The sequence below is a fragment of the Pelodiscus sinensis genome, chromosome 1 (genome assembly GCF_049634645.1).
Source record: "Pelodiscus sinensis isolate JC-2024 chromosome 1, ASM4963464v1, whole genome shotgun sequence".
NCBI lineage: Eukaryota > Metazoa > Chordata > Testudines > Trionychidae > Pelodiscus > Pelodiscus sinensis.
The window spans coordinates 22,588,205-23,462,153 of NC_134711.1; the positions used below are offsets into that span (position 1 = coordinate 22,588,205).

General features: G+C 44.6%; 8 protein-coding genes and 4 long non-coding RNA genes across 26 annotated transcripts; 7 read left to right on the plus strand and 5 right to left on the minus strand.

The window, feature by feature from the left end:
* Positions 1-19,065: 19,065 nt before the first annotated feature.
* Positions 19,066-98,580, minus strand: RSBN1L (round spermatid basic protein 1 like). 3 transcript variants are annotated; one of them, XM_006137518.2, is made up of 8 exons: positions 97,947-98,572; positions 76,002-76,118; positions 50,121-50,764; positions 38,986-39,123; positions 35,354-35,496; positions 34,000-34,167; positions 20,268-20,376; positions 19,066-20,180 (listed from the first exon to the last, which is right to left on the minus strand). In XM_006137518.2, the coding sequence occupies exons 1-8, from the start codon at positions 98,494-98,496 to the stop codon at positions 19,527-19,529; spliced, it is 2,523 nt and encodes an 840-aa protein (XP_006137580.2). In that variant the 5' UTR covers positions 98,497-98,572; the 3' UTR covers positions 19,066-19,526. The 3 variants fall into 3 exon arrangements, with proteins under 3 accessions (XP_006137580.2, XP_075782796.1, XP_075782793.1); XM_075926681.1 differs by lacking the exon at positions 38,986-39,123 and having other exon boundaries at positions 97,947-98,580; XM_075926678.1 differs by lacking the exon at positions 76,002-76,118 and having other exon boundaries at positions 97,947-98,575.
* On the plus strand, positions 47,562-79,458 carry LOC142829089 (uncharacterized). Its single transcript, XR_012903324.1, has 3 exons — positions 47,562-47,700; positions 76,552-76,637; positions 78,654-79,458. It is a non-coding gene; the product is annotated as an uncharacterized LOC142829089 (long non-coding RNA).
* A 24,358-nt stretch (positions 98,581-122,938) lies between the features above and the next one.
* On the minus strand, positions 122,939-276,627 carry PTPN12 (protein tyrosine phosphatase non-receptor type 12). Of its 3 annotated transcripts, XM_075926692.1 has the most exons (18): positions 276,286-276,626; positions 233,346-233,454; positions 220,499-220,575; positions 217,656-217,751; positions 216,541-216,579; positions 215,544-215,615; positions 213,125-213,184; positions 203,763-203,905; positions 199,774-199,840; positions 198,916-198,993; positions 198,722-198,820; positions 184,521-184,606; positions 162,424-163,400; positions 145,957-146,034; positions 132,539-132,630; positions 130,913-130,943; positions 129,701-129,778; positions 122,939-124,263 (listed from the first exon to the last, which is right to left on the minus strand). In XM_075926692.1, exons 1-18 carry the CDS (start codon positions 276,382-276,384, stop codon positions 124,202-124,204), a joined length of 2,343 nt encoding a protein of 780 aa, XP_075782807.1. In that variant the 5' UTR covers positions 276,385-276,626; the 3' UTR covers positions 122,939-124,201. The 3 variants fall into 3 exon arrangements, 2 of the variants coding, with proteins under 2 accessions (XP_075782807.1, XP_075782817.1); XM_075926702.1 differs by lacking the exon at positions 145,957-146,034 and having other exon boundaries at positions 276,286-276,627; XR_012903327.1 differs by lacking the exons at positions 122,939-124,263; positions 129,701-129,778; positions 130,913-130,943; positions 132,539-132,630 and adding an exon at positions 156,715-161,823 and having other exon boundaries at positions 276,286-276,627.
* A 20,637-nt stretch (positions 276,628-297,264) lies between these two features.
* On the minus strand, positions 297,265-319,605 carry LOC112543782 (uncharacterized). 3 transcript variants are annotated; one of them, XR_003087017.2, is made up of 4 exons: positions 319,297-319,605; positions 315,098-315,367; positions 307,295-307,371; positions 297,265-297,913 (listed from the first exon to the last, which is right to left on the minus strand). It is a non-coding gene; the product is annotated as an uncharacterized LOC112543782 (long non-coding RNA). The 3 variants fall into 3 exon arrangements; XR_012903345.1 differs by having other exon boundaries at positions 315,186-315,367; positions 319,297-319,591; XR_012903344.1 differs by lacking the exon at positions 297,265-297,913 and having other exon boundaries at positions 305,354-307,371; positions 315,186-315,367; positions 319,297-319,584.
* Positions 319,606-319,630: 25 nt separating this feature from the next.
* Positions 319,631-471,169, plus strand: GSAP (gamma-secretase activating protein). 5 transcript variants are annotated; one of them, XM_006137524.4, is made up of 31 exons: positions 319,631-319,928; positions 324,515-324,591; positions 336,145-336,201; positions 336,915-336,984; positions 337,389-337,448; positions 337,828-337,916; positions 340,889-340,958; positions 341,660-341,709; positions 343,928-344,032; positions 344,345-344,404; positions 346,010-346,053; positions 347,424-347,509; positions 352,251-352,328; positions 353,052-353,129; positions 353,606-353,698; positions 356,832-357,049; positions 357,386-357,455; positions 358,234-358,316; positions 359,447-359,500; positions 366,902-367,030; positions 367,410-367,468; positions 367,888-367,919; positions 369,653-369,714; positions 371,411-371,506; positions 375,493-375,563; positions 376,122-376,216; positions 378,132-378,251; positions 380,420-380,481; positions 383,322-383,426; positions 383,811-383,904; positions 387,618-388,330. In XM_006137524.4, the coding sequence occupies exons 1-31, from the start codon at positions 319,844-319,846 to the stop codon at positions 387,707-387,709; spliced, it is 2,544 nt and encodes an 847-aa protein (XP_006137586.2). In that variant the 5' UTR covers positions 319,631-319,843; the 3' UTR covers positions 387,710-388,330. The 5 variants fall into 5 exon arrangements, 3 of the variants coding, with proteins under 3 accessions (XP_006137586.2, XP_006137588.2, XP_075782848.1); XM_006137526.4 differs by having other exon boundaries at positions 337,392-337,448; XR_012903342.1 differs by lacking the exons at positions 380,420-380,481; positions 383,322-383,426; positions 383,811-383,904; positions 387,618-388,330 and adding exons at positions 449,829-449,938; positions 451,359-452,227; positions 470,421-471,169.
* Positions 388,630-553,471, minus strand: CCDC146 (coiled-coil domain containing 146). Its single transcript, XM_075926722.1, has 19 exons — positions 553,341-553,471; positions 530,838-530,999; positions 474,954-475,036; positions 468,757-468,966; positions 446,720-446,777; positions 444,894-445,070; positions 443,311-443,384; positions 440,256-440,483; positions 437,780-437,966; positions 420,890-420,985; positions 419,537-419,707; positions 413,695-413,783; positions 413,410-413,574; positions 411,165-411,389; positions 407,297-407,525; positions 397,400-397,528; positions 394,996-395,133; positions 390,771-391,019; positions 388,630-389,775 (listed from the first exon to the last, which is right to left on the minus strand). The coding sequence occupies exons 2-19, from the start codon at positions 530,985-530,987 to the stop codon at positions 389,572-389,574; spliced, it is 2,862 nt and encodes a 953-aa protein (XP_075782837.1). The 5' UTR covers positions 530,988-530,999; positions 553,341-553,471; the 3' UTR covers positions 388,630-389,571.
* Positions 487,684-502,932, plus strand: FGL2 (fibrinogen like 2). Its single transcript, XM_006137522.4, has 2 exons — positions 487,684-488,389; positions 498,463-502,932. Exons 1-2 carry the CDS (start codon positions 487,795-487,797, stop codon positions 499,167-499,169), a joined length of 1,302 nt encoding a protein of 433 aa, XP_006137584.1. The 5' UTR covers positions 487,684-487,794; the 3' UTR covers positions 499,170-502,932.
* Positions 553,472-553,596: 125 nt separating the features above from the next.
* FAM185A (family with sequence similarity 185 member A) lies at positions 553,597-639,533 on the plus strand. 4 transcript variants are annotated; one of them, XM_075926836.1, is made up of 8 exons: positions 553,601-554,427; positions 555,961-556,070; positions 570,350-570,442; positions 578,543-578,681; positions 584,671-584,712; positions 608,542-608,637; positions 611,544-611,678; positions 636,839-639,533. In XM_075926836.1, exons 1-8 carry the CDS (start codon positions 553,971-553,973, stop codon positions 636,844-636,846), a joined length of 1,080 nt encoding a protein of 359 aa, XP_075782951.1. In that variant the 5' UTR covers positions 553,601-553,970; the 3' UTR covers positions 636,847-639,533. The 4 variants fall into 4 exon arrangements, with proteins under 4 accessions (XP_075782959.1, XP_075782947.1, XP_075782951.1 ...); XM_006137562.4 differs by having other exon boundaries at positions 553,603-554,427; positions 628,557-639,533; XM_075926832.1 differs by lacking the exon at positions 608,542-608,637 and having other exon boundaries at positions 553,600-554,427; positions 628,557-639,533.
* FBXL13 (F-box and leucine rich repeat protein 13) lies at positions 634,579-863,914 on the minus strand. The gene is made up of 21 exons (XM_006137531.4): positions 863,544-863,914; positions 852,303-852,406; positions 845,970-846,063; positions 841,065-841,132; positions 832,558-832,712; positions 825,067-825,176; positions 815,575-815,691; positions 801,375-801,470; positions 797,711-797,846; positions 758,107-758,159; positions 756,919-757,019; positions 741,513-741,642; positions 714,639-714,737; positions 713,787-713,904; positions 713,184-713,346; positions 694,198-694,317; positions 692,488-692,614; positions 661,388-661,471; positions 646,546-646,680; positions 640,855-641,018; positions 634,579-634,859 (listed from the first exon to the last, which is right to left on the minus strand). Exons 1-21 carry the CDS (start codon positions 863,616-863,618, stop codon positions 634,682-634,684), a joined length of 2,427 nt encoding a protein of 808 aa, XP_006137593.1. The 5' UTR covers positions 863,619-863,914; the 3' UTR covers positions 634,579-634,681.
* Positions 717,969-731,998, plus strand: LOC142829095 (uncharacterized). Its single transcript, XR_012903346.1, has 3 exons — positions 717,969-718,218; positions 728,366-728,492; positions 731,409-731,998. It is a non-coding gene; the product is annotated as an uncharacterized LOC142829095 (long non-coding RNA).
* On the plus strand, positions 741,434-781,295 carry LRRC17 (leucine rich repeat containing 17). Of its 2 annotated transcripts, none has more exons than XM_006137529.4 (4): positions 741,434-741,572; positions 769,104-769,996; positions 772,390-772,545; positions 780,696-781,295. In XM_006137529.4, exons 2-4 carry the CDS (start codon positions 769,231-769,233, stop codon positions 781,097-781,099), a joined length of 1,326 nt encoding a protein of 441 aa, XP_006137591.2. In that variant the 5' UTR covers positions 741,434-741,572; positions 769,104-769,230; the 3' UTR covers positions 781,100-781,295. The 2 variants fall into 2 exon arrangements, with proteins under 2 accessions (XP_006137591.2, XP_006137592.2); XM_006137530.4 differs by having other exon boundaries at positions 780,813-781,295.
* On the plus strand, positions 820,255-823,191 carry LOC142829103 (uncharacterized). The gene is made up of 3 exons (XR_012903381.1): positions 820,255-821,771; positions 822,173-822,299; positions 823,134-823,191. It is a non-coding gene; the product is annotated as an uncharacterized LOC142829103 (long non-coding RNA).
* Positions 863,915-873,949: the final 10,035 nt, after the last annotated feature.

The following is an 873,949-nucleotide window of genomic DNA, read 5'->3' on the forward strand; positions in this document are numbered from 1 at the left end:
TTAAAGCGGAGATTCTTCAGTGTCTCCTCCTCACCCCACAGCTTGAGGAGGGACAGGATCTCCACTCTGGACCAGGAGGGTGCCCACCTCTTGGTCCTCCTGGATGGGTCCTGGGACCCCTGGGGCTGCTCCCTGCGAGGGCCAGGAGGGTTGCAGGAGGCTTGAGGCTCTGCCATGGGTGGCAAGGCCTGTGGCAGGGAGAGCCGTGTGGTGAGGTGCTGCTCTCAGGCTGGCTTCCTGCCACAAGGCTCGTCCAGGGTGCCTGTAGCTTTAAGAGGGGTCAAGAGACAGGAATTAGAGTCCTGATTACTTTGGACGGCGTGTCCACCAGGGCACCTGTGTTATTTCCTGGAGGCCTCTTCTTCCCGGGGAAGAAAACCCTCTTCCCCGTTCACACATGCCTTTTTCCGAAAGAGCTGTTTCGGAAAAAGGCTTCTTCCTTGTAGAAAAAGAATGACCAACACTGGAAAAACCCTCTGTTCTTTCTATTTACTTTCGGAAAAACGTGATTGCGGTGTGGATGTGGCACAGGTCCTTTTAGTATGTCAAGTAATCCAATTTATGGTAGGTTTCTGGTTACTTACCTAGGAACCATATTGCTTATGAATACGTATGTAACCTGTGGAATGTGTGTGAGGTGTGAATGAGAAATACCCAACCAAAAAGGCAGTTTAGGATCCATGACCTTTTAAGGCAGACAAAGGCCCTGCAAGCAGATCAATTAACTGAAGCAGCAGCTAGAAAATCACTCTCTCTCTTGGACAAAACGTAACATCACAGCAGAAACCTGGGACCTGCCCAAAGGATGTAAAGCCTCCTGCAGATCCAAAGGGATCTCCCAAGGAACATCATGGTCGAGTCTCCAGGAAGTTGACGCCTGGCCAGTGATTTCAGTAAATGCGGGAGTATCTAGCTAGCAATGGAGACTGAGATGGTTGCATGTGGGATTCATCAAGATCACAGTGCTGTAGTCGGTACCGGTCCATCAGTACTATTTGAGACACAAATAGTGCTGGAAATCAGAAGTCTCCCACAGTGCGAATGATCAAGATGCTGATGGAGGAGTGTGACAGGGCGCCTGCCCTGCACTGGGCCTTTAAGCCCAGGGCTCATGCCCTGAACCTTAGGGTGGCTTGAAGAACCCAGCTGAGGCTGTTAGGATAATGAGAGCCCAGCTGTCAGATATTCAGAGAAGCCCGGGTGGCTAGGAGAGCCCAGCTGTCAGCTAGAAAGGGAGGAGCACAGTTTGCTTGAGGGTGAGTCAGTGCAGGGCTGGATGCTGAAGAAGCCGGAGCTGCTAGGAGGGAGAGACGGGGGGATAGCCAACAAGGGCTGGAGAGGGCCAGCCAAGGCTTCCCCTGGAGAGGGGCCAAAGACAAGACCCCGGATTTGTAGCCAGATCATGATGCTGGCTCAGTAAACAAGGTAGTTGAAACAAATAATGCCAATGATGAGCAACCCATACAGACTGTAACTTGCCCTGAGAGGGGCTAGATGAGGACAGTCAGGGGGCACTGAGGCATGGGGGGGGGCTTGCTCCCTGACAGATGGTGGAGAACGTGGGCACTGTAACCCCACCCTGAGGTGAAAAGGGGGTTATTGTGAGCAAGTGGTGGTCAGTAGGCCACAGGACTAGAACGGGGAGTTGGGAGGAAAAAAATAATAATAATGAATAAGTATTGGAGGGCCTGGGAGGCCCTATAGGCTCGGCCCTGGAAAAGGAGGAGCCGACCACTACAAAGGTGGGACCCGGGACTCCCTAGTAAACCAGGCTCCAAGAGTTGGGGGCAAGGGCTGAAACTGAAAACTTGTTTTGCCTGTGGGCACAGGGCACACCTGAGAAGGGAGTGCCCCTATGGGGCGGGAGCCAGGAGGCCCCACCCAGCGAATAGGGACAGAGGGATAGCAACCCCTGTGAAGGCAACAGGGGAGGCATGGACATGTTGGGCCTGCGGGGAGCCAGGCCACATCTGGAGGCTGTGCCCTAAGCGGACCCAAGGAGCCCCGGCTAGCACGGGGAGAAGGTGGAGGCAACAAACCGCCAGGGAAAAGACTCAGGACCACCAGCCCAAGATGGTAAGGGAAACCAGAGGGCAGACGGAAGGTGGTTTGGACCCGGGCAAAACCAATGTGCAAGGGAGCCCAGACTGGAGTCCTGCCCCGAAACGTTATGGGCCAGGACAAGCAGGAGGCCGGCGAGCGGGCGACACCCATACAGAGGGTGCGTATGGCCAGGTGATGGCTGCTGACCTACAGGCGAGACCGCAGGACAGGACAAAGATTACCCTGCAGGTATGGCTAGAGGGAAGGCCAGTGACCGCCCTGGTGGATTCTGGGTGCAGCCAGACAATGGTACGAACAGAGCTGATCCCTGAGTGGGAGGCGGCCGGGGGAACCATCTCGATGCAATGCATCCATGGAGATGTTAGTGCCTACCCCACGGGATGGGTCCGTCTGTCGGATGGGGTAGACGAGGTGATCTGCAGGGTAGCGTTAGCCCCAAAGCTTGTGTATCCAGTACTACTGGGCCGGGACTGGCCGGGTTTCAGACGCATCCTGCGTGACTGGGAGGAGCAGGAGCAACCGCCACCAGCAGGGATGGAGGACTGGAAAAGGGGAACATCCCAAGGCAGGAAGAACCGGACCCTGAGAAAACCCTCACTTTGGAGGAAATAGGAGGGGATGAGGACTTCACAAGAGACCAACGGGAAGATCCCTCCTTAACCCATGCCTGGGAACAAGGGGCAGGAGAGACTGGGGACCCCGGCGCAGGGACAGCTGTTCGACCGACACCGCGATTCGAGGTAAGAGCCGATCAATTATATCGGATTGTGCGGTCGGCCGACAGGCAGACAGAGGTTAGCCAGTTGTTGGTCCCCGCAAGGTACCGTAGGCAGGTATTAGACCTGGCACATGCGAATCCCTGGGCCGGACATTTGGGGTGAGAGAAGACCCTACAACGCATAACGCAGAGGTTCTTCTTCGAGTGGTTGCTCATGTCCATTCGAAGTAGGTGTGCGCACCGCGTGCACCAAGTCTTCCGGAGCGTTTTCCCTACCGGTACCCGTAGCGCCGGCAGGGCGCCCCCTGGAGTGGCGCCGCCATGGCGGGGCATAAGTACCCCTGCCGGCACTGACCCACCTCAGTTCCTTCTTACCTCCATGTTGGTCGTTGGAGCGTCTCTCTCTCGCTCTATATATAGCTGTTAGGTTAATGGTTCCCGTTTCTCACTTTGTAAATAGTTGTGTAGTTAGATAGTTAGGTTTTTTGTTTTGTTCCTTGCCCCCTTGGGGGTGAGGAATGCCAGGGCCGCAAGGCTTTAAAACGTGTGCTGACTGTGGGAAGTTTATGCCCAGGGGCGACCCACACGACAGCTGCCTTAAGTGTCTGGGTGAGGCCCATTTGGCAGTAGCCTGCAAGATCTGCAAGTCTTTCAAGCCTCGTACCAGAAAGGACAGAGTTTCCCGCTTGAAGCTTCTCCTTATGGAGACGGCGCTTCAACCGGCACTGCCGGACCAGCCTGCGGTGCGCAGCACACCGGCCTCCACGCGCGAGGCCATGCACCGGCACCGGGCGTCATCGGCGGGCTCGCGGCACCGGTCTCACTCTCCCCCTTCTAAGAGGTTGAAGAAGTCCCGGGGCAGGTCCCCGTCCAAGAAGCCGGCGTCAGCTGGACACCGCACCGCTAGCTCACCGGTGCGCGCCTCCCCTCTAGTGCACCGTCGGCACCGAGGGGAGCCAGCGAGCCCGGGCCGCTTGCCCTCTCATCGTCCATCTACGCCGGACACCTTTGAAGTGGCACAGGACTTAATCAGCCTTACCACCTCCCCGCCGTCGTCGGTTGACTCGGACGGGTCGAGGTCGCCCACGGGGCAAGCCCCAAAGGCGCCACTTTCGCCCTTGCATAACCAGGGTTGGCATGCTACAGTGGCATATGTGTCGGGACCAACCACGCTGGGTTTGGCTCCCACTGCTTCTACGGGCTCCTTCATGACGCCGGGTCGTCATGCCCAGGGAGCCTCGAGTCATGGCAGGCCTTTGCTCTCAGAGTTGCCAGAGCCCCGCTTGGCCGTACCGGTGCCATACTCCCAAGGCTATCTGGCTTCTCAAGAGTCGGCGTCCATCTCTGTGTGGTCATTGGCACCGGCTTTGACTCAGTGGTCCACTCCGGTATCGGGCATGGGCACCCCGGTACCGCGACAGTCGGACACGGCTCGGTCGGCATCGAGCCTGAGCACCTCGCTGCCATACCTTTTGGCCACGCAACCGGCACCAGGCCTGGACACCCCGCAATCGACACCGGGCCTGGGCACTCCGGTGTTGCAGGTGTCACAGCTGCAGTCGGCGCAATCGGCACCGGGCCTGGGCACCCCGGTACCGCAGCCCCAGGCGGCACCACTTCCACTGTTTCAGCCATCGCAACCAGCATCAAGCTTGAGCACCTCGGTACTGCAGTTACTGGCAACGCAGCCGGCACCGGGCCTAGCTACCCCGGTACCGCAATTGACGCACACGGCACTGAGCCTGAGCACCTCGGTGCCGCAAATAGCGTACATGGCACCGAGCCTGAGCACTTCGGTGCTGCAAATGGCGTACACGGCACCGAGCCTGGGTACCTTGGTGCCACAAATGCCGCCTCAAACGGCACCAGGCTTGGGTGCCCCAGTACCGCAGTTACTTACTGGACAACCGGCACCGAGCCTAGGCACCCCGGTGCCGCAGCTGTCGGTGCCTTCGGAGTTCGCTGCACCGGGTCTGGGTCCCCCGGCACCGCAGACAGCCCATCCGCGCCGTGTGCATGCAGGCAATCCGGAGTCGATGGCCAAGTTTGCGCCGCACTCCTCGTTGGCTCCCCCGTGGCCGGAATCCGATTACTCTTCGGACTCGGATGCGGTGTCGGTACGCTCAGGGTCTTCGGGAGCTTCTTCGACGCACAGATCTAGATCCAGGCACCGAAGGGACCACAACCAACAGGTGTGGCCCCCGCACCCACAGAGGCCCTTCTGGACTCCCTGGGCCTATCATCAGTGGCAGGGCCAGCCGCCACCATCTATGGCGTCGGAGGCTTCAGGGCACCGCTCTCGTCCCTCTGCATCCCTGTCTAGGGCGCCCACCTCCCCTCTCCAGGCGCCACAAGACCCAGTGGCACCGCAGCCATCGGTGCCGGCAACAGACCCTACAGAAGCTCGGGCCGCCCAATCGGCACCGCAGTTGACCGCGACGGCTCCCCTGTTGGTCCAGGAGTCATCGTCGTCGTCTTCCCCCAATGAGGCACTGGCAGAACCGGCGCCCGAGCTGCCATCAATGGATGCCAGAGCGCATCAAGACCTCCTGCGGCGCATGGCTTCCAACCTGGCTGTTCCGGTCGAGCCCATAATTGTGGATACCGACCCGATGGTAGACATCCTCACTGAGGACACCCCTGCATGATTCGCTCTATCACTTAAGACAGTTTCAAAAATTACTAATGCCCTGTGGCAAACGCCAGCAACTCTGACTCCTACCCAAAAAGGGGTAGAGAGGCATTATTTCGTCCTGCAGTCGGGTCATGATTTTCCCAACCTGTTCCGGGTTCATTGGTCGTGCAAGCTGCGGCCCAAAAGGAGAAGCTTCCCCAACCCGGTCCTTCACCGAAGGCAAGGGAACCTAGGAAGCTGGACTTGCTGGGCCGCAAAGTATACGCTACGGGTGCTCCGCAGCTCCGTATCGCTAATCAGCAGGCGATGCTGAGCAGGTACGCCTTCAACACCTGGCGGGCAGTCGAGAAATTTAAGGACCAACTCTCAGTGGAGGACCGCCAGGAGTTTGGGGCTATGGCCTCCGAGGGTAAAATCATCACAAGAACTGCCCTCCAAGCGGCTTTGGACACCGTGGACTCGGCAGCCTGCACCATGGCGACAGATGGAGCCACGCCCTGCGGGGCATAACGACACGTTTCGGGGATCCCCGCGGATGTCCAGCACACTATCCAGGACTTGCCCTTTGAAGGGAAGACATTGTTCTCGGAGCATACAGACTCCAGGCTCCATACCCTAACGGACACTAGGTCAACCCTGAAGTCCTTGGGCATACATATGCCAGCTATTCAGCGGCATCAACTGCCGTTTAGGCAACAGGGTAGAGCGCAGCCCCAGATCCCCCGTGGGGACTTCTGGAGGCACTGCTACCGGCCCTCCGGTGGAGGTTCCGGGGCGGCTGCACACCCTCAAGGGTCTAGGGGTCGATGTCGTCGCCCCAGGTCAGAACCCCAACGGGCAGGCCCTCACGGCCCTTCCAATCAGGGCAAGCCGCAATTTTGACTTAGAGCTAGAGAGTCCCGTACCAGTCTGCCACCCGGGCCCCCCGTTTGGGGCCCGGCTTTCCCATTTTGCCCAGGCATGGGCGCAAATAAGGTCAGATGCCTGGGTCCTCAACATTGTACATACGGGCTATTCTATCCCGTTCCTGGGCCCACTGCCTTCAAAGCCCCCTACCCTGTCCCTAATAAGGGACACCCCTCATGAACACATCCTGCTTCAGGAAGTGGGGGCACTCCTCGAAAGGGGCAATAGAAAGGGTTTCCCCGCACTTGCGGGTCAAGGGGTTTTACTCCCGTTATTTTGTTGTCCCAAAACCAAAGGGGGGTAATCCGCCCTATCTTGGACCTCCGGTTTTTAAACAAGGCGGTGGTAAAACAAAAGTTCAGAATGGTAACTTTAGCCTCGGTCATCCCAGTACTACAACTGGGCGACTGGTACACGACTCTCGATTTAAAGGACGCCTACTTCCATGTGGCTATCAGGCCCAGTCACAGGAGGTTCCTTCGGTTTATGGTGGGCCGTCACCATTTTCAGTTTATGTTACTCCCCTTTGGGTTGTGTACTGCGCCAAGGGTGTTCACGAAATGTATGGCTGTGGTTGCCGCCTTTCTGCACAATCGAGGAGTACATGTGTTCCCCTACCTCGACGATTGGTTAATCAGAGGTCGCTCGTACGAGCAAGTAGAAGCTCACGTGTCACTCACAAGAGCTCTCTTATTAAGGCTGGGACTCTTGGTGAATGTTGAAGTCATCCCTGACCCCCTCCCAAAGCATAGAGTTCGTGGGAGCTCTACTCGATGCGAAGGTGGCCAGAGCGTTCCTGCCCCACAGCAGGTTCCTTGCAATAGGGGGGCTGATTGCACAGTTAACCCGGTCCCCCATCACGACTCCCCGGGTCTGCTCCAGGCTCCTGGGACATATGGCGGCATGCACTTACACGGTGCGACATGCCAGGATGAGGATGAGACCCCTGCAGGCTTGGCTGGCGAAGGCCTTCTGCCAGTCCAAGAGCCTATGGGACTCCATAATCACAGTGCCCCCAGACATTCTGGACTCCCTACACTGGTGGACCCAGGAATCTGTAGCGCGCAGCGGAGTTCCCTTCAATGCCCCTCCCCCCTCGCTGACCCTGGTCACCGATGCATCCAACCTAGGGTGGGGTACACACCTCGGAGGCCACAGAACTCAGGGCCTCTGGTCCCCGTCCGAACGGTCCCTGCACATCAACATCCGGGAACTACGACTGGTGAGGAAAGCCTGGGAAGCATTTCTGCCAAGGCTCTCCCACCGCTCCATCCTGGTACGTATGGACAACACTGCAGCGGTTTTCTACCTCAACAAGCAGGGTGGGGCACGTTCCCCACCTCTGTGCAAGGAAGCCCTGCTGTTATGGCATCTATGCGTCACGCACAACATCTCGCCCCAGGCGGAATACCTCCCCGGGTGCAAGAACCTGCTTGCAGACACACTGAGCAGATCCTTTGGAGCCCACGAATGGTCGCTCAAGGATTCTGTACTCCGCCAGGTTTTCCACAGGTGGGGCTATCCCCACCTGGACCTGTTTGCCTCGGCACACAATACAAAATGCAGGAACTACTGTTCCCTGCTGGGGCTGGGGAAATTTTCCAAGGGAGACGCCCTAACGACCACGTGGCCAAAGGGCGTTCTCTACGCTTTTCCCCCATTCCCACTAATCTCCAGGGTGTTGACCAGAGCGAGAACTTTCAGGTCCTCGATCATCCTCATAGCCCCCAGGTGGCCCAGACAGTTCTGGTTCCCCATTCTGGTGGACATGTTGGCCCGGGCCACCATAGTACTTCCTCCAGTTCGGGACCTACTAACCCAATCTTGGGACGGAAGAATAATGGTTCACCCGGATCTCCGGTCTCTCCACCTGACAGCCTGGTTTATCCGTGGTTGAACCAACCGGAAAGGGAATGTTCCCGACAGGTACAGATGGTGCTCCTTAGCAGCAGGAAACCCTCTACGAGATGGTCGTACACTGCCAAGTGGCGGCGCTTCTCGTCTTGAGCGTCCCGGAGAGGAGTAGAGCCATCTTCGGCTCCTATCCCAGCTATTCTCGACTATCTCTTTCAACTTCGTTCCTCTGGCTTGTCCTTTTCGTCTATTAAAGTCCATGTGGCATCTCTCTCCGCCTTCCATGTGGGTACGGCAGGAGCCTCTCTTTTTTTCTAACCAGGTGGTTAAAAGGTTTCTTACGGGGTTGGAGAAATTGTATCCCTTGGTGAGGGCTCCATACCCCGAATGGAACCTCAACCTGGTTCTCCACAGGCTTATGTCCCATCCCTTCGAACCCTTGGCTACCTGTTCACTGAAGCACCTTTCATTGAAGGTTGTTTTCATAGTAGCCATTACGTCTGCTAGAAGGGTATCAGAGTTAAGGGCGCTGACCATAGAGCCGCCCTACCTTGTTTTTTCTCCCGATAATGTGAGGCTACGACCTTATCCAACCTTCCTCCCGAAGGTGGGTTCTCCTTTTCACCTATCCCAGGAGATTTATCTACCAGTGTTCTTTCCTGAACCTCACGCATCCCCTAAGGAGCGTGTTCTACACTCCCTGGATGCCAAGCGAGCGCCGGCTTTTTATATCGACCGAACCAAGCCCTTCCGTAAATCCCAACAGTTGTTTGTCACATTTGGGGGAAAGGGAAAAGGTTCACCTGTTTCTACCCAAAGGTTATCAAGATGGGTGGTGCAATGTATAGCAGAGTGTTACCAACTGGCGGGTAAAACCCCGCCCAGGGTAAAGGCACACTCCACCAGGGCGCAGGCGTCCTCAGTAGCCTTCGGTGCCCAAGTACCTATCACAGAAATCTGCAGGGCAGCCACCTGGTCTTCCCTCCACACGTTTACAACGCATTATGCGCTACCTCAACAGGCCAGGGAGGATGCAAGGGTGGGCTCTGCAGTCCTCGAATCTGTGATGTAAATATGTAAATATACAGATCTCGTTGTCTTTGTTCTGGGTTGGTGACTTGCCACTGTTTATTTGTTCAAATAAATCTGTTTATTGTTCACCTTCCTTTATGACTCTGGTGCTATGACTGTTCCGACCCCTCCTCTTTGGGGTTAGCTTGGTAGTCACCTGCTTCGAATGGACATGAGCAGCCACTCGAAGAAGAAAAGAACGGTTACTTACCTGTAACTGTTGTTCTTCGAGATGTGTTGCTCATGTCCATTCGACTCCCACCCTACCTCCCCTTCGTCGGAGTATCCGGCAAGAAGGAACTGAGGTGGGGCAGCGCCGGCAGGGGTACTTATGCCCCGCCATAGCGGCGCCACTCCAGGGGGCGCCCTGCCGGCATTACGGGTACCGCTAGGGAAAACGCTCCGGAAGACGTGGTGCACGCGGCGCACACCCCCACTTCGAATGGACATGAGCAACACATCTCGAAGAACAACAGTTACAGGTAAGTAACCGTTCTTTTCTTTTGGCCAGGGATTTATAAGGAGGTCAGAGACTTCTGTGAGTCCTGCCCTGAGTGCCAGAGGATGGCTCAGGGAGGGATGCCGAAAGGCCCCCTAGTCCCTCTCCCTGTGGTAGAGGTGCCATTTGACCAGGTGGCTTTAGATATGGTAGGACCCCTGGAGTGGTCCCGAAGAAGACACCAGTATATAATGGTCATAATTGACTATGCCACCCGATACCCCGAGGCCGTCCCACTTAAGAACACGACAGCGGCAACGCTGGCACGTGAATTGGTGCAAATATTCTCCCGGGTGGGAATCCTGAGGGAGATACTAACTGACCAAGGGACCAATGTGATGGAACTTTGCCGCCTCTTAAACATTAAGACCATGCGTACCTCAGTTTACCACCCGCAAACCGATGGACTTGTTGAACGCTTCAATAAGACATTAAAAGGCATGTTGCGGCGGTTTGTTGAGCTTGACTCAAAGGACTGGGACCTATTACTACCGGCACTGTTGTTTGCGGTGCGAGAGGTGCCCCGAGCCTCAACGGGATTTTCCCCATTTGAATTACTTTACGGCCGACAACCCTGGGGGATACTGGACTTATTGCAGGAGACATGGGAGGAGCAGGACTCCAGGGTGAAGGTACAGTACTGTATATCTTGGACTTGCAACAGCGACTCCGAACAGTAGGGGAGCTGGCTAGAGAGAACCTCCTCCAGGCCCAAAATAAGCAAGCCCAATATTATAACAGAGGGGCCAAGTCCAGGATATTCCAACCTGGAGACAGGGTACTCTTGCTATTACCGGCGCCAGACTCAAAATTACTGGCCAAATGGCAAGGGCCCTTCGAGGTCATACGACAGGTAGGACTAGTTGATTACGAAATCAAATTATCAGGAAAACGGAAAGATAAGCAGATCTATCATGTCAATTTACTAAAGAAGTGGAACGCACGGGAGGGTATGCTTATCACCTTACAGCCACCCGAACCAGAGCTTGGACCCTGGGGAGGCGACTTGAAGGCAGAAGGGGCAACACATATCGGGGCAGAGTTGATGGAGGAACAACACCGAGAGATGAACTCCCTTCTTCGGGAATAAGAACAGGTCCTAACTACACAACTGGGTAAGACCCCTTTGATGAGCCACCATATCGCGACAACCCCAGGTTAAAAGATCCGGGACCACATACGACCCCTCCCAAGGAAAATGTGGGAGCCCGTTCAGGAAGAGCTGCAACGGATATTGCAAATGGGGGTGATCAGGGAATCGAGAAGCGAGTGGCGCAGTCCCATCGTTTTGGTGCCTAAGCCCGATGGCCCAATACGGTTCTGCATAGACTTCTGGAAAGTCAATGCAATTTTGCGATTTGATGCGTATCCTATGCCCAGAGTAAATGAACTGTTGGAACGGTCGGGTAAAGCACACTACAGATCTACGCTCGACCTCACTAAAGGGTATTGGCAGATCCCACTGACGCCAGCCTCTGAGGACAAGACCGCATTTGCCACACCATTTGGCCTGTTCCAGTTCATCACAATGCCATTTGGATTGAACGGGGCGGCTGCGACGTTCCAGAGGCTGATGGACAAGGTATTATGCAAACATCGGGAGTATGCTGCTGCATATATTGATGACATTGTCATTTATAGTGAAACCTGGCCGGAACATCTGCAACATCTAAAGGCGGTCCTCGGAGCCCTAGCCGACGCCAAGCTCATGGCTAACCCTGGTAAGTGCCACTTTGGACAAAGGGAAGTATCCTATTTAGGTTATGTGGTGGGACGGGGAAGGATAAAACCTCAGGTGGACAAGGTAGAGGCCCTAACAAGCTATAAAGCCCCCACCACAAAAAGGCAAGTCCGCCAGTTCCTGGGATTACTATCGGTGATTCATCCCTGATTTTGCCACGATCGCGGCGCCCTTGACGGACTTGACCCAAAATACACGACCCCAAAGGGTCCAGTGGACCGCGCAGTGTGAGAAAGCGTTCCAAGCGTTAAAGCACCGATTGACGCAGACACCGGTTCTCCATCAACCTGACTTTACTAAACCATTTATAGTACAGACAGACGTGTCAGACAGAGGGCTAGGAGCCGTCCTCTCGCAGGAGCAGGAAAGGGAGGAACACCCAATCCTGTATTTAAGCAGGAAATTACTACCGCGGGAGCAACAATATGCCACGATCGAGAAGGGGGCCCTAGCAGCTAAGTGGGCAATAGAGGCATTCCGCTATTATCTGCTAGGAGGGACCTTCACCTTGATAAGACCACGCACCATTACGATGGATCCAGACGATGAAGGAAACCAATCCTCGGATCCTGAGATGGTACTTGGCCTTACAGCCTTATAAAATTGAGGTCTGACACAGGCCGGGGAGAACCCATAACAACGCAGACTTTTTTTCTAGGTCCCTAGCCAATAGCAAGGCAGCGGAAGGGGATGGAGCCCTGGGAAGAGGGGTGAGCGATGGGGCAGTGGCGTCCCACACCGACATTGGCGGGGTGACCCTCTTTGAAGCACGCCTGCCGACCCGCCGACGTTGCGGCGCATGCTCAGAGGCAGCGAGGGCAAGCCCGGAGGCAGTTAAGGCCTCCAGGGGAAACCAGACCCCGAGGGAAGGGATAGGAGAGGCCCAGCTGGGGCTGGTGGAAGAAGGGAAGCACGAGCCAAAGGGGAAGGTGTGTGACAGGGTGCATGCCCTGCACTGGGCCTTTAAGCCCAGGGCTCATGCCCTGAACCTTAGGGTGGCTTGAAGAACCCAGCTGAGGCTGTTAGGATAATGAGAGCCCAGCTGTCAGATATTCAGAGAAGCCCGGGTGGCTAGGAGAGCCCAGCTGTCAGCTAGAAAGGGAGGAGCACAGTTTGCTTGAGGGAGAGTCAGTGGAGGGCTGGATGCTGAAGAAGCCGGAGCTCCTAGGAGGGAGAGACGGGGGGATAACCAACAAGGGCTGGAGAGGGCCAGCCAAGGCTTCCCCTGGAGAGGGGCCGGAGACAAGACCCCGGATTTGTAGCCAGATCATGATGCCGGCTCGGTAAACAAGGTAGTTGAGACAGACAATGCCGATGATGAGCAACCCATACAGACTGTAACTTGCCCTGAGAGGGGCTAGATGAGGACAGTCAGGGGGCACTGAGGCACGGGGGGAGGGGGGGGCTTGCTCCCTGACAAGGAGGCATTGGTGCCAGCAGACAGCGCACCAGTTCCAGACTTGGCGAGGGAGGCAGTGGTCTAGTGGATTTTGTCTTAGCTTTCATCGGTGTCAGGGCCTGGCTCGGCACTTGCGGTGCCAGAGTTTTATCTGGTTCTGGGACCCCCTGCAATTTCGGTGCCATTGGGGTTGGTGCGGTTGTCTGTGTTGGTCTCTGTTTTACTTCCACAATCAATGCAGCACAGGGGTGGCCAGTGCTGGATGTGCCCGGTTTGTTTCCCGTGATGACTCTAGGAGGCTGGGAACAGGCTGGAGACACCTTCTTCTTTGTGTGGGACTTAGACAAAGAGGAACTTGCCTGTTCCTTCGGTTTACTAGGGGTTTCTTGCTGAGTATTCCCCTTTTCGGATGCTTGGACTTAAGGGCCTTATTAAAAAGGAACAGTCTCAATCTGAGCTTCCTGTCTTTTCATGCCCTGGCTGTGAGGCTATGAGGCAACAGTGCATGCAGGGCTGGCTCTAGGCACCAGCAAAGCAAGCGTGTGTTTGGGGCGGGAAATTTCCAGGGGCAGCATTCCTGGCTGGGGGGCCCCTGCAGAGGCGGCGGTGGGTCCACTCCTGGCGGCGCACCTGGTAGGAGCCGCCTGGCCTGCTCCGCTTCACCAGGAACCCGCAGGGCATCTTGCTGCGCGCAGGGTGGAGATATGGGGCAGGCACTGGGCAGCAGCCCCCCAGCAGCGCCAAGTGTCGCAGCACCACCTGCTTGAGGTGCCTTTATACCTAAAGCGCCTATTATTTGCCCTGGTGTCATCCTGCCTGCAGCAGGGGTGGCCAATGAGGAGTTGGAGCCACCACTGGCTGGGGGAGGGGGATGATGGGCTGTGAAGAGAAGGAGCCTTGATGTGTGGGTGGGGGCATGAAGCCCTGGCTGGAACCCCCACGGGCTGCTCCAAACCTCCGACCACTAGGGACAGAGGCTCTGAGCTGACACCAGGTGCCCAACTCAGGCTGTGCCCGTGCTGCCTCTGCCCTATTGTGGCTCTTGGTGCTCCTTGCCAGGTGACTGGAATGACACCGGCCAATACCAGGTAACCCCTTCTCTGTGGCTAAACCAGCTTAGCTCCCTGCCCTGCCCAGGTCTCTGCTCTGACGGCTTACAAATGTTACCTTGACCAGAAACCCTGGGAAATCCAGTCAGGCTCTTGGTGATGCTTAGGCTTCTGTGTCCAAGACCCCCTTAGCAGTTACCTCAGAGATGCTTCTCGAGGGGTGACCGTTCCTTAGAGGTAGGTGGGTCGGTTAAGTGGGGGGAAGCAACATCTCTTCCCTCTCTACAAGCCCTGAAATGAATGAACCACAGGTGCTCATGTCCTGACTGTAGCAGGTTCTTCATTGTATCTATCTCGCTATTTCCTCCCCGCCCAGAATTGCACCATCGCTTGCTACCTCTTCTTCAAGAAGTTTTCCTCATGAACTAAGACAAATTAGATCTTCTCTCAGCAGTGGGTCAAATTCACATCCCCCGTGTAAAGTCATCAAGTGAGATGAATTTATTCCAATCCAATACATCAGGAAAAGGGGTGCACTCAACAGGAAATCCTCTGCTCCCAGCCTTGCAAAGTATCCTCTGCCTGAGAAGGTAGGTGAAATATATCCGTGTAGGCAACTGGGGTAGTTTTCTCTTTAATCACCAGGTTACCTCATCCCATTGTCATGTCTCTACTCTAGATATAGTTTGCTAAGATTCAGTGGTAACTGTGTCAGAGTGGATGTGGATAAGAAAGTGAGAGTATTCTTTGTATCCACCTTCACCCTGGTTGAACTAGCTCTTATAGAACACTCCATCTCTGTATCCCTACTATCTGTTTCCTTTTCTTTCACTTCCTGCATCTGACAAGTGAGTCGCAACTCAGGAGAGCTTATGCCACAATAAAATTGTTAGTCTTTAACTTAAAGACCAAATATTTCTCAATTATACTTGATTGTACTTAAGATCTGAGCAAAACCAAGCAACTGTCAATAGTTTTACGATTTGTGAAAATTGATGAAAATGCAAAATTTGTGAACACTTTATAGAATTTATACCAGTGAATGAAACTACTGGGAAAGCCCTCACAGATGTAATTCTACAGAGATTGGAACACTATGGAATACCTTTAGAAAACGTGCGGCAAGGGTCTGATTAAGGCCATCAAAAAAAGGGGGGAGGTGGCTAAACATCTTTTTGCTTGGGGCGGTAAAAAACCTAGAGCCGGCCCTGAGTGCATGCATTTTTGAGGGATATGCACCTCACCCAAGCATCAAATGCAAGACCCATGGCCATCCAGGTCAACCAGACATTGTCTGGGTTTTTTTTTTTTGCTTCTCCATGCGATGTGTTGCGTGGAGTGTTTTTTTTTCCATCTTAAATCAAACCTGGAGTTTTTCTTTTTCTTACTGTGAAGTGCCATTGCAGGTAGTTTTAGCGCAGTGTTTCTCAACCGGTTGAGGGAAAACTATTTACACGAGGAAAATTTTTTTTTTTTTTTTTTTACAACTAAACCTAAGAACATTAGATAAAAACAGGAATTATAACTGAATAACTCTGTTCTCATTTGCATGAAAGAAAAGCGGAGAAGGATTGAGATCTGAGATAGAGGGAAGTACAAAGGAACTGAGAGGAGCTGAGCTATGTGCACAAACTCCAAAGGCACCAACAGCACATGCTCCCAGCCCCCACATACACACACACACACTCTGCAGGAAAAATCTCTGATCTACCCCATGGAGACATCACTCCAAGAACTATGTCTACGATAGTTGCAAAATCATGTTTAAAATCATATTCACTAAATCATTTTCAAAGATCACATTCTCCTAGTTTAGACAGGGCCTAGCATGTTATTTTATTGTGAAAGGGAATGTGTTAATCTTATGGGACTCATTTTAGTAAAACTTAAACCGAAAATACTTGACTGATCACATATGGTTCATAGGCATAGAAAGGAGATAAAAATATAGTTAAATAGCATTAACAAAAAGGGCAGTGAAAGTCAAGTTTGGTTTAAGTAAATCTAGAGCCTTCTTGTTAAGCTTATTGGTAGCTTGGCCTAAAATTCCATGTGTAACTTTCTTCAGCCTGCTCCAAATTCAGATTCCTTTTCAATAGGTGTATACTAGGGGACCATAATGGGATGTGTTGCTAAAGTGAAAATAGATGGTGGTTAACTGGTAAATGCCAAAACAGGGACAAAACCTTGGAGTGTATTTCAGTCAAGAATTCCTGACTCAAATTAACACAAACCATTTGGAAAATTAATAACACACTATAGCTTGAATCCTCTTCTGGTAAGGTGTATAGCCTGAGGCTGCTTGTTTGGCAGCACCATCTGAACCAGGTTTAATAGAAATAGCAATGGGTCCTACAGAAATCACTAATGACTACATGAGAAATTCATGTCAGGCTGTTGCTTTTTTTAAGGTCATATTTAATGACCCAATACAGAATTATGAGACAACACTGAGATTTGAATTATTAACTTTGACAAACCTATTTCATAACTATTTAAACTACTGGTCTATGAAATGGCTAATGACTTAGTGTATACAAGTGTCAGATATTTCAGATAAGTATAAAAGCAAACTGAAGTTGAGTAAAGAAATGGAAATTTAATGACAATAAAAAGGCCATAAGTAGAATTAGTAGTAATCTGGGAATGGGGGAGCAGGTGGGAGACATTGTTCTATTGCAACGAAGGTGGCCAATGTGATCCTACAAATATTTCAAAGAAGCCTACAAGTCAGATGTGAAATCATGCTGTTCTCCAAGGCCTTGGAGTGAGGCTACCTGGTGTAACTTCCTGATGTACTGCACAGTTTTGGGGGTGTCTGTAGGGATGTACAAATTTTGAAAAGGCCAGGGGAGAAAGACACTTAAATTGATCAAAAGATATTCAAGAGTCTTAGAAATCATGACAGAATTGAGACCTTAAATTGTATGCACGTGGTAGAATAGGAAGCTGAGAAATTATGTAAGTAGCTGAAAGGAGAGTGTAGGTTTTGGATATGTTAGAACTAAACAGCAACAGATACCCACAATGTTTTTAAAATGTATTTAAGTTACAGAATTTACCATTTTCCCATCAGATAGTAATTAGTGTTTGGAATTCTCTTCAGAAGTATTGACCCAATGCACCTTACAACTACCAAGCAATTCAATATTTGAAGGAAAAAAGTGGATACTTAACTTGGACATTATTAACTTGTAAACAATTCTTGTTCATATCCAAATTGGTGTTGGTAAGGAATTATCCTCAGGACTGATTGGCATGTACTTTTTTCCTACTTTACCCTAGTGCAGGGGTGGCCAACCTGTTAGAGACAAAGACAAAATAGTGGTGGACAAATTGCAAAGAATCACATAGCGGGGAAGGTGGAGAGGGGAGAGAGAAAAGTTGAGGGAAAAAAATTGTCAAACAACATGTTTCAGCATTGTCTATATTTTATGAGAGGGGTGGGGAACCTGCTTTGAGTCAGGAGTCATGGACCCACAGAAAAAAAAAATCAGTCAGGGCCACACAAATGAGATGCAAAAAACAACCCCTCCAAAAAACTGCAAGCCTCACTAATGTGCTCGGGGTGGGGATGGTCGATCTGGCCAGCTCGAGATCCCAGGTAGCATGCGGGTTGCTCTTCCCCTACCCTCCTGCCTTCCTCTCCCAAAAACAGCTGGCACTCTTTCTGAAACACCGGGTCTGTCACTCCACCGAGGACTTCCTTCCTCCTGCTGCCTGCCTGTGCAGGGTGTGCGTGTGTAGGAATCCCGGGACTGGATGCCAGCTGCAACTTGTCAAGAAGCATGTGCTCTTCCTCTGCTTCCCATGACATCCGCGTACTTCCTGAGAAGTTGAAGCTGGCGTGCAGTACCAGGATTCCTACTCCTCCCCCCCCCCCCCCCCCGTTCTAACCCAATCTCCATCCCCTCCCTCAGAGCCAGCCCCCCCTTGCACTGTAACCCAATCCCCACCCCCCCCCTTCCCCAGAGCCAGGCACCCCCCAGCTCTAATTCAACCCCGCTGCGTCCCCCCCCCACACCCTTTATGCCGAGATCCCAGAGCTAGAGCCACTGCACATCCTTCTACAGGCGCTGGGCACATGAGCTGAGCGACCGGCTTTAAGCATATGCCTGCCAGGATGCCATGCACACACACCCCCTCTCGATCCCCCTCCCCTCCCTTCGAGAGCCAGGTATCTCCCCCCACCCCTCTAACCTTATGCGCAGGTCCCAGAGATGGAGTTGGAGCTGCCGCTGCCTGCTAGCATGTGCAGGCTGGGACGCTGAGTACGACCTGGCCTGCATGTGCAGGATATGACCTAATGCGCTGGGGACCACGAGTGGAACGGCACAGGCCTTGAGCACATATGAGGCTCAGAGCGGCCCAGCCATGAGAGCAGCTGAGGCGAGCAGTTCCATGTTCCGTTAGGAGCCGCAATTTTTTCCTCTTTGGAAGCCGCATGCGGCTCGCAAGCCGCAGGTTGGCCACCACTGCCCTAGTGCATGGAGTATCTGCTTGTATCAATTAAAAAAACACTTCAAATCCAAAACTTGTATATCTGTGCCACAGATTCCCAGGTCTTAACCCAATTAGAAATGGTCTTAAATGATGTAAAAATAACAAATATTTTTAAAATATTTCTGCTCTAATTTAGTCAAACTAGATTTAGAAAAATGTTCAGTTATAAGGCTAAGTTCCAGCTAATCATGTGACGTGTGCATGAGAGAAAACAAGAGCAGAAAGGAGCCTGCAAACTCCCTATTCCCAACACACCAGTAGTGATATAGAATACTGCTGACCGTGCTCCTGAAGCACACAGGATACCCAGCTGTACTCCAGAAACTAAGGGAGAGTGTATAAGACTATACCTCATTAGTTCATCTGACAGCAGGCACTAAAGAATGCATGGTACACTTTTTTTTTTTTTTTAAACACAAGCAGCTGAAAGCAGTCTTGTACAGGGCATTCAGACTGATCTTTCTTTACAAACACATAATACCCCACGCTGTTTGACTGCTGCAGCTCCTCACTCCAGAAACAAGGTCACAGCTGGGTCTTTCAGGAAGTACAGCACAAATAGAAACAAAACAGTTTAAAGAGGTAGCTTAACCTAGTTGTTTTTTGCAGACCAAAAAATAAAACCATTTGTTTGTTCTGAACCTTTATTAAGCGGCTCATATTTCAGTATAAATCACACTAAAAAGATTTTTTAAAAAAAGCTATTTACACTACAGTGCTGACACATTTAAAATGAAAAAAATTGGTATAAATAAGCTCTATGGAAAAGCCTGGAATTGTCAAAAAGAATTCTGGCTCATCTTACAAAAAATATATATGTTAAATGTCAGCTCTACTCTAAAACCTACAACTCAAATTATTTAAAGACTTCTTTATGTTAAACCTGCAGTGTTTACAGTGCATCTGGCCCTAAGTGCTTTGATACTTCACAGTTATGGACAGGCACTGAGGAATGTTACAAAGCTACATAAACTATTTTCTGTAACAGTTGTGAGAGCAAATCACAAGCTTGCCTCACAGAATTTATGAATCTTTACATTATTACGTCATTCAGTTTAAAAAGGAATTTAAAACGATATGTACAAAATTAGCACAAAAAGTCATCTTCTCTTTGTCCATGCTGATTTGGATATGTTGAACCCTGTTGTCTTGTATCATATAGACTTATGTGACTTCCAGAGCACAACTTATTCTGTAAGTCATTGCCAGGTTCAAATTTAGAGTCCACTTCATATTTAAAAGCTGTCAATTCAACATTATCCAATTTTCCTTTAACATTCTGACGCTCCGTATCATTAGGTGCCATTGTTTTCTCAGGAAGATCAACATTCATGGATTCCTCTTTAATTCTGCGAGAGGCAGTAAGTTCATGTTTTATCTGTGTGAATTCCTGTTTTACATACTTAGTTTGCAGAGTATCTGAAAATGTGGTGTCTTCGGAGGTATTTTTGCTTATTGTACAAATTATTTTGTCAGTCTGAAGTCCAATAACCGAAGACATGGGGTCTGCAGATATGCCTGCTTCATAGGTGCTTGCATTTTGTGAAACTTCTCCCTCTGAGTGATATAGCTTGAGCCGGACGTGCCAAGCCAAACTGCATACAGCTGAAACCGTCTTGAACTGGTGCACAACATTCCTTGGAATAAAATAAATGTCATTATCATATAATTGAATCCTAGCATATCGAATGCCTTCCCTTCGCAGTTGGTTAAGTTTTGCATCATCAACCCACTGGACACACTGGAGGAGGAAAAATGAGAATAAAGATGAAAAATCTATTCTAAAAAGTGAGAAATATTTCTGATTAATAATTCACAATATGCTTACCTGTGAGAGTGGAGGCTCATGCAAATCTAACTGCATCCGCTGAACTACCTCTAAGAAATCTTCAGCATGAAAACAAATTACATCTTTGGTTATACGAGGTTGCTCAGGCCTACAAAAACAATCAGGGACAGAATTTAAATGCTAGAGACTTTGCTTTGTTCTTGCTACAAGGACTAAATCTAAAGCTACATTTTACAACTCAAGTTTGAAAAGAAGTTTGAAAAAGCCTATTAAAGTGACTTTAGCTACAACACAATAATCACACTCAGGAACGTTATTGAGTTAACCAGTTTCTACAGGGGGGGCAGAAGGCTAATGACAACCAGTGTCAGCAACAGTGACTGTCTCATCATGAAGAAAGGCAGATGTTCGATCAGGGGTGGGGAACCTTTTGTGTGTGGGGGGCCATTGACACAGAAAAAAATCAGTCGGAGGCCGCACACAAGAGAGAAGTGGGAACAAACTAGGGATGTTAAGGACTAGTCGACTATCTGATAAGCAAATGCTTATCAGATAGAAGCAGCAAACGGGGGCAAAAACAGGGTACTTCAAAGCAGCAGCCCCGCACAGCTGATCCTGCAGGGGCTCAGCTTTGTGGCGCTGCTCCTTTGAAACGCTGAGGCAGCGTTCAAAGGGGCAGCGCTGCCTCAGCATTTCAGAGCAGCAGCACTGCACAGCTGATCCCAGACTCCACCGTGGCATTTCCGCAGAACACGAAATCAGCTGGGAGCATCCCCAGCTGACCCTGGGTTCTGAGGAAATGCCACAGGGAGCCCAGGATCAGCTGGCGAGTCCTCAGCTGATCCCAGGCTCCACACTGCACTGCCGCTTTGAATGCACAAGAGCCTCCGCTGGGAACTCTTGTACATTCTAAAGCTGGCACACTGTGTGCAGCCCGCAATCAGTGGGACTTCCTGCAGGCCCTGGGCTGCATGCAGCATTCTGCATTCCTCCTTTGAAATTTCAAAGGAATGCGGAAGTGCTTACTGACTAGTTGAGTAGTCAATGGAAATTCCATTGACTCCTTGACTAGTCAATTAACCATTACTTAACATCCTTAGAACAAACCCCTCACACTGTGGCCCCCAACTGAGAATGAGAAAGACTCCCCACATTTCCCTTGCACACCAGAGCCTATGGTGGATTTTGTGCCTAGTAGAGTTTGTGCACTCTAGCCCCTGGGAGGCAGCAGGGTGGTTGGAACTCTACTGTGGGCTCCCCAATGCTGGGGGGCCTTAAGCCTCAAGGCCAGATCCAGGCAAGCTGAGGGCTGCATCTGGCCCCCAGGCCTCAGGTTCCCTACCTCTGCATTCGCTGTTCCAATATGTTCTACTAACAGACTTAACTCCTTTGAGGTGAAACTATCACACTTAAATGTACAATAATCTAATTAGTATTAAAGAAATCTTTGCTCAAAGGATTCATATAGTCCATCTTAGTATCTAATCACCCTTTTCTATGCAAATTTGTGAAGAGTTTTAACAAAAAGTAATCTTCAATGATACATCAGGTACCAGTATCCTGGATTCATGAGTCAGACTTCAGGCCAGAGTATGGTAAAGACAGAGCACTTTATGCTCTGATAAATTACTTTCTTTGGTACAATGATAAGGGAAGATCATCAAATACTTGTGTCCCAACTTTAAAGCTGCCCCAGGGATGGAGAGAAATATTCTGACATGTCCCTAGCCAACCCCGGATGCTTATTTATAGGCAACTATTCCGCATCTCAAAATCCATCCCCAATGGAATTTTACAAAATTCAATAATCTTCTCTATATTGTTCAGCATCTGGGAAAACTGGAGAGAACATGGGCTGATGTACTAGAACAGTGATAAGCAAACTAGGTTAGCTGAATTTCCAAAGGGGGCCTACACCTCTATTTGAAATGTTTTGGGGTTTGCAAATGATAAAAGTGGAAACCACTGTTCGAGAGTCAGACAGGTGGTTTTTTGGTATATGTCCCTCTACACTGTAACGTAAGCCAGTGCTTCAGCTCAGTCTCAAGCCTAACCCACTTTCCTCTAACAGACTCTGCAGTACAGATGCAGTGCCACTTGACTGGTGTCCCAGGAATCAGTTGGAAGTATCCCACAATTTCTTGGAACAATTTCCTTAGTCCTCTCCATATAAAATGACTCCACTGAAAATCATAGAATCATAGAATACTAGGACTGTAAGGGACCTTGAGAGGTCATCGAGTCCAGTACCCTGCCCTCATGGCAGGACCAAATGCTGTCTAGGCCAGGGGTTCCCAAACTTTTTGACACGGGGACCAGTAAAATCCATTCACGAACTTTTGGAGGACAGTAATGTTCATTTGCATATTCATTAATCAAATGATGAATATTCAAATAAGTTGTTTCTGGTCCTCCCAAAACCCCCAGTGCCAGCTTTAGCAAAGCTTTTGATATGGTCACCCACAATATTCTTGCCAGCAAGTTAAGGAATATGGATTGGGTAAATGGACTGTAAGACAGACAGAAAGCTGGTTAGACCAGGGTTTCCCAAACTTTTTACTTTAGTTGGAACCCTTTTTTTCCCCCCAATACTGCTTTTTGCAGCCCAAAAATATAAACACATAAAAAACAAACTGACAAAATACCAGACATATAACAGGTCTGGTATTTTCTCATTAAGTTGCATTATTACTAGATGCATCAGTTTGTAGTTTCAAACTGCCTGGCTGGTAAATGTGCACAGGCTGCGTGAGTGTGTCTACCAGACAGACAGTTCACAGCTACTCGAGGGGATGTGTGTGTGAGGGGACAATAGAATTCCCGGGCCGGACTAACTCATGCTTTGTGCTTTGCGGGGGGGGGGGGGGGGGGGGGGGCGGGAGAAGAGGGCGGAACAGGGGCAGCATCCCAAGATCTACATATGGCCGGGTTAGTCCCACTCCCTGCAGGCCGATTCATTCCTCCCCGCCTGCTCCCCCCGCTGCGCCTCTGTCCAGCCCCACTTCCCCCAACACCCTCCCAGGCAGCCAGGTCCCTCCCGCTTCTCCTCCCAATCTCCCTTGGCCAGCCCTGCTGCCCGCATCCAGCCCTCCTTCTGGCAGCTGCTTCTTCTCCCCTCCCCCCGCCATCTTCTCCCTGGCAACCCTGCTTCCACCAGCCCCCCAATCTCCCCAGCCTGCCCCGATTCCCCCGTCCAGTGCTGCTTCCAGTGGCCAACTCTCCCCTCCTCCTCACCCCAGAATCCCCTGGCACCTGCACCTTCCCTTAGCCCTGCACCCTCCTGGTGCCTCCCCCTTCCCTCACTGCTCCGGTCCCCTTTGCCCTCTCTTTCCCTAATACCAACCCCCTCAGCACTCTGTTCCCCATCCCCTCCTGCCCCTCTGTGCCCTCACACATGACTTGCTCCATCCCCACCTCTCTCATGCCCACCCCTTCTTTCAAGCCTTCTCCCAGCACCTCCTCCTCCAGCCCCCAATGCCCTTCCCCTCTCCTCTCCCAGCATCACCCTGTCCCCCCTCCCACTGACACCTCCCTTCCTGCCCTTTCCCTCATTGTCTGCACTTGGCCCCTGGCATTTGTCTCTCTCCTGCACCCTGTCCCTTGGTGCCTTCCCCTCCCCCCTCCGCCCGAGCCCATTCCCTACCTTCTGCATTCCACATTGTGGGGCTGAAGGCCACCAGAGCCAGCGTGGCCCCACCACATGCCTCCGAAGACTTTTAAAATCCTGGGACGTGACGTGACATCACACCCGGGCGACCTCCCCACCCACACGCAACGCCGCACATGGGCAGCAGCAGGCGGTGAGGAGCAGGGGGGAGGTGGGGAGGAGAGGTTACCCGCACCCGGCAGAGCCAGGGGAGAGACCCAGCTCCACATATCGGTGGAGCAGGGCCCCAGGCTCTGTAATACGCCAGCACTTCCGGGTTCAGTGGCGTGGGCCCTGCCGGCAGCCACCAGGCATGCTGAGGCTTGGTATTTTTTTCCCACGGCCCGCTACCGTGCTGCAGTCCATAGTTTGGGAAACGCTGGTCTAGACCATCCCTGATAGACATTTATCTAACCTACTCTTAAATATCTCCAGAAATGGGGATTCCACAACCTCCCTGGGCAACTTATTCCAGTGTTTGATTACCCTGACAGTTAGGAACTTTTTCCTAATGTCCAACCTAAACCTCCCTTGCTGCAGTTTAAGCCCATTGCTTCTTTTCTATCCTCAGAGTCCAAGATGAACAAGTTTTCTCCCTCCTCCTTATGACACCCTTTTAGGTATCTGAAAACTGCTATCGTTTTCCCCCTCAATCTTCTCTTTTCTAAACTAAACAGGCCCAATTCTTTCAGCCTTCCTTCATAGGTCGTGTTCTCTAGACCTTTAATCATTCTTGTTGCTCTTCTCTGGACCCTCTCCAATTTCTCCACTTCCTTCTTGAAATGCGGTGCCCAGAACTGGACACAATACTGCAACTGAGGCCTAACCAGCGCAGAGTGGAGCAGAAGAATGACTTCTCGTGTCTTGCTCACAACACACCTGTTAATGCATCCCAGAATCATGTTTGCTTTTTTGGCAACAGCATCACACTGCTGACTCATATTCAGCTTGTGGTCCACTATAATCCCTACATCCCTTTCTGTACTCCTTCCTAGACAGTTGCTTCCCATTCTGTATGTGTGAAACTGATTGTTCCTTTCTACGTGGAGCACTTTGCATTTGTCTTTATTAAACTTCATCCTGTTTACCTCAGACCATTTCTCCAATTTGCCTAGATCATTTTGACCCTATCCTCCAAAGCACTTGCAACTCCTCACAGCTTGGTATCATCTGCAAACTTAATAAGCGTACTTTCTATGCCAATATCTAAATGGTTGATGAAGATATTGAACAGAGCCAGTCCCAAAACAGACCCCTGCGGAACCCCACTTGTTATACCTTTCCAGCAGGATTGTGAACCATTAATAACGACTCTCTGAGTACAGTTATCCAGCCAGTTATGCACCCACCTTATAGTAGCCCCGTCTAAGTTGTATTTACCTAGTTTATTGATAAGAATATCATGCAAGACCGTATCAAACGCCTTACTAAAGTCTACGTATACCACATCTACCGCTTCTCCCCTATCCACAAGACTCATTATCCTATCAAAGAAAGCTATCAGATTGGTTTGACATGATTTGTTCTTTACAAATCCATGCTGGCTGTTCCCTATCACCTTGCCACCTTCCAAGTGTTTACAGATGATTTCCTTAATTACTTGCTCTATTATCTTCCCTGGCACAGAAGTTAAACTAACTGGTCTGTAGTTTCCTGGGTTGTTCTTATTTCCCTTTTTAAAAATGGGCACTATATGGAAGTTAACCTCTCCCCTCCCCCTTTCCAAATGGCAGCATCTCATGTTAGCATTAATCTGTTCTCTTCTTACTGATCTGCAAGCACATCACAAAGCATCCTGGATTTCCATCTGTGAGCAAACTGATGAAGTCTTTTGCAAAGTGAGCTATTTCCTGGTAACCAGCAGGGTGGGCAGTAAAGTCTTCCCACAAAGCACCATAGTCCTAGGGCTAGAGAAGCGACATTTCAGGGGAAGAATACATTAGGGATTCAGATATAGTTACTTTGAACATTATACATTTCTACATTGTATTTTAAACTCTTACGAGTTTTCTAACCCTTGCTTGAATCTAGGGATCTAGAGTCCACTCTGCAGTGCACAGACCTGATTCAGAGTTCCTTAACACAGATCAGTTAACCTGAGTCCCATTAATCCTGAGTTTTTATAGCAGCGTAGAGATATCTTTACCATTCTTGTGAAAATTCCACCTAAGGCCACCAAGTTACAAGCTTTCAATATCCCACAGGCAACCTCAATTCCTGTATTTCCCAATCCTTGAGTGCTTGACTTTGCAATATTAATATTCTTTAATGCAGATTTCTGAGTATGTGATTATTTGTTCTTGCTGGGTTAATGCATTTGGGAGATGTGACAAGTCTGTTTGTTTATGAGTTTTGAAAAGATTGGCAAGGTTGTCCACAGAATTGGTTTGGTGCTTTTTTAAATATAATTTGTATATATCTAAGTAAACAAACCAAACAAGGGAATAAATCTAAACATGCTATAATTACTTCCAAAAGAAAAAAATAAAGGACTTTTTACTTTTTTGTTCTTGATATATAATGAAGGCATAGAAGTTTAATGTATTGGGTGGCTTTAATTTATATATTAATGTTTATAATTCCAATATCTAATGAACACCTGGGAGAAAGGATATCTTTGTTAAAGATTCAAATACTCTCACCATTTTAGTTAAATATGAGAGCTTACAAATTCTAAGAAAGCTTTCACAAAACTAGGAAAGACACGGCATAAGATAATTTTCCTGATTTTTTTTAAAGTAAGACAAACTGATTTTTTTAAATAAAAAAGGCTTATAAACAGAAACACTCAATTCTCAAACTCCTCTGAAAGTCAATTTTGAATTATATGCATATTGTATCATGTAAAACAAGAAGGCAGGTTAGAATCATAATACCCATCTCTGGCCTTAAGAATCCATGAATTAATATTATTTTATTATTTTACTCAGTGAGCTAACTCCATTGCAACCTTAAAACTACCAACTGTTGAATGATGATAATTTAAAAATAAGTCAATACAGCTAATGCCTAAGCCCCACTGCATAGCTTGAGGTGTATTGTGCAGAAAGCAGAATGGCATCAAAGACAACTATCGAAGGATTATTCTTTTTAACATTCTATTTCAGAAAAGAATTGCTGTGCAGACATTGGAATCCCAACATAGCAGGATTACCTAGGATATCTAGTCTCAGAGGAGTAGCTGTGTTAGTCTGTAACTTTAAAAACAATGAGTAGACCTGTGGCACCTTAGAGACTAACAAATATATCATGAGCTTCTGTGGGGCAAAACACTCTGATCAAAGGTAAGTTTTATCCCCTCTGACAAAGCTGCATATATACTTGCTTTCTTTCCTAGAAGAAAGCTTAAAGAGAGCCTGTAAAAAGATTAACACATTGGAATTTAAGTTTCTTCTTTTCATAGAATCATGGGGTTGGAAAAGACCTCAGGAGATCATTGAGTCAACTCCCTGCTAGAAGCAGAACCAATCCCTACTAAATCATCCCAACCAGAGTTTTGTTAAGTTGGGACTTACAAAACTTACAGGAATGGATAGTGGGGGTAGACTCCACTACTTCCCTAGGAACTCCGGCATAGCCCTGGGAGCTCAACATTCCAATGCTTCACTGCCCTCCTACTAAAAAATAGTTCCCCCCCCCCCCCAATATTCAACCTAGGCTTCCTGCACTGCAATTTGAAACCACTGCTTCTTGTTCTGTCACGTGTCACCACTGAGAACAGCCTCTCTCCATCCTCTTTGGAACCCCCATTCAGGTAACTCACAGCTACTATCAAATCCCCCCTCACTTCTCGTCTATCGACAAGATAAGCCCAAATCCCTAGCCTCTCCTCATAAGTCATGTGCTCCAGCCCCCTAGTCATTTTTTTTTAACCTCTGCTGGACACTGTGTGTCCACATCCTTTCTGTAACAGGGGGCCCAGAACTGGATTCAATACTCCATATGTGGTCTCACCAGCACCAAATAAAGGGGAACGATCACTTCCCTAGCTCTGCTAGCAATGCTTCTACTAATGCACCCCAATATGATGTTAGCCTTCCTGGCTACAAGGACACACTGTTGACTCATATCCAGAGTCTCATCTACTTTAATCCCCAAGTCCTTTTCTACAGAACTGCTGTTAGCCAGTCGGTCTCCAACCTGTAGTATAGGCTTGGGATTCTTCTGTCCTACATGCAGGACTCTGCACTTGACCTTGCTGAACCTCAGATTTCTTTTGGCCCAATCCTCCAAATTTGTCTAGGTCACTCTGAACCACATCACTACCTTCCAGCATATCTACCTCTCCTCCTACCTTAGCGATATCTGTGAATTTGCTGAGGGTGTAAACCATCCCCCCATCCAGGTCATTAATAAAGATGCTGAACAAAACTGGCCCCCAAACCGATCCTTGGGGCACTCCTCTTGATACTGACTGCCAACCAGACATCGAGCCATTGATCACTACCTATGCAGCCCAAAAATCTAGCCAGCTTTTTATCTACCTTATAATCCATTTATCTACTTTAACTTGCTGGCAAGATTACAGTGGGAGACCATATCAAAAACTTTGCTAAAGTCCAGGTATATCGTGTCCATCAACTTCCCCATTTCCACAGAGCCAATTATCTCACTATAGAAGGCAATCAGGTTGGTTAAGCATGACTTGCCCTTGGTGAATCCAAGTTGACTATTCCTGATCTGTTGACTGTTTTGTTTCATTACAGGTGGCCTAAAGGGTATGTTTCTGCATTTTTTGTTGTTTAAACATTAGAAATAATAGGAAGATAAAATACAGGCAGTCCCCGGGTTACATACAAGATAGGGACCGTAGGTTTGTTCTTAAGTTGAATTTGTATGTAAGTCGGAACTGGTACATATTGTAGGGGAAACTCTAGCCAAACATTTCTCCAGAGCTCAGTTTTATTCTCCCACACCTCACTTCCCTCAGTCCTTTATTCTCAAGCTGAGGTGTCTGCTGAGAAAAGCCGCTCCACATCTCCCTGGTCTGCTGGGGGGGGGGAGGGCGCTAGCTTCGCGTCTCCATGGTCTGCTGGGGGGAAGCAGCTAGTGCGGGGTTGTCTCACCCCGTTTGTAAGTAGGGATCTGATGTAAGTCGGATCCATGTAACCCGGGGACTGCCTGTATGGACTTCTGCTGAATAATCACTGGGCAACATACAAGTCAACATGGAATTGAAGCAACTGATTTACAACAGAAGTAATCAAAATGTGAAATAACTGTTGCTCCATAATTACAGAATGCTTTTTTGCTTAAAAAAAACAAAAACTAAACACCTAGGCTAGGGAACCACTGGGGCAGCTGAAAGGAATTTTCAGTTTCCTCCGGCAACCCTGGTAGCAGCTGAGCTGGTGGCAGGGGTGGGGAATCCTCAGCTGGGAACCCCTGTGGAAGCAGGGCGAGACATCAGTTGACCTTTTACATCCCTACTAGGAACATAGTTGGTAATGTTGCTACTATTGTTGCCCTCCCCAAGTGACACTTCTGGTGTATATACTCCCAATGATCCTGAAGTCATTTGAGTGCCACTTTAAAAAAAAAAAAAAAAAAAAAGTGTAAAATCTCTCCAGTTTTCCCTGAAAGCAAAAATGAAAGCATTATATGGAAAATCCTCTCCGCTTTGTTGAGCTTCCAGGCCTATGCCAGAGTTCCATAACCGCAGAGCTCTTTTCATTATTATAGTTGAGGCTGTAATACTAGATGGATCCATCACATCTATTGCTGACTGTAAAGATGTCTCAATAATTTGGTGGCCTTCTTTGATGAAAACCTTAAGCTCTTCCCTTGAGGTTCCTGGTAATTTATCTGTAAATTTGTACATAGTCTCAAACCAAACTTTGAAAGTGCTGGCCAATTACTGACACACATTTATAAAGATTGGTTTGAGGAAAAAAAAAAAAAAAAAAAAAAAACCACCTTGCCATTAAATCTAATCTTTTAGACTCGGACCAACTTCAATGTCTTTTCACTGTAATTTACAGATGTTACAACCAGAGAGTTAAGGTCTGGTATTGAGCAAAAGCACTCAAAAGCCTGCATAGGGACATAATAGCATTTATCAGTGCACTTTGTTGGAGGCTGGAAGAAAACTGGGGTATGTCAAAGTGCTTTATTTCTAGGAAGAGCTACCCTCTGGAGCTAAGGGTACTGTCTGCACCCACTGCAGGAGAAAGCCTACTGCCCAGGTAGATTTGGGATAGCAGGAATCACACTATCTAAAAATAGCTGTACAGATAATGCTTAAAGTTCCAACTTGGGCTCTGAAGTAGAGAGGGGAAGAGGGCTTCAGAGCCCAAGTTAGAGAGAACTGCAACCTCAAAGTACAGTAGACTTGCGATAATCTGGAACCTATGGGACCTAGGTGGTGCCGGATTATTAGATATGCCAGACTATCAGAAGGTACTATAAGATGGTTATATATATATATATACACTGTATACATTATATACTGTATATAAAGTGTTCTTAACCCTTTTTATTGTATATACTGTATACAGTATACTGTAATGTTTTAGTTTTTTTAAGTTTTTATCCTTTTTGCTCAGTTCAGCTGCTGCCGCTGTTACCTTGTGACTCATTTTTTGCCAAAGCTCACTCACTAGGCTCTTGCCATTTTGATGCCGGACTATCAGGAGTGCCGAACTATTGGATGCCAGACTATTGGAGTTTTACTGTACTGTCTACCCAGCAAATGCTGCCAGCCCAAGTCTATTGACCTGATCTGGGAGACTCACTCCAAAAATATACCAACCCAAAGGGCTACAACTCAGGTATCTCCAATAATCTTCCCGCCGAGTCACTATCTTACAGGGAAAGGAGGCAATGTCTTACATAAATAGATCCAAAGCCTTTTAGGACTAATAGGTTTAAAAAAAAAAAAAATCAATATTTTAAAATCAGTCCAGAAACCAAATGCACAGTTCAGAACACAGGTTTAATATACAGGCAGTCCCCGGGTTACGTACAAGATAGGGACTGTAGGTTTGTTCTTAAGTTGAATTTGTACGTAAGTCGGAACTGGCGTCCAGATTCAGCCGCTGCTGAAACTGACCAGCGGCTGACTACAGGAAGCCCGAGGCAGGGTTTCTCTGCCCCGGGGTTCCTGGAATCAGCCGCTGATCAGTTTCATCAGTGGCTGAATCTGGACGCCTGGGACAGAGCAGCTGGGGCGCTGCCGGGTAGGTCCCCGCAGTGCCGCACCTCGGCGTTGCGAGGACCAACCCGACAGCACCCCAGGTGTCCCCAAGTCAGCTGCTGCTGAAACTGATCAGCGTCTGATTCCAGGAAGCCTGGGGCAGAGCAACTCTGCCTCGGGCTTCCTGTAGTCAGCCACTGGTCAGTTTCAGCAGCGGCTGACTTGGGGACGCCTGACGCAGAGCAGCTGGGGTGCTGCTGGGTTGGTCCAGTAGCGCCGCTCCTTGGCACTACTGGACCAACCCGGCAGCGCCCCAGCTGCTCTACCACAGGCGTCGGCGAGAAAAGCCTGGTCTGCTTGGGGGCGCACTAGCTGCGCTCCCCCCCCGCCCAGAAGACCAGGGAGACGCGGGCGGCGGGACCGCCGAGACGCGCCGCGGTCCCGCCGCCTGCATCCTCCACACCTTTGCTCCACGTCTCCCTGGTCTGCTGGGGTGCCCTCCCCAGCAGATCAGGGAGACGCGGAGCAGCTTTTCTCGCCCCCGGAGGACACGGGCGGCGGGACCGCAGCGTGTCTGGGCGGTCCCGCTGCCCGCGTCCTCCGCGGCTTTGCTCCACATCTCCCTGGTCTGCTGGGGTCCCCCCCCCCCAGCAGATCAGGGAGACACGGAGCAGCTTTTCTCGCCCCGGAGGACACGGGCGGCAGGACCGCGGCGCGTCTTGGCGGTCCCGCCGTCCGCGTCCTCCGGGGCGAGAAAAGCCCCTTTCGTAAGTATGGCTCTGACTTAAGTCGGATCCGCATAACCCGGGGACTGCCTGTACTCAAGGAAAGAAACAATGCTTAATATAAAGGGAACTGCTGAATTCTGCATCAATTGCAGTTTTTGAATGATTGAAGCTGGCCAACAACTCTTATTAAAAATTACTGTCATTCTAAAGTGTTCCTAAGACTTCACAGCCTACAAGATGCCATACTATAAAAATCACTTATTTCTAGGCGTTTCACTTCAGCTGTGACACCTGATCATCAACAACCACCTCAAAGTTGGCTACTGCATATATCAGGAAACTAACATTGATATTAAAAATGTTCGAACAGTATAAAAATTGGTTTCCAGCTCTGGCAGATAACTATCTACCATTAAAATGGTTAGACATTTCATGGTCTAATCTCATGCCTTCCTAAGATTATAAATCTAAGATTTATACTAACAAAGTAGAGAGTCCAATCTCTTCAACAGTGTATGATCAGTCCTCATTGTGCAGAAACTATTTCATCTAACAATCATCACAGGTCCCTGATCCAAACAGTGCTCTTTTGGAACTGGTCCAGGACTGACCATAGAATAAATAATGGATCAATGTAATTCTTGATCTGTTTGTCTTTGGCAATATGTACAGAACAATATTCAGAGTTTATGAAGTGATCAATAACTGTTTGTGCAACTAAGAATGAAAAATTTTTGCATTTAACTTTGAATATGAAAATATCCATATTCTACCTGATGTAAAAGAGTTTACTATAAGTGAAAACAGAAATCCAAGTTCATTAAATGCCAGTTTCTACCACCACAACCATGACTGATTTAATAGAACTGTGCCAACATTTCCAAGTCAAATGTTAAAACTGTCCTGAATTTGCATGCAGTCTTAACTACATGCCTTGACGCTTAAAAAAAAAATTCACATTTGAATGGCCCAGTTCTCGCCCATGGGGAATTTCTTTATTACAATCCTACAGCCAAGTTCTGTTTCATGTACAGTTACACAAATTTTCACTATTTCACCCGAAGAGGAAATAAACCTCTAACGCAGTATCAGAATTCTGGTCTTAGTAACTATGCCAGTCAAACTATAAAAAGTGTGGGTGTTCTCAATAACTAAGCAGGAGTGCTGGAACAATTTTTAGAGTTGGGATGCTAAGAGCCTTTGGAAACCACTTGACGTCCCCCTGAATCCTTAGTTCCAACACTTATGGAAGGCAACGTCCTACAGCACCACATGCCAGTCTTAGGGTATGCCTACACTGTGGGCTAAAGTTGAGTTAAGACACACAACTTCAGCTACATTAATTGTGTAGCTGAAGTCTAAGTACTTTTATTCTACTTTATGCACTGTCTACCAATAAGCCCGAAGCAGGAAGTTGAAGGAAGAACACTTTTCCTTTGACTTCCCTTACTCTTCAAAATGTGGGTTACAGAAGTCAGAGTAAGAAGCCCGTTATCTCAAAATTATACTTGCTTATTTTGAAGTTATACTTGCTTGCTGCATAGATGCGCACTCTGTTATTTCCAAGTAACATGAGTTATTTCGAAATAAGCGTGCAGTGTAGACATAGCTTTAGGGACAGAAGTTAAGAGGACAAAAAATTCCCCAAATTATCAATTTTCCAGCTCAATGAGAGTACCCAACTAAAATGCACTCTGGTTTTCCCAGTAAACAAGCAAAAAATGGCTTCTGCTGACCACGGCTGATCCCCCTGTATATCACATGAGAGTTTCAGACTGATTAGGACACTAAAGAAATGCCATGCAAATTCCACCATGCTTAAAACAAAACACCATTTCTTGGACCAGAATTATGGTATTTGTTTATATAAAAAGAAAGAGCCAAAGGTTCCCAGAAAGACTCTATATGCAGCTCAGATAAAAGCCATAGGCAAGCCATATCAGTACTGGTTCACACACAAAGAAAAAAAGTACAGACAAGTTTGAGTGTAATAATTTACACAACTGTTTTTAGGAAGCTGCTACTGAGACAAGGAAGGGCTCTTTCTAGTTTCTACCAGCCTGCAAAGTTGTATTTAGAATTTACCCAGCATACCTACTTCATCAAGAAAATATATAGTTTATACATTAGTTATGGCTTATTTCCAAAACATACTAGTAATTGGATTTATTTATTAGCTGATGATCCTTCTAGCAGCTATAAATGGAAATTCAAACAAGTATTTTTCAAAGGTCTAACAAAACTAAAACAGCTGACACATACCAATCTCCACAGTGCACAGCCTTTAACACTCCTACAGCAGCTGTGGTCTGTCGTTCAAAACCTTGTCCTATGTGATCTGCATGGGCTCGTGTCCTGTCTTCAAATAGCATTTCACGGGGCTCACTAGTTCGAGGTAGGTATTGTAGGTTTTTTATTTCATTGGTAGTTCTGTTTAAAAACAAAACAAAACAAACAAAACTAAAAATCTAGAACTCCCCTTCTCAAGTTTATAGTTTTCTACATTCAACACGATCCATTTCTTCCAACAGCATGCACTGCACATACATCAGAATACTATCTCGTCCAGATTACAGGATAATTAGCAGCACAAAAAAATGTAGGCAACATTTATGAAATGCTGAAAGTAATCATGTATGCATTCAAACTAATTTGCTTACATTTCTACTGAACAATCTGAGTGTTGTGTATTACCGTTCTGTTCCACATTTCAACACTGGGTAGGAAAAGATTTTCAAGACTACTTGTCAGAGATGTTAGAAGTAAAAAGGAGAAAATACCACTTAGATGGAAAGATCCTCTGTGATCATTCTTATTGGTTAAATGGCTAATTTAATGCTGATAGTGAGAGACCATATCACATCAGTTGGATATCTGAAATATACCAAACAAGGGATCTTTCCTGGAAAGTATTTGGATAGGAAATCCACAAGGAAAATCTATATGCTAAAATAAGTTAATGTTTGATTCTGAGAATGGCGTCGTTCTGAGTCATTACCTAAGCCAGTACCCCAGTATGATGTTATGGAGATTTTGTACGGTTAGAAGTCCCACCTTTCAGGCGGGACAGAAATCTTTGTCACTTGTAATTTTTATAAGTTCAGTGGCACTTCAAGGTCCAAAGGCACTTAAGATAGGGAGTTAAAATTTGAATTAAGCCAGGATACTTGTATTGAGTAACCATGTGTGCACACTTAAAATTTCCCTTATAGTATTCATATGGATATAGCAGTCTTCACTTTTTTTCCCCAAACACATTTCTATTTGTTTTATGCTGCTCTCTCATCTCCAAGTAGAAATATTTTAGGGAGAGTGAAGAAAAGATGGTCTGGTTTATAAAATTACTATTTTAGTATTTCATTACAGAAGCCCAGAGGCTCCAATCAAGATTGGTACATCATTATGCTATGTGACATACCAATATTTCCAAAAAATACATTATCTTCCTTGAAGAACTTAAAAACTAAGTAGTGATTTTATTTCTTCTTTTGAGGTAAAAAGTTACATAAACATCTATATATAGCATAAATTTTATGCAGCCATTGGGATGAGTGGAATAAGGGAAATGTTAAAACAAATAATCAGATAACTCACCAAGCTAAGAATTTCAACATACCTTTTCCTTTTGAAAGGTGACTTTGGCATGTCAGCCACAGGGATCATCTGTTCTCCTGGACGTACCCACATGATGGGACCATCATCACTATCTTTACGACTTTCTAATTTTAGACTAGAAAGCGTCCCCCATGGCAATGTACACTAATGGGAAATATAACAATCCACATATTTATTTTAGTTATTTTCAAATACATTAAAAATAGTTATTTGGAAAAATGAAAAAAGCTTAAATTAACAGATCTGGTAAATAAGTGAATATAGGCAAGTGTGATGATTTGAGGAAACAATCTACAATTTATGAATTCTGAACAATTCAGGGGATTACAAACTCCCCGTATCTATTTTGTCAAGAGGAAAACTCCACTCTGAATACAGGGGCTAACCTTCTTCTCTGTTGCCACTCTACCTCAGCGTTAGACTGAAATTCCAGTGGGTAGCGGCACAGGAGTCACAATAGAGGGTCATTAACTCAAAATGGCCCTTTATTAGAAAATAAAAATGCTAGCTAAAGAACTGGCTTCCACTTAAATGAACTGGTTTCTCAGCAAACAGAATGCATGGCAATGAAATCACTTGGCAGAGAGGTCCGTGATCCCCTATTGAGGCTGATCCAGAAGTCATCTGATTAAGGGACTGAAAGATTAAAAAAGAATTCACAAGGGGAAGACTAAGTGAGACCCACAGTACCCAGGCTATGCACTGCAAAGAGAAGGACTCTGAATGGCCCCAGACAACCCTGACCCTTGCCCTATGAATGCTCTGGATGGGGCAGGCAACTGATGCAAGGAACACGTTTGATATTTTTCTACAGATGTATATATTTCTTGGTGTTAAAGAAAGAATTCAGACTCTTGTTCAAACTTTTGTGTGTATTAAGCATGTGCCTCCTTGAAGAGATGAGCTTTTAGGTAGAGTTCACAGAAAGGGTATGTTTAAGCTTTGAGGAAGCCTAGGAGCCAGCGCTGCTTCCAGGGACTGGTTTGTGGACCACATGGTCAAATTTCTCAGGAGTGGCTTCTAGAGAGATCTGCACTCCGAGTATTTGCCAAGGTGAGCAAGCAACTAGACCAGTGGTCTCAAACCTTTTTATACCCAAGATCACTTTTTAAATATCAGGATAAGCCAAGATCTGCTCCCTCCCTTCCCCAAGACCTCACCCCTTCCTTGAGGTCCCATCCTCTCCATCACTTGCTGGCCACAGCCCTTACTCACTCTCACTGGGTTGAGACAGGAGGTGCAAGCTCTGGAGTAGGAATGAGGGATTTAGGTATGGGAAGGAGTGAGAGGTGCAAACTCTGGGAGGAAATTTGGGTGCAGGAGGAGCTGGAGAAGGGGATGCTGGCTCATGGAGGGGGCTCCAGGCTGGAGAATGTTGGGGTCAGGTGGAGAGTGGGGGTGCTGAGCAAGCCACAGGCTTGTGGATGTGGGGGTGCGGGAGTCTGGGTTGCGGTATATGAGGGACTCAAGGCAGGGAGTTTGTGCAGAATGGGCACAGGTTTGCAGTGTATGGGTGGTGCAGGAGTTTTGTGGAACAAGACTGGAAATGTGTGTGGGGGGTGTTACAGGAGTTTGGGGGATGTGGGGAGCTCAGGGCAGGGGGCTTAGGTGTATGACAGGCTAAGGGTTGGGGTGTGCAGGGGTGTTATGATGCTGCAGTCAGATGGAGGCTTGGCCCTAACTGGGGGTCTGCTGGCCAGGCTTCATTTTTTAAATAAAATATTAATGTCCAACACAAAACATTTCAGCGTTGTCTTTATTTATAGGAGGGGCAGGGAACCTGTTTTGGGTCAGGGGCCAGTGACCCACTGGAAAAAAAAAAAAATCAGTCGGGGACCACACACGTGAGATGCAGAAAATAACCCCTCCAAGCCCCTCCCACCAAGACTCACTGATGTGGCCCTCAACTGAGACACTACACTCTCTGGGCACTCCAGCCCCATGGGGGGGAGGGGGGCAGGATAGGTAGGACTGAGATTCAAGGCCTCAGGCCAGATTAACTCTTCTTGGGTTCCAGGGTTAGTGGATTTTGTGGGCACCCTTAGGTCCTAGGGTGGGGCCAAAAATGAGGGATCCAGCAGGACAAAGCTACCAGTGACTGGGATAGGGACTGGGGCTGGGGGGGTGCAGAATCTGGGTAAAGAGTGGATACAGGAGCGAGCAGGGTGCTGGTGGGGGTCTGGCCAGGGGACAGGAGCAGAGTGCTGGTAGGAGAGGGGCCAGGATGCTGGTGGGAGGTCTGGCCAGGGGGAGGAGGCAGGGGCAGCTCAGCTGGTTCCTGGGGGTCTCCAGGGATGAGAATCTCTGGGGCAGGATCTGCAGGCAGCACTGGAAGAAGTGCATGTACTGCTCCTTTAAGAAATCCAGCTGCTCTGGATCCTCTGCTGCCATCTTAAACCCCCCACCTCTGGCCTGCGCCAAACACGGGGAAGGAAGGGAAAACAAGAAAGTGTGCGTGCTGTTGTGGGGAGAGCAGTGCGCACGTTTTCTTGCCTTCCCTTTCTTCCCCGTGCTGCCTTCCTTCCTGCCTGTGGCACAGGGGGTGGGAGGGGAGGAGGAAGTCCTGAGGCTCAGTGCCAGATGCGGCTTCTAAGGAAGTGTGCATGCTGCTGTGGGAAAGGGAGGAACTGTGTGAGGTTCCTGAAAAGCCATATCTGGGGCGTAGCAGCGGGACTTCCCACCCTTTCTGCAGGAAGCTGGATCTAGCTCCATTTTTGCAGGAGGGCTGTAGCGCCATCACGGGCTCCTCTTTGGGGTTAAGGGATACGAAGGGGGCTGGGAACACTACCTCACGACTGACTGGTTGGTGACAACTGAACTACATTCTATTCACATCTGAGGCTTAAAAACCCTGAGGAGTCAATGGTTGTATGCCTTCACAGGAGCCTGTTGATTAGCCAGCATAGGTGCTCAGCCAGACCTGCGACAATAAGTATTTCCATTCTTTCACAGAGCAGTGGCTTTCACCTTTTTTAAATTTGTGGACCCCTAAAAAATGTCCAATGGAGATGCAGACTCCTTTGAAAATGTTAGACAAAGTCTGTAGATTCCAAGGGGCAGACCCACCAACAGATGAGGGGGAAGAAAGGGGCAACTGCCTGAGGACCAGCAGTTCTAAAGGGGCTACAGCAGTAGCTGGAGCCTCAGGCCCTTTAAATCACTGCTGAAGCAATGTACAACGTCCTCTGGGCAGCTCTAAGTGCTTGGGGGCGGGGCAGGTGTGGGGGTAGGTACACACAGCATGCTCTGGGCAGCACCGAGGGCTGGCTGCTCCAGTCTGCCCCTTCCCCCAAAGGCCTCTAGAAGTGCAGAGTTGTCACCACCACCAGTGCTAGAGTTGCCAGATGGTTTCAACAAAAATACCAGACACACTTGACATTACATCACAATCTACATTACATCTAATTTAGTAAATACCAGACATTTATATTCTCAATTTGTTTCCTGAATAGACAGCTAAAATACTGAACTGTCCAGTTCAAAACCGGACACCTGGCAACCCTAACCACCACCACCTTTCCCAGAGGCCCAGTGTGGCAGTCAGCTCCCCGCCCAGGGCTCTACGGACCATAGCTTGAAAACCACTGATAAGAGCATTTGGAAGTATCTCTCCCCTTCCCTTCCTCCCCTTACTTTTAAGAAAGGTGAATCTTCCAACATATCAAGGAACTCTGGAAAGTAATCCCCCACTTCCTCATCCACTGCTCCAACCAAGCTGATCTGTCTCATTGGGCCAGCTCTATATGTACCATGGGAGTATGTTCTTTTTACCTAAAAGAATATGAAAGTCAATTATAAATTACACTGAGGACTCAATACCAGTTTATAAATCAATGCCAAGTGCACATACTGTCTTTGTCTTCTCTGAAACGTGTTAAAAACATTAATATTGTATACAATGCTTATTAAATAGTATTAACTGTACTACATACTATCAATTATAAAAAGACAAACCATTCTTTTGAAATAACCAACTGGCTGAAATAGCACGCAGCTTGAAAATTGAACTCTTACTGTATATGACAACATGGTTTTTAAAATACAAAGGATTATAGACAGAAGATACTTCCGGCAAGTTGCAAGATTCGGTTAAATTCTGTCTTAACTTGAAATAACAGGATTCATTACTATGTGTATCCAAACAAGTACCAAAAGTAATTTTGATTTTACAAAAAGTGGATGGAATGTTAAAGTTATGGTTTTGTGAAGCAGGAGAAAGCTAGAGAGTGTAACAGCATAAAGGAGGTGAACCTCTCAAAAGTATAAAGATGAAACAAATCTTAAAAACCTGAAGAAGGGCAAAGAAGCGACACCAAGGCCATGTCTAAATGGAGACGGTCAAGAAAGTTAAGGCAAATAAGCTAAATATATAGACGTTAAAGCACATTAAACCCTTGGTGGATTTTCTCATTCAGGAGTAAAGTGACCTATGGCACATCTACACTTAATGCAGATACCATAGATTTTGTGTACGTGTCATGTGATCTGCAATAAACACTGCATAAGCAATGCATAAACATTACATTGTTATTCTGTGATTTTACGGAGCAATAGCACCTTAATTGCAGCCCCACAGTACAATAATATTTTGAAATTGCAGCCAGCATTCTGAGTGGGCAGACATCCCAGGGTATGCTGCTCTGCTACAGCGTTCTTACACACTCTGGGATTTTTTTTCTTGTTGAAAACTTACACTTATTGGAAGGCAAAGGAATTCTGGAGTTTACTGTCAAATTAAATTGCTATGATGCCTCATTTCGCCCTATCACACAATGTTTTCAAAGACATTAAGTGCCATTTTCAAAGCATTATCATGCAATATGCAGGACAGGTTATGATTATGTTAATCACAGTGTGGATTGTAACAAACAAGCAGCTGCTAACATCTACAGTTGGGAAGAGACTTCAAAACTGGGATAAAGCAACCAAAGAAGGCAACTGAAATCAAGCAGTCACATCCACACCTTTTCCTGAAGGAGCTTTAAAATGTGGTCAACAAGTACTGTCTGAAAGGAGAGCACAGTGTCCCAAATCAGGGAGGAGCAGGAGTGGCAACAGAATTTCAGGATGTCACAAGCCACTCTCTCAGAAATCTGTGCAGAACTCACACACAGGCTGCAGCAGAATATCTATGTAAGTGCTGCCCTCAGTGTAGAAAGGAGTGTGGTCATTACCAGCTGAGAATTTGCCAAAAGTCAGTAATCAGACAGTTTGGTGATGGTAGATCAACTATCTGGGTTGTTTAAAGAGAAAAATGGAATGTTATCAATAAAGTTCTAACCCACTGAATCTTAAAGTGGGAAATGCACAGGCAATTAATTAGTTTGCATCATGGGTTCCTGACTAAAGCCACAACGAGTCCTACATATCTACTCTTAACCCTTCACATTAGGACTTAGAGTCCATGAACAGAAAATCCCCTCCTATGATGTTGCAAGGCCTGTTTCATCACCGTGGAAAGTTCACCAGGATTTATGTAAGGTGGTCTAGAAAGCTCCAGGACACCAGAATCTTCGGAAAGTTTAGAATGTCTCTAAAAATGTTTAGGAATCCCAGTTTAGGAATCCCAAACTGGGTCACAATCCCATTTCAATGGAGTTACCAAGGCTGGTGTTGGAATAGCTGGGACCCGAGGCCAAAATATATCAGGACTCAGATAACAAGCCCTCTACTTGGGACTTCAGCTTTGGATCCCTCTCCTCACTTCAGAGAAGTCAGGAATGGCAGAAGGGGGTCATGGTACAGTGAAGTTTGAGAACTCCTGATCTAGAATGCTTTCTTCTATGACCAGTGGAAATTCTGCATCAATTGTATCAATGGACTTTGGAGGCAATACCATTCTACCGCTCATTCTGGTAGACGGAGCTTACCCTTTGCTTGCCTGGCTTAAGAAGCCATTTACTGGTACTTGCATAAGAGAAAGGAACAGTTTAATTATACCCTGAGAAACAGCTGAATGACAAGTGTAATGTGCATTTGGAAAACTGAAAGATGGATACAGGAACTTGATGTCAAGCCTGGACGCTAAGAAACATCATCTTGTTACAATAGCTGCTTGCTGTGTTTTGGACAATGTTTGTGATAAAAAGGGAGATAGCTTGTAAATGGATGTAAGCAAGAGGTGGCCAAACTTGGCAAATGTTTAGAACAACCACACTGAATGCCTCTACAAAAAGATGCAACTACTCTGACACAGAGCAAGAGATACAGTGTATTCATACTGCAAGTTTATGTGCCCTTTATAAAGAATACATGTCCTTTTGCATAATGCTTTGATGAACAATACTGAATGTGTCTTGTGTATGTGCACTGGTGCAAGGATTTAATCATACTTCGTGTGTACATAATCACATTTCTTCTTGTTTTCAAGATATAATGCTTGAAATGTAGATAGGATTTTAGACACTTATTGTGCATGCACAGATATTGTGACTGTGTGCTGCATATTTGAATGAATGATGCAAAATTCGGATTCATTAATGTAAACACATTTTCAGTATTGCAACACAAAGGAACTACAACAAATTGAATGCTGCGAGCAGTAAAAGTAATTTATTCTGTGTCTAATGTGCTCTCATTTCTCTGACCTAGTCCCCACTCTCTCTCTTTCCTGTGAGTGCTCTGGGGAAAAAGGACAACGAATAAATTGTTGTCCAAAGTGTAGTCTCCAGGATAAAATGGTGCTTTTTTCACCAATTTTGAAATTCCATTCCTTTAGGCATTTCCCGGTCTTCAGTGAGCTTGGAGCTGGTAAGACATTTGCCATCTTCCCACTTTGTTTAGGTTCTCTGGGCCTGTGGCATGAGGGCATAGCCAGGGATGGTGTCTATTCTGCCAATTTGGGATTCAGGGGGCTACCGCTTGCACCCCATTATAGCAGACAGCCCCCACTCCCACCCCATACACTGAGTGGCCAGCTCCCAACCCCAGTGGGGCTGGAGCAGCCCTCCGCTTGCCGCAGGTGGGAAGCTACGCCTGCTGGCACCTAGTAAGCATAGCTCAGTAAGGGTGATGTTTACCAGGTAACCAGTTATACAGTCAAATCCTTATTCCTCATAGTACCAGTAGACTGTGCTAGCTCTCAGAGGTCTTATAGATAGTAGTCCTATACTTTAGCTGTCGTGCCTTTGCCTTGATGATGGAGCCTCACATCAGTGATGACAAATGAAGAGTCAAGCCTTATAGATGAACGTGTGCCTTACTGCAACCCTGGAGACTGTCACAGTTGTGCCCCCATCCTGCACTTGGTTAGGATATCACTTTACACCTGTGCTGAACAACTGCTGTTCTGATGTGCCTGATCATACTCCTGTCCCTAGAAAGCAATGAAGTCCACAGGACCACATTAAAGAATGAGGGTGACTGATGAATAATCAGGAGCACAACAGGTTTGTGAACTCCACAGCCGCTGGAATTATGCAAGACAGAACCTGATTGTGTGCCCTCATTTAAAAACAGGAAAGTAACATCTGGTCAGGATGTTTCTTGAGCAGTGGAGAGTATATAAGTAAACAGACAGGAAAAACAAATAGCCAGCAAAGCATGGAATACTAGTTTGCAGATATGCATCCATTGTTTTCGGATGAAGATGCACCAACACCTATTTTACTTTAAGCAAATTTCTCTTGCATCTCAGTGAAACCACCTGCAAAGGGGATTTAGCAGTATGCATTAAAATTCCAGATGGTTTGCAACAACAGTTACCATTTATGGATGCAAGGCATTTAACAAAAAATAAACGAATCCAAATGTATTTAAAGGAAGAGGTTTCCTATGTAACTTTGGATGTGTTATATGCCTGTGTCACCCCCTACATTTGAGTCTGGTCAAATTGGTGTTGCTTTACTGTGTGCCAAATACTAGAACCTGAGGGATGAGACTACACCTGAACTAAGTTTTGATGGAAATGGGTGCAGCCCCCAAGACTTCTTCCATCAACACTGATCAATACTGAAAATGAGTGAATAAGGATTACCGAATATCAGCATAAATTACTTTCCAATTTAACATCCCCAAAAGTTGAAAAAAAAAAAAAGCACAAAAACACAAGTGACTGGACGTAGGAAATGAAAACCAATAGCTATTCAAAGAAATACACACAAACAAACAATGTCAGTTATTAAGCAGCAAAATACAGGATTCATCTTCATTGTGAGATGAAAGAAATCAGTTTATTTGGATTTTAAGATCATGTTTGCCACTGGAGTAAAGCACTGCCTAGTGAAATGGAAGAGAACATAGGTGAGACATTTTATATCACAGTATGGCATCAAAATGAAACTGATAACTGGACACAATGTTCCACATCTTTCAAAAAAATTTTCAACCAACCTCGTTCACAAATTTGTTAGCTTACAATGACCAAAGTGCACTAATCAGTCAGCAATTATGCCATAAAAGCCAAATGAAAAAAAAAAAAAAACCTAAGAAAATAATGAATTTGTACACTTTCACTGTAGTAAAAGAAACCACTTAAATATGAAAATACTCTTCCAGACAGATTAAAAATGTGTAGTTCTTTATAAATTATTATAAGTAAGGTAGTCCAGAAAAACTTAAAACTAAAAAGAATTAACAACATTAATACAGGATAGTTTGTCAAACAAGTTTAAATGACTGGATAATTAATAGCTACCAGCGCTGATCTAAGGGAAGAATTAATTCTTGCCTAATTTCAATTTATTATAGTCTGAAAACAGCAAAATATTTTGCCCTGATCAAAGTAGCTGAAGATGCCATTCAAGAAATACAGATAAAAGTATGACAAGATCTTTGTCATTTGTTCAGATAACAAAATTAAGTGAATGAAATAGTCTCAAAACAGCACAACTTTGAAAAATTATTTCCACCATCTCCATTCAAATTTGGTTTATTGAAAAAAGAATTAAACCCTAACTTTCTGAGAGTTCACAATTTCATTATATACCACAAAGATGAATGCAATGAAGAACCTAAACAGAATTCTCTCTCTCCAATTGCTTTAAAATTACCGTACCCTAGATTTCAAATATGCACTGAGTACAAATACAGTAACTGAACAGCAGGCTAGATTTTGATCAAGATACTATACCCAAAGGTAATAAGATTACAAAAACAACGGTAGGTTTCTGAGAGACTGGACAGATCACAGGCTAATAGCACCACTGTCACCGTGGCAGTGAAGATCTTGAAGTGAAGATCACAATTAAACAGAAAATTGGGACCATATTAAGCATGCATGCACCAAAAAAAAGAAAAAAAATATTCAAAGCAGCTAGATAATATTCCTATTATATAGGCTGCATGACTGAATCCAAATTCAAAGACATAGGCTGATTCCAGCAGAGGAAGTAGTAACAGATGTATCTACTAACTGAAAATACAACTGTCTATGCCAAACCTGTCTGTAAAGGGGTTACATCAGCATTTATTACATGGAAGTGGCATAAAATTGTCAAAGAAAGTCAGATGGGATCGATGAAATCAAAATTGTAATATTTTCATTAACATACATTTCTATGGTCAGCATAGCATCAATCAGATGTGTTTTTAGCACAATCCAATTAGTTTAATTAAGACTTCAGAACAGCCGAAGGCTTTAAAAAGCAAATTATTGGTAAAAGTATATTAGTATATAAAAGGCAGACACTAAAATGGGTGGGAAATCTTTTTTGGGTTGGAGCCACTGAACCACAGGAAAAAAAAAAATCAGCAAAGGGCTACTCACAAGTGAGAAGCAAAAAAGAAAAAAAAAATACCCTCATTAAGGCGGCCCCCAACTGAGGAAACAGATACTCCCCACATTCTCCTCCCACACCAGAGCCTAGATGCTCATAGATTTTGTGTGCTCCAACTCCATGGTGGGTGGCTGGGGGAGCTGGATAGCCAAAGCAGGCTGCCCAGTGCTACGGGGGAGAACTCAAGCCTCAGGAGCCAGAACCAGGCAAAGCGGGAGGCTGAATGCAGCCTCCCGGGTCTTAGGATCCTCACCCTTGCACTAAAACATTATCCTGAGTACTCAATACAGACTTACAAGGTACATTCTGGACAATGTGCATACTGCCTATTTGTAAGCATTTTTAAAGTGAGACACATAATATGCATTTTAATAAACTAAATAGTTGTGTTTTCCAATTCTAAACTGGGATGGGTGGATGATAAAAGCTTATTTTGGATTATGATTGTGATTTGTCCTAACAATGAGTTTAAGTCAGAACAGCAGTGCTAGTGTGTATTTGCAGAAATGAGGAGTCCTGTGACACATTAAAGAATAACAGATTTATATGGGCATAAAGTTCTATGGATAAAAAACATGATTTTTTTTTGAGATACATGGAGTGGAAATCAGAAGTAGGAATGTAATAGCATATCAAAAAAAGGGAGTTACTTATGAAAGTGCAGGTCCAGTGTTAACGAGGTCAATTCAGTCAGGGGGATGTGAGTCACTGCCAGCACTTGATGGGGAAGTATGAATACCAAGAGAAAAAATTGACTTTGTAACCATTTTAAGTCCCCATTCAGTCCTAATTTGTATTAAATTTGCAAATGAATTATGGTGCCTGGTCCTTCAATGAGGGCAGGGAATTATACTCAATGACCTCTGGAGGTCCCTTCCAGTTCTAGTGTTCTATGATTCTCTGCTGTTTCTCTTTGTAGTCTGATTTTGAAGTTTTTCTGCAAAAAGGATGGCTACTTTAAAATGTGCGCCACCCATGCTGACTGAACTGACCTAGTTAAATTCATTACTGAGTGTCCAGGGAGGTTAAAAGTGTTCTACTTTTGTGTATGTTACAATTCTTGATATCTGATTTGGCCAATAAACATGGCAGAGAAGCATTGCTGGCATTTGATTGCATATTGCATCTGATTTGGCATTTGATCATGTTAGTAGATTTGCAGGTGGATGAGCCCCGATGGTGTGGTTAATGTGGTTAAGTCCTGTGATAGTGTTTCTTGTTTAGATATTGAACAGAAATGGCAGCAAGGGTTTGTTGCACAAATAGGTTCCTGGGTTAGTGTTTCTGTGGTGTGATGTGTGGCTGATGGTACTTGTTTCAGGGTGGGGGGGCTGTCTGTAGGCAAGGACTGGCCCTGCTTCCCAATGTCTTTGGGAGTGAGGGATCATTTCCCAGGATAGGGTTAGATTATCAAAGATGCCCAAAAGGGGTTTTAGCTGAGACTGTAGGTGACAGACAGTGGTGTTCTGTTATTTTCCTTGTTGGACCCGTCCTGTAGTAGATGAATTATGGGTCCTCTTCTGGTACTGTCCATCTGTTTCTTCACTTCCCCAAGTGCGTATTTCAGTTTTAATAATGCTTGAGAAAGATCTTAGAGGCATGCATCTCTTTCTGAGGGATTGGAGCAGATGTGGTTGCATCTTAAGGCTTGGCTGTAGACAATGGATAATGTGATGTTTGCTGGATGAAAGCTAAAGGCATCTAAGAAAGAATACTCATCAGTAGGTTTCTGGTATAGGGTGGTGTTTGTGTGACCATCATTTATTTGTACTGTAGTGTCCAAGAAGTGGATCTCTTGTGTGGACTTGTCCAGGCTGAGATTGATGGTGGGGTGGAAATTGTTGAAATCCCTGCGGAATTCTTCAAGGGCCCCTTAGCAGGTTCAGTCTTCTAGCAATCATTTGATACATTTTTCAAGCCCTAAATTACAGTGAACTTATCTACAGGATGACAGCAAAGAGCACTAGAAGGGTGTGATTTGTAAGGTACCCAGACTATCACCCTGCTGGTGGTTTTAAAAGTAAGTGAGAAACAACTTTACACTAACAGCATGTGTGAAACAAGACTATGTTAATACAAACTAGGTACCTTTTAGGACATGCCAGCTGAGTCTACACAAGACAATCAGAACAGCACATGTTGCTGCACTTTACAAATCATACCCAACCCCAGTATGTTGCAGTGAGAATTTATACTTTGAGCTCCTTGATTTTCTATTTCAAGATTTAACTTTAAAACCAGGAAGTCAAAATACAAAAAACCAGGAAGTCAAAATACAAAAGGAGAAGGAAAGTGGTACAGACTGCTTTAAGTTGCATGCACAATTTAATGCAAAGGTTGAACTGGAATTAAGTACTTCTAGAAAATCCCAGGCCACTGTTTGAACTCCAGTTTCACTTGCGTAAAATGTCTTAGGAGACCAAATATGCAGGAATAGTAGCTTTTAACTTCAGTGCATAACTGCATAAGCCACAAACGTACATGTGTCACTAACTATCCTCTGGACTTCCTGCCTCCTCACCTAAAGCTTACAACTAGCTGCTGTAATGGCCCTGTTCTGGCAGTAGTAAGGGGAAGGGAAAGAAAGAAAAAGAAGGGGAAAGAAAGCCAATGGATGAACAAGATGATTCAGGTAATTATAGGCCCCATCTTACCTGGGATGGACTTTTTTTTAAAATAGTTAATTACTAGTAAGGGACTAAGCAATAAAAATATATTTCCTTACTTTAATGCCAGTCCACATGCTTTTATGGAAAATATATATAGTCAAATCAACATGACAAGTTTATGGAGTCTGATGGAGAAAAGCAGACAGCTGTGTTGACATATTTAGATTTCTGGAATGCATTTGAATTGATATTACTAAAAATTAGCATTATATAAAAATCAACATAGTATACATTAAACAGATTAAAAATAGTTCCAAAGATCTCAAGGAAATGAACAGGAGTCTGCACATTGTTACTTCTCATATAGTTTCATGGATACCAATTCTCTGTCTATTGCTATTCAATATTTGTATGAATCTGGGAAACAATCATTATTTTGAGTTAAACTTTGCAAAAAACAGATTGGTGTGAGAGTAAATAATGAGACATGCCACATACAGTATCATCTGGATTGCTTGATAAGAGAGGATGCAAATAAGTGAAGTTCATTTTAGTACAGTATGGAATAAGAGATCACAATTACATGCAAAGTTGGATCCATCTTAAGTTGTCTTAAGTGAAACAGTTTTGGTCAGTGGTCCCCAACCTTTTGAGGTTGTCGGGCGCCAGGGGGCATGGCCGTTCGCCCGCCGGGCACCAGGGGGCGGGGACACTTGCGGGTCCGGGGGCGGCCCCCCCCATAGCCGCTTGCCCAGGGCCGGGGCCCCCCATAGCCACGCGCCCGGGGGGCCCCGCCCCCCCCCCGCAAGCGCCGCGCGCCCGGGGTCGGCACTCCCGCCTCGCAAGCGCCACGCGCCTGGCACTCAAGCGCCGCGTGCCCGGGGCCAGGCCAGCCCCGAGCACCTGGCGGGCGCATGCAAGTGCCCCCGCGGGCGCCATGGCGCCCGCGGGCACCGTGTTGGGGACCACGGGTTTTGGTGGTTATTCTATAATTCTAGAAGCCTTTACTTTTAATCTTTGTATTTCTGTTGACATTTAAGAAGGGAAGTAAGACTAACAGATGTTTGTAGCAGTGTTGAATATAGGTGTTCTGTAGCATAACAGGATGCTTTGAGTTTTCATAGCAACATGTCTTAATTGTGGGTGTTATGAATAGTCTTTTTGGTACACTCCGCACATTTTAGAAAAGTTATTTTGCAAAGCTTTACATACAAATAAGATGTGTGGTACACTATTCACATTTGAACACACATTTTTATCATTACATTTATATAGATGAAAGTTATATGTGATGTTTGTAAAACAGTGTATGAAAATTCTTTAAAACTATGTAGTAACTTGTTTTTTTCTGGTAAACAGTTACATGACTTATCCAAATCTGATGTAAAAAACAGTATTATTCAACTTCTTTAATTCTTTCATGAACATCTACACAGGTGATTATATTGCACTGGTGGTAATCTCATTAAACTAAAAATAGTCTCCTGAAGTTACACAAGCTGAAATGATTTTTGTTCCACTGAGAAGTACTGTTTTTATAGCTCTTAAAGTTAAGACATATCTAGCAAACAGCAGCTATTGTTAGAAATTCAGGAAGTTGACCCCCCTCCCCCTTTTTTTTGCCACATGATTTAATAACTTTCAAGGGAACACAGTTAATTGAAAAGATTCATTTAGAAGCCTCAATATATACCCTAATATACAATAAATGGGCTTTACATATAAAATGTTACTATTATGTAACATACAAATTGTAGCCTTGTGGTTCATGTTCAAATATGTAAATGCAGCCAAGACCAGGTAGAAAACTCATTTTCATGCTCTAAACATGATGGGTATTTTTCAATCAAGAACAACAAATCTCCAGAAGCAGAAACATATGCACACTTCAACTAATCAAACAATACAATGTAATGTTTGAATGCAAACAAAGCTTTCCTATCTTCTATATTTTAACAGTTGATTATTCAAATATTTTCCTATTCCTAATCTTCAGTTTTATCTATACAGTCAGTCCCCGGGTTACGTACAAGATAGGGACTGTAGGTTTGTTCTTAAGTTGAATTTGTATGTAAGTCGGAACTGGTACATATTGTAGGGGAAACTCTAGCCAAACATTTCTCCAGAGCTAAGTTTTATTCTCCCACACCTCACTTCCCTCAGTCCTTTATTCTCAAGCTGAGGTGTCTGCTGAGAAAAGCCGCTCCGCGTCTCCCTGGTCTGCTCGGGGGGGCGCTAGCTTCGCGTCTCCCTGGTCTGCTTGGGGGAAGCAGCTAGTGCGGGGTTGCTTCATCCCGTTTGTAAGTAGGGATCCGATGTAAGTTGGATCCATGTAACCCGGGGACTGCCTGTACATCCTAGCTGATAGCAAATGTATTAAAAACTTTTACAGTTTATTTGAAACCATTAGATATTTTTAAAAAATAAATATGCAACCTCTTACCTGAGCATGGAAATTTGACATAGTCGTTGTCTCTATATCTTTCTTTCCCAAAATCTCCATTTTCACTGGTGAATTGGGAAAATTAAATGAAAAGTAGTCTAAAAAGTCAGGTAAATAAGTAGCTGCCCCATGAACAATACCCATTACATAATAAGCTGCAGAGTTTTCATTTTCACTAAAAACCAGACCCACAAACTCTTCCGCAAATCTCTCCATCTCCACAGGAGACAAGTGAGAGAGTTCATTACTGTAGGCATGGATAACTGATGCACCTCCATTCGGCTGGTGCTCAATGTGAATGAGCTGTTTGAACTCCAACGTGTCCAACCTTTTGAGTTTATTCTGAACCCGTGGTTCCTTTAACGAGAGAAATGGAAACTCGCTGTTCTCTGATATCTTGGACCCACAGTCCTTCTTAGAATCCATATTCTTCCCACTGAAATCCTTAAAATGATCATCAATTATGCCTTTGGCTTCTTGATCCTCAACATCAGAAACCAATCCTGAGCAGATGGTCTGAATAGATTTGCTGTACATTTTTGGACGCTTCCTTTTCTCACATTCTTTATGTTTCTTTTTCTTTTTCTTCTTTACCTTTTTAATTTGTAATTCTTCTGCATTAGTTTTTGGCTTTTCCTTCCCACCTGTAGAGAGGAAAGAGATTTCTAAAACACCTATATTTCCTGCTATATGAAAGCCCCAATTTAAGTAACAGAATTAAAAGTTACCCATACAGAGCATGCTGAATGGGACTTAACACTATAAATTAAGTATCAAACAACTTTAGAGATATTTATTGAAGCCAAATACCAATTAAAGCAATGTTATACAGTCATATTAGGTCTGATCATTTATTCTAACAGGTTACTGACCATACCACCCATCATCACCAGAACCTCAAAATTTAACATTAGCTATAATTCTGTAAGACATATTTTACTTTCATATTATGCATTATGAAACAAGAACTTTACACAGAAGTGTATTTATAATTAGAAACATGGCCCAATTGTTAAAACACAGGATTTTTCACTTTTAAAATATTTTTAATTAGATATGTGCATAAGGCTGACAGGCAGAATTGAACCTGGGATCTCTAGAGCTTATTGCTTGAGCCTCTACTGCATGAGCTAAAAGCCAGGTGGATATTAACTAAGGTTGTACAGCAGGCTCACACTCTCTATAAGTGGTCTCAATACCACTAAAAGGGACAGTGTACCACACCCAGGGGTGCGGGTTACACATGCACTCTGAAAAAGGTAAAAACCCTACTTTAAATGTTGTTTTTCCTCCACTCATACTATTGAATAAGATGTACATGGGTGTGGGAGACAGCAAAGAAAGGCGCACACACAAAAACAGGTTGACCTTGAAAAGTATTGTAATAATCACAATCTTACCTCTTCTGTTTAATCAGTGGTGCAACCTCATCAGCAATTATGCCAGTAGGTTAAATGATTTAAATGTAGACTGCAATGTTGCTGTAGCCATGTTGGTCTCAGGGTCTGAGAGATAAGGTGAGTGAAGTAGTATCTTTTATTTGACCATGGGGGAATTCTGCACAGAATTTCCTTCTTCCCCACAGAATTGGTACTGTACAGCTGCTGCCTGGCCCGAGGGACCATTGGCCCCCAAAGAACTCAGCTCTCCATCTCAAAGACAGAAGACAGCCAGGGGAAGGAGAATGACAAGTTGGACAGTTACTGGCACACCCCAAAGAAAAGGAATAATGTGTAGGAAAACTTCATACAAGCCAGGCCCCCAGCATCAGGCTGTTTCTCTCTAGATCCCTGGACTCTGGCGAGAACCCTGAAGTGGGGGCTCTATATGAAAGTGGGTCTCTGGACTAGGGACCGGGACCATGCATGGGCAGACACCTCTAGGCTGGGCTCTGGAGGGGAAGGGCTTGTAGGTGTCTAGCTGAGGACACCCTGCAAGTAGGCTCTGATGGCAAACTGGTGCAGGTATTTGGGCTGGAGGACACCCTGCTGCTAGGTTCTAGAGCAGGGGTGGGGAACCTCAGGCTAAGGAGCCAAATGCAGCCCCCAACTTGCCTGGATCTGGCCCCCTGAGGTTCATGCCCCCCCTCCAGCATTGGGGAGCCCATGCTGCTGCACCCTCCACAGGGCTGGAACACAATCTACTAGGCTGGACCCCCTACACTCTGGTATGGGGGATTTAAATATTCAGGGCTTTCTTTGCATCTTCCCGTCCGGGCGCCATTTTTAAATCCCCTTAGTCCGAACTAACTGCCCTCGGCTACAAGCGGCAGTCAAATGTTACCTCGAACTAAGTCCTTAGTTCGAGTTAACTGTTACACCACTAGGAAGGTATGTAGGAATTTTAAACTGGGACAAAGAAATTTGGGTTTTTCCCTCCTTGGTCTCTGTGAGTTTCTCTGCAGCTACAGAGAGACACAAACATGTCTCTCTCCAAGAAACAATTCTTTACTTTCTGTAGGTAGGGTAAAGTTTAGATAAATCCGTTAGGTTTTCTTGTTTTATGGTTTGGGTATGGGATCTGATGTCCATGCACTTTTAAAAAGATGTTTTGGCTTTTCTTTGTAACTAAGTTCTAAGCCCATGGAGTTCCTCCATGAGTATATTTGGTTACCTTTCCATCTAGTCATTATGCTTGCAACAGGAATATTGCTGTAATAATAAAAGTTCTCTTTTCTTTTTATTAACCTGGGATTGGTTAATAGTGTGCCCTGATTTTTACTTTAGGGGTATAATTTCCCAAATGATCTTTCCCCTGATTTCTTTAACAACATTTGGGTTGTGGCAGCAGAAGTTTTATTCCCAAAATCTAGGTTTTTAAGATTTTTATGCCAAAGCCGGGGAGATCAGATTTTAGGGTAATTGCTGACGCCCACTTCTGCATTTATCATGCCAGAGTGGGGAAGGAGCCATGACAGAGTCCATTCAAGAAAGTTGTGATTGTCTAGTTTCATCCAGAGTTTTTGGGGGCATGTAGTGCTCTGAATGACATCCAGCAAATGGTGCAATAGACATGTATAGTTAAGATTACAATATGTCCAGGTTTTCCCCAGTATTGCCTTTCTTTTGAGGCTCCCTCCCTGGCCAAGTAAATTTTTCAAACAGGAGAAGTCCATGATTTTTGCAGAGCGGACACTATACCTCAGGGTGCTGACTGGGCCACTCCCTCAGTGGTCCCTCCCCTGCATTAACAGCTGATTGGTCCATTCCACAGCTGGCAGATCCCATCCACCTCCCAAGTCTCACAAGGCGGTGTTGACTGACAGCTGTTGCTGTGTCTTGGGCTTGCATCAGCCTTCCTCCCATTCTGACAGGGAGTGATGCTACCCATCATCTCCATTGAGTACCCCTGACAGGGGAACCCCTTTCCCCTTCTGAGTCTGCCAATGCCTCACTTCCAGCAGTGTCCTCTTTATGAATTTGCATAACAACAATACTAGGTGTAGGAGCCACGAATCTTGAAAGATTTGGGGGGGGGAGGGAGAGGAGAAGAGGGAGAGGAGAGAGAATTACTGAGATAAAAGTCTTCAGGTTTTGCACCTGTGATTATGGCAGATTCTGCGCGTTGATGTGTCTTGGTCTGTGGGGAGCTTGCTTCTGGATATGAGCTTGGCAACACTATTGTTTGTAGGCCAGGAAAGGGGGTCCATGAAAGGCTTCTTTCAATGTGTGGGCCCTACTAAGTATGGATTGTAATTGTTTAATGATACTCCATATGGGTGGCAGTTATGTGTATTTACTACTTATGTTAATCCATCTATTCCACTTTTAAGTACCTTTCCTAGATCTAAAGAAGAGTTCACTTAGTGCTATGTCTACACTTAAAATGCTACAACAACATAGCTGCAGCACTGCTACTGTAGCGCACCAGCATAGACACCCCAGTACACTGATGGGAAGCGCTCTCCTGTCACTGAAGTTAATCCACCTGCTTGAGAAGCAGTAGCCAAGTAATACTCTCTGCTGCAGGCAGTTAGACCAATATAGCTACATCCAGGTCTACACTACTCTTAAGCTGCTTTATGTTGACGTATGTCTACCTAAGTGTCAACACTACAATGCTGTTCCTGTTCATATAAGTGCCTAATCACACTGACCTAATAACTCCACCTCCACAAGAGGCATGGCACTTAGGTCAATGTAGCTAGAGTGACAGTGTCTGTGTAGGAACTATTACTTACACTGCTCTCAGCTGGGAGCCCCATTGCACCACACCTACAACTAGGAGCCCTGTACCCAGCTGTGATGTTTTGGCAAAGAGCCAATAGCCCGAGCTGTCAGCCTGCCACACTGACCTATTTGAGTTGGTTCAAGTGCTCATTGTGAGAATGCACATCACCAGCAGAATGAAGATAGGTGGAGATGAAAAACAGGAGCAATTGCTGCAATGCCTATGACTCAACTGTGTTCTGTAAACAAGGCCTCCCCCCCAAATAGTACAGGTATGCCATTATAAACTTTTGGTGCAGGCCAGCCATCTCTCAACAGCTCATGCAAAATGCAGGACAATGTAGCACTTTAAAGACTAACAAGATGGTTTATTAGATGATGAGCTTTCGTGGGCCAGACCCACTTCCTCAGATCAAATAGTGGAAGACTACTTTCTTCCACTATTTGATCTGAGGAAGTGGGTCTGGCCCACGAAAGCTCATCATCTAATAAACCATCTTGTTAGTCTTTAAAGTGCTACATTGTCCTGCATTTTGCTTCAACTACCCCAGACTAACACGGCTACATTTCTATCACTATTCAACAGCTTATCTCTTTCACAAACAAAAATGCTTCCATTTAAAAAAATATTACCTCACCCACCTTCCCTCTTTAAATGCTGACTGTCAGTGAGGCCACTGCACAAAAGATCCACAAATGCTACTGCGCATCCAAACAACTAACTGTCTGTGCTCATGGAGCTGCTAGAGTCCTCTCCTTTCTTGTCCTGTAAATTATGAAGTGGTCCTTCCATCACCACAAAGTTGGTAAGTGCTTTTCATAGAGAGCTAGTTTTTTCAAGTGCCTTAAAATACACATGCAGACTGAAGTTGGCCTGAAAAATGCTAAATCAATAAAGAGTCCAAAGTAGAGTTAGTGGTGCAGATATGGAATCATCTGGTGAAGGTGCTCCCAATAATAATTCTCCTCAGATAATCTTATTTTAAAATCTGCTGTTACTCACAGCACTGCTCCAGTTTTTCCCCCCTTTGAATGGTAGTCAGAGGGCACCATCTATAAATGGTACAAACAAACAATCCAGCTTCAGAATTTAATAACTCAAGTTATTAGGCTTTCCTATTGAGTTTATACAATGGTGCATATAACTGATTTGAGCTAAAAATAGTTGCATGCTACAGTCTCCCTTTGACACAGTCAGAGACTTGGAGCAAGACAGACACAGTAAGAGACGTGCAGTATATAACCGTTAAGTGCCCTAAAAATACTCATTCTGAAAACTGGCATACCACAGCAAGGGTTGGGTGTAGACAGTGTAGTACAAATTTGTGGCCCTTGAGCCAAAAAGTTAAGACATTTCTCCAAAAGTGACATTTTTTAAAACGATGGCTTCACATGAACAGTGCTATTCATCAAGCTGAGAACGATCCAGTTTTGGGTATAACAGGCATATGATGCAGGGAGGTGTAAACACAAGTTTGTTAACGAGGTAGGTCACACCTCTGCTAGTCTACTGAGGTATGTAGCAGCCACTGCAATGTTCTTAATATTTCTAAAGTGGGCGGGGGGAGGACTATTTCCCCTGCTTTTGTGTGGGAAAAGGGAACGCTGAACTCCTTTCCCACTCATTTCCCCTCAAAAAAAAAGCAGCACCCCCATCATGCACCCCTAAGGACAAGCCCTCCTCCTTATAAGTCCCTCCTGATTACAAGCCGTCCCCGTCACCGGTTTCTTAAAAAACTAGGGAAATTTATTTTAAAAAAAGCTGCTAAAAGGGGTATTAAGGTGGTGTTGGAAGTAGGGGAATGTAAGCAACTACTTAAACATTTCACTACCTGATAAGCCTAGGCTTATTGGGCAGTCAAGTCACTTAAACAACTACACACTTTTCTGACCCCTCTCCCCCCTGCCTCTGTCTGAGAAGCAGAAAGGAGGGTGGGAGGAAGCAGTAGCTGGTGCTAGGGGGAGCCAGCTTAAAAACTGGTTCGGGATCCAGCATGAGCTGGGACTGCTCAGTCTCTGCTTGCACCAAGTCTTGTACCTATCCCTGTTGCGGCAGCCGGGGCGGGAGGGGAGAGGAGGTAGAGAGAACCTCTCAGAGACATAAGGCAATAGGTACAGGTTTTTTACACCCAAATGTGAAATGTAGCAACATGAAGGGTACTGGTTTTATATTTAGTTACCATTTTGAGTACAGTACCTTATTTGTGTCCATTAACTTCTTTCTCTGCTATTTATTTGTACCCTGGACTCCTTAACTCCAATTTATCTGAAGAAGTGGGTTCTACCCACAAAAACTCATTATACCATCTACATTTTTGTTAGTCTAAGGTGCTGGAGGACTATTAGTTAAGTTTTTTCAGTTAGGATGTGTCTACACTACAGTATTATTTCAAAATAGCTTTTTTCGAAATAGCATGTCTACACACAAAATGCATTTCAAAATAGTACTTTGCTATTTTGAAATAGCATGTCCACACTGAGTGGACGCTGAATTGCATTTAAGGCCGGCCGGAACCAGGTCGGGCAGGGCATCAGGTCAGGAATGTCTGTGTGTGGCTGCTGCCTGAGGCTGAGGCCTGTGCTTAAAGGGACCTCCCCGGACAGCCGGTTCTCAGCTTTCCCTGCTTGCTTGCCTACCTCGATGAGGGACAGCAAAGCATTTTGTCTCTGCATGCTCTGGTTGCCCTCACTTGGGACACAACAGGACTCTGCAACATGGAGCCAGAGCTGCCCCTGGGCACTCTGGTGCTTCTCATGGACACGTTGCTGCGAGCCTGGCTGCACTTTTTGCAGGCTGCCATCCAGGAGGTCCATCGGGGGGCTGTCAGTATCCAAGAGGCCCTGTGGGAGAGCTTCTACCCTGAGGAGCACTAAGAGCCACCCTGGTCTGCCCCACTGGGGGCTTGTGCCTCATTCTTCCCTCACGTCCTTCCACTTACCCCTCCCTAACCCCTCTTCCTGGTGTCAAATAAAAAAAACATGTATTTTCATTCACACACACTCTCTTTATTTAACAAAATGGGAGGGGGGGAGGGCGAGAATGAAACTCTGGTGAGACTGGAGAAAGAAGGCGGGAAAAGGGAGAAGAGAGAGAGAGAGGGAAGGGAAGGGGAGGGGGAAACCTGGGAGAAGGGAGCTGGAAGGGGGAGGGGAAGCTCAGGGCTCAGGGTTGGGGGTCTCACCAGACCAACTTGATTTTCATGCAAATCTGCTCCTGGGTTCGCATGTGGCCTTTGGTGGCCAGGCTGGTAGCTATCCTGCCATAGACAGCCGCATTCCTCCATCTAGTGCGGAAATCATGGACATTGGGGCACCCCTCCCCCTCAAACCTGAATACGGTCCATGATCTCCACCCTGGATCAGGAAGGTGCCCGCCTTCTCTGTGCCCTGGCAGGCTCCTGGGAGCTGGCAGACGGCTCCTGGGGAGCGGTGGAGGGATAGCTGCCAGTGGCTTGCTAGCTCATGTTTTGGGGCCACTGGGTCAGGGGCAGTGACTGTTGGCTCTGGGCTGGCAGGCTTGGAGCTGGCACAGGCACTATGGCCAGAGTTAACCCCTTTAAGGGCCCTGGGGAGGGAGAAGAGTATTCTTTGTTGAGGCTGGAGTGGCCACCAAGGCATCCTGGGAAGGCTGGAGGCCCCCTACTTTGATACAAGTGTCTACACAGCACTTATTTTGAAATAGCTATTTCGAATTTGGCGTTATTCCTTGTGGAATAAGGTTTACCAAATTCGAAATAAGCACTCCACTATTTCGAATTAATTTTGAAATAGCGGTTTGGCTATGTAGACTCTAGTGAAGTTATTTTGAAACAACGACTTATTTCGAAATAACTTTGCTGTGTAGACATACTACACAGACTAACAGACTAACACAGCTACCCCTCTGAAATGTGTAGTAATAATCAGATTATTAACCACAGTTGGGTGTTCTTAATTGTATACTAACATTGCACAACGCTAACAGTATACTTCCCCATGAACTTACAATCTATGGCTATTTATATACTTTCATCTACATGGAAAAAATTTATGACACTCAGGGGGTGTAAATATTCCATGCACTGAGCAATAAGTTATGCCGACACAGCACTAGTGTGCACAGTGCTATGTCAGCAGGAAAGCTTCTCCCATCAACATAGCTTATGCTGCTCACAGAGGTGTTTTTATGCTGCTAGGAGAGCTCTCACCTGTCAGCATAGAGCATCTATACCACACATGCTGTAAGCATAAATAGGTCTTCAGGCAAGGATATTCAATAAGCAGACAGCAGATCAAATCCAGTTTGTCAGATGATTTAACAGACATTGAAATGTTTTCATTCACTTATTACTGTTATTGAGGTGTGAAAAGTATGCACCGTGACTATATCTTGACTGAGAAAACTGCACATTGACAAAAAAATGACGACCCCCCCCGGTCTAAGGTCTTCCCAAATCAGTTAAGTTAAACCAGTGCATACGCATGTGTGAACCTGCTTAAATCAGTTTATTCACACTAGTCTTAATCACCAAATTGAGCTAATCAATGTAACTGGCCTCATTTGTTAACATTTAGTTAAAGAGATTTTAATTAAACTGGTGAAATAAAAGTGTATGTAGGCCAACTCTATGCAAGAGCATTATTATATTCAAGCCTCCTGAAAAGTCAAGGACATGTTGCATAACTTTTCGCCAGTCCTGTTAAAATTTACGATCTTCACTAGGGGAAAAAATGGTATATTTAACACATTGGCTAATAAGTATTAAAATAAGGGACATTGGTTATATTCTAACTAACTGTTAACCAATAAACTGATACCATTAACCGATAAGTATCAGTTATACCAGCCAGCTCCCCGGGAGGCAGCTTCACTGCGGCAGAACAGTGAAGCCACCTCCCAGGAGCCGAGCCAGCAGCCAGTTCCATAGTCACAACAAAGTTTCCTCTGGGGAGCAGAGTGGGCAAAAGCTGTCCCACCACTCTCAGGGAGGCTTTGCTGCAGGTTTTTACTTCAGAGCCCACAGGGCATGTAACCACTAAGATTTTTAGCAGCTACATGGTTACCGTATTAAACACTTTTAAACATCCCTAATTAAGATACACTGTTCTCCACCCCAGACCCAGATTAGTCAATCCTTTACCAATCACAAGAAAGAACAGTCCTGTTCCGTTTCAGAGGTGCACACACACACCCCCACCCCCTACATGCAGGCCCTGCAAGAAGGCATAAAGCTATTATTGCTATGTGAGGTTTGGGGTCAAGGAAAGTATCTGTTGGCAACACATCCAGCAAGAGGACTAGAGAAAGAGGTTCTCCCATCTTAAAAGAGATTCAAATAAAATATCAAAAAAGTCAATTTTCTACAACCTCCACACCCCAGGGCAGGAGGAGTGAAGACAGAGCTGCCAGCCGTGGACCAGTGCTGGGTTATGAACTGCATGCTACCAGGCCATGCCCACAGCTTGATGGAATCTAAAATCCCGGTAAGCAGTGCAGCAGCATGCCTGCACAGCTGCTAACTGAGCCCTGTTCAGAGGGTTAGGGCTGCTATGCAGAGAGCTTCCTGGCCGGGAAGGGGGACTCCCTTAGCAGCAGAAGGTCCCTGCTCAGAGTCCAAACAACCAGAGTGCTGGCAGGGAACATACACATCCTCCCCGCAACAGTCCCCCATGCATCTCCATGCCATCAGCAGCTGGGCTGAAATTTTCCCCCGACCATCTCCTCCCTGTGAATTTGACTTGCTACTGTCAGGTTTCCCAGGGTGGGGGATCTGGAGGCGGATGGGTGGGCTCTATGGAATCTTCAATGTGTGAGGAAACCACTATTCACTTTGAGTAAACACAAATTTTGTGATTTAAAAGAAAATTGTGAAGTATGTATAAAAATGCCCCACCGCCCCTTGTATTTGGAATATTCTCTTGTGTGCATGGCTTCTTAATGCTTATTGGGTTGTTGCCACTACAGTTCTGAACTCATTGAATTTGAAGCTCTCTTGTAATTCTGTAGTACCTTAATCATGCCAGCTGACTGACACTGTACCCCAGGAATCCAGTGCATCTGTGCGATGTTAACAAACAAACAAAATCTCTCAATCCCCTATCTCTACTAGGCAGAGGATTCTAGTCAATCAATGCACAAAGGGCATCAGCCCAAAGCTAGGCAAGAGCAGCAGCCTCACCATCCGCCTTGCTGGGCACAGCCCAGACAGGAGGCAACCAGATAACTCTCTCAAGCCCGCAGCATGCGTGCTCCTTCCCTGGACAAGGGGAGAAGGTGTACAGAGATACTGCCTCTGCATTGCTTCTACTGCCCTGCTGGAGCACTCTGTCTCCTGCAGCTGCAAAAGACAAACCTCCATCCTGCCTCCATGGCTGCTGCGGGAGCTGCTCAGGATGCCCCAGGTTCCCAAGATATGAAATTGTAACTCTTGCATCACCTTAATTGTGTAGGGGCTGCATTTTGGCCACTACTCGGGATCAGCTTCCCATGGGTCCTCGAGGGAGTCCATGCCAGTGCCTCGTGGAGGACGCTCACTAGTGCCCAGCCTATGAGTCAAGCTCTGTGGGAGGCAAGAGCTGTGGCCGGGGGATTTCACCCTCCCTCCCTGCTTGTGTGTGCTACAATGAGAAGCTCTATGGCAGAAGGACCTCCAGCACAGACAACTACTAAGAGGTTGCTGCCTGCTGGGGAAAGTGTCTGGCCATTTGGGTGCACAAAAGGCTCTTTCTGTGGGACGGGACACAAGCTGCATATTCCAGAGCTGGGAATTTGAGAGCCATCCAGACACAGGACCCTAGCTGCAAAAAAAGCCATCAGATCTGGACTCAGTTCTGCACAGAAGCAGAGCCAGTGCAAATTTTCCCAGAAATACTTTCCATATTGAAAAAAAATGGCCTGGCTTCAAAGAAGGTATTCTTTGCTTCCACCAACCCAAGAAAAAAAAGCAGATGTAGATAATATCAACCCAGCATTTTTCATTTTTTCACATGGAAACTCAGGTATTTTTTATTTAAAATTCAAGGAACAATTCAGGCCAGCCACTGTTTAAGATAAAAATGTTGATGTGTATTGTGTGTGTACAGATGCAATGTAAAACAACACGTGATTAATTACCATAATGAATATGCAAATGTTTCTATGCCAGTCCAACAAAAGTTTTTGAATGAGTTTGCCAGTCCACGGTGTAAAAAAGGTTGGGAATCACTGACTGAGAATGTGAGCTGAGCAAACAGGAAGGAACATAGACAGGAAAGGAGGAGAACAAAAAGAGGGCAATGAACAGCCCATATTCCCCTGATGACAGACCCTCAAAGTATACCAACTAGAGTGCAGTAGTAGTTTTGTTACTGTATTTAAAAGGAATTAAAATTTCTGGGCATGCTACTGAGAGGCTGCACTGTTAGAAAACTGGTATTTTAAAAATTAGTCTTTAATCTTTCAAACCAATAGCATCCCTTTAAAAAGTTAAGCTCCCTACATTCTACATTGACCTTATTCTTCACTGAAGTTACTATTAGAAACAGCTGAACAATGCAGAGTTTAAAAAAAACTATATACACAGGACTAGGTATGTAAGCAGCTAGTCAAGCAGTTGACTACTCGATAAGCCTAGGCTCATTGGTTAGTCGAGTCACTACTTGACTGGTCACTTCTCCCCCACCCCTGCTGCCTCTATCAGAGAACTTAACCAGAGGCAGCAAGGGGTTGGAGTTGGAGCCAGTACTGGGGAGAGCTGGCTTAAAAGCCAGCTCTTCCCCAGCACCATCTCTGGGGGGGGGGGGGGGGGGGGCACAGGAGGAGACCAGGTGTGAGCCAGGTTAGCCAAGTCCCAGCTCATGCCTGGCCCCAGATGCTGTGCCTCTGCTTTTTAAGTGTAATAAGAGCTTGGAGGCTCTTACTACATTTAATAAGCAGAGCCCCAGCAGGGTTAGCTCCCAGGGCCAGGAACTAGCCCTACTGTGGCTCTTTTGTTTCCCCCTTATCAACTAATCGAGTAGTCGATGGAATTTCCACTGACTACTTGATTAGCTGATTAAACACAACTGAACATCTTTACACAAGATTGATGTTAGTTTTAACCAAGCATTGTTCTTCACTTTTACTCTGAAAGCAAATCTTGCACTTTACTTAACAGACCAAGTTCCGTATGGAAGATCCTTTCACCCTACCACACTCAGAGGTCACTATCTTCTATATATGAGAAAGCATGGGTGTACATCTGTCTGTTCATTCAAGAACTCCTCCTAAACAGTAAGAGTTAAAACCACCAAATTCAGTATGCAACTTCCTCTTATCAGACCCTAAGGCACAGTCAGCGTTTGTTATACCCGGTGCTTTTTTGTGACCGTACTGCCCAGTATGCAGTACCGGCACCTCCAGCTCAACAACTTTTCCCCTGGAGTACTGGCACTTTTTTCTTTCTTTTCAAAAAAAGCACTGGTTATACCTAGAAAACAGGAAGTGCCAAGAATGGGATTGTTTTCCATAACATGGAACAGGTGGAGGCAGAGAAGGGAGGGATGTGATATTGAGAGTGGCCACTAGGGGCAGCTGCAGCACAAGGAGAGAGGGACTAGCAGGGCTGGGGCGCCACCATGTTGCCTGCCACCAGACCATGTGAGTAGCCCCCTGTCCCAATCCCAGAGCCTACATCCCAGAGAGCCGGTGGCGGGGGCCTTTGTTGGAAGAGGGGGCACCCCCATGAGCCTCATCCCTCCCACCAGCCTGAAAAATGTCGGGGGGGGGGGGGGGAACTCATTGAGGGGCAGGCCAGCCCCCAGAGCTTGACCAGCCCAAGCAGGCTGCAGGAAGCTGCTGTAGGCCAGGAGTAACCCCTGACACACTGCCTCCACCCCCCAAGACCAATTACAGGGTAGGGGACAGCTGGAGGCCAAGGCCAGCCCACAGAGTGTTGTGGATAGGGGGCAATGACCAAAACAAGGCCCTCCTTGAGCAGTTGCAGGTGGGGGGATAGGCATGCAGATCCCCAACCAGACAAGCATGTAGACCCAAATCTCACCCCTCTGGGTAAAGCCACCCTCTGGGGAACACTGCCATGGCCCCCTGCAAGGAGCTGCTGCTGGAACAATGCCACTCTTGCTGCCACGGACCCAGTAAGACATCCCCACACACAAACACACACTCTACCAGGGCAGGAGAGAAACCATTTAATCAGTACATTTACTGATGTTTTGAACAAAATCACTCTCCTGAACTGGTGGGAATTATCAGCCAGGCACCTTGAAACAGAATTCCTTCAGTTGCTAAGCCAATTTTTTACAGTGGTAGCTGAATACCAAACTATGAAAATATTCTCTCAAAGCTAAAAAAAATAAAAAAATCTACTGGGATTTGAAAAGGCAAAACAACTCATTTTTGTTTCAATGTAGGAATGTAATAGTGTAGTCAATTAACCAATTAACTGATAAGCAAAAGCTTATCGGTTAATGCTTAGCAGGCTGGCCAGCAGCCCAGCTCAGTACTGGTTCACACCAGGTCCAGGACCTACCCCCGCTGCAGCTCTGCCTTTAAGCTGTATTGGAGCCAGGCGGGTAGACAGCGCAGTTCATTTCTGGCTCGTGCCAGGTCCGGGAGCTCAGACCCTCCCTAGACAGGGGCTGCTGCGACCTCATGCTGCTGCCTCTTTATCAGAGGCAGCAGAGCAGGGCGACAGGCAGCCGGTCTGTAAGGGGAGCTGGGTTTTAAATGGCTCCCCTCACGGACCAGCTCCTGCAGAGTGTCAGGGGACTCCCTGGGAGTAGGACCAGAGCACACTGGCTGCTGGCCCTGCCCCTGGGGACTTCAGAATAGTCGACTAGCCAATATGAATTTATGAGGTTACTCGACAATTCAATTAATCAATATTTAACATCCCTACTTCCATCTATGAATAAAAATGACAGTGGGGTGGGGGAAGATGAGAGTTGGTCGTAGAAGTTAAGGACACCATACAGTTAGTGTTCTGAGGACTTGTACGTTAGAGTTAAATTTAAAAAAAAAAAATCGAAGTTTAAGGACAGCCATCAGCCAGCAACTCAAGAGATTGCTGCAACGGCAAAATGTGAAAGTTATGTAACATTTAAGATTTAGTTTAATAAAACATAGTGCTATTGTGTGTGTGTGATTTAGTGCTTACCATTCCTAATGTACTGCTGCTTCAGCTCAGTACATAATTATCATGTTATTTCCTAAATTAATAATAAAGTTATCTAAAAAAATTACACAAAGTATGCCCTCTTAGATGTTGTAAAATGCTGTAGTAGTAGTAAGTTAACATGTTTTAGTGATCAGAGTTGCACCATTGTTTAAGACATATAGTATCAGTGAGAAACTTATTTAAATTAATGATTTTTCTCTTGGTGATTTAAATCAATCCACCCAGTCAGAGGATGATGAGCAGAACCATGCTGGAGGGGAACTGCTCTCCCCTCCCTCAACAACTAGGATCTTTTGGGACTCAGATATCAGGAAAGAGAGTCCTAGTCCTGCACTGCAACAATCCCTGATACTTAGTTGCAGCCAGAAACCCCAGCTAGGGAATGTCACATCCTCTGAAGCAGTGGTCTCCAACCTTTTTAACTATCACTTTTTCAATTTAAGTTCAATGTAAAATCAACCACAACCCCAAATACTCTTGGCCCACTTCCTTCCTGACCCTTCTTTGAGCCCCCCCCCCCCCCCGCTCACTCCATCCTTCCCACCCTCACTCACTTTCACCAAGCTGGAGTAGAGGGTTGGGGTGCAGGCTCTGGTCTCGGTCCAAGAGGTTTGGCATGTGGGAGGGGCTCTGGGCTTAGCCTAGGGTGGGGGTTTGGGGTCCAGGAGGGGTTTCTGGGAAGGAGTTTGGGTGCAGGGGGACTCATGCCTGGGGCAGGAGATTAGGTGTAGGAAGAGGTTCAGGACTGGGACAAGGGTTCAGGATACAGGCTTCAGGTTGGGCACCATTTAACTGAGATGGCTTCTGGGTGGTCAACCAGTGGGGTTAAGGTAGGCTTATTCCTGCCCTACTCTGCACCACTCCTGAAAACAGATGGCATGTACAGCAATGGCTCCATGGCACCATGTGCTGCCCTTCATTTAAAGGCACTAAGCCCAAAGTTTCTACTGGCCACAGTTCCCCGTTACTGACCAATGGGAGCTGCAGGAGTGGCATCTATAGGCATGGATAGCATGTGGAGACCCCCTGCTCTGCATTTCAAGGGGCTGCAGGGCACATGCCAGCTACATCCAGGAGTAGCAATTACCATAGGAATAACTCCAGCCACAACAAGTTAGGCATTTTAGAACTCACTACTCAAATAATTAAATTTAAGCATAAGATAAATGAAAATTATGAAATGGACAGACCAGTCAAACACTAAACATAACACAATGTGCAAGCAGTAACAACAACCTCCCACATTATGTGTTGGGTAGGGAGATGAGAGGGAAGGACAACATGTGTTTGTGAGAATGACAGACACACAGTGTGTGAGTGACAGATTTGCACGCCAGGCTCCCTCCATCCCCTTCTCTGTGTGGTGAGATAGGATACAGGAGTGGGGGCAGGAGGGACACCCTGACATCAGCACCATGCCTTTTCTCCCTCCCACATCCTGCACAGCAAGCAGGAGGCTTCCAGGGGGGCAGCTCTAAGGCAGAGGGCAGGAGTAGCATAACGGTGGATAGAAGGGCAACTGAAGTTCCAGTGCTTGATAGCTTCCTGACCAAACCAGTCAGGATCTCCTGTCAGAGGCTCCAAGATCTACCAGTAGATCCTGATCTACTGGTTGGTAACCACTGCTCTGGAGGGAACTCCAGTATTTGCTTATCGGGTAGTTGACTAGTCACTTACATCCCTGTACCTATCTTTAGGACTCATTATTATTATTGGCGGATGTGAGCTAAGTGCCTCTTCCTTCCCCTACCTCCCACTCAGGAGGTTTCAAAATGGCACCTGCTAGTGTGGCAGTCACAGCCCCTCTCTCCTTCCCCTCGCCACCTCCAACAGATTTAAATAATGAAAGAATCTGTACAAAATTAAACAATTTATTGACAGTATTTAAAGGGAAAACTCTGTTTCACTTTCTTAGTTCACCTGAGGTATAAGCACATGTTGCATGGCTGGTAAAGGCACAAACAATAATGCTCTCCACTGAAGTTTAATGCCCTGTATCATACACTGTGGGATCTGTGGGAGAAAAATCAAATAACTCCAATTGTGTCTAAAGGGGGGACTGTGCAGGAAATAAAAACTCTAAAAGAAAACTGCTGTAAGGGTTAAAAAGTTTTCCAGGCCTTTCCCCCTGTAACAGAGAAATCAAATTAGCTCTAATCAAGGCATTGTAAGGGTCTATCTCAAGTTCATGGATACTCCTAGTCTGTCACAATTTGTCATGTAAACCCTTATCTTTGTCACAGTTTGCCTTGTAGACTTCTCCACTCAAGTTCTGATGTGGCTTTGTACTGTAAAACTTACTTCTAGCACTCCTGGGGTGAACAGAAGTCTCAGAGTACTTCTGCTGAGACTTTGATATGTTAAAGAATAACAATCAACAACTGAACTGTCTAAGCATTCTGTATATAGGATACCTAAACCTGTATCTCAGGGCTGCTTTCACTCTTGGTGTGACAGCCTGCATGCATGCATCATAAAGTTTTTCCTTCTAGATTTCTCTCCTGCCTCACTGATTTGACCTCCGGCCTCGGACCCTTCTGGGGGGCTCTGTACCCCAGGGAGCGAGATTTCCCCCTCAGACCCTATCTCTTCTTCTCTGCACTCTAACTCTTAAGTTCCACTATATCTCCTCTTCCAGACAGATAGATAACTATTTTTTTGTTTTACACATTAAGACTACCTACATGCTCATGCCACCCAGTACATCTTGCAAGCCCCTTACACTCCTACAGCATTTGTGAGGTTCGAGGTGGGGAAGGAATCATCCTGATAAATAACTTCACAGCATATCTTGCTGATTTGACTTTTACTTTTTTTGAAATAAGCCATTTTCTACCTTCTCATCACTAATTCAGCATGTCATCAAGAATGACGACAGCCAAGAAAGGATAGAGAGCATTACTACCCAGTCCACATCCCAAAATAATTATAATTAAATTCCTATTAAGCCCCACCTTGTGGCTCAAGACTGCAGCAGGAAGCGATGCCTCTTCCAAAAGTGCGAGAAGCGCCCCTTCCCACCAGCCCCAGCATGGAGCTGCTAGGGAAGCGGTAAGCATGTTTGGCTTCTAGGTGGGGGAGGAGGGGGGGGCCAGAGGGCTTCGTGCACTGCTCCTGCCCTGAGCACTGGGAGCTGGCAAGCAATGCTTGCAGGTGAGGACAGCACATGCAATACAGTGCAGAGCCTCATGCCCTCCCTCCCTAAGCCAGACCTGCTGGCCACTTCCAAGGCATAGCACAGTGCCCAAGATAGGCAGGCACCAAGTATCTTGCCTTAGCACTTCTGCCCAGGTAAGACCAAGACCTAAACCATCAATCCCACCCTAAGCTTCCCCTGCCATCCTGAACTACCTCCTGCATCCCAAGCTCCTCATCTGTATCTCCACCCCAGAGCCTACACCCTCAATCCAAAGCCTGTACTCCAATCCCCACTCCATATCCTTTCCCCCTTCTTTACCCCAACCCTCAGCCCTCTTTTTATTTCAAATCCCTCAACTCCAACTCCCAGCTGCAGCCCTCCTGTCCCAGCATGGAGCTCCCTCCCATACCTAGAGAACCCATTTAAAGCTCCCACCCCCAACCTCTGCCCCACATTGTCCATGTGTGGAATGACTTGTTATAAGATACATCGTCTCCATATTACTACACATAATGAAAGTCATTCTAAAGGTGATAGAAATGTAGCCGTGTTAGTCTGGGGTAGCTGAAGCAAAATGCAGGACAATGTAGCACTTTAAAGACTAACAAGATGGTTTATTAGATGATGAGCTTTCGTGGGCCAGACCCACTTCCTCAGATCCAATAGTGGAAGACTATTTTCTTCCACTATTGGATCTGAGGAAGTGGGTCTGGCCCACGAAAGCTCATCATCTAATAAACCATCTTGTTAGTCTTTAAAGTGCTACATTGTCCTGCATTTTGATTCTAAAGGTGGACATATAATATTGGAGAGAACACTGCCTCCATGGCCCCTCATCTTTAAACCTATGACATAAAAGCTCCTGTACACACAACTGAAAAAACCTGGAATCACCTCACAACTAACAGAATGGAAGCAGATGCAGTAAACTGAAATCAAGGTCCATCCAGCATACATGCTGACCACTCAGATCTCTGAATTTCTCAGAGAGATAAGAACAGACATGCTTAAATCATGACAGCTTTTGTTTGTTTGGGATATGAACAAGCAAGTTTCCTGCCTTCCAGCCATGGCACCTGAAACAGTCAGACCATCCAAGACAAGGTCTGAATATACTACTTACAGGCTGGCCAACCTGAGGGGGAGAAAAAGGAAGACTGGGCACACATTTGCAGAATCCGTTCCAGAGTCACAGAAAAAAGTCAGGCTGGCTGAGAGACTGAGGCTTTACACCAGGGGTGGGGAACCTAAGGTCCAGAGGCCGGATGTGGCCCCAGCTTGCCTGGATCCAGTCCCAAAAACTTGGGGCTCCCTCTCTCCAGAATTGGGGAACCTGCACTGGTGCTCCAGCCCCCTTCCCCTTCCTACCCTCTTGCGGGGCTGGAGCACAAAGTGTCTACTAGCCTGCTCTCCCCCCACCCCTCAGGCTCTGGTGTGTGAGGGCAATGTGGGGAGTGCTTTCTTCTTTTCAGTCAGGGATCATGTCAGTGAATGGTTGGTTTTTTTTGGCTTCTCACTTGTGTGCAGCCCCCAACTGATGTTTCTGAGAGTCAGCGGTCCAAAAAAAGTTTTCCTTGTCCTTCAGCCTTCTGACACTAGGAATGTGAACGTTAAATGATTAAGAGCTAAGCCTTACCCTTAACAGAGAGGTTTACCAATTACGGTTAATTGGTGGGGGCTGCAGTAGCCCCTTGACCACCACAGATAGGGGGCTGCTCCAGCCCCATGGGGTCCACCCATAGGTAGGGGGCACTCCAAAGTTTAACTGGTTAAACAGGATTTTATATCCCTACTAGGGAGCGGTGCCCCCTGGTTGCTATGGTCACCAACCCTGCATCTGTAGGGACAGGCAGGCCCAGCGCTCTCCTCTGGCCACCAGGGAACTGCCAGCAGCAGTGCCTGCCTCTTCCTGGCCTCCAAGGAGGGCTAGTGGCCACGCCAACACTAGGCTCTCCTCTATCCCCAGGGCAGCTAGCCCCAGCTTCCCCCCCTCCCAAAGCTGCCTGGGAGACACCACCCTTGTTTTCTTTTCCCTGGTCTCCGGGGAAGGGGGGAGGGGGATCGGTCAGGCAGGCAGGAGAGGGTCATTCGGAGGCCTCACCCAGACCTATTCTCTCTCACCACCACCACCAGGAAGGGCTGGACTGCAGCCACACCAGCCCAGGCCCCTTCTCCCCTCCCACCCCTGCCACTGCACCAGCCTGGGCTCCCCCTTCTTCCCCCCACCCACGCCAATCCAGGCCCCTTCTCTGCCCCACACCCTGCCACGGAAAGGGTACAGAGAAGAGCGACAAGAATGATTAAAGGTTTAGAGAACATGACCTATGAAGCCAGGCTTCATGAACTGGGCTTGTTTAGTTTGGAAAAAAGAAGATTAAGGGGGGACATGATAGCGGTTTTCAAATATCTAAAAGAATGTCACAAGGAGGAAGGAGAAAATTTGTTCCTCTTGGTTTCTGAGGACAGGACAAGGAGTAATGGGCTTAAAGTGCAGCAGGGGAGGTTTAGATTGGACATTAGGAAAAAATTCCTAACTGTCAGGGTGGTCAAATACTGGAATAAATTGCCAAGGGAGGTGGTGGAATCTCCCTCTCTGGAGATATTTAAGAACAGGTTAGATAGACATCTGTCAGGGATGGTGTAGGTGGAGCTTGGTCCTGCCTTGAGGGCGGGGGGCTGGACTCGATGACCTCTCGAGGTCCCTTCCAGTCCTATGATTCTATGATTCTATGGCCTAACCTTAACCCCTCTGGCTGAGGCCATATCAAGCCCTTGTCTCCTCTCAGCCACAGAAGGAGTGCTCCGAGGCTTCACACACCCATGTGCTCTTCCTGGCTGATAAGCACAAGGGAGGAGGGAGGCATGGCATGGTAGCCAGCACTGGGGAAAGCAGAGGAAGGGGCTGCAGGATGCCAGAGTGATGCAAGGACATCACTGTCATCCCACAGGAAACAATTTATAGATACGTAAGATTCGACATTGCTGTCCATTAGGATTAGCAACTCCTACCCTCTTCATCCCCACAACAGTGTTCCCAGCTACTGAGACCATCACCACAGATCCGACTCTGGGCACAAGGAACATTTGCATGGGGCAGTCCAGATCTTTTGAGCCCTGCAGCACACTTGAGAATTTTGCGCCAAGGTACTCAACCCCAGAATCCAAATCGACAAGAGACATAAGGCTATCACATGCAGTTGGTTACTTAACACTGTATATGGAAACATTTAACTAACCAAAGATTATTTTTTCATTGTTTCATTAATATTTGATACTTTCATAATAAAACTTTATACAATACTGCCCAAGTCATCACTGCATTTACAACTAAGAATCTTTGAAATACAGGTGAAATATTTCACAAGCATTTATAATAGCATGAGGAACGTTGAACTCCAAACACACAATATTCCCCAATGTTCCCATCTGCATTTCACCACTCCACCCCATCAACCCAAGGCTAACATTTTCAGGCATGTGAGTCAATACAGAGTAGACATTTCTGACAGAATTCCTATGGGTATTTATGTTCTCTGTGGAACCCCTACTGTCTGCTACTCAAAAGTCAGATCTCCATGCCTCTGTCTCCCATCCATAAGTATGGCTTTCCCCGAGCTCTCAAATACTGTCCAAAACCAAAATATGCAGTTATAGTGGGTTGGAATATTTTTCTGCTGCTTTCAACCTTTTCCGTAAACAGCACCACCTTCCTTTCAAATGTACAAATGCACATTTGACTACTAAGTAGTAACTACTAAGGAGATAAAATTGTTCCTTCCTGCAGTTCAAGCAGCTTGTGAATGACTTCTTTGCCAAGTGCCACCATGGCTTAACAACCAAGTAAAAGAAGCAGTGAGATAAAAAGGCATTGTTTAAAAAGTGGAAGTTAAATCCTAGTGAAGAAAATAGAAAGGAGCATAAACTCTGTCAAATTAAGTGTAAAAATATAACAAGGAAAGTAAAAAAGGAGTCTGAAGAACAGCTAGTCAAGAACTTAAAAAAAGTAATAGCAAAATGTTTTTAAGTATATCGGGGCAGGAAGCCTGCTAAACAACCAGTGGGGCTGAGCCATTCTTTTTGGGTAACAAATCCGAGGAATTGTCCTAGATGGAGCGAGGTGTGATTAGAGATGGTTTTGGAACAAATTGATAAACTTAATATTAACAGGTCACTAGGACCAGATGGCATTCATCCAAGAGTTCTGAAAGAACTCAAATGTGAAATTGCAAAACTGTTGTTTGTAACCTAGTCTAAAATCAGTTTTTGCACTTAATGACTGGAAGATAGCTAATGTGCCACCAATATTTAAAAAGGCCTCTAAAGCTGGTCCTTGCTATTACAGACTGGTAAGTCTAACGTCAGTACCAGGGAAATTAGTTGAAACTATAGTTAAGAATAGAAATGTCAGACACAGATTGCTGGGGAAAGTCAACATGGTTTCTGTAAAGGGAAATCGTGTCTTATTAATCTACCAGAGTTCCCTGAGGGGCGTCATCAAGCATGTGGACAAGGGGGATTCAGTGAATATAGTGTACTTAGATTTCCAGAAAGCCTTTCACTGGGTCCCTCGTCAAATGCTCTTAAGAAAAGTAAGTTGTCATGGGATAAGAGAGAAGGTCTTCTCATGGATTGATAACTGATTAAAAGACAGGAAACAAAGGGGTAAGAATAAATGGACAATTTTCAGAATGGAGAAAGGTAACTAGTGGCTTTCCCCAAGGGTCTGTACTGAGACCAACCCTATTCAACATATTTATAAATGACCTGGAGAAAGAGATAAACAGCGAGGTGGTAAAATTTGCAGATGATACTAAACTGCTCTAGATACTTAAGACCAAAGCCGACTGCGAAGAGCTTTAAAAAGATCTCACAAAACTAGATGACTGGACAACAAAATGGCAAATGAATTTTAATAAGGATAAATGCAAAGTAATGCACACTGGAAAAAATAATCCCAGCTATAAATAATAAAAAAGAAATGATGGGTACTAATTTAGTTATAACCACCGAGAGATCTTGGCATCAATGTGGATAGTTTTCTGAAAACAGCTACTAAATGTGCAGCAGCAGTCAAAAAAACCCAAACAGAATGTTAAGAATCATTAAAAAAAAAGGGATAGAGAACAAGACAGAAAATATCTTATTGCCTCTATATAAACCCATGGTACACCCACATTTTGAATACTGTGTACAGATGGAGTTGCCTCATCTCAAAAAAAGATGTATTGTCATTGGAAAAGGTTCAGAAAAGGGCAACAAAAATGTATAGGGGTTTGGAACGGGTCCCATATGAAGAGAGATTAAAAAGACTGGAACTTTTCAGATTAGAAAAGAGGAGACTAAGGAGGGGATATGATAAAGGTCACGATTTTTAGACAGGCATGAAGAAAGTGAATAAGGAAAAAATATTTACTTATTCCTACAATCTAAGAACTAAGGGTCACCAAATGAAATTAATAGGAAGCTGGCTTAAAACAAACAAAAAGGAAGCTTTTCTTCATGCAGTGCAGTTAGCCTGTGAAACTCCTTGCTAGAGGATGTTGACGACCAGGACATTAAAAAGAGTTTAAAAAACTAGATAAATTCATGGAGATTAAGTCCATCAGTGGCTATTAGCTAGGATTGGTAGGAATGGCATCCCTAGCCTTGGTTTGTCAAGAGGCTGGAAATGGAGGACAGGAGAGGGATCACTTGATTACCTGTTCTGTTCACTCCCTCTGGGACACTTGGCATTGGCCACTATTGGTCTGACCCAGTATGCCATTTTTATATTCTTCAGCAATAAAAATCAGGTTTTCCAGAGTAATGGTGTGGAGGTTTTTCCAGTTAATGTCCATATTACTTCTGGGGGCGCAAACAGTTCCTTCTCCATTAATTTAAATGGGACTGAGTTCTGAAGGTCCAGGCATCATTGGCCCTTATAAATGCAGTGTCGTCTAAGTCTATAAACCGAACATGGTGGTCCGACAGTCCCTACGGAATCTTGAAGAACCCCTCTGTTCATAAATGCTACCTCATGACAGGGGAAGGAAAGGGATTGGAGGAAAATGATGGGACAATTGATGGAACTCATGTGCCCAATACTATTTGGGAACTTCATGCCTGCAAAGCATCAATTATCTCTGAGCATTACTCAGCTTCCTGAACTAGTTAAATAGCACCTTAAAGCAGGGGTGGGGAACCCAAGGCCCAAATGCGGTCTTCAGCTTGCCTAGATCCAGCCCCTGAGGCTTGCCCCCCCCCAGTATTGTGGAGCCTGCATTGGCATTCCAGACTATCCCACCATGGGGCAGGAGCAAAACATGAATAATGCTCCTCATCTCACATGGATTCTGTGAAGATAAGTTAATGTGTGTGAGGAATAGATACTATCATGATGATTGCCATAGAAAAGCTCATGAAGAAATTAATTCTGCTTTCAAAGCAGGTTTCAATAGTCCACAGTAAATAAGGCATAGGACCACTATAAAGGGCTCTGTTCTTCTTGTGAGTGCCCTCGGTATCAGACGAGTTTTGTAGTCTCTCTACCCGGCTGTCTGCGGGAGAGGAAGTGTCCAATGTGTGGCCTGGGACCAAGCTTCTTCTTACCCAGTTGTAGGTGCTGGGGGGGTAGGGGTGAGAGGACGGGGGGGGGATGGGGGAGGACCCAGGCCAGCCCACTCTTCTGGGTCCCGGACCCTGTAAGTAGCAGTTACTTGCTGTCACGTCCCTGGCCACTTCCCAGGGAAGCTTTTCTGTCCAGCCCTTTCTTTTGGGCCTTGTGGTCAAGTCCTCCCTGACCAGGGTTCTGCAAGGGTTGCTGCTGGCTTACCGGCTACAGGACCTGGTTCTGACCAGGTATGAAGTCCAGCTTCCACTTGGAGCTGCCCGGAATGCTGCTGTTCTCCCAGTCAGCCCTTAGGTCTGCCTGGGTCAAGCTCAAGGAAGGAACTGCCAAGCCCAGGCCTACCACCTTCTTTTATATCAGCCTGCTGCACCCTGCTTGGCTGCAGCGGAGTCTACCACACTATTCTGCTTGGAGGACCTCTTTTCTGTGCCTGTTGCTGGGCAGGATGCGGAAAGGCCTCCACAGGGATATTGGGGCCTTGTCCACCCCATCACAGCCATGCACACTGAACAATGAAGACAAAACAAAATATTGAATAGTTGCTCATTAACTGAGCACTGTCCATCAATTTGAGACAGGGGTCTTAGAAAAAAGTGGGATCACATTATAAAAGACTACTAGCAGATTTACTTGGCATTGTGCAGGTCCTTAATTTTTTTAAGGAAAGATATGCTTTATTTAAATGATTGTATTTCTCAAAAATAGCATTACTTTTATTAAGTTAATTTTAATAATTTTAAAATGGGAATTCCATCAAGTATTTTTTTCCTTCATCCCTATAAATTCTTATAATTTGCTATGTCTTACAAAAAGGACAAGGGCCAATTTGGTTTCTAATAGCATTGTCTTCTAGTTTTCAAACCTTAAGCATTCATTTATCATTGCCAAAACAGTGCACTACTCCAAATATTTCTGTTATATCTCTTTTCTATAAGGTTTGAGAAGCAATCCAAGTTAATCCTATTTTTTCTGGTTCAGTCTCATTCTGTTTCAATATTCACTCAGTTGTGTAAATTTTGGGGACTGTACTTGATTTGGTGATTGTCTCTTGTTTTTGGTTCATGAGAAGCAATCCTTTTCCAGGCACATCCAAACTTTTACATTGCTTTAAGTTAGGAGGAAGCTATATTCCGAATTTGGTGGTCCTAGCTCTTACCTTTTAGAAGGAGTTCTTAAACAAAAAGGACAAACTCTAAAAATATATAGTAAATTATAATGTGTGCGCACATAGCACTATGTCCTAAAGGTCAAATAATCTTAGATTATTTCAGAGTGACATGAGAAAGGACGTGTCCTCCCCTCAATACGGGCTAATGAATAATCATACAGCAATGACTGAGAAAACTACATCATAATGCATATGAAAAAGGTGGCCAAATTAAGGTTGCAGAGACAACCTCAATTCTGGCATTTCCTAACTTGAGTTCTTGATTTTGCCACCTTAATAGTGTTAGTTTCTGTAATATTTATACACAGAAACCAGAAGATCATAAGGAATTAAAAATACCACATCAAAAAGCATTTCAGGCGGATACATAAAACTAAAACCCATCCCTTCAAAATGTGTACAAAAGATGCAGCCACCTTACATTTTGTAACACTAGTATGATATACGGGGCATTCAAACTATGAGAACAAGGAGAAAATGCTTTTATCTGTTAAATAGAGCATATGACAAAAGTGCATTTTATTTTTTAATCTGCAACATTTACATTGCCTCACTGCAATCCTCTGGAAAATGGGCTTTTAATTAAGACAAGAGAGGTGTTACTAAAATTCAGCAGTCAGTAGAAATATGAAGTTTTAGACATTAACATTGTTTGAACCTACCTTTCTGCAATAATTTGACCTCTCCATTCTCTTTCTTGATCTCATTCATTATTTTATATTTCTTCTTTTCTTTCTGCTTCTCTCTATCTCTTTCTTTAATTTTGTCTTTCATTTGATCTGAAAGGGAAACATTTTAAGATTGAGCAGGAACAGAAGCATGGGACAGTGTCACATGAAACACATGTTTCATATTTCTCAAAGACTAATAAGTTTGGGGAGGGAGTGGGAAAGGAAGAGTTCTTTCAATCAGGATTTGGACAATGACATTTACAAGTGCTCTCATATCTGTTATACAATAGTGACAGTGTCTAACTATACTGAACCTCTATTTTATGGTTCTGTTACACTAACTGTATACAACTTTTTATACTATCTGGTACTGGATCAGTAATTAAAATAGTTATGCATATTCATTACAAGTCAGTACTTTTGGTTATGTTTACATTCCATTTGCAAATAAATTTTATTTCTTGAAGTTCAGAGTTTCATTAAATATTTTGTGTTTTTCTTATCTTCTAAAGAAAAAAGTGGAATTTGCATTTTCTTACAGGCATATCCACAACAGCAAACATCCTCTTAACATCTAAAATCTGAGTATTACACATTGCAAATGGAGCTTCAAAGGATATCTGAAAGGTATGTGATTTTATATTTGTCACTACTGCTGTCCAGTTTGAAACCAATCCTCCAGACAAATTTGGAGTTGAAAGATCATTTATGTGACATGTCCTAGTTGCAAGATAGCATAAACAGCATTTAGATGTTAAGACTCTCGGATGGAAATGGAAGAGAAATATTCAATCTGGGCCTCTTCTTCTGAAATATTATATTAGCACAACAAGAAACCTTCTTCATTAGAAGAAGCATTAAGACTGCCCACCACTATCCCACAACCTAATAGAGCTTACCTGGAAGATTCTCAATACCCAGTTTTTATTTCCCCTCTTAAATTCAGCCTGGGGTTTTATCACCATTTGCCATGGCTCTGACTTCTGAAAGACTGAGCCAGACGTTTTTGCACTTCATTACATGAAATAGCACGTAGTAGAGTCTGAGGGAAATGCTCTTGAGGACTAAACTGACTCTTAGCAGAGGCCAACTTTTGGGACCAAACATTTATGTTCAGTCAAATGCAATCTTTTACTCCTGGGAGAACTCTGCACCACTACATATGTGCAGAATTCATCCCTTCTCCTGGAAATATATTCTGCTCAAATAGCGCTACAGTTATTATTTTTACCCACCAGAGTCTGCTGTAGCACCAGAACAGCCAGCAGCATGAATGCAGGAGTTCAGAATAGCTTTGAGGGTGCGGAGAGTGCACAAGTTGGGGCACAGGCTCAGGAGCTAGTGGGATGGCAGCACTGAGCCAAAGGGCTGAAAGGGTTAGTGGTGCAAAACCACATTGGGATGGCGGCTACACAGATCCCTAGAGACAAAGGGGGAGAAAAGGGTGCAGGGACAGGGGCAGATAATGCCTGACAGAATGGGAGAGGTTTGGGTTCAGAGTCTGCAAGGGGGAGGCTTCCCAACTCCCTAAATCCCCCTCTCCCCCAAAAAAATCGTGATCCATATTTCTCCCACCCACATCCAGCAATGTTTATACATATTTGTACTGTGTTAAAAAAATGTTGTAAGCCACCTCAAATATTTTAGAGAGGCAGGGTAAAAATATTTAAATAAACTCTCCACATTCACACCAGGCTCCTTCCCGCCCTCTCAGTTTCTCTGTTAACCCTATCTCCCAAGCCTTTGCACTGCTTCTGACAAGTGCAAGAAATACAGTCTGTATTGTAATTTAGAAGATGTACACAAAGTTCTATTTGAATATGCCTAATAAGGAATCCATTTGTCAAAAAACCACCAGCACTTGTCTCTATTGTTACAAACATAAATGGTAACAGGAATTTTGAATTAAGTTACCAAAATAATTGAAACTGGCATGCTTATATTGGGTTATTTTTTACAAATACAAAATGCGAACTTAAAACATTCTGCAACAGAACAGTTCTGTGCACAATTCCCCCAGGAATACATCTTTTTGGATTCATTGAGACAAACATGAGATCAGGCTTTTTCATCTCCTCAGAGACCAGTGCTGAAGCTGGTGACCATGCACTTACAAAACCATACATTTCAAAGCCAGAGGTTTAGCCATTATGTATGTAAATATTTGTATTAGTCATTTTATAATGTCTCTTAAGTCTGTTTCATATTGTAGAAACTTTGTATTAAGCATTTTCATATAACTTTATATTAAGTCATTTTATAATGTTATAGTCCTTCAGGAATAATCAAGGTAAAGAAAATTGATAGAAATGTAGCTGTGTTAGTCTGGTGTAGCTGAAACAAAAAACAGGACTATGTAGCACTTTAAAGACTAACAAGATGGTTTATTAGGTGATGAGCTTTCATGGGCCAGAACCACTTCCTCAGATCAAATAGTGGAAGAAAAAATTGTCACAACCATATATACCAAAGGATACAATTTAAAAAAATGAACACGTATGAAAAGGACAAATCAAATTTCAAAACAGAAGGGGGATGGAGGGGGAGGAAGGTAAATGTCTGAGCTAACGATATTAGGAGGTGATAATTGGGGAAGCTATCTTTGTAATGGGTAAGATAATTAATGTCTTTGTTTAAACTTAGGCGTAAAGTGTCGACTTTAAGCATGAATGTCAGTTCAGAGGATTCTCCTTCAAGTGTGGTCTTAAAAGGTCTTTGAAGCAGGATGCAGGTAATCAAGTTGTTGAGACAATGCCCTTTCTGGTTGAAATGGCAAGAAAAGAACGGTTACTTACCTGTAACTGTTGTTCTTCGAGATGTGTTGCTCACGTCCATTCGAAGTACGTGTGCGCACTTCAGACAACTGTCATGTGGGTCGCCTCTGGGCATAAACTTCCTGCAGGCAGCACACGCCTTAAAGCCCTACAGCCCAGGCATTCCTCACCCCCGAGGGGGGAAGAGACAAACAAAGAACCTAACTAACTAAGAGAACTATTTACAATCAAGGTAGAAGAACGGGAACCATTAACTAACTGACTGACTAAGAGATAGAGACGCTCCAACGACCGTCATGGGCGGTAAGAAGGAACTGAGGTGGGGCAGTATTGGCAGGGGTACTTATGCCCTGCCATGGCGGCGCCACTCCAGGGGGCGCCCTGCCGGCGCTATGGGTACCGCTAAGGAAAACGCTCCGGAAGACACGGTGCACGCGGTGCGCACACCTACTTCGAATGGACATGAGCAACCACTCGAAGAAGAAACTGTTTTTTCTTTGTGATCCTGTCTAATATCTGTTTTGTGGGCATTGATTCTTTGGTGAAGTGTCTGAGACGTTTGTCCAATGTACATAGCAGACAGACACTTTCGGCACATGACATATTCCTGCTCATCCAGAAATATAGTTTATGCTATCATGTGCCAAAAGTGTCTGTCTGCTATGTACATTGGACAAATGTCTCAGACACCCGGCAGCACCCCAGCTGTCCCCGATTCTGCCACCGCTGAAATTGACCAGCGGCTTACTCTGGGAAGCCTGGGGCAGAGCAGCTCTGCCTTGGGCTTCCCGGAGTCAGCCGCTGGTCAATTTCAGCAGCGGCTGAATTGAGGACAGCTGGAGCAGAGCAGCTGGGGTGCTGCTGGGTTGGTCCGGTAGCGCCGCCCCTCGGCGCTGCGGGACCAACCCGGCAGCACCCCAGCTGCTCTGCTCCAGGTGTCCCCAAGTCAGCTGCTGCTGAAACTGACCAGCGGCTGATTCCGGGAAGCCCAAGGCAGAGCTGCTCTGCCCCAGGCTTCCCAGAGTAAGCCGCTGGTCAATTTCAGCGGTGGCTGAATCGGGGTCAGCTGGGGTGCTGCCGGGTTGGTCCCGCAGCCCCCAGGGGCAGCGCTACGGGACCTACCAGGCAGCACCCCAGCTTCCCCGATTCAGCCGCTGGTCAGTTTCAGCAGCGACTGAATCGGGGAAGCTGGGGGCAGAGTAGCTCCAGTGGTCTGGCTGCCCGGAGCACTTTAGGGTTCCTGATGGTGCCAGACCAATGGAGTTTTACTGTATTTAAGTTGATTTAAAACTTTTGGAGAACAACTTTAACTGTTCTGCATAAGCAGTGTTTTTTATGAATCAAAACATGAATAACTCTTACCAAGTGAGAAGAGCCAATAAATATCAAATGATGTTTTAAAAGATAGTAGTGGCATTCAATCTAAGATCATATTTAGTAGGTTCCCTCCTTTAACTATGTATTTTTACCCTTTTGAAAAGCAGAGCACTACAGTACTGCTGAAATTACTAGGTTCCATTCCGAAAAAGAAAAATATTAAAGGTTCTTTCTTATTCTTCCAAATTATAAAGAAATATAAACTAATCATAAGAATCTTCTAGGACAGAGGTTCTCAAGCTATTTGGTCCATGTATCCCTTTTCAAATACAATGTTAATCATGGACCGCGAGCTGACAAACTGATGGATAAAGGTGTATTTCAAATCAACATATACTGTTAGTAACGCTTCAGAAAAAGTGCATCAGAGTATTTAGAAATGACAGTAAGATGAGCATTACTGCTTCTTATTGTGCAGAGTCTTTCCTTGATGTTACTGTTGGCATTTTGAGCATCCCCCCCATACAATCTCTAAAGACCCCCTTGGAGTACCAGGACACCTATTTGAGAACTGATGTTCTTGGTGTTAAAGGGCCACCACAGTGAATTACAATTATTATTTTTTTTAAATCAACAAAATACTAGTTTCTCATTTAAAATAGTCGCAATGAAATCTTATCACAAACATGTTACAACTACATTTACAGCCTCATAAAAATGTTGTAACATGTTTGTGATAAGATTTCATGTGTGTCCAGCCTAACAGACAGCTCCAGCTTCTTGAAAGTTCTGGGCTTTCAATGCATCAAGATTCTCTGTGCATTTTAGTAGAAGTGTGATTTAGGGAACAGATTGGGAATTTACTTGTTATATTGGATGTTGCTAGGAAAAAAGTTTAGCTTATGGCTTGTTTAATTAGTTAAGATTCTAAAACTGCTTATCAAATATATAGTACAGAAAGCTACAGTAAGAGAAATAGTTGCCAGTTGCCACTGAGTGTCATTTTCTTATTTTCTATTACATTATACATGCCCCTTATTTTGGAACATCATGGTCACAGACTAACATTATTGCAGGACCCGACCACATAGGCCACCACCACATCAGAGGCTCACACAAATGCACATCCACTAATATGGTATATGCCATGAAGTGCCAGCAATGCCCCTCTGCCATGTATATTGGCCAAACTGTACCGTCTCTAAGACAAAGGATCAATGGACACATCAGATATTAAAAATCGTAACAGAGAAATATTGTAACTTGCCTGGACACTCATTCATGGATTTAAAAGTGGCCTACATATTACAGAGTAATTTCAAGAACCAACTAGGAGAGGGGTCAATCTTTTCCAACCAAAGAGCCAAACTATATCAAAATTCAGAAGTAGTCAACAAAGCCATATAAAAATGCCCATTTGTATGACTGACAATATAAGTGAAACATTGTACTCACAGACTTAAGAACATAAGAATGGCCGTACTGGGTCAGACCAAAGGTCCACCTAGCCCAGTAGCCTGTCTGCCAACAGTGGCCAGCTCCAGTGCCCTGGAGGGAGTGGACCGAAGACAATGATCAAGCGATTTGTCTCGTGCCATCCATCTCCAGCCTCTGACAAACAGGCCAGGGACACCATTCCTACCCCCTGGCTAATAGCCTTTTATGGACCTAACCTCCATGAATTTATCTAGATTCTCTTTCAACTCTGTAATAGTTCTAGCCTTCACAGTCGCCTCTGGCAAGGAGTTCCACAGGTTGACTATGTGCTGTGTGAAGAACTTTTGCTTATTAGTTTTAAACCTGCTACCCATTAATTTCATTTGGTGTCCTCTAGTCCTTATATTATGGGAACTAAAGAATAACTTTTCTTTATTCACCCTCTCCATACCACTCATGATTTTATATACCTCTGTCATATCCCCCCTCAGTCTCCTATTTTCCAATCTGAAAAGTCACATACGCTTTAGCCTCTCTTCATATGGGACCTGTTCCAAACCCCTAATCATTTCAGTTGCCCTTTTCTGAACCCTTTCCAAGGCCAAAATATCTTTTTTGACGTGAAGAGACCACATTTGTACACAGTACTCAAGATGTGGGTGTACCATATTTTTACACAGGGATAGTAAGATATTCTGTGTCTTATTTTCTATCCCTTTCTTAATAATTCCTAACGTTCTATTTTCCTTTTTGACCACCCCTGCACACTGTGTGGACGTTTTCAGAGAACTATCCACGATAACTCCAAGATCTCTTTCCTGATTTGTCGAGCCAATTAGCCCCCATCATACTATATGTATAGTTGGGGTTATTTTTTCCAACGTGCATTACTTTTCACTTATCCACAATAAACTTCATTTGCCATTTTGTTGCCCAATCATTCAGTTTTGTGAGAACTTTTTGAAGTTCTTCACAGTCTGCTTCTGTCTTTACTATCTTGACCAGTTTAGTATCACCTGCAAACTTTACTACCTCACTGCTTGCCCCTTTCTCTAGATCATTTATGAATAAGTTGCATAGGATTGGTCCTAGGGCTGACCCTTGGGAGAAACCACTGGTTACGCCTCTCCATTCTGAAAATTTACCATTTATTCCTTCCCTGTGTTTCCTGTCTTAACTAATTCTCAATCCATGCAAAGACCTTCCCTCTTATCCCATGACAATGTAATTTACACAAGAGCCTTTGGTGAGGGACTTTGTCAAAGGCTTTCTAAAAATCTAAGTATACTAGATCCCCCTTCATTTAATGGGACTTCTGCTGCTGTTGGGGGTGCAATTTATGGATGTGGGGGTGCAAGAGTCAGGACTGGGGTGCATGAGGGGCTCTGGGCAGGGGTTGGAGTGTGTGGGAGGTACAGTGCTGGGAAAGAGTGGGGGGGAGAGCATGCTCTGGTGCCAGATAACTTACTTGGCTGGGGCTGGATTGCCACACCCAGGCAGCAGTGGCTGGACAAGGGGCCTAGCCAGGATCACCGCAGCTGGATTGTGGCCTCCCCTCCTACCCATGCCACAGCAGAATGGGGGCTGCCACCAGCCCTTCCACGGGGGCTGGACCATGGGGCTAGGGACAGGTCACTGCGGCCCGATGGAGGCTGAGCCCCCACTGGGGCCTTGTTAGCCAGGATTCATTTTAAATAAAGTAAATTACAACATCCAACACAAAAGATTTCAACATTGCCTTTATTTATGGCAGGGGTGAGGAACCTTATTTGGGTCGGGGCCACTGATCAATAGAAAAACCCATCCAAAAACTCCCAACCCTCACTGATGTGGCCCCCAACTGAAACAACTGACTCCTCTGGTGGTACAGTTCCATGGTGGAAGGAGGACTGAGGTTCAAGACCTCAGGCCAGATCTACTCTTCTGAGGTTCCAGGGTTAGTGGATTTTATGCCCATCCCCCAGGCTCTTGGGTGGGAAAAAAATCAGGGGTTAAGTGTGCACAACAGGACTGCCAGTGAGTGGAATAGGAATGGGAGTGCAGGATCTGGGCAGGAGGGGATGAGGGTGCAAGGTCTGGGTGGGATGTAGGGCGCAGGAGCAGACTGGATGTCTGACTGGGGGGGAGGAGTGCAGTAGCAAGGGAGGGTGGAGAAGGCTTGATCCGGGGCTGCACCATGGCCCAGCTCCACCACACAGCCAGGGCAGGACACATGGTGGCTGCCTGGCTGCTCTCACTCTGGGGAAGCTGGCAGCAACTCACCAGATGATCCTAGTGTCTGGCCAGAGAGGAAGGCCAAAAGCTCGCTGGAGATAGGATGTCTGGCCGGGGGGCCAAAAGTTGCCAACCCCTGAATTAAGGATGTTAAGATGCGGTTAACTGACTAGTTGATGGAATTTCTATCGACTAGTCAACAGGCACTTGTGAATTTAAAAGGAGGACTGCGGAACCCCAGTTGGTGGGAAGTCCCGCTGACTCATGGCTGCACATGGGTGCCAACTCTGAAAGGCACAAGAATCCCCAGCAGGAACTCTTGTGCATTTCAAAGCCAAGCTCTTGTGCATTTCAAAGCAGGAGACTCCCAGTCCACCACTGACCCCTGGCTCCACGCTACACTGCATGCTGCCAGGAATCCTGGGGTAAGCTGGGGAGTCCCCAGCTGCCTCAGGTTCTACATAGCACTTCCCCAGACTCCCCAGATGACCCCAGGTTCTGGGGAAATGCCGTTGGGAGCCTGGGGTCAGCTGAGGAGTCCCAGCTGAACCCAGGCTCCAGGGCAGCTTCCCCTTTGAAATGCACGAAGGCAGTGTTTTAAAGGGGCAGATGCCACACACCTGATTCGTGGATCAGCTGTGCAGTGAGCTGCCCCCTTAAAATGCCACCTCTGCGCAATTCAAAGGGGCAGCCCTGGAGCTTAGGGTCAGCTGGGGACTCCCCAGCTGATCCTGGGCTCCTTGCAGCATTTCCCCAGAACCCGGAATCAGCTGGGGAGTCTCCAGCTGTCTCTGGGTTCTGGGGAAGTGCCCCATGCAACCTGGGGTCAGCTGGGGATTCCCCAGCTGATCCTGGGCTCCAGGACTGCCTCTTTGAATGGTGCAGAGGCTGTGCAGCAGCCATCTTGGCATTTCAAAGTGTCAGCAAAGTGGGAGGGAAGGGGTACTGCAATCTCATACAGGCAGCAAGGGGTGGAGGGGATATTAACTAATCCACTAGTCAAAAGACTATCTGATAAGCAAATGCTTATTGGACAGTTAACTAGTCTTTAACATTCCTACCTTGAACACGAGAGAGAGAGAGAGAGAGAGAGAGAGACTGCAGAACTGGTCTTCATATGCAAATTTGACACATTTACCCAGGGACTGAAGACATTTCCTCAATGGGCTGTTCTATTCAACACTCAAATGACATCAAAAGCACTGGAAGCTGATTTATGGTGCTGTAACTTGCCAGCATAGACTTGGCCTAAGGATCGTGTGACAGACCCAGGACAGCTAGCTACAATAGTAAGGTGGAGGGCAAACATGCCTAGTGAATGTTTTCTGTTTCCCGAGTGAACTGCCAGAGACTGCTGCCACATAATCAAGGCAGGCAGGGCTAATTAAGAGCTTGCCTGAAGCAGCAGGCTGATCAGTTACCTGCAGCCAATTAAGGCCCACTGCATTACTTTAAAAGGTTTTCCCCCTCAGGTAAGCAAGCGGGAAGGAGAAGAGTGAAGGACTGAGAAAAGGAAGTACATTGCTGAAGAGCTAAGAACAGAAAAAATATGTGCTGAAGCAGGAAAGATTTGCTCATGTACTAGGCAGAAGGTACATGGGGAGTGTTTGGGGAAGTGGCCCAGGGAAAAGGCTGTACTGGGGCTGGAGGAAAAACGCCATCAGTTGACACTGCCTAGGATCCCTGGGCCAAAACCTGGAATAATGGGTGGGCCCAGGTTCCCCCAACCCTCCACACACCATTAAGAAGTCTGCTCCTAGAAAGAGATACCAGGCTTATGGAGGAGTTTAACCCCAATCCTTTATTTTTGCCAACCATGAGAATGGCTCAGAGAACTGTGACAGAAATGTAGCCATGTTAGTCTGGGGTAGCTGAAGCAAAATGCAGGACAATGTAGCACTTTAAAGACTAACAAGATAGTTTATTAGATGATGAGCTTTCGTGGGCCAGACCCACTTCCTCAGATCAAATAATGGAAGAAAATAGTCACAACCATATATACCAAAGGATACAATTAAAAAAAACTGAACACATATGAAAAGGACAAATCACATTTCAGAATAGGAGGGGGATGCGGGGGGGGGGGGAGAGGAAGGAAGGCAAGTGTCTGTGAATTGATTATATTAGAGGTGGGGAGAGTGGGACATCTGTGAGCTAATGGTATTAGAGGTGATAACTGGGGAAGCTATCTTGGTAATGGGTAAGATAGTTTGCGTATTTGTTCATTCCTTCCCGGATAGTGTCGAACTTTAACATGAATGACAGTTCCACAGAGATTTCAACAACCCCCCCCCCCCCCCCACCATCAACCTCAACCTGGACCATTCTACACGAGAGATCCACTTCCTGGACACCACAGTACAAATCAACAATGGAAAATTAGACACCACTCTCTACAGAAAACCCACCGACTCATACAGTTACCTACATGCTTCCAGCTCCCATCCAGAACACACCACACGATCCATCGTCTATAGCCAAGCCCTTCGATACAACCGCATCTGCTCTAATCTCACTGACAGAGACCAGAAGCTTCAGGATCTCTACCAAGCATTTATAAACCTCAACTACCCACCCGGAGAAATAAAAAAGCAAATTGAAAGAGCCAGATGAATACCTAGAAACCATCTACTTCAAGACAGACCCAAGAAAACCAACAATAGAACAGCGTCTCATTAACTCTTTAGTGCAACTGAGGGGGTGGGAAACGTCTGAGTGTAGAACAACCAACAGCTTGCATTGTGACTAACTTACCCTTCAGATACTTCTTGAATATCAGCCATCTTCTTTGCCAAATCCTGGAATTTGTGAAAAATGAGCCATAGATGGTGGCAGAGGCACAAATGTCTCATCCACAGAAGAGGATTAAATAGGGGCCTGAGGAGTGGTTTCTTTACCTAGTTTCCGGATCTTCAAAGATCTTTGTGGTAGGAATTTGGTAGAGGGGACTGCATAATCCTAGCCTCTTGGTGAGGCAGAACTTGAGGTCTAGAAAATTGCTTAGGGCCGTGGTCAACCAACCAGTAGATAGCGAGCTACCGGTAGATCTCAGGGGCTCTAAGAGTAGCTCTTGAGCCCTCTCTGAACTGCGCATCTGCGCAGTACGTTTACATTAGATTTCCTCATGTAATGTAGGCAGGGCTTCAAGGAAGGGGCGGGGCAGTAGATCTTTGCCTGTTCTGAGATTTAAAAAGTGATCTTGGGTGTAAAAAGGTTGGAGACCACTGGCTTCGGGAGTCTCACGGAGACAGAGTGGCACTCTCAGCTGATCCCATCATCTCTGTCGGACAGTATGTCAAAATACCAGTTCTTGTAAAGATGGGTATGGGGACTCTGGTATCAATATAGAAGAGACTGATTGAATGCCTTCATCCTTCTCCAACTCAAATCAGGAAAGCAGGGGGGGAGGGGGAAATTGCAAAGAGAAGTAATTGATGAAAAAGTTATCCAGTTTGCTTATGCAACAAATTCTCCTTTCCATATGATTGAGAACTCACACTTCAACAACATGGTTCAATCATTAAAACCAGGACACAGTCCACTCAAAGAAGATGTCACAGGAAAACTACTGGATAAAATGTATGAAAGAGAAACTGAACAATGCGCAAAAAAAATCTAGAAGGTCAAATTAACCTGAGTCTTGATGGGTGGAGCAATGTCAACAATGATTTTGTTGTATGTGCTTTTGTGACAACAGAAGGAAATATCTTCCTCACAAAAAATGATGCATCAGTAAACGCACACACAGAATTCTTACAAGTAGCAGCAGTAAAAGCTATAAAATTGAAAAAAATTCAAATGTCTAATACGCAGCTTGGTCACAGACAATGCTACGAATGTATTCAAGATCAGAAGAAATGTCGAAGAGAGAGCAAAGAGAGTCCCAAGCTAATAACATACGGTTGAAGTTCTCATGAGATACACCTCCTAGCCAAGACTTCAGTGTTCCAGAAATAAAAGCTAATGTTGAAGTTGCAAAATAGTTCCGTAACAACCACTCTGCAGCAGCTGCTTCTGAAAAAAAGTGGGAGGAACCATGCTAACTCTCCTACAAGACATGCAATGGAACTCAGTAGTGGACTGTTTTGAGCACTGTATCAAGAACTGACTTAATCTGATGACTGTTTGTGAATAAAATTGTAAAAAAAATAAATGGTAGTCACAGCCAAAGTTCTCAACACTGGACTTAAGAGAAATGTTGAAAACATGCTATGTACCCTGAAGCCTATTTCTGTAGCCTTGAACAAAATGCAGGGAAATAGCTGTTTTATTGCTGATGCTGTAGAAATTTGGAAGGAAATGAGAACTTAAAGAGAAATATGCAATGACAGAGTTAAATTGCAAGCACTAAAAAGACAAATGGGACAAGCACTATTTCTTGCTCATTTTCTTGCAAACATTCTCAATACTCCATATCAGGGTCAAACCTCAACTGCTGAAGAGGAGTTGACTATGACATGGGCATCCAGCAATCGTGCTTCCATAATGATTTTTTAAATAAAGTCACACCATTGAACTGGTGGAAGTCACTTAAGCACATGGATTCCGAGACTGTTGACGGGATAATCTCATTTTTAGCAGCAGTAGCTACTTCTACTGGTGTAGAAAGAATATTTTTTCTAGACTAATTCATTCCAAACTGAGAAATTGTTTGGGACCTGGAAAAAACAAAACAAAAAAACCCCAAACACTTCTTTTGTTTTCCAGGTTAAGACGACAAAGATGACAGTTACTGCAAAAGCCAATATTTTAAGTTTCTCATATTAACCAGCCTCACTATTTAATTATGTTCTTAATTCACTTAACTATTTTAGTTAATTTTAACAAAAACAAACCTGACTTTAAAAACTTGATTGTTTAAATTCAAATGCTTGTTTTGTTAAAATATTATGTTTGATATTGAAGATTATATCCAGAATATATAATGCTGTTATTTTAGTTAATTTAAATATCTGGTGATATTCTCCTCCTAATACATCATGACAAGAAAATCCTCCAAATATTAATGGATTAACCCGTTGAACTGGAGATAGTTCATCTCCCAAATGAGTTCATAAATATCTGCCTCAATTACCTTTGGTAAATGAAATAACTAATTGTTCATTTTCTGATATAGTTGTAAAACTAATCTGAAAAGTTCTCAAAAAAAGTCTGTTTAAAAATGTATAGTGTGTACCTTCTAAAAATGACATCTACATTTATCTGAGTTGTCAAGAATAGGTATTAAGGTTATAACAACCAACAAGAATGCACTTATGTAGAAAACCATGATTAAATCTAGTGTTCCTGACTAGCGATTTAAATCATGATTTAAATAATTTACACCCTAGTTACATTAAATATCAAAAAACAGAAGAGAGGCATGCTCTCAATTCCACAATGTGAAAAGGATAAAAATATAATTTTTCCCAAGTCTGTGTGGAAATCCGAATGACAAGTACAACGAAATAATGCAACTCAGGCAATTTCCATATTTCTGTTGGGGGAAGCCCACTAAAAATGTTAAGCCTATCAGAAATTCTGAGAGCTGGAACAGCAGAAGAAAAATTATTTTGTCCCATGACTAAAGAAATGCTGAGGAAAGACTCTGTCTAGCCTATCAATACAATAAAGAATACAGTCTTTCCACTACCAAAAAACCACATACACACACACACACACAGCACAAAAGAGTGGGTTTTTGATTTAGGTTTCATTAGAATACAGCAGGTAAATACTTTCCTTATAACATATTCCTTTTTGCTACAAATTGGCAAAAACTGCTTAACTGGGCACACTGAGTGATCTGGTACCTTTGCTATAATTCTCAACAGTAATCTTGCCCATCAAAAGTTATTATACTTCTCTTTTTAGAATTGTCAGGTAACATCAGTCCTATCTTTTTTAACTAAGTCAGAAGACTGCTAGTACCCTAAACTTTAATTTAAAAATTAATCTCTAGCCCTTTTCCTCAGACTGCTCAAAATATAACTCAGTCTAATAGAGATGCTCACCCCTTGAATTCTCTCTCTCTCTAACAGGCTGTATCTAGACTACATGCCTCTGTTGTCAGAGGCATGTAGATTAGACACATAGGCAAAGGCAAATGAAGCCACGATTTAAATGATCACGGCTTCATTTAAATTTACATGGCTGCCGCGCTGAGCCGACAAACAGCTGATCAGCTGTTTGTCCGCTCAGCGCGCTAGTCTGGACGCTCCCCTGCCGACATCAAAGCCCTTTGTCAGCAGCCCCGTTATTCCTCGTGGGATGAGGTTTACTGGGGCTGCCGACAAAGGGCTTTGATGTCGGCAGGGGAGCGTCCAGACTAGCGCGCTGAGCAGACAAACAGCTGATCAGCTGTTTGTCGGCTCAGCGCGGCAGCCATGTAAATTTAAATGAAGCCGCGATCATTTAAATCGCGGCTTCATTTGCCTTTGCCAAAACAACAAATCTACATGGCTCCGTCGACGGAGCGATGTAGTTTAGACGTACCCACAGAGACTTCAAAGCTTTGCAATGTTGTGAATCAAGAGGCCACCTAAAAATTAGCACTTCTTCCCTCCTGTAAAAGTAAAACAATCCTTAAAAATCCAAACCCTCACACGTAGTGCAAGAGGCCTTATCATCCCATGTATTTTATAGTTGTGCTCCTGCTGCTCCTTGGCTTTACTGTGACACAGGACATTTGTCCTAAAAGTAACCCATTTCCTTCACCTGGTAAACCTCAGCACTCCAGAGGTCACTGGAATGATGAGACTGGATGTGCTCTTTCCCCTATGGTAAAATTAAGTCCAAGAATCTCTTCACAAGATTATGTGGAAGCATATGAGACTGCAACTGCCTCGCGCGCCTTGCAATAAGTCTGAGTCACCAAAACACAACATGAGTATACACCAGCAGAACAGACCTGAGGGGTCGGGAGAGGAGGGATAGACACAGAATAGCGGACCCAGGGCACCCCCATTCTGCAGCTGTGGGGTGCACATAATTAATCATAAAGATCAGTTCAGAAGTCGGCCATTACAGGATGGGCCAGCAGCAGAAAAAGTAACGGAATTGAAGTAGTTCTATCAGACTGGCCAGGTATCCACTTGGATCTTGCACTGAATTAAGTCAATTCTGGAGTGGCATAATTATTTTAATTTAGTTAGCAAGGTGAGCAGATGGAAGTTCATCTGTGTGTAGACACAAGGTAGTTTGTGATGGAAAAAGAAAAGTGCAACTACCTTATGTGCACCAGTCTCAAAGGAGGTAACAGTGCCCATCCACTTCCTTCCCTCACCATCTTGTTTTCACTTTACCTACCACTGAAAGACTCACAAGCAGGGATCTCCTCTCAATAACATTACGAGATCTCTAGAAGGAAAGGAAAACAAGAGGCCCGTGGGAGGGTAAAGAAATAATTTTTCTTATGTGGATTTAAGAACCAATCCCCACACACACACTAGGTTCATCAGTCAACACAAATCTCCAGCCAGAAGCTGCTCCCTCAGAGTATGCCTACACTGCAGTGAAACACTCATAGCTGACCTAAGTTGCAGGGCTATTTCATTCCAAGGTAGACTTCAGGCTCAGGCTAGAGCACAGACTCTAAGACCCTGCAAAGTTTATTATTGACCAAAACTTGTTAATATTGACCTGTGTGTCTAAATTAATATACTTTAGATATACTTGCATATACTTACCCTGCATTATCTTAAATAGGTAAAGCATTTTAAAATGTTTAACAGCTATAATTAGTATCATTGTAAGGATATGCCAAAGCCCTCAGCTGCCTTAAATGAAGAAATATCCAAGTTGCAAAACATTACATATCCCATGCATCTGACAAAGTGGACATACATTTTTGTGAGTAGAAACCAAATACATTTATTAGTCTGTAAGGTGCTACAGAACCCCTCATTTTTGCAGAAACAGATTAACACAACTATCACTATGAGACATTTAACACAACTCACTATCACTTTGTGACTACTCTACCTACCTCATAAGGATGGAATTGAAAGAGTGTAAAGGGATATAAATTGAGAATTAATTATGTTATTAGAAGAGTAGACAAAATTAATATACTAGGTTACAAAATAAAGAAATCCACCGATAGCAGTCAGGGTCACTGGGAAATAGAAAGCAGAAGAAAGTTGTCTTCTCTAATACACAACATTCAAATGAAAAGGTAGGCTGCTTTTCTTAACTGTAGAAGGAAATCTACTGTAAATCTTACAAACTGCAGGAAAAAACCACATGCGCTTTTTAAGGTAACCTTTTCTGCTACACACTTTTTTTTTTTAAATGAAAGGCAGTTGCATCATTTTGACATGTTTATTTCTTCCAGTATATTACTATTATTTCTCTTGAGGTGGGTGAGAGGGGAGGGATCATGTGAGGATTACCTGATGTGTTCCCTCCCTCTGGGGCAGCTGGTATTGGCCACTGTAGGCAGAAAGGATACTGGGCTGGACGGACAGTTGGTCTGACCCGGTATGGCCGTTCCTATGTTCTTATAAAATTTTGAAGTAGAACCCTGTGCCTCTTTAGCTACTACAAAATTTTCCAAACCAAGATCATAGAACCATAGAGCTGGAAGAGACGTCAGAAGGTCACCAAGTCCAGCCCCCTGCTCTAGGCAGGACCAATCTCAACTAAATCAACCAGGCCAGGGCTTTGTCAAGCTGAGACTTAAACACCACCAGGGTTTAAACACCACCTACTTCCCTAGGAAACCCATTCCAGTGCTTCACTACCCTCCTAGTGAAATAGTTTTTCCTAATATCCAACCTGGACCTCTCCCACCACAACTTGAGACCATTGCTCCTTGTTCTGCCATCTGTCACTACTGAGAACAGCCTTTCTCCATCCTCTTTGGAACCTCCCTTCAGGAAGTTGAAGGCTGCTATCAAATCCCCCCCTCAGTCTTCGCTTCTGCAGACTAAACAGACCCAACTCCCTCAGCCTCTCCTCATAGGTCATATGCTCCAGCCCCCTAATCATTTTGGTTGCCCTCCGCTGGACCCTCTCCAATGCATCCACATCCTTTTTGTAGTGGGGGGGCCCAGAACCGGACACAATACTCCAGATGTGGCCTCACCAGAGCCAAATAAAGGGGAATAATGACATCTCTGGATCTGCTGGCAATGCTCCTCTTCATGAAGCCTAATATGCCATTAGCCTTCTTGGCTACAAGGGCACACTGTTGACTCATATCCAGCTTCTCATCCACTGTAACCCCCAGGTCCTTTTCTGCAGAACTACTATTTAACCGGTTGGTCCCCAGCTTGTAACTATACTTGGGATTCTTCCGTCCCAAGTGCAGGACTCTGCACTTGTCCTTGTTGAACCTCCTCAGATTTCTTGTGGCCCAATCCTCCAATTTCTCTAAGTTACGCTGGACCCTATCTTTGCCCTCAAGCGTATCGACCTCTCCCGCAGCTTAGTGTCATCTGCAAACTTGCTGAGGGTGCAATCCATCCCCTCATCCAGGTCATTAATAAAGATATTGAACAAAACCGGTCCTAGAACCCAACAGTGGCGCACTCCGCTAGAAACCGACCGCCATCCTGACATCGAGCCGTTGATCACTAGCCACTGGGCCCGGCCTTCTAGCCATCTTTCTATCCATCTTACCGTCCATTTATCCAATCCACATTCCCTTAACTTGCTGGCAAGAATATTGTGGGAGACCATATCAAAAGCCTTGCTAAAGTCATACTAAAGATGGGGTCATGCTCAGTCAGAGTTGGGTCATGTACATTTTACCTTTATATCAGTGCTATACTGCTTCACAAGGATAGAAAGCTTTCAGTTTTGTTCAGAAGAAACTGGGAATGGTCATTCTTATGCTTTCACATAGGAAGGGATTACTCAGCACAAGGGGCATGACGTAACTGTAAACCTGGGGGAATTCTGTGCCAAAAACATTTTGCACAGTATTTTAAAAGTCTGCATATTTTATTTATCAAAACATCATCATCATATCAATGTCAATTATTTTGATAACAGCAAATACGTAACAAAAATTCTCCCAGAGCGCTAAATAAACCCCCATCACTGTTTCTCTGCCCTCTCCCCCCACCAAACCCAGATGTAGGGTGCCCCTCCCAGGCCAAACACCTATGCTTCCTCCCCGCTAGAGCCCAGTTACAGGCAGTCTCTTCTATTTGTGACCTAGTAGCAGCCAGCAGGTCTGCAGCACTAATTCATTGTAGAAAATGGAAGTTCTGCACAAATACTGTATCATGCAGTGATACAGAATTCCCCCAGGAGTACATGCGTGGATTGTTTTGAACCCAAGGATTTTTTGGAGGTAAGGAAGAAGGGGTGGCCTGCAGAGAACCTACAGAGTTTAAATCAAAGTTCTAAAATTCAAGTGTCAGTACTAAAAACCACCATAGTGATGGCATTGCCAAATCAACATTAACCAATCATTCTATTAGATGGAATTGGTTAGGAGAAGGGAGAAAATCCCTCAAGGAGCAGGAACTGGGAATTGCTGCAGAAGAGACAATACAGACGAGTTTAGATACTACATAAATACTCTATTGTCCCTTGATCTCTGTGGGAACTGCTTACTATCATTAGTGTCACTGGGGAAGAAGAGAGGTATGCTATTTTTAATTTATACCTGGGCTCTCAGATCACAATTAAACATGGTTATCTGTCCCTCTCCTGCAAATGAGCATCACATCCTTGGTCTACAAGATTTAATTTCTTTGCACTCCTCAGTAATGAGCTCACTCACCAAAAGGAGGACCTGGAGTAAGTGACCAAAAATCATCAGCCCTGACTAATCAAAGACCCAAATACAATAATTTTAAATGAAAGGAGAAAATGCCACATGTTTTCTCTCCCAAGTCATTAAACAGTAGCCATTACAAAACAAATAAAGACTATGGGAAGGCCACTGCCAACAGACTAGGAGAATGATTTGCAAAAAGAACTTTTCTTGACAACGGAGACAAGATGAAGAGTTTCTTCACATGCTCCTAAATGCACGTCAATTATAAAGATTGGAAGACTTGCTTCTAAAGTGTATTTAGACCTATAGACCTTTAATATTACACTAAATTACCTTATTTTTTGTTATATATATTTTAGAAATAAGAATCTGCCTGTGAATCCATTTGTTCACGAACATCTCCTAAACAGAGCTAAAATGATCAAATTTTATATGCAGCTTCCTTTTGTCATAAGGAAGCAAGATCAAGTTTGGTTGTGCCAGGCTAATGGGCTGTGGGTAGAATTTGATAGTTTCTCGTAAAACGAAGAGGGGGAGGTCTAGCAGGAGGGACCATTACATTGCAGAATGACCACAGGGTGCATCAAAGGGCCTAGAGATAGGGACCAGGACAGCTATAACCCCACTGGGACAACAGGGGGTAGAGCTAGAGAAAGGGACATCTACTATATATTTCAGAGTTTGTCTGTGTGCGCCTGTTCCTCAGCCGTGGGACATGCATCCCTCCTACTGGCGCTGCAGCAGATGGACAGGTGCTTTTCATCTGGCCTCAAACTGCTGTGAGGGGAGGGCTGGGGTTGTCCTCTTTCCCTGGGCAGTCTCTATAATGAACCCCACATCCTCAACCCCACTCTAGCGCAACAAAGAAAAACAAAAACTTACAAGTTAAGGACTCAAGCAACAATGGGTAAACCTTCTAGTACTTTTTTATAAAAACAAAGCCCCAGAACTCTATTTATCTGTTTCTCAGCCAACTGAAACTTTTCATTTCAACACAATAGATGAAAGCGGAATTCAGTACCATTACCAAAAAGAAAGAAAAGCTAGATCCACAGACCTATTTTCAAAATCCTGGAAATGGGAAGAGACTTCTATCTCCTATTTCCCTGACAATTCAGGATTATTCCCTAGGGTACATTTACTAGTCACTGCCTTTTCTAACTTCATTTTTAGCCTCTAAAAACAGGATCACAATGTGTTTGTATTTCCACAGCCTATTATGCACATCAAACATTTATTATATACACAGTAGCAGTTCTCCACCAAAGATACACAGAGGTCTTCCAACTCATCTAGATAGCTACCTGGTTTCATAACAGGCTATATAAAAAGTATTATTGTTTACACTGCTCTTATATCCTATACACTAAAATGTAAGTACAATATTTATATTCCAACTGATTTTATTATATGCTAAAATGAAAAGGCAACCAATTTTTCAGTACTAGTGCACAATGATGCTTCTGTATTTGTGTGTTTCATTTTATAGGCAAGTACTTTAAATTAGATGAAACCTGGGATACACAAGACTAATCAGACTTCTGTCAAGAAAAGTTATTTTTGCAAATCATTCTCATCTTTTGTTGTTAATGCCACTACCAACACACATAATGCTCTGGCAAAACTGATCCATTGTGGCCCACATTTGCTTTGAAAATTGCTATCCAACAGGGTGCATAGCTTTTTCAAGCAACAACTGGAATGTCAGGAAAAACGTTCACAAGGCTTTAGAGCTCATGTGTCAAGTACTTTTGTCTGTTTATATATTAGTTATTTCCCAGGGAAAAGCCTGTTGTTGTGGCACCTCCTCTAACAAAAAGGGCCAACCACTATCTTCAAGAGGACCCAGCTTCATGACACACAATCATATTTATCACACAGTATCTCTTAGAGACATTTTATTTTGCTCTGGTGACATTGGTTTTATATTGTCCCAAACACGTACATGCATCCATGGGAACACTCCAAAAGAACAGATTTTCCCCCCAAAGCTCTGCAGCAAACATACTGTTGGGTATCATTTAGTACTCATTTTTCTAGCAGGCAGGTAGACCGTCATCCCTATTAGACAGGTATATGGAGAATTACCTTTAAAAATATCTTCATAATTAGTCTCAAGTATTTTACTTAACACTTGTGTTTCTGGTTCATCAATTTAAACACCAGAGATTTCTAGCAATTAAGACCCCAATCCTCCAACAACCTATGTACATGCTTATCTTTAAGCTTGTGAATAATATACAGAACTACTCCTTAAATTCTTTACATTATCAAGGCTTAATATTAATGGCTAAAGATAACACAAAGAACCTAATTATTATAACAAAAGCTGTTAAAAGTTAACTAAAATGACCATTGGCCAAAGCCAGAATAATTCCTGATGCTTAGGACTAAGTTCTTTTCATTCTATGTAGCGTGCAGGGACTTGTAGACCCTAAAGTTTGTGCAATTCTTTTGATAAAATATCAAAAGCAAACATTATCTACCATTCCTCTAATGGAAACGTTAGGGGAGAGGAAAATTCAAGCTTACTATAGTTATGTTCCTCCACTTAAGTCAGCCCAAAACACCTGAGACCTCTGAAGTACTTAAAAATTTTATTCCCATGATTCTCTGGAAAGGATTTGGGAGAGGCATTCAGATAGGGTGTTCAAAGCTCACCTTTCAAGAGTTTAGATGAATGTTGTTCTGTGCCATTGCATGGCACAGCCCATACAAAAAACAAAAACAAAAAAGACAAAAAAAACCAGGGTCTCAGTTATGGGAAAGTGCTTACAACTTATACCTTCTTGGAAGTCATTATTTCCACAGCAATGGCAAGAAGATGTTTATTTGATGAACGATATCAAACCACTAACCACCCATATTTCCCTAATAGGTATGAAAACCTAAGGACTCTGGCAGCTCCCAGCTGACGCCATCGCTAATTCCACACCCCCTTTTTTGACAGGATCCGCCAGACTAAGCTGTTACTGCCGCCTTCTCTACGAAACCGACACACCAGCAACTGCCCGTCCCCGCGGCCAATGTGCACTCCGCGCCTCGTATCCCCAACCCCAGGCGTTGTCGGGGCTGGACGTGGCACACTTCCTTACAGACACGGTTAACAAGCCACCGTGTTCACCGGGGGGAGGGGAGGTTTGAAGAGGACGGAAGGCAGCCATTCCGATCAAAGCCCAACTCCACATTACAACCATTTCCTGCTCCCAGCTCATCAGCTTTAGGGAGACCCAAAGCCCTATGCCCGGGAGACACACCCCCACCTGCCAACCCCGCCCCACATGGCAACCCCCTTCCTGCCCTCCCCCAGCCCTTTTTGTCGCGCCCCCCAACCCCTCCCATCACCTGCTGCTTACCCCCCTCCAAGGCCTCCATTGAAACCGGCGGCTGCTCAGGTGCCCCGGCGGCTTGGGGGGGAGGGGAGAGGGAGGAGAGGTTCAGGGTTCAGTCTCCCTGCGCCGCGGAGCGCCGAGCACCCACCTTTCTGCAACAGCAGCGTCACCTCGCCGTTCTCCTCCCGCCCGGCCGCGCTTAAGCCGCCTCCGGCCGCCAGGGCCCCGTGCTTCCTCTTCTCCTTGTCCCGCTTCTCCTTGGGCCTCTTGGGTTTGCTACTGCCACCCCCATCGGCGGCCGGGTCGAGGCGGTGCCTGTGGTGGCGGTGCTGGTGCTGCGGGTGGGAAGGCGCCGGCAGCAGCACGGTAGGCGGCAGCAGCTTGCGGGGCAGTTGAGAGGATACAACGAAACCTCCTCCGCCCCCGGGCGGGCCAGCGGGAAGCGCCGCGAAGCTCCAGGCGGCGGGGCTGCTGTAGCCCGACTCTGGTGGCGGCGGCTGCCTAGTACTCCCGCCACCACCGCCCCCTTCGCCGTTGACGCGCTTGGGGCCCTTCGGACCCTTCTCGTCAGCTCCCTTCAGCCTCTTGGCGGCCGGCTGGGGCCCCCGGGCTGCCTTGGCGTCCGGGGGTGGCCTAGCGCCGAACGACTCCTGTTCCAGCGGCGCCGCGCCGCGAACGGGACTAGGAGACTCCGCCATTTTGGGTTCCTGCTTCTATTTACTCTCCGCTCGGATCAAACGCTAGCACCGGCAGGGGCGGGCACCAGAGTCGCGGCGCCATGGCCTCGCCCAATGGGAAGCGGAGGCGCTGGACAGACAACGCGCCCAACCAATCGCAGGGGAGAGGGGTGAGCTCTACGGGAGATAGGGGAGGCGGGCTGAGCGGAGTGCGCAGTTGGTGGGTGAGGGGTGGCCGGGCTGCTGTCATGGGCAGCTCAGCTGCTCGGGGGCGGGGACACTTGAAGCGGGAGACAGTAGGCAGGAAGGTGCTGGCTGAGGGGAGCGCGCGGCACCCTGAGGGGAGGGCGGAGCGCGGGAGGTGGTAGGGCCATGCTTGTCGTTTTACCGCGCCGCGCCTCTTCCCCGAGTCGGCAGGGCTGGAGCCCCTACAGCGCCCCACAGGCCTGCCTCGGTCCAGCCACTATTTGAATTACGGGAGGCTGGTAGCAGCGTCCCTCTGCCGATACAGTCAGAGCGCAGCGTGGGCGGTTTGTATCTCGTGGGGGCCGGCGGGGGGGCGAGGAAGAGGCTCTTTGCGGCGCAGATTATGCCACTTAACTAAGCGTGCACATGGTAACCTAGATCCCCGTGCACTCCTCTGCACCGCTAGTGCTATTCAGAGAGCGGAGGAAACCTCGTGGAAACAGGCCCCAGCGAGCGTCTCTCCCAACTGAGGTGGAACAAACTGCCAAGTACACATGGGCTACGTATAGACTGGCATGACTTTCCAGAATGCTTTTAATGGAAAAGTTTTCCGTTAAAAGCATTTTCGGAAAAGAGTGTCTAGATTGGCACGGACGCTTTTCCGCAAAAGCAGTTTTTGTAGAAAAGCGTCTGTGGCCCATATTTATATTTTCTCAATTTGTTTCCTGAACAAAGCTCAAATACTGGACTATCCAGTTCAATACCAGACACCTGGCAACCCTACAGGCCCTTCATTGCAGCATCAAAAGATGGGGTTGTTAATTAGACTGTAAAATGCATTACTTCCAAACAGTTACGTTTGAAGTAGAGTACCTGTAACCTTTCAGCAAGGGGAAAACCCTTGGTGCAGGTAAGCTCACCCTTCAAGGAAGTATTTTACCACATTCTAGTGAAAGGGACATGACTGCAGCTGGTCTCAGAAGCCAAAGTTTGTTTTTAAAAAATAAGTTGACAATGAGCATTCTTTTAAGCTTGGAAAAGAAATGACTAAAGTTGGAGGAATATGGTTGAGGTCTAGAAAATAATGAGTAGTGTGGAAAAATAGTTATTTATTCCTTTACTAACAAAACACAAGAAGTTTCAGGGGGTAGCCAAGTTAGTCTGTTACAGGAAAAAAAACAACAAATGGCCTGGTAGCACTTTATAGACTAACAAAACATGTAGATGGTATCATGAGCTTTCATAGGTACAGACCACTTCTTCAGATGACCGGAGTTATGAGTTTAGTATGTGTACATGCAAAATAAATAAGAGAGGGGAAGGTGAGTGGGGAGGGAAGAAAAAGGGAGGAGAGTGGGAGACAGAGAGCATCAGTAAGTATCTGACGATTGGGTAGTTAAACTGAAGCAGATAAGAATCAAAGTCAATAGATAGACTCCCATGTAAGGAAGGATACAACTTAGAGAGCTGTTTGCACCTTCAATGGCTGTTAAACTGATAATGTCCCAACCAACTTTCATCAGGATTGAGTCCTTTAGCATGTGAATTGAATTTGTGGATGAACTGTAATTCAAATGTTTCCCTGTGGGTCTGGCTTGTAGAACTGGTTTGTGACAAGACAGCTTCTTGGAGATCTTTCAAAGTGTGATGTGAAGATTGAAATGCTCACCAATAGGTTTCTGTATGTTTCCTTTACATATATCTGATGTGTCCATTGATTCTTTCCCGCAGAGGCTGTCCAGTTTGTCCAATACATATAGCCAGGGCTCCACAATTAATACAATCTACTCGCCCGTGGTGAGTAGATTGCCTGAACCTGACTCTTCTGGGTTGCAATCTGTGCATGCGCAGAACGATTTGTGCATGCGCAGATCAACGGACAGCGTGGCTGGCGAACTGGGCTCGCCACGGTTCGGCGAGCCCTGTATAGAGCAGTGAGGCACTGCTGGCATTTGATAGCATAGATCAAATTACTGGAGGTGCAGTCAAATGACCTTTTGATTTGGTGGCTTATGTTGTTGGCTCCAGTGATGAATTTGCCAGTATAGATATGTGGGCAGGTGATTCTCTTCTCAAACTTGCATAGTACAAGGCAATATTGCACCCTCAATTATAGATCAAGACTATTTATTCCTTTCAGAGATAGGTATAAGTAAGGTAGAACAATTCACAGGATAATAATCTATTTTATAAATGGCAAGACAAAGCAATGACTTGCAATGGGCCTTTTCTTTACTGTCAGTGCCTGTAGAATTTCCCTCTATTTTTATCTTACTTTAACATCCCTATAACAACACTGAGGCTACATCTACACTGCAGGCTTCTTGTGCAAGAAGCTTTTTGCAGAAGAGATCTTCCACAAAAACTTTTTGTGCAAGAGTGCATCCACGCTACAAAAGTGCATCTCAAAAGCGATGCGCTTTTGTGCAAGAAAGCATCCAGACTGTATGGACGCTCTCTCAAAAAAAGTTCTGATTGCTATTCACAGAATAGCCTCCAGAGCACCTGTGTTTTTTGTCCATTGGCTCTTTTTGCACAAAAAACCCATGTTGCCCGTCCACTCACACCTTTTTGCAGAACTCTCATGCTAAAAGGAGTTATTCCTTGTAGGAAGAGGAATACCTACACTGCAAAAACCACTCTGTTCTTTTGATTTACTGAACATTTACTTGCACAAAAATGTGCTTGTAGTGTAGACGTAGCCTGAGTTGTGGCTAACTGCCGGAGAGAATTAATCAACAATACCAATTACTTTGCAGCAGAAGAAATTCATGCTAGCTGCTGACCTGTAACAATCTGGATTTACTAGTCCAGACTGCTACCTGAAACAAATCTGTTCCCAAGATTTTGTGGGTGCTAAAATACTGGAAAGGAGCTTTAATTTCCCAGTCATCCTCACAACTACAGTTTAAAACAGGAGTGGATAAAATGTGGTTTGTGGGCTGGATACAACCCACCAAACCACCTGATCCAACCCATAGCCAAGTGGGAGCCTCAGCCAGGTTTCCTGTCTGTACCACCCCCACATGGCACTCAGAAAAGCCAGCTGTGATGGCCATGTTCATCCGAACTCTGAGGCTTTGCACACTGCCCACAGCACAATCTCACAGCTCCCATTGGCCAGTTCTTGGCCAATGGGAGCTGCCTGTTTGAAGAACGGGCAGCACATGAAGTATCCCACCTCCTCCCCCCGGAATTTTAGCATTCAGAGGTGAACACATGGCCCCTACCCCTGCAGATAGCTTTTGTTAGTGGACCGTAGGGGCATGGAAGGCAGGTATCCTGGCTGAGGAACCTGCTGGGTTGCTAGCCAGGAGCCACCCAGGTCAGCATCTCCTGGTCAGAGTGTGCCTCTTGTACTCCAGCCCCTTCTTCCCCCCAACTCTCTTCCCCCTAGCCCCTATACTCTGCACTCCTACTCCTGTACCCATACCCCTTTCCAGATGTTACAATCCAATCCGCAGCCCACATCACAACCTCCTCCTGCCTTAGGTCAAAACCCAAACCCCTGTGCCCCAGTCCATAACCCCTCCTTCACCCAAACTCCTTCCCAGATTCCACACCCCCTCCTGTACCCCAGTCCCTTACTCCAAGCTCCCTTCTGCACCAAACCTTCATCCCAGACCCCACACCTCCTACATTTATATAATGGAAGAGAGTGCAGCTCTTGACCACCTACAAAATTCTTGGAGTGGTCCCCCATCAAAAATTATTGCCCACCCCCTTGTTTAAAACAATTTTTTATGCTACAACCAAACAGCTTTAGCAAGAAACTTCTGCTAGTGGTGTTCTAGCCATTTTCCCTCTCCTTTCATTGGTTGCAGATTATCTATGAACCGGGGAGACGTTGAGAATGAAGTTAGTATAAAGGGCACCTAGGGGCCACATCATCAATGGCAAATGACAAAATAGTGGTATAATGTCTAATGTACCCCATAGAGTGGTTGAATCAATGTAAAAAGATTTTAACTCATTTCTCTGGAACCCTTATGGTCTATTAGTCTTTAAGGATGGATCATCAAAAACGTCCCTTTACTTGAGATGATCCCCAGACTCAAAGCATAGAAGACAATGATTGGTTTATGACAGTCTATCACTAGATCCCAAGTATTACGAGCTGTATGAGCTAAGTAATAATTACCTGAGATATGCCCATAGTCATCCTGATGGCCAGGAAATCCTGAGCTTCCTCAGAAGATGCAACTTCTAAATCAATCTGAATGTATCTGACAACAAAATGTCTGCGTTTTCAATTCCACAGTAGTGAGAAGTTTAGTCAATTCATGAAACAAACTGGGAGTTCAGCAATACAAGCATCACACTAAAGCAGTACCACCTTAAATCCATTCTGGGACTCACATTCTTAATGGACATACTATCAGGTCCAATTTGGAACAGGAAGACCTAGCACTGTAGACTAGACACAATCAGTAGGTCACACCTCTCTGCTGATCCTCCCTTGGTTCATGAGGGATAAAATATGAAGCTGGTGACAACTACTCCAACACTGGCACTGCACAGCATCATCATCCACCATTCATTATTGTAATTCGTGGAAAGTCAGAGTTTAATCTTTTAATAAATCATAGATGGCTAATTTCCCACTAACTCAATATGGATCTGCATGACCCATGGTTCAGGATTTTTGTCTTCTCACGGTTTCATCTCCTAAAGGAACAGAAATCAATCATTTTGTTCCTTGTTTATTTAGTCTTCTTACAAATTTCTCATAATCGTTTCACTCACTGCCAACTACCACCAGGATCCCAAATCCTGAAACATGCTTCCCTGTACATCAGCCTACATATTCCCAGCATATTGCAGCACTGTTCCCTGCTCTTAGCCACTTGACAGTGGCCTCTGAAGGTTCACAACTGGGTTCCCAAGTGACTGCTAGGGCTGTTTAAAAAAATCTCAGAAACCAAAATATCTCTCTCGCTCTCACTCATACACCCTCCTCGTAACTCATCACCCACTTGCTATCTGATGTCAAAGGGCCTCATATTCTGCAGTGCTTAGATGCACTATAGGCTGCATATCACTAAGCCCAATTTTTTCAGTCTTCCCTCATAGGTTATGTTTTCTAGACCTTTAATCATTTTTGTTGCTCTTCTCTGAAACTTCTCTAGTTTCTCCACATCTTTCTTGAAATTTGGTGCCCAGACCGGGACACAAGACTTCAGTTGAGGCTTAATCAGAGTAGAGTGGAAGAATGACTTTTTCATGTCTTGCTCACAACAGTCCTGTCAGTGCATCCTACAATCATGTTTGCTTTTTTTTTGCAACAGTGTCACACTGTTGACTCATGTTTAACTTGTCCTCTATAACCTCTAAATCCCTTTCAGCAGTACTCCTTTCCAGACAATCACTTCCCATTCTATATGTGTGCAATTGATTGTTCAATCCTAAGTGGAGTACTTTGCATTTGTCCTTCTTAAATTTCATCCTGTTTACCTCAGACTATTTCTCCAGTTTGTCCAGATCATTTTGAATTATGACCCTATCCTCCAAAGCACTTGCAGCCTCTCCCAGCTTGGTATCATCTGCAAACTTAATAAGCATACCCTCTATGTCAATATCTAAATGGTTGAAGATATTGAACAGAATCAGTCCCAAAACAGATCCCTGCAGAGCCCCAGAGACTTGGTCACAGAGACTTGGGAACAGCAGCCAAAGCCTGCCTGCAAGGGTAAGGAATAGCATGAGCTTGGCATGCAGTAAGAGGTTTGCAGCCCAGCTAGAACTTACCTCATTTTATGTCAGGAAGTAGCCAAATCCTGCTTCCAGACCAGGGCAGGCACCAGCTAGTAGCAGAAATTAGAAACCTGACTGGAGTCCTCTATCTAATCTAGGAAAGCATTGAGGGGCAGAGCCATAAGGAAAATCCATTTATTTGGACACCAGCCCAGGTAAGATACCAGAACCAGATAAGAGCATAACATTACATATTTTCCTAAAGTTCAATCCAAACTGTTGCTTTCTCAGATTTGACCTTTGGTAATTAGGATTCATATAAACAAGCGAATAGATAAGCAAATATGTACATTAGGAAAGTTGATCGTTTGCTTGAGGTCTCCAGATTTCTGAATCTAACTTTAACAACTATAATATTGACATCTAAGTTTAAAAAAAATTATTGTACTAACTGAAAATAAGCCCCGGGGAGCCAATGCCACCTCATGCTGCCGGTACGAGGGACCGTGTAATTCAGGGGTGTCCAAACTTTTTTCAAAGAGGGCCAGATTTGATGAAGTGAACATGCGTGAGGGCCGACCATTTTGCCTGACATTCTTTGAACCATTAAAATTAAATGCAAATTAACTATTTTATGCAAAGTTTATTGCAAATGGCATACTTTTCATTTCGTCACATGGATGACAAATCTAAACAGGTGTTAAATTACTCTGCCTTTCATATCTGAAGGCCAGATGAAAAAAAAAAATCCAAGAAGCTGAAATATGTCAGGAACATTGTAAAGTACATTACATATTATTGGTAATAAAGGTTGTCTGTCAACTTTTAAGTTCAAAAAATATGAACAGGAACATAACACCAAGTATACATGTTGTGTCCAAATATATTTATAACTGATTTAGACCAACTGACATTAACTGAGATTTTACAATGTATTCATCTCAATACATATGGATTTGTTGGGGGCCATAAAAGATAGATATTGCCAAATTACCTGGGGGGCCGTATTAAACCGGAACACGGGCCGCAATTGGCCCGCGGGCCGGACTTTAGATATGCCTGGTGTAATTGCTGAGCTTTTCAGTGGTTACATGGTTACCTAATTACCTGCTGGTCCCGTCCCGCCAGGGATTCCCCCCAGCCACCACTGGCTCAGCTTCCACCTGGGTTCCTGGCTGAGGATTCGCCGCATCTGCCACCAGATCAGCTGCCGCCTGGGTTCCCAGCCTGGGCCGGGGACTGCTGGCCCCACCTCTTCTGGGGTTCTCAGCCACGGCTGGAGATTCCTCTCAGTCCCTGCAGGGGCTCTCAGCTGGCTTGTGCTCCTTGCCTCCGGAGTGCCTTCCTTCCAGACCATACATGTTGCCAGACCAGAGTCTCCCAGATTTGGGAGGTTCAGCCTGTATTGTGTATTATTATTTGTGGTTATATTGAGAGATTTAACTCATTCTATGTATTTTAACCAAAAGGTGATCAGAGTCTACAAGCATTGACTTGGAGAAGAAATTTCTGGTAATAAATGGCTCTTTCATGAAGCAGAATGAGGAATATCAATAGTTGGAAGTTGATGCTAGATACATTCAGACTAAAAATAAGGCATCAATTATTAAACAATAAGGAAAATTAATGATTGGATCACTTATGTAGGGACATAGTGGATTCTCCATCAACTGAAGTCTTGACATCTATTCTGAATATCTTTGTGTGAACTATAGCACATCATTTAGAAGTGGAGCTTGATGCCGAAGTTACCGGGTGAGGTTCTTTGGGCTGTGTTATGCATAGTCAGACAATAATGGTTCCTTCTGTCTTTTATATCTATGATTCTAAAGAGAAAAAAGTTACATGAATTTGAGAAATCTGGACAGTGGGGAGGAAAGGAGAAAAGTGCTTATGGCCCCAGATCCTGGTCTGCACTCTGGCATACCTAAACCCAGCACAGGTAGCCCACAGAGAATCTCCCCTATATAGGAAAAACCCAGACAGCATAGCACAGGGGTGGGCAAGAGAGCCTTCATGGGCTGGATCTGGCCCACCAAGGCAGTTGATCTGGCCCATGGCTGCCCTGCTGCTCCCCCCCTCCCAGGACAATTGAGACCTGGGAACGGGAATGGGTGAAGTCTCCTCCCCCTGCCAGAGGAGACCACCAGCTATTTTTAACAGCTAACGGTTCACTCTAAGCACCATGTGCCCTTTGCAGGGGCGGAAACAGGGATTGAGAGACTTTGCGTACTCCCATGCCCCCAGGCCAATTCGCCTGGGGACAGAGGGAGCACATGGAATTGCCACGTGCGCCTGGCAGGGTGGGGAAATGGAGGAAAAGACTTCACGTGCTCCTCTGACCCCAGACCCTGATTGGCCTGGGGTGGGGGCAGCATACAAAGTCTCCTCCTGCCATCACAGTCCGCAGCGCCTAGAGTTAACTGCCAGCTGTTCAAAACAGCTGGCAGTTCTCTTTAGGGGATGGGCAAAGACTTCATGTGCTCCACCAGCCACAGGCCAGTCAGGGTCTGTGGGTAGGGGAGCACGGGAAGTGTCCAGCCTCCACCCCTTCTGCTCAAGGCCCTGCCCCCTCCAGGGCAGCTCGGGGCCTCTTCAGAAATATGTGAAGTGGCCCCCTTCAAAAATTATTACCCACCCGTCATAGCATCACTATAGCATAAAAGCCTCCAGCTACTGGCATACAGGGATTAGGCAAAGTTCATATATATCCTAGCAGTTTCTGGGTATAACAGACCCTTACCAGCTTATGTATGTTAAAACAGCCTTTGGGCACAGTGGCTTCAGGATCAAGGGAGACGGGGTAAAAGGCATTTTTTGCATTCCCTCTTTTAAAGTGCACTAATTGTGTCTCAGTCACATCTGGGAACTGGTCCAAAGATTAAATTGAACTTTGACTCTTGGGAGACAGGAATAATAATGGAGTGAGAGGTGAACACCAGTAGAGGAGTGAAGTATGGAAATTGAGGAGGCATTAAGGGATATTAGTAAGGAAGAAAGAAATCACAGTTGAAGAGTCAAGGAAATATATGAAGCAGAGTAGAAGTGTGATCAACAATATTATGGAAGAGAGATTTAGCTAGCAGGAAAGCAATTGGCAGTCTAAAGCCATGTCTACACTATGAGATTATGTCGAATTTAATAAGGTGAAGTTTTTTTCCCCTCTATGCACAAGAGTTTGATGTAGTAATTGGAGCCCAGTAGGGTGGTTAGCATCAACTTCGACAGTGATGCATTTTGGGTAGTTATCCCACAGTTCTTGCCACCCCTTTGCATTTTATTCCTAAGACCTGATGGGGAAAATGCAGCGATCGGTTCTGGGTACATGTCAGTGTCCCATAATACACTCATCTCCTCCCTCCCACACTGTTTGAAAGCAATGGCAAACAATGTTTTTGTGCCCTTTTCCCCCTGGTTATCCATGCAGATGCCATAACAGGGCAAGCATGGACCCCATTCAGCTGCAAAGTGCTATGGTAATCATTGCGAACACCTTGCACCTTATGCTGTAGTATATCCAGACACTAGCCAGGAGCCACTGGTGCAAGGAAGAATGTTAAGAGGCCACAGGCACAGACATGTATGAAACACTTCAAGGGAGCAATTGGCAGATGCTGGCAGCAGTCGATCCTGTTGACACAGTGGAATGTTGATTCTGTTGCCATGAACAAGCAGAGACAAGTAGAACCACATAGTTATGCAGCTATAAGATGATCAGCAGTGGCTGCAAAGCTTTTGCATGCATAAGGCCACTTTCATAAAACTATGCAAATGGCTTTCCCCTGCCCTAAAGCTCAGCAGTAACAAAATGATTCCCTCTCTGACAACTGACTGGCAATAGCCCTGTGGAAAAGCTTGCAATGCTGGACAGCTACCAGTCAGTTGAGAGTCAATTCAGAGTGGGTAAATCTACAGTGGAGGCTGCTGTGATCCAAGTAGCCAAGGCAATCATACTCCTCTGCTACAAAGGACAGTGATTCTGGAAAACGAGCAGGATCAAGTGGAGGTTTTTGCCTCATTAGGGTTCCCTAACTATGGTGGCGTGATAGATGGAACACATATTCCTATCTTGCCACCTGAGTACCTAGCTAAAGAATACATAAACCATTCTTGATGGTGTTGCAAGTGCTGGTGGATGACAAGGGCCGTTTTACCAACATCAATGTGGGATGGTTGGGGAAGGTGCATGACACATGTATCTTTAGGAACTCCCATCTCTTCAGAAAGCTCAAAGATGGAACTTTCTTCCCAGACCAGAAAGTTACCATTAGAGGCATTGAAATGCCAATAGTTATCCTTGGAGACCCAACCTACCCCTTACACCCGTGACTCATGAAGCCCTACATAAGGCAGTCTGGACTGTAGCTGGGAACAGTTCAGCTATAGGCTGAGCAAGTGCAGAATAGTGGTAGAATGTGGTTTTGGACATTTAAAGGGAATGTATTGCAGTTTATTGACTCATTATACCTCAGCAAAAGCAACACTCTGATTGTTGTGGCAAGCTGCCGGGGGCTCCATAATATCTGTGAAAGTAAGAGGGAAAACTTTATGCCAGCGTGGTGGGATCAAGGCAGATCACCTTGCTACTAATTATGAACAGCCAGATGCCAGGGCAATAGGGAAAGCACATTGAGGGGCACTGCAAATCAGAGGGACTTTGAAAAACAGTTTTGTGAATGACCAGACAGCAATATGAAAATCATGTATGTTGCTCTTAATATGATGCCCACCGCATTAAGTGTGCTGTTCTATAAACCCTGTAAAGCCTCTCCCATATGCCATTGCAACACAAGCAATAAAGATGTCATTGTTCAGAAATCATGCATTTTTATTTAGGGAACACAAGGAAGCAGAGACAGAAAAGGAGTTCAGAGCAGGAGCTTTGGGGCCAGGGCGGGGAGCAAGAGCAAGTAGATTATTACAATCCCTCTGTTCAGCAATCACAGATGTGGGACAGCCTTATGTTCCGGGAGACATCCCTGTGAGTTGAGTGGAAGGCTGCAACTCCACAACTCTGTTTGGTGCTCCATGAGCCTCAAGATCTCCTCCTGGGTCTTGGCTTTGTGTTTCCCACATGATCTCCTTTCATCATGCTTCATTAGCATCTCCTGCAGCATCTTTCTCCTCTATAGATTTAATTGTCCCCTGTCCATGTGAGAAGACTGCATTTGCTCATTGAACATGTCATACTGAGTGGCTACGTCTACACTGGCCCCTCTTCCGGAAGGGGCATGTAAATTTCACTAGTCGTCGTAGGGAAATCCGCGGGGGATTTAAATATCCCCCGCGGCATTTAAATAAAAATGTCCGCCGCTTTTTTCCGGCTTTTAAAAAAGCCGGAAAAGAGCGTCTAGACTGGCCCCGATCCTCCGGAAAAAGTGCCCTTTTCCGGAGGCTCTTATTCTTACTTTGAATAAGAATAAGAGCCTCCGGAAAAGGGCACTTTTTCCGGAGGATCGGGGCCAGTCTAGACGCTCTTTTCCGGCTTTTTTAAAAGCCGGAAAAAAGCGGCGGACATTTTTATTTAAATGCCGCGGGGGATATTTAAATCCCCCGCGGATTTCCCTACGACGACTAGTGAAATTTACATGCCCCTTCCGGAAGAGGGGCCAGTGTAGACGTAGCCATTATGTTTTCGCCTTTGGATCTGTGCTAGCCAAACAGTTGGAGGAGCCAGGGGAAGTGGGCAACAGAGTCACTGTTGCACCCGCTGTAACAAAACAAGTGAAGGGCAGAATTTAGAGGCGATACATGGTAGAATGCAGAAGCTAATCTCTTAGCATAAAAGAATGTTTGTCCAACACAACAGGCACGTGTTATGTATAAAGCCAAAGTTATGCTTTTAAGTGTCCAGTAGGTAAAAGGTACAAGTTATGCTTTTAAGTGCCCATTAGGCAGAAGGTTGAATCCAGAGTAGAGGAATGAGTTGAGGAGGAAGTCATTAATTTGATTTAACTGCTGTGAGAGCTCCATAATTTCATAGCCAAAATGGAAGAGGGAGCTAAATGGGAGAATTGATTGAAGTCCTTCCCTCCCCAAATTAAAAAAATGTATATGCTTGAGGCATGGAGGAGGGGAAAATGTTCCAGCAAAAAGAGAGAGGTCAAAGATAGATAGTTTTAAATAACTTGAGTTTTACTTCTTTCTTTTAATTCTTCCTTCAGAATATTGGAATGAAGCCTGTTTGGTTCTGGTGCATTACACCCAGCTTCTGTAATTTGTTTTACTTGTTTTATTTTAACCACGTTCTTACAGTATTTAATTTTTCTTTTAGGGAAAATGTTTTTCTCAACTTATGTTCTTTTGTGAACTCTTAAAATGAGGAATTCTTCAATTCTGCAATATTGTCTTATCTTGTAATTAAGTTACCTAAATTCCTCTTACATGTTGTACTCTTTTATTTGGTTTATTCTTGTTCCTTGTGAATTTGAAATAAGTGACTTCTGCAATTTTCATTTTGTTAATTTTCCCATTTTTGTATAGTATACTGAGTTTTGCATTTGTTACATATATTTTCTTATCTGTGATTACTACTTGTATAGCCACAGTTACCTTCTGCTTATGTACTACAGTGAGCCCCGTTCTCCTGCTACACCAGTCAGCTATGGAGCAAATCCATTAAAATATTTACGTTTTACACTGCTGCAATAGAACAAAGTATGAAAAGTAGAGAATTCTAAAAGTTCAGTTACTCTCTCAAGACTGCCTGACATTATATAAACAGCAGCAGCAACAGACGGATGCTGAGATGGCATCTTCTGGGGAATTGAACTGAATCTTGTGTATTAACTCAATGCCCAGAATTATATCAAGGTTTTCATAAGATCATTCAGTTCCTTTTTCTACTATCCAAAGAATTTTTTTTTAAAAAGATCACAAGTTGTTGGATGTCTTGCAACCACAGGAAAATGTTAGAATGGCCTTTTCTAGAAACTGTCTTCTAGACTCAGCCAGGAATATACAATGTAAGAGCAGTATTTTTCAACATGTGGTCACTGCCTTCGAGGTGGTCTGCAGCTCGAGTCAGTCCCCCTTCCCCGGGAGCCTGTGCTGCGGCTAGAGCCTAATGATCACTCCGCAGCTGCAGGCTGGAGCACTAGCTCTGGCTTCCTACTGGGAGGGTGTGCGACGGGGGTGGCCCAGCAAGTGGAGCGGGTGGCATGACTCTGCACTGGGCTCTGTGTCCCTGGGGCTGCCTCTGCCTGGCCATGCAGCTCCCCGGAGTTAAGGGATTAACACTTCCACCAGGCTCTGCCACCTGCTCTGGGATGGGGCAGGGCTGGGGTTATTCTGCAGATCCAGAGCTAGGCGGATGGTCACACACTTGCTGCCTCCATGGGACACTGGGTTGGGAAGCCCATTCCTCAGTGCCCTCACTCAGCTTGCAGGTGAGGGGCGAGCCCCAGGCAAAGGGCTGGGCTGGGCAGGGAAATGACTCTTTCCCCTTCCCATGCACTGTTCCCAGGGGGTTGCGAGTTCCAGCGCTGCTGCCCTGCTGGGATGTGGGGGCAGGAGGATGCAGGGGAAGGATTGGAAGGGGCAAGGGTTGTACTGAGAGGATGGGGATCTTGGGGCTGAGGAGAGCAAGGTTGGAGCAGAGGGAAGATGGGGGGGGGGGATACCATTTTCCTTTGCAGAAGCTGCACTTTTCTTGGCTCCCACTTCTTTGCCTCCATCTCTCCCATCACAGCATAATCCTCTTTGCACTTTATCATTCTATGTGAATGAGAATTTCAGCCTCTTTGCACACTGCAGGAAAGGTGGCAGATCTGCACATTTTTCAATAATCTGCAGCTCACGTGGCATTAGACGGGAGACATTTGCTCCCCTCAGGATCTCCATCGGAGTAGCTGCTTTTAATGCCAGTGCATATTCCTGCTGGCAGCTCAGACCCTCATTCATTATTTCCCCCAGAGCTCTGAGCTGTGCCTGTTTAGGGCTCATTGCTTTTCCATGAATCGTCTTCTGCAGCCTGTTCTGAGTCCTCAGTTACTGACAGCACCTTATTGGAATTGCCAGGAAACAGGCCAGACCAAGGAAAACCTCTCTCCTCCATGATATTGAATACTTATTGGCTTAGGTTTTTAAGATAAATAGCTGCTTCAACATCTACATATAAAAATGAAGCAATGTTCTTCTGGTACTCTTCATTTCAGAGCCGTAGAGTTGCCATAGGAACCATAAATCTCCATCATAACCCAGAAAGACACCAATATTCATCCCCCTTCTACACATGGGAGCACAATAATCAACCAGCCACAAGGATTTGATGTGCAGATATTTGGCTGCATTCTCACCTCTCACCTTTTTTGCGTTACTCCCCCAATCCCTTCCCACTCCCCAAACTCCTGCTTGTATTCCAACCCCACCAACTCTCCTGCTGCCATGCTCCCTTCTAGACCCTGCCCTCCTCACCCCCCTTCTTCACCCCACCTCCCTCCCAGATCTTACATCCCTATCGCACTTGCTGGCAGCTTTGTCTTGCACACTTAACTCCACATTTTTATCCGCATCCCAGAGCCTAAAGGGGGTGTGCAAAATCAACTAACTCTGGAACCCAGAAAAGTAAATCTAGCTTATGGGATGCCATGAACCTCAGTCCTCCCAGTCCCTTCCCTTCATGCCGTGGGACTGGAGTGCCAGAAGTATGAAGTGACTCAGTTGGGGGCCACATCAGAGAGGATTTTGGGGAGTTTTTTTTGCTTCTTGTGTGGTCCCCAACTGATTTTTCTGTGGGTCAGTGTCCTCTGACCCAAAAAAAGTCTACCCACTCCTGCCATAAAGAAAATATGGGAACCTTTTGTGTTGGACATAAATTAAATGAAGCTTGATAAAATAACATAAGAAAGTTAAAACATAATGGCTGTGTCTACACTGGCATGAATTTCCGGAAATGCTTAAAACAGAATACTATTCCATTTTCAGTTTTTCCGGAAAAGGAGCGTCTACATTGGCAGGCTGCTTTTCCGGAAAAGCCCTTTTTCCGGAAAAGCGTCCGTGGCCAATGTAGACACGCTTTTCCGGAAAAGAGCCCCGATGGTCATTTTCACGATCAGGGCTTTTTTCCGGAAAAGACTACTGAGCTGTCTACACTGGCCCTTTTCCGGAACACTGTTCCTGAATAAGGACTTATGCCCGAGCGGGAGCAGAATAGTTTTTCCGGAATAGCGGCTGATTTTGTACAGTAGAGCATCGTTGCTTTTCCGGAAATTCAAGGCCAGTGTAGACAGCTCGCAGTTTATTCCGGAAAAGCGGCTGATTTTCCGGAATAAGTGGCCCAGTGTAGACACAGCCAATCAGTTTAATAATTTAAATTTAACCTTTCTCTCTTAGCAGCACTTGTAAAACATCTCGGGTGTAATTATGTAACAGAGTTGCCTTTAGTAGAAAGGTTTACATTGAGCCAGGTGGTCCACAGGCCAAAAACTTTGAGAACCACTGATCTAGGGGAGCCAACAGCCATACTCCCGGAAGAGGTGGGACACGAGGCAGATGGAGAAGGGCCAGTTGGCCCTCGGTACTACCCAGACTGTGGTGACCCCCAGCACTGCCTGAAGTGCACTACATGCACTCCCGCCTTTTTGTATATCTATTTAAAAGGCAAAAACTTTTTATGATATGCTCGTTATGAAGAGGCTAAGTAACACTTATAATAGAGTACTAGAACTTAGGACCTTGAGAGGTCATTGAGTCCAGTAGCCTGCCCTCATAGCAGGACGAAGCACCAGCTAGATCATCCCTGATAGATGTCTATCTAACCGCTCTTAAATAGCTCCAGTGATAGAGATTCCACAATCTCCCTAGGCAATTTATTCCAGTGCTTAACTACCCTGACAGTTTGGAAGTTTTTCCTAATGTCTAACCTAAGTCTCCTTTGCAGCAATTTAAGCTTATTGCTTCTTGTTCTATCCTCAGAGGCCAAGGAGAACATTTTTTTCTCCCTCCTCCTTGTAAAACTCTTTTAGATACTTGAAAACCATTATGTCCCCTCTCCTCCTATTTTCTAAACTAAACTAAACAAACACTGTTATTTCAGTCTTTCCTCATAGGTCATTTTTTCTAGATCTTTAATCATTTTTATTTCTCATCTCTGGACCTGCTCCAATTTCTCCACATCTTTCTTGAAATTTGGTGCCCAGAACTGGACACAATACTCCAACTGAGGCCTAATCAGTTCAGAATAGAGTGGAAAAATGACTTCTCATGTCTTGCTCACAACATTCCTGTTAAAACATCTCAGAATTATGTTTGCTTTTTTTGCAACAGTGTCACAGTGGTGACTCATTTAGCTTGTGTTCCATTATGACCCCTAGATCCCTTTCTGCAGTACTCCTTCCTAGACAGTCACTTCCCATTCTGTATGCATGAAACTGATTGTTCCTTCCCCGAAGAGGAGTACTTTACATTTGTCCTTATTAAACTTTCCTACTTACCTCAGACTATTTCTCCAGTTTGTTTAGATCATTTTGAATTATGACCCTATCCTCCAAAGCACTTGCAACTCCTCCCAGCTTGGTATCATCTGCAAACTTAATAAGCATACTCACTATGCCAATATCTAAATAGTTGAAGATATTGAACAGAACCAGTCTGAACTGCTTTCAAAATTCCTTCTGTCTATTGCACAAAGCAAAAATAATGCTTCATTCATTACCCTCCTGTTCGATATATATTTTCTCTACATATATGGGATCGTGGATACTGTCCTGTTTCAGCAGTATATGTATATGTTTCTCTATGATCTGGGACTTAGAATCAGTACTGCTGATATTGCAAGGAAACACAAACCAACTTGTTCCTCTAGTAAGTTTACAGTTTTCTCCCTACAAGAATTTATTTGAAAAATCACCTACTAAAATAAATTCTTGAAATAGAGACATCTCTTTTTCAGTTCCCTTTTTCTTTAAGATTCCACATGGCTTATTCACTCGATGTCTAACTCTTGAATCTGAAAATAATGCCAGAAACTAACAATTATATCTACTACAAAATTCTGTCTTCAGTAAGTCCACAAGGGTCCAAGGAATTTACTTTAATAATCTATCAGAGTCCCTTTCCTCTAAAAGGGGGAAGATAGTGCCAGTGCCGCTGTCACTCCATGCCGTGCAGAGCCCGGTGGCTTGGAAAAATCTGAGCTGCTCATTTCCCTAACCTAGATCCCATATTAATTTGGGAAAAACAAAACATTTGGGTTTTTAGTGTATTTGATTAGCTATCAGTTCTTAGCTGCGACTGCCTTCCTCATTTTGGCACCTGAGTTTAACCCCTCCCTTTGCCCCCAAAATCCACTTATTTCTCCTGTGACTGCTAGTGTAGTCCTTTCCATCTGTAGAGCTGCCGTTGCTTCTAGTACTAATTCATATTAGCCATAGGTGAAAACCTCTATTGGGAACAACCTGCATGAAATGCAGTCAATATCTTGGTCCTTTATTATATGGCACCAGTAATGTATAGAATTGGTGATTTTAAGATTATAACATTTCTGCCTCAGGTTGTAGGAAGTAATTTATTTCTTTCAGCAGTTACCTAATGTCTCCTTACCAGCTCCTGTCAGAAGCTTTTTCTGCTATGAAATAAGTTATCCTCTCCTTATGTTCTATTGGCTAAAATTAAAGATTCCAATTCAGGACAGTATACTTTATATTATCTATATTCCTTAGACTTAAAACCTCTGTGGCATGGTGTTGCCCTGCCTGGCCCTTTAAGGGGCTAAGGCGCTGGAGGGAGGAGAGCCCAGCTGAGGGCTACAAGATCAGCTCCTGGGGGGAGAGTGTGTGACCTGCCTGCTGCTCTGGAGGAGAAAGCAGTTAAGACCTGACAGCCAGGGAAGAAGGAGGCTCCCTGAAGGAGGAACCCAGACTACATGGCCTGAGGCCCAGTGCTGCATAGGAGGCAGTCATGAAGGGCTGGGGCAAGCATAGGAGGCAACCCTAAAGGGTCGGGCTGCATAGGAGGCAGCCACAGCTGCATAGGAGGCAGCTGCGGTAGGCTGGGGGAGGCTGAGCCAGGGAAGCCTCAGGCAATAAATACAGGAGGCAACCAGGCAGGCAGAGGCATGCCTGTTGCCAGGGAGTAGGGGCCTAGAGATCCTGCAGTCTGCCCAGAGTGGCTGTTAAGGGGCTGGCACAAGGGGAGCTAGGAGTCCCCGAGAGGAAGAACTGGGGGTCCCCAGGAGTAAGAAGGACCCTGAATTATAACATGGACTCTCCCCCAGAAGGGGGGTGCGGACAAACTATGGAGTGGTCACTGCCAGAGGGCAGTGACCTGAAGAATACCACCACACTCAAAGTGGGCGTGTCGGAGCAGCCTGCTACTTCCCCCCCAGGAGGCCACCTGGGAAGGAAGAGCCGGGCAAAAAGGAAAAGTGAGTGAACACCTCACAATGAGTGCAATGTGTGTTACACTGCTTAACCACGTAATAAAGGACATTCCAGGGCACTACCAACCAGTTAGCTTAGCTGCCATACTAGGACAGAAAATGTAGCAAATTAAAGAATTCAATAGCAAACATCTAGAAGATAAGTAGCAGTCAGCATGGATTTATAAAGAATGTGTGTCAAACCAACCTGATAGCTTTCTTTCACAGGATAACAAGCCTTGTGGATAAGTGGGAATTGGTAGATGTTGTATATCTAGATTTTACTGAGTTATATGATAGTTTCATCACATGACCTTCTCATGAACAACACTGGGAATTACAACCTAGATGGAGATACTATAATGTGGGTGCATAATTAGTAGGATAACCTCTCTGAGGATCATCAGTGCTTCACTCCTGCTGGAAGGGTGGGGTTCTGCAAGTATTTCTAGATCCAGTTCTGTTCAATATCTTCATCAATGATTTAGACAATGGCATAGAGAATACACTTACTGTACAAAGTTTGTACAGATCAAGTGTTTTGGAGGATAGGATTAGAATTTAAAATGAACTGGACAAACTGGAGAAATGGTCCGAGGTAAACAGGATGAAATTCAGTAAGGACAAATGCTACTCAAAGCAGTTACATGCATTAAAATGGGAAATGACTATCTAGAAAGGATAATAGTAGAAAGGGATTCAGGGGTCACTATGAACCGCAAGCTAAATAAAAGTCAATGTGCCACTGTTGCAAAAAAGCAAACATTCTGGGATGTATTAACAAGAGTGTTGTAAACAAGACATAAGAAATAATAATTCTGCTGTATTCTGCTCTGATTAAACCTCAGATGGAGTATTGTGTCCAGTTCTGGGCTCCTCATTTCAGAAAAGATGTGGACAAATCACAAAGTCCAGAGAAGTGCAAGAAAAAATATTAAAACATGACAGATTGAAATACAGTAAAACTCCGATAGTCCGGCATCCAACTGTTCAGCACTCCCAATACTCCGGCATCAAAATGCTAAGCACTTCTGACCAGCTGATTAAAAAGCCTGCCGCTCAAGCACAGGTGCTGGCTGTAACCAGAGGGAGCATAAGGTTAGGGGAGGGAGAAAGGGAGTGGGATCATGTTACAGTACAGAGAAGAGCATTTTGCTTCAGTGAAGGGGAAAGGAGAGGGGCTGGGGAGGAGGATCAGGTTACAGCATGGAGTTGATGGGAAGAGGAAAGGGGAGGAGAGAGGGAAGGAGATTGTGTCCTGGCCAGCTGTTAAGCTGTACCGGACCTCCTGATTCTCTGGCAAATCTGATAATACAGCACCACTTAGGTCCAAAAGGTGCCAGATTATCAGAAGTCTACTGTATTTGGGTTTGTTTAATCTGGAAAAGAGAAAAATGAGAGGGGACATGGAACAGCTTTCAAGAACCTAAAACAGTGGTCCCCAACCTTTTTGTGGCCAATAGCACATTCATGTTTTCAGAAGAGTGTGGCGGGCGCCAACAATTTTTCAAGGCTTATTTTGTATTTGTACATTAAAGAATACGAAAATCATATTTAATATATGAAACCTAAGATAAAGGTAATTTTACATGTTAAAGGTATTAAATTATTCAGCAATTACTCTTTCACCTTACCATGTGAATTTGCTATTTTCATATTAAATGTGAATTGGGTACATTTGATAGAAACTTAATTTAGTTGGATAATTTTTATGTTAATTATGTAATTTTTAAACAAAATTCTGCATTAAAAGGGGGGATGTCCAAATGTTGTTGAGCAAAAAAAGCACCCTCCCCTCCCCAAAAAATCATGGCACCTTTAAATCTCACACTCCCCATCCCCACCATGTCTCCTCCCCTTGCTCCATCAGCTCCCCTGGTGCCTGCTGCCCCCTAACCTCTCACCCTCCTCTGCTGTCCTGACTTCTGCCTTTCTCACTGCCTTCAGCCTTCCTGAGACCTGCCCCCCTCCACCAGCCCTTTTCTTCCCCCCTGTGCCCACTCCTCCAGTAGCCTCACTCTGATCATGTGAGCTACCCCTCCTCATCCCCTCTCCTAACACCTCCCTCTACACACCTGCTCTGCTTCTCTCCTCTGGTGCTGGTCTCTCCCCTGCCCTTGTTTCACCCCCAGAATCCCCTGGCACCTGCACATTTCCTTACCCCTGCACCCTCCTGGTGCCTCCCCCCTTCCCTTACTGCCTCTGCCCCCTTTTTCCCTGATGTCCACCCCCTCACCACCCTCTGCCCCCGTTCTCATTCCTGTGCCCTCACACGACTTGCTCCATCCCTGCCTTCCTCATGCCCATCCCTTCTTTCAAGCCTTCTCCCAGCACCTCTCCACTCTAGCCCCAATGCCCTTATCCTCTCCTCTCCCAGTATCACCCTGTCCCCCCTCCCACTGATACCTCCCCTCCTGCCCTTTTTCTCATTGTCTCCACTTGCCTCCCTCCCCTGGCATTTGTATCTCCTCCACCCTGTCCCTTGGTGCCTTCCCCTTTCTTCTCCTGACCTGCCCTGCCTCCCATCAGCACAAGCCCTTTCCTCTCCCACCCTTTCTCCCTATTCTTCCCCTCCCCTTCCTTCTGCCTTCCAGTTTGCAGGGCTGGAGTCTGCTGTGATCGGGCCCCAGAAGTCCCTGCAGCCTGGGCTCCAGACCAGGTGCTGGAGCTGAGCCGCTCAGCATTCACAGCCCCGGCCCATCACAGCACTACCGCCCCGCCAGTTGCACTCACTGCTGTCCTGCCTCTAGCCAGGCTCTGCTCCCCCATGCCCCACTCGACACACCAACCCCTCCGGTGCGCTGCAAGTCACTTCATCTCCGGTGCAGCCCTGGCTCCACCCGGGTTAACAGCACATGCTCGCGCCTCTCTCAGCCATGCCCGTTTTCCCTTCCCCCGGCCCAGTACTTTCCCTGGCTGGGGTCAGCTTGCCAGCCTCCTTGTCGGAGTCCCTCGGCCTGGTGGTGTCTTCTGGCAGGGCTGTAAGTGCCAGCAGCGCCCCTACCGGCTCCGGTGCAGGAGTGCAGAGCCCAGTGGCTCTGTTAAGTTGGGCCAGTCTGCCACTGCATTAGGGTGTGCCTAATGCAGACTTGGCGGGTGTACATAAATGGCATCGCGTGGGGGACGATGGACCTAAAAGGTCATTACAAGGAGGAAGAAAAGTTCCTCTCTAACTCCGATGATAGGACAAGAAGCAATGGGCTTAAACTGAAGCAAGGGAGGTTTAGGTTGGACATTAGAAATATCTTAACTGTCAGAAATTGGGATGTAAATACCCCTTTAAGAAGTTAATCAGTTATATCATTTAACTAACTGGTTAACTGGGGTCTGGACAGCCCGCAGCCAGTGGGGGACACCTCCAGCCCAGCCCTCCATGGCCAGCTGGGCTCCCACCAGCCAGACCACAGTGGGAAGAGGGCTGTGCCCACAACCAGCACTTCAGTTAACTGGTTATCATAAGCATACTGCTAAGGCTAATGCTTACTAGATAACTGATTAACCTATTATGTTCCCTAGTCAGGGTGGTCCAGGGGACTGGACTTGACCTCTCGAAGTCTCTTCCAGTCCTATGATTCTATGAAATAAGCATCCTGAAGGCCAGGACAACAAGTTGTGGAGATCGATGATCGATCTTCTCCCTTCTTTCATTCTGGGGTCTAGGAAATACTGGCAATAGAACCCCTTCCCCTGACAGCCATGGGGAACCTTCTCTCTAGCTCCCTGCACAAGTAGTCTCGACTTGCTGAAAGAACAATGTGTCATAAAAGTCCTTGAAGAGGCCAGACAAAGGATATGCAGGAATTGTATGGCAGAGCCAAATCTCAGTGCTTGTGACATTTGTCCGTGATAGCTATATCCTAGTCATCTGTAAAAGCAAGATAGCATTCCAGTTATAACCTGGAAAAAGGCTGTCTGGTACTGCAACGTAAGCCTTAAACTTGTCCCTAGAGACATCTGGCAACTTCTCTGATTTTGGGCACACAGTCCCAATTATTTTTATTGGAATAACATTTGCTGATTTGCAATGCACATCTGCCATGATGAAGTCAGAAATTTACCTTCCCATCAACTCTAGTCTCTGACTTTGTTCATAGGGATGATTTTCATCCAGTCATTTGCTGCTGCCACGGTGAGAGCTTATTTGTGAATAAAAACACCAAGAGCTCTGCACGAGGAAGAATCACTTTTCAGATCACTTAAAGGCGGTAATTAAACTGGGGTATTCCAAAGTGACTTGGCAGGTGCCCACAAGGGTTTCATTTATTGAGAGAGCAACCATTCCTAAAGCTAAGGACTGGAGATGACATACAAACTTGTGTGATCTCCTGCAGATACTCAGACTGGATTCCCAAGATGGAAGCCATATACAGTACTCAAAGATTTCAGATATTGGCAAGGAAGAATATTGCAGAATCATCTGAAAAGGAAGAAGGAGGGAACAACACAGGCTAGTAGGTACTAGACAAGGGAGCCTGTCCCTGAGGGGTTTGTGCTGGTCCTCATTCCAGTGCTGATCCACAGATTGAGAACAGTGCTTTGAAGTCAAGGGGAAAGTAGTAGTAGTCCTCAAACCAGATCTTGAGGAGCCTGGAAGTCATCTGGTGGAAACTAAGGAACCACCCAGGGAAGGAAATAAGTGTAAGCCTCATCCAGAACCCAATATGAAAAACTCATAGGTGCAGAGGACGAATGAGTATTCAATGCCATCAATACTGGAGCAAATGACAGAACCAAGATTAAAGTCCACTGAACCTGATGAAAGTGTCTGTAGTAAGGACTTCATCACTACCAAAGACAGCATCCATATTGGTTAACCTCTCAATACCACAAAAGACTTTGGCTTTGATTCTGAAGTCTAAGCCCCAGATGGTGTGAAATGCAATGCTCACAAGTGAGAGAGCTACATGACCCAACCTGACGCTGACAGATGTAGAAGCCATGTCATCTGACAACCCCTGGACATAGGGGAATCAGGAATATAAAGACAAAGATGATCTGACACTGTCCCAATAGCATGGAGATGACTGGTACCAGTGCTGTTGTCACTGGACTCAAGAGGTGCCCAGTGGCCAATACTAGAACTGATAATACAGAGTCCAGCTGATCTCATTGTGAGCAGTTAGATGGGCTAGCTTTATCATGTGTACTGAAGGACTCTCACTCCTGGTCAGCACTCCTCTTAGAAGACAGAGGAGTCTCTTCAAGTCCTGGTATGGTCCTGATTGAGGAAGTGGTCCCAGAAGGCCAGAGAACCTAAGGAAGGAGAATGACCTCTTTTTTTTGTTAAGGAGAAGCACTCCATCTCAAGCCAGTAACTACACAGTGTTGACTCCCAAAGAGCCCGCAGGGCTATATGAGTAAGAGATCCCTACTTATTAAGCAGGCTTCACAGCCTGCTCTAAGAGGTGCTGTTTCAGACACAAGGTCTCTCTCACCACCTTCATCCTCTTCTTAAATGACTTGAGATAGAGCACCTTTTCTAAATGTGCCCCTCTTGCAACAAAAACCATGTGAAGAGCTTGCTCCTGGGGATGGCTACCCAGTACAACAGACAATATTTAAACACTGGTAGGAGCATCAACCAGAGCAACTAATCCTAATTATAACAGTGCAAAGTGAAATACCACACAATACTCTAACTCTGCTCTTGGTTGGTTGGTGATAAAAAACTGAAAGGGTAGGGTGATGCTGCCCTTTCATAGCCAGGGGAAGGGCTAGAGCACCATGCAAACGAGCAATATTATCTGGCTTTGGTGTGCAGGGTGCTCACACACCCCTAACTACAACTATGTGAACAAGAGCCAATTCTATCCAAGTTCCTAGCAATCTGCTAGGTTAACTTCTCATTTTCTAAAGCTCTCTATTATGAATAGCAGTGAGCCTGAAATCACAGAAAGGGAGAAAAATGACTAAATTGCTCCCCATTGTGGTAGAGAAGACTCAATGTATGAAGGTTTCATTCACTACTTTCATTAATAAAAACAGTTTTTAATAAAATGTTTTCCTTCATATGCTTTACTACTAAGCTCATTTCCACTTTTCTGGATGTTATTAAACAGAATTTCTAAGAAGGTTAACAGAAAATATGTTTAGCATCCATTAGGTTCAGTTTCATTTTTACAGTAAGGAGCACTGAAGAACTATAAACAGCTCAATATGACCTTGCCACCCACCCCAATGTACTCTGGTTCACTTCTGAAACCAGTTAAGTAAAAACACTGATAATGACATTTTGAGGTACTTTCTTTAATTTAAAGAGTCTATCATTATTACAGAAAAAAAAGTTTATAAGTAGAGAATCCTTATAAGGATTGATCCTTGGCACACTATACTGCCAAGATACAGTGTAGCTGCAAGGCTCTATGTGAATTTTCAGATAAGTTTCTTTCATACACACACACTTGCTGAATGATCAAAATACTATTTTTACCAGCACAATGGAAAATAATGGCTCTCAAATAGTCCCTTTACCAGTGTGTCCTGAAATGTTTGTACAAAAGTAGAAACACACACCATATTATATTGTAGTATTAAAACCAGCTATTATGTAGCTAGTTTCTAGGAAATTCAGCTCTATGAATTGAAATGTATGAAATATTAAAATGAAAACTAAGGAGTGTTGGTTACTTAGACTGGGTTCTATTTTACTGGTAGGTCAAATATACTACAAACATACAAGGTTTTTTATACATTTCTAAACCCAGAGGAACTCAAACATTGAAGCAACATACATAGGCTAAGAGAATTCAATATTGTTCCAAGGCACTTACTGAATCTCCATGACTAGATGAAAATCGCAACAAATTAGGTCTGAAACCGTATATAATATAAAAATAACCTTTTCTTACAATTTACAAAATGTATTACAATCTTTATCTCTGCTAACCTGTAATTCTGGCTGTGTCCAGAAATTTCTTGTTTTTAAATCAGAAACTATTTTCTAAAATTTTAGGGCAAATAATTTACAAATAAGATACACAAGAATTTAGAACATGCAGAGATTTCTTACATCTTCTGTTAATATTTTATGATTGCAACTTTATCAAATTATATTCCTACTTGCCCTGTACATATACAAAATAATGAATACATGGTAGTCAAAAGTTAGCAAAAAGTAGTCCATAAACTCAATGTGTCAAAAGTATCACTATATTAACAAATGTCTATAAGCAGTGTGTAACAGGGTTAAAAGACATTAAGGCAATAATACTTTGAAGTTATAAAATAAACCATATGTAATACTTTCTCCTAAGTGTAATAAGGCAGGTAGATGGCCCCAGCAAAAAGTTAGGTTGTAATACTGGAATCCACTGTTGTGAATAATATTTAATGTGGGATGTAAAGTAAAAAGTGTACCATTCTGTAGTTATAAATACACTGTTCTGTGTTAGTCCCCAAAAAGTAAAAGAGTGGAATACTATTTATTTAGTTTTCAGTGGCACTTGACTTTTCCAGTATAATTTAAAGAGTGACCATTTTCTTTTTTCATTATGTCCATTCTGATGGTGGCTCTCTTGGTCCTCTGGGCTTTCCACAACGGTTACCGAAACCTAAAAACAGAAAATATTTAAGTTGTCATCTTTGAAAAAGCAAAATCAGAAATACTAGCATTGAGAAGAATCACTATTGTTAAATCTGTATCAGTATCTCCCACCTAAGATTAGGGATTTCATTGCGTATATGACTACATGATTAACTGATAAGCCTGGGTTTACAGTTAATCTTGTTGACTACACATATTCTCTCCCTCCTCCCCCACCCCTCCTCCATATCAGAGACAGCTGGGGTGGAGTGAGGGAGCAAGAGCTGAGGAGGAGCTAGCTTAAAAGCCAACTCCCCATAAGCACAGGATCAATCCACTGGCCCCCTCCCGTGCTTGCTGCCTCAGAGAAAGGCAGCAGTGCGGAAGGTGAGGGGGGTAGGCTGGAGTCAATATGCACAGGGAACTGGCTTTGCATGTACAGGCTCCAGTAGACCTATCTGCCCCCTCTTGCTGCCTCTTACAGAAGCAGTGGTGGGAGATTGAGATGGAGGGGCAAGCAGGAGCACACTGGCTGCCAGCGCTGCAGCCGGGGCTATTAAATAGTTGTGTAACTGGAAAGATATAGTGCAGTTACATGACTATTCAATTACACAATCCCCTCTTAAGATCATTCTTTTTTTTTAGGGGCTTTCAAAACTTCATGTACTTGAACCATTCAGATGCTCTTATAATTTACTCTTTAAACCCACATTTGGAAGGTACTTACTCCATAACACCAAATTACAGTTTTTATGATTTCCTTCGTTTATTCCCAAAATACTATGATTTTGGAAAATTGTTTTAATTACTCAGCTTTTCCTAACTATACAGTGAAAGTATATTGTAATAATTAAAGCACAATTTTGCAGACTTTTTATAAATCTCTATAGGGGAGGACTAATTAAATAATCAGAGAACCAAAAAAAGGATTGTGTCATTTTACTCAAAATATTTGAATTTTCTTTTTCAAAATGTCAAAGTACATTAAAGTGTGCTCAGTTTCTGAAATTATCTAAAATTCATACAGGCAGTCCCCGGGTTACGTACAAGATAGGGACTGTAGGTTTGTTCTTAAGTTGAATCTGCATGTAAGTCGGAACTGGCGTCAGCCGCTGCTGAAACTGATCAGTTTCAACTGCGGCTGAATCTGGACGCCAGTTCTGACTTACATACAGATTCAACTTAAGAAACCCAGGCGTCCCCAAGTCAGCTGCTGCTGAAACTGATCAGCGGCTGATTCCAGGAAGCCTGGGGCAGAGCAACGGCTGACTTGGGGACGCCTGGGGCAGAGCAGCTGGGGTGCTGCTGGGTTGCTCCAGTAGCGCGGCTCCTCGGCGCTACTGGAGCAACCCAGCAGCACCCCAGCTGCTCTGCCCCAGGCGTCCTGATTCAGCCGCTGCTGAAACTGACCAGCAGCGGCTGAATCAGGACACCTGGGGCAGAGCAGCTGGGGTGCTGCCGGGTTGGTCCGGAGCGGTCTGCAGGGAGACAGGGAGCAAAGCCTTGGAGCACGCCCGCAGCGGGACAGCCCAGGCGCGCCGCGGCTGTCCCACTGCGGGCGTGCTCCGAGGCTTTGCTCCCCATCTCCCTGGTCTGCTGGTTGGGAGACGGGGAGCAAAGCCTTGGAGCACGCCCGCAGGGGGACAGCTCAAGCGCTCCTGGGCTGTCCCGCTGTGGGCGTGCTCCAAGGCTTTGCTCCCCGTCTCCCTGCAGACCAGGGAGACGGTGAGCAGCTTTTCTCGCCCCGGAGGACGGGGGCGGCGGACCGCGGCGCATCTGGGTCCGACGTAAGTCGGATCCACGTAACTCGGGGACTGCCTGTATTTACAATTGGCTAACAACTATTCTTCATTGCAACTAAAGGATTAAAATTTACAGCACTAATTGTCAAAAAAATCTTTAAGCAAGGTCTAACATTAGAAAAAGTCTAATGGTTTAGATTGATTGGCAAACTCTCCTATGGGAGCTGTTGCTTATACTGTCAAAGTGCTTTGCATTTTACTGTAGCCCCCTTACTAAAGGTGCCTCTGCTTATTCCCTGGGAAGATCCTGTGTGCTGCAGTCTAGCCTCAGAGACTATAATTCCCATGAGCCTTGGAGGAAACAACTTTTGTTTTGGAGATCTGAGACTCTCCACGTGGATGGAAGAGAGGCTCAGCAGTCTGGGGACTCTCTCCTTTGTATTTTGGAAAAAAGGAGCCAGGCTGCTGTGGAGGAGTTTGATCCAGGCCAGGAGCTAATGTTAGGCTGCAGCTACAGGCTTGGACTAAGAGCCTTTGGACTGGAATCTAGCAGGCTGCTTCTGATTGCCCTTTGGCTGTACCTGTGGCTAGAAGCTACTCTACATCCAGCACACCGAAGGAGACTAGAATCATCCATTCCAGCTGCAAGATCCTCAAGCGCGCCCACGCAAGCAAGTGTATATTACTGTGAGTGGTAGGAGTGCACACATGCCAGATAGATAAGTTTCCTATTATTTCTGTGTACCGTGTTAATGTTATTCACTGGTAATCTGTTAAACCCTGTTTCTTTAAGTTGTTAAATAAAGTTTGTTCATTTGAATGTAATCTATTAGATGTATATGATTTGTAGTAGTTGTTCTGAAGTTAGATCCAGATGATTTCTGGAATAATTTTATTCCTGGAGGCTCTCAAGACACACCATTAAGTGTGGACAGGGCCAGCCAGGTGGAGGCACCGCCATTATATGTTCTTTATGAACAAGGGACTGGATAGGGTTTTTCCCCAACTAAACAACATCACCACTGGGGTACTCAGGATCTCCTTTTATGTTAAAACCATCAGGCGCCCAGGCACACCTGTGACTGTGGCCTGCTCCCAAGTAATCCAGGGAGGAAAAAGGGGATTACATTAGTAACATTTGGAAAGTAATGCATAATAGCTTCATACCACATCTATTTGTGTTTGTGCTTTGAGTTTCATGCTCCTAAAGAACATGAGAACAGCCAAGGGTCCATCTAGACCAGTATCCCATCTTTCAACAGTGGCCAAAGCCAACTGCCCCAGAAGGAATGAATAGAACAGGTAATCATCAAGTGATCCATCCTATTGCCCATTCCCAGCATCTGGTAAACAGAGGCTAGGGACACCATCTCTGCGTATCCTGGCTAAACCTCTGACAGACTTATTCTACATGTATTTATATAGCTCTTTTTTTACTCGTTATAGAATTGGTCTTCACAACATCCTCTGGCAAGGAATTCTACAGGTGGATTGTGGGTTGTGTGAAAAAATACTTCCCTCCATTTGTATTAAACCTGCTGCCTGTTAATTTGCTTACCCCCACGTTCTTGTTTATGAGAAGTAATAACACTTCCGTATTTACCTTCTGCACACCAGACAAGAGGTTATGTCTTCTAACATATTACCCTCTTAGTCATCTCTTTTCCATGCTGAAAACCCCTAGTCTTATTAACCTCTCCTCAGATAGAAGCTGGTTCATAACTAATCATTTTGGTTGTCCTTTTCAGTACCTATACACTATATACATATACATTCACATACACACCTATATATTTTTTTTAGATCAGGTGACCACATCTGCATGCAGCACTCAAAATATGGATTTATAGAGGCAATATAACATTTTCTGTCTTACTGATCCATCCTTTTCTTAATGATTCCCAATATTCTATTAGCTGTTTTGAGTGGTGCTACATCTTAAGTGGATGTTTTCAGAGAACTATCCACAATGACTCAAATTTCTTGAGTGGTAACAACTAAATTAGACCCCATAATTTTATCTGTTCAGTTGGGATTATGTTTTCCAATGTGCATTAGTTTGCATTTGTCAACTTTGAATTTCATCTGCCATTTTGTTACCCATTCCCCAGTTTCACGAGATCGCTTTTGTAGCTCTTTGCAGTCTACTTTGAACTTAACCTTGAGTAATTGTGTCATTTGCAAATTTTACCACCTCACTGTTTACCACTTTTTCCATCTCATTTATGAATATTTTGAACAGTGCTGGTCCCAATAGATATCTTTGGTAGGACTCTTCTATTTACATCTCTCCATTGTGAAATCTGACTGTTTATTCCTATCCTATGTTTCCTATATTTTAATCCAGGGGTGGAGAACCTAAGGCCCAGGGGCCACACAAGGCCCCCACCTTGCCTGGATTCAGCCCCTGAAGCTCAGGGCTTCCCCTCCAGCATTGAGGGTCCTGCACTTGTGCTCCAGATTTCCCCCCACACACACACTCCCGCTGCCTCCCCACAGGGCTGGAGTATACAAGATCTACTAGCGTGAGCACCACTAGGCTTTGGTGTGCAAGGGGAATGTGGGGAGTGTCTTTCTCCTTCTCAGTCTGGGGCCATCTCAGTGAAGATTTGTTTTGGTTTTTTCTCACTTGTGTAGGGCCGCCAATGGACTTTTCTGTGGGTCAGTGCCCCCCTCCCCACCCCACCTCAATCAGTTACTGATCCATGAAAGGACCTTCTCTCATCTTATGACAGCTTAATTTGCTTAAGAGCCTTTGGTGAGGACCTTGTCAAAGGCTTTCTGAAAATTTAAACAGACTATATATCCAGTAGATCACCGTTGTCCATGTGCTTAATCCACTCAGAGTTCTAGTTGATTGGTAAGTCTTACAAAACCCATGTTGAACATGATTTGTTGAGAAAAAATGATCAGATACATAGATGATTCTGTCATTTACTTTAGTTTAAACCAGGTTGCTTGGCACTGAATAGGCTTATCTGCCTATAATTGCCAGGTTTGCCACTGGTGCCCTTTTAAAAAATGCTCTCACATCAACTATCCTCCAGTCGTCTGGTACAGAAGCTGACTTAAATGACAATTTTTGTAACTTGCTAGTAATTCTGCAATTTGACATTTGAGTTCCTTTGAACTCTGGGTGAATATCATCAAATCATGGTGACTTATTACTGTTTAATTTATCAGTTTGTTCTAAAGCCTCTCAAATGACATCTCATTCTGGGATAATTGCTGAGATAAGTCACTTAAGAATGAAATTCTCAAATCTAAGCCAATCACATTCTCAGCTTTGAAGCCTGACACAAAGAACTCAGGTCTCCCACAATCTGTCATCCTTCAGTGCTTCTTTTGCATCTCAATTGTCCTGTGGCCCCCTACTCATTTTTAGCAGGCTTCCTGCTTTTGATGAATTTAAAATATTTGCCAAAAAAAAAAAAATTAAGTCTTTGGATAGTTTTTCTTCAAATTCTCTTTTGGCCTTCGTAATTCTACTTTTACATGTCATTTGACAGACTTTGCATTTCTGATTTCCTCAATAGGATTTAACTTCCACTTTTTAAAAGGATGCTACTTTTTAAAAAGAGCTACTAAATGGAAAGTACACACTGAATAGTTCAACAATTATAAATTTGTGTTCTAAATTTAAACAAATACAAAAAGGGTCCATTTTGAATTAACTTCAGTTATCAATGTCTGTTATTACTACTGGAGTTCCTGAAATTTGACCTTTTATATCAGTGGAACTCGAAAGAGGAATCTGAGGTATAGTATCAATTGGTGGTCTGTTGTCCATTTCAAGTTTATCTGGAAAACAAGAGATTTTACTATAAATATGTTAGACAAACAATTCTTAACTTTAAAATGATGCTTTCAAATCAAACCTGGCTCAAGTTTTACCCTCTGTAGATACTAAAGTTTTATAAAATCCAAGACTAAGTAGAAAAAGTTATTTTTCTGTTATCACCTCATAAAAGTATAATGAAGCACTGCAACACTGAGAATTGAAAGTGCTTATAGTAAAGTTCCAGCAGTCGAACTAATGCAGTTGGTTTTCACTGACAAATCTTAGAGAAATCCAGACATTACATTCTCACTTATATTCATCCAAAGTAAACAATATTTTAAAATTCCATTCAGTTTTTACATTCTAACATTATCTAACTAACAACAATGGTAATTATGTAAAATATAATTTAAATTCATGATTTCCTTTAATATAGTCATAAGTACTTGAATTCATGCTTTCCTGTCAGCTTCCATTTGGTGCCACTGAGCAACAGAACAGAATGAAAATATTTCAGCCTTAAAACAATTTTATCTCATTAATGAAGCACCAAGATAGAGTGTTTGTGATATTAGCTCATACTGTAAAATAAAATGAAAATTAACACTTTCTATATATGTATAGTTTGGGGATGAATGGGAAAAAATAGGACTGTGTGTGTGTGTACATTGGCATAACACCTAAAGTTGAGTAGAAATAATTTGTGTCAAGTTGCTGAAAACTTATTATTGTAACAAAGTACAACAGACTACAGACTAGAAAAACTATAGTAGTTTTAAAAAGGAATAAAAAATTTAAGATATTTGGTGAATATGCAATGCTCACCTTCAGAATCTGAATCAATTCAGAAGCTACTTCCAACAAGGCAACTATTTCCTTCTGATTAGGAATGTAAAATCCCATTTAATTAGTTCACCGGTTAAATATTAAGTTTAGCCAGTTAACCAGTTAAATGGTGTGGGGGAGGGCTGAAACAGGCCCCCCCATCGCAGCATTACTCCAGCCCCCACCAGTTAACTGTTTAACCATTAACATCCCTACTTTTGATCTCCCACCATTACTTCAAGGTAAAGTAACTCACAGTTGACTAGTAACAAAGCATGTTATTAGTTTGCAAGTTACCTATATATTTAAGAACTAAATCAATCACTTACCAAGTTTTACACGTCCATCTGTTTTCAAGCCCTGTTAATATGAAATATTCATTTTAAATTTCTGTAGGATGCCTCAAAATACTTCATTAAAGAATATCTAAGATATTCAAGATAAAAAGCAAACTTTTCTGGAAGGAGATACTATAACCAGAATTGGAAAACATTACACTTCCTACTGCCAAAGAAGACTACGTTAATAAAATATGATAGCCTCGTGGTAACAAGTGATGATAGCGAATACATGAAGTGCTGTTAAAATGATTGTTTCCATTCTGGAATGCCAGCAAAATAATGCAAGTTGTGATGCATAAAAGATTACCAGGAAAGCTTTTAAAGTTTGTTCTTTTTTTTTTTTCCCATTATGAGACTCATGGTCCATAGAGACTCATTTCTACCTTATTTTTGTCAAAATTAACATTTTCTTGCTTTTTAAAAATTTAAAATGGTGATTCTGATCTTTCTGCTCTCCCCCACAAGTTTAAGGAAAATCAAGAGTCTCCAGCTGACACTTCTATTTGTATAACTAACAGAAGCCAACTTTCCACTTTCAGTATCCCCTGTATTTATACACTGCTAAATTGATTTAGTTAACATTGTTACAATATTTTTATTGAAGATACTATATTGTTGCATCCTGGCACAAAGTATGGGAAGGGAGAAAATACTCGCAGGAGCTTAGATTACAGCTCAGTGATTGTCATATTAAAACCATAAGTCTTGGGCTTCCAAGACACTTAAACGCTTTGAAAGCATTTGCTCATGTCCCACTTTCAAAAGGCATCTACATCTCTAAATTACTAGCTTGCTTTTGAAAATGGGAGTTAGAGTAAGGGTAAAAGTTACAAGAACACCTACCCTATAGGACAATGGACAACTGGAAAATAAATACGTTTTCATTTAGTGTACCTGAGATATTAAAAAGTTACTCTTATTTCAACTATTTTTGTTAATCTATTTAACTAAAAACATGCTCATGAAAAGCTCCAGATCTACATTTCTCAATCATCCAAGACTTCATCTAACAGTAAAACCTTCATACTCCTTGTATTTTAAGAAAAACTCATCTTGGAAAAATATCTTCAAGTTCCTTAAACATCAAAAGCATAATAATATTCCTAATATACACAGTAAAATTATTGTTTTATTGCAGGTCACCTTTAATATGGCTACAATTTTGTATAGAGCATGAGATTGGTGAAACGTAATTTTTTGCAACTGAAAGGAGAGAGGAATTGTTCCTAGCATTAAAATTTCAAAAGGCAAAGGAGAACAGTTTGAATACAGGTAGCATTTAAACTCATATTAATAGAACGTTTAACTTCTGATTTTAATTATCACTTCTGGTGGTAAATCTAGAAAAGTTCTGTTCTACCACTTCATCTGAAGGGCTGGTGACAAAAAATGTACAATGTTAGCACTCAAAATTCAGAATAACATATGTAGAAAAGCAGTTCATGTTCAAATGTAAAATTTAAATTGGTATAGGTCACCAATTTAAGCAAAGGGCATTTAAATTGGTTAGCTGAAGTTTATCAATAGTTAAAACATATTTTTAAAAAATATCTTATGGTTGTAAGTTTAGTTCTAAAAGCCAAAAGTTAGCATGGACTTGTCATTCTTACTTACTGTAGATACTGTTTGTTCAGGAAGATTCTGATCATTAGGTAGACTCCTTTCAGCAGATTGTGAAAATGTAACAGGGTTGGTTAAAGGTGCATCTGAGAAAAATGAAATTTTAAAATCAAAATATATTTCAGAAATTTAGAAATGGTGGAGGTTTTTGGAGTTCCACATTAAAAACCTTCCTAACACACAGATGGGAGAAAGTGGATCGCCGGTATGAGTGGATAATCTAAGGGAGGCTCAACTGGCACTTTTTCCATCAGTGCCAGAGCTGTGTTTCTTTGCCCTCTTCCCTGGTACCAGGAATGAAGAGTGGTAAAAGGTGGACACTGGTTATACACTTCACACTGATGCCATGCTGCTAGAAAATTCATGCTGGCCTGGCTCGGATGCTAGGCAGAAGGCGAATTCCATTACGAGAGCCCTGAGCATGATACATCTCTCCTTTTGCATGTGAGGCAGAGAGTTCATATAAATCCAGCACTTCTCTTTGATATGTGCTTCTCCAAGGCACAAGAGGCAACTGCCATGGGGTTTGTTATCAGGTAAACGCCTGCCCCCCAGGGACAAAGTCCAAGCTGGGACTTAACACTAAATACTATGCTTAACTTACTTAATTTAACACTTAGATATTTAACACAGACAACAACTAATGAACAAGCCTAATGCCAAAGTTCAAGATAAGAGGGGGGGAGAAATAGTCATTCACTTTTGTAACTGTTGTTCTTCAAGATGTATTGCTCATATCTATTCCAATTAGGTGTGTGCACGTGCTGCAACTGCCAGAAAATTTTTCCCCTAGCTGCTACCCGTTGAGTCAGCTGTGGAGTCCTCTGGATCAGCACTGGTGCAATGCCCTATATATGACCCAACAGCCCCTCCGTTCCTTCTTGCTGGCTACTCCGACAGCGGGGAAAGAGAGTGGGTATTGAATAGATAGGAGCAACACAACTAAAAGAATAGTTACAAAGGTGAGTAACTGTTTTTTCGAATACTAGCTCTCATGTATTCCAACTGAGGAAAAATCACAAGCCTTACCCAGGAGGAGGTGGTCAGTCAGAGCATGGCTGACTCAAAGACTGCATCCACCTGCTGATGGGAGCATCCCTAAAAGGTAGAATCCTGCCTTAACTGTTGCACGATGGCATAGTGCAATGGTAAAGTATACACCAAGGACCAAGTCATGGCTCTGCAGATTTCCTGGAGGGCACAAGGAGCCAGGAAAGGTGGTAAAGACACCGTAGCCAAATCATAACACGTGGATATATGCCATGATCCAAAATGAGATGCGTTGCAAAATAAGACAGGTATATTCATTCACATGATTTGTCACCACTACAAACAGCTACGAGGACTTGTGAAAAAGGCTTGGCCCAGTCGATGTAGAAAGTGAGTGTTGGCCTCACATCCAGGGAGAGCAATCTTTATTCCTGTGAGTGATGATGAGGCTTCAGGTAGAACACGGGGAGAAAAATATCCTGCCCGCTATGGAAACTGGAGACCACTTTCGGAAAAAGGGCCAGGTGAGGGCAAAGCTGAACCTTGTTTTTGTGGAAGACAGTATACGGGGGTTCCAACATCAGAGTGCCAAGCTCTAATACCTGCTAAGCAGAGGTAATTACAACCAGAAAGGCCACCTTCTGAGACAAATAAAGCAGGGAGAACATGGCCATAGGCTCAAAAGGGAAAACCCATGAGTGCTGAGAGGACCAAGATAAGGTCCTAGGCAGGGAAAGGACGCTAAGCCAGAGGGTGAAATCCAACCATACCCTTAAGGAAGCACCCAACAAAGGGACTCGAGGATAAACAATGGCCAGGCTCTCTAGGATGGAAAGCAAAGAAGGTGCACCTAGCAGCCATAAGCAATGAAGTCGCTATGCCTTGCTGCTTCAGACACCAGATACTCCAGCACCTGAAGCACAGAGGCAGATAGAGGGTCTAGAATGCGCTGCAGGTACCAGCACAAAAAATGCTTCCACTCAGCGGCAGGAAGACCTCTATTAGGCTCACTTGGCCAGGGAAGATCTGCTGAACTTGTTCTGAGCAGGGCAGCTCAGCTGTAAGGTGGAGGGAGCAAAGGACTGGATGGTGGAGACAACCTGTGGTCCCGCATGATGAGGTCCGGGAGCAGGGGAAGCAGAATTGGCAGTTGTACTGATAGCTCCAAAAGAGTGGGGTACCAATGCAGACAAGTCCACACTGGGGCTATCAGGATAACGTTCACCCTATCTCTGCAGAACTTGAGGGGCACCTTGTGGACCAACAGAAACACAGGAAATGTTCACAGGAAAGTCAGTATGCCATGAAATTAGGAAGGCATCTACTACAGACCTCTGGTTGCGGTTGTGAAATGAGCAGAGGCAAGGACACTTCCAACTGGCCCCTATTGAGAAGAGGTTGGGCTGGGGAAACCCCACTTCTGGAAAACAGTACAAAGAATATCCCACCTGATTTATTATTTGTAGGCAAAGACATGATGGCTGAGGTGATCCACCAGCAAATTCTGGGCTCCCAGAAGGTACAAAGCCTCCAGGTGACTAGAATGGGCTATGTACGATTCCTACAAATGAAGGGCTTCTTGGCAAAGGAGGGACAATATGTTGCTGCTCTGTCTGTTGATGAATACATGGCAGTCATATTGTCTTGTCAAGACCACCGTGCATTGATCCCAAAGATGTGTCAGGAAAGTGAGGCACATGAGGTGAACTGCCCTGAGTTCATAAAAAAAGGGATTGAGAATAAGATAGAAGATATCTTATTGCCTCTACATAAATCCATGGTATGCCCACATCTTGAATACTGTGTACAGATGTGGTCGCCTGATCTCAAAAAAAGATATATTGGCATTGGAAAAGGTTCAGAAAAAGGCAACAAAAATTATTAGGGGTTTGGAATGGGTCCCATATGGAGAGAGATTAAAGAGACTGGGACTTTTCAACTTAAAAAAGAGGAGACTAAGGGGGGGATAGGATAGAGGTCTATATAATCACGACTCACGTGGGAAAAGTGAATAAGGAAAAGTTATTTACTTATTCCCACAATATAAGGACTAGGGATCACCAAATGAAATTAATAGGCAGCAGGTTTAAAACAAAAGGAAGTTTTCCTTCACTCAGTGCACAGTCAACCTGTGGAACTCCTTGCCAGAGGATGTGGTGAAGGCTAGGACTTTAACAGGGTTAAAAAAAGAGCTAGATAGATTCATGGAGGTTAGGTCCATCAATGGCTATTAGCCAGGGTGGGTAGGAATGGTGTCCCTAGTTTCTGTTTGTCTGGAAAAGGGTGACAGGAGAAGGATTACGTGAGGATTACCTAGTTGTGTTCCCTCCCTCTGCAGCATCGGGTATTGGCCACTGTCGGCAGACAGGATACTGGGCTAGATGGACCATTGGTGTGACCCAGTATGGCCATTCTTATGTTCACAAACGTTGATGTGGACTCGCAGTATGTCTGCTGTCCACCTCACCTGCATGGTGAGCCCCCTGAGGTCAGTCCTCCTCCAACCCAAAGAGGATGCATCTGTGGTAAGGGAGAGAAAGGGTTGAGGGCAAGAAATGGTATGATGACCATAATTGAAAAGGGACCCAACCACTAATGGAAGACAAGGATTATGTGACGAGGCACCATGACCATCATGTCCGAGCAGCTTCACACCAGCCAATACGTCAACACTAGCCAAGATTGGAGGGGACAGAGGCAAGCCTAGCAAATGGGATTATGTGTGTACATGCCACCACACAGCTCATGAATCTGAGGCATGTCCAGGCTGTGGTCACGGGGAAGTCAGTAAGTGACCACAAGAGGCGGGTGCCTCAAACCGCTGCTCTGGTAGGAACACCCGAGCCTTGGTGGCATCAAGCACTGCTTCTACGAACTTGATCCCTTGCATGAGCACGAGAGTTGACTTGTCAGGATTAAGGAGCAGGTCCAATCCAAGCAGAACATCCAGCATGGTGACATGAGCTTCCACCTGCCAACAGGAACAGCACCATAAGAGGAAATCATCCAGGTAAGGATATAACTTGACAATTAAGCTGCCTAAAGAAGGCTGCTATTACCGCCATAAATTTGCTAAATATCTGAAGTACTGTAGAAAGTCCAAAGGGAGGGCAGTAAACAAAGTGGTGGTTACCCACTAGAAAATGCAGGTAGTGCCTGTGAGTTGGTTTGATCACTACATGGAAGTAAGGGAAGGTTACTCACCTGGTGCAGTAACTGGAGTTTGAGATGGTTGTCCCTGTGGGTGTTGCACCTTGAGGTGCGCCAGCGCTGCTACGCCTGTAGTTGGAGATTTTTGATAGCGGTGCCTCCCCCCCGGTTGGCCGTGCACGTGGAATGCCGGTATGCGACATTTGAAACAGCTATCCCACACACACAGCTAACCACTTCCTCAGTTCCTTCTCTGACCTGGGTGTAGTTGGATCTGAAGCAAAGGGGAGGAAGGTGGGTGGTGGAGCACCCTTAGGGACAATAATTTCAAAGAACTCCAGTTACTGCACCAGGTAAGTAACCTTCCCATCTTCGAGGAGTGTCCCCGTGGGTGCTCCACTTTGAGGTGACTATGAAGCAGTATTCAAGGTTGATGGTGGGCACTTCAGTGAATCTGACTCAGTAACTGCAAGTATCATTTGGCCAAAACACACATTAGCATCCTCAAATGACTGGATGGCATAGTGCTGCATGAAGGTCTGCGCTGAACCCCATGTGGCAGCTTTGCAGATTTCTACTGGTGGTACTCTTTTCAGGAAAGCTGTTGCCATTGCTCTCATGGAGTGAGCCCATATGTTTGATAGGCTCCTCTGGAACATGTTATAAGCTAGATGTATGCAGCCCAAGATCCATTTAGACAGTCTTTGTTTGAATACAGGTAACCCTTTTGATCTCTCTGTAGATGACAGTCGCAGAGATTTGCGAAAGGGTTCTGTACATTGTAAGAAGGCGACTACCCTCTAAATGTCAAGAGTATGTAGCACCCTTTCTCTGTGATCCTCATGGGGCTGAGGGAAGAAGACAGGAGTATCCGCATGTGTTTATGGGTCCATTTAAGTGGAATGAGATAAGACTTTGGGGAGGAATTTGGGGTAAGTACAGAGGACCACTCTGTCCTTATCAAATATAGTGTATGGAGGGTCTATCATTAGTGCTCCTAGCTTGCTAGCTAGTCCACTCTTCTTGCAGAGGTAATTGCAACTAGAAAAGCAACCTTCATTGATGCATGTAGAAGGGAACAGGTGGCTAATGGCTCATCTATGAGTGCCCTGAGGACAAGGTTGAGGTCCCAGGCTGGAACTGGGTCTTTTCATAGTGGAAACATATTGTGTAGACCCCAGAAGAACCTCTTGATAGACGGGAGAGTGAAGACAGAATAGCCCTGTATTGGCAGCGACATGTACTTTAATTGAACTTAGCGATAATCCTGATTTGTGTAGTTTGAGAGGTAAGTACTTTTGAAACCCCAGACTCTGTAGGAGCACAGTTCTGTTTCGAGCACCAGGATCATGAAAAGACACCATTTTTGTTTATATGGTTTTCTGGTTGCAGGCCTGCAACAGTTCATGAAGATTTGCTGCATTTTTTTGGGGGTACTCCCCTTCTGCTGGTGTTAAACCAATTACCATCCATGTGTGAAGAGGGAGTATGAGGACGTCTGGGCGGTGCATCTGCCTGTTCTGTTGTGACAGCAGATATTGGACTGAAGGAAGGCAGTATGGTGGACGTATCTGCTGCAAATAAGTGTAAGGACACCAGGTTTGTCTGGGCCAACTCAGGGCTATGAGTACGACTTTGGCTTTGTCTTGCTTGATTTTCAGAATAGTGCATTGGATCAGTAGAAAGGTGGGAACGCGTACAGGAAGGGTGCTTCCCATTTTAGGCTGATTGGGGACCCATGCCCACTCTGGAGCAATAATATGAACACCTCTTGTTTTTGTGGGTGGAAAAGATGTTTTCCAGCGGAAATCCCCAATTCTGAAATGGATGGTTCAATATGGTGCGGTTGATCTCCCACTCGTGATTGTGTAGGAAGTTTCTGCTGAGACGGTCTGCCAGGACGTTGTCCTTGCCTGGGCCATCGGTTGCAATCAGTATTATGTTTCTCAGGATGCACCATTCCCAGTTTCACTGCTTCCCAACATAGCAGGTAAGATCAAGCTCCCCCTTGTCGACTGATATAATACATGGTTGTGTCATTGTCCGTTAGTATCTGAACAGTTTTGTTATGGATCAGTAGTAGAAAATGAACACATGCATTGTACACTGCCCAGAGTTTGAGTAAATTTATGTGTTTGTTTACTTCCTCGTCCCATTGGACTTGGACTACATTTGCCCAAATAGGCTCCCCAGGCCATTAGCGAGACGTCTGTCATGACTGTTATTGTTGCAGGTGGTTGCTGGAAAGAGACCCCTCTGTACATGTTGTGATGCACTGTCCACCATTTGTGTACGGACTTTGTTATATTTGGCATGGAGAGGTGTCTGTTATATGTGTGGCCTGTACACTGTCCTTATCCAGGCCTACAATGGTCTCACGTGCAGCCGGGCATATTGTACCACAAACGTGGCTGCTGCATGTGTCCCAGTAGTTGTAGGCAGTGACATGCTGTTACAGAGGGGCTGGCTTGTGCCAGGGAGATCAGGTCCTTGATAGTTGTGAACCTGTGTTCTGGTGGTGACGCTATTGCCTTCCTGCAGTCCAAGAGTGCTCCTATGGATTCTATGGTCTGAGTGGAAGGGAGGACACACTTTGCCAGATTTATTTGTAGGCCCAGAGTGTCAAACAGTGTTCTGGCGGTTGCTACTGCCTGCTGTGTCACACGCCATGCCACCTTTTAGCAGGCAATCATCTAGGTATGTGAATATGGTGATGCCCCCTTTCTTTAGGTAAGAAGCCACCACCACTAGTACCTTTGAGAAGACCCTTGGGGCTGTTGAGAGCCCAAAAGACAACACTTTGTATTGGAAACGTAGGCCCCTTATCACAAACTGTAGAAACCGTCTGTGGGACAGACAGTATTGAGATACGAAAATATGCATCCTGAAGGTCGAGGGTGGACAGCCAAACTCCCTTTTCCAAGGTAGAAATTGTGGTGGCTAGGGTTACCATCTTGAAACACTGTTAAACAAATCAGTTGAGTTTTTGGAGATCTAAGATCGGTCTCTAACCCCCTGACTTCTTCGTGGTGAGGAAGTAGTGGGAGTAGAATCCCTTTGCCTTTGTTCTGATGGTACCTCTTCTATAGCCCTTAATTGTTTTGTGCCACTTCCACGAGCACATGCTCATGAGAGGGATTCCTGGAAAGGGATGAGGAGAGGAGGGTTGGTAATGGGGGATGATAGTGAATGGGACGCAGTAACCCATCTTGATGGTCTCCAGCACTAACTTGTCCTTGGTGATGGTCCACCATGCTGGATAAAACACAGCTAGTCTGCTGCCAAGATGTTGTATAATGTTTGGATTGCTGCTTTGGAAATCTCGATGCTGTCTGATTCCCAACCAAACCCTCAAAATGTCTGATAGGCTGTTGAGAGTTGTTGTGTGGTCACCTGGTCAGAGACCTGTTGTCATGGCTGTTAAACCGGGTTGGTTTATATCTCTGTGTGAAAGATCTTCCCAGTTCTCTTATTCACAGGTACATGGATGCCTAGGTTTTTTAGTATTGCTCATGAGTACTTCAATATATGGAGGGAGGCATTGGTGGATTTGGCAAGAAGCTTCATGTCCTCAAATGACAGATGGTCAACTATGGACTGGACCTCCCTTGGGAAGCAGGAAAGTTGGAGCCACGAAGCGTGTCTCATGATGACTGTTGATGCTAGGGATCTTGAAGCTGTGTCCACTGACTCTAAGTGGCCAGTAGGGCTGTTCTGGAGATCAATGCTCCCTCGATGTTTGCTTTGAATTGCTCTTTTTTTATTGTCAGGAAGATTTTCAATAAAATTTGCAAGTTGATTGAATATGTAGTTGTATATTTTGCGAGGAGGGCCACTTAATTTTCAATTCAGAGCTACAGACTGGCTTAGAAGTAAGCCTTCCTGTCCATTAGGTCCAGGCATTTCCAGTCCTTGTTATGGGGTACTGTGCGCGTGGCCTGTAGTTTGCCCCTCTGGTTGACTGCCTTGACCAACAGGGAGTTTGGCATGGGGTGCGAGAATAGGAAGTCCGCACCCTTCAGGGCCACATAATACTTGTGGTCATATCTTTTGAAAATTAGCGGAATTGTTACTGGCGTATGCCATATGGTTTTGATAGGATCTATGAGTGCCTCATTCATGGGAATCACCAACTTGGCATGTGGCGAGGCATGAAGGATATTTGTCAGCTTATTTTGGGTCTGATGCATAGCTGACAGATATTTCAAGTGTGTTTAAAAAGTTCCTGAAAAGATTTAAAATCATCCCCTGCATAGAGTGGTGGGGGTACGATTGTGTCATCAGGCAATGAGGATGAAAGGTGTGTAGGCTGTGAGTCTGTTGTTCCCTCTGCCCCCGTGATGTCGACTTCCTCTTCATCGACTGAGTAAGGGGGACCTGAGGCTTGGGTGCCTGTGGTAGCTGTGGCTGTTGGAGGTTGTTGAACTCTGTATACCGTCCAAGGGTCCCAATACAGAGAGTTAGGTGGTAAAGAGTGGCAGAAGCCATTGTGGTTGTTGCCACTGTTGTACTTGCTGTGTTGGTTTAGGCAACGAAATTCTGGGAGTATATGTCCGTATAGGTTCGTCATCTTCATCACTCATTATAGGTAGTGCTGAAGCCAGTGTTGAAGAAAAACTGAATTTGGGAAGAGTGGCGTCCCTAGTATTGATGTCACCCTCAACTCTGCTGTGGTAAACTGAGGCAGCAGAGCATGGGCAGGCACCGGAAGCATTTCTATTGTCAGCACCGGCATTGGAGCTTGGGCTAGTGCCAGCTGTTTGTTAAACATGTTTGCATGTTTCACTGGTGCTGGTGCTATAAGCGCTTATATTGAAGTGCCAGCACTGATCGCGGTCTTGCAGTGCCACTTTTTGCGTTGCCACGCCAGTGCTGGTGAGGAGCTTCTCTGTTTCGGCTCCGCGCTTGGCTTCAGGGAGGAAGGTCAGACCTTCTCCTTGGGGTCTCAGCTTTTGTGGATGCAGGCCCCATTCCCAGCCTGTTTCTCCTGTGCCTTAATTACAGTGGGCACAGAGACAAATTTCTTGCTTGAAAAGCAGGACTATGTAGCACTTTAACAAGATGGTTTATTAGGTGATGAGCTTTCGTGGGCCAGACCCACTTCCTCACATCAAATAGTGGAAGAAAATTGTCACAACCATATATACCAAAGGATACAGTTAAAAAAAACGAATGTGTTCATTTTATTTTCATTCATTTTTTTAATTGTATCCTTTGGTATATATGGTTGTGACAATTTTCTTCCACTATTTGATGTGAGGAAGTGGGTCTGGCCTACGAAAGCTCATCACCTAATAAACCATCTTGTTAGTCTTTAAAGTGCTACATAGTCCTGTTTTTTGTTTCAGCTACACCAGACTAACAAGGCTACATTTCTATTGCTTGAAAAGAGTTTCCTTGGTAGGGATTCAGACCAAGACAAGGAGTGGGATGACTTCTTGGGCATTTGAGGCCTGTCCTGGTCCCTGGGGCTTGAGGAAGTAGGAACTCCCTTGTCAGAAGCCTCCCAAAGGGACATAAGCCTGGGAGGGCGAAGTCTTGGCTGGCTCAGAAGCAGCTCTTGAAAGTTTATCCAGCTGGAGCATTTTAAGTTGGAGCTCCCTGGCTTTCCTGGTCTGGCTAGTCAATTTCAGGCAGTGCAGGAACTGTTCAGTGTCATGGTCCTAACCTAGGCAGTGGACACACTCCCCCTGTCTGTGAGACACTGAAATTGACAACTTGCAGAATTTACAGTTTTTAAAACCTGGGGAACCAGGCATGTCCTGGGAGACAGTTTTGAATGGTCTCAGAGGTTTGAGACTGTCTACATGTGGTGTAGTAAATGCGGCTTCTGAATAAGTGGAGAGAAGGATCTCTCCTTGTTGTTTTCTCTTGCTTTTTTCAAGCTATATAACAAGTAGAACAGCTAAGCTAAGTTCAACTAACACTAAAACTGAACTACTAACACTAAATTTAATACTACGAAGCTGCTCAATTGAGGGTAACTGCTCTGCTGCAACCGAAGCTGGCAGTGGTCAGAAAGGAACTGAGGAGGCAGTTGGTGGCGCGCGTAGATAGCCATTTCAAATGTCACGTGCCGGCGTTCCACATGCACAGCTGACCGGTAGGTCACTGCTGTTAAAAGTCTCTGATTAGAGGTGCAGCAGCGCTGGAGCACGTCAAGGTGAAGCACCCATGGGGACACTCCTCAAAAAAAGTGTCCTTTAAGTCAAGGGCAGCATACCACTCTCCCAGTTCCAGGGATGGGATAATGGAGCTCAGTGAGACCATACGAAACTTGTTGAGCTCTCTGAGGTCCAGGACAGGCTAAAAACTCCATTTTGTCTTGGGAACAAGGAAGTAACAGGAGTGAAAACCGCAACCCAGGAAGTCTGCTTGCACCTCCACCACCACTCCAAGATCCAGGAGCTTGCTCTCCTCCAGGAGATGGAAATGCTTGCAAGAGGGATCACTTAAGAGGAACAGGTTGGGGGGAGGAGAGAGGAGGAGAATGTTGAATGGGATGGAGTAACCCCTTTCCACTGTCTAGATGACCCAGAGGTCTGAGGTGATGGTGGCCCAGGCCTGGTGAAAGTTGGAAAATCTGTCCCAGAAGGGAAGAGGATCCAATGCAGTTGGTACTCTGTCCTTGAGCATTCCTTCAAAAGCCCTGCTTAGATCCTGAAGGAGGCTTGGTCTGACCCTGATTGTTACAGGACAGGGCTGTTGGGAAGACTGTGGCCTGAAAGTCTTCCACTGCATCCAGAGCTTGTACATGCCCGAGGACTTCACGGTACTGTGAGATTCCTTGAGACTATGAAGACGGGAGTTAGTCTGCTCAGCAAAGAGTCCCACACCATCAAAGGGGAAGTCCTGCAGGGTTTGCTGGATCTCAAGAGGAAGGCCTGCTGGTTGAAGCCAGGCGACCCAGTGCAGGACTATGCCAGAGGAGATTACGCATGCCGCCGAGTCTTTGGTACGCAGACAGGTATGGGAGACCGCTTGCCATCCTGGACCACGGTGGTGAACTTGTCCTGAGAATCCTTGGGCAGTAAGTCCCTGAATTTAATCAAAGAGTCCCAGGAGTTATAACAATGATGGCTCAGGATAGTAGCAGACCCCCTGTCAAACAGACCTTCTGGCTGAATAACTCAAGATACTTGGCATGCTTCAACTTCAGCACTGGGGCCTAGTGACCTGGGTGCTCTCTTGTTTACTAAGGAACAAAGCGCAGGGGATGGGTGAACAAGTATTTGAACCTCCTGACTTGTACAAAGTAAATTCTCTCAACCCCCTTCACTGTTGGTGGAATAAAGGCAGCGGTTTGCCATACAGTCTTGGCCATGGACAAGATGGTTCTATTGAGGAAGCAGCATCCTGGATGTCCTTCCAGGGCCAGGCTGTCAACCACTGGGTCATCTCGTTCCAGGATTTCCTCTACTTGAAGGTTAAGCCTAAGGACTACTCTGAGGAGCAAGTCTTGTAGGACCCTGCAGTCCATGGGTGGTGGTGGTGATGGAGATGCCCACCACCGCTTTGTCTGGCAATGAGGACGAAGACGAAGGCACCACAGAAGGCCAACATCCTGGCCATCTTCAGGTTGGTCCTGGGCTTGCACTGCTGGGCTAGGCTGGAGCTTGGGAAACAGCATGGGTGGTCCTTTTGGACCCAGAATCTTGACATAGCTGATAGAGGCCAGGTGAGCAATGTGCCTGCGGCATGATGGAATGCCCACAGAGTCCAAAATTGCCATTTTGGTGGCCACTGGAGCCTGGCTTGGACCATTAGGGAGGGGGACCTGCTGGCATAGACCTGTCTGCCAGCCTCTATTCCGAGGGAACCCTCAGTGGCTTCAAACCTGAGTGAGAAGGCCAAAGTGGTGCCAAACCCATTGCCACTTGAAGGGGCAGTTAGTGTCAAGCTTTGTTGCCCTCAAGGCAAAGAGTGACAATGAGAAGACCACTAGTGGGACCAAGACCTTTTACAACACTTAAGAGCACAGTGCCAAGGCGTCAACTGACATTGGGAATGGGACTAGTGAGAAGACTTGTGTCCAGATGGAGGCCAGTGCTGAGGTGGGCTCCCCGCACAGTGTACAGTGGTACTGGGTGCAAGGCCATGCATTTTGGGGAACATCCATACTCTGAAGATCGGTGCCAAGAAGGTCAAGACAGTGAATTGCGGTGCCAAGAGCCTCTTCCCATTTTATCCAGCACCGGACAGCGGGAGCAATGAGAACACACTGAGCCTAAACAGAATCTGCTTGCCACAGAAGCTCTCAAGCTGGAACAGCTCTGAAAGGGTCAGCTGTGAACTCAGTACCGTGAGTCACACTGATTCCACAAGTCAGATCGACTGTGCTGGGACTCAGAACACCAACAGAACTTGGAGCAGTGGGACACTGAGGTCTAAGCAAGAGGGGCCAGCATGGCCAGCTTCTCCCGTAAAGTGAGGGGCTGTTGGATCAGCAGGATCTTACATAGGGCACCACACTGGCACCATTCCAGGGGGTGCCATAGCCAACCCAACAGGATCCAAGTAGCTAGAATAAAAATTTTCTGGCAGCCACGCATGCAGCACGCACATACCTCAGTTGGAATACGTATAAGCAAGCACTAGAAGAGGAATCACAAATTCTTGACGAACAAGTAAAAGTACTCCAAGGGCATATCTAGACTTGCTTTCACTTTTGAAAGAAGATATGCAAATTCGCCGCATATCTTCTGCCAACTGCTGTTTTGAAAGAGGTTTTCGAAAAAGAATGTAGTCTAGACATGGTTCTTTCAAGAAAAAAATCTTTTTTTGAAAGAAGTATATAAGCCTCTTTTTTTTTTTTTTTTTTTTTAAGGAAAAATGGTTCTTTTGAAAAAAGGTTTTTTTCTTGAAAGAACCGCATCTAGACTACTTTCTTTTTCAAAAGAACCTCTTTCAAAAAAAAGTGATCAGAAGAAGAGATGCAAATTCGCGCCAAATTTGAATACCTTCTTTCGAAAGTGAAAGCAAGTCTAGACGTTCTCTAAGTGATCACAACAGGAAGTAAGGAGTTGAGAGGGCATAGGACTGGCAGTATCCAATATACCCAGTACATGAGTGTGGCACTCAAGGAAGCAATATGGCTGGCCCTACAGATACTGCCAAGACAAAAATCTGATGACTCCACATGTGAGTGCACACACATCTACAATAGAATCTACATGAGCAAGCCCTTGAATATTACTGTGCTGGACTGGTTCTATTTAGGATTATTTTATCCCCAAACCTATGAAATATAACAGAAGACAAAAGAGACTCACTCTGTTCACTTGCTAATACAAATGATTCTGGTGTTCTTTCTGGTAGGGGAGGAGAGGAGTCTTCACTCACATCAGCATCTAAATTGAATTTTTTATGATCATTAGACAAACAATGAAGTAGATTTGTCTAAACAAGCAATAGATTAATGTTTACAAGTCCACAGTATAAAGCATTGTATCAAGAAAAGTTTAAAGCAAAATATAAACGTAACAATAGGATTATACATCAAATGACACCATTTCCTCTATCAGTCTCGTATTGTAGTGCACAAATTCCTTGGGGGAAGGGCCGTGTCTTTGGTGGGTCTACACTAGGGGGTTAAGTCGACCAAAATTACATTAACTCCAGCTACGTGACTAATGTAACTGGAGTCAAAGTAGTGTAGGGCCACTTACTGTGTATACACCATGCTGGGTTGATGGGAGAAACTTTCCCAACCACTTACCTTATGTATCCGAAGTCACAGGAGAGCTGAGGTCGATTTAATGGATCTTCACTAGACCAAACTAGTCATTCCCCAGTGGACTGAAAGTGACAGCATCTATCTCCCGGTAGTAGAGACAAGCCCGCAGTGTTGTTCAATGATTAGCTCACTGATGGTGTTCAACAAACCAAATGTAAAATGAAAAGCCTAGTATCCTTCAGTTTGTGCTTGGAGGGAGAATATAACTTAAGTGATGTTTTTGGGGAGAATTTTTTAGTAATAAGCTCAAAAACAATAAAACCTGTATGATTAGAAGCAATGAAGCAAAGAGTGTTCTGCACTACACTGAATTTAAAGAGAATTAGGGTGCCTGTGTACTTGAGAGAGTGGAGATTTAAATCAAGGCGATTTGAATCACTGATTTAAATTAAGTTTCCCACTGTTACACCTTCATATATTTCTTCAAACAATGGAGCAAATCTGATCACTGTAATACGTTAATTCACAACTAAGTACAGCATTTTACAACATATAGGAGGGTATACTTTATGTAATGTTTTTAGATAATTTGATTTTTACTAATTTATGAAATAATACATAATACTCATTATCTCGTTCTAAGTTCCCGCTAAGCTGCATAGCCGTGTGACAACGCAGCTATTTTATGAGACCCGCTCAGAAGTTCAAAGCTCTCATGCAGGCAGGGAGCTCACCTGACTGGGGGCTGGGTAGGGCATCTGTAAGCAGTAACTTAGTGGAGCTGAGCTGTTTGAACTGAACAGCTCTCAGAGCAGATAAGCAGCCGAGATAAGCAGGGAGTAAGTTGCTGGGGGGTGAGTGAGTGAGTAATTAATTAACTGGCTTGGGGGGTGGAAGCCAGAGGGGAGGGGAGTCTGGGGTGTCCCTGTCTGCCAGAGGACAGACAGAGAGAGGCAGAAACCCAGAAGTCTCTTCAACCCTCCTGTGCTGGGAAGTGGGAGATAAGGGGATGACTGCATTAGGTAGAGGGGAGGGGGGAAGAGGGTTGGTGCTGGCATCTGTGCAGAGAGGTAGAGACAGGTGGCAGTTTGTTTGGGGTGTCTTGACTCACTTGCTGCAGTCCTCTCCATCTGGCTGGGTTGGGGGGAGGGGAGAAGCAGACTACAGGGGGGAGAGGGAAGGGTTGTGCACCACGAGGACATTTGCATGATTACATTTCAAACAAAGTTAACATAGGTGTTAATGACTTAAGAAAAAGATTCTTCAAAAATGTTTTGAGTGTTGCAGATAGCTAAGACTCTGATCTTAATGATTTTTTAAAAATCCTGTGTTGCTAACACATGGTAAATTTTATTGCATTAAGGCCAGATCTTTGCTATGTGGTAGAGTTCTGGCTCTTGTGCATCAGAAGTAGCAAGTACTAGGTGAAATGCTAGTTTTGTAGAATGAAACCTTATTTGCATCTGTTTGAAACATGCGTCTGTCTACAAACCCTGAAACCATGTTGTAATTCTCGGGCTTCTACTCTTCCTCGAGTTTGGAAAAAGGCTAATTCCCCACCTTTGTAGTCACTAAGGGTACTTCACAGCAACTAAAGCAAAATACAGGACTATGTAGCACTTTAAAGACTAACAAGATGGTTTATTAGATGATGAGCTTTCGTGGGCCAGACCCACTTCCTCAGATCAAATAGCGGAAGAAAATAAGTGGGTCTGGCCCACAAAAGCTCATTATCTAATAAACCATCTTGTTAGTCTTTAAAGTGCTACATAGTCCTGTATTTTGCTTCAGCTACACCAGACTAACACGGCTACATTTCTATCACAACAACTAGACACTGGTGTCTTGTTTTAATATATTTTCTTCCACACATATGTAGTGCTTAAAATATGTGTTTGTATTGGTGGTGCACAGCCACACACCACCTCAATATTGGTGTTGCACATAAGACATTTCAACCCACACAAGAAAATTCAGCCCACCCAAGGGTAGAAAGTGTTAGAAGGAACACTGCCTCTGTCAAGCTGCAGATGCAGCAGCAGTAATTTAGGAATGGTAAGAACTAAACCATACACACAACCACAATAACAGCACTTATAGTTTATTTAACGATATCTTAAATGACACAAATGTTTCACATTTGCAGCTGCAGTGGTCCCCCCTGTTGCCAGCTGATGGCTGTCCTTAAAACATTTTAAAAAAATTTAAAAAATAAAAGAGTCTACTTAACAGACAAGTCCTTAGAACAATAAATGTACAGTGTCCTTAAAACTTTTACAACTCTCTCTCATATACCCCACTTCCACTGTCATTCTGATGCAGATCTGATTCCAAGTTACCAAAAAAAAGCTAAGACTAAGTATGCTTAGAATGCTTATTTAATTTTGGAACGAGCCCCAATGAAAAGTAGTATAGGATGGGGTTCCTTTTCGAAAGCTGAGTTTTGCTGAAGTAAAATAAGAAACAGATTCAGTGGCAACTGGCACCTCTAGATTTCTCCTATTGCAGCTTTCAGTACTGTATACTTGGCTAACAGACTCTAAACCTAGTTAACTAATTAGCTTAGTTAATCCTTACAGCTTGTTTAAACTTTTATTTAGCAACATCCAACACAGCAAACAGCTTGGGAATTTACTTGTTACATCACACTTATACTAAAAGGCATAGATAATATTGAAAAATGATCCATAGGAACATAAGAATGGCCATACTGGGTCAGACCAATGGTCCATCCAGCCTAGTATCCTGTCTGTCAACAGCAGCCAATACCAGATGCCCCACAGGGAGGAAACAACATATAATTGTCATGTGATCCCTCCCATTACCCACCTCCAGAAAAACAGAGGTTAGGGACACCATTCCTACCCACCCTGGCTAATAGCCATTGATGGATCTAACCTCCATGAATCTATCTAGTTCTTTTTTGAACCCTGTTAAAGCTCCAGTCTTCACTGCAACCTCTGGTAAGGAGTTACCCAGGCTGACTGTGCACTGAGGCTATGTCTATACTGCAGCCTTTTGCCAGCACAGAGTACACTAATGAAGTGCTCATTTGCATCTGTCATGCTGTCATTTGCATATTCTCTGCTGATGCTTTTTGCACAAGAGGTTTTTCTGCAAGAACAAGCACTGTAGAAGGGTCCATTTTGCACAAAAAACCTTTTGCACAAGATCCTGTATACCTTCTTTTTTGAGGCATAAGGCTCTTGCGCAAAAGGGTTTTTTTTTTCCCTCTCACAAAACGGACCCATCTATACTGCTTGTTTTTACGCATAAAGCATTGGCAGAGAATATGTGAATGAGAGTGTGGCAAATACTAATGAGTTTCATTAGCATATTCTCAGCCGGCAAAAGGCTGCAGTGTAGACGTCGCCTGAGTGAAGAAAAACTTCCTTTTGTTTTAAACCTGCTGCCTATTAATTTCATTTGGTGATCCTTAGTTCTTATATTGTGGGAATAAGTAAATAACTTTTCCTTATTCACTTTTTCCACACCAGTTATGATTTTATAGATCTCTATCATCTCCCCGCTTAGTCTCCTCTTTTCTAAACTGAAAAGTCCAAGTCTTTTTAATCTCTCTTCATATAGGACCCATTTCCAAACTCCTAATCATTTTTGTTGCCCTTTTCTGAACTTTTCCTAATGCCAAGATATCTTTTTTGAGATGAGATGACCACATCTGTACAGAGTATTCAAGATGTGGGCATACCATGGTTTTATATAGAGGCATTAAGATATTTTCTGTCTTATTGTTTATCCCTTTTTTAATAATTCCTAACATTCTATTTGCTTTGACTGCCACAGCATAGCGAGTGGATGTTTTCAGAGATGTCCACAGTGACTCGAAGATCTCTCTAGTAGTTGTACCTAATTACTCCCCATCATACTGTACATATAGTTGGGATTATTTCTTCCAATGTGCATTACTTTACATTTAGCAACATTAAATTTAATTGCCCAATCACTTAGTTTGGTGAGATCTTTTTGACATTGCGAAGTTGATCCACATTGTTCTTCAAACCTAGCCAATCTTCATTCACATCAATTTTCTCCAAATAAGCAGTTTTCCTTGTGATGTTTCATTCTTGCAGCTAGGCCCTGTATCATCTTCTTGCACTGTTTGCACTTGACACATTTTCCTTCTTTATCCAGGGAATGAATTTCTTCAAAATATTTCCAGATAGGGTCTCTCTTACACCCAGAAGCTATGACAGTTTTTCTATGGCAAAAGTGTAGGGAATATAGGAAGCTGTATGGGTGCTGAATAATGCCTTCTCTTTTTCCTTCCAGTCTACTCCACTGTTCCCTTCTATGCTGCCTCTGTCCTTTCTTATACATTGTCTTTATGTCTAGACAATGTCTAACTTGGCTGCGATTGGCCTAAGTCTACCATCACATAAGCACAGAACAAAAACAAATCTTATCCACCCTGTGTCTTTCTTTGCACGTAAGAATAGAAAATGCACCAGAGAGTGCTCCTATCCAATGGGATTGTATTGAAGAGCTGGAACAGAATACACATGTGCAGGGACTCAGAGAGGAACAAACTACAATTTGCCTCTTGCTCTGCACATATTTCCATTTGGTACTCTTTTCCCATTAGGCTCATTTCTCTATCACAATAGATGTATTCCATCATAGCTCCTTTGTCCTCTTCCCTGAATTTGCTCAAAAAATGTTGACTGTCCTCAAGCTTTTGTTTCTCATCCTCCATCTCAAATTCTATTGCTGGACATTTTCACACCCTTATTATAGTCACTAGGTCATCTCTTGCTCTGTGGTTTGACAGAGACAGGTCAAGTATCTGGTCCTTGTGGTGCTCCCCATTCACTGTCTTGGTGTAACTAATCTTTTTAAATTGTAGCCTTGATGCAGTAGTAATTTCTAAACTCAGAAATGAAAGTTAATAGGCATGTTAATGTTCTCACTGCCTTGAAGTATCAAGTAATGTCATAAAAGTAGAATTCATTTCTCTTCTAAATTTGAAGTCTGAAGATAATCTGTAAAAGTATGTTTGTTTTTTAAGAAAACTGAATTTGGGACTTCTGTTTCATTATGATTTAGAAAACGTTCAGGTTCTTACTTTTCTTCACTTGTTGCCTTTGAAGCAATGCCAAATAGGAACTCCTATCTTTCCCAGTTTTTCTAGAATACCTACTAGACATTTCCAGAGAACAGTGTCAGCTCTCATCTTAACAGAAAACAGGACTTTGAATTTTTAACAATGGCTTCCTTTCTCCAAAGTGTTAGTCATAGAACAAAAAGTGACTATAATTACCTTCATCTTTCCATTATTAGGCTTTCACTGTAAGCTTTTGTGATGTTAAATTGCAGAGGACTAAGCTCTCAGCAATATTTCTTGTTTAGAGGACCTTTCATTTCCAAAGTGCTTGTTCAAAACTTGCTCATCCACTTGTCTCCAGAGACAGATACTCTGCAGAGATCTTCAGTAACTATAACAGTTTTGGATAAGCTTTCAGTTCTAGATTTGGACTATATGTCCTAGCCACCTTTCCTCATCCATTAACAGCATATTGCCACGTTTTCTGGTGTTGTCCAAAATTAACTGACTACAGATGATGATATGCTGAGATAATCAATCTAATATAAAAATAGGTTTCTTCCACTCTGTTGTGAAGCAAATGTCTACATACCAGGCCTTTGTTGCACTGGACTTTCAGACTGTCAATCTTTTCCCAGATTTAATACTTTACAAAACTTTTAGCCCTAAAGCATGGTCCTATGATTCAGTTCACCTGAGAGTAATTTGCTGGTTGTTCCAGGTCTCCACAAATACCCAGACACCTCCAATCCACCTGGCAGCATATCTGCATAATTGTTTCTTCTGGAATACTACGTAAGTGGCCTGATCAATCCAGAGATTATGAAAACACATGTACTGACATCCCAAGCATTTGCAATCCAGTTTGCACACATGAAAGGCTTCTCACAAGTTTGACCCTTATAAAAGTACAGAAGCACCAAAACAACTATTAGTGTACTGTAATGCACATTCACTGCACTGCTGCAGCTGTTCTTGAAGACTAGCAATACAATGGTGGAGAAACAGATGTCATACTCAACCAGAACAGCAGCCACAAAGTGTATGAGTAGGGCCCTACCAAATTCGCAGCCATGCAAAATGAGTCACAGACTGAAATTTTCACCGTGTCCTCCTTTGAAATCTGGCTGTGTGCTTTTACCGTTTACTCTACAGATTCACTGGGCAGAACAGCATTTCTTAAATTAGGTATCTTGACCCAAAAGGGAGTTGCAGATGGATCACACTGTTATCTTAGGGGGCTCATGATATTGCCACCTTTACTTCTGTGTTGTCTTCAGAGCTGGGCAACTGGAAAGAGCTAGCTGTAATGATGCAGAGCTCTGAAAGCAGCACCGTACCAGCAGCAGTGCAGATGTAAGAGTGGCAATGCCATACCCATGTCACCCTTACTTCTGTAGTGCTGTGTGGCAGCTGCTGACTAAGGTCCCAGCTCTGTAGATAACAGTGCAGAAATAAGGTTGGCAATACTATACCATCATTACTTCTGTGGTGCTGCTGGCAGTAGCCCTACCCCTTAGAGCTGGACTTCCAGCCAGCAGCCACCACTCTCTTGCTGCCCAGCTCTAAAGGCAGGGCCTCCACTAGTACCAGTGCAGAAATAAGGGTAACAGTGCCACAACCCTCCCAACAATAACCTTGCAACCTTCACAGAACCCCTGTAATTACAATACTGAGAAATTTCAGATTTAAGTATCTGAAATAATGAAATTTACCATTAAAAAAACCCTAGAACCATGAAATTGACCAAAATGGACCGTGAATTTGTTAGGGCCCTATGTATGAGCACTGATGCATTGTTGGAAGCCCAGCACGTGGATTTGCTGGTATGCCTGTAACAATGGTTAGCATAGATGTATTGGAGCATAAGCTTTCATGGGCAAAGACCCACTTTGTCAGATGCATGCAGAGAGCTGTTTGAAGCATACATATCTGCATGGTAATCAAAGACACAATGGGTATCATGCATCTGAAGAAGTGGGTCTTTGCCCACGAAAGCTTATGCTCCAATACCTCTGTTAATCTATAACGTACTACAGGACTCCTTGTCACTTTTGCAGATCCAGACTACACGGCTACCCCTCTGATACTTGACAACCAAGTAAGCGCCACAAACAGCCTTTGCACGTTTATGTCACAGGATGGCTGGTCTTTTAAATTAAGTGGGTCTGGCTTCTCTGGAGACCAAGAGGTAAACCCTTTGGAGCCTAAGGTAGCAGAGGGTGCCTGATTGTAAGTATAATTAGAGAGAAGACAAGGCAGGAGAGCTTGGAAAGGATTGGTAAAGAGGGAAGACAAGGAAAGAGCTTGGACAGGTTCTACCAAAGGAAAAAACACGATCGCTCCTTAGAATCTAGGCTAAGAAAGGGCAGGAATAAACTATATCTAGCTGTGAAAAGCAGCAAATCCCACCAGAAAGAAGGAAAACCAAGAGCTGAAAGTTTGTACCTGGATGTGAGGAGCGCCAGAAAGAGAAGGGAAACACCTTGCAAGGGAAGAAACTAGGACGAGCTGTAAGCAGCATCATAAAATCTTAACAAAAGATAGGCCCAAGGAGGGCAGTGCATTTAAATTAATTGTGATGCTGAAGAGGAAGCAGGTAAGAGACTATTCCAGAAGATGCAAAGCTGGAAGAACCTGGTATAATAGGTTGAGACTGAGAAAAACAAAAGCTCAGAGAGCTGTCTGAAGCATACATATCTGCATGGTAATCTTTAAGACACAACGGGTGCATAGTTTTAGTGTGACACTGTGGATCCTTACATTGGCCACCATAGAGCATGCCACTATAACTCCTGATCACTTCCACCAAATACAAATAAATCCTTCAGTTTTGGAGTGGTGATCCACTGCGGCATGCTCCATTCAAATGCATTTGTCAGAAAGGCCAATCTGCCACTTTAGCACTGAAAATCTTAGTCATACAACCAAAGCATAAACCCTAAACACCTTTTCAAGCACATTAAACATTATTTACAGTCCTCATTTTAAGACCATCTCTTGAATATTTTTGCACTAGCATATCCTCCAATGCAAAACTGCTTACCAGGAAGAACCTAATTTGACCATCTAACATGCTTCAATCAGCATTATATAAGGGAGACAGGTGAACCCACAATGACCAGGCAGCATATACATGACAAACTAGAATCTGCAACAATATGAAAAATGTTTTATCAAGTCTTCTAGAAATCAGAGTTCAGCCTTCATTTTTAAGTACACACATACTTTTGGTACAGCAATTCCATTGAACAAGCTTCTGGGTGCCATGTTCTTCTCAGTCCATCATCTTTTTCCCCTCACCTTTCATTTCCATGTTACTTACATCTCATTTATAGGTCTACAGAGTATCCACTCCAGCAGAACATGGCTAACATGTTCAGACATGAGGGGATGGACTTAAAAATATTATAACTTGGGAGCATCAGTAGCAAAATAGACATAGCAACAGACCGGGGTGAGAGCACCAAAAGACTGAGTGGAAACACACTGAAAACAAACAGTTTAATGTGAATTGACCTGCTTTTTTACTAGTCTCAAGAACCCCTCCACCTTTCTGGTGAAGTGATTTGCAAAAGTCAGAGCCCAAATCCAATATTAGAAATGCATCATATGTTCACAGTATAATGGGTTTTTCAAAGAATAATAAAGCAAAGATTGCTTTACACAAATATACTTTAACCAATGATGACAGCAGCCAACAAAATTACTCAGAAGTGTTTACTACAGCTATTTTTTCTACCTTGAATGTAGCTGTCTAAACTAGGGTTGCCAGATGGTTTCACAAAAAATACTGAACCTTCCCTCACCCCCCAACCCCACTCCCCCCCCCCCCCAAAAAAAACCAGGAAAAAATTGAGGGAAAAAAGGGGGAGACCACAGTTGAGGAAAAAGGTACTGCGCCTTTAAATGGCCCCACGCTCAGCACCCCCCAGTGTACTCACCCCTCCCCCAGAGCCAGGAGCCTCAGTGCCCCCCATCCCAATGCATTCACTCCTGCCTCAGAGCCAGGCCCCTCACAGCATCCCCCATCCCAGTGCACTCATCCCTCCCCCAAGCCAGGCATCCCCAGCACCAGGAGCCCCCTGCCCCAATCAAATTCCTTCCCGCAGAGCCAGGCACTGGAGGAACGGGACAGCTGGGTAAGGAAATCTTACTTTTAAAGTCACCGCTCCTGCCACCCAACCCAGTTGCCTCAGCTCACAGTGTGTACAGGGAGGCATTATGTGGCCAGCTCCCGGGTCTCTACTCAAATCGTCACGTGGACCAGAGCAGCGTGCATTCCACTCCCATCCCAGCCTGGCGCCCCACCTAACGTGGTGCTTGGGGGCAAGTGGCCCCCCCGACCCCCCTTCACTACTCTCACTTCCCTGCTCCCACCAGATGCGGCAGGGGAAAACTGTTCCCACCAGGCTTTCGTCTGAGGGAAACAGGAAATATTGGACATTACACATGTCCGGTATTTTCTGTTTTTTTTATACCTGACAGAGGCTGCAAATACCAGACTGTCCAGGCCAATACTGGACACCTGGCAATCCTAGTCCAAACTAGTTGTCTCAGAGGGGTAGCCGTGTTAATCTGTAACTTTAAAAACAATTTTTTTTTAAAAACGAGTAGTCCTGTGGCACTTAGAGACTAACAAAGATATATGTATAGTATGAGCGTTCGTGGGCAAAGCTTACTTCTTCAGAGGAGATTATATATACACGCACACACACACTATACGTACATAGTAGCTTCTGTTTATCTAAGGTGCCATGGGACTACTCTCTTAAAATTATTTTTCAACTCTTAATTTGATGAGACCATTGAAAAGATAGAAACATGCTATTAAAGGAGTTAATTAAAGCTTCTTCGAGTGATTGCTCATGTCCATTCCATTTAGGTGTGCATGTGCTATATGCACACATCGTCGGAAGTTTTCCCCTCAGTGGTATCTGTTGGGCCAGCAGTGGAAACCCCTGGAGTGGTGCCACTATACTGACTAATATGTATACCCCTGCTGACCCTCCACCCCCTCAGTTCCTTCTTACCACCCATGACAGTTGTTAGAATGTGTTTGGCTCTTGCTTTGCAAGTGCTCCTTAGAAGTTCTCATCTTAGTTTAGCTTAGAGTTTCTGTTGATTGTTCTGTTATCTTCTGCAAATCGTCCCTAATATTAAGCAGTTCATTCCCAGGCCCCAAGGCTTCAAGCCCTGCATCCCTGGGGATCCCCACAAAGCCACCTTTCAGAGTTCTGCAAGATTTGCAGGGGATTCAAGAAACGAACCAAGCAGGAGCGGGAGTCTCACCTTAAAATCTTGCTAATGGAAGTGGCTCTCCATCCGGTACTGGCTGCGGACCCTGCACCGGCCACGTAGCGCACACCAGACTCAGTGAGAGACATACCCGGCCGCTCCAAGGTCTACCCAGCACTGTAACGTTGGCACCGCTCTCAGTCTCCAGTGCTGCACAAGAAACAGAGGCTGAGCAGGGACCGGTCTCCGTCATGGCACATGCCAACAGCGCGCCCTCAGGAGGGTCATGGGGCGCTGGCAGGCCCAGCATCTGGACCTTCGATGTCAGGTAGATTCCATCCCAGCTCATGTGAGGATTCCACCCGGTGGAAGATCTTTCAGAGCCATTGACACCAGACACCTTTGAGGCCATGAGAGACCTGATTTGAACTCATTTCACCTCCGACCACAGTGCCAACCTTGCAGAGGGATAAGAACTCTCGGTGACACAAGGCCTTGAGTGCTCCAGGACCGAGAGAGAATCACAGATCTGCCCCGGTACCTGTGACCTCCACTACGCCGGCAGCACTGACATCGGTACTGGCACCTGTACCAGTACCAACCCCAGTATATACCTCGGCAATGACGACACCAGCATTAGGACTCCCCCGACACTGGAATGGACTCTGGCAGGGCACGTGGCACCGGCTTTGCCACTTGGCCAGCCATCGGGGCTTCCTATGCTGCCACCCCCTCTCAGTACCATGGGAAGCCTGAATCTATGGCTAGGCATGACCCTGACCGAAGGTCACTAGCTGTCACTGCCACACCACCACCTTGGTCAGCCTTAGAATACTCCATTGACTTGGAGGCTAAGTCTGTCTTCTCATCATGGGCCTCCAGATCCAGGTCCTGCCATTGCTCCTACTCCAAGCACCACAGCCTGTCTGCACAGCCTCAGCAGCAGACCTGGCTACCCCAGCCCATGCTTGACCAGACTGCTCAACATCCAGGCACCAGTCCTCTGGTCCTTCTGGACCTACCATCAGTCACAGGGTGCCGGTCCCTCTAGACCAGAATCAGTCTACTCAGGCCCTATGAGCCCATCCTCAGCCACCTCCGTGGTCCGTTCTTCCATGTCAGGACAGTCCCTGCCCCCAGGCCAGGGCTCTCCCAGGGCCTCTGGGATCAGTGCCCCACCTACAACCCAGACCTCCACAGCACTTTCCGTGACAATCTCCTAGATGACCTCTCAGGCCCATGATCAAGAGGGTACCCCTCTGAAAGGCTCCTCATCCTCAAACGAGGCTCTCCCATTAATGCCATCCATGGACTCGAGGGTGCATCAGGAACTCCTCCACAGGCTAGCCTAGAGTCTGAGGGTGCAGCTGGAGAGGGTGTTGGATGACGCTGATCTCACAAGCTGACATCCTTCAAGCTGACACCCCTACCAGAGTGGCTCTGCACCTCAAAAAAACTGTGGCTAAGATCACAAAAACACTTTGGCAGACCCTGGTCTCCATTCTGCCAACAGATAAAGTGCAGAGGCAGTATTTCATGCCCTAGGTGAGTAATGAGTAATTCATTCTCCCACCCCCTTCCCCACGGTCCTTGGTGGTCCAAGCAGATAAACAGCACTAGAGGCAGGGGCAGCCAAAACCTACCCCTAAGAATAGGGATGCTAAGAAGATGGAACTTCTGGGTAGGAAAGCCTATGCCTCGGGGGGCTACAACTATGCATAGCAAACCAGCAGGTTCTGCTGGGGTGTTACACCTATAGCACTTGGTCTATGGACAAGTTCACTGAACTTCTTCCTCAGGACTCTCAGATCGAGTTCAAGTCCCTCTCTGCATGGTCTTGCAGGCTGCCCTAGATGCGGCAGATGCAGCTAAACGTGCTGTAGCTACTGACTTAGTGCTCTGCTGCAGCTCATGGCTTCAAAGGTCCAGAGTGCTCCCAGAGCTCCAGGCCACTATTCAAGACCTACCATTTGAAGAGCCCAGTTGGTTCTCAGAGCAGACTGACCATTGTCTGCATGGCCTGAAGGACACACAGGCCACACTTAAATCCCTAGGGATTTTAATATCCCCACGCCTCAGAAGCATTCCCTTTCAGGGAGGAGTCACCCAGCCTTCAAAACTGCATAACAACCTGGACTTTTCTCGACGCAGGGGCAGGAACAAGAATGAAAGGAACAACAGATGCTGCTCCTGCCCCTTGTCCAACCAAGGGTTGGTCTCGGCCAACAAGACCCAGGACCCTCATCAAGGGTTTTGAGGGTGCAACTGGGGACAGATTACCATTCTTGCCGCTCCCTTTTCTGGACCTCCAACTCCCTTTTTTTTTTTTTTACCAGGCACAGCCTTCTATCACCTCGGACCAGAGGCTCCTTGAGATGGTAGGGAGGGACTATGCTATCCCATTCCTACTCCCCCCCCCACCCCTCTTCCCTGTCTATCTTCAGGAACTACTCTCTCAAACATCTTCTGCAGAAGAAGGTGCTTCAACTTCTAAGCCTAAGGGCAGCTGAGCTGGTCCCCTCAAAGATCATGGGCAGGGGTTTCTACTCCCAGTACTTCCTGGTCTCCAAGGCCAAGGGGAAGCTCCAACCCATTCTGTAGCTCAGAGACCTAAATGCGTTCATCGCCTAAGCCAGAGTCAAGATGGTGACACTGGTGTCAATCACTCCCTCCCTCAATCTCAGAGACTGGTATGCTGCCCTCAATTTAAAGAATGTTTATTTTCATATATTTCCATTGCCTCCCACCACAGGAGATTCCTGCATTCACCATAGGTCAGGACCATTTCCAGCTTATGGCCCTCCCCGTTGGCCTCTCTACAGCCCCCCAGGTCTTCACAAAGTGCCCATCTGTAGTCGGTGCTTTTTTGAGGAAGTGCAGGGTCCGAGTGTTTCTGTACCTAAATGACTGGCTGGTGCAGGGCCCATCCTTGGATCAAGTATTGGCCCACATGACTATGGTTTGGGCCCTTTCCATGGAACTCTGCCTCCTCCTGAAGGTGGACAAGTCTACCTTGGCCCTACTCAGGTCAGAGTTTGTGGGAGCTCACCTGGATTATACATCAGCCACAACCTCCCTTCCCAGGTCCCTCTTTCTGATCATCAAGGAGGTTGTCATGGCCATTTCCTATGCCCAAAGCCAGGAAGTTGCATGCGCCTCCTGAAGCTGATGGAAGTCTACACATACATGACGCAGCACGCCAGGCTTTGCAAGCATCCACTGCAGTTGTGGCTGGCACAAATCTATAATCCATGCCTCCACCCCAGGACAAGGTAGTGACATTCCCCCCAGATGTCCTCAGATCCCTGGACCCAGGAGGAGGTGTTCTGCGCTTGAGTTCTATTCTCCAGGCCACTCCTGACCCTGTTGCTAGTGAGAGATGCCTCTGACACCGGATGGGGGGGCCACATTGGTAACATGCAGATGCAAGGTATGTGGACAGAAGAGAATCTCTTCTAGCATATAAAGGTCAGGGAGCTGTGTACTGGCTACCTAGTGTGCTAGGCCTTCCTTCCCTGACTCAGAGGCAGGGCGATTCTCATCCTATCCGACAACATGTCGACGGTGTCCTATATAAACAGACAGGGTGGGGCACCATTACCCTGTGCTGGGAAGCCCTCCATCTCTGGGAGTTGTGTATCGGGGCGGAGATTCATCCGATGGCTTCTTACCTCCCTGGGATGCAGAATATTCTAGAGGACCAACTAAGCAGGTCCTTTGCCAGTCACGAGTGGTCCCTCAGAGAGAATGTAGCCCTACAGGTCTTTCACAAGTGGGGGCTTCCCCTCCTGGGCCTGTTCGCAACCTGTCAGAACAGGAAGTACTCCTGGTTCTGCTTCCTCATAAGTCTGGGATCCGGGTCCAGGAGAAATGCTCTTAACATTCCCTGACCCAAGGGACTGCTCTATGTGTTTCCCCCGTTCCTGTTTGTGCACAAGGTGCTCCTCACAGTGAGGGAATTCAGGGCATCCCTCATTCTCATTGCACCAGCTTGTCCCAGGCAGCATTGGTTCATGTCCCTACTGAGCCTTTCTTTTGAGAGGCTGATCACCTTTCCCTGTATCCAGGCCTCACCCGAACCTGCAGTCCCTACACCTAATGGCCTGGAAGCTCCATGGCTGAGAGCAGCGGTGGCACGGTGCTCAGAATGGGCACAAGAGTTCCTGCTGGGGAGTCAGCTACTTGGCTAAATGGAAGCATTTTTCTAGCGGGGTTGCTCAGAAGAAGATTTCCCCTATGGATGGCCAGGTTCCCCTGGTTCTGGACTATCTCCTCAAGCTCAGGGTTCAGAGGTTGTCTTCCTCACTGATCAGGGCTCACTTGGCAGCTATTTCCACCTTGCATCCGGGCTGCTGGGGCATGATGCGTTTGTGCACCCCATGGTCCATGAGTTTCTGAAGGGTTTGGACAGGCTCTACCTGCATGTCTGCCAACCAACTCAGTGGGACTTTAATCTGGTCCTGACCAGATTTATGCCCCCTCTCCCCTTTGAACTTTTAGCCACCTGTTCATTACTGCACCTCTCCTGGAAGGTGTCATTTCTTGTAGCTATCATGTCGGCCAGATGTGCATCTGAGTTAAGGACCCTTACTTCAGACCCCCTTTACACAGTTTTCTTCAAGGATAAGGTCAGGCTATGCCCCCATCCTGCCATCCTGCCCAAGGTGGTGTTGCAGTTTCATGTCTCCCAGGACATTTTTATCCCTTTTTTTAATCCCAAGCCTCATGTCTTTGGCAAAGAACAGGCTTTACACACTCTAGACATTAGGAGAGCATTGGCCTTTTACTTAACAGAGAACAAAACCCTTTTGTAAGTCCCTTCAATTGTTTGTAGCAATAGTGGAAAGGCTCAAAGGGCAGCCTGTCTCCTCACAGAGAATCTCTGCATGGATAGCCTCCTACATTAAAGGAGTGCTATAGGTTGGCTGGCACACCAGATCCTCCTCTCTTGGCCCACTCCACTAGGGCAGAGGCCTCCTTCGCAGTGTTTGTAGCCCATGTCCCTATCTTGGACATCTGTAGGGCTGCCTCATGGTCTTCAGTCCACACTTTTGCACTGGCCTATCAGGCTAGGGAGGATGCAGCTCTTGGTAGGGCTGTCCTCTGCTCAGTTGAAGGTTAGAACTCCAACTTCACCTCATAGGGTTTCTGCCTTGGAGTCACCTAGATGGAATGGACACGAGCAATCACTCAAACAAAAAACAGTTTCTTACCTCCCTAACTGTTGTTCGAGATGTGTTGCTCATGTCCATTCCAAATCCTGCCTGCCTCCCCTTCTTCGTAGTAGAAGAAGGAACCGAGGGGGTTCCTTGGTAAGAAGGAACCGAGGGGATGGAAGGCCAGCGGGGTAGAGATTAGCCGATATAGTGGCACCACTCCAGGGGGCTCCCCTGCTGGCCCAATGGATACTGCTGAGGGAAAAACTTCTGATGTGAACATGCAGCGCATGCACACCTACATGGAATGGATATGAGCAAGACATCTCGAAGAACAACAGTTTTAGAGAAGTAACTTTTTCCCTCAATACAACACTTGAGGCAAATTAACAAGGTTTGTAGTAATAATACAACAGGGTTATATTTATCTCAGAAGAAAAGGAGATTGGAAAACTAGATTAGACTGTTGCAGAAGCAGTCATACGATCAATTTAAAATTTTATAATTAAATATTTCTTTGCAATATTGCCTTAAATTATGAAATATATTCTCACTCTACAGAGTTATTAAAAGTGACAAATACAGCTGAAATACAAAAAAAGCCTACCTTTTTCCCCTTCAGAATGTATTACGCTTGGAACATCTTGCCTAGCAATGGACAACGGTAATACTTTTCTAGCAGAAATATTTTCAGTACTAGTGGAAGCAGAAACTGTGGCACTTGCGGTTGAAATATTAGACATGCTTTTGGTCATGGGTCCATCAACGTTCCTTTCATCTATGTCAGAATCATCAGAATGAAGAGGATTAGTAAAACAGAGGGGTGCTCTAATTGAAAGCGTACTGCTCTGATGATCAACTGTGTCACTGGAAGAGCATTCCACTTGAGATGTGGGGTTTGGTACCAGAGAGGCAGTTTTAATACTATGACTTAAGACATCTGAAGCCATAGCGTCAGACACAGATGTAGGCAGTGCATTTTTAGGCCCATGTAGTGACCATATGGCATGTCCCTTCTCTTGGAGAGGCAGACGGTCTGGTCTTGGTGGAGCATCAGAACACTTCAGGCTCTGCAGCCCTTCCAGTGAAGCTACTAAGGCTTTGTTAGTTTGTGGCACACTGTATTCCATACAAGAGTTTTGAAAAGAGTCCACAAGTGAATCCCCAGAACTATGCTCCAATGGCTTAGAGTTCTTATCCATGACACAAGATGAAGCAGACTTAATTTTAATTGCATGTCCACGGTTCAAAAGAGTATTCCCATCAAAGCTTCGTGGTCCCTCCTGAAGAGGTACCTTCTTAATTTCAAAACTTAAGTTGCGTTCCAGCTTTTTCTCCACATGTTCATTGGGGTCATTTTTCCCTGAATGTTCTGTTGATTTATTATAGTTTTCATTGAGGTCTGTTGAATGGTCTGATGAAACCATGTGCAAAACTGGCTTTGGATGGTATCTATCATTGTCCTGCCATACAGTAGTGACTGTCGGATAGGCTGAAGGAGGAGATGGTGTTAAGATGGGTGGTACTGGGTGAGGCTCTGGAGGCTGCAAAATTTCTTCCTTCACATCTCCTTCTACAAGACAACTGCAAAAAAAAAAAAAAATGTAAATTCTCTGTATTTCAGCAACATCAAATCTGAAATAGCTCAAAAACTGTGGAAACATCCAACATGCACTAATCTAAATTTTAAGCTACATGTCTAATGCTTGCCAAACAGTGGTTGTATAATATAGTTGACAGAGCAGGTATGAACCATGTCACAACAGTATAAATGGTAAGTAAGTAATTGAGAAGTCTTCCACAATATAACTTGGGAAAGACTCTTGATAATGCCATAAATACTAACTTAAAGGCCAGATCTTACAAATCTTAACCCATAAAAATAGCTTCAAAGCAAATTTCTCTTAACTTTCCTGCCCACAGCTGACTACAGAGAATTTGTAGAATGGTCAGACCTTCTTGTGGCAATATTCATTGAAAGTCTTTCTGAGAACAAAAACAATTGGAGTCATAGGAGCGTAAAGCACCCACTAAAACAGACTTTTTGGTACTCAATCCCTCTCAACCACTAGCTCAGTTTACTGCCCTCCTTTCCTTTCCAAATAATCTGACATTTAGACACATTTTAAACGCAGAGCTCTCAATGTGCAGCAGCAGTGGGAAAAAAAGCAAACAATGTTAGGAATAAAGGGACAGAGAATATCTTATTGCCTCTATATAAATCCATAGTACACCCACATCTTGAATACTGTGTGCAGATGTGGTTGCTTCATCTAAAAATGGTATCTTGGCACTGGAAAACGTTCACAAAAGGTCAACAAAAATGACTGGGGTTTGGAACAGCTGCCATATGAGGAAAGATTAATAAAACAGACTTTTCATCTTAGAAAAGAGGAGACTAAGGCAGGATATAATAGAGGTCGATACATTCATGATTGGTGTAGAGAAAATAAATAACTTCCTTATTAACTTGTTCCCATAATACAAGAATTAAGGGTCACCAAACAAACAAAGTTAATAGGTAGTAGATTTAAAATGAACAAAAGGAAATATTTCTTCACACAACTCAGAGTCAACCTGTAGAACTCTTTGCCAGAGTTGTGAAGTCCAAGACTATAACAGGGTTCAAAGAAGAACCAGATACATTCATGAAAGATAAGCCCATCAATAGTTATTAGCCATGATGGATAGGAATGGTGTCTCTAGCTTCTGTTTGTCAGAAGTTGGGAATGGAGGTCAGGGGAGAAATCACTTGATGATTACCTGTTCTGTTAATTCCCTATGAGGCATCTGTTGGAAGACAGGATATTGGGCTAGATGGACCTTTGGTCTGACTCAGTATGGCCATTCTTATGTTCACATTTTCTCCACAAATGATGAGTATTGTAAATATTGATTCAGTTTTTGTTATTAGGAACATTAGTTTCTAAGAACAGAGTCATTTGCTGTAGTATCTGATTTGTTGAAAAGGAATTTCAATATTGCTTGTGTGAGGCCTCTGTAAATTCGTTTACAATGGAATTAGTGGTGTGGATTTTGACAAGTGAGTTTATAATTTATGCTAAGTTGGTAGAAAGTTTTTGAGAGAGGAAGAAATATTTTAGGCAAGAGTGTGTAAGCTGTACAAAAAGCTATCTAATAAAATGTACTATAAAATGAAACTGACATAACAGGCTGTTTTGACATTAAAATATTTTAAAAGACTGAAGATTTAAGAAGTTGACAAAGAGTAATCACATATATAGATACGCCAACCATATATCCCAGATTTTCCAGGACAGTCCCAAATTTAAATACTGTCCCAGTGTCCCTTTCAAATACTGAAATATCCCAAAAAGCCCCATCACATACAGCTTGCAGAGAAGCAGCGAGCTAGAAATGGCTCAGTGCATTTCCATTTCCCTTCCCTCGGCTGGCAAAGCTCGCAGACACTCATCCCCTAGCACAGAACATCAGCAACAGTCTGCACCTCCACCCCCCACCATGTAGGCAACTCCCGCCTTAGGGCTTAGCCACTAGGCAGCTGGAGTGGCTTCTGGTGGCCTATGGTTTCTGGAATTCCTTGCATTCCTGTGAACCGCCCAGCGAGCTGCTGCCACCTCCTGACCCACCACTGCGCACCACTTGACCCCCTCCCTTGACTTCCTCTGCTGTGCAGGGCCCCAGTCTGGCCACACCACCTCCTCCCATGTGCAGGCAACCACTTGTTCTTTGTGACAGCGGCTGCCAATGCCGGTGGGGGCAGGGGAGGGGGAGACAGGAGAGGGGAATGGGTCCGATGCAAAATGGCACACCTTGGAGCTGCTGCTTGAGCCCCAGGAGGGGCTGCATGGAGCCCATCTGGGGGCATGCTTACTCAGACTGGGCAGGTGTGCCACGTGCAGCTGCTCTGTCTCCCCTGCCCTTCCCCACCCTGCTGGGGGAGTGGCAGCACACAGCTGCTCACTCTACCACTGTCTGCCAGCCAGGGTAGGTGAGGTCAGGGCTTTCTTCCACCTGCCCCTGCGTACCCTCTGAGCAAGAAGCCGGAGCTGGTGCTGTAGCCTTGCAGTTGCATGGGTTCCCGCACTGCATAGTGGGGGACAAGCTCCCTCCCTGCCCACCCCACTGGGGGAACAGTGGGACACTGTCCAGAAGCTTTCTATGCTAAAATGGGGTGAAAAGCCAGGTAAGCGTCCCCCCTCATGCCCAGACCACTGCAGCCCAATCCTCCTCACTTCCCTCTGCCCCACCAAGACCCTGCACCCCCTGCTTGCTCTGACATACTTCCTTGCTCCTGCACCCTCCCTCCTGGCCATTTCCAAGACACTATAAAACCACTTTGTGAACTAAGGATAAATTTATGAACTGAGAATAACTTAGTTTTCACAGAAAAAAAATTAGAGATGTGAAAATGGTTAACCTTTAAGCATACCAGTAAAGCAGAAAGCAGCCCCTGCCACGGACAGGCTGGTGGGTTCAGAGGTGGGATCCCACATCTATGGCAGGGTCAGGAAGCAGGCCAGACAGCAAGCCTGGAGTTAAAATGGGTAAGCGAATAACCATTTTAACCTAGCAAAAAACCCATTTGCTATACTAAGCTCTGGGGAGAAAAGCTTTTCAATCTTAATCATCTTATTACATCAAATTCAATGTAAAGATGTACAGTCTCAATCATTACACAGCTTTTATTACAAAATGTGAATATGGTCTGATTCAGAAGTTAAGTTTCCTACTTTAAAAAAATTAAAGTTAATTTATTGTATAGTGCCCTAAAGTATGCAGGGTGCTCCAGAGAAGCAAGATAACCTGTGGCCAACAAAATTTTCAGTGTAAAATGTATACACAAAGTAAATGAGGTGAGAACAAGGAGAGAATGAGTAATGCAAACAGGCAAAAGCATTTCTACAGTACACCCCATTCTCTAACTATACTCCAAAAAAGGATTAGTAAAATAGTCTATTTAAATTTTAAACCACTCTACTGAGTGGAAAAGTGGTACTGTATTAAAAATGGGAAAAATGCAGTTCAGCTTTAATTGAGGACTGGCTAGTATCCAAATGAAAAACCCTCAATCCATGATTATTTTGATCAACATACTGAGGAGTTTTATCATCAAATAAAAGCGAGTGATGTCAAGGTCATGGAATGCAGCTGCTATGATCAACTAAAGATAGATACTGAGCTCTGCATTCTCCTGGATAATTAAAATAGGAACATTAAACCCTATGTAAGTGGACTGAGGCTAGAAACCATATTATTCTACTTTATTTAAGCATTAGATCTTGTTTAGCCAGAAGGGAGAAAAGCTACAATTTGCTCAACTTGTCAAACTGAATTATAGGTTACTAGCTGATTTACCCAGCATTTCTCAGGTCCTTAACGTAATCTGGTTTAAGAAAAGGAAAATGTACATGCTTTATTTAAATTATTTTTTTTGCAAAAAAAATAGAGTCTTATTTGTATGAAGTGACCTTTGATTTCTTTAAAAGAGGGACTGTTAAATTTTGACAGTTTAATTTTCTATGACTTTTTAAAATGGGATTTCCATCAAGTGTATTTTTCTTTACCACTACAAACTCTTATTCACGATGTTTTAACAAGAAAAAGAGCGATAGTCAATTTGGTTTCCAATAACACTGTCTTCTAGTTTTCATCCCTTAGGAACTGATTTAGCTGTGCCATAACAGAACATCCCAAATTTCTTGCTTTTATCTCTTCTGTAAGGTTTATTGAGAAGCAATCCTATTCCAGGCTCATCCTATGTATTTCACTTATCTTGGTTCAGTCTTAAAATTCGCTCAGTTTTGTCAATTTTGAGGACTATACTTGACTTGGCAATTGTCTCTTATGTTTGGTTTTATGAGAAGCAATACCATTTCAGGCACATCCCGTTTTCCCAGCATAGCCAAACCCTTACTTTGCTTTAGGTTATGTTAAGAGGAAGCTTAACAACACAGATAATTTCTGATTTTAACAATCAGATAATTTCTGATTTTTAGATATATGTTATCAAAACCAGTCCATTGGTGATTTTTTTTAGTGAAAAAATAGTTAAATGAAAAATATTAAAACCATCACTGACAAATTCAAACCAATGGCTACCAACAGGGCTATTAATAGCCAACAGATTCTTTTACTGCATTTTATTTTAGCTAAACTGAAGATGCATTAAAAAGTTCTTTAGAATTTGAAATGTGGCAGTGAAATTACTTGCCAATACAGCATGCAGCTTTATTCACAGAAAGGGGCAATTTGACTTATATTATCATCAACAACATTCTAATTTATTCTCTCCTAAATAAAAAAACCATTGTGTTTTGTACAGAAATAGAAAGGAAATCAGGATGACACAGCAAATTATACTGTCTCGTGTTTCTTCTGTCACCAATTTCTCTCTCTTACACCTTTTACTTCCCCATTTCTCTTTCATGTTGCCTTATCCTTGTACATTTGTGAAATATTTTGGCTACAATCAAAGTTTCATCATTTCAATGTTAGGTCTAAAGGATACTTTTAGTATGAAAAAGTTACTAAACACCAATTCCCATACCCTTTTCCTTCAAAAATGTCTTGCTTATTCTTTAAGGAAAAAAGCTATCACATAATTAGGTAATAGACCTTCAAGGACTTGGCTCATTGAAAGGTACCTGTCTAATTAAAACATTCCCTCTGGATCTCCAGCAGTGATTTATTGGTGCTCCAGTTCAAGTAATTGAGTTCCACTGTATGTAAATAAGTCTAAACTACAAATTAATCAAAGCTCTGGCTCTTGCATCTACAAGTAGGAATAAAATTAATTGTTTCTCAGTCTAAAGTACTGATACAAAAGCCACACCTGATAAAGGCCTATTTTGGGGGGTGCTTTTAAATCAACTAACACTAATATTGTAATACTAGGAATCTGAGATTTTCTGAGGCCATTGGCATGAGAATTAGTCATGAAACTTCCAGATTCAATAGCTCCAAGAATTAACTACACTGTGTTGTTGCCAGATGAAATCAGAACAGCATGAAATGCTCTTAGTCACAAGTAGCAGTACTCACATAATGTTTCATAATTTTTAACACTCTGCCGATACAGAGTTCAAACACAATCTAGCCAAAGATGATTATATTCAATAAGGAGTTACTATTTACTAATATTATGCAAAAATGTTAAATGTTTTGTACTGTGTTAATGGTTTATTATAGCACCTTACAATAAGGAATGTTACTGGAAGAGTCTTTTGGGAAATAAGGACACATGTTGGCGTGTTTTAAGAGATCATTTTATTGTGACTAAACATTAAAAACCTCAAACAAGCATATGAAACTTGTGAAAAGTTTTCTAGACTTTCACAGCAAATTGAAGTGGAACTGGAAAGCTACACATTTCTAAAGACCTTTCTCTAAGTCAGTGGTTCTCAAAGTGTGGTCTGTGGATCACATCTGCGACGGTCTTCCATGTGGGCTGTGGGTTTGGGGCTCAACCCCTGTCCTCCCCCCAGCAGGGAGCCTGTGCTGGTGCTCCAGCCCTGCGCCCCTCATGGGCAGAATCTGCCTTCCAGGGAAAGGAAGCGGCTCCACACGTTGCCGCTGCCCCTCCACCTGGCTGAGGAATAGCAGTGTAGGAAACAGCTTCCCTGTAGGCTTTCCCAGCTGCTCATGCTGGCTGGAATTACAGACAATGGCAACTGCAGAAAGCACAGAGCCAGGTAAGCCCCCCCATCCCTCTCATGCCTAGACCTTGTACCCCCCATCTTCTGACACCCCCCACACCCCTACATGCTCCCTCCCTTCCAGAGTCACCCATCCTCAGACTGCAGCTGCAAACTCCCTCTTGGCCAGCCCCCACCCTCCCAGCCAACTCCCTCCCCCCACACATACACACACACCCTCAGTCTGCTCCTGCACCCTAGTCCCTGGCCAGATCCCCATCCCCTCCTGCACCCATTTTGTCATCACAGATAGTTGGATGGTTGTCAGATGGTGGTCCACAGAAAGGTTTGTGTTGAGCAGGGTGGATCATGGGCCAAAAAGTTTGAGAACCACTGCTCCTATACTGCTAAGTAAGCTCAGGTTAGCAAGACTCAAGTCAAAGGAATTTATGTTTGAGAATCCAGAACTGCCAACTCAAGGTTAAGAACTTTTAACCCAGGCCAGAACCTGGGGCTCTCGTATGCACATTGTAGTACTCAGAGCCAAGTTTACCCAACCATATCCCAGAACTCCTAGTACCCTCTCAAAATCTGGCTCCTTAAGCTCTTCGTTCATGGTGTGGCATAAGAAAACTTGATTGTCCATGCTACACATTACAGGAAGTTTCAATAGCCTTCCGACAAATTCTGATGAGTCATCATTTGGTCTGCACACTTCCAGCAACAGGAGTCAGCAAAAACGAGGAACTTCTATTTGGACTTTTGATCCTATTTCAAGATGCAGGCACAGCTGCTGAGATGAGATGCTGGTGGTTCTTTTCTGACCCACTGAAGGCAACTGACAGAGCTAATGACAGACATGCAGGATCAAATCATCTGACATTGCTCATGATACTGTGTATAGACACTTTTGTCTGCTACGTATACCAGTGCTTCTGGAGCTGGGCCACAAGCACAGACTTGTGGGATTACAACAACCAGTACGTAGGACAACCAGCACTGAGTCCAGACCTTCTGCATGAATAAAGCTATATTTCTGAAGCTTTGGAAGCAGCCTCATCCAGTCCCTCCTGTGTAAGATCATATGCCTGAGGGTGGCAATGCAAGTCCAGAAGCAGATTGCTGTACCTGTTTAGAAGCTAGCTATTCCAGGCTTACTGATCTATTGTCATCCATTTAGCGCTGGAAAGTTGATGGTGGGAAAAGTATTGACAAATTCCTGAGGCAATCAAATTTGTGGTTTAACCAAACATGGGAGGCATTAAAGAACATTCTTTAAGTAATCACTGGCTTTGAGAGAATGGCGTGATACCAGTAAACCAAGTGCCAGCTCTGACCAAGGCAACAGATGTTAACTGACAAATTCATAGCTGGAAATCAAATCACTTTACCTTAGTTTGTTCACAATAACTATTTGTTTTATAAGAATAGATGGAGTGTTTCAACTATGAGATGCTTGTAGAATTAATGCATACAGCAAATTACATGTAATAGCTGTATTCCAGGTTACAATGTAAGATAGTTTTATAACTGTAAAAATGCCTGCTCTGAACTTGTTACCTGAAACAGGAAGAGTGGATCTCCCCACCCCATCAAGACTTGATGGGCCATCTACTACCAAGAGCTTTGTTGACTACCCCATCCACCCAGTACAATTTACATGCAAGAGCACTCATTCCACTGGTTTGTACTCCAGAGAAAGGCCATATAAAGGTGCTCACAAGAAATGGTTCTCTTTATACTCTGAACTCTCTCAGAGAGACATTAAACCTAAGCTGAAATTCCCTTATCAACCTGGGTCCATCCTGAAAGACATTTTGAACAGAAATTACTACATCTGTCACCTTTAGAAATCATAGACATAACTCACTTGTTTCTATGTTTGGTTGCTTTAATCTGTACATAACACACAGGCCATGATGCAGGAGCAGCAGGAGCCTGTATTCCTGCAGTCATTAGAAACAGTACTCAAACAATTCTCTACTGTGCTATTATCTTCCTCCTTTTATCACTGTTCCTCTTCCAGAAACTGTGAAGAGTGCCTGCTTCCAAGCTACTACCTTGTCTTCAAACTGCACTGCCAATCTGAGCCTTTCTGCTTGCCTCTCAAGCAGATCTTTTTTTCTTGCCACAAGCCTCTTTTTGCCTTTGGTACTTGACCTGTTCGTTGGTCCAGTCAGAACTTCAAATGGATCATGCATCCACTTGGGCTTATCTGCAAAGGCACAGTGTGCCAAGCTTTTAACAATGTGGCCATGCTAAGGAGGTACTGGAACATGTAGAGGTCAAGGGGCCTAGAATTCAATAAGAGGGTTACTGTCTTAAATATCACAATGCAGGAGCACATACCAAAGTCTTTGTGGAATTTCAAGGACAGAAATGCTACTTTTTTGAAACTCAATGTGAATATATTGGCAGAGAGCTTCTCCAGACCACACAAGTTTCTTGGACACAGCCAGGTTAAAAAATTGCAGTGAGAGAAGTGTATGGCACCAAAGAATTCAAATATATGGTAACTGACCAACATGTCCGTGAGTGGAGCAGATTGGTGAACTACCAAGGTGGACCTGAAAAATACTCCTTTTCTTAAAACATGACTACTCAGCTGGAGCTCTTGCTATGGGTTTGGGACAGAATTAATGGGGGGAAGTCAACAGGATGCTTCATTAGCCTCCACATGGCTTCAGACAGCCCCATGGCTTCCAATTCAATCTATATGAAAAGACACTGCTATTTCTGCTCTTTCATGCCAAATGTATGAACTGAATTTTATCTCCCCAGTCATATTTGGAATGAAAGGTTTAATCATTCATTGAATATGAGTAATACCCACAGTTGGAACCGAACCAGGGACCTCAAGAGCTTAGTGCATGAACCTGTACAGCTTGAGCTAAAAGCCAACTGTCTCAGCTAAAGCTGTAAAGCACACTAATTTTCTCTCTGTAAGTGGCCTAAGTGCTATTACATGGGACAGTACACAACACCGAGTAGGTTTGTGGGTTACATCTGGACTACATTTAAACCAAATAAACTGTATAGTGGGGAAGAGGTTCAAATGTAGTATATTTCCAGGCAGCTTGTTACCAATTCAACAGCACACATACAGGGAAAGTAATATTATTTTAGTAAGCTGGAATTTATTAGAAAAAAATGTGCTCCTTTCCACCAAAAATTCTCTTTTATATTCACTGTTTGTTTCCTGGTCTCTACTCTGAGTTCCCCATAGTGAGGAGCATGGCACTGTGATGCCAAGGGCACTGGAATGCCATTAATGAATATAAAATGCAGGACAATATAGCACTTTAAAGACTAACAAGATGGTTTATTAGATGATGAGCTTTCGTGGGCCAGACCCACTTCCTCAGATCAAATAGTGGAAGAAAGTAGTCACAACCATATATACCAAAGGATAGAATTTAAAAAAATGAACAAATATGAAAAGGACAAATCACATTGCAGAACAGAAGGGGGATGCGGGGGGGTGGGAAGGGGGAGGAAGGAAGGTAAGTGTCTGTGAATTGCTGATATTAAAGGTAGGGAGAGTGGGATGTTTGTGAGTTAATGGTATTACAGGTGATAATTGGGGAAACTGTCTTGGTAATGGGTGAGAAAGTTCAAAGACTTGTTAAGTCCCTGTTGGTAAGTGTCGAATTTTAACATGAATGACAGTTCAGAGGATTCCCTTTCAAGTGCAGATGTAAAAGGTCTTTGTAGCAGAATGCAGGTGGCTAAGTCATTTAGAGAGTGTCCTTTCTGGTTAAAGTGGCAAGAAACTGTTTTCTCTTTGTGATCTTGTCTGATATCTGTTTTGTGGGCATTAATCCTTTGGCGAAGTGTCTGAGATGTTTGTCCAATGTACATAGCAGACGGACACTTTCGGCACATGATAGCATAGATTATATTTCTGGATGCGCAGGAATATGTGTTCTTGATCTTATAGCTCACTTGGTTAGGTCCAATAATGGTATCAGCAGAATGAATATGTGGACAAAGCTGGCAACGGGGTTTGTTGCAAGGGAAGGTACCAGGGTTGGTATTAGTGTGGTATGTCCTGTGGTGGTTGGTAAGAATCATCTTGAGGTTAGGTGGTTGTCTATAGGAGACTATGGGTCTGTCTCCCAGAGCCTCTTTGAGTATGGTATCCTGTTCCAATATAGGCTGTAGTTTATTGATAATGTGTTGGACAGGTTTAAGTTGGGGGTTGTAGGTGATGACAAGTGGTGTTCTATTGTTGGTTTTCTTGGGTCTGTCTTGAAGTAGATGGTTTCTAGGTATTCGTCTGGCTCTTTCAATTTGCTTTTTTGTTTCTCTGGGTGGGTAGTTGAGATTTATAAATGCTTGGTAGAGATCCTGAAGCTTCTGGTCTCTGTCAGTGGGGTTAGAGCAGATGCGGTTGTATCGAAGGGCTTGGCTATAGACGATGGATCGTGTGGTGTGTTCTGGATGGGAGCTGGATGCATGTAGGTAACTGTATGAGTCAGTGGGTTTTCTGTAGAGAGTGGTGTCTAATTTTCCATTGTTGATTTGTACGGTGGTGTCCAGGAAGTGGATCTCTCGTGTAGAATGGTCCAGGCTGAGGTTGATGGTGGGGTGTAGGTTGTTGAAATCTCTGTGGAATATCTCCAGTGTTTCTTGGCCATGTGTCCAGATCATAAAGATGTCATCGATGTACCGTAGGTAGAGGAGGGGTGAAAGGGGACGGGAGTTGAGGAAACGTTGTTCTAGGTCAGCCATAAAGATGTTAGCATACTGTGGGGCCATGCGTGTACCCATGGCTGTGCCGCTGATCTGGAGGTATAAGTTGTTCTCAAACCGGAAATAATTGTGGGTGAGAACAAAGTTACATAGGTCTGCTATCAGGTTGGCAGTAGTGTCCTCTGGGATAGTGTTTCTAATTGCTTGTAATCCGTCTTCATGTGGGATGTTGGTATATAGAGCTTCTACATCCATGGTGGCAAGGATGGTATTATTGGGGAGGTTATCGATGTTTTGTAGTTTCCTTAGGAAGTCAGTAGTGTCTCGGTGAATAATGAATATACACTGCTATCCAGGGTTTCAACTTCTCCATTGGTTCTTACAATAGAAACTGTCCCCATTCTTATGTACACACACACACACACACACACACACACACACACACACACACACACACACACACACACACACACACACACACACACACACACACACACACACACACACACACACACACACACACACACACACACACACACACACACACACACACACCCCCCGAAACTTATCTGGCTCTAGGACAGCTTCTCCCTTTCTGTTTCAGCTACCAATTCTTCAGGGGTTTGTTCCAAGGAGGTAGCATTGAAAATATCTCCAATATGTGCTGCAGCTGCTTCTGCAACAAAGCTGCCTCCTCCTAGGACCAGTTTCATCAGTAGATTTACTTCACTTGCCTAATTCAACACAGCTGGTTCCTACTGAGTTACATGACAGCTTCAGGGGCCAGCAGGATGCTATCCCAAGTTACCAGGAGATCATATACAGCTGATGACTCATTGCAATTATCAGCACCTTGTCAGACTCAGCATAAAATGGACATGTTGGTGAGCAGCCAAAGGTGCAGTTGTGGTCCCTGGTTTTCTGGTACTCAGTCTTGAGCTGCTTAATCCATTCTCTGCATTTATCACTAGTCTACTAAATTTCCAGTGCCACCAACTTCTTGTCAGCATTCATAGCCATTGCTAGTGCTCTTACTAAAATCCAAATTTTCTGGCCTTGCAACAGAAATTAACTAAACGTTGGCTATGCTTGCATGCCCATAAAGCTGCACACTTTGTAAAAGACTTCTCGTTGGTAACCGCTGCAAACACTGAAGGTTTTTCTAGAGTACGTTTGCAGGTAAGCAATCAAAATAAATTGGGGAGATTAAACAGCAAGTTGCTGCAGTGCAACAAGTAGTATGGTTTCCATAGCCTGACTCATGATTATTGATATAGAGGGGACAAAGGAAGCTGGCCCAGGGAGGAAGGGGTGTTGCAAATAATTTACAAAACAATGGGAATTGAACTTTGGGCCTCACCTTGACTTGGGTTCAGACTAGGGATGTTAATGACTAGTTGATTCCCACCCTTTGCTGCCTCTATCAGATGGGGGGGAGGAAAAAGGGGGTACTTCCAAGCAGCACCTCAGTGTTTGAAAGGGACAACACTGCACGGCTGAGCCAGGAATCAGCTGTGTGGCACTGCTGCGGGTGGAGCCCAGATCAGCTGGGGACTCCCCAGCTGATCCTGGGCTCCAGTGCACCATTTCTGCAGAACCTGGGATCAGCTAGGGAGTCCCCAGCTGATGCCGGGTTCTGCTGAAATGCCGCAGGGAGCCCAGGAACAGCTAGGAAGTCCCCTGCTGACCCCGGCTCTGCGTGGCATTTCAAATGGGCAGTGCATCATGGAGCCTGGGGTCAGCGGGGGACCCCGTGCTCCATACTGCGCTGCTGTTTTGAAATGCACAAGATCCCCTGCTGGAGACTCTTGTACATTTCAAAGCTGGCACCTAGTGTGCAGCCCTGAGTCAGCTGGACTTCCTGCTGGCCCTAGGTTGCACACAGAGTTCTGCATTCCTCCTTTGAAATGTACAAGAGCCCCAGTGGGAGCTCTTGTACATTTCAAAGGAGGAATGTGGAAGTGCCTATCAACTAATCTACTAGTCCATGGTTCCGCGTGGCATTTTACCAGTCAACTAGTAAATTAACTGTTACTTAACGTCCTTAGTTTAGAACTAAGACAGAACTATGTCCATGCTCATGAGATCCCAGGGACAGAGCTCAGGAGATTTGTATGTAGACTGAAGGGGAAGGGCTAGGGCTTTAGCCTGAGTCTAAGCCCAGGCTTACACTACAGTGTGGACATATCCCACAATCACTCAACTCAAGGAAGCATTAAAGGATTTTCTTTTTTCTTTCTGTTTAAGCCTGTTATCTTTTACAAAAAATCCTCTTGGCAGCCTCTCACCCTTACTAATAGATACATGAAAGTTAATCATAAATTTTATCAATAGATATACACCAATGGTTGCTGTGCCAAAATACATAATAGACAATTATACTTCCACGCTCATAGGCAGAACACAGGCTGACAGTTATATGAAATTAAATAATGTGTCCTCTGTCAATTTTTCTTCTAAGAAGCCATATTCATAAATCCCTCCCAAGTGACTTAACCTCATTGCCTTTAACACAAGAAGCAAAAACAATCAGTCAGGAGGAGGTAGGTAAAAAAGGACCTAATTCAGGAATTTTAATCAAACTTTTTCCATAGCTACTGCAACTCTCAACATTAATAAAACCTATATATGATAAGGGGAAGTCCAAGAACTGGAACAGGATACAGTGAAACAAAAGAAAAGAGATATGTAAGCTAAATGAAAATTAAAGAATAAAAAATGGTTTAAACATATCCCTTCAATAATGGGAAGAAAAGGTTAGAATTAGAAATTGATAAGTAATATTACCACTGACCACATGAAGCAGAGATTGAAGTGCAGAGAAAAAGAATGATTGGAGTCATTTGGGAATGGAAGACGAGTAAGGAAAGAGAATGCAAGTGGGATGCCAACGAAAGAAAATAACCTCTTGCCAAAATGCAACTGCATATTTTTGGGACATGAAATCCAGGTAATTTTGTGATACAAGTTCTACACCTCTAGAGCAGTGGTTCTCAACTGTTCCAGACAACTGCATCCCTTGCAGGAGTCTGATTTCTCTTGGGTACCCCCAAGTTTCACCTCACTTAAAAACTATTTACTTATAGATTGAACGTCTCTAGCTTGACACCCTCAGGACCTGACCAGTGCTGAACTACAGAAAGGTAATGTTGCTAGACAATATTGACACCACTTTCGCTGCTTACTGGGCTCTTAGAAAAAAGTTTGGGGTAAATTATAGCTAAATAGCAGCACAGAACACCAAGAGCCAGGACTAGTGGCTGTAAAACTTTATGGGACTGCAGGAAACTTGGGCACACCATGATATCTAGTCAACTAAAATCATGCTGGACCACAGATGTTGCTGGACTAGAGTGTGCCGGAGTAGAAAGGTTCAACCTGTCCAAAATTCAAGCAAAAAAAAAAAAAAAAAAATCTAAAAAGTACCTCAGCATACTATTCCTGAAAAATTGCTTACTTTCTCATTTTTACCATATAACTATAAAATAAATCATATTAAATATAAATATTGTACTTACATTTCAGTGTATTGTAATAGAGCAGTGTAAACAATTCATTGTATGAAATTTCAGTTTGCACTGCTGCACTAGCACTTTTAAACTAGCCTGTTGTAAAACTCGACAAATACCTAAATGAGTTGATGTACCCCTGGTTGAGAGCCAATCCTCTAGAACAGAAGAAGATACGGACAGGGATTCAGCCTGCTGGTCCAGTTCCTTACTCCACTCTGACACAAGTGGGAGAAACCCTACTCAATTCTGATGTTTCAGTGGCAAGAAAAGCAGTTTTGAAACAGTAATTGTATTCCTTTGCTTATATAAAGCTAATGTACAGTTTACTGTTTACCATAGTATTTGTAAAAAGAGATTTATAGACTAAAAGATTGTCCAGAACCTGAACTGATGAACTATTCATAAATTAGTAAGCCATGTGCTTCATAACATATGAAATACATCCCATCATCTAGTCATTCACGCTATAACAAATTTTGTTGCTCAATTGAGCATATCATACATGTAGAAAATAGTTACTTATTAGATGCATGATACAGTTAGGAAAGTTTTCCACTGAGTTTGTTTAAAAAAAAAAAAGTAAAAGTATTTATAAAACCTATAAGTTTGCTGATTACTGTTACAGATATGAAAGATTTTTGATGTTAGTTTTCTAAAGTAATCTCAAAGGGAACGTCTAAACTACATCCCTCTTTCGAAAGAGGGATGTAAATTAGACCTATCAAAATTGCAAATGAAGCCGGGATTTTAATTTCTGTGCTTCATTTGCATAATTGCACCATGGCGTTTTTGAAAAACACTACTTCGAAAGTGAAACCGCCGTCTAGATGTGGTTCTTTCGAAAAGAAAAGCCTTTTTCGAAAGATCCTGTACACCTCAAAAACTGAGGTGTACAGGATCTTTCGAAAAAGGCTTTTCTTTTCGAAAGAACAGTGCCTAGACCGCAGTTTCACTTTCGAAATAACGTTTTTCAAAATAACGCCATGACGCGATTATGCAAATGAAACAGGAGAAATTCAAATCCCAGCTTCATTTGCAATTTCGATAGGTCTAATTTACATCCCTCTTTAGAAAGAGGGATGTAGTCTAGACATAGCCAAAGAGTATTATGTAAAGCAAATAAAGGGGAGAAAAAAATAACATCTTTTAAGTTAGTACTTAAGGATAAAAATGATTGAAATTGGACATCTAAATTCTTTTAAATACACATTTGGCTGGAAGTCTTAAAAATGTTAATGTAAGGAGGATTTAATATTTTCCAGCAATACTTCTGATGGAAGCTAAATGCTTTAACAAGTAATATATTCTGAATAGAATAAGAAAGTGAAATACCCTACCTGAAGAACTGGTTAGTAAGTACTCCTTATTTAAATACCACCTAAAACCATTTCTATAAGGAGATCTCCAAGAAAAAGATATCTGTCACCTATTTAGCTTATTAATAGTTTAGTCAAGACAACAGAGAAATTAAGTAAAATATTGAAAAATGGCACCACTGGAACTGAAGTTGGGAAATGCTGTGGGAGAAAAATCAGACTAAAATCATGCATGGAGGTCAGCAGTATGCAGGACAATAGCATGTTTAACAAGACAAGACAACAGCATAACAAGACAGACATGAGGCTATTGCCCTGACATAACTGTTACATACAAGTAAAGTTTTCTCCATTTATGTTTTTAAATTGTATGTTCTCTAGGGCAGTGACTATATCTTCATCTGTGTTTGAAATACATATTGCACACCACGAGCATTACTAATAATTATCTGCACCATAAGAAACCATTAAGTGGCAGAAATTAATCCCACCTCCAAAAGTGCTGCAAAGGCACAGTAGTAAGACTAGAAAAGACCACAGATTCATAAAATCATAGGACTGGAAGAGACCTCAGAAGGTCATCAAGTCCAGGCCCCTGCCCAAAGCAGGACCAACCCAAACTAAATCATCCCAGCCAGGGCTTTGTCAAACCGGGCCTTAAAAACCAAGGGTGGTGGATTCTACCACCACCCTAGGTAACTCTTCACCACCTTGCTAGTGAAATAGATTTTCATAATATCCAACCTAGACCTCACCCACTGCAACTTGAGACCATTGCTCCTTGTTCTGTCATCATTGACAACAGCCTCTTTCCATCCTCTTTGGATCCTCCCGTCAGGAATTTGAAGGCTACTATCAAATCCCCCCTCATTCTTCTCTTCTGAAGACTAAACAAGAGCAATCCCTCATCCTCTCCTTGTAGGTCACATGCTCCACCCCCCTATCATTTTTTGCCCTCTGTTGGATCCTCTAAAGCATTCACATCCTTTCTGTAGTGGGGGCCCCAGAACTGGATGCAATACTACAGATGTGGCCTCACCGGTGCTGAATAATGGGGAATAATCACTTATCTAGATCTGCTGGAAATGCTTCATCTGATATGCCATTAGTCTTCTTGGCTACAGGGGCACACTGTTGACTCATATCCAGCAACTCATGCATTGTAACCCTAAGGTCCTTTTCTGCCAAACTGCACCTTAGCCAGTCCCCAGCCTGTAACAATGCTTGGGATTCTTCCATCCCAAGTGCAGGACTCTGCACTTGTCCTTGTTGAACCTCAGATTTCTTTTGTCCCGATCCTCCAATTTTTCTAGGTCACTATGGATCCTTATTCCTACCCTCCAATGTATTTACCTCTCCCACTAGCTAAGTGTCATTCGCAAACTTGCTGAGGGTGCAATCCATCCCCTCATCCAGATCATTAAGAAAGATGTTGAATAAAACCAGCCCCAGAACCGATTCTCGGGGGATTCCACTTGAAACCTACCGCCAAACTGATATTGAGCCACAGATACTACCATTGAGTCAGACAATATAGCCAGCTTTCTATCTACCTTACCTCATTTATCCAATCCATGCTTCCTTAACTTGCTGGACATTATTATTGAATTACTGAATTAAATGCAACACCTTTTTCAAGACTGTATTTCTCACTAAATCTCTTAAATCTCATAATCTGCTCCAAAGAGGCCCGCTGACCAGGAAAGGAGAGGGAGCAACTGCCCAGGGCCCCACACATCTGTCCCAGAAACTTGGCAATTCTATCGGCTCCCCCTGCTCCCAAATATAATTACCACTTCTCAGAAGAGCTCCTATGCTGAGACCACTGAAGGGTGGGTGGTGAGGAAAAGGGGACAGGAGAGAAGTAGAGCAGTCTGAGGGGGGAAAAAAAAGTCTTAAAATTATTGTCCATTTCCACCTCATCTTGCAATAACGTGAGCAATATTTTCCACTTCAATTTCCATGAAGATATTTGTTTCAACTATCACATTCCTCAAAGATATCCTTTCCAGATTAAAATGAGATCCTGAATAGGTTAAATTTACATTTTCCATTCCTGATGAAATTTCCTTGCTACTTATGTGGTTTCCTCTGCTTTTTAGTACCCTCAAATAGACACAAGAATTGCCAGAAATATTCTAGTTCTGAAGCAGTTATTTATCAACATTCAGTCCAAGTAGATCACCACATCTCTAGTTAAATTAAATCAATATTTGAGATCAGATCTTAAATCTAACAGTACTGCTATGCGTTCTCATATGTATTTTAAATGTTCTCTCCATTCATTCTGACTCACTAGATTTTAGATAGCTTTTATCTCCAATTTGTATTTAGGATTTTTTCCTTCAACGCAGGACTTGTTTTAAATCCCATTTTAATGCATACAACTCACAGTTTAATCTCTTCCTGCCACTTAGGGTGTGTCTACACAGCATCTTTAGCTCGAAATAGCTTATTTCATAATTTGGTGCTGTCTATACAGTGCCAAATTTCAAAATAACTTGCTATTCCAAAATGCCCAGGACATCAGAATAAGCCACCCATTATTCTGAAATTTATTTCGAAATAACGGGCTGCTTCAATAGACACTGAATGGTATCCCAAAATAGCTCCGCACTGTAGACATATCCTTAGTGAGGATCCATCATCCTGTATGTTTTATGTTCCTCAAACTCAGGCTGGCAAGTATGATTAATGGTGATCGTCGGCCTTCTACTATATCACTAATGCACTGAACAGTAGGGATGTAAGCAAGTAGTCGAGTACCCGACTACTTGCTTTCCTCTGTCCCCTTGCTACCTCTGTATCAGAGACAGCAAGTGGGTGTGGAACAGGAGCCGGGTGCCCGGGGGAGCTGGCTTAAAAGCCAGTTCCCCCCAGCACCAGCTCTGCAGTCCCGCCCCACTCCCCCCTCCCCCACTGCTGCCTCTATCACAGGCAGTGGAGGGAGCGGCCACAAAGAACCCCCTGTCCATGAGGGTGTGTACGCGTATGCGCGTGTGTGTGCGCGCGTGTGTTCGTTCGGGCCGTGGTTGCTGCCGGAGCAGCCTCTGCCTGTGGCCAGCTCAGGCCACCACAAAGAGGGGCTGGGTGGACTCAGCATAAGCTGGGACCAAGGAGTCTCGGATTGAGCCAGACTGGGACTGCTACGGCTCTGCCTTTTAAATGTAGTATGCTATCCCCACCGCGGGCAGCTCTTACTACATTTAAAAGGCAGAGCTGCAGCAGTCTGGGGCTACGTCTAGACTACATGCCTCTGTCGCCAGAGGCATGTAGATTAGGCTACCAGGCATAGGAAAATGAAGCGGCGATTTAAATAATCGCCGCTTAATTTAAATTTACATGGCTGTCGCGCTGAGCCAATCAGCTGTTTGTCGGCTCAGCGCGATAGTCTGGACGTGCGGGTGCCGACATCAAAGGTATTTGTCGACCACCCAGGTATGATTCCTGGGATGAGGTATACCTGGGTGGTCGACAAATGCCTTTGATGTCGACACCCGCGCGTCCAGACTACCGCGCTGAGCCGACAAACAGCTGATTGGCTCAGCGCGGCAGCCATGTAAATTTAAATGAAGCGGAGATTATTTAAATCGCCACTTCATTTTCCTATGCCTGGTAGCCTAATCTACATGCCTCTGGCGACAGAGGCATGTAGTCTAGACGTAGCCTAAGACTCAGCGCCAGCTGGGATTGCTCGGTCCCAGCTCATGCTGGATCCCAGACCTACGTTGCTATGGCTCTACCTTTTAAACATATTAAGCTATCCCTACTGGACATGTGCAGAGCACCTCCCATTCTTGATTAAGTGTGCAGTCGATACAAATTGAATTGACTACACCATGAGCCAAACACACATTCCTTAAACCTTATTAAACAGCATAGGCCCAAATATTGACTTGACCCTGTGATACTCCATTTGGAAAAGATTAATTTTTAATGGAAAAACTTTAACATCTGTCATATAATTTTTAATGTGTGATATGGTATTTAACACAAAACATTATCCTGTACTGTATAAAATATTTTATAATGGTGAAATATGTATTTTATCCACTAAAACAATGGTTTCAAAAATTCTACCAGTATTACTTTATAAACCAGTTAGTTGATTGAATAGCTTAATTTCCCCACAAGCACAATCACTAACTCCATTATATGTCTAAATATTTTGCAAAGAAAATATTCATTGAGTGTTTATTTCCTTCATCTTCCTTTATGCCATTATAATAAAAGTACACATTTGCTTTGTTAGTAATCTGGTACCTCTTTTTTTCCCTCTTTTTCCAAACAAGAAACTGCATATGTCACCAAAATGTCTATGACCTTAAGAAAAAAAAACCTCAGAACCCTTCAAACTTAAACTAGTTTGATAAGAGAAACAAGTATAAGACAGATAAAAAGCAAAACAAGGGGTTTAAAGCAACTGAATTTGTGAAAAATTTTGAGATGGAGAGTAATTATATGGTTTTATTATTGTATTATTGAAAATAAGGGAAGAGAAAATGCTAGAGAAAGATACTCAATATCTTACGTAAGGGACATGGCGAATAGGTGTAACACAAATTGACTGTTTCAGCTGCTCCCACACTCTCCCATCTCATCAAAAAAAAGACAGCAGTATTTCTCATGTATGTGTGATTCTTACCTCCCCCCAAAATCCGATTTTATCTTTTTTAAAAAGTTGCAAAAATATTCAGAGTAATTCCATGTCTTATATTTTCCTCTCGCTTTCTTTTTTCCAAAGACTGAGGTGGACAAAATCTGACCCACAGTCCAGATGTGGCCTGCGCCAAGCATTTCTCACGCCCACCTGGCTAATTAGCAGTGTGTGCATACTTACAGCAGGCAGCTTGAGTTCAGTTACCCCTCCCCTCACCTTGCTCCATCCTGCAGCGGAGCTGCTCCTAGAATTCTCCTGCTAGCTGTGCAGGTGGGGGGGGGAGTACTGAAGTCAGAGTGTCCCCCTCTGTAGAGCAGGGGTTGGGGAGAGGGAGACGCACGCCAAGCTGCTCCAGTCTGAAGCATGTATGGTAAGCAGTGTCTCACGTAAGACGAGCACTTGAGTGGCCACTCAGGAGAGATTCCAGGGCCACTTGGCTGATGAGCAGAGCGCCCACAGCTGGCGGCAGCAGCTCTTTCTCCTGGTGGTGCACATCCACACCTAACCTCAGTGCACAGAACAAAATGTATTCTGCACAGGAATGGAAAAAAATTAGAGGAAACATTAATGGTAAGTGATTCAGAGTGCTTGTCTTAAGAGGCAGTGCATAGTTTCAAAAATGTCAGTGCTCACTCCCACACACATACACTACCCCCCCTTACTCCATCTCTGCAGACCTGGAGGGGGGTAAGGAGACAACAAAGCAGGACAGTTTTCCTTTTATTAAAGAGACAGAGCTTGATTTGGGAATTATGTCAAGTCATACTTGTTAACACTTTTACTACATCAATTTGCTCACACAAAATAAGCTATTAGCAATATCAAATGAGACAGGATTGGACAATAAATTAAAAAAAATGTCTAACTCTCATTAAGTTCAAAACTGAGAAGGTGAATAGTACCTGCGAGTCCGTGGAGGCTTTGGTGGAGGAGAGTCCAGTTTCTCAAGATTTATAGAACTGACAGTTTTTTCTGCACTAGTTTCATTCTGCCAAAAAAATAAATTCAACTACATTTTATTCAAAGTTGAAAGAATCAAAACCAGAACTTAATACATATATGTCTATCTGTTCCTGAAACAAACTGAGGCTTTAAAAAAAACAAACTTTAAAAAAATCATGGGATGACAACAGCAAATTACTGCCAGTTTACACTTCAGCTTCCAATTTAAGCATAGATTACATACTAGGGATATTGAGTGTAAACGATTAACAGTTAAACCAATAAGTAGATGCTTATTGGTTAACTGTGTTGGTTACACCCAGTGAAGCCACCTCCTCGGGAGCTGGACAGGCAAGGGCTATCCAGCTCTGCTCCCGGGGAGGTGCTGCTGCAGGCTCTGCAGTATAAAGCTTAGCTGAGCTTTATATTGCTGAGCCTACAGCATGTGTAACCATGTAACCACTGAGATTTTCAGCAGCTACATGATTACCCTACTACATGAATTTTAACATCCATAATACATATATTTTATTTATGAAGCACACCTCTCCCCCAAAAAAGCACTCCAAGGGAATTAAGACAAGTATCTTAAAAGGACACTAATTTACAATCCACTTCAGAACATTTTTTACTATTATTCAGGATTGCATATACCCAATCTCAAAAAAATATCTTTTACTTTATTTATAAAGTGAGCCATATGAAAAAATACTTCATGTATTTGACAGCAATGAGTGTGTAGTGAGTCTGTTTCGCTTATATAATCAATTTTCCATTTGGGAGAAGGGATCTTTTTCAAACCACAAAACGAAAACACAAATTGTAAGAGGGATTCAATAGGAGGGAGTAGTATACAAGATAATGCAGTTGCCCCTGAAATGACTAATTTTCAAGTTGACAGTATCCCTTTGTATTTAAACAAAGTTTAAGAAATATTTCCTTCCTTACATAGCAAGCTATTGCTGAAGGAAAACATTTTACTTTTTTGTAAATAAATTTATTATTCAAGTTAACTAACTAGAATTGCACCAGGTACACACACAAAACTAGTACTAGTTTTCATGTACAGAGTTGCATTTAACTATGTGTATCACAATTATGAATACAAGTTTAGAAATTAGCATTACTAAAAATAGGATACACAATATTTTTGAAAAGTGGTCTTCTGGGAGCGAACTTGTGAAAGTTTTCTTTTAAAAGAGACATTATCAGCATCTCAGAAACATCATTTATACCCAGAAATATGACATTAATTTCAAATGATAAGCCTATCACTCCTAACTCAGTCAGATGTGGTCCAGAGCATATATGACCTACTATGGGTCTTCTGATGGCATTTGGCCTATTTAAACAAGTAGCTAACAGTCTCTTACAATGTGGTTGGCTGCCAGCTAGAATACCACATTTTCTAAACGGTACCTTTGGTACCAATTCCAGAAGACAGCAGAAGGATTGACATCTGACTGAGCCCCTACCTCCACCCATGGCAAGAGACTGAGCCATCCTGGTGAGTCTGTTGGGAAGCTTACATTTCCATATTAAAGAAAATCTAAATTACAGCTAGTTCTACTACTTCATCCACCAAAGAGAAGGACAGATGGAGGTATTAAGAGAAAACTCATAGCCTTCTTAATCAGATTATTCGCTTCAACAAACCATTTGCCTTCTTTCCTACACAGACATTATTGCACTTCACAGCAGTAAACAAGTTTAAAGGAGCAAGGAATCTGTTTCAAAATAAGAACAAAATATTAGCCCACCATTCTCTAATTTAGCTATTGACTTACATAAACTGTTTATGAAATAATATGCTGGTTATTGACTAAAACAGTGATCTGGCCAATGGTAATGCATGGCTATCCTGAAGGTACTCCTCATTTTCCTTACTGTGGTAGGGCTCTTCCCTTTTAGAAGATAATTATCTGCATAGCAGTTGTAAAACACCAGAAGGCTTTCACATGAGATGTGTGCATGCCCTATTTTGGCTCAAGGAACAGTCTAAATCAGAATTCTGAAGGGAATGCAAAATCAACTTTCCTGACCAAAGAGATTTGCTACAGCAACAACTACTCATATTAAATCTAAATGGGAAGTAGGCTGTACCCTCGAAAGCTCATGATACCATCTAAATGTTTTGTTAGTCTCTAAAGCGCTGCTAGACTATTCGTTGTTTTTTTAAGTTTTTCCATTATGTAATAGGTACCTTCTTTAGCTATATACCTAAGAGAAGTCAGCAAGGATGAAGATTTGAGATGGACAGTGAAGATGTGTTATATGATCTTCTTTGCTCTCACCTAAGTAGATTGTATCCAAGTACTCATGATATATTCTAATTACCTACAAAACACTTCTTTAAAATAAATGTTAAGGTTGCAAAAATCAAGCACAAAAAAGATTAGGAAATGAAAGAATGAAGGTGGTCAGTACAAATTTAATACAGACCTTTTCTATAGATGCAGGATATGTCTAGTTACATGATGACATACTATTTCTACAGGACCTCTCCCTTATTTTGTAAGATCTCTTTGTAGTTCAGCTGTAACATGCACTTGCAGCGTGGTTCCCTGCCCCTTCCCAGTGTTTGTAACTAGGCTTATGAATGTGGTTGTGTCTTTGAGCTAACAAACTTAAGTCTTTTAGCTCAAACAGCAGAATTTAAAGACTTTAGAGAAAGGATTCCCAGAAGCATCGCATTTAAAGATTCCTGACCAGGAATGCAAAACACAAGCTTCTTTTAAAACTCGTAGTTCAAATCTATAGTTTGATTCAGAAGTTGCATGTGTTTATTAAAGATTAGTGAGTCTAATAAGTCTTTCCCAGGAGTCATTCTTTCATGCAATCTCTTGTAAGTAATAGACAGTCCTATTGTCATCATAAAGGCAGAACATCCTCCAAGTTTGAATTCTTTTAAGCAGCAGTTTAGCTTTTAAACCAGAAGGTGAAAAACAAAAATATACCAACATAACCAATAAGGTAAAGCCTATGAAGAGCAATATGCTTTACACAATGCCTCAAATGTCAAGAAATTATAACTGCCCCAACGATGGAAGAAAATTCCAGGAGGCAAGACCTCCCACTGAAGAATTCCCAAACTCTAAAAAAGGTTCCGTATGCAGGAGTCTAAACCACACAGTTTAAGTTTCTGTATTACTTTGAAAATATAATTGTATTATGGTATCCATAATTGAATTATTCTGTCATTTTTACAGGAAGACATGCAGGAGAAACCCAAAAAGGAAATGGTAGGGTCATTGTATGACAGAGAAAGTAATGTACTTAGTAGAACAAGACCTTGCATTAGTGACTAACATTGGTAAAACATGTATTAAGCCCCATGAACTTATTTTTCCAAGACTAGCATCAAAATTCAGCCACCAATTTTCTCAGAAATATACTTTATTGCATACAGCTGTATGCAATAATTTTCTCTCTCTCTTAAACACAAACAGGAAGATATATACCACCTCAAACTGCTTCCCCATTGGTAGCCCATCCCTGACAGCAATGACTCACTCTCAGATCATGGAGATATTTTTATAAATCACAGGCTCTTTGGGATGCATCAGGCTGCATCAAATAGCAATCTGTTTAAATTCCCTATGGGTGGATCTCCTTAGTCTTCCCTAAAAAAGTAAGTCATTCACCCTGCAGCACAATTAGATGACATCTCACTGGTTGGTGACTATTTGCCTGCTGTGCCACTTGCAGATGCTGAAGGGAAAAGGGATAAAGAGCTTTGGGCTCAAGTAATTTAAGACTCTGAACATTATTTAATCAGCTGTAGTTCAATTTTCTAGGGAGAGATTTGCTCATATCTCTTGCCTGGAGTCCCTGTATAGAGGCGAAGAGTAGAATATACAAGCTTGCCTTTTCTCAACTTGGAGTTAGTCCCTTCACAACAGGGTTGGATTCACTTTAATGGAGCAATATGTAGGGATTTGTAATAGTACAGTAGTACAACCTTACCTTATCTGTTCAACAGATTAACAGAGATTTTGTTACTCTGCTATTAAATCAGCACTACATTTCTTTAACATAATACAATCTTTTAAAAGTACTATTAAAATTAAGTTTTAATTGTGAGGGCCTCAGATATTTCAAAATGAGTTTTTGCTTACTTTGCCTATCCTGAATTAGACAGTTTCTATTGCAGCAACACCCTAACTCCACAATCCCATTGTAATAAGTTCTGTTCAAACACATAGTCCCTTGACTCCAAAACTGGATATTACTCCTGGTTTTAGGGTCCTCTCTACTCCTAGTAGCATTTCTTTATACATTATATATGATATATATGGAGATACACCTGTCTCACAGAACTGGAAGGGACCTTGAGAGGTCATCAAGTCCAGTCCCCTGCCCTCATAGCAAGACCAAGTACCATCCCTAACACAACACCCAATACCCATGCCTTTAAAAAGTTTTAAATCTTCGCATCTGAATTACAGGCAGTCCCCGACTTACGCGGATCCGACTTATGAAGCGGCAGCCGCGGCGGGTCCCGCGCCTCTGAGGCTTTGCCAGAGCAAAGCCTCAGACGCGCGGGGAACCGCTGCCGCTACGGCTCTGCTCCCCGTGTCCCTGGTCTGCTGGGGGGGGGGCGTAGCTAGTGTGCCCCCCCCCAGCAGACCAGGCTTTTGTTTTGGACCCTGGGGCAGAGCAGCTGGGGCGCTGCCGATTGGTCCTGCAGCGCCGCTCTGGGCACTACTGGACCAACCCGGCAGCACCCCAGCTGCTCTGCCCCAGGTCCTGATTCAGCCGCTGCTGGTCAGTTTCAGCAGCGGCTGAATCAGGACGCCTGGGGCAGAGCAGATGGGGTGCTGCTGGGTTGGTCCAGTAGCACCGAGGAACGGCGCTACTGGAGCAACCCAGCAGCACCCCAGCTGCTCTGCCCCAGGCGTCCCCAAGTCAGCTTCTGCTGAAACTGACCAGCGCTGACTACAGGAAGCCCGAGGCAGAGTTGCTCTGCCCCGGGCTTCCTGGAATCAGCTGCTGATCAGTTTCAGCAGCAGCTGACTTGGGGACGCCTGGGGTTCTTAAGTTGATTCTGTATGTAAGTCAGAACTGGCGGTCAGTTTCAGCAGCCGCTGAATCTGGACGCCAGTTCCAACTTACATACAGATTCAACTTAAGAACAAACCTACAGTCCCTATCTTGTACGTAACCCGGGGACTGCCTGTACTTTTAGAACTCCGTATCTACCTGATTTCAGTCTCTCCTTCAGAGTTTTCTTACCAATGTTCAGTTAGGGATGCTAAAAAGCTGCTTTTTTGGGGGGAGGGTAAACATAACCACAGAAAATTTGAGCAGTTACATGTTTACATGCAGGGATGGGAGGCAGCGCTATGGGAGCCGGTGTGTGTGGGGGGAGCCGGATTTCAGTAGGTTTTCCCCTGAAGAGCACTGGCTCCCAGGGAGCTGCCAACCCCTCCACACTGCTGCCCCCACCTGTATCGGAGGCAGCAGCGCTCCCGGGGTGGGGGGTTGGGGAGGGAGCCAGTGCTCAGGGGGTGACAGCTTTTAAGTAGGTTCCCCAAGAGCACTGGCTCTCAGGGAGTCCCTGCCCCTCCACTCTGCTGTCCCCCCACCATGAGCACTGGCTCCCGCTCCTCCCTCTCCCCTCCCACCCCAGCTGCTGCCTCTGCTACAAGCAGGGGGATCTAGCAATGAAGAGGGGCAGGCAGCTTTCAGAGCTACAGAGGCAGCAACGCAGGTGGATAGGTGGTCTTGCATGTAATCATGACAGTTAACCATGTACACTGTCATATCCCTATTTTCAGTGTTCAAAGATATTTCTGTTATCATTTCTGACCTATATATTCACACACACATATTGTGATGCTATATGGAATATATGAAAAACTTCATAATATTGTTGATACCGCTATTGTAAAATCGCAAGAAATCTGTCCAGATATTCCATGTGAGGTATCTGCAAAAAGGTTATAATTTGTCTCGTTCTTGTTGATATGTTTGTATCACCTTTATATGACAAGTTATAGGTACGTATGGTGTATCTATTTCAATACTTGTTCTGTTTGTCTGGGTGACACCCCCAGACAGATTGGCATCAGCACTACCTAGCTCACGGGTGGCCAAATTCTAGCCTGGAAGGCCTCCACCTCCATGTTTATCTATGCCTCTGCAGGTATCGCAGGTTTGCAGCTCATTGGCTGTGAATTGCCATTCAGGGCCAATGCAAATATTGGGAAGCAGCATCCTGGTCCACAACACTTCCCGCTGCTCACATTGGCCAGAAAAAGCAATTCATAGCCAACTGGAGCTGCAATCCTCCAATACTTGTGGAGGTGAAGATAGTAGTGGTGGCCGGCCAGGGACTAATCCTGTGGGCTGCCGGTTTTTTATTGCCCACCCCTGACCTAGTCTGTCTGATGACCCATCAAGGATCATCAGCTGTATAAATAAGCCCTTACCAAACTCACAACTGTAAAAAATGCATCATGAAACTTAGTCTTGTATGCTTTTGTATAAAGACCAGTGTTTTTCAAACTGGGCTTCCTGACCCAAGTCATATTGCCACCCTTCCTTCTGTGCTGCCTTCAGAGCTTCACTGCCAGAAAACAATGCCTAGCTCTTAAGGCAGCAGTGCATATGGATGGCAATACCATACTACCCTTCCTTCTGTGTTGCTACCCTGAAAGCTGGCTGCTGGAATGTGATGGCTGCTGACTGAGAGGGCCCAGCTCTACAGGCTGCAACTCAAATAAATAAGGGTAGCAGTACTATGCCTTGGCATCCTTACTTCTCACTGTTGCTTTTCAAGATGCTGCCATCAGAGCTAGGAAGTTGGAAAGAAGGTGATGTTGCCTTATACATTGAAAAAGTATATACTTGGATTGAGGTTGACATAGAAATAGGAGACAGACTTGCTAAGAACCCCTGGGTACGGATAAAAGGGGCAAAAAACAAAGATCATGTCATGGTAGGAGTCTATTACAGACTACCTACCCAGGAAGAAAATGCGGATGAGGCCTTTTTTAAAACTACAGGTTGAACCTAGCTGGGACAATCCTGAACAAGGGGATTTGCCAGACCAGGGGTGGTCCCTCCCCCCCTGGCCTGTGCTGCCATCAGGTTAGGGCTCCAGCCTGCCCCTGCAGCTGCCCCAGCCCACCAGGGCTCTCTAGATGCTGTCAGCCCTGCTGCTCCCAGGCCTGGAGCACCACAGCCAGAGCTCCACAGACAGGGCTGGAGGTCTGCAGCTGCCAGGCTTGGCAACTGGGACACAGCTCTGCAGCCGCCTCAATCCGCAGCTGTGCAGCCAGGGCTGGGGCAAAGGGCCAGGGAAGAGCTCCCTGGCTGCTGCTGGGACCAAAACTCCCCGCTGTGCCAGACTACAGTTGTTGCGGAACCAGGGAGTGCCAGTTAAGGGAGGTACAACCTGTAATAAATATATCCAAAGCACGTGACTTGGTGATGAGGGGGGACTTCAACTACCTACACATCTGTTGGGAAAATAACACAGCGGGGCAGAGATTATCCCACAAAATTCTTGAAATATATGGGTGAATTTTTTATTTCAGAAGGTGAAGAAAGTTACTGGGAGAGGAAGCTGTCCTAGATTAGATTTGGCAAATAGAGAGGAACTAGTGGAGAATTTTAAAGTGGAAGGCAGCTTGGATGAAAGTGATCATGAAATGGAGGAGTCCATGCCTCTAAGGAATGACAGGAGAGAGAACAGGAAAAAAAAATAAGTATAGACAACGCCAAAGAGGCATTATAAAGGGCATAAGAGCAAACTATTCCACTGCGTATGAAAGAAGGAAGCAAGGCAAGAGACCAAACTGACTTAACCAGGAGATCTTCAATGATCTAAAGAAAAAAAAATGTTAATTAAAATTTAAGAGTGCTACAAAAAAAAATGGAAACAAGGTCAAATTACAAAGGACGAATATAAATGAACACCACAAATAAGTAGGGAAACTTAGAATGGCCAAAGCACAAAATGTCTCTAGCTAGTTAGTTCTCAAAGGGTAACAAGAAAACATTCTACAAATACATCAGAAGCAAAAGAAAGACCAAGGAAGGGCTCATTATGCATCAAAGACGGAATAACATAAAAAGTGGAAACAGCAGAGGTGCTTACTGAATTCTTTGTTTCGGTTATCACCAAAAACATTGGTAGCAACTGGATGCTTAACAGTGAATCCCCTTGAAAATAGGTAGGCACAGAAGCTAAAATAGGGAAAGAACAAGTTCAAAATTACTTAGACAACTTAGAGGTCTTCAAGTCACCAGGTCCCAATGAAATGCATCCTAGAATATTCAAGGAGCTGACTGAGGAGATGAGAGCCATTATATTTGAAAAGTCATCAAAGACTGAAGAAATTCCAGAAAACTGGAAAAGGGCATATATAATGACCATCTGTAAAAAGGGAAATAAGGACAACCCAGGAAATTACAAACCAGTGGAACCAGGAAGAATAAGAGAGCAAATAATTAAGGAATACATTTGTAAACATCTAGAAAATAATGAGGTGACTAGTAACCGTCAGCATGGATCCATAAAAAACAAATGATGTCAAACCAACCTGATAGCTTTCTTTGATAGGATAACAAGCCTTGTGTATAAGCAGGAAGCAACAGATGCATTATATCTAGATTTAGTAAGGCATTTGATACAGTATCACATGACCTTCTCAGTAACAAAATGAGGAAATATAACCTAGATGGAGCTACTCTAAAGGTTAGATAACCATTCCCAGAGAACACTTATCAATGGTACACAATCATGCTGAACGAGCATAACAAGTGGATTTCCATAGGAATCCACTTTGGGTCCAGTTCTATTCAATATCTTCATCAATGATTTAGATAATAACATAGATAGTACACTGATAAAATGTGCAGGTATCAGGTTTGGAGGAGCTGCAAATTCTTTGGAAGGTAGGATTATAATTCAAAATTATCTGGACAAGCTGGAGAAATGGTTTGAGGTAAACAGGATAAAATTAAATAAGGACATATGCAAAATACTCCAATCAACTGCACACATACAAAATGGAAATTGACTATCTAGGAAAGAATATCATGGAAAGACATTTAAAGGTTATAGGGGACCACAAGCTAAATGTGAGTCAGTGTGACACTGTTGCAAAAAAAGCAAAAAAGCAAAAAAAGCAAATTTTGGATGTATTAACCGGAGTTCAGTAAGCAAGACACGAGAAGTAATTATTCTGATGTACTCCGTGTTGATTAGGCCTCTGCTGGAGTATTATATCCGGTTCTGGGCACTACATTTCAGGAAAGACATGGACAAATAGGAGAAGGTCCAGAGAAGAGCAACAAAAATTACTGAAGGCCTAGAAAAAGAGGAAGACTGAAAGATCTGTGTTTGTTTAGTCTGGAAAAGAGAAGACTGAGGGGGACATGGCAACAGCTTTCTAAGTACCTAAAAGGTTTTTACAAGGAGGAAGGAGAAAAAAAAATATTCTTGTCTCTCGATAGAACAAGCATCAATGGGCTTAAATTGCAGCCAAGCAATGTATAGGTTGGACATCAGGTAAAACTTCCTGTAAGGGTGGTTAAATGCTGTATTAAATTGCCTAGCAAGGTTGTAGAATCTCCATCATTGCAGATTTTTGAGAGCAGGTTAGACGAACACCAGTCAATGGTGTAGGTACTGCTTGGTCCTGCCATGACTGCAGGGGATTGTACCTGATGACCTCTCGAGGTTCCGTCCAGTTCTATGAGTTTATGATTCTAAGCTTTCATATAACTGCTAGGCATCTTTTTAGTTTAACCTGAAGTACATCAAATCTGCATAGAAATATACTGTGACAGCAGAAGTACCTATCCTAGGATGTATGCATTTTATATTAAGAGACAATTTAGGTCTAATTCAGAACAATGAACTTGAACTCAAACCAAAACAGCTCAAAGCCTATACTTCCAGTGAAACTAGTGAAAGCATTAAAAAATGTACCCAGTCTACCATTTTTATTATCTGCCAGGTTTCCCTAGACATGACCAAAGCAGACCGAGTTTGTTTCTTCTTAAACTGCTTAAACACATTAACACCCATCCCTATCCTTATTGGGGCTGTTGGATCACCAAGTAATGTGTTCTACAAGTGAAAGATTGATCATCATCTTATGCTACCCTTCTTCCTATACTAATACCAGGTGTTACCTGAGTGAATAGATGCACCCTTATTGACAGTATGAACTGTAAGACATGCTATTTAAAGTTTCAGAAATGAAAAAAGCAGCCACTACTACTTTATGGTCTTGGCATAACTTGGCCTGCTCAGAAATGACATACATAACCAGATGGGGAAGATTCACCGATTCAGGAAGAAAAGAAAATGTTTCCAGTTTCTGAACCCTTCCCTGAGATGGGGAATCACACCATTCCAAATGTGCGCGCGCACAATTCACTGAGATGGGAATCTAAGAACTATTAACGACAAGTGAGACATTTTCAGGCCTGTTTCCATCTGCATCCTATAGAGACTTTGCTTTATCTCCATGTCTGTTCATTCAGGCAATGAGTTTAATATTAGTAGATATGCTGCTATCACCACCACTTTGGATGAGGCCCTATACTGTAAACAAAGGGTCACAAATCTGAGTGATCGCTGGTAATGTCAGACACTTGGAACAGTAGACATATTTTCTTCCCTCAGACTTCAATATATCAACCTAAATGCCACACCTCAACCCAAAGACCCAGCCCTGAGCCCTCTCCACCAACATAGCTCCCTATTAGACTCCACACTCCAACCCTAAGCCACCTTCTGCACCCCAACTCCCACCCACATCCCACCCCTATTTCCTGCCCTGGGCCCACTCCCACAATCCAAAGCCCCTGGATTCAGTTTGGGGCCCCATCCTGAACTCCAAACACTGTGTCCCCAGCCCCAGCCCAGAGCCCATACCCCCAGCTGGAACCTTTACCCCCCCCCCAAATCTGGCCCCCTGCCCATGCTGAACCCCTCAGCCTCACCCACACCACAGATCATCTATGTGCAGAATTAATTTTATGTGCACCAATATGGAGGTGATGTGTCGCACATCCTCTCCATATGGGTGCACAAACAAAATTAGTTCCACACATGGACAAAAAAATTAGAGGGAACACTATCTCTGTTAGGGTCCAGCATCCCAACACAGAACGTACCCAACAATATTCCCTCTATTCTTGTCCAGCCATATGTGGAATGCATTTTTATGTATAGCAAGATATGTGAAAATGTGCACAAGTAGAAACAAAACACCTAGTTATGGGCACTTTGCTAATCAGCTTGAAAGCATATGAATTTCTCCTGAGCAGCCACACAAATTCACAGCTTACAGTAACATTGGTACCAATATTTTCCTCCAAGGAGCAGAATAAGGTTCCCGCACATCACCAAAGGAAGAGCTCGTGGAGGTTGGAATTCTCTGGGACTTGAGAGGGGAGAAAAATAATGCTTTAAGTATGGAGTCTGCACAAACCTTGTGTACACAGTGGTCATTCCCTACTGTAAGGTTTCCCCTCTGCAAAAAGCAGTAGTCTGGGAAAGCAAATGGACACGCCTATGCCATCACAAAGTTCCTGTGTAGAAACAATACTTGCAAGAGATGGATTGAATTCAAAGCAGAGGTATTCAAATTGTGAGGCACAATGAGATTATCAAGGAGAAAAGAGGATGTGACTAGTGCTGGGGAGAACCTGGTGCTAAGCAAAGTTTTAAAAGAAGCTGATGTATAAGGTTGCAGCACCATTCAGGTTGGTCCACTTGCCCCTTTCACTGTAGCCAAGCAATGAGGGATATAGGAGCTTCTGATGCCTGATATGAGCTTGATCTCCAGTCCCACCCATCCTGACTTTCCCTCCTCATTGAGTAAGGGCTTGCTCTTCAGGCCCATGCCTGGCAGATACAAATATATCTAAACAAAAACATGATGCTTGTGATAATTGCTAACATTCATAGAAAATGCTATCACCTAACCCAGTACTCCGATCTCCACATTTAACTAGTTTAAATTGTAAGCCCTTAACACACTGCTGTATTTTAAAACACAGCGGCTGTGTCTACACTGGGCCACTTATTCCAGAAAAGCAGCCGCTTTTCCCGGAATAAGCTGCGAGCTGTCTACACTGGTCCCTTGAATTTCCGGAAAAGCAGTGACGATTTACTGTAAGAAATCAGCTGCTTTTCCGGAAAAACTATGCTGCTCCCGCTCGGGCAAAAGTCCTTTGTCTGGAAAACTGTTCTGGAAAAGGGCCAGTGTAGACAGCACAGTAGTCTTTTCCGCAAAAAAGCCCCAATCGCAAAAATGACGATCGGGGCTTTTTTCCAGAAAAGCGCGTCTACATTGGCCACGGACGCTTTTCCAGAAAAAGGGCTTTTCCGGAAAAGCATCCTGCCAATGTAGACGCTCTTTTTCTGGAAATACTTATAATGGAAAACTGTTCCGTTTTAACCATTTCCGGAAAAAGGTGCCAGTGTAGACACAGTCAGTGAGGGGGGAAAAAAAAGGGAAAATGGAAAGTTAATTTGTCCATTCAAGAGTTTTGAAAATTAATGAAAATTAATGAACTGTTATGCCTTTCCCACCTTTACTTGTAACCAGAAGACGTACCTGGCATTGCTTGGGTCCTTAACTCAATTTGTGTTTTTTTTGGGGGGGGTGAGGGGGGAGAAAATCAAATAAAAACGTACATACTTCATTTAAATCATTGTTCTGGGGTGGGGGTAGGAATGATGGGTTCAGTATGCAAGCTGCTGTGTGGCAAGAAGACTGTCCCATCCCTCGCTCACAGCAATAGCTTAGGGCCAGGGGAGAAGTGACTGTCCATGGCTACTGCAGCTCCCACAGGCTCAGGAGGGGGAGAGGTGCATGACCCCTGGCTTGGGCAGGTCCAGGTTCATCTGCCCTCTGTGCTTCCCAACCAAATTGAGGAATGCAGCAAACTGTGCACTTTCCCCTGACCAAGGGAAAACAGACAGCAATGTTCCTATATGAATTGGAGGGGATTTCAGCACCCCTATAAAAAGACACCTGGTATTGGGAGGCTCCCACAGCTAGCCCTTTTCACCTGTCTGGTGATTCTGTCTTTTTTCCTGTATAGTTTTATGAGAAAATCCCATTCCAGGAACATCCCATTTTCTTGGCACAACCAAACCCTTACTTGCTTTAAATTATGGTGAGAGGAAGCTGCACACTAAATTTAGTGGTCCTAGCTCTTACATTTAGAAGGAGATCTTGAATAGACAGAGACAATCAAAAATATATAGTAGATTATTAAACTGGTCAGAGGATAAATTATCACACTAAAGTTTTTCTTGGATAAACTTTGATTTACATTTTATTTGCTCCCTTTAACTGGCTTTATTCACCACATCATTTTTATAGTTAATATCTAGTAGTCCAGGTGTTGTTTCTCAACAATATTACCACCAGTAGCAGCCAAAGAAAGAACTACCATTGAACCTATTTAGTCCAGCACTTTCTGGTCTGGCAACATCCGTTGTCTGGCATGATTTCAGTTACTAGATGTCTATTTATCATGAGCATGAACAAGTTACCCACAGTCCCATAAAGTTTGTGCAGAGCCACCAGTCCTGGCTCTCAGTGTTCTGTACTGTTATTTAGCTCTAATTTATCCTAAATGTCTTCTGAGAACCCCGTAAGCAGTGGCCGTGTTGGTAATGTTGCTAGACAATATTGACCTCCCGTGGTTCGGCAAATTCTCTGCTTTGGCACACGCCAGATCCAGAGGGTGCCGGACTAGAGAGGTTCAACCTGCTGCTGGAGTTTTACCCTCTTACCTAACCAAGCTAAGAGCAAGATTCTCACATGGGGTGTTTCAAATGCTAAGAGTTGCCTGTCTAAGCTAGAGTTCTACTATTACTAGTAGTACTGGAGTTGCATTCATGATAAGCAGTTAAAAAAATCCCCTTTAAATGTTTAACACAGATAAGTGGCTTTTTGCTTCCAAAATCAATTTGCCAGAGCAAGCAGAGTACAAGCCTGCTAAGAGACATTTACACAGTCCACGTGGCCACAAACAAGAAAGACATTAAATGCTGAACTTATCACCACAAAAATATGTAAGACAAGGTCAAGGACAGAAAGCACAGTAAAACTAAAAACTGTGGGTAAAAAGCTATAACTTTAACTGAAAACCTATATGTCATAGAAAAACATACCACTCCATCAGCAATCTTCCAGTCTGTGACACTCTCATATTTCTGTAGTTGCTTTTCAAACAGTTGTGCTATGGCTCGATGGACAAGTTCATACTGCTCCTATTGTATGCATGTTAAAAATTATGATTAATGTACAAGACTCTTTTAAAAAAAGGGCACAACAAAGTCCAAGTCTACCCTACAGAAAAATATACCTTGGTCTGCACCGCAGAATGTCTTTGTGTCCTCATTTCTTGTATTAAATTGAATACATTGAACTCTTCCGGTATTTTCTGAAATACAGGGTGAAGTTATGTTATTTTCTATAAAACAATAGATCATGAACATAGTGATTTAAAATATGTCAGACCAATTTTTCAAGTAACTACCACAGCATGCCTTACTTCCTTTTTAGAAAGCTGACCCATTCCCTCCATGAAAATAAATCTTACTCGAGTCATTTAGAGCAACAATTCCTTCATAACTGGTATTTAGAACTATTTCACTGAAGGATCACACAAATATTTTGGAGATTGATTCTGAAAATGAGACACTCTTGGTAGAAGCATCTGACACACTGCCATTATGGCAACCTATCATCATAGCTCTTTGCTTAATGATGAACCTAAAAATCTCAATGGGAAATATAAAAACAGGTAACTGCAGAGTGACTAAGATGCTATAAGAAATCCTTTCAGAAAAAATGAGTAAACACACTCTGCAGTGTATTTGTAGACACTGAAAAATATAATCTATGTAATTAATTCAAGAATCAGCACTTCAGATCAGCATTTTGGTCAATGTACTCAAAACTAAGTACTATTTGCATTTTATTGTTTGTCATTTTACCTTAATATACTTAGATTCTGAGACTGGATAGGTTTGGGGTTTTGTTTTGTTGATGTAAGAAAAAGTGCTTTCATAAGTCGTCTAAAGCCAATTTTTAATATACTTCAAACATTTGAAATTTCTGATTCAGTTACTTCTCAGCAAGTTAGAAATTTAATTTTAATCACTGGTATAAAATATGACCTAATTCTACAGTAAGTTATATTACTATAAATCTTCCTTACCCCAGCTTTTAGCAAATTCCATGTATAATCTATGGCACAGATGGCTCCAGTTCTTCCACACCCTGCACTATGGACATAAACAGTTACTCAGTTTTTTGACAACGATTAAGTTACTTTATGTCAGTTTTATAGACTTAATATTTTCATTTTTACAAAATCAAGGTAAAATATCACTACCTACTTAATATGTAAGTCCTCAAATATCTTTGTTAAGCCAGCTCTTAATGTATTTAAACCATGACTATTTTATTGCAAGTATTATGTTTACCTAGCCAACAAAAGAAATGATTTAGTAGAACGTGAAGTATTTTTTCCTGTTCTATATAGTAAAATAATACTACGTAACTGATCTAACAGTTCAAGCACTATAGGATGGCTATGTAGAGGAAAAGACAATATAAAAACTTTACACTTTACATTTATTTTCTTGATAACCTGGTAACACATGCTTTGTGTTGCTTCCTAATCAATGGAACTGACCATCTTTGAAACGATGTTCTCCTTTGAAAAGTGATGAAAAATGGAATAATAGATTTCCATGTGTAAAATGGAATAATAGATTTCCATGTGTATTCTGTCCTAAAATGATTTCTATACCAAGTGTGCTCAGTTTACAAGAGACTTATTTTATACTGAACTCAAAACACAAACTTAGTTTTCTTCCCTACCATGCTTCATAAGCAATAATTAATTTATTATTAAAAGCCTATGCATCTTCATTACATTGATGCAACTGGTTGAAACTTAGTTAGCACTTCTGTTGATGCTCAAGTAGAAGATGCAATTTCACTCTCTCAGCACTAAATAGGACTAAAAAATAGTAAAAACTCTGTCACTAATGTTGGTTGACAACTGAATACACAAAGATAGCACATCTGCTAAATAAAGAGCACGGTTATCATTTCCAAGTAGAAACACACTTGTATACCAGAAAGCATCCCCAAAAGGTTTACAGAATTAACCCCTCCTATATAATTTACATAAACACTGATCACAATCAAAGGCGTGTTCAAAGAATTATATTTAAAGCTGCAAAGTCAATGGTCATATCTATACTTAGGGTTAATTCTCTCCCAATGTACAAAAGAGATTGGAATTCATATATCTATATCTATATCGATATCGATATCGATATCGATATAGATATAAATAAAAGAGAGAAAGAGAGAAAGAAAGAAAGAGAGAAAGAGAGAAAGAGAGAATATTTTTATTATAGCAGTATATTATTTTATTATTATACCACTATCATAAGTTTTAAAGAAAAAAATGTACTAGAGCTTGATAATAAGGCTCCTAAGTAGCATTTTCATTAAAATGAAGAGTATTAAAGGGAATCCAAATCATACAGATTTATTAATCATAACCTAGTAGATAATATAATTAAATACATACCCTTTAGATATTGCAAGAAGAGTTTAAATTTTGTGGGTCAATAAAGTAAATGTTTGAGTCCTCCAAGAGGTACTGCAACAGCAGCTACAGAGCTGCTGTGGTCTAGGATGTAGGGCTTCAAATATCCAGTTTTTTTGTCAGTGGGGGAGGGAAATTTTCACACTTTTGGGAAGTTCAAATGTTTAGATAGGTGATTTTATCTTTGCTTTTTCTGGTATATTCATTGCTTCTTTAGCATTTATTCTTTTAAGAAATACAATGACAATTGCATAAGCCTCAATTTTATATTATGCTTAATCCTGCACAGATTTAGAAGTCATTCATCAGAGCAACCCAGAACTATTACAATTAATGGATTTGCTAAATGAACACTACTGTAGTCTCATCAACAAGGCAAGAAACTTTACTTGTATATTAAATAAGACTTACTGTTCTGAATTTCAAGCAGATTTGACATTTACATTTAGTGTTTATTTTATGCATCAATGCACTGGCTAAGCAAATAATTTTAGATTTCACAGCATAGCAGAGTTTGTTGATCCTAATCTATCTATTGCATGCTATGAAAATGTATAGGAACATTCTTACTAGGGATGTCACCAAGTAGTTAATGACTAGATTAACTGATAAGCCTATGCTTATTAATTAATCATTTGGACTATTCGCATTCCCCCCAGCTTGCTGCCTCTGTATCAGAGGCAGCAAGTGGGGAAAAGGAGGAAACAGGAACTGGTGGGAGAGGAGCCGGCTTAAAAGCCGGTTCCCCCCCAGCACTGGCTCCACAGTGTTGCCTGCCTCCCCTCCCTCATGCTGCTGACTATCAGAGGCAGCATCGTGGGGGTGAGGAGACGGGGGAGGGGAGGCTGCCGCAAAGCAGTCTCTGCCCATGGTGGGCCACAGCTTGCTAGAGGCTGGTCCCCAACAGAAGCCCCTGTCCATGGGGGATCCGAGCTCCCCACAAAGGCTAGAGCTGCCTCTGTCCACAGGGAACTCGGACCACCCACTTCTCCCCAGCAGCTCTATCTCTGCAGATCTCGTGTCCCCCCCCCCCCCCCCCGACCATGCAATGGTGTTGCTGTATCACGGTCCACGAGGGAAGCTGGTTTTTAAACTAGCTTCACTCATGGACTGGCTCTCAGGAGTAGGACTGAAGAACATTTGGCTGCCAGTCCCATCCCTGGGGACTACACAAGTGTCGGCTAACCACTAAGAATTCATGCAGTTAGTCAACTATTCTATTCTTCGATATCCAACATCCCTTGATTGATATTACTTGATAATAAATATTATTTTTGTAACCATTTTGCTATACATTTCTTTGGCTGTGTTTTGCTTTGCAATAGCACTGCAAAATCAAAAAGTCAGCCTATAACAAGTTGCATGTTTTAATCTGTAATGGTGCTGTAGCCCATGCCAAAAGGGAGGGTTAAAAGCAGGCCAGAGAAAGCCTGTGCAAACCTGGCCAATCATGGCAAGGAGCAGTCAGCAAATCAAGGCCAGGCAGGGTCCTATAAAAGGCTGCATAGCTGAGGGGAGCTCAAAGTCATCATGACCAGCAAGGGAGAAGGAACTGTGCACCAGTAGCAGGGAACCAGCAGCACCTTGTACAGAGAAGTGCTGGGAAAACTCAGGGGAGCTGAAGAAAAGCTCCAGCCTGATACCCTGCCACAAGAGTGTGACATTTACAGATTGCAGTTTGCCCGAAGCAAAAGGGCTAGACTTTGGGGCCACAGTTGGCCACTCAGGTGTTTATGCGGACTCAGGACTGTCAGTATCACCGAAAAGGTGAAGAACCAAGTAGTGGGCACTGCTAGACGACAGTGTCCTGAAGCAGAAACTGCAGACCAAGGGATGCATACAAGTTAACAAATGCATAAAGACCTATTACTTCTTAGCACTTTGTCCGTAAGACATTCTAATACTTCACCTTAGAAACAGCTTTGGCCTTAGTCCTTCACTTGAAGATAGAGATGGCAACCATGGGCTGCATTTTAAGACTATGTAAGGGTATGTCTACACTACCCCGCTAGTTCGAACTAGCGGGGGTAATGTAGTCATCCGCAGTTGCAAATGAAGCCCGGGATTTGAATTTCCCGGGCTTCATTTGCATGAAGCCGGCCGGCGCCATTTTTAAATGCCGGCTAGTTCGGACCCCGTGCCGCGCGGCTACACACGGCACAGACTAGCTAGTTCGGATTAGGCTTCTAATCCGAACTAGCTGTACACCTCAAGAAGCCTAATCCGAACCAGCTAGTCCGTGCCGCGCGGCTACACGCAGCACGGGGTCCGAACTAGCTGGCATTTAAAAATGGCGCCGGCCAGCTTCATGCAAATGAAGCCCGAGAAATTCAAATCCCGGGCTTCATTTGCAACTGCAGATGACTACATTACCCCCGCTAGTTTGAACTAGCGCGGTAGTGTAGACATACCCCAAGTGTTCACTTAGCCATATATTAATGTATACATAATCCTGAATACTGTCTAGAATGATACGGTCTAACAGCGAGCTAAAAGAGTACCATTTCAAAATTAAATACACACATGTAATTCTTGTACCAAACATACAACTTCAAAGAAATATTAAATATTTTTGGTACCTGCAGTGTATACAAATAGGCACATCTTCATGCTCCTGGTATTCTCTCATTAGGCTGATCATGTCCAGAATAGAATCAAAAGATGAAGGAACATCATGATCAGGCCAGTTCACATAATGAAACTGATACACCCTACGAGTTTCCTAAGGGAAAAAAATTGATTACAATTGAATTTGTATAAATATATCATCTGCATGATTTATTTTCTGACCAAAAGACTTTCACTGAAAAGACAGCAGATGCTGCATTTAGACAGAGTGAATGGGAAATATTAGACAACATGAAGTAAGATTAAGGGATGAGCAAGACAAGCACAACAGTAGATAAAACAGACGTGGTACTCGGGCTAATATGGAAAATCATGATCTCCAATTTTGTTTTAAAAAAGTCATAGATTTCATGTTTTTTTTCCCTGTATAAAGTAAAACTTGTAATCTTAAATTAGGTAAAAATAAGTATTAATTAACAAATTTGTTTAACCCAGTGATTTTCAAAACTTTTTTATGTTTGCAGACCCCTAAAAATTTCAAATAGAGGTGCACATAGTCTGCAGGACCCCAGTGGTCTGTGGACCACAAGCTGAAAACCACTGGTGTAAGCGGTGGGTTTCTAGCGGAGTGCCCCAGGGTTCGGTTCTAGGACCGGTTTTGTTCAATATCTTTATTAATGACCTGGATTAGGGGATAGATTGCACCCTCAGCAGCTGCGTCTAGACTGCCAAGTTTTTCCGCAAAAGCAGCTGCTAATGTAAGATTGTCAGTGTTCTTGCACAAATACTATGATGTTCCCGCTCAGTGATAAGCCCTCTTGCGCAAATGCTTTTGCACAAGAGGGCCAGTGTAGACAGGTAAAAGCTGTTTTGTGCAAAAAAGCCCCGATGGCGAAAATGGCAATTGGAGCTTTCTTGTGCAAAACCACGTCAAGATTGGCACGGACGCTTTTCAGCAAAAAGTGCTTTTGCGCAAAAGCGTCTGTGCCAATCTAGACGCTCTTTTCCGCAAATGCTTTTAATGAAAAAACTTTTCCATTAAAAGCATTTGTGGAAAATCATGGCAGTCTAGACACAGCCAGCAAGTTTACGGGATGACACTAAGCTAGGGGGAGAGGTAGATATGCTTGAGGGCAGAGATAGGGTCCAGAGTGACTTAGACAAATTGGAGGATTGGGCCACAAGAAATCTGATGAGGTTCAATAAGGACAAGTGCAGAGTCCCGCACTTGAGATGGAAGAATCTCAAGCATAGTTACAAGCTGGGGATCAACCGGTTAAATAGTAGTTCTGCAGAAAAGGACCTGGGGGTTACAGTGGATGAGAAGCTGGATATGAGTCAACAGTGTGCCCTTGTAGCCAAGAAGGCTAATGCATATTAGGTTGCATTAAGAGGAGCACTGCCAGCAGATCCAGAGAGGTCATTATTCCCCTTTATTCGGCTCTGGTGAGGCCACATCTAGAGATAGTGTGTCCAGTTTCTGGGCCCCCCACTACAAAAAGGATGTGGACGCATTGGAGAGGATCCAGTGGAGGGCAACCGAACTTATTAGGGGGATGGAGCATATGACTTATGAGAAGAGGATAAGGGAGTTGGGTCAGTTTAGTCTGCAGAAGCGAAGAGTGAGGGGGGATTTGATAGCAGCCTTAAACTTCCTGAAGAGAGGTTCCAAAGAGGATGGAGAAAGGCTGTTCTCAGTAGTGGGAGATGGCAGAACAAGGAGCAAGGGTCTCAAGTTGTGGTGGGAGAGGTCCAGGTTGGATATTAGGAAAAACTATTTCACTAGGAGGGTAGTGAAGCACTGGAATGGGTTACCTAGGGAAGTAGTGGAGTCTCCATCACTAGAGGTGTTTAAGTCTCGGCTTGACAAAGCCCTGGCCATGTTCATTTAGTTGGGATTGGTCCTGCCTAGAGCAGGGGGTTGGACTTGATGACCTTCTGAGGTCTCTTCCAGCTCTATGGTTCTATGATTCTAAGCCCATTGTTGCAAAAAGGAGCTACAGGAAACGACAGGCCACAGAGTAACTCAGATGTACAGACCTCAGTTTTTGTTGGACCTACAAAAACAATATAGCTAAGAAAGATTCTATTCTGTCTTGTACATCTTGCCTACAAAGCATTTATGAACTGTGGAGATGTTCAAAGAAGGGAAGACCCAGAATGACATTCAAATCCCAAGTCTCAGAGGGCTAGCCATATTAGACTGTACCTGCAAAAACAATGAGGAGTCCAGTGGCATCATAAAGATGCATCTGACCAAGTGGTTCTTACCCAAAGCCAAATAAATCTGTTAGTGTATAGGTGCCACAGGACTCCTCATTCAATTCCCAGGAAGAGCATGCAGGATTGGCAGAAAAACAGTTTGTAAACTCATGCTTTTGATGAGTGTATCATCATGAACTAAAACAAAGATAGTAATCTAACAAGCAAGAGTGCTCAGTGTAACTTTTTAAAAAAAAATTATTAGAGAATTAGATGCTCATGTTCAGGAAAAAAAATCCCTTTATTGACCAAACAGGTTATGTACAAGTAGGAAGCTTCCCCAAAATAAGCTGTCAATGTGTCCCAATGATTTTGTCCTAGAGAGACCAATTATCTCGGGGAAAAGTTGATTCAATCTATAAACTGATGGGAACTGGATAATTCCCATAAGCTTCCTGGTGCAGGGAGAGGGTTAGCAAGCACCAACTGTGACTGTTTTGGTACTACTGTTATTGTGACATAGTGGACAGGAGTCTCAAGGGAACTAAACTGGGACTGCAGACTTGATAGGTCAAACAGTTTGATGCAAACTGAGGAACAAGCTAAAATTCATCAAGAATAAACCTGAATTATCCAGTTCCCATATGGTTCAATTGTTAAAGAGAATAACCTGCTCTTCATTTCTTTAAAAATTCTTCAAATGTAACAATGCACAGAGGGCACCGCAGAAAAATGTAAGGAACAATTCATACATATACCACAATATACACAAAGTCCTTCTGAGCCTATTTAGTGGGGGTAGCCAAAAAACATTGCTAAGAAACAGAAAATTTAGGATGCTTTATAGATTACCAAGCCATAGGAAGGCATGACAAACAAAATAAACTGATACATGAACAGTGTGTACTGTTGTAAGCTTTTTTTCTGAACAACTATCTGAAATGGTTGAGATCTCAGCTATTTTTAGGGACAGGAAATGCCTTTAAGTGAGAATATCTGACCAAGCACAAGACCATAGCTTGTAACATTCATTTAGTAACACTGCTTATCACTACAAACCCCAGCCTGGATAGTTACGTACCTTACCAACACTGTTTCAAGCTAGTTATGTTTATTATTGCTGGCCACCTGACTAGAAGCGTAAGTGGCCCTCCCCAGCTCTGAGCTATAAATTTGCCCTTAAGAAATATAATTCTGAAGAAAAGGGTCAATTCCTGCATTGTTAAATAGTTATTTTGTAAGTGAGCTTGATTTCTTTTAGCAAAAAGACAAAAGAACTTCCAATACTTATTACCATGACCAGGTCTGAATGCTAAGCTATTCTAATTTCTAAATGCAACAAGGAGTTATATAATAAAATTATACAAGAGCTCTTATTCCATTAAAACAAATGAAAATATTTAAACCCTTTGTTTTTCATAGAATTACTGTGAGTGTGTACAAGAATTCTCAAACTACAGGCAGTCCCTGAGTTACGCGGATCCGACTTATGTCAGATCCACAGTTACGAATGGGGCTTTTCTCGCCCCGGAGGACGGGAGCGGCAGGACACCCAGATGGACCGCGGTCCCGCCGCCCGCGTCCTCCGGGACGAGAAAAGCTGCTCCGTGTCTCCCTGGTCTGCTGGGGGTGTAGCCCCCCCAGCAGACCAGGGAGACGGGGAGCAAAGCCGCCGAGGACGCCGGCAGCGGGACAGCCGTAGCGCGTCTGGGCTGTCCCGCTGCCCGCGGCTTTGCTCCGCGTCTCCCTGGTCTTCTGGGGGGGGCGGGGGGGCGGAGCGCAGCTAGTGCACCCCCCCCCCGCCCCCAAGCAGACCAGGCTTTTTTCCGGACGCCTGTGGTAGACCAGCTGGGGCACTGCCGGTTGGTCCCGCAGCGCCGCTCTGGGCGCTACTGGACCAACCCGGCAGCACCCCAGCTGCTCTGCCCCAGGCGTCCTGATTCAGCCACTGCTGGTCAGTTTCAGCAGCGGCTGACTTGGGGACGCCTGGGGCAGAGCAGCTGGGGTGCTGCTGGGTTGCTCCAGTAGCGCCGAGGAGCGGCGCTACTGGAGCAACCCAGCTGCTCTGCCCCAGGTGTCCCTAAGTCAGCCGCTGCTGAAACTGACCAGCGGCTGACTACAGGAAGCCCGAGGCAGAGTTGCTCTGCCCAGGGCTTCCTGGAATCAGCCGCTGATCAGTATCAGCAGCGGCTGACTTGGGGACGCCTGGGGTTCTTAAGTTGAATCTGTATGTAAGTCGGAACTGGCGTCCAGATTCAGCCTGTTGAAACTGATTAGCGGCTGATTCCAGGAAGCCCCTAGGCAGAGCAACTCTGCCTCAGGCTTCCTGTAGTCAGCTGCTGGTCAGTTTCAGCAGCGGCTGAATCTGGATGCCAGTTCCGACTTACATACAGATTCAACTTAAGAACAAACCTACAGTCCCTATCTTGTACGTAACCCGGGGACTGCCTGTATTAATGGAACTTAAATATTTTACAATAATTTAAGTTCTCCTCTTGCCAGCATTTTATTCAAGAAAAGGTTACTCACCCTGTGGAGTAACTGACATTGAGATGTGTGTTCCTATGAGTGCTCCACATTAGATGTGGCATCTCCCCGTGCTCAGGATTAGAGATCTTCATCAGCAGTGCCTATCAGACTCCACATTCACATCACTGGAGCAGTCCGACCCACCTCCATTTCATTTCCTCCCACTCAGGGAATGTATTTCACTCTTCCCCTTCTCTCCCAGTCCCTGCATGCCTCCCTTAAACAGCTCCAGCCCCTTCACAGCTGTCTGGTGCGAGGAGGCGGGGGTAGCAAGCACAGAAATGCTGGAGCTCCTGTTTACTCAGGAGCTCCAGCAGGAGGCGCTTTCCCCCTCTGGCCAGGTCTCCTGCACCCCTCTCCCACATTCAGGAGAGGAATCAGGCTGCAGAGGAGGCTGGGGGAAGCTTTTAAAGCAGCCCCTGGGACCTCCTGCAGCGTTTCACAGCCACTAGATCCCCCTCCAAGAGCTGGATTAAATTGTTTGGTGGGCCAGAAGCAGCCTGCAGGCCAGGGGTTCCCTACTTCTGACATAAGGGTTGCAATTTTGCTTACTCATTGCTTTGAAGTGATGGCAACAAGGAAAGCTGTTTTCTTTCATAGATGCACATAAAAACAGGTTGCCATTGGTTCAAAATAGAGGTTTAATCAGAGGATGTAAGAGGAGGACAAAGTCCTCCATGACTCCAAGGAGTCATCAAGTTTCAAAGATTTTGGAGATCCTTCAGAAAGAATGTTATGAATAGATATGAGACACAGATTGACTATGAGGCAGTAAAAAAAATAGTGATTGCTACAAAGTGTACGGATATGCAAGTGCTGGATAACTCTTGTTTATCGACTAGCATGTAGTCCAAGGTAAGTGCTAGTGGAACGTGTGCTGCTTTGGCTGAGTGGAAAGAGTAACAGTACTGAAATCTAGTTCATTTGTGAATGTAAGCTTATCTAGTCATGTGAAGGCCTGCTATTTGAAAAGTTTGGTCTGTGCCCAAAACATGCTGGAAGCCAGGCTTTCAGATTGAGCATCTAGGCATTGGAATAGAGGAGGTGTCCAGCAAAAGGAGCTGTGACATTGGGTAGAGAGAGATCAGTTGGCATACCATCATGTGGAGAAGGTACATATAGCAGACATGCCATGGCCATGACAGAGCTATGACATGAACTCAGTCCTCCTGTATTTTGCACATTTCTCAGAATAGGAGGGACAGGCACAAAAGACAGATGTGTCTCATATTACGAGGAATGCATCTCCTATATACTCATGTCCCAGAGGGCAGTGGATGTTGTGCTGTGTGGCAAAGGGAGTCTATAATAGGGGTAATCCCATCAGTTAAAGATGGACTGATCCAGTTACCACTTGTAATCATGGAAGACGTTGCTGCTTAGTGTATCCATGAAGGTGTCTTGGTGTTCAGAGAAGTACACTGCTGAATTGATGCCATTGTGTTGGAAACACCAGTTCTCCAGTTTAACTGCATCTGCTCACAAAGAGTGGGACTTTGCTCCACCTTGCCTATACCAGGATTTGAAAAACTTGGTAAGTGGATATGTGCCTCATGACCACATCATTTGTGATGGATCAGAAAGTGGTGTCTGCAAAGTCTCATGAAGCTTCATGATTGTGAGAGCTAGAAGGTATCACCTTCCAATATTATATACTGGAATTACTCTTTCTTGACCTCTGGAAGGTCATGGCACAGTTCCTCCAACTTAAAATATTTTATGTAACTGTACTTAGTCATATCAGCTTTGTAGTTGAAGATTTTAAATTGGAGGAGGGCTGATAAATATGCTTTGTGTCCAAATAAGTCCAATACATTTCCAATCCCTATCTGGATAATTAACATTGTCTTGGTAGCGAACACCGCCTCCTTGCACTGCATTGGCCACGAAAGAATCCAGGTTAGGACATGAAAATACAAATTCTGCACCCTTTATCAGAACATTTTTTGCTTTTGGCATGTTTGCAGGTCAGAGAGATGGATTCAGGGGTCTGCGAGATCAGCTCTACACAGTTGATAGCATTGATTCTTAGTGAGATTCTGGAAGAAGAGGACATAAGCAATTTATACAGCTGGTCCTTGACCTCCTCCAAAGGAATTTACAGGGACTCTGCAATCCTGCAAAATGAATCCTGAAAATGCCTGAAGTCACTGACAGATGGCGATATGGATCTTAATGATAACCTGCTAAGGGTGAGACTGCTGGTTACAGTTAACCAGTGGAGACTGGAGCAGCCCCTCTGGCCTGTGCAGGCAGGGGCTGCTCCAGCCCTAAGGGGCCCACCACAAGCAGGGTGTGCTCCAGCCTGGCTAGAGCAGGTGCTAACTATGGTGGGCCCAGCCCTAGCACACAGCAAGTGCTCCAACCGAGCTGGAGACACCTATGACCATGGCAGAGCTGGGAGGAGGGATCCTGCTCCAGCCTGGCTGCCCCATTTAATCAGTTACACAGTTAAACTTAACATTCAACCAATTAACTAATGAAATGGGAATTTACATCCCTAGTAGGAGATGGAGGCATGACACCCTCATCAGGGGAGGAGGAGAAGGGAAAAAATGGTGACGCCTCCTCCTATTATTCCTCCTCTTCAAATTAGTACCAAAAGTTTCTTATGCCAGAGGTCAAGAAACTGATGGAGGAGAAAGAGCTATGGGTCTCAGTCTTTGCTCCCTCGGAGGGTTTCCCAAACTATTCCCAGTACTTGGCACGAGGCCAGTGTACAGCAAATGAAACACATGTCTCTATCCAACGTAGTCCATGCCAAGATAGTGGACCATACCGGGATAGCAAGATAATTAAGGTGAACAGATATGATTTGCCTGGTATATGAGGGAGTGATATGGGGATACGGGGGTACTATCCTCCGTGGAGAAAGAGAGAAGCACTGAGTTTGGGGAGAAGGGATTGGAGGGCAGGGAGGAGAAGGTGACATTGAAAGTAGAGACTTAGGAGTATCCGATACCAGGCAAGTCTTCAGGGTATCTAAAGTTTTGTGGAAGAGAAAAAAAGCATGTTCAGACAAATATATGGTTTGATATCAAACGAAGGATGTATTCCTGTGAAGTGTCTATAGATGATGCAAGAGATTTGTCTGGTGCCAATGATTTTCATGGTACTGACAATTTTAATGATGCCATGGGCTTGCTTGGGACTAACAGTTTAATTGCTGCTGCTAAGTGTGCTGGTACACACATTTTTTGGGACCAAAGTTCATGAAAACTCATGCCCCAAAACTGGAAAATGGTGCAGAGGATTGGAGATCTACTTGTCTAGGATCCTCAAGACCATTTCTTTGTGTTTTATCCCAGACCAAAGCAAGTAGAAAAGGAACTGTGGGCTGTCAGACAATGCTATTATTTATACACATTTCCAGTGCAAGGGGAAGAGGCGGTGAGGTATACATGTGTATCCCCTTTTAGATGATGCTGAGGCAACAGACATCAGTCACAGCGAGTGCTGTCTCACCTTCATATGGAGCACCCATCGGGACATCCCTTGAAGAACAACATAGCTTTATTTCACAAAAAAGTGATGGCAATTCTTAAGGATTAACATTCATAACTTCCAAATAAACTAACATGAAAATATATCAGTATTAATAACTGGTGTTCACACTAAACATTAATTGTAAGAACTTAAGTATCAGGAATAATACTCGTAAGATTCTTATTCTAACCAATGAAATAGATCTTGAAAGTGCAATTTTAGTAATGCTACCGTTGATAAGTTTTTCCATGGCAGAAAGAGTGCTTTGAGCACTGATTTTATTTCTATTTTGAGCTTTGACTGCATCCTCTAAATCCCACAGACTTCAACTGACAAAAACAAAGTGACACGCAAAAGCAGGAAGGTCAGCACCTACTAAACAAAAGCTAAAAGCATCTATTAGATGAACCAAAAATATTTTCAGAGGCCATGTCAGTAAGATTTTGAAGTGCAGATGGAAATTTTATTCGTTCTATGTTGTTAAGTCTTAAGCTAGACTGAAGAACTGCATCATTTTTACATTAAACAGAGATAACAAGGCAAGTGGATATAACTGGGCATTAAAATATTTCAAACAAAACATCACGAAGAACTCTCAGGCTAATAAATAATCTATAGAGTGGGCAGTCAGATAAGTTTGTCAGAAGCACAATTATAATCAATGAAAAAGATCACACTTTAAAAGGCAGTAAAAAGGTTGGCGGGACCAAAAAGCTTCTTTTACTCCTACAGATTAGCTGAATATCTGATCCACAAGTTTAGTGTAAACAGCATATCTTCAGGGACCTTTAACAATACAGGGTCAGAACTTCATCTGGTATAATTTTGTTGATGAACACTACTAAATAAATGTCCCAAAGATTTGATTAACCACAAAAGCACTACCATAAGAACAGGTAATATGCTAAAATATAGCATGAACCTTTTGTTTGTTGTAATTAAATTATTCATAATCCTTACAAACTTGGTAATGTACATAAACACAGAATCAAGATAATTATTAGTGACTTGATTTTTCTGTATATTTCCATGATTATTTACCACCAGATCTTTGATCTTAAATCATACAAGATTAAGACTAACAACATGGAACAAAAATTGTCTATTTGAGCAACTGTCCAGAGTGGGAAAACCTGAAAAGTTTTTAACTACTTACGTTTTGAAATTCAAGTGATAGTGTTCTAATATAGTAATCTGTCCTTGCTTGTTCAGCTTCCTAAAGAGGAGGAAACATTTGTGAGTGGATAGGAATTTAATATACCACAAATTAGATATAAATCTCAAAATTGATTCTCTACAGTAGCACATGAACAAAATCATTCACTTTTTGGCAATTTAAGACTCACCTGAAGTGTCAGTGTAAAAGCCATCTATCTGCCGTGTAGGATGTTTAACCATTTTTAAATGAAAGAAGATTTGGGGTTAAACAAATCAGTTAAGATCTTACCCAAAGGCTACCCTATTTAGAAATGAAATTTCCCCATAAAATTAAGCTGTCACCAAATTCTGTCACATCTCTCTACCATATTTCCAAGTTATGTCCCTGTAGCTTGAGTCTAAGGTTTCTCAAGCCTCCCTGTCTTCTAACTTACCTCCTTCAATTCATCCCTCCTTGTTGTGCACTCAGATCATGTTTCTCCCCTACCTGAATTGCTCCATCACGTATTCAAATTTAAGGGTTTTTTCCCTTCCACCATTGGACACAGTTCAGTCCCTGCTTGTATTGTTGCATCTCTCCTTACCCTCTTCACTCCCTATGCGATGGCATCCTCACCTCACATTTTATTTTCTGACTCTTCTTGATGCCTTATAGTGCAACCAACCTCATGCCACAACTGACACCTCCATCCCAATATGCACTTCCATTACATATTAAAATGTACTTCAAGTGAATTTGCATGTGAAGGGCACTTAAAATGCTACTATATCAACACTATTTTTAAGTATACAAAAGAAGTGTTACCATTTTCTGGTCTCCCAGCGCAGTCGTGTCTATCACTGAATTTTAAATGACAAGTTCAGGCCAGGAACTATTTGCAACTTGTGCAGTATCAAACACTGCTGGCGCTCAACCAAATATTTCATAAGTACACATTTTACATATAGAATATCAAAGTGAGACATTCAAGTCCTATGCATAGTCAGGCAAGACAGTCCCTTTTGTTACTAGAGATACGTAGTTAAAAACTGAAAATTAGTAGCCACAGTGAAACCACCTAGGGCCTGTTCTGTCCACGAGAAAGATGCATTTTAAAACATGTTCCATGGTTTTAAAATCCTAGGAAGACAGTTCAAGCCGTAAGTTTCACCTTAATTAATGAACATGTTAAATACAACTTGCCCTATCTGTATTAGGGGCCAACACATTTTTAAAAAATACACCTTTTTTCCTAGTGGGGGAAATCTCCTTGTCCTCACTGCTTGAGGAAATGGCTGTATGCAATACTGTATTCTAGAGTTTAAAATAGATATTGCATTGCAACTATCACCTGTGCAGTATCTCACCTCCAATGAGCAGAGCGAGAACACAACTAGGGCAGAGAAAGGAAAATTTCCATGTATATTTAGACCCTAGCCTCTTTACTGACACTGTCAAAGTTATCAGTTGTATTCACATTACAGTTGGCAGTAGGTCCCCTAGGATCTGATCTGAAATCAGTTCAGTTCGCATAGGCAAGACAACTATGAGGACACTAAAATCTGGACACTAACTTGGAAATGGTGATCAAGTCATACTTAAGCTGCTGAGTAGGACTGGAGCAACTTGACAACGAGGTACACTGCATCTACCTAATCACCCAAAAGCAGGTCAGACAGGTTATTAGAACCCTGGAGCGACTGCGCAAATCCAAATTTTTCCAAACACCATGGAACACAGAGCCTGTTTGACAGCTTCGCTGGCTTCTATTCCCACTTCTATGGCTATTCATTGTTTGCATCATGCGACCGGTTAAAAAATTGGGCTTTTAAAAAAAAGTAACATGTATTGAAACTTGGAGTTGAGGCACACACATGTAAAGACATAATTATTTCATATTATGGTAGCATGCAAAGGCCCTTAAAGCATAATTGGAGCCACATAGGCTAAGCAAACAGTCAAAAATAGGTGTGGATTTCTGCCACCAGAATTTAGAGAAGGGATAAATAATATACATCTTCCCTAGTGTACTAGCATGATCTTCAGGCATGCTCTTCAGGCACACCCTATGTAGAATTTAGTTCCTTTCTCAAGGAAAGTCTCACATTAATACTTTATCTAGAAGTACTGTACTTCATTTCCAGTAAAAATGAAAACATTAAAGTAATACAAAATAAAATATTTCAGTTTTAGAGAGCCAAAAAAGTTTAAGAAGTAATTTGAGAAATAACGATGAGACCATAATATTTACTTGCTGCTTCCCATACAACGCTTTTGGGTATTATCGATGGGAAGTTTTAGAATTAAACATTTAAAATTTACATGTGATTACAAAATAGCATTCAGAGCCTATGCTACTGAGTACATTTGATATAGGAAGAGCTCTCCAAGATGTAAAGTCCATTAAACAAATTAGTTCACAAAACTTTATACTTACACAAGAAATATGAAATGGTCCAAAAGTTACAGTTTCTTCTCCATATAGAGGCCAGTACCGCTCACATTTTTTCTATAAGAAAAAGTATAGCCCTAATTTAATCCAAAGTTGGAACTTTAAGAAAAATCACTGTCCGTAAAAGTAGCAACTTTTGCAATTTTTTATGTTTCATATTTGGTGTTTTTCTTAAAACTTTTGCTCTAGAGTCCTGTGATGGAGAAAGAATTTCAGCTTTCATTTAACACAAAACAAAAAGATTTCAATCTTCATAGTTGCAGAGGAAAAATCTTGAAAATAAACTTTAATGGTTTGAAAAACAGAAGACCACAAATATTAGCAAGAAATTATTTATAAAAGCGAGATTTTTTAAAAAAAATGTCAAGGCTCTTCTTTTGGAGCATGATTCAATTTTTTTTGTGAATGCACAGGCTTAGCAATAGTGGAAATAACATTGGCACTGCAAATACTAAATCTAGAGAATACGACAGAAATATCAGCCCCTTCCCATCTGACAAGGATTTCTAAAGGACTTAAAATCAAGATCACTTATTTATGGTGAATCAGCCTTTTTAGGTCTAAATTTGCAATAGAAGCTCTATAATTTCTATTGTGAGACGATTAGCAGTACTGCTACCAATATTTATTTAAATTCCTAGGGATTATTTTGTAATTAGAAATTTATCTTTATTTTCATTTTATTAAAACTGAGTAAAGTGTGACTAACACGGTGCTACAGTTATCAAAAAAACCCAGCACCTTTGTAGAATGAAAAGTCACCAGATTCACTGATTTTCTATGCATATTGATGCAACTTGGCTGTTGGAAGTAGATTTGTGATCTCTCTCCAAAAAGAATGACAATAGTAAAGGCTTTTTTACTCAGTGCAATTGAGCTGTATTTGTATTTACTGATTTTACACAAAAAGCTTCAGTAATTAAACTTCTGTCCTAACAAGTGAGGCTGCAGTATTTATTCATGCTTCTGTTTTAGCACTTACCCGTCCCATCTCAAACTCTCGACAAGCCATTACAATTATCTGAAAAAGGAAGAAATATATAACTTTGCTATGTGATCAAGTGCTCAGACTGCCTATTACTGAAATGTTTAAACCTCTATTATTTAAATAGAGGTTATGCATATTAAAAATTACATATTCAGAAGTATGTACTTTTAATGCTAAAATGTCCTGTGTCCATCAATTATTTGTATTCATTGCCATCCTAACATTATTAAATTATTATTATTAAATTAACAGTGAGAGAAAAGTCAGTCTATAAGTTATACACTTAAGTTCTTATATTGTGTATAAATGGCCAGGTCAATAACAACTTTTCCATCTATGTATGCAGCTTACATGCTTTGCATGCAGACACAACTATAGTTGGCTTAATTAAATTGCCTGGAAGGAGCCAAGACAAATTTTGCACTCCTCATGCATAATTAAAGAAATAACATTCAATGTTTTAAAATGTGACTTACTGCCATTTTTCAGAGTTGTGAATATTACCTTAAACTTCTAGATAGGAAATGTTTAAAAGTTAAACTAATTCAACTATTTCATTAGTAAATATTAAAATATAATAATATTTTAAATTTATGAATGATAAACTTATATAATTATGAAAGGCTCATGAATTAGTAGAAAACAGATAAGTTCCATAGTACTTAAGCTTCCACTAATAATTCATCAAAATAATGCATAACTATATGACTACATGAACTCGACGAGACGGACTACTCCTAAACTCACTTGTGCACTCTCTCTTTAAAAAAAATGTTTTAACCCTTATTTCTGCAACTGATTTTGCTAGTTCATACAGGCTTTATTAAACTGATAAAGCCTATTCAAAAAAAAAAAAAAGATAGTTGATGCATCTAAGTTGTTTGTATACAATTAAAATAATATAGTTGGCAATATTGACCCAGAATATGTTTGCTCATAATATAAAAAATAGTTTTAGTCAGTTGGTAGAACTTTTGGCGGAAATCTAAGCTGCTCAATTTTTATAAACATTCCTTTGTGCCAACTGTTTCAATAGACCCTGAAAATGCTTTCTTAGTTGCTTAATATTCATCACGTGTGTACATAAATTTGAAAAGTAGCGTACTTACAGCAACATTGTATTCCCATATCATTCTCCAGAAATCTATTACTGTATTTGCTAATGGTCCCTGGGTAGCAACATATGCTTTTGGCCCATGTACTCCCTAAAATTGCAAAAGAAAAGATACATGGCTGAACGTTCACAATAGAAGTCTGGCTGTACTGGATAAAAAAAATCCTTATTTAATAATTTAAATGTAAATCTAGAATCTTCTCAGTGTCCTCTTTTCACCAACAGGTATTTTGTTCCTGGCAAAAATAGCCTCCATCACACTTAAACAGCTGACTTGAAGACACGGTCTTGGCCACACTGAAGACAACTGGAATTTTAAAAGGGTATCTATACATTGCCGCTGTGAGCATGCCTTCTAGCCTAAATAAATGGAGATGTGCTCACACCACACAAACTAACACACACAAATTAGGACAGTAGAAACTCTAGTATGGGCTAGGCACCCAGTAATAAGTCCACTAAAACTCCTTGTGTTTGAGCTCATGGAGAGCCAGAGCATATCCATCTAGCCAGGCTGGGTGAAATGCTACCAACAACAGTGCAGACTGAGGTGGGCAAACTTTTTGACCAGAGGGCCACATCTTGGTATGGAAATTGTTAGGAGGGCCAAGAATGCTCACAAAAATTGGGGTAGGAATGCAGGAGAGGTTAAGTGCTCCAGCTCTGGACGTGGGCTCCAGAATGAGGCCAGGGACGAGGAGTTCATATTGTACGAGGGTACTCCATGTTCAGACTGAAAGGTTTGGAGGGTGGAAGGGAGTTTTTGGCTAGGACAGGGGATTGGGGCACATGGAGAAGGTGATGAGGATTTTGGCTGGGGGTGTATGCTCTGGATGAGGGGATCTGCTGTGCAGAAAGATACTCTGGACTGGGATGGAGGGGTTCAGAGGTCAGGAATGGGCTCAGGGCTCAGACAGAGGCTTGGAACAAGGCTCTGGGTAGGGGTGCAGACCCAGGGAGGCTGAGAATGAGGAGTCTGAAATACAGCAGAGTGCTCTGGGCTAGGATCAAAGGGTTCAAAGAGCAGGAACAGGATTGGGAGTTGGAACACTGGAGGTTTTGGGGGTGGCAGGCAGTAGGCAGCACTTACCTGAAGTGGCTCCTGGAAGCAATGGCTCAACTCCCTCCAGTTACCACAAAGAGATGGGGCTATAAGCTCTGCATACTGCTGATCCACCCACTAGCACTGCCACCAGTTTCTGGCCAATGAAGCTGCAGACCTGGCGCTTGGGGTGGGGACAGGCTTCTGGGAGCCATCCAGGCAGCTGCACATATGGAGCAGGGCAAAGCAAGCCCCTGACCCTACAGAGGGGCAAGCTCCCAACCACCAGGTGAGAGCTCAAGGACTGGATTACAAAGGTTCAACAGGATGTGACCTACGGGCCATAGTTTGTCCACCCTGGTGTAGATGGGTATCCACTGGCTTTAAAATGGACCAAGATTTCACTGTTGTATGTTTTTACAGTTTTATACCAGCACAAAAAAGTTAAGACAAAGGTGTTTTGTAATTTTTTTTTTAAAAAAGAAAAGTTTATATGAAGTTCTAAATCTGCAATATTTTCCTTGTTTGAGTTTCTTTTTCTCATTTTTAACAAATTACTTCAGAGATCTAAATCTGAAACAATATTTCATATTAAACTTGGCCATCAAGACAAATTAGAAGAAAAACTGCAAACACTTACAAAAGAATGGTCACACTGGGCCAAATCAATAGCCCATTTAGCCCAATATTCTAACTTAGCAGATACTTCAGAGGCAATGGAAAAGAAAAGGGTAATTTTCAAGTGATCTATCATCCTCTGTGACCCAGTCCCAAAACCTGGCAGCAAGTTTTAGGGATGCCAATATCACAGAGTTACACATCTAAGCATCTTGGCCAGTAGCCATTGATGGGTCTATCTTCATGTACTTGTCTAATTCATTTTGTACTTGAGTTAAAATTTCATGAATATTACAAGTGTTTAAATTTCTTCTTTTAACTAGCGTATTTCAAAGGTCAATTTTTACAATGATTTAACAATTTTATTCAGAATATTTTTATTTAAACCAAATATTCTTAATGAACATAAAAATCTGGCTGAACTCTGAAATATTTATTAAAAATTTCTCAAATTAAATGTATGTCCAAGTAGTGAGACTTATATGACCTTTTTTTAAAACAAGTGTTACAGATCAAAAGCCTGTCCCCAGAAGAACAAGTGGATGAGAGGTTTAGGAAAGTTTGAGAATTGTATCACTTCAAATCATAAAGGCAAAAGGCAAAGAGTAAAAGCATCCTACCATGACACTACTACTCAGAAAGTATGTTTATAGAAAGAATGATACAATGAAGGTAGTAAAATAATTCTCCCTGCCCCCAAACCGCAATCAAATATTTGCTAGACATTGGAAGCTCTGTATATTTACATAATAGTCTATATCTTACATCTCCAAGCAGCGAAGTCTCACCACTGCATGGAGATGCAGACACATGAATGTATTTGCTTAAATATTCTAATATACAAATTATGTATATACATCTTATTTTTTACCTTAAAATAGCTTATCATTTTCCTGTGAGTAGTCTGTCTTGTGTTACTTAGAACTATACATCTCAGTAGAATGACAGACTTGTGATTCTCCTGCACTGAAGCTGTGATTTGGTAGTTCAAATGGAAGTATTTTTTAATGAAAAGTATTTTACTCATGTAATACATTAACTCTTTTAAAGCGCAGGAAATGCTCTATAGTAAGGTTTGAATTCTTATTTCATAATGTTTGCAATATATTAATTAAAACTGCATTTCTATGAAATCAAAATTCTGAGAGTATTTAATGTAGTCAGATGTTAATACATACCTTAATAAAATTTGCATTGATATAGTCTGAATCTTGCGGGAGTGTTTTTAAAGTCAATTTAACCCGGCTGTGGTCAACTAAAAAAAGATAGTTTTTTTAAGTGAAGAATTACAGCATGTGTTAAGATATATCAATTACAGAAATAATAATATTGCTTGATGGGGCAATTAAAATGTTTCTGAAGATGCATAATAGTTTCTAACAGGTATCAGTTAGTCAATGACATTAACAATTTCGGAATAAGCTAATTTAAGTGGGAAAGAAAAGTAAGACCTAGAACTGTGCATTAATTTCCCAGTGGTGCTCCAAACAATTTACAAACATGGCTAATTATCAGGGACCTAAAACATATATATTGAAAACAATATAGTGTTAAAAGTAACATCTCCAATTTGTCAACATTTAAGCAAAAATGTAATGCAATATTAAACATAACAATATTATATCTATACAAGTTTTATATAGAGCTTTTCCTCAGTGGGTCTCAAAGTATCATTATCAAGTTTTACAGATGAGAAACTGAGAAAGATAGCAAAGTGACTTGCCCAAGATCATTCAAGAGATCAGTTAATAAAACCCAGGTCTCCCCAATCCTGTCCAGTACTCTATTCTGAAAGTCACACTGACTCACGGGGAACTATTGTAGTCTGGGTTAATTTAAGGATATTTGCTATCAGAGTTAAGGGCAACTGCACTTGAGTTCCCCTCAATAGTCCACCGAAGGTACCACCTTCCCAGCTAATAAACCATCACTTCTTTTGGGAAGACACTCATGCCTCTCACCTGACTGGGATTTTTTTCTGCCTAATGATGTGATTCCCAGCAAGCCAGACTCTCTAAATAGGCCATCAGTTTTGCTTTGCTTTTTCTTCAAAGGAAGAAGGACCGGGGAGAGGGAAGGGAGGAGGCTGCACGGCTTCCACCTCCCCGGAGCATCATGTGCTGCTGCAGCAGCAGCTTCCCCCAGGAAACGTGGGGTGGCCAAGGAGTCAGGCTCAGATGGTGGAGGGGACCCAGCAGCAGCAGCTCCTCCTCGGCGACGGAGACCCCCACTGCGTGAAGTGGGAGCTGTTGCCAGAGCAGCCTATGCCCAGAGGGGACGGCACCACAGCAGGTCATAGAAAGCGGCTGAGGACAGAGGCGGAGGCGGGTGGTGGTATGAGGACAAAGATGACATGTCACTCTGTCATCCCACAGGAAACAACAACAAATACATTTAAAAGGGAGAGCCACAGCCGGGTTAGCTCCTAGGCCAGGAGCTAACCCCGCTGCAGCTTGTCAATTGACTGATTAAACTAAATTTAACATCCCTACTTCATTCCACACTTTTTACTGCCATTCAATAGTCCCATTTTCATCCATCCATCCACCCATTCCTTTTCGTGTGCACATATGATAGCACCAGCAGGAAATACCAAGTTTTTAGGCAAGCTTTTTCTTTTAAAAAGCAGAAAGAGCTTTGATCCCTTTGCCAAAAACAATAAAATTACCACAAAATGGATTTTTCTTGGCCAATGCTTTTAATTAGGACTTATATAAGAATGTCACCTGCTTTACCACTGTCAAGTTATTATTCTTTATTTTTTCCAACAGTGGTTATCGTTCTGTGGCTCCGAAGATGGAATGTTATTTCTGTTTTGTCCATATCTCCTATCTATGGCAGCTCAAAGGCATACTCCTTGAAATTTGTCTATCTATATAAAAAATAATTTTCCTGCGGGACAACAGATACACACCAAATCACTCTGAATCCACAGGCTCTGCCCTCACACAGGATACCTGCCCAGACACTATTAAGGGACGGCCAAGCCACCCTGCCACCTCCCAAGGGTCCTGCCCACTCAGCTCTGCCTGTGGCCTTTCGGGCAGCCTGTGCCCCAGCCCAGGGGCTGCTTCAGCTGGTGAGAGGCCTGGGGCATGGCCCACTCTCAACGGAAACAGAGACAGGTCCCCATTCCCAAGGTGCCACGACTTGCTCCAGGGCCACACTGATGTAGTTCTTGGCGCTCTCAGGATGCTGGGCCAGCAGGCTCAGAAGCGCTAGGCACAGGGCAAGGATCCCCACATCCCCATCCTCTGCTGCACCCCGAACCCAGCACCGAACCACCCGTGAGACCCAAGCCCAGCCTGCCTCTGAAGGCCAGGCTGGCTCCCTCCCACCCCATTGCAGCAGCAAGTAGGACTTCTGCAAGGCAGGTGAGGAGACAGCCGGTAGCACTGACCTGAACTGCCTGGTCTCCTTTGCCTTGCACTGCATCCCTGCCCTCCCTCCTCCCCAATGCGGTTGCTGTGCGGGGGCGGGGGGAAGGGCAGGGGGTGAGAAAGCTCTGAGCCTCACTGTGCAGGGAAGATGCGCTTCCCTTCCGAGGCTGGAGTGCTTTCTCTGTGCTCCCATTGGCCAGAATCCAGCTAATGGGAACAGTGGGAGGCTGAACCTGGGATCAGCATGGGCCCAAAGACCCGTAAGTGCTCCCCACTCCCTCATGCCCAGAGCCACGCACCCCCAACACACTCACATACCTCCATGCTGAGACCCTCGACTCCCCCAGCCCACTCCTGCCCCCTCACCGCTTGCGAGACACCCTACCCCGCCTCTTCCTGCACCCTACCTCACATCCAGACCTCACACCCTCAGCCCTTTACCACTCACTGGCAGCCCTGTCCCACACACTGAATCCCTCCTTTTTGGCCCCACCCCAGAGCCTGGGGGGGGGGGGGCCACAAAATCCACTAACTCTGGAACCCAAAGAGAGTTGATCTGGCCTGAGGCCTTGAACCTCATTCCTTCCCCCCCTCTCCTTCGGCATGGGGCTGGAGCACCAGGGGAGTGAGGTGTTTAAGTGGGGGGCCACATCAGTGAGGGTTGGGGGGTTTGGGAGGATTTTTTTTTTTTTTGCTTCTCACTTATGTGGTCCCCAACTGATTTTTCTGTGGGCCAGCAGTCCCTGACTCAAAATGTTTGCCACCCCTGCCATAAACAAAGACAATGCTGAAACCTTTTTGTGTTGGACATAATATTTTACTTTATTTAAAATGAAGCCTGGCTAACAAGGCCCCAATTGGGGTTAAGCCTCCATCCATCCCTCACAGAGCTTTGGTGACCAGATGGGGGTGCCCCATAAGCACCCTCCTGCTGCAGCATGGGTAGGAGAGGCCATAATCCAGCTGCAGTGGACAGAGGGGGTTGGCGAGCATAGCAAGCAGGGGCACAGCACCCTAGTGTTTTATAAGTCTTTGGAAAGATGAAATTTTATCCTTCCAGATCTCTTGGCAGCTTTTGTGCTATCTCTGTTTGCTGATGAAGTCAGAGACCACAGTGGTTTGTGAAGCGAGTACACCAACCCACTGATGCGACAAACATTGATGGCTTCACTGACCTGTATGTGTCATTCTTTTACATTTGTGGAGCATGCAGACAAGTTCTAGTGACAAGGCAGCTATTCTGTCAACATTCAACAACCCAATCACAGATCTTTCTCCAGCCCAGGAAATGAAGCACACCTTGTTTGACATTTTTTTCTTGCTTCTTGGCATGCATTTTAGTGATTTTTTGTTGCCATTCTCTTACGTGCTTCTCACTGATAAAGAATTCATGAGAAAAAGCAAAATTGTTTGCTTCTGCATAGTCAACAACTTTAAGTTTGAATGCAGCATCACAAACAGTTTTCTTCTGATTTCACAGTTATTAATTTAAAACCTTAGAAAAGAATTTAGTTACAGATTTTGTAGGACTTTATATGGGACTGCTTTACCACTGTCAAATTATCATCATTCTTTGTTTATTTCAAAGCAACCCCATTGATTGGCACCCTGTGGCCATAACAGGTTACAGGCAGTCCCCGGGTTACGTACAAGATAGGGACTGTAGGTTTGTTCTTAAGTTGAATTTGTATGTAAGTCGGAACTAGTACATATTGTAGGGGAAACTCTAGCCAAACATTTCTCCAGAGCTCAGTTTTATTCTCCCACACCTCACTTCCCTCAGTCCTTTATTCTCAAGCTGAGGTGTCTGCTAAGAAAAGCCGCTCTGCGTCTCCCTGGTCTGCTGTGGGGGGAGGGGCGCTAGCTTCGCGTCTCCCTGGTCTACTGGGGGGAAGCAGCTAGTGCGGGGTTGCCTCACCCCGTTTGTAAGTAGGGATCCGATGTAAATCGGATCCATGTAACCCGGGGACTGCCTGTATTTAAATTGTATTACAGATTCCATTGATTCTATGTGTTATATTTTCAGATTGGTATGAGACTTATGATGTCCAGTGGTCAAAATGTGTGGAAGAGATTAAACAACACAGTAGCACAGTGACACCAGTGCCATAGTACTATCATTCCTTGTATTTTTCTGATTGGCTTGCAGGATCTAGCATTTCCTGAAATGCACTGGTCAAATATAATGCAGCTCTGCAGCACCATTCTTTTAGTATTCATTTCAAGTCAATCTAGTGCACTAAAAAAAGCCTTTGCAACTTTAATGAGTTGCAGTATTGATGTCAATGAATCATTTTAAGAACAATACAAATACAACACACTATAAAAACCATCAGGAATGCTACAATCCATTTAGAAATTGCTAAACATGAGCCTTTCAACCAGAAGCACCACTAGTAAACTAGATGCTAAGTGAAATACCAAGGCAGCACAAAATATATCAGCAACAGAATTTTCACGTTTTAAAGCAAAATTCAGCCAAGATAAAAAAATGGCAATAAGAAATAAAGGGCAACAATGGAAACCTTTTCATTAATACTATAAATCCCTGGTTTACACCTAAAACAATTTTTCAGCTTGTCTTGCCTTTTAGATTTAGTAGGCACCTACTCAGATGCCTTTATTTAGACAGTTCTTTTTTTTTCTGTATTAACCATAAGGAACTGAACCTCTGGTATAAAAGTATGCAACTCCCTCTCAGATCTTTGGTGACCAGACAGTGTTGGGACTGAATAATTGTGCTAAATTAATATAATAGCTAGGTACTTTATTTAAAAAATCTGGTTACAGAATTCTTTAAAGCACTCATTCAGCTCTGTTTAGGGACTGAACACATGCAGATATTGCTCTCTAAGAACTATCATAATCAAGTGGTTTATTTACAATTACATAATTAGAAAATACCTCAGTCAAAATTCTTAACTTAAAATGTAAGCTTCTTTCTCTAAAGACAGATATATTAATAAAAGTACACTCAGTGATGTAGCAGCTCTCTATCCACTGAGGCAATTTAGTAATCGTTCTAGTTTGTTGCTTGGATATTTTAAGACTCAGGAAACCTATAGGCTTAATTGACACTTTCAATACAACACACAAATAAAAAGACATTAACATATTACAGTTCTTCAAATGAAGAGTGAAAACACATATGTAGGCAATTCACATTATTTATTAATTGTTCATTCCTTTTGATTGTGATTCTTCATAATTCTTATTCTGGCACATTCATGTTAATAAATTACTGAATAATAAATCTTGTTTTGTTTCAAAATTACTCTGTTTTTGATTTAGTGTTCTAGAGTGGAGATTGCCCTTGGAGACTAAGCTCAGGCAACAGTTACTGACTTTCAGTTTGGCCTTGTTAACTAGTATTGAAGGTCATTTACAAATCAAAAAAATTGGCTTGTGCCAGCCACCCCTCTAGGCCCTTCAAAATAATACAAAGAAGGCTTGAAATTTTTAAAATATGCCTTTTTAAAAAATACACATTAGCAATTCATAGCCTGTCGACTCTCTTTTCCCCAAAAGACACTATGAGTGGCTGGAGATTTAGCAGGCATTTTTTATATCTGGTAGGATTTTTTTTTTAATTAGAGGATTTGCATAAAAAGTGGCTCACTCCAGAGGAGAGAAAAAAAAAAAAAAAAACGGTGAGATCATGCTCTCCACAGCAATCAACAGTGAGATCAAAAGACAGTATTAAGCTTTCTGGTGAAATGAATGAGCATCAGTAGCAAGCCTATCCCTAACGAAGACCAACCCTGTTTGTTAGATCATTAACGGGAATGGAAATATAGGAAGTAGGTCATAAGAATTGTTTCTAAACAGAATGTTTAGAATCCTACAGCTTTTCATTAGCTAATATCAAATACAAAGTAGCACTGTTAGGTGTTGTCACAATAATTTACTTCAAGCAAACATTTTTGGCAGGTTAATTAATACCTACTGCTTTACAAGGAGCAAGTTATAAATATAAGAAGCCTCACTAGCTTTAAGAGACATTCAATCATATACCTATATAGAACATGTGGGTTTCTCCTCCCTAGTTTGGGGCCCTAAGGAAGTTTCAGGAAAATATCATTTAATTCGCTTTGGTTTTATTCTCTCTCAATCTTTGATGGAACTCTGCTGATGAGCAGAACTGGTGGGAAAATGTACATCAGATCTGCCCATGATAGGAGGAAGGCATCAGAGAGGAACTCCTTGCCCCAACTCTGTTGGAACAGAAGCCATGTCATTTCCTGTTCTGTCTGGAGGCGAACAGGTCTACTTGGGAAGCACTTAATCTCTGGAAAAGCATCTGGGTGACATCCAGATGGAACAACCGCTCATGGTGACAAGAGCTGTCAGTATGTTCCTGATGCCTGGGAGACAATAGGCTTCCAGGTGAATTAAGTGCTTGATGCAGAAAAGTCAGAACTGGAGGGCCTCCTGACAGAGTCCTTGCCTGACAGATATGGCAGCAAGACCACACAGGACAAACGGACCATTCTGAGTTGACATATGTGCAACATGATCTCCAGACCCAGGGCATGTGGTTCTGGGAGGAGATGACCAAGGTGCACTCCCTAGCTGAGGTTCAAGGAGTCTGATAATCAACTCAATCGAGTGGCAGAGGCTATTGAATGAAACCTTTTCCATACACTGGGCTGTAATGCTAGTTTATTGCAGGTAGTTCATTACTTAGATGACTTTGTTCAAGGATAGGGCAAATTTGCATGACCCTCAGCCCTGCCCCATCCCATCTACACAATTGTCTGCATCTTCTGTCCAGGGGCTTGCCAGAGCGCCTGGTGGCTGCCCCAGTGGGCAGGGCTGAGGGTAGTACAGCTGCACTGCAGTCCCATGTTCTGTTCCCTTTCCTGCTGCAGTTCCTGAGAGAGTGCTGTGATTCCATTGAATGGTTTATATCTGCTGCTATCCACATCCACAGGTATAGGTGTCTCATGATTCTTTCCCCTTCTCCAAAGTGAACCGCAATGATTTAGAAATATGTAATAATCATAGCAAATAGGGACTTAGGGTAGATCCTGGAGGAAAAATTATTTGAGCAGACATGTTGCAATATAGAGTGTGGCAGGAAAATGTGAAACTTCCCTTGGGTTGACAAACCTAGTAGCTATGCAAATAAGGAGGGCACCAGAATCATAGATGGCATTGAGAAGTAATTTTTCATCCAGACATAGTATAAGGGGCTTATTATTATTCTTCAAGAAGAATAGGGCCCACTTGTCAACCTTACGAGTTTACAGAGTTTTTGACTGATATTGAAGAGGACATTAGTGGATGTCTAGGAACCCGACCACATATGGTGGGAACGCAGCCAAGCTCATTGGTAGAGCCTGCTTGTGGTGGATGTTTAGTACAGATATTCTGTACAATAGAGATATTGTGATGGATTAATAAAGGATTTAAAGGACATTCTTTACAGGAGCAGAAACTTCTTTATAGCCCTTCCTTTACCCTCAATTGAGGAGTAGGAAAGGTGCAAGGTCCCAGGACCAGATAGGCTAGGAACAGGACAGGTAAAGCAGGAAGGCTGACAGCAGCTCTCCTTCCCAATAGTATGTAATAGAATTACCTGAACTGAATACTTATCTGCTAGGTACTACCTGACATTTAGGAATAAACCCATCCAGTTTCAGCATAGCCAGTCAATGGCAAAGTCCTTGAGAGAAATGCCTGAAGTATGGCATTTGAGGAAACACCAGTGTTGCACAATTGAGGCGTTCTATGGCATCATTCATTCATATGTCTTTCAGCTGTTGTCTCAAGCTATCTGGAATTCCAGGAGGAACACGCTGTAACAGTTTAGCCATTTTTATGTTCCAGAGTTTCTGTAGCCCTTACTTGGAAGTTTTTTTTAAATACATTTTTAAATAAATTGAGAGCCTGGAGTATAATTCTGTAGAGAGGGTGAATTCTGGGGTAAATTCTATTATTACAGAATACACAGAGCTCTGGATATATTCAGACACATTTATGGTTCCAGTTTAGAGTTTAATTATCCAGAATGACCAATTTTTAATGTTCAACATTTTCAATTGAAACAGAATTTAAGATAGTTCTTAAATGCTGTGAGAGCAGATTAAAATAAAGCATGGACTGATTTGTTTATGCTGGAACTAGAATGGAATATGGTTATGAGTATGTCATACATACACTTCTCTCTGGTGGCAACAGCAGTTTCTGCAAAATTTCAAGATGACTGGCAAATGTTTTATAAAAATCTATTGTGCTTTTTCTCCCTCATTTATGACAAAAGGATTCATAAGAGTTTCCCAAAAAAGTTTTCTGGTTTTCACTTCGATACCAACATCAAATTTTTTTCCCCTAATTAACTGAAGGGCCCCCTGAATATCTGAAGATATTCTCACATCTCGACTAAGCAGGAATTGTATTTCTAGACTTCCAATTTACCTGAATGCCACCAAGTTCGCCGGAAGTCTGCTCCAATTTTCACACAACTGATTAACACTTCATTCAATTCCCAAATGCCCTGCATATAGCTATGTTCTGGGGAGCTAGTATGGAGTTTGTTTCAATTATGATTTAAAAAACTAAAAGAGAAAAACTAAGGCTCTAAGGGTGTGTCTAGACTACAGAGTTTTGTCGACAAAAGTGGACTTTTGTCGACAAAACTATACCTGCGTCTACACTACTGCTGAGTTCTGTCGACATAAAGTCGACAGAACTCAGCAGTTTTGTCGACGCCAGTAAACCTCATTTTACGAGGCATAACGCCTTCTGTCGACAGAGTTCTGTCGACAGAAGGTGTTATTGCATGTAGGGTTGTGTCTAGACTACAGGGCTTTGTCGACAGAACTGAATGTAGTCTAGACGCTCTTTGTCGACAGAAGCTTTGTCGACAGTATCTGTCAACCAAACTTCTGTCGACAAAACCCTGTAGTCTAGATGTACCCTCAGTGCCCAAGCACATCAGTAACACCACAATGAAATCTCAGCAACATTAAAATGACCATTCAGCAGTGCACCAGTCAACCAGAAATCTAGCAAGACTTCTTTCTACTAGGGATGTGGAAGACTAGCAAATGCTTATCAGATAGTTACTACACTAGTTGCTTCCTCTCCACCCTTGCTGCCTATCAGAAAGAGGCAGCAAGAGGGGGGACAGGAAGGGAGGCCTCAGAGTGGCAGAACTGCATGGAGCCGGGGTCAGCTGGGATTCCTCTGCTGATCCCAGCTCCACGTAGCATTGCCATTTTGAAATGCTGCATGAAGCCAGGAGCCAACTGGGGACTCCAGCTGACTCCAGTTCCACACGGCACTGCCGCTTTGAAACACCATGGGGAGCCCCACATGGAATTTCAAAGCAGCAATGCTGTATGGAGCCCAAGGTTAGCTGGGGACTCCCCAGCTGGTCCCCAGCTCCACACCACATTTCAAAGCAGCAACACCATCTAGAGTCAGGATCAGCTGGGGAGTCCCCAGCTGGCCCCGAATTCCATGTGGTGCTGCCGCTTTGAAATGCCACAGGGTGCAAAGGGCCAGTGGGGGACTCAATCAGTCCTCCCGCTGGCCCAGTGCTCCCCGCATCACTTTTGCCTTTGAAGTGTAGCAATACCTCTGGGGCTGTTACACTTGTAAGGCAAGGCTCCCTTGTAGAATAATTGAACAGTCGATGCAAATTGCATCAACTATTTGATTAGCCTATGAATCTAAATTTAACATCCCTACTTTCTACCCCTTCATTGTTATGAGAAGAATAAATGTAGCCTTCTCCACAAATCTCTATCAAACAGATGCCTTTTCAGCCTGTCTAGGTTACCAAATTTGGACTTCTTCAGATGTAGTTAGAGCTGCAGACTTTTGAAGTCCTCACTATCTGCCAGCTATTGACAGATTGGAAAGATTCCTTTCTGCCCATGACATATAAAGGTCTAAGGCAGGGGTGTGGAACAAAGCCCGAGGGCCAGACTTGCCTGGATGCAACCCCTGAGGCTCAGGGCTCCCCTTTAGCTTTGGGGAGCCCATGTTGGCAGCCCCCTGCTGCCTCCCTGTGGGGCTGGAGTATACAAAACTACTAGTGTGTGGACCTCCCCGCCCCCAGGCTCTGTTGTTCAAGGGAAATATGGGGAGTGCCTTTCTCCTCAGATAGGGGCCATGTCAGTGAGGATTTGTTTGGATTTTTTTTTTTTTTTTTGGCTCCTCACTTGTGTGGCCCCAGACCGATTTTTTTGTGGGTCAGTGGCCCCGGCCCAAAAAAGGTTCCCCACCCCTCATCTAGGGTCGTAGAAACCATTAACCTCCTTGTGTCTCCCTGATGCTTAATCTGTTCCACAAACATGGCACTGTCCAACTGAAACTCTTCTAAAACAAGTGTTACTTGTTCTGAAAATGCAATACAAAGAACCACACTTCTTTACATCTCTAGCCTGTTTATGGATCACGTTCATTCATTCTTTGCTCATTAGCTGTGCAGCATTGCTTTCCCTAAGGGAGCACACATCCTAACCCTTCAGGTTATCATCTATGCTCAACATCTCCACTCCAATAAACAGCCATTTCTTTGTGGATAATAATGGTTTCAGATAATGCCACATCATCTTAGGTATCCTTCAAGTATCAAATCATCTGTGATATCCTAACTTCCCTCTATTGTACCATAAATATTTCATATGGACCAATGGGGAAATAAGCTAAGGGCAATTACACATTTTACCACAAATCCTACTGCCTGCAGCAAAACCACACTGTTTATCTGATGAATAATCAAAGCTTTGCCATTGGTCATTCTATTTTGTAGAAGCTGCTTATTAGGCCTTTTAATTTTGTTCTATGTCCTATCAGGACCTGCTAGATGTGGACAGAACTTTTCTGATTTATTACCTACTCATTGCTTACTGGGAAACTGCAATGACCCTGCTGGCCTGGTTTTTGTCTACAAATTGGAGCCAAGTCAATCATCCAGGTAAGAATGGACTCCTGCCTTTTGTTTCAGTGCGGCAGCAGGCATGATCATGATCTTGGTAAGTATATTTACAATTGTATCAGTCCAAAAGGCAGGGCTTGTTGCTCAGAGTGCTGCCCACGAAGGTAAACTGTAGCGATGAAGCATTGAGATATCTATGATCCAGAGAACATGGAACGTACTCAAGTTCACTGATTGAATAATGGATTTCAGGTATTCTATGCTGAAAGCAAGGATGTTAAAATGCGTTTGTGTAAACATGTAACTGCTGGAAGTTCTCAACAGTTACACTTTACACATGGGATGGGGAGGTGGGGGCTGGGGCTCGCAGGGAGCCAGCTTCCCATGATCACCAGTTCCCATTTCCCCTTCCCCCACACTGCTGCCTCTGATATAGGCATGGAGGGGGCAGGCGCTCAGAGGTAGCATGCAACAAGGGGGGCTGTGTGTAACTGTGAGAGTTAACCAATGAGCCCAGACTCTTTGGTTAACCATGTACTTGGGCATACTTTCACATCCCTGGCTGAAAGCTCAGACTGAAGATGACCACCTTTTTAAAAATTCAAAATTGGTTGCAGACCTAGCACTGGAAAAAACCTCTGCACTTCTCTAGCCTCCTGCAACTGAGTTAATGGCCCCTGTGTTCTCAAGGTATAGTTTGTGTTTGAGCCCTATGCCACTTGGTTATGCAGAGCAACAAATGAATGAATTGTTGCAAGAATTACTATGACCCTATGTAACAGTAGGTTTTCATGATACCTTTGTCATTTAGGGCGTATTTAGACTATGCTAGACTTTCAAATCCCACGGAATTTGCCTATCTTCTTTCAAGCTCACTTTCGAAAGCAGCGCTTAAAGATTTTAATTAATCTTTAATTAAGATACGGTTTTGTTGGCGAACCCTCCCGTTTGTCGACAAGCCGTGTAAACCTCATTTTTTAAGGAAAAGCGACTTGTTTGAGAAACGGGAGGGTTCGCCTCTTCCTCTTTCGAAAGTCTAGCGTAGTCTAGATACGCCCTTAATCTGTGTGTTGTAATCTTTTTAATAATTTTTTTTTAAAAAAATCAATTGTGCCAGGAACCTTGTCTTTCTATAAGTTTATCCAGTGTCTACAACAATGGGACACCAATCCTAATAGGGCTTTACCAAAATACAAAAACAAAAAGACATTCTCCAGGAACTGAAATCCCCTCCGCCCCAATTTTTCACAGAGGTTTAAGTTTAACCTGTGTATAATAATTATCAGTCATATCACAAAGCCACAGCTATATTTACATTGATATGTCTTCACATCCCACTCCAAATAAGTGGAGTTCTGATCCCTTTGAGAAAGGAGGGGAAAACCAATGCTAGACACCCAAACCTGAATTAAAGTTTAAGACTGAATTAATTTTAATAACTAAAAAATTCTGGTGCCACACGTCTAGAGTATAAAGTCCATTGTTCTCCACAATTTAGTTTTGCTTTGAGAAATAATATGGCTCTAAGTAATGTTAAAATAGAAACTAGCAGGCTAAAATAACCACATATACCAGGGCAACATTTAACTTTAACGGCCAATTAAGAGAGTCTTAACAACAAACCTTTAAACGGAGAACAATTTTCATCTAATTTAACTGTTCAACAGAATGTGATTAGTAGAACTGGGAAGATATGTTAACAAGGATAATTAACATTTTTCTTTGTTCTGTAGTAGAAGAATCAACACTTACATGGCAATATGTCTTTATATCTGTTCTTTTTAACATTTTCTTCTTTCTCTCCAGTGACTGTTGGATAGATTTTCTCTGTTCTATATTTGGTTGATAATCTTCTGAGCCTCTGAAATTAAGATGTTTAAGTTTAAACATTAAAGTCTCAACATAATAGAAGCTTTAAACAAATGAAGCATCCCTATTGTATGTGCATCTATTCATAACTCACTCTCACAACCTCTTTTGAAACTGTACTCAAGCAATCAAAATATCTGGAACACTGCTACTGATGTATAGCTCTACTTTACACGACTTCAAAAAGTAACGTCACTAGTATTTAATTTTTAAGTTGAATTAATTATGGCCAAGAAGAAATATCAATAATAGACTACAGTTTCTTAGAAGAGAAAAAACTATCACCAATACTGCTTCACAAGGGATTGTTCAGAGAACAAGGTTTTAAAAGTACTTTTAAGAGAAGAAGAAAGCTAACGAAGTCAGTCAAAAAGCATGGTAGCAAATACAACTAAGTCAGTATTAACCCAGGGAAGGAAAGATTGCATAAATATATCCAAAGGAAAAACCTAGGTAAGAGATTACAGGCAGTCCCCGGGTTACGTACAAGATAGGGACTGTAGGTTTGTTCTTAAGTTGAATTTGTATGTAAGTCGGAACTGGTACATATTGTAGGGGAAACTCTAGCCAAACATTTCTCCAGAGCTCAGTTTTATTCTCCCACACCTCACTTCCCTCAGTCCTTTATTCTCAAGCTGAGGTGTCTGCTGAGAAAAGCCGCTCGGCATCTCTCTGGTCTGCTGGGGGGAAGCAGCTAATGCGGGGTTGCCTCACCCCATTTGTAAGTAGGGATCCGATGTAAGTCGGATCCATGTAACCCGGGGACTGCCTGTAATTGGTCCCAAATGAGATATTTAACCTTTTTCCTCTGCTGGTGACCTGCAAAGGATAAAAACTGAACATGTGCTGGGATGTTTTGCTTCTCTACAATGAATAAAGATGACCTGAGGTAGTAGAGGGTTTTCTGTGTGTCTTTTTTATAAAGTTTCAGGGAAGTAAAAAAAAAATTAAACATTAGAAATTCAAATCTCGCCCACTACAAAAGATTAACAACTGGAAAACTGGTAGAATGACTTCACAAATACCAAGCAAGTATAATCTGAGTAACAGGGGAAAGAATTTTTATTTGGACTGTTTAAAACACAAGTTTTTGTTAGTATCTGATTAAGAAATTAGTAAGAAACAAAGTTGGTTTAGATTCAATACTTTGCTCTTTAATTATAAGCCTGAAAGAGACTACAAATAGTATTTGAGAACTACAAGAAGTCTACCTGCAGAGCCACAGAAAACCTGACTTGATATTCCTGTTATTTCAAAGACAAAAAAGGGAGAAAATGTTTTGACAAACTTATTAGGTCTTCTTTATAGACCATGAAGTAGTAAAATGAGGCAACAATGTGTCAGCTGGTTTGGATCAAACACTGTAAGGCAGTTATACTCAGGCTCATAAACCACCATGTGTCTCCTGTGATTCCTTGCAACACATGATGGTACAGGCTGCACCTCCCAAAACCAGAATTTTCTCATCCGACAACATGACCATGGATGTTCCTGAATCAGAGAACCCTGGTAGCTTAGTGGCAGGATGGCAATCCAGGAGTGACCAGGCTGAAGCAGCGGGAGAGGGCAGGGGCTGGTGGCAGCCCACTGCAGCAGGGCGTGAACCAGCAGCAGCCCCCAACAGACTGACAGCCTATGGCACTGGGACCGGTTTGTGGCAGACCATGGGAATGTAGGATCAGGCCAGCAACAGCCCATGGCAGTGCAGGGCCAGGGCCAGAGCCTTGGGCAGCCAGTGGAATCAGGGTGTGATGGGGAGTGCATACTCCACACTGAAGCAGGTGGGGCTAAGACCCCATGGGGAGAAGAACTCCTGCCCCTTGATCCAGACTCCAAATGGCTGGGGCAATATAAAAGGCAGCAGAGCAGCTCAGACTGGGCAGGCCAGTTAGAGCTCCTGCCACCAGTAACCCTGACAGTAGGAACCGGAGACTCGGGACATGGCCGCAACGCAACCCCCGTGGAATTCTAGAGAAAAGCTGCTGCTGGAGAATCGGAAGACCCAGCTACCACGTGGGATGTTGGTCTGATCAAAGCGGTAGGAAGTAACCCGGCAGGATATTGCAGCAGCCTCTCCTGCCCAGGTATATTCAGCATGTTTTGGACAGATTCCCTACCGAGGGAGTGGCAGACCATTGTGTCAATCACAGGGCCCTGCGTTGGGACCTGGTGAAGCAGGGTGTTAGCCCCAACCATACTGACTATGGCTAATAGGCCACACTGCCCTGAACTGAGGGCTATTTCCTGACTCTGGCTAGTAGGCCACACTGCTTTGAACCAAGGGGGGGTGTGTGTGTAAATTGACTCTGGCCATTGGGCCACACTGCCCGGCAAGCAAGGTTGCTTAGGGATTCGGGGTTACCTGGAGACAAGGGAAGTTTCGTGGACTGTAGAGATGGCCAGCTGTGGTCAAGGAGGCAAGAGTCTGCACCCCAGAATATAGTCACCCCAGTGACATGGAATGCATACGCCACCACACAGGGCCATAGTTTGCAGGCTGCTGTAGGGCAGGAGCCTGCGCTCTTGGCAGCCTGCTACAGTGGAACCAAGGTCAGGGGTGCTGGCAGCCCCAGCAGCCCATGGCAACATGGGGCTGGAGCCTGGATAGCTTGTAAAAGTGGGGTCAGAACTCACAGGCTGCTATGGAGCATGGACCGGAGCCCAAACCCTCAGCAGTCCTGGCAAGCCAACGAGGGCCAGAGCTCCTGGCAGCCTGGGCTGCTGGAGCCAAGCAGACAGTCTAGCTGGATCAGCAGCAGAGAGGCCAGCAACCCAGGAGGGGCTGGAGGTAGTTCCCTCATTCCTCCCAACCCCAAACTGGCAGAGTCAGCAACTAGGGGCTGTGGCAGGGAACCTTTTCAGGTCTGGCAAATGCCCTGGTTCAGGAATGATCAGGTCCCAAGGGTGCTGGATAAGAGATCCCCAGCCTGTATTAAAAACAATGTTATTTAATTATTAATCAATAATGATGTGTTTACTATGTTGTTAACCAACTGTAGATTACTTGAGCAGTTATTACTATGAGAAAATTAAAAAGTTAATGAAAAGAGAGCAAAAGACAACATAATGGACTTATAATAGATAAGGTTTGCCCTCAACTCCAAGCAGGGTGAAAGGGAGGGAGATTTAACTGAAAAAATTAAGTTTGTGTCCTATCTACACACAGTTTGCGCCACCTGTACTTATCCGTGGGATGCCGAAGCAGCCTTTCCCCAAAGCTGCTGCTCCACACTGCTGCCTCTCATACAGAGGCAGCAGCATAGGCTGGCAGATGGGTCCCCTGCATGCTCTTCATTTAAAACTTGGACCGGCAGGCTGGAACTGAGTCAGCATGCCAGTCTAAGTTTTAAGCACAGAACACGCAGGTGAATAGGAGGGTTGTTGCAGCTAACCAGTACCATAAACCAATAACCATTTAACCGATAAGCTACTGCTTATCTAGCTAGCCACTAACATCCCTAATTAACATAGACCTATTAGACAATGGAACAGTTCTCCAAGGTACCACAGAAAAATCAGTCAGGTACCATTCAAATGAAAAGCAAAAACACAACCCCTCCATAAATCTCCAACCCTCACTGATGTGACTCCCAACTGAAACATTTCACTCCCCTAGTGCTCCCACCCCATTGTGGGAGAGGGGGAGGGCAGGGAGGACCGAGGCCTTAGGCCAGATTAACTCTTCTGAGGGTTCCAGGATTAGTGGATTTTTTGAGCCCCGCTAGGCTCTGGAATGGGGCCAAAAATGAGGGGTCCAGTATGTAGGACAGAGCTGCCAAAGAGTGGGATAGGGATGGGGGTGCAAAATCTGGGTGGGAGGCATGGTGCAGGAACAGGGTGTGGGTGGGGAAGAGGCGGGAGCAACTCAGCCAGTATTTGCTGGTCTCCAAGGAAGAGCGTCTCTTGGGTAGGATCTGCAGGCAGTGCTGGAAGAAGTGCACATGCTGCTTCTTCAGAAAATCCAGCCACTCCTCATCCTCAAAACCCAGATCCTCCACTGCCATTTTAGCTGCCCACGCACCCAGCCCGGCATGCTCAATGAGCATCACTGGCACAGTTAGATGCACTCTCTCTGGTAATCACTAGGCAAGGCGAGGCCATGCAGCTTCCATGTCCTGCCTCCCCGGAGCACGGGGAAGGTAGGGTGGATAAGGAAGCACGTGCATTATGTGGGGAGGTGGAGAAGTAGCACATGTGTGCTTCCCCACAAGCCAGATCTGTTGCACAGTCTCAGGGCTTCCCTCCCTTGGCCCCGCAGGAAGCCTGTGCTGGCTCCAATCTTGTGAGAGGTGCAAGGCTGGATTGCCAGCATGGGCTCTCCGTTGCTGGTGGTGAGGAGGAGGGGGGCTGAGCTCGAGACTTATTTGGCTCCTATGTGAGCCATATATGGCTCGCAAGGCATAGGTTGTGTATATGTATGAAAGTTGCCAAGGAACTTAGTCTAAGGGCTTGTCTACATTGCTACTTTACTGCGCTGTGACTTTCTGGCTCAGGGGTGTGATAAGAGACACCATGAATGCAGCAAGTTACAGCACTGTAAAGCACTAGAATGAACAGGCTCCCAGCTCTGGGAAGTACCGTAAATTAGCGAATATAACACGCATCCAAGTATAACACGCACTCATGTATTACCTGCAGTTTTTCTATCATGTGTAAAAATATATTAGAGTATCCGCAGACATACATAACCTGCAGAGACTTCTGCTGCCTTCATAAAAGTATTTGGTGATCTTTGATGTGGTTGCCACTTGCCAGCTATAAAGATTGAAGATTATGATGTCATGGAGCCCGATAATACTGGGTTTTATTATACTGGCCTCTGAGCTATAAAAAATAATAAGCACTATCGTGTTGCCGGTATATAAAACCTACACCAACTACAACGTTTTAAAACTTTCAGTTTATAACAAATATAGTCCAAGAAAATATTTTTAAAGATTTTAAACTATCTGTTGTTACATCTGCAAATAGAAAATTACAGCAGGCAGAAAATTTTCCGTTAATGAAAAGTTTGTTTGCAAGTGGAGAAAAGAAGAAGCGGAGATTGAGAAATTAAATCCTCTCCTCTCAAAAGAACGCGCCGAGGAAAGAAAGCCAAGTGGCCAAATCTAGAAGAAAACCTGGCTGAATAGGTTCTTGCACAGAGAGATAGCCAATGTGCAGTGTCAATGATAGCCATAAAGCTCAAGGCTCAACTTATGGCTATAGAGATGAAAATCGATGATTTTCACAGAAGCTCAAGTAACTGGGTTTACAAATTTATGAGACGAAACAACCTTTCAGTTTGAGCATGGACAAGTGTTGGGCAATGGCTTCCTGACGAACAGAAGAAGATGGATAATTTCAAATATTTTGTCCATAAAGAAATTAACCAGCTGACATCATTAACATAGACGAGGTGCTCAGGTCCTTCAATATACCCGCAACTCTGTCTGTTGCTGCAACTGGAGTGAAGCCAGTCAGTGTAGCAACCACAGGTCATGAATGCACCTGTTTACAGTCGTATTGACATGCACGGCTGGTGGTGAGAAATTAAAACCAATGGTAATTTTTAAGAGGGAGACGGTGCCTCGAGAAAAAACTACTAGCCAGTGTGTCTGTGGTCTGTAACAAGAAGGGCTAGATGAACACAGAGGAGATGAAGACGTGGACAGACAGCTGCTTTCGTGCACAAAAAGGTGGGTTTTTAAAACCCAAATCTCTGCTACTTTTTATGCTTTGGCTGCCCATAAAGAAACTTCGGTTAAAAAACATATCAACATCGTGGGAGCACATATCGCTGTAATTCCAGGTAGACTGACCTGCAAGTTGCAACCGCCTGATGTAGCTGTCCACCACACATTCAAGTGCTTCATCCATGAGGAATGGGACAATTGGGTGATAAATGGGGAGCACACCTTCACTCTGGCAGGTCGACAGCACCGTGCAACTTACGTTGAAGTTTACAAATGGGTATTAGAAGCTTGGGAAAGAACACCACCAGCTACTATTCACAATAGATTCTGTAAATGTGAAATTCTTCTGGAAGTCAACGCGTCTAGCTCTGAATCCGACTACGATAGCAAATCAGACGCAGCATCACAGGCCTCAACCGTCAACAAAGCATGCTTAACCAAGGTTAAGGAAGTTTTTCACGACAGCGAGTATGATGAAAGTTTTTATGGTTTTGAGAATTCAGACGCTGAGGAGGATGCTGCTAGTTATGACTCAAGTGATGCAGAATAAACTTATTCAGCATGCACTATTTATTATATGACAATGCATAGGATGGATTTTTTTAAAGCTGCAGTATCGTATGTATTAACATTTATTTATTTAGTAGCTTCACAGTAAGTAACATTTTAACTTATTTTATTTTAGTAAACACAACAACATTGCCACTCTTATTAAATTAGTATTAAATCAAAGGTGTTGATTTTATTATGTTGATTTTGTCTTCTTGTAATATGAGTAAAAATCAAATTGCATAAGAAGCAGACATATATACCCCCGGGGGGAAGGAGAAGAGGGGTAGATAAAAACATGGGCTATATTCACTAATTCACGGTATGTTTCCCATTTAGATGATTTACATGGAGCACTGGGAGAACTTTCTCTCAGCCCTTGTACTGTAGTCATGCTTTAATATTTTAAGTGTAAACATAGCCTAAGACAAAGAAAGGTAAGATTGGTACAGATAAAAATAGAGTCAAACTACTTACTTGTTACAAGTTTAGGAGAGCCCCAAATGCCCTAATACTTCTGAAGCGATTAAGTTTGCTCATGATGAAGTGAGTCTAAAAGCATTTGAGGGTGGAAAAGATGGGCAGCCTTACTGATCTGTTAAAGAAAGGCATTCAGTGTAGGACAGAGTCCAAAAACATAAAAAGTGATCTAACAGAGTAATCCTAAGATAGACTTCTTTTATGTAAATGAACACACACAAGAACCAACGACAGATAAACAGGGTGGGGCAGAGTTACGAAAGCCATTGAAAGCAAGAAAAGAAACAGTATTTCATGCTTTGGAAAAGGAGGCTCCACTGGAAGTATTCAAATATGAAGGAAACAGTCAGAAAAGCAGCGTTAGAAAAGGATCTTAACTGATGAGTTTTGAATGGACTGAGGGAAAAATGATGGCATCCGAGACCAAAAAAGATGTTGCAGTAGGCAAGATGGGAGCTAAAAATTATGCTATGAACACAAAGAAAATGTGGGGTCTTGGAAAAGCTTTGGCAGAAGATAACATGTTAGGAGATAGCCTGAATGTGTGATACAAGGCAGGTGGGAGTTGGAGGATTTCCAGGTCACAGGGCAGAGGAAAACACAAGAGGACGTGGACAGTGAGAAAAAACAGAATTTTGATTGCACCAAGTTTAAGTTGATAGCAAGACACACAGGAAGAGCTACTGAAAAAAAAGGTGATATGCTAATATAATACAACCGTTTACAGTACACCACAGCATGTATTTTGAAAGAAAAAAAAATCAGCAAGACTGCCAAATTACATCCCTAAGGATTTCAGAGATGAAACAGCAGAGAGGTTAGAGATCAAGTCTGCTTCCACAGACACCATAGACCTTGCACCACACTCACATGCATTCCATTGGCAGCTCTGGTGTTACAAACCCTTTTTATATGCATTATACAATTTATGTAACTTTTTAAAAGTGTATTTTTAAAAAGCAATTAGAGATTTCCATGCAGTTATTGAAAATTAAGAAATAATACTAAAGACTTTGAGAAACTAAGTTCCATTTTAGTTACAAATGCTGCATAGACTAATTTTGCTTATTCACTGTATCACAGAAGTGGTTTGCGGGATAGTAACAAACCCTTACCACATATGGCAGTAGGGGGATGTTCTTTTGACTGGAATAATTATGAGTGTTTGAAATACACTTCCTGCTTTCATAGTTGTTGAAAGTCAGCATTGTGAATTGCTGAAATTCTACTCAACTGCATCCTTCAAAGTTGCTTCAGAAAAGTGGGGGGACGGGGGGAGATGTATTGGGGGGGGGTTGTTTGTTTGTTTGTTTTTAATCTTTAAAGTCTTAGGCACATATATATATAGACTGCCACCATAGTAAGTCAATAGTTTAGTGAATTTGAGAGAGCAGGATCTATCACTTTTGCAGCCATATTATTTATTTACTGGTTATCTAATTCACACTAAAGACCTGCATGTGGCTCATGGGTTGAGAACTGCTGACACATACAGAGAACTTAAAGTATCTTTTCCAGCATAAGCTTCACAAGACTGGTTTTCCCCACACTATAAGCTTTACTTTGTACTGCTATTTCAAATACTCACAGCATATTGTATAACTATCTTTTGCCTCCTGTATTTAAAAAACAAATGTTTACCATTTTTTCAAAGACAGAGGAAATAACATTTAAAGCAAATATCAACTAAAATATACCATTAAATAAAAAAAAAAGAGGACTTCAAAGTAGTTTCATGCATCCTAGCTAAGTAAGATCTGCTATCAATTTTTATAGTTTCCATGGTTGTATTTTCTTAAAAAGCATTTCTCATTTTTTTGCTGGGAGAAAATACTAGAAGGCAAAATTGTTCAAGTGGCTAGGCACACAGTGCTGTCCAAACACAAACGGTAAACTGGAAAATAAAATTCCAGAAGGATAGCCATGTTAGTTTGTAACTTTAAAAACAATATAAATAAAATGACTTTTTGATACTTATAACTACCTTGATCATACTCATGGCATAGACACACACAAAAAATGTAATTCTGAAATTGGCCATATCACATCAACACTAGCTTCCAACAGCGTTTGAAAAATTCCCTTACTCTGCGCAAACAGGAATATTTTTCCCCAGCTAGGGCCATTAGCCTTTGAATTTTTCATGCTTTCATTTCAAAATGTTTCTAGCCTTCATGACTCAAGGAAGAACTCTCCAAATGCAAGCCAATTACATCCAATGCAGTAACGTCTGCCTCAGTCCGCAAAAGAAATAGCTCTTGTGTTACTGCTGCTGCAGCTGGGTGGCAGTGTGGTGACTTTTGCTGTTCAGAGTTGACTGGCGGGGGCAGAATGTGTATGCATGGTGTCTCATTTCCCTACTGGACTGAGAGGATACCACCATGCAAATAGAGAACTTTGAGTATATTGGGGCCATCTGCCACAGAGCAAAAGATTCAGGAGGGTGGGTCTGCCAACTCCAGCAGTGATTGCTAGGATGGGAGTATCCATAATTTGTACACCGGAGTCCCCTGCTAGAGTGACAGATGGGTATAGCCACCACTCAGTCCTCAAATTAGTCAAGACCTCTCTGCTCCTCAGCCTGTTGCTCTTTGTGAGGATGCTGGAAACCAGGACAGCAAAGCTGTCGCCTCCACCACATCAGTCGACAGCATTGCGTGAGGACCAGCATAAATGATATTAGAGGTTGTCCATCATTAATATATTGAAGGCAGCTTCATTTTATTGGGGTAGTAGCTACTCAAACTTATTTGGTGTCCTGGGAAAAGCAGGATTAGTCAGGGACTCTGAAGTCAACCAGCAGTAGACCAGCAGTTCTCAAACTTTTTTGGGCTCCAGAGCCCTTTACATGAGTAAAAATTTATGTGGAGCCCCAGTGGTCCACTGATAGGTACAACACATACAATCGATGTCTCCAGTTTGTCAACCTCGCAGAGCCCCTGGAGATGTCTCGCAGAGCCCTGGGGTTCCGTGGAGCACAGTTTTCGCCAACTCAGCTGTTTGTCATAAAAAAGTGGCTGTCAAGATGGGATCGGGCGACAAAGAAAGCCTTTGTCAGCAATCCCTTATGCCTCATAAAATGAGGTTTACAGGATTGGCCGACAAAGGCTATCTTTGTCGCCCAATCCCCACCTTGATAGCAGCTTTCTGCCAACAAACTGCTGACTCTGCAAAATGCGGCAGCCATTTTTATTCAAATGAAGCACGGGAGATTTAAATCCCTGCTTCATTTGCAATGTCGGTATGTCTAATTTACATCCCTCTGGCGACAGAGGGATGTAATCTAGACATATCCTAAGAGGCACACCCTTCCTTTGTTGGGTCCCAAGTTCATACTTCTAGGAGGAACAGGTAAAATACAAGTGCTTGCCAGGACAGCAGAGAAACTTAAATGAAAAATACACACTACAGACAATTTCCCACTGCTCATAGCCTTACCCTTCCGTCCAAAAGAAACAATGTGCCAGCTAATAAGAATTTAAAAGATCTGCATAGCTCTAATAAAACAGGATTCAGTCATATCAAAGAACAGTTTTACATACTGTGGTGCTATCAAGAACTGGATGACTTAAATCACACTTCTTTACGTATTCCACAGCCCTTTCCTGTGACCGTTTCTCTAGGTGAATAGTAACCAATTAAATGGCACAATCTATTCTAAGGAAAAAGTAGAGGTTACGCAGTGATTAGATACAACACATATGTAAGTCTTAAACACTTTGTCTAGTTCAGTCTAGGCAAACCTGGAGTTGAGTGGTGTTCACAGAAGGGAAGCAAGAATGCACATTCAATGCTATTGTTTGGCTGAGGAAAAATTTGTGTCAAGTTGTTAATTAGTCAATACATTGAGAAATGTGTATTTCTAAAAGCTTAAGGTTCAAAGCGCTCATACGAAAGGAGTTTATTACTATATACTTTTATCCCATATTCACTGTCTACCTAGCTGTTCAAAAAGTAGTTATCTGTGGTACTGCTAAGAGCACTGGACATCAGAACTGCAACCCAGCCATGATAAGCCAGATGGGAAGCTGAGGGGAGCTGCAATAGACTTCACCTGCCCTAGGTGGGGCACCTGAGCAGGCCCCAGCCCATGTCCCTGTTCCCCAGGTGCCCCATACAGGATAGGTGTTTGCTGAGCCCTTGAGAATTAACATGTCATAAATGTGGCCTCACACTCTACAAGGCAACATGGACTGAGGCAGGAGGGAGGAAATACAATAGAATTGCTTTGTGTAGATGGGATATAGAGTGGGGGGCTTGACTAGGGGAGGAGCACATCTGGATGTCACCCCACTCACATATGGCAAGAAGGGGAGAGACAGCAGAACTGCTGCTGGCAGCTGCTCAGCTGCGTACAGTACTTTACAGGGAACTTAAGGGAGTTGATGTGGAGCTGGGGGAAGGACTACCAGCCCATCCTTGCTCCATGCCCCAACAAGAACAAGCTGCTTTCCCAGAAAATCCTACAAGTAGTGGACAAAACAAGAGGCCAAACAACGTTATAAGGGAGCACTGCACAACTTTAAACTAGCATGTGCTCTAATAGATAAGCAATGTAACGATGAAACAATGTTAACCTGGACATTAAGTGAGGCGTTCCTGTACTTGATATTCCAAAGGTGGGCTTGAATGCTGTATAAAATGCTTTACCAGTTCTATATGCTTCTATTTTAGAGCTCACAGCATTTACTAACCACTCCTGAAATAATGTCAACCACCAATACTAGCACTGTCCACCTGCCAGCTGATTTTATGAACATCCTGTGGTATCTGCATATTATTCCGTTATCCCTTACAGAATTCCAACAGTTTCACTATTTGACTTCTCCTAATTTCAGTGCAAGAATACTTTTGATACTCTGTCAAATGTATTTCAGTACAAGTACTGCATACACACAAGGGTGGTATAGAAATCAGACTTATACAGTAGGCAATGTAATCTGAACAGCAATTAAAGGGTAAGAGAAGGTTGCACATAGAAAATACAGCTTTTTATTTTAACTGGACAAGACATACTTAAATTATTTTTACCCCTTCCTTGAGACTCTGCCTAGAAGCCAAGGAATGTGCTTGTTATAAATGGCCCTTTATAACTGAGCTCAATAGCATTTTAGATCCAGAGAGAAGTAGCCTCATTAAAAAGAGAATCTTGTACCACAACTTCAACTTTAATAACCCCAATTAATAATCAGCACAATATTTAAGGACTGCCAGAGGAAATTTTCATGTTGTAATTCTTCACATTTAGAATATCTATCAGTTCTTAGCCAACAACTGTATTTTTGTCAGTCTAACTGTGCATGCATTTCAACTAGATGCCAGTTCTCTTTTCAGTAGAGACAGATAAAGAACGAACAGAACAGGGAACAAAGCTTTCTGAACTATTTCAGGAAGAGAGGAGTTACACAGTAAACATTCAAATATAATTAGAGCAGCTGTTGCAAATATAGAAACAGCCAAACCTAGAACTGTCTCTCTCAGTTGGTCACCTACACAAAAGTGTGAAGGTAATTTTATACATTTGTCTATATTAAGAGCCCATTATGTTTGCATAGTTGAGCACTCAAAGTCACATAAGGTCAAAGCTGAATGCACAAGAAACTAGTACTGCCCTTCTGTGCACATTCTGGCTGCGTCTAGACAGGCATGATTTTGCGGAAATACTTAACAGAAAAAATTTTCCGTTAAAAGTATTTCTGCAAAAGAGCATCTAGATTGGCACGGATGCTTTTGCACAAAAAGTGTTTTTGTGCAAAAGCATCCGTGCCCAGTATAGACGCGCTTTTGCGCAAGAAAGCTCCGATGACCATTTTAGCCATCGGGCTTTCTTGTGCAAAAAATTAAAGTGCCTGTCTACACTGGCCCTCTTTCACAAGTATTCTTGAGCAAAAGGGCTTATCCCTGAGCGGGATATTTGTGCAAGAAGCACTGAATTCTTACATTAGAACATCAGTGCTCTTGCGCAAATTCAAGCAGCCGGTATAGACAGCTGGCAAGTTTTTACTTGCCAGTCTAGACGTACCCACTGTGTTAAATACAGGGCAATACACTTTTTTCAATACACAACTTTTTCCCTACAACTTAGACATATGAAGCATCTTTTACTACTCTGTACACCACAAAAGTCCATGAAAGATCTCTTGCCACATTCACTATGCTCCTTTCAAAATTACAAATTATATACATTTTATCTGAGAAACAGGATGTAATCACATAGTGAAGTACTGGACAAATACTTCAGGTTGCAACTATATCCTTAACTATGGACACTGTCATACCTGAATGCTTAACAAAATTGATTAAAAAGAATGGAACACATGACCTATGTTGGTTCTTTATGATGCATTAAGAAGGCCTGTATGATTTCCCTTAAATCCTCCTCTCACCCTACCCTCTGCTCTTTTTGCATTAGGAACTCAAATTCTGTCTAGACTGAAATACTATCAGATGCAGCAGGAGTGGGGAAGGAGAATAGGGGAGGCTGCTCCGGCAGCAGCCCCCTTCCACAGGGTCCCAGTGGGGAGCTGGGCCCACCACTGACAGGGGCTGCTGTTTGTGGAGGCCCGGGGCTGTCTGCACACAGCTGGCCCCAGCCAACCCTGGTGCGGATGGCAGGGGCTGGTGCCAGAGCAGCCTCTATTTGTATCGACTACATGATTAGCCAGATAACTACAATTTAACATCCTTAGATAGTACACCACCACTTCAGGGCCCATGAAATGGGCATTGACTATTAGCATACATCTGGGATGATGAGTAGAGGTCACAGAACTTCCCGATGCAAAAAGCCACATTCTCTGATTTGCATGCTGAGCTTATCCTAGTCCTACAGGGCAGGATGACTCCTGAGCCTTTCCCAGCTTTTTCCTCTCCATACTATCTGCAGTATTCACCCTTCTGGCCCTCTGCTCATTACCCAGAGCAGCACTGGCAGGATCTCACTGAACATATGGTCCGGTAACCTCTTTCTTCAGATCATAGTCAGATGTTTCATGGATGTGAGAGGGCAAGGAGACTACTCAAGGCTGCAACAGCAGCAGCTATAGATGAAATATACAGAGGTATCACTGTGTATATATATAGTCACAACAGAAAGTGAAAATTCAGTTTCACAAATCCTTTCCCTTGCTCTCCTGACATTTTAAACAAGATACGTTTATAACAGTTCAGCCTTGGAGCATCTGTGCATAGGACTGTTCTCCAGGCCCAGCAGTGACAGGTGTAACTTGGAGGTGGGGGCAGCACTGTTTAGTTGCATAAAACAACATTTCAGCCACTGTTTCCATGGGTATGAGCACAAGGCAAATGGCATTTAGCACTGGAATGATTTTCTAAAAGCAGTGGTATCTCTCACTCTTGAAGGTAACAAGATTAAGCACAGCTGTTGCAGTTGTCAAAAGCCAACCAGACCCATATGCCATTAGCCTATTTACTACAACCATCACATACTGGTGTGGAAAAGTATTATTGCAAAGAAAGAAATAAGACTACCACCCCTACAATGCTTCAGGAGAGAACTACAGAAAACCTCCATGAAAACTGAGATTCTCAGAAGGATTCAAGGGTCATCTCTGTACACACGAGTGTTCAGCATTCCCTCACTACACCTCTGGATGACTCTACAGAGGAATGAAAAGCATCCATCTAACTTTGTAGCACAGACCAGGCATAGGACAGGAAAGGATTTAGTCTGATGAAAAAGAGGCAGAAACAAACACCATTGTCCTTTCAATTATAATATGGATAGATAAAATAACTTCCATTTACCAGAGGTGCTCTTGCCAAGAATGTCAAGTCTGAGTTTGTATTTCCAAAGGTAAAAATAAAATTCAAAGCTTTTTAAGTCTGACTTTTTTACATCATAAAGCAGTAAAATGGGCTCAAGTCTGATTTTTTTTTCTTCAAAAATCCTTTGCAAGACATCTTTAATGTTCTCTTAATGTAGGCTTTTTAAAGTGGAGTGTCTTAAAAAAGATAGGGCTCAAGATTTTTCTATTTGGGTGGATACCACAGGAATGCCGCCCTGTCCCATATAAGGAACACAAGCAGATAAAGATCTTGTATTGGCCTTGCCCAATCACCAATCAACCTGCAGAATCCGCACACATTATGCAGATAAATTAGCATACCATCCTCTTTTTACATTAAGAATTAAGCATTTAATCACTATGTGAAGTATGACAGATCAAAGTCGATTTTTCACTAACATTCAAAGCACTTATCAGAAATTAGCCTGCTGATCTGTAGGAGCTTTTAAGATGATTTTGTAACATTCTTTTATTAAAGTTGGGGAAAGCTTTTTTAACCCTCTTACGTTTACATAGATTTGTTTGAACTTTTCAAAAACGTTCATTTCTATATGTCCTTAAGTAAGTCAGTTGGTCATTCATGCTGCAGCTATCACCACCACACAGTTTAAATGCTATCATTGCTGACCCAGAAGCAAAGAGCCCCACAAACCAAGGGATACAAACCAAGCAGAAAACAAGCTCAAGCCGCCTTATAGAACATTAGGCTTAAGAAAAGGTAAATGCTAACTATTAAAGCCATTTTGTTTGACCTGTCAGTGTTTATTCAATTACAGTTCTTCAAAGTACAGGCAGTCCCCGACTTATGCGGATCCGACTTATGTCGGATCCGCACTTACGAACGGGGCTCTCTCACCCCGGAGGTCGGGCAAACCAGGGCAAACCAGCAGACCAGGGACACGGGGAGCAGAGCCGCAGTGGCAGCGGGGTGCCGCGCCTCTGAGGCTTTGCTCTGGCAAAGCCTCAGAGGCGCGGGACCCCCCCGCGGCTGCGGCTTCAGTCCGGGAGCCTGTGGTCTGCTGGGGACAGTCCCCAGCAGACCACAGGCACCCAGACTGAAGCGGCAGCAGCGGCGGTTCCCCGCGCCTCTGAGGCTTTGCTCTGGCAAAGCCTCAGAGGCGCGGGACCCCCCCGTGGCTGCGGCTTCAGTCCGGGAGCCTGTGGTCTGCTGGGGACCGGGAGCCTGTGGTCTGCTGGGGCTTTGCCAGAGCAAAGCCTCAGAGGCGCGGCACCCCGCTGCAGCTCTGCTCCCCGTGTCCCTGGTCTGCTGGAGGGGCGGGGGGCGCAGCTAGTGTGTTCCCCCCCCCCCCCCCAGCAGACCAGGCTTTTGTTTTGGACTCTGGGGCAGAGCAGCTGGGGCGCTGCCGATTGGTCCTGCAGCGCCCGCTCTGGGCACTACTGAACCAACCCGGCAGCACCCCAGCTGCTCTGCCCCAGGCTCCCCAAGTCAGCTTCTGCTGAAACTGACCAGCGCTGACTACAGGAAGCCCCAGGCAGAGTTGCTCTGCCCCGGGCTTCCTGGAATCAGCTGCTGATCACTTTCAGCAGCAGCTGACTTGGGGACGCCTGGGGTTCTTAAGTTGATTCTGTATGTAAGTCAGAACTGGCAGTCAGTTTCAGCAGTGTCTGAATCTGGACGCCAGTTCCGACTTACATACAGATTCAACTTAAGAACAAACCTACAGTCCCTATCTTGTACGTAACCCGGGGACTGCCTGTAAAAGGACACTAGTCCTCATACAGAAGTAACATAATAAAACTACAGCAAGGTATCTGAATTATCAAATATTTCTGAAAACAGGTACCATTTTCTCTTCCAAATTTTATATAAAACTTCCACTTATTTCTGTAAACACACTTCTGAAGGAGGCCATGCATAACAAATCCCAGGCCCCAAAAGGTAACTTAAAAATAGGAGTTTAGAACAAAGGTTGAAATTATATTGATTTAGTGCCACAAAAAGCAATGCCATGAACTATTCTCCTAAATTGATGCAATTTTCTTTTTTGGTACTCCTTTTCTGAAGACAAAAGTCTTGGTCACTGCTAGTCTGTGTGTGGCAAGTGACAAGGACCACCTCACTCTAGTCCAGAGTTTCTCAAACTGGGGATTTTGAACCCTCAGGGGTTGCCAGCATATTACATGCCCTACGTGCAAGCATATTACAAAATAGAGAGCAACTGCTGTAGATTTAAATGTATATATTTGAGTTTTAGAAAGTTACATGCATTTCCATCACAATGTAGTTTATTTACTTCAAAAAGTATTTTACAATATAATACAGCAATTGTTCCAAACAAAATATTATAGCTACTTCAAAAAAAACTGGACTCTGAGATTTGTAATCGTGTGCATAGGTTTGTCGCCTTGAGACTAAAATGATGGGACTGAGGCAACATTAGAAGGCTTGACTGTTCAGCAGTTGACGAGCTGCATCAAACTGCAGACCAATCAGAACACAGATTGTTAAATTATAAATTACCTTCTCCCGCCCCCCCCAATGCTGGAAGATGCTTGCAGGGACTATGGCTATCACAAAGTTCGCATTAGCCCCCATACAGCCTTCCCTCCCAGCACAAAAGTCAAATATTATGGAGAAGTAAAGGTGGCATGGTATGACTAGGGTTGCCAAGTGTCCGGTATTACCTGGATAGTCTGGTATTTTCACCTGCTGTCCGATAAAAAAAAAAAAAATTCAGAAAATACTGGACACCTAATATCTGGTATCTTCTGATTTTTTCCCCCAGCCATGAGGTGAAAATGCCAGGCACCTGGCAACACTACAAACACTCAGCGCCTGGCCTCTCCCCCCCTCTCCGAGTCCCTCCCCCACCCCAATTCCATGCTTACCTGGTTCCGCAAGGCTGCTGGCACAAAATGGCTGCCGGCAAAAAGACCAAGGGGAATCAATGACTCCCTGGGCCTTAGTGCTCAACAACTCCCCTGTTCCTATCCCTGCACTCACTCTTAAAGGGGACATGCTGTTTTATTTTAAATTTTTTTTTGTTTAATAAGTCTTGGAGTCTTTTTTTTGCTCAACAACTTTGGTCTTCCCCCCCCCCTTTTTCTTCTTCAATGTAATTTTTCCCAGTTTTTTTTTGGGGGGGGGGAGAGGGGGCGCACGCATGCGGGTGTTCGGTATTTTTGTTTCAACCATCTGACAACCCTAGGTATGACATGGCCACTTTTTCTTCTGAAGCTCTGAGCTGTTACTGGCAGCAGCTGTCTCCAGAGCCAGAATTCTGTATAAGGTAATATTAACATACAAATATTACCTTTTATAGCAGACTTAATGCCTCATTGCCTTCAGAGTTGGGAGGCTTGAAAACAGTGCTTCTATCAGCAGCTGAGCATAAGGAACAGTGGCAGTGTCACCATCAACACCAGAACAGAAATTAGAGTGGGGAAGAGACTGCAGTAAAAAGAGTATTAAAAAAAACTCCACATTTCTGCTTATAACAATAATTTGATAAATATGTTTAAGTCTTAATTTAAAAAGAGTGAGAAAAGGTAAATTCATTTCAGTAGAGTTATAAATTCAGTATTTAAAATAGTATTAAACATAAAAAAATGTGGTTTTAATTTGGGGGGGGTCACACTCAGAGGCTTGCTATCATAAAATGTTAGATAACCATTGCTCTTTCCCCTCCGTTAGGCAGCAGAGTCATATTCCACAATCAAAGAGTCAGATCTTGGATTGTTTTACACCCGTGGTGTTCAACCAGTTCTGAAGTAGCCACTATACTGGCTACTGCTTTAGCTAACTAGCCACAACAATTGTTCAATCCAAATAGCCACACTCAACTGGACAAACAGCTACACATGGCTAGAGGCTACCATGTTGGACATCGCAGTTTTACACAAATACATGCAAGGCTTGTCTACTTTGGGGGGGCCACATTGTGTAAGAATAGTGACTTTGTAGTGTCTTTCCTCTGTTTCAGACAGAAATAAGTTGCCTCAGTGTAGCTAGTCTGTCCCTTGTGTAAACATCAGTTCTTAGCTATACTGGTGCAAATTAAGGATGTTAAATATCGACTAATTGACCAATCAAATAGTTGATACATTTTGCATCAACTAGTTGATAGGGCGATTCCACCTTTGAAGTGTAGCAACCGCCTTAGAGCAAAAAGGCAAAAGCACTGTGTGGAGCCTGGGTTCAGCTGGGGACTCTAGCTGATCCTGGGCTCCACATGGCACTTCCGCTCTGAAACACTGCGTGCAGCCTGGGGATACCCTAGCTGGCCCAGGGCTGCACGTGGTGTTTCAAAGCAGCAGCAGTGTGTGGAGCCCAGGCTCTGGCCCCAGGCTTCAAGCGGCACTGCCACTTTGAAGTAGCCCCTCCTCATCCCCCCCACTACCTGCCTCTTTCTGATAGATCAGCAAAAGGGGGGGGGGGGGGGGAAGCGACTAGTCCTTCACATCTCTAGTGCATATCAAACTGTACAAACTTCCAGCAAATAACTGCCTCCAGTTCCCCTGAATTCAAGAGTGGGGACCAACAAAACTACTACAGCTGGTATCAATTATCCAAATAGCATATAAAGGACATCAGAACCCTAAGTCAGACTTTAAACATGTTAGCTAGTTCAGTCTGTGGAACATGCCAAATAAAACATCCTGCTTCAGCTGACAGCTGAGTTTTCAACAAGAATACTACAATATGGAGCATATTATATGTAGAAAGCCATTGTAAATGTAAATAAAAAGCAAATACAGACTTTAGTTGGCTACTGCTGCTACCTGGGAATTAAGCAGCATTAAGGATCCACAACAAAACCCAATGAGAGAATAAATAAAAGACTCATTCAATAGAGCAGGAATAGGGAACCTTAGGGCCTACGGGTTGTATCCGCCCCACAGGCTCTACTTGGCAAGAGGAAGTGGCTCTGTGTATTGCTGTCTCTTCTTCCAAGGGGGGGGGGGGGGGGCGGGAGGGGGAAGAGAGGGGGGAGAGAGGAAAGAATGGACACCAGCACAGGGAAGCTAAGTCCCTGGGCTTGCTTGCAGGCTTCACCCCCCCCCCCTCCATTGCTCCCACTGGCCAGAAATAGCAGCCAATGAGAATGGCTGGGAGGGTATAGGGCAGCACCACCTGTGCCCCCCCCCCCCAAGCAGCTGCACCAAGTAGACACCCCAATCCCCTGCTTTCTCACTTGTATGGCTCCCGAGTGATCTCTCTGTGGGTCACTGATCCCCAACCCAAAAAAGGTTCACCACTCCTGCAATCGAGGGAGCAGTTGTGTGTCAGTTTTCATTAAAACAAGCCTTGTCAGATTTTTTTAAATTGACAGGTAGCCTGAAAAGCCATAGCTTAAGTGTATCAACATACCAGTCTCTTTGCTGCAAAACTAACTGCACCAGTGAAAAGAGTAACTGGGCTGTGCTTTCATAGCAGCTACCCTGTTTCAACCACAGCACTCTAGTCAACTATTCCAAACACTGTCCTCTAAGGATGTAAAGAGACAGGTAAATGGCTAATCATGTAGTCGATACAATTTGTATCAGCTTCACGATTAGACCATAAGGGAAGGTGCCAGGTACAGGAGCTAGCCCCACTGCAGCTCTGCAGTTTAAATGTAGTAAGAGCCAGGCTGCCACAGCAACCCAGATCCTGGTGCATTTGAATCACAGAGCTGCAGCAGAGGCAGGTCCCAGATCAGGCGCAAGCTGAGACTGAGCAAGTTTGGCTCAGTCCTGGCCTGCACCAGGTCCAACAGCCCCTGTCTGCTGAAAGTCACAGCAGAGAGCCTCAGGACAGGGACTCCTATAGGAGTAGCTTCTGTTCCCAGACAGCCCCAATCGGCGCACACAGAGGCTACTTCAGAGCAGCAGCCTCTGTCCACACAGCCGGGATTGGCTGTGAACAGAGACTGCTCCAGCAGCACCTCCTGTCCGCAGGAGGTTCCAACTTCCCACTGGGACCCTCCCACAGACAGGGTCTGCTCTGTTGCACGTGGAGCAGCCTCTGCTCATGGCAAGCCTGGGCATAGGCTGCTTTGTAGCAACCCCGCCCCTCCCTCCCTGCTGATAGAGGCAGCGGAGGGGGGAGCACCGCAGAGATGGTGCTGGGGGGAAAACCAACTTTTAAAACGGCTCCCCCTAGCTACCACCATCTCAAAATAGGTGCCTCCACCCTCCTGCTACCGCTGATACAGATGCAGTGGGGAAACGGGGGGATGCAAGTAGTTGACTACTTGCTTACATCCCTACTGACTTCTACATATTTATAACAGTTCCAGAAACAGCGACCTGAACCAGCTCATGGGATATTTGGAAATTCTTTCTGGGAAAGGGAGTTATGGAAATATAACTCATCCTCAATTATGGTGCTTGGAGCCCAGTGTACTCCAAGACCTGGCCCAAGAATCCAGGTTTCTATCTGAGTCAAATACATTAAGCTTGATCATTTTATCTGAACAGCATGAGGAAGCTGCCACACCAAACTTGGCTTTGTGTATGTTTTGTGCTGCTGGTGAAAAAGTTGTGCTATAGAGAAGGTGGTAAAAGTGTAGATAGGACACAAACTGGTCTTTGCAAGATGAGATTTAAGATCTTCCTCATGTGATACCATGGAATTTGAGAAATCGAAGATGTTGAGAACAACAACAATGTTAATCCTTCTCATAACAGAAGAACTAGGGGTCACCAAATGACCTTAATAGGCAGAAGTTTAAAACAAACAAAAGGATTAGGATGAGGAAAGCCGCCACACAACAACGCTATTTTCCCAACAGCAACGTGGGAGAACAGGGGAAAGACCACAGATGTGAAGAGGGGCCCCATCTGCTTAGACCCAGGGTCCCAAAAAAATCTTTACCTGCTCTTGTTTTTGTGCTTAACATGCCCAGTCTAATTAACTTCCACCTTTTTATGTTGTGGATACATAGTAGTCTCACTAACATGGCTATACTGAATCAATAACTGGCAACTTTTTCAGGAAGTAGTGCTGATAATTCACTAATACTTCAGTCAATAGTGTTTAATGAACTCACTGTGCCTGGATAACTCAAACTACTTTTTTAAAGCCATCTTGGCACGTGGTATCTCTCACTGAGGACTAGAAAATGTACTGTTTCCATTAATTCTAGGGATATCAACATGCAGATGACTATGCAATTAACTGATAAGCCCAGGCTTATCGCTTAATCTCGTCAACTACACGCATCCCCCCTTTCGCCACCTCTGTATCAGAGGCGGCAAGAGGTGGAGGATGGGAGTCAGTCCCCATGAGGTGCCCATGAGCACTGGATCTGCCTGCCTTTTCCCCACCCCCAACCTGCTGCCTCTGATAGAGAGTGAAGAGGGCAGGCGGGAGCCAATGCGTGTGGGGGAGGGAAGGGCAGGGAAGACTGCTGTGAAGCAGCCTCTGTCCATGGCAGCCCGGGATCGTTGTGGACAGAGGCTGCTTCACAGCAGTAGTCCCTGTCCATAAAGGGTCCGAGCTCCCCACAGACGAAGTCTGTTGCCTCAGAGCAGCCTCTGTCCACGGGGAGCTTAGATCCCCCACAGATGGGCTGCTGCCACCCTGTGCTCTGCCTCTGATTCAGAGACAGCAGCATGTGGCAGCAGGTGGGAGCCAGTCTGCACAGGAAGCCAGTTTTTAAACTGGGTCCCCTCACGGACTGGCACTAGCCTGGTACCCCACTGACAGAGAGATAGCAGAACTGGGTGAGACAGAGGGTTCCCTGGGAGCACACTGGCTGCCAGCTCCGCCCCTAGGGACTATCGAATACTCATGTAACTGCTAAAATGTCATGCAGTCATTCGACTATTCAATTACACATTAACATCCCTAATTAATTCAGACACAAATTTCTACATATTTCCAAGTACAGAAATGATCAAAACAATAAAAGAGTGATAAAGCAATGGCCTAACTACAGGAGACCTTGACATCAGAACTCTTTGAGATTCTCCCTTCTACGTTATTAGTGGATAACAGACCACTGACTTATAGAAAAGAATATCTCATGCTGTTGGCCTTTAATAAGAACACAATTTAAAGCAGCAATTTAAAGCTGAAATTCAACTTAAGAACTTAGTTTCCTCTTAGAAGCATATAATTAGTTGGAAATATAAAGAACTTCAAAGATATCTGATCAGGGTTCTAATCAGATTTCTATCACCCCTTTCCATATTACCTTGCAAAAGTCTATTTGGAATTAATAAGTGGCAGGGGGCAATCTAGCAATTTTTACCTCTAACTTTCTAATCAAATCTACTTGATTAGATGGCTATCTTATTTCAGTAGCTTTTAGAAACTCCCCATGAACTCTCTCCTGGTTCAGCTACTATCTATCAGCCACAACATCAGAGGAGGATTTTGTACCCTACAACTATGACAAGGTAACCAGGCTCTTAATTCTGAAGAATTTTAGAATAATTTAATCTGAAGCCGATTTTAGAAGAATTTTCATAGAGTTCTGCAGCAAATTTAAGTTTTTTCACTCTACATGTGTGCATTTTTTGAGCCGGCTCCCCCCAGGCCTAGACCCTATTCTGCCACTCGTGCTGCCACTGATACAGTCAGCGGGGGGAGGACGCGAGTAGTCAACTACTAGTTTACATCCCTAATCTTAATCGTAATTTATTTTCAATCTCATGACAAACATGCTAAACCTAAACTTAGTCTCACAAAAGTGAATTACCGATAATGGCTCTAGTCAACCTATCAGCTCTTGCTTCTTGAAACTTCTGGGCTTCCAATTTCTGTTTCTCAGCAAACTAAAAAGTAAATGCGTTCAAAGACAAGCTGGATAGGATTGTTTTATTCTGTGCTTAAGTCATGGCGAATCTGGACCTACCATGGTAGAGGAGTTAGTTAAGACACTCTCAAGACAGAGACACAATGTATAGGAAAGGAGGGAAGCAGCACAGAACTAGGGAAGTTAAATATTGGTTAACTGAATAGTCGATTAACTTTGTAAATATTTATCAGCTAGTTGACTATTCTATAGTCCCCAGGGATAAGGCTGGCAGCCAGTGCGCTCCAACCCGTCTCCCAAGGAGCCCACTGCCACTCTGCACAGGGGGGCAGGCAGGAGCTGGTCCGCAAGAGGAGAGAGTTTAAAAACCAGCTCCCTTCATGGACCAGCTGCCTGGCATCCTGCGCTGCTACCTCTGATACAGGGGCAGTAGCCCCTGTCCGGGGAGAGGGTTATTGAGAGTCACTGTTTCACCTTCCTATATTTCCCAGCAGCCTATTATTTAACCATTACAGTCATATAATAAATATCCCAATAACCAGGCCAACACAGTGTAATAATAAATTACTGTACAACAGTCCTATGTCCATCACAGAAAATTTAACTAGAATACAGCCTAAAGGCAACTATACAGTAGAGAATGACATTCCAGCTTTACTACCAAGATCTACATTTCCATCATAAAAATATTACAAGTGCTGTTTTGCAAGTGTCCAGTTGAAATAAGCATCACAAAAAATTTATTTTCGAGTCTGAAGATGTATGTATGCCATATGAAGTTATGAAAGTATTAGACACCAAAATTAAAAACACATTTGGTTTCAGTTAAAGCTTAATTTTCTTAGTCTCAGAGGGTAGCTGTGTTAATCTGTAACTTTAAAAACGAGTAATCTTGTGACACCTAAAAGGCTAACAAATATATATATACTCCATCACAACTCCAAGTTGTGTAATTCTGGGTCTGAAACTTTCATGCCAGATTAATAGAATTAAGAACGAGTAATCCTATGATACCTTGGTATCATGAGCTTCTAGGGAAAAAGTGCACTTCTTTAGATGAGCATGCATACACCTTATCTCCCAGTCACAGGGTCTCCAGGACCAGATGGCAAATATGCTCCACCACATAGATGGCCCATGGGCCAGGAGTTCAAGAGTTACTGTTGTAACTACTCCTTACTTCCCTCCACACACATTTATTCACTGTCATTTTATTCTTTCAAAGCATTTTATTGTGCAGTTCATAATTTTTATTTCTCTTAAACTTACATTTAATTTTTTGAGTAGTGAGTTCTAAAATGCCTAACCTGCCTATATAAAATTTCTAAAGTAGTATTTGCCGGCTTCTTCCCACCCCCAGGAGCGGTTGCCAGTAACCAATATACATTCAGAACTTTATATAACTCTTTGGCTACGTCTACACTGGCCCCTTCTTCGGAAGGGGCATGCTAATTTTGAACTTGGGAATAGGGAAATCCACGCGGGATTTAAATATCCCCCGCAGGATTTAAATATCCCCCGCGGGATTTAAATAAACATGGCCGCCGCTTTTTTTCCGGCTTGGGGAAAAGCCGGAAAAAAGCGTCTAGACTGGCGCGATCCTCCGGAATAAAGTCCTTTTCCGGAGGATCTCTTATTCCTACCTGAGACATAAAATACGTCAAAATGGCATATAAAAGCTATACATTATGAGACAGGTGTACAACAACATTACAGCATTATACATAGATTACCAATGTTTTTCTGTCATCAATTTCACTAAAAACATTAATACACCAGGACACGTTAAGTAAAATGTGTCCAAAGTATTAGTCAACTTCTACAAAGTAATCAATATGCAACCCTCACCACAGTCAACGCAAACTTTGGCAACCTGACATCCTTCCCCACCATGAGATTTCAGAACTGCCAAATTTGCCCTGGACCAGTTAAAAAAAAGCTGACCGATCAGGTAACAGACCATGTCTATGCAGTATAACTTGCTGCCCTGTTGGAGGTGGCTGGAAGATGATAGAGAGGAGAAAGGGGAGAAATACACCCTAAAACATTGAAGAGATGGGGTGGGGGGGGAGAGATTCAAATGAAAAATTAAAATTAACACACACACACACACACACACACACACACACACACAGAAGAACAGGACAGACACACTATGAGCAATGTGGTTCATAAAGTGATTAGTTACAACAATGTAATGCAGTATCTACCACAGAAGTCAATGCCTAGGGAGAAGACTGCATAGTGTCTCCCAAGCCAGGAGCGCACAGCCTTCAACGGATCAATGTATCCTCCAGTAAGTATCAGTGAGATCTGTGATAGTAATATAATGTAACATGTTGACAAACACCAATGGATGCTCAGAAAGTTATATTTACTGAACACCTCCAGGACAGCCAACTGCCTGGTTACACATAAATTGCATCCACAAATTTGAAAAATAAGACTCACCTTTGGGACAAAAGACCCCATGAAAGTACTGCACAGATACTAGGGGGGCATGCTGAGAAAGTGACTCCCAGAAATATGGAGGAAGGCCTAACCAACTACTGAATAGACATGATCTCAATTTCATCAGCAAAAGCAGCTGCAGACTTCCTCCTCAACTGAGCAAAATCACTCAAGTGAAATAGCTTGATCAATCTGATCTGAGTAAATACACAGCACAGAAATTCCCAGAGACTGCATCAGATGAGCAAAAAAAAAAAAAAAAAAAAAAAAAAAAAAAAAAAAAAAAAAAACACAATGGCTCCTTTAGAAGTCAGGGACTGGAGAATGCCTTCTCTGGACAAGCACACCACAGAATTAAAGAAAATTTGGATGGGAAAAAGACATCAGGTCATCATAGAGTCCAACCAGCTGCTCAACCAGAATCAATCCCAACTAAATTCCAGCCAGGGCTTTGTCAAGCCTCACCTTAAAAACCTTTGAGAATGGAGATTCCACCATCTTCCCAGGTAACCCATTTCAGAGCTTTACCACCTTCCTAGTAACAGAGAGGTAGCCATATTAGTCTGATCTTGGTAAAACAAAAAAAGCAGTCATGTAGCACTTTAAAGATTAACAAGATCATTTATTAGGTGATGAGCTTTCATGGGGCAGACCCACTGAAGAAGTAGGTCTGCCCCACAAAAACTCATCACCTAATAATCTATATTGTTAATCTTTAAAGTGCTATATGACTGCTTTTTTTGTTTCACTTTCCTAGTGTAGCCAACCTAGATCTCCTCCTCTTCCCCCAACTGCAACTTGAGACCATTGCTTCTTGCTCTGTCATCTGCAACTACAGAAAAAAGTCTGGCTCCATTCTATTTGTAACCTCCTCCCCATTTCAAGTAGTTAGTAAAATAAATGGTATCCCTGCTGGATACTTTTGAGAATAAAGAATGAAGTGTGAGGGAGAGATAAAGGAAATACACACTAAGGTGATGGGAAAGGTTTTTTCTCCGCTCATCTGAGGAAGTGGGTTTTGCCTATGAAAGCTCATGATTTTTATATATATACATATACGTACACACACACACACACACACACACACACACATATATATATTTGTTAGTCTCTAATGTGCAACAGGACTACTCTTTTTTTTTCAAAGTTACAGACTAACACAGCTAGCCCTGAGACTTTTGAACTAAGGCGATGGTTTATTGTAGAAAGGAAGGCAGAAAAAGAATGAAGTTAAAAAAGGGCAACGATGACCCATATAATTTTTTTAAATAAGATTATTTATGTTTAATTGTAACAGTATTTTAAAAGGTTCTGTCTTGTTTTATTGTTTCAAACTGGGTGCGGACGCAGAGATTTTCCCCTGATACTAGTCCTAAAATCTAATCTCATGCAAGAGCTCAGTATATTTTAGGCAGCTGAACTTCAGAACTTATCAAGTTCTTTTCTGATAATTGTATCATAAGCATGTTAATTGTTTATATTCCTCGTAAGAATCACTATGCTAAAAAAACTGCACAAAAATAAGTAAAATAAAACAACTGCTGCCTCACAGGGCTTATAATTTTGGTGGCCTAATTCTATTTCTAGAGACTGGTGTTATTCTTCAGCACATCCAGATCAAGCACTTTTCAGGATGATCCACTGCTTAAACGATCAGAAAGAGGAAGTGAATGATGAAGGCATTCAACTCAATTCTCTATATTAAATAAGAACTTTTCTGAAGTATGATTTTAACCAACGACCTATCCAGGTATGCAGCAAGAGGTAGTATTATCAGCAACTTTTTTTTTAAATACCAAATACCAGTCCCAAACAAGTAAAAGCTACACATCAACAGCAAATACTTTTATCAGTTACAAGTGTACCCCAGGTTTCATAAAAATTAAAAAATTGTGTGTTAAACTCCTTGTTTCAATATTTGCTAGAGTCTTAAGTGTTCACATAAGGGTTGCCAATATAGCATTTTGAGACCAAAGTCCTGGTAATTCACAAATAAGTAATGTAAGCTTCCTACACTGTCTTCTTCCATGCCCTCCATCTCTAATATGGAAGAAACCCATCTTGCTACTCTTGTATTTGTACCGACGTTCTTGCTACTCTTGTATTTGTTCTAGCAAAGAACATTCTCTAATCCATTCAGCCCAAACAATCAGAGGAAATAGAGCAAATACATTTTGGAAGAACTATAATTTAATCTTTCCTTCCCTAGAGGCAATTCTTAATACCAGTAAAATCCCTACAAAAACATTGTCTCCTGATTTTGGGGATAATCTTCAGAAAAAGCAGAATTTTGCTTACAACTAAAGAATCTAGCCAACCAGTCTTTGAAAAAGAACATAAGAACATAAGAATGGCCGTACTGGGTCAGGCCAAAGGTCCATCTAGCCCAGTATCCTGTCTACCGACAGTGGACAGCACCAGGTGCCCCAGAGAGGGTGGACAGAAGACAATGATCAAGCAATTTGTCTCCTGCCATCCCTCTCCAGCCTCTGACAAACAGAGGCCAAGGACACCATTTTATCCCCTGGCTAATAGCCTTTTATGGACCTAACCTCCATGAATTTATCCAGCTTCTCTTTAAACTCTATTATAGTCCTAGCCTTCACAGCCTCCTCTGGCAAGGAGTTCCACAGGTTGACAACATGCTGTGTGAAGAAGAACTTCCTTTTATTAGTTTTAAACCTGCTACCCATTAATTTCATTTGGTGTCCTCTAGTTCTTCTATTATGGGAACTAATAAATAACTTTTCTTTATCGGCCCTCTCCACACCACTCATGATTTTATAGACCTCTATCATAACCCTCCCTCAGTCTCCTCTTTTCTAAACTGAAAAGTCCCACTCTCTTTAGCCTATCCTCATATGGGACCCGTTCCAAACCCCTAATCATTTTAGTTGCCCTTTTCTGAACCCTTTCCAAGGCCAAAATATCTTTTTTGAGATGAGGAGACCACATCTGTACACAGTATTCAAGATGTGGGCGTACCATAGTTTTATACAGGGGCAGTAAGATATTCTGGTTCTTATTTTCTATCCCTTTCCTAATAATTCCTAGCATCCTATTTGCCTTTTTGACCGCCGCTGCACTCTGTGTGGAAGTTTTCAGAGAACTGTCCACGATAACTCCAAGATCTCTTTCCTGATTTGTCGTAGCCAAATTAGCCCCCATCATACTGTACGTATAGTTGGGGTTATTTTTCCCGATGTGCATTACTTTACACTTATCCACATTAAATTTCATTTGCCATTTTGTTGCCCAATCACTCAGTTTGGTGAGATCTTCTTGGAGTCCCTCACAGTCTGCTTCTGTCTTGACTATCCTAAACAGTTTGGTATCATCTGCAAACTTTACTACCTCACTGCTTACCCCTTTCTCCAGATCATTTATGAATAAGTTGAAAAGGATTGGTCCCAGGACTGACCCTTGGGATACACCACTAGTTACCCCTCTCCAATCTGAAAATTTACCATTTATTCCTACCCTTTGTTTCCTGTCTTTTAACCAGTTCTCAATCCAAGAAAGGACCTTCCCTCTTATCCCATGGCCATGTAATTTACACAAGAGCCTTTGGTGAGGGACCTTGTCAAAGGCTTTCTGAAAATCCAAGTATACTATATCTACTGGATCCCCCTTGTCCGCATGTTTGTTAACCCCTTCAAAGAACTCTAATAGATTAGTAAGACAGGATTTCCCTTTACAGAAACCATGTTGATTTTTGTCCAACAAATTATGTTCTTCTAAGTGCCTGACAATTTTATTCTTTACTATTGTTTCGACTAATTTTCCCGGTACTGAAGTTAGACTTACCGGTCTGTAATTGCCAGGATCGCCTCTAGAGCCCTTTTTAAATATTGGTGTCACGTTGGCTACCTTCCAGTCATTAGGTACGGAAGCCGATTTAAAGGATAGGTTACAAACCACAGATAATAGCTCAGCCATTTCCCATTTAAGTTCTTTTAGAACCCTTAGATGAATGCCATCCAGTCCCGGAGATTTAACAACATTAAGTTTTTCTATTTGTTCCAAAACCTCCTCTAATGACACTTCAATCTGGGACAGTTCCTCAGATTCATCACCCACAAAGGACGGTGCAGATTCAGGAATCTCCCCAACGTCCTCAGCCGTGAAGACTGAAGCAAAGAAACATTTAGTTTCTCCTCAATGGCTTTATCGTCCTTGATTGCTCCTTTTATAGCTCGATCATCTAGGGGACCCACAGGCTTTTTAGCAGGCTTCCTGCTTCTAATGTACTTAAAAAACATTGTGTTATTTCTTTTTGAGTTTTTGGCTAGCTGTTCCTCAAAATCTTTTTTTGCTTTTCTTATTACATGTTCCTACTAGCCCAAGAAATATTCCTACTAGCCCAAAATATCTAAAAGTTTCCTCTTGGATGAAATTATCATTCGACTCCAGATTCTCCATCCACAGAACAGATAAAGTGCAAACTGAAGCAGTACAACGTTCACCACATTGCCCAGCAACAACTATCAATCCTAAATGAAAAGGTACCAAGGAGAGAAAATAAATTAAACAAGGGTTCCATTAATGACATATTAATAGACCCATTATATTTCTTTATTACCACATGCTTTTTCTTCTTGCCTTACATAGTTATCATACAGTTATGACCATCATATTTCACCTGGTTATATTGTGTTAAGCAAGATTAAATTTAATGATTTTACACAGCCTATGATACCAAAAAGTAACTGGAATTCACCACAGCAGCTTTCTGGATACTTGCCACCCAGCTCCCATCAAAATTCACATCTGTGCATCGTTTAAACCAGGGCTACACAACACGTGACCCGCCACCCATTTGTACGCGGCCCACGGTGTCTTGAGATGCTTCCCAGGCCACCTGCCTGCCTCATCACAGTGGGCTCCAGCAGCAGCGCCTCCCTGCAAGCCAAGTCACACAGCGCTGCATTGAGCCAAGCCACGTGCACAGGAGCTGTCAGCCAGTAGGGGGGCAGCAAGAGGTGGTGGCAGAGCACGCCTGCCGCATCAGCCACAGCAGCAGCGTCTCCCCACAAGTGGAGCTGCACAGTCAGGGGCAGATGACTGTTTTGCGGGGCCCCGGGCAGCGTAACTCCGTGGGGCCCTGCCTTTGCCACAGCGCATGCGCGGGGCTTTTTTAAGCACGGGGCCTGGGGCGGCCGCCCAGTTCGCCCTGCCCTATATCCGCCCCTGCGCACAGTGTCGCACTGCACTGAGCCAGGCCGTGTCAGCACATGCCCAGGAGCTGCTGGGGGTGTAAAGAGGCAGCAGGGGAGATGGGCAGCAAGGCACATGGCAAGACAGTGGTAGAGCTGGGTAGCAAGAGATGTGGTGAGATGGCGGACCCAGACAGCGAGGCTGGAGTGAGAAAGGTCTGCACTGGTGCTTGGGTAGGATTACGATACATCCAGTTTTTCCCGGTCATGTCCTTGTTTTCACATGTTAAATCGCCATCCGGACAGGTTTTTTAAAAGGCAAAAATGTCTCAGTGCCTTTAACTTCACACTGATTGTACTTATATTTCAGTAAATATTGTATTGGCAGTTTTTGTTTGATTTGCTAAAATTGTGAAACCAAAACAAAAAGTAGTCAATATAATGGTCTTCTGTTGATATGTGTTTTAGTAGTTAAATTCCTAGACTGTCATTGCTTATTAAAAGTGCTGTAATATAGATGGAAATTGGGTAAATATTACATTTTATTAATATCAGCAGGACTGACTTAAATGGGCCCTGCGTGTTGTGTAGTCTTGCCTTAATCTGTATTCATGCCCATCAGTATGAAAAGCTATTTACATATATTTGAATAAATATTTGCATGTGTATTTGCATATTTATGCAACCACACTTAAGCTGCTGCCCTTGGCATGCTGTGGATATCACTGTGGCTCCCGAGACTTCCAAAGTTGAGTATCCCTGTTTTAAACAATGGTCACAGCAATGATTTCCTTCTAATGTCACTGAAGCTGAATATATGAATGAAAAGGACCACCACAGGAAATTATATTTTATAGCCAACATTTAAAAAATACCATACCACATAGCTTCAGATGCCCCTGCCATATGAGTTTTTGAAACAGTTATTCAATCATATTGTTCCAGATAGCAGTAAAATTGTATTAACATTTCTAGCAGAGAGACCCTTACAACTGCTCATGTTATGACTGCCCCATCCTATTAAAATTGTTCATAATGAAGCTTTAGCTAAATTACAGCAAAGGGTGTGTCAGACTGGAAGCACTTTTGACAGACATGTTTTTAAAACAAATTAGTAAAAGCAGTCAATTATCAGTCAATAACTATCGAAACTATTCCAAAAGCACACTTTTTTTGAAACCTTGCTAATTAGATATGTAAAATCCCATTTAATTAGCAGGTAAAACATCAAGTTTATCTGGTTAACTGATTAAACAGGGGCAGACCAGGAGTCAGCCACTTCACACCGGCCAGAAGCAGCAACTGAGGGGAGTGGGCTGGAGCAGCCCTCCTCACCTAATAAGGTAAGATTCACATCCCTAATGCTAATCAGAGATAACATGTGATGGCATATCTAAATAGATACCTTACCTAAGACTGTTTTGGGCCTTTCCGGGCTCCCAAAACAGCAGGATGTCTACTTGATGAAATATTCAAGGCAAGTTCTTCAATATGGGTCAAAGTAAGTCCATTTTTGGCCCTCAAAATTTAAACACATTTAATGTACACTTACACATAATAAAACTGCACATGGTTTATTGGAGCAACTGTAGGAGTCAACTTTGTTAATATTATCAGTTATGTGATAAATTATGGGTCAGATCCTAGAAGTTGAATCTCTTAAATCTGGGACTCTTTGGTACAGCAACATCCATGCTTCAGCAGGATCACAGATGTTGCTGAATCAGAGAGCCCTGGTGCCAGGAATGCGAGCCAGACAGTGAGTCCAGTGCAGGGGAGCCCCACCATCAGACCAGCAAGTCCTGTCCCTGCAGAGTCTGTCGTGGTGCAGCAGAAGCAGTCCTTGGGGAGCCTTGGCTGGGCAGGACAACAGTGGGCCTGATGAGCCCTGTCTCCATGGAGCTCCATCCTAGAGCAGTCGCAGAGCCCTGTCCCAGGAAAGCCCTGGCAGGGACCAGCAGCAATGGGATCCCCAGAAGCCATTGAGCCCTGTCCCCGAGAAGCCTCAGCCAGGCGGGGCAAAATCATGGCCCCCCAAGGGCTGGGGCACTCCGTCCCCAAAAAGCCCCAGCTGGCTGGCAGCAGCAAGGCTGGAGCCCAGCCACCCAGAGGGAGGAGCAGTATCCTGGAAGGCCAGTGGCAGGGGGCCTCCCCTGATCCAGCAAATTCCCTCATTCGGGACCAGTCAGGTCCCAAGGGTGCTGGACCAGGGAGGTCCAACCTGTACAAAGAAACAAATGCCTTCAGCTTCCATTGAACTCTGAGAAAGATTTAAGTGCTCAGTCCCTTACAAGTTTGAACCCTCTGTTAGTATCAAGACAGATACAATGTTTGGTCATACCCGATTTTGTTAACTATTCTTAGATAAAAGCACAAAGAATAAGTCATGAATCTATGTTTTAAGCATCTTCCCTCTGCTAATGCTTCCTTACTTATGTGTCTTAATAGGTTCAAGCTAATTCTGTGTTAGCAGTGAGGGTAACTTAAATTTCTTATAGTACAGTCAACCTCCCATTGGGGGAGGGGATTCAGAGAAAGGGGTGGGGGGTGGGGGGTGGGGGAAATTGCAATTAGCATTCCCTGCAAGCTGTGTAGTTGGGAAGCTGCACAGGAGAAATTCAAATGCCACCCATCTGATTAGCTGAGCTCCCACAACCAGGCTGTGTGTTTCTATTCGTGGTGCACACAAAAAAAAATGCATTCTGACAATGGATGGAAAAAAATCCGCACAGAGGGAAAGGATTAGAGGGAGCATTTATTGTGCTATAACAGTACGTATAAGGAATTTAAGCGTGGGGTGGGGGGCTCAGGGCAGGGGCCTAGGGGTGGGGGATCTGGGTTATGTTACCTGGCTGGAGGATGAGTCAGTGTTCCTGTTTGCTACCAAGGAAACTGTGTGCCAGCTGTGTGGGGGCACTGCTACAGTCAAATGGGCCGCAGCGGTGTGAAAGACCCCTTGGCCTGCTGCTCCCTTCCCATGGCAGCAGGCCAGGCATGGATGCATCAGGAGCCTAGCTGAGAGTGCATATACCTTCCACAGCGCATCCTGCCAACCAGCTCTTTTAACCTGCCAGCCTGCTGCTCACTGTGGCATGCAAGGTTATCAGCACCAACCTGGAGCAGGAGCCCCAGAGACAGCAGGATGCCAGTTAGGAGAGTATGTCTCAAGTGGCACTGCACGTGGAAGCATGCAGCGAAGCACCCTTAGCCGACTCCTACCAGAGCCGTGCACTACCTTACTTTCTCCTCTGATTCTGTTGAATTACTCATTTTATATATCCTCAAGGGAATAATTTTTTTAAAGAGTCAACTATTTCTTTCTCGAAACAGAACAGATAGAAGCACAAGCTACTCAATGTTTTTCTGAAAAGCTTCCAAACTACGTAACTGAATGCTTAATTTGAAAAATACAGTTGAGAGGTATATCAATTAGGGATGTCAAAGAGTAGTCAACTAGACAATTAACAGACAAGCCTAGGCTTATTGGTTAATCTTGTCAACTACTTGCATTCCCCCCCCTTTCTGGCTCTGTGTCAGACACAGCAAGGGGAGAGGGGGAGCAAGAGCCGATACTGTGGGGGAGCCAGCTTAAAAGCCAGTTCCCTCCAGCACCGACTCCGCGGTGCCACCTGCCTCCCTTCCCCCCATGCTGTTACCTCTATCAGAGGCAGCAGTGAGGGGTGGGGGAAGAATGGGAGGCTGCCGCAGGCACCTTCTATCTGCGGCGGGGCAGAGGCTGTTTCACAGTAGCAGCCCCTGTCCACAGTGGGTTCGAGCTCCCTGCGGACAGCGACTGCTCTGCATCAACAAGAGCAGCCTCTGTCTGTGGTGAGCCTGGGCCCACTATTGGCAGAGGCTACTTCATGGTAGCAGTCCCTGGCCATGGGGCTCCGAGCCTTCCCACAGGCAAAGGCTGCGCCGCATTCCACGGTGCAACCTCTGTCCTAGGGGTGCTCGGATCCCCTATAGACAGGGGCTGCTGCCCACCCCGCACTGCTGCCTCTGTTTCAGAGGCAGCAGCATGGGGTGGCTGGCAGCCAGTACACAAGGGGAGCTGGTTTTAGTCTGACTTCCCTTGCAGACCAGCTCCCCCTGCCACCCTACGCTCCACCCCAGGAACCTAACATCAATTTTACCTGGCACCAAAAAGTTCAAAACAAACAAATTAATATTGAAACAGTCTTTTCAGGAAAGTGTTTCCAAACTGTTGCTTATAGCAAATCATGTGCATTATTTTCTTCTATTATGGAATGTATACAGTACAATAGAACGTTAATTTCATGAACACAACTTACAGACAAACATGACACAAATCATTTCTTCCCCCCAGGGCATGGGAGAGGAAGAAGGGGATGGAGATGAGATAAACCAATGTTGATGAATGACAAATTAGCATCTCTTCACCATCCAGTGTCTTCAGTGCACTGAAAATCAGTGGCAATGGTTTCAAGACCAAGAAGAAAGTGATGCAATGCAACATGCAGCCCCTTATAAAGTTACAGACCATATCTTCTACAATTTTCATTTTTATGATCTGCATTTTATAACCTCATTAATCCCCAGTTTGTAAAAAGGAATTCTACTGTACGTAAAATGAACACATCAATTCACATAATCTTTATTCATGTATTTGAATATTCTTGCATAGTGACTCATTAGAAACACAACAAAAATATTACTTACATAAGAACATAAGAATGGCTGTACTGGGTCAGACCAAAGGTCCATCTAGACCAGTAGCCTGTCTGCCGACAGTGGCCAGCACCAGGTGCCCCGGGGTATGGGGGTGGACCGAAGACAATGATCAAGCGATTTGTCTTGTGCCATCCGTCTCCAGCCTCTGACAAACAGAGGCCAGGGGCACCATTCCTACCCCCTGGCTAATAGCCTTTTATGGACCTAACCTCCATGAAGTCTAACAACGTTTCTTAAAAGCAATATCTAAGTTTAGAAGAAAGTCTTTAAATTCTAAATGGAGATTTGAATACAGTCTATTTCGTTATTACCCCTATTTTATCAGTCACTTTGTCCTTTTGTTTATGTGGGTGTTTCATTAAGCAATAGGGAAGAAAAGAGATTTAAGAACAGGAAACAACAGGAATAGACTGCAAACACAAAAAATGGCAAGGAGACTAAGAAGTAGGTGTAGCACTAGAAACTAAATTTATTTTTTATGGGCTTGATTTCAAATCAGTCAATTTAGTACTTCTTTAAGATAATATGCCAATTTTTCATCGACTAACATCCTGAGCATCTCTTAATCAACTGGGTTGCAGAAGCTGCAAGGCAGTCCTGAATTTGACACTACAATGAAGATAAGCTACTTCAATTAATTATAGTAATGATCTGATTTCATAGAACAAAAATATAAAACTGCAAGGGATGTAAAATTTATCTTGTAACTATATACAGATCCCTATATCAAGGGAAAATGTTTTACACATTTAATTGTTTAATTCAAAGACTAACAGCCAGTTACATTATACTAATAAAGCTGAGCATTTAGGAGGAGTTCTTGAACAAACACCCAAATATATATATTGGGGGGGGGGGTAGGGATGTAAGCAACTACTCCACTAATCCCTTTCCCCGCCCCTTGCTGCCTCTATCAGAGAGGTGCAGCAAGAGAGCATGAGCCGCTGCTGGGGAGAACCAGGTTAAAAGCCAGTTCCTCCCTGAGCTCCAGCACCATCTCTGTAGGGAGAGGGGAGCAATGGGAAAATGGCAAGAGTGGGAACTGAAACAGTCCAGCTCGCACCGGTCCCTCTGCTCCTCTTCTCCCTTTGGGATGTACAACAGATGCCTGAGGCTCTTGTGCATTTCAAAGGAAAAGGCACAGAGGGGAACCCGCCAGCGGGGACTGCTTTTTTCCCTGCTGGCATGGTTCCCCTGTCTCTCTCCCTTTGAAATATACAAGAGCCCTGGGTGGCTCCTGTACATTACAAAGGCGGCTGCGTAGTGGGATAGAGTGTGCCCCCCTTATCGACTAATCAAGTTGTTGATGGAAATTCTATCAACTACTTGTTTAGCTGATTAATCAAAATTTAACATCCCTAGTGTGGGTGTGGGACTATATAAATACCCCCACAAATTGTATTAGATTGTAGAAACCAAGAATGAAGCCACATTTTCTAGGTTTGTACAGTAGCAATCATGCTCCTCTTTTCAATACACAATGCTGAGTAACATTGTTCATTCACAACTAGATACTACGTAAATAACATTACACAAATGATCTGTTCATAAAGTACTGGTATTTTCTCATCTTGCAAGCATGATTATCAAAACCCAATTCACTTTCCTCTTTCCAAGTGGACTTGGTTCTTTGTGAAAGACTAGCCAACGATACCTGGTTTAACACCATTTCTTGTAAGTATTCCTTGCTTTCCTACCCTGGAAAGGTCAGCTGTCTTATATTGCAAACCTAGGTGTTCCATTATTCATGCTTGATTGTAGTTTCTCCTTCCAAAATGGGATATGGTTTCACTTATATCAGCAGCATTATTAGGCTGTCAAATTTACTAACATTTTTGCCTTTTAAAGTCTATATACACGCAGGATGATTTGTGGGTTATTAATTAAATCTGCCATACAGCCAGTCCCCGACTTACGAACGAGTTACGTACCAAACACTTGGTCATAACTTGATGTGTTCGTAAGTTGGACCCCATTCATTTAAATGCGGCGGCGCTGTTCGTAAGTGCAGACTGCACATTCGTAAGTCGGGGACCAGCTAAAATGCGCTTAATGGGAGGTCGGTCATAAATACGAACAGTCGTAAGTCGACGTGTTCATAAGTCGGGGACTGGCTGTATATCCACATCTTCTTCCTTAACTTCTCTTCTAAACAAGTTCTTCAAACCTATTTATGAAGTACAAAGTCTTTACCTTGACTGAATAATCTAAAGTTGACCACTGTATCATAAACTCTGAGAAGAAATAAGACACGAAAAGAAAGAACTGTTCTCAATTGCATTTATCCACCACTCCACTTCTATTTTTAGATTCCTCTTTGGCTTGGAAGTGGAGTGATGAGTAACAGCAATTCCTTTTCCATCAACTTGCCACTGCTTAACAGCAACAGTACTTTCTGTCCATAACTGCAAAACACTCCCTCCCAAAAAACCCCAAGACATTCCTTTAGTTTTAAACTTGAGAGAAGATGTAGAGGAAGAGACAATTTCTCCCTTTATTTTCTCTCATCCCCTTGTCTTTACCCTTCTCCATCCCCTCAATGTGACTATGTAAAATATATGTAGCAAAAAAATGCAGTTGCCATCCAATGACAAACTATATATAAAAAAAGAGATGGAATTCTTGTGGTAACACCCTTCTATTGTACAGGCAGTCCCTGGGTTACGTACAAGATAGGGACTGTAGGTTTGTTCTTAAGTTGAATTTGTATGTAAGTCGGAACTGGCATCCAGATTCAGCCACTGTTGAAACTGACCAGCAGCGGCTGAATCGGACACGCCTGGGGCAGAGCAGCTGGGCAGAGCTGCTCCTCGGCGCTACTAGACCAACCCGGCAGCACCCCAGCTGCTCTGCCCCAGGTGTTCCCAAGTCAGCCGCTGCTGAAACTGACCAGCGGCTGACTACAGGAAGCCCAAGGAAGAGCTGCTCTGCCCGGGGCTTCCTGGAATCAGCCGCTGATCAGTTTCAACAGCGGCTGAATCTGGACCCCTGGGACAGAGCAGCTGGGGCGCTGCCGGGTTGGTCCAGTAGCACCGCACCTCGGCGCTGTGGGACCAACCAGGCAGCCCCCCAGCTGCTCTACCCCAGGCGTCGGCAAGAAAAGCCTGGTCTGCTGGGGGAGGGGAGGTGCACTAACTGTGTCCCCCCCTCCCCCCCCAGCAGACCAGGGAGACGTGGATCGGCTTTTCTCGCTGCGGAGGACACGGGTGGCGGGACAGCGGCGTGTCTCGGTGGTCCCACAGCCCGCGTCCTCTGCGGCGAGAAAAGCCGCTCCGCGTCTCCCTGGTCTGCTGGGGGGGGGGGGTGCGTTAGCTCCACATCTCCCTGGTCTGCTGGAGGGAAGCGCTCCCCATGCCGCCGGAGGTGGCGACAGTGGGGGAGGCACCCTGCACTAGCCCCCCCCCCCTCCCAGTTCATAACTAAAGGTCCGACTTAAGTCGGACTGACGTAACCCGGGGATTGTCTGTATTAGGGATGTTAGCATATAGCCATTTAAATGATTAACTGATAAACCTAGGCTTATTGGTTAATCCAAACGATTGCATGCAAACCTCCCCCCTCCCCTCACTGCCTCTGTGTCAGAGGCAGCAAGGGGGGGAGCGGGAACCAGCACCCCTGGGGACCCAGCTATTACTCCAGCATCCTCGCAAATGCTGGTTCCTGTGGAGCCACCTTCCCCTTCCCCACAATAGAGACAGCAACACAGGGAAGGGGACCGGTGGAATGCCAGCGCAACCTCTGCTCACAGAGAACTCAGCACTCCCGTGGACAGGGTCTGCTGCTGTGGAGCAGCCTCTGTCTGTGGTGGGCCCAGACTCAAAATGGACAGAGGCTGCTCCAGGGAATGCCAGAACAGCCTCTGTCCATGAGGAGCTTGGGTCCCCCAGACAGGAGCTGCTGCTGCCCCATGCTACTACCTCAATATCAAAGGAGCAGCATGGGGCAGCAGGTGGGAGCCAATTTTTAAATTGGCTCTTCTCATGGAACTGCTCCTCTTCCTACCCCAGGTTGCTGCCTCTGACACAGAGGCAGCAGTGCAGAATGGCAGGAGGCTCACCAGGAATGCACTGGCTGTTGGATCCACTCCTGGGGAGGATTATAGTAACCATGTAACCACTAAAAATTCTTGTGGCTATACGATTACTGAAATAGCCAACAACTAATATCCCTAGCTTGTATAACTTATAGATACACGCTAAAGAAAAGTCTCCCCATATAGTACTAGAATACAATAACTACAATGTTCTGGCTCCCCAACTTCCCTTTAACACATTAATCAAAGCTCTATTTCTGAGGAAAAAGAATGTGCAGTTGAATTAAACAGAAAATGTTAAAAAGGACATCAAGAACTTTATATCTAGTCCTTCCCACCCTTTTCTGAAGGCCTGAGCGCTCTTTCAGGTAGTAAATCTTCCCTTCAGTTCTCAGAGAATTTGGATTTTACAATATTTTCTTGGGGTTTTTTTAATAAATGTTTTCCATGCTTGCTACTATGTGCAAGATCCATAAAACAGGGGCAGATGACCAACTACACAGATGAAAATAGCAACACAGAGTGCAGTCAAATGCACAACAGAAAAGTTTTCAAATTTTTCATATTAACCTTAAATGTTACTTATAGGGATGTAAGGAAGTAGTCGTATCAGCTCACACCGGGTCTGGGACCAAACCCCTCCGTGGCTCTGCAATTTAAAAGGCAGTAGGAGCTTGGGGCAGGCTGCTCCTCGGCTCCTCCTGTGTTTCAAATTGCAGAGCTTCAGCAGGGTTTGATCCCAGACTTGGAGTGAGCGGGAACTGAGCTGGGTTGCCTGCCTAGCTGGCAGCAACCCCCTGTCCGCAGGGGGGTCCCAGTGGGGAGTTGGGACCCCCAATGGACAGGGGCAGCGGAGGGGGGGGGAGAGAGAAGGGGCTGTTTCTGCAAAGCAGCCCCTGTCCATTGGGGGTCCCAACTCCCCACTGGGACCCCCCTGCGGACAGGGGGCTGCTGCCAGCTGGGCAGGCAACCCAGCTCAGTTCCCGCTCACTCCAAGTCTGGGATCAAACCCTGCTGAAGCTCTGCAATTTGAAACACAGGAGGAGCCGAGGAGCAGCCTGCCCCAAGCTCCTACTGCCTTTTAAATTGCAGAGCCACGGAGGGGTTTGGTCCCAGACCCGGTGTGAGCTGGAACTGAGCCAGGCTGCCTATTGACTAATCAAGTAGCCAATAAAAATGTTAACGACTACTCAATTAAAGACCCACTTCTTAACATCCTAGTTACTTTAAGAGTAAGTAAAAAATTATGTCACTTTAAGTTGGCATCCATTAGTACACTGCAACTTGAATTTGGAGCTGCCAGATCAAATATGAAATAGCAAAACTGTACTATAAAATACAAGTATCAGAGGGGTAGCCGTGTTAGTCTGAATCTGCAAAAGCGACGAGGAGTCCTGTGGCACCTTATAGACTAACTGAAGTGTAGGAGCATAAGCTTTCGTGGGCACATGCATCTGACTAAGTGGGTCTTTGCCCACGAAAGCTTATGCTCCTACACTTCAGTTAGTCTATAAGGTGCCACAGGACTCCTCGTCGCTATAAAATACAGTAGTTCTTATTATAGTCACATATTTGCTCTGTAAAAAGACTAACTCCAATCCAGTTTACAACATTCAATGTGCACATTTTTCCATTTCTGTTCTTACATACATATATATATACACACACATACACACAGATATACACTTCCTTTACTTAGTTTAGGAAAACAATGCTAAACTTTACTACTATAATGTAACTGGATGTCAGTCTTTGCATTAAACAGGGGTTCCTTTAGATTATTCACAATCTCAAGATTAATTTTAAAAGATTAAACGCATTGGAGTCCAGTAGATTTAAGACTACATCTTAATGTACTGCTTCCAGGAAAGTGAAGCAAATTAACAATTTACGCCTCTTAAGTCAATCTTGATTTTACATGTAGTTTCTTCCTCCCTTCCCTATTTGTATGGTTATTTCAGTGGTGCTTTCCCAGGATCAATAAAAAAATTTTCCAAATTGTATTCCTGTTTCCCACCCCCACCCTGTATGAAATAGTTACTTCCCAAAGTCCACTTCCTCTTCCATTTCTCAGACCTGAAAGTGCTCCCAACGCCCTTGAGTCTTGCACAATATCCGCAGCCTCCTCCCCACATTTCAGTCAATCCCAGATGTAACGTCTACATCAAGATTTTTTTATTCATAGACCATTATCAGATTATGAGATCTGAAAAGGCTAAAAAATACATTGTTATTCTAAATCCCACAGGGTAATACAACAGGCTACAGCCACATATTGTACATGCAATTTGCTAACTCACTACCTTCATTCCATCACCCCAGAGACAGGCTAAATTATGTTTCCATATTAAATGTTTATACAACATTTAAAGTCATACTGACATATCCACCCAACTAAACCCATTGTTCCCCGCTCAGATCACCTACTCAGCCAATCAAATCATTTCAAGTTTTTTAATAATCAGCATAAAGAAAAAAAGATAAACAGTGAATAAACCTGGTTCTAATCTAGATTTATATCCCTTCTCCTCCCACATGCATGCACACAGGAAGGCTGTTGGTGAAGTGATCTCAAAGGAGAGGACGAGGGATACAGCCTGGAGTTGTAGTTGGGGGGGGGGGGGTGTTTGAGGGAAGGATGCTAGCCTCCAAGAACACACCCTACCATGTTTTGTCTGAAAAGATCAAAAGGGGGGTTCAATGACAAACAATTGAGGGCAGAAAACGCCAAACTATTCAAAATTGCCATCATGACCCCCCCACTAACGCCACAGACGAGGCCGCAGACAGATCCTGAAAAGGAACAAGATCGTCTCCCCCCCCCCCCCCTCCCAATTAGCCAGGACGCTCCTTATCTTCCCAGGAAAGGGGTTGGGTTCAGTCGAGCAGGCTCTAAGCAGCAGACTGACGTGGTTAGCGAGAGGGCACTCAAGGGGAGTCGCTCTCCTATCTTCTCCTCCCCAAGAAGGGTTCAGGCTGGGTATCGGAAGGGCATGCTCCGGCAGGCCAGTGCCCGCTCCCCCCGAACAGGAGCTGGGGCAACGTCCAGGCTCAGGCTCACACCACAGGAGAGCTTGGGAAACGGGCTGGGGGGGGGGGTGCAATGGCAGCTCGCGCAGGGGGATGCTACACCTCCCCCCCCCCCATACACACTGGCGCGCGCGCCGCGAACACACCCCACCCGTCTCTCCTGCCCAGCCCACACGGGACCCTCTCCGCGGCCCCCAGGCAGAGACCGGCGCTGAGCGCCCCCACCCCACCCTCTCACCATGAAGTCGCTGGCGAAGTTGTCGTCCCCATTGTGGTCCGTGTCCTTCATGGCCTGGACTCGCTGGATGAATTTCCGCAGGATCTCCTCTTGCTCCATCCTGCCTCCCTCCCCGCGGAGCCGGAGCCCCAGCCCCGGCCGCCCCTCACGATCCCCGCCGCCTCGGCTCGCTCAGGCCGCCTGCCTCCCGACGCCGCCCCTCACACAACTTCCCTCCGGCTCAGCGCCGCCCGGCCGCCTTCTCCATCCTCCCTCCGGTCGCTCGCCCCTCCCCACTGCAGCCGCCGCCACCACCGACACGCTTAGGGAAGGGACGCGACGAGACCGAGACCACCCCCACCCCCCTCGCGCAGGCGCGGCCCCAGCCCCTCAGCCTTTTCTAACCCCGCCCCCGCCTCCTGCCATTGGCGAGTCGTTCAGCAGCTTCTCTGTGATGGGTTGCGTCGAACGTCAGTCTCCGGCCTGCCCAACCTTTATTCTCCTCCCCTCCAGTTTCCCGTGGATAGGGCCTTCCTGAAGCTCTGCATGGAACTTTGGGAGGGACCATTAAAGCTAGCGGGGGGGAAGTGAGTGGAACGAGACAAGCACAGCGCAAAGAGGGGTGCGGCTCGCTGCGGCGACTACAGGTCCCAGGGTGTAATGCCTGATGGAGCAGAGCATGCTGGGAGCTGTAGTCAGCCCAGGGCTATATCCCAGGCTGATGAGAGGCACTGAGCGAGGGAGATTCTTTAAGCGTCTCATTGAAACACGCACAGCACAATCCGCTTCCCCATGCGTGAGACTCGGCTTCTCAGACACCCCTCGTCCCCGCTGCTGCGTGACGCTGAGGGACCACGCCTGATGGGATCTCTGCCGCCCACAAGTGAGGCTTGCCCCAGGTCTGAGCGGAGTTTTGCCAGTCCTCAGGCACATCGCTGTATAATAATCGGAGACAGGAAATACATTAAACTGGCTAGACTACAACAACGGGGACTGTTGTAATTATTTCCAAAGCAAATGTTATACACCCAAGAATTTAAGAATCGAGATTATATTTAAAGAAACTCAAACGCGTTCAAATGTGGAAGTAAAGATTTGTAGGACGAAAACATCCTTAATTCTGCTCTGTATGACCTTATTTTAAATTCCTAGCCCCAAATTAACATAGATTGTTGTCTGGGATTTTTTTAAATTTCAAAATATGATGCAAAGAGATAAAACTAGAAAGCCAATAAAAATGCTACCCATCTGATTTTACTAGTGAGTGGCAGACATGAAATATCAATCTATGTTGATTAGAGCCACAGTTACTGGCAGGTTCTAGATACTTTGCAGAATTCTATCTAGAGCTATACAAAACAGTTAGCATACTGACCAGTTAAATAAAGCTTGCAGGTGCAGCTGCTTTGCATCACCAAAGGAGTACAGAGCAGTATGAGCATACTGGCAATTCTCCTGTTCAACTGATAACTATTCTTTTCTGTGTGAAAGGGAATGTAGATTGTAATATCACAGAGAGTATTAGGTAGAACTGGCTGAAAAAAATCAGAATTTTCTGTTGGAAAATGAAGTTTTATTAGAATGTAAAAAAGAGTAGTCCTGTTGCACGGTAAAGACTATACTGCTGTGTCTAGGCTGGCAAGTTTTCTGCAAAAGCAGTTGCTTTTGCGGAAAAACTTGCCAGCTGTCTACACTGGCCACTTGAATTTCCGCAAGAACACTGACTTCCTACTGTCTGAAATCAGTGCTTCTTGCGGAAATACTATGCTGCTCCTGTTTGGGCAAAAGTCCCTTTTGCACAAAGCTTTTGCGCAAAAGGGCCAGTGTAGACAGCTCAGATTTGTTTTGCACAAAAAAGCCCCAATCGCAAAAATGGCGATTGGGGCTTTTTTGCGGAAAAGTGTCCGTGCCAATCTAGACGCTCTTTTCCACAAATGCTGTTAACGGAAATCTTTTCCATTAAAAGCATTTGCGGAAAATCATGCCAGTCTAGACGTAGCCCTCATGTATTAGGTCATAGGCCTTCATGGATGAAACCCACTCTAATTCATCCAATGAAGTGGATTTTATCCACAAAAGCTCATGACCTAATACATTTGTTATTCTCTAAGGTTATGTCTACACAGCAGAGTTATTTTGAAATAATGGCAAACTGGAGGACTTCTTACTCCAACTTCCTGTAGCTCTCATTTTACGAGGAGTAAGGGAAGTTGAAGGAAGAGTGTTGTTTCTCATACGTCCTGCTGCATAGATAGCACCAAAAGCTGAATTAAGCTATTTCGACTTAAGCTACGTAATCGGCGTAGCTCAAGTTGGGTAGCTTAATTCGACTTTTGCCCTACTGTGTAGACGTGCCATAAGATGCCACAGGGCTGCTTATTGTTTTTACAGTTACAGACTAATAAGGCTACCCTTCTAAGACTTTTATTGGAACATGTCCATTTTCATTACATTTTTATTGGAAAAAGTAAAAAAGAATTGTTTTTTAACATCTTATTTTTGACACTATCAAAATGTTTAATTTCACTAAGATAAATATTTAATGTTGACTTTATCATTTCATTTAAATTTGTATCTATATATATTAAAGTGTGTCTGTGTGCAAGTCTGTTCAAGAATTTCTCCTAAATGGTAAGAACTAGGGCCACCAAATTTGGTATGCAGTTTCCTTTTCTAACTTAAAGCAAGGTCAGAGTTTGGTTTTGCCAAGACAACCGGAAGCCCTGAGAAAAGCACTGTTTTCCATAACATGCAAAGGGAGGGGCTTCTGTTCAGAGGGACGCAATATGAGAATAGCACTGGCCTCCTGCACTCCCCACACATCTTCAAAACCCTGCAATGACTCCTGCACGCCCTATACCACTAGCCCCCTTCCCTGGAGGACCCACGCAATACATGGCAAGTCTGCTTGTATTATATATTATAAATTGTATTTCAACATTATAAAAATGATTCAGCATTATCAAATAGGAGTGCTTTTACATTTTATTCAGCAGTATCAAAATAAAATGTTTCAATGGTCTTGATTTTTTTTCAACTTTTTGTGCTATAGAGCAGTTAATAAGTTTTGCTACTGGTTTTAATTTGGAATGAATGGTTATATGCGCTAATTTACGGTAACTGCCCATTAAAATGTGAACCTAGTTTCCAGTTTGAATTTGTATAGCTTTAATTTCCAGCCATTAGATTTAATTTAAGTCTTTGTCTGTATTCACATTGTAAACGGGGTGGAATACAGCCTGAGTTAAAGGGGAATGTGGGCTCTATCTCCAGCTGAGTCAACTAGCATGGATTTAAAGGACCACCAAATCTAAGTCGGAGGTTTGTGTATGTGAATAAAAGAAAGATTTGGGGCAAAAATTGGTTAAAAACCCCAGTCAGCTCAGTAGTGACAACAAACCCTGTGGATACATCTGCATTGGGAGCAAGCCTCCCAATGTGGGTAGGCAAATTTGTGCTAGCAAGGCTCAAACTGATATGCTAGGAATAGCAGCATGAAAGTTGCTGCACTGGCAAAGACTCTGAGCTCAGCTCCAGAAGGGTTGATAGGTTCCAGTGCAGGTAGCTAGCGTAGCCTCTGTTGGTGCAGCAATTTCCATTGTGCTATTTTTAGCATGCTAACTGAAACTGTTACTCAGTCTGTGAGGCTTGCTCATAGTTGCGGTGTAATCATACATATCATCTATTAGCATGAAGAGACTTCTATCAGATATCTTCTCCTATTGTAAGTTCTATTGTACTGTGACCAAGTCATGTTTTAATCTCTTTCTCTTTAATAATTTAAAAATAAATTAAGTTTGCTTCTTTAATTACACCCATAGTTTATTCTAGTTCTCCAAAGTGAAATACACTGTACCAGTGTAAAGTGCCTTAGAATAGTATAACTGCCTCTACACTATTTTGGTTAAAAATCACACCTTTCACATATAGATATGCTAAGAAATATTTTTAAGTGCACTCCAACCTTAAAGTCTCTCATTGTGAGGCATGTTTCTCAACAGTGGATGTTCATGGGACCTAGTGAGGAAGAAAGTTATGTATAGGGGATACATACTAGAAACAGGACTGAATGCCCAGTACTGATGCTTTTGAAAGAATCCCTGTGACACAGGTGTCTTGTCTCTACTGTGCAGAGGAAGCACTGCTGGAGATACTTAACACAGGAGCTGTTAAAAGTACAAATATATCAGCTCTCAGATGCTGGTCTCCACTCCAGATCCTTGCTTTGCATAACACTAGTCTCCCTAACACAACCAGCCATTCTTCTGGGTCTACACACAAGTTGCTTTCCTTCTCCTTCCCTACCTTCAGTTTTTTTATCTCAACAACTGATAACATCTTATTTCCCCCTAACACCAGAAAACAATACTAAGAGTAGCTAAAGGGCTGGGGAAGTGGCTGAGGTATTGTTGAGATAACGGGACTAATGACATTACCCTTAATTGTGAGCTGAATTGTAAAAAGTATGCAGAAGTTTATAAGATGATACAATAGCCTATAGTAACAATGGTTGATAGAAAATAAGCCAAATTGTTTTCAATAATTAATGTCATGATTAAGTACAAGGAAACCAGATGGGGACAAAATTAGTCCAAACAAAAAACCTAAGATGGTATGAATGAAATCATGTTTGTTAAAACAGAAGATGCAGAATCAAAAATTAATGAACCAAAATTGGTGTATCAGATTAGGTATAATTGGGGCACAAAATAATAATGAGATGGGCTATTCCACCCATTGCTTCCTTTTTGGCACCTTTAAAAGAAGAGAATTTGAAGGGAAAATAAAGAACAAACAAGAGGCTGTTAAAGCAGGCTTCACCATCATGGCTGCCAACACCACCACCTCCTGAGACCCTGAGTAGGGCAATCAGATGACCCTATATTGGAGTCTCTATCTTCTGTAGGCAACTATAATCCTCTCCCCCATCCCCCCCCCCCCCCCCCCCGAAAAAAAAAAAGTATCCCAGTTTTTCACACATGCTAGCTGGTCATCCTACCTGACATCCTAATCTAAACTCGAACAGTGAGAGGTATTAGGGTTGCCAATCACACAAAGCCAAACACCTTTGCCCTCATGCCCTGGCCCTTCTCTGAGGCTCAGCCCTCGTTCACTCTTTCACTTGTTCTCCCAAACCCTCACTTAATTTCACCGGCATGAGGCAGGGGGTTGGGGTGTGGGCTCTGGGCTGGGTCTGAGGGGTTTGGAGTGTGGAAGGGGTTCTGAGCTGAGCCTGTGGCAAGGAGGTAGGGTGCGGGAGTGGGGGTATGCTCTGGGAGGGAGTTTAGGTGGGGAGGGCTCAGAAATAGGGAAGGGAACTGGGGTGCAGGCAAGGGTGTAGGCTCTAGGAGGGAGTACAGGTGCACGGGAGTTTAAGGCCTGAGGCAGAGGGTTGGGGGTGAGGGGCGTTGGCTTTGGGAGGGAGTTTGGGTTAGGGATGTAAAAACCGCCTACAATAATTAACCATCAGGCAGCTGCAGGTGGTGAGGGCTGCCCTGGCCTGGTCCTGGTTCCAGCACAGCTACAGTCAGCAGGGGCAGTCCTGGCCCTGTCATGCCTGCTGGTTGCGGGGGCTGCCCTAGCACTGGCACCAGCGTGGCCATGAGCAGTGGGGGATTTCCCTACCCTGGCCATAGCATAGCTGAAGACAGTAGGGGCTGATTTGGCCCCGGGCGCAGCCAGAGAGGCCCAGCCAGCAGGGCTGGTTAACTGGTTACCTTGTAAGTAGGTTGATAAGCAGCTTGCTTACTGGGTAACCAGTTAACTTCTGACATCCCTAGTTTGGAGGGGTGGTCAAGGCTGAGGTAGGAGGTCAGAGTACAGGAGGCGGTGTAAGGTCTGGGAAGGGGCTTAGAGCTGGGCAGAGGTGCAGAAGAGGGTGTGGACTTAGGGAGGGAGTTTTGGTGTAGGAGGGTGCTCAGGGATGGTGCCCAGAGTTGGGGTAAGGGAGGGGATCAGGGTATTGGCTCTAGTCAACTGGTGCTTACCTTGAGTGGCTCCAAGTCCCTGTTGGCAGTGCAGCAAGGCTAAGGCAGGTTCCCTGCCTGCCCTAGCTCTGTGTGCTCCCGGAAGCAGTGAGCACATCCCTCTGTATGGCCCCTAAGCATGGAACGCAAGGTAGCTCTGTGTGCTGCTCCCCCCTTCCATCCCCTTTCCCCCTTCCCCTCCCCCCCGCACGCCTGCAGACACCACCCTCACAGCTCCCTTTGGCCACTGTTTCTAGGTTGCAGGGAGGGGTATGGGTCCAAGCCAGGTGGGGAATTTGTCTTAGTCCTGTTGCACCACATCAGACTTTTAGGGGCAAGTTTCCAGTTTGGATTCAGGAGCCTTTGGAAGATCAAGCCCAATTCTGGGAGACTCCTGAAGAAACAGAGAGTTGGCAATCCTAAAGGAAACACAGATAACATTGGGATGTAGCTGGAGCTGGAAATGCATGGAATATGTGGAACACTCTATGATAGTGTTGATACCAGTATTATAAAACTGCAACGAATCTGACCAAATGTGTCATGTATATGATTATTTTGTTTGTATCATGATTGTTTTATGAGTTATAGATACGTATGGTATAATATGTATTTCAAACTTATGCTGTGCATCTGGATGACACCCTCAGACAGACTGGCATCAGCCTTGTCTATCCTGTTGGATGGCCCATCGAATGTCATCAGCAGTACAATGAACCCATTGAAAAGAGTGAAAGGATACACCTTCTGACTCAGCAAAACATGTAGGGGTGTGCCTACAGACAGAGAACTTTAAGGCTTTTCCATGCTCGTGTGCCATGAAGCTTGTTGAGACACAGGAAATACAAGCCAAAGGAGTCTACAAGGCAGATGCATTGTCTCCATTTTGTCTTAATTCCTGTTTTTACCTCTGGAGTAGCTTTGTTACAAACAAATCTCTGAGGATACGTCTACACTGCAGAATTTTTCCGGAAAAATAACTGTTTTCCCGGAAAAACTACACTTACATCCACACTACTATTGCGTTCTTTCGACCAAAAGTCGAAACAATGGAGGGGTTTTTCCGTCAGCGGTAAACCCCTTTCTACAAGGAAGAAGCCTTTTTCCAAAAGAGCTCTTTCGGAAAAAAGAATGTGTGGACGCAGAAGAGTCTTTTTTTTTTTTTCCTAAAGAAGAGGCCCCCAGGAAATAACACAGGTGCCCTGGTGGACACTCCATCCAAAGTAATCAGAACTCTATAGTTCCTGTCTCCTGCCAGCTTTTAAAGCTGCAGGCACCCTGGACAAGACTTTTGGCAGGAAGCCGGCCCTGGGAGCAGCACCAACCCGTGCGGCTCTCCCTGCCACAGGCATTGCCATTCATGGCCCAGCCACAAGCTCCCCAAGGTCCCTCTGGCCCTCACAGGGAGCACCCCCAGGGCTCCCAGAACCCTGCCAGGGGTAGCAAGCGGCATGTGCCCTCCTGGTTCGGAGCAGAGATCCTATCCCTCCTAAAGCTGTGGGGAGAGGAAGAGACCCTGCAGGATCATCGCTCTTCTGGAGGGTGCGGTTGCAAGGGTCTTTCTCCTGCACACAGGGAGAGGGTCTCAAGGATGAGCTTAGTGTTGAGCTCATGCAGGGCCACGAAGGCAGACTACACAAACTGCTGCAGAAATTGCAGCATAGCTGTGTGGGGCCATCACCAGGGCCGGCCCACAACATTTTGGCTCCTGAGGCGGGGAGCTCAAATGACGCCCCGATGCCCGCTTTTCTTGCACCCTCCTTCCTCCAGCACAGCACTCTACCATCTCTGTGCATCTAGAGCAGAGAGAATACATATGCACCAGCAGCAGACACAATTTTTTACACTCTGGGTCCTAGTGGTGCCCTCCCACAGTCTGGCACCTGAGGCGGCCGCCTCAGTTCACCTCATGGTAAGGCAAGCTTTGGCCATCACATGCCATGGGGCAGCCCTGGCTTCATGTCACGAAGAATAATGCTGTGGCATCCAAAAACTGGGTGACCACAGCGCACACTGCTAAAGCTTTGCTGTCCCTTAGAGAGATAGGCAAGCACACAGCAGAAGCAGAGAAGTGGCTGTCCAGGGGGGTCCCTTTAAGTGCATGTCTCAGCTAGGCTTAGGCAACAGCACACGGAAGCAACTACTGACCTAATGCCCTGCCTTAACTGGTTCCGGGTGGCCTTATATGCAAGATAACGTCCAATCAATGGATGCTCTCTTTCAAAAAAGCAGATCTCTTTTTCGTTGCACTTTTGCTGTGTAGGTGCGCTCTCTTGGAAAAATTTTTTTTTCCAGACAATCTCTTCTGGAAAAGCTTCTTTTGAAAGAAGCTTGCATTCTAGACATACCCTGAACAAAGGACTGAATGGCCCATCCAAGCTGTCCATGTGTACCAGAGGTATTTTCAAGCCAGCAAACTCACCAGTACTGCTAAGAACCTGATACAGTAAAACTCCATTGGTCCGGCATCTGACGGTCCGGCACTCCTGATGGTCCGGCACCATCAGGAACCCGGAAGTGCTCCGCAGCCGGACCATTGGAGCTGCTCTGCCTCCAGCTTCCCCTATTCAGCCGCTGCTAAAACTGACCAGCGGCTGAATCTGGGAAGCCGGAGGGAGAGCAGCTGGGGCGCTGCAGGGTAGGTCCCCTAGCGCTGCCCCTGGGGGCTGCGGGACCAACCCGGCAGCACCCCAGGCGTCCCGATTCAGCCGCTGCTGAAATTGACCAGCGGCTGATTCCGGGAAGCCCGGGGCAGAGCTGCTCTGCCTCAGGCTTCCTGGAATCAGCTCTTGGTCAATTTCAGCAGCGGCTGAATCGGGGACGCTTGGGGCAGAGCAGCTGGGGTGCTGCTGGGTTGGTCCCTCACCGCCGCTCCTTGGCGCTACTGGATCAACCCGGCAGCACCCCAGCTGCTCTGCCCCAGGCGTCCCCAAGTCAGCCGCTGCTGAAATTGACCAGCGGCTGACTCAGGGAAGCCCGTGGCAGAGCAGCTCTGCCTCAGGCTTCCTGGAGTCAGCTCTTGGTCAATTTCAGCAGCGGCTGACTTGGGGACCCCTGAGGCAGAGCAGCTGAGGTGCTGCTGATCCAGTAGCGCCGAGGAGCGGCGCTGTGGGACCAACCCAGCAACACCCCAGCTGCTCTGCCCCAGGCGTCCCCAAGAGCAGCTGGGGTGCTGCCTGGTTGGTCTTGCCGCACCAAGGGTCGGCGTTACCCCGACCAACCCGGCAGCCCTCCAGCTGCTCTGCCCCAGGCGTCTCCGATTCAGCCGCTGCTGGTCAGTTTCAGCAGCGGCTGAATCAGGGACGCTTGGGGTAGAGCTGGACTATCGGAAGGGGGGACTATGAGGGGGTCTGTGATGGCACCCCCCCCCCACCCAGACCCCTCATCGCTCCCCCTTCCGATAGTCCGGCATATCTGATAATCCGGCACCCCCTGGGTCCCAAAGGTGCCAGATTATCGGAAGTTTACTGTATATGGACATTGAAGTCTCTGTATATATTTGTTTTATCATTTAACCACTGTCTTCATGTTCTTTCTTTTCCTTCTTTATAACAAACATTTAGTTTTAGATACTAAATAATTGGCTGGCAGCATGATATTTTGGGAAGATCTAACCTAATTGACCAGGCAATGTGGCTAGCCCTTTGGGGTTCAAAAGAACATTTTGTATTGAACAGAGATTTTTAAACCACTTCTCACTATACTGTACTGGACTTTGGTGCTGACTGGGAGCCAGAGCAACAGTAACACAATAAGGGGGCTATGTGATTTCTTTTAAAAAAATTCTTGATAACCAGTGTTGGAAATCAGAAGTACAATGCTGTTTGGTGAGGGTAACTTCAGGGTTAACCACCAGTTTTGAGAGTTTCTGCTCTATCTTTTGCAGCTTGCCCTGCTCTTGGCATTTTTAGTGAGGGCTATTCCAGGTCACAGTTGCAAACATCTCCTCAGATGAAATGAGACTGGACTTCATCAGCAGCCAAAATAACAGCTCCAGCTCATCTCAACTAACCCTTTCCCCCCCAAAAAAATAGCTATTGTCATATTTAATATCTATCAGACTGTCAAACTAGTAGACTAAATAAAAATATTGCCATTAGTCAAACTGATCAAATGTTTGGTCAAGGATCAATTCAACATTTTGAGTTGTGTCTGGGTGACCTTCTACAGTGCCTCATGCTATTTTTTTCCCTCATATGGGCTGAGTTCTCTGAGCAGACTACATTTCCCATTATGTATCACAGTCTCTTCCATCTGGTTGAAATACTATAGTGCATCATGGGGTAGGACATCAGGCCATGGAGGTCAAGCCATACATACATAGATAGAAAAGGAGCATGAGGCATCAACATTACAACAGCCTTCAAGGACTATGGCAGGTCAGAGAGATGCACCTTAAAGCCAAACCAAGCCAAAACAAAACATTTAATTTGGTTCAAGAAACAGAAACATTTCAATCCAGGAATCTCATGATGTTTCATTTTGATCAAAACTAGCCAGAGAAATGTTTTGACATTTCCACATCAATATTTTTTGGAACTTTGTGACTCCTCAAAATTGGTATTTTATATTTTGTCATACTCAGGACAAAAAAATAAATTTTGAAATAAAAGAATTTGACAAGAAAGAAATTCAAGTTTTTTACCAGCTACACTAGTAGATGTATTTCTACATTCTCAGAAAACTCTTTCTGCAGTTATTACATTGCTCGTGTGTGTATGTAATTTTCTCTCTTTGACTTGATCTGCACTTAATTAGTTTAATTGTGAAAGATTTTACTATTTATAACTAGTATCTATTTATATTCAAGTCCCATTTGCAGCAGATCAGAAGGGAAAAATAACAGTTATGATGACCACTTCCATAAGCACTCCTCAAAACCACAATGACCACATTTCATATTTACTGAATCAGAAAAATATTTTCATTTATTTAAGGATAACTGCAGCATAACAAGCAGCAGTTGACCATAATCCCTTACAGAGACTTTGAAAGGCTGCATTTTAAAGCAATATTTTAGAACATGATCAGAGTTTGAGATGTCACAATGGTGTGTACTTTGACCCGATGACTTCAGATCTCCTACAGATAAATATGACTGTAGGGCTAAACTGTCCATTATTTTCCTCAAAATATGTATGCAGGAGAAAGGGCTCAGGGATTAAATATTATTTCTGCATTCTGTCACACCCAGGAAACGGGGCACAAGGAGATAAAGGACACTTCTGAAAATGTTCATCACTAATTTTAAATGTGTAGTTTTAAAGTTGGGCAGTCAGAAATTGAGACATACATTCAGTAGGTAATTTGAAAATGTACCCTTATGTGATTTTCTTAAGGTCAAAACAGTTTCACATTCAGAGTTGGGATTAGAATTCTCGACTAGGAATTCCTAGCTCCCCATTCTGTAGTCAGACTTGACTCTTGTAAAATTTCAGTTTAAAAAGATTCCAGTTTCATTTTTTTCAATATTTTTATTTCTAGAAAAAGGTATTTTAGTATCTTTCTCTAGATTGAAACTGGGCATATGTTTAAAAACTAGGGGACTCTGTCCTATTTCCTTGTTGATTTTTCTGGTAAGGCTGATGTCACAACATTCTATAATAATAGAGAGGTAGCCGTGTTAGTCTGATCTTGCTAAAACAAAAGGAAAAACTATGTAGCACCATAGAGACTAACAAGATGGTTTAATAGGTTACCACCTATTAAACCATCTTGTTAGTCTCTATGGTGCTACATAGTTTTTCCTTTTTGTTGTAACATTCTATAACATCACTCAAGAGCAGACCTGTCTTGTGGAATTTCAGAAGACCTAAAAAAAGAGGCTAGATTTGAGTTGTTTATATGCTGACTATATTCTTAGCTTGAGTACTGGGGACTTATGCATATATAGATGCTTATGCACTTTTATTTATTTATGAAGTTCACCTTCATTGAATTTAATGAATTTTATGTTGCTAAAATCTCAGTCTTAATGTGGCATAAAAGGGATATTATAACATTAATTTTAAAGCCCTGTTTATTGTATCTTTTTATGTCAGCTTTGTTATTAATGAGATCTTGCAAGTTTAAATCTGAAAAATAGTTTGCAAACAGAATTGGCCTTCCTACTTTTATTCACAAGCTTATTTTTAGTTAATATTACTGAACATGGAACCAGTCCAATTTCCATCCTGATTCTATTTCCTGTTTACATGAACCAGTCTGGTGTCACCATCATATTCTTGTTCTACTCTGGAAGCCAGTGTATATAGCCTTCCTTCCACTTCCGAAATGAACAGCATTATACAAAAGAACTATTGATGTGTTTTCAAATAAACAAATAGGAATGGTAATGAACTTATTGTTATATAATATTAAATGAAGTGGGAGTTAATACAGATATAAAGTGAAACTTAGTCCACTGAACTTAATAGCAAAACTTTCAGGGGCTTCAGTGGAGCCAGGGTTTTACTCATGGAATAAAAAAGGCCTATTCAGATGTAGAATTGTTCTCTGCACTACATTTTCCAGAGTTTTGTGCTGTGTAGTTTTGTTCACCAAGTGAAAGGGCTTCTACCACCTCCCTTAAGAAACCATTAAAATCAAAGGAGTTACACTCACTGGTACAGAGAATAAATTTGGCCTATCTAGTGGCTAACACGAATAACTGCAATAATAACAGGCTTTTCAGATGAGGAGGTTATGGGGAATTCAGAGGATATGGCTTAAATTTTTTGAGTCTCATCAATATGTCTTGTGCATTATATTACTAGTTCCAGTTCCACTTACTATGATTTTATTATAAATATAAAGCCGATACACTGCATAATCTTCAAAATGCAATTCAATTATATGCTGTCAAATAAGAATGTCAGTGTAAGTTAAAGAGAAACTGTCAGATCATTTAGCTTTCAAGTTTTAGAAACAAGTGGCTTTACAGAAGCAGATATGAACTGAAATATTTCAATGAATTTTAAAATAGAGGGATATGCAACTCTGAGATTTATTTAAACATAATAGGAAACTGCACTGTGGTTATGGATAGAAACCATAAAATTCAACTGAGAACAAACAGTTTAATTACCTTGCCCTTGAGAGACTTGAGAAATAAACTTTATTAATGATGGAAAGTTCTGCTGGGTGAAGGAACTCTCTGCTGGCATGCAGCTCTTTGAGAAGGCAGATTTGAAGCTCAGCATTGGACCTATTGCTATCCTCTCTGGTCATCTGGTATACCTACCACAGCTCCCTGGCTTTCACACATCACTGCTGCTGGTCCTTGGTATAGTCTTTCACAGTTATTATGCAAGACACAGCAGGCAGCTACATCTATTGGGAAATTTTTCTCACTGATATCCAATCTTAGAATCATAGAATACTAGAACAGAAAGGGACCTCAAGAGGTCATAAAGTTCAGTGCTTTGCCCTCACAGAAGGACCAAGCACCAGCTAAATCATCCCTGACAGATGCCTATGTAACCTGTTCTTAAATATCTCCAGTAATGGAGATTCCACAACCTCCCTAAGCAATTTATTCCAGTGTTTAACCACCTTGATAGTTAGGTGTTTTTCCTAATGTCCAAACTAAACCTCTCTTGCTGCAATTTAAGCCCATTGCTTCTTGCCCTATCATCCGATGTCAAGGACAATAATTTTCTCCCTCCTTCTTGTAACACCCTTTTAGATACTTGAAAAGAGCCATCATATCCCCTCCTAGCCTTCTCTTTTCTAAACTAAACAAACCCAGTTCTTTCAGTCTTCCCTCATAGGTCATGTTTTCTAGACCTTTAATCATATTTGTTGCTCTTCTCTGGACCTTCTCCAGTTTCTCCACATCTTTCTTGAAATGTGGTGCCCGGAACTGGACACAAGACTCCAGTTGAGGCCTAATCAGTGCAGAGTGGAGCTGAAGAATTACTTCTCGTGTCTGGCTCATAACTCTCCTGTTAATACACCCCAGAATCATATTTGCCTTTTTTTTTTTGCAACTGTGTCACACTGTTGACTCATATTTAACTTGTAGTCCACTCTGACCCCTAGATTCTTTTCCACAGTCGCTTCCCATTCTGTATATGTGAAACTGATTGTTCCTTCCTAAGTGGAATACTTTGCATTTGTCCTTATTCAACTTCATCCTATTTATCTCAGACCATTTTGCCAATTTGCCCAGATAATTTTGAATTATGCCCTATTCTCCAAAGCACTTGCAACCCCTCTGAGCTTGGTATCCTATGCAAACTTAATAATCATACTCTCTATGCCAACTATCTAAATAGTTGACGACAATATTAAACAGAACAGGTCCCAAAACTGACCCTGCAGAACCCCATTTGTTATGCCCTTCCATAACCATGAGAATGATTATCCAGATTTATGCAAAGAGGTGTTCACAGTTTAAGGATCTGACCCTGCAAACTCTTCTTACTGGGCACACTGCTTATGATGTGTCTGATCTCACCATTGACTTTAACGCTCATATTTCTGGCTGATCACTGATGGATTTGTTCTGTTTTATAATTAAGTTGCACAACCTAGTGATGTGTTAGGGCAACTTAAGGATGGTTTTAGTTCAGATAGTTATAACAGCATCTTATTTATAACTGTATGTTCATTCTGATAACTGTTTTGTAACACAATGGTAGCCGGATTGCTCTGATGCTCTAGCCATTCACACCTTTAATTAGACTTACACTCCAAACAGAATGAGCATCACAAATCACACACTGTGGAAAACTTGAAGGGTTAATGACCCCTGTGTTAGGATTAGTCCTATATAGATCCTAAGATGAATAAAACAAAGTGAAAACCCTCTATTATGATTAAAGTAATTTTGAAACAGAGAATGTGAGGAAAAGAGAAACGGCTAGCAATGAGGTCTAGAAATTAAGAAAGTTCAATACTCTCTTTTATAGGCCAAATCATTAAGTCTTTACTCGGGTGAAACAGACTTTGAAATCACTGGGTATTTTGCATAAGTTTGGAATGAGACTGACCTTAAATAAAAAGTTTCAGAATTAGATTTTAGGAAGAAAAAAGTTGGCATTTTTCTGCTATGGAGTAATTTTTAAAGTAAGCCCATTTAAACTGCAGGTTCAAAAGAAGGAAATGCAATGAATAAGCTAATCAGAAAAAAATCTAATTTTTCAGGCATTTTACAGAAATCATATCGGACTCCACTAGAAGAAATAATTTCAAGGGATGTTAACAAAACTGATAGGATCACAATTTAATCTCCATTTCTTCCTGATCTTATATATGTTTGCAAATGCCACATAATTCATTATGAGTTAAATTTTCCTAAGAATTCATTTTCAATGCCTAATTTTCAGATTCAATCCAATCTTGTATCCACCAACTTTAATGCATGCTCTATAATTTGCATATATAAAATATATTTTCATGCAAAATTCCATCCTACCTTTGCCTACAATATTTGGCCCACAGATTGCAAGAAAGATTGTGTATATATTTTAAAAAATTGAGGGCTCACTTGACACTGTGACCCTGAGCATGCAATAACTTGCTATTGCATATTCGAAGTCACAGCAAAGGTCACACCAGCATGCTATACAACAATTTATATGAAAGTTAGCAAGAATAGCACTGAAAAGTGGTACGTGCAGGGAAACAGAATAATGGAGATTTTTCTATTGTAGCATTAACTGCAAGACATGTTTTTTGTTCTTACCTATTCAGAATGATTAATTTTACTTCAAAATTACCTGTGGAAAAATCCCATGGAATTTAAGATGGAACAATAGCACTGATACAGAATGTTAGAACAAGCCTAAAAATACTATAGTAGGAATGTTATTCTATCTTATGCACACACACATAACCTTTGCATTTACGAAAATCTGATCATACTATTGCTGAGAAAATTTAAAAATTAGCTCTAAATCTTATTCTGACTCTTCAAATATATTATAGTTTGTCACTCCTATACATCTCAATTACCTATTTCCTTTTTCTTCTGAAAGAGTTAAAAAGAGAATCTACTGGCTACATATTCTATTATTACCATCAAAATAGCATCTGACTACTTTCTCATTTTAATCAATGCATTATGATTTACATGGGCAGTGTTTGGAAATATTGCCATATTTACTTTGAATACAAGTTTGGCATATTTTAATTTAGATCTCAGAGCAAAAAAAAAAGCTATTTTGTTCACATAAATACATGACAATATATCAGAATTGGATACTGTGTTTATTTTAGTTGGAGCGGCAGCAATTTCTATGATTAAGGTTATCTAGCAGTTTCCATTGCAACCTTAATTTTAAATTATTCATAACTTTCTGAAACATTTACCTTTAGGGCTGAAACATTGCCTGCTTGGTCTCTCCATGAAAGTGAATTTTCCATTCGTAAGTGGCACATGAGCACAAGGACAAAACTATATGCATGTACTTTTCCAAACAGAAAAAATGATTTTTTTTTCTAAAACAGGTCTGGCTTCTAAATTCACTACATCTTTACAGTTGAAATTTGGATTGGAAACAACTGTTATTGAACAGCAATGTCTCTTGCTTTTTGCAAAGAAACTTGGTTTTGATTTCAGGGTTATCAATCTTTGGAAGTTCTATGCTGATTAGAATCTTTCTACTAAGCTTGTATGCTTCGCTGAGAAGACAAGATCTGCTGGGCGTTCATGGATAGCACTTGTCTATAGAATGAAAAGTGAGCAGTACTTTGCTATGTATCACTCGGGAAACTTGGAGCTGTGGAAGAACTGTAGGAATGCAGAAGTTTCAAACTATTTTCAGTATACAAGGATTAATTCAATATTTAATAATCAATGGTCAAGATTATACATTTATGACTACATGCTATCCTCCATCAGAACTCCTACAAATATCAATGGGTATGTGATCATTTTCTCACATTGTACTACCTAGTGGTCGGGGGGTTAGACCCTTCAACCTCAATGAGGTGTGAGGGGGACCAAAGGTCTGACTTCCAGAAGCACCTTTAGTCTGTCCTCCCTGGGACTCGTCCTACCACTCCTATAGTTCCCAAAGTTCACAGTTGTAACAAGAAGGTGCAAAGGGGAATCAGCTCATCATTTGGCACCTCTTTGTGGCCAGGTTGGCATGGCAGCTCTCTCCTTCTTGGAGCATGTCATGGTGTATGTACACCCCGTCCCTTTGGGTGCAGGCACTAAGGGGTATGGACATCACCTAGTCGGCTGTTGGCGTATTGGCAATCTCTTTTAGTCGGTGAAAACCAAACCTCGGTCTAGGGTAGTACAGCCTCACGGCTATCATTAATAGGGTAAACCTTAGGTCAGGGTAGCACAAATGGTCAAAGTCAATAAGGTAGCCCTTAACTCAGGGCAACACAGTCTAATGACCAGAGTCAGTAAAAGAGGAGCCCTTAACCCAGGGCAGCATCAATAAGTTGGGGGCAACAGCCTCAGTAGGGGGATCTGAGCCCACCCTACTCCACCAGGTCCTGACCCACGGCCCTGTGAGCGGCTGAGTGTTCTACCACTCGCTCAGCCGGGAATCCAGCTGAAACATGCCAAGCTCACCAGGGTGGGAGATATCACTCCAGCACCCTCCCTGGGTCACTTCCTACTGGTGTTGGTGGGGAAACGACCCTCATGGTTTCTGGGTGCTCTGGTTCCCCTGCAGCTGCTTCTCCCTGGGGCTCCTCCAGCACTAGTAGCTCACTGTGGTCTCTGGGGCTCCTGTCGTCTGGGTCTCTGTCTGGAGTGGCTCTGGAGCTCCTGCAGGAGATCCTTCTCCTCCTTTGGCCAGCCCAGAATTAACTGAGCAGCTTTCTTTGATACTGCACCAGCATTTGGAGCATGCCCAGTTTGGGTGAAGGGGTAGGACTTCCTCCGCCCACAGGGTTCGGTGCAGGGTATGTATATCCCGCTACAGGTCAGCAGTTGTTCTTGTGACTGGCCCCTCCGCTAGGTCAGTTCCAAGCATCTCCCCATCCAGGGTAGTCCATAAACAAAACATGAGGAATTGACAAAAACTGTTTTAGTATGTGAGAATGGGAAATGCTTTCTTCTCAGTGTCTATCAGAAGCAGCCCCTTCCTTCTCTCAGGAAGGGATCTTCAAGACACTGTTGATATGAGAGAGAAAGAGAGAGAGGCTATGTCTACACTACAATGAACTTTCGGGAAAAGGTACACAAATTGTGCTCTGCAATTTGCATACCTTTTTCCGATAGTTTTTTCGGAAGAGGCTTTTCCAAAATTTGGCCTGTCTACACTGGCCAATATTCTCAGTTGTAGACTATAGCTACTTCTACCTGTTCTTCCTTTACCATCTTCCTCTTCTTGCTTTCCTCCCTCTTTCCTTTCTTTGTAAGGGCTTGTCTTTACTACACAATGGATCAACACTGTTGGTCAATTTATTGGGTCTGAGTAGACATTATAAATTGACCTCTGAGCGCTCTCCTTTCAACTCCAGTACTTGACAGTATGAGAGGAGTAGGCAGAGTTGACAGGAGAGCAGTCCCTGCTGACTTTCCTGTGTGGAACACACCATGGTAAGTACATTGCCTTCAGCTATGTTATTTGTATAGCTGAAGTCACATAGCTTAGATTGATGGGAAGGGGCGACACATAGTGTAGTCCATTAGTAAGTCTTCTTTGTCCCTCCCTCTGCAAGCCCTTCATTCAGCAATTTCCAGGGCTCACTTTCTGTTTGACTTTACCACTCTATTCACTTTCTCATTTCAGCCATTAAATGTTCAGTAATAAAACAGGAAAAACTTACAAAAACAACAAATAGTCTAGTAGCACTTTAAAGACTAGCAAAACATGTAGATGGTATCACGAGCTTTCGTGGGTACAACCCATTAGTCCCCAGCTGATCCCCGGCTCTGCTTGTGCTGACCCTGTGAAGTGCCATTTTGGTGCTTTAAAGGGGGCAGCGAATTAAGAGCCGGGGATCGTCTGGGGACTCTAGCTGATTCCCGGCTCCGCTGTTGCAAAGCCCCTTCGAAGCGCTGGAGCGGCACTTCCAAAGGGCAGCGCTGCGTGGATCCCAGGATCAGCTGATCCCAGGCTCCATGTAGTGCTGCTCCGTTGAAACACTGCTGCGGCATTTTAAAGGGGAGGCACACGTGATTAATTGCATGATTAATAGCGATTAAATTTTTTAATTGCGCAATTAATCGTGATTAAATTTGTTAATTGCTTGACAGTCCTAATTGCAACACGTTTGTTTAATTGTCCTAATTGCAACTTAAGAGTTAGCCCTCTTATTATATACATACTAGAGATGTTAAATATCTGTTAATTGAACAGTCGGTTAACCTAATGAATTCTTATCGGTTAGTCGACAATTTATTCTATTTTCCATGGGCAGCCACTGTCCGGGGGGGGGGGGGGGGGGGGAGATCTGAGCTCCTAGACCTGTCACTGAGCTGGACTGCCTTGCCGCCTGGCTCCTAAGACACTTTAAATGCAGAGCTGCAGCAGGGCTAGTTCCAGGGCCTAGTGCAAGCCGGGACTGAGCTGGGCTGCTGGCCAGCCTGCTAAAAAGTTGACTGGCAGCAGGTGGAAATGTGTGTAGTCTATTGCATTAACCTATAAGCTTTTGCTTATTGGTTAATCGATTACACTATTACATCCCTAATACATACATCATTTTAAAAATGCTTAGGGATGAATTCTCCACTACCTTTTAACCCTGTGGATCCCCAGAAAGCAGAATTTACATGTTGCAGAATTTAGCCAAATACAGAATGAAATCTTGGCCCCACTGAACTCAATGTAAATTTTGCTACTGACTTTGATGGTCAAGATTTCACCATAGGACTCAGAGTAAGTGGATACCTACTTATATATTTTTAATATTGTACAAGAAACAGGCATGTTACCCCGTCTTGTTTATTTAACCCAGAAGTGCAGAAAGGGGCAGCGGAAAGGAAAAAATATTCAGCTGTAAAGTAGCATGCTATTTAGCTATGGGTACTAACAGGAAAGTTTTCTCTTTGCTCTGGAACACTGAATGTTGGCCATTATTGAAGGCAGGATTCTAGAATACATGGACTGGCTCTCTGGTCCAGTAGAGCAAATGTTCTCTGATCTAAGGAAAAGTCATTATAGTGTCTCATATAAGTATATATTTAAACAATTGTAAATATTTATCTTGCATATTTTTAGTTCCACCAAGTTGCTTGACTCTGTTATATTAAATACTTTGAAATTTAACTAGGGGGCTGATCCTCCTACTTGCTATGACTGCCAACCACCCTCTCTTCCCCTAGAGATGAGGCTAGGCCAGCCTTGGCTCTCTTCCCTTCCCCGCCATCAGGTCAAGGCTGCACTAGTCCCAGCTTCCCCCCTCCCCGACCAAGGCATGCCAGTCCTGCCCCCGCCCCTCACTCTGAGGCCGCGCCAACCCCGGCTCTCCCCCTTCCCCTTCTCAGCCACTGGGCTGAGGCTGCACCTGCCCCAGCCCCCCGGGGCCATTGAGGCAGCGCCAGCCCTGGCTCTCTGCCTTTGTCATGGCTGTTGAGGCGGCACCCCCGGGCCGAGGTAGCCCCAGAGCACTGGGGAGGGAGGCAGGGAGGAGGCTGCACTGCTGAGGGTGGAGGAAGGCATCAAGATGCAGAATGACGTGATGACATCACTCTGTCAACCCACAGGACATAATATACACACACACATATATATACACACACACACATATATATATATATATATATATACAGAGAGAGAGAAAAGCACATTTTCTACTTAGGTGATAATGAGCAAGACCTATGTGTCTATTGCAAGAAACAGCTGTAGTGGCTTAGATTAAATCAGCAAGCTATAGCAGCAGTGTCCAAATGCTGGTCCGCGAACTGATGGCAGGCCGCGTACCCCTGTGTAATGGGCCACCGCATGTTGCCAGGCCACACTCCCAGCATTTACGTAGTCGCGTCCCCTCGGGTTCCCAGGGAATTCCCTTCCGTTCTGCATGGAGCAACAGGGTGAGTGGGGCAGCTGGTAGCTGGGTGCATTGTGGCTGGAGCCAGGCCCATGGTGAGGCTGTTCCTACTGGGGCAGCCTCACCGTGGCCCCAGTTCCAGCTCCAGCAATTGTTGTGTGGCCCGGCTGGTGGGGCCAAGCGCCACATATAAAGTGGCCGTCCCGGCCAGCAGGGCCAAATGCTAAGTGTAAAGTGGCTGCCCCGGCCCCAGAAGGAGCTGCACAGGACAGAGGGTGAGGGAAGCCCCGAGAAGCCCTGAACCCCTGCAGAAGCCACATGGGGGGTGAGGGGCAGAAGGCAGCCTCGGGTAACTGAATAGGCCCCATAAATTGAAAGCATGGCCCTTTGAACCTCTCATCTGAAAATACACCAGAGCAGTTCTCTCTTCCTCTCTGATTTCACTTATTAAACTATATTAATTGGAGATAGTCTTGAGTTACAAAGATCTGGGTGGCTAATCATGCCCATAATTTCTGCTTCAGACACAGAAACTTCACACGGCTGTTTTATCTGCATTTCTGCCACCTATGGCAGCGACTTACAGCTACAATCTTTTTTACAATGATATGTATTGTGTGCGTACAAACACAATTTAAAATAATGTGATCTCTTAAAATTACCATAATGAATATGCAAATAAATTAATTACCAAAATGAATATGCAAATATTTCAGTGCCAGTCCACCCACCGATTTTTAATGAGTTTGCTGGTCCTCGGTATGAAAAAGGTTCGGAACCACTGAGCTTTAGGATTCCTGTGGTAGTGAAAATAGTACATGTATTAATACATTTATTTACTTTTTTCAAATAATTTTTAAAGCAGTAAGGGAAGGATCTAAAGCCTTTAATTTTGTTATGTTTTTCACCTTCAAGGGAAAATTGATCTGCAATGTGTTAATATGATAAAGCAATTCTATGCACTGCAGGATTTTTGTCCAACTGCAGCTGTTGCACAATATAAGTGTATATTTTTAAAAGTCTTTCATATATAGGTTTTTATGGTGCAGAGTCTCCTTAGATAAAGAACTGACCACTTTAAAAAAATATTTTTGCTGTCAGTTTGGAAATGAATGCAGGGCAAGCTTTACTTGGCAGTCTTATGCTGGCACAGTAAAGCATTCCTAAAAGTTAATGTCTAACTTGATACAATTGAGTTCAATAAACTTATATGAAAAAGAATGTCTTTACTGTCTCTTTACTACTTTTTGTCCATATGTGACATATTATATTAGATCAATGGAAAAAGCAAATTCCATTCTAATGCAATCCAATTCTATCTGTGAACCACATCACTGTCCCGCCCCCATTCCTATCTCAGATCTGAGAAGTACATGCTTAAATTTGAAATTTCAGAAAGAAATATTTTGAATCATTATGATTATCACAAAGACTGCATGTCTTCAGATTAATTTCCAGGTACATTTCCATGTATCTTTGCTCTACCGGGCACTACATTCAGATGAATCAAGTCTCTCACTTCAGATCCATGCTCATTTTATTTTACCTTATATCTGCCTGAGGACAGTTGAGCATGTAGTACAAAAGTGCTTTTAGCTTTTTTAATGTCCTGTATACATGAAGGAAATAAGATTAGTGTGGTAAAACCAGCACAGTTGTTTGCTACCCACTTTTCTGGGTATCTGATTTTAATAGCTAATATCAGGAATGTGGAGGAACAAGTTCAAATATACTGCTAAATAAAATAAATACTCCAGATGCACTGCAATCATTTGTCTATGTTACACTAATTTATTTAGGGTCAAATCTTCAAAGGAGCCACAATCCAGTTTCTGGACCAGACTTTTTGCTAAGAGTAACTGCCTCTAACATTATGGGTCTAAAACTGTATATAGAGGTTTTGTGCTCTTATGCTTGGATCGGCAGCTGACTCTTCAGTTTATACTCCTCAGGAGTGAAAATTACATTTGCTTTTAAAAATCCAAAATCGGGACTGCACAAAATCTTGGATACCTAAAGCTACAAACACAAAACTAAGAATATGCAAAATTTGGGGCCACTTTTATAAAATGTTATGGTTTATTCAGTTTAGGAAACATTTAAAATATTGTATAGAGGGAGGAATATAGAGTTTAGCTACTCTTCTCTTCCTCAATGCTTTTGACCTTATTTGCACCAGTAAAATCAATATTCTGGCTAGTCTCTGTACTTTCAAGAGCAAATATTAAAAAATACATGTATACCCTTGCACAAGCCAGTTGGCAAAAATATAAACCCCATGCAAAAATTACAAAACACGTGATAAGATCCTCTGTTAAACTCAATAGAACTATACTAGTTTACAATAGCTGAGGATTTGGCCCTTTATCCTTAAAGTAATAATCAAATTATGCCTTCATTTACATCAACATAACTCTACAATAGTCTATGTGGAGAAAATCTGGGCATCAGGGCGTTAGCTAAGATCAAACCACAGGCTCTATTACACTAACCACAATACAGCCAACAATAAAAATACTAGCACAGACTAATAGTAGAAAGCAGGATGCATTCATTCTCTAAATAGCAGACAAAATAACTGAACAGTGTATATATAGTTTTCAAATACTTCAGAGGATAGCAGAATATTAAAGCTTTGAAAATTACCAACTACATTGATGGATATCTTGTTTATACTTGCTAGTACTGAAATTGGATGTTATAATATTTAAATGAGCCTTTGCTGCAGTTTTTTGCCGTTTCCAGTTTGAGTCAAAACTGAACAGACTTTATTGAATTGTGTAACATTTTTCAGACAGCCTCATCTGCAGTCAAGCCTTTAGTTATTGTTATTTTGGAATGATTTCAAATGAAACAGCAAATACAGAAATGCTTCACTGATTGTGTTCATTGATTTTATGTTGAGTGGAGTCAATTTTTAAAACTTTTTTTCCACTAGTTTTGTTTTGTTTTTCTAAGTCCAATACAGATCTGCCTTACACTTGCCTGTGGACTTTCTCTCGTTTGTTCTAGCCTGAATAGCAAAGTATAAGTCTCTACCCACAGATCTGATTACAGTGTTTAAAATGAGCACTATAGAATTTCATACTAGTTCTGACCATATTCTCTTGCTATAAAAGCAGTTTAACTATGTATCTAACATCTGCAACAATACAACAATGCTAAGCCAGTTCTGGTACTAGGACATACGTGATTTAATGCCAGTGCAGTCACTGTCATTGGACATGTATAAATAGATAATATATCATCATGTGGCAAATTACAGATCTAGCATAATTTTGTGTCTACATTTGTCCTCTTCAAAGAAAACCTTCGTATTTTCACATGCTCACTAATATGCAGTTTTATCTTTTATTCCTTGTTGCAATCTCGACGCTGTTGTGCTTTAACAAGACTTCTCTCCCCATCAAGCCCAATCATGTCAATTATTTCTCTTTCAAGAATAAGATGTCCATTTCCCTCTGCTTCAGACTGGCCCAAGATAATTCCAGCTTGGCAGGCTACTACAGTCAAATAATTACAGATAAATGTGTCCATCTATTTGTTGCAGCCACAGGGCAAATTCAGTTAATTCTTAAGATTACACACAAAATATTCTAATCCTGTTCTTAAGACAAAATCTCTTAGGCTACGTCTACACTACAATGCTATTTTGGGATACTGGAATATCCCAAAATAGCTCTCCTGTGTCATCACAGCAAGCCCATTATTTCAGGCTCGCTAGTCTGACATTCCTGCAAAACCTCATTCTACAAGGAGAAAGGGACATTTCTGAATAGTGATTTATTTCAAAATTTGGTGCTGTGTAGACAGCGCCAAATGACTAAATAAGCTATTTTGAAATAGCATTGAAATAAGATACACAATTTGTACAGCTCGAATTGCTTATCTTATTTCGGGTTACAGTACAGTGTAGATGCACCCTAGTTGACATATTCTAGACAAAAAGAAGAATAAAGGTGAAGGGAGACAGAGGATGTACACACAACCTAGCATGGAGAACCCTAATATGAGGAAAGGGGTGAATGTGGTGAGGAGGATGGGGAGATTGGGGGACCCTGGCATGCGGAAGAGGAGGGAATGGAGTGGCACAGAGCCCCTAGACATGGTCCCATACACTTGGAAGGGGCAGGGGTTGCAGGGAGTCTCTGAAATAGGGTGGCATCCCGAGAGTTTGTGGGTTAGAATGGAAGGATGAGCTGAGACTTGGGTGCACATTATACATTTGACCTACATAAATTATGAAGCTTCAGGGGATAGCTGAGTTAGTCTGTACAGAAAAAAAACAACAAATGGTCTGGTAGCACTTTACAGAATAACAAAACATGTAGATGGTATCATGCCTGAAGTGGGCTATGCCCACGAAACTCCCTGTCCACTCTTGTTTTAATAAATACAGCTGGACTCCGTAAGTATATTACCTCCTAAGGTGGACACTGGTGGTGAAATCATATGTACACACATCTGCCACAGTTCGTAACTGAGATTTTACACCTCTGGAATGGAGACTGGAATGATTATTTGTAACACAGAACATTTTGGTTGTTCTTTTAAAAGTTTACAAGTGAACATTGCTTCAATACAACTTTAAATCTTGATTGTGCACAAAAAAAATGCTCCTTTAACCATTTTCATTTAAATGAAACAAGCACCGAAACAGTTTCCTTATTTTGCACTGGCCTGCCCGTATCCCCGCGGCGCCGGCCAGCAGCGCCCTTTCCCCCACAGCCACGGGGCTCTACATGGCCCGGTGTGCGGGATGGCCAGGCCAGACTGGGCCGCACTTGCGCCATGCGCCCTAAGGGCGGCCCCAGGCTGCACACCAGCGGCCGTAGCCAGGTCGCACATGCGCCGTACGCCCTGGGGCACGCCCGGGCTGTGTGCCAGCAGATGTAGCCGGGCTGAACATGCGCCCTGGGGCGGGCCCGCTCCCCACGGGCAGGCCCACGCATGCGCCCGTGCCCGGGGCGCCAGAATACCTCAGGCCGGCCCTGGCTGCAGGGATCTGCATTTGGACACTGTTGTTAAACTTCTCATAAATGTTCTTGAAAAAGGGGTAAACAGTGACTAATCCAAAGCTGACTGCAACGAGATACAAAGGGATCTCACAAAACTGGATTACTAGGGAACAGAAGGGCAGATGGAATTCAGTGTTGATAAGTGTAAAGTAATGCACATGGAAAATATAATCCTAACTATAGATACAAAAATGATGGGGTCTAAAATAGCTGTTACCACTCAAGAAAGAGATCCTGGAATCCTTGTGGATAGTTCCCAGAAAACATCTGTTCAATGTGCAGTGGCAGTCTAAAACTAAAAAGCCAACAGAATATTAGAAGTTATTAGAAAAGGAATAGATAAGACAAAATTCTATAATGCCTCTATATAAAGTCATTGTATGCCCACATCTTGAATACCATATGCAAATCTGGTCACCTTGCCCTTAAAAAGGATATATTGTATTTGGAAAGGTAAAGTACAACAGAAATTATTAGAGGTAAGGGACAGCTTCCATATGAGGAGAGATTAACAAAACTGGGACTTTTCAGCTTGGAAAATAAGGGTATGTCTACACTAGCCCCCTAGTTCAAACTAGGGAGGCTAATGTATGCATTCGAAGTTGCAAACTAAGCCCAGGATTTAAATATCCCGGGCTTTATTTGCATCTTCCCGTCTGGTCGCCATTTTGAAATTCCACTAGCCCGAAGTAACTGCACGCAGCAGTGAAACAGCAATTTGAACTAAGTCCTTGGTTCAAATTAACTGTTACACCTCATTCCAGGAGGAGTAACAGTTAACTCGAATTGCCGTTTCACTGATGCATGTAGCCGTGGGCAGTTACTTTGGGCTAGTGGAATTTCAAAATGGCGACCGGATGGGAACATGCAAATAAAGCCCGGGATATTTAAATCCTGGGCTTCGTTTGCAACTTTGAATGCCTACATTAGCCTCCCTAGTTTGAACTGGGGGGCTAGTGTAGACATACCCTCTATGACTAAAGGATGGGAGGATATGTTAGCAATCTAGCAAATCATGAATGGTGTGGGAAAATAGAATAAGGAAATGTTATTCATTCCTTCACTAACACGACACAACATGATGACCCAATTAAATTTATAGGCAACAAATGTAAAACAAACAAAATAGGTGACAGGATGGATCATAATGATTGCCTCTTCTGTTTTTTCCTTCTGAAGCACTTGGCATTGGCTACTGTTGGAAGACAGGATACAGGGCTAGAAGGACCATTAGTCTGACTCAGTATGGCCATTCTGATGTTCTTCTAGACAGCTGAAATGTATCTGCCCTCTGCTGTAACCCACTAAATCCCACTCCTTTTCCAGAGCTGAGAGAGCTCCCAGGAGTCCTGATGGAGTGTGTCTCGGTGTGTGTCTCTGTCTCTCTCTCCTCATAGAGTTAGTAACAAAGTAAGAATATATATTAAAATTTTAAGACTAACCAGTGTCCCTTACGTGACTTGCCACAAAATGTCAGAATTTGCTAGTTGTAGAGCTGAGTGGGTATAATATTTATTTAATTGTATTTATTTTATATAGGAATTAGATACAGTGCTCCTGTTGGCTAACTGCTAAGTTCTCTGCCAAAAAAGTAGAGTTTTCCAGTACCTTAGTAGCCCCTGGAAAGAGATGAGGTGGGGGGAGGCAGATGGGGTTGGTTCCCACCATTTGGCATTTGGCTTGTACTGAGCATGATCAGTAACACTGCTGAAGCCTCTGTCATTAGTCCGCCCCCCTCATATGCACTCTTTTCTCCCCTCATCATGGCATGCACAGGTCACCACCCTACCAAAATCTGAAATGGTGTCCCTGGAAGTTCTATTGTACAAATGAAAGCTGGAGAAAGCACACTTAAATGGCCTTTTGTGTATGCAACAACAATTGCATATGTAAACATTAGCACAGAACTACAGATTTATCTTTCTGTAAATCAGGAATTTAAAAAGGATCTTCATAGCTAACCACTTTGTTTTCCTTGGCAGATCCTGACCGTTGATAAAAGGATCCAGTTGACAAGGGGCAAGAATGTACTCTTCATGTTAAGAAACATAGCTGCTAAATTATCAGCGTTAAAAAGGCTACAGTGTAAAATTATTGTGAGAGATGTACATTCCTACAGTACTCCTCAGATAATTTCTCAACAGTATGAAAAATGCATGATTAGTGGGTTGGAACAGTGACTTTGCAAGCTGCAGCTAGCCTCTCACTGGAATATGGTGACTCCGCTGATTACATCAGCAAGCTGTTTTGTGGAGACCAGGAACACATTCTCTACATTCAGATGGATTATGAGAAATGTTACTTGACTGCACAATTCCCCTTTGGTTAAGCAGTGCTAAAACCTTTCAAAAAATGTGCAATAGCACATCAGCTGTGAGTCCTATAAATTTCTACCTTTTCCACTGACTTCATTTCACCATATCAGACAACTTGAAATATGTCTACATTTAAATTAGGGATGTAAAATGTTGATTAATTAGCTAATCGGATAGTTGATGCAATTTGCATAGACTATTTGATTAGTCAATAAGGACACTTCTGCCTTGGAAGTGTAGCAACAACCCCACGGCTGTTACTATACTTCAAAGGTGAAAGTGCTGCAGGGAGCACAGGGCCAACGGGGGACTCAAGCAGTCCCCCGTTGGCCCAGTGCTCCCTGTGGTGTTTCAAAGCAGCAGTGCCGCATGGAGCCTGGGGTCAGTTGACCCCAGGCTCCATGCAGCGCTGCCACTTTGAAACACTGTTGGGAGCCTGGCATCAGGCTCCATGTGGTGTTTCAAAGCGGCAGCGCCACATGGAACCCAGGGTCAGCGGGGGAGTTTCTAGCTGACCCCGGGCTCCACGCAGCTCTGCCACTTTAAAACACTGTATGGAGCCTGACAGCGGGCTGATAGACGCAGCAAAGGGTGAACTGACTAGTCGACTAGTCGTTCACATCCCTAAATTAAATGATTATCATGCTGACCTCTGTGCACCTTTGGATTAAGAACTAATTGTGCTATCTGAGGGTTTTAAGGAATGACAAATCTAAAACTAGCAAAAAAATTATATCTCAGTACCCGCTTTATACCGCCTACCAAGTATAAGCCCTATAAATAGTTCATAGTTAAAAATAGAGTGTATTCTGCACGTATTTTGGAAAACAAAACAGCTGTGTGATACATCACGCACACCTACACAATCCTCCCCATTTATCCATATGTCATTTGTTTAGAGGCAATGTGTATGACAAAGAAGAGATACATTTAAGACATACCAGGGAAATATTTTCAAAGTTTTAGAAGGAGAATTTGAATTTATTTAAAGCACTGTAGTTTATCAAAAGGGAAAATGATGTAACATACAGATGAGGTATTGTTAAAAGTGGTAAAAAAATGGTAACTGATAGCCAATAATAAATACAACAGGAAGCTGCAGAGGGGAATGATAAAATGATCTGGACAAACTGGAGAAATGGTCTGAGGCAAATAGGATGAAATTCAATAAGGACAAATGCAAAGTGCTCCACTTAGGAAGGAACAATCAGTTTTACAAACCTAAAATGGGAAATGTCTGCCTACGAAGGAGTACAGTACTGCGGAAAGCGATCTAGGGGTCATAGTGGACAGCAACTTAAATAGGAGTCAACAGTGTGACACTGCTGCAAAAAAGGCAAACATTATTATGGGATGTATTAATACAGGTTGAATCTCTAAAACCTGGGACTTTCTGATCTGGCAACATCCATTGTTTAGTAGGACCACAGATATTGCTGGACCAGAGAGCCCCAGCTAGCCAGGTTCAGATGCACAGCCCCAATGGGGCTGGCATGGTGGGGAGTGCCCCAATGGGGCAATGTGGTAGGGAGTACAGCCCTGGTTGAGACTGGAGGCAGTGAGGCCAGCAGCCAAGATCACAGTCCTGGCGAGAACTGGAGGCAGTGGGGCTGGAGGCAGCAGGGCCAGCTCTTGACAGGGTTAACACAGTGGGGATTGCAGGGAGTGGCGGCAGGGAGAGCAGCTCCATTTGTGGCAGGAGGGTTGCGAGGCTGGCACTAGTGCAGTGGGGGGGCGGCGCTGATCCAGTTGGGTGCTGGAGGCAGCGGGGCTGGTAGCAGGGAGTTCAGCCCCGGCTGGAAGCAGTACAGAACTCTGTGGTCCTGGTGCCAGACTAGGGAGGTCTGACCTGTAGGAGTGTTGTGAGACACCGGAAATAATTCTTCTACTCAACTCTGTGCTGATTAGGCCTGATCTGGAATTTGTGTCCACCACATTTCAAGATACAAGTGGACAAATCGGAGAAGGTCCAGAGAAAGAGCAATCCAATGACTAAAGGTTTAGAAAACATGACCTATGAGCAGAAGTGAAAGTAAGTAGGTGCACCCTGGTGCGCAGCTCTGGCAAGAGCTGGCTGAGCTGCGGCAAAAGCTAGCAGGGAGCTATTTAAAGCACTGGCAGGGACCTGGGTTACAATAGACAGTACCTGTAAGAAATTTTAAGTTACTTTCACCGCTGCCTATGAGGGAAGATAAAAAGAACTGTGGTTGTTTAGTCTGGAAAAGAGATACGGAGAGGGGACATGATAACAGCTTTCAAGTACCTAAAAGAGTGTTACATGGTGGAGGGAAAAAAGTATTCTCCTTAACCACTGATGACAGAACAGAAAGCAATAGGTTTAAATTGCAACATGGTAGGTTTAGGTTGGACATTAGAAAAAAATTGCTGTCAGGGTAGTTAAGCAATAAATTGCCTGGGGAACTGTGGAATCTCCACCCTTGCAGATTTTTAAGAGCAGGTTAGACAAGTATCAGCCAGGAATGACCTAGATGGTGCTTGGTCCAGCCGTGAGTGCATAGCACTGGACTTGATGACCTCTCAAGGTCCCTTCCAGTTCTAGTATTCTATGATGAAATAATAATCTGAAGATGTGGGTGTATTAAGGGCCTGATCCAACGCCCATTTAAGTTAAGTGGAGTTTTTCTACTGCTCTGAATGATCAAAGTGGGCTACAGTTGCTGTAATTCATGCTAAAGTCTTAGATTCCTAGCAAAAACATTTGAACAATTTTTTTTGTCCCTTAAATTGTATTTCATTTTCCACAAAATACAAAATTATAATCAATTCAGCATTACTGTAAACACAAATAAAAAACATGGCGCAAACTAAAATTAATGTACAGTACCAAGTAAATGCAGTGTTGTTTCAGTCTGTAAGTTATCAGTACTTCTCAGGCCTGCCAGGAGTATCAACAGCGTCCTTCTGAAACAAAGTGAAGAAAAAAAATAACAGACCTGAAAAGACAAAAGCAAGTACCTAAATTCTAAACGATAACGATGGTCTTAATGAGGCTGCCTCTGAGAGAACAAACCCAGAGCAAGTTGTAATGAATGTTTATGCAGAGCTTTGATCAATGCTCCCAGGGATTTTTTAAGAGAACAAAGGAGCTGAAGAGATGAGAACAGAACTGAAGGAGAAAGAACTGAAGGAAGAGAACAGGCTCCAGTAATAGAGTCACACTCTACTCTGTCTCCCCACTCACACTGTTGTATCTTATTTCATTAGGGGTACGTCTACACAGCAGGGCAAAAGCAGGGCCGGCCCACAACATTTTGGCACCTGAGGCAGGGAGCTCAAATGATGCGCCCATGCTCCCTCGCTGCACTAGCAGCCTACCCAATTTTCTACACTCTGGATTCTAGTGGCGACCCCACAGTCTGGTACCTGAGGCGGCCGCCTCAGTTCGCCTCATGATAAGTGCCAGCCCTGGGCAAAAGTTGAATTAAGCTACGCAACTTGAGCTACATCAATTGCGTAATTTAAGGCCAAGTAGGTTAACTCAGTTTTTGGCACTATGTACACAGCAGGAAGTTGAAGGAAGAACACTCTTCCTTCGACTTCTCTTACTCCTCGTAAAATGAGGGTTACCAGGAGATGGAGAGTTGGAGTTTTAAGTCCTTCAGCTCACCATTATTTCTGAATAAAGTCTTGTAGCATAGTCACACTCTTTGTTATTTCAGAATAATGTCAGTTATTCCATAATAATGCTTCTGTGTAGACACGGCCTAGCAGTCCCTCTGATGTTAGTGAGCTTTGCATCAGGCTCGTGGCGATGATATCAGTTGGGCAATTTGCAGAGTAAGGTATTATTCAATATATGAGTAGCAAATTAGAGTGCTTCATTAGTAATTACACTGAGAAATTAAATATTTCCTGGAATTAATTATAACAAAAGCATGGGAACACATCCACAGAGCAGTGAAATCAGTAAGAGAATGCTGACTTCTTGCAAGTTTAGTACTCAGAGGATAGATTTTGAAGAAACTATTCTGATTTATACCAGCTTCAGATCTCACCCACTGTTTTTATAGTGTTTGAAAATGTGATATAGCAGTCTGTAAAAGAAAAGGATGTTTAAAGAGATTTTGTTATTCTCAAAGCTTGAAATAAAACTATTGTGTTAAACTGTCCTTGAATTTTGGCCTTTCGGATTACCACTGAAATGTATATTTGTGTTTCCTGGGGCATTGACAAGAACACATTGACCCATCTTTTTGTATACAGTAATTTATTTACATTTTTTGCTTATTCAAGAACCTACACTGGTTGACAAAGTTCTTCAAGGAATTCCTTCTTCAAGAACGATCACAATTAATCCTCTGTTGTTAAACCATCTGGAAAAGAGCTTGGCCTCAATAAGTGAGCTGTTTGCCAGGCTGCTAAGATTCTACTGAATTGCTTCAGATATCCTTTTTTTGTGGCTTCCACTATGTGCAAAAGTCTTAAGTGGAGCTTCATTGTATCTTCATGACCTAATGTTTCATTCTCATCTTTATTTATAGGTCTATTTAACTAAGTAAAATCTATTTTACACAAGTGATTCTGTAATTCTAGATGCACAAGTTACCCTTAAAGAAACAATGGTAAGAATAAATAAGTGTGTAGTAAGTATAAGAACTTCCAAACTGTTGTGCAGAATCTTATTTCTGGTCATCACATGATCAAAAGCACTTTCGATGATGTATCCACCAACTTTTTGACTGGGTCAAAGTCCAATCCTGTGATATGCTGAAAACCTACCATGTGTTATTGTCCTTAATAGAGGATTTTTTTTGAAAAAGCAAAAGCAAGCAAGAAATAACTAAATCTGCCCCTTTTTCATAACTGACTGTGATGTGGGCTTCCATTTTGCTAGTTGCTCCATGGAGACAGACAGACTCCTGTGACTGCATGACACTCCACTGAATTCAAAGGAGTTCTAGAGAGCAGGTACAGAGGTTCTCCTGCATAGAATAATTTGCAGGATCGTAGTAATAGATTGCATGTTTCAGTACAAAGGAACTAACAAAAACATTTATGAATAGAATTATCAGGCTATTAAAACATACTGGTATATTTTTAATTTTTACACTTAAAACCCTAGCAACACCTGACAATCTTAGACTGTATTATACAGTATAGAGAGTTTTATTTTTACTTGAAAATGATTTAAGAAATGTAAGGAGGGCCAGCTTTGTGGTTTGTGAGGAATTTACTGTGTTGCTAAGAGTTAATGTGGCTTCTTGGGCCCATATAGTCTGGTTATATACTGTTAACTGGCAATCTCCCAAAAAGGAGAATCATTTAGTTTATGTAGAAATTTCCAGCCTTTGCTTCAGTCTTGGAGGAAATGGGTCGCGGTATTGGACATTAAAAGGGGAAGTGAGAAATTAAAAACAGGACAAAACAATGACAGAGCAGGAAAGAAGCAGCAGCAACCAATGTTCCCTCTAATTTTTTCCATTCACATGTTGAATAAATTTTGTTATGTGCACTGAGTCATGTGCAGATGTGCATCACCAGTACAAACACATGCTGCCAGCTGAGGGTGCTTTGCTAATCAGCTGGGCGGCACTTGATTCTTACCTAGGTGGCTGCCCAACAGCACATCTTACAGGTAACACCCGCAGCAATCGCATCTCAGCTAAAGATTAGTCATTAATTCAGATGAAGCTTCTGTAGCAGACACCCAATCATTACGGTCTTGAGAAGACAGTAGGGTTGAATAATGTTTCCATGACAACACAAAGCAGTAATGCTACTGATTTACGGGGTTTCAAGCAAAACACAGTACACTCTCTTGGGGATCCTACTTCTAAAGGAAGATCTCAGGCAGAAAAGTGATTCCCCTTTTGCTCCCAGTGATTAAAAGGTGTGAAAAAGACTGGGTTGGCCTAAACTGCAAGACTCCGTATGCTAGTTCTCAAAGAATGAGATCCCAAACAGTTGCTGAGGTTGTTTAAAGCATTAAATGGGCTGTTCTGTGCTTAATTTTAACATTTTAAAAAAATCTGACAGTATATTCTGTTTATTTAGCCTACCCTTGTTCAAAATAATTCTGCCTCCATATGGTAAATTAAGAGTAATTAATAAACTTCAATGGCTTTCATATTTGTTTTCACTGACTTATTTCCTATTTGATCAGTTTTCCCTGTACTTTATATAGCTGTTTGCCTTCTCTGAAATGAATGTTGGGAAATAAGTGTCAGTACAGGCAGTCCCCGGGTTACGTACAAGATAGGGACTGTAGGTTTGTTCTTAAGTTGAATTTGTATGTAAGTCAGAACTGGTACATATTCTACCCCAGGTGTCCCCGATTCAGCCGCTGCTGAAACTGACCAGCAGCTGACTCCAGGAAGCCCGAGCCAGAGCTGCTTTGCCCCGGGCTTCCTGGAATCAGCCGCTGATCAGTTTCAGCAGCAGCTGACTTGGGGACACCTGGGGTAGAGCAGCTGGGGTGCTGCCAGGTTGGTCCCCACCGTGCCGAGGTGCGGCTCTGCGGGGACCAACCCTGCAGTGCCCCAGCTGCTCTGTCCCAGGCGTCCAGATTCAGCCGCTGTTAAAACTGACCAGCAGCGGCTAAATCGGACACGCCTGGGGCAGAGCAGCTGGAGTGCTGCTGGGTTGGTCTGGTAGCACCGACCCTTGGTGTGGTGGGACCAACCCAGCAGCACCCCAGCTGCTCTTGGGGACGGCTGGGACAGAGCAGCTGGGGTGCTGCTGGGTTGGTCCCGCAGCGCCGCTCCTCGGAGCGCCGCTCCTCACCCCAGCTACTCCAGGGAGACGCAGAGCGGCTTTTCTCGCCGCCGAGGATGCAGGCGGCGGGACCACCGAGACGCGCCGCAGTCCTGCCGCCCACGTCCTCCGCGGCTTTGCTCCGCGTCTCCCTGGTCTGCTGGGGGTGCCGCCCCAGCAGACCAGGGAGATGCGGAGCGGCTTTTCTCGCTGCGGAGGATGCGGGCGGCGGGACCACAGCATGTCTTGACGGTCCTGTCGCCCGCGTCCTCCGCGGCGAGAAAAGCCTGGTCTGCTGGGGGGGGGGGGGGGGCGCGCACTAGCTGCTCGGGTTCCCTCAGCGTCTCGGCGGTCTGCTGGGGGGTGGGGCGCAGCTAGTGCGGGGTTTCCTCAGCCCATTCGTAAGTAAGGATCCGACGTAAGTAACACCTCTGTAACTCCAACTCCTTTAGAATTGAGGTTCTGATTACCTAGCACCAGCTGAGGTACAGTGAGCACTGTGTGCTCACGTCTGATATATTTTTACCAAAACTGCTACCTGCCCAACTTGTCAAAGGAGAAAGGAAACAGGGAGGCCAAAAGGAATGGTTTAGAGCAGTGTTTCTCAACCTTTTTTTTTAAAAAAATACAGTACCCCTTTTTTAAAAAAATTATAAGCACTCCTAGTACCTACATTTTTCAGACACAGAAATTTTTTTCTACTATTGCAACATATTTGTTGAAACAACTTCATCGTATCCCCATCACTCCTTACAAGGTACGCTGCCCATGGAGGTCAATGGGGCTGGGCTATTTTATATGTAAAGGTACTGAGAAATGTATATGTCAATACCATGATGGCAATGTGTATATTATGTAAATAATACTGAATAATAATTGCCAAACGAGACCACTTCCCAACCTGCTTACAAAGGGCCTGATATAATTTAAATTGTAAGCTAGGATTGAACCCAAAACGATCTGTTGATATAATCCAAAAAGATCCAGATAACATTTAGTCACCCTTCAAACATATAAGAGACCAATCAGTAAAAGCCCCACTGCCTGGTAGAGGTGATCTTTGAAGAAAATTGGAGAGACATTGAATTTACTTTTTCTGACAGTAGCACTTTCCCTAACTTAATGTGGGGTCTTCTGCACAGGTTTCACTTTATGTGTCAGAATAACACAGAAATGTGTTGTCACAGCTAACTCCATTCAGGTCAAAGCAACGTGCACCCCAAAGACAGAAGAACAAATCTCTTGAAGCTGGAAATCAAAACATTTCACCTCTTCACAGAGCTCACAAGAGATCTTGTTCACCCAGAGACATGAGTCATTACAACTCTCTCTGGAGAGAGAAACAAAACATCCTGCCTTTCTGTGGATGCACCAAGTGTTTTCATGTGGCATTTTACCATGTTGTTTAAATCGACTGCTTGGATGAGGAAGACTCACAAGAGTCTGTCCATCATCCACACTAGAGCAACATGGGGATTTCACCATAGTGATAACAGACCTGATCTCTCTGTGGGCTCTTGTGGAGCAGCAGGGGGTCTGCAGCAGTCTCCTGGATGGAGAAGCCAGGGGTGCCTCTATTGCAGTGGTTCTCAAGCTTTTTGGCTCATGGACCATGTGTCTCAACGTAAACCTTTCCACAGACTGCCAGTTGCTCATGGAAACTCATCTTTATTTACACAATTATGCCCAGCCATTTTGCTAGTGCTGCAGCTGGGGAGAATGGTTTAATTTCAATTATTAAACAGATTAAATGTTTAACTGTCATGTTAGTTTATCAAACTTCATTTTAAATAAAGTAAAATATTAATTTATGTCCAATACAAAAGGTTTCAATGTTTTCTTTACTTATGGCACAGGTAGGCAACCTTTTTTGGATCGGGGCCACTGACCTACAGAAAAATCAGATGGGGAACACACAAGTGAGAAAAAAAACTCCTCCCAAAACCCCAATCCTCACTTAGGTGGCCCCCAACTGAGACACCTCACTCCTCTGGCATTCCAGCCCCAAGGAGTGAAGGGAAGGGATGGGGAGGTCTGAGGTTCAGGGCTTTCCATAGGCTAGGGGGTTCAGTGTGTGTGAGAGGGCTGCCAATGAATGGCATAGGGATCGGGTGCAGGATCTGGGAGGGAGGTGGGGGGGCGGAAGGAGGCAAGGTTTCGAGGTCTGGGTGGGAGGTAGGGTGCAGAAGCAGGCTGGGGTGTCTGGCCAAGGGGAGGGAGCAAGGAGGGGACTTGGGTAGGAGTTGGACTTCCCTGGTCTGGCACCCTCTGGACCTGACTGGTCCCAGATAAGGGATTTTTTGGACCACGGGTGGTCATTTCAGGGCTCCTGGTGCCCCTTCTCCCCCCACTTCTTTGCACCTCCATCCCCTGCAACCTAGCTGAGCTGCCCATCCCCTCTGGTTCCCTATGCCTCCCCCAAAACCATCCCTCACAATCCAAGGGAGCACAGCACCAGTTCCCTGCACCTCCTCGCAGCCCAGCTGAGCTGCCCGTCTGTTCTCCATGCCTCCCCCCATCCGCCTCAGCCCAGTTGATCCCTGCACTGGTTCCCTGCATGCCTCCCCCACAGTACAGCTGAGCCCCATTTCCCTGCACCTCCCCCCAGCCCCGCAGACCTGCTGAGCCCAGCACTGATTTCTTCCCCCTCCCTCCCTCTCCTTGAGTCCAGCCCCGGGAGTTCCCGGCACCTTCCTCCTCCTGCAGCCCAGCTGAGCCCAGCACCCTGCACCTCCCTCCCCGCCCACAGCAGCTCAGCCCAGCACCCCCTAGTGTGGCACCTGGGGGCAACTGCTCTCCCCTGCGACCCCACTGCTATGCCTCTGCCTACCATCTCAGCTTCTGGGGAAGCAGCTTCTCTCCCACAGAGATGTTGCCTCTGTGGGAGCCAGGCAGCCAGTCCCTGCGGGCTCTCATCTCGGAGAGGAGGCTTCCCCAGGAGCCTGGGTGTAACCAAAAAAAACCATCAACCAATAAGCATTATCTTATCGGTTAAACAGTTACTTGGTTTCACTCAAACATCCCTAGGCACAGTGCCATGTGACCCCCATGCACCAGATCACAATGCCCAGAGTTGGAAGCTAGTCCCAGATGTGCAGGACAGTAGTCACCGCTGCCGAATGAATGTGAGGTCTAGGGATGTAAGCAACTACTCGACTACCGGATAAGTCATGTATGAGTAGCAACTCAACTAGTCGCCCCCCCTCCCTGGCTGCCTTGATCAGAGAGAGGCAGCGGGGGGGAGGGGGGGAGGGCAGGAGCCAGTGCTGCGGGGGAGCTGGCTTTAAAAGCTGATTCCCCCGAGCACCGTCTCCATGGGGGGGGGGGGAGGGGGAGCGGCAAGGAAACAGTGTGAGTGGGGACTGAAGCCCTGGGGGGCTTTTGCTATATTTTAAAGGTAGAGGTAGAACTCCAGGCGAGTGGGAACTGCTTGAATCCCCGCAGGCGGCTCTTACTACATTTAAAAGGCAGAATTGCAGAGGGGCTAGGAAGCGCTCCACTCCACCCCTTATCAACTAATCGAGTAGTCGACAGAAATTCCATCGACTACTTGATTAGCTGATTAATCGAAATGTAACATCTCTAGTGGGGTCAGCTTATTCTCCAGCTTCTTGTGAAAAATACTGTGTGCAGTTTTGTCAAGTGCACCATCTTCTTGAAAAGGCACTACCCAAACACCTAAAGGCTGCTGGGGGCTGTGCAGCCACTCAAGAGAGATTCAGCTAGATTTCTTATTTCTACTTGATGGGCACATTTGCACATGCCTCAATGCACATAAAAAATTATTTCACTCATGGATGGAAAAAATCCACACACGGTTGAAAAGATTAGAGGGAACATTGATCCTCCTCCCCTCCCCAGTTCTAATTAGTTGTCACTGATAAAAAGACTAATTGTTCGGGCTAGCTCTATGTTAGCTCTATATAGTTCTTACTTTGTGAAAGCTGTTTTCTTCTCCCACATTGTATAAGATGGCATCATATGATTCTCATATTATACATAGTAGAGAATAATTCATTCACCATTCATGTATTGTCTTTTTGTTTCTTTGGCGTTTCCGATCCTGGCTCAGACCGTGTTCCCTGGATCCAGATGCTTGGAATGTGCTCCTCCACATTTGGATATCCCTTGTTAACCCCAAAATGGGGCACTTTTTACTTCTTCTCCTGCAAGTCCTGCTGATGGAGGTCTCTTCAGAGTTCTGCTATATTTTTGACCCCAGCATTAAAAACAAAAACAAAAAACAAAAGTTAAGGACTACAAAAATAATGAGATTAAAAATAATAATGCCTTTTAGGTGCCTTTTATTTGCCTTCTGAGCTTTTCGTGTATGCTTTGGTCAGTTTCTCAAGCTTTTCTCCCTAACAATGACTGTTAGAAACTTATCTTTTAAAAATACGAAAGCTAGAATTCTCCAAGAATCACATTTCCAGGAGCTTTACTAAGAACAGCAAATGACTATCATGAGACCTGTGACAAAATTTTAAGAGTTGGCAATATTGGATGGATCTATTTGGGAGAAAGAGTAGAGTCAGAGCAACCAGGACATGAAAAAACAAAACAAATTATGCACAAACATAGTGAGCTGTCAAAAAGGTAGGAATAAAGACATTGACTAGCACACTATCTTCCACATCCTGATGACTTAACCAACTAACAATGGGTATTTAAGAACAATTTGCACCTTCTTTATCTTATCGGCTTCTTATAACTTGAACACTCTAATGCACTGTTTTTTCCCCTTATTCTCTCCCCCCCCGCTGCCCATTTCCTATTTATTCTCGGATCTGGACTTTTTATACTCAAATCACCTGAAGAAGTGGGTTGTACCCACAAAAGCTCATGATACCTTCTACATGTTTTGTTAGTCTTTAAGGTGCTGCTAGACGATTCATTGTTTTTTTAAGTTTTTCCAATTACAGACTAACTTGGCTTCTCATCTGAAGCTTATGCACAAACACACATTCTTTCTCTTTGTGCTACAGTCCGTGGAGCTAAACTTCAAGCTGTGCTAACCCATGGCTTGCAAGGGTTGTCAGAGCTAGGAGAGCCATTGGAGCAACTTACAGTCAATGTGGAAGAGGAAGGTAGTAAGACACAATGCATCTGGCCATTTGGCTCTTCCTGTGCTTGGACCAAGCACAGGAACAATCAAGTTGGGGTTGGGGGCAGGCCTTCAAAGCTGCTTGTACAAGGGGGATATGCCTGATGGACTAGTTGGGGAGGAAGCTTTGAGGCAGGGAGAGACTTTCTGGTTTTCGACAATGTTTAGTACTTTATGGGCAGTAAATTACTCCAATCTAGTATATAGTTGAGAGAGTTTGTTTGTCTGTCTGTTCAAGAACTCCTCCTACACAGCAAGCGCTAGGACCACCACATTTGGTATACAGTTTCCTTTAATCATAACTTTAAAGCAAGACAAGGGTTTGGCTGTACCAGGAAAATGAGATGTGCCTGGAATGGGATTGCTTCTCAGAAAACCATACAGGAAAGAGAATAGGATTGTCAGGTTTTCGCCCGGACAGTCCAGTATTTGTGGCCCCTGTCTGGTAAAACCCCCCCCCCCAAAAACCCCAAAATACTTTTGCTCAACAAGTTTGGTCACCCCCACCCCCTTTTTTTCCCCCCCTCAAACAATTGTTTTGCTCCCCACCATGTGTGGGATATTTTGTGAAAGTATCTTGGTACCCTAAAAGAGAATCCCCAGGTACATGAAAGAAGCTAGCTAGGAGCATGCCCCACCCCCCAGGACTGCTCCAATTACCCTTTAGAGAGGGCACGGGAGGCCAAAGCTCCCCCTCATTTGTAGGGAAACATTGTTGGCTGTTCCCCTTCCTCAGAAAGTATGGGGAAGTGCAGTTCACTGCATTCCTCACTTTGGCTGGGGAGCGTAGGAACCTGGACTTGCCTCTGTGGGGGGACATGTACTCCTTGCCTGGCTGTGACTACTGGAGCTGCAGCAGCCATTGAGAGGCACCACTCACCTAGGCCCAAGCTGCTGTGGTGAGAGACGACTGGGATAGTTCTCTCTCTCTGAGGCAGCCTGCATAGTATCACAGAATCACAGGAGTTGGAGACTCAGCAGGTCATTGAGTCCAACCCCCTGCCCAAAGCAGGACCAACCCAAACTAAATCATCCCAGCTAGGGCTCTGTCAAGCTGGGACTTAAAAAACCTCTGAGGATGGAGATTCTACCACCTCCCGAAGTAACCCATTGTAGTGCTTCTCCACCTTCCTAGTGAAATAGTTTTTCCTAATATCCAACCTACACCTCCCCCACTGCAACTTGAGACCATTGCTCCTCATTCTGCTATCTGTCACTATGGAGAACAGCCTCTTTCCATCCTCTTTGGAACCTCCCTTCAGGTAGTTAAAGTCCAGGAGTGGCCCTAGACTAGCTGATAGCAACTGGCACCCTAGGCAAACCATGCAATCGGCTCCCCCACCTGCAAACCCCTCAATGATATTGCACCACCATTTGGTGCCCTGTGGCACCTCATTTAACTTGGCGCTCTAGGCGACCGCCTAGTTTGCCTATATGGATGGGCCGCCCCTGCTGCTATCAAATTCCCTCTCACTCTGCAGACTAAACAAGCCCAAACCCCTCAGCCTCTCCTCGTCAGTCATGTGCTCCAGCCCCCTAATATTATTTGTTGCACTCTGCTGGACTTTCTCCAATACGTCCACATCCTTTCTGTAGTGGGGGGCTCAGAACTGGATGCAATACTCCAGATGTGGCCTCATCAGTGACAAATAAAGGAGAATAATCAGTTCTCTAGATCTCCTGGCAATGCTCTACTAATGCACCCTAATATGTCATTAGCCTTCTTGGCTACAAGGGTACACTGTTGACTCACATCCAGCTTCTTATCCATTGTAATCTCCGGGTCCTTTTCTGCCGAACTGCTACTTAGCCGGTCGGTCCCCAGCTTCTAACGGTGCTTGAGATTCTTCTGTCCCAAGTGCAGGACTCTACACTTGTCCTCGCTGAACCTCATCAGATCTCTTTTGGCCCAATCCTCCAATCTGTTTAGGTCCCTCTGGACCCCATCCCTACCCGCCAACATATCTACATCTCCCCTTAGCTTAGTGTCATCTGCTAACTTGCTGAGAGTGCAATCCATCTCCGCATCATCCAGGTTAATAAAGATGTTGAACAAAGCCAACCCTAGAACTGACTCTTGGGGCACTCCACTTGAAACTGACTGCCAACCAGACATCAAGCTATTGATCACTACCTATTGAGCCCAACAATCTAGCCAACTTTCTATCCACCTTACAGTCCATTTAACCAATCCATATTTCCTTAACTTGCTGGCAAGCACACTGTGTGAAGACTTCATCCTCAGCCCCGTTCCAGAGCAGTAACCTAAATGAAGCATGTACATTTTCATTTTATTTTCCAAAAAACAAAAGTTAACTGAGATAAAGACCTGAGCAATGCTGTGTAAATCTTCCAGTGATAAATAACAACATAAAACCTGCACTTTCCCTGCCCTAGTGACAGAGGAGGTACAACCAAACCAGATTCCACCACTACAAAACCAGGGGCCCTATTTTAACCTCACAAATGACTTCCTAAGAGGTATTAAATAGCCTGCAAAAAAATATAAGCACCATTGTTTGTATTGTGCAGTTCACTGTCCTGCCCCATCCCTAGTTACAAGGTTGAAAAACCTATGGCCCTGGGCCTGGATCAAGCCCCCCCTTGAGGCTCAAGCCCCCCTCCCAGGATTGGGGAGCCTATGCTGGCGCTCCAGCCCCTCTGCCACTGCACCGCTGGGCTGGAGCACACAAAATCTACTAGACTGGGCCCCCATAGGCTCTGGCGTGCAAGGGGAATGTGGGGAGGGTCTATCTGCTTCTCAGTTGGGGGCATCAGTGAGGATTTTTTTGTTTTGTTTCGCTTCTCACTTGTGAGCAGCCCCCCACTGATTTTTCTGTGGGTCAGTTGTCCTGAGCCAAAAAAAGTCCCCTCCCCCCCCCTTGTCATGGATTGAAATTTCTCTGGAGACAGTGGTGCAGTGTCTGTAAATTACCCAGCACAAAGGGCCATGATTCTGACGGGGGCCTCTAGTTGTTCCTGTCATACTATAAAAACTGAATAATAATGCAGCCCACGCACAGACCTACCACTGGGTGCCATTAGCTTGTGTGTGATGCCCTCATGGCAGGCTCCTGACGCGCTTTAAATAGGGACCAGAATCTGACAGTCACCCAAGTTTGCAGATGCTAGGTCTGGGCTTTGGTTTTGTGCCCCTCTCTAGCGTCTACATGATCACAGCAGGCCCGGCCCAGGTCCAGCTCTCTGAGTCTCACCTCAGCGCCCAGCCGGGGCTGCCGGCTGCAGAGCGTGCGAGGCGCCTCCCCTCCGCTGGGCTTCCCGCAGGGAGCTGCCGCGCGCCCAGCCACTCGGAGCCGCCCGGAGCTGACTGACAACCACGGCACCCAGTAGGCTGCAGCCTGGAGCAGCTCCCGGCCTGGCGGGGCTATTCCCAGAGCAGCCGCTCTCAAGCAGAAGCGAAAGCGGCCGCCCCAGGGAGAAGGCGGAGGGGAGCGCCGCGCCCCCGCCCCTCGCGGCCAAAGGGCCGGCCCCTTCAGGAGCCGAGCGCTGCTGCGATTCCGTCCCGCGCCTCCCCCCGCAGACAGGAGCCGGGGGGTGGCACCAGCGGAGGGGGCGATGCTGCTCCAGCTGAGCGCCGAGTTTGATCTCCAGAGTGACGTGGTCCCGTGGCTCTTGGCGCAAGGTCCGGCAGCGGCTCTAGGTAACGCTGATGCTCTGGGAGGCGCTTTCCGTCCTGCCCGCTCAGGCTCGGTTTTTGTAGGGTCGCCCCTCTCCCCCGGGAGCCAGATCTGTCTTGCACTCCGCTCAGCTGCGAGGCGGCGTTCCTCGCACGGGGCTCTGGCTCCTCAAGTGCCCATGTGTGTAGCTATCTGCCCCCTTAAACCTCCCCTCCGCTCGTTCTAAAACGGGGCACAACGCAAACCCGGGAGAGAGAGGTTTGGCACTGTGTGATGTTAATGTCCACGCGCGGTTAAAAGCGGGCTACAGTCTAATTTTTCATGAGTCAGCACCTTAGATGAGCGTATGGCAGTAATAACAACATACTGCTGCGTGGTGACAGTGTCAAAACATCCCAGGTGTTCGGTGTGTTTAAGCATGGGCCTAACTGAGTGAAGTAATAGAAATGTAGCCCTGTTAGTCTGGTGTAGCTGAAGCAAAATGCAGGACTATGTAGCGCTTTAAAGACTAACAAGATTGAAGTAGTGTCTTATTTGGGCATGCTGTGAACCACTGCCAAAACACATCTGGAAATACCTGTCTGCCTTGATGTGTGCTTTGGTTTTTCCCATTTGTATGCTGGTTGTGGCCAGCTGTGGGGAAGGCTGGGATTGATTTTCCTGCTTACTTGGGGAACCATGTGGGGTGCATTCACACCCTTGTGATCCACATTTACAAAAAAAGCACCCCACCCCCCAGAAATTCCTGCATATGGGCCTGAATGTCCACTTTAAAAGGGATGCAAAGTTATTTCATATGGTGTGAGTTTACATTTTAGATATTTATTTTTTAAATGGAGAAGCAGTGTGTTACATCTGTTATGGTAGGGAAGTGAAAATAGTTATGTTACAAACATGAGATGCAGACTGCACTTAAGGTGACATGAGAAGTGCTGTGAACTGCAGGAAGTAACCTATGTAGATTTAACTTCCTACAGAAAACTACTGTCATATATGCTAGACATTGTCCCTTTCTTTCACAAAACTTTTCTCTCAGTCCTCGAAACCAAACATCTGTTTAGAATACTTTCTCTGAGTTACCTCCTCTTTTAAAAACAAACATTTTTTTATCCATGTTGTAAGTGAATGCTAATTAAAATTTGATTAATTGTGAAATACCACAACAATGTGATTGCTAAATTATTCTGTTTGGTGGTGTGATAGTTAAGAAGTCATGAATAAACCCATTGGATTTTTAGCACTATGGTTCCTCCACTCCCATCCAGCCTCACCTGTGAAATACAGTAACTGGTTCATTTTGGGTTTTTTTTAAACTGCAAAAGACTGAGTTCAGAAAAGTAGAAAAATAGCATAAAAATAATTTTCTTGATAGAGACAGACACTAGTGTAGATACTAAGTTCTGAATGTCTATTTGGACACTTTTTGATAAGGTGCATAGTTGATTTTTTTTTAAAGTTATCTGTGTTTTGTTGCTCTTTAAAAGGGTATATATCAGTTTGATTTCACCCCAATCAAGCTTATCATAAACAAAGCTAAGTAGATGAGTTTCCATTATTTTAAAAATAAATTCCTTATCTTTCCTCTTACCCCAATATCTGTAGTTCAAAAGTATTCTATGCATGTTATATATTGTTATCTATCATTACATACTGAAATAATTGACTGTGATATGGATCTGACCCCTAGTGTGGACTTTGCACAGATATAGGCAGTGCACAGCTTTTTTAAAAAAAGCAAAAAACAAATATTTTAAAAAATAAGCCTTTCTGATGTCACTAGAGTTACTGTCTAGCATTTCAGTTTATGGTCAGCCTAGTGATTTTTCTGCCTTTCAGAAATATAGAAATTATATTTATGCATAGCCACCCACTGTATTGTAGCCAGCTAGTTAAACTATTAAACTACTTTGGGTTCAGTTCCTATTACTACAGTTTCAAGCTGAGTAGTTAACTTGTAAAATCTCACACACGTGTTTAACTTTATTCTCGTGACACAATTCGTATGAACCATGTTAAGCATCCATATAAGTTTTGTCAGTAGTGAAACTGAAATCACTGGATTTTGAACAAAAATATCTTTTATAATGCTGAACTTATTATACAAAAATATCTTGTATCATGCTGATCTCATGCTTTGTGCCCACAAACAGACTTTCTCTAGTTATAGGTCTTACTTTGTAGAAGCATTGTGTTTGTAAAACACTGGTCAGAGCTGAAGAAATTAAACTTTTTAAAATAAACACATGTTAATATTTAAATTTTCAACTGTTTTGAAGGAAATCTGTGCTTATTTTTGCTTAGTATAACCATGTGAGTGTTCAGGAGACAAGCAGCACTTCTTGCTATGAATTAAAACGGCTATATTTGAACAAAGTTTTCCTGGCTATTTGGAATCTGTTGGGGGTGGCTACCGGCTGCAAGGTCACAAACAGCCATCGGTATACAGGAAACTTAAAGCAAGTTTCAGAATTGCTTGAAAACTGATTTAATGGTCTTAAAAATCATTTTAATTTTGAGACGTTAAATCATTTTTTCATTTAGCACTAATTATAACACTGAAAATTAAAATATTTCAGAGGGTAGCTGTGTTAGTCTGTAACTTTAAAAACAGCAAATAGACTTGTGGCATCTGATAAAGTGGGCTTTGCCCACAAATGCTCATGATACTATAGCCAAATGCAGGACTATGTAGCACTTTAAAGAGTAACAAGATGGTTTATTAGATGATGAGCTTTCGTGGGCCAGACCCACTTCCTCAGATCAAATAGTGGAAGAAAATAGTCACAACCATATATACCAAAGGATACAATTAAAAAAATGAACACATATGAAAAGGACAAATCACATTTCAGAACAGAAGGCGGATGCGGGGGGGAGGGGGGAAGGAAGATAAGTGTCTGTGAGTTAATTATATTAGAGGTGGGGAAAGGTAGATGTCTGTGATATTCTTGTTAGTTTCTAAGGTGCCACTGGAATACTAGTTGTGATTAGAAATTCACGTTTTCTTCCTTGAAGATGTGAGAGTGTTATGCAGTCACTCTTGGAATGTCCAGTGATGTAGACATGGGGCATAGCTAGGATCAAGGAAAGAACTATATACTGAAAGCAGGTTGGTCTCAGGCAGGCTCTGATCATTAAGGGTATGTCTGCACTACATGGAAGATCGACTCTGCTATGGTCAATATTCTGGGGTTTGATTTAGTGGGTGTAGTATAGTCTCGCTAGATTGAACTCAAAGGGCACCCCCATTGGCACAGGTACTCCTATTCCTTGTGAGGTATAAGGGAAGACAACAGGAGAATTTGATCCCGTTGACCTTCCGTTGTGTGAACGGGGATTTAAGATACATCGACTCCAGCTACATCAGTTAGGTAGCTGGAGTTGCATATCTTACTTTGACTTTCCCATGTAGTTTAGACCAGGCCTAATTGTGTTAGCGCAAAACAGTATAAAAATACCTGACCATATGGAAGAGGTATACTCTTTACCTGCCTTATGTGATAACTATAAAGTAAATAGAGTCAAACCCAGCTAATAGCCTAACAAAAATCTTGAAAAAATTTTTCCATTCACACTTGCTGAGCCATATTGCTCTGACAGACTACGATACAGTGGTTAAAATGTAGCTATCAAATGTTTTTGTTGTGGACTACATTTCCTCTCTCAAATAACACCCAATGTGCAATGTAATAACCTCTTGACAACCACAGCCTCCAGAAAAGTGGCATAAGGAAAGCATGTCTTTTTATTGTCTTTAATATGATATGAGCTTTGTCTTTCTTGACGTACACTAATAACGATTTTTCCTGTTTGTTTGTTTGTTTTTTGTTTCGGGCTTCCCTGTTACCTGGTCCTTCTCTTTTCCCTTCATGTCCATCTTGGCTTTCTCATAATCTTCCCCTCCTCCACCCTCAGTCTCTTATCTATGCTTCCTTGACATATGGGATCATTACAAATGCTCTTGTGCTGCTTTGTTTCCAGGTACCCCAATGCAGTGGTTCTCAAACTAGGGTATCTGGAATGTATTTGGGTGGGAGGGCACAAAAAGATTTAGGGAGAAAAAACAGTTTACTGTGCACACTCAGAGTTGGGTGGCCCATGAGCAGTAGCTGCTGACTGGACACCAGCTGTGAAGGCAGTGCCGCTGCCAGCAGCAACACAGAGATGAGGGTGGCAATACTTATAAAGTATAAATACTTCCATGCCACCCTCACTTCTTCACTGCTGCTGCTGACAGTGCTGCCTTCAGAAGTTTTGCAAAGAGATGGTTGAATTCCATTACCATGACAATTAGAGCTGTTACATCAGGTATGGTTTTCATATGATTCAGTAAGTGAGTGGGGAATGTTCAGAAATTAAGCTCCATTTCCATAAGCTTTAAAACTCATTGCATCTCATTTGAAGTTTAATTTAGGATTAAATAGAACTCTGTGTACTACACTATTATCCTCAAGAAGAGAGGAATTTTTTGATGCACACAATGCTGAAGAAAGGCCTCCATTTAAGTGTTTTTACAGATGTAACACTAATACTAATTTGTATTAATCAGATAGTTCTACAATGATCAATCCAAACGAGTGTCTTATGCCTTTAAAATTTCTCATTTCAGACACTTTTGAGAAGAGTGCAGCAACACTGTACACAGTAAATGTTGAAAGAAATGGAAAAATTATTTATACATGGAAGGTAAGTGTGATGGGGCAGCGTAGCCGCACTGCAGCCCCCGCCGTGAATGCCCAGTTTTACTGCGCCGGGAGCAAGGTACCGGCATTGTGCCAGGTGCTCGCGGGCCACAGAATGTCTTGCAGCACAGCGGCTGAAACGCGGCTCGGACGCAACAGGGCAGGCGGAGCCATGCACATGATGTCAGAACCGTGTCACATCAGATGCCAGGGACGGTGGGAGATTTAAATGCTGCCTGGTGCTAAGAGAGGGAGGGGTTGTGGTGTGTGTCAGTGTGGGCGCACGCCAGCCAGGCCTCCGTGGAGCAACGGGAACCCGAGCCCAGTGGCAGAGCGGGGCAGCCGAGCCGCTAGAGGTCCAGGTAGGCCCCGGGCAGGGGCAGCAGGACCAGTGCAGGAGAGGAAGCAGCCCAGGGCAGGGCAGCAAGCACCCGCGGGCTGACGGGTTTCGGCAGGGACATTCCCCTCCCTTCTCTCCCCCGTCAGCTTGACCGGACCACAGAAGGTCCACATCATTAGGGCCCTGGGCTGGGGCCCGTGAGTGAGGGCGGGCCCGGGCCCCCCTCTCTCCCCTCACCCCCGGAGGAGGGAACACCTGGTGATAAATGAGGGAGATCGCTCGTAGATGGAGGGTGAGGGGGGGGTGCACTGAGGCACGGTGCAGTTAAAGGTATAGGCAGACTCGCTAACATAGCAACTCCAAGGCAAGACTATGGGGAAATGCAGGACCTTTTGATGGGGTCAGGGTAAAAACAATACAGCAAACCGACCAACCGGACTGGTCACAGTAAGTCTGTAGCATAGAAGTCTGTTCAAATATACCAGAAAGTAATAGTTCATCTAATTTAATCTAATACTTGCATTTTACATTTCTTTTAATTAGGCATTAAAACCAGTATTTTGATTGAATACAGGTTTTGGGTAACTTCAGGTTACTTACAAAATTGTTTTCTTTCCTTGGGGTAAGGCTGGAGAGACTGGGAGTGAAATCCTGGCTTCATTCAAGTCCATTGGAGTTTTGCCATTGATTTTACTGTGACCAGAATTTCATCCTGAACAAACATCCATTACTTAGACAAATTCCTCATAAACAGCAAATTCTTCCATCTTGAGAGCTGAGTTCCTCAAGGGAGGCAGAATCTACTGAATTCAAGCAGAGCTATTTCTCTTAAACATGGTTCTGTATAAGTGACATCTTTAAACTTTGTAATGGTAAAAATAGCCTCTTGATGCTATGCTTTGTGTAGTTTTAAACCCTACCTATAGTGGTCATGAATTATGAAGTATCTTTAACTTTTTGAGTATCCTTCTAGAGTTACCCTCACTTCGACTTCAATAGACTCCCTTTAGGGACCTGTTCTCCCTAGTGCATGTAAGGAAGAGAAAACACTCTATATGAAATCTTGTGGAGATTCAAGGAATTCAGAAGTTGGTTGGGGGCAATTCCTGCTCTGGAAGAATTTGGGTTCAGTTAGAAAAATCTAGTATCCACCTATATTCATGTGGAATTTAGGGAATCTGCTGGGAACACAGATTGCAGGGCAATGGACTTCCAGTGGAACTGCATTGCCAGGGATGCCCCTGCTTTTTCTTTGACTTGCTATATCCCGATAGCTGAGCTGAAAGCATGCAGAGCATCCAGCGGGGCTTCTAAAAAGAAGAGGGAAGGAGGAGGCTGAAGGAAAGCAGAATTCCTTTTTCTTCTGCATGCAGGACCTCATAGGGTATGTCTACACTACAGCACTAATTCGAACTAACTTAGTTCGAATTAGTTAATTCGAACTAAGCTAATTCGAACTAGTGCATCTAGACTTAAAAATTAGTTCGAATTAGCGTTTTGCTAATTCGAACTAGCATGTCCATACTGAGTGGACCCTGAACCGAGGTTAAGGCTGGCCGGAAGCAGTGCCGGCAGGGCATCAGATTAGGACTTAGAGCGTGGAGCTGCTGCCTCAGGCTAGCCGAGGGCTGTGCTTACAGGGACCTGACCCCCACCCCGGACAGACAGTTCTCAGGGGTTCCCCAATGCAAAGCAGTCCTGGCTTGGAGTGCCCTGAGTGCCCACACTTGGCACATCACAGCACTCGGCCATCAGCCCGGCTGCACTTGCTGCAGGCTGCCATCCGGAGGGGGGGGTCAATCAAGGGGCTTCAGGAGAGCTTCCACCCCAAGAAGCCCACAGAGCCACCCCAGTCCTCCCCGTCGGGGGCTCGTACCCCATTCCTCCCTCACCTCCTTCCACTTACCCCTCCCTAGCCCCCCTTCCTGATGTACAAAATAAAGGACACGTGTTCAAAAATAGAAACTCTCTTTATTGAACGAAACTCGGGGAAACTGGGAAAAGGAGGTGGGAGAGGGGAGGAGAGAGGGTGGGAGAGGGGAGGGCAACTAAAATGATCAGGGGTTTGGAACAGGTCCCATATGAAGAGAGGCTAAAGAGACTGGGACTTCTCAGTTTAGAAAAGAGGAGACTGAGGGGGGATATGATAGAGGTCTATAAAAGCATGAGTGGTGTGGAGAGGGTGCATAAAGAAAAGTTCTTCATTAGTTCCCATAATAGAAGGACTAAAGGACACCAAATGAAATGAATGGGTAGCAGGCTTCAAATTAATAACAGAAAGTTCTTCTTCACAAAGCAAATTATCAACCTGTGGAACTCCTTGCTGCAGGAGGCTGTGAAGGCTAGAACTAGAACAGAGTTTAAAGAGAAGTTAGATAAAGTCATGGAGGCTGGGTCCATGGAGCGGTACTAGCCAGGGGGTAGAAATGGTGATCCTGGCCTCTGTTTGTGGAAGGCTGGAGATGGATGGCACGAGACAAATGGCTTGGTCATTGTTTCGGTCCATCCCCTCCAGGGTACCTAGTGTTGGCCTCTGTCAGCAGACAGGCTACTGGGCTAACTGGACCTTTGGTCTGACCCAGTACGGACAATCCAAGCGCAGGGCTCAGGGTTGGGGGTCTCAGTGGACCACCTTGATTTTCATGCAAACCTGCTCCCCGGTGGCCAGGCTGGCAGCTATCCTGCCTTAGACAGCCACTTTCTTGTGCCTAGTGCGGAGGTTGTGGATGAGGTCCACGATCTCCGCACTAGACCAGGCGGACGCCCGCCTCTTTCGGACCCAGGCAGGCTCCCGGGAGCCGCCAGCCTGGTCCCGGAAAGAGGCTGAGGGCTGGATGGCAGCGGGTGGCTGGCTCGAGCCGTGCAGGTTCTGCTGGCTGGGTGCTGGCAGGCTTGCACCTGGCATGGCCACCGTAGCCAGCCTGTGCCCCTTTAAGGGCTCCGGGGCCGGAAGGGGGGCAGAAGAGTTTCCCTGGTAGTGCCCAGAGTGGCCACCAGGGAAAGCTGGGGAGGGCTAGCCTCCCACTAGTTCGAATTAAGTTGCTACACAGCCCTTAATTCGAACTAACTAATTCAAACTAGGCTTAGTCCTCGTAAAATGAGTTTTACCTAGTTCGAAGTAAGCGCTCCGCTAGTTCGAATTAAGTTCGAGCTAGCGGAGCGCTAGTGTAGCGCCTATCAAAGTTAATTCGAACTAACGTCTGTTAGTTCGAATTAACTTTGTAGTGTAGACATACCCATGGAGAGTTATGGTGCTTTTATGCATCACCTGGCAGTATTAGCAAGGCTCCTTTTTGTCTTGTCTTGTCTTCTTTGTTTTTAGTATTTTAGTTTCATGAGATCAGATTCTTGCATTTCACAAAAATCCATAAATATTTTATTCTGAACTATGCAAAGTTCATTTGCGCAGCTGTTGACAGCAAATCTGGTCTCCACAGACTTGAGGAGGCCACTTTTTGTTCATAAGGGGGAAAGTGCCTTTTTTCTAGCATGTATGGAATCTTTCACTAAGCATTCCAGGACTGCAGATTGGGCAGTCTCATCACTTCATATGGCAGTCAGGCTCTTGAGTAACAGTAGCAGGATTCACTGAGCTTGCTCAGCATGTTTGCCTTCCCATCTCCAGCTACAGGTTGAGTCTTTTTAGTTCAGCACCTTTGGGACCTTGCCAGTGATGAACTACACGGGAGGTCAAAATTGTCTAGCAGCGTTACCAAAACTTTCACTACTTACTGGGCTTTTAGAAGACATTTAGGGGTAATTTAGAGCTAAATAACAACACAGAACATTGAGAGTGAGGACTGTAAACAAACTGTATGGGACCATGGGAAACTTATGGATGTTGCTGGACCAGGGATTCTGAGACTAGAGAAGTTCAACTTGTAGTTATATTTCCTAGGGCTGAAGTACGGTAAACTCTGCAGGTTGTGTAATTCCAGGTGATGATAGCGGGGTGGAAGGGATATCCTGAAAATTGAGTGTAGCAGAGTGAAGAATACTTTTACATGAGGTTTCCACTTCCTAAACTGCTCTATCCTGATGAACATGTTTTTTGTTAATACCCTTGTCTCGCCAAAGTAGGCTGATCTTTCTCCTGGATAGGTCAGTCTCTCAGGGCTCATCTAGACTACACTAAAGTGTCAAAAGGAGATATGTAAATTCCCGCAGAATTTGCATATCTTTTTCTGATCTCACTTTCGAAAGTAGAGCTTTCGAAAGTGAAAATAATCAAGATGCATTTTTTCGGCACCTCCCTTTTTTGAAAAGCCGCATAAACCTCATTTTTTGAGGAAAAGCGGCTTTTTGGAAAAGGGGGGTGTAGAGATTTCAACTCCCCCTACAGTGTCGCCCGTCATTGATTTTGGGGAATTGGCTCCAACGGCGGTGGCGCTATTCTATTCGGGTCTCTGTCCTCCGACAGTGCCCACACAGCCTGGGCTTTACCCCTTCCGGGGTAAGTTCGGGGCGTCCAAGCGCGGACGGAATAGTCTGGTGCCCGCTTGTTTCATGCCCTTATCGTCGCCCCCTGTGATGCACTTTTCTCGCCGATCCCCGGCGACACATGTCCGAAACGCCCCTTAGTCACTCTCTCGGACGTTTCCTTCTTAGCTACTCCAGGAGAGGGAGAGGAAAGAGGGGGGCCCGGGCCCACCCTCACTCCTGGGCCCCAGCGCAGGGCCCTAAAGGACGTGGACCGGTTTTGGTCCGGGTCTGGCTGACAGGGGCATCTGGCTGAAACCTGCCAATATGCAGGGTTCTTATATGACCCTGCTCTGGGCTACTTCCTCTCCGTTCCGGCTCCCCTCCCCTGCTGCTGGCTTGCCCAGTGATCGTCGCTCCAGAAGGCCTTCTGGACCCCGTTGCTCCTTGGGTGTCTGCAATGTCCTGCCTTCCACGGCTGCGTGTTCGTGCCCTCGCCTGTCTTCCGGGGTCGAAGGCTCCGATCTCCGGCATTTGTCTTTCCGCCGCATCCCCCTCCCCTACACAGCTCGGGGGCAGCGTTTAAAACTCCCGCTGCGCCCGGTGCCGAAGGGGGACATCATGCTGACGTCACTGGATAGCTCCGCCCCTCCCGCAGCGTCCGTGCCGTTGGCCACTGCACCTGAGGCTGCCAGCTGGTCTGTGGCACACGTACACCCGGCACAATGCCGGTGCGCGCCTCCCCGCCGCCCGAATAAGGTGCTTGACGCGGGGCTTTAGTGCGGGGTTGTGGGGCCCCGTCACAGGGGGGTTGCAGGAAAAAATGCATCTTTATTACTTTCACTTTCGAAGCTCTGCTTTTGAAAGTGAGATCGGAAGAAGATATGCAAATTCCACAGGAATTTGCATATCCTCTTTTGAATCTTCCACATAGTCTAGATGAGCCCCTACAGAACCAGCAACTGGAGCCTTGCACAGTTGGGAAGGCCACAGGTATGTTTTGTTTGAGTTTTACAATTTAAAACATATTACTGGAGTGAATAGTATTCCTTGGAATATTGTCACCACTGGACAAATTTGAGGGCTGGTCGTATGTTGTATTTTTTTTTTTTTAAAGTATGCATCCTTTGAGTTGTCTGTATGAGACAAACAAATATAGTGTCTAGCATTCTGTGGGATCCATGCAAGCCTTAATGCCCAGATAGATTCCTATTGAAGTCAGTGAGACTACATGCAGGATTGTGTCCTTCCATGCTGGTGTGTTTGCATGATGGGGGGGGGGGGGGGGGGGTCTGAATGATCTCAGATCCTTGTGTAATCTAATTTTTTTCCTCCAGGAGTTGAAATTATATGCAAAAAGTATAAATTCCATCCTGCACATAAAACACTGTTTGCATCAAATTGCCAAAGCTTATGCTATGTCTAAACTATGGAGCTTTTCCAGGGAACGCGTCTGCTCTTCCGACATTCTTTGTGGAAGAGCAGACACGCTCTTTCAGAAGCTCTGTCTTCCTCATGCCACGAGGAAGAAGGGCTCTTCTGAAAGAGGAGGTTTTTCCGAAATTTGACCCAGTGTAGATGGGCCAAATTTCAGAGAAGCCTCTTCCGACAAAACTATCGGAAAAAGTACACAAATTGCTGAGTGCAATTTGCGTACCTTTTTCCGATAAAAAGCGGCAGTGTAGACATCGCCTTAGGAAATTTGTAAGCCTTAAATTGAAAGTCTGGCTTCACTGAAGGCAACTGGAGTTCTTGCCATTGACCTTAATGGAGGCAGGATTTGACCTGAGGTGATTGTTTTTGTTTTGAAGTAACTTATTTGATTGACTAATAAAGTAGGTTCAGCAATACTTTTGTTGTTCTCTTATGTATGACAAAACATTTCCACCTTGCTGATGTTTGCAGGACTCTTTTCTTTTTGTACAGGAAAGGGCAAGATCTTGAATTTGTAAGTTAGCCACACATACAGTATAGTTTAGATAAAGTCCCATTTTTTACCTACTTTAAAACTATTGCAAACTGGTGATGAATATCTTCTGAATTATGAGTGGGTTTTTTCATGTTTCTACTCTGTAACTAATGCACAAAAATTATATTGAAAAACTTTCTTAATTTTATTCAAGATCAGTAGATACGTATTACCCAGAATCTGCAGGTTTCCTCGTTCCTCCCTATATTTACTAGACGACTTACCTGGCATTTCTCGGGTTCTTAACTCTAAGTTTTGTTTGTTTTGTTTTTTATTCATATACATCATTGTTTTGGGATGGCACTGGGGATGAGGGGTTCGTAGGCTGCCCCAGGAAGAGAGGACTATTCCTGCCTTCTCTCATCATAGCAGCTTGGGACTAGGTGAGAAGCACCTCTTCTTAGCTCCCACAGCTGCAATGGGCACAGTCAGGGGAAGAGTGCATGTCCCCTGGCTGGGAGACAGACAGACACACAGGCGCTACGTCTACACTGGCCCCATAAAATGGAAGAGGCATGCAAAGCAGGTAAGTCAGAACAGGGAAATCCGCGGGGGATTTAAATATCCCCCGCGGATTTAAATAAACATGGCCGCCGCTTTTTTTCTGGCTTGGGGAAAAGCCGGAAAAGAGCGTCTAGACTTTCAGGTAGGAATAAGAGATCCTCCGGGAAAGGGCTTTATTCCGGAGGATCGCGCCAGTCTAGACGCTCTTTTCCGGCTTTTCCCCAAGCCGGAAAAAAAGCGGCGGCCATGTTTATTTAAATCCGCGGGGGATATTTAAATCCCCCGCGGATTTCCCTGTTCTGACTTACCTGCTTTGCATGCCTCTTCCGTTTTATGGGGCCAGTGTAGACGTAGCCAGGCAGACAGACACACAAACAGATAAACTCTTTGAAATATAGTAGATAGTTGTCCCTTTCTCCACCCCTGCCCAAGGAAATTTAGACTGATTTTTTTTTTAATATAATCACTGTAAACTATATACAATCAGTGAGCCATCATTTTTGTGAGACACACTTAAACATGTGAGTCTTTCTTGCTGGCTCTCTACCAGCAGTTAACTTCAACACTTGACAAAGCATTTCATGTTCATACTGACATTGTCAGTAGCCTGATGCTCAAATAAGTATGTAAACTAAACTGAGCTATTCTGGCGTCTGTCCCATTAAACACAAATAGAAAAAAAATCTGTATCTGCCAAGTGGGGAAAGACCAAACATATTGGCTGTATCTACACTGGCACCCTTTTCCGTAAAAGGGATGCTAATTAGACACTTCGGAATTGCAAATTCCGCTGGGGATTTAAATATCCCCCGCGGCATTTGCATGAACATGGCTGCCGCTTTTTTCCGGCTCGGGGTTTTGCCAGAGAAAAGCGCCAGTCTAGATGGGATCTTGCGGAAAATAAGCCCTTTTCCAGAAGATCCCTTATTCCTACTTTCAAGTTATTTTTTATAAATTTGAAAGATAAAAGTAAAAAAAAAAAAAAAAAAAAAGCAGGAAAAATGATTTTTTGTAAAATGCTGGAATTTTTTTAAACTGACAAAAGAAAGGGTTTAAGTACATATAAGGGCCTGATCATGCATTTTCTTAGCTTTTTATCCATGCTACCACAAACTAAGTTTTCAACAACAAAACTCTTCTGTGCTTCTATGTCATTGGGGGAAGGGAGGAAGCACGTGCTTAAGTTCCACTGAATTACAGTGATTCAAGTGCTCTCCTGAGCAGGACCAACTGAAAGACCTTAATGACTTCAGTCGGAGCAGGAGCAATATTCTCGTCTTTTCTGTGCTTTTTTTTTTTTTTATTTTATTTTTTTTTTTAAGCAAAGAGTATTTCATAAACACTGGAATCATAGCTGTAATAATCAATTAAGTTCCACATCAAGCCTCTCTTATGCTGGCGTTGTTACCAGGTGCATTTACAGGATTCCTACTTGGCTTTTCAGGGCAGAAGTGTTTACCTTGTGACCAATAAGGGTTTTTTTCTTCTAACCCTTGTGACAACTGTATATGTCATAAAAAACAGAAGTCACATTTTTTTCTAATCTTGATATTATTTTAGTAAAAGCTTGAATACAAGGTCCACCTTCCTGCTTCCACTGATTTTTCCCCCCCTCCACACACACACACAATGGCTGTGTCTACATTGGCACCCCTTTCCGTACAATGTATGAGATATATGTATTACAATAATACATTAGTTTAAGTTTATACACAAAACTGCCTGATGAAATAAGTCTGTTTCTTAATCTGGAAGAGACTACAGTGAACAAACAGGCACACACAAACCCTGAAATGCATGTGAATCTGTACTTACTGATGAATCTCATGCCATCACATGTACATTTCGAGCTGTTAGTTGATGATAGCTTAAAGATTTAACACAGTAAAATGGGAAGAAAATGAAAATCTGTATCAGACTATGTTTCAGAATGCTAGGAAGTATTCAAAAGTATTTTAAAAAAGGAGAAAAGGATGATGTTGAACATATGAGCTGCAAATGATGTCGTTCAATTATTAAATGTAAAAATTTATAGGCTAATAATAGTAGGTTTGCAAAAGTAAAATATTTATTCAAATGAAAAGATTTATTTGGAGATTAGAGATATATTGTTTCTTAAACTCACAGGTGGCATTTTGCTTTTAGTTGTGTTATTTCTACATCAAATCACATTGATGAAACGAATTCAAAGCATTAATCTACTGAATACTTTCCATCTTTCTATTCAATAATATAAACCTCGATATTTACACAGATAAATTAATATTTTTGCATTAATTTTCTTCTTTTTTTTGGTTATGGTAATAAACACTGATAAATTCTTGATTAGAATAAAATAAACTGAAAACGAAGGACCTTGCATATATTTCATAAAACAAGATGTGGGAATTTTGCAAACTATGACACCTCCCTTTTCTCATGCGCTATTATTTAAAAATAATGGTGTTGTATTGATCAGATTCAATGATTATAGTTTGATGTGTGCAAGTCTGCATAACTGGATGTGGCATTATTAGTCTTGTAACTTTATGCACACTTTGAGAGAGCTAGTACAGGTTAAACCTTTCTAGTCCGACCTGACCAATGCTGAACCAGAGAATTTGCTGAACCATGGGAAGTCAATATTGTCTAGCAGTATTACCAACACTTCCACTGCTTACTGGGATCTTTGAAGATGTTTAGGGGTAAATTAGAGCCAAATAACAGTGCAGATCACTGAGAGCTAAGACTGGTGGCTGTAAACAAATGTTATGGGACTACGAGAAAATTGGCCATGCCCATGAAAAATTGACATCCAGCTAAGTAAAATTATGCTGGACCACAAATGTTCGCAGACTAGAGAAATTCAACCTGTAGCTTCTAACTGAAAATGGATATGCAACAATATTGCTAGTCAAATATATTGAAATAGATCTGGAAAACCTGAAGCATGAAAAACCGTAAAGAGAATTGCTTAGAAAAGAGGAGACTAAGGGGGGGGGGGGGGATATGATAGAGGTCTATAAAATCATGGGCGGTGTGGAGAAAGTGAATAAGGAAAAGTTATTTACTTGTTCCCATAATATAAGAAATAGGGGCCACCAAATGAAATTAATGGGCAGCAGGGTTAAAACAAATAAAAGGAAGTTCTTCTTCACACAGCGCACAGTCAACCTGTAGAACTCCTTGCCTGAGGAGGTTGTGAAGGCTAGGACTATAACAGAGTTTAAAAAAGAGCTAGATAAATTCATGGAGGTTAAGTCCATTAATGGCTGTTAGCCAAGATGGGTAAGGAATGGTGTCCCCAGCCTCGGTTTGTCAGAGGGTGGAGATGGATGGCAGGAGCGAGATCTCTTGATCATTACCTGTTTGGTTCACTCCCTCTGGGGTGGCTGGCATTGGCCACTGTCGGTAGACAGGATACTGGGCTGGATGGACCTTTGGTCTGACCCAGTATGGCCATTCTTATGTTCTATTAGAAAAGAAAGTTTAATTTATTTGAGTTCAAAAGTAGTTTAAAACACCCAGTACATCATTATATAAATCAGCTGATAGATGATGGGTTTTGGTTTTTTTTTACAAGATAGTAGACTTTGAATAATTGTGCTGACAATCTGGAGCTTTTGAATAGCTTGTAAAATCTATTTAGTGTTTGTCTAAATTGTAATCTCTATGGTACTCCAACTGCGGGTAGGCTACTGGGCTTTGTTGAGCCTCTCTGCAGAGCCCTATGGCATTACAAAATTTGTATCTATATCCACGTCTATAACAGCAAAAATGAGCCATGGATATCCACAGATGCAGATACCTGCGGAACTGCTTGATCCTGCCTTGATCCTGCCTTGATCCTGCTTGATCCTGCCTTGAGGGCGGGGGGCTGGACTCGATGACCTCTCGAGGTCCCTTCCAGTCCTATTATTCTATGATTCTATGAACTGCAGGGCTTTACCTCGCCGCACCCGATATGAAGTTTTTAGCCACTGAATCTATATAATTGCAGGTTTCCCAGATCTGGTGCATCCTATCCCAAAATATCCTATAGAGGACCAGCAGAGAATCCCTTTCCATTATGGACAAAGGGTTCTATGATATTACTTCATTGCCACTCTGTGCTTGTAGAGCTTGAGCAGAGAGCCTATCACATATAACTGTTCTAAAAACCAAACCAACCACAAAGAACAAGACCCATCCAAACCCCTCCCTCGTATTTTCTTATTCCCATTTTTTGGAATTGAAGTAACATGTATGAAAACGGACAGGAGTGAATAGGAATGGAAAGAGAAAGCAATGTTTAACATGTTTATGTAAACCTCAATAAATTGATAGTTATTTAATTTAATTTACAGGGAAGTGGGAGAAATACTTGCATTGGATTATATGATCCTCTTAATAAACACAATGAGGTAAGGCTAATGCAACATTTAAATCTGGATAGGAGACTGTCTCTGCTTTCTGGGTTCTCATACCCTACAAAATGACATTCTTATGTCTGTCCGAAGTGTTTGTTTTTAAATAGAAGTTGCTGTTATGACCTTTCCACACCCAGTGTAAAGCATTCACCCCAGTGTAAAGCATTTGTTGCACCCTGTCTGCATAGCAGTCTAATTTATTTGACACTGCATTGGCCATTTATGAACCTGAGTCCTCTCCTGTGTCTAAAAAATAGCCTAACTGAATATCTTTTCTATAAAGTAATTATTTATTTTGTTACTTGTAGTACATGTGCACCCACAAGGTTCTGTCTGCTGCCACATGTATATGCCACATGGTCCTACAAGAGGAGATTATACAGTACAACAGTTGGATCCATGTGGACAGCCTGAGCAGAACTGTGTGGAGACTAGTGGGGTTTTATGCTGACTTCAAGGTTTGCCTGTATAGATCTAGTGGCAGATTGGATGCGGAAGAAAAAAAGCAATGCATAAAGGGTGGAGAAGAGTGCTAAAACATAGCATCAGAATATAGTTCTTCTGGCCTTTGGAATGTTTGTTTAAAGAAATACTCATCGGTGTTTTCCTAAGAAGTAGAGACTTTAGAAATAGTTTGTACAGGTATTAAGTAGGTGAATCTGAACAAGCTACATTATGTATTTAGCTCAAAATGTATTTCTCAATAGCATCTGTATACCTTTGAAAAAGATCTACACATAATCAGTTGTTCGATCAACAATGAAAAGACATTATTAGGTAAGTGTTGTCTTTATCTCATTAAAATATACTATGTCATGATAAAGAAAAGTTTTTATTTTACTAATTTGGTAAATTTTTAAATCTAGAAATAACAAATATTTTATTCATATAGCTCTTTACAGTATACTTTTTTGCATTTTTAAGGAATATGTCACTAGAGTATCTAGGTGGAAATGTGATTACTGTGACTGCTTTTTTTTTTTTTTTTTTTTTTTGGTCTATTTGGAAACAGACTGCTTCTTAAGTTTCTACATATCTAGTACATCTGCAGCAGCTGTTGTGGTGTTTCTTTAAAGTTTGGCTCACAAATGAATTTTCTTCTGTTAGATTTGATGTGATTTGATATTTGGAAATTCCAATAAGATGAAATTGTGAATATGCATATTTTGTTTTTTGTTAAGTAGCAGTCAGTTTTCTTCAGTCAACAAAGGAAGAAAGAGTAAATCATCTACTGCAGCCAGGTACCAAAAGTGACTTAGTTTTACCTTCAAGTTAAAAGTAACTTTGTTGTTGCGCTTCAGAGGGGTAGCTGAGTTAGTCTGTAACAGGAAAAACTTAAACAACAACAAATAGTCTGGTAGCACTTTACAGATTAACAAAACATGTAGGTGGTATCATGAGCTTTCATGGGCACAACCCACTTCTTCAGACGACCGCTGTGTTGGATGTCCAGATCCAAGAATAAATGGGGGAAGAAGGGGTGGGAGGAAGGAAAAAAATATGCGGGGGAGGGGGAAAACAGTTTTGCAACACTAATTCTGTGTGTATCTTTTTATTTTATGGAACAAAACTTTATACAACAGATTCATATATAGTTTGAAACTTGTGTTCTTTTTGCAGTTTCTAAGTGTTTGGCCTTGCTCATTGAAATTCACCCAATTAATAACGTAAGAGTCCTAAAGGCTGTGGATAGCTGTATCCGAGTACAGGTAAATGATTCAGCTAATCTGAATGTAACTTTTATTTATATCTTTAAAGTGAAAAGCGCAGGAGTGTATAAGAACAGGCCCTTCCCCAAGTTACAAACATCCAGCTTTCAAACATTCATGCATCCAAACAAAAGCTTACCTGCAGCCTCAGGGGATCTGTGCTGCCCCCTACTCCTCTGGTAGGGGGCAGCACAGATTCCCTGCCTGCGCTTGTGCTGCTTGCCACCTCCTGGTGAGCCAGGGCTCGTTGCAATCTGCAGGGGCTGGGGGACACGTCTGGGGACTGGTTGTGGAGGGTGCCTGAGGTGGAGCGGTGCCTGAGCGGTGGGGGGTGAGGTGGGAGAGGCAGCCGGGGGCTGGGGCTGGCTACAGGAGTCCACACAGAACCTGCAGAGGCAGGGCAACAGGGAATTCTCAGGAGTCCTTTTCAGACTTTCCACCAACCTTCTCATCCTCCTCTGATCAAACCTGCCTTTCCTCAAGCCCCAGCATTCAGGGTTAAAAAAAGCTATTTCTACTATTTTCTCATTGCAAATATATAGTATTTTGGCTATGTTCTGGGTTATATATGTTTTATGGGCTAGCCTGAGAAGCTAAACCACCATTTATAACATGGTTCCTATGGGAAAATGTGTTGTGAGTTCCAAACAACTGACTTACATACGACCTTTCGGAACACAACCCGTTTGTAAATTGGGGACTTCCTATACCTGTTTCATGTTCCCCATGCAAATATACAGCATTATGTAACTCAGATGCAGTATGATTTTGTAATATTTGTGTTTCAGTATAAATTGACTATACTGTTGATTTGAACTGTCTGTTTTATCTATCTTGAATATTTCCAAGATTATATTTGTGATGGAATTGTCCCAGGGTGCAGCCTGAACTTTCTTCAGCCTGGGCATCTGTCACAGTGCCTTGCTAGTGACCAACAGCCACCCCTCCAGGTGCTGTTATCACTCAGCACATCTGCATGTGGAGTCCCCCACACCCAGCCTAGATTGCATGAATGCTGCCAGAGCCACACATGAAGGCATCAACCAAATCACCCCAGCTTCTGGCACCATACCTCAGGAATATACATTCTAATGTATTAATTGATTCACCCCAGCTTTTGTATGGCAAATCTGCTCAAGTTTTAAACTTCATACAGTAAACTTCCGATAATCCGGCACCTTTAGGACCCAGGGGTGCCGGATTATCAGATATGCCGGACTATTGGAGGGGGGGGGCTATGAAGGTCTGGGGTGGGGTGGAAGGGATGCCATGCCAGACCCCTCATAGCCCCCCTCTTCTGATAGTCCTGCTCTGCCCCAGGCGTCCCCAATTCAGCCACTGCTGGTCAGTTTCAGCTACTGACCAGCAGCTGAATCGGGGACGCCTGGGACAGAACAGCTGGGGTGCTGCCGGGTTGGTCCTGCAGCGCCGAGGGGCAGTGCTATGGGACCAACCCGGCAGCACCCCAGCTGCTCTGCCCTAGGCGTCCCCGATTCAGCCACTGCTGAAACTGATCAGCGGCTGACTCCAGGAAGCCCGGGGCAGAGGTGCTCCAGCTGCACCCCAGCTGCGCCTGCTCTTCCCCAGGCATCCCCAAGAGCATCTGGGATGCTGCCGGGTTGGTCCTGCAGCCCCGAGGGGCAGTGCTATGGGACCAACCCAGCAGCACCTCAGCTGTTCTGCCCCCGGCTTCCCCGATTCAGCTGCTGGTCAGTTTCAGCAGCGGCTGAATCGGGGAAGCCGGGCACAGAGCAGCTCCAATTGTCCGGCAGCCGGAGCACTTCCGGGTTCCTGATTGCTCCGGCACTCCTGATGGTCCGGCACCTTGGATGCTGGACCAACGGAGTTTACTGTATAAACTTACTGGTAAACGTACACAATAAAATAAGTTTGACTACCAAGAGAGAATTTAAGTGATTGTAACTGTTGGGCAAGAAGTCAGAGTAGTTGCCAAAATAAAATAAAATACAAACACACAGTCTAAACTCTCAACCTCGTTAGACTGGGCAACATCTAGAGCAAGCCATTTTTTCTCACCCCATTGGATATTGCAGTCAAAAGTACACAGATTTCACTCTTGAAATCTGGGCCAGTCCCATCAGTTGGAATCTTAATTTTTGTCATTGTCCTTATTGCTTGGAGTTTTGGTGAAGGGGAAAGGCCAAGCCTGGGCCCCTATGTTTACCCTTAGGGCATATGTTTGGAGAAAACAAGTCCGCGAATGTCTGATGGGCATAACTGAGTCCTTAAGCACAGTTGAGCAATTCCCTTGGTGTTGCCGGTGATGCATTGTAGCTCCCTTGCTGGGCAATGACTGTTGACGCTACTATCTCATAGGACTGGAAGGGACCTTGGGAGGTTATCAAGTCCAGTCCCTTGCCATCACAGAAGGGGGCCAAGTGCCATCCCTGACAGATTTGCCCCAGATCACTAAATGGCCCTCTCAAGGATTGAACTCAGGAGGCTGGGTTTAGTAGGCCACTGCTCAAACCCCTGACTTATCCCTCCACCTGAGTATTGCTTGCTCTCCTTGCTGTTGTCGCTATAGAGCTAGTATCTGGCTGAATCCCCAATTTTCATCATGTTTTAGAGGCAGCAATACAACATAATTCTCATAACTTCATAGGCATTAATGATATAAATATATGAATAGAGAAAAGACTTTCTGCAGATCCCCTGATATCTCACATGGCATGCTTTATATGCAGTATCACAGCTATATTCAGAAAAGGAATAAGGGGGATAATGGATGGTCTGCCAATGTGTAGAGCATACCAATATTCATGATAACTAACAATGATTTTCATCTGTAATAATGCTGATGCTGTTATTTATGGAGGATTATCAATGTGGCAGGCTGTCTACAAAAGTTATTCTGCTGTCAAATAAACTTCTTAAAATTATAAAGAACTTATATTAGCTTTAGCAACAAAGCCTCTTGACCATTATTTTCACATAATTTCCTTTTACAGTTTCTCTATCCAGTTGCAGACAAAAGTTCTTTTCTGGAAAACCAGCTTTTACTAATTTCAGAAGATAAATGTAAGTATTTGATTTAATATTTTAATAATATATTGTATTTCTTGTCAAACATGGGCATTCTACTATTTTGAAACCATGTAGATTATAACAACATTGTTTGTTTGTTTATATAATTATTCATGGAAAGGGCATAGAAAAAAGAGCAGGCTCAGCTAATAATATTATGGATGCAATTCCAACAAATGTATGCTTTAATAAGATTTTCCAATATTGAAGGAATGGCCAATCTTGACTATTCTTATTTTATTTTTGATTAACGAATGCATTGCTCATCAACAACTTTTTTTAAAGAACTGAAGGGGAAATTATGCTCTCTCATATACTGGTATAAATTCAGAGCAGTTCTATTGATTTCAGTAGAGCCACCCTTATTTTATACCACTATAAATAGGATAAGTCTTTGGATATAAATTCCAGAAATTAAAATGGGTATTTTAATGCTACTGCTGTAGTTTATAGTATCCACTGGCTATATCTTGTAGTCCTTATGGAAGACCTCAATGACTTTGATGGGAGTTTTGCCTGAGTAAGGATTGTGAGATTTGTTTTATCATTCAGATTAACTCTTATATCAGAAGTTGATGTTTCTTGATACTAATATAGTAGCTCACAACTTTCCAGTGGTAGGATGTTAAACTGTTTTGCTAACCATACTGAATATTTAAAAAAAAAATTGAATTTCAATATTTTTAATTTTAAAGATATCGAACAATTTCACATTCATATTCTCACAGAAGACCACCAAAAAGTGGTAAGAAAGCAACTTTCCTTTGATGCACTTATTGAAAAACTAGAAGAAGACTATTTTTGTAAACAGTTTTTTATTGTGATTTTTTTTCCTGACATTTCTAAATAATTGTTTTGGTAATATAGCTGCAGCTGTGAAAATTATACTAATTCATGGCTACATTAATAACATGCAGATTGTACAGTAGGTTATTCAACAAGAGACTGTGATACTTACCTGAAAAGTTAGTCATCTCATAGCCTTTTCCTAAAGTCTATGAACTTAACCTGATCAAAAAGAATGTTTAAAGGTTCGCATATTCCCCAAAGCCTAAATATGTTGGGAATCAGAATAGAATTAAGAGGCTTTCACCCACCCTTATGTTCTAGGATTCTGACATGGAGGAGAGTTTAGAAAGATGATCTGTATGGAAGATGCATGAAGTAGCAGCAAAACTGAATGATGCATCTAAAAATGGATGATGTGAATGCTCTGAGTTACTCATTTCCCTATATTTATCATATTTGGTATAAACCCTTGTTATAGTCTCTAGGGGTACGTCTAGACTACATGGCTCTGTCACCGGAGCCATGTAAAATAGTTTACTCGGCATAGTCAATGAAGCGGGGATTTAAATAATTTAATATTTAAATAATTTAAATAATCCCCGCTTCATTAAAATAAAAATGGCCACCGCACTGTGCCGACGATCAGCTGATCCGGCACTGCGTGGCAGTCTAGACACGGTGTGGTCGACAAGGGAAGCCTTTGTTGACCGCTCCAGTAAACCTTGTTTCATGAGGCATACCGGAGTGTTCGACAAAGGCTTCCCTTGTCGACTGCGCCACGTCTAGACTGCTGCGCTGTGCCAGATCAGCTGATCGTCAGCACAGCATGGTGGCCATTTTTATTTTAACGAAGCGGGGATTATTTAAATCCCCGCTTCATTGACTATGCCGAGTAAACTATTTTACATGGCTCCTTCGACGGAGCCATGTAGTCTAGACGTACCCTAACTGTGACATTAATTAGAGGTGCCATTATTAGAAGACTATACAAATCCACTATTGTGTGACCTACTTAAAATGAAATAATCAGGGTCCATCTGCTGTATCATAAAAACCACAATTCATTTTCTTGTGGCAAAAATATAAGTTTGGAGGGAAAAAGTGTAAGTCCTTATTACTTATTCGAAGGCCTTTCATACTGACTTTGGTGGTAAAAAGATGTCTTAAGGTGGATGTAATTTAAAACAAAACAAAACACTGTAACGGTGTGTTTACACAGCAAAGTTATTTTGAAATAATGGGTGGCTTATTCTGACCCCTGTAAATCTCAATCTATGAAGAATAATACCTATTCCGAATCAGCTATTTCAAAATAAGGTGTGTATAGATGCTCCACTTCTGCTATTTCAAAATAGCCCCTCAACAGGGCCATTCTAAGTTATTCCTCCTGGGGCGCTAAATCAAGATAGCACGTCTACTTTAGGGAAGCCTGTCTCGGACTAATTTTGAAGCTACCCTGCAGCCTATTCTGAAATAACTGTGCAGTGTAGGTGTAGCCTAAGAATGCGGTAAAGGGCTTTAGAATAACTGAAAATCAGGTGCTAAGTTAGTTTCTGCCAAATGAACTGTTTAACTGTTACTTGAAATGGCTTCTTTCTGCATCTTGCAAGGGTAACTTAGTCCTAATCATTTCCCACTGTTTTAGCCTCTTCCCTCTTTATCCATCACGTGTCTGAAAAGACGGGACAAAACTCCCTTTGGAACTAGCAGTTTTCCTCCCTTGTTGGCTAATAAAGATTCTTGCAGGAAGCTCAAAAACATCTGGCATCCCATTTCTCTTACCTTCCCTGGGACGGAGCTTGCTATCTCTTCTCCCTCCCCCCCCACGTTGAGGGGCTTGGGTGGATAAGTTCTTTATGATTTCCCTTCCCCTCCCAACTCTGTAGCAAACTATCCTGCAAGTGTAGAAAATCCTAGATATATCTTCTTTGGGAGCTAGTAAATATTTCTCCTGAACTGAATATATTGCCTCTGCAACATCCCAGACTCCCTGGTTTACAGAGATTCCTCTGAAATGGAACAAGTAGAATATTTAAGCTAGTTGGAAACAAAAAACTATCAGGCTGTTCTGTGTGCTGCTCTTTCTCCTAAAGTCCTGAGTTGTTCATCATCTTAATTAGAGAATCTTATTTGACTTACAGTGTTCAGCTCATTTTTAAAATCCTTCCTTTCAGGTGATTCAAAAAACAGGCCAGCTCCCAAGAGACAGAGTTGTAGATGATCTCATTTGGGCACAATGGGATATGACAGAGCAAAGACTCTTCTACATTGTTCCAAAGGTGGGAAACAATTGAATCTCTTTGTGATCCCATCTGTCACTTTTCTGATATGAAAGTTTGATTTTTAAATCCAGTGACAATAGACAGAAGGTAGACAACTGATATGATACAGGAAGGAAGCATGTGAACTGAGGAGCTGTATGCTGGGGCGTGTTATTTGAGGGTTTAGTGTGTGGTTTTTGCCTTCCTTCTCATCTACCTGATGCTTTGTTCATGTTAGCAAACAAGGCTGAATGATGGACTTTCCAACCACTTTCAGTCTGTGTCATGTATCTCTATTATTTATAATAAAATTCTCTTTCTTAATTTTAGGAATCCAGGAGTATCTTAAAATGTGTCCAGTTTTATCCTGATGAAAATTTTAATTTAATAGTAAGTCATAGATATAAGATTGCCATCATATAGCAAAGGGGAGGGTTTAGTTATATCTTTAATGGGAGATGATTCAGTTTATTTCCAAGTCTATGTGTTTAATATTTTTATTCACATGAATTATAATATAAAACCACAAACCTTGGAAATGCGCTTTAAAATATAATGACCAAATTTTAATCTGAATACGTTAGAGCAACTCCACTGATTTTGAAAATGAGTAGTCCTGTGGTCCCTTAGGATATGTCTACACTGCCAATGTAGGCATTCGAACTTGCAAATGAAGCCCGGGATTTAAATATCCCGGGCTTCATTTGCATGTTCCCGGGCGCCACCACTTTTAAATGCCCCATAGTTTGAACTACCTGCCCGCGGCTACACGCGGCACTGGCTAGGTAGTTCAAATTAAAGCTCCTAATTCAAACTACCATTACCCCTCCTGCAATGAAGAGTAACGGTAGCTCGAATTAGAAGCTTTGATTTGAACTACCTAGCCCATTCTGCGTGTAGCCGCTGGCAGGTAATTCGAACTACGGGGCATTTAAAAATGGCGGCACCTGGGAACATGCAAATGAAGGCCAGGATATTTAAATCCTGGCCTTCATTTGCAAGTTCGAATGCCTACATTAGCCACCCTAGTTCGAACTAGGGTGGCAGTGTAGACATACCTTTAGAGACTAACGAAATCTACTCCATTGTTTTTAAAGTTACAGACTAGCACAGCTATCCCTCTGAGACTTTTCCCACTAATTTGGGGTTAACATAGAATCGTGGGACTGGAAAGGACCTCAAGAGGTCATCTAATTCAGCCCTCTGCACTCATGGCAGGACTAAATATTAAATACACTATCTAGTACATTTGTGCAATCCCACTGGAATTCATGGAATTAATGAATTGTAGAGCAATGGAATTAAGCAGAATTAGATGGAGAAATAAAGTACTGCTCGTGCTTCCAGGATCGAGTCTATATGTCACTAAATGTTGTGGGCATTCTGTATTTATCTGGATTGGATTGTTTTTTACAAAGTCTGAATTTCATGCTCCCGCTGGGAGCCTGCATGGATACCCAGAGGTATATAAGTGGACGCATCCCAGCTAAAGGTTTGGTTAAGTGGTCTCTAGGGGATGTAGTTTAAGGATTTTGTATGGGAATTAATTTTGCCTCCTGTGCACTGTAAGATAAAAGACAGATTGGGGGTCATGAATCCTGCTTTTCCCGCCACTTTATTTAAAATCCCCATAGTATTGTTGCCTTGAAGCTCAGCTGCTTTGATGTACTTCTTATACAAAGACAGTATGGCATTCCCAGTGATACAAATTTTAAATTGTTTAAAATATGAAACTTGCCTTAATTAGGCTTGTGAAGGCATTACATTTTTACATTGGATTACCATAAAAGTATCCCATTCCAGAACTGTATATACCCCTCTTGGGAGGGAGAGCTGTTTTCTTAAATGACTGAAAGGGATTGAGTGGCTGTTGATGAAGTCGTGTTTTCCTTTGTGAAACTGGTGAATGAAGAGTGAGTGAGCAGAATGGATGCTTCACTAGACTGCCTTTAAATACTGAATCACGTAGGTGTGTTCTGATTTTTGGTTTAACAGCTTGAAGCACCCCTGGACATCCCTTTAAGAGAGACAGGGTTAAAGTAAGTGGATGTGTCCAAAATTTGTTTTATCGACACATTAACTTCATTTGACATTACACGCGTCTTTGCATTGTATGACTTGAATCCATGTACCTGTTGCTGTAAGCTATTTTATGTGCAGGTTAAGGAGAGGAAGCAGCATCACATATGATCTTCAGAGCCACCTCATGGGTTTCCACTCCTTCTATGGTACGGTGAAACCAGATGAGAAGTTTATTATGGTCACTGATCCCTTCCCCATGGGAGTGGTTTGACCGGAGAACCAGATATAAATTAAACCACCCTTCCTGGGACAGGGTATAGTGTCCCTATCCAAATAAAACCAACTTTCCTTAGTTTCCCTCTGAGGTCACAGCCTCTGCATTGCAAGCCTGTGGCAGTGTCCCCAAAATTTCCATTTCATTTCTGGGATTCCTTTTTCAAGTACTGGGTTGAGCCCCAGGCTGTTTATTGAGCAGACTAACATCTTATTTTTCTTCTCCATCTGTTCCTATTGGAGTATATCAACAGCTATCATCCCTCCTGCTTCCCAGAGTGCCTTGCAATGGTAGCTTACAGTTCCAAATCTCCCGCCCCCACCACTAGCACTCCCAAGACGTTTCAATATTAAGCAGACAGTTGGAGCTTAGTAGTGCTGGACATAGTCTACCTTAAAGGATCAATGCAGCCTGTTGCAGTTGTAATACTTGTCCAGATCTTTGTTGAAAGGTCAAGAAATATGTCTGGAGTAGGAACATTTTTAAAAGATAATTTAATGCATACTTTACTGTTGATAGATTGTAGCTAATAATTGACACTTATGCCCATGTTAGATTTTCTAAGATCTCTGAAAACGATAGCTAACGTCAGAATCTGAAAAAGAACCAAAATGCAAAACTGATAATAACATAGAATTTAGTCTTTCCCTTATTTTGTGACTATTCTCATTGAAATCAGTTTGATTATTCGCAGAATAATGCTCTAGTTGGCATAAGCAGAGGTGATAGATTGGGCTCCAAAACTTCTGATCTCTCAGATATGGTGAGTGCATAAATTGAGACCCACCAGCAGAATTTGCCTTCACCGTGATTCAGATGGTATGGGATGTAGCAGTATGGTACAGTAAAGAAATAACTTGCACGCGTATGGGATATCCCCTTGTTAAATATGGTTATGAAGAAATCGATTCATTTCAACTGCCGTCCCAACTCTAAGAGAGGAAACTAACAGAAACAAACTGATCCATTGTAGTTTTAATTACATTTTCTTATGGAATGTTTAATGATAATCTAATTCTTATATTTCCCTTGTGACCTTTCATGGATTCAGTACACTGTCTAAAAATCATTGTGGATGAAGAAATACATTTAATGGTCTTCATTTGCTTCTAGATTTGTGAATTTTGGCTATGATAACTCTCAAGACCGAGAGATGGATCCTAGATCTCTGAATCTGAAAGTTTTTACCAATAAAACAGGTAACTAATAATGATAAACTGTCTTGCAGTGATCATATGTTACGGAGTACTACACTGAAGTGTAGTTGTGTAACTAATTACAAAACTAAGAAGTCTTAGGAGGTCATTGGCATATTTGTGTTTGGCTATTTTTCCCCCCGGATGTATGGTACTCATATCAGGTCTTGGGAGAGATTTAACTGAGGAAAGTAGTGGGTCTCCTGTTTTGTAGCTTTAGTGGTTTTTAATCGAATGACCATAGAAGTTCTGGAGAAGCTAAGCTATCTTGAGCCAGGCACATAATGCCTGATCCAAAGCTTATTATCTAAATCAGTGGGAATCTTTCTGTTTACTTCACTGGTGTTTTGATCAGACTTCTAATGCAGGCGTCTTCATATCTGTCCAGGATTGTTATTCAGTCCTTAGGGTCTCTTGAACAGAGCCTGCTAATCATGATGATCTGCAGAGTGCACAGATGAGGATTAGGGTCAAGTCCTCATTTTTATGATCACTCATTACGTGAAACCTCTCTTCAAGGGTAAACAAACAAGTGCAGTTACCTTGTAAGAGACACAAACTTTTCCTTAGATTGATAAAATCCTCTAGAGCCCATCCTATTCTCTGGGCACTCATCCCGTACATGTCAAAGAATTGGTCATAAGTACCCGTTACACTCCTCCAAGTCTCAGCCTTCTCCATGGACCCTCAAAGCCCAGAAAAAGTGGTGGATTTGTCACTGTGCCTAGCCAGCTCTCAAGCTCCTTTAAATGCAGAGCTGCAGTGGGCGTAACTCCTGGGATCCAGTAAAAGCTGGGATTGAGCCAGTGTGTTTGCACGCCAGCTCCCAAAATACTCTAAATGCAGGGCTGTGGGGGGTGGATGTTGCATGTAGCCGATAGCATTAACCGATAAGCATCCACTTATTGGTTAATTATTAAACTGGCTATGCTATTACATCCCTACTTCAGAGGCTACACACCATTAATACAAGGGCTCTTATTCATTCTGTTTTAAACTATTTCCAGTAAAGAATTGGCCCCATTTCAAATGGAATATGCTATGCAATTTCCAATTGAATAAAAAAACTGTCCGTGACCATAGCCTGAACTCTGAATGAAACCGCATTTTCGGTCTCAAACTTCCATAGCAGAAGAAAAGTTGCCTTGTTACTCATAGCCAGCATGAACAAGATAGATTCAAAAAACCTTTAGCTGAGATCAAACAAGTTGGAGAATTAACTTTCTGTTTTCAGTCTGAACAGCATTAATAGTTATTTAAGCAGTAGTATGGTCTCGAACTGTGTGTGGTTATTTCTCTCTCTCTCTTTAACTTAGAGATTTTTATTTTCCATTTAGCAACTGATCTGTCATATACAATAAGGTAGAATAAGTATCCATAGTCTTCCTCCTCTGTTTCACCATTTGTTAGCTAGTATATCTTTGACTCTCCTTTAGCTGTGTGGTGCATTGAGTCTGTACACAGGATATATGTATGCCATTTATGTACAGTGACACATTGTATTTGAATTAGGAGGCGTGCTACAGAATGTATCTTAATGCAACATTCTGGTTGAGATTCTACATGAGCAAAAGTCAAGAAGTAGTTTCCTAGAAAATTTAACTTACTCCCTTGATGCATATATTGAATTGCATGGCTCCTATGGCAATTTCAATAGCTTAATTTTTAGTTGCCAAGCAGCAGAATATTATAGTTGCTTTTTCCTGATTCTTGTATCTCTAAAATCTTATCATGGTGTTACTATATTATAGAGCTATATTTGTAATCCCATTCTTGTTCTTTTTCTGGTTTTCCATCTTCTCTGCTCCCCTCTATTTATTCTCTCCTTCTTCCTTTTTGTTTATGAAGAAGAAAGAGGGGAGTTTATCAGATACCTGAGTATACAACCTACTGATCATACTTCAAAAGCAATTGGTCCAAACTCTCCAACATAGTGACTACACTTCCACTGATTTCAGTGGAGCTGTGCTCATTCACCTTTACTTCTGCAGAAAATCTGGCCCAGTGATCTGTGTGAGACTTAATTGCTTGTGGACGGTGTTAGTGTGTAAGCTCTGTGTTCTGTGCACAAGCAGAAAAACTATAGCATGGTTGACAACTTGACCACAAACAACACAATCTTTTCCACACCGTTCACCAATGTGTATCATTCTTGGTGTGTAGGCACTGGCCCCTTGGGGCAAGAAAATTATTCACTTTGAATCACTATATGTTCTGTCTTTAGCCTCTCTACTGAGACTGCGCATGTAGTGTCTGATGTGGTGACTCCTGTTAAATGTGTATCTGACCACTAGCAATTGGACTTAGACCACAAATCTCCCTTTATCAATGAAAAGCCCTCCCCCCTTTTTTTGCAGTCAATTGAGCCATCCAGTTCTCTGATCACATTTGCATACAAATACACCAATGCATTACTCTGAATACAAGATCATTAGTTTGCACTTTCAATGCAAACTATGTTGTCTGTAGGGCAGTATACTCCACAGCACACTTTGTCCTTCACAGCATGTGAAAATGAAATTGGCAGTGTGGGAGGGGAGACCGTGGCAAGGAAACCGCATTGGAAGAGGTCCAGCAAAGCCACAGCCTTCCTGCTGAGACCTTATGCTGCTGTTTTAAAAATTCTCTTTGTTTTATAAGGCCCCAAATGATCAAGGACACCCCATCTACTAACTCAAATGTCCAAACAAAATTCTATCGTATTTACCAAAACCATTCAGTGTGCTAGAAACAAACATGAATTTCAGCCAAAGGAAATTCTCTTTCTTCCCACTCCTGAAAGTTAAATGCTTGGCCAAATATGTAGCATTATTAGCACAATGCTATAGTACAGCTTTGTGCTCAAGTAAGAGGCACTTTTAATAAAATGAAGTCTCTTGAGTTTAGGCACTTCTGCTTTCAGTCAGTTGTATAGTGCATTGATTTGCATTATAAGAGTATCTGTGTGCATGTTTATCTGTATCTTTTGACAGCAATATCATGGTTAGCAATACCTTTTTAGGCACTAAATTACTGATAAAGGTAAGAGGCTCTAATAGCAGTATGACCGTAGTTCTGTCTTTCACCTCTCCCACTTGAATTGGAACAACATGGATTTGGGGCTGCTTGTAGCTGGCTAAAGAGGCCCATGTTGTTTAATTGGATTCTCATTTTATCAGAGCTCAACAGAGGGCTACCAGTAAATGGGGGATCAAAATGGTCAGTCATTCTCAACAGGGGTTAAGTGAGGGAATAAGGCTGGAACAAAGAGTTATTTACCACAGTTCAGCTATTTATCACAAATTTCTCTTTTTACAAGAAAATAACACTCTTCTTAAGAAAGAAAATTCAGGATTTCGCTGAAGAATGATAAAGTACCAGCAAATATGCTTTAGGCCAGAGGTATATTCTGCACTGGCAGCAGGATGGTGAGATAGCTAGGCTTTTACTTGCTGTTGTTCTGTTTTGCACATTGAATTACAGGCAATCCCCAGGTTACGTACAAGATAGGGACTGTAGGTTTGTTCTTAAGTTGAATCTGTATGTAAGTCGGAACTGGCGTCCAGATTCAGCCGCTGCTGAAACTGACCGCCAGTTCTGACTTACATACAGAATCAACTTAAGAACCCCAAACGTCCCAAAGTCAGCTGCTGCTGAAACTGATCAGCAGCTGATTCCAGGAAGCCTGGGGCAGAGCAACTCTGCCTCGGGCTTCCTGTAGTCAGCGCTGGTCAGTTTCAGCAGCGGCTAAATCAGGACGCCTGAGGCAGAGCAGCTGGGGTGCTGCTGGGTTGCTCCAGTAGCGCCGCTCCTCGGCACTACTGGACCAACCCAGCAGCACCCCATCTGCTCTGCCCCAGGCATCCTGATTCAGCCGCTGCTGAAACTGACCAGCAGCAGCTGAATCAGGACCAGAGCAGCTGGGGTGCTCCTGGGTTGGACCAGTAGCGCCCAGAGCGGCGCTGCAGGACCAACCGGCAGCACCCCAGCTGCTCTGCCACAGGCGTCCGGAGAAAAGCCTAGTCTGCTGGGGGAGGGGGGGGCGTACTAGCTGCGCACCCCCCACCCCAGCAGACCAGGAAGACACGGGCGGCGGACCGAGACGCACCGCGGTCCTGCCGCCTGGGTCCTCCGCGGCTTTGCTCCCAGTCTCCCTGGTCTGCTGGAGACCAGCAGACCAGGGAGACGGGGAGCAAATCCTCTGAGGACGCCGGCAGCGGGACAGCCGCGGGGCGTCTGGGCTGTCCCGCTGCCGGCTTCCCCCGCGGCTTTGCAAAGCCTCGGGGAAGCCGGCAGCAGAGCAGCCCAGGTGCGCCTGGGGTGCCCCGCTGCCCGAGCCCCCCCCTCGGCTTTGCAAAGCCGCGGGGAAGCTGGCAGTGGAGCAGCCCAGGCACGCCTGGGCTGCCTCGCTGCCCGAGCCCCCCCGCAGCTTTGCAAAGCCGTGGGGAAGCCGGCAGCGGAGCAGTCCAGGCGCACCTGGGCTGCCTCGCTGCCCGAGCCCCCCCCGCAGCTTTGCCATCTTCCTATTTAGCTGAATGTTGTATATGTTGTTATCTTGATATATGTTTGTTTCTGTAGTCCTGAAAGCTGTTTAAGAAAAAGCATCTTTGTTTTCTTTAGTCTAAAACATTCTTAGGTTTTAGGATGGGATTGTAAAGTCTGTATCCACCTTTTGAGATATATGAAGTGGATCAGCTAAGACAGACATTTTATTCAGTTAACAAGTATGATAACACAACCAACCTCCATTTCATTTATTTTTTAGGAAGCTTTTGTCTGTGTTATAGTCAGGCTTCTAACATTCCTAAGGAGGTCACATACTCAGTTTCTTTTTTACATAAAGGTATGGTTAATCTGTTTTATTCTATTGCTCTTATTAACTTATTTCATAGTGTCACTTTGTATAAGGTGTCTCAGAATATCTTACAAAATTAAACAACTATATAAGCCTGTAGACTGTAAAATACTCTGGCCAAAACTAAAAGTGTGGATGCCTGAAATAAGGCTGCTAGGTATCAGTCCTTCTTGTAGACTTCCTATGGGATAGACACTCAAATCACAATTTCCTGTAAGTGACCATTAACTGTACGTGACTCATTTTTGGGTGCCCACTTTGAAACATATCCAGCCAATCGTTTAGCAGCACTGAGCACTTACAGCTGCAGCTGCCGTCAGTGGGAACTGGGAGTGCTCTCTACCCATGACCGTAATACACCATGTGTGGGAGCTGGACTTACTAGCTCCTAGCTTGAGAGTCTGGGGTGCAGGTTAGCCCTTATTTTCACAGGCAAAGGTCAACGCTCACTGACTTCACTGAAAACTATATAAATGAAGCCAGTAAGGGTAAGAGGTGACTTGGTTTAAGTCCTTCTTGTTATGAACAGAGACTAGCATTTCAATCCAGGCAGAGGTAGATTTGTGTATCCAATATGAGATACAACACAGTTCAGACAAAGAATCAGACTTTCTGTGGGTTCAGATAGACTTGCACTGCCCCAGATTCTCTCTCTCTCTCTCTCGTTATACTTTGCATATAAGCAATAACATTTAATGTGTGTCTTCTTAGGTTACAGCAAAACCTTTACAGTTGCTCTACAAAGAACAGATTACCCACAAATGAAGGAAGTAGCGTTTTTGGATCTGGGTAGGTTGCTAATGTAGCTTCTCTTGTTTCCTCTCCCCACTTTGAGAAGATAGAGCACTCATTAACCTCAAGGCTTCTTGTGGTCTCTCTCCTCTTTATAAGAGAGAGATAAAGGTTTTTCCCTCATCCCTTCATAATGTAGCAAATAAAGTAACTTATGCAACATGACTTCTATTTTTGGCACTTGATATTGTAATACCTCATAGTGTTAGTGTGCAACTTCCTCTGAAGTTGACTGTGTTTCTCTGGAGATAAACTAGCATAGTGCTTTTGAGTGGCATGAGTGTCTCACATCCTTCCCTGAAAACCTGAGGGTATCGCTTATATTTCCTGTGTTAACACTGCAACCTCTATTAACTAAACTATTTTATATCCCCTAGACATAACCTGTTCCAATAAAGAGAATTGGGCTGAGAATTCCCAAAGGAAATACTTCAACAGTTGCTCCAATTGATGGCTCTTGTTTCTTTCAACAGATTATTATGTGGCTGTTTATTTGCCTGGCCACTTCCTACATCTCCTCAATATTCAGCATCCTGACCTGATGTGCTATAATTTGTTTCTAAAAGGTACAGTAAAACTTTAGTACTTAGAAGTCTTGAGCATTTCTTAAGACCATGGTAGAGACTCTTGAAATTATTCTGTTCCCTTTAGAGGATAATTTGGTTCATTTTATTGGCCTCACATCTTCATTACTGTACAGTGTTCTCTGAAAAGCCCAGAAGATAGGGACCAGGTAGAATTAGAAATGTATTTTTGGCACACTCCATTTTAAAGAGATATAATGAGCTTTCTTATTTCATCCATTACTCATTGTCCGCTTATTATGAAATGAAAGGAGACCATTCAGTGAATTGCATTCTCTGGCTTCATTTAATAATTTCCCATTCCCCTTTGCATGTTTATCGATGCTCCAGCATTCTCAAATTTCATATGGAGATGCAAATTTGATATTACATTTCCTTCCTCCCATTGAGTTTCTGTGTGTGTGTTTGAGGAGAGTGGGAGAGGAAATCTGCATTTCCTTCACCTGATCAGAGTCACATAATTTGTTTTGAAGTCTCATCTGAAAGGCACAGTATTTAATTTGCACGTAACAGTGTGCTATAGGAAATGGGTTATTTTTGGAAACAGAAGGCCTTTGTTTGGAAACAGAAGGCCATTTTTTTTTGATTGGGTGAAAGAAAGGTAGGCTGCTGGGCCTGGTGCAGCTCTGACACATACAGCACTGTCAAACCGCCCCTCTCCCCAAACCCAGTTAAGAGCTGGTTGGATTTGAGAGTAGAAGCATTTTCCTGCAGAAATACATACGGTAGGTGGGAAGTTTTATTTTATGGTGGGCATGTTTTCTAATGCAATGGGAATGAATGGGATTGAAATTACTCAATGGTAATCAATTCTAGCATATGATGATCTTGGTTTTGATCTTGGTTGTGTTTAATAGGTAGCAGGTTTAAAACAAACAAAAGGAAGTACATCTTCACACAATGCATAGTTAACGTGTGGAACTCCTTGCCAAAGGATGTTGTGAAAGCTAGGACTTTAAGAAGGTTCAAAAAAGAGCTAGATAAATTAATGGAGGATGATTATTAGCTAGAATGGGTAGAAATGGTGTTCCTAGCCTCTGTTTATCAAAAGCTAGGAATGGGTGACAGGGTTGGGATCACTTGATTATAAACTGTTCTGTTCATCCCCTCTAGGGGCACCTAGCATTGGCCTTTGTCAGAAGACAGGATATTGGTCTAGATGGGCCTTTGACCTGACCCAGTGTGGCAATTCTCATGTTCTTAAATTTAGTCTTCTTTTTCTCAAAGTTTGGTACTTGTTGCTATTTAGATGGCCCAATACAGTGTGAGCATGTTACTTTGGATGGTGCAAGCCTTCTGCATCATAGTTGGTACAGACTAACTCACTGTACTCTACTAAAATGGTACCCATCTACAATAAACTTCAGGCAAGAGTTGGATATTTAGTTTTTTCCCTCCCCCAAACAGAAGGGATTCAGTGCACTACTGAGGCCCTGGGCAGTAGGTAGCAGCTTGCACTATTGAATGGATATTTTTAGTGTAGACCTGCACTGTATGCATTGGAGAGGGTCCAGCGGAGGGCAACCAAAATGATTAGGGGCTGGAGCATATGACCTATGAGGAGCGGCTGAGGGAGTTGGGTCTGTTTAGTCTGCAGAAGCAAAGAGTGAGGGGGGATTTGATAGCAGCCTTCAACTTCCTGAAGGGAGGTTCCAAAGAGGCTGGAGAAAGGCTGTTCTCAGTAGTGACGGATGGCAGAACAAGGAGCAATGGTCTCAAGTTGTGGTGGGAGAGGTCCAGGTTGGATATTAGGAAAAATTATTTCACTAGGAGAGTGGTGAAGCACTGGAATGGGTTACCTAGGGAAGTAGTGGAGTCTCCATCCCTAGAGGTGTTTAAGTCTCGGCTTGACAAAGCCCTGGATGGGTTGATTTAGTTGGGATTAGTCCTGCCTAGGGCAGGGGACTGGAATTGATGACCTTCTGAGGTCTCTTCCAGTTGCATGATTCCATGAAAGGCAGTTAGGAATGTCATTAAATGGATCTCATCCACTCATCTTCAGCTTCAAGAACATGGCCAAGAAGTAGGTATGATTGAGTGCAGGTCTATACTAGAAGTGCTAAATCGGTGCAGCTGCACCAATGCAGCCATGCCATGCTGCACTGTTGGCATAATTGCTCCACCTTGAGAGTATCTCCAGCCAACATAGTACTGGTGTGGGTCGGGCTGAGGTTGTTGTAATTTGTATTGCTCATGGGAGGTGTCTTTTTCATACCTTTGAGTGACGTAAGCCGCATTGATTTAAGTGTTAGTGTATACCCGCCCTCAGTGCAGGAGTGGGCAATCATTTTTGCCTGTGGGCCACCCCGGAAGGGGCGGGGCCTAAACAGGAAGGGGCAGGGCTACTCCATCCCCAGACCATGATTGATTTGGGGGTGGGGGAGCCTCTTTGCATCCCCTTCCCACTAGGCACCCATGTCCTGGAAGAGGCTGGGCATGCTCCCCCAAAACCAGGCCAATCAGGGCCTGGGGGGCGGGGGGAGAGTGAGAAGCCTCCTCCTGGTCTACAAGGAGCACATGGCACTTTGAAGTGCTGTGGGCTCCTTGCAGGGCTGGAGCAGGGTGAAGGAAGCTTCACGCAGCTCCCCCGCCCCCAGGATCTGATTGGGCAGGGGAGCATGCAAAGCCTCCTCTACTTTCCTTCCGCTGGCTCTGCAAGTAGCACATGGTGCATTGCGGTAGCACCTGGCAGGGCTGGAGGAGGCTTTGGGTGCTCCCCTGCCCACAGGCCCTAATTGGCCTGGGAGCAGGGGAGCAGCAGAGCCTCCGCAGGCTGGATGCACCTGTTTGGCAGGCCTTTTTGCCCACCCCTGTCGGTGCTTTCACACAGTGGTTATCCATGCTAGAGAAAAATCTAAGACAGGTAGGACCTTATTTTCAGAGGTTCAAGGCACTTGAATCTCTAATGGTTTTCAAAGAAATCTTTCCGTACTTAGCCCTTCTGAGAACAGCTGGCCAATAGGATGGGGTGGGAAGTTAAAGTGTGTGAGAAGGGAAAATGGAGGAGGAGTTGGAGACCATGAAATCATGGGATGTGGCAGAGGGGAGAAATTTGTGATAAACAGAATTTATGTTCACACAAAGACCTTTCTACCTTCAAATCTCCTCCCTCCAGGCGAGGATGCAAGAATCAACATGCTGCCCAACAGTCCCATCCAGTCCCTATTCAAGTCAACCATCTGGGATTGCTGCTCAGGAAGACTGTTTACCATAAGAATGAATGAGTGTTCCTTGTTGCAATTCCTCCGGAACAGTAAATTGGACAGCGATAGACTGGCAGCCCTGCACTGTGCTCTCTTACATGTCAGGAATACAACAGATTTGGAAATGCAGGTAGGACTATAAGTCACTTCCTTAAGTTTCTTAGCGTTATTTATTCAGCTAAAAAGAGTGGGCGGAGTTCTCATGACCAATATGAAGAGATAGTCACTATTATTATCAAACATTTGCATTGCGGTAGCACCTAGAAGCTGACCAGGTTGGCTCCAACATGCTTCCAGTGTAATAAGTATAAGGATTATGTTTCTGAAAACACTGTTTGACTTCATTCTGTGTCACTGCTTTAGGCAGTGAACTGCAAGTGAAAGGGGTTCATTGATCTGGACAGTGCCAGAGTCTTTTGTTTGAAAACAAGCTTTAATGAACTCTCCATTTTTTTGACTTTCACAGATTATTCAGTGGATTTCTGAGAATCTGTCAGCATGTTATACATTTAACCCCATACAGGAATTTATCATTGGTAGGTGGTTTTTTTTTCCCTTGAATGTTAAGCAAGAAAAGTTTAAAGGGAGACATCCGAAGATAAAACCACCCAACTGCAAACTGACTCTCCTCCCGCTGCCTTATTTTTTTGATTATACTGGTGGTTGTTTGACTCAGCTGTTGTAATGCTGTACACTGTTGCTAATTGAGAAGACCAGTACATTGCAATTCTGGTTTGAGAGCAACTTCTACAACTTTACACACATGATTAGCTACCACTTTGTGCAGGCAGAGAGCCATTACCATTTTGCCCTTTCATGAGCCAAATTCTCTGTCTAGCAGGTGGCTCAAATAGCTGGGATGTCTGCCGGGCAGATGAATAGAAGAGGAAGGAGTAATTTTCCTTTAGACTCTGCCAGGTCACAGAGCCATTCCTGATGGTTGCTTCAGCATAATGGCTGGTGTATCCTGTGACATTTTCACATATCAGCAGATCATTTGGCCCAGCCAATCTGAACCCTGCTTCCTTTTCAAGGAAGCTGTGCTGAACTGAGCTGGAGCTAAGTAGCTGACACACCCTTGCAGGGCCATCTGGGATTCTTTTCCTCCCTTTGTGCAGTGGAGTCATATCAGGTTCCACTGCTAAGGAAGCTGCTGCAGTAGCAACATCATGAATTGTCCCTAAACAACTAATTGGCAGATTAGTAAGGGAAATGGCAAGTAAAAGGGAACAGACTATAAAGCTTTTTCTTGGTAACTTGTAACTTTATACAGCCTTGTCTTGTAAATCTTTAATTTTTTTTTAATTCATTCAGCTTCCCTATACTGGTCAATGTGTCCAGAGACTAGCAAACTGGATAAACTTTTGCCATATACATCACTGCTGTACTGGAATGGGGTAAGAGATCCACTGAGATGAGCATTAATAATTTAGGGAAAGGGTTTGTTTCCTTTCTAAAACCTGTCCACTTTTGGAAGCAAAATTTTTCTTTTTAGAAGATGATCTAGTTGCTTGTCTGTCTATTTTATACCCATTTTATCTTACCAAGCCTTGATGTCCTGTTTTTCAATCTTTAAACCAGCACTTTAACAAGGTTCAAAAAAGAACTAGATAAATTCATGGAGGTTAGGTCCATCAATACTTATTAGACAGCATGGGCAGGAATGGTGTCCCTAGCCTCTATTAGAGGCTGGAAATGGATGACAGGCAAGAGATCACTTGATGATTACCTGTTGTGTTCACTCCCCTTTCGGGGCATCTGGCATTGGCCACTGTCAGAAGACAGGATACTGTGCTAGATGGACCTTTTGTCTGACCCAGTATGGCCATTCTTATCTTCTTAATCTTTATTTTTGGTAAATGCCTTTATGAATCCTCAGTGACAACAGTGGTATTTAATTGTTAAATTGGTCATGGTTTTTATGTAATATACCGATGACTGTGTGCCCATGTGGTGTTTATAATGGATGGAGAATGATTTTAGTCACCGGGATCCAGGACTTGAGCCACTGCATCCAGGTTTCCAGTAAGTATACAACCTGGCGAGTATTATTATAATGAAAATTGTATAAAATAAACAATATTTGGTATATGAAAGACAATCACCAGCCAATCAAAAGTTTTCCAGTCTTCAGCCTTCTCCAGTAAGACCTACTGTCCAATTTTCCTCATTAACTCTAGTCATTACAAAAGTTCTAGGGTGCTAACCGCTTATTTAAATAATAGTTATTTAAAACTTCAAGCCTCAAACACAACATACTGTGTTGTATGGAGACTGTTTATCTTATTTATTGGGTTTACCAACCTACTTTAATCCTGAAAGAGGAGGCCACTTTTTATCCCAGCACAGAGAGAAAATAGTTTCCATTCTTCTCTCATGCAAAGGTCAGTGTGCTTTCTTGGTTAACTAGATTACTGTCTATAGAGGGAAGTTACCTGAAACCTTCACATTTTCATATTGTAATCTGTGATTTGTTTGTATCTTTTAAATTAAATTAATGTTTTAAATTCCTACTCTTTGTCTATAGATTATCCCTGGAATAACATGCATAACGGACATTATTTCTTTACCTGAACTAAAGGTAAGTTTCTACATATGAAGATATTGCTGTTAGTAGGAAGGATGTGGGTTGTCGCTTTCCTTCTAAACATAACGATAATGCAGGGCTACTCAAATGCAAATAACTTCTTTCACACTGACAGGCATGAATACAAAGATTAAGGCAAGACTATGCAACACACAGGTCCCATTTAAGTCAGTTCTGCTGATATTAATACAATGCAGTATTTACCCAATTTCCACCTACATGACAGCACTTTTAATGAACAATGACAGTCCAGGAATTTAACTACTAAAACACATATCAACCGAAGACCATTATGTTGACTACTTTTTTGTTTTGGCTCTCACCTGAGGGCCATATGTTGAGCCCTGGGTAAAGCCAAACGGCACCGTGGGCCGCAAACAAATGGGGCGCAGTCCTCATGCGGCCTACAGGCCATGTGTTGAGTAGCCCTGCTATAATGCATGTATTACATGAAAATAAGGATGAAGAAAGAATTGCTCTAATTTTAAGTAGCTTTTGTGACTGCTGGAAACTTGAATTTTTCCGACAGATTTTGTGGTGTCAGAATTGAACAGTCTTTTCTCAAGGCTATGCGCTATTCTTTCTGAAGGACATTGGCTGCTGCCCCAGGTGCTTTCCAGTTTAATTACCTCCTCGTTCTGTGACTGAAGTTAAAGTGGGGAAAGTTTCTTTGCACTAGAAACATGGGGGATTTCTAATGTACATCCAGGCTGCTGGTAAGCCCCTGGACCAGGGATCTGCAACTAACTGTCCCCCTGTAGAAGGACCACCTAGGAGCATCTGCTAGTTACCCATTTTATTGTGTCTCCCCACCACCATTATCGCCTTTTTATATACACGGCACCATCTGTACCGTAACAGTCAAACTTTGTTCGTGTTAGAGCTGCCTTGTAACCGACACTTGGCCACTCTCCCAGGGCCCAAAGGCAGGGACGCTTTCTCCCTGGTCTGGCAGACGGGGGAATTTCTCCTAAATGTGTCCACCCACAGGCAGCGGCGGATATAGGGCAGGGCGGCTGCCCCGGGCCACCCGCTTCAATAGGTCCCGCGCCAGCCCCGCTCGCCCTGACGCATATCTGCTGCTGCTGCCCTCGCCTGCTGGAGCCACCTCCACCGCTGCCCTTTGCTGCATGTCCATGAGTGGCTCTGTTAGCCCGTGGCATGCGTGCGGTGGCAGCTCATTGCCATGGAGGCGAAGGGCGACGCCTGGCCATGGCGCCCGGGTATCCCGCTGCTCCACCCTCCTGCACCACCCAGAGAGAGGCTGGGGAGCCCAGACCCCTTTCCCGCCAAGCCCGGGGGCAGAGCGACCCGCCCACCAGGGAGACCCCCCCATCTCCTCTTGCCAGTCCCCACCTTCCCCCCACTCGTGGGCGCAGCGCAACCCAGCTCCACAGACAGCACCCTCCCTCCCCTCTCCCCCACGTCCTTGGGAGCAGAGGGAGTTGTCAGCTCTCCCCGCCCATCCAGGAGCTGTTCGAGAGGCTGAAATAGTAATTTTCGCCTGTCTGATAAGTCAGACACCCCTGCCTGCTGGTCCTCCCTAAGGCCCATCTGTGCGCCATCCTCCACGTAGCCACACCCTGCCTGCCCCCAACCCGAGTAACCACATGCTGCCTGCCGCCCCAAATCCCAGCACCCACACGCCCCCTGCCTCCCCTCCCAAGTCTCAACACCCATACTCCACCTGGCTCCCGCAAGTCCCAATGCTGCCTGGCTGCCGAACACCCAACGCTGCCTGGTAAATACTAGGCATGGGCAGCCAAAGAGAATCTACTGTGAGCCAGGAGCTTTTTGTAGGTCTTTCGATTTTATCGATTGAAAACGACCTGTGTAAAGAAATGGACTTTACTGACATAATTGAAGAATGTGCTGCCAAAAGAGCTAGACAGCTATAGTAGACTTAAATACAAATTAAAATGTTTAATTATTAATGCAGAATTGTGTTTAAGAATGAATTACAATATAATTAAAATAAAAATTACCCAACTAAATTAAGTTTCTATCAAATTTACCCAATTCACATTTAATATGAAAAATAGCCTTCAATTTGTGCATTTAACGCCTTTTTTCTATTTTCTGTCCAAAGGGGGGCTCTGCAAAATTGTGCTGCCCTGGGCCCCGCAAAACTCTCATCCGACCCTGCCCACGAGCTCCACAACACCACCCTGGGCCACTTCCTACCTGTGCTTCCAGGCCTATCTTGCCTCTTTCCTAGGGTGCAAGCCGCCCTTTGGAGCACCAAGAGACACCGCGCCCCTGCTCGGCGCTCCCCACTCCTTCCACCTCCCCAGCAGAGGATTCATGCTAAAATTCGACACTCTCCGTGGGGGGCTGAACAAAGACCCCAGCTACCTTACCCATTACAAAGATAGCTTCCCCAATTATCACCTCTAATACTATTAACTCACAGACATCTACCCTTCCCCACCTCTAATATCATTAACTCACAGGCATTCACCTTCCTTCCCTCCCCTCCTCCCCCCGCATCCCCCTTCTGTTCTGAAATGTGATTTGTCCTTTTCATATGTGTTCATTTTTTTTTTAATTGTATCCTTTGGTATATATGGTTGTGACTATTTTCTTCCACTATTTGATCTGAGGAAGTGGGTCTGGCCCACAAAAGCTCATCATCTAATAAACCATCTTGGTAGTCTTTAAAGTGCTGCATAGTTTTTCCTTTTTATTTTTGCAAGATCAGATTAACAAGGCTACCTCTCTATTACTGACCAATTAATGGCATTCCAGGAGGTTCCTGTTGTCCAAGAGTGAAAAAGCAACTGGAATGTAGAATGGAATTTAACCCTTTCATTTATTATGTGTTCAGTCTCTCAGGTATGTGGGGCATTTCACAGGCAAGCTAACACCTCCCTACCCTGATGAGCTTTCTATTTAAGGGCCATTTGAAAACTTCTGAGTACTGTCAGGGAATTCCTTTGCAATGAGGTTGCACCACATTTAGTAGGAAGTGGATCCTAAACTCAACAGCTTAACAAGGGATAACAAACACAAAGCTTGCAGTTAAAGAGGAATTTGAGAGGCCAGTATCACAACTGTAAGAGTATGGAATATGTTTGCTGGTTTAACCAGGGCCAGACTAAGGGATGGGCAAGCTGGGCAGCTGCCCGGGTCACCAACCATCAGGCACCACGTGCCTAGCTCCTGCAGCGCCGGCCTCCCCCATCCCCGCAGCTCCCCCATGGCCGCGAAGCCCTGCACAGTCCAGCGTGGCCGGCCCCGGGCTGCGCACCAGCATTGGTGGCCGGGCTGGGCAGCGCATGCGCCGTGTGCCCAGGAAAGGCGCTGCGCGCCAGGGCCCGGGGCGCCAAAATGGCTTGGCCCAGCCCTGGGTGTAACCTAGAAATTTGATCAGTTTCTTTGAATAAGTTAATATATTTATGCTCATGTTTTAATCTGTCAGGAAGTGTGACAAAAGTCTGGGTTGGAAGGAAGAGTCTTGAAGTATTTGAAAGACAAGAGAGAAATGTACAAAATTGGCATGGGGGCAGGCATGGAAGAAGACATCTCATGGCCTGCAGGAGTAACAGTGACATGGCCTGCAGAGAAGGCAGGGAGTAAACTTAGCTAGTGCCTCCCATTGCAGTTAGCTAAACATCCTCCACCATCAGTTAGGCAAATGCAGCCACTCATCAGCAGCACACAGATATACTACATGGACGTACAATCCCCGGTAAAGTGAACTACTGTAGCCATTCAAAACTTCAAGAGGAGATTAGACAAGTAGTCCTCACTGTGCTGGATGCATAGAGTCTGACACCCCTGCTCTTGTGGAACGGGCCATGGGGTTTTGACATCTCTGAAAAATGGTGCCTTTGATGATACAGTGCAGGCTGGGCCCCTAATCCTGTGCTGGAAGGGCAGCCTGCAGGATCAACACCACGTTCACGTGCACTATCGGCTACGTCTACACTGCACGATTATTTTGGAATAAGCTATTCCAGAGTAGTATTCCAAAATAGTTTATTTAGAAGCAGGGAAGCCTCAAAATGAGTCTTAGGCAGGCTTCCCTAATGTAGACATGCAATCTCAATTTAGAGCCCCAGGAGGAATAACTTAGAATGGCCTGGTGAGGGGCAATTTCGAAATAGCTGAAGTGGAGCGTCTGCACACGCCTTATTTCGAAATAGCTATTCTTCGTAGAATGAGGTTTACAGAAGTCGGAATAAGCCGTCCATTATTTCAAAAATAACGGAATTGCTGTGTACATGTTCACATAATTATTTTGGAATAACGGCCGTTATTCCGAAATGACTTTGCTGTGTAGACACACCCGTAGAAATCTCCAAAAACATACCCAGCCTGACTGTGTTTCTTTGGACAGGCCGTAGAAAATCAAGAAACAATCAACTCTTTATTTTAACCTGGTGACTTCTTAAATGAAATCAAAAGATGCTGCCAGTTTTAGTTTCTAGTGTCATCAACTTTTAATCTTAGAACCTGCCACTTTGTTAGGGGTTCACTGGACAGCTTTAATTACGTCAGACGGATGGTATGGTTTGAAAACAATGCAAGCGTGGACTGGCAGGAGATCCCTAGGGTTGTGCAAATGCACCTATCTAAACTGACCACTAGATGTCACCGTTGTATATTCTGACTGTTAACAGTAAAACTCAAGAAAATACTGTAGTGATATGTTGTAGAGTTAATTATTTTGTTTATCTGGTACCAAAAATCTCAGTTGATTGTGTTTAAGCTAAGACATTTATCTCAAATGCAAAATTTATAGTTCTCTTAATTTATTTCATGTTGCCAAGTTAAATTGTGTCAATATCCAGACTGATGTTTATCAGCTAAGGCCACTGGAAAGTTGGACAGCATAGTTTAAAATATATAGAATGGTTTAAGGTCAGTGTGTGTCTCCTCGTACTTACATGGGAGTATGCCATTATTGGCTGTAACAGAATGTAGGTTGTGTTTCAAAGTCATGCTTGCTCTCAAGTGCAACTGGAGAAATAGGAAATTAAGTGAAGAGGCCCATGTGCCTGTACTTTTCTAAATGATTTGGGGTAATCCATTTTCGGTACTTTTAAAAGAGTCTGTGCGATGTTTTGGTTACATGGTTGCTCAGCACTTTCTGAAAATCAGTTTCCTAAAGTATTTCAAGTTTGTCACCAAATTCCTTAGTCCCTGTTTTGAAAACTTTAGACGGTTCTATTTAATGCTGTGATAGAAAGAGAATAGGTTTGTGATGGAGGCTTCAGGAGGAGAAATCGCCAATAGCTTTTAGAGAGAGAGTACAAGTGCCAATGACGTTTGGATTATGGATGTTAAATTGCGGTTATTTGTCTAATCGTGTGGTCGATACAATTTGTATCCACTATACGATTAGTCGATAAGGACTGCTCTGCAGAGCCACAGCGGGGGTAGCTACAGGAGCTGGCTGAAGCCGGGACCGATCAGTTCTGGCTCGTGCTGGCTCAAGGAGCCACCCACACTGTAGCTCTGCATTTTAGACGCAGAGGCACAGTGTTCTGGACCGGTGTGAACTGGGACTGCTCGGTCCTGGCTGGCGCTGAGTTCAGCAGCTCCAGTTTGTGGTGGCCAGCCCTGTCCATCGTGAACGGAGTCTGCTTCAGGAGCAGCCCCTGTTCGTGGCAGACAGGGCTGGCCACAGCCAGGGGCTGCTGCTGGAACAGCCCCTGCTCACAGCCAGCCCAAGCTGCTCTGAGTAGGGGCTGCTTGGCGGTAGCAGCCCCTGTCCGCCTCCGCATTCCCCTATGCTACCTCTGACAAAGGCAGCAGAGAGGCAGGCTGCACCGTGGAGATGCTGTTGGGGGGGGGAAGCTTTTAAGCCAGCTCTTCCCCAGCACTGGCTCCTGTTTTCCTCCCACCTTGCAGCTTCTCATAGAGGCAGGAAGTGGGGGGAGGAAAGCGAATAGTGATACTCCAGTCGACTCCCCGATAAGCAGACTCGACTACTTGCTAAGATCCCTACTTTGGATGCTTTGTAAAGAAAGGATATGTATGATGAATTTTCTAATAGCTCGCTAGTGTAGGTTCAGAAGTAGTGAGAAATAATGTTAAGGGCAAAGGGATAGAAAGCAACCTGCTTGCCCAGGACAGCAATTCTATACGATATTGAATGAAGATATTACGTGCAAGGAAAAATGGGTCTTGAGGGAAGGAGGTCCCTGACTTTGAAGGCACACTGACTCAGGTGAGCCTTGAGGATGTTGCAGGGCTGAAAGGTGGAAAGCATGTTATGGTCTAACACAAATCCTGCAGTGCTAGGATAGATGAATTATTGTTTGACCCACTAAAAGTGCAGGATTTTGCTTTCAGTGACTATGTGGCTAACCCAACCTAGACTAGATAAGACATTTAGAACATTTACTCTTAATTTTTCTCTCGATGGCCTATTGAGTGCTGTTTTATTAAAAAAAAAAATTAGTCTTAGAGCAGAGGTTTGATACACTGTGGGTAACGGATGTACTCTAGGTTGGGACAGGCAAGATGCTGGTTCCTATCATTCATTGGTTTCCACTTCTAAACTGCATTAAACTACAGCTAAAATACATTCTTTCCCTAAAGTATTTTTCTGCTGTTCCTTTTCCATGTAAGCTATTGCTGTAGTTGCCACAGGATTTTTATGTCACTTGACAGTGGAAGGGAAGTGGTCCTGTGAATTAAAGCACAGGGAAGGAGGCCAGATTTCCATGTGTCACTTTCTCCAGTAAGATGTGATCCTTGCTATGAAACAATGTCAAAACTGCCATTTTAGAGTTTTCTTGGTAATTTGACTATGGTCACTGAAGGAAAGAAAACTGGCAAGAGGTAGAGGTTCAAAAAAAAAAAAAAAAAGCTCAGGAAACATAATTATATGTGTGTTTTCCAGTTACCCTCCTAGGCTTTAAGTCAATTTCAGTGTTTAAACTCAAAGGTTTAAAAAAAGCTGTGGAAATGCTTTTTTTCTGGACTGACTTTGTTATACCAACTTCCCAAATAGCATTTCTGCTATAGAATCCTAATGCAATTCAGTAGTGATACAAACCTTAGAGGACCAGTATATTGCAGTGATATACCTGAGGAGGAGAGAGTCACTGCCAGATAAAGAAAATAAATCAAAAGATAAAAATGGGAGAAGTTTGAAAGATTGACATGTCTGCATTGTTCAGCTAACATTCCGTGGGTGCAAAATGGGAGGTTGTTCACCTGCTATGCTGAAAGAGAACCTTTGTGTAAGAAGTTTTAGTTTGCTTATGTAATAATACTAAAGTAATTATTTCTCAATACAAGAATGGCTTTAAAAAACCTGAATAATCCATGACTGATTTCCAACCCTGCATTTATCATGTCGTCATTTGTGTGATAAGCTGAATAGGCATTTTAACCACAGTGCAATTTGTATTCATGCGTTCCTTTATATATTTGTAGGTTCAAAATTGTAAAGGCTTCTGGGAAAAGCTAAACTTAAACTTGGAGTGTGTGAAATACACTGAGCCCCAGTTGCATTACAACAACAATGTGCTAAGGAGAGAATGGTATAAGCTTCTTTCTGAAGAGGTAAATGAACGCACTATATAAGCATCCATAGTTATGTTTCCATGATGTGGGCATTGTTTTAAAGCTGAATACCGAAGTAAACAATTGAGTTGTCTAATGAGAAGAGATTCAACATTTGGTGGGGAAATGGGGTAGTACTTACGGGAGGTCATCAGTGGTTGTGATTCTTACCTGCAGGATCAGATAGAAGCTGCCACTTGGGGGAGGGAGGAGGCTTGGATTTCTGCTACTTTAGCTTTCTTGTGAGGGTTTCTGAGTTCTGCTCTCTGCTGGTTGTGCTTTGTACAGATTGAGAAGAAGGGAAAGTTAGCACTGTTTCTCATCAGTTTTTTTCATCTGACAGAATTTTAATCGTTCTGCCACTGTTTTTTCAATGTAGAAAGTAGAGGAAAGAAGAACTACAACATATTCAAGGAATATTTTTGACAATGCAAAAAAGTAGGTAAAATTTAGGTGTTTTTTACCTTTCCTTATTCTGATTAAGTGAATGCTGCATTGTAAGTGGGCCAATCTAGACTTAAAAGCGCTACCAAACTGGATGCATCTCACTAGTATTACATACCTGGCCAATTCACTTCAGGTGTCAGTCAACCCAGGTGATCAGGAATTCCTGGTGATGACCACAAAACTGACTAGGAAATCCAGCATTCTGGGCTTTAAGACTGAACATTAGAAATGAAGATTTCTTCCTTTAAAAAACATGTTTAAATTAATGTTACGCTGCTTTCCTTAATACACGGAGCTAGTTTAACATGGCCAATGCATGTAATTTTAAATCTTGTATGTAGAAGATAAGTAACTTTCACTGTGTGTCTGTCCTTGTGAAGCGGTACTTAAATTCAGTTTTCCATCCCTAGGGTGCTTTCTAATCTTGCTGCATGGAACTTGGGTAAGGAAAATATGCCCTGACACAGTAGTCTGGTGGGATGGTGAAATGGTTACGGGCTAGATACCATGGGCTGAAAAATTCATTTTTGGATATGTTTTGAAGTTTTTGCCACTGAAGGATCTTGGGAATAAAGCCGGTAAAGTTGGGTAGCTAAAATGCAGGAAAAGTGTCTCTCTCTGATGTATAGTTACTGCCTCTGAGGACCTGGGTGAGACTGAAAAGCACCTTTGGAAATGGCAAACACAGTCATCTAGGCTTTGTCTATACAAGTAGCTTTCTTTAAAGCAGGGATAGATGACCATGTTAAACACCTGAGCTTTGGAGTCTTGCTGTTTTCTACAGCGCTGCCCTGTAGAGCTGCACCCATTGGGCGAATATAGTAGAAAAATTAAAGGAGACAAGACACTAGACTCAAATCAGTTGCATCTATCATGTGATTTAGGTTTCTATTCACAGTCTGGTCAAGATTTCCAGATGCAGTCCCACCTCAACTACATCTCTGTGCTAATCTAAATGTTGGTCGCTCATTTGAAAGCTTTAAACAAATCCAAATGTGTCTAGAATATAAGGCAACATTCACTTCCAATATCCACAATTATTATCACCGCTCCTATCCTTCAGCCATTGCTTTGGAGTCTGACTGTTAAGACCCTGTGTGGCCTTAGCTAAATGGTAGCCTTACACTGTGCAGCTACTGCCCTGTTTTCTAAAGATGCTGCTTTAAGAGCCATACACGTGTCTGTGTAGTTCATCAGTGTCAGAACTAAAGACTATCCAGCTCCTAATAGCAAGAGTCCGCATTTACCTAGTTCATTTTATCCATAGATCTCCAGGCATTTTGAAATGGGGATGGCCAGACCCATTCCTGGAGAAAGTGAGGTACAAGGGCTAAGCGTCTTGCCCAAGGAGTAGCTAAATAATGTACTTCAAGACAGGCAAAAGGTGATTGGAGGGAAATGCATCTAAATTTAGGGCCGGGTTTTTGTAAAATGTCAAGTGAAGCCCACTGATCCGAGTGTGTGAGAGTGGAGATGCATGGCATCTTGCAGGGTCTGGCTGTCAGTTTGATCTCATGGGCTAGGAAGAAATGATAAGGATTGAGAAGATTGCATGCTCAGGCTGTTGTGTTGTGTACCTGTTCTTTTGTTTTGTAGTCTCTTTCTTCCATACAGTTAAAGGGAGTGCTGTTGGCCTTTTAGATTCACAGATTGCTGAGTAAGGTAACTGAAATAGCCAGGCCAAAGAGTTCTGCTGTGAGTGTAGGAGGTGCATTCTACGAAAAGGCTACTTTGCTGTTACCAGTTGCATAGTTAACCCACCCAGATGTTTGAACTTGGTGAGAGTTGTAAATGTCAAGATCTGAACAGTGTGCATTTTGTATTCTTATTACCATGAGGGGTTTTGGACCTGCTGGCTCTAAAGGACTAATGGTGATGGCAACATTTGTCTTAGAGTTTGGGGAAAAGTTGTCTGAATGATGATATGTGATGCTATTGTTTGAGAGAACTGAGGAAAAGAGAATACAATTTTTTCACAAATGCCTCCATAGTAGAGCAGCTGGGGGAGACCCCCTTGTGACAATTTTCTGTTCCCTGAATTTTTCTAAGCAAGAGATTGCTCTGCTTCCTGTTTGTTTGATCTAATTTATAAGAGTTTGAGGAGCCCCTTGAAGTCTCACTGATTCTACTGAATCCTGCATTTGACCCATACTAACTCTTATCTGTTTATTTCAGAGGAAAGGTTAGTTCCTCTCTTTCAAGAGGAAGATTATCAGCAGCGGTTATTAATGGGACTTGTAAGTGTTTTTGTTACATTCTGCATAGTAGGAGACACGCAACCTCAATCAGTGTAAAGAATAATTTTATTAGTATTTATTTGTATTTTTTCTTTCTGAGTCTTTTATTCAGTTGATCTCTTAGGCTAATCACTGTTGGGACTAGAAATAGGACAGAACAGGCTGCCCTGTGAATATCAGTTTGCATGGGCGGTTGGTGCACTGGTGCTCGGGGAGGCAGGCCCCCAACCTCACCTACAGCCCTGCCCCTTCTACTGAGAGAGGAGGCAGGGTAGTGCACCGAGCGCTCCCCAGCCTCCCCGGAGCACTGAGGAGGGGCGGAGAAGTGGGGCAGCGCACCAAGCACTTCCTAGCCAACAGGAAGAGAAAGAGAGGGAAGGGGGTGCAGCGCAGCTCCCAGAGCACTGGGGGAGGAGATTGTGTGGTTCCAGCCTCCCCGGCCAGGACCACAGGAAGGGCAGGCACTGGGACACAACACTACAGTGAGCACTCTGGGGGTGGAGTGTGGGTGTGGCCAGGTGGGTGGTTTGGGAAGAGCCTTCCCCTGCCTAAACCACCTGATGCCCTTGTCAGTTTGGTTCCCTTCTTCCAGATCAGGCCACTAAGCCCTAAAAATAAAAGTTAGGAGGCAGATCATAACTAAAAGCTAATTTGTCAACACCTGACTTCTTCCATCCAGTACAAGTTTGCTCTTTTTCTTCTGTGCGGCTGTACTCCTTGCCTGGATGCTGACTTTCCATTGTCACCGGGCCTCATCCCAAGCTCCTGTCGCTTTCAAATTTTAGCTCCTTTCTGCGTATATCTCTCCAGTGTCCAACTCCCTCTTTGCAAGATCTGGCAGGCTTTCAAAGAGAAGATCAACAAAATCCCCCCATGATCATTTTCCTCATTTTCCTGCTCCTCACTTAACACCTTTACACTTTGTTTCTCATCTGCCCTCTACCTCACTTGTATCCCCACTGCATCTAGTCTTGGGCCACCTCCTCCTTCACATCATTTTCACTGGGTGATTGCACATGGCTTCATCTGATGGCTCACAAATTTGGATCTCCATTCCTGATGTGTCCCCTGCCGCCCAGTACCACATTTTAGCCATTTGGATAGCTACGCCTGCAGATTTTGTGACTAGTTTAAATTCGGCATGGCTAGAACTGAATTCCTCACATTGCCTCTGAAACCCTCAGCCCCTCTCCTGTTCTCTGCCGCTCAGTCTAGGGCTCATTTTGGACTCTATTCTTAGTCTTCCCCTTTTATCCAAATCCTACTACTTCCATTTTCCTAACCTAAAGCTGAATGCTGAGAACTGAAATAATAAGAATCCTCTTTTCTTCCAGGCAAAGGACCCTGTAGAAGTTGTAGCCATGTGTTGTGATATATGTAGCCACTGTAACATGGTAGAAGTCAGAGATTTAGATTTACAGGTTTTCTCCTGTTAGGCAGAATGTATGGTTCCAGGAATGACTGAAAGCCTTGTGTTATGCTCAATGAGCCATTGAGCTGGAGTTACGCTAAGTTATAATTTTGCCTGTTTAAAATCACTTTTTTCTTTGGTGAGAATGTGTGAAGGTCACTGATCTTGGTGTAAATCGTGCATGTTTCACAGAGACAGAAAATTATTCTGCTAGTTCATATGAATTGGGACTTGCACCAGCCTGAACTCCGAGAAGGCACCTAAATGGCTGTTTTCCTTTTCCAGATGGTTGCTCAGCTGAAAGATCATCTTATGAGGCATCTGCAATATGTAGGAAAAAAGAAGATTGACCAGATAGTTCTGGACTATGTTTCAAAACTGGTTAGTTTGATTTTTTCCCCTCTTTGCCAAATTTAACTTTCTATTGAAACTAGGATTTTTAGATAGCTTTCTCTGGGCAAGAACTGTCTTTCTGTACCTTGTGTACGGCTCATTGTTCAGTAACCAGTATCTCTTTTTTAGATCTCTGTGTCTATAATAAGAAATATCGGGGAAGAAACTCATGCCTGATAAAATAAGAACTACAGGCTTAAACTCTGAAATCTGGCACTCTCTGGTCCAGCAATGGACCACAGATATTGCTAGATCAAAGACACCGGCTGGGAGCGAGGGCAGCCAGTGGCCCCTGCAAGGCCAATGACCGGGAGCGCTGCCCAATCCAGGACTGCTGGCAGCGGGGCCGGCGGGGTTGGGAATGCAGCTCTGGCCAGGGCTGCTAGCAGTGCGGCTGACGTGGTGAGGAGCACAGACCTGGCCAGGGCCAGAAACAGATCCCAGTGGCCAAGGCTGGGAGTTGAGCCCAGTGGCCAGGACAGATACCCCAGAGAGGCCAGTGGGGAGCCTTGACCTCCCCTGATCTGGCAAACTCCCTGGTTCGGGACTGCTTGGGTCCCGAGGGTGCTGGAGGAGGGAGGTCAAACCTGTATAAAATTCTTTGCAGCCTGCATGCTTGATGCTTAAAGTAGAGTTGAAATGCAATTTCTCTTTTGCCACAGTTTTCTGATTCTCATGTGTTCTCTCTCAATGTAAACAAACACAGGAACATCTTGATATCTGAATTCTTATATAGTCCTGCCCTGCCAAACAAACCAGTTTAGACTGAGCATTTAAAATAAACTCGAATAATAAAACCTGCATTGAATCTTGCTCATAATGTCACCAAAAGCAAGAATTCTCTTCAGCAATTTATAGGCTTCTATTCCTGTAGGCGCCTTAACAGAAACTAAACAAAGTTGTATAAGCAAAGCAAAGCAATATGCCCACAAAATTATGCCTGCCACTTGGCTGGCATGTTTTTGCAAGATTCTTTTAGAAGTCTGTCATTAGACTTGGATCCCCTTACCCCTGGCTGAGAGATCTCACTAAATTCAGAACATCTTTTTTTTTTTTTTCCAGGCCCCATGTTTTGGTCAGGTGGTCTGAATGTTGTTGTCTTTGGTTCTCTTACCAACTTTCTTTAATGTAATCTCAGCAGTGTGCGACAGAGCAGGAACCAGCAGAGCAGGAAGTAATGAAAAATGGGCTTAGTTGTGTTCTTGGCCTTCATGGATCATTATAGAAGTACGTTAGAAGAGCCATAAGGGCTGAGCACCTTGTAGAGTTAGACATAAAAATTCAAAAGTAACATAGGGTTCTCCAGAAAATATTAATTCCATCACTACAGTCTTGGCTGGTCTAGTTCATTTTGCTATTGATGGTTTTTTTTTTATCAAAATTTTCTCCAGTTCAGTTTTAAGTGTACCAAGAGATGAGGCTTCAACTGCTATACCAGTTTCTACTGCATGTTTCAATTAATTCTTACTGACCTGGAGAATGTTTTTGAGGTAACGCACTAGATTAATGTTCGAGTCCTGTTCTACTGCAGACTCACTATGTGACCGTGGGCAAGTCACTTTCTGTCTCCCATCTGGAAAATAATTATAAGGCTTCCTTTTTCCCACCCTTTGTCTTGTTTATTTGATTGCAGGAACTATGGGGTAGGGCTTGTCTTTCTACAGCCAACAAACCTTGGTTACGTCATTGTAATGGAACCAAATTATATCTAGCTGTAAGCTGCAGTTTTTCTGAACTGAGTAGACACTGGATAAGTATGCGTTTATTCAAACTCTATCAGGTCACTGTGGGTATGTCTAGACTACAGGCTTTTGTCAACAGAGGCTTTGTCGACAGTATCTGTTGACAAAGCCTCTGTTGACAAAGAGTGTCTAGACTACATCCAGTTCTGTTGACAAAGCAAGCCACTTTGTCGGCATGAGAGTGTAGACGCAAAGCACAGTGTGTAGATGCAATAATGACTTCTGTCAATAGAACTCTGTCGACAAAAGGCATTATTCCTCGTAGAATGAGGTTTACTGCCGTCGACAAAACTGCTGAGTTCTGTCGACTTTCTGTCAACAGAGCGCAGTGGCAATGTAGACGCAGGTATAGTTTTGTCGACAAAAGTAACCCTGTAGTCGAGACATACCCTGGGTATGTTTACACTGCCACCCTAGTTCGAACTAGGGTGGCTAATGTAGGCATTCGAACTTGCAAATGAAGCCCGGGATTTAAAATAAATTTGCATGTTCCTGGACACCGCCATTTTTAAATGCCCTGTAGTTCGAACTACCTGCAAGGAGGTGTAACGGTAGTTCAAATTAGGAGCTTTAATTCGAACTACCTAGTCTGGGCCGCGTGTAGCCGCAGGCAGGTAGTTCGAACTACGGGGCATTTAAAAATGGCGGTGTCCGGGAACATGCAAATGAAGCCCGAGATATTTAAATCCTGGGCTTCATTTGCTAGTTCGAATGCCTACATTAGCCATCCTAGTTCGAACTAGGGTGGCAGTGTAGACATACCCCCTGAAAGTCATCCAGTTTTGCCATGCAAGTAATGGCATAGCAAATGACTAGCATAACTGTTGGGAACTCCTTTTGAAATGTCTCTTCCCTACTACCTGCTGATCTTCAGATTTAGCTAAAACTCCAAATGCAGCTAGATTATAGTTAGACTGGGCACTCTGTTGCTTGCTAGACCAGAAATGGAAGCATTTCCAGACAAGAGGCGTGGATTTTCTGGCTCATGCCTGACATTTGGAAGTCGTTCTCATTTCCTGGAACTCGAGATATTTTAACTAGAATTTTCCATCAAGTCCAAAAAGTTTTGAACTTGGGAAATACTGGAATGTTGTTCAGCATTATCTGGCTTGAGCTATTTGTTAATCATTTTGCCTTGGGAAAATAAGCTGTAATCTCTCTGCACCTCCGTATACTTCCTAGGAATATGAGGATACTACTTACCTTAGAAAGTAGTGTTTCTAAAGAATTTTGTGATCCCAAGATGAACCGCGTTAACAACGTGCTGAATGTTTGTGGTGGTGTTGAGCTATGAATTATTCCCATCAGCGTACCGGTAGTTGAGCTCTTGCAAACGACGCTGGATTTGCACGTTGCACTGGGCACGGTTAGGGAATCCTTTCCCCGTTCTCATATGGGGCAGGTTCTCTTTTGGCAGCAGATGCTTAGAGTGGTCAGAGGTGAATGGGGCTGGGAGCTGGAGCTGGCCAATAGCTCTGAGGTGGAGGTCAGCCAGGGAGCACAGGAAAGAGAGTGTGTGGGCTGAACACTTGTTTGTGGGTGTTGGAAATCCGTTAAGAGAGACCGAACTGGAAGCATATGGGGAGAAGAGTTCACTTGCTTCATGTTTTGGTAGGTCTGCAACTTGCAGGCAGGAAGCTTGTGGTCTCCCCTTCTTCCCCTTAACACACGTGCAACATAGTACTGCTTTTAACCATCAGATGGATTGGGCCCTTGAGTCCTTCCCTCATCAAAAGGCCCAACCAGGCAGCCATTACATTTTCATTTGCCTCAGTCTTTTCACATCTGTTTGTAATTTAATGTGTGTTGGCTGGCTTGGTTGTGCGTATTGTAGGGACACTGGCAGCAGTGAAAGTACTGTAACTTAAAATTTCTTACAGGTCCTGTCCTATTGCAACCCGGCTCTCTGCCAGTTCTTTAAAAAGCTCCCTGCTGGCTTTTGCTGCAGCTCAGCCAGCTCTTGCTGGAGCTGCGCACCAGGGTGCACCCGCTTACTTTCACCTGTGGACACTGGTGAATTTAGCTTCAGGATTTCTTGTGCATGAGACACACATTGATTAAAGAGGCAACTTTCCCACCTCAGATGCTGGAAAAGGGATGAGAATGTTTGAAGTCCTGATCAGAATAAACAGAGGGGTCCTAAAATCCACACATTATAACAATTTGAATTGATGTTCCAAAAGCGAATGGCCTTCCCAACAAGAACTTATCTATGTCCTTTCTTTGTTCTAGCTGGATCTAATCTGTCGGATAATGGAAGCTATTTGGAGGAAATACAGTCTTCAGTCCTACATTCTTTGCTTGTAAGCAAGGGTTTTCTATTAACCTACTGCAAGTTTTATAGAATGTGGCAAAATGGCTTGCCTAGTTCACTTGTCATGACTGGCTTTTGGTGGTATTGATGTTGCTAACCCCTGACTAAAAACCAAGCGCCTGGTACGCTACAGTGGACAGCTTCAACTGGTAGGAGGGAAGGTGCATAACGAAAAGGCACATTGAGCTCCCTTGATTTGTCTGTGTTGTGGATGCTGAAAAATCATGGCACTTGCACCCGTGTGCTGGTATCTGTAGACAGAAAGTGTCTAACTTTAAGTACTTAGAAAGTTTTATCTCATTGTTCAATGGCAGGGTCTTGTGGGTGTACTGTGAGCAAGGGGATCCATGCAGATGGTGTGCAAGCACTTTTCAAATTTTTAATAGAAACTGGATTGCAGTAACTTTTACTCTGAAATAAACCCCGATTGTATCTCGGGGCGCTGACTTCCTTCTGTTCAGAAGGCATGTTTTTCTCCTTGGAACAAAATTACTGTGTGGGGAGTTTGAAATCTTTGCCTGCTAACAGGCTGCTTTGTTACATGCAGGGACGAGCGAGGAAGTGCAGCAGAGTTTGCAGCTTTCCACATCATGAGTCGGATTCTAGAAGCTGCAAATGGAATGTGTATGCCCCTGCCTCCTGGTAAGCCCTGTGACACTGGATCTCTTAAGTTTCATTATATTCCACACTTGAGAAGAAGAGCACTGCTTTGAATTTCTTCCAAACAAACAGCATTTGCAATAAGTGCATGCTGTATTAACTTTGGCAGGCCTGAAATGTACTCAGTACAGCTGCATGGGGAAGAGTTCTCCATAAACACCTGCAGTGAAATAAAACAAATATCAATAGTCACAACAAAGATGACAAATCATGTAGTTTTTTTGATAAGTTTCACTTCCAAGCACCATTTCAGGTCTGTGGGAAAGCATCACCCAGAGTTAGATTTTTTTTCCCTCCCCCTCTTTTTAATGAGTTCAGAAAGTAGTTGGGTTGAACGTTCATTGTCAAGGGCTCCCTAGGTAAATGACATCCAGTGGCAAAGCCGTTTTCTTCCTACTGCCTTGCTGATGTTTCAACTGTGAACTACCAGCTTAGTAGATGCCCTGGTCCTACACTCCTGTCCCCAGGGGTGAGCCCTGTGCTCACGTAGATGTCCATTGACTGCAGCTCATGCTCATATGAAATAATTTGCTCTATAAAGGAACCTGCATTTCTGTGTCTGTGCAGTCTTTGAACACTACTGGTTGAGAGGTTTCCATTAGTGTCAGTTTTCAGAAGGATACCAACCAACTGTGACATAGTAACTGCTCTTCAACACCATGGCTGCAGACTTGAACCAGTAGCGTGAAGTATCTGATTACCAATCTTCTAAACCAATCCCTGAATCTACAACTGTAGATGCTAGACAGTTCATTAGATATGTCATGTCCAGCTTTTGGGCACAGCAATCTATTCTTCAATCTGAAATACTTTTAACAAAAATCTACTTTGAATAGAATGACTCTCATTTTGCTGAGTCAGAAACTTTGTCTTGGAAATATTTTGACTGGCTTTTTAGGCTACTGCAATACAAACATCTTGTTACTATGATCTTAATCCTAAGAGACCCTCCCCCCCTTCCAGATGAATTGATGTCTCAGTTGGGGATATAGGGGAGAAAGGAGAGAAAAAATAGAAAAAATGTTGACTTAATTTAAAATGAAGAATGAGAGTGTACCAAGGCACCTTAATGTTGTGCTTCAGTCTGCACTGTAGCTCAAAATAAGATATGCAATTTGAGCTACACAAATTGCATACCTTATTTCAAAATATCTTTTCATAATTTGGTGCTGTCTACACAGTGCCAAATTTTGAAATAAAGCGCTATTCTGAAATGTCCCTTACTCCTCGTGGTATCCTGAAATAGCGTAGCAGTGTAGACGTATCCTTAGAGAGGTGGGGAAGGGACCCACAGTAACCTAATTTGCCAAATTAGAAAAAAGTGTAGCTCAAAATCCATGGCACAAAAGATATAATGGAAAAGTACCCTTTTTTTTTATGGTGCTAGATTCTGTTACCAAAATAATCTGATAATGCCCATACAATTTTCAAAGCACTTTCCTTTTAAATTTTAGGAAGAACTTCTTAACACTAATGTTTTACATTTTTGTAAATCTCATGTTCTTGTTTAATTTGCCAAAGCAGTAAGGGGTTTGCAAACACCTGATAGATTTGGTCTGGATTTTAATCCAGTTAAGAATGTTTTTGCAGAAATATTTGGCTTATCATACTGCTGGTTTTAAGACCAAAATATGCGTGTAACCACATGCTAGGGGGAATAAATCTGAGTGTATTAGGTCAGAAACATGAATCTCAAAACTCCTTCAATATTGCTGTCATTTTTGTGTTGGTTGGTTCCCGTTCATGTTATTCTGGAGCATGGATTGTAACCACATATAATGCGTGTTGAGATTTACTTCTTGATTACTTGAGAGGGGAATTAAAAGACACATGCATAAAAAATGTTACATGTAAGAAAACAATTGTGTGGCACAAACAACTGGTCCTTTCGTTGCAGGTTTTCATACCTTACACATGGGGCTTGGAGTTAGATGTCTGCCTTTGCATACCCTGCTGCATTACATTGATAATGGGGTCTTACAGCTGACAGAGACATGTGCAGTAAAGCTTTGGAAAGGTATGGTTGATTTAACAGTAGACACGTAGGTTACATTCCTTTGTAGCAAATCTGGTTTGGAAATGGATACCCTTTGTATATTTCAATGTGACACCCAGAGCTCTTTGGCTGTTGCTTTAAAAAAATGTTTTTTTAACTTGATCTTATAGTACATAGAAGAAAAATACAAGGGCCAAAGGTTCAATTCTGCACTTAGAATTGAAAGTTATTGTTGAAAGTTATTCCTGTGGAGCTGCTTTGAAGTCAGTGGGGTTGCACAGCTGTTACAAAGGACAAAATTGAGCATGAGCCTATATAACACTATCCCTGACGTGATAGAACATGAAATATCCATTGTGAGAATTTCAGCAAATGATTACATGGATCTTGATCCCATTTTTAAACTAGGAAATTTGTAGAAATATTAACATTAATGGCTTTCATAGGACTTAAGACCTCTACCCTCAGACTGGATTAGCTTGCCTCAGTAAATTTCTTCAGATGTATATATCACATAAAAATGCTTTTGGTGCTGACATTTGTGGAATGTCCAGAAATTCTGTACAATGGAAGAATGTATTTTATAAAACAAAAAATGCCAGCGTCCAGGAGTTTTAAGACAATCATGCTTTAAAGAACTTTTAAAATATTATGCCTGCCTACTGAGTGGTTATTTTCATTAGGCTTTCTTGTAAGTAGGCTAAGAAACTCACCCATGTTCTTTCTGCTACGTTTTGTGACTATGTTGAAACAAGAAATAGTGTACACAACAGCATATGAAAATTGTGTTTTGCACAATCACTTCTCATATGCACCAATCACCATTATTGCCCAAATTTACAATTTGATTATCCTACCCTGTTTCTTGGCATAGGACCAACTTTATAGTGTGGTTCATAAACCAGCGTCTTTGTGAAATCAGTTTGTGGCTTTATAAACCATAGAATGATCACAACTCCATTCATTGCCCTTTTAGTTCAAAGGAAGCAGATAGCATGACTCACTTCATCTGAATCAGTTATTAGAATATAGCCATACAGTAGGGCCTCAGAATTACAAACCCTCAGGAATGGAAGCTGTTCATAACTTTGAAATGTTTCTAACTCTGAACAAAATGTTATGGTGGTTAGTTTAAAAGTTTATAACTGAACATTAACTTAATAAAGCATTGAAAGTTTACTATACAGAAGAAAAATTCCCTTCAATTTTTTTAGCAGTTTAGTACACAGTACTATACTAGGGATAGGAATGACTAGTCAACTATACGATAAGCAAATACTAGTCAACTAGTCACTCCCCCCCCACCCCGAGGCAGCAAGGGAGGGAAGAAGAGAGGGTGTTTCAGAGAGTCAGCACTGCATGTAGCCCAGGCATCCTGAGGTCAGCTGCAGGTAGCCTGGGACCAGCTGCATGTGGCATTTCAAAGTGGCAGCACTGTGTGGAGCCGGGGGTCAGCTAGGGATTTCTCCATTGACCCCAGGCTCCATGCGGCACTGCCGCTTTGAAATGCTGTGGCGAGCACTGGGCCAGCAGCGGACTGCTTGAGTCCTCCGCTGTCCCTGTGCTCCCCACAGCGCTTTCACCTTTGATGTGTAGCAACAGCCCTGGAGCTATTGCTACACTTCAAAGGCAGAGACACCCTTATTGACTAATCAAATAATTGATACAAATTGTGTTGACTATTTGATTAGCCAATTTATCTAAATTTAACATCCTTATATTATACTTTATTTGCTTTCTTCCCCCACTGCTACTGCCTGATTGTGTACTTCCAGTTTCAAATGAGGGCTGATGTTGACTGGTGTTCATAACTCTGCTCTTTATAACTTTTGAGGGTCTACTGTACTACACTGTAACCTAATTCAAAGCAATGATACTCCTGTAATCAAACCTGTAACACAATGTTTACCCAGTGGTTAAAAGAAAATAGATACTAATTTATACAGTACACCATATCTTATTATTTCTAGGATTGTGAAACAATTGTTATGATTTGGGGATGTGATGCTTCAAATTCTACTTGTCCCTCATAAGTTTTCATAATTGCATTCAAATCTGTTACCTCGAAGGGTGGTTTTGTGTGTGTGGGAAAGAGATGTACGTTAACATGCATTTTGCTGTTGAGTTAATTTAGGAAGCCATATCTCTGAAGTCATGGTCAGTTATTTATTTCCCTCTCTGGTTTGTAGATCTGGACAATACTGAGAAGAATGAAAAGCTAAAATTTAGTATCTTTACAAGGCTTCCTGAGGTAACTGCATTGTGCTTCTTAGGTTTTAGATCCAGTTGTTATGAAATTCATCTGAGCTCAAAACTTAAGTCCCATGTGAATCATAATAAGATGGCTTAATTGGGATTTAAATAGTTCATGCTGGCCCACTGAACAAGGGTGAGCTTTACCTTTTGTATCTTCAAGGCCTTAGCTATATGTACATTTTCTTCAAGTTTGACAGTGACTGGGAGGAGGTGATTATTACAACGGGAAAAGAGGGCTTTTTTAGCTCTATTTATATTTAGAATTGCTGAGCCATGTTAACACTGGGACTGATAAAGCATTTCCCTTTAATTTATGGAGTTTCCTACGCCTGTCCAACTTCACTACTTGATAAAAATATATATTGTCTCTGGAAGAACAAGCAATTTCTATGCTGCTTTGTAAAGCATACTATGGTTGGTAATTACATGTGCAAAACCTCTTTCAGTCTATGTCCAGAGGTCTGGCTTTACTCAATTATTAAACAATGGGGTTTCTTACCAGATTAGATTCTTGTTGCAAGAAGCAAAAAGAATTCTGTAGCCTAGCTCCTAAGCTATCAATCACTTTTTTATAAAATCTAGCTATGACTCGTTTACCCTTGTGAGTAGGAAGGCAAGAAAGGGAGACATATTCACAAAGTAATAATTTCCAAGAGCTAGGAAGAAATTATTCTCTCTCAAAGCCAGTTATATCTGCCCATTGAAGAACTAAGTGCTAAGAAATGAGAGATGCAGTTTTCACCCCTTCCAGCTTAGCAAAAGACTAGACAAGGAAGTTGAAATTAGGCCTCCTGCAAGAGTAAACCGGGTTTTATTGCTAGGAAATCAGGAAGCTCCAAATCCTATTTAAGCTACTGCACTGGTCTCCTTCTGGAAGCCTTGCATGTCTGTTTAGTCATTTGCATGTAGCACTCTTGATTATCTAATCTACACCAAAGTCTGCTGCCCAAATTCTGTAGGACTGTTTCCGTATCTTGAATTATAGATCGCTGCCATGCTGTCTTCCAAGGAATCCAGCCAACGTGAGTGCCAACAGTATACAAATAAATCCTGTAAATGTAGGGAGTCTGATGGTTGTGATTAATATTGCTACCCTGATTACACACAACAGCTCCTGCTGTAGCACCTGGAAAGCATGTACACACCATATCATGTCATGGTCCTTGACATAGAATCCAATCTTCTTGTGGGGGAGTTTCCTCCAATGTAGCAGCCATGCCTCTGGTGAGGAGAAGTTGATAAGGCATCAGTAGTGATGCCAAAAAAGAGAGAGTCTTATTACTCACCTTATCCCTTCCACTCTACTTGTGTTGCCTCTGCAGTACTTCTAGTATGCTGTAACCCAGTGGGTAGAGGATCGACCGTGGATCCCCATCTGACCATGGTGTGCTATTTTACTAGCCCTTCCCAATGTGACCTTTGTTGCTGATAGTTAGTTTATCATAGATATGTTCATCCTCCCCATGCTGAGGCAGGATTTAGTATACCTAGACCATCCTTGAAAAGGTGTGTTTCTAACCTGTTCTTAAGTCTCCAATGACAAGAAGGCTGTGGAAGGAATCTCTAGATAAGCCATTCTGGTGCTTAACTAGCCTTATAGAGTATCAGAGGGGTAGCAGGGTTAGTCTGAATCCGCAAAAGCGACGAGGAATCCTGTGGCACCTTATAGACTAACTGAAGTGTTGGAGGATAAGCTTTCGTGGGCAAAGTCCCACTTTGTCAGATGCATCTGATGAAGTGGGTCTTTGCCCATGAAAGCTTATGCTCCAACACTTCAGTTAGTCTATAAGGTGCCATAGGACTCCTAGCCTTATAGAGAAAATCAATCATCTAACCTGAATCTCCAGTGCTGCAAAGGTAATTATTTCTAGCCTGATCTTCGGTAGACATGGAGAACAATTGATCACCATAGTCTTTATAACAATCTTTGGGATATTTGAAGATCAGGGTTCCCTCTAAGCTGCACACCTGTATGGCCTGGCTGGCAAGGCCACGTGGCAGGTGACTGCCCCAGTATCCGCGGCTGGAGCCGGACCACAGTGAAGCTGTCCCTGCTGGGATACTCCCTCACCCCTTTCTGTTCTGGGCATCTAATTCTCGTGTTCCCAGCCTGTCAGGTGCTAGTTTTGCTTTGAGAGCAGCCCTTTCCTTATGAATATACCGCAAGTGAGAAGCACCCTCCTGTGATTAACTTGATGTTACAGAGAATGTGAGCTCTCCTTGACAAAAGCAAAGGCATGTGGATGCATAGTGCATAGGTGAGAATAGGAGCCATGATACATGCACATGCATGTGTCATCCTGCACCCACTGACTAGTCCTTCACCCTTGCCCCAATCCTCCTTCAGTCTGAGCTAAAATAGCCTGAATGTGCATTGAAAGATCACTCATTATAATATACTTGTCCACTAGATGCATTGCACTGCATTCAAGGCCATTGCATAAACCAGTTACAATCCTCAGTGTATTAAAATAATGTAGACCAGGACCCACATGGCTACTGAAAATTTTGCAGTATTAATTTTATTTATTTGATTTCATATTATGTAAAGTCATGCACCTTATTTATTATCCTTTTTTTTAGTATTCTTTCTTCCATGTACAGTATATATATTAAATATATTAAAACTTTATTTTAGTCAGTTGAGGTAGAGCTGACAGTATGCAACCTGTAATGAGATGTCAGCCACTGGGCACTGTTAGGAAGGAGAAAGTATTGATTCAGTGTGTACTCTGACTGTTGCTGATTTATTGTGACAGAAAATGTCACTAAAGTGTAATAGACACAATATTGCATTGCATCAATTTTGTTACGTTTAATTTTTTTGCTTAATAGGCAATTGGTCACAAGGTCAGTCAGCTGTGGGATCATCCTGTCAACTCTAATTGTATTGCAAGGAACTACGTGAAACTGTTGCTGGATAAACTTAGGGACAGACAGGTAAGAGTGTGGAGATGGCCATTGCTTGTTTTTTAATCTTTTAGCTTTGATAGTATTGAGCACAGTCTCTACTCTGCTGTTGAGATGGTTAGCCACTCTTTACTCAGTAGTTAAGTAGCTATTTTACCACTTTTGTGATGTAATATAAAGTAGGGATGTGAAAGGTTAACCAGTAAGCCTCACCTTTAATAGGAGCTGGCAGCTGGTGGCAGCCTCTGCCCATATGTGGGGGTTGGGAACTGGCAGCTAGCACCTGTGCGGGGCTTGGAGCAGGAACCCCAGATCCTGCTTAGATGGTTAACTGGTTAAACATTAGGTTGGCCTAACGTTTAACCGATTAACTGGAATTTTACATCCCTAATATAAAGTATATTTCTTTTACAGCATAACAGACCAGTGGCTGACAGACTGTCTGTCCGTGTAGAGTTTCTGCCACTTAACTACTTAGCCGATATGCTAGCAGAGGTAGAGGATCAAGGTAACATTGCTGTTATTCAGTATGTTTGTTATAGTAATGCCCAAGGACCAAAGAGGAGTGGGTTTTAGAAGAGATGTGCGCAGAATGCCTTGCCAGTGTCCTGTAGTAGTTACCTACCTATGGATACATTAACCTTTCCATAAGACTTACACATGTGTGTAATGGGCTTCTTACCTTTCTGGTTTTGCTGTTCTGTTTCCCCTTATTCAGCCAATGGTGGAAATTTTCTCCCTGACAAATGGGCAGTTTAGCTCTCTGGCCAATCTTCAAAAAGAGTTCTCTCTGGGGAAACCAAAATGTTTAAAAACAACATAGTCCTAAGCAGCCATCCATGGACTAACTGGTCTATTTACTTTCTTATGCTGCAGCTTTCTGTGTATTTGGTTGTCAAGGTAGAATGCAATAATTTGCTTTCTCCATGCTCAACCAAGAACTCTTTTTCCACAGGCATTAGCTGGGGTATTCCAAAGGTATTCTTTAGCTTTCTTACTGAAGAATCCTCCATGTCTCACCACGTACTCCCTCGTAGGTCTCTCCCTTTTCGAACCAGTGTTTTATATAGTTCAGGCATTTCAGGTACATGAGTCCCTTATAGTGACATGATACCTTTGGGAATTATAACCATCCTAAATCCCTGGCCTTACAGGGCTTAGAGCCAGATTTTTAAAGGCGTTTAGGCATTGCTGCACTCGGTGTTGCAATGCCTAGCTGATTTAGGATCCTAAATATAATTTGCAAGAGATTAAGCATTTACGAGCCTAAATCCCATTCTCTATTTTAAGTTGTTATACTGGTGCCCATTTGTATCAACTGAGTGCCTTTATCATAAAATCAATAGCACAGTTTTCAGTGTACCTTGTAGAGTTGCTGGCTCTCCTCTCTGTGGGATATGTTCTGTTTACATCCCAGTAAGAAGCAGGCTGGTGCTGCCAGCATTGAAAGGGGTCAGCAGGCTGCTACAATCTGGAAAGCAGCCCAGGCTAAATGTTAATCAAATCTACAGTTGCTGAGACAGTTTTCCCTCTAAATTACATGGCTTGAAGTTTTATGTAACAGTTTTATGAAATTGACAATACGAGGGCCAAATTCTATACATCCTCCAGCTTATACTCAAGCAAAGCTTATGTTGTTTTCAGAATTTTGCTATATAAAATATTCAGGATTTGACCCAGTATTCTTAGATAATAGTGTCTGACAGACTCACCTTATGACCTAATATTGTATTTGACACAAACTTTAAAGGTTCTGTTTAAAAAAGGATTAGACATCAATAGTAAAGTTCCCATTAGCTTCTCTGAATGGACTCTGGACTCTGGATCAGACCTTATGGGCTAAATCAGGGCTGGGCAAGATGTGGCCTAGGGGGCTGGATCCGGCTCACCTAACACTTTAATCCGGCCCTCAGACTGCATCTGGCTGCTTTCTAATTATATATATCCTGCTGCCTGTGCCACTGAATTTCCAGGCAGTGGCTCAGGCAGCAGGATCCTGGTTGCAGTACTAGTTTGACAGTGGACAGAACCATGAGCTCTTTGAATAGCCACAGCAACCCCAGGTGGCTGCCAGGCCATGAGGTAGTGGCAGGGCTGGAAGTGGTGAGCCATTTGCTATGTTTTTAATTCAAAGCCTCTGGCCCACTCAGCTCTAGGGAGAGGCTAATCCCCAGGCCTGCCCTTTCTGTCCCAGGCCCGACTCTTCCAAGGTGGAGCTGGCCCATGACCACAGACCAAATTTCATTAAGTTGCCCCCCCCTGTGAAAATTATTGCCCACCCCTGGGATAGATTCACAAAGGTAATTGGGCATCGTAGTGGTATTTTAATCACATAAGCCTAATATTTTGGCTCCATTGTCTTGTGCAAATCCCTTCTCAGGTGCCACCTAACCCTATAGGTGACTAAATCCCCATAGGTACCCAAGTTCTACCCATGGGCACGCTCAAAGCCACCTCCATTCTGATGCTGCCCAAGAGCTAATGAGCTGCTTGAAGCCCATGCTCAAAGCAAAGCCCTAGCAGGATTCTCAAACAAGGTATTTCCCTGCCTGCCTATCCAGTGCAGCCCAATCCTATAGGTGTGCTCAGAGTGCACCTGTAGGGTCACAGACTCAAACAAAAGATAGCTGGGGTAAGCAGGTTGGGAATTTTTCAGGAGGTTGGGTGTTCCAGATTCAGATCCCTGCTCTGTTAAATTTGGAGCTAAGATTTGAACCCAGTTTTCCTTACGTGTCAGGTGAGTCCCAATCGCCAGGTTATAAGGCATTCTGGAATGGATCTTTCTCAATCTCTAACTTGGAGTGGTTTCATTTTGTATACATATAATTGGAGCAGGGACTGTAAGCTAACCCTCCCACATCCTAGGCAGGTGCCCTAATCACCACGCTATAGAGTCACTCTTTCTCTCTCTGACCAATGAATATTTATACCAAGTGGACTATGTCCCACAGGAGAGCTTGAGAGAGATCCACCCCAGAATGCCCAATAGCCTGGTGCCGTGGTGTCCAGCCTGTTCTGTAGCCACTATAATGGCTACTGCAATAGTGAACTAGCCACACTCAACCGGCCAAATAGCCACATGTGGCCAGTGACTAGTGTGGTGGACACCACGGGCCTGGTGATTGGGGCACTTAACTAGAATGTGGGGGACCCAGATTTAAATGTCTGCTCTGCCTGCTTTGAAGCAGGAAAGTCAACCCAGTTCCCTTATATACTAGATTAGTAGTACTAATCTAGTATATAAGTATCCTAAGTACTAGGTCTAATGAGGTGTGTGGGTGTGTCTGTCTTTTTTGCAAGAAAGGGCTGACCTGGCTTAGATACCACATGGCAGGTGAGGGCTTGTAGCTGAAATTCCTAAATAAAGGAAACCTTCTCTGGCTCGTGAATCAGGTGTCTAAAGGCCAAATCAATGGGAGTCAGGTGCAAAAGTGCCTTTATAAATCTGGATACTAAGGGAATATCTACACAGCAGGCTAAACTCAAAATAAGTTACACAACTTGAGCTATGCTAATTGTGTAGCTTAAGTCTAAATAGCTTAGTACCAAAAGTCGAAATGTCTACACAGCAGTTATTTCGAGACAGAGTACTCTTCCCCCAACTTCCCTTACTCCTCGTACAATTAGGGTTACAGGAGTTGCAGTAAGCAGTCCTCCAGCTCAACAATATTTCGACATTATTTGACATGATGTCGAAATTATTGCTCGAGTGAAGACTCAGAATATAATGCAGCTGTGTGGACATAGCCTAGCCTATACTTCCATCCCTTTTTCTCTGCATTTCTCTCCCCACTTGCTCAGGTGGCTTTCTTTTGCACTAACCTCTTTCCATATACTGCATGGGGTACCAAGGTGCCTAATTTGGGACGGAGATTTCCAGGAGGCAACAGCATGCCTAATAATGAGGCTTTATAATGCTTAAGAACCTTGGTGAATCTAGCCCAGGATACTTACAAGAAATATTTTTCGTCTTCTGAAAAAGTAGGAGCCAAAAGTTCCTAAAAACTGACTAATTGAATTTCAGAGATGCTGAGCATACAAGTGAAATCCATGAAATCTAGGGGGAGAGAGGGGAAGCTCCATATCTATGAAAATACATTTTAATCCTAACTCTGGTACTCCAGATTGAAAATGTTGGCTGTGGTGTCCCGGAGATTGAAAGCATTGGTGCAGAAAAACATTTATTTTGTAAATGCTTATCTTCTCCATGTATTTTTCCAGGTCTGAATCCATTGGAGGAAGAAAACAATGTAAATGCAAAATTTGTAGAAGAAACAGCACTGAAACACACCACAATGCTTTTAGGACTATAGTACTAACATATCTGGATTATTTCAAAAAGCATGTCAGTCTTGCAACATATTTCAACAAGCAGATTTGCAACTAAAATTCCAGGGTTTAATACGTCTCAAAAATTGTTAATAATTAGAAAACAGATGTCATATGGTAGAGGCTACCAGTTGTTGGTTACAATCATTATTAACTAGCAAAATAATATATACTTCACTCACCTCATGCATGTAGAGAGACTAGACTGAAACTACAGACTTGCTAGTAAATACAGAGAAAATAAAGGATAGAGTTGGAGGAAAGAATGGATCTGATACAGATCCTGCTCTCTGATTAAGTATGTTTTTATTATTCAGTTTTACATTGTGGAATGGCTGAACAGGAGGAGGGGTAGCAAGTTCCAGAATATTGTGAGAAAAGTTTAGTTAGAATTGTATTTATATTGTAATACCACTCTTACAGGCAAGATATTCTTGGAAAAAGAACAGTCCAAATACATGTAAAATAATAAGAAACTGACAGTTGTCCATTGCACTTATGTATAAATGTTTTCTTTGAGATTTTATAGCATAGGCTAGAAGCAACAAATGAATAACTTTTTGTATATAATGTATTAATAAAGATGTATAAATTCCTCATACAAATGGTACATCTTTTTACAGTACTGTCCCCACATCTTTGGAGTAGGGTTTTAATATATTTGCGCTCTTGCTAATGTGTATAAAAACCTTTCCTGATGTTTATAATTTACTACACAATACAGCAGGAGAAGAAAGCATCTTTGGAAGCCTATCTTTACAATGGTTTGGACAAATTGTATTTAATTTTGTCCCTATGCCTTTTAATATTTTTAGATCAAATGTCAGATTTTTTAAAAATTGCTCGTTTTTTTTTTTTTGCCCTTCAGTTCTCAGCTATATTTATACAGAACTGAGATAACCCATTTATTTTTTAAATCTGTGAACTGTAATAGCAGTTCTTAAAAAGTAGTACTTTGGTACTAAACAGGGAAAATTTGTGAACTTCAGACATCCTGAAAGAGCATGGAAGAGAGAGAATTCATTTACTGGGTAAAAAAGTTTGCCAAATTTTCAGAAGTAGTAAACTTGGATGAATTAGATATTGCATTTTTTTTCTTTTTAATTCCAATATATTCCTCAAACTCTCTATGTAAAACTGCTGAGAGAGGATAACAGAAGTATAGTTTCAAATAGGGGAGTATGTTCCCAAACTAATGTACCTATTTCATAGGGTTAAATGAAAGAGATTTAGCTCCCAGAAAGAGGGCCCTTTGTATACTTCTCAGTATGCATAAGCATTCACCCTTTCTTCCCCTCTTATTCCTTCTCAGTAATGGGACTTCTTTCCCTCTACTGTGGTTGCCATCAGTGATAAAGGCAGATTAGCATTCTCAGTGGTCTGTAGTGAGAAAAACAAACTTTTTTAAATTTAAAAAGACATGTCTGGCACTTATCTGCTGAGCAAACTGCTGAAGATAAGTTTGTTTATCTGTATAAGGAGAAAGGACATAGTTCAACTATGTTCATCTTAAAAAGAGCTACAAAATTTTCTCTTGTTAATAAATGCTTGCAAAGTACAAGAAGGTACAATAAACAAGTTAAAAACCAATTTTGATTATTGTTCACTTTTCTTAACATTTCAAAACACTGCTATGTTTTGCATACTGTGCCCCTATTAGCAAGAAAGAGTTGCAGGAATTCTTAAGCTATACTGTCAGCTTTAAAAAATATTTTGTTTACAGTGTAAATATTTTGGCAAATGCCTAGAAAACATTTTAAAACATTTGCAATATTAAGAGCTGTTGGTTTTGCATATTCAGTTACTAGTACTGTACTCATGGCTTAGATGCCACAGGATCACTTGTTCAGATTTCAATTGGCTTCACAATAGGTTTTCTTATGTGTCTCATATTTGAACCAGGTTCAGTCGGTTTGAAAGGAGCCAAAGCACCATAGGGACGTGGCAGAGGGAGAACATTTTCATCATCTGGGATGTATGCATTGGGGCGCTGCTCCGCTGTTGTGTAGACACTATTTGGCAATGCATACTGTTCCTCTTCTGCAGCACGCTGTGAAGAAACATGTTTAATGTGATTCAACACTGCCAATCCATTTCACAATTCATGGTGATGTCAGCACTTAGAACTCCATTTATGACTTTTCAGCCATAGATCAAAGCTCTTTACAAAGAATGCTACTGTACATTTAGCAAATGAGGTAGCTGATGTACAAAATACTGATGTGATTGTCATAACATGGAAGAAACTGTTAACTCCACAAAAGTGTTTACATCTGAAGCTGTTTTGTTGGGGAAACCTTCCATGGCCTCAAGGTGGCAAATTCTTTAAATGGATATACTCTGCACATTGTTCCATGCTCAGGCAACTTTTGCCAGGGGAGAGGTGGAAAGACCATGGCTTGCCTTCACCCAGCTCTTGGGGAGGCTAGTGCTGTCAATGCTCCCTACTGAAACTGTACTTTGCCCGTTGTGTGAGTCAGAACCTTACTCAAATAGGAGCATTTTTTATTATAATATTGCCCCCATTAGTGAACCCTCCCATACTGATCATTGGGCATCCCACCTGGTTTTAAAGAGGCAATCTGCCTATTAATTAACTTGCAGCACTTTCCCATGGGCTCTTCCTGCCCACTAGCATCTCACAATCTAATCTCCCTTTCTCTCTGCCAGTCTAGCATCTATAAGCTCCTAAGAAAAAAGGTTGTGTTTTGTTTCTTCCTTTGCACTATCATCTTGAAACTGAATCCTCCATATAATAGCTGAAAAGATCAGTGTTCCTCTATCTTGCCACTATCAACATAATTAAAATGTTTAAACTGACATGCACAGCTTCCTTTTAGTACTAGACACCTAGATCTGCTGGTGAATTTTCATTCAATACAGTACACAAGACTCCTCACTCCCCACAAAGCAGCCTGGCCATAAGCTTTCCTACAAATGTAGGTCAGGTTGGTCCTATTCTAAGTAAAGACAGCAAAACCCCATTTAAAAATAAGCTGGAACAATGTGAATGAATCTCAAATTGAACCATATTACAAAACCTACTTTCTCTCTGTCTTCGGCTGCAGCTTTATGCATCTCCTCATTGCGCAATATCTTTAGCCACTCAATCTCGGTTTCTTTAGGAGGAGGGAGACCTTTCTCTATCCTTGATGAGACAGTCAGCAAAAATTGTTCTTTGTCCCTCATTTCCTGTTGCAATGTAATGGTAGCTGCTTGTGTCATAGATAATTCTGCAATAAGGGCCATCATCTTTTGGGTTTTATCTTTTATTTTCTGCTGTAGTTCATTCATCTGTAATCAGTAACATTAATGAAACTATAACCAGTTTTTCTATTTTACATTCACACTTGAGAATCAAACTTTCTTTCAGGATTTGTATTTTCAGAGAATTAGTTGAAAATGTTTTCATCAAAGGGGCACATAATAGGAAATACAGAAAATCCATGACTTTCTGGATGAAGATGGTGTGCTTTTATTTGTATAGAACAGAAATAATTTTTAAAAATCAGTAAAAGAAACATAATACACTGTTCATCCTCTATTTCTTCAGTTGAATTGTAAAGGAAAACTAGCTCCATTAATCCTATTAATTATCACTTTCAATGTTGGTATTAGTACCGTTATCCTATACTATTTTATTTTGGCCTAGTCTTAAAACATTACTTTTATAAACAAATAACCAGTCACTTTTTAAATGAATTTTTCATTGTACTACATGTATTTAAAAGACTTAATTTGCATACATTTACATACATTTGCATACACGTGCAATCACACTTAAGTTGTGGCCCTCAGCATGTGCTGTGAGTATCATTTTGGCTCCCAGGGCTTCCAAAGTTGAGGAGCCATGATGTAAAGTATTTTTTTTAAAAGCATGATTCTACATTTAAAACTAATTGTCATATTTCTAGTCAGCCAGACTGCAACTCGTATATGTTCAGAGCCATACCACCTCACTTTCAGCAGAAAAAAATTATACTCTGGGTACGTCTAGAGAGTGGAGCTATTTCAGGATTCTTCCGGTATCCCAAAATGGCTATTCTGCATCTTTTACTCAAGCCCATTATTTCAAAAAAGATTTCAAAATAGCAGGTGTGCTATTCAGGCATCCCTGTAACCCTCGTTCCATGAGGGTTAAGGGATATCTCGAAATGGGGCATTATTTTGAAATTTCAAATTTCAAAATAAGCTATTTCAAAATACATTTAAAATAAGCTATTTAATTTGCATAGCACAAATTGTGTAGCTTATTCCGAGATAAGGGTGCTGTCTAGATGGACCCTCAGGCTATGTCTACAGTAGCGGGTTCTTGTGCAAGGGTTCTTGTGCAAGAACTCTTGCACAAGAACACGCCCACACTGCCATGTGCTTTTGCACAAGAGCAACCATGGCAGTGCGGATGCTCTCTTGTGCAAAAAAGCGCTGATGGCCATTTTACCCATAGCGCTTTCTTGCGCAATTAAACCCCTGCCATGCATCCACACTGCTCTCTCGCACAGGAGGGCTTACACTTGTTAGAAAAGAGCATAGCTCTTGCACAAGAAGTGCTCTCCTACCACACTTTCCTGTAAATCTTCTTGCACAAGAGCGGGTAAGCCGTGTGGATGCTCTGTGAAAGAACAGCCGTTCTTGTGCAAGAACCTGCCCATGTAGACATAGCCTCAGTGTTTTACTTCTGTTGGCAAGGCAGATCTAATATAGCTATTAAAAATGCAGGCCTAGAATGAAATATTGGCTTCACTAAAGTCGAGAGTAAAACTCCCTAACTTCAGCAGCGTAGCATTTCATACCGGAAGCTGTTCCATATTGTGCAAAGTGAACAGAATTGTATACAAAATTGTATTCGTTTACACCTGCAGGAGCCTAGTTAAGGCAACTGGGAATATAATATTGAGAGAACGGGGTTGTACAAAGGTAACAGATTTCTGCAAGTTAGTCAGGCTCTTGCTGGTGATGCACAATAACAAAACCCAACTTGACTCCTGGCACGTATGGTAGTTAGAAACAGCATCTGTTCACTTTCAAGTGACCATATATGACAGGGAATTATTGAAAAAGGAAAAAAAAATCAATGCCATTTTATCTACAGTACCCATTTTTACAGTCGCTTCTCAGAGCGGAATTGCACTTTAACGAACCATAGATTAGCAGCAGCTATGTTAAATATCCCTGTAGAAAACAACTTGAATATCTTCATTGCTGTAATGGTCTATTCTTATTTATCTGGGATTGTTCATGCTTCACCCATAAAAGCTGGATGGAAAACAAGGCTGGGACTGATGGGTTTTCTTTATTAAAAGGCTCCTTTATCTTTTAAAATAGTCTGAGTCAGGCAGAAATGTGATAATCATATTAAAAAATCGGTTTGAGAATTTTCTTTGGTGCACAAGTGTGTGGGCCTCAGCCTAAGTGTATGAGGAAAAACCTGCCAACTGGCTCAAATGTACAGGCTGTACCCAAGTTACGCGGAGCCGACTTACGTCGGATCCGCAGTTACGAACGGAGCTTTTCTCGCCCCGGAGGACGGGAGCGGCGGGACGCCCAGATGCGCCGCGGTCCGCCGCCCCCATCCTCCGGGGCGAGAAAAGCTGCTCCCCGTCTCCTTGGTCTCCAGGGAGACGGGGAGCAAAGCCTTGGAGCACGCCCGCAGCAGGACAGCCCGGGTGCGCTTGAGCTGTCCACCTGCGGGCGTGCTCCAAGGCTTTGCTCCCCGTCTCCCGACCAGCAGACCAGGGAGATGGGGAGCAAAGCCTCGGAGCATGCCCGCAGTGCGACAGCCGCGGCGTGCCTGGGCTGTCCCGCTGTGGGCGTGCTCCAAGGCTTTGCTCCCTGTCTCCCTGGTCTGACCAGCAGCAGCTGAATCTGACCAGCAGCGGCTGAATCAGGACGCCTGGGGCAGAGCAGCTGGGGTGCTGCCGGGTTGGTCCGGAGCGGTGCTGCGGGACCAACCCGGCAGCCCCCAGCTGCTCTACCCCAGGGGTAGGCAAGAAAAGCCTAGTCTGCTGGGGAAAGGGGGCACTAGCTGCCCCCCCCCCCCCCAGCAGATCAGGGAGATGGGGAGCAAAGCCTCAGAGCATGCCAGCAGTGGGACAGCCGTGGCACGCCTGGACTGTCCCGCTGCCCGTGTGCTCTGCGGCTTTGCTCCGCGTCTCCCAGGTCAGCAGACCAGGGAGACGGAGCAAAGCTGTGGAAGACTTGGGCGGTCCCACCACCCCCGTCTCCCTGGTCTGCTGGGGGGGGGGTGCAGCTAGTGCCCCCCTTCCACAGCAGACCAGGCTTTTCTTGCCTACCCCTGGGGTAGAGCAGCTGGGGGCTGCCGGGTTGGTCCCGCAGCGCCGCTCCGGACCAACCCGGCAGTACCCCAGCTGCTCTGCCCCAGGCGTCCTGATTCAGCCGCTGCTGGTCAGTTTCAGCAGCGGCTGAATCAGGACGCCTGGGGCAGAGCAGCTGTGGTGCTGCTGGGTTGCTCCAGTAGCGCCGAGGAGCCGCGCTACTGGAGCAACCCAGCAGCACCCCAGCTGCTCTGTCCCAGGTGTCCCCAAGTCAGCCGCTGCTGAAACTGACCAGCGCTGACTACAGGAAGCCCGAGGCAGAGTTGCTCTGCCCCAAGCTTCCTGGAATCAGCCGCTGATCAGTTTCAGCAGCAGCTGACTTGGGGACGCCTGGGTTTCTTAAGTTGAATCTGTATGTAAGTCAGAACTGGCGTCCAGATTCAGCCGCGGTTGAAAATGATCAGTTTCAGCAGCAGCTGATGCCAGTTCCGACTTACATACAGATTCAACTTAAGAACAAACCTACAGTCCCTATCTTGTACGTAACCCGGGGACTGCCTGTATCTCCTTTCAGATTGCAGGTGCACAGAGCCTGCCTGTGTTCTTTCTAATATTGAGCAGGTCCAGGTACTTTTGAAACTATTGTGTAGAGCATACATTCGAAAAGGAGACAACTTTCAGTATTTTGCCTAGCTGGTAAGCTTCCAACTCCAAAAATAATTAATTGTACACATGAATAAAAGGTAAAGAAAACGCTAACAGCACATCTCTGAGATTTCAATGAAATACATTGCATTTAACTTATTTACAACTATAGTTATGTCATCTTCAGATAGCTCTATACTGCAAATAGTTTCCTGTAATTTCCCATGAAATATTGTAAGTACAGTATAAGTTTGTATTGAAAGTCATCTAGTTCTCGCCTCCACAAATACAATATTTCAGCAGTTTTAGTTACATACTGGATGCATAGTAACAAAGAGTTTAACATTTACCCGTTTTGCTAATATCAGCGTATCTTCCTTTCCATTCTCTGTCTTGGTACGGAGTCTATCTGTTAGCCGGGAAACTTGCTCATAAATAAAGTCCTTCTCCAGCAATCTCTCTTCCTTTTGTACCAGCTGTATTTCTAACTATAATAAGAACAAATTAATATGCAATGGTGAATGAATAGGAATAAGACCTGCTCACAATCACTTTGGAATAGATACATTTTTTTTACAGACTTGACAGCTTTTTAAAAGTATGTAAAAAAATTATAACAGCATAAATAATCACAATGAATCCTTTCTTGAATGACTAGGATTACAACTCTAACACCAACTCCAGGTCTAAGTACAGAGTTTATTTATTTAAGCTGTATTACTGCTTTTATTTAAAACAAAAGAAACTTTCTAGCCTTCATGGCTGCAGAGAAAACACTGAAAAATGCAAGCCCTAAAGTATCAGGAAGTGGAAAGCAAATAAAAAGAACGCAAAATACACCTTTTTTTTTTTAAAAAAAAGTCTTATGCTTTTTAAGGTAGGGTGTGAAGCAGGGTGGAGGGTAAGGGCCTGACTTAGGATTTAGGTTGCTTGGAGTTGCCAATACAGGCAGTCCCCGGGTTACGTACAAGATAGGGACTGTAGGTTTGTTCTTAAGTTGAATCTGTATGTAAGTTGGAACTGGCGTCAGAAACTGATCAGTTTCAACCGCGGCTGAATCTGGATGCCAGTTCTGACTTACACACAGATTCAACTTAAGAAACCCAGGCGTCCCCAAGTCAGCTGCTGCTGAAACTGATCAGTGGCTGATTCCAGGAAGCCTGGGGAAGAGCAACTCTGCCTTGGGCTTCCTGTAGTCAGCCACTGGTCAGTTTCAGCAGCGGCTGACTTGGGGACACCTGGGACAGAGCAGCTGGGGTGTTGCTGGGTTGCTCCAGTAGCGCGGCTCCTCGGCGCTACTGGAGCAACCCAGCAGCACCACAGCTGCTCTGCCCCAGGCGTCCTGATTCAGCAGCAGCTGAAACTGACCACCAGCAGCTGAATCAGGATGCCTGGGGCAGAGCAGCTGGGGTGCTGCCGGGTTGGTCCGGAGCGGCGCTGCGGGACCAACCCGGCAGCCCCCAGCTGCTCTACCCCAGGGGTAGGCAAGAAAAGCCTGGTCTGCTGGGGAAGTGGGGCACTAGCTGCACCCCCCCCAGCAGACCAGGGGGACAGGAGCAAAGCCTTGGAGCACGCCCGCAGCGGGACAGCCCAAGCGCGCCCGGGCTGTCCCGCTGCGGGTGTGCTCCAAGGCTTTGCTCCTGTCCCCCGGTCTGTTGGGGAGGGTCCATCAAAGCCAGGTGGCGGCTTTGCTCGGGTGTCCCTGGTCTGCTGGGGGGGGGGGGTCTAGCGGCTTTGCTGGACCCCTACAGCAGACCAGGGAGACCGGGAGAAGCTTTTCTCGCCCCAGAGGACACGGGTGGCGACCTGCCGCCTGTGAGCTCCGGGGCGAGAAAACCCCGTTCGTAAGTGCGGATCCGACATAAGTCGGGGACTTCCTGTACTGTACACATGTGGGCTCACTATAGTGTTTCTGAGTTCCACCCTGATTGTCATGCTCCTATTGCAGAGCTGCTCCTCATAATAGGGCAGATGTGTAACAGGAAGGCTACATCTAGACTGGCATGATTTTCCGGAAATGCTTTTAATGGAAAACGTTTCCGTTAAAAGCATTTTCAGAAAAGAGCGTCTAGATTGGCACGGACGCTTTTCCGCAAAAGCACTTTTTGCGGAAAAGCGTCCATGGCCAATCTAGACGCGCTTTTCTGCAAAAAAGCCCCGATTGCCATTTTCGCGATCGGGGCTTTTTTGCACAAAACAAATCTCAGCTGTCTACACTGGCCCTTTTGTGCAAAAGGGACTTTTGCATGAACGGGAGCAGCATAGTATTTCCATAAAAAGCACTGATTTCTTACAGTAGGAAGTCAGTGCTTTTGCGGAAATTCAAGTGGCCAGTGTAGACCGCTGGCAAGTTTTTCCAGAAAAGCGGCTGATTTTCCGAAAAACTGGCCAGTCTAGACACAGTTGAAGGGTAAATCTATGCAAGATATGAAGAGTAGGGCCAGGGTGCATCCATTAAAACTAAGTAAACACTTGAGCTTTCGGTTTGGTGGCAGAGCTGGGAAAAAATGTTTTTGGTTGAGCCAAAACAGAATTTGCTCCCTGAAACAAAAAATATTTAAGCCAAACACCGTCTTTCCTTTGACCCAAATCATTTTTTTCCATTTTGAGTTTTTTAAACCCTTTTTATAAAATGAGTTAAACTCAAAACAATGTTTTGTTTAAAAAGGGTGAAATGCTTTGTTGAGAGTCACTGTTCTAGGGTAATCCAGTCATGTATTGTGATAAATCTTGTTGCCAGATTTGCTATGTTACCGCCTCAATCTTTTTGAATAGTTCAGGTAGAGATGGATCCTTCCCTTCCAGGGCTCGCCTTCTGTCCTTTCCTTCAGGATCAGCAAAGTGTTTCTCCAGACTTTTAATTCTGTCTTTGCACTGAGAATACTACCAAACAAGAAAACATATGTTTGGATGAGTAAATAAAAAATTCATTATTGCTACATGATAAACTAGGCAATCACAGATGATACATATTAAATTATAATCTACACTGTAGTTCTTAGTGATGCTTTAGCCCACTTTTGTCTGACTTATGCACCTAAGACCTCTACTGAAATTAATGAGGTGGTACAGGATAGGTTGGTAGGGCAGAATTAGCCTTATTTGTATTTTATCATAGATTAATATAGGCCACACACAGCTATTCATTTTTCAAATACATCTTCAACCATTTGTTCATCAATGGCCTTCCTCACACACAACAAAAGGCACCTGAGATTTTTCTATTGATAAAGCATGTCTCTGGAATGTCAGGGTGTGTCTAGACTACAGGGTTTTGTCGACAAAAGTGGACTTTTGTCGACAAAACTATACCTGCGTCTACACTACTGCTGAGTTCTGTCGACATAACGTCGACAGAACTCAGCAGTTTTGTCAACACTGGTAAACCTTATTTTACGAGGCATAACGTCTTCTGTCGACAGAGTTTCTGTCGACAGAAGGTGTTATTGCATGTAAACTGTCCTTTGCGTCTACACTACTATGTTGACAAAGCAGCTTGCTTTGTCAACAGAACTGAATGTAGTGTAGATGCTCTTTGTCGACAGAAGTTTTGTTGACAGTATCTGTCAACAAAACTTCTGTTGACAAAAGCCTGTAGTCTAGACGTACCCTCAGATTGCATGGCATTAGAGATGTAAGCGACTAGTCGACTACTCAATAGGCAAAAGCTTATTAGATAGTCGACTAGTCCCTCAACTAGTCACATCTTTCTCCCCTTGATGACTCTATCAGAGGCAGGAAGGGGGGAGCAGGAGTCGGTGCTGGGAGGAGCTGGCTTAGAAACTGGTTCCCTCCAGCACTGTCTCCATGGGGGGCAGGGGAGACAAAGCGGTAGTGGGGACTAGGTGCAAGACAGGAATTAGACACTGCACCTCTGCTTTTTAAATTTATTAAAAGCTTGCCAGCTCTTAACACATTAAAAAATCAGAAGTGCAGCGGGGGGGATCCGGAGCAAGCTGGGAATCAGCTGTCCCAGCTCGTGCTGGGTCCCCCCCTGCTGCTTTCTGGCTCTTAATACATTTAAAAGTCACAGCTGCAGTGGGGTTAGCTCCAGAGGTCTGGAGCTAACACCTCTGTGGCTCCCTCACTTATCAACTAATCGACTAGTCAATGGAAAATCCGTCAATTAGTTGATTAAATTAAATTTAACATCCCTACATGGTACCAGCCATTTGAGTGAGAAGACACTCCCTCATCATGAAGTTTGGAAAAAGACTGCCTCTTTGACACCAAATCCAGCTAGCTGGGGGCTTGGAGGCAAAGAGTGATTTCCTGCTTCGAATGGCTGGGGTAGAGATGTTAAAATGCAAAATGTGTGTATTTATGTAAAAGTGTAACTGCTGAATATTTATGTTTATGTTTACACATGGGGGGTTGACTCCCCAGGAGCCAAAAGCAGTTCTTTGTGAGCACTGGCTCCTGTGGATCCACCTCCCCTCCCCCTGCTCCTGCCTCACATATAGCAGCTGAAACAGAGGCAGCAGTATGTGGGGGGGAGGAGAGGCGGGCAGCACTGAGGGAGCTGGCTCCCCCACGTGCACCAACTCCACCCTACCACCCTGCAAAGTGGGGGAGGAGGACCTTGTATGTAACTGTGAAGATTAACTGATGAGTCTAGGCTTATAGGTTATCCGTGTACATGGGTACATTATCACATCCCCAGCTGGAGGATCTATAACAGATCCCTTGAGAGCACAGAGGATGGAATGAGGGCAGAAGTGGGGAGGCTGTGGAGGGATTACTAGTGTGAGAATGTTCTTTAGGGGAAGACATAATGGCTCTCAAACAAATCCTGGATTGACTCTTTTCTCTTTACTAGACAGTTAGGCTACGTGTAGACTGCATCCCTTTTTCGTAAAAGGGATGCAAATTAGACGTATCGCAATTGCTAATGAAGTGGGGATTTAAATCTCCCCCGCTTCATTAGCATAAAACTGGCTGCTGCTTTTTTTCAGCACAGAGCTTTGCCGAAAAAAAGCACCAGTCTAGACGCAGATCTTTTGGAAAATAAAACCTTTTCTGAAAGATCCCTTATCCCTCTTAAAATAAGGGATAAGGGATCTTTCAGAAAAGGCTTTATTTTCTGAAAGATCTGCGTCTAGACTGGCGCTTTTTTCTGGCAAAGCTCCATGCCGAAAAAAAGCGCAGCCATTTTTATGCTAATGAAGCGGGGGAGATTTAAATCCCCGCTTCATTAGCAATTGCGATACGTCTAATTTGCATCCCTTTTACGAAAAAGGGATGCAATCTAGATGTAGCCCATGGGTTTCATTTCCCTTTTTATCCACAGACCATTTTTCAAATCCTGGGAGTACATTATACTTTGTGGCTACGTCTACACTGGCAGCTTCTTGTGCAAGAATTATTTTGCGGAAGAGTTCTTGTGCAAAAAGTCTTCCACAAGAGCGTGTCTTCACTGGCATGAGCTTTTGTGCAGGAGCATCCGTGGCAGTGTGGATGCTCTCTTGCGCAAGAAAGCTCTGATGGCCATTTTAACCATAGGGGCTTCTTGCACAATAAATTCATGTTGCCCTCTTGTGGAAGAGCTCTTGCACAAGAGAGCTTATTCCTCATTGGGAGATGAATAACTCTTCCAGAAGAAGCCCTGTTTTACAATGCTATATTGTAAATTTACTTTTGCAAGAATGCACATGCAGTGTAGACAGCAGGCAAGTTTTTGCACAAGAACAGCTGTTTTTGCACAGGAAGCTGCCAGTGTAGACATAGCGGCTGTGTCTACACTGGCACCCCTTCCGGAAAAGGGATGCTAATGTAGCACGTTGGAATAGGCAAATCCGCGGGGGATTTAACTATCCCCCGCGGTATTTGCATTAACATTGCTGCCGCTTTTTTCTGGCTTGGAGATAAGCCGGAGAAAAGCGCCAGTCTAGACGTGATTCTCTGGAAAATAAAGCCTTTTCCGGAGGATCTCTTATTCCTACTTTCAAAGTACTTTCAAAGGCTTTATTTTCCGGAGAATCACGTCTAGACTGACGCTTTTCTCCGGCTTATCTCCAAGCCGGAAAAAAGCGGCAGCCATGTTAATGCAAATACCGCGGGGGATATTTAAATCCCCCGCGGATTTGCCTATTCCAATGTGCTACATCAGCATCCCTTTTCTGGAAGGGATGCCAGTGTAGACACAGCCAGCCTGTGTGTTTTTCACCCTATATCCATTGAATGAACCCCAGCACAACAGTCCTATGTCTGAGACAGTGAAAGTAGGCAGGGTTGCATTAAGGTAGGAACTGTGGGTGCTTAATCAGTCAGCAGTAGAACTAAACGCTTCTGCATTCAGCCCAGGTTTTTACTCCTCTGGAACTAAGCTCCAGCAGTGTAAAATCCCATGCTCAGGTTTCATGGACAGCTATGTGCTGTGCTGCAGCTCCCACAAGCCCAGCTCAAAGCCCTTGTTCTGCATTGCCTGTTCCAGGAGTGGAAATGGGGACTAGTCAGAAACAATACAAAATACAACAGAAGAAATATGATGCCAAGGATTCACAGCTATGTAGCTAAGATCAGCCCTTTTCTTCTGGCCCCTAATATTTGCTGCTGGCACCTTTATTACTCAAAGCAGAAAGGAAAAATGCCTCCAAGTCTGTATTTATGGAAGCCTAGTAATAGAAGCTACCCAGAAAGCAAAAAGACAAAACTACCTGAATAGAAGAAATACAAATGAGACACTGACACTAGTGATGTTGCTATTAATGTTTTCAAGTTGTACAGCAGTTCACATTGTCAGTTTCTTCTACACTGTTGGACTCCTGTCCAGGAGGCACAACACAGGCTTCTCATTTATTCCACTTAGCTTTGCCTCTCATTATGTGTCTAACACACACTGTTCTGACCCACCCACATATAAACAAGCTAAGAAACAAAACCCAGTAAACTAACTAAGCTATTGCTCCAAAAGACTGGACAGAGCCACTGTGAGCTCAGCTAGAAGGCATTCAGATCCAGTGGTAATGGGAGGTAGTAAAATTTAGTAGTAAAATTAGCTAGCAGAAATACAGACCAGGACAAGTGACACAGGATAAAGAGGACTGGTAATAGAGTGTTGGCCTATTTTTGCAACATGACATATTTGGTATATTTCCATTAATTTATTGTGATTTAATCTGTTGGGCTATTAATCTTTCAGCATTAACATAAACATGATTCATATAATTAGGTCTAAAGACAACTCATATACTCTCAGGTGACAAATTACTAAGGAGATAGCTGACATTATCTCTTGCAGCTACATTGATTTGCCATAAACTAAGGAATTTTTAGATCTAACCAAAGAAATAAGCCCACTAGAGGTTAAGTGCTGACCATGTGTTTTTTTGGGTTTGTTTTATGTGCAAAAACACAAACACAGAACTGTGGAAAATGATAAAGCTGATGCTATGATAACAGAAAACCACTAGAATATTCAGTTTAAGCACTTTTTTCTTGAAAAAAGGCAGCATCTGTTGCTTCCTGTTCCAAGAAGTAGCATCACAGAAAAGAACCTTAAAAAGGCTTGAAAACTTTTTAAAAAGGGAACTAACTACAAGACAAACGAGTCAAAATGTAAGATTGCTGCCCCTCTATTTGTCCAGTCATATTTTGGTTTCACACATGCATCACTTAGATTGAACCACATACTGTCAGGGGATTGAGAAATATATTGATGTTAGTTACTAGAAATGAGTACAATACACTGTGTTTTGCAAAAAGAAGAATTTAAAAACAAGTCTGTGTCAAATAACAGGATGTAGCTACAGTTCCAATGTATTTCACATCCAGGGCCCAATCCTGCAAACCTCTTCATTTGTGCAATCCTTATTGATATTGACAAATTTAGTTATGTGAGTAGGGACTGCCCACTCAAGTAAGGGTTGTAGGGTTGGGTTTTTACTCCATAAATATGTTTATGTCAAAGGATACCTCTACCAACTCAGAACAGCCATATTTAGAAAGTTTCACACTAAACTTATAGATTTTTTGCAGTGAAAACATTCCTAATTCTTAAATATAAATATAAAGGTAAAAAGAAAAAGTTTGATGATGTATTCAAAATAAAAATAACAAGCAGTTTAAATAGTATCAACGCAAAGTTTTCATTTTCACAGGTGAAATAAAATACATATAGCTATAGCCAAAAGTACTCAATGTGAGGCTATAAAAATAAATGTTATTCATATAAATAACCATGCTAATGTGTTTGCATAACTGTTTTGAACATAAAGTCTCAGAGGGGTAGCAGTGTTAGTCTGTAACTTTAAAAATAAGCAATCCTGTGGCACCTTAAAGACTTAACAAAAATATATATAGAATCACAAACTTTTGTGGGCAAAACCTACTCCTCTTCTGAAGAAGTGGGTTTTGCCCACAAAAGCTCATAATACTACAGATTGGACGTCTCTGGTCCAGCACCCTCAGGACCTGACCTGTCCTAAATAAGACAATTGACGGATTGGGGAGGTCCCCTGCCACCAGCCTCCCAAGACACTGCCCCTCCCTGCAGTTGGCTCCGCTGTTGCCCCACTGCCACTGGGCTCCAGCCCTGCTGCTATAGGACTTGGGCTCCGGCCACTGTTGTCAGCCAGCTGGGGCTCTCTGGGGATGGAGATTCCCAGCTGTCATGGCCTCGCTTCTGCCATGCCCCGCCAGAGCTTCCCTGGCACAAGGTTCCCCAGTTGCCCTGCTGCTGCCGCAGCCTGCCAGGACTTCCTGGGGATGGGGGCTCATTGGTCCCACTACTGCCCTGCCTGATGGAGCTCCCTTGGGACAGTGCTTGCCATGGGAGTCCCCACCACTGGATCCCCGACCAGCTCGCAATGCTGGGCACCAGGGCTCTCTGGTCCAGCAACATCCATGATCCTGGGGGGCCACGGATGTTGCCGGACCAGAGAGTTCTGGATTTGGGAGGTTCAACCTATATATATATATATATATATATATATATTTGTTAGTCTTTAAGGTGCCATGAAGGACTATTCGTTTTGAATATAATCTTCTTTCTATGTTTTCTCCACTTGCCTTATATGTCAATGACAGCAGTGGGTAAAACTGTTTCTGGTTTAATAGATTTTATATTTTAAGAACAGAAGGGACTATTCTGATGATCTGTACTGTCTTCCTGCATAAAACAAGACATAGATTTTCACCTCATCATGACACTAGATACATTCTGAGATTGATTTCTTTACCTCTTTGCTTGCTTGGGAGTGAAGCTATCTCCTTAAGCACTAAGTGCCTCAGCAGGTCTGCACATTGGACCGATTACCATTTAATGCCAAATATTTTTCACTGATGCATGAAGACAGATTAGTGTTCACGGATCATTTCAGTCTTCAGCACCAGACCCTAGTATGCAGTTCCAATTAAAGGTTGTATGGTATTTATACCTTAGGACAGCCCAGGGTGGAGTCTTACTAGTACCAGATTTTTTTTACACATCAGACACAAGAAGAGCTAAGCCAGGGGTGGGGAACCTCAGGCCCGGGAGCTAGATGTGGCCTCCAGCTTGCTTGGATCTGACCCCCAAGGCTCAGGGCTCCTCCCAGTATTGTGGAGCCCATGATGGTGCTCCAGCCCTGTGTGGGGCTGGAGCACAAAACAATCTACCAGCCTGGGCCACCCAAGACTCGGCAGTATGAGGAGAATATGGGGAGTGTCTCCTTCTTGGTCAGGGGGCCATGTCAGTGAGGGTGTGTTTTTGTTTGCTTCTCACTTGTGTGTATCCCCCCTTTTCCTCCTGACTGATTTTTCTGTGGATCAGTGCCCCTGACCCAAAAAAGGTTCCCCACTACTGTAAGCATTTCTAACATTAGATGCCTGACACTGATCGTAAGTAAAGCATCTCATCCTAATTCTTATTTGATGAGCTACTAGTTTCTGACCTCTTTTGCTAGTAGCTCATCTGGCATTAGATATCACAATCTACTGAACTCTCATGCTAGAAAAGCATGTTGGGAATGTGGCAGCCAAGAGGAAAGGGGCAAAAATGGTGGGTGAGAAAGAGGGGCTGTCAGTCAAAGCTGAAAGAATAGCAAAGGGTTGGAATAAAAAGTAGATGATAAAAGTTAAGAAGTAGAAAGTAGAAAAAAGGGAAAGATGAGATCATAGGCAGCAGAAGAAAGAAAACCAGAAACCAGGTATCACCTCCCACTGCCTACCCCAATTTAATCATTAAGGACATGTCTACACTGGGAATTATTTCAAAATAACTTATTTTGAAATAATGTGTTCACACTACAGGCAGGCCTCGAAATTAGTCCAAGGCAGGCTCCCTTAATGTGGATGCACTACCTTGACTTAGAGCCCCAGAAAGCACTGAGGAGTATTTACTTTGAATGACTCTGGGGAGTAGTTATTTCAAAATAGCAGCAGTGGAGCATTCACACTACCGCTATTTCAAAATAACTATTTTGAAATAAGCAATATTCCTTGTGGAAAGCCGGAGTTATTATTTCAAAATAACCAGCTCCTTATTTTGAAATAACGGGCTTCATAGTGTGGACGCTCTGGTTGTTATTTTGAAATAAGAGGAGTTATTTTAAAATAACTTCCTAATGTAGACCAGGACTAACTGGTTAAACACAATGTTTAATTGGTTAACTGATTAACTGGGATTTTACATCCCTCGATCAAAGCCCCAGGAACAGACTCACATCAACTCCAGAGATTCAAATTCAGCAGCCCACCCCAAAATTGTTTGGATTCAAAGTTATTGTTTTGATCCTTATCTAGCAAATACAAAAAACCACATAGGCTGTGTCTAGACTGGCAAGTTTTTCCGCAAAAGCAGTTGCTTTTGCGGAAAACTTGTCAGCTGTCTACACTGTCCGCTTGAATTTCCGCAAGAGCACTGACGATCTCATGTAAGAAATCAGTGCTTCTTGCGGAAATACTATGCTGCTTCCATTCGGGCAAAAGTCCCCTTTGCTCAAAGCTTTTGCGCAAAAGGGCCAGTGTAGACAGCTCAGATTTGTTTTGCGCAAAAAAGCCCCGATCGCAAAAATGGCGATCGAGGCTTTTTTGCACAAAAGCGCGTCTAGATTGGCACGGACGCTTTTCCACAAAAAGTGCTTTTGCAGAAAAGCATCCATGCCAATCTAGACACTCTTTTCCGCAAATGCTTTTAATGGAAAACTTTTCCGTTAAATGCATTTGCGGAAAATCATGCCAGTATAGACGTAGCCATAGAATATGTCTGAAAGTGGGCACTGTCCCTGGTGAACTTCAGATAAGTGTTGACTTTGGAAGATCTACTTGGGACATCAGAGAGTGGCAGAAATAATGAGAGAGCTGGACAACAGGCCTACAGGTTAAAAACAACATTGAAACATGATCTCTAGCTTTTAAAATTCGGATAATGGCACTCATTATTTGCCATTGGTCACTGGAACAATCTTTCACTTGGGCAAATTTTTGAAACATACCCTGTCATTAATATCATGCCCACTGTGCTTCACTGCTTTCTGATTTTATGCTGACTTTATTATACAGAGAATTAAAAAAGCCTCAGACAGTAATAGTTTCCCTTTACATACGGCTTTATGCTTAATAAATATCATCATGATGAAGGAGAAGCTGCAGGATGTTATCAATATCTGCTACAGTATCAACCAAAGGTTTCACAACTGACTTCATTTCAGTTCAGGAAACAACACTTCTGTGTTTTGTCACTGAAGTTGACTGACTGGCTCTCCATCTCATTTAGAATCTCAGTTGAAACATCTTTATACTCTCTGGCTCGTTTCCATCTTTTCTCACTCCCTCTATTCATTATGAAACTCTGTAACTCAATTGATTACAGTACCTCGATAAAGTTCTTTGGGATACAGTTTTATGAAAGACACTATACAAACTCTTAGCTGAACATACAATTTCCTTGAAAGAGCAGAGGTAATAGAATAATGCAGTGCTATCAATCTCTAGTCTATGCAACCACCAGCAGCACTGATACACCATACATTACAATTCTGTACAGAAGCAAAGAGATTATGTCTGGAAAAGATTACCATCTGGAAATAAGGTCAGAAGTAAATGAGCCATTTCATAAAGCAAAGGAAAAATGTTCACAACAATGATGAACACTACAGCTTGTTAATTGTCTAATGTCATTTTGTAATGAGAGCTTAGCTGTCACTGTTTTTTTGTATGCAGGAACATGTACATGGATTATATCACAGCAGGCAGTTTAGTTGCCAGAGTAGGTTTAAGGTCAAGTGTTCTCAGTGAATTGAGCTAGTATTTTGCAAAGGGGAATAGCTGACAAAAGACACAGTCAATACATTTTGACCAATTTCATACAGATACTGTTTTTACATTATGGTATTCTACAGTTTAACCATGCTGATGTTCAAAGCAACATTGTTCTTATCTTAGGCCCCAACCACTTCAGCATGTGTGTTGATTAAAGCCAACAGGACTACTGACTTTCTTAAAATTATGCATACACTTAAGTGATTTACTGGATTGGTGTCTTAATGTTTTGTCAGTCTGTGTTAACTGTTTTGTTGACACTACAGCTTTTCTGATGGAATACATTTAAATTCCCATAACCATGATTTTATTTATTTTATCAAAACAACAGAGTAATACAAACTGAAACAATTTAGTTTAAAAAAAATGAAAATAAGACCTCCCCAAAAACAGTTTCTTAATTCCATCTACCTGAATCTGAAGTACCACCAAATCTGCATCCAAGGCATTCTTCATTGGCAGCATTTTCAGGGACAACTCAATCTGTCTTTTTTTCTCAGTTAGCTTCAGCTTCAGAAACCTGATTTTTTCATCCATGACATGTATCTCAATATCTCCATTTCTACTCATCATCTCCTGAATGTTTATTTTTTCATAGAAAATACATACTTCTTCCTCTCGCTCTATGAGCAAAACACCACTGCAATAAACCCAAAATCAAAAGTTAAAGGCAGGCTTTAAAACCTCCCATTCACATCAGTGTTAGTTCCCATTTAAGAATGCAAGTGGCAGAATTTTTCACTAACAATAATCTTTGAAAATGTACATAGATTTTTTCAAAATCCTTATTTAATCTTTTACAATATTTTTAACCAGTAACAAAAATGTTCATATCTACGAACTATGAAAGAAAATCGTAAGCATAACCTATGTGCTGGTCTCTCAGCATGCTTTTTTTTTGGACAATTCTATTGCCTTCCATGGAAGTTATTTAAAAAATGGATGATCCTGGTCAGTGATATTCATCTCTTGTGCCTTCTCATATCACATCTGTGCACTTATAGATAAACAGAGGAGGAGGCTATTAAGCACTCAGGGGATTCAATAGCAAATGCAGTTGTTATTGTAGACATTATTCTATGAGTTGTATAACATGACCACTGAAGAAATGCCAAATAATTATATAATGTAGTGCACATCTTTCTGATCCTCACTGCAGATACTGCCATTCTAGTAAGACCAGATTCCAGGTATTTAGCATTCCTGGTTAGAAGCTGTGATGATACATGGATAGAAAGGATTAAGCATTCTGCAGGATAAATGACCCAAATTCAACCTTTAGGGATATATAGGTAGATAATGTTTGTGTTTTTGTGTATTTACATATATAGTTAGAGATTAACGATATAATCAAACAGTTCCTGTCTATACTGTATTCTGTTAATTCACAGATCAAAAGGAAATCTTAATATTTAAATGAACTGTTCATATAGTGATATCACTATATTGATCTCTCTTTTACTTTTATAGCAAATCATCTGTGAATAGTGGAAAATAGGAAATTGCTTTATGTCAAGTCATGTAGCTAATTACTGGTGACGCTTAGGAAACAGGTCTACTTCCAAGTCTGTATGATTGCCTATTTTTCACATCTCTATGTTGTCAAGAAAGATAAAGATGTTTTGGGGTTTGATCCTTTTCATAACAAATCTGCTTGAGGCTTTATACAGGGGAAGCTTAAGACTGAGGTTTCCAGTACCACCTGAATCACCCTGGATATGAACACTGGCATAGGACAGGGTAGGTCCACTGGTCAGTGAGGAGAGAGAAACAGTAACAGGAAACTTGGAAATGGCAGAGATGCTTAATGACTTCTTTGTTTTCGTCTTCACCGAGAAGTCTGAAGGAATGCCTAAAATAGTGAATGCTAGTGGGAAAGGAGTAGGTTTAGAAGATAAAATAAAAAAAGAACAAGTTAAAAAACACCTAGAAAAGTTAGATGCCTGCAAGTCCCAGGGCCTGATAAAATGCATCCTAGAATACTCAAGGGGCTGATAGAGGAGGTATCTGAGCCTCTAGCTATCATCTTTGGAAAATCATGGGAGATAGGAGAGAGTCCAGAAGACCGGAAAAGGGCAAATATAGTGCCCATTTATAAAAGGGAAATAAGAACAACCCAGGAAACTACAGATCAGTTAGTTTAACTTCTGTGCCAGTGAAGATAGTGGACCAAGTAATTAAGGAAATCATCTGTAAACACTTGGAAGGTGGCAAGGTGATAGGGAACAGCCAGCATGGATTTGTAAAGAATAAATCATGTCAAACCAATCTGATAGCTTTCTTTGATATGATAACGAGTCTTGTGGATAAGGGAGAAGTGGGGTATGTGCTATACCTAGACTTTAGTAAGGCGTTTGATATGGTCTCGCATTATATTCTTATCAATAAACTAGGCAAATACAACTTAGACGGGGCTACTATAAGGTAGGTGCATGACTGGCTGGATAACTATTCTCAGAGAGTAGTTATTAATGGTTCACAATCCTGCTGGAAAGGCATAACAAGTGGTGTTCTGCAGGGGTCTGTTTTGGAACCGGCTCTGTTCAATATCTTCATCAACGATTTAGATATCGGCATAGAAAGTACGCTTATTAAGTCTGCAGATGATACCAAGCTGGGAGGGGTTGCGACTGCTCTGGAGGATAGGGTCATAATTCAAAATGATCTGGACAAATTGGAGAGATGGTCTGAGGTAAACAGGATGGAGTTTAATAAAGACAAATGTAAAGTGCTCCACTTAGGAAGGAATAATCAGCGTCACACATACAGAATGGGAAGCAACTCTCTAGGAAGGAGTACGGCGGAAAGTGATCTTGGGGTTATAGTGGACCACAAGCTGAATATGAGTCAGCAGTGTGATGCTGTTGCAAAAAAAGCAAACATGATTCTGGGATGCATTAACAGGTGTGTTGTGAGCAAGACACAAGTCATTCTTCCGCTCTACTCTGCACTTGTTAGGCCTCAGTTGGAGTATTGTATCCAGTTCTCGGCACCGCATTTCAAGAAATATGTGGAAAAATTGGAGATGGTCCAGAGAAGAGCAACAAGAATGGTTAAAGGTCTAGAGAACAGGAAGGCTGAAAGAATTGGGTTTGTTTAGTTTAGAAAAGAGAAGATTGAGGGGGGACATGATAGCCGTTTTCAGGTATCTAAAAGGGTGTCATAAGGAGGAGGGAGAAAACTTGTTCATCTTGGCCTCTGAGGATAGAACAAGAGCACTGGGCTTAAATTGCAGCAAGGGAGGTTTAGGTTGGATATTAGGAAAAAGTTCCTAACTGTCAGGGTAGTCAAACACTGGAATAAATTGCCCAGGGAGGTTGTGGAATCTCCATCTCTGGAGATATTTAAGAGCAGGTTAGATAAATGTCTTTCAGAGATGGTCTAGACAGTATTTGGTCCTGCCATGAGGGCAGGGGACTGGACTCGATGACCTCTCGAGGTCCCTTCCAGTCCCAGTATTCTTTGATTCTATGAATCTACATACTATTTCTGAAAGAACTCTTTGCAGCTACAGAACTTACTTTCTCAACCATGAAACTGACCCCAGAACTATTCTCATGTCTGTATAGACACTGATCTTTTGATCAGTACTCTCTCTTTACAAAATACATTTTAGTTTAGTTAATAAGAATTAGTTATAAATGGTTATTTGGATAAAAACTGAAATATGCATTAATTTGGGAGGTAATGTTTCTGATCCTTTGGGATTCATAGAACTTTTTTATATAATGAATAAGATTTTCAATAATCTTCATCATATCTGACTTGCATGTCTGGATGGAAGCCCAAAGTTGGGTTGCCAAAGGAACTGTGTTTTGGCTTCTAGTTATCAGGAAGGTATTTGTAGATACCGTTTTGTTCTGGCTTAGTAAATCTAAGTATTGGAATATCCACAAACTTTGGGGATTGTCTGCCCCATTCTTTAGAGTATGCCCTAACCGAGTAATCCTATTATGACTCCCCTGAAACCCTAGTCACAGAGGTTTCCTCCTTTTAAAAACATTGTTGATAGAAGGAAACAAACAAAAATTGCTGTGGCTAATGGTAGGCATGTTCCAGGACTATTTTCCATTTCAAAATTTAAACATAAAACTATAATCAGTTTATATTTATAGGCAAAATACAACAGTAGCTAACAATGAACTGCAAATGGACACCAGAATCAGATCCTATGGAGAAATGGTGTTTGTCATCAATTTCTGATTAGCATTGTAAATAAGTGAAATGTTGTGGAAGTGACTCAAGATGTTTTATATGCCAAATTTACCCTGTTTCTTACCTTTCATTTCGACGCAGAACAGCCCTTTCATATTTTTTACGTAGCTGTACCATTTCCTCTTCAATGTGAGTGATCATATTGGTGAGTCTGTCAACATCCAGTAACTGTTGCTCTCTCTTTTCCTTCATCTCCTGCAGAGTTGCAATAACTTTGCAAACATCACTTTGGATGCTGTCTTTGATAGCAATATTATTTGAATGCTTCAGAAGGTGTTTCTGCAGTTTTCTTTAATAAAATCAACAGAGAAAAGGTAAATTTTTGTAATTCCAATTCACACAATATAATAGAATCTGGATCTTCTCCTCTGTTATACTAATGCCCTGTATACCTCTCTGGTAGTACACAGGAACATTAAAGGGAGTGGAAACCACTCCCTGAGAATGCCCCTCATGAAGAAAGCCTCCCCACTCTATAGAACTGGATTAGGGCTCTATTATTCTTTTATTCCTCAGATCCTCAGAATAAGAGGTGTGTCAGGTACATAGAAGGGCTATGTAGTGTGGCAATTCTCTACTTTGCAAGTTATCATAGAAGTGTAACATTGGTGCAAAATTTTCTAAATTTTTATGAAGTCTAGCTTTCTCTATTTAAATAATACTGAAATAATATCTTGCACAGCTCTCATGCCTAAATTAAAAGATCTCCAAGGCTATGTCTACATTGACAGCTGTTCTTGCACAAAAACTTGCCTGCTGTCTACACTGCATGAGCGTTCTTGCACAAGTAAATTTACAGTATAGCATTGTAAAACAGGGCTTCTTCTGGAAGAGTTATTCCTCTCCCCACGAGGAATAAGCCCTCTTGCGCAAGAGCTCTTCTACAAGAGGGCAGTGTAGACAGGCAACATGAATTTCTTGCACAAGAAGCCCCTATGGTTAAAGTGGCCATCAGAGCTTTCTTGCGCAAGAGAGCATCCACACTGGCATGGATGCTCTTGCGCAAAAGCACATCTCTTGCGCAAAAGCACATGGCAGTGTGGATGTGCTCGTGTGGAAGATTTTTTGCACAAGAACTCTTCTGCAAAAGAGTTCTTTTGCAAGAAGCCACCAGTGTAGATGTAGCCCAAGTGTTTTACAAAAAATAATCATTCCTCACCTCACTCTCATGATGGAGAAAATATTAACATCCTCATTTTAAGATAAGTAAACTGATGTAAAGGGAGGTTGAGTGACTAAAGTAAGATCAAATAGTGAATCAGAGACAGAATTAGATCTCATGATTCCCAGATATCTGCATTCTCTAACCACTGGATGATGTTCCCTCTATAATAAATTGGATTTCAGTTGCCACATGGTACATTCTTCTAAACTGCTAATAAGATGGTATGTAGAATTATTTTCCATTGCTAATTCAAATACCTATTTGTCTATGCTATTAATAAATTAATCTTAACAGACACAGGAGACTATACAGGAGGAAGTGTGATCTTATGGTTAAATACTAAATTAGGAGTTAGGTCTCCTGCATTCTATTCTTGGCTTCGTCATTGAGTAGTTCTGTGACATAGCAGTCACTAAGCCTCTGCCTTATTTTCTCTTTATGTAACTAGGGGTTAACAAGACTTCTCTACTTCACAAGGTTCTATGAGATTTCTTTAAATATTTGCAAAGAAAACTGAGGTAAACGCTGTTACAAATGTACAAAGTATTATTAAATGATGGACTGTATGAGATGGTTACATTCAATACGTCAGTTCCCTAAACTGTGCAGATGGCCAATGACACTATGATGTAAAATCCTGTTTCCCATGGAAAGACGAAGTAAATAAGCTTGGCACCAGACAGGTCCACGTCACCTGGATAAGAACAAAACTTATTGCCAAATGGTGGAATCACTGTGCAGCTACTAAAGCATCAGTAGCTCTGACTCTATGGAGTGCAATGGTCATTGGATATGAACAGAGGCAGATACACTGGCCTTTTTGCACTCCTCCCCTGACCCGCTTGACTCTCAAACCCAGCTGGGTAGAGCTGCAAACACAAAAAGGGCTCCACAATGCAAAATGCAAGACTTGAGTTCCACAACTCTCAGTGGAACTCCTGAGATCCTGCCTCCTGCCTACACATAATGGAACCACACCAGTATCTGGGACTCTTTATGACTACAGTTGATGTGGCAAGTTTTGAACAAGTCCCAGAGTACGACATCATCCATCAGATAAATAATGATATCCTAAGCCTTTAGAGGTTGAAGGAATCCAGAGGTGTTATTCAAAGGAAATATTTACTTTTACTTTGACACTCACCTTTCTTTAACTATAACATTGTCCCTTAAAATTTCCATCTCATTCTCTAGCATTTTTACCCTCTCTTTAATTTCAGTTGTTTTCTGGCGAGCAGTGTGCACCAAGTTTACACATTTATTTCTCTCATTTCGAATAACATCATACATTTTAGCAAATCCTTTGAGTCTGGAAAAATGAAAATATTTAAGGAAATTATTATTATAATGCTTATACACAAACCATTTAAATAGGTCATTGTTTTAGAAAGAGTGTTATTTCATATGGTATGTGTTATAATTCTCTTACTGTCTTTGGATTTCTTTCTTCTTCTTCTTATATTCCCTTATTTCAAATTCCTTTGTTTTTATCTCTTTAATAATGTTGTGGAGCTTTAACTGAAACATAAATAGCATTGAACATTTGTAATAGTTCACGATCTGCAATAGAATTCCAAATATGAAGTTGAAGATACTTGTTTATGTCATTTTAAATGACATAGGACAGATACAAAATCTTCATTTCCATAGATGACAATGAAGCAGTGAGAAGAATTATTCTAAAGACTCGTATTTTGTTCTAGCCACAGTAAAATCAGAGATGTCCTTTAGTAACCATAAAAAAGAAAAAAAAAAGCGTGTGTGTGGAATAGCTTCCTTTTAAAGACTGCTAACAATTACAGGGTACACAATTGACTTACACCAAGTCATTCAACAATATTAACTATTATTACTGTAGTTAACAGTCTGATGCTGCATCTTAAAAAATATCAGTCTTTCTTCGAGAAAGCATAGGGCTTGCAAGGTGCTGACTGATTCAAAGTTGCTGAATATCCTCTGTTCCCTCTAGTTTCAATGGGAGTTAAGGATACACAACACCTTTCAGGAGAAGCTGAATATCTTGAAGAATTGGTTGAAAATTAGTAAAACACTGGACAAAATTAATCCTTTCATTACGTTCCAGTAGAGTTGTACAAGGAATAAGCATGCCTCATTTGCTCTTATCCAAATTAAGTCTTTAACTCCCATTTCAGCAAGATTCCTGATAAAGTACAACTACAGTCTGCTATACGGAAACAAGCAAGGGAGGAATTTTGGGCAGGTGGGGGAAGGAGCAGCAAAAGAGCTCTAGCCTTTAGCAGCTCATTGTCTTAATTCTCTCAATATTTTTAGTCTCTCTCTCTCTGAGCTTGTTCTACCTCTCAGCATTCTTTCTTTTCCTTAAAGTCAATTAGGGCCACATTCTTATGGGTAAAACTTAAAAAACAACAAATAGTCTAGTAGCACCTTAAAGACAAACAAAACATGTAGATGGCATCATGATCTTTTATGGACATAGCCCACTTCCTTCAGCTGACTGGAGTATAATTAGGCACCAGAGAGTGCAGCTAGGCACCCAGTGGGATTTTCTAAAGTGCCCGGGCACTTGAATTTAGGAAAGGGATAAGAAATAGGAGAGAGCAGGGCAGCAAAAAACACAAAACAGAACTTTAGGGAGGACATGGAGAAAGAAAGTCTGTTGCTATCTCTCCCATTCCTCATGAGAATTGGTCAGGGTAACCAGTTCACAACTCTTCTATCTTGAGGCCTGCTATTTCCATTCTCACTTCCTTTATGATATGATTGTCTGAAAAGCACATGTCTTAAGTTGATTCCTGTCAGGAAGGCAGTAGCAGGTCTCTAGCTTCCCTAGACAGGACAGCTTCTTTACTTTGGGTTTGTATTGGTCCCGTCTGTTTTCTAGGTTCCAAACAATCACTGACTATTGGTTGGAGAGGTACATTTCTACGTTCTCCATTAGAGCCCTGGACTTTCTAAATGTTCTTCCAGATCTGCAACTGCCTGAGCATGCTGCAAGGTCTTCATTTTCTCCATTTTCCATGATGAAATGGGAGTTCTGTAGAATGTCTGGATGTAGAGTGGGACTCAAGGCATTGTGTAAGTCAGAGGGGGGCAAACTACAGCCCATGGGCATATCAGACTTGCCAGCCATTTTAATTTGGCCCTCAAGCTCCTGCTGTGGAGCAGGGACTGGGACTTTCCCTGCTCCATGCAGCTCCAAGAAGAAATGGCATGTTCCTCTTCCAGACTGCTCCTACATGTTGGGTGCAGAGAACTACCTGTTCTGTCCCCACCTCAAGCACCATCATCAAAGTTCCCATTGGCTGGGAACTGCGGCCAATGGGAGCAGAAAGGTCAGCAGCTGGTGTGCAGCACACAGAGCTGGCTTGCCGTATCTCTGTGTAAATGCTGGAAAGTGGACATGCCACTGCTTCTGGGAGCTGCTTGAGGTAAGTGCAGCCTGGAACCTGCAGCCCTGACTCCCCTCCCTGTGGCCCAAATCCCTGCCTCAACCCTGAGTCCCCTCCCATCTTCCAAACCCTTTGGTCCCAGCCCAGAGAACCCTCCTAAACCCCAAACTCCTCATAGCCAGCCCAACCCCAGAGCCCACACTTCTAGCTGAAGCTGTCACCTCCTCCCACACTCCAATCCCCTGCCCTAGCTTAGAGCCACCTCTCCAACCCTGAACTCCTCCTTTCTGGCCCCACCCCAGAGCCCACATCCAAAGTCAGAGTCTTCACTCCCTTCTGCACCCCAACCTCATTTCATAAGCGTTCACGGTCCTCCATTCAACTTCCATACACTGATGTGGCCCTTGGACCAAAAAGCTTGCCCAGTCCTGTTAAAAGTGGTGGTTTAAGTGGTTCTAGTTATGCTTTTGCTGGGTTATTTTGATCTGATATGTGGGAACTGATTAATCTGTTTATATAAACTATTTTTAAAAGATAGTCAAGTGTTCCCAGAACACTGGACAGGAATACTTAACAAAAATCTAAATAAATAAATAGGTTTGTCTTCCTCAATTGTTGAGCCCAAACTATTTACTTCTATGAACAAAAGCAAATATTTGGCATGAATTATAGTAACAAGGAAGTAACTGCAAAGAGCTACAAAGGAATCTCACAAAACCGGGTGAATGCTCTACAGAATGACAGATTAAATTTAACATTGATAAACATAAAATAATGAGCATTGGAAAACATAATCCCAACTATACATGTAAAGTGACGGGGTCTTCATTAGCAGTTATCACTCACAAAAGTGGTATTGGAATCATTGTGGACAGTTCTCTAAAAACATCCACTCAATGTGCAGTGACAGTCAAAAAAGCTAACAGACTTTTGGGAAGGGATACATAATAAGACAGAAAATAGCATATTGACTCTATAAATCCATGGTTTGCCCACACATTGAATACTGTGTGCAGATCAGGTCACCCATTTCAAAAAAGATATATTGAAATTGGAAAAGATCAGCAAAATTATTAGGGATAAAGAGTGGCTTCCATATGAAGAGAGATTAATAAAAGTAGGATTTTTCAGCTTGGAAAAGAGATAATTAAGGGGGATATTGAAGAAGTAAAAAATCATGACTGGTGTGGAGAAAGTAAATAAAAAAGTACTATTTAGTCCTCATAATACAAAAACAAGGGGTTACCAAATGAAATTAAGAGGCAGCAAGTTTAAAACAAACATAAGGAAGTATTTCTGCACACAATACATGATCAATCTATGGAACTCTTTGCCAGAGAATATTATGAAGGTGGCAGAGATAAAAAAAGAATATTATGAAGGTAGCAGAATTATAAATTAATAGAGAATAGGCCAGGATGGGCAAGAATGCAAAACCATGTTCTTAAATGTCTCTGCTGGTAACGTATGACAGGGGATGGATCAACTGATACTTACTTATCTGTTTTGTTAATTCCTTCTGAAGCACCTACCTTTGGTCACTATCAGAAGACATGATACTGGGCTATATGGACTACTTTTCTGACTCAGTATGACTTTTGTTCTGTTCTATTTCACAATCTTTTACCAAAAGGAAAATTAAGAATTATATTTTACAATAAGTTGCTTTTGGAATGAAGGATGATCCTAGTTTTCTTTGGATGCCTGTATCTTTCTCAAGCATGATACACAACTTCTATTATCAGAATTGCTAGACTGAGGTATCTAGATTCTGTCCCATTATTTTATACCTTGTTCTTGTTTTGAAGGTGAGTTGTGACTCTTAAGATCAGGTAGAATCTCTGAAATGTCATCACATTGTATTCTGACATGTTGACTATAACAGTTCCCCCCATGCTTTATGAAAACTGGCTTATGAATATAAATATGCATAACTGGAAGAAGCTTTTTAGACAAAATGCCTCATGTAACCTATCAATTTTAATGTTACAATCTGCTGGATCTGTATATAAATATGAAGTGTGAGACTGTGTTTATAGTTTTAAATGTGATAATAAGAGCCATTACCAATGCTCCACCCCAGAAGCCTTAACTACTTGGTAATCAACTTAATGACTTGTAAGCAGCCTTGTTTGCCCTGTAAATCCAAAGGTGATGGGACTAGTAAGAAATGGCCATACTACCTGGTACTGGGACACATCTTGAACCTGCTAAATTTCCATGGAAGGCGTGGTTGTAAAACAAATGATTCCCACCCTGGGAGAGAGTCTATTTAAGCAATGGGAAGCTATCAGCCCTTTCTCTTCAGGTGCCATGAGAAAAGGCCTGGCACACCCTAAAGGATACAAAGAGCACTGGAGACCCAAGTCAGAGTGAAAGGGTTTGTCTCTGACTTAAAAATTATGCCTGCAATAAGAACACCTGTTTAGCGTAAGAATCTGCTTTCAATAAGTTTTTTAGGGTACATCTAAACTGCACCCTTAGCGCAAAATAAGCTGCGAAATCTGAGCTACGCAAATTGCGCAGCTTGTTTTGAGTAAATTTTGAAATAGTTTATTTCAAAATTTGATGCTATCTACACAGCACTTATTTCAAAATAAATCACTATTCTGAAACATCCTTTACTCCTCATGGAATGAGGTTTACACAGACATCGGAATAGCGAGCCCGTTATATTTTGAAATAATGGGCACCCTCAAAACACACGGAATAGGTATTTCAGGATACATCAAAATAATATTGTAGTGTATATGTAGCCTTAGTGAATTAGAACTAGCTATGTGTTTTCATTTTACTATAGTAACTTTCTTTGATCTGTCTGTTCTCACTTGCAATCACTTAAATCATACCGTTTGTACTTAATAAAAATACTTTTGCTTACTATGAGGCCACCCAATGTAAACAACTGTTACCTGGGGGAACAAGCATTGTGCATCTCTCTCTTTCATTGATGAAGAGAGTGAACATCCTCATGACCTTTCCTTGTGTGACATTTTGTGACATATGTCTACACTACCCCCCTAGTTCGAACTAGGGGGGTAATGTAGTCATTCGGAGTTGCAAATGAAGCTCGGGATTTGAATTTCCCGGGCTTCATTTGCATGATGCCGGCGCCATTTTTAAATGCCAGCTAGTTCGGACTGTGTGCCACACAGCTACACGCAGCACGAACTAGCTAGTTCGGATTAGGCTCCTTAATCTGAACTAGCTGTACGCCTTGTTCCACGTTCCACTAGCTAGTTTGTGCTGCGTGTAGGCGTGCGGCACAAAGTCCGAACTAACCGGCATTTAAAAATGGCGCCGGCCAGCATCATGCAAATGAAGCCCGGGAAATTCAAATCCCGGGCTTCATTTGCAACTCCGAATGACTACATTACCCCCCTAGTTCGAACTAGGGGGGTAGTGTAGACATACCCAGAAAGACATATTTATCTGGGGTATTGATCCCTTTTGGGAGTTGGTTTCCTGGGTGCTGGTGCCCTAGAACTGCATCCTCCCAGAGCTGAGGTGGTTCAGTGTCTGCATTGCTCTGCTGTGGGATAGTTACCCCAACACTGTGCCTTGTTTGGGGGAGACCAGAGGATCTGGTCCAGCAGGACAGGGTGGTGGGGAGCCACAGACAGTAAGAAGGAGGGTGTCAGTGGCATGATCAGCACACTGGGGAAGTCCCAAGGGGACTTCTGTGATCACACTCCATCACAATGACATTTTGGTGTAGTTATTACATTATGTCATAAAGTGTCAATAAAACAACATAATATCATGATATAAACCTCATGTTATGAAAGAATTCTCAAGAGATGTGGGAGCAGGCAATTATGCTGAGTGATCATTTTATTGCTAAGCAATATAATCATACTCAAGAACAGTTTTCCGATTAAATGAATCATAAGGTTTTACCTGGGCTTTTAAGAAGTCCTTAGATTTCTGTTCCCTTTCATCAGCCTTGATCTGAGTCAGGCGTGCAAGACTGGCTAACTCATCTCTGCAGTGTTCCTGCTCCTTAAAAAGTTGATCTTCTTCTGCAATACATTGTTCTAACATATGGGCCTCAATATCTGTTGTTATTTTCTAAAGTAAAACCAAACTTCACTTTAATATTAGTTATTTGTGAGCTGTAGTATCAATGCTGGTCAGTCCAAAACCTGAAATTTCCTTTTTGCTTATATATTCAAAGTCCAAATAAGAATTTTGGGCTACATTTTAAAAAATCACTACTATCAGACCCACTACATGATACCCTGCAATAATCCACCAAAATGTGTATTATGAATACAGTGGAATGTTTCTAGCCTATCCAGATTATTGAGCACGGAAGTAAGACAGCCAGAATATGCAGCAGCCTAAGCAATCAAGCTTTCAACACATCTTAAAATGCCAATAAACAGAGATGCTAATGAATTCTGGGATTGGCATAAAAAGAAAGAATCCTATATGGACAAGAAGAGGGCGTCATGAGATTTCTTTATCTGAAAAACACAATCTATGAGTCTAGTGAACTCATCATCATACTACTAGCTGCACACCAACACTTTCAGATGGAATCAGTAAGGGTATGTCTACACTACCCTCCTAATTCAAACTAGGAGGGTAATGTAGGCATACCGCACTTGCAAATGAAGCCCGGGATTTGAATTTCCACGAGGAGTACAGCTAGTTCGGATTAGGAAGCCTAATCCGAACTAGCTACTCAGTGCCGCGTGTAGCCACGCGGCACGGGGTTCGAACTAGCCGGGATTTAAAAATGGCGCGCCTGTCTTATGCAAATGAAGCCCGGGAAATTCAAATCCCGGGCTTCATTTGCAAGTGCGGTATGCCTACATTACCCCGCTAGTTCGAACTAGCGGGGTAGTGTAGACATACCCTAAGTGGTTATTATAAGAAAACCACTTAGATTTTCCCAGCATGCATTAATACTGTTGCCGTGTGCCAAGTTGATGGCAAACAATTGACATGATTGCTGAATTGTGCTTGCTTTAATAAGATCATATCATGATAAATGAGAGAAGAACATTTTAATTAAGAAGAATATTTCTCTTCCATACTTCCAATTATAGTGAGAGCAAAATATATTTTAAAAATATGACAAATACTTGTACAGTGTTTTGAAATAAAAGAGATTCCATTGCACATTATCTCATTGGACACCAGCAACTAGACATGCTTGACAAATTTCTTGCAAAGAGCATTTTTATCTTATAGTTTGAAAGCTAGTTGCTGTAGAAAGAAATATGGGGAAGGAGAGCTGCTCACCTCCTGGGCCAGATTTCTCTTATTCGTCTCAACTTCTTTTTGAAGTTCTTTTCTTCTTTCTAACAAAGATCCATCATCTTTAGGGACAGCATCTACCTACAAAGACAAATCAAGCAAGCAAAATTATGTGAGAGAAGGTTATGAAAAGACAAACATAGACAGTGTCTGTCAGCTCGTTAGATTATAAGATCTTTGGGGCTGGAATCATCTTTTAGTTCTGTCTTTGTACAAAGCCTAGCATAATGGGGTCCCCTGATCCCTCACCATGGCTCCTTAACTTCACAACAATTTACCTGGGTCAGTACTGCCATTCCTCAGAATCAGTGTTTCATAAAACATGGTTCTAGTCTGATGACTATGTGAAAACATCACCTTCTAGCTTCATAGATAGCTTCTTGGTGAAATCCTGTCCCCATTGTCTTCAGCTTTACCATTGACTTAATGGGGTCACTGGGTCAGTATTTAACTGTACTATGTACTGCAAGTCATACGTGCTGCTTCTAGTGATTTTAATGCAATTTTAGAGCTTCTTACTCCTGTTAGTCTTGAAGGAGCCAAAATAAATAATAGAGTGATATACCCTATCTTGTTCATCTTCATAAGTTTTGTTTAGTCACTCAGATCTAAAAGCCTTAAGTTCCAATTAAATAACATTTGTGTAATCCCACTAAAAGCAAGCTTCAGTCAAGTTTGCAGTGCTGGCAGTTAGAAATAGTATTTTTTCACTTTTAAACTGAGTACAGGTTGAAACTCTCTTAACTGGGATTCTCTGGTCCAGCAACATTCATGTTCCAGAACGGATGTTTCAGGACCAGAGAGTGCCAATCAAGGGCTAGTGGCTAGGATCCCGGTAGGGCAGTGGGTGCCTGCAGCAAGCTGATGGTGGGGCCACCCAGCGTGTGACAGCAGGTCTGCTCAGTCGAGTTGTGAGACACATGCATGGCTGCCTGGTGGGGCTGGGAGCCATGGTAGGTTGGTCAGGCAGGGATCTGTGGCATGTGGCTGCTCGGCAGGTCCCAGAATCCCCAGTGCAACACTCGCGGCTGCCTCGCGAGTCCCAGAGTGGCGCATGCAGATGTCTGACTAGTGATGTCTGCCCAGCAGGTTGGCAGGGCAGCAGGGCTAGCAGGAGATGAGGTGCTGACATGGAGACTAGCAGCAGGGTGAGGAGCTGGCAGCAGGAGATCCAGAAATGACCTCTCCTGGTTAGGCCAAATCCCTTATCCTCCTTATGCCGGATCAGGGAGGTCCAATCTCTACTCTGGATCTGGAAGTGTCACAATCAAAATAAATACTGAACCTGAAGATGCCATTTTCAAAGTGGAAGCAGATATTCAGATTCAAAATTCTATATAATTACATAGATAGTAACAAATAATAATTTGTATTTACATGGCACTTTTCATTTGTGATTCTTAAATAGCATTATATAGGTGGATATTATTTCTTTTTATGGATGGGAAAATTAAAACACAGTAAACTGAAGACTAAACATTTTCAAGTGTAGCATCTGATTTTGGCATCTTCAGTTTTCGGGTGCCCAATCTGAGACAATGTTGGTCTGATTTTCAGATTTATTGAGCACCCACAATTCCATTTCAGATCAAAGAGAGATGAAAAAATCAGGCTCGAGGTCTTTGAAGTTGGACACCCAAAAACAGAGGCACTTACAATCAGTTGCCACTTCTAAAAAATTTGACCAAAGTGACTTACCCAAGGTCACAAAATAAGAAATCAGCAGTGCTGAGAAAATAACCCAGATCTCTGATTTTCACCTGTCTTCTCTAACCATTAATATATTTGCAATGAAATTACTGTTGAGGACCAACTACAGGTTGGACCTCCCTGACCTGGCATCCTCAAGATCTGACTGATCCCGAACGAGGGAGTTAGTTGGATCAGGGGAGATTGCTGCCGACCCCCCTGCTTCTGGGCCACCTAGGTTTCCATTGGCCTGGTCCAGCTGCCAGCCCCTCTGCTGTGGGCCCAGCCCTGCTGCTGCTGGCCTGAATAGGCTGCCAAATATTGGCCCTGCTGCTACCAGCTCAGCAGCACTGCTAAACACTAGTGCTACTGTTGCCAGCCCAGCTGAACTACTGGATGCTGGCTCTGCTGCTGTTGATCTGGCAGGGCTGCCAGCTGCTAACCCTACTGCCACTGGCCCCATCTGGCTGCCAGCTACTGGCTCCCATGCTGCTGACCCAGCTGGGCTCCCAGCTCCATCACAGCTCCCAGCCACTGACTCTCCTGCCACCAGCTCCTACCCTCCTGGGATCCTCCTGTCCCTGGTCTAGGAACAGTTGTTGTCTGCCAGACAAGACAATACTAGTTTTGACAGGATCGTCCAGTATCAGGATCGATGGCTCTTACACATTTTGGTGATGATACTTAGAGACTGTTTGCCTCATCTATTAGTAGATCAGATCAAATATGTATAATGTTAAACAGCAATGAACCACTGATTGTCTCATAGTACAACATAATCTATTTTAAGTAAATCCCTTAACTTAGGTGGGGAAAATTATCTAGCACTACTTAAAGGGTGAAGAAGTTGGTACTCTTTGGGCAGAAATATTAGCTTTTTTGCATACATATTCACTAACAGATTTTAAAGTCACTATCCCGTCCTTAGACTTAAATAGCAAAAGATCACATCTAAAGTTAGTGCATTGTGGGCCTCAGCTCCCACAAAGCCAGAACAAAATTTGGCACTATTACTATTTGCTGCCTGTGTAGGACTGAAAAAAGGAAAGCAGAACTTGCGTAGTGGAAGGAAAAAACATTAGTGCATTGCAGGAGTCTCCAGGAATTAAAGATTAATCTTTAATTAAAGTTTGTCATGTGATGAAATCTCCAGCAATTCATCCAACCAAAGTTGGCAACCTTTATTACAGACAATGAAGGCAGTTCTCCTTCACACAGGATATCAGCATTTAGCAATAGCTGGCCTTTCACAACTTATTTTGAAGAAACAAATTTAGTACAAGTGTTCATGTTATTTCCTAATTCTACAAATTTGTTGTTCTGCAATGGCATGTAAATTTAGGTAAGACAAATTTTGGGCAAAATAAATTCACAGATCATATTATGTGCAATTCTTGTGAACATTTATCTAGGAATAATACTAAATAAAAATTGAACTTGTATTAAATCTGCCAAATAAGAACTTTAAAAGATGTACAGGTTGGACCTCTATAATCTGGATTTCTTTTATCTGACAACATCTGAGATTTGGCATCCCCATGGGTGCTCGTGGACTGGAGCACTGCAACTCCTCCCCCGCTCCTCCATTAACTTCTGGAGTACCACAAATAGCTCATTTGTGGTATTCAAGCTCAGGGAGGGAGGGAGAAGAGTGAGGATGAGGGGGAACACTTGGAGGGAAAGAGGCAAGGTGGCTGTGGAGCTCTGCAGCTGGTGGCCAGGAGTGTAGCCCTGCAGCTGGTGGCAGCAGAGGGGACGGCATTGACTGAGAGCAGACTGCAGTGTGGGGTACTTGGGGAAAGAGGCAGGATGACTGTGGAGGTCCGTGGCTGGGGCTGGGAGTGCAGCCCAGTGGCTGTGGGGCTTGTTGCATCCCCATGGGAGTGCAGGGCTCTGCAGCCACCTTGCTTCTTCCCCTGAGTGCCCCCTGCTCAGCCCCTGCTTAGTAAAATGCTGGCTTCTGCTGTTGCCAGAAAGGAGCCCCACAGCTGGCAAAAGCAGAGGGGCTGGCATTGACCTTTCTGGTCTGGCAAATTCCCTAGTTTGAAACTAATCAGGTCCTTAGGGTGCCATATCAGGGAGGTACAACCTATATGATATAATGTTAATGTTTCAAGATGTTTTTCTATGAATAACAAAAAAATTAAAAGACTACTAAGGCTCAAACGTAAATTAACAAGAGTAAAACAAAGCAGAGTCAAATTTGTCATAATCCTCTAATCCCCAACACAGCAAGATTGCAGCTGATGCAGAGTAGTGGTGATTTAGTATATCTCATATGCTGTACCAAGGTAAGAGCTGCAGCAAAGGACTTATAGCCCCTGGGGAGGAAAGGCTAAGACTTTTTATACAATATTGCCAACTCTCATAATTTTATTGCCACTCTAGCAATTCTGGGGTGATTTTTACCTGTCTCAGGAAAACAATGAACAGCTGCCTAATCTTGAATTTTCCCTTATTCAAGATGTCTACCATCTTCTGTTATGGCTGAAGCCAGCTACATTGGTGTCATTTCCCTACAGTCCAGCTGCATGTGGAAGACAGGCTGCCACCCCTAACTCTACTTCTCTGTAGTTTTTCCAGTTCTGGAATTGGAAAAAGTACAGAGAAGCACAACAAAATGATTAGGGTTATGGACAGCCTCCATATAAGGAAAGATTAAAAAGATTAGATAAGAGACAGAGAAAAGGGGATACAACAGCTGTCTATATACTAATGAATGGAGTAGAGAAAGTGAATATGGAATCATCATTTTCTACTTCCCTAACACATGAACTAGGGGGAACTGAATGAAATTACAGACCGGTAAGTCTAACTTCAGTACCGGGCAAATTAGTCGAAACAATAGTAAAGAATAAAATTGTGAAGCATGTAGAAGAACATAATTTGTTGGACAAAAGTCAACATGGTTTCTGTAAAGGGAAATCATGTCTTACTAATCTATTAGAGTTCTTTGAAGGGGTTAACAAACATGCGGACAAGGGGGATCCAGAAGATATAGTATACTTGGATTTTCAGAAAGCCTTTGACAAGGTCCCTCACCAAAGGCTCTTGTGTAAATTACATGGCCATGGGATAAGAGGGAAGGTCCTTTCTTGGATTGAGAACTGGTTAAAAGACAGGAAACAAAGGGTAGGAATAAATGGTAAATTTTCAGATTGGAGAGGGGTAACTAGTGGTGTACCCCAAGGGTCAGTCCTGGGACCAATCCTTTTCAACTTATTCATAAATGATCTGGAGAAAGGGGTAAGCAGTGAGGTAGTAAAGTTTGCAGATGATACCAAACTGTTTAGGATAGTCAAGACAGAAGCAGACTGTGAGGGACTCCAAGAAGATCTCACCAAACTGAGTGATTGGGCAACAAAATGGCAAATGAAATTTAATGTGGATAAGTGTAAAGTAATGCACATCGGGAAAAATAACCCCAACTATACGTACAGTATGATGGGGGCTAATTTGGCTACGACAAATCAGGAAAGAGATCTTGGAGTTATCGTGGACAGTTGTCTGAAAACTTCCACACAGAGTGCAGCGGTGGTCAAAAAGGCAAATAGGATGCTAGGAATTATTAGGAAAGGGATAGAAAATAAGACACAGAACATCTTACTGCCCCTGTATAAAACTATGGTACACCCACATCTTGAATACTGTGTACAGATGTGGTCTCCTCACCTCAAAAAAGATATTTTGGCCTTGGAAAGGGTTCAGAAAAGGGCAACTAAAATGATTAGAGGTTTGGAACAGGTCCCATATGAGGAGAGGCTAAAGAGACTGGGACTTTTCAGTTTAGAAAAGAGGAGACTGAGGGGGGATATGATAGAGGTCTATAAAATCATGAGTGGTGTGGAGAGGACCGATAAAGAAAAGTTATTTATTAGTTCCCATAATAGAAGAACTAGAGGACACCAAATGAAATTAATGGGTAGCAGGTTTAAAACTAATAAAAGGAAGTTCTTCACACAGCATGTTGTCAACCTGTGGAACTCCTTGCCAGAGGAGGCTGTGAAGGCTAGGACTATAATAGAGTTGAAAGAGAAGCTGGATAAATTCATGGAGGTTAGGTCCATAAAAGGCTGTTAGCCAGGGGATAAAATGGTGTCCTTGGCCTCTGTTTGTCAGAGGCTGGAGAGAGATGGCAGGAGACAAATCGCTTGATCATTGTCTTCAGTCCACCCTCTCTGGGGCACCTGGTGCTGGCCACTGTCAGTAGACAGGATACTGGGCTGACCCAGTACGGCCGTTCTTATGTTCTTATGTTCTTATGTTAATAGGCAGCAGGTTTCAAACAATCATAAGGAAGCAATACTTCACACAACGTACAGTTGCCCTCTGGAACTCATTGCCAAGTGATGTTGTGAAGGCTAAAAATTATAGCTGGGTTTCAAAACTCATTTCTTTATGGAGGATAGGACCATCTGTGGCTATTAGCCAAGGTGTCACGTATGCAATCCCATGTAGGCCGGATCCAACATAACACACATTCAGATTGAGCCCACACCAAGGCTGTGTCTAGACTGGCCAGTTTTTCCGGAAAATCAGCCGCTTTTCCGGAAAAACTTGCCAGCTGTCTACACTGGCCGCTTGAATTTCCGCAGAAGCACTGATGATCTCATATAAGATTGTCAGTGTTTTTGCGGAAATACTATGCTGCTCCTGTTCGGACAAAAGTCCTTTTGCACAAAAGTTTTGCCCAAAAGGGCCAGTGTAGACAGCCCAGATTTGTTTTCCGCAAAAAAGACCCGATCGCGAAAATGGCGATCGGGGCTTTTTTGCGGAAAAGCGCGTCTAGATTGGCATGGATGCTTTTCTGCAAAAAGAGCTTTTGCGGAAAAGCGTCCGTGCCAATCTAGATGCTCTGTTCCGAAAATGCTTTTAACGGAAAACTTTTCCGTTAAAAGCATTTCTGGAAAATCATGCTAGTCTAGACGTAGCCCAATAGACTAGGCTACCAATGTCCTATAGCCCAGCGAGACCAGCAGGCTGCCGTGGCCCCACATATCACTCAAAACAGTCAGTTTCTCATACCAGCATGTTTGTCTCTGTGCAGTGTGCACACCCCACAAAGAGGTTTCTATGCATTGCCTCCCACTCTCAGCACAATCCTCGCAGCTCCCATTAGTTGTGCTTGGACAGGACAACTTTGAATATGTGTGTTTGTAATTCATCTGCCCTAAAAATTAGTAAATTCTATGTGTATGAATACTGATTATTAATTAGCTCAGTGGATCTCAAGCTGTTTATTATACAGCCCTTCTTTTAGTAAAGAAATAAACTAGCAGGGGAAAGAGTCCAGACAGTAATAGAGAATTGAGGGCAATTTATCTACCTCAGGGGGAGGAAGGTAAGTGGGAGTCTCCATATGAGCAGCCAGGGAGAGGTATTCATTTTGTGTGCATTGAAGGTTAATTTTTCAACCCTAAATTATTATTATTGTTGTCAGGAGAGTAGAGGAAGGTCAAAATCAGCAGATCGAAAAAAACATTAGATTTTTTTTTAAAGCTCATGCTTTTTGAGGGGTTGTCATGATTTTTGAACTGTTGAGAGGGTCTCTTGATATTGGCAGTATTGCTTTGCACCTTTGCACCTTCCTGATCCTGCATTGTTCTGTGGTCTTGAGAAGACCTCACTCAGGTCCTGCCTCTTAGGTCTGGCCAAGCCATTCTGTCCAATCTCAGCAGGGCTGTGTTCTGTGGCAGCTCCCTGGCACACACTCTATGATAGAGCTTGACTTGTACAGTGCCTGCTGCAAATTAATTTTCAGACTGTCTTTCTGCTGCTTGTGTGTTATTACATGATATAAAGGGGAAGGAGCAGGGGAGAGGATCTCACTGGATATGGTGATTTTTAACACTGAATGTCATTGATTTCGTCAATTTGAATTTGACATTGATTCATTGTGACAAGTGATAGTTCTTTCTTCAGCCACATAGAAGAGATAGGGGTGCCAACTTTCTAATCACAAAAAAACAAGTACCCCTTCTTTTAGGCCCCACTCCTTCTCCAAGGCCCCATCTCCAACTTTCTCCAGCCTTCCTCCCTCCATTGTTCACTCTCCCTCACCCCCTCTCACTTTCACTGAGCTCTGGCTGGGGTGAGGGTTTTAGAGCACAAGAGGGGGCCAGGGCTGGGGAAGAGCATTAGGGCATGGGTGTGTGGGCTATGGAAGGGAATTTCACTATGAGGGGGCCATGGGATTGGGGGGGGGGGGAAGAGGTTCAGGGTCCAGGATCCTGACAATGCTTACTGTGGTGCCTAGGAAGTAATGGCCAGGTTCCTGCAGCACCTAAGCACATGGGTAGCCAGGGAGGCTATGTTTGTTGCCCTGGTGTCTGCAGGCTCTGCCCCTGCTGCTCTATTGGTTGAAATTCTGGCCAATGGGAGCTGTGAAGCAAGTACTCTGGGGGTATGTCTAGACTACATGGCTCCATCAATGGAGCCATGTAAAATAGTTTACTTGGCATAGTCAAAGAAGTGGGGATTTAAATAATCCCTGCTTCATTAAAATAAAAATGGCTGCCATGCTGTGTCGATGATCAGCTGATCTGGCACAGCGCGGCAGTCTAGATGCGGCGCGTTCAACAAGGGAAGCCTTTGTCGACCGCTCCAGTATGCCTCATGAAACGAGGTTTACCGGAGCGGTCGACAAAAGGTTTGTTGACCGTGCCGCATCTAAACTGCCGCGCTGTGCTGGATCAGCTGATCGTCGGCACAGCGCGGTGGCCATTTTTATTTTAATGAAGTGGGAATTATTTAAATCCCTGCTTCTTTGACTATGCCGAGTAAACTATTTTACATGGCTCCATCGATGGAGCCATGTAGTCTAGATGTACCCTGGGTGAGGGCAGAGAGCATGGCCACCCATGTGCTTAAGGGCCACAGAGACTTGGCAGCTACTTCTGAGAACCACATAGAGTCAGGGCAGGTAGAGAACCTGTCCTAGCCCTCAGCCTCTGATGTACTGCTGACTGGAGTTTCAAAGATCCCTTTTTGACAGGGCATTCTGGTTGAAAACCAGACACCTGGAAACCCTGGATCTCATGCCAGATGAAACTGGGCAGAAGTTTACTATGTCAGCTGGTTAATGCATTTACTACTTAAGCAATACTTCAAATAAGCTGAGTCTGAAATGTATGTCTTGCATAATCCTTGATTGGAAAACAACTTTGCGTGCATTTTTCTCTCTCGGATCGTGTCACGAGGTGACTAATAAGCAGTGAGGTGAATTCAGAGGAAAATTACTTTTTGTTTGTGCAATGGTGAGTGAGATAGAGGAAGTAAAATTATTATGTAATAGTTACAGCTTTGTAAATTTAAACAGTATTTTGTAAATATTTCTGCCCCCAAAACATTACAATGGCCATGCAAAATGGAAATGAAATTGTACTAGTCTTAGCATATCTGCTTATTAGCCTTTTATTAAGATGATACTTTATTATCCCTGTCAAAAATAATTACTTGGCAAGGGGAAATTAGAATTTTGCAAGACAGATATACAATTTTCAAAAGACAAGAAAAAGCCAGCACAAGACTCAGAACAATAGTTCAGGAAGGGAGAGTATGGGTATGTCTACACTACATAGTTATTTTGAAATATCTTATTTCGAAATAGTTATTTCAAAATGCTTATTTCGAAACAATGCGTCTACACACAAAATGCATTTCAAAATAGCATTTTGCTATTTCGAAATAGCACGTCCACACTGAGAGGACACTGAATCGCATTTAAGGCCGGCTGGAACCAGGTCCGGCAGGACATCAGGTCAGGAGTTACTTTGTGTGGCTGCTGCCTGAGGCTGTCTGAGTCCTGTGCTTAAAGGGACCCCCCTGGACATCCGGTTCTCAGGTTTCCCTGCTTGCTTGCCTACCTTGATGAGGGACAGCAAAGCATTTTGTCTCTGCGTGCTCTTTTTGCCCTCACTTGGGACACAACAGCACTCTGCAACATGGAGCCAGAGCTGCCCCTGGGCACTCTGGTGCTACTCGTGGACGCGTTGCTGAGAGCCTGGCTGCACTTTCTGCAGGCTGCCATCCGGGAGGTCCATCGGGGGGCTGTCAGTATCCAGGAGGCCCTGATTAGGCCTCCACCCTGAGGAGCACTAAGAGCCTCCCTGGTTTGCCTCACTGGGGGCATGTGCCTCATTTCTCCCTCGGGTCCTTCCACTTACCCCTCTCTAACCCCCCTTTCCTGATGTCAAATAAAATACATGTATTTTCATTAACACAAACTCTCTTTACTTAACAAAACTGGGGGTGGGGTGGAGAATGAAACTCTGGTGAGACTGGAGGAAGGAGGAGGGAGAGGGGAGAAGAAAGGGTAGGAGAGGGGAGGGGGAAACCTGAGAAGAGGGAGCTGGAAGAGGGAAGCACTGGGAAGAAGGGGGAGGAGAAGTTCAGGGTTCAGGGGTGGGGATCTTGCCGGACCAACTTGATTGTCATGCAAAACTGCTCCTGGGTTCTCATGTGGTCTTTGGTGGCCAGGCTAGCAGCTATTCTGCCATAGACGGCTGCATTCCTCCATCTAGTGGGGAGATCATGGACCTTAGGGGCATCCCCCACAAACCGGAATAAGGTCCATGATCTCCATCCTGGACCAGGAAGGCGCCCGCCTTCTCTGGGCCCTGGCAGGCTCCTGGGAGCTAGCAGACTGCTTCTGGGGAGCGGTGGAGGGCTGGCTGCCAGTGGCTTGCTGGCTTATGTTTTGGGGCCACTGGGTCAGGGGCTGTGACTGCTGGCACTGGGCTGGCAGGCTTGGAGCTGGCACAGGCACTGTGGCCAGAGTCAACCCCTTTAAGGGCTCCGGGGAGGAGGGAGGGAGAGGAGTGTTCTTGGTTGAGGCTGGAGTGGCCACCAGGGCACCTGGGAAGACTGGAGGCTCCCTATTTCGATGTAAATGTCCACACAGCACTTATTTCAAAATAGCTATTTTGAATTTGGCTTTATTCCTCGTGGAATGAGGTTTACCAAATTCGAAATAAGCACTCCACTATTTCGAATTAATTTCAAAATAGCAGTTTGGCTAGTAAAGTTATTTCGAAATAATGGCTGTTATTTCAAAATGACTTTGCTGTGGAGACATATCCTATGGGAACAACTAGCAAGCAGAGGAAAGGAGAGAAGAATTCCTGGGAGCAGTGGAATTGCTTAAGGAGAGATTTGAAGGAGGAGAAAGAGGGTTGTCAGTAAACAAGATGAATTAGATCAGTGTTTCTCAAACTGTGCTATGCCGAGCCCCAGGGCTCCATGAAACTTCTCCAGGGGCTCAGCGAGGTTGACAAACTGGAAACATCGATAGGTACAACACATATAATCAGTGGACCGCTGGGGCTCGGCATACATTTTTACACATGTAAAGGGCTCCGGAGCCCAAAATGTTTGAGAACCGCTGAATTAGACTGTTCTTGTTGCAAGGGGAAGAGTGACGGAAAGTATGAGTGTGAAAAGAAGACAACGAAAGTGATAAGGAGAGTGGACTGGGAGAAATGCAGGAACAGGGAACGAAGAAAACATAGGGGAGAATACTTTTATTCCTAATACCAAACATGAAATGGTGCCAATTCCTGAAATCAGGTTAAAGGAAAGAAACTAATTTACTGTAACATACAAGGAACCTGCACAGTACAAAAGGAAGTGTGCTTTAGTGATTTAAGTAAAGAACTGGGAGACATGTAATCATGGGTTCCAGTCATGTCTGTCACTGATTTCTTCTGCGGCCTTGAGCAAACCTATCAGCTGTTTGCCCTCTCCTAAGTGGGGTTTATTATACCTTTAAGCCCCGACTCAGTTTGCTAGACCTCCATCCCCCTAAAACCTACCTCTTCAAACAGCCTACAAATCCTGTTTACTCCTAAGCAAAGATTCCAGTAAAATTGTGGAACTACCAGATATGTTTAACGATCTGTTGTTAGTCCACACAGCTTCATGTTGCTCCTTAACCTTTCCCTGTATTATACTGTTATGCTGTCGTCATAGTTAGTAAGGTCCTCTGGGTGAAGAGACTATGGAAATGCGAAGTGCTCCACTTAGGAATGAACAATCAGTTTCACACATACAGAATGGGAAGCGACTGTCTAGGAAGGAGTACGGCAGAAAGGGATGTAGGGGTTATAGTGGACCACAAGCTGAATATGAGTCAGCAGTGTGACGCTGTTGCAAAAAAAGCAAACATGATTCTGGGATGCATTAACAGGTGTGTTGTGAGCAAGACACAAGAAGTCATTCTTCCGCTCTACTCTGCGCTGGGTAGGCCTCAGTTGGAGTATTGTGCCAGTTCTGGACACCGCATTTCAAGAAAGATGTGGAGAAATTGGAGAGGGTCCAGAGAAGAGCAACACGAATGATTAAAGGTCTAGAGAACATGACCTATGAAGGAAGGCTGAAAGAATGGGGTTGTTTAGTTTAGAAAAGAGAAGATGGAAGGGGGACATGATAGCAGTTTTCAGGTATCTAAAAGGGTGTCATAAGGAGGAGGGAGAAAACTTGTTCATAAAATCATAGAACCATAGAGCTGGAAAAGACCTCAGAAGGTCATCAAGTCCAGTCCCCTGCTCTAGGCAGGACCAATCCCAACTAAATCAACCCAGCCAGGGCTTTGTCAAGCTGAGTCTTAAACACCTCGGCTAAATCTACATTGGCATGATCTTGCGCAAATACTCTTTAACGCAAGAATTCTTGCGTTAAAGTATTTGCGCAAGAGAGCGTCTACACTGGCATGTGCCTCTGCGCAAGAGATGTGCTTTTGCGCAAGAGCATCTGTGCCAGTGTAGATGTTCTCTTGTGCAAGAAAGCTCCGATGGCAATTTTAACCATCGGGCTTTCTTGCGCAAGAAATTCATGTTGCCTGTCTACACTGGCCTCTTGCGCAAGAACAGTTGAGCAAGAGGGCTTATTCCTGAGTGGGAGCATCATAGTTCTTGTGCAAGAAACACTGATTTCATACATTAAAACGTCAGTGTTCTTGCGCAAGAACTTGCGGCCAGTGTAGACAGGCAGAAAGTTTTGGCACAAAAGCGGCTGCTTTTGCGCAAGATCGCGTCAATGTAGACACAGCCCTCTAAGGATGGAGAGTCCACTAGGTAACCCATTCCAGTGTTTCACCACTCTCCTAGTTAAATAGTTTTTCCTAATATCCAACCTGGACCTCTCTCACCACAACTTGAGACCATTGCTCCTTGTTCTGCCATCTGTCACTACTGAGAACAACCTTTCTCCATCCTCTTTGGAACCGCCCTTCAGGAAGTTGAAGGCTGCTATCAAATCCCCCCTCCCTCTTTGGTTCTGCAGACTAAACAGACCCAACTCCCTCAGCTTCTCCTCATAGATCATATGCTCCATCCCCCTAATAATTTTGGTTGCCCGCCGCTGGACCCTCTCCAATGCATCCACATCCTTCTTGTAGTGGGGCGAAGGGGGCCCCCAGAACTAGACACAATACTCCAGATGTGGCCTCACCAGAGCTGAATAAAGGGGAATAATCACATGTCTGGATCTGCTGGCAATGCTGCTCTTAATGCAACCTAATATGCCATTAGCCTTCTTGGCTACAAGGGCACACTGTTGACTCATATCCATCTTCTCATCCACTGTAACCCCCAGGTCCTTTTCTGCAGAACTACTACTTAGCTGGTTGATCCCCAGCCTGTAACAGTGCTTGGGATTCTTCCGTCCCAAGTGCAGGACTCTGCCCTTGTCCTTATTGAACCTCATCAGATTTCTTGTGGCCCAATCCTCCAATTTGTCTAAGTCACTCTGGACCCTATCTCTGCCCTCCTGCATATCTACCTCTCTCCCTAGCTTAGGGTACGCCTACACTACAGCGCTAATTCGAACTAACTTAGTTCGAATTAGTTAATTTGAACTAAGCTAATTCGAACCAACGCATCTAGACTAAAAAACTAGTTCGAATTAGCATTTTGCTAATTCGAACTAGCATGTCCACATTAAGTGGACCCTGAACCGGGGTTAAGGATGGCCGGAAGCAGTGCCGGCAGGGCATCAGATGAGGACTTAGAGCATGGAGCTGCTGTCTCAGGCTAGCCGAGGGCTGTGCTTAAAGGGACCCGACCCCCACCCCGGACAGACAGTTCTCAGGGGTTCCCCGCTTGCAAAGCAGTCCTGGCTTGGAGTGCCTTGAATGGCCACACTGGGCACATCACAGCACTCAGCCATCAGCCCGGCTGCACTTGCCGCAGGCTGCCATCCATGGGGGGCGGGGGTCAATCGGGGGCTGAAGGAGAGCTTCCACCCCGAGGAGCCCGCAGAGCCAGCCCAGTCCTCCCCATCGGGGGCTCGTACCCCATTCCTTCCTCACCTCCTTCCACTTACCCTTCCCTAGCCCCCCTTCCTGATGTACAAAATAAAGGACACGTGTTCAAAAATAGAAACTCTTTTTATTGAACAGAACTTGGGGAGACTGGGAAAAGGAGGTGGGAGAGCGGAAGAGAGAGGGTGGGAGAGGAGAGGGGGAAAACTGGGAGGAGGGAGCTGGAAGGGGGAAGCCAGGGAAAGGAGGGGGTGGGGAAACTCAAGGATCAGGGGTGGGGGTCTCGCTGGGCCAACCGCCTCCCAGCATGGCGAGGGAGGGGGCCGCGGCATCCCCGGGGGGATGGGGTGGAGGGTGCAGAGGTTGAGGTGGGGGGTGTGGACATTGAGGAAGAGGGTGTGGGGGTTGAGGAGGAAGAGGTGGGAGGGGGGGCAGGAGTGGGAGGAGGGACAGCAGTTGGGGGGGCAGCAGGCGCAGGACCGGCACGGGGCACCATGCTCTGCAGCAGGACCTGCAGGTTTTTGCTCAGCCCTCGGACGTCAGCCAGCAGCTCATGGCCTCCAGTGTGCGGTGCACGGCTCGCAAGGACCCCAGGTGCTGGTCCCAATACTCCTGCTTCATGCTGGCGGTCCGGAGCAGGCCGTGGGTGTGGGAGCATGTCTCGGGCGGGGTGGTGCACCCTGCACGAGCAGCTGGTGCAGCTGTAGAGAAAGAAGAGAAGTGGTTAGTTCTCCCTGGGGACGCAGAGGATGATGCCCAGCTCTCTCCCCCACCTCGCAACGTGAGGGTGACCATGTCCTGCACCGTCAGAGCTGCTGTGCTTGTACAGAGGCCATGGTCAGGATGTCTGGCTCTCCCCCGGACTGGGAGCTGCCCCAAGACCGCACCCATGTCCCTGTGCCATGTATAGTGTGGCCGGGGCAGCGGGGGGGGGGGAGGGGGGAGATGTCCCCTGCCTCCGTGTAGAGGGGACATGTGAAGGGAAAGCACCCTGCTGGGTCCCGCCCCGGGGTCAGGAGCATGTCAGGTCTCTTCGCACAAGCATGTGCCTATTGGGCCATGGCCCCTGGGTGTCACACAGCTGGAGCCACCTGCCCAAGGGTGGCATGGCACGTGCTCGCACGTGCACAGGTGTCTGCGTGATCCATGGAAGGCATGGCCCACGTGCGTGGTCTCTGGTCTCCCTCCCGCCTCCCCCCCCCGAACTACGTAATTAGAACTACTTACCCGGTACGGTCTCCCTGGATGCTGGGGCATCCTGTGGTGGCCCCTCCGATGTGCCCGGGTCAGGGCCCTCTGGTCCCGGCTCGCTGTCCCCCGGGCTGGCACGGACTGCCCCGCCCCCAAGAGTCTGTCGAGGGCGGGGAAGTAGAGGCAGGTGGCAGCCCCGGCTGCGGCGCTGCCCCTTGTGGCCCTGGCATACGCCTGCCGCAGCTGCTTTATTTTCAGGTGCACCTGCTCCTGGGTGCACCTGTGGCCCTTTCGGGCCATGGTGGCTGCTATGCGGCCGTAGACGGCCGCATTCCTCCTCCTAGTGCGGTGATCATGGAGGTTGGGGGCCTGCCCCCAAACCTCAATGAGGTCCATGACCTCCGCACTAGTCCAGGAGGTCCGTTAGTTCGAATTAACTTTGTAGTGTAGACATACCCTTAGTGTCATCTGCAAACTTGCTGAGGGTGCAATCCATTTCCACAGCCAGGTCATTAATAATGATATTGAACAAAACCGGTCCTAGAACCGAACCTAAGGGCACTCCACTAGAAACCGACTGCCATCCTGACATCGAGCTGTTGATCACTACCCGCTGGGCCGGCCTTCTAGTCATCTTTCTATCCATCTTACCATCCATTTATCCAAGCCACATTCCTTTAACTTGCTGGCAAGAATATTGTGGGAGACCGTATCAAAAGCCTTGCACATACACTGACTTTCCCATGTCCACAAAGCCAGTTACCTCATCATAGAAGCTAATCAGATTGGTCAGGCATGACTTGCCCTTTGTGAACCCATGATGACTATCCCTGATCACTTTCCTCTCTTCCAAGTGCCTCAAAATTGATTCCTTAAGGATCCCTTCCATGATTTTTCCAGGAATCGAGGTAAGACTATAGTTCCTTGGATTGTCCTTCTTTCCTTTTATGGAGATGGGCATTACATTTGCCTTTTTCCAATCATCCAGGATCTCTGCCAATCGCCACGACTTTTCAAAGATAATGGCCAAAGGCTCCTCAATGACATTTGCCAACTCCCTCAGTTCCCTCCCCCTCTCCCTCTCCTTCACGGAGTGTGTGCTGCGACTGGCAAGTGGAAACTGTTGGTTTCTAATTAAAGTTTGAATTCTAGAAGCCTCTGCTGATTGGCTGAGCCTTGGTAGTGGGAGGGACAGTCATCTTGGCCTCTGAGGATAGAACAAGAAGCACTGGGCTTAAACTGCAGCAAGGGAGGTTTAGGTTGGACATTAGGAAAAAGTTCCTATCTGTCAGGGTAGTCAAACACTGAAATAAATTGCCCAGAGAGGTTGTGGAATCTCCATCTCTGGAGATATTTAAGAGTAGGTTAGATAAATGTCTATCAGGGATGGTCTAGACAGTATTTGGTCCTGCCATGAGGGCAGGGGACTGGACTTGATGACCTCTCGAGGTCCCTTCCAGTCCTAGTATTCTATGATTCAATGTTTTTTCATGGCTACACAGTGGCTGGTAGGTGCCTTGCAGATCACAAGTACTCACATATACAGCCAAACATATGTAGTTTTTATGAGAACTATAAAAACAAGAACTCTGAATACAAATTTTATCAACACCCTGTATTCTGTATATAGACATTTAAAATGTTTTCTTATGTTTATTTTTGTGCAACCCCTTTAAAAGTTATTTTAATTTGATTTTCTACAGCAGTATTTTTTCATCAGTATTTTGCATACAGACCTCTAATGTGAGCCTTTCATGCAGTAATTTAACTTGTTGCAAGGAATCATGAGCAATTTTCAATTGTATCTCCATCTTTTTTAAATTTCTCAAATCTCTGTCTTTCTCTCTTTGTTTATGAACCAGATTATCATGCTGCTTTTGCTTCTCCAAGAGACAATTACGTAAACCAATGTCAAGAACAGCCCTATATAGATAGATATATAGACTATTTTAGGAAGAAAATACATGATGTATGCAAACAAACATGACCAATTTTCATTGATTTTGGAAAAGCATTATGGCTGCTGAGCAGCAAAATAAAATAGAAAAAACTGTCTTGTCACAAATTAATGCCCTTTTTCCTAAAACAAAATACTGGATCTACTGAAGTCCATGACAATACTCACATGCTTTGTTTCAATAATGCTAAAAAATTACTCATAGTATTAGAGAAATTATTTCTGTTTGTCAAAGTGAGAATTAAAATGTATTTTTAATATCTAAGGAAATCTACATTTTTGTCCTTTGTGTATGTCCATTTATCAGTTTGTCCAACCTTCTTTAATGTGAGATACAAACAGAAAGGACAGGTTTATTGAAAAAAGTAATGCTATTATTACCGGTATACATCCTTCCCCACAAAGAAAGGAGAAACTTGAAGCTGGCTAGAGACAGGCATAACTACTCCTAGATCTGAGATTGAAAGCATTATAGCAGTTTATATTAATTATCAAATGTAGAGAGAGTGGGATTTATAAGGCAGTCTAATGGAGTTGGCTGCCCTAATGGAGTTGGCTGCCCAAATCCAACTGGATTTCAATGGAATGTGAGTGCCTAGAATCCTTATGTGCCTTTGAAAATACCAGGGCTAGGTTCTCTGTTCTGCTAAATTAACTTTGTGTTTCTTACACAGTGTAAAGTGAATTTAAATCTTCTAGAGAAATCTCCTAGGCCATGTCTACACTAGGATAGTATTTCAAAATAATTAAATTAGACTTAATAACTTCCGATTTAACAAATGTGAACTAGCGTATCCACACTACGGGCAAGCCTCAAAATTAATCTGAAGCAGGTTCCATTAATGTAGACATGCTACCTTGGATTTAGACCCCGAGGAAGCACTGGAGAGCAATTAGTTAGAATTACTCTAGTGAGTAATTATTTCAAAAGAGTGGCACCAGAGCATCAACACTACTGTTATTTCAAAATAACCATTTTGGAATTAGCATTACTCCTGATGAAAAACAGGAGTACAGATTTCAAAATAATGGTCTTGGTAGTGTGGACACTGCTTATAAATTTGACCTGGGAGATGGGGGAGTTATTTCGAAATAATGTTCTAGTATAGAGAATTCTCCCTGTATTCAGTGTTCCCAGCTCTCATGATGTTATCATAATTCTCATGATTTCTGGTTTTCTTCTTAAAGTCACAGCTCCCAGAGTTGAGTGATTATATGAGAACCTCAGCATTCACTTAAAAAACACTAAGTAGGTGTCTAGCCATCCTGGTTCCAGAGAAATGCTTGAAAGTATGATCAGCATATACCTTAATTGGGTCAAAAACCAGAAAGCAAATAAAAATCCCAAATGTATTATTTTAATATAATATCATGGTTTGGGAGCAGAGCATGACTCAAGATGGTTTGAATGCTTCTGGTTGGTGATACTGGAATCTCTGGCTGGTGTAAAGCTGCTGGAGATGGTTCTGACTTCCTGCACCAGCTTTGCCAACTGCTGTTGCTGCCTCCTTCACTATAGCTATGCTGCCCAGTGTAAGCGGGGAGGGAGGATGTCAGGGGTCAGGAGAAGGTGAATCAGGCGGTGACCATATCAGCAGAGGTGAATTGAGGGGTGCAGGTGTGGCAGAGCAAGCCTCTCTATGCCCAGTTCTCTGCTGGAGGCAGGACTTCTGCAAGCAGTGTAACATAAAGCTGCCCCTCTCTATTAAAAAAACAAATAGTCTGGTAGCACTTTAAAGACTAACAAAACTATTTGGTTTTTTAAAAGTTTTTCCTGTTACAGACTAACTCAGCTACCCCTCTGAACCTCTCTATTAAGTTATGCTGGAGTAGGATAAAGAAGAATCAGGGAGCCACAAATGGGCTCTGGTAAATACCTCTTTCCACTGAAACCCATCTTTGCCTAGGCACAGTGGAAAATTGAGTCCCCAGCCTCAGTTTTGTGAATTCTCATTTAAGGATTGATCCAATGTCCAGTGAATTGATTAACTGTTCCATGGAGTTCAGTGGGCTTTGGATCAGGCCCTTATTGCACTTCTCTCTTGTAGGATAGCATCAAGTTTTGATCACCTATGTGATTCAATAAACAGAAATTATATAAATCCATGGTGAAATTAGAGTAATGTTAAACAGTGTGCTTTTATGAAGTCCATAATAAGAATATTTAACACAATAACCAAGAAAAGAATAGTTGATTCAGAATAGAAGAGTGCTCATTCATATAATTTCTGAGGTCATGGCTCATGCCTTCTAACCTGTCTGCCAGGGCTGTTGCTTCATTCTCTTTGCTCATTTCTAGTAACTTTGTCAAATGATTGAATTCTCGCTCTTTGCTTTCAAGTAAAGCTCGTTTTCCATCCAATTCCTTCATGACATCTTCCTTTTCTTCCAATACTTCTTCACTCTTTTTCTCCATTTTTTTAAGAGCATCATTTAACTCCTGAACATGGTCAATGAGAATATTTTTCTTCTTCTCTGCATCTCTGAGAACACATTTTAAAACAAAAATATCAAATATGTAAAAATGGATCTAACTCCAGAAAGGTCTGAGACTAACACAATATATAAAATATATAGTATGAGCTTTCAAGGGTAAAATCCACTTAATCAGATGGTGCGCACTGCTGCAGTGAGTAGATGGGGAGCTATTGCTCAGCATTTTTTCTGCTACAACTGTTCTGTTGGCCAGGACAGGAGTCCTCATTGTTATGGGTGTTGCCAGGGAAAAGTCATTTAAAGCTATTGTGTTCAAAATGGAGCCTCTTTAGATTCCATCTTGTTTCCCTTCCTCTCCGTGTTACCCTTTTCCCGCCAAAACCTAAGTGCACACAGTCACCTGCTCGGTGCACCCCACACTATTGTGTGCACTCAGCCCAAAACTGTGCACTAGGCACTAAAATGAGCTGCACACCGCTCAGAAACTGTGCACCCCTCCCTACTGGAGTGCTGCACACGGCACCATTTGCTGCACACCACCCTTACCACCCTTTTCCCGCCTTGAAGGGCTTATAAGCCCTGACCAAGGAAGGGTTTGGGTTCGCCATTGTCCGTCTGTATTGTAGCCTGTCAGTCACTGTCTGCTGTCCCAAGTCCTGTCAGTGTCTGTTCGTCTCCCGTGGTGATCCATTTTAGTTTGTGGGTTCTGGTATAAGGATTTGTTCGAGTGTGGGAGAGAGAGCCTCGCGAGTGTGGGAACGCCCCACTCAAGGATTATTGGCTTCTGCCACATGGACTTGAACTCAGTTACCATCATCCTTGCCCGCTGGATTGGACTGGAAGTCGAAGGGCTACCAAGCGCCGATCCCAGAGGGAATCTACCCGACTCACTGGAGGCAGAGATCCACCTGCAGGAGGGCCGTTCAACAGGACTACCTTTCCCTGTCAGCGAGGGACTCCCTGCTGTCCTCCCCTAAGGCTTTACACTAGCCACAGGGTAGAAGGTCGCAGGCATCAATCGCCATCTGCCTCTGATTTGTAAAGTATATTCCCCTTTGTTGTATCCGGGGCTTATCTATCTTCTTTTCTTCTGGGATAGGGTGGGTTTACACTGTTGTTGTTGGTGTATGTTCTACTGTTCAAAATATATGGTTTGGCCCTAAACATTGGTCTAGCCTGATTTGTGGTTACCCAATCCAACGGTGATCAGATACGTAACACCAGGCCGAATCTGGCTTCTGGGAGGGGGACACCCGGCTTTAGGCCGTGGGCTTAGTCATTGCCATTAGCTTTAGCTCCCACAATAATTGCTTACCTCAGTTCCCCAGGTAACATGGGGATAGTATTTTGAAGCACGTTTTGCTGCTCTTCTCAACTAGGGCATCATTGTACCCTTAGCTAATACTTGCAGACAGAGTGTCAAATAACATGGCCCCTAGATTTCAGATCACTTAGACTTCAGATGACTCATCCTTGATGATTTCTTATAAACAAGGCAGTTCTCCCTTTTGGGTCTATCAAGTCAATTCTTTCACTTGAGCACCAGCACACCACAAGGCAGAGTTTAGGTTAAAATGTCTATTTTGGCACTAAGCCATTCCCAAATGGATAGCTATCCCATAAGATGCAGCTTGGTTTCATGTGTAGGAAATCAGTTTTGTACAAATAAATTAGATAACCAGACACACGAAAATAAGAAAGAAGGAAAAAAGAAAAGAAAACAGATGTATCTTTTTAATTAAATAATTGAGCAGAGGCAAGGAATTATTTACAAAATTGTAACAGCAGAAAAAATAATTAATGCAATCAGGAGATAGAATAAACTTCAGCGTAACACAATAGGTCAATAAAATACAATGAAAACTAAATTAGGGCAGCAATTTGACTGCCAGGTGTTTTAAGAAAAGGCAGCCAAACTGCAACTGGTTGCATTTCACACAAGTATGCTTTTTCTTGACTAGTATACCTCATGCTTTACTTTACCCCTTGGCTGTAAAAAGAAGTCTATCAAGAAATCAGGAGGAAAACATAAGAGATTATGAGTGGTAATATCTATCTCATTTAGAGTATTACACTAGATAATTTATATAGGAAGACTAGGATCAGATCACTGTAACAAAATACATGCTCCCAAAAATCTGGATGGGTCAGATCCTCAACTGGTAAAAATGTATGTAATTATACTGCAGTCTATGGTGCAATGCCGGGGTGGGCAATAAAAATAACGGCAGTTCTCCAGGGTTAATCCTTGGCAGGCTGCTACCGCTATGTTTACCTATGTCTCTGCAGATATTGAACAAATCACAGCTCTTGTTGGCCACGGATCACCTTTCACAGCCAATGGGAGTAGTGGGAAGTGGTGTGGACCAGCATAGTGGGACCAGTTAATCCTGTGGTGTGGATCTGGACTGGGAGGCGAAATTTCCCCATCCCTGAGTTATGCTAATGTTCAGCAGCTGAGGACTACAATGTGTTTAAAAATGCTCTGTGTTAGATTATATACTCAACTTAGATCTTTAGTATTGTTCCCCATTTGAAAAATAATCTTTGGGTTATCGGGTAAGATCTGTGTAAATTCTGATATCAATCATCTTAATATGCAGTATCAATAGACGTTTTAATGGTTTGTGACTAAAGGGTATTCCCAAACATTTTTATTGTTGTTTTCAATACTAAAATATGCTTCTCTGCTGATGCTATACCTTTTGATTTACTTACATGGATATTGCTCATTAGATAGATTATGGGCACACTTTATCTGCATTGATCAGAATTTTGCATCAAGAATTTAAAAGTTGTTATTTGTCTCTACACTGAGATATTACTAAGAAAACAAATAATAAAGATTTTAGTTAGGTACATTTAAAAACATACAATGTTTTACGTTTTATCTTGTCCATTTCTTTTCCAAGTTGCACAGGAATAGCATGGAGTTGGACTAGTTCATCCTAGTAACAGAAGAAAAATGTTAGACCAAAAGGCTCTAAATTTCATGTAATTTCAGAGAACATTTTCTTTGAACTTCTAATATGACCCAAAACAAAAATATGTGTTTCCAAGCAAAATGAATTTGCCGCCCCAAAATTCCCACAGCTATTTTTATTACTGGCTAGTGTAAGTGTCATGTTAATTTAAACTTGCAAAACTCACAGGCCACATCTACATTGCAGACTTCTTGCGCAAGAACATGTGTTCTTGTACAAAAACTTGCAGAGTGTTTACACTGCACACGTGTTCTTGCACAAGTAAATTTACAGTAAAGGTGTCGGAACATAGGGCTTCTTGTGCCCCACGAGGAATAAGCCCTCTTGTGCAACAGCTCTTGCACAAGAAGGCAGTGTGGACAGGCAACAGGGGTTTCTTGTGCAAGAAACCCCTATGGCTAAAATGGCCATCAGCGCTTACTTGTGCAAGAGAGCATCCACATTGCCATGGACGCTCTGGCACAAAAGCACAGCCCTTGAGCAAAAGCACATGGCAGTATGGACATGCTCTTGTGCAAAATCTTTTGCGCAAGAACTCTTGCACAAAACAGTTCTTGTGCAAAAAGCCTGCAGTGTAGACGTAGGCACAATGTATGTGCATATGTTATAAATATATAGGCCTAGATTTTTTATGTCAAGGAGCACCAGAAATTCTAGCACCAATTTTTAGGGCAAATCTGTGTGGAACAGGGTCCCAGAATAGATGCAGAACTCAGAGAGAACCACAAAACACTCTAAAAATTACCTGAAATATCTTTTCTATTAATATAAATTTCACATTGTTAAGGGCCAATATTTCAAGACCTGACAGGTATCTAAGGAAGTGCTGTCTGTCCTTCTGATAGGCTGGAAGTCCTGTTCTTCCAATGCTATAAAACTTCTATTTTCAGCCATTCTAGCTCATTAAATATCTGACCTCAAACTTTTTACTGATCCACATCTTTGAAATTTTACCTATCCTAGGACTTGAGTCTGTGAATGTGTATCTTGAGATCTAGGATAGGTAATGTGTGTGTGCATTGGAAGTTCTTGATTTAATTTTCAATTTTCCTGATAGAAAAATCATAAAATTTCTGCAAAATTGAAAATTTCCCATAGAAACTTTTGCAGAAACTACATTTTACATCAGAAGACATTGACTGAAAATTTCTGGTCTGCTCTAATTATAATTCACAGAAAATTTTACTGTGTTCTGTCTTTTGCATTAATATTTACTTAGTGATATATCTGAAATTAGCCTAAAAGTTCTGATCATTATGAAAGCTACTTGTTGTGCTATGTTTATCATTTCCCATAGGTCTATATGTGGCAATGGTACTGTAGCTTCATGTACGATTCTTGACTAATGGTGCATTTTGTGACGTCAGGCTTTCTGATGGTACTACATATTAGAATGACAGAATATTCAAGGTGTTTCCCTGAAAGTGCAGGCACCTCCACACATTCCCACATATATACTCATTCTCATGTTACTTTTAAATCATTCTGCTGCTCTAGAAGTTCCTCCACTTCTTTCTGTTCTCTTAACATCAGCTTTTGCTTGGATGTCACATCTTCCTTCAATGCTTTAATTTCCATTCTCCTTTGGATTGTTTCTTTACGGAGCTCTTCACAATTTTCTTTCAACACTTTAATTTTTTTTTCTGTCTCCTTTAAAAGTAAAGTCAAAGTTCAGGTATCTCAAACTTATATTGGTTTTGGGGAAAGTGCATTTCTTGAATACAACTGTTTAAAATACTGTATTGTTTGTTTAATAATTTATTGATTTTCATTAGAGAAGTACATTTTTTATTTAAAAGACTGAAAAGATTAAATGAATGGTGTATTACTTTGATATTTTTGCATATTCATATGAGCTTAGTTTTCCTATTTTATTATTACGAAAACTCCTGACATTCTTTGGTTACATCATATTTTCATTATTTTTTCTTTTATACTTTGTTGCAAGTTACAATAAAATTTTAAAATAGATATGCTTAAAGATATTTCCTCATGGATATACATACTGTCTTAAATCTTCCCATTTGTCTGATTATATATTACTTTTACAAAGTTTAGCTTGATAACCCGTACATTTCTGTTCACCCACAGAACAGATTCAAACAAGCAGCCAGGAGTGCTATCTACCTCAACACAGCTCAATCATCATGTGTCAACTCTGACATGGAAGTACAACCCTATTAGTGAGAGCAGAAATTCAATATCCATGTCTATCCAGACTTTGGACCTTTATGCCAATAGTCTATTTAACATCATTTATAATAGAGATTGTTGTGCTAAAAATATCTATCTATGGAAATGGACAGCATGCTCATTTCACAAAGGCCACTGTATAACTATTCTATGCTTACATTGTGGCTACTACTAACCTGGGTTAAAACTGGCAAACTAAAAGTAAGAGCTTACAAAATTCCAGTAAAAACTATTGCGATCCTTCTGTTGGTTACTACATTGCTCACCCTGTCAGCATCTAGCTCAATCTAGGAAGCTAAATGATCTAATCAGCAGACCAAATGCAGTGGTGAATCCTGGTCACATGGCAGCTGCAGTGCATACGCTAAGAAGACTATTGATTTTAATTAGAGGAGCAGAAGCTCCAATAATCTGCAGTGCCAGAAACCTCTAAGCCAACAGATCTGCTGCATTAAACCTGGTCTGGCAGCTGGAACCAGAAGGAACCATTTTTAACGTTCATTTGAATTTTTCATCAGGGAAAGCTGTACATCCCAAATATTCCAAACACTGATTCTGAATTTGTATTCTGAATATGATTTAACCTTTGTTACAGTCGTGAACTGTTCAGTGCTTTTTACTCAGAATATTTTAATGAGCTGATGGACAATTTCATGAAACAAACAACACTGGTACTGTTTGAATGGGAAAAAATGAATTCTGAGAACAATGCTCCCCACTCTCATTCTCCATCCATTGTATTATAGTTTAAACAAGTTTCCAGAATTGTGTAGAATTTTAAAATATTGTGCAGAGAATTTTTAATTTTTTAGTGCAGAATTTCCCCAGAAGTAAAGTAGTAACAAATTATGTATCACATCATATATTATAATACATTCATCATTATAAGTATGGTATGATGCGATACATAATTTGTTATTACTTTACAGAACACAACCTTTCCTTTGAATTCCATTCCTTGATTTTTCCATTTATTCCAGATTTTACAAATATACTGTTCTAATGTTTACAATATTATATTCTTTTTTATGGTTTTATTTTACATGCTATCCAAAAGGACAGCAAATATCACTTTTTTTGTTTTGTAAAGTGTATTTCTTACTTACACCTTGCTTGGGGATTCTCTCATATTCCTGTTGAAGGAGCCTTTTGTCTTCTTGTAAACTACCAAAAAATCATCATAAAGATCAGAATATTGGCAATATGCAAAGCAATCAAAATAGACTTTAATAGTCCATGCTATACAACATTAAAAGTGAAGTGAAATATATCTGAGACAATTTGGACACCATTTTAAAACTGAGTTTAGGTCAGTCTTACCATAAAATGGATCCAGATATTACAAGTGTACAAAAAACAAAATTCATTATATATGTTTCACTGAAAAAAATCTTTCAAATATCAGCAAACAATTAGAGCATAGATCCTAAAAGACCTCAGAGATATTTTTATAACTTTTGTTATACTACTGAAATAAAAAACATGTGATTTTAAAAAGAGAGCTATTGAAGGAGATAAACTATAGAACAGCGATTACTAACAACTGCATGCAAAAAACTGTACATTCTAGCATACAGAATAGCTTCACCATCATCATGCTTATCCTTTTCCAACACCAAGGATGGGCAGGGCTAAGATTATAAACAGATTCCAACCATATCTATTTTGAGACACCATTTAACACAGTTGGAGTGTTGCCTGGTTGATTTTATATACAGTAAATTTCCGATAATCCGGCACCTTTAGGACCCAGGGGGTGCTGGATTATCACATATGCTAAACTATAGGAAGGGGGGGACTATGACAGGTCTGGGGTGGATGCCACCCCAGACTCCTCATAGCCCCCCCTTCCGATAGTCCGGCTCTGCCCCAGGCGTCCCTGATTCAGCTGCTGCTGGTCAGTGTCAGCAGCGGCTGAATCGGGGACACCTGGGACAGAGCAGGTGGGGTTGGTCTGGTAGCGCCGCCCCTCAGCGCTGCGAGACCAACCCGGCAGCACCCCAGCTGCTCTTGGGGATGCCTGGGACAGAGCAGCTGGGGTGCTCCCGCGTTGGTCCCTTAGTGCCTCCCCTCGGCACTGCGGGACCAAACTGGCAGCACTCCAGCTGCTCTTCCCCAGGAGTCCCCAAGAGCAGCTGGGTGCTGCTGGGTTGGTCCTGCAGCCCCGAGGGGCAGCGTTACAGGACCAACCTGGCAGCACCCCAGCTGCTCTGCCCCCAGCTTCCCCGATTCAGCTGCTGGTCAGTTTCAGCAGCGGCTAAATCAGGGAAGCTGGGCGCAGAGCAGCTCCAATTGTCCAGCTGCCCAGAGCACTTCCGGGTTCCTGATGGTGCCGGACCATCAGGAGTGCTGGAGCATTGAATGCCGGACCACTGGAGTTTTACTGTATCGTTATACCATTGTCTCCTTGGACATTCACATCCTCTTACACAATGTACTTTCAATCTTCTAGTGATATTTCTTAGTCTAATTAGTCATGTCATGACTAGGATATAGTACAGTTACCTCCTTTCAAACGTTTGTAGCTTTTGTTCCTGATGTTTTGCATGTTTCACAGCTATTATAGATACTGATTTAAAGTTCCATTTTTATTTAGTCATATGAATATTCTACTGTTGATGTCATCTTCATAATTGTTAGACATTATTGAGGGTGAAGACTTTTTCACAGTGGAAAAATTGCCATTAATACCATGATTTTTCTTTGTGTCCATGACATTTTTTGTGTCTGGGATTTTTCTTTGTGATTGGTATTTTAACAAAGTAGCATGCATTATATGAAATTATATTACATAATTCTGATAACTATTAAAACAAATTAAATGTTTACATTTGATCAGCTTGGATCCCTCCTTCCTTAACAACATTATTAGCATGGTACTATGTTGCAAACACAGAAAATTACTCTATAGTAAGTCCTCCATCTCGATATTATTTCAAAATAACGTCAGTTATTCTGAAATAATGCTGTTGTGTAGACATACCCAAAGAGATTTTAGAATGTGGCCTGAGAAATGTTGGACTCATACCAAGTTTGAGCCTTCTCCAGGATTCTACTTCTGGTGGGATCAGCATTGTCACTAACAAGATCACAGATTCAGAAGGTAGACAGATTCCCAACATAGTGTCTGTTTTACGCAAACCAGAATGTGAACATGAAGTGAAATTAAAAACATGATTCTGTTGGATTGTGATTTTAGACTCTGAACTGTAAGATATTTAGGTAAGCAATATGGAAAACAGTAGACAAACATGAGGGCTACGTCCACACTGGCATGATTTTCCGGAAATGCTTTTAACGGAAAAGGTTTTCCGTTAAAAGTATTTCCGGAAAAGCACGTCTAGATTGGCAGGACGCTTTTCCGGAAAATCTAGAAGCGCTTTTCCGCAAAAAAGCCCCAATCGTCATTTTTGCGATCGGGGCTTTTTTGCGGAAAATACTACTGTGCTGTCTACACTGGCCCTTTTCTAGAACAGTTTTCCGGAAAAAGACTTTTGCCCGAATGGGAGCAGCATAGTTTTTCCGGAAAAGCACTGATGATTTTACATTCGATCGTCAGTGCTTTTCCGGAAATTCAAGCGGCCAGTGTAGACAGCTGGCAAGTTTTTCCGGAAAAGCGGCTGATTTTCCGGAATAACTTGCCAGTGTAGACACAGCTGAGGTTTCTTTTGACTGAATCACTGTCCGTCTATCAGACAATGAAGTATATATGGAAAAGGGATAGGAGTGGAGCATTAAATCCTTGTTTCTGAATCATGTTCACGTGACGTGTTACCTGTTAAACATAGTTAGGGACAGGTGGATAAAAAGCTTGGAAAAGGAAATGATCTGGTTGGCATTGTGAAATGACCATTTACAGCCTGCCCTGTAGGTAAAGCTCACTTTCATATGCACTTGGAGGATAAAAGAACAAGTCTGTATATTACTCTTGTTCTAGTTATAAAGTAAACCAGTAGACCAGAAACAGCTGGTTTAATGTTGTTTTATTTCACTTAGTCCACCAGGGGACTATGCTTAAAAGTCTAGAAACCTGACCTACGACAAAAAAATTTTAAGAAAGGGTTTGTTTAGTCTGGAAAAGAGAATACTGAGCAGGGACATGATAAGTCCTCAAGGATGTAACAGGTTGTTATAAAGAGGAAGGGGGTATCTTTAATTGCTGGTGTTGTAAGAGAAAAAATAACTTTTCCTATAACTATTTTTCTCACCAATTAGAAAGAACATAAGAACAGACATACTGGATCAGACCAATGGTCCATCCAGCCCAGTATCCTGTCTGCCAACAGTGGCTGATACCAGATGCCCAGAGGAAGGGAACAGAACAGGTAATCCTCACGTGATCCCTCCCCTGTCATCCACTTCCAGAGAAATAGAGACTAGGGACACCATTCCTACCCATCCTGGCTAATAGTCATTGATGGACCTAACCTCTAGCTCTTTTTTGAACCCTGTTAAAGTTCAAGCCTTTACCACATTCTCTGGCAAGGAGTTCCAGAGATTGACTGTGCATTGAGTGAAGAAAAATGTCCTTCTGTTTGTTTAAACTTACTGCCCTATTAATTTTATTTGGTGACCCCTAGTTTTTATATTGTGGGAATAAGTAAATAATAAGGTTTACAGGATCGGTCGGAAAAGGCTTTCCTTGTCGACCGATTCCCATCTAGACTGCTGCTTTTTGCCAGCAAAGTGCCACATTGGCAAAAAGCGGTGGCCATTTTTATTCGAATGAAGCGTGGGATATTTAAATCCCTGCTTCATTTGCAATAGCGATGTGCCTAATCTACATCCCTCTGTTGGCAGAGGGGTGTAGTTTAGACACACCCTAAAAGTGGTCAACAAATACAGCAATGGTCTGTCAGCCAATGATAGCTTGGCAATTGGCACTACTAACAGGGAGAGGGAATGGAAATGATCTTGGAAGGAGAGTCACTCCATGAGGCATGTTCTGAGGTACTGATAGTCCTGATTTTCTAACATCTGCAGCATTTTTTGTTCTAGGAATTTGGGGACAGAGTATATAGGTGTAGTTCTTGAACTTATTCACCTCAAGGGACTTCTACAGAAGGGAAGGTTACTCACCTGTGTAGTAACTGGAGTTCTTCAAGATGGTTGTCCCCGTGGGTGCTCCACCTTAGGTGCTTCAGCGCTGCTGAGCCCGATGCAGGAGATTTGTGACAGCAATGCCCCTGGCCAGCCTTGCATGCAGGGAGCTGGTGTGTGTTCTAAGGAGGCTACTGTGCATGAGTGGGCTCCCCACCCCAGTTCCTTCTCTGACTCAGATGTGCTGTATTCCGAAGCAGAGGGGATGACGGTGGGTGGTGGAGCACCCACGGGGACAACCATCTCGAAGAACTCCTATTACTATACAGGTGAGTAACCTTCCCTTCTTCTTCGAGGAGAGTCCCTGTAGGTGCTCCACCTTAGGTAGTTACGAAGCAGTATTCGTAGTAGGAGGTGGGAGTTTTGAATGCTGACCCTGTGAGGCCAAAAGTATTGTGCGGCCAAATGTTGTCTCTAACTCAGCAAATGTCTGAACTGCATAATGTTGAGCGAAAGTATGTGTTGATGCTCATGTGGTGGCCCTGCAGATGTGTTCTGTTGGGACACCCTATGGGAATGCCACTGTGGCTGCCATTGCCCTTGTTGAGTGAGTTCACACAGTTGGTGGGGGCTCTCTCTGGGCTAAGATATGCGCTAGTTTAATGCAACTAGATATCCATTTTGAGAGTCTTTGTTTCAAAATAGGCAACCCCTGTGACCTGTCTGTTGATGAAACAAACAGCCGTGGGGTTTCCCAAAAGGGCTTTGCCTGCTGTAGGTAGAATGCCAGTACTCTGAGGACATCCTGGGTATGGAGAGCTGCTTCTTTATTGTCCTTGTGTGGTTTAGGGAAGAAAACAGATAAGTATATGGGTTCATTGCAGTGGAACACGGTAGGTACTTTGGGTAGGAATTTGGGATGAGTCATAAGTATACCCTTATGAAAGATGGTGTATGGTGGATCCGCCATTAAGGCTGCTATTTCGCCAATATGTCTTGCAGAGGTGATTGCCACAAGGAAAGCTACTTTCATTGACAGGTGGCAAGAGGCTCAAAGGGTTTACCCATGAGCACATTTAGTAATAGGCTCAAGTCCCATGCTGGGATTGGTTCCTTGTATGTGGGAAACATGTTGTGAAAAACCTGTATAAAGTGTTTGACTGACGGGTGTGTGAAGATTGAGTGTCCTTGTACAGGAGCGTGTATAGTGGAAATGGAAGTAAGGTGCACTGTAATGGTACTCAAGGAGAGACCCGCATTATGTAGTTCTAACAAGTATTGTAGAATGTGTGATATGCCCATGTGGAGCGGTTCATGGTTGTGAGCTGTACACCAGGCCATGGACCTTTTCCATTTTTGACCATGTGTCTTTCTTGTTGCAGGTTGTGTGGAATTTGTGATGATGAGCTGTACTGCTTCCAAAAAGGTCCTTTCCATGGAATTTAACCAACAAGCATCCATGCCTAGAGGTGTAACTTGTGGATGGCCAGATGGGGAATTCAACAATTTCGTTGTGTCAGCAAAGCCTTGACTGGTGGGAATTGAAGTGGTGACCGAATGCTCATCTGTAACAGGTCCTGGTGACATGTTTGCCTGGGCTAGTTGGGTGCTATGAGTATTATTCTGGCCCTATCTTGCTTGATCTTGAGGATCACTCATTGTATAAGTGGAAAAGGTAGGAATGCGTATGCCAGGTCTGTGTTCCATTCTATACTTTAAATGAGAAGGAGAAGGGGGCAGTAGCAGGGAGAGAAGTGGCGCCCCACCGAGGTGAGGAGTTCCTCTGGGCGGAGATAGAGCAGGAGGTGGTTCAGCTTCCACCCCGCCGGAGGAGCCCGAGCCCAGAGACCTGGAGGAGTCTCCATCAAGGGGGGAACCTGGGATCAACACACACCTTCCACGGGGCCGATGAAGTGAGGAGGGGGTCGCCGGTGGAAGGGACGGAATGGGAAATGCACATGGGTAGGAAGTGGCCCAGAACAGGGTGGCAACAACCCGAGAGGTTGACGGGTTTCGGTATCGTGACCTCTGTCAAGCAGGGGGAGGCGATTGCCCTCCCTTTAGGGATCTGGGCCAGAACCTGGGAGTGTGGGCGGGCCCGGGTCCCCCTATCCCCGCCTGAGGGTGGATATCCCTCCTCTCGCCCCCAGCGACAGGGCTGGGACCACTGAGACTTGAACCTACGAGGTTACATAGACTGTACTAACATTGTGGGGCCAAACTGTGGGCCCTGGGTGTTGACCTGGATGGGTTAAGGGTGAAGGGTTGTTGTGATACCCACATGGGAGGCGACCCATGGCAGGGCCATTAGTTGCCCCGGGCAAGGTGGGAATCCCGTGGGCAGGGCTAGAATAATACAGGAGTTGTCCCCAAAGGGAGACAAGTCGTCCCCACCTTGTCTCATGGTGGTGCAGCCCGAGGGGCGACCTCCTGACAACAGGATATAGACCTTAGAAAATAAAATAATAATATGCATTTAAAACCTGTCTTCAACTGTTGCTCCTGTGAGTAAAACTTAATCACTAGAGCAGTTCCATTGTCTTCAGTGGAACTAGTCCTGTCAGTAAACATGACTCATTATGAGTGAAGGTTGAAGATCTATCTCTTAAATTAGTATTATTTTTACAGGTCACTATGGGTCAGACTATATGTGGTATATGCACAGTGCGAGAGTGTGTAGTCTACTACTTCCTTGCGTGACACAGAGCTGCTCCGTCTGCATTCTCCTGGAAATGCCCAGCATCCCAAAAAGGTGTAGGGAAAATGTAAAACTTGCTCTTTATAGATAGTCATAGCTGCCAGTGTGTTATCTCCAGGTTCTGTGGTGGATTTCTGTGTTCCTCCTCCTCCTATGCACTGCACCCAAATGCCACAACTGAAACCTATAATTTTTCCTTTGGAATTGTCTGCTGTTTGACTACAAACGAATGAATATTTTCACTTACCCAGCTAGTGAATTGTCACAGTTGTCCAAATAAATAACTAATAAGGGGAATTTACAACCCTGAGGTACTTTAGCTGGATACCTAGTAGAATTACTCGGGCTTGCATAGTCACAAAAACATCAGAGAAATCCCCATTCTGAAAACGTGACCATGCTTATTGTATCTGTGACCAAAACTAATTAAATGGATGCTGCAGTGCTTGTTAGAAGTATAGGCCAAGAAGTGTCTCTTTAAAATCATTCCAGGACAGTGGTGGGCAACTTACAACTCATGGGCCGCATGTGGCCCATTTGGGTTCTGTGAGTTGTCCGTGAAACATTCTGTTTACCCTTGCCCACGTGCAGGGTTACCAGATGATGCTGGTTTCCATCCATGTAGTTTTTTCCTACTGGTATTACTAAAATGATACACATGTAAAGCCAGGGCCTGTGAAGTGAGGTGCATGCTGCTAGCACACAACACTGACTGTGAAAGTCATGCACTCCCTCAGCATCCAATCAAGGCACTGCTATGATTCAATTGGCATAGCCCTCAAATTCTAGATATGCAAGCAGAGTTTGCAAAAATGCCCTCTCCTAGGAGGCCATCTTGGTTACAACAATCTTGTAGCTCACTGAGATGAAGGAAAGGCTACTTACGTGGTCAGCTCACTAACTAAGATTGCCAATCACTGCCTCACGCGGATCACAAGGACAATGTTAAAACTGTAGAACAGAAAAAAGTTGGTACCATTTCCCTTTCTCATCACAATCTTATCTAACGAGGACAGTTTCATGTGGTACTATTCCAAGTTCACAACAAAAGTTTGTCATCTTACGAAGGTCAGTATAAGAGAACAGATAATCCTTTAAAATATTAATTTAAAAAAAAATAATGTCCAAAGATGAAGTTGAGTCAAACTTAAAATACTTCATTTACAATATTAATTTCACATATACAGGCAGTCCCCGACTTACGCGGATCCGACTAATGTCGGATCCGCAGATACGAACGGGGCTGCCACAGAGTACACGGACTGCGGGACCTCGCGGTCCTGCCGCCCGTGTACTCTGGGGCTTTCTCTGCGTCTCCCTGGTCTGCAGACCCGGAAGACGCAGAGCAAAGCCGCAGAGGGGCTCGGGCAGCGAGGCAGCCCAGGCGCTCCTGGACTGCTCTGCTGCCGGCTTCCCCGCGGCTTTGCAAAGCAGCGGGGGGGCTCGGGCAGCGGGGCACCCCAGGCGCGCCTGGGCTGCTCCGCCGCAGGCTTCACCACAGCTTTGCAAAGCCGAGGGGGGGGCTCGGGCAGCGGGGCACCCCAGGCGCGTCTGGGCTGCTCCGCTGCTGGCTTCCCCGCGGCTTTGCAAAGCAGCGGGGGGGGGGGGGGGCTCGGGCAGCGGGGCACCCCAGGCGCGCCTGGGCTGCTCCGCTGCCGGCTTCCCCGAGTCTTTGCAAAGCCGCGGGGGAAGCCGGCAACGGGACAGCCCAGACGCCCCGCGGCTGTCCCGCTGCCGGCGTCCTCAGAGGCTTTGCTCCCCGTCTCCCTGGTCTGCTGGTCTCCCTGGTCTGCTGGTCTCGGATCGCCGCCCGTGTCTTCCTGGTCTGCTGGGGTGGGGGGGGGGGGGGGCGCAGCTAGTACACCCGCCCCCCCAGCAGACTAGGCTTTTCTCTGGACACCTGTGGCAGAGCAGCTGGGGTGCTGCCGGTTGGTCCCGCAGCGCCGCTCTGGGCGCTACTGGTCCAACCCAGCAGCACCCCAGCTGCTCTGGTCCTGATTCAGCCGCTGCTGGTCAGTTTCAGCAGCGGCTGAATCAGGACGCCTGGGGCAGAGCAGATGGGGTGCTGCTGGGCTGGTCCAGTAGTGCCGAGGAGCGGCGCTAGTGGAGCAACCCAGCAGCACCCCGGCTGCTCTGCCCCAGGCGTCCTGATTTAGCCGCTGCTGAAACTGACCAGCGCTGACTACAGGAAGCCCGAGGCAGAGTTGCTCTGCCCCGGGCTTCCTGGAATCAGCTGCTGATCAGTTTCAGCAGCAGCTGACTTGGGGACGCTTGGGGTTCTTAAGTTGATTCTGTATGTAAGTCAGAACTGGCGGTCAGTTTCAGCAGCGGCTGAATCTGGACGCCAGTTCCAACTTACATACAGATTCAACTTAAGAACAAACCTACAGTCCCTATCTTGTATGTAATCCGGGGACTGCCTGTACATTAAATGTGCACTCATGATTTAGCTATTTCTTTCAAGTTGTATAAAGCTAAGATTTTTCTCTGTCTTTGTTATTCTCAAAGGGTACTTCTAGACTACACCCCTTTTTCGGAAAAGGGATATAAATTAGATGTATCGAAATTGCTAATGAAGTGGGGATTTAAATATCCCGCGCTTCATTAGCATAAAAATGGCTGCCACTTTTTCAGCATGAAGCTTTGTCAGAGAAAAGCGGCAGTCTAGAGGCTGATCTTTCAAAAAATAAAGCCTTTTTCGAAAGATCTTGTAAACCTCATTTCACAAGGGATAAGGGATCTTTCAAAAAAGTCTATTTTTAGACTGCCGCTAGGCTGCCGCTTTTCTCCGACAAAGCTCCATGCCGAAAAAAAGCTGTGGCCATTTTTATGATAATGAAGCACGGGATATTTAAATCCCCGCTTCATTAGCAATTTCGATGTGCCTAATCTGCATCTCTCTGTCAGCAGAGAGAATCAGTCTAGACACACCCAAAGAGTATGCCTACACAGCAGCATTATTTTGGAATAACTGACATTATTCCAAAATAACATAGTGTATGTCTATACTGCCAGCCTTTATTTTGAAATAATGTCAAGCTGGAGGACTTCTTACTCTGAATGCTGTAACCCTCGTTTCATGAAGAGTAAGGGAAGTTGAAGGAAAAGTGTTCTTCTTTGAACTTCAAGCTGTGTAAACAGCACCCAAAGCAGAAATAAGCTATTTTGACTTAATCTGCACAACTGATGTAGCTCAAGTTGCATAGCTTATTCTGACTTTAGCCCTGCTGTGTAGACAGATGTTTCCAAACTGTATTATTTTATTTTTCTAAAAGTTATTGTTTGGCCTTAACCACTAGCCTTTGTAATTTGGTTTTACATTTTAGCATTAGTCTCAGTATACCGTAATCTGTATGAATCAGGTCCTATTTTCACAACCAGAGGTGAAAGTAAGGAAGTGCGCTCTGGTGCTCAGCTCCAGCAAGAGTTGACTAAGCTGTGGCGAAAACCAATAGGAAGCTATTTAAAGAGCTAGCAAGGACCGGGGTTGCAATAGGATAGTACCTGTAAGAAATTTTAAGTTACTTTCACCACTGTTCATAAGTATCTGTAACACACTTACCATACTGTTGGTGTTACACAAATGAATAGTAAAATACAAAGGAATTAGGCATCAGACCTTAATTCTGTTTTCTAATGCGTCTTTTGATTAATCTGTTCTTCATTTTTACACTTTTATAACCTTTATCATTTTGGCAGCCTGAACAACTTACACACAATCAAAAAAGAACAAAACCTTTAAGCCTAAGCATTTCTGTTTGAAAATGCAGGCACGTGTTTTTCATGCTACTTTATTAATTTTGATGCCAAAAAATACAAATGCATGCAAAACTAATGTAGCTACAGTTTGTTTATACACACACACACACACACACTCACACACACACACTCACACTTAACTTAAATAAGTTCCAGACTTTTCTGCCGAGAGATGTCTAAAACTGCAAACTGCCATAAAAATACAAAAATAAAGTCAGGAGTGATTAGGAAATATACTTGTCAACAAAGGTCTGTTTTAGTTCATCAATAAACCCAGTAATCAGAACAGAACATTTAAAAGCATAGAATTTAGTTCTGTAAAGTCCTGAGTATTTCAACTGCTGTTGAAATTAACATGGAGTGTTCCAAAAGTCCACAGAGGGTGTTGCACTTCTCCCTGGATCAGGACCTATGACCATAAACTTGAGTGTATTCAAGATGACATTACACCAATATGAGATTTCCAGAAGGTTTTCAAAACAGGCTTTGCATGCACATGCTAAAGAATACAGTCAAGGGACTAAGTGTTTAGGTTTGCTTACTTGTTTTAACAACCTACCTTGAACTCCAACAGATGAAAAGTTTGTAGTAAGAAAGTATAGAGAAGAGCTTCCTTTTATACCTTTAAATCCATTACACTAAACTGAATGGCTAATCCTGAAATTGCCAGAGGTTAAAGAATTTTCCAGATTTGTACAAAATATCAGGCCTGATTCTGCATCCCTGCCTCACACCAAGTAATACTTCTGTGAGTAACCCTGCTGATCCCAGTGGTACTATTTGTGTGACTAAGGCCAGGTCTATGGTAAATCCAGAAAGTCGGCTTAAGGTACTCAACTCCAATTGTGTAAATAATGCAGCTAGAGTAGATGGTAAGCCAAGCGTGGCACCTTAAGTACCTTAAGCCAAGCTTGGCACCATCTCCACAGCTGGAGGTTGATGGGTGCAAACACTCCCATTGACATATCTTACTCCTTGATAATTGAGGAGTACCAGCACCAACTGGGGGCTCTCTCAGCATTTGATTCAGGGGGTCCCTACTAGACCCGCTAAATCAAATCCCAGAAGACTGATCTCTAGCACAGTAAGTGTTAACGTGGCCTAAGAAGTTACTCTGTGCAAGGGTTCTGGGATTATCCCCTATGATTGAAATGGAAATTATTTTCAGAAGAAAACATAGCACATAAATCTTATAATTTAAACACCTCCCATTTTCAATTCAATTGATTACTATTTAACATACAATTAGTATCAAATGTGTTTCACATTTTATTTCCGTCTTAGTCTAGAAAAGAAAAAAGACTATTTCTCATTTTTCACTCCACAAAAGTGGAATTCTTAACCCTCGTACCAATATGAAAAAGTTACATTAGATGAGGGTTCACCTTAGCTGAATGCTTCCCTGTTTCTTTATTTTATATTTCTTTTCTGTATTATTGGGCTGTATCAGCCCTGGCTATAAACAAAAGCAACTCAGTTGACTTGCATGGAATTGTGTAAAGACTAAATTTGGGTCATTATCATCTTCCCCTTTATTTATCATCTTGTTAGAAAGTTTTGTACATTGTGTCCTACATTTAAAAATCAGTTTAATGATAGAATCATAGAACTGGAAGGGACCTCAAGTGGTCATCAAGTCCAGTCCCCTGCCCTCACGGCAGAACCAAGCACTGTCTAAATCATCCCTGACAAGTGTCTGTCCAACCTGCTCTTTAATATCTCCAGTGATGGAGATTCCACTACCCGCTTTGGCAATTTATTCTAGTATTTAACCACCCTGACAGTTAGCAAGTTTTTCCTAATATCAACCTAAACCTCCCTTGCTGCAATTTAAGCCCATTGCTTCTTTTCCTATCCTCGGAGGCCCAGGAGAACAATTTTTCTCCCTTCTTCTTATAACACTCTTTTAGATACAGTACTTGAAAAATTCTATCATGTCCCCCTCAGTCTTCTCTTTCTAAACTAAATAAGTCCAATTCTTTCAGTCTTCCCACAAAGGTCATGTTTTCTAGACCTTTTATCATCTTTGTTGCTCTTCTCTGAACTTTCTCCAATTTCTCCATATCTTTCTTGAAATGTGGTGCCCAGAACTGGACACAATACTACAACCGAGGCCTATTCAGCGCAGAGTAGAGCAGAAGAATTACTTTTTGGATCTTGCTCACAACACTCCTGTTAATGCATACCAGAATCATATTTGGTTTTTTTCCAACAGTGTCACAAGGTTGACTCATGTTAAACATGTGGGCCACTATGACCCCTAAATCCCTTTCAGCAGTACTCCTTCCTAGACAATCACTTCCCATTCTGTATGGGTATGTCTAAACTACATGGCTCCGTCGACGGAGCCATGTAGATTTGTTGTTTTGGCAAAGTCAAATGAAGCCGCGATTTAAATGATTGCGGCTTCATTTAAATTTACATGGCTGCCACGCTGAGCCGACAAACAGCTGATCGGCTGTTTGTCTGCTCAGCGTGCTAGTCTGGGTGCTCCCCTACCGACATCAAAGCCCTTTGTCGGCAGCCCCGGTAAACCTTGTCCCATGAGGAATAACGGGGCTGCCGACAAAGGGCTTTGATGTCGGCAGGGGAGCGTCCAGACTAGCGCACTGAGCGGACAAAAAGCCGATCAGCTGTTTGCCGGCTCAGTGCGGCAGCCATGTAAATGTAAATTAAGCCGCGATCATTTAAATTGCGGCTTCATTTGACTTTGCCTATGTGTCTAATCTACATGCCTCTGACGACAGAGGCATGTAGTCTAGACACAGCCTATGTGTAAAACTGATTGTTCCTTCCTAAGGAAGGAACTTTGCATTTGTCCTTATTAAATTTCATCCTATTTACCTCAGACCATTTCTCTAGTTTGTCCAGATAATTTTGAATTTTGACCCTATGCTCCAAAGCACTTGGAACCCCTCCCAGATTGGTATCATCTGCAAACTTAATAATCATGCCAATCAAACTCTCTAAGCCATCATCTAAATCACTGATGAAGATATTGAACAGAACCAGTCCCAAAAAGACCCCTGCGGAATCCCACTTGTTATGCCCTTCCAGCATGATTGTGAATCGTTAGTAAGTACTCTCTGAGAATGAACTTAAAAAACAAAAATTGGTCTGGTAACACTTTACAGACTAACAAAACACGTAGATGGTATCATGAGTTTTCATAGGAACAGCCCACTTCTTCAGATGACCGGATGAGAATGGTTATCCAGCCAATTATGCACCCACTTTATAGTAGCCCAAACTAGGTTGCATTTCCCTAGTTTATTGATAAGAAGGTCACATGAGACTGTGTCAAATGCCTTACTAAAGTCTAGGTATACCATGTCTACCGCTTCTCCCTTATCTACAAGGCTTGATATCCGATCAAAGAAAGCTATCAGATTGGTTTGACATGATTTCTTCTTTACAAATCCATGCTGGCTGTGACCTATTACCTCATTATCTTACAGATGTTTGCAGATGGATTTCTTAATTACTTGTTCCATTATCTTCTCTGGAATAGAAGTTAAAGTGACTGGTCTGTAGTTTCCTGGGTTGTTCTTATTTCCCTCTCTATAGATGGGCACCATATTTGCCCTTTTCTAGTCTTCTGGAATCTCACCCAACTTCCATGATTTTTCAAAGATGATAGCTAAAGGCTCAGATACATCCTCTATCAACATAATGAGATTAAAGAAAAAATATTCCTATGACATAAGTTTAGACTCCTTCTCTGTATTCACATATTAATTCACTTCTGTACACAATCCCATTCATTTCTCACTGCTCCAACATAAATTATTCAATTTGCACCATCTTTCCACCCGTAAATCCATATATGAAGACTGACACTTGCAGATATGTATGGCTGTGTGCATTGGTGTCTACATCTGTCAAGGCTGTTTCCCACTCTGGCAATCTGAGTTAAGAAGGTGGAAGCCCACAAGAGACCTTAAATACTTTGCCTCTATAGGCTTCCAATTACAAAAACTCCCCAAGGCCACAGATTTTCTGCCTTTGGGAAGTAGCTGCCACTATCAAGTGTAAAAACAAAACCCCCTCTTCTTCTGAAATCCAGGAAGAAGCACTTGAACTTTTTTCAGAGGGATACCCCTTAAGCTCTTTTACCACAAGAGAGCTTGAAGAAAACAGAAAACAAACTGCAAATCTCTGATAGGCGATCTCTCAGTCTTAGCCAGAGGTCCATACATGTATGCTACTTTCCAAGACACAAGAATCAAATCATCGCCTTAAAAAAGGTGATTTTTATTAACAAAACAAAAAGATATACTTAATAAAGCATACTTGGTTGCTAGGTGTTACAGAGGAACAGAGAAAAAAACAAAATAAAACAGAGAAACATAATGGGCATGTCTAAACTACATTCCTCTTTCAAAAGAGGAATGAAAATTAGGCAAATCAAAAGTGCAAATTAAACGCGGATTTAAATATCCTGCGCTTCATTTGAATATATGAGACCAAGCGCTTTTTCAAAAAAGGGTTTTTCGAAAGTGAAAGCGCAGTCTAGACACGGTTCTTTTGAAAAAAATCCCTTTTTCGAAAGAACCTGTATGCCTCATTTTTTCAGGAGTACGGGTTCTTTCAAAAAATGTTTTTTTTTCTGAAAGAACCCTCTCTAGACTGTGCTTCCACTTTCAAAAAACTCTATTTCAAAAAAGCGCTTGGACATGAATATACAAATGAAACGCAGGATATTTAAATCCGTGCTTCATTTGCACTTTCTATTTGCCTAATTTACATTCCTCTTTTGAAAGAGGAATGTACTTTACACATAGCCAATATCTCTGGGTGGAGCTTAGATAAGAACATAAGAACGGCCATACTGGGTCACACCAATGGTCCATCTAGCCCAGTATCCTCTGTCAACAGTGGCCAATACGAGATGCCCCAGAGGGAAGGGATCACAACAGGTAATCCTCACATGATCCCTTCCCTATCACCCACTTCCAGAGAAACAGAGGCTAGGAATACCATTCCTACCTATCTTGGCTAATAGCCATTGATGGACCTAACCTCCATGAATCTATCTAGCTCTTTTTGAACCCTGTTAAAGTTCTAGCCTTCACCACATCCTCTGGCAAGGAGTTCTACAGGTTGACTGTGCGCTGAGTGAAGAAAAACTTCTTTTTGTTTGTTTTAAACCTGCTGCCTATTAATTTCATTTGGTGACCCGTAGCTCTTATATTGTGGGAATAAGTAAATAACGTTCCCTTATTCAATTTTTCCACACCAGTCATGATTTTATAGACCTCTATCATACCCCCCCTTAGTCTCCTCTTTTCTAAGATGAAAAGTCCAAGTCTTTTTAATCTCTCTTCATATGGGACTTGTTCCAAACCCCTAAACATTTTTGTTGCCCTTTTCTGAACCTTGTCTGATTCCAATATATCTTTTTTGAGATGAGGCAACCACATCTGTACGCAGTATTCAAGATGTGGGCGTACCATGGTTTTATATAGAGGCAATAAGATCTTTTCTGTCTTATTATCTATCCTTTTTTTAATGACTCCTAACATTCTATTAGTTTTTTTTCACTGCCACTGCTCACTGAGTGGATGTTTCTGAGAACTATCCACAATGACTGCAAGATCTCTCTTGAGTAGCTGTAGCCAAATTAGTCCCCTTAATACGTATATAGAGTTGGGATTATTTTTCCAATAGGCATTACTTTACATTTATTAACATTACATTTCATTTGCCATTTTGTTGCCCAATCACTTAGTTTGGTGAGATCTTTTTGGAAAGGTAGAAGGGAAACCAGCACAATTGAGGTAATGGATTTCAGGAAGGCAGATTTTGATAAGCTCAGAGAACTTGTAGGTAATGTCCCATGGGAAGCAAGACTGAAGGGAAAAACAACTGAGGAGAGTTGGAAGTATTTCAAAGGGACGTTGTTAAGGGCCCAAAAGCAAACAATTCCGCTGTGTAGGAAAGATAGAAAATATGGCAAAAGACCAGCTTGGCTTAACAAGGAGATCTTGCATGATCTCAAAATAAAAAAGGAGTCATATAAAAAATGGAAACTAGGACAACTAACAAAGGATGAATATAGGCAAGCAACACGGGAATGCAGGGGCAAGATTAGAAAGGCAAAGGCACAAAATGAGATCAAACTAGCTACAGGCATAAAGGGAAACAAGAAGACCTTTTATAAATACATTAAAAGCAAGAGGAAGACCAAGGACAGGGTAGGCCCACTGCTTAGTCAGGAGGGAGAAGCAGTAACAGGGAACTTGGATGCTCAATGACTTCTTTGTTTCGGTCTTCACCGAGAAGTCTGGAGGTGTGCCTAACGTAGTGAATACAAGCAGAGAGAGGGTAAGTTTAGAAGATAGGATACACAAAGAACAAGTTAAAAATCACTTAGGAAAGTTAGATGTCAGCAAGTCACCAGGTCCTGATGAAATGCATCCCAGGATACTCAAGGAGCTGATAGAGGAGGTATCTGAGCCTTTAGCTATGATCTTTGAAAAATCATGGCAGACAGGGGAGATTCCAGAAGACTGGAAAAGGGCAAATATTGTGCCCATCTATAAAAAGGGGAATAAGAACAACCCAGGAAACTACAGACCGGTCAGTTTAACGTCTGTCCCAGGGAAGATAATGGAGCAGGTAATTAAGGAAATCATATGCAAACACTTGGAAGGTAATAAAGTGATAGGGAATAGCCAGCATGGGTTTGTGAAGAACAAGTCATGCCAAACTAATCTGATAGCTTTCTTTGATAAGATAACGAGCCTTGTGGATAAGGAAGAAGCGGTGGATGTCATATACCTAGACTTTAGTAAGGCATTTGATACGGTCTCGCATGATATTCTTATTGATAAACTAGGCAAATATAACTTAGATAGGGCCACAATAAGGTGGGTGCATAATTGGCTGGATAACCGTAGTCAGAGAGTTGTTGTTAACGGTTCTAAATCCTGCTGGAAAGGGATAACAAGTGGAGTTCCTCAAGGGTCTGTTTTGGGACCCGTACTGTTCAATATCTTCATCAATGATGTAGATATTGGGATAGAGAGTACGCTTATTAAGTTTGCAGATGATACCAAACTGGGTGGGGTTGCGACTTCTTTGGAGGATAGGGACATAATTCAAAATGACCTTAGCAAGTTAGAGAAATGGTCAGAGGTAAACAGGATGAGGTTTAATAAAGAGAAATGCAAAGTGCTCCACTTAGGAAGGAACAATCAGTTCCATACATACAAGATGGGAAGCGACTGTCTAGGAAGGAGCATGGCGGAAAGGGATCTAGGGGTCATAGTGGACCACAAGTTGAATATGAGTCAACAGTGTGATGCTGTTGCAAAAAAAGCAAATATGATTCTAGGTTGTATCAACAGGTGTGTTGTAAGCAAAACTCGTGAAGTCATTCTGCCGCTCTACTCTGCACTAGTTAGGCCTCAGCTGGAGTACTGTGTCCAGTTCTGGGCACCACATTTCAAGAAAGATGTGGAGAAATTGGAAAGGGTACAGAGAAGAGCGACAAGAATGATTAAAGGTTTAGAGAACATGACCTATGAAGCCAGGCTTCATGAACTGGGCTTGTTTAGTTTGGAAAAAAGAAGATTAAGGGGTTAATAGTGGTTTTCAAATATCTAAAAGGGTGTCACAAGGAGGAAGGCGAAAATTTGTTCCTCTTGGTTTCTGAGGACAGGACAAGGAGTAATGGGCTTAAAGTGCAGCAGGGGAGGTTTAGATTGGACATTAGGAAAAAATTCCTAACTGTCAGGGTGGTCAAATATTGGAATAAATTGCCAAGGGAGGTGGTGGAATCTCCCTCTCTGGAGATATTTAAGAACAGGTTAGATAGACATCTGTCAGGGATGGTGTAGACGGAGCTTGATCCTGCCTTGAGGGCGGGGGGCTGGACTCGATGACCTCTCGAGGTCCCTTCCAGTCCTATTATTCTATGATTCTATGATTGTCTGCTTTGGTCTGAACTGTCTTGAGCAGTTTGGCATCATCTGCAAATTTTGTCACCTTACTGTTTACCCCTTTCTCTAGATTATTTATAAATAAATTGAATAGGATGGGTCCCAGGACAGACTGTTGGGGGACCCCACTAGGTATCTCTCTCCACTCTGAAAACTTACCATTTATTCCTATCCTTTGTCCCTGTCTTTTAACCAGTTATCAATGCACAAAAGGACCTTCCCTCTTATCGCATGACAACTTACTTTACTTAAGAGCCTTTGGTGAGGGACCTTATTAAAGGCTTTCTGGAAATTTAAGTATGCTATATTCACTGCATCCCCCTTGTCCACATGTTTGTTGACCCCCCTCAAGGAACTCTAGCAGATTATCAAGGCATCATTTTCCTTTACAGAAACCATGTTGACTTTCCCCCAACAAATTATATTCATTCATGTGTCTGACAATTTTATTCTTTACTATAGTTTCAACTAATTTGCCTGGTACTAACATTACTTTCCAGTCTGTAATTGTCAGGATCACCTCTAGAGCCCTTTTTAAAAATTGGCATCACATTAGCTATCTTCCAATCATTAGGTGCAGAAGCTGATTTAAAGGATAGGTTATAAACCATAGTTGTTAGTTCCACAATTTCCTAATTGAGTTCTTTCAGAACTCTTGAGTGAATACCATCTGCTCCTGGTGACTTGTTACTGGTTAAGTTTATCAATTTGTTCCAAAACCTCCTCTAATGACACCTCAGTCTGGGACAATTCCTCAGATTTGTCACCTAAAAAGAATGGCTCAGGTTTGGGAATCACCCCAATATCCTTAGCCATGAAGACTGAAGCAAAGAATTCATTTAGCTTCTCCGCTATGACTTTATCATCCAAGGGCCCCGCTGGTTGTTTAGCAGGCTTCCTGCTTCTGATGTACTCAGTAAACATTTTATTATTACTTTTTTGAGTTTTTTCTTATTATGTTTTTACACTTCATTTGACAGTTTATGGTCCTTTCTATTTTCCTCACTAGGATTTGACTCCCACTTTTTAAAATATATTTTTTACATGTCACTGCTTCTATTACCTGGTTGTTAAGCCACGGTGGGTCTCTATTATGGTGCCTTTGAAAAGTTTCCATGCAGCTTGCAGAGATTTTACTTTTGTCACTGTTCCTTTTAATTTCTGTTTAACTTCCTCATTTTTGTGTAGTTCCCCTTTCTGAAATTAAATGCCACATTGTGGGGCCGCTGAGGTGTTTTTCCCACTAAAGGGATGTTAAATTTTATTACATTATGGGCACTATTTCCAAGCAGTCCAGTTATAGTTACCTTTTGAATCAGATCCTGCGCTCCACTTTGGACTAAATCAAGAATAGCCTCTCCCCTTGTGGGTTCCAGAACCAGCTGCTCGAGGAATCAGTCATTTAAGGCAGGGGTGCACAACCTTTTTGCATTCACAACCCCCGAACCCAATAAAAGGGGTCCAGAAAAATGTTCATTGAGCAAAACAAAAAAAAAAAGCACGGCACCTTTAATTGCCGCTCTGCTCCTGCCACTGCCCCCATCCCACTGGCACCAAGCCAGGAAAAATAATACCAGATGGTCCGGATCAAAGTGCTACAACCTCCCTGGAGGACAGCCACCACCCCCAAGGGGATGGTGAGCCACAGGTTGCGCATTGCTGATTTAAGCTTATCAAGAAATTTTATCTCTGCATCCCATCCTGAGGTGATATGTACTGAGTCAATATGAGGATAGTTGAAATCCCCCACTATTATTGAGTTTTTAAATTTGATAACCTCTCTAATCTCTCTTAGCATTTCATAGTCACTATCACTGTCCTGATTAGGTGGTCAATAATATATCCCTACTGCTATATTCTTATTATTGGAGCATGGAATTACTATCCATAGAGATTCTATGGAACATTTTGGCTCATTTAAGATTTTTACTTCATCTGATTCTATATTTTTTTCACATATAGTGCCACTCCTTCACCAGCATGACCTGTCCTTCCGATATATTTTGTACCATGATATGACTATCTCCCATTGATTGTCCTCATTCCACCAAGTTTCCATGATGCCTATTTTATCAGTATCCTCATTTAAAACTAGGCACTCTAGTTCACTCTTTTTACTATTTAGACTTCTAACATTTGTGTATAAGCTCTTTAATAATTTGACACTATTCATCTGTCTACCATTTCCTGATGTATTAGACTCTTTTTCATTTGATTGTGTCTCATCTGATCTGACCCATACTTCCATCCTCTCCTCCTGACTAGAACATAGAGCATCTCTATTAATAGAACCTCCCCTAATAGATGTGTCTGTCCAATCCACGTCTTCCTACGCTCCTGTTGGCTTTTCCCCAGCTTGTAGTTTAACAACTGCTCTACAACCTTTTTAATGTTAAGTGCCAACAGTCTAGTTCCATTTTGGTATAGGTGGAGCCCATCCTTCCTGCATAGGCTCCCCCTATCCCAAAAGTTTCCCCAGTTCCTAATAAATCAAAACCCCTCCTGTCTACACAATCATCTCATCCACGCATTGAGATGGAAGCTCTGCCTGCCTACCTAGCCCTGCGTGTGGAACTGGAAGCATTTCAGAGAACATTACCAGAGGTCCTGGATTTCAATCTCTTTCCTAGCAGCTGAAATTTGGCTTCCAGAAACTCTCTCCTACCTTTCTCTATGTCATTGGTACCTACATGTACCACGACTACCAACTCCTCCTCAGCACTACACATAAGACTATCTACATGTCTAGAGAGATCAGCCACCTTCGCACCACACAGGCAATATATAGTGAATGGGAGGGTGGGGTGTACATGGATTTAGCACAGAGAAATTTAACCAAACAAAACAAATAAAAATTACTTAAATTACAGTATTCTGCTGTAATTGTACAATAAATGTTTTAAGTATACTACATAACAATCATACTTCATTTCTCTATAGAAAAGAAGTGGAAAGATAATTTGAACACAGTGTTTTTTGCAGCAAAACCCAAATATTTTAAATAAGATACTTACAAGACTCAGCTTTTCATGAGAATGTCAAGCATTTACTTTTTCCACAACAAATGACTATATTTAATCTCGTCTTTTACAGAGGTGGGCGTAATCTGGCAGTATAAACATACTTTACATTTTCTTTTTATTACTTTAATAGAGAAGGCTGAATATGTATTGGCTTTGGGGTTTAAAAAAGTTAGTTCTGAGGCAAACACATTTATGATATAATTTCCACACAAGTTCAATCGCTCAGTCTTAGAGACATTTTGCTTCATTTGTACTAAAAAGAGTAAAAAAAGTTTTTCAATTAAATATAATACCCATACCAGTTTGGTTAACAGAATGATAGGACACCATGCTCCACTAACAGCCTTTATAAGAAATTTGCAGAACACAGTGAAATAGATTATTATTTAAGTCTCATATTTATACAGTAGCTCAAAGGACACTAAAACACTCTATTCATTTAAAGTATTGCAAACTACATTCTGGAGCCATTACATCCACCAGTGACATATAGCCATCTCTGGGGAAAATCATGGCAACTGTTTAATTGGAAAAAGTGACACTATAACTAATTAGAGGGAAAGCAATGTAGCCACTCAAAGGTGCAGAAGAAATTGGATTATATTGCATATTATCTCTTTAGTATTGAGTTATTTAAAAAGTGCACCTGATCACCTGAATACCTGAACATTACCTACCTGTTCACCTTGTACTGAAGTTCATACTCTCTTTCTTTAATAGCAGTATATTCATTCTGATATTTAAGAAGTTGCTGTCTCATTCTAGAGACTTCACTGGTAAATCCTTCTGGAAACTGATCAGCTTTTTCTAGTTCCTGTTGCTGCTGTTCTATTTCTATAGTGAAATGTTTGGCATCCTGCAGCAGCTGGATCTCTGATTCCTGTAAGCTGTATTAAATAAAAGCACTAAGGATCATTAAAAAGGCACCAGGAAGAAACTTTGTAATTATGTTATTGTATCTAACATGTTGACCTGTAACAATTAAGATAAAATGGGTATCTCTCTCTTTTTCTCTGTGTTGAGGTTCAGTTATAGAGGACTTGATGTATATTCAAGGTCCATATGACAGACAATGCTAGGTGACAGTAACACTACAGAATGGGACTAGTGTTATAAAACAGACTGGGAAAAACATGATAGGCTGCTTTATTCTGTGGAGTAGTAGTGGTAGAATAGGAGTGTGCATTTATGTTTATTTAAATTTTAGTTTTGTGGGAGCATTTAAGCAAATAGGATTTTGTTTCCCCATGTTCCATTACTTGAGGCCTCAACTTCAGTGGCTATAATCCTATGTGCAATCATGAGGGAGTAGAGAAAGAATGGTCCGACATTTCAGGGTTAAAGAAAGCCTCTGAGCCTAGCTAGCCCCATCCTGCTTTACTTGCAACCAATGCCAGGCCTACAGGGAGAGAAAAGGAAAGAGCCTGGCTCAGTTTGGGGCTGACTAGCAAGGAGGCAGGAGCTTGGTTCAGCAGTCTAAGGGCATGAATCAGAGCCTGTCTGTTCAGCAGCCACGAGAGCAAGTAAGCCCCCACATATACTCCTCTGGGAAAAGAGATACCTACTGAGAAGCTCCAACCAAGGGGGGCCATGCCCCATACTTAAGGACTTGATTAGGGAGTAGCTTGGAGTTCCTGGGCCAGGAGCACAGGTGTAGCAATCTAGCCACTAGGCTAATGAGCCACTGGGGACCCAGCCACAGCAATCCACAGTTAAGTGAAAAGTCGGAGTGGTGATGACTGGTATGTCTGGCTGAAAAAGAACCAGTCTAAAGGAACATCTCTCCACCAGCATCTATTACTGTGGTTTGCTCTTAGCCCCATAAAATAAATTCAACAACAGTGTGGCTATGTCTAAACTAAATTCCTCTTCCAAAAAAGGAATGTAAATGAGCCCAATCAAAAATGCAAATGAAGCGTGAATTTACAAATCTCATGCTTTATTTGCATTATCGCGCGAGAGCGCTTTTTCAAAAAAGGGTTTTTTGAAAAAGAAACCACAGTCTAGATGGGGTTCTTTCGGAAAAAAACCTCTTTTTCGAAAGAACCCGGACTCCTCATTTTTTCAGCAAGATTTGTAAATGAAGCGCGAGATTTGTAAATCCACGCTTCATTTGCATTTTCAATCGAGCTCATTTACATTTCTCTTTTGGAAGAGGAATGTAGTTTAGACATGCCCTGTGGATGCAAACAACAAAGTATTTATTTAACCATCAACAGTTCTAAAACAAGGTAAACCAAGGAAGTTTAAGAACACAGATAAGGTGGGGACCCCATAACAAAAGTTAAGTTATAGAACAGATGATATGCTGCCCGCAACTCAGGTGAGTTCCTTCCCACAGGACAGGACCCAGGTCATGGAAGGAGGATCAGATAACCACTACCATATCCTTCAGCTTGGGGACCCCCATGATGGGACAGATTTGAACTCTGCCTCCAGGTAAAATTGACAAATGAGGAGTGGACCTCTGGACCAAGAGATATTGGCTGTATTCCAGGAATGTCTGGCATACTCTCCCTCCCTGCAATGTTTGTTTGTCCTCTGGTAAAAGGGTGGTAGCTGGTAAAACACCCATTGTGTGCAGCTAAGATCACTCTTCTGAAACCAGATCAATATGTGTGGTGCTGGGCATACACCTCTAAGCAAGCTGAAGAGCTGAAATGACTAGTGCACTTTCTAGAGGTTGCGCCGGCAGTACCTTCAAACTCAGCCACCCAGAAGGGCAGCCTCTCAGATCTGGCAAGGCAGCCATTAAATACCCAGTGGTTTCTGGGCAGAATTTAAGTCTCGTGCTACCTGCTTTCCCGCTGAAAGTCAAATACAGCACCAGAGTGTTCTCAGGAGGGAAAGGGGAAGGGGCAGTCAATATGGAGCCTAGACTGTTATTTGGACATTTCAAAAATGGTGCACCTATGTTGTGAAGTACCAGGTTTTCCCCCTACAATGACATCTTATGTTACTGGAGATTTTGCAAACCAGCAAAGGGATTTGGCTCTTAGCAGAGAGATTGCAATTTGTGTAGCTTATTTCAAGTTAAGCCCTGCAGTGTAGATGCACCCTGAGAGAAAGATAAAGGCCAGGTATTAGGGTGATACCTGGCCTATTAGAGTCAAGAGAAAAACTCCAATTTATCTAAGCCTACAGCTATACTGTAGCCTTCTTCTAGAAAAGCTTATGCAAATGAAGTGCAGCGTGAACTATTGCTGCATTTCATTGGCATAATTAATTAGCAGCCGCTTTTGCACAAAAAGGAGCTGTGTAGATGACTCCGTTTTGTGCAAAAAACCCCTCTTGCGCAAGAGCCGTTCTTCATTTTTTCAGGAAGAACAGCTCTTGCACAAGAGGGGTTTTTTGTACAAAAAGGAGCCGTCTACACAGCTCCTTTTTGAGCAAAAGCCTCTTGCGCAAAAGAGGTTGCTAATTAATAATGCAAATGAAGCACAGCGATATTCCATGCCGCGCTTCATTTGCATAAGCTTTTCCGGAAGAAGGCTACAGTGCAGCCGTAACCTAAGGGTGCCTCTACACTATAGGGCTCAACTCAAAATATACTACGCAAATTGAGCTACATCAATTCCGTATCTTATGTTGAAATAGCTTATTTCGAAATAGGGAGCATCTACACAGCACTTATTTCAAAATAGAGCACTCTTCCTCCAACCTCCTTTATTCCTCGTACAATGAGGGTTACAGGAGTCGGAGTAAGAAGTCCTCCAGCTTGACAGTATTTTGACACTATTTCAAAATAACTGCCTGCTGTGTAGATATGGACTAAATTATTTCAGAATTTCAAAATAGTGTTGTAATGTTAGATGTACCATAAGATGAACTCTGATCCTACTATGTATTGCTTGTCCCTCCAGCCTAATCTTCTTCTAGGAGGCCAGTGCAATGATGGATATTAATCATAATCTGCAGATTTATTCTGTTCAATGTGAATATCCCTTCCACGACTTCACCAATGACGAACTGCCTAACTTTGCTTGCATTGTTAATATCTGGCTGTATATACTTACACAATGTCTTGTAATAAATCCAATAATATAGCAGGCTTTGTTAGGTGTAATTCTTAAATAGTTGATATTTAAGAGTAAGACTATTCTTAATATGTATTGGCTATTATGGAATAGTCACAATGATAAATGAATCACAAGACCTTCATGTTATGCAATGTATAGCACTGAAATCTTTGTTAAATATGAATTATTGTGCATGGTTTCTGAAATTTAATTTTACCAAATTAATTTTACATTATACTAAAAGCAGGTCAACTGCATTGAAATTTTCTATTCTTTTAGTCAAATTCAAAGGTCAAAATTGGTTTTCAGGTTCACAAAAGTTCAAAAATAATCAAAGCACTACTAGTTATCTTTTGCTAATGAAAAATAAATTAATGCCTTCCTTCTAAAAAGAAAGAGGAATTTGGAATCTCCCAGATGGAAAATTTATACAACTCATTTTAGCTCAGACAATTTTGGAATACCAAACTGAAGCAACTCATTACATAATAAAAAATATTAAAACAGCCAAAAATAGGAATTCAAATTACACAGATCTAGTGTAAAAACATAACATTAAACTGGCCGTATAGCACAGACATAGCTGAAGTGGCATAGGGGGAAAAGTTCAATTTATTTGTTTCACAGCAAGGTAGGTAACCACTTCCTATTCTAAGAACATATGAAAACCACATACTTTAACAGGAACTAAGAATGTGCTCTGAAACAGGAACTACATCTGTAGTGCATGGATAAGTTATATTTTAGTTTTTAAAGGGTGAAATGCACTGCAGTGTAAAGGGCTTATGGATGGCCCTACATACCAACCTGAATCCTGTTTAAACTCTACTAAAAAGGTCTTTCTGTTTTGAGAAGAAATATTGTTGGTCCCAGTGGTATTCCCCATTTTAAGGACAGAGTACTTCTCTCAAGTTAATGCAATCTTTCAAAGAGGAACTTTTAAAATAGTAAGACAGAAATTACAGTCAAATCAAAAGTGAATCTAGTAGAGTATGTTGTTCCTAACAGCAGGTTGTACCCAATGCTTTAAGGGAAGCTGCAAGAAATCAAGCAGTGGACAATTATGGAATAACCTAATGGTATTTGTTTTACACGTTGAAGCTCAGTTTGTTATAATCTTATCTAAGGTAACTGAGAATGTTCCCCCTTCATAAAATTCACTCCCATACAGAAGGTCAACACAGGCCTAGACATCATTTAAGTCCTGCAGAAGCTCAAATAAAACAATAATAGGGTAAAAACTGATACAAAGGTACTATTGTAGAGGCTCAGTAATGTCCTTATCCTCCTTAATTGTGTCCTTTAAACTCTATGGCTGTGTCTAAACTGGCATGATTTTGTGCAAATACTTTTAACGGAAAAGTTTTTCCGTTAAAAGTATTTACGCAAGAGAGCATCTATACTAGCATGTGCCTTTGCACAAAAGATTTGCTTTTGCACAAACGCATCAGTGCCAGTAGAGACGCTCTCTTGCGCAAGAAAGCTCCGATAGCCATTTTACCCATCGGGCTTTCTTGTGCAAGAAATTAACTTGGCTGTCTGCACTGGCCCTCTTGCGCAAGAATACTTGCGCAAGAAGGCTTATCCCTGAGCGGGAGTGTCAGAGTATTTGCGCAAGAACCACTGATTTTGTACAGTAGAAAGTCAGTGTCCTTGCGCAAATACTCGCGGCAAGTGTAGACAGGCAGCAAGATTTTGCGCAAAAGCAATAGCTTTTGCACAAAATCTTGCCAGTCTAGACGCACCCTATTAGCTCAGGTTTTTTACTTCAGATGAACCAAAATAATTGCTTATTCTCTGTTTTTAGTATCTTTGGCTTCTTGCTCTACAAATGTGCTCTCAGGCATTTTAATTTGTAGTAAATTGTAGCTTATGCACTTCTATTGCCATCACTGCTACATCTACACTGTGGAACTATTCGGGATACCTGAAGTATCCCTAAATAGCTATTTAGTGTCTTTAAAGCAGCCTGTTATTTCAAAATAGATTTCAAAATAACAGGCATGGTTAAGGGACATTTTGGAATAGTGCTCTATTTTGAAATTGCCAAATTTAAAAATAAGCTATTTTGAGATAAGGGTGCAGTGTAGACACATCCTGGCTGTGTCTACACTGGGCCACTTATTCTGGAAAATCATCCGCTTTTCCGGAATAAGCTGCGAGCTGTCTACACTGGCCCTTGAATTTCCGGAAAAGCAACGATGCTCTACTGTACAAAATCAGCCGCTATTCCGGAAAAACTATTCTGCTCCCGCTCGGGCATAAGTCCTTATTCCGGAACACTGTTCCGGAAAAGGGCCAGTGTAGACAGCCCAGTAGTCTTTTCTGGAAAAAAGCTCCGATCGCGAAAATGGCGATCGGGGCTCTTTTCCAGAAAAGCGCGTCTACATTGGCCACAGACGCTTTTCTGGAAAAAGGGCTTTTCCGGAAAAGCAGCCTGCCAATGTAGATGCTCCTTTTCCGGAAAAACTGAAAACGGAATAGTATTCCGTTTTAAGCAGTTCCGGAAATTCATGCCCGTGTAGACACAGCCCCTGTGTTTAGACTTCCATTTTCTGAAAGATATTTGCTTGGCTTAAATTATCTCTTAAATCTTGCCATTTAAGGATACTTGTTTTTTTCTTGCCTTCCTACTTTCTTTTTTAAGCATAGTCAATGTAAGCAGGTCTTTGAACAATGTATAGAACCTTGTGCAGTTCATCTGTACTGGGAGATTTTTACTTTAAGCATGTAATGATTTGGTTAATGAAACAATTCCAAAAAAAAAAAGGAATTATGACCTTGGCTAATGTCTAGGATCAAGTATTCACAATGAAACAAGAACTAATATACTGAAGAATCTGCAAGTACTGTACCTTATCACAGTCTCGTGCAGAGTGGTGTACTTTGCCTTCAGCTCAGCAACTCTGGTGCCTGGGAGTTTTCCAGCAGAATATAGCTAGAAAAGGGGAAAAGATAATTATGAAATCCATAACACACAAACATTTTTATTTATATTTAGACTTTTATAATTAGTGTTGGCAGACTTTTCTTCAGTTCTTGGTAACATATCAAATAAAAATAAACACATGAAAGATGTTGGTTATTTAAAGATTTGTAATAGAAATAAAGAGTATAAAGAACACAACTCCTGTGGATGGGGCAGTGCACAGAGCCAATTGGCCATGCCTTTGCATAGGAGCTGAAGAGGGCCAATGCTGTTGTGTCCAGGACTTGTTTGAGATAAGTGCTACCCAAAGCCTGCCCCTCTGAGCCTCCCTATGCCCAAACCACCTGTCCCAGCCTTGATGCCCCTCTTACCCTAAAACCCTTTGGGTATGTCTACACTGCCACCCTAGTTCAAACTAGAGTGGCTAATATAGGCATTCGAACTTGCAAATGAAGCCCGGGATTTAAATATCCCGGGCTTCATTTGCATGTTCCCGGGCGAACGTCATTTTTAAATGTCCGTAGTTTGAACTACCTGCCCGCGGCTACACACGGCGTAACAGTAGTTTGGAATAGGAAGCCTAATCCGAACTACCTACTCCGTGCCGGAGTCCGAACTAGCGGGGCTTTAAAAATGGCGGTGCCCGGCAAGATGCAAATGAAGTCCGGGAAATTCAAATCCCGGGCTTCATTTGCAACTTCGGTTGCCTACATTAACCACCCTAGTTCGAACTGGGGACTAGCAGTCTATAAGGGTACCGCACTTGCAAATGAACCCTGGGATTTGAATTTCCCGGGCTTCATTTGCATAAGCCGGCCGGCGCCATTTTTAAATGCCGGCTTGTTCGAACCCCGTGCCGCACGGCTACACGCGGCACGGGCTAGATAGTTCGAACTAGCAAGCCATTCCGAACTATCTGTGGAACCTCGTGGAATGGAGGGTATGTCTACACTAGCCCCCTAGTTTGAACTAGGGAGGCTAATGTAGGCATTCGAAGTTGCAAATGAAGCCCGGGATTTAAATATCCTGGGCTTTATTTCCATCTTCCCGTCCGGGTGCCATTTTTAAATCCCCCTAGTCCAAACTAACATTTGAATGCCGCATGTAGCTGCGGGCAGTTAACTCGAACTAAATCCTTAGTTCGAGTTAACTGTTACACCTTGTGGAATGACTGCTGCATGTAGCTGCGGGCAGTTAGTTCGGACTAGGGGGATTTAAAAATGGTGCCCGGACGGGAAGATGCAAATAAAGCCCGGGATATTTAAATCCCGGGCTTCCTTTGCAACTTCGAATGCCTACATTAGCCTCCCTAGTTTGAACTAGGGAGCTAGTGTAGACATACCCCCATGTGCAATAGGACTCCTTGTCGCTTCTGCAGATCCAGACTAACACGGCTACCCCTCTGATACTATCTAGGTTTTGTAAGTTTATCCAGAATGTTGGTGTGTGCGCTTTTTAGAAAGTATGCCTTGCTGTGCTGCAATCCCGCTTTTATGCTGTATCAGCCATTTCGAATCCAGTACATTTTCTGAATGTTTTCTGAAATCAGTAAAGTAATATTACCAATTTCTCATTTTGTGTACAACAGTACTAAATTTTAAAAACAGTACAATTATATTGATTTAGAATTGACGCAAGATAAGACTCAGGCCCAATAAATATTTAAATAAAAACATGTAAGTATCAGCATATTCCATTTCTTGGGTTTTTGGACCCCAGATCCCGCCGGAAGAATCATAAATACATGACATCTCTAAACTGTAATAATAAAATATTTATAAATCTTTATTCCTGAAGAATAGCATTATATTTATATTTTTAACTTCTGCAAGCTAAATTGGAATTAGGATTTATAAATATTTGCATTTTCACCTTGGTTTCTAGAAGTTTGGAAAAGATGAGTCACACTGAAGTCATATTTTCCTATGAGATGTTGTAGACATTTTTTTAGATTCAACTTTGTCTCCACTTAAATAAAGGTGTGCTTTTAATGTGAGATTACTAACATAAGTTAGCTATTTTACTGTTAAATTCTACTGAAGTCAAGGCACAGCAGATTCACAGTTAGGCTAAATGAATGACAGGCTGGGGTTGTGTTAACCTCATTTATCTACCTAGTGGTAAAAATTACAGTACTTTGTCTCCACTAGGATTTTACAGTGAGATGTGCATACCACTATCAAATAATCACAAACATACACACACACACGCAAACTTTAGAAGACACAGTAGAAACTGTATTATCCAGCCCTGTACCAGCCAGAAAGCTCTATAAACCGGCATTTCTAATCTTCATGGAAAGTCTGGGTTATAGTCCAGTTGATGTCAGGTTGGCAGATTCCCTGCATGACTCTTTGTGGCTCCCAGGAAGTGGCAAAACATCCCTGCAGGTCCACCTAGCCCAGTAGCCTGTCTGCTGAGAGTGGCCAGCACCAGGTGCCCCAGAGGAGTTGGACCGAAGACAATGATCAAGCGATTTGTCCTTTTCCAGCCTCTGACAAACAGAGGCCAGGGACACCATTTCTATCCCATAGCCTTTTATGGACCTAACCTCCATGAAATTATCTAGCTTCTCTTTAAACTCTGTTATAGTCCTAGTCTTCACAGCCTCCTCTGGCAACGAATTCCACAGGCTGACTATGTGCCATGTGAAGAAGAACTTTCTTTTATTAGTTTTAAATCTGCTACCCATTAACTTCATTTGGTGTCCTCTAGTTCTTCTATTATGGGAACTAATAAATAACTTTTCTTTATTCACCTTCTCCACACCACTCATGATTTTATATACCTCTATCATATCCCCCCTTAGTCTCCTCTTTTCTAAACTGAAAAGTCCCAATCGCTTTAACCTCTCTTCATATGGGACCCGTTCCAAACCCCTAATCATTTTAGTTGCCCTTTTCTGAACCCTTTCTAAGGCCAAAATATCTTTTTTGAGGTGAGGAGACTACATCTGTACACAGTATTCAAGATGTGGGCATATCATAATTTTATACAGGGGCAGTAAGATATTCTGGGTCTTATTTTCTATCCCTTTCTTAATAATTCCTAATATCCTATTTGCCTTTTTGACCGCTGTTGCACACTGTGTAGAAGTTTTCAGAGAACTATCCACAATAACTCTAAGATCTCTTTTCTGATTTGTCAAAGCCAAATTAGCCCCCATCATACTGTACGTATAGTTGGGGTTATTTTTTCCAACGTGCATTACTTTACACTTATCCACCTTAAACTTCATTTTCCATTTTGTTGCCCAATCAGTTTGGTGAGATCTTTTTGAAGGTCTTCACAGTCTGCTTCTGTCTTGACTATCTTAAACAGTTTAGTATCATCCGCAAACTTTACTACCTCACTGCTTACCCCTTTCTCCAGATCATTTATGAATAAGTTGAACAGGATTGGTCCCAGGTCTGACCCTTGGGGGACACCACTAGTTACCCCTCTCCAATTCTGAAAATTTACCATTTATTCCTACCCTTTGTTTCCTGTCTTTTAACCAGTTCTCAATGCATGAAAGGACCTTCCCCCTTATCCCATGACAATGTAATTTACAGAAGGCTTTCTGAAAATCTAAGTATACTATATCTACTGGATCCCCCTTGTCCACGTTTGTTAACCCCTTCAAAGAACTCTAATAGATTAGTAAGACATGATTTCCCTTACAGAAACCATGTTGACTTTTGTCTAACAAATTATGTTCTTCTAAGTACCTGACAATTTTATTCTTTACTATTGTTTCGACTAATTTGCCCGGTACTGAAGTTAGACTTACCGGTCTGTAATTGCCAGGATTGCCTCTAGTGCTCTTTTTAAATATTTGTGTCACGTTAGCTACCTTCTAGTCATTAGGTATGGAAGCCGATTTAAAGGATAGGTTACAAACCACAGATAATAGTTCAGCAATTTCCCATTTGAGTTCTTTTAGAACCCTTGGATGAATGCCATACAGTCCCGGTGATTTGTTACCATTAAGTTTTTCTGTTTGTTCCAAAACCTTCTCTAATGACACTTCAATCCAGGACAGCTCCTCAGATCCATCACCCGCAAAGGATGGTGCAGATTTGGGAATCTCCCTAACATCCTCAGCCATGAAGACTGAAGCAAAGAAATCATTTAGTTTCTCTGCAATGGCTATATCGTCCTTGATTGCTCCTTTTATATCTCGATTGTCTAGGGGGGGGACACTGATTTTTTATCAGGTTTCCTGCTTCTAATGTACTTAAAAAACATTTTGCTATTTCTTTTGGAGTTTTTGGATAGCTGTTCCTCAAAATCTTTTTTTTGCTTTTCTTATTACATTTTTACACTTGATTTGACAGTGTTTATGTTCCTTTCTATTTATCTCACTAGGATTGAACTTCCATTTCTTGAAAGATGCCTTTTTGTCCCTCACTGCTTCTTTTACATGGTGGTTAAGCCACATTGACTCTTTCTTAGGTTTCTTACTATGTTTTTTTAATTTGGGGTATACATTTAAGTTGGGCCTCTATTATGGTGTCTTTAAAAAGTTTCCATGCAGCTTGCAGGGATTTGACTGTGCCTTTTAAGGGTAAATGAAAACTTGGTATGCTATTAACTATTTACAGATCTGAGGTAAGGAGAAACCCTGAGGGAGACATGGAGTTCTGTCCACGACCGAGGGCAGTTGGAAGGAACTGGGAGGGGGCCGGACCACACACAACAGATCAAAGGTGCAAACGGCGCGAGCCGCTGCTTGCGCATGTGCAGTCCGGCGGAGCACGGCTATGCAAGTCTCCGATCCGTGGTCCCGGGACGCGCCCAACACCATGAGTGGAGCACCCATGGGGACCATTTGAAGAAGAAGGAAGCAGATACCTTAGGGAGAAACCTAGGATATAGTCTAAGGACTACCTTGTCTTTGTGAAAAGTTGTGTAGTTGGGTTCACCATGAGGCTTCTCAACTTGCTTAAGTGACTGCCACTAGAAAGGCTACGTTCTTTGATAAATGGAGCAATGAACAGGTCGCTAGTGGCTCAAAGAGCTTGCTTGTAGCACTAAATTGAGGTCCCATGCTGGGGCCAGAGGTTTTATATAAGGGTACGTGTTCCAAATTCCCTTAATAAAGCGCTTGGTGCTGGGATGGGCAAAGATGGAATGCCCACTGACTGATGTATGAAAGGTGGTTATTGTAGCTAGATGTACCTTTATGAAACTAAGGGTGCGTCTACACTGCACCGTTATTTTGGAATAATTAGCATTATTCCGAAATAACAATGCGAGTGTCTACATAGCAATTCCATTATTTCAAAATAATATCAAAATAACAGGCAGCTTATTCCAACTTCTGTAAATCTCTCTCCCCATCCAATAGGGATCAGGGAGAGAGCATCTTGGGAGAAGGCCTTCAAAAGGTTGGATAGATTAGGTAACTGTCTGAATTTCCTGGGTGCTGCTCTGGATCTTTGGCATTCACCCATCAACTGAGGTTTTCTTTCTTATTAGAATCTTCTAAATAAGTCACTGGGGCCTGACCATTTCTTCATGTATGCAGCAGAATAATAATTGCCAAAGCAATTTACAATAATGCTGTATTATTTGTATAGACAGGGAAACCAAGTCATAAAAAAGTTAAGTAGCTGGCCAAAGGTCATGCAGGAAGTCAGTGACAGAGCTGGAAACAGGAACCAAGGGATTCAATAATTCCCATTCATGTCTCTCCTGGCATGTCTACACTGCAGCATTATTTTGAAATAACAAGGTGAGCGTTCACACAGCAAGCCCATTATTTTTAAATTATTTTTAAATAACAGGCTTCTTACTCCAAAATAGTAGACCCTCATGATGAGGAATAACAAGCCTATTTCAAAATTGCTATTTCGAAACAGAGTGAGTATGGATGGCACAGCTGTGCTTATTTCAAAATAATTGGCCTCCAGGGATTCTCACAGCTGATCTGATGGCTACTCTGTCCACACCTGATCCAAAGTTCCCGATCCGGAGTGGCACCAGGGCCTGTGAACAGATGCGCACCACTGCCATCCAGCAGGCCTATCAGGGGGATGTGCACATCCAGAAGGCCTTGCAAATCCAGAGAGTTTCAGCTAAAGACACCTGTGACACCTATCTCCTCCAGGCCTTCCCACAAGGGACCTCTGTATAGGCCCTCTCTGCCTTTCCTACCCCACCGCTCTCTTCCCCTTTCCTCCCCTGCAGACCAAATAAACCAGACTTTTTGGTTTTAAATTATGAACTCTCTGTTATTTTCATTTGGGCTATGTCTAGACTGCAAGCCTCTTTTGAAAGAGGCTCTTTCGAAAGATACTTTCGAAAGAGCCTCTTTCGAAAGAGAGCGTCTAGACTGCACGCGGAACTTTCGAAAAAGCAAGCCGCTTTTTCGAAAGAAAGCACCCAGTGAGTCTGGATGCTCTCTTTCTAAAAAGCCTGTTTGCTTTCAAGAATGCCTTTTTTCGAAAGAGCACTTTCGAAAGAAGGCGTTCTTCCTCATGGAATTAGGTTTACCGCCGTCGAAAGAAAAGCCGCATTCTTTCGATTTAATTTCGAAAGAACGCAGCTGCAGTCTAGATGCAGGTGAAGTTTTTTCGAAAAAAGGCTACTTTTTTTGAAAAAAACCCTGAGTCTGGACACAGCCTTGGGGACTAAATAACTGGAGAGGAACTATTGAAAGAACCTGGGAGGAGGGGCTCAGGGATGGGGCTGAGCCTGGCACCTGTGTCAGGTGTATTGAGAGGCCTCGGTTGCCTGAGAGGTTCCACCACCTCTTGTGCGCAGCCCTTGGCAGTTGTGGGAGGGGCTAAGGAGAGAAACTGGAGGAATGGAGGCAGGAGAGGGTGCAGGAGGGACTTGTGAAGAAGCAGGTGCATGGGGAACTTGGGAAGCAGAGGGTGCTGGGGGGATTTGGGAAGGAGAGAGTGCTGGGGGGCAGCTGCTGGACCGCTCAGTGGTGGCAACCAGGTGGTCAACGGTGGCGGTATATGCTGCATATATGCTCTTGTGCTGCTGAGACAGCTGCTGCCAGATGGTGTACCATAGTTCCTGGTCAGCATGGCTCTTCTCCAAGTCTGCATCCTGCTCTTGCTGCTCCAGCCTGAGACACTGCTGAAGGGCACGCAGGCACATAATGTGTTCCTGCTGATACCAAAAGGTCTCAGTTCAAACTATGGCGATGTGCTTTGAACAAAGTCATCTGTGGCATAGACAGTGGGCAATATTCTGCAGGGGCATGGACGCCGCAGCGGAGCTTGGCAACCCGCATGTCCTGAGGACAAACAGGCATGGAAAGGTGCCGGCCAGGCCAGGAACCTGCAGGGGACAGGGCAGCTTGCCTTCCCTCAACGCTGCACACACACCAGGTTTGGCACTGGTGATGTCCCGCAGAGAGAGGACTTCTATCTCTGCCTGCTAGAGGAGAGCAGGGGAGGGTGTTGGGGGAAGTATGTGTGAGCGGCAGATGCTGCTTGCTGGGGAGGGTAGTACTGGGGTACTACCCCACCACTTCCTTCCTTTCAGCAGGTTCCCCTGCAGGGGCTCTGTGTCCTCTGCCTTGCTGATCTTGAACAGGGAGCAGATGCTGCTCCAAGAATGTGGGCAGAAACCTATGCCCGTGCGGCACTTCTGTGTGTGTCCAAGACTCCAGCCTCCTTAGTGGTGGCTTAAGATGGGAAGGTGTCCCCCGTCACGGTGTACGGAGTCAGGGAGGCCTGTGCAGAAACCTTGTGAGAAGGAGTGTCAGGTTCTTGTGTAGCAGTGTCATGAGACTGTCTGCTCCGGACTGGCGCTCCATGTGCACCCACGTGCACAGGCTGTTGTGCGAACCCCAGGCTGAGAAGTCTGAGCAAGGAGCAGGCAGCCCCTTGTTGCCCACAGCTTCCCCCTGCATGTAGATAGGAAAAAGTAGAGGATTTATCTGATGTGCCTTCCCTGGCCTTGTCCGAACCCTGGGAGACATCCTGAGAGAGGAGTACCAGCTTCAGGGAGATGATGACCTCCTGGCTGGTGGGCATTGTGTCCTGGATGGCCTCTTCCTCCTCCTCCTCATCTTCCTCCTTTACAGTTCCACCATACTGGAGGCTGATGACGGGCGTCACAAGGCTGGAGTCGATGATAGGGGGTGGGTGGAAGGGACTGGTCCTCCCTCTGAAGATGTGATCCAGCTGCTCATAGAAGTGGGAGGTCTGAAGTGCCATTCTAAATCAGGAACTTTGTACCCTGACCCTGGAGTAGGCCTGCCTCAGTTCTTTTCTTTTCATGCACACCTGCTCCTGAGTGCACATGTGGCCCTTCTTGTCCAGGCTTGCAACCATCTGGCCATGCACCTCAGCATTCCTGTGCCTGGTGCGGAAATCCTGGAGGTTAGCCTCCTCCCCTTGATGAGATCCTGGTTCTCCGCACCAGTCCAAGAAGTGGCCCTCTTCTGCCTCTGGCCAGGGTCTTCAGAAGTGGCTGCCGGCATGCTTATAGCTGGGAGTGGCTCTGTGGGAGCACTGGAGTCACTCGTAGCAGGGAAGAGCAGTGCAGGATCCTGCTGTGTGACACGGTGTGAGCAGGGCCTGTGTTGTGCCGAAGAACTTTCCCTTCTTCCTGTACAGGCAGTCCCCGACTTACGCGGATCCGACTTATGTCGGATCCGCACTTACGAACGGAGCTTTCTCGCCCCGGAAGTCGGGGCGAGAAAGCCCCGTTCGTAAGCTGCTCCGGTGCCCCTGGTCTGCTGGAGACCGTCTCCAGCAGACCAGGGGCACCGGGCGGGTTCCCGCACTTCTGAGGCTTTGCCAGAGCAAAGCCTCAGAAGCGCGGGAACCGCTGCTGCTGCCCCTTGAGACCCAGTGCCTGTGGTCTGCTGGGGACGGTCCCCAGCAGACCACAGGCACTCGGACTGAAGCCGCAGCCGCGGGGGGGTCCCGCGCCTCTGAGGCTTTGCCAGAGCAAAGCCTCAGAGGCGCGGGGAACCGCCGCTGCTGCCGCTTTGACTGAAGCGGCAGCAGCGGCGGTTCCCCGCGCCTCTGAGGCTTTGCTCTGGCAAAGCCTCAGAGGCGCGGGACCCCCCCGCGGCTGCGGCTTCAGTCCGGGAGCCTGTGGTCTGCTGGGGACCGTCCCCAGCAGACCACAGGCACCCAGACTGGAGCGGCAGCAGCGGCGGTTCCCCGCGCCTCTGAGGCTTTGCTCTGGCAAAGCCTCAGAGGCGCGGGACCCCCCCCGCGGCTGCGGCTTCAGTCAGGGTGCCTGTGGTCTGCTGGGGACCGTCCCCAGCAGACCACAGGCACCCAGACTGAAGCCGCAGCCGTGGCGGGGTCCCTCGCCTCTGAGGCTTTGCCAGAGCAAAGCCTCAGAGGCACGGCACCCCGCTGCGGCTCTGCTCCCCGTGTCCCTGGTCTGCTGGGGGGGGGGCGCAGCTAGTGTGCTCCCCCCCCAGCAGACCAGGCTTTTGTTTTGGACTCTGGGGCAGAGCAGCTGGGGCGCTGCCAATTGGTCCTGCAGCGCCCGTGGGCACTACTGGACCAACCCAGCAGCACCCCAGCTGCTCTGCCCCAGGTCCTGATTCAGCCGCTGCTGGTCAGTTTCAGCAGCGGCTGAATCAGGACGTCTGGGGCAGAGCAGATAGGGTGCTGCTGGGTTGGTCCAGTAGCACCCCAGCTGCTCTGCCCCAGGCGTCCCCAAGTCAGCTTCTGCTGAAACTGACCAGCGCTGACTACAGGAAGCCCCAGGCAGAGTTGCTCTGCCCCGGGCTTCCTGGAATCAGCTGCTGATCAGTTTCAGCAGCAGCTGACTTGGGGACACCTGGGGTTCTTAAGTTGATTCTGTATGTAAGTCAGAACTGGCGGTCAGTTTCAGCAGTGTCTGAATCTGGACGCCAGTTCCGACTTACATACAGATTCAACTTAAGAACAAACCTACAGTCCCTATCTTGTACGTAACCCGGGGACTGCCTGTACTTTTAAAGGCTGCAGAGGAAGGGAAACTATAGAGTTTTGAGGAGTGGGGACAGAGTGGCCACGAGGGCAGCTGTGAGAATCCCTGGAGGCCAATTATTTCAAAATAAGCATAGCTGCACTGTCCACACTCACACTATTTCGAAATAGCAATTTCAAAATAGGCATTATTCCTCATGAAACAAGGGTTTACTATTTTAAAATAACAAGCCTGTTATTTTGAAATAATTTCTAAATAACGGGCTTGCTGTGTGGATGCTCACCTTGTTATTTCAAAATAACGCTGTAATGTAGACATGCCCTACAGTGGAAGCTGAGGATGTGGCATCCCAACTTTAAAGGGATCTTTGGTCCCATCGTGGGACTGTACCTCCATTCTGCAACACTGACTCCTTACCAGAAACCAGCATATCTCCTTCAGAAGCTTTGCTATACTATCTTTGGCAGAGTCGCCTCTCCAGTTACATAGTAGCTGCCATATATGTCACTGAGAGGAGACAGTACTATCTCAAAAGCATTCATGCCAGCTTAGTTTTTTAACTGGAAATCATCAGGATATACAAGAAATGATGCTGTGGAAAATGACAGAGTTTCCTCCTGTGCAGTGTTGTGAGATGGTGACTTCGGGAAGCTCCAAAAGAAGTGATTCCACTAAGTCCCATGAAACAGGGGTACTATTCCATTGAAACTGCATTTACGATCTACCACACATGATGTAATGCATCAACCAGGTTTCATTCTCTTTGTGATGCAGAGATCAGTTCACTTTTCTATTAGGTATAGATCAGCAGTTCTCAAACTGTGGGTTGGGACTCCAAAGTGGGTTGTGATCCTGTTTTAATGGGGCCACCAGGACTGTCTCAAACTTGCTAGAGCCCGGGGCCGAAGCCCAAATTCACCACCTGTGACTGTAGGTAAAGCCCAAGGTCTTCAGCACTGTGTGGCAGGGCTCAGGTTACAGGTCCCCTACCTTGGGATGAAGCCCTTGGGCTTCAGCTTTGTCACTCCCCCCGGCCTGGGGCAGTGAGGTTTGGACTTTGGTCCCTGCATCTAGCGCAGTGGGGCTCGGATGGACTTGGGTTTTGGTGCCCCCTCTTGGGGTCATGTAGTAATTTTTGTTCTCAGAAGGGGGTCACGGTGCAATGAAGTTTGAGACGGAGATCAAAATAATTACAGGTTGAATCTCTCTAGTCTGGCACTCTCTGGTCTAGCAATAGCCATCATCTGGCATGATTTTAGTTAGCTGGCTGTCCGCTTATCATGGATGGGGCCATGTTTCCCACATTCCCATTTTTGTTTAGAGACACCAGTCCTAGCTCTCAGTGTTCTGTGCTATTATTTAGCTCTAATTTATCCTTAAATGTCTTCTAAGAACCCAGTAAGCAGTGGAAGTGTTGGTAATGCTGTTAGACAATACTGACCTCCTCTGGTTTGGCAAATTCTCTGGTTCAGTACTGGTTAGATCCCAAGAGTTCCAGACTAAAGAGGTTCAACCTGTATTAAATTAGTAAGTGTAGTTGGTGTTTAAACTTTCTGAAAACTAATGAGATGTTACATGCATTGTTTTCCCTTCTGTATCCTGCTATAATGTAATAGCAAACACTCACACTGTATATTCTCCTGTAAATAAATAACCCATCAAGCAAGAAAGCAGCTTGTGAAATACAAATGAAGAACTTTACTAGAGAAGTACTGACTTCAAAGCAAGTGGTTATTGTGTAATGGTCACAGGTCAAAGACTCTAGATGCATTCCTCACTCTCTGTCATGAAAGGAAAAACCTTTGTGGGTATTGACCATGTCAGCTTGTTTTTATGAGAAGAAGCTATAAGAATGGATTTGAGGAAAGATCCTGGATCTCTGGACTCTTTGAATTCTTACAGGGTGTGTACCAGGTGCAAAGTAGAGATCCCCAGAAACAAGCTGAGTACTCTGAAAATTTTTTGGGAAACTTGGCAGTTTATTATATCATGGCCACCTTTTAGAATTACAAACTATGACTCACCTATACATATATTTTACCTGCTTTAACCTCTCAATCACTTTCACTTCCCTTTCTTAGCTAATAAATCTTTGGTTAGTTTACTGTAGATGTGACTACCAACATTGTCTTCGGTGTAGGATCTAGAGACCTGGGGTAAATGACTAGTCTCTTGGAACTAGAGGCAACCTGATATGGTGTAATTTTTGGTTTAAGTGACCATTTATCAAAATGTTCAGCTTGTCTGAGTGACAATATAGGCTGGAGAGTCTGAGGGGGACCATCAATGACTCCATGGTAAAACTGTGACTGTGATCCAGGAGTTCACATTCGTTACAAGCTAGGTGAAATCTAATTACAGAATACACCACGATTATGAGGTATCTGCCCTGTTTTCTGACAGTCTGTCCTGAAGTAGGCACTCTCATTTGTGAGCCACTTCTGACAGTATGACTTTCTCCACATGTGATGGTGGAGGAGATGACATGGTCCACAATTTTAATTTTTAAGTATAATTTTATTATACTCAAATATTAAGAATCAGGAATTTTGTAGCATATAAAAACAGATATCTAAAGCAAGAAATATTTGTTTAAAAATCAAAATAAAATAAATAAATGATCAACAGAAACTTCAAACACTGCCTGTGCACATGCATATTATAATTTTGTTTATGTTATTATGCATAAACTACTTTTGCCAAGGACTACCTATTTTGCTGTGCTATTAATATCACTGCAACTTGTGATGCAAGAACTCCCACCCATTTCTGAGAACAGTGAAGGCAGTTTATCTGTGAGTTCACAGGCTGCTAGCTGCCTTTATAAAAAGTTCTTCCAATTTTTCATACTTCCTCACTGAGCTAGTTTCACTGCAGAGATGAAGAAGCTCATTTACTTAGTCTTGTTTAAGACAGCTCTGATTGCTTTTACAAATGTCTCTGCACTTGCAAATGAAGATACAGAAAATGTTAGAGAAGGAAACGCCATTGGTGCTTGTCCCATAAAGTTCAAAACCAGTGGGAAATGTGAAGGAGAGGAATGTCCATATCAGATAAATCTGCCTTCGATGACCATCCAGTTACCTAAGCAGTTCAGACTGATTGAAAAGACTCTCAAAGAAGTACAGAAACTTAAAGATGAAGTAAACAACTTGAAGAAATCTTGCCAAGATTGCAAGCTGCAGGCAGATGACAACAACGAAAAAGATGGTACAGAAGTCTCAACAGAGTACAGTAAGATACAAGATAACAGAATAAAGGAATTACAGAGCAAAGTTAAGAAACTGTCAGCCAGTTTGAAGAATGCAGAGAATCAGATCCACTTAGTAGAGGGTAATCTGGAAAAAAGGAACCTTATAAACATGGACAATGTAGAAAGCTATGTCAACGGCAAAATTGAAAATATGACAATTTTCTTCAACAGTAGGAATGTCATATGTTCTTCTGAGTGTCCAGTCATAGAATCAAGACCTGGTATGTGAAGCTTTATTTATAAGTTTTTTGTATTCTGTAGAAATATTTAATAGAATAATTTAAACATACTTCACAATTTAAACAAATACCTTTTTCACAAATTACAAAGTATTATAAAAGTTACTCTTACTGTAGGATTTGCTGGGAGATACTAAGTGCTTTCAACTTCCATTGGAGTTGCAGGTGCTCAGTACCTCTCAGGATTTGCTCTAACAGTACTTAAAATATAGCTCTCCAAAAAGGACATTTACTTTAAGATTTGTTGAGCAGATATGCGCATGGTATTTACTCATATTTGTATAGCAGTGTCATAGCAATTCAGGTTGAAATGAAAGTCCTTTATATATTTAAATTGTATTTTACTCTGTATTCAAACAGAAAATATCCACTTAATTCTGCATTATACTGAAAACTGAACAATTATTTTTGGCTCAAATGTCTTTTCACATTTTTGAGGGATTAGGGGAAGGGAAAGAGAAAGATCGGGTCCTAAAAGATTTCAATAATTTTACTATTTGCTATTTGACTGTGATAATGAAAGATCAAACAGAAACATCTCCAAACATCCTGGAATTGTATTAAAATAGCCTGGGAAGTATTAGCTAACAACAAAGGAATCTAGTGGAAGATGTAAGTTACACAGATGGATAAGAAAATCATTATCTACCAAAGCTACATGTACATGTAAGGCTTGGCTAAAAATGTAATCAACATTAACGTTTCTAAAATGAAAGGCACCCATAGCATTATTTTAGCAATAGTGGAATATTAGTAAGAATCTAATATATAAACAATGTAAAATGAGACATTAATGTGGGAGCTTGGGGATTTATTTCCTTTTAAATACCATGCTGTTCCAGACTCGTTTTTTTTACCTTTTAAAAATTCTGTTATGAAATTAAAAGGTTTGGAAATTAAAATTGAAATTAAAATTAAATTAAAAATGGACTTGATAGACTGTATCATATGAACTTTTAATTTTGGTAAATTAATAGGAATAACATTTTAATGTTTGCATTGTCTGTATATAATTAAAGTTTTGATATTGCATATCTTTACAAGAAATAGGCAATCATAAAAGTTTGACAGTGTCGTCTGCCATCCAAATACCATATATAAAAAGAAAAGAGTTTTCTAGTGGTAAAAACAATAATAATTTACTGTATTAATTTTTGAGCCAGCAAATTTCTTGACAATCCTCCTTGACAAACATAAGTTAAAAACATACAATGTATAAAATTAGACACAGGTATTTTCTCTACCAGATATCTTATTTGCGGGACCTGCCATGCTTCAGTCCCATCTACAATATTAGCCTATTTAAAGAATATCAAAGGGTATGTCTACACTGCAAAGTTAATTCGAAATAACAACCGTTATTTTGAATTAACTTTAATAGCATCTATACATGCAAATCACTATTTCAAAATTAATTCAAAATAGCGGCACGCTTAATTCGAATTTGGTAAATCTCATTCTACGAGGAGTAACGGAAAATTCGAAATAGCTATTTCGAATTAAGTGCTGTGTAGACACTTAATTTGAAATAGGGGGCCTCCTGCCCATCCCAGGGAGCACTGGTGGCCACTCTGGGCACAACTAGGAAAACTTACTCTCCTCTCCCCCAGCCCCGGAGACATTAAAGGAATAGATTCTGGCCACAGTGCCTGTGCCAGCTCCAAACCTGCCAGCCCAGAGCCAGCAGTGGTCACCGGACCAGCAAGTCACTGGCAGCCAGCCCTCCACCACTCCCCAGGAGCATTCTGCCAGCTCCCAGAAGCATGACGGGCTGGAGAAGGCAGGCGCCTTCCTGGTCCAGGATGGAGATCATGGACCTTATTCCGGTTTGGGGGGGATGCCCCCAATGTCCATGATCTCAGCACTAGACGGAGGAACACAGCCATCTATGGCAGGATAGCTGCCAGCCTAACCACCAAAGGCCACATGCGAACCCAGGAGCAGGTTTGCATGAAAATCAAGTTGGTCTGGCGAGATCCCCAACCCTGGGCTCTGAGCTTCCCCCCCCCTCCTTTTCCCCCTTACTTCCCCCTTCCAGCTCCCTCCTCCCAGGTTTCCCCCTCCCCTCTCCCACCCTCTCTCTTTCCCTCCCCCACCTCCTTTTCCCAGAGGTTCATCCCCCCAGTTTTGTTCAATAAACCCAGTTTCTATTTTTGAACATATGTGTCTTTTATCCTGACATCAGGAAGGCGGGTTAGGGAGGGGTAAGTGGAAGGACGTGAGGGAGAAATGGGGCATGAACCCCCAGTCGGGAGGACTGGGGTGGCTCTGAGGGCTCCTTGGGGTGGACACTCTCCTGTAGGGCCTCCTGGATCCTGACAGCCCCCGATGAACCCCCTGGATGGCAGCCTGCAGCAAGTACAGCCGGGCTGATGGCAACGACCCCACGAGACACACCGGCATGCCCAGGGGCAGCTCTGGCTCCATGTGGCCGAGTGCTGTGGTGTCCCGAGTGCAGGCACTCAGGGCGCTCCAGGACAGGACTGCTTTGCTGTCCCTCATTAAGGTAGACAAGCAAGTGGGGAACCCTGAGAACTGTCTGTCCAGGGTGGGGGTAGGGTCCCTTTAAGCACGGAGCTCAGTTAGCCTCAGGCAGCAGCTCCACACACTAAGTCCTAACCTGATGCCCTGCCAGCACTGGTTCTGGCCAGCCTTAACTTCGGTTCAGGATCCACTCAGTGTGGATGCACTATTTCGAAATAGCAAAATGCTTTTTCAAAATAGTTTTTGTGTATAGATGTGTTATTTCGAATTAGCTTAATTCGAATTAACTATTTCGAATTAAGTTAATTCGAAATAGCACTGTAGTGTAGACATACTCAAAGAAACTTGCCAATAGTACAGTGAATGCACTGCTGAAATTCTGAAAAAATAATCAGCAAAATCACAAACAGGACAGGACATATGAACAACTTTATGTTATAACAATATCTTTTTAGATGCTAGTATTCAAATGTCATGCTTCAGTTACAAGATTATTACAAAGGTCAGGAAAGAACTTTTCTTACCCATAATATATAATTTTTCATGATTAGGTAGGTGCAGTCTAGAGCCACCAATTACCATCACCACCATCTTTTTCTGAAACTTAAGTTTCTGGTCACTAGCATAGTTTAGTCTAGTCTTGATAAATCTATATTCTTGCGTTACTACAGTTTGTACCTCCCTGGTCCAGCAACCTTAGGGTGCTGAAGCAGGGAAGACTAGTCCTGAAGCAGGGAATTTGCATACCAGGGGAGTTAAATGCGGTGGGGGCTCCGCTTTTCCCCAGACAGCTGCAATGCCACCCAGGGCTCTGCTCTCCACACATCATAGGGAAAGGGGGCAGTAGATCTCCCTCCCTCTACCCTAGCAGCTCTGCTGCAGCCTAGAGTTCCACTCTCCCCACAGTGGCCAAGGACTCCACTGCCACCTGAAGATCCACTCTCTCCATAGTATCTTCAATGCTGCCTGGGGCCCTGTGCTCCCATGGTGGCACTGTGCTCCCTAGTGGCACTACGGCTGTCTGGGGCTTAGTTGCTGCCGAGCATCTCTGTACTGCCCCCTAGCACTCTGCTGCCACCTGGAGCTTTGCACTGCACCAAGAAGCTTTGCTGCTGCCTGGAGGGCTCCATACTCCACTGAGTGGCTCTGCTGCCACTTGGGGGGGCTCCGTGCTCTTCCTGGCTGCTCTGTGCTCCCCTCCCCAGCACCTCCACCAAGGCATGGGGGGCTCTGTGCTCCCCTCCAGCAGCGTGCTGTTGCCCTCCACACAGTGACAGAGAGCTCCACTCTCCCTCTCCAACAGAGACTGGGGGCTCTGCATTCCTTCCGGTGACTCTGCTGCCCCCAGGACTCCTTCTCAGCCCTCTAGCTTGGCAATGCTCCTGGCCCTAGCACGCAGCTTATCCCTGTGAGTGCTTGCATGGATGGGTGTTGACAGACAAGGGAAGTCCAGATTAGGGAGTTTCAACCTGTATAACTCATGCAGAAAAGGTAACTGATACTAAGTAATGTTCAATCTACAGTCTAAATCCAGACAGGTAAAAATATGAATACATAATCTATCTATCTATCTCTATTTATTTATTTATTTTAGAGTGCATCTGTCTGTTCATCAGTTTGTTCAAAAACTCTGCCTAAACTGTAAAAGCTAGCAAAACATGTAGATAGTGTACATGGACCACTTTGGAGTCTGTGTTAGTAACCCCTTTAATGTGGTCACCCCATCACCATTATCATCCTTTTTATACTTGCGGCACCGTCCGCACTGAAAAACAATCAATTTTGCCCGCATTACAGCTTCCCCTTGAACAACACCCGACAGCAGACGGTGGGGTAGGGGGACCCGGGCCCACCCAATCTCCCAGGTCCTGGCCCAGGGCTCTAAGTCAGGGATGACTCCTCCCTGGCCTGGCTGACTGGGGAGTTTCCCCTAAACACATAAGCCCACGGGCTCCACGACCCCGCCCTGGGCCACTTCCTACCTCTGCGTCCAGGTCCTTTCTCTTCCCTTTGTTAGGGTGAGGGATGCCCTTTTTCACCCCAAAAGTGAAGGTCACGCCCTTCCTGGTGAATTCTTGCCTGTCCACCCCACGGACGAATCTCAGACTTTCCTCCTCCCTTTCCCCCGGCAAGACCCAGGGCCTTTTTCTCACCCTCCATGGCGAGCCCAGTGCACTTATGACGTCCCTGCTAAGCCAATGGGTGACGTCATCAACCGGTGCCCATCGCCCTGGCGCATCTCGCCTCTTCTGCACCTGCGCTGGCAATCTGCTTGACCCTGGCCGGTTCCACGGCCAGAGCTGGAGTACCTGCCCCAGCTACTTCCTAGCAGTAGTCCCCACCGGGCCATCTCTCCTCTCTGGGCTCATGGCGTTTCACGTCAGTGCGGGGTTGTGTCACCCCATCACAGATAGTATCATGAGGTGTCGTGGGCACAACCCACTTTGTCATCTGAAGAAGTGGATTGTGCCCTCGAAAGCTCATGATACAATCTACATGTTTTGTTAGTCTTTAAGGTGCTGCTAGACTATTCGTTGTTTTAGAAGTTTTTCCAGTTACAGGCTAACTCAGCTACTCCTCTGAAGCTTGTAAAAGCTAGGACCACCAAATTTTGTATGCAGCTTCTTCTTACCCTAACTTAAACCAAGGTCAGGGTTTGGTTAGGCCTCGAAAATGGGCAGTGATGGGAATACGACTATTTCCCAGAACACGGAAAGAGAGGGAGCAGAAAGAGGAGGAATGCAAAAGTGAGGGGAGAGCCATGATACTGAAAGTGGCCACTAGAGGCAGTTGCAGCACCAAGAGAATGGCCAGCAGGCTTGGGCTCTGCCATCTTGCCTGCCAGAAGAGCAGTAAGGAGGCCCCCTGCTTAAAACCTGGAGTCTACAGGTCAGAGTGACTGCTGGAGGGAGGAAGCCCCTGGAGCCTGGTTCTCCGAGACAGTCTGCAGGCCACAGAGAAACAGGGCAACAGACAGGCCTGTTAGAAGGGGAGCTCAAGCTGTAGAGACTCCTACACTAAACTCCAGAGGTCCCAGGTGCAAATCTGCCTGAGGGCAGTTGCACTAACAGTGATAGTGGAAATATAATGGTAATACATGCTTTATGAAACTAGAAAGGATGACAATAGCTAGTTTTCCCTCATAGAACTGAATCCTTTGACTTAAATGAAGTCAATAGAAAAACTATGGTTAACTTAAATAGGAGTAGAGCTGGATCCAGAGAAGATGTATAATTGAGACAGATGCTCTTTGTTAACATCTATTCTGAAATTAAAGCCACTTAGCATTCTACCCAAGTCCACTGAAGTAAATGGGAGTCTTTGCACTAGCTTTAACAGGCTTTGGATGAGGCCCTAGATAAGAGCCTTAATATGGATTTAGAGGCTTAACTTAAGGTACCCAAGTTTAAAATTGTTTAAAATTGTTGTCTTTAGAACAGGGGTTGGCAACATGCAGCACGTATGCCATAAGTGGCACACAAGATGATTTTTGAGTAGCACGCGCAATGAAAGCCTAACAGCACAGGACAAGGAGCCTGAGCAGGTCCCTGGTGTGAGGGAGGGCGTAGCATTGAGGAATCTTCCCCCTGGAGAGATGCTCTTCTGCCATTGGTGCGAAGGGCCAGGGGGCTCCTGTCCTAGGTGCGGCACACACCTTTCCTGGCTCAGAGGTGGCGGTGGCAGACGGGGAAGAAGGTGGCTGGGAGGAGGTAAGGCATTCGTTCGGGCAGTACCTAGCTTTTCAGGGAGAAAATAAGGGCAGCACCCTGATTCCTAGGTGGGGAGCCATAGCCAAGGAGCCCTAGGGTTTGTGTGGTAGCCATGAGACCCCGTGAGGGGGTGTGCAAGAGCAGAGAGTTGATCAGCCTGGGAGACAGAAACCCCATTGCTACTCTATAGTGCACTGCCAAACAAGCACATGTACAGAGTGACGACTGCTGCTGCACTATCAGGCAGGGGCGATTCTTGAGTCCCTTAGAGGCTGGTAGCAGCTAGAGAGGGAGCAATGTGCAATTAAACTGCTTTCCTTTCTCCAGGCCTAGCTCCTAGCTAGTGAATTTGCAAAAAGACTTCAACTGACAGGCAAGAAACATCAGATTTCTGATCTTAATTCTCCTTAAATCACCTGGTAGGGGGTTCCAGAAGCTTGTGGGTTTGTATGGAAGAAAGCAACCCTTAAAGAGCAAGTTGGGGTAAGGATGTTAAAATGCAGTTAATTGTACAAGAGCCTCAAAGGAGGAATGTGGAAGTGTCTATAGACACTTATAAGCAAATGCTTATTGGATAGTCAATTAGTCACTAGTCTTTAGTATCTTTAATTTGAGGATGACCATTGAGTATTGTAGGCACTGAAGCATGTGTTTCCTCTGAGCACAGAGCTGATATGACCAGAAAGAGAGCAATGATATGACCAGAAAGAAAGCAATGTTTCCAAGATGCCTCTCTGTTCTTATCTATGCAGGTGCTAAGTGTTGTCAAGCACATTTAAATGGTTTTTCTCTTCAATAGATATTACTGGCATGTGGTAAGATGTTTATATGGTGAAAGAATTTACAGTATTGTGGCTATTTACATTCACTGTAAGATCTGCATCTTAATTTAAATAGAAGTGAATAAGTTAAATCTTGGCACACCACTTTAGAAAGGTTGCCGACCCCTGCTCTAGACTCTGGATGCTAAAAAAAAAGTTGAATATACCAGAAATCTTCTTCCATGACTCTAAGTGATATGCGTGTTAAAGTAAAACAAAGAAAACTATTATTAACTATTAGTATTTTCATGTGTTAGAGTTCAAAACTCAGGAGTGGCGGGGAAGTCACTTACGTAATACAAGAATATCCTTGACAATGTTTAAACAACGAGAAGTCCTGTGGCACCTTATAGACTAACAGATTTATTGGAGCATAAGTTTTCGTGGGCAAAGACTTACTTTGTCAGATGCATGACATGACATGCATCTGACAAAGTGGGTCTTTGTCCACAAAAGCTTGTGCTCCAATAAATCTGTTAGGGTATGTCTACACTACCACCCTACTTCGAACTAGGGTGGTTAATGTAGTCATACGGAGTTGCAAATGAAGCCCGGGATGTGAATTTCCTGGGCTTCATTTGCATAAAGCTGGGCGCTGCCATTTTTAAATGTCCGCTAGTGTGGACTCCGTGCCGCACGGCTACACGCGGCACAGACTAGATAGTTCGGACTAGGCTTCCTAGTCCGAACTACCGTTACTCCTCATTTTAAATTTTCTCTTTCTGAAGTTTTTGCATACATTTCTTTGTGTCCCTCTAGCAGCTAAATAATCCAGGAGTCCTAACTCCCTTCTGTAGCCTGAGAACAGTACTTCCTCTTGATGAGCAGGTTATTACTAATAATAATGTTTGCATTTTTCTAGTATTGATAGACAATTAAAACATGTCTATCAAATACTCCCATGCATTTAAATTATTTTGTAGTAGGAATAAACAAACTCAAAATATTTACCAACTCTTAAAATGCTTCCTCTGAAAGACATCAATGAAATACTACCTATATCGTATTAATGAATATATTGTGTTGAGGAATATGAAGTTCTAGGAACATGTAATTTATAGCATTTCCTGGGAAAACTCTTGAGCACAGCGTCAATACTAGTTAAGTAGTTATAGATGGGTTTCTAATCTTCAGGAAACATCTGGAAAATGTTTTGCATAAAATAAATTATTGATAGGAAGATGAGTTACGTAAATGGATAGGTATATTGAATATTTCTTTATTATAAAGCCAGAAATTCCATATGCACAGGAAAGTGCTGTCATTTTTCTAGCTACATCTTTCTAGGAACCATAGACTCGGTCATAAGACAACATTACTAGTTTCCTCCTACTTCATAAAGTATTGTAAATAACTGAGATATGAAAAATTCTCACTGTCTAGACCAGAGGTGGACAATAATTTTTAAAAAGGGGACCACTTCAGAAATTTCTGACGTGGCTCTGGGGCCAGGAGACTTCTTGTGCTCCCCCCCTCCCGAATGGCCTGGGGTAGAGGAGAGCAAGAAGTCTTTCCCCTTCTTCCCTCCCTGCGTCCCCCGCCCCGCCCCCTAGAGAGAAATACCAGCTGTTTTAAAACAGCTGGCAGCTCCCTTCACACACCTAGCAGAAGAAGACATCACACGCTCTCCCTGCCCCCAGGCCAGTCAGCTCGCCCCACAAGAGCGTGTGGTGGCTAGAGAGACACTCCAGCTGTTTTCAACCAGACAGCGTGCCTCTCTAGCCCAGGGGTGGGCAAAGGGCCCTCTATGGGCCAGATTTGGCCCGTAGCTACCCTGTCACTTCCCCACTCCCAAGCCAAGCAGGGTCTGGGGGGGCGGGAGTGCATAGTGGCTAGAGAGACATGCCAGCTCTTCCCCCCCCCCCCCCCCCCCCCCCCGCAGGTGTGTGGCAGCTAGAGATAAAAGTTGGCTGTTTTAAAACTGCCGGCTGTCTCTCTAGCCGCTGATTGTTCTTCCAAGGCTGATGAGACTTCACGCACTCTCCCGCCCCTAAGCCCTCATTAGCTTGGGGGTGAGGAGCAGCAGGGCATCCGCGGGCCAAATCCACTGGGTTGGCAGGCTGGATGCAGCCCACGGAGGGCTCTTTGCCCACCCCGGTCTAGACGAATAGCCAATAATAAGAACCATCTTTAAGCCATCCTTATATGAAATAAACTCATATGACATATTATAGCATCAAAGATACTAAATTATAATTGTTAATATGACAAAGGATAATTAAATCATTCCACAAGAGGAGCAAATTCTACAATACATAGGCAAAATTAAGGTACATTTGAATATTTGTGTTTAAAAGCATTTGAAATAACAGAACTGAGATATTATGCCAATTTTGCCACCGCAATATGCCAACATTAGCAAACAGAAGAAGGATCCAACAGTGGAATGTGTTCACAGGGGAATAGATTTTATCTGGAAATAGCAAGCAACTTCACTGCGTGAAAAGGAAAGAGAGGATGAGGCCAGCTTGGTCACAAGTAGGTAATTTTGGCCAAAAATGAAGTGCTATCAGGGGAGTTGGACAGCCATCAAATGCAGCAAGCAGTTCCTGATGGTGAACTGCTATGGAGTAGCTCTGACAGAAATAAATACAAGTTGCTCATACTTACCAGAACTCTGACTACTGAAACACTACTTGGCCTCTGGAAAAAAAGTCACCCCAATTGGTGCAACCCTCAGGTTATGTGTTTTGCACCTCATTGACCCAGCTTTGTGGAATTTAACTTATTATCCTTTAAGGATATGCATGCAAGAATTAAGCAGCAAGACAATTTTATGGAACTATGTAGTATTTTTAGACTAACAATCATTTGTACAGCTTTTCATAGCTTTTGATCTAAGTAAAATAAGGAAGAGAACTTCCAGGTAAGATATTACTAAAAGTGCTGAAGAATATACATTGTGGATTTTAAATGTATTTTTATTACTGAAGTCAGGAATGCTTGGTGTTGTTTACTAGATCTAAAATAAATAAATAAATACATAAATAAATAAAATTAAATGACTGTCCATACTAATAGTATTTGTTTTTCCCCCCAGTTGTACAACTAATATATAAAGACTGTGCAGACCATTATGCAGCAGGTAGAAGCAGTAATGGAATCTACAGAGTTATTCCCGATCCAAAAATGAATAGCTTTGAAGTTTATTGTGACATGGAATCAATGGGAGGTGGCTGGACAGTGCTACAGATGCGTCAAGATGGTAGCACTAACTTCAACAGAACATGGAATGACTACAAAAATGGCTTTGGAAATCTGAGCAGGGAGTTTTGGCTGGGGAATGATAAAATTCATCTTCTAACCAAAAGCAAGGAGATGCAACTGAGAATTGAGATTGAAGATTTCAATGGTAAAAGAGAGTATGCTAAATATGAACAGTTCTATGTAGCCAATGAATATCTCAAGTACCGTCTAAGTGTCAGTGGTTATAGTGGTACCGCTGGAGATGCCATGCACTTCAATAAACATTACAACCATGATCAAAAATTCTTTACTACGCCAGACAAAGACAATGATATGTATCCATCAGGAAATTGTGGGGCTTACTACAGCTCTGGCTGGTGGTTTGATAAATGTTTGTCTGCCAATCTAAATGGCAAATACTATCAAGAAAAATACAAAGGTATTCGCAATGGGATTTTCTGGGGCACCTGGCATGATTTTTCCCATGATATTCCAAATGGTTATAAGAAAGCTTTTAAAAGGGTAAAAATGATGATCAGACCCAAAGTCTTTATGCCATAAATCAGTATCCTCTGCTGTAATGAGTTTGTATTAGGTCATACTAAAACTATCATACTTACTCAGTATCATATTCAAAATGCAAATATTAGGAGTATTTTAACATTCAATTTAATATAATTCTTCCAAGATGAAAGTGCCTCAACATAAAGGCTACATCTACACTGGCCCCTTTTCCGTACTTTGAAGTAAGAATAAGAGCCTCCGGAAAAGGGCACTTTTTCCGGAGGATCGGGGCCAGTCTAGACGCTCTTTTCCGGCTTTTTTAAAAGCCGGAAAAAAGCGGCGGACATTTTTATTTAAATGCCGCGGGGGATATTTAAATCCCCCGCGGATTTCCCTACGACGACTGCTGAAATTTACATGCCCCTTCCGGAAAAGGGGCCAGTGTAGACGTAGCCAAAATGTTTATAGATCCCCTATCTTGCCTTATAAAGTCTCAGGGGGTAGCTGTGTTGGTCTGTAACTTTAAAAACAATTAGTAGTCCTGTGACACCTTAGGGAATGTCTACACTAGGAAATTATTTCAAAATAACTTATTTGAAAATAATAACTCCCAAAATAACTATTTTGAAATAGCATGTCCACACTACAGGGAAGCCTCAAAATTAATCTGAGGCAGGCTCCCTTAGGCTACGTCTAGACTGCATCCCTCTGTCAGCAGAGGGATGCAAATCAAGCACTTTGAAAGTGAAAATGAAGCCGGGATTTAAATATCCCGTTCTTCATTTACATAAAGATGTCTGCTGCTTTTTTTGGAAACGGGGCTTTTTAAAAAAAAACAGCAGTTTAGGAGGATCTCTCGAAAGAGGGTTGTATTTTTGAATGATCCCCTCTAGACTGCCAGGTTTTTGGGTTTTTTTTGAAAAAGCTCAGTTTTAAAAAAAGCGGCAGCCATCTTTATGCAAATGAAGCACGGGATATTTAAATCCCGGCTTCATTTTCACTTTCAAAGTGCTTGATTTGCATCCCTCTGCCTAATCTACATCTCTCTGTTGACAGAGTGGCGTAGTCTAGACACAGCCTTAATGTTAATTTAGAGTCCCAGGAAGCACTGGGGAGCAATTACTTTGAAGGATTCTGGGGAGTAGTTATTTTGAAATAGCAGCAGTGGACCGTCCACACTACCACTATTTCAAAATAATAATTTTGAAATAAGTGTTATTCCTTGGGGAAAGCAGGAGTAATTATTTCAAAATAACCAGCCCTTTATTTCAAAATAATGGGCTCGATAGTGTGGACGCTCTGCTTGTTATTTCAGAATAATTCCCTAGTATAGGCTTTTGTGGGTAAAACCCACTTGATTGGTTGAACTGGGATTTACCCATGAACAGGCCCAGCCAAAGAGTTTGCAGGGCCCAATTCAGCATGCTGACAGCAGGGCTCTGCTGGTGGATGCTCTAATTTAAGTCAAACCCAGTTGTGGGGTTTCAGAGTCCAGCCCAGGAAGCACAAGTTGTTCACTGGATATATTCAACAACATACTATCCAGGTCAGATTCTCTGCTGACCTGTGTGACTCTCCTGTCCAAACAGATAAAACACAATGTGTGGCAGACAGGGAGAAAAGCAAGCAACTTGGAGCTGCAGCCTAGCTCATTAGGACCAGAGCTGTCAACATACATGCGGGCCGAGCCAGCTCCCATAGCCTTACCAATGCAGCCAGGCTGGAGCCCAGACGCCCACAGGGGATAGCGGGGGACCCCAACTGGGGCAATGGCAGGGTGCCAGGCTGCGGGCTGGCTGGGCAGGTACTTATGGAGATCTTCTGCATGAAGGCCAGCGAGATGAGCAACAGCAGTAGCTCTACGGTGATGCAGGTGACGAGCTTGTCCAGCATCAGCTCCAGCCGCAGTCCCTTGTACTTGGGCAGTATGGGGCCCAAGACAGCCGCCTTGCTTGCCTTGACCTAAGGCTGGGCCTACACATGAAAGCTCAAGATACTATATATTTTTGTTAGTCTCTAAAGTGCCCCAGCACTATTCTCTGTTTTGCCTTATAAAGATAGTTTTAATGCATCAGAGATCAATCCTGAATTTGAATGCATTGATTTTAATGTTTTACATCAATTATCTTTATATATCTATGTAAATATTATAAAGAACATTTTTGATAGATCATTTATACTTTTAACATCTGCAGCATACCATGTTTCTTAAGCCTACAATTTTTAAGGACTTCTACAAAAGGCAGCTGAATGAAAATACATATATTTTGCCTCAAAATATCTCACAAGCATTTATGATTACATATGTAGCTTAGATTATATATATATTTAGGATGTAACTTGTATCTACTTATATGCTTATAACAGTAGCGGAGAAGGCATGAGCCCTTTAAATAGAAGCATATAAAAGGCTCTCACATCCCCAGCTTCAAGGCAACACTCTAGAAGTGAACGAGGGAATAGTGAGCTCTTTAAATAGCAGGAGTTGAAAGGGCTCACATCTCCCACCCTCCGCTAACATGATGCCTGGGATCCACAGGAGAGATGTGAGCCCTTTCAACTCCTGCTATTTAAAGACCCTACCCCTTCTTCCTAAGGCCCCACCCCTTCTGCCTGAGGTCCCACCCCTTCAAAGTGCCCCCCTAGAAAAATTATTACCACCCCTGCCTTAGAGCCTAACACCCTGTGGTTTCAGACCCAAATGTCACTTCCCCTGCATCTTCTAATCAAGGTGAACTTCACAAGGTTGCAGGGATTCAAACTTAATTTTTTTTAACTTGTTGGAATTTTTAATGTATAATTAGGAAAAAAAGATTATGTAAAAAAAACACACATATTTATACAATCAGAGTAGGGTACTCCCACATTTGATGAGCTTGTCTCCATTAATATCAAAGAAAAATTACATCCATTGAATGACTTTTTTATGCAATGGACAGAAGGGAAGCAGAGATTTTCTTGTTATTGATACTCTAAGAAATAAAATATAAACAGATGTTTAAACATTTCATGAATTACAAACCAAAGAGACATCCCAAGTCATATAATAATTACTGTGAATGTAAATGTGACAATATTAAGGCCTTGGCTGTACTTAGACAGGGTTTGCCAGTATAAGTACACTGACAAACCCTCCTAGTACAGACACAGGTTATACTGGCTCCCAGAATGAAATAAGCTATCGTGGGAGAAAGACTTTTTGCTGGTATAACTGCATCTACAGGTGGGCTTTTCCTGGCATAGTTATGACAGTTAGGGGTATGACTTTTTCCACACCTAACCAACATAGCTATGATAGCAAAACTTCTGTGTGTAGTCAGGTCCAATATTTACAAACATGACAGTTACTACATTTCAGTATTACAAATGAACTGTGCATTAGTGATTTATATACAATGATTTATGGTGACAATGACCAAATTATAAGATATTAATATATTTTAAAGGTATGATAAGTATTTTGAAGGATATTTTGATGTAAAATGTCATTTGCTTTATTATATTTTCATTTTAAAAGATGGATGAAAGATTTTAATGCTATTAGATGTATAATCTTTGCTTGAGAACACATTTTGAAGTTACATTATATTTATTTCAGGATAAAAAGGAATTAAAGTTTTTGATGCACTGGCCAAAAGAGCAATTTTTATTTGAATATTTGTATATTTAATCAATTGGTATAAAGTGCACTAATTGTTCCTAAACCATGAAAAAAATGTTTTGAAACTTATTACTCAGCAAATTTGTTACAAGTGAAACTAATCTTTGTTTCTTGTTTAAATGTTCCTTTTTAAAAAAATATAGACATTTCAAAAACAGACTACAGAACTCTAATTTATTCTATTTACAGTATTTTTGACAGATGTTAAAAGGGAAAAAAATCTTTCTAATGTATATATATTTTTAAGCTGAATACTCCCTACCTAGAACTGTTGGGCTGGATTCTTCAGTTATTCACATTAGTATATATACTTTTATACAAGTCTAACTTCATTAATTTCAGAGATGTTACTCTCAATTTACACTGGTATGAATAAAAGCTTATTCATACCCATTATGTTCATATAACAGTTATACAGATTGAAGCTCTCTTATCCAGTACTCTCTGGTTTGGAAACATCCGTCATCTGGAATGAGTTTTGTTAGTTTTTCATGGGTGTGGTCAAGTTTTCTGTGGTCCCATAAAGTTTCTTTACAGCCATCAGTCCTAGCTCTCAATGTTCTGTGCTGTTATTAAGCTCTAATTTACCCCTATATGTCCTCTAACAACCCAGTAAGCAGTGGAAGTATTGGTAATACTGCTAGACAATATTGACCTCCAGTGGTCTGAAAGATTCTCTGGTTTGGATCTGGTCAGGTCCAGAGGATTCTAGACTAGAGAGGTTCAACTTATAATACTTGTTTTAAAGATTCAGTGTGCTGAATCCTAAAAAAACAGTACCTCACAAGTAGTTAATTTGATGTTCTATAACAATTCAAACACTGATGAAACAGACTGCAATAAACTAACTCAGAATGGCCAAATGCTGACAAAAGTGCTCCAGAATCACAGAATACCAGGACTGGAAGGGACATCAGGAGGTCATCGAGTCCAGTCCCCTGCCCTCATGGCAGGACCAAACACTGTCTAGACATCCCTGATAGACATTTATCTAACCTGCTCTTAAATATCTCCAAAGATGGAGATTCCACAACCTCCCTGGGCAATTTATTCCAGTGTTTGACTACCCTGACAGTTAGGAACTTTTTCCTAATGTCCAACCTAAACCTCCCTTGCTGCAGTTTATGCCCATTGCTTCTTGTTCTATCCTCAGAGGCCAAGATGAACAAGTTTTCTCCCTCTTCCTTATGACACCTTTTAGATACCTGAAAACTGCTATCATGTCCCCCCTCAATCTTCTCTTTTCTAAACTAAACAAACCCAATTCTTTCAGCCTTCCTTCATAAGTCATGTTATCTAGACCCTTAATCATTCTTGTTGCTCCTCTCTGGACCCTTTCCAATTTCTCCATATCTTTCTTGAAATGCGGTGCCCAGAACTGGACACAATACTCCAACTGAGGCCTAACTAGTGCAGAGTAGAGCGGAAGAATGATTTCTAGTGTCTTGCTCACAACACACCTGTTAATGCATCCCAGAATCATGTTTGCTTTTTTTGCAACAGTATCACGCTGCTGACTCATATTCAGCTTGTGGTCCACTATAATCCCTAGATCCCTTTCTGCCATACTCCTTCCTAGACAGTCGCTTCCCATTCTTTATGTGTGAAATTGATTGTTCCTTCCTAAGTGGAGCACTTTACATTTGTCTTTATTAAACTTCATCCTGTTTACCTCAGACCATTTCTCCAATTTGTCCAGATCATTTTGAATTATGACCCTATCCTCCATAGCAGTCACAACTCCTCCCAGCTTGGTATCATCTGCAAACTTAATAAGTGTACTTTCTATGCCAATATCTAAATCATTGATGAAGATATTGAAGAGAGCTGGTCCCAAAACAGACTCCTGTGGAACCCCACATGTTATACCTTTCCAGATTGTGAATGGATTGTTATTAATGGATTGTGAACCATTAATAACGACTCTCTGAGTACGGTTATCCAGCCAGTTATGCACCCACCTTATAGTAGCCCCATCTAAATTGTATTTGCCTAGTTTATTGAGAAGAATATCATGCGAGACCGTCTCAAACTCCTTACTAAAGTCTAGGTACACCACATCCACCGCTTTTCCCTTATCCACAAGTCTCGTTATCCTGTCAAAGAAAGCTATCAGATTGGTTTGACATGATTTGTTCTTTACAAATCCGTGCTGGCTGATCCCTATCACCCTGTTGAATGTTACTCTGCCGGCTCTGGGTACATTCCACTTTTATAGAGATGTAATCCAAGATGAGCACATTACACCAATGGTTGAATTTTCAGACTTCATTCTCAGACAGGTTGCTCATATACTACTGAAGAAGATTTGGGTCCCCAGACCCCGTAGTTTTCATAGGCTGTATTTCCATATTAAAGATAAGGTAGCTGTAAACTGATCTATTTTATAAATTATGTGAGATGTTTGGGCTTCCATATAGTTGTCAGTATGATCCTTACAGGACAAAATCTAGCATCCCTGAACTAAAGCATGTAAAAATATTTTCACAATCTAAACACTCACTTTCTTTATACATGGGCTTAATAATGCAAAGTATGTCTTTCAATTTGCAGAAAACACATATGTGATAATTTTTTTAAATCTAATAAATGCACTTGTCTTTTTGATCTGGATACAGTTAAATGTTGAATTCTTAGTAACGAGGAGGTTTTCAAGCCAAAGTCCCATGGGATACTTTTTCCACAGAATATGAAACAAAACTCATCTGTTTAAAATGATCAGCCAAGCATGTTATAATTTCTTGGCATTCCATGGGTTGTTTAAACAAAGAAACTACCAAGAACAAAAGTCAAAGAATATCTTTAGTACTAAAAGCCATATCACTTTGTGGCATTGCTTTAAAGCAAACAGCACTGATTTGCCATTTTTCATGCAAGTAACAGGCCTTAAATGGTCTTTTGTTTACATAGGGATCTTCCAAAACTTCAGAAAAGACCTATTTAAGATGCTGAGTTACAAACATTTCTTTAAAAGTTTTTCATGCATCAGACTACAACTATGTTTAAATTTATCTGACATTTTCAAGGAAGTTAAGATGGGATAAGGTGAGACCACACCTGGAACACTGTTTTTATACTTTAACTACTGCAGCACATTTTTTAAAGGGGGTATTCTGCAATTGAAAAAAAAATAACAGAAAAAAACTAAAGTATTACCTAAAGGTTAACATTTTCACAGTGTTACAAAGATACAAATAATGACTTGCCAAAGAGATAGGTCTGAAATATAAATTCACAACTGTGTTTTCTCTTCATTATTCAGAGGTTAAAGAGATGAATATTATGCTTCATATAAAACTGATGAAATTAAGATAGTTTGCAAAGAAACACAGCTAAGCACTATGTTATACGCAAATGTGAACTTGCTGAACTACTAACAGAAATATAACTTGTCATTTAAATCAGCTTCTATACCACATCACTAGAGAATAGTTAATGTGATGTTCGTTTTTTTTAAAAGTCTCCAGAGGTGACCCCAGAAATTACAAGCCCGTAAGCCTAATTTCAGTACCAGGTAAAATGGCTGAAACTATAGTAAAGGACAGACCAACCCGACACAGAGGTGAACATGATCTGGTGGGGAAGAGTCAAAATGGTTTTTGTAAAGGGAAATCATGCCTCACCAAACTACTAGAATTTGTTGAGAGGCCAAAAAGCATGTGGATGAGGGAAATTCAGTGCACAGAGTGTACTCAAATTTTCCATCAATGTGCAGTAACAATCAAAAACAGAATCTTGGGAACCACTAGAAAAGGGATAGAAAATAAGACAGAAAATAGCATATTGTCTCTATATAAATCTACTGCATGCCCACATCTCAAATACTGTGTGCAGTTTAGGGTTATAAAAAGTTGGTTAAATAGGTAACCATGTAAGTGCTGAAAAATCTCAGCAGTTAAACACGTGGTGGGCTCTGCAGTCTAAAAGTTTAAACAAGCTTTATACAGTACTGCAGAGCCTACAGCTAAGCCTCCCCTCCCCTTGCTCCCTGGGAGCCAGCATGTAACCTACAGTGGGGAGCTTGGCTGGGCCTGCCATCAACAGGGGTTGCTCTGGCCTGCAAGAGGAGCCCCTGCCTGCAATGAGCCCTGTGGGGCTGGAACAGTCCCTGCCCAGGACGGGTGAGGAGCTGATCCAGCCCCAATGGTTAACTGCAAGTGGTAACCATTACTTGTTTAGGGTGATGCTTACTGGTTAGCCTGTTATCTTTTAACATCCCTAGTACAGGTCTGGTCACCCCCGTCTCAAAAAAGATATATTAGAATTTAAAAAGGTACAGAAAAGGACAACAAAACTATTAAGGGTATGGAACAGCTTCCACATATGGAGAGATTAATAACAATGGGACTTTTCAGCTTGGAAAAGAGATGACTAAGGGAGGATATGAGAGAGTTCTATACATTCATCACTGGTATGGAGAAAATAAATAAGGAAGTGTTATTAAGTCCTTCTCATAACACAAAATTAGGGGGTACCAAATGAAATGAATAGGCAGCAGGTTTCAGACAAACAAAAGGAAGTATTTCTTCACACAACGTAGTTACCCCGTGGAACTCTTTGCCAGAGGATGTTGCCAAGACTATTACAGGGTTCATAGCAGGGCTGGATTAAGGGGGGAGGGCTAGCTGGGGAGCTGCCCGGGGTGCCAACCTATGGGGGGGGCGCCTGATGGCAGCTGTAATGGGCGTCACGCGCCCAAGGCCGAGGGTTGCGCGGCATCCCTTAGAGTTGCCATCAGGCGCTGCACGCCCGAGACTGGGGACCGCGCAGTGCCCCTCAGAGCTGCAATCAGGAGCTGTGCGCCCGATTGCAGCTGTAAGGTGTGCAGCGCACCAGGGGGCAGGGCCGTTCATGCACCGTGCACCCGGGGATGGAGCAGCACATGTGTCACGCACCCACTGCCCAGGGCGCAGGAGTGGCTCGAGCTGGCCCTGGTTCATAGATACATTTATGGAAGATAGCCAAAATGAGAAAGGTGGTGTCCCTGGCCTCTGTTTGATAGAAGCTGGGAACAAGTGAAGGGATAAATCATTTGATGATTACCTATTCCGTTCATTCTCTCTCAAGCACCTGGCAATGGCCACTGGCAGAATATAGGATCCTGGGCTAGCTGAACCTTCGGTCTGACCCAGTATCACCATTCTTATGTTCATATACAATCCCTGGAATGTGTAAAGAATTTCCTTTGCTGAAATGATGTGTTCCAGTCAGATGGTTGTTTTAGGCAAAGTAAGTGTGCACAACTAAATTAAATTACCTATCTCCTAGAACTGGAAAGGACCTTGAAAGGTCATCAAGTCCAGTCCCCTGCCTTCACAGCAGGACTAAGTATCATCCCTGACAAATTTTTGCCCTAAATCTCCTCCACAAGCATTGAACTCACAACCATGGGTTTAGCAGGCCAATGCTCAAACTACCGAGTTATCCCTCAAACATAATGAAGTTACAACTGCTTCTGCCAAAGGTGAATTTGGCCAAGATTTTCAAAATTAAATCCCACAGAAAACTGTTTTAAGACAATAGATCAGATTCTAATTCCCTTATTCAAGTCCTTCCACTACAAAATTGTAAATACATTATGATACAGAACACTGTCACAGCTTTCCTCATTCAAATGGGAGAAGAGAGTGATAGGCTTCTGAACTAAACAAAGGGCAGAGAGTATATGAGGCCTCCAAACTTCATGGCTATGTCTACACTGCAGTCTTTTTGTGCAAGAACTGTTTTGTGCAAGAGTTCTTGTGCAAGAGAGCATCCACTGGTGGGACACTCTTGTGCAAAGACCTCCCCCTAGAACCACTTAGGACAGGGCAAAAGGGCACCAATACCTTCCGGGGGTGGGGGCCGGAGCCCTGCTGAGACACATGCTTAAACGGATCTCCCTGGACAGCCGTTTCTCTGCTGGTGTGTGCTGCGGGACCTCTCATAGGGACTGAAAGCTGTAGCAGTGCCTGTTGTGGTTGCCATCTGCCTCATTGGACACCACAGTTTGTGCCCAAGTGCCAAGTGCCTTTGGGGACTTTTGCCTTCTCCTTGCTGTGCCATGGAGACAGGGATGGCCCTGTGCCAGTTCTGGCCCCACATGGCCATTGTGGAGTGCATGCAGCTGCTTCTCTATGCTGCCTCGCTATTCCTACACGAGCTCGACAGTGAGCTCAATCTGGACTCCGTCTCCCTGGATGCAGTGGCTTCACTGTGGCATCCCTACTCAACCGAGGAGAGGCGATACTGGAGACTCGACACCAGTTCCAACTGGTGGGACTGGCTGGTCCTGGAGCAATGAGACAACCAGCAGTGGCTCCAGCACTTTAGGATGCGGAAGCAGACGTTCCTGCAGCTGTGTGCCTGACTCGCCCCTGCGCTCCACAGACATGACACCCAACTGTGGACCACCATCCCCGTCAAAAAGAGGGCCGCCATGGCCCTGTGGAAGCTGGCCACCCCAGACAGCTACTGCTGGGTGGCACACCAGTTCGGGGTGGGCAGGTCCACAGTGGGTGCCATCTTGATGCAGGTAAGACCCTCGGGGGGGACTGCAGTCCCTGCCCAGGGAAAGGGAAGAGTCCAGGCTGGCAGGGGTAGCAGGGGTGGGGGAAGCCCCGTCACCCAGGGGCGTGTGTCGTCTCTCCCTTATATAGCCCTGCTGGTGGGGGGGGAGGCTCTGAGGAGAGGGGGCCCAGGCAAGTTTGGGGGGAGAGGGCTTTAGAGAGGGATGGGAACCCCCCAAGGGCTCACGCACCTGCCCTGCCTCATTCTGTGTGTTCCCTGTATTTCTGTGTGCCGTTCTGCAGGTAATCAGAGCCATCAATGACATCCTGCTCAAGAGGATCATCTGCCTGCAGGACGTGGATGCAACTGTGGCTGGCTTCACTACTCTGGGGTTCCCCAACTGCGAGGGAGCCAAGGATGGGACCCACATTCCCATCCGGGCACCGGAACATCGAGCGGACCACTTTATTAACCGCAAGGGGTACTTTTTGATCCTGCTCCAGGCCCCCGTGGACAAATATGTGGGGTGGTCGAGCAGAGCACATGACGCCTGCATCCTCCGAAACTCTAGCCTCTTTCATAGGATGGAGGCAGGCACTTTCTTCTCCCCTGGGAATTGACGGTTGGGGACGTCCGCTTGCCACTGTGCATCATGAGGGACGCGACCCTCATGCCGTGGCTGATGCAGCTGTACACTGGACGCATGGACCCCTGCTGGGAAAGATTCAACTTGCATCTGAACTGGGCCCGCAACCAGGTGGAGTGCGCCTTCAGATGGCTAAAGGTGAGATTCTGTTGTCGGCTCACCTGTCTCGACATGGGCGAGCAGAACATTGCGGAGGTTGTCGCAGCATTTTGTGTGCTGCACAACATAGAGTAGCAGAAGGGGGAGGCCTTCCTCCCAGGGTGGATAGTAGGCAAGGGCTGGGCGTTCAAACAGTCCCCACAGCTACCATCCAGCAGGCACACCATGGGTATGTCTACACTACAGCATTAATTCGAACTAACTTAATTCGAATTAGTTAATTCGAACTAAGCTAATTTGAATTAGTGCATCTAGACCCAAAAACTAATTCGAATCAGCGTTTTGCTAATTTGAACTAGCGCATCCACACTGATTGGATGCTGGGTCGTATTTAAGGGCAGCTGAAACCGGTTCTGGCAGAGCATCAGGTCAGTAGTTGCTTTGTGTGGCTGCTGTCTGAGTCTATCTGAGGCTCGTGCTTAAAAGGACCCCCCTGGACAGCCGGTTCTCAGCTTTTCCGCTTGCTGGCCTACCTCGCCGAGGGACAGCAAAGCGTTTTTCTCTCTGCCTGCCTGTGTCAGTGCTTCCCATTGGGGACGCTGCCACAGTTGGCACCATGTAGCCAGAGCTCTCCCTGGGCATGCTGCTCCAGTTTTTGGACTTGCTGCTGCAAGCCTGTCAGCAATGGCTGGAGGCTGCCTTGCACCATCTGGTGCACGTCATCCCCCTGCCTCTCCTCCTGGCCTCCCCGGGGGTCATGGAGGAAGCAGCAGCAGCGCCCGGATGCCAGCATGCCCTGCCGCATCTGGCATCTGGACACCAGCAGCGACTGGTGGGACCGCATCGTCCTGGAGCGCTGGGGAGACCAACAGTGGACCCAGAACTTCAGGATGAAGAAGGACACCTTCCTGGAGCTCTGCGACTGGCTCGCCCCTGCTCTGCAGCGACGGGACACTCGCATGAGGCCCGCCATCGCCCTCCAGAAGCGTATGGCCATCGCCCTCTGGAAGCTCTCCACACCAGACAGCTACCGATCTGTTGGGAACCAGTTTGACGAGGGGAGATCCACTGTCAAAGCAGTGCTCATGCAGGTATGGCACTAACTGGCCACTGGGCCGCGGAGGCGGGGGGCTGCAAGGAGGGGATGGGCCGCCCCAGGGAAAACAGGGGGAGGGGGAGGAGGTGAAAGTGCCCCGCGCGGGAGGGTTCGGTCTGTCCCGACCATACTACACGCTGCCCGCGGGGGTTGCTTCCGGGAGTGGGGCATGGGGCAGTGCCAGGAAATGAACACTCCCAGCCACCCAGGCGCCCCAGTGATTTGCGGTTTGGTGTCTCTCTGCAGGTGGTCAAGGCCATCAACTGGGTGCTGCTCCGCAGAGTGGTCTGCCTCGCTGACTCGGACGCAGTCATCTGGGGGTTCAGTGCCCTCGGCTTCCCCAACTGCGGGGGGGCCATCGACGGGACGCACATCCCCATCCATGCCCCGGAACACCAAGCCTCCCAGTACATCAACTGCAAGGGGTACTTCTCCATCCTCCTGCAGGCTGTGTGAGACCACCGGGGACAGTTCACGGACATTAATGTGGGCTGGTCCAGCACGGCACACGACGCCAGGGTGTTCCACAAATCCTCTGTGTGCCAGAGGCTGCAGGCCAGGACCGTCTTCCCTGACCACCACATCAGGGTTGGGGACATGGACATGCCCGTCTGTCTGGTGGGGGATGCGGCCTACCCCGTACAGCCCTGGCTGATGAAGCTGTACACGGGGCACCTCAATTCCTCCCAGCAGGCCTTCAATGCCAGGCTCACCAGGGCACGCATCATGGTCAACGGGGCCTTCAGATGCCTGAAAGCCCGATTTCGATGCCACCTCACCCGCCCTGACCTCGCCAAGCACAATATCCCTCCTGTGGTGGCAGCATGTTGTGTGCTGCACAATTTATGTGAGTGGAAGGGGGAAGCTTTCCTGCCAGCCTGGATGGCTGAGGCTGAGCACATGGCTGGCCAGTACGTGCAGCCCCACACCGCCGCCATCTGGGAGGCCCAGCGGGGGGCTGTCTGGATCCAGGAAGCCCTGCAGGAGAGCTTCCAGGTGGAGGAGGAGGACTGAACTCTCCCTGTATGCCCCACTGGGGCCTTCTTCCACACTCCCCTCCTTCCTCTTTCCCCTCCCTAACCCCCCTTCCTAATGTAAAATAAACACACCTGTTTTGCCAACAAAAATCTCTCTTTATTGTACATAACTGGGGTGGGGGAGGGAGAAGTGAGGGTGGGAGAGGAGAGGAAGAAACCAGGGAGGAGGGAGCTGGAAGGGGGTGGAAGGGGAGGAAGGGAAGGGAAAGGTCAGGGTGGGGGGTCCTGCTGGCTCTCCCATCTCGCAGCACTGTGGGTGCGGGGGTGTTGGGGGGGGCAGTGTGTGTGAAGGGTGGGGCAGGTGGGACAGGGGGTGCGGAGGAAGTGGGAGAGGGAGCAGGGGTGGGAGGAGGAGCGAGAGCTGGGGCGGCTGCAGGGGCTGGAGCAGGAGGAGGCAGGAACCTGTTCACCAGGGTCTGGAGGTGACCTCTGAGGGCACGGCTCTGCTCCTTCAGCACCTCCAAGCTCCGCTGCCGCAGCTGCAGGTCCTCCCGGACCCAGTGCTCCTGGATGCGGAGCTGCTGCTCTAGTAATCACAGGTGCTGCTGCTGGTAGTCCTCCAGGTTCCTGTTGCACCTGCTGGCTCGGGTGCGGGTGGCTGTTGCTGGCGGGGTGGTGTGCCCTGCAGTCCCAGGTGCTGCAGCTGTGGTGAAACAAGAGCAGTGGTCAGTTCTCCCTGGGGACACGGTGGGTAAAACCCAGCCCTCCTCTGCAAGGCGAGGTCGGCTTGTGGGGAATGGGCCAGGGACCCTGCATGACACCCAGCTGCTGCTCCATGGTGGGCAAGGCCCAGGTGCACGGACCCTGGGCTCGCTCTCCCCCATACCTCCCATACACATAAGGGGAGCATGATGGCACTCACATGTAGAGCCCTCCCTGGCCTCGGACGACACAGCCGATGTGGTCTGTGGGGTGCCTTGGGGGTCCTGGGTCCTGGGCAGGCTCCCTGCAGGCTCCTGGCTCTCGGTGTCCTCCTCCTCGGTGTCCAGGATGGGTCCCTCTGCCCCGGGGTCGATCACCACCCGGGGAGCATGCACTGCGTGAACTCCAGGATGCAGTCCAGGGCCTCATAATGGAGGCATGCCTCCAGGTTGGCCCCTGGCTGGAGTAGGCCTGCCGCAGGTCCTTGATCTTGCAGCGGACCTGCTCCTGGGTTCACATGTGGCCTCTGGTGGCCAGGCTGGCAGCAACGTGGCTGTAGACAGCCACATTCCTGTGGCTAGTGCGGAGATCGTAGATGTTGGAGGACTCCCCCCAAACCTCAATGAGGTCCACAATCTCCGCACTAGACGAGGCGGGCACCTGCCTCTTGCAGCCCTGGGCAGGCTCCTAGGAGCTGCCAGCCTGGTCCTGGGAAGAGGCGGAGGGCTGGGTGGCAGCAGGTGGCTGGCTCATACCGTGCCAGGTGCAGGGTCTGTTGGCTGGATGCTGGCAGGCTTGCAACTGGCACAAGCACCGTAGCCAGACCATGGCCCTTTAAGGGCTCCGGGGCTGGGATGAGGGCAGAAGAGTTTCCCTGGTTGTGCCCAGAGTGGCCACCAGGGCAAACTGGGAAGGGCTAGCCTCCAACTAGTTCGAATTAAGTGGCTACACAGCCCTTAATTCGAACTACTTAATTTGAACTAGGCGTTAGTCCTCGTAGAATGAGGTTTACCTAGTTCAAATTAAGTGCTCCGCTAAGTTCGAACTAGTGGTTTGCATGTGTAGCACCTATGGAAGTTAATTCGAACTAATGACTGTTAGTTTGAATTAACTTTGTAGTGTAGACATACCCCATGATGGGGTGCGCATCCAAGAGGCCCCCAGGGAGATGTTCTCCGAGGCCCCACAGTAGGTCGCTTCTGTCTGGCATCCACATCTTCCTCCCATCTCCTACCCTCCCAGCGCACCCGTCAGGCCGTGTTGGGGCAGGCAGCACAGGGAGGTGGGCGGGATGGGGTGCAGTGGGGGGGCCATGGGCACAACAGGAGGGGCGGCAGGAAGGGGCATGGCCACAGCAGGGAGGGCAGCGGGGGGAGGTGGGGCAAGGACATGCCCTAGTGCAAGGCATGGCCAATGTGCACCATGAGGGTGGAGATGGTGTTGCAGCACTTGAGGAACTGGCCCCATGCCTACTGCCACCACTCCAGGTCAGCCCAGAGCTTGGTGCTGACCACCTCCTCCATCCGCTCCACGGCCTGGACTTGCTGCCAGAGGAGCTGGTCTTACTGCCTGGCCCGCCTGACTAGTGCCTGGGTCGTCAGTGCCGCCAGTGCAGGGCTGGATGGTCCCTCGCTCCCGGCTTGTCCCGCTGCAGAGAACACAGAAAATGGTGAGCTGGTCAGCCAGCCCTGCCCACAGTGTCCCTGAGCCCTGGGTCCTCCTCCCTGAGCCTCATGTTACACTACACCTCCCAGTTGGTCCCGTGTGTGTGTTCATGTAAGGACTAGCTCAAAATCCTGGGAGTGAAGTGATCCTCCATGGATTGTAACACTTGGGAGACATCACTGTGAATGAAGACCCTTTGTCTGTGTCCTAGCCACTTGGCATGCTGCGTCTGTCTAGCACTGTGTACACTCCCTCCCAAAGATAGAGCACATGGCTTCTACTCTTCTCACTGTCTGTGAGCATACACATCCCCACATTGCATGGGAGCAAGTGTGGCAGACAAGATCTGGGTTCTCGGACTACTGTCAATTGATTTCCTTGGAAATGGAGCCTGGGCTACTGGGCGTGTACTGTCCCTGCAGCAAGACTCATTGGGCCAGAGGCCCGGGCTGCCTGCTTCCCTTCCCCACAGCCCTCGGACAAGTAGCCCAGGGAAGTGTGTGGCCGCACTAGGGTGATTCCCTTGGAGGCAGCAGAGGGGCTGGGAGCAGCCGAGGGGCTCCATGGGGGCCCCGCTCATAGGGCTGTCTCGCTGCACTTTCCTCAGGAGCAGCTGCTGTGTCACACGGGCAGGCATGGTTGCATGCTGTCTGTGTGCAGCACCCTTTGGGATATGTGGGGTCTGGCCAGTGCCCTTGGGGCTTTGTTGCTTCCAGCTGGCATCCCCCTTTTCTCCCCTGGGCAGGACGTGTGTGAGCAGCAGGGTCCCAGGCATGCCCTTGAGCTACCTGCTGCATCCACGTGCCACACGGTCAGGCTGCATGAAGTTGCATGTGCTGCATACTGCTGCACAGTGTGCAGTTTGAACTGCCTGAGAGACACTCCCCTCCCACCTCTGGGCACCCGCCTTCCCCGCCCTTGCAAGTGAGAAGCGCAATACTCACCAGAGGATCCGTTGCCGGCTTTGGACGAGGCCTGGGAGACATCCTGGCTTCTGGGCACTGGCTCAAGGTGGAGTGTGATGGGACAGTCCTCTTCCTCGTCCTTGGAGCTGGTGGTCAGGTCACATCCTCCTCCAGGTCAGGTGGCCTGACCATCGGGGTGCACAGTTCCATGTCGATCATGGGAGAGGGCTCTTGGACTGCCGTCTCCCCCATGATGGTGTGCAAGCAGTTGTAGTGGAGGCAGGTGTCGGCTCCTGCCCCTCCGCCCTCAAGGGTCCGGGCTGGGTGTCCCTGCTTGGCCAGCGCCTGGGCCATGCAGCCAAAGATGTCCACATAACAGTGACAGGACCGGGGGTTGTGGAGGGCTTCCTCTTGTGCCCACAGGTCCAGAAGGGCCATGACCTCGGCCCCGGACCAGCATGGGGCATGCCACTTGGTGACCCTCTGTAGTTGCTGGGAGCCCTGGAGTGGCTCCTGGGATGGGGGTGCAGGCTCACGGGATGGCTGAGGGGCAGACATGCCTTCAGAGCCATGTAGTGGAGCTGCCGTCTGTGCTGCTGCCGCCACGTGGCGTCCGTAGGGTGCCTGGCCCTTTAAGGGAGGGTCTGGCAAGCAGGAAGTAGCGAGCTGAGAGTGTGGGTACAGAGCGTCCAAGCGGCCACCTGCGTTTTTTCCTGGGAGGCCAGTTCTTGTGCAAAAAGCTCCCTGCTGCCCGTCCACACTGCATTCTTGCGTAAGAGCACTTGCGCAAGGCTTTTTCCTCGTACAAAGCATTACAGTCTTGCGCAAGAAGCTCTCTGATCCAACACCTTACTGTAAATTTACTTGCGCAAGAACGCGCGTGCGGTGTAGACTCTCCACAAGTTTTTGCACAAGAACAACTGTTCTTGCGCATAAAGTCTGCAGTGTAGACATAGCTCGTGTCTCAAGGGATCTGCAAAAAAAGAGGAAGTTCCAACCATACAGAAGTTATAAATCTCCAAGTCACTCCTAGCTTCATGGGCTCTCTTAGAGCTGTGCTGCCACTAGCTGGCCCCTAACTTTACTGCTGTGTGGAAGTGATAGTGTAGACCACAAATTAATGTTGCTTCTAAAAGTATTAATATCTATCTCTGAAAATCCAGGAGAAATACTGCCTGTTTTGCAAAGATCACATCATGTAGAGAAGCTGTTCCTCAGTCCCTAGGACTGAGCAATAAAAATCTCACAAAATCAGAACACCAACCCTACAATGGCCACAAGAAATGGTTTTATGGGGTCTTGATAGAGAAAGTATACTGTGACCTCTCAGAACCTCCAGTTTTCTATAGCAACAAATGCTCAGAACCAGATCTTCATCACTCAAAATTCCTCAGTAAATGAAAGCACAGACTGCTTTACTGAGACTCTGTAGCACAATCCCCATCCAGACTCATTTGTGCTAGTCTTCAATTGATGCCTCAAATGCTTGACTAGATGAACTCACACTATGATCATCATTAAGATTCCGTGTCTGTCATTAAGGCCACAGCAGTCCTGGATTCTATGATTTTTCATGGCCTCCATGTATTCCATGATAGGAAGTACCTGTTCTGCTTGGGGAGGCCTGGAGCAAGTCATTCTGGCTGCTACTGGGGCACTCTGGGTATGGAAAGGGGCACAAGGCTAGGGTAGGAGATGTAGGTGCAGTGCGGTGCTCACCTTAGAGAAATTACCTGGAAGCAGCCAGTGTGTCCCTGTAGCTCCTTGGGGGCAGGAAGGCAAAGGGGGGAGGCTCCTTCTCCTGCTGCTGTTGCCACAAGCTCTGACTCTGCAGCTCCCATTGGATGCGGTTCCTGAGCAATAGGAGCAGCAGAACAGAAGCTTCTGGTGGGAGCAGTGCACTCAGAGAAGCCACCTGGCCTCCCTTCTCCATAGAAGCTGCAGGGACATGCCAGGCACGTCTGGGGTATTGCATGGAGCTGGGTAGGGAAACTGCCAGCCTTGCCAACCCTCCCTCCTCCCAGCACCCGGGGTTCCTGGGCAACAGGATGCCACCTGTCCCCCCACAGCTTGGGTTCCCAAGCCAAATGCTTCTGTTCCCTTACCAGCAGAGGTACCATGCCACCCCTCAGCATTTATGGTACCCCTGAACCTTCTTCCCAGAGTACTCATGGACCCTTAGACTGCATTCCTCTGTTGACAGAGAGATGCAAATCAATCACATCAAAATTGCTAATGAAGCAGGGATTTAAATATCCTGTGATTCATTAGCATAAACATAGCCACCGCTTTTTTTGGAAACGGAGTTTTTTTTAAAAAAACAGCAGTCTAGACATGGATCTGTCAAAAATAAACCCTTTTTTGAAAGATCCTGTATTCGTCAAAAAATTAGATTTACAGGATCTTTCAAAAAAGGGTTTATTTTCAACAGATCCGCATCTAGACTGCCATTTTTAGGGGTTTTTTTAAACTCTTATTTCGAAAAAAAGCAGGGGCCATGTTTATACTAATGAATCACGGGATATTTAAATTCCTGCTTCATTAGCAATTTCAATGTGCCTAATCTACATCTCTCTGTCCTCAGAGAGGTGTAGTGTAGACACACCCTTAGTGCTCTGTTAGGGGTATATAACACAAGTCATGGGAAGATTGGGGGCTGTGAATTTTTGTTTACTGACTCTGACCAGCGTTCCCTATAAACTGAGCACTTGGGCAGCTGCCCAGGAGAGAGTCAAGTGCTGTCTAGCTCATTGGCAGAGCGCCCACAGCTTCTCACAGCCAGCAGCATATGTTTCTACTGGCAGTGCACTTCTGCACATGCCTTGGTGCAGAAATGTATTCCTCCCATGGATGGAAAAAATTAGAGGGAACACTGACTATGACCTGTCCATGACTTTCACTAAAAATACCTGTGACTAAAATGTGACCTTACTCATCATATACCATACATATACTTATCTGGAAAATTAACTTGCCCTTTTCTCTGGTTATTATCCAAGTATTTCACTTGCTAAGAGAAGTGAATGCCTTGTCCCTCACCAGTTTATCATGCCTGAAAATGATTTTATGAATGAAGGTTTGCCCAATCTTCCTTTATGCTCACTAGCACTATCCAGATTACACCAAACAGATGCTCCCTACTCCAACCCACCAAGCAGCTGAACTAGTAACTCCTATACAATGATGTCATCTATTAGTATATGTGACTTTCACAGATTCATCAAATGCCTTTCTGAAGCAAGCAGACATATATTAACGATGCTTATTATCTTCCTTGGGCTAGACTGTAATCATATTCAGCCTGCAGTTCCTATAGCTTTTCCCACCATCCATGCTCAATTCTGGGCACTTTCTAAAAGATTTTCTAGTAAATGTCAGTTTCTAGCTTATCATCACATTATCACCACTGGGCTGGCTCCCCAGTGACCATTTCAACTGGCAGAAAATTTTCACTTAATTATTAGTTACATTCCTGGGGGTGGAGGTGAAGGCAACATCTGTCTTTCTTATCTGTGCTAACATATTTATATAGCTTTTTTGTTGTTTCAGAAGTCTTTGAAACACATAATATGTAGAATGTTCCAGGACAAGCTGATGTTTGAAAATGCTGTTTTCTTCCTGCAGCGGTGTAAGGTTTTTATAGTTTGGATAGGAGAGGAACAGATTGTACATGCTATTAAAACATGCAATCACTAATATGGTTACCATGAAAAGACATTAATGAGCATATTTCAGAAAGTAGATGATCATTGATCAACAGCAAGATTAATTTTTGTTCAAAATATTTTTATTCGGTGTTCTATATATGACAGAAAGTTACTTTTCTCCTATAGAACTGCTAATGCCAATGCCAATTTTTCTAGGCATTTTGCCCTTTTTTTATATTTTCATAACAAGCACTTTTACAATTATCCTCTTACCCAGAGGGTTTGAAAATATGGTTATTTATAATATATTGGTTTTAACCCACCATTATTTCAAATATTATAGTAATATTATATAAACTATTTTGGCTTAAGAAAGTTTAATAGTTTTAGAAGTTACATGGTATCTTTTGAATTATACTGGCCAGTGTTTAGACCCTCTCTATCAATCTGGCATCTTTATCACCCCGAGCAGTGTAAAAAGGCCAGATAATGGCTGTATATAGACAAATGAAGATACCCTAGGAAAGGTGAGCTTTTAGTTGGTGTGAAGTTGACACAGTGAGTTTCTATGTAACTCTACCCTCCCCAGTGCGGGAGCTTGCCTAATGTACCATTGACTTCTGCCACTTCTCAGTGGGGGTATGTCTAGACTACAGGCTTTTGTCGACAGAGGCTTTGTTGACAGATACTGTTGACAAAGCTTCTGTCGACAAAGAGCGTCTAGACAACATCCAGTTCTGTTGAAAAAGCAAGTCGCTTTGTTGATATGAAAGTGTAGACGCAAAGGACAGTGTAGATGCAATAACACCTTCTGTTGACAGAACTCTGTCAACAAAAGGCATTATTCCTCGTAGAATGAGGTTTACCGCAGTCGACAAAACCGCTGAGTTCTGTCGACTTTATGTCTAGACTACAACGTTCTATTGGAAAAAGATAAGCAAATTGCGAAATGCAATTTGCGTATCTTTTTCTGCTTTTCTTCTGAAAGAGGCTTTTCTGACAATTGGCCTGTCTACATTGCGCCAATGTAAAAAAAAAAGCCTCTTTCAGAACATCCCTTCTTCCTCATATATGAGGTAGACAGGGATGCCGAAAAAATGCGTCTGCTTTTCTGGGTTTTTTTCTGGAAAAGCAGATGTGTTCCTTGGAGGTGGCAGAGCTTTTCTGGGATACCTCTGGGATCTGTTTTGGGTCTGGTTCTGTTCAGTATCTTCATCAACGATTTAGATGATGGCATAGAGATGATGGCATAGAGAGTACGATTATTAAGTCTGCAGATGATTCCAAGCTGGGAGGGGTGGCAAGTGTTTTGGAGGATAGGGTCAAAATTCAAAATGATCTGGACAAACTAGAAAATGGTCTGAGGGAAACAGGGTGAAGTTTAATAAGGACAAATGCAAAGTACTGCACTTGGGAAGAAACAATCAGTTTCACACATAGGGTGTGTCTAGACTACATGCCTCCTTCGACGGAGGCATGTAGATTAGCCAGATCGGAAGAGGGAAATGAAGCCGCGATTAAAATAATCGCGGCTTCATTTAAATTTAAATGGCTGCCCCGATCTGCCGATCAGCTGTTTGTCGGCAGATCGGGGGAGTCTGGACGCGATGCCCCGACAAAGAAGCCTTTCTTCATCGACACAGGTAAGCCTCGTGAAACCAGGCTTACCTGTGTCGATGAAGAAAGGCTTCTTTGTCGGGGCATCGCGTCCAGACTCCCCCGATCTGCCGACAAACAGCTGATCGGCAGATCGGGGCAGCCATTTAAATTTAAATGAAGCCGCGATTATTTTAATCGCGGCTTCATTTCCCTCTTCCGATCTGGCTAATCTACATGCCTCCGTCGAAGGAGGCATGTAGTCTAGACACACCCATACAGAATGGGAAGTGATTGTCTAGGAAGGAATACTGCTGAAAGGGATTTAGGAGTCAGATTGGATGACAAGTTAAACATGAGTCAACAGTGTGACACTGTTGCAAAAAAAGGGAAACATGATTCTGGGATGCATTAACAGGTATGGTGTGAGCAAAACACGAGAAGTCATTCTTCCACTCTATTCTGCGCTGATTAGACCTCAGTTTGAGTATTGTGTCCAGTTCTGGGCACCACATTTCAAGAAAGATGTGGAAAAATTGGAGAAGGACCAGAGAAGAGCAACAAAAATGATTAAAGGTCTAGAAAACATGATCTTTGAGGGAAGACTGAAAGAATTGGGCTTGTTTAGTTTAGAAAAGAGAAGACTGAGAGGGGACATGATAGCAGTTTTCAAGTAACTAAAAGGGTGTTACAAGGAGGAGGGAGAAAAATTGTTCTCCTTGGCCTCTGAGGATAGAACAAGAAGCAATGGGCTTAAATTTCTGCAAGGGAGGTTTAGGTTGGACATTAGGAAAAACTTCCTAAGTGTCAGGGTGGTTAAGTACTGAAATGAATTGCCTAGGGAGGTTGTGGAATCTCCATCACTGGAGATATTTAAGAGCAGGTTAGAGAGATAGCTGTCAGGGATGGTCTAGACCAGTGCTTGGTTCTGCCGTGAGGGCAGGGGACTTGACTCGACTCCACTTCTATTATTCTATTATGACAAAGAAATGACAGAGAGCCAATGCCAATTTGGAATGGCAGTGGATAGAGTGCAAATACCAAAATGCTAAATCCAAAGCACCCAGGTCAGGTCTTCAGACATTCCAGTAGTCAACCCAAATGAGTGTAGGTCTTACTATGTATTTATTTTATCGTATTTCGTTTTCCATATCTGAATTCATTTTTTCATAAGCCTTTGCCACTCATTTCTTACCAACTGATTTACTTTCATCATCCATGGAATTGCACCATTAATCAAACATAACAAAATATTTATAGAAAAATGTGACCTAACTGTATTTTTCATAAACAGGCCTGTTTACAGCTTCTCAGAAGCTGAAAAAAACCAACCTCTTGCAAAACTGTACTTGTCAAAACTCCAATAAGTCTGAAGGGCACAGAAATTGACAGTAGGTTTAAATTATGGTTTACATATTAATTTAGCCATTTATTAATACATTTCAAACAAAATGGAATAATTAAATACAAAAATGATAGATAAGGAAAATAGGGTTATCCATTAATTAATTGGTTTTGGCTGATGATTTGTGAATTTAAGTCTAAAGAATCATGATTAGTCCCAAAGACCTGAAAACAGAAAAGCCAAAGTAACCATTAATATTTTATCTGAAAATCAAAAACCAGGATCAGTTTGGAGATTCTCAGATGAACTTATATTTCAATTCAGATTTTAAGTGAAAGTTGAATCAAAGCCAAATATTGGTAGGATGAAAGAAACAGAAAATATGGTAGAACTTATATCTGACCCTAAGATTAGGGACATTCAATTGCCATTAGCTTTGTAAATGTAGAACCTGAATGATATTTGAACATTAAGCAGCAGAAATTGATTAAGAAAGTGTTTTACCATCCAAACCTAGCCAGAAGGCTATCTTTTGAAAGTTTTGTACTCAGTTATTGCAACTGTTATCCATTCCCAGGTTAGAACTGGTGCAAAAGACAGCTATCAACACTTGACATTTGTGCCCAGACCTAGACTGGATAGACTAGTTTTGACGTAAGAAGACCTACACAGCCTGGGACTACTCTACCCAAACTCCTGTCTCTTTTTCCAGGATAAACTGACACAGTTGTAATTAGCAGATTGTTGATTCTAAGTCCCCTTTGACATAAGACAAAGGAAACAACTGTGCTGGCAAGGACCAGGCACTGAAATGTCCTCCCACACCTGATCCACAATATTTATTCATTTTCAGGGCTTGTTACAGAGTCCATTTATTTCTACTGGCATTTGGAGAAAGGTAGAAGGATATGCAAAGGAATGGAGACAATGTCATTATCGTCTGTCTTTTGACAGATGGGTAAACTGATTAAATTGCACTTGGTTTATAATTTTGCATAACTTGCAGAGTGTTCAGAGCTTTTTATGTCTATAAATAAAAATAACATATTTTAATCTGAAACCAACCCCAAATCAATTAGGCATTTCTGTATAGGGATATGTTGGGGGATATGGAATCCTTAAAAATAAGCAGTGACAAATTCAATTCAGAACCATTGGTGTGTGTGTGTGTGTATGTGCATATGAATATGCAGGGAGATATGGTGGGAATGAAAGGTATTTTATAGCAGACTAAATTAACTTTGTTGTGGAATTTCAGGGTTGCTACCACAGAGTAAACAAAGGCCTCAAGCATAAATTCTGAAATAATTTTTTTAAAACAACAAAAATATAAAGTGAAGGCATGAGAAAAGGCTACAGTGAATTAAGAATGATAGATATGCCTCAGGGAATAGTGCAAAACGCATATATTCATTCAAGCCTTTGTCTGAGGCAGATTAACTATGTTGAGCATTTTGTTTTTAGGATAGGTCAGATAATGGGTCCAGGCTAGTATCCTTGTATGTAAGTTTTTATTACAGCAGAGGATAACTGTAAACTTGCAGTGAACTTTTTGTTGCAGCCAGTTGTTGGAAGAATTATGTTAATTGTGTTTAATTGTTAATGCATCTAAAAACTAATGCACAAGTAGCTTTAAATCAAAACATGGTAAAGTTTATTTATGTTTAGGGTCAAATTCTACATATGTGGTCTAAAATTAACCAAACTCAAAATGATATTAAGTGAGTTTATTTTATGGGGTTTATATTTGTCCTGTAAACATATCTACTATAACTTCAAGTAAATGTTATATGAAATAAATTCCAATTAAAACAATCTAAAGAGAGACATTCCAGAATTCTATTTCTATTGGCTTACATTGGAGGAAAATGGAATTTTAGGAAATGTTCACAGGATATAAAAAAACCTGCAAAAATATTTCAATAATAAATGGTAGAAACATAAAGCAAGAGATCATTTAAACTCCACGCCAGCACTCGGATGTTCATTTCCATTCATACATCAGATTCAAATGCATGAAACAGCTCCCCTCACCCACAACTGCAAATGGAAAAAGCAGTGGAACTATTTAGTCAACTTGATGTCATCTTAGTAATAAATAAGTGCTGAAAAGGAACACATCTTGATGGACCAAGTGGGTTTATTCATCCCTCTCACTGTTAAATGTTTTTACCAATTGCAAGCAGGCAAAATAATTTCACATTGTATTATTAAATAAGAAAGAAAAGATATTTTGTGCAGCAAGTGTCAGATAGGCAATCTGCTATTTACATGCGAAAAGCAAGGCTGAGTTGAACAGAAGGTTCACTGCCAAAAGAACTATCTATGCTAAAATAAATGAAAGGTGTCTCTGTTGATGTAGTATTTGCTGCTTCATAGGCATAAATGACTAACCAGTAAACCAGAACCAATCTGATTCCATTCAAGTGGAAAACATTTGAAATCTATTCAGAGAAACTGAATTCAGCATCTATGCACAGACCTCTTGTGAATGAAGTCATACACTTTATCTATGAGTATTCCATAAGTTCAAAGATCAAAATGCATGTATTATTGGAAAAAAATAAATAAGAACATAAGAATGGCCATACTGGGCACACCAAAGGTCCATCTAGCCCAGTATCCTGTCTTCCAACAGTGATCAATGCCAGATGCCCCGGGATTAGGGTTACCAGATGGTTTCAAAAAAATCACCAAACACACTTGATCTCAGATTGTGTGTGTGTGTGTGTGGGGGGGGGGGACTGGCTGTGAGGGGTGTGGGGCTGGCTGGGAGGAGGTTGAGGGGGGGGAGTGGGGCAGGCCGGGGGAGATGGGGGGGAACTAGCTGGCAGGAAGCAGGGCTGGCCGGGAGGGGATCGGGGGGAGTGGGGCTGGCCAGGGGAGATGGCGGGGGGGAAGGGGAGAGGGAGAAACTGGCCGGCTGGAAGCAGGGGTGGCTGGGCGGGGGTCGGGGGAAACGAGGCTGACCGTGGGGGTAGGAGAACTGTCCACGGGGAGCAGGGCTGGCCTGGGCGCATGCAGATCCCAGGGTGCTGACTGTCCTGCACATGATCCCAGCGGGGCACACGGGTGAGTCCGGCCCTAGGGATTCCATCCTACCCCGGCCCTGGCCCTCTCCTCACTACTGTGTAGTTGCATACTGCCTGGCTGGTAGACACGCTCACACAGTGTGAGCGTGTCTACCAGCCAGGCAGTACACAACTACGTAGTGATACTCATGATGATAATAATAAAACTTACTTAATTAGAAAATGCTGGACATTTATATGTCCGGTATTTTCTCAATTTGTTTCCCGGACAGAAAGCACAAATACCAGACTGTCTGGTTCAAAACCAGACACCTGGCAATCCTACCCAAGAGTGAACAGAACAAGGAATCATCAAGTAATCCCTCTCCTGTCACCCATTCCCAGCCTCTATCAGAGGCTAGAGACACCATTCCTACCCATCCTGGCTAATGGCCATTATTCTGAAATAACTATGTGAGCATCTACACAGCAAAACTACTGTTTTGAAATAATTTTGAAATAGCGGACGGCTTAGTCCGACTTCTATAAACCTTGTTCTATGAGGAATAGAGTCTATACCGAAATAGATATTTTGGAATAGGGGCTGTGTAGACAGGGAATAGCTGCTACTTTGAAAAAGGGGGCTTCCAGCCCTTCCCAGGGTGCCCTGCTGGCTGCTCTGCCCACACTCAGCAAAACTCTATCCCGTCCCTCTCTTGTAACCCTTAAAGCTGCAGTCTCTGCAGACAGGGTTTGTGGCTCGCAGAAGGCCTGACAGCCCTGAGCCACACTACAGCTGCCCCTGACTTGATTTTGTCCATGATGAGCTAATCTTATGCTGCCACCCAGCCCTCCACTGCTCATAGGGAACAGTCTGATGAGCTCCTAGGAGCCTGTCAGGGCCCGCAAAAGAGGTGCTTGTTCCTGGTTTGGTGTGGAGATCCGGTACCTTATTGGGGAGGACAAGAACAACCTCCAGGATCTCCACACCAGACACAGGATTGCGGACATCTATGGCCGGATGGCAGACAGCCTGTCATCTAAAGGCCACATCTGCATGCAAGAACAGGTGCGGATGACATGTGGGGCCACTGGCCATAGCGCACATGGCCTTGCTCCAATAACATAGCTTGCAACAGAGCTAACTGTTGCTCTCAGCTTGCAGATGGGGGCTATGCTTCAAGCACTGTGTCCCCTGGGATGACTGACCATCTCTCTTTATTCTCCACAGCTGGGCCAGCTGTGAGACAGGGGCAGCCAACATCATCCAGGACAGTCTCCCGGACCCGAGGCTTCCACAGGCACCACCATCCCCTGGACGACTACCAGAGGCAGCACCTGGCAGCACTCTGAGCCCTGCACCACACCATCCACGGCTGAGTGCTAGAGGACCTGCAGCTACGTCGGGAGAGCTAGTGGAAGCTGCTTGCGCAGGGCCACTCCCTGTGCACTGATGTCCACTCCCTAGTGCAGAGCATGATGCCTCCTCCCGCTCCAGCCTGTGCCTCATCTCCTGCTGTTGCTGTTGCTCCTCCTCCCACTTCTCCCTCCACACTCTCCCCACCCTCCTGTGGAAGCCATGGCGGTGGGATCCACATAGCCCGGCGCCACTCCCAGCCCCAACCTCTCCTCCCCCTTCCAGCTACCTCCTCTCTCCTGCGATGTTCTCAACACCCCCCTTCCTCCACCCTCTTTCATCCCTTCTCCCAGGTTCTTTTCCCACTCTCTCTCCAGTTTCGTTGACCCCCACAGTAAAGATACAGAGTGTTTAGGTTTTTTTTTTTTTTTAAAGGTGTCTTTATTTTTTCAGCAGGAAAGGGGAGGAGGGAGAGGTAAGTGGAGGGAGAGCAATGAGGGGTGAAGCACAAGACCCCAGTGGGACAGACCAGGGGAGAGTATCTCCCTCAGGATCTCCCGGATGTGCACGGCCCCCTGATGGGCCTGCTGGATGGCAGTCATATGGTCAGCCTCACTCTCCACTCTGGGGGCCTCCCCCTTCCGTTTGCACACATTGTGCAGTACACAGCACATAGCCACCACATGTGGGATGTTATGTTCCCCGAAGTCCAAGCAGGTGACAAGGTATCTAAACCGTGCCTTCAAGAGGCTGAAGGCACCCTTGACCACCATGCAGGCCCTGCTCACCCTGGCATTAAATGCCTCTCGGGAGGGATTGAGGTGGCTGGTGTATGGTTTCATGAGTCATGGCTGTAGGGGATAGACCGCATCCCCCATCAGGCAGATGGGCATGTCCACGTCCCCGACCCTGTTCCAGCATGCAGCTTCTGGAACACACTTTAGTTCCTAAAGACATGTGCATTGTGCGCCTTCCCCAACCACCTGACATATATGTCCGTTAACTGGCCTCGGTGGTCAGTCATGGCCTGCAGGACCACAGAAAAGAATCCATTGCAGTTTATGTAGCTTGATGCCCAGTGGTCTGGGGCATGGTTAGGGATGTGTGTCCCGTCTATAGCCCCCCTGCAGTTGGGAAGCCCAGGGTGCCAAATCCATTAATGACAGCATCCGCATCAGCAAGGCGGATGACTCTGCACAGCAGGATAGTGTTGATCACCCTGACCACCTGCAGAAGGAGACAAACAAACCGAGAATCACAGAGGTGCCAGTCACCTTAGATTCCCCCACCCCCTCCTTCTTAGTCCCCCTTCCCACCACTCACCAGGAGCAACCCCCTGCAATCACCCCAATCTCTGGCAGGGCTTTGTGAAAGCGGGACTGAACAAACCCTCCTGGGGAGGGGCTGGCACCACCCCCACTCCGACCCACCCTTTCCCTAGGGAAGTCTGTTCCATCCTTCCACCCCCCTCCTGGGACAATAGCCCAAGAATGCCATACCTGCTTGACCAGGGCCCCGACGGTCAATCTCCCCGTGCTGAACTGGTTCCCCACAGATTGGTAGCTATTCGGCATGGAGAGCTTCCAGAGGGCAATGGCAACACACTTCTAGAGGGGGATGGTGGGCCTCACGTGTGTGTCCCATCACCTCAGGGCAGGGGCGAGCTCCTCACAGAGCTTGAGGAAAGCGTCCTTTTTCATTCAAAAGTTCTGGAGCCATTGTTGGTCTCCCCAGCGCTTCAGAACAATCTGGTCTGCACTGGTGTCCAGACGCCAGATGTGGCGGGACACAGTGTTCAGGCCAGGGCGGGTGGCATCCAGCTGCCAGAGTCGTTCCTCCTCCCGAGGAGGGTCTGCTACAAGGGCTGGGGACTGGGTTCCTGCAGCGCCTGGGAGGCAGCCTGCATGACTTGCAGCAAAAGCTCCATAGCAAAGAGTGCTGTGTTGTCCTGAAGCAGGGCAACCAGAGTAAGAAGAGAAAATGCTTTGCTGTCCCTCAGATAGGTAAGTAAGCAGGGAAACCTCAGAAACAGTTGTCCATGGGGATCCCTTTAAGCACACGCCTCAGACAGCCTCAAGCAGCAGCCACATGAAGTAACTACTGGCCTGAACTGGTTCCAGGTGGCCTTAAATGCTATTCAGCGTCCAATCAGTGTGGACACTCTATTTCAAAATAGCTAAGCCCTATTTCGATACACATTTTGTGTGTAGACGTGCTATTTCGAAATAAGCTATTTCAGAAAATCTCCTCCACAATAGCTTATTCTGAAATAACTGCGCTGTTCAGACGTACCCCAGGGTATGGCTACACTATGGGACAAAGTTGAATTAAAACAAGCAACTTCAGCTACGTTAATTACGTAGCTGAAGTTGAAGTAGCTTAACTCAACTTTTGGTGCTGTCTACACTGCAGGAAGTCAAGGGAACACTCTTCCTTCAACTTCCCTTACTCCTTGTAAAATCAGGGTTACTGGCATCGACCAGAGTGCCCCCTCACTTCAAATTAGCTGTCTTAACTAGACTGCTAATTCAAACCCTGGAAGATTGATAGTAGCAGGTTCGATCTTCCTCTGTAGTGTAGACATACCCCAAGAGCTTGGGGTTGCATCCTTGACCATCTTGGCTAATTGCCACTGATGGACCTATCCTTCATGAACTCTTTTTTAACCTAGTTATATTTTTGGCCTTCTCAACACTCCCCTGGACACTCCCCTTATGTTTTTTTTAACATGCTGCCTATTAATTTCTTTGGCTCACCCGTTGTGTTATATAAAGGAGTAAATAACACTTTCCTACTCATTTTGTTCAGAATATTCATGATTTTATAGACCTCCATCACACCCCCTTCAGTCATCTCTTTTCTAACTGAACAGGCCCAATCTTTTTAATCTTCCCTGTTATAGAAGTTGTTCCACACCCCTAATCATTTTTGTTGCCTTTCTCTGTACTTCTAGCAATAATAATATATAAAAATTTCCATAAAACACATACAATCTTTCTGATATTGTTACCATTATATAGAAGTCATTACTGTGGATATACTTTCCTATTTAATTCTACTGCCTTTACCATATTCAAGGGGATGACCTGAGTTCATAGTAAATTCTAAACCATCAGATTAATTTCTTAATTCTGTTTCCTGCCAAGCTTTTTCTAAACACTTCAGTCAAAGAAGCAGAATCATTAGGGACTAGCTAGAGATTAATCCATATTTTTTCACATTTAATCATAAATTTTATTATCCATGTAAACCTAAGCACAAGTTGAAGTAACTGAGAATTTTTTGAGTTACTGTCCTATTTCTAATTTGCTAGTGCATTTACCTCTCCCAGCTGCTCTGTATCTCACCTCCCAAAAGAGCATTTAGCTATGTTACAATTTCAGTTTCACCTTAATCAATATGGATCTATATGACAGAGCTTTAGGCAGGTTCATAGTACAGAGGAGGCACTTGTGAAGCTCTTTCTGAAGCTGTTGTTCAAGCTGTCAATTTCAAGAAATAATGGGGATTAAGGGATCTCTTTGAATTCAACTGAGTATCTAGGAGATTGTCATGTACTGTTACTTTGAACTTATTATAATAGCTTTGAGGGTGCTTACTGTTTATAAAGTAACAACTTTATCTTGGGCTTATTAAACTCAGAAGATAAATGCTCAGATCAAACACCAAATGCTCTATTACTTCAGGATATACTACCAAAATAACAGAAAGCACCTTCAAATTATTACTTGAAATCTTTTAATGAAATGCTCTCTGTCACTTTAATGCTAGCAACCCTGCAAAGCTGCTTTGTTTCAAATGGCTTCTGTACCACTAGCAGCTCACAGTTCCTGAGAAGCTTTTTAACTCTGTAGTTTTCCTCTCAACGCTGCAGCCTTTGTGAAAATTATGATGCAATTATTTCTGCAGCCAAAATACCATAAACATAAAACAGAGCCATTGACAACCACCTACCACCAAGACCATAACCATGATCTCACTACCTACAGAGTAATACAATCATATGTGCATTTCATCTTGCAAGGTACATGTTCCCTATGAAAGCTCTAATTTTGGAAGACAGCCCAAAAGCTCTGTGATCCCTGCCCTCCAATAGCGGGGGAAGAAAGGCTGCATCATCTGTAAAAGTAAAATTAACACTTTATAATTTCTTGTATGGTTGTACGGAGAATGAAGCCCCTTTTTTAATTCATAAAAGAAGTGCAGCATTGGCATCAGCACAGCAAATTTTCTCCAGCCCAAACAACTCTGCCAGTGAGAAAACCCCTATCCTATGAATAGTAAATTTGTCTTCATCTCCTATTAATCCTTGGCAGTTGTGATGGAGAGGTCAACAACAGATTTTCTTGTGGTGACTGTTTTTCGGGTGTGGACCCCTCTCCACTACGCAACTGAGCAGACCACCAATCTGACATTTCATGTTGGCCCAACAGCTAAAAAATGGTAATAATTTTCAGTTGCTACCAACAGGTGCTGGTTTTCAGACTAATTGTTAACATCTGTAATATAGAAAGGTAGGTCTACAATACCTCATCTAGAAATTGAAATGCAGGACTTGTAACTACATCAATGGATCCCTCATCTCGGATATTAATTGATGGAGCAATGGCATAAATAGGCTCCTGTGTCTCTGGTTCTGAGTCACTGGAACTGGAACTTTCTTCGTCCACATCACTCATGTTTTCAAAGTTCTGTGAAATAATACAAATACCAATATTCAGCATTTATAGATCTTTAGAAACAGGCAAGAGATGAAGAAAACAAAGATACAATGTGAACTGGAGTGAGACCCGTGTTCAAATAAAGGACACCACATAATGATCACTTTCAGAGGTTTGCCTTCATGAACGTTGTAAAATTCTATTGTATAAATGCTATAAAACACTTCTAATGGCTTAGTTTCACTATAATTCTGCAGATAGCAAAATAAAAGACAATCCTTACAGCAGAGTCAGAGTCAAATGTTTTGAGACCTATATCTGCACATCTTTATTGGCATCATCCTGTACAGTGCAAAGAGCCCTCATCTTCAGCAGTATAAAGACAGATTATGTTTTTATTTTAAATAGCTTTATTTTTATTTTAAATAGTTCCTTTGGTTGCCCAATATAGGTACCATTCAAACACATAATAAAGATATTTTTAAGAGCAGGTTAGACAAACACCTGTCAGAAATGGTCTAGATCAGGGGAGGGGAACCTTTTTTTTATTTCACTGACCCACTGAAGAATCAGTTGGGGACACATACAAGTGAGATGCAAAAGATTAAAAAAACCTCCTTCACTAAACCTGGTCCCCAAGTAAGAAAGAGAAAAAAAAAACCCTCACAGATGTGGCCCACAACTGAGAAGCAAGGGAAAAAGACACTCCCATCATTCACTTTAAGCTCCAGCCCCATGCGGGGAGGCGCCAAGGCTCAGGGCTTAGCCCCAAGTCTGGATTAACTCTTCTGGGGGCCCAGGTCTAGTAGATTTTTTGGGCCATCCCAAGTTCTGGGATGCGGCCAAAAATGAGGGTTCAGTGTGTTGGAGGGAGCTGCCTGGGAGTGTAATGGTGGTGAGGGCATGGGGTCTGGGAAGGAAGAAGGGTGCAGAAGTGGCCTACGGGTCGTGGATCAGAGTCCGAGCAGGATGGAAGGTGCAGGAGTGAGTTGGGATTACAGGATCTGGGCAGGAGGGAGAGTGCAGGAGCAGGGTGGGAATGCAGGGTCATTGGGAGGCAGCGTGCAGAAGAGGGCTGGGGTGGGGATGCAGGGTCTGGGTGGGAATAGGAGCCTTGGGTGCCTACGTGGCACAGTTCCAGAAGGGACCTGAGTGTCTTAGCACAGCTCTTCGAGCTCCAAGGAAATGATCCCTGCAGGCACCATCTCCTGCCACTTCCATTGGCTTGGATTCCCAGCCAAAGGGGGCAACAGGAAGCAGTGGATCTGTGGGCCAGATGAGACATGTAGCACAGCCTGTGGGCCAGATGAGACATGTAGCTTGCCTTGACTGGGCCATGAGGCTTGGGGCTCCCCTCTCCTGCAATGGGGAGCCAGTACTGGTGCTCCAGCCTCAGTGCTCCCTCCCCTCCGTGGCTGGAACGCCAACCCCAGCTCCCAATTGTAGGGGGAGAAGCCTCAAGCCTGGTGGGCTGGATCAAGACAAGCCATGGACCAGATCTGGCATGCAGACCACAGGTTCCCTACCTCTCTAGATAATACTTAGTCCCACCATGAGTGCAGGAAACTAGATTAGATGACCTCTCAAGGTCCCTTCCAATCCTGTGATCCTGTAATTCTATGGTTAAGACAATCTTGATTTGAGAGAGCTCACTGTTTAGGGTTCAAAATCAATCTATCTATCTATCTATCTATCTATCTATCTGAGTGCATCTGTCTGTGTGTTTGTCTGAGTCCGTTTGTTCAAGAACTCTTCCTAAACAGTAAAAGTGAGGGCCACCAAATTTGGTATGCAGCTTCCTCTTCTGCTAACTTAAAGCAAGGGCAGAGTTTGGTTGGACAGGGACAACCAGAAGCCTCAGGGAAAGGACAATTTTCCATAACACGCAAAGAGAGGTGCTGATGTTCTGAGGAATGTGATATGAGAGTGGCCATTGGCAACAAGACTGCAGAGTGTCCACTGAGGGCAGCCCTACCACTAAGGGAGCAGCCAGCAGGGCTGGGCTCTGCCATTTTGCCTGCCAGCACACTGAGTAAGTAGTCCCCCTGCCCCCAAACCTTTCTTGCAATGTTGTGTGTGTATGTATGTGAGGGTATGTCTACACTACAGCGCTAATTCGAACTAATTTAGTTTGAATTAGTTAATTCGAACTAAGCTAATTCGAACTAACGCATCTAGACTAAAAAACTAGTTCGAATTAGCATTTTGCTAATTTGAACTAGCATGTCCACATTAAGTGGACACTGAACCGGGGTTAAGGATGGCTGGAAGCAGTGCCGGCAGGGCATCAGATGAGGACTTAGAGAGTGGAGCTGCTGCCTCAGGCTAGCCGAGGGCTGTGCTAAAAGGGACCCGACCCCCACCCCGGACAGACAGTTCTCAGGGGTGCCCCGCTTGCAAAGCAGTCCTGTCTTGGAGTGCCCTGAGTGCCCACACTGGGCACATCACAGCACTCGGCCATCAGACTGGCTGCACTTGCCGCAGGCTGCCATCTTGGGAGAGAGGGCAATTGGGGGGCTGCAGAAGAGCTTCCATGCCCAGAAGCCCACAGAGCCAGCCCAGTCCTCCCCATCGGGGGCTCGTACCCCATTCCTCCCTCACCTCCTTCCACTTACCCTTCCCTAGCCCCCCTTCCTGATGTACAAAATAAAGAAAACATGTGGTCAAAAATAGAATCTCTCTTTATTGAACAAAACTCGGGGAGACTGGGAAAAGGAGGTGGGAGAGGGGAAGAGAGAGGGTGGGAGAGGGGAGGGCAACTACAATGATCAGAGGTTTGGAAGAGGTCCCATATGAAGAGAGGCTAAAGAGACTGGGACTTTTCAGTTTAGAAAAGAGGAGACTGAGGGGGGATAGGATAGAGGTCTATAAAAGCATGAGTGGGGTGGAGAGGGTGCATAAAGAAAAGTTCTTCATTAGTTCCCATAATAGAAGGACTAGAGGACACCAAAGGAAAGGAATGGGTAGCAGGCTTCAAACTAGTAACAGAAAGTTGTTCTTCACAAAGCAAAGAGTCAACCTGTGGAACTCCTTCCTGCAGGAGGCTGTGAAGGCTAAAACTAGAACAGAGTTTAAAGAGAAGTGAGATAAAGTCATGGAGGTTCGGTCCATGGAGTGGTATTAGTCAGGGGGTAGGAGTGGTGTCCCTGCCCAAAGTTTGTGGAAGGCTGGAGAGGGATGGCACGAGACAAATGGCTTGGTCACTGTCTTCGGGCCATCCCCTCCAGGGTCCCTAGGGTTGGCCACTGTCGGCAGACAGGCTACTGGGCTAGGTGGACCTTTGGTCTGACCCAGTACGGCTCAGGGCTCAGGGTCGGGGGTCTCAGTGGACCACCTTGATTTTCATGCACACCTGCTCCTGGGTGGCCAGGCTGGCAGCTCTCATGCCCTAGACGGCCACTTTCCTGTGCCTAGTGCAGAGGTCATGGACGAGGTCCACGATGTCCGCACTAGACCAGGCGGGTGCCCGCCTCTTGCGGTCCCGGGCAAGCTCCCGGGAGCCGCCAGCCTGGTCCCGGGAAGAGGGGTATGGCTGGGGGGCATCGGGTGGCTGGCTCGAGCCGTGCCAGGTGCAGGGTCTGCTAGCTGGGTGCTGGCAGGCTTGCACCTGGCACGGGCATCGTAGCCAGCCCATGCCCCTTTAAGGTGTCCGGGGCCGGGAGGGGGGCAATAGAGTTTCCCTGGTGTTGGCCAGAGTGGCCACCAGGGCAAGCTGGGAAGGGCTAGCCTCCCACTAGTTCAAATTAAGGGGCTACACACCCCCTTAATTCGAACTAGTAAGTTCGAACTAGGCTTAGTCCTCATAGAATGAGGTTTACCTAGTTCGAAGTAAGCGCTCCGCTAGTTCGAATTAAGTTCGAACTAGCGGAGCGCTAGTGTAGCGCCTATCAAAGTTAATTCGAACTAACGTCCGTTAGTTCGAATTAACTTTGTAGTGTAGACATACCCTGAGAGAGGAAAAAAGGCTCCTGGTGGCCAGGAGAGGAGCTGAGGGAGAAAAAAGTCCTCTGGCAGCTGGAGGAAGGCTGAGGAAAGAAAAAAAAATCACCCTGGTGGCTGTAAGGAGAGAAAAGTTTGGTACCAGATGGGACCTACTGACTCTGAGTTCCTCCTAACCCCTGAACCCTCATTCTCACACCCCCAACCTCCTCCACATCCCGCATCCTCAAAGCCCTTCCCTGAGTCATGTACTCCCCCCCCCCACACACATACACTGCCAGCCCCTCTGCCCTGAAGGACCTGGGCAATGCCAGGAAAGTCTCTAAGTATTACATACATCCATGGAGCATTAGTATAACCCTCTAGTAGTCAGTATAAACAGAACTTCCCCCAGCAGGGTCACAAAATTTAAAAACAAATATTAAAAATATGACATTGCCTCATTCTCTGAGCTTGCCCATATGGGAATTTTTATGTAGTGAATAGCACTTCAAATAACAAACAATGAATCAGTGTAAATAAAAGAATCAGAAAAAAAAACAACAAAATATATTAAAAAAAAATTACAACAATCATGTTCTTCTTCGAGTGATGTCCCCGTGGGTGCTCCACTACAGGTGTCGGGCTCGTCCCGGCGCCGCAAACCGGAAACTTCTTCGTAGCAGTAGCCCCCTCCGGAGGACCGCGCGTGCGCAGTGTGTCCCGCGGCGTTCGCGCCTTTTCTGCGTCGCGCGGTCCGACCCGCCAGTTCCTCCTAACCGTCCACGGCCGCAGACGGATCTGGAACACGCTCCTCTCCTGAGGAGGAATCGTTTAGTTAAAAAAATCAGATATATGTTCAGTTGTTTCCCAGTTAGCCCCTTCCCAACGTAGTGTTAGTCAGTGTTATATCGTTAGTTAGTTAGATTGGTTAATTGTTTAAAAAAAAAAAAAAAAAAAAAAAAAAAAAAAAAAAAAAAAACACCCCTGTTACTTCAACCCCCTGTTTTAATCCCGGGGGTTACACCCGCTCAGCGAACCATGCCCGGTTCTCCCGGGTTCAAGAAGTGCGCATCATGCGGCGAGGCTATGCCGGTGTCGGATGGCCACTCCCGCTGCATTCGCTGTCTAGGGGAGGGCCATATCCCTCAGAAGTGTGGCCATTGCGCCAAGCTAACGGCGCGCACGAGGCGTGACAGAGAGATGCGCCTTAAAATGCTCCTCTTCAACAAGGCTCTTCAGCCGCCGACGTCAACAGAGCGAGAGACCGAGGGTACGCACAAGACCAAAGAAAAGGCCTCCGCTTCGTCCAGGAGCCTAAGTGCGGCAGACTCGAGAGCCGCGTCGGGCCACCCACAGGCGATGGAAAAGCCTTCCAAAGCCCGTAGCACATCGGCGCCGAGCCCTGTACTCTCTGTGGCATCGGCCCCGCCAACCCGTCCGGAGTCGGCACCATCATCAGCGGCACCGAGCCTCCGAGCGGCACCGCAGCCGGATTCGGTGCGGTCCTCGGCACCGAGGCAATCGGCACCGTCGGCGCATGACCGTGCCCCGACTAAGACGGCACCGGTGGCCGGCCCGGCACCGAAGCCTAAACAGGCACCGAAGCCTAAGCCGCAACAACCTAAGGCACCGGACACGGCACCGAGGAAACACTCGGCACCCAGATCCCATCCAAAGCCTAGCGACGCAGCCACTCCTCATCCTCAGGGCGCGTCGGCACCGCACCGCACCGACCGATCGCTGGAAGTGGAGCAGCCGTCTCAGTCTCCCGTTTCGGCACCGGATCCGACGACCTTACACCCTCAGGTGTCGGGACAAGAAGTGCTTCCGCCTTCCTCGCCTCCTGCGCCTCAATCACCATGCCCTCCAGGGGAAATCTCTGATGGGGCCTCACTTATCTCGATCCCAGATAGCCCGGTCCCCCATACTTCTAGAGCGGTACCGACGAAGGCACAGAGGAAAACACACCACCCTCGTACCCCTTCTCCAGGTTCGGACAGGGCAGCCTTCTCGCCTGGACCTTCGATTTCACCTCAAAGACGGCGGAGCCACTATCACGAGTACTCTCCTGCACGCCGCTACTATAGATCCCCGAGAAGGTCCATCACACCGCCTCACTATCACCGATCATACTACTCCAGATCGCCGTACCGTTACTCGTACCGTTCTCGTTCCCCTCGATCACCTACCCGCTCCCGCTATTATCGTCATAGGAGCACTCTGTCCTATTCTCCACAATACTCTCATCGTGCGTCTCGTCACCGCTCACCGCATTCGGAGCGTTCACGATCAATATCGAGGCGCTCACCCTTGTCTCCGAGCCGACAGCAAATATATTCGCCAACGACCCAAGGCTCTATTCCACCGGCTCAACGCCCACCAGCGCCTACGGGAGATGCGTCCACGACTTCGGTCCCACAGGACGATACCACTCAGTCACCAGTGGCGGAACACCAGTCAGTGGCCTCCCCGACAGATGTCGCTTCCTCTTCTCCTGATGATGCGGTGTTTAACGACGAACCCCCTCTAGCAGATGATTATAAGCAGTTCCATGAGCTTTTTACACGGGTAGCGGATTCACAAAACTTACGCACCTCGGGGGCGCCTCCAAAACACCATCCGCTGCTCAGAAATTTACAACATTCTAGTAAATCCAAGCTAGCTCTTCCTTTCGATGCCGCGATATTGGAGGTAGCCAATGACATCTGGCAAACTCCGGCGTCTATGCCTCCTACCAACAAACGCACGGACAGGAAATATTTTATCGACGCCAAGGATGCAGAGTTTCTCTTTACCCATCCTGTTCCGAACTCTATCGTGGTTGACGCAGCACAGCAAAAGGCGAGATCCGCGCAGGCGAGAAATTCTATCGCGGACAAAGAGGCCAAACGCTTGGATTTGCTAGGCAGAAAGGTCTATTCATCTGCTACGGCCACATTGAGGATGGCAAACTACTCTGCCCATCTTGCCAACCACGACTTCGACAACTATTCGAAGTTAGTGCCGCTCATACAGCATCTCCCACATTCCCAAAGGGAGGTACTGAAGGCCATAGTACAAGAGGGGTACACAGTGGCCCGTAATGCGCTCCAGATATCCCTCGATATCGCGGACTCGGCCTCCCGCACTACCGCGACGTCCATCGTCATGCGACGAGACTCTTGGCTCCACCTGGCTTCCGTGCCAAAGGATCTACACCCTAAGGTGGAGGACCTCCCATTTGACCGAGCATCCCTGTTCGCTCAAAACACAGACCAAGTGTTTCACTCAGGAAAAGACTCTAGAAATACGTTAAGAACTCTAGGGATGTACACCCCGCCCTTCAGGCGCAGGAGAGCCTGGCCATATAACAGGCAGAGGCCGCCTCCTTCTTCGGCTTCCTACTATACCAACCAACGATTTAGGCCATACGACCAGCATAGACAGAGGCAGCGCCCCCAACGTCGCCGCCAGCAACCTAACAAGGCCAACAACCAGCAACAATCTAGACAGCAAGTTTGACATACTGATCGAGAGTCTGCGAGCCATCCCTCAGCTAGAACCCAACGCGAGAGTAACCAAACTCTTCAACCGCCGTCTGTATCCATACTCCCTTCGTTGGTTTGCCATCACCACAGACCGCTGGGTCAGGGAGATTGTAACCTCAGGACTCACCATTCCGTTCTCCACCTTGCCTCCCACCAACCCTCCCTCCCCACCCCTTTTCAGGGACCCCTCCCACGAAAATCTGTTACGACAGGAAGTAGTACACCTACTTACCATAGGTGCAGTGGAAATAGTTCCTCCCGAATTCCATCGCAGGGGGTTCTATTCCCGATACTTCCTCACAGAGAAAAAGTCGGGGGGATGGAGGCCGATACTAGACCTTCGCGGTCTCAACCGCTACCTGCGAAGATACAGATTCAAGATGGTTACTCTGGGTTCCATCATTCCAACACTACAAAAGGGGGATTGGTTCGCGTCTCTCGACCTGCAGGACGCATACTTCCACATTCCTATCCATCCAGCTCACAGGAGGTTTCTGCGATTCACCGTCGGAGACGACCACTACCAATATGCGGTACTTCCCTTCGGCCTATCCGCAGCTCCGAGAGTATTTTCAAAGACCATGGCAGTCATAGCGGCATACCTCCGTCGAGCGGGGATCACCATTTTCCCTTATCTCGACGACTACCTCCTCTCAGCACCTTCGAGAGAACAAGCCGAGATGGCAGTTGCCACTACAAAAGGCATCTTCGAGACCCTTGGCCTAATTATCAATCTGCCAAAATCTACTCTAACTCCGGCCCAGTCCATCGTGTTCATTGGGGCCAGACTAGACTCTACCACTGCTATGGCGTATCTGCCTACGGACAGAGCCGACACCATTCGAGACCTATCGAACGTCTTGCTCACAGCCCCGAAGGTCTCTTACCTTACCTGCCTGAAACTATTGGGCCACATGGCCTCTACCACATACGTCATAGCCCATGCTCGCCTCCGCATGCGATGTCTGCAACATTGGCTCCTCATAGCCTACAAACCGGGCATTACCAATATCAACACTTTCATAACCATCCCTGCCCGAGTCAGGAAATCGCTCGTTTGGTGGACTCTACCTGCCAATACTCTAGCAGGCGTTCCATTCCGGATCCAGCCCCCATCCATTCAATTGACCACGGACGCGTCGCTAATAGGCTGGGGGGCGCACATGTTGCACTACCGGATTCAGGGACTGTGGTCCCATCAGGAATCCCTACTCCATATAAACTTCCTGGAGCTCAGGGCAGTCTTCAACGCATGCCGCCACTTTGTCCAACATATACAGGGGACCACCATACAAGTCCTTACCGACAACATATGCACGGTTTACTACATCAACCGGCAAGGCGGGGCCCGGTCCAGGACTTTGTGTGCGGAAGCAGTGCGCCTGTGGAACTGGGCGATCCGCCACAGGATCGCGCTCGTAGCTTCCTATCTCCCCGGCAAAACCAATATAATTGCGGACACGCTCAGCAGATCATTCCACTCCCAACACGAATGGGAGCTCCTTCACTCTGTAGCTCTCGATCTGTTTCGGGCATGGGGTTACCCAGAGATCGACCTCTTTGCCACTCGCGACAACAGGAAGTGCCGCTCTTACTGTTCGAGAGCGGGGATAGACAACCAATCCTTGGGGGATGCCTTCCTTCTCAATTGGGGAGCGTACCATCTCCTCTACGCTTTTCCCCCAATCCCGCTGATACCGCGGGTAATACAGAAAATACTATCAGACTCGGCGACAGTAATCCTCGTGGCTCCCTTCTGGCCGCGCCAGACTTGGCTCACGCAACTCATGCAGATGTCGGTGTCCAGACCTCAACGTCTTCCAAGGATCAACAACTTGATCTCACAACAAAACGGCAACTTTCTCCACCCGGATGTCGACCGCTTGCACCTGACAGCTTGGCTCCTGACTGGCTCCAGGGCCTAGAGTTAACCTGCTCCCAAGCAGTCATGGATGTACTCGTGCAAAGCAGACGACACAGCACCCAACGATCGTACATCTATAAGTGGCGTCGTTTCTCAGCCTGGTGCCGGCCACAAGCCATTAACCCCCTAAATGTGCAGATCCAGCGTATTCTGGACTACGTCCTGCATTTACACTCCCAAGGATTGGCCGCTGCTTCGCTAAAAGTACACTTGGCAGCTATTTCGGCTTTTCACGCTCCCATAGAGAGCTTTTCCGTTTTCTCTCATCCACTTACGAAGAAATTTCTCAAGGGAATTTCCAATATTTGTCCACCACACAAGCCTATCCCGCAGCCATGGGACCTTGGCCTTGTACTGGACACCCTTACCCGCCCACCATTTGAACCACTTGCGACTTGTGAGTTACAAATTCTCACGATAAAGGTTACCTTTCTCCTGGCAATAGCCTCAGCTCGGCGAGTTTCAGAGCTTGCAGCACTCTCAGCGGACCCGCCATACACGATGTTCACTCAGCAGGGAGTCTCACTGAGATGTCACCCATCCTTCTTGCCAAAAGTCAACTCGTCCTTTCATGTCAATGAACCTATAATCTTCCCTACTTTCTACCCCAAACCGCATGCTACACCGGAGGAAGCCCGCTGGCACACTCTGGACATTAGAAGGGCATTGGCATTTTACCTTGACAGAACACGTCCATTCCGGAAGTCTCCGCGTTTGCTATTATCACTCGCTGATCGCTCTAAAGGTCATCAGCTGTCGTCCCAACGTATTTCCAAACATATAGTTAACTGCATCACCCGTTGCTACACTCTCAGGGGGAAATCTCTGCCCTGTTCGCTAACAGCGCATTCAACCAGAAGTATGGCTGCCTCCACGGCTTTTATGAAAAATGTATCTCTTACAGACATATGCAGGGCAGCGACATGGTCGTCCGCATCCACCTTCGCTAGACACTATGCCCTTGACCGTCTCAAGGTCGCTGACACAGCAGTCGCTCAAGCAGTCCTTTCGTCCGTGCACAAGTAAATCCGAAGCACAATCAGTGCGAGGGTGACTGCTTCATACTCACCTGTAGTGGAGCACCCACGGGGACATCACTCGAAGAAGAAGAAAAGGTTACTCACCTTGTGCAGTAACTTCTGTTCTTCGAGATGTGTGTCCCCGTGGGTGCTCCACGACCCGCCCTCCTCCCTGCTTCGGAGATCTCTCTTGTATCTTGCAGATGTTCCGGCTAGGAGGAACTGGCGGGTCGGACCGCGCGACGCAGAAAAGGCGCGAACGCCGCGGGACACACTGCGCACGCGCGGTCCTCCGGAGGGGGCTACTGCTACGAAGAAGTTTCCGGTTTGCGGCGCCGGGACGAGCCCGACACCTGTAGTGGAGCACCCACGGGGACACACATCTCGAAGAACAGAAGTTACTGCACAAGGTGAGTAACCTTTTCTTACCACAGTTAAACATGTTTCCTGTCTGAATACTTTATAACCCAAGGGACTTGTTTCAAAACCATTTACAAGCAGTTCCACTGAATTCAGTGGGCTGGGCTTTTTGTCAGTACAACCTCTAATAGAATGTTAAGAAAGAAGAATAACTGGAAGATTTCTTGAAGTTTCCCCTCACGTTTTTCTGCTAGAGAGGTGCAGAATCATTTCAAACCAAACAAATTCTACAGAATCCACAAAGGTGTGTCTACACAGCAGGGTTTAACTCTAAATAAGCTACGCAAATTGAGCTACGTTAATTGTGTAGCTTATTTAGAAATAGCTTATTTTGAGTTTTGATGCGGTTTACACAGCACTTAGTTCAAAATAGAGCATTCTTCCTCTGACTTCCCTTACTCCTCATAAAACGAGGTTACAGGAGTCAGAGTAAGTCCTCTAGCTTGACAGTATTTTTACATTATGTTAAAATAACTGTTGTTTGTGTAGACATGGTCTATGTTATTTTGAAATAATGCTAGTTATTTCCAAATAATGTTGCTGTGTAGACATAGCTCCAGGGTCCCAGGCCACCATAATGAGGCAGTGTGCAGCAGTCCTGCTTCATAGTGCATCTCCAATGCAGTTATTAAAACCAGGGGTTCTCCCTAGTTATAGCTACCCAAGAACAACCTAAAAGGAGGAATCTCTATTATGCATAGGCTCCTACAGCCAACATTAACTTTTATCTGAACTGCCTTCGGGTTAATCAAGGGGTACAATGTGTGTTCCCCTCTCCTCTCTTCCAGCATGAAATTACCCATCTTTATTCCTGACCTTCCCAATGCTCATACACTGGAAGGAGACATTTGCATAGGAAGGGGGCCCTATATATGTGGATCTTGGGAGCAAGATCTGGTCTAATATTATTACTTGTGTGAGTTAAAGTTACTCGTGTTCGTGTTTTTAAGATCAGCCCCCAAATTACAAAACATGCAAACACAGGAGAAAATAGCACACTTTCTGAGAAAAGGGAGACCAGCTGGCAAATTACTGAAGAAAAAAATGGGGTTGAAAAGATTTCTGGAAGAAGTAGCATTTAAGGAGGTCGCTGTAAGTAATAACATGAAAAAGTTATTATATCTTTCATACATGCTTTATCCCAAAACTCTGTGAAGAGTTCATTAATGGTTACAAATGATAATAAAATAAAAAGGTATTTAGCCTCAGGCGGGAGTGAATAAAGATCTGAGAATATGACCAGGGCTCGACAAATACTGGAAAACCCCACTCGCCAGACAAAAAAGGGACTCGCCACCATCCCCCCCAAAAAGTGTTTTTTAAATAGCATAAATTCCTAATCAGAATAAGAACAGTAATTACTAATAAGTTATTAATAAATATCACCCAAGTTATTAATAAATATCTTATAAACCTCTACCTTTTCCCTCTGCTGCCATGTCTCCTCCCCTTTCTCCATCAGCTCCCCTGGTGCCTGCTGCCCCCCAACCTCTCACCCTCCCCTGCTGTCCTGACTCCTGCCCTTCTCACTGCCCTCAGCCTTCCTGAGTCCTGCCCTCCTCCACCAGCCCTTCTCTCCCCCCTGTGCCCACTCCTCCAGTAGCCCTACTCTGATCTGATCCTCATCCCCTCTCCTAATAACTTCCTCTACACACCTGCCCTGCCTCTCTCCTCTGGTGATGGTCCCTCTCCTGCAGGTGTCTGCCCTTCTGCTTCACCCCCAGAATCCCCTGGCACCTGCACCCTCCTGGTGCCTCCCACTTCCCTTACTGCCCCTGCCCCCTTTGCTCTCTTTTTCCCTGATGCCCACCCCCTCACCACTCTCTGCCCCCGTTTCCCTCATGCCCCTGTGCCCTCACACATGACTTGCTCCATCCCTGCCTTCCTCATGCCCACCCCTTCTTTCTAGCCTTCTCCCAGTACCTCCTCCTCCCCCATCTAGTCCCCAATGCCCTTACTCTCTCCTCTCCCGGCATCACCCTGTCTCCCCTCCCACTGACACCTCCCCTCCTGCCCTTTACCTCATTGTCTGCACTTGGCCCCTGGCATTTGTCTCTCCTACATCCCTGTCCCTTGGTGCCTTCTCCGTTCTTCTTCTTCTTCTCCTGACCGCCTCCCCTCCCCTACCCTCCCCTCAGCACAAGCCCCTTCCCCATATTTTTCCCCTCCCCTTCCGTCCCCTCCCTACAGTCCAGTCCAGCCCAGCCCAGCCCCTTCCCCTCCCACAGGGCCATCTCTAGGTTTTTTGCTGCCCCAAGCAAAACATTTTTGGACACTCCCCGCCATTTTAGTCGTCTTTTACAGGTTTGCATTTTGCAATGGGCTTTTTTTGTTTGTTTTCATTTTTGTCCTGGCATTTTAGCCCTATAAATAGCAAATTGCATTTTCATTTGTTTTTTTCCATAAAGGCAAAGGCGCTTCAAGTGAACTCCCCCTTTCGCTCCCTGCTGAGTCATAGCAGCCTTTTCCCTGGCCTGACCATCCCCTCCCTATGGACAAGCGCTCCTCACTCCTGACCCACAGGGGAAACAGGGTGCAGGGACAGCACAGAGCCAGTGGTGGGGGGGAAGGTACAGGAGTGGTGCGGAGAATGGGAGGCACAGAGCCAGAGGCACGCGGAGTGTGGAGTGCGGTGGAGGCACGGAGAATGGGACGCGGGGAACAGGAGGGGCAGAGGGATCGGGGTCTAGGTGTAGTGCAGGGAACGGGCACCACAGAGCTGGGGGTAGGGATCGGAGGGGAGCAGGATGCAAGGGCGGCGCAGAGCCAGAGAGTTGCAGGGAAGAAGGAGAGCAGGGAGTCCGGGGTACAAGGAAGCAGGGTGCAGGGGAGCAGGGGTGGCGTGGGGAACGGGCAGTGCGGGGAACGGGCGGCGCGGGGCGGGTGCAGCGAGCTGGGTGGTCAGCCGGGAGCAGTCTCTCACCAGCGAGGGGGTTGGGGCTATGGCAGGACTGGAGCCAGCACGAGCTGCTGCGGCCCTTTAAAATCAGCGGGGCCATGTCACGCCAGCATCCTGGCATCTGCCGCCATCCCGCTTCTGGCCCCGCCTCCTCGCGCTGGAGCTGCACACAGGCAGCCCAACACTGAGAATCACTGTATTTCCCCCTTCTCAGCGGTGCTCCACTCCTCTGCCTGGCCGGCAGATCGGATGGGGCCACACTGGCCGTAGTGTAGGCTTTAGCCAGCCCGTCACAACCGCCCACTGGGCCAGTCCATCCCTGCACTCGCCAGCTGATAAAATCTACTCGCCCCGGTCAAGCAGGCAAGTGAATTTGTCAAGCCCTGAATATGACCATATTACATTTCAACTATTCTGGCAAAATCTTATCTTTATAAAAGTTCTCTTTTAGGAATGGAGATTAGGGTTATTATATTTTGATTAATTAACTAATTAAATAGTTGATAGGATTTCCATCGACTATTTGATTAGTTGATAAGGACTAGTCTGGCGTTCTGCCTTTGAAATATACAAGAGCCACTAGGGCTGTTGTGCATTTCAAAGATTGAAACACCTTGTGCAGCTTGGGGCCAGCGAGGAGTCCCCTGCTGACCTCAGACTCTATGTGGATGCTTTCGCTTTGAAATGGCAAGTGCCCCAGCAGGGGTCTTATGCATTTCAATTACTGAAACGCTGGGTGGAGCCTAGGGCTGACCCCAGACTCCATGCAGGTGCTTCCACTTTGAAATGTGCAAGAGTCCCCGCTGGGGCTCTTGTACATTTCAAAGTGGAAGCACAGGGTATGTCTAGACTACATGCCTCTGGCAACAGAGGCATGTAGATTAGGCTACCCGGCATAGGGAAAGAAGAGGGGATTTAAATAATCCCCACTTCATTAAAATAAAGATGGCTGCCGCGCTGTGCTGACGATCAGCTGATCCGGCACAGCGCGGTAGTCTAGACGCGGATCAGTTGGCTGGGGGATCCTTTGCCAACCGATCCTGTAAACCTCATTTCACAAGGCATAAGGGATCGGTCGGCAAAGGCTTCCTCAGCCAACTGATCCGCGTCTAGACTACTGCGCTGTGCCGGATCAGCTGATCGTCAGCACAGCGTGGGAGCCATGTTAATTTTAATGCAGCAGGGATTATTTAAATTCCCGCTTCTTTGCCTATGCCGGGTAGCCTAATCTACTTTCCTCTGTCGCCAGAGGTGTGTAGTCTAGACATACCCGCAGTGTGGAGCCTGGGGCTAGTGAGGAGTCCTCCACTGACCTCGGACTACATGCGGCGTTTCAATCTTTGAAGTGCACAAGAGCCCCTGCTGGGGCTCTTGTACATTTCAAAGCAGAAGCACCAAATGGAGCCTGGGGCCAGTGGGGGACTCAGAGTCCCCGACTGACTCCAGGCCTCATGCAGTGTTTCTGCTTTGAAATGTACAAGAGCCCCAACAGGGACTCTTGTACATTTCAAAGTTGGAATGCTGCCACTGTGCCCCGTCCCCTCCCATGGAGCTGGAAATGGCAGGAACCAGCTTTTAAACTGGCTCCCCCCAGCACGTCCCCTTCCTCCCCCACTTGTGGCCACTTTCTGATGTGGGGAGAGAGAGAGCGACTAGTCTTTTGCTTATCAGATAGTCGACTAGTCGATTAGTTGCTTACATCCCTAATGGAGATTATGAATTTTCTGGCATTAGTGCAGGGTTATGGAACCTCTAACTCGCGTGCCAGATATGGTGCATCAGGGTTCATCAGTCCCCAGTGGGCCGCCAGATACTTTGTTTACCTGAGCATCCTCAGGCATGGCTGTTTGCAACTCCCAGTGGCTGCGATTTGCCATTCCTAGTCAATGGGAGCTACAGAAAGCAGTGTAACCTGGTCCACCGCCTTCTGCAGTTCTCATTGGTCAGGAATGGCAAACCAGTCGCTGGGATCTGTGAGTGGCCTTGCGTGTGGATACTCAGGTAAACAAAGTGTTTGGTGGCCCACCAGGGGTTAACTGGATGTTCCCCGCTTCTGTATTATTGGGAGCCAGCTCTGCAACGTTCTTGGTAACTAGAAGCCTCAGTCAGGACTATAGAGGCAATCCTGTTTGGTTCTGTTCAACAGATTGTATGAGTCAATGTTCGATCCTAAAAGCTTTCAATCTAAATAGACAAGATAGACACAAAAAGTACTGTCACCTTTATTTAAAGATGGGGAATTGAGGCACAGAGAGATTAAATAATTTACCCAAGGTTATGGCACAACTGAGAAATGAACCCAGATCTAGTGAGGGTATGTGCAGATGGGGCCAAAAGGCGGAAAAGCCTCTTCTGGAAAAAAAAATTGAAGAAGGTATGCAAATACAACTGCTAGTTGCATACCTCTTCCAAAAAAAACCCCACAGTGTAGCTGAACCCTGAGTCTAGTGCTTTAATGGCAGGGTTACCCTGCCTCTCAATTTTACTTTATTTCACAATTTTAAAGGCTTTCAAGTTTGCAAACCCCCTATAAGTTCCAATTTCTGCCATTTTGTAAAGGATCTCCTGTATGAATAGTGTGTAGATGTTCCAAAGCTATGGGGCTGATCTAGGCTCAAGGACATATACATGAAGGACTTGAACCCTTTCAACATTGACACCACAAGTTTAGAAAATGCTGCTATCAATAGGCTATTCTGGAGGGCTGTGCTGCACCAGGGAGTCAGGGTTGAAGAGACATGTTTAAGAGAGAAAAAAAGAAGTGAACAATGAGGAAAAGACTACAGGTCTTGAGATATAGTAATAATTGGACTTCAACCTCTGGTCCTGAACTTTATACAAAAGTGCTGTATCATTTACATTTGGCTAATGATTTGGTACAGTAGTCTCTAAGGGTATGTCTACACTACCACCTTAGTTCGAACTAGGGTGGTAATGTAGGCAACTGGAGTTGCAAATGAAGCCTAGGATTTGAATTTCCCAGGCTTCATTTGCATCTCGCCGGGCGCCGCCATTTTTAAATGTCCACTAGTGCGGACTCCGTGCCGCGCGGGTACCCGCACGGCACGGACTAGGTAGTTCGGACTAGGCTTCCTAGTCCGAACTACCGTTACTCCTCGTGAAACGGTAACGGTAGCCTAGTCCGAACGGTAGCGGACATTTAAAAATGGCGACGCCTGGCGAGATGCAAATGAAGCCCGGGAAATTCAAATCCCGGGCTTCATTTGCAACTCCGGTTGCCTACATTACCACCCTAGTTCGAACTAGGGTGGTAGTGTAGACATACCCTAAGACAGTACAAATCTTTGAATGATAAAATTTAAGCCTGTTTTTAGTGCTGTTTGGAATTTCTTCAACAAGATTTTGACTTTTGCAGAGAGATTTAAACAGCTGTATTTGATAATGGAAAAAACAATTTGATTGCCTCCAGGAGGAATAAAAGCATTATGAACTCATTGTAAACAGCAAGATGCCAAGACGAAATCCAGGATAAATTGTGCAAAAACATATACATATATTGAAAAATACAATAATTCTTCAGCTCCAAAATGCTGTTAAAACTGCAAATAGGTTTATCATTTTCAATGTTCCTGCTGTTTTATTCAGGTCTCTAAATCATGCTGAAAATTTTTTTATAAAAGAAACAAACAATACACATATGGGGGCGTGTGTGTTGATATATGGCATTCACATTAGAGGTTGCTGTCACAATATTTAAATGAGGGCTTCTCAATCTTTTTCTTTCTGAAGCCACTTGAACAAACTCCACAGCCCAACTGTGCCACAGAAACTGTTTTTTTTTGGGGGGGGAGATTGGGGAGAGGTTGATGGGGTTTTTTTGCATATAATAGCCAGGACCAGCATTAGGAAGCAGCAAGCAGCACAGTTCCCCAGGTCCCTACAAAACTAAGCTTCTCAGGCTTCAGCTTCAGCCCTTGGGCTACGTCTAGACTACAGGCTTCTTTCAGAAGCAGCTTTTTTTCAGAAGAGAAGGAAGTCTGTATTTTTGAATGGCATCAGATTGTGAAATGAAATAGTAGGTATAAAAACAGAGTGGGTCACTCAGGCTACGTCTAGACTGCAGGCTTCTTTCGGAAGAAGCTTTTTTCAGAAGAGATCTTCTGGAAAAACTTCTTCCGAAAGAGAGCATTCACACTGCAAAAGTGCATCGAAAAAGCGATCTGCTTTTTCGAAAGAGAGAGTCCAGACTGAATGGATGCTCTCTCACACGTAAGCTGTGATTGCAATGAATGGAATGGCCATGAGGGTACCTGTGCTTTTTCCTCTTTGGAGCAGTCCTGCTATCTGGGTATGTGTTAGTGTAGCACAGATCTGGGTCCACCCCTCATTTTTTTCTCTTTGCCTCTCAGAGCCTCACTTATCCAGGAAAAAGGTGTTCTTCCTCGTAAAATTAGGCTTACCCTGTTGAAAAAACCAACACGTTCTTTTGATTTAATTTTGAAAGAACGTGACAGCAGTCTAGATGCAGGTGAAGTTTTTTTTAAAAAGGCCACTTTTTTCGAAAAAACTGTGTAGTCTAGACATAGCCTCAGTCTGGACGCTAAAAACAGCACCATAGGCAGCCTCTGCTCCAGGCCTGGGAAGTGGTCCTTCTCCGGGAACAGCTGGGGTCAGGGCTGCAGGGGCTTCTGGGGCTGGACCGCAGGCTCCAGCCCTACAAACTGCTTTCTGGAAGGCAGATGGTAAGGGAAGGGGTAAGGGGAGAACTAAGGGCTGGCGATGAAAGGAAGAGGTGATGAAGGAAGGAGCTTGTGCTGAGGGGAGAGTGGAGGGGATGGCAGGAGAAGAAAGGGGAAGACACCAAGAGGCAGGGTGAAGGAGAGACAAATGCCAGGGTGCCAAGAGGAGACAATGAGGAAAAGGGCAGGAGTGGGGGAGGGGAGGAAAGGTGTCAGTGGATGTGGGAGAGGGGAGGGGACAGGGTGATGCTGGGAGATGAAAGGGGAGGAACAATGGGGACAAAAGAAAGGAAGAGGAGAGGGGAGCAATGAGAGCCTGGAGAAGAGGGGCTGAAAGGAGGAGTGGGCAGGAGGAAGGCAGGGAATGGAGCAAGTCATGTGTGAGTGCGCAGAGGGGCATGAGTAAAATTGGGACAAAGGATGGTGAGGGGGTGGGCATCAGAGAGAAAGAGGGCAAGGAGGGCAGGGGCAGTCAGGGAAGAGGGAGGCACCAGGAAGGTACATAGGAAAGGGAAAGTGTAGTGCCAGGGGATTGTGGGGGTGAACGGAAGGGCAGACACGTGGAGAGGTGGGACGGGCTGAGTAGAGAGGCAGTGTAGGTGGGTAGAGGGAGGTATTATTAAAAATGGGATAGAGAATAAAGACAGAAAATATATTAATGCCCCTATATAAAATCATGGTATGCCCTTATCTTGAATACTGTGTACAGATGTCGTCACCTCATCTCAAAAAAGATATATTGTCATTGGAAAAGGTTCAGAAAAGGGCAACAAAAATGATTACGGGTTTGGAACAGGTCCAATATGAAGAGAGATTAAAAAGACATGGACTTTTCAGCTTAGAAAAGAGGAGACTAAGGGGGGTTATCATAGAAGTCTATAAAACCATGACTGGTGGGATGGCTTGAAGTCAATTGCTAAAACAACACGAGTAAATGGGTTTTAGACCCAGAGCATCATCGAACAGTTCTATAGTGGTGGAGTGGAAATTGAGCGACGAGAGGCTGACAAAAATGTCAGGTGCTACGCCAACATGGAAAAGGACATCCCTTGCTGTGTGTTCTTACAATTGTAGGTCGCTAGCGAGGGAGGAAACGTTAAACCATCTGATGAAGGAAAAGAAAAGGATAAGATGCAACATCCTGCGAAGCCTGCGAAACCCGACGAAAGAAGAAGTTGGAAGTCAACTGGAAGGATGGAAGCACTGTGAGGCTCAGAAAAGAAGACGGTGCTAGAAACATTGGGGGAGTCGGATTTATCGTCAGTAAGGACTGGTCTTTGAAAGTTATATCATGCCAGCTAATATCATCACGTATTGGTGTGCTTCATCTTCAGATAGAGTCAAAGGCTACCCTCAAGGTCATCCAGGCCTATGCCCCCACAAGTGCAAGTGAGACCGAAGAAGTGGAAGAATTCTACCGAGAGCTTGAAAGAGCCCTCGCGCAAAAGTCCACTTACACTATCACGATGGGAGACTTCAATGCCAAGGTTGGATGAGGGAAAGCTGGTAAAAACTTCATAGGGAGATATGGCAGTGACGAAAAGAATGAAAGAGGAGAAAGGTTAGTAGCGATGGCAGAAATGAAAGAACTGTACTTGGCAAACACCTGGTATAAAAAGATCGCAACAAAGTGGACGTGGATTGCACCAAACGTGAAAAGCAAGAATGAAATCGACTATATTTTAGTCAATAAAAGGTGCATTGTTCAAGACATCTCTGTGGTGCAGCCTTTCAACATCGGCAGTGACCATCACTTGCTTAGAGCGAAGTTGATTTTCGACAAAGTGGTGGAAAAAAAGGTGTTATAGATGGCAAATAGGAAACGGTGTCCGAAGACATTCGATGAAGCAAAGCTGAAGAAAGCGATTTCTGGGTTTGACTGGAGCCAGACGGAAAAGTGTAAAGACTATAGTATCTTTGCTGACAAGCTCAGTTGTTGCTTAAAAGCAGCTGAAATTGAAAAGTCGAAGAAGGTGAAGGGAAGAATCTTGAAGGAAATGAAAAGCCAGCTGGAGAAGCGGAGAAACATGAAAAGGAGCTCGGATAACAACTTCGAGTACTCCATTCCGTGCAAGCTTAAATGGCAAAAGCTGAAGGACGACTTTGAGAACTTCTGGAAAGAAAAACTCCTCAAAACAGCCAAATCACGTAAGAGCTTCAGGACATGCAAACAGGAATTGATGCAGTATAGACTGAGCATAACAGCATTGAAGAACAAAGATGGAGAGACAGTAATCGACAGAGTAGGGATGGAGAAGGTCCGTAAGGACTTCTATACAGAACTATTCAAATCAAGAATCAACATCCCTCTCCCAACGCTCCAGGAGTCAGAAGAACGCATCTCCCCATAATCGTCAGCAAAATCTGAAGCGCACTATACCAGATGAAGAAGGGAAAAGCTCCAGGCAAAAATAGAATAATGTCAGAAATGATTTCCGCAGGAGGCGAAAAACTTTGGAAGACCCTCGCTTTAAGAGTCAGTCGATATCTTGAAGAAGGAAAAATACCATCAAGCTGGAAGGAGTCAAATACCATCTTGCTGCACAAGAAGGGCAATCAAGAAAATCTTAAGAATTACCGCCTTATATGCCTACTCTCTCATATTTACAAGTTCTTTACAAAGGTGGTAAGGAACCGACTTTCGCAGAGCCTAGATGAACAACAGCCAAGAGTGCAGGCAGGGTTTCGAAGAAATTTCAGCACAATCAACCATATATTTACCTTTAACCAGCTCCTAGAAAGAGCGAGGGAATACAAACTTCCACTGTGCATTGCTTTAGTTGATTATGAAAAGGCCTTCAATAGCATCGAGTTCAACGCAATATTAAAGATGCTCACAGAGCAGGGCATTAAGATGCAATACATCAATTTGTTGAAGGAAGCGAATACTGGATGTACAACAGATATTACTCTCCTTGAAACTCCCTTCCGTATCCCAATCGAGAAAGGCGTGAAGCAAAGAGATATGATTTCACCGAAACTATTCACTGCCTTCCTCAAAATGGTTATGAACAAGATCAACTGGAGAAGTGATGCCAACATAAACGGAGAACGATTATCTCAGCTCAGATTTGCGGACAACATTGTATTAATTGCTGAAAGCACCAACCAATTGCAGAGCATGCTACGAAGACTTGACAAGAAAAGCAGTCAGGTCGGTCTGAAAATTATTATTAAGCAAAAAAGTTAAAAAAATAAAAAAACCAGCATGGCCCCTTTAAGAACAAGCCAGTGAGGGCTGGGCCTGGTTGCTGAGTGTGTGTAGGGTTGCCAGGTGTCCAGTATTGACCCAGACAGTCTGGTATTTTCGCCTCCTGGACAGAAAAAAATCAGAAAATACTGGACATTTTAGGTGGCCGGTATTTCCTGAATTTTTTTTACCGGACAGGAGGCGAAAAAACCAGACGGTCCGGGTCAATATCGGACACCTGGCAACCCTAAATGCAAATTGGATTAATGCAATTGCAGGATAGTTTCATGGGGGTGAGTGTCCTGTGTGGGCCAAACTCATCCCCTCTTGGTAGAGGATGGTGGGAGGCGTTCTAGAGGCATCACAGGACACCCTTTACTTCTGGTCATGTGTCCATCTTGACCCCAGGAGTACTACCTCCAGGGGTGGCACTTCTTGCAGCAGGGGTGTGGCTAACGGGTCAGGGGGCCTGACTAAGGTGTCCCTAATTTTGGTTCAGAAAATATGGTCACCATATGTATGTCACCAGCCTCAGCGCTCCCCCTCGGGAATGGGTACCTCAGCCAGCCAGCCAGGGCGCCCGCCCGGTGCCTCTCACCGCACTGCCAGGCTGCCTCCCCGCAGAGTGCGAGCCCCTCCCCCAATCCCTCTTGGCTCCCCCCTCCTCTGGCACCCCAGCGCCCCCGACCCCACCGTCCTTTAACCAGCGTCTCCCCGCTCAAGCACCCAGCCGCTGCGCTGAGGCGTCTGCGCCACCAGGGCTCCTCTCACCTGATGTGTCCTAACCAGCCGGGTTCCTCCTCCGGGGCGTTTGGGTCCCTCCGGGGCCCCCTAGCTGCTGCCTAGCAGCCTCAAGCCGCATGTTTACCAGCCCCAGAGCGTCTCTGGTTGCCAGGGAGACACAGCCACCTTTCCCCTCCCCCCTCCTTTCCCCCTCCCTTCTGATTGGTGGGAATGTCTTCCCTCTGTCCAATAGGAGTAGAACACGAAAAGTCCCCCCCCCCCGCCCATTTCCGTGGCTCGCGGACAGACGACTAAAAGCCGCTGCGCGGGGTCAGGGTGTAGCCCGCTGGGATTTGTAGTTAATCGCGCAAATCCTTTCGCGATGAATTTGCCGAGGGCTTGGAACTACAACTCCCAGCGGCCACTTCGGCTCGTGGGGCGCACTGCTGCAGCCTAGACCCTGGCACCCCTTTCCCGGGTTCGAGTTATGTGAGGGAGCGGCGGTGGGTGGGGGGTCCCTTCCTCTGAGCTATGCTCCCCAGCCGACGGGCAGGGCGCGCCCCATAACTCGTCCGGTCGGGGGCAGACCCCACCCCGCGCGCGCTGCCCGGTTCCCATACGCCGCACCCCGCGCGGAGAAGGGCGCTAGGGCAAGCACCGGGCTCAGAGCCGGCCAATATGCGGGCCCCCTGCCCGGGCTGGTGGCACCTCGGGGTGAGGGTGGCAGGTGTCCGGCCAGGGCTGTTGAGCAGCAGCGGCCCCTGGCGAGGGCCGAGAGGCGGTAGCCGGCTCGCGACGAGCCTCACCAGCGGCGGCGGGAGCCCGCCGGGCCCCGAGGAGGGCAGGACGAGGGGCGAAAAGCCCCTCAAGGAGTGGACGCTGATTGTCAGCCCGTTCGGGCAGCTGAAGGTGCGGCTGCCCTGCCACGTTACCGTGCGGCCCCTGGACCCGCTGCGCTACCCGCACGCGGACAGAGCGCTGGTCACAGTCAGCGCGGAGGACAGCAGCCTGCCCCAGGCGGTGGATCTGGATCGCCTACAGGTGAAGTATGACGAGGCGCTGAAGGAGATGACGATAGTCTCCGACCACATGGACAGCAAGGCCGCTGTTGTTGTGAAGACGCCCCTGAAGTTTGGTAGGTCAAGACTAACTGCTTAAGGATACTGCACTGTGTAGTCGAGGTGTTTGTATGCCCCTCAGTGTGTGTCCAATCCCTGATCTCTCACACTCCCTGATCTCACACACTCTGAGGCATGCACCTGGGCCTGGGGTGACAACAGGGCCTGTTCCTTGGTCTCCTTGTTTCCTGGCCCAGGCCTCTCCTGCCATCCCCCTTTGTAATACTGAAGAGAGTGTTGCAATAGTGCCAGCCTCAGGCACTCAAAAATCACCAGTTAGCCTTGCCCCCCCCCCCTTAAAAAAAATCCTGAATTTTTAAAGGATTCTTGTTCTTTTTCTATTGGTTTCTGGGGCTTTAGGGTACTCTGACTTCATGTTTTCAAACTTTTCTGTGCTGCCACAGGAGCTAAAATGTACTTTTTATTTGAATGAAAGCTGAGGTATACACACTGTCTTTTGATTCTAGCAGTTGAAGCAGTAAGAAAAACCAGCAGGTAGTGTAAGAGTTGCTAATAAGTTGTTATTTTCCATCTGAGCTGGTGCAGTTGGCTGTGCACACCTGCAGTTCACAGATGTTCCCACGAGACTTGTTACATGCAGCCAACCTGCTACCCTCCAACACAAGCTCTAAGTGAGTCAGAGTCACGAGCTCTACTAGCTTGTGTTCTTTTGGGTGGCCCATCTGTACGGGTTACAAAAATTGGAAGACAGCAGTATCAGGGATGCCAGGAGAGGCCTCCTCTTTCCAAGTACAATTCCTATGTCATCTTTTAGCAGTCAGAAACTCCCTTTGAATCTAGACAGTGCTGTGACTACAAATCCTAGAGACAGCTCAGCGGTACTGCTGCCAGATACTAATAGTTGCTCACTAGGCTTGGGCCAATAGCCATATCAATTTTTTACTGCTTTGCACCAGAAGTGAACTGTTGTGTGACTGAATTCATAAATGTTTGAGGCTCTCATGCTATGGAAATAAGTACCATAAATGGCTGTTAAACAATATATGCAAACATCTTTTTTTTTCATGGGCTCATACTTACTCTGCAGGTACATTAGTCAATATACTGATTTCCCAGTGCCCCTCCTGCTTCCCTTGAAGAAGCAGGTGCACACATTGTGTATATATAGATATTTGTTATTTGAAGTTTGAGTATACTTTTGAGATCATAGGAATGGCATATTTTGAGATGACTGAAAATTTCAGAGGGAGGCATACTCTGTGGGCTATTCCTTTCTCTGCAGGAGGCTATACAGTGTACCTAAACTACTCTCTTAAAAGTCTCGGAAATTGGAGGGTATTTAGGATTTCAAATATTATCAGTTTGATCAAGGAAAATCATGTTGTAAAATAACACTTGACCAACAGTGAAATAGAAGAAGACTGAGCTTTGTAAGAAATTGAGTTTGTGGATTATTTTTGTGGCTGGTCGGTTTTTCTTGTACATGCAATTGCTATAGATTGAGACCAGATATTTTGGTATTTTAGAACTGTTTGTTTTTCTTTAGCACTAAGAAAGAGAGCCCCATTTTTTTGCTTTAACTGTTCTAGATTTGGATATCAAGACATCAGGGACTGGCTGCGTGAAGATTCAGAAAATAGACTGTGATAACTGCAGAATAGAAACTGAGATGGGGACTAGCATCTTAGAGTCAATAAAGGTACAGAAAGCTTTTCTTCCTCCATACTGATTATTTAAAAAACAGCTGTGTATTATGGAATACAGTATAGGCATGCAAAATAGCATTTAAGAAGTTAACTGTTTAAGTGTTACAATTAACCAGTTATCTGGCATGCTGCGGGGCTGGGCCAGAGTGGCCTCCCACGGGATGGGGCGGGAGTCTGTTCCAGCAATCCCTGGTAAGCATGCCAGTGGGGGTGATGCTTGCCAGTTAACCAGGTAACCCTTTATATCCATCATACGGTATTGTAAAGTCAGAATCTAGTCTTGAAGACATGGTATGCAGTGCACGTGCAAGAACTCTTGTGGAAATTACAGTAGCTGATCTCATTATTTTTAGTGCACTGGATTACAGTATGCAAGCGAATAATCATAGATGGCTTGAGACAGTGAACAGCAGAGCGACCTCAAAAACAGAAGCCAGCCAGCTGATTGTGCATTATAGAAATCTTCTGTTTCACTTAAATTGCCACAGGCCATCCACATACTACAGGTTGAACCTCTCTCAACTGGGACTCTCTGGTCCGGCAACATTCGTGGTCCAGCAGTTGTTCTGGATGTTGCTGGACCATAGAGACCCGGTGGAGGACCAAAGGTAGGAGCCCTGTGGGGGCCAGGAACTCAGCCAGGATGGCTGCAGGGAGGCCAGTGTCTAGGAGCCCTGCTGCAGGAGTCTGGCTAAGCCACTTTGACCTTTTAAATGTATTCAGTTAGCTCTTCATTCAAAAGCTCAAAGTGCGGTTTGCTGTGGTGAGACCAGGAGCCCAGTAGGGCTGGTGGAGATCAGAAGCCCCAGCAGCGGGACTGGTGCTGCCCAAGTAGGTCGGTTGCGTTGAGAACCCCAACTGAGCATAGGTCTGCTTTGGGGGAAGGGAGGCGGGAATCCTAGCGGTGGGACTGTGGGCTGGCGAGGACGGTGCTGCAGGGCTGGTGGGGCAGGAGCACAAGTGGTGGGGCAGTGGTTTGCCGTGGCGAGGCTGAGCGCCCCAGCAGCAGGACCCTGGGCTGCCATGTCAGGGCATCAGGACTGGTCGCATGTGGGGAGCCTGCCAGGAGGCCAGGCAAGGAGTGGAGCAGGACTAGGGGCTGATGGGAGGGGGACAGAAATGACCTCCCTGGTCTGGTAAAATCCCTCCTTTGAGACCACTCGGGTCCCAAGGGTGCCGGATCAGGGAGGTCTAACCTGTATTGTGAACTGGGAGCAGGGATGTCTAGTTACATGGGCCTACAGTGCCTTTGTTCCACCAGTGTTGGGGCCTGGAGGCCTGGCTCCACCAATGTCGATGCTGGGTCTTTCCTCTGGCCCCACTGCTGCCCTGGCACATCTCCCCCAGAGCATCCCCTTCCCATTTGCCAGTCCTCAAATGCCTCCCCAGACTGCCTCACCTGACCTGTGCCATGGGCAGCGGGTGAGAGCTCTAGACACCCTAAATTTACTCGGCAACTGCTACTGCTGCAGCCTGGCTTTCAGGGAGTGGTGGTGTTGAATCATAGAATACTAGGACTGGAAGGGACCTCGAGAGGTCATCGAGTCCAGTCCCCTGCCCTCATGACAAGATCCAGTACTGTCTAGACCATCCCTGATAGACATTTATCTAACCTACTCTTAAATATCTCCAGAGATGGAGATTCCACAACCTCCCTGGGTAATTTATTCCAGTGTTTAAAACCCTGACAGTTAGGAACTTTTTCCTAATGTCCAACCTAAACCTCCCTTGCTGCAGTTTAAGCCCATTGCTTCTTGTTCTATCCTCAGAGGCCAGGAAGAACAAGTTTTCTCCCTCCTCCTTGTGATACCCTTTTAGATATCTGAAAACCACTATCATGGCCCTTCTCAATCTTCTCTTTTCCAAACTAAACAAGCCCAATTCTTTCAGTCTTTCTTCATAGGTCATGTTCTTTAGACCTTTAATCATTCTTGTTCTTATCTGGACCTTCTCCAATTTCTCCACATCTTTCTTGAAATGTGGTGCCCAGAACTGGACACAATACTCCAACTGAGGCCTAATCAGCGCAGAGTAGCATGGAAGAATGACTTCTCATGTCTTGCTCACAACAAACCTGTTAATGCATCCTAGAATCATGTTTGCTTTTTTTGCAACAGCGGCACACTGACTCATATTTAGCTTGTGGTCCACTATGACCCCTAGATCCTAGTGCTGTGTCTGTGGATGGCAGAGAGGAGGAGACACATGATGCCCCTCCCAGTGGACTTCTTCTGGGGCTTGGGTGAGTGCTGGAATGGAGAGTTAGAATCTTGCTCTCTGGCTCCAAGCCTGGAGCAGCCTGCCTAGTTCACCACAAAGTCTGAACTCCTCATCCCTGGCCGAGACCCGCCTCAGAGCCCACACCTCCAGCCAGAGTCCTCACCATCCCCACATTCAGACTATCTGTCCCAGACCTCAGCAGCTCCCAAACCCTTAAACCACCCCAGAGCCCACAACTGAGCTTTCACCCCAATGCTCCTGAATCCCTCACACACTTCAAACCCCTCATCCTAATTCTGAGTCTGCACTCTCACACCAATCGTTCTTCCCTAGCTCAGAGCCCCTTCCATACCTCAAAGCTCTCATCCCCATCCTAGAGCCTGAAGCCCAAACCTCTGTCCCAGCCCTGAGGTCCTCCCAAACTTCTCATCCCCCTCCCCATCCCAGAGCGGGATGTCATGTGCCCATACTAAGAACATAAGAACGGCCATACTGGGTCAGACCAAAGGTCCATCTAGCCCAGTATCCTGCCTGCTGACAGTGGCCAGTACCAGATGCCCCAGAGGGAGGGAACATACCAGGTAATCATCATGTGATCCCTCTTTTCATCCATTTCCAGAGAAACAGGCTAGGGACACCATTTTTACCCATACTGGCTAATAGTCATTGATGGATCTAACCTCCATGAATTTATCTAGCTCTTTTTTGAACCCTGTTAAAGTCCTAGAATTCTCTACATCCTCTGGCAAGAAGTTTCATAGGTTGGCTGTGCACTGAGTGAAGAAAAACTTCCTTTTGTTTTAAACCTGTTGCCTGTTAATTTCATCTGGTGACCTCTAGTTCTTACATTGTGGGAATATGTAAATAACTTTTCCTTATTCACTTTTTCCACACCAGTCATGTTATAGACCTTTATGATAACTCCCCTTAGTCTCCTCTTTTCTAAGCTGAAAAGTCCAAGTCTTTTTAATCTTTCTTCATAATGGACCTGTTCCAACCCCCTAATTGTTGCCCTTTACTGAACCTTTTCCAATGCCAATATATCTTTTTTCGCGATCGGGTGACTACATCTCAACGCAGTATTCAAGAGGTGGGTGTACCATGGTTTTATATTTTCTAGCCCTTTTTTAATGATTCCTAACATTCTGTTTGCTTTTTTTGGCTGCTGCTGCACATTGGGTGGATGTTTTCAGAGAACTATCTACAATGACTCTAAGATCTCTCTCGAAGATATAGTTGGGATTGTTTTTTCTAATGGGTATTACTTTACATTTATCAACATTAAATTTCATTTCCATTGTGTTGCCCAGTCACTTAGTCTGGGGAGATCATTTTGAAGCTTTTCACAGTCTGCTTCAGTCTTAACTATCTTGAGCAGTTTGGTATCATCTGCAAATTTTGTCACCTCACTATTTACCCCTTTCTCTAGATCACTTATAAATAAGTTGAATAGGACTGATCCCAGGACAGACCGTTAGAACCCTACTGGTTACCTCTCTCCATTCTGAAAACTTACCATTTTTTCCTACACTTTGTTTTCTGTCTTTTTAACCAGTTATCAGTCCATGAAAGGACCTTTCCTCCTATCAATTTAGAAATTGAACAAGTATTCTAAAATAGAATCTCAGCTCCTGGGATATGGTTTTATTAATATATGTTAGAGCCAAGTATATGCTAAGGAAGTTGTCTACACTTGTCAGGATCTCATGAGGTTCTACAAGTAGTCCTTCTTCCCTTGGTCCAGAGTTCACAACATTCCTCTTCCCAGCCCTAAACTGCAGAGATTTGATCATGCAAGAGGAGAATCATGTACTCCCAGTCAAATCATCTGACCCTGGACTACCCTGAGTAGGATCTGTGTGATCTTTTCGTACTGTTTAGTTAACCACAACATTAAAATGGGTTCAAGTCTAATTTCCTCCTAATGCCTGATATGTTCTCACATTAGGGCTACATCTAGACTGGCATGATTTTCCGCAAATGCTTTTAACGGAAAAGTTTTTCCGTTAAAAGCATTTGCGGAAAAGAGCGTCTAGATTGGCACAGACGCTTTTGCGCAAAAGCACTTTTTGCAGAAAGGCGTCCATGCCAATCTAGATGTGGTTTTGCGCAAGAAAGCCCTGATCGTCATATTCGCCATCGGGGCTTTTTTGCACAAAACAGTTTTTAGCTGTCTACATTGGCCCTCTTGCGCAAATACATTTGTGCAAATACATTTGCGCAAGAGGGCTTTTTCCCGAACGGGAGCAGCATAGTATTTGCGGAATCATAGAACTGGAAGAGACCTCAGAAGGTCATCAAGTCCAGCCCCCTGCTCTAGGCAGGACCAATTCCAACTAAATCAACCCGGCCAGGGCTTTGTCAAGCCGAGACTTAAACACCTCTAGGGATGGAGACTCCACTACTTCCCTAGGTTACCCATTCCAGTGCTTCACCAACTTCCCAGTGAAATAGTTTTTCCTAATATCCAACCTGGACCTCTCCCACCACAACTTGAGACCATTCCTCCTTGTTCTGCCATCTGTCACTACTGAGAACAGCCTCTCTCCATCCTCTTTGGAACCTCCCTTCAGGAAGTTGAAGGCTGCTATCAAATCCCCCCTCAGTCTTCGCTTCTGCAGACTAAACAGACCCAAGTCCCTCAGCCTCTCCTCATAAGTCATATTCTCCAGCCCCCTAATCATTTTGGTTGCCCTCCGCTGGACCCTCTCCAATGCGTCCACATCCTTTTTGTAGTGGGGGGCCCAGAACTGGACACGATACTCCAGATGCTGCCTCACCAAAGCCGAATAAAGGGGAATGATGACATCTCTGGATCTGCTGGCAATGCTCCTCTTAATGCAACCTAATATGCCGTTAGCCTTCTTGGCTACAAGGGCACACTGTTGACTCATATCTAGCGTCTCATCCACTGTAACCCCCAGGACCTTTTCTGCAGAACTACTACTTAACCGGTTGGTCCCCAGCTTGTAACTATGCTTGGGATTCTTCCGTCCCAAGTGCAGGACTCTACACTTGTCCTTGTTGAACCTCATCAGATTTCTTGTGGCCCAATCCTCCAATTTGTCTAAGTCATTCTGTACCCTATCTACCTCTCCCCCCAACTTAGTGTCATCCGCAAGCTTGCTGAGGGTGCAATCCATCCCCTCATCCTGATCATTAAGATATTGAACAAAACCGGTCCTAGAACTGAACCTTGGGTCACTCCGCTAGAAACCGACCGCCATTCTGACATCAAGCCATTGATTACTACCCGCTGGGCCTGGCCTTCTAGCCATCTTTCTATCCATCTTACTGTCCATTTATCCAATCCACAATCCCTTAACTTGCTGGCAAGAATATTGTGGGAGACCGTATCAAAAGCCTTGCTAAAGTCAAGTTATATAACATCCACTGACTTCCCCATGTCCACCGAGCCAGTTACCTCATCATAGAAGCTAATCAGATTGGTCAGGCACGACTTGCCCTTTGTGAATCTATGCTGACTATTCCTAATCACTTTCCTCTCATCCAAGTGCCTCAATATGGATTCCTTAAGGATCCCTTCCATGATTTTTCCAGGAACCGAGGTAAGAGTGACCGGCCTATAGTTCCCTGGATCATCCTTCTTCCCTTTTTTGAAGATGGGCACTACATTTGCCTTTTTCCAGTCATCCGGGATTTCGCTCGATCTCCACAACTTTTCAAAGATAATAGCCAAAGGCTACACAATGACATTTGCCAACTCCCTCAGTACCCTCGGATGCACTAAGTCCGGACCCATGGATTTATGTACGTTTAGCTTTTCTAAATTGCTCCTAACCTGTTCTTTACCCACCACGGGCTGTCCATCTTCATCCCATCTTGTGTCACTTGGCGCAGAAGTCCAGGAGCCGACCTTATCCGTGAATACAGAGGCAAAGAAAACATTGAGTACTTCAGCTTTCCCCACATCATCTGTCACTAGGTTACCTCCTTCATCCATTAGGGGCCGCACACCCTCTCTGATCACCTTCTTCTTGTTAACATGCCTGTAGAAACCTTTCTTGTTATCCTTCACATCCTTAGCCAGTCGCAATTCCATTTGCGCTTTCGCCTTCCTGATAACCCCCTGGCATTCTCGAGCTATACCTTTAAACTCCTCCCTGGTCATTTGTCCAAGTTTCCACTCTTTGTAAGCTTCCTTTTTGTGCTTAAGTTCACCAAGGATTTCCCCTGTAAGCCAGTCCGGTCTCCTACCATGTTTGCCTCTCTTGCTACGTGTCGGGATGGTTTCTTTCTGTGCCTTCAATAAGGCTTCTTTAAAATACTGCCAGCTGTCCTGGACTCCTTTCCCCTTCATGTTAACATCCCAGGGGATTCTGCCCATCAGATCTCTGAGGGAGTCAAAATCTGCTTTTTTGAAGTCCAAGGTGTGTATTTTATTACTCTTTTTTCTTCCTTTGGTCAGGATCCTGAAATCTACCATCTCATGATCACTGCTTCCCAGGTTGTCACCCACCTCCACTTCCCCCATTAGTTCCTCCCTGTTTGTGAGCAGAAGGTCAAGCTGCGCACGGCCCCTGGTCGGGTCCTTCAGCACCTGTGTCAGGAAGTTATCCCCAACATTCTCCAAAAACTTCCTGGATTACCTGTGTACTGCCGTATAGGTTTCCCAGCAGATGCCAGGGTGATTAAAGTCCCCCACGAGAACCAGGGCCTGCGATCTGGAAGCTTCGCTCAGTTGTCCGAAGAAAGCCTCATCTACCTCACCCACCTGATTCGGTGGCCTGTAGCAAACACCAACCACAACATCAATGCTGTTGTTTGCTCCTTTAAACTTAACCCATAGACTCTCAACAGGTTTTTCTCCCTCTTTATACTGGAGTTCAGAGCAATCGTAGTGCTCTCTTACATATAGTGCAACTCCTCCTCCTTTTCTCCCCTGCCTGTTGTTCCTGAACAGTCTATACCCTTCCATGACAGCGCTCCAGTCATGCGAGTCATCCCACCAAGTCTCTGTTATCCCAATTAAATCATGTTTCTTGGTCTGGGCCAGGGCCTCCAGTTCTTCCTGTTTGTTGCCCAGGCTTCTCGCATTAGTGTACAAACACTTCAGGTAACCAGTTGATCATCCTATCTTCTCCATTCGAAACATGGGTCCTCCTTTCTTGCCCCTTCCTCTCTGCATTTCTTCCCGGTATCCGACTTTCCCACTCCCCTCAGGGTTTTGGTCACCGTCCCCCGACGAACCTAGTTTAAAGCCCTCCTCACTAGATTTGCAAGCCTGCCTGCGAAGATGCTCCTTCCTCTCTTCGTTAGGTGGATCCCATCTCTTCCTAACAATCCTTGCGCCCAGAACAGAGTCCCATGGTTGAAGAAACCAAAGCCCTCTCTGCGACACCATCTGCGCAACCACGCATTTATGTCCTCAATTTGACGATCCCTGCCCAGTCCTTTCCCTTCAACAGGGAGGATGGAGGAGAATACCACTTGCTCTCCAAATTCTTGGATCCTTCTTCCTAGAGCTACATAATCCGCAGTAACACGCTCAAGATCATTCTTGGCCGTATCATTAGTTCCCATGTGGAGAAGCAGGAAGGGGTAGCGATCCGAAGGTTTGATCAGCTTGGTAAGCCTCTCAGTGACATCCTGAATGCGAGCTCCCGGTAAGCAGCACACCTCTCGAGATTCCAGGTCCGGACGGCAGAGGGATGGCTCAGCCCTCTTAGGAGGGAGTCCCCGATCACCACCACCCGTCGTTTCCTTTTGGGCGTGGTGACCATGGAACCCCCATCCGTAGGACTACACATCCCATGCCTTCCAATAGATGGTGCTCCCTTCTGGTTTCTTCCTTGTGAGGTCCCTTCCAGAGCTTTCAGCACTGCAGAGCCTGTGGAGAGAGCTTGAAAGCGATTGCTTACCTCTATAGCATCGGGGGATTCCCGTGCTGGCCTTTTTCCCCTTCTAGAAGTTACATGCTGCCAGTTCTCTTCTTGGTCATGTACTGCCCTCTCTGGCTCTTCTGCCTGCCGTGCTTGAAGGATTAAATGCTGCCTTCTATCGAGGAAGTCTTCATCCTCTCTGATCAAGCGTAGGGTCGACACTTGGGCCTCCAGTCCTCTAATTTTTTCTTCCAAAATGTCGACCAGCTTGCACTTGGTGCAGATGAAATCTGTTCTTTCTTCCGGGAGGAAGACAAACATGGCACATGCTGTGCAGGTAACAACAGCAGACCCATCACCAACCATCGCTGCTGTCCTGGAAAAGGGATTTAAAAAGAAAGGCAAGAGAACCTCCCGCCCTTCCGAACTCCCTCTCAAAACTCCCCGTTAGCACTCATCTGTTTGCAAGCTCCTTGGTCACTTGCCCACTGCCTTATAAAGCCCCTCCCCCTACCAAGGCTCAGCCAATCAGCAGAGGCTTTTAGAATTCAAACTTTAATTAGAAGCCAACAGTTTCCACCTGCCATGAGATCGTCAGTGTTCTTGCGCAAATTCAGCTGGTAAGTTTCTCCGCAAAAGCAGGTGCTTTTGCAGAAAAACTTGCCAGTCTAGATGCAGCTTAGGAGTTTCTTGTATTTAGGCTTTTTGACTTGATTGTTTTAATTCATTTCTAAGCTGCTTTTTTGCTTGCACAATCTAGCACTCAATTCCATTTAATCAAAGTGATCAATATGAAAAGTTATTGTCTCACATTTTCCTTCTGTTGATATCATTGAGGCTAGTGAGACATTACATTTTAGTAAGATTTGCTCAGTCATTTTCCTCCCTGGCCATTTGTATTCCATGAGAGTTGTTTGCAAGTACAGGTGAACTTGCTGTGCTTCACTGGAGACTAGGATTTTAAAATATCAGCTGTCCACTGGCTTGGATTTAAATGGTTGGCATCCTCCAGAGTTTACCAATTAAATCCTGGTCTAATAAAATACAAGCCTACTTGTCCTCCTTGTTTGAGTGTATTGTTGGAAGCCCTTGAAGCAGTATTAAAACAGATTATCCATGTTGGAAACTAGGTTCCACCCATACAAAATTCCTTCCTATCTTAATGAAAGTGCTGTAATCTAGCATAAATCACTTAATTGCTTATTTTTGTGTATGAAAATACTACTTATCAAATGTCCTGAAAACTTCAGAATTGCCTGCTTGCATTGCTTTAGGAAGCTTACAGTTGGAAGGGGGGACCATACAGGAATGATCCCCTCTTTTAATATACAGGCAGTCCCTGGGTTGTCAGTCCGACTTAAGTCGGACCCCTAGTTACAAACTGGAGGGGGGGGGGGGCGCAGCTAGTGCGGGGTGCCTCTCCACTGTCGCCGCCTTTGGCGGCGCGGGGGGCGCTTCCCCCCTGCAGACCAGGGAGACGTGGAGCTAGTGCCCCCCCCAGCAGACCAGGCTTTTCTCGCCGCGGAGGACGCGGGCGGCGGCGCGTCTCGGTGGTCCCACTGCCCGCGTCCTCCGCGGCGAGAAAAGCCACTCTGCGTCTCCCTGGTCTGCTGGGGGCGGGGCGCAGCTAATGTGCTCCCCCCTCCCAGCAGACCAGGCGTTTCTCGCCGACGCCTGGGACAGAGCAGCTGGGGTGCTGCCGGGTTGGTCCCCGCAGCGCCGAGGTGCGGCGCTGCGGGGACCTACCCGGCAGCGCCCCAGCTGCTCTGTCCCAGGTGTCCAGATTCAGCCACTGTTGAAACTGACCAGCGGCTGATTCCAGGAAGCCCGGGGCAGAGCAGCTCTGCCTCGGGCTTCCTGTAGTCAGCCGCTGGTCAGTTTCAGCAACGGCTGACTTGGGAACACCTGGGGCAGAGCAGCTGGGGTGCTGCCAGGTTGGTCCAGTAGCGCCGAGGAGTGGCACTGCGGGACCAACCCAACAGCACCCCAGCTGCTCTGCCCCAGGCGTCCCCAAGAGTAGCTGGGGTGCTGCTGGGTTGGTCCTGCTGCACCAAGGGTTGGCGCTACCAGACCAACCCAGCAGCACTCCAGCTGCTCTGCCCCAGGCGTGTCCGATTCAGCCGCTGCTGGTCAGTTTCAACAGCGGCTAAATCTGGACGCCAGTTCCGACTTACATACAAATTCAACTTAAGAACAAACCTATGGTCCCTATCTTGTACGTAACCCGGGGACTGCCTGTACTTTTAAAAAAGGATTTTTACCTGAGTAACATCTTTCTCAGGATATATGCCTAGTAATTCACTGAAGGGTGGCACCTGAGGTCTCTTGTTAGTAACAGTCTGGTCTTACACATACTTTGCAATGATTATTATGAGGTGACAAACCTCCTGCTGAAAGGAGTATTTCCAAGGTAACAGACACCTCTCTGGCCGTTTGGTTATTGTGTGTTGTATGCAAATAAACATTTATTAAGCTACCTGCAAAATGAGAGCAGGACTAAAGACAAAGGATGGAACTGGTTTATCTTGGAGTGTAGGGAATGACAAACGCAATAAATCTGAAGCAAAACTGGTAAGCTTGGGTGTACTGTTTCTGTAGATGCAGCAAAATAATGCGAGTGGAGTGGGGACAGAATACTCCAGGGAGACACTTGGTGGGTTGGATATGGCAATCACTAACCTGTAAAATAACAGCAAGGCCTGCAAAGCCTAGGGAGGAATACTTGTGTGGCCTATAGCTGGTCGTGTTGGGGAGCTTGACCTATGGTAGGCATAGACAAAGCTGCCTCGTGCAACAGGCTGGTGGTAGAGAGGAACCTTACAACCCTGTGGCTGTCTCTAGACTGGCAAGTTTTTCCGCAAAACCTTGGCTCCACCTGAATTTCAAAGTGGCAGTGCTGCTTGACACCATCAGCTAGGGACTCCCCAGTTGACCCCAGGCTCCATGCGGCATTGCTGCTTTTAAATACCTCCACTTCTCCCCCCCGCCTTGCTGTCTCTATCTGATAAAGGCAGGGGAGGGCGACTAGTTGACTATCTGATAAGCATTTGCTTATCGGATAGTCGACTAGTCCTTTACATCCCTATTGTAAGCATCCTCCTTCTTCAGTCCCTCAAGACCTAACATTTGCACTTCTTTGAGACTTGTTCCTCTTGAGACATCATTAGTTTGGTGACTTCTGTGGTGTTTGTCAGAAGTGAGTTTACTTTTTGTCTTGTCTTGTCTTGTCTTTTTTTTTTTAACCTTATTCCTTAATCCTGTGTCATGTTAGTTCTGTGTGGCAACCAAATAGCACTAGTTATTTCTTTAAAAAAAAAAAGTGTATGGCAGATGTTAATGTAAACTTATTTGAATTAGCGCAGTTTTATTTTTATTTAGTTTCTCTTTAGGAAAATAGAAGTGTGAAACACATTGTTTTCATGGAAAATTAGCATGGGAAGAGACTTCAGAAAGTCATCTAGTCCAATGCCCTGCTCAAAGCAGAGCTAACCCCAATTAAATCAGCCCAGCCAGGTTTGTTAAGCTTGCCCTTAAAAACTTCTGAGGATGGAAATTCTATAACCTCCATAGGTAACCCATTCCAGTGCTTCACCACCCTCATCATGAAATAGTTTTCCCTAATAACCAACCTAGCCTTCTTGCACAGCAACTTGAGACCATTGCTTCTTGTTCCATCATCTGCTACCATTGAGAACAGCTTAGCTTCATCTCTTTAGAATCTCCCTTCAAGTACTTGATGGTTGCTACCAAAGCCCCCTTCTTTCTTCTTTTCTGCAGCCTAAATAAGCCCAGTTATCTCAGCCTCTCCTCATAAGTCATGTGTTCCAGCCCCCAAATCATTTTTGTTGCCCTCCACTGGACTCTGTCCAATTTGTCCACATCCTTTCTTTAGTAAGGGGCCTCAAACTGGGTGCAATAGTATATATGAGGCCTCGCCAATGGTGAAAGAGGGTGGTAATAATTTCCCTCAATCTGCTGCCAGTGCTCCCAATAATGGAGTGCAATATGCTGTTAGCCTTCTTGGCAGGAAGGTCACGCTGTTGACTCATATCCAGCTTCTCATTCACTGTAATACTCAGGTTCTTTTCTGCACAACTGCTACTTAGCCAGTTGTTCCCCAACCTGTGGTAGAGCAGGGGATTCTTTCTCGGAAGTGCAGGACTCAGCACTTGCCATGGAACCTCATCAGATTTCTTCTGGCTCAATCCTCCAATTGTCTGGGTAACTCTGGACCCTATTCTCTCCAGTGTGTCTGTGTCACCCATGACTTTACTGAAGGTGCAGTGCATCCTATCATCCAGCTCAGTAATGAAGATGTTGAACAAAACCAACTACAGACCGACCGCTGGGCCACTCTGCTTCATACCAACTGCCAACTAAACATCTAACTCTTGATCGCTACCCACTGAACCCGACAATCTATCCAGCTTTCTATCCACTTTATGGCCCATTCGTCTAATCCATAATTCTTTAATTTGTTGGCAAGAATACTATGGGAAACTATATCAAATGCTTTGCAAACGTCAAGGTATATCATGTCCTCTGCTTTCCCCATATCCATCCAGCTAGTTATCTCCTCACAGAAGGCAATCAAGTTGGTCAAGCAGTTCTTTCCCTTGATGAATCTATGCTACTGTTCCTGATGATCTTCTTCTCCAGTTGTTTGAAAATGGATTCCTCTAGGACCTGCTCTGTGATTTTTTTCCATTGACTGACTGAGTTTTCAAAGTTTTCAGAGCCAATGGCTCTGCAGCCATTTCCATCAGCCAACACTCTCAGCATCCTCTGATGTATCAGATCCGTTCCCAAGGACATGTGCATGTCCATCTCTTCTAAGTAGTCCTTAAATTATTCTTCTACAACTGAGAGCTGTTCATCTCCTCCCCATACTTTGTTGCCCAGTGTAGCATTCTGGGAACTGACCTTGTCGATGAAGAACGAGGCAAAAAAAACATTGGTTTGTTTAATTACAGAATTTTAGCATGCCTTGTTCTAAATTGGCTAATATGCAGGAGACTTTGGCCTGAGTAAAAACTGCAGGAAATAGTCCTTCGATAATAATCTGCAAATTCGAGTTAAAGGCCTACTTCATCTAGCCCCAGGATGCAATGCGAACAAGCCCAAATGTTCATCCTTTTTTAAATATTACTATTGTATATTTAGAACTCAATGCTTATTTCATTTTTCTGCAGTTAATTGTTTCACCCATCCATTGGTTCTACCCTAAAGAATGAAATAATAGTATGGCATAAGTCTGAATTTGTGAGCCAAACATGTTTGTTTTCTTTGCATGCCTTTAGTATGCTTTTCATGAATAAGTAGATCCAAAGGTAGCTTCATATGTTTTCTAGTTAGGTTGGGAGCCAGGAATGCCTGAGGAGGAGATTAAAAGAGAGGGGAGTAAGAAATCTTGGTGGGTCTTTCATTACATAGTGATACTTCTATCTCAGCAGAAGCTGCCTGTTCTGAATAAGTGTAGTAAATATATCATTTGCTGAGGAAGGGGTGATAGAAAAGATTATCACAAATATGAAAGATAATTACACCCACTTCTATTTGAGACTTACTTGTTCTCAAGCTTTTGACCTTAATCTTCTTCCCCCTAACATGCTGGATGTTTTACTAAGTCTCTGTCTCCTGGCTAATCTTTATCAGTAGAAAGGGAAATGGGTAAAACTTGGCAGTTGAATAATTTTTGCCCTGAGTCCTAAAATCTACAACTTCTATCAATGAAAATTAGCAAGTGACTTTCTAATGGCTGATCTCTACAACAGTGCAACATTTTAACACAAGTTTGGCATTATTGGAAACCCAGTTATTACAGGTTTTCAAGTGAGATCAGCCACAAAATATTGGTATTAAAATGGTATTTGGTATTTTTTTTACTTTAAAAAAGAATTGTATTTCCACATTTAAGGTAGTGACACCATTTGTCTCCAAAATAGTTGCTTTCACAAGATGAAAGCTGAGCAGAGTGATCCATCTTTGTATATCTTGAATCAGAAAGAAAAATTAGTTTGGTTTTTGCCACAGTTGAAAGATGTGTACTTCAAAACTATTTACCACGCTCGGCAGTCTTCCAGAAGAAGCTCAAGAAGTGGAATTGCTGAGGATTGCAAATCAAGGCTGATTTGTGTAGTTTGAAAAAAAAAATAAACAGAACCTGGAACTAAACTATTTTGATTCATATATATGTTTTTTTTTTTCAGAGCCATAACATCTGTGTAGAAACTAAAGGAGGCAAAGTGATCTGTTTGGGAACTCTTCATGGAAATGCAGATATTCATGCAGCAAAGAAAAGTGTAAGCAAAAAGTGAAGTCCTCCCTTGTTATACTTCAGATTGTCTAATGTAATATAGGTAAATGCTGAGAAATGTTTATATATTGCAACTTGATTCTGATCAGCTAATCTTCATCTCATCTCATTCTTACCCTGCCTGCCGGTTGTCTTTTCCATATATTTATGTCTTGTTCACAGCAGAGGGGTGTAAATTCTTATGCATTCAGTGCAGTGGTAGGCAACCTGTGGTCTGTTGGGGTTCTGTGTGTGGCCAAGACATTTTGTCATTTTGTTTACCATAGGTTGCCAGATTCCACTGGTTTCTGTCCACATACATTTTTTTTTCCTACTGCTAACGTGATATGCATGCAAAGCAAGGGCATGTGAAGTGAGATGCATGCTGATTGCACACAACAATTGACACTGAGAGCTGCACGCTCCCTGTGTATCCAATCAGAGCGCTGCTATGGTTAAATCAATTCCACAAATTCTAGGTTCGCAAGCACAGTTAGCAGAACTACCCTCTCTCAGGAGACCGTCTTGGTTATGACCACTCATGTGGCCCACTCACTAGCCTAGATTGCCCATCACTACTCTAATGTATTGGGCACTGACTGACTGACTGTGTGGACTCAGCTGATGTGCAGTAAAAGGACAGTGTACCTTAAACTAGTTCTGTTTTGAGATAGGAATACATTAACGCAGTTGTCTCCAACCTTTTTACACCCAAGTTCACTTTTTAAAACTCAGAACAAGCAAAGATCTACCGCCCTATCCTTCCCCCAAGACCCCACCTCTTCCTTGAAGCCCCATCCTCTCTATTCTCCTCCTCTTCATCACTTGCTGTCCGCAGCCCTTATACACTCTACACTGCCACTTTTTCCCCCCGATTCTTCTGTAGGAAGAGGTTTTTCCAACATTTGGCCTGTCTAGACTGGACCAATTGTCAGAAAAAAACCTTCTTTTGGAAGCCGGAATATAGGGGTTACTGAAAGAGCATGTTTGCTCTTCCACTAGAAAAACAGAAGAACAAATGCATCCCTAGATGGGAAAGAGTTTTTCTGGGATATCTCTAGAATCCTGGAAAAACTCTTGCAGTCTAGCTGTACCCTCACTGGGTTGAGACAGGATGTGTGGGCTCTGGGGCAGGAAAGAGGGATTTGAGTGTGGGAAGGGGTGAGAGGTGCAAGCTCTGGGAGGAAATTTGAATGCCGGAGGAGGTGGAGAAGGGGACACTGGCTCAGGGAGGGAGCTCCAGGCTGGGAAGTGTTGGGGTCAGATGGAAGGTTGGGATACTAAGCAAGCCACAGGCTTGTGGATGTGAGGGTGCAGGAATTTGGGTTTGGGTATGTGAGGGGCATAGGGCAGGGGTTCCAGTGTATGATAGACTCAGATCTAGGGTCTGGGGGGGTGCAGGAATGTTGTTATGCTGCTGCTGGATGGAGTCTTGGCTCCAATTAGGGGTTTGTTGGCCAGGCTTCATTTTTAAATAAAAGACTGTCAAACACAAAAAGTTTCTGCATTGTCTTTATTTATGAGAAGGGCGGGGAATCTGTTTTGAGTCAGGGGTCACTGACTCACAGAAAAGTCAGTTGGGGCCACACAAGGGAGATGCAAAAACCCCCCAAACCAAAACAAAAAAAAAACAACCAAAAATCTCCGCCCCCTCCTTCCCCCCCAAGCCTCACTAATGTGGCCCCAACTGTGCTGGTGGGAGCAGGGGACATGGTACTGGGGAAGGGTGCTAGTGGGTGCTGGGACAGGGTTCTGGAGTGGGGGCAGGGTGCCGGTGGGGGCAGGGAGTCCCCAGCACATCCCTCCTCCCAGGACTCCTTTGTCACCCTCCCCCCCCTCCCTCCCCGCACCCTCTCATCGTGGAGCAGGAAAACCCCAGCGCACGCCGTCTCTGGGGCCAACTCCTCCTTCCTGCAGGGAAGGGTGCACCTGGGCTGAACACCCCGGCCAGCTGGCTGGGCAGCTCCTCCTCTTTGCTCCAGCCCAGCTGGATTAAAGGCTAGAATTCAGGATTTCTTACTTTGTCTTTATAAAAAGTACTAAAAGATTTATCCAGCGTTGTTTGGGTCCTTAGCTGAATTATTTTTTTTATTTTCTTCATTTAAATCATTGCTCTGGAGTGGGGCTGCGGATGAAGGGTTTGGTATTCAGGCTGCCCCTGGACAACCCCAGCCCTCTCTCACTGAAGCAGCTGGGGCCAGGTGAGAAGTTCCTCTCCAGGGCTGCTACAGCTGCAGAGGGCACAGCTGGAGGAGGAGTGCATGTGCATGTCCTCTGGCTGGGGGACTGACAGACATATATTTGAGAGAGTTTAGTAGATAGCTGTACCTTTCTCCACCCTTGCCTCCGGCTGCCCCAGTGAGAAAGGGACAGCTATCTACTATATATTTGTAGCTGTTCTGGTTCCAGTCTCTGGCCCTTTGCTGCCCCCCTGTGGTCATTATATAGTATAACTGTCCCTGCTTTCCATCTTATATGCCTTGCTGCACCCATATGGTTGTTATTTAGCAGAGCCCTCTCTTTCTGTTCTATAAGAAATAATCCTATCCCAGGCACATCTCATTTTCCTGGCACAACCAAACCCTTACCTTGCTTTAAGTTATGATGGGAAACTGTATATCGAATTTGGTGGTTCTAGCTCTTACAAGTTAGGAGGAGTTCTTGAACAAACAGACCTACAAACTCTCTCAAATATATAGTAGGTGTCAGTTAATTTAATACATTAAGATTCAAATTTGATATCTTAGTGATAAGACTGCTTTTTGTATCTTTGACTATTTAACTTGCTCCATTTTAAAGTTTGCATATGAGGTCAATCTATAAATGTAAATTCTACCATAGTGGATTTAAATGCTAGTTTTTATTAATATTAAAAATAAAAATCAGTCTCCTTTTATTTTAACATAGGAACAAATTAACTATGGAATAAGTAGATGCAACTCTGTCAGTTCCAGCTTAGTTGTGCTTACTTATATTAGGGTGAAATGGTCCAGTGTTTTCAAATATGAGTGCCTAAAATTGTCATCTGAATTGATATTTAAGCTCCAAATTAAAAGTGTTTTGATATTTGAAAATGCTGAGCACCCACAGCTTCCACTGAAGTTAAGGAGAGTTGAGCATTTCTGAAAATCAGATAAAGTATTTGTCAGGGGAGAGCAATAATTTTTGATGGGAGGCTACTCCAAGAATTTCGTAAGTGGTCATAGGCCATGCTCTTTCATGATATTAATGGAGGAGGTGCGGGTTTGAGGATGGAGGTTGGGTGCAGAAAGAAGCTGGGAGTGAGGGGTGGAGGGTGAAGAGGGTTTGGGTTACATGGGGTTACCTGGGAGGATATCAGCCAGCAACCTAACAGGCTTCTTGTCTGCCGCATCCCCCACGTGTACAATAATCAAAACTAAAGCAAAAAATGGCTTGTATGTTTCTGGAAAGTTGTTTGGGTAAAATGCTTAATGGGCAAATGTAATGTAATAATAATCATATGGTATGAACTGAAAATGCAAACTAGTTTTAAGATAGAAATAATTCATATGTTCCAGCAGATGGCATCATAAGGCAGGTTTCATGCCATTGTACTTTGTTTGCCTTCAGTATTCTGTACTGCTTCCACTCCATGGACCAGATGTGGGCCCGTGCTTCAGTGGTACAAAGGGGCTCTAAATCTGTCCTAGACAGCTGAGAACTCTGTCACCTCAGCCTGGCTTTTTAGCATACTGTATTCTGGGAGAAGGATGCAGCTTGACTTTACTATGGCGCTGTCATAATCCTTAGCTAATGTCATTGTTCTTCTGAGGCCAGGTTAAAGCACTTCCGAGGCCTCTGACAGTGTAGGAGGCTGAGGGAGTAACAAAGATAGTTTACAACTACCATGGCCCCTATCGTCGTTTTCCTGTGCTAAGATCACCTGGGCCTCACTTGAGGGGATTGGGACCCTTGCATTTTCATACGGAGTAAGATTCACTATAGTATTAGGGGACCTATGCCAAAGCAGAGTTGCTTGTTTTATAACATGCCAGCTTTGGCTCTCTTCTCATATATGTTGGTGTAAACTGGGATTAATATAAGTAAGTCATTTGTCATCATCTATTCTCATTTACATCCACGAATTCAGTAGAATTACTCCAAATTTACCCTGCTGTAACTGAGAATATAATTTGTCTCTGGAGTTACTGGCTTTACAGTGTTGTGCCTGATTCCCCTCTGATACATTAATATTTCATGTGTTAGCCTGTAGTGACAATTCATGTCATGTTCCATCTAAAGTTACTGTAATACAATTGGTGCATTTCAACCTTGGAAATGTTACTATTTTTTACATCAATGGTGTACTAAAATATAACTTTGAAGCAATAAAACATTCAAATAATTTCATACAGCTTTTAGTATTTGGAAATATATTTTCTTAAATGCCTGTAATATAGCTGAGGACTTCTCTGCTCAGTAACGCCTTTGTAAATCCACAGTAACTTACAGAGGTCGTCAGTAGAGTTACTATGAATTTACAGCTGTGACACTGGAAAAAGAATTTGGTTGATCATGTTTATCTACAGAGTAACATTTCTTAATGAAGTATTTGGGCAGCCAGTTTTTAGAGCGATATTCAGCTTTTCTCAAATAGCAGTTTCTGTTAGTAATCAGGCTGCATTTAATCTGCCATGTGTGCTGCTGTTACACTTTTGTTCCATTAGTGGTAGTCATCATTATGTGGTTATGGGTTTGTCAGCATTTACATTATAAACCAGGAATGTGAGGGGTTTCTAGCTATTCTCTGTAATTTCTTCTGGGCTGAAATTGGACACCAAGATTTCAGCTACAAAAAAGGAGTTGTTTTCTAAAACATTGGACAAAAATGAAGAAATGGTCAAGGTGCTTATAAAACAAAGAATGAGAGCAAAAAATAAAAAAGAAAGTATGGTTTGCTTCTTCATGATTTTTTTATTTAAACTTGGAAACTAAGACAGTATTACACATTTGTCCTAAAAATTTGCCTAGTCAGGAAATCTACTCACTCCCATTTACTATACTGAACTGATGAATGAATGAATGGTATTTTACTTGCCCACCTAAAGAAAACTGACTCTGCATATAGGTGAAATGAGGCAAGGCTGAATTAATGCATCTAAAAAAGTATAACTGAGTCCAAAAAAAAATTGGTAAGTTCATGGAGGATGTGGCCATTTAGAATGGCTACTAGTCTCAAGAATTTCTTGTAGGCTGACTGGTGAAAACATCCCACTTACTTCAATGGGGAGTCATTAGCTAATTTACACTGCTAGGATCTTGTATAACATTTACTTAATAAAAAACTAGTCATACTCTGACAAAAATCCGTACAAGATAAACAATTCAACACTAAAAATATACCTAGTCACATGAAGTTAATGACCCATGATGATAAACGTGGTATAGATTGTACTTCCCTTAACTGTGGTCTTGCATGGACCTTGGATGTTCGTGGACCACAGAGCCCAGGAAAAGGGAAGTCTGGCAGCGGCTCAGGAGTGCATTAGGGGACACCACCAACCCACTGTGTGTTGCGGGGGGAGGACAGGAGGCAGAGTAGCGAGTTCTGGCCCCGGCAGCATCCAGGAAGCTCTGTTCCTGGTCGTGGAGCTCCAGCCCTAGCCCTACACCCCAGCCCTGACTGTGCAACTCCAGCCCCAGCCACGGAGCCAGATGGCTACAAGCTATGCCCTGGCCACATAAACAGGTGGCTGAACAGTTCAGGACCTGGCTGAGAGCTCCGGCCATGAAACCAGGCAGCTGTGGGGCTCCAGCCGTGGGTGCTCTGCCTTAGCAGCAGCAAGCCGGCAGCATCTAGAGAGCCCTGGGGGGACTCAGGCAGCAGCGGGGACAGGCTAGAGCCCTATCCCGGTGACAGCACAGGCCAGGAGGGGAGGGACCTTCTCTGGTGCAGCAAATCCCCTCATTTGGGACCAGTCAGATCCCAAGGGTCCCAGGCCAGCAAGGTCCAATCTGTATTTCACACCTCTCTGAACTTTCAGGCTTTCTTTGCATATTTAAGAAAGCAGCTTTGCAGCAGTTTACGCTCAGGCTCTGTGCTTAGTAGGATGTCATTTCCCTAAAATTTTGCTGCCTATATTTCTGTTCCACTGATATTAACAATGATATTGTCTAATGTAGCTAGGGTTTCAGCTGACCACCAATATTTTAAACATGATGTCCTGTTCTGAGACTGTCAATGATCTGATGCTTAAAATGCCCAGGGCCACTAGCAGTTTTCCTTCTAAGATTTTCCAACCATGAGCTGAGTAAGTTTTGGCTTGTGCACCAATATTGAGGTCATGTGCGCTGGTCTGAATGTGTGCCATTGTGGCACCCAATTTATTAGCACATGTTCCCGACTGCTGGAGCAGACCTCCCCCCCCCCCCCCCCATGAGTCAGGTCCCATCCCCCCTGCCATGTGGCAGCCACGGCCACCGGAGCAGGCCTCTCTGCCACACAGCTGCAACAGGTCCTGGGTCCCCTACCCCTGAGGCTCCTTCACTATGCCATCTCAGCTCGGCTTGCTTACTGGAGCAAACACCTGCCATTTGAGAGTTGCTGCACTGCTCTCCAGAGGAGGTGGGCAGGGGAAGATTTTTTGTGCATGGCGCACCTTTGCAGGAACTCTGGCCACCAGTGCTTTGGCTGCACTAGCACTGCAACATCAAGAAACGAAGGCATAGCTACACTACAGAATTCAAGTATCAGAGGGGTAGCCGTGTTAGTCTGAATCTGTCAAAGCAGCGAGGAGTCCTGTGGCACCTCATAGACTAACAGAAGTGTTTGAACAGAATTCAATTGACTTAAGTTTTGTCAATGATTGTAAGGTGGTATAATTACATCACTTGTGCATGTCCATGCAACTCTGCTTCTGTCAGTGGAGTGCACCTGCAGTTGATGCTTTTGCATCAACATAGAGAATGTTCATGTCAGTCTCCCACCATGCGCCAGTCCCCATCCTCTACCATTGGGAGGTCTGGGAACCGACTGCGGTGCATCACAGTCCTATGATGCAGTTCTTTCTGTCCCAAATCATTCCATAGGCTTCCACCTTTGTTTCCTGCCTTTTATTAAACAACCCTATGTAAACTATGCACCTGCCACCTCTGCTTGAAAGCATGGATCCTGACCTGCTGACCAATCTGGCGATCAGCATTATGAACACAATGTGGCTGGTTCCGATATATTTCATGAGCTATGAAACAGAAAGTGAATCCATGGTGCCTGTCTTTCTGTGTGCCATGTAAAAAAAAATTAAGATTGTTGCTGGCATTCATGGGATAGCTGTACATAGTGAACTGTCAATACTGGGTTTGGGAAACAAGCACTGAGCAGTGGGGTCATGTCGTGATGCATGCAAGGGATGATAAGCGGTAGCTGCAGAACTTTAGGATGCACAAATATACCTTTGTGGAACTGTGTGGGGAGGTCACCCCAGCACTGTGACTCAAGGACACTGGATTGAGAGCTGCCCCCGCTATGGGAAAGTGAGTGGCGTTTGCCGTGTGAAAGCTGGCAACTGCAAACTGCTACCAGTCAGTCACAAATCAGGGTGGAGGTGGAAACTTAATTGTCTCCTGCTATAAAGGATTGTGACTGTCAGTTATATGCTGGAAATACTGTCAAAAATACTGTCAAGCTGGAAGACTTCTTACTCTGACTTCTGTAACTAGTGATGGGGGAGGGATAGCTTGCTGAACCCAGGGTTGTGAGTTCAATCCTTGAGGAGGCCATTTAGTTAGAGTTTTGGGGCAAAAAAATCTGTCAGGGATGGGACTTGGTCTTGCTGTGAAGGCAGGGGGTTGGGACTCCATGGGTCAGTTCTAGGAGATAGGCAATCTCCATTCATTTAACCATCATTGTACAAGGAATAAGGGAAGTCAGAGGAAGAGTGCTCTGCTTCTAAATAAGTGCTGTGTAGACACTCCCTATTTCAAAATAAGCTACACAACTGACACAGCTCAATTTGCGTATCTTATTTCGAGTTAAGTCCTGCAGTATAAACACACCCTGGGTAAATGCATATCATGTAATTCTGTTTTCTCTCAGAAGGTCTTGGCATGTTTCCATAGTGCTTATTTTAGCTTGTTTCTCTTACAGAGTGTGAATATAGAGAAACTACAGGGGACATCTATTAACATTTCTACTGAAGATGGTTTATTGAAAACCAAATATCTGTATGCAGAATCTTCATTTCTGTCTTCAAGAGGTGGTGATATTCTACTGGGAAGTATTCATGGTAAGACAGGAAAGGCAAAATACAGTCTGGAATTTAGCAGACGTGCAGTATCTTTAGTGTAAATTATAAAAAGAAAATGACTGCTCCCTTGAGACTAGGGCCCTAAGTAATCAATTGCAGACACAGCAGCTGAACAAACCAGACTCTCAAATAGTTTAACACTAGCAGATGCTAAAATGATGAGATCACCATATACAAGACAAGTTAATTAGTTTTTCTGCTGTAAATGAAATTTGTATTTTAAAGATACTTCCATAAGTAAGCTTGTTATAGTAAGGAAAAAATCATATAAAGAATAAACATTCTACATTTTTAGGGATATAAATTAACAACTTATTACAGAATTAAATAGTGGAAAATACAACAAACAAAAGGAACATCAGTGATAAAACTATACTTCATTTTAAAACATCTGGTGTTTTTTTCTCTTTACAGAAATCAAAAGGGTTAACCTGTTTAACAAGACTTTTGGGAACAATTTGGTTATGATGACTTAAAATGATACTATTTTTATTAGAAGTGTTTTCTGCAAGTTTGTGCTGGCGCCCTGTATATCTAGAACACTGCCAATTTATAAATTATCAGGTCAAATGTTATATTTTTCCCCAAATGTTTTTCATCCAGGATTGGAAGGATAGCTAATATGGGTCTTTTCATATTAGTAATAGTGGTGGTTGAAACTTGTACCTGAGTCATACTTCCCCAGAATTCCCCTTGAGCACCTCATCTCCTCTGTGTTCTTGATGTGTTTGTAGTGATTTTTGCAGCTGAGTTAGACCAATGGAAGCATGTACCAGCAGTGGAAAATTACATATGCTGGTGGCTATAGGTCACCAAAAGAACTTTCTGTAATTCCAGAGATTGCAGATTTTTACCTCACATCAGAAATGCTGCATCTCCCTCTGCTCTTTATAAAAAAGCCAATTCCTTTGTCAGTTATAGACAGTGGAAAATGGACTATTGTCAGGGGGTAGTTGTATTAATCTCTATCTGCAAAATCAACAAGGAATCCTGTGGCACTTTAAAGACTAATAGATTTATTTGGGCATAAGCTTTTGTGAGTAAACGCGTTGTCTCCATGCATCTGAAAAAGTGATTTTTATTTACTCGCAAAAGCTTGTGCCCAAATAAATCTGTTCCTAGTTGGAACATGGATTGATAAACTTTCTGACTGAAGTTCCAGGTTTTATAATGGAACCAGCCTTTGCAACAGATGAGGCATAAATCAATTTAATTACATAAGTACTATATTTAGTTGCTGTCCAGTACATTAAGCCAATATGATGACTTTTACTAAGTAGTCTTCTAAGAACTCGAAGTTCTTAAGGTGGAACAGGGCTTGGGTCTCCAGGAATAGTTTATTTTGGCTGTTTTGACCCAAAATTGAAACAGTAACAACCATACATGGAGGTAAATCACTTTCACAATCCACATATTAAAAACTGTGTTGTAATTTTAGTCAGAAACAGCATGCATGCAAATAGAGCTGTATCCAGGTTAAACAAATAGCTCTTACCTAACTTCATACTTATTTTCATAAAGCTCTACATTACATGTTTGTAGCACTCTTAATACTTGCTCTTTTAACAATTATTTGTAAAATGTTGCTTTTGACTAAGTTCATTGAGTGCTTTGCCTTTTTATAGAACAGTACTATTTTGTGAGCACAGCAGACAAGGGAATATTCATGTTTATATACTGCATATGTTATAACACACATTTTTAACCTGATGGTGAAACATTAAGGCAAATCTTATTTTGAAATAATATATTCCTCTATTTTAGTAATAACACCCAAGATTATAAAAAATGATAGTTTTAACATTCAACTGTATTGCGTTTTTTTTGCCACTTGTTCACTTTTGTATTTCCCTTCATCTGAAAATTGTCATTAGTTATTTTTATTTTTAGTTCTAATAAATGTTGCTTCCTGGGACTCCTGACTAACACAAAACTGCAACATTTAGATTGCAAACCCATTGGGGTATTTGTCACTGGTACTTTATAACTAACATATATGGCAAATATCTCTGGCCTGGCTCCAATTAAGATGACTATGTTTACTCTTACCAGGATAAAATAGGGTAAAAGGGAATTATAAAACCTTAAAAATGCTGGCCTAGAGAAGGAGAGGAATAATGAAGGGGGTTGAGTAAGTAGCCGAGGACTTCCTGGTGAGTGTCAGTGAGCAGTGATGGGGATTCAGGGATGGAGCCCGAGAGCTCACTTCAGTAGAACACACTGTTTCCCCCAACTCAGGGGTGGTGATTACTGGGCTGAGTGAAACCCATTAAAGCTTGCAAGGAAAGATAAAGTTTGGGTAAGGGGAAATGTATTTAGGCCTTATTTTGTTTTATCTATTTGCTGTGCTTACTGTGTAGGTAGAGTGAGTAAATAATTATTTGTTTTGAAGAAGTTGGTTTCGAGTCACTTTAATCAGCTGCTATCATAGGCTTCTGGAGGTTGCAGGTGCTAAACCCAGTTGAACCTGGTGGGTAAATGCAGATGGTAAAGAGCAGCTCTGCAGCTTAGAGATCCAGTTTACATGTGATAAAATCACATAGTTAGTCCCAGAGACAGAGTTATAAAGGTGGCAACAACTCACCAACAGGATGCATTTGAGAGAGACTAAAAGGAATCTAAGTGCAGCTTGCCTTGTAATCATGACAACCAGCCTCAACCTGATTTAAATAAATAATTTTTAAATCAAGTAATTTAAATTATTGAAATTCTCCAGAATTTAAACTGCAATGTCATGGCCTGTCATGGTTTGCTTTATCTGATAGACTCTACCTGAACACATTGCATTAAAAAGCAACAGTATTAAACTATTTCAGAGTACCTATACTTGGTAGGAGTTAGCATGTAATGTAGACTCAGACTTTCAGTCCAGAAGGGACAATAGTGATAATTTAATCTGATCTCCTGCATATTGTAGGTCACAGAAACTTCACCTACCCACTTCTGTAATAGACTCCTAATCTCAGACTGAGTTGCATGATTTAAAAACTTCAAGTTACAGAGGAAGCATCATTTAACTTTAGTTTAAACCTGCAAGTCACCTGTATCCTAAGGTGCAGAAAAAGATGAAAAATCCTCAGTCTCTGAAATCTGACCTTGGGGGAAAATTCCTTCCCTATTCTAAATATGGCAATAAGGTAGACATTGAGCATGTGGGCAAAACCAAACATCTAGACACCTAGAAAAGAATTCTCTATAGTAACTCAGAGCCCTCCCCATCTAATGTCCCATAACTGGATACTGGGAATATTTGCTGCTAATAGTCACAGATCATCTATATGCCATTGTAGGCAGTCTCATCATACTACCCCCCCCCCCCAATAAAATGTTCAGGCTCAATCTTGAAGCCTGTTAGTTTTGATTTTTTTTTTATTTTTTGTTGTTGTTTTTTTTTTTTGCCCCCAATGCTGTTCCAAAATTTAATTTCTCTGAGGCTACGTCCACATTACGTGTTTTGCTGGAAGAGGCAATGCAAATGAAGTGCTGATTAGCATTTTGTGGTGCTTCATTTGCATAATCTATTCTGATCCGTTTTTGTGCAAAAACAAGCAGTATGGATGTTTCCGTTTTGTGCAAAAACCCCTTCACTGACATATGTCTGAATAGCATCAACTTCCCAATAGAAAACCAAATTCAGAAGGAATGCTGGAAACTCTGTTCCTTCCTGTGCATCCTCATGTGCCTTGTCCCCCGATGGGCCTAAAACAGTCAGGAATTCAGAGGAGCATCAATAAAATAAAAGAGAAACATGATGCCATTGTTCACATCCCTAAAGCTACATCTTGAGTTTGTCCTCAAGCTGACCTTTTACCCTGAGACAATATCTATAGATAAACAAAACTTAGGAATGTAGGAAAAGGTTCTAATTAATGTTGAGGGAAAACAGAAATAATCAAAACTTTAAGTCACCATCATCAATGATCTATTAAAGCTGGTAGAGTGCAGTATTTGTAGTACTTCCCCACAACAGCACATCCAATAGTGCAGATTAAACAAACCAATATTTAACTATAGTCGGTATCTGTATCTGCTCCCTCTCTGATGTATCCAGACTCCAGGATTAGTTAGCTGAAAGATTAAATATTGGCATTAATTAATCACATAACTTAAGTCAGTTTTATATACATTCTATAGACATTTCACAACATAGCACAGATAGCAATTCCTCTTTGCCTTCCAGATGACATGTTGAATTGGTTGAGTTAATGTGATTTGTGGAAATTCATTGATCTCCGAATGCTTAATGTTCTTCAAGTATCTCTTTAATTTAAACTCAGGCTAAATTCAAAGCTGGTGTGAGTGGGTGCAGTTCCATTTGAGTTCACTAATTGCAACAGGTCTGAATCTGGCCCTATATATATATATATATATATATCTTTTTGTTGTGTAGAAATAAGTACAGACCCATCTGATTTATGAACATCTGCACATACAAACTCTCACTTGTAGCCTCAGCAGGGGAGCAGGCAAGAGTCACAGGAGCAGCTCGACTGCTGTCTGGAGGACTCTGGGGGCTCAGCTAGACTACGCTAAAGTGTCAAAAGAGGACACTTCGGGAGATCGCTGAAAAAGCCGTGTCCAAACAACTTTCATTCCCACAGAATTTGCATATCCTTTTTCGACACTTTAGTGTAGTTTAGATGAGCCCTGAAGGAGCAGGGAGCAACCGCACAGTTGGTGGCTGGAAAACAGGAGTACTTTGAACCACCGTTTCTCTCCTGCCACTGGCTGCATGACCACTCCCTGCCTCTCCAGAGTCCTCTGGCCCGCACTGCTTTCTGCCTCCTGGTGAACCCATGGAGAAGGGTGTCGGCCGGTGGATAGGGCTAGCCATAGGAGCTGGCGCAGAGCCTGCAGGGGAGTTGTCAGCCAGGGAAGCCCAGAAGCAGATTTATGACTTTGTTGGATCCTCATTTCACTGAATTCCTTCAAACGGCAGCAGATGCTAATGTGATTAGTTGCACAGATTGACACTGGATTCCAATGTAAAGAGAACTTTGAAGGGAACAGCAATGTGTAATGTGCAATGACTCCACAGTATTTTTTTTTAATAACAAGCCCTACAGAATAAAACAGAAAACCCTTCTTGGGGGCGGGGGGGGGGGGGGGGGAAATGATTGCAGTCACCCACACTCAACTTGGAAAATATCTCCATTGAAAGATGGAAACTAATTTTCGTTAGCTATCTATGTCATATTTGTTACACATACAATTACAGGCAGTCCACGGGTTACGTACAAGATAGGGACTGTAGGTTTGTTCTTAAGTTGAATTTGTATGTAAGTCGGAACTGGTACATATTGTAGGGGAAACTCTAGCCAAACATTTCTCCAGAGCTCAGTTTTATTCTCCCACACCTCACTTCCCTCAGTCCTTTATTCTCAAGCTGAAGTGTCTGCTGAGACAAGCCGCTCCGCGTCTCCCTGGTCTGCTGGGGGGAAGCAGCTAGTGTGGGGTTGCCTCACCCTGTTTGTAAGTAGGGATCCGATGTAAGTCGGATCCATGTAACCCAGGGACTGCCTGTATATCACTATAGCCAACCATATAGCTGATGCAGTCAACTGCCACCTCCCCTCCCCCAAATCCCTGGCACAAAATAAAAATAAAGTACTTTATACCCATTAAATATTTTGGGTTTTTTTTTTTTTGTTTGTCTATATGTTCATAAAGTTTTACATCAATTGTTTTCCATATCTACATATTTTTAAATTTTATTACTTCCTTTTTGCATTTCTTGAGATTTTTCATAGAATACAACTCTATGAATATTAAGTATATATTTTGTAATGATTTGTTAGTTTTTATGTGTAACCCAAATAAAAATATGTAGACTAGCAGCTGCCTTATGGTCGTTAGAGCAGGACCCCAGATATGCAGATGATCTCTGCAGCCTCTGAGTGTACTGTATAAAATAATGAAATAAATTTCTCTAACATCATAAAAACACACTGTTGCTTTTTTGTTATAGGTGACACAACCCTCCAAACCAAAACAGGAAACATCACAGTAGGTAGGTTCTACTTTCTCTTTAAATAGGACAACATATTCTGAATTTTGCTGACTTCGACTTTCAGCTTTTGGATTTTGTTATGACTTTCTTTATTAGATTATTGAGTTTTGAAGTATCTGATATCTTCTTTCTATGTATATAATTATAGAACATGCTCAAGTGGCTTCATAAACTTTTACTTTGTCTTATGTTTGATTAAAACTGAATGGCTGGGATTTGTCACTTGCAAGTAATATTAAATCATTATTTTATTATTTTATGTCATCGACAAAAGTGGTAGCAGTTTCTCAGAAAACAGTGTAAACATTTTGTTCAAGTGCCATTTTAATCAGTGAGCTTTAAATTAAAGGGAAGAAAAGACTGGGTTAGTCTTGTTTCTGCTTTTCAACAGTGATTTTTGTTTGAATGGTAAAACACTGCTGAATTATCTCAATGTTCTCTTGTGATTGTGTACAGTACATAGGGTTGCCAGGTGTCTGGTATTCTACCGGACAGTCTGGTTTTTGCACCCTCTGTTCGGTAAAAAAATTCAGAAAATACCAGACGTGTAATGTCCGTTATTTTCTGCTTTTCCGGCTGTGCGCCGGACAGAAGCCTGGCGGGGGTAGGGAGAGTGGCTGGGACCCCTAGCCATTCCCCCTGCCCAGCTTCTGCATGCAACCACAGGCTCCCAGCACCGATCGCGGCCCCGTCTCCCAGCTGGGAACCCGTGGTTCCGTGCAGAAGCCAGGCGAGGGGAGCGTCTGGGAATCCCAGCCACTCCCCCCGCCCCCGCCAGGCTTCTGCATGCAACCAGAGGGAGTCCCAGGCTGGGAGGCGGGGCCGTGATTGGCGCTGGGAGCCTCTGGTTGCATGCAGAAGCCAGGTGGGGGTGGGGGGAGTGGCTGGGAGGTGGGGCGCAATCAGCGGTAGGAGCCTTCAGTTGATTGCGTCTGAGGAGTGATGCCTTGGGGAGGAGGAGAAGCCCTGTCCCTGAGCGCTGTTCAAGTGTGTTGTAGTGCCGTAGTCCAGGAGAGAAGCCCACAAGTGCTTTGTAGTTGCGTTTAGGCACCTTCCATTGGCACTCAGCCAAAACTGACTGGGGTGGAATTTCTGCTTCTTCCCACTGGGACACCCAAAGACCTGGCTATGGGGGAGTCACTTTCCTACCCATTGTCGCCCCCCTTCCTGCCATTGTGTTGCCCTGGGGTCTGCCCCTCTCCGCTTTGGGTGGCAGGCAGCTGCTTTGCAGAGCAGGCTCTTCAGCCTTCCACTTTGTTTCCAGCTTGGTGGCTCTTAGTAGTAGCTACACAGTATGTGTGTTCGGTGTGGGTGGGTTGTGGGTTTTTTTTTTTTGTTTTTTGTTTTTCTCCACAAATTTTTCACCCATATGTTCGGTATTTTTGGTAGATCATTTAGCAACCCTAACAGTACATATGATTTACAGGGGTTTACTGGGCCTGGTTTATTGCTGAGTTAGTCCAGTTTTATGACAGTATAATTCTAATGATTTCAGTGAAGTAAAAATGGAGTAATGCAGTTGTGAATCAGGCATGCTTTTTTAAAAAAAAATATATATATATATATACTTAACACTCAAGAACTTCCATTTTCATAAATGAATGCAATTATGGATCTAATTCTGAAAGGTTTTCAGTTTTGTCTGGGAGCATCCAGTGACATGTGACCTTACTGTTGGGATATGTAAAATGAATATGGATCTGGGATGATGGCAAGGATTCAGCCACAGGAGGCTTTACCCTTGGACATGCTCTTTCCCTTTGCCTTTGTAGCCTAGGAAACCAGATAAGTATGGAGTTGCTCTATTTTGTTATGTCTCTTCCTTATCCTCTTTGGGTCTTCATAACGTATCTTCAGGATCAAATTCTTTATAATCTCTGTAGCCTGTTATTGTAGTATGGGAATGTGTTTACAGAATTTCTAATTAAATCAACAGTAATTAGGGGCAGGTATAATTGTATTCATTATTTGCTTATTAATATTTATTTTACGGGAGTTAACATTACTAAATAAGGGTATGTCTACACTACAGCACTAATTCGAACTAACTTAATTCGAATTAGTTAATTCGAACTAAGCTAATTCGAACTAGTGCATCCAGACCTAAAAACCAGTTCGAATTAGCATTTTGTTAATTCGAACTAGGATGTCCACATTGAGTGGACCCTGAACCGGGGTTAAGGATTGCCGGAAGCAGTGCCAGCAGGGCATCAGATTAGGACTTCGAGCGTGGAGCTGTTCCCTCAGGCTAGCCGAGGGCTGTGCTTAAAGGGACCCGACCCCCACCCCGGACAGACAGTTCTCAGGGGTTCCCCGCCTGCAAAGCAGTCCTGGCTTGGAGTGCCCTGAGTGCCCACAATCGGCACATCACAGCACTCGGCCATCAGCCCGACTACACTTGCCACAGGCTGCCATCCAGGGGGGGGGTTAATCGGGGGGCTGCAGGAGAGCTTCCACCCCGAGGAGCCCGCAGAGCCACCCAGTCCTCCCCATCGGGGGCTCATATCCCATTCCTCCCTCACCTCCTTCCACTTACCCCTCCCTAGCCCCCCTTTTTGATATACAAAATAAAGGACACGTGTATTCAAAAATAGAAACTCTCTTTATTGAACAAAACTCGGGGAGACTGGGAAAAGGAGGTAGGAGAGGGGAAGAAAGAGGGTGGGAGAAGGGAGGGCAACTAAAATGATCATGGGTTTGGAACAGGTCACATATGAAGAGAGGCTAAAGAGACTGGAACTTTTCATCTTAGAAAAGAGGAGACTGAGGGGGGATATGATAGAGGTCTATAAAAGCATGAGTGGTGTGGAGAGGGTGCATAAAGAAAAGTTCTTCATTAGTTCCCATAATAGAAGGACTAGAGGACACCAAATGAAATGAATGGGTAGCAGGCTTCAAACTAATAACAGCAAGTTGTTCTTCACAAAGCAAATAGTCAACCTGTGGAACTCCTTGCTGCAGGAGGCTGTGAAGGCTAGAACTAGAACAGAGTTTAAAGAGAAGTTAGATAAATTCATGGAGGTTGGGTCCATGGAGTGGTATTAGCCAGGGGGTAGAAATGGTGTCCCTGGCCTCTGTTTGTGGAAGGCTGGAGATGGATGGCACGAGACAAATGGCTTGGTCATTGTCTTCGGTCCATCCCCTCTGGGGTACCTAGTGTTGGTCGCTGTCGGCAGACATGCTACTGGGCTAGATGGACCTTTGTTCTGACCCAGTACGGCCATTCTTATGTTCTAGGCTCAGGGTCGGTGGTCTCATTGGACCATCCTGATTTTCATGCAAACCTGCTCCTGGGTGTCCAGGCTGGCAGCTCTCCTGCCCTAGATGGCCGCTTTCCTATGCCTAGTGCGGAGGTCGTGGATGAGGTCCACAATCTCCGCACTAGACTAGGCGGGCGCCCGCCTCTTGCGGACCGGGGCAGGCTCCTGAGAGCTGCCAGTCTGGTCCCGGGAAGAGGCGGAGGGCTGGGTGGCAGCGTTCCAGGTGCAGCGTCTGCTGGCTAGGTGCTGGCAGGTTTGCACCTGGCACGGGCACCGTAGCCAGACCGTGCCCCTTTAAGGGCTCCGGGGCCGGGAGGGGGGCAGAAGAGTTTCCCTGGTGGTACCCAGAATGGCCACCAGGGAAAGCTGGGAAGGGCTAGCCTCCCACTAGTTCGAATTAAGTGGCTACATAGCCCTTAATTTGAACTACTTTATTCGAACTAGGTGTTAGTCCTTGTAGAATGAGGTTTACCTAGTTCGAATTAAGCGCTCCGCTAGTTCGAATTAAGTTCGAACTAGCGGTTTTTATGTGTAGCGCCTATCAAAGTTAATTCGAACTAACATCTGTTAGTTCGAATTAACTTTGTAGTGTAGACATACCCTAAGGGTTTAGGAAAAGTAGTGATAGATGTGTGAATTAACATACGAAAATAGATAAAAGGGTTTGACTAATGCCAGTTTGTTGCCACTTGGACATTGTGTTGAATGTCCGAGGTAAATATGCATAGGCAATAAAGCAGTTCCTTTTACCCCATCTGCTCCTGGGTTGCCTGTTTCTTCTCTAACACCTACCAGAGCAAACTCCTTCTAGGATTGCACTCTGTTCGAAATATCAAATTCTGAAAAGAATAGTAACCAAACTAAAAACATGAGCATTTCTTCGAAATAAATGCCGTAAAGCTCAGTCACGGGAACCACAAATTTGTACTCAGTTTTCCAGACTCCTTTTTTTCCTTCTGTCAAAGGAACTGATTGATGATGACATTGTTAACAAAACTAAAGTTTCTTAATCAAGGAAGTATCCAGGTCCATTAACAGATGATGAATAGTTTCCGTAGTTAACTGAGCTCAGTTTTAAGTATTAAGAAGTGTCTGACACTTGAGAGCCATTTTATCTTTTAGATTTACATGCCTTAGTTATTAGTTACACTTCACTTTTCCCTCAAGAGATCATAAAGCCATTTGTATTCATTTTTCAGCTTTTTAATGGCCATTTTTTTAAAGCAAAATTTTTAAAGATTCACATACACTTAGAGGATGTTGGGTCAAATATAATAATACTTTTCATTTATGTAATTTCACTTCAAGTTCTTAAAGTGCGTTACATAAGTGGATAAGTATTTCTTCTATTATAGATGGGGAAACAGAGGCACAACATGCGTAAGTGGATTGCTAGAACTCACACAGTGACTTCGGTTTTCTAGTGCTTAGCACCTTCCTCTAACAACAGCACTATGTTACCTTTCAGAAAGTACACATATTTTGAAATATTAGCAAATTAATGTTGTTCTTGATTCTGTAAAATTAGTAATAGAGTAAATAATTTTGTACAAACAGGAATGCAATTCATCAGGTAAAACTAGTTAATTGAATAATATGCCCATTATATCTCTCAGTGACTCTCTAGTCTCTTGCTACTTCGTGTATCCTTAGTGTATATATATTATTCTCTTATAAGATCAACTAAAACAGAGGTGTGAGAGGTTTATTTTCAAGATATTAATTTGAGAGGCAGCAGGAAATCATGCTAATCAGTACTCTGTTAATTCTGCTTTAATAGTAGGAACCGAGGAACATCTCCATCTCTGGAGATATTTAAGAGCAGGTTAGATAGACATCTGTCAGGGATGATCTAGATGGTACTGGGTCCTGCCATGAGGGCAGAGGACTGGACTCGAGGACCTCTCAAGGTCCCTTCCCATTCTAGTGTTCTATGATTTAAGTTACTTTATTTTCACTCCCTTTTTCTTTTTGCCTTCATCCATTCTTTCTGTCGTGTCTGAAATAGTATCTGTCCATTCCTTTCTGAGCTATGTTTGAAATGTATTATCTCCTTTGTGATCCAAATATAAATTAAAAACAAATGGAGAGTACTTAACATCTTACAGAATTGGGCCTTTGAAATAATTGTACTGAAGAAGGAAGCCTGCTTTTCTTTGCAGCATGTATTTGTGCAATGACAAGTGCAATATTAGTAATTAACAAATGTGAAATAATTTTGATGTGTTTTGAAAATACTGAACTGGAAACTTTCAACTTGGACCAAAGAATAGGCAGCTTTTAAATGACATGTTAATTTAGATTTACCCACCCTTGTTTGATTTCTGATTTGATTCAATCACTGCTGAAAATGGTCATTAAGGTACCACCGGAATTCTTAAGTTTCACAAAGGAAAAGAAAGAAGTCTTCAGTATCAGTCCTATCTTTCCAATATATAGTTGTCACAGTCCTGCTAGTAATCACTCACTCCTTGCTGTTGTGTCCTGTTCCCATTAGGTGTTCTCTGCTGCCAAGGCAAATTATCTTGTACCATCCTACAGATATTTAAAAAATAACATTCAAGTCCTGCTTCCCTGCATGGAAATGTTTACGTTTCAGCTCTAAAATGTTGAAATGGAGGTTTGCTATTTTGAGTTTGGTTTGTTGGAAATGTGAGAAGTGGGAGATATGTGCCAGCTGTGCTATTTCAAATAGGAGGGAATGACCCCAGATTTTTTGAGGATTGAAGGCAGAGTTTATTTTAAGTGCTAGCATTATGCATTGTATTTACAGAAAGTAGGGACCTGCTCTTGAAAGCAAGACTTGGCACGGAGTGCGCCAGGAAACTCAGCAAAGAATAAATGAGTCAGGCTCATTTTCTTATAGGTTTCATCGCCAATTGTTTCATCATCCTCCAGACATTGAAGGACAAGAAGTGATTCCATCCAACATTCCTGACATTGTGACCCCCCCAGCCTGTTTAAGACATTGGTGCATGGGACTTGTACCTGAAATTTTAATTTCCAGTTAAAAAATTTTTGGAGCAGATTCTCTCTTCTATGACGTTTTATTGCTCGTGGAAAACAAAAAAGATGCTCAAAATATCAGCAGTATAATTGTGTGGGGATATACACCAAATATAACTTGAGCAGCTCCAGTAACATGCTCAGAACTGTGGCCTGTTTTTTTTAATCTCAAACCCTAATATCTGGTATGACCAGCTTTCAGATGCCGATATGAAAATTGGGCTCTGTGTCATGATGCCCATTTTACTTCTGGGGTTCAGATAAACATTTGGATGCTTAAGAATTAATATGAGTACCCAGATGTGGAACTAGATGCCTATCTTAAGTAGTCAAGTATTTACATTAGATCCAAGGTTTTTAATGTGGTATTTTCCCCTTAATAAGGCTGGGAGATCCTCCTCAACTACTGTTCGGTATTTTATACTGTTCATGTCCACTTCCTCTCTTTATCCAAATACTGCTACCAAAACAGTCTTTATCATCACCTTCCTCTTCATTCCTTTGTCAGATACTCTCCCTTGCTCATCATGTTGAATTTAGTCTGTATAGTCTTCTGGGCAGAAACCATGCATTGAGAAGCACAGCAATATCAAAACCAAGTGTATGTAAAAGAGCACCTTTGTTGGGTTGGACAAATGCTCCATTTAGCTCAATATCCTGACTGACATTGACCAGTACTTTGGAGGACTGAATAGAACAGGGCAGTTTCAAGTGATGTTCTATCCCAGCTTCTGACAGTCAGAGGCAGTTTGGCAGTCTGACTGGAGCATCGGGCTGCATTCCTAACCATTTTAGATAATAGCCAATTCCAGATGCCCCGGAGGGAGTGAACCGAACAGGTAATCCTCTAACCTCCATGAATGTATCTAGTTCTTTGCACTCTGAGGGATGTTTTTAGAGAACTATCCATTACCATTCCAAGGTCTCTTTCTTGAGAGGTGGGACATATAGTTCCGTGCCCCCCTTGGCTCCCTCCAGGTAACAAGAGATAAAGGAATTACTCTGAGATAAGCCAGCGCCTCTTCACTAAATCTGTCAGAAATGCACTAACTGGAAAAATAATTAAAAGGCAGGGAGACAGCTCACTTAATGGGAAATCAGGGAACAGAACAGAACTGTATCCTGCAGCTCCATCAGAAGAGCTAAGGGAAAGGCAGAAGCTCTCCCTAAAACAACTGCCCAAAGGTTTCTCCCTGAGGAGAGAGAGGACCCTGCTGTAGACTGCCGTGTCTGAGATGGAAGCATTCCCCTTTTTCCTCTTATATGAACTCCCTGTTTTGTTAATTCCCTTTGTTTTGCACTACCCCAGAAGGGGAAAGAGTTAGGATTGACATGGCCCTGGAGGGGGGAGTTGCCATCCTGAGATTGAGGGAGCTATCATGTTGTATGCAACTGTAAGAAGGTACCACTTGTTGAGTGGACCCCCTTCAGTCTGTCTTAAACCAGACAACGTCCTTGGGACAGTTGCAGGGGGAGTGTGTATGTGCATGTTAGGAGAAGTGGCCCAGAGAGGGTATTTTAAGTGCCCCTGGTTGTCAAATCACGGATAGCCCTCAGAGAGCCCTCGGTCAGAGCCTAGGAGATTGGGAGGGCCTGGGCTCCCCATCAACATTTGCCTGACCACTACTATATGATGCTTCCTACCAACCTTCTCCCCCACCACAGCAAGGATCATCACAAGTGTTAACAGCTCACTTAGATGCAATCATTTTGTATTAATAACCAAAAGGAGGAATTGTAGATTAATTTGCATTTATCAACACCAAATTTCATCTGCCATATGATTGCACAATTAGCCAGTTTTGTGAGATCCATTGGCAACGCTTCACAGTCAGCTCTGAACTTAATGATTATTGAGTAAATTTGTGTTATCTGCATACTTTGCTACTTCACTGTTTACCCTTTTTTCCTGATTATTTATGAACATATTGAACAGCACAGGTCGCAGTACAGATCCTTGGGAAACCCTGCTGTTTTTCTGTTTGTATTGTGAAAATTGACTCTCTATTCCTACCCTTTGTTTCCTGTCTTTCAAGTTACTGATTCATGAGAAGACCTTTCCTCTTATCCCATGACACTCTAGTTTGCTTAATAGTCTCTGATGTGGATCTCATGAAAGGCTTTTTGAAAGTCAAGGTATGCCACATCTACTGGATCATCCTTCTTTACATGCTTGTTGATAGCCTCACAAATTTTTAACGGATTGGTGAGTCATATTGCCCTTTACAAGAGCAGTGTTGAATCTTCCCTACATACTGGACTTACCTATGAGTCTGATAATTTTGTGTTTTACTATAGTTTTAACCAGTTTGCCTGGAACTGAAGTTAGATGTATTGTCCTGCAATTGCTAGAATCTCCTTTGGAGCCTTTTACATAACATTAGTATCCTCTAGTCATCTCATATAGTGGCTGATTTAAGCAACAAATTACATAGCACAATTAATAGTTCTACAATTTCATATTTGACTTCTGTCAGAACTCTTGGGTGAATAACATATGATCTGGGGAAATTACTGTTGTGTAATTTATGAGTTTGTTCTAAAACCTCCTCAGATGACACCTCAATATGAGACACTTCCTCAGATTTGTCACCTAAAAAGAAGGCACGTGTGTGGAAGTCTCTCCCTTACTGTCTGCAGTGAAGTGGGATGCCAATTAGCCTGTGTCTACACTGCAAGATTTTTGCGCAAAAACCTGTGGAGCGTCCATACCTCAAATGTGCTTTTGCACAAGTAAATCAACAGTTAAACAGCAGAAGAGAGGGCTTTTTCCGGTGTAGGTAAACCTCCTTTTATGAGGCATAACTCCTTTTTGCACTACAGCTATTGTACAAGAAGGCAAGTATGGACGCTCCAGAGGGGTTTCTTGCGCAAGAAACCCCTATGGGAAAAAGCACAAGTGCACCGATGGCCATTCTGCGAATGGCCATCAGAGCTTTCTTGTGAAAGAGTGTCCATGCAGTGTGGATGCCCTCTTGCGCAAAAGCACATCGGACATGCTCTTTCTTTCTTTCTTTCTTTCTTTCTTTCTTTCTTTCTTTCTTTCTTTCTTTCTTTCTTTCTTTCTTTCTTTCTTTCTTTCTTGTTTAGTTTTTGTGTCCTTAGCTAGTTGCTAATTCTTTCTTGGCCTGCCTTATTATGCATTACTTGCTAGAACAGGTTTGGCAGCCCTTTCAAACCAACCTTTTCAAACTAAACAACATCAAAATTCAGAACAAGTGGTCAACAAAGAGCCATATAAGAATGCCCATCTGCGTGACTGAAAATATACAACTGAATATTATTGATAATTGACATGATTAATAATAGCATAAATGAAACATACTCACTTTATTTAATGGAACTTCTGCTGCTGCATCTTTTCCCACAGTTCTTTGAAGTTTACATCATAACTGGTCAAATCCAGCTTCATGCACGCATTCAGGCTGTCTTCTGTCAATCTTATGGCAGGGGGCTGGTGATGTGGGAATGCAGGAGTCTGGGGATGTGGGTTTATGAGGGGCTCAAGGCAGGGGGTTCAGGTGTACGATGGGCTCAGGGTTGGTGTGGGGTATGTGTTTGCAGGAGTATTATGACACTGCAGCCAGATGGGAGCTGGGCCCAAATTGGGAGCTTGTTGGTTGGGGTTAATTTTTAAATAAAGTAAAATATTATGTCCAACACAAAAGGTTTCAACACTGTCTTTCTTTATGGTAGGGTTGGGGAACCTTTTTTGTGTTGGGGGCCACTGACCCACAGAAAAATCAGTTGGAGACCACACAAATGAGAATAAAAAAAAACCCTCCAAAAACCCCTAATCCTCACTCCTCCAGTCCCATAGTGGGGGAAGGGACAGGGAGGACTGAAGTTCAAGGCCTTAAGCCAGATTTACTCTTCTGGGATTCCAGGATTAGTGGATTTTGTGGACCCCCCCTTAGGCTCTGGGGTGGGGACAAAAATTAAGGGTTCCATGTGTTGGGACAGGATTGCCAGTGAATGGGATAGGGATGGAGGTGCAGGATCTGGGTGAGGAGATGGGGTGTAGGACGGTGCGAGGTCTGGGCAGGGGGCAGGAGCTGTCTGGGGGCTAGCTGCTTGGTCAGAGGGCAGAGGGTGTCTGGCTGGGGGGCGATTGGGGGGGGCCGCCGGGCATGAGGTGCTAGGGGCACTTATTTGTTTTCGTGCTGTAAGGCAGACACCATGTAACACGTTCCCATTGCGGAAGCCTCTGGGAAGGGTTGGTAGGGAGGCCTGCAGGAAGTGTGTCCCAAGGGAAGGAAATATCAGTATGCAGGGAGCCATCTTTAGTTTCTAGTTTCTCCCATGTTGGAGGGAAGGAAAACGCTGTTGCACTGAGTCATGTTTAGCCTGTTTGTTCCCTACATGCCGGATCCGGTGGGGAAGGGGTATTTTCCCCCCTGCCACTCACCGCAGAAAGCTGCGCTGGAGTTCCAGTCTTGCAGGGGCCATGAAGCTGTAGCGCCAGTGCGGGCTCCTTGCTGTGAGGGGAACAAGGGGGGCTGAGCTGAGGCTCCAGAAGAGCCATATCTGGCTCCCTAGAGAGCCGTATTTGTCTCGCAAGGCATAGGTTGCCGACCTCTGTGCTAGAGTTTTGATACTTCTATTTTCCTCAATAGGATTTTATTTACAATTTTTAAATGATGCTTTTTTCCTCCAGTTGCCTCCTTTTTATTCTGCTGTTTAGGCATAGTTGCATTTATTTTATTTTTTTTGGTCCTCTATCTTTTTTAATTGGGATATACATGTAATTTGGATCTCTATTGTGGTATTTTTAAATAATCTTGATGCAATTTTAAGGCATTTCAGTTTAACTAGCTTCCTCATTTTTGTGTGACCCACAGAAAAATCAGTTGGGGACCTTTTGAAGTTGGACCTCCCTGGTTTGGCACCCTCAAGACCTGACTAATCCCAGATGAGGGATTTTTTCCAGACCAGGGGAGGTCATTTCTCGCTCCCTCTGGCTGGTCCCCTCCCCCCAGCACAGCCCAGATGAGCCGTGCTCCTGACTTCTTGGATTCTTCCCTCCGACACAGCCCAGCTGGGCCACGTATCTCCCTCCCCCCTGCATTGTGCCTAGCTCCCAGCCTTCCCTCCCTGCCCCCACAGCATACCAGGACTTTCTGATTCTGTTGCCAGACCCAAGTGCTAGTTTATAGAGATGCAGCCAGTACTGTGATGGATTTATTTGGCATTTTTCCCCCTACAAGGATGTTACATTTAATTACATTATGTGCTATTATTGAGTGTTTCAGCTATATTTACCTCTTCAACCAGATCCTGTACTCCATTTAGGACTAAATCAAGAATTGTTTCTCTGTGGATTCTAGGATATGCTGCTTCAAGAAGCAGGCATTAGTGGTGTTTAGAAATTTTCTGTGCATTCCTTCTTTCTAAGGTTATCTATTCTCTATAAGGCTAGTTGAAATCCTCTGTCATTATTGCATGTTTATGCCTTTGTAACCTTTCTAATCTCCCTGAGCATTTATAATCACCATCCTGATGAGATGGTTTGTAATATATACCTATTTCTAAAAATTTCAGAGGGGTAGCCATGTTAGTCTGTAACTGGAAAAAAAGGTAAACAACAAATGGTCCTGCAGCATCTTAGGGTATGTCTACACTAGCCCCCTAGTTCGAATTAAGGAGGCTAATGTAGGCATTCGAAGTTGCTAATGAAGCCAGGGATTTAAATATCCTGGCTTTATTTGCATCTTCCCGTCAGGGCGCCATTTTTAAATCCCCTTAGTCCGAACTAACTGCCCGCGGCTACACGCGGCAGTCAAACGTTAACTTGAACTAAGCCCTTATTCGAGTTAACTGTTACACCTCATTCCACGAGGTGTAATAGTTAACTCGATTTAAAAATGGCGCTCGGACGGGAAGATGCAAATAAAGCCCGGGATATTTAAATCCCGGGCTTCATTTGCAACTTCAAATGCCTACGTTAGCCTCCCTAGTTCGAACTAGGGGGCTAGTGTAGACATACCCTTAGAGACTTAACAAAAATGTTGATGGTATCATGAGCTTTCATGGGCACAACCCACTTCTTCAGATGAATGGAGCAAGGGGTCCAGTGGGTTGTGCCCATGAAAGCTCATGATACCATCTACATTTTTGTTAGTTGTATTTTAAGTTTTTTTCCCCCCTATTTCTATACTCTTATTGTTCAAGCATGGATTTTCCATCCGTAGAGATTCTGTGGCACAGTTTAAGTCATTAAAGATATTTACTTTCTGCTTTCTTTCACATGAAGGTCATGCTGGTGAGGCAGTGGTATTATTTTATCATTTGTATGTATTTGGTACCATGATATTACCATGTTCTACTGCCTGTCCTCATTCTGCCAAGTTCCTATGTTGCCTCTTATTCCCATAGGCTCGTGTAATGCTCTAATTCATCCTTCACTTTTACATTGTTCATATTCAATTATTTCCCTTCACGTGTCTATATTTACATGTCATCATTCCATACTAGTGCCTACCTGTACTTTATCAACTCCTTTTTTGTCCTCTTTATAGAGTTCCTCCTTTAATAAATTCATCCTTAAGGGATGTCTTTGCCCAAACCATGTAGCTTTTCACACCTGTTAGTTGTCCCTCAGCCCACAGTTACAACATGAGTGTTCTTGTTGCTTAAAATGATTAATTATTCTTGGTTCTATACATAATCTCATTCCTTGCATAGTGCACATCTGTCCCTTAATTGATTAATCCAAAATGGTATGTGTTTTATAGTGCTTAGCATGATGGAGCCCCTGTCCTGCCTGAGACCTCTGCATATTTTCTGTAATATATCTATTAAGTAATAGGAATCATTAAACTTTCATCTCTAGAAGTTTTTAATAGTTCTATTCCTAGCCTATTAATCTTTTAAAAACTGTCAGCCATTTTATAATGTAGATAAACATTTAATCCACAGACACTTCAGTTCTTCAGATCCAAAAAGTGAGAAACTAATTCCACATTTTATAATATACATTTCAGGTAGTCACTATGTTCTTCTTGGACTGAGCCATCGCTCAGTGGATCTCATCTTCTATGATGCCTTTGGTGTGCGACTAAACCAATCGTTGATCGGCAGAGCTGATTACAGATATCACATAAAAAGCTGCCAACTACAGGCGCTGTATGCTCTTTTCGGATCCTGTGCTTTTCCTGCAGCGCCTGGATACACTGATTCTCAGAGCAGTTAAGAGCCTGTACAATGGTTTGTCGCCAGGACAATCTGTCCTGAACTTGAGTTTCCAGATCATTGGGGGAGATGCCGCATGACTTCATATTGACCTTTAAGATGTCTTTGTAGTGTTTATACTGACCGCCGATATAGCGCTTTCCATGAGCAAGCTGGCCATAAAAGACCATCTTTGGTATCCGTGTATCATCCATCCTCATAACATGACCTGTCCAGTGAAACTGTTTGTTCATAAGCATTGCTTCCATGTCATGACACCACGCAGCTTAAGAACCTCTGTATTAGGAATTTTGTCCCACCAATTCATGTGGGCAGTCTTCCTCAGACAACACATACGGAACTAATCGACTTTCAAAACATGGCGATGATATATTGTCCATGACTCCAAACCACACAGCAGGACATTCAGGACAACTACCTGATAAACCGCTATCTTGGAATGGAGTTTAATACTATGGTCCTTTCATGGGCATTTGGTCAATTTTCCAAAGGCAGCGCTGGCTTTGGCTAGTCAAGCGGATACATCACGATACACGTTTAGAGGACAGTACGCTTCTCAGGTAGCAGAACTTGTCAACAGCCTTAAGGACTGTACCAGCAGCAATGCTCACTAGAGTGCTGGGCTCTTTCCCGACAGGCTGAGGCATAACTTCTGTGTTCTTGAGGCTCCTGTGAGTCCAAAACGGTGAGCAGAAGTAACAAAGCGATCAAAAAGCTCCTATGCATCCTTCACTCAATGAGCCAGCAATGCACAGTCATCAGCAAACAGAAGGTCAGGAATAGTTGTAGTAACCACTTTACTGTGAGCCTGAAGTCTCTGGAGATTGAAAATAATGCCATCTGTTTGAAACTACAGAGTGACTATGTAATCAGACACTCAGATAGTATCCTATCCAAGTTGCCTCCATCAGGCAATAGTTTCATTTAAGTAATGTATCTGAAAATATTTTATAACATATGCCACCTGAATTTTAAAAAAAAGGATTCGTTTCCTTGCCTAGCATAGTGTCTTGGATGAACTAATACCTGGTAATGGATTTGTATTAATTTGTGGTTCCTTAATACCAACATTTTAAACCATTTTGCTCTATAAGCCTGATACACTGTATTCTGAAAGCTTGTTCATTATGTTTCAAACGTGGAGATAAATTGTGTGTTTCATTACATCAATGTAAATTCAGAGTAGAAGTTGTGAATTAAACTATTTTGAGAGAAGAATTAGATTTCTACTTGATCCAGATTAATTAGTTTATCCTTCCTAGAAGGAGGAAGCTATGAAGTAAGGGAACTGCATTTGTTCATTGTAAATACATGATGAAATGTAATCATATCTGTAACTCTGAAAGATTACTTTCCTTTATAAACATACTATCAAGTTCTAAATAAATATTAATTGTAAAGCAAAATTAAGCCCTAAAATGTTCAAAAATTTAAAAAGAATTACCAGAAGAAGATTGTGATGCAGTGGTCTCCTTTATGCTTCATCTTCTATTTTAAAGCATCCCTTGAATTAAAGAACATATCAAAGTGTTTAAAGGTAATGTCCAGGTTGCAGAGACAAACCCTCTCAGGTAACTTTAGCAGGAAGTCTTACATAACTCTTTACTTACATTTAACATACTGACAGTAGCATTTCTGACAGAATGCTCTATGTTTTCATAAGAATCTGTCCCATGGTTAAAAAAATAAGCTGGAGATCTCTTCCGTCCCATTAATTTTAAACCTCTCATGTTTTAAGCAAGCCTACAATAGTAAATTGCTTGGGTCAGATGACTGACTAAAATTAAAACTATTATAAAAAGTCTGGATATGTAATAGCACCCATGCAAATGCAGCCTCATTCTTGACTCTGATGACAGCAGATACCAGCCTTATCCCCAGCACAAGGCAGAGCAGCTTTAGTGCTTCTCTATCTTATGATGACTACGAACAACACAAAGTCTGTTCTGGAAATGGGCACCCTGTCTACCATCCCTCCCTTTGGGTTGAACAGAATGGATGGCATTAAAAACTGCTTCAGAGGCATTATGCCATGGTAGGATTCTCTTATTCCACTGTCCTCCACTAGCCAGTTAAGTAGGGCTTAAATCCTCTGCTTTGCTCTTACAGAATGAGAATTGATTAATTTCCTTTCATCATTACTGTGTCTTCTTAAACAAATCTTAATTAAACCCTGATATTACTTTCATTGAAATCCCAGCGAATCTTGCCACTGATTTTAATGGGAACAAGATTGCTCTTGAGAAAAACTAAAGTTTTGTTGAAAATATTCAGATGTAAGCCAAAGACAATTTCTGTCGAAAGTTTTCTTAGATATTTTTCACTTATTAAGTGTCAGCATGAAGAGAAATAATTGATTGTAAAGTTGTACTGTTCAATTCTGTGCTGATGTACTGAATGTTTTACTGGCATGTATCAGATCCCAATTCTTGTATTTTTATTGTTGTGACTTATATTGGTCTTTACTTGGTGTTTCCTATAACTATTTAAACCACACTATTTTAATCACACTACTGTATCTAGTACTTTGCATGTGGGAGATAGTGACTTCTTTTGGAAAAATTCTTGCTGGATTTCTGAGGTCATTTGTATATAATCAGTGGCTGATCTTTTTCTGGAATCTTAATCATATTAAGAAATCTTTGTGTGATGTCTGTTAACTTCTATGTTCTTCAGTTTTCTGTAATACCTTCTGTTCCTTACCTAGTTCATTAAGGAAAAACTGCCATACAGCACCAACAAAAGTGAAGCTGTGTTTTGGATGTTATCGTCCTCCATCTTAGCCTTGGGTTTTTTGTTTTTTGTAGGGTTTTTTTAACCCTTATTTAGAACACCTTTTAAGATTACTCCTCCCTGCAGCCATCTATTTCATCTCAGGCCTGGTCTACACTTAAAATTTAGGTTGATAGAGCTACTACAGCACTCAGGAGTATGACAGTTCACATCCCTAAGTACCATTGCTGTGCTGACTTAATCCTGAGTCTATGCAGTTAGATCAAAAGAAGAATGCCTCTATTGACCTGGTTCTGTTGCTTGGGTATGTGCAGTTCCTACAGCAACAGATAAACCCCTTCTGTCCCTGTAGCCTGTGTCAAATTTACAGGAGTGTATCTCCAGCACCATCGTTATGTTTCTGTAGCACACGTAGGCCTGGTCTACCTACATGAGAAGGCAAAAGTAAGATAACATCAACTCCAGCTACATAATTTAGCCGAAGTGGTGTATCTTAAATCTCCGTCCACACAGCCAGAGGTTGACTGGAGCAAATGCTCCCTTTGGCTTCCCTTACTCCTTGCGAGGAGTACCAGCACTGACAGGGGCACGCACCCTTTGAGTTCAATCTAGTGGGTCTATACTACACCCGCTAAATCAAACCCTGGAAGATTGACCGTGGCAGTGTCGTTCATCTGTAGTATAGATGTGCCCATAGTAGGTGTGACCCTAGGCAGCTCTACTGCATCAAATCTACACACCAACTGATAGATATATCAACCTTATATCATGTTCTCAGTATTTCAGATTGACACTCCGGATATGTCTACACTTGCACCCTAGTTCGAACTAGAGATGCAAATGCAGGCATTTGAAATAGTCAATGAAGTGGGGATTTAAATATCCCACGCTTCATTAGCATGATCTCGCTGGTGCGCTAGTTCGAATCACAGCTGATTCGAACCAGGAAGTGCACCCCGGGACGTATTAGTTCGAACCAAACCCCTAATGTTACTCCTCTAGACACACCCTAACTGATACAGCAGCATACTTTTCCTGTAGCATTACTTCTTTAATTTTCAGACAGTTTTGTTATCCAGTTTTTTTTCAGCCTCTGTTTAACCCATTCTTATGTTTCCTTCTTTAACTTTTTTGAGAGAAGACAGAAGACTTAAACACTAGGGATGTTAAATTTTTATTAATTGGCTAATTGAATAATTGATGCAGTTTGCGTTGACTATTCGATTAGTCAATAAAGGCAAAAGCACTGCGGGAAGCACAGGGTCAGCTCAGAGTCCCCAGCTGACCTTGGGCTCCATGCACTGCTGCCGCTTTGAAATACCGTGTGCAGTTAGGCCAGCTGGGGACTCTGAGCTGGCTGCAGCCCACACGTGGTATTTCAAAGCGGCAGTGCCACATGAAACCCACGGTCTGGCCCTGGGCTCCATGTGGTGTTGCTGCTTGGAAGCAACTCCCTTTTTCCCTCCTCTCTTCTCCTCCTCCTCCTCCTCCCGTTGCTGCCTCTTTCTGATAGAAAACTACTAGTTGACTAGGGTGTCAACTGTCCGATAAACATTTGCTTATTGGTTAGTCGACTTGTTGTTCACATCCCTGTTAAACACAGTTATCAACTTCAACAGCCTTTTCAAAAAGAAAGATGTTTACTTTAAGTGTTATTGTAGTATATGTTCTGCCTAATCTCATTCATCACTGAACAGAGAGAGATTCTCATAATTATCCTTTCCAGAATCATAATTCTATGGTAAAGCATGGATTATAGTGTTGTATAATTGTTTATTTAAATCCAATGGAATATTGAGTCTTTCCCAACATGCATTGACTAGGACAACCACTGATCCGAGAAGGGACTGTGACCTGATTCTGTCACTTAGAGGTATGGCACATTTTCAGCGTCATAGTTGTCAAAAAACAGTAGATTAACATGTTGGTCCAATAAAATATGTAACTTTACCCAACTTGTCTCTAGAGCCATAAAGGCATTTTGGCATTAACTGTGCCAGTAGGTGTCTAAGTTCTCACACCATACTTATCTGTTGCCTAAATTCCTTAGGTACCTAAATTTCTGTCAGTGGACATGTATAAAGCTGCCTAAGTCCTGACACTCTGGCACTGAGCAAATCAAACTCACACTGAGATCCTCAAACTCAAAATAGGCCCTACCATAATTCTGAGATGTATTAATGAGAGTGTTGTAAGCAATACATGAGAAATAATTCTTTCCCTCTACTCTATGCTGAGTAGGCCTCAGCGGAAGTATTGTGTCCACTTCTGAATGCCACATTTTAGGAAAGATGCGGACAAATTGGAGAAGGTCCAGAGAAGAGCAACAAAGTGGTTAAAGGGATAGAAAACATGACCTATGAGGAAACATTGATAATTGGGATTGTTTCGTTTAGAACAGCGTTTTCCAAACTAGGGGCCACGGCCCGATACTGGGCCACAGGAAAAAAATACCAGGCCTCAGTGTGGCTGCCGGGGTGTTCCGAGCTCCCGGAGTGCTTGTATGGCGCCGGCCCTCCAAGCCCTCGGCCAGGCTGGGCAGAGGATGCAGCTGGATGTTCTGGGCTCCCAGCACCAGACACACTTGATCTCGGGGACAGGGGTTGGGGGCAGCGGGGCTGGCCGGGGGAAGGTTGGGAGGAGGAGGGGGGAGAACTGACCACCGGAAGCAGGGCTGGACGGAGCAGTGGGGCTGGCTGGGGAGATGGGAGTGTGGGGGGCGGGGGAACCGGCCACTTGGAAGTAAGGCTGGTGGGGGGGGCAGAGTCGGGAGTAAGGGGTTGGCGGGGGGAGGCAGGGTTGGGGGTAGGGAGCTGGCCGGGGCAAATCAGGAGGAGGAGGAGAGGAGAACTGGCTGCCTGAAGGAGGGCTGGACTGGGGAGATCGGGAGGAGAAGCGTGGGATAACTGACTGGCTGGGAGGGGGTCTCAGGGAGCAGGGCTAGTGATGGGAGTCATCAGGGGCAGTGGGTCTGGCTAGGAGAGATCAGGGGGCCCGCGGATGCAGGGCTGCTCGGGGGGTGCGAGGTCGGAGGTAGCGGGGTTGGCCGGGGAAGATGGGGGGCGCTGCCCATCCTGTACATGATCCCGGCAAAGCACCATGGATTCCATTTTGCCCCCCCCTTCGCGCCCCCTTCGTTCCCCCCCCCCACACACACACACTCCCCCTCGAGTAGTTGCAAACTGTCTGTCTGGTAGACACACTCACGCAGCCTGAGCACATCTACCAGCCAGGCAGTTCAAACTACAAACTGATACCCCATCTACCAGCCAGGCAGTTCAAACCATACAAACTGTTATATGTCTGGTATTTTCTCAGTTTGTTTTTTATGTGTATATATTTTTGGGCTGCCAAAAACAGTACTGAAAAAAAAGGGTTCCAACTAAAATAAAAAGTTTGGGAAATCCTGGTCTAACCAGCTTTCTGTCTGTCTTAACGCTCCATTTATCCAATCCATATTCCTTAACTTGCTGGCAAGAATATTGTGGGTGACCATATCAAAAGCTTTGCTAAAGCTGGTACTGGGGGCTTTGGGAGGACCAGAAACAACTTATTTGAATAATCATCATTTGATTAATGAATATGCAAATGAATGTTACCAGTCCTCCAAAAGTTTGTGAATGGATTTACTGGTCCCCGTGTCAAAAAGTTTGGGAACCCCTGGTCTAGAATAAAGATGACTGAGAGGAGACACATCTTTCAGCATTTAATTGGTTGTTACAAGGAGGTGGGGGACACTTCTTTTTTCTCCTTAACCTCTGATGATAAGAAAAGAAGCAATGGGCTTCAGTAGCAGCAAGGGTGGTTTAGATTAGGAAAAACTTCTTGTCAGGGTGGTTAAACACTAGAACAGATTGCTTAGGTAGATTGTGGAATATCCACCACTGGAGATTTTTAAGAGCAGGGCAGATGAAAACCTGTTAGTGATGGTCTAGATGGTGCTTGGTCCTACCATGAGTGCAGGGGACTGGACTTGACCTCTAGAGGTTCCTTCCAATTTTGTAATTCTATAATTCTATTGTCCATGCTTTGTCAGGCATTCTCTGAAGCCTCCTTAGAGCATGCTACTAGATTGACAGCAACAGAGGGGCTATCTTTATACCAAGTAGACCAGTGGTTAGAACACCAATCCAGGACATGGGAGACCCACGTTCACATGTTTACTCTGCCTGTTTCAGAGTAGGGTTTTGAACCCAATGTCTCTCACTTCCTGATAAATGCCCTAACCACAATGGGTTGGATCTTTCTTTTATTGAAACTGTTCCACATTGTATAAAATACTGAAGTATTCACTGAAGCAGAGAAAATCTATAGCTCAATAGTTCAGTAATTTACCTGGGAGATCCACGTTACAGTCCCTGTACCACTGAGTATTTTGTGCAAAGTAGATTAGCTCTGAGTGCACTTGCATCACACAGGGTTTTGCCTCAAATATAGACTTATTTTTAAAAACTGAGTCTTTTTATTGGAAGTGGAAGTCTGGCAGAATTCTAACTGCCAGCCTTTTAATATCGTTGATGTTAGGAGGAAGCAGCCACACTTGGTGGAGAATCCCAGGAGAGTTTTCAAAAGTTTATCTGAAGAATTGGCCATAGAAACACTGTATTTGCGGAATGGGAAGAGATAAGGGTTGATTCAGTAATCTCTGCTGAATGTGATTTACTGGACTATTCCTAGACTATTAGTGGCAGTTCTCCTGAGCAATCTAGATTGTGTGTCACTCCCTCATGAAGCATCAATGTAGGTAAAAATGGACTTGTACTCAGTCAACTGTTTATGTTATGGTCCAGTGCCAGCAAAATCCCTTTCAGAGTTATGTGAAGGCGACTCTGTTACTGCTGTTTTAAATGAGCCAAAGAGGCAGTTTCCCAGCTGACTGGAACTGGATTGGCCACACGTGTTTTTCTTCCTAATATTTTCCCTTCTAAGAAAGCAGCTTTTCATATGGGAAGGCATTCCCTTCCCACATAGTCTTATAATTGATGTGTTGGTTTGCTACATCTGTGGGTTGAGAGCTCAGTTAAAACAGAAAACTGCAGACCCGTTCAGATATGCCACAAAAGAAAACAGGAAAGCTTAGAGCATTATGCTTGGATTCTTCTTTTCTACCCGCTACTAATCAAACATGTTGTTTTCCAGAAGCCTTCCCTGTGTCAAATTGCTGTCATCTCTAATTAGCTTCATTCTAACTCATGTATGTCGGTTCAGCCATTTCTGGAAAATCCCACTGATTATCTTCTTTATGAATACACAAAACATAAAAAAGTGACTGGTTTCTGTCAGACTTTCACATTACTTGCTGTAGCAGTGTATGCACCCACCATCCCAAAAGGGGGTGGATACTGAGTGCATAGACACCACTATTCGCTCTACTTGTCCATCTCCAGACTTGCTACCACTGGGTCTAAAGACTAAAACAACGGTGACAGCTCCATTGTTTGGGACAGTATGGCCTAGCAGCCAGAGTCAATAGATTACCCCTTCAGGACAGTGCAGTGGGGCCTAGTGGCCAATACCTAAGGAGTAGCCAGCAAGCAGGGGCTGGCGATCCAAGTAGGGGGATCCAGGCCCACCCATTTCCACCAGGCACTGACCTGGGGCCCTAGCCAAAGCAAAGTGATCTGTCACCAGCTCAGCAGGGAATCCTACCAAAACATGCTGAGCTTAGCCAGATAGGAGATACCTTTCCATCACCCTCCCTACCCCATTGTCTCTGGAGACAGTGAGGCTTCAGGTTCTTGATGGTCCATAGCACAGGTCACTTCTTCGGATTCTGTCAGTCACAAGGGGTCCAAGCCAGCCCTTAGAACCTCCAATCTCTGCAGCAGTGACTGTAGCTGGTCCTCAGCAAGAGCTTCTAGCACACATCCTTCCCCTCCATCCCAGAATGAGATGGGCTCCCTCTTTTTATACTGCTGTAGCATCTGAAGCCTGCCCAGTCCAGCCTGGGAGCAGGACTTCAGTGTACATAATGTGGATTTAACCCTAGAGTGGGGAATGAGAGAGAGATCTTGGAGTCATTGTGGATAGTTCCCTGAAAACATCCAGTCAGTGTGAAGCAGCAGTTGAAAAAGCAAACAATGTTAGGAATACTTAAAAAAAGTATACAGACTAAGACCGAGAACATCTTAGTGCCTCTATATAAAATCACGGTACGCCTACATCTTGAATACTACATACAGATGTGGTCGCCTCGTCTCAAAAATGTATATATTGGCATTGGAAAAGGTTCAGAAAAAGGCAAAAAAATGATTAAGGGTTTGGAATGGGTTAGGGTTGAACTCACCTCAATGCTCCAGGCACTGTAGCCTCTAAGGTCCTTGTGCCACTCAGGTTTGATGCAGCCAACAGCATGACGGGAGCCCTGGTAGGCCAAATTGCAGTAAGTGGCACTGCAACCCCATGAACCAAGTCACAACTCCACTCGCACAAATTTGGTGCAGTCAGGAGGGCAGAGCCAAACCCGAGCAGCATTGCAATCCCAGAGGCTGCAACACCCAGAGTGGAATAGGGTTTCCACCTTTGAAATGCAAAAAACCTGGCACATCCTCTTCCCAAGACAAGCCCGCTACAACTCCACCCACAAAGGAATTCTGCAGACAGCCCACCCAACAGCTACTTGCAGTAGCTAGAGAGAGAACACATATAAATAAGATTAATATTTTCTTACTTAAACTGCACTTGTAGCAACACTGCTGCATCTTTAGCTGGACACAGACTTTTAACATTCAGTTTCACAGTGTATTGTAATAATAATGCAAATCTTTAGACCCACATACAAAACATCTAGTAGATTAATATATTTTTCTGGAAACTGGTAAATCCATTACATTAAAAACCCGGTCAGGCCGGTCAAATAGTAGCTAGGTGGTAACTCTAGTGGAGAGAGCCAAACCTAGCCAGTAATAGAGATGTAGCAATGTTAGTCACAGGAGCTATGGAAGCTGCCACTGTGGGGATAAGTGCTAGGTAGGACCTGAATGAAACTACCTCAGGGCCTCTACCTCCAGACTATTTACTAGGTTACAATAGTCCATAAACACTTTCAATGGGGTCCTGAGCCCAAAAAGTTTGAGAACCATTGTTCTACAAGTCCTAACATTTACTTAAATCACTTGAGTTTTGCTGTATGGGGGATGGGATGTTATGTTATGCTCCATATTGCCTATGCCTGGTGACTCTCTGAGTGAAATCTACCTTTCAGAAAGGTTTATTGCAGAGTTCCTTTGAAGGCTTAAGTGGTTCTTAGGCCTTGTGCTGTCTGTCTGCACAGAGATAAAGTTCAACCCTAACCCATTCCAAAGCTAGAAATGTTATGATTGGGCCGGTATAGGAGTGATGTTAAGGGCAGTGCTGCAGCATGGTAAAATTTCCACTCAAGGAGGATGGAGTTGGCTGTGGCAACTTCCATGAGTAACAAGGTGGCTCTATGCTCAGATCAGAGAGAAAGGCTTCCTGCATAAAGTCTGTGTACTCTGACATTGCCCAGAGGCAATTAAAAACACACCAAAAAACAAACAAAAAAATGCATTGTCCCAGTGGCTGTATCCAGCTCGTAGTTTGAAATAATTTTCTAAATATTAAAAAATCCCAGAGTAAATGTCAGTCAGACACATACTTTTATTCTCTTGCTTTTCAGATTCATCAGATGGGTATCTACATGCTTCTACACATCAGGGGGCAATAGATGTTTATGTTAATCAAGTGAGAAAAGTGGATCTGAAAAGCCAGAAAGGTTAGTAAGTTGCAACATTTTATGGCAACCTTTGATATAAAGGGAAGTTTTATGAAATGGTAAAACTACCTAGTCTGTATATTTCAGTAGTTACATTAAAATAAGCATTATTATTTACTTCATCATTAGAAAAATGTATATGGTTCTGAGCACAGTAAGCACCACAGGTGACCATGGTATTTAAAATAGACCCCACAAAATCCTCTGGGGCTTTCATTTCAGTGCCACTCTGGAAATCTTCCATTTTCCACCTTTCTTCTAGCAGTCTTCCCCACCAAGCCAATAGAATTCTGCAGAACTGACCAGGATTCTAATCGTCCTTTGCCTCCTCAATGGAGAGTCCTCCAGGTGTCAGCAGATGTGTTTAACTGGTGGGGCTCATGAATTTATTGCATTTATCCATGCCCTTTTCCCAAGGAAAGAATTACTGTGTTTGGAGGCCCTGACATTAAAATGGCAAAGCAGCAACACAAGGGAGGGCAGAGCCAGAGAGATGAGACATGCCCCAGCATGTGGTCATTTTGTTAAATGAGCTAATTACTCGCCTCGTTTCTGCTTTCTACTTAACTTATCTCAACTTTATGTGTTAAAATATCACCCTTTAAAAGCTGGATTCTCCCCTTTGCCATTTGAAAGAGCATGATGCCAACGGAGGGCGTGGTATAGTAAACACATTCAAGCCTTGCAGGTATATCATGTTCTTCTTCAAGTGGTTGCTCATGGCCATTCGAATTAGGTGTGCGCACTAGCTACTCCATCTCCTGGGGCAGGAAGAACTATGTTCACATTACTACCCACCCAGACATGGAATTACTTCCAGTAACTCACATTCATGTTTAACTGTTGAGACAAGAAAATGTGTTTCATAGGTGTTATAAAGAAATAAATGAATAAACTGATTTTCACAACATACCCTGACATCTGTTCCAGTGAGGGCATAGACAAAACAGGCAAATTCTTTTCTCTGTTACACTAATGTAAATCCAGAATAACTATTCACATCGGTGGAGTAGAACTTGGCCTGTAATGTCAAAATAACGGAGTGTTTGCCAGGATTTATGAGTTAGACCATTGAATCTGACCTAACAGGATCTGAGAATGGAGAAAAAAATGTCTCTATGCCATTTCCCTTATGCCTGTCATAATTTATGACACCAAGTTGATGGTATGTCACTCTGGAATTCCCATACAGAACTGCCTCATTAGTGTAGCTTTCTGACTGCCTTGTGCTGGCCAGATCAGGACTAGAAATAAGCCCTGTATCTGTTTTCATTTTCTTGTACAGGCAGCTTGATGGATATTACTTTGAAGGACTGTTACAGAAATAATATGTCAAAGTACTAGTTATGTTCTGAGTTGGGCCTACTGTACATATAGCTATATAAAAATGAAAACTTTTGAAAAATGAAGCGGGAATCAAGTTGAAAATGAAACATTTATACAGAATGTGTTTGAAGGTTTTTTGGGTTTTGTTTTCATGCACCTAGCAAAGCTACTGAAAATCTTTAATCTTATTATTCCAAGTGGCTACGTCTACACTGGCCCCTTTTCCGGAAGGGGCATGTTAATTTCAGAGATCGCAGTAGGGAAATCCGCGGGGGATTTAAATATCCCCCGCGGCATTTAAATAAAAATGTCCGCCGTTTTTTTCCGGCTTTTAGAAAAGCCGGAAAAGAGCGTCTACACTGGCCCCGATCCTCCGGAAAAAAAGAATAAGATCCTCCGGAAAAGGGCTTTTTTTCCGGAGGATCGGGGCCAGTGTAGACGCTCTTTTCCGGCTTTTCTAAAAGCCGGAAAAAAGTGGCAGACATTTTTATTTAAATGCCGCGGGGAATATTTAAATCCCCCGCGGATTTCCCTATTGCGATCTCTGAAATTAACATGCCCCTTCCGGAAAAGGGGCCAGTGTAGACGTAGCCAATTTGTCTAAGACCGGCAAATGGGTGGCCTCACTATTAGCTTCAACTCTACAGTAGGTCCACATTTAGGGTACGTCTACACTACATGGCTCCCCCCTGTAGATTTGTTTATTTGGCAAAGCGAAATGAAGCCGCGATTTAAATAATTGCGGCTTCATTTAAATTTAAATGGCTGCCGCACTCTGCCAATCAGCTGTTTGTCGGCAGATCGGGGCAGTCTGGACGCTCCCCTGTCGACCTTAAAGCCCTTTGTCGACCTCCCCGGTAAACCTCATCCCACGAGTCATAAGGGGGAGGTTGACAAAGAGCTTTCAGGTCGGCGCAGGAGCGTTCAGACTGCCCCGATCTGCCGAAAAACAGCTGATCAGCAGAGCGCGGCAGCCATTTAAATTTAAATGAAGCCGCGATTATTTAAATCGCGGCTTCATTTCCCTCTGCCGATCAGCCTAATCTACATGGCTCCATCGACGGAGCCATGTAGTTTAGACACACCCTTAGAGACAACACTTCAGGATTGTTGTTCCAATAGAGGCCAGACTTCTAGTTTTAATCTCAAGGCCATGGTAGTGCAGATTAATGAAACTGTTGTTAATTTGCTAACAGATCATCTGTACAATGTAATTGACAATAACCATGGAGTAGACAGTAATCTATTCTGCAATCTAGAATCAATTGTGGGGCTTCAACTCCTCAATGGATGTGAAGTGCTAGCTTTTAGGGGAAGACATCTCAGAAGACAGATACTTGCATTAACAATGTATACAGCTGCACAGTCTTCTGTTTGCAGTAAATGAAAGAACATGTGACCCCAAGAGTACTTTTTATCCTGGAGGTAAGAAAAGAAGCCAGCAGCTGAAAGTTCTTGAACAAAAATAGGCCTCCCTTCCATCTTATCTTAGAAAAGGGTAGAATAGTGGGACTCTCATCCTGTTTGCATATTTTGCTTTGGATATTAACATTCATGTCTTTCATTTTAATTTATAACAGGTTCCATTACAGTCAAGGTACCTGCCTCTCTCAAAGCTTATTTACAATTATCTGGAAGCAAGGTCGATGTGAGCCCAGAGATCCAGTTACAGGAAACCCAATGTGCCCATAAAGAGGGTCACATAACTATTACTGGTAAGGCTGGCTATTTTGTTTTTAATAAATCTGTCTGTGCTAAATAAAATATAGATACGTTTGATTATAGTTTTATTGCTGTTGGCTTCTTTCTGGTCTATTTCAACTTCAAATGGTGCTTATGCCAACGGCCTCCACATCTGTTATTACTTTTTTTATTTTATACCTTTGTAAATGACATATGAATAGTGATCAGCTGTTTCACTAATGAGAGTTGTAGAGCCAAATTCATACCCAGCATAACTTCATTGACTTCTATGGAGCTACACTGGACAAGAATGTGGCCTACTGATTTTTAAAGAAACAGAATGTTGTTATCTTAGACAGCTGAATAGAATTAAATATATAACCAGCAAATATGTATTAAAATATAACAAAAGAATCCTTACAAATGTGTTCTGAGTACATCTGATAATCAAGGTAAAAGGGGGCAAGCAGCATACTGTAGAAAAAAAAAATGTTGTTTATATTATAGCCGATACAGGTAGTGCTGCCTCTTAATTAAATTTGCCCTACACTTTGCATTGTAAGATCCTGTTTTTGGTTGTTTATAACTTTGTCATACTTCAACATGAAATTTTACCCTGAAATTTTCCATGCAAGGTGTTTGTCTTGTGCTAATTTTTGTTGTTGTTTTTGAAATAGCTAAAACAGTTCAGCCATTTTTAGGAATGAGATTAGGAAAAATATGTTGTTCTGCTTATGTTAATGTTCTTTATTAATATCCAGCACCTCCCATTTTGTTGAGATCGTGTAGTGCCTCCATTCTTTGGACCAGGAACTTGAAATTTGGCGGAAGGGTGCCTTTTTATTGTCCCCATGACTGTCCAATTTATCAAAGTGTTAAGCCTTTGAAAGATCAGTTTGCACTTGCTAATAGAGACTTGCTAGAGTTTCGCAGCTAAAGAGTCCCATCTACACTGGGCATGGTCCATGCTCTCTCAGCTTGCACCATCCCCACAGAGCAACTGAGCCTGCTCTGTCACAGCTGCATCAATGCAGCAAGCAGCCTGGGGTGCTATCGTGACAGGTATACAAACTGAGAAGAAGAAATCTGTTTCTTCTGGGCTCTCTGCTGGGGCCCAGCTAGTAAGAAAGGAAAGGATGGAGCAGACACCATGGAATGCAGAGGGGTGAAAAAAGGATGTTGCCGTAGCCAAAAGGAACAGAACCGGAGTGTGTAAGAGCTGGGGGTAGTGAGAGATACGAACAGAAAGGGACAGTGTCAGGAACCAGGGAGCAAGGCTATATATTGAAGGGTGGATAGGACTGGGGTAGAGGGGAGGGCTGAGGGAGTTGATAGGAGCAGAGGACACAGAGATAGGCTAGGAGCACAAAGAAGCATCTGCAATCACTATCGCACATTTCCACACTGAACCTAAGAGCCCTGAGTGTCTGTGTTCCTCTACCATCAAGATATAGCTGTGAAATCCACTGGCAAAGCACGTGTCTCATCCCTACTCTTGTGACTGGTCCATTGTAGGCTGTGTCCAGACTCAGGGGGTTTTTCGAAAAAAGTAGTCTTTTTTTCGAAAAAACATCACCTGCGTCTAGACTGCAGCCGCGTTCTTTCGAAATTAAATCGAAAGAACGCGGCTTTTCTTTCAACGGTAGTAAACCTCATTTCACGAGGAAGAACGCCTTTTTTCGAAAGTGCCAACAGGGCTTTTTAGAAAGAGAGCATCCAGACTCACTTGTTGCTTTCTTTCGAAAAAGCAGCTTGCTTTTTCAAAAGTACTGCTTGCAGTCTAGACGCTCTTTTTCGAAAGAGGCTTGCAGTCTAGACATAGCCGTAGAGGATAACAGTGCACCATTGCTAACAGTCACTCCATTTAGTATAGGTCTGTGTCGTGGAACTGAAGTTCCTAACCCCATTGATGAGCCATGATGGCATTTTCAGTTTTTATTAAAACATAAGCGCGCGCGCAAGTAAGTGCAATCTTAATTAGACTACCTTATGCATATCCATCATGATGCTGTATTTAATTACATGATCGCTACATACTATTTTCCCCTGTCTCGTTCAGTGCAGTGTGTAATAATATATATAGGATATGAAATTTTATTTTTTTTAAAGTAACATTAAAGGGCCTCAGTGTGATATGGCCCCTAATAGCAGACTTGCGTCTCCAGTGAGGTTCTCTGCTGAGAGTAGCTCCATCAATGGAAAGTGCCTTACAGTGAATGAAGAGCTACGATTGACCAGTGCTTTGGATCCCTAAAAAAATCCTCCATACCCTTGCACTGTAAAATGTACATGTGAGCTGAGTGACCCCCTTTCTGCCTTGGGGGTTGATCCTTCTGATAGCTAGAGCCAGGCCCAGGGGTGTTTTTTTGTTTACTTTAGGGGGAGGTGGTCAGCATTTATTTTTAACATTCTGTGATTTTTGTGGAGGAGGGATGGGACAGAAACAGAAATGACCCCCAGCCCTACCATTCTGCATACAGACAGTTCAGCAATTTAGACTAAAACTGAGTCTTAATTAGCCAGCCTTCAAACATACGCTCCCCAAAGCCACTGAAGTTAATGAGAGTTCCATGTTGAAGGCATTTGGCTAATTGTTTTCACTTCCTTAAAGAGCCCATGGCATTCCCATAAAGTACCCAATGAGACAATGACTGTGGATATGAAATTCAGTAAGGGATTTTGGGATCTGTTTAGGAGACCCGTTGGAGGGGCATGAAGGACCAGGTGTCTCCCCAGCAGCCAACCTGGGTGAGGAGAGGAAGGGAAGGCCAAGAGCCAGAAGTGAAGGAATGGGGCCAGAGTTTCTTCCAGCCACGCAGCCTGGAACACTATCTGGGGCAGTGGAGCAGCTGACTGGGAGAGCATTGTCTGCCCCACGCCCAGCTTTTAGGGACAGCAGCTCGTGAGCTGGAGTCTCCCTGTGCTCTTCAGCTTGTTCAGTCATCTCCTGTCCCTAGACACTGAGCATGGGTAGGGAGGGGACTGCCATTGCCACTCCTCCTCAGCCAGACTTCAGGCGCTTTCAGCTTCTGGGGACAGGAGCCGACTCTGAGGCTATGTCTAGACTACACTGAAGTTTCAAAAGAGGATATGCATGCGGAATTTGCATATCTTCTTCTGATCTCACTTTTGAAAGCAGAGCTTTCGAAAGTATAATTAGTCGTGACGTCATTTTTTCGGCAACCCCCCCTTTTTCGAAAAGCTGCTCTTTCTCAAAAAATGAGGTTTAAGCGGCTTTTCGAAAAAGGGCGGGTTGCTGAAAAAGCATGTCCCGACTACTTTCACTTTCAAAAGCTCTGCTTTCGAAAGTGAGATCCTCTGAGTGTGCCGGAGGGCCTGGGGGCATTATGGATCACTTGGCCACTGTCCCCAGAAGCTGATCCTGGACAGGGGGCTGCCTGCTGCCACAGTAGCCTGGCAGTCTCCAAGTCAGCCCAGATGCTGCAGAAGGAGGGATCTAGGGCAGCAAGAAGTCAACACTTTCCCTCCCCCCTCCCCCGACAAGTAACGTAGCGTGGGGAGGGGCTGAGGAGAGCATGGGGTAGGGGGCGTCCTGGGCTGGAGGTAGGGTGGGAAAGAGGCACAGGGAGAGATCATGTAATCTCCCCTTGAGTTTGTGTCCTCCTGTATGGGGGGGCACCACTTGTGTGTTGCTTTATTTCTCTCCGTGTCACCTCTAAATAATTTAAATATTGACTATTAACGTCAATAATCCTAATGTACATCTTTTAGAGGAAAAACTGTTCATGTTTACAGGTAGGGTGGCCATCTCAACCTTATATTAACTGTACATTATAACTGTATTTAGTACCTAATGTCCCATATTCTAGAAACAAATCAATATACTGACCGGTAATTGGTCAGATGTGTATTCATGTAGTTTATGACTTCATAGTCTGAATAGAACACTTTGGGGAGCTGTCCTTTAAGTATAAACTTTGTCCTAATCTGTATATTTTTACAGTTTTCCTTTATTTCCTGGAAATGTAGGCTGACTTCTTTTCTTTTCCTGCCTTCAACTAATTTAACAGTGTCTTGTATAGGTTAAACTTGTAATAGAAAATATTACTTTTCCAGTAAGATCATCTTCTGATACAAGTAGACTCTGAAATAATTTAATAAATTTAACAGATAGCCTACACGGTGAAAAATGTTCTTCCCCATAGAGACAGCGTGGCAGTAATTTCACTTAAGTTTCAGCTGCAGAACATATAAAACAGATGAAAAAACCCCCCTGTGTTTGCCAAACCAAAAAAACCCAAAAAACCCCACATCACAAGGGAAAACCAATTTAGCGTTTTAAGTCTCTCTAAGCCAAGAGGTTACTACAGAAATAGTTAACTCTTCAGAAGCTGTCTGGTTTCCGGATGGCTAATGCTGGACTTGACTGGTTTCAGTGGATTTTACATATGTCTTGGGAGTGCTATTGTGAGTGGTCAATGAGGAGTTCCTCCAAAGGAGAATTAGGGTAGAATTCTTCCATTAAGTGAGTTCTGATCCAGTCCATTTCTAGCTATAGGAAACCCTCGCCAAACCCCAGGGCTTGGTGTTACATAGGAAACTCGTCTTCTCTCTGCTACTAATTACAACATTGGTCAAGGCAGTAGCAAGACTGTGAGCTCATTGGTGGAGCACATCCAGGGGAGTTAGGAGGCAACCAAAGAATGGAGCAGCATTTGACTGTAGTGCGAAGAAAAGCAGGAAATAGTTGAGGTGGGTAGTAGGGGGAGGGTGTTAGCAGGAGAGGTGATGAGAGAGAGAGAAGTGGGAAGGCCTTTGTTCTCTCAGGAGATGGAGGATCAGTTCAGAGAACTTGGGGCATATGCTGCAGGAGGGAGGGAAATGTGAAATGAGAGTGTACTCTTGAGTGCTTCAGTGTAATTAACAAGGATGAGCTCTCAGTTCTCTATGGAGTCAGTAGACACTCTAAAGGAAACTATATAGAAATCTATAAATAGTTTTAAGAGTTGGTTTGCAAACTCTGTGACCCCATTTCTTTTTTAGCATTGTGAGGCTGCATAACTAGAAAGTGCTGGTATAACTCCATTCCTGGTACTGACCATGCTAGGAAGAAACTCCTAGCTTTTTCTTTGGCAATAAGGAAGAAATGCTTGTGACTTAACCCTTTGTCCATGACCACTCACTCAAGATCAGGAGTAGCGTAGCTGCCATAGAAGGTCTCTGCAAACTGTAAGCTCTGTGTGTGAAACTACATGGGCAATGCAGAGGGCACTGGACAGACAGTAAGGACCACATAATTGAAGTGAAGGATGACTGGCAGAATTCTGGGGATGGCCTGATTGGACAAGAGCTTACTTGCTCTTACCTGCTAGGAGGTAATGGAAAGGCAAATGAAGAATGTTCATGTAGAAACCTTAGAGCAGTGTTTCCCAGTTGGTGCTCCGCAGAATCCCAAGCGAAAGTAGGGGTTCTGCGAGGAGCCGCCACTTCCCCGCCCCCTCTGAAAGAGAGAGTGCCGGCTAGCCAGCTTCTTAAAGAAGCAGCACACTTGTTTCCCCTTCCTCTCTGGTGACACAGAGGCGTAGCAAGGTGGGGGCTGAGGGGTACAGTTGCTCCCAGCTGGCACACTAGGGGGGTGCTGAACAGGGGTGACCCCATGTGACCCACAGCAGGGAGAGAAGCACTTCCCCTTCCCAAAGAAGCCGGTGTGCGCTGCCTGAACAGCTGGGGCTGTGGCACCCTGTAATTTAGTTCCGCGGCCTTTCTGCGCAGTGGCGGGGTGGTCAGGAGACCCGGGTCTGCGCAGCTCCGACTGTGCATGCAGTGCTCTTTGCCCTGGAACACCCCTCACCCTCTCTGCCCTGGGACACCCCACACCGCAGGACGGCATCGTGGAAGTAAGTTGCTGGAGTGCAACAGCCCCTGCTATTCAGGCAGCATGCATGCCAGCTGTTTGGGGAGGGGGAAGTGCAGTCGCACTTCCTGGAACCCAGAGGTGCTGCAGGATTGCCAGGTACTGGTCCCAGCTACCCCTGTCCAGACCTCCCACGAGTACCCTGTCTCCTGTCCCCTGCCCCCACCAGCACTGTCCCCAGCACTCAGCAACACCGTCCCCAGCCCCAGCACCCTGCCACCCACCCCAGCACCCCCAGCACCCTGTCCCCAGCACCCAGCAGCACCCTATCCGCAGCCCCAGTACCCTGCCACCCATCCTAGCACCCAGCAGCACCCTGTTCCTTGTACCTGCACCCACCCCACTGCCCAGCAGGACCATGTCCCTGACCCCAGCATCCTGCCCCATCACCCTGCCACTTGTGCCAGCATCCTGCCACCCAGCAGCACCCTCTCCCTGATCCCAGCACCCACATGCATTCTGTCCCCAACCCCACCAGCACAGTTGGGAACACATTAGTGAGGCTTGGGGGTTTTGGAGGGGTTTTTTTGCATCTCACTTGTGTGGCCCCAACTGACTTTTCTGTGGGTCAGTGATCCTTGACTCAAAACAGGTTCCCCGCCCCTCTCATAAATAAAGAGAATGCTAAAACTTTTTGAGTTTGACATAATATTTTATTTCAAAATGAAACCGGGCCAAATCCCCATCTCACTGCAGCATCATAACACTCCTGCACCACCTGATCCCAAATCTGAGCCTTTCCGACACTGGAACCCCCTAAGCCTCTTACATCCCCAAACTCCTGCATCCCCACATCCTCAGTGTTCTGCCACAACACTCCTGCACCATCCACACATCATAAATCTGTGTCCTGAACCCATCATATTCACAACCTCCTTGCCCTGAGCTCCTCACATATCCAACACAAACTCCTGCACCCTCACATCCACAAGCCTGTGACTTGCTCAGCACCCCAACCCTCCACCTGAGCCCAACACTCCCCAGCCTAGAGCCCCCTCCCTGAGCCTGCATCCCCTTCTCCTGCATCCAAATTCCCTCCCAGAGCTTGCACTTCTCACCCCTTCCCACACCCAAATCCCTCATTCCCATCCCAGAGCCTGCACCTCCTGTCTCAACCCAGTGAGAGTGCATAAGGGTTGGGGATAGCAAGTGATGGAGAGGAGGGGAACAGAGAGGATGGGGCCTCCAAGGGATCGGGTCTTGGGGAAGGAATGTGATTTTCATTTGTGGGTTCCCCTCCTTTTTTCTGTTTTCTTTTTTTTTATTTTGTTTGACAAACCTAGAGGTTCCTTGAAATTCTGAAAAGTTGAAAAGGGTTCCCTGGCCAAATAAATTTAGGAAACACTGCATTAGAGAGCAAGCCAGAACACAGCCAATGACAGGTTCCCCCGCACTTGCATTGCCTGTTCATGTGCCAGAGAACATAGGCTCACTGCGAATAGAAGCTAGTTGTTGTGAAGAGATCTTCAAAGGGAAAGGGAGCTGGTCTCAGGGAACTGGCAGTCAGCACAGCTATTTCCCAGCACCCCAGCCATGAATTTTCTTTTGCTTATCTGGTCAGTTTTAGTGAAATAATCTATTATCATTAAGTGGTTTCTGCAGCCTTTCTCACCTAACTCCATTTAGGGTCTTCACTCAAACGTAAGGATCTTGGGAATTGAAAATAGCTCTTTTTAATCCCTGTTTTGTGTTTTCAACTTGCCCATCATTGCAATAACTAGTAAATGGTTAGGAAATAACCTTAAGTTTATGTCCTTCGGCAAGGATACACCTTTAAGAGTTAGTAAGGAAGCATCATCTCTTTCACCAGCAGTGTATTTGGGAAAGTGAAAATAGTCAGTTTCCTATACATCAGCAAAGAAAAACAGTCACTATGCTTTTGACTGGGAGAGTAAAAGAAGCAAACTAGACAATAAACCTGTTGCAAGCAAAAATCCCAGGGACTGAAGTTTCCAAGGCACAGAAACAAGAAACTAACCAGGCATTCTGTATTCTATTTCCCAGCAGATCTAGGCAGATATTGCACATGAGCAATGAAGACAGCCTGAGTAAATTGCATGCTTGGCAGCTTAGTTTGGAATCATCAGAGAAAGCAATTTATAGCATTGTTTATGGAGTCTTAATAAAACCAGGGTGCCTTGTTTTAATCTCAAATAAAAAAAAGACTTATCTTTTGAGAAGCATCCTGCTCACCCATCCCACAAAGCTGGAAAAACAATCCATTTTCTGGAATGTCAGAGTTATTGCTCATGCCCAAGGGAAGTGAGCAAAATATTGGGGAATAATGAGAACTGTGCAGACTTCTATAAAATCATTGAGCATATGGCTCTCACTTCATTCTCCAAATTGAATTATATGGTATTTCAGCTGGTGTGTATTAGATGCTTTTAACCTTATACGTAATTTTGGAGTCAACATTGACCCTTCTTTTGGTGATGTTTTGGGGGTTGCCTTTCTTATTGTTAGAGAAATAGGGCAATGCATCATTCCGAGTCCCCAGGGCCACTCTGATGTGGTGGTGAGGTTTTATAGGGAGAGAAATAAGTAGGGTAACTTTTATTAATTTATTTTTTTAAAGAACTCCAAGGAAAAGTCAGTGGAGAAAGAAGTAGGGATGTTAGCAACTAGTCAGCTATCCAAGAAGCAAATGCTTATTGGATAGTCAAGAAGCGACTCAACTAGTCACTTCCCCCTGCTTGCTGCCTCTGTCAAAGAGAGGCAGAAAGTGAGGTGGGGCGGGGGGGGGGGGGCGGCGGACCAGGAGCCTGTGCTGGGGGGATCCGGCTTTAAGCCAGTTCCCCATAGCACTGTCTCTGCGGGGAGCAGAGGAGGCAGAGGCACAGCGGGGAAATGGCATGAGCGGGGGCTGCTGTACTCAGTATTAGCTGGGACTGAGAAGTTCCAGCTAGCGCTGATCACTGTTCCTCTGTATTTTAAATGTAGTAAGAGCCCAGCTGGCACGTAGAATCATAGAATCTTAGGGCTGGAAGAGACCTCAGGGGGTCATTGAGTCCAACCCCCTACCCAAAGCAGGACCAACCTTAACTAAATCATCCCAGGCAGGACTTTGTCAAGCCAGGACTTAAAAATATCTAGGGATGGGAGATTCCACCACCTCCCTAAGGTAATCCATTCCAATACTTCACTACCCTCCTAGTGAAGTAGTTTTGCCTAATATCCAACCTAGACCTCCCCCACTGTAACTTGAGACCATTGCTCCTTGTTCTGCCATCTGTTACTCCAGAGAACAGCCTTTCTCCATCCTATTTGGAACCTCCCTTCAGGAGGTTGAAGGCTGCTATCAAATCCCCCCTCACTCTTCTCTTCCGCAGACTAAATAAGCCCAATCCCTCAGTCTCTCCTCATAGGTCATGCGCTCCAGTCCCATAATCATTTTGGTTTCCCTCTGCTGGACCCTCTCCAGTGCGACCACATCCTTTCTATAGTGAGGGGGCCCAGAACTGGACACAATACTCTAGATGTGGCCTCACCAGAGCCGAATAAAGGGGAATTATCACTTCCCTAGATCTGCTGGCAATGCTCCTCCTAATGCACCCTAATATGCCATTAGCTTTCTTGGCTACAAGGGCACACTGTTGACTCATATCCAGCTTCTCATCCTCTGTAATCCCCAGGTCCTTTTCTGCCGAACTGCTACTTAGCCAGGTGGTCCCTAGCTTGTAGTAATACTTGGGATTCTTCCGTCCCAAGTGCAGGACTCTGCACTTGTCCTTGTTGAACCTCATTAGATTTCTTTTGGCCCAATCCTCCAATTTGTCTAGGTCACTATGAAGTCTATCCTTACTCTCCAATATATCTACCTCTCCCCCTAGCTTTGTGTTGTTTGCAAACTTGCTGAGGGTGCAATCCATCCCCTCATCCAGGTCATTAGTAAAGTTATTGAACAAAACTGGCCCTAGAACCGATCCTTGGGGCATTCCGCTTGAAACCAACTGCCAACCAGACACTGAGCTGTTGATCACACTACCTGTTGGGCCCAACTGTAGCCAGCCCTCTATCCACCTTACAGTCCATTTTATTCAATTCATACTTCCTTAACTTGCTGGCAAAAATATTGTGGCAGCCCATATCAAAAGCTTTGCTAAAGTCAAGGTATATCACATCCACTGACTTCCCTGTGTCCACAGAGCCAGTTACCTCATCATAGAAGCTAATCAGATCGGTCAGGCACGACTTGCCTTTGGTGAATCCATGTTGACTATTTCTGATCACTTTCCCCTCTTCCAAGTGCTTCAAAATGCATTCCTTATGGATCCCCTCCATGATTTTTCTGAGGACTGAGCTAAGGTTTATAGTTCCCTGGATTTTCCCTTTTTTAAAGATGGGCACTACAGATGCCTTTTTCCAGTCATCCCAGACCTCTCCAGATCTCCACAAGTTTTGAAAGATAATGGCCAAAGGCTCTGCAATGACATTTGCCAACTCCCTCTGTTCCTTGGATGTATTAAATCTGGACCCATGGATTTGTGTGTCTAGCTTTTTAAATAGTTCTTAACCTGTTCTTTCTCCACGGAGGGCTGCCCATCTCCTTCCCGTATTGTATTGTAAGGACAGAGGCAAAAAAAGCATTGAGTACTTCAGCTTTTCCCACATCATCTGTCTCTAGGTTACCTCCCTCATCTACTAAGGGCCCCACAACCTCCCTGATCACTCTCTCAAGAAAGTCCTCATGAGCCAGGACTGCTCATTTCCAGCTGGAGGGGACTCCTGGAGCTACCCTCACTACGGCTCTTCACAGTGGCACTTATCAATTAATCACATTGTTGATACAATATGATTAGCCAGATAATCACATTTTAACATCCCTAGAAAGAAGTGAGCAGACTTCCATCCCTTGTGGCCTTTAGTCCGACACCAAAGATTATGGTTCTGAAGACTGTAGGGGAAGCCACTCCTAAGACTTTCCCATCTGCTGAATGTCAGTGGGAAACACCTCACCCTTCCACTAACAGATATTAAGTCCTGCCTCACAGGAGGTCACTTTACCTTGCAAACATCATTGAAAGAGATGGCCAATAACTCCCAACATCCTTCAGTATCTTGGATCTTTCCTAGCCAAGTTTCAGACTGCCTCTTGGTGCAGAGACGGGCTTGGTGGCTTTTAGAGCCTCCTTACTATTGGCCACATGTAGTGATGAACACTCCAGGATAATACTGCTTGATATGTCATATTGGCATGGTTGACCATGAGGTCAACTCATCTTTAAGAGACATGCAAGGATCAAAGCCATCTGAGTTTCCCAACTCTTCTCTTTCCAGTGGTCCCAGAGAATCAGGGCTCAGCTTAGGGGACTTTCTCTTCTAGGATCTGTCATTGCTCATTGCCACTTCTCCCTAACACCTTGAAAGCAATTGAAAACCGTTGGCTGCCTTTCAAGTTTGAGCCCTGGTCCCAACAAAGTAGATTATCACAAACGTTCTCTAAATTCTCAAGGCACTTCTTCAAGAATTTCCTTCTTTCCTAGAAACAAATGCTGCTAAACTTCTGTCACCCAAACAGAGTGAGAAGAGACCTTATTAACAATTTCACAGTATCCGTATGTACAACTTGGTGAAGCTTTGCTCCTTTAAGCAAGACGCTACAAGAAATCTGCAAAAGATTATATTCCTTAGAGTCAGAAAGTTAAGCCAGTTTTTTGCTAACATGTTAGATCAGCTTGTGTCCAACAGATTGATTTTTGATTGGTCTCATCTTCCATTTTACTCAAGAAAGTCATAACTTTTTGAGACTGGTCAAGGTTCATTGTAACTAGAGTTGCAATCAACCTTTGGTCAAGAACTTGTCACAAGGTGAGAATAAAAAGCTATTTTTAGTGAATGGCCATGGCATTTCTCCATCTATTCCTGCCTTAACAGAGAGCAATCCAAGGTCTGAATCTGGTTGCAAAGAATGATTTTCTAATTTTTCACATCATCGTGTGAAAGAAGTTTGGGTTGGGTGACTGTATTTTCTTAACTGAAAACTGGACGCTAGGCCTGAGCCATCTCCCCACATCCTGCTTGGTGTCACCAATGGCCCTAGTCCTACGTGGCATCTTGACCTGCAGGCCAAGCCCTGCCATGGATGGCCATCCATTTGAGCTGCCTAGTGTCTGGGCTGTCAGACTGAGCCATCTGGTGTCACCGCTTGCCTGAGCACCTGGCGTAGCTGCTTACCCCTCAACGTTCCTCCACGCCCCTTAAGAGAGTGTGCCCCATATTTGTCAGCATTTGTCCTTTTTCCTCTTGCCAGTGCTTGACAAAAATTAACAGGATAAATGGCAAGTTCTGTCAAAAATGCCATGACCCCCCACAAAAAGCTTAAAAAGGGTACTGTTCTGGCCAACATGGGTTGAATGGTTACCCAAGATTTGTGTTTTGTAATGTGAAACACAGCTCTCATTCTTATCCATAGCGTGTAGATCCATACAGATGATTTCTCTATAGATCTGTAGGTTTAGAGTGGCTATTCTTCTGTTAATTCACATTAAAAGACCTAAGAAACTTCTGTGTCTTGTAACTTAGCAAGGGATCATTTTAGCTTTGCTATGCTCCGGGAAGGCTTGTGCACACTTGCTTTTGTCTAGAGAAGTTATCTTGACTATCAAAACATGTGGAAAGATTCTTTTTTCTGTGTGTTAAGTTGAAAGGGATGACAAATGGTTAGATGCCATATGTTTGGTGCATAACCCTGACAGCGTGAATGGTGTGCTTTGAAGTTAAAGCCTTGTCCACACTCACAAAAATCTAAATGGCTTTTACTGTCATATTTTAAGCAGGTTAGCAAAGCAGTCTACAAAACAGAGCACAGGACAGGCACTGAGATGTGTTAAGAAAAAAATGTGTTCAAGAACTATTCTGGCAAAATTCCAGCCCAGTCATAAAATGATAATAGCTTAGTTGGAAAGTTTTTATTTGCATTAAAATATGTGACGCTACTGCGTGTGATTTTAAACTGCTAACGGGGCCCGACTTGGAAATCTATTCCCCCTAGATCTCTTGGTGCCATGTCCCAGTGGAATGGAACTTTAGATACAGGACTCCAGGAAGTTGGTCTTATGTTCCTCACTAGTGTGGCCAAGGCAAACTTCCAAAGGAAAGAAAAGGGAATCAGTCATATTTATTAATGCACTAGAAACTGAGCCCAGACAACTTTAGAACTTTGAAGCATCTCAGATGCTTTTTCTGTTTGTTTTGTTAAAAGATTTTCACCAGTTCTGTAGCAATAATTTAATAAGAGGTAAATGATGCATGAAATCTCATCAGCACATATGCTGTGATGCTTGGTGGAGTCTATGAAAACACACCAAAGAGATTCACACTTGGCATAAAAAGTTGTTATGTCCAGGCACCTTCAACTCCCACTTCCATGGTTTGGCATATATTTCTATGCCCCACCTATTTGTTCTGACTTCTCCTCTCATAATTTAGAAAAGTGGCCATATTCTAGATACCATACCACTCTGCTAAGGGAAGAGCTGAAAATTGTTTTCCTTTATTTTTTGTCAGCTCATTTTTTTTGACAGTTGGAGTTTATTTATGTTTAAAATTCAGTCCAATTTCATGTTTTAAGGGCTGTCTCTACTTAGAAGCCAAATTCTCTTTTTATTTCTATCTTTATTTCCCTACACAGAGCTTTGGCAAATGAAAAGTAAGAGGGATTCAGATAAGATTTCTGAGGAAACTTAAAACTTCAACAGTGACAAATATTCTGCACAGCCCATCCATCTATCTTACGTTGTCATGAACTCCACTTTTTATTTTTACATGTTTTTTTCAAAGACAGTCATTCGGGGTATATGGACAGATGGAGTTGAGAAATCTGGGTTTTGACCCAAATTGAGGAGGGGGACCAATAGGAGCACAGCTTCAATGGGACTCTCATCACCATGGGGATTGAGAAATAAACACGGGGACCTCTAAATGGAGGTCCCAAAAGTGCTTAGGAAACTGTCATCCCTGCCTGCTCTGTGGGAGATTTGGGTAAACAAACTGCCCTCTCTGTTGGTTTAAAATAGTTTCTCAGCCCTCTTGTCCAGACTGTCATAGTGGCAACTACTTATTGACACCGTAGAACTGCAGAAGTAGAGGCAGCTTCTGCTCAAGAAGAAGACTGAGGTTCTAGGGATGAAAACCGGCCAACAGAAGTACTAATGGGGTTTTGTCTTAGACTTCAGTGGGGCCAGGTTTTCATGTTCTGTGTGTTGCAGGTTTGAACTAAAGTGCATTTGCCAGTTGTTCTAGGGTGTTTCTTCAGTATATGCCCCATGCTATGCTAGGCACAGTGCTAAACTTACAAATTAGACACTTATCTAAGCAGTAAGGTCATCAGAAAATTAAAATAGCAGGATATTTAGAAAAGAGTTCAGAATGAAAGCTGATCTTGTGACTAACACAGGACTGGGACTCTAGAAATCTGAGTTTAATTCCTAGATATGCCACAGATTATGTGCAAACCCCTGAGCAAATCACTTAATTTCTCTGAGCTAGATTCAAAAAGAAATGTAGGTGCCAATAAAATCACTGACATTCACAAAGACTGAGTCGCCTAGGGGGAGAGATGGCTACCTAAGAATGGGATTAATAAAAGCCAGCAAGGGAAGTAGCTCCTTGCCAAAACTAACCAATGGGAAATGCCTAGTTGAGGATAGTGTTCTAAACTAGGGATGTAAACGAGTAGTTGACTATACAATTAAATGATACGCCTAGGCTTATCGGTTAAACTTCTCGACTACTCACATTTCCCCCTTTGCTGTCTCTGTATCAGAGGCAGCAAGGGGGTAGCAGGATCTGGTGCTGGGGGGAGCCAGCTTAAAAGCTGGTCCCCCCCCAACACCAGCTCTGTGGTGCTACCTTCCCCTCCCTTCCCCTTGCGTGCTGCTGCCTTCCTCAGAGGCAGCAACATCAGAGGGGAGGAGCAGGGGAGGCTGCTGCAAAGCAGCCTCCGCCCACAGCGAACCCAGGCTCACTGCAGACAGAGGCTGCTCCATAGAATGCAGACCAGCCTCTGTCCATGGCGGGCCAAGGCTACCTGCAGGCAGAGGCTGCTTTGTGGCAGCAGTCTCTGTCCTCAGGGGATCTGAGCTCCCCCCAGATAGAGGCTGCTATGCAACTATTCAATTACCGGACATCTAAAATCCCTATTCTAAACCCTGGTCCTCTCCCAGAAATAGACACCTCCTTGCAGCCTGTCTGCTTGGGATTTTCAGCTGAAACCCCTCTTTTGGATTTGGTGCCCACACGGTTTTAGCAAAAACCCACAGGGCGAGGAAGTGAGAGTGCTTCCTTGTTACATCTGGCACAGTGATAGGAGTGTTCACTTGGGAGACACATCACTGCTAGTTCAGCTCCCTTCTTCAGTCTTTCCTGTTGAAACTTTTCCACTGTGGATAAATAATTTTAAAAAAATGCTTGGTAGAGAAGGCTTGGGTCCAGAGCCTTCCTCCTGAGTGCTCTAGCCACCAGGTTACAGACTCAATCTCATGCTAGAACACACTCGCTCTCGCTCTCTCTCTGGTCCAATAATTCTTTCATTAGTTATCCATAGTGAAATAGCTTCAACAGGAGAGATGGAGATAATCTCTCCTCCATCAGAATGTCCCAGTGCCTCCTGGTCTGGGCAACCTTCTGTGAAGTGGCAGATCCCAGTTCAAATTCCTTCTCACCCTCAGGTGGAAAGGAACCTGAACTGGGAGGTCTCCTACATTCTAGGTCGGGGTGGGCAATCATTTTTGAAGGGAGGCCACTTCAAACATTTTCCAAGTGGTCATGGGCTTGGGCCGAAAGGGCGGGGCCTTGGGCCAAAGGGGCGGGGCCTTTAATTAGCAAGAGTTGAAAGGGATTGTGCCTCCCCTGCAGCTCCGAGGCAAGTGTTAGCAGAGTGCGGGAGCTGCGAGCCCTTTCAGCTCCTGCTATTTAAAGGGCTCGTGCCTTAGCAGTTGCCCAGAAGGTGTGAGCCCTTTAAATAGAAGCAGTTGAAAGGGTTCACGCCTGGCTCCCAGGCAGCACGTTAGAGGGTGGGGCTGGGAGCTGCTGCATGGGCTGTATGAAAGGGCTTGGTGGACTATATCCAGCACACTGACAGGCTCTTGCCCAGAGCTGTTCTAGGTGGATACCCTGACCACTATGCTAAAAGTTATAAAGGAAGTCTTGATTCCCTCTGCCCCCAGCCATTTTCTGTAAGCTCATCTCTAAAGGGCCTGATCAGAGCAGGCTCTGAGCTTGCCTCCTGGATCAGGTCTTGCAAGTGAGTTAGGCAGAATGCCTATCTTCCCTTCCCCAGTTTGTGAATCACTCCAGGATACACTTGCAATACATTTGCTCAGATACAGAAACATAGGTACCTAGAAACTTTTATGCGTAATTTAGGTGCCACGTGATTTTAGCACCTATTGAATTCAGAGGCAGCAGAGTGATAGCTTTGTGAATTCCAGTGGGGCCTAATTCTGCGATTTAGGCACCTAATGTCAGGGCGAGGACTATCTCCTACCACTGTAGGTGCTTTACATTCATGTGGAAAAGTTCCAGTCTCAGTTGGGTTCTTTACATACTGCTGTAATAAGAATAGCATTTCCACAAGTAGCTCACTGGTCCCAGTAAATCAGCTCTATAGCACATGGTATTCATCCATGTTTCTGAGATAAGTTTGTGCTGGAATAAAAGCTTCTTGCTTCCATGGCAGATGCATTTTGAAAACTTCTCTCTTTCACTAACAGAAGTTGGGCCAGTGAAAGATCTTACCTCATCCAGCTTGTCTCTCTTCCCACTGCAATTCTTATGTACATGATTTTATGTAATAGAAAATAGTATGATTCACCAGATTCATCCCTTTGGCATATTACTGAAAGATTGCAGAGAATAAATGGTATCATGTCAGGAGAGTAACACAAAGTGATCCCATATCTCAAGAAATGTACCAATTTTTTCCATTAAAATCCTCTTGCAGAATGTTTCCAGGATGCTCTGTATAAACTTTTATACGGAAGAAATTGTTAATGTGACAGGATAGCAAACTGAATGCAGTCTTGTTTTTCAGGTCATCTAAATCAAATGAATGAAAGAAACAAATGGATTAAGGCTGACACACAAGATGGTTCAGTGCATCTTAAAAGCCAAAGCTGGTTCCAGTCTATCAAGCTGCAGGTTCCTTGATAGGTCAGAGGTGTTTAAAATTCAAGGAACAGTGAAGAAAGATTACTGTACAATAATGGTGAAAGTGACTTATTAAAATATAGTAAACAATATGTTAAGTGAGGATTTTTTTTGCCTAACATATGTATATGTTAAATGGCTGCTGTTTTTTAACTGCTGTATGAAACAGGTTTTACTTTTAGTGCCTTCTATAGTTGTGTACAATCTTGTGAATTCTGGATTTGTGTAAAACTTGAACTGCTTATCCCGTAAGATTAGACCTCAATGAAAAAAATTCCCAATGGTTATAGCTGCCTGCTGCGTGCTTCATAATATCAGAGAAGCAAACGGTAGAAAGTTTCAGCTGAGAAGGTGGGAAGGCTGATGTTGAGCAGCCAGATACTAAGGCTACAAGAAGAGCTCAGCGGGGAGTTATATAGCTCAGGGAGACTTTGAAAGACCATTTAGATACTGAGTACTGAGGGTGTTGTAGTGTGCTCTGCCTGGCATTGGGGTTTTTTACACCTGGTATGAACCTTTTCATGAGTGCAGTTTGTTGAAGTAATACAACATTGCAAAGGTACCTCTTGTTGTTATCTGCGAATGATGTCAACCCTAACCAGGATATGTTATGAACTAATGAAGAATTAAGTTTCCATAAACAGATTTTTATTCCAAACCCAAGCAAACAGACATATTTTATAACTGACTGAAATGTTATACATGCAGGGGAAAGAAGAGTCATTTTCATTTCACAAACAGATACACTAGTAGTGCATTTGGTGCTGTGATTGTCTGTACTCTTCCCTAGGGTGGAGTGGTAGAAGTAGTGCAGCAGCACTGAATGCCATGTACAGTGTTGGGGAGGAGAGGACTGGAGATATGAGAATGCAGCTCTCTATGGGCTGTAGAGGGAGGTGAACATAGGTCTGTTGAACTTGAGGGTCAACAAGAATTCCAGCACGTTTCTTTGCTGCTTGAGAAGCACTAGTATCTCTGCTGCACATCTCTCCTTTTCCTATGTTGTTCTCCTCTCTGTTGTATCCTTGTCCATTTTATCCCTGAGGGCGATCTGCCAAACCCCACGCTTGAAATCAGAAGCACCAGAGCCATGTAGGATATCTCAGAATATGTCATCCCGCATCCTCTTGCTTATCTGGCTGAGCCATGTCCCTGGTGTGGAGAGGCCCTCAAGGCCATGTTTCTAGCTGCAGAAGGTACTATGAACAAAGATACCATTGTGAGTATTCACAAAATAAACAGTAATGTGGCATACTGAACTCACTTCCTTCAACACACCCAAGTTGCACGCACCACGTTCTCACTTCCACTTGGAATTCATAGAGCAAAGTGGCAATCCCAGCCATAGTGAGTAAGACCTATTGGGAGTTGGGGCAATAAGAGAGGCAGCTCCTGGGCATGAGTATGTGCAGATACGGCAAATGAAGTGAATACTGGCACTGTTTTCCATAGGAAGTGGTGATTTTAGCTGATCTCTCACTCCTGAGGGTAACCGACACAGAAAGGAGGCTGCTCTGCACATGTCCATATGCAGACCAAGTCCATATGCTGCTAGCCTGGGAGCTGTATTGGTGTGTCTGAAATAACTGCTGGGTGGCATTGGAGTGTCCTACCAGAGTGGAAGAAATAAGGAAGCCCTTCCCAGAAACCTTTGGCAGAAAATTGCAGAGTACCTCCTGGAAAGATTTTTCGAGATCCGTATCTCGGATTCATGGGACATCCTGGTGCACATAAACAGAACAGGGCAATGGGCGCCAGATAGCAACTCTACCTTTGTTGGAGATTTTGCTTCCTCTTCTATCATCATTAAAAAAGAGTAAGTGAACAGGTTTGTCCCTGCAATATCAAAGCAAACTGCACAGTTAACAGGTTCCTTCTCTCATCAGGTGCACCTGTGCTGGAATGTTGGACTAGGTCGACTATTCTGGAGTAAAAAACGGGCCCTGGCTCACTGTGACACTCTATTCACTTGTCCCCTACTGCTCTTCTTTGTCCAATCCCTCCTCCTTATTGTTCACTCTGGAGGCCTGTGACTCTGACTTCCTAAGTATTTTTGGGGCTCGTGGGAAGGGGTCTCCCCCAAGTATTACATGCAGCACTTTCTAAATATTGTACCATAGCGACCGTTAGCCTCCCTGACTTTCTAGTGCACCTGCTGCTGCTCCTTGGCTTTCATATACACCACTTCTGCAGGTCCCTCTTGTATCCCTTTTGCCCCATGCCCTGAGTGATCTGCTCTTAGCTATCAATGTTTTTACAGCTGGCTCAGAACTGACAGCATAGCCTCTTCTCCCCGCAGATCCACCGTCTCCCCTGTTTCCAGACAGGAGCATGACTGCAGCAAGGAGTCAGCAGGGCAGCTGCTAGATGAGCTCTCCAGGCTGAGCAAACAGGAAATGGAATTTCAAAAATTTGAGGGCATTTAGAGGGGAGGGATATATACATGTGTAGAATCATAGAACACTAGAACTGGAAGGGACCTCAAAACGTCATTGAATCCAGTCTCCTGCCCTCATGGCAGGATCTAGTACCATCTAAACCATCCCTGATAGATGTCTATCTAATCTGCTCTTAAATATTTCCAGAGATGGAGATTCCACAACCTTGCTAGGCAATTTATCCTGGTATTTAGCCACGCTGACAGTTAGGAAGTTTTTCCTAATGTCCAACCTAAACCTCCTTTGCTGCAGTTTAAGCCCATTGCTTCTTGTTCTATCCTCAGAGGCTAAGGAGAACAATTTTTCTCCCTTCTCCTTGTGACACCCTTTTAGATACCTGAAAACTGCTATCATGTCCCCTCTCAGTCTCCTCCTTTCCTAACTAAACAAGCCTAATTCTTTCAGTCCTCCTTCATAGGTCATGTTCTCTAGACCTATAATCATTCTTGTTGCTCTTCTCTGGACCGTCTCCAATTTCTCCACGTCTTTTTGAAATGTGGTGTCCAGAACTAAACACAGTACTCCAACTGAGGCCTAATCAGCACAGAGTAGAGTGGAAGAATGACTTCTCGTGTCTTTCTCCCAGCACACCTGTTAATGCATCCCAAAATCATGTTTGTTTTTTTTGCAACGGCATTACACTGTTGACTCATATTTAGCTTGTGGTCCACTATAACCCCTAGATCCCTTTCTGCCGTACTCCTTCCTAGACAGTTGCTTCCCATTCTGTATGTGTGAGACTGATTGTTTCTTCCTAAGTGGAGCACTTTACATTTGTCCTTATTAAACATCATCCTGTTTACCTCAGACCATTTCTCCAATTTGTCCAGATCCTTTTGAATTATGACCCTATCCTCCAAAGCAGTTGCAACCCCTCCCAGCTTCGTATCATCTGCAAACTCAATAAGCGTACTCATTATGCCAATATCTAAATTGTTGATGAAATATTGAACAGAACCGGTCCCAAAACAGACCCCTGCGGAACCCCACTTGTTATGCCCTTCCAGCAGGATTGTGAACCATTAATAACTACTGTCTGAGAAGGGTTATTAAGCCAGTTATGTGTCCACCTTACAGTAGCCCCATCTAAGTTGTATTTGCCTAGTTTATTGATAAGAATGTTGTGTGGGACCGTATGAAATGCTTTACTAACATCTAGCATTACCCCGTCCACTGTTTCTCCCTTATCCACAAGACATGTTATCCTATCAAAGAAAGCTATCAGATTGATTTGACAGGATTTGTTCTTTACAAATCCATGCTAGCTGTTACTTATCACCTTATTATCTTTCAGGTGTTTGCAGATGATTTCCTTAATTACTCGGTCCATTATCTTTCCTGATACAGAAGTTAAACTGACTGGTCTGTAGTTTCCTAGGTTGTTCTTATTTCTTTTTTTAATAGATGGGCACTAGATTTGCTCTTTTCCAGTCTTGTGGAATCTCACCAGACTACCATGATTTTTCAAAGATGATAGCTAGAGGCTCAGATACCTCCTCTATCAGCTCCTTGAGTATTGTAGGATGCATTTCATCAGGCCTTGGTGTACCTCTTAAAATCAGGAATAAGGGATCCTCTTAAAATCAGGAATAAGGGATCTTCCGGAAAAGGCTTTATTTTCTGAAAGATCCCGTCTAGACTGGCGCTTTTCTCTGGCAAAGCCCCGAGCCGGAAAAAAGCGGCAGCCATGTTCATGCAAATGCCGCAGGGGATAGTTAAATTCCCTGTGGCATTTGCAATTCCGACTTGTCTCATTAGCATCCCTTTTCCGGAAAAGGGTGCCAATGTAGACACAGCCTGGCTGTTTAGACTGCAAGCTCTTTGGGGCAGGGCTTTGTTCTTACTATGTGTTTCTCTAGCACCTAGTTCAATGTGGCCCTGATTTTGGTTGAGGCCTCTATCTGTTGCTTCAGTACAAATACGTAATAAATTAAATTTCTGAAACCCTTTGTCTGATTACAGTACACTGGATTTGGACAAGAAGTACACAAGTTTCATTTTCCCAACTTACATTTAATCTGAAGCCATTCAACCTCATACTGAGTGCAGCTGTTAGAGAAAAGCAAAGGCACTCATAGCCCCACTGCTGTTCATAATTCACCATGCTCTGTGCGCGCACATGCACTCTAAATCCCAAGGATATGTAGTAAAGTTGTCCTGTTTGGCTGCTTTCCTGAATGTGCTATTGCCAATGCACAACTGGAAGAGAATAAAAGGTACTCTTGTTACCCTCATGCCACTTGTTTAAAATTACAGCAGTCAGTATTTTCCCCTTAATCTGTGTAATTTTTTTTATCTGAGAGAGAGCAGTTTTGAGGTGGAGCAACACTGATAATTTGAAATGGCAAAGGTTAAAAAAAAAAAAAAAAAGTAAGTATGTGCAAGGTTCCAATTTCCTGAAGAAGTTTTCAAACACAAAGCTTCTTTAACTATTTTGGTCAAATTGTTTTGTTTGTTTCTTGACTGGTACTTTGTAAAACCAGTTAGATCCACACAGACATATACTCCCACAGGGTGCCTCACTGATTGAAATGGAACACCATGCACTAGCAGAAGAATGTAGATATGTTTTACAGCAAGGCTACTCAACATGCGGCCTGCATGCGACCCGCATGCAGCCTGTTTGCGGCCCAAAGTATGGTTTGGGTTTACACGGATTTTAACACGTGGCCTGCAGGTAGGATCCTTTGAACATGGCCTCCACAGTGAACACTCTCCACAACACGTAGCGAGGTGTCTCCCAGGTGGGGTGAGCACTGAAAGATGCAAGCGGATGGACTAGCTGGAACAGACGGGTACAGGGTGTCAGCATTTCTAGCCCCCAAGGAGGAGGTGCTGGGAGTGTCAGGGCATTGTGTGAAAGAAGCTATTTGCATATATTTACATGTATATGCAACCACATTTAAGTTGCAGCCCTCAGTATGTGCTGTGAGTATCGTTGTGGCTCCAGGGGCTTCCAAAGTTGAGTAGCCCTGTTTTACAGGATTAGGACAGTAGATTTTTCTGCTAATTTTTCAAAGGCCCTTTGATCTGGCTAGCCTCCATTGCTCTGGCTCGTTATGAACTAATTCTGTGGCCTGCTGAATTCCCGAATTTTGTGAGAGCTTAGAGGGCTTGTCCACGAATAGGGGCAGGCCCTAGTCAGACCCTCCCGATAAATAAGAACACCACACACATCGCTTCTTTGTTATTTCCATATCATGAAGCATAAATACTGCTCTGCAAGCTGTATAAATGCTGCACACTCCTGAGAGAGGATGAACACATCTGAAATTTCACTAGCCTGATTCAGCATCTGAAAACTCACTAAAAATTGTTAAAACTTAAAAAACAACAAATAGTCTAGCAGCACCTTAATTTCATTTCTTTGCACTGTAATTGTGAATGAGGACAGTATTTTTCAGGACCAGTATGTACTGCTAGTCTAGAGCCCACTTCTGCTAAAAAGATTGGAAGTAAACATCACAATGCCACTGGACAATCCCCTTTATTAAATTACAGTTTTAAAAACAGGAACTTGCAGTTTCATTTTTACACTCTCTGCTGAAACAACCTTGACATACAGATGATGTTATGTAGCTTCTTTGTTTTCATTCTGGGACAAGGATTTAGCTTTTTCAGATCCTGGTCTAGATTTTTTGTTGAGGGTGAGTACGCTTCCAGCACTATCATACCCAAGCCAGGAAGGAGGATCAGCATCATTATATTCTTGCTTCTCTAACTTGACTGAATATTTCAGAACAGCTTGTCTGAAGAAAAAATGAAAAATAATATTGTTGCACAAGCAATTTCTACCAAGAATATTTGTAAAAAAATACAAACACTGATAAGCCAGATTCTCAGGGTGACCATATTTCCTACCCCACTAAGTAGCAGTTGATACAATAATGGTCTTAGAAGTGAGTTGCTTTCACTGGGATAGAATTTGAGGCTATTTTATGCTATATGAAGCATGCAGTAGTGTTTGTAGCCCTCTGGGACATGCTGTCATTTGGGCATCTCCAGATGAGATAGGGCTATTAAAGTGAGGTTACAGTCTCAGCTGCTAGTAGGGAGCCAAGATGTCTTGAAGTGCTGTTAAGGGACATCTTTAGCTGATACTGAGGTAGCACTAATGGTTTCAGACACAGCTCTGGCCTTGCTTTCCTTGGCCCCTGAGAAAATGCTGAGGACACAGCCTTTGATTTGGGATTAGGAAAGAATGAATGGGGGCAGGATCAATGACATGCCCCACTACATTTTTCAGGACCGGTATGTACTGCAACTCTATATAGAGAATGTGGCCAAACTTACTGAGCTGCTGACCTGCATACGCCAGTCTTCAGAAGTTCAAGAGCTGAGATATTCCTACCAGGGCTCAGAGATTCAGCCCTGCACTAGATGCCTGCTGGGGCTCCAGCCCTGCTCCCATTGAGGCCCTGAGCTCCAGCAGGCAGCCCTAGTGGGAAAACCCACACACACAAACCCTCTCTCTCTCTCTGGCCAGAAGCCCCAAGTCCCTCCCTTTTCCCATTGGGCAGAAGCCTCTATTCCACCACCCCTCTGCAAGGTAGACTCCTGAGGCTCCTCCCTCTTCCCCTCCCCCCCCCATCCAGCCAGGAAGGGACATGAAGGGGACTTGGGAGCCACACTTTAACTTCTCTCTCCAACATCCAGCCTCCTCACCCACCCCATCCCTCACAACCAACTACAGTTTCACATCCAGGAGCTTTATGGCCTCTCCCACCATTATTTCCTCTCTCCATATAAAAGAGCTGTTCACTCCTATGATTTAACAATAAGATGGTAATGTAGGTGCATATTTTTGTCTTAGGTTTTGGCTTCAGGCAGGATTTGAATGTGGTGAGGGTCATGGTTGGCTTCACCAACACAAGGCAGGAATGCCATACATGGGGGCAATGTGGAAGGAAGTGAGAAGATGGCTATGGGAGCAACAGGCAAATGCAGCATTGTGAGTGGCATCATTAGCAAGAGAAACGGGAATGGGGGCTGATGCAATAAGAGACAAGGTTGGCTAAGCCAGGCAGAATTCCTTTCTGACCACACAAGCACATTTTAAAGATCCAACGTTACAGCATTTAGTTTTTAACTCATTCCTGTTAACAAGATGAAATTAATAATATACAAGTGGTTTTATACAAACACACCTATGCTGTAGAGGAGCCCATGTGCAGCTGTATATAATGGAAGACATGAGATAGCTAGTACAAATGTCACTTATTCAGGGCCACTTTCCCTTTACTGATGGAAAAAACTTGTTTCAATGGATAGTGTCTATAGAGTGGATCTTATTGCAGTATAGTACCGTATGACTACTTTCTGGACGTTTATGTTGCTCTATGACAGGAGCCAAAATTGACCAGACTGCGAAAAGTGGCTGTTATTTATCCTTTGGCATACAACAAAATGCATGACTTAGAGACCATTGCATTATATTTCATTTTTAAAATTTGTCTAGAGCAGAGAGTCTCAAAGTTCATCACCTCAAGGCCCTCTGACCCTGGGCAGTGATACTCAGATTTCAGCTTTGGCCCTGTGCTCCAGCAAGTCTAAGCCAACCCTGCTGATGCCATTAAAACCGAGCTGCGATCCACTTTAGGGTCCCCACCCACAGTTTGAGAACAGCTGATGAAGAGCCTTGGTGCCAGCATTCTGGGGAAGGGTAAGACGATGCCACAATAAAACAAATAATAATCAGCATTAATGTAAACAATTGGTGTTTCTGCAGCAGAATGAAACTTCTGGCCTTAAGAGATGGGTGTAAGCAGCCAGGCGAGAAAGAGAAGGCAGGAAGAATAAGGGAAAGATAAACAAGAACCTATCCCAGCACACTGCAGACTTCCTCTATTAGGTAAGAGCACTTGTGTTATATAAGCTCTCAGTTCTTCTGAGGCTTGTCAGCTGCAAATTTGCATTAGTCTATGACTTTACAGCCCCAGTACGCACATGTCCTGTGGACTGAAACATGGTGCTCAAGGCACCTCTGTCCAGAAGTAAGTGTCTGTGTGCATCACATTTAAAATACATTAGGGCACAGTGGCTAGAAACAGATTTTTTTATGTTGTTAGACAGTTTAACTTGCTTTTCAAAGTGCACTTCTGGGTGATTCTTAATCCAGTTTCTATAATCACACTAGACTGTCTTCATTTCTGAACCTCAGGAATGTGTGGGAAGCCCAGCCTGCTCATCCTGTCACTCATTTGTACTAAACACATGGAAAATGAATGTTTCCTTTTTACAAAGCAGCATTAATCCTAAGTGACTCATAGATGATATCCCTATGCTGCCATTCACTAATAGGACTATTCTGCCTCAAGTAGTGGAAGCACGCTGTATTAGTGTCACACCTACACAAGGATTCTCTGGGGCACACTGAGCTGTGATTAGTTAATTGGTTATTCATCTTTCGATACTGACCTACACAGCAGGCCATATTTATTTCAAATTCTAGTTTTTTATTTTAATAGTTGCAGAAACTTGCAGCATGTTATTACACTGGCGAATGTCATCTCTAAGGCTTTGTCTACACGGCAAGTTTTTGTGGCAGAAAATATACTAATGAGGGACTCATTAGCATGAGGCACGATGTCATTAGCATATTTTCTGCCAATTCTTTTTGTGCAAGGGGTTTTTGCACAAAAAGAAGCAATGAAGCCACTTCCATTTTGCGCAAAAAAACCTGGGAGAGGCATAAGGATCTTGCACAAAAGGGGTTTTTTTTGCACAAAACGGAAGCGGCTACACTGCTTCTTTTTGTGCAAAAACCCCTTGCGCAAAAAGAATTGGCAGAAAATATGCTAATGACATCACGACTCATCCTAATGAATCCCTCATTAACATATTTTCTGCTGCAAAAACTTGCAGTGTAGACATAGCCAAACAGTATTTGAGATTTGGAAAGGCTGGACCCTCAAAATGCTTGGAACTGCGTCCTAGAAAGCTGTATGGGTTTGCAGCTGACAGGATTTCGTTACTTGGTTGGGATTTTTTTAAATTTAACAATAAAAACAAAATTGTAAAAAGGCTGCAATCTAGTGTAATGAGTTGTGCCTGAATGTTTATATGGCTGGGTTTGTCTGATTAGTGAGGTCTGTTAGGTCTGGGCAGTGTTTAATAAATAACAGAGGAATTCTTCTTGCAGCATGAAGTGCACATGGTTTAGAAATGTCCTGAAGCATCTTCAAATTAAAGCCATATTTCTTCTATTATTTATTTAATATTTTAGAATGTGAAGGAATAACAAATTTATTAGGGTATATAAGCTTTTGTGAGATACAAAAAGAAATGTAAAAGATTTTTTTTCTCTTCAAGCATCTGGAGAACTGAGATGTATCTCACAAAAGCTTATGCCCTAATAAATGTGTTAGTCTTTAGCATGCCACTGGACTCCTTGTTCTTTTTGTGGAAACAGACTAATAAGGCTACCCCTCCACAATGTGCTTTGTTATGTAGATTAATTTCACTTTACACAGATTCCATCCTCTCAGATACTAGGAAAGGTCTCTGAAATGTGAACACATCTATGAAATGTAGAACGCAGACATCACACACTTTGAAAAACATCCAGGCTTTGTCCTTGTTTTTATAAATACTGGGGTTGAATATGATCTTTAATTATTAGCATGCCAAAAGAGAATTTGGGGCTATTGGGGAGTGGTATAATCTATTTGACATATCTCTGCGTATTATTCATTAGTTGAAATTATGAAAGTAGTGAATGAAGTACAGGTACATGGAAACCTAAAAGTGGCCCAAAAAATTCAACGATAATGCTATCTTCCTACTGTCGTTGCTGAAAATCTGAATTACGGTTAATAAATGCAGAATCTTTATTATATTGTGATTCGAACTCTGATGAAGGTTGGAGTGCCGAATGGAGGGCACAAGAAGTCACAAAATAAGCGCTTTGTGAAATAGCTGACACAGATGATTACTGGCTTCAATCTTCTGCAAGGCTTATGTACAACCCGAAACTACCATGGCAGATTTGGATACTTGCTGCAGAAATGGAAAGTTAAAAACTCTCCAGGATGTGACTGAGGTCACCCAGAACAGGCTGTGGAACAGATAACAATTCAAATACGAAGGAGGCATCACAGCAGTACACTCTGCTACTGCAGATGCAGTTATCTGGCTTAACCATCTATGTGTAAAATTACAGGACTTACTGTACATCAACTGTGTAAAGAAGAATTTGTTATACTGTAATGATGATTTTGCTGTATTTACTGCCTAGCAAGTGTATGTAGCTTTTTGTCAACTGCCCAGTACAAGTGATGAAATAGAACATATTTTTTTAAAGTGGCAGGATATGTCTGTTCCAAATCATGAACTTGGTTTTCTTTCATTATTTCCATTTTTGTACTCTGCCTTCTATCCTGTCTTCCATTTTGTGTTTGTGTTGAATAAATAAAGCAATCTGACTTGGAGAAGGTTATTTTCTTCCAGACACATTATCCTGCTTAAGTATTTGTGGAACACCTCAGAGAGGACTACCAAGATACGTCGTAAGTGTCATCACCTTTAGTGACTCTCACTGACAGGCGGCTCTCATGGGACAATATTAATTTTCAGGTGTGGCTTGTGTGGCTGAGGTTAGAATTTTCCAGTCTGGGTAAATAGCACAACGGGTCAAAAACTGGAATAAAAAGGGGGATTATTGGAGAAGGGGGGCCATCCATCACCACAAGCCAAAAAAGCAGGCTGAAGAGAGAAAGCAGGAAGGTCTTCCTTGTCTGAAATGCTGACCAGATTTCCAAGTCAGATGGTAAAATCAGACTAAGGGTGGACACCGCTCAGTACTATTCATTACTTTGCAAAGAACTAACTCTCTGGTGGTTTCTTTAGCATAAAAATGACTGTGGTTAAGGAATTCCTTGCTGGGTTGTCATATTATCCCTAAAAGTGTTAATCAAGAAGCTAAGGCTATGTCTACACTGAAGGCTTTTTGTGCAAGAACAAGTGTTCTTGCACAAAAACTTGCGTAGCGGCTACACTGCATGTGCATTCCTGCTCAAGTAAATTTACAGTGAAGTGTCAGAACGGAGGACTTATTGCGCAGGAGTTATTACTCTTCCCATGAGGAATAAGCCCTCTTGAGCAAGAGCTCTTGTGCAAGAAGGCAGTGTGGATGGACAACAGGGGTTTCTTGAGCAAGAAACCCCAATGGCTAAAATGGCCATCAGAACTTTCTTGCACAAGAGAGCATCAACACTGTCATGGATGCTCTTGTGCAAAAGCACATCTCTTGCCAAAAGCACATGGCAGTGTTGACGCACTCACATAGAAATTCTTGCGCAAAACAGTTCTTGTGCAAAAAGCCTGCAGTGTAGACATAGCCTAAGAGTGTACACAGTGAAGGACTCTAAGGGAATATATATAAGCACCTAGAGGCTCAGGAGGTCTGAATCACTGATTTCAGGGTCTCAGATGGCTGGTCTTTGGAGCCTCATGTCCCAACAAGGTGTGGCAGACATGGGTCCTGGAGTGTGCTTCCGGGATCCAGAGCTAGGAGCAGTGACATGGCTCTGCCCACCAGTAGCTAGAGCCATTCATGCCAGACTGGTGTCCCTCAAAGGGCAGAGTGGACTAGTTTGTGACAAAGATCACTTTATATTTCAAGTCCAATTGCATAAAAAACATGGGTTTTGTTACTCTTAATGAAACTATTGATGACATTATATTTGTACTCATTCAACTTTTACGCTGATCTCTCAAATTTTTGCCTAGGAAGCAATATCTTACTTGGTAATATTTTTGCAGTACAGCATCTTAAGAATCCGGAGTTGTGTACATCCTTTCCAAAGGTATTTTAGTGTTTTGTCAGTAAGATGTACACAGCCTGAGATATCCAAGAAGTGGAGATAATGGCAGACTCCAGACAAATACTGAATACATAAATCCGTCATCTGTAAATCCAGCAAAAGAAATACACATATAGAAGTTAGAAGATTCCTAGAGACTCCAAAGAAAAAATAAAACACAGCACCTGAAAAGAGAAGTTACTCACCTTGTACAGTAACTGGTGGCCTATCTAATAAGTATCCAATTAACTAACAATGACACTAAGAGTAGGGCTGGACTGAGGGGTGGACGAGCCGGGCAGCTACCCAGGGCGCTAACCGATGGGGGGCACCTAACGGCAGCTGTAAAGAGCATGTGGCGTCCCTTGTAGCTGCCAGCAGGCTCCTGCAGCACCGGCGCCGGCCAGCAGCACCCTTCCCCCCACGGCTGTGGGACCCTGCATGGCCCGGCATGCGTGCCAGCAGCAGTGGCCAGGCCGGGCAGCTCATGTGCCGTGCGCCCCGGGGGCAGGCCCCAGGCTGCGTGCCAGCGGCTGTGCCCGGCCTGTGCATGTGCCGTGTGCCCTGGGGTGGACCTGCGCATGTGCCGAGCGCCCCGGGGGCGGGCCTGCGCACCCTGGGGGAGGCAGGCCTGCCCCCCATGGGTGGGCCTGCGCAAGCGCCGTGCACCCGGGGGCGGCGCCACGCGCCTGGGCACGGAGCGCCAAAATGGCTCAGGCTGGCCCTAAGAGTGAGCACAGAGAGCAGCTGTGGTCCAACCAAGCTGGAAGCGGTTGATAAGGAGCTGAGGGACAGTTGCGGGCGTGCACATGCTGGCACATTCGCTGTGTCGCAAGCGGTGCTGTGTGTGTGCACTGGCACCTGGGGTGGGGGAATAGTGCTGCTAAAAAGTTCTGATTACAAGTGCAGGAACACCAAGACATCTACAGTGGAGCACCCGCAAGGACACTCCTCAAAGAAGAACTCAAAATTTTAAAATCTATATGTGCCACTCAGCTCATGAAATATATGGAACAGATGAATTCTGAGTATTAAAAATAGGAGACTAAAAAGACTATAGGTAACAGTTACATGTTGGGAGTATATTTGGTATCAGTTAAATATGATTCCAGTACTTCTTAAAGCACGGAAGGATGTTTCAACTAATCAGCAGTCTGAAATGGCTCACTACTCCCAACACCATAATTCTGCATATAGCATACGTCTTCTGATAGGATTAACTATTCTCAAATTATTGCATTTAAACTGTTAGACCAAGTCATTTTAGAGTTAACTATAGGAGTGTGTGGGAGAAAGAATCTTAATTTACAACACTCTTTTCATATTTTAGTACTGTATCACAAATATGTGTTATCTTGTGCCTGCTTTTGTTTATTGCAGGGGTGGGCACTAATTTTTGATGGGGGGGGGCCACTCCAAGAATTTAAGTGGTCAAGGGCAGTACTCTTCCATGATATTAATGGAGGAGGTGCAGGGTCTTGGATGGATGTTGAGTGCAGAAGGGAGCTTGGGGTAAGGGATTGGGGTACACCAGAGTTATGGGATCTGGGAGGAAGTTTCAGTGAAGCAGGGGGTTGTGACCTGGGGCAGGAGATTGGTGTTGTCCTAACCATGAGAGCTGACCAGCAACCTGGTGACTAAAGGGTTAACTGTGTCTCCTGTCCCTAGCCAGGTATCTGGTCAGCCAACAACAATGCAGGCAGGAAAAAGGAATTTTTATTTTTCCCCTCCTTTGCCAGAGGCAGAGCAGTTTCTTCCAAGTAACAGGGAGATGGGAAGGCCTATCTCTCTCCAAGAAAAGTCTTCGCACAATGTGTAAGTATGGCAAAGTTTAGCTAGTCCATCAGGTTTTATTTGTTTTCTGGTTTGGGAATGTGTAAATGATGTCTGTGCTATTAAAAGTAGTTTTTCTCTCTTTTGTAACTAAGTTTTGAGCCCAAGGAGGGGGTGTTCCCCATGAGTTTTTTTAATTGGTGGCTCTTTTTTTTTGTGCTTGCAACTATGGTTTTGTTTTGATAACAACACTTTCTTTTTCTTCCAATTAACCTGATATTGCTTCATTTTGGTGTCCTAGTTTTACCTGTATGGTCTGGCCGTTTGGCTGGCTAAAGAGTAAGCTACCACAGACTGCGGCTTGTTTTTCTCTTTTCTTTTTTAAGCTCTTTGGGGAAAAAGAGCTTGAGGTACCCCTGAGGTTTTAGGGAGGAGGTTTCGCAAATGATCTCTTCTCTGGTTTTCTTGGAATACTTGAGTGGTGGCAGCAGATATTCCCCAAAATCCGGGTATTAGGATTTTGGGGGGAAGCTTTCATACCAAAGCCTGTAGAGACCAGGTTTTGGGGTGTTTTTGCGGGCCCCCATTTCTGCATTTGTCATGCCAGAGTGGGGAACAGCCTTGACAGGTGTGCAGGATGGAATGCAGGCTCTGGGAAGGGGTATGGGTGCAGGAGAGTATTCTGACCTAGAGCAGGGGCATAGGAGGAAGTGCAGGGTCTGTGAGAAGGCTGTGACCTGGAGGAGCGTTGTAGAAGGGGATGAAGGGTCTGCTATGGTATTGTGAGCTGGGGCAAGAGTGCAGGAGGGGTTGCAGAGATCTAGGTTGTGACCAGTAGTATGGCACTGGGGTTCAAGGTCTGGGACGGGGTTGTGATGTGGAAGAGCAGTGTAGGAGATGTTGCAGAGTCTGGAAGAGGCTATAGGAGCACGGATGCAGAGGGTTTGAGTTATATGGAGTAGGAAGTACAGGAGAGGGCAGAGGGCTGGGGAAGGCAGGGAGGGACTGGCGTGCCAGAGGCAGGCTCTGGCTGGAAGGTTCTTATCTGGGTGGCTCCAGATCAGCAGCCTTACCCAGCAGGTTCCTCAGCCAGGCAGGGGCCATACATGCTGCTCTGAATGCTGTGCGCCCAGGGGAAGGGGAGAAGGGTTACTCACATGCTGCCTGTCCTGAAAATAGGACTGTCACAAGGTGTGCCCCCTATGGGGCCCGCCCCCCCCCCCCCCCCCCCCACAATACCATCCTCACAATTCAGTGTCCATTACTCAAGGAAAATACGGTCTCACGGGCCTAATCCAAAAGTTCTATGTCCCTTACTCGGGAAATACGGCCCCGCGGGCCTAGTCCAAAGGGTTCAGTGGCCTAGAGGCCTGAGTAGCAGGTGTGCTCTCCCTGGCTATTGGAGAGCCAACCACCAGTTGGGGTGAGTGTAGGGGGACACGGGCCCTGCACTCCATCAGGTTCCGACCAAGGGCCCTGTTGGAAGTGGCAACTGCACTGCCAGCTCAGTGAGAGGTCCACCCGCAACACACAGGGTATCCCTCCACCCTGGGCCACTTCGTACCGTCTCTGAAGGGGGTTCCATCCCCGGATTGCAGCACGGTGTACCTGGACCTTGCGGCTGTCCCCCAGTCACAGGGTAGTCTCTGGGGTTGCAGCAGTGGCACCTACGATGGGGTCTGCAGCTCTAGAGAGTGCTGCGGCTGGGACGACTGCTCAGTTTGTTCCTCCAGCGGCGGCAGTAGCAGCTAGGTCTGCGGCTGGTGTTGCTGCTCGAAGGACGACTGCGCCAACAAGGCTGGGCTCAGGAGCTCCAGCCTGAACTCCCTCCCTGTTTGCAGCTCCTCCTGAATGAGCTGGCCTCAGGCCTTTTATACAATCCCCACACCGGCAGCATGCCCAGCTGGCTGAAAGGGGTGGGGCTTTCTCCACCCATAAGCCTTTCACTCCCCTCTCTAGTGTGGGGTATATCCACCCCATCACAAGGACGCACCCATTGGCTGGAAACCGGCTAACGGGAACTTCAATGATTGTGCTGGCAGTGGGAGCAGCATGCAAAACCTCACCACCTGCCTCTTCCCAGGCTCAGGCTCCGTGTTCAGAAAGCTGCCCTGACCAGCGTGTGGGGTCGGGGCAGGCAGAGAGTCAGTCTAAGGCTCCCTCCGCACTCGCAGGCTGGATCCAGCAGCTTGGTGGTCCGGACCTGGTCAATGGGCCATATTTTGCCCACCTCTGGCTTATACCCCAGGGCAGCGGTTCCCAACTAATGGGCTGCCAGGTTGCAGCGGCTCTGGGGGCCAGGGCTGGAGTACGCTGCTCTCACTATGGCTGTTGGGAAAGGCATGTCCTGGGCAGGGACAGGGTCTCCTCCCAGCCACAGAAGAGCAGTTTGCTGCATGGCAGGAGGGCCATGTGGAGTGGCTCCGCACAGCCCTCCCGCCACATGGGGAAGTGCTCTTCCATGGCTGGGAGAGACTTCGCATTGTGTGGCCCTCCTGCTGCACAGAGAAGAGATCTGTGGCCAGAGGGGACCCCACCTCTGCCCAGTGCTGGTTGGCTGAGAGGCAGGCCAGGATACAACATGCCTCTCCCAACAGCTGCAGTGAGAGTGGAAGCGCTGGGCAGTGTACCCCCGCCTCTGCTCCCAGAGCTGCTGCAATGTGGGCAGCAGCGTAGGACTAGGTGAGGGAGGTGGGGCCGGCACTAGGGGATCCGGGGCAGGGGTAGTCCTGGGGGCTCTGGAGAAAGAGCTAGTAGTGGGGAGTGCTCTGGGAAGGGACTAATATTGGGGGCTGACACTGGGGGAGGCTCAGGGATGTTTGGGTGCAGTGGGGATCTGGAAACAGGAGGCTGGTACTCGGGGGTCTCGTGGGGGGCTCTAAGGGGTAAGGGGCTAACATTGAGGCATTTGGGATGGGGGGCTTGCACTGAGGGACTCTTGAGGGGCACGGAGATGGTGAGGTTATAAGTGTCTCCCCTTCCCTTGCACCGTAGTCCACAAAGCTGGACAGCCAGTGCACGATCCCTTGGCACAGTCTCTCCTGGAGCTTCACCTGGGGAGATGCAGTTCTGTGACACTCTTTCCCAAAGCTGTCAAGTCCTGCTAATGACTTGACAGAAATTCATTATTTAACTGGATTATTCATTCAACCTGGGATTCATTGTTAGCCCTCTCTATATTTTCTCGTTTGTTGCCTACAGTTTTTCTTTCTTTCTTTCTTTCTTTCTTTCTTTCTTTCTTTCTTTCTTTCTTTCTTTCTTCAATCAAATAAAATTATTTAACAGTTATTCCATGAATTGGCTTTATGGACTCTCAAATTACACAAGAGATGTGGTTGTGCTATATGCAAACTTCATGCTGAGATTTTTTTAACGAAATAAGCAATGTTTGGAAGGCGATGGATCTACATGTCCTAGAAATGTTTGCATAGAGATATATATGACCAAGACCCCAACTATGCTGTCATTCATGTAGGGCTGAATTAAGATATGTTGAAACCCTAAATTATGTCACTTGTAAGAGGCCCCATAGCATTACCAAAAATACGTATTATTCTAACAGAAAGGACAATGAAAATAGAAATAATAAAGTTTTATATTTTGGATAAATACCAGTTCATAGGCAAAGACAGACTAAAAACTAGGTTTTTTTTTATTTGGAAGCCCCTCATAATCTAAGGCCATAAACTGTAACTTACTTTCCTTGTGTATGAATCTAGAACTGCACTCAAGACTATGGTTTTTCAATATAAAGAGAATTACAGTTGCGGACAACAGCAGGTCAAAGATCTGAATGCTACATTATTTAATTTTATGCAATAGCATTCCTGGAACTACCCTTCTTGGCTCTTGTACATACCTTGTGGCAACCAGCTATGTTGAGGGATGTAAGTTGGCGGCAGTTAAATGCCAAAGCTTTGACAGTTTCATTTGTCAGTTGAAAGCAGTAAGAGACATCACAGTACTCTAGATCTTTTGCACCCTGGCAGAACCTCTGAAACACAGTTACAAACATCTAAATCAATCTCATGTACCTTTCTGAGATTGTATACTACATTTACACTAACCATCTGATTTACGTCAATCACTGTAATTGATTAATTTATTCTTTTTCTCATATTAAACATGTGGAATAAAATATATATTATCAATGAGATTACTCAGTTGGAGTTGCATTCTGAATAACTCCCAACCAAAAAGGAGGAAATGCACCAGGTGATAAGTTTTCATTTCTGATACTGGTAAATCACGAAGTGTGTCATTCACAAAGTATGTAATTTGGGGCCCCCAAGGTGGCTGCCTCAAACATCCTATGGACTGGACCTACGGGGCCCAGAGCAACACCTGGTGGCAGCAGGGGTCAGCCTCCCCTGCAATCATTGTGGTGGGGGGAGCCTCCCCCACACTGATCAGCGCAGTGAGATCTGGAGCAAGCCAGCAGACAGCTCTGCTCCGCCCCACCACCTACCTCCCAGCTCATTTGCAGTGGCAAGCAGAGCACCTGATCCGCTCCCCACTGCCACAGCAAAGCAGAGCACAGTGGGCTGGGAGACTGGCGGTGGGGTGAAGCAGAGCTGTCTGCTGGCTCGCTCCAGATCCCGCTGTGCAGATCAGTGTGGGGGAGGCCAACACCTCCTGCCACCCCACACCAGGCCCCCCAGGTAATCCCATGGCTTGTGTCGCTTGGAGGAGGGGGGCTTTGGCAAAGGGGTTCAATAGGGGCAGGAAGGGGTGGAGCAGAGGTGGAGCCTGCAGCTGGGGGTTGCCCCAGAACGTTCACCTGGGATAGTGGGCATGGAGTTGCCCTGGACCCCATGCTCCCCCCTCCACCTGGGGACAGCCCTGTTAGTGAGAAGAGTGGTAGGTGAAAGTGCATGATGAATCACAGAGAAATCACCTCCATGTATTTGGTACATACTATCAATAATGAAATATATCACACATACAGCTGTTACCCTAAAAGCAGTATTTATCAATAATTACCTGATTATTGTATCTGAGATATAGCAGTATTCCCCTTAACTTACAATATGAATTCACTGCAGCATCTCAGGGTACGTCTACACTACAACGTTAATTCGAAATTAGTTCGAATTAGTTAATTCGAACTAAGCTAATTCGAACTAACGGATCTAGACTAAAAAACTAGTTCGAATTAGCGTTTTGCTAATTCGAACTAGCATGTCCACGTTAAGTGGACCCTGAACCGGGGTTAAGGATGGCCGGAAGCAGTGCCGGCAGGGCATCAGAGGAGGACTTAGAGCGTGGAGCTGCTGTCTCAGGCTAGCCGAGGGCTGTGCTTAAAGGGTCCCGACCCCCACCCCGGACAGCCAGTTCTCAGGGGTGCCCCGCTTGCAAAGCAGTCCTGGATTGGAGTGCCCGGAGTACCCACACTGGGCACATCACAGCACTTGGCCATCAGACTGGCTGCACTTGCCGCAGGCTGCCATCTGGGGAGAGGGGCCAATCGGGGGGCTGCAGGAGAGGTTCCACCCCAAAAGCCCGCAGAGCCAGCCCAGTCCTCCCCATCGGGGGCGTGTACCTCATTCCTCCCTCACCTCCTTCCACTTACCCTTCCCTAGCCCCTTTTCTTGATGTACAAAATAAAGGACAATTGTGTTCAAAAATGGAATCTGTCTTTATTGAACAAAACTGGGGGAGACTGGGAAAAGGAGGTGGGAGAGGTGAAGAGAGAGGCTGGGAGAGGGGAGGGCAACTAAAATGATCAGGGGTTGGGAACAGGTCCCATATGAAGAGAGGCTAAAGAGACTGGGACTTCTCAGCTTAGAAAAGAGGAGACAGAGGGGGGACAGGATAGAGGTCTCTAAAAGCAGGAGTTGGGTGGAGAGGATGCATACAGAAAAGTTCTTCATTAGTTCCCATAAAGAAGGACTAGAGGACACCAAAGGAAAGGAATGGGTAACAGGCTTCAAACTAGTAACAGAAAGTTGTTCTTCACAAAGCACAGAGTCAACCTGTGGAACTCCTTGCTGCAGGAGGCTGTGAAGGCTAGAACTAGAACAGAGTTTAAAGGGAAGTGAGATCAAGTCATAGAGGTTGGGTCCATGGAGTGGTATTAGCCAGGGCGTAGGAGTGGTGTCCCTGCCCAAGGTTTGTGGAAGGCTGGAGAGGGATGGCACGAGACAAATGGCTTGGTCACTGTCTTCGGTCCATCCCCCCCAGGATCCCTGGGTTGGCCGCTGTCGGCAGACAGGCTACCGGGCTAGATGGACCTTTGGTCTGACCCAGGACGGCCATTGTAAGTTCACGGCTCAGGGTCGGGGGTCTCAGTGGACCACCTTGATTTTAATGCACTCCTGCTCCTGGGTGGCCAGGCTGGCAACTCTCCTGCCCTAGCCGGCCACGTTCCTGTGCCTAGTGCGGAGATCGTGGACAAGGTCCACGATGTCTGCACTAGCCCAGGTGGGTGCCCGCCTCTTGCGGTCCCGGGCAAGCTCCCGGGAGCCACCAGCCTGGTCCCAGGAAGAGGGCGAGGGCTGGGGGGCATCGGGTGGCTGGCTCGAGCCGTGTCAGGTGCAGGGTCTGCTGGCTGGGTGCTGACAGGCTTGCACCTGGCACGGGCACCGTAGCCAGCCCGTGCCCCTTTAAGGGGTCCGGGGCTGGGAGGGGGGCAGACGAGTTTCCCTGGTGTTGGCCAGAGTGGCCACCAGGGAAACCTGGGGAGGGCTAGCCTCCCACTAGTTCGAATTAAGGGTCTACACAGCCCTTAATTCGAACTAGTAAATTCGAACTAGGCTTAATCCTCGTGGAATGAGGATTACCTAGTTTGAACTAAGCACTCTAATTCGAACTAACGGAGCGCTAGTGTAGCGCCTATGAAAGTTAGTTCGAACTAACGTCCGTTAGTTCGAACTAACTTTTAGTGTAGACATACCCTCAGATGCTTTGATGTAGAAATTGCTGTTAAATGCTAACTTTTGGATGACCAATGTATACATGTAAACAGGTAGGAACTGCTTGTATGTGGGGGTATACATACACCCACACCTTCACAGACTTTGTAATTTCAACTTTTTTTCATTAACCAGTTTTTAAATCCTAACATCTGCATCTAGTGCAGCAGTTTGTTTTTTGAACCAGTATAATTATGATAAGTGAGCAACAGCTGTTTTTAAGCTTCAGAGGAGTAGCTGAGTTACTCTGTACTGGAAAAACTTAAAAAACAACAAAAAGTCTTGCAGCACCTTAAAGACTAACAAACATGTAGATGGTACCATGAGCTTTTGTGGGCAAGTGTATGTCAGGCTGTGGTTATTTTACTTTAACTCTGGAGACCAGGGCCGGCCTTAAGCCGATTCAACCAAATCAGGCTCCGCGCCTAAGGGGGCCCTGCGCCCCTGAACCCGGAAGTGCTGGTGAGTTACAGAGCCGGGGACCCTGCTCCACCAATATGTGGAGCTGGGTCTCTCCCCCAGCTCTGCCTGGAGGTGGCCCTGTCTCCCCTCCCCCGCCGACCACCCCACGCGTCCTCCCCCCACCCCACAGAGCTTCCCCCTCGGCCCCAGACCGTCCATGCCGTGCGCAGCTCCTCATCGCCACCTGCTGCTGCCCATGCGTGGCATTGCAGGTGGGCAGGGAGGACACCCGGGCGTGACATGACGTCACAGCCCGGGATTTTAAAACTCTTCAGAGGCACGTTGCAGGGCTGCCTCTGGGTTCAGCCTCCGGGGCCTGAGCGCAGACTCCGGCCCCGCAACGTGGAAGGCAGAAGGTGAGGAAGGGGAAGGGGAAGAGGAAGGGAAGGGGAAACAGAGGCGGAGGTGGAGGGGAGGGGAAGGGAAAGGAAGGGGCTGAGGGGGAAGGGGAAGTTGCTTGGGGGAAGGTGCTTGGGGGGAGGAGGAAGAAAGGGGGAAGGCATCAAGAGACAGGGTGGAGGAGAGACAAATGGCAGGGGGCAAGTGCAGACAATGAGGGAAAGGTGTCAGTGAGAGGGGGACAGGGTGATTCTGGAAGAGGAAAAGAGAGGGGAAGGGCATTGGGGGCTGGAAGGGGAGGTGCTGGGAGAAGGCTTGAAAGAAGGGGTGGGTATGAGAAAGGTAGGGATGGAGCAAGTCATGTGTGAGGGCCCAGAGGGGCAGGAGGGGAACGGGGCAGAGAGTGGTGAGGGGATGGGCATCAGGGAAAAAGAGGGTAAAGAGGGCAGGGGCAGTAAGGGAAGGGGGAGGCACCAGGAGAGTGCTGGGCTAAGGAAAGGTGCAGGTGCCAAGGGATTATGGGGTGAAGCAGAAGGGCAGACACCTGCAGGGGAGGGACCAGCACCAGAGGAGAGAGGCAGGGCAGGTGGGTAGAGGGAGGTGTTAGAAGAGGGATAGCTCACATGATCAGAGTGGGGCTACTGGAGGAGTGGGCACAGAGAACAGCTGGTGGAGGGGGGCAGGTCGCAGGAGGGCTGAGGGCAGTGAGAAGGGCAGGAGTCAGGACAGCAGAGGAAGGTGAGGAGTTGGGGGGCAGCAGGCACCAGGGGAGATGATGGAGTAAGGAGAGGAGACATGGCAGCAGAGAGAAAAGGTAAAGGTTTATAAAATATTTATTAATAACTTGGTATGCTGCCCATGGCCAGTTTGTTTGCGCCCCGCGGTGCAGTTTGGATTTATGTGGGGATCAACATGTGGCCGGTGAGTGGGAGCCAAAACAAAAAAGTAGTCAGTGTTACGATCTTCTGTTGATATGTGTTTTAGTAGTTAAATTCTTGGACTGTCATTGCTCATGAAAAGTGCTGTCACATGGGTAGAAATTGGGAGAATATTGCATTTTATTAATATCAGCAGAACTGACTTAAATGGGGCGGGTGTGTTGTGCAGTCTTGCCTTAATCTTTGTATTCATGCCTGTCAGTGTGAGAGAAGCTATTTGTATATATTTGCTTGCATATGAAACCACACTTAAGTTGAGGCCCTCAGCATGTTCTGTAAGTATCAGTGTGGCTCCTGGGGCTACCAAAGTTGAGTAGCCCTAGCTCATCCCTGACAGGTGTCTGTCTAACCTGGTCTTAAATATCTCCAGTGATGGAGATTCCACAATCTCACTAGGCAATTTATTCCAGTGTTTAACCACCCTGACAGGCAGGAAGTTTTTCCTAATGTCCAATCTAAACCTCCCTTGCTGCAATTTAAGCCCACTCTTTCTCATCCTAACCTCAGAGGCCAAGCAGAACAATTTTTCTTCCTCTTCCTTATGATACTCTTTTAGGGTACGTCTACACTGCATCCCTAGTTCGGACTAGGGATGCAAATGGAGATGACCGAAGTAGTTAATGAAGCAGGGATTTAAATATTCCGTGCTTCATTAACATGATCTCGCTGGCGCGCTAGTTTGAATCGCAGCTGATTCGAACCAGGAAGTGCGCGCCATGACGTGTTAGTTCGGACTAAAGCTCTTAGTCCAAACTAACGTTACTCCTCATTTAACGTTACTCCTGCATTACTCCTGTGTTTTGTTCTTTCTAGGAAGAAGGCCAGAGCCCTCCGGATGTCCAGAGTATGCAGGCTAGTGCCCTTCTGCGGTTTTGGGAAAAAGGTAGTTAGCACGATCAGTTCGTTGAGATGGAATTCTGTACAGACCTTTGGCAAGAATGTCGGGTGGGGTCTAAGTATGACCCTATCCTTCGTGAAAACTGTGGAAGGAGGTTCTGACATTAATGCCCCAAGTTCGCTCATCCTCCTGTTGGAGGTGTTGGCTAAGAGGAAATAGACTTTCATAAAAAGAAAGGGAAGTGGTATTGTTGCCAATGGCTCAAAAGGAGGTCTGGTGAGGTAGTCCAGAACAAGATTTAGGTCCCATAAGGGGGGTGGGGCCTTATATGGTGGGTACACATTGTGGAGTCCCTTAAGGAATTTCTTCGTGATAGGATGGTTAAAAATGGAAAAACCGTCCACCGAGGTATGAAATGCTGCTATTGCGGAGAGGTGTACTCTTAGGCGAGGAAGCATGATGCTGCACCGATGCTGACAGCAGAGTCAGACAAGCAGCCAGATGAGACTGCTAGAGATCAGCCCCAGCAGGAAATTGACACGCATAGCAGGCATCAGTATCCATGCCTGCCTTCCACGTCTTACTCACCTGGGAGGTCTCCATCAAGACAGTCCCCTCCCAGGTCTATGTCACCTTCGTCCCTTCAAGACGCTCCCCTTCCTGATGATGACTGTCACATGGTGTATTCCTCATGGCATGCATTGCCTAGGAAGTCTCGCTCCTACCATTACAGGGCTCCACCACAGCAGACCCCATGGCACCCATACTGGCCTTACCCACCCCCGCCTTATCCACTGCAGTGGGGGTCCTGGGACCACTGGGAGCCATACAGACACCGCTCCCCAGCTTGCTCCACTCCATCCCAGAGAAGCTTGCCTCGACCACAACCTCTACCCCCAGCAAGCCTGTCGGAGGAAGAGGTGGAATGGATTTCGGACAATGAATCAGACATTCATTCAGTAAATGGAAAACCGGATGATGCCGTGGTACCATCAGACACTGTAGCAATTGATGATCTAAAACAGTTCCAGGAACTATTCAAGAGAGCAGCGACAAGCCAGCACGTGTCCCTGCAAGAGGTGCAAAAGAAACAATACCAACTACTAAAAAATCTACATCCTACATTACATAGCAAGATTGCCCTGCCAATAGACGAGGCAATCATGGAGACCTCAGAAGACTTGTGGAAGACACCCACATCCATTCAACCAACTTATAAAAAAATCGACAGAAAGTACTTTATCCCCTCAAAAGACTTTCTCTTCATGCACCCACAACCTAATTCATTAGTCGTAGACTCAGCACAACAACGTGCAAAGTTCCCACAATAAAGGACAGGCAACGCAGTCAAAGACCACAAAAAGTTGGACTCCTTTGGAAAGAAAATATACTCCTCTTTCACCCTACAACTCAGAATATCGAATTACTCCGCTCTCTTAGCAAATCATGACTTTGACAATTACTCAAAACTGGGAGAACTGATGCCACATCTCCCTGAGTTCAAAAGATCCATCAACTTTGAATAAAGACGCTAATTATCTTACCCATTACAAAGACAGCTTCCCCAATTATCACCTCTAATATCATTAGCTCACAGACATTTACCTCCCCCTTTCCCACCCCCCCTCCATTCTCCTTCTGTTCTGAAATTTGATTTGTCCTTTTCATATGTGTTCATTTTTTTAATTGTATCCTTTGGTATATATGGTTGTAACAATTTCCTTCCACTATTTGATCTGAGGAAGTGGGTCTGGCCCACGAAAGCTCATCACCTGTTAAACCATCTTGTTAGTCTTTAAAGAGCTACACAGTCCTGTTTTTTGTTTCAGCTGCACCAGACTAACACGGCTACATTTCTACCACTAAGCAGAGGATAGTGAGTCACATCTAACTGAAAGTCACAGAAGATGGAAACAGGTTTTATTTCTGGTGGTGTAGAGTCTATTTGGGAGTCCTCAATTATATCTGACACTTTACATTCAGGCTACGTCTAGACTGGCATGATTTTCCGCAAATGAAGTTTTTCCATTAAAAGCATTTGCGGAAAAGAGCGTCTAGATTGGCACGGACACTTTTCCACAAAAGCACTTTTTGTGGAAAAGCCTCCGTGCCAATCTAGACACGGTTTTGTGCAAGAAAGCCCCGATCACTATTTTCGCGATTGGGGCTTTTTTGCGCAAAACAATACCGTGTTGTCTACACTGGCCCTCTTGCGCAAAAGCATTTGCGCAAGAGGGCTTTTACCCGAACAGGAGCAGCATAGTATTTCCGCGAGAACACTGACAATCTTACATGAGATCATCAGTGTTCTTGCGGAAATTCAAGTGGCTAGTGTAGACAGCTGGCAAGTTTTTCCGCAAAAGCAGCTGCTTTTGCGGAAAAACTTGCCAGTCTAGATGCAGCCTCAGTGTTTAAAGGCAGAGCTGACTAAAATCAATTGAGAGTCCTTGTCTTGTCTCAGTGATTGCTTGAGCAAAAATCATTGAATAAATCTTGTGTAGACTGACCCTGGACTCAGCATGCAGGCAGTGCGTTAAAGGGCAGTGCAAAGGAGGCAATGGGGGTGAGGTACCATATTACCTAGTGAAATCATTGGTGCTGAAATCACTAAGGACTGGAATTTGACCACAGAACTGACACTTTCTTAACAAAGACTCCATTTTTGCTATTTAAAAAGTAAATTGATGTAACAGAAAACTGCAATGCTCTCAGGTAACTTTTTAAAAATCAAACTTTAAACTTTATTGGAAAAATTGGATAGTTTCCAACTGAAAATATTTGACCTACACTTAAGGCAACTAATTTAATTTTGTGTAAAATTTTGCATAATAAAGGATGGCATTTTTTTTGAAAATGTTCAACCATATTGATATACATTTTGATCAGATCTACTTCTGATGTGATATTTGTGTGTGGTTGTGGTTTGTTGTGTGTGTGGTGGTTTTTTTTTCTCAACAAAAAATCCTGGGGGAGGAGGGGCCACCAAAACTGTTTGAATTGGGCCCTGCACTTCCTAAAGCCGGACCTGCTGGAGACAGTGCAAATACAGGAATTATAAACATTAGCTACTGTATCTTTCATATTTTAATGCCAGTTTGCAGGGTGTTAACTGCAGTGCAGAAAATTTCCAAATCCTCAGTGACTGAATTTTTTTCTCCTCATGCAAAAGTGACCTAATTATCTTCAACATTAAATCCCCACATGTGATTAAGTCATCACTACATTCCCAGCTAGGGTATGTAGTACAGACTGTAGCCAGAATTTCAGTGTTTGTGTGATATGCTTAAATCATTTTTAGTGGATTTGTCAAGCTGCTACAGTCTGTCAAGTATACAGATTTAATATCCAAAAAAATAGATACTGAAGCTGCTCTTAGCTCTAAAACTTTCCACTTAATTGTGAATACTACCATTAGTGCAAACATAGTTTTTTACAAACTATCACCGTAAGTCTTGGAAGAACATACCACAAAGTATTTTTATAACCTGTTGTGAATACTGGAGTACTCAGTGCTGCCAAGAATTATTTTCCTTAATGAAAATAATATGTGGCAATCTTAACAATTGGCATATAATATGAAAAACTGATACAGAACATTTGAATATTTTGTTATGTTGCATCCTTTGGGCAAACTACATTTTATTTTAAAAGGCTGAATATTTTGGAGGGGATAATCTATACAGGCCTCCAACTCAACCAAAAGGCAAATCAACCTTACCAGCATGCCATTCCCACTGAATGTCATGCTCAGTGATGTGACAAAATAACTGATAATAACTAATAGCAAATTAGATGTGAGTTTGAAAGGGGATGTGAGTTTGTAGCAGAAATGCAGTGTGGGAGGCTATATATACAGAGTTTGCATATCACTAACAAAGAAAGGGACAGTCACATTTTAAATAGCACTGGATGGATTGCTACTTGACTGAATATATTCTGGGCACTTCAGTGCAAATAGTGTATTAAGCAAGACACAAGGGCTATGTTTACACTGCCCCCGTTTTGTGCAAGAAATATGCAAATGAGGCAAAGTGTGGAATATCGCCATGCCTCATTTGCATAATTAACAAAGCTCCATTTTTGCGCACAAGGCTTTTGCTCAAGAGCCGTTCTTCTGCATTTTTTTCAGGAAGAGCAGCTCTTGCGCAAAAACAGCCTACTTAATTATGCAAATGAGATGCAGCGATATTCCACGTTTCACTTGCATATTTCTTGAGCCAAACGTGGGCAGTGTAGACATAGCCAAGAAGTAATTCTTTTGCTCTACTCTTCACTGAATCCGCCTCAACTGGAGTACTATGCCCTGTTCTGGGCAACCCATTTCAGGAAATATATTGCCAAATTGGAGAAGGTCCTGAGAAGAGCAACAAAAAGGATTAAAGGTCTAGAAAACATGACCTATGAGAGAAGATTGAAAGATTTGGGTTTGTTTAGTCTGGAAAAGAAAAAACTAATAGGGGACATGATGACAATTTTCAAGCATCCAAAAGACTGTTATGAGGAGGAATACAAATGATTCTCCTAAATCTCTGATGATAGGACAAGAAGCAACAGGGGCTCAAATTGCAGGAAGGGAGGTTTAGGTTGGACATTTGGAAAAACTTCCTAACTGTCAGGCAGTGTTTCCTGTAAGCTATGTGCTCATGCAGCCAGTCAGGAGACATTCAAATGCCACCTAGCTGATTAACAGAGCACCCACAGCTAGTTTTTTGTTGTTGTTGTTTCTGCTGGTGGTACATATTCACACATGCCTTGGTGCACATCAAAAATTTATTCTGCACATGGATGGAAAAGATTAGAGGGAACATTGCTGTCAGGGTGGTTAAGCACAACAATAAATTGCCTAGAGATTTTAAAGAGCAAGTTAGACATACACTTGTCTGGAAGATCTAGATTGTGCTTGGTTATGCCACAAGTTAAAAGGAATGGACTTGATAACCTCTTGAGGCTCCTTCCAGTTCTATTCTACAATTCTATGATTCCCTAGATAGGAAAATCATCTAAAGGAGACAGGAAATTTCAATCTCTGCAATAATTCCTAGTATATCCACTTTGCAATCATTCCTTTTTTCTTATCCTCCAGCTTCCCAGGCAACATGGCTCTGGTAGTTGCTATGTACTTATGAGCTCTCTACTGGCAGCTGACTTGTGGGGGAGTTTCTCACAGAGGTAATGAGAAAGTTAATGTATTGACGTAAGGAACTACATTCAATTTTAGGGAACTGACTTTAAATGGATGAGAAACTGAATATTCTGCACTGAAGACAAGCCTTGCATTTAAACATCATGTGACATTCTTCTTGTTCCTTATATAAAAACACAGATGGCCATATACTGGCTTTCATAAATTAGAGAAGATATTTCTATTATGACATTGTTTGTGTTTCAATTACATGGATCATACAGGAAAGTCCAGTCAGAACTGCTCTCTAAGGGTATGTCTACACTAGCTCGTTAGTTCGAGCTAGGTAGGGTAATGAGGGCAAGCGGAGTTGCAAATGAAGCCCGGGATTTAAATATCCCGGGCTTCATTTGCATGTTCCCGGGCGCCGCCATTTTAAAATCCCTCTTAGTCCGAACTCCATGCCCGCAGCTACACGCGACATTGAGTAGGTAGTTCGAATTAAAGATCCTAATTCGAACTACTGTTACTCCTCATTCCACGAGGAGTTGATAACCTCCTCATTCCACAAGGAGTAATGGTAGTTCGAATTAGGATCTTTAATTCGAACTACCTACTCCGTGCCGCGTGTAGCCGCGGGCACTGAGTTCGGACTAAGGGGGATTTAAAAATGGCGGCGCCCGGGAACATGCAAATGAAGCCTGGGATATTTAAATTCCGGGCTTCATTTGCAACTCCGCTTGCCCTCATTACCCTACCTAGCTCGAACTAACAAGCTCGTGTAGACGTACCCTAAGGCATAAATTCTGCCAGAGGCTTTGCTGTAGATCTTTGTGCGTATGCAGGGTAAATTAATTAAATCCAGAGGCATCTGCTGAGGTGCAGCAGGAATTGACTTTTTCCTATAATATATGGCTTTAGAGGGACCGATTTGAAGTCCTACAATGGAAAAAGCTGTGGGAGTCAAAGACTAGGCTTACCTAATAGCAAATGCCAACACTTGCAGCTATGGGGGTCCCCACTGCTTATGGCATAAGTGTGATGGCAAGTGAATAGGAGATCTCAGCATTTCTCTGTCACATATGGTGAGGAGTATTTATCAACTGCAATTTTAAGTATAAACTGCAGCTGAAGTTTATATCCAATTCCAACTGTTATTCTCATTTGAAGTAAGATATAACTCCAATCTCATTGCCCACTGGCAAGGTTAATAGTCTTAAGTTCCTAATTCATGTTGTTTTAATGTCATTGTGATATGCAAAGTAGGAAATGTATGTATCCATATTGATTTTGAGAAAATGCAGAGAAGGTAAATAATATAACATCTTTTATAGAGTAATCAAAGAACATTCTATAATAATACTATTACCTGCTTTATGATAAATGAATAAAACACAGACCATTTTCTCTCCATTACAGGTAGCCATTCTGGCTCATTAAATTTGAGATAGAAGTCAGCATAGGAGTCTGTCTTATTCAGAATGAAGGTCAATTCAGAAAGATCTTTATTTTCAGTCATCTCAATCTAGCCACAAACATGGCCTATCACTTCTTCCTTTGGAAACTCTTTCCCCCTGGTTGCAGAGACTCTGTTTTTCTGATTTTCTACCTAGCTCTGTTCCATCATCCTTTCTGTCTCCAGGGCTTGCAGCCTCTCTCTACCTCAACATAGATACTATCACTAAATTCCTTTTAAAAAATGCTTATTCTTATCCACTTCCACAGAAAAAACTGTTGGTCAAGTTTTGGTCACATATTACATATCAACTACCTCCTCCTTTGACCTGCCTGACACTCATCTCATCCACACACAGGCTATGTCTACACTCGTGGCTTCTTGCGCAAGTACAGCCACACTGCCTGACTGCTCTTGCGCAAGGAAATTTACAGTACGGCATGGTAAGAGAAGGCTTCTTGCGCAAGAACTACGCTCTTTTTTAACAGGTGTAAGCCCTCTTGCGCAGGAGCTCTTGCGCAAGAGGGCAGTGTAGATGCTCGGCAGGGATTTCTTGTGCAAGAAAGCCCTATGGCTAAAATGGCCATCATACCTTTCTTGCGCAAGAGAGTGTCCACACTACCATGGATGCTCTTGTGCAAAAGCACATCTCCCAAATGGCAGTGTGGACGTTTTCTTGCGCAAGAAGCCGCCAGTGTAGACATAGCCACACAGTGGCCAAAATTCTGCCGCAAATCCCATCACTTTGTCCCTATTGTCTCCTCCATCAAATTCAAGCTCCTTCAAGATCTTCCACAAACAAGCTTCTTCCTACCTCTCTGGCCTTGTTACCTTTCACCTTCCAAAACTCCCTCTTCGCTTGATGCTCATCTAGTCTCTTCATTTCCTTCTCCCACACTCACGTCAATACTAAAGATGATCAAAATTTTTTGACTCAATCTGTTTTTGTAGAAAAATGCAGTGTCATTGAAATTGAAATGTTTCAAGAATGTTTGATTTCAATGACATTTAATTTTTCATACATTTTTTTCTAAACAAAACAAAATTTTCAGTTGAAATTGAAAATTTTAAATTTATTTCCATTTGTATAGGAAAAGTGACATTTTCTGTGAAAAAAATCTGTGAAAAGTTACCTGGTACCCGGGAATAGCCCTTTGCCTATCAGCTCCCAGTCCTGTATGGGGCCACAGAGCACCCTGCCTACCTCAGCCCTGGACTCGAGTGCCCCCTCTGTTGTAGGCAGGGACTGCTCCAACTGGGAGGGAGGGGGGGCACTTCAGCTCACCCAACCCTCTTTAATTGGTTAATCAGTTCAACACTACGATTAACCAGTTAACCAATTAAATGGGATTTTACATCCCTAGTTAACATATAATTTCAGTAAGAGTTTCCCTCCACAGGAACTTCAAGCTGAGGGTGGTTTCAAAACAAAGGCTGTTGCTAGACTATATAATTTTCCCTTTCTGATTACCTTGTAAAGATATAATTGCAGTTAGCGTGATTGTTAATGGAGAACACCTTCTAAACTAAGATACTGAATATGTTTTATTTTTAGACTACCATTATATAGAAAAAATATAAAGCAATACCTTAAGGCATACATCTCATGGTCACAACTGTAACCAAACAGCATCTTTATTTTGTATGCAGCCCAACATTAAAACTTCAAAATTGTAGCATAAATCAACCATTTTGGAAACAAAAATATTTATGACATCAAAATATTTCTATTGAAACTCTATAAGGTCAGACTGAGATGGGGAAGAGTTGTAAACAAAGACAAGCTACAAGCAGGATCACAGTTGTGAAGGTTTTTGAAAGTGAGGCTCATGAATTTAGAATTGATACGTAAAAAGTTAATGAAGGGTCTACATAATTGGAGAGTCACAGTTAATGCAATATTACAGGAAGATATTTAGCTGCTGTATTTCAGATTGAGAGAAGAGGAGACTGAGCAGGATACAAAGGAGAATGTTACAATAGTTGATTTTTAGAAAGGTGAGTATTTTAGAGATAATATAGGAGTGAAAATTTAAAATTCACTGATGGCCATAACATGCTGGCAAAAGGAAAGAGAAAAATGAGCGGTATCATGTAGGGTGTGTCTAGATTACACCTCTCTGTCGACAGAGAGATGTAGATTAGGCACATCAAAATAGCTAATGAAGCAGGGATTTAAATATCCCATGCCTCATTAGCATAAACATGGCCGCCACTATTTTTCAAAATGGAGTTTTTTCTAAACTAAAACCAGCAGTCTAGATGAGGATCTGTCAAAAAAGGCTTTATTTTTGACAGATCCGCGTCTAGACTGCCTTTTTTTGTTTGTTTTTGTTTTTTTCGAAAAACTGCGCTTTGAAAAAAAGCAGTGGCCATGTTTATGCTAATGAGGCACGGGATATTTAAATCCCTGCCTCATTAGCAATTTTGATGTGCTTGATTTGCATCCCTCTGTCGACAGAGGGATACAGTCTAGACGTAGCGTAAGACTGCACGATTGGCTGATGGATAGTGAATGAGAAGGAAGAAAAAGAAAGAAGCTCAGTTTTAGACATAGTTAATCTCAGAAAGCAGAGGGATGGCTAGGAGGACATCAGTCTACATCTCTATCAAAGGATCTGATTAATTTTACCTGAATCCCCAAATCAGTGATCTTCCTACATTCAGATACAGAAAGTTCCTTCATTCTTCTAACGTGGCCAAGGACTACCAAACTCTGAAAACATGCCAAACAAATTTCAACTTTATATTATAAAATATATGTATGTAAAATAACATTTTATTAGGATAGGTCATAATAATGTCCTAAACTTACAGAATCTAGCACCTGCCATCTGAGGATTATACCCTTTAAAGAAATTAGCTAACTTACCCAAACAATATCTCTGAGATATTGTCTCAGTTCTACGGGGAAAAGTGAGGCCCAGAGAGGTTGAATTAGTGAGTTGCATGAAGTCACATAAAGAGTTCAAGATAGAGGGAAGAACCAGATTTCCTTCCTCTGTTCTTTCCTCCAGAAAATGATCCTTTTATGTAGCCACCCTCAGATGGTCTAAAAGTAAATATCATGTTGATTCTTTAAAGTTAGAAATAATTTTCATTACATACCAGCTCCTTAAATTAATACTTTTAAGAGTTCATTAGGGAGAACTGTCCATCTGATTTCCTATCTGCATCCACTCGTATTTAGATATGGCTTTTGTGCAGATCCCTTCACTTCAGCCAAGTTAGATAAAATTGCTGTGTGGTCTTTTAAGAAAATATTTGTTGAAAAAACAACTACAATGAACTTTTACATATAAATGAGAAAAGGAAGTAGAGGAAACAGAGATGCATGAACTGTTTTTACTTCCAATAAACAAATCAGCATTATCATAAAGTGAACCATTTCATGATTTGCTTGAAAATTTTGAACTGAAGCAAGAGCTTTTTACACACAAGTCTACATGAACTATATGGGCAAAAACAAATACCAGTTTCAGTTCTTCAACCAAGCTTTATTTTCAATTATTTTACATTTAAATTATGCTTCAAGGGCCAGATGATTCCTGTTAGGCACAAGCCAGAGATAGTAGACAGTCATACTACTCGATTGCGTCTACACTGTCGTGATTTAGCGCAAATACTTTTAACGGAAAAGTTTTTCCGTTAAAAGTATATGTGCAGGATAGCGTCTATACTGGCATGTGCCTTTGCGCAAAAGATTTACTTTTGCGCAAAAGCATCCGTGCCAGTGTAGACACTCTCTTGCACAAGAAAGCTCCGATGACCATTTTAGCCATCGGGCTTTCTTGTGCAAGAAATAAACGTTGCTGTCTACACTGGCCCTCTTGCGCAAGAATACTTGTGCAAGAGAGCTTATCCCTAAGCGGGAGTGTCAGAGTATTTGCACAAGAAGCACTGATTTTGTACATTACAATGTCAGTGTTCTTGCGCAAATACTCGCAGCCAGTGTAGACAGGCGGCAAGATTTTACGCAAAAAAAATCTTGCTAATGTAGACACAGCCCTCTAGTAAGAACTCCAGAGAACATTAAGCCTGCAGAAAACAGGTTCCTGTGCTCACAACTTCAACTATGCTAAGTCCCAACACTCGGAAGGGAAGACAGCTTGAATTTTCTTTTCCTGTTCACTAGGGAGCAAGGGTCAGCATAAATTGGTTATTCTTCTCAAACCCTAAGAAGAATAAGAGTTTTGGTGTTTAAAAATGTATACTAGTGATGCCAAATGTCCAGGGAAATGTGTGCTTTACAGTAGTAAAACCAAAACAAAGTACAAAGTGAGCCTCCAGACAACAAATTTTTCTTGTTCTTTGAGATAGTCATACATGAACATTTTCACTAGCACAAGAAGGAAACATGATAAAGAAAAATAAGTGTGTGTAGTCTGGTATCCAGATGTGGATACCATTGTGATGATGTTTGAAATGCAGATTTTGCCAATTTTGATAACTTAGAGCAGTGTTTCTCAATCAGTAGTAAAGGAACCTTAGGGGTACTCGAAAGAAGTCTGAGGGGTACGTCAACTCAACTGAAATTTTGAGAAAAGTGAATTTTTGTTTAAAGTTTTACAGCACTTTATTATTTTTGTACTTTTTACACCGAAAAATATAATCGCCCACCCAGCTACGATTAAGTTGTTTAAACAAATATGATGCAATGGTAGAAAAAAATTATGTGTCTGAAAACTGTAGGTACTGGGGGTACTTATACTTTTTTTTTGTTTAAAAGGGGTACTTTATTTAAAAAAAGGTTGAGAAATACTGACCTAGACCACTAACATGCTTGGCAGAATTCAATTTTATTTTGTAAATTTGATAATTAATATTGATTGTTATTTTTATTTTTTCCTATTGTTTCCTATTTTAGTGTTTAAACAACATTTTTGGAGTTTCACAATGGGACTGCAGGGTCAGTGACACCCCAGAAACAAGGTGTGGAAAAGGATATAATCCTGGAAGGGCACAGCAGAAACCTCCAGCCAGAACCGTAAAGAGGAGGATTAAACCTGTCCGCCCTGCTGCTGAACAGTTCCTACCTGCAGACAGCTCCTGCATTTCCAATTGGTGAGTGAACAAGTGGTACTGCAGAGGGAAGTCGGATACGGGGAAGAAACACAAAGAGGAACGAGCAACAAAGGAGGACCCCTGACTCGAATGGAGAAGGTAGGGCAATCAATTGACTATCAAAGATGTTTGTACACAAATGTAAGAAACCTGGGAAACAGACAGGAAGAATTAGAAGCCCTGGCCCAGTCAAAGAACTATGATTTGATTGGAATAATGGAGACTTGGTGGGATGACTCACATGACTGGAGCACTGTCATGGAAGGGTATAAACTGTTCAGGAAGAACAGGTGGGGGAGAAAAGGAGGAGGAGTTGCAATGTATGTAAGAGAGCAGTATGATTGCTCAGCACTCCAGTATTTAGAGGGAGAAAAGACTGTTAAGAGTCTATGGGTTAAGTTTAGAGGTGGAAGCAACAGGGATGATGTTGTGGTAGGTGACTGCTATAGACCACCGAATCAGGTGGATGAGGTAAACAAGGCTTTCTTCGGACAACTGAGAGACGCTTCCAGATTGCAGGCCCTGGTTCTCATGTGGTACTTTAATAACCCTGACATCTGTTGGGAGACCAATACAGCAGTAAACAGACAACCCAGGAAGTTTTTGGAGAATGTTGGGAATAACTTCTTGGTACAAGTGCTGAAGGAACTAATCAGGGGCCATACGTAGCTTGACCTGCTGCTCACAAACAGGGAGGAACTAGTATGGGAAGTAGAGGTGGGTGACAACCGGGAAAGCAGTGATCATGAGATGGTAGATTTCAGGATCCTGACCAAAGGAAGAAAGGAGAGTAGCAAAATACACATTTTGGACTTCAGAAAAGCAGACTTTGACTCCCTCAGAGAACTGATGGGCAGGATTCCCAGGGATGCTTACATGAAAGGGAAAGGAGTCCAAGAGAGCTGGCAGTATTTTAAAGAAGCTTTATTAAAGGCACAGGAAGAAACCATCCCAATGCACAGCAAGAAAAGCAAATATGGTAGGCGACCAGATTGGCTTACCGGGGACATCCTTGGTGAGCTTAAACACAAAAAAGAAGCTTACAAGAAGTGGAAACTTGGACGGATGACTAGGGAGGAGTATAAATATAGTGCTTGAGAATGCAGGGGACTTATCAGGAAGGTGAAAACACAATTGGAATTGCAGCTGGCAAGGGATATGAAGGATAACAAGAAAGGTTTCTACAGGCATGTTAGCAATAAGAAGGTGATCAGACAGGGTGTGAGGGCCTTATTGGATGAGGGAGGTAACCTAGTGACAGATGATGTGGGAAAAGCTGAAGTACTCAATGCTTTCTTCTATTTTCATGGACAAGGTCACCTCCCAGACTAATGCACTAGGCAACGCAGTATGGGAAGGAGATAGACAGCCCTTGGTGGGGAAAGAAAAAGTTAGAAACTATTTAGAAAAGCTAAACATACACAAATACATGGGCATTTAATGCATCCAAGGGTACTGAGGGAGTTGGCAAGTGTCATTGCGGAGCCTTTGGCCATTAATTTTGAAAACTCATGGAGATCGGGAGAGATCCCGGATGATTGGAAAAAGGCAAATTGAGTGCCCATCTTTAAAAAAAAAGGAAGAAGGACAATCCAGGGAACTACAGACCAGTCAGCTTTGGGGAGGGGGTTGGACTCGATCGGCTAGTAAAGTCTCTTCCAACCCTATGATTCTATGATACTTTCCCTCCTAGAACACATCTGTGCCAGGTTGACCCTATCCATTGCCTTTCCATCCCAGACCCCTCCCTTCTCTGGGACCACACAGCACAGAGGGCCCCCTTGTCCCCTAGCACCTCTTGTCCCCTAGCACAGAGCCACCCTATGACTCTCCATCAAATAATTGCTCAGGGAGGAGGGACTGGAGATGAGGGGTTCAGTAATGCACTCTACCCCAGGGAAAGAAGACTACCCCCCGTCCTCTTTCATCGCAGCAGCTTGGGGCCAGGGAAGACACGCCGCTCCCTGGCTGCTGCAGTTACAGCAGGCAGTCTGGGGGAGAGGGCTGGGGCAGATCCAAGTCTGTCTGCCCTTTGTGCTCCCCAGCCAGAGTAAGGAATGCAGCAAAGTATGCACTTTCCCCTTGCTCTCTGACAAAGGGGAACAGCCAGACGTGTTTCCATACAAATTGGGTGGGAGGGAGGGGGTGCTGAAGCCCCCACCCCTCCTTAAAGGGTGCCCTGGAGGGTGGGAGGCATGGGGCTGGGGCAGTCCGGGGGAGTGTGCCCTCAGCCAGCCCCTTTCACCTGCCTGGTGAGTCTGTCTCTTTTTTGTATGGTTTTATGACAGGCAATCCCATTCCACTCTCCCATAAAACCATGACAAAACCATTTTCCTGGCACAACCCAAATCCTTACCTTGCTTTACGTTATTTTATTTTATTGAATTTGGTGGTCCAAGCTTTTATAATTAGGAGGTGTTCTTGAACACACTAAGGCTGCATCTAGACTGGCATGATTTTGCACAAATACTTTTAACGGAAAAGTTTTTCCGTTAAAAGTATTTGCACAAGAGAGCGTCTATACTGGCATGTGCCTTTGCGCAAAAGATTTGCTTTTGCGCAAAAGCATCCGTGCCAGTGTAGACACTCTCTTGCGCAAGAAAGCTCCAATGGCCATTTTAGCCATCGGGCTTTCTTGCGCAATAAATTAACGTGGCTGTCTACACTGGCCCTCTTGCGCAAGAATACTTGCACAAGAGGGCTTATCCCTGAGCGGGAGTGTCGGAGTATTTGTGCAAGAACCACTGATTTTGTACATTACAAAGTCAGTGTTCTTGCGCAAATACTCGCGGCCAGTGTAAACAGGCGGCAAGATTTTGCGCAAAAGCAACTGCTTTTGCACAAAATCATGCCAGTCTAAACACACCCTAACTCTCTCTGGGTATGTCTACACTAGCCCCCTAGTTCGAACTAGGGAGGCTAATGTAGGCATTCGAAGTTGCAAATGAAGCCCGGGCTCCACCATTTTTAGAAGTGCCTTAGTCCGAACTCCGTGCCCGCGGCTACACGCAGCACGGAGTAGGTAGTTCGAATTATGATCTCTAATTTGAACTACCGTTACTCCTCGTGGAACGAGATGTACCGGTAGTTCGAATTAGAGAGCCTAATTCGAACTACCTACTCCGTGCCGCGTGTAGCTGCGGGCACGGAGTCCAAACTACTGGGGATTTTAAAATGGCGGCGCCCGGCAAGATGCAAATGATGCCCGGGATATTTAAATCCCGGACTTCATTTGCAACTTCGAATGCCTACATTAGCCACCCTAGTTCGAACTAGGGTGGCAGTGTAGACATACCCTTAGAGCCTTGATGCCGGCAAATGGCTCGGTGCGGGAGAGTGCCACGGTGCTGGGGAACAGCTCGGTGCTGGAGAGCACCTTGGTGCAGAAGAGTGCCTCAGTGCCAGTGAGCGCCTTGGTGCCAGCAGGTCCCTCGGTACGGGAGAGCGCCTCGGTGCCGGAGAGCGCTCTGGTATCGGGGAGCACATCGGTGATGGAATTGTCATCAGTGCTGAACCAGGCACCGGTGGTGTGGCTGAGGCAGTCGAAGCCAATAACGAGGGGCTTGGTGCCGACTTTCTGCAGCTTTGTTTGGGCTTCTCAGGGCCACCCATAGGGGACGTGCCCAAGGTGCCTCGTTGGTCTCTGACACTGACCCGCGAGGGGGGTAGTGACCGAGAAGGCAACGGTCTCGTCTTTGCCTTTTTGGGCAGGCGGTCAGTTCTGGACCGTGAGGGTTCCATGGAATGGGTGGCGTCAGTGCCTTGTGGTTGTAAAGCTCTATCAAAGAGGAGCATGTCCCTGTCCCTTCTGTCTCATGCAGTCAATTTGGAACAGTGGGGACATTTTTGCGCTATGTGGCCCTCCCCACGGCATTTTACGCACAGAGAGTGGCCGTCAGAAGCAGGCATTGCCTCCTGGCAAGCCGCGCACTTTTTGAACCCAGGTGATCCCGGCATTTCTGTAGACAGACCCAACTAACTAACTATTTACAGAAGAAAGGTGGGTTTTTTTGGACTACGACTAACACTAGAATGAAATAGTAACTAACTAACTAAGAAAAGAATCAAGTAAGCCTCTCACTCTATCCTGACAGGATTTTGAGGAGAGCACATTTACTCCGTCCACGGCCGAGGATGGTCAGGAGGAACCGGCGGGTGCTGGACCGCGCGCACACAAACGGCACGAAAAGACACGAACTGCGCTTAGCACATGCGCGGTCTGGTGGACTACAGCTGAAAAGATCTCCAAACAGCGATGCCGGGACAAGCCCGACACCTACAGTGGAGCACCCACGGGACACTGCTCAAAGAAGAATCTTGTATATCTGATGTATTTGTTGCAACTGTGAAGACCAAGAATAGATCTCATCCCTCCCTTGGTCTTGGGGATCAGAAAGTACTGAGAGTAGAATCCATTTCTCTGATCCTGCAGAGCAATCTCCTCTACATCTCCTGAAGTATACAGAGTCTATGCAGAGTCTTGTACTGTTGAGAGTGGTTCCTGAAAAGGGACAGGATAGAGGGGCAGGAAAGGGGGAATGGGTAAGAACTTTATGGCATAACCCAATCTTACAGTGCTTAGGACCCACTTGACTGAGGTTTCTGAACCCCAAGAACTGTGGAAGTGGGACAGCCTGTCCCCAAACTGAGGTGAAATGGTCTCAGCAGTGATTAGTGGTCTGCTTCATTCTAAGGCAAAGTCAAATGAATTGCTTTTTGGAAGCTGATGAAAGACAAGCTGGCTGACTAAAGCTGGAACCAGAGGGTTTCCCACTGACCCACTTACAGGGGAGCAATTGGAGCAATTGCCCAAGGGCCCAACAATTCAAAAGGACCTGGGGCTCCTGGCTGCTGCTACTACAGGAGCAGCAGTAGTCAGAGCACAGGGCTCTTTAAATCAGTGGGCAAGCCCCATGCAGAGCACTTCAGATGATGCTAAGGGATGCCTGGGGAAGCATGGTCTGGGCAGCATTGAGGCCTGCCTGTCCCAAGCCCTGCTCCTTCTGCTCAAGGCCCTGCCCCTTCTGGGAGCACAGAGTGGGCCTCCTACCATCTTGCTCAGGGACCCAGCAATTCTATCAGCCCCCCTGCTTCTTCCTGTGAGATTAATTCCTTCTTTTGGAGAAGTTTTGCTGCCTAGTAAAATAAGGAGGCTGTATAAAATACTGTCGAAAGTACTGGCAAAACCATTGTTGCTGACCCCCAAATGGCACCTTTTAACTGCTGGAGTATACATCCAAAGAGTGTAATGTGGCCCTGGAATCCTTAAAAGAATGTAATGACTCATATGTCTTTTCAAGAAAACAAGGACTGTCGATCAAATAGTAAAGTCTTTTATCGTCTGTTGTAAGTCTGAAGCAATGCCAGAGTTCTGCATTGTTATTCTGCATTGTTCTGCAGAAGCCATCCTTGTTATTTCCAAAGCCAACATTCTAAATGAGATGTCCACCACATGGAGCACTGACTGCACTGATGTTTTTGCCACTACATGGCCCTCTGCCAGGAAAGTCTCGAACTCTTCCCTGACACCCCAAGATAATTTATTTATTAATGTGGACGATGTATTCCACAGAGTTATATTTAGACAAGAGTGCCTGATGATAAGCAATGCACGTATGTACGGAGATTATAAAACTTACTCCCCATTAAATCTAATTTCTTGGCTTCATCTTTAGGCATGGCTTTGTATCTGCCTTGATGCATTCTCCCATCATCAGCAGCCACCAGGAGCAAATTGGAAGTTAGATGTGAATAGAAACACTCAGGGTATGTCTACACTACCACCCTAGTTCGAACTAGGGTGGTAATGTAGGCAACCGGAGTTGCAAATGAAACCTGGGATTTGAATTTCCTGGGCTTCATTTGCATCTCGCCGGGCGCCGCCATTTTTAAATGTCCGCTAGTGCGGACTCCGTGCCGCGCGGCTACACGTGGCACGGACTAGGTAGTTTGGACTAGTCTTCCTATTCCGAACTACTGTTACTCGAGGATATGTAGCATAGAGTCTCTAGGAGATGTATGAAGTTTGGGGAAGAATGTGGGTAATAGTATAGGTTCATTGATATGGAATAAGGTGCTGCTTCTCGGTGGGGGCAGGGACCTCAGCTCGGGGTCCTGGCTGGGGGAGACCAGCGGAGCTGGCCCAGCAGGACTGGGCGGTGAGGAGCCCTAGAGAGAGGGAAGGCGAGTGGCAGTGACCGTGTTAGAACCCCGGGAGGCACCCCCGAGGGGTCGTCTGTGACCGCATCCCGTCACACAGAGGTTTTGTCCAGGCAATTAAGAAGGCATTGCCTAGTGATCCCTCACCCAGCCCCTCTTGAGAACAGAAATAGGGACACTTGGTGTTGTGGTGAGTCACATAGAGGTCTATTGACGGGTAACCACATCGGTGGAAGATAGAGGTGAGGACCCCTGGGTGTATCTCCCATTCGTGGTCAGTAGACAAGTAGCGGCTCAAAGCATCCGCCATGGCATTGTTCAAACTTGAAAGGTATGATACCCTCAGGGTTACTTTGTGGCGAATGCACCAGTTCCACAGGTGAGCAGCCTTTGCACAGAGAAATCAAGGACTGGGCACCCCACTGTATGTCTATGTAAAACATGGTTGTCATGTTGCTCATAAGTATGCACACTACAGAGTTGGCAATGATGGTAGCGAAGAGTTCGCAGGCATTCCCGATGGCCCTGAGCGCTACGAGGTTGATGTGTAATACTGTTTCGTAGGGAAGCCTGCATGTTTTCAGGGACAGTAATTATTTTGTGAAGTGGGTGACATGACAGTGTATAGTGTTGTTAGCCAGTGCTGCAGGGCATGAAAGTGGAGATGTGCATGCTGCAAAATGTAGGTGGTAGCGGCCATGTGGCCCATAAGTCTGAGGCAGGTAAGTATAATAGTAGAGGGGCTCACGGAGAGAATGGTTATCAGGTCCTGCAGCACAGTGAAATGCTGTGGGAGATATGTTCTGGCCAACAAGAAATCTAGGCAAGCACCAATAAACTGTATGTCTTGAACGGGCTCTAGAGTGGACTTCTTCGCATTTATACGTAGCCCTAGACAATGAAAGAAGTGTTTGGTCCTAGAGACCATATTGATGGTATCTGCATGAGATTGTCTTTTTATAAGGCAGTCGTCTAAGTACGGGAAAATGACAATACCTTGCTGTCTGAGGTAAGCAACTACTACTGCTAGGACCTTTGAAAAGACCCGAGGAGTGGAAGAAAGTCTGAAAGGAAGGACTATGTATTGGAAGTGGTCCTCAGCCATGGTGAATCTGAGGAAGCGTCTGTGGGAGGGATGTATCACTATGTGAAAATATGTGTCCTGAAGGCCGAGGGCTATGAACCAGTCCCCCTCATCCAGTGCTGGGATGATAGAAGCCAGTGTTACCATCTTGAAACATTGTTAGGAACTTGTTTAACTTGTGGAGATCCAGTATCAGTCTCCAACCCATGTGCATTTCTTGGTCAGAAAATATTTGGAGTAGAAACCCCTTTCCCAGAACAAGTCTGGGACCCTCTCCTAAATGAAGGAGGTGATCAATTTCTTGTCTGAGAGGAGTCTCATGAGGGGGTCCCTGAGGAGGGACAGGATGGGGGGGGGAAATAGGAGGGAGTGAAATAAAGGGAATGGTGTAACCTATACAAATGATTTCTAGCACCCACTGGTCTGATAGAGTTTGGAACCCGAACAGCAAGACTGAGATGGACGCTTCCTCTGGAATCGCTGTCTGGTCTGGTTAAAGTAATAGGGCTTCTGCTGTGGATAGTTATAGTAACTGTCCTTATTCCTACTGTAAGGTATAGGGCTTCTGATGATATGGTGGAATGTACATGCCAAGAGTCCTTAATGTAGTTCTGGAATCTTTGCTGCTATGTAGGACACCATCTGTCTTGACTGAGAAAAGCTTCTGCTTGTCAAAGGGAAGATCCTCCACTATGGCCTGCAATTCCATGGGCGGCACCCCTGCTGCCTGGAGCCACGAAGCCCGTCATATCACGACTGCTGTAGCTGTCACACCAGCAACTGTGTCCACCACATCAAGTGAGTACTGAAGAGCTGTGTGGGTGATGGTGTGGCCTTCATGAATGATAACCTTGAATATGGGCCTCTTGGGAGTCCAGGAGTAGCTCCATTAGCTTAGAATAATTATCAAAAATGTGGTTTGCTAGGAGTGCAGAATAGTTCCAATTCTAAGCTGTAGTGTGGCAGAGGAGTATACTTTCCTGCCAAACAGATCCAACTTTTTGTGTTCTTTCTCAATAGGTGTGGATCTGAATTGTGAAACCTTGGAGCAGTTATTGGCAGCATCCATTATGGAGGATGGAGTTTGCCATATTTCATCCAATACCTCTACAATAGCCTCACCGATAAATAGTGTGACTTTTCCCTGAGAGGTGGGTCAGATATTTTTAAGGAGGCGGTATTGTTTTTCCTTTACCTCCTGTAGCTGGACCTCTTGACTAGAGGCCACTCTTTTAAAAAGTTCTTGGAATTGTTTGAGGTTGTTGGAGGGGTATGTATCCTCTGGTATAACTCATCATCAGGTAGCGATGATGAGTTGTCATTAGGTGAGTCCACGGAAGCTCGTGTGTCAGTCTGCTCATCTGGGATCTGACCCTCCTCCTCCGAGTCGACTGTGGTCGAGAGAGTGCAAGGATGGGGGGCAAGGGTGGTGGAGGTCTCCTTGCCGGGGTGGAAGAAGCCATGCAGCGGTGCCTCTGGGAGCCCCAATATTTCCATAGTGGCTGTCAAGGCTGATTCCCCATTCTGGCACGATGAATGCAGAAGTGGGGGCCCACAAACCCTGATCTCTACAGGCTTTGGTACAAAAACTCCCTCCAAAATCCTAATACCTGGATTTTGGGGAATCCGCTGCCACCATCAAGTGCTTTTGAACCCACAAACAGGGGTTCCAACCCCAGGGCACCGCAAGCTCTTTTTTCCAAAGAGCTTGAAAAGAAAAGAGAAAATAAGAGCTGCAGTTTGTGATTGCTGTCCCCTTGTCAGAGGCATGCAAATCCCACAGACAGATTTTCCAAGACACAGAAACGAACCAACACCAGGTTAATTAAAAAAAGAAAGACCTTTTATTAAATTTTATTAAATCAATACCCTAGTTACAAGCATAGTTGGAATGGCTATATGGTAAGGACCACCAGTTAATATACTAATAGAGGATTCCCATGGGCTCAGGACTCAGCTACAAAAAAGAAGAAACCTCATTTCTAACAGCACAAACCTCAGATTCAAATTCCCAAAACAGAAAACAATAAAACCTCACGGATTTATCTATACTTAACCCTACTTACACATTATAAAGAGTCTTTTTCTTGGAGAGAGACATGTCTTCTGTCTCCCTCAGTATCTAGAGAGCAAACTGGCTCAAGAGACAAAGGAGGGAAAACCCAAAAATTCCTTTGTCTCAGTTTGAAATCCCTATCTGAATTTCTATTGGCTGAGCAGATATCTGGCTAGCTACAGGGACATAGTTAACCTCTTAGTCCCCAGGCTGCTGGCCATCCCCTCATGGATATGACAGTCGCCCATAGGGCAGGTAATGTGGAGGAGGGTATGGACAGTCCGACTACCACAAAGAGTGACGTCTGTCATAATGATAGTAATAGTGCCAGGATGCAGCTGGAGAGAAATGTTGGGAGGAGAAGACAGTCCTCTGATCATCTTTCCCAAATCCTCTATGACAACACAGGAGAGCTCACAAAAAGTGGTGAAGCGCATGGAGAGAATTGCGCTGGAGAGGGCTCCCTAGATGGAGGAGGGAAAGCGTGTCGTTCGCTGTTCCTATCCTGTGCCAATGGGGAATAAAGGGGATCTGACGGTGCAGACCGGTGATTGTGAAGCATTTCCTCCACCTGTGCCGAGACTCCTCAGGGAGGGAGCATTGCATCTGGTGTTGGCTCCGTGGAAGCCAGCACTGATGGCTTGCTGTGCACCTGTGTAATTGCCTGTGCTGAGATCTTGGTCGGCACCAGGTCTCATGCTGGCTTTGGTGCCAGAGGTTGTCTCTGGGGTTTTTCTGGTGCCAGTGATGAGCAAGTTGCCATCAAGGCAGTACGGGGGGTAATAGAGGTGGTGCCAGTGGGTGGTCTCAGTGCCACCATGCCAGAAGTGCCAGGTTTGTCTCCTTTGCTCTCCTAAGGGAGACGGAGTAGGAGGAAGAGACCTTCCAGGGGAAGTTCTCTTCTTTGAGCTCTACTCTGGTGATAGAAACAGTCTTTTTCTTGGTAGCCTCCTCAGGGGGCCAGGAAGGCTCTGGGTCTTCCAAAGGCTCCACAGCCTTTTAGAGGAGCTCCGTCCACGACTGAGGGTGGTAAATGAGGAACTAAGGGGGAGATCAGGCCATGTGTATGTGAGGCGCTAAGGCACGAACAGCACAAGGTGCCTCTCACGAATGCACAGCCCAGCTGACACCTGCTCTGAAAAACCTCCAATCTGCGGCTCCGGGATGACACGTAACCAACGGTAGAGCACCCACGGGGACATCACTTGAAGAAGATCTTATATATGGAAGGCTATTCTTCCTGGAGTTGAAATCTGCAGAATGCCCAGAAATTTATGGGTATTCTCTCAGACAAACTCAGTGTGAATACTCAAAGTGCAGACATCCTCCTTAGAAGATCCTGATAAACCTTAGAGCCTTTTGGAACCAGAAAGGATGAGTCTGAGATTGGGAATTATCTGGTGAAGAGGATGACAGAGGTGGAGGAGCAAGAACCTCCTTCTGAGGCAAACATTGTTTCCATTGCTGTACTTGAAATTCAGGCAGGGCAATATTGGTTTGTGTCTGCCATCTAACCTGGGCTGGATATGAAGCAACCAGATGATCTCGGCCTAGAATGAGAAGTGGCAGGGCTTTTGAAGAATATGAGACAGTCCATGATCATGAAGAGGCCAATCTGGAAATAAGTAGGGTACTAAAGGATAATGAGCACTTGGCTCCTTTCTCCCTGTTACTCTCAAGGCCAATAATGCTCCTTCACAGAAGATCTAAAAGATTTGCAAAACCAGATCCTGGAAGGAGATGGGAAAGAAACATGATCCCAAACTCAAGTATGGAGAATCTCCTTAATAGTCTGCTGGTTATGAAAGGGCTAACCCTACTAAGGCTACCAAATGGCCTAGTCTGACTGAAGTCCAGTGCTGCATTGAGATCTCAGCCAGTACTGTAGCCACTGCTGTCACAGACTGACAACTCAAAGCAGCTATAACATTCATTATCAGGACGCCCATCATTACCAGAATCACAGCTGGTACCAAGGAAGAAGTTGGTGTTGGATCAGGAATTTGTCCCAACAATGCTGAAGTCCAGATTAGAAAAGTCTTAGGCACCAAAAATTGTATTGGTACCAAAAAAGGATGTCTCAGTGCTGTTGATGGGACTTTCTGGCAGATCTTTCTGAAGTGAATGAGTCAGAGGAGAGTCCAGTACCAAAAGGGTGAGTAAATCAGCTGCCGCCGCTGGGTTAAAATTCAGTGGCTGTTTGGCAAATGGTGCTGAAGTTGACAGGATAGTTCCAGTCTGATTTTGCCTTGTATTGGAAAGTTAGACCCTTTTTAAACCCTGTCTAAAACATCCTGTTTTGGCAAATGTGGGCATTTGCCATGTTTGGGGGTAGTCCAATAGTTTCACCTTCTGGCTCTCAGCCCAAAGTACTCACACATATTTGCACTCTCACAGTATGTTTTGCTGTCCAGATCTCAGCGCATTCACTTCCTCTTACCTCAGTCCCTATCTGTGCTACTTGGCTCAACTGGAGACACTGCAGGATGTTCGAGGGAGGAGGCAAGTAGCAATGCCAGGCAGGTCAGGCCAGCCCCATGTGTCCTGTTTTCTGCTTAGGGAAAGAGGACAGTCCTGCTGTATCTAAGGTATCAAGAGAAACAGTGGTATTGCACTTTCCTCCTAGAAGAGGAGGGAAAGTCCCTCTGAGCTCTGGAGTGGCTCCAATTAGCTTTATGAATCCTCTTCCTTGGGGGACCAGACGAAGTAACCAGTGTGAAACTGGTAGCCTATCTAGGGTCAGCAACAGCTCCAAAGACTGATGGGCACACTTATCTGTAGAGAGCTCCAGGAGCCAATCTAGCCTCATAGCAGATCCATGAAGTGCTTTATTAAATGCAAGACCCAAGCCTCCTGCATCCTTTTCTTAAAGGAGCAGCAAATGGAGACTTTCTTTAATATGCCCCTCTTTTTTGGGTGCATCTACACTGCACCCGTAGGTCAAAATAAGATATGCAAATGTAGTGACAAATTATTAAAGTTCTTATATGAAAATGCAAGAAGTCTAAATAGTAAAATGGGTGAATTGGAGTGCCTACTTTTAAAGGACGATATTGATATAATAGGCATCACAGAAACTTGGTGGAATGAGGACAATCAATGGGACACAGTCATACCAAGATACAAAATATATCGGAAGGACAGACCAGGTCGTGCTGGTGGGGGAGTGGCACTATAAGTGAAAGAAAATTTAAAATCAAATGAAGTAAAAATCTTAAATGAGCCAAAATGTTCCACAGAATCTCTATGAATAGTAATTCAATGCTCCAATAATAAGAATATAGATGTAGGGATACATTATTGACCACCTGATCAGGACAGTGATAGTGACTATGAAATGCTAAGGGAGATTAGATAGGGTATCAAATTTAAAAACTCAATAATAGTGGGGGATTTCAACTATTCCAATATTGACTGAGTACACATCACCTCAGGACGGGATGCAGAGATGAAGTTTCGTGATACGTTAAATGACTGCTTCTTGGAGCAGCTGGTTCTGGAACCCACAAAGGGAAAGGCTATTCTTGATTTAGTCCGAAGTAGAGCACAGGATCTGGTTCAAGAGGTGACCGTAATAAAATTTAACATCTCTGTGGTGGGAAAAACACCTCAAAGGCGCAACACTGTGGCATTTAATTTCAGAAGGGGAACTACACAACAATGAGGAAGTTAGTTAAAAAGAAATTAAAAGGTACAGTGACAAAAGTAAAATATCTGCATGATGCATGAAAACTTTTCAAAGACACCATAATAGAGGCCCAACTTAAGGGTATACCTCAAATTAAAAAACACAGTAAGAGAACCAAAAAAGTGCCATCATGGCTTAATAACCAGGTAAAAGAAACAGTGACATATAAAAAGATATCTTTTAAAAAGTGGAAGTCAAATCATAGTGAAAAACATAAAAAAGAGCACAAACATGCCAAATTAAGTGTAAAAATGTAATAAAAAAAGCCAAAAAGGAGTTTGAAGAACAACTAGTCAAAAACTCAACAGGTAATAACAAAATGTTTTTTAAGTACATCAGAAGCAGGAAGCTAGCTAAACAACCAGTGGGGCCCTTGGAAGATCAAGATGCTAAAGGAGCCCTCAAAGACGATAAAGGCATAGAGGAAAAGCTAAATTAATTCTTTGCTTCAGTCTTTACAGCTGAGGATATTGGGGAGATTTCCAAACCTGATCCATTCTTTTTAAGTGACAAATCTGAGGAACTGTCCCAGACTGAGGTGTCATTAGAAGAGGTTTAGGTACAAATTGATAAACTTAACAGAAACAAGTCACCGGGGACCATATGGCATTCACCCAAGAGTTCTGAAAGAACTCAAATGGGAAATTGCAGAACTATTAACTATGGTTTGTTTTTCCTTTAAATCAGCTTCTCTACCTAATGATTGTAAGGTAGCTAACGTGACACCAATATTTAAAAAGGGCTCTAGAGGTGATCCAGGCAATTACAGACTAGTAAGTCTAATGTCAGTACCGGGCAAATTAGTTGAAACTATAGTAAAGAATAAAATTGTCAGACACATGGATGAATATAATTTGTTGGGGGAAAGTCAACATGGTTTCTGTAAAGGGAAATCATGCCTTACTAATTTGCTAGAGCTCTTTGAGGGGGACAACAAATATGTGGACAAGGGGGTTCCAGTGGATGTAGTTTACTTAGATTTCCAGAAAGCCTTTGACAGGGTCCCTCACAAAAGGCTCTTAAGTAAAGAAAGTTGTCATGGGATAAGAAGGAAGGTCCTTTCGTGGATTGATAACTGGTTAAAAGACAAGAAACAAAGAGTAGGAATAAATGGTAAGTTTTCAGAGGAGAGAGAGGTAACTAGTGGGGTTCCCCTATGGGTCTATCCTGGGATCCATCCTATTCAACTTATTTACAAATGATCTAGAGAAAGGGGTAAACAGTGAGATGGCAAAGTTTGCAGATGATACCAAACTGCTCAAGATAGTTAAGACCAAAGCAGAGTGTGAAGAGCTTCAAAAATATCTCACCAAACTGATTGGGCAACAAAATGGCAAATGAAATTTAATGTTGATAAATGTAAACTTTAAAAAAATTATGTTACGGAAACCTCTACATCGTTCAAAATCAAAACCATCTCAGTCCAGGGAAGATCAAGGGCTCTTCAGCAGAGGCTTATGACGTACAACAGTCAAACCCAGAAGAACACTGTCATACCGATGACCCTTAGTCGACCCCAGATGCCCCGGGGAGTAAGCTGCTTTCACATAAGAAACACATGGTGATTGGCATGTGGAATGTAAGAACGCATGGCAGGTTGTCCAGAGCAACACAAAGGATACATTTACACTCGCCCCCTAGTTCGAAGTAGGGAGGCTAATGAGGGCGACCGAAATTGCAAGTGAAGTGCGGGATTTAAATATCCTGTGCTTCATTAGTGTGTTCCCGGGCGGTTGCCATTTTGGAAACTGACTAACCCGGAATAACTGCCTGCGTCTATACGCGGCAGTGAAATGGGAGTTCAAAGTAAACCCCTAACTCAAATTAGCTGTTACTCCTGGTGGAATGAGGTTTAACAGCTAATTCGAGTTAAGAGGTTTACTTCTAACTCCCGGGAACATGCTAATGAAGCACGGGATATTTAAATCCCGCGCTTCATTTGCAATTTCAGTCGCCCTCATTAGCCTCCCTAGTTTGAACTAGGGGGCTAGTGAAGACGTACCCTAAGAGAATTCAGACATTTGTCAATAAATGCCTTAGACACATTCTCCAGCTAAAGTTGTACAATAAAGTGCCAAATGAAACCTTGTGGACCAAAACAAATCAGAAACCAATGGAGGTCCAGTTAAGAAAAGAAAATGGCGATGTGCAGGCCACATCCTGCATAAGGACTGTGAGGAATGTATCATGAGACAAGCGTTAGAATGGAATCCAAAGGGAAAGAGGAAAAGGGGACATCCCAAACAAAGATGGCGACGAAGCTGCCTGGACGAAGTAAAAGCAGCTGTCTTAGCATGGGATCAAATCAAGGCTATCGCTAAGGATCGCAAGAAATGAAGAATGACTGTGGAGGCCCTATTCTCCATTAGGAGGCCAAAGGACTAATAGATATAAAATAGATACATGTAAACTAATGCCCATTGGAAAACATAATCCCAACTATATCTACAATGTGATGGGGACTAATTTGGTTACAACTACTCAAGAGAGAGATCTTGGAGTCATTGTGGAATGTTCCCTGAAAACATCCACGCAGTGTGCAGCGGCAGTGAAAAAAGCAAATAGAATGTTAGGAGTCATTAAAAAAGGGATAGAGAATAGGACAGACTATATTTTATTGCCTCTAAATAAAACCATGGTATGCCCACATCTTGAATACCACGTACAGATGTGGTTGCCTCATCTCAAAAAATATATACTGACATTGGGAAAGGTTCAGACAAGGGCAACAAAAATGATTAGGGGTTTGGAATGGGTCCCATATGAAGAGAGATTAAAAAGACTTGGACTTTTCATCTTAGAAAAAAGGAGACTAAGTGGGGGGGCGGGGAGATAAGACAGAGGTCTATAAAATCATGACTGGTATGGAAAAAGTGAATAAGGAAAAGTTATTTACTTATTCCCACAATATAAGAACTAGGGGTCACCAAATGTAATTAATAGGCAGCAGGTTTAAAACAAAAGGAAGTTTTTCTTCACACAGCGCCGAGTTAACCTGTGGAACTCCTTGCCAGAGGATGCAGGGAAGGTTAGAACTTTTAACAGGGTTCAAAAAAGAGCTAGATAGATTAGGTCCATCAATGGCTATTAGCCAGGATGGGTAGGAATGGTGTACCTATCCTCTGTTTCTCTGGAAGTGGGAAACAGGGGACGGCTCATGAGAGGATTACCTGTTGTGTTCCCTCCCTTTCGGGCGACTAGTATTAGCCACTGTCAGCAGACAGGATACTGGGCTAGACGGACTTTTGGTCTGACCCAGTATGGCCATTCTTATATTTTTATGTTTTTACACAATTTGTGCTATGCAAATTGCAGATCTTTTTTCAATCTACAGTAAAACCTGTGTAATCCGGCACACCCGGGGATTAAGGAGTGCTGGTAACCTAAAAATTCTTGGTATCGGGGGGGGGGGGAGCTGTGAGGGACCTACAGGGGGGTGGGGCACGGGAACTGTGCGGGGGCCGGGATGTGGCCTGCTGGGGAGGGCCACAAGGCACGGGGGGGGGACGGGGAGGTGGGATGCGGCCTTGTGAGGGGGGGTGGAAGCCAGGGGCCAGGAGGAGGAGATGGCAGGGGCGGCCTGCTGGGGTGGGGGACCGCAGGAGCCATGGGGGGCTGGCATGCCGGGGGTGCCATGAGCCACGGTGGAAGCTGAGATGCTTGCTTCCAGCTGCTGTTCACTCCTCCCCCAGGTACATGCTGCACATTCGTCTGAGGAGCACTTAAAGGGCCATTTTGCTTTTTTTTTTTTTTCTTTTCCCGGAGTCAGAAATTTGCTGGTTTCTACAGTTTTCCACATGCTTAAGTTCCAGAGAGTGCAGGTTTTACTGTACAGGCAGTCCCCGGGTTACGTACAAGATAGGGACTGTAGGTTTGTTCTTAATTTGAATATGTATTTAAGTCGGAACTGGCGTCCAGATTCAGCCGCTGCTGAAACTGACCAGCGGCTGACTACGGGAAGCCCGAGGCAGAGTTGCTCTGCCCTGGGCTTCCTGGAATCAGCCGCTGATCAGTTTCAACAGCGGCTGACTTGGGGACGCCTGGGACAGAGCAGCTGGGGCGCTGCCGGGTAGGTCCCCGCAGCGCCGCACCTCAGCGCTGCGGGGACCAACCCGGCAGCACCCCAGCTGCTCTGTCCCAGGTGTCCCCAAGTCAGCCGCTGTTGAAACTGATCAGCGGCTGATTCCAGGAAGCCCGGGGCAGAGCAACGTGCCGCGGTCCCGCCCGCATCCTCCGCGGCTTTGCTCCGTGTCTCCCATGTCTGCTGGATCTGTGTCTCCCTGGTCTGCTGGTGGAGCCCCCCCCAGCAGACCAGGGAGACGCGGAGCAAAGCCGTGGAGGACGCGGGCAGCGGGACCGCGGCACGTCCGGGCGGTCCCGCCGCCCGCGTCCTCCGGGGCGAGAAAAGCCCCATTCGTAACTACGGATCCAACATAAGTCGGATCCGCGTAAGTCGGAGACTGCCTGTAATTTCAAAATAAGACCGCCTTTCTGAAAAGTCCCTTAATCCTTGTGAAAGAAGGGTTACAGGGATGTCAAAATAGCGAGCCCATTATTTTCAAAATCTATTTTGAAATAATGGGCTGGTTCAAAAGATGTGGAATAGCTATTTCAGGATACCTCTGGTATCCTGAAATAATGCCGCAGTCTAGATGTACCCTTAGGCATACCAAACACCATGGCTATGTCTAGACTGCAGGCTTCTTTCGAAAGAGGCTCTTTCGAAAGCATCTTTCGAAAGAGCCTCTTTCGAAAGATCGCGTCTAGACTGCAGGCGGATCTTTTGAAAGAGAAATCCGCTTTTTCGAAAGAGAGCACCCAGCGAGTCTGGATGCTCTCTTTCGAAGACGGCCTATTTACATTGAAGAACGCCTTCTTTCGAAAGAGGAACTTTCGAAAGAAGGCGTTCTTCCTCGTAAATTGAGGTTTACTGCCATCGAAAGAAAAGCCGCGTTCTTTCGAAATAATTTCGAAAGAACGCGGCTTGAGTCTGGACGCAGGGGAAGTTTTTTCGGGAAAAGGCTACTTTTCCCGAAAAAACCCCTGAGTCTGGACACGGCCCATCTGTGGAGATCATTAGTGGGGAGAGCCACCTCATACAAAGGACCACGCTTACACCCTAGTGGGCGCATATCCATGTAATGTTATAAAGAGAACTAATTTCTAAGATAAGTACTAATTACAAAGGTACTACCTACTAACTATATACAGACAATTTCACTGTTGTCCTCAGAAACAGTGAGGTAAAATCTGCATAGGAAGCTCCAACTCAACCTGTAGGCAATGAGAAGGAATTGCAGGGGAATGAGGGCAGCAGCATCCTTGTGCAGTCATGGGAAGGGCTATGAGAGACAGAGGGCACAAGCACTGCCCTGATGGGTACTGCTAAGCAACCTCCAGCTTCAGCACATTGCCCTATACACACTTGAGTGGAATACATATTTGCAAACACTCAAAGAAAAACATTCCAAATCTTTAATTTTTAGGCTGAAATTTCTCAGTCTTTTCTGCAGTCCCAAACTTCTTTCTAGAGAAATGTTGAGCAATCATTTTGGAGTGTGAGGGAAAGGACAACAATATACTTGTTACCAGTGCTTTTTTTGTGACGATACTGCCCAGTATGAAGTACCGGCACCTCCAGATGCAGTACCAGTACCTCCAGTCAGAGCTCAACAACTTTTCCCCTGGAGTACCGGCACTTTTTTTAAAAAACAAAAAAGCACTGCTTGTTACAAAAAATGTTCTTGTGGCTTTTTAATACATGTGTTATTTATCAAAATAATTATGAGTGTTAATAAATAAGGACATTTATTATGAAATGTAAAATTAAAAGGAGAAAGATTCTTTTCAATAAAATGCATTTAAGAGACATTAGAATATGGGCTATGTCCTTGTTTATAATATATCCCATTATTTCCAGAAGACTGTACTGTGTGTGTCTTTAGGCTGAGATATGTCTGAAATTTGCTTGTTCCTAGACAGATCAAAAATCCTTATATCCTTTTTAATGAAAACATCAGACACAAGAATGTTCACCTATAGCTTATGTTTCCATTAAGTGCATTTATGACCTGTGTATCAAGGGAATAAAAGGGTTGCATAGATATAATATTGCATCACATCTCTCATGCAGGGAAGGCAGGAGTAATAGAAATGAGGGATTTACATTTTTAAAGTACCGCAGATGTGCTCTGGAAACATTGCAGACAGGAAATTGCTTGAAAAATGTGTCTATCGGGGACTTCCTTGCTACTATCATAGCTCATTTTAAGACTTGTAAAAGTTTAAAATAAAACAATTTCCCAAAAGTAACATAAACAGTAATTGAATTAAGCATCTTAAACATTATTAAAATTGATGGTCTATTAAATGAAAATAAGTGAATTCATTCAAATTTTCCTTTGACATTAACAATACTTGTTGGTGTTACCAGCTCTCAGTTCCACTGAAGTCAATGGCTCTATGAGGTAAACAATATGGCTGTGTCTAGACTGGCAAGTTTTTCCGCAAAAGCACTTGCTTTTGCGGAAAAACTTGCCAGCTGTCTACACTGGCCACTTGAATTTCCACAAGAACACTGACTTCCTACTGTCTGAAATCAGTGCTTCTTGCGGAAATACTATGCTGCTCCCGTTCGGGCAAAAGTCCTTTTGCACAAAGCTTTTGCGCAAAAGGGCCAGTGTAGACAGCTCAGATTTGTTTTGTGCAAAAAAGCCCCGATCATGAAAATGGCGATCGGGGCTTTTTTGTGGAAAAGCGCATCTAGATTGGCACAGACGCTTTTCCGGAAAAAGTGCTTTTGCGGAAAAGCGTCCGTGCCAATCTAGACGCTCTTTTCCGCAAATGCTTTTAACGGAAAACTTTTCCGTTAAAAGCATTTGCGGAAAATCATGCCAGTCTAGACGTAGCTTATGGGCCTGATCCATTCTCCACTGAAAACCTCCTATTGATTGAACAGGGCATTGGATTATGCTCAATGAGAGAGAGCAAGGGCTTACAGGATTAGTCTCACAAAAATACAATATGTACAGGGAATAGAAATACCTTCTATCTATTTTTAGAATCAAAACTGAAGGAACCCATCAGGAAATCTCAGTTATTTCAGTTAGAAAATTATCCAGAGCCAGATTCTGTCATCCTGTTTCAGGCTAACGAGAATACCAAAAGTAGCCCTATTGATTTAAATGGACCCAACTGTGCTGTCTTTATTCATGATAAGTGGTCATGATTCATGCAGTGTGGTGGTCCTGACTCTCGTACATGCTCTGCATTGTGACCGAGAGTAACACAGTTTGGCCTCAGGTTAGTGAGAGCAATAGTTTGAAACTCAATGAGCAAGTTAAGGGAAGTTCCATAGTAATGGTGCCACAAAAGCATGACAAAATATAACAAAGCAAGAACAGAAAAAAGTAGTACCGACACTTTAAATAACAGCTTTTTCCCCTCTCTCCTCCTCTCCCTCTTTTTCTGCTATTTATTTGTACCTCTGAACTCCTTGCTTCATTCATCTGAAGAAGTGGGTTGTACCCATGAAAGTTCATGATAATATCTATATTTTTTTTAGTTTCTAACATGCTGCAGGACCATTTCTTATTTTTAAGGGTTTTTTTAGTTACAGACTAACACAACTACCCCTCTAAGGCAGAAAAAAGTATCTTATCATCATCTTGCATTCGTAAATCCCATCTCTTCTTAATGGGAAGAGGCCTGGTTTTGTTCATCAAGAATCTTGGGCCCTGATTCAGCAAGATATTTAAGCAGGCTGCAACAGTAAGCATGTGTAGAATTAGGGTCCTATTTATCTATTTCAGGGGTGTCCAATCCATTCCAGATGAAGAGCCACAATAGCAGTGGAGACAGTGTGAAGAGCCTGGGCAAAGTTGTTGAGCAGTCCCACAGCTGCTTTTTTTTTTTTTTTTTTGGTTAATAGCTTTTCCCTGGCTCTTCAAGTTGTCTCCACTGCTACTGTGGCTCACAAAAAAAGCACTGGGAAGGGGTGAGAGGTGCAAGCTCTGGCAGGGAATTTGGGTGCAGGAGGAAGTAGAGAAGAGGATGCTGGCTCAGGGAGGGGGCTCCAGGCTGGAGAGTGTTAGGGTCAGGTGGAGGGTTAGGGTGCTGAGCAAGCTGCAGGCTTGTGGCTGTGATGGTGCAGGAGTTTGGGCTGGGGTGCATGAGGGGCTCAGGGCAGGGAGGCTGGGAGTATGATGGGCTCAGGACACAGATTTGCAGTGTGTGGATGGTGCAGGAGTATTGTGGCAGAAGACTGGGGATGTGGAAATACAGGAGTTTGGGGATGTGAGAGGCTCAGGACAGGGGGTTCCACTGTATGATAGGCTCAGGTTTAGGGTCTGGGGGGTGCAGGAGTGTTATGATGCTGCGGCCAGATGGGGGCTTGGCCCCAGTTGGGGGCTTGCTGTCCAGGCTTCATTTTTAAATAAAATATTATGTCAAACACAAAATGTTTCAGTGTTGTCTTTATTTATGAGAGAGGCGGGGAACCTGTTCTGAGTCAGGGGTCACTGACCCACAGAAAAGTCAGTCAGGGCCACACAAGTGAGATGCAAAAAACCAACCCCTCCAAAAACCCCCAAGCCTCACTAATATGGCCCCAACTGTGCTGGTGGTTTCTGGGACAGGGTACTTGTGGGGGGGAAGGAGGATCTGATCAAGGGGAGGGGACAGAGACAGCTGGGGCTAGTACCTGGGGATCCCGGGTCTCAGGAAGCACGCGGGCTGCTCTTCCCCTCCCCTGAACACCTGGTGCGCTTCCTGACTGGCCGCTCTGTCGCTCCACCAGGGACTTCCTTCCCCTCTGCTGCTTGCCTGCGCAGGGTGGGTGTGTGTAGCAGTCCCAGGACTGCATGCCAGCTCCAATTTCTCAGGAAGCACGCTCTCTTCCTCTGCTCCCCACGACAGCCACATGCTTCCTGAGAAGTTGGAGTTGGCATGCATTTCCAGGATTCCCACTCCCTCCCCCCTCCCCCTCTGCACAGGTAGGCAGCAGGGAGAAAAGTCCCCAGTGGTGCAAAAGACCCGGCATTTCAGAAAGCGTGCCAGCTGTTTAGGGGAGGAGAAAAACAGCCTGCTCTAATCCAGTCCCTCTCCCCTTCCCCAGAGCCAGGCAGCCCCCCGCCCAATTCCCCTCTCCTCCCCTTCCCCAAAGCCAGGAACACTTCCCCCCCCCCCCAGCCTAATCCCCCTCCGCGCTCTAACCTAATTCTCGGATCCCAGAGCCGCTGCTACATCCGCACGTCTCCTTCCAGGCACTGGGGCACGTGTGTTGAGCAGCCGGCTTTGAGCATGAGTTGGCTGGACACCATACACAACCCAATCCCCCTTCCCTTCCCTCCTCTTCCTCAGAGCCAGACACCTCCCCTCCCTGCTGTAACCCAATCGCCCTTCCCCCCAACCTTATGCTCGGGTCCCGGAGCCAGAGCCACTGCATTCAGGATTTAAAGCTGTGCTTTAAACTTTTAAGTGTAAACAAAGCCAAACTTTCAATCTTATACGCAGCTCTTCTTCAGGCCTAGGAAAAGTATTCAGAGTGTCAAGGTTAAATACAGGATGCAACATAATGTTCAGCATAGTTAACAGATAGTTCAAGGGACCATTCAAGGTGTAGTGGCCCATTTATACCTCTTCAGTCAGCAGATGGAATGAGGGGGAGTTAAGTAGATTGTTTTAATAAGCCATAAAGAAGGCTACGATTATGTCATGGAGGTCACGGAAGTCATGGAATCTCTGACTTTTTTGGGCTCCATGACATTTTCTACCAGCCAGTGCCCACCCCAAAGCTGCTCTGGTGGGGGGACCCCACAGCTGCCTAGCCCTGGTAGGTGGCAGGGGGCTGATGGACCCCATAGCTGTCCAAGTGAGACAGAGGGTGGGGGACCACCACAGTTTTCCAGCCACTGCAGGTGGCAGGAGGACTCTCTGCAACTATCTAGCCATGGTGAGAGATTGGCAGACCCTGCAGTTGTCCAGCCACTGCATGGAACTGGCAGACTCTGTAGTTGTCCAGCCATGGTAGGGAACAGGTGAATCCCTCAGCTGTCCACCTACTATGGGCAGCAGAGGGACTCCCCACAGCTGTAAAGCCACTGCATTTGGTGGAGGAACTCACATCTGCCCAGCTGTGGCAGATGGCTGGCAGACCCCACAGCTGTCCAGCCATAGCAGGAAGTAGGGACTGCCCATAGCTGCTCTGGTGCAGAGGCATCCCACAGCTGCCAAGCTGTGGCCAGGGTCCTGCACACCCCATAGCTGCTCATATGCAGCAGGCAGCTTGATACCCGCCCCAAACATACTGTCAAGCTTATCCACTTCATTCTCACATATAACGATCTTAAATCCAATAACAAGCATTTTGTCCAAATCACAGGGGGTATGTCTACACTACAGCGCTAATTCGAATTAGTTAATTCGAACTAAGCTAATTCGAACTAACACATCCAGACTAAAAACCTAGTTCAAATTAGCGTTTTGCTAATTCGAACTAGCATGTCCACACAGAGTGGACCCTGAACCGGGGTTAAGGATGGCCGGAAGCAGTGCCGGCAGGGCATCAGATGAGGACTTAGAGCGTGGAGCTGCTGCCTCAGGCTAGCCGAGGGCTGTGCTTAAAGGGACCCGACCCCCACCCCGGACAGACAGTTCTCAGGGGTGCCCCGCTTGCAAAGCAGTCCTGTCTTGGAGTGCCCTGAGTGCCCACACTGGGCACATCACAGCACTCGGCCATCAGACCGGCTGCACTTGCCGCAGGCTGCCATCTGGGGAGAGGGGGCAATTGGGGGGCTGCAGGAGAGCTTCCACCCCCAGAAGCCCACGGAGCCAGCCCAGTCCTCCCCATCGGGGGCTCGTACCCCATTCCTCCCTCACCTCCTTCCACTTCCCTAGCCCCCCTTCCTGATGTACAAAATAAAGAAAACATGTGGTCAAAAATAGAATCTGTCTTTATTGAACAAAACTGGGGGAGACTGTGAAAAGGAGGTGGGAGAGGGGAAGAGACAGGGTGGGAGAGGGGAGGGCAACTAAAATGATCAGAGGTTTGGAACAGGTCCCATATGAAGAGAGGCTAAAGAGACTGGGACTTTTCAGTTTAGAAAAGAGGAGACTGAGGGGGGATAGGATAGAGGTCTATAAAAGCATGAGTGGGGTGGAGAGGGTGCATAAAGAAAAGTTCTTCATTAGTTCCCATAATAGAAGGACTAGAGGACATCAAAGGAAAGGAATGTGTAGCAGGCTTCAAACTAGTAACAGAAAGTTGTTCTTCACAAAGCAAAGAGTCAACCTGTGGAACTCCCAGGGTCCCTAGGGTTGGCCGCTGTCGGCAGACAGGCTACTGGGCTAGATGGACCTTTGGTCTGACCCAGTACAGTCATTGTAAGCTCAGGGCTCAGGGTCGGGGGTCTCAGTGGACCACCTTGATTTTCATGCACACCTGCTCCTGGGTGGCCAGATTGGCAGCTCTCCTTCCCTAGATGGCCACTTTCCTGTGCCTAGTGCGGAGGTCGTGGAAGAGGGAGAGGGCTGGGGGGCATCGGGTGGCTGGCTTGAGCCATGCCAGGTACAGGGTCTGCTAGCTGGGTGCTGGCAGGCTTGCACCTGGCATGGGCACCGTAGCCAGCCCGTGCCCCTTTAAAGGGTCCGGGGCCGGGAGGGAGGCATATGAGTTTCCCTGGTGTTGGCCAGAGTGGCCACCAGGGCAAGCTGGGGAGGGCTAGCCTCCCACTAGTTCGAATTAAGGGGCTACACACCCCTTAAATCGAACTAGTAAGTTCGAACTAGGCTTAGTCCTCGTACGATGAGGTTTACCTTGTTCGAACTAAGCGCTCCGCTAGTTCGAATTAAGTTCGAACTAGCGGAGCGCTAGTGTAGCACCTATCAAAGTTAATTCGAACTAATGTCCATTAGTTTGAATTAACTTTGTAGTGTAGATATACCCAGGGATAACTATGTGTACTAGGATGGCCTAGTACATGCATCTGATGAAGTGGGTCTTTGCCCACGAAAGCTTATGCTCCAACACTTCGGTTAGTCTATAAGGTGTCACAGGACTCCTCGCCGCTTTTGCAGATTCTGATTAACACGGCTACCCCTCTGATACCTTCTACCAAGAAAGTAGATCACATTATGAAACAGGCCATCCAAAATCCCCTGAGAGAACCAGCTTTAAAACAGAAATAAAACACCCTGACTTAATACCTTTAGTTGTCACCTACCACCCCACTCTGGCCCTTCTCTGAGGAATCATCAAATTATTACAACCCATAGTCAATAAGGATCACACTCTGAAAACAATCTTTCCTAAACTCCTTTTCTGGCCTTCAAGCACTTCCCCACAACTTCTTCAGGTGCATCATCAGAAGCAAGCGCCTCATAGACTGGGACACACCAACTCAAAGCAGCACCAGGCCTTGGCAGAACAACAGATACAAACTTTGTAGACATATCTCCTCGCTACGATGCTCAACACAACCTCACAACATACTTTTCAAGATCTATGGATCCTACACATGCCTATAAAATAATGTGACTATCTCCTACAGAGTATTAATGCCCCAATAACAACTATGTGGGTGAGGAGAGACAATTACTATGCTCTTGAATGAACTCACACAGAAAAATGATAAAAGGAAAAAACACCGTATCACCTGTGGGTGAACACTTCATAAAAAAAACTTAAAAAACAATGAATGGTCCTTTAGCACTTTAGGGTATCTCTACACTGCCACCCTAGTTCGAACTAGAGTGGCTAATGTAGGCATTCGAACTTGCAAATGAAACCCGGGATTTAAATATCCCGGGCTTCATTTGCATGTTCCCGGGCGCCGCCATTTCATTTTTAAATGCCCTGTAGTTCGAACTAACTGCCTACGGCTACATGCGGCAGGGACCCGGTAGTTCGAGTTAAAGCTCCTAATTCGAACTACAGTTAAACCTCGTTGCAGGAGGAATAACGGTAGTTCGAATTAGGAGCTTTAATTCGAACTACCGGGTCCCTGTCGCATGTAGCCGCAAGCAGTTAGTCCGGACTACGGGGCATTTAAAAATGACGCCCGCCCAGGAACATGCAAATGAAGCCCGGGATATTTAAATCCCGGGCTTCATTTGCAAGTTCGAATGCCTACATTAGCCACCCTAGTTCAAACTAGGGGGCTAATGTAGACATACCCTCAGAGACTAACCAAAAGGTACTACAAGATCCTTGTGGTTTTAAAAGTTTTTTTTAGTTGCAGATTAACATGGCTACCCCTCTGAGACTTTTCACCAAGCAGTCACTCTGTAGCTGACCTTTCAGTCCTCATTCTCCAAGGAAACTTGCATAACGAGACACTCCTGAGATCTTACATTCAAAGCTTGGCTGGATTGTAAAAATCAAAGACTGAATAGAGGCACAGGATTTATGATTTATTACACCAACCATAGCTCACTTAAATCCTCTCTGTTCCCAATTTTCCCTCCACCATGACTGAAGAGATAGTAATGTCCCTTGAAATATGTGCTAACTACTTATGCTAAACAATCTGTTCCACCTTGTATTAGTAGAGACACTCTGAAGAACGTTTTTCAGTCCTAAAGAAGAGTTCTGTGTAATCTCAAAAGCTTATGTCTCTCACCCCCAGAAGTTGGTCTAAAAAAAGATATTACTTCAGCCACCTTGTTTCTCTAATATCCTGGGACCAATACAGCTAAAACAAGATTATATAATATAGTGAGGAATGATATATTTTAGAGTTAACTTATCTATCTTGTGGGAAGAGGAAAAACTTGAATGTCTAAAAAATGTAAGGTCAGCAATAGAAGTTGGATGATTGCCTGCAGCATGGGGCTCTGGTGCATGTAAATGAGAATAAGAAGAAACATGCTGGGTCTTAACTGGCTGGCTGTTGTCGAGAGAGGAGAAAATTGTACATTATAAAACTGCAGTTTACAGTTTCGAGAATTCCAAATCTCACATAAAGTATGCTATAAAATAACAACAGTGACTACATTATATTTTAAATAAAACCCCTTGTTTCCCCCCCCCCCCACTCTTGTTATTCGGGTTACTCTTTTCTTTTCTAGGCCTCCTTCAAGAATAAGGAGTTGTAATTACTTTTGAACAAATGCTGTGTTAGAGCCAAACACAGATTTTTTTTTTTTTTTTTTTTGCATAAACAGGGTCTAAGTTACCACTGAAGAGTATATTCTCCTAAGCTAAAATACATAGTAAGGAGTCCAGGGGAAAGAATCTGCCACAGAGGTTTCTCTCTCTGTTTCTTCTAAACTCCTCTATCAGGAGAGTAGGATTTGGATTCCTATTGAAGAAGCAAATGGCATGGCTCCCAGCACTGTGGATCTTGAAGGATCTGCCAAGAGCCATGAAAGCCTCACATGTCTAACTTGGCTCCAAGGCTCTCCAAGGCTATAGTTGTTTCCTGCTCCCAGCAACTTGACATCTTTGAAGCTACCTTGCCAGAGCTTTTGTTAGCAGCTATACCTTAGAACACAATGTAAGGGGTCCTCTCTATTACAGCTGTTATACATGTGTGGTTTTGATGGATAATGCAATGTTCATAAATTCAGAATTTACTTTGGAAAACTTTTACTCTAATTTTTTAAATTTTCCCTCAAGTTTAATCAACCTGAGTCAAAATATTTCCATTTGCCAAACCATATTGAAACATTTTGTATTGGATCAGTTCAACATAAATCTGTGCATGCTTCAGCTGCAGCCAAGCCTCGTTGAGTTGTAGTTTGAGTGCCCTATGCTTCCATTCTCTTTCATGGGCTGGACTATATCTCCCATGATGCACCACAATTTCCCCCACTGGGTCAACAACCATGGTGCAGCATAGGAGTCATCTGCTTATGTGTGTCTTGGGAAACACAATCTATCTGGGAAACCTACCAACCTGATACAAAACATCTGAAGTCAGTTCAACAATCAAAAATGAAGTTTTGATTTCAAAACTGAAATGTTCAAAATTGTAATTTTTTTTCAACTTTCCATTCCATGAAAAATGTCAATATTTTATTTTTTGTGTTGATTCAGATACAAAGAATTTTTACAATATTAGAATTTCCCACAAGATGGAAATTTTGATTTGCAACCCACTTAATTCTACCTGGAGAAGGGCTACAGAATGAGAAATTCAATGCTGCTCTATATTACCTTTATGGCGGAAGTCCTTCCAGACCCTGGACAATTTGTATATCCCTGGGCCAGACCCTCCAGTGTCTGAGTCAAAGACTGATGGGTGCTGAAGGCAAAAGATCACTACATAGCCCTTTAGTAGGGCATGTTGGGGACAGGGCCACCATCAAAATTATGTGGATCCAATGACGCACAAATCCTACACAACTGCAGAGGAGGCATGGCGTGAAATAATGAATATGACAGGTCTGAATTGCAACTCCATGGCTTATTCACAAGTAAGATGGTTGAATTCCAAACTCCTACAGAGATCCCTTCACAAACCCCAAATACTACATTGTGCTTACTTAGACTAAAGCCCTACTACAGTGATGAAACTGTTTTTGAAATGTATCAAATTCATCATTACAAAGTATTCTACAAAATTGGCCAGAATATTTTAAAGATATTGTAACTTCACTACTAAATATCTGTGCAGGGGGTGTGCATTACTAAGATAAAGTATCTACAGAAGAAACATATTGATTTTATAGTGTTTTTACCATATCTGAGACAGTGGTTCCAGAAATATCAATAGACATCAGTGAGGTCATGTATCCCAGTGCCTCAATCCCACCATCAGTCACGCTTTCACAGTACCGTATATTCAGGTAGGTCAAATTATGGCACCTAAATTAAAACACAGAAATGTGAGTTTTTCATTCATTATGGAAATGTATTACGTTATATACAATTTTGTAATACCTTTGGCTGGGATTTTTAAGATAGACTAAGAAATCAGGCACCCAGTTCCTACTGTGTCTCAGTAGGATTTGGGTATATGACTTGCTGAAAAATACAAAATTATATATGCACTACAAAAGTTAGAAACCAACAAATACTATAACCAAAATATGAGGAACAAACAATAATCAAACACCACACAAAATCAGAAACTTGGACAACAATTTATCCTCCTGTAGGACCTTGCTTATATGCCCAAGTAAGAAATAGGGCCCAGTTCTGCAAACACTTATGCCAGGAATAGTGCTCAATACTGTAAATAGCTATTTTCGTCAATGGGGCTACTTATAGTTCTAAACTTTACACACAGAGAATTCTTGAAGGTGAAATTTAATTGTAGAATACATTGCAAGTTTGGATAGTCTGCCTTCTTTTTGAAGGTCTTCCCTGAGTTAAGTATTCACGATCATGAGCCACTCCAGCCAGTGGCAATAAGATCATGTAATCATAGCCTCAAACTATCTGAATTCTATAGAATATTTACTGTTCTTCATAGTGTAGGTTTATAATTAAACATTGATCCTATGAAAGGGTTAAACAACCAAAAATATCTGTTTCTAAACAAATTCTTAAATAGCACTGTAGCCAAGTTTTCCTCATATTCTGAGCTTGAGAACTGCATGTCACTTCTTTTCTGGAAAAAATAATTCTGTATACTTTAAAACACATTAACTGATAATAATCCAATAAATCCTTTTTAAAAATAAAACTATGTTGTATTAGACTCCCTCTTTGCTGGGTAGATGTATTACAAGAGAGAAAAGTATTAAGAGCTTCTTCCTCACATCCAGTCAGCAAATAGGAACCCTTCTCCTGCCCAAAAGAAATAGAGGTGCATCTAGCTAGCTCACACCCCACTTCCTCAAAGGAGTCTTGTCTGCCACTACTTTCTCCAGCCTGCTAAAGCAAATTATGAATGCTGCTCCTGCTCAGAGGAGTAATTAACAGTAGCTTGCATTAAGCCATCTTGTACTGAAACCACAAGATGACCTTTTGGCTAGGTATACAGCCAGCATTCCTCCTGTCTCCCTCCCAATGTTCCTAATGAAAGTTCTATTTATAGTAATTTGGAGTGGTTTTGCCATGCAGCTCTCATTTGTTTTTGCAGCAATCATGGTTATGCATATTTGTTAAGAAAATGTAGCTTTGAAATGCTAACAATTAAAGACAGCTCTGTCACCTGGCAAGAAGCTTTTAAGCAGTTTTACTTTCCTGAACTACACTTTCCAGTTTTTTGAATTAGTAGAGATGAACACTTATTCATAGTGGTCATTCTCATAGATTTTTAAAGCCAAAAGGTACCTTTAGTTTAGTCTGATCTTCTGTGTAACACCAGATATAGAATTTCACCAAGTTACACTTGCGTTGAGCCCTATAACTTGCCAAATTAATTTCTTAAAAAATAATATATTAAGAGAATAATTACTAATTACCACCAGGTCACTACCAGTAGTTCAATAATACAGTACCTCTGGGCTATTTTCATGAGAGAGGCATCAGTGATATGGATACAATTAGTCAAGTTCAGTTCTCTTAGCTTTGCCCCTGAAGATCCTTCTAAAAATGGCCGTAAACCTGCATCACTGATTCTAAAATACAAATACAAAAACATATTCTTACACACACATTTTTATAATCTATATGATTCAATATATAATTTGCATCTGATGACCGGCATGGAAGATAAACAGTGACTGAAATTGGTAGTTGCCCACCATCATTTATTTTAGCCATATTTGAATAAATAGCCGGAAGAAGAATTTGATATTTGGGCTTATGACAAAGAAGTTCTCTAATGGCACATGTGCCCTGGAAAAATACATGAGTTGATACAGCATTACCTATATTAGCAATAGTCCTCGAGCAACAGTCCCAAAATACCGCTATTTCGGCAACAATGACAACTCTAAACTTTGCTGCCCAGGCACCACAAAGACTGGAAGCCTGTCCCTCTTCCCCTCGAAGGACACACGCATATCTTTGAAGTGCCTCTCTTCTGGCTATCCCCACAGGCAAGCACGTCTAAGCACATCTATGTGACCATACAAATATGGTTCTACACAAAACTCCATATAAACTCAAGCTGTTGCCTAGTCCAGGAAAGAAGACCTGGATTTCCTCAGCCTGTGAACAGAAAGAATAGTGAATGAACAATTTCAGAATAACTGCAGAAATAAAGATGCAAAATCTGTGTCATCATATGTATATTCAATTTCATATGCAACTGTGGTGCCTTCTTCATGGTATTGTCTTAATGCTGCCACACTCATCTTCCAAGAGGGTACTTCTAAAACAAAGCACTTGCTTCTCCCAAGGCTGTCAATATGTCTGATCTTCTTTCAATGAGCCCACTTGATAGATCTTATTATCCTTGGATCAGGCTTCCATCCCCTCTCCAACTGTTGTAGCTGCTTGGAGGTGCTTGTCTTCCATGCCTTATCTATTCACACCTCATTCATTCAACAGGGCAATCAATTAAGTAAAAGGGGAGAGATCTATTCTGGTACAAAGGCATGACTATAATATTATACCAAAATGTACCGTATTTTCCGGCGTATAAGGCGACTGGGCGTATAAGACGACCCCCTAATTTTCTAGTTAAAAGATAGGTTTTCGTCTTATACTCGCCGTATAAGACTACCCCCCCTTAAGAGGCCAACCGGCAGCGCCCCAGCGCCCCTCCGCCTCCCCGGCTTTGCTCCCGGTGTCCCTGGTCTGCTGGAGACGGTCCCCAGCGGCGGGGTCCGGCGCCTCTGAGGCTTTGCCAGAGCAAAGCCTCAGAGGCATGGCACCCCACTGCCGCTGCAGCTTTGCTCCCCGTGTCCCTGGTCTGCTGGGGGGGGGGGTGCAGCTAGTGCAACCCCCCCCCCCCAGCAGACCAGGCTTTTGTTGTGGACCCTGGGGCAGAGCAGCTGGGGCGCTGCCAGTTGGTCTCTTAACGGGGGGTAGTCTTATACGGCGAGAATAGGCGAAAACCTATGTTTTAACTAGAAAATTTGGGTGTCATCTTATACGCCCAGTCGCCTTATATGCCAGAATATATGGTAATGTGAATAGAATCCTTTGCCCCAAAATTCGTCAGAAACGGCCTCTATTGCTCCAAGTTCTAGTAGGTGTTGTACCTCCTGTTGGAGCAGTGTCTCATGGGAACGGTCCCTGAAGAGGGATGGGGAGGTAGGGGAGGTTGGAGGTAATTTAGTGACTGGTATGGTGTACCCTGATGTTATTATTTCTAAAACCCAGCAGTCTGTCGTGATGGTATTCCATCGGTGTCAAAAGGGTTGTAAATGGTGATGGAAAATTGGACAGGGGTGTGATGGCTGAGGGGAGATTGGTAGGTTTCGCGGGCCCTTGACTAAGAGGTCAAACCTGCTGCTTGTTGGCTTGACTGTTGGTGTTGCAGTTGTTCTGTGGTCGCTTTCTCTGTGGACGCTGTCTCGGTTTTGACTGATCAAATCCCCACTGGCTATATGTTTGGTATCTGAACTCTCATTGCTTTTAATATGGGGTGTAGCGCTTGCGGCAACATGGTGGTGTGTACTTCCCCAACGTACGTAGAGTCATCCTTGAGTCCTTACTTGAGTGGAGTACATCATCCATCTATTCAGCTAATAGCTTCAATTTGTCAAAGGGGAGATCTTCTACCTTCAACTGTAACTCGCAGGGAACGCCTGCTGACTGTAGCCAAGATGTCCGTCGCATGACTACAGATGTGGCCATAGCTCTGGCCGCTGTGTCAGCTACGTCTAAAGCTATTTGCAAGGCTGTTCTGGAGGATGCATAGCCTTCTTGAACAATGGACTTTAGTATCGGAAGTTTCTCATCTGGAAGGTGTTCCATTAATGCTGATAATTTTGAGTAATTATCCAAGTTATGGTTGGACAGTAATGCTGAATAGTTAGCTATTCTCAAGAGGAGTGTAGCGGAGGAGTATAGTTTCCTTCCAAAAAGATCCATGCGCTTGTTCTCGTTATTATTGAGTCTGTGTTGCGGGAGTTTAGATCTTTGCTGTGTACATCCATAACTAGTGAGTTGGGCTGCAGGTACATGAAAAGAAATCAGTGCCTTTCTGCGGAACGAAATATCTTTTATCCACTCTCTTATTTGTTCAGGCACCGAGGCTGGGGTCTGCCATATATAGTCCGCAGACTCCATAATAGCTTTGTCTTTTGGTATTGCAACTCTACCTCTCTGGGAGGGTTTTTTGAGAAGTTTATGCTGTTTCTCTGGCATCTTGGACAGCTGGATACCATGGGATTGGGCTACTCTCTCAAAAAGATCCTGAAATTGCCTGAGATCATCAGATAGCGACTGATCTCCTGGTATGACGGCCTCATCAGGCAATGAGGAGGACTTGTCTGTTGGGGAAGCATCCTGAGGTGGTTGTTCTGGGTCTGAGAGTTGTCCTTTTTCTGGCTCTGAGTAATGAGATGTAGAAGGAACACTGGGTAGTGTTGGGACCTGGTGTTGCTTCCGGGCTTGTTGTGGTGAAGCTGAGGTTGCTCTAGCATTTGAATAGTTCGTGCAGGAGGAGTGTCTGTGATCCACGTGATGTCGGTGATCGTCGTCATGGCGAGAGTAGTGTCTGTGGTAAGTCGGGGTATACATTCTATGTGAGGAAGGATATCTGTAGTACACTCTGTGACCATATGAGCATGTGGGTCATGGAGAGGCCCTTGATGAGGGAGGAGGAGAGTAGTCATATGCCCCATATGGCAATGGAGAGGCCTCATATCTGGACCTGTAATACCTCGTGTGTCTATATTCTCTGTCCCTGTCTTTTCTTGTTAAGTAGGGTGAATGTGGTGAGGATGCTGTTGGGGAAAAGGTCAAGGGCTCCGGGCTTAGTTGTTCAGGATGATTCTGCCTTTTGGCCATTCCCCTTGGTGTGGGTAGTGTCCGAGGGCTTTATGGAACCGGAGAATGTCCTGATGGTGTAGCTGATAATTGTGGCACCGAGCCCCTCCGTGCCGATAGTGCTGGTTCCGGGTGTGAGATGGTCGGTGCCGGCACAGTCGATGCCGAATGCTCTCTCATGGCTGAGTTCAGCGCAGACTCCAACGGTGCCGACGTCAATAGTGCTGACTCTGGCGGTGCTGGCACGGGCAGTGCCATAGTGTTTGGTGCAGACCTGTGTGTCACTGTCGGTGCCAAGCCCTGTTCAGTGCTCGGTGTGGTCACCAGCATTGCCGAGTAATGAACCGTTATAGCGGTTGGCGGCACCAAGGACAGTTTTTGCTGTGGCTTTGGCTCTGAAGCCAATTTCTGCCTGTGCCCAAGTGTACCCCAGGTGCCGGGTTTGTCTCCTACGCTCACTCTGGGTGGAGGTAGGAACCGAGCTGGTCTCTTTCAGTCTAGGGCTCGCATAAGTGAGCCGGCCTGCCGTTTCTCAGGTCTGGGCGAGGGAGTGGTTGAGGCTTGCTTCGTGAGCTCTGGAGGCTGCAGAGCTTTATTGATGAGTATTATCTTCAGCCTCATTTCCCTGTCTTGTCTAGCCCTCACAGTAAGTTTTGCACAGTGCATGCACTTCTGTGGGACATGCGCCTCTCCCAAACACTTAATGCATTCGGAATGGCCTTCCAAAGCCGGCATTGTGTGTCTGCATGTGACACACTTTTTAAAACCAGGGGAGCCCAGCATGACTGTTTCCTATCTATAATTAACTACCGAACGATAAATTTTTTTTTTGAAAAACAGTAACACTAAGCACTATAAGTCTATCAACACTAACAGTAAAACTAACTAATAACTATTAAACTTTATATAACTCCTGACAGGGTTTTGTGAGGAGAAGAATTTGCTCCTTCTGCAACTGCGGGCAGCGAAAAAGGAACTGGCGGGAGCCAGACCGCATGACATTTCAAAGGGCGCGAACAGCTTGCAGCCCGTGCTGCACATGCACGGTCCAGCTGACAGCTGCTCAGCAAAGAGCCGAGCTGCGGTGCTGAGATGACCCAACAACAACAGTGGAGCATCCACAGGGACACCACTCAAAGAAGAATACAAGGTTATATGAAAAGGCTTAATACAAAGTCATATGAAAATGATACAAAGTTATATGAAGATGCTTAATACAGAGATTTATCTACAACAAGCTCTGAAGGACAGGACCCTTGCAGGAGTCAGCAATGAAGAGTTTGCTGAGGAGGGTTCTTGTGAACAATGCAGACATCGTGGATAGTCAAAAGAGTAAACTGAACCTAGATGAGTATAGCTTGGGTTGCCAGGTGTCCGGTTTTGAACCAGACAGTCCAATATTTGAGCTTTCTGTCCGGGAAACAAATTGAGAAAATACCAGACATATAAATGTCTGGTATTTTCTAATTAAGTAAGTTTCATTATTCTCATGAGTATCAGTACGTAGTTGCATACTGCCTGGCTGGTAGACACCCTCACACTGCGTTAGCATGTCTACCAACCAGGCAATACGCAACTATGCAGTCGAAAGGAGGGGGATGGGGGCCGGGGTGAGATGGAATCCCTCGGGCCAGACTTGCCCGTGTGCCCTGCCAGGACCGTGTGCAGGACAGGCAACACCCCGGGATCCGCATGCGCTTGGGCCAGCCCCGCTCTCCGCCGGCCGGTTCCCCCGCTTTCTTCGACCAGCCCCACTCCCCCTGACCTCCTCCCAGTCATCCCTGCTCCCCACCGGCTGGTTCCTCCCCGGCCAGCCCCGCTCCCACCAATCCACTCCCAGCCAGCCCTGCTTCCTGCTGGCCGTTCTCTCTCTCCCCGCCCCCCCCCCCTCCGATCTCCCCTGGCCAGCCCCGTTTCCCCCAACCTCCTCCTGGCCAGTCCCCACCCCAGGGAGATCAAGTGTGTCCAATATTTTTTTGAAATCATCTGGTAACCCTAAGCATAGCCCTAGATTAAAAACCTACTGCTACCACTTGTTTGGTGGCTTAAAAAATAAATTGTTCAGTGGCCACAAAAATGCTTCCTATATACACTCAAACCAGCTTCCAAAAGTGTACAGGCAGGGACCAAAGTAACTGCATTTCAAAGTAGCTGGTTTATTTTAACAACATTCACTGGCAGTCACAGGCAAAAAACAGATAAATAAATAAATGCATTTCAAGAACAAAAAGAAAAACACTGATGCTGAAACCTGAACAGACAAATAAAATACAGAAAATTTCAAATAATTCTTGCAAGCAATTCAGGAAATGCTTGTTCACATCACCTGATTTTCAATGTCTAACAGTATACAGTAAAATGTATTTTAAATATTAAAACATGCCGAGCTTTGGTTTTCTAATCCGAGAATCCAAGCCTCAAATTATTTGTATGCCTTGGATCCAAGGATAGAAAAAACAGTTTGTTGCTGGCTCTGGAGAGCTTGGCCTTGAAGTGACCTGCAGGGCTAGGCAGCAAAAACTACTCTCTTCCTCTTTTCAAGTATTGTGTTGCTCTTGCCAGAGATACCCCATCATCTGGCACTATCTTGATAAAGTTTAAAAGCACATATTTTTTAAATTTTGCATTGAGATTTCTCAGAATGGTAGCTTTAGTTCTCCCCTACTATAGGAAAGCTGCAGTGGAGGAGGTCTAGGTTGGATATTAAGAAAAACTATTTTACTAGGAGGATGGTGAAGCACTGGAATGGGTTACTTAGGAACGTGGTGTAATCTTCATCCCTAGAGGTTTTTAAGTCCTGGCTTGACAAAACCCTGTCTGGGATGATTTTGTTGGGGTTGATCCTACTTTGGGGAGGGGGTTGGACTCGAACAGCTAGTAAAGTCTCTTTCAACCCTATGATTCTATTAACTTTCCCATCCCACTCTGCAAAAAATTAGCACCATCACTTTGAAGATATCAGTAGCATAAGGGCCTAGTGGCTTTGAGTTGCCTTAAGCAGTTGCCTTCCCTTATCCTTTGACTACTTCATGAATTATATTTTCAGGTTGTGAAAAATGCCCAGAATATATTCACTGTGCTGGGAGCTGCTGAATTGTCCTAATGCAAGCAGCTAGGAAAGTTTAATCCAGTTCATATTTTTATGAATTTTTAGGGAAACTTTTTAGGGAATTTTCTCACTTACGTTTTTCTTTACTTCTAACAATATCTGTCTGTCTTGTTGCTTATCAGTGACCTTGCTGGAGGTATCCTTTTTAAGACACCTGTTAAAAAGACTAACTTTCATCAAAAGGAAGAAGAAACAGACAGTAGAGGACATGTTCTCAGATCTCTTCAGGAGCTCTAGGTTCAAGATCCACAAAACCCTAAAGGTTTAAAGGTTTAGAGAACATGACCTATGAAGCCAGGCTTCATGAACTGGGCTTGTTTAGTTTGGAAAAAAGAAGATTAAGGGGGGACATGATAGCGGTTTTCAAATATCTAAAAGGGTGTCACAAGGAGGAAGGCGAAAATTTGTTCCTCTTGGTTTCTGAGGACAGGACAAGGAGTAATGGGCTTAAAGTGCAGCAGGGGAGGTTTAGATTGGACATTAGGAAAAAATTCCTAACTGTCAGGGTGGTCAAATATTGGAATAAATTGCCAAGGGAGGTGGTGGAATCTCCCTCTCTGGAGATATTTAAGAACAGGTTAGATAGACATCTGTCAGGGATGGTGTAGACGGAGCTTGATCCTGCCTTGAGGGCGGGGGGCTGGACTCGATGACCTCTCGAGGTCCCTTCCAGTCCTATTAATCTATGAAAACAAGGGAGTATAGAAAAAGCATTTCCTGGAGAGGCAAAGGGACCAGGTCGTGCATAGTGAAGTCCACCAAGACATTATGCAAACATAAACACAGATAAAAAACACCCCCGTACTTCCACCTCAACAGCCACTGCAATGCATGGATAATTGCAGGGTTTCAGGGTTTGGTCCATAGGACCCCTCCCACCCTGCAGGCACCAGCATAGTGAGTTGCATTATCCTTCCGCTCAATCCAGGTGAGTGAACCTACTCTGGTAAAAGCGACGAGGAGTCCTGTGGCACCTTATAGACTAACTGAAGTGTAGGAGCATAAGCTTTCGTGGGCAAAGACCCACTTCGAAGTGGGTCTTTGCCCACGAAAGCTTATGCTCCTACACTTCAGTTAGTCTATAAGGTGCCACAGGACTCCTCGTCGCTTTTGCAGATTCAGACTAACACGGCTACCCCTCTGATACTACTCTGGTAAGTGATTCACACAGCACCTTGTCCTGTTAAAATGGTCTTAAGTGGGATTTTGTAGACGTGTTATTGTTTATATCTGGTCAGTAAAGTTTGATGTGTGAAAATCAATGTGTACTATCTTTTATAAGACATTCATGGGCCGCCCCCCCCCCCCAAAAACCTATATCCCCTCTCCAGATTCAAACAGCATATTAACAATTAATTTCTAATTCAGATACAAAATACAGTTTAATCACAAAATGACACAAATATAAACAAAGCAATATATTGGCTTATTACAGAACACTCTGTTAAAAATGTGCTCTTAAAGCTTCCTTCAACTATACAGCACTTTGGTATGCTCTTGTAATTTGTCCCTGGGTTTGGATGTTCAAAATTAGACAAATTTTACAACCCCCCTCTTCTATTTTGTAGGTAATGTTTTCCCATTTGCCTCACGTATTTGAGAGATACATCACCCGAATAGGTGAAGCATCCAAATAATAGAAATATTTGGCCCACTGAAATCCAGTGTAGTTATGAGACAATTCCACTATTATTTCAACCTACCAGATGCACATTCAACAATCCTCTTGCACCCTGCTCTGAGGATAGTTATATCTTTCCACACTGTTGTCCATGAGACCAAAGTATAACTCATAAGCCAGGGAAGCAAAGGATAGATTGGAACCGACAAGAATCACAATTGGGATTGCAATCACATCAACATCAATGTGCTGGTCCATGAAAAAATCTCTGTGTATGCAGCTTGTCATCAAAGTCATGTGTTCCTGAAAATGCAAGTATTATACATCTTGCCAATTGGTAAAAAATCCCCAATGATCCACCAGTGTTTGGATAACCCGGAAAAGTATTTATTTCTGTTTATGTATTCAGAAATAAGGATATGTCTCTCATATATTGCTCCATTGCAGTTTGGAAAGCCCATAGCATCATATCAATGTTTTATTTACTGTACATTGCTTAGTCACAATCCTGTGCAGCAGGACACGTTTAATTATATTTCACACCTATAGGACAACAGCCCCCACTATAGACTTCCCAACATAAAACTGATTGTTCATAAATGGATAGCAATCCACTATTGCTAGTTTCCACAGCACAGTTGCCATCTGTTTCCCCACTATCAGAGCTGCTCTGTTTTTGGTTTTTCTGTGCTGGAGAACCGAGATAACACAATTCTCAGAATGTGGCCCTCCAGCTTAAAAACATGTGCTGGTGACCCCAGATTTGCATCACACTGTGATCCCACAGTTCAATGCTCATTTCAAGGCTCAGAAGCTCCACTACACTGTGAGCAGCTGGTAAATGTCTGCAGTAGCTGACAGTTTTCAATTCCCATGCAATTTTTTGACAGGAATTATGACATTCCACCATGCACATCTTAAATGTCCCAAAAGGCAGTGTGCCATATCATGCAGTATACGCTGGGAAACCTATCCACAGCAATTGTGTGTCTTGTCAGTACAGCTTCACAATGCAGACAGGTAGCACCAGCAACATGTGCACACACTGTAGCAATGTTACAATGTCAACAGCTGTATGTTGGTAAATCCTTCTAGTGTAGACATGGTCCAAGTGTTAAAGGAGAAAATTCAGCCAGCTGTCTCCACCATCATGATGTTATGCCACTACAGTGGCACATCTCAACACAATATAACACATGCTTTATTATCACATGTTGATGCTGCATCAACAAGCTGAAAGTGATTTAACTGCCTGGGAATCATCAGTTCCCATTATGCCTGCGGCATTTAGGGCAGGGGTGAAGCTCCTCCACTCCTGTCTGTTTCTGGTAAGTCTTTCAATGGCTTCAGTTTGGCTTCCACTACTCTTCACCATGTTATTTTTAGGACGCTTCATTTTTGCTTGCTTTTAAGTGTCCATCTTATTGCTTTCTGGCAACAGAATCAGTTTTCATCCAAAGCACAGAACTAATCCATGGCCAATGCCACTTGACAATGATGGTGCTCATATCTTCTTGGCTGCGCGGTATTAATAGGTCATGGTTTGAGATTGTTCTAGGCCAAAAGATACTGAGGATTTTTCTGAGGCAGGTTGTATGGAATGAAGCTAGTTTGATTATGCAAATTTTCTCATTCCTCAGCATTCTGCACTATAATGTAGTGTCGAAAGTACACAGCTCTGATAATCTTGAGTTTGCTCTTGGTGTTGTACTGTATTTAAGCTCCTAACGGTGTTTTTTGCTTTCCTGATTCCATTCTGGATAGCCTAGCCTTTTCTACTATCCTGACAGATGGTGCTTCCCAAATATGTGAACGTTTCTACACTGGTGAGAATATAAACTTCTGACCGTACTAGTGATGGCGAAGCAATATTGAAGGTCATGATATCTGTTTTACTGTGGTTGATTTTGTCCTCTGGTATCTATGCCTTGCAATGGAGGGAAAGCTTACCTGCTCTAATGATCCCCAGAGTCTGTTTCAACAGAAACTTTCTGCTTCTGGCAGGTTCAAACATGCCAAACTGATGTGTGTGGGGACGGGCCAGACAAAACAGAGATTCTGGTTCTCCAGGTTGGGGGTTAGGCACGAGGTTAATAACTGAGGGTATGTCTACACTACCCTCCTAGTTCGAACTAGGAGGGTAATGTAGGCATACCGCACTTGCAAATGAAGCCCTGGATTTGAATTTCCTGGGCTTCATTTGCATAAGCGGGGCTCCGCCATTTTTAAAACCCCGCTGGTTCGAACCCCGTGCAGCGCGGCTACACGAGGCACGAACTAGGTAGCTCGAACTAGGCTTCCTAGTTCGAACTACCGTTACTCCTCATTTCACGAGGAGTAATGGTAGTTCGAACTAGGAAGCCTAGTTCGAACTACCTAGTTCATGCCCTGTGTAGCCGCGCTGCACGGGGTTCGAACCAGCAGGGTTTTAAAAATGGCGGCTCCCCGCTTATGCAAATGAAGCCCGGGAAATTCAAATCCCGGGCTTCATTTGCAAGTGCGGTATGCCTACATTACCCCGCTAGTTCGAACTAGCGGGGTAGTGAAGACATACCCTCAGTCCCTTAAAAAAACAAACTATGTGATGGAAACAGCAGGGGAAAAATCAACCAGTACTGTGTTTGACAGCCTTCAGGAGTCAATGATCTGCATGACTGCCAGTGATGAAAGCCAAAAAGAAGCTGCGGGTATGAAGCCTCACATGCTCAACACTAACAGAAAAACCAAACTTGTTTTTTGGAACATATGGACAATGTAGGAAACAGGGAAGCTAGCTGAGGTGACAGCAGAGATAAGACGCTACAGCTTATACATCTTGGCTGTCAGCAAGAGCAGATGGATGGGATCAGGAAGATTAACAACAGCCTCTGGAGAAACTTTGCTGCATTCTGGATAGGATGATGGACAACACTGTCAGGGTATTGCCATCCTTTTGTCTGTGAATGTAGCCCCCTTACAATTATGATGACCCTAGAAATCTCAAGATAAGTAGGAATCCAATTGCATGACACTATTTAATGGGCCACTGTCAATATTTAAATAGTTTTTTCCCTCATCCCTCCTGATACATCCACTACACCAGTGTTTCTCAACCAGTGGTACGAGTATCGTTGGGGTACTCGAGAGAAGTCTGGGGGGTACATCAATACAACTGAAACTTGAAGAAAACTGATTTTTTGTTTTAAGTTTTACAGTACTTTATTATTTGTGTACAGGCAGTCCCCGGGTTACGTACAAGATAGGGACTGTAGGTTTGTTCTTAAGTTGAATCTGTATGTAAGTCGGAACTGGCGTCCAGATTCAGCCGCTGCTGAAACTGATCAGTTTCAACAGCGGCTGAATCTGGACGCCAGTTCTGACTTACATACAGATTCAACTTAAGAACCCCAGGCATCCCCAAGTCAGCTGCTGCTGAAACTGATCAGCGGCTGATTCCAGGAAGCCCGGGGCAGGGGCTTCCTGTAGTCAGCCACTGGTCAGTTTCAGCAGCGGCTGACTTGGGGACGCCTGGGGCAGAGCAGCTGGGGTGCTGCTGGGTTGGTCCAGTAGCGCCGCCGCTCCTCGGCGCTACTGGACCAACCCAGCAGCACCCCAGCTGCTCTGCCCCAGGCGTCCTGATTCAGCCGCTGCTGAATCTGACCAGCAATGGCTGAATCAGGACGCCTGGGGCAGAACAGCTGGGGTGCTGCCCGGTTGGTCCAGTAGCGCCCAGAGCGGCGCTACGGGACCAACTGGCAGCGCCCCAGCTGCTGTACCACAGGTGTCTGGAGCAAAGCCACGGAGCACGGGGGCAGCGGGACAGCCCAGACGCGCCGTGGCTGTCCGCTGCCCGCGTGCTCCGCGGCTTTGCTCTGCTTTGCCCCCCGCCCCCGGTCCTCCTGGTCTGCAGACCAGAGGGATTGGGGGGGGCAAAGCAGAGCCAAGCCGCGGAGCGCGCTGCCAGCTGCCAGCCCAGACGCATCTGGGCTGTCAGCTGATCGCGCGCTCCGCGGCTTGGCTCTGCTTGGCTCTGCTTTGCCCCCCCCCCCCGTCCTCCTGGTCTGCAGACCAGGGAGACGGGGGGGGGGGCAAAGCAGAGCCAAGCCGCGGAGCGCGCGATCAGCTGAAAGCCCAGACGCGTCTGGGCTGTCAGCTGGCCGGGCGCTCCGGGGCTTGGCTCTGCTTTGACCCTCCCTCCCCCTGGTCTGCAGACCAGGGGGACGGGGGGGGCAAAGCAGAGCCAAGCCTCGGAGCGCGTAGGCAGCGGACATCCTTGTCCGCTGCCCACGTGTTCCGCCGCTTTGCTTCCTCTCCCTGGTCTGCTGGAGACAAGGGAGAGGAACCCCGTTCGTAACTGCGGATCCGACATAAGTCGGATCCGCGTAACTCGGGGATTGCCTGTACTTTTAACACTCAAAAATGTCATTGCCTACCCGGCTATGATTAAGTTGTTTAAACAAATGTGTTGTAATAGTAGAAAAAATGTTGTGTGTCTGAAAATTGTAGGTACTGGGGATTCTTTAAATTTTTTTTTAAAAAAGGGGGTATTTATAATTTTTCTAAAGGGGTACTTTATAAAAAAACGTTGAGAAACACTGCACTATACCACAAAACTTACAATGGGGACAGTTTTAGGGTCCAATTGTGCTATTCCGTACCATGGGCCAAAATGTGGCCCATACTCTCTTTGGCTTTGTTTTTAATAATGCAAAGCAAACTTAAATTTGAAAACATTTTTAACATCAAATCTATCTTTTTGCATAAACTTAAAAAAAAAACAATAGTATGGTAGCACTTTAAAGACTAACAAAACATGTAGATGGTATCATGAGCTTTCGTGAGCACATTCCACTTCTTCAGATGACCAGAGTGTTGTATGTCAAGAATCAAAATAAATAGGGGAGGGAGGAAGGAAAAAATGGGAGGGGGGAAAAATAAATGGAGGCAGTGGGTATATAAATATCAAAGAGAAAACTGAACAGATATGTAACAGGCAAAATTGATAGTCTATAAGCACCTAAAAACTGGATGGTTAAAAGAAGCAGATAAGGACCATTAGTTAGCAGTTAGAAATACAAAAATTAGAAATTGCAAAAAATGCAACTTGCTGCTTTTATGCTGATAACTGAAAAAAGTAGTTTTGTTTATGTCTAGTCCACATACATTATCTCCATCTTCAAGAAGCTAACAAAACATCCCTAATCTCTAAGGTTACGTCTACATTACACATTCTTGCTCAAGAAGATATGCAATTGAGGGGTGGTGATGAATATCGCCATGCCTCATTTGCATACCTCAGGAGTTGCCATTTTGCGCAAGTGGCTTTTGTGCAAGAAGCAATCTACACTGCTGCTTCTTGCGCAAAACTCCCCTCTTGCACAAGAGCCGTTCTGCCTCTTATTTTCAGGCAGAATGGCTCTTGTCAAGAGGGGGGTTTTGTGCAAGAAGGAGCAGTGTAGACTGCTTCTTGCGCAAAAGCCCCTTGAGCAAAAATGGCGGCTTATTAGGTATGCAAATGAGACGCGACAATATTCATCGCCACACCTCATTTGCATATCTTATTGTGCAAGAATGGGCAATGTAGATGTAGCCTAATTGTCCTGTCCCTCAGTATATTTAATACTGTCCTCACGATGGCCTGAATCCAGCAAAGCACTTAAATCAGAGGTGAGAAATAATTTTTGATGGGGGCCACTCGATTTTGGTAAGTGGTCAAAAGCCACACTTTTCTATGGAGTACTGGGTCTGGGACAAAGGTCAGGTGCAGAAGGGAGCTCAGGGTAGGGGAATGGGGTGAAGGAGAGGCTATGGGTCTGACGGACACTGGTGAAGAAGGGGACTGTGACCTGGGGCAGGGTATTGGGGTCCAGGTTCTGGGAGGGGGTATGGATGCAGGAGAGGATATTGACCTGGGGAAGGGATGTAGGAACAGATATTGGGTCTGGGAGGCAGTTGTTACCTGGAGCAGGGGGAGGAGTGGGCTGAGGGTTCGTCTACACTACAGCGCTAATTCGAACTAACTTAGTTCAAATTAGTTAATTCGAACTAAGCTAATTCGAACTAACGCATCTAGAACTAAAAACTAGTTCGAATTAGCGTTTTGCTAATTCGAACTAGCGCGTCCACACTGATTGGATGCAGGGGCGCATTTAAGGGCGGCTGAAACCAGTTCTGGCAGGGCATCAGGTCAGTAGTTGCGTTGTGTGGCTGCTGTCTAAGGCTATCTGAGGCTCGTGCTTAAAGGGACCCCCCCGGACAGCCGGTTCTCAGCTTTTCCTGCTTGCTTGCCAACCTCGCCGAGGGACGGCAAAGCGTTGATCTCTGCCCCCGTGTGTGTCGGTGCTTCCCTTCGGGGCCGCCGCCGCAGGTGGCAACATAGAGCCAGAGCTCGCCCTGCACCTTCTGGTGCACTTTCTGGACTTGCTGCTACAAGCCTGCCAGCAATGGCTCGAGGCTGCCTGGCACCACCTGGGGAACGTCAGCCCCCTGCCTCTCCGCCTGGCTGCCCTGGGGGCCGTGGAGGAGCCGCGGTGGCGGCCCGGCACCGGCGTGACCTGCCGCATCTGGCGTCTGGACACCAGCACCGACTGGTGGGACCGCATCGTCCTGGAGCACTGGGAAGACCGACAGTGGACCCAGAACTTCAGGATGAGGAGGGACACCTTCCTGGAGCTCTGCGAGTGGCTTGCCCCTGCTCTGCGCAGAAGGGACACTCGCATGAGGCCCGCCATCCCCCTCCAGAAGCGGGTGGCCATCGCCCTCTGGAAGCTCTCCACGCCGGACAGCTACCGATCCGTCGGGAACCAGTTCGGCGTGGGGAGATCCACCATTGGAGCGGTGCTCATGCAGGTATGGCACTCATCGGCCACTGTGCTGGGGGGGGGGGGCTGCAAGGAGGGGATGGGCTGCCCAGGAACAAAGGGGGGGGGGAGGGAGGAGGCGAAAGCGCCGCGCACCGGAGGGGTCGGTCTGTCCCGGCCGTACTACACGCCGCCAGGGGGGTTGCTTCCGGGAGTGGGGCGCGGGGCACTGCCAGGGCACGAATGCTCCCAGCCACCCGGGCGCCCCACTGATTGGCGCTTTGCTGTGTCTCTCTCCGCAGGTGGTCAAGGCCATCAACTGGGTGCTGCTCTGCAGGGTGGTCTGCCTCGCCATTCCGGATACCGTCATCTGGGGATTTGGCGCCCTCGGCTTCCCCAACTGCGGGGGGGCCATCGACGGGACGCACGTCCCCATCCGTGCCCCGGAACACCAGGCGTCCCGGTACGTCAACCACAAGGGGTACTTCTCCATCCTCCTGCAGGCCGTGTGTGACCACCGGGGACAGTTCACGGACATTAATGTGGGCTGGTCGGGCAAAGCACACAATGCCCGGGTGTACCGCAACTCCTCCGTGTGCCAGCAGCTGCAGGACGGGACCTTCTTCCCCGACCGCCACATCAGGGTCGGGGACGTTGACATGCCCGTGTGCCTGGTGGGGGATGCCACCTACCCACTGCAGCCGTGGCTGATGAAGCCCTACACGGGGCACCTCAATCCCTCCCGCCAGACCTTCAATGCCAGGCTGACCACGGCCCACATCTTGGTGGAGGGGGCCTTCGGGAGACTGAAAGCCCGCTTTCGATGCCTCCTCACCCGTCTGGACCTGGCCGAGCACAACATCCCTCCCGTGATGGCAGCATGTTGTGTGCTCCACAATTTATGTGAGAGAAAGCGGGAGGCTTTCCTGCCAGCCTGGATGGCTGAGGCTGACCGCATGGCTGGACTACGGTCAGCCCCGCACCGCCACTGTCCGGGAAGCCCAGCGGGAGACCGTCCGGATCCGGGAAGCCCTGCGGGAGAGCTTCCTGGTGGAGGAGGAGGACTGACCTCTCCCTGCATGCCCCACTGGGGCCTTCTTCCACCCTACCACCTTCCCCTTTCCCCTCCCTACCTACTGTCAAATAAAGACACCTGTTTTTCAAACAAAAACGTCTTTTTATTTTACATAACTGGGGTGGGGGGAGGGAGGGAGGAAAAACGGTGGGAGAGGGGAGGGGGAAACCTGGGACGAGGGAGCTGGAAGGGGAGGGAAGGGAGGAAGGGAAAGGAAAGCTCAGGGGTGGGGGTCCGGCTGCCTCTCCTGTCTCGCAACACTGCGGCTCCGGGGGCGTTGGTGGGGAATGGTTGTGGAGGATGGGGCAGGAGGGACGGGGGGGTGTGGAGGAAGCAGGAGCGGGAGCAGGAGGGGGAGCAGGGGGAGCAGGAGGAATTGGGAAGCGGTCGGGCAGGCTCTGGAGGTGGCCTCGCAGGGCACAGCCCTGCTCCTCCAGTGCCTCCAAGCTCCTCCGGCGTAGCCTCAGGTCCTCCTGGACCCAGTGGTCCTGGAGACGGAGCTGTTGCTCCAGGAACCAGAGGTGCCGACTCTGGTACTCCTCCTGGTTCCTGGCTCTCATGCTTGCCCAGGCGCGGGCGGCTGCTGCAAGCGGGGTGGTGCGCCCTGCAGTCCCAGGTGCTGCGGCTGTGGTGAAACAAGAACAGCGGTCAATTACCCCAGGGGCCCAGGTGTGTGAAACCCAGCTCCCCTCTGCAAGGCCAGGGCCCCTGCAGGATCCCCAGCTGCTGCTCCGTGGTGGGCAAGGCCCAGGCGCATGGTCCCGGGGCTCCCTCTCGCCCCAGCCCCCCATACACATAAGGGGAGCATGATGGTACTCACAGGTGGACGCCTCCCCGGCCTCGGACGACACAGGTGAGCGGCTCTGTGGGGGCCTGGGGGGTCCTGGGTTTTGGGCAGGCTGCCGGCAGGCTCCTGGCTCTCAGAGCCCTCCTCCTCCTCCTCGTCCTCCTCCTTCTCCATCTCTTGGAGCGGTCCCTCTGCCCCGGGGTCTATCACGTCCCGGGGGGTAGGGACGCATGAGCCCCCAGGAGGCAGTCCAGAGCCTGGAAGTGGGGGCACGCCTCCGGGTCCACCCCTGGCAGGCAGGCCCGGGAGTAGGACTGCCGCAGGTCCTTGATTTTCCAGCGCACCTGCTCCCGGCTGCGCTGGTGGCCCCTGGCAGCCAGGCTGGCAGCCATGCGGCCGAAGACTGCCGCGTTCCTGTGGCTAGTGTGGAGATCGTGGACATTGGAGGCTTCCCCCCAAACCTCAATGAGGTCCACGATCTCCGCAATAGACCACGCGGGCTGGTCCCGGGAAGAGGGGGAGGGCTGGGTGTCATCGGGTGGCTGGCTCATGGGGTGTCAGCTGCTGTGTGTGCTGGCATGGGTGCTGGCAGCCTTGCAACTGGCACAAACTGTGTAGCCAGCCCGTGGCCCTTTAAGGGCTCCGGGGCCGGGAGGGGGGCAGTAGAGTTTCCCTGGTGTTGGCCAGAGTGGCCACCAGGGCAAGCTGGGAAGGGCTAGCCTCCCACTAGTTCGAATTAAGGGTCTACACAGCCCTTAATTCGAACTAGTAAGTTCGAACTAGGCTTAATCCTCGTGGAATGAGGATTACCTAGTTCAAACTAAGCGCTCCGTTAGTTCGAATTAAATTCGAACTAACGGAGCGCTAGTGTAGCGCCTATGAAAGTTAGTTCGAACTAACGTCCGTTAGTTCGAACTAACTTTGTAGTGTAGACATACCCTGAGGGTTTAGATCAGGGATGAGCAAGAAGTGGCCCAGGGGCTGGATCTGGCCCACCTAATATTTGATCCGTCCCCTGAACTGCATCTGGCCGCTTTCTATTTATATCCTGCTGCCCATGCCTCCAAATTTCCAGGCAGTGGCTCAGGCAGCAGGGCCCTATTTATATGGCTCCCAGCTCCTGGTTGCGGCACTACCTTAGTAGGAGCCGGAGCCGCAAGCCCTTTAAATTACTGCAGCAACCCCGGACAGCTGCCACGCAATGCGGTAACGGCGAGGCCGGGAGCCACAAGCTCTTTGCTGCATTTTTAATTTAAAGCCTCCAGCTCCAGACAGCTCTGGGGGAGAATAGTCTCCAGCCCCTGCCCCTTCTGTCCGAGGCCCAACTCCTTCTGGGGGGTGGAGCTAGCCCGTGACCACATTCAAAATTCATTAAGAGGCCCCCCTACAAAAATTATTGTCCACTCCTGGTTTGGATGGTGACCTGAGGCAGGGAACTGGGGTGCAGAGTCCGGGAGGGGGTTTGGGTACAGGAGAGGATTCTGGCCTGGGGGAGGGGCACAGGAGGAGATTCAGGGTCTGAGAGGGAAGTGGATGAGGGAGGGGATGGAGTGCCAGAGGTAGGCTCTGTCCGGGAGGTGCTTACCTAAGCAGCTTCCAGCTAGCAGCACTCTCAAGCAGACTTCCCTGTCTGCAAGCAGTTCCCAGCTGGCTATTCCATGTGCCCCCAGCAAAATTCCTCAGCTCCTATTGGCCAAAAACTAGACAATGGTAGCTCAGAAATTGTGCTGCACAGTCCCTGCCTCCAGAAAAACCTTTCAGCTTCCATTGGCTAGTTTCTAGCCAATAGGAGTTGAGAGATTTTGTTGGAAGCAGTGGTAGCATGTGAATTCTCTCCTCCTCTCCCCTCTGCAGCGCAGAGCCACAAAGAGCAGCTAGCTGTTTTGATCAGTGCTGCAAGGGCGGGTGGGTCAGAGTAAAAGGCATGGTGGGCCAAATCTGACCTGACTTAAATGTGTGCCTGCGACTATTCATGTGCTTAGGCTTACAAGCATGCTTGAGTGCTTTGCTAGAAGATGTGGGTATTAATAAATATTTATAGCCAATATATTTTTCAAATCATGCTACAAAAACAAAATGCATGCCAAATATACAGTATTTTAAAGACAAATTAATTATATATTGTAGCAGTCAGAGCATTTAAATATGAAAAAAATTCACTTTAAGAGAAATATAAATCATTTTACTAAAATAAACAGATCATATAAAATTGGACGTAATTTATTACCTTACACAGTCTGCTAAATTTAATACAAGAATATACTTCAATGGAGAAATTGTCTTAAGACTTATATCTGTAATCTTCTGGCAATCAGCCATATAAATATGCTTGATCTGTGGACAGAATTTGCTCATCAACTTGAAACTTACATCAGTAATCCGATTATTCCCTGTTGAAATACATGAGTATATAAAACACATATTAGCTATCCATTAAGGGCTTCATCCAAAAAACCACTGAAATTAACTTGAAATGATCCTATAGGTTGGACTTCCCTGGTCCAGCACCTGAGGGACCTGGCCAGTCCTGAATGAGGGATTTTGCCAGTCCAGGAGAGGTCATTTATGGTCCGCCTCCCACATACCTTCAGCCCTGCCCCAGCTTCCAGCCTCTACCACAACTAGCCCCACTGCCCTGCTGGCCCACAGGGCTCCCAGATGCCAGGCATTCAGAGGGACTCTCTGACCCAGCAACATCTGTCAGACCACAGATGTTGCTGGACCAGAGTCCCAGTTTAGAGAGGTTCAACTTGTGCTAATTTCAAATTAGTCACATCAGACTCTAAAAGCACAAATTAATAATCTGCTTAAATACTGTAAAGTCACTGACCTTCAATTCTGACCTTGACAAGTTTACATTCAGCAAGGGCTTTAAAAGTGACATCAGAAAGATGTGGAGAGCCCAGAAAAACAACAGATACAATCTGTTGGCATTTTTCAACTAAAGCCTTTGAAAAAACAAAAAAGGATGATTAATCAGAACATCTACATACATGGAATGTTACATAGCCAAAAGCTAACTAACATTTTGTCAATTAATCTACTGATAACCATTGTGTTTTCTTCCATTATAATTATAATCCAATTTTAATACTAAATTAACTATGACCAATGGTACAGATAACTTAAAATGCTGTGATCTGAAAAATGCTGGGGGGCAGAAATGCAAGAGTATGCATCTAGTATATCAGTTAAGTTTGCAGAAGCTTGAAAAGCTTTTACCAAATCTGTGGCCCTACTGTGCATTTGATTTTAATGGCGAGCTCCTCACTGAAGTCAAGTGGAACTTCCCTGCAAAAAATCAACAGCACAGTATTGGCTTGATATTCTACACTAATGGGCAACTAAACTTTAATTTAACACAAAATAAAGCCAAATAAAACTTATTTATATTCTAGGTAATTATACTTTGATTATGCCAATACATAAAGTGGTAAAAGAACGACTATTGTTAAGTTTCTGAGTAATAGAGTTAAAAGGATTTGTAAATCTGAACTAGAATAAAATTGATCTAATTTGGTGATTTTTTAAAAAACATATTTTTGTTAAAAGTGTTTTAAAAAGGTGAAATTCACCTATTTGAATGCATGTGTACAACACCCTTTGAAGTTAATGTAAAAGATACACACATAACCAATGACAGAAATTTTTCCTAAATGCAAGATTATTATTAATTTCTTACTTGGATACATTTGTCTGTAAGAGTTGGCATATCATTGATTACCAAGTGCTTAATCCCACTGCAGCTGTTAGCAATACATCTGAAGCCATCCACAGAGATCTGATTTAAAAAAAAAATCAGATTTTAAAATACATTCATATCTTTCAGGGAACTGAACAAAGAAAAATGGTTATTATCCTTTCATTCCATTCCAACATAGGTGTGTGCGCACCCCAAGCACAGTTGATGGATATTTTTCTTTAGTGGCATCTGTTGAGACAGCTCCAGCATCCTCTGGTGCCATGCTAATAATGCTGGTATAAAAGGCCCAGCCAATCCCACTTCTCTTGTTTCTTCTTACTGACTGATTCCAAAAAGAGGTGATGGAGAGTAGGTTTTGGAATGGACATTTGCAACACATCTTGTAACACATCTGATAGGACTTGTGATCATCATTTGGTGGGGACATTTCTGCTGTCCCCTCTACCTTATCTGGAAAGGAGAAGGCGGCAGCTATGACCAGCTGAGGAGCTTCTGCCACATTTGTGTCAGCAGGGACCTGCAGCACTCATTCCTGAGGCTCAGTCCCAGGTTTGGTACCAGATTGTGTGTCAGGGATTTGTCAGTGCAGTACTGGGGGTGCCCTACTTTCTGAGGCCACAGAATATGATAATTTTCAGCAGATGCCATGGGCTGGCAGAAGCCTCCATGGATTCCAAAATGGCCATTGCATAGATTCTGGCCCCATGGACATGGTGGCCATGCACTCAGTGACATCCCAGTACTTGGAGCCATAGTAGTGTAAGAATGGCCTGAGGAGCAGTGCGGGTGGCTGTGAGGACATGAAGACGACCCCACTTTGGACTCTGACAAAGAGGATGAACAAAGATGTGGAAACCAATGCAGTATTGTTCCCCTTGATGCTAGGACCTGGAGTCATGAAGAAGATAATGCAGAGACTGCCAAAGAGGAGGTTTTCCTAGGGGACAGTTGCAGTGCCACATGAAGCCCAGGAGATGGCTCTCTGCCGCTCACTGATACCAGTGGTGCTGAGTCTCCAAGGACATAGGGAAAATTGGTCGCAGGCTGCTTCAAATGCTTCCAGAGTCAACAGTATTGCAAACTGGCTGGTACACTATCTGCATGATGAATGCCTCCTGAGCTGATGTTAGTAGAGCTTGCTACAGGCACCTGTTGCTGCAGTTCTGGGGAGGATGTGTGGCCCAATTCAGGTCTCATTCTATCATGGCCCTCATGTATACTTGGCTTTGACACCAGGGATTGACTCTTCTGCTGCTGCTTTCTATGTTTCTTCTTTGGCACCAGAGATGAAGATTGGTGCTGAAACTCATGACCAGTAAGTAGGACAAGAACTCTGAGACAAAGCTGAGATACTTAGTGCTGAGTCCAAGAAGCATGGGTCTGAAGTAGGACTTAGGGCTACCTCCATGAAAAGGAAAACCTTGCTTCCCAGTTCTTCTTGGTGAGGAGTTTGAAGTGCCTGCAAATCTGGAAGCAGTCTTTCCTGTGAAATTCTTCTAAGCACTTGAGACAATTCATCAATTTGCCTGGCAACTGAGGTATCCCCTGGCACCAAGAAGGTGGGCAACTTTGTTAACCAAGAGTGGAGGCATCCAAAACTATCAAAATTATTCAACTATTAGAACTAACTACTAACTAGCAAACTACAGTAAGTATTTACACTAAAGAAATAGGGAAAGGCTCTAAGAGGAATTGTGTGAGCAGTGAAAGGACTTCCAGCAACCACTGTGTGTGATAAGAAGGAAATGAAGGGAAGTAGCGTTAGCAAGGTCATTTATACAGTGCTTTAAGTGCATGGCACCAGATGGTGATGGAGCCAACCCAACATATACCATTTTAATATAAAATTCCAGCAACTGTGCTTGGGGCATGCACACGCCTATTTTGGAATGGACATGTCAAGCACTTGAAGAAGAACAGAATGTAAGAGCCAGATATATGTTCCAATATTGCATAATTGCTTGTACATCTATACTGAGTGAACTATAAAATATATCAGTTCAAACTATTAAGCACGAAAAGAACATGTATTCAGTATTAGTGTAACACCTTGCCATTCTAGAGGCTTGAGAAGTTTGATGTGGCACTTTAAAGAACTAAAAAGTAGCTCATTTAGCACTTCAGAGGAGGGGGGTATTTAAAAATCTAAATCCTGGTATGAATTTCACAGCCTTCCCTTATCACTACACTCTACCTAACTCAAGTCCTGGGATGCCTGGACTCCAGATCACAATTCCGTGGCTCAAGTCCATTTTTAAAGTAAATATTTTGAACAACATAAAACATAATATAATAAGCATATGTTTTCAATTTTTCTGAATTTAAGTGCTATCTTCTGAGAACTCATTAATAAAACATTATAGAGAATTTCAAAAGAATTTGTAAAAGTGATGATAATAATATCTACGTTTTCTAGAATGCTTTATATCAGTAGATCTCAAAATGCTTCACATTCTTTTAATATATTTATCTTCACAGCACCTCTCTGAGACAGGGAAGTACTATTATCCCCATTTTCACATATGGGGAACTCATGCACAGAGAGGCAAATGACTTGCCCCAAATCACACAGGAAGCCCATGATGGAGCAGGGATTAAATCTATATTTTATAAATTCATATAATTTCCAATAATTCTGGTTGTCTAGCCTGATAAGATTCTATAAAGGTAAAATTAATGTCATGTATGTAATGAATAAATAATGCCTTCTATGGATACATCTGTACAGCAAAGAAAAACCTGTGATGACTTCTAAAGGATTTTGTTCTCTGAAGAAAGAACACGAATGCTCAATGCATGTTCAGTGAATGGAGTATCTCTGTTACTCCTCTGTACTCTGAGGCTTAGGAAAAATCACAGGTAAGCTTATGGACTGATTTACATAGAAATCAGAATCTACTATGGGACAAAATTTAGGGTGGATATATATAAAAAAGGATCCTTGTGGAATAGTCTAAGGTGGGTCAGTATGATGCATTGTATCTTCAAGTAGCACCCTATTATCCTCATATTCATCATTTGTATGTGGTTGTGATCTTTCAGACAAATCATGCCCTTTGAGGTACAACATGAAAGATCATGTTTTGTTGAAACTCATTGTTCTGTCAAAATATGTACATCATTATTGTGTATGAAATTATGAGTTTTTGCAACATTACTATTGAAATACACTATAATTCTGGGATATGCACACTGATAACTCTTCAGTGGCAATAAAGATGGTGACCCACAGCCTACTGCATTCTAAACAACCACTGACCAGTAGGGGAACTATAAACAAGAGATTTACAATTTAATAAGAGACAGCTGTACCAGCACTATAGAAGAGGAACTGCTCGAATCTGTGATTCACCAAAGATCACTAGAACATATCTGGGTTGATGTTTTTCCAGGCATATGAACTGAGGGTTTAAAAAAAGGGGGAGTGGCACCATGAGAGCACCTCTCTCCTCCCCCACCTACTCTGAAGGCAACAAGAACTGGGGAGACTGGTCCCAAGCTAAGAAGGAAATTCACCCTGTGTAATAAGAACCGTAACCTGCCTGCAACATCCAGTAAGGTGAGAAAAGCTTTTTGATTCAAGTCTTGCTTAGCCTGAAATATGAGGATTTAGACTGCTTGTTTACTTTTTATTTTCTTAGGTAACTATCTCTGACCTTTATGACTACCACTTAAATCACTTAAAAACTATCTTTCTGTAGTTAAACTTATATTTTAATGTGTTATCTTTACTAGTGAACTTGATTAAAGTGCTTAGGAAATCTACTCAGATTACAAAGACTGATGCATGTCCATTTTTCTTTGACAAAGAGGCAAACTAATTAATAAGCTTGTACTCTCCAAATACCTCTTAGTACATACACCCTTCCAACACCCCAAATACTCCCCCAGCATCACAAATATCGTCTCCCATTATACATACCCTTACAGCACCCACTAAAAGCCTCCTCAGTACCCACCAACTATATTCCCCATCCAGCTTCTCCTTCCCTTCCTCCCTGCATTGTCATATATTTGGAAATTTAAATATGGTAACTCTACTGGGGCCAGACAAAAAACAAGAATCAACAAAAAGTCCAGAGGAGTAAAGTTTCCCCCCAAAAATGTGCCCAGTGGGCAAGAGTGACATTCCCAGAATGCAGAGACCAACAAAAACATAATAGAGAAACATAAATTGGGCTGTCATCTGTGTTTCATTAGCTCTCTACATAGGATAATCTTTTTTGTGGCCTATATTGTTACAGACAGTCATAGGACTGAAACAGACTTCAGGAGGTCATCTAATCTAGTTCCCTGCACTCTTGGCAGAAGAAGTGAGACATATTTACTGACAGGTATTTTGAAATAAATTACCAAAATAACTGAAACTGTTATTTTGACAAATAAAATATGCAATTTTTTAGAATTTTAAAATATTGTGGGCAGAATTCATACACTACAAAACTATGAGCCAGATCTCCTGCATGCCTTTCACTATACTTACTCTCTCGCACATCCAATCCCTTCTCCCAGCCCTGAGACCCCTCCTGCACTCCAGGTTGCCAGCCAAGTGTCTGGTTTTTGACCGGAATGCCCAGTCACAAAAGCACCCTAGCACTCCCCTTGCCCCAAGTGCTGTCTCTTTAGCTCTCATTATCTGGGAACTGCAGCCAATAGGAGCTGCAGGGATGGTGCCTGTAAGTGGAGGCAGTGCACAGAGCCACCTGGCCATGCCTCCACCTAGGAGCTAACGGATATTGTTGCCAGTTTGCTGGACTCCACAGCAACTTTTGTGCCTGCTTCTCTGTTACCTTGTTCCTGCTGCCCTTGCCTTACTCCCAGATTTCCCTCTTTCCTGACCCTATTTTGATTCCCTTATAGCCTGCTAACTTCAGTTCCTGTTCTGTTTTGACCCTTGGCTTCAGCTTCTAATTACTGATTCCAGCTCTGAGCTTAGTTGTCAATTCCTGATGCCAGCTCTAACTAGTTGGTTAGACTGCCTTCAGCCAGAGCAGCTGACATCTCCACATTAAAAGAAAGATGGATTTCCACCAATTATTGCCCTCCTGCAAAGAACTTCCATCAGCATGGAAGATGTGTACAGTGTAGGAAGGGGCTGGTTTGTGTCTGCTCCAGACACTGGTAGGAAAGAGGAAAGAGGACATCAGCAAAAAATGAACCTGTTACAAAAGATGTCAGAAATTCAGCTGGGCAATGAAGGTTTGGAAAGGGACAGCAAAGGCTGATTGGGGAGACTGAAAAGTGTTATACCAAAAAGCAATCTCCATTAACAATGAAGAGAGGATACAGATGATGGCCATAAGGACTGGAAACAGATAAAATACTGATGAAAAAAACAAGGGGAGAGAGTTGTAGGTACCAAGGATGTGGGCAGCTATGTTATACTCAACCATCAAATCCAATTGCCTGGGTTTTTTTTTTTTATAAAGGAATAGTTGATTTACAGCAATTGCGAAGAGACTGTGATTCAGAACAGGGTATAGAGAAGTGGAAAAAGTGCTGAACTAAGAATCTGACACTAAAAAAGACACAAAAAGAGTTGCAGAAATTAGGAAGGAAATTCTCAAATGTAGTTGTGAAGATGGGTAGAAGCAGCATGGAGACAGCCCACAGGTTTCTGGAGTTCAATAAACTAAATTAAACTATAACTGAAAAGACTTTTAATCTCTTTCTTTGGAAAAATATGTTTTCTGAACAAGGGCAAGCTGATACCACAAATAGCAGCAGTTGAGCCAAAAACAATTATACTGAGCCAGCCAATAAGATTGTAATCCAGAACTTCTTTGTGGAGCGGGGATGGAACTCTGACAAAGTATGAACAACAGCATGAAGGCACAAAGCAGAGAAAGTTCAGCTGTGAAAAAGGCTTTGAGAGGAGATTCGAATAATTTAATTTGTCCACATTTAGGATCTGTTGAAATATTTTATATATGTACACCTTTTGACCTACTGTCATAAATAAATATATTAAATTATTTTGACAGTATCTACCAAATACATATTAAAAAGGTACTTTTATTGCAGAAGAACCAAAATCTGATGGTCATGTTTAGTGACAAACGACTATGTGTTGGTAACGTTGTATAAATAGTCACAAAACAAATGTATATTACATTTATTTTGAATTTAAACATCTTTAATTGACTCCCCCCCACCCATGTTTGAGATTTCTCAAGAGCTAGTAATTGGAACTCAATAATGTATTTCTTAGCTGCAGCTGCTACAATGAGAATTTCCTCATAGAATGATGAGGGTAGTAGACAGGGAACTCATAGAGGTCATAAAACTGGTACAGTCAACTCTTAAGCCAGCATGCTCACCCCCTCCTCAGTGTACAGCACAGCATGCTGTGGAAGGAAAAAATTATGTTGACCAATTCTCAGCTGGTGTATGATCTCTTAGGGTATGTCTACACTACAAAGTTAGTTCGAACTAACGTCCGTTAGTTCGAACTAACTTTCCTAGGCGCTACACTAGCGCTCCGCTAGTTCGAACTTAATTCGAACTAACGGACCGCTTAGTTCGAACTAGGTAAACCTCATTTTACGAGGATTAAGCCTAGTTCGAACTAGCTAGTTCGAATTAAGGGCTGTGTAGACCCTTAATTCGAACTAGTGGGAGGCTAAGGCTTCCCAGGTTTCCCTGGTGGCCACTTTGGCCAACACCAGGGAAACTCTATTGCCCCCCTCCCGGCCCCGGAGCCCTTAAAGGGCCACGGGCTGGCTACACAGTTTGTGCCAGTTGCAAGGCTGCCAGCAACCGTGCCAGCAGACCCTGCACCTACCACACCATGAGCCAGCCACCCGATGACACCCAGCCCTCCACTGCTCCCCAGGACCAGCCTGGCGGCTCCCAGGAGCCTGCCCGGGGGCGCAAAAGGCGGGCACCCGCTTGGTCAAGTGCGCAGATCGTGGACCTCATCGAGGTTTGGGGGGAAGCCTCCAATGTCCACGATCTCCGCACTAGCCACAGGAACGCGGCCGTCTACGGCCGCATGGCTGCCAGCCTGGCCGCCAGGGGCCACCAGCGCAGCCGGGAGCAGGTCCGGTGCAAAATTAAGGACCTGCGGCAGTCCTACTCCTGGGCCTGCCAGCCAGGGGCCGACCCGGAGGCGTGCCCCCACTTCCAGGCTCTGGACCACCTCCTGGGGGCTCATGCCGTCCCTACCGCCCGGGACGTGATAGACCCCAGGGCAGAGGGCCCACTCCTGGAGACGGAGGAGGAGGAGGAGGGCTCTGAGAGCCATGAGCCTGCCGCCAGCCTGCCCAGGACCCGGGACCCCCGAGGCACCCCACAGAGCCGCTCGCCTGTGTCGTCCGAGGCCGGGGAGGCGTCCACATTTGAGTAAAATCGTGTTCCCCTTATGTGTACGGGGGGCTGGGGTGAGAGGGAGCCCCAGGACCGTGCGCCTGGGCCTTGCCCACCAAGGAGCAGCAGCTGGGGATCCTGCAGGGGCCCTGGCCTTGCAGAGGGGAGCTGGGTTTCACACACCTGGGCCCCTGGGGTAATTGACCACAAAGATGCAGCACCTGGGCCTGCAGGGCGCACCACACCGCCTGCAGCAGCTGCCCGTGACCGGGCAAGCAGGAGAGCCAGGAACGAGGAGGAGTACCAAAGGCGGCACCTCCGGTTCATGGACCACCAGCTCCGCACCCAGGACCACTGGGTCCAGGAGGACCTGAGGCTGCGCCGGAGGAGTCTGGAGGCTCTGGAGGAGCAGGGCCGTGCCCCGCGAGGCCACCTCCAGAGCCTGCTCGACCGCTTCCCATTTCCTCCTCCCCCTGCTCCCCCTTCTCCTCCTGCTCCCCCTGCTCCTCCTGCTCCCCCTCCTGCTCCCGCTCCTGCTTCCTCCACACCCCCTGTCCCTCCTGCCCCCACCTCTCCACAACCATTTCCCACCGACGCCCCCGGACCCGAAGTGTGGCGAGACGGGAGAGGCAGCCGGACTCCCACCACTGAGCTTTCCTTTCCCTTCCTCCCTTCCCTCCCCTTCCAGCTCCCTCGTCCCAGGTTTCCCCCTCCCTCTCCCACCTTCTCCCTCCCTCCCCCCACCCCATTTATGTTAAATAAACATACGGTTTTGTTTGAAAAACAGGTGTCTTTATTTTACAGTAGGTAGGGAGGGGAAAGGGGAAAGGGGGTAGGGTGGAAGAAGGCCCCAGTCCTCCTCCTCCACCAGGAAGCTCTCCCGCTGGGCTTCCCGGATGGCGGCGGTGCGGGGCTGACTGTAGTGTCCAGCCATGCGGTCAACCTCAGCCATCCAGGCTGGCAGGAAAGCCTCTCCCTTCCGCTCACACAAATTGTGGAGCACACAACATGCTGCCACCACGGGAGGGATGTTGTGCTCGGCCAGGTCCAGACGGGTGAGGAGGCATCGAAAGCGGGCTTTCAGTCGCCCGAAGGCCCCCTCCACCACGATGCGGGCCCTGGTCAGCCTGGTATTGAAGGCCTGGCGGGAGGGATTGAGGTGCCCCGTGTAGGGCTTCATCACCCACGGCTGCAGTGGGTAGGCGGCATCCCCCACCAGGCACACGGGCATGTCCACGTCCCCGACCCTGATGTGGCGGTCGGGGAAGACGGTCCCGGCCTGCAGCCGCTGGCACACGGAGGAGTTGCGGTACACCCAGGCGTCGCGTGCTTTGCCGGACCAGCCCACATTAATGTCCGGGAACTGTCCCCGGTGGTCACACACGGCCTGCAGAATCATGGAGAACTACCCCTTGCGGTTGACGTACCGGGACGCCTGGTGTTCCGGGGCACGGATGGGGATGTGCATCCCGTCGATGGCCCCCCCCGCAGTTGAGGAAGCCGAGGGCGCCGAAGCCCCGGATGACGGCGTCCGGGTCGGCGAGGCGGACCACCCTGCGGAGCAGCACCCGGTTGATGGCCTTGACCACCTGCGGAGAGAGACACAGCAAAGCGCCAATCAGTGGGGCGCCCGGGTGGCTGGGAGCGTTCGTGCCCTGGCAGTGCCCCGCGCCCCATTCCCGGTAGCAACCCCCCTGGCGGCGTGTAGTACGGCCGGGACAGACCGACCCCTCCGGTGCGCGGCGCTTTCGCCTCCTCCCACCCCCCCTTTGTCCCTGGGGCAGCCCATCCCCTCCTTGCAGCCCCCCTCCCCCCGGCTCGGTGGCCGACGAGTGCCATACCTGCCTGAGCACCGCTCCGACGGTGGATCTCCCCACGCTGAACTGGTTCCCAACGGATCGGTAGCTGTCTGGCGTGGAGAGCTTCCAGAGGGCGATGGCCACACGCTTCTGGAGGGGGATGGCAGGTCTCATGTGAGTGTCCCTTCTGCGCAGAGCAGGGGCAAGCCACTCGCAGAGCTCCAGGAAGGTGTCCCTCCTCATCCTGAAGTTCTGGGTCCACTGTCGGTCCTCCCAGCGCTCCAGGACGATGCGGTCCCACCAGTCGCTGCTGGTGTCCAGACGCCAGACGCGGCGTGGCACGCCGGTGCCGGGGCGCCGCCGCGGCTCCTCCACGGCCCCCAGGGCGGCCAGGCGGAGAGGCAGGGGGCTGACGTTCACCAGGTGGTGCCAGGCAGCCTCGAGCCATTGGTGGCAGGCTTGCAGCAGCAAGTCCAGAAAGTGCACCAGAAGGTGCAGGGCGAGCTGTGGCTCCATGTTGCCGGAGGATCTTATTCCTACTTCAAAGGGCTTTTTTTCCGGAGGATCGGGGCCAGTGTAGACGCTCTTTTCCGGCTTTTCTAAAAGCCGGAAAAAAGCGGCGGACATTTTTATTTAAATGCCGCGGGGGATATTTAAATCCCCCGCGGATTTCCCTATTACGACTTGTGAAATTAACATGCCCCTTCCGGAAAAGGGGCCAATGTAGACGAGCCCCGCTAGTTCGAACTTAATTCGAACTAGCGGAGCGCTTAGTTCGAACAAGGTAAACCTCATTCCACGAGGACTAAGCCTAGTTCGAACTTACTATTTCAAATTAAGGGCTGTGTAGCCCCTTAATTCGAACTAGTGGGAGGCTAGCCCTCCCCAGCTTTCCCTGTTGGCCACTCTGGCCAACACCAGGGAAACTCTATTGCCCCCCTCCCGGCCCCGGAACCCTTAAAGGGGCACGGGCTGGCTACGGTGCCTGTGCCAGGTGCAAGCCTGCCAGCGCCCAGCCAGCAGACCCTGCACTTGGTACGGCTCGAGCCAGCCACCCGATGCCCCCCAGCCCTCCCCCTCTTCTCGGGACCAGGCTGGCGGCTCCTGGGAGCTTGCCCAGGACCTCAAGAGGTGGGCAACCGCCTGGTCCAGTGCAGACATCGTGGACCTCGTCCACGACCTCCGCACTAGGCACAGGAAAGCGACCGTCTAGGGCAGGAGAGCTGCCAGCCTGGCCACCCAGGAGCAGGTTTGCATGAAAATCAAGGTGGTCCACTGAGACCCCCGACCCTGAGCCCTGAGCTTAGAATGGCCGTACTGGGTCAGACCAAAGGTCCACCTAGCTCAGTAGCCTGTCTGTCGACAGCGGCCAACCCTAGGGACCCTGGAGGGGATGGACCAAAGACAGTGACCAAGCCATTTGTCTCGTGCCATCCCTCTCCAGCCTTCCACAAACTTTGGGCAGGGACACCACTCCTACCCCCTGGCTAATACCACTCCATTGACCCAATCTCCATGAATTGATCTCAGTTCTCTTTAAACTCTGTTCTAGTTCTAGCCATCACAGCCTCCTGCAGCAAGGAGTTCCATAGGTTGACTCTTTGTTTTGTGAAGAAGAAGAAAAGGTTACTCACCTTGTGCAGTAACTTCTGTTCTTCGAGATGTGTGTCCCCGTGGGTGCTCCACTACAGGTGTCGGGCTCGTCCCGGCGCCGCAAACCGGAAATTTCTTCGTAGCAGTAGCCCCCTCCGGAGGACTGCGCGTGCGCAGTGTGTCCCGCGGCATTCGCGCCTTTTCTGCGTCGCGCGGTCCGACCCGCCAGTTCCTCCTAGCCGGAACATCTGCAAGATACAAGAGAGATCTCCGAAGCAGGGAGGAGGGCGGGTCGTGGAGCACCCACGGGGACACACATCTCGAAGAACAGAAGTTACTGCACAAGGTGAGTAACCTTTTCTTCTTCTTCGAGTGATGTCCCCGTGGGTGCTCCACTACAGGTGAGTATGAAGCAGTCACCCTCGCACTGATTGTGCTTCGGATTTACTTGTGCACGGACGAAAGGACTGCTTGAGCGACTGCTGTGTCTGCCTCCTTGAGACGGTCAAGGGCATAGTGTCTAGCGAAGGTGGATGCGGACGACCATGTCGCTGCCCTGCATATGTCTCTAAGTGATACATTTTTCATAAAAGCCGTGGAGGCAGCCATACTTCTGGTTGAATGCGCGGTTAGCGGACAGGGCAGAGATTTCCCCCGAGAGTGTAGCAACGGGTGATGCAGTTAACTATATGTTTGGAAATATGTTGCGACGACAGCTGATGACCTTTAGAGCGATTAGCGAGTGATAATAGCAAACGCGGAGACTTCCGGAATGGACGTATTCTGTCAAGATAAATTGCCAATGCCCTTCTAATGTCCAGAGTGTGCCAGCGGGCTTCCTCCAGTGTAGCGTGTGGTTTGGGGTAGAAAGTAGGGAAGATTATAGGTTCATTGACATGAAAGGACGAGTTGACTTTTGGCAAGAAGGATGGATGACATCTCAGTGAGACTCCCTGCTGAGTGAACATCGTGTATGGAGGGTCCGCTGAAAGTGCTGCAAGCTCTGAAACTCGCTGAGCTGAGGCTATTGCCAGGAGAAAGGTAACCTTTATCGTGAGAATTTGTAACTCACAAGTCGCAAGTGGTTCAAATGGTGGGCGGGTAAGGGTGTCCAGTACAAGGCCAAGGTCCCATGGCTGCGGGATAGGCTTGTGTGGTGGACAAATATTAGTGGATGAGAGAAAACGGAAAAGCTCTCTATGGGAGCGTGAAAAGCCGAAATAGCTGCCAAGTGTACTTTTAGCGAAGCAGCGGCCAATCCTTGGGAGTGTAAATGCAGGACGTAGTCTAGAATACGCTGGATCTGCACATTTAGGGGGTTAATGGCTTGTGGCTGGCACCAGGCTGAGAAGCGACGCCACTTATAGATGTACGATCGTTGGGTGCTGTGGCATCTGCTTTGCACGAGTACATCCATGACCGCTTGGGAGCAGGTTAATTCTAGGCCCTGGAGCCAGTTAGGAGCCAAGTTGTCAGGTGCAAGCGGTCGACATCCGGGTGGAGAAGGTTGCCGTTTTGTTGTGAGATCAAGTTGTTGATCCGTGGAAGACATTGAGGTCTGGACACCGACATCTGCATGAGTTGCGTGAGCCAAGTCTGGCGCGGCCAGAAGGGAGCCACCAGGATTACTGTCGCCGAGTCTGATAGTATTTTCTGTATTACCCGCGGTATCAGCGGGATTGGGGGAAAAGCATAGAGGAGATGGCACGCCCCCCAATTGAGAAGGAAGGCATCCCCCAAGGATTGGGTGTCTATCCCCGCTCTCGAACAGTAAGAGCGGCACTTCCTGTTGTCGCGAGTGGCAAAGAGGTCGATCTCTGGGTAACCCCATGCCCGAAACAGATCGAGGGCTACAGAGTGAAGGAGCTCCCATTCGTGTTGGGAGTGGAATGATCTGCTGAGCGTGTCCGCAATTATATTGGTTTTGCCGGGGAGATAGGAAGCTATGAGCGCGATCCTGTGGCGGATCGCCCAGTTCCACAGGTGCACTGCTTCCGCACACAAAGTCCTGGACCGGGCCCCGCCTTGCCGGTTGATGTAGTAAACCGTGCATATGTTGTCTGTAAGGACTTGTATGGTGGTCCCCTGTATCTGGTGGACAAAGCGGCGGCATGCGTTGAAGACTGCCCTGAGCTCCAGGAAGTTTATATGGAGTAGGGATTCCTGATGGGACCACAGTCCCTGAATCCGGTAGTGCAACATATGCGCCCCCCAGCCTATTAGGGACGCGTCCGTGGTCAGTTGAATGGATGGGGGCTGGACCCGGAATGGAACGCCTGCTAGAGTATTGGCAGGTAGAGTCCACCAAACGAGCGATTTCCTGACTCGGGCAGGGACGGTTATGAAAGTGTTGATATTGGTAATGCCCGGTTTGTAGGCTATGAGGAGCCAATGTTGCAGACATCGCATGCGGAGGCGAGCATGGGCTATGACGTATGTGGTAGAGGCCATGTGGCCCAATAGTTTCAGGCAGGTAAGGTAAGGGACCTTCGGGGCCGTGAGCAAGACGTTCGATAGGTCTCGAATGGTGTCGGCTCTGTCCGTAGGCAGATACGCCATAGCAGTGGTAGAGTCTAGTCTGGCCCCAATGAACACGATGGACTGGGCCGGAGTTAGAGTAGATTTTGGCAGATTGATAATTAGGCCAAGGGTCTCGAAGATGCCTTTTGTAGTGGCAACTGCCATCTCGGCTTGTTCTCTCGAAGGTGCCGAGAGGAGGTAGTCGTCGAGATAAGGGAAGATGGTGATCCCCGCTCGACAGAGGTATGCCGCTTTGACTGCCATGGTCTTTGAAAATACTCTCGGAGCTGCGGATAGGCCGAAGGGAAGTACCGCATATTGGTAGTGGTCGTCTCCGACGGTGAATCGCAGAAACCTCCTGTGAGCTGGATGGATAGGAATGTGGAAGTATGCGTCCTGCAAGTCGAGAGACACGAACCAATCCCCCTTTTGTAGTGTTGGGATGATGGAACCCAGAGTAACCATCTTGAATCTGTATCTTCGCAGGTAGCGGTTGAGACCGCGAAGGTCTAGTATCGGCCTCCATCCCCCCGACTTTTTCTCTGTGAGGAAGTATCGGGAATAGAACCCCCTGCGATGGAATTCGGGAGGAACTATTTCCACCGCACCTATGGTAAGTAGGTGTACTACTTCCTGTCGTAACAGATTTTCGTGGGAGGGGTCCCTGAAAAGGGGTGGGGAGGGAGGGTTGGTGGGAGGTAAGGTGGAGAACGGAATGGTGAGTCCTGAGGTTACAATCTCCCTGACCCAGCGGTCTGTGGTGATGGCAAACCAACGAAGGGAGTATGGATACAGACGGCGGTTGAAGAGTTTGGTTACTCTCGCGTTGGGTTCTAGTTGAGGGATGGCTCGCAGACTCTCGATCAGTCCGTCAAACTTGCTGCGTAGATTGTTGCTGGTTGTTGGCCTTGTTAGATTGCTGGCGGCGACGTTGGGGGCGCTGCCTCTGTCTATGTTGGTCGTATGGTCTAAATCGTTGGTTGGTATAGTAGGAAGCCGAAGAAGGAGGCGGCCTCTGCCTGTTATATGGCCAGGCTCTCCTGCGCCTGAAGGGCGGGGTGTACATCCCTAGCGTTCTTAACGTATTTCTAGAGTCTTTTCCTGAGTGAAACACTTGGTCTGTGTTTTGGGCGAACAGGGATGCTCGGTCAAATGGGAGGTCCTCCACCTTAGGGTGTAGATCCTTTGGCACTGAAGCCAGGTGGAGCCAAGAGTCTCGTCGCATGACGATGGACGTCGCGGTAGTGCAGGAGGCTGAGTCCGCGATATCGAGAGATCTCTGGAGCGCATTACGGGCCACTGTGTAACCCTCTTGCACTATGGCCTTCAGTACCTCTCTTTTGGAATGTGGGAGATGCTGTATGAGCGGCACTAACTTCGAATAGTTGTCGAAGTCGTGGTTGGCAAGATGGGTGGAGTAGTTTGCCATCCTCAATGTGGCCGTTGCAGATGAATAGACCTTTCTGCCTAGCAAATCCAAGCGTTTGGCCTCTTTGTCCGCGATGGAATTCCTCGCCTGCGCGGATCTCGCCTTTGGCTGTGCTGCGTCAACCACAATAGAGTTTGGAACAGGATGGGTAAAGAGAAACTCTGCATCCTTGGCGTCGATAAAATATTTTCTGTCCGTGCGTTTGTTGGTAGGAGGCATAGACGCCGGAGTTTGCCAGATGTCATTGGCTACCTCCAATATCGCGGCATCGAAAGGAAGAGCCAGCTTGGATTTATTAGAATGTTGTAAATTTCTGAGCAGCGCATGGTGTTTTGGAGGCGCCCCTGAGGTGCGTAGGTTCTGTGAATCCGCTACCCGTGTAAAAAGCTCATGGAACTGTTTGTAATCATCTGCTAGAGGGGGTTCGTCATTAAACACCGCATCGTCAGGAGAAGAGGAAGCGACATCTGTCGGGGAGGCCACTGACTGGTGTTCCGCCACTGGTGACTGAGTGGTATCGTCCTGTGGGACCGAAGTCGTGGACGCATCTCCCGTAGGCGCTGGTGGGCGTTGAGCCGGTGGAATAGAGCCTTGGGTCGTTGGCGAATATATTTGCTGTCGGCTCGGAGACAAGGGTGAGCGCCTCGATATTGATCGTGAACGCTCAGAATGCGGTGAGCGGTGACGAGACGCACGATCAGAGTATTGTGGAGAATAGGACAGAGTGCTCCTATGACGATAATAGCGGGAGTGGGTAGGTGATCGAGGGGAACGAGAGCGGTACGAGTAACTGTACGGCGATCTGGAGTAGTATGAGCGGTGATAGTGAGGCGGTGTGATGGACCTTCTCGGGGATCTATAGTAACGGCGTGCAGGAGAGTACTCGTGATAGTGGCTCCGCCGTCTTTGAGGTGAAATCGAAGGTCCAGGCGAGAAGGCTGCCCTGTCCGAACCTGGAGAAGGGGTACGAGGGTGGTGTGTTTTCCTCTGTGCCTTCGTCGGTACCGCTCTAGAAGTATGGGGGACCGGGCTATCTGGGATCGAGATAAGTGAGGCCCCATCAGAGATTTCCCCTGGAAGGCGTGGTGATTGAGGCGCAGGAGGTGAGGAAGGCGGAAGCACTTCTTGTCTCGACACCTGAGGGTGTAAGGTCGTCGGATCCGGTGCTGAAACGGGAGACTGGGACGGCTCCTCCACTTCCAGCGATCGGTCGGTGCGGTGCGGTGCCGACGCGCCCTGAGGATGAGGAATGGCTGCGTCGCTAGGCTTTGGATGGGATCTGGATGCCGAGTGTTTCCTCGGTGCCGTGTCCGGTGCCTTAGGTTGTTGCGGCTTAGGCTTCGGTGCCTGTTTAGGTTTCGGTGCCGGGCCGGCCACCGGTGCTGTCTTAGTCGGGGCACGGTCATGCGCCGACGGTGCCGATTGCCTCGGTGCCGAGGACCGCACCGAATCCGGCTGCGGTGCCGCTCGGAGGCTCGGTGCCGCTGATGATGGTGCCGACTCCGGACGGGTTGGCGGGGCCGATGCCACGGAGAGTGCGGGGCTCGGCGCCGATGTGCTACGGGCTTTGGAAGGCTTTTCCATCGCCTGTGGGTGGCCCGACACGGCTCTCGAGTCTGCCACACTTAGGCTCCTGGACGAAGCGGAGGACTTTTATTTGGTCTTGTGCGTACCCTTGGTCTCTCGCTCCGTTGTCGGCGGCGGCTGGAGAGCCTTGTTGAAGAGGAGCATTTTAAGGCGCATCTCTCTGTCACGCCTCGTGCGCGCCGTTAGCTTGGCGCAATGGCCACACTTCTGAGGGATATGGCCCTCCCCTAGGCAGCGAATGCAGCGGGAGTGGCCATCCGACACGGGCATAGCCTCACCGCATGAGGCGCACTTCTTGAACCCGGGAGAACCGGGCATGGTTGGCTGTCCGGGTGTAACCCCCGGGATTAAAACAGGGGGTTGAAGTAACAGGGTTTTTTTTTTTTTTTTTTTAAACAATTAACCAATCTAACTAACTAACGATATAAAACTGACTAATACTACGTTGGGAAGGGGCTAACTGGGAAAACAACTGAACATATATCTAATTTTGACTAAACGATTTCTCCTCAGGAGAGGAGCGTGTTCCAGATCCGTCTGTGGCCGTGGACGGTTAGGAGGAACTGGCGGGTCGGACCGCGCGACGCAGAAAAGGCGCGAACGCCGCGGGACACACTGCGCACGCGCGGTCCTCCGGAGGGGGCTACTGCTACGAAGAAATTTCCGGTTTGCGGCGCTGGGATGAGCCCGACACCTGTAGTGGAGCACCCACGGGGACATCACTCGAAGAAGAACTTTCTGTTATTAGTTTGAAGCCTGCTATCCATTCCTTTCCTTTGGTGTCCTCTAGTCCTTCTATTATGGGAACTAATGAAGAACTTTTCTGTATGCACCCTCTCCACCCCACTCGTGCTTTTATAGACCTCTATCATATCCCCCCTCCATCTCCTATTTTCTAAGCTGAAAAGTCCCAGTCTCTTTAGCCTCTCTTCATATGGGACCTGTTCCAAACCCCTCATCATTGTAGTTGCCCTCCCCTGTCCCATCCTCTCTCTTTCCCTCTCCCACCTCCTTTTCCCAGTCTCCCTCAGTTTTGTTCAATAAAGAGAGATTCTATTTTTGAACACAATTGTCCTTTATTTTGTACATCAGGAAGGGGGGCTAGGGAGGGGTAAGTGGAAGGAGATGAGGGAGGAATGGGGTACGAGCCCCCGATGGGGAGGACTGGGCTGGCTCTGCGGGCTTCTGGGGGTGGAACCTCTCCTGCAGCCCCCCAATTGCCCCCTCCCCGCAGATGGCAGCCTGCAGCAAGTGCAGCCGGTCTGATGGCCGAGTGCTGTGATGTGCCCATTGTGGGTACTCCGGGCAATCCAAGCCAGGACTGCTTTGCAAGCGGGGCATCCCTGAGAACTGTCTGTCCAGGGTGGGGGTCGGGTCCCTTTAAGTACAGCCCTCAGCTAGCCTGAGACAGCAGCTCCACGCTCTAAGTCCTCATCTGATGCCCTGCCGGCACTGCTTCCAGCCATCTTTAACCCCGGTTCAGGGTCTACTCTGTGTGGACATGCTAGTTCGAATTAGCAAAACGCTAATTCGTACTAGTTTTTTAGTCTGGATGCGTTAGTTCGAATTAGCTTAGTTCGAATTAACTAATTCGAACTAAGTTAGTTCGAATTAGCGCTGTAGTGTAGACATACTCTAAGTGATTTGCAGCATGGGGGAGAAGAAATCTTTCACTTCATGGGCTCCTCATTTCCTGCTGTCTAAGCTCTAAATACAACTGTCAGCCGCACTGAAATCTTTGAACTGTACCAAAACTATCACAGACTGACTGATCATCAGTCAGCCAGGAAATAAATGTACCCAGGTTTGCCCTGAGACTCAGTGAGTTTTCTTTTTACATGATTTTATGTACAACAGTTTGCAGGAAATCTGTAATGTTGCATGTGGTACAGAAGGAGTTTTGGTCAGTCTCACAGTGCCTAAAACAGCATTAACAATACACTGTCAAGGGTACATATCTTTAAGGAATCGGTATATCTTCCACAATTGCATGACCAGGAGGCACACAAAGGTTTTATAGCAAAGACAGAGGCAGTTTGCCAGAGTTAGAGTCTCTGGTGGGCCGCCGCCTCTACATTTACCTACGCAATCCACGGCCAATGGGTGTTACAAGTGCACATCCCTACAGAGGTACAGTTAACTATAGCGGCAGCGGCCTGCCAGAGACTAAACCTGGAAAACCAGATCCTACCATGGGCCAGTATTTGCCCACCACTGTTTTATAAACTATCAACCATTGAGGAAGCTTTCTGTCGGCTCTTCCTTTTCTTAATCAACAAATATACTGTAATATAACAAGAATTTGCCCTGTGATATTTATGAAAGTATTAAGATCTTTTGACAAAGATTTTTGTGTTATTTTGAATAGCTATTGAAAAACAATACACAGTCTTCTTATTATTCCATCCCAAAATAATTTGCTATAGGATATTTCCAATCTCCTTAACATCCTTAGCTATGAAGACTGAAGCAAGGAATTTATTTAGTTTCTCCGCAATTACCTTATTGTCTGTGAGTGCTCCTTTAGCATCTCAAACATCCAATTGTCCCACTGGTTGTTTAGCAGGCTTCCTGTTTCTGAAGTACTTAAAAAAACATTTTTCTATTACTTTTTGAGTTTTTGGCTAGCTGTTCTTCAAGCTCCTTCTTGGCTTTCCTTATTAAATTTTTACACTTCATTTGATGGAATTTATGCTCCTTTCTATTTTCCTCACTAGAATTTCTCTTCTAGTTTTTAAACAATGCTTTTTTGTCTCCCACTGCTTCTTTTACTTGGTTGTTAAGACACATTTTTGGTTGTTTTACTGTTTTTTAATTTGTGGGTATTCATTTAAGTTTGGCCTCTATTATGGTGTCTTTGAAAAGTTTCCATTTAGCTTGCAGGGATTTCTGTTTTGACACTGAACCTTCTGTTTAACTAATTTCATATTTGTGTAGTTCCCCTTTAGGAAATTAAATACCATAGTATTAGGCTGCTATGATGTTTCTCCCACTACAGGGATGTTTAATGTAATTATATTATGGTTACTATTTTTAAGTGGTACAGCAAGTCACCTCTTGGATCAGATCCTGAGCTCCACTTAGGACTAAATTAAGAATTGCCTCTCTTCTTGTGGGTTCCAGAACCAGTTGCTCTATGAAGCAGTCATTTATGGTGTTAAGCATCAGTCCTGAGGTGATGTGTACCCAGTCAATATGGGGCTAGTTGAAATCCCCCATTGTTGTTGAGTTTTTTATTTGTATAGCCTCTCTAATCTCCCTTAGCATTTCACATTCACTATCACTATCCTGGTCAGGTGGTTGGTAATATAACCCTACTGCTATTATTATTATTGTTATTATTATTAGTATCCATAAAGATTCTATAAAACAGTTTGATTCATTTAAGATTTTTAGTTCATTTTTCACTTTCTTTCACATACATTCCCACTCCCCCATCAGCATGATCTGTTCTGTCTTTCTGATATATTTTATACCGTGGTATTACTGTGTCCCATTGATTATCCTAATTCCACCAAGTTTCTGTGATGCCTATTATCCTCATTCAATATGAGGCACTCTAATTCACCCATCTTATTATTTATATCTCTAGCATTTGTATATAAACACTTTAAAAACTTGTCTCTATTTAGCTGATGTGATTGAATGGGACTCTTTTTTTATCTGACTGTTTCTCATCTGATCTTACCAATATCTTATCATCTTCCATCCACTCCTCTTTACTAGGACATAGAGAATCTCTATTAATAGACCCTCTCTTAAGAGATGTCTCTGTCCGATTCATGTGCTCCTTCATACTTGTTGGCTTTCCCCCAGCCCTTAGTTTAAAAACTGCTCTACCAGCAGCACCATTTCAGATTTTGGTGTGGGGAGGTGACCTGTGCAAGTTGTAATGGGAGGAAAAAGAGTGAGAGCATGGGGGCAGCAAACTGAGGAAAGAGGTTTCAATGGTGTTACTGAGCATACTTAGTAAAAGCCAAACACCAAATAGAGGAGGAACCAACCCCATCTACTCCCTCCTGCCCACACACACATATCACCTCTATCCAGGGGCTACTATTAAGGTGTGGAAAACTCTACTTTTTTGGCAGACAACTTAGTAGTTAGCTGACAGTGGCACTGTATCTAATTCCTTTCTAAAAGAACAAACATTAAATAAATATTAGACCCACTCAGTTCCAACACTAAAATATTCTGACATCTTGTGGCAAGTCACTTAAGGGACAGTGGTTAGCTTTAAAATTATAATGTATATTCTTACTTTGTTACTAACTCTGTGGAGAGAGACAGATTCCCGTCAGGACTCTTGGGCTCAATCTCAGCTCTAGAAGGAGAATAGGGTCCAGTGGATTACAGCAAGGGGCCAGTTACATTTCAGCTTTATATAAGAACATCAGAATGTCCATACTGGGTCAGACCAAAGGTCTTTCTAGCCCAGTATCCTGTCTTCCAACAGTGGCCAATGCCAGGTTCTTCAGGAGGAATAAACAGAAGAGGCAATCATCATGATCCATCCCCTGTCACCCACTCCCAGCTTCTGACAAACAGAATCTAGGGACACCATTCCTGCCCATTCTACCTAGTAGACATTGTTGGACCTATTCTCCTTGAACTTACTTTGTTCTTAGTGGAACCCTGTTATGGTTTGGGCCTTTTCACCATCTACTGGCAAAGAGTTCCACAAGTTGATAGTGAAAAAATAAATTATTTTGTTTGTTTTAAATATCACCTATAAATTTAATGGGGTGAACTTTTTGTATTATGTTAGTGAAGGAATAAATATCATTTCCTTATTCTATTTTTCCACACCGGTCATGATTTTCTAATCATCCAACATATCTCCCCACTCTTTAGTCATTTCTTTTCCAAGCTGAAAAGTCCCAGTTTTGTTAATCTCTCGTCATATGGAAGCTGTTCCTTACCCCCTAATCATTTCTATTGTCCTTTCTGTGCCTTTTCCAAATCCAATATATATATATTTAGATGGGGTGACTAGATCTGCATTCAGTTTTCAAGATTTGGACATATAATGATTAAATGGCACCCTTGTGCTCCACGACCTTTATAAGTGCCAGCAATTTGGTTCAATTTTGGTTTAGGTGAAGCTCATCCTTCCTATACAGGTTCCCCCCTTCCCAAAAGCTTCCCCCGTTCCGAATAAATCTAAACCTCTCTTCCCTATGCCATTATCTCAGCCATATATTGAGACTCTGAAGTTCTGCCTGTGTACCTGGCCCTGTACACGGAACTAGAAGCATTTCAGAGAATACTACCATTAAGCTCCTGGATTTCAATCTCCTTCCTAGTAGCCTACATTTGGCTCCAGGACATCTCTCGCCTATCCATCCCTAAGTCATGATACCAACATATACCACAACCACGACCTCCTCCCCAGTTCTACACAAGTCTATCTAGATGTCTCAAAATATCCACAACCTTCACACCATGCAGGCAAGTCACCATATGGTTCTCCAGGTCATTGCAAACCCAGCTATGTTTCTAATGACTGCATCCCCCGGTACTAACAACTATCTTCTTAATAACTGGAATTCCCTCCCCTGGAGAGATATCCTCAGTGCAAGAGGATATCACAACATCATCTGGAAGGAGGGTCCCAACTATGTGATCATTTCCCTTTGCTCCAATAAGATGTTCTCCTTCCCTGAGCCTTTCACCTTCCTCAACAGCACAGAGGCTATCTGATGGCATTGAACCATTCTGCTGTATCCAAGAATATCTCATCTACTTCCCTTATCTCTTCTAATTCAGCCACCCTGGTCTCGAAAGTCCATATACATGGTCTCTGAGACCAGGAGCTCCTTGTACAAAATGCACAAATATGCCATCTGTTCATTGGGCAGGTAATCATACATGCCATATTGGGTGCAATAAACTGGACAGCCCCTATTCTACTGTGGGGCTTCTGCTTGCAATCTCTTTTTACTCCTAGAGATAATTAGTTTGATTATGACGTTTAAACAATGTCAAGTGGATCTAGCTCCCTTCAAACATTCTTTCTAAACTCCCTCATGAAACTTTCCTGTGAGCTGCTCCTGTTCGCTAAACTCCTCTGGTCACTTAGGAGAAGGCTTTTTAAAGCCTTGGCCTTCCTGAGTAGCCCTGCCCCCAGGTTAACTTTTGATGGCTGTAAAAGGGATTAAGTACCAAAACCTCATTAAGAAGCTCTCAGCCTTGCCTAACAAGCTCCTAGCCTCAGCACGGGGTCCTTCAAACAAACAAGCTCAGCACATGGACCACCAAACAAACAAACAAGTTCAGCACACAGTATCTTTCAAGCAACCAAAAAGTAAACTCCAAACACAAACACACGCACTAGAGACAACCACTTGCCCCAAGGATCGCGTAATCATTCCTTCTTCAGCTGGAGATACACCCTCATGATACACCTAATCCGTCTCTGTTATGTCTTCATTTAGGTCTGAATCAAAAAGATCTCTTCTCTTAAACCAGGGTGGATAAAAATCAATTATTTTTAAAAAAATTGATTTTTTAAATAAAATGCTTTTTGAGGAAAAAAAACCTATCTAAAAATAGTTTTAACTAAGATACATTATAGCTCAAAGATTATGGAATAGGGATTATAAATTTTCGTTCTATAGTACGAGACAATATATTCATATAATGTTTAAATAAGTTATAAATGAGTTCCAAGAGTTCATGGATTAGGTACCCAATTTTATGGGGTTCCAGAGACTTCTGTATAGATTATTTAGGTTAATCTTTCTATCTACCCAATGGGATTCAGTGCTCAGTCTAGAAGATACTATGGGTATGTCTACACTACAGAGTTAGTTCAAACTAACTTAGTTCGAATTAGTTAATTCGAACTAAGCTAATTCAAACTAACGCGTCTAGAACTAAAAACTAGTTCGAATTAGCGTTTTGCTAATTCGAACTAGCATGTCCACATTGAGTGGACCCTGAAAAGGCCTTAAAGATGGCCGGAAGCAGTGCCAGCAGGGCATCAGAGGAGGACTTAGAGTGTGGAGATGCTGTCTCAGGCTAGCCGAGGGCTGCGCTTAAAGGGACCTGACCTCCACCCCGGACAGACAGTTCTCAGGGGTGCCCCGCTTGAAAACCAGTCCTGGCTTGGAGTGCCCGGAGTGCCCACAATGGGCACATCACAGCACTCGGCCATCAGACCGGCTGCACTTGCCGCAGGCTGCCATCTGGGGAGAGGGGGCAATTGGGGGGCTGCAGGAGAGGTTCCACCCCCAGAAGCCCGCAGAGCCAGCCCAGTCCTCCCCATTGGGGGCTCGTACCCCATTCCTCCCTCATCTCCTTCCACTTACCCTTCCCTAGCCCCCCTTCCTGATGTACAAAATAAAGATAACATTTCTTCCAACATTGACTCTGTCTTTATTGAACAAAACTGGGGGAGACTGGGAAAAGGAGGTGGGAGAGGGGAAGAGAGAGGCTGGGAGAGGGGAGGGCAACTAACATGATCAGGGGTTGGGAACAGGTCCCAGATGAAGAGACGCTACAGAGACTGGGACTGTTCAGCTTAGAAAAGAGGAGATAGAGCGGGGACAGGATAGAGGTCTCTAAAAGCAGGGGTTGGGTGGAGAGGGTGCATTCAGAAAAGTTCTTCATGAGTTCCCATAAAGAAGGACTAGAGGACACCAAAGGAAAGGAATGGGTAGTAGGCTTCAAACTAGTAAGAGAAAGTTGGTCTTGACAAAGCAAATAGTTAACCTGTGGAACTCCTTGCTGCAGGAGGCTGTGAAAGCTAGAACTAGAACAGAGATTAAAGGGAAGTGAGAGCAAGTCATGGAGGTTGGGTCCATGGAGTAGTCTTAGCCAGGGGGTAGGAGTGGTGTCCCTGCCCAAAGTTTGTGGAAGGCTGGAGAGGGATGGCACGAGACAAATGGCTTGGTCACTGTCTTCGGTCCATCCCCTCCAGGGTCCCTAGGGTTGGCCGCTGTCAGCAGACAGGCTACTGGGTTAGATGGACCTTTGGTCTGACCCAGTACGGCCATTGTAAGCTCAGGGCTCAGGGTCGGGGGTCTCAGTGGACCCCCTTGATTTTCATGCACACCTGCTCCTGGGTGGCCAGGCTGGCAGCTCTCCTGCCCTAGACGGCCACTTTCCTGTGCCTAGTGTGGAGATCGTGGATGAGGTCCACAATGTCTGCACTAGCCCAGGAAGGTGCCCGCCTCTTGCGGTCCCGGGCAAGCTCCCGGGAGCCTCCAGCCTGGTCCCGGGAAGAGGGGGTGAGCGGGGGGACATCAGGTGGGTGGCTCTTTGCTGTGCCAGGTGCAGGGTCTGCTGGCTGGGTGCTGTCAGGCTTGCACCTGGCACGGGCACCGTAGCCAGCCCGTGCCCCTTTAAGGTGTCCGGGGCCGGGAGGGGGGCATAGAGTTTCCCTGGTGGTGGCCACCAGGGAAACCTGGGGAGGGCTAGCCTCCCACTAGTTCGAATTAAGGGGCTACACACCCCTTAATTCGAACTAGTAAATTCGAACTAGGCTTAATCCTCGTAAAATGAGGTTTTCCTAGTTGGAACTAAGCACTCCGCTAGTTCAATTTAAATTCGAACTAGCGGAGCGCTAGTGTAGCGCCTATGAATGTTAGTTCGAACTAACGTATGTTAGTTCGAACTAACATTGTAGTGTAGACATACCCTATCAGAGTTGCTTAGTTCTTAGTTCTCAAACTGTGGATTTGTGTCTCCAGAAATAACATGCTTGTTAACAGCACCAATGTTTTAAATAAATAAATACATAAATAATAGACAGAAGTGAGAAATAACAGACCTCAACCCTGTTGTCCCTCTGCAAATTTATGTATACAGAGTCAATACCTTACTTCTGCCAGAGTGGGCAGGGAGCTCCTACAACTCCTACGAGTTAACTGGAACTGGTAAGCCTTGCCCATTAAGGGTGCGTCTACACAGCACAGTTATTTCACAATAACAACCGTTATTTCAAAATAACGTCTGTTATTTCAAAATAACAATGCGAGCGTCTACACAGCAATTCCGTTATTTTGAAATAATTTTGAAATAACAGACGTCTTATTTTGAAATCTGTAAACCTCATTGCACAAGGAATAACGCTTATTCCTAAATAGCTATTTCAGAACCGTAGCAGTATGGATACTCCACTGCTGCTATTTCAAAATAGCTCCTCCCCAGGGCCAATCAAAATAATTATTCTCGAGTGCCTCCTAGGGATCTAAATTGAGGTTGCATGCCTACATTAGGGAAGCCTGCCTCAGACTAATTTTGAGGCTTCCCTGTAGTATAGACGTGCGATTTTGAAATAAGCTATTCCAGAAAAAAATCTGAAATATGTTATTTTGAAATAAGCATGTGGTGTAGATGTACCCTAAAGGGGAAGCTTACCAGTTAATCCTTTGCATCTATAATTGTCATATGCTCGCCATCTTGCATCACTATGCCTCGATACAGCAAAATCAATGTCATTACTCACACACTTAAAGTGTATTGTAGAATCGGGGACTATGGTCTTTGGCACATTAAGTTTCAATCTGATAAATACAATTCATAGCAACATCTTGCTATATGCATTAATTCGATTTAACCTAAATATTTTTTTTCATTTTCTAAATCCAATTTTTTAAATAGTCCCTACTGCTTCAAGGTATATCATCTCTGTACCTACCTTTTGAATTAAATTTCCCAAGCCTATAATTCCTTTGATATGTCTATATTGCCTTAAAGTTATGACTCATGAGAGAGTAGCCAGGTTGATTATGATTTCAGATTTGGGTTCAATTCCTGGCACAAGCATCCTGTGTGACCTTAGACAAGATACTTTCTGTCCATCAGTTCTCCATTTGTAAAATTGAGATAATAATTCCCTGATTCACAAGCACATTATTTTTTAGAGGCTGCAATCATGCTGGCAATTTAAGTACCCAGACGAATAGACAGAGTGCCTCTATTAAAATATCAAACCATGAAGGTAATAGTGTGAGGAAGGGGAGAATTTATGTGAAGTCCTTTGTTAAAATACTAGTGGTATATTACTGCTCCACAGTCTACCATTTTACAGTACTTTAAGAAAAGATACTTTTGAATATAGTACAACATTGAAAGTCTTCAAAATACTCAAAAATAAACTCTTCACATTATTAGCCATTTCAGATTGAAGAGAATCACACACTATTTTAGTTTTCATTTGAAACTTACTTTGTAGAAACATTAGAAAGCTCACTAGTAGATTAATTTCCTTTTCAGGAAATCCTGTGCAAGCTCTCCCACAAAGATTTTTGTTTGCTGACATCTTGGTAGAATTGTATTTTCAAGGCTCTGGATTTTAAATTTCGCATTGTATGCACAGTACCATAATACAAAATTTTGGCTATTTTAAATCTGCAAAAACTAATGCTTGTTTTCATTATGCAGTAAGTACTTTTTGTTTCTACATATGACACTATGCTGGACATGACCCAAAGCCTATAGTGCTAGTCCTCAGTAAAAATGTAAGCAGCTGTGGTCATGTAATTTAAAACCTCTGAAAAGTTTGCTGCAGTGGTTGTACTACATTAGTGTACCATGAGTGCTGGATGCAGCCAGTCATGGAAAGGATTCCCTTCCTCATAGAATGAAAGAGAGAAGTGAAATGCAAACCTGAATGCAACCTGAAAGGTCCAAATAGATGAGCTTGTGACATCCTTTCCCAGATCCCAGGTACTGTAAACCTTTGTCTGTGAATTTTCTGCAGTAAGCTAAACTCAGATATTGTAAATTGGAGAAGCTCCTTTACAAAAGACAGGGAGAAAAAACAGTTACTACAACAATAGGCTACAGAACACAGATTTTAAAGGATACCATAGCTAACATCTCTCTAAAAATTCTGTGGAGATACTACATTTTAACTTCAGATTCTTTCCTCATTGAAATTTAAAAGAGTGCAGTTTTCCTTGTTTCGGGTATTGTAAACTGTTTGGAAATAGTACTATGGTACAATAATATATTATATAATCCACAATTATATTCAAATAAATATTAATTTAAGGATAAATGACTTAACTGCAAAAGCACACATTTTTGTATTAAGCTGAGACTGGATGTGTATATTTTGGAAGCCAATAGACCTGTGAGGGCAAGGTTACATTATTTACTTTGCCACTGATTTATAAGCTGTTTCTGTTGGAAATGAAAACCAGAACTCTATCAAAGGATGTTAAAAGCATACAGGGATTAAACATGCTGTTAAACCTTCTGTGGTCATGTAATTGTTTCCATTAACATTTTAAAGGCAAGGTATTAAAACAAATTTAAAGTGGAAAGAGATACAAAACTAATGTATACACATATACCAATTCCATCTTATATAAATGAAGTTTAAATCTGTTATTTTAAAGGATATTAGATAATGGAACACTGGCAAACATGGAAACTGTTAAATGTATTGTATGAATTTGTACTCTTTAAATCTATTCAAGTTTTTATTATGCAAATTTAGGCATATAATATATCAAAGACTCTAAATTATACTGAACTAAATTTCTTATTGAAATAAGCAAGTATTGCAATACCATAATTATCAGAAATGAAATGTTACAGAAAAATCAAAACATATAATTAGGATTAGTGCATACTGCTTTGTAAGAGATTTAGATTTAGGGACCTACTCAGACCAGTTTTGCAAATCAGCAAAAATTAAGCATTTTGAAGGGAGACAGGAATTCCTATTATGAAGCTGATTACTTAAAGAGTGGTTCACAGCATTTTTGTGGGAATTTACTTTATGCTTTGAATGTATATTGAGAAGACATGTTTTCAAAACAAACTGGGCAGAGAAGAGGGGGATATGAAGTTGGAAAGCAACAGGGAAATGATTATGTAACTGCTGAAAAATGTTTAAATACATGCTAAGATTAAATTTCATACTCCGGAAAAAAGTAAATAAAATATGCAATCAAAAAGAGACGATAGTAACAAGTTCTGGGACATTTTAAATGGAAGATTTTTTTTGTATTTAATGAAGAAATGGAAGCACTGCCAAGTAAACCAAAGTACAGATGTTTAATTTAGGGCATAGATTTACAGCTGCCTGTGTGCTGAATCCTATTTTATGGCTGAATTTTACATAGATCCTACAATCTTGGTTTTTGTGACTCTGATTCAATCATTTGGCATCAAGAACTTAATACTGTACAGTGATTTTTAAAACAATTTAGTTATCCATAGTTATTCTTGACATACAGGCTTCCTGTTTATTGCATGGGCTGTATTATAAATGGAATAGAGGAGAAATACCAAGTTGTAATTCTATCTTATCACAACATCTTAAATCAACTGTATAACTCAGAGGCTGAATTCTCTTGATAGAATGAAAGAGTGGAAGAGGAACACATGAAATGGCCAAACAGCTTCCAGCTCATCAAGAATGCAGTCTTCCATGTTTTTTTCAATAATGAACCCTTGATATTGAGCAGCAAAATATAAGTGAAGCATTGCAAGGTTATTTCCACTGCTAAAAAGCATTTGTTAGCTATATTGTCTTAGAGAACTTTCCAAACAAAGTATCTGTGGAAAGATGCCATCTTTTGAGCAATCCTAGAAACACTGCTGAAATGTGCTTATCAAAAGCCTCGCACTGCTAATCTCAAAGGGTTTGACTACACAGCAGGGTTAAACTCAAAATAAGCTATGCAACCTGAGCTATGTCAATTGTATAGCTTAAGTCAAAGTAGCTTATTTTGAATTTGGGCACATCTACATAGCACTTATTTTGAAATAGAACACTCTTCCTCTGACTTCCCTCGATCCTCATAAAATGAGGCTTACAGAAGTCGGAGTGAGAAGTCCTCTGGCTGGACAGTATCAGAGGGGTAGCCGTGTTAGTCTGAATCTGCAAAAGCGGTGAGGAGTCCTGTGGCACCTTATAGACTAACTGAAGTATTGGAGCACAAGCTTTCGTGGGCAAAGACCCACTTCGTCAGATGCATGAAATAATGTCTGGCTGGACATTATTTCAACTTTATGTCAAAATAACTGCTTGTGTGTAGACACACACTTTATTTCGAAATAACATCAGCAGGGCTCACCAAGTGGCGGCGAGCCCCACTCGCCAGGTGCGCTGTTCTACGCTCCGCGCATGTGCAGATGGTTCTGCGCATGAACAGATCACTCTGTGCTGGCTCTTCCGGGTTGTAATCTACTCACCATCGGCGAGTAGATTACATTATTTGTCGAGCCCTGAACATCAGTTATTCCAAAATAACAGTGCTGTGTAGACATACCCAGAAGGAACTATAATGTTGATTTATGTCCATATGTCTTCAGCAAAAAGTGTTGCGGGTGGCAGTTTTCATTCAGAATCATAATTTGCTACTGACATTTTTCATATTTTTTTTTAGGAAAAAAACAGTGTAAGCAAGACAATAGAAAACCACTAATAAAACTTTCATATTTTATTGACCCAAACAAAGGGGACATTTTATCTTATTTGTAAATTTTGTTTTTCACAATAGAGACATGCACTAATTTGATTTATCCTTTCTTGGGTAGGTCTTGCCCATACATTAACAGAAGTAGATGGCTCTAATTTTTTGGTAGTAACCAGAAGCTAGGGTAGCCACTGCAACATAGGTTGGCAGGCATTCCAGAAAAGCCATTCCAAATTTAAACATGAAGAAATTGAAACTGAAAGGCAAAAATTATGCTAATAAGGAGAAAAAAACAGAGGCTTTCCTATAAATGATAGAAAGAATAACTCTGGTGCTGAGATGCAGGATGGAAGACTTATTGAAGAAAACCCAGAATCTGGCATTGGACTAGTACGTTCCCAAGGCATCACATTATACTGCAGGGAAAATCCAAAAATCCAAAATGTAGTATTTGAACAGCAGAGAAAATTATACTCCAGGAATATGTGGGCTGCTGTGAAAAATCAAAATTTTGTTTTCCTCAATAAGGAAAGAAGTAGTGTACACATATGATGTGGCAGTTCTATTGGAATAACTCAAACTTTCTTTCTTTGCTTCTTGTGATAAGTGGATTGGACCAACCTAGCAGTCAGCCCTCCAATTTGGTAGATCAACACACATCTCCAACAATAGGAATGGATGTTTATCTATTACAACACAGTTCACCTGTATGGTGTGAATTCTTTGGCCTAGTCTTCTCTAGGACTTTGACATTGAATTTAGCCACATACGGTTGATTTTTTAAATGATGTGTCCACACTACCAAGCTTGTCACGTCAATCTTAAGGGCCACTGAAGTCGATTTCAGTATTTCTGCTTTTCACAACGAGTAATGCTATTCCTGACCTTTCATGGTAGTACAAAGGATTGGCAAAATTCAAGGATATTGGCCTCCTGGAGGCCTCCCACAGTTCCCCACTCTGACCAGAACTTGCACCTCTACTGCTCTCTAGGGATGTGTCTAGACTACCTAGTTTTGTCGACAAAAGTGGACTTTTGTCGACAAAACTATACCAGCGTCTACACTACACTACATAACGTCGACAGAACTCAGCAGTTTTGTCGACACTGGTATACCTCATTTTACGAGGCATAACACCTTCTGTCGACAGAACTCTGTCGACAGAAGGTGTTATTGCCTGTAACGTTGCGTCCAGACTACGGAGTTCTGTCGACAAAGCAACTTACTTTGTCGACAGAACTCAATGTGTCTGGACGCTTTTTGTCGACGGAAGTCTAGACGTACCCTAGGTGAGCAGAAAAAGCCCCAGGAAAATTTGAACTGCATTTGCCATCTGGTCCTCATTGCGAGCACATCTCAGAACAAGCAGAACATCATGCCACACATGGCGATGACTTCAACCAATGCAAACACAGCAATGAGTTTCAATAGTTCTGCTCGAATGGGTTCCAGGTCCCAGAGATGTAGAAGAGTACCAGCATGGAGTGTCTGGGAGATCTTGGACATCATCGAGTCATGGGGAGATTAATCTATTCTATCTGAGCTCCAAACTAGCAAGAGGAACGCAGACATTTACACAAAGATCTACAGCTTCCTGGTGACTAAAAGTTATTCCAGGGACACCCAGCAGCGCGGAGTAAAAACTGAGCTGAGGCAATCCTACCACAAGATGAAGGAGGCAAATGGACAGTCCTGTGCTACAAGCATCTAAGAGCAGCTGGATGCGATGGAGGCAGGAAGGGAGGGGAGTTCGGCCAATTTCCCCAGTTTGACTGTGGAGTCCAGCCAAAACATGGCTGGCATCAGCGTGGAGGACAGCATAGTAGCAGAGGAGAAGGAGGAGCATGGCCAGCCAGCAATCGCCAAGAACCAAGAGCTATTCATGATGCTAGAGCTAGTCCCCTCCTCCCAGGATTTCTCCCATTCGATCACTGACCCCGGAAAGGACACTTCCAAGTAAGTTGACAATTTTTTCTTACTACAAACAGGTTAAGGCAATTGGATGTGATGTGTGCAGGGGGCCCAGAACAGTTACTAATATGTCTAAAGATGGAGCGGGAGTCTTGCCTGTACAGCTCAATGAAGCTCTCAGGGTATGTCTACACTAGCTCGTTAATTCGAGCTAGGTAGGCAAATCAGGGAACCGAGGTTGCAAATGAAGCCCGGGATTTAAATATCGTGGGCTTTATTTGCATGTTCCCGGCCAGCCACCATTTTTAAATCCCCCTTAGTCCAAACGAACTGCCCGCGGCTACACGCGGCAGTTTAAAGTTAATCCGAACTAAGTCCTTAGTTCAGATTAACTGTTACTCCTCATGGAATATTTAAATCCCGGGCTTCATTTGCAACCCCGGTTCCCTGATTTGCCTACCTAGCTCAAATTAACGAGCTAGTGTAGATATACCCTCAGATAGGAACTTTCTGATCCTTCTCAAAAGGTTTTTGGGGAGGCCAGCCTTATTCTGTCCTCCGCAGTAGGACACCTTCCCACACCAAGCCACCAGTAAGTGGTCTGGAGTCACTGAACCACAAAGCATTGCAATGTAAGGCCCATGGTAGTGGACTCATTCAGTCAAGATATGCTCTCAATTACTCTGTGTGATTCGGGGAAGACTGATATCTCTCATGGTAACCTGGATAAAGGAGGAGGGGAACCTATTAGTATGCTCCCTGGAAGACTGTGTGTGCCAGACACATATTCCCCCTTCTCTCTGTGGGCTGGAAAATAATCAGTGTCCTCAGGAGGCTGCATGTGTTGGACCCAGCATGTATCAGACCCAGTAGGAAGGCACCCTTTCCTGTCCTCCTTCTCCCACCAGCAGGCTCCTGCCCTGGATGGGAAAAAATAACTCTCTCTGGGAAGCCACATGTGCTGGACACAGATTCCCCCTTTCTCCTGCCTTCAGGCTCCTGTGGACTGGGAAATTAGCATTGTCCCAGGAAGTCATGTGTACTGGACGCAGCATGTGCCAGACACAGGGGGAAGCCACCCTCTCCCGTTCCACCCTCTGTCTGCCTACAGGCTCTTGCCCTGGCTGGTGTTTTACCATGCCTACCTGTCTCCAAACCAAGTGCATCCCGATGCTCCCCTGAGAACTCTGTGTACCTACTCTAAAGTGCCCACTTTAAAGAAAACATTTGGCCTTGCACAAAACACATCTACACTGTCTTTCCACAGACCTTTTGTGTAGGCTAACAGATTATGGTTAGATTTAACACAATGTATCTCCTGTAATGTGTGCCCTTGTAATTTTTCATTGCAGCTGGCTCTCTACGTACTCCCACTCTTACAGCATCTGCCAGCCTGGCTCAGATCTGCAAGTGAAAGTGGACAAGGGAGGAGATGTTAACAGAGCAGATGGAGTGCATGAACTCCCTCATGGAGGAGATGCAGGCAGAGTGCCTGGACCGGATCGCTGAATGCTAAGGAGAGAAAAGCCACAAGAGAGTAGCAAGCAAGGCAGCAGAAGATCATCTTTGCCTCCCTGACACCTGTGATGGAACGCCTGGCTTCATGTCTGGAGAGGGCCTCCTTCACCCTAATAACAACCTTTCCCTCTTCCACTAACCCCATTGCTTCCATTCCCAGAGACACCAGGGGCTACTGAGGTGCCAGGACATGGGAGTGGAGGGAACTCAATGGCTGCCATAATCCTCCAGGACTTCAGGAGACAAAAAGCAGTCCCACAGGCATTCCTGGGCCCCTCCTCCCCCATGTTCGGGTTCCCACATCTTGTTCTCCCTGCTGTTTTCCCCTAATAAAAACTCCTATTTTTGAACAATTGTCTTTTTATTGCTTGTACTATAGGGGTGGGGTGGGAGATTAAAGGCAAACACAGGGAATGCAAGGGGAACTTGTTGAGAGCAATGTGGAAGAGACTCAAAACTGGCCATGCATAAAACTGTCCTTCAAGGCCTTGCTGATTTACACTGCCCCTTGCTGTGCTCTCTAGATCATACTGATGTCCAGCTGCTCAAACTTTCTGGGTAGGCGCTCCGCCTCAGCATTCCACCCTGCCAGATAAATTTCCCCTTGTTCTCGCACAGATTTTGGAGCACACAACAAGCTGCCACCACAAAGGGAACGTTGCATTCACAGAGGTCCAACTAAATCAGGAGACTTCTAAACCTATCCTTTAAACATCCAAAAGCACATTCAACCACCATTCTACACTTTCTCAGCCTGTTATTGAACTCCTCTTTGCTGGGGTCCAGGTTGTCCATATAAGGCTTCACGGAACAAGGCGCAGGCTGGGTCGCCCAGGATCACAATAGGCATTTCCACCACTCTGATTCTGGGGAAAATGTTTCACTCTGCATCTTTCAAAGAGCTAGGAGTTCCTAAACTTGTGGGTGTCATGCCCCTTTCCTGAGAATCCCATGTTGATGTCAGTGAAACAGCCCTTGTGATCTACCAGTGCCTGCAGCACTGTGGAGAAGCACCCCTTGTGATTTATTCACTCCGTAGCAAGGTGGTTTGGGGCCAAGATGGGGATATGTATTCCTTCTATCATTCCACCACAGTTAGAAAACCCCATTGTGGTAAAGCCATCAGTAATAGTGGGGGATTTCAACTATCCTCATATTGACTAGGCACATGTCACCTCAAAACAGGATGCAGAGATAATTTTTCTCAATACCCTAAATGACTGTTTCTCGGAGCAGCTGGATCTGAAACCCACAAGAGGAGAGGCAATTCTTGATTTAGTCCTAAGTGGAGCTCAGGAACTGGTCCAAGAGGTAAATATAATGGGATCTCTTGGAAAGTGCCCATAATGTAATAAAATTTAACCTCCCTGAAGTGGAAAAAACACCAAAGCAGTCCACCACTGTGGCATTTAATTTCAGAAAGGGGAACTACCAAATAATGAGGAGGTTAGTTAAACAAAAATTAAAAGATACAGTGCCAAAAGTAAAATCCCTTCAAGCTACATGGAAACTTCTCAAAGACGCCATAATAGAGGCCCAACTTAAATCTATACCCAAGTTAAAAAACACAGTAAGACAACCAAAAAAGTGCCATTGCAGCTTAACAACCAAGTAAAAGAAGCAGCAAGAGATAAAAAGGCATTGTTTTAAAAGTGGACACTAAATCCTAGTGAGGAAAATACAAAGAAGCATAAACATCATCAAATGAAGTGTAAAAATATCATAAGGAAAGCCAAAAAGGAGTTTGAAGAACAGCTAGCCAAAAACTCAAAAAGTAATAGAAAAATGTTTTTTTAAGTACATCAGAAACAGGAAGCCTACTAAACAACTGGACGATTGAGATGCTAAAGGAGCACTGAAAGGCTCTGTCTAGACTGCAGAGTTTTTCCAGGATACCTCTGGTATCCTAGAAGAGCTCTGCTGCATCCAGGGAACACGTCTGCTTTTTGGAACAGTTTCTGAAAAAGCGGGCATGTTCTTTCAACATACCTACCTGTATTCCTCTCAGTGAGAGGAATAAGGGATGTTCCGAAAGAGAAGTTTTTTCCAAAAGGTGACCCCATGTAGATGGGCCAAATTTCAGAAAAGCCTCTTCTGAAAAAAAGCGGAAAAATATACACAAATTGCGATTTGCAATTTGCGTATCTTTTTCCAATAAAACTTTGCAGTCTAGATGTAGCCAAAGAGAATAAGGTCACTGCAGAAACAAAATAAATGTTTTGCTTCAGTCTTCACAGCTGAGGATGTTATGGAGATTCCCAAACATGAGGCATTCTTTTTAGGTGACAAATCAAGTGAATTGTCCCAGATTGAGGTGTCAGTAGCGGAGGTTTTTGAATAAATTGATAAAGTTAACATTAACAAGTCACCAGGACCAGATGGCAATCACCCAAGAGTTCTGAAAGAACTCAAATGTGAAATTGCAGAACTATTAACTTTGATTTGTAATCTATCCTTTAAATCAGCCCCTGTATCTTATGACTGGAAGACAGCTAATATGATGACATGTGGCGGAGTCCCCACTCAGGCCCCTTGGTGTGGGACACCTACTGGTCCACAAATCAGCCAGAGAGCCTTCTGGTGCAGTCAGCCATGCTTTTATTGTCAGTTCCCACCACCTTCTATTTACAAAGTTTACAGTCAAGCCTGCCAGCTCCTCCGTCTACCTGGGAGCACACTCAGCCACACCCTGGTTTCTTGCTCCTCCTTGCCCCCTCCTGGCTTCATTCCTCTGCCTTATGAAGCCCACAGCTGTTTCTAATAATCCTTCAGGCACAGGCTTGCTCAGCTGTTTGCCATCAGCCTCTTTAGCCAGGCTACAGTGGCAGAGCTCTGGCTTAGCCAGCAGTCTGTCACACGCCAATATTTAAAAAGGGCTCTAGAGGTGATCCTGGCAATTACAGCCCAGTAAATCTAACTTAAGTACCACACAAATTAGTTGAAACTATAGTAAAGAATAGAATTGTCAGGCACATAGATAAACATAATTTGTTGAGGAAAAAGTCATCATGGTTTCTGTAAAGGGAAATCATGCCTTACCGATCTACTAGAGTTCCTTGAGGGTGTCAACAAGTATGTGGACAAAGGTGATCCAATGGATATAGTGTACTAGGGATGTTAAGGACTACTTGACTAGTCAACTATCCAATAAGCAAATGCTAATTGGATAGTCAACTAGTCGCCCTCCCACCCCCACTGCCTCTATCTGATAGAGGCAACAAGAGAGTAAGGTACTTACAAGTGGCAGTGTAGCATGGAGCCTGGGGCCCGCAGGGGAGTCCCCAGCTGATCTCAGGCTCAAAGTGGCAACACATCACGGAACCCAGGATCAGCTAGGCATTCCCCAGCTGACCCGGGACTTCACGTGGCACTACCCCTTTGAAACGCCACCACAGTGTTCAAAGGGGCAGCATGGCACGGAGCCCAGGATCAGCAGAAGGCAACCCAGCTGACCCCGGGCTCCATGCAGCACTGCCGCTTTGAAACGGCGCTGCGGCATTTCAAAGGGACAGTGCTGCAGGGAGCCCACGGTTAGCTGGGGACTCCCCAGCTGACCCTGGGCTCCAAGTGGTGCTGCCCCTTTGAAATGCCACCACGGTGTTTCAAAGGAGCAGCTCCGTCCTTTCGACTAATCGAATAGTCAATGCAAAAATTGGACTATTAGATTAGTCAATTACACGATACTTAACATCCTTTTAGTGTACTTAAATTTCCAGAAGGCCTTTGACAAGGCCCGTCACCAAAGGGTCTTAAGCAAAGTACACTGTCATGGGATAAGAGGAAAGGTCCTCTCATGGATTGATACGTTAAAAGACAGGAAACAAAGGGTAGGGATAAATTGCCAGTTTTCACAATGGAGAGAGATAACTAGAGGTATGCCCAAAGAGTCCATACTGGGACCAACTCTATTCAACATATTTATAAATGATCTGGAGAAAGGGGAGAAACAGCGAGGTGGCAAAATCTGCAGATGATACCGAACTGCTCAGGAAAGTTAAGAACAAAGCAGACAGTTAAAGAGTTTCAAAAGGCTCTCACAAAACTAGGTAATTGGTCAACAAAATGGCAAATTAATTGTAATGTTGATAAATGCAAAGTAATCCTCATTGGAAAAAATTATCCCAACTATACATACAAAATTATGGGGACTAATTTAGCTATAACCACTCAAGAGAGAGATCCTGGAGTCATTGTGGATAGTTCTCTGAAAACATCCACTCAATGTGCAGTGACAGTCAAAAAAGCAAACAATGTTAGGAATCATTTTAAAAAGGAATAAAGGATAAGAGAGAGAATATCTTATTGCCTCTATATAATTCTATGCTACACCCACATCTTGAATACAGTATACAGATGTATACAGATGTATACAGATGACCAGGGCTCGCTGAACCACGGCGAGCCCCGCTCGCCAGCCACGCTGTCTGGCAATCTGCGCATGCGCAGATTGCCCGAACCCGGCTCTTCCAGGTTGCAATCTACTCGCCACGGGCAAGTAGATTGCATAATTTGTCGAGCCCTGCAGATGACTCATCTTGAGTAGTTTGTACAGATGCCTCATCTCAAAAAAGATTTTGGAAAAGGTTCAGAAAAGGGCAAAGAAAATGATTAGGGGGTTGGAACAGGTGCCATATGAAGAGAGATTAAAAAGACTGGGATGTTTCATCTTAGAAAACAGGAGACTATGGGGGGATATGACAGAGGTCTATAAAATCATGACAGGTTTGGAGAAAGTGAATAAGGAAAATGTATTTACTTGTTCCCATAACATAAGAAGTAGGGGTCACCAAATGAAATTAATAGGCAGCAGATTTAAAACAAAAGGTAGTTTTTCTTCATTCAGTGCAGTCAACCTGTGGAACTCCCTGCTAGAGGATGTTGTGAAGACCAGACTTTAACAGAGTTCAAAAAAGAGCTAGATATATTCATGGCGGTTAGGTCCGTCAATCCTTATTAGCCACGATTGGTAGAAATGATGTCCCTAGTCTCTGTTTGCCAGAGGCTGGAAATGGATGACATGAGAGGGATCACTTAACCCAGGGGTTCTCAAACTTTGTGTTACCGCGACCCCCCTCTAAGTTGCTGCAACTCCCCCCAAGTTGCTCGCGACCCCCGGGGGGCCAGGACCCACAGTTTGAGAAACATGGACTTAACCTGTTTTGTTAACTCCCTCTGGATCATCTGGCATTGGCCACTGTTGGAAGACAGGATACTGGGCTAGATCAACCTTTGGTCTGACCCAGTATGGCCATTGTTATATTCTTATGTTCACTATAGTATTCATGTTCCCCAGAGTCATGACCCTCTGTAGCAGAATGGTATTGGTGGCCTTGGATACTAGTATGATAACAGCCCCATTGTAGATTTCCCCGCTCCAAACTGATTTCTCACTGAATGGTAGCTGTCTGACGTTGCAAGCTTCCAGAGGGCTATTGCCTCACATTTCTTCATGGTCATAGCGGGTCTCATTTAGGTATTGTGGTGCCTCAGCACAGGGGAAAGCCATTTGTAAAGTTCCAAGAAAGTGGTCTTTTACATTCGGAAGTTTTGCAGTCCTACCAGTCTGAGTTTGTCTCATGGCTCCAGAACCAGCATTCCACTGTGTCCACAAGATTGACTGGCAGTTGCGCTAGCACCACAGCTTGCGTGAGCAGCAACTCCATGCCAAGCTGAGATTTGTTCTCATTCTCTTCCTGGCAGAGCAACATAGATACACTCTCCAAGTATTGCACCATTAGGCGCACCACAACACACATCAGCATCACAACTGTCTGCTGCAAACTAGGCTTCATGCTTGCTCTGGTATAGCATATGCGTGGGCAACCAGGGCACAAAAAGGCATAAGCACACTGCTACCCATTGATCTGATGCAAGGGGAGAGGGACTAGACAAGTGCATTATGGAACAATGATGACATGAGCCCACAACCTCCCACTGCACAGTTTTGGTACCAATGGGCACCGGGAGGAGAGCCCAGAATGCAAAGCTAAAGAGTGCATTGCTCTCTGAGTCGACAGTAGGCTCTCAAATGAGGCCATGCTACTTCAGACTACATTTGATTCTTCTCTGAAGTGAGGACATGGACCTTCGACTTTGCAAAACTGAATGCTCAGAAATTGAACATATTGGATTCAACCTTATCTCATAATGTAGAGATGGTCTTTGTGCTTGCTTTCACACAATCCTTTGGGCAGCACATTTTTTTAATGTCTCCAAGCAATATTTGGTTCAGGAAATATGGCTACTCTAAATACACAGTTCTCTGTGAATTTTTGAGTATTGTTTTGCCACATCTCAGACTAAGGATATGTCTACACGACAGTGCTATTTCAAATTAACTTAAGCTAATTCTAAATAATGCATCTATACACAAAGACTATTTCGAAATAGTGTTTTGCTATTTCGAAATAGCGCATCCACACGGAGCGGACCCTGAACCAAAGTTAAGGCTGGCCGGAACCAATGCCGGCAGGGCATCGGGTTAGGACTTAGTGTGTGGGGCTCCTGCCTGAGGCTAACTGAGCTTCGTGCTTAAAGGGACCCTACCCCCACCCCAGACAGACAGTTCTCAGGGTTCCCCACTTGCTTGATTACCTCGATGAAGGACAGCAAAGCAGTCCTGTCTTGGAGTGCCCTGAGTGCCCGCACTCGGGACACCACAGCACTCAGCCACATGGAGCCAGAGCTGCCCCTGAGCATGCTAGTGCGTCTCATGGGGTCATTGCCATCAGCCCAGCTGCACGTGCTGCAGGCTGCCATCCAGGGGATCCATCAGTCAGGATCCAGGAGGCCCTGAGGGAGAGCGTCCACCCCGGGGAGCCTCCCCGGCCCTCCCTACCGGAGGCTTGTGCCCCATTCCTCCCTCACGTCCTTCCACTTACCCCTCTTTAGCCCTCCTTCCTGATGTCAAATAAAAGACACATATATTCAAAAATAGAAACTAGGTTTATTGAACAAAACTGGGGGGGGAGAACCTCTGGGAAGCCTGGGAAAAGGAGGTAGGAGAGGGGAAGAGAGAGAGTGGGAGAGGGGAGGGGGAAACCTGGGAGGCGAGAGCTGGAATGGGGAAGCAAGGGGAAGAAGGGGGAGGGGAAGCTCAGGGCTCAGGGTTGGGGATCTCGCCGGACCAACCTGACTTTCATGCTAACCTGCTCCTAGGTTCGCATGTGGCCTTTGGTGGCCAGGCTGGCAGCTATCCTGCCACAGATGGCCGCATTCCTCCGTCTAGTGCGGAGATCATGGACTTTGGGGGCATCCCCCACAAACCTGAATGAGGTCCATGATCTCCTCCCTGGACCAAGAAGGCGCCCGCCTTCTCCAGCCCCTGTCAGGTTCCTGCGAGCTGGCAGACTGCTCCTGGGGAGCAGTGGAGGGCTGGCTGCCAGTGGCTTGCTGGCTCATGTTTTGGGGCCACTGGGTCAGGGGCTCCGGTGGCCACTGCTGGCTCTTGGCTGGCAGGCTTGGAGCTGGCACAGGCACCGTGGCCAGGGTCTATCCCTTTAATGGTTCTGGGGCTGGGGGAGAGGAGAGTAAATTTTCCTGGTTGTGCCTAGAGTGGCCACCAGGGCTCCCTGGGAAGGGCTGGAGGGCCCCTATTTTGAATTAAGTGTCTACATAGCACTTAATTCAAAATAGCTATTTCAAATTTGGTGTTACTCCTTGTAGAATGAGGTTTACAAAATTCGAAATAAGGGCTCCACTATTTCGAATTTATTTCGAAATAGCGGTTTGCCTGTGTAGACACTATTAAAGTTAATTTGAAATAACAGCAGAATTAACTTTGTAGTGTAGACATACCCTCAGTGACTTCTTTCTACTTGTGCCTGAATGATTGCTGTACACTAATGACACCCAGAGTAGGCTCAAGAGATCAATGAGAATCTGCGCATCTTGTGATTAGTTTTTCTGGATTCAAGTCGCAAACAAAATAATTCCCACTGAATTTTTTTAAACCCACTATTATGTCATAAACAAAGTCAAAATAGATAATCTTGAACAAAGCCATTCTTTACTGTTTTAAGGAAATAAAGGACAACACATAGAGCAAATAGGACATATAACTATAATATACTTGACTACTTTTTTAAAAACACTAACCAAGCCGTTCTGAATATATCTCATTCAATAGTTTTGCATAGAGAACACATCTAAACTGAGTATCTGTCTTCTGTCTATAACTATCAAGACTAGACCATAATATTATGGAAGTATCTGAAACTTTACCTGAAAAAAATCAGTACAAAATAAATCTCTCCTCACTGAATAGATAATTATAAAGGAAATGGTAGTCAGTATATTGAATTCACTTACAGTTCCTTCCCTTCTCCAGGAGTCTTCCATACATATTCAGAACAGATAATCACCCCCTTTTACATCCATTGATACCCAAGACCTTACATCACAGCCATTACCTTTTCTGCTGAGGTGACAGGGCTTCTTTCAGAACCTGTCAACATCACCTTTTAATCAACCAAATTGGCCAGTGATAATATATATGAAGGGCTGAGTGCCTTTTTTTCAGGAGGTGTGCTTCTAATACATTCACATTTGGCTTGAGAGGGGACAGTACAACATGAAAGCTTAAAGTTTAACTTTATTCCTCTGCTTTCCATTGCAGTGCATCACCACTAAGCTATTGAGATGGCTAAAAAAATGACCCCACGCGGAATACTAATACATTCCTCTTTCACAGACTACTGGCAATTTAACTAATTACTAGAATGTACAGTACAAATCAGGATGGTAATTTCTTAACGTTTAGCTCAAAATTGCACATTCATTTTGTGCCTTTTTTTGGTAAGTTTTCCTTTCCATCAAAAGAAAGCAAAGGCTTACTATAATTTATAAACAAGAAAGTTGCTGCTTTTCTGATTAGTGGTCTACACACAACCATTTTAAACTTGCAAGCTAGTTGCACAACAATTAGCAACTGTGTTGCTTATCCAAAGGAACTTTGATTAGCAAGCTCACAAATTTCTGAAAAACTTAGCAAGGCCTATAAGCTAACAGTGTAGATATTTTACTGCAATAAAAGAGAAAGGAGAAAAATCCAAACAATATAAATGGCATTTTTACAAAGTAGATAGAATCCTGTAAAATATTCAGAAAGAGTTATATTTCTTGAAATAACATTAAAGTTCATTTTTTCATAGAGTACATATGACTTTTTGTTTCTTACTTATTTAAATATAGGAAGAGATATTTTTACCTTGACAACAGTCTTAGTGTCCCATTAGTAATATCTGTGTAAGACAGATTTAAATAGAGAAGAGCTGGACAACCTTCTGATATAAGTCTCATTGATTCATCCTGAATAGTAAACAAACAAATAAATAAAAATAATATTTGTCAATGTATGTCAAATTAGGCTTTGTTTGCATTTTAGTGTATGTAAAGTCTCTTCTATGCTGTAGCAGAAAAACTAAATTAATTTCTTTAAAGCATTAAATGCAACAGTACAAATAAAACATCTCTTAAAATGTTCTAAAGAAAAACACTATACTACATTGTTTACAGAATTATTTTTGTTGATTGTAAACATGACTATTTTTATGCACCCAATTCAGGCAGGCGCCTAAGAACCAAGTAGTCCTAATAAAATCAGTTGTATTATTCACAGGCTTAAGTGTTTTGCTTAATCAAGACCTTAGTTAGCATATATAGACTTCCTAAAATCCAGGCAGTGTGCTTTATTAAGTATTCATACCAGTCCATCAATTATAAAATACTCACTTGTACACAACCTTTCTTTTTAATTTGAGTTAGGGATGTTAGCATATAGCTGTTTAAATGATTAAATGTTTATCGGTTAATCTGTATCAAAGGCAGCAAGGCGGGGAGGCTGGAGCCAGTGCCTGTGGGGAGCCAGTTTCCCCCACATGATGGTTCCTGTGAAGCCACATGCCCTCCTCTGCTGCCTCCTACAGAGGCAGCATCACAGGGGGTTAGTGCTCAGGGAGAGCCATCTGAAACGCATCGGATCCCATGGAACCACTTGCTCCCCACCCATGCTGCTGCTTTCAGGAGCCATGCAGAGCCAAGGAAGGCAGGGAATATTGGCCTGCTTTTAAAATAAGAAATTACAAATTGCCATTAAAACAATCTCATTTCAAAATTAAGTTCATGTAGAAAGTATTCTTCATCAGAAAGGGACTTATGAAAACATCAAACAGAATTACCAGGAGCCAAATAGGTTTGAAAACTATTTAGGAAAACTAAAAGACAAAATATATTTCCCATGAACCACAAGGAATGCTTCACCTCCAGACAACAGGAAAAAGAAGAGATTGCCATGATAGCTCTGTTTTGAAAATCCCACACCTCCTCTCCCCTCCCCCCCACCCCCACACACATTCTATACAATTCGAATTATGTGAAGAAATATGATAGTACTTACATTTAATCCTTTGCATTCAGAGACATTTAGGTCTTGCAAATTTTTACATTCACCTAAAATAAAAAATAAACTTAATATTGGAGTTAAAGATTAAACAGTTGTAATTCTCTGCATCAGATCAGAGGTCCATCTACCTCAGTGTCCTGTCCCTGACAATGACCAGCACCAGATGATTCAGCGAAAGTCCAAGAGACCAGGCAGAAGATATTTATGGAATAACTTGCTCATCAGAAAAGTTGTTTCCAGCCTCCTACCAGTTTCTGCAGAGGAAGGCAAACCACAGCCTGTGGGCTGCTTTCACCCATCAGACCTTTTATTTCAGCCCTCAAGCTCTTGCTGGGGATCAGCGTCAGGAGCTTGCCCCACTACAGCACTACAGCTGAGAAATGGGACTCGTGGAAATGGCAGCACGTCCCTCCTGTACATGGAAACAGCCAGGGGGCTCTGCATGCTGCCCGTACACTAAATGCTGTCCCCGCTGCAGCCAATGGGAGCTGTGGGAACAGTGCCTGTGGACACGACAGTTTGGAGAGCCTCCTGGCCATGCTACTCAATAGGAACATGCCATTGCTTCCAAGAACTGCTGGAAGTACGTGCTGACAGAGCTTGCACCCCAGGCCCCCTCCCATGCTTCAATATCCTATCCCAGCCCTGATCCTCCTCCAGCCCTCTGAACCCCTCAGTCCCAGCTTGGTGAACTGCTCATCCCTAGCTCCGCCCCTCTTGCACATCAAACACCTCATCCCTGACCCACACCTTCAGCAAGAGCTCTCATCCCCTCCCACATCCCAACCCCCTGTCCCAGCTTGAAGCCAATTGTGAACTCATTTCTAGCCCCACTTCAGAGCCCTCATCCCAAACCCCTAATTTCATGAGCATTCATAGCCCACCATGCAAATTTCATACTAAGATCTAGTCCCCAGGCCAAAAAGTTTGCCCACCACTTAACTGGTAACTGGCTTATCTCCTGAGGCACAGTGATTCATGTCCAATATTACATTAAAAATTATATTAAAAGAAAGCTAACTTTATAAAGTCAAGAACTCAAAAGTCAGGCAAAATCCAAAGGTGAAAGTAAGCTGGTGCGTCCCAGCGTGGCACACTGGTAAAAGACTAGGGCTCTAGATGCTTCCAGTGTAGCAACAAAAATCACTTGTGTCACTACACCCAGGGCAGCACAGCTACAGTGTGCCCAGGCTCCAGCCCCACTGCTCAGATGGCCAGGTAGCAGAGTTACTGCCCCAGCTGAACCCAAGGATTCAGTGGCCAGGCAGCATGTTTGTTGCACCCCAACCAGCCCCAGGAATCCAGCATCTGTGTAGCATGGTCAAAGCGCCCTGGCCAGCTTCAGGGTTCCAGCAACCAGGCAGCATGGTGGCAGCACTTCCAGGCCCAAGCTCCCCCCACACCCTCCACCCTGAGCCTCCCACACCTTGCAACCAGTGTTCCCTGTATGCTTGTGCAGCCACTCAGGAGAGAGTCCAAATGCTGTCCAGCAGATTAGCAGAGCACCCAGTTAGGTTTTGGGTTTCTATTCTTGGTGCATAGTAGTAAACATAAGAACATAAGAATGACCATACTGGGTCAGACCAAAGGTCCATCTCGCCCAGTATCCTGTCTGCTGACAGTGGCCAGTACCAGGTGCCCCAGAAGGGGTGGACCGAAGACAATGATCAAGCAATTTGTCTCCTGCCATCCTTTTCCAGCCTTTGACAAACAGAGGCCAGGGGCACCATTCCTTATCCCCTGGCTAATATCCTTTTATGGACCTAACCTCCATGAATTTATCTAGATCTTTTTTAAATTCTGCTATAGTCCTAGCCTTCACAGCCTCCTCTGGCAAGGCGTTCCACAGGCTGATGTGCACTGTATGAAGAAGAACTTTCTTTTATTAGTTTTAAACCTGCTACCCATTAATTTCATTTGGTGTCCTCTAGTTCTTCTATTATGGGAACAAGTAAATAACTTTTCTTTATTCACCCTCTCCACACCACTCATGATTTTATATACCTCTAGCATATCCCCCCTCAGTTTCCTTTTTTCTAAACTGAAAAGTCCCAGTCTCGTTAGCCTCTCCTCATATGAGACCTGTTCCAAACCCCTAATCATTTTAGTTGCCCTTTTCTGAACCCTTTCCAAGGCCAAAATATCTTTTTTGAGGTGAGGAGACCACATCTGTACACAATATTCAAGATGTGGGCATACTATAGTTTTATATAGGGGCAGTAAGATATTCTTCATCTTATTTTCTATCCCTTTTTTAATAATTCCTAGCATCCTATTGGCTTTTTTGACTGCTGCTGTACAATGCATAGACGTATTCAGAGAACTATCCACGGTAACTCCAAGATCTCTTTCCTGATTAGTTATAGCTAAATTAGCCCCCATCATGCCTCAGTGCACATAAAAATTATTATGCACATATGTGGAAAAAATCCACGCATGGATGGAAAAGATTAGAGGACACATTACTCCCAACCCCCTGTCTTGAGCTCCCCCATACCAACACAGCTGGTTTTTAAAATGGCTCCCCTTGTAGACCAGTTCCTGCCTAGCACCCTGTACTACTGTCTGTGATACAGAGGCAGCAGTGCAGGGTGGCAAGGAGCTCCCCAGCAATGATGCAAGATTGCATTGGCTGCCGGCTCCGCTTAGGCTTATTAGTTAATCTAGTCGACTACTCATAGAGTATGTCTACACTACAGCGTTATTTTGAAATATCTTATTTCGAATTAACTATTTCAAAATAAGTTATTTCAAAATAACACGTCTACACACAAAATGCATTTCAAAATAGCATTTTGCTATTTCGAAATAGTGCGTCCATCCTGAGTGGACGCTGAATCGCATCAGGTCAGGACTTACTTTGTGGCTGTGTCCAGACTCAGGGGTTTTTTCAAAAAAAGTAGTCTTTTTTCGAAAAAACTTCACCTGCGTCTAGACTGCAGCCAAGTTCTTTCAAAATTAAATCGAAAGAACGCGGCTTTTCTTTCGGCGGCAATAAACCTCATTTCACGAGGAAGAACGCCTTTTTTCGAAAGTGCTCTTTCGAAAAAAGGTGTTCTTGAATGCCAACAGGGCTTTTTAGAAAGAGAGCATCCAGACTCACTCGCTGCTTTCTTTTGAAAAAGCAGCTTGCTTTTTCGAAAGTACTGCTTGCAGTCTAGACGCTCTTTTTCGAAAGAGGCTTTTTCGAAAGATACTTTCGAAAAAGCCTCTTTCAAAAGAGGCTTACAGTCTAGACATAGCCTGTGTGGCTGCTGCCTGAGGCTATCTGAGGCCTGTGCTTAAAGGGACTCCCCCGGGCAGCTGGTTCTCAGCTTTCCCTGCTTGCTTGCCTACCTTGATGACAGACAGCAAAGCATTTTGTCTCTGCGTGCTCAGGTTGCCCTCACTTGGGACACCACAGTACTCTGCAACATGGAGCCAGAGCTGCCCCTGGGCACTCTGGTGCTTCTCGTGGACACTTTGCTGCGAGCCTGGCTGCACTTTCTGAAGGCTGCCATCCAAGAGGTCCATCGGGGGAGCTGTCAGTATCCAGGAGGCCCTGCGGGAGAGCTTCCATCCTGAGGAGCACTAAGAGCCTCCCTAGTCGGCCCCACTGGGGGCTTGTGCCTCATTCCTCCCTCATATCCTCCCACTTAACCCCCCCCAACCCTCTTCCTGATGTAAAATAAAATACACATTTTTTTCATAAACACGAACTGTCTTTTTTTAACAAAACTGGGGGGGGAGGCAGAATGAAACTCTGGTGAGACTGGGGAAAGGAGGTTGGGGGAGAGAGGGTAGGAGAGGGGAGGGGGAAACTTGGGAGGAGGGAACTGGAAGGGGAAGCAAGGGGAAGAAGGGGGAGGGAAAACTCAGGGCTCAGGGGTGGGGGTCTCCCCGGGCCAACTGTCTCCCGGAACCGCAGATGCGGGGGCCTCTGTGTCCCCAGGAAGATGGAGAGGGGATGGAGGATGAGAAGGCGATGGAGGGTGAGGAGGGTGTGGAGGGAGAAGCAGGAGGGGGAGAAGGAGTGGGAAGAGTGGTAGTTGGGGAGGCAGCAGGTGCTGGAGTGGCAGGAGGCAGCACGCTCTGCACCAGGGTCTGCAGGTGTTGGCAGATAGTATGGTCTTCTTGCACCCAGTTCTGAAGGGTGCAGTGCAGGGCTCACAGTGTCCCCAGGTGCTGCTGTCGGTACCCCTCGACTGCACAGGTGGTCCTGCGGAGCCCTCGAGAGCAGGAGAATGTCCCAGGAGAGGTGGTGCGCCCTGCACACATAGCTGGTGTGGCTGTGGAGAAACAAGAGAAGTGGTCAGCTATCCCTGCGGACACAGTAGGTGAAGCCCAGCCCCCCTCTGCAAAGTGAGGATGACCATTTCCTGCACCATCAAAGCCAATGTGCTTGCACACAGGCCATGTTCAGAATGTCCTGCTATCCCCAGAAGTGGGAGCTGCCCCGGGACCACACCCATGCTCCTGCGCTGTGTATAGTGTGGCTGAGGTGGGAGGAGATGTCCCCTGCCTCTGTGTAGAATAGCCTTGTAGAGGGAGGGCATCCTGCTGTGTCCCACCCTGGGGTCAAGGGCATGTCATGTCTCTTCACACACGTGTGTGGCTGCCAGCTGGGACCACGTGACCAGGGGTGGCATGGCACATGCTCACACGTGCACATGTTGCTGTGTGATCCGTGGTCAGTAAAGCCCAGGTGCACGGTACCTGGTCTCCCTCCCCACCTCCCCAATAAGGGGACAGTGATGGCACTCACACGTTGTTGCCTCCCAGGATGACACTGGTGACGGGTCTGCTGGAACAGCTCGGGGGTCCTGGCTGCATGGCACGCTCCCTCTGGGTTCCTGGCGCTCCTCCTTCATGCCCTAGTCAGGGCCCTCTGCTCCAGGATTGATGACCCCCAGGGTGGCACAGACCAATGCAGTCCAGGACGTCAAAATAGAGGCAGGTGTCTTCTCCTTTGTGGGAGCTGCACTGTGTGGCCCTGGCATAGGCCTGCCACAGCTCCTTCAGTTACATGCGCACGTGCTCCTGGGTGCGCATGTGGCCTTTGGTGGCAGGCTGGCAGCCATCCGTCTGTAGATGGCTGCCTGGCTCATGGTGGGGCCATTAGGTCAGGAGCAGCGACTGCTGGCTCTGTGCTGGCAGGCTTGCAGCTGGCATAGGCACTGTGGCCAGAGTCAACCCCTTAAAGGGCTCTGGGGCTGGGGAAGAGGAGAGGAGAGGAGTATCTTGGTTTAGCCCAGAGTGGCCACCAGGACACACTGGGAAGGGCTGGAGGCCCCCTATTTCGAAATAAGCGTCTAGATAGTGCTTATTTCGAATTAGCTATTTCGAACTTGGCGTTATTCCTCGTAGAATGAGGTTTACCAAATTCAAAATAAGTGCGCCGCTACTTCAAATTTATTTCGAAATAGCGGTTTGGCTGTGTTGACACTAGAAAAGTTATTTTGAAATAATGGCTGTTATTTCGAAACTAGCCAATTAGCCCCTACTAAGATGGGATTTTCAGGTCTCTCCTCCACATCAGTCTTCTCTCCTCAGCCTCCGGTCTCTCGCTCCATCTCTCTCACTCTCTCTCCTCCTCCTACTGCCTCCCCCTTTCTCTCTCAGCTCTCCTCTGCCTTCTGCCTCTCTCTCTGTCTCTCTCTTTCTCTTCTCCCCCTCCTGCCTCTCACTCTCTCTCTGCTCTCCTCTGTCTCCATCGGGGATGCATGCTCATCCAGGCCCCGCCCCCTGGGCGTGTACGTCACCACCCCACCCCCCTTCACCTCCCGCCGTGGCACTCGGCTGACTTCTGCACTGTTCAGCCAGGCCGCCGCGCAGGAGCAAGCGGCACAAACAGCCTCTCTCTCTCTTCTCTTCCTCCTACTGCCTCGCCCTCTCTCTCTCTCAGCTCTCGTCTGCCTCCTGCCTCCCTCTCCGTCTCTCTCTCTTTGGGTATGTCTACACTACAAAGATAATTCGAACTAACGGACGTTAGTTCGAATTAACTTTAATAGGCGCTACACTAGGGCTCCGCTAGTTCGAATTTAAATCAAACTAGCGGAGCGCTTAGTTCGAACTAGGTAAACCTCATTTTACGAGGATTAAGCCTAGTTCGAACTAGCTAGTTCGAATTAAGGGTTGTGTAGCCCCTTAATTTGAACTAGTGGGAGGCTAGCCCTCCCCAGGTTTCCCTGGTGGCCACTCTGGCCAAAACCAGGGAAACTCGTCTGCCCCCCTCCTGGCCCCGGACCCATTAAAGGGGCATGGGCTGGCTACGGTGCCCGTGCCAGATGCAAGCCTGCCAGCACCCAGCCAGCAGACCCTGAACCTGGCACGGATCGAGCCAGCCACCCGATGCCCCCCAGCCCTCCCCCTCTTCCCGGGACCAGGCTGGCGGCTCCTGGGAGCTTGCCCGGGACCGCAAGAGGTGGGCACCCACCTGGGCTAGTGCAGACATCGTGGACCTCGTCCACGACCTCCGCACTAGGCACAGGAAAGTGGCCAGCTAAGGCAGGAGAGCTGCCAGCCTGGCCACCCAGGAGCAGGTGTGCAAGAGAATCAAGGGAGTCCACTCAGACCCCCGACCCTGAGCCCTGAGCTTACAATGGCCGTCCTGGGTCAGACCAAAGGTCCATCTAGCCCAGTAGCCTGTCTGCCGACAGCAGCCAACCCTAGGGACCCTGGAGGGGATGGACCGAAGACAGTGACCAAGCCATCTGTCTCGTGCCATCCCTCTCCAGCCTTCCACAAACTTTGAGCAGGGACACCACTCCTACCTCCTGGCTAATACCACTCCATGGACCCAACCTCCATGACTTGATCTCACTTCCCTTTAAACTCTGTTCTAGTTCTAGCCTTCACAGCCTCCTGCAGCAAGGAGTTCACAGGCTGACTCTTTGCTTTGTGAAGAAGAACTTTCTGTTACTAGTTTGAAGCCTGCTACCTATTCCTTTCCTTTGGTGTCCTCTAGTCCTTCTTTATGGGAACTAATGAAGAACTTTTCTGTATGCACTCTCTCCACCCAACTCCTGCTTTTAGAGACTTCTATGCTGTCCCCCCTCCGTCTCCTCTTTTCTAAGCTGAAAAGTCCCAGTCTCTTTAGCCTCTCTTCATATGGGACCTGTTCCCAACCCCTGATCATTTTAGTTGCCCTCCCCTCTCCCACCCTCTCTCTTCCCCTCTCCCACCTCCTTTTTCCAGTCTCCCCCAGTTTTGTTCAATAAAGACAGAGTCAATGTTGGAAGAAACGTTATCTTTATTTTGTACATCAAGAAGAGGGGCTTGGGAAGGGTAAGTGGAAGGAGGTGAGGGAGGAATGGGGTATGAGCCCCCGATGGGGAGGACTGGGCTGGCTCTGCGGGCTTCTGGGGGTGGAAGCTCTCCTGCAGCCCCCCAATTGCCCCCTCTCCCCAGATGGCAGCCTGCGGCAAGTGCAGCCGGGCTGATGGCTGAGTGGTGTGATGTGCCCAGTGTGGGTATTCCAGGCAATCCAAGCCAGGACTGCTTTGCAAGCGGGGCATCCCTGAGAACTGTCTGTCCGGGGTGGGGGTCGGGACCCTTTAAGCACAGCCCTCGGCTAGCCTGAGACAGCATCTCCACGCTCTAAGTCCTCCTCTGATGCCCTGCCGGCACTGCTTCCGGCCATCCTTAAGCCCGGTTCAGGGTCCACTTAATGTGGACATGCTAGTTCGAATTAGCAAAACGCTAATTCGAACTAGTTTTTTAGTCTGGATCCGTTAGTTTGAATTAGCTTAGTTCGAATTAACTAATTTGAACTAAGTTAGTTTGAATTAACGTTGTTATGTAGACATACCCTTTCTCTTCTCCCCCTCCTGCCTCTCACTCTGTGTTTATCTTCTCCTCCTCCTGCTGGCTCTCTCTCACTCTCTCTCTCGCTGTCCTCCGCCTCCTCTGTGTCTCCTCCGTGTCCTCTGTGTCTGCTCCACTTTCCTCCTTTTGAATCCGGCACCCTTTCCTGACACAGAAACGCACACTCATCCAGGCTCTGCCCTCTGGCTGTTCCCTCTGGGTGGCGCTGTTGCCTCCCACTGTGGCGCTCGGTGACTTTTCTGCCACTCAGCCGGGCTGCCGCATGGGAGCAAGCGGCGCAAGCGGCCATTTGGGCCCCACACTCCACATACAGCACCTCTGTGCTGCATGGGGAGGACAGATCCCAAACAGCCACTTGTGCCACTTGCTCCCGTGTGGTGGCCTGACTGAGCAGCGATGGTGATTGTGACCCACTTCACCAGAGGGATGGGTGTCGTGTCTCCAGAGGGCGGGGGCGAGCCAGACACATAGCTCCAAAAAGTTGGCCTTCTTCATGCAGAAGTTTTGGAGCCACTGCTGGTCGTTCCACCACTCCATGACCAGCCGGTCCCACCAGTCAGAACTGCTGTTGAGCCTCCAGAAACACCTCTCCACAGTGGGCTGCGGATGCCAGAATGTAGCTCCTGCACCCAGTGAGAGGATCTTCAGAATGAGCTCAGGATCTAGCTCAGTCAGGACCAGGAAGGCAGCTGGCACCTAGTGTTGCAAAAATTGCAGGAAGGCCACGTGGGGACATTGCATGCCCTGGGGCAGCTCCGGCTCCATGGCACCAAGATAAAAGCTGAGGCGTCCAAAACAGCAGGGCAACCACTGCAGGCACTGAGAGAGCTTTGCTGTCCCTCGAACAGGTATGCAAGCACGCAGCAGAAGCAGAGAAACACCTGTCCAGGGGGGTCCCTTTAAGTGCATGTCTCTGCAAGGCTCTGGCACCAGCACTCGGAAGCAACTGGTGACCTAAAGCCCTGCCTGAAGTGGTTTCGGGTGGCCTTTTATGTGAATTGCTTTTTTGATGCGCTTTTGTGTGTGGACACTCTCTTTCGGAAGAAGTTTTTTTTGGAAGATCTCTTTCAAAAAAAGCTTCTTCTGAAAAAAGCCTACAGTCTAGACATAGCCTGAGGTTCAGTGGGAGAGGGGGAAGATATAAGGAGCCATAGGGAAACCTAGGGATACAAGGGGGGGAACTAGTGAAGGAAGTCATAGGGCTTGGGAACATCTGAGGTGTTCCATGAGGTTTGTTTCACTGAGTGGGCATGGAGTAGTGAGTGTTATTTAGAAACTGTAGTACTGGGTACATTTCAAGAGGTGAAACCTAAAGAACTGTTTGGAGTATTTTGGGGTAGCTAACTGTTGTGGAAGTTGATGAGTGTCTCAAGGTATGGAATAAGGATGTTAAGTATTATGTAACTGTCTAATCAAATAGTCGATGCATTTCTGCCGTGGCGGTGTTTCAAAGCAGCACTGCCACATTGAAGTACCACCTTCTTCTCCCTCCCTTGCTGCTTTTATCTGATAGAGGCAACAAGGAGGGGAAAGCGAATAGTCGACTATCCTGTCAACTAGTCCTTAACATCAGTACTATAGAATAATCAATAATGCTAATAAAATGATGTTGCATAGATAAACTGGGATTTATACACTGTTTTGATTTATATTTAGTCATATGTAGTATTTTATAAATATAAATGCAATAAAAAGAAATAAAACATTTTTATTATACAAAACAAACCAAGAAATTCACAAAAAAAATAAAAATATGTCAGAAGGTTCTAGCTATAATATGCATTTTTAAAAGATGTGTATGTGTTTTACTAGAACAAGGAGAAAGCTGGCAGGTGCAGAAATAAAATTGAGAAGATATTTGCAGACTTTTCCAACAAAATAATTATCTCCAGGAGCACCATAAAACTTTTTAATTTTAGCAAAAAGCCTTATATTGTACTTTTAAAGACAACCTTTTTCATTTTCTATTATAAAACTAAGAACTAAACTTTGGATTTCTGATCCAAATAAAGAAATATTACAAATATGCCAGTGATAATGATATACCAACATATTTCTACCCTTTAAAAACTGTACTTTTTGGGTGCATCCACATTAGCAAAAAGAATTCTTCACTTGAGTTAAGTAACACAAAGCAAAATCTCATTGAAGATAAGACAGTTCATAGGTCTCACATAAGTTGTCAGATCAAAAGTAAATTATAGGCTTTCCCATAGTCTCTATCTTGACCTGGTAACCCGTGTATAAACTATAAACTACCTTCAATAGAATTTTACCTAATGTTAGTTAACTTAAGAACGTATCTTTTTCCTAGTAAAGGCAAGGCTTTTGAGACCACAATGATGGCTTAGTGATAAACAAAACTACAATAAAATGGTCTGTGTTCAAAGCTGGGATTTGTTCAAAATTCTCAGATCAACAAGGACTCTGCACCCTGAAGAGACATCCTGCATAAGATCAGGAAAGAGGGAATCATGCATCATTCTGCAGCTGACTCAAAACAATACTGAACAGGCTCCAGAGGGAGTAATATCCGCCTCTATTCAGCCAGCAAACAGCTGGAATCATGTAAGAAGAGTAAACGCCAGATAATGAGAAAACCTCAGAGTTTAACGTGTCTCTGACAAAATAGAATTATTATCACAATATATACTTAGTCTATACACAGCCTTGAACAGGGAAAGTACAAAGCTGCATCACCCCAAAGGGATCTCTAGGATGGATTATGCCTCTGCAGAAAACTTGGGGAGTGTACCTCCTTTACCATCCCTTAAGAAGGCAGGGCATTCTCCATTCTCCCCAGCTGGCCAGCTCCTTTGGGATGATTTGCACTTGTATGTCCATGATAGCAGGAATGGTGACTGTGCTTGATTCTTCTGCAGAAAGATCCTTATGCCCTACCCCTGAATATACGTTTGTACATAAACAAAAGCCAGTTAGAATCTAGCCCTGTATTTTGACTGTTTACTAAATTTAATCAAAGTGAATGAAAGTAGATCATAGAGAGTATGAAAACAACTAAACAATAAGAAGTGACCTTAATGTCTCTGCCTGGGAAATTTTCAAGTTCTAACTGAAATCTAGCATGCTGGCCCAACTATTTTGTAACAGTTCATTCTAAGTACCAGTCTTTATGAAAACATCTATTTTACACTTTTTAATATTCCACTTTCCTTCCAAAACAGGGAATCCATACACTCCAGCTGTACCTCCTCCATTCAGAACAATATTAGCTCCAAACTCAGATTTCAAAGGAATACTTTGACTGTTCCTGCTGTCACAGAAAGTAATTGGGGCCAGCTGGATGTCAGAATGAAAGTGGTTACTATTATAATACTACTTTTCTTTTGTAAAGCAGCCTACTTTAGGAAGACAAGAAATGGAAGTTTGAGAAACAAAGCAAATAATGGAAGGGCAAACAGTTTAAGAAAAGCATCTAGTACTATTAAACGTTATGCCCCAGGCGTCCCCTGTGATGTGTATACTTATCTTCATGAGAAATACATAGATTGCCAAGAAAGAAAACTGACTTTTGTGTCTCGTGATTGGCCTGAGGATTTAAGACACATGCTGCTAGCAAGAAACAGGATTCGGAAACTGAAGAATAATATGTTTTCCAAGTACAAAACATTAAAAAGTCTGGATTTACAACAGAACGATATATCCAAAATTGAAAGCGAGGCTTTTTTTGGTTTAAACAAACTTACTACACTCTTACTTCAGCATAACCAAATTAAGATTTTATCAGAAGAAGTTTTTATTTATACGCCCCTTCTACGCTACCTGCGTCTTTATGATAATCCTTGGCATTGCACCTGTGAGATGGAAACTCTTATTACAATGTTGCAGGTTCCAACGAACAGGAATTTGGGAAATTATGCCAAATGTGTATACCCAACAGAACTGAAAGATCAAAAGCTAAAGCAGATTAAGGCTGAACAGCTATGTAGTGAAGACGAAAGACTGGACCCCAAAAATATAGTAGTAGCAAAGCCTGGAGCTATCAAACCAGAATTTGATTCCTCTCTTTGTCATATTTATGTATTTCCCATACAAACACTGGATTGCAAACAAAAAGGTTTGTTTAATTATTTTTAATTCAATGACAATTTTTAATGTTCTTGCTTTTTTGCTATTATATTTCTTCTCAAGTTACAGAAAATCAGTACAGTTCTAGAAAGTTTTTGCTTTAATTTCATTTAATTAGTATCAACAACTTCTTTGTTCTTGTGTTTATAACAAGCATAATTGGAATTCTTGCAGTATTTCATCTCCATTTCAGAGCCCCCACTCTGCAAGAACTCCTACATGTATTTCATTTTATTAACAGGAATACTCCAACTGAAACCAACAGGAATGCTCCTAGTAACAAAATTAAATGTTTAACTTATTAACATGTTGGAATTTATTGTAGGGTCCAGTTTTATTCCAATAACACTACTTTTACATATGCCAATAAATTTATTTAAAAAAATTATAGGTTGTTACAAACTGACTGCGCTGACAGTAAGCACAGAGAGCTCTTCCTCTCTGCAGATGCACAAAGTTAGCTATAATTTGACAGCAGGCAGCTGCCAGCAACACTCAGAGGCCCCAGAAAGGGCCAGACTGAATGGAAAGGCATTGTGGCCCCACCCTCTGTGTACCAGGTTTCCAGCACAGTGGAAAGTATCAGCTGTTCCTTTTGAATAGCTATAGCAAGTGTTCTGTCTCCAGTGCCCATCAGATTTCAAAGTTATAATGCTTCCAGGTACTGCCACCAGGAAGAGTGCTTCATTTCTGTACCAAATGCATCTCAGGCTGCTAGGAGCCATAACTGAACCCTGAGGGTAAACAGTTGCCCATCTTGGAGACATGAATATACAAGTGCACATTTGTCCATGATAAAACTACTAAAGAAAAACTAAAACAAAAATCTGATGAGAACTGTTCCCTGGTTAAACCCATTGCAAATTGCATTCTGTTCATGCTTCAGCTTTACAAAACATAAAATTAAAAAGTACAAAGATGTTTAAGTAACCTACTTAGGGAAGATTTTGCCCAGTTCATGCAAACTACAACCTGCAGTGCCTGACCATTGCACTTTGTTTGCTATTATTATCTTGTAACACTCTTGCCAAACTGCTCTGCTATTTTCTTCCATTTGCATTACTGTGACTATATATTTATATAACCGCTTTTATTGTGTTCTTGTCCTCTACCCTTGATTCAGGAAGACTCTGTCTTTGCTGCTATCCATATCAGCTAGGATAGACAAGCTCAGAAGTCAATATCAAGAGCCATGTAATGTACATAAATTAAAAGCTTGAGCCTGTGACCACATGGTGTACACAAGTGGTTCCCAATCTTTTTATGGCTTTCGGAATTCAGGGTCAACCAAAATCTACCCTGCCCCTTCCCCAAAGTCCTGCCCTGCTTTCTCCATCCCTCCTGCTCTTTGTATCACTTGCTGTCCCACAGCCCCAATCACTTTTACTGAGCTGGGGCAGGGAGTTGAGGTTTAAGGGGAGGGTTGAGATAGAGGAGAGGATATTGGTGTTGGCTCAGGGTAGGGATGTAAGCGACTAACTGACTAGTCAGTGTCAGCAGCGTGGGGAGCCAGGTGAGAGCTGGTCTGCCAGAGGAGCCAATTTAAAAACCAGTTCCCCTCACGGACTGGCTTCCTGTCGCCCAGCACTGTTGCCTCTGATACAGAGGAAGCAGCATGGGATGGCAACAGCCCCTGTCCAGGGCGAGGAGGGAGTGTCTGAGCTCCTGGACCCGGCATGAGCTGGAACTGAGCTGGGCTGCCTACCCACCTGGCTCCTAATACGTTTTAAATGCAGAGCAACAGCAGGGGTAGGTCCTGGACCTGGTGCAATCCAGGACTGAGCATTGCTATTGGCCAGCCTGCTAAAAATTTACTGGGAGGAGGGGGGAGGAGGGAGGAATATATGTAATCTATAGCATTAAACCTATAAGCTTTTGCTTATCAGTTAATCAGTTAATTGACTATACTATTACAACCCTACTTTACATAAGGGTAGTAACTATAGTATTTTCACTGGTCTTAATACATAAAATACATCCATTTACAATATACTAGAATAAAGAACAGAAATTATTTCAGATGAAATGTGAAAAGAGACAGTTAAGTTAAGCTGTTCCAGTCAAGAGGAGCTGCATGAGAAATAACTTTCCTGCTAACACTGTGAAAAGCCTGAAAATGGTCCAAGGGAGGTCATATTTAGATGAACAGAAGAAGCAGGAAAAGAAGTAGAAAGAAGCAAGATATATGAGGTAGTTCTGTGTTTTCCCAGATGCTTAGTAACTACTTCCCAATTGTTATTTTTCTGAGAGCTACACCCCTTTTTAGTGCAAAATGCAAAAAACACAAGGCTTCTTTATATCCTGGCACAAATTGCTCTTACAGTGACATGGAAGTGGTAGAGATGAAAGATGATATAACATCCATCTTTTCATTTTTTTAAGAGTTAAAGAAAGTTCCAGGTAACATACCTCCAGATATTGTAAAACTTGATTTATCTAACAATAAAATCAAACAACTACAAGCCAAGGAGTTTGAAGATGTTAATGAACTGAAGACCTTAAACCTTAGCAGTAATGGAATAGTTTACATAGATCCTGGTAAGAATAACTTTCTATATTTGTACAAAAATAGTAAACTGTGCTTTATTAATTATTAGCATTGCTTATATCTTTATCATCTATATATCAGCATTGTGGGCAATCCCACTGAAGTCAAAGTAGCAAGCATGGATTTTGGTGTACTCTTAATTTTAAGGAATTTTAAGAAAAGGAGCAAAAATAGAATTTTAGTGCCAAATAAAATTGTACGTTATTTGTTCAGTGTGTGTGTGTGGCAATAAACAGATGACAAACAGAAACAAGGAGAGAAAAGAAAGGAACTCAGACAAAGAGTAGATTGGTTTCTGTTGTAGCATTCTGGAAGCATAGTAACAGTGGACAATAGTGATATCAATAAAATAGTGTTCAACAGGTCAAAAATAATACATTGCTAGACTCCTTAAACTAAGACTTGTGACCGCAAAGGTTGGGTTCTTCTCTGAAATGTGACTGTAAAAGTGGCATTGTTAAATACCATGTCTATTGTCTTATACTGACTCCCTATCAAATGTACTCCATTTATAAATCTTTTTTGTCTTTATAATTAGCTGTCCTGGAAAACTTAACCTGAGTGAGAATTGACAGTGAAATTAGATTATCTCCTCATCCTTATTACCAGTAATATATAAGTCAAATCAGGGATTTACAGATATCTCCACAACTCTACTCTCTTCATATACACACAAACCTTACCTAAATACAAAAGTAAAGTCTCAGAAGGGAAGACATGTTAGTCTGTAACTAAAACAACTTAAAAAAAAACAAAAAAAAACAATGGTTCTGTAGCACCATAAGAGACTAACCAAAAAATATAGACAGCATCATGAGCAGGACTGGCCCACAACATTTTGGCACCTGAGGCAGGGAGCTCAAATGATGCCCCCATGCTCCCTCGCTTTGGCCAAAACTTTGAAAGGTTTCAATTCTGCCACCATCTCTGTGCATCTAGAGCAGAGAGAATACATATGCACCAGCAACAGACACAATTTTCTACACTCTGGGTGTGTCTAGACTACAGGGTTTTGTCGACAAAAGTGGACTTTTGTCGACAGAACTATACCTGCATCTACACTGCCTCTGAGTTCTGTTGAAATAACGTCAACAGAACTCAGCAGTTTTGTCGATGGCTGTAAACCTCATTCTACGAGGAATAACCCCTTTTGTCGACAGAGTTCTGTCGACAGAAGGCGTTATTGCATCTACACTGTGCTTTGCGTCCACGCTGTCATGTCGACAAAGCGGCTTGCTTTGTCGACAGAACTGGATGTAGTCTAGATGCTCTTTGTCGACAGAAGCTTTGTCAACAGTACCTGTCGACAAAACTTCTGTCGACAAAAGCCTGTAGTCTAGACATACCCTCTGGGTCCTAGTGGAGCCTTCCCCCCCTCCTCCCCACAGTCTGGCACCTGAGGCAACCGCCTCAGCTCCCCTCGTGGTAAGGCCAACCCTGATCATGAGCTTTCCTGGACACAACCTACTTCTTCAGAGGACAAATATGGAGCAAGAGGCACAGAGCTTCAGATAAAAACCAGAAAAAGAAGGGAGAGGGGGAGTGAGTTACAAAAGTAAAGCTTTACTGGTATAGTTAAGGTAGTACAACTCCACCTAGCGTAAACATAGTTATATCAGTATAAAAGTGTTTAATTCAGGGGTCGGCAATCTATGGCTTGTGAACCACAAATTGTCACTAGGGAGCCAGATATGGCTCTTTTGGAGCTTCAGCTCAGCCACCCTTCTGCCCAGTTCCCCCCATAGCAGGAAGTCAGCGCTGGTGCTACAGCCTTACGGTTCCCCACGAAATTGAAAAGCCAGCTCCAACTTCCTGCAGCATATGGGGAAGGGAGAAAATCCCAAGCCTCCCTGCCAGATTTGGTGTGTGGGAAACAAACTGAACCAAAAATGGCTCTATGCACTGCCATTTTTCCTTCCCCAGCTGGGGGACCAGCCTAGGAGGAACACACTTCCTGGAGGCTTCCCCTTTGCTCCAACTGTCCAGAATCCATGAATGAGAGCAGCAGGAGGTCATGTTACATGGTGCCTGTGACTCAGCATTAAAGTAACTAAATGACCTTCCCACCCGTTCGTGCCCAGATCTCGTACCCCTACTCCCTCCCTCACTCCCCCTGCTGAGACCCAGCATCCCCAGCTTGTTCCTGCCCCCTCCCCCTGGCCAGACACCCTGCCCCTAGCCTGCTTCTGCCCCCACCCCAGACACCTTACCCCCTGCCCACTCTTTCTCCCTCTCTTACTCCTGTCCCCTACCTCCAGCCAGACACCCTACCCCCAGTCCACTCCTGCCCCCTCACCCCTGGCCAGGCACCCCACTACCAGCCTGCTCCTGCCACTTACCTCCCACCCAGACCTCACACTCTCCTACACCCCACCTCTTGCCCAGATCCTGCACCCCATTCCCACTCACTGGCAGCCCTATCCCATACACTTAACCTTTCGTTTTTGGCCCCACCCCAGAGCCTAGGGGGGGCCCACAAAATCCACTAATCCTGAAACCCCAGAAAAATAAATCTGGCCTGAGGCCTTGAACCTCAGCTGTCCCTGCCCCTTCCCCATCATGGGGCTGAAGCAACAGGGGAGTGAGGTGTTTCAATTGGGAGCCACATCAATGAGGTTTGGGGATGGGGGGGGGGGTGATTTGCTTCTCACTTGTGTGGTCTCCAACTGATTATTTTGTGGGGCAGTGGCCGCTGATCCAAAAAAGGTTCCCCACTCCTGCAATAAATAAAGACAATGTTGAAACCTTTTGTGTTGGACATAATATTTTACTTTATTTAAAAAAAGAAACCTGGCCAACAAACCCTCAACTGGAGCCTAGCCCCCATCTGGCTGTAGCATCATAACACTCCTGCACACACTCCCACATGCCAACTCTGAGACCATCATACACCTGAACCCCCAACCCTGAACCCTCATACTGCCACATCTCCAGACTCCTGCACTCCCACATCCCCAGTCCCCTGCCATAAAACTCTTGCACCCCCCTGCACCTCAACCCTGTGCCCTGAGCCCATCAAAGGCCTGAATCCCCTGCCCATAGCCCCTCACACCCCTACATCCCCAAACTCCTGCACCCCCACATCTCCAGACTCCTGCACCCCCTCATTCCCTGTCCCTTGCCATAACATTCCTGCACCCCTACACACCCCAACCCTGTGCCCATCATATAACCTTGTCCCCAGGCTCCTACACCACCACATCCCCAACCAATGCCATAATAATGACAGAAGATAGCCCAAATGAGTGCATGAAGCTGGATCTGACCAGCTATGATGTAAACTTTAAAGAAATGTGCAAAAAGATGCAGCAGCAGAAATACCATTAAATAAAGTCTGTGAGTACAATGTTTCATGTATGCTATTATTAATCATTATGTCAATTATCAAGAATAAGAAGTTGTATATTTTCAGTCATGCAAATGGGCATTCTTATATGGGTCTTTATTGACACCTTTTTCTGAATTTTGGTTTGAAAAGGTTGCCGAGCCCTGGTTTAGTGGCATAAATTATACAAGCATAAGGAACCTTTGTACCAGTATAACTATGTCCACATTAGACATGCATATCATTATAGCTATTTCAGTCCCAAAAAATCATACCCTTAACCAAAATAGTTATACTAGTACAAAATCCGTGTACAGACCACTCACTTGGGAGGTCTCATTGACTGTATAGCTACAGCTGAACAACCTCGTGTGTAAATCAAAATCTGAGTATAATTTGAAGACAATGAATTGCAAAGGGATCAATGAATTTTTGATTTGGCTTGCAGAATCTATATTACTGATAATAATAGGTATGACACTGATATAACTGATAATTCTCTCATAATGCACACTTAGATTCCAGCTCACTATCTCTTTGCTGTGATATCTCTACTGTGCTATCAGGATTAAAGAAGTAGAAAAAATTATATTTTTCAGCAAATTAAATGCAAGTGTCTCTGAATACACCAGATCCCTTGTAAAGACTTATATGCCACTTTTCAGAGTAGGGATGTTAACTATTGTTTATGTGTGTAAAAGTGGAACTGCTGGACATTTTAGTGGTTACATGTTAACATGCATGGGAAGGCCAAGGGGGAGCCAGTACTTGGTGGGAGCCAGTTTTTAAACCTGCTCCCTGTGAGCACCAGCTCCTGCCTTGCGTCTGCCCCTACATCTGATAAAGAGGCAGCAGTGTGGGAGCAGGTGGCTTTGTGGGAGCCAATACATGCAGGGAGCTGGTTTGAAAGCTGCTTCCTGTGTGTACCAGCTCCCACATACCCACCTCATTACCCTGCACTGCTTTCTATCAGAGGCAGCAGCATGGGGGGGGAAGGTGGCTCCGTGGGAGCTGATGCTAGTGTGGAGCCGGCTTTTAAGCCAGATCCCCCCAATCAGCAGCTCTCTTCTGCCCCCTCATACTGCTGCCTCTGGGGAAGGTGCAGGAGGGCAAGCAGCTCCATGGAGCCAGCTCCCCGTGCATATTGGCTCCCACCTGCCTGCCCCGCCCCCTGTACTGCTGTTCCTCGAACACCGGCTTCAACCTGCCCCCTGTGCTGCTGCCTCTGTGGGGGGCAGGGACTCTGCGAGAGCCAGCACGCACAGGGAGCCAGCTTAAAAGCCAGCTCCCCACGGGCACAGGCTCCCAACTCCCCCGCTTGGTGCCTCTGATACTGAGGTGGTTGCGTGTAGTTGTTACAATTAACCAATAAGCTCTAGCTTTTTAGTTAATCATGTATCAGAGGGGTAGCCGTGTTAGTCTGAATCTGCAAAAGCGACGAGGAGTCCTGTGGCACCTTATAGACTAACTGAAGTGTAGGAGCATAAGCTTTCGTGGGCAAAGACCCACTTCGTCAGATGCATGTAGTGGAAATTTCCAGAGGCAGGAATAAATATGCAGGCCAGGATCAGGCTGGAGATGACCAGGTGGATCCAATCAAGGAGGATGAGGCCCACTTCTAGCAGCTGATCTGGAGGTGTGAATTCCAAGAGAGCAGAAGCTGCTTTTGTAGTTAGCAAGCCATTCACAGTCTTTGTTTAATCCAGAGTTGATTGTGTCAAACTTAAAGATGAACTGTAGCTCAGCAGTTTCTCTTTGAAGTCTGGTCCTGAAGTTTTTTTGCTGCAGGATGGCTACTTTTAGATCTGCAATTGTGTGTCCAGGAAGATTGAAGTGTTCCCCTACAGGTTTTGTATGTTGCCATTCCTAATATCAGATTTGTGTCCATTGATTCTTTTACGTAGGGACTGTCCTGTTTGGCCGATGTATATAGCAGTGAGGCATTGTTGGCACATGATGGCATATATTACGTTGGTGGATGTGCAGGAGAATGTACCAGTGACAGTATGGCTGATCTGGTTAGGTCCTGTGATGGTGTTGCTGGTGTATATATGTGGGCAGAGTTGGCACCGAGGTTTGTTGCAAGGATTGGTTCCTGAGTTCGAGTTATTATGGTGCGGTGTGTAGTTGCTGGTGAGAATATGCTTCAGGTTGGCGGGTTGTCTGTGGGCAAGGACCGGCCTACCTCCCAAGGCCTGTGAGAGCGAGGGATCATTGTCCAGGATGGGCTGAAGATCACTAATGATGTGTTGGAGAGGTTTTAGCTGGGGACTATAGGTGATGGCCAGTGATGTTCTGTTGGTTTCTTTCTTGGGCTTGTCCCGTAGCAGGAGGCTTCTGGGTACACGTCTGGCTCTGTCAATCTGTCTCCTCACTTCCTCGTGTGGGTATCGCAGTTTACAGAATGCTTGTTGAAGGTCTTGTAGGTGTAGGTCTCTGTCTGAGGGGTTGGAGCATATGCGGTTGTACCTCAGTGCTTGGCTGTAAACAATGGATCGTGTGGTGTGTCCGGGATGGAAACTGGAGGCATTAGAGCCCCGACCAGGGTTGTTCTATCTATTACCCAAGATCCACAAACCTGGAAATCCCGGACGCCCCATCATCCGGGACACTACGGATTTCCTGAGAAAACTACAATGCATAGGTGATCTTCCAGAAAACACCATCCTAGCCACCATGGATGTAGAGGCTCTCTACACAAACATCCCACATGCAGATGGAGTACAAGCTGTCAGGAACAGTATTCCTGATGATGCCACAGCACAACTGGTGGCTGAACTCTGTGAATTTATCCTCACACACAACTATTTCAGATTTGGTGACAACATATACCTCCAGACCAGTGGCACTGCTATGGGCACCCGCATGGCCCCACAATACGCCAACATTTTTATGGCTGACCTGGAACAACGCTTCCTCAGCTCTCGTCCACTTACACCCCTTCTCTACCTACGCTACATCGATGACATCTTCATCATCTGGACCCATGGGAAGGAGACTCTGGAAGAATTTCACCATGATTTCAACAGCTTCCACCCCACCATCAACCTCAGCATGGACCAATCTACACGGGAGGTCCATTTCCTGGACACCAAGATACAAATAAGTGACGGTCATATCAATACCACCCTATACAGAAAACCTACCGACCGCTATACTTACCTGCATGCCTCCAGTTTCCATCCCGGACACACCACACGATCCATTGTTTACAGCCAAGCACTGAGGTACAACCGCATATGCTCCAACCCCTCAGACAGAGACCTACACCTACAAGACCTTCAACAAGCATTCTGTAAACTGCGATACCCACACGAGGAAGTGAGGAGACAGATTGACAGAGCCAGACGTGTACCCAGAAGCCTCCTGCTACGGGACAAGCCCAAGAAAGAAACCAACAGAACATCACTGGCCATCACCTATAGTCCCCAGCTAAAACCTCTCCAACACATCATTAGTGATCTTCAGCCCATCCTGGACAATGATCCCTCGCTCTCACAGGCCTTGGGAGGTAGGCCGGTCCTTGCCCACAGACAACCCGCCAACCTGAAGCATATTCTCACCAGCAACTACACACCGCACCATAATAACTCGAACTCAGGAACCAATCCTTGCAACAAACCTCGGTGCCAACTCTGCCCACATATATACACCAGCAACACCATCACAGGACCTAACCAGATCAGCCATACTGTCACTGGTACATTCTCCTGCACATCCACCAACGTAATATATGCCATCATGTGCCAACAATGCCCCACTGCTATATACATCGGCCAAACAGGACAGTCCCTACGTAAAAGAATCAATGGACACAAATCTGATATTAGGAATGGCAACATACAAAAACCTGTAGGGGAACACTTCAATCTTCCTGGACACACAATTGCAGATCTAAAAGTAGCCATCCTGCAGCAAAAAAACTTCAGGACCAGACTTCAAAGAGAAACTGCTGAGCTACAGTTCATCTTTAAGTTTGACACAATCAACTCTGGATTAAACAAAGACTGTGAATGGCTCGCTAACTACAAAAGCAGCTTCTGCTCTCTTGGAATTCACACCTCCAGATCAGCTGCTAGAAGTGGGCCTCATCCTCCTTGATTGGATCCACCTGGTCATCTCCAGCCTGATCCTGGCCTGCATATTTATTCCTGCCTCTGGAAATTTCCACTACATGCATCTGACGAAGTGGGTCTTTGCCCACGAAAGCTTATGCTCCTACACTTCAGTTAGTCTATAAGGTGCCACAGGACTCCTCGTCGCTTTAGTTAATCATGTTACCAACTACACACTAACATCCCTAGCATAGACCCACACATTTTTGTTTCAATTTACAAGAAGCCTTTATTGTAGTCCTTTAATAAAAAAAATGTAATTGTGATTTTGACTACTGTATAAGAATACTGCTTAAGCCAACGGTTTTCAAAGTTGGGTCACAGGCCTGCCTGGGTAAGCTGCTGGCAGGCCCACAACACTTAGTTTATCTCATAGTCATGGAACCTCACAGCTCCCATTGGCTGCGGTTCACCATTTCTAGCCCAGGGGAGCTGCAAAAAGTGGCAGCCTGGGCCACACCACTTCCCACAGCTCTTCGTGGCTGGAAACAGTGAACTGCAACCAATGGTAGCTGTGAGGCTCCATGACTCTGAGATAAATGAAAGCATCAAGTGCCCACCAGAGGCTTACCCAACCACGTCTTGACCCAACTTTGAAAACCACTAGTTTAAGATATGAGCACGCTTTACCTGTTACACGTATATTTTTCTATTTTTTTCTATCTATTCTACATTTCAATAACTTTTTTTATTTGACCAGCTGCTTTTTCAGGACTCATTAACTTAGAAGAGCTTGATTTATCAAACAACACACTGCAAAATTTTGAATATGGCGTATTAGAAGATTTATACTTTTTAAAAATATTATGGCTTACAGAGAATCCTTGGAGATGTGATTACAACATTCATTACCTTTTCTACTGGTTAAAGCATCACTACAATGTTCGCTACAGTGGCTTAGAATGCAAAATGCCTGAGGAATACAAAGGGTGGTATGTTGAAAAATATGTCCAAAGTTATTATGAGGAATGCCCAAAAGACAAGCTGCCAATTTATCCAGAAATATTTGAACAAGACAAAGAAGATGAGGAATGGGAACGACACAAAGAACAATCAGTTCAAACAGTAAAGAAACATGGTGTAATTGTCACTGTAATAGGTTAATTTGGGGAATTTTTTATTACTAGATTCAAATGTATCATATTTTATGTCAGAAAAATTCTGTTTACATTCTTGTTACTTGTGCTGTTTGTTCATAAGGAAATATTGCCTACATCATTTTTTTAATTGCAGTTACTGACTATGCTATGGTATTAGTTATACATCATCTTTTATAAAAAAAATTCTGTTCCCAACCATTTATTCTGGGTCACCCTTACTATGTATTTGGGTAACTATTTGAACCTACAAAATATAAATGAATAGATATAGAAATAGATCTATAGAGGAAATAAGTCTCCATATGCCCAGCAAGTCATACACAGCATCTGCATGGAACTAATTTCAGGAGTGGACCCAAAGCTCCTCTGTGTGGAATGTATTGCAATTTCTTTATATTTATTGGCTCTCTGAATTGTTCCCTAGAAAAGTTCTGTGCATTTTAAGAAGCAGTTTTCTTGTTTGTGATACTTATACCAAATAATCAAAATGCAAACTGATTTATAACAGGCTACAAAGTCTATGGGAATTGCACATGGAATAGAGAGAAAGGCACTCCAGTCATCATGGTGCTAGTTCTAACACAGACTTCCTATGTGACACTAGGCAAATCATTTAGTCTTTCTGTGCCTCACTTCCCCATCTATAAAATGAGAATAATAGCACTTCACCTCACATGACTGTTATGAGGTTATATATATTAAAGGCTGTAAAAGGTCTTCACATACTATGGGAACAGCAGCCATATATGAACCTCAGGTAGGTAATCAGTACCCTTCAGGAAAAGGACGCTTACTGCCCAAACCTCTATCTATATATTTTAGAAACGTCTATCTGTCTGTGAGTCTGTTTGTTCAAGAACACCTCCTAAACACTAAGAACTAGAACCACCAAATTTGGAATGGAGTTTCCTCTTATCCTAACTTAAAGCAAGGTCAGAGTTTGGTTGTGCCAAGAAAATAGGAAGTTCCAGGAATGGGACTGTTTTTCATAACATGGAAAGGACGGGGCAGAAAGAAGAGAGACACGAAAGAAACTTACAGAAAGGAGGGACACAATAACTGAGAGTGGCCAATACAGGCTGCACCACCAAGAGAGTGGCCAGCAGGGCTGGGTCTCCGCCATCTTGCCTGCTACCAGACTAGATAAGTAGTCCTCCTGCCCCAAACCCTTTCCCTCCCCTGGCCCTTGGCCGCAGCACTGGAGGGGTGGAGAGAGAAAAGGCCTCTGTCAGCTGGAGGGAGACAGAAGGTCCTTGGCAGCTGCGGGGGAAGAGGCTAGGGGGAGACAGAAGGCCCCTGAAGGCTGGGGCAACTGGAAAGAGAAATGGACCCTGGCAGCCAAGGGGAGAAGCCCTGTTGGATGGGACTTCTCACCCTGAGTCCCTCTTCACCCCCCAACCCTCACTCTCACATTCTCCCACACTTTCAGCCTCCTGCTTGCCCCCTACCCACATCCCCATGGTCCTGTCCTCACTACTGCACACCCCCCCACACACACACACACTGCCAGTCTCCTGCCATGAAGAATCTGGCAATAAAAGGAATGATCCAACACACATGTACATAGGCAATAGTTGATAACATTTAACATTTATACACAATAAAAGGAATGTTCCAACATTCATTTACATAGGCAATACTCCCATGAATTGATACATTTAGCATCTATACAGTATTTCCATTTTAAAAGTTTGCATCAGTTAATATTAACCAATCTGAACATTTCCTTTTTGAGATAAGGGTTAACATCCCTTCTGTGGAAATGATGACAAAGAAGGGGTAAATAAAGTTGCCCAAGACCACACACCAGATTGGTGGCAGATCTGAGATCAGACTCAGAGATCCCATATCATACTTCCTCTCCTACATCACTGACAGTTATACATGACTGTAGGAAGCAGAACCAGACTCTACATTTGAAATGTGTGACAATATATGCAAACAACTAAACATGGGAGGACCTCTGCAAGACTATAGCTCTCTAACTCTACAACATGGTATTCTAGTCACTTTGGATATCTCCAGAACTCCTGCCCAAAGGCTCACATTTGTTGTTTTGCATTAAAAATGTAATCCAGAGCATTTGGTAACAGCTTTTTCTAATATAAAACATGAAGACAAAAAGAAATTCAGGGCCTGGTAAGAGTGTGAAGGACTGCCAAAGGATCCTTTAGTAGTTTAGCAGAAAATATGCTGTGATCCGAGACATTTTTTCACACCCCTTCTTGTAAAAATTAAATCACTTACAGGTGCTATGTTGCCAAACTGAAGAGTTTAGACAGTTTTGCATAACCTCCAAATAGTTGTATAGCAATCCTACTGTTGCATTACTCATCACTGTCCCCAAGCCCAGAATGATTTTAAACATTAGGAAGAAAAAAATTCATGCAAACAGTAACCAGAATCAAGAGAACTACTCCCTCCTCTCCAAATCTTTTTGACAGAACAGATATCCTTGGGGCATGAGGGAAGAGGACAACTATGAACAGTAGAACTACTGAAAATGGACCCATAAGATAATTTTTGACATTAGAGCTAGTGAACAGATAAATGCTGAAAAGGAAAAAGTGAATTTATAAACCACCTTGGGTCAACTGTTATGGACAAAAAAGCCAGCATTTCAGCTAGAAAGGCAGGATATTAAAAAGAACCGCCAGAGGAGAAAGCCACAATCAGGGCCAAAAGAGACAGCATACCCATCCAGCTGTAGAGCATAGGTGGGAGGCAGGGCGGAAAGTCTGTAACCCGTAGGCTACATCTACACTGCAACACTATTTCAGGATACCAGAGTATTCAAAAATAGCTATCCCGTATCTTCACAACAAACCCATTATTTCAGGCTCGCTATTCCAACATCCCTGTAAACCTCATTCTACAAAGAGTAAGGGACATTTTGGAAAAAGGCAGTCCCCGGGTTACGTACAAGATAGGGACTGTAGGTTTGTTCTTAAGTTGAATTTGTATGTAAGTCGGAACTGGTACATATTGTAGGGGAAACTCTAGCCAAACATTTCTCCAGAGCTCAGTTTTATTCTCCCACACCTCACTTCCCTCAGTCCTTTATTCTCAAGCTGAGGTGTCTGCTGAGAAAACCTGCTCCGCATCTCCCTGGTCTGCTGGGGGGAAGCAGCTAGTGCGGGGTTGCCTCACCCCGTTTGTTAGTAGGGATCCGATGTAAGTCGGATCCATGTAACCTGGGGACTGCCTGTAGTGCTTTATTTCAAAATTTGGCGCTGTGTAGACAGCATCAAATGATTAAATAAGCTATTTTGAAATAGTATCAAAATAAGATACACAATTTGCGTAGATCAAATTGTGTATCTTATTTTGAGTTATGGTGAAGTGTAGATACAGTGCAGATTCACCCTTTGACACTCAAGGAGCTAAGTGGGTGAAGTTAGAAAGTAATAAGCACCTGAGCTTACTAAGTCTAAAGGCTACAGTGATACTGAATGATTAAACAAATACTCAAGTAGTACCATGAGGACTAAAGTCCTTACGAGTAGCAGTGATACATAAACAATCAATTAAGAAACATTAATGGCTAGATGGACTAGCCCTTCGTGCTTTTCAACGAAATAGTGGCATGCTGCTGCCATAGAGGGATTCCCAAGACTGGAAACTATCATAGAAGACAATCAAGAGTCACAACTTCCTAAAGAGACAAAGCTGAATACCTTGCTTATCATTTAACTTAGGAAGGGGAGCCCAGTGCGAAGAGGACATATCAAATTGGAGGCTCAAGGGGTTGTGGTTTGATAATTACCCTGCAAGAGGAGCCTTCAAGCTCACAAACCACTATGTTCAAGGAGATAACCAAGAAAGAATCCTCAAACAGTACTAAAAAAAGGAAAATTTGAAGTGGTATCAATTGAGACCTTTGATATTGAAGGGGAAAAATAAAGACTTCTTTGCCCTCAAAAAAGGGGTGTACTGGAAGGTGCGCCCCACACCTGAAGAGTTTCCAAGAGCAGTTAACTTTGCACCTTTTGTTAAATTATTCCAAGGAGGTTAAACAAGTGTAACAAGTTATAGCATGTATAACTACAATCAGCTGTTTCAGAGGGGTAGCTATGTTAGTCTGTAACTGAAATTTTTTTAAAAACAACTAATAGTCCTACAGCGCCTTAGAGACTAGCAAAAAATGTAGATGGTATCATGAGCTTTTGTGGGCACAACCCACTTCTCCAGATGAAACTTCATCTGAAGAAGTGGGTTGTGCCCACGAAAATTCATGATATCATCTACATTTTTTGTGAGTCTCTAAGGCGCTGCAGAACTATTTGTTGTTTTTTAAATTTTTACAATCAGCTGTAGGGTTGCCAGATGGTTTCAACAAAAATACCAGACACACGTGACATTACATCACAATCTACATTACATCTTATTTAGAAAATACCGGACATTTATATTTTCTCATTTATATTTTCTCAATTTGTTTCCCGAACAGAAAGCTCATATACTGGACTGTCCGGTTCAAAACCTGACACCTAGCAACACTAATCAGCTGTAATCCTTCATGCTTAGTGTTACTTCACTATTTCCCTTTAGACCAATGGCACTAAACAACCTTTTTATAACATACATGCATGCAACTATGAACCCATAAGATTCTAGAACTCTGGGAAAATTGACAATCTACCAGAAACACATCAGAGTCTGAGGTACCTTAATGTTTGTAGTGATTCAAAAAGGAAAGCTGGTGGGAAATAAAAGTTAGTTTCAATAGTATGAACAGAAATGGGCCTGGAGCAGAAAGAAGCACAACAATATGGCACCAAACAATAGAAGAAGGCAGCCAAATTAAAAAGTGAGAAAAATAAATGTATAGAAAAGAAAAAGGGATATACAAACATGGAAGAGGAGAAATAGAATGTCAGAAAGAAAAACTGTAAAATTATAGAAGAGATTTTTTCTAAGAGCAGACCTTGCTATTTGCTATAAATCAAAACATGTCCTCAACTGAAACACCACAGTCACAAACCACACTTGCATCTTCAGATTTCTTCTTCTGCACTATTTAATTACAAATGCCCCTCAAAAGTATTTCTGAGTTCAAAGGATATTAGAAAAACCTAAGCCAACCCTGCTAGCTCCCACAGCCCCTTTATTCTCTTTGGGTACGTCTATACTACAGCGTTAATTCGAGTTAACTTAATTCAAAATAATTAATTTGAATTAAGCTAATTCAAATTAACGCATCTACACACAAAACCTATTTTGAAATAGCGTTTCGCTATTTCGAAATAGCGCGTCCACACTGAGTGGACCCTGAACCGAAGTTAAGGCTGGCATCTCCCCCAAACCTGAATAAGATCCATGATCTCCACCCTGGACCAAGAAGGCACCCACCTTCTCCAGCCCTTGTCAGGTTCCTGTGAGCTGGCAGACAGCTCCTGGGGAGCGGTGGAGGGCTGGCTGCCAGTGGCTTGCTGGATCATGTTTTGGGGCCACTGGGTCAGGGGCCCCGGTGGCCACTCCTGGCTCTGGGCTGGCAGGCTTGGAGCTGGCACAGGCCCTGTGGCCAGGGTCTACCTCTTTAATAGCTCTGGGGCTGGGGGAGAGGAGAGTAAGTTTTTCTGGTTGTACCCAGAGTGGCAACCAGGGCTCCCTGGGAAGGGCTGGAGGGCCCCTATTTTGAATTAAGTGTCTACACAGCACTTAATTCAAAATAGCTATTTCGAATTTGGCGTTACTCATAGAATGAGATTTACAAAATTCGAATTAAGTGCTCCACTATTTCTAATTAATTTCGAAATAGCGGTTTGCATGTATAGATGCTATTAAAGTTAATTCGAAATAACGGCTGTTATTTCAAATTAACTTTGCAGTGTAGACATACCCTTTCTTTCCCTATAACCTCTCTCTCTTTCTCTTTCTCCCCCTCTCTCTCAGGGTACGGCTAGACTGTGGGGAGTTTTCGGGATACCAAAGGTATCCTGAAAAAACTCCACTGCATCCAGGGAACGCGTTTACTCTTCCACTTTTTTTTGCAGAAGAGCAAAAGCGCTCTTTCGGAAGCCCCTGTATTCTTCGTTCCATGAGGAAGAAGGGATTTTTCAAAAGTGGGCGGGGTTTTCGAAATTTGGCCCAGTCTAGATGGGCCAAATTTCAGAAAACCCTCTTCTGACAAAAGTATCAGAAAAAGATCCTTGCAGTCTATACACACACACACACACACACACACACACACACACACACACACACACACACACACACACACACACACACACACACACACACCTCTTTCATCTCCATCTCCAGTTATATCTGGGGGATTTTCTTTGTGTTTGGGGGTCCCTAAAACCTGCAATGATTAGTAACAAAATTATCACAGAATGTAGGTGCCTTCTGAAATGCATTGACCTCAGGAATCAGCAGAGTACTCCTTGACAAATTTTTTGTTCCTGTGCTGTAAATACTAATAGCAGCAAGCTCTAAATGCAACTCCCAGGCACATATGGAAGTCAAATAGTAACCCAGGATCTCTCCCCTGTTACAGATCACTGGGGCTATGTCTAGACTGCAGGCTTCTTTCGAAAGAGGCTCTTTCGAAAGCATCTTTCGAAAGAGCCTCTTTCGAAAGATCGCGTCTAGACTGCAGGCGGATCTTTCGAAAGAGAAATCCGCTTTTTCGAAAGAGAGCACCCAGCGAGTCTGGATGCTCTCTTTCAAAGACGGCCTCTTTACATTGAAGAACGCCTTCTTTCGAAAGAGGAACTTTCGAAAGAAGGCGTTCTTCCTCGTGAAATGAGGTTTACCGCCATCGAAAGAAAAGCCGCGTTCTTTCGAAATAATTTCGAAAGAACGCGGCTTGAGTCTGGACGCAGGGGAAGTTTTTTCGGGAAAAGGCTACTTTTCCCGAAAAAAACCCTGAGTCTGGACACAGCCTGGGTGGGCAGAGTAATACCTCAAACAGTGAGCTCTGCATTATCCCTCCAATAGCCTTATTTTTCTTTTGGTACAATAATCTATTCCTTTGCCAAAGTCAGTTTGAGCTTGAATAATATTATAACTTGTATATCTTCAGAAACAAAACAGTAACATGCACGTACCTTTATGTGAATGTGAATATATAAAACAATAAAACTCCCAATATTTTGCAACTAATTCATTCAGGATAGCAAATACAAACTTGTTTTTTAGTGCCAGCAAACCAGCACTAAAAAACAGCCAACATCAGTGCTGTTCTATCATCTCATCTATACTAGGGCTACTCAACTTTGGAAGTCCCGGGGGCCACAGTGATACTCATAGCACATGCCGAGGGCCACAAGTAAATATGGTCGCATATATATGCAAATATATATGCAAATAGCTTCTTTCACACAATGCCCCAGCACTCCCAGCACCTCCTCCCTGGCCTCTGGAAGCAGCAGGGAGGGAGGAGGCCCCGCAGCCCGAGCTGGCCCAAGCCTCCCCAGCCCTGGGAGCAGTGGGGAGAGAGGAGGCCATGTGCACCCTCCCCAAAGGGAGGGGAAGACCCTGCACGCGCACCCCAGAATCCCCAGAGCAGCGGGTGAGGGAAAAGGATGTATGGCCTGAGCCTCCCCACCCCCGGGAGCAGCAGGGAGGGAGGAGGCCCTGTGGCCTGAGCCGATCCAAGCTTCCCTGGCCCAAGGAGCAGTGGGGAGGGAGAAGGCAACGTAGCTCCAGCCTCCCCAGCCACAGAGCAGCAGGAAGGGAGGAAGCCACGCTGCCCAAGCCGACCGAAGCTTCCCCACCTCCAGGAACAGTGGGGAGGGAGGAGGCCACATGTACATCTACCATCACAACTGGATGGGTAATGCTAGTTAATAATAAAAAAGGGCTGCCAGAAATCTATGTAATCTTGGATTCATCTTGAGTAATGAAATCAGAACTGTGGTTTATGGCAGTAAGAATGGAAAGTTCATGACATCTTTAAACTATACTTAAATAATTCAGTTTGATTTGTTAGCAAGAAAAGCATCTGAGGAGTAGGGCTCTGATACAATCTTCAGCAATCTGAAAACAGCAGGGTGGAAAATAGGCCTGCAGCAATAAAATCATCATATTCTCTGCTTCAATCAAGCTTCCACAACAGTTCAAAAGACATGCACAAGCAAGCTGCATGCCCAATATCAGTGGACATGTAACATAACTTTCTTATTAATTTCAATAGCAAAAAAAACCAAACGCTGATTGAAATTCCTGTTTCAGATATATACTTCTTTAAGATTCTTTGTGGACAATCACACAGACTTCCACAAATCATTTTAACAAATGAAAGTGAACAGTAAAAATTGGTTATAATCTTTGATTTTGAGCCTGCTGAAGACACACAGAATTTCAGCAATTATTGAAAGATAGAGACAGGGTTTAGTCATGTATCTGTTTTAGAAATATGCATCTGTCTGTGAGTCCATTTGTTCAAGAGCTCCTTCTAAATGGTAAGAGCTAGAACCACCAAATTTGTATGTAGCTTCCTCTTATCCCAACTTAAAGCAAGGTCAGTGTTTGGTTGTGCCAGGAAAATGGGATCTGCCTGGAATGGGATTGTCTTCCATAACATGGAAAGGGAGGGGGCTACTAGGAGGGACTGTCATACTGAAGAGTGACCACAGGGGGCGGCCTCTCCATGTGTTAGGTTCCCATGGTGATGCTGGGCAGGGTTCCACCACCTCTGTGCTGACCCCTTGTGCCCTAATGCATAAGGCCCAACTTACAAATTAAGGGGCCCTATGCAACTGAGGGCCCCTTTCAACTTCTTCTGGGGCCTGGGGCTTCCCTTTCTCCTCCCCCCTCCCATCTCATGCAGCTTCTAATGGGAGCTGTGGACTTCCCTCTTACCCCCCCAAACTCAGTTCCTAATGGGGACCAATGGCTTTGCTCCCTCTCTCCCTGCACAGTTTCTAACAGGGACTCTGCCGCAACCCCAGACATACAAGCCCACAGGGCTGTGTAGGGGCATGCAAACATGCAGCACAAAGACAAGCCGCATATGGTCCCAGATGGAACCTGCAGTCGAGTAAAAGACCCTAATTTGCTTCCCTGTTCACTCTAAGCAGCTAAATGTCTTCCAGTGTGAACACAGCCTGTGGAAATGAGTGGCCATTACTAAACCTTTTGCTCTCTCCCCCTGCAGTGCTATCCCCAATTTACATCTGCTCCAAACACAGCCATGTGATAATGAAAACCCCTGCTTCCTGGGACCTTGCCCAGTTGCACCAAGGGATTTCCCTGTGAGTCTGCTCCAAGGATTCCCCTTGTCCTTTCCCCTGCCCTGCTGCACAAAGGAATACCCTGCCCATGCCACCACAGCAAGAGTTTTCACGGCCCTTTCCCATGTCCCATGGCACCTAGAGTTTCCCTTGGTGCCCTTAGTGATGAACTCATCATTGTGAGGTTCTTGTCTGTTACATATGCTCACTCTGGGACAGTCAGGCAGTGCTAGGTATGTGGCCATTACAAGTGTTTCAAAGGGGTTGGGGCAGTGTTGGGTCTAGTGTTAATAATGGGCTTTCTGTAACATATTGCAATTTTGTCCTTGTTGGAGCCGGCTTCAGAAAGCCAGTCTCAGAAAGTTTTAACTCCTGCAGAGCATCTGAGGTAGGTACAGAAGTACCCAAGAAAGATTAGAGAGGAGTTTTTGGGAGACGTCCTGAGCTATCTAGATGTCAAACAAAAAATTGCAGGAGTGGAGGGACAACAGGAGTGAGTGGAAGGAGAGCATGCAGCAGCTCCTAAACTTATAGAGCATTATGGAATGGCAAATGAACACGTTAAAGGTACTGCTAGCACTATAGATGAAGCAGCTGCACAACTGGCCTCCACTGCAGCTGGTGTTCCACCCCAAAATGTTTTTCAGTATACCCTCCCCCGCCCCCATCAATGCAATCTGGGCACCAACTTGTCCCCAGGTTCCACATGTTGCACTCCAGACTTGCCCGCCCAATCTACCCCCCGCCATGCAAACTAGGGATGTTAACATGTATTTATTTTTGTAAACATGTAACTGCTGAAATGTAGTGGTTACATGTTTATACATGAGGAGCCAGGTGGGAGCCAATACTAGTGGGGGACTGGCATTTAAGCCGGCTCCTGTGTGCACCATCCTGCATCTGCCCCCACTCCTGCCTTTGTATGAGAGGCAGCAGCGTGGGGGAGGATTTAGACATAATGGCACTTTTTGGTCTTTTTTATTTGGAGTATACATTTAGTTTGTGCCTCCATTATGGTGTTTTTAATAGTTTCTATGCAGTTTGTAGGCATTTCACTCACGACATTTTTTAAACATTTCTGTTAAGCTTTTTTGGTTTTGTGTAGTTCTGTTTTTTTAAGGTAAAAGTTACTGTACAGGGTTTCTTTGGTATTTTTTCCCTATAGGATGTTAAATTTAACTACCTTATTCTCTATTACTGAGCAGTTCAGCTATATTCCCCTGTTGGATCATCTCCTGTGATCCACTTAGAACTACATCAAGAACTGCACATTTCCTTGTGGGTTCCAGGACTAGCTGCTCTACAAAGCAGTCATTAATGGCATTCAGAAATTTTAACTCTGCGTCCCTACCTGAGGTGTCCTAAAAGGTTTTTTGGTGTAACCTCCTTAATCTCCCTGAACATTTCACAATCACCATCACCATCCTGGTCAGGTGGTCAATAGTATATTCATTCCTACTGTGACATTCTTATGATTCAAGCATGGAATTTCTATCCACAGAGATTCTATGGTACCGTTTGATTCATTTAAGATTTTTACTATATTTGACTACGCACTTTCGTTATAATGCCACACCCCCATCAATATCACCTACTCTGACTTTACTATCTATTTTGTACTACAGGTTGAAGCTCACTAGTCCAAAGTTCACTGATCCAGAAATATCCATCATCCAGAATGATTTTAGTTAGCTGGATGTCCACTTTTAATGTGTGTGGCCAAGTTTCCCACGGTCCTATAAAGTTTGCTTACAGCCACCAGTTCTAGCTCTCAGTGTTCTGTGCTGTTATTTAGCTTTAATTTACTCCTAAATGTCCTCCAGCAGCCCAGTAAGCAATGGAAGTGTTGATAAAGCTGTTAGAAAACATTGACCTCCCATAGTCTAGAAAATTCTCTGGTTCTGAACAGGTCAGGTCTCGAGGGTGCAGGACTAGAGAGGACCAACCTGTAGAAGATTTACCCGCCATTGCTCAGATCCTTAACTCAAATAAGTTTTGTTTTTCTTCATTTGAATCATTATTTTGGAATGGGGGTAGAGATGTGGGGTTCAATATGCAGGCTGCCCCAGGAAGAGAGAGCAGTCCCAGTCCTCTCTCATCAGAACAGCTTGGGACCAGGTGAGAAATGCCTGTCTACGGCCACTGCAGGGGGCACAGCTGCGGGAGGGGTGCATGTCCCCCAGAAGGGACACACACACACACACACAAACTGTGAAATTTGTAATATATAGCTGTCCCTTTCTCCACCTCTGATACCTGCTGACCCAATGAGGTTATAGCTTTCTCAATCCACATTTCTGGCTCCTTGCTGTCCCTCTGTGGTCATTTTGCAGTATAACTCCCTACCGACAGAACCTCACCTTTTCTATTTTATGAGAAACTGTCAAATTCAAGGCATGTCCTATTATCTTAGCACAGCCAAACCCTGACCTTGCTTTAAGTTATGATAAGAGAAAGCTGCATACCAAATTTGGTAGTCCTAGCTCTTACTGTTTTGGAGGAGTTCTTGAAATGGACTCACAGATGGTCGGGCAGATGGACTGACAGAAGAACATTTCAAAAATACACAGTAATAAGATTACTATGTTCCATTGATTATCGTCATTCCTCAGTTTCAGTGACAACTATTATATCAATATTCCCATTCAATATCAGGCACTCAAGTTCACCCATCATAGTATTTAGACTTATAGTACTTCTATGAAAACACTTATTAAATGAGTCAGTATTTAGTTTAATTCGTTTAAAATTGTAACTGAATGGGACCCTTTTTTGTTTAGCTGTTTCTCTTCAGTTACTACCAGTACATTATCAACTTCTATATCAGGGTGGGGAACCTAAGGCCCAGAGGCCAGGTGCAACCCCCAGCTTCCCTGGATCCAGCCTTTGAGGCTTAGGGCTCCTCCAAACATTGGGGAGCCCATGCTGATAAGAGATTTTTTTGGGGGGGGGGATTGTTTTGTTTTGTTTTTTGTTCCTCACTTGCGTGCAGACCCTGATTGATTTTTCTGTGGATCAGTGGCCCCCGATCAAAAAAAGGTTCTCCACCCTTGTTCTATACTATTTTCTTTACCAAGATGCATAGTTCTTAGCTTATTCACTTCTAAAGGATGTTTCCACCCAAACTGCATCCTCCTCACACATTTGCTGTCTTTCCAGAAGTTAATGAAACAGTCAAGTATTTCTGACACAATCCTATTTATTTACAATGTAGATAGAATTCTGTTTCCCTGAACATAGTTGGAATCAAACAACACAGTGCAGTTTATTTGCTCAATATTCTTAGTTTCTTTTTCCAGGCACTATACAACACAAAAAGCTCTCTGTCTTATAGCTTTCTCTTAGAGTCATGCTGCAAGTGCGTTTCTGAGAGCATATCTTTATTGTAATAGTAGCTTAAGTAAATACACTCGAGCTAGGCTATGTCTACACTAGACATCTTCAAGTGGCACAGTTCTACCAGTGCAGCTGTGGTGCTCTGTGGCAACAGCATAGAGATCTCCCATCAACATAATTAAACCACCCCCAATGAGCAGCAGTAACTATGTTGGTCATAGCGCTGACCACACTAGCACATATATTGGTGTAACTGCTGTCGGACAAGAGCAGGGGTGGGAAAAAGAGCCTTTGCGGGTCGGATCTGGCTCACCAAGTGGGTTGATCTGACCTGCAGAGGTCCTCCTGCTCCTCCATCCCCAGATCAATCAGGGCCTGAGGACAGGGAAGCGTGTGGTACTTAGAATCAACCCTGGCGATTGACTCTAAGTGCCGTGCACCAAAGGGCATGGAGCGAGAGACTTTGCGCTCCCCGCTCTCTGCCCTCAGGCCAATCAGGGACTGGGGGTGGAGGAAAGTACATGAAATCTCTTCCCACCCTGCAAGGGGCTCGGGACTTATTTCAACCGCTAGCTGCTGCTCAGCTGGTGAGTGACTAAGTGCAGCATTCCCTTGCAGGGCAGGGGCAGACTTCACGTGTTCCCGCCCACTCCCAGGTCCTGATTGACCTGAGGGCAGCAGGTGACAGCATGAAAAGTCTCCTCCCACTGCCAGGGATGCAGGCGCCGAGAGGGAACTGCAAGCTATTCATAACAGCTAGCGGTTCTCTCTGGGGGGCAGGGGCAAAGACTTCATGTGCTCCCCTACCCACAGACCAATCAGAATCTGTGGGCAGGGAAGCACAGAAGTGTCCCGGCCACCCCCTCTGCCTGAGGCCTGCCCCTTCCGGGGCAGCCTGGGGCCACTTAAAAAATTTCTGAAGTGGCCCCTGGTCAAAAATTATTGCCCATCCCTGGTCAAGAGTGTGTGCTTTTTCACATCTTTGACCAATGAAAAGTTTTACAGACAAAAGTATTAGTGTAACTAGCCCAGCATGAGAGTAACCACACGTCAAAACAACACTGGATTTATTCGGAATTGATTTGAATAGCAAAGCAAAGTGACTGGACTATTTACTGATGGGTTATATGGTTGCTATCTGTACCAGAAAAAGATATATTACTTAAGACTGTGTTCTTCTTTAAAGGAAACTAATGTAAAAAAACAAGGAGTCTTGTGGCACCTTGAAGACTAACAGGGTTTTGGGGTGGCGGTGGCATAAGTTTTCATGGGCTAGAACCCACTTTATCAGACACATGTTATAAAAGGAAAGATTCAGCTACTATTTTACAAACTAAATCACTTAAAATGATGCACAAAAGTTCCTACTGCAAGTTCTGTCTAACAGTATACTTCCAGACATCAGGACACCTCCAAGCACTTGTTTACACTCTGAGCTTCTAAAGGCAAAGTAATCTTCATTGTCATTATAATTCAGGAAGCATCCTCTATTTACTTTTTTATTGGGGTCATACAATATCCTTTTGTTTCTCTTGGATGTAAAAAGTAGGGATGTAAAGGATTAGTTGACTATCCGATAAGCAAACGCTTATCGGATAGTTAACATGATAGTTGACTAGTTGCTCCCTACCTTGCTGCTGTTATCAGATAGCAAGGGTAGTGGGATGAGAAGAGGGGAGTACTTAAAAGCAGCAGCGACACACTGAGCCGCATTTGAAATGCTGCATGGAGCCCAGGATTATCTGGGGACTCACCAGCTGACCCCAGGCTCCATGCGGAGTGCCAGCTTTGAAAGGTACAAGCGACCATAGCTGGGGCTCTTGTGCATTTCAAAGAAGAAGCACAGCATGAGCCTGGGGCCAGCATGGGACTCTGAGTCCCCCGCTGACACCAGGCTCCATACAGGTGCTTCCGCTTTGAAATACACAAGAGTCCCCCTTGTCACGAATCATGGGTAGTGTGAATGGTCGGTATGAGTGTATGAGTGAATCCATAGCAAGTGAGCTGAAGAGAAGATTATGGACTTGTTTGGTCCAGGCAAAAACCGCGCAGGATTATAGACTTGTTTACAACTTTAAGAAAAAGAACTGTGAAATAAAAGAACTGTATATGCGTGCTGAGGCAGCATTCCTAGCATTGCCAGATAAGAAAAAGTAACAAGGGAAGAATCTAACCAAGGACAGATCACTTGTTTCACACTCATGGGGTATGTCTACACTACAAAGTTAATTTGAACTAATTAACTTTGATAGGCGCTACACAGGCAAACCGCTAGTTCGAACTTAATTCGAACTAGGGAAACCTCATTCTACGAGGACTAACGCCTAGTTCGAATTAAGTAGTTCGAATTAAGGGCTGTGTAGCCACTTAATTCGAACTAGTGGGAGGCTAGCCCTCCCCAGCATTCCCTGATGGCCACTCTGGGCACCACCAGGGAAACTCGTCAGCCCCCCTCCCAGCCCCGGAGCCCTTAAAGGGGCACGGTCTGGCTACGGTGCCCGTGCCAGGTGCAAGCCTGCCAGCACCCAGCCAGCAGACCCTGCACCTGGCACGTAACGAACCAGCCACCCGCTGCCACCCAGCCCTCCGCTTCTTCCCAGGACCAGGCTGGCGGCTCCCGGGAGCCTGCCCAGGTCCGCAAGAGGCGGGCACGCCCACCTGGTCTAGTGCGGAGATTGTGGACCTCAGCCACGACCTCCGCACTAGGCACAGGAAAGTGGCCGTCTAGGGCAGGATAGCTGCCAGCCTGGCCACCCAGGAGCAGGTTTGCATGAAAATCAAGGTGGTCCTCTGAGACCCCCGACCCTGAGCCCTGAGCTTACAATGGCCGTACTGGGTCAGACCAAAGGTCCATCTAGCCCAGTAGCCTGTCTGCCGACAGCGGTCAACACTAGGGACCCTGGAGGGGATGGACCGAAGACAATGACCAAGCAATTTGTCTCATGCGATCCATCTCCAGCCTTCCACAAACAGAGGCCAGGGACACCATTTCTACCCTCTGGCTAATACCACTCCATGGACCCAACCTCCATGACTTGATCTAACTTCTCTTTAAACTCTGTTACAGTTCTAGCCTTCACAGCCTCCTGCAGCAATGAGTTCCACAGGTTGACTATTTGCTTTGTGAAGAACAACTTTCTGTTATTAGTTTGAAGCCTGCTACCCATTCATTTCCTTTGGTGTCCTCTAGTCCTTGTATTATGGGAACTAATGAAGAACTTTTCTTTATGCACCCTCTCCACCCCACTCGTGTTTTTATAGACCTCTATCATATCCCCCCTCAGTCTCCTCTTTTCTAAGCTGAAAAGTCCCAGTCTCTTTAGCCTCTCTTCATATGGGACCTGTTCCAAACCCCTGATCATTTTAGTTGCCCTCCCCTCTCCCATCCTCTCTATTCTCCTCTCCCACCTCCTTTTCCCAGTCTCCCCAAGTTTTGTTCAATAAAGAGAGTTTCTATTTTTGAACACACGTGTCCTTTATTTTGTACATCAGGAAGGGGGGGCTAGTGAGGGGTAAATAGAAGGAGGTGAGGGAGGAATGGGGTACGAGCCCCCAATGGGGAGGTCTGGGGTGGCTCTGCGGGCTCCTCGGGGTGGAAGCTCTCCTGCAGGCCCCCGATTGACCCACCCCCTAGATGGCAGCCTGCAGCAAGTGCAGCTGGGCAGATGGCTGAGTGCTGTGATGTGCCGAGTGTGAATGCCAAACTGAAATGGGTAGTGTGATACAGCTTGATCAACCAGATCTCAGCACCTCCTTGTGACGCCCTTGGGGCTCTTGTATATTTCAAAGGCGAAACACGGAAGTGCTTATTGACTAGTTGAGTAGTTGATGGAAATTCCATCGACTACTCGACTAGTAAATTAATTGCTAGTTAACATCCTTAGTTAAAAACTATAAATATAAAATGATTGAAAAGGCTTGAGAGGTTCACAGGCTCCTGCCAAGTTGAGCTAAGTTGCTCTGGACTCTATAGCATTTCATAGTTCTATAGTCATAGCAAGAATACCTGGTCATAGAGTGAGCAATCTGACAAAAGAAAAAGATGCTTGAAAGAGGGAAATGGAAGAGACGGAACTAAAAAATATTTGAATACTTACTAATACTTTTAAAGCTTGGCCAGTGAAGAGCAGAACAAGCACGAAGATTCAAACGTATGACATAAGGACGCCACTTCTTCAGAATCTTTTCTACAGTTTTGTCCTGCACCTTGTGCTTTACTGAAGAAAAATCAATCTAAACCAATTAAATAATTCTGGTATCATATAGGTATAAACAATGTTATATATACAAAACACATGAAATTATTAAGTACTGTTAGAAATATGCCGTATAATCTAATACTTTAACCATGCAAATGCTGAAATACATTCTCTTATTTACATAGAAGTAGTATAATACAGTTTATTAAGAATACTCACATGCATAAATATGCACAGAAGTGTTTGCAGGATTGATATCTACACCTTATTGTGTGAAGGCTAGCACACTGACCAGTTCACAAAAAGGACACTTATAGAAGTGACCAACGCAGAAAAAATTAACTATTGACTTTGTCCTTCTTAATTTTTCCTTAAGCTTGTCTAACAATTACATTACTTTTAAAATTAATTTTTAACCTCAGATACAGGCAGTCCCCGGGTTACGTACAATATAGGGACTATAAGTTTGTTCTTAAGTTGAATTTGTATGTAAGTCGGAACTGGCTCCAGATTCAGCCGCTGCTGAAACTGATCAGCGGCTGACTACAGGAAGCCCTAGGCAGAGTTGCTCTGCCCCCGTCTTCCTGGAATCAGCCGCTGATCAGTTTCAACAGCGGCTGAATCTGGACTCCTGGGACAGAACAGCTGGAGCACTGCCGGTTAGGTCCCCGCAGGACCAACCCGGCAGCACCCCAGCTGCTCTACCCCAGGCGTCCCGCAACAAAAGCCTGGTCTGCTGGGGGGGGGGGCGCACTAGCTGCGCCCCTCCCCCCCCCAGCAGACCAGGGAGACCCGAGCAAAGCCGCGGAGGCGCAGAGGTCCCGCCGCCTCTGCAGCTTTGCTCCTGTCTCCCTGCTGTGCTGGGGCAGTCCCCCCCAGCACAGCAGGGAGACCCGAGCAAAGCCGCACAGGCGGCGGGGTCCCCTGCCTCTGAGGCTTTGCTCCTGTCTCCCTGCTGTGAGACAGGAGCAAAGCCGCAGAGGCAGGGGACCCCGCCGCCTGTGCGGCTTTGCTCCGGGGCAAAGGAGCAATGCCGCACGGGCAGCGGGGTCCCGCCGCCTGTGCGGCTTTGCTCGGGTCTCCCTGCTGTGCTGGGGAGTCCCCCCCAGCACACCAGGGAGACCCGGAGCAGCTTTTCTCGCCCCGGAGGACGCGGTGGCGGGACCTCTGCGCTCTGGGCGGTCCCGCCGCCCGCGAGCTCCGGGGCAAGAAAAGCCCCGTTCATAAGTGCGGAACCGACATAAGTCGGATCCGCGTAAGTCGGGTACTGCCTGTATATCAGGAATATAATTTTATCTTCCCCCTTTTACTGAATGATTATAGACCTGGACCAAAGCTAAGCTGAAGAATTAAACATGGGTCAATCTTTAATCAAGCATGCTTCCTCCCCTCTCCCCAGCAGTGTTTATGAAAAGTCTATGTTAATTATGGCTTTCTCTATATTGGCAAGCTTTGTTGAGGAAAAGTGCTTTTTGTCAACAAAACTATGTGAGCCTTCACACTGCAACATGACTTTTGTTGCAAAAATGTCCATTTTCATCGACAAAAAACTTTCGGCTCCACGAGGGACTTTTGTCTTTTCCTCTCCCTGTGTTTGTGACAAACATGTAATGTAGACACCTTGAGGCATTTAGCTGATTCTAGCCTCCAGGAAATGACTCATAATTCCCAATCAGATGCTCTAGTCAGCAGTTTGAACTCCACTGTCCTGCAGGCAGATGACCAGCTACACACACTGCCCCCTTTCAAGCTCTGCAAAATTTAAATCCCATTTCCTGTTGCCTTAGGACTTGTGGGCTGGCTCAGAGTGCAGTGGTTTCATGGTGTCTTCCAAGATGCCCATGCCTGGCCATTGCACCAAATGCTCCCCTGCTTGGAGGGCTTCAGAACTTTTGGATCTGATCAGTGTACAGGAAAAGGAGTCTGTCCACTCCCAGCTGCAAGTGACCTGCACATTTCTCAAGCTTTGTATGAGTCGAACATACTGCAGTGAAGAGCAAAGATTAAAGAACTTAGATCAGAGTATCATAAGTTCTGAGTGGTGAAACAATGCTCCAGGGCTTCACCAAAAACCTGCTATTTTTATAAGGAGCTGGACACTATCCTTGGTGGTGACCCCCCCTCCATTGCCAAGAGCCCCGTGGATACTTCAGTGGGCAAGGAGGCAATACCCTGAGGACCTAACTTGAAAATAAAATTATAGATGAAGAGTCTGAGGTAGACGAGGACCAGGAGCTCCCCTCTGGGATTGCCTGACTGTTTCTAATAGCCAGGAACTATTCTTCACTGCAGATGGATTTAACGGCTATGTCTACATTGGCAGGATTTTGCACAAAAGCAACTGCTTTTGCGCAAAATCTTGCCACCTGTCTACACTGGCCACGAGTATTTGCGCAAGAACACTGACGTTCTACCGTATGAAATCAGTGCTTCTTGCGCAAATACTCTGATGCTCCTGCTCAGATATAAGTTCTCTTGCGCAAGAGCCCACATTCCCTGTCACTGATGGCTAAAATGGCCATCGGAGCTTTCTTGCACATGAGAGTGTCTACACTGGCACGGATGCTTTTGCACAAAAGCAAATCTTTTGCGCAAAAGCACATGCCAGTATAGATGCTCTCTTTTTCCATTAAAAGTATTTGTGCAACTTTTCTGTTAAAAGTATTTGCACAAAATCATGCCAGTGTAGATGCAGCCAACCAGTCTGATCAACCTTTTTCTGAGGACCAGGAAGTAGGGGATGAGATGCAGGGTAAATAGCCATGGCTCATAGAGTGCAGGGCCGAGGGCATGGAAAAGTGGGAGGCTGACTGTTTCTGTGAGCTGCATGTATCTCTGTGTAGCTAATCGATATGGTTGAACAGGATGTTGATGCTCACTGTGATCTCAGTGGAATCCTGCCGAGAGATGCTATCGAAACTCTTCCCGAGATACTTGTAAATTTTCTGCCAAAGATTCCATGACAGTGCAGCTTTGTCCCCTCTTGCATTGCAGGACACCAGCCTGTACCACTCAACAATCACTTGTGCAGGAACCAAAGAGGGACATAGATGGGCTGAGCAGCCCTAGAAAGGGCAGGCTGCAAGGCCCCCGCCGCCTCAGGCCAGCCCTGAAGAAAAGTCAGCAGGTGGGCTATGTGGCCCCTGTCACTGTGGGCTAGCCCAGGGGAGCAGCAACTGGCCAATTCCATCTCCTGCTGAGTCCCCCCACCTCCTGCCTTAAGCCCCCCCATACCTCCTAATCCACTGCCCTGACGCCTGCACCCCCACCACTCCCATAAGCATTCCCACATTCCTAAACCCCTGCACTGGCTCCTGCACCTGCCACCCCCTACCCTGAGCCCCCCTTTACCCCTAATGTTGGCTTCTGCACCCTGCACATCACCAGCCTTCTGCCCTGAGTCCCCACATTCCCCAGCCCCTGCCCTGACTCCTACTCCTTCCACAACTACAGCCTCCTGCTCAGAAGGACCCAAGCAATGCCCGGTAAATCTAGTTTTTTTAATAAAGTTGATGTAAAACATTAAACCTCTAATGTCACAAATGCAAATAGTCTGACTTACATCAGTCCATATTGAACTAGCCTGTGTCAGCAACATCCAGGATCGACTAACTTGAGCACATCTTGCCAGATCAATTAAATCGATATAATGGAAGATCTAAGATAGAAAAACAGAGCACATGAAAATAAAAAATATTGCTTAAGAAATACCATTAGACTTTAAAAAAAGACAACATACTTTTAAAATCCAAAACAACAGGCTTAAAATGCTTCTGTCAGCTATTTTATGTGACTGAAATAGGTAATGCAGAAATAGGCTCTACTTTCCCCTCTAGACCCATGTCAAATAAGGCATTATATAGCCAACTTATGACTGAGGCTACGTCTACATTACAGGGTTTTGGCACAAAAACAGCTGTTTTAGCACAAAAATCCATAGAGCATCCATACCTGAAGTGCGTTTTTGCGCAAGTAAATTTATAGTAAATCAAAAGAACAGAGGGGATTTGGGGGTATAGGTATTCCTCTTTCTACAAGGAATAACTCCTTTTTGCACAAGAGTTCTTGCACAAAAAGGGGTGTGTGGACGGGCAACAGGCGTTTTTTATGCAAAAAGAGCCAATCGAAAAAAGTACAGTGCTCTGGTGGCTATTCTGTGAATAGCAATCAGAGCTTTCTTTCGAGAGAGTATTCATGCAGTCTGGATGCTCTCTTGCAATGCGCTTTTGTAATGTGGACGCACTCTTGAGCAAGAAGTTTTTGCGGAAGATCTCTTCCACAAAAAGCTTCTTGCGCAAGAAGCCTGCAGTGCAGACGTAGCCTAATATGGCAATCAAAGGATCAGTTTTCTTATCTAACCAAGTCATAAGAGGAAGATGTGTAAAGGAGCCACAGGACTAATAATAGATCTCCTTGTCTGTAGGCCCTTTCATAGGCCTAGCTCAGCTTGGGCAAAGTTTGCTATGAAATTTACCCCACAGATCTCTTAAGAGCCTGATACTGCTTGATAGGCTGTGTTAATAGGCTCCACAAGGTAACTCTTTTGGTCACAGTTTGTATCCTACACATATCAGTGTGAATTTTCTGTTCCACATCCCTCTTATATTATTGATTCTCAAAAATTACATCACCACAAAAATTTTGAGCATAGCAACTTAGAATAACCTTGTTTCAGAAGTGGTTGGTTCTCTACAGTTACTTCTCCTGGAACTTAAGGAGTGAGAAGTAGAAATTACTCTCTTTGTGCAGTAATGGTGGTTCTTTGAGATGTGTGTCCCTGTGGGTTTTCCACTCATGCGTTGGTGCATCCTAGCATTGGTGATTGATTATTTTTCCAAGCAGTGCCCTGCTGTGCTGCGCTGAACATTCTGATTGCATTTGCAGTCCCTCCGTTCCTTCTCTATCATGGACAAAACCCCTATAGGAGCTCCAAAATAGGCGAGGAGGGAGGATAGAGGATAGAGGAGCACCCATAGGCACACACATCTCAAAGAACCATTGTTACCAAACAAGGTAATTTCTTCTTTGAGGGCTGACCCTGTGAGGCTTTTGAGCACATGGTTGAGATCCCAAAGTGGGATGGGAAGTCTAATTGTGGGAAAAATATTATGGAGGCCCACGATGAATCGTTCGCTAATAGGGAGTAAAACAAAGAGAAGCCATCTATGGGGTCATGAAATGCTGAAATTGCAGCTACATTAACTTTTATTGAACTAAGAGATAACCCCGATTCCCTTTGTTCAAGTAGATAGTCTAGTATGTTGGAAAAAGGAGCAGTGGTGGGAGAGAAGTTGTGCCTGTGTTGGGATCATAAGGAGAACCATTTCCATTTACAGGTATGAGTCTGTCTGGTAGTAGACTGTCGGCTGTTAATTAATATCTATTTTACTTTGAATAGAAGGTTTTGGCATCATGGAGGCATAAAGTAGCCATGCCTTCAGATGGAGTGTTGTTGGATCTTGATGTAATGGGCATAGTGTGCGTCCATGATCTTGAGGGAGGAAATTGTAGCATGGTGGGAATGTGTGTGGATTGCAGCCAATCAGTTGAGGTCTGGGAGACAAGTCTGTCTCAGTATGACGTGGGCTTAGTCTTGTTGAATTTTCTGAATGACCCATGGCATGAGAGGTATTGATGGAAATGCATAAAGGGTTTCCCATCTTAGAAGGAAGGCATTGCCAGGGGATACTTTCCCACGGCCTACTCTGTAGCAAAATAGGTGACATTTGGGATTGTGTGGGGTTCCAAAGGGATTGATGTTGGGGTAACTCCATTGCAATATACAGAGAGGAGAACAGCAATGTTTATCTCCCATTAGTGTTGATCAAAAAAAAATTACTGAGATTGTCTGCTGTGACATTGAGGGCCCCAGATAGGTAGGTTGCTATAACAGTGATGCAATGCTGGATGCCCCAGTTTCATTATTTGACTGTTTTGTCTCAAAGGGAATTGAATCTGGCCCCTGCTCTGGCAGTTGATATAATACATACATGCTGTGTAGTCTGTCAGAATATGGATAGTTTTGCTCTGAATGTGTAGGAGGAAACACTAGCAGGTTTAGCGAACCACTCTGAGTTCCAGTAAGTTAATGTGGAGTTTGACATCCAGAAGAGACCACTTTATCTGTGAAGTGTGGGTGTCCAGGTGCACTTCCCCAGCCCATAAGAGAGGCATCTGTAGTTATAGTAGAAGTTGGAACCAGTTGATGGTAGGGGACGCCCTGTAGCATATTGTGGGGCTGGGTCCAACAATGTAGAGACGAAAGAATGTAGTGAGGGAGAGATATTTTCTTGTGTAATGTGTCTCTGGAAGGAACATATTTGGTGGCCAGCCATGCCTGACGGCATGTCATGTGAAGTCTCGAGAACATGACTGTGCAGGTTGTGACAGCCATGTGGCCCAGGATTTGGAGACAGGTGCGTACTATGTACAGTGAAGAACAAACTGTATTGATGAGGGCGATTAGGCTGTGTCTAGACTACATGGCACCTTCGACAGAGCCATGTAGATGAGTTTACTCGGCAAAGGTGTTACAGGTGTTACAACGAGGCTTACAGGATCTGCTGACAAAGGATTCTGGGGTCAGCAGATCCCTGTCTAGACTGCCGCGCTGTGCTGACAAACAGCTGATAGGCACAGTGTGGGAGCCATTTTGATCTAAATGAAGCGGCGATTATTTAAATCGCCGCTTCATTTCCCTCTGCCAAGTAAACTCATCTACATGGCTACATTGACGGAGCCATGTAGTCTAGACACACCCTCAGTGTGTCGAGTCTGGTGCCCTTGATGAGGCAGCCATCTAAGAATGGGAATAAAATTACCCCTAGACAACATAAGTATGTCGTGACTACTGCGAGCATTTCGGGGAAGACTCTTGGTACTGTTGACAAGCCAAATGAGAGGACTTGGTATTGGTAATGGTTGGTACCCCCTGTAAAGAGTAGAAACTGTCTGTGTGTAGGATGGATGGTTATATGAAAATAAGTGTCTTGAAGGTCAAGGGATGAGAACCAATCTCTGTTGTCTAACATCTGTATGATCGTTGCTGGTGTTACTATTTTAAACCTTTGCATACACACTTGCTCAGTTTTCTGAGATTGAGCATAAGCCTCCTCAATCTTGTTTTTAATGTGTGAGGAAGTATTTGGAATAAAAGCCTCTTCCTTGGTAAGGAGGCGGAAAAGAAGGTTACTCACCTTCCTGTAACTGACGTTCTTTGAGATGAGCGTCCCTGGGGGTGCTCCACATCAGGTGTTGAGCACCCCAGTACTTCTCGATGGATTTTTCTCAGCAATGTATCGGGGGCTGCGCATGCGCAGCGTGCACGAGCCTCCCTCAGTACTATCGCGCATGCGTGGCCCCCCTGCCTTCAGTTACTTCTCTATCCGGAACCCGGCAAATAATATATTAAGATGTTATCATAAGGGCATTCTGAAGTAGAGGGGAGGAAGGAAGGGTAGTGGAGCACCCCTAGGGACGCTCATCTCAAAGAACGTCAATTACAAGGTGAGTAACCTTTTCTTCATCGAGAGGCGTCCCTAGGAGTGCTCAACATCAGGTGACTACAAGCAATATTTTCTTATGGCAGCAGGGACTTCGGATCAGGTAAGTATGCCGTTTGTAGTACAGCTTCTGCTAGTTTGATATGCTGGAGGGGTCCTGAGGTAAGTGCATAATGTTTTGCAAAGGTGTTTTCTGATGACCATGTGGCTGCTGTGCAAATATCATGCAGTGGGATTTTCCTCAGATAAGCAACGGACGTGATGACTACCCTTTTGGAGTGTGCCCAAATCAGCACTGGCAAAGGTAAGTCGTTTAGCAAATAACAAGTAGCAATGCATTCTGAGATCCAATGTGACAATCTCTGTGATTAAATTTGTTTTCCTTTACTATGATCTGCAATGGAGATGAAAAATTAAGGAGAGGAACCGAAAGATTTTGTTCTGTCAGTGTAGAAGGAGAGAGCCCTCCTGACATCTAGGGTGTGCATCTGGGCTTCAAATGCATTAGCGTGGGGTTTTGGAAAGTATACTGGTAAGTATATTGTCTGATTCAAGTGGAAAGGGGAGCGCACCCTGGGGAGGAATTTTGGGTGCGGTCGCATTGTGACCTTGTCCTTAAAAAATATCGTGAAAAATGGTTTTGCCATCAGGGCAGCCATTTCGCTCACTCTGCGGGCTGATGTTATTGCTATCAAGAATGCCGTATTTAAGGATAAATGGCGTAGGGAACATGTCGCCATGGGTTCAAATGGTGGTTTTGAGAGGGTTGTTAATACCAAGTGTAAGTCCCAAGGCTCTTGAGGGGGTGCCACCTCTGGGTATAGAGCCTGGAGACCTTTTAAAAATCGCTTGGTTACTGGGTGTGCGAAGACTGTAGCGTCTTCCACTGTTACATGGAAGGTTGCAATGGCTTCTAGGTGGACCCTGATTGAGCTGAGGGAGAGATATGAGTGTGTGAGGTGTAGCAGGTATTCCAGTATATCAGGAAGTGGAGTATCTTGTGGTCGTATGTTACAAGAGGTTGCCCAGTGAACAAATCAAGCCCATTTGCTCATGTATGTTTTTCTTGTTGCAGGTGCTCTGCTTTGTAACAGGACATCATGGACTTGTTGAGAACACTGCAGTTCTATGCCCGTGAACCATCTAGGTACCACACCTTTAGATGGAGTGTGCGAAACTGTGGGTGAGAGTACATGATCCCTGGTTGACAGAGAATGTTTGGATCGTTCAGAAACACGATTGGTTGATGTATTGCTAGCCTGTGTAGGTGGGGAAACCACGGCTGTTGGGGCCAGCAGGGCACAATGAGGATAACTTTTGCTTTGTCATTCAGAATCTTTACGCGGACTCTGTTGAGGAGAGGAAATGGGGGAAAAGCGTAATGTAGGAGTGCATTCCAGGTTATTACAAGAGCATCCCCGGAGGACTCTTTCCATGCCCGCCCTGGAGCAATAACATGGGCATTTTTTGTTGATTGAGGTGGCAAATAAATCTATATCTGGGAAACCTCATCGGTTAAAAATATCGGTGAAGAGTGCATAGTCGAGTTCCCATTCGGGCTCTTGCGGCAGGGCTCTGCTGAGGGCATCTGCCGTTGAATTGAGGACCCCAGGAAGGTGGCAAGCTGATATGCGAATGTCTCTGGCTAGACACCAATTCCAAAGTGCTATTGCTTCCAGGCACAGAGTTTGTGATCAAGCACAACCCTGCCTGTTTATATAGAACATGCATGCCGTGTTGTCTGTGTATATTTTTACGTGTATTCCCGTGACATTGGGTAACAGTTCTTGGCATGCCAGGTGAACTGCCCTGAGTGTGAGGGCATTGATATGGAGCAAGCGGTCTACCGGAGACCATAGGCCGTGTGCTGTGCAGCTTTCTGTATGGGTACCCCAAGCCGTAAGGGATGCATCTCTGGTGACAATTACAGAGGGGTCCAGAATTTGAAAGGGGATGCCTATGCACAGGTTGCATGATTTTGTCCACCAGTGTAGGGATGCTTTCACTGAGTGTGGTAGTGTGAGCATTTTGTTCATATGATGGACGTGTGGCTTGTACTTGCGTCGGAGCCAAACTTGGAGGCATCTCATAAAGAGATGTGCATTTGGGACTACAGGATTGTTTGATGCCATGTGACCTCATAGTTGAAGGCAGTCGTAAACCCTTACTACTGGCATCTCTTGAAGAAATTTGGCAAGTTGACTGATGTGAGTGAATCTGTTTGTCGACAGAAAGGCTCTGGCTGTGATCGAACTGAGCTGAGCTCCAATGAATTGGATTGTTTGGGTTGGCATAATTTGATTTTCCATAATTTATTAGGAAGCCTAATGACTGAAAGCAGGTTATCACAGTGATGGTATCTTGATAACAGTCTTGACTGGTTCTCATTTTGATAAGGCAGTCATCTAAGTATGGGTAAATTGTGATTCCTTGTTTTCTGAGGTGAGCAGCGACAGCCGCTAGCATCTTCATGAATACCCTTGGTGCAGTGCAGAGACCAAAGGGCAGTACCGTGTACTGATAGTGTTGGAGACCTAAGGTAAAATGAAGAAAAAGTCTATGAGAGGGGCGAATGGATACATGAAAATATGCATCCTGCAGATCGAGAGAAGAAAACCAGTCACCAGACTCCAGAGCTGGGATAATAGTATTTAGGGTGACCATTTTGAATTTCTGTTTCCTTATGTATTTATTTAGTAACCAAAGATCAAGGATTGGCCTACAACCACCTGTCTTTTTCTCTACAAGAAAATAATGTGAGAAGAAACCGGTTCCATGGAACTCTTGGGGTACTGGCCCTATGGCTCCTAATTCGAGAAGATGGTCAATTTCTTGTTGTAAAATGATTTCATGAGAGGGACAGAGTGGGTGATTGGGGCGGGAGGGAGAGAAAAGGGATGGTATAACCTAGGGAGATGGTTTGAGTTACCCACTTAGTGGTAATAGATACTTGAAAGGAAAGGTAATAAACGAAATAGGAAAGGTTTGGAACCAATCTCAAGCTCTGGTGTATGTGGTGTAATTTTACATCTCTCGACTGTTGTTTTAAATTTGCTTGCTGGGTTGGGATGAGCGGTTAGGGTTATTAGTCTGAGGGCACCGTCTGTGTTGCCTGCTGCGCCCCCTTTGTTGGTATGGGGCATGGTCTTATCTCTGATACTGGTAAGTGAATTGCGGGTACCTAGGTATCTGATATGGTTGGTACCTGTACTGTCTCTGTCCTGTCATAGGGGTTTGGATACCGAGTGACCGCAATATGGCTCTGGAATCTTTCATCGATAGGAGCAGTTCATTGGTCTTTGCAGAAAATAGCTTTTCTCCATTGAACAGAAGGTCTTCTCCCGATGGTTACACATGGCAGGGAAAAGCAGAAGACTTGAACCAAGAGGCTCATCTCATAGTGACTGCTGTTGCTGTAGTCCTTGTAGCTGTGTCTGCTGCATCAAGTGCGGCTTGCAGGGCTAGTCGCGATATTATCTGGCCTTCTGAAACAAGAACCTGAAACTGTGCCTTTTTTGTGTCAGGGATATCTTCAATAAAAGTATTGAATTTTGTATTATTGAAGTCGTATTTACTTAATAAAGCAGCATAGTTCACCACTCTCATCTGAAGAGTGGCAGAAGCATAAAACTTTCCGAATGTGTCCAGACATTTATTGTCCTTTTCGGATGGGGTGGAATGATTTTGTTGTTTGTTTCTCTGCTGTGCAGCGTCTACTATGAGGGAGTTGGGTGGATGGTGAGAAAAGAGGAATTGAGACCCCTTGGAGCTAACGTAGTATTTTCGATCGGCTTTCCTGCATGTTGGTGGGATGGATGCAGGTGTTTGCCATAGGGTTTTAGCGGGCTCCAAGATGGATGGATTAATAGGAAGTGCCATCTTTGTTGCTGTACTGGGCTGGAGGATGTTAGTGAGTTCATGTTGAGAAACCTGAACTTCTTCCATAGATATGTAACCCTTCTGTTAGGCTGAGTTAATAGCAGCAAAGGCCGGATTCAGTACCTAGGGGTCCCCTCCCAACAACGTAATGCAACACCGGCTCAAGCCCCTGCCCAGTGACCTGGGAAATCTTTCACATACTCCTGGGTGCCTCAAAGAGGAAATTCTTCCCCTCTCGCAAGCACAGAGCCTCGGTATAGTAGCAAATCTTTAATATGAGGTAACTGACATCAGCATTAAATTGGGAAAACACCACAACTAGGATTCATAGACCAAACCATGAGCAAAGACCCACCCCCAGCCAAGAATCACCCAAAGTCCCCAAAAGTCCAACACCCCAAGAGTCTCTTGAGTCCAGCAGCCCAAAAATCACCCAAAGTCCAATACCCCAAAAGTCTCCGTCCCAGGTCAGTACCGCTCCAGGGTTCAAAAGTTTACATGCAGAGTTTTTATCTTCCAACCTGGGTGGAACGGAGGGGGTGGGGGGAGAGGGGTTGATACACCTTACATGGTCCGCCGACAGCCCCGCCTATCCGTAGGGTTCTGCTGCCGCCTTTAACGTGAGTCACTCTGCCACACTCCACCTGCTGTCCCGCAAGCTGCTCCAGCCGTCCCGCGAATTGCCCTGCTCCATCTCTCCGTCTCATTTCACTCCACTGGCCGCCTGCCGGTCGTTCCCACAGCTGCTCCACTAGCCACCTGCCGCCACTCCTACCAGCTGCCTGCCAGTCGTTCCCACCAGCCGCTCTGCAGTTCGCCTGCTGCCGCTCCTACTGGCCACCTGCCGGTTGTTCCTGCCAGCTGCTCCGCTGGGTCGTTCCCGCAAACTGCTCTGCCAGCCATCCTGAAAACTGCTCTGCTAGCAGCTCAGCAATTTAGCTTCAGGCTCCCCACAGCAATCAGTGATTTCAGCTCATAGTAGAGTTCAGCTCTTCAGCATTTTCAGCTCGTGGTAGAGGAGCCTCAGTTCTAGTGCACCATTGGCCCAAAGAGAAGTCAGCTCAGCAGCCTGTAACTAGACTCCTAATGGAATCCAAATTATCTCTGATATTCCACAGTGGAGAGAGGAGGGGTTTCAGGCCCTCAGACGGGCCCCCCCCCCCCCCACGTACAAATACCTGTCCCCAGCCTCTCTCACTTCACTGGGTTTGGAACCCATGCCCCTTGTCTAGCAAGTGCTACTTTGTTGATGGCGAATCCCTCTGTCATAAAACAGTTCCACTGTCCTTGATTCACATAATCAGGGTAACAACACTTTATCCCCCCTGCCTCAATAACAGAGAGACTGGGGATCCCACAGCGGCCAAAGTGACCATTTGGGCTGCTGTAAGCTCATACTAGGTGGGGTGGGTGTGCCTATGCAAACAAGATCAGCCCCTGAAGTCTTTTTGCACCACTCGCCACAATTCACCACCAGATGTCAGGGTAGAGTTTATCCTGACCCTGCTTACAGATGAGGTGAAAAGGCAGGTAAACATTCCTCCTCATCGGGGGGGGGGGGGGGGGGGGGGGGGGGGAGAGAGAAAGTCAGAGTAATCAGAGAATGGAGATTGAGGATGTATGTTATCAGTCAAATTATGCGAATGTAAAGTGGGAGATATTGCCTGGTCTTTGAGGGGAGTATGCAGCATGGATAGCTCTGCTGACTGTAAACAAGTTGCCTGCACTGCTGAGGCAGCACTCTTCTGAGATGTTGCCCCTGGTAATGGGAGAGCGGGGCCAGCACCCAGCAGTTGGTCTGTGAGGGGATTCCTCGGTGCTATGCTAGAAGCAGGAAGATCTCCTATCTCCCGTGGTAGGGCAAGCACTGACGTCTCAGACAGCAGGGAGTGTGAGGTAGGCATGGGAAGACCTGTTGCCTCAGAAAGGGCAGACTTTTTTGCATTTTTATTGCCCTTTTTGTGCTCACTCAAAGTACCTGGGAAGTCAAACGCGCTCAAGCGGTTATTGCCTGAGCAGTATGTCTTTCTCCCCTCAGCATGCTGCTTTCTGGGCTGCTGACTCAGAGCTCATCCCTGCCTTTGATGGCTTAGGGGACGTTTGCCTCATAGGTGTATTGCTCAAACCTGAGCCCAGGTCAGAGGTATGGAGTTTGTCCTTGTCAAAGAAGGACATTTTAAGTTGCAGCTGTCTGTCTTTGCACGTTTTTGGCTTAGTGCAGTCAGTGACAGGCATTAAATTCTTGCAGAGCCCGCAGCTTTCAAAGCCAGATGGCTGGAGGTCACAGTTCAAGACTGCAGGCGGTTAGGGTTTTGGTGGGTTTTTTTAAGACTAACTCTAAACAAGTAAATTAGTTAACTACTAATAGGAACTGTGGAAATAAACTAACTCTAAACAACTATTTGAAGAAAGAAGTTTGTGAAGAGAAATCTTTGCGAGAACAAAAGAGTTCCGTCTGAAGCCGGGGGCGGTAGAAAGGAACTGAACGGAGGGGGGCTGCGCATGCGTGATAGTACCGAGGGAGGCTCGCATGCACCGCGCACCCCCCGATACATTGCTGAGAAAAATCTATCGAGAAGTGCTGGGGCACTCAATATGTGATGTGGAGCACCACCAGGGACACCTCTCGACAAAGAACCTACAGCTCCTAGTTGTAGGTGTTGAACTTCCAAATGTAAAATGTTCTTATGGGAAGGATCCCCAAAGAGGAAGGAGGATGGGTAGGCGAGATGGAAGTAAAATGGATGGAGCAACCTTGTTTTATGATTTCTAGACGCCATCGATCCAATGTTATGTCACTCCAGTGGTGGTAAAAGAGCCACACGCGATGGGTGAATTAAAGGTTGGGTGGCATGACTTATAGCGTTAGGATGATGTTGCTCAGGCCCCCGACCAAACCTTCAAAACTGCTTTTTGGAGATGTACAGCTGGTTCATTGTGGTCTGTTGTTATTGTGACCAGCATCTCTGCTGTCTTTGCGTATGCCTGTAATCAAAAGGTCTTCAGGTCTTCTAAAAGTCTCTCTCGGTCTAGGGTAAGGGTTGTACCTCTGCTGTTTGTTTGGGAGAGCGTACATGCCAACGGTTCTTAGAATCATGCAAGAATCTTTCATAGTATGTAAGATCTCATCAATATTGGTGGCAAAAAAGTGGGACCTATCAAAAGGAAGATTCCCCACTTACATTTGGAGTTCTTTAGGTATACCAGCGGCCTGTAAACACGAGTCCCTGTGCAGAATTGTGGCAGTTGCCATGCTGAGGGCTGCTGTGTCTGCCACACCTAGAGAAGTCTCGAGGGCTGTATAGATAATTGTGTGGTCCTCTTTACAATAGCTTACAATTGAGGGTGGTTTTGGTCTGGGAGGTACTCTAAGGTGTCCTGTAACTTGTAGTAGTTATAGTCAGAAAAGAGTGCTGAATAGTTGGCTACATGGAGTTGTAAGGTTGATGAAGAATAAACTTTCCTTCCAAAAATGTCCAAACGCTTAGGGCCTTTGTTGTGCAGTGTGGATTAGGATTGTGGATAAATCACCTTATGGTGTTGTATATAATAATGTAATTACTGAGGGTATGTCTACGCTACAGCGCTAATTCGAACTAACTTAGTTCGAATTAGTTAATTCGAACTAAGCTAATTCGAACTAACGGATCGAGACTAAAAAACTAGTTCAAATTAGCGTTTTGCTGATTCGAACTAGCATGTCCACATTAAGTGGACCCTGAACCGGGCTTAAGGATGGCCGGAAGCAGTGCCGGCAGGGCATCAGAGGAGGACTTAGAGCGTGGAGCTGCTGCCTCAGGTTAGCCGAGGACTGTGCTTAAAGGGACCCGACCCCCACCCCGGACAGACAGTTCTCAGGGATGCCCCGCTTGCAAAGCAGTCCTGACTTGGAGTGCCCTGAGTGCCCACACTGGGCACATCACAGCACTCGGCCATCAGACCGACTGCACTTGCCGCAGGCTGCCATCTGAGGAGAGGGGGCAATTGGGGAGCTGCAGGAGAGCTTCCACCCCCAGAAGCCCGCAGAGCCAGCCCAGTCCTCCCCATCGGGGGCTCGTACCCCATTTCTCCCTCACCTCCTTCCACTTACCCTTCCCTAGCCCCCCTTCCTGATGTACAAAATAAAGAAAACGTGTGGTCAAAAATAGAATCTCTCTTTATTGAACAAAACTCAGGGAGACTGGGAAAAGGAGGTGGGAGAGGGGAAGAGAGAGGGTGGGAGAGGGGAGGGCAACTAAAATGATCAGAGGTTTGGAAGAGGTCCCATATGAAGAGAGGCTAAAGAGACTGGGACTTTTCAGTTTAGAAAAGAGGAGACTGAGGGGGGATAGGATAGAGGTCTATAAAAGCATGAGTGGGGTGGAGAGGGTGCATAAAGAAAAGTTCTTCACTAGTTCCCATAATAGAAGGACTAGAGGACACCAAAGGAAAGGAGGGTATGTCTACACTACCCTCCTAATTCGAACTAGGAGGGTAATGTAGGCATACCGCACTTGCAAATGAAGCCCGGGATTTGAATTTCCCGGGCTTCATTTGCATGAAGCCGGCCGGCGCCATTTTTAAATCCTGGCAGTTCGAACCCCGTGCCGCGCGGCTACACGCGGCACGGAGTAGCTAGTTCAGATTAGGCTTCCTAATCAGAACTAGCTGTACTCCTCGTGAAATGAGGAGTACAGCCAGTTCTGATTAGGAAGCCTAGTCTGAACTAGCTACTCCGTGCCGCGTGTAGCCACGCGGCACGGGGTTCGAACTGCCGGCATTTAAAAATGGCGCCGGCCGGCTTCATGCAAATGAAGCCCGGGAAATTCAAATCCCGGGCTTCATTTGCAAGTGCGGTATGCCTACATTACCCTCCTAGTTCGAATTAGGAGGGTAGTGTAGACATACCCGGAATGGGCAGCAGGCTTCAAACTAGTAACGGAAAGTTGTTCTTCACAAAGCAAAGAGTCAACCTGTGGAACTCCTTGCTGCAGGAGGCTGTGAAGGCTACAACTAGAACAGAGTTTAAAGAGAAGTGAGATCAAATCATGGAGGTTGGGTCCATGGAGTGCTATTAGCCAGAGGGTAGAAATGGTGTCCCTGCCCAAAGTTTGTGGAAGGCTGGAGAGGGATGGCACGAGACACATGGTTTGGTCACTGTCTTCGGTCCATCCCCTCCAGGGTCCCTAAGGTTGGCCGCTGTCGGCAGACAGGCTACTGGGCTAGATGGACCTTTGGTCTGACCCAGTACGGCCATTGTAAGCTCAGGGCTCAGGGTCGGGGGTCTCAGAGGACCACCTTGATTTTCATGCACACCTGCTCCTGGGTGGCCAGGCTGGCAGCTCTCCTGCCCTAGACGGCCACTTTCCTGTGCCTAGTGCGGAGGTCGTGGACGAGGTCCACGATGTCCGCACTAGACCAGGCGGGTGCCCGCCTCTTGCGGTCCCGGGCAAGCTCCCGGGAGCCGCCAGCCTGGTCCCGGGAAGAGGGGGAGGGCTGGGGGGCATTGGGTGGCTGGCTTGAGCCGTGCCAGGTGCAGGGTCTGCTGGCTGGGTGCTGACAGGCTTGCACCTGGCACAGGTATCGTAGCCAGCCCGTACCCCTTTAAGGGGTCCAGGGCCGGGAGGGGGGCAATAGAGTTTCCCTGGTGTTGACCAGAGTGGCCACCAGGGAAAGCTGGGGAGGGCTAGCCTCCCACTAGTTCGAATTAAGGGGCTACACACCCCTTAATTCGAACTAGTAAGTTCGAACTAGGCTTAGTCCTTGTAGAATGAGGTTTACCTAGTTCGAACTAAGCGCTCCGCTAGTTCGAATTAAGTTCGAACTAGCGGAGTGCTAGTGTAGCGCCTATCAAAGTTAATTCAAACTTTAGTTCGAATTAACTTTGTAGTGTAGACATACCCTGATAATGCTGCATGAAGAATATGCTCCTTCAGGTGCTAAATTAGCAACCCAACATCTGCAAGGTCCCCAGTTAGAGGTTTTCATTTGGCTATCTTCTATTTCAGGTGGGGTACCACCTGCAGCTGTCTTACCCAGCAACAACAAGCAAGGCACTGATAACAAATCACAGCCTACCTTTCCTCAGGGAGGTCCTGGCAAGTATCAGTCTCTAAAGTAGGCTCTTCTCATGAAATAAGAGTGGAGGTCTGCTCTCCTTCCTCACCAGGTCCTGGGCTCTTCATTTTTAACCCCTCCCTCTAGTGCTGCTACCTGCTGGTGATGCAGCAGGGTAAAACTGACAGCCCACAGCAATTCATTAACCCTTTCCTAGTCAGTGTGAGTTTGTATACCTCATCATTTACTGGCTAAAAGTGCCATGATCACTAACAGATACTTCAGTCATTTTCTTTAAACACTGTATCAAATACAACTCTATCAATTACACAAACTTTTAGCAACCTGCAATATTGCTCGTTCCTGTATATTTGACATTTCATCTTTAACTGTTTCTGAAGAAGAATATTGTTCATAATCCTGTTTTTCAAAACATTCTTCCTGGTCTCCCTTTACCAAACGCTGAAAAAAATAACACAGGAGAATTATAATTATCCTTATCTAAATGAAAGTGCCATCTTTACTTATGAACTGAATATGCTCTGAAATATTATAAAAGTACAATATATCATTTCTAAATTCAATTAGTTTTTTAATTCATAGATTTAAACATCTGTTTAAAAAATAATAATGAATATGACTCCAACAATCTCATGATGAAGTTCATGAAGTGTTTGACAAATACATGTACAGAGTACTGTGCATTTTAGCATATCTGTTAAATACTAGTTTGAATATACAGTGCAGTAGAAATTTAGTTATTTGCTGTATAAAAGAGAAGGGGAAGAAGAAAGCAAGACAAACCAAAGAACAATGGGAAGGCAGATTGGGAAGAACAGATGGGAAAAGCGGTAGTTTTAGATTGGATCTTTCCCTCATGAGCAGTTTGTATCTCTCTTGCTTTTTTATTTTTTTATTATAATAAATAAAAGCCTGTCCAGGTACCATGGAAGGGAATGAGAGCTTTTTAATGACTTCAGGGCTATAGGATCAGGGCCTAAATCAAGCTTTCCAGTAATTTAAAGCCCCGTTCTGCAAAGACTCCATCTCTGTGCGTTTATTCCTCAAATCCTTTGTAGGATTAGTGTCTCAGTGTTTTCAACAAAAAATGGTAACTGAAGTGGCAGACTGGCCAAAAATTGCAGCTGAAAGGGAAACTGCGAGCATGGAAGAAGAAGAAGGAGCCTGAACAGACTTGGTAATATAATTAAAAGAAATAAAAAATGAAAGCATCAATAACCACATTTGATATAATTGAGAAAGGAGTATTTATAATCTTTTCTCTAATACGTTATCTTACCTTTCTAAGAGAAACTACTTTTCATACGGGAAGGATATATTGCAGGAATTTTAAAAAAAAGAAAAAGAAAAGAGGAGATATTCTCTAATAATAAGAAGACATACGTAGGTGTGCCTTAATAGGTTGAAAGACACATTTTGCAAACTTGTGGTTCACAATGCAACTAAGGCAGCCTCGTGATTCACAATGCTACTGAAGCACATCCAACTGTGGTATATTGGGGTACTGGTCCCAATGTATACAGTTCTGGTGTTCCATTCCAAAATAGGTTAAATTTACTACTGGATAAGGTAAATAGCAACAGAATATCTCGGGATTAAAATATGTGAAGAGGATAAAAAGGTTGCTATTGCAAAGTACCTGCAGTTCCTGCAGGAAGCTTTAAGAAGCCCAGACTTTCCAAAACTGCTGTCTGAAAAAGGCTCATGGCTAGAGCAGCCAAGAAGTCAATTAATGGTGTCTCTCACCCCAGGTATTCCCATTAGTGGAACTCCATGGAAATTAAAACTTCCCACATAGGATTCATACCTTCTATATCTGTTAACTAACATTTGAACAAGACTGTCAAGAGTCAAGTTAGATGACTTAGCAGTCAGTGAAGTCTAGATCAAATTACAATTAAGTTTACTAGGCACTGCCAAACAGGCTGTTAAAAGTCTAATCGGTGGTACAGGGGGGCCTGGGGCAGGCTCTCTAGCTGTCCTGGCTCTGCACTGCTTTTGGAAGCAGCTGCCAGGTCCCTGCATTCCCTGGGCACATGGTCAGAAATGGGGAGGCTCTGGGAACTGGCCCTGCCCCAAATGCCTGCTCCACAGTTGACTGAGAACTGTGACCAACGGGAGCTGTGGGAGACGGTGTCTGCTGGCATAAGAGCAGGGCAGTGCATTGCAGAGCTTCCTTGTCTATCCATGCACTTAGGGCAGGGGTGGGCAAGACAACCTCCAAAGGCCAGATCCAGTCCATCAACCCGGTGGATCCAGCCCACGGCTGCCTTGCTGCTCCCTTGCCCCCAGGCCAATTGAGACCTGGGGACAGGAGAGCATGTGAAGTCTCCTCCCACCGCCAGAGGCGTGTGCTATCAGAGGGAATCACCGGCTGTTTTAAATCAGCCAGCTTTTCTTTCCCTGCTGCCACACACCCTGGCAGGGTGGGGGCAGAGGGTAAGGGACTTTGTGCACTCTTCCTGCTTCTAGGCTCTTATTGGCCCAGAGGTAAAGGGGAGCACACAAAGTCTCCTCCTGCTACAGCACCTAGAGAGAACCACCAGCTGTTTTTAAATAGCTGGCGATTCTCTCTAGGCACTGGGATGGGAAGGCAAAACTTCACGTGCTCCCCCATACCCAGACCAATCAGGGTCTGTGGGTGGGGGAGCACAAGAAGTCTCTTGGCTCCGCCCCTTCTGTTTGAAGCCCTGCCCCTTCTGGGGTGGCCCAGGGCCACTTCACAAATTTCTGGGGTGGCCCAGGGCCACTTCACAAATTTCTGAAGTGGCCCGCTTTTAAAAATTATTTCCCACCTCTGACCTAGGAGATGCAGGGAATAGGCAGCCACTTCCTAGGAGCATAATAAGCACCGCCAAGACCCCACACTCCAATCTTCTGCCCCAGCCCTGAGCTTCCCCCCGCAACCTAAACTCTTCATCCCCGAGCCCACTCCAGAGCCCACACCCTCAGCTAGAGCCTTCATCCCTCAAACTCCTTAACCTCCTGACCCAGCCAAGAGACCTCTCCAGCACCCCAAACTCTTAATTCCCAGCCACAGCCTGCACTCTGACACACACCACAACTCCCTCATTTACAGTGAATGTTAAATCATGTTAAATCATGTCAGTTAACTTGTATCTTCAGAATCATATTCAAACACCAGAAAATATTGTAATGCAGACAAACATACTAAAAGCAGAGACAGCAATGCTGTCTGAGCCTCTGGAGGTAACAGCATAGAGAGGAGTGCCTGACACCTCCCTGGCTCAGCTTTGCTTAAACTGGCCTACATTTTTTAACAATATTAAGATACCTATTAATTGCAGTTGAAAAGCATTCTGTTGATGGAAAAATTCTCTTGTGATTAGAATACCACAAATAATAGAAGCACTTAGAACATATTTTTAGAGGTGAAAGTTTAAGAAGAGAGAGTTACTCACCCTGTGCAATAACGTCTGTTCTTCAAGATGTGTGTCCCTGTGGGTGCTCCACTCGAGGTGCTGGGCTCGTCCCGGCGCCGCAAACAGAGAAACTTCCTTAGCAGTAGCCCTGCCGGCCCGCACATGCGCTCCTGCTGCCTCACGCCGTTCGAGCCGTTACAGCTGAGCACAGGCCGGCTCGTCAGTTTCCTCCCAACCGGAAGCATCTGAAAAGAGATAAACAAAAGCTCCGAAGCAGGGAGGAGGGTGGGTCGTGGAGCACCCACGGAGACACACATCTCAAAGAACAGACGTTACTGCACAGGGTGAGTAACTCTCTCTTCTTCGTCGAGTAGTGTCCCCGAGGGTGCTCCACTCGAGGTGAGTACACAGTAGTGGTCCAGCACTATTGGCGTGCTTCGGATTTATGGTCCCTGTGCTGTGGTCAAGACTGCTTGCACCACTGCTGAATCATTCTTCAAGATTTTCGCAAGGGCATAGTGCTTGGCGAAGGTGAGAGCAGACGACCAAGTTGCTGCACGGCATATGTCCTGTAAGGATACCCCTTTAAGGTACACAGTAGATGCAGCCATGTCTCTGGTGGAATGAGCGCAAGGCCGTGCTGGTAAGGGTTCGTGCTGTAGGGCATAACAACGTATGATGCAGGAGGTAATCAAGTTGGAAATACGTTGTGTGGAGAGCTGTTGGCCTTTAGAACGTTCCGCCGTAGCCATAAAAAGACGCCGCGACTTCCTGAAGGCACGTGTTCTGTGCAGATAGAAGGCCAGTGCCCGTCTGACGTCGAGGGTATGTAGACGTGAGTCTTCTGGCGAAGAATGAGGTTTTGGATAGAACGTTGGCAGGCTTATGGGCTCGTTTATATGGAAAGGGGAATTTACCTTCGGAAGGAATGGGGGGGGTGGACGCGAAGTATCACCCCCTGTGCAGAGAACTGCCAATTCACTAACTCGGCGAGCTGATGTAATTGCCAGAAGGAATGACACTTTCATCGTGAGCATGCGCAAGTTGCAAGTTGCTAATGGCTCAAAGGGTGGATGAGTTAGCACATTCAGTACCAAGGCTAAGTCCCACGGCTCCGGCGGGGTCGTGTAGGTCTGATATAGATTCTTGAGTCCCTTTAGGAATCTTTTAACTAACGGGTGAGTGAACAATGAATGTCCCTCGAAGGGAGGGCGGAAGGCCGAGACTGCTGCCAAGTGAACTTTCAATGAAGCATTTGCTAACCCCTCTGCCTTCAGGTGGCAGATGTAGTCCAAAGCTTGCTGCACTGGTAAAGAGAGAGGGTCAAAACCCCTCTCCAGGCACCACATTTGGAATCGATGCCATTTGTAAGTGTAGGATTTGCGGGTGCTATGGCGTCTGCTATTTATCAGTACATGTTTTACTTCTTGAGAGCACGTCATTTCTGGCGGCTGAAACCAGTTAGGAGCCATGCTGTGAGGTGCATGCGCTCGATGCTCGTATGCACCATCAAATCGTGCCGTTGAGACAGCAAATTGGGCAGCAGTGGTAGTCGTCACGGCCGAGCGACCGACATTCTCGACAATTGCATCAACCAGGTCTGTCGGGGCCAAAAGGGTGCTATGAATATCACTGTTGCGCCCTCCATCGCTATCTTCTCTAGTGCCCTCGGAATAAGAGGGAGAGGTGGAAACACATAGAGTAGCTGATGATGACCCCAATTGAGCAGGAGAGCATCTCCCAAGGAATTCGTGCCTATGCCCGATCGTGAGCAATAATGATGACACTTTTTGTTGTGATGCGTGGCAAAGAGGTCTATACTCGGGAACCCCCAGAGATGGAAAAGACCTCGAACCACTTTGTTGTGTAACTCCCACTCGTGTTGGGGAAGGAAATGTCTGCTGAGGGCATCGGCTATGATATTGTCTTTGCCTGGAAGGTACGATGCGGTAAGGGTTACCTCGTGATGGATCGCCCAGTTCCACAGCCGTATGGCCTCCACACAAAGGGATCGTGAATGTGCCCCGCCTTGCCTGTTGATATAGTACACCGTGCATATATTGTCAGTGAGAATGTGGACTGCAAGACCCCGAATCCTCTGGAGGAAGTGCCTGCATACGTTGAATACAGCTCGCAGTTCGAGGAAATGTATGTGTTGAAGGGACTCTTGTGACGTCCAGAACCCCTGAACTTGATGGTCTTGCAGATGGACCCCCCCAACCGATCAAAGAAGCATCTGTTGTGATTTGTACCATGGGCCTTTGTGCGTGGAAGGGGACCCCTGATAGCAGATTTTTGGGGTTGTCCCACCATGCTAGTGAAGTCCTGACGTGTTTGGGGATGGATACTGTTTTGTTCACGGTGTGTACCCCTGGTGTGTACACCGTGAAAAACCAATGTTGGAGGCTGCGTAGGTGCAGTCTCGCATGTGACACCACATATGTGGTGGCAGCCATATGTCCGAGCAGCTGTAGACATGTAAGTATGCAGGATCTGGGAGCAACTGACACCATCTGCACCAGATCCCGAATCAACTCGAACCTTGTTGTGGGTAAATATACCCTTGCACTCAGTGCATCGAGCCTTGCGCCGATAAACTCCAAGTCCTGGCTCAGAGTCAGGGATGATTTGCCGAAGTTGATTATGAGTCCCAACGCCTTGAACACCGTTGTGGTAGTGGTCACTGCCCATGTAGTCTCCTTGCGAGTAGGGGCCTTTAGTAGGCAATCGTCGAGGTACGGGAAGATTGTGATACTGAGGCATCGAAGGTAGGCAACTACCACCGCCAGGGTTTTGGAAAACACCCGTGGCGCTGCTGACAGGCCGAAGGGTAGCACTTGGTATTGGTAATGGTCTGAACCCACCACGAAACGAAGGAATCGCCTGTGAGCCGGATGAATCGCTATGTGGAAATAAGCGTCCTGTAAGTCGAGGGACGCAAACCAATCCCCTTTGTCGAGAGCCGGAATGATGGATGCTAACGTGACCATTTTGAATTTTTGTTTCCGCAGGTAACGGTTGAGTCGACGTAGGTCCAGGATAGGCCTCCAACCTCCTGATTTCTTCTGAGTGAGGAAGTATCGGGAGAAGAAGCCTCTCCCCCGAAACTGAATGGGTACCCTCTCCACCGCTCCTATAGTAAGTAGTTGAAACACCTCTTGCTGTAGAAGATTCTCATGAGAGGGGTCCCTGAAAAGGGACGGGGAGGGAGAGGAGTGGGGGGGGGATTGAGTTGAAAGGGATGGCATATCCTGAAACAACTATGTCGGTGACCCAGCGGTCGGTAGAAATCAGAGACCAGCGAAGCTGATAAGGCCTCGGCCGATGATGGAACAAAGCTCTCTGGTTGTGTGACACTCCCAGCAAAGGGGTGGTACGCAGTCCCTCGACCGAGGCATCAAACTTGTTGCCGGCCCTGCTGATGACCAGATGTTTTGCCAGGCTGTTGTCTTCGTTTCTGCTGGCGTTGTCTTGGCCTCTGCTGCTCATATGGTTTGGCACGGACTGTTGCATAAGAGAAAGGTCTCTGTTTGTTATAGGGCATATACCTCTTACGCTTATATGGAGGCGTATACATCCCAAGCGTTTTAAGTGTCGTACGGGTGTCTTTGCCCGAGTGGAACACCTGATCAGTGGACTAGGCAAAGAGAGACTGACGATCAAAAGGTAAGTCTTCTACCTTGTTTAACAACTCTTTCGGAGCAGCGGCTTGGTGTAACCAGGACCCACGAGGCATAACTATAGCAGTAGCTGCGGCTCTAGCTGCTGCATCAGCTGTGTCCAGGGCAATCTGCAATGCTATTCTGGCCGTTGCGTAGCCCTCCTGTATTACTGCCCTTAAGATTTGGCACTTAGAGTCTGGTAGGTGCTCTAAAAGAGGGACTAATTTCGAATAATTGTCAAAGTCATGATTCGCGAGGGGAGCCGCGTAATTACACATTCAGAGAATTGTAGTGGCAGAAGAATATACTTTTCTACCTAAAATGTCCAGGCGCTTAGCCTCTTTGTCACTTTCAATATTTTTATTTTGAGCCGTCTTTGATCTCTGTTGGGCGGCGTCCATAACGAGGGAGTTGGGCTGGGGATGTGTAAACAAAAAGTCCATACACTTTTGGTTTATGAAATATTTCTTATCTGACCTCTTGTTAGTCGGTAAAGAAGCAGCAGGGGTCTGCCATATATCATTTGCGATTTCCAAGATCGCGTCATCAAAGGGCAGAGCCAGTTTCGATTTCTGTGACGACTGCAGATTCTTTAACAAGGGGTGTTGCTTTTGCTGTACGTCCGTAGTCTGAATACCCTGAGACTGCGCAACCCTCGCAAAGAGCTCTTGAAATTGTTTATGATCTTCCATGGGAGATAGCTTCCCAAGGAAGACAGCATCGTCCGGAGATGATGATGAATAGTTGGCCGGAGACCCAGGGGTCAGTGGTTCCCTGTTCGGTGTATAGTTGTCCTCATGCTCGTCCTGATTCGAAATTGAGACAATGTCCTCCGCAGGTGCTGATGGAACGGCTGGCGAAGGAGCGTGAGGCAGAGGCACTGGACTAGTGTGTCACCGTACGCGCAGATATTGCGTGCTATGAGAAGGTAGGCGGTCATCATAATAATGATCATATCTCTGACGGTGCGCCGAGGGGCTCCTGGGAGAGTAGGCTCTGGGCGCATCGTATCGGTGTGAATATCTCAAGCGTCTCGAGGATCTCGGTGAGATAGATCTATCATAAAGACGGGATGGAGAACAAGAATAGCAGGAGTAGAGCCGTTCATCGCGGCAGCAGTAGTGACGACATGATGGTGATCGATGAGGTGATCGACGAGGTGATCTATGGTAGTGATCCCTAGTGGAGCCATAATGGGAAGCATGATGGTTCTCCGAACAAGATGAAGCTGGAGACCAGGGACCCGGAGAGAAACCAGCTCGGTCAGGCGTGAGGAAAGGAGTTCGGACACGCCTTGACCTCTGTAGGGACTCAGTTGGCACCGAATGATCAATGGGGGAAGACAATGCCGTTTGGAGTGGTGTAGCCCCAGTCGAATGGCTGCCCTGTTGAATCAGTGGCACTGTGTGAGCTGGAAGCTGTGCCGGTGCCGGAGGAGGCTGCGGTGCAGAGGGCTATGTGGTGCCGATGCTCGCCTGCGGTGCCGGGGTCGACGCTGGTGCTTGCAGCACCGTGAGGATCACAGACTCAGCAGCCGGCGCTGCCAGCATGGGTGCCAGCAGGATCGTGATCGGCTGCGCATGTGCGGCATCAGCTGGTGCCAGGGCCGCCATTGCTGGCTGCAAGGTGGCTGTTAGAGCCGTTGCTGGCGCCGATTCTGCCCGCGGCCCTTTACAAGGAAGCCGGATCGGGTCTTTGGGACAGGCAAGACTCGGGGCTGAGGCACTACGGCCTTTACCCATCTTGTCTGTCGGGTGCCTTGGCAGGGAGCCAGAGGTACCCGGTCTGTCCCCGGCACTTCGTCGCTGAGGTAATTCACCGGACTTGTTGGGCTCTTTAGTTGGTGAACGAGCCGAGTGAGTCCCAGGGTCAGCAGGAGACGGAGCGCTGGACTCAGCCTAGAGGGCTTTATTGAATAAAAGAATTCTTAGCCGCATTTCGTGATCGCGTCTAGCGCGGGCTGTCAGTTTCATGCAGTGAGGGCACTTCGTCGGAATGTGCCCATCCCCCAGACATTTGACACAGCGCGAGTGCCCATCTGAGTCGGGCATTGCATCCTGACACTGCACACATTTCTTAAACCCAGGCATAATCCTTGTAGATTGCCAGCACAATAAACAGTTCTTTTTTTTTTTTTGGGCTATTAACACAACTATAACTTAGGACGGGAAAACAGAGATTTTGAAACTAACTAACTACTAACTATTAACAACTACACTAACTATAAACTGCCAAGTGGCAATTAACAACTCTAAAGTAAAACTCCCTTTTCTCCTCAGGCCGGAGAGGGGGCGCGTCCTAGGTCCAGCTGTGGCTGCGGACGGTTGAAAGGAAACTGACGAGCTGGCCCACGCTTAGCTGTAACGGCTCGAACAGCGTGAGGCATCAGGAGCATATGTGCGGGCCGGCAGGGCTACTGCTCAGGAAGTTTCTCCGTTTGCGGCGCCGGGACAAGCCCAGCATCTCGAGTGGAGCACCCTCGGGGACACTACTCGACGAAGAAGATAATTTTAAAAAAACATAAAAACTGCAACCCTGCAAAGCAATTCCAGCATTCATTAATAGAGTTTTGTTTCACAAATTGTTTGCACAGTGCCTTGAAAATACAGTGTTACTAAAGTACTAAATAACTGGTGTGGTGGCAATAGTATGGTAGAATGGCTCATTTTTATTTTATGTGCATAAGATTACTTTCCCAGAACAGCATCAGTTCATAGAAGTATATTCTTTAATCATTCAGCATGTTATATTTAAAATTCTATGTAATGTACCTCAAAATATGCTTTTGTTTTTGCGGAACTCTGAGCCTCTGCATGCCACGCCCTTAGGATAATTTTCTTCAAATTGTCATTAAAGACCTTTTGTATCCTCATTGCTGCCACTAGAAAAAATGTATTTCATTACAAAAGTTATGAAAGTAAGGACCTTATTTCTGAATAAATATTTCAGCTAGATGTCTTTGAAGAAATGCAATTCTGTATACAACCACCTTTAAAGATGTATTACTGTTCACAACAATGTTCTTTATAATGAAACAAGCAGCAATCGCACTCTCATAATATATGTACTGGTTCATACAAATAAAGTAAGTTATCAGACAAAGCAAAAATGTGTTATATAATCTTATTTTACTAGCTATTTATAAAGGCATGATTAAACTGCAAACTGAATCTGCCAAAACAAGTAAGTTCACCAATTCCTTAGTTCAAGAACAAGTAGCAAGTCTTAATATAACCTCTATGAAAGTTTTGTTTTATATTTCATATTTTAAATGTGATAGTTCTTTGTGAAATATGTGTGGTCTGAATTTTTTATATAAAATATTTGATTTTTAATAACTTGAACTAGTTTCAGAATAAAACTGGTTTAAAAAGGACTGTCAAACCACATGCTGGTATAAAACCGGTAGATTCTGTCTTTGTATCATTGTGATTTTACACCAAAGAATGTTCTTAAAAACTCAAGTATCAGAGGGGTGGCTGTGTTAGTCTGAATCTGCAAAAGCGACGAGGAATCCTGTGGCACCTTATAGACTAACTGAAGTGTAGGAGCATAAGCTTTCGTGGGCAAAGACCCACTTCGTCAGATGCATGTAGTGGAAATTTCCAGAGGCAGGTATAAATATGCAGGCCAGGATCAGGCTGGAGATGACGAGGTGGATCCAATCAAGGAGGATGAGGCCCACTTCTAGCAGCTGATCTGGAGGTGTGAATTCCAAGAGAGCAGAAGCTGCTTTTGTAGTTAGCGAGCCATTCACAGTCTTTGTTTAATCCAGAGTTGATTGTGTCAAACTTAAAGATGAACTGTAGCTCAGCAGTTTCTCTTTGAAGTCTGGTCCTGAAATTTTTTTGCTGCAGGATGGCTACTTTTAGATCTGCAATTGTGTGTCCAGGAAGATTGAAGTGTTCCCCTACAGCAGGCATGTCCAAAGTCCGGCCCGCGGGCCAATTGCGGCCCGTGTTCCGGTTTAATACGGCCCCACAGGTAATTTGGCAATATCTATCTTTTAAGGCCCCCAACGAATCCATATGTGTTGAGATGAATACATTGTAAAATCTCAGTTAATGTCAGTTGGTCTAAATCAGTTATAAATATATTTGGACACAACATGTATACTTGGTGTTATGTTCCTGTTCATATTTTTTTAACTTAAAAGTTGACAGACAACCTTTATTACCAATAATATGTAATGTACTTTACAATGTTCCTGACATATATTTCAGCTTCCTGGATTTTTTTTTCATCTGGCCTTCAGATATGAAAGGCAGAGTGATTTAACACCTGTTTAGATTTGTCATCCATGTGACGAAATGAAAAGTATGCCGTTTGCAATAAACTTTGCATAAAATAGTTAATTTGCATTTAATTTTAATGGTTCAAAGAATGTCAGACAAAATGGTCGGCATGAGGCATGTTCACTTCATCAAATCTGGCCCTCTTTGAAAAAAGTTTGGACACCCCTGCCCTACAGGTTTTTGTATGTTGCCATTCCTAACATCAGATTTGTGTCCATTGATTCTTTTACGTAGGGACTGTCCAGTTTGGCCGATGTATATAGCAGTGGGGCATTGTTGGCACATGATGGCATATATTATGTTGGTAGATGTGCAGGAGAATGCACCAGTGACAGTATGGCTGATCTGGTTAGGTCCTGTGATGGTGTTGCTGGTGTATATATGTGGGCAGAGTTGGCACCGAGGTTTGTTGCAAGGATTGGTTCCTGCGTTCAAGTTATTATGGTACGGTGTGTAGTTGCTGGTGAGAATATGCTTCAGGTTGGCGGGTTGTCTGTGGGCAAGGACCGGCCTACCTCCCAAGGCCTGTGAAAGCGAGGGATCATTGTCCAGGATGGGTTGTAGATCACTAATGATGCGTTGGAGAGGTTTTAGCTGGGGACTGTAGGTGATGGCCAGTGGTGTTCTGTTGGTTTCTTTCTTGGGCTTGTCCCGTAGCAGGAGGCTTCTGGGTACACGTCTGGCTCTGTCGATCTGTCTCCTCACTTCCTCGTGTGGGTATCGCAGTTTACAGAATGCTTGTTGAAGATCTTGTAGGTGTAGGTCTCTGTCTGAGGGGTTGGAGCATATGCGGTTGTACCTCAGTGCTTGGCTGTAAACAATGGATCGTGTGGTGTGTCCGGGATGGAAACTGGAGGCATGCAGGTAAGTATAGCGGTCAGTAGGTTTTTGGTATAGGGTGGTATTGATATGACCGTCACTTATTTGTATCGTGGTGTCCAGGAAATGGACCTCCCGTGTAGATTGGTCCATGCTGAGGTTGATGGTGGGGTGGAAGCTGTTGAAATCATGATGAAATTCTTCCCGAGATGATGGGGCGTCCGGGATTTCCAGGTTTGTGGATCTTGGGTAATAGATAGAACAACCCTGGTCGGGGCTCTAATGCCTCCAGTTTCCATCCCGGACACACCACACGATCCATTGTTTACAGCCAAGCACTGAGGTACAACCGCATATGCTCCAACCCCTCAGACAGAGACCTACACCTACAAGATCTTCAACAAGCATTCTGTAAACTGCGATACCCACACGAGGAAGTGAGGAGACAGATCGACAGAGCCAGACGTGTACCCAGAAGCCTCCTGCTACGGGACAAGCCCAAGAAAGAAACCAACAGAACACCACTGGCCATCACCTACAGTCCCCAGCTAAAACCTCTCCAACGCATCATTAGTGATCTACAACCCATCCTGGACAATGATCCCTCGCTTTCACAGGCCTTGGGAGGTAGGCCGGTCCTTGCCCACAGACAACCCGCCAACCTGAAGCATATTCTCACCAGCAACTACACACCGTACCATAATAACTTGAACGCAGGAACCAATCCTTGCAACAAACCTCGGTGCCAACTCTGCCCACATATATACACCAGCAACACCATCACAGGACCTAACCAGATCAGCCATACTGTCACTGGTGCATTCTCCTGCACATCTACCAACATAATATATGCCATCATGTGCCAACAATGCCCCACTGCTATATACATCGGCCAAACTGGACAGTCCCTACGTAAAAGAATCAATGGACACAAATCTGATGTTAGGAATGGCAACATACAAAAACCTGTAGGGCAGGGGTGTCCAAACTTTTTTCAAAGAGGGCCAGATTTGATGAAGTGAACATGCCTCATGCCGACCATTTTGTCTGACATTCTTTGAACCATTAAAATTAAATGCAAATTAACTATTTTATGCAAAGTTTATTGCAAACGGCATACTTTTCATTTCGTCACATGGATGACAAATCTAAACAGGTGTTAAATCACTCTGCCTTTCATATCTGAAGGCCAGATGAAAAAAAAATCCAGGAAGCTGAAATATATGTCAGGAACATTGTAAAGTACATTACATATTATTGGTAATAAAGGTTGTCTGTCAACTTTTAAGTTAAAAAAATATGAACAGGAACATAACACCAAGTATACATGTTGTGTCCAAATATATTTATAACTGATTTAGACCAACTGACATTAACTGAGATTTTACAATGTATTCATCTCAACACATATGGATTCGTTGGGGGCCTTAAAAGATAGATATTGCCAAATTACCTGTGGGGCCGTATTAAACCGGAACACGGGCCGCAATTGGCCCGCGGGCCGGACTTTGGACATGCCTGCTGTAGGGGAACACTTCAATCTTCCTGGACACACAATTGCAGATCTAAAAGTAGCCATCCTGCAGCAAAAAAATTTCAGGACCAGACTTCAAAGAGAAACTGCTGAGCTACAGTTCATCTTTAAGTTTGACACAATCAACTCTGGATTAAACAAAGACTGTGAATGGCTCGCTAACTACAAAAGCAGCTTCTGCTCTCTTGGAATTCACACCTCCAGATCAGCTGCTAGAAGTGGGCCTCATCCTCCTTGATTGGATCCACCTCGTCATCTCCAGCCTGATCCTGGCCTGCATATTTATACCTGCCTCTGGAAATTTCCACTACATGCATCTGACGAAGTGGGTCTTTGCCCACGAAAGCTTATGCTCCTACACTTCAGTTAGTCTATAAGGTGCCACAGGACTCCTCGTCGCTTTTTCTTAAAAACTGTTACTTTCATTTCCAACAAAAATTCTTGTCTCTTTTATATGTGGTTTATATAGCCCTTTTTATTTGATATCTTTTTCCTTAAAAATTACATATTTTGCAACAGATTTTAAATAATTTGTATATTTCACAGACAGAAGACACTACACAAATATATGAGCCAAATTCTGCTTTCCTTTTAGTATGACTACTAATATAAGAGTTATTCCCAACCCTGCAAACTCTAAAGGGTACATCTAGACTACGTCGCTATTTCGGGATACTAGAAGTATCCCGAAATAGCAACACCGCATCTTTACACAGTGCCAAATTTCAAAATAAGCTCTTTCAACCTAGACTCGGAATAAGGTACTCAATTTGCATAGCGCAAATTGCATAGTTTATTCCAACAGAAGGGTGCTGTCTAGACATACCCTAACTCATTCCAATAGCTCTTGCTCATATGAGTAGTCACATTTATCTGAGGCTATGTATACACTACAAAGATAAATCGGAAAAACAAACGCAATTTGTGGTACGCAAATTATGTATCATTTTCCGATTTATTTCTGAAAGAGGCATTTCTGAAATGTGGACTGTCTACACAGGGCCAAATTTCAGGAAAAAATCCTCTTTCAGAACATCCTTTCTTTCTCATATAACGAGGTTTACAGGGATGCTGAAAAAACACGTCCGCTTTTCCGACATTTTTTTTTGGAAAAGCGGACGCTTTCCTTGGACGTGGCAGAGCTTTTCCGGGATACCTCTGGTATCCCAGGAAAGCTCTGCAGTCTAGACATAACCTGAATGGGACTATTTGTTTTAAGTTAAGATTCCTCCTGCAAGAAGAATTCTTAATTGTTCAGTTTTGATATTTTAAATATATCCTAAAAATATTCACACTAAATTTATGTTGGTTTTCACACACCCAAACTGAATTGTATTGAACCTTGTGACGGGGTGATGCAACCCCGCACTACCTTCAGCCCCTTTTGGGAGCCAGAGGGGGACGAACTGGTGCCCCACGCCGTCGGGGAGGCCACGGAGGCATCAGGCGCAAGCCACGCCGCCGGGGTACAGACAGGGGAGGCTGCGGCAGCGATAGGAGCATGCCGCACAGTCAAAAGCTTGGCCGGCGCCCCAGCTGATTCACTGGGGGAGGCGCTGGCACAAGTGAACACCGACGCTGGTGAGGGTGTCGGGGATGGAGCCCGCGGGGGCGGGGGAGGAGCAGAGATAAAAGACGCCAGCGCAGGCGTACTGGGGGGGGGGAGAGAAGTCGAGCCCCGGGAGGAGGAGAGTGGCACCCTTGGCATTATAAGGGTGGCTGGGGCCTTTGGACAGGGAAGGATGGTGGGGGACCCGGAGGAGAAGAGTCCAGGCTCCCGGCAAGAAACGTATGGAACACTGGGGTGAGCGGGGGTGAGGAAGTAGCCCAGGGCAGGCGTAATTGGATTGCCTGTGGGCTGATGAATTACAGCAGGTGGCCCCATCAGCCAGATGGGGGGAAAGCGGATATTTTCCCTCACCTTAGGGCCCTGGGCTGGAGCCTGGAGAGAGGGAGGGCCCGGGCCCCTCTCACGCCCCGCTTGGGGTAATCACAGGAGCAAATCGGTTAGGGAACTCACACCTGACTAGGAGCAGCAGGTCGGGGTGGCGTAGGACCACAGAGGCAGAGGGGGGGGACTTGAGGACATGACCAAGTCGCCCCATGACAAATCTCAAAATGAATAAACTGAACAATTTAAAATACTTCAAACAATTTAGCTGGTTTTTGGGTCACAAGAACTCTTACAAATTAAATATTTATAAATAACTGAGTAACTTTTTAAGTCATGCAGAAGTCACGCAGCAGATTTTGACCTAAATTAAACCAGCTCTGCAACCAGGATTTTAATGTTAGTTTTAAAAACAGATCTTCTATTAAACTATTTATATTCCTAAAATAATAATAATTTCATGTCTTATTTTTTATCTAACTGAAAACCCCACAAATATTTTTAAACGAGAAAAAAATTATTTGCTCAGCAGTAAGACATACAAGATCTATTTTTGTCCTATACAAACACTGTACAAATACAATAATCTAAAATCTTTGAATAACTGAGGCTACATTTAGACTACAGGCTTACTGTGCAAGCTCTTTTCGGAAGAGATCTTCCGAAAAAACGTATTGCACAGGAGAGCATCCATACTGCAAAAGCACATCAAAAAGTGATGTGCTTTTTCGAAAGATAGCATCCAGACTGCCTGGACGCTATCTCGCATGTAAGCAGGGATTGCTATGGACAGAATGGCCACGAGGGCACCTGTGCTTTTTCCTCTTTCCTCTCTTCCAAAAAAACTCCCTCTTCCCCGTCCACACACGCCTTTTTGCAAAAGAGCTCTTTCACAAAAAGGCTTCTTCCTCGTAGAATGAGGATTACCAATTGCGCAAAAAGCCCTCTATTCTTTGATTTACTGTTGAAAGAACGTGCTTGCAGTGTGGACATAACTCAAGTTTTGTCAGAAAAACAGCCATTTTTCCAACAAAACTCTGTAGTTTAGACATAGTCTGATTATGCACAACGATTAATGAGCTCCATGACAAAAGTTCAAAGACTCACAGCTTCTGTGTTGCTCAAATACGATTACGCTTTTCTTCTATATATTTGAGAGAGTTTGTCTGTCTGTCTGTCTGTCTGTCTGTTTGTTCAAGAACTCTTCCTCAACAGTGAGAGCTAGGACCACCAAATTTGGAATTCCATTTCCTCTTATCATAACTTAAGCAGTGTAAGGTCTGGTTGTGCTAGTAAAATGGGATGTGCCTGGAATGGGATTGCATCTCATAAAACCATACAGAAAAGAGACAGAATTATGAGGCAAGTAAAAGGGGCTGGCTAGGGGTACTCCCCCCCCATCCAGGACTGCCCCAACTCCGAGTCTCCCATCCCCCAGATGCCCTTGATGAGGAAGAGCAACTGAGGCTAAAGCTCCTCTCTCACCTCAGATTTTGTACAGGGACATTGCTAACTCAAGACCACCCCTTTACACATAAGAGTCCCCTGCCCAGAGTCCCTCCTCACCCCCCCCCAACCCTGACTCCTGCACCCTCCACATGCCCAGCCCTGAACTTTTCCCTTGAGGACCCAAGCAAGAACACCGAGTAAATGTGCTAGTAGAGTGGGTGGGTGTGTTTATATTTATAATTTTTGTTTATGCAAAACAGCTTGTAAAACTTACATGCTATTTGGTCCTTGCGAAATTGTACCCAAGCTCTCCACTTCTGTACTACTACTCTGGTTATTCTAGTGTCATAATAGTCTCCTGCAAAAGCCATCTTCTGCTTTACAAGCGCTTTACACTTTTTTTGCAACAGACAATAGTGCATCCATGCACTGCAAAGTTAAGGCACAGTTAATACTTTTATTAATGTGGTTCCAGACCTGGTTGAAATAAAATGCATAAAACTCTGCAATTTAATTCAAAGCATATGGCAGATAAGCTTATTAACATAAACTTAATGGCGCAAACGAATTTATATGATGAATGCCATTTTTAATACAGTTCTTATTGATGATGTATTTCAATAATAGTTCCTCCTACCCATACCATTTAAATAAAGTTTCTACCTTCAATTAATGTTACATCATCAGTTTGTAAAATATCTGACTGATTATATTTATTATTTGCTACAACTAGTATGTGATTATTCAATGATTCAAGAAAGTATCCGTATCCAAAAAAGGCAAGTAAGCACATGAAAACAATGACATTTAAACACATACTTAATGTTAAGCATGTGTATAAGCAATTTCTCAAACAGTTGTGGATTTAAGCACGAGTAAGTACTTTGCTGAACTATGGTCTAAAAATGTTATTTACATTTCTTTGGCAATGTGAATAAAAACTAACATGAAAAAATATAAATCAACATTTAAATCTATACCATTTTATCCTTCCACGAAAACACATTAAACGTTCTTGCTCTCTTAAGTGACATAGAAGTATTCAGAGCCCAACAAGAAATATTTTCTCAGAGAATCACACATTGTTTATTAATCAGAGTACAGTATTTTTTTTGTCAGAGCAACATGAAAGATGGTCACTGAAATGAGGCTTTATGACAGTACTTTTATTTGCAAAAATCTTCTATTTGGAAGCAAAATGTAATTTAATTGAACGTAGCTAAGAGCTATGGTAAATATAACATTTTATGATTCTAATCCAACTCCACTATAATGTCAGAGGCCAGCAAAACCTGAAATTAAGGAATAATTTTATTATGCTTTTTACTAAGATTTTAAACCATTCTGATGAGCATAGTTATATATCAGACACATGCACTATCACTATTCTCCACTCGAGAAACAATACTTTTTTTTTACCACTACGAATATTCCCGTTGCACCTTAGAGACTAACAAAAATATATAGAATTATGGGTATGTCTACACTACCCCGCTAGTTCGAACTAGCGGGGTAATGTATGCATACCGAACTTGCTAATGAAGCCCGGGATTTGAATTTCCCAGGCTTCATTAGCATAAAGCCGGCGCCGCCATTTTTAAAAGCCGGCTAGTGCGAACCCCGTGCCGCGCGGCTACAGGCTAGATATTTCGAACTAGGTAGCCATTCCGAACTATCTGTACTCCTCGTAGAACGAGGAGTACAGATAGTTCGGAATGGCTATGTAGTTCGAACTATCTAGCCCGTACCGCGTGTAGCCGCGCGGCACGGGGTTCGCACTAGCCGGCTTTTAAAAATGGCGGCGCCGGCTTTATGCTAATGAAGCCCGGGAAATTCAAATCCCGGGCTTCATTAGCAAGTTCGGTATGCATACATTACCCCGCTAGTTCGAACTAGCGGGGTAGTGTAGACATACCCTATAAGACTTCATAGGCAAAACCCACTTCATCAGATGATGAGCTGGAGTAGAACACTTTGAATTGGGCCTGGAATTTACAGGCACTTGAGTTCACTACAATCTGAATATAACATAGCATTGCTAAAAAGAGCAAAAACGAATTATTTAATATGGTTATCTGTCTTTATTCTGGATAAACTTAAAAAACAACGAATAGTCTTGCAGCACCTTAAAGACTAACTAAAAATGTAGATGGTATCACTTTGTTAGTCTTTTAGGGTATGTCTACACTACAGAGTTAGTTCGAACTAACGGATGTTAGTTCGAACTAACTTTCATAGGTGCTACACTAGCACTCCGTTAGTTCGAACTTAATTCGAACTAACGGAGCGCTTAGTTCGAACTAGGTAAACCTCATTTTACGAGGATTAAGCCTAGTTCGAACTAGCTAGTTCGAATTAAGGGCTGTGTAGATCCTTAATTTGAACTAGTGGGAGGCTAGCCCTTCCCAGCTTGCCCTGGTGGCCACTCTGGCCAACACCAGGCAAACTCTATTGCCCCCCTCCCGGCCCCGGAGCCCTTAAAGGGCCACGGGCTGGCTACACAGTTTGTGCCAGTTGCAAGGCTGCCAGCACCCAGCCAGCAGACCCTGCACCTGCCACAACATGAGCCAGCCACCCGAGGACACCCAGCCCTCCACTGCTCCCCAGGACCAGCCTGGCGGCTCCCAGGAGCCTGCCCGGGGGCGCAAGAGGCGGGCACCCACTTGGTCAAGTGCAGAGATCGTGGACCTCATAGAGGTTTGGGGGGAAGTCTCCAATGTCCACGATCTCCACACTAGCCACAGGAACGCGGCAGTCTACGGCCGCATGGCTGCCAGCCTGGCCGCCAGGGGCCACCAGCGCAGCCGGGAGCAGGTGCGCTGCAAAATCAAAGACCTGCGGCAGTCCTACTCCCGGGCCTGCCTGCCAGGGGCCGACCCGGAGGCTGCCCCCTCGTCCACGCCCTGGACCGCCTCCTGGGGGCTCATGCCGTCCCTGCCCCCCGGGACGTGATAGACCCTGGGGCAGAGGGACTGCTCCAGGAGACGGAGAAGGAGGAGGAGGGCTCCGAGAGCCAGGAGCCTGCCGGCAGCCTGCCCAGAACCTGGGACCCCCGAGGCACCCCACAGAGCCGCTCGCCTGTGTCGTCCGAGGCCGGGGAGGCGTCCACCTGTGAGTACCATCATGCTCCCCTTATGTGTACGGGGGGCTGGGGCGAGAGGGAGCCCCGGGACCGTGCGCCTGGGCCTTGCCCACCACAGAGCAGCAGCTAGGGATCCTGCAGGGGCCCTGGCCTTGCAGAGGGGAGCTGGGTTTCACACACCTGGGCCCCTGGGGTAATTGACAGCTGGTCTTGTTGCACCACAGCCGCAGCACCTGGGCCTGCAGGGCGCACCACCCCGCCTGCAGCAGCTGCCCGTACCCGGGCAAGCAGGAGAGCCAGGAACCAGGAAGCCTACCAGAGGCGGCACCTCCAGTTCCTGGAGCAACAGCTCCGTCTCCAGGACCACTGGGTCCAGGAGGACCTGAGGCTGCGCCGGAGGAGCTTGGAGGCCCTGGAGGAGCAGGGCCATGCCCTGCGAGGCCACCTCCAGAGCCTGCTTGACCGCTTCCCAATTCCTCCTGCTCCTGCTCCCCCTGCTGCTGCCCCTGTTCCCCCAGCTCCCCCTCCTGCTCCTGCTTCCTCCACACCCCCCATCCCTCCTGCCCCACCCTCCACAACCATTCCCCATCGACGCCCCCGGACCCGCAGTGTGGCGAGACGGGAGAGGCAGCCGGACTCCCACCACTGAGCTTTCCTTTCCCTTCCTCTCTTCCCTCCCCTTCCAGCTCCCTCGTCCCAGGTTTCCCCCTTCCCTCTCCCACCCTCATTCCTCCCTCCCCCCACCCCAGTTATGTGAAATAAACATACGTTTTTGTTTGAAAAACAGGTGTCTTTATTTGACAGTAGGTAGGGAGGGGAAAGGGGAAGGGGGGTAGGGTGGAAGAAGGCCCCAGTGGGGCATGCAAGGGAGAGGTCAGTCCTCCTCCTCCACCTGGAAGCTCTCCCGCAGGGCTTCCCAGATCCGGGCGGCCCCCCGCTGGGCTTCCCGGACGGCGGCGGTGCGGGGCTGACCGTAGTGTCCAGCCATGCGGTCAGCCTCAGCCATCCAGGCTGGCAGGAAAGCCTCCCCCTTTCGCTCACACAAATTGTGGAGCACACAACATGCTGCCACCACGGAAGGGATGTTGTGCTCGGCCAGGTCCAGACGGGTGAGGAGGCATCGAAAGCGGGCTTTCAGTCACCCAAAGGCCCCCTCCACCACGATGCAGGCCCTGGTCAGCCTGGCATTGAAGGCCTGGCGGGAGGGATTGAGGTGCCCCGTGTAGGGCTTCATCAGCCACGGCTGCAGTGGGTAGGCGGCATCCCCCACCAGGCACACGGGCATGTCCACGTCCCCGACCCTGATGAGGCGGTCGGGGAAGAAGGTCCCGGCCTGCAGCCGCTGGCACACGGAGGAGTTGCGGTACACCCGGGCGTCGTGTGCTTTGCCGGACCAGCCCACATTAATGTCCGTGAACTGTCCCCGGTGGTCACACATGGCCTGCAGGATCACGGAGAAGTACCCCTTGCGGTTCACGTACCGGGACGCCTGGTGTTCCGGGACACGGATGGGGATGTGCGTCCCGTCGATGGCCCCCCCGCAGTTGGGGAAGCCGAGGGCGCCGAATCCCCGGATGACGGCGTCCGGGTCGGCGAGGCGGACCACCCTGCGGAGCAGCACCCGGTTGATGGCCTTGACCACCTGCGGAGAGAGACACAGCAAAGCGCCAATCAGTGGGGCGCCTGGGTGGCTGGGAGCGTTCGTGCCCTGGCAGTGCCCCGTGTCCCACTCCCGGAAGCAACCCCTCTGGCGGCGTGTAGTACGGCCGGGACAGACCGACCCCTCCGGTGCGGGGCGCATTCGCCTCTTCCCGCCCCCCCTTTGTCCCTGGGGCGGCCCATCCCCTCCTCGCAGCCCCCCCCCCCCCCCCCCGGCGCGGTGGCTGACGAGTGCCATACCTGCATGAGCACCGCTCCGACGGTGGATCTCCCCACGCCGAACTGGTTCCCGACGGATTGGTAGCTGTCCAGCGTGGAGAGCTTCCAGAGGGCGATGGCCACACGCTTCTGGAGGGGGATGGTGGACCTCATGCAAGTGTCCCTTCTGGGCAGGGCAGGGGCGAGCCACTCGCAGAGCTCCAGGAAGGTGTCCCTCCTCATCCTGAAATTCTGGGTCCACTGTTGGTCCTCCCCGAGCTCCAGGACGATGCGGTCCCACCAGTCGGTGCTGGTGTCCAGATGCCAGATGCGGTGGGGCACGCCGGTACCGGGGCGCCGCCGCGGCTCCTCCACGGCCCCCAGGGCGGCCAGGCGGAGAGGCAGGGAGCTGACGTGCACCAGGATGTGCCAGGCAGCCTCGAGCCATTGGTGGCAGGCTTGCAGCAGCAAGTCCAGAAAGTGCACGAGAAGGTGCAGGGCGAGCTGTGGCTCCATGTTGCCACCTGCGGCGGCGTCCCCGAAGGGAAGCACCGACACAGATGGGCACAGAGACCAACGCTTTTCTGTCCCTCGGCGAGGTTGGCAAGGAAGCAGAAAAAGCTGAGAACTGGCTGTCCGGGGGGGGTCCCTTTAAGCACGAGCCTCAGATAGCCTCAGACAAAATGCAGGACAATGTAGCACTTTAAAGACTAACAAGATGGTTTATTAGATGATGAGCTTTCGTAGGCCAGACCCACTTCCTCAGATCAAATAGTGGAAGAAAATAGTCACAACCATATATACCAAAGGATACAATTTAAAAAAATGAACACATATGAAAAGGACAAATCACATTTCAGAACAGGAGGGGGATGCAGGGCGGGGGGAAGGAAGGAAGGTAAGTGTCTGTGAATTGATGATATTAGAGGTGGGGAGAGTGGGATGTTTGTGAGTTAATGGTATTCGAGGTGATAATTGGGGAAGCTATCTTGGTAATGGATAAGATAGTTTGAGTGTTTGTTCATTCCTTTTTGGAGGGTGTCGAATTTTAACATGAATGACAGTTCAGAGGATTCCCTTTCAAGTGCAGATGTAAAAGGTCTTTGTAGCAGAATGCAGGTGGTTAAGTCATTGAGAGAGTGTCCTTTCTGGTTAAAATAGCCTCAGACAGCAGCCACACAAAGCAACTACTGACCTGATGCCCTGCCAGAACCGGTTTCAGCCGCCCTTAAATGCCCCCCTGCGTCCAATCAGTGTGGACACGCTAGTTCGAATTAGCAAAATGCTAATTCGAACTAGTTTTTAGTTCTAGACGCGTTAGTTCGAATTAGCTTAGTTCAAATTAACTAATTCGAACTAAGTTAGTTCGAATTAGCGCTGTAGTGTAGCCATACCTTAAGATACTGCAAGACTATTTGTTGTTTTTTAAGTTTTTCCAGTTACAGACTAACTCGGCTAGCCCTTTGTGTCTTTAGTTTGTTTGTGTTTTGGCAGTCCACATGTCAGCTCATGCCAAAGCCCCATGCCTCACTGATCACTGACAAATGCATAGCTGGAAACCAGTCTGGTTTACCTGTGGGTTAGTATAGTTAAACTAATATTAGTGTTATAAAAAATTTAGTTTAGTGCAAGCAGGTCATTGCCTATAGGAGAAAGAAAGAGCTTGAAGCATGGGCTTGGTGTAGGACCTGAGACCTGAACCAAAGTAGCAAGAATTATACAATGAGTAACAGACAGGCCTTATTAAAAGCAGATGTTTGCTGGCAAGTTAGTGTCCAGGATATGAACTCGGTACCAGAACTACTAGCGCTGCTAAAAGCACATGAAATATGTAAATACATTTTACCAGGACAGTACAAGGACATCCCAACTTAGCACGATAAAATAGTTTGAACAATTGTGTTTGATATTGTGTTTGAAAACAACAGGAGTCAAAACATAACAACAGGTGGTGAATAAGAATGCTTTGGAGGAAAGCACAAGGAGAGGTACCAAATGTGTCATTAATGCATAAGATGATACATAAGGTGTGCATTATAGATTGTTTGGTTTTTTTTATAAATGTTGGGGAACTTTAACTTAATTTTTTGTTCAGCCTAGGGGGCAATAGTGAATTCATACTATTGACTGAGCCATGTTTATTGTTATGGGTACAAATGCATAGAGCAGAGGTTGGCAAACTACGGCACACGTGCCATAAGTGGCACACGAGGCAATTTTCACAGGCACATGAGGCTCCCTGCTGGATCCATACACCAATCATATGGGACTGTCCCGATTTTAACTGCCATTGCTCCTCGCACGGTGCAGCAGCCTCTCCCCCCACCCCCACAGAGCGTGTAGGCAGCTCTATTGGAGCTTTGCCAGCAGGCAGCCAGGCCAGCTTCCGGTGGAACGCATTTTCCAGCCACTCTGCCACCCTGTGCCCCACCACTGCTTGCCACGCAGCCCCCTCTGCTCCCTCGCAGGACTACCTCTGGTGCATTGGGGCCCCCAGTACAGCCATGCCACTTCCTCCTCCTCCAGGCTGCTTGTTGGTACAGTGGCTGCCATTGCCGCTGCCGGGAGGGCCAAAGTAAAACCCGGCAGAGCCACTCCCAGACCTCTGCGCCTTGAAGCTGCCGCTTCAGCCCTGGGAGGAGCAGCTGCGAACCGGGTTTGGAGGGGAAGGTCGGCGTTTCTTCACCACCACCCCCTCCAGATCCATGCTGCATGGGGGTGGCTGAGCTCCCTCTCCCTTCGCACCCTGCTGGGGGAACAGCAGCACGCAGACCAGAGGCTTTCCCCGCTGCAAAGGGGAGCAAAGCCAGGTAAGCATCCCCCCTTATGCCCAGACCCCCACACTGCTTTCCCCCTCACTCACTCCCTTCCCCCACCAAGACCCCAAACTCCTAGCTAGTTCTGACAGCCTCCCTTTCTCCTGCACCCTCCCTCCTGGACAGACACCCTATCCCCCAGCCTGCTCTAGCACCCTCCCTTGCTCCTGTACCTCCCCCAAGGCCAGACACCTACCCCCAACCTGCTCCTGCATTGCTCCGGCACCCTCCCTCCTGGCCAGACACCCTACTCCCAGCCTGCTACTGTACCCTACCTCCTACCCAGACCTTACAAGCTCTCCTCCTTCTGCACTCCACCTCCTGCCCAGATCCTGCACCGCATCCCTATCCCACACATTGGCAGCCCTGTCCCGCACACTAAGATGTCTCAGTTGGGGGCCACATCATTGAGGGATGGAGGTTTATGAAGAGTTTTTTTGCTTCTCACTTGTGTGGTCCCCAACTGATTTTTGTGTGGGTCAGTAGCCCCCCAACCCTAAAAAGGTTCCCCACCTCTGCCACAAATAAAGAAAACACTGAAACCTTTTATGTTGGACATAAATTAATATTTATTTTATTTAAAATGAAGTTTGATAAACTAACATGAGAAAGTTGAAATGCTTAATCTGCTTAATAATTTAATTACCCTACTCCCAGCCTGCTACTGTACCCTACCTCCTTCCAAAACCTCACAACCTCTTCCTCTTCTGGACCCCACCTCCTGCCCAGATCCTGCACCCTAAGAGTCAAGCTTGTCTGGGTAACAAGATAAATTGGAATGTCCAAGGGGTCTGTGACTCCATGTCAAGGCTTTATAGTGCTTGAGGAGTTTACATTTGTTACTTAGGTGGTGAAATGTAAGTATAGAACTCACACCCAGTTTGGGATTTGTGCAATGTTTTTTAACAATCTGCAGTAAGGTTGGTATCACTTGTGAACCACTCTAGACAACATTCATACTTATTCTAGAAAAAATATATTTTTCCTAAAAATTCCATATTCTCCATGTACAGTACATATACTTACTGAAAGTAAAGTTTCTTTAAGTTATTGCTGTAAAAGTTCCATGCTTTTTCACATAACTCTTCAGTCATCTAAACAAATAATTCATTATATTAATACACAAATTTAAAAATTCTGTTGCATAGTGAATGCTTAAAAAAGTAACGAAAAATACCGGAAGTTTTATTTTCCATATTAAACAATGTAAATTAAATGGTACGTTTGAAAGAAATGCATATTAAAATTTTCTGTCTATGAATTTTTTCTAAGTATCTTTTTTTCCTCTAACAGTTACTTTCTATAAATAAACCTGCTTTTACAGGCATAAAGTTAAAAAGTAAAAAATAAACATGCACTGAATTTGAAATATAGAACTGAACTGTATATATGAAGAAAGCATTAATCTAGTTCAAAGTCAGCATTTCTTTCTCAATATTTACAATAAAACATATTTAATTGCTCGAAACATTCTATCTTTTATTTTAAATTCTTCTATTTTATGTTGTGGCTTGTTAGAAATTAATTACCTTATTAGGGCTGGCAAATGATTAACATTAATTATGATTAATCATACTGTTAAAGAACAACAACAAAATACCATTTATTTAAATATTTTTGAAAGTTTTCTACATTTTCAAATATATCGATTTTAGTTTCAACACGGAATACAAAGAATATACAGCTCACTCTATATTATTGAGTTCAAATATTTGCACTGTAAAAAAATGTCACTTCATTTAATACAAGTACTATAGTGAAGTCCCTTTAACATGAAAATTAACCTTACAAACATAGAATTATGTATATAAAATAACTGCATTCGAAAATTAGGCAATGTAAAACTTCTGAGCCTACAAATCTACTCAGTCTACTTCTTGTTCAGCCAATTGCTGAGTCAAACACATTTCTTTACATTTGCAAGAGATAATGCAGCCCCCTTTTTGTTTACAATATTACCTGAAAGTGAGAACAGGTATTTGCATAGCACTGATAGAACTAATGTCATAACACTTAAATTAAAAATATGTTACAAAAATTCTTATGTTCTTAATGCTTCAACTATCTTTTCAGAGATATGCATCCATGCTGATAATGGACTCTGATCCAAAGCAATGCAGATCAATACGTGTTCATTTTTTGTGTCAGAGTCAGCATTTGTTTTTGGTGGTTCAGGTTCTGTGGTTTCCACATTGGACTTTTAAGACTTCTGAAAGCATGTTGCATACCTCATTCCTCTCAGATTCTGGAAAGCCCTTCAAATTCTGAAACCTTGTGTCGAGTGCTATCTTAAAAATCTCATATTGGTATCTTCTTTGTGTTTTGTCAAATCTGCAGTGAAAGTGTTATTAAAAGTGTGCTGGGTCATCATCCAAGACTCCTATAACATGAAATATATGACAGAATGCAGGTAAAACAGAAAAAGAGACACAGGACAAGGAGTTAGTCTCAAATTTAATTAGCTCATTATTCTTTTAATGAGTGCATCAGAATGAAAACATATCCTCCGGAATGGTGGTCTAAGCATGAAGGGGAATACAAATGTTTAGAATATCTGGCGTGCAAATACCTTGCAATTCCAGCTACAGAGGTGCCATGCAAATACTTGTTCTCACTTTCACGGGACACATAAGAAGCAGGCAGCATTATTTCCCATTAATGTAAACAAATATGTTTTTGTCTCAGCAATTGGGCGATTAAGAATAGGGACTCAATAGACATGTAGGTGCTAAAGTTTTATATTTGTTTTATTTTTGAATGCAGTTATGTAACAAAAAAAATCTACGTTTGTAGATTGCACTTTCATGATAAAGAGATTGAACTACTGTATTTGTATGAGTGAACTGAAAAAAATACTATTTCTATTTATCATTTTATAATGTAAATATTTGTAATAAAAATAATAATGTAAGGGTAGCACTGTACACCTTGTATTCTGTGTTGTAAATGAAATCAATATATTTGAAAATGAGGTATGTCCAAAAGCTAAAATAGGAAAAGAACAAGTTAAAAATTACTAAAACAAGTTAAATGTTTTCACATCACCAGAACCTAATGAAATCTAGAATACTCAAGTAGCTAACTGAAGAAATATAGAAACATAAGACTACTAGGACTGGAAGGGACCACGAGAGGTCATCGAGTCCAGTCCCCTGCCCTCATGGCAGGACCAAATACTGTCTAGACCATCTCTGATAGACATTTATCTAACCTACTCTTAAATATCTCCAGAGATGAGGATTCCACAACCTCCCTGGGCAATTTATTCCAGTGTTTGACTACCCTGACAGTTAGGAACTTTTTCCTAATGTCCAACCTAAACCTCCCTTGCTGCAGTTTAAGCCCATTGCTACTTGTTCTATCCTCAGAGGCCAGTATGAACAAGTTTTCTCCCTCCTCCTTATGATATCCTTTTAGATATCTGAAAACTGCTATCATGTCTCCCCTGAATCTTCCCTTTTCTAAACTAAACAAACCCAATTCTTTCAGCCTTCCTTCATAGGTCATATTCTCTATATCTTTAATCATTCTTATTGCTCTTCTCTGGACCCTCTCCAATTTCTCCACATCTTTCTTGAAATGCGGTGCCCAGAACTGAACACAATACTCCAATTGAGGCCTAACCAGCGCAGAGTAGAGCAGAAGAATGACTTCTCATGTCTTGCTCACAACACACCTGTTAATGCATCCCAGAGTCATGTTTGCTTTTTTTGCAACAGCATCACACTGCTGACTCATAATCAGCTTGTGGTCCACTATAATCCCTACATCCCTTTCTGCCGTACTGCTTCCTAGACAGTCGCTTCCCATTCTGTATGTGTGAAACTGATTGTTCCTTCCTAAGTGGAGCACTTTACATGTGTCTTTATTAAATTTCATCCTGTTTACCTCAGACCATTTCTCCAATTTGTCCAGATCATTTTGAATGATGACCCTATCCTCCAGAGCAGTCGCAACTCCTCCCTGCTTGGTATCATCTGCAAACTTAATAAGCATACTTTCTATGCCAATATCTAAATTGTTGATGAAGATATTGAACAGAGCCAGTCCCAAAACAGACCCCTGCGGAACCCCACTAGTTATATCTTTCCAGCAGGATTGTGAACCATTAATAACTACTCTCTGAGTATGGTTATCCAGCCAGTTATGCACTCACCTTATAGTAGCCCCATCTAAGTTGTATTTACCTAGTTTATTGATAAGAATATCATGTGAGACCGTATCAAACACCTTACTAAAGTCCAGGTATACCACACCCACCAGTTCTCCCTTATCCACAGGACTTGTTATCCTATCAAAGAAAGCTAACAGAGTGGTTTGACATGATTAAATGTTACAAATCCATTCTGCTTGATCCCTATCACCTTGTCACTTTCCAAGTGTTTACAGATGATTTCCTTAATTGCTTGCTCCATTATCTTCCCTGGCACAGAAGTTAAACTAACTGGTCTGTAGTTTCCTGGGTTGTTCTTATTTCCCTTTTTATAAATGGGCACTATATTTGCCCTTTTACAGTCTTCTGGAATCTCTCCTATCTCCCATGATTTTCCAAAGATGATAGCTAGAGGCTCAGATACCTCCTCTATCAGCTCCTTGAGTATTCTAGGATATATTTCATCAGGCCCTGGTGACTTGCAGGCATCTTTTCTAGGTGATTTTTGACTTGTTCTTTTTTTATTTTATCTTCTAAACCTACCCCCTTCCCAGTAGCATTCACTATGTTAGGCATTCCTTCAGACTTCTTGGAGAAGACCGAAACAAAGAAGTCATTGAGCATCTCTGCCATTTACAAGTTTCCTGTTACTGTTTCTCCCTCCTCCTCACTGACCAGTGGGCCTACTCTGTCCTTGGTCTTCCTCTTGCTTCTAATGTATTTATAAAAAGTCTTCTTGTTTCCCTTTATTCCCGTAGCTAGTTTGAGCTCATTTTGTGCCTTTGCCTTTCTAAAATTGCCCCTGCATTCCTGCTGTTTGCTTATATTCATCCTTTGTAATTTGTCCTACTTTCCATTTTTTATAGGACTCCTTTTTATTTTTAGATCATGCAAGATCTCGTTGTTAAGCCAAGGCGGTCTTTTGCCGTATTTTCTATCTTTCCGACGCAACGGAATAGCTTGCTTTTGGGCCATTAACAATGTCCCTTTGAAAAACTGCCAACTCTCGTCAGTTGTTTTTTCCCTCAGTCTCAATTCCCATGGGACCTTACCTATCAGCTCTCTGAGTTTACCAAAATCTACCTTCCTGAAATCCATTGTCTCTATTTTGCTGTTCTCCCTTCTATCCTTCCTTAGAATTGTTAACTCTATAATTTCATGATCACTTTCACCCAAGCTGCCTTCCACTTTCAAATTCTCAATCAGTTCCTCCCTATTTGTTAGGATCAAATCTAGAACAGCTTTCCCCCTGGTAGCTTTTTTCAACCTTCTGAAATAAAAAGTTGTCTCCAATGCAGTCCAAGAACTTATTGGATAGTCTGTGCCCTGCAGTGTTATTTTCCCAACATATATCTGGATAGTTGAAGACACCCATCACCACCAAATCTTGGGCTCTGGATGATTTTGTTAGTTGTTTAAAAAAAGCCTCATCCACTTCTTCCATCTGGGTACGTGGCCTGTAGTAGACTGCTAGCATAACATAATACACAGAAAATCATGAAAATAAAACTGGGTCCAAATGTACTTGGAAAGACTGTAACATAGAAGTAAGTTCATCATATTGTGAATTCTGTCCAATTTTGGTAAAGATGCTACCTTTTTTTGTGATCTATCACATGCATCACAAACTACCAAATAGAAACAAATGTCAGATACAACCATTTCTTCACATAAACTACAGAACTAGAAGAATCCTAAAATAAACTTGAAGGCAAAATTTAAAAAAATTACAGAAGGATTTAATTTAAGATTCAGTGTAATTGCACAATGATTGTTACCAGCTGTTCATCATTTAGTCCAAAAAGGATGTGCAAATAAGTTTCTGAAATCCTCTTTAATTCTGGCCTGAGGGATGAATCAATACATGCATCCCTGAAAAACAAATAAAAAAGCAGATCATGTAAACCACATTAGTAACACCGAAGAAAAATTAATCTCCTCTCTACAGAGAATGGAGTATTACAATATTGCACTTATACCTTAGTTAATACCCTTATTACCTTCATTGTCTATGTTAAACCAGTTTTAAAATTATTTACCTACTATATGAAAACAAATTATGTTCAGTACTATGTTCAGAGATACAGCTGAGTCATTTTGGGTCAAAATATAACCCATATTTTAAAAGATATAACCAGATGGGAACTGCTCAAGTTCCAAAATATTTTTCCACTTTTAATGCTTTTGTTCTCCGAAAGGCCACTATTTATGTATGAATTAAAAACTTCACACCATGTTTTCTGCTGTTCTACAACATTCTGTGAGCATGCACAAGAAGTATAAGTAATTAAAAAACATAACTGCATAGCCAAATGAACAAAACAAAGATAACTGATTTATACTTCCATGAGAAAAACAGAAAAAATAGGGTTTGCCAGAGGATAAAATCAATAGAAAAAGAAATTTTATTTTCAACCTTTTAAGACATTAAAAATAATTTAAAGTAAACACAGAAGACCCCCCTCAGTTATTGACTAAATGGTTACATTTAGCTAGCAGTGACCCCTAGTGGTCTACAGAATCCTATAATCCCATAAAGCAGTGGTCCCCAAATGGTGATTGCAGATTAATTCCTTAATTACTTGCTGCTTTATCTTTCCTGGCACAGAAGTTAAACTGACTGGTCTGTAGTTTCCTGGGTTGTTCTTATTTTCCTTTTTATAGATGGGCACTATATTTGCCCTTTTCCAGTCTTCTGGAATCTCTCCCGTCTTCCATGATTTTTCAAAGATCATAGCTAAAGGCTCAGATAGCTCCTCTATTTGCTCCTTGAATATTCTAGGATGCTTTTCATCAGGCCCTGGTGACTTGCAGACATCTAATTTTTCTAAGTGATTTTTAACTTGTTATTTTTTTATTTTATCTTTTAAACCTACCCCATTACCACGTATATTCACTATGTTAGACATTCCTCCATCATCAGACTTCTTGGTGAAGACTGAACAAAGAAGTCATTAAGCACCTCTGCCATTTCCAGATTTCCTGTTACTGTTTCTCCCTCCTCACCGAGCAATGGGCCTACCCTGTCCTTAGACTTCCTCTTGCTTCTAATATATTTATAGAAAGTCTTCTTCTTTCCCTTTATGTCTGTAACTATTTTGAGGTCATTTTGTGCCTTTGCCTTTCAAATCTTATCCCTGCATACCTGTACTGTTTGCTTATACAATAATTCCTCATTTAACACTATAGATATGTTTCAGAAAATGATCGTGTTAAGTGAAAACATGTTATGCGGTCAATTTTCCCATTGAAAATAATGGAAAAAGTGGGGGTTGCGTTTCAAGCGGTGGTTCCTGTTGGGACCGGGACATAAGGTTGGGGGAGAAAGGGGACTGGGTTACAGCAAGGAGGGGAGATGTTTGGCTCTGGAGAAGGGAAGGGGAGGAGAGGAGAGGGGAGGGGGATTGGATTGGGAGTATGCCCCTGTGATGGGTCTGCTGGGGCCCGCACTGAGTCCGGCGAGGGGGGGTCACTGGCGAGTGGCAAACCTTCCGCCGCTTTACAGGGAGGCGGGGGAAGCACCGTGCAGCCACCGGCGACGGGCCGGCTGGGGAAACCCAGCCGCCGGCCTGCAAGCGGGGGCGGAGGAGAGGGGCAAGGTGTCTGGCGAGGGGGAGTCAGCAGGGAACGGCGCGGCGAGCAGTAAACCCTCCGCCGCTTTGCAAGGAGGCAGGGGAAGCCCTGCGCAGCCGCCAGGAATGGGCCGGCTGGGGAAATCGTGTTATTCCGGGGACGGTTGTGTAATTCAAAAAATGATCCCAAAAAAAAAAAAACGTGCTATTGCGAAAATGTGTTAAGCGGGCACGTGTTAAATGAGGAATTACGGTATTCACCCTTTGTAATTTGTCCTAGTTTCCACTTTTTATATGACTTTTCTTTGATTTTTAGATCATACTATATTTCCTGGTTAAAGATCTCCTGGTTAAGGTCCCTTCTTTTGCCATACTTTCTATCCTTCCTATGCAGTGGAATAGCTTGCTTTTGGGCCCTTAAAAATGCACTTTCTAATTCTCAACCAGTTCCTCCCTATATGTTAAAATCAAATCTAGAACAGCTTCCCCCCCAGTAGTTTTATCAATCTTCTGAGAAAAAAATGTCTTTGATGCAGTCCAAGAACTTACTGGATAGTCTGTGTCCTGCTGTGTTAGTTTCCCAACATACGTCTGGATAGCTGAAATCCCCCATCACCACCAAATCCTATGCTTTGGATGATTTTGTTAGTTTAAAAAAAGCCTCATCCACCTCTTCCACCTGGGTAAGTGGTCTGTAGTAGACCCCTCTACGCTTGTTTTTTTATCCCTTTTAACCTAACCCAGACTCTCAACACATCTGTCTCCTACATCCATTTCCTCCTCAATCCAAGTGTATACATTTTTAATATATAAGGGAACACCTCCTCCCTTTTCTCCCCACCTATCCTTCCTGTGTAAGCTGTACCCTTCTATACCAATATTCCAATCGTGTGTATTATCCCACCATGTCTCTGTGATACCAGCGATGTCATAGTTGTGTTTATTTATTAGCATTTCAAGCTCCTCCTGCTTATGACACACACTTCTTGCAGTGTACATAGCATCTAAGATACTGATTTGATCTTGCCTCCCAGTTCTGCCTTGTCCATCCTTTTTCTCTGCTACTATAGTCCACACTCCCTCCCATTTCTGACCCATCTCCCAGGTCTCCATGTTCTTCACTTACCTGGCTTTGGTCACCTGCCCCTGTCGAATCTAGTTTAAAGCCCTCCTCACTAGGATGAATATTTCCTCTCCTGCCTTGTGTACCTGTATATTGGCCAATCGTAGACTGACCCTATGAAATCAAAGCCACTTTAAACTTCAAACGGAAAATATTTTTCCTAGTATTCACCTTTACTTTGTTATCTTCTGCTCCCCCTCTCCTTTGCTATCTTTAGTTCTCTAACTTATCTATCTGTTTTCTAACTGAGCATTATGCCCTTTTAGGCCTGATCCAGCGAGGTATCGAACACCTCCATTTCCCACTGACATCACTGGGTGTTAGCATACTCAATCCTTCATCAGAACAGTCCCTTATTAAATAAGATGCATAAGTGATGGCAGATGCATTGAAGCAAAATCCTCAGAAACTGCATGTTATGCAATCATCCAATTGTCTACATCTGTGTTTCTTAAAGTGTGTTCCGCGGCACACCGGCGTGCCGCAAGGCAGTCGGAGGTGTGCAGTGGAGAGAACAGAATTCAAAATGGCCACCCTTAAAGGGACAAGACTCCTTTTTTTTTCTCCCTCAACAATTTTTCCCTGGGGGCTTTTTTTTTTCCTCAGCAAGCAAATCCTTGGTGTTCCCCATAAAAAAAATTATTGTTTGGTGTTCCTCAGTCTTAAAAAGTTTAAGAAACACTCTTCAACATAGTACAAACTTCAATACAACTTAATTTAAAACCAGTCTAGTTCTGCTTTTGGTCAGAATCCCACTGGCCCCTCAAATGTAAGCCTTTGCATACAGTGTGTTATGAATATCATAGTCAACAAAAACGCTCATTTTCTCTTTCTTTTTCTCCATCTGTTCTTTCTTTACGCTACCATTTTATGAGAGGGATACGATATTTGAGGCTTTCCTACAGATTATTCTGTAGCTCAATTTAATCATTATGATATCTTAACATTCCAGGGTTAATTATGGTACACATTTTCTCTTGGAATGAAGCTGTATACCTGGCAAAGCTCAAATTGGTATAAAACACAGCAGTTCAGGAACATAGGTCACCAAGGATATGTCTACACAGCAGTGTTATTAACTGATGTTATTCCAAAATAGCATAATGTGCGTCTACACTACAAGCCTTTATTTTGAAATAATGTCAAGCTGAAATAGTCAGACTCATGGTAACCCTCATTTCGAGAGGAGTAAGGGAAGTCAATGGAAAAGTGTTCTTCCTTCAATTTGCTGCTGTGTAGACAGTGCCAAAAGCCAAATTAAGCTATTTCGACTTAAGCTAAGCAATTGATGTAGCTGAAGTTATGTAGCTTAATTCAACTTTAGCCCTGCTATATAGACGTGTCCCAAGAGCACAACTGACTGCTTCTCTGCTCTCTGAACTGGCTCTCTACAGAAAAGAATCTAGTTCAATATCTCTGTCCTAATATTCAAAGACCATATAGATTGGATTTAAGTACCTCAGAGATCACCTCTTCACAAAAATGACCTCACAAGAATTATACTGGAACCGTGAAACTATTCACCTGTAGGTGAAGGATCTTGAATGAGGGGACAGGACTTTCATAAGCACTGGACCTACATTACTGAAATTAGACTTAAGTACATTTCTGGAGGCTCACCTTGTTCAAAACTGAACACAAAGCTCATCTTATTGATCTGGCTTTCCCACAACAAGGTGATCATACACATATACATTTTCTGTTTCTCTCACACCACAAACTATAAACTAATTACAGGCAGTCCCCGACTTACGCGGATCCGACTTATGTCGGATCCGCACTTACGAACGGGGCTTTCTCGCCCCGGAGGTCCAGGTGGCGGATTGCTACCTGCGAGCTCCGGGGCGAGAAAGCCCCGTTCGTAAGCTGCTCCGGTGCCCCTGGTCTGCTGGAGACCGTCTCCAGCAGACCAGGGGCACCGGGCGGGTTCCCGCGCTTCTGAGGCTTTGCCAGAACAAAGCCTCAGAAGCGCGGGGAACCGCCGCTGCTGCCGCTTCAGTCCCGGTGCCTGTGGTCTGCTAGGGACGGTCCCCAGCAGACCACAGGCACCGGGACTGAAGCTGCAGCCGCGGCGGGGTCCCGCGCCTCTGAGGCTTTGCCAGAGCAAAGCCTCAGAGGTGCGGCACCCCGCTGCCGCTGCGGCTCTGCTCCCCGTGTCCCTGGTCTGCTGGGGGGGGGGGCTCAGCTAGTGTGCCCCCCCCAGCAGACCAGGCTTTTGTTTTGGACCCTGGGGCAGAGCAGCTGGGGCGCTGCTGATTGGTCCTGCAGCGCCGCTCTGGGCACTACTGGACCAACCCGGCAGCACCCCAGCTGCTCTGCCCCAGGTCCTGATTCAGCTGCTGCTGGTCAGTTTCAGCAGCGGCTGAATCAGGACGCCTGGGGCAGAGCAGCTGGGGTGCTCCTGGGTTGGTCCAGTAGCACCGAGGAGCGGCGCTACTGGAGCAACCCAGCAGCACCCCAGCTGCTCTGCCCCAGGCGTCCCCAAGTCAGCTTCTGCTGAAACTGACCAGCGCTGACTACAGGAAGCCCGAGGCAGAGTTGCTCTGCCCCGGGCTTCCTGGAATCAGCTGCTGTTCAGTTTCAGCAGCAGCTGACTTGGGGACGCCTGGGGTTCTTAAGTTGATCCTGTATGTAAGTCAGAACTGGCGGTCAGTTTCAGCAGCGGCTGAATCTGGACGCCAGTTCCGACTTACATACAGATTCAACTTAAGAACAAACCTACAGTCCCTATCTTGTACGTAACCCGGGGACTGCCTGTAGATATTTCTTCTACACACTGGGAAGGAGAAAAGTAAAACAGATCCAAGCTGGACTGCAACTGTGATTTCTATTTAAAGTACTTGGAAGGCACTCATATATTATAGTGGCAGTTCCAATATATATAATTAGAGGTAGTTATTAGGGCCCAGTCCCACCTCCAGCAAAGTCAGTAAAAATATTCCCTTTGCCCATAATTTCTTTTCCTTTACTATAATGACTAAGTTTAAAAGAGAGAGAGAAGATGAAAATAAAAAGGAATATAAGTCTAGCAGTAATCAATAGATTTAAAGACACACTGTTAGGTGGTATAAATAAGCATTGACTTCAATTAAGCTATGCCAATTTACATCAGCTGGCTTTATACCCCAAAATGTTTATCTCAAAACAAAGAGTTTAATAAAAACATGTTATAAACACAAATGTAATATTAAATACATTTGGTAAATACTCTGTCAACAATTCATCCAAATAAAAATAGACAAAGGAAAAATAACTTGTATGTTTTAGTAAAAAATCTCAATGTTAATCAGTCCCTTTGTAATGTGAGAATGAGGGATATTTATTTTGCAGATGACAATGCAACATTAGTACTGTTTTTAAAATATCACTTCAATATTTTACATCACATAGAACACACAAAAACATTTGATATGTACCATAAAATACCATCTAGTCCTTTCACCATTATTTCTCTGATCTTTTCTTCTAAAAATTTAAGTGGATCCTCTGGACACATAATAAATACACCACACAACAGAGTCTGTAAAAACAAAGAGAGTACATTAATACCTTTCCCAAGTCTGAAACTGTTATGCTAAACACAGCTACCAAATCAACCTTAAACAATTTAGTATATATACAATTCTTCTCTATCTTGTTATCATTCTGTTTCCTTTATTTCTTATTTTAAATGCCATAATGTATGTTTTCTTTCTATACTAAAATATCAGTATATTTTAACTGGTAGCCCTCATATCAGAACAAAACATATAGAACCTCTACAGAATTTTCCACTCAAGGATCTCATTTTTTAAAAAAGCATTACTAAACTATCTCTTGCAAATAACCATGTAAGGTAAAAAAGATGTAGAATTGTGCCCTTCACCAGCAACTAATCCTATATCAAATAGTTACCGTAAAATCACTAGTATAATGCGCAATTTTTTCCCAGGTTTTTTAGCGTCAAAGTCGGGGTGCGCATTATCCATAGGAGGGGGTTTTTTTAAGTTTGAATTTGGCGGTTCCGCGGCAGTTAATTAATCGCTGGACACCGGAGGTTAAGTTGATTTTTACTAGCATCAACAAGCAACTATATACACAGTTTCAAAAAGGTAAGTTAAACAAATGAAATCAACACTGCAGCGCAAACAAGCAAATATGTTAATTGATCTTCTACTCATCTTCGAAGCCCTCAAATTCGCTTTTGTTAGAATCTTCCTCGAACAGACGAGCAATATCTTCCGGGGTATAGCCCTCGACATCTTCATCCAGGTAACACAAATCATTGTCATCTTCGCATACCAGTAATTCGCCCTTGGCCAATTCATCGTCACTCGGATTCATCCACAGGGCATCATCCTCGCTGCCATCCATAACATTAGAGATGCTGCATTTCAGAAACCCATTCCTTATCAAAGCAGGATCAAGTTCAAGCCAGACATCCACTATCCACTGGGTAACATTTTGCAGCGTCAGTGTTTGCTTACGTCCACCTGCAGTAAATGTATGTTCACCTTAAAACAATCAGGTGTTCCAATTCCTGCGATGGCATATGATGACAACTAAATGCATCCAAAACTACTAGAGACCGCTTTCTCATAAGTCCACCCAGCCGCTTTGCCCAAACTGTCTATAGCCAATCAAGCATTAAAGCTTCATCAATCCAGCCTTTAGGGTGAACACGCACGTGAACGGTGTTCGGGAATATAACATTCTTTGGCATTGTCTTGCGCTCAGCAATCCATGCAACCAGCTTGGCCTCCAACTCAGGATATGCAGCGCTTTTACCTCGCTCAGCCATCTTCATCCAAGGCAGCACTTGCAGGTGCTCTTTCTGCCATCTCCAAAACCAAATGTTAGACTCTGCTATGTCATCAAATTCACGGCTGACAGCTCTGTTGCCATGAGCCTCAGCATAGCTAAAAACTTTACGTTTTTCAGCGGTCGTTTAAGATCGCCAACAACTCCTGGCATCCCAAAGAGCATAGAAATACCGTGCTTTATATACTCATGTGCTCACGCGTGATTACCTGGCAATACAAAAAGGCAAGACAAAATATGGCAAAGTTGGGGTGCGCATTACAGATAAGAGTTCAGTTTATTCCGGGATTCTGACGTTTAAAAGGTAGGTGTGCATTATGCATAGGTGCGCATTATACTCGCAATTTTACGGTATGTTGCATTGTTTGGGGGGGATACTGCTTTTCAGTAGTATGCTATAAGACTAGCTAGCTGATTTCTCAGTTGTAAATAATGAACAATTTTCTTCTTTTCTGTATTGCTGTTGTAAACAACTATAATTTTACATTTAGATGGTTAATCCACACAATTGCATGTGCAATAGCAGAGTCTACTGCTGTGATGCCTCTCTCATATTTATGAATCAGGCATTGAATTGCTATTTTTCTATGGTCTGTTCTGGATGACTATAGTTGCATACCAAAGAACCTTTAATTTACTTTTTGTGCAGCAAGTTGTCTGTATCTGCCATGGTTTGTGTGGACTGCCTATTTGCTTTGCTGGAGATCAAAGTCCGAGATCTTCAGTATTAGGCTTTTCAGAAGATAACTTCTTGTGAACTCTGTTCAGCTTTTCAAGCTACATCAGGACTGAAGTTGCACTAGTGAAGGTCAAATGTGTGGATCCAAAAAGGCTTATGTGACTTCTAGTGATGGTGAGAGACACTGTTAAATTCCTGGTAGATGGGAAGACATTCATTTTCCTTGGTCCACTGCAATTCCCAAAGGAACTAATTCATTATTCATTTTTTCAATAATGAAAATGAACAAGTTTTTCTCAGGACAGCCAAACAAGAACATAGTGAAGCAATGTATAGTTATCTGTCAAAATAAAGACATATTTAGAGGATATGCTAATGGACTCTGTCTTTAAGTATGGCAAAAAAGAATAAATCAAACTCTGTGAACTGGTTACATTACAGCCATAAGAACAAATTATAGCTATCTGCACACAGAAGTATTCCAGAACACCTATAGGAGCACAAGGTACACATTTTCCACAATAGCTGTACTCCTAAAACTAGAGATGAGACCATTCTTCTGCAGATAACTATCCTAGGATACAGTCTGCAGTTTATACAAATATTTCCCTATGACTGGCAAGGAAAATTTATTGCTTGCATTGAGAGGAGATTATTTGTCAACAGTCATCACACAGCAATAGCTGAGATACCAGAGTTTTTTCTATGCTGAATAATGAATAACTATATTTCCTAAGCCCTCCTCCTCTTTCCATCCCCGCAGACCATAACACCATCCTCTGTGTTATATAGAGCTGTTATATGGATACAGTAAATCTCCAAGGGTATGTCTACACTACAGCGCTAATTCGAACTAACTTAGTTCAAATTAGTTAATTCGAACTAAAGTTAATTCGAACTAACGCATCCAGACTAAAAAACTAGTTCAAATTAGCGTTTTGCTAATTCGAACTAGCATGTCCACACAGAGTGGACCCTGAACCGGGGTTAAGGATGGCCGGAAGCAGTGCCGGCAGGGCATCAGATGAGGACTTAGAGCGTGGAGCTGCTGTCTCAGGCTAGCCGAGGGCCGGGCTTAAAGAGACCCGACCCCCACCCCGGACAGACAGTTCTCAGGGGTGTCCCGCTTGCAAAGCAGTCCTGGCTTTGATTGCCCGGAGTACCCACACTGGGCACATCACAGCACTCGGCCATCAGACCGGCTGCACTTGCCGCAGGCTGCCATCTGGGGAGAGGGGGCAATTGGGGGGCTGCAGGAGAGCTTCCACCCCCCAGAAGCCCACAGAGCCAGCCCAGTCCTCCCCATCGGGGGCTCGTACCCCATTCCTCCCTCACCTCCTTCCACTTACCCCTCCCTAGCCCCCCTTCCTGATGTACAAAATAAAGGACAATTGTGTTCAAAAATAGAATCTCTCTTTATTGAACAAAACTGGGGGGAGACTGGGAAAAGGAAGGTGGGAGAGGGGAAGAGAGAGGGTGGGAGAGGGGAGGGCAACTACAATGATGAGGGGTTTGGAACATATGAAGAGAGGCTAAAAAGACTGGGACTTTTCAGCTTAGAAAAGAGGAGATGGAGGGGAGATATGATAGAGGTCCATAAAAGCACGACTGGGGTGGAGAGGATGCGTACAGAAAAGTTCTTCATTAGTTCCCATAATAGAAGGACTAGAGGACACCAAATGAAAGGACTGGGTAGCAGGCTTCAAACTAATAACAGAAAGTTCTTCTTCACAAAGCAAATAGTCAACCTGTGGAACTCCTTGCTGCAGGAGGCTGTGAAGGCTAGAACTAGAACAGAGTTTAAAGAGAAGTGAGATCAAGTCATGGAGGTTGGGTCCATGGAGTGCTATTAGCCAGGGGGTAGGAGTGGTGTCCCTGCCCAAAGATTGTGGAAGGCTGAAGAGGGATGGCACAAGACAAATGGCTTGGTCACTATCTTCGGTCCATCCCCTCCAGGGTCTCTAGGGTTGGCCGCTGTCAGCAGACAGGCTACTGGGCTAGATGGACCTTTGGTCTGACCCAGTATGGCCATTCTAAGCTCAGGGCTCAGGGTAGGGGGTCTCAGTGGACCACCTTGATTTTCATGCAAACCTGCTCCTGGGTGGCCAGGCTGGCAGCTCTCCTGCCCTAGACGGTCGCTTTCCTGTGCCTAGTGCGGAGGTCGTGGACGAGGTCCACGATGTCTGCACTGGACCAGGCGGGTGCCCGCCTCTTGCGGTCCTGGGCAAGCTCCCGGGAGCCACCAGCCTGGTCCCGGGAAGAGGGGGAGGGCTGGGGGGCATCGGCTGGCTGGCTCGAGCCGTGCCAGGTGCAGGGTCTGCTGGCTGGGTGCTGGCAGGCTTGCACCTGGCACGGGCACCGTAGCCAGACCGTGCCCCTTTAAGGGGTCCGGGGCCGGGCGGGGGACAATAGAGTTTCCCTGGTGTTGGCCAGAGTGGCCACCAGGGAAAGTTGGGGAGGGCTAGCCTCCCACTAATTCGAATTAAGGGGCTACACAGCCCTTAATTCGAACTAGTAAGTTCGAACTAGGCTTAGTCCTCGTACAATGAGGTTTACCTAGTTCGAACTAAGCGCTCCGCTAGTTCGAATTAAGTTCGAACTAGCGGAGTGCTAGTGTAGCGCCTATCAAAGTTAATTCGAACTAACGTCTGTTAGTTTGAATTAACTTTGTAGTGTGGACATACCAAAATTGTCCGGCATCCAGCAGTCCGGCACTCCCAATAGTCTGGCACCATCTGGAACCCGGAAGTGCTCTGGCAGCTGCTTCAAGAAGTTGTGAGTCAATTACACTACCACCGGCTGGATCCACAGGTGACAGGTTCGCAATTTATCCTTCCTCTACTGCCTCTGGCGGGGGCAAGGGTTGGGTGGCGGGGAACGGCGAGGGTTGAACCCTCCCCGTTTTTCAGGAAGGCAAAGCCTGCAAGCCGTGGGGGCATAGAGGGGGCAAAAGGCAGGCAGCTGCTTCAAGAAGTTGTTAGTCAATTACACTACCACAGGCTGGTCCTGTGGTAGTGTAATTGACAGGCTCACAATTTATTTTTCCTCTGCTGCCTCTGGCGGGGGGCAGGTAGAAGGGGGCTGCAGAGGGAGTGGGAGTCGGCAGGGAAGGGAGCCCTCTGCTATTTTGCAGGGAGGCAAAGACTGCAAGTGGTGGGGACAGAGAGGGGGCAAGAGGCAGGCAGCTGCTTCAAGTTGTTAGTCAATTATACTGCTGCAGGCTGACCAGAGGTGGTAGTGTAATTGACTAACAACTTCTTGAAGCAGCTGCCTGCCTCTTGCCCCCTCTCTGCCACTGCTGCTTGCAGGCTTTGTCTCCCTGCAAAATGGCGGAGGGTTCGGCCCTCGCCGCACCATTCCCTGCCAAGCCTCCGCCCTCCCGCCCCCACCAGAGGCAGTGCAGTCCCGGCAGACCAGTCACAGCCCCCCCAACGGAGTACCTCCCGGTAGTCCAGCATATCTGATAATCCAGCACCACCTGGGTCACAAAGGTGCCGGATTATTGGAAGTCTACTGTATCATCTTTGACTCAACCCTGTCTCCATGTATAAATCTTGCAGCTTCATCTTATATAACAACTCTAGAACTGACCTACCACCATAACTCTCACTCAGGCTCTCCTAGTTTTATATCCTGACTATTGCAGATCTCTAGCCTTGACCTCTGCTATCTCAACTCCTACAAATCAATTCAAAACACTATTGTTTTTAAATCATCTTCCTGGCTTGTCACTTTGATGCCTCAAGCTCTCCTCTAGGCCCATCTACTGATTTTCACTTAATCAGTATACTAAATACACATTTCTTGTCTTTATCTTTAAAGACTTTCATTCTCTAATAACCCATCACAAACCCAGACATTCTGTGCCAATGTTCTCAACCTTAACTGCCTACCAGTCAGCTTCTTTCTCAAAGTTTCCTCCAGACATTTTCTTCCACCCTTTATGCCTGGGGAAAACTCAGAACAGCAAACAAATGTAAGGATTTTTCCTCTCACAATGCCTACAAAAAGCAGCCAGACAGGTAATCACATATAGGCAGGTCATAAGCTACAATTCTCTATTTTCCTTCCATTTCCTACATTCCTGCCAGTCTTCATGCCAAAATAAAAACAATAATAAAAACCAAACAAAACATGTAACTAACAACACTGTGTCGCTCATCACTATACACCCTATCCTTGCTATTTTGTCTGCTGGACTGCAAATTCTCTGACAGCACCAAGCACAATGGAACTCTAAAACTGACTACAGCCTTTTAGCCATTAGGGATGTAAAACCCTGGTTAATTAGTTAACCGTTAAACAGTAGGTTTAACTGGTTAACTGATTAAGCTGGGATCCTGGCAGAGGGCTGTCACTGCCACCCCTGCCAGCCACGTGGACGTTGCTGCTGCCTGGCAAGATCTCCTCCTTCCAGGTTGTGCAGGCTGCCACTGTCTGCTCCTGATCCCTGCATGGGGCTGGATGCTTACCCATTCACAGCACTTTTGACTATTATTATAATATAAATTATAATTAATAAAATATCAATAATTCCTAAAACAGGAAATAACTGTGTCAACTGTGAAGTATTTGCTGACCAATGCCAGTACCCAAAAACATCATTTATTCATAATTTCTTTAACAGAGAGAAGCCGGGTTGTATAAAGGGTCCTTGCCAGTCAGAATATGGGTGTGCAATAATATCATTTTCTCAACATAGATGGAGTCTGCTTTAAGACATTTGCATAGGAAAGCACAACTAAGGACTGCAAAAAATAAAAAAATAAGTAACAGTATCTTTTTTATGTATAAAACAACAAATCATTAACATGCATGTTCACTGTTTGAATATTTTAGTAAAATATATTGATTCTAACTTTAGCTTCTACCAACCCTCATTAGTAAAAAGACAATCTCCAAGATGTATTCAGAGGACAACAATTGGGTGTATTCAGCAATATCAACAAGTATAAATCCGTCATTTATTATAATAAATACAACATAAATCATATGTTGTTTAGCAGAGTACTAAATATGCAGACAATATAGTGACTCTCTTCATGTGTGTTTTCACTGTAATATATTTTCCAAAAAGAACGTAAAGCTGTTCAAATACTCCCTCTGCTGGACTGAACCAGCAGCAGTCTTCTAAACTGAGTGCATTTTTCATAGATTTGAAGCTCTTTTATAGCTTTCCTTTTTAATTGAATGTACATTCCTTTTCCTCCAATGGATCTTCTAGACATAGTGTATATACAAAAATTTGACCAAAAACTTAGATCTGTGAATTCCTTTGCAAAAAAAATAAAATAAATGGTTCCTCACAACCTGATCTTGCATCCCTTACTCCATTTGTGTGAGTAATCTTAACGATGAAAAGGCTTAATACAAATGTAAGAAAAACTGGGCCTAATAAGTACAAAAACTGACTGGTTCTCATTAACTCCCTCAAGGGTCCACGTAATTCAGTGGAGACCCTTTACTTGACCTAAAGAAATAAGACTTGAGATAATTAATAAAGTTTGTAAATTAGGAAAGATATGTTATAACATTCAACAAAACTCAAATGATAGCACAATCATATACAATAAAATATCTACCTCTCACTTAACAACATTACTCAGCTAACTACAAAACAAATTATCAAATTAAAATCAAGATAATATCAAATAGTCAGACTAATTCTTACACAAACTCTATCTATTCAACAATCTGGAAAATCTGTTGTTTAGCTTACAGTTCCACAAACTGAAAGTTCCACCTAAACTTAAGTTTTATACATCAGACAAAAATTAGGAAAGAACAAATCGATCCCAAGCCTGGCTCATGCTTATAATTCAAACTGAAACACCTATGTGACTCAGTAGTGTGAAAAATTCATACCTGGAACAACATAGATGTACTAACTTAACCTCCAGTCAGGGCTAGATCCTGGCTCCCAGTGCTCAGAGAGGTGACATGCATTAAGGATGTTAAGTATCGGGTATTTTGCTAATCGAATAGTTGATGCATTTTTGCACCAACTTTTCGATTAGTCAGTAGAGGACTCCAGCTGACCCTGGGCTCCCTGCAGTGCTGCCCCTTTGAAATGCCGCTTCAGCGTTTCAAAGTGGCAGCACCGCACTGAGCCTGGAATCAGCTGTGTGGTGCTGCCCCTTTGAAACACCGCCATGGCATTTCAAAGCGGCAGCGCCGCATGGAGCCCGGGCTCCCTGCAATACACTGCCACTTTAAAGTACTCCCTTCTCCCCTGCCCCCTGCTGCCTCTATGTGATAGAGGCAGCAAGGGGGGGGGAAGCGACTCCACGAAAGCCGATGCCCACAGGGAGACGTTTTTTAAGACAGCGTCTCCCTCCCAGCCCCCCGGAGCACTGGCTCTAGTCACCCCATGCTGCTGACTCTGTGGGAGGCAGCATGGGGGGCAGCAGGCAGCTCTGCAGGAGTCAGCACATGCAGGAAGCTGGCTTAAAAGCTGGCTCCCTGAGGCTATGTCTACACTGCAGGCTTTTGCTGGCAGAGAGCATGTTAATGAAGCACTCACTAGCATGTGTCGCGCTGTCATTTGCATATTCTCTACTGATGCTTTTTGCGCAAGAGGCTTTTGCACAAAAACAAGCAGTGTAGAAGGTCCGTTTTTTGCAAAAAAGCCCCTTTTGCACAAGTTCCTTATACCTCCTTTTTTGAAGTATAATGATCTTGCGCAAAAGGTTTTTTTTAATCACGTGATTAAAAAATGTAATAGCAATTAATCGCATAATTAATCATGTGCAATTCCCCTTTGAAACACCCTGGCGGTGTTTCAACGAGGCAGCGCTGCATGGAGCCCAGGATCAGCTGAAGTTCCCAGCTGACCCTGGGCTCCATGCAGTACTGCTCCTTGGAAGCGCCACCATGGCATTTCAAAAGGGCAGCACAAGGCTTTAAAGGGGCAGTGCATTAGGTACGCCAGCGGATTCCCCAGCTCTGCTTGCGCTGCTCCTTTGAAGAGGCAGTGCAGCATTAACGTCTGCGATTAACGCTTTAATTTTTTTAACGCGTTAAACCTGTCCTGTGGTAACCGCAGGCATTAACACAGGTCAATTGACAGCTCTAAATTATACTCCTACAACCGTACTATGGTACTGAGGCTTGGAGCAAGGTGCAGCATACAGTCCGTCCGTCCCCATCCCCTGCCATGCTTCTACCTCATGGCTGCAAGAACATGTTGCTGTTTCCAGGGAGTCACACAGAGCCAAGTAGGGAATAGGGATATAAAATCCCATATAAAGTTAATCAGATAAACATGTTTAACGAGATAACTGGGATCCCACGGTAGGGGGCCTGCCCAGGCAGGAGTGGCCCCCTACCTGTGTCACAGTAGACCCAGACAGAGGGTTGCTCCAACACATCTGAGCGCCCTGCACCATGGACTGTTCTGGCCAGGTCAGGTCCACACCGCACCACAGGCAGAGGGCTGCTCTGGTTGGGCCAAGCCTAGTGTACAGGGGCTGTGAAGCTGCTCCAGCCAGGCCAGGCCGCTGGTTAACCGGTTACCAAAAAGCATCACACATAAGACTGATGCTTGCTGGTTAACCGGGTACATCCCTATTGTGGAGGTTCTATAGTATGCATGTTGGGTGTGGCCTGTGGAGGACAAGCCCAAGAAGGTACAAGATTTAAAACCTCTGCTTTAGGGGACAGAGGGAAGGAGCAGCAGAAACGCTTATGCCTTTCCATCAATGAACCACTGTACAAGAAGCCACAAGCACCCTCTGGCATGGGACAGAAAACCGAGATAGTCAAACACAAGACTAATAGAACAGGATACCATACTCAAAGAGGCTCTGGGAGACAGACCCATAGTCTCCTATAGACAACCACCTAACCTCAAGAGGATTCTTACCAACCACCACAGGACATACCACACTAATACCAACCCTGGTACCTTCCCTTGCAACAAACCCCGTTGCCAGCTTTGTCCACATATTCATTCTGCTGATACCATTATTGGACCTAACCAAGTGAGTTATAAGATCAAGAACACATATTCCTGCGCATCCAGAAATATAATCTATGCTATCATGTGCCGAAAGTGTCCGTCTGCTATGTACATTGGACAAACATCTCAGACACTTCGCCAAAGGATTAATGCCCACAAAACAGATATCAGACAAGATCACAAAGAGAAAACAGTTTCTTGCCATTTTAACCAGAAAGGACACTCTCTCAATGACTTAACCACCTGCATTCTGCTACAAAGACCTTTTACATCTGCACTTGAAAGGGAATCCTCTGAACTGTCATTCATGTTAAAATTCGACACTTGCCAACAAGGACTTAACAAACATTTGAACTATCTCACCCATTACCAAGACAGTTTCCCCAATTATCACCTGTAATACCATTAACTCACAAACATCCCACTCTCCCTACCTCTAATATCATCAATTCACAGACACTTGCCTTCCTTCCTCCCCCCCCCCCCCGAATCCCCCTCCTGTCCTGCAATGTGATTTGTCCTTTTCATATTTGTTCTTTTTTTTTAATTGTATCCTTTGGTATATATGGTTGTGACTACTTTCTTCCACTATTTGATCTGAGGAAGTGGGTCTGGCCCACGAAAGCTCATCATCTAATAAACCATCTTGTTAGTCTTTAAAGTGCTACATTGTCCTGCATTTTGCTTCAACTACCCCAGACTAACACGGCTACATTTCTATCACTATTCTACAAGACGAATAGGCCTCGTCCACAGAGATTTGTGGAATGTGTAAGAATTGCTGTTCTTGAGCGTGTTTTTCAACCAGACTAGCTATAAAGAATCATCCCCTCCCGCCGAGGTAATTATACGGGCGCACTAGACCCACTGAAGTCAATGGGCGGAACAGCAAGAGATCCCACTGACTTAGCGGGCCCAGCATGGCAGCTTGGGGGAGGTGAAAAGGGGCCAGCCGCGCCTGGGCTTGCGCTCGTGGCGGGAACTTACTGTTCCAGGGCTCACAGGCGAGCTCGTCTCTTCCCGCCCACGCCGCAAGCCGCACACTCAGGGAGGTGGCGCCCAGGCGTCAGTCACACCCTGGGCCGGGCTGGGGGGGGGGGGGGGGGGGTTGGTGCTAACACGGACTCAGCCCCGCGTGGGTCGCAGCGCCGTTGCGAGCCCGGCTCCCTCCGCCCGCAGCTCAGCCGGGAGCTGGTGCGCCCAGGCGGGGCCTTTTACCTCGTAGACGTCGAGGAGGCTGTGGCGCTTGAAATAAGCCCTGAGTCCGGGGTCCGCGTCGCGCAGGGAGGACATGGCGGAGCCGGGCCTCTGGCGCTTCAGACCCAGCGCGGCGCTCCCAGTCGCCTAGCAACCCGAGGCCACAAGCCGCTCGCCCTCATTGGGCGCCTCAGCTCAGAGTGCGGAGGGGCTTTGGGGGAGGGGAGTGTCGCGTGCCGTCCCATCCCAACTTTGCACCACCCCCTGCACCGCCTCACCCCCCAAGTTCCACGCAGCCCCCTCCAACTCTGTACTGCCCTGCCCACCAGCCCCTGCTGCACCTATTGCCCTGGCCTCCAACCTTTTTGCACCCAAGATCACGTTTTAACTGTTAGGGCAAGCCAAGATCTACCCCAAGAGCCCCCCCCTTCCTCGAGTCCCCGCCCTCTCTGTTCCCCCTCCTTTATCACTTGCTGGCCACAGCCCTTGCTCACTCTCATTGGATTGAGACAGGAGGTGCGGGCTCTGGGGTGGGAATGAGGGATTTGGGTGTGAGAAGGGGTGAGAGGTGCAAGCTCTTGGAGGGAAATTAGGTGCAGGAGGAGGTGGAGAAGGGGATGCTGGCTCAGGGAGGGGGATCCAGGCTGGAGAGTGTTGGGGTCAGGTGGAGGGTTGAGGTGCTGAGCCAGCCACTGGCTTGTGGATGTGGGGTGCAGGAGTTTGGGTTGGGGTGTATGAGAGGCTCAGGGCAGAGGAGGTGTATGAGGGGCTCAGGGTTGGTGTGTGGGAGGGGTGCTATGATGTTGTGATGCTGTGGCCAGATAGGAGATTGTTGGCCAGGCTTCATTTTTAAATAAAATATGTCCAACACAAAAGGTTTCAACATTGTCTTTATTTATGGGAAGGGAGGGGAACCTTTTTGGGTCGGGGTAGGCCAGTGACCCAGAGAAAAAGCAGGGACCGTACAAGTGAGATGCAAAAAAACAACGCCTCCAAAAACCCTCAACCTCACTGATGTAGCCCCAACTGAGACACCTCACTCCCCTGGCATCCAGCCCCATGTGGGGAGGGAGGAGAGAAGGTAGGTCTGAGGTTCAAGGCCTCAGGCCAGATTAACTCTTCTGGGGTTCCAGGATTAGTGGATTTTTTGGTTCCCCCTAGGCTCTGGGGTGGGGATAAAAATGAGGGGTCCAATGTGTGGGATAGAGCTGCCTATCAGTGGGATAGGGATGGGGGTGCAGAATCTGGGTGGGAAGTAGGGGGCAGGAACAAGCTTGAGGTAGGTGTCTGGCCAGGAGGGAGGGGGCAGGAACAGGGTGCTGGCGGGGGTTTGGACAGGGGGCAGGAGTGGGGTGCTGGTGGGTGTCTGGTCGGGGGGGAGGCAGGAGCAGGGTGCTGGTGGGTCTCTAGCCAGGAGAGAGGGGGCAGGAGTAGCTCAGCTGGTACCTGGGGGTCTCCAGGGACGAGTATCTCTTGGGCAGGATCTTCAGGCAGTGCTAGAAGAGGCGTACCTGTGGCTCCTTTAAGAAATCCAGCTCCTTCACGTATGATCCTCGGCCTCCATCTTAACCCCCTCTTTCCCCTCCCACTCTGCTTCCCCAAATTATGGGGGAATGAAGGGAAGATAAGAAAGTGTGGGTGCTGCTACGGGGAGGGGAGGAGCAGCACACATGTACTTCCTAAGAAGCTGGCTCTGTCACAGAGCCTTGGGATTCGCCTCCCTTCCCCCTTCTCCCCGCCCCAGGAAGCCAGCTCTGGCTCCAATTTTGCAAGGGGCAGGAGGCTGTAGCACCGTGCAGGCTCCTCGTTGCAGGTGGGGGGAATGAAATGGGGCTGGGAGCACTGCTTCGAGATCGACTGGTTGGTGACCGCTGACCTATTGCAATTCCATTCATACTCACTGCTCCGAGCCCACACTCACCCATCCCAACTCTATTTATTGCCTAGCCCTAAACCCAACTCATCCTCTATCCCAACCCTCTGCCTAAACCAAGCCCTTGCTCATGGACCCCTCATCCCAACTGGGCCATAACACCTGCCGATCCTTCACACTAAACCCTAAATTCATAGCCCATTCTAACTTCTTTCATGTTCCCTGTCCATATCAACCCCACAAATTGCTCCATTCCAACTCCATTCATACATCCAGCCTTGCACCAGACCACACCCACCATTCTTGCCCTTGGCCTACTCCTATCTATATTCCCCAACCATAGGTGCCAATTTCATGGGTGCTCTGGAACTGGAGAACCCACAAGAAAAATTAGTGGGTGCTGAGCACCCACCAATAGCCAAACTTCTCCCAGCCTCTCTGCCTACCTCTCTTCCCTCCCCACTTCCCCCCATGCCTGCTGACCAACTCCTTCCTCACCCTCTCAGTGCTTCCAGAGATCAGTGAATATGTGATTTGTGGCTTTCAGGAAACTCCAGAAACGGGGCAAGGGTGCAGTCTTGAGGGAAGGTGGTGAAATGTGGGAAGAGCCTGTGGTGGAGGGGGGCCAGAACCCCACAGCTATAGGGGAAGTCAGTGCCAAAGTCACCAGGCTTACATCACACTGATGCCCTCACTCATACCTTGAGACACCCAGTTTTGCACCTACACTTAGCCACACCTCACCTTCAAACACTTCTCATATTTCCTGAACAAGCCAAACTTCTATCCATACTTTCATCACTACCTCCAAATTGAGCCCCATCATCTATCTGTTCCCCTATGAGACACCATAAAGCTCCCATCCATGCAGATCATTACTATGCACTACTGAATTCCTCATCCATACCACATTGCTAGGGCCCTATCAAAATTACAGCCATGAAAAACACATCAAAGACTGATAAATCTGTCTTCCCCTATGAAATATGGTCTCGTGTGTGCTTTTGTAAAAGATTTAATGGGTGAGTCCAACATTTTTCAAATTAGGGGGCTTCTTACCCAAGTGGGAATTGCAGTTGGGAATTGTGGTATTACCAACCTTATCTCTGCACTGCCTTCAGAGCTGGGTGGTTGGAGAGCAGCAGCTGTTGGTTGGTTCCCAGCTCTGAAGGCAGCAGTCTGCCAGCAGCAGTTTGCAAGTAAAGGTGACAATTATTTCTGCCTACAGATGGCGCTGTTGCGGTAAAATGTAAAAAATTGCTGTTCAGGAGCTGGTTAATACTATAAAATAGCATTACAGGCAGTCCCCGAGTTACGCGGATCCGACATATGTCGGATCCGCAGTTACGAACGGGGTTTTTCTCGCCCCGGAGGATGGGAGCGGCGGGACGCCCAGATGCGCCGCGGTCCCGCCGCCCGCGTCCTCCGGGGCGAGAAAAGCTGCTCCGCGTCTCCCTGGTCTGCTGGGGGGGGGGGAGTCCCCCCCAGCAGACCAGGGAGACGCTGAGCAAAGCTGCGGAGCACGCGGGCAGCGGGGCAGCCCAGACGCGCCGCGGCTGTCTTTGCTCCCCGTCTCCCTGGTCTGCTGTCTCGCGGCACGTCTGGGCTGTCCTGCTGCCCGCGTGCTCCGCGGCTTTGCTCCCCGTCTCCCTGGTCTGCTGGTCTCCAGCAGACCAGGGAGACGCGGAGCAAAGCCACGGAGGACCCGGGCGGCGGGACCGCGGTGCGTCTCGGTCCGCCGCCCACGTCTCCGTGGTCTGCTGTGGGGGGGGGGGCGCAGCTACTGCGCCTCCCCCCCCCAGCAGACCAGGCTTTTCTCCGGACGCCTGTGGTAGAGCAGCTGGGGCGCTGCCGGTTGGTCCCTCAGCCACTCTGGGCGCTACTGGACCAACCCGGCAGCACCCCAGCTGCTCTGCCCCAGGCGTCCTGATTCAGCCGCTGCTGGTCAGTTTCAGCAGCGGCTGAATCAGGACGCCTGGGGCAGAGCAGCTGGGGTGCTGCTGGGTTGGTCCAGTAGCTCCGAGGAGCGGCGCTACTGGACCAACCCAGCAGCACCCCACCTGCTCTGCCCCAGGCGTCCCCAAGTCAGCCGCTGCTGAAACTGACCAGTGGCTGACTTCAGGAAGCCCGAGGCAGAGTTGCTCTGCCCCGGGCTTCCTGGAATCAGCCGCTGATCAGTTTCAGCAGCAGCTGACTTGGGGATGCCTGGGGTTCTTAAGTTGAATCTGTATGTAAGTCGGAACTGGCGTCCAGATTCAGCCTGTTGAAACTGATCAGCGGCTGATTCCAGGAAGCCCGGGGCAGAGCAACTCTGCCTTCGGCTTCCTGTAGTCAGCCGCTGGTCAGTTTCAGCAGCCGCTGAATCTGGACGCCAGTTCCGACTTACATACAGATTCAACTTAAGAACAAACCTACAGTCCCTATCTTGTACGTAACCCGGGGACTGCCTGTACTAGTTTTGTTCATATATTATAACAGGGTTTTTTAAAGGTTCTGCTTACCTTCAGCTAGTTTTAATGTTTTTTAAAAAAGGCTAGTGAAAAATTAAGAGGTAAAGATGGAGTTACTACTATTTTTCTCTTATATTTAATTGCAATGTCTCCTCAATTGGAGGTTAACTTCTGCCCCGAGAAATTGAGATTATTGTTGTTGGAGTTTTTAAGAGCTACTTTGAAAATGTTATTAAATTGTGGTAGCACTTATAGGATCCAGTTATCAATCAGGAGCCCTTTTGCTAAATGTAAACTGAATGAAAAAGATGGTCCATGCTCCCAAACTCTAGATTTCATTGGCAATCTGATTTGCAACTGAGAGAGGCTGCACATGACTAGTCTTGAAATTAAATCAAATTAGATGCCCTCATGAGATGTTTGGGCGGTTGGTTTTAGTTTCTATCAGTCCCACATTTTATTTACATTACAATATAATGGATCCTTTCCCTGGTGTGTTGATTAGGCTGGATGTGGGGGGGATTTGGGGTGCCGTAGGTAGGAAGATTTTAGGCAGTGATGGATTTGACACTGGCCAAAGGGCCCCAGCCAAGAGGGGGAAATGGGCGCCCCCATGCTTCTACCCACTCTGCCTGCCTACTACTCCTGTGGTAGAAATGGGAGCCCAGTGCCCTGACCCGCTCCCCGGCAGCACTTGCTCCAGTTCAGAACTCCAAACCCCGAATCCACCGCTGAGGTGGGCAGACTGCTGCAGCATGTGTCTGACTATAAGCTTATGGGGGCTGCTCTCTTGTAAGACTGTGCTACTGGTAGCCGTTTCTGATTTGTACAATATTAAGGAACCAGAAGTAGCACAATTCTACAGGTAGCAGTTACATGCGGGTTTTTTGTATAGACCTGCTCCCCGCAGTGATGTGCTACTGGTAGCCGTTTCTGATTTGTACAATCGTAAAGAACTGCTCCTGTAAGATGTTCTATCAGAAGTAGCATAATCCTACAGCAGTGGTCTCCAACCTTTTTACAACCAAGATCATGTTTTAAATGACAGAACAAGCCAAGATCTTCGTCCCCATCTTTCCCCCAAGGCTCCACCCCTTCTTTGAAGCCCCATCCCTTCCTTGAAGCCCTGCCCCGCCCTCTCTATTCTCCTCTCCATCACTTGCTATCCCCAACCCTTATACTGCTGCTTTTTTTCCAATTCTTCTGTAGGTAGAGGTTTTTTCAGTATTTGGCCTGTCTAGACTGGACCAAATGTCAGAAAAAACCCTTCTTTTGTAAGCCCCCTTATTCCTCGTGGGAAGAGGAATACAGAGGTTACTGAAAGCATGTTTGCTCTTCCACTAAAAAAAGTGGAAGAACAACCACATCCCTGGATGCAGAAGAATTTTTCTGGGATATCTCTGGAATCCTGAAAAACTCCTGCAGTCTAGCTGTACCCTCGCTGGGTTAAGACAGGATGTGTAGGCTCTGGGGTGAGAATGAGGGATTTGGGTGTGGGAAGGGGTGAAAGATGCAAGCTCTGTGAGGAAATATGGATGCAGGAAGAGTTGGAGAAGGGGATGCTGGTTTGGGGAGGGGGCTCCAGGCCGGGCAGTGTAGGGGTCAAATGGAGGGTTGGGGTACTAAGCAAGCCACAGGCTTGTGGATGTGAGGGTGCAGGAATTTGGGTTGGGGTATGTGAGGGGCTCAGGGCAAAGGATTCTAGTGTATGATAGGCTCAGATCTAGGGTCTGGGAGAAAGGGGGATGCAGGAGTGCTATGATGCTGTGGCCAGATGGGGGCTTGGCCCCAATTGGGGGTTGTTGGCCAGGCTTAATTTTTAAATAAAATACTATGTCAAACACAAAAAGTTTCTACATTGTCTTTATTTATGAGAAGGGTGGGGAACCTGTTTTGAGTCAGGGGTCACTGACCCACAGAAAAGTCAGTTGGGGCCACACAAGTGAGATGCAAAAAAATAACTCCTCCAAAACTCCCCAAGCCTCACTAATGTGGCCCCAACTGTACTGGTGGGAGCAAAGGACATGGTACTGGGGAAGGGTGCTAGTGAGTGCTGGAGCAGGGGACAGGGTGCCAGTGGGTGCAGGGGACAGGGTTCTGCAGCAGGATGCAGGGTGCCTCCCAGGACTCCCTCTCTTCCCCCTGCAGAGGAGGGAAGCTCTGTTGCACCCCTCTTGCGGGGCCGGCGCACGCCTCCCATGAAACAGGGAAGCCCGCGCATGTGCCCCCTCCAGGGCTGACTCCTCCCTCCCGCGGAGCAGGGAAGCCCGCGCACATGCCTCCTTGAGGGCTGACTCTCCCCCTCCCGCAGAGAAGGGAAGTCCCAGCGTGTGCCTCTGGGGACTCCCCCAGTAAGCTCCCGGCACGCCACAGACCTGGAGCAAGGAAGCAGCCATCGCATTTCCGGAACCCCCAGAAGTGATGCACAGCTCAGGACTTCCGTCCACCCAGCAGGAAGCCGCCACTACCTCCATTGTTGCTGGAGGTAGGTAGTGGGGCTTCTTGGGAGTAGGGGAAAATAGGGGACCTGGAACGTCTCATGATCGACTGGTTGAGGCCTCGCAATCGACTGGTTGGATCAGCGGATTGGTGACCACAGTCCTACAGGTAGCAGTTACATAAGGGATGTCTAAACTACATCCCTCTTTTGAAAAATGAGTACAGGATCTTTCGAAAAAGGGTTGGTTTTTTTTCGAAAGAACCACATCTAGACAGCGGTTTCACTTTCGAAATACCCTTTTTCAAAAGAACACTGTGATGCAATTATGCAAATGAAGCACGGGATATTTAAATCCCTGCTTCATTTGCACTTTCGATCTGCCTAATTTACATCCTTCTTTCAAAAGAGGGCTGTAGTTTAGACATAGCTACACAGATCTTTGCATAGAACTGCTCCTTCTAAGATTGTGCTGGTAGCAGTTACTGATACGTTTGATTGTAAGAAACTGCTATCATAAGACAGCACAGTCCTACAAGTAGCACAGTCCTACAAGTAGCAGTTACATATGTTTAAAGTGTAAGAGACTGATATTGTAAAACACTAAGGGTACGTCTAGACTACATGCCTCTGTCGCCAGAGGCATGTAGATTAGGCTACCAGACATAATAAAATGAAGCGGCGATTTAAATAGTCGCCGCTTCATTTAAATTTACATGGCTGCCGCGCTGAGCTGACAAACAGCTGATCAGCTGTTTGTCAGCTCAGTGCGATAGTCTGGACGCGCGGGTGGCGACATCAAAGGTATTTGTCGACCACCCTGGTAAACCTCATCCCGTGGTGGGGCAGCAGAAAGTGTGGACTTCCCAATGCTGGGAAAGGGGGCTCTGAGCCTTGGGAGGCAGATTCAGGCTAGGAGCCGCGTTCAGCCCCTGGGCCTGAGGTTCTCCACGCCAGTCTAAAGCAGTGATGAAGATTTTGAACAGAAATGTATCTAGAACTGATCCCTGCAGGACACCACTCATTATGCTTTCCAGCATGACTATAAACTACTGTTAACTACACTCTGTTACACAAATGAATGTCCTTATTTCCCTTTTTATAGATTGCAGGGCAATTTCCCTTTCCCAGTCTTCTGAAACCTCTGCCATCTTCCATGACTTTTCAAAGATAATAGCTAATGGCTCAGACACCTCTTTGGTCAACTCTTTGAGTATTCTAGGATGCACTTCATCAAACCATGATGACTTGAAGACATCTAATTTATCTAAGTAATTTTTACCTCTAATCCTATCTCACTGCCACTGGCATTCACTGTGTTAAGTGTCCAATCACCATCAACCTTGTTGGTGAAACCAGAATAAAGAATTAATTAAGCACTTCTGCCACTTCCTCACTTTCTGTTATTGTTTCCCCCCCTCAATGAATGGGCCTGTTCTTGGTCTTTTCTACAGAATGTGTTCTTATTACCCTTTGGCTATGTCTACGCTGCGGCTTTTGCTGCAAGGGCCCATGCAAATGAAGCACAGATTAGTATATTGCTGTGCTTGATTTGCATAATTTATTCAAGGGGTTTTTGCACAAAAACAAACAGTGTGGATGGGGGTTTTTTTGTGCAAAATTCTGGGAGAGGCATAAGGATCTTGCGCAAAACGGGGGTTTTGTGCAACAAAAAAAAAAGGCCACACTGCTTGTTTTTGCGAAAAAACCCTTTGGAGATTGCAGCCTGTGGCTTTCCTGGATCCATGGGTGGTCCATAATGTAGACAAGGGGAGGTACAGTCTTCCCCAAACTGCTGACAAGACTGACTGCCTAAGGCTGGGACCGCCACCGGGGAAGGCTGGAACCGCAGCACAGCAGCCTAGCTCTCCATGGCCCCCGGGGAAGGCTGGGACTTCGGTGTGGCAGCCCAGCTTCCCCCAGCCACCAGAGAAGGCAACTCAGCTCAGAAGCCTGGCTGCTGGGTGCGGGAAGGAGATGGGGCAGCGTGGCTTTCCCCAGCCGACGGGGAGGGCCGGGCCGGGGGCATCACAATAGCCCCGGCTCTCCACTTGGCCGCAGGATCGGGCTGGGGGTGGGCGGGGCTTGGCTCCAGGGGCAGGGCCTCAGGCAGAAGCGGGTGGGGCTGGGTGTTGCCTTTTCCAGCTGGGTATTCACCTGAGGTCCATGCCTGGATCCAGCCTATGAGGCTCAGCAGCCCCTGCCCCCTTGCAGCAGAACAAGATAGTGCTGGTGTTCCAGACACACAGGGAAGGAGTGGAAACCAAGCCCTGGAGCCTCTCCCCAACATGGCTGGAACACCAATGCCGGGTTGCCCTGTTGCAAGGGTTGGGAGGGAGTCCAGACCTTCCCAGCCTGTGGGCTATAGTTCTCCATACCTGCCTTAGAGGGGCCTCATTATGCAATTAGGCAGTATCGGTATTTTGGATACAGAAGACTTTTTCCTAGAATTGATCTAATAATTACTGATCTTGGTGTGTGTAGGTGAGGGTCATTGGTATCTGGAGCAGGGATTTCCCATCAGGCAGTGCTTCCCTGCTTTCTGTGTCCCAGAGTTCAGTGAGGTTTTTGTGTTGGACTTTTTGTCCTCCATTCTATACTGATGTGCATGAGGCTAGGGTTGCTTTCAGAGGGGTTTAGGTGTGTCTTCCCCTGTGTCTTCTGATTGGTTTTGGTTTAAGCAAAGACAGAGGGGGGCAGTGGTAAAGTTTTTCATTAGGCTGACAAGCTGGATATTATACCCTCATTCACCAAGAATACAATGTTATAACAATAATAAAAAAATTTAGCAAGTGCTGTAAGAGAATCACAAAAATAATTGCTAAACTTAGTAACTACTTTTTACTTAAATATTTTTGATCATTAGCTATTAAAATAAAAACAAATAGTATAATAACATGCATTGCACAGAGTAAAAGAAATAATATTTGCACACTATACTTAAATAGGTTACAAGGATGGGAGTGCAATTCAGGGAATCACAGCAGCAGATAAGACAAATTTGTGAATTGTTATGAGACTTCATGTCAGCATACTGAATGGGCAGAGCTGGCTAGTGAAATGCAGGCAAAGGCCTATATTAAAGACAGGCTTCTGTGACTGGGTTTCACCAGCAAAGCATTGACCACTGTTCACCTAGATTTCCAGTCTCCTAGACACTCAGGACTAGGGACCAGGAAGGGTAGGGTGGGGGACTAATAAATGTCCTTTAAATACTCAAATTGTGTTATACATTCCCTCAAATGCTGCATTTTGGATGTTTTACAATGTTTTGTCTTCTGTGCCTGTAGCAGTACAGATAGAGAAGGGTAGTGGGGGACTAGCAGTGAGAACCAATTAATTAGAACAGCTGTACCTTTAAGAACACAGTCAGGAAGCTGCCTTGTGCTCCTACACAGCTCTAGGGATGTGAATGATTAGTAGACTAAGCAAATGCACGTTTCAAAGCAGCAGTGCTGCATGGAGTCCAGTGGTAATTGTTATCCCACTTGCCCCTTTCTCTGTGGGGACAAAGTCCCCACTCAGAGGCTGACAGCGTCTCCCCGTGAGCTAAACCCCAGCTCCCACTCCCCTTCCTGATTTTTTCCCCTCCACCCCACTTCTGCCTCACCCCAAAGAAGTTTGATCCCCCAGGTCAGTACATTTCTGCCCTCTGCTCGGACCCCAG

What these genes read in the sequence shown, in the direction of transcription:
- RSBN1L (XM_006137518.2), bottom strand. Translation starts at nt 98,496, where the DNA reads ATGGCGGAGTCTCCTAGTCCCGTTCGCGGCGCGGCGCCGCTGGAACAG. An exon ending in GACGCTGCTGTTGCAGAAAG is followed by an intron (nt 76,119 to 97,946) that starts GTGGGTGCTCGG and finishes TTTCCCTTTCAG; the next exon opens with ATCAAATGAAAGACAAAATT. An exon ending in ATGAGCCTCCACTCTCACAG is followed by an intron (nt 20,181 to 20,267) that starts GTAAGCATATTG and finishes TTCCTCCTCCAG; the next exon opens with TGTGTCCAGTGGGTTGATGA.
- PTPN12 (XM_075926692.1), bottom strand. Translation starts at nt 276,384, where the DNA reads ATGGAGCAAGAGGAGATCCTGCGGAAATTCATCCAGCGAGTCCAGGCC. An exon ending in TATCACTTGAATTTCAAAAC is followed by an intron (nt 203,906 to 213,124) that starts GTAAGTAGTTAA and finishes TTTTTCCCTTAG; the next exon opens with GAAACTCGTAGGGTGTATCA. An exon ending in AGATGGACGTGTAAAACTTG is followed by an intron (nt 129,779 to 130,912) that starts GTAAGTGATTGA and finishes CTTGTTTTCCAG; the next exon opens with ATAAACTTGAAATGGACAAC.
- GSAP (XM_006137524.4), top strand. Translation starts at nt 319,844, where the DNA reads ATGCTGCTCCAGCTGAGCGCCGAGTTTGATCTCCAGAGTGACGTGGTC. An exon ending in AGTAGCGTTTTTGGATCTGG is followed by an intron (nt 353,130 to 353,605) that starts GTAGGTTGCTAA and finishes TTCTTTCAACAG; the next exon opens with ATTATTATGTGGCTGTTTAT. An exon ending in TGCAGTAAAGCTTTGGAAAG is followed by an intron (nt 378,252 to 380,419) that starts GTATGGTTGATT and finishes TCTGGTTTGTAG; the next exon opens with ATCTGGACAATACTGAGAAG.
- FGL2 (XM_006137522.4), top strand. Translation starts at nt 487,795, where the DNA reads ATGAAGAAGCTCATTTACTTAGTCTTGTTTAAGACAGCTCTGATTGCT. An exon ending in AGTCATAGAATCAAGACCTG is followed by an intron (nt 488,390 to 498,462) that starts GTATGTGAAGCT and finishes TTTTCCCCCCAG; the next exon opens with TTGTACAACTAATATATAAA.
- CCDC146 (XM_075926722.1), bottom strand. Translation starts at nt 530,987, where the DNA reads ATGAGTGATGTGGACGAAGAAAGTTCCAGTTCCAGTGACTCAGAACCA. An exon ending in AGCAGCAGAATGATTTAAAA is followed by an intron (nt 443,385 to 444,893) that starts GTAACATGAGAA and finishes TTCTGTTACTAG; the next exon opens with GATGAACTAGTCCAACTCCA. An exon ending in GCAACAGCCCTGGCAGACAG is followed by an intron (nt 437,967 to 440,255) that starts GTTAGAAGGCAT and finishes CTATCTATATAG; the next exon opens with GGCTGTTCTTGACATTGGTT.
- FAM185A (XM_006137562.4), top strand. Translation starts at nt 553,971, where the DNA reads ATGCGGGCCCCCTGCCCGGGCTGGTGGCACCTCGGGGTGAGGGTGGCA. An exon ending in GAAGACGCCCCTGAAGTTTG is followed by an intron (nt 554,428 to 555,960) that starts GTAGGTCAAGAC and finishes TAACTGTTCTAG; the next exon opens with ATTTGGATATCAAGACATCA. An exon ending in AACAGGAAACATCACAGTAG is followed by an intron (nt 584,713 to 608,541) that starts GTAGGTTCTACT and finishes CTTGCTTTTCAG; the next exon opens with ATTCATCAGATGGGTATCTA.
- LRRC17 (XM_006137529.4), top strand. Translation starts at nt 769,231, where the DNA reads ATGAAAGTGGTTACTATTATAATACTACTTTTCTTTTGTAAAGCAGCC. An exon ending in ACTGGATTGCAAACAAAAAG is followed by an intron (nt 769,997 to 772,389) that starts GTTTGTTTAATT and finishes CATTTTTTTAAG; the next exon opens with AGTTAAAGAAAGTTCCAGGT. An exon ending in AATAGTTTACATAGATCCTG is followed by an intron (nt 772,546 to 780,695) that starts GTAAGAATAACT and finishes TTATTTGACCAG; the next exon opens with CTGCTTTTTCAGGACTCATT.
- FBXL13 (XM_006137531.4), bottom strand. Translation starts at nt 863,618, where the DNA reads ATGTCCTCCCTGCGCGACGCGGACCCCGGACTCAGGGCTTATTTCAAG. An exon ending in AAACAAAAGCATATTTTGAG is followed by an intron (nt 815,692 to 825,066) that starts GTACATTACATA and finishes TATTTTTTTCAG; the next exon opens with CGTTTGGTAAAGGGAGACCA. An exon ending in TCACTGATTTGGGGATTCAG is followed by an intron (nt 646,681 to 661,387) that starts GTAAAATTAATC and finishes ACTGTGTTTCAG; the next exon opens with AGGTTCTGCCAGGGTGCAAA.